General features: G+C 37.7%; 148 protein-coding genes, 3 long non-coding RNA genes, 1 other non-coding gene and 4 pseudogenes across 227 annotated transcripts; 83 read left to right on the top strand and 73 right to left on the bottom strand.

The window, feature by feature from the left end:
- Positions 31,572-40,749, bottom strand: LOC18776201. Of its 2 annotated transcripts, XM_020564028.1 has the most exons (8): positions 40,239-40,749; positions 38,926-39,158; positions 37,664-38,357; positions 36,839-37,205; positions 34,039-34,133; positions 33,311-33,505; positions 32,154-32,799; positions 31,572-32,042 (listed from the first exon to the last, which is right to left on the bottom strand). In XM_020564028.1, exons 1-7 carry the CDS (start codon positions 40,452-40,454, stop codon positions 32,164-32,166), a joined length of 2,436 nt encoding a protein of 811 aa, XP_020419617.1. In that variant the 5' UTR covers positions 40,455-40,749; the 3' UTR covers positions 31,572-32,042; positions 32,154-32,163. The 2 variants fall into 2 exon arrangements, with proteins under 2 accessions (XP_020419617.1, XP_007210364.1); XM_007210302.2 differs by having other exon boundaries at positions 31,869-32,799.
- LOC109949371 lies at positions 42,055-44,508 on the top strand. Its single transcript, XM_020564815.1, has one exon. It carries the CDS (start codon positions 42,055-42,057, stop codon positions 44,506-44,508), a length of 2,454 nt encoding a protein of 817 aa, XP_020420404.1.
- LOC109949269 lies at positions 50,700-51,520 on the bottom strand. Its single transcript, XM_020564476.1, has 2 exons — positions 51,207-51,520; positions 50,700-51,124 (listed from the first exon to the last, which is right to left on the bottom strand). Exons 1-2 carry the CDS (start codon positions 51,377-51,379, stop codon positions 50,983-50,985), a joined length of 315 nt encoding a protein of 104 aa, XP_020420065.1. The 5' UTR covers positions 51,380-51,520; the 3' UTR covers positions 50,700-50,982.
- LOC18777475 lies at positions 59,448-70,028 on the top strand. Its single transcript, XM_020563794.1, has 8 exons — positions 59,448-59,576; positions 59,962-60,380; positions 61,112-61,231; positions 61,357-61,410; positions 62,018-62,181; positions 62,269-62,301; positions 62,622-62,798; positions 69,596-70,028. Exons 2-8 carry the CDS (start codon positions 59,982-59,984, stop codon positions 69,804-69,806), a joined length of 1,158 nt encoding a protein of 385 aa, XP_020419383.1. The 5' UTR covers positions 59,448-59,576; positions 59,962-59,981; the 3' UTR covers positions 69,807-70,028.
- Positions 62,805-69,532, bottom strand: LOC18777367. Its single transcript, XM_020563793.1, has one exon. The coding sequence runs from the start codon at positions 68,108-68,110 to the stop codon at positions 66,854-66,856; it is 1,257 nt and encodes a 418-aa protein (XP_020419382.1). The 5' UTR covers positions 68,111-69,532; the 3' UTR covers positions 62,805-66,853.
- Positions 70,136-71,809, bottom strand: LOC18775736 (probable aquaporin TIP3-2). The gene is made up of 3 exons (XM_007210468.2): positions 71,398-71,809; positions 70,838-71,088; positions 70,136-70,737 (listed from the first exon to the last, which is right to left on the bottom strand). The coding sequence occupies exons 1-3, from the start codon at positions 71,528-71,530 to the stop codon at positions 70,351-70,353; spliced, it is 771 nt and encodes a 256-aa protein (XP_007210530.1). The 5' UTR covers positions 71,531-71,809; the 3' UTR covers positions 70,136-70,350.
- Positions 72,115-75,806, bottom strand: LOC18776622 (probable leucine-rich repeat receptor-like protein kinase At1g68400). The gene is made up of 3 exons (XM_020563800.1): positions 74,393-75,806; positions 73,845-74,234; positions 72,115-73,656 (listed from the first exon to the last, which is right to left on the bottom strand). The coding sequence occupies exons 1-3, from the start codon at positions 75,270-75,272 to the stop codon at positions 73,076-73,078; spliced, it is 1,851 nt and encodes a 616-aa protein (XP_020419389.1). The 5' UTR covers positions 75,273-75,806; the 3' UTR covers positions 72,115-73,075.
- On the top strand, positions 73,553-83,040 carry LOC109949150 (golgin candidate 5-like). Of its 5 annotated transcripts, none has more exons than XM_020563795.1 (4): positions 73,557-73,632; positions 81,124-81,226; positions 81,336-81,452; positions 82,054-83,035. In XM_020563795.1, exons 3-4 carry the CDS (start codon positions 81,386-81,388, stop codon positions 82,746-82,748), a joined length of 762 nt encoding a protein of 253 aa, XP_020419384.1. In that variant the 5' UTR covers positions 73,557-73,632; positions 81,124-81,226; positions 81,336-81,385; the 3' UTR covers positions 82,749-83,035. The 5 variants fall into 5 exon arrangements, with proteins under 5 accessions (XP_020419387.1, XP_020419384.1, XP_020419388.1 ...); XM_020563796.1 differs by lacking the exon at positions 73,557-73,632 and adding an exon at positions 79,694-80,561 and having other exon boundaries at positions 82,054-83,040; XM_020563798.1 differs by lacking the exon at positions 81,124-81,226 and having other exon boundaries at positions 73,553-73,632.
- LOC109949260 lies at positions 84,110-86,995 on the bottom strand. Of its 2 annotated transcripts, XR_002271825.1 has the most exons (6): positions 86,702-86,995; positions 86,036-86,139; positions 85,810-85,926; positions 84,969-85,079; positions 84,619-84,838; positions 84,110-84,524 (listed from the first exon to the last, which is right to left on the bottom strand). It is a non-coding gene; the product is annotated as an uncharacterized LOC109949260 (long non-coding RNA). The 2 variants fall into 2 exon arrangements; XR_002271826.1 differs by lacking the exon at positions 86,036-86,139 and having other exon boundaries at positions 86,702-86,994.
- LOC18775742 (sm-like protein LSM8) lies at positions 87,095-91,158 on the top strand. Of its 7 annotated transcripts, none has more exons than XR_002271824.1 (9): positions 87,096-87,440; positions 88,081-88,116; positions 88,245-88,306; positions 88,993-89,077; positions 89,631-89,671; positions 89,773-89,847; positions 90,048-90,100; positions 90,215-90,401; positions 90,813-91,158. XR_002271824.1 is itself a non-coding variant. In XM_020564428.1 (9 exons), exons 5-9 carry the CDS (start codon positions 89,041-89,043, stop codon positions 90,303-90,305), a joined length of 297 nt encoding a protein of 98 aa, XP_020420017.1. In that variant the 5' UTR covers positions 87,096-87,440; positions 87,808-87,866; positions 88,081-88,116; positions 88,245-88,306; positions 88,993-89,040; the 3' UTR covers positions 90,306-90,628. The 7 variants fall into 7 exon arrangements, 6 of the variants coding, with proteins under 6 accessions (XP_020420018.1, XP_020420019.1, XP_020420017.1 ...); XM_020564428.1 differs by lacking the exon at positions 90,813-91,158 and adding an exon at positions 87,808-87,866 and having other exon boundaries at positions 90,215-90,628; XM_020564425.1 differs by lacking the exon at positions 90,813-91,158 and having other exon boundaries at positions 90,215-90,628.
- LOC18775658 (probable pectate lyase 4) lies at positions 97,871-99,302 on the top strand. Of its 2 annotated transcripts, XR_002271823.1 has the most exons (4): positions 97,871-98,062; positions 98,276-98,633; positions 98,787-98,928; positions 99,006-99,302. XR_002271823.1 is itself a non-coding variant. In XM_020564424.1 (3 exons), exons 1-3 carry the CDS (start codon positions 98,533-98,535, stop codon positions 99,120-99,122), a joined length of 360 nt encoding a protein of 119 aa, XP_020420013.1. In that variant the 5' UTR covers positions 97,871-98,532; the 3' UTR covers positions 99,123-99,302. The 2 variants fall into 2 exon arrangements, 1 of the variants encoding a protein (XP_020420013.1); XM_020564424.1 differs by having other exon boundaries at positions 97,871-98,633.
- On the bottom strand, positions 104,886-107,986 carry LOC18776600 (abietadienol/abietadienal oxidase). Its single transcript, XM_007208712.2, has 9 exons — positions 107,705-107,986; positions 107,298-107,622; positions 107,071-107,220; positions 106,621-106,860; positions 106,259-106,345; positions 105,964-106,042; positions 105,541-105,662; positions 105,294-105,421; positions 104,886-105,111 (listed from the first exon to the last, which is right to left on the bottom strand). The coding sequence occupies exons 1-9, from the start codon at positions 107,935-107,937 to the stop codon at positions 105,018-105,020; spliced, it is 1,458 nt and encodes a 485-aa protein (XP_007208774.1). The 5' UTR covers positions 107,938-107,986; the 3' UTR covers positions 104,886-105,017.
- Positions 109,439-110,965, top strand: LOC18776288 (UPF0426 protein At1g28150, chloroplastic). The gene is made up of 3 exons (XM_007209704.2): positions 109,439-109,573; positions 109,693-109,848; positions 110,542-110,965. Exons 1-3 carry the CDS (start codon positions 109,535-109,537, stop codon positions 110,719-110,721), a joined length of 375 nt encoding a protein of 124 aa, XP_007209766.1. The 5' UTR covers positions 109,439-109,534; the 3' UTR covers positions 110,722-110,965.
- Positions 114,022-117,920, top strand: LOC18776115 (protein N-lysine methyltransferase METTL21A). Its single transcript, XM_007209366.2, has 5 exons — positions 114,022-114,434; positions 116,027-116,169; positions 116,550-116,734; positions 117,378-117,491; positions 117,564-117,920. The coding sequence occupies exons 1-5, from the start codon at positions 114,129-114,131 to the stop codon at positions 117,689-117,691; spliced, it is 876 nt and encodes a 291-aa protein (XP_007209428.1). The 5' UTR covers positions 114,022-114,128; the 3' UTR covers positions 117,692-117,920.
- Positions 118,407-123,439, top strand: LOC18777668 (alcohol dehydrogenase-like 6). 2 transcript variants are annotated; one of them, XM_020564904.1, is made up of 10 exons: positions 118,407-118,726; positions 118,856-118,992; positions 119,686-119,723; positions 120,471-120,793; positions 121,391-121,473; positions 121,559-121,634; positions 121,731-121,792; positions 122,064-122,150; positions 122,274-122,435; positions 123,030-123,439. In XM_020564904.1, exons 1-10 carry the CDS (start codon positions 118,675-118,677, stop codon positions 123,144-123,146), a joined length of 1,137 nt encoding a protein of 378 aa, XP_020420493.1. In that variant the 5' UTR covers positions 118,407-118,674; the 3' UTR covers positions 123,147-123,439. The 2 variants fall into 2 exon arrangements, with proteins under 2 accessions (XP_020420493.1, XP_007209245.2); XM_007209183.2 differs by having other exon boundaries at positions 118,410-118,726; positions 122,055-122,150.
- Positions 124,495-125,575, top strand: LOC18776777 (NDR1/HIN1-like protein 13). The gene has a single exon (XM_007210797.2). The coding sequence runs from the start codon at positions 124,612-124,614 to the stop codon at positions 125,467-125,469; it is 858 nt and encodes a 285-aa protein (XP_007210859.1). The 5' UTR covers positions 124,495-124,611; the 3' UTR covers positions 125,470-125,575.
- LOC18775843 lies at positions 125,679-130,196 on the bottom strand. Of its 6 annotated transcripts, none has more exons than XR_002271868.1 (5): positions 129,894-130,196; positions 128,664-129,570; positions 127,927-128,093; positions 126,436-126,700; positions 125,679-126,153 (listed from the first exon to the last, which is right to left on the bottom strand). XR_002271868.1 is itself a non-coding variant. In XM_020564600.1 (4 exons), the coding sequence occupies exons 1-4, from the start codon at positions 130,097-130,099 to the stop codon at positions 126,493-126,495; spliced, it is 1,488 nt and encodes a 495-aa protein (XP_020420189.1). In that variant the 5' UTR covers positions 130,100-130,196; the 3' UTR covers positions 125,696-126,492. The 6 variants fall into 6 exon arrangements, 2 of the variants coding, with proteins under 2 accessions (XP_020420189.1, XP_007209952.1); XR_002271867.1 differs by having other exon boundaries at positions 125,679-126,150; XR_002271869.1 differs by having other exon boundaries at positions 125,679-125,969.
- LOC18776037 (coiled-coil domain-containing protein 12) lies at positions 130,283-134,206 on the top strand. Of its 2 annotated transcripts, none has more exons than XM_020564603.1 (5): positions 130,283-130,384; positions 131,156-131,316; positions 132,065-132,188; positions 132,301-132,415; positions 133,810-134,206. In XM_020564603.1, the coding sequence occupies exons 2-5, from the start codon at positions 131,159-131,161 to the stop codon at positions 133,866-133,868; spliced, it is 456 nt and encodes a 151-aa protein (XP_020420192.1). In that variant the 5' UTR covers positions 130,283-130,384; positions 131,156-131,158; the 3' UTR covers positions 133,869-134,206. The 2 variants fall into 2 exon arrangements, with proteins under 2 accessions (XP_020420192.1, XP_020420191.1); XM_020564602.1 differs by having other exon boundaries at positions 130,300-130,395; positions 131,157-131,316; positions 133,810-134,151.
- On the bottom strand, positions 134,766-142,336 carry LOC18777933. 2 transcript variants are annotated; one of them, XR_002271870.1, is made up of 13 exons: positions 141,505-142,336; positions 140,876-140,925; positions 140,167-140,438; positions 140,006-140,080; positions 139,861-139,919; positions 139,590-139,725; positions 138,491-138,587; positions 138,325-138,391; positions 138,009-138,107; positions 136,993-137,082; positions 136,212-136,366; positions 135,458-135,570; positions 134,766-135,305 (listed from the first exon to the last, which is right to left on the bottom strand). XR_002271870.1 is itself a non-coding variant. In XM_007209101.2 (13 exons), the coding sequence occupies exons 3-13, from the start codon at positions 140,417-140,419 to the stop codon at positions 135,155-135,157; spliced, it is 1,284 nt and encodes a 427-aa protein (XP_007209163.1). In that variant the 5' UTR covers positions 140,420-140,438; positions 140,876-140,925; positions 141,505-142,311; the 3' UTR covers positions 134,766-135,154. The 2 variants fall into 2 exon arrangements, 1 of the variants encoding a protein (XP_007209163.1); XM_007209101.2 differs by having other exon boundaries at positions 135,458-135,559; positions 141,505-142,311.
- On the top strand, positions 145,321-149,725 carry LOC18776548 (CDT1-like protein a, chloroplastic). Its single transcript, XM_020563553.1, has 7 exons — positions 145,321-145,630; positions 145,751-145,870; positions 146,516-146,741; positions 147,329-148,072; positions 148,551-148,752; positions 148,840-148,927; positions 149,434-149,725. Exons 1-7 carry the CDS (start codon positions 145,527-145,529, stop codon positions 149,495-149,497), a joined length of 1,548 nt encoding a protein of 515 aa, XP_020419142.1. The 5' UTR covers positions 145,321-145,526; the 3' UTR covers positions 149,498-149,725.
- LOC18777866 (basic transcription factor 3) lies at positions 153,996-157,219 on the top strand. 3 transcript variants are annotated; one of them, XM_007209648.2, is made up of 6 exons: positions 153,996-154,119; positions 155,115-155,182; positions 155,933-156,081; positions 156,191-156,247; positions 156,643-156,681; positions 156,766-157,211. In XM_007209648.2, the coding sequence occupies exons 2-6, from the start codon at positions 155,115-155,117 to the stop codon at positions 156,954-156,956; spliced, it is 504 nt and encodes a 167-aa protein (XP_007209710.1). In that variant the 5' UTR covers positions 153,996-154,119; the 3' UTR covers positions 156,957-157,211. The 3 variants fall into 3 exon arrangements, with proteins under 3 accessions (XP_007209710.1, XP_020419741.1, XP_020419740.1); XM_020564152.1 differs by lacking the exon at positions 153,996-154,119 and adding an exon at positions 154,282-154,365 and having other exon boundaries at positions 156,766-157,132; XM_020564151.1 differs by lacking the exon at positions 153,996-154,119 and having other exon boundaries at positions 155,109-155,182; positions 156,766-157,219.
- LOC18776663 (putative GEM-like protein 8) lies at positions 157,572-159,125 on the bottom strand. Its single transcript, XM_007210996.2, has 4 exons — positions 158,755-159,125; positions 158,508-158,591; positions 158,144-158,433; positions 157,572-158,038 (listed from the first exon to the last, which is right to left on the bottom strand). The coding sequence occupies exons 1-4, from the start codon at positions 158,918-158,920 to the stop codon at positions 157,856-157,858; spliced, it is 723 nt and encodes a 240-aa protein (XP_007211058.2). The 5' UTR covers positions 158,921-159,125; the 3' UTR covers positions 157,572-157,855.
- On the top strand, positions 160,778-162,694 carry LOC18777155 (DNA-directed RNA polymerases II, IV and V subunit 12). The gene is made up of 3 exons (XM_007209774.2): positions 160,778-160,915; positions 161,000-161,092; positions 162,455-162,694. The coding sequence occupies exons 1-3, from the start codon at positions 160,876-160,878 to the stop codon at positions 162,475-162,477; spliced, it is 156 nt and encodes a 51-aa protein (XP_007209836.1). The 5' UTR covers positions 160,778-160,875; the 3' UTR covers positions 162,478-162,694.
- On the top strand, positions 164,092-167,951 carry LOC18777051 (probable metal-nicotianamine transporter YSL7). The gene is made up of 6 exons (XM_007210272.2): positions 164,092-164,859; positions 165,639-165,799; positions 165,885-165,982; positions 166,087-166,221; positions 166,329-166,518; positions 166,623-167,951. Exons 1-6 carry the CDS (start codon positions 164,364-164,366, stop codon positions 167,736-167,738), a joined length of 2,196 nt encoding a protein of 731 aa, XP_007210334.1. The 5' UTR covers positions 164,092-164,363; the 3' UTR covers positions 167,739-167,951.
- Positions 169,503-171,029, bottom strand: LOC109949210. Its single transcript, XM_020564150.1, has 2 exons — positions 170,354-171,029; positions 169,503-170,104 (listed from the first exon to the last, which is right to left on the bottom strand). The coding sequence occupies exons 1-2, from the start codon at positions 170,513-170,515 to the stop codon at positions 169,859-169,861; spliced, it is 408 nt and encodes a 135-aa protein (XP_020419739.1). The 5' UTR covers positions 170,516-171,029; the 3' UTR covers positions 169,503-169,858.
- LOC109949209 lies at positions 175,522-176,201 on the bottom strand. Its single transcript, XR_002271743.1, has 2 exons — positions 176,088-176,201; positions 175,522-175,588 (listed from the first exon to the last, which is right to left on the bottom strand). It is a non-coding gene; the product is annotated as an uncharacterized LOC109949209 (long non-coding RNA).
- On the top strand, positions 181,849-186,499 carry LOC18776951 (probable metal-nicotianamine transporter YSL7). 2 transcript variants are annotated; one of them, XM_020564149.1, is made up of 6 exons: positions 181,849-182,429; positions 184,187-184,347; positions 184,433-184,530; positions 184,638-184,772; positions 184,890-185,079; positions 185,239-186,499. In XM_020564149.1, the coding sequence occupies exons 1-6, from the start codon at positions 181,934-181,936 to the stop codon at positions 186,298-186,300; spliced, it is 2,142 nt and encodes a 713-aa protein (XP_020419738.1). In that variant the 5' UTR covers positions 181,849-181,933; the 3' UTR covers positions 186,301-186,499. The 2 variants fall into 2 exon arrangements, with proteins under 2 accessions (XP_020419738.1, XP_007211297.1); XM_007211235.2 differs by having other exon boundaries at positions 185,185-186,499.
- Positions 187,264-188,078, top strand: LOC18776001 (agamous-like MADS-box protein AGL62). Its single transcript, XM_020564148.1, has 2 exons — positions 187,264-187,725; positions 187,804-188,078. Exons 1-2 carry the CDS (start codon positions 187,264-187,266, stop codon positions 187,930-187,932), a joined length of 591 nt encoding a protein of 196 aa, XP_020419737.1. The 3' UTR covers positions 187,933-188,078.
- Positions 189,832-195,354, bottom strand: LOC18776198 (DNA-binding protein RHL1). Of its 2 annotated transcripts, XM_007209064.2 has the most exons (12): positions 194,900-195,352; positions 194,704-194,814; positions 193,875-193,961; positions 193,586-193,788; positions 192,760-192,875; positions 192,365-192,591; positions 192,026-192,119; positions 191,890-191,939; positions 191,701-191,749; positions 191,470-191,504; positions 190,789-190,830; positions 189,832-190,347 (listed from the first exon to the last, which is right to left on the bottom strand). In XM_007209064.2, the coding sequence occupies exons 1-12, from the start codon at positions 195,218-195,220 to the stop codon at positions 190,312-190,314; spliced, it is 1,371 nt and encodes a 456-aa protein (XP_007209126.1). In that variant the 5' UTR covers positions 195,221-195,352; the 3' UTR covers positions 189,832-190,311. The 2 variants fall into 2 exon arrangements, with proteins under 2 accessions (XP_007209126.1, XP_020419736.1); XM_020564147.1 differs by lacking the exon at positions 190,789-190,830 and having other exon boundaries at positions 194,900-195,354.
- LOC18777180 (succinate--CoA ligase [ADP-forming] subunit alpha-2, mitochondrial) lies at positions 195,599-199,579 on the bottom strand. Its single transcript, XM_007209270.2, has 7 exons — positions 199,179-199,579; positions 198,399-198,608; positions 197,883-198,053; positions 197,526-197,649; positions 196,699-196,760; positions 196,176-196,257; positions 195,599-196,017 (listed from the first exon to the last, which is right to left on the bottom strand). Exons 1-7 carry the CDS (start codon positions 199,398-199,400, stop codon positions 195,878-195,880), a joined length of 1,011 nt encoding a protein of 336 aa, XP_007209332.1. The 5' UTR covers positions 199,401-199,579; the 3' UTR covers positions 195,599-195,877.
- On the bottom strand, positions 200,250-205,711 carry LOC18776518 (plastid division protein CDP1, chloroplastic). The gene is made up of 12 exons (XM_020564146.1): positions 205,223-205,711; positions 204,613-204,726; positions 204,361-204,498; positions 203,882-203,986; positions 203,663-203,785; positions 202,938-203,306; positions 202,689-202,784; positions 202,410-202,529; positions 202,131-202,196; positions 201,274-202,047; positions 200,845-201,035; positions 200,250-200,724 (listed from the first exon to the last, which is right to left on the bottom strand). Exons 1-12 carry the CDS (start codon positions 205,484-205,486, stop codon positions 200,640-200,642), a joined length of 2,445 nt encoding a protein of 814 aa, XP_020419735.1. The 5' UTR covers positions 205,487-205,711; the 3' UTR covers positions 200,250-200,639.
- On the bottom strand, positions 206,966-209,722 carry LOC18777701 (DNA-directed RNA polymerase II subunit RPB7). Its single transcript, XM_007209615.2, has 6 exons — positions 209,415-209,722; positions 208,577-208,742; positions 208,405-208,455; positions 207,787-207,852; positions 207,626-207,694; positions 206,966-207,234 (listed from the first exon to the last, which is right to left on the bottom strand). The coding sequence occupies exons 1-6, from the start codon at positions 209,528-209,530 to the stop codon at positions 207,172-207,174; spliced, it is 531 nt and encodes a 176-aa protein (XP_007209677.1). The 5' UTR covers positions 209,531-209,722; the 3' UTR covers positions 206,966-207,171.
- LOC18776985 (dolichyl-diphosphooligosaccharide--protein glycosyltransferase subunit STT3B) lies at positions 210,084-214,512 on the top strand. Its single transcript, XM_007210830.2, has 6 exons — positions 210,084-211,312; positions 211,549-212,085; positions 212,434-212,888; positions 213,127-213,249; positions 213,876-213,935; positions 214,065-214,512. The coding sequence occupies exons 1-6, from the start codon at positions 210,374-210,376 to the stop codon at positions 214,192-214,194; spliced, it is 2,244 nt and encodes a 747-aa protein (XP_007210892.1). The 5' UTR covers positions 210,084-210,373; the 3' UTR covers positions 214,195-214,512.
- LOC18776199 lies at positions 216,232-219,059 on the bottom strand. The gene is made up of 3 exons (XM_007209221.2): positions 218,356-219,059; positions 217,940-218,055; positions 216,232-217,488 (listed from the first exon to the last, which is right to left on the bottom strand). Exons 1-3 carry the CDS (start codon positions 218,491-218,493, stop codon positions 216,702-216,704), a joined length of 1,041 nt encoding a protein of 346 aa, XP_007209283.1. The 5' UTR covers positions 218,494-219,059; the 3' UTR covers positions 216,232-216,701.
- Positions 221,841-225,718, bottom strand: LOC18776998 (E3 ubiquitin-protein ligase RING1-like). Of its 3 annotated transcripts, XR_002271685.1 has the most exons (3): positions 224,111-225,713; positions 222,086-222,147; positions 221,841-221,996 (listed from the first exon to the last, which is right to left on the bottom strand). XR_002271685.1 is itself a non-coding variant. In XM_020563900.1 (2 exons), the coding sequence occupies exon 1, from the start codon at positions 225,254-225,256 to the stop codon at positions 224,120-224,122; it is 1,137 nt and encodes a 378-aa protein (XP_020419489.1). In that variant the 5' UTR covers positions 225,257-225,712; the 3' UTR covers positions 221,841-222,147; positions 224,111-224,119. The 3 variants fall into 3 exon arrangements, 2 of the variants coding, with proteins under 2 accessions (XP_020419489.1, XP_020419490.1); XM_020563900.1 differs by having other exon boundaries at positions 221,841-222,147; positions 224,111-225,712; XM_020563901.1 differs by lacking the exons at positions 221,841-221,996; positions 222,086-222,147 and adding an exon at positions 222,557-223,047 and having other exon boundaries at positions 224,111-225,718.
- LOC18777554 (pentatricopeptide repeat-containing protein At2g13600) lies at positions 227,243-229,313 on the bottom strand. Its single transcript, XM_007210113.2, has one exon. It carries the CDS (start codon positions 229,195-229,197, stop codon positions 227,437-227,439), a length of 1,761 nt encoding a protein of 586 aa, XP_007210175.2. The 5' UTR covers positions 229,198-229,313; the 3' UTR covers positions 227,243-227,436.
- Positions 229,915-230,970, top strand: LOC18775855. Its single transcript, XM_007210683.2, has 2 exons — positions 229,915-230,151; positions 230,266-230,970. Exons 1-2 carry the CDS (start codon positions 230,049-230,051, stop codon positions 230,805-230,807), a joined length of 645 nt encoding a protein of 214 aa, XP_007210745.1. The 5' UTR covers positions 229,915-230,048; the 3' UTR covers positions 230,808-230,970.
- Positions 231,047-231,119, top strand: TRNAF-GAA. The gene has a single exon. It is a non-coding gene; the product is annotated as a tRNA-Phe (tRNA).
- Positions 231,295-231,621, top strand: LOC18776379 (sufE-like protein 1, chloroplastic/mitochondrial). Its single transcript, XM_020564814.1, has one exon. It carries the CDS (start codon positions 231,295-231,297, stop codon positions 231,619-231,621), a length of 327 nt encoding a protein of 108 aa, XP_020420403.1.
- On the top strand, positions 231,989-236,727 carry LOC18777861 (probable ADP-ribosylation factor GTPase-activating protein AGD15). 3 transcript variants are annotated; one of them, XR_002271683.1, is made up of 9 exons: positions 231,989-232,260; positions 232,360-232,418; positions 232,938-233,028; positions 233,400-233,454; positions 233,942-234,032; positions 234,134-234,335; positions 235,103-235,283; positions 235,574-235,670; positions 236,290-236,727. XR_002271683.1 is itself a non-coding variant. In XM_020563899.1 (8 exons), coding segments are annotated over exons 1-8 (732 nt in total). In that variant the 5' UTR covers positions 231,989-232,209; the 3' UTR covers positions 235,576-236,145. The 3 variants fall into 3 exon arrangements, 1 of the variants encoding a protein (XP_020419488.1); XM_020563899.1 differs by lacking the exon at positions 236,290-236,727 and having other exon boundaries at positions 235,574-236,145; XR_002271684.1 differs by lacking the exons at positions 231,989-232,260; positions 232,360-232,418 and adding an exon at positions 232,429-232,628.
- On the top strand, positions 242,005-244,436 carry LOC18775791. The gene has a single exon (XM_020564940.1). The coding sequence runs from the start codon at positions 242,947-242,949 to the stop codon at positions 244,114-244,116; it is 1,170 nt and encodes a 389-aa protein (XP_020420529.1). The 5' UTR covers positions 242,005-242,946; the 3' UTR covers positions 244,117-244,436.
- On the bottom strand, positions 245,139-247,221 carry LOC18776119 (blue copper protein). The gene is made up of 3 exons (XM_007208853.2): positions 247,061-247,221; positions 246,505-246,749; positions 245,139-245,920 (listed from the first exon to the last, which is right to left on the bottom strand). The coding sequence occupies exons 2-3, from the start codon at positions 246,704-246,706 to the stop codon at positions 245,439-245,441; spliced, it is 684 nt and encodes a 227-aa protein (XP_007208915.1). The 5' UTR covers positions 246,707-246,749; positions 247,061-247,221; the 3' UTR covers positions 245,139-245,438.
- On the top strand, positions 248,012-252,080 carry LOC18776173 (retinol dehydrogenase 11). The gene is made up of 8 exons (XM_007209188.2): positions 248,012-248,535; positions 248,796-248,916; positions 249,065-249,182; positions 249,284-249,420; positions 249,640-249,741; positions 250,361-250,453; positions 250,658-250,730; positions 251,436-252,080. The coding sequence occupies exons 1-8, from the start codon at positions 248,309-248,311 to the stop codon at positions 251,696-251,698; spliced, it is 1,134 nt and encodes a 377-aa protein (XP_007209250.1). The 5' UTR covers positions 248,012-248,308; the 3' UTR covers positions 251,699-252,080.
- On the top strand, positions 252,416-255,581 carry LOC18777558 (kinase-interacting family protein). 2 transcript variants are annotated; one of them, XM_020563779.1, is made up of 4 exons: positions 252,416-252,576; positions 253,165-253,235; positions 253,453-253,655; positions 254,349-255,581. In XM_020563779.1, the coding sequence occupies exons 3-4, from the start codon at positions 253,484-253,486 to the stop codon at positions 255,401-255,403; spliced, it is 1,227 nt and encodes a 408-aa protein (XP_020419368.1). In that variant the 5' UTR covers positions 252,416-252,576; positions 253,165-253,235; positions 253,453-253,483; the 3' UTR covers positions 255,404-255,581. The 2 variants fall into 2 exon arrangements, with proteins under 2 accessions (XP_020419368.1, XP_007209307.2); XM_007209245.2 differs by lacking the exon at positions 253,165-253,235.
- On the bottom strand, positions 255,832-258,011 carry LOC18777199. The gene is made up of 5 exons (XM_007210687.2): positions 257,395-258,011; positions 257,077-257,214; positions 256,855-256,971; positions 256,447-256,580; positions 255,832-256,186 (listed from the first exon to the last, which is right to left on the bottom strand). The coding sequence occupies exons 1-4, from the start codon at positions 257,974-257,976 to the stop codon at positions 256,533-256,535; spliced, it is 885 nt and encodes a 294-aa protein (XP_007210749.1). The 5' UTR covers positions 257,977-258,011; the 3' UTR covers positions 255,832-256,186; positions 256,447-256,532.
- Positions 258,489-267,074, bottom strand: LOC18776629 (general negative regulator of transcription subunit 3). 4 transcript variants are annotated; one of them, XM_020563819.1, is made up of 17 exons: positions 266,799-267,074; positions 266,588-266,719; positions 266,332-266,469; positions 265,906-265,956; positions 265,369-265,458; positions 265,142-265,288; positions 264,898-265,008; positions 264,153-264,209; positions 262,744-263,484; positions 262,334-262,501; positions 261,664-261,829; positions 261,207-261,352; positions 260,264-260,542; positions 260,024-260,158; positions 259,749-259,930; positions 259,031-259,153; positions 258,489-258,869 (listed from the first exon to the last, which is right to left on the bottom strand). In XM_020563819.1, the coding sequence occupies exons 1-16, from the start codon at positions 266,889-266,891 to the stop codon at positions 259,087-259,089; spliced, it is 2,703 nt and encodes a 900-aa protein (XP_020419408.1). In that variant the 5' UTR covers positions 266,892-267,074; the 3' UTR covers positions 258,489-258,869; positions 259,031-259,086. The 4 variants fall into 4 exon arrangements, with proteins under 4 accessions (XP_020419408.1, XP_007210379.1, XP_020419409.1 ...); XM_007210317.2 differs by having other exon boundaries at positions 261,664-261,817; XM_020563820.1 differs by having other exon boundaries at positions 266,332-266,448.
- LOC109949386 (rhodanese-like domain-containing protein 8, chloroplastic) lies at positions 267,346-271,174 on the top strand. The gene is made up of 7 exons (XM_020564962.1): positions 267,346-267,880; positions 267,978-268,127; positions 268,305-268,467; positions 268,816-268,907; positions 269,457-269,560; positions 269,982-270,254; positions 270,409-271,174. The coding sequence occupies exons 1-7, from the start codon at positions 267,434-267,436 to the stop codon at positions 270,560-270,562; spliced, it is 1,383 nt and encodes a 460-aa protein (XP_020420551.1). The 5' UTR covers positions 267,346-267,433; the 3' UTR covers positions 270,563-271,174.
- LOC18776089 lies at positions 271,315-273,154 on the bottom strand. Its single transcript, XM_007211164.2, has 2 exons — positions 272,474-273,154; positions 271,315-271,607 (listed from the first exon to the last, which is right to left on the bottom strand). Exon 1 carries the CDS (start codon positions 272,908-272,910, stop codon positions 272,530-272,532), a length of 381 nt encoding a protein of 126 aa, XP_007211226.1. The 5' UTR covers positions 272,911-273,154; the 3' UTR covers positions 271,315-271,607; positions 272,474-272,529.
- LOC18777198 (uncharacterized protein At4g15970) lies at positions 273,511-276,590 on the bottom strand. Its single transcript, XM_007209156.2, has 5 exons — positions 275,993-276,590; positions 274,885-275,247; positions 274,286-274,767; positions 273,914-274,016; positions 273,511-273,715 (listed from the first exon to the last, which is right to left on the bottom strand). Exons 1-4 carry the CDS (start codon positions 276,305-276,307, stop codon positions 273,983-273,985), a joined length of 1,194 nt encoding a protein of 397 aa, XP_007209218.1. The 5' UTR covers positions 276,308-276,590; the 3' UTR covers positions 273,511-273,715; positions 273,914-273,982.
- LOC18777229 (sucrose synthase 6) lies at positions 279,759-284,271 on the bottom strand. The gene is made up of 14 exons (XM_007210316.2): positions 284,037-284,271; positions 283,774-283,906; positions 283,516-283,670; positions 283,209-283,407; positions 282,974-283,092; positions 282,557-282,869; positions 282,264-282,437; positions 282,006-282,122; positions 281,735-281,901; positions 281,419-281,643; positions 280,655-281,221; positions 280,445-280,583; positions 280,184-280,314; positions 279,759-280,040 (listed from the first exon to the last, which is right to left on the bottom strand). Exons 1-14 carry the CDS (start codon positions 284,135-284,137, stop codon positions 279,884-279,886), a joined length of 2,697 nt encoding a protein of 898 aa, XP_007210378.1. The 5' UTR covers positions 284,138-284,271; the 3' UTR covers positions 279,759-279,883.
- On the bottom strand, positions 284,890-292,761 carry LOC18777234 (protein argonaute 1). Its single transcript, XM_007210348.2, has 22 exons — positions 292,543-292,761; positions 290,814-291,520; positions 290,519-290,727; positions 290,280-290,429; positions 290,055-290,188; positions 289,789-289,898; positions 289,352-289,458; positions 288,947-289,085; positions 288,756-288,872; positions 288,014-288,121; positions 287,868-287,939; positions 287,501-287,623; positions 287,248-287,413; positions 286,874-287,133; positions 286,632-286,774; positions 286,464-286,526; positions 286,311-286,374; positions 286,086-286,221; positions 285,921-285,994; positions 285,731-285,825; positions 285,574-285,605; positions 284,890-285,449 (listed from the first exon to the last, which is right to left on the bottom strand). Exons 2-22 carry the CDS (start codon positions 291,510-291,512, stop codon positions 285,241-285,243), a joined length of 3,210 nt encoding a protein of 1,069 aa, XP_007210410.1. The 5' UTR covers positions 291,513-291,520; positions 292,543-292,761; the 3' UTR covers positions 284,890-285,240.
- LOC18776972 (protein argonaute 1) lies at positions 294,839-303,359 on the bottom strand. Its single transcript, XM_007210353.2, has 22 exons — positions 303,028-303,359; positions 301,865-302,682; positions 301,553-301,761; positions 301,320-301,469; positions 301,082-301,215; positions 300,798-300,907; positions 300,252-300,358; positions 299,493-299,631; positions 299,305-299,421; positions 299,067-299,174; positions 298,888-298,959; positions 297,698-297,820; positions 297,449-297,614; positions 297,077-297,339; positions 296,829-296,971; positions 296,636-296,698; positions 296,496-296,559; positions 296,209-296,344; positions 296,048-296,121; positions 295,868-295,962; positions 295,746-295,777; positions 294,839-295,598 (listed from the first exon to the last, which is right to left on the bottom strand). The coding sequence occupies exons 2-22, from the start codon at positions 302,654-302,656 to the stop codon at positions 295,387-295,389; spliced, it is 3,309 nt and encodes a 1,102-aa protein (XP_007210415.1). The 5' UTR covers positions 302,657-302,682; positions 303,028-303,359; the 3' UTR covers positions 294,839-295,386.
- Positions 305,422-308,866, bottom strand: LOC18776224 (pentatricopeptide repeat-containing protein At3g16610). Of its 3 annotated transcripts, XM_020563414.1 has the most exons (3): positions 306,185-308,866; positions 305,940-306,081; positions 305,422-305,847 (listed from the first exon to the last, which is right to left on the bottom strand). In XM_020563414.1, the coding sequence occupies exon 1, from the start codon at positions 308,727-308,729 to the stop codon at positions 306,255-306,257; it is 2,475 nt and encodes an 824-aa protein (XP_020419003.1). In that variant the 5' UTR covers positions 308,730-308,866; the 3' UTR covers positions 305,422-305,847; positions 305,940-306,081; positions 306,185-306,254. The 3 variants fall into 3 exon arrangements, with proteins under 3 accessions (XP_020419003.1, XP_020419002.1, XP_020419004.1); XM_020563413.1 differs by having other exon boundaries at positions 305,422-306,081; XM_020563415.1 differs by having other exon boundaries at positions 305,422-306,033.
- LOC109949175 (NAC domain-containing protein 86) lies at positions 309,909-312,548 on the top strand. The gene is made up of 3 exons (XM_020563925.1): positions 309,909-310,186; positions 310,345-310,658; positions 311,842-312,548. The coding sequence occupies exons 1-3, from the start codon at positions 310,030-310,032 to the stop codon at positions 312,154-312,156; spliced, it is 786 nt and encodes a 261-aa protein (XP_020419514.1). The 5' UTR covers positions 309,909-310,029; the 3' UTR covers positions 312,157-312,548.
- On the bottom strand, positions 312,608-315,376 carry LOC18776923. The gene is made up of 5 exons (XM_007209298.2): positions 314,683-315,376; positions 314,462-314,596; positions 314,308-314,390; positions 312,982-313,087; positions 312,608-312,886 (listed from the first exon to the last, which is right to left on the bottom strand). Exons 1-5 carry the CDS (start codon positions 315,268-315,270, stop codon positions 312,794-312,796), a joined length of 1,005 nt encoding a protein of 334 aa, XP_007209360.2. The 5' UTR covers positions 315,271-315,376; the 3' UTR covers positions 312,608-312,793.
- Positions 315,406-318,076, top strand: LOC18776086 (glycine-rich RNA-binding protein 3, mitochondrial). Its single transcript, XM_020563926.1, has 4 exons — positions 315,406-315,789; positions 316,325-316,393; positions 316,521-316,627; positions 317,803-318,076. The coding sequence occupies exons 1-4, from the start codon at positions 315,504-315,506 to the stop codon at positions 317,890-317,892; spliced, it is 552 nt and encodes a 183-aa protein (XP_020419515.1). The 5' UTR covers positions 315,406-315,503; the 3' UTR covers positions 317,893-318,076.
- On the bottom strand, positions 318,120-321,227 carry LOC18777279 (protein REVEILLE 7). The gene is made up of 7 exons (XM_020563923.1): positions 320,817-321,227; positions 320,517-320,593; positions 319,961-320,092; positions 319,735-319,846; positions 319,588-319,649; positions 319,047-319,463; positions 318,120-318,939 (listed from the first exon to the last, which is right to left on the bottom strand). Exons 2-7 carry the CDS (start codon positions 320,526-320,528, stop codon positions 318,310-318,312), a joined length of 1,365 nt encoding a protein of 454 aa, XP_020419512.1. The 5' UTR covers positions 320,529-320,593; positions 320,817-321,227; the 3' UTR covers positions 318,120-318,309.
- Positions 325,779-329,607, bottom strand: LOC18777280 (homeobox-leucine zipper protein HDG11). Its single transcript, XM_007210398.2, has 10 exons — positions 329,489-329,607; positions 329,236-329,353; positions 328,930-329,118; positions 328,311-328,781; positions 328,099-328,200; positions 327,787-327,996; positions 327,493-327,673; positions 327,119-327,387; positions 326,939-327,028; positions 325,779-326,801 (listed from the first exon to the last, which is right to left on the bottom strand). Exons 1-10 carry the CDS (start codon positions 329,605-329,607, stop codon positions 326,421-326,423), a joined length of 2,130 nt encoding a protein of 709 aa, XP_007210460.2. The 3' UTR covers positions 325,779-326,420.
- LOC18777401 (probable cyclic nucleotide-gated ion channel 20, chloroplastic) lies at positions 336,615-345,209 on the bottom strand. The gene is made up of 13 exons (XM_007210289.2): positions 344,932-345,209; positions 343,959-344,484; positions 342,784-342,975; positions 342,154-342,252; positions 341,407-341,544; positions 340,593-340,841; positions 339,793-340,056; positions 338,978-339,123; positions 338,388-338,465; positions 338,127-338,256; positions 337,639-337,885; positions 337,294-337,453; positions 336,615-336,921 (listed from the first exon to the last, which is right to left on the bottom strand). Exons 2-13 carry the CDS (start codon positions 344,466-344,468, stop codon positions 336,789-336,791), a joined length of 2,346 nt encoding a protein of 781 aa, XP_007210351.1. The 5' UTR covers positions 344,469-344,484; positions 344,932-345,209; the 3' UTR covers positions 336,615-336,788.
- Positions 346,846-348,089, top strand: LOC18777019 (germin-like protein subfamily 1 member 20). The gene is made up of 2 exons (XM_007210530.2): positions 346,846-347,074; positions 347,312-348,089. The coding sequence occupies exons 1-2, from the start codon at positions 346,945-346,947 to the stop codon at positions 347,863-347,865; spliced, it is 684 nt and encodes a 227-aa protein (XP_007210592.1). The 5' UTR covers positions 346,846-346,944; the 3' UTR covers positions 347,866-348,089.
- On the bottom strand, positions 348,271-354,350 carry LOC18776032. 2 transcript variants are annotated; one of them, XM_020564831.1, is made up of 8 exons: positions 353,540-354,349; positions 353,005-353,124; positions 352,854-352,897; positions 351,665-352,322; positions 349,416-351,568; positions 349,241-349,345; positions 348,940-349,114; positions 348,271-348,835 (listed from the first exon to the last, which is right to left on the bottom strand). In XM_020564831.1, exons 2-8 carry the CDS (start codon positions 353,110-353,112, stop codon positions 348,626-348,628), a joined length of 3,453 nt encoding a protein of 1,150 aa, XP_020420420.1. In that variant the 5' UTR covers positions 353,113-353,124; positions 353,540-354,349; the 3' UTR covers positions 348,271-348,625. The 2 variants fall into 2 exon arrangements, with proteins under 2 accessions (XP_020420420.1, XP_020420419.1); XM_020564830.1 differs by having other exon boundaries at positions 349,416-352,322; positions 353,540-354,350.
- On the top strand, positions 354,538-358,847 carry LOC18775910 (bifunctional D-cysteine desulfhydrase/1-aminocyclopropane-1-carboxylate deaminase, mitochondrial). The gene is made up of 10 exons (XM_007209096.2): positions 354,538-355,033; positions 355,121-355,186; positions 355,518-355,712; positions 355,785-355,895; positions 356,308-356,399; positions 356,869-356,961; positions 357,522-357,579; positions 357,664-357,777; positions 358,085-358,182; positions 358,369-358,847. Exons 1-10 carry the CDS (start codon positions 354,767-354,769, stop codon positions 358,571-358,573), a joined length of 1,299 nt encoding a protein of 432 aa, XP_007209158.1. The 5' UTR covers positions 354,538-354,766; the 3' UTR covers positions 358,574-358,847.
- Positions 359,300-362,280, top strand: LOC109949119. Its single transcript, XM_020563506.1, has 4 exons — positions 359,300-360,554; positions 360,741-360,810; positions 361,251-361,339; positions 361,430-362,280. The coding sequence occupies exons 1-3, from the start codon at positions 360,067-360,069 to the stop codon at positions 361,308-361,310; spliced, it is 618 nt and encodes a 205-aa protein (XP_020419095.1). The 5' UTR covers positions 359,300-360,066; the 3' UTR covers positions 361,311-361,339; positions 361,430-362,280.
- LOC18775971 (glutamate decarboxylase 4) lies at positions 362,723-366,074 on the top strand. The gene is made up of 5 exons (XM_007209867.2): positions 362,723-363,148; positions 364,239-364,439; positions 364,586-365,054; positions 365,210-365,262; positions 365,372-366,074. Exons 1-5 carry the CDS (start codon positions 362,858-362,860, stop codon positions 365,867-365,869), a joined length of 1,512 nt encoding a protein of 503 aa, XP_007209929.1. The 5' UTR covers positions 362,723-362,857; the 3' UTR covers positions 365,870-366,074.
- On the top strand, positions 366,302-369,141 carry LOC18777869 (pentatricopeptide repeat-containing protein At1g73400, mitochondrial). The gene has a single exon (XM_020564321.1). The coding sequence runs from the start codon at positions 366,673-366,675 to the stop codon at positions 368,464-368,466; it is 1,794 nt and encodes a 597-aa protein (XP_020419910.1). The 5' UTR covers positions 366,302-366,672; the 3' UTR covers positions 368,467-369,141.
- Positions 369,348-373,132, top strand: LOC18777537 (annotated as a pseudogene).
- LOC18777464 (transcription factor MYB52) lies at positions 377,781-380,082 on the top strand. Its single transcript, XM_020563504.1, has 3 exons — positions 377,781-378,655; positions 378,976-379,452; positions 379,564-380,082. Exons 1-3 carry the CDS (start codon positions 378,541-378,543, stop codon positions 379,749-379,751), a joined length of 780 nt encoding a protein of 259 aa, XP_020419093.1. The 5' UTR covers positions 377,781-378,540; the 3' UTR covers positions 379,752-380,082.
- On the top strand, positions 380,965-383,388 carry LOC18778118 (probable LRR receptor-like serine/threonine-protein kinase At1g05700). The gene is made up of 7 exons (XM_007210593.2): positions 380,965-381,623; positions 381,724-382,223; positions 382,349-382,490; positions 382,621-382,689; positions 382,794-382,865; positions 382,946-383,017; positions 383,174-383,388. The coding sequence occupies exons 1-7, from the start codon at positions 380,965-380,967 to the stop codon at positions 383,352-383,354; spliced, it is 1,695 nt and encodes a 564-aa protein (XP_007210655.2). The 3' UTR covers positions 383,355-383,388.
- Positions 383,520-390,537, bottom strand: LOC18777241 (protein NRDE2 homolog). Of its 2 annotated transcripts, XM_020564097.1 has the most exons (10): positions 389,979-390,537; positions 389,025-389,790; positions 387,817-388,432; positions 387,420-387,591; positions 386,897-387,257; positions 386,217-386,327; positions 385,260-385,611; positions 384,332-384,557; positions 384,001-384,222; positions 383,520-383,871 (listed from the first exon to the last, which is right to left on the bottom strand). In XM_020564097.1, the coding sequence occupies exons 1-10, from the start codon at positions 390,485-390,487 to the stop codon at positions 383,718-383,720; spliced, it is 3,489 nt and encodes a 1,162-aa protein (XP_020419686.1). In that variant the 5' UTR covers positions 390,488-390,537; the 3' UTR covers positions 383,520-383,717. The 2 variants fall into 2 exon arrangements, with proteins under 2 accessions (XP_020419686.1, XP_020419687.1); XM_020564098.1 differs by lacking the exons at positions 383,520-383,871; positions 384,001-384,222; positions 384,332-384,557 and adding an exon at positions 384,577-385,071.
- On the bottom strand, positions 391,206-398,358 carry LOC18777086. Its single transcript, XM_007210360.2, has 9 exons — positions 398,180-398,358; positions 397,636-397,680; positions 396,214-397,431; positions 394,524-395,886; positions 393,622-393,901; positions 393,222-393,329; positions 392,857-393,135; positions 391,971-392,114; positions 391,206-391,803 (listed from the first exon to the last, which is right to left on the bottom strand). The coding sequence occupies exons 3-9, from the start codon at positions 397,412-397,414 to the stop codon at positions 391,615-391,617; spliced, it is 3,564 nt and encodes a 1,187-aa protein (XP_007210422.1). The 5' UTR covers positions 397,415-397,431; positions 397,636-397,680; positions 398,180-398,358; the 3' UTR covers positions 391,206-391,614.
- Positions 406,990-410,456, top strand: LOC18776346 (transmembrane 9 superfamily member 3). Its single transcript, XM_007210201.2, has 7 exons — positions 406,990-407,218; positions 407,704-407,744; positions 407,851-408,433; positions 408,520-408,657; positions 408,750-408,906; positions 409,002-409,486; positions 409,975-410,456. The coding sequence occupies exons 1-7, from the start codon at positions 407,061-407,063 to the stop codon at positions 410,192-410,194; spliced, it is 1,782 nt and encodes a 593-aa protein (XP_007210263.1). The 5' UTR covers positions 406,990-407,060; the 3' UTR covers positions 410,195-410,456.
- Positions 411,017-416,418, top strand: LOC18777566. Its single transcript, XM_007209431.2, has 12 exons — positions 411,017-411,528; positions 411,680-411,758; positions 411,854-411,941; positions 412,136-412,285; positions 412,567-412,698; positions 413,455-413,605; positions 413,702-413,740; positions 413,818-413,892; positions 414,557-414,616; positions 414,921-414,985; positions 415,826-415,916; positions 416,151-416,418. Exons 1-12 carry the CDS (start codon positions 411,436-411,438, stop codon positions 416,190-416,192), a joined length of 1,065 nt encoding a protein of 354 aa, XP_007209493.2. The 5' UTR covers positions 411,017-411,435; the 3' UTR covers positions 416,193-416,418.
- On the bottom strand, positions 416,373-417,673 carry LOC18775665 (annotated as a pseudogene).
- Positions 421,133-421,939, top strand: LOC18776745 (CASP-like protein 4D1). Its single transcript, XM_007208727.1, has 3 exons — positions 421,133-421,281; positions 421,406-421,541; positions 421,673-421,939. The coding sequence occupies exons 1-3, from the start codon at positions 421,133-421,135 to the stop codon at positions 421,937-421,939; spliced, it is 552 nt and encodes a 183-aa protein (XP_007208789.1).
- LOC18776595 (protein SHOOT GRAVITROPISM 5) lies at positions 429,903-433,376 on the top strand. The gene is made up of 3 exons (XM_007209856.2): positions 429,903-430,828; positions 430,936-431,335; positions 432,061-433,376. The coding sequence occupies exons 1-3, from the start codon at positions 430,723-430,725 to the stop codon at positions 433,082-433,084; spliced, it is 1,530 nt and encodes a 509-aa protein (XP_007209918.1). The 5' UTR covers positions 429,903-430,722; the 3' UTR covers positions 433,085-433,376.
- On the top strand, positions 437,927-439,057 carry LOC18777739 (zinc-finger homeodomain protein 11). The gene has a single exon (XM_007209544.2). The coding sequence runs from the start codon at positions 438,174-438,176 to the stop codon at positions 438,795-438,797; it is 624 nt and encodes a 207-aa protein (XP_007209606.1). The 5' UTR covers positions 437,927-438,173; the 3' UTR covers positions 438,798-439,057.
- LOC18778083 (calmodulin) lies at positions 441,261-443,483 on the bottom strand. The gene is made up of 4 exons (XM_007209676.2): positions 443,228-443,483; positions 442,270-442,427; positions 441,722-441,802; positions 441,261-441,618 (listed from the first exon to the last, which is right to left on the bottom strand). Exons 1-4 carry the CDS (start codon positions 443,301-443,303, stop codon positions 441,484-441,486), a joined length of 450 nt encoding a protein of 149 aa, XP_007209738.1. The 5' UTR covers positions 443,304-443,483; the 3' UTR covers positions 441,261-441,483.
- On the bottom strand, positions 444,049-450,887 carry LOC18776332 (putative 3,4-dihydroxy-2-butanone kinase). The gene is made up of 20 exons (XM_007211216.2): positions 450,422-450,887; positions 450,081-450,154; positions 449,890-449,953; positions 449,672-449,784; positions 449,515-449,562; positions 449,151-449,222; positions 448,982-449,071; positions 448,563-448,736; positions 448,166-448,249; positions 447,754-447,809; positions 446,961-447,091; positions 446,795-446,887; positions 446,510-446,574; positions 445,963-446,106; positions 445,754-445,794; positions 445,257-445,340; positions 445,075-445,148; positions 444,889-445,001; positions 444,711-444,806; positions 444,049-444,594 (listed from the first exon to the last, which is right to left on the bottom strand). The coding sequence occupies exons 1-20, from the start codon at positions 450,459-450,461 to the stop codon at positions 444,466-444,468; spliced, it is 1,785 nt and encodes a 594-aa protein (XP_007211278.2). The 5' UTR covers positions 450,462-450,887; the 3' UTR covers positions 444,049-444,465.
- On the top strand, positions 450,983-454,260 carry LOC18776082 (N-alpha-acetyltransferase 40). Its single transcript, XM_007209417.2, has 8 exons — positions 450,983-451,448; positions 451,523-451,625; positions 452,006-452,085; positions 452,198-452,527; positions 452,782-452,858; positions 453,401-453,443; positions 453,539-453,607; positions 453,960-454,260. Exons 1-8 carry the CDS (start codon positions 451,386-451,388, stop codon positions 453,987-453,989), a joined length of 795 nt encoding a protein of 264 aa, XP_007209479.1. The 5' UTR covers positions 450,983-451,385; the 3' UTR covers positions 453,990-454,260.
- On the bottom strand, positions 454,104-456,922 carry LOC18776802 (type IV inositol polyphosphate 5-phosphatase 9). 2 transcript variants are annotated; one of them, XM_020564930.1, is made up of 8 exons: positions 456,638-456,922; positions 456,339-456,490; positions 456,069-456,182; positions 455,612-455,882; positions 455,282-455,466; positions 454,901-455,009; positions 454,619-454,770; positions 454,104-454,523 (listed from the first exon to the last, which is right to left on the bottom strand). In XM_020564930.1, exons 1-8 carry the CDS (start codon positions 456,680-456,682, stop codon positions 454,283-454,285), a joined length of 1,269 nt encoding a protein of 422 aa, XP_020420519.1. In that variant the 5' UTR covers positions 456,683-456,922; the 3' UTR covers positions 454,104-454,282. The 2 variants fall into 2 exon arrangements, with proteins under 2 accessions (XP_020420519.1, XP_007209210.1); XM_007209148.2 differs by having other exon boundaries at positions 456,339-456,476; positions 456,638-456,921.
- LOC18777545 (monoacylglycerol lipase) lies at positions 459,416-466,174 on the bottom strand. Of its 2 annotated transcripts, XR_002271674.1 has the most exons (8): positions 465,222-466,174; positions 463,208-463,246; positions 463,048-463,118; positions 461,183-461,247; positions 460,965-461,054; positions 460,725-460,817; positions 459,846-460,578; positions 459,416-459,662 (listed from the first exon to the last, which is right to left on the bottom strand). XR_002271674.1 is itself a non-coding variant. In XM_007209916.2 (7 exons), exons 1-7 carry the CDS (start codon positions 465,899-465,901, stop codon positions 460,177-460,179), a joined length of 1,440 nt encoding a protein of 479 aa, XP_007209978.1. In that variant the 5' UTR covers positions 465,902-466,164; the 3' UTR covers positions 459,754-460,176. The 2 variants fall into 2 exon arrangements, 1 of the variants encoding a protein (XP_007209978.1); XM_007209916.2 differs by lacking the exon at positions 459,416-459,662 and having other exon boundaries at positions 459,754-460,578; positions 465,222-466,164.
- On the top strand, positions 467,575-470,123 carry LOC18775894. Its single transcript, XM_020564813.1, has 6 exons — positions 467,575-467,592; positions 467,650-468,960; positions 469,101-469,363; positions 469,466-469,628; positions 469,707-469,811; positions 469,896-470,123. The coding sequence occupies exons 1-6, from the start codon at positions 467,575-467,577 to the stop codon at positions 470,121-470,123; spliced, it is 2,088 nt and encodes a 695-aa protein (XP_020420402.1).
- Positions 479,226-481,694, bottom strand: LOC18777895 (protein FAR1-RELATED SEQUENCE 5). The gene has a single exon (XM_020564811.1). The coding sequence runs from the start codon at positions 481,692-481,694 to the stop codon at positions 479,226-479,228; it is 2,469 nt and encodes an 822-aa protein (XP_020420400.1).
- Positions 484,314-489,128, bottom strand: LOC18777573 (transcription repressor KAN1). 2 transcript variants are annotated; one of them, XM_020564860.1, is made up of 5 exons: positions 487,162-489,128; positions 486,887-486,963; positions 485,966-486,011; positions 485,534-485,687; positions 484,314-484,669 (listed from the first exon to the last, which is right to left on the bottom strand). In XM_020564860.1, exons 1-5 carry the CDS (start codon positions 488,195-488,197, stop codon positions 484,561-484,563), a joined length of 1,422 nt encoding a protein of 473 aa, XP_020420449.1. In that variant the 5' UTR covers positions 488,198-489,128; the 3' UTR covers positions 484,314-484,560. The 2 variants fall into 2 exon arrangements, with proteins under 2 accessions (XP_020420449.1, XP_020420450.1); XM_020564861.1 differs by having other exon boundaries at positions 484,314-484,803; positions 487,162-488,865.
- On the bottom strand, positions 495,673-497,259 carry LOC18776203 (DNA-directed RNA polymerase II subunit 4). The gene is made up of 6 exons (XM_007210702.2): positions 497,134-497,259; positions 496,655-496,763; positions 496,340-496,417; positions 496,215-496,248; positions 496,038-496,106; positions 495,673-495,953 (listed from the first exon to the last, which is right to left on the bottom strand). Exons 1-6 carry the CDS (start codon positions 497,180-497,182, stop codon positions 495,876-495,878), a joined length of 417 nt encoding a protein of 138 aa, XP_007210764.1. The 5' UTR covers positions 497,183-497,259; the 3' UTR covers positions 495,673-495,875.
- LOC18776205 (purple acid phosphatase 17) lies at positions 498,826-501,200 on the top strand. Its single transcript, XM_007209277.2, has 7 exons — positions 498,826-499,496; positions 499,775-499,931; positions 500,023-500,130; positions 500,241-500,368; positions 500,489-500,617; positions 500,735-500,802; positions 500,884-501,200. Exons 1-7 carry the CDS (start codon positions 499,302-499,304, stop codon positions 501,095-501,097), a joined length of 999 nt encoding a protein of 332 aa, XP_007209339.1. The 5' UTR covers positions 498,826-499,301; the 3' UTR covers positions 501,098-501,200.
- On the top strand, positions 504,576-507,573 carry LOC18776757 (purple acid phosphatase 3). Its single transcript, XM_007209279.2, has 6 exons — positions 504,576-504,987; positions 506,166-506,322; positions 506,438-506,673; positions 506,783-506,911; positions 507,013-507,080; positions 507,170-507,573. The coding sequence occupies exons 1-6, from the start codon at positions 504,793-504,795 to the stop codon at positions 507,378-507,380; spliced, it is 996 nt and encodes a 331-aa protein (XP_007209341.1). The 5' UTR covers positions 504,576-504,792; the 3' UTR covers positions 507,381-507,573.
- Positions 507,549-510,144, bottom strand: LOC18776481 (UV-B-induced protein At3g17800, chloroplastic). Of its 2 annotated transcripts, none has more exons than XM_020563560.1 (3): positions 509,744-510,144; positions 508,956-509,260; positions 507,549-508,584 (listed from the first exon to the last, which is right to left on the bottom strand). In XM_020563560.1, exons 1-3 carry the CDS (start codon positions 509,888-509,890, stop codon positions 507,750-507,752), a joined length of 1,287 nt encoding a protein of 428 aa, XP_020419149.1. In that variant the 5' UTR covers positions 509,891-510,144; the 3' UTR covers positions 507,549-507,749. The 2 variants fall into 2 exon arrangements, with proteins under 2 accessions (XP_020419149.1, XP_020419148.1); XM_020563559.1 differs by having other exon boundaries at positions 508,956-509,263; positions 509,744-510,121.
- On the top strand, positions 514,408-517,117 carry LOC18777195 (RNA polymerase II subunit A C-terminal domain phosphatase SSU72). The gene is made up of 4 exons (XM_007209571.2): positions 514,408-514,726; positions 515,287-515,432; positions 516,605-516,723; positions 516,810-517,117. The coding sequence occupies exons 1-4, from the start codon at positions 514,512-514,514 to the stop codon at positions 516,909-516,911; spliced, it is 582 nt and encodes a 193-aa protein (XP_007209633.1). The 5' UTR covers positions 514,408-514,511; the 3' UTR covers positions 516,912-517,117.
- Positions 517,807-524,078, top strand: LOC18776007 (extra-large guanine nucleotide-binding protein 3). 2 transcript variants are annotated; one of them, XM_020564196.1, is made up of 8 exons: positions 517,807-518,938; positions 519,030-519,167; positions 519,523-519,627; positions 519,742-519,927; positions 520,983-521,160; positions 521,838-522,070; positions 522,773-522,942; positions 523,066-523,648. In XM_020564196.1, the coding sequence occupies exons 1-8, from the start codon at positions 517,895-517,897 to the stop codon at positions 523,646-523,648; spliced, it is 2,637 nt and encodes an 878-aa protein (XP_020419785.1). In that variant the 5' UTR covers positions 517,807-517,894. The 2 variants fall into 2 exon arrangements, with proteins under 2 accessions (XP_020419785.1, XP_007210375.1); XM_007210313.2 differs by having other exon boundaries at positions 517,864-518,938; positions 521,835-522,070; positions 523,066-524,078.
- On the top strand, positions 524,855-526,499 carry LOC18776594 (U-box domain-containing protein 21). The gene has a single exon (XM_007209070.2). It carries the CDS (start codon positions 524,975-524,977, stop codon positions 526,322-526,324), a length of 1,350 nt encoding a protein of 449 aa, XP_007209132.1. The 5' UTR covers positions 524,855-524,974; the 3' UTR covers positions 526,325-526,499.
- LOC18775812 lies at positions 527,875-529,832 on the bottom strand. Its single transcript, XM_007209698.2, has 4 exons — positions 529,444-529,832; positions 529,181-529,263; positions 528,368-528,423; positions 527,875-528,233 (listed from the first exon to the last, which is right to left on the bottom strand). The coding sequence occupies exons 1-4, from the start codon at positions 529,613-529,615 to the stop codon at positions 528,155-528,157; spliced, it is 390 nt and encodes a 129-aa protein (XP_007209760.1). The 5' UTR covers positions 529,616-529,832; the 3' UTR covers positions 527,875-528,154.
- LOC109949370 lies at positions 539,064-540,161 on the top strand. The gene has a single exon (XM_020564810.1). It carries the CDS (start codon positions 539,064-539,066, stop codon positions 540,159-540,161), a length of 1,098 nt encoding a protein of 365 aa, XP_020420399.1.
- On the top strand, positions 546,595-548,777 carry LOC109949368. The gene is made up of 2 exons (XM_020564807.1): positions 546,595-548,271; positions 548,736-548,777. Exons 1-2 carry the CDS (start codon positions 546,595-546,597, stop codon positions 548,775-548,777), a joined length of 1,719 nt encoding a protein of 572 aa, XP_020420396.1.
- LOC18776422 lies at positions 560,098-565,435 on the bottom strand (annotated as a pseudogene). Its single transcript, XR_002271875.1, has 11 exons — positions 564,920-565,435; positions 563,791-564,079; positions 563,361-563,700; positions 562,956-563,251; positions 562,567-562,647; positions 562,305-562,403; positions 561,557-561,781; positions 561,242-561,430; positions 561,022-561,097; positions 560,612-560,906; positions 560,098-560,375 (listed from the first exon to the last, which is right to left on the bottom strand). The product of XR_002271875.1 is annotated as a potassium channel SKOR (transcript).
- On the top strand, positions 567,594-569,054 carry LOC18776040 (mitogen-activated protein kinase kinase 9). The gene has a single exon (XM_007209508.2). It carries the CDS (start codon positions 567,818-567,820, stop codon positions 568,790-568,792), a length of 975 nt encoding a protein of 324 aa, XP_007209570.2. The 5' UTR covers positions 567,594-567,817; the 3' UTR covers positions 568,793-569,054.
- LOC18777397 (dihydropyrimidine dehydrogenase (NADP(+)), chloroplastic) lies at positions 572,149-574,933 on the top strand. The gene is made up of 7 exons (XM_007209104.2): positions 572,149-572,526; positions 572,958-573,221; positions 573,319-573,489; positions 573,706-573,818; positions 573,903-574,089; positions 574,364-574,473; positions 574,586-574,933. The coding sequence occupies exons 1-7, from the start codon at positions 572,251-572,253 to the stop codon at positions 574,740-574,742; spliced, it is 1,278 nt and encodes a 425-aa protein (XP_007209166.1). The 5' UTR covers positions 572,149-572,250; the 3' UTR covers positions 574,743-574,933.
- On the bottom strand, positions 575,038-576,838 carry LOC18776551 (homeobox protein knotted-1-like 1). Of its 2 annotated transcripts, XM_020564680.1 has the most exons (4): positions 576,407-576,722; positions 575,959-576,075; positions 575,464-575,608; positions 575,038-575,358 (listed from the first exon to the last, which is right to left on the bottom strand). In XM_020564680.1, exons 1-4 carry the CDS (start codon positions 576,548-576,550, stop codon positions 575,342-575,344), a joined length of 423 nt encoding a protein of 140 aa, XP_020420269.1. In that variant the 5' UTR covers positions 576,551-576,722; the 3' UTR covers positions 575,038-575,341. The 2 variants fall into 2 exon arrangements, with proteins under 2 accessions (XP_020420269.1, XP_007210588.2); XM_007210526.2 differs by lacking the exon at positions 575,038-575,358 and having other exon boundaries at positions 575,438-575,608; positions 576,407-576,838.
- LOC109949284 lies at positions 579,970-580,671 on the top strand. Its single transcript, XR_002271855.1, has 2 exons — positions 579,970-580,133; positions 580,293-580,671. It is a non-coding gene; the product is annotated as an uncharacterized LOC109949284 (long non-coding RNA).
- Positions 581,721-586,714, bottom strand: LOC18777721 (potassium transporter 2). Of its 2 annotated transcripts, XM_020564959.1 has the most exons (12): positions 586,259-586,714; positions 586,096-586,148; positions 585,159-585,381; positions 584,835-585,077; positions 584,649-584,702; positions 584,462-584,531; positions 584,213-584,349; positions 583,869-584,129; positions 583,708-583,760; positions 583,503-583,620; positions 583,159-583,413; positions 581,721-583,023 (listed from the first exon to the last, which is right to left on the bottom strand). In XM_020564959.1, exons 2-12 carry the CDS (start codon positions 586,129-586,131, stop codon positions 581,945-581,947), a joined length of 2,529 nt encoding a protein of 842 aa, XP_020420548.1. In that variant the 5' UTR covers positions 586,132-586,148; positions 586,259-586,714; the 3' UTR covers positions 581,721-581,944. The 2 variants fall into 2 exon arrangements, with proteins under 2 accessions (XP_020420548.1, XP_020420549.1); XM_020564960.1 differs by lacking the exon at positions 584,213-584,349 and having other exon boundaries at positions 584,481-584,531.
- LOC18776159 (NF-X1-type zinc finger protein NFXL1) lies at positions 588,228-592,474 on the bottom strand. Its single transcript, XM_007210851.2, has 2 exons — positions 592,230-592,474; positions 588,228-591,918 (listed from the first exon to the last, which is right to left on the bottom strand). Exon 2 carries the CDS (start codon positions 591,801-591,803, stop codon positions 588,486-588,488), a length of 3,318 nt encoding a protein of 1,105 aa, XP_007210913.1. The 5' UTR covers positions 591,804-591,918; positions 592,230-592,474; the 3' UTR covers positions 588,228-588,485.
- Positions 594,073-596,831, top strand: LOC18776656 (glutamine synthetase nodule isozyme). Its single transcript, XM_007209231.2, has 12 exons — positions 594,073-594,276; positions 594,581-594,620; positions 594,727-594,830; positions 594,950-594,998; positions 595,133-595,239; positions 595,343-595,430; positions 595,557-595,685; positions 595,781-595,855; positions 595,968-596,021; positions 596,118-596,155; positions 596,238-596,397; positions 596,488-596,831. The coding sequence occupies exons 1-12, from the start codon at positions 594,200-594,202 to the stop codon at positions 596,638-596,640; spliced, it is 1,074 nt and encodes a 357-aa protein (XP_007209293.1). The 5' UTR covers positions 594,073-594,199; the 3' UTR covers positions 596,641-596,831.
- Positions 604,463-606,491, top strand: LOC18776961 (nudix hydrolase 18, mitochondrial). Its single transcript, XM_007209548.2, has 5 exons — positions 604,463-605,067; positions 605,286-605,391; positions 605,514-605,597; positions 605,691-605,819; positions 605,944-606,491. Exons 1-5 carry the CDS (start codon positions 604,895-604,897, stop codon positions 606,070-606,072), a joined length of 621 nt encoding a protein of 206 aa, XP_007209610.1. The 5' UTR covers positions 604,463-604,894; the 3' UTR covers positions 606,073-606,491.
- LOC18775784 (cell division cycle-associated protein 7) lies at positions 606,999-609,265 on the top strand. 2 transcript variants are annotated; one of them, XM_020564257.1, is made up of 8 exons: positions 606,999-607,176; positions 607,294-607,525; positions 607,616-607,787; positions 608,261-608,331; positions 608,425-608,502; positions 608,594-608,681; positions 608,763-608,818; positions 608,954-609,265. In XM_020564257.1, the coding sequence occupies exons 1-8, from the start codon at positions 607,111-607,113 to the stop codon at positions 609,031-609,033; spliced, it is 843 nt and encodes a 280-aa protein (XP_020419846.1). In that variant the 5' UTR covers positions 606,999-607,110; the 3' UTR covers positions 609,034-609,265. The 2 variants fall into 2 exon arrangements, with proteins under 2 accessions (XP_020419846.1, XP_020419847.1); XM_020564258.1 differs by lacking the exon at positions 608,763-608,818 and having other exon boundaries at positions 607,000-607,176.
- Positions 609,654-616,205, top strand: LOC18776615 (chaperone protein DnaJ). Of its 3 annotated transcripts, none has more exons than XM_020563660.1 (14): positions 609,654-610,187; positions 610,339-610,407; positions 610,717-610,812; positions 610,969-611,093; positions 611,529-611,724; positions 612,041-612,216; positions 612,855-612,984; positions 613,370-613,530; positions 613,662-613,744; positions 613,847-613,946; positions 614,143-614,775; positions 615,597-615,776; positions 615,910-615,976; positions 616,067-616,205. In XM_020563660.1, exons 1-11 carry the CDS (start codon positions 609,888-609,890, stop codon positions 614,393-614,395), a joined length of 1,689 nt encoding a protein of 562 aa, XP_020419249.1. In that variant the 5' UTR covers positions 609,654-609,887; the 3' UTR covers positions 614,396-614,775; positions 615,597-615,776; positions 615,910-615,976; positions 616,067-616,205. The 3 variants fall into 3 exon arrangements, with proteins under 3 accessions (XP_020419249.1, XP_020419250.1, XP_020419248.1); XM_020563661.1 differs by having other exon boundaries at positions 615,574-615,776; XM_020563659.1 differs by having other exon boundaries at positions 615,538-615,776.
- On the top strand, positions 620,509-623,963 carry LOC18777987 (probable inactive receptor kinase At1g48480). The gene is made up of 2 exons (XM_007211227.2): positions 620,509-622,445; positions 622,978-623,963. Exons 1-2 carry the CDS (start codon positions 621,095-621,097, stop codon positions 623,610-623,612), a joined length of 1,986 nt encoding a protein of 661 aa, XP_007211289.1. The 5' UTR covers positions 620,509-621,094; the 3' UTR covers positions 623,613-623,963.
- LOC18776148 (probable serine/threonine protein kinase IREH1) lies at positions 625,250-634,650 on the bottom strand. Of its 2 annotated transcripts, XM_007211117.2 has the most exons (17): positions 633,609-634,650; positions 632,971-633,035; positions 632,675-632,857; positions 631,204-632,580; positions 630,544-630,716; positions 630,100-630,337; positions 629,392-629,484; positions 629,169-629,309; positions 628,983-629,075; positions 628,296-628,500; positions 627,810-627,895; positions 627,577-627,662; positions 626,863-626,914; positions 626,712-626,768; positions 626,440-626,613; positions 626,249-626,326; positions 625,250-625,847 (listed from the first exon to the last, which is right to left on the bottom strand). In XM_007211117.2, exons 1-17 carry the CDS (start codon positions 634,345-634,347, stop codon positions 625,764-625,766), a joined length of 3,924 nt encoding a protein of 1,307 aa, XP_007211179.1. In that variant the 5' UTR covers positions 634,348-634,650; the 3' UTR covers positions 625,250-625,763. The 2 variants fall into 2 exon arrangements, with proteins under 2 accessions (XP_007211179.1, XP_020419207.1); XM_020563618.1 differs by lacking the exons at positions 625,250-625,847; positions 626,249-626,326; positions 626,440-626,613; ... (1 more) ...; positions 626,863-626,914; positions 627,577-627,662 and having other exon boundaries at positions 628,269-628,500; positions 633,609-634,578.
- LOC18776110 (protein TIFY 6B) lies at positions 644,156-648,386 on the top strand. Of its 3 annotated transcripts, none has more exons than XM_020563766.1 (7): positions 644,156-644,965; positions 646,320-646,510; positions 646,800-647,020; positions 647,142-647,232; positions 647,316-647,649; positions 647,790-647,850; positions 647,968-648,386. In XM_020563766.1, exons 1-7 carry the CDS (start codon positions 644,881-644,883, stop codon positions 648,089-648,091), a joined length of 1,107 nt encoding a protein of 368 aa, XP_020419355.1. In that variant the 5' UTR covers positions 644,156-644,880; the 3' UTR covers positions 648,092-648,386. The 3 variants fall into 3 exon arrangements, with proteins under 3 accessions (XP_020419355.1, XP_020419356.1, XP_007209282.1); XM_020563767.1 differs by having other exon boundaries at positions 644,159-644,965; positions 646,866-647,020; XM_007209220.2 differs by having other exon boundaries at positions 644,159-644,965; positions 646,863-647,020.
- On the top strand, positions 648,726-652,428 carry LOC18776839 (TPR repeat-containing thioredoxin TDX). Its single transcript, XM_007209178.2, has 10 exons — positions 648,726-649,064; positions 649,212-649,245; positions 649,689-649,841; positions 649,940-650,027; positions 650,121-650,201; positions 650,364-650,428; positions 650,517-650,657; positions 650,729-650,842; positions 651,400-651,430; positions 651,858-652,428. Exons 1-10 carry the CDS (start codon positions 648,955-648,957, stop codon positions 652,190-652,192), a joined length of 1,152 nt encoding a protein of 383 aa, XP_007209240.1. The 5' UTR covers positions 648,726-648,954; the 3' UTR covers positions 652,193-652,428.
- Positions 652,722-655,599, bottom strand: LOC18776527 (ABC transporter G family member 17). The gene is given in 5 exon segments (XM_020564859.1): positions 652,722-654,375; positions 654,575-654,767; positions 654,770-654,839; positions 654,972-655,151; positions 655,246-655,599. Coding segments are annotated over 5 exon segments (2,451 nt in total).
- On the top strand, positions 658,230-660,053 carry LOC18776172 (lipid transfer-like protein VAS). Its single transcript, XM_007209624.2, has 3 exons — positions 658,230-658,983; positions 659,562-659,597; positions 659,800-660,053. The coding sequence occupies exons 1-3, from the start codon at positions 658,446-658,448 to the stop codon at positions 659,907-659,909; spliced, it is 684 nt and encodes a 227-aa protein (XP_007209686.2). The 5' UTR covers positions 658,230-658,445; the 3' UTR covers positions 659,910-660,053.
- Positions 660,904-664,010, top strand: LOC18777239 (surfeit locus protein 1). Its single transcript, XM_020564634.1, has 6 exons — positions 660,904-661,221; positions 661,338-661,435; positions 661,842-662,080; positions 662,842-663,016; positions 663,097-663,383; positions 663,567-664,010. Exons 1-6 carry the CDS (start codon positions 661,032-661,034, stop codon positions 663,634-663,636), a joined length of 1,059 nt encoding a protein of 352 aa, XP_020420223.1. The 5' UTR covers positions 660,904-661,031; the 3' UTR covers positions 663,637-664,010.
- Positions 666,448-672,214, bottom strand: LOC18777775. 3 transcript variants are annotated; one of them, XM_007210358.2, is made up of 11 exons: positions 671,329-672,206; positions 670,928-671,185; positions 670,518-670,760; positions 670,175-670,324; positions 668,505-670,021; positions 668,273-668,346; positions 668,056-668,137; positions 667,850-667,972; positions 667,564-667,670; positions 667,043-667,200; positions 666,448-666,921 (listed from the first exon to the last, which is right to left on the bottom strand). In XM_007210358.2, the coding sequence occupies exons 1-11, from the start codon at positions 671,767-671,769 to the stop codon at positions 666,670-666,672; spliced, it is 3,405 nt and encodes a 1,134-aa protein (XP_007210420.1). In that variant the 5' UTR covers positions 671,770-672,206; the 3' UTR covers positions 666,448-666,669. The 3 variants fall into 3 exon arrangements, 2 of the variants coding, with proteins under 2 accessions (XP_007210420.1, XP_020419621.1); XM_020564032.1 differs by lacking the exon at positions 666,448-666,921 and having other exon boundaries at positions 667,088-667,200; positions 667,564-667,660; positions 671,329-672,213; XR_002271709.1 differs by lacking the exon at positions 666,448-666,921 and having other exon boundaries at positions 667,177-667,200; positions 667,564-667,698; positions 671,329-672,214.
- LOC18777568 lies at positions 673,131-676,167 on the bottom strand. Of its 3 annotated transcripts, none has more exons than XM_020563346.1 (6): positions 676,059-676,167; positions 675,651-675,785; positions 674,410-674,558; positions 673,910-673,999; positions 673,627-673,785; positions 673,131-673,453 (listed from the first exon to the last, which is right to left on the bottom strand). In XM_020563346.1, the coding sequence occupies exons 2-6, from the start codon at positions 675,781-675,783 to the stop codon at positions 673,361-673,363; spliced, it is 624 nt and encodes a 207-aa protein (XP_020418935.1). In that variant the 5' UTR covers positions 675,784-675,785; positions 676,059-676,167; the 3' UTR covers positions 673,131-673,360. The 3 variants fall into 3 exon arrangements, with proteins under 3 accessions (XP_020418935.1, XP_020418936.1, XP_020418937.1); XM_020563347.1 differs by lacking the exon at positions 676,059-676,167 and adding an exon at positions 675,934-676,002; XM_020563348.1 differs by lacking the exons at positions 674,410-674,558; positions 675,651-675,785; positions 676,059-676,167 and adding an exon at positions 674,158-674,385.
- LOC18777040 lies at positions 677,262-678,268 on the top strand. Its single transcript, XM_007210697.2, has one exon. It carries the CDS (start codon positions 677,531-677,533, stop codon positions 678,062-678,064), a length of 534 nt encoding a protein of 177 aa, XP_007210759.1. The 5' UTR covers positions 677,262-677,530; the 3' UTR covers positions 678,065-678,268.
- LOC18776098 (uncharacterized protein At3g17950) lies at positions 678,978-680,150 on the bottom strand. The gene is made up of 2 exons (XM_007210155.2): positions 679,743-680,150; positions 678,978-679,641 (listed from the first exon to the last, which is right to left on the bottom strand). The coding sequence occupies exons 1-2, from the start codon at positions 679,824-679,826 to the stop codon at positions 679,123-679,125; spliced, it is 603 nt and encodes a 200-aa protein (XP_007210217.1). The 5' UTR covers positions 679,827-680,150; the 3' UTR covers positions 678,978-679,122.
- LOC18777246 lies at positions 680,939-684,873 on the bottom strand. 3 transcript variants are annotated; one of them, XR_002271886.1, is made up of 5 exons: positions 684,595-684,871; positions 682,908-683,360; positions 682,606-682,831; positions 681,276-682,053; positions 680,939-681,189 (listed from the first exon to the last, which is right to left on the bottom strand). XR_002271886.1 is itself a non-coding variant. In XM_020564848.1 (4 exons), the coding sequence occupies exons 2-4, from the start codon at positions 683,346-683,348 to the stop codon at positions 681,548-681,550; spliced, it is 1,173 nt and encodes a 390-aa protein (XP_020420437.1). In that variant the 5' UTR covers positions 683,349-683,355; positions 684,595-684,873; the 3' UTR covers positions 680,939-681,547. The 3 variants fall into 3 exon arrangements, 2 of the variants coding, with proteins under 2 accessions (XP_020420437.1, XP_007209227.1); XM_020564848.1 differs by having other exon boundaries at positions 680,939-682,053; positions 682,908-683,355; positions 684,595-684,873; XM_007209165.2 differs by having other exon boundaries at positions 680,939-682,053.
- On the top strand, positions 688,789-701,270 carry LOC18776193. The gene is made up of 42 exons (XM_020563411.1): positions 688,789-688,983; positions 689,179-689,254; positions 689,897-689,956; positions 690,074-690,154; positions 690,365-690,441; positions 690,572-690,626; positions 690,735-690,783; positions 691,061-691,198; positions 691,543-691,618; positions 692,295-692,373; positions 692,474-692,520; positions 692,674-692,868; positions 693,172-693,247; positions 693,359-693,439; positions 693,512-693,592; positions 693,676-693,752; positions 693,832-693,886; positions 693,981-694,029; positions 694,168-694,305; positions 694,717-694,798; positions 694,904-694,982; positions 695,508-695,554; positions 695,855-696,066; positions 696,358-696,445; positions 696,614-696,733; positions 696,834-696,952; positions 697,040-697,112; positions 697,206-697,325; positions 697,413-697,481; positions 697,589-697,759; positions 697,846-697,893; positions 698,035-698,176; positions 698,288-698,385; positions 698,595-698,739; positions 699,112-699,200; positions 699,272-699,382; positions 699,853-699,927; positions 700,038-700,103; positions 700,182-700,370; positions 700,459-700,569; positions 700,697-700,777; positions 700,904-701,270. The coding sequence occupies exons 1-42, from the start codon at positions 688,882-688,884 to the stop codon at positions 701,081-701,083; spliced, it is 4,107 nt and encodes a 1,368-aa protein (XP_020419000.1). The 5' UTR covers positions 688,789-688,881; the 3' UTR covers positions 701,084-701,270.
- Positions 701,357-704,031, top strand: LOC18776339 (aldose 1-epimerase). Its single transcript, XM_007209265.2, has 5 exons — positions 701,357-702,102; positions 702,232-702,281; positions 702,613-702,739; positions 703,027-703,131; positions 703,213-704,031. The coding sequence occupies exons 1-5, from the start codon at positions 701,988-701,990 to the stop codon at positions 703,833-703,835; spliced, it is 1,020 nt and encodes a 339-aa protein (XP_007209327.1). The 5' UTR covers positions 701,357-701,987; the 3' UTR covers positions 703,836-704,031.
- Positions 705,201-708,543, bottom strand: LOC18777128 (Down syndrome critical region protein 3 homolog). Of its 2 annotated transcripts, none has more exons than XM_020564877.1 (11): positions 708,417-708,498; positions 708,207-708,322; positions 707,892-707,956; positions 707,508-707,562; positions 707,163-707,252; positions 706,928-707,012; positions 706,720-706,815; positions 706,394-706,578; positions 706,223-706,311; positions 705,825-705,924; positions 705,201-705,748 (listed from the first exon to the last, which is right to left on the bottom strand). In XM_020564877.1, the coding sequence occupies exons 2-11, from the start codon at positions 708,309-708,311 to the stop codon at positions 705,704-705,706; spliced, it is 915 nt and encodes a 304-aa protein (XP_020420466.1). In that variant the 5' UTR covers positions 708,312-708,322; positions 708,417-708,498; the 3' UTR covers positions 705,201-705,703. The 2 variants fall into 2 exon arrangements, with proteins under 2 accessions (XP_020420466.1, XP_020420464.1); XM_020564875.1 differs by having other exon boundaries at positions 705,283-705,748; positions 708,207-708,299; positions 708,417-708,543.
- On the top strand, positions 708,546-712,751 carry LOC18775991 (ERAD-associated E3 ubiquitin-protein ligase component HRD3A). Its single transcript, XM_007210245.2, has 6 exons — positions 708,546-709,313; positions 709,433-709,924; positions 710,201-710,416; positions 710,660-710,983; positions 711,099-711,341; positions 712,223-712,751. Exons 1-6 carry the CDS (start codon positions 708,774-708,776, stop codon positions 712,442-712,444), a joined length of 2,037 nt encoding a protein of 678 aa, XP_007210307.1. The 5' UTR covers positions 708,546-708,773; the 3' UTR covers positions 712,445-712,751.
- Positions 712,960-717,297, bottom strand: LOC18776047 (protection of telomeres protein 1a). The gene is made up of 10 exons (XM_020564874.1): positions 716,989-717,297; positions 716,476-716,612; positions 715,770-715,959; positions 715,399-715,463; positions 715,083-715,171; positions 714,349-714,627; positions 714,175-714,260; positions 713,965-714,035; positions 713,672-713,824; positions 712,960-713,560 (listed from the first exon to the last, which is right to left on the bottom strand). Exons 1-10 carry the CDS (start codon positions 717,110-717,112, stop codon positions 713,360-713,362), a joined length of 1,395 nt encoding a protein of 464 aa, XP_020420463.1. The 5' UTR covers positions 717,113-717,297; the 3' UTR covers positions 712,960-713,359.
- Positions 718,730-722,963, bottom strand: LOC18776202 (zinc finger protein VAR3, chloroplastic). The gene is made up of 7 exons (XM_007209111.2): positions 722,367-722,963; positions 721,923-722,040; positions 721,356-721,696; positions 720,578-720,694; positions 719,860-719,976; positions 719,327-719,419; positions 718,730-719,222 (listed from the first exon to the last, which is right to left on the bottom strand). The coding sequence occupies exons 1-7, from the start codon at positions 722,729-722,731 to the stop codon at positions 719,108-719,110; spliced, it is 1,266 nt and encodes a 421-aa protein (XP_007209173.1). The 5' UTR covers positions 722,732-722,963; the 3' UTR covers positions 718,730-719,107.
- LOC18778085 (prostaglandin E synthase 2) lies at positions 722,987-726,806 on the top strand. The gene is made up of 6 exons (XM_007209276.2): positions 722,987-723,544; positions 724,106-724,240; positions 724,387-724,474; positions 725,346-725,440; positions 725,613-725,780; positions 726,262-726,806. The coding sequence occupies exons 1-6, from the start codon at positions 723,190-723,192 to the stop codon at positions 726,420-726,422; spliced, it is 1,002 nt and encodes a 333-aa protein (XP_007209338.1). The 5' UTR covers positions 722,987-723,189; the 3' UTR covers positions 726,423-726,806.
- LOC18776603 (translocon at the outer membrane of chloroplasts 64) lies at positions 727,195-733,271 on the top strand. The gene is made up of 13 exons (XM_007211218.2): positions 727,195-727,716; positions 728,203-728,355; positions 728,543-728,667; positions 729,175-729,300; positions 729,490-729,672; positions 729,761-729,905; positions 730,514-730,682; positions 730,773-730,907; positions 731,193-731,393; positions 731,760-731,887; positions 731,966-732,017; positions 732,386-732,455; positions 732,710-733,271. The coding sequence occupies exons 1-13, from the start codon at positions 727,514-727,516 to the stop codon at positions 732,790-732,792; spliced, it is 1,773 nt and encodes a 590-aa protein (XP_007211280.1). The 5' UTR covers positions 727,195-727,513; the 3' UTR covers positions 732,793-733,271.
- LOC18776507 lies at positions 733,807-736,660 on the bottom strand. The gene is made up of 6 exons (XM_007209466.2): positions 736,105-736,660; positions 735,699-735,761; positions 735,461-735,562; positions 735,202-735,267; positions 734,829-734,907; positions 733,807-734,653 (listed from the first exon to the last, which is right to left on the bottom strand). The coding sequence occupies exons 1-6, from the start codon at positions 736,510-736,512 to the stop codon at positions 734,055-734,057; spliced, it is 1,317 nt and encodes a 438-aa protein (XP_007209528.2). The 5' UTR covers positions 736,513-736,660; the 3' UTR covers positions 733,807-734,054.
- Positions 737,589-739,628, top strand: LOC18777103 (protein C2-DOMAIN ABA-RELATED 4). 2 transcript variants are annotated; one of them, XM_007209602.2, is made up of 4 exons: positions 737,589-737,764; positions 737,886-738,082; positions 738,571-738,666; positions 738,956-739,628. In XM_007209602.2, exons 2-4 carry the CDS (start codon positions 737,924-737,926, stop codon positions 739,247-739,249), a joined length of 549 nt encoding a protein of 182 aa, XP_007209664.1. In that variant the 5' UTR covers positions 737,589-737,764; positions 737,886-737,923; the 3' UTR covers positions 739,250-739,628. The 2 variants fall into 2 exon arrangements, with proteins under 2 accessions (XP_007209664.1, XP_007209665.1); XM_007209603.2 differs by having other exon boundaries at positions 737,590-737,764; positions 737,874-738,082.
- On the top strand, positions 745,054-748,519 carry LOC18776768 (probable auxin efflux carrier component 1c). The gene is made up of 6 exons (XM_007210220.2): positions 745,054-746,278; positions 746,369-746,615; positions 746,794-746,879; positions 747,311-747,468; positions 747,932-748,008; positions 748,099-748,519. Exons 1-6 carry the CDS (start codon positions 745,054-745,056, stop codon positions 748,163-748,165), a joined length of 1,860 nt encoding a protein of 619 aa, XP_007210282.1. The 3' UTR covers positions 748,166-748,519.
- LOC18775666 (phosphoethanolamine N-methyltransferase 1) lies at positions 758,398-763,097 on the top strand. The gene is made up of 12 exons (XM_007209880.2): positions 758,398-758,652; positions 758,778-758,893; positions 759,638-759,775; positions 759,866-760,003; positions 760,488-760,631; positions 761,114-761,224; positions 761,309-761,450; positions 761,832-762,112; positions 762,226-762,387; positions 762,492-762,545; positions 762,644-762,718; positions 762,813-763,097. Exons 1-12 carry the CDS (start codon positions 758,637-758,639, stop codon positions 762,909-762,911), a joined length of 1,476 nt encoding a protein of 491 aa, XP_007209942.1. The 5' UTR covers positions 758,398-758,636; the 3' UTR covers positions 762,912-763,097.
- LOC109949147 lies at positions 763,259-766,083 on the bottom strand. 8 transcript variants are annotated; one of them, XM_020563745.1, is made up of 8 exons: positions 765,774-766,082; positions 765,558-765,642; positions 764,917-765,015; positions 764,516-764,638; positions 764,267-764,383; positions 763,984-764,187; positions 763,672-763,796; positions 763,259-763,566 (listed from the first exon to the last, which is right to left on the bottom strand). In XM_020563745.1, exons 2-6 carry the CDS (start codon positions 765,561-765,563, stop codon positions 763,999-764,001), a joined length of 534 nt encoding a protein of 177 aa, XP_020419334.1. In that variant the 5' UTR covers positions 765,564-765,642; positions 765,774-766,082; the 3' UTR covers positions 763,259-763,566; positions 763,672-763,796; positions 763,984-763,998. The 8 variants fall into 8 exon arrangements, with proteins under 8 accessions (XP_020419334.1, XP_020419331.1, XP_020419332.1 ...); XM_020563742.1 differs by lacking the exon at positions 765,558-765,642 and having other exon boundaries at positions 765,774-766,083; XM_020563743.1 differs by lacking the exon at positions 765,558-765,642 and having other exon boundaries at positions 764,034-764,187; positions 765,774-766,083.
- Positions 767,095-769,791, bottom strand: LOC18776009 (annotated as a pseudogene).
- LOC18777417 (tubulin beta chain) lies at positions 770,108-772,800 on the bottom strand. The gene is made up of 3 exons (XM_007209072.2): positions 772,107-772,800; positions 771,245-771,514; positions 770,108-771,010 (listed from the first exon to the last, which is right to left on the bottom strand). The coding sequence occupies exons 1-3, from the start codon at positions 772,498-772,500 to the stop codon at positions 770,328-770,330; spliced, it is 1,347 nt and encodes a 448-aa protein (XP_007209134.1). The 5' UTR covers positions 772,501-772,800; the 3' UTR covers positions 770,108-770,327.
- Positions 775,283-779,350, top strand: LOC18776362 (WUSCHEL-related homeobox 1). The gene is made up of 4 exons (XM_020563540.1): positions 775,283-776,788; positions 776,929-777,264; positions 777,684-777,763; positions 778,740-779,350. The coding sequence occupies exons 1-4, from the start codon at positions 776,578-776,580 to the stop codon at positions 779,322-779,324; spliced, it is 1,212 nt and encodes a 403-aa protein (XP_020419129.1). The 5' UTR covers positions 775,283-776,577; the 3' UTR covers positions 779,325-779,350.
- On the top strand, positions 785,862-787,301 carry LOC18775811 (thaumatin-like protein). The gene is made up of 2 exons (XM_007209447.2): positions 785,862-786,111; positions 786,264-787,301. The coding sequence occupies exons 1-2, from the start codon at positions 786,045-786,047 to the stop codon at positions 786,947-786,949; spliced, it is 753 nt and encodes a 250-aa protein (XP_007209509.1). The 5' UTR covers positions 785,862-786,044; the 3' UTR covers positions 786,950-787,301.
- LOC18776539 (pentatricopeptide repeat-containing protein At3g18020) lies at positions 788,598-791,121 on the top strand. The gene has a single exon (XM_007208873.2). The coding sequence runs from the start codon at positions 788,699-788,701 to the stop codon at positions 790,772-790,774; it is 2,076 nt and encodes a 691-aa protein (XP_007208935.2). The 5' UTR covers positions 788,598-788,698; the 3' UTR covers positions 790,775-791,121.
- Positions 792,194-793,115, top strand: LOC18776420 (probable calcium-binding protein CML27). The gene has a single exon (XM_007209639.2). The coding sequence runs from the start codon at positions 792,262-792,264 to the stop codon at positions 792,772-792,774; it is 513 nt and encodes a 170-aa protein (XP_007209701.1). The 5' UTR covers positions 792,194-792,261; the 3' UTR covers positions 792,775-793,115.
- Positions 794,979-797,102, top strand: LOC18777133 (ras-related protein RABA6a). The gene is made up of 2 exons (XM_007209506.2): positions 794,979-795,499; positions 796,555-797,102. Exons 1-2 carry the CDS (start codon positions 795,276-795,278, stop codon positions 797,003-797,005), a joined length of 675 nt encoding a protein of 224 aa, XP_007209568.1. The 5' UTR covers positions 794,979-795,275; the 3' UTR covers positions 797,006-797,102.
- LOC18776287 (golgin candidate 2) lies at positions 799,363-803,601 on the top strand. Its single transcript, XM_007210250.2, has 9 exons — positions 799,363-799,773; positions 800,026-801,156; positions 801,305-801,415; positions 801,596-801,655; positions 802,004-802,061; positions 802,328-802,473; positions 802,588-802,713; positions 802,917-802,964; positions 803,065-803,601. The coding sequence occupies exons 1-9, from the start codon at positions 799,720-799,722 to the stop codon at positions 803,398-803,400; spliced, it is 2,070 nt and encodes a 689-aa protein (XP_007210312.1). The 5' UTR covers positions 799,363-799,719; the 3' UTR covers positions 803,401-803,601.
- On the bottom strand, positions 803,678-806,080 carry LOC18777557. 2 transcript variants are annotated; one of them, XM_007209365.2, is made up of 10 exons: positions 805,835-806,080; positions 805,651-805,720; positions 805,361-805,428; positions 805,166-805,227; positions 804,895-804,976; positions 804,553-804,786; positions 804,292-804,420; positions 804,146-804,207; positions 803,949-804,065; positions 803,678-803,858 (listed from the first exon to the last, which is right to left on the bottom strand). In XM_007209365.2, coding segments are annotated over exons 1-10 (876 nt in total). In that variant the 5' UTR covers positions 805,886-806,080; the 3' UTR covers positions 803,678-803,857. The 2 variants fall into 2 exon arrangements, with proteins under 2 accessions (XP_007209427.1, XP_020419503.1); XM_020563914.1 differs by having other exon boundaries at positions 803,678-803,864; positions 805,835-806,021.
- LOC18776750 (serine/threonine-protein kinase EDR1) lies at positions 807,480-817,123 on the bottom strand. 4 transcript variants are annotated; one of them, XR_002271630.1, is made up of 15 exons: positions 815,815-817,122; positions 814,130-814,567; positions 813,600-813,703; positions 812,118-813,373; positions 811,956-811,996; positions 811,785-811,853; positions 810,951-811,051; positions 810,687-810,765; positions 810,478-810,576; positions 810,324-810,392; positions 810,186-810,235; positions 809,918-810,094; positions 808,260-809,438; positions 808,099-808,143; positions 807,480-807,991 (listed from the first exon to the last, which is right to left on the bottom strand). XR_002271630.1 is itself a non-coding variant. In XM_007210346.2 (15 exons), the coding sequence occupies exons 3-15, from the start codon at positions 816,313-816,315 to the stop codon at positions 809,315-809,317; spliced, it is 3,108 nt and encodes a 1,035-aa protein (XP_007210408.1). In that variant the 5' UTR covers positions 816,316-816,411; positions 816,736-816,794; positions 816,936-817,122; the 3' UTR covers positions 808,939-809,314. The 4 variants fall into 4 exon arrangements, 3 of the variants coding, with proteins under 3 accessions (XP_007210408.1, XP_020419215.1, XP_020419216.1); XM_007210346.2 differs by lacking the exons at positions 807,480-807,991; positions 808,099-808,143 and having other exon boundaries at positions 808,939-809,438; positions 815,815-816,411; positions 816,736-816,794; positions 816,936-817,122; XM_020563626.1 differs by lacking the exons at positions 807,480-807,991; positions 808,099-808,143 and having other exon boundaries at positions 808,939-809,438; positions 812,136-813,373; positions 815,815-817,123.
- On the bottom strand, positions 807,507-808,752 carry LOC18777228 (peptidyl-prolyl cis-trans isomerase FKBP17-2, chloroplastic). The gene is made up of 3 exons (XM_007210686.2): positions 808,260-808,752; positions 808,099-808,143; positions 807,507-807,991 (listed from the first exon to the last, which is right to left on the bottom strand). Exons 1-3 carry the CDS (start codon positions 808,664-808,666, stop codon positions 807,634-807,636), a joined length of 810 nt encoding a protein of 269 aa, XP_007210748.1. The 5' UTR covers positions 808,667-808,752; the 3' UTR covers positions 807,507-807,633.
- LOC18777661 (altered inheritance of mitochondria protein 3) lies at positions 824,389-827,358 on the bottom strand. Its single transcript, XM_007209861.2, has 4 exons — positions 826,830-827,358; positions 825,656-826,726; positions 824,942-825,022; positions 824,389-824,841 (listed from the first exon to the last, which is right to left on the bottom strand). The coding sequence occupies exons 1-4, from the start codon at positions 827,028-827,030 to the stop codon at positions 824,677-824,679; spliced, it is 1,518 nt and encodes a 505-aa protein (XP_007209923.1). The 5' UTR covers positions 827,031-827,358; the 3' UTR covers positions 824,389-824,676.
- On the top strand, positions 830,472-835,369 carry LOC18777141 (mitogen-activated protein kinase 9). Its single transcript, XM_007210821.2, has 11 exons — positions 830,472-831,091; positions 831,623-832,031; positions 832,106-832,233; positions 832,419-832,478; positions 832,857-833,006; positions 833,240-833,395; positions 833,510-833,647; positions 833,738-833,811; positions 834,066-834,170; positions 834,445-834,685; positions 834,940-835,369. The coding sequence occupies exons 1-11, from the start codon at positions 830,741-830,743 to the stop codon at positions 835,012-835,014; spliced, it is 1,887 nt and encodes a 628-aa protein (XP_007210883.1). The 5' UTR covers positions 830,472-830,740; the 3' UTR covers positions 835,015-835,369.
- LOC18777581 (pentatricopeptide repeat-containing protein At4g02750) lies at positions 835,626-839,076 on the bottom strand. Its single transcript, XM_007210258.2, has 2 exons — positions 837,296-839,076; positions 835,626-836,970 (listed from the first exon to the last, which is right to left on the bottom strand). Exons 1-2 carry the CDS (start codon positions 838,835-838,837, stop codon positions 836,164-836,166), a joined length of 2,349 nt encoding a protein of 782 aa, XP_007210320.2. The 5' UTR covers positions 838,838-839,076; the 3' UTR covers positions 835,626-836,163.
- Positions 842,741-845,506, top strand: LOC18776270 (laccase-1). Its single transcript, XM_007210710.2, has 5 exons — positions 842,741-842,878; positions 842,985-843,136; positions 843,243-843,484; positions 843,618-843,746; positions 843,935-845,506. The coding sequence occupies exons 1-5, from the start codon at positions 842,771-842,773 to the stop codon at positions 845,050-845,052; spliced, it is 1,749 nt and encodes a 582-aa protein (XP_007210772.1). The 5' UTR covers positions 842,741-842,770; the 3' UTR covers positions 845,053-845,506.
- LOC18776528 (uncharacterized GPI-anchored protein At4g28100) lies at positions 849,005-851,149 on the top strand. The gene is made up of 2 exons (XM_020564654.1): positions 849,005-850,070; positions 850,679-851,149. The coding sequence occupies exons 1-2, from the start codon at positions 849,390-849,392 to the stop codon at positions 851,018-851,020; spliced, it is 1,023 nt and encodes a 340-aa protein (XP_020420243.1). The 5' UTR covers positions 849,005-849,389; the 3' UTR covers positions 851,021-851,149.
- LOC18776491 (protein MOTHER of FT and TFL1) lies at positions 852,992-855,600 on the top strand. Of its 2 annotated transcripts, none has more exons than XM_020564907.1 (4): positions 852,992-853,732; positions 853,904-853,968; positions 854,096-854,136; positions 855,035-855,600. In XM_020564907.1, the coding sequence occupies exons 1-4, from the start codon at positions 853,538-853,540 to the stop codon at positions 855,253-855,255; spliced, it is 522 nt and encodes a 173-aa protein (XP_020420496.1). In that variant the 5' UTR covers positions 852,992-853,537; the 3' UTR covers positions 855,256-855,600. The 2 variants fall into 2 exon arrangements, with proteins under 2 accessions (XP_020420496.1, XP_007209687.1); XM_007209625.2 differs by having other exon boundaries at positions 852,996-853,732; positions 853,907-853,968.
- On the bottom strand, positions 862,350-863,886 carry LOC18778057 (myb-related protein 308). Its single transcript, XM_007209583.2, has 3 exons — positions 863,436-863,886; positions 863,171-863,300; positions 862,350-862,890 (listed from the first exon to the last, which is right to left on the bottom strand). The coding sequence occupies exons 1-3, from the start codon at positions 863,563-863,565 to the stop codon at positions 862,578-862,580; spliced, it is 573 nt and encodes a 190-aa protein (XP_007209645.1). The 5' UTR covers positions 863,566-863,886; the 3' UTR covers positions 862,350-862,577.
- LOC18777093 (myb-related protein 308) lies at positions 866,059-868,703 on the bottom strand. 3 transcript variants are annotated; one of them, XM_020563578.1, is made up of 4 exons: positions 868,301-868,693; positions 867,827-867,956; positions 866,844-867,003; positions 866,584-866,692 (listed from the first exon to the last, which is right to left on the bottom strand). In XM_020563578.1, exons 1-4 carry the CDS (start codon positions 868,428-868,430, stop codon positions 866,684-866,686), a joined length of 429 nt encoding a protein of 142 aa, XP_020419167.1. In that variant the 5' UTR covers positions 868,431-868,693; the 3' UTR covers positions 866,584-866,683. The 3 variants fall into 3 exon arrangements, with proteins under 3 accessions (XP_020419166.1, XP_020419167.1, XP_020419168.1); XM_020563577.1 differs by having other exon boundaries at positions 866,059-867,003; positions 868,301-868,694; XM_020563579.1 differs by lacking the exon at positions 866,584-866,692 and having other exon boundaries at positions 866,801-866,986; positions 868,301-868,703.
- On the top strand, positions 870,301-873,849 carry LOC18776281 (actin-interacting protein 1-2). Of its 2 annotated transcripts, XR_002271622.1 has the most exons (7): positions 870,306-870,831; positions 870,955-871,116; positions 871,233-871,419; positions 871,645-872,067; positions 872,214-872,621; positions 873,035-873,441; positions 873,527-873,847. XR_002271622.1 is itself a non-coding variant. In XM_007210210.2 (6 exons), the coding sequence occupies exons 1-6, from the start codon at positions 870,440-870,442 to the stop codon at positions 873,290-873,292; spliced, it is 1,830 nt and encodes a 609-aa protein (XP_007210272.1). In that variant the 5' UTR covers positions 870,301-870,439; the 3' UTR covers positions 873,293-873,849. The 2 variants fall into 2 exon arrangements, 1 of the variants encoding a protein (XP_007210272.1); XM_007210210.2 differs by having other exon boundaries at positions 870,301-870,831; positions 873,035-873,849.
- Positions 873,972-877,191, bottom strand: LOC18776739. Its single transcript, XM_007209358.2, has 7 exons — positions 876,474-877,191; positions 876,139-876,208; positions 875,801-875,856; positions 875,542-875,617; positions 875,387-875,423; positions 874,490-874,604; positions 873,972-874,410 (listed from the first exon to the last, which is right to left on the bottom strand). Exons 1-7 carry the CDS (start codon positions 876,764-876,766, stop codon positions 874,170-874,172), a joined length of 888 nt encoding a protein of 295 aa, XP_007209420.1. The 5' UTR covers positions 876,767-877,191; the 3' UTR covers positions 873,972-874,169.
- LOC18777625 (beta-glucosidase 44) lies at positions 879,081-882,102 on the top strand. Its single transcript, XM_007209850.2, has 11 exons — positions 879,081-879,531; positions 879,638-879,696; positions 879,893-879,968; positions 880,054-880,125; positions 880,215-880,302; positions 880,400-880,652; positions 880,727-880,842; positions 880,985-881,202; positions 881,320-881,351; positions 881,457-881,559; positions 881,640-882,102. Exons 1-11 carry the CDS (start codon positions 879,285-879,287, stop codon positions 881,915-881,917), a joined length of 1,542 nt encoding a protein of 513 aa, XP_007209912.1. The 5' UTR covers positions 879,081-879,284; the 3' UTR covers positions 881,918-882,102.
- LOC18777577 (exonuclease 1) lies at positions 882,564-886,444 on the bottom strand. Of its 2 annotated transcripts, none has more exons than XM_020564303.1 (12): positions 886,111-886,444; positions 885,949-885,985; positions 885,681-885,855; positions 885,503-885,581; positions 884,985-885,029; positions 884,693-884,842; positions 884,447-884,561; positions 884,013-884,113; positions 883,761-883,858; positions 883,569-883,661; positions 883,242-883,471; positions 882,564-883,131 (listed from the first exon to the last, which is right to left on the bottom strand). In XM_020564303.1, the coding sequence occupies exons 1-12, from the start codon at positions 886,186-886,188 to the stop codon at positions 882,596-882,598; spliced, it is 1,737 nt and encodes a 578-aa protein (XP_020419892.1). In that variant the 5' UTR covers positions 886,189-886,444; the 3' UTR covers positions 882,564-882,595. The 2 variants fall into 2 exon arrangements, with proteins under 2 accessions (XP_020419892.1, XP_020419893.1); XM_020564304.1 differs by having other exon boundaries at positions 884,013-884,095.
- LOC18777310 (alpha-dioxygenase 2) lies at positions 886,542-890,656 on the bottom strand. Its single transcript, XM_007210706.2, has 10 exons — positions 890,343-890,656; positions 889,947-890,207; positions 889,647-889,796; positions 889,423-889,556; positions 889,123-889,336; positions 888,807-888,952; positions 888,364-888,591; positions 887,896-888,098; positions 887,541-887,784; positions 886,542-887,443 (listed from the first exon to the last, which is right to left on the bottom strand). The coding sequence occupies exons 1-10, from the start codon at positions 890,436-890,438 to the stop codon at positions 887,218-887,220; spliced, it is 1,902 nt and encodes a 633-aa protein (XP_007210768.1). The 5' UTR covers positions 890,439-890,656; the 3' UTR covers positions 886,542-887,217.
- On the top strand, positions 892,296-898,888 carry LOC18776212. Its single transcript, XM_007210430.2, has 9 exons — positions 892,296-893,134; positions 893,281-893,717; positions 894,073-894,272; positions 894,554-894,724; positions 895,563-895,877; positions 896,412-896,570; positions 896,648-896,797; positions 896,882-897,076; positions 897,292-898,888. Exons 1-9 carry the CDS (start codon positions 892,729-892,731, stop codon positions 898,316-898,318), a joined length of 3,060 nt encoding a protein of 1,019 aa, XP_007210492.1. The 5' UTR covers positions 892,296-892,728; the 3' UTR covers positions 898,319-898,888.
- On the bottom strand, positions 899,625-901,806 carry LOC18776263 (guanine nucleotide-binding protein subunit beta-like protein). Its single transcript, XM_007209286.2, has 2 exons — positions 900,738-901,806; positions 899,625-899,979 (listed from the first exon to the last, which is right to left on the bottom strand). The coding sequence occupies exons 1-2, from the start codon at positions 901,617-901,619 to the stop codon at positions 899,878-899,880; spliced, it is 984 nt and encodes a 327-aa protein (XP_007209348.1). The 5' UTR covers positions 901,620-901,806; the 3' UTR covers positions 899,625-899,877.

Raw genomic sequence — 902,421 nt, 5'->3', positions numbered from 1 at the left:
TATATATGCCTTTTACACTATAACTTACCGGTAAGATATGGTGTTTTTAGAAAAATAAGTTAGTTACTCCATAAATTACGGGTAAGATGTTGCGTTCTCAGATATATGGGCCTTTTACACTAAAACTTACCGGTAAGATATAGTGTTTAGGGAAAAATAAGTTATTTACTCCAGAAATTACGGGTAAGACGTTGCGTTCTCAGATATATAGGCCTTTTACACTATAACTTACCGGTAAGATATGGTGTTTTTAGAAAAATAAGTTAGTTACTCCATAAATTACGAGTAAGATGTGGGGGTGGTAGATATATAGGCCTTTGGGGGGTATAACTTACCGGTAAGATATGGTGTTTTTAGAAAAATAAGTTAGTTACTCCATAAATTACGGGTAAGATGTTGCATTCTCAGATATATAGACCTTTTACACTATAACTTACCGGTAAGATATGTTGTTTTTAGAAAAATAAGTTAGTTACTCCATAAATTACGGGTAAGACGTTGCGTTCTCATATATATAGGCCTTTTACACTATAACTTACCGGTAACATGTAGTGTTTGGAGAAAAATAAGTTATTTACTCCATAAATTACAGGTAAGATGTTGCGTTCTCAGATATATAGGCCTTTTACACTATACCTTACCGGTAACATATCGTGTTTTCAGAAAAATAGGCTCTTTACTCAAGAAAATACTGGTACGATGTTGCGTTTTCTGATATATCGGTCTTTTACACTATAACGTACCGGTAAGATATGGTGTTTTGAGAAAAATAAGTTTTTTACACAACAAATTACGGGTAAGATGTTGCGTTCTCTGATATGTAGGCCTTTTACACTATAACTTACCGGTAAGATATTGTGTTTTCAGAAAAATAGGCTCTTTACTCAATAAAATAGGGTAAGATGTTGCGTTCTCAGATATATGGGCCTTGTACACTATAACTTGCCTGTAATATATGGCGTTTGGAGAAAAATAAGTTATTTACATCATAAATTACGGGTAAGATGTTGCATTCGAGGGATATATAGGCCTTTTACACTATAACTTACCGGTAAGATATGGTGTTTTTAGAAAAATAAGTTAGTTACTCCATAAATTATGGGTAAGATGTTGCGTTCTCAGATATATAGGCCATTTACACTGTAACTTACCGGAAAGATATGGTGTTTTTAGAAAAATAAGTTAGTTACTCCATAAATTACGGGTAAGATGTTGCGTTCTCAGATATATGGGCCTTTTACACTATAACTTACCGGTAAGATATGGTGGTTTTTGAAAAATAAGTTAGTTACTCCATAAATTACGGGAAGATGTTGCGTTCTCAGATATATGGGCCTTTTACACTATAACTTACCGGTAAGATATGGTGTTTTTAGAAAAATAAGTTAGTTACTCCATAAATTACGGGTAAGAAGTTGCGTTCTCAGATATATAAGCCTTTTACACTATAACTTACCGGTAAGATATAGTGTTTTCAGAAAAATAGGCTCTTTACTCAATAAAATAGGGTACGATGTTGCGTTTTCTGATACATCGCCGTTTTACACTATAACGTACCGGTAAGATATGGTGTTTTAAGAAAAATAAGTTATTTGCACCACAAATTACAGGTAAGATGTTGCGTTCTCAGATATATAGGCCTTTTACACTATACCTTACCGGTAAGATATCGTGTTTTCAGAAAAATAGGCTTCTTACTCAATAAAATACTGGTACGATGTTGCGTTTTCTGATATATCAGTCTTTTACATTATAACGTACCGGTAAGATATGGTGTTTTGAGAAAAATAAGTTATTTACACAACAAATTACGGGTAAGATGTTGCGTTCTCTGATATATAGGCCTTTTACACTATAACGTACCGGTAAGATATGGTGTTTTCAGGAAAATAAGCTCTTTACTCAATAAAATAGGGTAAGATGTTGCGTTCTCAGATATATGGGCCTTGTACACTATAACTTGCCTGTAATATATGGCGTTTGGAGAAAAATAAGTTATTTACATCATAAATTACGGGTAAGATGTTGCATTCGAGGGATATGTAGGCCTTTTACACTATAACTTACCGGTAAGATATTGTGTTTTTAGAAAATAAGTTAGTTACTCCATAAATTACGGGTAAGATGTTGCATTCTCAGATATATAGACCTTTTACACTATAACTTACCGGTAAGATATGGTGTTTTTAGAAAAAATAAGTTAGTTACTCCATAAATTACGGGTAAGATGTTGCGTTCTCAGATATATAGGCATTTTACACTATAATTTACCGGTAAGATATTGTGTTTTCAGAAAAATAGGCTCTTTACTCAATAAAATATGGTACGATGTTGCGTTTTCTGAAATATCGATCTCTTACACTATAACGTACCGGTAATATATGGTGTTTTGAGAAAAATAAGTTATGTACTCCACAAATTACGGTAAGATGTTGCGTTCTCAGATATATAAGCCTTTTACACTATAACTTACCGGTAAGATATGGTGTTTTTAGAAAAATAGGCTCTTTACTCAATAAAATATGGGTACGATGTTGCATTTTCTGATATATCGGTCTTTTGCACTATAACGTACCGGTAAGATATGGTGTTTTGAGAAAAATAAGTTATTTACACAACAAATTACGCGTAAGATGTTGCGTTCTCTGATATATAGGCCTTTTACACTATAACTTACCGGTAAGATATGGTGTTCTTAGAAAAATAAGTTATTTACACCACAAATTACGGGTAAGATGTTGCGTTCTCAGATATATGAGCCTTTTACAATATAACTTACCGGTAATATATAGTGTTTGGAGAAAAATAAGTTATTTACTCCATAAATTACGGGTAAGACGTTGCGTTCTCAGATATATAGGCCTGTTAAACTATAACTTACCGGTAAGATATGTTGTTTTTAGAAAAATAAGTTAGTTACTCCATAAATTACGGGTAAGATGTTGCCTTCTCATATATATATATGCCTTTTACACTATAACTTACCGGTAAGATATGTTGTTTTTAGAAAAATAAGTTAGTTACTCCATAAATTACGGGTAAGATGTTGCCTTCTCATATATATATGCCTTTTACACTATAACTTACTGGTAAGATATGGTGTTTTTAGAAAAATAAGTTAGTTACTCCATAAATTACGGGTAAGATGTTGCGTTCTCAGATATATAAGCCTTTTACACTATAACTTACCGGTCAGATATGGTGTTTTCAGAAAAATAGGCTTTTTACTCGATAATATAGGGTACGATGTTGCGTTTTCTGATATATCGGCCATTTATACTATAACGTACCGGTAAGATATGGTGTTTTGAGAAAAATAAGTTATTTACTCCAGAAATTACAGGTAAGATGTTGCGTTCTCAGATATATAGGAGTTTTACACTATACCTTACCGGTAAGATATCGTGTTTTCAGAAAAATAGGCTCTTTACTCAATAAAATACTGGTACGATGTTGCTTGTTCTGATATATCAGTCTTTTACACTATAACGTACCGGTCAGATATGGTGTTTTGAGAAAAATAAGTTATTTACACAACAAATTACGGGTAAGATGTTGCGTTCTCTGATATATACGCCTTTTACACTATAACTTACCGGTATGATATAGTGTTTTGAGAAAAATAAGTTATTTACACAACAAATTACGGGTAAGATGTTGCGTTCTCAGATATATAAGCCTTTTACACTATAACTTACCGGTAAGATATGGTGTTTTCAGAAAAATAGGCTCTTTACTCAATAAAATAGGGTAAGATGTAGCGTTCTCAGATATATGGGCCTTGTACACTATAACTTACCGGTAAGATATGGCGTTTGGAGAAAAATGAGTTATTTACATCATAAATTACGGGTAAGATGTTGCATTCGAGGGATATATAGGCGTTTTACACTATAACGTACCGGTAAGATATGGTGTTTTTAGAAAAATAAGTTAGTTACTCCATAAATTACGGGTAAGATGTTGCGTTCTCAGATATATAGACCTTTTACACTATAACTTACCGGTAAGATATGGTGTTTTTAGAAAAATAAGTTAGTTACTCTATAAATTACGGGTAAGATGTTGCCTTATCAGATATATAGGCCTTTTACACTATAACTTACTGGTAAGATATGGTGTTTTCAGAAAAATAGGCTCTTTACTCAATAAAATACGGTTACGATGTTGCGTTTTCTGATATATCGATCTCTTACACTATAACGTACCGGTAAGATATGGTGTTTTGAGAAAAATAAGGTATTTACTTCACAAGTTACGGTAAGATGTGTTCTCAGATATATAAGCCTTTTACACTATAACTTACCGGTAAGATATGGTGTTTTCAGAAAAATAGGCTCTTTACTCAATAAAATACGGGTACGATGTTCCGTTTTCAGATATATCGGTCTTTTACACTATAACGTACCGGTAAGATATTGTAATAACCCAAAACAAAATATCTAAAAAGAAATAAAATATCTAAAAAGTAGGATTAATATCTTCTAGCAAAAAGACAAGTTTGCCCTCGCATATTTTATTAGGAGAAAAAATTGTTCTTTTGATCGAAAAAGAATTTGAAAATTCCGTTTGCGCCATTGCGTAGATCACGGCGAAACGATTCCGCAGACACGGAGTAGACCCGAATCGGAGTTGTAACGAAGAAAATACGATCAAAATACCGCGAAGGGCAAAATGGTAATTTGATCAAAAAGTCAGATTTTTATCCCTTCCTCCCCTTCTCTCTCCTCATTTTCTCTCTCCTCTCCATCTCTCCTCCTGATTTCGCCCCAGCCCATGACCCCCGCACCTTCCCGACGTCGCACCGGCCACCACACGTGGAGCCGATCTCCGAGATCGGTGCCAAACGAACCATCACTCGACCGTCGTCATTTCTTGACCAGCCGCCGCCCTTGCCGTGGCCGGACCTCGCCGGAAAACGCCATTGTTGCCGAATTTTCAGTTCAAACTTCCAGCTCAGTTTTCTCCTTCAATTCTCCACCAAATCGATCGAGTAAGGTATGGTTTCTCAGCTATTTTTCGTGGTCTAACTGATGGATATATGGGTTTCGATCGATTTTGGCTCTAGAACGTTCGATTTTCAACTTGAAACTCAGTCGAAACGTCGGCTGCCATGATCTACTATTTCTGGTCACTTTTTGGGGTATGTCCAAGAACAAAAGTGACTCCAAATGGGGTGTTTTACCTAGGATAGGAGTTTGGAGTCTTGATTCTGAGATTTTTCGACCACCAAAATCGCTTAGGACACCCAAATCTGCCCGCACGAGGCGGCGCGTGGGCGAGAGTGGTGGAGTAACTCTGGGCAGTTTTGAGATCCTCATGTCGTCACGAGCGCGTAGGATTTCGCGGATCTCGATTCGGAGTCCGTTTGAGCCCCGAACGGATTTTTCATATCGCGCGATCCTTGGGTGCAGTGTTGTCTAATCGTCGGATCGCACTGAATTTTGGCTATGTCGTACTACATGATTCCAGGATCGTGTAGGATTCAACGGATTGCGAATCGGAGTCCCGGATACTCCGAAATCGCGAACCCTGGGGCTAGGGTTTGGATTTTAAGCGATAACGCGATTTCGGCTAATCCAACCGTCCGTTTCGGACCGAATTCGCGGAACATGGTTCCTTCTCTATGAGGAATCTTCAGAGAAGCCCAGATTGGCCATCGGAGATCATGGACCCCACGGGTCCCGGGTCGGCCGATCTGGCAGCTGATCGCTTAACTAAGCGTCGGGTCTTCCAAAACTGATCTAAGAGTCTGAAAGGCTAATGTGGGTATAAGAGAAATTTTATAACGAGTGCGCGTATTTCTAAGAGCCGGGGGCAGGGTGTTTAATTTAAATTCTTTTTATTCAGCAGTTTATTAATTTATTATTCATGGTTAATCAGGCACCAGAAGTCCAGTCGACCTACAGGAGGGACCTTCAAGAGGTCCAGCGAGCTCGGACCAACTGTGAGTGGACTTTTCTTTCTTAAACGGTTTTATGATTATATTTTCTATTTGATTTTGAATAAGTGTTATAGCATGAATTTTATTGTGAAATATCTTTATTTTTATAAAATTTAGCCGAGCAAACAGATTTGAGATTCTTGATACAGAAATAGTAATTTAGCTCAGATTTACCAGAATACAGTGGATTATCAGAATTTATCAGAGATAGTTATTTTAGAACCACCGTGTACCCATTATCTTTGGTGATTACCCACAGTCGGACCGATGTCTACGGACATCCAGTCTGATTTCAGTTACGTCAGTGCACTTGACTTTGCCTCATGAGTTTCGGGGACGCTCGGACCGTGAGTGCCAGGATTTGCGGCTCGACAGACTTGGTGTCCCGAGACCTGCCAGGATTGCGGCTCGGCTGACTCTGTGTCCCCGAGACCTGCCAGGATTGCGGATCAGGCTGACTACGGTCCCCTGCATCCTGCCAGAGCGGCTCGAGTCGACTTGGTGTCATCGAGACCTGCCGGCGGATCAGGCTGACCATAGTCCCCTGATTTCGCCAGTTTGCGGCTCGGGTAGCCTGCGTGACGCCCGAGACCTGCCAAGGGAATTGACGAATTTTCAGGAGTACACTCAGGTGGTAGTTTTAAAGCAATTTGAGCACTTTTATGCAGCTATTGTTTTTCAATCATCTTATATCAGTTTTCTCAATAAACGTGCATGTTTTATCTCTTCATATAATTGTTCAGCTTTACGAATCTATATACATACTGTTACATATTTATATTCAGAGGAATACTTTATATTAAACACAGGTGAACTTTAGCTTTACTTATCAAGTTATTTTTACTATGGGGGTTATTATGATTGTAAACTGTTTTCCAGAACCTTATGTTTGGTCCACTCACATTTTTAACCTGTTTTTCGCCCCCAGGCCGTAGAAGTACGCAGGATCCACCACCGGGCCATTCATAGCTTCCGCGCCACCAAGTAAGGTAGAGTTTTATAGAAAATGCTCTGATATCTAGTTTTAGTGGAAAACTGGAGCTGGTGAATACTTAGTTATTCTCTTCTGGCAGTTGGTGTAGATTTGTTTATTTGTTTGTTGGACAGGTGGAAAGATCTGGGTTTGGTCAAATTACAAGGGAGACTCTGCCGAATTTTCGGCAGAAGTCTAAGGGAAATTTTAAAAGAATTTTGTACGAGAAGGGTAAGAAGGTCTTTTGTGCCCGACATTCGTCAGGTGTCGGACACGCACAGGACTTGGCCCTAATTTCAAAGCGGAAATTGGGTCGGGTCCTGTCAGATATGGTGTTTTGAGAACAATAAGTTATTTACACAACAAATTACGGGTAAGATGTTGCGTTCTCATATATATAGGCCTTTTACACTATAACTTACCAGTAAGATATGGTGTTTTTAGAAAAATAAGTTAGTTACTCAATAAATTACGGGTAAGATGTTGCGTTCTCAGAGATATGGGCCTTGTACACTATAACTTACCGGTAAGATATAGTGTTTGGGGAAAAATAAATTATTGACTCCATAAATTACGGGTAAGATGTTGCGTTCTCAGATATATAGGCCTTTTACACTATAACTTTCCGGTAAGGTATGGTGTTTTTTGAAAAATAAGTTAGTTACTCTATAAATTACAGGTAAGATTTTGCGTTCTCAGTTATATAGGGCCTTTACACTATAACTTTCCGGTAACATAGGGTGTTTTGAGAAAAATAAGTTAGTTACTCCATAAATTACGGGTAAGATGTTGCGTTCTCAGATATATAGGCATTTTACACTATCACTTACCGGTAAGATATGGTGTTTTCAGAAAATTAAGTTATTTACTATGTAAATTAGGGGTAAAATGTTTTGTTCTCAGATATATAGGCGTTTTACACTGTAACTTACACGTAAGATATGTTGTTTTTAGAATAATAAGTTAGTTCTCCATAAATTACGGGTAAGATGTTGCTTTCTCAGATATATGGACCTTTTACACTATAACTTACCGGTAAGATATAGTGCTTGGGGAAAAATAAGTTATCCATAAATTACGGGTAAGATGTTGCGTTCTCATATGTATAGGCCTTTTACACTATAACTTACCGGTAAGATATTGTGTTTTAAGAAAAATAAGTTAGTTGCTCCATAAATTACGGGTAAGATGTTGCCTTCTCAGATATATAGGCCTTTTACACTATAACTTGCCGGTAAGACATGGTGTTTTTAGAAAAATAAGTTAGTTACACCATAAATTACAGGTAAGATGTTGCGTTCTCAGATATATCGGCTTTTTACACTATAACTTACCGGTAAGATATGGTTTTTTTAGAAAAATAAGTTAGTTACTAAATAAATTACGGGTAAGATGCTGCGTTCTCAGATATATAGGCCTTTTACACTATAACTTACCGGAAAGATATGGTGTTTTTAAAAAAATAAGTTAGTTACTCCATAATTTACGGGTAAGATGTTGCGTTCTCAGATATATAGGCCTTTTACACTATAACTTACCGGTAAGATATTGTGTTTTCAGAAAAATAGGCTCTTTACTCAATAAAATACGGGTACGATGTTGCGTTTTCTGATATATCGGTCTCTTAGACTATAACGTACCGGTAAGATATGGTGTTTTGCGAAAAATAAGTTATTTACTCCACAAATTACGGTAAGATGCTGCGTTCTCTGATATATAGGCCTTTTACATTATAACTTACCGATAAGATATGGTGTTTTCAGAAAAATAGGCTCTTTGCTCAATAAAATACGGGTACGATGTTGCGTTTTCTGATATATCGGTCTTTTACACTATAACGTACCGGTAAGATACGGTGTTTTGAGAAAAATAAGTTATTTACACAAAAATTACGGGTAAGATGTTGCGTTCTCTGATATATAGGCCTTTTACACTATAACTTACCGGTAAGATATGGTGTTTTTAGAAAAATAAGTTAGTTACTCCATAAATTACGGGTAAGATGTTGCGTTCTCAGATATATAGGCCTTTTACACTATCACTTACCGGTAAGATATGGTGTTTTCAGAAAATTAAGTTATTTACTACGTAAATTAGGGGTAAAATGTTGTGTTCTCAGATATATAGGCGTTTTACACTGCAACTTACACGTAGGATATGTTGTTTTTAGAAAAATAAGTTAGTTACTCCATAAATTACGGGTAAGATGTTGCGTTCTCAGATATATGGGCCTTTTACACTATAACTTACCGGTAAGATATGGTGTTTTCAGAAAAATAGGCTCTTTACATAATAAAATACGTGTACGATGTTGTGTTTTTTGATATACTGGCCTTTTACACTATAACGTACCGGTAAGATATGGTGTTTTGAGAAAAATAAGTTATTTAGTCCATAAATTACGGGTAAGATGTTGCGTTCTCACATATATAGGCCTTTTACATTATAACTTACTGGTAAGATATGGTGTTTTCTGAAAAATAGGCTCTTTACGTAATAAAATACGTGTACAATGTTGTGTTTTCTGATATATCGGCCTTTTACACAATAACATATCGGTAAGATATTGTGTTTTGAGAAAAATAACTTATTTACTCCGTATATTACGGGTAAGATGTTGCGTTCTCATATATATATATAAGCATTTTACACAATAACTTACCCGTAAGATGTGGCGTTTTCAGAAGAACATGCTATGTACTAAATAAAATACGGATAAAATATTGTGTTCTCCGATATAAAGCCTTTTACACTATAACTTACCGATAAGATACCGTCTTTTCATAAAAAAGGCTCTTTACTCAATAAAATACATGTACGATATTGCGTTTTCTGATATATGGGCCTTGTACACTATAACTTACCGGTAAGAGATGGTGCCTTTAGAAAAATAAGTAATTTACTCCGTAAATTACAGATAAAATGTTGAGTTCTCAGATATATAGGCGTTTTATACTGTAACTTGCCGATAAGATATGGTGTTTGTAGAAAAATAAGTTAGTTACTCCATAAATTACGGGTAAGTTGTTGCGTTCTCAAATACATAGGCCTTTTACACTATAACTTACCGGTAAGATATGGTGTTTCCAGAAAACTACGCTCTTTACTCAATAAAATACGGGTACGGTGTTGCGTTTTTTGATATATTGGCCTTTTACACTATAACGTACCGGTAAGATATGGTGTTTTGAGAAGAATAAGTTATTTACTCCATAAATTACGGGTAAGATGTTGCGTTCTCAGATATATAGGCCTCTTACACTATAACTTACTGTTAAGATACGGGGTTTTCATAAAAATAAGTTATTTACTCCATCAATTATGGGTAAGATGTTGGGTTCTCGGATATATAGGCCTTTTACACTATAACTTACCGGTAAGATATGGTGTTTTTATAAAAACAGACTATTTACTAAATAAAATACGGATAAAATGTTGTGTTCTCATATATGTAGGCATTTTATACTATAACTTACTGTTAAGATACGGGGTTTTCATAAAAATAAGTTATTTACTCCATCAATTACGGGTAAGATGTTGGGTTCTCAGATATATTGGCCTTTTACACTATAACTTACCGGCAAGATATGGTGTTTTTATAAAAACAGACTATTTACTAAATAAAATACGGATAAAATGTTGTGTTCTCATATATATAGGCATTTTATACTATAACTTACAGTTAAGATACGGGGTTTTCATAAAAATAAGTTATTTACACCATTAATTACGGGTAAGATGTTGGGTTCTCAGATATATAGGCCTTTTACATTGTACCTTACCAGTAAGGTATGGGGTTTTTAGAAAATTAAGTTATTTGCTCCCTCAATTCCTAGTAAGATGTTGCGTTCTCAGATATATAGGCCTTTTACACTGTAACTTACCGGTAAGATATAGTATTTTCACAAAAATAAGTTATTTACTCAACGAATTGCGGGTAAGATGTTGGGTTCTCAGATATATAGGCCTTTTACACTATAATTTACCGGTAAGATATGGTGTTTTTTAGAAAAACAGACTATATACTAAATAAAATACGGATAAATTGTTGTGTTCTTAGATATATAGGCCATTTACACAATAAAATACTGGTAAGATTTTGCGTTCTCAGATATATAAGACTTTTACACTATAACTTACCGTTAAGATAAGGTGGTTTTAGAAAAATAAGTTATTTACTCCATCAATTACGGGTAAGATGTTGGGTTCTCAGATATATTTGCCTTTTACACTATAACTTACCGGTAAGATATTGTGTTTTTAGAAAAATAAGTTCTTTACTCCATCAATTCCGGGTAAGATGTTGCGTTCTCAGATATATAGACCTTTTACACTGTAACTTACCGGTAACATATGGTGTTTTTAGAAAAATAAGTTCTTTACTCCATCAATTACTGGTAAGATGTTGCGTTCTCAGATATATAGGCCTTTTACACTATAATTTACCGTTAAGAACCGGTATTTTCACAAAAATAAGTTATTTACTCAACGAATTACGGGTAAGATGTTGGGTTCTCAGATATATAGACCTTTTACACTATAACTTATCGGTAAGATATTGTGTTTTTAGAAAAACAGACTATTTACTAAATAAAATACGGATAAAATGTTGTGTTTTCATATATATATGCATTTTATACTATAACTTACTGTTAAGATACGGGGTTTTCACAAGAATAAGTTATATACTCCACGAATTACAGGTAAGATGTTGGGTTATCAGATATATAGGCCTTTTACCCTATACCTTACCGGTAAGATATTATGTTTTTAGAAAAACAGACTATTTATTATATAAAATACGGATAAAATGTTGTGTTCTCAAATATATATGCATTTTATACTATAACTTACCATTAAGATACGGTGTTCTCACAAAAAAAAAAGTTATTTACTCAACGAATTACGGGTAAGATGTTGGGTTCTCAGATATCTAGGCTTTTTACACTATAACTTACCGATAAGATATTGTGTTTTTAGAATGAAAAAAAAATTATTTACTCCATCGATTATGGGTAAGATGTTGCGTTCTCAGATATATAGGCCTTTTACAGTATAACTTACCCGTAAGCTATGGTGTTTTTAGGAAAACAGACTATTTACTAAATAAATTACAAATAAAATGTTGTATTCTCAGATATATAGGCATTTATACTATAACTTACTGTTAAGATACGGTGTTTTCATAAAAATAAGCTATTTACTCCACAAATTATAGGTAAGATGTTGGGTTCTCAGATATCTTGGCATTTCACACTATGACTTACCGGTAAGATATGGTGTTTTTAGAAAAACAGACTATTTACTAAATAAAATACGGATAAAATGTTGTGTTCTCAGATATATAGGCATTTTATACTATAACTTACAGTTAAGATACGGTGTTTTCACAAAAATAAGTTATTTACTCCACGAATTACTGGTAAGATATTAAGTTCTCAGATATATAGGCCTTTTACACTATAACTTACCGGTAAGATATGATATTTTTAGAAAAACAGACTATTTACTAAATAAAATACTGATAAAATATTGTGTTCTCAGATATATAGGCATTTCATACTATAACTTACCGTTAAGATACGTTGTTTTCACAAAAATAAGTTATTTACTCCACAAATTACTGGAAAGATATTGGGTTCACAGATATCTAGGCATTTTACACTATAACTTACCAGTAAGATATGGTGCTTTTAGAAAAATAATTTATTTACTACATCATTTACGGGTAAGATGTTGCGTTGTCAGATATATAGGCCTTTTACACTATAACTTACCAGTAAGATATGAGGTTTTTGGAAAAACAGACTACTTGCTAAATAAAATACGGATAAAAGGTTGTGTTCTCAGATATATATGCATTTTATACTATAACTTTATGTTAAGATACGGTGTTTTCACAAAAATGTGTTATTTACTCCACGAATTACAGGTAAGATGTGGGGTTCTCAGATATATAGGCCTTTTACACTTTAACTTACCGGTAAGATATGGTGTTTTTAGAAAAATAACTTATTTACTCCATCAATTACAGGTAAGATGTTGCGTTCTCAGATATATGGGTCTTTTCTACTATAACTTACCGTTAAGAAACGGGGTTTACACAAAAATAAGTTATTTACCACACGAATTACGGGTAAGATGTTGGGTCCTCATATATATAGGCCTTTTGCACTATAAGTTACCGGTAAGATATGGGGTTTTTCGAAAAATAAGTTATTTACTCCATCAATTACGGGTAAGATGTTGCGTTCCTAAACATATCAGCCTTTTACACTATAACTTACCGGTAAGATATAGTGTTTTTAGAAAAATAAGTTCTTTACTCCATCAATTACGGGTAAGATGTCGCTTTCTTTGATATATATAGGCCTTTTACACTATAACTTACCGGTAAGATATAGTGTTTTTAGAAAAACAAACTATTTACTAAATAAAATACGGATAAAATGTTGTGTTCTCAGATATATAGGCATTTCATACTATAACTTATCGTTAAGATACGGTGTTTTCACACAAATAAGTTATTTACTCTTCGAATTACGTGTAAGATGTTGGGTTCTCATATATATAGGTCTTTTACACTATAACTTACCGGTAAGATACGATGTTTTTAGAAAAATAAGTTCTTTACTCCATCATTTCCGGGTCAGATGTTGCTTTCTCATATATATGGTACTTTTCCACTATAACTTACCGTTGAGATACGGTGTTTTCACAAAAATAAGTTATTTACTCCACGAATTACGTGTAAGATGTTGGGTTCTGATATATATATCCAACCCTAGCTCACGATACGGACGGGTACTGTTGAATCTGTTCAATTCTTTTGATTTATGTTTCGGCAGATCTTTTGTGTCCATTCGAATCCCCAATCTTTAATTTGAACTCTCATACTTTTTCCAATCAAATTGGCCACTTCTAGGCTTTGCTCTAGCCAACCCTAGCTCACGCTACAGACAAGTGTTGTTGAATCGGTTCAGTTTTTTTAATTCATGTTTTGGCAAATCTTTTGTGTCCATTCGAATCCTCAATCTCTAATTTGAACTCTTATACTTTTTTCAATCAAATTGGCCACTTCTAGCCTTTGCTCTAGCCAACCCTAGCTCACAGCTACAGACAAGTGTTGTTGAATCGGTTCAGTTTTTTTAATTCATGTTTTGGCAGATCTTTTGTGTCCATTCGAATCCTCAATCTCTAATTTGAATTCTCATACTTTTTCCAATCAAATTGGCCACTTCTAGCCTTTGCTTTAGCCAACCCTAGCTGACGCTACAGACAAGTGTTGTTGAATCGGTTCAGTTTGTTTAATTCATGTTTTGGCAGATCTTTTGTGTCCATTCGAATCCTCAATCTCTAATTTGAATTCTCATACTTTTTTCAATCAAATTGGCCACTTCTAGCCTTTGCTCTAGCCAACCCTAGCTCACGCTACAGACAAGTGTTGTTGAATCGGTTCAGTTTGTTTAATTCATGTTTTGGCAGATCTTTTGTGTCCATTCGAATCCTCAATCTCTAATTTGAATTCTCATACTTTTTTCAATCAAATTGGCCACTTCTAGCCTTTGCTCTAGCCAACCCTAGCTCACGCTACAGACAAGTGTTGTTGAATCGATTCAGTTTTTTTCATTCATGTTTGGCAGATCTTTGTGTCCATTCGGAATCGTCAATCTCTAATTTGAATTCTCATACTTTTTCCAATCACATTGGCCACTTCTAGCGTCTGCTATAGTCAACTCTAGCTCACGCTACAGACAAGTGTTGTGAATCGGTTCAGTTTGTTTAATTCATGTTTTGGCAGATCTTTTGTGTCCATTCGAATCCTCAATCTCTAATTTGAATTCTCATACTTTTTTCAATCAAATTGGCCACTTCTAGCTTTTGTTCCAGCCTACCCTAGCTCAAGCTACAGACAAGTATTGTTGAATCGGTTTAGTTTTTTTGACTCATGTTTTGGCAGATCTTTTGTGTCCATTCGAATCCTCAATATCTAATGTGAACTCTCATACTTTTTCCATTCAAATTGGACACTCCAGTTTTTTACGTAGCCAACCCTAGTTCACGGTACAGACGGCCATTGTTGAATCTGTTCAATTTTTTTTCTTCATGTTTTGGCAGATCTTTTGTGTCCATTCGAATCCTCAATCCCTAATTTGAATTCTCATACTTTTTTCAATCAAATTGGCCACTTTTAGCTTTTGTTCCAGCCTACCCTAGCTCACGCTACAGACAAGTATTGTTGAATCGGTTTAGTTTTTTTAATTCATGTTTTGGCAGATCTTTTGTATCCATTCGATACCTCAATCTCTAATTTGAATTCTCATACTTTTTCCAATCAAATTTGCCACTTCTAGCCTTTGCTCTAGCCAACCCTAGCTCACGCTACAGATAATTATTGTTGAATCGGTTCAGTTTTTTTTAATTCATGTTTTGGCATATCTTTTGTGTCCATTCGAATCCTCAATCTCTAATTTGAACTCTCATACTTTTTCCAATCAAAATTGGCCACTTCATAGCCTTTGTTCTAGCCAACCCTAGCTCACGCTATAGACAAGTGTTGTTCAATCGGTTCAGTTTTTTTAATTCATATTTTGGCAGATCTTTTGTGTCCATTCGAATCCTCAATCTCTAATCTGAATTCTCATACTTTTTCCAATCAAATTTGCCACTTCTAGCCTTTGCTTTAGCCAACCCTAGCTCACGCTACAGATAATTATTGTTGAATCGATTCAATTTTTTTAATTCATGTTTTGGCATATCTTTTGTGTCCATTCGAATCCTCAATCTCTAATTTGAACTCTCATACTTTTTTCAATCAAATTGGCTAGAAGTGTCCAATTTGTTTCAGCAAAGTATGAGAATTCAAGTTAGAGACAAGTATTGTTGAATTGGTTTAGTTTTTTTGACTCATGTTTTGGCAGATCTCTTCCGTCCATTCGAATCCTCAATATCCCATGTGAACTCTCATACTTTTTCCAATCAAAGTGCTCACTCCTACCTTTTTAAGCGGCCAACCCTTGCTCACGGTCCAGCCGGGTCTTGTTGCATATGCTGAAATTTGTTAATTCCTGTAGCGACAGATCTTTTGTGTCCATTCAAATCCCCAATCTTTAATTTGAATTCTCATACTTTTTTCAATCAAATTGGCTAGAAGTGTCCAATTTGATTCAAAAAAGTATGAGAATTCAAATTAGAGATTGAGGATTCGAATGGACACAAAAGATCCTTCACAACACCGATTCACCAATACCAGTCTGTACCGTGAGCTAAGGTTGGCCAAAGCAAAGGCTAGGAGTGGCTAATTTGATTGGAAAAAGTATGATAATTCAAATTAGAGATTGAGGATTTGAATGGACACAAAATATCTGTCAAAACATAAATCAAAAAAACTGAAACGATTCACCAATACCCGTCTGTACAGTGAGCTAGGGTTGGCTATAGCAAAGGCCAGACGTGGCCAATTTGATTGAAAAAAGTATGAGAATTCAAATTAAAGATTGAGGATTTGAATGGACACAAAAGATCTGCCAAAACATTAATAAATAAAACTGAACTGATAGAACAATACCTGTCTGTACCGTGAGCTAGGGTTGGCTAGAGCAAAGGCTAGAAGTGGCCAATTTGATTGGAAAAACTTTGAGAATTCAAATTAGAGATTGAGGATTCGAATGGACCCAAAAGATCTGCTGAAACATGAATAAAAAAAATTAAACAAATTCAACAATACCAGTCTGTACCGTGAGCTAGGGTTGGCTGGAACAAAGGCTAGGAGTGTCCAATTTGATTGAAAAAAGTATGAGAATTCAAATTAGAGATTGAGGATTCGAATGGACACAAAAGATCTGCTTAAACATGAATCAAAGAAAATGAACCGATTCAACAATACATGTCCGTACCGTGAGCTAGGGTTGGCAACGTAAATGGCTAGGAGTGTCCAATTTGATTGGAAAAAGTATGAGAATTTAAATTTGAGATTGAGAATTTGAATGGATACAAAAGATTTGCCAAAACATGAATCAATAAAACTGAAACGATTCAACAATACCTGTATGTACCGTGAGCTAGGGTTGGCTAGAAAAGGCTAGCAGTGTCCAATTTGATTGGAAAAAGTATGAGAATTCAACTTAGAGATTGAGGATTCGAATGGACACAAAAAATCTGCCGAAACATGAATCAAAGAAACTGAACCGATTCAACAATACCAGTCTGTACAGTGAGCTAAGGTTAGCTATAGCGAAGGCTAAAAGTGGCCAATTTGATTGGAAAAAGTATGAAAATTAAAATTAGAGATTGAGGATTCGAATGGACTCAAAAGATCTGATAAAACATTAATGAAAAAAACTGAAGCGATTCAAGACCGTGAGCTAGGGTTGGCTGAAGAAAAGGCAAGAAGTGGCCAATTTGATTGGAAAAAGTTTGAGAATTCAACTTAGAGATTGAGGATTCAAATGGACACAAATGATCTGCTAAAACATGAATGAAAAAAAATTGAAGCCATTCATCAATACCTATCTGTACCGTGAGCTAGGGTTGTCTGAAGAAAATGCTAGAATTGGTCAATTTGATTGGAAAAAGTATGAGAATTCAAATTAGAGATTGAGCATTCAAATGGACACAAAACATCTACTAAAACATAAATCAAAAAAACTGAATCGATTCTAAAATATCAGTCTAAACCATGAGATAGGGTTGACTGTTGCATAGGCCAAGAGTGTCCAATTTTATTTGAAAAAGTATGAGAATTCAAATTAGAGATTGAGTGTTCCAATGGAAACAAAAGATTTGCTAAAATATGAATGAAAAAATCTGAACCGATTCAATAATACATGTTTGTACTGTGAGCTTGGGTTGGCTGAAGAAAATGCTAGAAGTGGCCAATTTGATTGGAAAAAGTATGAGAATTCAAATTAGAGATTGAGGATACGAAGGGACACAAAAGATCTGCTAAAACATGAGTGAAAAAATAAGAACCGATTCAACAATACCTGCATGTACCGTGAGCTAGGGTTGGCTAAAAAAAAGGCTAGAAGTAGCCAATTTGATTGAAAAAAGTATGAGAATTCAAATTAGAGATTGAGGATTCGAATGGACACAAAAGATCTGCAAAAACATTAATGGAAAAAACTGAACTGATTCAACAGTTCCTGTTTGTACCATGAGCCAGGGTTGGCTGAGGAAAAGGCCATGAGTAGCCAATTTGTTTGCCAAAATTATGAGAATTCAAATTAGAGATTGAGAATTCGAAGGTACACAAAAGATATTCTAAAACATTAACAAAAAAAAACCAAACCGATTCAACAAATCAAGTCTACACTGTGAGCTAGGGTTGACTATGGCCAAGGCTATTTGTGTCCAACATGATTGGAAAAATTATGAGCATTCAAATTAGAGATTGAATGACTATATATCTGAGAACGCAATATCTTACCCGTAATTTATTGAGGGAAAATCCTTTTTTCCTTAAAACACCATATCTTACCGGTAAGTTATAGTGTAAAATGCTTACATATTTGATAACGCAATATCTTACCCATAATTTATTGAGTAAAATGCCTATTTTTCTGAAAACATCAGGTCTTACCAATAAGTTATAGTGTAAAGTGCCTATATATCTGAGAAAGTAATATCTTACTCGAAATTTATTGAGTGAAAAGTCTATTTTTTCTTAAAACACAATATCTTACCTGGTAAATTATAGTGTAAAGTGCCAATATATCTGAGAAAGCAATATCTTACTCAAAATTTATTGGGTGAAAAGTCTATTTCTCTCAAAACACCATATCTTACCGATAAGTTATAGTATAAAGTGTCAATATATCTGAGAAAGCAATATCTTACTCGAAATTTATTGAGTGAAAAGCATATTTTTCTTAAAACACCGTACCTTACCGGGAAGTTTTAGTGTAAAATGCCTACATATCTGAGAACGCGATATCTTACCCATAATTTATTGGGTGAATAGCCTATTTTTTTTAAAACACCATATCTTACCAATAAGTTAAAGTGTAAAGTGTCTATATATCTCATAATGCAATATCTTACCGTAATTTATTGAGTGAATGGCCTATTTTTCTGAACACACCATATCTTACCAGTAAGTTATAGTGGAAAAGGCGCATATATCTGAGAACGCAATATCTTACCCGTAATTTATTGAGTGAATAGCCTATTTTTCTGAAAACACCATATCTTCCCGGTAAGTTTTAGTTTGTAGTGCCAATATATCAGAGAACGCAATACCTTACCCGAATATATTGAGTGAAAAGCATGTTTTTCTGAAAACACCATATCTTACGAATAAGTTAGAGTGTGAAGTGCATATATCAGAGAACTCAATATCTTACCCGTAATTTATTGAGTGAAAAGCTTATTTTTCTTAAAACACCATACCTTACCGGGAAGTTATAGTGTGTAGTGCCTATATATCTGAGAACATAATATCTTACCCGAATTTATTGAGTGAAAAGCCTGTTTTTTCTGAAAACACGATCCTTACGGGGAAGTTAAAGTGTAACATGCCTACATATCCAAGAACGCAATATCTTACCCATAATTTAATGAGTGAAAAGCCTATTTTCTTAAAACATCATATCTTACTAGTAAGTTAAAGTGTAAAATGCCTATGTATATGACAACCCATTATCTTACCCGTATTTTATTGAGTGAAAAGCCTTTTTTTCTTTTAAACACCATATCTTCCTTGTAAGTTATGGTGTGTAGTGCCTGTATATCTGAGAACATAATATCTTACTCGAATTTATTGAGTGAAAACCCAGTTTTTTCAAAAAACACCATATCTTACAAATAAGTTATAGTGTGAAGTGCCTATATATCATAGAACTCAATATTTTACCTGTAATTTATCGAGTGAAAAGCTTATTTTTCTTAAAACACAATACCTTGCAGGGAAGTTATAGTGTAAAATGCCTACATATCCGAGAACGCAATACCTTACCCGTAATTTAATGAGTGCAAAGCCTATTTTCTTAAAACACCATATCTTCCTAGAAAGTTAGACTGTAAAATGCCTATATATCTGACAACTCAATATATTTCTCGTAATTTATTGAGTGAAAAGCCTATTTTCTTAAAACACCATATCTTACTAGTAAGTTAAAATGTAAAATGCCTATATATCTGACAACGCAACAACTTACCCGTAATTTATTGAGTGAAAAGCCTTTTTTATTTTAAAACACTATATCTTCCTCGTAAGTTATATTGTAAAGTGCCATTATATCTGAGAAAGCAATATCTTACCCGAAATTTATTGATTTACAAGTCTATTTTTCTTAAAACACCATATCTTACTGGTAAGTTATAGTGTAAAGTGTCAACATATCTGAGAAAGCAATATCTTACTCAAAATTTATTGAGTGAAAAGCCTATTTTTCTTAAAACACCATATCTTACCGGTAAGTTATAGTGTAAAATGCGTATATATCTGAGAACGCAATATCTTACCCGTAATTTATTGAGTTAATACCCTGTTTTTCTAAAAACACCACATCTTACCGGTAAGTTATAGTGTAAAATGTGCATATATCTGAGAACGCAATATCTTACCCGTAATTTATTGAGTTAATAGCCTATTTTTCAGAAAATAACATATCATACAGGTAAGTTATAGTATAAAATGCCTATATATCTAGGAACGCAATATCTTACCCCTAATTTATTGAGTAAAAAGTCTATTTTTCTTAAAACACCATATCTTATCGGTAAGTTATAGTGTAAAGTGCATATACATCCAACAACGCAATATCTTACTCATAATTTATTAAGTGAAAAGCCTATTGTTCTGAAAACACCATATCTTTCCGAGAAGTTACTGTGTAAAATGCCTATATATATATATATGAGAACGCAATATCTTACCCGTAATTTATTGAGTGAAAATCCTATTTTTTTTAAAACACCATATCTTAACGGTAAGTTATAGTGCAAAATGTTTATATATCGGAGAACTCAATATCTTACCTGTAATTTATTGAGTGAAAAGCCTATTTGTTTTTTGAAAACATCATATCGTACCAGTAAGTTATAGTGTAAAATGCCTATATATCTGAGAACTAAAGATCTTACCCGTAATTTATTAAGTGAAAATGCTATTTTTCTTAAAACACCATATCTCACAGGTAAGTTATAGTGTAAAGTGCCTATATATCTGAGAACACAGTATCTTACTCGTAATTTATTGAGTGAAGAGCCTATTTTTCTGAAAACACCATATCTTCTCGATAAGTTACAATGTAAAATGCATATATACCTGACAATTCAATATCTTACCCGTAATTTATTGAGTGAAGAGCCTATTTGTTTAAAACATCATATCTTACCGGTAAGTTATAGTGTAAAGTGCCTATATATCTGAGAACCCAATGTCTTACCCGTAATTTATTGAGTAAAAATATTTTTTTCTTAAAACACCATATCTTACTGGTAAGTTATGGTGTAAAATGCTAATATATCTGAGAACGAAATATCTTACCCGCAATTTATTGAGTGAAAAGCCTTTTTTCTTCTGAAAACACCATATTTTACCAATAAGTTATAGTGTGAAGTGTCTATATATCAGAGAATGCAATATCCTACCCGTAATTTATTGAGTGAATAGCCAATTTTTCTGAAAACACCATGTCTTACTGGTAAGTTATTGTGTAAAATGCGCATATATCAAAGAACGCTATATCTTACCCTTAATTTCTTGAGTGAATAGCTTATTTTTCTGAAAACACCATATGTTACCCGTAAGTTATAGTGTAAAATACCTATATATCCGAGAACGCAATATCTTACCCGTAATTTATTGCGTGAAAAGCCTATTTTTCTTAAGACACCATATCATACAAAAAAGTTATAGTGTAAAGTGCCTATATATCTGAGAACGCAATATCTTATCTGTAATTTATTGATTGAATAGCCTATTTTTCTGAAAACACCATATATTCCCGTTAAGTTATAGTGTAAAATGTCTATATATTAGAGAAGGCAATATCTTACTCGTAATTTATTGAGTGAAAAGCCTATTTTTATGAAAACATCATGTCTTCCCGGTAAGTTATAGTGTGTAGTGCTTATATATCTCATAACGCAATCTCTTACTCGTAATTTATTGAGTGAATAGCCTATTTTTCTGAAAACACCATATGTTTCCTGTAAGTTATAGTGTAAAATGCCTATATATCTGAGAACTAAATATCTTACCCATAATTTATTAGGTGAAAAGCCTATTTTTTTTAACACACCATATCTTACTGGTAAATTATAGTGTGCAATGCATATATATCTTAGAACTCAATATCTTACCCTTAATTTATCTAGTGAAAAGCTTATTTCTCTTTAAATATCATATCTTACCAGTAAGTTATAGTGTACAATGCCCATATATCTGAGAACTCAATATCTTACCCGTAATTTATTGGGTGAAAAGCCTTTTTTTTTCTTAAAACAACATGTCATACCGGTAAGTTATAGTGTAAAATGACAATATATCTGATAACGCAATATCATACCGTAATTTATTGAGTGAAAAGCTTTTTCTTTTTCTGAAAACACCACATCTTACCAATAAGTTATAGTGTGAAGTGCCTATATATTAGAGAACGCAATAATATACCCGTAATTTATTGAGTGAATAGCCTATTTTTCTGGAAACACTATATTCTACTGGTAAGTTATAGTGTAAAATGTGCATATATCTGAGAACGCAATATCTTACCCATAATTTATTGAGTGAATAGCTTATTTTTCTGAAAACACCATACCTTACTGGTAGATTATAGTGTAAAAAGTCTATACATCTGAGAACGCAATATCTTACCCTTAATTTAATTATTAAAAAGTCTATTTTTCTTAAAACACCATATCTTACCGGTAAGTTATAGTGTAAACTGCCTATATATCTGAGAAAGCAATATCTTACTCGTAATTTATTGAGTGAAAAGCCTATTTTTTTTAAAACACCATATCTTCCCGATAAGTTATAGTGTGTAGTGCCTATATATATGATAACGTAATATCTTATTAGTAATTTATTAAGTGAATAGTCTATTTTTCTGAAAACATCATATCTTCCCGGTACGTTATAGTGTAAAATGTCTGTATATCTGAGAAATCAAAATCTTACCCGTAATTGATTAGGCGAAAACCTATTTTTTTTAAAACAACATATCTTACCATTAAATTATCGTATAAAATGCCTATATACCTGAGAATTCAATATCTTACCCGTAATTTATCGAGTGAAAAGCTTATTTTTCCTAAAACACAATATCTTACGGGTAAGTTATAGTGTTAAATGCTTATATATCTGAGAACGCAATATCTTACCCAGAATTTATTGAGTGAAAAGCCTATTTTCTTAAAACACCATATCTTACCAGTAAGTTAAAGTGTAAAATGCCTATATATCTAACAACGCAATATCTTTCCCGTAATTTATTGAGTGAAAAGCCTTTTTTTTTTTTAAACACCATATCTTACTGGTATGTTATAGTGTAAAATGCGCATATATCTGATAACACAATATCTTACCCGTAATTTATTGAGTGAATAGCCTATTTTTCTGAAAACACCATATCTTACCGGTAAGTTATAGTGTAAAAGGCGCATGTATCTGAGAACGCAATATCTTACCCGTAATTTATTAAGTGAATAGCCTATTTTTCTTAAAACGTCATATCTTACCGGTAAGTTATAGTGTAAAATTCTTCTATATCTGAGAATTCAATATCTTGCCCGTAATTTATTGAGTGAAAAGCCTATTTCTCTTAAAACACCATATCTTACCGATAAGTTACAGTGTAAAATGCCTATATATCTGAGAACGCAATATCTTATCCGTAATTTATTGAGTGAAAAACTTATTTTTCTTAAAACATCATATCTTACCGGTTAGTTATAGTGTAAAATGCTTATATATCTAAGAACGCAATATCTTACCCGTAATTTATTGAGTGAAATGCCTATTTTTCTTAAAACACCATATCTTACCGGTAAGTTATAGTGTAAAATGCCTATATATCTTAGAACGCAATATCTTACTCGTAATTTATTGAGTGAAAGCCTATTTTTCTTAAAACAGCATATCTTACCGGTAAGTTATAGTGTAAAATGCCTATATATCTTAGAACGCAATATCTTACCCGTAAGTTATTTTGTGAAAAGCCTATTTTCTTAAAATACCATATCTTAGCAGTAAGTTATACTGTAAAATGCATATATATCTGAGAACGCAATATCTTACCCGTAATTTATTGAGTGAAAAGCCTATCTTTCTTAAAACATTATATCTTACCGGTGAGTTATAGTGTAAAGTGCCTACATATCTGAGAATGCAATATCTTACACGTAATTTATTGAGTGAATAGCCTAATCTTCTGAAAACATCATATCTTACAGGTAAGTTAAGTCAAACATTATGGGTAGAATATTTCAGATATATATCATTCTCCAAAAGAAGGTATTTATAATACAAGGTTACGAACCATAGTAGGGTTATACTAGGAAATAAGAAGAAGTCCTAATTACATAATATCTATACAAAAAAGGAATAAATAAAAACCCAATAGAATAAGAGAGAAATATACTAATAGGACTAGGATATCTATATCGCCAACACTCCCCCTCAAGTTGGAGCAAAGACGTCATGCATGCCCAACTTATCAAGCGAGTTGGGAAAGATTCTTGTAGAAACAGCTTTCGTAAGGACATCGACTAACTGATACTCAGAACTGATGAAGGAGAAGGAAACAATCTCCGCATCCAACTTCTCTTTAATGAAATTTTGATCAACTTCCACATGCTTTGTACGATTATGTTGTACAGGGTTATGAGCGATTGCAATCGCAGTCTTATTGTCACAATATATACACCATGGGCCATTCTACGATACTCGGCCTCATCACTAGATCGAGACACCACTTTTTGTTTCTTGCTTCTCCAAGTAACAAGATTACCACCAACAAACGTAAAATACCCAGACGTAGAACGCCTATCAGTAGCTGAACCTGCCCAATCAGCATCCATGTATCCTTCCACATCTGTATAACCATACTTGAAAAACATTAACCCTTTGCCAGGAGTTACTTTGAGATATCTCAAAATACGTGCCACAGCTTCCATATGGTCTTCACTAGGCGAGTGCATAAACTGACTAACTACACTCACTGCATACGCAATGGCAGGACGTGTATGAGCTAAATAAATTAATTTCCCCACAAGCCGTTGATAGCGCTCCTTATCAGTGGGCACTTGATCATAATATAACCCTAACTTGTGGTTCTGTTCACTAGGAGTATCAATTGGTTTACAATCCAACATTCCAGTTTCTGCAAGTAAATCCAAAACATACTTCCTTTGAGACAAAAAGATACCATGCTTAGATCTGGCAACTTCAATCCCAAGAAAGTACTTCAAGTCACCCAATGATTTTATCTCAAACTCAGACGCCCAATATTCCTGGAGATTCTGCATTTCTGCTTGATCATCTCCAGTTACAATCTATCAACATAAATTATTAAAGCTGTCAATTTACCTTTGCTACGCTTCAGAAACAAAGTATGATCAGAATTACCTTGTACATACTCAGACTTCCTCATAGAGGCAGCAAACCTTCCAAACCAAGCTCTTGGAGACTGCTTTAATCCATATAAGGATTTCTGTAGTTTGCACACCATACCCTTCTTAGAGGTCACAGGGATACCCGACGGAGGATCCATGTATATTTCTTCCTTGATGTCACCATGAAGGAATGCATTTTTGACATCAAATTGTAACATGGGCCAATCATGATTAGCAACCAAGGACAAGAGTACGCGCAAAGGTCTCCGTATAATTCACTCCATAGATCTGAGTATAACATTTTACTACCAATCTTGCCTTGTAACGGTCAATAGAATCATCAGCCTTGTGCTTCAAAGTAAACACTCATCTGCACCCAACTACTTTTTTTCCTTTCGGTAAAGGAACTAGCTCCCAAGTGGCATTCTTGTTCAAGGTTTCCATCTCAATATGCATTGCATCCACCCATTTTGGATCAGATAGAGCATCCTGCAATTTAGTTGGTACGCATACACTAGATAATTGACACAAATATGATGCATATGACCTAGATAAACGATGAGTTGACACATAATGGTTAATGGGATATCTAGATTTGGCGTGTATATCAGGAGAGTATTGTACCTTAGGTTTACCATGAGTAGTGCATGGGGGTAATGAATAAGTAGACACATCATTAGAAAGTACCTCATCAATATCACGAGTTGATTGGGGCAGAGGGGGGTCTTATATCGATCTCATCTTCACAAGAGTCACTAGTATCATTGTCATGTTCTTCTCGCAAGGAGCAAATTGTCCAAAAATTCAACCGGCTACAAGTCGTTACCTTCTGAGCGACCGATAGGTTCCAGGCAGATTACTTGGTGATCGGTCGCTTCTTCTGGGAGACCGGCCATTTCCTAGCAGTCATCAGTCATCGAGGCGTGGGACCGGTCGTCACCGTCGGACCGACCGGTCTGTTCCAGGTAGATTGCTTGGTGATCGATCACTTCTTCTGGGAGACCGATCGCTTCCAGGCAGATTACTTGGCGACCGGTTGTTTCCTCTACGCGACCGGTCGTTGGCACTTCGTCAGAGATTCCTTCACATGCCTCTTTACGTCCAAGTTTTTCGATTCTGAAACTCTTTAATTCACTCCCCCTCTCCCCCTGAATTGGACAAGGGGAAAAGACATAATACGGTACTTCTTCATGAAAGGTGACATCCAAAGTAACATGTACCTTCTGTGAAGGAGGGTGATAGCACTTGTAACCCTTCTAAGTGGTATAATAGCCAATGAAGACGCAGCGGAGAGCACACGGATCAAGTTTACTCGGTTGATGAGAGTAGACATAAACATAAGCAACACACCCAAACACCTTTAGAGGTAGCTTAGAGACCGAAACCAGAGTAGTATGGGTACAAAACACATCAAGCGGAGTCTTGAAATTCAGAACCCGACTAGTAGTACGGTTAATCAAATAGGCACGGCCAAAACACCATGTCCCCAAAATGATGGAGAACAGACATATCCAACATAAGGGAGCGGGCAACTTTAAGTAACTAACGATTCTTACGTGTTCGTGCACACCATTCTGTTGAGGAGTGAATGAAGTGGTAGTTTGGTGAATGATACCTTAATCATGGAAGAACTGGGTCAAAGTATGATTCACATATTCACCTCCATTATCAGTCCGAAATACTTTAACACTTGCATGAAAATGAGTAGACACCAGAGCACAAAAAATAGGAAGAATCTAGGCAACATCATGTTTATGCTTCATAAAGTATACCCATGTTAAGCGAGTGCAGTCATCAATGAACGTGGCAAACCAACGGAAACCATGAGAAGTTACACGGGCAAGGCCCCATACATCAAAATGTACTAACTCAAAAGGCAATGCAGCTTTATTATAACTCAAGGGAAAAACAGTACGGTGGCTATTGGCCATTACACAAGTCTCACATTTGAAGCTAGACTCATCACACGAACTAAATAATGAAGGAAACAAATGTTTAAGATAACCAAATGATGGATGTCCTAAGCGACGATGCCACAGCCAAAGTTGTTGCTTGTCTTTGACACTGCCACTCTGGACTTTATTAGCTACACAACCACGAACTGCTGCAGTCGATAACTGTAAGTAATACAACCCCCCTATCCGTTTACCATGCCCAATCTTCTCGTGAGTCTTGAGATCCTGGAAAAAAAAATGGGTAGAATAGAAAGTAGCAAAAGCATTAAGTGTATCAAGTAAATGCCCAACAGATAAAAAAATTGCAATGAATATTTGGAATCAAAAGTGCATGGGACAGAGGTAAAGAAGGAGTGAGGTGGATGGTACCTTCACGGGTAACTGGGGAAGGTAAACCATTAGCACTAGTAATATAGGGGTTACTAAGGTTATGAGACAACTCATCAAACATATTATCATTATAAGTCATATGATCAGAAGCACCAGTGTCAATTATCCAAGTATTAGAACCCATACCTGGCATGGTATCGAAAGCACATAGATTTGCAAACGAGGCCGGAGGACGAGCCTCATCTTAAGTCATAGTGCAGGCGGCCTTGGGACCGTACATACGAACTTTTTAATCGGCAAACCAATCAGGATAACCATGCTCCTTAAAACACTTCTTAGAGTAATGATTCCCATTACAACGACGACACTTAGAAGGACTATCAAGAAAGCTAGGGGTAGAGCCAGAATGACGAGACCCAGTGGAAGAAGAAAATTTTCTGGATAAAGAGCGATCAGTCGTGTCATGTTGTGTGACCAATTGTTGACGTGTTGGGTCAACTTTGAGGGCCATTGAACCTCTTCCAAGCATAGCGGACTGACGGATGTCTTCCTCCATAGCCATGGCATAGGCTTCGAGAGGGGGTGGGACAGGACTAAGAGCAAGGATACGGCTGTGGACACCATCATATGGTGGATCAAGTCCTCCAAGAAAATCATAAACTCGATCGGCTTTAACTTCTTTCAGACGACGACCCCCATCATCAACACAACTAAACTCATGTGGACACAGACAATCAATCTCCTACCACATAGCATGGAGTTTTTCATAGAACACTTTGACAGATTCATCATTCTGACATGTAAGTATGGACTGCCGTCGGAGTTGAAACAACCGAGAACTATTCTGAGTCACAGTATAGGTCTTCCGAGCGGCCTCCCATATATCAAAAGCAGTATCACCATGTTCAAACAAGGCACGAACTGGCTTAGTCATGGAATTGAGAAGCCATGACTGCACCAGGCAATTATCTTCTTCCCATTTGACATAGGCAGCAGAATTTGAAGACAGAGCAGGCTTCTTCCCATTGATCCAACTGGCCATACGATGACTAGTAATTGTAATACGCGCACTACGAGACCAAGAGGCATAATTGTTGCCATCCAATTTGTCAGAAGTAATCAGGGTAGAGTAATCACACGAGGGATGTTCCTTCTTTGTTGCAAACGCACTAGCACTCACCATGGCTTTCGAATCATCACTCATGATAGCAGCGGAAAAAAAAAACACAACACGAAGCTGATACGACAAACATAGCACAAACACGGGCACAAGAACCCTAAAATGAATTAGGGCACACAGTAGAATACGAGTGGGCACAACACACACAGGTCACCAGAAACCTTGCTCTGATACCAAGTCAAACAATATGGGTAGAATATTTCAGATATATTTCATTCTTCGAAATGAGGTATTTATAATACAAGGTTACAAACCCTAGTAGGGTTATACTATGAAATAAGAAAAATTCCTAATTACATAATATCTATACAAAAACCCAATAGAATAAGAAAGAAATATCCTAATAGGACTAGGATATATATCTCGCCAACCAGTTATAGTGTAAAATGCCTATATATATGAGAATACAATATCTTACCCATAAATTATTAAGTGAAAATCCTATTTTTCTTAAAACACCATATCTTACCAGTAAGTTATAGTATAAAGTGCCTATATATCTGATAACGCAATATCTTACCCATAATTTATTGAGTCAAAAGCCTATTTTTCTAAAAACACCATATCTTACCAATAAGTTATAGTGTGAAGTGCCTATATATCTGAGAGCGCAATATCTTATCCTTAATTTATTGAATGAATAGCCTATTTTTCTAAAAACATCATATCGTATCGGTAAGTTATAGTGTAAAATGCCTATATATCTGAGAACGCAATATCTTACGCATAATTTATTGAGTGAATAGCCTATTTTTCTGAAAACTCCATATCTTACTGGTAATTTATAGCGTAAAGTGATCATATATCTGATAACGCAATATCTTACCCATAATTTATTGAGTGAAAAGCCTATTTTTCTTAAAACATCATATCTTACCGGTAAATTATAGTGTAAAATGCATATATATATATATGAGAAAGCAATATCTTACCCATAATTTATTGAGTGAAAAACCTATTTTTCTTAAAACACCATATTTTACCGGTAAGTTATGGTTTAAAATGCCTATATATCTGATAACGCAATATCTTACCCGTAATTTATTGAGTGAATAGCCTATTTTTTCTGAAAACACCATATCTTACCGGTAAGTTATAGTGTAAAATGCCTGTATATCTGAGAACGCAATATCTTACCCGTAATTTATTGAGTAAAAAGCCTATTTTTCTTAAAACATCATATGTTATCGAAAAGTTATAGTGTAAAATACCTATATATCTGATAACGCAAAAAATTGAACCATTTCAACTATACCAGTCTATACCGGGAGCTCGGGTTCGGTGACGCAAATGCTAGGATGGCCAATTTGATGGAATAAATGTGAGAATTAAAAGTAGAGATTGAAGATTCAAAGAAACACAAAAGATTTGTTAAAACATAAATGAAAAAAAAAAAAACTAAACCATTTCATCAATCCCAGTCTGTACCTTGAGCTAGGTGGGCTGAGGCAAAGGATAGGAGTTGTCAATTTGATGGGGAAAAAATATGACAATTCATATTAGAGATTAAGGATAATAGGGATACAAAATATTTGCTAAAACGTAAATGAAAAAATTTGAACCGGTTCACTAACACAGATCTTTATCGTAAGCTAGGGTTGGTTGATGCAAAGGCTAGGAGTTTTCAATTTGATGGGAAAAAATGTGTGAATTCACATTAGAGATTGAGGATTCAATAGGACACAAAAAGATCTGCTAAAACATAAATGAAAAAAAATGAACCATTTCAACAATATCAGTATGTACTGTGAGCTAAGGTTGGCTGAGGCAAAGGCTAGGAGTAGTCAATTTGATGGGAAAAAAAATATGAGAATTCATATTAGAGACTAGGGATTCAAAGGGACACCAAATTTCTGCTAAAACATAAATGAGAAAAATTGAACCATTTCTACAATACCAACCTGTACCATGAGCTAGGGTTGGCTGAGGCAAAGGCAAGGAGTTGTCAATTTGATGGGGAAAAATATGAGAATGCAAGTTAGAGATTGGGGATTCAAAGGAACACAAAAGATTTGCTAAAACGTAAATGGAAAAAATTGAACCATTTCAACAATATAGTATATACCAGCTAGGGTTGGCTGAGTCAAAGGCTAGTTGTGGCCAATTTGATGGGAAAAAAATATGAGAATTCATATTAGAGATTGGGAATTCAAAGGGACACAAAATATCTTCTAAAACATCCCCTACCGCAACCCACAAACATGAAGCCACGACCCCACTGTTTCGCCTACTATACCACCCAAAAACCAAACTCAAGTTGCACCAAAACTCCACACACCCCACCCGGGCGACTGTAACACCTGACGTTCTTGTGAGGGTGGTGATGCGATGGTGGGTGATGTGGTGGTGCAGAGGGTGGGTTGGGGAGGTTGGGTCGAGATAGGTTGTGCTGGTGGTGGATGTTAGGATTTGTTAGGTTATTTTTAAAAAATAATAATAATTTTATATTTTAATTTCATTTTTTTTATTAATTTAAATAATACAATAATTTTATTTTTTGTCCACATGGAAGTCCATGTCATCAAAAAATGGGGTTAATTTTTGCCACGTATGCATTTCACAAATTCATTAACGGTTTAGGTAACGGAAGGGATAAATTGTATGTTTTCTGGGAATTTCAGTATATATTTGTTAATGTCCCCAAAGGTACTATGAATATAATTTAGGAGGTCTTTTGTAGTTTGTCCAAAAAAAATTTAAACAATCACTCCATAAACTTCAAAAGTAAAAAAAACCTACCCGGCCCATTCCCAACAGGCATAACCTCCACCTTCCCCAAGCTCCACAAACGCATCACCCCACCACCCCACTAACTTCCACTCCAGACCTCATGGAAAATAACTTGTTAACTTGTTGGGCCCAAACCCTCCCCAACTCGCTCTTCAACACATTTTTTCCCCTTATTAAGAGAATGCCCAAGGCTTGAGTCAAAATCTCGCATGGGGGTGATGGTATGTTAAAAGAACTTGGCTTACAATGTTAGCTAATGCATAAGGTAAATTCTCTCCTATTGCTCTGTAAAACTTACAACAGGAACGGATGACTTCAAGCTAAAACATCCGCAGAACAGCTGTGCAAGTGCAAACAGTCCCAGTTCTGCAAGCAAGAATATGAAAAGATTTCCGTACTCAAGGCATTTTAGACAACTGAAAAAAATATACAAATAATTTATGCAACAACTATCAACAATGCAACTATGTCTCTTACGCCGGCTGTTTCATGGTCCTCTCATCTTCTCAACGATGTTTCTACTCTTCTCCTCAATGTGCCGCCTCTTTTCTTCCAATTTCTCCCCCATCTTCTTCCCCAGATCAAGCATCCTTGCTTTTCTCCCCATTCTCTTTCGCCTTGATTCATCTTCTTCAATGGTATGATTCTCTTTATCCAACAATATAGTAGACCTCGATGGTGATGGTGATTGACTCTCTGGTGTCTCCCCTAGCTTGTGTTTGAAAGTGTCTTGTGGTTCACCATTCCCCAATAAAGGGGTTCTCAATTCTTGAATAGTCGCATCAGTACTCCCAGCGGACGGATCATTGGAACTCGCTGAAAAGACTAATGCATCTGAGGATTCACCAATTGGCTGTCCAATAGACTCGGCCTTCTTGAGTTTTTTATCCTTGGGTTGTGAATGATCACTGGAGGTTCCCTTGTTAGCTTCTGTCTTGTATTTTCCTTCAGTAGGTTGGCAGATGGGTACTTCACATACAGTGGTGGGATCATTCACGCATTCTTGGTTAAGCCATATGAAAGGAGCAACCGTTCGGGGTAACCAATCATCCTTTTCTGCTAGCATCCATGGTATGCATACACTTTCGAAGTTTGGAAGAACTAGAGTTTCTCGGATTGCTGTCTGTACAAGTAAAATGAAGCTTCAGCAGAAGCACCTAGCAATATTTGTTGCTTCCACATATCACTTGAGTTTTTTTAGCGAAAAATCTAAGCAAAAGATTGACACTAGAAAAATATTTGCAAAAAAGATGCTCAAAGTTTAAGATCAATGGAAGGGAAAATACTTCCCTATCCTGCTTCATCAAATCAAAACATTGGAACGACAGAGAGTAGCTACACAGTAACAAAAAAGGATAAAAGATAAAACCATAAATTTATGGTGAAAAGGCGTTCTGTTGAGCTGAGCTTAGTAGCCTTTATACACTTATAGATAGATCTTTCCGAAAGCAACAATAACTTATTTACGAGCTTATATTTGAAAAATAAGAGAGATATTAGAACCATGTTTAAACTAAGGTGACATTAAGTAGTTAGACAACAAAGTAACAATCATGGTGTCTCATGCTTGAGTTGTAGGCATGTTTTGAGATCAAAAAAGTAATAGAAGGAAAATTAGCGAAGATGGAATGTACCTTAAGTCGACTGATCAGAAACAAAGCTATGCGTCCACTAGTAATCTTGTGGTCTCCCACTGACGAGTCCAGGCTGAAATCTATATCAGGCATGGATGTGAAGGCAAACCATAACCGGTCTGAAGGAGGTGGCTTGATATGTAACCGCAGTGTTCCTCGAAGGGATGCTATTCTTATTTCCAAAGAGAGAGGCACCTTTAGTTAGATAGAATCAGTCAGTCAGTGAACTGCAGAAGCTCTTGTGATAAATAACCTTTTTTTTTGGATGAATACATACACATATAAATAGGGGGAGGGGGGAGGGAGAGAGAGAGTCCAGATGACAAACACATTAACTCAAAGAAACTTATAACCAGTATCGATTCGTGATTATAAATCCTTTGGCGATGCCCCTCTCTAGAAAATACAAACTCAATTTTCAAATGACTACGCTCAAACTTTTTTTCCAGATACTTGGATACAACTCAACTATCCAACAGTTGGTTTACTCTTCATGGTCTAATCGTCTCTCTCTACTGTCATGTCTTATAAGACGATGCTACAGAGAAAAAGGGCCAACTCAAATACACACATTATTGCTCAAAACAAAAAACTAACCACCAAATATCTGCCTCAATGAAGGGACAGCTATTATGGAGATAAGCAATAGCCATGTTTCGCATGGAATCAAGCCATAGAAACAAAAAAGTCTACGGTACACATACAGGTCAGATAGCCCATCTACAAACCTGTGAAACTTGTTTGGCAATGGAATTTAGAAGTGACTTCCACCTGGATCCATAATTTGATGAAGACATATTGCTCTTAGAGCTCTTTGATCCATCTGCAACGGAACGTTTCAGGTTGAACTGCCATTATATAACTTGAAGCTTTTACTGTGGTGTGAAATTGAATTGGAAATAATATTTAGCTAATGTCAAATTGGAAATAATTGCATGCTTTAAGTTCCTGTGAATATGCTTGAAGGTTTCTTTCATTCTCTACTACAAGCCTATAGATAGCAGACCTTTTGCAAGAATGATATTCTAAATGAACCTAAAAAGTGCACGATTGGAACTATTGGAACCACATTACTGAGTGGCCCTCATTAGATCACCTGTCCATGCATATAGAAATTTTTTTTGGGTAGTTATGTCCGTATCCGGACGTTGTGCCATTCAAAATGCATCATTTGGAGGGTCAAACAACGCCTCAATTATTGTTATTATTGTAGTTTTAGATGCGGTTTCCCACATGATTGGTTATCTTAAGGTGTGAAATTGCCATTTAGAGTTTAAAGTTTAGGTTTTAACTCTCAAGTTCTGGGCAGTTGAGGGTGGGCACTTCTACAGCAAAATCAAGAGAACTGGCCAAACTGAACCGGTTGAATGGGTCAAAAAATCGATCTTAAAACTCCTGAATCAATGTTATTTCCAACCGAAGCAATATGACTATATTTTATTCTTCTTATTCAAAACTTACTTTTCCACATGGCTCCATTCCATTGGCTGGCATTCACTTCACTAGGTCCTGCCCTATCAGATCCGTACACTAGATTAGATCTTCAAAATCTGGAGTAATAATATTCCTCTATCTTCATCAACCTGCCTCCGCCACACACACACACGCACACACACACACTCTCTCTCTCTCTCTCTCTCTCTCTCTCTCTCTCTCTCTCTCTCTCTCTCTCTCTCTCTCTCTCTCTCTCTCTCTCTCTCTCTCTGACCTCTAGTCAATTGCAGTCTTAGAATCTCCATCTCAGTTCCACCATGCTACCTCTATCACAATCGCAGTTTCGCAATTCACCTCCACCTTGCAGACCGCTGCTCCACCTCTCGCCCAAACCAACCCACCCGGACTGCAATTTCGGTGGACCAATTTGTTCGCGAACACCCATCTTCTGTCGGTGTTCGTCCGGCGACAGTGCTCACCGAACTTGTCAATACAGTGAGCGGTATGGGCCCAACACCGAACTAAAACCTAACCAACGAACAAGCGCATTTTGGCAATTTTTAAAGCTCCACCAGTGCCATTCAAAGGGTGCATCATTTAGATACGGATAAGAGAATGATCATACATGTACATAAGTGTTTTTTTAAGGGAAGAAAACATCAACTCTAATATATCATCTCTACTATTTGTGATAGATGCAAATAAAATTAAGAGTGCTTCTATTATCATCCGTCAAAATGCTTACCCCACCCCCTTTAAAAGATTTAATTACAATTTTTTCCAGCAATAGCATTACCTAAAAGGAAAAGCTTGAATTCTTAAGAGGAACAAAAAACAACCAGGGCTGATAGAGCAATATGATTTGAAAGATTTTAATTTTAAAACTTGGAAATATTGGTGGGAAAGAGCAAAGTGACTATCAAAATAAATACAAAACTAAAGGGAGGTGGGAAAAGATGGCGGGATAAAACAGTAAAAGCACTTCATCATTAATTACAAGCCTTATAGAACACAAGATGTCGAGGTGAGAGGTTTTGGTCTCACTAAAAGTAAGAGATGAGCCTCTTTAATTTTTTATTTGGGAATGCATTTTTCTCAGATGTCGACACTAACACTTAATTTTAGGGATTTAAATGCCATTTCTAAGTCAAGTCTCATAACAACAAATGTCATCCCTTAGGACCTCCCTCCCCAATCTCTATTGTTTGTTTCCTTCTTCACCACCCTTCATTTTCTTCCTGCTCATCACACTTAAAAGTTTATATACAAACCATCTATTTACCAACCCCTAAACCCCAACCTTGTATACTGTCTTTTCTTCTATTTGGTATACAATAAAGGAAAGGTGTACCCTGCGAAGGAACTCCAGTCCCAAGCCCACAAATCATCGAGTTGCACCGTTGAAAATGCTAATATAATAGAAAAGAACTGTTCTTTTCTGTATACTTTCCTTTGTTCAATCTGCTTAACGGTTCAAGCATAAAAAACGTCGGGAAGGTGGATGCCTCACTCTCCACTTTTCCACTTCTACCAAACAAGGGATTACCTATTTTTCCTGCCCTTATACCCTCCACCCTTTTCTGGGCAAGGCTAGGTAAACTACTCCATAGATCATACATTATAATAGTATATAGATTAGGTATCTATCTTATTCGGATTTTCATCATTTAGGGGTATGTAATTTAACTGAATATCCTTCCGTTTGACATTTATTCCATCCCTAGCCTTTAGACTACCATTTAAACCTTGATGTTTGAAGTCTAAATCCCAAAGTCCTGCTCCCTTGCTCATAGGCAACCCAAAGTCCATGGCTGCTTTAATCATCCAATGCTCAATGAACTATGTTTCAAGGTGAGTGATGTACCTATAGCAATCAGCATTAAAGGTAACAAGATTATATTTATACCCCATGGGTTAAAGTTTTGAGCGCCACCATTCATTAACTGTTTACTAGGAAACACCACTACTATACAACCCTCAATGTATTATGAGCCCAGAGGCTGCATATATGCGAGCAACAATTAAGGGTTTCAAAGGTATATATGGAAAATTGCAGAATGCACAAAAAAATTATTGATCTAAATTTTATCTCACCAGGTTTTGGGTCACACTCTTCCTTATGCTCTAGCACATCAGCTGTCCCTTCAGCAAGATTTAACTGCTTCCCGAAATACTCAAATTCTTCAAGAAGTTCGGTTGACACATCCCTAACAGAGCCTGATTCTGGACTTGAATCCTCGCTGCCTTTCTGGAAGTCTAGTTCCCGGACTTCCAATCTCGTCTCAACGTTTAACACCGCACCACCATAATATCCAATGTCAACTTCCAAAGCCCATACATCATTCATGTCTGTCGGCAGAACTTTCATACCATGGATATAAGGTGGGAGATTCCCAGTATTAATGTCTGTACAAATCACTTCACCAATGTAACTTGGGGTCCTCATATTGGACAATGTCCTCTGTCATAGGCAAAATCACATAAACAAATAAAATTTACATCTGCATTGACAAACAAATAATAAAAGAGAAATGCGCAATTGCACAAAAGAATGGCCAGAATTTGCACATATACAATTATAATATCCACATTAACTCCAAGCCTCTTTTTTTTTTTTTTTAAACAAATCTTCAAATCATCGCATCATAATTCAGGATATCCAAATGAGGCCCAGTTACATGAAATGAACACAATAATTGCAGGTCCCTTACAAAATAAATAAGTCAACGTAACCTAAATGTGTGTGTCTGAAATATTGTGTGTGCATATGTGTGTGTATGAATTTACATGTGTTGTGCATATGTGTGTGTATGAATTTACATGTGTTTTGCATGATGTGTATCTGCCTCAATGCAATTATGAGAAGGTGCATACATGTACACTAGCAGAATAATAAAATCTTAATGGTATATGGTAAACCTGAATCTGAGCTTTTATGGTTTTTTTCATCTCCACACTGCTTTTGGCATCAAAGAAGAGCCGTGAAATTAACAAATTCCAACAAAGTGTTGCCTCATCAGTACTAAACTTTTCATCAGAGTCCGCATCAGAGATGACAGATATATGACTTTGGCTACCAGAATGAGTTAAGGTTGATGAAGGCGGAATTGCCAAATTCCCTTCTGTGAAACTCTTAGCCCTCTTCACTGGTGGACTAGCATCTACCAAGCTACTGAAAGAAATAGAATCCTGACATGTACGATTCTTCTCACTTATCTTTCTTTCTTCACGGCCTAAGGATGAAGTCCAGCTCAACTTATTATCTGGACCAACCTTAGAATACTTCTTTGTGATTTTTTTCAAGAACATACGAACCTTTGAGGAAGAACCATCAATTCTATTTTCCCTATCTACGGGTTCAGCAGAAGAGAACCCTCCAGAGTGTTTCATGAGTGAAGGATATCCTGCATTTAACAATGTCAAGTAACAGCGAAATTCTTCATGCAACTTTGCGAACCAATCAAGTTTCTCTTTGTCATTGCTAGATGCCAGACGAAGAGCTTTACACCATGATTCCTTCTCCCATGAAGTTTCAAGATAAATGTAAAAGACTTTACTTCCTTTGTATATTATGGTGGACTTGCTATCCAATTTTATGGGGAACCTTTTGGCCCTAAGAACAGAAAGAAATTTTAAGTTCGTTAACCCCTATTCAAGAATGTAGTGAAATACAGTAAATAGCTAAGAACTCAGACAACTTTTATTTTATTTTTCAAAATAAAAAGAGGAATTATGGCACTTTATATATTTAAAAAATAAATATTGGAACTTTATATCGTCAGAAAACTTTTGGCACTGCACTTTGTAATGGGAAAATTTGGGCAAAATAGTAAAATATTTTCTTAAAATGATAATTAAAGTGAAGACCATCCCCATTTGATTAAATTTAAAAAGAGAAAAAGAAAAATGATAACCCCTTGTTTTATCTTTTTATATGACCATACCCTTCTTCTATTTCAGACTGATTAGAGGTAAGACAAAAATGTATAGCAAGGATATAAAGCACGACTGTCCTTTACTAGAACATCTGGATTAATAAAGAAACCTGTCACATAAATCTAAGATGAAGAATGGTTAGAAGCTGAAAAGCCTTTGACCCTATCCTCTTCCACAAAATACCCAACCCAATTCTAAAACACACCAGGAAAGTTATCAAAAGGATGGAGGCAAAGGCCAGTTACCATTTTCTTGAAGGTAGACTTGTTGCGGAAACAGCTTCAATGGTGCAGCCCTTTAACTGGATAGCTGTCTGGGAGCCATCTGATTCTGTCAGAATGAGTAGTTGGTTCTTGATTTTTGCATATTTTTTTACAGGAGAAACCTCAAAGAATTCCTTCTTTCTCTTTTGCTCTCGCAGTGCTTTTTCTTGCCAATTTTTGGGAACTTTTTCTGGGTCTAGAACCCAAACTGCTCCCTAAGACTCAACAAATAAACTATGCAATGAGAGGGAAAGCTAAAAAGACAACACAATGCATAGCCATGAATTATGTATAAGTAACATAAGCCTAAATGAACAATGAAACAGCTGAAGATTGATTAGCTCCTCAAAAGAGGGAAGTGGGGAGCAAAAGTTGGATAAACATATTCATTTTCCGAAATGGATATATATTTCAATTAATCGACAAGTCCCAAAATTCAATGCCAAATGTGCAAAAGTACAAACAAAAGGTAATTTGGTTTTATGCAGTAATAAGACTAAATTTTGGATCAAAATATATATCTAAGCTGTCTGTCCTTTCAGTCAACCACATGGAAATGTGCAACCTCAGACAATAAATATAAGTGCTGATGATATGTGTCTCCCAGTGCCTCATGCTAAATAAAAAAGAGCACAGCAAAGTTTCAAATCAACACATTCTTGTTTATGACTTTCAATTTTAAAAGTGAAACAGAAATCATCATCCTTTAGTACGAAATCTTTATTATAATCCTTAATGTAGTTGTTTCAGTTTGATCAACTTTTAATTAGAAAGATTCTTGTTTTGAGAAGAAAGCTGGATAAAGTACAAAATGTTTTATTACATGATTTTATCATATAAATATAAAAAATATATATATATTATTTTGTCTCTTTCATATTTCTGTATTTCAGAATTATAAACAATTACTCTCAATTATATACATTTCGACAGTCATAAAGCCTTAAGATTCTTGAAATGCGCCAAACGGAGAAACAGTAGAAAATATACTTTGTTCAAATTGACAATTCGCCTGTCATTTAATCAACTCGATATTCCCTCAAACTTCCATGTTAATTTTTCTTTTATTATTCCATATCATCAATTCAACTTAGATATTCATGATCATAAAGAGTACCAATTCCAATTGCCCTTCCTACTTCCCACAGAGTTAATTGAATTTGGGAATTCATTTCTTAGTAGTTGTTGTTCAGTTTTAAAGGCAAAAAAGAAACTACCAACAGAAAGGCAGGGGATAATTTTACAACTAGAAATTGAAGGAATACATTTGATATGAATACGTAAGTGGTACATACCTCCTTGATGGAAGCGAATTCTAGGGCTTGACGAGGGTGTAGGTCTGGCTTGGATTCTATTTCTTGAGATTTTTGTATGGCTTCTTTCTCTTGGTGTTGTTTGGTTTTGTGTTGTAATCTGTTGACGACAACATACACCACCAGGACCTCCGCGGCCAAAATCGCCACAACCCCGGCCACAAACCCAACACTCAACCACAGCAAGCAACTCCACATTTCTTATCCTATTTCCCTTTAAATTTAGAATTCCAAGTCCAATTTTGAGCCTTTTGATCATATCAGATCCATCAGCCAGACTCGGAGGAACCTCAACAGCTGCTAATGCTGTGTGTATTATAACATAATTTGCTACAATCGGGAACTCAAGAATCAGGTTCTCCCGCGGATGCTTCCTCTTTACATATAGTTTTTCCGTATGCATAACCCACGAACAAACATGAGTGATTTTGAGGGAAAAAAAAAAATGGGCTTATTTGTTGAACAGCCTATGGTTTCCAAATAGTCTCAGTTTGCCGTTTCAAATGACTCAATTTTCCCCATGAACTTCCATTTTGTGACCAAGATGCCCCATTACGTTAGTTTTCAGATAAAAATCTTAAAATAAGTTGACGTGGCATGGATATTTTGATAAATTTAATTAGGGGAATATGCTGATATAATCACTTTTCACAAGTGGTATTCTGAAATAATCAGGTTACAAATTGTGTTCTGATATAATCACTTTTGAACGTGAAATGACCAAACTGCCCTCCATATAAAAGCACATGTAGCAACCCGTTGCCACCCCTTTTCTGAAAGGGAACTTGTCTGAACTCAGCTCAACTCTCTCTCCTCTGTGTTGGAAGGTTGGCAAAAATTGGGGGAACTCCAGGTTGCGAGACATGTTCCCACTGAGCAATCCAGTTCGCAACCCATCCATCGTCATAACCCAGATGTCCTCAAATTTGGGACCCTAGTTTGGGCGCAGCGAAGCTGGAAGGCACGGCCTCCATTGTTGACCTCCAGATCGAGCTGACTGCTGCGATTCCACAGAGAAGGGAAAGTGGCGACTTCCGGTGTCGTTGTGAACGGATGTGAGTTGTGATATTGGTTTGGTAGTGTATGTGTATTATGAAATCGTTCAGCCCTTTTTCACCACAGAGGGCATAAAAGCTTAAATTTTCAGTTTGCACTTGTTGTGATATGTTGAAATTCATAGTTTGTGATATTATCTGCAGTGGGAGCTGTCTGGTGAACTTGAATTTTGTTTAAAATTGACCGAATGCGTGTATAATGTAGTGCAATGTGTTTGATAATGGTGAAAATAACAGCACACAGAAAAATCATATGTTAACTTTGTCTGGCCTAAAAATTTGTAAATACGGCTAGTGTTAGGCTCAATTTAGATGCTAATGTGGGGAATTTATTGGCATTCTGGGTTTGTTTTGGTAAGAAGTATAGTTTGTGTGTTTTGGTTTCGAATTTGGTAATTGAGCTTGTACTACATTATACGCTTTCTATCACAACCTGATCCTTTTGTTGAAGGCGTTTACATTTGTGCAAAAGACTTGGAGGGTTAGAGGGTTCATATTTCTGCCATTGTATGTGTATGCTAGTTTGTTAATAACTTGGAACCCACAGATATGTACAAAATCAGAAAAAAAACAAAAAGGAATAAAAGTTAATTGTTGAAGCAGCTACAATTTGAGTTTGAAGATTTGAGGATTTAGAAGATGATATGTGTAGTGGAATGATTGTTGTGCATGTTTTTATTCATCTATTTTGTATTTTTTAGTGTTATGAATCGGTGTAGTAATTATTTATGTTTTTTGCAGAAATGGATACAGTTGGAATTTTGGTATGCTACAATGGAAGTTGGGTTAAGAAGGATAACATTGAGAGTTATGAAGGTGGGGAGGCTAAAGGCATAATAGTGTCACGGAACGTAACGTTTTCCGAACTTGTTGAACGCATTTATAAGATCATGGATGCAGAGCCCACGAAATATAGTGTCACATTGAAGTATTCAGTTCCTGTATCCGCATCTGTCAGTAAGCAGATAAGGGTTGAAGACAATGATGATGTTCAATATTTTCTCAAGTACAACACAGATGTTATGGCCTCTAAAGTAACCCCTTTAGTAGCAAGCTTGAAAAATATCGAAGGTCATGGTATTGAAGGGTGCAATGGCATTATAAGCGTTGAGAGTAGCAATGCTCCTGCTACCTTTGTTGTGGAACGAAGAAATGTGGCAATTGCGCACAATGAAACTGAAAATGGTGGGAATGGTTTTAATTGGAGTGATTGGGTTGAAGAAGTTCATTTTGAAAGCGGTGAAAACATAGTTGCTGATTTGTATCAACCTAGCAATGAAGAGGAACCGTACTCTGCACCAATTGTGCATCCTCATGAGGACAGCAGTGCGGAACCCTCCACTGTGCAGTGTAGACAGGTGCAATCTGAACCTCCCCGGCAATCAAGTTCGAGTGAAATGCATACAATTCGGGTTGATTCGAAGCATGGTGAGAGTGTGGAATATATTGGTTATGGTGGAAGCCTTTCGTGCATAAATTGGGAAGCAAATTTGAAGGTTGGCCGAGTTTATCCAAATAAGATTGCCCTTTTAAAAACCATCAGTTTAGCAGCAATTAGAGGCCACTTTCGGTTCAGAACAGTCCAATCTGGGAAGCGTCGGTTTTGTGTTCGCTGTTGGCAGGTGCCTTGCCCTTGGAAACTTCGGGCATATAAGGTTGGATTACATGAGTTTAAAGTTGTTAAATACGATCCACTTCATGAATGTGATCTGAGGTTTGTAAGTAGTCACCATCCTCAAGCTACGGCCGAATTGGTGTCTGACTGTGTTAAATGGAGATTTCAGGATTCGCGTAGCATTTATACTGCAGCTGATATAAAGACAGATGTGAAAAAAAAATTTGGTGTCAGCATAAGCTACTCTACAACTTGGAGAAGCCGAGAGTTAGCTTTCAAAACAATGAGAGGGTCTGCAGAAGAGTCGTATTCCCTTCTCCCTTCCTATTGTTATGAGTTGGAGCGTACAAATCCGGGAACTTTGACATACATTCAGACTGATGCAGCCGACCACTTCTTATATTTTTTTATGTCAATTGGTGCATGCATACGAGGATTTAAGTCGTCAATGCGGCCCGTGATTGCTGTTGATGCTACCCATTTGAAGTGCAAGTATAAAGGTGTTTTGTTTGTTGCGACCGCATTTGACGGAAATCGCAACATATATCCTGTTGCCTTTGGGATTGGAGATTTGGAGACCGATGCAGCATGGGAGTGGTTTTTGAGAAAATTACATTGTGCAATTAGTGATTGCTCGAATCTTGTTGTCATATCTGATCGCAATGTTAGCATACAACATGGGTTGCGTAGAGTTTTTCCTGGGGCAAGCCATGGTATTTGCTTTTATCACTTGAAGGGCAATATGAAAGCCTCATTTCACTTGAAGCAACGGGATCCGATATTGGGGTATTTTATAAGGGCAGCGAAGTCTTATCGTCTAGCGGAGTTCAATCGTCACTTCTCGATGATAAACAATGAGCGAGTGCGAACTTATCTACTACGTGCAGGCGTTCAGAAGTGGTCTCGGGCCCACTGTGATGGACGACGCTATAATGTGATGACAACGAATATTGTGGAGTCCATTAATTCAGTTCTTCGTTTTGCAAGGATGCTTCCGGTCCTACACTTGATCGATGAAATCACAAATTTACTTCTCACTTGGTTTAGTCAACGTCGAGATTTAGCAATGAAATGTCATTCTACATTGTGCCCTGATTTGGGTGAACAGAAGTTAAGGAAGAGGTTAGACGCTGCGTCAAGGATGAATGTGGTCAAAATCAATGATGTTGAGTATAATGTTCTAGATGGTGATTTGAACGGTCTGGTGCACTTGGCAAACCGTAGTTGTACGTGCAGGAAGTTTGACTTGGAGCAACTCCCGTGCAAGCATGCTATTGCGGTATGTCGGCACTTGAATTTGAACCCCTACTCCTTTGCCTCTTCTTATTATACACGAGCTACATGGGCAGCGGCATATGCTGAATCTATTTATCCTGTACCACCTAAAGGCACATGGGTTATTCCCGAACATTTGAACAATGTCAAAATCCTTCCTCCTGTTTGTAAGGTTATGCCGGGCCGTCGCAAAATGCAAAGACTACCTTCCAAAGGAGAGGACTCCCGGCAAAAAAAATGCTCAAGGTGTGGTGTGAAGGGCCACTACCGAAATACATGCAAACAATCTGTCCCTCTCAAGAACTGAAGTGTCTAATTGCGCATATTGTACAGTTGTTCAGTTTGTACCTCAGTTGTCATCAACTGTGAAGTTCATGAATAGGTTCGGTGATGCTGCATACATGGAAGTCCGTCAATTAAACGGTCATGTGAAGCATATGGAACAAGGTAACAAGTTCCTTGCAATGAGAGCCTATTATTAGTAGCAATTTGTGAACATACAGTTCCACCTGTTTTATGGAAACCAGCTGTTATTTAACAGTGTTCCACTGGCCAATGTGTCTTACAGATTAGCATTTCTATTCGTTTGTGATGTACCTTTTATTTTCATTTAAATTGTATTCGATTTGCTGTTGTGAAATGTGATTGTAGTCACGTTCGCATCACTTGGTTTCCTTTCCTACACAACGTTATGTCCTGTCTTTATATGCGCCGTATTGGTATTGTATTGTACCTTTGTTGCCATCGTATTGGTATTGTATTGTACCTTTGTTGCCATCGTATTGGTATTGTATTGTACCTTTGTTGCACGGCTATTGGTAGTGTAATGAAAACGGTTTCTGTCCCAAATGAAAGGGCCTAGAAGGCTAACTAAAATGTAATTATTTGGGAAACTATCCATGCAGCTACACATGGTGAACACATCACTACTATCGTTATATGGACTTTTCAAATAGTTAATTATTCACTTCATGTCACACACACAGAGGAACAAACCCTTCCCCATTGGTGTGTGATTAGTGCCTATGGACTCTGGTATTTATAACTTTTCCAATCCAACCTGTTTTGCAAAATAACAAAGTCAGTTATTAGTGTTCTATATTGTTGGTCACAGTGTCCGTGGTTTGTATCCAATTGCCTTAAGGTATCAATACATGTCCCATATTTCCATGGATATTCCGCGCGTCATAACCATCGATCTGTCCGAAACCCTCCATATACACGACCATTGCTAGAGTCACTGTTTATAATTACTCAGATGTAGAGGCTATAATATGAGGTGTATATCCATAAAGCACCAATAAAACCGTACTATAAGCACAATACGATTACAATATGTGTCAATAATTATACAATACAACCACAATATACATCCTTAATGCTTGTAATATGAGGCCAATAAACGTTTAATAAGCACACCTCCACGTTACAGTACTTCATATTTATACAAACTAAGTAATTTCCCACTCAACAGTGAGAATAAGAGGAAGGCGTAAACAAGGCACCACATTCAAACAAAAGCCACCAAATACATACAAAATGATTCCACCCGTACTTACCCTGACCCAGCTACAGAAACCCTTCCACAAAATCACCATGTTTACAGGTCCATGAATAGATCCAATTCTTTGGTCTTCTTCCTCGCTGCATGCACAAGGCTATGATCAGCCATTCCCTGGCCACCCTTATTCAGCACCTGCCAGACACCACCAACATCTATTTCGCTCCAATTGTAGTCTGGTGACACGACGGAAGCATAATCCCGGAACATCTCGAACCCATTGTTAAAACATTCAACCAGTTCATGGTTAAATTCTTCAGAGTCAGTGAATTTTTGGACAGCATCTTTCTTTGTTTCTTCCAATTGTAACGTCAAGGAGGCTAACTTCGCGCTTCTACTTTGGGCTTTCATTGTTTGCTTAACTTCTCTAGCAAATGCTTTGTTCAGCTTGTTCGTCAAGTTGCCCATCACCTGGCCATGAATATCGCATTTGGTTTCCCACCAATCCGTTGCCGTACACAAATATTGGAGGTGATGCTTCACTTCAGCTATTTTCTTTAGCGGATCAATGTTGTCTGCCTCACTTCCGGATGACGTGGGATCGTTATTTGGAGTCCCAGGTGGAGATGGGAAAGGGACATGCCATGGCTGGTCTCCTGGGTAACTAACAACCTCGTTTGGAGGGATTACGTCTGACATCTTCAACTTCAAATGGGGATAATGCACACATGCACCCTGAAAAACAGTTAACGTTACAAAATCAATCTGGACCTTCCTTTTCGTTACCAACAATAGGGTGAGCTTTAGTACAACTTTCGTGTCTGATATATATGGAATTGAATGAGTAGGTTAGACCCTCTTATATAGACGAAGTTGTCTGTTTTATATTGCTTTCAATGACTACATTACAAAATCAGTCTTCAGTCATTACTCCTCTCTGTCACTGACAGCATTGTAAACTTGCCCATTACAGTCGGACCAAATACGAAAATACACACCTGTCAACGTTGGAATAATCGGCCGTACCAATATACACACCTGAACAACAGTGACTACACAAATTACACACAATCTTCATCACAATTCTATACTATATTAATATTGAAGGTGCTGCCATATGAATAACTCCCTTAGTAGCAAGTTCCCCATTAACTCATTTTACCAACTGTACAGACTTGTTCATAAATTACAAAGTATCCCCTACAAATGACGACAATAGGCAAGTCCATCTAAAAACAAAATAATACCACCAAATCAGTCATATACAGTCCCATCTTCCGAAATTTAAAGGCGAATAAAACGTCTGGTGGGATGAATACACCTACAAATATTTTCACATGGTACAAAATAAGAGTTAGGAATTCACCGTTATATACAAAAATGGAACTCATATCAAGGAAAACATGCACCCTGAAACAGGAAATTGGAAACACAAATACTTTCATGGTCCATTTTTGTAATTGGCCAATTCATTGTCAATTTACCGTACTCATATATTTGGGACAATTTGTAGTTTTGGTACAGGAGGGAAATTGGGGAAAGAGGACAAAAGGAATAAATTGCAAATTCAACAAGGGTCCCATACAACAACCACCAACCAATGGTAAACAATAGTTGTATACAGCTGTTATTATGCACAGCCCAAGTCAAATGTGTTGCCCAACAACTCCCGCCAATAACTCCCGCCTAAAATTGGACCCAACAACTCCCGCCAATAACTCCCGCCTCTTCAGCACAGTCATTTACTCCTGGTCATTAATACCTCCCACTATTTAATTGTAACCCAGCTGCATCCACCCAACATTTCCATCACACTTACTCCGTCAAACCCCCCCTGCCTGCGCAGCTATTTCACCTACATCACAATGAATGGCAGTTTGGTCAAACTAATGGCCACACCAACCCACAGTAAATACCCAACACCCATGGACCCCAACCCCACACCAAACCCAACCCTTACTGAAGGAAGGGACACTGAAACACCTGACAAAGCAGCAACAGAAGACACTGAAGACTGGGTCCATGGACTGCAGCAATGTCGAGCCAATACCATGTTCTGGAAAAATCTCCATGCAGACATAGTTAGCAAAATTAAAGAGGGCCAAGCTAGGTGGGGTGTCATAAAAAAGCGCACAATTCGGGCGCGTTATCAAGCTCGGATGCATCTCCTACATATGAAGGCTGTCAGAGCTAGACTTGAAAATGCCCCTGCCAGTGCAGTTATTGCATTCAAAGAATCAGACGAAATGGCTCAGCTGAAGCGACAACAACTGGAATCCGGCTTCGAACTATTTAGGAAGTTTGCACAAATTGTGGATGCAGAAGGAAAGTGGGACATCACTGTGGGAGGGGTCATGAACTTAATGGGTCGCGGTCGCCGCATTTGACGGGTATGCAACTCGAAATTCGGCCACAGCCAGAGGGTTTGCCTTGTAATATTACCATGGCTACTATTGGGGACAAACCCAGTACAGTGGAATTTTTGACGTGCCCTGTTTTTGTAATATATACGTATGAGGTGCCCTTTTTTTTATTTCGTTTGTTTTCTGTTGGGGAAAGGGGGCCTCGTTGGTACATATGTATAATGTAAGCTGCAGGTGCCGTCTTTGTTAAGATTGTATTCTGTAAGTTTGAGGTCACCTCTTTGTAAATTTTGTCTTGTGTAAGTTTCACCTGGATTGTTATTTTATTTTGTATGCTGCCAGGTTGAGGTGGCCTTCGTATTATATGTACGTTTCAGGTGCCTTTCTTTTGTGTTGTATGCAGGAACTTTGATAACTGCAGTTGATGTAGTTTGGCTGCATTCATTTCATATTCGATATAATGTAATTACCTTCCACATAGTTCGGATTTGTAGACTTGTTCAATGACATTGCAAAACCAATACGCAAGACAGTATAAAAAATGTTATAATAGCTGTACCAATTTCAAATAATGCTGAGGTTACATTGGAATGCCAATATAACACCAATATTGGGCATTATAAAACCAATACAAATTAATAGCGATACAATAAAGTTACAATACGAGACCAATATAGTGCCACTGTCCTACCAATACGTCATTCATCAACCAATATACAGACAACTAAGAATGGCATGTACTGTATATGCAAGTGTATACCATGCCGTATCTGTCATAAACTAAGGCTATGAATAACATTGGGCCCAATCTATACTTACTGTTGGCAATGGTAAATATTGGAAATTTTTTTTTTTCCTTTTTAAAAACACCCCATTAACTCCAGGTATCATGTTTGTGCACTCACACCATGTTACTGAAACATTGTGCACATGCAAGTGTAACCCTTTGAATTTGGGATGACCCTCTTCAGCACCCTAAATATCGCACAACGTGAACAATAATTCATACCCTTAAAAACAAGAAGATGAGTAGGAGGAGCCTCCGTCCCGGTGAGGGTGAGTCAGTGACGTCTCGGTTGCCCGGTCAAGACGCGACTTCAAGATCTCGCTGGGAAATGGAAGCTGCGAGTTCAGTGTGTTCACGGCTGTGCTACTGTGGGAACGTTGTCAAAACGCATACATCGTGGACGGTTTCTCATCCTGGAAGGAGGTTTCAAGTATGTGCAAGGGTAAGTTTAATAAACGTGTAAGTTTTAGCTGACATTTGGGAATTGTCTGTATTCCAAATCTGATGCTGGCTGTCTTTGTTTGAAAACATTGCTTCCGTTTCTGCAGAGGAATGGATGTACATTTTGGGAATGGGCTGACCCAGAGATGTGTGACAGATCGAAGCACATCATTCCAGGCTTGCTTAGGAAAATAAACCGCTTGGAAGAAGAACAAAACGCTGGAAAAGGAAAGATGAAAAACCCATGGTTTTGGGTCTCTGTTTTCTTGGTTGGAATGGTCATGTATTTGTTGTTTTCCAAATGTAATAGGACTCCTGGTCATCTACAGTTGGCAGGTTAAAGTTGGTTAGGTTATGGATGTAATGGAACAGGTTTTATTTAATATAAATCAGTGATGGCAGAGATGGTCGTTTTCTATTGGTTTCATCTTGGTTTGAAAAGGCAAACACAAAAGGCATAGCCAATAACCCCAGGCTCAGGTATTTTGGTATCAACTCTTATGCAGCCTCAATCGTCACACCAATTATTCCACGTAAACATGAGAAATAACTAAATATTTGACGGTGAGGGACCTCCCAAAACTACAACTCAATGACGTCAAACAATAGAATATTTGAGCTTGTAATTGGCCCAGCCGAGCGTTAATGATAATGTTTGTGCTAACGAACCCCGACATTTCCGTCCGGATCGGATTTCAAAAATGCATATACAAAACAAAGTATTCAACCTAACTAAACTAAACTAAACAGTCGACAATGCACTGTCGTCTCATGTTTACAGGTCCATGACATAGCCACCCAATATATACTTTCAACTGTCACGAAAATGAACACCCTAATATATTGCCAAATGAGAGTCGAATATTTCGCTATAGTGGCGATAAAATAATGGAAAAAGCTACAATGTGGGTGGCCACAAAAAATTGCATTCGCTGCAACTTGTGCCAAATTATGGATTTACAGGAATTTGTTAAGCACAGAATGTCAACAATTAGTTCTAACAAAGGAAAGTGAATACAGCCCTTCTACCATGGAAGACAAGTAGAGTTGAATTCCGTTACATAAATGAACACCCTGCAACCTACTACAAAATCACCCCACTTTATCGCGTGGTGAGCAACATGTCAAAAAATGTGCCATGTTACGCAAAAACTGATACTAAGTTTCAAGATTCACAATACGACAAAACATCCTGCAACTTCTTTCACATACATGTACATAATCTGAGATGTCAATATGGGTATGAAGCTGGAAGGACCACCTGCAGAAGGACGACATATGTGCCACTTCAGCATTCATATAAAGGGAAAATGAGATGTCATAACACATGTTCAATTTGAAGAAGTAATTGTTTGAACCTTTCATAAAGAACATGAAACAAGTGTTGGATTACACACAGTCGGAGTTCAGAACATATGACATACGTGAATCAGATGCCAGTTGCGAAACATTGACATTACCATCTATAGTGTTCAAATCCCCAATACCCTAAACTTTGATGAACAAAAGTAGCCATTTTTAGTAATCACAGTTGGACAAGTTCCCAACATAATGTAAGACATTTTTAAATGAACACTGACATCACAGGTGAGTACGTACGACGTAACTACAATGAAGTAAATAACAATGCAATTCCAAAGGCAGTAGTTAACAATAAAGCAGCAATGAGGTCAGATTAGGACTTTTACCTCATACATAGGCCTCCCCCCTGAAAGCCTCGATTGCAAGCTTCAATCGGTAGTAGCCAAACTTGGATGGGTCAATGGTATGTAAAGGAATGCCGGCACTAAGGTACTCGATATATTTGACTGTCATAATGCCACATGAAGTACTGTCCACCCGAGCAGTAGACAAGTTAGAAGTGCACCTATTGATAACATCCGAGTATAGTGATTTAAAAGAACACAGCTTACCCATCACTTTGTTGAGGAACATCGGAAATTCTGCAAATTGTGAATGGGTTAAAGTTTGACATGTCAGTCCCCTTTCTCTTCACCGCTTCAACCTCCGATTTCTCATAAAACCTCATTTCATGCAGCACCTTTGCAAGCGTATGGGTAATAGGCTCCATGAATCGGACAAGCATACTGTTGGAGGTAAAATCAGAATACGAGTCATAGACAGTGACAGTATGTCGCACAAAGTCGACTTCTACTGCCACCCAATGGGACTGTCGAACATTATACGGGAGATAGACCTTGCGCACTTTCGTCCATGCTTGCGCATACCCATGTTACCATGACCCATTGACAAAGTGGTGTACATTTTTGAGGTAGTTAGGGGGAGGGTCAACGGTCCTTGCAGCATATTGTTTCCTCGTGACTCGTTTCCCACTTGGCATTGCAAACGGCTGTAAAAATTGCTGCAACCAAGTGTGAAAGACACGTTACATAAACCCAAACCAAAGCACCAAAAGGAGAGACCTACATGACTCCTACCAATGCAAGAACTGCAGTGACACATAGTATGGATACAAAAATACCTGCAGACAAAACTCGGCGGTTGTCCACTCCCTTCCAAATAGTTGCGGATGAGAGAGTTGTCTTTTGCGTATTAGAAACATGGCCATGTCAAGGTGCTGCTATTTCAGAACACAACAACCGCGTCAATATCACAACAAATGACACATAGTCAATGTCATCAAATAAGAGATTGCTCGAAATAAAGCCGGGTTCAAATTGTTACCCTCGAGCTCATCCATGCAGTTTCATCTAACAGTTTGTAAAAAAAATCTGCCCCAACTTCAAATGGTTCGAGCTCCAGCTCCGCACTACAAAAACAACACTTGCAAAGGTAAATTGAAATATAATAGACAAGTGGAACACCTTGTATAATATGACAATGACACACACATGTATAGTATAGCTGCATATAAATTGTTTGCATACATCAAAAAACAAGTATATTGGTTTTGCCAAGATACAAATCCTAACCTGATGTCAGTTTTCCAAGCCCTGCAAAGTTGTATGATAGCCTTCACATCGTCCATGGCCACGGGTTTTGTTGGATTAAAACGGGGCTGAGGTGTCTGTGCATGCAAATCAGTAACCTTCCTCTTTTTCCTGGAGGGATCGGTGAATGGACTCAACAATGGTGTCGCAGCCCGCTTAAGTCTGCACCCTTTACCTTCAACATCTGGTTTCTGAACCATGGCAGTAACCTCGTTGTCCCCTTCATCACCAACCAGACTTATGTTACATTTCATGGGAGGCCTGACCTTGCATCCCACCCCCTCAATTTTTGTCTTCTTCCAATCCTCTAACAAATGTAACATCGTTTTACAAATAACTCTATACCCATTCCCATCTTCCGGAGTAGGAAGGAGGGCATCTTCAACACTAGGAAGCTTCACATCTTCAGAGGTAGGAACCTTGTGAGGTTGTTGGTCCACTTGCCTCTCACGAACTGAAGTTTCAATTTCAGTGTCTATGACTTCCATGGCTGGGAAGGGTTCTACTCCATCAGCAGGGACTTCTGCTTCCCTTGCAGCCCCTTCTTGATCTGAGGCTGGAAAGCCTTCCACTCCATCACCACAGACTGCTGCTTCCATTTCACCCCGTTCTGTATGCATGCCTGGGAAGGCTTCTACTCCATCAGCTGGAACTTGAGTGTCCATTTTAGGTGCTGCTGTAGTCGGACTAGTAGGTTCATTTAAGGGTGACAATTCATTCTGCCCTCCTTCATTCATCTGAGCAGTACAGACTTCCTCATGGCCTTCTCCACCATAATTTTTTTTTAACTCCTCCATCTCCAACTTCAAATAATGTTCGACTTCAGCAATTTTTAGGGTCAAATCCCGAATAGCCTTTTTATTTCTGTCACACTCGTTCTCATGCTTCAAACAGTTCTTCTGTACAATAGCTTCCAAGTCACGAACTCTGTTCCTAAGCCCCCGATTTGAACTACGTAGCTTAGCCAACTGATCCTTAATGCTGCGTAATTGATGCTTCAAACTGCGAACGTCATTAACAGACCCTTTGGCCTGCATACATTCATGAATGCAACAGTTAGAAAGCTTACAAAAAACCAGGAAACTATTTCCACTTCAATCCTATCGTATTCGCTATATTTTCACAACATTGGAAAAAGGTCATGCTCACCTTAGAAGAGGAGGGAAGGGTGGCTGTTTCCTCAACATCCGCGTCTTTTTCTTCACTAGAAGTGCCGATTTTTTATTCGGCCTCATCCCCAAATAATTCAACCATTTCTTCTTCGTTGTCATCATCACCCCAACTCCAGTAAGGTTGTTGCTTCTCAATATCTGTTGGCCGGAGAAGTTGCACATCAACCTCCGATTGAAACACATAAAAAAAAATCAGTGAACTTTGTAATTTTTCCTAATCATAACATCACTAATACAAACAGATCTAACCTCAAAGTTTTCAAAAACCTGACTCATAACCTCCCGAAAACGGGCCACCGTGTTGCTCCTCCAATGTAATATTCGAGGGATGTGCCTATTGTCTTCATGGACCGTGAAATGCAATGCTTCCAATGCTGGGAACACTTCAAAAGCCCAAATCTGTTCACAACAATGAAACATCAATATCTGTAAATGTATTTACATCAAATAGTTAATTGCTGGATATGTGTTCACCTGAATAGCGAAGCCAAACCCCCTTATGATGTACTCTCTTGGTCTATCACTTCGCATTCTTCTCTGCGCTCTCTTTCCACTTTGTTTGGGCATTTTTCTTTTTTGGGGCACTTTGACTCGTTGGTATTCAGCACAAACTGCCCTCAACAGTGAAGCATTTGTCATTGCATATGACACTGCGCCCCATGGATACTTGTCAAACTCCTCTAGGTCTTCAGCCAACTTCAAATAGTGCATGTCAATAAGCACATGCTTTTCAGTACCCAATAGAACAAAATTGGCAAAATAGACCATTCCAAGCTTGAACGCATCCTCATCATCTGTGCACTCGATGAAGGCGGTGTGTAGGTCCGAAAGGGTGGCAGGTTTATTGCTGCTGAAGTATTTTCGCTTTAACGAGCAATTTTCATTTGTCGCCTTCGGAATGAAAGGGAGCTTTCCGAACCTTAGCCCCGTGATGAGGCAAAATTGTTGGGCTGTGAATTGTATCAACTTGTTACCCACAATGAATTTTATCCCGTTCACCTGTGTAACTGTCTTAGGATCAGCCTTCCTCATCAACAGGCCGTGGACAATTTGTGAATTCCACTTCAGGTCCTCTATCAGTAATAGATGACCAAAACAACTTCCCTCGAACCTCTGTAACTGCTGCGTATTGAACTTCGCCTTTATTGTTGTAATGGCGGTCCTTGTGTGTGAAAGGGCAAATGGTTTTCCTTCGTACTTCTCATCCTCAGGAATCATAAGCTTTGCTTTACAAGCCATTCTCAAGTTCCCTGCACAACAACATCATACATATGGATCATTGGTTACCCATATTTCATACGTACATTACTCAAACTAATACTTTCAACCCATTTTGATATATGTATATACATATGACAAAACCATAAATGTTTTTAAGCCTCTTTTCTACTCTCCAACTCTCTCCACACTCTCCTCTTATCTACATTCCCTTCTGCCAAATGTACATCCCATTCCATCAAAAAACCAAATACCACCCAAGTCTGAAAACAATTTCATCAACCACGGATCCACTTCATACAGGGTTTGGGCGAAATGGCTACAAGAATTACTCCAAATGCATCAATGCCTACTAAAATCTACTCATATGCAATACAGTACCACACATGGAACATCAGTATTCACAGTTATGGACTCTGTGTGCAAACTAGACACGTCAAAATGTTACTGCAACTGCAACTGCTAAACCTAGATGGATGAACATGCAATTTCTAAACAGATACTGAAGCCCCATAAAATACCATTTTCAGACATATATCACAAGCTGCAAGCAAGGAATAACAACACAATTTAGCAGGTTTTATACCACAGGGAACAGAAAATTTCCGCGCCAACTAACTTTAGTATTTCAAAATCACATAATTAACCATTAACACTGGAAGGGTGCAAAATATGCTACTACGTGCTGAAACACCAATGATACCAACAAATTTACTCGTGCATTATTACTCAACACCTAATTCAGGGCCTACTGAGGTAATGGTGTGTTATAATGGAATAGCCCTTGCCACCAGAATAATTTCCCACACTAAATATGACTCATAAAATGGAAGTGAAAACAAGCATCACAAACGAACGAATCCTATATGACAAATAGCAATTTGAGGCACTGCATCGTCCATAGAGCAAAATCAATACACCAATACAAGTTTCATCCCAGCATGATCTACTTCACAGTTAAATTACATTATTATTGCAATCTCTCTAATTACTAAACTTCACAAATTCAGTCAGAGGTTAGTGAAATTATCCTTCTCAAATGATAACCATACAAAAACACAAACTAGTCAATAACAAATACAAAACCCACCTTAGAATCACTCCTTCTCTGCACAGAACCGAATTCGAAATCCCAGCAACACCTACAGCAAATCGCGACTTTTGTCCTAACCGACTCTCACAGGATTGAGAAGGAGGAGGACGTTTGTGAACAAAGTCCTAACCGAAACCAAAATTTAGGGTTTTTTTAGGCCCTGAAGGAGCAGAGAAGAAGAGAACGACGTCGATTCAAGACTCAAACTTAGAGGGAACTGAGACATCGTTTAAGGGAGAGAGCATTTAACGATTAAACCCTCTCTCTCACCGTCAAGAGCCCCCTCACCAAACCCTAACATTGACTGCAGAGAGAGAACGACAGAGTGCTGCTTAGGTTTTCGTGACAGAGGGAGAAATAGAGTGGTGGTGGTCGATGGACACAGAAACCGCCGACAGAGGAAGAGAACCGTGACTGAGCGCTGAGAAAGGGAGAGAAGCCAGGTGCGTTAGGTCGCCAATCAAAGGCCAATAACTCCCCAATACATGTGCTTTTATATGGAGGGCAGTTTGGTCATTTCACGTTCAAAAGTGATTATATCAGAACACAATTTGTAACCTGATTATTTCAGAATACCACTTATGAAAAGTGATTATATCAGCATATTTCCCATTTAATTATTCAAAAATTTAAAATTCAAAATAAATATAAAAATATGTTTAAAATTATTTAAAATAGAATTAAGATAAAAATAACTCCTCTTTTTTTCTCCCTCAATCGTCAGCCCTACCACCTTCTTTCTCATCTCAACCAGCCCTACTGCCCAACCAACCAAACAACCTCTTTCCTCCTCCCCATTCCCCTGTCAAAACAAAGGTACCAAAAAAAATTCTAGTATCTCTTCCTCCTTCTCTCTCTCTCTCTGGTAGCTAAAAATCCAACTCGCCCTCCACCCTCTCCTTCTCTCTTCGACATCATCAAACCCTAACCAACAATTCACCATATGTCTCTCTCCTCCCAATTCTTTCTCTTTCTTTGGCAGCCACCGAGGGAGATTTGGACTGTCACATATGCGAAATTTGAAGTCAATTTAGTGATTTTATTTGTGGGTTATGAGCCTTTTGACAATTGGGGGGAGGGGTTGACGAGAGAGAGAGAGAGAGAGAGAGGAGAAGGTGGGGTGGATTTTTTCTGGGTGTGGGTTGGTTGATTGGTGGGGCTGGCTGAGATGAGGGAGAAGATGGTGGGAGTTGACGATTATGGATTAAAAAAAGGACATTTTATCCTTATTTTTTTACCTATTTAAAATAATTTCAAGCTTTTTTAATTTTTAATAGTTAAATTACCAAAATACCCATGCCACTTCAACTGAATGGGGCAACTTTGGTCACATAATGGAAGTTCAAGGAACATAGGGGGCAAACTTAGACTATTTGAAAACCACATAGGGCATTTCAACAAATAAGCCAAAAAACAAAAAATAGTGATTTATTATGAGAAATGTTATTTACATTCCCATAAATAATTAAGATGAGAGAGGAAGAAGATGGAAGAATGGGTGGTTTTAGTAAATTTCCGGCAGCTTGACGAAAACTTCATCAAGCTGTTGAGTGTTTTGCCAAAAGAGAAAAGGAGATGAAATTGAAGAATATGGCTCGAAATTGAAGGGTTCAAGTAGTGAGAGTGGATGCTTGCTCTCTCTAGATGTGTGGTTAGATGATGGGTAAGAGATGCCTCTTTTATAGGCGCTGAAAGCTCATTCTTCCTAAGAAACCCTAGCTGGTTCTTCCCAAATCAGCCAAGTCTCCACCTCCATTTCTCTTATCTTCCTTTGATTCATCTCTATTTTGTGAAATCATTCTCAGTCCAAACACACAGAGACAAGATTTTTGGAGGCTCCAGAGCCTTCTCGCAACTGTCCCTTCGACCATCTCTTATTCTGGAATACCATTTCTCCTTCTTTTCTCCTTCATTTTATTGCAAGAGCAAGTGGGATAAAGGAATGGGTAATGGCGTTGGTCTGGAGGGTGTTTTGCTCAAGTATCCTTTGATTTTTCAGATGGCTTGTGTTGGGTTTGTCTTTGGCCATGTGCTGAAGACTCCCAGCAACCTGTACACGCAAATACCTTTTGGTTCTTTAGATGGTCTATTGTGGTTCTGTCTCTAGCCATGTGCTGAAGACTTTAAAATATTTTCTAAGTCACTTGGGCCATTTCCTAAGGTGATGGCTAGTTTACTAAGGGGATGTGCCAACTTTCTAAAATGATGGACTATTTTTACTAAGGTGATGAACCAATTTTCTAAGGTAATGAGCTACATTTTTCTCTCTTTCATGTTTACCCACATATTTGGGCTCAAGAAATTGGCTTGAGTTTTGAGGCTCCCAAGCAACCCAAAACTTCCACTTATTGGCCCATCAATGGGCCTCATGAATGCTTGTAATCATCCATACTACAACCCGCTCAGCAAGCCCTAAACATTCTCGTGGCTTGGGCCCACTTAAGCTTGTAGCGTGGCTTGGTGCAAAATAAAGATTTTTCACTTGGCGTGGCGTGTTATTTGGCTTGCTTGTACTCGAGCTTTGCCATTTTGTAAGGGCTACGGCGGGGCCAAAATGGCGCTTGACAGGATAATGGGCATGGGTTCATTGAACCAGTACATTTTTGTTACGACCTTTCTGCGTGGCATGTTGCATATTTGCTTGGTATGGCACGTGTGCAAGCGCATATGACTAACTCTTGGGTATCCAAGTCGGATTTCTTCCCGAGTGGTGTTGTACTGGGCTAGAAATATATTTGGACTCAACCTTAGATTTTTTGGGCCTCATCGCAATAAAGAAAAAAACAGCGCATCATCACAATAAGAAAAGAACAAGTCGCTCGGTTGCTAAGGCATTTATTCGAATAGGTGGTGGGCACCTCCAAGGCAGAGCTTATGGGTAAACTCTGGCGACTTCAAAGCTTTTTCCTGCAGAGGAGGTGCAGCTACACCTCCTTACACCTCTATGGGTCCGCCAGTGTTCCTATATCGTGCCTTGGCCCTTACTTGCGTTGATCTGCCTTCGAATTAAAGGCACTAATTAAATGGGCCTTGACATCACATGCATTCCCTTTGTTGCGAATTGACATGGAATGCATTCCTTTACAGTACCTTGTCCTTGTGCATTAGCATTGCATGCTTTCCATTTGTTTAGGATTTAGGGTTTAGAATTTAGGGTCTTACTATCAAAAGTTTAGGGCACTCCTTATGAAAAGACTTGTTTAGGATTGAAATGAGCTTATATCTTACTAGTAAGTTATAGAGTGAAAGTGCTATATATCTGAAAATGCAATATTTTACTTGTTAGTTATAGAGTGAAAAGCCTATATCTTGTCAACAGATGAGTGCCCAGTCCAAAACTCTTATTTTAATACCAAAACTCTCTACAAACAGTGTCAAACCCGATGAAAAAGGGCCTTGACTTGTAGACTAGTGGTCTTAGATTCGAACCTCTATGACACCGTGGTAGTTTGTGTGTGTAAGAAACCTTTCTCCCCATTTCTTTTCTTTACCTCACATTTTTCATATTTTTCATTCTTTTCCATTATATTTCGTTAATTTAATTGAAGAGTTTGTTGGAGCAAAAATTATTCAAGTTGCAAATAAACCTTTTTAAATTGCCACATAGGTCATCAAATTTTAATGTGAAGAGTTTAATTTGGTTTAGATGAAGCTAGTATGCACTTTATTGTTTGGGCCTTGGCCCCATGTAACCCAAAACAGAAGTTTGATAATAGCGGGCAGGATCTGCTAATCCGATTGACCCGAACCCAATACAAGCGGGTAGTCCCGGTCCTCTTTTATGTTCATACATACACGCGGATACTCAGTCAGTCCGTTTGCACTCTCTCAGTCAGAGGTTCAGTTCAGGTACTCACGGCTCTCACTCATTTAATTTTTTAACTTAAATAGAAAAGTAGCTCTGCCTACTAGTACTGCTATTGTAATTGTAATTCCAGGACTGTTTCAAAAGTCAGATGAAGGTCTTTTTCTCTTCTTCTTTTTTGGTGGGATTCGACAGATGAGTTTAGACAGTTTAATTGGTAGTGGGTAGGCTTAAATTTTGATTATGTAGGAAGTGTACCAGGATTAGGTTAAAAATATAAGGGCACAACATGGGAATCTGTTTTAAAGTTTTGATTCCAGAAATTAAAGGGAAACGAAAATTAGAAAGAATGTCGGTCAAACGTTAACGTAGCTAATTTGTTTCAATTTAATTGAATTGGCTATTACAATTTCAATTGTGTCATTGCAGATCAAAAGCTTTCACTCCACATGGTAGTGAGCATTGCGCCTTATTGCTTGAGTTTTTCTCAACAAACCTGTAATTCAAACTACATTTCAAAGCATATAGCATTAAGTAAATATAGAAGAGACATACGGAGGGGTTGCCTTAGAAGGCCTCAGATTTTGCCTTCTACTCTTGGAGATGCTGTTGGGTTACGTGTGTTTGTGCTTTCCGACTTGCACACTGACTATACCGAGAACATGGAATGGGTCAAGTGCTTACCAACTGTCAGATACAAGAATGATGTTCTTATTGTTGCGGGTGATGTTGCTGAGACGTACAAGAACTTTATCGTGACAATGTCTCTCTTGAAGGACAGATTTGAGCATGTCTTGTATGTGCCTGGCAACCATGACCTTTGGTGCCGTCACGAGGGAGAAATTTATGTGAGAAATATTCTTTAATTATCAGGCCTCTGTGGTGCATGCACTACCTCCTCCAACTGCAATAGTTCACAGAATCTCATTGCTAACCTTGTAATGTTATATACATCCATCTGTACATGTTCATAATATTTATCATACTTGCATATAACAGCACTGTAGAGCTCGTTTGTTTGATCTGCAGCCACTCGCTAGAGAGTCAAAACAAGCCAATATTTCCCTAGTTTAGGATTTAGGATTGATTTTAACCCAGTGCAGACTTGAAATCAGCTCCTTTGACTTTTGATGATGACTTTGCGAGGATGCCTTTAAGCAAGCAGAAGAGACCTTTAACCAGATCTGCCCAGATTTCTAGTTGCAAGTTGGGAAATTTCATTAGTGACCCATCCCGTAAAGAGAATGTGAAATCAAATAACACTGAGACTGCATTTTGTCTCTTCTCAGATTAAACTGAGAGTTATGACCCTTTTTGCACTCAGTTTCAGGGAGTGCATAGTCACCCATGAAACCAAAAGAACATCTTCACAAGCCAATGGGGATATGCAGATAAGCTGGTTGGTCTGTTCGTGCCATCTTAACATTCAAGTTTTAATGATATTAATGATGGCATAGCTGTATCTGGTTCAGAATGTGATTCATGTCAATGCTTTTCGTTCAATTTTCTTCATGTGATATAGCAAGGTTGCCTCCTATGTGTGAAAGCATTAGCTCAACAGTGTGGTTGTTTTTTTCAGCTTGATTCCCATCAGAAATTAAAGAAATTGCTTGACACGTGTAGAGGACTTGGAGTTCAGACCAGTCCAATGGTTTTAGATGGCTTAGGAATCATTCCTTTGTTCTCATGGTACCATGAGGTGATTGGTCTATTAACATATATTTTAATTTTATGTTGTTTTTCAGCTCTCAGACCATCGATGGCTTTATCTTAGTAACGCTTAAGATAGCATAAAATAAATTAATAGACTTGCTTATTTTTCAGAGCTTTGATAGGGAGGAGGAAATAACCAGCATCCACGTTTTGCCTTTGGAGATGGTGATTCACTTTCTTTTATCCTAGTAAGATTTGTAAAAAGTTTGATCATAACATGATTCTGCAGTTCTTGTTTTTAATTATACTTGCTATAGATTTCTAATGCATGTGGCCATCAGTTCTACTTGTATCACCAATATATGATACTGTTAAGAATTTTGATGACTAATATAATATACAAGTTTCCATGCTGGAAGCTATTCTTTCTCTATATAAGTGCAATAACGGACTTTCTGCTCTTTTCTCATTCTTGTTACTGTCCTCAATGTTATTTGAGTTCGTGACTGAACAAAATCTTAATTAGCATACCAAGTTGATAATAGTGTCATAAAGTCCTTAATGGAGGACCTCGGCTTTCTTCTTTATTCTCTTTTCTTGTTTATTGATTGTTTGTCCTGTCTGCATTTATGTCTGTAGTGCTGAAGGTTTATATTCTCTCTCTTTTTATCTGTTGGTTTGGTATTGTTGTGTTGCCTGTTTTATTTGTGTTCCTTATATGCGCTTGATTTGTCAGTTTACATTGCTGCAGTTATTATGGCTGCTTTATCATGTAGGGGAGCAGAACAATATATAGATGCTTTTATGTATATTTCGTTATTTCAATTTTTAGGCATGTAAGGACTTCAAGGCATGCAAGTGGTCCAAGGAACTGTCAAATGGAGATATCTCACTTGCCCTGTACTTTGATGCAATGAATGAAAAGAATCAGAGTGTGATCAAGGAGATCCAGAACACATGTAACCAAATAATTACATTTTCTCATTTTGTTCCCAGGTCAGGTTGATCGTGATTTATGCCTTCCAAAATACTAAGTCTGACTAGTTGCTTTCTCACTTTAAATATTTGAAAAATGCTTCTCAGATCATATATGTTGCTGATTGGCTTTCAGTTCAGGTACAAAAACTGAAGAAAAAAGAAAGTCCCCTTTTGTCTGTTTAGGGTTTATTGGTTCTGTAGTTAGTAGCCAAGCCACATTGGTTCTGAATTCTTAGTTGCTTCCATTGTTGGAAACTTTGAACCTGCTTGATATAAAAGGATTTTGGCCAATGTCAAAACCATTTTCAAATTAACCTTTCGTTCTTCTTTTTTTTCCTTGTAACTTTAGTGTGCATTGTTCTTGTGTCCTTTCCCTGAATCTCATGTGTCAATAAGTTTATGGATTCGGTCAGTAGTCTTCTGTTAGCGTGACAATTGCTTGCATACCATGTCGCCAGGCAAGAGCTGTGCCCAGAGAAAAGGATGCTATTCTATCCAAAGCTTCCAAAGATTATCGGTTCTGATTGTCTTGAGTTCCGTATAAGGTCTATCCATGGGGTTGAAGGAAGTCCATCTGCATGTCATGTGTTTGGTCATACTCATTTCTGCTGGGATTCTGTGCTTCATGGTATCAGGTACATTCATAACTCACTTACCTCTGCAATAATGATTTCATACAATTTATTTCTGCTTCTGTGGGAACAAGAGGGAGAAGAGTGCATCTAAAAAAATAGGATTAACTACATAAAAGTACCCAACCTTTAAGGGCTGTTTTAAATTAGTAGCCAACCTTTTAAATTTTTCACGGGCATACCCGATCTTTCATAAAACATACAAATTAGCCACTCTGTTAGTCAGACCGTTAGTGAAGGTGTTAAGTGATGACGTGGCTGCTCCGATGTGGCTTTTTTTGCTGAGGTGGATACCATGTGGATTTTAAAAATAAAAAAAATTTAAGTTAATTAAAAAAACTCAAAAATATTAAAAACCAAAAAAAAATTAAAAAAAGAAAACTCTTACTCTCGCTCTCTCTCCCCTGTTGACTTATTCTCCCCCCATTCCCCATGACCACCACCTGCAAGCTCCAACCCCCTAACCCATCCCACAGCCACCCTTCACCCCAGCCTGCAACCACAACCCTCATGAAGCTCCAACCCCTAAACCCATGGCAGGACCACTAAGAATCTCCATCTCGTCGATCTCCCTCAGACCTCATCCGTTTCTCAGATATCCAACGGCCCCACCCCATCATCAATCACCCTATCTTTTTGTCCACCTCTCTACTTCCCCTGTAACCCTCTAGCGCCTCTTACCTAGCTCACCCAACAAGCCACTGCCACAACAGCCCCCACCCGGCAACCACAAGATTTTTTTCTCAAGCCCCCAAAAAAAATACCCCAACAGACCCATCTCAGCTCTCTACCGCCCCCAGCCTTCTTCTTTATCTCTCCGTCTCTATCTCAAACCCAAATTTGGTGATTTGGGATCTGGGTTTAGAACCAAACCAAATGGGAATTCACAAGTTTGCTGTGGGTTTTGACAATCTCTTCTTTTGTTAAAGAAACCGATATCTTTAGTTTATTGTCCTCCTTTTGAGCGCCTTTGGCTCCAGCTTTAGAAGAGCCCCCGACCACCTGGGTTTTGTGGTGCTGCTCAATTGCAGAGAAGGGTTTTTGTTATTTTCGCTGCTTTTGGTGTTGGTCTTGTTGTTTGGTGGGGGGTGGTGGTTTAGGGTTGATGGAGATATGTGGTTTAACCTTCATGGACCACAAGGTTTATCTATATCTCTTTGAAAAATCTCCAGTTGATATTCAAATTCTAGCCTTGAGGCGATGAAGTCCACTTGGGTTTTCAAAAGCATCTCAAAACCCAGATTTATACTAGAGAGACAAAGACGGGTTTGCTGCAGGGCTGGGCTTGTAGGTTGTGGTGGGCGAAGAACTTGGCGGTGAAGACAATGGCATGGCCTTGACAAAGACGGTGGTGTCGAAGCCACTCGGGTTTGTTGCGGAGTTGGGATTGTGGGTTGCGATGGAGCTAGGTTTTGTGGGTTGTGGGTATGGTGTGGTGGCTGGGATGATGGTGGGCTTGTGAGGTACGGTGGGTGGGTGGCGGATGTCCGGTGGGGAGGTGACGGTGAAGGGTATGGGTCTTGGGCGGGGGAGAAAATTAAGGAGGAACATGGGTTTAGCTTTTTTTTTTTCCTTTTTTTTCATTCATTTAATAAGTTTTTTTAAATTAACTTTTCAGTCTGTGGATGCCACGTCAGCTCAAAATTGGAACTCAATTTTGCCACACATTTAACAAATTTTTTTAATGGTTTTCCTAATGAGGGTGTATTTTGAAAGGTTTTGTGAAGTTTGTGTACTGGTCAAACGGGTCAATAAAGGGTTTAGGGTCAAACGGGTCAATAAACGTTGGGTATGAGTTTGTAATGACTCCCATAGTTTGGGAGGTTTACTGTAGTTAATCCAAAAAAATATGAAGGCTATATATAGAGTAGAAAGTGTAACTTTATCAAATATACATCAACAGTTTTTAGCATGGTAAGAATTGAAAAGGAGATTTATCCCCTTAACCATGGATGATAGGATTAGTCGTTCTTGAAATGGTAATGAATTATCTTAGCTTTTGACACAGCACGTAATGGCAAGAATGATGAAGAATACAAAGAAAACAATAAACCTTCAATCCTTGTTGATTCTCTAGATGAGAATAACCAAGAACTCGGGTTCTATGCCTTGTTGATTCCAGCGGAATACCAAGTTGATAGGAAAATAGAGAGAACTCTCTAAGTTTAATATTCAACGTCACAAATTGTCTTACAATTAGCTTTTATACTTAGGGAAAACAAACCTAACTCCAAACCCTAGCTAAAATAGAAAAACAAACTTATTTCCTAAACCAAACTCCCAATTCTAATTGAAATAGGAAAACAAACTTACTTCCTAAATTAAACTCTCAATTCTAATTGACATAGGAAAACAAAAATATTTGCTTAAAACAGATTCCTAGAACATTAATTACGCATCTTGCGCCTGTCAAATTAAAACAAAAAATTATGAGTGATGTGTGCTGCATCATCATCCCGAGGTTGAGAAGAATTCGTCCCCGAATTCAAATCTTCCTCGTCAGAACTATCACCGTGGTAAGGAAAGTGATGTTTGACATTGAACACATCGGCAGTACATAGATGACTAGGAAGCTTGAGGTGATGATCAGTGAATAAAATAAATTCATTATGAGCCAGATACGAACTCCAGTGCTTGAGAGCTTGAACAACCATATAAAAGTCCACATCATATTTGCTATAGTTTAATTTCGAACCGTTGAGCTTCTCACTATAAAACGCTACATGTCATCCTTCTTGACTTAAAATAGCCCCAATACCCACTTTAGATGCATCATAATGCAACTCAAATGTCTTGCTAAAATCTGGAAGAATTAAAACGGGTGCTGAAATAAGCTTTTGTTTGATCTTGTGAAAAGCAGTTGTAGCCTCTTCAGATAAACCAAACCTCCCAAGCTTCATGCAATCTGTTATGGGTGCCATAATAGTACTAAAATTATGAATAAAGCGCCTATAAAATAATACTAACCCATGGAACCTTCAGTCTTCATGTATGTTTTGCAGTAGTAGCCAATTTTTCGTTGCGTCGACCTTTGAATCATCCATAAAAAATTTATCTTTCGACAGCACAGCCAAGAAATAACACCTTATCTGTCATAAAAGAATATTTTTTTGCTGCTGCATAAAATTTTTCTTTTCGCAGTACTCTCCGGACTTCTTCCAAATGTTTAAGATGCAATTCCGCTGTCGGGCTATATATAAGAATGTCATCAAAATAAACCACCAAAAACTTGCCAATAAACAAACGAAACATCTCATGAATGTACTTGGTGCATTAGAGAGGCCAAAGGGCATGATTAACCACTCATACAAACCTTCGCAAGTTTTGAATGTAGTTTTCCACTCATCTCCTTCTCTAACCCGAATTTGAGGATACCCACTCTTAAGGTCAGCTTGCTAATAATTGTAGCACCACTTAATATATCCAATCATCTAAACGAGGAAGGGGAAAACGATACCGTACCGTAATTTTATTAATAGCACGACTGTGTACACACATCCGCCATGTGCCATCTTTCGTTGGTGTAAGCAAGGCAGGAACGGCACAAGGGCTAATACTCTGCCTAATATGACCATTCTCTAGCAATTCCTCCACTTGACGACGCAATTCTTTGTGCTCTTTAGGACTCATTCAGTAGTGTGTTCTATTAGGTAAACTTGCACCAGGCCTTAAATCAATTTGGTGTTGGATATTCCTTAATGGTGGCAACTCGCTTGGCATTTCATCCCGGGAAAACATCTCGAAACTGCTCAAGTAACACTTGCACAGGCACGGGGATAGTTGTCACATCATCTTTCTCTTCTTTACCAAGCTATAAATAGACAATTCATATCTTCCCCACCTCCATAAATCTTCTCATTGACAACGAAGTAGCGGATCCCTTTTCTTGAGTTCGTTTCGGAAACTGTTCTTTGGTAGGCAAAAGAGTAACTTTAATATTTTTGAGCATGAAGCTATATGTATTTTTCCTACCGTCATGCACAACAGCTCTATCAAACTCCCATGGTCTACCCAGTAAAATATGTCCTGCATCCATCGGCACAACATTGCACCACACTTTATCTTTGTAGTTTTCCAATGGAGAAAGGAACAAGAGCCTTCTTAACCCCATTCACTTCAGTACCCTTTTGCAGCCATGAAAGCTTATATGGGTGGGGATGTGGTTGTGTTTCCAAGCCTAATTTCCTGATTGCTTCTTTAGATATTATGTTTTCGCAACTTCCGGGGTCAATTACCAACTTGCACACCTTGCCACCAATAGTACAAATGGACTGGAAAACATTATTGCGAAGCCATCCATCACTACCTTCAGTTTCACGAGGAGTAAAACAAGTTTTTCTCACCATGAGCAATGGGCCATCATCCTCGGTCATATATTCCTCCACAACATCATTGGGTTCATTATCATAAACCGGACCATGTTCGAAATCATGATACTCTTGTAACTGATTTTCATCATGTTCAATGAATAAACCCTTACCAACTCTATCGCTTTTCTTGCATTCTGCCATACAATGTCCAGTTTCCCCACACTTAAAACAACGAAAAGCAGTACGTTTGGGTCCCACAGTTTGTGCCTTGCCGAGGGGATCACTCACAAATGACTTCGGGTTCTGAACTAGTGGAGTAGAAGCACGAAAAGGGGCTGAATTGCTTCCTCCACCACGGTTATTTGGGCTATTTCCAGACCAAGCCCCTCCACTATTTGCCTTTCGACTCATATGTTTCTCCAATTGCAAGGCTCTTTGTTGTGCCTTCGCTACTGAGAATGGATCGAAGAGGTTCAAGGTATCTTGAAACTGCACCCTCATGCCCCCAATATATCGTGATTCTAACTGCTCATCTGTCTCAGCAAGGTCACTTCTAGCCACCAACTCATAAAATTCGGTGGTATACTCACCCACCGTATGATTTCCTTGTCTCAAATTTTGAAGTTGTTGATACACTAATTTTGAGTAATTGGGTGGTAGAAAGGTTGACCGCATATGCTTTCTCAATTTTTCCCAAGTTTCAATCTTCTCTTTTCCCTCCCGCAGACGGGTTGCCTTGAATTGCTGCCACCATGCCGAAGCACACCCACGAAATCTGGTCGCTATAAGGGAAACTTTTATATTTTCATGAACATCTTTAAACTCTAGTACCTCTTCTACAGAATTAAGCCAATCAAGAAATTCCTCAAGTTGAAGGCTGCCATGAAATTCAGGAATATCAATTCTCAAACCCTTCCCAACACCTCGTACCATAATTGTCATTGTGCCCAATCTTGTCCATGTGGTTGTCTTCGCTAAAAGGGTTTGTTTCATGCTCATAATCATCTTCCTGTTGCTGACGAACCATTAAAGTCTCCATCTATCGGGTAAGGTACTCAATTTGCTGCGCCAAACGTTCAAAATTGTCTTGATCGTTTCCACCACGGCCCCTTCCACCAAGTCCCCTCCTTGGCGGCATGGTAAACAAACCTGAGTTTGATTACCAACTGACACAGCATGTAATAGCAAGAATGATGAAGAATACAAAAGAACACAATAAACCTTCAATCCTTGTTGATTCTCTAGATGAGAATAATCAAGAACAAAAGGGTTCTATGCCTTGTTGATTCCAGTGGAATACCAAGTTGATAGGAAAATAGAGAGAATTCTCTAAGTTTAATATTCAACGTCAAAAACTGTCTTACAATTAGCTATAAAATAGCTTTTATACTTGGGGAAAACAAACCAAACTCCAAACCCTAGCTGAAATAGGAAAACAAACTTACTTCCTAAACCAAACTCCCAATTCTAATTGAAATAGGAAAACAAAAATATTTGCTTAAAACAGTTTCCTAGAACATTAATTACGCATCTTACGCCTGTCAAACTGAAACAGAAAATTATGAGCGATGCGTGCTGCATCAGCTTTCCTGCTTAAGTAAATCTATGGCGATCACGCTCTATTCTTCTTACACCTCTGTCCCTTTCTTATGGAGACATTAGATAATGTAATTTATAGAAGAGACTGGGCGCAATGTTTATGATCCTATGTCTTATTATTATAGACTATTCCTACCTGGGTCCTGAATCTTGACTCATGATAACGAGATTTTCAGACTTTAGAAACAACCTTAGGTCCTAAAGCATTCTGAAAACCTTCATTCAGTTCGTCCTAGAAAATGAGCTCGCTTGGTTATGTTGACCTCCAAGAGTTATCAACACGATATTCTGGTTTAATCTTTGGTGATTTTAAATTGCTGTTTGAACTTCCTAGTTATTCTGCTGCCACCTCCATGGGAGCATGTTGATCCTGTTTTACCAACATGTAATGGCCCATGCATGCAAGTAATCATCTTGCACGCCATCAGAGTTTTATTGAACTCATTTAATTGGTACATTACTTGTAGGAATACTAATTGCTAGGTCGCAGACAGCATAATTGCATCAAAACGTGCAAAAGTGGATATACACATTACATCTAAACAAACCAAATGAGCAACATTAGCTAACGGACTTCAAAATTTATAGCCGAGAAAACCTCTGAACCTATGAAGATTCATGATCTTGTCTTGTGTGTACTAGAAGACTACAGTGAGTATAATCCATTTTTAGTTTAGTGAGAAGTAAAGTTAAGTATGCATTTAGCATCAATCAACTAGTCATTCTTATGTTGGTTGAGTTTAGCATTGCCTAATTTCTTTAGCATCGATCACTTACTGTGATACGCTTGCCCCTACACAATTGGTTGTTTGCATTGCACACTGAATGATGAAGCCTGAAGGTGCCCAATAATATGAGCGGTTACTCTCAAGTCAATGATGAACAATGCAGGTATGTGCAGGCTCCATTGGCTTACCCAAGAGAACGGAAGAGGAGAATGAATGGGGGTGACAAGTGGTTGCCATTTTGTATCTATAGCCACGGAAAGTTTTCTGATAGACTTTCACCGTGTTATTGGTCTGATTATTACTCTACCAACCCACGAACACCTCATAACACTCAACTTGCTCCTTGGGTTGCCAGATTTTATAACCAAACATGACAAAATGTTGATTATCTGTTATCGTGTTACATAAACTTGCTGAATATGTGGTGATCACTGTTCATGTTACATAAACTTGCTGAATATAGTGATCACTGTTCATGCTGTCTGTTCATCTATAAACCTTGTGGTTCTGATTCTGAATGTTGTGGCTCTGTTTATGAAAACACTCATTTGTTCATTTCTTAACATTAACGTTGGTGGATAATAAATTTGTGGCAATAGGTTGTCCTGTGTCTGTGTGTGTGTGTGCGTGTGCGAGAATAAAATTACCCCAGAAGGGAAGAAATGGAGAAGGGGGGAGAAGGGGAGAAGAGTGGAGCAAGAAATTAGCCGAAGAAACTCAATGGCACACTTTTATTAGCTTTACAATCACATATGCATGCGATGGACATGAGGTGTTTATGAAAAGTTGTCAAACCGAAAGAGGAAGATTACAGAAAATGGAACATAAACACTCAAACAGTAGAGTAGGTAGTGGGTGGCTAAAACAAACAACGAGAGTAAAGTAAAGTCGTAGTAGTACTAGGCTAGAGACTAGAGACTAGTAATCCTCAGGAGCCAAGGGCTGGTGAGTGTGGTGGGGGGTCTCTGTTGGTATCACCATGTACTCATATATGAGAGCTGCCAACCCACCTCCTATAAATGGTCCAACCCAGTAGATCCAGTGGTTCCTCCATCTCCACCCTACCAGTGCAGGCCCGAATGCCCTTGCTGGGTTCATGGATGCCCCGTCAAAAGGCCCGCCCACCAGGATATTTGCCCCAACAATCAATCCAATTGCCAGTGGTGCCATAGTTCCCAAGCTACCCCTCTTGGGATCAATGGCAGTAGCATACACGGTGTAAACTAACCCAAATGTCATCACAATCTCTAGTATTAGCCCATGCCACTCGCCAACACCAGAGGCCATGCTGAACGCCACTGTCCTCTGAATAAATCAATTTAATGAATTAATTAACAGCAACCAAGCTAATTCTTTGGCCAAAAAAAAAAAAACGGCAAGCTTGTTTTGATAATTCATTTGTTACCATGCCATTTGTGACAAGCCTTAGCAAAAGGGAAGCCACAATAGCCCCAAGGAGCTGAGCAACCCAGTAGTAAAGGGCGCGAACAACAGAGAGCCTTCCACCAATAAGTGCACCGAAGGTTACAGCAGGGTTGACGTGGCCACCAGATACGTTAATGCTGGTTGAGACGGCCGAAAATAGAGAGAAGGCATGTGCAAGAGCTATGGCTATCAGCTCAGCTGCTGATGTGCCGCTATCCTTGTAAATCTTCCCTGCCAAAATTAATTAGTTGCAAAAAAAAATAATAATAATTAAACTATAAGCGGAGGATCAGGTATTTGCATATGTAGAAATTAACTTTTATTAATTGAGGGCATGCCTGATGTAGATCTGTACAAGAATAGCAAGGAAGCATGCATATTAATTTTATAGAGCTGCTAATTGTCAGACAGAATGATTTAATTTGCTGATCATGAAGGTTATTTATATGCAACAATAAGCTAGGTTGGTTGATTAGGACTATTCTGTGCACTATATCCACACACGCAGATATATATATATATATATATATATATATGTACCAAGAGCGAGAACAGAGCCTTCCCCAGCAAAGACAAAGATGAAAGTGGCAACGAATTCAGCTAAAGTGGCTCTCATGGAGTCAGGGTGGGTGGCCTCGTCGGCCCTCCCAAAGGCATATCTCCGAGGTGGCATGGTGCAGGCAATTATCAGCACTCTCTTTCTTAATTACGACTACGTACTTGAACCTTTCCCCAGGAATAGTAATATATGATCTGCCACTTGCAAGTTGCAGGTTGAAGGTTGCCGGTTGCTTATAATAATTAAGCTAACTTTACTTGGCTAGCTAGCTACTTTAGCAAACAACGAAATCAACATGAAAGGAAGAATCCAGATCTCTAGAGTCGAGAGAGAGAGAGGGAGAGCGAGAGAGAGAGAGAGAGGTGATGAGGGTCTTTGCATGTTTGAAATGTGGAGTCCCTTAGTCTTAAATTAGCCAGGAGCGCTTGTATTCACCTGGGACACTTGGGCAGTCGCTATGCAGGCATAGTGACACGTAGGGATCATGTGTAAGCTGGTAAATCGTACTAAAAATGTCTTGGAATATGGAATGGCATCATCCGAAACGGTCTCTATCTCTTTTGCACTATTTTGAATTCATCCTTTTGCATGCCTTCATTCTATTTAGTGTATATTTGTTAGGTGTGTGTTTTTATTTGAAATATGCCGATGATGTTAGTAGTGAAATTATTATTTATTTTTTTAAGTTTTTGATGTGGGATTTTATATTGTTTAATAATTAGTATAGTCTAAATTACATATTTGCGAGAAGATTGTAGCTCAAGTGATTAAGAATAATTATCTTTGTATTCAAGGTCTCCTGTTAGTTTCCTCCCTCCCGAATATCGATTGTATAATAAATTTTTTTTTTTAAAAGCTTACAGGCTATATATAGCGCTAAGTAACCTATAGTGAGGGATTCGTAATTAGTTAATCTTTTATCGAGTCATTCTTTGATTTGGCAAAGAGAATCAAAGAGAAAAGTATCTCTATTTGTTTAGGGAGTTAATTTGATTTGGCACCAGTTTCTCCTAATTGTGTCCATGTTTTAGGTCTTTGACATTCCCTTAGAAAAGATAAAAAAGATAAAAAGGAAAAGCCCTTTGCCTTTCCTCCTTGGTTGCGTATGGCTCTTATATTTAGGCTCATTCTTCATATCGATAGATTTTTGCTTGCTTTTGAAGAAAATAAAAGGTCTCTTCTTCAGTGAAACCGGATAAGACTAATGACTCAATGATATTCTTTTGACAGGTAGTGGAGCTAGTTGTGTCAAAATTACAATCAGACAAGTGATAAATTTGTAGGAAAACAGATAGGCGTACAAATAAATAGATAGGTTTGATAGTTGATCACGATCAACACTAATCCAACTGAAGACTAGAGACTAAACCAAATGTTACAAATAAAAATACTATTACTCACCTCACCTTTCCCGCCTTACTATAAACTGGATTTAATTAAATTAAACATTCATCTTTTTCTTTTCTTTTTTCTACATTTTCCAAAAGAATCATTGAAGTTGTCTAACTCGGCGGGTCATGCCTAGGCTAGGAATATATATTCATAGCCATGGAGGCCTGGACTGTACGTACTAGTTAATTATCTATCATGGCTCGAAGAGCTCGTAATACAGGAAAGGAATATGAAAAATAATCATTGATCCAATCCCTTGGATCTTCTTCAGTCAATCTCTTCTATTCTTGTCAACACTTGAATCATTTTTGGCCGCTTCTCCGGTGTCAAGTCTGTACAGTCTAGTGCAATCTTGGTGAGCTTCAGCATCTCATCATGGTCTTCCTTTGCTGCCAGTATCTCTACATCCAGAATATCTGTGGACCAGTCATTGTTCACCACCATTCTAACCCAATCAGAAAGATCATCCATCGTTTCATCATTTCCCGGTGAGATTTCACCTGGAATCCTGCCAGTAATGACCTCCAATAGGATTATACCAAAGCAATAGACATCGGATTTCTGTGACAACTTCTTCCCTTGAGCAAACTCGGGTGACTTGCCGATGGCTAGATCTTCATTGTACTTTCGAGAGGGCACAAGTGGTAAGAATCCGAAATCTGTAAGCTTCAAATGGTAGGTTTGGCTGTTTCGCTGGATGACTAGTACATTAGACGATTTCAGGTTGGCATGAGGGACCTTATGTGAAGGCAAGGATTGGTGAAGGAATGTGAGACCCTTTGCTATGTCTTTGATTATTGATAGTCTTGTTACCCAATCCAAAGGTACTCTTCCAACTCCTCTGTTCTCTAGCATCGGATCCATGCATGCACCCAAATTAATTAAGATATATTTGATACCAACGTACTTGAATTTATATATATTATTCTTGTGATTTTCATGCAATATTTTTAACTATTAATTATATTTGTATGTATATATAGAAGATAGCTAGCTTGCTAATTAATGGGAGAGAATATTACTTATTGAAACTGACCATGTAAAAGTTCAAACAAAGTGCCACTAGACTCAAACTTAGAGATGACCAGCTTCTCCTCCTTGGAATAGTAGAAAGAGAGAATCTGTACAAGGTTTTCATGCCTCATATTCCCTAGCAATTGCATCTGTTGGGTAAATTCCTTTTTGCTCAACTCATTCATGTTTTTAAGTCTCTTCACCACCACAACAGGACCCGATTCCAGTGTTACTTTGTATGTAGTGCCTAGTTTCCCCTTGCCCAACACTTGTGCAGATGCCCTTAGTAAATCATCCAGGTCAAAAGCTGCTGGCATTTCCTTGTCAAAAAAATCCAACTCAACCTTCTTTTCAGGATCCCCCAAGCTCTCCAAATGTGGCATTTTCGTTTGTGCCCACCCTGAAGTACCATCTCCTATTTGTATTTGGAGACAAACGAAAGCGGAAGAAGCGAAAGACACAAAATTTTAAATGCAGAGACTACGCCAACTTTAAAGTCACATGAATACTATATAAAAAGATGCAATTAATTATTGGGACATGATAGGATCAATGTTAATGCATACGTACCTGTCTGTTGTTCCTCCTTTGCTGCTTGTTTTCTATGCACCTTCCTGGAATAACATAAGGAAACAAATATGACGAGAAACAGAACCAGCGCTGCAGCAGCCACGATCAAAGCAAAACTCCATTCTTGGAGATTGTTCTTCTTCTTGGGTGGAATAATATTTGGGGAAAGGGGTGAAGGAGATGGCGCAATGACTACTGGAGGCGGAGGTGGACATGATGTTTCCAAAGGACTCCCACAAAGATTTGAGTTATGATCGTAGGAGCTTTTGGGGAACTTCTGTAACACAGCAGTTTGAGGAATCGGACCCTCAAGATGATTATAAGAAACATTAAATGCTCTCAAGGTGGGTTGGTCAAAAGGTGGAATGTGTCCATCTAAATAATTGCTCTGCAACTCTAGCACTCTGAGGTTAGGCAATTCAATATACTCCAAAGGAATTGAACCCCAGAAGCGGTTGTAGGACAAAACCACATATTCCAAGTAGACAAGGTTTGTGAGGTTTGGAACAGGGCCGGAGAGTGTGTTGTTTCTAAGGCTAAGTTTGCTCAAGAAAGTTATGTTATGTAGAAATGCACAAGGTGGAAGGGAACCTGCTAGCTGAATTCCTTGCAGGACAATGTGAACAACATGCCAATTTGAACAAGCAATACCAGCCCATCTGCTGCTGTTATTGATACATGGAGGACCAGTCCAATTCCCGTGCAAATCTGAGTTTGAGCTTAGAGAATCTCTCAGCTTCAATAGTGCTTCTCTTTCTTCTGGGTAGTATTCATCAATTTCGGAAGATACCGATGCAACGAAATTCATGGTTGATAATGGATTCAAAAAAATCAACATCATAACAACTAGTAGTACTAAAACGTATTTAGGCAAATTCATGATGATGGATGGATCATATATGGGATTAATGGCAAGAAGCAGCAGGTAAGACAGACATGGGTATTGGGGAAGGAAAGATTAAATTAAACTTGAATCTCTACTACTCTACTCTAGCCCTAGGCACGTCTCACAATATTTCTTAATTTATTAATTTTATGACAGTTTGACGAAGTGTGCAAGGGGGTTGCAAATATCCGCCTGAAACGTATTACAGATAGATTACAACAAAGAATCCGGCATATTTTTTAAACAAAGTGACAGCTTTTAGACTAGTTTAGTTTTTTAGCCCCCATTTTCTCAAGGATTAATTTGTAGGCACTGCCACTAGCAGGCAAGGCAGTATATTATTCAAGTTCAATTTCAATGAAAGGTATATTATTTGTGTATAGTTGAAATTCTCATTCTTGTTTTATATTAAACTTCGTGAGGAGCAAGGAATTATGTCAAAGGCCGTGGGAAGAAATGCAGTGTCGTTGCCCCAACACCAAGTTGTCAATATTCTAATTACAGCGCGGTTGTAGCCGGTAGGTTATCTTGTCGGTGGGTCCGTGTTTTTTGGACAATGTTGTCATACCATGATTATAGGGAATTCTTCAATAAATATTTATGTTAAAAGATTGATTATATATTTCTAATTTCGGTTGTTGAATTGTCTTCATTAGATATGTTAATAGATTTAATATGCAATCCAACGATTCATATTAGAAATATATAACTAATCTTTAATATAAAACACTTATTACAGAATCTCCCCCTATGATTAGGTAGTGAAATTAAACTTAGCAGCCCTCCGCCAAAAAAACCCCATCTTAGCCTGCCCACCAACAACTCATCCCAGCCAAGCTCATCAAATCAAAGAGGGTTTTCCCATTCCATTCTCCAACAGCCCGCAGTGTTCTTTTCTGTTTCGGAGCAGCCCGAAGCGTGAACCTAGGCATATTATTAAGCTTTAGGTTTTTCGGGTTCTTCTTCATTCTTCAACTATCCCTCTTTTGGCTCGCAGTAGGAAATATCAGTCGCTCCCACAGTCCCAAACTAGCCTGTTCAGAAGTTCCTTATTCAAGAAATTTGAGGCTTGTTTTGCTCCTGAAAGGTATTTCTTCTTTCAGATATGAGTTTCCCGGGTTTTCCACCTAAATGATTCTAGCTTGAACATGTACTATGAGTTTAGACTGTAATAAAATAGATTTGTTTGGAAGTTCTTTTTCCTTCGGTGCTGTGGATTTATGGCATCAATTTTGCCTTTTGGAAAACAAAATGTATACTTTTGTTTTTTGGTTTCATTCGTTCCTGATGATATAATGGTGAGTTTGAGAATTGTGGGTTTCTAGTCACAAGCTTATGCTTTGAGAAGCAAGAACTTGAAATAATGAAAAGTCATTTTTTTGTGTGGTTTTTTTTGACAACAACGGTAGGTTCAATTGCTTTGGTTACTGGTTTTCTCTGGGATAGTGATAGGTACCAGTACAGAGTAGTGCAAAATAGAGGAAAAGAAGCAAACAAAATAAGTAATTGACAAAGTTCTACATATCTTTCTCATTGATGCGGTAGCATTTTATACAAGAGTTTGTTAGGGTCAGCCTGTAGGCAGCCACGTAAGAAAAGGTAAACAACTAATCCATAAGGATAGAATGGCTAAAGTAGCCTTTGAGGAAAGCATAATGGCAACGGGTAGTGACTAGGCTGGTAGTTATCCGTCCATGAGGACCAGGGGTTCCATCAATTCCTACCCCCTTGAGAAGGAGCATGTACTCAGGCGACAAATGAGAGAAAGCGAGCCAGTATGTCATCTGCGACTTCCCAGGTGGCATCGGCCTGGGGTAGACCAACCCATTTGATAAGCCATTGAACAACTGGAGAATTGCTTTGTTTGATGAGACGACGGTCAAGGACTGATTCAGGCAGCCATGGCAATTCGTTGCTGGCAATGGTAGATGGAAGATTAGGGGAGGGAAGAATGTTCTTACCCAATTTGAGCTTTAAGAGGGAGACATGAAAGACAGGGTGAATTTTGGCGAAGGGTGGTAAGCGTAGGCGATACGCAGTTTTGCCAATGCGTGCTTCAACCTAATATGGGCCATAGTATTTGGGGGATAACTTGAAATTTTTTGGGGCAGCAACTGAGGTCTGTCGGTAAGGTTGAATGCACAAATAAACCCAATCACCAATATTGAATTCGGGCTCTATGCGGTGTTGATCAGCATAGAGCTTCATGCGGTTCTGAGCTTGGAGCATGTTGGTGCGAAGGGAAGCGAGGAGTTGGTCACGCTGCTATAAGGTTTGGTCCACTACTTGAACCAAGCTTGTGCCTTGACGGTATTGGGCGACGGTTGGAGGAGAAACACCGTAGAGAGCTTGGTAAGGGCTCATTTTGATGGCAGCTTGGAATGTGGTGTTGTACCACCACTCAACCCACGGGAGCCAATGAACCCAAGTGGAGAGTTTGTTGTCGATGAAACAGCGTAAGTAATGTTCCACCGTGCGATTAAGAACTTCAGTCTGACCATCATTCTGTGGATGATAGGAGGAGCTATGGCATAGTTGCATTCTTTGAGCCGTGAAGAAAGAGTCCCAAAAATTGGAAATGAACACGAGATCATGATCATTGACAATAGTTTTTGGCATGCCATGGAGCCGAAAATCTCCTTGATGAATGTGTCAGAAATTTTTGTAGCTGTAAAGGGATGAGTTAGAGGAACAAAATAGCCATATTTTATGAGTCAGTCAACAACGACTAATAAGGCATTCTTGCCAACAGACTTTGGGAGGCCCTTAACGAAATCAAGGGAAATGTCATGCCATACACTGTGAGGAATAGGAAGAGGTTGTAAGAGACCCGAGGATCTAATAGCTTCATAGTTGTTTCACTGGCAAACATCACAAGAGGCGACAAAGAGTTTAACATCTCGTTTAATTCCAGGCCATAAAAGCGAACAAGTAATACGTTTGTAAGTGCGTAGAAACTCAAAGTGGCTTGCCACAGGAGAAGAGTGAAACTCTGTGAGAATCTTGAGACACCAAGGTGATGTGCGTAGCACAAAGATACGATTCCGATACAACAAGAGTTGATTCTGAAAAGATAAGTCAGTGGGCACCTTGGTGTTGGTACTGATAGCATTTAGAATGGCAATCGTATCAGGATCGGAAGTATAGAGGGCTTGAATGTCCATAATGCTATCAAATGATAGAGCAGAGATCGCAAGAAGGGAAACATATTCGGACTGACGAGACAGAGCGTCAGCAGCTTTATTCAGACTCCCAACTCGATATTCAAAGGTGTAATTGTAGCCAAGCAACTTGGCAAGCCATTTGTGCTGTGCGGGTGTGGTAATACGTTGATCATGAAGGTGGCGCTAAGTTTGGTGGCTGATGATGATTTTGAAGTGGGAGTCAATGAGGTACGGCCGCTATTTCTCCACCGCAAAAAGGATGACCATCATTTCCTTTTCATATGTGGACAAGGATTGATTTCGAAAAGAGAGGGGCTTTCTGAGGTAAGCGATGGGGTGATGGTTTTGGGATAGTACAACACCAATGCCTATAGACCAGGGGTTCCATCAGATAGGGCTTTTGTCCTTTTTTTTTTGTTTTTTGTTTTGGTGGTTTTTTTTTTTTTTTTAACAACAACGGTAGGTTCAATTGCTTTGGTTTTGGTTTTATCTGGGATAGGGCTTTTGTTATTGACATAGAGATTATCTGGGACAGGCTCTGTATGGTATCTCTCCTTTCTGATTTGAATTTCTTACATTTACAATTATGTAAAACCACGACGCCATATAAAAACTTCGTGGTTTTATAGAACATGACGGATGTTATATAATCTTTGTAGTAGGATGCCTAATACACTGAATTGTGTTGGGTTGTCGGTTGCTTTTTAGATGGAGGAAAATAATTCGGGATTTAGCTAAAAGCTGGGAACTAGTAGAAAGTGATATTTTCATTGTACCATAAAACTTAATAAATGACGTGCGGAAAAAATCAGAAATTGATAATCAAGATTCTGACGGCACGCGGAGGGTTAAAGTTCTAGAGGCCCGCACCTTTTCAAAAAATTATATATCTCTCAAATACCCTGATGAGTAGGGGTGGGCATCAATCCGACTGAGCTGATGAAACCGGCCGAACCAAACCATAATTATCGATTTGGTTTGGTTTTGACCAAGAAAAAGTCAAATAGTTTTAAAACCAAACCGGACCGTACATAGTTTGGTTTTGAACTTTTATAAACCGACTTAAACCAAACCAGACCGTTTATGTATATAGTTATTTATTTATATTTTATTTTACATGTGTAATACTCTAATTAATTTATATATATATATATATATGAATATTTGAATTCAGCTATATTAGTTAGTGAAATATGAAGTTTTATGACATTTTGAGCTTTAGGATGGTTTCATACTCTAGAAAATGATTTATGTATGAAGCAAGTTGTGAATTTTTTGATTATAATTGGACTAACAATGTTGAAAAAATGCAAAACTAAAGAGAATTGGGCTTAGGCCCAAACCGGCCGAATCAAACCGAACCAATCCGTCTTAAATTGGTTTGGTTTGGTTCAGTTTCCTTTATAATTTTATCCAAACCGAACCAAACCAAACCGTCATATTATAATTGGTTCGACCGTAATTTTGAGGTGAAATTAATCTAATCCGAATCGTACCCATCCCCACTAATGAGGCAATTTTCTTCTTCCAGATGGAGGGTTAAAATTCTAACAACCTGCACATTTTCGAAAAACCATGTCTCTCTAAAACACTCTGATGAGGGAGGGAGAGAGAAAGTGCATGAAACTTGTTACATTAAAGTTTTACTCCTTACCGACCCCCAAAACAAAAACAAAACAAAAAGTTTTACTCCTTTGTCGCGAACGTTTGCGAAAAACGGGAAATAGCTCAAAATACCACCAATTTTATAATTTTATGTCAAAATACCACCCTTTCTCAAAAATTTTAAAACTACGACCTATAAATACATTTTTATTGTATATTGATTGCACCCATATCACATTTTCAGAAAACCTGAGGGGAACTACGGGTTTAGAATGACTTCGCCTCCGCCTCTTTTCTCGTTCGATCGTCTACGGCCTCCGCTTCCTCTCTCCTTCGTTCTTCTACGCCCCTGCCTCCGCCTCTGCTTTTTCAATTGTCTGCCTTCCTCCTCCTCCTCTGCTTTTTCGATTGTCTACCTTCCTCCTCCTCCTCCTACTTGGCTCTTCTCCTCAGCTATCAGCTATTTCATACCCAGAAGTGTTGGATCCTGAGCAAGCAGTGAAAGGGCTATCTGGTAATCTAATGACTAATACTATTAGTTGGATATGCTGTATGTTTTCTCTTCAAAATTCTAGATTTAGTAGGGTTGGCATACACTATCATGACCTGATATATTTTCAGTCTGTTTTAATTACTGGCTATTAGGGTGTGGTTTGAAACTTTGACTGATGGGGTGGGGGAGCTTGGACGGAGTTTTCTTATTTTTGTGAAATGGGTTTTGGAGGATTAGGGATTTTAGGGGAGTGTGTGAGTTCGCTGTTTTGGTGGAAGATATATGCAGAAGGGTTATGATGATGATGGGGGTGGGTTTTTGTGTTTTGTTAATTCTTTTGTTTGTCGGAAGAAGAATGAGATATTTCCCCAACTCTTATGAGTGAGTTGGGTTCAAAAGCAATTATTGTTGGTTTTATATTTTGATTTATTTGCAACTATCTTTATAGAATTTAATTTTTAATAGTAATATATGTATTCTTCATGAATGGTTTTGCTCTGTTCAGGTGCGTCTGTCTACATGGGTTTGTGCTTGAAGCATAATGCAAGTTTTGTTAATAAATTCTCTGTTTTATGCTGTGCAGGTGTGAATTGGAATAAAAAAAAAAAATTGTTGGGTTTTTGAGACTTGTGATGTTATTCATCAGTATTCATGCCTGGTTTCTTCTTGCAATAATTTTGTTGATTGTGAGCTTTTCCCTCTAGCGCTTGTTGCTGATACTGATTGTGAAGGTGAATTGGTTGTGCTTTATGATGTTTGAACCTCATTTCTGTTTCTTCTCTTTCATGCCAATAGGTTGTAGGAAACTCCGCTCTCAAACATAGGCAATGAACAATTGAGTTGACATGCTGCTGGGAGAATTGTTTGCAATGCAGAGAAGACTTGTCTCTTACTTTTGTGATGATGAACTGGGTGAGATTCTTTAAGAGTGATGTGTCATATTTGAATTTTTGAATATCATATTTTAGTTTTGTTTTTAAGTTTTGAACTTTGTTCTATTTCAGCATCCTATAGACCTGTGTTAACTTATATCTACATGTGATATGGATATAACTTATGCTTTCAAATTAATTTGACTTGTGTTATATCTTGTTTCGTACCTTTGTTTCGAAAATTTCTTTGTAAAGACCAAAAAGAATAGTGTGTTTTTTTTTTTGGGTGGTATTTTTGTTAATGATAATTATAGTATTGATTACTGGGTAGAGAATGAGCTACATTTTATGCTTCATGAAGTAAAATGGTTGAGCAACTCAAATTTGGTTTACACAACCAAGGCAAAAGGAAAATACTAATTTTGGAGCTTATATATAGTGGTTATATAAGTTGCAGTTTCCGTTACTTGTAAATCATGATTTCCTTAGCGTATTTAATTACATTGTGTTTCTCGTTTCGGGTAGAACAGTGTTTTCAATGATAGGATTTATTTGGAAAAAAGGAATTCTGGTAGTTATGCTGTGTTCTCTATTTTTGCATGAAAGTTGAAAGTAAGATGTCCCCTTTATATGTGTGACAGCTTCAGGATTATGGCCTTCGTCTACTGAAGGGAAATTGCTATTTGATCCTGTTATATCTTTTATGGGACAAACAAATGAGGGAAGTAGTGTTGATTCATCACAGAAAGCTGAGTCTTCAGAGCATCTGCCAAAGGTTGACAAATCATCAGGGGAATCTGAATCTCCACAAAAACTCTCTACTGTTGAGGCAAAGGAAGGGGTCAAAACAGAAACTTTACAACACTCTTCAACTGAACAGATGGCTGATAAGGAGGAAACTGAAGTTGTCAAGGAAGAAACAGATGATAAGCATGCTGCGACGGTGGAGGAAACAGAGACAGTGGTAGCAGAGCCTGAAAAATCTGAATCTGAATCATCTTCACTGCCAGTTGAGCCCTTTGAACCCACTGTTAAGAATGATGGCCCATCAGAATCTGTGGGTTCTCAAGATGACAACAAGATTTCAGTAGTGGGACCCTCAGTAAATCCAGAAACAATGCAGGGTAAGTCAAGAGCTGTTGAGGTAGATCAAGTTGAGGAGGGTCATACTGTTCTTCCGCGTGAGGCACATGATGTTGATGTGGATGAACAAAAGACACAAGTAGAGCAGAAGGATGGACATATGACTCAGGCTGGAGAGATTGTTGAAACAGTTGCTATGGTTGAAGCTGAGACTCCAACTGATAGCCAGCCTGGAGGTTTTCCTCTTTGCTAATTGAGAATCATGTGCAGTTATGATTTTAGATCTGTAGATAACCTGTTGTTGCTGATATTGCTACACGGGAGGAGAACAGAACAACTTGGAAAATGTGCAAGAAGGGAGAGCTAACTCATACAACGAAGAACAAATTGATGAAGTTAAGATCAAATTAGTAGAATTTGTGAGCTCTCCATTATTTATAATTATAGGTAGGAAGTATGTATGTAATAGAGCAAAGATTGGTTGACTATGTAATAACAATTGAATTGTCAAGTTTTATGAAAGAAATAATTTTTGCTTCTTGGGATAGTATTGTTAGGGTTCGGTGGCGATTTATTTTCCATGTCTAAATTGTAGTCTGTAATGGATGTGTGTGTATTGTATGTAGATTGACTTAATATTGATGTCCTATTGCATGTGTATTGTACTAATATTGCCTGTGTATTGTATACATATTGTATGCATATTGCCATCGTATTGCATGTATATTGTAATGCTATTGCTATTGTATTGCCATTATATTGCCCTAATATTGCCTCTCTAGTGTATGTATATTGACTACGGCTCATCAATGGGTTTACGGTTTGGGCCATATTGCATTCAAAAATAAGACGAGGAGGAGAAAGAAACAACATGCCTTTCAAAAACAGGCAGTCAGGTGCATCATAATTGCATCGTAAGACATTGTAAGAAATTATTTTAAAAAATAATAACAACTAAAAAATAATTTACAAAAAAAGGAAGGTATGAATAAAGAGACAAAGAGCGAATAAGGGGAGAAAGAGGCAGAACGAAGCTAGAGAGAGACAGAGAGAGAGCTGCGCTACAGAAAGAGAGCAAAGAGAGAGTTGCACTAGAGAGAGAGAGAGAGAGAGAGAGAGAGAGAGAGAGAGAGAGAGCCAAGAGAGAGATAGAGAGCTGCGATAGACAGATACCAAAGAGAGAGAGAGAGATGTGCCAGAGAGAGAGAGCCGAGTGAGCTAAGAGAGAACAAAATTTCTGAACATGTGAAAAATCAGCAATAAGTGGACAATAATTATATTTTTATAGGTGATATTGTAATACTATTGCTATCGTATTGTGGTTATATTGCTTCCATATTGCCTCTATAGTGTACATGTATTGGCCTAATATTGCTATTATATCGTATGTCAATGGCCATTTGGTCTAATAACAGAGTCTCCACTTCGTTGAAAAGTAATCCTGAATTCGAATCTCATGGACACGACAATTGTTATCCATCCTTATATTAGTATGAATTGATGTTGACCTTTGAAATGATAGTTGGAGTTGCACATCGATTCATATTCAAAAGGAAAGTAATTCTCTCCCTCAATGAATCTTCGTTCAAAAGAAGGCAGCTATCAAATATTGGGTACAAAAATGCAAGGTCCACAGTAAATTAATTGGACACAAACCACATATTACAAAACTAGGATGATTTTTGGCATGCTTGAAAAGACAAGGGCCAAATACAACAGAAAAGAAAATCCATTCAAGCTTCACACTAAACATGGCTCAAGCACTCGACCATGGTTTCAATCCAAAACCTACCCAACAAAGGCATACCACGTGTCCATCATAACATAATAGTGGCATTTACAAAGCATGAACTGCAATATGTTTCTTTTTCTCCTAAACAAAATTGTTACTAAAATGGAACAAAAGATCCCTAACATAGAGCAATACAAGCAAAGATAGTCAATTGTCATACACACAAAATTAGTCCTCATCCATCCCTGCATGCTGATCTCTCTCACTAGGGCCACCTGCTGGTTTTGCCATTATAATCTGCAAGATAGTCAAAGCACTGTCAACAACCTTTTTTTAATGAAGGTATTAAACATTAAATAGGCTGCAATCAGATGGATTCATCATTTCTCACAGATTTTTAGCTAGCCAGAAAACCCCCAACATATAGATTTTCTATTTACTATCCCTCCATCCAGACCATTGGTCAGATGCGGTAATGGTATTTTTCATAGTACCATCTGTCAAAGTATATATGACAGTTACTGACATCATGGATGCACACAAATGTTGTTTATCTAACTCTACTGCAACTAGAGTTGTCACAATCTTCCTCTTTCTCTTTCGATCCATGTCTACCTTGCCATTAACAATATTGGCAAGAACAAAATCATAATTTGTGACTTTCTTTTTTATACTCAAACATAAACTGATTATCAGAAATTGCAGAACATAGAATTATGGTGACAGAGAAGCACCACATACCTGTTGGGTTGTTGTTGCTGCTGCTTAGACCCACTTTCAGCAGCTCCCTTTTGGTTCAATAGCAAGTTTCAATTTCAACTCAACTCTTATGTCAAAATTGCTTGCTACAACCTGCAAGATAAGCATAATCAGCAGGATTAATACAAAGCATTGTTGGCCATGGCATTGAAAGTTCTAATACCAATGATGAGAACAGAGAGAAATTAAAAAAAACATTCTTTCTTATACTCAAACAAAAACTGATTATTAGATTATATGCAAATTTAATGTCAATTCTCCAGACCACTTAATGGCATAATTACTCGCTTGAAATAGGAGAGAGAAATACTAGATATGGAATCACCTACTCCGCCAATCAATCTAATTCTTGATCTTCATGAATCGGATCAATTCAAATACCCACGTCTTAATAAATACATAGGATGTACAGAAGACTAGCAATACTGATTTCAATGCCATGGCCTTTTTCTCTATTTCCTTAACAGAGTTAATATGGGTTAATATTACATGCACCCATACATCATCATATTGGATATCATGCTCTGTAACACCAGCTTGCATCATATTCAACACATTCCAATTTGTCCATACATCATTCATGACAAAAACACACTATTCTTTTTGGTCTTTACAAAGAAATTTTTGAAACAAAGGTACGAAACAAGATATAACACAAGTCAAATTAATTTGAAAGCATAAGTTATATCCATATCACATGTAGATATAAGTTAACACAGGTCTATAGGATGCTGAAATAGAACAAAGTTCAAAACTTAAAAACAAAACTAAAATATGATATTCAAAAATTCAAATATGACACATCACTCTTAAAGAATCTCACCCAGTTCATCATCACAAAAGTAAGAGACAAGTCTTCTCTGCATTGCAAACAATTCTCCCAGCAGCATGTCAACTCAATTGTTCATTGCCTATGTTTGAGAGCGGAGTTTCCTACAACCTATTGGCATGAAAGAGAAGAAACAGAAATGAGGTTCAAACATCATAAAGCACAACCAATTCACCTTCACAATCAGTATCAGCAACAAGCGCTAGAGGGAAAAGCTCACAATCAACAAAATTATTGCAAGAAGAAACCAGGCATGAATACTGATGAATAACATCACAAGTCTCAAAAACCCAGCAAATTTTTTTTATTTATTCCAATTCACACCTGCACAGCATAAAACAGAGAATTTATTAACAAAACTTGCATTATGCTTCAAGCACAAACCCATGTAGACAGACGCACCTGAACAGAGCAAAACCATTCATGAAGAATACATATATTACTATTAAAAATTAAATTCTATAAAGACAGTTGCAAATAAATCAAAATATAAAACCAACAATAATTGCTTTTGAACCCAACTCACTCATAAGAGTTGGAAAAATATCTCATTCTTCTTCCGACAAACAAAAGAATTAACAAAACACAAAAACCCACCCCCATCATCATCATAACCCTTCTGCATATATCTTCCACCACAACAGCGAACTCACACACTCCCCTAAAATCCCTAATCCTCCAAAACCCATTTCACAAAAATAAGAAAACTCCGTCCAAGCTCCCCCACCCCATCAGTCAAAGTTTCAAACCACACCCTAATAGCCAGTAATTAAAACAGACTGAAAATATATCAGGTCATGATAGTGTATGCCAACCCTACTAAATCTAGAATTTTGAAGAGAAAACATACAGCATATCCAACTAATAGTATTAGTCATTAGATTACCAGATAGCCCTTTCACTGCTTGCTCAGGATCCAACACTTCTGGGTATGAAATAGCTGATAGCTGAGGAGAAGAGCCAAGTAGGAGGAGGAGGAGGAAGGTAGACAATCGAAAAGCCAGAGGAGGAGGAGGAAGGCAGACAATCGAAAAAGCAGAGGCGGAGGCAGGGGCGTAGAAGAACGAAGGAGAGAGGAAGCGGAGGCCGTAGACGATCGAACGAGAAAAGAGGCGGAGGCGAAGTCATTCTAAACCCGTAGTTCCCCTCAGGTTTTCTAAAAATGTGATATGGGTGCAATCAATTTACAATAAAAATGTATTTATAGGTCATAGTTTTAAAAATTTTGAGAATGGGTGGTATTTTGACATAAAATTATAAAATTGGTGGTATTTTGAGCTATTTCCCGCGAAAAACCCTCTCCCTCAACTCTCTCGCATCTCCCAAACACCATCTCCCTCGCGCTATCCAGGTCACATCTCTCAACTCGTCTGATCTTTCTCTATCTCTCTGTCCTTCCTCTCTATGCTATCCTATGTGGGCTTGTGTCTCTCTCCACTCAAGTCCTCAACCCAATCTCATAATACGAAACGCTCTCCCTCGCTCCTTTGCTTTGTCCGCATTAAATAGTGTATTTTTAGAGCAAAATTCCCAATTCTTTGGGGTTTTTACTGTGAACTTATTACCGCAAACCTTCGCAACTCTAATTCCTGGCTTTCTGAGGCCAAAGTAACCAGATTTTTCAGGTATTGCTTTTTTTCTTTCCTGCACTATCTCTTCATTGTTAGGGTTCTGGTTTCGATTTCGACAGAAGGTGCTCGAATTCGTTTCTGGGATATTTACCATTTTCCTTTAAATTTTGATAGTAGGTTGGTTTTCACTTAAGATTTGATACCTAAGTCTGATTGTCAGCACATTTGTATTGGGTGTTCGCGGATTATGTGTCTTCCATTCATAAGTTCCCGACATAATATTCTCAATAATAATATATACCCCGTTTTCGAAAGTTTATTTTTTAATTTGTAGGGATTTTAGGTTCGTTTATTTGAAATGCGTGCAGTTAATTTAATTCTTCTTGTGCAGTGCAGTCCTTAGTTTAATTGTTTGTTTCAGATGTACAATTTGAGGGTGTTTGAGTCGCATTGTGGTCTCTGAGGGATTAAATCCTTAAAGTAAATGACGCAACCTGTTCTAAATTGCATGTCTGACATATATGTAATATGTTCTGTTTCAAAATTTTGAGATTTTATTTCTTTTACTCTCTTTTTTGTCTTTTAATGTTATTTTCCCCATGGTTGCTGACCAATAATTACTTTCTTATGTTCTCTTTCTGGTTCCTGCTTGCTTTCTCTAACTGTCTTAATAACTAAATTCTTGGAATTCTAGCTTTCTGTTTCCAGCTTTTGGAGGTTTGCTATTTGGGTATGACAGTGCTTCACTTGTAGTGGTTTGTTTTTTCTATTATTTTGATGCTCATTAATTTAATACGATCAAGTTGTTATATTTTGAATCTTACTCAATTTGCTCCTGTGGCATTTGCAAACTTGCAGTCTGTCTCCCAAAGTTCACCAAGCATTTATCAACAATCACAAATTACATTATTTTGATGCAGGTTAGCAGTTCCCTATTTAGAGCTTCTTTTGGTTCCCTCCTTGTCTACTCAACTGCTGATTTCCTTGGTGTGCATTTTGCTTTGCATATGTACTTTATCATGAGAGTTGGAGCTTGATCCAATTTTTGCATATGTACTTTATCACCGTTGTCTATTGCGATTTTTGTAGTAGTGTTAAAAACCACCCCGCCAGACAATCCTGGCTTCGCCCCTGGGTCCCATAACTAGAGCTGACCTTAGATAAACTTCCTAGGGGCATGTTGGGATTGGAGGTGTTAGGCCTAGGCCTCATGTGTTTGGCCTTTACATATGTTATATCATATGGATCTTTGGGAATATAATAGACCTTCATATACCTTTTATGTTTCTAGGGAATATTGCGTAAATTACGTTTGCCTTCCAAAATGCTTTAACTTACAAACTCTGTATGTTCCAGTCGGTCAAGAGTTATATAGCTTAAACTATTGATGATTGTTTGAATTGGTATTATTGGTTATAAATTCAATACTTTAGAATGAATATCTCCTCACACACCCCCAACACCTAAATATTGTAATAGAAGAAGATTATTTTTAGTGTTGTCATGTATTTTGTTTCCTTTAGACGGGTATTATTCATTCTGAATCTCTCTCTCTCTCTCTCTCTCTCTCTCTCTCTCTCTCTCTCTCTCTCTCTCTCTCTCGCAGAAAAGTTTGTTCATTAACAGTACTGCAGAGAAGATTCAGAATTGAAATATGTCCAGTGGCCCTGGTCTTGAGTCACTTGTTGATCGTATGGAAAATCTCGACTATCCATTATTACTTCCATCAAATATCAATGTTGTTGATTACTATGCATGAATATAGTTTTTGTATCCTATACCCAAAGTTTTAGGGAGATTCACTATTATACCCAATATAGGAGCCCAAATTATTAAAAAAAACCCTATATGAAATGAATTTTGGAAACACAACCAAAGTCCATTTACAACATAACAAAAAGGCCTTTAACGTCTTTTGAATCACAAAACTGTCATTGATTTATTAAAACAAACCCAACCCCAAAACCTCATAAAAAAGCCCAAAACACTCAATAGGGCATTAAAGTAATTTAATAATCAAAATTAAATTCAATAGGGCCAGCTGTCATTTTTTGGGTTTTTTTTGGGTTTGTTTATAGAAATTAAATTATGTAGGGTTTTTTATAGTTTTAGTGCTAGGAATGGGTATATGACTAAATATCTCAAATTGTTACCCCATTTAAGGCAGGGCATAAGCCTAGAGGCATTATGCTGTGAGCATTTCAGATCTCTCTCTCTAACTGTTTATAGCATTTCTATGTGCAGAAACAATTTCAGTTATCACAAATGATGGACGGAATATTGTGGTATATTATACACTAATACTCTAATGCACCTTTTACTTCTTATTGATCGAATTAGTTTTACTGACAATTTTTTTTTTTTTTTTTTTTGGTTTCTAATTCAGGGAGTCTTGAAAGGCTTTGACCAAGCTACGAATATCATTCTCGATGAATCTCATGAACGTGTTTTCTCTACAAAGGTTTGCATCTTGACTGTAACATTTGTTATTTTCCTCAGGACATTCAGTATCTTAAGTTTTAATTGGTGCAACTGTGTTTCCTCTCTACTGCCTGACACCCTGCTCATGGGGGTATTGTTGCCAAAGTACTATATACAAAACATATACTCGTTTTATTGTCCCACTGACACTGGTAACTTCTTGTTATTTCTGACTGGCAGGAGGGTGTTCAGCAACTCGTGTTGGGATTGTATATAATCAGAGGTGACAACATGTAAGTGTCAAGACTTTATTCTATTTACATTAGTTTCCCATTGGTTGCGGAAAGTGAATTGGATTGAATTAGACTTTGTACTTCCTATAAATATGTATCCTCCAATTGTTGCAGAAGCATTGTTGGGGAACTAGATGCAGATCTTGATTCTACTGTTGACTGGTCGAATATGAAAGCCTATCCCCTCAAGCCTGTCATCCACTGATTCAGCATGAAAGCCATGGAGCGGTTGTGGACTCGATAGGTTGTGACCTACCAAATAAATGTCATAGCATATGAGTGATTCAATGAAGCAGAATAGGTATACAATTATGGAAATCCGGGTTTGCTATATCCATGCATAATAGGTTTCAAAAGGTGTTTCCCAGTATCATTTTCTTAACCACTGATTCAATGAAGCAGAATTATCATCATGAATCTATCTATTTGCAACTTTTGGATTCCTTCGATCCCCACTATTTATATTTTTTTTAAACGATGTTTCTATTTTCCATTCAATGTTTCTATTTTTAGTGAATGGGTTCTGTCTTCAGAAAGTGAATGAATGATTTTTTTTTTTTTTTTTTTGCTACTAAAGATATAGTCTTGATTATCCCTTCAAAGTTGACCGGTTCTGAAATTGTATGTATTAAAAAAATCTTCATTCATTTTGTTCTTGAAGAAACCACGTTCATTATGAACTCTGAAATTCGAATTCTAAATAACTGGACAGGACTAAACTCGCTTTATGCTTGAAGGAGGTTGAGGTTCCACCGCAAAATCAATTGGCAAATTGGCAATGGGGAGTAGCCCAACACCTTATGCCCTTGTAAGGTTTTCTAGCTTTCTAATGTGGGATATTTTTACCTATACATTCTCACAATGATAAGCCAATGCACTAATTAATGGACTTGTATACTGCACTAATTAAAGGACTTGTTTAGTGGAGGCGGAATTTTCACTACATATTTAACCATATATGATGTATGCAACTACGTAGTTGTTGAAAATCATAGGACTCTATTGCTCCACCACTAAACACAGTTAAACAGTCCATCGCTCCCTTCTTTTGGATGCTAGACAAAGATAGCTAACAAAAAAAGGAGCACAAAATTAGATAGCTAACGAGCTAAACTTGAGAAGGAGAAGCGAAACTGCAAAACCTTCATATTTTCCGTGCATACCATTTCGTGACAGCTAGCTAACCATTAAGACTGATCCTCCACAACTAAACAAACTTAGGAGCAATTACCGAATGTTAAATCTGGCTATAAATATCTCTCCCTCCATTCTCCTCCTTTTATATCTGTAAGTTTGAAACACATATAATGGCTTGTCATCAATGTCCCAATGCCAGTATCTGGTGCTTTGTTTTGGGCCTTTTCATCGCCATTGCCAGCTTCATTCCAAACCCGAGTTTCGCTACGAAAACCAAAGTTGATGGCTTGAAATTGAACGTGATCGATGGTTGCTGGAGATGGAACTCTGATTGGAGAAGGAACCGCCAGGAACTTGCGTTATGCTCGGTGGGATTTTCTGGGAAGATGAGCAACAACATAGGAAGAGATATCGTATACTATCAAGTCACGGACCCAAGTGACTGTAAACACGAATTTCCTGCGACAAACGAGACAAGAACACGTGTACAAAATAATTTTGTATTAATGAAATTTAGGGTTACAATCTCTGTATTGAATCCTCTGATTCGATCTCCAAAGTGTTTAAAGAAAATTTGTGTTTGATACAAGGGTCGTAGAGACTTGATCTTGATCAAACAGGTAGCACGAAGCTTGTTTGGTGTTTGGGATTTTTCTATGGTGAAGGAACCGGCACGTATTGGTTGTGCTTGGTGGCTCTTCCAAAGTAGGGCGAAGAATGCAGAGAGTTTTCTGTTTCTTCTGAGTGCTAGGTTTTTCTCCAGACCCCTTCTTTCGTCTTGAAGCCTCCTATTTATAGGCTTTTGTCGGCTGCTTGACCTAAATAACTTTTCCTATTTAAAACCTTGATTTGTGGGATTCTGATTTGATTTAAATCAATTCCCATAATCTGACAATTTAACCAGATTATCTTTAATTGATTAACCTGATTAATATTTGATTTAAATCAAAGTCAATCACAGAAGATTCTTTCCTTTAATTTTGTCTTCATCTTGAACCGTTTGATGCACTCCGTCGGATGTCGCCATTTGTCATTTTTGACAACTAATCCGCTTTTGATGAGTCACACGCCACGTGAGCGAATTACGGAGCCCACGATTTAATCCACCGAACCCCTAATTATTTTCTTGTCAATGGAATTTATTGCCCCAAAATTTCTTTGTCTACAAATTGCCCCCACTTCATGATGCATTGTAGACATGTGCCTTTTCACATGTAGGGAGGTGCAGCTTGTTTTTTTTTTTATTTTTTTTTTTTTTTTTTTTTTTTTTTTTTTGGTAGATATCATTGAGAATATCTAACCTATTTCCAACGTTGGTTTCCCCTTTTTTTTTTTTTTGGTGATATTATTAAGCTTAATAATATCCAATATTGGTAAGATCTTGGGAAGCAAGATACAAAATCCCATACTTTTCTAAACTAGGAATGGGAAACCCTACTAGGAGCTTTGATGGTCTTTGGTTTCTTTAAATTGCACTATGTTCATGAATATTGAGATCAACCAAATAGAACAGCAGAAAAACTCCTCTTGTTGGCAAGAAGGTCTACGACTTTGAAGTTTGCATCATCCGAATTCTCAACAACCAAAGTGGTGAGAGTTGCTTGTTGGTAGGCTTGAACCCATTCTTTGTTTCATCATGTTCTTGTCAATTTTTTTTATTATTTTTCTTCTTTCTTCTAGCCACAAGAACCTACCCTTGGCATGTTATTCTTTCTTTGTGCCGGCGTCTTCTTCTCCTTCTTCATCTATTTTTTTTTTTTTTTATCTTCTATTTTGGGTGCACTCCCACCATGCAACATCAAACTCAATATTGGCATACTATTGCTGTGCTTGCGTCGTCCTCTTTTTTTTTTTTAGGTGCTTCAAAAGAAAGTGAAGAACGTAGACGTCCTATACCGCTTGGGTTTGATCCATCTCTCCGACTTGGTGATAACCCGCTCAAGCGCTTAGGCTTTACGTAAGTGGAGGATGAGTGAAGAACGTAGACGTCCTATACCGCTTGGGTTTGATCCATCTCTCCGACTTGGTGATAACCCGCTCAAGCGCTTAGGCTTTACGTAAGTGGAGGATGAGTGAAGAACGTAGACGTCCTATACCGCTTGGGTTTGATCCATCTCTCCGACTTGGTGATAACCCGTTCAAGAGCTTAGGCTTTACGTAAATGGAGGACGAGTGAAGAACGTAGACGTCCTATACCGCTTGGGTTTGATCCATCTCTCCGACTTGGTGATAACCCGTTCAAGCGCTTAGGCTTTACGTAAGTGGAGGACGAGTGAAGAACGTAGACGTCCTATACCGCTTGGGTTTGATCCATCTCTCCGACTTGGTGATAACCCGCTCAAGCGCTTAGGCTTTACGTAAATGGAGGACGAGTAAAGAACGTAGATGTCCTATACCGCTTGGGTTTGATCCATCTCTCTGACTTGGTGATAACCCGCTCAAGCGCTTAGGCTTTACGTATTGGAGGACGCCCAACTTGATCGAGCACAGATACTTTCCCAAAGAGACCTTTTTTTTTTTTTTTTTAGTTTGCAGTTTTGGCTCATGCAAGCGAGTGAGCATTTGGTGCCTTGTGCATTTTTGGCTCTTGCAGGCGAATGAACACTTGGTGCATCGTGCAGTTTCAGCTCGTGCAGGCAAATGAGCATTTGGTGCCTTGTGCAGTTTAGGCTCGTGCAGGCGAACGAAGGAGCATTTGGTGCTTTGTGCAGTTTAGGCTCGTGCAGGCGAACGAAGGAGCATTTGGTGCTTTGTGCAGTTTAGGCTCGTGCAGGCGAAGGACCGTTTGGTGCCTTGTGCATTTTTGACTCGTGCAGGCAAATGAGCAATTAGTGCCTTGTGCAGTTTAGGCTCTTGCAGGCAAAGGAGCATTTTTGTGCCTTATGCAGTTTTGGCTCGTGCAGGCGAATGAGCATTTGGTGCCTTGTGCAGTTTTGGCTCGTGCAGGCGAAGGAGCGTTTGGTGCCTTGTGCAGTTTTGGCTCGTGCAGGCAAAGGAGCGTTTGGTGCCTTATGCAATTTTGGCTCGTGCTGGCGAAGGAGCGTTTGGTGCCTTGTGCAGTTTTGGCTCGTGCAGGCGAAGGAGCGTTTGGTACCTTATGCAGTTTTTGGCTCGTGCTGGCGAAGGAGCGTTTGGTGCCTTGTGCAGTTTTGGCTCGTGCAGGCGAAGGAGCGTTTGGTGCCTTGTGCAGTTTTGGCTCGTGCAGGCAAAGGAGCGTTTGGTGCCTTGTGCAGTTTTGGCTCGTGCAGGCGAAGGAGCGTTTAGTGCCTTATGCAGTTTTGGCTCGTGCAGGCGAAGGAGCGTTTGGTGCCTTGTGCAGTTTTGGCTCGTGCAGGCAAAGGAGCGTTTGGTGCCTTGTGCAGTTTTGGCTCGTGCAGGCGAAGGGAGCGTTTAGTGCCTTATGCAGTTTTGGCTCGTGCAGGCGAAGGAGCGTTTGGTGCCTTGTGCAGTTTTGGCTCGTGCAGGCGAAGGAGCGTTTGGTGCCTTGTGCAGTTTTGGCTCGTGCAGGCAAAGGAGCGTTTTGGTGCCTTGTGCAGTTTTGGCTCGTGCAGGCGAAGGAGCGTTTAGTGCCTTATGCAGTTTTGGCTCGTGCAGGCGAAGGAGCGTTTGGTCGAATTCGTGTTAAGCGAAGTGAGAAGTATCCTCCTTATGTTTTTTACCTCGGGAGGTGCTCGACGCATTATTCTTGAAGAATCCCTTGGGGAAGAAGTCATGTAGCATGATGGGGCTAGGCGACCTTTGTTTCAAGAGTTCATCTTTTGGAACCATTTTGTTCATATTTGATAATTCATTTCCTCTATGCCTTTTATGCAATTGAGGAGAACTTCTTTTGCTTACAAATCTTTTTGATCGAGGAGTTCTTGACAAAGGTGCACTCTTATGTAACTTCTTCCGAGTAGCCAATGCCCATCCTTCATTATCGTCATCGAATGAAACGACACTACTTTGACTTTTCACTCCAACACACTCATACGGATTGAGTTGATGGGTTTCAGAGAATGCCCCCAGTGATTGAAGTGAGGGCGAATGTGCCGAACCAGATAAGACAAACGAGATCGTAGCATGGTTAGACTCTACTACCTTGTCAAGATCCATTTCGATTCTTCCTTGTTGTGCCAACTTCATGATGAGATCTTTCAACACGAAGCACTTTTCCACTGGGTGATTGATGACACGATGGTACATGCAGTATTTCGGGTGGTTAATATGATTCATCTCTTCAGGGCGTTTGCACTCAGGTAACTCAATCACCTTCTTCTCAAGTAAGTCTTCCAGCATGCCTTCTACGTCAGAGTCTGGAAAAGGATACTTCTTCTCCTTCATTTCTTTTAGGGTGTGTCGTCGTGGTTCTTGATCTTGAGTCGACTCGGCCTTCCTCGCATCTTTCTTGCCTCGAGTGGAAATCTTCATTGGAGTAGCACTGATCGTCATTGACTCCAAGATGCGTATCCTCAAAGAGTCTGCCCCATTTCTCGACGACTTGTCATTTCGATGATCACTCACCATTTCCTTTTTTCCATCGTGATTAGCAATACTTAGCTCTATGTCATGCGCACGAGTGGTCAATTCTTCAAAGGTACGGGGTTTGATCCCTTGAAGAATGTAGAGCAGACCCCAATGCATACCTTGAATGCACATCTCTACAGCCGATAACTCTGAGACTCGATCTTTGCAGTCGAGGCTTAATGAACGCCAACGATTGATGTAGTCAACAACAGGTTCGTCTTTTCGCTGCTTTGTGCTAGTGAGCTCTAGCATGCTAACTGAGCGACGAGTGCTATAGAAGCGGTTGAGGAATTCTCTCTCCATTTGTTCCCAGCTGTCAATTGACTCAGATTCCAAGTCAATGTACCAGTTGAATGCAGTGCCTCGGAGTGATCGGACAAATTGCTTCACGAGATAATCGTCGTTAGTGCCAGCGCTGTTGCACATCTCGATGAAGTGGGCAACATGTTGTTTAGGGTTACCTTTTCCATCAAACTGCATGAACTTTGGAGGTTGATAGCCCGTCGGCATTCGAAGGTTGTCTAACCTTTTGGTGTAAGGCTTGGAATAGATAAATGTATCTTGAGAAGGCCCACCATATTGAGCCCTGATGGTGTTCGTGATCATGTCCTGAAGTTGTTGGATAGACAAAGAACCCACCGAGGCTGTGTTGCCTTTTCCATGCGACTTATCACCCGACTCTGTTTCATGACCAAATCCTTTCTCGCTGGATTCAGCTTCATGATGTGATTCTTTCTTATGCACGTCTTGACTAGGTTCCTTATCTTGATGTGTCTCCCACTTGTTAATGAGAGAAGCAATCTGCACATCCTTTTCTTCGACCATCTTCGTCAATTTCGTGACTGCTTCGCTCATATGGGCCAACTGTTCTTCAATAGACATTGCTCCCGTCACCATGACCTGCATAGCCATAGAATAAGACTCACCTACGGATGCCGAGGTAAGCTTCTTCTGTTGATCGTCAGGCGGGGATCCATGGTATGAGCCTGTGCTCGAGTCAGCGTCTGAAACAGGCGAGAGTGAGCGTTCTCTCGAATTCTCCGAACCTGAAAAACTCATCCCTTCACTCCGAGAGTTTATCTCATCCGCCTGAGAGGTATTCTTCTTTTGCCCCAATGAGGCCAAATTGATAACCGGTTCGCGCCTTCGGTGAACATCTTTCGCCTTGGCTTGAGTCGGTATGGAAGTAACATGTTGAGTTGCGGGTATCGCCTTGGCCTTGCTCTGGGTGACGACCCCAGCAGAATCTCCGCTTGAGAAGGAGGCGCTCACGCTTTTGCCTCTCGTCGAGGGAACGGATTGAATCTTCTTTGAAGCCATCGTTTTTGGTGTGTTGATTGATTTTGGAACTGGAGAAAGAGATGAGAGGTAGAGATAGTCCCACCGGGCGTGCCAAATTTGTAAACACGAATTTCCTGCGACAAACGAGACAAGAACACGTGTACAAAATAATTTTGTATTAATGAAATTTAGGGTTACAATCTCTGTATTGAATCCTCTGATTCGATCTCCAAAGTGTTTAAAAAAAATTTGTGTTTGATACAAGGGTCGTAGAGACTTGATCTTGATCAAACAGGTAGCACGAAGCTTGTTTGGTGTTTGGAATTTTTCTATGGTGAAGGAACCGGCACGTATTGGTTGTGCTTGGTGGCTCTTCCAAAGTAGGGCGAAGAATGCAGAGAGTTTTCTGTTTCTTCTGAGTGCTAGGTTTTTCTCCCGACCCCTTCTTTCGTCTTGAAGCCTCCTATTTATAGGCTTTTGTCGGCTGCTTGACCTAAATAACTTTTCCTATTTAAAACCTTGATTTGTGGGATTCTGATTTGATTTAAATCAATTCCCATAATCTGACAATTTAACCAGATTATCTTTAATTGATTAACCTGATTAATATTTGATTTAAATCAAAGTCAATCACAGAAGATTCTTTCCTTTAATTTTGTCTTCATCTTGAACCGTTTGATGCACTCCGTCGGATGTCGCCATTTGTCATTTTTGACAACTAATCCGCTTTTGATGAGTCACACGCCACGTGAGCGAATTACGGGGCCCACGATTTAATCCACCGAACCCTAATTATTTTCTTGTCAATGGAATTTATTGCACCAAAATTTCTTTGTCTACAGTGACAATGCGTTAGACCCCAAACCTGGAACTTTGAGATAGGGGGCTACCATCATCAGAGGGAAAAAGTGGATCACCTTCCAGAGGGACATGCGCATTAGGCTTGAGAAACCACTTCTCATTAGTAGCTTCACTGCCATTGACGGAAGAGGTCCTAGCGTTCACATTGCTGGTAATGCATGCTTGGTGGTCTTTAAGGTACGTAATATAATATATATGCGTCCAAGTGTTCATCTTATACATCAGTTTTCTTCTGAGTCAGAGCGCGTTCATAGAAGGGAATGATTTTTCTTTTCCTTTTTGGGAAATTGGTAGATCATTTTAATATTTTTGGTTCGACCAGACTATATCATGTTAATTCCTTAATGAATATTATATATATATATATATATATATATATACACACATCAGGCAAGCAATATAATCATCCATGGCCTTCGAATCCACCACTGCCGTTCCCAAGCACCAAGCTTGGTTATGGGTCCAGATGGAAAGACAATGCCACTGGGGCAGGTTGATGGAGATGCAATCAGGTTGGTTACTGCATCAAAAGTTTGGATAGACCACAATACACTGTGTATGATTGCGAGGATGGTCTTCTCGATGTTACTCGTGGATCTACCGATATCACCGTCTCCAACAATTGGTTCAGAGACCAAGACAAGGTCATGCTTCTGGGCCACGATGATGGCTATTTTCGGGATAAGAACATGAGGGTGACCGTAGTGTACAACCATTTTGGACCTAACTGCAACCAAAGAATGCCAAGGTGCGTATTAATTAATGAGCTGCTTTTCGAGGGGCTTAATTAATTTACTGCTAAATAGGCTACCTTTACTTTTCAACCGCTCTCTAGCTATTACTATAAGCAAAGTACGTAATATATACCTGTACAGAACTTGAGTGTTATGTATGCATGCAGGATTCGTTACGGATATGCACATGTCGTGAACAATCTCTACAGAGAATGGTCTCAGTATGCCATTGGGGGAGGAAGCATGAACCCTAGCGTTAAGAGTGAAGCCAACCTCTTCATTGCACCAAAATCGAGAAACAATAAAGAGGTAATTAACTCAAATGTATATATATTAAGAATATATATAGCTAGCTACTAATAATAAAGTTCGAATGCAATGCACAGATCACTTGGAGGAAGGACAGCATTGGAAACAAAGAATCCTGGAAGTTTTACTCGGTGGGAGATATCTTTGAAAATAGGGCTTCTTTCATCAGAGCAACTCCACCCATTTGCTCTTAGAGCAGCTCCACCAAGGGAGCACAGCCCGAGGCGAGGGCAGGAAAAAAAAAAAAAGTCGCTGCAGCGTACAACCCAGGCCCGGGGGTGGTGTGGGACCCACCAACTCGGGCTAGCCCGAAGGCGAGACCAGCCCCAGGTCCAACTCGCGTGTTGCTGACGTCAGCACTCGCGTCACGCTGACGTCAGCTAGCGCGGTTCAAATTTTTTTACCGTTGGCGCGTGCGAGGGCGAGACCAGCCCCAGGAGGAAGAAAATCCCGACTGACGTCAGCGCGACGCCAGCTCCAACGGTACGCTGCCACGTGTCGCCTCCCCAGCCTTCCGATCTGCTTCTCCAAATTAATCCAACGGCTGAGGCTTTTTTGGGCAATAAAAATATGAAAAAAAATCGTAAATTTTTTTAAAAAATTCTAAAAAATTCTGATATTTTTTTTCTATAAATACCTATCAATACCCTTCACTTTCAACACCAATACTCTTACATTTCATTATACTTCTACTATTATTCACTCTTTTTACTCAACATTTTCTTCTTTTTCATCTAGCATTTTGATTTCATATTTTTATGGCTTCTTCTATCGAAATCGGAGGGGCTTGGAGCACCATGGAAGATGTTTCCTTGTGTGAAGCTTGGCTCCAAATTTGTCATTGTCCCGTGTTCGGCAATGAGATGAAATTTTTTCATATGTGGAAAAAAATTCATGCCGAATTTTGTGAAAAAATTCCAGGGTCTACTCGTACGGAGATGGCATTATCCAGTAGGTGGAAAATCCTGAATAAAGAGTTGGAAAAATGGAGAGCTGCCCTAGCAAAAGCGATGGACAACTATAGAAGCGGGGAAAATCGTACTAACGAGGTAAGTATTTTATAATTTTTGTTTTATTAAGTTTAATCTCGTAATATATATATTTTGTTAATATTGCTTGCATTTTCAATATTTTGTTAATATTTCTTGCAATTTAAATATTTTGTTCATATTTCTTGCATTTTCAATATGTTGTTAATATTTCTTGCATTTCCACTTGTTTCTTAATTTTCTTGCACTTCTAATTTATTTGTAAGGTTAATTGCATTTTCATTATTATTTTTTTTGTTACTTGCATATCCAATATATTTTAAATATTTATTGCATTCTATTTTTTTGTTAAATAGATTATACAAGCACAAATGTGGTTCGATGCAACCGGGGGTGGCAAAAAAAATTTCACCCATCATGAATGTTGGGAGGTGGTCAAATATTGCAAACGCTTCATAATTATTCCAACGGGTCCCGACGTTGTATTAAACGAGACGCCACTCCGTGATTCAATGGCACCAGATTCATCTCTTGATTCTCCTATGAGTCAAGACTCACCCATGGAAAAGGAGCCGAGGCCCATTGGCCGAAAGGCCGCGAAGGCAAAGAAAGTGGGTAATTCAAGCAATCATAATTCAAAGTTTTTGGAGGAAATTGCAAGGCAAAATGGCCTAAGAATTGAAATGGAGCAAAAACGCCAAGATAACGAGTTGACCCTTCAAGCTGAGTATGCACGAGAAAGGGAGTATTTGCGCAAAAAAGATATAGACATGACGGATCGGGAAACCATGGTCATGGATACAAGTCATATGTCCCCTGAAACAAAACAATTTTGGAAGCTAGAACGAAGGGATGTTATGAGAAGAAGACTTTTCCGGGATGATGGGCCTAGCAACACGGATTGGTTAAATGATGGAAACCATTAAATTTGTTAGCCTACCTTTTATGTATTTGTATTTTTCATGTTTTCTTTTAAAGTTGTTGTAATTCATGTATTTTATTTTAGTAGTAGTAATTCGTAATGACTTGTATTAGATTTCGTTATTTAATAAACAAAGTATTCAATAAATTACCTTTTTATTCAACATATTCCATACTTCAAACAAAACAAAATAAAAATAAAAAAAAACTACAAACAAGGCACAATAATAATAACAAACCACAACCAAAGCATAATAAATAAAAATACAACACAACCAAACCATAAACCAAAGCATAATAAATAAAAATACAACACAACCAAACCATATAAAAATAAAACATAACCAAAGCATCTATGCTCCATCATTCTTCTTCATTGCCTTTCACCGCCCATAGATGCTCCATCAAGTGAACTTGACGCATTTCATGAATATACGAAGATTGCATCTCTGTATATCGATCTATCATTCGGGTCATCAAATGACCATCCCTCACCAACGGTTCCGGCTCAAATGCTTCTCCACTTGGCCCCATGGGCCTTTCATAAATCCATGTCAAAGCCGTGTTCATTGGATCCGGTTCATACACCTCTAAAGCATCATAATCATACTCATCCTCCACAATCATATTATGGAGGATGATGCAAGTCATCATAATGCTTCTGAGGATCTCCTCATCAAACATATGGGCCGCACCTCGAATAATCAACCACCGAGCTTGAAGGATACCAAAACACCTTTCGACATCTTTCCTGTATCCCTCTTGATAGGTAGCAAATAATTTTTTCTTTTGGGATCAGGGATTCGGAATAGATTCGACAAAAGTGGTCCACCTCAGGTAGATGCAGTCAGCTAGATAATACCCCGTCTGGTACACTGTATTATTGACTTGATAGGTGATATTGGGGCCCTGGCCTCTCAATACATCGTTGAAGACCGGGGATTGACCCAGCACGTTGAGATCATTTTGGGATCCTGCAACTCCAAAGAAGGCATGCCAAACCCATGTGTCGAAGCCAGCAACGGCTTCAAGGATGATACTTTTTTGGCCTTTTCTATTTCCGTAATCACCTTGCCAGGCAGTTGGGCAATTCTTCCATTGCCAGTGCATGCAGTCGATGCTACCAATCATTCCTGGAAATCCTCGAGCTTCGGCTTTTTGTAGAAGCCGTTGGAGGTCCCTGGGAGTAGGTCTACGCAAGTAGTCCCTAGTATACAGAGTTTCAACTGCTTGACAAAATCTTACCAAAGCCTCCAACGTAGTGGACTTCCCCATCCGGGCAATCTCATCCACCTGATCAGCAGATGCTCCATACGCCAACATTCGTATAACAGTTATAACCTTTTGCTCCGGAAGAAGCCCCAAAACCCCAGCAGCATCACACTTTTGAACAAAGTATGCATCATAATTACAAATATCATGCATGACTTTATTGAACAAATGAGGTTGCATTCTAAATCGCCTTCGAAAATCAACATCAGAGTACAAAGAAGTTGGGATAAAATAATCTTCCAAAAGATTCTTACCCCGAGAATGCCTATATCTTTCCACATTCCGGCGGCGGCCGACTTGTGAACCATGGCGGCGACCTTGGTTCTCTTCTTCTTGCAAAGCCACTGCTATGAGAACTTGCTCATCGACTTGTCTCTGCAACTCATTGACTTCATCTGTTCTACGGTTTCTCTCTCTTGTTTCTCTCTCTTGCCTCTCCAAGCATCTCCTAAATTCTTCCATTCAGAATGAATGAAGTATGAATTCTAAACTCTGAGAAATGAAAATATAGAAAGATGTGGTGTGAGAGGTATGAGCTGAGACTCTGGTTTTATAGAAAATTTTGGCAAGATAGACATGCCACGTGGCTTGATTTATTGAATGAAAATATTATCTGAAATTTGAAATTCATCCGAAATTTGAACCCAAATTTATCTGAAATTTGAACCCAAATTTATCTGAAATTTGAACCCAAATTCATTCGAAATTTGAACCCAAAAATTTATCTGAAATTTGAACTTTGAAATTCATCCGAAATTTAAATCCAAAAATCTTATCCGGAAATTTTATATGATTATGAATAGTCTTGACACGTAGGAACCCGAAAATCTTATCTGAAAATATTACCCAAATTAATTATTTTCATTAAAAAATATGAGAAAAAAACAAAAAAATGAATAGTAATTGCCCTTAGCTAGGGCAACGGGTGGAAACACAAATTACTATTTGCAAGGGCAACCACTATTCACGTGAATAGTGGCTGCCCTAGCTCCACCCTTGCCATGGCTAAGGGCAAATGGGTGGAGTTGCTCTTAGCCATGGCAAGGGTGGAGCTAGGGCAACTACTATTTACGTGAATAGTAGTTGCCCTTGTAAATAGTATTTTGTGTTTCCACCCATTGCCATGGCTAAGGGCAATTATTATTCATTTTTTTTATTTTTTCACCCTATTTTTTAATGAAAATAATTAATTTGGGTAATATTTTCAGCTAAGATTTCCGGATTCCTACGTGTCAAGACTATTCATAATCAGATAAAATTTCCGGATAAGATTTTTGGATTCAAATTTCGGATGAATTTCAAAATTCAAATTTCATACAAATTAGGGTTCAAATTTCGAATGAATTTCAAATTTCAGATAAGATTTTCATCCAATAAAATCAAGCCACGTGGCATGTCTATCTTGCCAAATTTTTCTATAAAACCAGAGGCTCCGTACGAGTAGACCCCGGAATTTTTTCACAAAATTCGGCATGAATTTTTTTCCACATATGAAAAAATTTCATCTCATTGCCGGACACGGGACAATGACAAATTTGGAGCCAAGCCTCACACAAGGAAACATCTTCCATGGTGCTCCAAGCCCCTCCGGTTTCGATAGAAGAAGCCATAAAAATATGAAATCAAAATGCTAGATGAAAAAGAAGAAAATGTTGAGTAAAAAGAGTGAATAATAGTAGAAGTATAATGAAATGTAAGAGTATTGGTGTTGAAAGTGAAGGGTATTGATAGGTATTTATAGAAAAAAAAATATCATAATTTTTTAGAATTTTTTAAAAAAATTTACGATTTTTTTTCATATTTTTATTGCCCAAAAAGCCTCAGCCGTTGGATTAATTTGGAGAAGCAGATCGGAAGGCTGGGGAGGCGACACGTGGCAGCGTACTGTTGGAGCTGGCGTCGCGCTGACGTCAGTGCGCGCTGGTTCAAATTTTTTTATCGTTGGCGCGTGCATTGCACGTGCCAACGGTAAAAAAAATTGAAACGCGCTAGCTGACGTCAGCGTGACGCGAGTGCTGACGTCAGCAAACGCGAGTTGGACCTGGAGCTGGTCTCGCCTTCGGGCTGGCCCGAGTTGGTGGGTCCCACACCAAACCCGAGCCTGGGCTGCAACGGTGGAATAGCTCTCAAAACAGGTGCCGGCAGAGCAAAGCCAAACTATAACGGAGAACAAACTTTCCCAGTTGTTAATGCCAAATCTGTCCGCTCATTGACAAGGTCATCTGGTGCTTTAAAATGCATCAAAAGATCCAGATGCTAATTAAGTCTTACGCCCATCATGCGATGTGGAGATATGATATATATATATATATATATATATATATATATATATATGCACCTCAACAGAAATAATTAGGCTACACTCTGTTACTTTTTACTTTTTCGCAAACATTGCATTCAACAAAATCTAGTCTTGATAAATAAGAATTAGCCCCCTGATTATGTATGGCCAAACTGATCTGCCTAGCTAATAACATGTAATTAAGCAGACAAATTGTCCACATACCATAAATAAAGGGTGGAGAGAGAGGCCCCCAACTTGTAAGGGGATAAATTGTGTTTATAAAAGGTACTAATGGGTTGGCCCTGAGGCCCCCAATTTTCATTTTTACTTTATGTCACAAACAGTAAACTTAAACAGCCAGACTAGAGGAGGAAGTGGGGAAACAATCTAGAAAATCCTTTTGTTGGAAGATAGCAGTTCATGATCTTTTATTAGTGATAGGCTTTAGTTATAAGATTTTTTGTCCCTCATAAATCTCAGGATCGGCTGTGTTTAGTGGAGCAACATTCATTTCTGTATTATTATATATTTTGAACTCTTTGTTGTACCACAAAAGTCAATTTATTTACACACATATTTGAATACGAAATAAAATAAATGGATAACTCCATATCCTGCACTGTTCACGTCGATCGTCTAGTTAAGCAAATCTGGAAGCCGTTCACTAAACGAGCTGAGGGAAAGAAGGACATCCGATCTTCTTTAAGCTGAGTCCATCTGATTGCAATCCATATATAAGGTTTTAAAGTGGGAATTGTACGTACGATGACCAAGAACAATGAAAGATTTCAGGAGAGTGCATGCATGGACAATTATTCTCAAACAGCTTATTCGTGATCGTGATTGTATAATAACTTCTTAAGCTTTAAATATTGAAATGTATGTATAATAAGAATTACCTATATGTTGTCACAAAGTAATGAAGGAAAAGGGTAATCTGAAGGCGAGCCAAATCAGCTCCTGGACAGAATCTGGCTCCTCCTCCAAAGGGTGCAAAAAATGAGCTACTTCTCCAATTTCTTTTCTCCTACTCAGAAAATATGACATACGTACATGTTTGTTTTTTTTAAACATATATATATATATATATATATATATATATAAAGATAAGAACACCATTAACGTTTGTAATTAGAGGTCACTAACCTGATTTTGAAGGTCCATCCATCTCCATGGATTGAAGGTGAGGGCTTCATTGTACACATTTTCATCCAAATGAACTGCTGAAAGGAAGGGAACCACAAAGCATCCTTTTGGAATAATGTAGTCTACCCAAAAACATTATGACAAAGAGTTAATTATACGTAAGTGGCTCGATACAAGTTCATTTAAGGTATTGACTTAAGGTAGGAACAATAGACAGAGTAGTGGACTCTTATATAGGACTTGCCTTGCGACACAACAAATATATATATATATATATATATGCCTAAATACACAATTGTAAGGTTTCTTGAAGAGTCCATAATACGATACGACCATTTCCTGGTTTTATAGATGATATGATGTCTTTATTAATAAGAAATAGAGAGGATGAAGAGATATACAAAAAGAGATCAAACTACCTACCTTGGTACTCAACGTCTTCTTTTGCCTCCCTCATTAACCAAATTGCAATTCCCCCAAGGCGAAGTGTTTCATCAATGACCTGTACATATTGAAGATTACTTAGGTATATCTAGTACACAGACATCATATGCTATCAATGAAAAAAAGGATAATTTTACAATTGTAGCCCTAAGTTAATTTCAGAATATTGTTTCAGCTTGGAGTTTTCTTTTCTTTAAATTAAAGTTGAGGAAAGATTAAATCTCGAATATGAAATCATGGCATGTGACTAGTTTTTCTATTTGGTGATACTTACACATTGTGTAAAAGACATTGCTTTATAATCCTGCCATGTAAGCATTTCTTCTGCAACAAATTTGCCTCGGAGACTGTCTTGTTCATCCTGTCATGATCATAATTTCTACATCAAGGGATCTTAATTTCAAAGAGAAAGGATAAGATATTTTGACAGTATACATGTTTAGATTATGTGATTTGAGCGACCTTACTTTTAGGGGCATTCTACAAGAAGTATATAACAAGTAGAGCTTCAACAAAATATGCATATATGGTCATGACTTGCTTCGTATTGTTTAAGAAAATTAGATTACAATATGCCCTCATTATAGCAGCAAAAACCGTAAGACGATCAGGAATGGTAAAGTTGTGTATAAGTACCACCAATTGTTTCATTGCTCTAGGACAATGAGTAAGGAAATAGACTGCAAACAACATTGTTTTAGCAGTCGTTTCATTCCCAGCAAAGAGAAGATTGATAATAAAGTCTGCTACAGCTTCATCAGGTAAGCTTTCTTCCTCCAATAATCTCCCAAGCACGCCATTACCAACTTCTGTTGCGCCTTGTTCCCTGTAGTTTTGCATTATCCTATTTATCTTGGTTATGATTTTTCCCCTAGCCTGCGAAACCATTAATTACACATTGATTATCACATTTGTAAAATTTAGTTACTTACTAGTTTGCATGCATAAAGAATCAGAAAAAACAGAAAAAAACCAAAATAAGAGCTTCAATTGAGGAATTACTTCATATATAAGCTTATTTGAGGGACACCCTTGTAGGTGATAGCTCATATATAATTCCAGTGGAAAGTTATTATATGTACGCACCTTCATCGCAGTATGATAAGCAAAACCTCGAAAGTTGATTGGAACAGAGAGACAACCATCAACGAAGTCGGAGAACAATTGAGTCATCTCATCAATCTCTGACTCGCTCGACACTCCCAAAAGTTGATTAACCATTAGATTTATAGACACCTGCAGCATGGTATATTATTTAGGTACGCGATGGAGGAGAATCCTGAAAATCAATATCAGGGGTTGGAACTTGTTACCTTTCTACAAACATCCTGGAGAAGTATTACTTGATTGCTTGGAAAATTGCTCAAAGTTTGAGTCATAACCATTTGAACATTTTCCAAGAAATTAAACTTGAGTTTCTCTAGACGCATCATGTTGGAGGCGATTCGATGGAGTTTCCTTTGTTGCTCTCCATGCACCGTTATCACACCATTTTTCCCTACCAAATCTTTGAAAGATTTTGGATAACTAGACTGGAACAGTTTCCCTTCATTTTGCATTACAAACCGGTTAAAGGTTGGGTCTGCTGATACCACAGACCGTTTTCCAAACAGACTGCACGAGAATATCTTGCCAAACCTGTTCAAAATTAAACACAAAGCTTGCATGAATTATATATAGCCAAACGTTCCCAATTGCAGACTGCAGTAGTAGTGCATACCTTTTGACCTGTTGTTCAACAAAGTGAGGGGGATGGGAACTTGCGACCGCATTGTACCAACTGAAGCTGTCCCCAACTATTGGCCAGCCTCTTCTCCCTGGCGGCAATTTGTATGTGCTTCTCCTGATTACCACCCTGTTTCTTCTCCTAATTAATTTCGCAAGAAAACAAATGAACAGTAGTGTCGTCGAGATCAGAAGCAGGCTGCTCGCTGTGAAAAAGTCTCCCACCATTTCCTATCAGAGCTAGAGAAATTAATAGATTCGGAGGAAGGAGGAAGGAGAGATCAGCTCAAACCTTTCTGCCAGCCAGAAATATTTATCGTTGACGGTAATTAACTTGAACATATATATTATTTATGAAGGGAATTCAACCACTAGTCTAGTACAAGTTACAAGTTACAAGTTAACACGACCACACAAACATGATTATATTTATTATTAAAATAAAACAAGAGTAATAATTAATCATTTAGTTGCTGAGCAGGCATCGTTGACGGAATCACGTCGAGTTACAGAGAGAAATTAGATTGCCACCATCCCTTAATGTATTCATAGTCTAGCAGAGGAGGAGAGGAGGCACCCCCACCCCCCAATCATGATTCATCATCAGTTTTCTAATGATTATCAATTATTATTATATCTTGCTAGCTCGACTCTAACTGTTTATTCTTTTCTAATAAACTTTGGAGCCACATGGGTAGAATTCTGGAATGTCCCCTTTTTTGGGGTGCATTATAAGTTTCAATATATATATTAGCTTGTTCAACTGCAAAAGCATGAATCCAGGTGAGGTGCGTCGTACGTCTTCAAGTTTAAGAACGCAATTAAGTTTGACCACTTGCTCTGTTTATGTGTGTATATATTTTATTCGTATGAACAATCAATAATTATATTGCCACCTTTAAGTCTTTAACACATTTCCAAGCGCATAATCATTCGCCCCAATTTGTAAGCTCGAGACTCACTTTCTTTGGCTTGGCAGCTCTACTTAATACAAATTATATCAGCTTTGAGCAACGGAACCTTTTATTTGGCTTAAATATTGCCACTTTAAGTTTTAGGTTTTTTTTTTTTCCAGGACTTTAAGTTTTAGGTTAGGTAGGTCAAACTTGTCAATTCATCCAAGAATCAAGGTCCTAAATTTGTGCCATAATTTATCAAGAGGGTGTGAAAATGGTCCTTAGATCGCAATTATATATGCCAGCAAAAACCAGCCAAGCATACTTCTTTCGAGTAGCACGCACCCCATTCCCAAGCTCTCAGCTTACCACTAAACTGTCAAGGTTCTATTTTAATACTTCTATGTCAAATGCAATAATGAGGAGATCATTCAAACGCCTCGCCCAAATCCCTCACATTGTAACATCTCCCGCTCTCTTTGTTACCCCTAAGAATACCATAGTGAGAGCATTATATATGGCCCTTAAGTGAGACTCTTTGATCAAATTAACAAACATAATCCAATAATTAAAAAATAAAACATCATCTAAAGACCATATATAAAGACTTCACTATAGAAAGACTCTTTGTTAACCTCAAAAAACAGACCCTTATATAGAGGAAGTCCGAAAGAAAGCCCAGGACTTGGCTATCCACTTTGAAAAGTTGGATTAATCTGGGTAGCTTTTGGAGTCCTAGTGTGGATCAAAGCTCACTGGACCGTACTAAAGCCCGCCCAAGGACCACGGGCCGAAGACTACCGTAGAGAAACAAAATTTGTAAAAATATATATTTAATAAATCTACTAGTCGGGGGAATCAGCAGAACCGAAGAAGCATTTCAAGGTTCAACATAAGAGGAGAAGAGAAGGCAGCAGAGGAAGCTCAACATGTCAGTCTTTGTTGTGAATTTTCCTTGCTGTGCACTGGTGAGTGAATCCCACCCGAGGCTTAACTTGTCCTTTTCCTATTCTTCATCTATCTATTGATCTGGTGTTCCAGCCAGTATTTATTTACGATTTATGAAAAATTCAAATTTGGGTAACAGTGGAAATCAAAGAAGCTTGGGTTTATAAAACCATCGACATTACCAAAGCAGATGAGTCCCAGCAGCAGCACAAAAGTGCGTTTGGGGAACAATGATGGGGTTAATGCGTTTTTCTTCAATCCCACTGAGGAACCCATTCTCAGAGAAGCGCTTAAGGTACTACTTGTTACTGCTACTAGCGCTTAAGTCAATTCATATATAAATAAATCCCGATTAATTTACTCAATTCTGAGTTCCCAAATTCCGTGTAAGGTAGGGATTTTATCTTGATATTGGTTTGCTTGTAGTGTATGATTTTGTAAGAGGTTTATTCTGGATGGTTTAGGGTTTTGGGGGGATTAGACTGTTACCAACTTATTCTTGCATCTTGATAACACAGCATCTCATGCGGATGCAAAATATGGATTCAAAATGTCACTCTTGGTCTTGGAGCATAACACAACATGATCATTTGCTTTGGTATATTCATTAGTTACTTCCTCTTGTTTTTTCTTTTAAAATCTTAGTCCAAAAAAGGTCTGCCTGATGTAGACACCACTGAGTTATATCTGTCTTGTCCATGTTTGGATAGTATCATCAGTAGTTCTCTTCCAAATCCAAGTAGCGTGTACTACCTCAATGCTTGCTTTGTTAAAAGTAACTCTCTTTGATCATTTTCTTATGACATGAGCTGTTAAATGAAGATGCATTCCATACTATATATTATTCATTTGTTCTCCCAGCTCTCCCATCTACTGTGTTTTAGATGATATTTGCCACTGCCACTAGATAAAAAGAATTTTCGATGGGAATGCAACATAAATGGTATACTATTATTTCCATCATTTCTCTGTATATCTTGTCATTTAGGAGCCAGTTGCGTTCATGGGAGGGATGTTTGCTGGTCTCTTACGACTTGACTTGAATGAAGATCCACTCAAGGATTGGGTTTCAAGGACTGTGGAAGCCTCTGGGATCACCGAGGAAGAAATTGATGCTAGCGGGTTAGAACCAGAAGAAGAAGTCCCGCTACAGATTGAGATTGAATAACATCTATCTTTGTATGTGTATACTAGGCTCCTCTGGTTGGTTAAGCATGTAATCATGGCCCCATTGATATGATATATGCTGGAAACTTATGTCAAATATTTCTTTGACACAATGGCACACATATGTCTGCGGATTCATAGTAAGTATCATTCTTATGTATTTGTGTTTATAGTTTCACTTTGAACAAAAAGCCTCCATGATAACAGCTTTTGAAAGATATAACATAAAGGACTGTTTCTGTTTACCAAGTGGTTAATGGTTTACTTCAGACAAGTAATTTGCATGAGCATAACTGAATCTCTACTGGAGTCAGGTTTCAGATTTGGATCCTGTAATTCGATTTGTTAGTTAGATGGATTTTTCTTTTTGTGATTTTTGTGATGTCTTCAACGTCGCAGGACTATATATTACATTGCGTTAGGAAAACGTAAGGGACACCATTTGGGTTTTATATTTATTTCTTTTTTCGGTGGGATTTAAACCTTGTGCCTAACAATCTCAAGATTTGAATACCTCATCCTTGCAGGATAATGGAACTATGTAAATTCATAGGATACATATCCTGTGTTGCTTGACTTCTCTTCTCCCCGTCATTTGAATATCATCAAATGGCTCAAAAGTTAAAACCACATGTAGGCTTAAAGTAGGAAATAATTATTCCCTAATTAGCTGGTGATTTCTTCCTCAAATCAAGTTCTTTCGTGTCATATTGTCATATGGGTTTTTCCCATTAACTTATCCTTTTTCATTTTGATGGTTAAGACTAAGATTCCATATCCCAATTAGCCATAAGCCCAAACAAAGCCTACAAACCCAACATAATCACAATCCTAAATTTACCCATGAGCCTAAACGAACTTTACCACCACCACCTGAAGAAGCATCTTCGCGGCCACATAGACTAAAATGGGTGATGGGGAACTTCAATTTAATTATGGCTCAGAAGAAACCATCCCAATGGGCTCAAAACACCTCAGTGAACTTATTCACTAATCTAAAAGGAAAAGACGAAAAGAAAAGAGGGGGAGGAGGGGCAGTGACGTTTTTTTCTCCTCCCCCTCTATGGAGTTTTCCTTTAGGACTCACAAAGAGAAAGAGCGGCTAAGGTTTCTTGGGAGTCATGAATCTTGTTGGTAGGTAATCTAGGTAAAATGAAAATGAAACATGTGGGCTAGTAGTTTTAGTGTGGTTTTTTTCCGCGTTAGTTTTGCTTTTAGCATGTTTATTTGTTGCCCTCTTGGGATTGGTATTTTAAATCTCTTGTTGATGTCTTTGATTGTGCCATTGAAGTTTATCTAATAAAGTTTCTATTTGATCGGAAAAAAAAAATAGCATATCACATTTCTCTCTCCTAAACATATTGGAGAATCTCCCGCATATTGGGTTATAGAATAATTTACCCTCCGTTTGGATAAAGGAATTGAAAATTACATAGAATTCTAAATTTACGGAATTTAGATTTCCATCATTTCAATTTTTGGCAATTGAAGATTTCAGTGTTTGGATTTATGTATGTTGAATTTTGTAACTGATAGAATTTTGTAAATGGTACTATGGAAATTGTGAAATGACACATATTTTGGTGGAAATTAAACTCGAGAATTGATGCCCCAATTTTCACGATTTTTTTCCGCGACATTTAATAAATTATGCGCTTAAGTTACCAAACAATGGAATTGTTAATCTATATATATAAAGCAAAAGGCAGAGAATGGTGAAACATTCAAAATACCAGAAAATGCCCTTGGTTAATGCAAACATTAAGAATTAAAATTATTAATTAAATGAGGATAATATGGTAAATTCACAATTTTTCATATTAAAAAAATTAAAAATAAAAGAAAATTCAGATAATGGATCCTATTTTTATGGAACACAACTATCCATTATCTTTTTTAATTCTAAAATAAATTTAAATTTTTTTAAAAAAAAGCCTCTCGCAGGCGCAGAAGCGCGTGCAGAGAGGCTAGTTTCTTCTATTAAATTCCCTACTTTTAACTAAATTCCTAGTTATTTTCCTTCATTCAAACGGAGGAGTGTTTTTAGGTCCAATAATCCTTAAATTTTGACCTAATTCACATTTTGGTACTTTAATTTGCAAAATAGTTGTGTTGATCCTTAAACTCCACTTTCTTTAGCAATAGAAGTCCTTCCGTCTGTTGTGTCAGGATTTTTTGTCAAAAATGAGTATGGGGAGCAATTGAGGGTCGAATAAGGCTTTTAACATATTTGTGAAGATGAAGATATGCTATAGTTCAAAAAATGAAGAGGTTTCGAGTATTGGGGCTCAGGCTTTGACCAATTCACTGAATTGAGTCCAACTTGACTGCAATTTGAGTCCAACTTCATGCTTCCTTCTCTTCATTGCCAAAAATCCAGAAAATCTCGACATTTGCTAAGCTTAAACAGTGCCCATTTTCACAATTTCCACACCCTCCAATTCCATTGCAGCTTTTGTTTCTCTCTTAGCAGACACAAGAAGACACAACTCATCCTATTTTCTCCTAAACCTCCAACTTTCTCTATATGCCTTATTTCATTTCATACATTTGTAGCTCATTTCTAAACACACAAAAATGTCTAGGTGGGAAAACACAATGAGAGAAGATAGATACAAGCATGAAAAGAAAAACTCATCTTACAAAATTTACATTTCAATTGACAAGGGTGAGCCCAAAAGAGAAGAAAAATGAATGAAGAAGAAGGTTAGCCAAAATAGGAAGGGGTTTTCAATTTGGGGTTGTTTTGGGCATGATTTACAACATATTTGTGACGGAAGATGAATTTCAGAAAGTTGAATCCTAAAACTAACATAAAAAGACCCATTCACCCTTATATTTAATAGAAAACTTAATACAACAGACGTCATGACTTTTATTACTAACGAAAATAGAGTTTAAGGACCACTGGAACCATTTTAAAAATTGAAAGACAAAAATGCGAATCGGACTAAAGTTTAGTGACTGTTTTACCTAAAAATCTAAGAATTTAATAACTAAATATAAGTATAAGCATAGGCAGTCCCGATCTCTTGGACCACAGGAGTCCAAGAGATTGTGGTCACCCACCGTTGGATATTAATCCAATGGTTGAAAAAAGTTTTTTAAAATGAGTGCAAGAGTGAGTGAACCGTTGAATTTACATCCAACGGTGAGTGACCACAAATTTCTTGGACCCCTGTAGTCCAAGAGATCAGGACTGTAAGCATAGGTAGCGTATAATAATCCGGTTTGTTATAAGCCTAACCGTTGGTTGTGCGGGACGGCCAAGATTAGCTTATGAGTAACAAAGTCAATGGTAGAATTCCTCAGAGGAGCTCTCTTGGGGCTGTAAAAGTTGCTTCTCCTAAAATCCCATTATTAATTCCCAATTCCATTTCCACCACGAAGGCCTCTAGTCCCGTAGTCATGGCCACAGAAGAAATAGTATTGGAAGAAGAAAAAGAAGAAGAGAAGGAAAGAATGGTTACGTTGGGATCCTACAAAGGTATGGTTAGGCTGCTGAGGGTGAAAGCAGAACAAGAGGAGGAAGAAGAAGAAGAAGAATTGGATTCATTTGCTGCTACCGCAGCTTCAGAGGAGATAATGCTGCTGTGGGGAATGCAACAGCCAACTCTCTCCAAACCAAACGCATTCGTTTCTCAGTCTTCTCTTCAACTGAAACTCGATGTCTGTGGTCACTCACTCGCCATTTTCCAGTCCCCTTCTTCTTTGGTATCTATATTTTTTTTTTGCTTGTCTTTCTACAATTATTTTAATTTACCATTCAAATATTTCAATGCTTGTTTCAGTGTGACCTAGACTTCTTGAAAGCTAAAAAAATAGCAAAATAGCATTCTAGATACGTAGATAGAAAGAAGTATAAGAAGAAATCTACCTAGTAAAAATCCGGACGCTTTATTACTTACTGTTGTAGCTAGTTTCTGGAAACAAATATTTGTTTTCCCCAGTCATTATGGGGCTGGGAGAAAAAGTATGATTGATGACTTCTGGGCCACAGAGGTAAACTATGGCTGGGAGAAATGTATACTTCCATGCCAAAACACCAATATAGAGTTTTATGAAATTACTTTTCATTACTTGAGAGTCCCTGTACCTTGCCTTTGATTAATAAAGATAAAAAGTCAAACCGAGTTTCCATTTTTAAATACTAGAATATAAAACCTAGTATGGAAATTTCATAGATTTTGAAGTTCTTGGGGTGCACAAGGTAAGCCTATATAAACCGCTGACAATTTCATGACTTGGAGACAGCTTTCATTACGAGCTGTAAAACGCGTAACCTGTGTGCCACATTTTGCGGTAGGTATGCATTCCGTTATGCTCCCAATCCTGTGACCTATACACTTGAATGTTAGTTCAACAGTAATATTGTTCCGAGCTTGAGATGAAATTCAATACCTAGCTGAGAAATGAGAAGCAATTAAAGAAGAAATACATTGATGGGGCTACAGGTGTGATGTTGTGGCAGGTTGGATTCTTTTCCCCTTGACAGTTAAATACTGGTAGTACTTGGTGGCACCATGCTTCTATGTCAACGGGAAGAGCACATTATAGAGCTTCTCGATTAAGTGGAAGCATGTGCAATAAAACTAGATGACATTAGACCCATTGTAGTGTCTAGAGTGCTCATCCGCATGTATCTGATAATAAAGAGTGAAGTTTTGGTAGCGTTACATAATAGTCAGCAGCATGAAGCATTGCTTGACCATGATAGGGAAGGTAGTATGCCCAGTGGCTATGACATCTACAGGATCAAAGGCTGCTGACATAATCTTTTATAATGAGTTATTTAGACTGAATGTGTGAATATTGTAATGCAGAAGTGTTGGACTATCTGTAGTACCATGTTATGATGGGGCACAACCTTTTTCGAAACTTAGCTGCAGGTTATCATAAAACTAAAGAAAGGAATAAAGAGTCTTGGCTTACTGTTACTGTTATCAAGTAAGATGGGCAACTGGAAAGTGTCTTGCAGTTTACATATTAGAATGCAGCAGAAAAACAATGCCAATGAGGGTCATTGTTATAAATAAATAAAAAACCCTAAATAAATGAAGATGTGCTTTAATTTTGTTGTGGTATACAGATGCAATATAAAGACCAATCCTTTTTTGGTGCCCTCCAACATCTGTTTTTTTTTTTTTCCAGAGGATTAGATGGTTGCATCAGAATAGATTTTGATTGAATGAATTTTAAAGCTTCCACCATCATCACATCCCACTCACTTTTAAGTTCTTTAACCTTCTAGAATTCTCAATGTTTATTCAAATTTTTCTTGAATAATTTAACTTATTGAACTGTAGAGCACACCTGGAGTAACTGGTGCTGTCATGTGGGACAGTGGAGTTATATTGGGGAAGTTTCTAGAGCATGCTTCGGACTCAGAGTTGCTACTTCTTCAAGGCAAGAAAGTTGTTGAATTGGGCTCTGGCTGTGGATTAGTCGGGTAATTATAATTACAATCACTTTCTTTACATCTATCTTTTTTTGTTCTCTAATTTCTGTCAGAAAATATTTCATATGCTAGAACGTCTAACTGGACTGTTCTATCAGTACTTTCTATTATTAGACTAGCTTTTGAATGGGTAGAATTTGAAGCCTGTACTGTTAGATCACCTTATCCAACAGAACTCTACTTGTGTGCAGTTTGGGTTGATTGATAGGCCATGCTAACAAGATACACTTGAGTTAACATTTATATGCCTACCCCCATGAAAACATAAATCTGAATTTTGGCTTGAGTTTCTAATTTATATGCCAGGCTGAAATAATGGTTCTCTTACTTGCTGTATGCTATCTTTCTTTTCTTCTTCCTTTTTCTTCCAGCTGCATTGCAGCTCTTCTAGGTGGTCAAGTTGTCCTCACAGATCTTCCTGATAGACTCAGACTACTGAGAAAGAATATTGAAGTCAATCTGAGACATGAAGATATGCGAGGTTCAGCAAAAGTGATGGAATTCATATGGGGAGATGATCCTGACCTGGAACTGACAGAACCTCCACCTGATGTTGGTAATATGTTGGTTCTCTCCTATAGAGCAGCAACATGTACTATTTCCCTTGCAGTGCGGCACATCAAATCTTGGATGGTTAATTGTTAATAAAAAAAGTTACCAAATTGGAGAAGAAAAAAAAACAGAGAGAAAAACCTCTTGCAAAATGGGACACATTTTGACGGCAAAAACTTTTGTAAAAGTCCAACTGAGAGTTATCTGTTCTAGAATCAAATTCGAAATTGTCTTAATCCAAGCATGATTTCGAATGCTAAAGCATAATAGCCTCTCTTAGAATACCCAAAGGGTAGTTGAATCATTGAGGATTCTGTCATCAAGTACTTATAGCATAAAGGCATATTCCTTTCTATGGTAAGTGGTAGGAGCAGCTTTTGTATTTTGTGAGAAAAAATTGGTATCTTCGTTGCATTCTCTTACATGACAGCATCTCTATGGTACGCCAAAAGTCGTCTTAGTTTACTGCATGCTCCACTGCTCATTTCTTGATCATAGTAATGAACCTGGATTTGAATGCTTTGAGACAAGAATCAATCTCATGTCATTTGATGTTCTTTCTTTTTAGGTCAAAGTGCTATTGAATAGTATCAATACTCAAAACCAAATTTTGTTAAAGTTGTATTTTTACCAAAATGTTATTCCAGTGCTAGGTTCTGATGTAATCTATAGCGAGGGAGCAGTTTTGGATTTGCTGTCTACACTGCGGCAACTCTGTGGAGGTGAAACAACAATCTTTTTGGCTGGAGAACTTCGAAATGGTAATAATTGCCTTTTATATTATTTGAATGTCCTTTTTCTGTAGTGTACTCAAATTCTACTTCCTACTGCAGATGCTGTCCTTGAATACTTCTTAGAGTGCGCAATGAAGGATTTTGTAATTGGGCGTTTGGACCAAAGACAATGGCATCCGGACTATTGCAGCAGTCGTGTTGTTTTGTATGTTCTCGTCAAGAAGTGATAGTTGAGGGGGGAAATGATCAATGGGTAATTCATAACCAATACAAGTTCAATCATAAATGGTCATGTAATTCACTTTCATTGACCTGTATTCATAAAAAGAAAGGAAAGCCCTCAAGTTGTGGCCTGTATTCATCTCTTTTAGTTTCAGTTTTGTGTGATGCCATGCCAGAAGAGAAGAGAATGCTTCAATTTTGGAATCAAACTTTTGTTACATTTCTTCTTTTTAACTTGTTCGAGTCAGAGAAATATGATGCAGGAATTGGATAAATTCTACTCACCAGTCAGTCACCAACCTTTGCTTCCCCAACTCTCTAAATCGTTTTGATTGGTGTCTATAGAGTATGGCTAGAATCTGTCTGTCTTGTCGGAGTTGTTAGTCTGTCTTGCACTTGCATTTCGTAATCCCTTCTTCATATTCTCCTTGATGATATGATACGCAGTGCAAAGGTGCCTTGCGAACGGCTACCAACCCAATAATAAAAGGAATTACTTAATGAATAATGTAATTTAGAATAAAATCCAGTCGCCAATATTTTTGTGCACATAGAACTAAAATTTATTTTCATTATTCGATCATCCAAACTCAAACTAAAACATTGTCACATTTTAACAGTACTTTTGTTTCCAATTCCAATGTTGTTGAATGAGATGTCTCAAATTCTAGTACCTGATTTTTTTTATTTTTTTTATTTAAGAAGAAAAACAAGGTGGAGTGGAGTGTCCGGTAAAAGACAGCCTATCCCCCCTATGCAACGGTTAGGTGAAGAAAACCTTTACCCACCAACCCCGCTTTTGTAGAGACCACAGCTACAGATTATTTGTTGACTTGTAAAGAGGGGAGAGTCTAAAGACAATTGCTTTGCTCCCTCACTCCAGCCAACCTCGTCGTCTCCCTCGTCTGGTTCTTCTTTGTTGATTGTTCGCTGTCTGTCTGTCTTGTCTTCGGAATATTAATTCAGGAAGACAAGCTTTGCGCAGCAAATGCAAATGTCATTGCCTTGCGTAAAACAACCCGATGTCATCACCTGCAAAGGTATGTATGTTATTTCTACAATGCATGCTTGCTGCAATCTTCACATTCACAGTATGAATATGGAATTTGCTTCTAATTATAGTTATTAATCATGTATTATTTTGTGTTTTTTTACAAAAATTGTAAAAGCTGCGGTGGCATGGGGAGCTGGAAAGCCTTTGGTGATAGAGGAAGTGAATGTGAATCCACCTCAGGCAATGGAGATAAGGATCAAAGTCGTCTGCACCTCTCTCTGTCGCAGTGACATCACTGCCTGGGAGTCTCAGGTACTCTCCTCTTCTTATTTTGTCCTACTCTTTTCCCCCTTTCTTTTCTTCTTCTTTTCAACACAAATAGAGATAAAAGAATATTACTTTTCCTTCACTTTTTTTTTTCTTGTTTCCTACTTATTGAACATCTAGGAAAATAATCATTATCTGGCTAGGAAAATTCGTTTAACAATTACTTATGGTTTCTATCTGACCAAGAAAAATTAAAACTTTGTTTCTGCCACTGCCAGATATGCTTTCTTCTTTCCAGATGGATTAATTTTCTAGTAAAACAATTGTTCAAGATTAGTCATTAAAGTTACTGAGAAGAAGTAAACCTTGGTTTAAAGTAATGAACTTATCCATGAATTAATATCCTGTTTAAATTTTTCGAAATTCAGACCTATCAGGAGCTAAGTATCAACTGACTATTCATCTTACTGAAAAAAGTTATGTATGTTGATACCAAAAATATGATTATTTATGGATACCCCTTGATGGTTACTGAACATGGATTCTCCTTAAAGAGCATCTTCTACCTTCTCCCTCACATCATCACATGAAGCAGGAGAATACTCGTATTTCATCCACACCGCCGTTCTTTCAATGCAGTTATACTTCCCTGATAAAAACTTAGGAAAAAGGGTGCTGAATTTATTCATGAGAATACTGGTATTTCATCCTACTCCATTTCCCCCTGTTATTTTGCAGGCTATTTTTCCTCGAATATTTGGCCATGAAGCAACAGGGTAAGTTATTTCCCTATTTTTTTTCATCTACTTATATTTATATTATAGTACTAGCTATCTAATGTAAGATTGAGAAACTATGGCATAATGCACAAGTGGTTTCCAATTATCAGGCCGTAAAATTGTTTAGTCAATTTCTTAGTTAATTTTTTATATTCTAGATGTATGCCTTGCTTGTAACATGTGTTGAGCTGAATTGGCCCTTCCATTGGATGCTCAGGTTTGGGTTAGAGGTGATACTTGAGGTATAGAAGTGAGGACAATGCTTGGCTCCTCACTGGTGAGGAAGAACTTTTTCCTTCCTACTGGGGTGTCACACTCACCATTTTCTCCTGTTATCTTTGCAACATTAAATGATTATAGTTAACAACAATTTAATATGGTACTCCCCACCATTTTCAACAATTCATGCTTTTAAATTGGTGATTACCTTCATCCACACTGGTGAAGAGCCAAGCATTGTTCTAGGAGTGATACAATCAGAGTGTGTTGAAGATAACCATGCTATACTGAACTGTTGCTCTTGTGATACACTACAGCACCAAAACTTATTTCCTTAGGTTTGAAGTAAAGGACAGTTTCACTTATATAAGAAATACAAAAAGGCGTAGAGAAAATATCAATAAGCTTTGAATGGCTTGTAGGGTGAGGATGATCAACTACTCCACAGTGCCGTGATATTATATTATTATTGCTAATTTGCTATACTTCTTTAGGTGATATAAGTTCCCAATAGCTATTTTTCAGGATTGTCGAGAGTGTTGGGCAGGGAGTTACTGAGTTTACTGAAGGGGACCATGTGCTAACAGTCTTCATTGGAGAGTGCGGGAAATGCAGGCAATGCACATCAGGTAAAAGCAACATATGTGAAGTACTGGGGCTGGAAAGGAGAGGTGTAATGCACTGTGATCAGAGGACGCGCTTCTCCATAAATGGGGAGCCCATTTATCATTATTGTGCAGTTTCAAGTTTCAGTGAATATACTGTGGTGCACTCGGGATGTGCTGTCAAAATCAGCTCAGTTGTGCCTTTGGAGAAAGTATGCCTTCTCAGTTGTGGAGTAGCTGCAGGTAGAGTTTCAAATCATGATATTGCCATCAAATCACATGATACCATGACCATTTATTCTTTCATTGTATTTACGTAAATACATGCATATGATAAATGCATACATACATATATAGCTCAGATATGCTATACAGGTGTAGCTAGAAATTATTGGTATTGGGTAGAAGTTTCCTTGCAGTGACCAAACTAAATGACCTGAAAATAGAAGTTTAAATACTAGAATGTGAATGAGAATCAAATAGTAATTTCGAGTGGGAGCATAAAAAAGCTAAAGCACAAATAATCACTGATGTTTGTAATATTGCACTTGCCCTGCACATAGGTGTATAATTTGGTTCGCATATGCAAGTTGGTGTTTGTCTGTGTTCATGTTGTAATAAAGGAATGAATTTTCCGTTAATGATAAGTTTCTTCACAATTAAAATGCAAGGAATAATATAAAAAGGCTTCCTTTGTTTTGGAGGTGATGGGGGATAGGGAGGAGCAGAAGAAAAGGAATCGGATAGCCCTCACATGCCCCTGCACGTAGTCACATACATATGTAATTGCAATTCTTGATCAAGGAAAAACGTTGCTGACATATGTTGATATATTTTTAGGCTTGGGTGCAGCTTGGAATGTTGCTGATATATCTAATGGATCAAGTGTGGTGATATTTGGTCTTGGGACCGTAGGCCTTTCTGTAAGTGCAGAGACTTGTTAACAGTTTTCACTTTTCAAATATGACAGCAGCATGACTTAAACAGTAATGATTTCTTGTATGATAGGTTGCACAGGGTGCTAAGCTTAGGGGAGCATCTCAAATAATTGGTGTTGACACTAATCCTGAAAAGGGTGAAAATGGTATTTTTTTTATTTTCTTTTTCTTTTTCTGTCTGGAGTTCTATGGTACAAGTCCCTAATGTATTTGTTGGTAAAGAAGTGCTCTTATTTGTACAGCAAAAGCTTTTGGAATTACAGCATTTATCAACCCTCATGACAGCAAAGATCCTATTCAACAGGTAATGTTGAAATAAACAGAAACAACCATACTCCCCTGCCGCCCTCCCAAGTGAAATTTATTATGAAAGAAATAAAAAGAATTAAATAGCCAGCATAACTGATGCCGGATTTGGTGGTAAATTGAATGAGGTGATTGGAATTTCTATCTCATTGGTGATATAGTGAATCTTATAATGCAACAGTGATATGTCTAAGGAACCATGATGAATGAACTTGAAGTCATTTAGTTTGAAATATACATATAAGCTAACTTTCTTTCAGGTTATTAAGAATCTGACAGGTGGAGGGGCTGATTACTCATTTGAATGTATAGGTGACACTGGAATGGTAACTACTGCTTTGCAGGCATGCTGCGATGTAAATTTCTCATATCTCAGTGTTTTTCTTTTTCCCCTAAGCCTATCTCATATTTATTTTTGTGTATGTGATGAGTTCTTATTTATTGAACTTCACTCATTTGTATCTGGCGTTTCTTTGAAGGGATGGGGGTTGACAGTTACACTTGGTGTGCCAAAAGTGAAGCCGGAGGTAACAGCTCATTATGGAATATTTCTTACTGGAAGAACATTGAAGGGATCTCTATTTGGAGGATGGAAACCTAAATCTCATCTCCCTTCATTAGTAGATATGTACACAAAAAAGGTAATACTAACTAAAACTTCAATGAATCTTCAATAAGTCCAATCTCCCTTCTAATATTAAGTGTCCTTTTCCCTCCCATTGTTGTAAAATTTAGTGTGTCCTCATGTAGCTGGAAAATCTACTGACAATGTTTAGTCCTAGTTACAAGAATGCGATAGGGCATGCCCAAACAATTTATCATGTCTTAGTTTGATAAATGTCTAATGTATAAACTTATCAAATCATCTTGTTTGAAGTAGTAGGGTTATAATCTGAATTTCGCTTAGTATCAAATTCTTAGGTTGAATTTATAAACCATCTAGAACAAATTCCTCCTAATCCTTCTCACTGCTATTTCTTCTGTGTTAAACTATTTCTTTCTTCAGCTTTAAAGGTGTGTATGCTAAGAAAGCATGACAATTTGCAGCCAGTATGATGCTAAATTCTTTTGTTTTATTTCATGTTAACCGTTGATCTCTGTTTTAAACAGATAACATGTTCCCATTGACCGATCATGATTATTCTTCTAGTTGAAGAAAAAAATACTTGTTACATTTTTTTAATCCACAAAATAAAATGCACAGCCTGTTTGAATTCCAAAAAATCTACCTGCAGGAAATCCAAGTCGACGAGTACATAACACATAACCTGCCATTTGAAGATGTCAACAAAGCTTTCAATCTCATGAGAGAAGGGAAGTGTTTGCGTTGTGTCATCCACATGGCAAAGTAATTTCTCTTTTTCTGTCATATTGAAGTTGCCTTGCCTGGATACACGTGAGAGAGTTAATTGTACCATATTGTTCTGATAAAATAAAGTAAGTTTCATCTGAATTCTGAAAGTGGATATTTATGGAGTAGGATTATCTGTGGGCAATCTACTGGAAGCTCAAGCCTATCTCACATAACCCGCCGTATTACTTGTTTGTTACTATGTTAAAACTATTCTTAAAGTACTTATGGGCATCTACACTAGCATTCTATGGGATTTGAGAAGACAGATTTAATTCAATCTTCTTGGTCATACGTGCAACGTGTTTGATGGGTGAACAAAACTCATATGGTTTAAAGTATCAAATTAACATGAGAGAGAGATTCCTTTTCACTTTTTTTTGTTAAGTACAAGCGATAGTCTAAATTAGAGGGGAGGAAGATTTCTCATAGACACCCACACAAATGATGCCATGGGGGTTTGATCCTGTGACCTATGCTGCAAGTCAAGACCATTTTCCACTCGGCTAGACCCTGTTGGTGTTTATGATGTAAAATGACTACCACACCCTTGGAAATGGTGACATGTGCCCAGCACATGATTTCTTTTTATGGAAAAACTAAGAAACGAAGGCAAATAACATTTTTTTTTTCCTTCAAATGTTATGTTTTAATGTCTTTAAGTTAATTCAATTTTTTATTAATTTCAAAAAGGTTTATAGGTTTTTAAAGGACAAAAAAAAAGGTGTATAATGTTTATTTAACGGTAAACTTAACGGATTGGACTATATGGGCTAATAATGCTAAATATGGGATTAAATTGGCTAAATTGAAAACACATGAACTAAATTGGCCAACATGGTAAAACACAAGGACCATTTTGACATTTAAGCCTTTTAATTAAATCCAAATTAAAGTTCAGAAGGGGAACGCTATTTCTTTTGATAAATAATAATAATAATAAAAAGATATATGGGTTCAAATTCAATCTCTCTCTTATTCAATTTTTAAGTGTTTGCTTTTGCTAGCTAACTGCTGGAATTTCGTAGGAGCACGTTAAGTTGCAAGTGTCTCAAAACTAGAGCTTTTATAACAGACAAGGAAATGTGGTAGTTCAAGTATGTGTTAAGTGTATGCTTCTTTCTTGTTATAACTTAGCTGAACTACCATACCATATCACATGTATGATAATGATATACGGTACCTGGTGTTGCATTTGTTGTTGTGAGTAGGTGAGGATGGTAATCAGTTCAAACCTTTCTGGTTTTTCTCCCAAAAAGGTCCTATCCTAATCCTAGGAAGGAAGCAGAACACATACGCAAATGCTATTAGGAAGGAAATGTTAATTCAAACTTTCAAAATCTCTATTTATATCCATGAGTTACTAAGAATGCTTTCTCAGTTACTCTATCTATCTAGACTACTATCAATATCATCCATGATCGCAGTTAGTTGTGAGTGAGAGCTATTTAAAATAACAGAGAGAGATGGGTGATCATCAGAGAGTTCATCCTGCTGGGGATGTGGAAGCGCCACCCACCACCGTGTCTGCGCCTCTGGCAGTGCCACAGCCACAGGGACACCGGCACGGTTCATCAATAACAACAACAACAGAGAAAGAAAAGTTTGATAAAGATCAGAAAGAGGAGATTGATCAGCAGGAGCATCACCCTTTACAAATACAAGCACGTAGTAGCCTTCCGGTTAATATCCATGCGAAGAAGCCACCAACAAATTTAAAGAGAAGCACAAGCACATGTTCATGTACTTGTTGGAGCAGGTGCATGTATTGCACAATAGGCATCCTTGTCTTTGTATTCATCATAATAGGAGCCACTGCTGGCCTTCTCTACCTTATCTTCCATCCAAAACTTCCAAATTACTCGGTTGATAGCTTGAAAATAAGCGATCTAAGGCTCAATTTGGACATGACTCTATATGCTAAATTTGACGTGAAGATAACAGCCAATAACCCAAATAAAAAGATCGGAATTCACTACGAGCAAGGTGGCCGGTTGAGCGTGTGGTATACAAACATGAAGCTTTGCCAAGGGACACTGCCAAAGTTTTACCAAGGTCACCAGAACAAAACACTACTCAACGTGGCCTTGACCGGCCAAACACAGTACGGAAACACTTTGATGAATGCACTGCAACAGCAACAACAAACCGGACGCATCCCCTTGGATCTTAAGGTTGATGCACCCGTAGCAATCCAACTCGGGAGATTGAAGCTCAGGAAGGTAAGGATCTTGGGGGAATGCTTGTTGGTGGTGGATAGCTTAACTGCTAATAACTTGATTAGCATTAAAGCTAATAATTGTAGATTTAGATTGAAGCTTTGATTGAATTAATCCGGCATCAAGTTTGTGTCTGTCTGTCTACAATTTTGGAGATGGGATGGGACCTGTTTTAATCCCCTTCCCTTCTCTTTATTGCATTTCTTTCTTTATTTCTTTTTCCTTTTTGTTTTTGAGATGGAAGGTTTGAATTTGATTGTTTTCCACATTGCTCTCCTTTTAATCTTGTAGTAAGATGAGAATCCTCGAATGCATGAAAATCACAATACCGTGTGGCTAAAGCAACATCTTATAAAAACTGTTTTACAAGCCTACATTATTATAGGGTTTACATGACAGTGGCATGTCCGTCAATAATTTGAGTTTTATAACTAGAAAGATCAGAGAACCCACCGTCTCCTAGATGTACCCAAACGACTGGAACATATGGGCGCCACAAACCACCAGGTGTTCTGATCAGTTCAAGTCTCAGCTGATCCAGCAGGTCCCGTTTGACAAAAATGCCACCCCCCAAATTCAAGCAGATCTTCAAACCCCTCAATGACCTACAGAGGAAATAATGAATTTTCTTTTTTACGTTCTCTGGAATAGCTCATCATAGATCAAACCCCAATATAGCAAGAAGCAGCCACTCAGTCATTCCATAAACCATTGCCCATTCCCATATGAAACTTGGGTTCTTCATTGTATTATTTGCAGGACTTCATTTCTTCAAGAATCTGTTTACTACTAGCAGCCACAATTATGTGTGAAATTAAATTAAGCCACATTGCAGACTGAAGGAAACAATTCATCAAAAGTTGCATACCCTTGCAACCAACCATTACTCTCACAAAACTCTAGATGTACATTTGTTTAGAGGATATTCCTATAATCAGTTTCAACACACATTTGATGTAACAGTTAGAATGGATAATGTGTTTGCTTGTTTCTCTATAAGTGTAAAGGTAGCTATTAATGAATGTAGATACATATTCAATCACTTCAATTGTTAACATGGATTAACTATACCTGATATCACCATCCATGGGAGCATGCTTCACTTCTTAATCTGAGGACAACATAGAACTAATCACCAGTCAAAGCGCGAGGTCTGTGCTCAATGGTAAACAAGGACATCCCAGTTTGTGAAATTGCTCTCACAAATGCCATATTTGCCGTTACAGTTGGAGCACACCAGTAATCACCAGTACCAAAAACAACCTTATTCTTCAAAGCCAGTTTTCTAGTGGTTGGAAGGTTCATCATGCGTTCAGAAGGACTATCAGGAACAACCCTATACCAGTCCTAAAGGTTATTAGTGCAGGATAATACAATTTTTTTTATATATACATATAAATTTAAGGGTAATGATTTCCCCACTCCAATTTTATCCACTAACACTCCTTTTTTAGTTATAAAATGGAGTGTAAGTGGATACAATTGGAGTGGGCAAATCACCACTCATATTTAAACCACGATTAACCATAGATATATAAGGGAGCAAAAATCATCAAACAGATCAAACAGAATGTCAATGAAACTCAAATTTTTTCGGACAGGCTTAACCCTGTTTGGACTTAATGCACATTGCAGACTAGGGTTGGTTGGTTCTCACAAATGTCTACTGTGCTTGTTTCCCTATTTCTACAATTTTTTTCGTTTCCTACATATATAGAAGAAGAAAAAAAGCCCTATAGATATGCTTAATGTCCTACACTGAGGGGAACAGAATCTACATACTTTACCAACCTTGGAAGCAAATATGTAAGTGTAATTCTCCAAATGCAATCTAAGAAGGTCACCTAAATCATGAATCCAAGATTAACTCACCAATTAAGTTGAAGCATTCTGCAACCTAAGGCGAATTATATCAGTGAAATTTTTTGAAGTTCTAAGAAATAAGTATACTAGAGACAACACACATGCACAGAAAGCCCAAAAGAACGACAACTACTAACTGAAGGAGGTTGCAAAGGCAGGGCCGCAGGGGCCAGAGGTAGGACATAAGTAACCCTTGGGAGAAATTAACCCTGACAATAATAAATAAGAAAATTCAGCAAACTTCTGAGGAAACCCAAATTGGCCAAATCTGTCCTCATCAATGGGGGTTTTATGGTTTTCCCTCCTTCCCAGCAATCATTTACTGTGGTCAGCTGCTAGTCCCACTGGTCCTCACTGAGCTATTTTTGGTCCTCTGGTAAACGGTTAAAACTTAAAGGTGGGTAAAAGAGTTTGTTGTGAAGGACATCACTAAACTATTTTGTATTAGAACATCTTTAAATGTGAACCACAAAATAAAATAACCATGTTGCTTTAACTTAAAGAACAACGTCGTACGAAATAGAATAACTACACACAATGCAATTAAAGCAGACCTTGTAGATCATATGCTCAACTTTGACTAGTTTAGTTTTTTTTTTTCTCTCTCTATCATGTCACTGTTTATTTCCCTTTGAAATTAATGCAGATAAAAAAAAAAATTCAAAGAAGTTAAAAAGAAAAAACTGGTCAAAAACTCACGTAAGACAATTCAGTAACTGACTAGCTCTCAACTTCTCATTGGGCCCTCCACACATCAATACTAACTCTTTGAACTCTGAACGAACACTTTCACAGATTATGACTCTCTTCCCAGATATTGTGCGACCAAATTCAACAAGAATTGGATTCTGAATTTCAGACATCACCTGGCAGAAGATCAAGAAACCGTACCCGGGATGTTAATGTAAACTAAATCTATTAAAAGGCCAATATTTTTTTCAAGAAGAAAAAAAAAATGGTTGAAGATAAACAAACCTTGGGAGTCAGCACAGTAGTTTTTACCACAAGAAACATTTTAGGAAAAGATTAATCAACAGAATACAGAAGTTCAATGTATTGGAACCGGTGAATAAAATCTTAAAAGTTGTCATTTTAACATACTGCCAAGTCTTAATACTTGACCATTTTGCTCGTGGGCAAAGAGGAATAAGGGGGAGAGAGAGAGAGAGAGAGAGAGAGAGAGAGAGAGAGAGAGAGAGAGAGCAATATGATCTTCTACTTATTAATTTCTTTATAGGTAGCATAAAATGTAACAAAAGATTTGAGCAGTAAAACTTTACTATAATAACTGCTATTATCACGCTTGCTAAGTATATTTAATAATATATCCTTTTTTCTGAATTGGGGGAGGGAGGATTCGAACTTGGGACCTCTCCAACAATGTGGAAAGAAATATCCAATACTCCAAACAAAAGGTGCAACCAGGAAGAACTAACCTGTCCAATCACAAACTCGTAGTTACCCTTAAACCGCTGCCTCAATTCACTTTCTGGAGTAGCCAAAAGTTTTGGAGTGCCACCATTACTAATACCTGATACAAGAGCAATCAAGGCAGTTGTATCAAAGTTTATAAGTTCACTTTGACCCAGAAGACTCCCAACTTGAGCGGATTCCCCATTTTTTAGATACAATGAGTAGAATTCCATTCTTGAAATAAGATTAGAGAAAGCACGGCAAAATTCTGTGTGCTCTGTTGAGTCGGACGGATCTTTCTCAGTATCAGCAGCCTCTCCCAGGCTTGAATCCTTCACATCAGATTCTGAACTTAAAACAGTGTTCCTTGTATCACTAACCTTTATTTCGAATGCACAAGCCTCTTGATATGTTCTCGCAACAAGTACATTAGTCCATTCACCTGCTTCCTTGGATAAATCAAAATTAAAATCTAAAACAGGAAAATCCAATTGAAACTCAGTGGCCCCAAATTCATCTTTGAGTTTATCGCAAACAATGCTGCTAAGTCCATTTCGGTTTGAAAAGAAGAGAATAACTGAGGAAGGTTTCAGTGCCACGGCTGACCGGGCAGCAGCAGTGACTTGCTGAATACGCAATTTTAAGCCCTTACTCTTATCCCTTTTGTAAGGGGATCCGCAGCTGCTGCCACTCCAACTAATGTATTTTGGGTTCCTATCAGATACAATAATCCAGACAGGGTTCCTATGGAGAGTACATACTATATCAACATGTATTTTAAGACAAGGGTCGGTTTTCTGCCCATGTGGATGTGGGGCTAAAGTTGACAAAGGAATTGGCTTGCAAACGCGGGAAACACCAGTGATGAAAGGCTGCTGGAGAAGGTGAACAACTGCCTCGAGGTGCCCGATATTGACACTGCCAAAATTACTATTTACTATTTAGTTTACAAACAAGACAGACACTGCCATTCATTCAAAACAAGAACTCAACTCAACTCAACTCAACTCGTTTGATTGCTGATGCGCTTTACATTTACAACGACACGACAAGTAGTAAGTAAAGCAGATAACTTGTATTTCATTTGTTTATATATATCTTTTTCTCCTATATTTCCAATTTCATTATAAGATACCCTAAGCAAAAAAGGAGCAGTAAATTATAAATAAATAAATAAAGAAGATATTTTATTATTATTAGGAGGAGTGCATTAGAATTAAATCTTAGAAGTTAGAAGGAAGGAATGGGCAAACCTGAGGTTGAGGGGAGTGGAAGAAGAGGAGGCGGTGGAGGAGCAACAGCGGCAGAGGAAAGTGAGTTCGGAGTGGGCCAATTTGAGAAGAGTGCGTCTGCAAGAAGCAGTGATCTTGGTGGAAGCTGGCAATCCCTCTATTCGGTCGATCACATCTCTGCATCTCTTTTTTGCCAATTCCACTTGTGCTTCTGCTTCCTTTCTCATTCTTCCTTCCTTAACGTGCTCTCGCTTCTGCTAGTCTAGTGCTTTACAAAGACAAAAACAGTAGCTTTTGACAGATATACAGGCCCATTACAGGCCCAATAGCTTCTGATCTTCATTTTACTTACTTGGAGTTGGACTGGCCAGGCCCCTTAGCCTATACTAAAGGCCTTTCTTTCTTTCTTTTTCACCTCCCAACTTTCACTTTCTTTTCTTCAATCCCCTCGGTGACAGAGAGAGCAGTGCAGCAGACGAGTCGACACTCCGGAACCTTCTCTTCTCTTCTCTTCTCTTCTCTGGTAATACTTCTATCTTCTTCTTCTTTTATCTGTTGTTCCGTAACTATAAAAAAGGGCCCATAAATATATCACTCGAGACTCAAGTGCGAAGAAAACTCGCACTTTCAGTCTTGTATCTGGTTCTTCTGCTCCTCTTCGTTTTTTAAATTGAAACCTAACTCAGGAATCAATTATGCATTAGATTGATTATGCTAAGCGCTTGTATGAATATGGGTTGGTTTGCTTGGTAGTCTGGGGATCAGAAGTTCTAACAATTTACTAATTTCTTTTGTTTTGAAGAGGATATTGGTGGGTCTTGATTATATGATAGGAAAAAAAAAACTTTATTTAAATTTATTTTAAACAAGAAACCTTTTCTTTTTGTTCTTTTTTTTGGGAATGGCTTTGCTTTTAATCTTCTTGAACTATTTGTGTCTGACTCGCTACTTGTGCTGAAAGACTAAAATTTTCATGAAATATTTCTACTCGCGTCTATGTATATTTGCTCCAGACAGATTCTTGGTGTTTCAAGAACGTCTTTTGTGGAAAATAATTTTTTTTAATGAGTTAGGGCTGAGTATTTGATGCTATAGCTCCAATTGAGCATGTAATGTCGTATGCCTTATTATGTGAAACCTTGTACAGAGAGTTGCCTTTTGCATTTGATCTCTGCAAGATATTGTTGATGTCATTTCATTATTCATTATTGAGAGGAGATAAGCCACATTTGGAGATGAAACTACTGATCTGTTAAATATTAACTGTTTCTTCTACATTTGAAGCAATGGCCGCTGAAGAGGACTCCATTGAACAAGTAGTTGCAGCACGTCAAGAGAGGCTAAGAGCTCTTAAAGCTGCGCAAGAACTCTTAAACACTCCAGATGAGGATTCCTCTCTGGTTGACTCTAATGCTGACGAAGACAATGAAACTAGCGAAGAAACGTGAGTAGATCCTATTCTTTTTGTATGTTAATATCACTTACTTACCACCCTCCAATTCCCCATTAGTCTTATTTAGGGTTTTGTTCATGATATTAATTTCAGTTCAATGCCCTGGAAGGTGTTATAGTGCATCTTCCTTTCAAATTCATGATTTTGTGCAGTGAGATTTGTGTACAATATTTATCCCATGATGTTGCCAATACCCACTCTGTAATTATAGGCATATGTGTGCTGTGCTTTCGTATGTCATTTGAGATGATACATCAAAGGTTTTTGTTTATATTTAATCCTTTATATACCTCAACAATGTATGCAGGTGCTTTATGGTTTTCTCATTTTTGTGGTTAGCATGACTATGGATTATGGGTTCAGAACATGAGTACAAGATCTTTAAGTATAAGGAAAACAGTAAACCTGAAATAGTGTCCAAAAGGGGAAGTTGAATTAAGTTTGGGAAGGTTAGGTAGAAATTTCACATACACATAAGAGACTTCTGCTTCCAATTTTTCGAAACCTATATCTTCACTTGTAGTGGTAATAGTATTTCACTTCATGTCATGATTGCAATTATTTAGTTTAATGAGATAGTTGATTATGAATTATATTAGAAGGTATGATTAGGATGTGATTGGTCATATTTTAATGATACATAAGGGGTTGTTAGTTCTTCAAGTTCTGTAATTTTATTGGCTAGGGATACTTCAAATGAGGTTTTAATATTTAACTGTCAACTTGTGCAATACACCAGCATGAAATTCCGAAATTATGTTCCTCATGATAAGAAGCTTCAGGAGGGAAAGCTTGTTCCACCAGTCCTACCAAAGTTTGAAGACCCTGTTGCAGCAGTACCTTCTCCCTCAGAGAAGAAAGAGGTACTTCATTACTTTTGAATTTCTTTGCTCAGTCTCTTAATCACTAGCTTCTGTGTCTTTCATGGTGAATTGTCCATTATGTCACATGTTCTAATTCCTGATTAATGTTCAGGACCCGTTTGTGAATATTGCTCCTAAAAAACCAAACTGGGAACTTCGCAGGGATGTGCAGAAGAAGCTTGATAAGCTTGAAAGGCGAACCCAAAAGGCAATGTGTAAACTTATGGGTATGGAATTACGATTTTTCTTAATAACATGTTCCGTCCATAGAAAAATTTAACAGAACGCATTTCATGAAAGATCTCTTCTTAAATTGGTTGGATAGATAACAGATGAGTGGTTTTCGTAAGTTTAAAAACTTATGACCATTTTTTACTTTCAGAAACAAAGCATTCGATTTTTTCATTTTCTTTTCATATTCCTTGATATTGAAATTTTTCTGCATGATTTGGATTGTTATTTCCTACTGGGCAATTATATCAAACTTCAAATGGCGGCCCCTTGGATATCCTGTTGCAGAAAAATTTCGAACTTCAAATGGCAACAGGATAGTTTTGGGGCCATACCCCTTCTCCATAGTTTCAGAACCATAGTTTTGGGGCCTCATTTCAGCCCTCTCCATTAAAAGATCCAGTCTTTTCTGAAACTATGGGGGTAAATAGTTTCAGAACCATAGTTTTGGGGCCTCATTTCAGCCCTCTCCATTAAAAGATCCAGTCTTTTCTTTGATGTGCTTGCCCCACGATGTAAACAGACTAACAATGCAGTAGAGAGTGAGTTTGGGTTTAGAAAATGGGGAAAAGGTTTCTAGGAAGCATATCTTGCATTTGGTTAGGGCCCAATCTTGCCTTTGAAGCACTCTGAGCCTAGTTGGTTAAGAATATATTCTCTGGCTAAACAAAAGCTATATGTTGTATGAAAGAAGATGTTATATTTGTGGTGGCTTTTTCCAGTTCATTCTTCTTGACCTTGTGTTTGAATGAGGGGCTTGAAAGTGCCAAGGGATGGCAAACTGACAGGATTTTAAAGTGATTGGGATATAAAGTCCCAAGATTTCAGTTTTACTTGTTTGGTTAACATATAAAGTGTCCTGGTCCTGAAACCGAGGACCGAGGACCGAGGACACTGGACTCAGGATCCCATGCCAAGGACCTGGACCTCTGGCCATGGATCCTCGTCCACAGAACTGGGTACCCGGACCAGGGTCCCAGAGCTAAGGTCCAGTGCCCTAGGTCCCAGTTTTAAATGGGCCAAATCCGGTTAAGATGGAGTTTTAAAGTAACACTTAACCTCAAATCCAATCGCCAAGACCCTCACCCAAACATGCCATAAGAGGATATATCTTTTAAGTTCCTGTATGCTATAATTTTATTATGGCCTGTTAGTCTAGTTTATGTTTTTCTTTTTTATGGAAGTTATTGGACCAACATCTTCAAAGTTTGTAATGTAAAAGCATGCAATGCAAGTGTTTTTCACTTTACACTTAATTAGCCTACACCCTGTGACAATGAGAACTAAATGCTTAATCCGGTGGCTTTAATAAGCTGTAACTTAGATTAGATGTAGAGTCATATTGAACTCACTTTACTGGTTCTTGTTTTTTCTTTTTCTTTTTTGGCAGAGGAACAAGAGAAGCAAAAGCAATTGGATGAAGATGGCAGAAATGGTGCAGAAGACTAGTATGGCCAGCTGCAAATTGGCATAATGTAACGAATGGCATTAGCGGATAGAATGACCAGCTGCAGTTCCAGCCTGGAGCGATGTGTGGCTATGATTCTCCACCTCAGGATATTTGTGATCTCTGCTTGATGATGCTGTTGTTTTTGCTAGGCCTAGGGATGTTTGTATTGACATTATTTTTTAGTTTTTGTTACTTGGGCTTTTTGTTTACGAAGTTAATTCTACATTTGTCCAAATATTTACAACTTGCCCTTCAAAAGTAAATACCCGTTGTTGAATCCAATTAACTGGGGCGTTGTACTTAAAAAATCAGAATTTGAATCCTTTATTTTCCGTAACATGGAAGCTTGGACCTAGAGAGAGGGAGAGTGTGTGCGCGCACCCACCAAATAAACGAATTCTATTCTAAGAGCATCTCTAGGAGAGTACAAATTTTAGTCCAATTCTAGCTATAAAAAACTATTATAGCAAACTACTTAAAAAGTATTTTTTTTCCAGTAATGTTCTCTATTTTGACTAATTTGAAATATTTTTTATTATTTTCTCTTCTCTTTCTCCCTCCTTCTCTTGTAAATCAAATATATTAAAAAGAAAAGTAGAAACCCAACCTCACCAACCTCTTAAATGTCTCTATCTCTCTCCCCCTTTTTCTCTCTCCTCATTCCTAGATGTAGAGAATCAAAAATTAGTTCTCCAAAATAGAGAGCCAAGTAGAGAATTTGCTAGATGAGAATCTTTCTTCCTTTTAGCCAAAATAGCTAGAGAAAAAAGAAAGTCTACTAGAGATATGCTCTTAAGTCCGCCAGACGCAATACCTTCAACTTTTTTTTGAGTTTCTCTTCGAATATTTTTATGCGTGTGGACAGAGTATACCAATAAATTACGGAAAACAACAAATAAAAAGAACGCTTTTCTATGAAACACAATACTCATGAAACAGATGGACAAACGTAATCGGACAGGACTGGCTTCAACTTTGATGAAGCAAATACCCGTTCTTGGTAATTTGCATATGAGTCATTCTTCTCTTCCCCCGTAGCAGCCAATTAACAATTTACACACAACAGAAAACATAAATACAGAGCTCTATAAGTAAATTACGCATGGGGAGAAGGAACAAAAGAAATTTATAAGGAAAAATGGATTAAAGGAGAAAAAGAAAAAAGAAGAGGGGTAACAAAAGGACAGCTCAAGTGGACCTTGGGCACTACAATTGAATGGTCATCCACACTTCTGGATAGTCCCCTGTTACTTTGTGATGCAGAAAACTATCATATATGGCTTGGCTATCTTCTGTCATTCCTGAGCTGGTTGGAACCAGTCTGTCCCTTATTCATGTGCTCCATGTTCCAGGACGGGTCCACCGGAGGAAGTTGGTATTCATCCGGTTTCAGGGCCAAAGCAAAGTCAGGCAATGTTGGTGCTGTCTCCATGATTCTGCAGTCAAGATATCCAAAACCAGACGTTAATTATTCATATGGTTCCTTCTATCAACAAAGAACGAGATTACAATTAGGTGCCAAGAGTGAAAAGGAAATTGCATTTGGGCATAAATATTTTCAGTTATGCTTCTCTCCAGTAGGACATACTTTTCGTGTGAGTAGAGGTCACGGTTTATCCGCACTTTGCTCGAAGTATCTTTTGGAATTTTTTCAGACAGATATTTCATGGTTCCCCAGAGCGGTGGATTTCTGCATAATGTCTATCAATTAAGCACTTACTCAATATGAAAATGATTAAAAAGAAGAAGGAAACTGATCAACTAATGACACATCAATCTTCAATCCACCAACGCTAGCTACAAGATAATAGATCTTGCACATGGTTCAGTACACACACGCACACAAATATCTAGAGATTGGAATAGAGACTACATAATTTAGGTGAGAGGAAGATTTAAAAAAATGGACTAGAAAACCAAAAGAATGGTGATTGCAAGGAGAAGCGAACATATTTATTTCAGAGGAAATAATTATGAGCTAACAGTTCACCTAGCTGAACCATGCTAGATGACCAATGAGTAAATAAATTCTAAAATGTTATGATCTTGAAAAAGGATGCATGCTCATGCTGGACACAAAATCCTCATCGTGTGAAAGTCAGCATAAAAACAACTGTTTCACAAACCCAATGTCCTGAGCAGAGTTTGGCTGAATAACTGGAGTACACTACTTCGTTGCTGCTACAGTCTACATACTCTCAAAGGTGAAGAACATGGTGCTCTGAAGATAACTGATAACTTAGATACTTATCCTAGAAAAAGAGCAGATACTCTGCCAGATGCCACAAGATGAATAATCCATCTATCAGCACAAATGAACAAGAAAATAGGGCTCTACCTACCTCGACAAAGGAGGAGCAGCATGAAATGCGTCACATGCTTTCTTACTTTCTTTAAAATACTCATCTGCTGCTTGCAAAGCAGCTACAGCCATCCCATGAAATTTTTCGGTGTTACCCTCGTCAAGGATCAAACCATGATAATAATATGCAGCAGCCTGATTAATATTGGAGGAAAAAAGATGAGCTTTGGTCAGCTGTGCAAAACACAAACTTCAAACATAATGAAATCAAATACTGAACGTTAGTGGCAGAAGACCCCTCTCTATCAGCTAGATCAACGTAGAGGAATCAATTGACATACAACTCTTCATGAATAGTAAAGTTGTTAACAGTTCTGATGGAAAATTATAACTTAGTGAAAGAAAGACTGGCACAGTCTATGGTGGTGATCTCCAATATTACTTCTCATTTGGCAGTCACTTGCTCAGAAAAGACAATACCGTACCATAACCAAGAACAAGTATCAAAATCTGCGTACACAGAATTTAATCCAAGGGTAGACAAACCGCATTAACAAGTAATCACCAAAGTGGAAAATACAAGTGACCAACTTAGTATCTTTTTAGGAAGAAAAACATTAATTAGGAAGAAAAAAATTCTAGAGGAATCACTAGAAGTCACTTTTTTTTCCTCCAAAAGGGAAGACAACATGTAAATCATTTTTTTCCCTTACAATAAGAATCTGAGAAATACTATCCTTCTAATGAAACAAAAACTCAGAAGATGAGATAAGGATAGCAGTGAGCGCATAAGCAAAAACACATAAAAAATTGCAGCGTACCTTTGCCTCAACATATTTCCACTTCACAAAGAGCCGATGCTTTTCACCCCAACCATTTAATAATGGAAGGTTCATAATGTTATCTTGAGCCTGTGAAGAAATGACATAAAGAAAGCAATATATGGTTCAGGATCACCAATTTTGATGTGATTTAAACAAACATATCTGGGATGAGAAGTGTAATCATGAGGAACATAGTGAACCATCAGAATTAACAACTTAAATATGACATGTAACTGATATGGAATATAGAGGAACTTATTCACAACTACTGTGAATAGAAAATGGCCAAAATAACCCAATATCAGGAAGGGCAAAAGAAAATCTGAAATTGTAACAAACCAAAAAAAAGGGTTATGACTAAGAGGAACATTTAATAAAGAAAATATTTTAGGCAAAAAGAACAAAGTGGACATGGTTAGATCCTCTTGTTTGGGGTATTCAGAGAATATTAAATTCATATTTTTCTGCCCATCCTAAATGTTGGGTATGTAGCCGTATGTGTATGTATCAGATATGCACATAAAGGCATGACAGCATAAGTCAAAGCAAATATGGCACATTATCAAAAACTACGGAACCAAACACACTCACTAGTAAATATAGCAAAGAAGTATAGATGGGGTAAGCTCTCATCGGGGATCAACCAAAAATGGAGGTGTGTCTTAATTATCAATGTTCTGCAGTGGTACTTTGACATTTTTGGTTCTAGCACTGTGCAATGGAACCCATCATGTAACCACAACAAGTTTTTAGGATCATTATTTTGCTCCTCAAACCTAGAATATCCAAATTCAGACCTTGAACTGATGCAATTTGGGCTGTAGGACTAATCTTTCTTCTTCTAACTCACAAAAATTGCGGATTTTTAATATATGTACAGCCAAAAAAACATGAAGAAAAATGGGAGACTTCAAATGGAAGCATGGAATGGAACATTTATTACAAAAATCCGAGACTTCAAATGACATTACTAATCGAGAAGAGCACACCATCAATGCCGAGAAATCTCTTACCTGCTGCCAATACTTCACCATTTCACATGCAAGCCTTCGCTTCACTGCAAGAGTAGCTTTTGTGCTATCAATTGCCATCCCAAGTTGAATATCAACACCCTACAGTAGACATTGGAACAGATGAAGAAGAAAAAGCAAAGAAAAATAGAAAAAGGGTAAGCGAAAGATCATAGATGATAGATCAGAAGACACAGAATTCCAACATAATTTTATATAGGAGCATAATATGCCTTTTAGATGGTTGGTCCAATTTCAGGCATGAAGTTTGAAACATAAAATGTAACAGTTTATCACATCAGCCCATTCTTTGAAATACCTGTCCTAATGCTTGTAGGCAAAGTGCCCGAAGAACTCCTTCTGCTAGGTCGACTGGCAGGTTTCTCCTGCAATCAAGCAATAGTCAAAAGATTAAGAATAACAGCATTAGGAACATGTTAACAAACAGGAAGTTGAAATCAGTATAATTTTCAATTGATACAAACTTGAGCTCAGTAGGCAACTGTGGGTGAACATGTCGGACAGCACAATCAAGATATCCTGCTGCCTTTATGAAAATATCAATTGAAGCTCGTCTACTCTCTGTGAAAAAACAAAAGAAGCCAAGTGAGGCACAACCAAGTGAAGAAATTAGCATGACAAAAGCCAAAAGGTTGACTTATGACCAACTACTGCATATACAAGTTTTCTTCTTCTTCTTTTGTTCTTGTTTCTTCTTTCTTTGTGAATAAAAAAGATCTTCTCAAAACAAGTAGCCCAAGCAGCATAACAGAACATAAACAGGTGAACAAATAACTTACTACGAAGTATCAAACAGAAGAATCTTGATTTAAGTATACTGATCAGGAAACCCATTTTTCAGTTGTTTTAGCCATCTCCTTTTAACATATTAGAATTCTGTTTAAAGGGTCTAATGACATAATCTAATGAATTTGCAGTTTTCTATCTCTAGTTTTCTAATTGTTCCTATGTGTCATTCAGTTTCCATGTCAACCATACTAGGCTCAATCCAAAACTGATACTTTTGATGGGTGTGAATCACCGTCAGCACATGAAACCATGTAGAGGAAAGATAAGGAAAACTGATCAATCTCATTTTTCCATAACTTTATCCAGAGTTTTATACTTTATGAAGCCCGGGAAGTGGAGTGAAACAAGCAATAAATATACGACTGCATATTCTGCGGATATAACTACACATTACACACGTATTGAACCTATAACTAAAGATGTGTATTTATGCTTATTGTCTACTATATGAATCTACCACAAAGACAGATTACTTGAAAGTATGCAATTTAGTCAGCAGAAAAGTTTACTGCAGTTTGCATCTGATTCTAAACTTCAGCAGACAGTTTAGTGCTGCACTAAGTTAGAAAGTGCTCAGTAAGGAGAAGACTTCATGACCATTAAAGGTCCACAATCATTCTAGAAAGTGCCCACAACACAACTTTCTCATTAACATAGCAAGCTATTGTAATAAAACAAATGAGATGATACATGGAAAAACACAAGATTTAATTGCCTATGGCTCAGTCTCATGCAATAATGCTACTTTCAATAGACCCAAAAAAATAACAATACCTTCTGTTACTTTTGGCTGATAACCATCAGCAGATGTTCTTGGAAGAAGTAACAAATTAGCTTGTAAGAACGATAGCATTGCCATTAAGTGCAAGATGGACAGCACCTCGTACCATGCATTAGACATAGCTGTTTCCTGAAGGATTATTCATTCAAATCAAGTTTGGTTTCCTTGACAAAATGATGGAATCTAAACCCTACTTGAGGAAAGAAAAATATATGACACGCATAACAGAGAAATGTGAACTTAAGAGCTCTGCCACATGCCCACCTCTGCATCATCCTCTTGATTTACCCACACAAATTGTACCTTGTGTTGTAGCTGGCTTCCTTCATATTAGAAATAAGAAACACCTTTAGGATTTAACTAAACTTGTGGATACAGTTTAATGAGATGACATATGATCAAGACTTACCATCTTTCATTAATCCCAAAAGGACAGGCAAGTAGTCCTCAAGAGCCTGCTGAAGATCAGCTAATGTTGAACCACCTGAGGACAATAATTCATTCAGCTGTAGAAATACTTGAGTTCACATATCATTTGGAAAAATCAACAAACTTGTGTCCATGACAAACCATGTTGGGTAGCAGTTTTTCTCCTTGTTCTTGTAATTGTAGGACCTTCTTGGCCAGCCATTACAACTATACGAGTTCTTAAAGCAGATATGCGTTCTACTAAACTCTTGGATAAGTGATCACCGAGTGACTGAGAGAAATCAACAGGTTTAGGGATTCGCAAACCAGGAACATAGACAGAAACTTCCCCAATATTTGCCGGCCTCCTCCTATTTCCTACTGTATCTTTCGGTGTTGACACCAGGCATCCCATATCCTAAGACTTGCTATATCTGCCAACCCAAATAAAATTTAGTCAATCAGCATCCGCACTATTGAAGCTGTAAATGAATTTCCCGCTTGTTGTATGTAAACTCTCTCTTACATGAAACAGTGGTGATTTTCAGAACAGCGTGCAGGTAACTAGGTTCCAATGTATATGAACCAGAAATGATAGCTGTTCAAATATTATAATCCAAAGAATGGAGATAGGCATGGACATAAACAGTAGGCAAGCCATAATTAAATGTCAACCAACAAAGCACAAGTAGTAGGTTGCTCACGAGCGACACCCAAATGGCTCTGAGTATAACTCTCGTTGAGATGTTAATATCTTTAATTGGTGTTGTAAAACACTATATCTCTATATTTCCAAAAGTGGACTAGTTTGCTAACATTGAGATTGAGTAAACAAATAAATAACAATTGGCTAAAATTGATCTAAACCCACCTTCTTTCTTAACAGATGGCTGACTGATTGGTCAAAAGTTCTTGTTGTTTCTGCACCCAAAAAAAAAAATGAAAACCACAATTCGATGTTAGAGCTAAAAGAAGAAAAATGAAGGTTATTTTCTTTAAAGGCAAGAGAATCACATGAATCATGAGCCATGACATTTTAGGAGAGTTGAAAAGAAAAAGTGCACCGAACTTTATAAGGAGGGTGATTTCTCGTGCAACCAATTACGTTGAAATGTGGAAGTAAAGGAATTCAAATTGAACTAGATTGGCATTTGGTATTTGGTAACCTCTCACGAAAAAGTTAACTTGAGATGAAGATTATGAGTAAAGGGTCTCCAAACAAGCTCAAGCAAGCAACAATTGGAGGAAAGCATAAAATTAAAAAAGAAAGAAAACCCAGAATTCCAGCTCCAAGCAATTGCAGATTTATTAATTAAAGTGAGGAGATGAGAAAATGCAAAGCGAACGTAATAACATTTGAGGATGCTCATTATCTGGGTCTTGGGTATGAAACACAAAAGACAGCAAAAGAAAAAAAAAACTGGAGAAATCAATTGAATATAACTAAAAGAAAAAAGAAACATCTTTTCTGACTACCAAAGAGTAGAATTATATACTTACCAACTAACATAAAGCCACTAGTTTGTGTTTTGGCAATTGCAAATTTGCAACTTTCAAGTCAGGTCAGGTCCCTGATCAGAGAGAGAGAGACACTCGATGATCAAATAAAACTCAAACCTAAACATAAAGATGCCTTCCTTCCTAGGCAGAACCCCTACGGACCATAATCATCGCGAAGCTTATTGGTGTGCAGTATGAAGATCACAGACTCTCAATTCAAAACAAAAATTAATAATAATAATAAAAGGAAAAGCCTTTTTCCTTAGTCGTCCAGAGAAGAAAGAGCCAAAGAGGGTATTGGAAATGGAAAAAGAAAAAATAATAGGGATTTTGTTTCTACTCTCTTATTCTTATTAAAGGCTAAAGCTTTTAGCTTTAAGCGGGTTCGACTTCAACACTCAACACAGCATATTGGGTGGGTGGGTTTTAGAAATTGGTGGAGCTTTTTATCGTATATATCGGCATACAGTCGCTTTCTTTTCTTCATATATATGATGATATATATTCCTTTTTCTTTTTCTTTTCTGGTTTTAAATTAATTATAGCGTTTGAATGGCGCCCTGTACTATTACTATACCCAAATCCTAAATTCCTATTCTCCTCCCTCTCTCTCATCATCATACAGACATCATCACCGAACCCATCAGTCGGTCGGTCCCTCTTTTCCTACGTCAACAACAACTGTCTGTTTTTCTTGTCATTTCTGCTGCACTCACTTTTCACTTGTATGTTTACCTTTTTACCAATTTTTTACTAAATCCGCGGCAACATATCATATGATATGAATTACGAATGGACAAACCAACCGGTGTTGATTGAAATTGGAACGCACTCTTCTTTTCTTTTTTGCTCTTTCGTCTTTCCAGAACAAAGAAAATAAAGCCCGTTACTTGACTTTGGATCAACTTCGTCAATGCCGAGTCGTCTACGACTAATATTTCAAACAAGAAATGACAAGTGTCAATCTAATAATGGTGCAGCAAACTCCTAATTATTGGGAATCAAGTTTTATAATCATTGCAAGGCAACAGACTAATTGAGTTTTTTAATTATTGGGGGATGTGTCCTGCATCTCTCTTCTCTTGTGATTATTTCGGCTTTTTGATCGTTGGGGGTCTTAATTTGCGTACTAGTTTTTCGATTTTCTACACCAAAAATGCATGAACAACTGCACTCCATCTCCAGCATCCGTTTTTGTTTTTGGGTCAACAAAAACTTCTTTATATGGAAAAAAAAAACCCAAGAGAAAGAAGAAGCAACAGGTCTGCTCCAGTCAAAACCAATTGGTAATGAATAGGGGATCCAATTCCTTAAAAGCCGTCGACTTTAATATCACGAATGAAGTTGAGACTGCAACCCTAAAACTAATCGACAATGAGAAAGTGACCACCTCTTTTATAAGTTATTGTAAAGTTTTTTAGGACCCGTTTGATAACAATTTTAGTTTTCTTTTTTCATTTTTTATGAGGCAACATCATCAAATTCACATTACAGGGTAAAATGTAGTATATATGTTATCCATCTTGACTCAAAACAATTGAAACATCAACCTTTTCATGCATACATGAGTTAGGTTGGTTGGGCAGGGCAATGAATCTGTCCCCCTTACATCTAAGTTCGAATCTCTCTCTTGTAGATTAGATTAATTTAGAATATCACTTGTATTATAATAATAAAAAATCATATTGATTCTTCACCAATCTAAATTTAAAACAAAATTAGCTTGAAATTTGTATGCTTGTATGAGCTGATATTTCTCTTGGGGCTATGAAAGCACAGTTTGAGGAGTGTGAGGGTAAGAATCAACTTGTCATTGGGTTATGACAAGTGTCCATAAACTAAGAGAGATATGGATGCATTGCAGAATGGAGATAGTTAATTTTAGTTGTACACTTTTGATTGACTAGGACATATATACAATACGTAACATAGGAATAAGACATTTCAAAAAGGACATGAGTTAATAATGGGACCTCTGCGCATCAAAATGTAATCTTTTGTGTCATAACTGTCGTTAGCATAAGAAAGCGTTTGATGATTGATACACTGAGACTGAGTCAGTGAGTAGACTCGTTAGCTGCAAAACATACAAGAGTTTCCTCTTCGATATGCAACTCAACTCATTCCATATGTTAGTCCTAGTCGTCTTAGGTAGACAAATCTGCTATTTCATTTTCATGCGGTGCGGACTTAAATTTTAATCCTACGAGGGAGAATATGCTTTTTTTCTTAATTTTTTTTTAATTTTATATTTCCCTTTGTTTTGCTGTGTTTTTATTTTTATTTTTACAAGGAGCAAAAAGAAAGGTTGAACCAAAGCTAACATGGATTGAGTTGAGCAACTAACACTCCAAATTAAGGTAGAGATGCAGTTCGTTTTCAAATGTAAACGACTCATTTCAAGTAATAACAGCCAGGGGCAGAGCCACCTTTGCCCCCAATGTTTTGTAAGCTTCCACTAATCAATGTAATGTTTTGTAAAATATTAACATAAATTTGTATGTTTTCAGTTAATGGCCTCCAACCCCAAATTCGAATCCTAGCTCCGCGGCTCCGCCTAACTAAAAGTAGGTTTAATTTTCAGTATGCAAATTATTTATTATAGAGAATTTTGTTTGTATGATTACGTATATTATATATAAAATGACAATAAGTATAATTATAGGATAATCATATATATATATATATAGGCTTGTTTCCAGAACTAGAAGTCGACGTGTGAACAGTTTTTATCATGTATAATATATCTAGAAAGAAAAACCCTAAGTTTAAGATAACATCAAGTTAAAATCTATTTCATGCTAACAATTGTTGCAGAACCATAACCAAAAACTTTTTTATATTAAATTTTCAACTGTGTATGTTAAATGTTTTAGTCTTAGCAAAAAAATATGTTAATGTGTTTACATGTGGGCGCTAAACCAGTGACAGTGAGACCAGACATCCAGAGGCCCACAGCAAAGCAGCTCCAGCAAGCCCACCGTCCAAGAGCTCTAAGCCTTCCACGTGCATGAACACGTGGCATCATGGAAGCATGTCGTCACTCATATATTTGTCACAATCTAACTCTAGCCCCTGATTTGCTGAGGGCGGTTATTGGGATGACAAATCACAAATATCTAATTTAAAAAAGGAAAGGAACGTGTGGCGAGCGATGGCTATCCTTTGATATTTGCCGGTTTCGGCTAAGGCTGTGCACTGCAGCCATCGTTACGTTAGGATTCCGCTACATCCATAATAGATAATACATTGGACATTGAATTTGAGACACTTCTTGAGAGGTACACGCAAGGCAACAAAGTAGGAGTTCGTGCCACGTGTAGAAGATGCTCATGCCCGCCGGCCCGCCCGCCTGAGCTGGTTTGGTAGGTTCGTTGGATTGAGATTCCCACCCAATCGATAGACTGTCTGTCTGGCACGTGCGTAATTTTACTCGCTAGCTAGCTGTGATTAGACTGAATGGCCATATAACTGCTCTGCATGCACGACACGTAACACCAAATCATGCGCGGGTTTGGGGCCTACTTCTCTTTGGTCCTGGGCCGGGCTTTCTTCGTTTCGTTTCGTCTGTTTCAAAGAAGAGGGCTCCGTCCGAGGCTTCTGGTTAGCAACTTGGCATAATCTATCGAAGAAATCCCAAAGGGCACCAACCAATAAGCCCCAACCCAACGGTCACAAGGGCGGAGGGTATTTACGTCTTTTAATAAAAATCCCATATTCAAATTTGCTTAACATTCCCAGGCTCGCTAATGTTTCCCTCCACCGAGAAACCCTAATAAGTTTGCAAAGAATTGTTGGGTTCTCAAATCCTCCTTCAACAATTTATTTAATTAAATAGGTGAAGATTGCTTTCTAAGTTAAGGAGTAAAAGTCTTGGATTTCAGATTCCGGTTCTTGGCAATTGGCATTGTCAATTTGTCATTATCAAGGATGAAGAGTGCATACAAAGCTCAGCCTCAGCCTCAGTGGATTTGATTTTCAAGTTTGAAAAGATTCTTCCTGGAGTTGAGAAATCTGCTTCTATGTCTCCTGCTCGAGTGAAAAACCCAAGAATTCTTGAGAATAAGATTGAATGTCAGACACCGGAGAAGATAAACGAGCCTTTAAACACCAAATACCACGAGGGGCAAGCCCAACTTCCAGATCCAATTTTCCATGGCTTCTGTTTCTCTTTCTTTTTTTTCTTCTCTAACAAAGTACGAACGATGGTTTGAGTCTAAAGCTTGTCATCTTTTTTAATTTGCAGATATAGGATTATGGCAGACTTCTTTGACCATATGAATTGTTCCTTGAGGTTGCTTCGTCTGCGTAAAAGGTCACCTACTTTTCAAAATATTTCTACTCAGGTGGAAGTCCTAGCGAAGCGGTAATGTTTGATTTAGTTCAAAATATTTCTCCTTAATGTGCTGTTTCTTTTCCATGGTGGCGGGTAGGATTGTTTCGTTTTCGTATTGTTTTCCTTTTCTTGTTTTTTAAACTTTTTAATCAATTGGAGGAATAATTCACAAGTGATTGGTGCTTCTAATAGACTTAATAGGGTTTTGACTAATATGCGTCAATGAAATATGGTGCGATTCTCAAAAAGTTCAAACCTGTTAATGGATTGAGGGAAAATAGGACAATGGCTGCAGTTTAGCTGTCAATCATCTAGATTCGCACCTGCTCCATCAATATCAACGTAATGAGTGAATGGAGAGAGCCAAATCCATCAAGGACCAGGATCCGTTTTGTATTGTTAAGGACTTTAGTTTCTTGTTTGTAATTCTCAAGATGTTGAGAATAACTTCATAACTAGCAGCCAGATAAATTCTAACTCACCCTTAGCTGCACTTCCACATGTTATTTTCCTAAGCAACTATTACTTCCAGATGCTATTTTTTAAAACAACTAGTACGAGGATCTGGTCTAAAGTTACCGTTGTTTAATTCATATTTTGTTTTCTCTTATGAACTTACGAGTTATGACTATATAGTATATACTTTTTACTGAACTGTTCTTTTTATTTTTCCAGAAAGTTCTTGTACAAGCATCTTGCTCAAATGAAATTTATACTTCCTGAAGCTATAAAGATAGATAGAATTTTGGTGCAGGACAATAAAACTCCATGCATGAAGACAGATATGAATATCACCTTGCTATTTGATATTGTGGAAGGTCACGGTGAAGTATCTGACTTTATAGCTGTGCGCCAAGTTTTTGCTTCTAGGCTCATTAATTTCTTTGCCATGCATCCTGAGGTACTGTGATGTCTCTTTCTCTGATTTTTTTTCTTTTTGTTTTTTTCTTCCTTCTTCGAAGTGAGAGACTGTTGCAAGCTCCTTGGTTGGGCCTAATAAATATTTTTGTAGATTTCTAGGTTGATGGTCTTATTTTGGCGCATGATAAGTTGACTATATAAAACAGGAAATGTGGATCTGAACTGTTCCGTTGCTTGTGGTGCCACATAGGACATGAAACAATACCTAGAAAATGTCACTTTTGGTTCAGTAAGTGGCATATGATAGCCCCATGGTGTATAAATTGTCAAGCAATCAGATTGTGCTGGCTTCAACTTAGTGATTCTGTTAGGTGGGCTTGGGATTAGCTATTGGGTGCCATTTAGGAGATGAAACAGTGCCTGTCAGAAAGTTTGGTTGAGTAATTTGTAGATGATACTCCCATTCTGTATGAAATGTGTGGTGATCAGGTTAAATTGATTGTGTTTCCTTCACTTGGGCTTAGCTTTTTGCACCAGTCATTTGATTAGTTAAGCCAAGGTGATGAATTATTTTGGTGTTAAAAGATAAAAGCAATGAACTCATGCATTTGTATTTCTTCGGTCAAGGCTTGTGATGTTCCAGAGGCCATATTGCCGGAGCCTTTTAGCCAAAGAAGAGAGATACCTGTCCTGGAGAAATTACCTATCAATTCTTCAATGGAATTTAAAGCAACTTCAAATGAAACTAAGCTGTTTTTAGAAAAAGTTCATCCATATCCATATGTGAGCAGACACTTCTCTCGTAATGCTGTTGTTGCTGAAGCAGAAAAGGCCCAACTCTTAGCATCTCCAGTCCCCTTGCCATCTTCTGGCGGTATGAATAACCAAGGTATTAAGAATGAGCAGAAGAAAGAATTTCCAGTTCTGTCTTCCAAACCTGATAGTATAACTGAGCTAGATATCAAAAAGGGGCAGCAGAACAAACCATGTTCCAAGTTCAGTATTATCAACCACTCAGTGCAGCTGAACCACCCTCAACGCTCTAGTGCTTCCAGTGTATCAGAAAGCCCTCTTGTAAAGCTCACCTCATCTGCTGATAGTATCATGACAGAAACACCTACACCCTTGACACCAAGGAGATCAATGCCCAGTTGTGACGCCAAGCATGTGACCATGAACAGCCAATCAGCATCATGTCATAAGCCTGCAAAAAGAATTCTAGACTTCTCACACTTGGAAGGTGATAAAATTTCATTGGACTGCACTGCAGATGAGTCGGACTGCTACAAAGTTGTAAACAAAAACATCCCTAAAACTAAAGAAGGACTTTTTGAGGATGGAAATGTTACTTGTTCTCTGGCAACACTGGAGGTATGCTGGTTTCAAACTTCTCTAGTTATTCTACTGAATGTGGCAATTGCACAGGAATTTAATTCTTTACTGTTTTCTTAGACTTGCATTCTCATAACCTGTTTTTCTTGAGGGTGTTGATTCACGTCGGTAATCTTAAATCTGTCAGCCAGAATCTCTAGTTCGAGGTTCATGATAAGATAAATAGATTGACTGGCATCTATTTTGCACTCCATCTTTAATTTGTACTCGTCTGCATGATATGATACCAGTAAATTCATTGTTGTTTATTTTTCCATGTAGATATTCTGATATTGTTTTTAGGTGTGGAAAGATGCTAGATTTTGCTCTTCTACATGCATTTTTTTTTTCTTTCTAAACCGTGCAGTTGTTCTGCTTCTATTTTGTACTTTTACCTTTTACCTGTTAGTCGTTTGAACTTAAAAAATAACAAAAATCTCCTTATCTGTTTCCCACTGATTGGACTTTGCCATTATAGGTTGAGCAGATCCTTGGTTGCGGTAATGAGGATCTCGAGAAGAGCCAAAAAAGTGCATTGCTGTGCCAGCAGATGTCTGCTTGCCTGGCTGACTTGGTTACTATAATCCACAGTATATTCAAGTCTCTTAACTGGTCTCCGATCACAAAAGAGGAGCTTGTGCACAAGATAATTATGAATAACTTTGATGTTGTTGAAAGAAGTGCGTATCAATGTGCTAACTACTGGTACATGTTTGATTGCATTTCAAAAGTAGGTGTTTCATGACTGTACCTTATTTTCTTTGCAGGAGAAGTTGAAGAACAGATTGATCTTCTTGAAAGGCATGTTCCAGATTGGATACACAGGAAGTCTTCTGGTGGCGATACTATGTACAAGTGAGTTTTTATTTTCATTTCTTTTTTATAAAAAAATCATTCATATCTTTGTGCATGAGAGATCTCTGTTACATGATTATCAGAGTGTTATAAGCTCTAAAAAATAGAGTCGTAGATCTTGAGCTTATAGCTGAGTTGATGGTGACTTTGTTCATTAGTAGCGGTGGATTTGGATTCGAAACTAGTGTCGTAGAAGATCTTGGATCCCGCCATATTGTTTAGTACTTGATTTATCCGATCCACTGCAATATGATAGTGGAAGGGGATAGGAATTGGTGCGATGTTTTCTAGAAAATACTTTAGGGTAAGTGGCAGGAGTCTTCCAAGTTTATTTTCCCAAGTTTAGAAAGTAGTTCCCAAGTTTGTCCCTCGTACAAGTTTATTTTCATTATGGATATTTGTTTTTCATCTTATTCAAAAGCTTGTCACGGCCTCCAAATCAGATTCAGAACATATATATGGTGTCTTATACTTTTCAATCTCATGTTTTCTCCGATGACATGCAGCATCAAGAAAGTGCCAAACTTGAACTTAGTTCTATCCAAGCTTAAGGCGAACATGATAATTTAGATCGAGGGACTGAATTTGTTATTAAGAAGGCTTCTTTTGAAGTTGGTGGCACTTGCAAAAAGGAAACTGCGGAGTCTTGCTCTACCAAGTTCCTAACGCAACTTCACTGCGCAGATGCTTCATTTTAGAAACATGGTGTTATCTATATTTTCAAACCATTGATTAAAAGAATATATATATATATATATATATATATATTCAATTACACCACAGGGAATATATATACTTTCATGCGCTTTTTTGTCTTTTTGCACTCTGTTTCTCTTTTGTTATTTAATTCTTCTTCTTTTTTATACAATTTAATTTTTCTTTTATTAACAAGTGAAGATGTCAAAGTGCTTTTTTTCTTCTAACTTATTGGCTTTGAGGGAGGGGAAAATTGAACAAAGGACCTCTAATTCGTAGATAATTATCAATTGAGGTGAAGATGTCAAAGAGAAAGAGAAATTAGGCATTTTTTTTTAATGTGTGTTAATGACCTGTTTACCCTTAAGTCTCATTTGGTTCGCAAAAAGGATTTGATGGAAATATTTCACATGTCTTTTTCTAAGGGATGGAAAATGGAAGATTATATTCCCGTGTTTGGTAGTGATGTTAAAGCAACCAGGAAATACCACTTTATTTCATTTCCCATGTTTAGTTTGCTTATAAATGTAAAACAAAGTTTGTCTAATTTTTCAATTATATCCATATTAGACAATAAAAAAAAAATTATGCATTTAATGCTATATTGTAATTATAAATTGTTTATAGGGACAAAATGGTCATGAAATATGTGCATTTAATGTTGATATTAGTTTCTTATTGAAAGGGAAAATGGAAACCAACAAGAAGGGTGGAGGGTTTTATTTTTCCCCCTATTTTTCCATATGTCGGACAACCACTTCCCATGTGTGGTCATTTCCCATGAACCAAACGTAATATAGAAGATTAAGCTTCACTTTTTATCTAACTTTTTTTTCTAAATCATGTTTTTATTTCAAGCTCATCCCATATATTTTGTAACATTCAATAAATAAGATTACTTTCATTGAAAACAACATAGCACATTCTTTCACTCAAAAAAAAAAAAAATAGCACATTCATTTATCCGGTAATCTTTTTACTGAGTAAATGTTTTAGATTTTTATTTTTATTTTCTTTCAAAATTTCCACAATTCAATTTCTCTTTGTATTGATATTTTTGTCAATTGTTTATATTATATTTCCTGTCGTATTTCATCAATATCCATTCGATAGTTTTGCTACAATGATATTTTGATTTTAATGCTCCAAAAACGTTAGGAAAAAAAAAAAAAAAAAGAGGGAGATTCACTATTATACCCAATATATGAGCTCAAATTATAAAAAAAAAAAATCCTATAAGAAATGGACTTTTTAAACACACTTAAAGCCTATTTACAACATAACAAAAAAGTTTTTAACTTCTTTTAAATTACAAAACTACCGTTGATTTCTTAAAACCAACCCAACCCTAAAACCTCATTAAAAAGCCTAAAACACTCAATAGAGCATCAAAGTAATTTAATAATCAAAATTAAATTCAATAGAACCAGCTATCACTTTTTGGGTTTGTTTATAGAAATTAAATGGTGTAGGGTTTATTTATAGTTTTAGTGCTATGAATGGATATATGACTAAATATCTATAAAAAAAAAAATGATTGTGAGCTCAAACCGAATCCAACCGTCCTTAGATTTATTCAATTAATATGATGATTTGTGCATAAATCCGAACCATTTATATCTACAATATGGTTTTTGGTTTTGGAAGGGAGTCATATCGTACACCAATCGTATCCATCCCCAATACAATTTTATAGGGTAGTTTATGTGCAAACAAATATATTTATAAAATGGTTATAATTTTTGTTTTTTGGGGTTGCATTTTGTCAATACATATATTTTTGAGAAATTTGCATAAATATCATTTGAACTTTTAGCCACGTGTGCGATTACCATATGAACTTTCAATTTTTATTTTCAACCACTTGAACTTTGCAAAGTGTAACAATTTACCTTCTATTATAACTCTATTAAAATATCCATTAAATACAGTCACAAGTTGAACATGATATTTTTTAAAGGACATTTTCATGAATTTATTATAATTAAAAACATACATTTTTAAAACTAACATAATTAGAAAGAAAAAAAAAACAGAATTCAACCTAATTAATTATACCCCAACCTCCCCCACACCCCTTCTCCTTCACTCCCCGATCACAGCCCCCTCCTCCCCCACCCTAAAACTCCACTCTCTCTCTCTCTCTCTCTCTCTCTCAACTGCACAAAGAAGAGCCCAAACTCTGCAAAATAAATAACATATTCAGCAATATTTAATTGCCAAGTTGGATTTTATCAGCCTAAAGAAAAAAGGAAAACGTCATGATTGCTCGGTTTTAATGTTTAGCACTTTGAGCATAGCTTTCACTTCTTGTAGGACATTGCAAATTGGTAGTGGAGGAGAAAGATGTAGGGGGAGGCGAGAAATAATATGCTTGATTTTTGTTTTTTTTTTATTAGTTTCAAAATTTTAAATTAGTTAATTGTAGTAATTTGACTTAGTGAAAATTTTAACAGAGTTACACGTAGGTGGTAATTTGTTACATTTTATAAAGTTTAGGTGGTTAATAATGAATTAAAAATTCACGTGGTAATCTCACACATGCTTAAAAATTCATGTAGTATTTATGCAAATTTTCCTATATTTTTTATCAAATTAAAAGGGACTTATTTTTATTTAAAATTTTCAAGCCACATGATTAATCAGTCAAATAAAAGAGTAATGTAAGGGAGATCACAAATTATATACCACATTATGTGAAAGAACTAGAAATCATCTAAACAATAAATACATAAATAATCATAAGAATGTCCCATATTTGTTTCACTTAAAATACGTCGAACATAAGATTACGAAATATGCTCAATCGAATACCAAATATATTGGAAAATAGATCTTATATTCTAATGTGATATATCCTTAGAATGACATCCAACTTTTATCTTTATTATTTTATTTTATTTAATCAAGAAAAACTTCATTAGATAAACTTCAACAATATAATTAAATATATGACATCTAAAGCATATATCCAAAGAGGACAACAAACAAACATGCTAAAAACAAAGGAAAATGTTAGGCTTACCACATTTTTTATACCACATTATGTACCACTTTTCTAATAGAGGTGAGCCCAATTGTATTGGTGGGCGCCACCTCTATTAGAGAGGTGGTACACAATGTGGTATAAAAATGTGGTAAGCCTAGCATTACCCAAAAACAAAACTAAAGCGGATAAAAGTTGCACTAATACTACTAGCCCACATTACCATAAGAGGAATGCTAGCAACTTTCTCTCTAATCTTCTCCTTTGGACCTTCTCCCTTTTACACTTAAAACAATGTCATTCTCCTTACACTTAAAAAAATGTCATTAATATATTATACAAGCTAACTTTTGCTTTCCAAGTTTACCCTTATTAAATATATTCAATCTATCCAAAAAAATTTCACAACTTTCTTGCCATCTTATTCTTCTTTTTTTTAACGTCAATTTTTTTAATTTAAGAAAATGTCTGCTTTTAAAAAAGAGAGGAAATATTTACCCTTAGACTTTTTTTTTATTAAAAAAAAAAGGACATTTCCTTTTTTTTTTTTTAAAGCAAACATTTTCTTTTAAAAAAAAAAATTGACGTTAAAAAAAAAAAAATATGGCAAGAAAATTGTGAATTTTTTTTGGATAAATTGAATACATTTAATAAGTGTAAACTTGGAAAGCAAAAGTTAGATTGTATAATATATTAATGACATTGGTTTAAGTGTAAGGAGAATGAAACATGAAGTAAAAAAGGGAGAAGGTCCAAAAGAGAAGGTTGCTAGCATTCCCCAGCAAACCAAAAACTTAAATATATCATACCACCTAAACAAGTGTCGACCACAACTTCTATCTCTGAAAATTGTAACTGAATGACCAACGTAAGTACTTAACAAAAAATCATTGCTTCAACATGCAAAACATTTGAAAATTCCATAAAATAGAACCAAACTTTTTTTGAAAAAAAATAGTAAAAGCGATAGTTTAAACTATAGGGGAGAGAGATTTATCACAAACACACAACTATGATGCTAATTTTTGGTTTGCAAATCAAAGTTATTTTTCACTAGACTAGACCATGTTGACCAATTGGATGAGACTTTGAATATTGTTTAATATTGAGATTGTATGTTTATAACAAAAAAAGTATTTGCCGCATAAAAAAAAAAAGTATTTGTATTTTTCCAAATCCTTTTTTTGCATCTCTTAATTTTTTGAAAATAAAATAAATCAGTATCGAACTCTTTTTTTAAAATCATTTTTCTTTAAATTTGTACTAATCAAACACCAACGCACGCTACTTCGCATCAGAAACGAGGTGATAATCAAACCCATCACAGTTGTGCCACGTGGCAATCAAAGTCGTTTGGTGACCGTCGGATGTTGAGCACAAGCCAGAGGAGGCTTTTATAGCGAGGAGAAAACCTAACCTTAGCGCCGTCTGAGGTTGAGGGCTTGGCTTCTTAATCTTTATCTCTTCTTATCCCACACACAAAAACCCTAGGAAGGCCAAAACCTCAAAGGTGAGCTCTTTCGCACTTTCGTTATTCTCCTTAATCATGTATAGTATCTGTATCGCTTTCTGAGTTAGGGCTCTTCTTCTTTGTTTTGATTTTGTTTATGCTTGTTTTCTGGGTAACACGGATGTACAAAGGTATGAGGGTTATCCGGCAGGCGCTTGATCATCAACTGAAGTTTCAGTTTCTTTGTTATTTTACTTTTTATGTATTTCAAATTCATTCGGCGGCCAAAAAGACTGCTTTTACTTGGTGGGTAATGCAATTATGCTACCAGTATTGTAGTGTTAGACTTTTCTGGTTGGTTTATTAATTGTTTGTGCAGCCAAAGAGTATGTTTGAAATGCTTTACTTGATGGGATTGCAATTTTGCTACACTTGTGCTCGTATTGTTCACATATACTATTACTACTACTTTGGAAGTGTCTTCCATTATTATAGATTTTGTATTTCTCTGTGTTCGAGGGTGTGAAAATTCCAAAATTTTAATTCTAAGTGGGTTTTTACCATGACAGTGTTACCGGTATCATATTATCCAGATTTCGCAATTCTACTTGTATCACAGTCTTGTATATATGTATTGTTCTCTTAAATTTAATTAAGATAAACTCAGTTTCGGAGATAATTGTTGATGTTTATGGGATTTGGATGGTGTTCTGAACTACATGGTTTTGGTTTCATTGCCACTCTGTAAAATTGTACAATTGATGCATTCTTTCATCAGTTTCATGTTGGCACTTCATAGATGCTTGGTTTTCTTAGTATAGTATGAGATTGAAGAAACAAGATAACAGAAAATAGAATATTTGTCCTTTATTTGAGACATTGTAAAATTCGTTTTGAAAACAATTTGAGACATTGTAAAACAAATTTCTCGGTCGTGTTGGGGGTTTTATTGCTTAAAATACAGTCTACTTAACTTTAGATGCAATGTTTTGGATCTTGAATTATTTTCAATTGAAGCTCATCCCTTCATCTTACAGTACCCACTTTTTATGCAGATGAATCGGGAGAAACTTATGAAGATGGCCGGTGCAGTTCGCACTGGTGGAAAGGGTAGCATGAGGAGGTGGGTTAACTTTTAAGCTTGAAACTCCTTTTCTCTACCAAGTTGAGTCACAGAGGCTAAAATATCAAGTTTTGTCCTTAATGATTATGAGTTAAATATGTGTGCAATTATATGTGAGCCAGTTTAGTGCCTAATATGTCACTTAATATGGTTGATGCTCATTTGGTCTGCATGCATTATATTGAGCACCTGATGAAGTAGTTTACTTCATCAAATTATTGATTTGCAATTTGAGTTCCTTATGTGAAGCAGTTAGGGATGACATGTTGAGTGGACTGTTGTCTTTTGTTGTTTTACCATGTTTTTTTTCTCTTCTTGTTCTTGTTATTTTTTGAAGACTTTCATAGTCTGTTCTCACCATGGGGAACAGAAAGTTTTCTCTTTTATTGATTTGTATAACCATTGCAGTTGTACTAATGAACCAACAAAGAAAAGTAACATGCACTCTTTATGTGGCGCACTGTGAATTTAAATACAATAATTTAGTGTATGCTGCATTTGGTGCTCGTTACACCAGATGGCTCCGTAGTTTAAGGAGCTCATAACAGAAAGGTAGTCTCCAATTGGTGTAATTGCTTTTTCAGTAGAGAGCCTACTCTGGAGGAGAGTGTGATGGGTTTTTCTGCTCTTCTGTTTTGAGTCATAAGTCTTACACATTCGTGCAGTTCTTTGTAATTATCACTTGTGTTTTGTATGATCTTCATCTTGTTTGTACATGATTTTGTTTATTTATTATGTTCCCAATTTCAGAAAGAAGAAGGCTGTTCACAAGACAACTACCACTGACGATAAAAGGCTTCAGAGCACCCTTAAGAGAATAGGGGTGAATGCTATTCCTGCAATCGAGGAAGTTAACATATTTAAGGATGATGTTGTCATCCAGTTCATAAACCCCAAAGGTGAAGCTAACCTGCCAGAACTCTGATCCTGTAAATTATTATTTTGATTTTCAAGATTCTAATATTTTGATTTTCTCTAATAGTTGATGATTTTCCTTGTACATTTCAGTTCAAGCTTCCATTGCTGCCAATACTTGGGTTGTTAGCGGTTCTCCTCAGACAAAGAGTATGCCAATATTTATTCTCTATCTTTTAAATTTGAAGTGATGGTTGAACTTGTTAACCGTTCTGGTGTCTTCTGTATTTTCAATTTAATAGTAATATAGAAAAATGGATAGAATATTGGTGTTATGGGCTTCCAATAGTGTATTTACACGATCAATTTACTCTTGAGTTTTGGTTGTCAATATGTGCTTTGGATTGGAAATTTGTTTTGAATGTTGTACTATCTTTTAAGAGAACGCTACCTGAGTTTTGAAACAATAAACATATATAAATGTTTATTTGTGTTTGTGCCTGGATATTATGCTGCATTGAGCCTTTTATTACCTTTTGATTGACCTTGTTTAGATTTTTGTCATATTGGCGTATAACTTGACATATGATTTCTCTCTGTTGTAGAGTTGCAAGATATTCTTCCCAGTATTATCAGCCACTTGGGTAAGTGTGCTTGTGATCCTTTTATTCTGTTCTTGCTTAAAGAGGAGTTGGGGAATTCCTTATGACACCTTTTATTATTTTCAGGGCCAGATAACTTGGACAATTTGAAGAAACTGGCAGAGCAGTTCCAGAAGCAAGCACCTGGTGGTGGTGGTGGTGGTGGAACCACTGCACAAGAGGATGATGACGACGACGTCCCTGAGCTTGTTGCTGGTGAGACCTTTGAAGCCGCTGCAGAGGAGAAGGACAAGGAGGAGGAGAAGCAAGCTTCTTAGAGAGTTTCAAGGGGATTTTGTGTCATTTTATATACTTTCAATTTTCTGAAAGTTTTTTATTTTACTTTTACCTTTTTTATTTTTTTTAAAAAGTCTGACCGTGGTTGTTGTGATTCTCCTTGTGATACTCTGGAGAGTAGTTACTTTTATCTTTTGGTTAAAATCTAGTTTTACTATTTCCTAATTCTTGATCGATTATTGTGTTTAATGATTACTGTCTTGTGACTGTCGAGGTGTTGAAAGAAGCATCCTGTTTGAATGCAGTTAGGTGGTTGCATATGTTGTTTTATTTTAATTAACTATTTATGTTAGACTTAGGATTTAGAGGGGGTTTAGGGTAGCAACTAGGAGAGAAAATATCGCAGAGTGCATGTGATTTAAGTCTGTTGGTTAACCGACGGAACGAATATATCGTCAGCGAGTTGAGTTCGGTAGCTGCTTGCCGCTACACAAAAGCGCCTTTTATTTCACGGTTGCGTTGCGCCAATTAATCGTTTCAGAAGCCGTGTCCATTTGTTGTCGGTGATATTGAATTAATTTATTCAGCAAGATTTTTGTTTAATTATTACCAGGCAGGGTTAAGATAATTCAGCTTGTCCTTATTTTATATCAAAATTTCCTGAAAATCAAACTCATCACATCATCAGAATTCAGAATTCAGAATTCAGAACCAAACCATGAAACAATAGCGTACATCAACTTGACATGATTATTACATGGTAGGTAGGTAGGCAGGCAGACATCAAAAAGCCAAGAAACTAAAAAGGAGGAAAATACAAGAAAGAATACCACAGAAGATAGCTAGAGGTAGCTTGTTTGCAGCGCTCCAAAAAACACATATCATGTAGCTTAATGGTAGGAGTCGAGTCTGTTTGATGGATGGATTTTATAAATTTGTTCTAGTTTTGGTTGGTAATGGAAATGGCCTTTTCAAGATTTCTGAAAGCTTTTTCATAGCGTAAGAATCCCATAAACCAGAACTCGAAATCATCCTCGGTAACTATTTCTATGTACTTCTGTTGTGGTTTGTTCACATTCTCGGTTTGGTTAGCTCTTTTGATCTTCCTTATTGGTATCTGAACCTGCAAAACATCCATTCCGCCCGTTTATATAAGTTGTCGTCTTCATATATAGAAATTATAATAGAAGATTAGATATTAGAAGAAGAGTAAGAAACGAATAAAAACCTTGTACGGCGTTCGAACGACTTGCCCAGTTGCAGTTGCAGCTGCAGCACAAGGGACAGAGATGGATCTTTCACTGCAAAAAGCAAGCTTTTGAGTGGAAATAAAAAGCAGGCCAGGAATAGGACCCGCCGTGGTTGATAAGTAGCACTGGGAGGCCTTCAACAGCTCCTCTCCTTCATTTACACCAAATATCTGTTTAAATATATTCCTCCTTCCACCCTTTTGAATAATTCTTGCCCCCAAACTCAACTTCCCCTTGACAGTTTCAGACAGCTTGGGCCCAAGTTTCACTGCATTAATATTTAGAGTCAAATAAAGTCAAGTCTTCCAATATCTAATGAATCATCTTGGTTGAGTTTCTCACCGTGCTCGCGTATCCTGTATGCGAAACTGCTACTTTTCTTCCCAAATTTGGTGTTGAGGCCTTTCCCTGAATCACCTTCTTCATCTATATATTATATTATATTATATTGTTAGCCAGGCAATATACTTACTTGATTGCAATTTGCAACAAATTGGATATTTATTTATTTATACATGATTATTAAATTATTAGCTACACACACCCATACATACATACATCAAGTAAAGTAGCAAGAGTATGTAATTACTGGTTTTGAAGGAGGAAGAGCAATCTGAAGAAGATGGACTGTGGCATAAGCTGATAGGTTCAGATAGAGAGTGCTGCTGCTGCCTGTCTGTCTCTGGTGTTGTGCCATACGAGTTCATATACGGATTTGCAACATATTCATCTGCAAAATGGTGTTTCATTTCCATGTATGAAGATCCTCTCTGCCTCCTGCCTCCTGGTGCAGCTTGTCTGCGGATGGCAAATGTCAATGAGCCTTGGTCTTGAAAAGTCTCGAGTCTCTCTTCTCTATCTCTAGCCAGCTACTTATTAAAAGGAGAGATACAATAATAACAATACAAATGAATGCCATCCATATAAATTAATATAATACAGGATACAAGTTTCAAAGATTCTCCTTGTGGAGTTGTTGACTGACTGTTGAAGTTGAACATATATATATATATATATGTACATTTTCTTTCTAGAAGCAACATCAACGATCAACATGTCATATATGATGCAGCAGCAAGCAAAGCAATTTCGTGGCAATGGGCTAGCTTGGAATTTAAAGTAGCCTCACTTTTCCATCAACTTCCAAGTCAACAAAAGATGGCTGGCTGACAGACTGAGTTGGACCAACACAGAGTCACTAAATTTGTGCTAATTTGACTGATTGATAAAGATACATGGAAATTGGAGTCCCATATTTGAAAATTAAAAATCAAAAATCAAAAGAAAAGACTTGATGAGCAAAATTTGATAAACAAACTTAGTAGTGAGCTAGCTACTCTAAATTCTAATTCTAATATTGGTTTAATGAACTCACTCAGGTTATAACTTATATGATATATGCTGCATAAATAATGAACACCACATAGCCACATAGCACATATATACAGAAGAAAGAGATACTGTGCTCAACCTGCCTGCAGGCTGCAGCAACAAGTTAGTAATAGTTGTAGTTTATGTTTTGCGCACATGCATCCCACCGCCAGCCCAGGGCTGCTGTGCTTTTGTTTGTCTGCAAATTGCATGCAGTTCCTTTTTCTAAAATTTAAACAAACAAGTTTCCCAAAAACTTACTTCACGACTTGACCGCAACAAAACAAACTCCAACCAAATAATAATAGTCATAAACTCCATTACCATTTGGGTTAAAATTAAATAAAATAAAATAATAATAGTAATAATCATGTTTTCTTTGACCATATAATTATTAATTATTATTAGGTAAGGTGGAGGATGGATGAGGTTGCCTTGCCCACCTATTTAATAGTTAATTGTCTTGGCAATGGTGGGCACTGGCAGACAGCATTTGTTTTTGTTTTATAGAAAAGGACTTAGTAGTAGTCTGGATCTGGAATAAATTGAATAATCTCTCTCTACTCTCAAATAATGGGGATAAGGATGATATGGCATTTCATCCGATTCAAAAGGCGAAAAGTTTCTAAGAAGCAAAGTTTTTTTTCTTTTTTTTTTCTTTGGTCTAATTTACTAGACTACAAACATAACATGTACATATAATTTTCTAAATTCTCACTTGTAAAGGTGTGATCTAGTTCATTGTAATAGAAGCTAATTATGAGACCTACATACCAATAAACTGAAGTTATTGAACTATACCATTTCAAGTAAAACCACCGTTCAATTCAATAGATACTTGAACTATTGCATTGAAATTAAACTATTGAACAATCATTATAGATACTCTAATAGTAATAAATCCACTGCCTGCAATGCGATGTGAGTGTCAATTTGCCAATTTGCCAAATTGCCAAACACAAAACAAAATTGTGACTGGTCTGGTTTGGTAGCAGCACCCTCGTCCCTCTACTCTTTCTTTCCCTTGCATTTTGAAATTTTATCACTAAAAGCCGCTGGGTTGGGTGTACAAGTTACAAACTAGAAAGACAAGCTTCGGCTGTCCCTAAATCCCAAGTTGCTATCTGACTAACAATCCAGTCCAATTTGTTTGGGCTTAAAACTCCAAGTCCAAACCAATTTCCGACCACGATGGAGCCATCCAACAATCAATGCATGTCGTATATATACACACGCGTATATACAATACAGTCAAAAACGAGAACCCCTCGAAACGAAACTAATTCTGCTCGAATATCATAAACCCTAGAAGTAGAAAGCCCTTTTTGAACGTAATCTCATGGATCCGCAGCCAGAGCCAGTCTACTACATCTGTGGAGGTACTGATTTTGCGTTTGTTGTTGGAGAAAGTTGGCTGGCTAGGCTAGCAAATAGACACTAAATTAGTGTTTGTGTTGTTGTAGATTGTGGGATGGAGATTCCCTTGAAGCCAAACGATGTGATTCAATGCCGTGAATGCGGCTACCGTATCTTATACAAGAAGCGCACTCGTCGCAGTAAGTCCCTATCCTCATAGATTTCATTTATATTACCTACCTTACCACCATGTATGATGTATTCTTTCCTTTTATTGCGATCAACTTTTTCTTCTTCTTTTTTTGCTTTTTCAATGAAATTGATTCTGTCCTCCTCACTGAATGCTCGTTTTCTACTGGGTGAAATACATTAACTTGTATATGCTTGAATTGAATTGTTGCATATTCAATTCTTTACTTGCTATTGAAAAGTATATAAATTTGGGGATTGGGTTTTCTCAAGGATCAAATTTCAGTCGTCCATTGTGGATTTCGGTGATTGGAATGTTATTGTGAGTTGAACTTTTAAAAGCCTGGTAAAAAACACAGTGTTCGTCTGGTTGCTGTCCTTTTAGTGTAAGATGTGGATATGCTTTACATTTCATGCGTTCTTCTTGTTTGGTAATTAGTAGCTGTTATCTTTCCAGTCCTAATTAAAAACTTACTACACCATGACAACCGACAATTACTTGTAAGTAAAGTGATAGGGTGTGTACAAGGTAGTTATGTTGATGCCAAATGGTTTTAGTTAGTTTTTGGGCTTCTGGTTTTGAGGATATGGTTTTATCTGTATAAAACAGATTGTGATTAGCCTACACCACGATGCACCAATGCTGTCTCTGTGGGATTGCTAGAGCAATGTCAATTAAAGCATTGCACCCAATTATGCACCTTCAATTCAATTTGGTCCGGAATTCCTACTGATTATGGTCAGTGATTAGTCTAGCAGTATTGGTGCATCTTGGTGTAGGCTAATCACAATCTGTTGTGCCAACAAAACAATACACACATATGTCTCTTGTTCCCTGCTTTATTTTTCTTCTTCCTAGAGAGTTAAACTGATTGATTAAAGGCAATTGTTTTGGCGTGCCATTTTGTTTATGTAAAGCATTAAGTTATATGCTAGCCCTATAGTAATGTGCTATATGTAGACTCATTTCTTTTCTTATCTGTCATATTGGGATCACCGTGTTATACTAACTACCAGCACAAGTTTCACACATTTGATACATGCACAAGTTATATTAATATGCTCCTCTTTGGAAAGAACTTCATCCATCGATCCTGTAGTCCTATTTAAAACACAAACAAAAAAGGGATATACACACGCACACACAAGTTGTATTGCTATCATATACATATATATTTTTCCTATTGCATTGTAGTGTCCTTTCTGTAGCACTGTGGAATGCCTTTTGGCTACCATTTTGATGGTGTTGTGAGTCCAATTTCCGGTCCAAGTGTTGCTCTTGTGTTTCTTTGCTGATTATGTTAATCACTGTATCATATTCTCTATCACATTATTCAATGCTTGATTTATACGAGTCATGGTTGTTTTTTCAGTTGTTCAGTATGAGGCACGCTGAAGAAGAGACTTGGTGTGCTTGTGTCAGTCAATGATCCGTGTATTGAATCTGTTTGATGTCTTTGAACTTAAGTCTCAGTGAGATGTTTGTATAATATCTGTACATTTTCGGCTACTTGTTAATATTGTTTTGTACTAAATCTTGCTCTTTACATGGTTGTATAATTATTGAGATTCACAAAATAATTGGCATTTTGGTCATACATGGGTTTGATAAATATATACAAGGGACAATATGTCTGTCCCCGAACAGGATGTGAATGCTGAGTCTGAGTGGTGGTTCTTCCAGGCTCCAGCTAAAGCAAGCACTCAGCAGCATTAAGCCCATGGAGTTGTGAATAGATTATATATGGAGTCTTGAAAGTGACATGTTTTTAAAAATTTACAGAGAGTCATCTTTCTTTGTAATCTTGACTCGGCAGTGCTAATTCATGTGTTCGCATCCTTTTCTTGGAAAATTAATCAAACAATAGAAAACTGTCTCGATATAACCCAAAATACAATTCCTATAAAAATAAAAAAAATAAAAATCCAAAATACAATATTATTGGTTCAAGAGTTGACGCATATTAATAAAAAAACCGGCGGAATATTCTTTTTTGGCATCCTCCAAGTTCCAGCTAAGAACAAAGAAGATATATCTTTGACAATGACAATCCACCCGCTATTACCAATTCTATAATTGAGAGAGAGAGAGAGAGAGAGAGAGAGAGAGAGAGAGAGAGAGAGAGAGAGATCATTGGCATTTGAAGTGGAATCAAAACGTTATCATTTAGAGGAGGGAGAAAAGAGTACCTCAATTGCTAAAATCACGCAGCGTAATGTATGCAGCAGTGTGACAATCACACTTACGAAAATTCTTTATATTCTCTCTATGTACAACTAACATTTAAGAAGTCGATTTCTCATAGAGTCAAAGCCGCAGGTTCGACTAGTTTGCTAAAGTGAGCCGAGTTTATTGATGGCCGTCTTGGTCTATATATATTCTTGTAATGCTTGGTTGCTTGCTAGTTGCTGTCTGGTCTTCTGATTCATATTGCATTTCAAAGTTGTAGGCGTACAAGTTTCTTTCAACCCTTGGAACATCACATGGATGTTGATGTTGATGTTGGAATTGGATGGACGAACGATGCATCCAAAACCACAAGGCACCAGTACTGAAAATATCAACTTTCCTCATGCTTGCCTTAATTAAATTCAATTTATGGATCAGTTTTAGTTTGGTCCAAGCCAACATGAATTAATCCAAGTCCTTCAATTAGCAACATCTTAATTCACAATCATTTTATTTAAGGAGCTGATGATTTTCCATTCCGCTTTTGTTTGGTTTGGTTTGGCTCCCAATCCATGAAAGTTATTTTCTTATTTTTTGGTGGGATGGGATGGGATATTTAACGTATTGGAAGTTTGAAACTTGTGAAAAGGACAGGATATATTACGCTGTAGATTCCTTAAACTCATCGTATATCTTATTAATTCTAAATTTCCAGCTCTCTCTCCCTTTTATCTTTCTCACTCCTTGGAAAAACCAACGAACCAACCGTCACTCTTTATCATAATTTGTATTATAGTACGAAGTGTAGTGTGTATCTTCTTGTTATTATATATTCAAAGGCAAACTCAGCCATTCAATATAATTCGATATATTTGTTGCAAATAATAAATAAAGTCAAGAATGAATGGGCCCTAGCCTAGAGAGAGAAAACAACAAATGCTTGATTTTGGTGTCAATAAAAAAGTTGGTTTCTTTCAGCATTACTAGTAAAAAAGGCTAAAGCACTACACTACATGTGGCCCGGCCTCAAACTGAAACTCAAATCAACAAGATTGATCAATACATTCACGAGTACCCATAAATACATTAGGCTATCATAAATAATATTAATTATGGGTACTCAGCAACAACATCAACTTGAACAAGATGATCAGTTAGAGTACCAAAGGGATCATCATGCGTCAGCAGCAGGACTTGTACAAGGATTGAGAAAAGATGATTTAGAGCTTGAGGCGCTGGATCCGAAGAAGATGACCAAGCACGAGGAAGAGGAAGAGAAGGAGAATCTGGGGTTGGAGGAGGAGTTGTCAGTGGAAAGGATATTTGAGCAGCAAACAGTGCCGTCATGGAAGGAGCAGCTGACTGTGAGAGCGTTTTTCATAAGCCTTGTGCTGAGCGTGCTCTTCAGTTTGATAGTGATGAAGCTCAACCTCACCACCGGTATTATTCCTTCTCTCAACGTCTCTGCTGGACTCTTGGGCTTTTTCTTTGTCAGGACTTGGACCAAGTTCCTCGACAGGTGTGGCCTCCTCAAACAGCCCTTCACCAGGCAAGAGAACACTGTTATCCAGACCTGCGTCGTTGCTTCCTCCGGCATCGCCTTTAGCGGTATCTATCTATCTATCTATCATCTCTAGACTCTATCTCTTCTGATTTTTGTTTTTGTTTTTTTTAAATCTATCAGTCTATCTACTACCTTCATTATATTCATTCATTCATTATGCTTTGCTAATTAATAAGCTGATTACATTAATTAACATTTAACATATCGATCTTCTGCCATCCGCCATCTGCCATCCTTGAAGATGAAGATGAAGATGGGATCCAGCTAGCTTCATTCATTTTGATTTTGTTGACGTCGTTAATTATTAGTTTCTTTCTGTCATGCTGGCTTAGCTTGGTAAAATGACAAAATCTGCTTTTATTTTAATTTTTTTTTTAGGAAACAAGGAAATTATTAAAACCAACCAACCATGTTTTTTTTTCAATTTTTTATATATTTAAATTGGCTAATGACGTTAGCGTGAGATCAGTTTGCCTAAGTTGGTGAAGCCCAGCGCTTGCGGCCATAGAAACAAGATTGGAGGCCTAGGGTGTCTCTTGTCCGGGTTGGCCCCTCCAGCTGGCAATGCTCCTACTAGGTCGAGAAAAAAAAGAAAAAAAAGAAAAAAAAAAAAAAAAGAAGAGATTGAGTTTAGGCAAGTGGTGTGGTGGTGGTCCCAATATTATATGAAGATAAATAGTGAGTGGAAAGATGATTGAATTGAAATTGATGGTGTATTGTATCATCTATCATGATTCATGTATGTATGATATAATGATATGCCAAGCTTATATATTTATTTACTCAAGTACGTAATGTGTAAAGTAAATGTACAAACTGACAGGAGGGTTTGGGAGCTATCTGTTTGGCATGAGTGCACGCATTGCCCAGCAATCCGCAGACAGCAGTACTAGTGATATCAAAGAACCAGGCTTGCTTTGGTTCATTGGCTTTCTCTTTGTTGTCAGCTTTCTCGGCCTCTTCTCTGTCGTGCCTCTTCGAAAGGTACTTAATAAACTTATAAGAACTTTAATGAATCAACTCTTTCAACACTCACTCACTAGTCAAGATAACATGAGATTGGTTTCAGATCATGATCATAGACTTCAAATTGACATATCCAAGTGGCACTGCAACTGCTCATCTTATCAACAGTTTCCACACTCCTCAAGGAGCCAAGCTAGCCAAGTAACTCCTCCTTCAAAATTAATCATTTCAAAATTATTTTTTATTTATTTTATGGTTCTAATCTAAACTCCTTTTTTTTCTTTGGATTATTATTATTCAATTAGGAAACAAGTAAAGGAGTTGGGAAAGTTCTTCTCCTTCAGTTTCTTGTGGGGTTTCTTTCAGTGGTTCTATACTGCTGGAAGTGATTGTGGGTTTGCAAGCTTCCCTACGCTCGGCCTCAAAGCATATCAGAACCAGTACTACTTATACATTATTCTTATTTGAATCTGTCCGATTATATATATATGTAATGTAATGTGGTACGTAGCTCGATCGATCATGATTCATGAATTTCTATTTGCAGGTTCTTCTTTGATTTCTCGGCCACATATGTTGGAGTAGGGATGATTTGCCCCTACATTGTGAACATATCTGTTCTTCTTGGAGGTATTCTGTCTTGGGGTTTAATGTGGCCTCTCATAGAAAACAGGAGTGGCGATTGGTACAGCAAAGAACTCAGCCCAAAAAGCATGAATGGCCTTCAAGGTTACAAGGTGTGTGATCTGTTTTCTTTTCTACTACTGCTTTTGTTTTGAACAAGTTATACTTGTTATCTTCAAACTTACCTACCCTGTACTGTATTTAATCAATTCATTAGGTCTTCATTGCCATTGCCATGATCCTCGGTGACGGGCTATACAACTTCTTGAAGGTGCTAAGTCGAACCCTCATCGCCTTGCAATCCCAACTCCGAGCCAAAGATGTGAACAACATTCTCCCGATTGAAGATCAGGTCTCTCCAGCTGTGACCTCTGCTCTCTCATATGATGACCAGCGCCGCACCCAACTCTTTCTCAAAGACCAAATTCCAGCATGGTTTGCTGTTGGAGGCTATGTTGCCATTGCTGCAGTCTCAATTGCCACTGTCCCCCACATATTTCCCCAACTCAAGTGGTACTATATATTGGTCATCTACCTCTTTGCGCCCAGCTTGGCTTTCTGTAATGCATATGGCTGTGGCCTCACTGATTGGTCTCTGGCCTCCACTTACGGAAAGGTGGCCATCTTCATGATCGGGGCATGGGCCGGCTCTGCACATGGTGGTGTTCTTGCTGGACTCGCAGCATGCGGAGTTATGATGAACATTGTCTCGACAGCCTCTGATCTAACCCAAGATTTCAAGACCGGCTATCTAACCTTGGCTTCCCCCCGCTCAATGTTTGTGAGCCAAGTCATCGGTACAGCAATGGGTTGTGTAATTTCTCCCTGTGTGTTTTGGCTCTTCTACAAAGCCTTCACTGACCTCGGCACCCCAAAAAGTGCCTATCCTGCTCCCCTTGCTGTTGTGTATCGTAACATGGCTATTCTCGGGGTGGAAGGCTTCAAATCTCTCCCCAAGCACTGCCTCTTACTTTGCACCGTCTTCTTTGGCGCGGCCATTCTCACAAACGTGATCAAGGATTGCATTGGTAAGAAGAGGGCACGCTTCGTTCCACTACCAATGGCAATGGCAATACCTTTCTATTTGGGATCGTATTTTGCCATTGACATGTGCATTGGGAGCTTGATAGTGTTTCTGTGGGAAAGGGTGAACAAGGCCAAGGCAGATGCTTTTGTGCCTGCAGTAGCTTCTGGTTTGATCTGTGGCGATGGGGTTTGGACTTTGCCTGCTTCAATACTTTCTCTTGCCGGGGTTAAGCCACCAATTTGCATGAGGTTTTTGTCAAGGGCAGAAAACGATAGAGTTACTACATTCTTAACTGGTAAAGCCTAAGGCTGATCAGCATGATTGATAGCCTAGGTATATGAATAAGTGCAAAGTCTTGGAATTGGAAGGTTGCATATCTCTGTAAAATATCAAATGCTGCTTCGGAGAAGACAAAGGCACTGCCAAATATCCGTACCAAACTATGTGATTACATAAAATTACATTAAGTGTTTTGCTTGCTTAAATTGATAATTAATCTCTCGTAGTCGACTTAGTTTACATAGCGCCATTCATTTTTAGGACAATATCGCCTTAGTGTATCATTCACCATTTCAATCTTGATTTCATTTCTTCCAAATAAGCAATTAAAATCTCCCCTAAGTGTATCTAATACAAATTAATCATGGTTGATGAACATGTATATATAGTGCGATCGATCCCATCTGAGTGTTGGTGTGACCAGGCTCATCAAGTGTTAAAGTTTGACGAGCGATCAACAACATTATGGATGATCAGAATCAGAAGGTCTTAAAACATTCCATTGCCTAACTATGATGCGGAATATCACGTGGAGGAAGTAAGTATACTGATATGTATGATTTATTTTTCATCTGTGTACGGAAGTACCCCAAATATGTTCCTAGTGAAATGGTGAAAGCAACCACTAAATATATCAAGCATGGTTGTATAATTATTGAGATTCACAAAATAATTGGCATTTTGGTGTGTCTGTCACCGAACAGGATGTGAATGCTGAGTCTGAGTGGTTCTTCTTCCAGGCTCCAGCTAAAGCAAGCACTCGGCAGCATTGAGCCCATGGAGTTGTGAATAGATTATATATGGAGTCTTGAAAGTGACATGTTTTTAAAAATTTACAGAGAGAGTCATCTTTCTTTGTAATCTTGACTCGGCAGTGCTAATTCATGTGTTCACATCCTTTTCTTGGAAAATTCATCAAACAATAGAAAACTGTCTCGATATAACCCAAAATACAATATTATTGGTTCAAGAGTTGACGCATATTAAATAAAGAGAGCTTTAGTTTTAAAACACAATACAATTTATTAATTTGAAAGATAAGAATACAATTTCATCTAGTTAGTATAAGGCCAAAGACCAAAATGTAGTACCTAATTTTACAAAAATATCATTAAAAAATATCAAAATTACACACAATGCCACTCCTTCTAAGGCAAGCATACTATGTCATATGTCCATATCTAGCCAACCGGCCACCACCGTTAGCCTCCCGCCGCCGGACTCCACTGTTGGACTCCTGCTGTCGACCACTGTTAGGGGACCAACTCCATTGCCCTTTATTCACCTTTTAAAAAAAAAGATTTTGTGTCTTTGAAGGGACTCAAACCTTGATCCTCAAAGGAGGAAGGCTCACTCACAAACCACTACACCAAACTTTATTTTGTAATATTTATTCAGTTATACAATATTTATATAAACAATCAACGGTTTAAAAAAAAAAATCATTTCAACACATATTCACACAAAAATCGCAAATAAAAACAGAAATTGCAACAAAAATACAATGTAGATATCAATTATGTTTAAAATTAAAAAAAAAAACAGCTACATAAACAAAAAATAATTTTATTGAAGCAAAATGGAGGAACCAAGATGAAAGTACTAAAATGGAAACTGCGATGCAGAAATAGAAACTGCAATGAATAAACATAAACTGCAATACAAAAATGGAAACTACAATGTATAAATAGAAACTGCAATACAAAAATGGAAACGGCAATGTTGAGTTTGGGAAAAAAAATGCTCAGCTCTAAAGTTAAAAAAAACAAAACAATATTTTTTTTAGGCTTATTATCACAAAACGTCCATGACGTTTGCGAAACTATCAGATTGCATCCTTAAAGTTTTTTTGTATCACTTATGGTCCCTAACGTTAATATGGGTGCTTTTAAATAATCTATCCGTTAAAAAAACTGTTAAATTGAGGAGTATAATATTCAAATCAATCCTTTTGACCTCTTCAATGACTCAGACCCGTCACCAATTTGGAACCATTTCCCTCCATTTCTTGTTGGAATTGCTAAAGGTAAGGGGTGAAAATGAAAGGGATTAACATAAACAAATTGAACTGTAAACAACATACCTTGAACAAATTGAATAAACTAATACATTCAATTATATCATCAACCACATTCAGTTCCATCACATTAACCCCTACATGACTTCCATAAAAAAATCACTTCCGGACACTTTTGCCGAGAAGCTTTGCCGCAACAGCCATCGCTCCAAGCCCAAATCAACGGCTGCGATCTGCCGATGGAGGCCGACGACGAATCTTTTGCGATCTGCCGGCATGTCGTCGTCGTGGCTAGAAGCATACTGCGATCACACTTGCCGACGACTTGTCGTTTCAGTCTGAGCTTTGAAGCTTCTCTGCTACTCTGATTTGTACTCTGCAACACCAAAAAACAACAAAAAAGAAACAAAAATTAACTAAGAATTAATGCATCAGACGTTGGCAGTAAAACCCAATTCCCAGAACTACTAGTGCCACAAAAATCCCTGTGTTATTTTATTACACTCGACGAATAAAGCCCAAAAGCAAAAAACAGAGAAAAAAAGAAGAATTTGAGGACTCTGAAACTTTTCAGGTGCTCTGGCGATTGGGACAAGGTTCTCCAGGTGATAGCAGAGCAAGTCACCTCCATGGTTGAGATCCATCTAGAAAAGCTTTTAGTCAGTAACGTAGGCCTCGCTGCCATCTCCAATTGCTTGGATATGGAGATTCTACACCTGGTCAAGACCCTTGGGTGCACAAATGTAGGTTTGGTCTTGGTCTCCCAACGCTCATTTGCCTCATCCATCTTCTCTCAGACATTTTTGCAGAAGCTTTATCGCCCAATTTCCCACGATTGAAAAACCCTATTTCTCAGAAAAAGCGTAGAAATGGTCTGATGATGTTGACGATGACCACGAGGAAATATATTTGAAGCGTGAGAGGTAAAAGGGAGTTGAGGATTATATCCCTCATAAAATTCGGGATTTAACTATTTTTTTAATGAAAAGACTATTTAAGAGTATTTATATTAACGTTAGGGATAATGAGTGATAAAAAAAAATTTAAAAATGTAATATGATAGTTTCGCAAACGTTAGGAACGTTTTGTGATAATAAGCCTTTTTTTTTTTTTTTTTGAAAAGGTTGAATTCATTCTACTAGAAGGGAGGAAGAAAAGGCATGTCATGCGTGGCCTCGTTAAAACCTTCCCAGAGAAAACCACAAGGGAAAAACTCCGGAGTAGGAAAGAGTACCACATATGCCGATAACGTACACAACAAGAAAATTACATTACATCAATGAACAAAACATCTTGTAGGAATTCTGGGGGATCAGTAACCCATTCTGCTATTCCCTGAGAGTGTAGAGCATATCGAGCCAACCATGTTGCAACCCCATTTGCACTCCTCTTTGTAACCCTCAAATAAACACGCTCTTGGCTGGCCAAAAGTGTTTGACAATCCTCAGTTAGGCAACCAAGATGGGACAGATCAATTTGGCCCCGTTGTATTGAGTGTAAAGCGCCTTGGGAATCCCCTTCTATATGACATTCCAGATTGGACCACTTGGCAGCATAGATTAAGCCTTCTCTTAATGCAACCAGTTTGGCATGCATGAGATTTGATATCCCATTTAGCACAACCAACTTGCATGCAAGAAAGGCACCTGTAGAATTACGAACCACCAAACCAACCCCACCAAAACTGGATTCACCATGAAACACTCCATTCACATTTATTTTAATAGCTCCAGGCGGTGGCCGCACCCATTTAGCAATGGCACGTGAGGTATGGGTCTTTGGAGGGGGTGTACTTCCTGAAACTCTTGCAAACAGTGCATTGCTCCACTAACAATTTCTGTTGCACTCCGTTGACGTCCTGCCCAGGCCATTTGATTGCGCTCATACCATAGCATCCATAGGCACACCATGACTTTCTCTAGCACATGAAGTGGGTGGTCTGCAACAAATCCTTGGAACCACATCTTGAACTCCTCTGTGGCATCAGTATTAAAGTGTGCCCAGGCCGGAAATAAAGACCAAGAAGCAATAGCCATGGGGCATCGGAGAAGCACATGGGCCACAGTTTCTTCAGCCCCACAAAAAACACAGCCTCCCAATTCAGAGATACTACGATGAATCAAATTATCCTTAGTGGGTAAAATATTCAAGAGAGCGCGCCAGATGAATATAAGAACCTTTGGTGGTACTCGGGCTTTCCAAATCTTCTTCCAGACCTGTTCACAAGCTACAATGGGTCCTCCATTCATGTTGGTGTCGTCCCCGTCTTGCCGGAGCAAAACCCGACGAGCAACTTCATGGCCGCTCCGCACTGTGTATTGACCATCTCTCTCAAAGTGCCAAATCAAGATGTCTGGTGGGTGTCTGAAGCTTAAAGGGATGTTTCGAATGCAATTCACTTCCTCGGCCGAGAACCAAGCTTGCAAAAGGTTCTCCTTCCACTGCACAGTGACTGGATTAATAAGAGAGTTCACTTTTGCCTCATCAAACCCCTCTGCTTGTGGTGAGGAAACTTGGAAAGATTCAGAGTTAGGGAGCCATCGGTCTCCCCATATACGCACACTGTGGCCATTCCCGATTCGCCACCGAGATCCCTTTTCAATAAGGACACGTGCTTTACATAAGCTTTGCCAAATATAGGAGGGGGAATGTCCGATTTGTGCCTCTAATATAGAGCAATTCTTGAAGTAACGGGCTTTCAGGATGCGTGCCACTAAAGAGTTTGGGGTTTGAATCAAGCGCCATAATTGTTTGGCCAAGAGCGCCATATTGAAGGCATATAAATTACGGAAACCAAGCCCACCCTCCTGTTTAGGCAAGCATAATTTGTTCCAGCTGAGCCAGTGTATTTTTCGTTGGCCATCTTGCTCACCCCACCAGTAGTGAGCCATCACTTGTTGAATTTCGTCACATAGACATTTAGGGATGAGGAAGCAATTCATCATATAAATAGGCACAGCTTGTGCCACCACTTTTAGGAGAATTTCTTTCCCTGCAAAACTTAACAATTTTGCCTTCCAACCTTGTATTTTCTTCCAAATGCGCTCCTTAAGAGAGTTGAAGCATTGCCTTCTTGATCTTCCCACATGAGTAGGCAACCCCAAGTAAACATCATGCTGGTCAACCCTCCTAACTCCCAGAACTGCAGCTAGGTTATCTTGATCAGTACGGTCCATATTATTACTGAAGGAGACACAACTTTTCTCCAAGTGTATTTTCTGACCTGACACCATTTCATATTTTTGGAAAATAATGCTCATTTGTTCACAGTCCTGTTGGTTTGCCCGCAAGAACAAGAAGCTGTCGTCAGCGAAAAAAAGGTGGCTAACAGACGTAGCCCCCCGACATAGATTCACTCCATGAAGTAAATTACGTCGTTCCGCCTGCAAAATAAGACTTGAGAGAGCCTCAGCGCATAGTAAGAATAAATATGGTGAAAGGGGGTCACCCTGTCTAAGTCCTCTCTGTGGAATGACATAACCAACTGAATTTCCATTCAACATGAAAGAATACGAAACCGTCGTCACGCACTCCATGATTAATTGGATTCATCGTGGGGCAAAACCCATTCCTTTCATTAGGGCCTCCAGAAAACTCCACTCTGCCCGATCATATGCTTTACTCATGTCAATCTTGAGAGCCAGATACCCTTGTCGTCCATGATTTTTCTTATGCATCATGTGTAGCAATTCAAAAGCCACGATTGAATTGTCTGAGATTGCACGGCCTGAAACAAAAGCACTTTGAGTATCACTAATCAGAGTAGGAAGGATTGCTTTTAGGTGGGTGGCGAGCACTTTCGCCCCAATCTTATAAAGGACATTACATAGACTGATGGGACGTAATTGCATCATGTTCTTTGGTTCATGGACTTTAGGGATGAGGGCCACATGCTTGAAGTTTATCTTCTTAAGTAATTTGCCCGTTTTGAAGAAGTGCAAGATTGCCGCCACCACATCCTCACCTACAATCTGTCAATATTTCTGATAGAAAAAAGGAGAGAAGCCATCTGGGCCTGGTGCCTTAGATGGGTGCATTTGAAAAAGTGCAATTTTAATTTCTTCTGGAGTAAACTCCGCCAAAAGAGCCTGGTTCATCTCCTCTGTGACACGCCCCCTTACACCGTCCACTACTTCTGTATAATCGGAAGACCCTGTGGAAGAAAACAAGTGCTGGAAATAATTAACCACAGTTTGTGTTAAACCTTGCTCTGTTGTCTGCCAATGTCCATGCTCATCTTCAAGCGCTGAGATAGTGTTTCTTCTCCGGCGGCTAGAGGCTTTGTAATGGAAGAATTTTGAATTGCGATCTCCCGCTTTCAACCAAGTAGCTCTTGAGCGTTGCCGCCAATACACCTCATTTTTTGCCATTAGAGAATCAAGCTGCTTCGTAAGCGCATTTCGTAGCTCCACTGTATGATGTGTGGCGGTGCATCTAATAACTCACCCAATTTCTCCTGTGTAATTTTAATTTGGTTTGGCAGGTGGCCAAAATTGCACTTGCTCCAGCCCAATAATTGGTGACGAGTGCATTTGAGCTTTTCGGTAGTTGTAAATGGTGCAGAGCATAATAAGCCTTTTTTTTTATATTCAATACATGTTGGTAAAATACTCTGTTCCTGGTAATGCAGTTTCCAAAAGTCCAATTTTGAGTTCCCTTGCTCTTGGGTAGTTCTACTCTTCTCTTGCCCTCCCAATTCCTCATATGGGTAGCCTCTACTCTTCAAATTGGTGAGGTTAAAGGCCAATGAAAGATCAAAATCCAATTGTAATTAAATGAAAACTGCAATGGAGTTTCCAAAAGTCCAATTTTGAGTTCTCTTGCTATTGGGTAGTTCTACTCTTCTCTTGCCCACCCAATTCCTCATTTAGGTAGCCTCTACTCTTCCAATTGGTGAGGTTGAAGGCCAAAGACGAGCAAAGATTGTAATTAAATGAAAACTGCAATGCAGTTTCCAAAAGTCCAATTTTGAGTTCCCTTGCTCTTGGGTAGTTCTACTCTTCTCTTGCCCACTCAATTCCTCATATGGGTATCCTCTACTCTTCAAATTGGTGAGGTTGAAGGCCAAGGAAAGAGCAAAAATCCAATTGTAATTAAATGAAAACTGCAATGTAGTTTGTGCAAAACTACAATGCAAAACCTGTATAAAGTGGATTTGTGTCAAAAGATGACCACTTGTCAAATTGCAAACATGGAATGGTTTAAGGTTTATATGACTTTACGTCCTTCAGTTGGATTTCTTAAGTTGTGCTGCAACGATCAAGTGTCTAATCTGGTGAAGGTAATTATATACTTTACTTGAGAAAGCTTCACAACAAGAATGAAATTTATATATATGATGCCTCCTTATCATTATATGATATGATAACAGAGAGGAAAAACCTCATATTAAGGAACTCATCAGTGTTAATGTCTTAGTAGAAGTAATTTGGAAGAGAAATGTTAACGTCAGTCACAATAGAGATTAGAAAATTCTAATGCTTATTCTAGTAATATGCATGAAAGTCATGACAAAAGAGGTTGACATCAATCAGTTATAAAAACCACATAAAGAATCCTGCAACCATGAAAGGCATAATATTCCAAGCACACTGAGGTTTTAATTCATCTGAATCACACTCACAAATGACTACCAGTAAGAGGAAAGGCGGGGCAAAGCATCAATTGAAAAAGAAAGAACATGCATGGGGCTAAACATCTTACTTCTTCACTGGGTACCACAAACACTTGTGATAACTACAATCAGCCATTTTGACAACTATCTTGCAAGCATAGGTTCCGCAACGATAATCACCTGACATAATGCACAGCATGGGCAGATAAGATGGTAGATGCAATCATCCAAGGAACTATCACTACCCTGAAAATAAAAACATTTCCCACAACAATGTAGTGTAATTCAAGTATAACCATGAAACATAACCAACAGAAGGCATAAGTTAAAAGATTGTGAAAACTTTATCGCAATCAGATCATAAATACCTGGAAGGTACGTAATTAGTATATTCACATGGAACTATCTTCTTTCCTAAGAATGCATGGATTCATAACATTACACTTGCCAATGGTCAATCATATAGCAATCGCACCCTCTTTACAATAATAGAAAATGCAATCCATCTACCCAACCACACCCAAATTTTCTCTATTTTTCTATAGCATGTGGCTTTTGCACCCTTGAATTAAAAAGAGAGAGCAACCTTAATGCAGAAGAGTACAGGATTAAAAATATGAATAGACAATATGAGGCAAATACTAATATTAGACGAAGAAAAGAAAACTACTCATTCACGGTAAAACCAAAAATTATCAGTTAGTAAGGAACCACACACGATGATGGACAAAGAAAGAAAGCTTACTTTGATGTTAAATTTCTTTTTCATCTGTGTACGGAAGTACCCCAAATATGTTCCTAGTGAAATGGTGAAAGCAACCGCTAAATATATCAAGCAGTGCTTCTTCGTAACAATGAAGGTAATGCAGTTGAGAATGACAAGAACAACAAAAATCAAATGAAGAGTTCCTTGCAAAATAATAATATCCCGAAATTCAGAATCTACCTAAGACAGCTTTAATTGTGGGGGGTGAAAAAACAATCTTAGAATCAAAACGAAGTGGAAAGATAGAACATTTTCAATTTCTCACTTCCATAGCTAACGTTTTGTTTTGCACGTCCTTTTCTTGGAAAATTCATCAAACAATAGAAAACTGTCTCGATATAACCCAAAATACAATATTATTCGTTTAAGAGTTGACGCATATTAATATAAAACCAGCGGAATATTCTTTTTTGGCATCTTCCAAGTTCCAGCTAAGAAGATATTATGTATCTTTGACAATGACAATCCACCCCTTATTACCAATTCTATAATTTCTCTCTCTCTCCGAATCAAAAGGTTATCATTTAGAGGAGGGAGAAATTTGCGCCCTTCATAAGAAAAGAAAAGGGTACCTCAATTGCTAAAATCATGTAGCGTACTCTATGCAGCGGTATCACAATCACACTTACAAAAATTCTTTCTATTCTCTCTATGTACAACTAACATTTAAGAAGTCGAATTTTCATTGAGTCAAAGCCGCGGGTTCGACTAGTTTGCTAAAGTGAGCCGATTTTATTGATGGCCGTCTTGGTCTATATATATTCTTGTTATGCTTGGTTGCTTGCTAGCTGCTGTCTGATCTTCTGATTCATATTGCATTTCAAAGTTGTAGGCGTACAAGTTTCTTTCAACCCGGGGAACATCACATGGATGTTGATGTTGATGTTGGAATTGGATGGACGAACGATGCATCCACAACCACAATGGGATCAAAGGGGCTGTTGGCAATAGAATCTGGATAATTTATCCCCTCATTCAAGAGATTAGGAAGGTCTCGTATGCCTTCCCCCATATCGAATGGAACTGGATCCCCCGCAAAAGGAATCGAGCTGCTCACGTCGCAACATTGATAGGTGCAAGAGCGGTGGAACTGGAAAGTTGGGTCAATCGACCACCTCCGTCTTTGATGCGTGTCCTCGTCTCTGATGGGCTCCCATGCCCCCCTATTAATTAGTTCAATTTTGTTCAGGGTTAGAAGTTGTGTTCTAGTTGTTTCTTGATCCAACTCTGTTTGTATTGCTCTGCTTTTATCTCTGTATTGCTCCTTCCCGTTTGGGTTGTTCAATGACATCAGATTTCGAACCCCCAAAAAAAAAAAAAAAAAACTGAAAATATCAACTTTCCTCATGCTTGCCTTAATTAATTCAATTTCAATAATATATTAGATGATGGATGGATCAGTTGTAGTTTGGTCCAAGCCAACATGAATTAATCTAAGTCCTTCAATTAGCAACATCTTAATTCACAATCATTTTATTTAAGGAGCTGATTTTCCATTCTGCTTTTATGGAAGTTATTTTCTTATTTTTTGGTGGGATGGGATGGGATATTTAACATATTGGAAGTTTGAAACTTGTGAAAAGGACAGGATATATAATATTATGCTGTAGATTCCAAGGTGTGGTGTATTCCAAGGGTTTAGAGTATTCATAATGGGAGGGTGTATTTTCGGGGGTGTAAAGCTATTTTTATATCTTCTTTACATCTTCGGAGGTTGTAAATGTGATTTTTGTTCCAGTGGGGAAGATGTAAATCTAAAGAGGTATAATTGATTTCTTTCACCTTTTTTCCTGTAGGTCCCACTTTTGTCCACTTTTTCTTATCTTTTCTCATGTAGGTCCCACCTGCAAGAGATGTAAAAAAAGATGTACATTTGCATCTAAATTTACATCTCATGGTGGTTATGCAAATTTATACTCGTTTACACCTCGCCATTGCGGGTGATTTAGATCATAAATGATGTATATTTAACATACACCTCATTATACACCCTCCCACTGTGGATGCTCTTAGAGATATATGATATTATTCAAAGGGTTTAGGCATATATGATATTATTCCAAGGGTTTAGGGATATATGATATTATTCCAATGTGTGGTGTGAAAAGGGCTTTGGTGCGTGGAGGATATATGATATTACGCTGTAGATTCCAAGATGTGGTGTGAAAAGGGCTTTGGTGCGTGGGGGATATATAATATTATGCTGTAGATTCCAAGGTGCGTGGGCACTGGTGGACCAATGCAAATAATGAAAAGTAAAAGAGCGCAATTCAACTCAATTTCAATGAGAGAGAGAGAGAGAGAGAGAGAGAGAGCTTACGACTTGCAAGTGACAGACAGTGGATAGTGATATCCCCGCGACATATGGACATTGATATCCATGTTTAGTTCGGGGAAAAAATTTGGTGGGAAATACTTTCCTATGTATTTTCTTAAGGAATAGAAAATGAAATATTCATTTTCATGTTTGGTAATGCTGAAAAAATAACTAGGAAATACTAATTTATTTTCTTTACAATGTTTGGTTTTCGTAGGAATGTAAAACAAAGTTTGTTTAATTTTTCAATTATATCAATATATGAAATCAAATAAATAAAAAATAATGCATTTAAATATTCGTTTAATACTGGCTCATTTTCCCAAAGTTTTCCCATGGGAAGGGAAAATGAAACTCAAGGAAGGAAGAGGGTTACATTTTGCCCTACTATTTTTCCCATGTACCAAAAAACTATTTTCCATGCTTGGACTTACCAAACTTGGGAAAATAATTAATTTTCCATTCCCAAACCTTCTTTTCCATGAACCAAATGCGGTCTTTCTCAATAGAGAGAGGCTGTCTGGGCTGAGAGCCATATACCATGGTATGGTATTTATTATGTACAATTTACAGTCTTAGAGTCAGATAGTATACAATTATCAGTAGAGGTTATTAGTATAATATAATAGTAATTATTAGAGATATACAACAAATTTAGTTGATCTCATGATCTCATCCAGTCATCAGCCAGCCTCCTCTCGCTGTCTATTAAATCCATATATCATGCAATCGAAATGCAAGCAATGTGGAAAAGCTACCTTAAAACTCATCGTATATCTTATTAATTCTAAATTTCCAGCTCTCTCTCTCTTTTCTCTTTCTCACTCCTTGGAAAAACCAACGAACCAAACCGTCACTCTTTATCATAATTTGTATTATAGTACGAAGTGTAGTGTGTATCTTCTTGTTATTATATATTCAAAGGCAAACTCAGCCATTCAATATAATTCGATGTATTTCTTGCAAATAATAAATAAAGTCAAGAATGAATGGGCCTAGCCTAGAGAGAGAAAATCAGACCCAAAAAAAAAAAATATTTAGTCATATACTTATTTTTAGCACTAAAATTATAAATAAACTATATACTATTTAATTTATATAAACAAAACTAAAAAAAACCCAAAAAATAATAGCTGACGAGTGCTGATATTTCCACCCATCTATCCTATTTTCCCACTAACCTTATCTTTCCACCCACCATGTAAATTTTAAAAAAACACAATCCTATCTTTCCACCCATCATTATTCCTAAAATATTCTTTAATTATTAATTCTAGCAAATTGTTATGTTTATGAAATTAGTATTAAATTAATTCAACTAAAGCTCCCCCACCCACCCACCCACCCAACCTAGTCAACCACCCTACTCGCTCCTTTTCTCTCTCTTTCTTTTCCCACTCCCACAAGACAGACTAGATAAAAATTACGGCTACAAATCCTCTTCAAAGTCTAGAATCTCTAGAAATATCAAAAAAGGAAAACCTGTCAAAACAAATTGTGCTTAGAATTTTGACTGTGTAGGAAGGTAGGGTCTGCATCAGTACAACAAACAATTCAGATTCTTTTTCCTCTCTTCCTTTTATGGTCTTACCCAGGTTTGTGAGAGAAGATGCATCTTTTCTTCCTCAGCATCTGAATCAGTGCCACCAAGTGGGAGTTGTTTGGATCGGCACATAACATATAGAGAGAGAGATAGAGAGAGACAAAGAGACAGAGAGATAGAGAGATAAATGAGGATTTGTCGATGTCAAGGGGGGAGGGGGTCGCTGCCGGCGGGGTGCGATGGCTAACAAGTTGGTGGGTGAGGGAGTTTTGGTGGCTGTTGGGTTTTTGTTTTTATTTTTAAAATAATTAGTTTTAGTTTTTTTTTATATATCAAAAGTTTAATGTTGTTATAGATAGAAGTACTTAGAAGTCATTTTATAATGGGATAAATTTGTCTTTACAAATTTGAAGATAAGGTGGGTGGGAAAATAGGACACGGGGTGGAAATAACAACACTCTAGCTGATCCTATTGAATTTAATTTTAGAGATATTTAGTCATATACCCATTTTTAGCACTAAAACTATAAATAAACCTTACACTATTTAATTTTTATAAACATACCCAAAAAAACCCCAAAAAGCGACAACTGGCCCTATTTAATTTAATTTTGATTATTAAATTACTTTAATACCCTATTGAGTGTTTTGGGCTTTTTTATAAATTTTTGGATTGGGCTTGTTTTAAGAAATTAATGGCATTTTTATAATTTAAAAGAAGTTAAGAGCCTTTTTATTATGTTGTAAATGGATTTTGGATGTGTTTCTAAAGTCCATTTCATATAGGGTATTTTTATAATTTGAGCTTCTATATTGGGTATAATAGTGAATCTCCTTTAATTTTAATTATTAAATTATTTTGATGCCTCATTGAGCGTTTTGGGTTTTTTCATGAGGTTTTTGGGTTGGGTTTGTTTTAAGAAATCAATGACAGTTTTGTAATTTAAAATAACTTAAAAGCCTTTTTGTTATGTTGTAAATAGGCTTTGAGTGTGTTTCTAATTCTAAAGTCTATTTCATATAGGGCTTTTTATTTATAATTTAAGCTCATATATTGGGTATTATAGTGAATCTCCCAACATGAGCCTAGAGAGAGAAAACAACAAATGCTTGATTTTGGTGTTAATAAAAAAGTTGGTTTCTTTCGTTCTCAGCAGCAGCAGCATTACTATTACTCTTTTGTGCAATGAGAAAAAAAAATCCAAGATTTTTCATCTCTCTCTAACGTCTACATACCCTTTGCTTTCCGAATCATGAAAGTTCAAACACTTTTTTTAATAAACGAAACCAAATAAAAATAGAAAATAGTGCTTTGGTGGTGAGATTTGAGAAATAAAATAAAAAATTGTCCAATTACAAACAACAGAGAAAGCGAAGGAGGTGGGCAGGTGGGGGGGGGGGGAATCTTTGGACGGTGGGGGGCTGTTGGGTAGGGATGAGGGAGATGTTTGGTGGTAATGAGGGGGGAGAAGAAGTGGATTTCTTTCATATGCTTATCTGGGTACTGATCATGGGTCATTGCTGGGTATTAGTGTTTGTTTTGGGGAGAAGTGGCGAGGTAGAAGAAGGGTTGTGGGGCGCTACAAAGGATAGAGAGAGGATTGAGAGAGTGAGATGGAGAGAGAAAATATTTTTTAAATTGAAGAAATTAGAGAAGTCAATTTATTTAAATTAAATATTTCATTTAATAAGGATAAATTTGGAAACAAAAACTAGCTTATTTGATTATTAATAATATTATTTTAAGTGTAAATAAAATGACACATGTCATAACAAGAAGAGAGAAAGTACAAAAGAGAATGTTAGAGAGAAGGTTGCTAGTATTCCCTTTTATATATAAAGGCTAAAGCACTACATTACATGTGGCCCGGCCTCATACTCAAACTGAAACTCAAATCAACAAGATTGATCAATACATTCACGAGTACCCATAAATACATTAGGCTATCATAAATAATATTAATTATGGGTACTCAGCAGCAACATCAACTTGAACAAGATGATCAGTTAGAGTACCAAAGGGATCATCATGCGTCAGAAGCAGGACTTGTACAAGGATTGAGAAAAGATGATTTAGAGCTTGAGGCGCTGGATCCGAAGAAGACGACCACGTACGAGGAAGAGGAAGAGAAGGAGAATCTGGGGGTGGAGGAGGAGTTGTCAGTGGAAAGGATATTTGAGCAGCAAATAGTGCCGTCATGGAAGGAGCAGCTGACAGTGAGAGCGTTTTTCATAAGCTTTGTGCTGAGCGTGCTCTTCAGTGTGATAGTGATGAAGCTCAACCTCACCACCGGTATTATTCCTTCTCTCAACGTCTCTGCTGGACTCTTGGGCTTCTTCTTTGTCAGGACTTGGACCAAGTTCCTCGACAGGTGTGGCCTCCTCAAACAACCCTTCACCAGGCAAGAGAACACTGTTATCCAGACCTGCGTCGTTGCTTCCTCCAGCATCGCCTTTAGCGGTATCTATCTATCTATCTATATATCATCTCTAGACTCTATCTCTTCTGATTTTTTATTATCTGTCAGTCTATCTACTACCTTCATTATATTCATTCATTCATTCATTCATTCATTATGCTTTGCTAATTAATAAGCTGATGACATTAATTAACATTTAACATATCGATCTTCTGCTATCTGCCATCCATGAAGATGAAGATGAAGATGAAGGTGAAGATTAGATCCAGCTAGCTTCCTTCATTTGGATTTTGTTGACGTCGTTAATTATTAGTTTCTTTCTGTCATGCTGGCTTAGCTCGGTAAAATGACAACATCTTCTTTTATTTTTATGAAACAAGGAAATTATTAAAACCAACCAACCATGTTTTTCGCATATACTATTCATCCATGGAGTATGAAAATTAGTTTTGTTGTTGTTAAATTTAAAAAGAATTTTGCTGCGCTTAGGCCGGCATGATTTTACATTATTAGTATTTGATGTAATTAAATAAATAGTGAGAGTCGTTATGTTGCGGATTGTGCATGGTCAGAGTTTGGGATTACATGTTGCTGAATGCTGATAGGCCGCCTGTCCTCATTCCCGAGGGTGTTTTAGAGACTTTTAGAGCAGGAAAAGATTGGCTTTGCATACTTACAGGAATTCCACCCATTTGCCATGACAAAAGGTAAAGGGAGGCAAGGGCAGTTACTGTTCAGTCCCGACCCTACCCAGAGACAGTCTGTGCGACTGCCCTGGGCCCATCATTCAAGAGGGCTCCAAATTTTTATATTATAATAAGTATTATATTATATTATTATAAATTGATTTAATATTTTTCCATAATTTTTAGGAATAGGATATTGGGATGAATCTGAAATTTTGGAACAAAGGATCTATTACGAGAGTTTTAAAAGAAATTCTTTAACTCACTGATATACTATTTATAGTTGGACATTTGTTTTCATTATTTAGGAATATGAAAGACATTGCTCAAAGTCTAAAAATATTTTCGAATAAATATTTTCTCAAAAAACCCAATGCTTAGTTGATAAAACAAGAAGTATACTAGTATTAGTGATTAATGTGTATAGGGCACACTTTAGATTTTCGCCCTGGGCCTTTGAAAACTCAGGACTGACCCTGTTACTGTTCATATGAATAGTGACTACCTTAGCAATTTTTTTTATGCATTCGCACCCATTACCATGGTAACTGAAGGGCCCACTATTCACATGAGATGTGAGAAAAGGAATTTATATGGAGTTTTTGTGTGGGAATTGAAGAATATGGTTAGGTATTTATAGACAAAAAATTCTAAATTTTTTAGTTTTTTTTTTCTTCAAATTTTTTAATATTTAAATTGGCTGCTGACGTTACAATGATGTCAGCGTAAAGTCAGCTTGCCCAAGCAAGTCTTGCCTTTGGACGCTTGTCCTAGCAATCCTTGGCTGTTGGAAACAAGATTGGGGGCCTAGGGGGTCCCTTGCCTGGGGCTAGTCCCTCCAGCTGAAAATGCTCTTTCTAGGTGGAGAAAAAAAATGAAAAATGAAAAAAGAGATTGAGTTTAGGCAAGTGGCGTGGTGGTGGTCCCAATATCATATGAAGATAAATAGTGAGGGGAAAGATGATTGAATTGAAATTGATGGTGTATTGTATCATCTATCATCTATCATCTATCATCTATCATGATTCATGTATGTATGATATAATGATATGCCAAGCTTATATATTTATTTATAAGTACGTAATGTGTCAAGTAAATGTACAAACTGACAGGAGGTTTTGGGAACTATCTGTTTGGCATGAGTGCACGCATTGCCCAACAATCCACAGACAACAGTACGAGCGATATCAAAGATCCAGGCTTGCTTTGGTTCATTGGCTTTCTCTTTGTTGTCAGCTTTCTCGGCCTCTTCTCTGTCGTGCCTCTTCGAAAGGTACTTAATAAACTTATGAGAACTTTAGTGAATCAACTCTTTCAACACTCACTCACTAGTCAAGATAACATGAGATTGGTTTCAGATCATGATCATAGACTTCAAATTGACATATCCAAGTGGCACTGCAACTGCTCATCTTATCAACAGTTTCCACACTCCTCAAGGAGCCAAGCTAGCCAAGTAACTCCTTCTTCAAAATTAATCATTTCAAAATTATTTTTTATTTATTTTATGGTTCTAATCTAAACTCCTTTTTTTTAATATTTGGATTATTATTATTCAATTAGGAAACAAGTAAAGGAGTTGGGAAAGTTCTTCTCCTTCAGTTTCTTGTGGGGTTTCTTTCAGTGGTTCTATACTGCTGGAAGTGATTGTGGATTTGCAAGCTTCCCTACGCTCGGCCTCAAAGCATATCAGAACAAGTACTACTTATACATTATTTTTATTTGAATCTGTCCGATTATATATATATATATATATATGTAATGTAATGTGGTACGTAGCTCGATCGATCATGATTCATGAATTTCTATTTGCAGGTTCTTCTTTGATTTCTCGGCCACATATGTTGGAGTAGGGATGATTTGCCCCTACATTGTGAACATATCTGTTCTTCTTGGAGGTATTCTGTCTTGGGGTTTAATGTGGCCTCTCATAGAAAACAGGAGTGGCGATTGGTACAGCAATGAACTCAGCCCAAAAAGCATGAATGGCCTTCAAGGTTACAAGGTGTGTGATCTGTTTTCTTTTCTACTACTACTTTTGTTTTGAACAAGTTATACTTGTTATCTTCAAACTTACCTACCCCTGTACTGTATTTAATCAATTCATTAGATCTTCATTGCCATTGCCATGATCCTCGGTGACGGGCTATACAACTTCTTGAAGGTGCTAAGTCGAACCCTCATCGCCTTGCAATCCCAACTCCGAGGCAAAGATGTGAACAACATTCTCCCGATTGAAGATCAGGTCTCTCCAGCTGTGACCTCTGCTCTCTCATATGATGACCAGCGCCGCACCCAACTCTTTCTCAAAGACCAAATTCCAGCATGGTTTGCTGTTGGAGGCTATGTTTCCATTGCTGCAGTCTCAATTGCCACTGTCCCCCACATATTTCCCCAACTCAAATGGTACTATATATTGGTCATCTACCTCTTTGCGCCCAGCTTGGCTTTCTGTAATGCATATGGCTGTGGCCTCACTGATTGGTCTCTGGCCTCCACTTACGGAAAGGTGGCCATCTTCATGATCGGGGCATGGGCCGGCTCTGCACATGGTGGTGTTCTTGCTGGACTCGCAGCATGCGGAGTTATGATGAACATTGTCTCAACAGCCTCCGATCTAACCCAAGATTTCAAGACCGGCTATCTAACCTTGGCTTCCCCCCGCTCAATGTTTGTGAGCCAAGTCATCGGTACAGCAATGGGTTGTGTAATTTCTCCCTGTGTGTTTTGGCTCTTCTACAAAGCCTTCAATGACCTCGGCACACCAAGAAGTGCCTATCCTGCTCCCTTTGCTGTTGTGTATCGTAACATGGCTATTCTCGGGGTGGAAGGCTTCAAATCTCTCCCCAAGCACTGCCTCTTACTTTGCACCGTCTTCTTTGGAGCGGCCATTCTCACAAACGTGATCAAGGATTGCATTGGTAAGAAGAGGGCACGCTTCGTTCCACTACCAGTGGCAATGGCAGTACCCTTCTATTTGGGATCGTATTTTGCCATTGACATGTGCATTGGGAGCTTGATAGTGTTTCTGTGGGAAAGGGTGAACAAGGCCAAGGCAGATGCTTTTGTGCCTGCAGTAGCTTCTGGTTTGATCTGTGGGGATGGGGTTTGGACTTTGCCTGCTTCAATACTTGCTCTTGCCGGGGTTAAGCCACCAATTTGCATGAGGTTTTTGTCAAGGGCAGAAAACGATAGAGTTACTACATTCTTAACTGGTAAAGCCTAAGGCTGATCAGCATGATTGATAGCCTAGGTATATGAATAAGTGCAAAGTCTTGGAATTGGAAGGTTGCATATCTCTGTAAAATATCAAATGCTGCTTTGGAGCAGACAAAGGCACTGCCAAATAGGCTTACCAAACTATGTGATTACATAAAATTACATTAAGTGTTTTGCTTGCTTAAATTGATAATTAATCTCTCGTAGATAGCGCCATTCATTTTTAGGACAATATCCCCTGAGTGTATCATTCACGATTCTATTCCATTTCAATCTTGATTTCATTTCTTCCAAATAAGCAATTAAAATCTCCCCTAAGTTATCTAATACAAATTAATCATGGTTGATGAACATGTATATATAGTGCGATCGATCCCATCTGAGTGTTGGTGTGACCAGGCTCATCAAGTGTTAAAGTTTGACGAGCGATCAACTAACATTATGGATAATCAGAATCATAAGGTCTAAAAACATTCCATTGCCTAACTATGATGCCAAATATCGCGTGGAGGAAGTAAGTATACTGTATATGTATGATTTTTGAGAGGAGGAGGTGCGCCCATTCGATAGCAAGACGGACTATAGTGTATAGGAAAAAAGGCTCTTCAAACGCAAGGAAAGACAATAAACAATCGAAAATGGTAAAAACAAAATTGGAAGTGCCACCCCAAAAAAATTTGGTCCTCTTTAGATTTGAAGTGCGTAAAATGGAAGTAACGATTTATGGGAATTACAAATGATCTAATACCATATAATTTCAGGGGTTTCGCTTCTCTATATATTTACATATAATATAAGCATCTCCACACTCCAAACCAAGGCAAAGAAAGGCTAAACTCTTATCATCATCATCACTAGCCAAAGTAACCGAGAAAGAAAAAACCTCCTTTCAGTGAGTTAATTTTATTTATATTTTGTAAAACCTCCTTACAAGGTAATTAAATATTATCATTGGGAGGTTGTTCAAGCCATGGAAGGCAGGAAAACCAAGGGCAGGCAAAAGATTGAAATGAAGAGGATTGAAGACCAAGATGATCGCCTTGTTACTTTCTCGAAAAGGCGATCTGGCGTGTATAAGAAGGCAAGTGAGTTAGCAACCCTATGCGGCGCTGAGGTTGGTGTGGTGGTATTTTCACCCTCCGGAAAGCCATTTTCCTACGCTAACTCTTCCATTGACTCAATAGCGAACCGATTTCTAAATGGCCACCGCCACCATCATCAGCACCATGATTATGATCATGATCAAAATCATGATAATATTGATGATAATATAATGAATCTTGATGCTATTGATCGGAGCCGCCATACTATTGTGGAGGCCTACAGGCAGGTAAGAATCGATGAGATGAATAAGAAACACAATGAGTTGGTGAGCGAGCTAGAAGTTGAGAGGGAGCGAGGGAAAGCGCTTCAACAGAGGATGAAAGCAAAAGCAAAAGAAATATCATCATCAGCAGAAGCAGCTGGAAGCATTCGAAGCAGAAGTAGCAGCAGCAAGAGCCAGTTACAGGGCTGGTGGGAGGCTCCTATTGAGGAGCTCGACTTGAAAGGACTCAAACAATTGCATGCTTCCTTTCAACACCTCTGCAATGATCTCCGCCCTGCTCTCACCTGCCTCAACAACCTCAATCCTCGCTAGCTGCTACATGCACCTGCTAAGTGCTAACTCATGTGCATGCCAACTAGTGAAGGATTTCATACTTTTAATTACATGATGTGTCCTAGCTTTAATAATATTACATCTTTAATTATACATGTCGCCATCAACTTTGAAATGATATGCATCTACAGGATCAGTTGTGTGTTTTCCTCATTGAATCCATTCTCATTATACAAATTTATCCCCTTCAATTAGTTTGTTGGTCGTCAATAGAAAACGATAAAGCCTAAATGACCGACCACAAAGCCAAAGGCTCACAAGACTATCGGTAAGACAATTTAACTCAACTGGGCTTTCCATGCCCACAAGCATCTTCCAACTAAGAAGATCTTATGTATCCACAAGCATCGGCAAGACAATTTTCGCATTTCGTGATTTCATCAATGAATTTTCGCTAATGAATTGTTGCATTTTGGAGTTTCATCAATGAATATTCGGATTTTGGGGTATCACAAATGAAATTGTATTTTAGGGTTTCGCTAATGAATTTTTTGGAAATAATTTTTTACATTTTAGGGTTTCACTAATGAATTGTCGCACTTTAGGGTTTCGTTAATGAATTTTGGCATTTTGAGGTTTCACTAATAAGTTGTCGCATCATGGGGTTTCGTTAATGAAATTTCAAATTTTGGGGCTTTGCAAATGGATTTTGCATTTTGGATATCAAAATGATGTCTTATTTTGGGGTTTCATGAATGAATATTTGCATTTAGGTTTTCATGAATGTCTTTTCACATTTTAGGGGTTCGCTAATGAATTGTCGTATTTTGGTGTTTCGCAAATAAATTTTGGCAGGTCGGGGTTTAAAAAATGAAGGGTTTAGCTAATGAATTGTTGCATTTTGCGGTTTCGTTATTGAACTTTCAATGATGAATAAATTTTTTCATTTAGGGTTTCAAAAATAAATTTTCGCAACTTGGAGTTTCACGAATGAATTGTTGCATTTTTGGGTTTCGCTAATAAATTGTCGCATTTGTATGTTTCGTTAATGAATTTTCGCATTTTGGTGTTTCGCTAGTGAATTATCACATTATGGGGTTTTGTTATTGAGTTTTCACATTTTTGGGTTTTGCTATGAATTTTTGCACTTTAGGATTTTGCTAGTAAGTGCTCACATTTTGGGGTTTTGCTAATGAATTTTCGTATTTTTGGGTTTCGTAAATAAATTTACTCTTTTTTTTTTGTTTCATTAGTGGATTGTCACATTTTAGGGTTTCGTTAATGAATTTTCGCATTTTTTGTTTCGTTGGGGTTATATTAATGAATGTCGCATTTTAGAATTTCATAAATGAGTTTTCACATTTTTGGGTTTCGCAAATGAGTTTTCACATTATTTGTTTACGAATGTATTTTCCTATTTTAGGGTTTTTGATAATGAATAATCAAATTTCGGAGTTTCATAAATGAATTTTCGTATTTTGACGTGTCGCTAATGAATTTTCGCATTTTAGAGTTTCATTAATGAATTGTCTCACTTTGGGGTTTCGTTAATGAATTTTCACATGTTTGGGTTTCACGATTAAGTTTTTGCATTTTTGAGTTTTGCTAATGAATTGTTGCATTTTGGGTTTTCGCTAAAACCCAAAGGCGAAAATTAATTTTTGAAACTCCAAAATGCAAAAATTCGTTAACGAAACCCGAAAATGCGAAAATTCATTTGTGAAAACCCAAAATGCGAAAATTCATCAACGAAACCCCCAAAATGAGACAATTCATTCATGAAACACCAAAATGCGATTATTTATTTGTGAAACCCTGGAATGCGAAAATTTATTTGTGAAACCCCGAAGTGAGAAAAATTAATTAGCAAAACCCCAAATGAGAATTCATTAGTGAAACCAGAAAACAATCAATACCCATTCGCCAAAAACTCAAAAATCAACAAAAACAAAGATAATTAGCTAAGAAATATACTCAGAAACTAATTGAATCGCATCCAGATTCAAGCCTCAAGGGCTTTGTAGTATCCCAACTCAAGAGTTAACACCATGGCTATACCTTGTCCACATTAAAATTTAAGATGTCAAATGCTTTATTTTTTAGTTTCGGATAAAATCAGATATAAAGACGAAAGTGGAACAAGAGGGCGGATATGTCATCTAAAAACATTTATGAAAACAATCTATGCCTGCCAATAATAAGAAAGTGAAGATTACAGTATGTGGCAGGCAGGCAGGCAGGCAATGTGTCAATTTTTGAGGAGCTCTTCTTATAACACCAGACGAGCGAGAGAGCTCTTCAACACTCTCATCATCATCATCATCATCCCTTGGGCCTTGCACAGGGGAGTAATATCACATCACTTTGCTTGACACGGGTGCATCTCTAGTTCTCTATACACCCTGTGTCGTTACCATCTCAAGCAGCCCAATCCTCATCACTAAGATCAGTGTCCTGCACAACGCATAAGCTCAAAAACTCAGCCTTTTCCATACAAATGTTGTGCCATCACCATCAATGGCTACCAAGAGCAACAATTAAGGTTTACTTCCAGTAAAAATAACAATAGTAAAGGAAATGGTATTTTGCTAGAGCACTGCATGCATTATGCATATGATTGTTGCATTTCATGCATGGGAGGATCATACATGCGTTACTCTAGCAAATATCTATCACAGTTTCAACTAGGAAATGACATTTTGAAACAAATCATTATCATCTGGCTTTACATGCCAATTTCCAGTGATCAGCACCCAACGCACCAACCCATCTGATCTGATATATACCATCACCATTGAATTACCAATCACCTCTGTGCCATCTTCAAGGACTTACAAATTATATATATCCATCTCCAAAACAGTAGAAGAGAGATTTAAATAAACTAGAAATTACCCGTGAGCTACTTGAGAATTCTTCAATATCATCCTCTTCAACCTACATGTTTATGTACAATTTGAATTACCATTTAAGAGGTCGTGCTTGAAAGTAAAACTCAAGCTGCAATATAAATCACCTCCAAATTTGCACTAATACAAAAAGATTCATGCTAGTGAACAATTGAAAGATCTCACAATTGGGTGTTGCGAGAATTTCCTGTTGAGGAAAAATCATTTATGAAGTCGCAACAACCTAATTTATGGCCAATAGAATATATTTCATCACTATGAAGCATATTTCTCTGTGAGATAATGCTCTAAAAGACTTCTTTCTTGGTGGTTTGTTAGTTTTCATTCAAGGATAACTAACCACCTGATCATATTCAAACAAGAGTGGGGCCAGAAATCCACTCTAATAAACTAATTCCCTCTTCTTTCCACCTCCATCCTCCAAATCTAAGGGAATCACAAGAATCAAGAATCAACAATCTTATGTTTACATTGAGAAATACATTTTGATTAGAGTAGAGCTTCTTTTGGAGGATCAATTAGAGCAGAGCTTTGATAACAATCACAAAATATAAGTTCTAATGAAATTAAAATTTAAAAAAAAGAAGGGAAGAAAAAAACTGGGAAACTGAAACACTAATGACCATAGTACAAAGAAAAACACAAATGATGCCAGACACAAACATACCTCATCTTGTTTCTTCTTTGCCAAGCTTTTGCCTCCTACACAAACACAGAGGTCAATTATAAGCTAACTTGCCCACATGTAGATGCATACTTAAGAGGAACTGTTATGAAGAACTTTCAGAATAAACAAATAACACAAGAGGGAAAAAATAACTATCCGGAAGAAGTATGATAATAAAAAGGTAATCAATCCCATAACATTTGAATATGGATTTTGTTGAGAGAGAGAGACCTGAATCCTTTTCCTCGATAGTTTTTGCCTTTTCCTTAGGTCGTCCATCCTGCAAGGACAAAAAACTACCTCAGCTGGGGTAACATTCCGATGCAAAGCAGCCATTGCTAAGAAAAGGAAAAATTAGCCATAATTGTTGTTTGAAAGGGCAGGGAGAAGTGGAAAGGACCATTAAGAACTGACAATAACCTGATTAACCTTCTTCTTTGAATCAGTTTGGCGTGACTTCTGGCCAGAAACTGGAAAACATCAACAGTTTTCACTGTTCTGAGTATTCAGATACTAATGTATTCATAATAAGAAAACTAGTTAGGAAAATAGCAACCTTTTGGGGATGCAGGTTTCTTTGGATTTTTTGGTGTTTCATGAACCTTTGAAGAAGGAAGCTGTACTTGACTTTGCATAATGGAGTCCACTTTCTGTATAAAATTCAGAAATTTCGGAGCATGGTAAGCATTAAGCAGGAGTTGAAGGGCAAAATGGCAATGCATGGTTCGCTATTTTATTTTCATATGCCCAAGAAACTCAGAGATCCCACCCTGACCGGGTGTTTCATTTTGGTTTTCAGTTGCAGGCTTCTTAATAGTCCTGAAACATACCATAGCTACATAACAAAAAGCTCCCACAAGTAATAAAACTAACAATAAAAGCCATAAAACTTTACCTTTTTCTCCACTTTCTTAAACAATGTAGATATAGTAGCCTGAATAAGCGAACTATGATTTCTATGAGAGTCCTCCACAGATGTAGTCACTGCAAAGGTAGAATGCGATTGTTTCTTTGATTTAGCTTCTGACACAGAGGACTCCTGATTTTGTTTGGGAATTTGAGCTCCTTTCACAGAATCCTCATTATCAATGTCAACGTCTCCAAAGCTGAGATTTTCAGTCTGTATCTACCAGTTAAGGGAATCAATCAAGGTATAGCTAACTGAGATGGAAGGTTGATGTAATGAATGTATGGTAAACCCAAATTCAATTTACAAAATAGCTGGTGGGTACATACAAAAGTAAAATTTTAATGTCGGAATTCACCAAATTAAGACAAATATAAGGATATTCCCACTAGCATGCTTCCCGGATGATGAATCAAGTCCCCCAATTTTTCCATCTTCTCCTTCACTTAAGTAAGTATCGCTTTCAAAAGAATCATCTCCAGAAGAAGCATTTCCAAAACTGTACCAACAAAAATGTTAGAGATAAATGGAAAGGTAAGCATGATACAACATCTACAATTAATTGGTGACAAAACAAGAGTTCACTGAAGCATGTGTGGACACATCACAGGAAAATGTGTGCCTTCTGGACGATCAACAAGCACTCTCGTTTCTTTTATTATTCTCCAGTAAAAAGAAAATATATCAAAATGGTTAATTATCTATGATAATCAACATATCATGTAGATAATCAACTAATAGTTTACATATTTAATATCCGTAGAGGCTACACGACATTTCCACATAACAACTCATCTGCTGAAAAGCAATGAGTGCATTCAGGCCTTCAATAAGTGACATCAGAATGGACAATGGGGATCAGTGCCCTTTGTAACTATTTGCAATATGTTTCATCTATTTTTTTCCCTTTTTCTTTTGGATGATAAGAACTACTTACTCATAGGTATATCAGATAGGTCTGAAAAGGCAAATATGGTAATGCAGCACAAATGAAAAATAATATTTTGTTTCCAATTTTATCATTTAGAGATGGCCTCAGCACCTATAAGGTACATTGTGTGGGTGTGTGTGTTTGTATGTTCCTGTACAAATATGTGTACGTATATATGTATCTACTTTGCATATTTAGTATGTGTGTACTTAATTCCCCCAGCTTCTGATATCTTATGACAGTATCTAGTGAGTGTAATAAAATGTTTAGGCCAGTACTTGAATCGTTTTCCAGCAGTTCTTGCTGAATGTCGAACAGGTGTTGCTTTCATCAAATCCTTGTTTCCATAATCTGATACATTATCTTCAACCTTAACATTTGGGGAATGTTCTACAGATGTAGTTTCATTTTTACAATCACTTTGCTTGTTTGCAGATGTTGAACCTGCACCACCTTTAAAGTCATATTCTGCGTGTTGTCCCTGAAACCAACAAATTCCTGAGAGTGGATCATCAAAAAATGAAATGTACATATCAACACGACGGACTTATATGAACAGAAACTAACCTCAGTAAGTTCCTTAGGGAAATCAAGTTGGGCTTCTTCGGGGTTCTCAGCTTGTGTCCCAATCCACCAAGCATTGGAAAATATGATCTGGGACATGAAAAGCTAATGCTGAGATATATATGTGTAAAAAATGCTTTGAGAAACTCAGATTCATATAACAAGCACATGGCCATAGACAAACAAAACAAAAGATGTGGATTTTTTGGAAAGGGGCTGCAAAATGACGTTACCACACTCTGTAAGAAGAACATGAAGAAGATTCTTGGTGGAAGTTGTATGAAACAATAGCTCTGAAACATTATGTACACAAAGTATAAAAGCACACAAAGAGAGGAGTTGCAAGCATAGGGTAATTAGTATGAATACAATGAAGACATGCTATTTCAATCAACCCAAAAGATACAAGAATAAAATTTATGTAGTTCTTTTGCGTTATGAGATGCAACTTTCAGAGTACAAGTTTCCACAAAATATCAGCTTTGCAGTTCTTTTGCCTCATTCTGAACCACCTAATACTTAGTTCTATGAGTCTTAACTGAATCCGTTACCAGTTAAAAACAAGTGGCAATTCTAACTTATTCAGACATGCAATTATTGACTTCTAATAACCCTCAAAAGAAAATCATTAGAAAATATAAAAGAATTCAAATGATATGATAAAAGGTCAACTTGTCTTCAAATTTATATCATAATTTACAGTTCTGCACTGATCATCAACCAAGCCTATGAACAAAATGGTATAAGATATGCATCTTTCTACGACCACAAATATATTTGAAATAGAAACTTAACAATCAATGCGGAAAACAGACTGTAGAAAGTAGCTGACCATATTATCGAAGTAGTCCTCGCACATGACACTCTTCCCACCCCTAGGGAACTGCATAGTCAGATACCTGTTCTTGGGGAACACAATAGTCCCAAACAATTTCATCCGACCCTGAAAACCCCAAAATTAAAATTTTTCTCAGAAACCAAACAAGCAAAATAAAATTAGAAAACGATGAAGGATGAAAGTAGTAGACCTGAGGGAAATCGAGGTATAACACGGGGTTCTTGGTGCCCAAATCCTTGAGCTCACCGATCTTACCGCCTCCAATGGGGGCAAGGAGGCCAGGGAAGGAGAAGAGGAACCTGTTCTTTCGCTGAGATTTCTTGAGAATGTCTTTGCCATGGTGCTTAACAACAGTGTTTGAGGGGGTGAGAGGCTCGTGGGTCTTAGCAGGGACCTCTGAGAGTAGGTTGTTGCAGAAGGCGAGGGCTTTGAGCCTCTTGCGCTGCGTCACCTCTGGGTTTGGATCCTCTTCGTCTTTGCGCTTCTTCTTCGATGACGAGGTTCGCGCCATTTTGATTCCACTGGACTTTTCTCTTTTTCTCTGTGTCTGTTCCTCCCGACTATTATTTGATATTGATTTGCAGGGTTTTTGTTGACTTCAGAAAAACCCCAACTTTATTCTTATTATCTTTTTATTTTGTTTGATAATTTAACGTTTAACGGTAGCAATCATTTGATAATATAGATAATATAAATTTTAACGGGAGGGAGGGAAGGAATCATTTGATAAATCAACAGAAAAAGAAGCCATAGTGTGCGGTATGGTTTTTTTAAGTGCAGGCAGCGCATCCATCGCCGCACTCCCCTTTTTTTAGGTCTCTTATCAGATTGTTACAAAATTGCTGTTGGCTCCGTATTCTGCTTTAAACTTATAAGTAAAAAAAGTGCATAATCTGTCAACCATGCCCTTAGCTTCTCTATTGCAAGAGCTTATATTTGTATTCTGGACACCCTTCAAAATCACTTCATGATGTATGAAAAACGATCTCATAAACAAATTAATGGATCCCCAAAAACCACCCAATGTGGCAAATGGCAGGGAAAACTCTGAGCACTCAAATGCTCTACCACAGTTATAATCAGTGAAGAATTGGAGATAATCATGTTGTTTTGGGCATCTTGCCATAAAACATTATAGGCGACTGCAAATGAACTACTATTGTCCAAGCTAATTCACAAGGCCCCTCTGTTTGAAGACGTCAAGCATTGCAACCCCTATTTTTGCTGGAGACTCCACCACTGTCACCCCAGCTTCCCTAAGGGTCTTGATTTTGTCTTGTGCTGTACCCTTCCCCCCTGACACAATAGCTGCACAAGCAGATGCCACCAATGACATGTGTGATTATCATGTTATGAGAATGATATGAAACCACACTCAACCATAGACAATGAGAGAGAGAGAGAGAGAGAGAGAGAGAGAGAGAGAGAGAGAGAGAGAGAGAGAGAGAGAGTAATGAATCATATACCTCCAGCATGACCCATACGACGGCCAGGAGGAGCAGTTAGTCCAGCAATAAAAGCAACAATTGGCTTCTCAGTTCCACTTTCCTGTTTGATTGGTCAGATAATCAGTTGCCACCCATATATAGACAACAGATAAAGATGGTAGCAGTGAAGCTAACTGTGAGAATTTAGGATGCTGAGAGTCGAGTGCGCATGTGTTTTTTTTTTGGGGGGGGGTGGTTGGTGTGTGTTGTTTTGGGACTCTTTCCTTAAATGGAAAGGGAAGAGACCATTTCTTTTACAACTAACTGAAAATAAATCAAGCATTTATCTTAAAATGTTCATCTAAAATTAAATATGTGGATCAATTGATTCTTCAAAAGGTAAGGGTCAACAAAAAGATAATTCTATCTGGTTATCCCCCTAGCAAAACTCAATTCTTAACTCGTTTTACGAGTACTATGTTATAAATAGAAATGCTAAAAGGGTTTATCAAACTTTCTACTCTGCTCAGAGGGAGGGGCTGAAAGATAGTGGGATTGTTACCTTTATCAATGCAGCAGCATCCTCTTCTGCAGTCCCACCTATCTCTCCAATAAGAATGATACCTGAAACACATACATCCTAGAATTACGTTCAAATCACATGTCCCCTACTTCAACACTTTTTTTTCTTCTGTACATCTTACCCAAAACATCCGCACAAATTAGAGGGTAAGAAACCTTACATCAAGTTAAAAGGGGCACATAAAAAAAAATTCATCACACAAGAGTTACTTCATATGTTTTTCTTATATCCAAATAATTCTTTTCCAATCAATGAAGTTTAGCTAACATACAATACTATATCAATAAAATGTGCTCAATGGAATTTTTAAGCAATAAAAAACAGTCAGGCGAGCATCCACAATTAGAAAAGACAAAAGTCCTAAAGGTTGAACTTGAATGGTAAGTATTCAAGAACTCACGCAGAGGCACACCACACAAATCTGAATCACAAAAGATCAAGCCTAGGTTCATTACTTTACAAATGGGCAACCACCAACATTATAGTTGATGGATATAAATATTTCAAGCAAATGGCAGAGAGAGAGAGAGAGAGAGAGAGAGAATTCTATACACTTGCTCTTAAGGCCCAGAGTATCCTGATATTTTATGTGATACACAACATTCTTCGTAAATGAGCACCAGTAATAGCTTACATGAAGCACAGTCACGCATTAAAGCACGAACAGATCTGTTGAGTAAATGGCAAACCATGGACCTATACATGCAACCATAAACAAATAGAGTGCACAGATATATCTCCAGAGCAAATTCATAGAAGCAAGCTCCGTCTGAGGATCATGCCACCAAAAAATACAAACTACTAACCTTCTGTCTGAGGATCTTCTAGGAATCTGTCAATGCAATCAACAAAGTTTGTACCGTTAAAAGGATCACCTCCAATACCAACACAGGTGGACTGTCCAAGGCCAACAGCAGTTGTTTGGAAAACCTGCAAGGTAAAGGGACAAAATTAGTTAGAAGTATAAGAAAACTTCATAATATGTAAATTGAAGGTGGTACCCACAAAATCCAAACATCGAACAAGAAGAGGATGAAGATATGACCATAATAATAGTACCCAATCTTCTGAAAAACCAAATTAGTATCAAAATTTTCTGTTGGAAAGGTAAAAGATTTCTTTCTCCCTTCGTACATCCTAACTGGATCACAATTAGTACTCACCGCTTCATAGGTCAAGGTACCAGATCGAGAAACAATTCCTACACGACCAGGTTTATGAATGTAACCAGGCATAATTCCAATTTTGCATTCACCAGGCTTGATAATTCCAGGGCAGTTTGGTCCAATGAGCCGAGTTTTAGATTGCCTGTTAAGAGCAGCCTTCACACGTACCTGAAATTCATAATTATTAGGTTCAAGGACAGTTTCACGTGAATTACAGAACACTAAACTCAAGCTTAACAACTGGGCTTGCAGTCAACTGAAATTAATAATCAGAGCTATGACCAAGTTCAATAAAGTTCACATTCCAAATCATATGACAGTCCAGGAAGGACAAAACTCAATAACCAAGCATTTGGAAGTCCCAAAAGATATGATAACTGACATATCAGCTAATAGGATTGTGATACAAATTGAATTATATCGACAAAACAAAATGTTATACCCAAGATCCAAATTGTCATGTATGAACATGTAAACTTATCTTTCGTATTTAAAATGATAAAAATATACTACCATATCATGTTGCGGGATCCCCTCAGTGATGCACACAACAAGATCCAGCTCTGCTTCCATTGCCTCCATAATTGCAGCAGCAGCAAATGGTGGGGGAACATAAATGACTGAGGCATTAGCCTTTGTTTCAGCTTTTGCTTCTGCAACTGAGTTGAAAACAGGGAGTCCCAAATGCTCGGTCCCACCCTTCTTTGGTGTTACACCACCCACCTGTTTCAGCACAATAGTATAAAGAAATGAAAGAAAGAAGGGAAAATTACATAACAGTTTGGAACAAAGAAGGTGATTATAATTTATAACGTTATGTAGCATTTCAGAGGAAAACTTAGTATGGGAAATTCAAACCTTCAAACTTAGTCAATTAATTGTGAAAAGTCGTGACCATTCTAATCTAGGAGTCCATTTAATTTTAATGCATTAGCATAAGAAACCCATATTCTCAGTTTCACATGTCAACAATAACTCATTTTCCAATAATTTTCACCAATTCAAACTCCCCTTTTGATAGTAAAGAGACATAGATGTTTAAGCAAATGAGAAAATGAATCTAAGCACAAATAATGCAGTACCAGTATCAGTGAAAATCCCAAAACTGTAATACAGCAAAATAATCTCAGGCGGCACTAGAATAAAAGCATAATTTTCTTAATTCCGTAATTGATTTCGGAGCTTGGGTTAGGAAAAACAAAAATAGAAGAAAGAAGAAGAACCCCAAAAACTCAATAAAGCAAATAAAATAGACGAGAAGAAGAGAGAAAGAGGCATGTTTGTTAGTGATACCATTTTGGTGCCATATTCGATGGCTTGTTCAGTGTGGAAAGTGCCATTCTTGCCGGTGATGCCTTGGCATATGACGCGAGTGTTTTTGTCGACAAACACCGCCGGAGGCGGTGACGGAGCCGGGGAGTAATGTCGACGCTGAAGAATAGAAGTTGACGGAGACGGAGATGGTTTGCGTGATGCGATCGAACCGATCAGCTTGGCTACGGCTTGGCGACCCATCACCTCTTTTGATGCTGTGCTTCAATTCAAGGATTCGATCAACAAACTGCTTCTCTCTCTAGTCTAGTCTTTTGAAGGAGCTTCAGATTCTGCTCTGCTTTAATATGGGCTTCTTCTTGAGAGAGTTTTCTAGTTGGGCTGCGTTCTTTGATAAAATGATGCCCTAAATTATTTCTTATTGTTCTGACAAAAAAATAATAATATATTTCCTATTGGTCCCTTTTTTTCCGGTTTAATTAAGGTTGAAATTAGCAAAGGGATTATTCGCAAGCATTTGTCTTGTTTATATATATATATATATATATATATAATTACTCAAATGGTTCTTAAATTTATACATGATTTATATTTTGATCACTCAAATAAATTATTCGTTCAAATAGTCCATCTACTTCTATATTACTCGTTTCAATGGTCCAACCGTCTAATTTTATGTTAGATTTAACCTAATTTTTGAAAAAATAATGACCAATTTGCCCTCATATGTAATAGAAATATTGACATAATGTAACAGTAGGACCAATGAAACGAATAATATAGAGTTGATGGACCATTTGAATGAATAATTTAATTGAGAGACCAAAAGATAAATTGAGTATAAATTTAAAAACCATTTGAGTAATTTACCCTATATTAATATATATATACTGACTGATTACTAAATCTGACAAAACAGGAAAAGAATTAAAAGATCATAAAGTCACACATGATTAAGTAGTGAAGTGCAATTAGTAACGTCAAAAATGTTACATCACAAGCTCAAATTTACATCATTTCATCGAAAAATTAATAATAAAAAAACAATGGCTTCAGTTCAGGCCCAAATAAACTAATAAGCACTCAGACCCAAAAATAATAATAAACTAAAATAAGCACACTCAGATGACATAGTAAATTTTGAAACTTAGATAATCTGTACAGTAGTCCGAAGTTCATGTCAAACAACTCAATTTCAATTAGCCTTAAATGCCTCAAGTAATAGGAGACAACGACACAGACGAAAGGAAACCAATAACTATTTTCCGCTCATTCTATTTCAGCTACAAGTAAAAGTTATCAACATCAACTAAACTAAACAACCCAATTGCAATTTTGGAATTCTGCCTCCTAAATTTAGATCCACATTTCTAATTAGTTGGGACCTCCACAAGAAGAATTAAAGATGCGAGGAACCAAGTTAGCCAAGCATTATTCGGTGTGGCAGCTGCTGGTTCATGCATTCCAGTAACTAGGCCAATGTTATGATGGTGTTTGCACTTTCCCTTCACAGAACCTCCATGAACCATCTGCTTGCCTTCTTAGAACATACCAAATTTTATACGTGCTGCAATCAATCCAAGAAAAAATTAGTCAAATATCAAATTTAACATTAAAAACATGCAAACCAAAATCTAATACTCAAATACAGATTCTCCATTAAATACACATCATAAATTCAACTCACCTGTAATAACTTGGGTTCTTTTGTTCAGATTCATTAACAAGTTCAGCTGCTTCCTCCAGGACAGCCTCGATTTCTGCTATCTCTCCTCCAACTTCATCTGATAAAATTTCAGCTCGCAGGACAGACAATTGTAGCAAAACAAATCTCCAATAACAAGACCTCGCTTTTGCAGCATCAGCCAAAGCCTGCCACTGTGAACCATGCACGCGAAAGTAACCAAACAAATACGTAGAGTAAAGCAGTAAACTTAAACGAAGCATCAACGAAAAGAAAACATGTGAAAGTAAATTACAGAGCTTATTATTACAATAAAATGTTTGTGACATATCCAACTTATTCCATGTCATAAGTATTCATAGACTGAACTTTGTTAAGATAATACTATTTAAATAACAATATCAAATATTCAAAAACCTCCACAAATTATACCTGAACAAGCATTGACTGATCAAGGATTTCACAAAGGCTATCAATTTCATGGCTAGGCCCCAGAGCTTCAGCTTTAATTGCTTGCCATTGCTTCACAAGGTCTTCAGCTTCTTCAATAGACATAAGCCTCCGGAACACAGATGTCGAAGAAGACAGATATGAAATTTGTGGATTTTCAGCATCTGAGCAGGTCCTGACCTGCTTCATAAAAGTCACCAAAAACTTCTTAAGTCTGCCAGCTAGTCCATTTCCCTTGATATAAGCAGGTACTAGACTAGAATCCACAGATGAATCTGTTGTCCAAGAAATGGAACTTGTGTGCATATTTGGCTTACTAGGGCCCCATTTATAACCATTTCTCATCTTGTTTCCCTTCATGCCTGTTAACCTTAAGGAAGCAAAAACAATGCACCCCAGTACTGCCACGAAAGTGATCCTTCCCACCAAAACTCCTTTAGCAACCCAACCATTCCAAACTTTGTCATGGTGCATGCCAAGATTCCTTTTCAATTGAACAGATGATGCACTAGCACTGTTTCCACTGCCAGTCTTGCCCAATATCAAGGGACTCTGAAGATCAGTTGGAGCCAGCTGCTTAACAGCTGTTCCAAGATGTTGAGAAGAGTTCATATGGGAAAGAGACTCATCAAAATCTCTCCGCTCTGACACAAGAGTAGTGGAAATTGGTCTGTGACTTAAAATAGGCAAATTCTGTGGAGCTACTTTGCTTTTCTTGCTCAAAGGAGTCCTCCTTTCACCACCAAAAAAGTTGGCCTGCAAGGACATACATACATACATTAATCCTCTGCTAAAGTCAAAGCTATTATCCTTTAACAGTCCCTTCTCGTGAATCTCACCAACGATGGAGGGCAATCTCGTGAGTCTGGAAACACAGCAAGGACAGCCTCCTTCAGCCACATTTCCTGATCAAGTTCAGCAGGCAGTCCGACATGAGAAAGTATTGACCTTTAAAACAAACATAAAGTTTGTAGTGAAATAAGTAGCGTGTGAAGTGGCACAATATAGAACACATTGAGTTTTCAGGACCTTCCCATTACCCGATGTTTCAAAGTAAAGATAAGCATGGTCCTAATGACAGCTAAGATGAGAATTCCAGCACACAATAAGAGATTTACCAAAGTTTGATTTGCTCCACAAGTATGCTTAACTTCCTTCCCTGAGATTGGATTTCGTGCAGCAGAATTTGAATTTAATTCAAGCTTCTGAAGCTTTTCAACAACCATAGCCTCATTACCCTGGAAACCGAGATATCACCAAGTATTCCATTGGAAAAAAAAAGAGAAGGATTGAATAAGAAAAAAGGAAAAACAAATTCATAGTTTCTGCAAGATATCCAAAACTATTCTAATGAAACAGCACAAGAAATAAAATTAGGAGGAAACTGAAAATTTTACCTGACCAAGAAGGAACAAGCAAAAATTTTCCTCAAGTTTCAGATCAGTACCCTCTGATGCAGTCAGACACTCGCATATAGTCTTTGCTTTGTCAATCTGCACAACCATATTATAAGGGCTGAAATTAACAAAATGGAACATGCAGCAACGCCCTCTGCCCCAAGTAAGAGAGAGAGAGAGAGAGTTACTATTTCAGCAGGCTTCATATTCAAAAATAATAATTTGGACCTAGGAGCAGAATGAATTTACCAATTCCTTTTGTTTGCTTGAAAACCCCAGGGCAATATGAGCTATCAACACCATGTACAAACAATTAAAATCAATAATAACCCTTTGATTCTGTGATTCAAGTGATTTCTTATTCTTCCTTGTAATAGCTAAGTCATCCCATGGAAGAAGATCAACTATCTCCGAAGCCATTAGTCTATTAAATGCTTGGCTCAAGAAGCATGGCCAGTCTTGGACTCGACACGACGTTTCCACACCAAGCCCCTGTCTGACCAATTCACGCAAGGCTGCAATTGCTCCTCTTCTTCTTTCAGCATTCTCAGGTGAGTGAGGCATGCCTAGCAATTCCAATGTGCAAGCAGGTGCAAGCTCCTCCAAAGATTCTTCTATCTATAAAACATGACCAACATATGTTTACTTTAGGGCAAGTACAGGCATGGAATAAAGTTAAATGCTGTCTAACAGAAATTTGTCACATTTTAGAATTTTCAACCACCAGGTCAATCTGACTAAGAACAACTTAACTTCTCAACATTTGGTCCACCATACTTTGATTTGTTATGTAGATATATGTTCTCAACTTTGCAAAACAAACACTAAGATACAGTCAGATGATTTGAATTCTAATAGTTCCATTTCATAGTGACAGACCAGATGCCAATTAGTGGATTGAACCAGTAAATGCCATAAAAAAAATATCAGCTAAAAAAAATTGACACAAAAGCACATAGAAGATGAGAGATTACCTGAGATAACAATGCTATTTTCCCAAGAGACTTTTTACTCCTTAGAAGACTCTGTGCACGAGCAAGAGCTTCAAATCCTTGGGACACCTTGTTCTTCTCAAAACCAATCTTTGCAGTTGCACACTTCAAGAAAGCACCTAGGATAAGAAAAGGAGGCATAACAATGCTGAAACAAAACGGACGGTACAATATCCTGACCTCTTTGCTGATATGCCTTACCTCTGCTAGTGCCATAGAAAGAAGAAGATCATGAACATACGGCTTAGCATCTGGATGCTGAACAGCTACGCGACCAATATCTTGCACAAGCTTAACTTCTCCAACCTAGAATGAAGAAATCCAATATCATTATACCCACCTTCCAAAACAAAATCCTTTCTTCTTCTTTTTTTAAATTAAACAAGAAAAAACTATTCTATAATATTACGAAGAAGACAATGTTACACACTTAATAAATGCAATTAGGCAACGTGTATCTACAAGAGGAATCCACAATGAAAAGTAGGGGTGAAAAAATGAGTTTTGCGACAAACTGTAGCAATCAAATTCTGAAAAGAATTAAATCCCTCTTAAATTAGTGTTTAACAATATTTATTTTTCTTAAAGAAGAAAAAAAGAGCCTGAAAGGCTGAAGGCTAAACACTAAGACACAAAAATCTATGTTAGACTAAGCAGATTGTACAAAGACAAATCTGTACCTCTTGAAGGAGGCAAAGAGCACCTGGCAACCAAGCCCAAGGGATTCGTAGGGAAGATTTAGGTGGGATCTTTTCCTTAATATTACCAGCATATTCTGGTTCAAAAAGAAGCTTATCTCTCACATCCATTAAAAGACCCTGCAAAGCAGTCCACAAGAGAAATAATTTAAAGATGAAATTAAACAACCTAGCAGAAAGCTCTTTCCACCTAGTATATCTACTACATATAATAAAGAACTTTAAAGTCTCAACCTGGCGAGATGCAACAGCATCCATGGTGTAACCTTCTTCAATTTCAGCACTCTTCAAATCCATCACTGATTTAACAACCTCATCTTTTTCAGCTTGATCTGGAACGCCAATAAGCTGTAAATTCATTACGTTAGCATTAAGTTACTAAATGCAGAGTCAGACTAATAATAAAGTTCAGAAAATACGGATATGTTAGCGCAAGATTCACATAAACATCACACAAATTGTACACACTAAACACACTCTGATAACTTGATTATGCCACTTCAAGTGTAAGGATGGCAGAGTATGTTCAACAACTGAAGCTCTTGAGGACAACGTTAAATATGGCACTATTGCAGATGATGCTACTAGCCAGCAGACTAAAGAGCGACTCAAGTGACTTGCAGGATCCGGAGCCAGAACAAAATGCAAAAGGAGGCGGAGGGAAAGCAATTTTATCCCCTTTCGATTTTCTCAGCTCCAAACCAGAATGAATACACATTTAACACATAATCAGGATTTAACAAATACAAAGCCCACCGACATTACACATTACAAGTAGCAAGAGAGAGTGAGAGAGATTAAAAATAATAAGGATTTTAAAAAAAGAGAAAAATGAAGTAGTGACCTGGTAACAAGTAATGGGAATTTCAACGGTGGTGCGAGGTGGAGCGGTCTCCACAATGTGGGTGTCAACTGCATTCACAGTCCAGCGACCGGTGAGATTATTATTATCCTTCTTCCTGTTAACCCTAGAAACACCGATTTCATTGTCACATATTTCTCTGGAGAAACCCCAAACGCAGACTTTGTGATCTTCCTTGAGATTACTTATTCGGCAATTACAACAGGAAGACGGAATGCTTGGAAAGGCGTGAGACAAAACAGCCATGACTCTTTTTTCCCTTTGTAACTATCTTACTGATGAAGTAGAAGCTTTGGAAATGAAATGGTAAGGGTTTTTGCGTTGAACAAGAAACAATTTGCTTTTCTTAAAGGTGAAAGCAGAGATACAATCATTGTTTTTGGACTGAGACATCAAAATGAATCTTTGGATTTCTTATGCAACCATTTTCCTTTTCCTTTGCTTCTCCAAATTTTGGTGCCAAGCAGAAAGGCTAATTCCTCCATAACAAAACAGAAAGGGTAGAGATGGCATTTTTCATATTTGTGCAGTTCCTTTTTTTTTTTTGGAGACTTTGGAAAAGTCCAAAGGAAAGAGAAAATTTTTAAAACAAGCAAAAATGGACAAAATTGCCCTTATTTATTTTTTGATTTCCTAAGAAATCCTTTACATTTGCATGTCTTTGGTTTGAAAGTTGAGAGGTTATTCTGTCTTTTTTCAAAAAGCTTTGGCTTTTTCCAAAAGTGAAAGTTTTTTTATGGGTAAAACCTAAATTTACTTTTTTTTTTTTCCCAATTATCTGCTTGTATATTATTATTTTTTTATATTTCGCTCAGGTAGGTATCTGCTTGTATTTTATATTTCGCTCAGGTAGGTATCCGCTTGTATTTGTTGCTGTGAATTTATTTTTCTTACAATCTGGTTGTTTTTTATTTATTTATTTTTTGTCAGAGTTTTTAATTATTTGGCTTGTTTTATGTCTTTTGCCCCCACTTCACTTGAAGGTCAAACAACTCCTTGGTTGCCATTTCAGAACTTAGAGCAACTCCACCTATTTGTACTTTGTCATGGCAAGGAGGAGCTATGACAGCTACTATTCACATGAATAATGATTGTCCTTGCAAATAGTATTGTGTGTTTTCACCCGTTGCCATGACAAAGGGCAATTACTATTCATTTTTTTGTTTTTTTCATAAATTTGTTTATCTAAACAATTAATTTGAATAATATTTTCGGATAAGATTTTTGGGTTCGTACGTGTCAATATTTATTATAAAATTCATATCTCAATCGGATAAAATTTTGGTATTTATAGAACGAAAAAAAAAATCAATAATTTTTTGGTATTTAAAAAAAAAAATCGATTTTTTTTCATTTTTTTTATTACACAAAAATTGATTGCCGTTGGATTGGAGAAAAAAATCTGATCGGAGAGCCCAGAGCGCAACACGTGGACTTTAGCGGCACTGTAGCGCGTAGCACTATAGCGGCATTGTAGCACGTGAGTACTGTAGCGGCACTGTAGTGCTGACGTCAGCACCAAAACAAGGGCTGGAGCTCGAACCAGCCCAAGTTGCTGGGTCCTATCTTGCGCCCGGACTTGAGCTCCTCGCTGAAAACAGATTTTCTCATTTTTTTCCCCCCAGCCGGAGGCTTGGTCATGCCGCTGGAGTTGCTCTTGTATCTTCTGTCATAGTTCATCCTTTACAACACAAATCAGACCAACAAAAAAAAGAAACGCACAAATGAGATAAGAATGTTGTGAGGAGAAATAAGATTAAAATATAAGGACAGTATTATTATATTACACTCGTGTAAATGCAGGATAGGATTACAAGCATGTCTAAAAGCTTCCCCAGTTATAAACAAAAATTCCACGCTACTGAGCTATTCAATAGAACCACAAGGCAAACACGCAAAAGCCCATCATGCATGCAGAACTCCCAACTTCACTAAGCAGTCGCAGGATCGTTTATCACACCCAAGAAATCATCCTTTATTGTACCAATGCAGAACTGCAAAGCAGGGGGAGAACTAGTATCAGAAGCAAACAAAATGAATCTAAATTGCACTATGCTAGCCCAGCTGTACAAAAGAGCCTTTTGTCAGGCGGTTCTAAGAGACCAAGTGTGTCAAAAACTGACTATGGCAGCTAACCAGGATCAAACAAGTAAGAGATTCATGGAAATGCAGGATATGATCATCCCAGCACTCCACCATTCAGTTTGATTTAGTGTTGAAAATTCAAAACATGGCACACTGATTAATCAAGGAACAATTAAAAGGACCATTCCTCGGATGACTTTACTCCCTTTTCCGAATCACATGGACAGCACAAGGAAAATGAAAACAACAAAAACAAATTAAACAATCACTAAGTGAAGAGAAAACAGAGTGAGCGCTTACAATTTCTGTAGCATCTACTCGGGTTCCAATTATCTTTAACCGAACTTCGCTATCTTTCTGAATCTTAACCTACAAAATAACAAAAGATCAATTGAACCGTATAAACTAAGCTAGAAAAGAAACAACTACTCTTTAGAGAATCAGGTGAAACTGAAGCATACTGATCCATCTGATGTTGTATAATATGGCATATCCCCAGATTGGAACTCCATATCATCCGGTATCAACTACAACACAAGATGAGGACGTTAACATATACTCTATGACTCAGAAGGTACAAGAGAGGAGCACTTCAAACTCCAAAAACCAGTAACCTATAGTATAAGTTAAAGAAGTTGAAAAAGTATAACTCTCATTGAACTTCAACTTATACAGAAATTTTCTCATATATATGGCTAGTAGACTACTGCTTATATACAATTAGGATACAACATTGACTACGTTAGCAAAAGACAAAATATTGACTATGTTAGCAAAAGACAAAATATTGACTATGTTATAAAGAAAGATGCAACATTTACTAACCTAAAGGCCAAAAGTATATGATTCTTTAGAGGTGGCACTTTATTAAAAAAGTTGAGTAGAAATGGTTATTTTGAAGGAAGGGGGGAAAATAGAAGGCAAAGAGAAACACACACAATAGCACCAATGCAACCCGCCTTAGTCCTTGCAAAAGCTTGTAACTTCATACAAGACAAAATTTAAAGAAAACAAAATTTTCTACCAAGATATGGATAAAAGCTTATCACTGCTCAGAATAAAGAAGGGCGGATACTTACATGGTTTGAAACAAATATTTGAACAGGACCAGCCTCAGCAAAAAATCCCATCTATAAGAATTAAGATGCCATTACATATTTTCTGCAGTTAGTATAAAGAATACAAGTGCTTGAAAAAACAAATTAAGAATATTAATGCCATCACCTTGATAGGTAAAAGAGGAAAGCATACCTTGTTCACCATAGTAACAACAGCTTCTAAGATCTCTCCTTTGAATGGTCTGAAAACAACACACTGGTACTTCACAGGGAATGTGACAAACCCTGTCCCATCGCGAATCAGTCCCTTCCCAATGTTTTCTATGCCCGTAATTGCAACCACAAACCCATGTTGACCACTGCACAAAAGATGAAAATATACCAACTCCTTGATCCATCCCACCGCGTAGCCAAAACAGTGAAGAACATTTACCAAATACTTGGTTTTTCAAAGATATAGCAATTGAAAGTTAAACTTGAGCAGGAGAACTTAGTGAAATTCAATTATAAAGTGACTAAAAATGGAGTTGAACTCATATTAATTATACAGAAGGAGCTATGTTAATACAAAAACATGCCGTATTGGAGCTTATATTGGCCAAGGTCTGGGCTTTCACAAAGACAAAACTGAACAAGTACCAGTGCTGAGTGTCCCCCCTCAACAAACTCAACGTGATCTGGGATTTATCTATAAATTAATATCGGGTCAAACTTCAATGTATTTAACATTACTGCGTCTACAAAGGGACTGACAACAAGATTCAGTTTTTGGTTTGTTTTTGTTTACCCAAGTTTAGAACATAATCGAACAGATAAGGGTTTCGGTTCCTAAATAAGCATGTAGCAAATAAAGTGAAAAGAAGAAAGAGAATCGAAAGGTTTAAGTTTTCCTCGGATTTAAATTTCGCAGGGCTACAAGGCAACCAAAAAAAAAAGCAAAAGAAAATCGCACGCGTTATATTGTATTTAATAAGAAGAAGAAGAAGAAGAAGAAGAGGAGGAGGAGGAGGAGGAGGAGGAGGAGGGGGAACCTGCAAGTGCCTTCAACATCTTTCATGAGCTTGGCCACGAGATTTTCACGGAGATTGCGGCCAAAGTGACGAGGATGAAGCTGCATGTTTCTTTCCAACACTATATGGAAGAACATCTTCTTTGACAGCTTCAGGGAGGCAGTGGCAATCACCGACTGTTGCTCAGCTAAGAGAGATAGAATGAGAGAGAGAGAGAGACCGGTTGCAGGACAGATCGAGAGGGAGGGTGGGCTTTTTTGGACCAAAACCCGCGGGCGCAGGTTTTTTCTATTTTCCTAGTTTCACATTGGGCACAACCGTAATTTTTTACAATGCTGAGATAATGAACGTGTATGGTTTCCAAAGTATTTGATTATGAATTTTATACTTGAAAATAGTTTCAAGCCTCTTGATTTTAGTAAACACAGCAAAAATCAGGAACAATCCCTTCTTCTAGCTTATTTTATTTTATTTTATTTTATTTTATTTTTTAGGACATTTCCTATAAAAATAAGCGATAGTATATTAAACTCACACACATAACACGAATACTAAGACTCGAACCTAGAACTTTGCCTGAAGTAGTAAATACTTCATACACTAATGGCAAGGCATGAAATTGAAAAGCAGCATATGGGGTGAGAGGCCGGCCCAACAAAAGGAAAAGAGAAACAAAGAAAGACCAGTTTGAGGCAAGAGATGGCCCATAAAAAAGTCCAAATGTCTAGTCTCCCTCTCTCTCCCTAAACAATGAGAGCCCTCCAAGTCATTCATTCTATGAATCTATGAATCTATCTATACAGTTTGCAGATCAGTGTCTACATTTCCCTGTCTAGTGTCTGCTCACTGGAGTGGTGTCTCAGTCTCAGTCTTATCATACTCTCATAGACCCAATCCAAATGCCAAATCCCAAACTCTGAAAGCAAACCCCCCAAATCCATAACTCATTTTCCTCTTCTTCCTCAATTCTCAAAGGAGACATGGTCGGAAAACCTGAGCCGGTCAACGGCACAGCCACTGCGAAGACCGGCCCATCTCCGTCCCCGGCCACCTCCATGTCAGGGCTGAAACCCGATCTCCTCAACAACCTCTCATTCAAAACCCTAAAACTCAAAACCAAGCAGCAGGAGCTCCTGATCCGAGTCTCCATCCTCTGCTTAGTCTACATCCTCGCCTTCATTACGCGCCTCTTCAGCGTCCTTCGCTACGAGTCCATGATCCACGAGTTCGATCCCTATTTCAATTATCGCACTACCCTCTACTTGACCGAGAAGGGCTTCTACGATTTCTGGAACTGGTTCGACTCCGAGAGCTGGTACCCCCTCGGCCGGATCATTGGCGGCACCCTCTACCCCGGCCTCATGGTCACCGCCGCCCTCATCTACTGGACTCTCCGATTCCTCAGCTTCGCCGTTCACATTCGCGAGGTCTGCGTTTTAACGGCGCCGTTTTTCGCCTCCAACACCACCCTCGTCGCCTATTTCTTCGGCAAAGAGATTTGGGACACCGGCGCCGGCCTTGTTGCCGCCGCTTTGATCGCCATTTGCCCCGGTTACATCTCCAGATCGGTTGCCGGCTCCTATGACAATGAGGGTGTCGCCATTTTCGCCCTGCTCTTGACCTTTTACTTGTTTGTGAAGGCCGTCAACACCGGCTCGCTCGCTTGGGCCTTGGCCTCGGCGTTCGGCTATTTCTACATGGTCTCTGCTTGGGGAGGTTATGTCTTTATTATCAACTTGATTCCGCTTTACGTTTTGGTGCTTTTGATCACCGGCCGCTATTCCATGAGGTTGTATGTCGCCTACAATTGCACTTATATTATCGGAATGTTGCTCGCTATGCAAATTCGCTTTGTCGGCTTTCAGCACGTGCAGTCTGGCGAGCATATGGCTGCCATGGGCGTCTTCTTCTTGATGCAGGTTTGCTTTTCCATGCACATTCAATTTACTCTTATCAATTATATAAAGTGTTTTGCATGTTTCCGCTTCCGTTCAGTGTATATGGTATGACATATAGTCCAATAAATCTCTATTATAAGATAGCCTTGTAACCACGTTGGTCATTTTACAGATTGTTAAAGTATAAATTAACTTACCCGATTCATTTACTTCTTTATTCATTTTTCTTTGGTGGTGCGTGGGGATGGTGTTGGCAGGTATTTTACTTCTTAGATTGGGTCAGGCACCTACTGAGTGACACAAAGATGTTTCAAGCCTTTCTAAGGATCACTGTCACCTGTGCAGTAGGCATTGGTGCCGTTGCTTTGGGAGTCGGCACTGCATCTGGGTATATCTCTCCATGGACCGGACGGTTTTATTCCTTGCTAGACCCAACATATGCCAAGGATCACATTCCCATTATTGCATCTGTCTCTGAGCATCAGCCAACGGCTTGGTCATCTTTTATGTTTGATTTCCATATCTTACTCTTCCTTTTCCCTGCTGGTCTCTACTTCTGCTTCAAGCGGTTGTCAGATGCCACTATATTTATAGTTATGTATGGTCTTACAAGCATGTATTTCGCTGGTGTCATGGTTCGGTTAATTCTTGTTGCCACACCTGCAGTTTGTCTTATTAGTGCCATTGCTGTCTCTGCTACTATAAAGAATTTGACACAGTTGGTAAGGGCAAAGAACAAAGTTCCCCAGACGGGTTCCACCAAAGGAGGCAGCAGCACAAAAGGCTCTTCGAAGGTGAGATCTTTCCTCCTTTATATACATACATGCACGCATACAAACAAACAAACATACATATACATTATACAATTTTGATTTCTTGCTTATTGCTGAGTAGAGAATCCATACTCACCAACTTTTTGAACCAAATCCAATGGCTGATATTCAAATCTCGAAAAGAAAATTATTTTCTGAATAAATATTTGCTGTCAAATTTTGATCCATAGTTAGTTAGTACTGGAATTCTGGTCCGTTTTGATTTTTCTTTGTTTTGGGTTTATATCAAACACTAGTTTTTGTTTTTGTTTTTGTTTTAAAATTATAGTACATAACAAGTATCATTGCTCACATTTGTCTTACAAACAGGGCTCTGTTGATCAATCTCAGCCTTTTCAAAGAAATGGTGCTACCGTCTTACTTTTTGGTGCATTTTACTTGCTTAGTAAGTATGCAACCCACTGTACCTGGGTCACTTCAGAGGCATACTCATCTCCCTCAATTGTTTTGGCTGCAAGAGGTGCCCATGGGAACAGGGTCATTTTTGATGACTATCGTGAGGCATACTTTTGGCTTCGTCAGAATACTCCTCCAGATGCTAAAGTGATGTCATGGTGGGATTATGGGTACCAAATCACTGCAATGGGAAACAGAACTGTCATAGTTGACAATAACACCTGGAACAATACACACATTGCTACGGTTGGGCGTGCAATGTCATCTTATGAAGATGAGGCATATGAGATAATGAGATCGCTTGATGTGGATTATGTCTTAGTTGTATTTGGTGGTGTTACTGGTTATTCTTCTGATGATATCAACAAGTAAGTTCATATGAATTTCATGAAAATTTTGAAATATCTCTTGTTATTTGATAATACTTGTAGAAGCATTTGATGATTGTGTTGGTGGCGCAGTGCAGTTATGCTTGTGTGTTTCTCTTTACTCTATCAATATTTCTGATTCATTTTCAGAACCCTTTTGTTCAACTTAATTGAAAGTAATATTTTGGGTGTTGTCATTCTGCTTTCATCATATAGTAATACAATTTGTCCATTGTAGATTTCTGTGGATGGTGAGAATTGGGGGTGGAGTGTTTCCTGTGATTAAGGAGCCCGACTACCTCGTTAATGGTGAATATCGGGTTGACAAAGGTGCAGCACCCAAGATGTTGAACTGCCTCATGTAAGTTTCATAACACAGCTAAGATGTGTAAACCTATGTCATGTGTAGGTGCATTTAAGAATTCTTAACACAGCTAATAATTTCATATTTTTCCCTTCGACACCGTACTTCATTTATCAACATAGTAAAACAAAAGGCACAGGTGTCCAAAGGAGTTCCGTAATCCAGAACAATTTGTGCATATTTGTGGGGGAGAAAGAAAAGAAAATTATTGTAAAATGAGCATTTTATGCTGGAGCATATGATTATTATGGTTGTTCTTTTATGAATGAATTCTTTCAAACTTTTAGTAATAACGTAACATACTCTTCTTTAAACTAAATTAACATATTACATTTGCTTGAAATTTGTCGAAGAGATGATTGTGTTGACAATGTTTTGGGTGCAAACACTAATGCCTACTGATTGATGTAAGCGAGCTATAACGGAAAGTAAACGGAGTTTCATTCTGCTGGACCACTGGTTCTAATGTGGGATTTACTGGGTGCTTTCTCACTTAAAATTAATCTTAGATCCTTCAGTGAATTATTTATTTGGGAAATTATTATACTATTGATGTTCCATTCTTTGTATGATGTCAAGTTCTGTACAAAAATGATTTGTCTTTCAATTTTGTTGGCGATTAGGTACAAGCTGTCTTACTATCGATTTGGAGAGCTGACGACAGAGTATGGCAAACCACCCGGGTAAGTTTCATCTGTCTTGAATAGGTTATTTGTTTCCAGTGCATTAGGTGTATCAAGTCTGGAATTTTCATGTCAAATTGCTGATTTTTTATTTTTATTTTTTGGTTTTTTGTTGCGGGCTTTTGACAGGTATGATCGTGCACGGGGGGTTGAAATTGGAAATAAGGATATCAAACTTGAACATCTGGAAGAGGCATTCACGACATCTAATTGGATTGTTCGTATTTACAAAGTCAAACCACCTAATAATAGGTGGTAGATCTATCTCTCTTGCTGCTGCTACAGAAAAGACAGTAATTGAACATGATATATGAAAGCCTGAGAGCTTGGAGTCTTGAAATATAGTTTTTAGTGATAGTAAGTAAGGCGTATGGATTTCCTTTAGAGTTGGTTTGTGGCACTCAAGGCTCTTTACTGATATGATCGGGAACCCCTAAATGGATTTGCGGTCTTTTTTGCCTCGGTTAATTACAACGGTTTTGTTCATTGTATCGTTGAGACATAGATAAGATTCACAATGTAACATTTGAGCAATTTTAATTTTAACTTTGAATCTCATGATAAATTTAGTGCCTTACCATCATTACTGCAACAGAAGGAATACATTTTGGGAAGGGAAAAAAAAAAAGTAAAATGCAAAGAACACCAGAATGCTTGTACTTCCCTAAACTCTACACTCCGCTAGTCCATGTGGGTACTCTCTTGTTTCTCTCTTTTCTTTTATTTTCAGTGCATGCATTTACATTTAGTAGTTCTCCGATGAATTTTCTTTAAAAGGTTGTATTTCTTTCAAATAAACTGTTCATGAACTTGTAATCCTTTTTACTTTGGGAAATATTGTGCTGGGTGAAATGCGTTGGTAATTTCTGTGATCACGGTTGTAAAGCCTCACCAACAAGAAGTTATGAAAGTTACAAAATTGGTAAATCCACCAGTGCCATAGCCCTTGGAGCTCCCCACAACATGTAGAAAATGTACTTGTCGGCATTGTGTTGAGGGTTTTAAGATTTATTTTAATTTTTTTATATTTAAAAAAAAAATTTAACAAAGGGGCAGAGCCCCAGGAATAAGAATTTATTTCCGTAAAAAAGAAAAGTACCAATAGGTATAGATCCATAAATTTAAAAGCAATTATCATTAGTAGTAGTCCCTAAAAACATTTATTATAAAAAATAAAATAAAGGGTCAAAGGTGCGCCGGTCCACGGACGGATGTTTAAGACCTGGTAGCGAGGTAAACGGGACAAACGCCAAGCGATTGAGCGATTGAGCGATTGGGCGATTTGCGATTTGCGATTTGCGATTTGCGATTGCGAAGAAATCATCGAAGCATGAGCGGCGGCGGCAGAGCACAACCGATAACGAGAGGGAGCGTGACGACCACCATCACCCTTGAGAATCCCGACGCATCGGCATCGGCATCGGCATCGGCATCTTCATCATCGCAATCGGAAGCTTTGGTTTTGCGGCTGAATCGGAAGAAGAAGAAGCAAGTGACATGGAAGGAGGGGACGGTGGACAACGAGTTCATGCAAAAGAAGAGCTCCAAAAAGTGTTGCATCTTCCACAAGCAGAAGCCCTTCGACGAAGACGACAGCGATGATGAGGATCACCACCATCAGCATCACCCCTCACCTTCGGGCCATCAAAACAACGTCTGTTCTGATGAATCGTAGAATCATACTTTCTTTCTAGTTGTTCAATCCAGTGAAGAGTGATTGGTTTCACAAATCTGGATATGTGATTTCATAATTCTTTAGGAATTGGGAGGAGGAATTAGGATCTGTGATAAACAAACCCATGGGTGGTTGCTTGCTTGTTTTATTCTGATCTACATTCTGCAAAACAAAGCAGAGGTCGGTTGTGATATGTTAATGTTGATGAGTTGATTTGATAATGATTTGATGCTGCTGAATGCTGATTGCTGAATGTCAATTAAAACTTGAAAGTTGATTTCTTATAATGAACAATTGGCTGGTTCTGGTTATTTCACCGAAAGAAACGACCTAAAACCTTACATGCCTGTGCCACAAAGCAAGCTCGGATTGGGCTTCACATGAAATGAAACCTTACTTGAAGGAACCTGTAAATTACAATACAAGGCAATAGCCAACCATTGATGGATTAATTCAGTATCTACAGCCCACACAACATCAATCGCAAGGAACACATCTGTATTGTAATCAACAACCAACCCGTTACCATTGCTAATCCATACGCCTTTCATGGAAAAAAGCACTAGTGATTTTCACAAGTTAAAAGGTTAAGGGAAAAGGCATTAGTGTAAGTCAAGAGTGTTGTGCCAAAAAAAATTCAATCTCCATTGCCAATAAGCAAGCGATGATACAATTGTACTGTAATGCACAGCTTGACATTACTACCTTTATTAAGATAACATGACCGATCTTAACTTAAATTCCCAGTCCAAGTGGGATTGCTATTTTTTGATACAAAGTAACACATCACAAGAATAACGAAATAATAAATAATTTGGTCACATACCATCTCCATTACAGCTTTTCTCAAGCTGCTGCAGCTACTGCTTCAGACTTGAAATGCTATTTAGCATATTGCTGCATATCATTATCATCCAATAGTTGAAAAGAAATCTTTATTTACCGTATTCTCCTTCTATACTTCTCCCCCTCTGATTTTACTGCAGCTATATCATGTATAACTTTGGCGAATTTTGTAGCTGAGATATTTCAGCCCACTGGATCTAATGCAAGGAAACAAATCATCTATATCAAAGTGCAAATGAATTTCTCTAATCAAGGGCAGCTTTCCAGCGGCCAGTTATTGGCTTCGGTAAGCCATCAAAGATTGGTCTAGCCATCGTTGCAGTTGAGAGAGCTTGCAAGTCTTGTTTCAAGCTCCACCTTGACGTTGGCCAAACTGATGCTGTGTTATTACTCTCCTGGTCTTTTAAGCTTGATGTGCTTGATGATTTACGAACAACAGCCATTTCGTCAGTTATGATAGAATCGCCTAATCCCACTGGAATGGAGTTCAACCATCCTGACTCCGAATCAGATTGCAGTACTGCTCGGCTTGCTGATTTCTGCCTCATGGCTAAACCATTTCCTGTTGAAGAAGAGAAACCACTGCTCCCACCACTGTTTTCCCCTTTTAACAGCCTTTCTGGTGTACCAGTACCATTATCAACTTCAGCTTTCTGACGCCTTCGGACCGATTTCTCATCAGATTTCTCACCCTCCCCATTTCCAGGTTCTGCAAGGTGCGTGTAATCAGCCATTGCACCATTCTCAGCTAAAAGATCAATTGAAGAATGCCTAGACTTGTTAGGGTGACTTTCAGACAATGGTGACAGCACCTCATCATTAAAGCATTCTGAACTTCGACTTCTGTAGACTGCCATCTCCATGCCTTCAGCTGTATCCCCCAAATTTGGGGATCTTAGACCATAGTATTTTTGTAAAGTGCTCATTGCTGTAGTGACTTTCTCTTTGGGAGCTTTTGAACCGACAGAGCGGAATGGTTCTAGCAGAATAGCTCGACCAAGACATGGGGTGGATTTTTCAGTGTTGTTTTCGCTGCAGCAAGACATAGAAACTATAAGCTAACTGATGTTTATAAATACAGACTAAGATCGATTGATGCACTTGAACATCCAGCTACCAGAAACAGTGGGAATTTAGAATTGCAGATTACAAATTCTTAAGGCAGAAGCCGTAACCTCAGTTTTTTTTTTTCAGCAATAACAGATGTACATTAGATATGGATTACATATATAGAGGCAGGACCGGTGCAGAACTATAGCATGTTTAGGGTGATGCTTCGGTGGATGTATTATAGTTGCAATGGAAAAGGTAGCATGTGAAAATGTAAGTAATAGTAACATTTGATATTATCTTTTTGTTGTTCGTATTTCATGCTTATAGATTGTTTGGAATTGGAGTTAAGAAGAAAGCGGGTAGAACAGAAGAGGAGGCGGGATAAAATGAAAGACTATGGAAAGGAAAGAATTGAGAAGATGTTGATTACCGTAGAGAAAGAGGGGAAGATGGCGGATGTCTTCCTGGCAAAGGTATTTTCAAAGTCTTCAAAGCAAACATTTGAAGATCTGTAGCAAACCCATTCATCCTTTTAATGTCAGCCACCTGTTTGTTTCATTACAAATTTACAAAGCATCATCGGCATTTACTCTTTAGCAATAGCACGACACCATTACAGAAAAGTGAGAAACTTAGAACAAGACCAAGAAGAAGAGGGCATGAAGCTACAGCTGATGATAGCAATAATAGGAAGCAATAGACTAGAACTGAGCGGGAAATAATCAGAGCCAGGGAACGAACTAATTAAAGACAGGATTTGAAAACTGAGACAAATTAATTTAACGACGGGATTTGAGTAGAGCATATATAAATATAGCAGGGGGATTTCAGAGAAAAATTAGAAACCTCGACGCCGTATTTGATGGCAACGCCGGCAAGTGTGTCCATCTTGGAGACTTGGTGCTCTATGAAATTCTTGCCTCCTCCTCCTCCTCCTCCTCCATTATTGCCATTCTCCACCGACCTTGTATTCGAAGGAGACATTCTTCCCCGATCTCTTCCCTTTGTTGTATGTATATGTATATATTATAGCTTAATTAGCCGCTGCTGCTGCCCTCAAATCCAATCTTTGGTTTCTTTCTTGAGAAGAGTTTTAGAAAAGAAAGAGACACAAAAGCAGATCCATACATACAAAACTAAAATATTAAACTACAAAAAATGGAGTCTACATAAAAGTCAAATGCTTCTCCTGTCCGGGAGAAGCAGCATCAGCATTTCTATTAAAATTTGATTTTTTTTTTTTTTTTCTCAAACGCAGAAAGCAAACTAGCCAAGTCTCCCCAAAAGAAGAGAAGAGACGAGAGCTGTGAATTTGTGAATTTGGGAATTTGGGAATATAAAAAGATAGAAATGGTAAAGTATTATATTAATTTTGTATGTATTTCCCCTGACGCGGAATGATACAGTTGAGTTGAGGACTTGAAGGATGAGGAGAGAGGAGAGAGGAGAGAGGAGAGAGGAGGAGGAAGACAGCGGGCAAGAGAGAGATACCGACTACCGACACATCTCAGCTCAGCTCAGCAGCAGCACTCATTCATTTTTATGATATTTTATTCCATATATTAAAAAGAAGACTCTCCCTCAATACAGTCACGCAAACGAACGACTCTGCCTCTTTGCGGCCCCCACCTCCACCTCCACCTCATCTCGTATGTAAAATTGTAATGTATATTCCGTTTCCGTCCTTGTTTTCTTTATTTTTCTTTTATTTGTAGATTTATTTTATTTATTGCACTTATTTCATGATATGATATATCACGCAAGTTTTCAATTTTTGGGAACAAAATGACTTTAAATCATTTATGCATACATGTAGTGGAAGTAGATGGAATAATGCTATTTGAAATTTAATATTTATGGTATTACCATTTACTAAATCAAAATTTACTAGCACATAATATGGATGTCTATAATTAAGGGCTCGTTTGGTATCCTATTTAGATTTAATTTTATAAACTTAAAAACAGATATTTAGTCCAAAGTCATAAAAACCCATTTAGTAGATCCATTTTTAAAAATCCAAACAAACAAATAAAAAAACCTCAAAAACACCCTTATTATTAAAAACCAAAAAAAATGAGGTTTTACAAATTTTTTTATCTCTATTTGCACTCTCCTCTCTCTCTCTCTCTCTCTCTCTCTCTCTCTCTCTCTGTCATTTTTTTTCCTGGTAAACTCAAGTAGCACACATCCTTCAATCCTCTCTCTCCTCTTCTCTTTTTTTTGTTAATTTCAATTAGGGAATCTAAGGTTTCTAATTTTAATTCAATTTTTTTTTAGATCTTAAAAATAGTTTAAAGTTTGATACCAAACAAGTTTTAAAATTTTAAAATCAATATTTAAAAACTCATATTTTAAAAATTAAAACATTTTTTTGAATTATTTTTTTGAATATGATACTAAATAAACCCTAAATAATTATTATCGTCAGTGAAATTTGAAGCGATTTCTTCTAAGAAAGTCGACTATGAGCGTTATTAGAGTGAACACTGATTGGCTACTATATAATTTTAAATTATGTGTAAAATCGTCTGACTGATATGTACTGTGTACATATCATATCATACTAGTAAAATTGTCTCTAGCCGCCAGGTGTCCCAGCTCTTCGTTTTTCTAGTTTTCCGTCCTGCTTCCTGCAGCGCAATAATAAACTACCGAACTTTTCCTTCTTGCCTTTTTTTTATTTTGGCGAGGAATAATATATCCCACCACCAAAGTTTTATCTTTTACATAAGAGCAACTCCACCCATTTGCCCTTAGCCATGGCAAGGGGGGAGCTAGGGCAGCCACTATTCACGTGAATAGTAGTTGCCCTTGCAAATAGTATTTTGAGTTTCCACCCATTGCCATGGCTAAGGGCAATTACTATTCATTTTTTTATTTTTTCACAACTTTTTTTTACTTAAATAATTAATTTGGATAATATTTTCGGATAAGATTTTTGGGTTCCTACGTGTCAATACTATTCATATCGGATAAGATTTTATTTTATTAGTTGTATTGGTTGGTATTCATTTAAAAAAAAATTAGGATTTGGTGTTAAAAGTGAAGAGTATTGGTTGGTATTTATAGACACGGGCGGACCCATAATTTTTTTAGCGGAGGTGCAATATTGGCTAAGTATGAAAAATGGTTTTTCGGAATAATTATTTTCTCAAGATAATTTTTGGCGGCTTTTATTCCTTACACATCAAATAAGAAAACTTGATTTTATGGGATTTTAATATGAAGTATATATTGACTTAATGAGCCATCATTTTTAGCCTAAATCGTATTTTGCACTAAAACCGATTTTTCATATTTTGATTTGGTGGGAATTTGATTTTCTAGTATTTTTATTTGAATCCAAATGGGGGGTACTTCCTTATTTACATTGTAAACTTAAGTAAATGGAGTAATATAAAAATAAATTAAAGTAAAAGGACAAAGACATTTACTTAAATGTTGAAAATGGAAATAAGGTATAGAGGAAAATGTTGAGTAAAGAGTGAATAATAGTAGAAGTATAATGAAATGTATGAGGATTGGTGTTGAAAGTGAAGGGTATTGATAGGTATTTATAGAAAAAAAATATCAGAATTTTTTAGAATTTTTAAAAAACATTTACGATTTTTTTTCATATTTTTATTGCCCAAAAAAGCCTCAGCCGTTGGATTAATTTGGAGAAGCAGATCGGAAGGCTGGGGAGGCGACACGTGGCAGCGTACCTTGGACCTGGCGCGCTGACGTCAGCGTGACGCGAGGCTGACGTCAGCAACACGCGAGTTGGACCTCGGGCTGGTCTCGCCTTCGGGCTGGCCCGAGTTGGTGGGTCCCACACCACCCCCGGGCCTGGGCTGTACGCTGGAGCGACTTTTTTTTTTTTTCCTGCCCTCGCCTCGGGCTGGGCTCCCTCGCTGGAGCTGCTCTAAACGAAACGTATGGCAACAAATTGCAATCCTCTCCTCCTCTAATTCGAGTGGCCGAGGAGAAAAAAACAAGAATGCGGTGACCGTCAGTCAAATCCTCTTTGGCTCTGTTTCCCTTTTCTTGTTTTTTGTCGAATGGCTCATTGTTTCCTTTGGTAATGCTTTTTTAAGGAAGGAGAGGGAGAGGGTGCAAGGAACAAGGAAACCTAGATAAAAGATGGAAAAGAAAAGGCCCCAGCGAGCAGAGCAGTATTTATTTATTTATGCGTATTATTATGTTTATGCATAATGCATCATCACCACCACAAGAAGGATGTTTGCAGCAAGCAATGCCTCTTTTTAAAAGGGTCGGCATGTGCATGTCATGTCCGCAAAATGGAGAATGAAAAGAAAGAAAATAGATACAGCACTTGACGACACCTCTCAACTCAAATAAGCCCCCTTGTAGTAGAAGAAGAAACAAGACCATGTATTACAGACGACATCCAAAAATTACCATGGTACCCAAATGGAAATTTTTTACAGGACACAACACAACGCTGATAATGCACATCAAATTCGCACAAAATGATGATGAACCTATAAAAGAATTCGCAACAACAACATTAACAATAGCATTTTACCTATGATTATCAGGGCAAAATATTTAAAAAGCAACTGTCACTAACTGTTAATGTATAAGATCTTTCTTTGTTCAACAATGGTTGCAGATCCATGCTGCTCATTGCACCTACCAAAAAGACAGAATATTACCTTTTAATTGAAATCTTCATAAAACTATAACATGAGAGAGAGAGAGAGAGAGAGAGAGAGGTAAAAAGCCAGGCAAAACTGCACTCAACACATATCAAGCCAGAAGGAAAAAAAACACACACAAAATGTCTTACAACTTAGAGTAACTAAATCACCTACTGCATGTAAAACACTTATACATGATAAATTAAACGAATTATATGCATAAATTGCTGCAAATATAGTAAAATATTCAGTCGAAATGATCCAACCAGGGCTCCATATTGATTCCTCAAGTTTTAATAAAGTAGAACAAAAGAACTTTGTTATGTATGGCTTGCGCTAAAAAACCTTAAGTCATTCAGACATACTCATAGTACACAAGACCGCACACACAAACAAGACGGTTAAAAAGCGAAAGAGAACCAAAATATGCTTTCTATGCTGGACTCACATAATGCAGTCATTAATGATCCTTGATTCGGATGAAACAAAAAACAAACATTCCGTGGTCCAACTCTTTAAAATGGAACACCTTACAAAATCTCATCAGCACACAAGTTCAGCTGATTTTGACAGCAACAAGTATGCTCCTATCAAGAATCTGATGCATCAAATGATTCCAATAGTCAATGTATCTAATTATCATAAGTCATAACTATACGTCCAACCTCATCCCTCTCGACTTTTTGAGATTTAGCTTCAAACTGGACTTCCAATAAAAGCAAAAACTAGGAACAACCTCTACCACATAACCCTGACACCCAACTTGATTTTGTCATAGAAATCAGGAACGATAAGCCACATATTCTCAATTCTGAAGGGACTATGATAACTGCTGATCCCCTAGTCAAACATTATCAGGATGTGATTTACGACTGCCCTGGGCAGGGGACACCTGAGCAACACAACAAAAGAACATCCCAGTCACTAGATACGGGGCACGATCAATCCTACAAAGATTAAGGATTATTCGAAGAGTTTAGACCACATAAACCTCCTGTAGCAGAGGATGATCAATAATGCCTTGGGACATAATAAAACCTAGTCTGTCATGGAACTAGTAATCTATGCACCTTGTAGATCTCTCTCCTAAAAATAAGTATCTTACTGTCTAGGATATCATACAATATCCTACAAATGTCATGAAAGTCACCTCCTACAACTGTCTCATAAGATACGGATGATTCATACCCACATTGCAAGATGGCAGATATGATACATATCGAGAATATCAATAATTCCGTGTAACAGTCGGTGCAGTGGCATTTCTGTGTGTTACCACTGATAGACTATGGTATGATTTCTAGAATTCTTCTGTATGCATTATTTAATTGACGTTTACTAGTTCAAAGAGGGCTAATATATTATTGTGGGTGTTTGTTGGGAGTTTAACATGAAAGGAGCTCTACTGTACTTCTTTGTCTTTTTACTACACAGTACATACAACTTTTATCTCATGGTAATTCAGAAACAATTTTTAGGTACATGTATTTTATGTCATATCATTGGTTGGTTGCATGTTGTTGCAATAACTTCCTGCTTTTGGAACAAATATGCCCCCACTCCGTATAATAGCTTTTCCTTTCACCAAACCTTTAAAGACCATCATATGTCATTCTTCCCCCATTAATCAGCTACATTTAACTTTTTTTGAAGGAACATCTACAGATAACTCAAGCAAAACAATGTCACTAAGGTAAAATAGAGTTGCAAATTTGCCACATGAAAGGCCTAACTCTTAAGTAGTCAACATAAAAATTCAAGTACAGATACAAGTATATTTGTCAATATTAGTCAAGCATTTCACATGAAGCGCAATTTAAGAAAAATTCCCAGTATGTATCAGTTAAACTACTGATGCAAGCATGAAAAGAGTAAATGATGATCCTCTTTGAATGACATACAACAGAAACACAATGGAAGACAAAAATGAATGTGTATGGTAACAAGTGCAATACCAATTGTGTTTAATCGAGATCTTCATGCCTAGGCTCCTCCGATCCAGAGTTATGACCTCCCCTATTCCCCGAGTTCGACTCATCATTGTTTCCACTCCCACTATTACTAGTCTCAGCAGAACCACCAAATACCCTGAAAAGGCGTGGCAAGGAGATGGTAAATCTCCGCTCCACCGTTCGGGGAGTTGGACTCTGATTGTCTAGAGATGGCGCACCAATCCCAATCCCAATCCCACTCCCACTTCCACCACCACCAACTCCGGCAAAAATATTGACCCCGCCAGCCGCCGCAGATTGATTAGCTCGATTGGCATTGGCGGAGGCCCCGCTAAGCCTCTGCTCGTAATCAGTATCATCGGTGGGCAACTCGTAGCGACAAACAGGACATGAGTTGTGCAATTCCAGCCAAGGCAGAATGCAATCCGAATGGTATATGTGCTTACAGGGCATCTGCTTGGCCTCCTCGCCGAGCTCGAACAAGTCCTTACACACAGCGCACTGGGACGAATCGGAATCCAACAACTCCTTTGAGATTTTCACAACCGGCAAGCCCTCCACCGCGGATTTCGAAGCGGGCGGCGTGCCGTACCGGTTTGGGTCGTTCTCCGCGAGCTGCTGGATTAATTGCTCGAGGCCCGGGCCGAAGAAGTAGTCGCCGAGATTAAGATTGGGGGGGACGCGAAAACCTGCAGGGTCCCCCCCGGCGCCGGGGTTGTTATCGATCACGAACTGGACATTGGCACCATTTGCTCTTAGGGTTTGCAAATAGTTTTGAAGGAACACAAAGGGGTTGAAGGCGTCGGGGTCCTGAAACGGCGAGGAGCGTGCGGGTGCGCCGCCGAAGAGGGCAGAGAGATCGTCGGAGAAATTTCCAGGGCCGGGGGCGGAGAAGAGGAGGGGAAAGCCGCTGGAGGCGAAGGGAGGAGCGTCGGAGGAGGGGACGGAGAAGAAGGGATTGGGGGGGAAAGGGTTAGGGTTAGAGGCTTCCATCTCTTCGACGAAACCACCGCTGCAAATAGGGCAAACGAGATCGGAGGTAGGTGGAGGGTTGAGGGAAACCGTACGATCGCACTGGTGGCAAAAGTAAAGCTGAGGAGGAGCGATCGGGCCACCAACACTGCCGGAGTTGCCGCCCGAGGACGACATGTCGCTTTGATTGAGAAAGAAAGAGAGTTTCGACAGAGAGGATAAGCGAGCGGTTTATACGGAGGACGAAACGAGGAAGACCTGAAACTGAAGGAGGGAGGGAGGGATTTTAGAGAGAGAGAGAGAGAGATTGTGGAAAGTTGAAATAAATAATAAATGGATGAATGGTGAGTGTTTAGGCGTTGTTCGCGAGTGCACGCCGATATACGAGTATACGACGGATGAGGGTGACTAGGAGCGGACTCACAGTCCTAATATGACACAAATTTATTCACGTCCTATATGGTTTTTAAGTTACAAATTCTTTTTTCCCACTTTTCCCTATCTATCCACAAACAACGGCAATTTTCCTTTTTCTTTTTTCTTCTTTCTTTTTGAATATTGCATGTAATTTATTTCTTTTTAGTTTTAGAGTACTTTTACCCATTTGTCATGTTAAAGGGCAACGGCAAGTAAAGACGGTTACTGTCCACATGAATAGTATATACCTTTGCAATGTTTTTGTTGCTTTTCCACTCATTGCCATGGTAACTCAAGGATAATTACTATTTACATGGGATTAATTTTATTTATATGTATGAAATTAATAATTAAAAAATTGCTAGGTACGTATTAAAAAATATTATGTATTTTTTGATAACTTTTTTAAATTATTTTTTCACTAAGGTCACAATCCTCATGCAACAACTCGAATTGTTTTTGTCTTGGGGCCTGTCCAGTCTTAGTGGAGCCCCCATTTTCCGGGACTAGATTTCATTGTTGGAATGGATTTTGGGAACCTAAGGGGCCTTTTGCCCAGGCTAGCACTACCACCGGAAGTGCTCTTACATGCCCACTCTTATGTTCTGATGCTTGATTAATGAATTATCATTTGTTCTAAAAAAAGAGGGCATGATCATGTTTGGGCTAGTTTCATCTATAATTATGATAAAACTAATTAATTATTAAGGGTTTAGGGGATTTAAGCCTAAGCTCAACCCTTTTTTTTTTTTTTTCTATAGTGATTTAGCTTAATGACAATATAAAGCTATAATTACTTTTATTGTTTCATTTTTTAGAACTTGTATTTACACACTTTTCAAATTTAATAGTCATGCAAAATGAAACACAACAATTCTACACTTGAAAATTGAAACAAACACATCAAAATTTTCTTACGTATAATCTTATGGAGCCAAAATCATCAACCTGACAATCTGGATAATTTTTGGAACACATATAAAGCGAACATTGCATCCATCATTATAATTTCTAAATCTCTCATTACTTTAAAGGTTGATATATCAATGTCTATAATGAAACATAATAGTATAGCTAAAATAAATTTAAAATTTTTTAAAAAGCCTCTCGTAAGTGTGGAAAGGCTAGTGGTAATAACCAATAAGAAAATGTCTAGTGCAAAAAATTAATAAAATTAGCATAAGTGGTTTGATTTGGCATAGATGAATTTCATATAGGCTAAATCAAATAAAACCAAACTCATCACGATCAATTCAGTTCAGTGTAAAATTATACTTATTTGGTGTTGAAACCGAACCAAACTTGTCATATTGGAGTCGATTTGAACAGTTTGGTTGGTTTGATGCCCACTCATAATTATGAAACTCTACCAAAGTTTTCACAAAAATCCTGAAATAGATTTCAGTTAACATCTCTCAAGAACAAAAAAATATGTTGGAACTGCAATCTTCCTTTAATTGGATACTCAAAATTATAATGAGGAAATCCTTAATGGCCGTGGATGAATTCCATATAGTGTTGAACGTATGGAGGGTCTACTTTTTATAGTTTTTACTATTTCTTTGCCTTACTGGGCTTGAAAACTGATGAATATGGGGACCGATTAAGTTGCAAGGAAAGGCTCAAAGAGGCTCTGATCCGTGAAGACGAGTGCTTGAGTTTGAATAAGGAATGAAATCAAATTTTGCCAGAATCGCGATCACAGATCATATGACTACGTGGCTTACCGCCAAGAAAGAAATCAAATACAAAGAAAGAAGAGTCTTTAAAGACAATATAGTTCATTACTCGATCTCACAGTAGTCACTCCATTTCATTTCAAGCAAATCTTTTGAGGGCTAGAGTTGGTTCATTACTCGATCTCACAGTAGATTGAGAAAAAAGTTGGTCCCCCGTCACTCCATTGCATTTCAAGCAAATCTTTTGAGGGCTAGAGTTGGTCAGTGGCCTTTTTCAATTTCAATCCAACTGGATCCAGGCAATTTCTTTACATCCCTAGACTCCATTAGTTTCCTCAGCATCCCAGCACTGTCCCAGTTGCTCAAACCAGCAAACATGTTTGACAGTAATACATACGTTGATGGGTCTGTTCTGTTTATATCTAATGCATGCTCTGCTGCACGCTTTCCAGTTTCTGTATCGCCATGAACCTGACAAGCACCAAGCAAAGTTTGCCAAACCAGAACACCTGGTTTAAAGGGCATGTTCAAGATTAATCGCTCAGCTTCCTTTATAAGTCCAGCTCGGCCTAGAAGATTCACCATGCATGCATAATGGTCTTCTCCGGGGGCGATTCCATGGTTATGAGTCATGGAGGCAAAATACTTCCATCCTTCATGAATAAACCCTCCTTGGCTACATGCATAAAGCAGGCATATGAAGGTGATGTAATTTGGCTCAACACCTTCCTCCAGCCTCATCTTATCAAAAATGTCAAGAGCTTCTCTAGCTTGCCCATTTTGTGCGCACCCCATGATCATTGTGGTCCATGACACCACAGAACGATCCTTCATTGACTGAAAAACACACCATGCACCCTCCATGCATCCACATTTTGCATACATGTCTAGCAGAGCGTTATCCACACACACATCAACATCAGTACTAGTTTCGAGTTTAATTCTCAAGCCATGGAATTTCTTCCCGTCATCCAAGGAAGCCAAATTGGCACAGGCATTCAGGGCAGTTGCAAGCGTGAACTTGTTTGGCTTTATACCCACTTTCTTCATTTGAGCAATAACCTCAAGCGTTTTGCTTGGTTCCCCACATTGTAGGCACCCGGCAGCCATTTGGGTCCATGAACACACATCTTTTGAAGGCATCTCATCAAAGGCTTTGAAGCCATCCACTAACTTGTGATTTTTAATGTACATATCAGCCAAAGAGTTCCCCACACACATCTCAGCCCCATGACCACACCTGACAAGCTGTGCATGAACCTGGACACCCATTTTAATATCAGTGAGAGCAGCCAACCCAGTGAGAACACTCGAAAATGTGTAGCCGTCGGGTTTCACTCCCTCGCGATTCATACGACACCAGAAGTTTGGTATTTCCAAATAAGAACACTGCAAGTAGCCAGCCATGATAGCATTCCAAGACACAATATCTTTATTGGGGCAATTCTCAAACACTTCCAAAGCCTCTGTTAATTCCCCCTGTCTTACTAAAACAGTCAAGAATGCATTCATCAGGAAAGCATTCCACTGGAATCCTAGGCGAACTATGAATGCGTAAACTTGGTAAGCTTGAGTCAGATTGCCATACAAGGAACATGCGTGGAGCGCGCTAACCAAGGTAAACTCATTGGGCTTGGTCGTGCCATCCTGGTGCATACGACCAAACAAAGATAGGGCTTCTTTAGGACAGCCATGTTGGACAAAGCCAGTAATAACCGCAGACCACGACACAACATTCTTGTGAGGCATTTCATCAAACAGTTGGAGACCATTGCTAAGATCGCCGCATTTAGCATACATGTTGAGTAAATGATTTTGAAGAAAAGGCGAAAAGGGCAGAGAGCCCTTGACGAGTTTTGCATGAATTGCTTTGCCATGGGGTAAGTTAGAGGTTTGGCCACATGTACGCAACAATTGGGAGTAAGTCTCTTCCTCTGTGGGCAAGATGTGAGTGGATTTTGATGCCGCAAGCGTAAATGTGTCTCCAAAAAGAGCACGACTACCTGGGCGCGGGCGGAGCATCTACCTACTTAATTTAAATTTTTTGTCTAACGTGATGATTTACAGACATGGTCTATCATTTCTACTGCTTCTAGCCCTAGTCCAACCTTTGACACCGGATTTTAGCAACAAAAGAAAACTTGTTACTTTGTTACATAAAAATATTATAAGATTAATATTTATTGTCTAAATTTATAGGGGGCGTTTGAACTCGGTTGCAATGAAGCGGTCACATTGGCTTGATCAATAATCGTACAACTCATAATCCACTTCACATCCAACACAAGGGTATTTTTACATTTTTTTAAAGTAGAGTACAAGTTATAGTCTAAATTAGAGAGGATGATGATTTCTCACACACACACAACTATGATGCCATAGCAGTGGGAATTCCCTTTTCCATTAGGATAGACGAGTATTTTTACTTTTAATTGTTCTTTATAGCTACATAACATTTCCGACACGCAACTACATGTGCATGTTGCCAAAAGATGAAGGTAAAAATGTATTGCATATGAAAGAAGACAGTAAGTAGCAGTACCCTTGCAAGCGAGGAGATGAACATGGACTCTGAAGAAAGAGTTCCCTTCCCTGAATAATATTCTTGAAATGAAGAAGCAATCCAGAAACCTTAGGAAATAAAAAAAGAATGATTCTCTTTCTCCCTTAAAAGGACAACCATAAGAAACCTCTAATATCAGCTAGCTATATGGTTAGCTTGGTGCCTTTGTATTCATTCATTCCCTAAAAAAAGATAGGGAGTATAAATAGAGACATAGAGACATGCCTTAGAATAGATCTTCCTTAGTATCAAGAATTAATATTTCTCTATCTAGACATCAATTCTTGTGTTTTAAAGTCCAGATATTACCATGGAAAACAACGCCGGAGCTGAACCCCAACGTATTTATGAAGACTTTGAACCCTACTGCAAATGGAATAAGCCCGACACGGTTGAGATCCATCTTCCAGCTGGTATGTATTTGTAATTTGTACTAGCTAGTAAATTAGATTTTGTATTGGGTTTATATATAATGAATTAATGTAGTGATAATGGATGATGATGTGTGTGTGTGTCTGTCATATCAGGTTTCAGAAAGGAACACCTCAAGGTCCAAACCAATAATGTGGGGATTCTTACAATCCATGGAGAACGTCCCCTGAATCTCATGAACACATGGAGCCGCTTCCACAAAGAAATCAAACTTGCAGACAAGAATTGCGATCCAAATGAAGTTCGTGCCAAGCTTGCGGGAGGAGTTCTTACAGTTACGATGCCTCAGAAAGTTTCCAACGTCCACATTTCCAATCCTCCTCCCAAGAACACTACTCCTAGTACTCAAAAGGAAAAACAAGTGGTACCAGCCGATCATCTTCAACAAGACAAAACCACAATTAAAGACCAAATAAGTGATTACAATAATAATAATAACAATGGATGTAAAGGCCAAAGGACTTCTTCTTGTGGTACCAGTACTGCTTTACTTTCAAGATCCAAATTAGTGGGAAAAGATGTTGCGCTCAAGCTTGGGGTGGCGGTGGCGGTGGCGGTGGTGGTGGTCGCTTTTGGTTTCGGGGCATATGTTGTCAAATATTACAAACACGGACACCCATATTCCTATTCCTATTAGTAATTTGTTTCCAAAACTAGATTCAAACTCATGATCATCATGTAACACTTACACTTATGTATATTATATATGTCATTTAATTACGGTACCTAGCTCCGTCCAGCTTTTAATTAACTAATAAACATGCCCCTTTGAATTTGAAATTACGGGTGTATGATTCGTATATATGAATATATTGACTTGTACATGCTGTAATGTTAGAGATAAATAATTATATCATTCAATAAGTGTCAACAATTGCGGGGATAGCTCAGTTGGGAGAGCGTCAGACTGAAGATCTGAAGGTCGCGTGTTCGATCCACGCTCACCGCATACTTTTGTTTTTTCCCTTCCATTTTTTATTCTTTGTTTTTATTTTCTTCCATATTTTATATATCTCTAAAAGAATTATTAAGTGAATGCACAGTGTGTGAGTATTGTGTTTGTGCTGCAGCTGGAGTGAGGGAGTATAGGGAAGAAAGGAAGAAAGGAAAAAAGAAAAAGAAAAATGGGTTCAAGAGGAGGAGCGAAGGTTTTGCAGCTGTCTCGAGCGAGCAGAATGAGGACGAAATTGCAGACGGCGTTGGAAGCGAGCGTTTTGGAGATAGAAGACGTGTCGCATCAGCACGCAGGCCACGCCGCCATGAGGGCCAACGCTAACAACAAGGATGGCGAAACGCACTTCAACCTCAAGGTCGTGTCCCCAAAATTCGAGGGGCAGAGCCTGGTGAAACGACACCGCATGGTGTACGACGCCTTAGCCGACGAGCTCCAGTCTGGTCTCCATGCGCTGTCTATTGTGGCCAAGACTCCCCAAGAGATTGGCCCCAAATAAGCCATTCCAATTTCCACCTGCTATTTCCTTCCTTGTCACTTTTTATGAGGGTTTCTCGTTCTATCTTTTATGAATCGATTTATCAGATGATGTATGCATTTTTACTGAGTCCAACTTTGAAATTGAAATACCAATCTCTTTCAGAAATATGCGTTATAATTTTACAACTATAAATTTGTCATCTGGATTCTGTTGTTGAATGTGTAGCAGGGCATAATGCTTGCTTTTTGAGGTGAGAGATGGTCAGTCAAAATTCAAAACTCAAATAGATTTATAGAATAGAATGAGTATATATATAGTATAGTTGGAAGGAAAATGGAAAATTGAAGTAACACTGACTGTGGCGTGTTTTAAGGAATGCCAACCGTTTCCCCTTGGAATTTGTTGAGCCTCTACCTTCATTCAAGACTCAATCTGTCTGTATGTCTGTCTGTCTGTCTGTCTGTCTGCTTGCCTCTCTCTCTCTCTCTCTCTCTCTCTCTCTCCGCGTTGCTTCTGTTGTCTATGTGTTATTGTGTTGTTGTTGTTTCAGGTTCCATATCAACCAAACCAACACAGTAACGAAGGGAGGCACGCCCGCAATCAACAATGAATGACAAAGCCTCCGTTTCCAAGGAGCTCAACGCCAAACACTCCAAGGTCTCCTTTCTTTTTCTGTTTCAACTTTTTTTATTATTTGACATTCATCTATTACAATTGCAATTATTCTGTCTGCTGTGTTGTTACATGTGCGTCCAGATTTTAGAAGGTCTTCTTAAGCTGCCGCAAAACAGGGAATGTGCTGATTGTCGGAGCAAGTACACATTTCGCAATTCATTTCCTTCTTTAATGTGTTTTTTTCTTCTGTCTTAAAGTACTTTAATTTGCTACATTTCATAGTCTTTGGTTAAAATCCGATTATTTGATGGCCATTTCTTGATGATGCTTCAGACTCATATCTTCGAATTTCTCTCTCTTTCTTGTTGTGTACACAACCATGTTCATGTTCCTGTTCATTTAGTTTGTAGGTAGTCATCATCTCTTTGACTGAGGTCTCATTTAGGAAAACAAGTATGCGTGCACAAGTAGAATAATTTTGTATAACACACAATCTTGAAATTCAGAATCCTTTGAGTTAGAGTTACTCATCTTGGACCCTCAATTATTTATCCCAAAATCTGTTTCCTTAGGTTTGGGAAGGTTCTTTTAAGTGTTAAAGCTTTTTAAACTAACTGCTAAAACTCTTCAATTTCAGTTTTAGATTTGTTTTCCCAAGCCTGGTGGCAATCTGATATGGATATTAATGAAATTTTTGTGCTGCAATATTTTTCTTTCAGAGCCCCACGATGGGCAAGTGTGAACCTGGGAATATTTATTTGCATGCAATGTTCAGGAATTCATCGTAGTCTTGGAGTGCATATTTCAAAGGTTTATTTGCCTACCTATCATTTTTCTATTTCCTCTATTTCATATCCTTTTTTAGTCAGTAAAATTTTCTTGTTTTTATTCTTTCCTTCTCTGGCTTTTAAAATTCAATTGGATTGGTACTAATGAGAAGTTATCTGGGAATGGCTTCACTCTTCATTATTATAGTCATGTGAATGTAAAATTATGTTTGGTTACTGGCATAGCCTGAATGTACTATAAGCTATTTATATGTTCTGGCTACTGACCTGTTGGTTTACCAAAATTCAGTAATTTTCTTTATTTGATCATTAATCTGTTTGAATAGATTATGTCTCATATAATTGCAGCTCTATGTTCTAATGATAGCGTAGCCTGGTTTGTTTTTGAAATAGGTACGGTCTACTACTTTGGATACATGGCTGCCAGAACAGGTTGCTTTTATGGAATGTAAGAACACCATTCAGCTTCTCTCGTCTTCTCTCTCTCTCTCTCTCTCTCTCTCTCTCTCTCTCTCTCTCTATATATATATATATATATATATTATCATCTATAATAGATGATCTATCTATCTATCTACCCCACATACATGCATGGTCATGTTATACAAGCATAAACACTCTCAATTTAGTAAGACAGGACTACACAAATTTGGTAAACCATACAAGCAGGCAGCTTCTGTCATCATTGTTTATATGGTTCAGAAACATGGGCATTCCTACGGTAACTGGTGCATATGCATTGCTCTCATCTTAGTGAATATATATTTTTCCTCTATTTCCTTTTTTTCCCCCTAAATAATTGGACTGAAGTAGCTGTTGGAGAACATCACTTCCGTATTCGCTTTTGCTCAGGATGGTTTTTATCTCTTGTCTAACTGACTAATATGTTCTGATTCATTATCATACTAATCAACTTTCTGTGTATCTTTGCGTAGCTGTGGGTAATGAAAAGGCAAACAGTTATTGGGAAAAAGAATTGCCGGCACATTTTGAAAGAAGCGAGATCAAAAAGTTTATTCGTGCCAAGTAAGTTGTTTGATGAAGCTAATTATGAGCTTTCATGTGCAACTTGAAGAATTTGTTGTTTATTATTTCCTTTTGTTCTTAACTTTCTTAGCAACTTTTAGGTATGAAGGAAAAATGTGGGTTGCAAAGAATGCAAAACAACCGGCTCCTAAACTAGTTGAAATGAGCATCAGTTCCAACAAGTTGGTAGAAGGTGGAGCTACAAGCGAAGTTCCGAAGAAAACAAGGAGACATTCTCTTGAAGAAGCAGTACTTTCTAAGCACCTGGGACAAAGTGCTCCTTCAATGGCAAGATCCCGTGGGGTAAATTTTGTATCTTATTAAGTTTTTTATTTTTTATTGCTTAAAACCATTAATTTGTTTGTAGTTATTAGGTACATAAAAATGTTTATTGCTCCTTCTTCGTACTTTGCATTTGTACATAAAAATGTTTATTGCTCCTTCTTCGTACTTTGCATTTGTAACAAACCTGTTATGTAGATGTCATTGATTACGGTGCTTCTACCACTTGGTGTGTTTGTAGAATATTCCACTATAATTAGACTTCTTTATGCTTATTTCTGATCCTTAATTGAGTTGGGTCATGCTCATTCGTGGATCAATGAGGGAGCTTTAGAACTTGGCGGTTTAAAGCTGAGAGTAAGAAAGTCCAGATTCTTTCTGGGCGGGTTGCTTTCTTTGGAGTTTATGAGATTGAGAAATTAGGTCTGATGGTGAAGCACAAAGAAGTTTTACAATATTGATTTTCCTCTACCCTTTTTTAATATACCTAACATACCATACTTAGGCCTCTCTTAAAATTGTCTTCCACAAAATTTCTTTATCCGTAGCAATTAACATATAATATGACTGATTTTGAGTGTCAAAAAGATAAAACAAAAGAGAAAGGTCACTACTTTCCCGGGCCTATCTGCTTCTGCGATTTGATGTATGCCTTCTAATCTTTCTTGTTTCTCTACGTGCTTTTTCAAATGTGTTTGTAATGCTCCTTTTGCTATAAGTCATTTTTTGTGGTACATTTGACCGAGTTTAAGGAGTTCACTGGTTAATATTTGTTTTGTTCGTTGCAGATTTCTTTAGATTTGAATCATAAGTTTACTACTTCACCTCCGCCAAATGGGCCACCATCTATGATGGAATGTGATACAGCCTCAAACAAGAGCAACGGTACAACAGATCTGTTCAGCTTGCTTTATGTCCCTGATGCAAAACAGGACTATCCCACTCCTCCACGCTGGCAAACTTTTGATTGTAAGAGAACTGGTGCTACTTTTTTTAAAAAGAAATATTATTATTTATTTAATATTTTTAGTTGGGTTTCTCAAGAAACTACTGAAATTGAACTCTGGGTCAGTAGAAAAAGACGCGGAAGCAATCTTTCCTTTTTCTTGTTCCTCTTCTTCTTCCTTTTTCAACCCAAAAAAAAAAAAAAAAAAGCCGGATAAACATAAGCTTATCATGGCATTGGACACAGCTCTGACCTTGTGATCATTCAAGATTTGCTACATTCTGAACTCTCAAATCCAAATCAATTTTTGCAGGAGAAGATATTTTTGAGTGAAGCCCATGGAATTACTGGAGTGGGCAGTGTGTATTCCTATCGAACAGTTTTGACAGGATATATACCTCTTCACCAAGGTTTGCTATTTTAAGTACTATAAGTCAACCTTTTCTAATCAGTGGAGGCCCGTTTGGGCCTATGGACTAACACCACAGAGGAGATAACCCTGTTGAGAAGGAGGGATTTAATTTTAAATCTTTCCCCGATACCAAAAGACTTACCAACCAAACTACCTGGCACTTTTGCACCACATGTCAAATTTGCATCTAATGTTCGTAGCATCTGAGAGCAATGGTTTTGTTTTGCATTATATACTGGAATTAATTCCATGTAAATTGTTTCATAAGATCCCCGTAAACATTGTTTATTGCAATACCTTGATGGGAGAAAGAGAAGTATGTCCTGCATCTTCCTCTAGACCTTAATGTCGCAAATGTTGTGTGTCAAAACTTTCTATTTGAGATAATTGTAGATGCCTATAGTATACCTTCCAGTTTGGCAATCCTTCAATGGAACAAGAGCAGGGTCTGTGAACCTGTCTCTTCTTCTTCCCTCGTGCTTGTGTAGGACAGCCTTTGCTTTTATTTATATTGTGCAGTTCGATACCCCTCTTAATTTAGTTGTTCTCATGTCACCTTCAAAAGTACTATCCTGTATGAATGATTAATATTTCCTTCTTTCTACACGGCAACACAGGATTGGATCTCAATCAAGATATACAGTGTTACACCACACAGCCTTCTCCTTTGTGGTGCTGAGATATGGTAATTTTGAAAGCCTGGCATCATCTCTGAAAAAAAAAACATAGTTTGCATATTACAGAGGGAATCTGTAGTATCAGATCAGTACAGTACCTGAGAAAGAATGTAATATTAATATTAGAATTCAGGAGGAAGAAAAAAAGTGAGCATTTGATTTTACAAGATTTCGTAGGTCTTACTAAGAAGACAGGAGAGCGGGTGGCTAAGATATGATGTTGTTCCTACATTTTTCTCCCTGTCATGTTTCTTTTTGGTTTTTAAGAAGTTGAGATGTTATGTTTTTCCTTTCTTGCTGATCAATAGAGAGCAAACAGTATGAATGATTTTTTTAAAATTTTTGGGCAGTAAACGAATGTAGCACCAATTTGGGCATTGTTTTGGTTGTTTATCATGACAGAATTCTCCTAACACTTGCAGCAACTTCATCATCTCGAGAAGGAAGAAGTACGAAGTAGCTTTCATTAGTTTATGGATCATATAATATGGTAGCCCTCATTATTAGATTGTGTATGAATTATCATAGGGTCAAATTTGCCGACACATGTTCCTGATCCTGAATGAGGAGGCGTCTGTCTTGCAGATCCAATGAGGTTGGGGGAAAAAATCTGAATGAATCACCTTTCATTTCATTGCAGATCCAAGTATGTGTGTGTGTGTTGTCTTGGCCAAGCATCTAATTAATTATTAATTCTTAATTAGAACGCACACACGCACACGCATACTTGAATTAGATGCTTGGCCAACCAATCAACCATCTAAACAATATTTAAAACAAGTAGTGTTTGTTGTCTTGGCCTCATCGCTTATGGATTGGGTTCATTTTTATACTAGAGAATGTCAGAAAAACAATAATTGTATGCTATTTATTTATAATTATAAACAACTCAACTCAACTGTTGTTAAATTAAAACAAATGTCTAATTCGAACGGGTTTGGCAGGCTTGACCCATTTGCCTCCAAAGATGGAGGCAAAGCAATAACTTTCCCCACATTATTATTATTCCAAGCAATAACAGTGAAATGACATCTCAACTGTTCTCTCCCCTCCTCCCTCCTTCCTTCCTGATCACATCTTCATTCTTCTGATACATATGACTTGCACAAAGAAAAGAACCGAACTAATAGGACTGATGCATGCATGCTCTCTGTGCTCAATGCATGGCATACTCTATCTACAATGAAATTATCAGCTATTTTAATATATATATATATATATATAGTTCTTTTTTATTGAAGAATTGTATATGCGCTAAGTCGACGATTCTGTAGTCATATATATAATGAAGGACAAGGACATAGCAAATGAATAAAGATTGTATTTTAAAGAAAGGGGAAGTAGGGCAAGGTTACATTTTCTTATTCTTCTTGTGCCATAGAATAGATTAATTATCTTTTTGAATGACAGAAATGAATCGTGGTCAAGCCAAGCCAACAAAATCATGTGCACATGGGTAATGGGTTGAGTGAGTCATTATAATACTGTCTCATGTTTCATTGTGATGGAGATGATTGACGATGCTTGATGATGATGCTTGACGATGCTTTAGCTCATCATCCATACATACATACATGATACATATAATCCATTCAAACTTGAAACTAATTAACAACTAACAACCGAGATAATCTTTCCTTTTCTTTTCTTTTCTTTTCTCTCTCCAATATTCCAAGACACACTAATTCATTCATTCATTCATTCATTCAGGGCCTGGCCAGTGGCCCTTCCCTCGTACACGGTACATAATACATATAGTTGGTCTTTGGAACCAACTGTGTGGAAGTGAGTGAGCACCAAGAAAGAAACTATTAATTTGACTTAGCAGAGGGGCAAAGTAAAATTAGTATGACCTACAACACGACATTTGTTATTTCATAAGTACACATGTATATGTACAAGAAAGTACAAGGGACCAACCCATCCAAAGAAAAGAGTTTTGTTTTGTCCTTGCTTTTTTTTTAATCTTGTGGAGGAGGACCAGGACCTCCTCTCCTGGTATTTGGTATTTGGTATTTGGTACTTGGTACTTGGTACTTGATACTTGGTACTTGATAGGGTTCTCCCAATCATAGAACCATAGATTCTTGTCCTTGGCACGGCACCAACCAAGTCATCACTCCGTTGTTGGACTGAAGCAACTACTACTGTATCATAATTTAAACTTATTGGTGGTTTTGGTATAGCATATATAGCAGGAATTAATATATCTTTACCATCACATATATAAATATAATATTGTATTGGGTTAAATACTCGTTAATTAATCAACTCTATACATGATTTAGTGATTAATTTGCATTAATTCTCCTCAAATATAAAAGATATATAGGTTTCTTTTCTTTGATGGAACTATTTAAAAGGTGCAATGCAACAACACTTGGTGAGAGAGAGAGAGAGAGAGAGAGAGAGAGAGAGAGAGAGAGAGAGCGCGCTGTGCTTTGAAATGCTCGTGTTATATTATATGGTGCTGCGGAAATAATTATATTGGATAAAGAAAGAGGACAAGGTGATGGCACTAGAAGAAGAAAACTGATGATATTTAGGGTGATGGAGAAAAGGAATCATGAAAAGAGGGCCACCCACACACCCACACAACCACATATAATAATTATATAAGAATAATATTTGGTAAAAATACGCAAAAGCGCAATATTAGTGCTTAGCTTAGCTTGGGAGCAAAGCAGGTGCCGCCCAGCAAATTGGGGGCCTAGCCTTCCAGCCCAAGCAAGCAATTTATAGACGCATGCTCAGTACAAGACCACTCCAATTTTAGACTTCAGGGGAGGGGACCCATTCAGCCAGCCATTATTCACAATTCAAATGATTCAATAAAGACTGAAAGATCATGAAACTTCCAAATCCATGGTAGATTGTTAATATATTAAAATTAGAGATGAGCACATGTCGATTTGATCCGTACTATACCACTTTAATCAGCCATAGAATTGTCATTCATGTCTCAATTCAAATTAAATACGGTATTACGAAAAATCACTAGTGTAATCGAGCTAAACCAAACCAAACCGAATCTTGTAGGTTAGATATGTTTTGACAATTCAGTAGTTTTTATGCCCATCAGCCTAATCATAATGAGCTTTCCTTGTGTATAATAGTACTAGTGACAGTGAGAGAGAGAAGTTAAAAGGAGAGCCAGGGCCATTGGCCACTTGGCAATTGGGTAATGGAAAGGGTTAAAGGGATAGGGCGCCGCTTGGTGGAGACTCACCACTAGCGCTTCTCTCTGGCTAATGTGGTTTGGTTTCTAGTGGATGGATGCCTCAACACAACTCAACATATAGGAAATTACTAATTAGGAATAGGAAGGAGGCTTTTATATATATAGGCATAGAGCCCCCTAGCTACTACCAATGTGTCTCCATCTTGCTAAAAGATCCAAGAATAGTGCATTCCATTGCTATTAGCACTGGTTGGCTTATCCCTTGGCTTACGATTTGTAGGTTGCAATGCAGCACACAGACAGACTGTGCAGTGCAGTGTGTGCAGGTGTATATATATATATATTAAAGAGCAAGTTCTGGGTTCAATTCTAATTATTATTACAAGTTTCTGATTAGGCATTAATTGAACTTCAACCTGATCAACTCAAGAACTCAAGAACTCAAGATGATCAGCTCACCTGCATAACATATGGAACATTCCATTCCATAATAATATGGAATTGTTTAATCTTGCTGCCGATCCAAAGAAAATTGAAGTGGCAGTCAAAGTCAAAGTGGAACCTTCTCAAACCATTTTAAAATGGTAGAGAGAGGACAATGGTATGCTGCTCTCCTGGTAAGTGGTAACTTATAAAATCAGTCTTTGGACAAATTTCACCTATCTATTATTCTCTACTGCAAATATAATTGTTACACCTGCCTGCCTGTATTTTTTATATAATATATATATATATATGGAAAAAATAATCTCAATAAAGATAGAGATAAGGTTTTTCAATTCTTTCCTTTTGACTCTTTTTGCATATGATAAAGTTTTTTTCATTATACTTTTGCCTAGAGGGTCCATTATACTCTCTAATTTTTGAATTAAAAGGAGGATTAGAGGAATTCAAACTTGAGACTTGTTAGTTAGTCTGATTCATAAATATAAAGAATTAATATTACAACATCTTGAATTCTATTGGGAAAGTGAATTAATACTCTTTTTTAACTAGGGCTACAGTTAAAAAAGATGTATGCATATTTGCGCAGTATCAAATGAAAAAGGAAAAACTCCAAGAGCATGATAGCAGATAGATTACTGTTGGCCATGATCACTGATGATGGCTGATGGAGCCAGCCAGCAAGCACCTAGCTAGTACTAGTGAGTGATCCATCCGTCCTTGTGTGAAGAAGATATTTCATTTACATATATGTTTTTTCAACGACAGCAAAATATACCACTTACTGAATTTTCATCTCTCTCTTAAAGTTGATGTTGTGAATTCAATGTCTCTGTAAATTGTAGTGTAGCTAGCTCTCTCATAGCAGCAAGTGACGTTGTTTTGTTTTAACACACTTTTTAATATATATATATATATATATATATATATATATATGGGTCATGGGTCATGGGTGGGTACTTCAATCAAATCAATGCATGCTCTTCTGAACTGAATTGACGGTTCCCAAACTTACACCAAGGCCTTTGTTGTCTGTCTGTCTGTCCCACATAATCTTGAATTTTCTTCATCCGTCCCCTCCTCCTCCATGTCATTCCTCATCTCTTACTCTTGGCAATATAATGAGATATATAATACTTACTGATTGAGGGAGAGGAGAGGTTAAATAAATTTGTTGGGGCTTGGCATGCACAGCACAGCACAGCACAGAGTGGCTTTTGGTAAGTAGCTAGTGAGCTATCACTATTAGTTTGACGAGAAATATTTATATAAATATTTAAAAATAATAAAGATATATAAAAAGAAAAGGAAAAAGGGTTGTTGTTAGTTGTAACTTGAAGGAAGGAAGGAAGGAAGGAAGGAATGAATGAATTCCGAAAGCTCAAGAGCAGGCAGCCTAACGGTGGGTGGGGTGGGTACTGAGTGCATGGCTGTGAGTGTTCCCTGGGCACAGACAAGAGACCCCAATGGCCCCTGCCTAAGGGTCCATACCCACACAATCTGACCCTAAACCTAAATACTAATTAATGATATTTCCTTCATTCATTATTTCAATTTGTAATAATTGAGTCAGCTAAACAATTAAGTTCGTGCTTTTGAGATTTGAGTTGAGCGGGCTTAACGCAAATTAATTAAAGTAGATATCTGTTTAAGTAAAAGAAAGAAAGAAAGGCATAGCATAGGTTTGACATTTATATATACGACATGGCTCTGCGGTAATGAGTTGGCGCCACTCAACATGATGGTATACGACATGGCCGCGGATGAAAGCGGCGCGTTTAAAGGGATTAGATTTTGGTTTAAATATCCTTAACTTTTTTTCTAAGATGAACTTGTTGGGCCATGACCATAATAAAAGTAAGTAAACATACAAACAGACAAGTAATAATGAAATCTTAAACGTCAAATAATTCAGCAGAGGATTTGAACATTGGACGGCAGAGATTTGATCAAGGAAGAATAGTTGTTAGGAGTTTAAGCCCTGCCTCACACACACACACATACATAAAGGCAAATGCCATTTCGTGCATTTAAGCCATGCCTTGCCTTGCCTTGTGGTTCTTCTACTCTGTCTGAGACTCTCCTCCTCCTCCTCCTCCTCCTCCCTGGCTAGCTACTACCTAGTAGTGGTCTTTCCTTTCATTTCACATTTCATATTTCATATTTCATATTTCATATATAGGCAGCAGCAGCAGCAGCAGCAGCTGGTGTCTGGTATATGTTAGTAGCGTACCATAACCATTGGGAAGTAGAGTAGAGATGCAAAGTCCCCCTGCAAACTGCATCCAATCTTTGCTTTACTTTCTGTCCATTCTTAGCTGTTTATGAAGGTCAACCTTAATTTCATATGCTTCCTTTCACTCTCTCTTTCTCTACCAGGCTACCAGGCTACCAGGCTAACAGCTGCTCACTCTCACTTCAATTTCAGTTCAAAACTTTTGCATATAAATATATAGGAGGAAAGGAGTGATCCAACTTTTTATGTGATCCTGTAATTCCTAGCTAAGCTACGTTCTCCTTCCTTAACCTCAGCTGAAACATTTTTCATCAAGTGGCAGGCAGACATTTCTTCTTCTCTTGAGTCTTGAGTCTTGAGTCTTGAGTCTTGAGTCTTGAACCTTGAGGTATACAAACCAGCAATTATATTTTTTTAATGCTGATTTAGGAACCCTCCCTTTTGTTGTCTCTCTCATCCACCTCTTCTTTGTATAGTATAGCGTATCCAAATTCCAAGTCCCTGTTTTAAAATGGCGGTTTTAGATGCTATTTCGGGTCTCTTTTGTTGAGCAGGAGCAGAGCATGTGGTTTTTGACACATTCATGCTTGTTTCTTTCTTTCTTTCTTTCTTTCTTTCTTCTTCATAGCATTAATCTTCCACAAGTTTATTAGACTTGATTGAATTTGAATTTCTCAAATTATCTCAAGACCGGTTTGTTTTGAATTTGGGAGAGAAAGCAATCGGATCAGGAAACATGACGGGGGATGTGTTGAAAAGAGCAAGATTGGAAACAGCAATCTGGGCTGCAAAGCTGTTACTGCTTTGTGTAGGGACAGTCTCCACTTTGGTATTCTTCAAAGCGGCAATCATTCCTTACCTTCTGAATCTCACTGTTTCCATCGTTCCCCAGCTATGGACCTCTTTCAAAAGCTGCTTCTTATCTCCACTTTACATCTACATCATCCTCAACTTCATCATCATCACCATTGCTGCCTCCTCCACATTCCAAAACCAAAAGCAACACCAGCAGCCCTCCTCCTCCTCTTCTTCTTCTTCTTCTTCTGTAGGCTTCAGCTCCTTCATTAGTGACAATGCAGCCAAAACCGCCGACAATATTGACAGTGGTAGCAATTATATCAATAGTCCAGACAACAACAACAGCAGCATCCAATCCGAGTCTCTGTCCCAGCAGCAACAGCAGCAGCCCAAAATCCAAAGTCATTCCAAAGACACAATCCAAAGTCTTTCCAAGGAGGATGTAACTGCTCTATTATTTTCTCCGTCCTCTCATGGCCACCCGAATAATGAAATGATGAGCTGGCATGACGTACACATAGTACAAGCTGATGATGGCAAACAAGAAGCAGCAGCAGAAGATGATGATGATGATGATCAGGGATTTGACCCTTCACCGGAAATGCCCTCCGGCGACTTGTTGACGAAATCTGTGGAGATGCCGAGGCTGGAGGTGGAGGTGGAGGTGGGAGAGGATATTAACACACTGGACACCACATGGAAGGCCATCATGGAGGGGCAAGGCAAGGCAATTGGTAAGCACCTAAAAAAGAGTGACACTTGGGACACCCCTCCTCGCTTAACCCAATTGGCCCTGACAAGGACTAAATTCAAAGGGGGTGCTGACCATCAATTACAATTACATCACTCTAACTTAGATGGTGATGATGGTGATAATGATGATGATGTTCATGGAGAGGATGATGCAGTGACATGGGCTCGTCGGGAGCTGAAGAAATCAGACACTTTTAGCGACAGGGTGTCGTTGAGAAGGGAAAAGTCCATGACTCAGGAAGAGTTGAACCAGCGAGCAGAGGCGTTCATCAAGAAGTTCAACAATGACATGAGGCTTCAGAGGCTAGAATCTGATCAACGCCGTTTCAGGGAGATTGTGAACGGTGGCCTCTAGCTTAGCTTCTCTTAATGATATATATATATATATATATATGCTTATTAATTTTGGTGTGTTTGTACTTTGTTCATCTTCTTGTAAATGCAAATTTTGTGTGTTGTTGTATGCTGTAACCTATAGACTATAGACTATAGTATAGTTTGCTTGCAAGTAGTAAACTAAATAGATGTAGAAGTAGAACAAACAAGGACTATGAGAGATTCTCAGAATCAACTTTGAAGGTACATCACATTCACACTCCTATCACTGGTTTCATGCAGTTATTTTCGTATAAGTTTTATCAGTAGAGCTCAGAGTCAGAGCTCTCAGCTGTGAAATTCTCTTCTTCTTTTCATGTAAGTTTTATCAGTCAGAGCTCCCATGTGTGCAGAGTTTGCATTTGCTTTAGTCAGTCAGAGTGAGTACCTTTTGAATTTATAAAGGGACATAGAAGAAACAGAGGTCCCCTTAATTTCCTTGACCAAGGTAAGGTAGGAGTAGGAATCAGGATTGGAAGAAGAAGAATCACACAATGGAACTTTCTCCCATGCTTGTGCTTGAGCCTAATAAAGACTTTTTGGGCTCTTGATGGGTATGGAATACGGACATTGAAATTGACCCAACTATTAATATTGGGTCCATCGACTCACTCCCCTCCACAAAAAAAGGGAAGGGAGTGAGCATCATGGATTTTGCTGGTGAAGTAACTAATGGGTGCCAACTCAAATTCAGAGCTGGTCGGTTGAAAGCGCCACCAGCCACTAGCTGCTTCTATATGATATGACGCCTTCAATAAATTGTCTTCTTTTTGTTTTTTGTCATCAATATGCGTTTTGGTAGTGGCATTCGTTATGCTCGGCAGAGAAAATGAAGGTTTAAAAGTTCACCTGACTGGGCCTCATATATTTGTAGCTCATAAACCCGAAGGAATGGAAAGGATAACAATTAAGTGAAGATAAGTAGAAATTATTTGTACCCAAAAAAGAGAAAAAGTAGAAATATTAAGGCTATGTAACATAAGTGAATATGAGTGTGGTGTGTGTGTAAAAGATTGTAAATTGAAATGAAAATGGTGAATTTGAGAAAATAATATTGTGTGAGTTGAATTCATATAACTAGGCAATTGGTGATTGTTCATACTAGAAGTAGACAAGAGGGATCAAATATATCAAATGGGTTGGCTGTGCCAAACATATCATCAACCTTGTAATAATATTTGCTGCATGCTGAGGGGAGGCAGGCAGGCAGGCAGGCAGGCAGGCAGGCAGGCAGGCAGGTAGGTGATGGATGATATTTGGTATTTGAAGATTAGAGTATAGCTATTTGCTTGCTATCTTATCCTATGATGCAGAGTGCTCTGCAACTGCATGCAAAGTGACGAAGACAACTACTAAAAAAGCAGCAGCAGCAGCAGTACCAGCAGTAGTACTAGTAGAAGAAGTCTTGGCTGCTACCGCATCATTATTATTGGAGTAATTAGAATCTGCAGGCGGCGGAGAAGGCAGCATCATCCCATGGCTGCTGTTGTTGTTGTTGTTGTCGTTTGGATGATCATGATGATGATCAGAAGTAGTAGGAGGAGGAGCAGCGGGCGAGGTTGCATTATTAGTCATAAGCTGTGCAGGGAAAACTTGGACATGGAGCTTGAGGCCCATAGCACAATGTCCCAGCCGCCCACATATGAAGTACCTGTTTCCTACTTCCCTCAGCTGGATCACTGTCTCCCCTTCGTCGTGCGTCTCCATTGGGTCCACTGTGTGACACCTATCGTAGTCTGTATTCTTCACTTCCAGCACATCGTGCACCGGTGTGTACCTGAACACTGCCCACTCACCCATCCACCACCATCAATCATATGCATACAAGGATTCATTTCAAAATGATTAAGCAATTAATAAGTTTCAACCTTTTTCTCTAATTCTAATATGCAGTGTCTGTGTCACCCAAATTAAACACAAAGTTGGTTCCCTTCTTCTAACAAATTCAACCAACAGCAGATCCTATGCCCATATCCACCTACTCCCCTTCTCTCTATCGAATGCCTATATCCTATATAGCCTATACCCTATGCCCTGTTTTGTTTCTCTTCACCGCCTCAATTCCTCACTCACAGGAGCCTACCATCACACAGTTTCCTATATATCATTTTACTACACAGTACAATTTAGGGAGCGTTTGTTTGGTTATCAAGAAAATCAAAGAAAATAAAGTGAAAAACTCATATAATCTTCAAATTACCAAATTACTAAAATCAAGAAAATCATAATCTTTCTTTCCCTCGTCATTTTCTGACGAACCAAACATATACAGTGAATTAAAGATGAAGCTAATAAAGAAAGACAGAGATGGATGGATGAAGGTAGAAAAACAGAGCAAAAGGATAATTAAATTAAATTAGATACGTACCAAGACAGTCGCCGACATGGAAAGTGGCGTGAGTAGCCCATGCTTGGAGGTTGGAGGAGAGATCCCAACCCGAAGCTCCGCCAACAGAGTGGTTGGTGTTGATCGCAGCAGCAAAAGCAGAGACGCAACGGAACCACATGGATGTGAATATCACCACAACGATCGCCTTCACTGCCAATCCTGCTCTCACTCCTCCCTTCATCTTTTCAATCTGGATCGATATTATATAGTATTCTTTCACAATCCTGGTCACCGAAATCATCAGCAACCAAACCAAACATGCATGCAGATGCAGTGCTATTAATATTATATATTTATACATAATATCACATTAATTAAAGAAAACAAGAACAATTTGCTGTGACTTTCTCGATCAAGAAAATAACCAACCAAATTACACACTGATTTGAAGATAAGCGCATTACACTTTAGTTACATATATATAATAAATTAGATGAAGAAAATCTTAACAAGAAAGAAACTGAAATTGAAACGTCAATGGAAGTCAAAGAAAGGCAGCAGACTTAATTTCCTTTCTCAAATAATGCGTACGTACTTTTGCGGTTCTTGATTCGTTGAAGTGATGAAAGAAAATCGTCCAACTTTTCTCACAGCGCCTGTCACTGGAACGAAGATGACGACGAGCGAGAGTGTGTAGTGAATGAGTCGAAGAAAGCTCTAGAATATTAATAAATGCTGGAGAAGCGAAGCGACGAATTGCTCAATCGATTGGACAGCGTAGCTAGCATTTTATTGGCTCCTTCCTTCCTTGCAAACTTTTAGTTATAGAGAGAGAGAGAGAGGTGGCACACTGTCGTTGTTTCTCTTCTGGTGAGAATTCTGTTATAGGAAATGCCACGTGTCCCTCCTATTTCTATTATATTATTCACGGTGCCATTGGTGCCATTGTTGCGCGCGTGCATAACAAGCCCACATCATTTACCAATCATCGCCTTCAAAGTTCACAACATATAAACCCACTATAAATTGTACTTGTTGTTAAATAATTAACATTTAAACTCCGTTCAAATCATGATATAATATTTTTCTGTTTAAATGGTTAATCATTGTATTTTGATCCTACAGTTGGTCCTAATACAGTATTTTATGCTATTTTGATAGACAATCAACATGTATATATAATAATTATTGTTTTAACCCGAATTCATAATTAATACTAATTTCATGTATTTTTGTACATTGAGTTGATATAATACATCACATGTGTTAAACCGGGGGATTTGAATCTAACACGATTTTAGAAAGTTATTCACTAATTAGGTTTGAATTGCAATGTCTATGTTCTACTTGGTCGAAGTTGAGGTCTCAAATTTGAAATATCCAAGAAATTCTTTATCCAAAATCTAACACTCTTAATAAATTGGCACTAATTAAGTTTGAGTATACTATTTGAAGTTAGAGTCTCAAATTCAAACTTGAATGCAAGTTACATTTGTAACTCAACTGATTTGTAGTATTTAACACCAAAAAATTTATATTCCATTGTCTCCTCCAATTATATTCCGAGTTGCACCCAAGCAATGACCAAATTACAAGATACTTATTATTTTGGTTGAAAATTACAAGCAACTCCAGATTCCAGATTAATGAAGATTATTTTAGATTTTTAAGTCACCCCAAATTACACACACCAATATATGGTCGCCGGCCAAATTGTCCAACCTCACTCACTAGTCACTTGACAGTAAAGTCACAGGCCCAAGCTACTGTTTTGTCCTGAGTTCCCCAAATTAAACCCAATACCGCATCAGAGATTCAGAGAGAGAAGAGGGAGGAGGCTGGGATGGCAACGACGTCGTCTCATCCGAAAGAGGAAGTGAAGAAGAAGAAGAAGAAGGAGGGATTGGGATGGATAGAGTGGGCAAGGGGTTGGTTGTATCTGGTGTACGAGATGCTGTTCCAGAGAATCACGGCCAGCCACTTGCAAAACCCCATGCCTTTGCCTCCTGTCAACGATCTCACTTGCATTGTCACTGGATCCACCAGCGGTATCGGCCGCGAAATTGCCAGGTCAGCGTCTCCTTTCTTCAAATCTACAAAGATTGATGAGTTCATTTCATATTTTTTTGTAGTTTCCTTGTTTGTTTTAGTAATAACTTAACTCACTATGCAAAGAAAGGGATGGGTGTCCTTCTGTTTGGTTGCTGAGAAAATGATACAAAAGAAATTTGGTCCAAATTTCAGTTTTGAATTTTGAATTAGACCGAGTGCCTGAACATGAAAACTGAAAAGGATGTGTGGTCTGGTGGTGGTTATTATGTACTGAACAGGCAGTTGGCGGAAGCTGGGGCGCATGTTGTGATGGCAGTGAGGAACACGAAGGCAGCTAATGAGTTGATCCAGAAGTGGCAGAATGAATGGACTGGAATGGGCCTTCCTCCCAATATTGAGGTCTGCCTCAACTCCGTGTTGCAACACCACCAAATCAATAATTTTTTTTTTTTGATGAACTGCGGGGTGGTAAAACCCCAGAAAAACAAACCCACTAAATCAAATTTATAACATTTATTAACGTAGAATAAGATTGTGACTTTTTTAGGTAATGGAACTTGATTTGCTCTCCTTGGATTCTGTTGTGAGATTTGCTGAAGCGTGGAATGCACGCTTAGGACCTCTCCATGTTCTTATCAACAATGCTGGGATATTTTCAATTGGAGGTTGGTCTTTGTATTGACATAGTTTACTTAATTTCAAAGCTACACCACTTCAGAATTTGATTTCTCATTTACTGATATACCTTTGGCTTTGGTATGTTCAGAGCCACAAAAACTTTCAAAAGATGGGTACGAAGAACACTTGCAAGTCAATCATCTTGCTCCAGCACTGCTCTCAGTTTTGCTATTGCCATCCCTTATCAGAGGCTCTCCAAGTCGAATTATTAATTTGAATTCCGTTGTAAGTTCCATCACCATCATCATTCCGTTGTAGGTATATATGATACATGTGCATTCACACACCCATATATAAGCGCACATGGAAAGAAAAGCTAGTCGGTGTACATGCTAACTAGAATTAGATCTATTCATAGGCTCTTTTAAATTTAGTTTCACATTTTGATCCTCTTATTTTATTGTCATGTTATTTAAATCTGAGAAACTTCTGTCCTTTATGTAGATGCATTATGTTGGCTTTGTTGACACAGAAGACATGAACGTCGTTTCTGGGAAAAGAAAATATACAAGCTTAGTGGGTTACTCAAGCAGCAAGCTGGCACAGGTGCTCTAGGAAATCTTTATTGATTGATGGTTTCCATATTTTAGCTGGCAAAAGCTCTTACAAGCTTGTGTTCCTATCTAGGCTTGTCAAACTGAATTCAGGTCCTTTGGATCTGCAAATTGTTTAGCTAGTCAATATACATTTATATATATATATATATATATATATATACACACATAGATGGGAGATTCTCCAACAACTATTTTATGTTAAAGGATTGGTTACATACTTCTAATATTGGTTGTTGGATTGCATTCATTAAATGTGTTGGTACTCTCTTAGATGCAATCCAACGGCTGAGATTAGAAGTATGTAATCAATCCTTAACTTAAATACTTATGGGAGAATGTCCCGTACATAGATATAATATTTATATATTTGAAAAACAGATGTGTCTACCATCAGTTAGATATTTTTAATTAATTGGTGCTGTACATTGGCTTTTTTTTGGCTGTTTCAGCTCTGATATCTTTTCTCTACTAGTTTGTGAAAGCGGAATATCTACCACCCAAGGCTGCACACTTGCACATAATGAAACATGAATTAACTATTGTGGTTATCTATATAATTTCTGAAGCTGTGACAGGGAAACTATAACGTAGTTGTATTTGAATTGCAGATTATGTTTAGTAGTGTTCTACATAAGCGGCTCCCTGCCGAATCTGGCATTACTGTAGCATGTGTTTCACCTGGAATTGTGCAGACTAATGTTGTAAGTATCGTGACGCATTCCTTCACCCTCCTCTTCATTTTTATCAAGAAAAAGGATGTACCTTCTATTTTTTTATATAATAGTTCTAATTGACAGTGTATCATGTTATAGGTTTTATTTACCTTCTAGATTTTATATTAAATTCTTCTTTATATATGAACTGTAGTGCATTGGTGCATCACATTGGGTTTCAATTAATTGCAGGCAAGGGATCTTCCCAAAATTGTTCAAGCTGCTTATCATCTAATACCCTATTTTATCTTTAGTGCTCAAGAAGGTGTGTCTTCTTGCTATTACATTTGATTTACCATTCCACCTTCTTATATATAAGTTGATGAAACCAACCAGAAGTGAGGTTGATAACTGTAATCGTTGATGAATTAATGTCATTACGTCAGTACAATTAGAGTTTGGCCATAATTTTAGTCATATAAGCCTGTAGCTTGTTAATCTTAAGAAGAATTAACCTATCAGGAGGTGCTGCTAGCTAGCTCCAAGGTAGTCAAGATTCTATCCAACTTTTATAACCACGTAAGGCATAGGAGACTTTTATTGATAACATATGGAACATGTAACTTGAATAGAGGCCAAAAATTTGAAATATTTAATGTAGTACCTCTCTACTTTTCGACTCTTCTACTTGAAGGATCTCCAAAAGTGATCTACTTAGCAGATCTGATCTCACTTACTGTAGTAGCCTAATTTAACTGCTAGCACATTAGAAATCTTTAAGGTAGTACCTCTCTGTACACATTAGAAAACTGAGCCACTGATCACCATATAGGTCATTGCAAAATGTGACAAGAGATCATGTCATGAGCTTATTAGTCTTTTTTTTTTTTAATAAAAAAGAACAAAAGCTGCTTTTCTTTGATGTTTTCCAATAGTGGCAATAATGAGCCCAAATCAAAAGAGAGAAGTACAAAAGAGGGGAGGTGAGGAAATGTGAAAACCGAGCCTTGTAATGGTTTATTCAATGCAGGTTCCAGGAGTGCTCTCTTTGCAGCCACTGATCCTCAGGTTCCTGAGTACTGTGAATTGTTGAAAGCGGATGACTGGCCGGTTTGTGCATTCATTTCTCAAGATTGCCGTCCAACGAATCCTTCTGAAGAAGCTCATAATGTTGAAACTTCTCACGAAGTGTGGGAGAAGACATTTGAGATGATTGGCCTTCCTTCGGATGCAGTGGAGAGGCTTATAGAAGGGGAAGAAGTTGCGTGCAGATATGGTGGTCATAAGGGGTAGGCTTATTTGATGATACGAAAAGTGAGTCCGAGAAGCGAGCTTATCTCTAGGTTGTTTTGGTTGTTGAATGGCAGAGCAATTGCGATTGAATTTTGAAAAGGAGGGAAGACTGACTGGAGTACCACTAACATCTGATAGGCATTTGAAGAGATGGTTCTGCTTTGTACACCATTTTTATTGTTAGATATGTTTTCATGGGTGTGGAGTGTGGACACATAAAGAAACTATTATGAAGATTTGGTGTTCCTATTTGCTTCACGCGCGCCCTTGTCAGTTGTGACTGGTGGAACTATTTCTGTAAACTAATGTTTCAATTTAGAGAATTCTATAAAGACAATAATACTACGAGTCTTAAGTTAAAAGAATGAGTAACTAATTAATGTCTGGTAGAGCTGTGAATGAATGACTTGACTCGAGGATGCTGTGGAGCAAGCAGTGTCTATGACTAACTAATTACAAATATTTTCCAGTTTATTCAAATCTTGTTAGTATCAGAATCTAATACCAGCTTTTGCTGCTCGATTTGCATATAGAAAATTTGAGAAACCCAAATGCAAAGCAGGAAAGCCAAAGAGAATTTGAATTGAAATGAGGGAGGAGGAGAGGGGGTGAGAGAAAACACGTGTCGGTCTCCGAGTGGAGAAAGTGAAGAAAGGAAGGAAATAATTGTACTAGTACATTTATAAGAGTACATATAATAGACTCACACCACAAGTGTTGTCGTCTAAACACAACACCCAACAGCCATTCGCTCCTCCTCTTGTCTTCCTCCTCCTCCTCCTCCGTCTCATTATTTATTTATAACATCATCAAACGTTACTCTTTCTGTTTATTGAGTAAGAGGCTGCTGCTGCTGGGTTTTCTAAATTGGTACAAAGGTAACTCTTCTCGTCTTGTCTTGTCTTGTCTGTTGTGCTTGCTGCTTGGATCATTCTCCTTCTACCATCAAAATATAAGCATATGTAGTATTATCATTCATGTATACGATCTCTTCCTTTTCCTCTTCCTCTTCCTCCTCAGGAACTTGTTATTAATTAAAGCCATTTTCATGTTATTTTGCTTGGCTAGTTAGCTGCTTCATATTATTATTAATCATGTATTAGGCTATTATACCATGCACTCTCGTGTCGTACAATTTCAAACTCATCATCATAGCTTTAACCTTTAATTTAGTTTCTTTCAGTCAAAACTAACAAACAATTAAGAACTAAGTAGGAACAAAAATCATGGAGCTTAAGAGAAAAGAAAAGAAAAGAAAAAATAATAATGTGCATGGGGAATTGAGTGGAGTCTTCATGAGCAGAAAGTAACTGCTGTTGCAAGTTGCAACGCGGTGATGTTCATTAATATCTATGAATAGTTTTGATTTGATGTTTCTCTTTTATTATTATCATTAGCTTTCTTGCTTTTCTCGAGATCTGCGCTTTTTGAAATGTCTTCTCTTCTCTTCTCTTCTTCTTCTGTAGTACTAGACAGGCGACATAGCTGTTGTATTCTCACAAGACAAGTCAGAAGAATTGGATAGAAGAAGACAATTGTAGGGCCTCGTATTTAATGCGTTTGACAAACCACTCTTCTATTTCTATTCTCCACTCCTCTCTCTATCCCTAATAATACTTGCCTGATCAATGGTAGTAATAATATTAACAAGTATACTGTGTATAATAATAATAAATGTATTCCTTCTGTTCATTTGAGTTGTGTGCTTTTCATTTCAAGTTTATTGACCGACTCTCTCTGTCTCTGCTGGTAAGGTGACGTGTTTGGTCATAAGTACGGAGAGATATGAGGACACCGGAGAAACCAATAATAATGTCGGCTTCCATTCACTCAGCTCCAACTCCAACTCCAAGACGGAGGAGCTTAAGCAGTAGCAGCAGCAGCAATAAAAGTTGCACCACCACCTCCACCGACCCCTCCACCATGAAACCCAAATGGCTTTTGTCCATCCTTGCTGGTACCACCTCTCTCTCTCTCTCTCTCTCTCTCTCTCTCTTCCTGTTCCTGCATCTGAATCTGACGATGTGATATGACGCTGTGCTGTGCTGTGGAATTTGAATTTGAAACTCTGATTTGACGAAAGCTAAGCTACGATAGGCTTTTGCCTTGTCGCACTATATAATTGATTTTGTTGATATTCGAGGCAGCGACCTTTCTTTCCTAACGTCGCTTTCAATGCGCATTCCTCCATGCCCTTTTTTCAATTTATTATTACAATATGCAATCTCATTTGCTTTGCTGCCAATGATCTGTTTCTTTTCAAATTCGATTTAAACTTGAAGCCTTGAATAATTACAAGAGGGAATCTTCAGGGAATGGAAAGATGGAGAGTGACATGTCCTTCCTTTTTTCGTTTGGTTTGGTGTTTTCTGCTACAAATAAATAGGCACACTACTACTAGGATAGGAACATCACTCCCTCTGACCCTACATTAAATACGCGTCGGCCCTTCTGCTTTCTTCTATCATTGTGAAATTCAAACAACTTCAAAACTTCAAACTTCAATTGGTCATGAATTATAATAGTGCTTACCTCAATAATAGATGTGCACGTTGGAATTGGAATGCAATTTGAAAATATGGTACATGAATAATGGATGTCATTTAAATTTAATTGTGATATTCAAACAAGAATACAATATTAATGTCAGATGTGGAAGAGAAGATGAAGATGTTGGGATGTAGCAGAGCCACAGCTCAACAAGAGATTGGGGACACCTTCGCTGAACGAGCTGAAGCTTACTACAAAAGACGTCCTCAGCTCCTCTCCCTGCTTCGAGACTTGTACAATTCCTACCTCACCTTATCTGACCGTTACATTCAAACTGTCGCCAAGACTCAGCATCACCGTCCACCCTCTTCCCAAATCTCAGTAATAGATAATGACTACTATGACTATGACGACCAAGAAGAAGAAGAAGATGATGCTTACACAAGCCACATTGATTCGGACGTAGAGAGTTCCCTCTCCTATCAGCAATTGCCTCCAACATTACTACTCGCTGCTTCTGTTGCTACTCAACATGATGAGACCATGTTGTTTGATTTAGATTCCATCGTTACGGAGATTGTGGTGAAGAATGTCGAATATGATATCTTACTTGATGAGGCCAACATGACGGAGAGGCGATACAAGGATGCATCCAGGAAGATAGAGCTGCAGAAGAGCTTGCTAGAGGTGTTGGAGTCTGAGAGGCTCATCTTGCTCAATGAGAATGCCAAGTTGGGGTATAAAGTGGGTGCCTTGGTGGAAGAGAACAAAGCCCTTGCGTCCGAGTCTCTCTTCATCAGGAGGAAGGCTGGCGAGCTAGCTCGCTGTTTGCTCAAGACGAGGGAAGACCAGAGGGTGTGCATGCTTAGCCGTAAAATCGAGGACCTTCAGGGACAGATTTATGGCTTGGAGAAGAGGAACAAGGACTACTATGAGCAACTTGTGAAGAGAGACCAACGATCCTTTCAACTTGTACAAGAAGAAGAAGAGAGTTGCAACATCAACAAGAGCAAGATAAATGGTAATCAGGTGAATTTGGAGGTTTGCTTTCAGATACGGAAGATTAATCGGAGGCTGATAAAGAGAGGTAATAGTAATGGTAGTGGGAAGGAGATTGGCGTCGGAAAGGAGAAGAAGGGTTCTTCTTCCAGTTTGTGGGAAAGGGTCAAGAACATGGATTTGTTTCTATGTGGAGGTAATCAAAACTCTACGTAACTTAATGGTTGTAACCTATGGACTTCACTCTATGGTCATTCTAGTAGTACTAGCAGCTCAAAACTCAGATACTACAATCTTATGGCGACACTTGGTACCCTAATATATATATATATATATATATGTCTATATGTTAATTAAGTTCATCATCCAAATCCAAAAGACTCTTATGAGATGATCTCTTGCAATGTCTACATTAAGTTTGTAGGGGTAGCAAATTGAACACCAAAGGCCCCAAATCATGAATGTATTAAATATTTAATCCCTGACAAAACTTCTAAGCCTTGAAATGAATTTGCGGAGTTTGAGTTGTGTTTTGGCAACTGTACAGTAAGCAGTAGGACTCCACGGAACCCCTTCTTTAAACATATTCGATTCCACCACACACTCGAGTCTAAAAACGTGTCGTGTAGATTAGAAGATCAGTAGAAATAAACAATGGATACTGATCCTTAGTATAACAAAAGTCCAAGGTAGATTACACGACAACCAAATCAGGTAACATCAGCATAATGTGAGCTCCCCCCACCAATCCTATGACATAGTGCTAGGCTCATGAACCGAAAAAAACCTTACAAATTTTACAACTTTGAATATATACATACTATCATAGCAGTTGCAATTGATTCAAAGGGAAAAAGATAAAAATGCTCCTCCTATAGCAGACCCATTCATCAGTACAATCATCTTCCTCCTTCTCCTTACCACCTTCCTTTAATATAGTGGTACAACCCACACCATCAAGGCCAAAAATGGCTGGACACTTCTCTCAAATTCCAGGAACTGAGATTGGGAAATAGAATTCATGTCTGTGATGTCTTGGTAAGTACAGTGCAGTGAAAGGAACAGAGTTTTTTATTTTTTGCTTCTTGTGATTTATTATTGTTATGAAAAATTATCATTAGTTTAACATTCTTAAAATGATTTATTATTAGTATTGCTATTAGTATATATGTTTACAGTGAAAAGTCTGAAACCTGCAAACAGTTATAGCAAGAAAAAATGATGATGTATGGGTAAAATTTTGAAAGACAGAGACCAACCTGGATAGAAGATGAATAAACACTCTGCCTTTTATCATCAAAGCTCTGTAATTGATTTATAAACAGCTCCAAGCACATTGCAGATCTTAAGGCATATTTCCAGTGGTGAGTTTCTCAAGGTTTGCAATCCGAGCCTGCATAAATGGTGAGAAAATATGATAGCAATAAAATGTGAAACAATGCAATGCTGATGACATCACGGATTATTTGACTGTGCAGCTGAGCTATGCAGAGATCGTAAAATAAGGAAAGAAGAAACTATTACATGCAACTTCCAAAACACTCCACAAAGAACTATTTTAGAGGAGCAACCAACTTTCCCAAGATTAAAAACCAAAAGGTCAAAATAGAGATATATAGAATCTGAGGTCGGTCATCGAAATTGACTAATAGCTAATACAATTATACCTTGAAAGATTTGGAACGTCGAAGAGAAGGATCTATCTCTAAAGACGCCATATATGAGTTATGAGCAGATTGAAATTGGTTCAGAGCCAAGAATGCATCACCTTGGCAAATGTAAGCCTGCAAGATGCACATTATGATGAACTTTTATAGGACTTTGAAAGTGAGTAATAAACTTAGTGGAATGAGAAATTAATGAATGAATGAATTAAATATTGAGGGCACCTCAGGATAGAGAGGATTTAAAGCCAAAGCTTGTGCAGCATCTTCAAGAGCCCCGGAATAATTGCCCAATGCCAGTCTTGCAAGGGACCTGTCTTTATACATAATATGGATACCACCAATTGGTTTTAATTCTATAGCCTGCAAGGAAGCAAGGAAGCAAGGAAGCAAGAAAGCAAGCCATCCACCAATTAATTCAAGGCTCACTAAATCAAATTTCGAGCACGCAAGCAAGGAAGGAAGGAACAACCAACATGCATAATTAATTAATTAATTAATCATGAAATGAAATGATCAATTAATATTAGTGTTAATAGTAACCTGAGAGAGGAAGAATTCAGCCTGGGAGAAATTGTTGTTGTGTAGAAGCTCATTCCGAGCCTTGTTTCTCAACGCAAGCGCTTCCAAACTCTTGTTTGCAATTGTTTCAATGTTCTTATTAGCATTAGCACCGTCCGAATTCGAAACACCTCCTCCTCGTCGGCGGCTGAGTAGTACTAGTGCCACGAGGACCTCCACGGCTCGAGCTGTGGTCCCGCAGTGAGCGACCAAAGTGGCGGCAGGCAGCGCGACGAGGTTGGGGCCGGCGCCGCAGCGGCCCAAGCAGCCGGAGGACTTGACTGCGACGTTGGAGGGCGCGAGAGCGGTGAGAGTGTCAAGGGTTTGAAAGGAACCTTGTCTACGGCAAGTCCGGTTGGTGCACACCCTGATCTCCTTAATCTGGATGTCCTCCTCTGCCTCCGCTGATGAAGAAGAGTGAGAACCGTTGATGGTGGAATTGGTGATGGCGACAATACGGCGTCGTCTAAAATATGATGTGGCGGCGGCGGTGGAGGAGGAGAGGCCGCAGAGGGACTTGTTATTGGATCCGGAACCAGGTAGAGGTAACACCACCACCTCCATTTCTCGCTTCGCTTGGTTTGCTCCCTTGCTTGAACCTTGCCACGTCCCTCATTCGCAGCTTATTATAACTACCACTTTTACCAACTTACGACTTTTATTAACTTACCATTTTTTATTATTTTACCAACTTACGACTTTGACTTACTGTGTGCACTCTGCTATGCTGAACCAGTTCAAACAATCATTCCATGACTTTATTAGCGATTGTGATCGTCAATTAAGGTCGTTAATTTGGTTGTAATATTAATAAGAAGAACAATTACTCTTTTAACTCGTGTTTACGTTCTCGAGTCGTTATGCATGAAAGAAAAATCAATATTGTAATTTTAATTTTGTATCGACGGAGTTATGAACAGTTTAACACACATACGATACGATATGAACAGTTTCAAGCATTCAAACTCTGGTTTGATTGATGTCAGTCAATAATTCGAGTGAAGTAAATCGGGTTCAACAAATAGTTGCTCTTGCCAGTGGAAAATCAAAGTAAAAGATAGGCTCCGGAAAACAAGTCCAAGTAACTCAGTCAGCAGCATTTGCTTTACCACCTTAAATTAAAAAGAGCTACTACCAAAGTTTAATAACCTAGAAGAAATTAGTGGCCCATAGCATAGCACCCTACTAGACTACTAATACTAGCAAGCAATTGAGCTTTGAGCTTTCAACTTTGCCTTTTGCTTTCGTCAATATACATAATGTGCTAAATAAAACAAAAGTGGAGAAATAACAATACATTTGTATTTCCTTATAGACGGAAAAGACAAAAATAGTCTCCCTTTTACAGTTAAAAATAAATCAAACACTAGATAGTAGATACCATCAACAACATTAAGCCTAGTAAACCTGTAACCATCAACAAGCTCCCACCACCAATATTCTGACCGTATTATTACCTGCAAACAACAAAGACCCCAAACCATTTAATAAAGCCTCACGTGTTCCCAGTTCAACTCTCTATGTTACCATAAGGTACCAACCAGGAGCCTAAAATATATACTATGAACGAGACGAGAGGCACATGACATGACAAAAAAGGAAAGGAAAAATTACAAACCAGGAAGTTGACCATGACATGCTCAATGTGGTAGCATAGCATCCTCTGAACATTTTCTAAACGATAAGTTCATCTTCAAGATAGTTATATTCAAAAGTAAACTCGGTTTTGATCCTTTGACACCTGTACCATATCAAAACATCACATATAACAATCGTTAAATCATTATGTAATTGGAAAAGAGATATTATATCATCAAAGCAAACAAAAATGTCAAGCATAAGCGTGCCTCCCAAATTAAGTGATTGTTTCACTATTCACATGTGTGTTGTTTGGGAGGATGTGTGTACATATGTGTTGTGCATGCAGATGCCCGCATACATGCTGGGAGGATGAGCACCACTCCCTCATGCAAACCAAGCCCCAAAGCCACAAAAATGTCAATAGATTAAAGATAATGACTGTCAATCATCAAAGCATCAAAGAGCCAAACAGGGAGAAAATTGAAGCAAATTTTACATCAAAGAGACTCTCCCCTACACCAGATGCAGAGAAAATAACAGCAACCACATGCCTCATAAATGATCTCTCCAATAATAAAATCTTGCTCCTCTTACTCAAATATCTTGAGGCAAAGGGAGGTAGAGTATCTCCACAAGTTGAAATATACATAAGAGCATCCAAATGAAAACTTGCACCTTAGACTCCACATAAGAACAAGAAGTACGAAGAAACACAGAAACTTGAACTTGAAACTTAAGGATCAATAAAATCATACCATCCATGTTGTAGATCATCATTTGCGATATGGAAGTCAAAGTACACATATGTCCCCTGTTCATATTCATCAGTGGCAACTTTTGGCTCCTCGTGTCGTTGAAACCAAGTGTTATATTTCCTGTGGTATCTCCAAGATTGCTTCTTCAACTCTTTGGCTGCCAAATATTGCTGATAAGTGTTCTGCATACAGTAATACACTTGAGAACAAGTTCATACTTCATAGTGAATGTAGCAAAGGACAGCATCGAATTTAAACGAACTTATAAGAAGTACCTGCTGATAGTAAAATGCAAAGAACAGGGTATCAGTGCCGTACGGTTCAAGACCCAAACGTTCCCAGAAGGCAGGATTGTTAACAATAGGCGCTTGTGCTTGGGGGTAGCTAGGAGGAGTTATTGCAGGGTGCCTCTGTAGATGGCAAAAGGAAGGAAGGAAGATAAGCATTGAAGAAAAAAATTAAGATTTATGGGCAATAAAAAGGAGATAAAATAGTAAAGATAATTGGGTCCATACTGGAGTGTAGCTCCTTGCACGTTCCGAGTCTTTGGGTTGTGGAAGTTTGTAATAAGCAGCCTCAAGCATCTGCAAATTATACAACTGATCGTGCGTTCCCCCAGAATTAGGAGTTGATCCAGAAAGGTTATCACCAATTGCACCAAGGTCAGAAACACTTCTTCGGCCAATAACACCAAGACTACCAGAAGGTTGATTGGGCTGTAAAGGTTGCCCAGGAGAGAGATCGATATCTCGTGGTACTTGAGCAGGCTCTGTCGAAGAGCCAGAAACTCCAGCCTACAAACACAAAGATTTTACAAGTAAGTCACATTCACCATCCATTCTTCTCCAAATAAATCAGCATGTCCATGATGCACACTGCAATCATCTTACAGAAAAAAAAAATGATTTACACAAATCAGGAGCAAAACAATGGCCCGATAAAAGAAAAAAGACACCACCAGAGACTCTGATATAATATATATTCCCAAATGTATTAAATAAATAATATGGGCCTAAGATTAGACATATCAAGTAAACAATTATATTTAAACACATTATGAGGATTATATTTGAATACAAGTATTGATATTGATTGACCACAATGAAAAGCATGGAATAGTACGTAGATAAATGCAGAGAGTTATGGAGAACATAACATCTGTAACTCAACTAAATTAGCCCAAAGACTTGTATAAATATATCGAATTATCATCGTTATTATTGGTAATTTATTATATTTAAGGCACTTCGTTCTATAGATTCTACTTAGGCAGGCAGTACTTATAGAGTAGCCACCATGTTCATCTTACCCTGTCTATCCATTGTTTAACAGAATCATATAATGAATTTTGATAACAATTAACTACCTGACCTATGCAAGAATAATGCATAACTAGTAAAAAATTATATAGTCAGCAAGGACTCATAATATAGTAATCAAGAAAACTATTCCGCATACCAGAGAATCAATTGCATATGAGGCTTTCAAATCATCCTCATTAATTAGATTCTTTACAAGCCCAGAAACCGGAGTAGAGTCCGCAGTTGAATCATCAGGTGTACTTTGTTGTTGCTGCTGGTCCTCAACTTTTGGATGACCAACATCTGCATCGCATAAAACAGGAGATTATTAAGTTTCGATCATATTGCACCCACGTACACAGGGCTGCTCAATACAGTCCACTACTTGTTAAATCAGACCCCAAGTGTTTGAGTAGTGGGAGTTTGGACAATAAACTCTCACTCTTTGTTGGTTATGGAATTCTTATTATTTCAGAAGACGTACTTTGCACTTTCTGCATTCAATTCAGAGCTTCAATTCTTGGTGGAAGAAATCAAAGTGTCCTCATGATGAAATAGCGCCAGTAAATAAAATGAAAATACAATAGCGTGAACTGAATAAAGATGGAGATTACCAGCTTCTTTTGGTCCACTCGACATCAATGCCTGTTGGTTAGACTGTTGATGGATAGAATTTAGCTGCTGCTGTAAGGTGGTAGGTGCAACAGTACCAAGACCTGGGGCTTGTACCCCTACTCCGAGGCCAGCTTGAGAAGATACAGATGAGTTCTGAGAATTAAACTGCACATATGATCAAATCTCATGTAAAATAATTATTTTGCAACTATTGTTTTTGTTTTTTGCTTTTGATACCCAGAAATCCACCAATCCGCTTAGCGGACATAGCTTTTAAACTGGGGCCGGCCCTACAATCTTTGGGAGGCAGGAAACACTAACAAATAGCTAGACAGGCACCTTTTGGGGTTTCGAACCTCAGTCCACATGGGAGCAAACCATGGGCCTGAAACTAACCCCAGGTTGGTCTTTTGCACCAAATAAACGTATCTTATTCAGTAATAGAAAATAGATGTTGCTAACTGGATCAACAAACAAAGTGCGACCAAAGGGATGTTTCTGGAAGAAAAAAAAACACAAGCCTGTTTCCATGAAAATATTATATAAATTAGGATCAATAAACTACAGCAATTGCTCTTTTTCAAATATTGAATTTGTCCACAAGAAGTTCGCGGAATCAGAAGAAAACAGAAGCTAAAAGTTAAATGTACCAAAAAAATAAAAAAATACCTGTTGTAAGAGTGGATTTTGCTGCTGTCCAGAAAATTGCTTATGATTTCCACCAGCAAGAGGAGGCATGCCGAGAATGGTACTGTGACCTTGCTGCACTTGTTGGAGCCGCTGCAAAAATTTCTCCCTCTGATCAGGTGCTATTTCAGTTCTTCCACGAAACAACCCCTGATAATTGGAAAGTTCAATTAAAATAGCACCACATTGATCTGGTCAACAAAATTTCTATCCTATGATTCAGTCAAATAAAGAAGATATATAATGGCAAAGCAGCAATACACAAACATATATTGAATTCTACAAATGGTAGACATGCAAGGAGCTAATTAATCTAGCATTAGACATTGCATCCATATGAGCATAAAAGGGGCAGAGAGAGGGGAAAAGCTTATTAGTGGAAAGTAACATACCGCTTCGTTCTGGTTTTGGAAGGAACTTCCAGGCCTCCATTGCATGCTGGAGACCATAGAAGGAGAAAATGCTCTGCCAGGAATAGCAGCAGCCTCACCAGCATTACCAGAATCAACTGGAATACTTCCATCACTAGCCTTGGCAGCTTGAGGCAAGATCAATCTGTTACTTATAGGGGAAACAAGAGGCTGCACTACGCTACTACTCCCAATTCTCTCATCAGCTCCCAATATATTTCTCTTTGTCACATCAGAAACCGAAGGAGCTGCACTAAGGGTACTATTACTAGGAGCTACATTGCTAGAACTAAGAGGGATACTAGATGGACTCTGTGCAGAGAGGCCACCTCTACCAACGCCCCTCACAAGCCCACCATCAGAAAGAGATGGCGATGGTCTACGGCCCGGGAAGCTTGCTAATTCTTCTTCCTTCACAGAAGCGGACAGACTTACAGGAGATGAAGAATTAGAAGCTCCTGCATTCTCTGTGACACCACGAACAGCAATTGAACCTGGAACGGCTGAAACACTTGGCGGACCAGGCAAATTGTGAGATGAAACACTCACAGAGAGAGGACTTGCAAGACCCCCAACTGGTGTTGATGCAGGAGAAGAAGCAAGTGCACTACTTTTAGGAGGTGGAGTCCTAGGAATATTATCAACATTACTGTCCTGGGAAACTGTATCTTCAACTGGCTCTTGTACAGAAGTACTCTGCTGAGTAGTGGAAGTAGCTGCGGCCTGGAAAAAAAATAAAAAATTAACCCTTAGTACAGTAACATCAATTGAGATAAAGCATCTTACAGAAAGAAAGCAGAGGTCATCTACATATCTGCAAGTTCTAAAAGATTCTACTGAGGAAACCAGAAGGCAAAGGACTAGGGTTTAGGGTTCAATTTAAACTTCCTACAAACCAAAGATAACTTAAATTGATTACCAAATTTGATATAAAATCTACTAAAAACGAATGAAAATAAATAAATTAACAATTAGATAAATCTTTCATGTTTAGTGTTATATCAGCAAGCAAAATGACACTTTATATTAGAAGTGAACCTAATTCCATTAACGATCACCTTAAGTACATGCTAGTCAATCAACTGCACAGTAACTTTTATAGGCAAACACAAGTCCATCTTTGATCAACAACAGATGACCGTGCTCCACCAACTATTTACCCCATCCTCTGAGATAAGGATGACACCATGTGATAAAGGTAGCAAAATGTCTACCACAAACACATCTCAACAGCATTCTGCACCATTACACAATTTAAGAATGCAATTTTTTTTTTTTAAATACAAAATTAAATATGTGAATTTCAGCTTCTTCAATAGAACCCATACAGCTTCAACTCCTCAACACCCTACTCATTACAATAACATTGACTCAAGATTCTGAGGACGTACAGGCATTGGAGATGCGGATACTGCCAAAGAAGTCTTCAAGCCAAGCACCGGTGCACCCTGCCCCCCAAAAAAAAGAAAAATTAAACTGGGTTTTTACGTGCTCATTAATCCTTCGATCTTAGTATATTAAGAAATCAATGACACCTGATGCCAGGAAAAAAATCATGCAATCCAGATCACAAAAGCAACAAAATTCATAAGCAAACAATTGATTTGTAAAGTTAAAGAAACAACTGGGAATAGGCTTAAATTAGTCAACCACAAGTCGCAACTAAGAACTCAGTTAACAGAGGATGAGTCAACTTGGCATCTGAACTTAACTACTAATGAGAACCTCTATTAGCGTGGAATATAGAAGCCATCTAGTTTCCAGTTTTCTTACACGTCAGGAAAACTTGTATAAAATGAATGACAACACTGAAGTGTAGAAACTATGGTTATCTGAGTGGAGCACAAGATCCAAAATTAACTTTCCACAAACCACCAAACAGAAATCTCTGCTGGCATTGCAGAGTTTTGCTATCAAATTCGAGTAATTTAACTTTGCTCTGTACTTAATAAAACAACATGAGCAAACTCTTATACATGATGCCCATAAAAAAAGGCAGTTGGTCAACAATTTCCTGTTTCCACATATCCATTTCAACTGACAAAAGACCTTTCTGAAAAAACTTATAATAAAAAAAACTACAAACTCCAACTGAACATAAGAACCTTAAATAAAAACTGCATAAAGAAAAATTACCTTGACAAGACCAGGAGGGACAATAGTAACCAGATCTTCAAGGGACTCCACTTTGTCCAATGGTAAGGTGTTGTAAAGCTCATCAACTTCACTAAATTCATCAAAATCCTCCTAAAAATATCATTTAAAAAAAAGTCTGATAAAGGTAATGCGAAGTACATACATAAGCATGGTCGAGAATGCCATATATGGGTTTTTTAAGAGATGCTGAAGAAACAAAGGTAAAATGTAAAGCACCACAAACCTGATTGCGTTCAACATAGTCTTCCAAGAAGTCTTTGACATCATTGACCTGCTCAGGACTCAGTTCATCATTATCCAATAGCCTCAGGATCAGTTCTAACTTCATTATGTGAGCCTTATGCCGAGTAATAGATGTCTCTAGATGGGTCTGCCAGAACAAAGAAACAATGTCAAAGTATGCTGAAAACCCCAACATTTTCTATTGGTGTGTTTTTTTTTTTCTCCTACCAGTCTGGGTGGTCTGCCCTTCCCTTTCCTGAAAGATAGGCCTTCAATCTCAGCTTCAAAGCTGTCAATCTGAGATTCCAACTCCCCAACCTTCTCAACACAATTGAACACAAAAGTATTAACTGAATGATAATTTACAATTTCAACTTTTAAATTTGACTGCATAAAATGTGATTGCAAGACCATTATTTACAAGTTATAATGAAACAACATACAATTGGGAGTTAAACAATAATTGAACCAAAATAGAACAACATTACAATAAGCTCAATTAGTGGCACCAGGCACCAATTTCAACCATAGGCCTATTAAAGAACTCTACTTTTAAAACACGACAACACATGGAAGAAACACAACCATTCAACAGTATTACGACATAATTAAACATATAACAGACACAAGCCAAACATGAAGCATGGATGATTAAACTATAAATGCAGCAGACACGTCTTAAAACATATTGCTTTCTCTACTCATGCGCTTTCTAAGGTACATAAATCGGTAAAAATAGACCTTAAGCAAAAACGTTTCACATACCACATTGTTTATCCAATCCCTTGTCTCAGACTTGGCCTTCTCCCTCGGATCCTATCATTAAGAAGAATGACGATTAGATAACAACTACTAAATAAATTCTCATAAGGATAAAAGGGCTACACTGTATAAGCTATAACAAGTACAATAATGATGATGATTATTATTATTATTACTATTCCTATCATCGTTATATCTATTATGATGATTATTAGTATTACACTAAAATTACAAGAAATCAGAGTATGCACCGCTCATTATAAACAAGAAGCATGAAGAATAACTAAAATTAATTCTAGAAAACAAGATCAACAAATGCAATGAGGAAATAAGCATTGCCACAATGACATGATCAACCAAAAAAAAAAAAAAAGGAATCGATTAAAAATGAGGTGGGAAGAGAAGGAAATGCAAGGGAGTGGCAATTACGGTTTTAGGTTGTTGGCCCAAGCCTTCTTTAGAAAATGCTTTTGTTTTGGTCTCCTTTTCACAAATCTTAAACCTTTCCATTTCACGCTCGATAAGCTTGCGAGCATCCACCAGAGCCTGCTCATAAGAGGCACTGACCTACGTCAACATGTATCAAAATGAATTAATTGTCATGCCCAAAATGATCAAGTACAAGGTAGAAAAGAATTCATAATTGCATATTGAACATAGTTCACACAACTAGAAAGAGAAAGACCTTCTTATCCTTGATTTCACTGGATTGAATCCAAGTCTTGATTTGGTCCCTGTACCTCTGGAGCTTCTTAATCTCCTTCTTTAGGTCCGCCTCAAACTTTTCCTTCTGGTTCGCATTGTCCGTATCATAAACCTAATCACATTGCACAGAACCCATTAGTCATTTATCAGCTCTGGTTTGCGTTGTCTAAGCAAAAAAACGAGGCACAAACCTTGTTCCATATGCTATCGAAGACATCCACGCCTTCTTGGACCTTCTTGAGAACGCGGTCGATCTCGCCCTGAAGTTTCCGACTCGCCCCCATCCTTTAATTCCCCAATAGAATCGAATCGAATCAAATCGAACAAATTTAATTGCAATACCGTAGGGTTAGGGTTTTGATTGCTTGCGTGCTCGCTGCGCTCAAACAAGAACAGCAGAATCAATCTATCTATTTTCTTTCTTTTCTTTTTCTTCGGTCACAAAGCATATCGAGTCATTTTTACTTTTTGTTGTTGTTGAATTGAGTCATTTTTACTTGCAGCGTAAAGTTAAACCGTATTTTCCAACCAAAAGAACCGTATTTAAAAAATAAAAATAATAAAAACTGTACTTATTTATTTATGCCATTTTTGTTTGGGCCTGAGCCTGACTTGTCCAGGTACGGCTCTTTGCCTCATCTGAATCGGGCCTCTAATTTTGGGCTGGGCAACGAAGGAAAACCGGGAAAAAAACGACACCGTATAAGTAGTGGAATGCTTACTCTCGTCACAGTCGGTAATTTCAGACTGACGGTTTGCTGAAACTGAAGGTAGCTCCTCTAACAGATAAGAGGCTATTAGAGAGAGAGAGAGAGAGAGAGAGAAGATGAGAGGGTGTTTTCCTGCGCCGGCGGTTATCTCCGGTGCAGGGAGCTCTACAATGACTCAAATTGTTTTAGGGGGCAGAAGAAAGAAAGATCCTTTTGAATTGCCAGTCTGCTCCTCAACCTCAACTTGCTTTGCCTTGTTAATCCATAAGGAGCATAACCAGCAAAGCCAAATTCAAAGACAAAGACAAAGACGAAGAGAATGCGTTTGGCTTTCAGAAAGAAGAAAATGGAAAGGTGGACGTAGTGTGGGAGTTGCTTTACAAGTACAACAGCAACAATGCACCTACGAAAGCAGAGAGGACAAGGAGTGGGTGGTCGTCAATTTTTACCATTTTGTGTTCATCAAAGACGCAGAGGCAGAGGTGGCCAAGCATCTCTCTTTCTTAGAGGGTCGTGACATACGTGGGCGGATTTATGTGAATCAACAAGGGATAAATGCACAGGTATGTATTTTGGTCTTGGTATAAATAAACTATAATGATATTGCTTTGGTTTCCTTTTGTAGTCAATCGTATCGTTTGTATGAATTCTTATGTGCAGTACAGTGGACCGTTAAGAGATGCGCTTGCATATGTTGAATGGTTAAGAGGGGATGAGAGATTTTCCGACATTCTCGTACAGATTTCTGCAGCACTGAATGGACATGCCTTTCCAAAACTCAAGTTGCGCTATAAGCCTTCACTGGTTCAGGCAAGCTCCAATCGCTTTCTCTTCTTCTTCTTCTTTTTCTTCTACACCTTGTGCTTTTAAATCCTTTCCGTTCGCTTTTAAACTTTTTCTTTTTTTCCTTCTTGACTTTTGAATTAATTACAATTTATGTGAGTGAGCTAATGTCTACATCTATTTTCTTTTCACCCCCACGTCCAGTTAGAAGGAGGTATTTCGCATCTTCCTTTGCTGGACCCTTCAATGCGAGCAACACCTCTTACGCCATCCGAATGGCGGAAAAGATTGGAAGCAGTCAATACAACTACTGAAGCATCAAATAAGGATCTTAAAACGAACCAAATTTTATTGGATGTGAGAAACGGTATTTACTTCCCAGCCTTTTCATTTAAATGATTTTTCCTCATATTCTTTAATCTGGAAATTCTTTTCAATTTTGTATTCATGATGGATGGAACAATGCTGTGAATCGTATACATTTCTGCTTAACTGTACATTTGAATGGTTCTTGATAGCTAACTTTGTTTAACATTGGTAGTTTATATAGCACTTCTTATGTTGTTTGACATGTTGCCCTTGATCATGTTTCTGATGTATGTTTAACTGTGCGTGCAATTCCTGTTATTTCCGTAGCCTCTATATAATTCACAGCAATCATATTCATAATTTCAGCCATAGGAAGTTTGAAGATTTTGTCGCTGTTTGTTATCAGGTTATGAGTGGGATATTGGTCATTTTAATGGGGCTCGACGACCCGATGTGGACTGCTTTAGGAGCACTTCTTTTGGGTTATTCCAACCAGAGGTTTGGCCTTATACACTATATTACCAATTGGTGTATTTGGAACTGTAACTTTTGCTATGTGACTTTTAGTTCAATAACATGCTACATGCGGAGACATTCTGTTTGTAGCCAAATTGTGATGGTTGGAGTAGTGTTGTTTTAGCCAAAAAACTGTGTAGAAGCATAACTAATAGAGAAAGATCAAGGACTTATTGCTGGCTGAATTGACAGCCAAAAGGTGTAAATGGTTTGACATAAAGTTCCGATGCGCCTCCATCTTAGTCTTAGTATGTCTTTCTCCCATCATTTGATGAAGGTCTTTTCCTTGTTATGGGGATTCTAAGATCAGGCAGAATTACAGGTATAAAATTTGTAGCCATCTTGTCATTTTCTTACTTCCTCTGCTGTACATAAATACGTCAACATGAATGTTGCAGCTTCCACTTTTTTATATTTATTTATCAGTCCACAGGAATACGAACATTTAGGCATTATTTTGTTATGAAAGACACAAGAAACTTCAATTTCTGTTGATGGATGTGAACATACTACTTTCTGTCTCTGTTTCAGGTCATTGCTGCAGATCCGTTAGAAAATGTTGATAAAGAAAAAACGGATATATTGATGTATTGCACTGGAGGTATCCGTTGTGATGTATATTCTACAATTTTAAGGTAACACAACATTTTTTCTACCACCTGTTTTCCTTTACGTGGACCAACCAGGTTAAATTGTACTTGTTTCCGATGCACAATTGAAAAAGTTGTGTGTGTGTGTGTGTTTTCATTTCTTACTGCCAGTGAATATCGCCTGCACTACAACAGCTAGTGAATATCATTCAATCTTTGTATTAGTGTGATCAATTTGAAGGCCTGCGTATTGGTTTAGTCATGGTTGCTACCTTTCCCATCTGGTACTTTTCCGATACAAGCACTCACCACAGATTTGCTTTGTTAAAGAGTCACCCATTCAACTGCACTGCATGATTAATGAAAAAATTTGTGAGGGAAAGATAATGTTGCAATGTTGGAAGTAGCTCTTTTTAATTTTTCTTATTTTGGCCATTTATAGGTCTAATTTAATTTCATGTGGCAGACAACAGGGCTTTCAAAACTTATACACCTTAAAGGGAGGTGTTTCTCATTATCTGGAGAACGAAGGTCCGGTCCAATGGGTTGGGAATTTGTTTGTATTTGACTCTCGTCTCTCTCTCCCACCGCCTGCCTACAAGCCTGAAGCCATAACTAAACCAAACAGGCATGAAGTTTCCAAGAACAATACATTTGCTCAATGCTATATATGCAGTTTACAAGTCTGTGAGTTAAGACATAGAAACTGTGCAAATCTTGACTGCAACCTGCTCTATCTGTAAGTTCCTTTTGCCAGCTATTCTTTCTCCCAAAATTTGGAAAGCCAATTTCTGTCCAGAGAAGCCGTTTGGGCTTGGGTGTTGGAGTCTGTCTGTCTACTACTACTAGTTGAAGACTGAATGCTTACTTACATAAGCACGTTTCTGTTTCAGATGCTGTATGAACTGTGTGAAGGATTTAAGAGGATGCTGCTGTTTGGAGTGCACAGGTGCTCCTCGACTTAGACCTGTTCTTCCTGGGTTCCAGAGATATAAGAAGTGGCACACATATCGAGATACAATCTCGCAAAGCAAGTTGACAACTTGATCACTCTCAAATCCCTTGAGGCGGAAACTACATATTCATCATCATCACTTATCCAAACCAATGCATCTTGTTTGTGCTTCCGTTGACTTGCTGCAAATTGCAATGCAAGGTGGAGCTGTTCCTTGAATTTCCCTCTATTTTCTTTTCTAGGCTAGCAAATTGCAATATTCAGCTTGCAGCCTTCTCTCTCAATCTCCGCAATCTACATCAGCCTATTATAGGAAAAGACAAGCAGATGCCAAACGAAACGAGACCAGGACCTGAATTATCTAGGCAGAAGAAAAATTCAAAGCTCCTGGTGCTTGCTTGTGTTGTATACCATTTGTGTTCTTTTTTATGGAATTATGTTCTCTAAATCTTGAAGGGAACTGGCATATTCAAATACTGTAATGCCAACAGTAAAGTGTGACATTATCTCATAACTGACACACACAAAATTCTGTCCAGGTACCCACGATGTGCCAGCTCGATGCTAATGTCCAACTGTTTTCATGCCAGGACTTGCATCATTTGCGATATTTTTCTTTGGCTCCTTTGTCAAGTGTATTTTTAAAAGTTGAATATAGTAATATTAAGAGGAGTAGGTGCATACAATGCCTACTCTCTAGTCTCTACAGCGATTTTCATTTTATAAACAAAAAGAAAAAACGAAAACAAATCTCTATGGAGAACGATCGATTCTGAATTCATATGCTTTCGATCATCAACCAACTAAACTAATGGCTGCAGACTTCGCATTCATGCTTTGACTAGATCAAGAGCCAAAATTTAACAGCTTGTTAGACTAAGTGGCAGTGCGAGTACAAAATTATAAATGAATCCATTCATGCCTAACTAATATGACAAGGTATGGTAAAAACAAACAACAAGATTCAGAGCAACCACACGATGCAGCGACGCCCACTAATAGAACATATTCAAGGGTACAGTAAGCATGGAGCAATCTCTGAATTAAAAGTACAGAACTGAGTACGTTTGGTCAATTATGCAATGGCAGTCTCTAAATAAGAATTCCTGCAAACTCAGCAACTCCACCATGCCGTTCCTGCCATCAATTAAATCAAAACCATGTTAGGAGACAAATGAGCAGCTTACTGTACTCATGCATGAGCACATACTTGTTGAAGGCAACAAAGAGGAGGGTATGAGACAATTTAGTAACTTGCAACAAAAACAATAAGGAACAAGAGGCAACATGATATTGATGTAGGAACATGTCAGGTAACATTAAGATCTTTTCAACAACCCTACCAAAACAAGTTTTAACTTTTAACTAGGTTCAGCTGATACTAACTAGATGCTGCTAATTTCTACGAACTTGTACAAATTAGAAAAAAGTTGTGGTGGGAATGGGTGTAAAGCAGGATGAGGTGCATGATTGATAGTGATAATAGCCCTCATAAGAAATTAAGGGTCAGTTGTTGAGACCTCTAAGCTGAAGATAGGCGGCAGAGCACATGAGCAAATATCATAAGCTATGCATATCATGATTATTCTATCGGTACAAAAAAGATAAGAAACATGTAACAATTCAGGAACATTAAAGAGAAAAATGGTTATTTGAAGAAGTGACCAACTTACATAGGTGAGAAGGAGGGCTATAGAATCTTCATAAGGAAATATGGATCATTTGTTATGGTAATAAACAAAAAGCGGTAGTATACAAAGGGGACAGAGTTCCAAACAAAAGAAGCATTGATCATTCAATTCAAATTCAAAGAAACCAGTAGCAGCTTAGAATAAATGACAACAAAAAGAAACAAATTTCAAACAAGTATAACACACAATGAATCATAATTTCAATAAAACATTAAGAAATACTGAAAGCACATCCCTACCCTAATAATAAATAATTATAAATATAAAGAGGAAATACTATTGAACGAGAAAAAGAAGAAGAAGGGGGCGGACCTGGGAATTGGGGAAGCAGAAGAAGAACAGGAAACCGATATGTGTGAAATTGATATCTATTTACAGTAGCGGTCGGCTTTCTTCTTGACACGGTCGTCAAGAGCGTCCTCGATGGACTTGTGTGCGACAGATTTGGGATCGTAACCGAACTTCTTGGCCTCGACGGGGAAGAGTTGATCGTACTTCATGCGCTTCGCCGCGTCAATGGTGTAAGTCTCAGGTCCTCCGGCTGCTGCTTCTGCGCCTGCGTCCTCAGGCACTACCTCAAGGTCGGTGGGCCCAGTAGGGTTAGGGCCATCGTCGTTAGGATTAAGCTGCTGCTGCTTCTTCTTCTTCTTCTTGTTCTTCTTCTTGTCGATGGCTTTGCTGCGAGTGGCCACACTTCCATCTTTGAAGGTCAGCCTGCCTGCTTTCACTCTCTCGAACGGATCTGACATCCCTTCCTTTGTAATCTTTGATTTGCCCTCTTCTTCTTCTGAGTTATTTATGAGTCACTATCCTCCCTCGCTCACTCCCTGTTTCCAATTTTCCTTTTCCTCTCTCTCTCAAGTTTCTTGGCTGGTTTGATGCCCAAAATCCCTAAATCCCAAATCCCTTCAAGTCAAGGGTTCTACCACGTGCATGTCACATGCTGATTATTTAAGGCCCAAATAAATACAACCCAACCACCGCATGGACTAATTCTTTAGTTTAATTTAGGGAAAAAAGCCCGGATGGATGGATGGACCTGGACCTAATTTCTTTTGAATTAATTTTAGATACATATGTACATTAATATGATATTTTTTCTCTTGAGTCATGTCCGCATTGTTATTGTGTACTACTTTTTTAATAGAGGTAGAGTTCACCAATACAATAGAACTAATCTTTATTATAAAAAAGTGGTACACAATTTGATATATAAATGTGATATGCCTAGTATTTTTCTATATCTATAGCTAAAAAAAGCGCGAGTCATTTCGTACATAGGATTATATTTCCTTTAGTTCATGTGCGTGTGGTGTGGATATCTGTCTTCATGCATGCTCATATTGTGATTTAAAATACTAATATTGTCTTCCTTAAATATATAAAAACTAATATTGTTTAAAACAACTGGAATAAATCCTTATATATTCGTTTGTTTTCATTGTTTTCCGCGAAACAAAATAAAACAAACATACAAACAAAAAAGTTGTAAAATGACGTAATTGATTGATGAGCAAGGTGGCAATATGGCATATGACAATCCTTTTCTTCTACCTGAAATATGACAATATGAATTACAAAACGTAAGTTGATCCATTTGGTTACCAAAGAATATCAAATTATTGTTTTAGTTGGAACGTTATAAATAATGCAACATTGTAAAAGTGTTTTCGGAGACATCACATGATTCTTTCTTGTATACAAATTAGATGTATTCGAGGCAATTCAGTTATATATATACACAAGACTTACCTGTAAATTATATGTTACAAAGCCCTACACGACACGTCGTAAGAATTTTGTCAATATTCCCTTCTCTTGTCACGAGTGCTTTCCAAGGCGTTGGAAGGAAGTACTTGGAAATCAAATAAAAAGCCAAACAGTAAAAGGGATCAAACCGTCTAGTTCTAGATTCCAGAACAAAATGCCAAAAAGTAAATAAAAAGAAAGGAAAGACAAACCGCATGGTTCTAGAATAAAATGCTTAAAAAATGAATTATTTTGCTTTCAATTTCATCACATGGCGTGGGGCCCATGAGATTGTGGGGCCCACCCACTACATGAGGACTGACTCAAATGTAAAAGTCTCAAAAATATATGAAAACAAAAATTAATTAGGAATACCTGCAATTTCGTGGAACGGTCCATGAAGTCCGTGCCGTGGTGGCGGCGTTGGGAGGCAATGCCATGAACTTTCTCCAAACTTGAAGCAAAATTCTAAGATCATTGACTTTGTTATCGAGACCAACACAGCAATTCGCATGCATCGTACAAACTTTGTTAAAATCCTTACTGGGCTGACAGAAGCCACCGAAGTATTGGGTGTCCAAGAACCTCATTTTCAATCCAGAATCGGAAATCAAGCGATCGGATTTGATCTTGTTTAGTACGTCCTGGTCATGCATCTTTGGATAGGCCTTTCTGGAGAAGTACCAAAACTTATAGAACCAAATTGTGCGCTTACTGGACTTGACATAGGTGAATCCTCCGTTGGGCAAATTCCTTATGCTATAAGAATCACCCAGGAAGAAATCACATGCGATTTGAAAATCCGCATCCGGATAGAATCGTGGGAAGGGATTCCGGAGCCACATTATATCAGTGTCCTGTGCATTGGATGATTGCAAAAGTAGGGACAAAATTCAACTTGAATCAGAAAAACACAAAATGGGGACATAGCTACCATTCCTCAAAGGATATTAGAACAAAAAAAAGGTTCTCACCGTAAAGACAAAGTTGTAGCCTCTCTCGAGAATTTTGGACATAAATTGGATCCGTCTCCACATCATTTGCAAGTAGTCGGAAGACATAAAAGATGCCTCGCTGGTGAAGTTGGCACCTTGAGTGTAGAGCTCGTAACAGTGAGGGTGTAAGGCTAAGCAACGAGCATATGCTTTCTGGTCCAAGCAGATCACTACCAGATGGTTGAGCAGCCATTTGGTGTTGCTTCCGATGTGAAAGCTCTCCAGAAACAGATCAAATATGGAATTGGGTTCAGCCCAAGCATCGTTTAATGTAGTTACCAGAATGGTTCTGTCCTTCATGGATGCATTTTTCAGAACCGCATCCAATAGATGGTCGTTGCCCTGCAATTGCAATTTGCATCATCGAGTCAAGATCAAACCCGCAGTGGAAAAGGATTGGATTTAATCATTTAACCAACCAACCACCTTGTAGTGTTGGTAGTGGAAGGAATTGCATAAGATAAGATGGGCCCAGGCTGGGCAGGCCCCACGCCCAAGGGGAGTAAAGGCCACCGCAGTGGACAGCCGGGCATACATGTGGAAAAGCATTATGTCTTTTTGAGTGAAATTCATTGGTTGAAGTTGAATTGAAAGAGCTAGCATCCACACACACACAAAAAAAGACAGAGGATACAAACAACGATATAATCATGTAAACTAAGAAGAGAAAACAGAAAAGTAAAGAATCCAAATGAAGCAAGCATTGATTGAATGAGAAAGGTGGGATGGCATGGAATCCATGGATGGATCCAATGAAGATATTAGAATTTACAAAGGCTGGCTTAGTTTGGAATGAAATTACAGCAGCTTTGACCGGAAAAAGAATCCACCAGTGTGCGACTAGTATTTGATTGTCAATTTGTCATGCTCATCTGTGTATAATAATAATATTATGAATCTTCATCACACAACACAACAAGTAAAAGTACAAGTAAAAGTAAAAGTAGAGCAGAGCAGAGCATGCCGGTGTTGGGATTGGGATTATGACTCCCCCAAAAGAAAAATAAAAAAGAATTGGAATCAAGACATGATCCAGAGGAGTTTGAATATTGGAATTTGATTGATGGCAGAAAAGAAGTTGACTTGCCTGAGAATATGTGGTTCCGGTGTAGTCATATAAGGATATGGAGAGAAATCTTGAAGGAAAGACAGAATTGTAGAAAATAAAGCAAGCCACAGTCATCCCCACAAACAGCAGTGTCATCCGTACAATATTCATCTTCTTCATCGTCACCAATCCACTCCCACTCCCAATCCCGCCGCTGGATATTATTGGTTTCATATTCTGATCAATACTGCTAGTTGTATTATTGATAATAGTATTGGCCTTGCCGTTGCCGTCAACTTCAGGGTCATGGAAGACTCCTCCTCCTCCTTCGCCGCCTACCGGTGACTTATTCATTCTTACTTACTTGTGGTCGATGTCTCGTCTAGGATTATGATTTATGAACTGGAATCTGGATTCTGGATTGGCTAGCCTTCCTCCCTCCTTTTTTTTGCTAATTATGCATCCTTTATGTGTTTAAGTCAACTACTCGTTGCCTGGCTAGAATCGCTCGCCTTCTCTGCCGGGCTGCCTGCCTTGCGCTATAATATTACTTCATTTTTTTAAACCTAAAAACCTCTCTCATAAAATAAAATAAAAAACAATCTACATATAAAATACCCCCGACCCTCCTTTTTTAAAAAAATATATAAATGGAAAAACGAAGCGAGCAACCGTAGAGGGAGGGTACTAGGTAAGGTAACTACTAACTCGGGTAGTGCATTTACCAATATTTCTTAAAATTTATACCATTATAATAATCCGAACCTTTAAAACGTGACACATCATCAAGTATTTTTTTCCTTTTCTAAACAGACGTTAAGTTTTATTTGTGAGTTTATGCATGATGAAAAAAAAGAAAAAATCTATTTTTTACTTGGTTGGGTTTGAAGATTAATACAACCACAGTTTTCCACCCATATATGGAGAGGTCATCAATCAAGCAGGAAGAAAGAAGAAGATGACCTTAACACGAAAAAGAAAAAACGAAACGCTCTAAGTGGACCAGACGCCAATGTGGAAGCAAAAAAAATTCCAAACTAACAGAAATAGTTAACATCTGTTTAGAGAAAAAAAAAAATTTGATGATGTGTCATATTTTAAAAGGTTAAATTATTATAATAGTCTAAATTTAATGAAATGCGAGTAAATGCGTAATCTATAAATATAGATAATCGAAATCCCATATATAATTATAATATTTTAACTTGAATTGAAATATAAACATAACCACTTAATCATTGCACATAGCGGACAGACAAAAACAAGGCAGCAGGGGGCCTCCCGCCCCTTCTAACAAGTCTCTAGGAATTAATACATGTCATGTCCTCTTCTGTTCTGTCCACTAACTAAATGTAAAATCTTTCACACACACCAATCAAAAAGCTTTATTCAACATTTAAAAAAAGAAAAAGAATTTGGAGTTGTAAAAGTTTCTAGAGGAAGAATTTTCCTGAATTGATTTGAGAGTTATGGCGAAGTCAACAGTCATGGCTGCCTGAAAGTCTAATAGATAAACCAAAGACCCCGCCTTCGCGTTTGGCATTTTTGTAAGACTTTGGAAAATTCTGAAAAAGAGAGAAATTTTTTAAAAGAAGCCGTAAATTTACTTTTTAGTAGTAATAGCATTAGTATGGGCCCTTTTATTTAACCCTTACCTAGGCTACCTCTATTATATTATATTAATACGATTGAGAAGAGGAGAGAAGATGTTGACAATTTACAAAGATATTTCGACGGAGGGAGAGGACTTTTCAAACTGTTTTCTTTTGTGTCAATGAAATTCAGCTACAAGAACTAACGACTCACTCACTCACTCACCGACTAACTCGACCTCTATCTATGAATCCATGATGATGAGGAGGATGAGGATGAGGAAGGAGGCAGGAAGGCAAAAGTCTAGGTTTAGGGAATTTGCGTATTTGATTTTGATTTTGATCTGAATATGAATCAATCATTGTATTGTATTTGCCAAATATACTCCAGTCGAGTGTATTATTATAATTCAAAGATTCCCAAATATATTCCATCCACAAGCTTATTGTCTTATCTCGTGGAGTCGTGGGTGGCTCTCATTCATTTCCTACATTATTACGATACCAAAGGGACCATTAACTAATTAATCACATACATCAATTAAACTTTTATAAGAGTCAAAGAGTCGCCAGACGAAAATTAATAATAATACCGTCTCATAAATTCAAGCTTTATTCCCAAATCAAATTTCCTTCTTTTTTTTTCCTCTAACAAATCATCCCATATCTACAAAGATAATTTGTCCAAATTTATTAACAAATATCTTTGTAAATATTTGTAATATCTTTACTTGTACAAATTAGTGAAGGTCAAATCCCACTAATATTGAATCACCCATTCAAAGCCTTAATAGTAGGATTGATAAAAGGCTATACATGTATGTATGTATTGTACTATTTGATGTTTGGAACACAACAAAACATTCAACCATTTACTTTCTTGAGATGGTATTAGAGCTAGCCGATTAACTGGGCCCGATTAAACCCAAATTAAACAAAAAACCCCAAATTATATGGAGATCAGTTACAAGATACAATGTTTTTCTTGGAAATTCACTCATCTCATGGAAATCCAAGAAACAAACCAATGTTTCATGATCATCAGCAAAAGCTGAATATCGAGCTATGGCCAACACATGTTTGGAGCTGACTTGGTTATGCTTTATACTACAGGATTTAAAAGTCCCACAGACAACTCCTGCAGCATTGTTTTGTGATAATCAGGCAGCTTTGTATATTGCAGCTAATCTTGTTTTCCATAAGCATACAAAGTACATCGAAATTGATTGTCATATAATTCGAGAAAAACTACAAGCTGGAATAATTAGTCCTTCTTATGTACCTACACGCTTCCAATTGGCAAATGTTTTTACAAAGGCCTTGGGGAAGGATCAGTTTGTGACATTGGGCAATAAGTTGGGACTTCATGATATTCACTCTCCAACTTGAAGGGGAGTATTAAGAAATATCTTTGTAAATATTTGTAAATCTTTACTTGCCTAAATTAGTGTAGGTCAAATCCCACTAATATTGGATCACGGCTTCAAAGCCTAAATAGTAAGAGTGATAGAAGGCTATACCTGTATATATGTACTGTATTATTTGACGTTTGGAATACAACAAAACACTCAACCATTTACTTTCTTGAGAAAATTATGGCTAGCCAAATTCCTAGTTGATTGATTGATAAACTGTGGGATACCTTTCATATTAAAATGTTATGTTTCTTTATGTTAAGTACTTTGTACAAATGGAATGGCTTGTATTTAAAGAGCAAGTGGGCAAATGCATGTGCAGTATTGGCAATGGCATGGTCGTCGTTTACTTCATTTTTACGTCCAAAAAATAATTCAAAACCAAAGTGGTCCACCGAGGGTTTGCACTAAATATGTGCAAATTTATCAAATTCAATTCATTAATATATTTATAACTACATAACTTTCTAACTTGTTAAAAAATTAAAACACAAACAAACAAACAAACAAACGAGGATTCAGTTTAGTTTCTAGTTTAGGATTCAGTTTAGTTTTTTTTATTTTATTTCATAAGATGTTGGATTTATATGAATCTTATATTACGGCTTTAGGTCTTTTTGGTGCTCTGCTGGCTGGATCCAGTAGAGTTTGCCTTAAAACTCTTAAAATTAAATGATTCATGGCTGCCACTGCCAGACTGCCAGATACGGTGAGCTGTGATTATGTCTTTCTTTCCCTTCCCTCTGTATTCTTGTCCAGTTGATTGATTGATTGATTGATTGATTGATTGATACAGTGTGACAATTAATGATATGTTTATTGAATTTATTGGAAATTGGAGAATTTACATGACCATTCATTCCTTGTTTTGTTTGTGAGTTGATGATGATCTTACACCAATACACACAACAAAACAAGCTCCATTAGTTGTAGTTGTACATATTCCTGATCTTGTAGTAAACAAGGATGAGAAAACCAATGATCACGCAACAGCAATTCAAGATGCAGCGAGCCGTGGGGCTTCGAGGTTCGCCCAGCTGCTGCTGTTTCTGCTTCTCCTCCAAACCTTCATCCCTCTCCCTGCCATTAAAATATCTATTCTCACTTCAAAACTAACCAAAATTCTCAATGTCATATTATTAAACAGGAAATCAAAGTAGCATAACACAATATTATGCATGCATGCAGTGTAATTAAGCTACTAATCTAAATAATTATGAAACCTTGGTGTTGGAGTGATCAGCTGAGGGATTGGTGAGGTTGGTGGTGCAACTGGGGTTGGTTGGCCAGCCGCAGTTATTGCCTTGGCCGTCGGTTGTTCGAAACCATCACTTGGGACACCTACATTCCTTGCCTGCAGTACGAAGCACACACAACTTTTTACTGCCTCATAGTAAGTATATGTATAATGTATTATGTATGTATGCATAAATATAGAATACTGCAAAGTCCAAATCCAAGCAGAGTTAGAGTAGTGGACTTACCAAATTCCTAAAGAGGAGACTGTAAAACATATGAATGTATGTTTGATTGGCAAGCTTTTGCTCCTTTCTCAACTGCCTCCAGAATCCATAAGTGGATCCCATGTTCAACACTTTGTTTGCATATATCTTCCATGTATAGCTGCAACCAAAAACAAAAATATATGACATTCATTCATAAAACTTTATGCATTATTCTAAGTAACTAATTACCATTCGTATATACGCTGCAAACCGGCTGCTGACATCTTGTTCCAATATTCCCCATCCGTCTTGCATTTCTCAAAAAAGTCGGCAATTTTGTTGCTGGATTCATCACCATTGTTTGGATCGATGTGGAAGCCTGATACTCCATCAACAATAATTTCTGCAGGGCCTCCTTGGTTGGTTGCAAATGTGGGCAAGCCACAGTTCATGGCCTCAATCACTGTTAAACCAAAAGCTTCGTACAGTGCTGGCTGCACAAATGCTCCCCTTGTATCTGCAATGCAGCGGTACAGCTCTCCGTTGCGATATCGATCAGTCTGAGCTGCTATCCATCTGAACTGACCAGTCAGTCTGTATTCTTGTACCAAGGCATGTACCTTCTTAATTTCTGCAATTTCTTCTCTGTCTTTGGATTTGGATGGGTCAAAGAATCCTCCTACTATAACAAGATTGACCAAACTCCTCAGCCTCTTGTTCTTCCCGAACCATTCAACTAGTCCTGAGAGGTTCTTCACTGTATCCAGTCTTGCCATTGAGAAGATGATGGGTTTCTTCTTGTCTGCCAAATATCCTCTGTTCCAAGCATTTTTTTTTAATTTATAATTTTGTAAGAGTTTGTTGTTAGCCAATTGAAAAGAGTAATGTGGTGGTGTAGTACAACAACTGTGTGTGTGTGTTGACAGACTCTTCAGTAAATTTTCTCACTTGTAGACAGTGAGAGAGAGAGAGAGAGAGAGAGAGAGAGAGAGAGAGGGAGAGAGTTTAATTACATGTGCTCATCGTTTTCCGCCTTATTGTAGAGCAGTTCTTCAATGGCAGGATGAAATTTGGTAAAGCGTCTCTGTTTCTCGGAGCAGGGAAAGTAGACAGATTGGTCAGCCCCAGGGGCCGCAATGTTGAACTTTGGATCAAATACATCAATGCCTGAAACTACTCGATAAAGTCCTGGCATTGTAAATGCTGTATGGCTTTCATACTGTCCAGGCCGGTCCTTGCTGCATACATGAAGAAATAAACACACTGATTATGATTATGAATGGTATCATGGAAGTAGAGCATTTGGCAAGAAAGACTAGTGCTACTAACCCTCCGGCTATTTCTTGAAAGGTGCTCGTTATGACAAAATCAGCTGAATTCATAGAGATTATGTCAGCTGTGAACTGACAAGAGAAGTGGTACTTTGGATCAAACTCCTTCCATTTGGCATCTGAATCTTCGTACTTGGTCTTTTCTAGAGCATGAGCGATTGTTCCCTGCAGGACAGATGTTCAGAACATGTTAATTTCTGATTCAAAGTAAAATTAATCTGTTTTTGAAACAATTATTGAAGGCGGGAGAGGTGGTTGAACTCAGATACCTGAGTAATTCCAAGTTTGCCAGCCGTCAAAGAGGCCACCAAGTTTCCATCACTGTAGTTCCCAATTATGAGGTCTGGTTTGCATTCCATGCGTTCTAAGATCTTTGCAGTTGCATCCTAATTAACAATGAGAACAAAAGGAAAAAAAATAAAAAATTTAAATAAAGTTGTACAAGTTGGTCCAAAAATAAATGATACATGTATGTATGTTTAATGTATGTATTTATAGGACAGAAGATTGTGAAGAAGAAATGATACCTGTGCAAATGTCTCAAGATAAGGGTAGATATCAAAACGAGAAAGCCATTGGCGGAGAATGCCTCTGTGTGTCCTGAATGGGACCCTAAGGATGTGGGAGTGCTTAGTGTTGATGATAGCTTCCAACTCCTGGTTGCATTTTGTTCCTCGAGCATCTGGTATGAGTCGTGTCACCTGTGTACAGCGTACGTAAGTATATGATCATGTAGGTATAAGTAAAAATGAATTAGAATTGCAAGTTGCAAGACAACAAGGATCATCAGTTGTTTGTTTATAACAGTAGTCTAGCTCACCACAAGAATCTGTGGCTTGACAGCAAGGCCTTGCTGCTTTATTCTGAGGAGCAACTCTTCCTCTAAGGCTCTGACTTGATCAAGAATATAAACCACCTGGCCGCCAGTGTCGGGCAATCCAAGAACGTCAGACTGACCGAAGTAGCCGTGAGGAGAGAAGATGACGATGTTGAATGTGTTAGGAAGTCTGCTAAAGAAACACTCCAACTTGGCTGAGTCTGGTGCTTGGAGCACTTCTGAGAGCATCTTCATTGTCTCTCCAACTCTTTCTGCTGTATCCCCCCATCCTTTCTCAAAACCCAACTCCTTTAACCTGATCATCATCAAAACTATTAATATATATATATATATATATACGTACAAGTGAGTCCTAAATCCTAAAATTTATTAAATAATTAAGGTAAGAGCGAGAGAGACCTGTGCTCAAAATTCGGAAATGGTGTGTCTTTTGGGAGTGTAGACACAACTACTTCTGCTTGGATCAAGGCTGTTTGAAGTTTTGCAACCGTATTCAGAGTTTCGTTGATCATAAGATTCTGGCATGTATACATAGATAATTATAATATGAGAAGAAAATACAGGCCACAAATTGAAGATGGAGTAATTAATATTAAAAATAATTAACATGAAACAATGTAATGAGATCAAGTACCTCTCCATGATAATGAAGTTGTGACAAGTAGTCAAGCAAGGGTTTGGCATAATCGGATGAGTTGGCAGTAGCCAGCCTTGAGGAGATTAACTTTAAGATAAAGTTGAGACCATTCCCGATTGAAGAAGGAAGCTTCATGCGAGGAGTGGCGAAGTCAATGCCTCCAAAATCTATTTCCAGAGCATTTTCATCATTGGCCCTGTGGAGTGCAGTGCAAAGCAATGCATGCAAGTAAGCTTAACTCAATATAGCTGCAGCTTGCAAAATATATTGCACATACAAATACAAATACAAATACTATACGTACCAGTTATCGTCGAATATCATTTCTTTGAACTTCAAGTATTCGGAAGCAGTGATGCCATCCACTGCTAGATCATCAGCATTCACCTTAACAAATTCCCAGAAACCAGGATTCGGTCTTACCGCAAAAGCAACATACGGTGGAACAACAGCCGCCTCCTGCGCCAGTTCATGTTTATTGTAATTAATTCAAATTCAAAATTGCATGCCCGGATTGCTATATATAGCCTATATATGCATCATTGTATGATAATATGTATACCTGAGTGGAGCTGATGATGTAACCAAGTAATCCCTCCAAGACCTTGCTTCTTTCATGCTTGTCTTCTATTGATTTTTCCAACTCCTCCATTACATGCTGCATCTTCATTAACCTTTTCCCCATTGCAACAAACCTTTTTGTTCCCATATACATAAATTGAACAAGAAGATCAGCATCAAATTTCGCTAACACACACACACATATGTAATATTATTTATGTATAATACATATTATACATTCTCGATCAAATTAAAATAAAGAACCTGGCAAAACATTTCTTCATGTGGTAGCGGCTCTGTCTCAGTGCATCTGGCATGGTTTCTGCAATCGTATCAGATCGCTTCAAGGCCGGGGTAGAAGCCATTTATGAAATCAACAAGGCTTAAGGCAAGGCAGTAACAGTATTACGAAAAAAGAAAAGAGAGACGAATATTCAGTAAACTAAAACAAAGATAGATATACAACCAATATTCAAGTTGGTTTGATGTTATGAAGTTATAGGGAACTTAATGTATATATATTATATGCATGGCTGGCTGGCTGGCTGGCTGGAAGTTGCCACGGGAGGGGAAAGAAAGAACACCCAGACTTTATTCTTTAATGTCATTTGTAGGAAAGAAAGGAATTTTTAAGATTGGTTAGAAGCTAGCAAATCGGATTTTGGCCTTTTTGTGTGTCTCTGCCTGTATCTAATCTTTAAAGTGGAGGGAAAGAATCTCAAGTAATTCGTTGTTGGGCTTTTCCGTAACGTGTGTATTTTGATTCTTTACTTGTTTGTTGTTTCAATCTCCAAGGTTACATACACGTTGTCTCAAATTGTCTAATCTATGCGCACTCCTTCATTCTACTTGTACGAGCGAACGAGCGAGCAACACCACATCAACCTAATATCATTTGATTGAGCCATTCCTTTTTTAAGAAGAAAATAAAAGTATCTATTATCCTACTTCTTTCCTCTATGTTCACCGATGTTCTTATATTTCACGTACAAGTGCAGGATGGTGTTTTTAGAGTCAATTGTTTTTCCCTTTAGAATTTTTCTTTTGAATGTCATCTTTGCAATGCTAATCTCTAATTTTAAATGCTCGAATCATGACACCAAGAACAAGAATCCACTTCAATCAAATGTTTAATCATCTGAAAAAACAAGAGCAGAGCAATGCATTCATTTCCAAAGGTTACTTCCTACATCAGATTCAATTTCAAGTCTACCAATTGTTTTTCCTCCCTTTCAATATAACTGAAAGCCACTAGTTGTCCAATTCCATCTCATGAAACATATAACTAAACTAAGCATCCCAAAAACCAGTTGCAATGGGAAATTTCAGATTCTTGACCACGACACCTAAAGAGAGCACCAAGCCTATAACACCCTCCTCCGCAAATTCCAAAACGACATTACAATGCGTGCATCTACTACATTCTTATGGGGCATTACCAACTTAACTTCTACCAAGGAAGGCCCCTCTAACAGTAGAACATAACCCTTTTGACATTTTCCTTGAGGGCTGGCAAAGGCCTCACAGCAGCATTTGCACCTGGTGCCCGTGTGCTACGTGCACCCATGCCCCCACGTCCAGGAGCACCACTTGTCATCGATCCACTGTCTGATGTCTCTGGTTCCATGTAGAACCGAGCTCGAAACGCAGCAAGATGGGCATAGTACGCGGGAGGAACTGCCAATTAAAGACTAATCAGCACAGTATTCACATAAACATGAACAACAAAATAAATAAAAGCAGTGGATGCATATTGGCTCAAACATGTATACAATTGTGTGAATCAGCAGTGAGAGCTTACCAATGGAAACCGAACGAGTGCATCTTGCATATCTGCAGGAGTTCAGAAGGTCAACTATTCAGTACTAGATTTAAGGCATAAAAAATACAAAACTACTTGCCAATAATTAAAATGGTTGTTTAGGGCATATGGCATGGGGAAAAATCAGCACGCTTACGTATAGCAAAGATTATTTGTGAGTGACTGCAGTGCATCAGCTGTAAACTTGTTTTCATCCCACAACACATGGTAATGAGCTGGACGGCTTGTACCCTGTCATAACACATTGGCAACACATTTACAAACATTCTCCTTAAAAAACACACACACACACACACTCAAGAGAAAACACAAGGAAGGCACGTTGCCTGAATTCCTGCATGACTGCACAGGTAGAAGTCAAACTCCGTTGGATGACAGATTTTGGAGTCCACAACCGTACCTGAAGAAACAATAGGGTGAGAGTTCCATAACACAAGCATGAAAACTGAGCTACATGGTTAGAACATTTCATATTTAAAACGATTAATTACCAGGTAAGATATTCCCACTCCTGTCAACTGTATTGCGGTCATGATGGTTGTTGGCAAACAATCTTGTATGATGACGTTTCTGAACCACAACAAAAGTCACAGGAGGCTGATAGTTTGGCTCCAATGAAGCACAAGCCTGAAGAAAAAAAAAATTGACAAGAGGAAAGACAGATTAATACACGACAATAGATAATCGAAGATTAATCTCAACAATATTAGCTTTACCTTACGAATTGCATCAAGTTCATATAGTAGAACTTGGTAGAACTGCCCCTCACTGACACCATCCCTGAAAAAACAAAGGTGTATGCATACCATCATTAGACATAGGAGAAGTACATAAGATGCAAACAATGGCAAAAGGAGTTTTCAAAATGCCTGTAAAATATGATGCGCTGTGGCTTCTGCCCTGTTGCTCTACGAAATGAAATAAGCAGTTCCCTGCATTAATAATAAAAAAAAATTTAATTCAGTTCTTCAATTCCTAAGAATCCATAGTAAAAAAATAACAAAAGTTTACACAGGGAGAGAAAGAGAGAGATTGACTTTATCATTCCACCAGATACTGTCCCCCTCGCAGGATCCTGCCAGGTTTTAAAAAGATCTTGGATGAGCTCCTGGCGATGGGCTTGAGCACAAACCAAACCAGCATACTTAGTAATCTCAGGCCAGTCTTGAGAAGCCACAACCTGTGTTATAAAGAAATACATTTGAACAATTAAGGCCCAACTCTAAATGAATTCAAAACAAATATATCTACAAGCTCGTAGATATGTTTGATAACATACAGCTGCAATAGATGGGCTTGAATCCTCCCCTGGATGAGGATGGGTAACATCAGCACCAAAAATTATCGTAGGCCGGTCGCTGACTAAGGGAATACGTCTTGACAGTGCATCAACAAGCACTGTGTTCCTTCCCCCAACCTTTACATTTATCTTCAATGCAACATTTGCCAAATATTGTTTACTCATTCTAAATACATGTTTCGTCAAACAGCACTGGGATACCAGGCCAAGATCCGTCTCACAGATTCGTTTCAAGTCACCTGGATCAGATATCATAACATACATGAGTCAAAAACTTTAGGCCAATAAAAGTCTACAGATTATTCTGAGGAAAAATAATGAGGGAATGGAGTCAATTGATTTCAAACACATACCATAAAGAGAACCATTATTATCTGGCAAAATAACAACAAGCAAGTCAAGCTCCTTGCCCTGGACCCGAAGCTTAGTCATCGCATCATGGTACCGAGTTTTCAAGACCTTCTCCACCTGATCAGGTCGAGCACTGATTGGTGGAAGAACTGGTTCTGGATTAAAAGCCTAAATACAAGCAACATTTCAGCAATCAGGAATTTACAAATATAGAAACTGTAAAGTATAATTAAAGCCAGCAGAAACGCATCGTACCATGCCAGAAATGTAACACATTTGGGCAAGTTCAGAACAGAATCCACGGGCCACACTGTCTTGGACATTCCTTGAGAAATTAATGCAAATCCAATTGTTTACTTTTCCCCCATTAACCATTTTCTGCAACAATAAGAAATGGTCTGTAATAATTCAACAAGACATGGGAATTAAAGGAATTAAAAAACTCGATGCATAGATAAGTAAACAGGCCTCTTTGTTCTTTGGTCGAAAAATAGGGCACAACCACAAGGCATTGACCACAAAATTAAGCCAATGTAATCAATGGTCTAGAGGGGTGCCATCAGCACTGTACAGGTGAAACGTATACTGCATACAATAATATAACATTGATGCAGAATATTACCTTATTCATCATGTTCCATTGTCCAACTTGGGGCAAGCAATCCTTTTCCCTTCCAGTATCATGATATTTAAGCTGCAAGACAAAGGTCAATACAGATGTACCATCCACAATACATTTTTGGACAAAAAAACAATAACAGATCTTACCCAGGGTGGAGGAAGAATGCGAGCTTCAACCTGAGCCAGATTCTCACTAATTTTGATTCCAAATTCCTTTGCATAAGGATCTTCATGGTAAGCATTATGACGGACAGTCTGTGATATTTGCATAGACATAAACGTGAGAACTTAAAATATCACCATCAACAGAATTTCAAGATAGAGCATAACATGCCAATAAAATATCAAGTAACACCAGCACTTAAATTCTGACACAAGATACAAAGTTAAGGATCACAAGGTGAGAGCATCAGAATCAACATTTTGTAGGTGAATTCCGGGAAATTATCGAATACCAAAGCAATAAGTATAGGGCTCATAAATCACAACTTCTTGAAAGAGTAAGCCTAAAGTATTACTAGTGACATATGCAACACCAGAATAAGCCAAGCTCAAAAGAAACTCGATAGCAATAAAATTAAGGGAGACTTTGGAAAAAGCCAAAGGAGAGAAAATTTTTAAAAGAAGCCAAAATGGACAAAATTGCCCTTATTTATTTTTGGATTTCCTAAGGAATCCTTTATATTTGCATGTCTTTGATTTGAAAGTTGAGAGGTTTTTCTGTCTTTTTTGAAAAAGCTTTGGCTTTTTCCAAAAGTGAAAGTTTTTTTGTGGCTAAAACCTAAATTTACTTAAAATTAATTCTTGTATGTCGAGATATAGAGGGAAAGAAGGAGACAGGGAAAGGGGGGAGGAGGAAAGAAAATAGAAGAAGCAAAAGATAACGCACCCGCATGATATCTTGTTCTCTGTCGTGAGGGCGCTGACAGGTCACCTTAAGCAAAGCAGTAATCTGCCTCTCATTCAATCTCTTAGAGTACCTCTGCCCTTCGACAATTTTACAAACCTGAAAGCAATGACTATCTATTAGCATGCATATCCCCAGAGTATTACAGGCTAGTAATTATAGCAACGACTCACCTCCATGGGTAAATAGTTCGGTCGCTGCTGATTTCCAACTTGAAGGCAAGGCCATTGTGTATGTTGAATGACAAAACCATAGGTTTCATAGAAGTACTCGACAACAGATTTCATAGTTCCTCTTTCATCAACAGGAAAACTGACAAGACAAAAACACTATGTCAGGGAAACAAGTTTCATGCAGCTCAATGTGATCTTAAAAACAATGACATTGAGAACAATACAAGCATATGATAGCCTAAGATACACTATCGTCATTAAGAAATATAATACGCATTTTCTGCGCAAAGGATGCATTCATCTATGTGGTATAGCCTAAGATACATGCATCTCAATGTGACCTCAAAAACAACATGACATTAAGAAATATACAAGCATATGATAGCCTAAGATACTAATACTCACGTCAATTCTCTAGTTGCCTGCGACGTTAAACCAGATATACGGTATTTTCTGCGCATATTTCCTCGGTGTGTTACTTCAACCTTGACTCCACGAAGAGCCTTTTTTATCTGTTTACACAAGTAAAATGTAATGTTGATGACATATAATATATAAAATTAATGGGAAATTAAATTGTACATTCATCATGATACATGCACCTTCAACAGAATAAGATTTTAAAAACAATATAGTTTTAAGAACATAAACCTCTTACAAAACTACATGAGAAACCCCAGCCAAAAAGTTTGACACACATGAAAGTTAATTTAACAAACAAAAAGACAACGAAAAATGGAACCAATTAAACATACCAACACAATCATTATCATACTTTGGAGCAAACACTCAGAAGAGAAACAATCAAATTACCAAGACGAAGACAATGAGCAAAACCTAACCTTTACGCGATCAGAATCGGAAAGTGGCCTATGTGTAACATCCCGATTCAGTAGCTGAGTTACAAATTCAATAACTGGTAATGGCTCAATAAAGGCAGTAGATGACATATCTGGAGAACAGATAATTTGTGAGCAAAATAGTATACACGTCAGAGCAAGGAGTGTGGAATAACTATGCAGAGAAACACATCACTATTACAACAATCAAATTCATGAAAGTAGTGCATAAATAATAATACATGTAAAGATAGCATAAGACTAGGTACCAATATTCAGTGACAGCCCCATCTGAGTTGGACGAATACTCTGATAGAAACCGCGCCAACTTTCCAAACCCTCTCCAAGTGACTGTCTTCTGCCCAAATCAGGGGCATAAAATGAACGGCCCACAGGACAGTACCTAAAACCGAACAGGACAAATTAGCTCTCAAACAAATCAAACAAGAATGTGTCATCATGTCATGAACACAAATAGAAGAAACATCGCTTACCTAGAAGTAGGTAATTCACGTAGAACAATGTCCAGAACCTGAAGCGCCTCCTGAGGTGCATCAGCTTGCCTCCCTTGCAAAAAGAGACCTAAATGGTGCAGGTCAGCGCGTGCAGCAAACTTGATGACCACTCTGAACTCCCTCTCTCTCCTGCATCAAGAAGAAAACCAAGATAAAATAAATGGTAAAGAAGAGTGCACGCATAATAAATATGCAACTAAAATTATGAGCAGCAGTACCTCTGTCCACCTGGTCCATCGTCTTCATCAATGAGAATGATTTTGAACTCCTTTGAAAGAAAAGGAAGTGGTCCAGCAGTATACAGGCTCTTTCGTCCATCATAAGCTGGAAGACGCTTTCCAAGATGGGATTCCCTATACAGTTTCACTAGCTGCTCCATCACAGCACGGTTTACACCCCTCGATGTGACCTCTGGAGTAATAGTAACCTAATATGTGTAAGAAAAAGAATATATTATCAACTGTCAAACAAGTACAATATAAGAAGACAGACACATAGGACGAAATAGCTCACATCATATTGGTGGAGATCTTTGTCTGGCAGTTCAGCAAAGAAATGGTTTGCCTTGACTGTACACCTTATGCCGGTGCTACCCTTACCAGGGCGAAGAGGGAACCTGACTGACTTACTTGAGGGCGCTGGCGCCGCAGGTTGAATAGCCTGTGAAGGTGCAGTCTCTTGCTCGATGGAAAGGTCCTCAAACTGCACCACCACTTCTGAAGGCTCGGGTGGCTGGGACGATGACGACGAACTCGCCTCATACGCAGGCTGAGGGGTGACCCCAGCTTGATAAGGAACTGGGGTTGCTTGGTGCAGCTCGGGGAATTGTGGTCTGGCTGGGCCACCCGGAGAAGGTGGTCCTCCACGACCACCACTGCCACGACCACCTCCATATCCTCCACGACCTCCTTGCTGAGTGGGCCCTCCCCTTCCCCTGCCTTGATATTCTTGGGGCCCACCATACTGCTGCTGTTGTGGCACTCCACGGCCTCCACGACCCCCACCATAGCTGCCTCCACGTCCTCCCTCATAGCCTCCACGTCCTCCCTGGGGACCCAATCCCCTTCCACCTTGGTAGCTTCCTCCACCCTGTTGTTGTGGTGGAGTCCTTTCAGCAGCCCGCTGAGAACCACGACCACTACCCCCAGAGGGTTCATGCGACTCAGAGCTTTCACCTCCACTAGGAAGTTCAGTTCTCCTCTTCCTCACCATAATGATTTCTACACAAAGAGAAAGCAAGAATGCATCAAAAGCAACACTAGCAAAGAATAAGCTACAAACCCAAAACAATATAATGACAGAGCAAAAGAATAAATACTCTAAAAGAAATTAATGCATAAAGTAGAGCCGCAAAGCAGGTTAGGGTTTTCCATAAAATCATTTACAGACGTATATACAAGGGCTTTCAAAAGGCTGGAAGTTACATATCTAAACCAAAATATAATTATTAGCCAGAAATAATAGCAAACAAACAAAAACTATATCCATATATGCTCTTTTATTTGAGTTTTTCTTCAAAAAATTGAAATAAAAATCTTCAATCGGACTGAAAAGTAAGGAATATATTTTTCCTGACGGGCCGTTTTTGAAAGGGTCTTGGAATTCCGAAATGACTAGAGTGTGTATATCCACTTGGTTCTCTTCTACACCACTACAAACAAATGGGTGGGTGTTTGCTATTTACTTCACAACAAGTGGAGTGATCATTTCGAAAATCCATAATGTAGTAGGAATTTCATGTAAAATTATGTTTCTGAAATGAATACAACAAAATATGAAAATAAAAACAGAACAGAAAATGGCTACTTTGATACAAACCCACGAACTCTAACACCAAAACTCAAAGTTCAATAGCAAACCCAGAAAGAAAGAAAAAAGAATAGAAAGAAGAAATCGAAATACTCACTATAAACCCTAAAAAATCAACTTATTATGAGGCCAAACAGACACCTATGCTTCCCAGCATTGCCAAAATGCACGAGATCTAACGATCTAACAAAACAAACCCAAATAAAAAGAGAGCGACGACAAGGCCTTACGGAAAAACAAAATACAAAACAAAAACGAACAATGAAAACAGATCTTTGCGCCAGAGACTGGAGCCAACACCAATTTATGGCGAAAGAAGTGCAGATCCATACCACAAATTTGCAAAGAAAGTGAAAAGTGAGAACGAAAATGAAAACATCAACGAAAAAAAGGGCAGTAAGAAACCCTAAAAGGACTCGGTTGGGGTGTTTACCGTAAAAGCGGAATACCGATGAACGTCGTACAAGACCACAGCAGTGGTTGCTTTTGGTACTTCAGAGGGCGAGAGAGAAGGATGAAAATGGAAAAAGAAAAGGGGCTCCCTGCCCACTCGATACTAACTCTCTCTCTCTCTGTCTCTCTCTCACTCACTTGAATATTCTATATAGTTATGCCGTGCCTGTGTGTTAAAAAACCCAAACCCAACCCAAAGCAGCAACGCGTTTCGCAATGTGCTTTTATATAACCCCACCGAGGGGTAGGTCTTTCGAAATGACCACTGCGTCCTTTCTATTAACCAAATACTCCTCTTCTATCTTTTTCTTTTTTTATACTCTCTTCTATCTATTTAATTATTCAATTGCGATGCTTTTATATTTAAAAATTTGTGTTATAGTCAATCCTGGATTCTTTTATTTTTCTTTTTCAATAGAGTATTTTCTTAAAGGATTTAATTCCAAACTAAACAAACCCATCGTATATATGACCCGATTCATTTTATTAACGGGTTGACATAAAACAGTCCATTAAGTTAACGGGTGAAAAAGTCTAAACATAAACACTACTTGCAAAATTAATGTGTCATCTAAAATGAGTCATTTCATCCATTAAGACAACAAAACAAATATTAGTTTGACACGACCCATCAAACAAATGTTAACACCCATTTCACCCGTAATAAAAAAAAATGAAATTCACTAAACTACTAAATAATTTTTTTAATATAATTTATAATTAAAAGTAAAAAATATTAGGTATTATACATAACGTGTTCACATGAAACAATCTGTTATTTTAGTGGGTAACTAACGGGTCCATCCTTTTATCAATATTATCTAATAAGTTGCATATGAATCCACAATTTTTCATACATAAACCGTGTTAATGAGTTGGGTACAATTTTGTTAAGTGTATATGAGACGTTCTCCAATAAATAGATTTAAAAAAGGCATGAAACTCTGCATTTAGTAGAAGTTTAATGGTACATTTATCTCTACGTAACTTTTAGTAATGAGATGAAATCATGAATGGTAAAAAAAAAAAAAAACACAGTAAAACGTATTTCAATTGACCGCCCTAATTCACATATGATTCTTTTTTAGTAAATGCGATTGGGTGCGAGTTTGGGGGGCGAGATACTTGTGGATTTTGAACCTCTACTCATGTGAGCGGAGTTGAAAGAAGTAAACCAATTGAGCTAAGTCTATATAACTAGTACAAAAATGAAATCATATCCATAACTTGCCAACCCAAAACGAATCTTGCGCTGGATTGGTAACTGATCCATAAGGGAAAATTAGAGGGAGAGTTGGGAGGTGAGGGGGTTACTACTGGCATGTGTAGCATTGATAGTGACATGGAAAGATGAAAATGTCCATATAGTTTAGATTATTGACCAACTTTGTGACAAGGATCATCACAACACAAGTTAGAATATTATTTGGCCTTGGTAACCACACAGTCAAAAGTAAAAAAGGATCAAAGTGATTTGTTATGGAAGTTAAGAAGACCTAAATGACGTATATTAATATTATGCACGGAAAAAGAAAAATGTTAAGACTGAAACTTCAATCTCTAGCTTGCTTGCTTCGACGACCCCCCAACCGCATGCATGCTGCAAATATAAACATGGTACGTGGGTGGCGGCGCATGCATAAGTTAAGTTCATTGGTTGGGTGGATTTTATTTAGGGCTTAATTATTTATTGGATGATATAATTATTATTCATGGATCCTCCTACGCTACAGATGGTTGGTCGTCGGAGGATATAAATTAAATTTTAAAACGGTGAAGAGAAAGAAGAGGTGCTGCTGAACCTGATCGCTATAATGATTAGAAGATAAAATGTCTACATAGATAGTGACGTGGCATAAGCAAGCAACGGGGGAAGAGATATATATATATATATATATAAATGAGATTATTAATTAATTTATGAGAAGGAGATGGTCAACGGGGAGTCGTTCAGTCCACTCAACAACTCCAATTCCAAATCACAAGATTGGCCACGACCCGCGACCCGTCTCGATAGTACACCACAGAGACAGACACAGACAGACAGGGCACTGCACTGCACAACCCAACGCCCGCCCAATGTCCAAAGAACAGAGCCACACCACGCCACAGACGGCTTTGTTTTCATTTCTACTCGATTTGCGACACAAACCGCCACTTCGCCCACTTCGAACCCCCTCCCTCTTCTTTTCCCTGACATTTGTACGATACTAACGGACTGATGCTTTCTCAAAATGACCAATATACCCATTTGCCCATTGGGCCCCTCGCTCCAATTGAGCCTCAATCGAACACAACTATTAATTATATATATTGCTAAACAAACAGTGTCCAAACCAAACAAAACTACTCGTCAGTATTTGTACACTTAAACCCAATAATAATAATAATCTAATTTAATCAGTGCAGGCAGGCAGGCAGGCACAGTCCAGATACCATCTCAGACAGCTTCAAGCTTTTCCAGTTCCATCAGAGGAGTCACCAGCACCCGGTTCAACAAAAAACATTATCAGTTCACAATTCACAAGGCCCAGCCCAGGATAAGTCACTCAAAACAAATATACATTGTCATAGACAAGCAAAGGAAAGGTCCCCCTGTCCCTGTGGAGGGACAGATTATTCAGCATCTCAACTCATGTATCACATACTTGAACACATCACCAGCCAGGATGATGCGCAGCAACTAGCAAGCAAACACATACATCATCATTACTTACTACAACTATATTATCTTAACTTAATTACAACCATCAAGTGAAGTGAGTGCCCATTATTATTATGATTACTGCACCAGGGTTTAGGGCCCAGGCCAGACAATCTATCCCTAACAGTAGAACATAACCCTTTTCACATTCTCCTTCAGAGCAGGTAAAGGCCTCACAGCAGCATTCGCATTCGGTGCTCGCGTGCCCCGTCCAGCCGTGTACCCACGTCCAGCATTCGCACCACTTGTCACTGACCCCCCTTCTGACGTCTGTGGTTCCAGATAGAACCGCGCTCGGAATGCAGCAAGATGTGCATAGTATGCAGGGGGCACTGCCAAATTACATAACTCATCAATTTTACCATTGACTAATAATTGTCACAAAATAACAAGCATCAAACACAAATGCATAAGACTGAGGATGTGTGTTTTGTCACTTGTGTGTTTATTTGAGAGAGAGAGAAAGAGAGAGAGCTCACCCACGGAAACAGAACGTGTGCACCTTGCATATCTGCATGAGTTGAACACAATCATTAACCCCCCAAAAAAGAACATAACCAATACATTGAACACGAAATTAAGAGATATATCAAAAACTTACGTATAGCAAAGGTTATTTGTAAGGGTCTGCAATCCATCAGCTGAAAACTTGTTTTCATCCCATAGCACATGGTAATGAGCTGGACGGCTAGTGCCCTGTTTGACATGATGACTACCAATTTTAATAACACTCCCAAAACTTTTTAGAGTATATATAAACATAGAATTAACCAATCACTACCTGGATTCCAGCATGGCTGCACAAGTAGAAGTCAAATTCAGTTGGATGACAGATTTTGGAGTCGACAACGGTACCTGTAAATTAATATCATACTGTTTTATATCACATACGTATGTTCTGAAAATCATGGAAAAAAATTTCAAATCAAGCAGAATGAATACCAGGTAATATATTCCCACTTCTGTCAACAGCTTTGGGGTCAGAATGGTTGTTGGCAAACAACCTGGTATGATGTCGCTTCTGAACCACAACAAAAGTCACGGGAGGCTGATAGTCAGGCTCCAAAGAGGCACACGCCTGAGTTTACAGAGAACAGAAATATATACATTAAGATGAGGAAGTGATTGACTGACATTTATCAATTTCCAGACAGCTGCAAAACTTAAAAGAAATTTACAATATATAAATGAAAACTTGAGAAATTGATAACTTAGCAAAGTAGATTTACTTTACGAATGGCGTCAAGTTCATACAGCAAAACTTGATAAAACTGGCCTTCACTGACACCATCCCTGTAAAGCAATAAATAGACCATTAGATAAGAAAAAGAACGGATGAAATGCAGTGGCAGCATAATATAAGACGTGCCTGTAAAATATGATGCGTTGAGGTTTCTGCCCAGTTGATCTACGGAAAGATATGAGCAGTTCCCTGTATTCAAAAGAATAAATATAACTCAATCCTACTACCCAAAACACGTTTATTAAAAAAAATTAAATTAAATAATCATAATGAAGACAGCTACATACTACAAGAACCTAAACGAATGAGAGAGTCATACTTGATCATGCCACCAGACATTGTCCCTCTTGCTGGATCCTGCCATGTTTTGAACAAATCTTGGATGAGTTCCTGTCGATGGGCTTGAGCAGAAACCAAACCAGCATACTTTGTAACTTCAGGCCAATCTTGAGAAGCCACAACCTGATTTTTAAATTAAAATCTTGAAACAGTCAAAAGCTACTCAAGGTGGAACAGAGAATAAATTCATATGCAAGCTAAAGCACATATGTATGGTCAGTAACTCACAGCCGCAATTGATGGACTTGAATCCTCTCCAGGGTGAGGATGGGTGACATCAGCACCGAAAATGATGGTAGGCCGGTCGCTGACTAAAGGAATTCGCCTTGACAGAGCATCAACTAGCACTGTATTCCTTCCCCCAACCTTCACATTAATCTTCAATGTTACATTTGCCAAATACTGTTGCTTATTTGTCTTAAATACGTGCTTCGTTAAACAGCACTGGGAAACAAGGCCAAGATCTGTTTCACAAATTCGTTTCAAATCACCTGGATAACAAATCATGACATATTTAAGTCCAAGTTTTTTAATGCTAAAATTAAATAATGACAACTTTTGAATAGGCATAATGTGGTGAATTTAGTTCAAGTTGCAAACCGTAAAGAGAGCCATTATTATCAGGCAAAATAGCAATAAGCAGCTCAAGCTCCTGGCCCTGTGGCTGGAGTTTGTTCATCGCTTCGTGGTAGCGAGTTTTTAGGGCCCTCTCTACCTGATCTGGACGAGCACTAATAGGTGGAAGAACTGGTTCTGGATTAAATGCCTAGAGGGAAATCAAACACTAACATGAGGCATCTCAGATTTAGAAGAGAAGGGAAAAATATAAGAGCATCACAGGCCTCATACCATGCCAGAAATGTTACACATTTGAGCAAGTTCATGACAGAACCGACGGGCAGCAGCATCTTGCACGTTCCATGAGAAATTTATGCACATCCAATTGTTGACTGTGCCCCCATTAACCATTTTCTGTAACAATATATAGTAAATAAAAAAAGTCCAAAGAGAATAACATAATCTCTCTATTTTGACTCTTACGGAAGTTTACTAATGACTTCAACAAAAGGCAAAATCATCTTCCTCCCTCCTGGGGAATGAAAAAAAACACACGCACACACTAACACACAAGAAATGTATTAGGTTATAGAAAAGCAAAATCATGCACGAGCAGTATCAATTAAACCTACTCAACATGAAAGTGACCAATTAGTGGCTAAAATAGCTACATTGCTCAACAGGCAAATGTCACCCATCAGAAAAGCTATATTTAGTGCATGGCTGAATCAACAGCCCCCGACAAATTACAACCATGGGTTGTAACACTTGTTATTTGAAAACCCACTGGAACTCAACACAAAAAATATATGCGTTTTAATTGCCAGCATATGATAGGGCAGGATAGCATGTGCAAGGCCAACCAAATCAGCAACTGATGTAGTTAGCAACTTAGTCCAGAAGAACCAAAATTTCAGACCACATGCCACTCCAGATGTGCAATCCACTTCATATTGCAGAGGTGATAACTCTTAAACAGAATCTTGACTAATGATAGTTGAAACCCAGCAGCCGACCAGTACCCAAGACCATTATTGTTCCACAAGCAATTTCAAAACAAGCCATAACTTTGCTAAATTTCTAATGATCACCTGACTCATAATATCTGTGGCTTGTCTTGCACTTTCCCTTTATCTCCACCCAACCGCCAAAAGAAGAAAAAGAACTGGGAAAAAATTGAAATACTTGCTTTCCTTCACAATGCAAACACAATGTTTCTTGAACCCACCACCACCTACTTATTTTAGTTTTACCAATTAATTTCTAAGCCAGTGCTACAGGATTAACAGGAACCCCTAACATCTCCATCACAGGGAAACAAACATGCTAATGTAGCACAAAGTTGATAACAGATTTCATAGGACGCGGCCAAATTAATTGGGTACGCATGCAAACAGATACATATAGATATCCAGCTTCATCTGTTCTTAAATTAAAGAGGTATTCTAAATAAGGAAACCATAAATCTATGCAAAAGATACCTTATTCATCATGTTCCACTGTCCAACGCGAGGCAGGCAATCTTTTTCTCTACCTGTATCATGATATTTAAGCTGTGACACAAGATTCAAAACTTAATTAACATCCAAATAGTGAAGGAACAAAGGATGGCACCAGTTAGAAAAAACTATTAGACAGCAGAAAATTAAATATCTCTTACCCTTGGTGCAGGAAGGATGCGAGCTTCAACTAAAGTGAGATTCTCACTTATTTTAATTCCAAACTCTTGAGCATAAGGATCTGCGTGGTAAGCATTTTGACGAACTGTCTGAGGAGTGAAAATTTCAACCAACACATACCAAGTGAGTATATTTTACATATCAGTCCTATGGAGTGTCAAACATCAGGTGACAACCTTTAATTTCACTAAAATAAAGAAAATTTCCACAATATCAAACCTGCATGATATCAAGTTCCCTTTCGTGAGGACGCTGACAGGTCACCTTCAGCAAAGCAGTAATCTGCCTCTCATTCAACCTCCTTGAGTACCTTTGACCCTCAACAATTTTACAGACCTGAACACAATAACGGCCTATTAGCATGCTTTCCCAGTTTATAATGACCAAAAATAGTTACAGTTATTTACCTCCATGGGCAAATAATTTGATCTTTGTTGATTTCCCACTTGTAGACAAGGCAGTTGGGTGTGCTTAATAATGAAACCATAGGTTTCATGAAAGTACTCAACAACTGATTTCATAGTACCTCTTTCATCAAGTGGAAAACTAAACAATCAAGGAACAACATCAGAATAAATTTTAAAAAAAGTTTTGGATGCATCTGATATGAATTGGTTTAATTTTAAGAATCAGCTACAGATTTCATAGTACATCCCTCAGGTGAAAAACTAAGGGCCTGTTTGATAAAGATTCTAATTTTCAGTTTTCTTTTTCTTATTTGAGAGACAAATGAGAGAGATGAAAAGATCATAAAGGTGAAGAGAGGCATGAGAAATGTAAAACTAAAAACTACTTAAATTGATTTTAGTTTTTAACTTATACACCATTATAATTTATATGTATTTTTTCTCCTATCACACGCATCTCTATCATCTCTCTTCTCGCTCACTTTCAAGTGTATTATTTTTGTTCTTTCACTTTCCTCTTATTTTTTCTTCTCTATCCTTCCACTTTTGACAGGCAAGGCCAAGCCTATAAAAAGCACATCCATAATTTAGGATCAACATTGATGAAATTAGGCATTTAGGGTGGGGGCACTAGAATCGGCCCCAAAGTATGGGGGTTTATGATATTTTCTTAAAATATATAATCTTATGCAAACATTAATCCTCATGTTTCTACATGGACACACGTAACCAATGAAGACATAAGATGTCAATACTCACGTCAGTTCTCTTGTTGCCTGCGATGTCAAACCAGATATGCGGTATTTTCTGCGCATATTTCCACGGTGAGTGACCTCAACCTTGATTCCTCGTAGAGCCTTCTTTATCTGTTCATGCACAAATAGAAGGCTGTGATTCTGATATCTGCTATAAATTAAGGCAAAATTCAAATTCTCCATAGACTCTGTAGACATCCCATCCAAAAAGTTGCACAAAACAAACAAGATCACTTTGTCACAATGAATATATTAGCCTTTATTTATTTATTTTTTTTTTAGAAGGATAACATGAAAGTTGATTTTGACACAACATAAGTAGAAAGGGAAAATAAGAGGGAGCTTCTCCTGCGGGATCCTACGCCTGCGGGAAAATAAATGGACGTTCACCATTCAAAAGGTGTGGCATAAAACATGATCCAACACAAGCACAATGCCACCGTGGAAGCTCTAGGAGAAATAAAAAAATATAAACCAAAATTATCGACACAAATCATCACAAGCACTGCAGACAGAAGTATCAAGACCAAGACAGTGAGAAAAATCTAACCTTCACCCGATCAGCATCAGACAATGGTCTAGATGAAATATCTCGATTGAGCAGCTCATTGACAAATTCAATGACCGGCAGTGGCTCAATGAAAGCCGTAGAGGACATATCTGGACCATTGATAATTTTGTCAATGTAACATAAAACATGGCAGTGGAAGAAAATGTACACGGTATGCATCACTTGTAGGACAGTCAAATTGATAATAGGTGGTGAACTGGAGAAGGAAAAAACTCATGATGATTGCGTAAAATTTCAATTAAAAAACTTCAAATATCAGGTACCAATATTCAGAGACAGCCCCATCTGCGTTGGACGAATACTTTGATAGAATCCACGCCAACTTTCCAAACCCTCACCGAGTGACTGCCTTCTCCCCAGATCAGGGGAATAAAATGAACGCCCCACAGGATAGTAACTACAATCAATCAAGACAACACAGAGTTAGCTCTAGAACAATGTCAAAGTAATGTGCAATTATTGGCATGTATTGGGCACAACTAGAAGATAGATATTGTATACCTAGCAGTAGGCAATTCACGCAGAACAATGTCAAGAACCTGAAGGGCTTCCTGAGGAGCCTCAGCTTGCCTCCCCTGCAGAAAGAGTTCTAGATGGTGCAGGTCAGCACGTGCAGCAAATTTGATCACCACTTTAAATTCTCTCTCCCTCCTGCATCAAGAAGATGAGTAAGGAGACTGTATACAAAACCCATGTACAAATACAAACTGATCAGTGAGCACTGAGTATCCCACCTTTGCCCGCCTGATCCATCATCGTCATCCATAAGTGCGATCTTAAATTCTTTTGATGAGAAAGGAAGTGGCCCAGCAGTATACAGACTCTTGCGCCCGTCATAGGCAGGGAGCCGATTTCCAAGATGGGATTCCCTGTATAAATCCACCAGCCGCTTCATCACAGCCCGATTCAACCTCCGTGAGGCAATGTCAGGTGTAATTGTAACCTGTCAATAAGTAATATATGCATTTGAAAGCAACAATGATCAACATAGGTTTTAGAATAATATCAGAGGGATAGAGACATAGATGGAGTGTAAAAGAACTCACATCATACTGGTGCAAATCTTTGTCTGGCAATTCAGCGAAGAAGTGGTTTGCCTTGACTATACATTTTATGCCAGTGGTGCCTCTGCCAGGGCGAAGAGGGAACCTCACAGACTTACTTGAGGCTGGAATGGGTTGAATTGCATGGATAGGAGCAGGAGCAGGAGCAGGAGCACCTTCTTGCTGGGTAGAAATCTGTTGAAAAGGCTGTACCAATTCTGAAGACTGAGGCTCATAGGGCGTATAGGGTGCATAGGCTGTGGGGCCTGTGGGCTGAGGGGTGACCCCGGCAACATATGGAGCAGGGGTCGCTTGGTGCAGGTCGGGAACTGATGGTCTGGCTGGGCCACCAACATAAGAAGGTCCTCCTCCCCCACGGCCACGACCGCCGCCGCCATGACCGCCACGACCTCCTCCTGCCTGAGTTGGGCCTCCTCCTCCCTGACCACCCCTGCCCCTACCTCGATATTCATGCGCCTGAGCCGAGGTCCCAACATAACTATATTGCTGCTGTTGTGGCATCCCACGGCCACGGCCGCCACCACCACCACCATAGCCTCTCTGGCCTCCTTGTGGTCCTTGTGGTCCTTGTGGCCCTTGTGGTCCTTGTGGGGCCCAGGCTCTTCCACCTTGGTAACTTCCTCCTCTTGGTCCTTCATTGTGTTGTTGGGGTGAAGGTGAAGGTGAAGGTGAAGGGGAAGTCCTTTGGAAGGCTTGATCACTGCCCCCACTACCTTCCTGAGGCTCGGAGCTTTCACCTCCACTAGGATTTTGAGTTCGCTTCTTCCTCCCCATGATGGTTTCCAATTATTGATGGCTGACTGCAGAGCGTGTGCACAGTACACAGATCAAACCATAGTTGATTTGGAACTTACCCACTCTAAGAAGAAGCTCAAAAACTATTTGAGACTAAATAAGCAAGAAAATCAACATTCAAAGACACTTGAGACTGAAATTCATGGCCAAATCGAGCAGACCCATACATATCGTCGAATAAGCAAAGCAAATACTTTATATAAGCCTTTAAAATAAGAATAAAATAAAATAAAATAATTAAGAAAAGCAAAAACAGAAACCCCTATGCAGGGGGAGAGAGAGAGAGAGAGAGAGAGAGAGAGAGAGAGAGAGAGAGAGAGAGAGAGAGAGGGAGAGGTTGTATAACTGACCTTAGAAAATTGAAATGAAACGGCAGTTCGTCAGAGGAGCAATTGCTTTGCTTCTTCTGGTTCTGGGTTCTCTCTCTTCTTTCTCTTCTCTTGTATTCTCTCTTTCTCTGTGAGAGAGTGAGGAGTGAGAAATGAAATTTTCCAATGAATATGATGTGGTACGATACAAAATATATTATTGTAGTACAATATGATTTTTTTTTTTTATTTATTTTTTTTGAGGGAAGAGGTAGACGTAGAATTAGTATTACTTTAATAAAATAAATATATATATATATATATTATGTAACGGTATCTTTAATTTTAAAACTTAGTGAAACCCGCAATTAACAATGACCGCTGGTAGGTCTTTGAAAATGACATCTCCTCCTCCGCCAGTGAAAGGCGGCAAGAAACCACCTCTGGAGTCTCGTCCTCTCCTTTGGTGCTCACTTGTGCACACCACCACCACCGCCAAGCAAATAATAAACAAATAAAATAATTGGAAACCAACAAAGCGTTTATGTCTTGGTTTGGGTGGCATTAATTGGGGGTGAGTGAATAAACTAATTTTAAATTATATTCTTAGACAAATATAAATTAAAACAAATACAGTATTTATTTGTTAACATGATGAAGTTGACTCCACTTGATTTCTTATATAATAATGTGATTCAAATATGATAACAGCTCATTTGGTGCGTGTCAATTCACCTCACCTCAACTTCAAACTTGTTCATAAATAGAATTATATATATTAACATCTATGATAATTCTTTTCTTATAATGTTAAGAGATATAATTGTCAGCTCCATTATTGTAGTGGTCATTTTGTGGCTAGTTTATATTAGCCCTTTGTAGCTAGTGCCTTTTTTGACTGAATTATGAATGCAATTATAGAATTTCTCAACAAAAAAAAAAGATACATAATTGTCATACGTCGTCATACATAGAATATTCTATCAGTCCCATAGATCATACACCATAATACAAAAAGATGTAGTACCACCATCCACCAATAAATGGAATGCACTGTTATTTCCACCTATATTTTCATATAATTCCACCATCATTGGGGCGTGGTGGATGCTACTCTTTTTTCTTCTTCTTTTTTTTGGGTTATAAATAATGCATTCTTGTGGTTGTGGGTTAGGGTTGCAGGAGCTTGGATATGCAACACAACAAGTATAACTCGGGTATATAGAGAATGAAAAAAGCGTATCTTCAGGTTTAAGGTCATTATTGAAATGGGTATTGAGGTTTCAATTTCATCAATATGAAACTCAATATTTTTTTAAATCTGACCAAATTACGCCCTATGTCAACTTCACCGTTTGATTTTCTATTCAATTGATGACGTGGCAAGTAGAATACTCACCTTTTACTCTAAGAAAACAATTACACCAGCAATCGATATTCCAATTAAAGCTAGCTAATGTCATATTTTTGTTTTTATTTTTGTAAAAACCATGTCATGTCATGAGTTGTTTCTAAAATAATAATAATGTTTAGGTTAGATGGTTAACTTTTTCTATAAATGCAAATATATTGTATATATATATATATATATGTGTGTGTGTGTGTCGTATGTATCATGAATGTACGTCGCCTGTAGTACATGTATTTAATGTGGTTAGATGAACTTTTATATATATCTATATAAAAGATAAAGGTAAAGAGGTAGGTGACCACTATATTTGCATTTGGCATGGTTTTGATTAGTAATAGGCAGGCAGGCAGCCCTCCAATTTGATTAGTAATCACCGACATGTGACTTTGTCATTTGGATTGAATTTACACCAAATCGATTAGCAATTATCGACATGTCGCCTTGTCAATATCTTGTAAGTTTGTAAATTGCTGAGTCCCTTGTGAGCTAATACTTACTTTCATGCTCATTATTTTCCAATGCAATTCAAATAAAATAAAGAAAAAAAAAACAATAAATAAATGGAGGGATTCTTTTGTATCGATGAGAGGAGAGGTGCATGCCTGGTTCGTGACTCGTGAGGTCATTTGAATAAACTAGTGGGTTTGGTGGGGTAGTGGGGCATAATTCCTTTATTATAATGCTAATCCTTTCCTACCAATTACTGAGAGTCATAGCGCACTGCAAATAATGTAAGACAATGCTATTGATAAAAATACAAATTTATTATGAGAATTATGAGAGAAGGTGAGTAATCTATATTTCGAAAGACAAGGTTGTCTTCACGAAACAAGTCACTAAATCCCAATAAATGAGCGTAAGAGAAAGAAAAACAAGAAAAAGTGTTTAAGACTAAAACAAGTGATTAATGCCACTCTTACCCCATGAAGTTGCACGTTTAGTTTATTAGTTTTGTGAATGATATTGTAAGATGATGATACCAAACAAAGTAGTAGCAGCACAGACATGAAGCAAGCAACCAATCATATCAAGGTAAAAAACTTAATATTATATTAGCATGATGGATTTTTCTACTAATGTCCCAGCAAATAGAAGCCTCTCTCATTTGAAGTGCAGATCAGCAATGCGCACCAAATGGAGAAGAAGATAGGAGACTTTTATAATCTTCCTACACCTACAGACAGAGAGCCCAACATCACTCACCTAATTGGAAGCTCATTGGAGTTTCATTCTTTTTACAAATTCATGGTCATTAAACAAATTATTATGCCAACTCAACTCATATGTTTTCCTGTCAAGTCTCTATACACTATACACATGATATTATATGCTTATACTCTGTCCTTTCTTCTTTTCTTCTTCTCTGATTTGGGTAAACAACTGATAAAGATAGAATATCTGACCTACACCAAAATCCTCTATCAATCCAGTGGACTCAGAGGGCGTTTGCACTGTTTGCAAAGGAGTTCATCAGAAGAATAAATAAAATAAAAAGCAAAAGAAAAGAAAATTCATCCATTCCATAGTATAAATCCAGACTCACATTCCAAAAGCTCTGAGCTATCATTCAGTTCCTCTTTTATTGAATCTTCCAAAATGTTTGGCCACCATTTTTAAAAGGGAATGAATCCAAGTGCCTGCCACATCCCAATGCACTGCTCTCAAAGGCAAGTAAATTTCTTATCCTATGTTCAAAATAAAAAGGAAACCAATTATTCAATAATATCTGCAGCAAGTAAAACTTGTCAATGTAATGCAATTGCTCAATCAACCGCAAATGAAACTAACCTGCTAAGGCAATAATCATAAAGCCAAAGGGACAAGGGGGAAGGTTGAATGCACCCATGAATCTTCTTCTTCACCAGAAGTCAGCACAATTGCAAATTCCATCTTTGAAATGATGAAACCGAGTCAAATCTCTTACAATTATTTCTCTCTTTGTAATAAGAGTGATGACCTTTATGGCAGCATGGCAATCACCACAAACCCGCAAATTCTTGGTAACTAAGATGGGTTTGCCTGGCCTCAGACTAAGAATTGCGTAAGCAATGGCTAGCTTCTCACTATGATAAAGGAGGATTCTTTCTTTCTCCTCTTCCTCAACATCTTGAAGAACAAAACTATTTTCTGCACAATATCCCAGCCTTTTCATATCTACTAGTAGTTCCTCTAGTTTTTCATGTATCTGAGCTGATTGAGGATGGGACTGATCTCCACCAACAAATCCATGAATAATCCCGTTTATCTCAACCCAACTGCATCCTGGACTCTTCTTAAGGCCTTGGCCCTTCTGCTTGATTCTGACATAGGCTGCATCATCCCATCTCCCAACAGCGCTGTATATGTTAGATAAAAGGACCAAATTTCCAGTACCTTCGAGTCCTTTCCCCTGAATTTTCTTGGATACTTCTTCCCCAAGTTCAATATTATTGTGGACCCTACATGCAGCAAGCAACGCACTCCACACACGAACATCAGCCTCAAATGGCATTTTTTGGATGAAAACGTGCGCCTCCGCCAAAAATCCAGCCCGGCCGAGAAGATCCACCATGCATATGTAATGTTCCATCCTCGGGGTTATGTTGAAATCCTCACTCATAGCATTAAACCAGTGTTTGCCTTCGGTGACAAGCCCCGAATGGCTGCAAGCAGATAAGAGACCAATGAAAGTCACGTCGTCTGGCTTAATGCCAGCTGCCAGCATATGATGGAACTGTGAAATAGCTGCCATCCCAAGGCCATGAATCCCATAACCAACTATCATTGCGTTCCATGAGATAATATCCCGCGTAACCATTCTGTCAAAAACTTGTCTACCTCTATTAATCTTCCCACACTTTGAGTACATGTCTATTAAGACATTACAAATTGAGGTGTCAGTACCAAAGCCATGAACAATTGAATAAGCGTGACCACAGGCCCCATGTTGAAGAGCAGCCAAATGTGAACAAGCTGGCAAAACACCCACCATGGTTGCCAAATCTGGATCAAACCCGGACAATTGCATATGATGAAATATAAGTAAAGCTTCCTTTGCATAACCGTTCTGCACGCAGCCTGAGATGATAGCACTATAAGAAACTGTATCTTTTGAATTCATTTTATCAAAGAATCTGACTGCGTCGTCTATGATCCCACACTTTGCATACATAGACAGGATTGTGTTTCCCACCATTGTATTTAAATCAAACCCAGATTTAATTGCATAACAATGTACCCGTCTCCCTCTACTCAGATCAGTTAGCTTTGTGCAAGCTCGGAGTATACTCCCAAGAGTTACCGGTGTTGGATTTATTTCCTTTCTTAGCACCATTTCATCAAATAACGCCATCGCCTCTCTCATAGAGTCACAGATCACGTACGCACCTATCATTGCGCTCCAACAAACCTCGTTCTTGACATCAATTGCATCAAATATTCTCCTCGCATAAGCTATGCACTGACATTTAGAATACATATCCAAAAGCCCAGTTCCAAGCACCACTTCCCCACTAAGGCTCCTTCTCAGGGAGAAACCGTGCATTGCCTTCCCTTGGCTCAATGCATTAGCTTGTGCTACTGTTGGAAGAACTGCAACAATGGTGGAAGCGTTTGGACTTGTTCCCGCTTTTTGCATTTGAACAAGCATTTGTATAGTGTCATCATAAAGACCGTGAAGCGAAAACCCGGCAATCATAGCATTCCATGCCACGACATCTTTATACAGCATACCACGGAAGACGGTCTGTGCCTCTGCCAAGCCCCCGCACTTGGCATAGAGGTCAATCAAAGCAGTGCAAACATAGACATCAGAGGCAAGCCCAAGTGCTTTGGCATGCTGATGTATCTCTCTACCAGCTTCCAGTGCTTGTAAACCCGAGCAGGCCTTGAGAACAAACGGGTAAGTGTACTTAGTGGGCTTAACACCCGATTGGAGCAAGTCATAGTACAAGTGGATGGCTCGTTCAAAGGGTCCATTCCATGCGTATGCTCTTATGAGAAGGTTCCAAAGAATAACACTTGGTTGGGGAATTTCATCGAACACGCGGGATGCGAGGTCAACTTGATTGCAGGTTATATACAAATGGGCTACTTTTTCAAGTAAAAAGGAGGTGTCCTTGAGGCGGGTAGTGTTTTTCAAGAGATGTTGATGGATTTTCTTGGCTTGAGGGAGAGATTTAGATCGAATGCAGGCTTGAACAAGGTTTGCATAATAAGAGTCGAGAGAAGTGAGGGTATTTGTGGAAAAGCAGTGTGTTGTTGTTACTAGTATCACTAAGGCAAGTGGTTGGGTTGTAAATTGGTCAACAAATTGGCGTCGAGTGAGTCGTCTTGCGGTGGCCAACCATAACATTTCCTTGTTCGTTAATTTGGCTTTGTCTTTGTCTTTGGGACCAAATTAACGACTCCCTCACAAACAATGGCGGGTTGGTTGGGGGTGCGTTTTATGAAGGTTGACCAAATCGATCAAGTTATCATCTGAACTGAACCAGATTTGATTCTTTATTAACTCCCGGAAGAAAATTAAAGGCAAGCCAGTAATTTTTAAAGAATTCTTCCCCTTATCTTATTTATTTAAAACGTAGGGCACTTTTCTAATAACTTATGAATTGTCTGGCACTTTTCTAATAGAACAACCCAGTAATTAAATTGTCTCGTGACATTGACTAAAGCATAATTAAGACTTGGTAATAGCTGGTAGATGAAAGTACAAGAAACAAGCAAAAAGAAGACTACAAATTAAATTATTATACTAATCCACACACAAACACACACATATATATATATATATATCGTTGTCATCATCATCGTGGTCTTTGTCATCGTGGTGATGTCACCATATATATGTATATATATGTATGTATATACTTCCCCAACTTACCAGTAGAGTAGTAGATATACGGCATGCGTGTTAACCCCAAATTAATTTTGCAACAACGAGAAACACATTTGCCACTGTGGTGAGTTGTATATGCAGCTTTTGTTGTTGTTGTTGGTCGGAATGTATATGCTCTAAATTAATAAAGATAAAAGTTTAAAGAGTCCTTTAAAATTTCCCAGCAAATGAATCGAGGTTGCTGCTTGTATTGTATCTACGCATAACACTTGCATTATATGAGTGCTGTCCTGTCCTGTCCCTGTAAGAATGAATAAGAAACTCAAAAGTTATATGCATATGTTAATTCATATATATATAGGAAAATGTTTCTGATGATTAACTTAATTAAGTCAGTATATGTGTGGTTTAGAGACCCAATCTAGCAAGATAAGTATCTTTATTTGAAAACATGAATTGAATACACATATATACATATATATATTATATAACAAATGAAAAACAAATAAAAAGATTAAAAAATATGCAGGAAGAGAAGCGTCAATAAGAAGAAGGTTTTGTCTGAGAATCTGGAAAAGGAAAAGTGTGAGGTCCTGAAGAGGAGCGAGGAAAATAAGGGACTTTGAGTCTTTTCCTTTATATATAAACTGACCATGATGCATGAATGGTGCTATAAATCATCGATCAGAGGTAGCAAGAGCTAGCAACAAGGAGAATCAAGGACGACGACCAAGGAAGGAACACAATTAATCAAACTGAAAAGCAAGCGTGCGTTGCGTGAGTGCGTACACAGGAAGCTCTGATCATCATATAATTAATGGCGCCAGTGGGATTACCTCCTGGTTTCAGGTTCCATCCAACAGACGAAGAGCTTGTCAATTATTATCTCAAGAGGAAAATTAATGGCCAAGAGATTGAGCTTGATATCATTCCTGAAGTTGATCTCTACAAATGCGAGCCTTGGGAATTAGCAGGTGATGATCGATCATCCATCTTAAATTTAATTACTACCTTCTTAATCTTAATTAATTACCCTCGACATGATCATTCCAGTTCGATCTATATATATATACAAATATACTTGTGCTATATATATGGTAATGACATTGATATACGTATATGTTGTACGCAGAAAAATCATTTTTGCCAAGCAGAGACCCGGAATGGTACTTCTTTGGTCCCCGGGATCGAAAATACCCAAATGGATTTAGAACAAACAGAGCGACGAGAGCAGGATACTGGAAGTCGACTGGGAAAGATAGGAGAGTGACATGCCAGAATCGAGCCATAGGAATGAAGAAGACACTAGTTTACTACAGAGGGCGAGCCCCTCAGGGAATTCGCACCGATTGGGTCATGCACGAATATCGCCTTGATGACAAGGACTCATGCTCCGACGACACCTCTTCCTCTTCCTCTTCCTCATCCCCTTGTGCCGCCATTCAGGTAGGTAACATCATGCATATCTATATACATTTTAATCCACGCATATTATTAATTAATTACTTAATATTATAGTATATGGTTGCATGCATGCATGGAATGGAACTGATCATGTTACTCATCATCTTACCAAAAAAATAAAAAAAAAAGAGAGTGCAGTGCGGTACATGAAATAATTTTCCTCACTTCAATTAATTTAATCACTACAAAATGTATATATCATTTTGCTAATTAGTAAATATTATATATCACTTGTTTATATATTCTGAATGACTCTTTGACACAAGTGACGATCGATCTATTTGACTCGAAAAGCATCAAGCATGCTTGAGTCAGTAAGAAAAGCATTTCTTTTATCTTGCTTTTATTATAATTTCCACCTCTTTTACAGCGTGGGATGCAAAAGCAGGCTAGCTTCATTAACAATCTAATAATCAACACTAGCTACTACTATAGTATATACTAGCAGCAATCGACCAGAAGGCTTTGGAATGAAAAATCTAGGAACGTAAAACTTGCATGAGTTGCATGGAAATGGAATTGGAAGCTTATTCATAGATCTCATATACTTGAGTGTTTTGTCTACTATTCCAATATCCCTACCCTTTGAAATAGATCGACCCTTCAAATCCCTGACGCACAGACATATTCGTTGCTTGCACTGGATCACTTCGAGATCTCTTGTTAGTGACAAAAAGCTGATGAGCTTCGCTTTGTCTTTTTGTAATGAGACAAAAGTACAATCCTCCGCATGATTCAGAAGATATCCCTTTAACTCAAGCTTAGGAATTGTATTTAGGCTTAATCATTCTATGATATCTGGACTTGACGATTCTAAACCTAATTAAGTTATTTGGGTTATTCCAAACCACAAAAAAGCAGCCACCCTCTGCAGTCCGCATCACTTTCATTCTGTAAGAAGGTGTCGGGGACTTTTTACTTTATTCCAAAGTCCCCAAAACAAGATCAAGTATATATTATCCGCATCCCCTTTACGCTTTTACCATAAGAATTTAAAATTAAAATTATTAACTTCATCACGATCCTCATTCGTGTATTTTTTTTGTTGCACAATTTTGATTTAACTAGTTTTGAATTTTACATCCTCCTCACTTAAGTTGCATGATGAATTTAAGGGTAACTAATAGTGAGCATGACCACGAACGTAACCCCAACGCCCATGCAGGATTCTTTTGCATTATGTCGCGTGTTCAAGAAAAATGGTATCTGCTCGGAGATGGAAGAGCAGCAAGGGCAATATAGTGCATCCTTAATTCAGGAAAGATCATCACAAGGTACCACTGGTAGTACTACAAATTTTAATGATTGTGAAACCATGTCGCCGGATATTCCGATGACAGCATCGTCATGCCTGGAGGAAGATGACAAAGACGATTCATGGATGCAGTTCATCACAGATGATCCATGGATGCACCAGTGTTCTACTAACCCTGCTATGCCTGCTGAAGAGCACCTCTCTCATGTCCCCTTCACAAACTAATTAACTAAATATTTCCCCGAGTTTTTGGATTTGATGGCTGGATTGGTGGTAAATAACTTGAAAAAATGCATGCACACGGATGCAATTTTCTTACAATAAAATAAAACATACATACACGATTTCATAAAAGAAAACCAGACCAAGTTTGTAAGGGTTTTTCATTATATATCCTTCATCAATTTGTAGATTGATTAATTATCTTTGGCTGTCTTTAGCCATTCTAGGATGGTTTGGTTGGTGGCTTCTCTAGAGTCAGATTATCAGATGACTCTAGTCTAGAGATTTTGATGTCGACTCAACCTCTTTCCGGAGGTGCTTTGGGTGGGGTGTTACTTGTGGAATAAAATTGTATGCAACATTTTTAGCAATTGGATTTCGATGTTGGCCTCTTGAACTAATGGCATATTAATGTTTACAGTTTCTAGTTTGTAATGTTGTGTGTGCCACTCAATGTTTAATTTCTTCGAGGTCTTTACAATTTCCTCTGCTGGTTTCATCCCGCGTCTCTTTTGATGTAATAAAATTTGAAGAACAATAGTACTGCAAGATATTCTTGTTCCAAAATTATGCAGAGAGAAACATTTCGACCACCATGTTGTCCTGTACATTTTGGACAGCCAGCAGTAATTGCTTCATGTTACAAAGCAACGAAGCCAATCTTCCACTGCTCGAATTCTGCAGAGCCTAACATGAAGGAACTAGCGCTTTGATGCCCACCGCCTCCAAACTCCTGACAAGAAAATGCAAATTCGATTTTAGCCATGTCATGTACTATATATGCCATGTCATGTAACAGGCAGGAATCATCTGTGATGAGGGAACAACCTGTGAGATGGGCGTTGTGTCTTCGGTGTCCACACTCCTAAGGCTTATTTTAAGCATTTGGTCATTTTCAAGCTCTGGGACTCTGTATACAACAGCCCCGATACCCCTAAAGAGAATTTGAAAGGGAAAAAAAGGACATATGAAATCGGAAGGATGAAGAAACAGACATCTTAGTGACACATCAAACAAGTTACTGAATGCGCATTCAAAATCCATAAGGGTAAAATCACAGGAGGTGATGAAAAAGGGGAGTATCTTCCACTTGGGAAACCAATGTCTAAGTATATCAACATGCTATTGTAGAGAACAACTTCAATAAACAGAGATAAAAGCCAATTTCCCATCTTACTAACAAAATATAATGGAAAAAGTTCTGAAAAATGCAGATGGCAGGATGTGCCCATCCGTTCCACATCGATCTCAAACAGAAAGGCATGATGAATCATGAATTTTACTCGAACAGTGTGAAAAAGGATTCTAACATAGGTTATATGAACGAATATACAATCCACCAGACTTTTTACCCAGTAAAAAATCTTCATAAAAGATTTTATTTGTGAAGCCATTTCCAAACGGAGGAACTGGCTCCTCAAATAAATTCCTTGATTGACAATATCAAACTTGCGAATGCAGCTCTTGAAAAGATTACTGTGGTTGATAGTTGAGGAACTGCTTTCCCAAATGGAGGAGCTCATAAGACGTATTCTGTGACCCCTTAAGAGAGAAGGGATAGAAAGGGACTAAGAATCTAAGAAAGATCAGTTTCTGGAGGATTGGATTCCAGAATTGAGTAGTTTCCCCTTTACGAGGACCACAACTGAACATCTATTATTAGTTGCCCTTTCAACTAAGGGTATTTCTCCATTGAATAAATATTGAGAAGAAAAAAAAAAGAAATTTGACCGCAATTGTATGAAAAACCATAATAATCGGGGAAACTAACCAGTTTCTCCTATATGAGATGTCACTCCAATGCTATAATCATCTATGGCTAAGGAGGAAAAAATGCTAAATTCATCATGCAATTGTTTAAGTCCACTTATAGTTTTCTGCATTCAACACTGTTTGTGGATGAAACATTTAAAGACAAAAATCGGAATGTGATAAGTAAAATACACTGGCAATCAGCAGCACAGCTAAAGAAAGCAGAACCAAGCCAAGAAACTTGGAAAGAATTTTCACAAACAAGGAACAGAATCCCACAGATACCATCCATTTCATAAAGTGACCAAGTTAAATTTCAACAACACAGAATGAACAGAACACAAATCCGAGAAATGCATATACTTCAAGATAACATGAGTGAATAAGTAGAATGCCACAAACCTTAAGTTTAGACTACGGCTTTTAGTAGCTAATTGATGTCCGAGTTCACTCCTCAACTCTGAGATAGAATCTGCGTTGACAGCCTACAAAAAGATTATGCATTTACAATCAATTTTCCATCTTTTACATGCATAGAATCAGAAGAAGTACATACCAGGCAATGTCCAAAGGCTCCACCCCAAAGTGCAATTTCATAAGACTGATTGAGAGCTTCATCTATTAATTTCTGCTTTTTGGATAAGCTCGCCATTCCTTGACTAATTAAGGACTCCAAATCCAAAGAAAGCAGCTGCTCAGGGGAACCAAAAAAAAAAAGATCATAAATTTTTAAAAACGAATTCAACTATATTATTAAGAGAGAAACAAGCAAATTACTTGTTGGAACAAAGACGGGTTGAGGCCGACGTCGTATTGAAAGTTTAAATCTTTGAGCCCACTACTGAAAGCTTTACTATTGGGGAGGCTCCACCTCCAGAGATCCCCATCCTCCACATATTCGAACAGCCTCCTCACTCTGTCAAACTGAGCAACCACCGCCTCGTTCTTGTTGCCACTGTCACCGTCAATTTTGCTTTTGAAGTAATCAAAAGCAATGGTGGCCCCGCTCCTGTTCATGTCTAGGACGCCGGTGACGTTTTCACCAATGCGCGTCGTTTCGAGGGCAGTCTTGTGGTGATCCAGAACGACGACGCTGGGGACCCTGGAAGAGATCTCCTGGACAAAACCAGGGGGACCCACAAAGTCAAGGAGGTAGAGGCGGTCGATCTGGTGGAGAGGGAGGTGTTGGGGGGTGATGGGGCTGTAGACGGTGTTGGGGAAGAAGAGGAGTTCTTCCATAGACATGGCTGAGAAGTAGAGGTGGGCGGCCAAAGCAGCAAACGCACCGTCTGGACAAGGATAGTGATACAGCACCGCCGCTTTCATGGTTCTCGCGCTCCTGCACGCAGCTGCTGCACAGCTCATGTCCGCCTCTCTGCTGCCTCTAATTTTTACAGGTTTTTTCTTTTTTTTCCTTTTTATTTTATTTTTGTTTGTAAAAGATTAAATAAATTAGGCAAGAGTAAAATGAGGGGGAAAATAGTAATTTAGCCGGTAAACTACAACGTGGTAGAAGAAGATAAGTCTCTCGCTCGCCAAGTACAAGTCTGTAATTCCCCTTCATAGTTCCTACTGACTGATAGTTGATTCTTCCCAAAATGACAACGAGCGTCGTCCTCAGGAGCGCTCCAAATCTATGGGCTTCGGCCGATACCAGTAGCAGGCACAAGCAACAGAAAACATCTGAGTCTCAGGTGGGCTGCTGTATCAGTATTACGGGCAATTCCAGTTGCTCATTAACTTCTTGTGGTTGGCGGAAGCAGTTACTCCCTTGCCTTTCCTCCTCTCCCAGGCACAAACGCCGCACCTTCTTACCTTTGGCGTCTCTTTCGTCTTCTTCTCCTTCCTATTCTCCCAACACCTCTACCAAGCTTTACGTCAGTGGTCAGTCAGTTCTCTCTTTCCTAATCTAATTTCCTTTAACATATTTTGCAGTATAATGATGCACAAATGCTATTGGGTTTTTATTGTTGACGATACATACAATAGCGACATTCTCTAATCTTTATTCTGTTTACCTGAATTACAATTCTACTCCTGCTGCTCTGTAAAAGAAAAGAAGAAGAAGAAGAAGAAAAAACTTGATTTGGACTAGGATTAGCCTCTGAAAACTCTGTCCAATTTACATTGTAAAGCACCATACTTTAGGAGGTCTGTAGGCTTGATGGACAATTTATGCACTTGGGTCCTCTTGGCTAACCAACACTCGTGGAGTCGTGTCTAAGAAATGAAAACAAGGATCCCCACAGTTCAAACTCTACGTTAATAGAATGCATATTTCGTATCAATGACGGGGCATTGTTCAATTTCTCATATGGTTCTCAATATTTTCTCAAAATTGAAGTTTATTGCTCTGTCTACGACTCTTCAGAGTTCAGAGGGGAACAAAACATCACAATTAATATGCTTTGTCATGCAGGGCTTTCATTTCGTACCACTGAGGAGAGTTTGCGAAATGCTTTCCAGAATTTTGGACAACTTGTAGAAGGTGAGAGCAAAGTTGTTAACATGTTCCTTTTCTTAGTTGAGCTGCCTATAGCATCTGTCAGTGTTTTTATGGGTCAGCTATTGGTTATTTCTTTTCACTCTCTTAAGAATCTGCTTTTCATTTATAGTCAATCTGGTGATGGATAGAATAGCAAATAGGCCAAGAGGCTTTGCATTTCTCCGCTATGCAACTGAAGAGGAATCTCAAAAGGCTATCGAGGGAATGCACGGAAAGGTATGTGCTGGCCAAGAGGCTTCTCTTTCCTTTCTTTCTTTTGAAAACAAGATGAAAAACTAGGAAACAAATGACACTGCACCACTTACTGATGATATATCAGATTCATACAATATACCATTACCATCAGTGCTCGAGGGAGAGATGTGAGCGAGTCCTGGCCAGTGTATGAAACAACTATTTGTGTATATAAGACTATTGATGCATGTGAAGCCAAAGATCCTTCTAGTTGAGGATTTTCAGTAGAACTAACAATTCCTAATGCACACCTGGTCGAGAACTTTGCCTTCCTTGATTGATAGTCTCATACTGCTTGCTTTATGCGTGTGTCTTTGTATCCGTTAGTGTCTTAGATGACCCAACTTTGTCCTGGTATTGCTCGGGTTTATTAGTCTGATTCAGTCTGTTGATCTATTTCTTCTATTATTTCTACAAACATGCACAAAAGCAGCACTCTTCAACTGTTTTCAAGGCTGAGGTACTCTCTCGGACTATCGGGCTCCAAACAAATGAAGCAACAATATCAGTCTTTGGTAGCATAGCTTATAACCAGCTCATGCACAATGACATATCATCATTTATAGAACATTACCAAGACATTAATTACTGTTAATGTTGTTGAGGTTAGAACTAGTGTCTCTTATATCCATGTTTTCATGCTTTGCAACCAAGAGTCTCTGACCAAAAATACAAAACCAACGTCGATACATTCCATCACTCCAATTCCACTAGGAAGTAATCGCAATCAAAGAACTCATGTGTTTCAAACTGTTTGGTGTTAATTTTGCATTCAGGTTCTCTTGATTGTGTGCTTTGGTCATTGATTGAGCGGACGTGATTTATTTACAGAGTGAGTCCATCAGCAGAGTCTAGTATAAATAAAGTGCCTTCTGTTCTGTGGACTATTGGTAGTCTCTTTGAATTTTGCGTTGTTAAGTTGGGTTCCGATAAGTCCTCCACGAGTTTCATAGAGTGTAAGCACTTGGCAAAAACCAAACTGGCTTCTGAATTTTAATCTGGAATGGAAGGCATGACAGCACAGCCTCATAAATAGACAAACAAAGCCCTTGGGTTCTTGGCATGTCAAGCCTACTGAATTTGAATATGAATTGAGACACTGCAGCTCTGGCAGAAGAAACTATTTTGAATTTTTCTTCTTTGTTTTGTTTTTTCAGTTTCTGGATGGCAGAGTAATATTTGTTGAAGTTGCAAAGCCTAGATCAGAGCTCCGTCAAACTCCCAAACAAAACCCAAGACAGTATTGAAAAGTCGGCTCTAACGTCCACTTTGTTAGAATTCTCAGTTCTCCTTCTTGTATACTGCTGTCTACTAATATGTGCTTTCAATTCAAGTTACTAAATTCATGGGGTTGTAAGAATGTGGTATTGCGCATCGCATTACAAGTTTAAAAAGAAGAAAAAAGAAATCTAATGTATTGTTCGTATCAAATATTTCCACTCGTCTAATCCCAGTTCCAGTTAGGACACGAATATGTATCGAATTGAAGCCTAATCATTTCATTGAAAGAATAGGGTAAAAAGAATAAATCCATAAAGGACGTTACAGTTATTTCAAATTGCAAAAAATGCAAACATCAGACGCCAACAATTTAAACTGAAGCATGGATTTTTAATTATGCGGGTATTGCGATAAGCTAGAAAACAAAGCATCTGCCGTGGGAACTATGAGCAGACACGAGCCCGCTGTCTGTCCCTCATCTCTCCTGATGAGTTCATATTTCTATCTGCTAAGCATCTTTTGTATGGTGCAAACCCCTTTCTTGAACTGCAAGGGAGAGATCGAGTCTCTTCGCGTAACGCATCAGCAGCCTCTAAATGCTTCTCTGCTAAAATTTCCACTGCACTAACTGAACCATCGTGTGATAAAGACGTTTCCATCTCTTTCATTGTTTCATCCGCACATGAATTGGCGTGTATTTGAACTGAGTTTTGGTTACATGATCTGACTTGAAAAAATGGTATTAAACCATTATGCATAAACCACCATGGCGGAGGAGCATCAGGGTTAACTTTCTGAGAATTAGGGCTCTGTTTTTGGTGTTCCCCAATTCCACCGAGTGACAAACGCGTGTCTAACTCATCCAATCTTAATGTTTGAGCAAGCTTATCATTTTCCCTCTGACAATTCTCTTGTTTAGCCTTTGAATCCTTGGTAACACTACCAGGTGGAGATTGTCTCTCCGAGTCTGATACCAAAACTGTCCTTCCAAACAGCTTAATACTTGAGGAAGCTCTTGGACTGCCAGCATCTCCTTCTGTACTCACAATGTGATTGGAACCTGATCCATGTTTCTGGACATCCACATCAACACAAGGGCAACCAGAGTCAGAACTCAGAACCCAAAACCGAATAGAGGAATCAATATTTAAATTAACAATAACAGTTACAGTTCACTTACCATGCACGCAAATTTTTCCGGAGTCGAGTCAGCAGATAATTGAACTGATGGCACGGACTCTTTCACTTCTTCAGTGGATGAGTTGGATGTCATGTAATCATTCTCTTTTTCAACATGGGATAAGATGGTTGAGCGCATGTCAGTGGTACATGAAGTTGGGGTTGCAGATCTGCTAGGCTGGTCCAAAGCTGCAGACCCCAGTACATCTGAACCAAGTGCAGATAATACTGAAGTAGGCGATTCTTGGCCTTTCCCAGAAACTGAAAAATGCGGGGACGGTGACCTTTCTGGTGATCCGATGAGAGAATCGACTGATTTACGTGGATAAGGATGCACAGGCTTCCGCTTAGGCCGTGGAGGTGGTATCTCAATTGGTGTGATGGAGCCTTCGCTAGGTCCGCTCGACTCCTTAGATACCTGAAAGCAAGACCGTTTTAATGGCATGGGACCTTAAACGTTTAACTCAAGAAATTTTTGGATCGTGTGCATACTATAATAGGAAATATGAACTCAAGTCAAGAGCATTCACTAAAGTTAATACCTTAGAGAAGAACTTTTGAGCATGACTTCGAATCTGAACTGCAGTTTTGGTGCCTACATGTTCTGAATGAAGATAAAGAATAACTTCATCATCGGATTGTGTAAAAGAAAATTTCTCTTAGACAGAGTTATGCAGCCCTGAACATACCTTCTATTTGACGCCAACCTCGGCCATACAATTTCAAGGCTTCAAGGAACTTGTGATGCTCTTCCTCTGTCCATTTTTCTCTTTGTTTTGTAATTGTGTAAGGTTTCCTGATCTGAAGAAAGGGGGAGAAAAAAAAAGAATTAATTTAGCCAAAACTTGAGCAGGGTACATAGATTTTTGGCCAAAAGAAATGCTCCGAAAATGAAAGCTAAGAGAAGAAGGGAACCTTAGGCGTATGGTCATTGCCAAAGGAAGATAACTCCTTGAGTTCAATCACTGGTTTAGATTGTGCATCGCCTTTTAGACTGCAATCAGCAGCTGCAACAGAGGCGTTTGACCCTGTGGCTTCACTGTAATCCTATGGCCAAACACAAAGTCGGGTTGATACTTTTTCATCCAACATAGTCAAAACAAGTGAACAAGCGTCGAACATTAGTACACAATTCAGTTGGGAGGAACACACACAAAAAATTCTGCACCAGTTTTACATGAGATTACCGAATCACACATATAATCCCAACCTCAAATCAAGATTATGCACCACCCATACGAGGTTCACCCAAAGTGGTATATATCTATTGAACTATGCATGATCTGGTATTGAGTTAAGGGTCAAATTTCTCACATCTTGGACTGGAACAAGTTGTACTAAGAAATATTTAAATCTAAAATTGCTTAACAGAGAGAGTGCTCATTGGGAAACTAAAATCAAACCCCAATCAAAATCATTCATTAAAAAGGCAGAAAATTGAAACACAGCAAGCCAAATTGCATTTGCATACCTCAACAGCCATGGCTGCTCAAAAGAAACAGAACACGTCCAGCACGTTACTTACTGCAAAAGGTTAACGCACTACACCTGGAAATTGATTGCCCACAAATAAAAGAAACACAAACAAGCTTTCATTAATTGGATATTCGGCTGCATTTAAATAAAAATAAGGATAATAAATAAGAACCAAGCAGACTTTTCCTATAAATAAATAATAAAAACACAAAAGAAGAAAAGTGTTTATTTTTTGGGAAATTAGAAAAAAAGAAAAGTTCTTTGCTTATGTAGACCAGATCAATCAGAAGCTTACCTCAATGGTATCTGAAAGACTGAAAACAAACTTGTCTTGAGAGTTTTCTTTTTCTAACTGAGAAAACAGAAGGCTCCTCGGCTTTTCCCGAGAAACAAAAAACAGATTCCGCCGTCGGATTCTCGGGAAATAAAAGAAAACGAAAAGGCGAAACCGAAAGAGAAAGATAAGATTAAAAAGAAAGAAGAAGCAAAATCCAAATCCAGAGAAGCAGGAGATGAAGATGAATACAGAGAGAGAGAGAGAGAGAGAGAGAGAGAGAGAGAGAGATATAGAGAGAGAAATGAGAGAGATTAGGAGGATAGTAGAGAAGAAGCGCACAAAGAAATTCAGAGTTATATGGAGGAAGAAAGTAAAAGCAGGGGATGCCACGTCAGAGTGAGTATTTTTAATTTTTGAAAATTTTGTTGACAAATTTGGCAATGAAAAATCGAGAAGGGCCTGGGAATCTTGTGGCTGAGAACGCAGGGACACTCGGCACTTTCTGGTACTCTGTCTCCCACCTTTTCGGCTTTTCTCCCAAATTAAGAAAATTCGAAAATTCCTAATTTTTATTCATTCTCTGATATGATATTCTTGTGGAAGATATTAAGTCCAATCCAGATCAGATAATACAAACACTGACTGAGGAGAGGAGGCTTTCCTTTTTCACTAATTAGATATTTCTGTTTTCATTTTAAATTTAGATTTTCCAATCTCATGGACTATAATATATATATTTAGATAAAAAGCAATAGAATTTTATTATATCAATATCAATAAAGAGTACGAAATTCACATATTGTAAAGGGAGACTAAAAATAGCTAACAAAACTCAACTAAATTCCTTGAATTATGAGGAAAAATAAACACAGAAAACTCAAAAGCGATAGAATTTTTTTTGTTTTTTGAGTACATGTATTAGTTTAAATTACAGGAAAGAGGGATTTCACACACACACACACAACTATAACGTTGTAGAGATTCGAACTTAAGAACTTTAACTTGCAAATCAAGGCCTTCTTCACTATAGTATTATTTAATTTGCTTAATTTATAATTTAATATGCGTTGAGAAAATGAAAAAATAGGTGGAAATGAAAAAAAGAAAAGGAAGAAAATATCTGAGCCACAAGAACACAGGGAGAGACAAAGAGGGGTGGCCAAGGGCCAAGTCCCTCTCTAAATCTCATCTTATATCTCAAGTGGAAAGTGCAAAGTGGAAAAAGTAGAAAAAGTGGAAAAAGTGCAAGTGGTGTCCCCTCAGCTTTCAATCTTGATCAATAATATCTTTTATATTATTGAAAAAAGATTATATCTGGAAAAAATGTGGATGTGGATTTTACTGAAAATAGAGACGTAGGGAGGTGAGAGTGTGACGAACTAAGGTGGTTCCCACCTCTCTATTATCTTGCGCTTTTTGACACCTCAGCTGCGCTTTATTTCGTGGCTTCCGTTTTTAAACGCCACGCTCTCGGGCCCCACCGCCTCCACCCCCACTCAATTTCAATCTTCAAAACAACAGGAGTTATTATTCATCACAAAAATTAATTATACTGTTTTTTTTAATTATAAGATAATAATTATATTGTTATAGATTCAGATAAGAGTATTTAATTCTTTTTTTTTTTTAAATATAGATTAAGTGATAGTCTAAATTACAATGAAAGAGGGTTTCTCACATACACATAATTGTGATGTCATGGAAGTTTGAACTTGAGATCTCTAATTTGCAAGTTAATGTTCTTTTTTACTGAGCTAGACTCGTTGGCATTTAATTCTTTTTTTTATTATTAAAAGGAGTTTTTAGTTCGAACTTCTTTCTATATTCATATGTTCATAGAAAAAATAAAATAAAATAAAATATCAGTAACAATTATTGCAGAGTAGAAGATACTTTAATAATTCAATTAATTCCGGGATCTTCTAACATAGTATTAGCATTGGGATTAAAATAAATTCCAAAGAGAAAACCACATTAAAGTAAGATGAACGGTCCAGATGAACCTTGACTTTAGTAATGATAAGATTAGAATTTAGAATAGACGCCTAAACGAGTAGGTGCAGGGTGAAAGCAAAAGTGGAGCCCACCTGGTAGTATTATTAGGCCAAAACTCAAAAGTTTTTTTTTTTTTTTTTTATAAAAAACCTTGAAATATTTGCAGCCACAAGTTTCTAGTAATCTAACTTGGTCGGGGGAAAGATTTGAGTCTTAAATTTCTATGCTTTGGTTAGTTGGGTTGGGTTGGGTTGGGTTGGGTTGAAGCTGAACACCAAAAGGTCATTGACACGTGCCCCGCAGACCCATTCAGTGATCCACACACACAGCCAAAAACAAAAGGAAATAACGATCACCCAATGGAGAGGTGGATCTTTCATAGAAAAATAAACAAATAATAAAAATCCAGTGGTGGATATTTGTCTCTCTAAAACGCCCTTTTGGACCGTGATTATTTGTGGAAGGTGTTATTTGAAGACAATGGATGAAATGCTGGCAATGCTACTTATGAAGAAAAGAAAAAATATGTATTTACATTTAAATTTAAAAAAATCATGAATAATAAATGCATTGTTAGGATATGAAAATGACAAATTCAAAGAGGTTTGTGATTTTTATATTCCCTCTTATTTTAGTTTCGTGTCAAAGATAACACGTTCTCAAAAGTGTTTACAACATGAAAATGAAATCTCATATTTCATTCGGAAGGCCCCATTTCTTATAAATAAAATACAAATGCTACCTTGGAATTGAATTTTTGAGGCTGGCTCTGGTGTGGAGTGGGATCACCACCAGCTTCTTTAATAGGCTAACTAATATCTCTCTTTGTTTGATTTTTTTATGGCTAGGATAGGAGGAGGAGGAGGAGGAGGAGGATAAAGATTCATTCAGATCGTATCATTATATATGATCATCATACATATGCATGCTTGTTTGGCAATGCCTACCCTGTGCAGGCCCCACTGGCAATCAATCAAAGTAGGCATGGAAAGGAAGTGGAACACAAAACAAAGGTGTAAAGGCTGCTCACATGGATTTTGATAATAATACCAACAAGTTTGAAGTTTGTGAGGCTGCTCTTGTTTGTTTGTCTGATATTTCCACAGATCCCAAGCCTCTTAATTTTAGGCCTGATGGATGAAGCCATGAAAGTTGATCCAGGGGCCAGGACAGGACAGGACAGGACAGGACCAATTGCAATTGCATCATTGCATGCTTCAGTTTTAGTTTTAGTTTTAGGTTTGGATTTCTTTCTTTCTTCTTTGCTGACATTCACATGGTATGTAGGTGCCTGCCTGCCTAACCCTCCCTTCCTACTTTCTGGGTAAATAATTCGGCCCATGTGATTAGGCTCAGTTTGTTTGTGCCAATGCCAAACTTGAAACGCAAACGCAAATTGATGATACTAATATCTTCTTTGATCTTTTAGGATTAATAAGAGAAGAGAAGACACACATTATTCCTAATGTCATTATCTTTATATATTCAGATTGTTTTTTGTCTACAAACAAACAATCAAACAATCAAACAATCAAACAATCAAACAATCAAACAATCAGAATATGAATGTTCCAACAAGTTGTTTTTTTTCTCTTGTAAAAATCAAACATATGCAATGGAACTTGGGCCATTCTTCTCTCATGTTCAGCGTTGGGCTAAAATGCCCATAAGCCGCTTTATTATTATCTATGGGTTGGGTTTAGTTTGCTTTAAAAGGATCAAAGACTGAAATAAAGACCCATCAGAAATTAAACACGACAGCCCCAGCCCAGCCCTCCAATCAACAACATTCTTCTTCCGACTTCTCTTATCAGACCAGTCTTGCAAACCAAGATTATTAACATTAAGATTAAGTTGATTGATGGGGTCTTTTCTTATAACAAAAATCTTCCTTGTTCTACAACACAAGTTTACTGCATAAGATAAAACATCATTAATGAATCCTAGAGAGTTCAGTACAGGGTACAGGATAAAGGAAAGGAGATGATGGGATTAAAAAACACAAGACATATATATGAAAATGAAGTCTGCTGCAGACCACATCCACGTTCGGTTTCTTTTCTTAAATTGTCACAAGTTACCAATGGTAAAAACTTTAATAATGTTGATGGAATGGAATGGAAGGGAAGGGAAGGGAAGGGAGGGAAGGATCATCAGAAATGATAGAGATGCATTGATGGTGTTTTAAGACATGCCTTTATGGCTATACTAGTTTTCTAACAGACTTGACAACTTGTTACTATAAAGCTTGCTTGTGCTAACTTTGATGAAATGAATGAAACCCATCTTTATGAGAGTGTACTATCACTCACTTCACTGGTGCCAATGTGCCATTACATTTACATTTACACATACACCACCACCACCACCATAGCTCCTTAACATCTTTATCACTCCTCTTAATCAAACCTTAATTCAAACAAATCAAATCAAACATGTATACATAATTGTTTCCTAACAACACAATTCTAATCCTTTTGACTTTGCAAACTCTGGTTTTTAGTTTGTTCCGGATATCAAGGGCAGCACTAATCTTGCTTCCCAATTAATCAAGGCATCCAAAACCCAACCGGTAGATTGATGGTAGTAATAAATGGGATTCAACCTCAAAGAAATTAAAATTTGAAAAACAAACTAAAAGGAAAGGAGAAGGAGAGAGACTTTGATTAGTGACTTGGGGTCATATCAATCAATCAAGGAAATGCTTTTTTTCCCAGGAATATGTCAAAGCGCGCGTGCGAACACATATATATTAAGAGTTTTATATATTATATATTTATGCTTTCAGTACGTCTCAGGGATGGAGGAGGCCCACAGAGTTGAAGTCAAGCCTACTACGGTCAACGTCTTGGCCCTACACTCTCATGACTGTCACTCCTGGTCATCATCCCTCACACAGACACATAAACAAACAACACAAATTAATTAAAGGCCCTTTAGATCTGTCATTACGGATTTCTTTTGTTTTGTTTTGTTTTGTTTTTGTGGGAGAGAGAGAGATAAAGTTTGCTACAACAATATAAATAGAATATGAGAGACAGACAGACAGACAATTGAAATATGGTTTTTCATATATAATAAATCTAAAAGTCCTTGCTTAGGAAGTCAATGCCCGAACCATACGATTTTTCTTGCTGGATTGGAGGAGGAGAGAGTGGAATGGCAGTACGGACTGGAGAGAAACTCAGCAGGAAAGACACGTATGGTGCGTTCTTGACTTCCTCTTTTAAATACTGCTTTTCCAAAGCTAACATTGCTAAAATAACAAAAACAAGGAAAATAAAACCTGCCCCACCAAAAAAGAAGAAAAAAACAAAAAAGAAAAAAGTTTGTAGTTGGTGAAAATTGTACTGAAGTAATGAACCTTGGAAGCAAAAACAGCTCTACTAGCAGCAGAAGGAGCAGAAGAAGCAGCAGGAGCAGTAAATGAAGAGCTTCAGCTCTTGATGAGAGGGCATTCAAAGTCCCAACTAACCCAGATACTTGTCCCACATTGAATACCACCAGCACCAGCACCAGCAGGCTGCCCAAGCACTACTGTCTGAATGAACACTTTTCTGATCACCCTATTTAAGGATGGTAGAGGGTAGAGAGGAGAGAGGAGAGAAAACAGTTGTGCCATGATCATCAGGAACTATTACAATTCAAGGCTGCCTTAATTTGCTGGACAGTGGTGCCAATAAGAGTATTCACAGTATTCACCGACTCCAAGTTCAGCTTAGCGGATGGCAAGCTGCTCACTAGGATTTGAAATGCCACTGTAACTAGTGATCCACCACTTCCATGTACGTTACAAGAACTTGTTGAGGCACCATCTCCCTGCTCCGGCCTTCCGTCCGGTGAAATGGTGAATCCTGATGGCAGCAGAGGGATGTAAGAAGGATCCTCACCGCTCATTGCAATGTTGATGGATGGTAGATCAACAGGGCTGTACACAACAAGTGACCCTGATGAGTCTATGCAGCTCTCCTGCAGCATCAGCATGTTGTTCTGGCTAGTGTTGAAAGCCTATACAAGAAATGATTTCATAGTACAAGCAAGTTATTATTACACATTAACTAGTCCTTCAAAAAAATAAACAAAACAAAAAAAGGAGTTGCATTGTAACAATGGAAATAGCAAATAAATAACTTATTATTTCTTACTCTTAGAACAGATATGCAGTTGCCTGGATGTGAACCATTTGCTATATGGGCAACCTCTTGCACTGCATTGTTATTGGAAAGGACATCCCACTGGAGGAAAACAAATTAATCCGATTGATATAACAGTTACCAATTGAAATAGGCAGTATGTATGAGTTTGTCTAACAAGCATAAAAGTACCTGAGGTCGAGTTCTTTCATCCTTGAAAAAATTGAACACATTTTGTGGAGATACTGGTAGCCAAATGGTCGTGGCTGCACTAAGAACCACACCGTTGGGCTGACCAGGATCCGTGCTCTTATGGATGGTGACTCGCACTCCAACCTCGTTCATCCCAGAAAGGGTGGTCCATCGATGGCCGTTGGATGTGCTAATGCTTGCACAGAAGTTGTTGACCATCCTTTGGGCAAGTTTCATCATGCTTCTCTTGCCTTCAGGCGATGGAATCACTGATTATTCAAAAAATAAAAATAAGAATGTTGAGATCAAGCAGCTAGGATAGAAAGTTAATAATCATAGAATTACTATATATGGTGTTGAAACATTTAAGCTACCTCCTTCAAGATCTCTAGTAGAAGTTCCTGAAACCATTAGGCATGCAAATCTTTCACACATTCTCTGAAGAGCAGCAAGCCATCGTTCAGCTCCAAATGCTAATCCACTGTGAATAAGATCTCTATAAAGCCGATGAGTTGGGGCTTTGTCTTCTATTTCCACATGTTCCACCCATGAAACCTATTTTTTAGCATTTGATATGCATATGAGCAAGTTAAGTGAAGTGAAGTGAAGTTATAACATTACTTAAATATTGTGTTTCAAATACTTTTTGCTTGTTAAACAAAACAAACCTTGGAATATCCGTTAGGCATGTCTTGAATCAAGCACCCGGAAGGAAGCCTATGAGATCGACATTGATTTGTAAACTGGTTATCTCGTGGAAAATCGTAAGAAACATCGACAATTGCCCACAGGCCTTGCTCAATTTGCTGGCAATAACGAAGGAAGTAGAACTCCCGAGTTTGTACCAACGGTGAAAGCACCTGCAACTCTTTATACATCTACAAAAAAATCCTTCGAGTGAGAACTTATCCGAACATAATTCTACCATAAAACTAGACAATGCAAAAGACAATCAAAAGATTTTCTTACTAGCCACTTACCAACTGCAAAGACCCACTCTGACTACCCAGCATTCCAGATGATATTACTTCGATTGTCTTTGCCATTGAGACAATTGTTGGAAATAGCTCCCCAAACTTGTTCTGCAAACATAAAATTGTTAAACACTTGGATATAGGTAATTAAGATAAACACGGCCTGACACTTGCAAATATACAGTTGGGTAGAGGAGGATGAGGAGGAGAGAAATTACCGGGTCCATAAACATTTCGACTAATGCTAAACCATTCATGATAACCACACCAGAGTCTCTTGATGCTTCAATTCTAAGATCGGGATTTTTCAAATGACTATTAGCCCTCGGAAAAATCCTCTCATAGCTTTCAAGATTAAGAACATCCCTCCCATCAGTAGCGGACTTAATCCACAAAGGCTCATTGGTCTGCAAAAGCCTAAGCAACTCTTCCATGGCATTTGCTGCAATGTCAGTCATGAGGGACTTGTCCATGTCCGATAAACCGGTAGGGTGGTAAGGCAAACTGGGCATGGCAGATGAAGTAGTCCCTGGAAGAAGATCAAGATCAAGGGAAGGGCCACCCACCCCATGGCCCCCAAAACTTGCCATTGATAACTCCAAAGACGAAACATGAATAGGCTGAACAGGAGGGAGCTGGGAAATTGGCCTCCCAATGCATTTGGCAGCAATGCTAGATACTCTATCTAGCTGCAAAGCGGGCAAAACGGGGAAAGCAGGACAAGAGAGACAGCAACCAAATTAATGAAAGATAATTAAATAGACTGGTTTAAGAGAAAATTGCATCAAGCTTGAAACTTTATGACAAAATTGAAATGGGAAATTAAAGAAAGAACACCTCTTCTTTCAATTGGGCATTCTCCATTCGCAATTTATGTTCATCAAAATAGGAATCTTCATTGAGGGGAGGGACACCGCAAGCTGGGCAAATGACATTTTTGAGGGCCTCTCTGATTGCAATGTTCTCACATCGGATCTTGTCGTTCTCTGCTCGAAGCACACAGTTATCAGCTCTTTCATGTTGGGCCTGCGTGTTTTCATTAGTATAAGAATTAATCAGCACAAACAAATTAAGAAGAAAAAAAAGAAAGGACTGGTTTTTTAGTACCAGTGTGTGTTAGAACAGAAGAGAGTGAGTGAGCACCTTCATCTGGGTCCTCCGGTTTTGAAACCAAAATTTGATCTGGCGAGGAGCCAACCCCAACTCTCTGCTCAACTGCAACCTTTGCTTTTCATCTGGGTGAGGGCACTCCTTGAACATTCTTCATATCAAACACATGCAATCAGATTAACATCGTTCCGATCACTCGCACAAGCAACCCCATAAACCAGACAGTGTCACAGACAAAAAGTCTTAAGCAAGCAGTGAAACGAACAAGTACAAGTACTAGACTTACCCTTCAAGCTTCTGAATCTGGTTAGCAGTGTGACGATGGTAGCGCTTCTTCCTTCTTTGAGAGTCAGAGGCATCGTGGTCTCCACCAGAGCCAGCGCCTCCTCCACTGCCGAACTCCATTTTCTCCTTAATCTTTTGTGTCCTTAAGGCTACTGGAGAAGTAGCAGGTACCAAGGAAGCTAAGCGCTAGACTAAATGGTTTGGTTTAATGATGATGAGCGGAGCATCTAGCAAGTTAGTAGTCCCATGGCAAAGCAATATTTGATTGATATAAACCAAGAGTAAAAGAGAGAGAGAGAGAGAGAGAGAGAGAGAGAGAGAGAGAGAGAGACAGCAAGCAAACAAGAGTGTATATTTATATGGTGTGTTGACTTTGTGTTGTTTGGGGTATAATATAATGGGGTTATGGAAAACTGGGTTTGTGGGGGTTTAAGGAAATGAGAAGGAAATGGGGTGTTTTGAGAGGGAAGAGCATTAGTTATGGAAGCCCAGGACAGGCATCATCAACTCAGCACCAAACCAAGATTTCATATATATCATTTGATTTGATTTCATATTTCATTTGGTAGCTTAAACGGCTGCCAAGATGTCAAAGATATCGGCTTGATTTTGGAGAGTGAGTTATGGCACTTGGATGAAATCTTGGAGGCGTAATTAACTGTTACCATAACAAATAACAAAGAGAGAGAGAGAGAGAGAGAGAACCCAGAAAGAAAGAAAGAAAGAAATAGAGAGAGAGAGAGAGAGAGAGAGAGAGAGAGAGAGAGGATGACTATGCCACTTTCTTCACTGTTTGTGTGATTTGTGATTTATAATTTGTATGTCTACTGCCTCTACTAAAATGTAACTGATGATGAGTTTTAAAAGCAATGCTTCTATCTAACAACACCACCAACCCAAAACCAAAGCCAAGGAAGAAAATAAGAGAGAGAAAGAGAGCCAAGTTCGTCAGAAGAAATTAAATTCTCACTCACTCACCCCATTCGAGGGCGGGGAGAGAGAGAGAGGGAGGGAGGGAGGGCTTAATAATAATATTATTAGTTTTTTTGGATTAATCTTTTTATTAGTCTTTGAATTTTGACTTGATTTGTATTTGAGTCCTTTAATTTTCAAAATCTTTCCCTTTGTCCTTTAACTTCACTTTCGTTAGGACAAATGGTCATGCCGTCAATTTTGTTAAATGCATGGGCAAAATGATATTTTTATATTAAAACCAAAAAAATGAAAACAAAATTATATCTTTAAAATAACAATAAAAGAAAATTAAATAAAAAATCAACAAATATAAAAAAGAAAAATCAAGTTTTGGAGGAGTAGAAATCGGGATAGAGGGGGAGAGAGATAGTTTAATTTAATTTTTTAATCATATTTTAATCAATTTAATACAAAAATACTATTTTGCCATTGCATTTAACAGAAAAATTAACAAAATTGACGGCAGTACCATTTATCCTAACGAAAACTGAAGTTGAAGAACCACATGAACGATTTTGAAAATTGAAAGACTTAAATGCAAATCAAATTTAAATTTAAGGATTAACAATACAATTAACCCTAGTTTTTTTTCTCTCTCTCTCCTGCTATACAGTATACTAAATATACTAATATAGAATGGTACAGTCACAGCCAGGTGTGCACCCACCCATTCAGCTTTTATTACCAGCTCCCCTCCCCTCCCCTCCCCCCTACAAACGGCTTAGGGTCATTTCCCGGCTACGTGCCTGTATTTACAAATTTAACCTTTTTCCTTCTTCTTAGGATTCTTGTGGCCGAACTGCGCTGCCTGGGCTGACTTTGTAGTTTCTGGCTGTCAATAACTTTAACCTTTTCCATACAAATTATTACTCTCTCTTTCATTCTATTATTGGTGATAACGTATAAGAGTTCTGATATATAATAATAGAAAGAAAAAAACGTATAAACTGACTAGCTACCACCTATGTCTAAAAGTCAAACATGATACCTCTCCACTTTCGGGCTGCAATCGTGTGTGATGCCACTTTTAACGTTCTTAAGTCAAACTAACCCCTCCCTCCCTCCCTCCTTTTTCAAAAAATACTTCTATTCAAAGTGGCATATGAGAATTTCTCTATGTTGCATTTCTCCCCTCATTGCAATTACAAAAACGATGTCAGATTAATTCATTTATATTACAGCGCATTATTCTTCAGCTAAACTTAAGGATATTTTTCATGATTTTACATTAAAGACGAATAAAAAATCATGCAAAAATCTGTAATAACAATTATTGGAGTTTCAAAGGGTAAGGTTACCTAGTTAGACTAACAACCAAGGCAATTAGTGTAGAGATATTCGCCTAATTCCGACAACATAGCCTTAATTTTTGTACTAGTTACTTATCCTTTCTTTAATAAAATACTATCGCTACTGCTAACTTGTTCATTGTTACACATACATACAATTAAGTAGTAGGTTGGTACTAGGAAATATAATGGATCCCGTGAATGAATTCCAACTAGCAGCTGTTTGTTTTTGCTAGTTGAGAGCTTGTGCAATTAGATCATTTTGACTTGTTTCCTTCCAAGTTCATCTCGCCTGCTCAAAGTTTAGTCAAGTCAAAGCTTTGTTTTTGTAACGTTATTTAAAATCAACAAATATTGGAAAAGTTTAAAAGGGAAGGACTTATTTTTGACTTTGATGTACCATTCTGATCTCCAGGTCTAATTATAAGCCTCTGATTTTGCTATTTTCTTTTGATAAACTCCTAGATTTGTCTTCATTCTATTCTAATTTTGATGGCACCAACTAAGGCCTTACTGACTTCATTATTATTAAATAAAAGCCTGTAGCATCTGACTTGATTGTTCCTATTTCATTGTTTGTTTCTTTGTTAAACTCCACCATCCCGCAGCTACAATATTACTCAAAGTATCAGCTACATAAATGCAAACTTTTGATTGATTCAATTTGCAAATTAGCTTCTTAATAAGTTTTCAACTTTTACCTAGAAAATGTCAAAATGAAACAATATTACAACTCAATAATATTCTGGTGCAAAATAGGCGGCAAGACGATGCGTATATACGTCCATTAGCTACAAGTGGTTAATAACATTTTCTCTTGTCTAACCGAGGTTTCTTGAAAGAAAAAGGTACTGATCTGTACCTATGCCTATATGTAGCACGCTAAATAATAAATATAGTTCCATGGAATTTTAGGTGTCCTTACTAGGAATAAGCATATCATGATATCATGGATTAAGTACTGAGCTATAAGGTAAAGCTAGATAGCTAGAGCTAGTAGCAACCAATTGACATCAAGTAACACTAATCTTATAAAACTAAAAGCCTAGTTGGTTGTTTTAATTATAAGGTCACGACTCACAACAATGGAATATGCTTCACTGATTAAAGAAGGGGATTTAGTCGATCAATTACACCTATGGAGATTTAATTCAGTTGGTCAATTTAATTAGCTTAATTGATCACATCTATCATATAAAAAATATAATTAAATAACGAACAGAATGCATGCTCAACCCAAACAAATTAAGCTTATATTTATTCTAACTCTTTAGCTTATTGAATGATATTCCATTAGGCACATGACAATTCTCTAGGTATTAAACCCTTTATATCTTAAAGGTATATTAAAAGGTGTTTATGGATATTCATTTTGAGCTTTTCTAACACGCATTATTATTTTTTGGTTGTAAGAATACTTTTCCCGTTTAAATATTTTTATCGCATTTTCGTCAGGATAGGTCTATCTTAACGAAAATTTAGTTGGCTAATTCGCGCCGGAAAATTACTTTCTCGACAACTGGTACTTCGCCGGGACAGATTGAAGCTTACATGGCAAAACATTCGTCACATAGAAAACCCACTCTGGCGATTGTTTTTGCCGCCAGAGGTTAATCTCTTTGACGACAGAACCTTTGTTGGGTAAGTTTGCTTGAGACAAAACATAATTTGCTGGAAAAGATTTATTTATTTATTTTAAAAAAAATCCTCTTACACCGCTAACAAGTAGAAGAGGAGATAAATAAAATAATGAAACTGATAAAAGTCCATAAACATAATTTGTCATTTTCGCATTTACAATGCAACCCCTTGACTAAAGTCCAATCCAAACATATTCATCAAAATTATAAAGCAGAACAAATTAAAGTTCAATCCTTGCTATTTCTCCCAAAATTTAACCATATAACCCCGGTATTTCCCAGTGTGGAAATATGTATAATTTTTTTTTAAAATTTTAAAGTGGATTGATTCTGATCAACTAATGATTAGTAAAAGGCATTGACGGGATATTCATTCCTGTTTCTGAGAGAACCTTGACAATAGGAGGAAAGTTTTATTGAAATCTTGAAAAATTACACCGGAGAAAAATAACCTGACTCCGACTCATAACATTATTTAATATAATGTCCTGAATAAATTCAAGAGGCACCTCAAACCAAACAAAATAGGTCATCTCATTTTCTAAACCAAACTTAGCAAGCATGTGGGCAACACCGTTGGCTTATGTAAGACTAATTTTCTTGAAAATACAAAGATATTGTAAAATTTAATAAATATTTGAATTAGAGTATATTGAAATCTTGTGTAATAACTTGGATCAGGATTAATTTGCCTATGATATTGATCAGGTTCAGTGCCAAATATTGCCGTTACATACATTTTATTTACTGATTCTTAACATAAATAGTCATGTGTTCCAGATTTTCACAGGCTTCAATGAGAGGATTGTAAATAATTATAGAGATCAAAGCAGCGAATTTGAAAATCAATCAAAACTCACTCTCTCCCTTTCTCTTTCTGTGCCAGAGAGTTGGGGATAGACGGTGTGATCGAGAGATTGAAGAATAAGCGGCCAACTTCTTCTCAAAATGAAGAAAGTTAAAAAAGAACAAGGAGCAAAGGAATTAAAGAATAAGAGATTGAATGGGTGATTGCGGTACGAGTACATATACTGAGATAATTGGTAGGTAATAATGTAGCAAAGCATGCATTGAATTTGAAGTGCAGCCCAGCAGTTAGCTAGCTTTGAGCCTTTGAACCAAAAAATAATAATTACTGTGTCCACTCCTCCACCCATATATTATATCGATCATTTGTGCCTGTGCCCTCGAATCATTAATCTGTGTATTGCAATTATCTCTCCAACTTTATTACATACTGACTCTGTCTCTGCGTGTACAATACATATATTAAGCAGCTAGCAGATTGATGATGATGATGACTGTCTTGTCTTCCTTCTCGCGAACAATACCAATTAATACAGTAGCTAAGTTCTGCCTGTGTCTTCCCACTCTCAACCAAATAGTTCCCAAATCTTCTGGAGCAAATGCTACTACAACTAAAGTATTTATTTAATTCCAATCCAAAGCTATTTATATTTATAACGGTCATACACCATTCTAAATTATTACTTTTGGAAAACAAAAGCTCCTCAATACTAATAATACCATTGCTGTACGTTGATCACTATATATTCATCTGTATATAGAAACCACAGAAGTCAATGAAACCCTAGCTAGCTACTTATGTTTGAGACACACACACACACACCCGAAAAACTGTCGATGGACTAACTAATCAAGATTGAGTTAGGCCTAATAGTAATAAGCTCAACTTTGTTATTAATTAAGTCCAGTGTTTTAAACAAAGATATATATATCCAAATAACTAATCGTTTAGTTTCTTAAAGGAAAGTGTGATTGTTAATTTGTGGTGATTATGATCACGTCGTTTTAACAAACAGGCCACTTGGAATGACATGGACCAACCAAAGCGAGTATGGTTAATGAAGATTTTATTACAAGTAATAAAGGATCTGTTGCAGCAAGTCATTGCTATTAAATTGTGGAAGGTTAGTGTGGTAGGGAAGGTTAGTGTAGCTGCATCAGTTTTTTCAAGAGCTATTTAAGGAGATTATTCAATATGCATATTAGATCGAGTTGGACGAAGAAGAATGGCTGAGTGGCTGAGTGGCTCTGGCATGTCTTGTGTAGAAGAAGACTAGAACCACCCAACCGAGAGACAAATTCAAAGTGCAATGGAGGTTTCCACAACACTAATCACTGACTTAGACTAATCTCATCATCTCATCATCACCCATTTTCCTTGCTTGTAAAGGCAACCATGCATTAATGCACAATAAGTCGTACGTCCTTGTGCAATATCATGACAATGGATGGACCATCTAGCTAATTCATTATTAAATGTTAACACCATACTTACGCAACTAAGAAAACATATATATATATATAAATAAATAAATTCGAAATTGTATAAACAAAGTCGACCAACTGTAACTTCGCAAATAAAAGTATCAATATGATGAGACTATTTATTACAAAATCTGAAACTTGGTGAACTTTAAACCCGTTCGTGTCCATGTAAACCTAACTAGAATGCATGCATGCCGATGCCATTGCCAAGGCTGAGAATTAGGCAGGCAGGTCGTAGAGACCGTGTGTTTTTAATTATATGGTCCAGACAAGACAATATGAATATGACTTGTTGCTTTATTGAATTTAAAGCCGTAAGTTGCGACCTTTACCACTGCTGTCGACGACGTAATTGTTTCTACATTTATTTTGGCAGATGGCCATAGCCCATAGCTAAGCTAAGTAGTCTCTCTTCTCTTCTCTTCTCTTCTCTACAGTCGATACACTATACACTATACACATGCAGTAAATATATTCATATATCACTAGTAGTCACTGGCACTGTTCACTTAATTTATTAGATCCAATGCAATGACACTTGATTTATCAGACCTGACCTGACCAGACCAGGTGAACCTACAAACTTCGCTTCATTTCCCTCCCTCCCTCCCTGCCTTTAATTCATTCATTCTGGAAAGGGCCCAAAATGGAAGAAATAGACCGTGGCTACGTGCGTGGCAGCAAAACCAAAATATCATCGTCCTCCTCCTGAGCTGCAACATGCTTCGCTTCGGGCCCCAACCAACCAAATGGCAAATATATTCACATACGACAACATACCTCAAAACCAATCCAAGAAAGAACAGTGTAAGATAGATAGTGCCCTACTAGATTTAGATTACAAAAGTATCATCAGGGACAATATTGACTTTGCCTGCATCTGCATGATTGGTATTTGCTATTTGCTATTTGGTATTTGGTGGGGTTTCAATTCAAGAAACTGAATATCCTTCAATTAAATGGGATTTGATTCAATGAGCTGAAAGCTGTATTGATTGATCCTACACCACACCACACCACACATATACATACATTATACATACATGGACTTCCTTCATCTTTACAGAAACAAAATTAAGGTGACTGACTTAACTGACTTATATAATTATAATGCATGGTTATGAATATGATTGGATTGGGATTGAGAGGTGTCTGCTCGACTTAGGCGTTTTCTCCTGTATCTCCATGCTACTTGAATGCGTCTTGCTGCAAGCCCTCTCCAGTAAGGTGATTCATATCTAACATAAACAATAAAACCAACAATTATGTTATCTCCTCCAATATTAATGCATAAACGAAATTCATAGTTTCCTACCTTCCACCAATTTTAATAATAAATCTGCACTCCAAATATAACCCAATCTTTTCACAACTAGCCTAGCAATAGCAAATCCTCATACTCCAAAATAAGGCAAAACTAGCCTAGAGATAATACATTATTATGTGGCACATGCAAAAAGTTGAAACTGACAAACTCTTGGTTATCTAACCAAGCGAGGATTTTACTTGTCCAAACAGGAAAAACAGAAAGCTATACCTGCTGCAATAAACTGTAAATATAAGAAAGTCACGTAGCAGTGCTATTAAATACCATCTTCAATCACGCATACCTTATGGCTCCTTGAACACGTGGTTTTCGCAAAAATCTGGAGAAAAGACTGGTGACTTCTTCAATGTCTGCAGCTCGGAGTGAAAATGCTTCGACGTTTGTTAAGCATCTCACCATCCTGTTGCTAAGCAATCGCTGTCCAGGAATCCTGATCTTACCGTCTGCAACAGAAACCACATTGATAAATTGATGTTGTCTTTTGACATCATGCACTGAGACCTAGTAAGATCTTTTCCAGAAGGGAACTGGGACTTATTATTTTTTTTAAACACGTAGCCTGACTGAGTCAACAGGCACTGTCACTGGACCTTGATTATAAACAGGCCATTAGAAATCACACTAATACCTCTGTTCGCTGAAGAATGCTCAAGGCACCATGTGAGAAGTTCCTCACCACAAACATCCCCTTCAGATAAGGAAACTGTAATCCCATCTTCTCCAATGCTCTCCATTTTTCCACGCACGATAAAAACCATTTTCTCAATTAGACCACCATGGTACAAAACTTTGCTTCCTTTGATGTATATCTTTTGTCTTAGTCTTCCACAAATGGAATCCAAGATGGGTTCATCCATCAGGGAAAAAATTCGTACCTAGAGAGTAATTGGACATTATGAGTTAATGCCAAGTTGATAACTGTGAACCTTATATCGAATAATCATTGTAGTAGAAAGAAAAAACCATCATTCAGGCCAAAAATGCTTCACTTCAGAGTGCAACTTGAAAAAGAAAACAGCAAAACCGACATTTTGAATCATTATAAGTTTCTGGATCTATTAACATAGTTCCCAAAAATCTAGATATATTATTGTTCTGAGATACTAAGATGCTCACTTTCTTAATAAACTTGAAGAGATGGCGTCTTATATCTGTCTGAAGGTCTTCAGGCAAGTTTTCCAAAAGGATTTCTTCATTTACCCCTCTGGTTGCGGCCCAATTGTACCTTTCAGCTTGTCGTACTCGCCTACAGAACTCCATTCATGAGGCTTTAATAATCAATATTAACATCACAGGATATTCGATTTAAGAGTGGATAATTTATTTTATAGGGCGTTAATTTATTTCTCACACAATGGATAATAACACCATATATACCTTCTAAGTTCCCCTGGCAAGCGTCTATGTCTCATCCACTGCTCAACGTCACGACGTCTCAGAGACATTTCTAACCTTCTGTAAAGAGAAACAGAGATTTCCTTTTCTTAAAGCAAAGCAGAATTTAACTAGGAAAGAAGAAACTGTCTGTCTTTTACATGGCACACATCATATTTCAGAAAGAAAGCTAACTGGCAATTTCTATTACTCTATTTCTTTGAGACTTATTCACAAGAATGAAATACATCATGGTTGCAGTTGACAAGTGAACACTCACGGTATTCAATAGTTCAATTAGTACACAAAACTTTCAACTTAGAATTTCAGAAAAAAAAAACAGGAGAGAGTATTACTCTAACATATCATCCCATTGGAAAATTCTGAACCCAGGAAGAATTTATAAGAAAAGAATGAAAAACCAATAATGTACAGTTTTTATGTATATAGACTATACCATGTTGAAAGGTGATTAAATTATAATCATAATTCCACTAACCTATGTTCTATACGTACAATATAATATGTTCCAACCAAGTGACTTTGAAAGTAGGAATATCTGAGAAGAATAAATCCTGGGATAAAAGTTGTACCTCCGACCAAGAGCCTGCAGAAAGTTCTGCATATTTCCAATGAGAAGAGCAAAAAGCAAGAGACCTAGGCCAATAATAGCCATTGTAAAAAGGACTTCCCAAACAAAATAACTTGGAGTTTGATTTCCAGCCAGAGTACTGATTTGCTTCATAATGTCACAAGGTTTTTTTTGTCAGTAAAAGATTATGATCATATTATAATATGCACTACAGAATTGACTAGACAATTACATTCACTTAAAATAATTTTCGTAATGAGACAATACCAAAACAACTCTTAGGCCAGGAAATAATGGAATGTAAGTTTTTTTCTTGAAAATATCATTTAGTTAAACAATAACTTCTCAAAGGGAAAGAAGAACTAGAAGACACTGATGCCGTCAATTTGAGATTTCATTCCAGAATAAAAAGATTCAAAACTAACTGAATTTGGCTTTCAACTAGGTGGGACAATACAGAGAAGGGCAATACAGAGAAGGGTTTTATTTGGGTTCGTTTTTCAATTTTGACTCTTAACAAGTTCGGAAATTTCAAGCTTCATCAATATTCAGTTTGATAATTGCTTGCACATGTTAACCTTTTGGTCACAGCAATCTGCTATTCATTACATGATTTAAAGCCTTGCTTCAGGTACATTGGCAGTCTAACACCAACTTCTGATGGACGGTCAACTTAAACGAGTATTGAACATCCTACTCGTTAAGCTTTTAGGGGGGCAATGATAGTCAATCGCTAACTTAAATGAGTATACAATAAGAAATAATATCGTTATTTGAGATGATACTGGCCAAAGAAGGTATAAGTAAAAGCAATACCTGGAATCCCCAAAACAGTGCGTATACATATCTCGTGATTATGCTATTTTCTGTTGTAAGATTGACAGCTTGGCTGTAGATTCCGTAATCAAAACCATCTTTATCTAAACAAGCATTAGCATTCGTATAGTTTTTCCAGCTATCACGTACTGGATCTTCCACTTTAGAACCTTCAATCTCATTTCCATGCCCACAATCTATGAAGCTCATGCACCCACGAATTCCAGAGTCATGACAGACATCTCGAAAACATTGATTAACCCTCTGGGACAAGAAAGAGGGGAAGTAAGTGAATGGTTGAAAAGCATCCTTTCACTCCCATATCCAATAAATTTTCATTTGTTTCCGAATCAAACCAAGACAGAACCAAAATACCATGAAAAGACACATCCTAAATCCTTTCATATACTTGAACCACCACCACAAACATAGCGAATTCCAAGATCGGACTGATAATTCTCTATTAAATATGGTTATGATTTCATTTTAGAAATGAACTATCATGTTAAAATTGAATCATAATTACAACTTTAAGCAAATAGAGAATGATGGAATTTTTTCCATTTTCTTGGGCATAATAATGCATGGGGAAACAATATAGCAGATATTTCACTATGCCTGCATTCCTTGTTCAACAAAAGGTGAGAAGAGATTGTATGTTAGTTTAAGAAAAAAATCATGTGTGGACATACAAGATGTAAGTGTAAAGTTTTAGGGAACTTTTAGACACAAAGAGCATAAAAATGTCTATCATTAGAAACTTCGAGGAGTATGTTTAAGAATAAAATTGCCCCACCCACCTGTAACCCGAAGAGGTACCAGCACGACCCAACAACATGGCCAGACAACACAAATGTGAGAAGATTTATTATGAAGTTTGCCCATGCGGACTCAAATATGAAGCCACTTGGAGACTGACCAGCAAGCAGGGGTAGACACCTACACAACCTGGGAATGCACTGAAGAAGAACTGCAGCACGTAACAAATTTTTTGCATAGTTTGCTCCAGATAATCCCAAGTTTTTTCGTAGAACTAACAAAATTATGATCTGCAAACAATTTAAAGATAAACTAATCAGAAGGGAAAAAAGAAGTGCTAACATCAGATAGAACAAGTTACAATGTCATGAGAGCATAAATAGAGAAATTGACAGATACAAGTAATTTAGGGTAGAGGGAGAGCGTCAATTGTGCCTTCGTGTATGTTCTGCTAATTTTTTTATTTGTTATATTGCTAAAGCGGATGAAGTCATCTGATTATACAGCATAACCACTGAAAAGCAGTATTCTTCCATGGCAAAAAGCAATAGCTTTCAAGCACTCGTTAGCATATCAGAATTGCAAAATGCATCTCTTAACTACATTTTTCTATCTTCTTTTGCAAAATATCTTATTTGGCTTTTGGAAATTCCGTGCTAAACACTAATTTTTATAAGGTGTCTAAAATTAGAGACACACTTGTTGATATTCTACCTATCATGTAAAATTATAACATGAACAAGTTGCTTGAAGTAGTTAATAGTACAAAATGGATGAAGATTATCAATAAAGCGAAGGAAAACCACAAATGTACTGATCTTATAGAGAGAGAGAGAGAGAGAGAGAGATGTTTACCTGAGGAAGCGGTAATACAACAAAGAAGTCAATTAGAAAATATCCTTGAAGGTAATTCCGAGCAATTTTCTTTGGATGGTCAACCAACTCGCCAGCACCAACCACCCTAGACTCAGGAGCCACATAAGCCAATCTAAACTGCAGAGAGAGAGAGAGAGAGAGAGAGAGAGAGAGAGAGAACAAATAATTAATTTATCTGTCAAGACTCTAAACTGATCAAGTTATCTCATCACATAACATTTAGTTTCTTGTATTTATATTCCTTGTCAAATAGCATGCCATCAAATTAAATAAAACATGGTACTTTTATGACATTCAATATAGGACGAATTTCAATTATAGAAATAATGAAAAGTACATTAAGAAATCTGAAGAACGTAACAAATCAATAATCTAGTTTTTGAAACAGAATTTATTCTCACGGCATTTGTGTACTTCTTTCGTTAAGGACATTGGTGGGAGATCTTGGTTATGGCTCCAAACAGCCAGTGAGACTACCCTATGACTAGTGCCCAGATTATCCCTGATCTACTGAGCACAGAGTTATTACTGGACAACTGATGCATCAAAAGCTGTTCACCATCTTAGAATAAAAAAATAAAAAAGGAGCTTTAAGACATCATCAAAGGATGGTAAGGAAATGCATCGTATATGAAAATTATTCACAGAACTCAGAACTAAAGAAGAAAACCAAGGATAGTGAACCAAAATGAGTTTCAAATGGATGAGAGGAAAGGAAATCTTTACCTGAAGGAGTATGTGCATCAAGTATATAAAATCAGTCATGCTTCTAAAAACCACAAGTGTTGTCGTCATGGGCCAATCAAGAACTATGCATTTATTATCCTGCATCCAAAGACAGGGAAATCAAGTTGAAAAGAAATGAACCAAAGAAACTTGTTTCTCAGTTACTGTCTTCTCCTCAGAAAGGCATCATTACAAATAGATAAAGAAAATTTGTAAAATTTAGAGACCAAAAACACTTGTTTCTCAGTTACTGTTTTTTCCTCTCCATGGGTAGGAAGATGCTGGGCCTGTGGTGGGGTGTTAGCTTCACATACATTGTTGACCTAACAGCTTAAGTTGTTAAAGTATAGCGGTTGTCTAACAATTACATGTTAAGCTTATGTTCCTTTCAGGGAAATCCTTTCTTTCATCTTGTACAGGATAAAGATAAAAGGAAAGATACTTTCAAAAACTGATAGAAACCCTTCAGAATAAAAACATATCGCCAATTCCTTAACATCAAAGAAGTCATATGGTACATGCATACTGAACTTAGTAGGATATGGAAAACAATCCCAAAATGCCGCCAAGAAAACAGTGAATAAATTGAATTTAGAATTCATGAAATGACAGGGCAGAAACAAACAATACCTTTCGAACAGACAGCACGAAGAAAAACAATGGATCTACAAAAATTGCTACTAAGCATGAAATGACAAAAAACTTGTTCCACTGTTGCACCACTTTAGCATGAGGGTTCATAACTCCAGGAATATATAGACGCAGAAAAGAGAAAAATCTCCTCGCCCAGCCTTTGGCATCCCCATAGAGAGCATTATGGAACTGCAAACAGTTGACAATAAAAGAAACGTGCATAAGATTCTTGGAGTGCTTGTATACCATCATTCCAGAAAATAAAATAGATAAGAAAATGGACATGTAAATTTTGTTGTTATATCTCAAGCAATATGGCTCGTTTGGGAGTGATTCTGGATAGGCCAGAATCACTTCTGGTAAGAAGCACCTCCCACATGCTTCTCTAGAAAATCACTTTTAGTGATTTTAACTTTAAGTGATTATGGGGAGAAGAAACGGGATATATAATGCAGCTTGAGGGAAAATATTGCTTTTGCATACAGGGATGAGTTGAGTTTGTATTAGGAGCCAAGTGTTTCCAATCCTGGAGCCGATAGGGACCCTTAGCGTTGTCCCACAATGCCTGGATACCTTTGGTGGACACTTTCCTTGTTAGCGTTCAGGGATGATTTTTCCCCATGGGTTTAACAACGTATGCCACCACCGTTACCATAACGCTGCAATCATACACAAATACTCCTCTAGGATCACTGTCATTTGTCTATAAACAATATCATCCCAGCTCTGTAGGAATCTGAACGAACCATTCTCCAAGAGAGGGAAACCACTAGGGGTACAGACATTGTATCCATTCTCTTGGCCACTATTGATTCACCATGTTCACTTGCCCTTCGTCAATTTATCAAGTAGTCCAATCTACTAATACGCTTTTACCATGAAGCAAAGGGGAAGAAATGCAAAATTCTAATTTGTTGCTAACATTACTTCCTCAAAATTTTACAGTAACATACCAAAGAATAAGTAAAGGTGATGGGATTTAGTGGCATCTAACAAATGAGAAGCCTGAGACAGGCAAGCTCCTAATCATTTGACGGGATTAGATGCAAAACTATAAATATTTTTGGTAGAGCAGTTATTTTAAGTGGTCATCATGCAGAGCATATCATAAAAGGCAGCAACAATGTAAAAATATAAAATAAAAAGCCCTCTGAGTAAAGAAAGAAAAACACCTTGGGATCAAATATACCCGAAGCCTTTGAGTGTTGTGGTTGAGCAGCCTTGAGATTGTATGTTGGGCAAGTTGTGCAGTAAGGATCATTGCACATCCCCAATTGCCCAGATCTCAGTAAGTGTTCATTTTTTCCAGCATAGTTGTCATCTGTCCCTTCATTCTGGTTTGTCACATTAGTAGAAGGAAACTTTTCTCCTGCAGGTTTGACTGCTTCTTCTTGCCCTGGTACAGCTTGAGTTAGCCGGAAAATGTTATCAGGCCTGCGGTTATATAATGGACCACTCATAGGGAGGAATGGAGTTTTTGTTCGACTCCTCAAGGGACCAGTATGGCTTACAAGGCTAGCCTCCCTTTCAAATGACGAGTCCATAGAGTCCATAGGAATGGAAACTGATGCACTTCTGGTTCGTGACATAAATGTCTCAAATTGTAAGTGCACATTTTCATCTGATAATTGTGGGTGAGTGTCCGATAGCATGGGTACCTCATCTCTTTCATAACCAGCCATTTCTCACAGATTGGACCTAAAAAAGGCGAAGATAATATGAATTGCAATACACGAGCATTGATGCTAGTTTAATTTTAGTTCAAAAGGTTGAAACTTCATTAAATCAGCTCCAAGAAAAGAAAAAAAACAACGCTTGCAGCAGGGAACAAAGCTTAAATGTGTGGCGAAGAACATAACACTATATCACTTGCAAATTAAATTACTATTTTTCCTTTTTGCTGCTAGTTTCAAGGCATAAATTTGCAGTACTGCAAACTTTGAGTTTGAGCTAGGCACAGTCTCAGGCACGCATATATAAAAGAAAAATTTAAGCGAAAACATACACATGTTTAAAAGGATCATTCATGCTGACTATAACTAGAAACAAAAGAAAAAATAAAAAAATAAAAAAAAGCAGCATGCATTATTGGAGCTGAATGTAATGGGAAGAAAAGAAAAGAGAGAGAGGTAGCCGTTAAATTACCTGAACCCCAAGGAGAAGCAAAGTTTAATAAGTGGTTGAACCTGAAACTGGAGGATCTTACGTACGAATTAACAAACTTAAAAAGACACATTCTTTCTTTCTCATCACGGGGGAGCGAGAGAAGAGAGAGGTCGGCGAAGACTAAAAGCGTTGACTGAGCACAAGGATTAAGAAGGTAGAGAGAGAGAGAGAGAGAGAGAGAGAGGAAACTAGTTGTGGATGGAATGGAAGAATAAGTTACTAGACTGGTAAAATAAAGGAAGCTTCGATGAAAATAAAAAAATTGGAAAGGCAACGTAGGCTTTGCTTGGGGAGGTGGTACCAGATAAGAAGACAAACAAACCTTTCAAATCAAACGTATGCAAGTAATTACTCTATTAATAGTATGCTATCCCTCCTTCCTCCTTGTTTACTTTTCTTTGTTTTGCTCTGTGGTCTGTGTCTCTTGTAGGTTTTTGACCTAGGTAGGAGCTGACTGACCTCAAACTCCATGGCTAGCTAATGGCTTTGATTCTTTGAAGAATACGCTGAGCGAATCGGAAGGCACTAAAACAGAGCAAGCTTGCCAATTGCCAATTGCCAAACTATGAAATCAAATTCCAACTCAAACACTTAATTATTTTTTAACTTAAGTTAAGCCTATGGTAAATTAATGGTATGAATTGTTTCAAAGATTAACACTTGATTCGCAAATTATGACTCAGTACATTGAAACTTGAAACTGAAAATGGAAATCATTACTACTAATCAATGCTTAAATGGAATCCAAATTTAAGCATATCGTTGGTGGGTGGGTGTCCAGCAGAGACACTTGGTGGGCTGCATTGGACACTTATTAAACCCATCTTGATTTGGGCCAAAGTTTGTTCCTTTAACCCAATTTATCAAACATCACTAGCCTTTCTTCTGTCCTTGATCCATATTATTATTAATTACCACCCCACCACCAGACTACCTCTGACTTAATTACAAGATTAAATGTTAATTAGGAAAAAATGAAGAAGAAGAAAGAAAAAGAAAAGTCTTGGCCCCTACTTTCTAATATTCTATGGTGCAGGTGGAACAGGAGATTTTTGCGGGCTGTTTATACTTTCTACTTACCGACGCAGATTGTCAACATTAATGTTAATAAGAGAATGATGAGATATATAATCTCTTCTCTTGGAATACTTCAATGAGATATTTTAATAATCGCTATCTCATTAGCCTCCTTTAACAACTCTCTTTCTTTTTGGTACACCTCCTTCTTCCTCTTCAACTTTCTGATTATATATATAATTATTTTCTCATTTGGATGTTCGCCCGTTAATATTGAAAGTATAGAAAATACATTGCATCCAGAAGGTGATATCGTTTGGACATTTGCATAGGAGAATTTATGTGTATATATATATATTCTACACTTTTATTTCTTTTCAAGCAAGATATTGAAACTAACAAAGTGGGACTGAGTCAAATTAGGCTCCTGAAAATTCAATCACAGGTAGCTTCTAATTTCAACTGCTAAATAATTCAAATAGCACAAAATTTGCTTGGTCACCGTCAATGGTTGATCGGCCTTAATTGATAATTAGTTTTTCTTTTCCAGCCACGTACCTTTAATTAATTGAGATCGATTTAGTTACTGAAAAGTACACCTACGAATAAAAAGTTTCAATACAATTGATTTCCTTGATCTTATATGCATGCAAAAGTGCAAACAAATTACTACATTAATAATTAATTTTCTATGAAAAATCTAAAGAGAGAGAGACTCATCCATATTACATATATACACGTATGCATGGTAATGAACCAAGTCTTTACCTGCTTCAAAATATAATATAAAGTCTATACCTGCTTCGATCCACAGGGAAAATCCAAGACCAGTTCATGAGTTTCTGTAATCTATAAATAGCAAGTGTCCCATGCAGGATTTTCAAAGCAACTCTTCTTCTACACAAAACATATATTCTAAGATTGAAAGAGAGATATAGAGGAGAGGGGCAACCTAGTTAAGTACGAGTACGAACGATGATGAAAGGTGTTCATTTCCAACTATCTATTGTTGCCACATTGGCATTGGCCACCTTCCTTGTATCTGCCTCAGACCCCAGTCCTCTGCAGGACTTCTGCGTAGCAATTAATAACACCGAATCTGCTGGTATGTACATGCATATGCATATGCATGCACTACATTATTTTCATATTGTAATTCGTATAAATTAATTAGTAGTAACATATATTGTTTTTCTGTTAATTATATGTTTTTGCATGGCTCATCATCCACATATGTACAATCCCTCAATAGTATATATGCATATATAGGGTTTTAGTGAAATTTAAAGATTGGTTAACTTTTGTTTGTTGGTGTTTTGTTTAATTTTGTTTATACAAACAGTGTTTGTGAATGGGAAATTCTGCAAGGACCCGAAGTTTGTGACAGCAAATGATTTTTTCTTCTCCGGGCTCAGAATTCCTGGAAACACATCAAATCCAGTTGGTTCATTCGTGACACCGGCGAATGTGGAGCAAATAGCTGGACTTAACACTCTTGGCATATCCTTGGCTCGCATTGACTTTGCACCAAACGGCCTCAACCCTCCTCACACCCACCCACGCGGCACAGAATTTCTCATAGTCTTGGAAGGCACACTCTATGTTGGCTTCGTCACATCCAATGGCGACAACAATCGGCTGTTCACCAAGGTGTTGAACAAGGGAGATGTGTTTGTGTTCCCAGTTGGTCTCATTCACTTCCAGCTCAACGTGGGACACGTCAACGCTTTAGCCGTTGCAGGTCTGAGCAGCCAGAACCCAGGAGTTATCACCATAGCCAATGCAGTGTTCGGGTCAAACCCTCCTATCAACCCTGATGTTCTAGCCAAGGCATTCCAGATCGACGACAAGGAGGTTGAGTATCTTCAGAAACAGTTCTGGTACAACAACAATTAATGATCAGATTATTCATAACAGAAGGCCAAGGAAGGGCACTAATATGCGTGGATTTAAGGTGGCCAATATGAATTTTCTCTAAGCTCCACACAAATTATAATCTAAATCTAGCGAACGTTATTAATTAAATAAGATAGTTTGCTTATGCAATCTTGTAATCCTAGCCCTTCAGTGGCCTTTTTTGAGTATTAATTGATATTGATATAGTACTGTTATGTGCGTTCTATCTCGATGCCTCTTACTTGACTTGAATCAAAAGATGCAGTTGTAGCTAGCTAGCAAGCTGGTTAACTTCCTCATGGGTCCTTCATTAGTTAAAAGGTTCAACAATCCTTCCATCAAATCTGCTGATGGTCCTATTAAAACTCTATATCACTTGGATTAAAAGAAACAAGTACTCCGCAGTAAAATGAAAGCTATTCTTAAAATTTAATTGAATCAACTTTGGCTTGATTTTAGCCTTCCAACAGCTCGGTCTACATATATTATATATTCCAATTTTCAAAACAAATACAAGGAAACGCATTATATATACATTTGTGTAACCAAACAAAACAAAAAGAAACTGAGAAGCTCTATACATATGGAACCACTTCCATGCATAGGTAAAGATGCAAAGAAAAAGGGGGTGGAAGCGGGGAAGTTGGTCACTCCTCTCTCTCATCCGAGGTTGGATGCTATCTGAGTGTAGCAAAGCTTAATGTGGAATTAAAAACTACTCGATGAGTTGTTAAAATGATTTAATTAAGATTCTGAGCAGTCACCAGCGTCGCCTGGAGAGGAAGAATTCATAGTCCGGATGCCTGTTTACAGATGTCATACTTCCTTTGTTCACAACAGCTCTTGCCATAAGAGATGCTGTCTCCTCAAGTGTCCTCAAACGCTCTTCTAGTACTCCACAAGGGTTTAAGCCCGGTGTTACTGTTGTCTGCCTTAGTGTAGAGGGCCTTAACTGGAACCAGCATTCATCCTGTTCAAGTGACACAGTATATATTGATTAATAAGCTACACAGATCTTACACCATGCATTAACTGCATGCCAAAGCTATGCTATGCACTGTTAGTCATGACTACCTGAGCATTGTAACTTCGAAGACCTACAACTGGAGATACTATACAAGAGTCCACATTACGAGACTCGAATTTGGCATGTCTATGGACCAAATGACCAAGTGAATGGTAAGTTAGAAATGCCGCACGGAAGTTGCCATCAGGTATCCTGTAAATAGGATACCATGCCACTGAGTACCTGAAAACCAGATGACACTTGAAAGTTACCTACTATTTAGAATCCACTCAGTGTCAATTGTATTAATGTCTGCAAAACACATTAATTCACTTTTTTAAAGAGTCTGAAGCCAGTTTGATTACTAACCAGGATCTGGGATGCAGATCATTTAGATTTATAGAGTCCAGTTTAGTTGGATCTCCATATACTTTGGAATGTGACAGTCCATCACCTCTAACAAGCTCCTTTATCCTGAAAGGGAGGGAAACAGGATAAGATCATCTGAAAATACATAAAGTAAAAAGCATAAAAGGATACTTACTTGTCATATAAAGGTCGTCTCTCCTGAGGTTGTTCTGATTCAAAATATTCAAATAGTAGCTCTAAATCACTGGACCCTGTTGTGTCAGCTAATTGAGCAGATACATCTTTGGCAGAAGCTGAAGATTGTTCTGAAATACACAATTGATTTACAAGTGGTGGGGTTACTGCATGTTCCTTGTGATCAGGGTGAGGAAAAAGTACCGAAAATATTGGAAGACTACCAATGCTAGAGGATTTTTTGGGTGTCTTACTGATCCTGCATGTGCTTAACTCCTGAGAACTATGAAGCCTATTGTTAATATCTACAGAATCAGTACTTCTACCATTCCTGAAAAGCTGAATTCCTGACAAATAGGGGACAAAATAAGCACGAAATGCAAAATGATCAGCACCCAACCTCTTTGAATTTCCAAATTCCTCTGCCCTTATTTCCAGCCCATAACTACCATATTTCTCATACCACTGCCATAGGCATCCTAAAGTGGTGTGAGGTGTCTCATGTCTGCACAACGACACACCACCAACCTGATCCACCTGGTTCCTTGAGCAGCAAGTATGACAACTTATAGAATTGGGCGATTGATGGATAACAGGGGAGGAATAATAAAGAAGTCGTTCAAATTCAGCAATTGGACGGCCAGTGGCCATTTGAACAGCTTCGGATGCCAATTGTGCCCTACAAGCGTTATTCACTGCTTCTAGTATTCTGTTTGACTCTGCTTCAAATACATTGAGATCTTTGGATACTGCAGAATCATTGATGCAGTTCGCTACATCATGCTTGTTATTGGCCAGATCTTCAATTGTGCTTGATTTTGAAAGCCTTCCATCAATTGCATCAGAAGAACAGGTTACGTCTTCAGAATTCTGACCTGTGCACCCTACTGCAACTTTAGAAACTAGATTTTGAGTATTGGACACCACATTCCCTTTAGCAGGGTCTTTAAGAGCCCATCTCTTAGAAGCAGCCTCATCAGAATGTTCAAGAGATGAACTGCCAGATCTAGTAGAGCTTGTCAACCCAGGATTCTTCGACCCAATCGGCATCCACTTGTGTTTAAGAGATCCAGAACTACTAGAGTTTTGCCTGCTGCTTTCTGCAAGAGAAACTTCTTTCTGTACTTCTTGACTTGTTGCGTTACAAAGTAAATGAGGAAGGTAGACTGGAGACTGCACCTGAAGCAAATTTGATTCACTCAAGGAATCCCATTTTCTTTGCACTGAGCTATTCTTGTTTCCTACACAGACACTTTCAAAATGATCCATTTCATTTTGACAAAGTTTCATGTTGTGAACTGATTCAGACGTCATGCATTCTACTTTGCTGCTCTGATATCCACCCCTTGGACAGCTAGGCGGAGAACAAGATCTCGAAACAAGACTTAAGGATTTCTTATCCTTCAACTGAGAAGAGATATCCAATATATCATTCTGATCCATCCTGGCCTTCGCACAACCATCTAAGCCAGCAATGCTGGCATGCGAACCCTTTCTGGAATAAAAATTGTATTCTTGTTTCAAAGGTGGCCCGGTTTTTCTTTTTAATTTCTTAGAGACCTTATCTTTTTGCTGCTTTTTATCCTCACTCTTCGAAAAGGCATTTACATCAGCAACGTTAGAGGTTCTTTTAAGCAAGGGAGCCTCTCTCAAAGGGAGATCAAGTCGTGAGTAAACAGAACTTGCTTTTTTCAACTCACCAGTGCAGTCACTGGAATCATTCCTCTGGACCTTTTGCCAGACAGAATGATTGTTTTCCTTTCCTATACGAATATGCAGATTTCCATTACTTCCAAATTTAGAGACATTTGCAGTTCGCGGTGCTACTTTGTTTTGTTTACTTCTCTTGTTAGGCACAACCAATTGCATGTCATTACTGCGACAACCCTGAATACCATGCCTTGCTTCCTCAGTGTGATCATAATTGTCTACAACATCATTTAAAAATCTTTGACAAGAAAAACGTCCCTTCCCGGAACTCAAACCTGGAGGTTTAGAAATATCTATCTTGAAAATTTCCTTCTCAGCGTGTTTTTCATCATGACCAGCATTAATACTATCACCACTGTTTGAACCAATTGACATTGAATCCAAAACAAAGGAGTCATGCATATCAGAGTAACCTCTGGTATACATATCACTGTAACAGCTCACCTGTGTATGAATACCGTCCACCTCATCAAAGATGGGAAATCCAGAGTCTTTAAGTAGAAGCTGATTTTCAAAATTGCCAATAGAAGGAATACCAACCTCATCACTGGAAGAGGTGCACGTGTTTGGTGTTTCAGAATTCTTGGGGCCGCTATCTGGCAATGAAATTTCTGTTGCAGTTGAAGACGACACTTGTCCGTCCCCATCATTGTTACCACAGGGTTCAGAAGCTGAACTTCCATTGGCATATTCCTCAGACAACACTTCCGGTTCATTAGACACCTTCGTGCTCTGTTTTCCCTTCTTTCTACTCTTCTTTCTGGAACTTCTTTTTGCAATGCTGTTTATTTTTTTATTACTCATAGTTGAGGAATTAATAGAGTTAGAACCATTTGGGATGGTACTTGAGGAATCACTGCAGCCATTATGGAAAGATTTCCTGGAAAGTTCATTCCATTTAGTAGCTTTATTTGCCAAAGTCTTATTTCGAGATTGGTGGTGCACAGCTGAACCAGTGAACCTTCTACCTGTAAATGACTTGACAGAATAAGTAAAATCAAGAGGAGGCCATTTCTGCACCTTTTGTCGATTAACCTTGAATGGATTAATTGGTGGTGGGTAAACCAGATGCAGAGCATCCATATTGACCAGAGTACCAGATACCAAGTGATTTATATTGTCAGGACATAGCGGCGGCAGTGCCACAGTTCTCCAATGTCCGTCAGGTTCGCGGAAAAGCACTGAAAGGATAGGACACCTGAGAAGTTAAAATAAGTGATGAATAGACAGTCATTTCCTTGACGCTCCCATCAATCAACTCAGCTTGTCAATGAACAATAATAGATCAGATGATTCTACCTGCCATACCAAAACACTGGCCCATACTCTACTTTAATGGTAACTAGTACAGTAGCACTCTCATCATGCATGCAAAATCTCATTATGCAGATTAAACAAAATCCTATCTGGAAGGAAGTGCTAATGCAAAATCTCAGTAATTACAGCAAAAGATAGGGACCATGTATACATGGGCATATATGCATATGCCCATGTATTATTTATTAGATGTACACATGCATTACTCATAGCCAACAAGCCTATATAGTGTAATCGAGATATGATGATTGAGAAATATGCAAAACCATCGAAGAAACAGTGGCATAAACATACGTACTTAACAATTAATCAGAAGACAGAAAACACGTGAACTAAATCTATTGGATTAGTTTCACCATAGAGCTGTGAGAAGCAATCAATTAGGCAATGACAATTGAAACAACATTATTACCTACGATCAGAGTTCCTCCCTGTGACATAAGGCACTTCACAATCCTGAAAATGGTAGTAATCCAGAGAAAACTAGTCAGATAATCAAATTCAATTCATAGCAGAAAAGTGAAGTATATCAAATTATTTTGCAAAATAGACATATATATTACATCTAAAGATGTTCTGAAACTCTTTTGCTCTTTCTTTGATAAGGAATATCTTCGAGTGTCTGAATTTTTCTGGATATCACTGTTAGTTCTTTGAAGGGCACAATGCATCTTTTACAGTGCCTGTCCATATCATTGGCACACAATATAAAACAGTTAATGATGGTCTGATACAAAAAGGTTTTAATGTATTCAAGATTTAAACACTTCACACTATCAACAGAAATACAGGATAAATTTTGCCGATCATCCTGGTTCTCTTTTGGTTGGGTTTGGTTCTGGTTACGAGTTCCATTTGTCTACAATAATACTCTTAACACAAAACTAACACAACACTACCATAGGAAAAACAATGCATTAGTAAGTGTATCAATCCAGTCGAATCAAATATAAGGAAGGTTGATAATCACGTAAAGGGCAAACCTTATTTGAACATTGACAAATAATTTCAAATCAGGAAATCCGGAAATGAAAGTATAATTCATACTCTTCCAAATATTCATACTCTATAAGAACATTAACGAAGAAGGCAAAGTACCTCAAGCTGTTGAAGATGAAGGTCCAAACAAGAACAGACGTTGATTCCCTTTGATCATCAAACAAGTAGAAGGCATTGGTTCATAACATACAAGCTGACAACCAAACATAGGTCACATTCACCACTGCTACAAGTGCCCGTTTAAACAAAAGGATCGCAATTTAAAGCACAAATACAAAGATACATAAAAGAAAGAAACCAGAGAAAATAGAAACTACAATGGCTTGCTCACAATCCTCAGACTAAAATTCTATCTACCAGTCAAAAGAAACCCACTTATCAAATTTAGACAGAAACCTAAATTACCAACTAACAAAACCCAGCTAAATTTATCCAACAAAATTCCGGGAACCAAAAGAAAGAAGGGAAATAGCCTGCATGGTTATTTTTTGCTCCTTGAGCACCCTGAAAATTTCCCTACAAAGATAATTCAAAAAATGGAATTGACTAACTTGAATCGTTGATTAGGAATCTAGTACTAAATTTGACAAGAACCCAAAAATCAAAATCACCGAAAAATTATCTAATTTTTTTAAAAGATCGCAGAAAAAGCTCCCCAAATTTAGCTGTGAGGTTTAGAAAAACAAGAGTGTATAGCAACAGCTAAAATAACTTATTTTCCCAAATGATAAAACATAAAAAATACTAGGGGCACCATAGCCTAACACGTTGAAAGTACACACTTTTCCAAATGATATGCTTAAAAAACCGGACTTTTAGTGCCCATAGCCTGGCAAACAAAATTGGAGATGGAGGCCAGCCACCAGCCTCCATATTTGGAGTCTATAATTATGACTACTTAAACAGCAAACTTTATCTTTTTTTTCTGATATATTTAAAACATACATTTGTGTATTTTATCAAAAAACATATATAAAACTTCTTCCTTTTTGGGTCATAAATATATATAAAGACCTGATGCTTTAACACTGGTGATTGAAATTTGAGTTGATGAAGAGTCTTGAAAATTCACATACCATGGTGAGCTCTTTATCTTTGTATCAATGGGCCTCTTTGAAAAGACCTGATGCTATGTTTCAGTGGTTAACAGACCACGTGGCGGCAAGAAAATTTACCTTCTGTTTTACTCATGTGATCGACAAAAAAACAAAAACAGAATCTTTTACTCATGTTTTTGGTCGAACGCAGGAGGAAAAGAAAAAAAACTCAAAAGACGACAAAAATTCCGTCAGAAAAAGAGAGCAGATAGCACGAATGAAATGAAAGATGTTGTGCAATCGCAGCTTCCCCATTCCTCCGATTAACAAAGTCACCGCCGTCATCACCCAACACAACGTACACCATCACAAACGCCTCGACATTCTCAGACTGTTTCAGTCTCATCAGACTCGCACAATGGAAGTGGAGGCCAACACCAACAGTTCCCATATGAGGGCGGTGGGGTTGGACTTCCTGACAAAGAAGGCCTACACTCCTCCTTCCTGGGCATCCCATATCAACCCCATCCCTTCTCATATCTTCTCTCTCGGACACGTACGATCAAATTCTAACCTTCCTCTTCTTCAATTTTTCTACATGATTATGGTTTCTGTTTGTATTGATCAGCTAATCACTTGTCAGCTTCCAACTCCAATTCACAAATGGAATCTTCCTAATTTGCCCACCAATACTGAAGTCTGGTTGAAGGTATTTCTCCTCTCATTTTTCTCTTATGTTTTCTCTTTCTCCTCACTTATATTTGCTTTCATATAGAAAAATCCCAAAAATCCCATTTGGGTTTTGTCAAATGTTTGGTATTGTGGACTGTCTGTTCCTTGTTGAGTCCCCTTATAGACTGATCAATTCTGAAACTTCCACTTAATCAAAAGTTGAGACCTTTAAATGTAAAGTAGTAAAATTTCGTATGCAGTTTCTCTTTTTTAAACCTTCAATAAGCTTTAAGTCGTTGAATTGTTGCTTTGGTTTTGTGTTTTCACTTTCCTGGTTTACACTGACAGAAATATTTGCAAATATCTAGCGTGATGATCTTTCGGGAATGCAACTGAGTGGCAACAAAGTAAGAAAATTGGAATTCTTGATGGCGGATGCCGTAGCAAAGGGTGCTGACTGTATCATAACGATAGGGGGCATCCAAAGTAACCACTGTCGTGCAACTGCAGTGGCTGCCAAGTATCTCAATCTTGACTGTTATCTCATTCTACGTACCTCTAAGGTGAATTTCCATCTCTCAGTTTTAGCACTTTTTTCCCCATCTCTTTGCTTAATGCCTCATGATGCACTGCAGGTTCTCGTGGACCAAGATCCTGGACTGACAGGCAATCTCCTTGTTGAACGTCTAGTTGGAGCTCATGTTGAACTAATTTCAAAAGAAGAGTATGCAAAATTCGGCAGTGGGGTGTGTTAGTTTTGCTTTTCCTTTGAATTAACCATGTATTTTTTAATGTTTATCAAGTAATATATAATTAAACACACATTTTCTTATAGCTTATTGAATGTTCCTCCTTTAGTCTTTTTAGCAATGTTACTGTCTCTGGTTGAAGTCTGAAGTTGAAACACCGATCTCTGGCTAAGTAATTCTTGTAAGATGCATTTTTTATAAACTGCATATCAAGTGATATTTTTGGTTTAAATGGACAGTGTCTCAACAGATAGGGGAAAAAAACCATACAGCCAACTATCTTACTGTTCTACCAACATGCATTTTTTTTTTTTGGGTCGAGAACATGCATTTCTGATACTAATGAATTTATAGATTACCTTTGCTAAATCTCTAGTGATTTGGGTTCTTATATTCAATTTGGTCTCAGGATCTTACTAATCTTTTAAAGGAAAGACTGCTAAAAGAAGGAAGAAGGCCATATGTTATTCCTGTTGGTGGATCAAACTCCCTAGGAACCTGGTGAGATTGGGTTTGCCTTCTATTGAAATGTGCATAAACTGTCCGTTTAATAATAATTTGTTTCTGTACACTTTAACTGCTGTATTTTTCCCACTATCTCCTTTCTATCTGCCATATATTTTTTAAGTATTCATTTTGGGTTCCTAGAATTTGATGCAATTTCTTTGCTTCACAGTGGAAATGAGAAGCATTTCCAGTTTTCCAACCCAAAGTTTTCTAGTTTTCTTGACTTTTTAAAGCTCTAATCTGTATTGGAAATGTGGTATCTGGTACCTGTTCTTCAGTTTAATCCATCATAACTCGTGTCATATGGTATAAACCTAATGGTTGGGGTCTTCAAAATGAGAAGGGAGAAGGGAGGGGTGAGGGTTTTGAGGTTTCAGTTTCCTGTTCAAAGTTGATTATGACGGCTTCCATTTCTTTTTTGTTGATATTATCACATTTGCGTAAAAAAAAATTTAATATTCAGGGGGTATATTGAAGCAATTCGAGAGATTGAGGAGCAGCTTCAGAGTGGGACCGACAAAGTAAAGTTTGATGATATTGTTGTTGCTTGTGGCAGGTGCTTTTCTATGCCATCTTATTTTGAGTTGATATAACAAGTCCTGCATGCCTGCCATCTGTTACAGATTTTTTCATATCCTTTATGTATGGATCTGGAGATATGGAATTGTCAATTTCTAGTCAGTTTTGATACGAGACAGTAGGATCCTTGAATCGAAACCATTTGTTTTTTTGTCCACTCAGCCTTGTTTTCGTATTTGACAGCTCTCACTTTCCTTTTGTTGTGAGAAGTTTTGGACTTCACTATTATTTTATTTTTTGAATTTCTTTGTCTGAATATTGATTAAGAATTCAGAGCTAAAGTTACACACACACTCTCTCTCTCTCTCTCTCTCTCTCTCTCTCTCTCTCTCTCTCTCTCTCTCTCTCTCTCTCGTATTAGCAAATTTTTTTTTCCTTCACGAAACCAAACTTTTCTATAATCTACAAATGAAAAATGAAATATATCTTACATGTTTACAACGAGTATAATACTGTAACTTAATAGAATAAGTTTATGGTGATCGTGATTATTATTATTACTTCCATCTGTAATGTTTTCATGTAATCGATTTCCAGTGGGGGTACAATTGCTGGTTTGGGATTGGGCTCTTGGCTGAGTTCGTTGAAGGCAAAAGTATGTCATTGGATTCCTTTCTGTAGATAATTAATTCGCAGCTCTTGACATGTCATGTAATTATTTGTTCCTTTTGCTCTGCAGGTCCGTGCCTTTTCTGTCTGTGATGACCCTGATTACTTCTACGACTATGTTCAAGGCCTACTTGATGGACTTGAGGCAGGCGTTGATTCACGTGATATTGTTAACGTTCAAAATGTGAGGGTCAAAGCAGATTAGATATTGTTAGCATTGAACACATGATTTATGTTGCTTCGTACTACATGTTCTTTTAAGGTTGATCTTACAGTAGTTTGCCTACACTATACAAGTTGTACATGTGCATGCTCTACAGAAAAATGAAATCCTAGATTGGAAAATCATGGGTTGTAAATTGTAACTATTCATATGTTACCATTATGAGATGATGTGCATATAGTTTCACACAATGTATATGCTGACCAATTGTAAGTAATTATATATTGTAAACACCAAAAAAGGAAGTAAATGTATTGTGGTTTGACAGGCCAGAGGTCTGGGCTATGCAATAAACACGTCTGAGGAGCTTAAGTTTGTCGCGGAGATTGCTGCGAGCACTGGGGTTGTCCTGGATCCAGTTTACAGGTTCTGTTTTATTTCCACAACTCTTTGTTTATGTTTCCATCTTTGTGCCATCACTTCCCTTTAGGAGGATAAATGGTTAAAGTATTCATAGTTAATCCTGAAGTATGATCTGCAACTCTCTCTCTGTGGCTTTACTCTTCTGCTGAATAATGGGATCACTGATTTATGATGTCATTCCTTTTTTAGTGGCAAAGCTGCTTATGGAATGTTGAAAGACATGGCTGAGAATACAAAGAAGTGGGAAGGAAGAAAGATCCTCTTCATACACACAGGTGGGTTACTTGGGTTGTTTGACAAGGTAGAGCAGATGGCTCCATCGTTGGGAAATTGGCGTCGGATGGATGTCCAAGAATCTGTTCCCCCGAGCGATGGTATCGGGAAAATGTTCTAGTGTTGAAATAAAGCAAAGAAAAGAGTCCAGTGCTCTATTAATAGAGATGAGATCAAAATCCTCAATCAGGGTATACTGTACTGAATGATGCATAAGAAACGATCTCATATCAAATAAGATAATTACAGGAGGTTTGTATTTCGTTGTGCTTTAATGGTGTATGGTTTGTGAAGATGGATGTGTAATTGTTGTTTCTGTTCTGAGTCATGTCTCGTGTAAGAAAAATAAGTAGCCACGCGGCTATGCTCTTTAAATATATAAGAATATTTTAAAAGTCCGCGGCCAAAATGGTTTTTACTTATAGCTTTTTTTAATTACTTTAATTAGTAATTATGTTTTAGTTATTCTTTCTTTAGTAAATACTTGGTATTTAAATATTTTACTAATTTCATAAAATACTTAATAAATAGTAATTAATTATTTTAAATTATTTTGTGGACTTTGTTTTTTCTTTTTTTAAACCTAGTCAACAAAGATAACTTTTACTTCTCTTGCCTATTGTAATTTGATTTATATTAAGACAAATTAAAATTCTATCACAATCTTTCATAAATAGGTATGATCGTAAAATTGTGATAGTGAATTATCTATTATTTTTTAATAAATTTTTTCAATTATATTTATTAAAATGAATTGAAATCTACTTTACAATGCTGTTAACTCTTTAAATGTTAATACACATTAATTATTTTTTATTTAATGAATAATTAGTATTTAAGTATTTTAATTAATTTCATAAATTACTTAATAAAGTCTGGATTTTTTCTTTAGCATTCTGACAATTTCTTTCTTCTGATACGAATTTTTGATAATTTGGAAATTCCGAATCGTAATAAAATTTGAGGGAGTTTTTGGAGCCAAATTGAAGCCGCCCTTGGCAAATTTGAAATTTAAGTTTACCGGGCCGGGCCTTCTTTTAAAAATGAGTATTTAATGTGTAAGTCGCCGCCCGCCTGATTTGAAAGTCGAAGCGATTTCCTTTTCATTTTAGTCTTTACTGAAGAAGAAAGAAACCAAGAGACAGAGGTAGTGACTCTCGACTGATACATCTGGTAAGTGGTAAATTAATTCCTCCTCCTTTTTTTTATCAATACAATGTCCTGAAACTTGAATTGAACAGATTTTCTTCCGTTCTGAAACTTGAATTCATCTGGTTTATTGACTTTATCCGTACGGTCGAGCATGGTCATATATAAAGTTCATGAAACCTTACTGGGGACCCGTAAGAACCCTTTTCAAATTTAATCTAATTTTGTTATCTATGGATGCGAATTCATTTGTTAGATGGAAATTGGATAAAGGAATTTCCTATATATTGCAGTAGCTGGTTAGCTTCTCATGTACTAATGTCAATGTTGTGCTTGTGGTGGTGTTTTTCATTTTTATTTTCTTTTGCAGAAAAGGTGGAATTGTTTGGCGAGAAGGGTTGCAGAAGCATTGTGGTTTGGGTGTGGCTGAGACCTGGGAGTTGCTGAGAGTGATTACAACTTGCCATGCCAATGGTGCTTCAGAGCACTATCCCATTCCCGGATTCAGTTAAAATGGGTAAAAACCACCTTTGCATTTCTGTACTTCAAAGTTATGGGATCAAAATTGTTTCCCTTCACAAACCTTGTTCAGCTCAAGTTTTGGGAACTGATAGTCTTGGTGGAGATATCCAGTCGTGTAAGCTGTGTGGTCATTCAGAAAATATAGCAAATATGCTACTTTGCGATCGTTGCGAAGAGGCTTTTCATGTATCTTGCTGCAAACCCAGGGTGGTTTTGCCAATTGATGAGTGGTTTTGTCCTTCTTGTTTGAAAATGTCACAGAATAATTCTTTCATTAAATCACCTAGCATCGGTTCGGGGATTGGCTCGTGTAAATTTGAATTGGGTCCAATTGCAGTCATGCTAAAGTACCCAGAGCCATATACGTCTAAGGTTCGGCTCGGTGAAGCATTTCAAGCTCAAGTTCCTGAATGGTGTGATCAAATTAATGCGTATGTCTTTATTCAATTTGGTTTTTTTATATACAAACTTCTGATTTTGAAGAAGGCACTAAGTAAGTTTATCCAGACATTGTGACACTCTTAATTTTAAATGATAGATCCACCATCTGAAGTCCTAACTCATGACTGGGATAGTTCATCTGTTGTTGTAGCTTGTAACTAGTTCTAATGTTACAGGGCTCCATTGTCTGATGTCCAAACTGAAGACCCGGATTGTTCTTCTCATTCCGCTTGTGCTGATCCTCCGGTAATATAATCTTGCATGCTTGCATACTAAACCGTTACTTTGTTACTCCAGTAATTGCACTTGATAAGTACATCTTTCATGTCAGTGGAATAAGATGCCAGGATAATATGGGTCAAACCAGAACATTCAAAATCGTTGTATAGTTTCATTTTTTTCTAAATGGGAGTTGAAGCAAACGAAGATGGTTTATTAGCAATCAGGAAATCATAAAGCAATAGCTTGGTTGCCTTGTTTGGTTTGAACAAGACAGATATATACTCTAGATGATCTTGCATCTTCAAGTAGTGACTTGGCATTTTACCTGGTTTTAATCACATCAAATCAAATGCATACGTTTTACTTTGTTTCTGTGGATACAAAGCTCAGGCAATTGTGGCTCGTACTGTTGCTTATTTATTTTGTACTTGGCTTGCCTTGTTTCCATTGATGTGCATGTGCAGATGAGATCATCCGGCACTGGCATTGCCTGTAGAAAGAGAAAACAAGAGTTCTCATCATGAATGGTGGCAAACCCCTAAAATAATTTCAAGTGAGTCATGTATGCATAAATATTTCATTCCTGCGAATTCTTTCATTCAGATTGTTTCTCATGTGTGCAAATTTTCCCTTGTTTGTCCAGTTCTGACACGCTCTCTGATCTTATATCGATCAGTCAGACCGATAACTTAAGCAGAAAGGAATATTGACACCCTTGGTTTTGTTGCAAACTACCAACTGGCAAGTAAGTAATTTTGGGATCACAAGTGAAAACCTTTTGCATCTGAGTTTTGTGGCTGGCTAGCTAGTTGGTACGGTAGGGCCCTTTTAACCATTACGAAGGGGGACAGTGGCTTCATCGTCTTGATTCTCTTTTCAATTATTTCATTGGGGGTTGTGGGCTGGGTCATAATTTTGTGTGTGATATTTGTAAGTTTGATGATGTGAGTGAGTGCGTGAGTGGTTGGACTTGACACCACTAGAACTGCCTGCTCATACAAAGCACAACTGTGGGTCCTTGTAAGGTCCACAGCCACAAACAATTCATCTTGAAAACATAGACGTAGAGAATTGCGTGTGCAGCGTGCTCAGGAGGAGGAGGAGGCAACCGGATCTTCGCGTCCACCAGTCAGTCAACTTCAATAATTCCTTTTGTTTCTTGCTTGCTTGCTTGCGTTGCTTGCTTGCGTTGCTTGCTTGATTTATAAATTATAGTTGCCTTCAAGCGAGCCAACACCATTTTGGTACAAGACGATTGGCTGGCTAACAACAGGCCATCCGATCCCATCCAATCCCATCTTTCTCTGGGGGAGGGGGATGGGGTCCATAATCCATTCATTGCTTCCTTTCTGTTGTATTAAACGATAAACTTTTCCGTTTTTAAACATTTTGCAAAACTCAAAGATGAATCAGATTTCAAGTATTCAACTTTGTAATTCACCAGCAGGCAGCTTCCATTCCAGTCATGTTATCTACTGATCGTTAGACTGGTTATTCTACATCTATCGAGGGTTGCATATAACATCAAACCTAATAAACACAAATTATATAACAAGGTTTAGTCTTGCTGCAAAATTGAACTGAAACGTGAGAGGAAACTCTCATCAATGGTCCCCCTAAGCAAAGGCCTGAAGCCACATGGGCTTCACTCTCGTCATCGTGGGGAGAGAGTGTGACTGACTGGTGGTGGTGCCTAAGTAAAAAAGAAATAGCCAATGAATGAAGTGCACGTGTTCCAAAAGACGTTCTGCCGACACAAAGGCGGACAAAAACAAAACAAGTGAAAATTATTATGTATGGGTAAATTGGGCGACTTGGCTACCCAATTTCAGTACGTGTCCTTGCTCTGCTCTACGACTAGGTGTGAGTTGCTTGGCACTTAAATTTTCCAAAACTACCCTGCCTCATTTATAATATTATTCTTTTCCTTGCCTAGGCTATGTATAAAGTTTGGGATAAGACCAACCAGAAAGTAAAGCAAAGCAAATAAAGCAAAGAGAGCAAATATTCATATAAGGAGCATCAAATTCTCTCAGTTGCTCAGTCGAGGCTTTGAGAAAGAGAAAGGAAGATGGTGATCTCAACGACGAGCAGCGAGCGTGGAGGGCAGGTGAACTCTACGTTTGCATCGAGATATGTGCGTAACGCCCTCCCTAAGTTCGAGATGCCGGAGACGTCGATACCCAAGGACGCAGCGTATCAGATAATAAAGGATGAGCTAATGCTGGATGGGAACCCCAGGCTCAACTTGGCATCATTTGTCACGACGTGGATGGAGCCAGAGTGCGATCAGCTCATCATGGCCTCCCTCAACAAAAACTACGTCGACATGGATGAGTACCCTGTTACCACTGAACTCCAGGTCTGCTCTGCTTTCATCATCTCTCTTCTCTTCCTCCATCCATATCATTTTTATTATTTCATTATTTTATTATTTTAATTAATTAAAATCTACTTTACAATACTGTTAAGTTACTCTACTAGCTACACACACTCCATCAAGATCTAGGAAGTCAACAGCGTTGCGTTGTGTATCGTATATTCATTCATTCAAGAGTCCGTGCCATTTACTCATGTGGGTCCAGAATTTATTTATATATATATATATATATTGTCAGGAACTTGGCTAGCTGGGCATCCATACGGTGCGCAAATGTCTAATTTTTAAAGGATTAACACTATAGAATAATATTAAGTGTGAAATCGATTGCCTTATCCGAGGATTCAATGCATGGAACGGACTCGACTGGCTTCGTCGCCTCAAATTATGACATCAGACCTAAAACCTCAACTGCAAGAATAAATACAGTTAACCATGAAATTACAACTCTTGCCCTCAAGTGCAAGGATAAATGCGGTTAAGCACAAAGTTACAAGCCAGCATTTCCTCTTTTTGGTTTCCAACGCCACATGCTATTTATTGCGTTCTAGATATGGATCATAGCAGAGGAGAGGAGCGGAGCATTTTGTTGAGAGTATTTGTCAAATGTCAAGGGACCTAACTTGAGTTTATAAGGGTTTGGACTATTCTCCCATTGTCAATTGCTTTTGAGTGGAACCTCAACTTCCTTTACACTGGGTGCAGCGTGGGCCAAAAATTACGGTCACACAACTACACTACATACACATACGATAAACACAAATATACAAGGACTTGAATACATGTATATAATGTGTATGATACAAATAAGGTTTTACTCTACAAGGTTATTCAGTTCCCAAGTTTGGGAGAATTGTAGGTTATGTTTGCGTAATTTGACTTTAATTATTTTGTTTACACATAGCTAATTTTTGGTTACTAGTTGCAAGTTGGGAAAAGATTTGATGCTTGAAAGAAACTATAGTCCCAGCTCTGTTTGAAATTTCTTGTTAATCTTGTGATGAAGTTTAATTTTTCTAATTTCCTGTTGATTATTACTGTTTGTTACCTTTTTTTTTTTCCCTTCATGTAGAATCGTTGTGTGAATATAATAGCAAACCTTTTTAATGCTCCCCTTGGAGACGGCGAAACTGCTGTTGGAGTGGGAACTGTTGGTTCTTCAGAGGCAATGATGTTGGCAGGCCTAGCTTTTAAACGAAAGTGGCAGCAAAAGAGAAAAGCAGAGGGCAAGCCTTACGATAAGCCCAACATGGTCACCGGATCCAATGTGCAGGTCAGAATTCTTTCTATATATATATATAAATGTTGATTGATGACACGCACAATTCATAAGTGTACGTCATGACCAATGTCTAGACTTATTCTATATTGATGCATGCATGATACATATTTCTTGATCATGCATAATATGCTGTGTAGGTATGCTGGGAAAAGTTTGCGAGGTATTTTGAGGTTGATCTCAAGGAGGTGAAGCTGTCAGAGGGATACTATGTAATGGACCCTGTGAAAGCAGTTGAGATGGTGGATGAGAACACTATCTGTGTTGCAGCTATTTTAGGATCAACTCTGACGGGAGAATTTGAAGATGTGAAGCTCCTCAATGATCTCCTTACTCAAAAGAACAAAGAGAAGGGCTGGGATACTCCCATTCATGTGGATGCTGCGAGCGGAGGCTTTATAGCTCCATTTCTTTATCCTGATCTTGTGTGGGATTTCCGTTTGCCCTTAGTCAAGAGTATCAATGTAAGTGGCCACAAGTATGGCCTTGTATATGCTGGTGTTGGCTGGGTTGTATGGAGGAGCAAAGAGGACTTGCCGGACGAGCTTGTCTTTCACATCAATTACCTTGGATCTGACCAGCCCACTTTCACCCTTAACTTTTCTAAAGGTTTTGAATTTTATTTTACATTACTTATGGAGCCATGATCTATCAATATATATGTTCTATGTATACATGGTGAAAAAAGCTTGGTTTAATTATTCCTAATTGGCTTCAAATCATAATTCTTCCATCATATATATATGTCGTAACTTGTATGGCAGGTTCTAGCCAAATAATTGCTCAGTATTATCAGTTTATTCGACTGGGTTTTGAGGTAACTTTTGCTACCATTTCATTTCATGTATAGAAACCTAGTTATCGGTTTGATTTGAGGCGGTTAATGATGTTTCATTGTCTTCTTTTTCCGTGTTTTTTGCCTAAAGGGTTACAAAAATGTCATGGAAAACTGCATGGAGAACACAAGATTTCTGAGAGAAGGATTAGAGAAAACAGGGCGGTTTGAAATTGTCTCCAAAGACATAGGAGTGCCCCTTGTGGCATTTTCTCTAAAAGACAGCAGCAAGCACACCGTGTTCGAGATATCGGATAGTTTGAGAAAGTTTGGGTGGATAGTTCCAGCCTATACGATGCCAGCCAATGCAGAACATATTGCTGTTCTGCGAGTGGTTGTTAGGGAGGATTTTAGCCGGGGTTTGGCTGAGAGGCTTATCTCGGACATTATCAAAGTTGTGAAGGAAACAGACACACTCCCAAGCCGAATCTCTACGAAAACCGCCCATGTCACAGCTACTGTTGATGAAATGGCCCGTAGCAGTGAGGGGGCGGTGAAGCCTGCTAAGAAGAGTGTAGAAGAGATCGAACAAGAGATTACAAGGCGTTGGAAGGGGCTTGTGGATGGCAAGAAAAGAGGCGTATGCTAATTGAGCTTGGCTTCCAGTTGTTATGACTTAAGCAAGCATGGTTTTAATTCATGATATTAATTAATTACGTCTGCTTAATGTCTGTAATAAGGACTGAATAGCCATATATTTCTTATGCATATGTAGTATCATTGAGATGTTTCTCTCAGCTTATGATCAACGGATTTTAATTACTTTTTAAGTAAAGATAAATATTTTCAGTGCATGTTTCTCTGCTCAACATAATAAGTTCCAAATTAAGTGATTATAACCAAGTCTTTCAGCACCCATGCACTTGTTCAGCCCAAATTTTAAGGTTTTTATCTCAAGTGCTCTACCTCTAATCCTTCTTAAACATACTCTAACTAAACTGTCGATCGTTGATCTGGATGTTGTTCCAACTTCCATGGAAGAAAGCCGGGCCTGCTCCGACCTGTTGATGAAATGCCTTCACTTGGTCCTTGTGGGCTTAAAAATACATTTGTTAATGTTGGGCTCCCAGCCCAAAATGCCCAGGCCCCACTTCGAGCGTTCACTCTCTCTCTCTCTCTCTCTCTCCTTCATTTTGGTTTCCCCTTTTCTCGACTGAGAGTGACTCTCTGTTTCTCTGCAAATCTTTCCCTCTCCTCTCCCTCTCTCTCAAAAATTGGTATTGGGTCTTTGTGTTTATCATTTTCCAACTTACTCAGTACCCGGAGCCTCATCCAGCGTGTAAGGGGAACAAGTCGCAGAGTTGTCATCGTGCCTGGTAATCCTTGTCCTCTCCCTTTCATTTTCTCAAATAGTTCTTTTAGATTAGAAAACCATTTCTACCATTGAACATTATGCTGAACCAGTATCTCAAAACTTCAATTGCTTCGATGCGAGGCCTATATTTCATCAATTTATTCTCTTTCAAGAATCATTCCTTATCCCTCTGCTGCTCTAATGCTAATATCCTTGGATATGTGAGATCCCCGATTGAATCCATATCTCATGTTCGAACTTATTTGCTCTCTGCATCTTCGTCTTATCACCTGGTGCCATTTCTGGGGACCCCTTGTTTGAATTTGGTCAAATTATCGCAGCCCCTGAATGCGCTCGCTGCGTTTAGGGTCTCTGTGCGTCATTTTTGTTCGGAGATTGTTACAGTGGATCAAAGTTTTGACTGTGATGGGAGGAGTGGTATTGAGGACGAGTCATTAGAAAGTGATGTGGATAAGTTTTGCGAGGCCATTATGGATAACTCTAACGCATATTGTAATATGGAGAAGGCTCTTGATCAAGTTGGTCTACCATTGACCACTCCGTTGGTTGTTGGGGTGCTTCAGAGGCTTCGTTTTGAGGAGAAACTAGCATTTAGGTTCTTTATGTGGGCTGGCCGCCGAGAAAATTATGTTCATGAATCTCTGGCGTACAATGATATGATTGACATATTATCTTGCACGAGGTATAAGGTGAAGCAGTTTCGAATTGTTTGTGACTTACTGGATTATATGAAGAGGCACAACAAGAGTAAGGTTCCTGTTGAGGTTCTCTTAACAATTTTGAAGCAATACACGGAAAAGCATCTCACCTATCTACAGAAATTCGCCAAGAAGAAGAGGATACGGGTGAAGACGCAGCCGGAAATCAATGCGTTGAACCTGCTATTGGATGCCCTGTGTAAGTGCAGTCTGGTTCAAGATGCTCAAGACATGTTACAGAGGGTGAAGAAAAAGGTTAAGCCTGATGCTAATACGTACAACATTTTGTTTTTTGGTTGGTGTAGAGTTAGGAACCCGACTAGAGGAATGAAGCTACTGGAAGAGATGATCCAAGTGGGTCATGCACCTGATAATTTCACATACACTACTGCCATTGATGCCTTTTGCAAAGCAGGGATGGTGTCCGAGGCAGCTGAACTTTTTGAATTCATGCGAACCCAAGGTTCTACGATTTCTTCTCCCACTGCAAAAACTTATGCAATTATGATTGTGGCTCTTGTGCAGAATGATAGAATGGAGGAGTGCTTCAAACTTCTCGGACATATGATAAACAGTGGTTGCCTTCCTGATGTTTCTACATACAAGGAATTACTTGAAGGAATGTGTTTGGCTGGAAAGGTTGAGGAGGCTTACAAATTTTTGCAAGAGATGGGAAACAAAGGTTACCCTCCTGACATTGTTACTTTTAACTGTTTTCTCAAGGTTCTTTGTGACAACAAAAATAGTGAGGAAGCACTTAAGCTTTATGGAAAAATGATAGACATAGGTTGTATGCCTAGTGTGCAGACTTATAATATGCTGATTTCAATGTATTTTGAGATGGGTGATCCTGATGGGGCATTTGAGACTTGGCATGAGATGGATAAGAGGGGCTGTGCACAGGATACTGATACTTACTGCATGATGATTGAAGGGCTTTTTGGTTGCAATAAAGTGGAAGATGTGTGCTGCCTATTGGAAGACGTTGTAAACAAGGGAATGAAGTTGCCATATAGCAAGTTTGACTCGTTTCTGATGCAGCTTTCAGTGATTGGTGATCTCCAATCCATCCACAGGCTTTCAGGTCATATGAGACAGTTCTACAATCCTTCTATGGCAAGACGTGTTGCGTTGAACCAGAAGCGGAGGAGCATGAGTTTGAGAGGGAGCTAATAAAGTTCGTTCATACTGTTATGATGATTTCTTTCAAAGTGCCCCTATGGAATCAAGAAAGGAAAAGGAAGAAGAAGCTTGATCACATTAGCAAATTGAGAAGGGATCGTCAAGATAAAATTTTGATGCTATACCAGGTGGTCAATTATGCCTCAGACTGGAGTGAATGCAGATGGAAACCAACATGAAGAATTTGCTTCCGACTTTATGACTGCAAATCCTAAATGTTATGTTGACTGCAGAGCTGTCGGATTTGAGACTGTTCTTGCGAAGGAGTGTGGAAGCAGGGTTTGGAGAGCTGCTAGTTGAACTTGAGAGTGATGCGGAGGTGTTGAATTGAATCCATGGACCATACGGCAGATGGATCATCGGGGTGATTACATACATATGGCAGAGTAGAATTGGTGCACATCATGTTCTAGTTAAGTAGAGGAGCTAGATTGTGATAATTTTGAGCGATGGGGGAACTTTTTTTTTGTTCTTTCCTTTCTTTGTTTGAACTGTGGAACTGGTTGAGAAATGTTTGTGGAGGATTTGAATAGTACTCAGTACAGCACCGCAGCAGTGTGTATTTTGCGTTGTACCTCTTTTAGAAATGTTGAGGGAGCTGTTTTGTATTGATTATCTCATTTTAATGTAAAGAAAAAACAAATGAAACTTGAGGCGATATTATAATCATTTTCCCATATTTAAAATCTTCAAACGATTCAAAAGATATAGTAAAAGACAAATCTCACAAGTTAGTTGTCCAGATTTTAACGAAAGATATAGTAAAAGACAAAACAAAAGCAAAAATTTGTATATTTTAAATTCTAATTGTAAAAAATATTAAAAATTAAAAGAAAACTGTACTACTACTACTATTACCATATAGAAAGTAACTCCGCTCCAGAGCCCGGACAAGGCGGCTCATGTGGAAAAAAGAGGGAAGTAGGAACATTTTCCCGCCAAAATTAACAAAATCCCAAAGGCCAAAAGTCTAGGTTTTAGCAAACGGAACACAGAGAGAGAGATGAGCAGCTCCACGAGGAAGAAGGTGCAGAAGAAGTGCAAGATCAGAGGCTACACGCTTGAATTGGACGCCGTCGACGAGATCCTCTCCTTTGAATCCGAATTCAACAACGACTCTGCTTTGGACGATCCCGTCGATATCCTCCTCGCGACCCAGCCCAGTAATTCCCCCCATTTCTTTCGTGTCTTATTATTTGTTCACAAGTCAATCATTTTCATCTTGTTCTTCTTTTTTCCTTAAAGTAAAGCTTGTTTCTTTTTCTTCTTTTTCTTGGGATGGCAGTAAAAGACAAGGAGACGGTGCACCGCATTGCTACCCGTATATTGGGTGCTGATGCGGCCATCAACGAAACCACCGACGGCGATGGTGATGATGTTATAAGAGCCTCTGATTTGCTCATAATTGATGCCTTCAAGGTCCCAAAGTTCCGATATGATCCCATCAAGAAGGTTTTTTACAAGTATGTTTCAATTTTTGCCAACCAATTCTTAATTCTTTATAGTGAGTAGTAAAAATTTATTGAAAATGCTTTTTTTGGGGGGGGAAATTTTTAGGCATACTGGGAGCCTACCCATTCATGGTGACGCATTTTCGAAAGCAGCTCTGTATAAGGGTTTCTCTTGATCTCCCAGATGCTTTCTCGCCATAAGAATTTTTCCAACCCGGCCTTTGATTCTGAATTGTCAGATTTCGGACGCTGTGAGGTTGGTACTCACATTGTCTTTATTCCACGAAATCTAGTTGGGTTTCTTTCCTAAATGCCAAAGTTCAATTAAATAAATTCCTGTATGGTATGGTGGTCAGATATCTCCAATTCAGTCTCTGATTGGGCAAACTGGAAGGAGATGGGTGATGGGTCTGATATCTCAGTTGGAGGATGGCCATTTTTACTTGGAAGACCTTTCTGCTTCTGTCGAAATCAACTTATCCAATGCAATATCCTTTACACACTCTCATCATTTATAACCTCACACTTGACGCTTGACCTTTGGGCTGTTCTGTTTGCATCTAATACAGAGCGACTAACTGGTGTCTTGTCATTTGATGAAATGCATTGATTCCTTGTCTTTATGATAATGGCTCATGGGTGTGGTAGGATATGGCTATGCCTGAACTCATAAAAGCTAGAGTTGAGGTTCAGTCAAATCAAAAGCATGAAATCATCATTTTCCTTGACAATATATACAAGATAACTGCAGGATTTTTTGTAGAGAACACAATAGTTGTTGCAGAAGGCGAGATGCTCTTAGAGGGTGTCTTTCAGGTTAGCTAACGTTCTTTTATTCTCTTTACTATTAAAAAGAAATTGCACATCCTTTTACTAGAATTTTGTTTAGAAATGCCAATATTTTATATCTTATAATTCCCATGGAAGAAAATTTCCTTTTTTTTTTTTTAAGAACTACTTTTTCTTCTCTTAATATGAGGTTGGATCAATATATCATAAATTCATAATATGTTAATCCCTTTAGCTAATCCAGAGCAGATCAGTATATATAAAAAGTAAATCAAGCGAAGTTACTTGCCATGAGATTGTATCAGGCACCAGGTTCCTAACTTTGGATCAATGTGTATGTATGAGATGTAAACATTTAACTTATGAAGTTAATCTTTAAAGAGATGCTAACACTTACTTTTTGTGAAGGTGTTTAATTGCGGATTTCCTTCGCTTGAGGACAGAGATAAGTCACTCCAATTTCTTGCAGGACATGACTCTTTTGGTAGTGGTACACTAACAGAACAGGAGACGGTATCCAAAACTTGCTTTTTGGTGATATTCAAAATTTTCTAATTGTTCAACTTTATAGACTAGCCAATTATTATGAATGTATAGTTTCCTATACACTTCAAACAGCTCAGACTTGCAAAGTTGGAAAGAGAAGCAGTTAATGGGAATGTTGTCATACTGTCTGACATTTGGCTAGACAATGAAGAGGTTATTCTTCTTTCTCTTGTAAAAGATGGTTATAACTTCTTTTGTTTCTCAGAGTACTGTACTTGACATTAATTGATAGTTCTTTTCTTATTTGAGAAGCCTATGGGAAAGCTGGAGAGAGTCCTAGATGCTTTTGAGAATGAGGACTTTGTACCGTGCTTATTTGTACTCATGGGGAATTTTTGTTCTCATCCATGTAATCTTGGTTTCCACTCCTTCTCCAATCTCATGTGAGGAATATTTTGATAAGATTTATTTTGTTGGCTGAAAACAGTCTTTTCTTTCTTACATAAGTAACAGTAATAGTGAACAAACTAGATGTGCATGTCACAGTTTGGCAAGCTAGGGCAAATGATTGCTGCCCATCCACGGCTAAAAGAGGGTAGTTGTTTTCTGTTTATCCCAGGTCCCGATGATGCAGGTATATCACACTTGCTTTAACATGCTTCTCCAAAGAAAGAATATGTTTCTTCAAAAATGGGCCTATAGTCCGGGTATATCACACTTGCTTTAGTACTCTCTGCTTTTTGACAATTTCAGGCCCTTCAACTGTTCTACCGAGGCCTTCTTTACCAAAATATTTAAGAGGAGCTTCAAAATCACATTCCAAATGCCATATTTTCAAGTAATCCTTGTAGGTATGTTTTTCTGATCACTGATGAGTTGACGTATAAATGATGAGATAAGTATTTTATTGCAGATAACTGCACACTCTTTGGTATTTAGATTCACATTTTGTGAATTCTAAGACAAAAGAGCTTACTTCTCACCTGGCACATTGGGATTCATGAGTACGAAGTGTGTCTTCTGTGCTTGTAGTTTCAGTTGGCTTGCTGATCAATGACTTGCCATACTTGAATGCAGAATGAAGTTCTGTAGCCAGGGGCTGGTATTTTTCCGTCAGGATCTGCTGTGCAGAATGCGTTGTTCATGTCTGATGCCCCCTTCTACAGAAGAAACTACTGATGACTTTGAGCATGTGATCTCTCTCTCTCTCTCTCTCTCTCTCTCTCTCTCTCTAATATATATGTGTACATATATTCTTAATATCTTGTTAACTGATGTGCATAATTACTAAGAAAAGTAACAGGTTCTCATTTTGTTGTCACAGCTGGTTGCTACCATAACCCATCAATGTCATCTCTGACCTCTCCCTCTTATTGTACAACCGATTATCTGGAATTATGATCAGTCCCTGTACCTCTATCCAACTCCACATACGGTAATACTGATATCCATTTCTTGTCCATTTCACCCTCCTTCTCCCTTGGAGTTCCTCTATAATAAGGACTGGTGTTTTGCAAAGCGATTCCTATTTACTAAAACTGAAACTTTAGAAGACACTTGGACCGTCATAAATCATTAAGTCATTAATAATTCTTGACAGACCTTTGATTTTCATGTGCAGATAGTTTTAGGTGACAGAAGCGAGCAAAAGGCTTTCAAATACACAGGAATCACTTGTTTTAATCCTGGTTCCTTCTCAAGCGATGGCGCCTTTGTGGTATACCGTCCTGACAATGAGGAAGTTGAATTATCATCCTTATAGTCAGAATCATCAATTGATGGACAAAATTAATTTGTTTTGTTTGTAGTGAATGGATGTTGTCAATTTGTTCGAATTTGATATATAATGATAATGGAATGAGCAGTATTGAGTAATTGCAAGAACCTTCCAATTTAGCATTAGCATTAGCATTAGCATTAGCATTAGCATCATGATGTTTTGACTGGAACATCAAAATCAGAGATAACAAGCAAGGAGGATTGTGATATTCCTTAGTCTATACGCAGACTATATTATATAATAGTTAAATTTACAATCTTTGTGGAAATACAGCGTGGCAAAGAAATCAATATTCCAAACACCTAACCTAACTTGAAAATTTAGATGCTGCTGTAGCCTGTAATGAAACCTTGAGTAGCGCTGAAGATTCCTAGTGGTAATATTTCTCAATTAAAAGATTTCATATTATGACACGAGGAGCTCTCTCTCTCTCTCTCTCTCTCTCTCTCTCTCTCTCTCTCTCTCTCTCTCTCTCTCTCTCTCTCTCTCCCCCCGTTATTAGTTAATTGTTTACTTTTTTACTTTTTGGGTCCATTCATTAGTAAGTAAAATTTGAACATTTTTTACTTTTTGGGTCCATTCATTAGTAAGTAAAATTTGAACATGAAAAAAGGTCAGAATCATCTTCTTGGACTCTTGTGAGCTTATTGCATCAATCAACACTTTAGCCGAAAGAAATGGGGGAGTCTCAGTGCATTTGTTCGTTGTGCTATAATTGATATTTGATTTCCTTTACTTATACAATAAAAGGAGGAGGGTATAGCTAAAGTTTTCTTCAACTCCATATATCAACTGGTTGCAATCACTCAATCACACGAGTCTTTAGAATTTAGATAGATACATCACCGTCGAATATCCCCTTTCTTCTTCTTCTTTTTTTCTTTTTTCTTTTTTTCCTTTGAAGACGGCCGGTTAATCGATACTCCTGGTGCTTGCTATATATGTACACATGCAGTGAGAGAGAGTTGGACAACCCACAAATAAAGTGAAGTTTGTTAATCGTATAGTTTATTAGACAGTTAACCCAAAAAAGTGAAGTTTGTTAGTTTGATCCAAACATTGATGAAATGAATGCGGCCAGGGTTTTGATTAGAAAATGTAAAGGTGTTATATAACATCAAGGTTAGTAGTACAAGTATCCATTTTAAAGGAATGTACATATCCTAGCTAGCTAAACAACGACATGCGTTTACATATATCCCTGTCCTCTACCTAATACTCTCTCTCTCTCTCTCTCTCTCTCTAACTTATAAAAGTGAGTTGCACTCAAGGAAAGGAAGCATATATCTTCCTTTTATTTCCGCAAATATATCTCTATCTCTCTCTCTCTATATATACATATATATCTTGATTTGGGTTGTGATCAGCCTGATATGAACATAAGACCCTACTTAATTGTATTTCTTATTAATTTATTAAAGAGTCAAGAAGTAGAGTTGAAAGAAAGATGATCGCCGCTGACCTTGACATTTGTAGAACAAAGCAATAATGAAAAATAACTGAAAATATTAAAACAGGTACGAAAAGAGAGCTATAATTAGCTAAACCAGAGTTAAGAGATATAGAGTTTGGTAGGTAGGTGTACTCTTCATCGATATCATCAGTTGAGCTCGATCAAGACACAAAAGTAATCCCTTGGAATTAATATTAATGGTTCATAAGTTGGCTTTCGGCAGTTTTACAGTTGGGAAGTTTATGTTACTTCTGGACCCAGAAACCCTTTTGTCTCATATCATTTGGTTAGGTGGGTCTCAAATCCGTACTTCATGTACAGGAGGAATTAAGGGGACTAATTAACGGCCTAATTCAGAATTTGGCTAAACTTAAAGCAGAAACGGGCTTTGACAAGACAGAAGACAAGACAATGCTAGCTATTATATATATATATATATAAAATCTACCAGCTACCAACCATATATCAATATATCATATATTTATATATTTATATATATGGCAAGGTGGACAAGACCCATTTAAGATATGTGTCCGTTAAATGTTCATCACAACATTAATATTCCATCCAAATGGAATTTATGAGTCCTCATAATTACAATGAGAAGACTGAAAATTTTATCATTCTGACCAGCCAGCTAGCTAGTAATTAACGGTTCCATATGGATGATCAAGATACGGAGGGAGACGTTTTCTTCTTGGTGATCAAGATAATAATTAGGAAGGGATTAACATTAATATTCATCAGATAATTTGGTCTTGTACGTATATATATATATATATATATATATATATATATATATATTGAATCAAATGATAAAATTTGTGGTTACGAGCAAGAAACCGATGTGGCTCATGATTTTTATGTTAAAACTCTTGCTAACGTGCAAAGTGGAAAAGAGGTAGAAGTTCCGGTAGCAGCAAATGAAACAACTCTTAGAATCAGGTTTAGTATGATTGCTGACTGCCATAAGAAAAGTAGGTGAAACTGGTGAACAGTCGTGAAGAACTCCACCATTGATGAATTTGATTGAACCAGTTTGGATTGTTCAGTTATAATATATATTATAGGCTTGTATGCAAATGACTTGTATTATAATTTCACAGATTTGGGGTTGGGGAGGAAGGCTCTACCTAGCTAGGATCCTCAGTGTTCCTGATCATGAACCATAAATTAATTAAGCTAATGTAATGTTGTGAGTGAGCAGGCAAGAATTCTTTGCAGCAGATATATATACCACCGGTCAATATATCTTTATGAATATTTCAATGAGAGAGAGAGAGAGAGAGAGAGAGAGAGAGAGAGAGAGATAGGTGGCTGATGAAGAAAACAGTTGACGTATTACTTTGTGACAGTTACCAATGTCATGCGCAGTGTAAGACATAGGGTGGGTGAAGATGGGAGATGTGTTTCCTGCTCTCACGTTTTTTTCAAGCAATTTAGATCTCCTACTTGAGAGAATGGTAGGCCAACGGTCAAAAGAAAGGCTGCTGTCCTTATTAATTAATATCACAAAAATTAGTTTCCTTAATTCTGTGCTCTTCGGATGTTAATTAGGCCATACCAACTTGCATCTAAATAAATAAATAAATTTTTTTTTTTTTTTTTTTGGGGGGTTGTAGGTTGGGGAGTATGCTCATACTTTAATATTAATGGCTAAAATAGGAGAGAGGTGTCTTCCTCCATATAGCTCATGCTCAGTCATACTGTTCATGACCTATTAATTTCATTAAAATTTGGGCTTCTTAGATCAAGGTCCAAAACGATTAGCTGTTATTGGATTTAGTTCTTGAGTTTTTGACATTTAGATGTAGGTCCTTTGACATATATGGATAAAATACAATTTAATCAATAAAAAGTAAATATCCACATATTATACCAATCGATCAGACAAGCACCCACATTAAATTATGTACCTGACATACAGGTAAATAGTGTTATTATTAGCAATGAAAAATACTTGGTGATAAATCATGTTACCTATAAGTTAGGAACGTAAATTAGAAGACTACCTATAAGTCAGATACAAAAATAGAAAAAATAAAATTATATGTTACCTATAAAATAAAAAAAAGGTACATAAAATACTATTACACATTGTCGAAAATATAAAAAAAACATATATATATATACACACACACACACACAATAGGCAATAGGCAATGTGACATAAATGATTATTACCCGATTCAAGTCATTAGGGACAACATTGGAACAAAAAATGATTTTTAAAATAAAATAATAAAAATATTACATAAATTTTTTTTTAAAAGAAATGTAATTCTATGTGGCACAAAAGTTAAGGACTTGTATCAAAGTCATCAAATCCAAAGATTAAACCCAACTCTTCAATAAGAATTTGAATCTATATCAACTTTTCTATTAAAATTTTCTGTTTTCTAATAGTAACAATCAATCATAACATGCAAGGATTCAAACAGGTCGAGTATGACACAGATCTAGGGTTAACTTTATAACATTCAAAGATTAAAATCTGAATCATATTTTATTTATCCGGAACAAAGTGAATCATCTTTAAACTAGAAAGAAAATAAACTGGAGAACATGTATATATGCATAATGCATGTTTGCTTGGGAGATGAACAAAGAGAAAGAGGTGAGGCAAAAATTAATTAAGGACTATAGCTTGTAGTTTTGGCATATAATTATTTATATATACTTCACAGCTTCCTACGTACGCACACAGCTACAGATACAGGCTACAGCTACAGGGCCAGAGATGAAGTTTGAGTTAGTTTGACTAAAAAATAAATAGTTATTATTATCCAATAATATGAAGGATGTCTGTCCGAGTCTCCACGTGCAATTGTAGTTGTGAGGTTGTACACTAAATTTGTTAGTTAGGTCTGAAAGGTGATCAAAACCTAATTAAACTACCATCCCATTCGTACACCACCACAAATACCAAACCCACCACTTTTTCTTCTCTAGTTATTAATTGTTAAGAAAATTTGTGTTATTAGTATTATTGCATCAAATGTCCTCAATTCATCAATTACATTAACTGCATTTATATAGTAAATGATAATTTACATTTTTTTGAAGAACATCGGTGATACGAGGGAAACTTTATTAATCATCCAAATGGGAAGAGCCATGAACATCACGTTTAGATATATATGTTGAACTCTATATATAAAGTTATTTAATCTTTCTCTTAATTAAGATAAGGTTCAATTATTTGAATTAGGGTTAGTTGTATGGGTACGTAATCAGTTATATGTAATGATGAAGCATATTTATGTTAACGTTTTCATTGCTTAATTAATTACTTTGAGTTTATATATATACGTAGAGGAATTAATTAATAAAAAGAAAAAGAGTAAGATGGCTAGGTGGGTTATAAGTAGACGTTGTAGGTTAGAAACTTGGAAAGACGTTGAAAGAGGAACCATATTTCACCCCACCAAGCAACCCATCTCTCTCTCTCTCTCTCTCTCTCTCTCTCTCTCTCTCTCTCTCTCATGTAATATATACATAATATAGAATAAAATATAAATTGATGGGATGATGATGATATAATTGTGGTTTTTTGTTAGCCAAGACGTTGCATCAATCGCAGGTGTAAGGTCTGTCCAAACCCTCCCACTCTCTAACGGAAAATACTTTCCATATCTCTCTCTTTCTCTCTCTCCCTCTCCTCTCCCTTATATAATTAATCGATCAAGCTCATGGGGATATCTGTATATCTATCCATCTCTCCTGCAGTAGCTTAATTCTAATTGTCTTGATTGCTTTACTGCCTTGCCCCCACGCTCGTCTTCATCGTTGCAGTTGGCGCTTTATACAATATATAATAGACTAGCTACTACGAAGCTAGCTAGCTCCTATATATTAATCGCCATCGATTCATTGATGATCAGGAAGAAGAAGAGCACTGTACTTGTTATTAAGGAAACAGAGGGGCCGGCCATCGACGATCCAACAGTAGTGCGTAGTGAATTAGATAGGTAGCTAGCTAGGCAGAGAGGCTTAATTTTAACTCCTATTTATTTGATTGTGATCTTCTTGTGTTATTTTAATCAATACACACAATTGATCGAGGATCGAATATACACACACACATACATACATACATACATAAGATGTGCACTAGAGGCCACTGGAGGCCAGCTGAAGACGAGAAGCTTAGGGAGTTGGTGGAACGTTATGGACCTCATAACTGGAACGCAATTGCAGAAAAGCTCCAAGGAAGATCAGGTACTTCTATTTTCTTTTTTCTTTTTTCTTTTTCTGATTGATGTGTTTGCATTTTTATAATTGTTGGCAACTGCTAGCCATCTAGTTTGGGTTTGGTATATATAATGAACAAGCTAATTAATTAATTAATCTACATATAGTACTTAAGAACCCCCAAATCATTAATTCTGCAGTTAGCTAGGGCAAAAACTATGTATGTAATTGATTAATTAACAACTTATTCAACTAATTAAGAGAGAGAGAGAGAGAGAGAGAGAGAGAGAGAGAGTGGTTAATTGTAATGGATTAATTATAATGAATTGAATGATATTTGCGCGCAGGAAAGAGCTGTAGGTTGAGATGGTTCAATCAATTGGACCCAAGAATCAACAGGAACCCTTTCACAGAAGAGGAAGAAGAGCGTCTCCTAGCCTCTCACCGTATCCATGGCAATAGATGGGCTATTATTGCAAGGCTTTTCCCGGGACGCACTGATAACGCAGTGAAGAACCATTGGCATGTCATCATGGCACGCAGATGCAGAGAAAGATCTAGGCTTCACGCCAAATTAATAAGGACTTCTTCTACTACTAGTACTGCTGTGCCTCAATCGTCATTAACGGCGTCCAATATTAACATCGATATTCCAAAATCCTTTTCAAAACAAGATCACCTGCAAATCAACTGTGATATCACGAGGAACCTTGATGCATATAATTATTTTGGGAAATTCTATCCACCTTTCACTCATAATCCTCCTCCTCCTCCATTTCCAAGAGAGTTCTATTATCCAAATACCTGTGTCACAATGCACCAAGGTGAATATTACCACTCCAATTGTGCCATGCATATCCGTATTATAAGCCATACATATATTAATGATATTCTCGTGCATGGTTCCTAATTATATACATCTTTATATGCTGCAGATCATAAAGATCAGCCAATTGAGTTTTATGATTTTCTCCAAGTAAATACTGAGTCGAATGGAAGTGAAGTGATAGATAATGCAAGAAAGGATGAGGAGGAGGTTGATCAGGAAGCTGTGGGACAACAGATAAGCAAGGCAGCTGGTGCTCCTTTTATAGAGTTCTTGTCTGTTAATGGAAGTTCTTAATTATATTTATATTACTGGTAGTAATATTTGGTGTCTTGATATGAAGATGATCAATGACATCTTAGCGAACGTGTAAAACTATCATTAATCACATATAAAAACCCTAACTAGAACTAGTTCTTACCAATTAGATGCATGCATGTCAAGTACGGCATCGATATGCACAGAAAATCATGTTTAAAGAGGGATGATCTTTAGCATATAGAAAGGAAGAAGCTGTAACGCAAATATTGTTAATGTAATATATGAAGGACTGTGCGTACGCACGTGTACGTTAGAGCTTGTGTATATGCATCTCCTGACATTTTGTATACCCTAGTTTTGACTGTGTGATATGTGTGTGTGTGTGGAGTTATATAGTGGCTGTGCGTGACAAATGAAGGATATATCATATGTCTCTTTTCTTTTTCTCTTCTGGTTCTTCTAGTATACATACTCTGTGGACGCCTGCCTGCGGAAATCATCTCTTCAATTCGTTTCCTAGATGCTAGATCTCATATCTCAATGCTTGGGTTGGTGAGGACTATCTAATCATATAAAATATATGTAAAAGTACAAATATCTGACCAAAGAACAAAAAAAATTCTGACTGTCATGACCGTGTTTGCCTTGGGGCCTAGGCTGTGCAACATGAATGATATTCATGGAAATGCAGCAAGCACGTAGCATATATTAATAGCGGCTGGGTTTGACAAACATTGTACGGCTTGTACCTACCCAATATTCAATTATATTTTCAATTTTTAAGAACATATATGTTGCCTGCCTGCCTGTTGTTGATCATGATTATTGGATTAATTAGCATAAGAAAAATGATTATCGGGCTGCCGGACACTACCGGATAAGAAAAGATGACAGCAAGTTAAAATAAAAAAATTCAGACGTGACAGCAAGTTTAATTGACTTAGTACATTCATAAGTTCTTCCGGCCTAGGTTTTGCTTTATTTTATCTTAGTTTTATTCCATTCATTTTAATTATTAATTTGGTGTGTTCCGCGCTTTGAGGACAGACACTCTCCCAAATTCCGAATGCTAATATTTTAATAAATGGTCAACTCAAGACATAAGACATAAACATTAAGGAAGTCAAAGTTGATAATCCCATCCCTCCCCCCAGCCCCCGGCTATACGATCAATTCAATTGCAAAGGCAAGGCCTCTCTCTATATATTGATCATCTTAAGTAACAATAAATATATAGTTGGCAACTTTAATGGCTAACCTTGTTCTAGTACTTGTGAATCTGATAGCTCTGCCAGCATTACTAGTGTTTGTCGTCATAATAAATCCCTCCTCCCATGCCGATGCAGTGTTCGTAAGCATCGACTGTGGCTTTACAGGTTCCTCTACTTACAAAGATGAAAACTCAATAGTATGGACAGGGGACGAAGCTTACATTCATAATAAGCACGAGTCTCAAGTGTTCAATGAGTACTACAGCAGCAACACGCCAGTTGATTGGACCAGCACTGTAAGAGTGTTCCCAACTTTGAATAAAAACTGTTACACCATACCAATTGGCAAAGCTGGGGAGAGACTTCTTGTTCGAGCAAGTTTCCGTTACTGGGATTTTCACAATAACCCTAATTATTCTGCTACTTCTCCCGGCCCGACCTTTGAGCTCCAGTTCGACGGCAACTATTGGACCACGGTTGTCACCAAACCCTATGATATCGTTTCCTACGAGGCCATCTATGTTGCCAAGGCAAATACAACGAGCATATGCGTTGCTCAAACTAAAGATAATCAGCTGCCCTTCATATCCGCACTTGAATTGCGGAGCTTGGATTTCAAAATGTACAGCCATGTTGATTCCAATTACGCTCTGCTATTGGCAAATAGGCATACTGACGGTACAAACCAAACTGTTAGGTACGCTGCTATATATATATATGTTTCCTCTTATTAATTACATGTATTGCTGTATACTATGCATTAATGGATATCATATGAATATGCCTTAATGAATTAGGTATCCAGATGATGCATATGATCGAATTTGGGTTCCGGAAAGTGGTTTTATATTTACTAAGAATGTGAAAGGGGAAGCAAGGAGCATTAATACTAGTAGTGCACAAGATAATCCTCCAGAAGCTGTGTTGCAAAATGCAGTGGAAACCATAGGCACTCGTTGGTTCTTAGTTCTGGACACCAGCGGACTTCCACAATCACAAGATCAAAAAGTGCGCATCTACATGACCACCTACTTCTCTGAAGTCATTCGGCCGCTCAATTCATCCACCGACAAAAGATCCTTACAAGTATTGGTAGACGGCAACCCGTATTCGGGCACCATCGTCCCTCCTTTCGGAAGCGTATCCACTGTCTACATTACCAACATCACAGCTTATTCCAACACTAGTTTCACTATTGAGTCAACTTTACAATCCACGCTTCCTCCTCTCATCAATGCCTATGAACTCTATACTATCACTGGCCCTCTAACCCAAGCAACAACCAGCACTAAAGATGGTTTGCTACAATTCCATTCCTGTATTTGTATTAAAATCTAATATATATATATAGTCAATTAATACGTAGATATATATACATTTCGTACATTAACTTTCTCTGATATAAATTTATATATAATGTAGTGGAAGGGCTAGCAGCACTGCAGAGAGAGTTTGAGATACTGCAGAAATGGAGTGGCGATCCCTGTCTTCCATCATCCTTTGCATGGGAATGGGTTGAATGCACTAATACTACTATTCATGCCACTCCTCGTGTAACCTCACTGTAAGTGTGTACTGCTCGCTCTCTCTCTCTCTCTCTCTCTCTCTCTCTCCCCTTTAATTCCCAAGTATATTATTAATAGTTAAATGCCAGAGTTCAATTGAAGTGATCTTGTAAAAAATGAAAAAACCAGGAAACTCAGTGGCTTCGGCCTGTTTGGCCCGCTTCCAGACTTTAGTTCCATGGATGGGCTGCAAAAGATGTGAGTCGCGTATTTAATGTTAATAATACAAATGTGTAATAAGTTAGCCTTGCATATATGTCATTAATTAATTTCTAAGCTTCCAATTTTCTTTTGATTTGCAGTGATTTTCACAATAACAGCTTGGATGGACCTATTCCTGATTTCCTTGGCTCCTTGCCTAATCTAAATCTACTGTGAGTTTCATCCATCAACAGAACAACTATTTAGCTAACTGAGCACTGCATACACGGGAACTAATTTATATTCTTCCCAGTGATTTGTCAGAGAATAGACTGAATGGATCCATACCCACCTCTCTTACACAAAATAAACACCTGAAATTAGTGTAAGTAAAATCTTCCTCGTCTCATCTTATGTGTTTTGGTTCTAGATTTGGTCTAATGCATGCTCCACAAATCTGTTATGTTCATTATCTTGAAACCATTTTAATGTTTGAATATAACCTAGAGGGTTCTGTTTTTCTTTCAAATTGTTTTGTCAGTTTAACCGGAAATTGTCTCTCTGGAATGTCTTGTCCACCCAACGACGCATCACCACCACCACCAGCAGGTCCACCACCACCAGATCCATCAGGAGGCAAGGAATGCAGTGACAAGCCACAGATGATACTAGGCATCATAATTCACGTTTCTCTTATTTCTTTTATGTTCAGTAACTTCTGAAAGATTGCCCTGTTTGATCATCGACCACTATGTTCACCATGAAACCAAATAATTGCTGTATATGCACTGTATGAATGTTTTCCGCAGCTTCATTCATTGTTCACCGTTGCATAGTATTTCAAAATATTGTGAGAATAAATGTTTTTAATTAGGTTCAATTTCTTGTGTCTGTCAATAAGATAATGAATTTCATAACATCTAAGCAACAAAATCTCAGTTATACATCTGTTTAACTTGTACCTATCTTCAAGGGCCTCCTTACAACCATCGTACAATCTCTTCCAACCCGTTTTGATCAAGTATTACAGTAGTATGACAGTGCACCACTAACCTGGTACCATTAGGGGATTCGTACAGCAATTGTTAAAGTACAAGCTCATCTTGCAAAAGAATTTCATATATGTCTGTCCTCAGATTCAGCTCCTTATCCCGCATAACTTCTTGGAGATCTGACAGCTCTTTTGCAGATAATGTAGAATTTAACTTGAGAAACCCATCAAGCCATAGCTTTTTTGACCTATGATAGATATTAAACAAAGTTAACAAGCAGCAGCCAATAAACAGATCATGAAATTGTTCAAGTCGCAATAGGACCATATTCATAGCCTTGTTTGGGCAGAAATTGTATAAGGGAACAAGATCTTACCATGGGCAGGCATGAATAGCTCGAAAGAAATTCCGCCTAGCTGCTGAAGGATTGCATGCTACCTTCATCTCATATGCAATGTAGCAGCGCCAAAGAACAACTGAGTTATGAAATCTATCACTTGCCAATGCCCTTTCAAACAATCCACGGATCCTATGCTGTGATCCCCCTTTACTCATCTCAAATGACAACGCAAAAAGCCAGACGACCACAGACGGTTTCCTATGGATATTTGAGGTAAAAAAGAAAATATATCACACATGATGCATATGTTACCACAATTTAAATAATCATATTACAATAAAGAGGGCCAGAAGGAAAAACATCTTACTTCTGACAGCAGTCATCAAACACCCATCGCAGTTTATTAGGTGTTGTATAAAGATGGCCAACCTCAATTAAATCATTTAAAAGTTCTGGGCTGAACGGAAATATTTGAAGCCCCTGCAATATGGACTCCCAGCAATTTGATAGACTTGATTCACCACGATGTCTCCAAAGCATCTTCATGTAAAAGTTGAACATAAATTCAAGTTGATAACTACGGCTCTTTCTCTCTGCAGTTCATATGCAGTCAAGATAAGCACAAAGTTTTAAGTATATTCTAATTATGTTACAGTCAAATAACGAGCATCAGAAGGAAAGTGCAATAACTTAATATAATATTATAGAAGCTGTGATTTTGATTTCCATTCTCGTTAAGCATTTGCTGAATTAAGACTCAAGCCTCAGCAGTCAATTGATTCCTCAAAGTTCCAAGCCCTGTTAATTGGTTCCTTACAATTTGAATCTTGTAATGGCAAATAGAGGTTGAATAAATTAGAATTTTCTCCTTTTTGTTCTCCGGGGTATTGATGCTAGCCTCATCTGCAAATAGGTGAACTATCCTTTCATTAATTAGACTTGTCTTCTGATAAGTATATATTTCCTTTATTCGTGCATATCTGGTATCTCCGATGTCCAGATTGCTTTGTAGAACATTCTCCCTCTTTCTTCCACTACTTAAATACCTCAAAATTTTCATCACAAGTATCAACACAATTAAGTGATGTTCAATATCATCACTAACACCTGCGCAGAATTAGATTTCATACTTTTACCAAACCTTTGACTTTCATAGGACATAAAGGGTCGAGGAACCACAATATGACTGACAGAAATGACGTAAAATACTTGAACCATCACATGTCAGTAATTAAAGAGGACATAACGAGTCCGACCAAAAAAAAGAGGGCATAATGAGATGCTCAAGAAAATACCTGGGAGCACCATTGAAAAAGCCTGATCTAGAACTTCAATACCAGCAGCCCATCCAGAGGTTAACTCTTCAAATAAAGCTGCAGAACATATGAGAGCAACAGATTGATCATCTATAACACCTCGCACCCATGCCATTTGTACTGTCCTTATTCTTTCTTTGAAACCTTGGCGTGCTCTCAGCAATTGCAAATTTGATGGTTGACTTTTATATGGACTATATGTTACACCACTTCCTAAGCAAAATAAAATATGCATCGCCCGAAAGGATGATTCACACCCACTGCCATTATTGTTACCAAGTTCCGTCTCAGCATACCAGAAATATAGAAGGGAAGCATTAGACCGTAATTCCTGCTCAATAAATTAAAGTAGATACATAGAGTAAATACCAACAAACAAAGTCCACAGAAAACCTTCAGATAAAAAATTGAAAAATTATTAAAAGGAATCCAAAACCAGGAAAGAAAGAGGTAACTCCTCAAAATATATGATGCCAAATTGGAGGTAATCTAAGTTCTAGTCATCTACAATACACATTAACAGCCTCATGAGAATTCATATCTAACTGAGAAAAAATTAAGAGGTTTATCAAACTGATATTAGACTTCAGATATAAGAGATGGATCGCTAAAAAAAAAAAAAAGTTTACAGAAGGTTAACAGCCAAAGTCAGCATAAACACTCAACATAGAAGTGAAATATTTCAGACCAAAAAGAAGACGTGAAATATAAAATTGTAGTAGTAAGGTTCAATATGATCGCTTGTTAACATGTAATTTGAAAAATAACATTACGCCAACGGGCTCACGATCTCTCAACTATATGCTGCTATCAGCATTGACATGACTAACATGTACTTTGAAAAATAACATTATGAGTTTTCAGCATAAACAAACATCAGTTGCTAAATTGATATGCCACTACAAAAGTTATTTTAAATAAACATATAGATCTTACCAAAGGAAGCCCTTCAATAGATGACAATGCCATGTCAAATACTCTTCTTGCATGATCAATATTTCCATGAAAAGCTTCTCTTCTTGCATAAACTCCACATAGCAATACATCCTATTTGTAAAAAGTGCCAAAATAGACAAGATCAGGAATTCTATCATACAAATCCGTTACTCAATAAAGAAAAGGTTGCCTCTTTAGAGCATGTGAGAAGGTGCAATCATTTAATTTCGCAAAATGACCAACTTACTCACAACTGCTGCCTTTTAAGAAGATACAGAAGTTAATAACTGTAGGCTATCCCAACTCAAATCCAACGTTGAGGGATAAAAAAAAAAAAAATTCACCACAGATTATTTATAAATATATATATAAATAATAATTAACAACTTAAAATTTTCCTTGCTACCACCATGCATCTGTGCATTATTCATAAATAATGTATACAAATGTTTATAGGAACTTTCTCAAATTATTTCATGTCCCCCATTGAAAACACTCAAAACCTTTTTATAAACAATATGGGTTACTCAAAACCTGGAAAAAATTACTAAATGAGGGCCAAACAATTCATAGCTTTAGAATTTAAGATATTAAAAGAACCTTATCTAAAAACAAGGACCTATATATGAAAGATATGATGTGTGTGTATCCGCCATTAGAGACTCAAACATAACTACTACCTGACGGTCACTCTTTAAGAGAAATTTTGCAAGATCTCGACATGGGGTAACAGAACAGCTGGAAGGATTCGAATTCATAACAGATAGCTCTTCGGCAACTAAAGCAGCATCTTCTAGGACAAAATTACGTGGAAAAACAGATAAACAGAGCAAGGTAGCATTACGAAGAAATTTCATCAGGTCTGTTCTTCTGTAGATGTCATTGGAGGTACCCAAGAGAGATTCCAAGCTGAAATTACTTGAACTGCCTTGTGTTTTGCTTAAAAAATTATGAACCCTTCTCAAAGTTTGTAATATATAATCTGGCAATGCCTCAAAGCTAAGGACTTTCTCAGCCCAAGTTGAACTGTTTGTAGATATCCTGTTTGGGGGAGGGGTAAAAGCATATCATCAATTAGTGTCTACTTTCATTGTGGAAGTCAGGTTCCCTTATTTTGTCAAAAAAGGACAAAAGAAAATATGAACCTAGATCCAATGCAACAGTGGATAAGATTATACAGATAAAGTGATAATAGGACCTCACCACGGAGAGGTTTTCCCACCAAAGAAATCAATGAATTGCAATACTAGAGATAGACGGGCCTCAGATGAGCTCAAGGAAAATAAGTACTCGTTGACATCTTCAAACATTATTACTCTCGAAAGGTGCTCATCTGCTTCTCCATCGGGTGTACCAACATTATGAGAGATAGCAGCTGTTTCATATTCAAACCCAATGTAAGTACTTTGTGAGCATCGCTATCAGGAATGATGAATGCATATTAACTTCAAGCACATTTACATCTTAAATGGGAAAAGAGTTTCACTGCAAGACAATGAATGGGAAAAGAACAAAGGGAAACAAAAAATAGGCAAAGACCAAGAGAAAGATGCATGCACCCATGAAAGAACATTCATATTCACACAGAGAAGGAGTGAACCTCTTGCATGAACAGGCATCCATTGAACACAATCTCTTGATAACTCTTCTTCCGACCATTTGATCCAGGTTGAAGTGTCTTTAATCTCACCACTAGTACCAACATCAACATCAATTCCTAGCATCTTTAGCAAAGCTTCAGTATCTTCTTCTTTCTTGACATCTTCTTCCTCAAATTCTTCTTGACACTCCTCAACTACAACATTACTCTCGGATTCCTTTTCTGTCTTTAAACTATTTTCCTTATTTTTGGTTAGTGGTTCCGACCAACCTGTCCAGCCACCTTCATTATCATGTGCAGTCTCCTCTCGGATAACCCTCTGCCTATTTTCTTCCTCTTTCTCCAACCATGTGGACCAACCAAGGGCACCTTCTTCTCCAACTCTTGCACCATCACTATTCCAAAAGTGCTCAAACAGTATCTGTTTACTCTGCTCAGTGAGGAGTAATGAAGGACAAAACAAACTGAATTCAATTTCAGCCTGAAATAGAGCAGTGGCCAACTCTTGATAGCCAGCCTGCCATTCAAACCTACAGAAACTGATAAATATATCAACCAGACCAAGTTCTAGTTGAACAGTAGCAAGATCTGGAGGACGGTCTTCTGTTTGGCAAACCTGCATCAAATGGGAACCACATGTAAACCAAAATAAGTTAACCTCAGACGCTTGGGAAATTATTAAATCTTATATCTCATGCTGCAATAGAAGACAAAAATAAGTAGACAAAATAGCTAGAAGAAACAATAAATGCAGTTAAAGTCTCAAGATGCCTAATTCAAAACCTCCAACTCCTAGAGCAGCCACAACCATAGATGCCATAGAAAATTGGGAAATGAAATGAGGCACAAAGCGGAAAAAAAAGTCTTAAAGTGTTGAACACATAACATTTTAGTAGTGGTGCTGCTTGTCCAGAATTGGTGTCTAATGTATAAATAAACCCCACAATGCGATGTAATTATTACCAACCCATTTTGCAGTTCATTGTTAGGGATGTACGTCCAGTGTTACCAGGAAAACATCATGGACCAGCAAAAGGCTGAAATAGCTATTTTCATTCCAAATTTAATGCTGATATTTATCTTCTTCTTTTTGGTTTACACCTAGTTTTATCTTAATTTCCCACATTCCCTTGATCTCTTGATAAAGTAATAGAGAATAGATAAATACAATCTCCAATAGAACATAAACATTAAGTAAATTTGAGAACCTGCCTAAAGTGCTTTCTGCATGCAGCAGATAAAGCCTGGATTGCATGTGCGTACATTTTTCTCATGTCTGAAACCTTGAACCTTGAGAACTCCCCTTGAAATACACGCAAAAACTCTCTCCACAACTTGTAACTTCCTGAATGTTGAATGAGTATCCTTTCCCATCTACTAATTAACACATCAGAACTGTCTCTGCTTTGGTAAGCCTTTAGAAGAGAAAGCAACAGGTCTTCATTATCTGGGTTAAGCTCAGCCGCCTTCTCCAGTATGCTAATCTTTTTTTCCAGTGTCTGCAACCGAGCGCCTTTCTGGGGTTGCATATCAGCAACCCTGTCTTGAAATTCCGCAAAAGCTAACCAAACCTTTTCATCATGGGGCTGCTCCCTCGTCAATTTGTTAAACTCCCGTGTTTTGCGTAGTACTTCATCTTCCCAAGATTCTTCAACCACTGAAGTTCTTGAGAGTGAATCATCGCCATCAACACCTTCATTGGATGATTGACTATCCGTTAAAGGAATAAAATCACCGGAAACTGTAACCGGAAGGTCTCTGGGGACAAGTATGCGAGCACGCTTTAAGTTCTTATGGCGTTCCAAAGCCATGTACTTTGCAGACCAATAGCGACCAGCAGATTTTAGTTTACCATCCAATGCATCAACATCGGCATCTCTATCCAGTGTTGAACCTGTCTGGTTCCACCGATACAAACCTTGAAAATCACTCCCAGATACCTCCGCAAAAGGCTTGTAGCGAGCAACGTCCATTCTGCATTACAAATTAGGTACAGTCAATTCAAAAGCTTCATCTTCATAGCGATAGCATCAAAACGAATCAATTTGGATATAAAAATTTGATAGCAATTAGGAATTCATTTATCAGCTTTGTCAGTGACCAAAGAAAGACTGAAGGAAAGTGAGACAAAAAGATATTATCTAACTAAAATAGCAAAATACCTGTAGAGACATCCAAACACCAAATTGTCGCGGTCGCCATGAGAATCAAGGAAATAATCTTTGGAAGGTTTAGTCTCGGAGTCGGCCCAAGCCCGAACGCTGGACTTTCTCGAACCGTAATCGGCGAATGCTCCACGGCCTCTCTCAACGGACCTCTCTCTCCTCCTCTTGTTCTTCCTCTTCTTATGCTTTTTCTTCTTTGTCGTCCTGTCTCTCTCATCGCTTCTATCGGATCCAGAAGAAGATTCCAGCATCTCGTATGGCTTTGCTTGGGACGGCACCTCCTCCTCTTCATGTTCTTGCGGTGGTGGTGGTGACGGAAGCGGGTCAGGTTTGAAGTGTGAGATAACGGCGTCGTTTATGACGGAGAGTTGGGTGGTGAAGCTGGTATTGGAAAGCCAGTGAGGGACGCTTGTGATTTGTTGAGAGACGGGTAGTACAGGGAAGAGTGACGTTTTTGCTGCTGCTGCAGCTTCTGATTCTGATGGTTGTTCGTCCTTCTCCTCCATTGTTTTTCCGACCGAACGAAATATGCAAATTGGCAGTTCAATTGAATTGGAGCTGGAGCCTGTAAGTGGAGGGCTTTTAAAAATTAAAAGCAGCCAGCCGCCCAATTTGGGCCATGGCGTTATCTAGTGTATTCCGACAAGTACAATTTGGGCCAACTCAATTTCTTCCGCCCAAAATCCAATTAATTTACGATAAGAAATTTAATTGGGTTTGGGTTCGTTTAGAATTCCTCACGTAAAAAGCACTTTTGTTTATAAGCGTTTTTAGAAGTACTCTTGATTATTAAGCAGTTCTATCGGTCGTTCCCTTCTCTCAAACAAGCCATTCATGTCATTCTCTTTCTTCTCTCTTGATTAACACGTAAGTAAGGTTTAACTGCAAAACATTCTGCATAGTTTGTGAGGACATGATGACATTGCCATTAAACAATTGCTGCACTGCAACTCGTTTGAGCTATCTAAAAATGTTTTAAGAAGGTAAACGGAAGACGAAAGGACCAGTGAACGCCATGCAAGCAGTTGCAAAAACTCGTGCATGCCCCTTAAGTCCTCATTCTTTACGCCCTAAAGACAAAATGAAAGAATTGAAACCTTCATTATCTCAACATCACCAGGAAATTTGGATATCCTACCATGTCTTTCCTTGGAATTGAAAAGAAAACCAAAAACCAAACGGTACAATGCAGCAGTCTCGTCACGCTCACGGGCTAAACCAAAATTGGACAAGCAACTATTTCACAAGATATTACTAAATTACCTAAAAGAATATCACACAATCATGTACAACAAGATTTCAAGATTCCCCTTCCATCAGAACAAACAAAGCGAAGAAAGAAGAACCTAAGAATACAGTGCGTGCAAAATTACATTCTTGATTACAGCTAATTGGAATACAACTTGGTAAAGGGGAAGGAACGAAAGGGCCATAATCAAACCGTCCCAAACACACCTTTCAACGCATTCATTGTGCAGCAGTGTTAAGGGCCATAATCTCCTTCAAATGGATAACTCATTCCGATTACGAATCAAATGAAGCCTCTTCACAATTAGACGCCCAAAACTCCAAAATGCAAGTGCAACTGCACTATGTTCTCTTTACCAAGAAACTTCTCAGATGGTTCAAGTCTTCAAGATGATATGGGTTCATAAGGATATGATAGCCACGGGTGCTTCAGAGCTTCAGATGCAGAAGGCCGCTTCTTCGGGTTTATCTCAAGCAGATGAGCAACAAAGTCAATGAAGCCTTGGTCTCCCATTGGCAGCCGGTGCCTCAAGGATGTCTTTTTCGGTATCAGATATTCCAGTCTGTTAGTTTCCTGAAGAACAGAGGAGAATAGCACCGCTTATCAGAAAAATAAATAAATCCAGCATTAACAGTGTTTATACAAAATACTACACACAAAAATCAGAGAATGGTGACGTGTTAAGTTTCCAAAGATTTAAGAGAAAAATTAAGTAATTAACTCAAAACCATATAGGTTACCTGATTCCGTTCATAAAGCATGTGATTTTTTGTGAAGTATTTATATGTATCACGTCCTTTGGCTAGCATACTTTGATCAATGGGGCAAATGATTCCCATCACCCGTGCAAGTAAAGTTGCAGGTGAATCATTCTGGAAGAGCACCTAGAAAAAGCAAGTTCACTTCTACATTTAGCACCAGTATCATAAATTTTTGGTTTTCAGAAAAGTTGAGTAGTTGATCCAATGGAAATTTTAAAAAATTTAAAAATTGCATATATAAACATCAGGTAGTAATATATTCCAAACAGCATACTAGAAGACTACCACAACAGAGCTAATGTCATCTAACCAGGTAAATTCCAGATTTTCTATTCAGGCACTCAGTTGTAGATGACATTGAATTTGGTGCTAAATCATTGACTAGACAAGTCTGTAAAACAATATATTAAAAGCACACTTTTTTGTTTTTGTTTTGTAATATATCAAAACACAATCTCACGAATCCATGTTACAATTTTCATGTCTACCTCCACTAAAATGAATTTGTGGATGAATGGAAACTTAACAAGGGCATTAATACAGAATGATAACAATTAGTCAATCAATGATAGTCGCTACTTTACGTACAGGCACACGGACGCAAACATGTAAACCAGTTTGTACAGAAGCTGGGATTTACTTCAACTAGCAGTCAGGTTAGAGCTTAATATTAACAGATCACAAATAACAGATAATTGTGTTGTTTGCTAATAAGCAAACAAAGTCAAAAATATTCTTTTTAGTTTTATCTTGTTTGTAACTACTCACCAAAAGAGAATAAGAAGAGTAGAAGACAAGAAAACAGAATTAAAATGACAATAAAAACAGAAATCTGATCACAAGTATATCTAGATGCATAGCTTACATTGCCAGTACAAAGTTCGGCCAAGATGCAGCCAAGTGACCATATATCTATCTTCTTATCATATGGAAGTCCCAAGATAACCTCAGGAGCACGATATGATCTAGACTGAACATAGGAGCAGAGATGATCTGTCTCAAAGCAACTACTCCCAAGATCAATGACTTTCACCTCACACCTACTGTAGCTTTTCACCAGTATATTCTCAGGCTTCAAGTCACAATGTATCAGGCCAAGGCCATGCAAAAACTTAAGCGCCTCTAGACACTGAATCGTAATCGACTGCCAAAAAAAAAAATCAGCAAAGTTTAAACGCCAGCAAGGCATAAAGCTAATGGTCGTCAAGTAGAAAATGGAACCCAACAAACCTGCAGTCTTGGCATTGTGAAGTAGACCTCCCCTCCTGACTCCCGATTAAACTTATGAAATTCATACAAGTTTGCTTTGAGAAGTTCACATACTATCAACAGATGTTCCTACAAAATAAAGTTGAATGCAAATCAAGTTATCATTCATTTCAGATTAATATGCAATGCATCATTTCATAAACAAGATCAATAAGCCATATACAAAACTTTCAAGTGTTGCCCTCTCCATGCTAGCAGAAAGGCACTGCCCCAAAGCATAGGGGTCACAGGTACACAAGACAATGAAAGACAAGTTATTCAAATCTAGCAAAGGTGCACGTATTAAACAAAAATCTATGCCAAAATATTATAAAAGCTCAAAACCAAACAAGATAAGTATCAAAATTGTACATTCCCTTACTCGATAATAGAAGTAATCGTACAAACGTAGAATGTGGTACTTGTCACCAGGATCATGCTTATTGACGTATTTGAGAAGCTTTATCTCATCAAGACTCTGATCAAAGAAATCTTTGTTGTTCTTTATAATTTTCACACAAACATCCATGCCTGTATGCAGATCATGAGCTTGTATTGCTTTGCTGAAAGCAGCTGATCCAAGATATTCGGTGACATGATAGCGCCCGGCTATCACAGAATTCAACACAACATGAAAATTTTTGTCCTCTTCAAAGCCAGTTCTGTGCAATAAAAACATGAGTTCAAATAGTCTACCAGAAGCAAGTTAAGTAACCCACGACAGTATAAATGGCAAAGAAGAGCTTCAAAGCAGCAGCACATATAAGAAAAAGCTGAGAGATTATAGTCCATCTAAAAGAGGTCTCACTAATCGATTAATAATCCACATGACACAACAAAAGAAAAAAGGATTGTTTTATTTTTTATAAATATTCACGTTTCTTATCCCCAATAAAAAAGGGGGTAGTTGCAGTCAAGTAACTGGTTGTACAATTAGCAGATCAAGAAGCTCAAGCAGATGGGATGATTTCTTTTTATTAGGTTAAAATGATAAAAAGATAAACAAAGAGGAGAGGAAAGAACACGGGTTTAAGATTTAGGGAAACCGTGGCATAGATAGATAGCTGCAAAATCTTCATTATTACGGATAGATGCATTACTATACAATTATTTTCTTCAAGAAAACAACCTAAAATAACAGTACAGCAGCTTCAATAGTTTTCAGAACTTTTTAAATTTACCATTGGTGTAAACAGAACCATCCTATGCCCAAGCACAATTCTCCCATAAAGAACCATGATCGATTAATTTATATTTGAGATTAGTGCATAGGTGAAGACATACCTGTTTTTTCTATGCACAATCTTGAGGTTGAAGGTCTCAAACTCTTCCTCTTGAGCCTTTATTTGCCTTACTTGCTCTTGCACAGCAGCTGCCTCTTCATCCTCAAGTGATGCTCCTGTATCTTCTTCCCTAACAGCAGCAATTTTATCTTCTTCTTCTTGCTTGGCATGCTCTCTCTCGGCATAAGCATAATTAGAGAGTGTTGAGGGAGTAGAGTTTGTGGATCTAACAGCATTAGCATTATTTTCGTCCCTAGAACTCATTCTAGGTGAGGAATCATTACTTTTCTGCCTCCATGAAGTGAGCATGTTGTCAGAACCCACCATACAGTCATCAGTTTCATCAGCGACAACAGCATTGCAGTTGTTTGACCATAAAGATTTACTAGAGCTTGCCTGCACCAACTGTCCATCTCTAAGTGGTGGAGGGAATGAAAATACCCCTTCTGTATGATTTTTCTTCTGTCTTACTACACCCGTATCAGTCTCAACTATATATTTATTTGCCTCATGTTTACTAGTTTTCTTTTTGTCCTTGTTAGATCTATCAATGTTTTTCTTATCTGATTCATGATGATGCTTCCGGGGCCCACCAATTCCTACATCATGGTCTCGAAAGTATTCTAGATCCCCTTCACTACTGCCTCCAACCAAACTTTCCCGTACTTCACTGCCAATATCAGCAGCATCACTATTGATTCCCACACCTATTGATCTTACTGAACCAAGCTGATCATCATCCACACAAACATCATCTAGACGTGGCCTTCCACACTCATTCAGAACTTTCCCATCCCCTAACATGATGAGTTCATTAGTCTGAGTGACGAAGCCCTGCCAGACAGGTTCTGCACGCATCAAATTAAGTTCCTCTTCATCCATCAACTGTCCATCATATTGAGCTATTAAATCATTCTCATCACTCCTCCCATACAATTCAGTCACTGTTAGTCCTATAGGATCATCTGAAGTTACAATTGGTTCAACATTTTTCGCTTGAAAGTACCGCTCACCAGAAAAGTAAGAATCCTCCTCAGCAAAAGATTGGTCATCATCCTCATCTTTGGTGGGACCTCTTTCCTGTGGATCCGGAACACTCCCATGCCCTGTTCCCTTTTCATTGTCACTTGGGTAATCGATTTCATGGGCCAGAAACCAGGCCTCATCTTCAATAGGCTGTCTCATGTATCCCACATCATCATCATCATCATATTCATCAGAGTCCCAATACTCGTTTGGATAGTCAACAGATTCACTCAATCCATCACCAACAGTAGCAAAACCAGAAACTAGATCAGATGTATCCTCTGCAATCCCCTGACTTACAGACAGCCAACTGCCTCCTCCTACATTCCTTTTTCCACCTGAACAATAATTTTAAAACAAGAAATCAGAGACTTGACGTACCAAAATAACCAATATCAAGTGGCAACAGAGTTTGACCCTGAAGAACTTCAGAAATTCAAAAACTTGAGGCCTATTGAAGAGAATCTCTACTGAAATTGAGCAGACAAAATCAAGCATGATTGCAACAGAAACATGAAATAGCTGAGAAGCCTATTAGGATAAAAGTGTCTGCAATGAGTAGAAGTCCTGAAAGCCCAGACAATAAACTGACTACTGCAATTGCTACTTAAAATTAAAAATATTAGGTGAGCATAAAATGCTCTATCAAATTTATCAAAACTAACCTGAAGAATTGATTTCTTGTCCAATAGGGACATCCAAATATGACCCAATAAGAAGAGCATTGTCAGCAGCGCTGAGTTTTGAGCCAGGTACATCTCGCTCAAACTTTTCCTCCCAATTAATATTCAATGGTTTGTCCTCTGACTTGAGTTTGACAGGCGGTAGCCTAGGGAACTCTTCCTTTTGATTCTCAGAAAGAATAGGAAAAACTAAGCTACTGATGGTATTTTGCTCGGAACTGCCTTGTGACTTGCTTAAGTATAAAGCTCTTCCCACCTCATCAACCTGATCCTTTATTGTTGCCCTAATATCAGCCAACTCAGCTTTTCTCTTTCCTTCTTTTTTGTCAGAAGCGGAAGCACTATCATAACTTGTTGGCACGTCCCCCTTGGAGAATGGAAATACCGTCTTGACAGAACAATCTTTCCACATCTCTGAAGGTGAATTTGAAGGTTCTTCAATTCTTGACCATGGATTATCTGCTACGTTTTCTTTGAAGAATGAGGTACTTGTCTTAAGTTGTTGGTCAAGTTCCTTAGGTTCACTTGTTTGGGTTCTGTCGTACTTCAATTCCACATTAGCTTTGCTAGTACTTCCAGCCCAAGAAGTTTTCTTTTCACCAGAGAAGAGAATCTCTTCTCCATATTTCACAATGGCTTTACCCGAATCAGGAACCTCAGCTGTATGATTCCTTGATTGGTGGGATATCTGAGGCTGTGGGTAGTTATTGATACTACCATCTCCATCATTTTGACAAGGTTCTGCAGGTCCATTGCTAGGATTGACCTTCCATGAATATAAATCAAGCACTGTGTCCTCTAAACCTTTAGAGAATGCGAAGCTCTTGTGATTTGTCCCAGCCACATCAATAGTTTTATTCCGCTCCCCAATAGAAGCAGTATTTTTCCATTTGATTTCAGACCCATTTCTACCAGTTCCATACTCTATCTCTTTCACTATAAGTTCCTTAGAAACTTCACCACCATTCCTAGACCCCAACCCTTGATTTTCCACCACCAATTTGTCCCCATTTTCAGCTTCCAACGAATTACCCAAGTCCTTCTCTTCAAGAGTAAGCTTCTGAAGGAAACCATTCAAATCAGGACGATTACTGAGCTCACTGCGAAGAGCTGCCTCAGCTCTTGAAAACCTATTCTTCCGCAGAAAGTCCAGAATCACGTCAACGGAGTTTGAGTCCCCCATTTTCAGCCTCCTAAAACCTACAAACATGCATCAAAAAATCACCCACCAAACCTGAGAACATCCATTAACAAAAAGCTCATCCAACAACAACAAAGAGTCAAAAACCCATCTTCCAGTTTGCCCCATTTTTGCTAAGAAAATGAAAAACCAGGTTTTCAAGTATGTATATACAAAGAAAATGAAGTAGGTATTATTTCGTCCAAATATAATGACGAAGTTACCTCGTATTAGGCTCAAAGACTGGCGGCATTTTGTCTTCTAGTGTCCTGAAGAATGGGAAAATCCAACATTCAAAACATCAAATATTTAATTTCCTTTTTCCCACATTTTATGAGCAACTAAGCAAAGCAAAACCATTGTTTTTCTCTCAAAGAAATGTAAAACCAAGTTGTGAAATCCACCACAAGAGCGTGCCGGCCCGACTCTCCGTCTCAAAACGACGCATTTTCAACGTGGATCCGTGACTTACAAGCAGGTTGCGGCTCCCAAATCCATAGATTGAAAATTTAGAAACCCTCAAAATCCCAACGGATTTATTAGTTTGGGGAGTGGGATTTGATTTTCACGAAAGTTTCATAGCCGTTGGAGCCCAACACAACTCTATTTCTAGGCCAGAGAAACTCAAGATCTGATTTTTAATTTTTCGTGTTATTTTGGGCAAAATGATTTTCTGGGTATCGAAGAAGGGGACAAAATAGCTTAAAACTGAAAAATACAAAGAAGGGTTAGATATAATAAAGCGACGGAGGAACAGAAGAGAGGCACCTGGTGGTAATGGGAGTGGGCCGGTTGCTGCTGGCGCTGCTTATTTTCTTCTTTTCCTTTTGTTTCTTCTCTGTGGAGGCTTTTGGGGGCGTGGTCTCCTGAATTGAGGTGGTGGTGGTCCAAAGCTTCGTTTTAGTTTTAGTTCTTTTTGATGCTCTTGGAATAACTTGAATATATTCACTATTCAGTCTATTCTCATTTTCACGACCAAAATATAATAATAATAATAATAATAATTCAATTTTCTTACTTTTTTACCCCTCTCGGCCTTTCTCCTGCTTTTGCGTCTACCATTTGATCCGGTGGAATTTAGGTAGTATTATTTGTAGCCTAATTTCCCAATATACACCATAAATACAAATAATAATAAACTTGTAATGGCACAAAGTGAATTTGAAAACAAACATCGAAAAATATTGTGTTGATATTAAAATAGTGAAATCCGAGGATCAATTGGCGGATATTTTGACAAAGGCGATTTCCAGTAAAGCATTCCACAATTCACTGGATCAGTTGGGCATTGACGACATCTATGCACCAACGTGAGGGGGAGTGTTGGCGTGACTTGTGAATATTGACTTACTTTCCTTACACACCAAGAATTCCTATTATAATTGTAATTGATTTACTTTAATTCCTGATTTCCTACTCTAAATAGATTTAGGAATTTATTATTTACTTGCCCATTCAGGTTTCATTGTATTATAAATATGACCTCCTACAAGGAAAAGAATACACAGAAAATTCCCACAAACAAATATTCTCTCATAGTTTTAATATTTTAGCATATTGTTTAATAATTTTGAGTCCTAATCTAACTTACACCTTTCGTTTTTTACAACCTAGTAAATAATTAATGTTCTTTTTTTGGTCCAATAGCTTAACAAGTAACTATATTTCTTTTTTTAGCTAACATCCTAACAAGTGAGTAGGGATCATTTATTACAATTTATTTGAATAGGAAAAATTGCTTTCTTAACCCAAATTGGTAATTGTCTTTTAATTGAATATAGTTATTTGAAAGCCAAATTGTAACTATATTTAACCAAATAGTCTTTTAAATATATGCCACAGCTATTATATGAAACTCTAATCGTTCTCTCCATTTGTGAATCCTAAAGGAAAACTCTACGGAGAAGGGAGGAGAAAAAAGTATCACTGCCCATTCTCCCCCTCCTCTCTTCTCGTCTTTTCTTTTTAAGTTAGTGAATAAGTTCACTGGGGCATTTTGAATAAAAAGCCTATTTTGGTGATTTCTTTTGATAGATTGATGATCTTTTGAGCCAAAACTGGTTTTTACATTGATGATCTTATGATCAGGGTCTTGTCGATTCTGACACCTTGCCACTCAATGTATCATAAGAAATGCTTCAACAACACAGCATTTTGAAGGCAATTAAGAAGAAGCTCATTCGGAAAGCCCTTGATATGATCTGTAAACTTGCTGAGGAAAATCCTGATGAGTGACAAAGACAAGAACAGTATGGTGCGCATATTATTGCTTCTTGTTAATATTTGCAAGCAGTTTCCTTCTGCTATTCTGGAAGTATTTGTCAAATAAAGTAGGATAAAAATATTTAGTTATGCTCAGATTCACTTATATTATTATTCTTCTTCAATATAGAGGTATTTATACAAGTACAAAGATGTGTTAACTGACAAAACCCAATCCAAATTCCACTTTGGAATCCGAGCCGAACCCTGTACGTGTCCAACACCTGGCGAATGTCGGGCACAAATGACCTATTTACCCTTCTATACAAAACATGATAAAATAACAAGGTTGACGTCTACCGAAAAACCGGCAGAGTTTCCCTTGTAATTGGCTCAATACCAAATCATTTACACATGCCAAAATAAGTATATATATACAACCAACTGCCAGCATACATATATATACATTCCAACAGTTCCAGTCTCAGTCTAGGGCAAAACATCAGAGCAACTACTAAGAATTTACAAATGAGTTAATCCTTTTACAAAACAAAAATCCTACATCAAAGAAAAGGTGCGGAAGATGGAAAACGGCCCGGTGGTGAATTCATGTGCACGTCTACTGCCTGGGGGCGCAAAACAACAAAAGGGTGAGTGGACCCAAAACAAAGTTTAGAAAATAGCATATGAACATACTAACCCCACTGTAAAAACAGTTATACAAACTAACTGATTCTCTTTATTTCTGAAATCCATGCACGTATATACTTATACATGTATACAAACCAATCATATTCATGGTCAACATTACTTTTGAAAACAGTTTAAAACTATCACCTAGGTGTACCCTTTATTTCCGTCAATTCCTTGTATCACCATGGGTGACACATACTCGCAGGTCTCAGTGACACGAGGTCAGTCCGAGCCGCAACTCGCAGGATTCAGGGGATCGTAGTCCACCTTTATCCGCATTACTCGCTCCACACGAGTTTGAGTACCAAGGAACTCGTGGGGCAACTGTCAAGCATGCTGACTAAACCGAAGGCAACCAATATAATCCGAATGCAACATTTAATCTCTGGGTACAAGGTGATTTAGGAAAATATAAAATTTCTGAAGAAAATCTACTGGATAACTGAATTCCTGTAACCTTTAAAATTCTGCTGCCATTTATCTGATAATTAACGAGAATATCTTTTTCTATATTCTTTAAAGGAGATTTCACTCGGCAGCATGCAACATAAAATATTTAACAGAATAAAACAGCTTATAACTAAAATTGAACTGCTTAAATTCATTTATAAAAACAAAGAGTCCACTCACTGGTAGTTCGAGCTCGCTGGACCTCTTGAAGGTCCCTCCTGCGGGTCAACTGGTGCCCGGGTGCCTTACTCGATAAATTTATAGAAGAATTGAAGGAGAATGAGCGGGTTGAAGTTTTTGTCTAAACCGATTGGTTTTCTGCAGTTTTCGGCCAGCGCCGGCAGTTCCACGGGCTGAAAGTGATCGGAGAGGGAAGAGGAGGCGGTGGGGGTTCGAACAAGACCGGTCTCGTGGCCGGTGGTGCTCTGTGGCGGCAACGACGTCACAACAACGAATCGGAGGAGGAGAAAGTCGCTCGACGGGAGAGAGAGAGAGAGAGAGAGAGAGAGAGAGAGAGAGAGAGAGAGAGAGAGAGAGAGAGAGCGAGAGAGGAAAACTGAGGGAGAAGAGAGAGAGAGTGAGGGTTTAAAATCTGATTTTTCAAATGACCATTTTGCCTCTCATGATATTTTAACCGTAATTTCTTCGTTAAAACTCCGATTCGAGCCCACTTCGTGTCTATAAACTCATTTCGTCGTGCTCTACGCAACGGTGTATGTGGAATTGTCAAATTCCTTTTCGGTCAAAAAGTCAACTTTTCATTAATAAATTATTCCAAGGGCAAAATTGTCTTTCCCCATAATAAATTACTAATTAAATATGAATTTTTAGGTTTGGGTCATTACATTAACCCTAAATAAAATAAAAAATATATCTAAATTACAATAGGAAATAAATCTCTATTACAATAGGACTAAATAATAATTGATAAGTAATCAAAATTTTAATTAAATAAAGAACCAAAATCCTAAGTAAGTAAGGACTCGCCAACACTCCCATCAAGTTGGGCAAAGATATTTCGCACGCCCAACTTGACAAGCGAGCCACAGAACACCGTACTTGAGAAGCACCAATTGTAGAGAAGGTTTTTTTGTCAACCACGAGTGAAACAAGTGACAAACTAAAGCAAAGTTCGCAGCGGAAACACAAGAGCAAACTCTAAAAAATAGGGCACATAGAAGAACACATAAAAGTATAACACAGAAATTATGTGAACACGGCAGTAGGTAAGGCAGAACATAGAAATCCTGTGAGCACGACAATAAGTAAGGCAGAACACAGAAGCCCTGTGAGCACAGAAATAGATAAGGCAGAATACAGAAACCCTGTGAACACGGCAGTAAATAAGGCAAAACAAAGAACCCCGGTGAGCACGGCAGCATAAAAGGCAGAACACAGAAATTCTGTGAGCACGGCAATAGGTAAGGCAGAACACATAAACCATGTGAGTACAACAGCAGATATTGTAGAAACCAAACCCTAAAAAATAGGGTAAGGCAAGGTAAAGCCAAACCTCGAAAAAATAAAGTAAGGTAAGGCAAAAAAAGTCAAGAGCAAAGGCAAGGTCAACGGGCGTGACCACAATGGAAACACACCAGCAAGGACATGAGCACGATAGAAGCAACAACAATAATGTCCACAACAAGAGACAACAAAAATGACAGCAGCAAGAGCAACACAAGGCACTGGCACCAACAAGAGCAATATAAGGCACTAGCACCAGCAAGACAAGGCAAGGCAAACAACTATGGTAGCAGCAACAATAGAGACAACTTCTCTTCACTCTCCCTCTCCCTCTGAAGAGAATGGGTCGATAGAGCCATATGATCAGTGGTACTTGAGAAACATGCATGGACAATCAGCCATGATAGATAAGTAAGTGAATTGCAATGGAATAGATGAGCAATAGTGTCACTCCCCCTCAAATCCGACGATGTATGAGAGTCGAGATTTGGAGAAAGTAACACCTAAATAAACAGAGAGACAAAGGCCAGCTAGGAGAAGGCTCGGCGAGCGGTGACGAGGCTTGGAGATTTGAGATGGCTCGGTGAGCGGTGACGAGGCTTGCGGAGGAAAGAGATCAGGCCATCAATGGCCAAGGGGCATGTTGCCCATATGGTATACATTTAAAAGAGAGGCTCGGCGGTGAGCGCAAGAGACTGAAACTAACATGGGCTCAATCTGATTTTAACTGAAAGTAAGCTCATAAAGAGATGAAAAGTAAGAGAAAAAGGCAACAGCTGGCATAGGTAGAGAAAAATAAAGGTAATCACTTAACATAAACACGACAAGGATAGAGATAAGGGTAAAATTGCAGAAAGGTGCTGTTATGGCTAAGACAGAATAAATATATGTTGATTATTAAGGAAAGGAGAAACGGAGATTTACAGTAAGGTGAAAACCCATGATGGGTTAGGAATAAGGAACGCCAACGATTCTCAATTTGTCAGAGGATATCACAGGTTAGCAACCTGGCTCTGATACCATGTCAAATAAAGTAGGGTAAAAATATTTAGTTATGCTCAGATTCACTCATATTATTATTCTTCTCCAACATAGAGGTATTTATACAAGTACAAAGATGTGTTAACCCTAAATAAAATAGGAAATATATCTAAATTATAATAGGAAATAAATCTCTATTACAATAGGACTAAATAATAATTGGTAAGTAACCAAAATTCTAATTAAATAAGGAACCAAAATCCTAAGTAAGTAAAGACTCGACAACAATATTCAATCGAAGCGTACGAGTTGTTATATAGTACGTTGATGTCATGTTTACTGCATGCATTAATACCATCCCTTGAAAACCAACAACTTAAGCTTCATGTTTTGCTGTTTTTGTAAAAGTTAGTAAAGCTAACTTGGAGGGAGAGTTACTAAGTTTGCATTAATTGTTCACTTTTGCCTTGTGTTGAATTTTGATGTGAAAACAGAGGTTGAAAAATCCAGTGATGATGATTGGAAGAGAGGCCGATATACTAGATTCTGGAATGAATCCGACTAGTCCATTAAACTTGGTGTCATTGAAGATGCGGCTAACATGAATCGTTTGGCAAAACTCCTAAAGATTTGAAAGGTAAACATATTTTATTGTACTATCTATGTTTAGACGTCCTTATACTGCCTTTATGGGGTTGAATGACGAACTTTGAACTCTCTAGCAGCACCAAGTCAGATGGAAAATTGACTTCACGAGATCAGTAGGATGAAATCTGGGCAGAAGGACATATATTACATTACTGGAGCCAGCAAGGAACAATTGGAAAAATGTCCCTTCATTGAGTGGCTTAAGAAGGAAAGTTATGAGGTACATATAAAAGATATTCAATGCTTGCACTTGTTTAAATAGGGTTGTTTGTTACTTTCCTACTTGTTCTATTTGAGTCATGAGTAAGGCCTTTTTTTGTCTCTCTATTTACCTTTTTATATCTATTGATGCATGTTATTTTCTTCACAAATCCAGTTGATGTACATCTGATGAAATACTTGGTGGACTATAAAGACAAAGAACTCAAGGAATCATACAAGGAACTCACTAAATGGTGGAAGACTGCTCAGCCATTTATGATGTGGCTGTGACATCAAATTTTGGTTGGAGTGCAAACATGGAGAAGATCATGCAGTCTCAGACTTTATCAGATGCTAGCAAGCAAGCATGCATGCGTGGCAATAGGATACTTGTGATTAACCCAAGGTATCCAATCATCAAGGAGCTCCAGGAGAGAGTAGTAAAGAACGCTGAGGTATGTTCTAGACTTCTTCCCCTACACTTACAGAAATGTGACATATATGAAGGTTTTCGCAGAATTAAGGTCTTTGTGCATTCATGATCTTGTTCACTTTTTAAATGGTCTCCAACATTTATAAATGACTGGTGGGTCCTGCTTGCAAAATATTTTTAAGAAATCTTGACCTTTGTAAGTTGGATTTCTGTGTCGTTGGTTAAAATTGTTCATTTCTGATTGTTTCTCATTTGGGGATCTGATCTTTGTCCTAGTTATGAAATCAAAATGGTTCTTCATTTAGTTGGTTTAGATGAATAAATAGGCACATTGCTATCACATGTCTGCTAAGCAATTGAAAGAAGCCAAGGCCTATGCCTACTCTTATGGTTGAGTCTAAAAGCATGTCTTAGAATCCATTTGTTGAAGTGTTGGTGAATCTGGTTTATCTCATTCAATTATTCGCTTGCTCTTTAGGATGAGAGTGTAAAGCTGACATCACGACTTATTTACAATTTTGCACTCATGAAGGGTGTTTCCAATTTTCCAGACCCCAAGGTAAGGTTTGTGCCTTCCGCTTCTACAGTTCAGTGAAGTCTATCTTAAACATCAACCCTGATCTCGTAGTTGAGGAGGAAGAATATGTTGAAGAGGTTGAGACAGAAACTGCAAACACTTTCTTTTTTACTGAAATTACGTAGATAGATGGATTCAAAGATAAAGCAAGCAATTTTACTGAAATTACAATCAAGTTGAAGAATGGACTGCTTCAATCACAAAAAGCTCTTTCTTTGATACTTGATTCGTACACTAACTTCAATTGCAATCGTTCAAAAACTAGCTTGGGAGACTAGTAAAGGGAAAATAAATTGACAAAAACCGTATTGTACACTCCATGCTAAATATATCTAATATAATCTAATTTGTTCTGTATCGTCGATCGTGGATGGCTGTGTTTGAAATAGTGAACGTATACTTTACAAGCAACTTGTGGACTTCCTCATCAGCCTCTGTGGCTTGCAAGTATGGTGATTATGCTAAGCAAAAGAAATAGAGTTTTATGCTTTGGAGGTTTGATCCCCTCGAAGAGATCACTTTCCCTAATTTTCTTTTATGTCCAAATTCACTAGTTGATAGGAACTTGATCCTATCAGTCGACAAACAAGTACCCAACCCGCCGCTCGGCTCCACCGTCATGGGCAAGTTGTATAGCCGTCCACTAAGCTTACGTCGTAGCTCCTGATATGCCTGTAACATTACATAATATATATATATATATATATATTATATAAAAAAATTCAAGTTTTCTCTACAATTTCCGTGGTTTTTATTTAATTTTTATCGATGTCGATAATATCCCGATATTTTCATTAAAATTTCCATGTTTTTGGACTACCGATATTTCCAATACCATTGATATTTTAGACCTTGGTTGTGATGTAGTGGTACTCTTTTTTCTTGACTCTTTTTTCTGTGGTTTAGTGTTTTTTAAGACAAGGTTTTAATGAGGCCACACTTATTGTATCATCGAGTTCCAATTGATGTTGAATTGTATTCTGACATTGCGGAGCTCCGATTTGTTTCTTTGTTTCTTTGTTTCATCGTGATTGATTCAGGTCGTGAGTCTTTTTTAAGATCACGCTCTTGTTCTTGACTCTCACGTTGGGTTTGCGAATGTTTTCATCCTATCATTTGTACACTCTTATGATGTTTCTAAAATAAAGCATCTTTCCCAACCAAAAAAAAATTAAAAGACATGTCACATGATAAAGTTTACAATTTTTTTAGACCAAAAATGACAAGTGTACGTTGAATGAGATTCATAAAACACAACATATGTTCATATGTGTTTGTGAGTTTGTAGCACGTTATTGTTGCTTAGTAATTGCAATTTACTACATTGATACCAACTTACCACCAACTATCAAGTAAGCCAACGTTAGTGAATTTTGACTACATTGATTTTCATCTACCTTGAAACAAAAAAAGAAATTCACAATGGAACATCATTATATGAATCACAACATTCAATTCCAAGGATGGAAAATCTGAGAATAATCAAACAGCAAGGACATGGACCCACTAGGAGTAGACCAGGACCCACAGTGCTACGTGTCGTCGACCCAAGTGGGAAATTCAGATCCGAATAGGAAGGAGGCCGGGAATCGTCCCAAGGCGTTGACTATCAAACCACCAGATCTCTCACCCCTCTAACACGTAGACATAAAGAAAGAAAGAAAGAAAGGAAAAATAAGAAAATAATAAAAAAAGAGAAGCGTTAGACGCACCCTACAGCATAAGGTAGGCACCAAAGCGTCGGTGAGGCATCAAACATCTTAGGATGCGGTGAGGCACTCCGTCTCCGTCACCCGCTGCTCCCCGTTTTGGCTTAATATTATAATTTTCACATTAACCCCTAATAATTAATAAAAATTATGAGCGTTTTAAGCTTAACTTCTATATTTTATTAAGCCCCAAGTAAATATATAAACCAAACCAAGGGAGGCCCAAACCCAAAATCAGATAAATATTGAACGTGTTTGTCTGTCTCTGCAGAGATTAGAGAGAGAGTGACAATGGGGAAGACCATGGCGGTGGGAGTGCCAGTCATCATCGCCTTGCTAATTCTCTGCGGTGTGGATCTGGTCAGGTCAGACGCGTCGGATCATCGGTACAAGGAAGGAGATTTAGTCCCTTTGTATGCCAACAAGGTGGGCCCCTTCCACAACCCCAGGTAAAACCCAGACTCACGCTGCTCGCTCCTCGATCTGAAAGTTTCACGTTTTCTTAGCTCAATTCAGCTTCTGGGTTTGTTCATTTCGCTGTTATTTGTTCTGGATCTGAGTTTATTTGTAGACCCATTTGTCTGGTTACTCAGAAATTTGCATGAGTTACAAGTTTTTCGGCTAAGACGACAAGATTTGTTTCAGCTGGGATAAGTTAGACACTGTGATTGGAAAATTGAACTTACATCAATTGTGTTGAATTCTGAGCTGGATCTATTTTTAAAGATTTGATTTGGGATAGACCATTAGGCGGCTTTGCTAGCATTTTGAGATTGAACAGTGTTTTCATTGAAATAGCATGTGCACTGTTCTTGGAAGCTTAACTCTGTTTCTGCTGAACTAGTTAATATTTTAGATGCAAGTTTGACTATGGTGGAAATTTGGTATTCACAATTACAATTTGGTTAATTTTGTATTTTTTGGGTGATTACAGCGAAACGTACCGATATTTTGATCTCCCATTCTGCTCACCAGGTTTGCATCAATCGGATTCGTTTTTTTCTTTCTTACTAATGACATAATATGTCCTCATCTTCTGCGAGGACTTTCATTTACCTTAATATTTGGATCTTAATTGCAGATAAGGTGAAAGAGAAGAAGGAAGCTCTGGGTGAAGTATTAAATGGGGATCGTTTAGTCAGTGCCCCTTACAAACTAGAGTTCCAAAAGCATAAAGATTCAGAAGTAGCTTGCAAAAGAACAATAAAAAAGGAAGAAGTGGCCCGGTTCAGATCTGCTGTCAACAAGGACTATTACTTTCAGATGTATTATGATGACTTGCCCATTTGGGGTTTCATAGGGAAGGTTGACAAGGAAGGCAAAGACCCGAGCGAATACAAGACCTACCTGTATAAGCATATTCATTTTGATATCTCTTACAACAAGGACCGTGTGATTGAAATCAATGTTCGAACAGATCCAAATGCATTGGTTGACCTTACAGAGGATAAAGAAATTGATGTCGAATTCATGTATACTGTAAAATGGAAGGAAACAACCACTCCTTTTGATAAGAGGATGGATAAGTATTCTCAGTCCTCATCGCTGCCGCATCATTTGGAGATCCATTGGTTCTCGATTATAAATTCATGTGTGACAGTTCTCCTGTTGACCGGGTTTCTTGCCACAATTCTCATGCGAGTGCTTAAGAATGATTTTGTCAAGTAAGCATTTTTAAGAGTCATTTATCACTGTTTTCTGTCTGCCAGTTCACTCATTTTTTAATTTACTGTTTGTTTATCTATAAAAGATATGCCCATGATGAAGAAGCAGCTGAAGACCAGGAAGAGACTGGATGGAAATACATTCATGGAGATGTATTTAGATTTCCCAAATACAAGTCTCTGTTTGCAGCAGCTCTGGGTTCAGGCACCCAACTATTTACCCTGTAAGTGCTCATTCATCCAGCTATAGGTTTAGCACTAACTCTCATTTTTCGAAGTTTCTCATTATTTCTTGTTTTTTTTCCATGCCATGCAGTACGATATTCATTTTTATACTTGCTCTTGTTGGCGTGTTTTATCCATACAACCGAGGGGCTCTATTTACTGCTCTGGTTGTCATTTATGCACTCACATCAGGAATTGCAGGGTATACTGCTACTTCATTTTATTGCCAGCTAGAGGGAACAAACTGGGTATGTGATGATAAATTCCCCTGCTAGGGTTTTTTGGAATCATTGACTAAAGTTGATATTATATGAATTGAAGATTGAACTTCCTGGTATGGCAGGTTAGGAATCTATTGTTGACGGGATGCCTCTTCTGTGGACCTCTGTTCCTTACATTCTGCTTTTTGAATACTGTTGCAATTGCTTATACGGCCACTGCTGCGCTTCCCTTTGGCACAATTGTGGTTATAGTTCTAATTTGGACGCTTGTAACATCACCTTTGCTAGTGTTAGGAGGGATTGCCGGGAAGAACAGCAAAGCTGAGTTCCAAGCTCCTGTTCGCACGACTAAATATCCCAGAGAAATTCCACCTTTACCTTGGTACCGGGCAACAATCCCTCAAATGGCAATGGCTGGTTTTCTGCCTTTCAGTGCTATATACATTGAACTGTACTACATTTTTGCCAGTGTGTGGGGTCACAGGATTTACACCATTTACAGCATCTTGTTTATTGTGTTTATCATTCTTCTGATAGTCACTGCTTTCATTACTGTGGCGTTGACATATTTCCAACTTGCTGCTGAGGACCATGAGTGGTGGTGGAGGTAAGCAGGTTCCGTGCATATTAATTTTTTGTTAGGGGTTTTATGCAAGTTATTATGTTTTTTATTCCCATGCTTGCCGTTACCATCTCTTGATTAACTGCTTTTGTTGATATGATCTGCAATTATATTGACATCAAGTATTCGTGACTGATGGAGAAATGGTATTGAAAATTCCGAGTAGTGGGATATATGGATTTTGTAGGTTTAGGATTAAGAAAGCTAGACTAAAGTAACGGGTGCACTGAATTAAAGAAAGAAGAGCTGCCATGTTCTAGGCAATTGATATTTAGGATTTGTGGACTTTTTATTAATTAATTTTGCGGATTGCCTTGGTTGCTCGTTAGTGCGGTATTAGTATTACGTGTTATATAATACTTGATTATACTTCAGCATGAAAATTTGGACATCACTTTGTAAACCATTTTTATCTTCAGAAGATGTAAGTATAATATTCCTTGATTGATGTATAAATGTTGGTTTGATTACAGATCTTTCCTCTGCGGTGGATCTACTGGCATATTTATCTATGCCTATTGTTTGTATTACTACTACGCACGCTCAGATATGTCAGGATTTATGCAAACGTCATTCTTCTTTGGTTACATGGCATGCATCTGCTATGGTTTCTTCCTCATGCTTGGAACTGTAGGCTTCCGTGCAGCTTTGCTTTTTGTTCGTCACATATACCGATCCATCAAGTGTGAGTAGCTAGTTGTTCTCCAAGAATCAATCATCATGGGAGATGTACTTTCTGGTGTTTTTAATCTCATAGGCACCTACCTCCTTGTAGAGAAGTTTCCTCAAAATTAATTTTGTAGTGCCTCCTCGTGTCCTAAAGCAGTGTCATGAGATATCTTGCTTTCCAGAGCAATGTGTTAGATCACAATATGGTCGACTATTCATAGAGACAGTTTGTATCATTACCTTTCAAGCTTTGCAATACATTCTTTAAATATCTTCCTCGTTCCTTCGTATCGTTATAGAGTTACCCAATATGCTCTCATTCTCTCTCTCTCTCTCTCTCTCTCTCTCTCTCTCTCTCTCTCTCTATTTTGTAAATACATTGCATATTATTATTGGCGGCTGCTTAATACTTGTGGAAGCAGCTGCCACATGCAAATTAAGATCATAAAAAAGGGCCAACTAAGAACGTTGAGCCAAAGAGCAAGGAAATTTAAAAATAAAAAAAGATTTATCAACTTCGTGGTAAGAACAAGCAATCAAAAAACTGAAGAAATGTTTCCTGAAAAATAAAATAAAAAATAAAAAAAACTGAAGAAATGTGGGGGTGCCTCCCAAGTTTCCCAGTGGTATTAGGCCCATTCCTTTCACCAACAAGAATGAAATTAAACCTTCCTGGTTTTCATCTTGAGTTTTCTTTCTTTAGCCAATGATTTTTTAGCCTTCAAAATATTCAAATTACATTTCTCTCCAGGAATCTTAAAACATGACTCAAAAACACAGATTATCTTACCCCCTTCCCCTTGTAGACAGTAGAAGGCCGGTCGTGTTTTTTGATGCATTACTAAGAATCTCATTCACTAATTATCTGAATTAAGGTATCTTTGGGAGTGTCTTTATAAGAAGTTTTGTCAGAAGCGTTTTTAGTTTCCATTACCCGTTGCTATGTAATGTGAAGTTACATGTTTGGCCTATACAAAATTTACTTAAAACATCTAGTAAAATTTCTATATAAAAAAAAGCTAGTAAAAAAAAAGAGAAAAAAAAACAAGAAAAAATACGTTTAACTGAGAAGAAAAGATAAAAGGAAAGGGCCTCGAAAATGAGTCAATGGTGATTAGAACTTAGAAAGGTAGGACAGTCGGGCATCCCACAACATCTGGAATTCAAGACTCGAAATTAATGAGCCGCGAATTTCTTTATCTCTGGTTGTAGTCTATCACAGTATCCACGGCGATTTGCAGCAACTGGACGGAGACTGGTGAGATATGTCCACTACCTCATCTGCTCTGGCGCTCCGCCTCCCCTTTGCTTCCCCAATCACCACCACCACCACCACCACCACCAAACTCACTTACCCAGTAAGCTCTCTTCTTCTTTTCCTCCTCACCATTTCACAAGCTTTACTCCCTCGTATTTTGTTTCGTTGCCTCTATTTTCTTTTTCTGACCACCAAATAGACAGAAACAACAATCTATAATCATAACCCGTGTTACTAATCGTAATTAACAGATACGTAGCTCACGTTGGTCTACAACTAGTGCGAGGCTTGTGGGTTGTGCTCATGCTGCCATTTCAGGAAAAGGGCAAGGTACATTTTGCTCTCTTTATGGCCTGCCTTTTAGCCTTTTAGATTGTTTCACGTTTTGGATTTTTTATTCGATATGGGTTTTGTTCACTTTTCAGGCACCTTTGATCCAGAATTGCGTTCCGTGCTTGAACTTGCGACGGACTCTGAGTTATATGAGCTTGAAAGAATCCTTTTTGGCCCTAGGTACTTCGAACTGTATAATTCTTTCTGTTTCGTTAATATGAAACTTCGGACAAGACTAGAAAATCGTGTTTGCTTCTCACACTTTTTATTTTCAGTAAAAAAGTAGTGTCAACTGTTAATCAAACTCAAGATTAACAACTTGAAGTTTCCTTGTGATGCTGACGTGTTTATCTTTGGTTGCTGTCAATGTCCAGCTACTTCAGCCCCTTGCTGAAATCTATAATGAGCAGAACCAATGTCGACTATGCAATGATTGAAGAGGATCTTGAAGAGCGAGAGGAATTTCTATCCACATTAGAATCGCGATTCTTATTCCTCGCAGCTGACGCCAGGTCAACGTTAAGGTTTTTCCTCAACTTATGTAGGCTTGGGTCAATGAGTTCTTCCGCAATCTTATCTGCAAAATTCACCTCCTAATTTAACTTGTTTGGAGTCAATATTACTCGAAGCTTATGGGGTGACTTGCGATTGAATTGAACGTATGAGGGATTCCTAGCTATGTTGTGTTTCAACTCTGTGTAATACTTTTTTTTTTTTTACTAAACTAACTGCTAGTGTCATCTAATTGTCAGCTATGTTTCGCTCATGTTGACTATGCTATTGGTTTGTGTTGGATACTTGGTAGGGGTTGGAGGCCATCATATAGGAATGTCTTGCTTGCAGTGAGAAAGGAGTTAAACATTCCTTGCTCAAGCAAATTGTCAACTGAAGACCTTGAAGCAGAGATTTTCCTTCATCTATTGCGAGATTATTCAAGGCATGTGTTCTGTATATATTTATCTAGTATTTAGACCTTGGTTTTTATTAGTTTTTGAAGTAGAAGTAACTTTTCTTATATATATATATATATATAACCATCCATAAGGAAGGAGAGTTCAAAGAGAACTCTCCCTTAGGTATGAGAAGTGAACTATGGGATGTGCTTGCCAAATGTTGTGTGATGATTGTGTATTTTCCATATTGATAAAGATTTCAAAAGATCTCTGTAAATGGTTGTTGTTTGGGAAGGAAGGGTAGACAGCGAAAGAATCTTTTCCGTAATTAGAGTTGGATATAATTATTTGATCCAGGTAAGTGGTATAAATCGAAGAGTTCCTCCATCTTAAACCATATTACAATAAAAAAGGGAAACCAAGACTGAATACTTGCATCTAAATCAAAGAGTTCCCTTGAGATTGTCTGCTAATCAGAAGTATAGACCAATCTTTTCACCAAAAAAGAATATTAGTGTTCAAGCTGGTACAAGGGCAGGGGGAGAGTTGAAGGGGAAAGCAAGTCAGTACTTTGAGCAAAACATTGATTCCCAGTGATGCTTTAAGATGTGGCGTTTTGGTAGAAAAGAGTTCATGTCTTGGACGAGTTGGTACATACATTGATGAGTTGATATTTAGTAAATGCTATTTGATTTCAACAACTTACTGTTTGAGTGGATCATTGTATCTTAGGAAAAGTTTACTTTCTTTTATTTTAAATGTGCTGTAATGACTTATAATGAGTCACTTCCTTCATGTAGCGAAGAATCAGGAAGTTTCCAGGGCTTGTTGGAATTCTCTGAGCCCTCTGATGCTCAACATAGTCTTCAACTTGGACTCAGTCAATGGAAGGTGCAGGCCCTTACTGCTTTAAAAGTCAGCGCAACAGAGCTCCGATCAATGTTTTTGAAGGTAATGTAGCTTTACCGTAATGACTTTATGCACTATCAAATCTCTCCAACTTAAGTTCATATTTTTAAATTCTGTTGGTTCTGATTTTCTCTGAAGGGTGGTGGTATCTTTACTTTGGCAAAGATTTATCAGTTGGTAAGAATTTAGTCAGCCTGATTAATTTTATTTTGCTCTTCTTTTTATACCTTTTAACTATTTTTCCGTTGTGGTAGTTAGCTAGAAAGTTATCTGGGAAGGTGTTCCTAGAAGCTGCCAACTATCAGCTAAAAAGGGATTTTGTCAGAAAGGTACATATTTGATTTCATTACTATCTCGTTGTAAAAGGAAATTAGTTGTCTAATATTAATATGCGGAGTTCAATTCTTTTCAAATTTATTACAGCTTTAATGCTTTGAACTCCTGCTATTTATTGATATTAATCTTTACATGGGCAAAGTGACATGTCTTCCTGCTATTACATTCAAATTTTTCTTTCTATTTTCGAACTTAGATATACAGCTTGTGAACTTGGGTGACACCACCTAGGCATTTTTCAATATTTTCTCTTTATGAAAGTTACTACTCAGTATCTGGCTATTGTTCAAAGATATATGAGAGAGAGAGAGAGAGAGAGAGAGAGAGAAGGGATAAAAACTGGGAAACTCCTCAATTTTGTTGACTCCACTTAGGACATACGCAAGCTTTGCATACATACTTTGTGCATAGATTTTATTTTTGTGTCCTGCCATTCCCAGTGTGCATGCTCTAGATTTTGAAGATTTGCCTCTTCATTTACATTCATGGATATACATTACTCTGGTCCTTCCTGTGTCTGATATTTTTTGAAGTTTTTAATTCCCCTTGTCTTCATGTCATGTCATCTCCCATGTCCATGTCTATATGGAGCATTAATGACTTTTTTTCTCTAATTAACCTTTATCCCTGACATTCCCATACTTTCTGGATTTTCAGGGTGGACAATTAGCTGCTATTAATCTAGAGTCCAGAGCGGCCTTTCTTGCAGCAAAACAAGTAATTATATCCTGATGATGATTCAATTTGCTGCCACTGGCATCTAATGATTTCTTTATGCAATAGTGGCATTCTTTTATATATATATATATAGAAACTATTGTATGAGCTAGTGGCATTTTTATTTGGTCCGGTCTAAGTATTGTTTCAACAAAAACCTGAATCAGTTGTAATTTGTAGCAAATGCTGATATCAAGGAAACCTCTTTCATTCTTGTGGTTTAAATAGTGTTCTATGTTCCTCTCCCACCCCCCTTCCCCCCTCCTCACATTTCAGGATTCCTAATATTTGTCATTTTGGACAGGGTTTTGCAGGGGCTACATCAAGATATCTTGGCTTAAGAAGCATGATGGCTTTGCTCGGCCCAGTGTATTGATTCTTCCTACACCTAATTTCTAAAATGTTATTATTTAAAATTTCCATAACTTGCTTTTCTTGTTCGTTTGCAAGGTTCTTTTACGCGCACACACGCGCACACGCCCACAGTATTATTTTGATTGTTCCTTTATCACACACACACACACACACACACACACAGAGTAATAATTTGATTTTTCCTTTATCAAACACACAGAGAGTATTATTTTGATTGTTCCTTTATCAAACTGTCTATGTATTGTGTTTTCTAATTTCTAAGAAAGTAGAATAAGGAGGAACGCTTGGGTAGTTAAGGTTGGTGCCAGCATAAAACTTAGTCACTTCTTGGTAACCAAGAGTCATTTTGGGTGAAAAAGGACTAGTGTAGCTGACCCAATTAATTGAGATTAATTCCTAGTTGAGTTGTTTCGTTTCCTCCCTCCCCTCTTTGTTTCAGTGTTGGTTAAACTGCACCTATTGAAATGAGTTTCAGATTTCTCCACCTTGCTGACAGAGAATGAGATTAATCACTGGCTTTCTTTAATTGGTTTGGATTGGATCTATTTTTCACACAGAACAGCTTTGAGGCTGTAAGCCTGTAACTGAACACGTACCTTCTAAAGTTTCAATGGATTCATCATTTTGTGGTTGTAAAGACCCCACGTGAACATAGATTTTGATAACACAAGTGGCCCGTTTTTCAAATTTTGATGATTAAGCCAAACGTGCTCAAGCACCAACTATAACAGCTTGTGGCTACTTTTGATGATCTTCAAGATTTTTGGTCTTTAGTATTTTACTGAATTTTTCCAGCAATTGTTATTAATTCATTTATTTTGGCATTTTATGCAGGCTTTGGGGAACATTTCTGGCAGATGTGGTCATTCAAATGCTAGGAACTGATTATGCAAGAATCTTGCGAGCAATTTATGCTTTTGCACAGGTACAAATCTTTTCTAGTTTTGGCATGGCTGAAATGTCTTTTATGTAGTGGACCCAAACTTGACAGTCACATTAAAACTAATACAAATGAAATGTTGCGGATGTTAGACAACCAGCTTCCTCTTTGAGAAGAAAATTTAGATGTGCACTTTACACCCAAACACAAACAGTAAACAAACCAGGTTACCGTCCAATCTATATGAAGTTAATTGAGTTTTTATTGGTTTTACTTCAGATCCGTATCACTCGCACATACAGGTTACCGCCTGATTACTGAAAAGCCTTGGAATTTTGGGAGGTAAATGTGGATGGTCATCATTTTAAGAAGAGATTTGTGGTCGAGATTAATTACTCTGTATGTATGTAGATATAGTTTTGCAATTAAACTACCAGTCTGCTTGTGTTGATAATTTTTGCATGTGTAAGAAGTAACAGTAAAAGCTGAAAAGATTATGTACTCTGTGGTGCTAAATTGATTGAGATGTGTGGATCTGCTGCTTCCATTTGCGTCTGCATATCTTTGGCAAGCAAGATAATTTGAATTTTTATTTTAAGAGCAGAAGAATAAGATGCATATAGACTAGTTGATGATGCATGGAACCTGGAAGAGAAAATCATGAAGTTTTGGGTAGCTAGGGTAGGATAGGGCCTAGGGGTCGCCATCCCAAAGTTGGTGGAGGGACTTGTAAGGTCCAACCTCGTAAACAAAGAAGCCTCCTGCATACAACCTGCGCTGGGGAATTTGGTTGATCTTGTTCATTTCATCTTCACCTAATTCCCAATAGAATATTTCAAGGTTCTGCTTCATCTTCTCCTTGTTGAAGCTCCTTGCTGGATGATGGATCTCAGTATGATCTGTATATACAATATATAATTACTAAATTAATATATAGCAGGAAATTTATCAACTAAATTAATATATAAAAATGATAGGGAATACCTGTGGCAGAGTCTTCCCTTTGGCAGCAGCGGGGTCCTCAATAATGGTATAATAATCTATCCCGGTATTGGTAGCCGAGGAGGAAGCTCCATAAACTCCCAAGGGAGAAAACGCACTCACATACTTCAGACCCAGCTTCCTTCTCATGATATACATACCAAGATTGTTTGCATTTATTTTTGCATAATTTTGAATACAAGCAATAGTCTAAACTATTCTAAATTAATTTAATCTACGGAAAAGAGACTCAAAAGTTGAATACACAAAACACAAACAAATACACAGATGTTGATAGGCTCTAAATATGTAGTAAGTAATAGTAGTAGAGAGAGAGTGGTACTTAGTACTTACTTGAGTGTGGTGTTGAGGGCAGCGAGAATAAGATTGGGAGGCATCTGTGCACCATAGCTTGGAAGTAATGAAGATTTCATCACGACTCTTGATGAGATCAAGCGCCTGGACGACAACTCGACCAATGGCTTGTTCGGATTGATAGAAAGCGGCAGTATCAAAATGGTGGTAGCCTACCTCAATGGCGTCCATGAGAATGGGGAGCAGGACATCCGTTGGTGTTGGAGGCAACTTACCAGTCCCTAAACCCAGCAAGCACGGGCATCTTATGCCCTGAATTTAGTACCACTTCTGGGACTTTCTTAATTTTCTCCTCCATTACTGGCTGATTCTCCTGATCTTGAAGAGATTCAGTTTTGTTTTTATCACCCAGTAGTACTAGTTAACTAGCTAATTAAGCTATACCTAGCTTAGCTAGCTACTAATTAAGTAATTAAGGAGTCTCCCTCCAGTTGCAGCTATGACTTTGAGGTTCTCGCTTGGGAAATTGTGGATTAATAATAATATAGTACACATGATCAAACATCAGCAAAAATACTTCCATGAAAGTACTAGCAAAAATCAAACATCAGTCAGCATGGTCCCTTGATTAATTAATAATGGATGATGCACATGATTACCAACCAAGTCCAACAACTATTCTTCATCGAGTTTAGCCGCGTGGCTATACTCTATAAGCCATAAACAGAATATTTTAAAAGAGAGTATAGCCGGCTATACTCCATAAATTCTCTATTTTGAAAAAGAGTATTGCCGCACGGCTATATTCCGTAAAAAGAATATTTTAAAATTATGGCCGCGCGACTATACTCCATAAAAAGAATATTTTAGAGTGACTACACACCATAAATATAATATTTTACAAGTATAGCCGCTCGGCTATTCCGTTTTTAAGGACGTTCTCACAACAATTTGAGACCCTTCCTTGATATGTAGCTGAAGAGATGAATGTCCATATCAATCTCAAAGTAGTTAGGATCCTGCATGTGAGAGAGCTTGAGAAAGTCAAACAACATGGTTTTTTGAAATAAGGTAATCAAGAAGCACCTGATGGTCATAGCTCAACTGCAAAATAGGAAGAAAAAAGAAAGTGCACAATGTCAGTGATTCTTTTTTATTCTGCAATACCATATGCTTCAAATTAACAACTAGGAGGCATGCCGAAGTGGAAATGCAGATATGTAAATGTCCAAGAGGGAGCATCTTGCCTCTGATAGGAAAAGATGGAACAAGAGTACAGGATTGAAAAGATCTGAGACACGGAAAAGTAAATTGCCATTCCAATCCTCCAATGCAATCTTTTCCTTTTCATCCCTATATAAACCCAAAAATCTTGTTAAAAGGAATCCATGACGATAACTTTTAAAACAATGGAAAACTAGGAAATTAATTCCTTACTGTTCTGCACAACAAGGTACACAAAGCAGATGCAAGAGCACTTTGAATAATACATCATCCTACAGTTCAAAAACAAGCCAAGAAATGAGGACATGAGTCTAAAAAACTGCAAGAAAAATACGACAAATGAAGAATACAGAACTGCAATTTTAGTACGTGAAAATGTTGAATAAGATGATGCATTCAGATAGACAAAACAAAATAAGGATACAATTTTTCTTTTTTTGGGTCTGGGTGAATAGATTGCCTATTTTGCTTATATCACGCTGCATATAAACATAGACAAAAAAACTCCTAGTTTCAAAGATAAAGAAGACATACCTCTTTGATATACAGTTGGATGAAGGATTTGGCTAAGTCAACACATTCTACAAAATACATTTCAAGGTCCACTGTCATAGTAGCTGGAAGATGCCCTTGAAGCCAGTTATAAAGCTCCAAGAGACCTTTCTTTCTTAGACAGTAACATTAGGCTTCTAGTACTAGAAAGAAATCAATAAAGCAGAAAGGCATTGGTGAGCAATGCCAATGCGCCTCCCTCCACTAACCGACATCTCCCTGCATGCGTGTTGACGACTAATTTATCCTTTCCTTTTCTTTACCCCAACCAAGACCGCCAGGAATTATAAATCTCTCATTCCCTCTTCATTTGCCTCCCAATTCTCACTCTCTCAACAACAGAAACACAGTTTTCTATCAATTCCTTTTTCACTCCACATGAAACAAACCCCTCATTTCTTATGCCTTTCCTTATTTTATGTTGCCTTTCCTTATTTTATGTTACCTTTCCTCCTTCTCACACACTATATACATGTCACCTTTGCTCCTTCGCACCAGCAAGCTTCGTCTGTCTTCATTTGGAAAAAAAAAAGGACACGACCGGCCCAGGCCGCCTAGATCCGCCCAGGCAGCCTAGGCGCCGCCTAGATCCTCCCGGGCAGCCTAGGCCCCCCTAACTCCCTGGTGTCGGTGTCCTCCCGCCTAGTGCCTAGGCCGATATCTCGAACACTGCTCAAAACTTGGAACGGGCTTGCTCTGTGCCCTAGACGTTCGTAGTGATGAGTTCGAGTCCGATTCCGATTCGCCAGAATATTAAAAAAAAAAAAAGCGAGTAGAGCCGCCGGGCAATACTGGTTTTTTAAAAACGAATATAGCCGCACGGCTATACACGTTCCTTTTTTTATTTTTTTTAAAATAGTATAGCCGTCATGCTATACTCGGTTTTATTTGAAAAAGAAAAGTACAACCGAACGGCTAGACCCGGTTTGATCCTAATTTTTGTTAAAAATGGTCTAGCCGTTCGGCTATATTCCTTTTTTAAGTTTTTAAAAACAGTATAGCCGACCGGCTTTACTGGTTTGGCACGTGGCGCTACGTGCTGGGCGGGTCTTTATATATATATATATATATATATATAGTATAGCCTCTCGGCTATACCCGGTTTTTAAATTTGTTTTAAGAAGTAGTATAGCCGTATAGCCGTCCGGCTATACGCGGTTTTGATTAATGTTTCTTAAACAATAGCATAGCCGGGCGGCGAGACTAGATTTTTTAATGTTTATTTTTGAGAAATAGTATAGCCGCACGGCTGTACTGGGTTTTTTGTTTTATTTTATTTTATTAGGGTTTTATTTTATTTTAATAAATAGTAAATAGTATAGCCACGCTTTTTATATATAGTGTGATCCTTTTTTTCTTTTAAAATCGAGTATAGCCACTTCGAACATACAAAAATTTCTCGAAATAAGGCTCTATTTCGTACATATAATTATTGTTTATTTGACTTTTATTGTGCGTAGGCCATGAGTTGCTTAAGCATTATAGTAGTCTCTCTCTACAGAGTTCCAACAATAACAAGAACACAAATTATCCTATTCCTATTGCCCAAACCTCAAACAAAATTCAACTGGATCTAAAGCTCCTCTCTACTCCGTCTCACCAAACATAATATCAAAGTTCTGTTTTGTATACTATAAACATAACAGCTAGCTCCCAAAAACAAATAGGCGCATTAAACTGGGTACCTCTCTATATAAATCCCATCTCCTAGCTGTTATTTGCAACATCTTTTTTATTATTTTGTATATTGAGACAAAGTTCTGGGGATACATTTAGAGATGTTGTATAAACGTTGTAGTTTGTATCATCAAAAGACAACATTATTGTCTTGATATGCAGTTAAGTTAAAAACAAGGAAGAGCTAGCCTAACTATATCAGCCCGGCCGTTCGTCGCATTTCTTGCATATTTTTTTATGCAACCAAATTATATGCCCTTTGTTTGAACATCCGGCCATTGGTTGGTCAAAGGCCGTCACTTTGCACCATAACAAATACAAACCAGACAAACTACGACATTCACGAGAAAGAGACACAGAGAGAGACAGAGACGCTGTTTGTTTCTTTATAAATTGAAAGACTAGGTCTAGCCGCGTTTAAGCAAGTATCACAATTAATTACACGCTACGTGCGTACAACTTACAAGTGTGATGCAATAGACACTAGTTAATATTGATAATTAGTATCATCAATGGCTTCTAAAGCTATTCCTTCCTCAATTCTTGTGTTGAGGATCGTCACTCTTTTAGCCTTAGTTGCTTCAGTTGTCGTGCTGGTTACCGACCACTTCACACTTCAAGATGGCACCCAACAGCATTTTCAGGATATTCATGCATACAGGCACGTATCATTTGTTCATCCATCTTTTGTTTTTTATTCTTCTTAATTAATTTTTCCGGACGACGGATTTTGTTAAATAATATATAATTAATGTATGTGTTTGCATGATTAAAAATGGGTGCAGGTTCGTGCTTGCTACAGCAGCAATTGGAGCAGCTTACACGTTAATACAGTTACCTTTTGATATATACTATGCCTGCGCCCAAAAGAGGTTGATACGCCACGGATGCATGCCTGAGTTTGATTTCTATGCAGACAAGGTTCGGAAAATCACTCTAATAATTAGAAAGCTAGCTAATCACAAGTGTTATTGAGTAATCATTATAAGATTAATTTTTGCTTGATGACATGATGACATGATGACATGGAAATGTGTGTTGTGTGCATCCAGTTGGTTAGCTTGGTTCTAGCTTCGGGCGTGGGTGCTGGTTTTGGTGTGGGTTTTGAGTTCAAAAGAGTCCTCAATGATTTATTTCTACTGCTTTTAGCACTAGGCGAGGATCCTGTAAGTTTGGATGAAGAACAATCCAAGGATAATGCTTTCTTTAACAGGGCAAATATTGCTACCGGAGTTTTGTTGGTGGGAGCCATTTGCATGGCTGTGATTTCAGTGCTTTCCTCCATCAATCGAACTTCAAATAGAGGTTTCTTCGGTTAATTAAGATTAATCTTTCTTTAATCAAATATATATACTTCCTACCTACCTACAGGAAGCCGGAAGTTGAATAAAAAGATCATGTAACAGCTCATCCATTCATTTTTGGGGTTCATTATCTATGTTATTTGTTTAATTTCCACTTCACTTATGTAACAAAGGGGGAAAACCAACATCTATTTAGTCTTCTTTCTTTGTAATTCACTCTGCTACTATAGCCCTATGTTGTTATTTTCGGAATTCAAATTCAAGCATGTGGTGTTTCTTCCAAGCAAAAGCAATAGTCTAAACTAAAGGGGAGGAAGATTTCTCACGCACATACACACAACTAATTTATAGCATTTGGGAGAAATAAATAATAAATAAAAAAAGATCAAGTCCGTGGGCCATTTGCAAGCAAGCCAGTGGTTTGGGCTTATGTAGCCCACAGTATTTCTGTGGCAAACCCTGAAGCCGTGATTGTGAAATGAGAAAACGAAATTGAAGGTGTGATTGTGACATAGGATGGGAGATAGATATAGGAAAGGACCATGAACTCAATTTTACTGATTACGTGAAATGAAGGCTACACCTACAATGTAAATTGTAATGTATGCATATATAATCATAATGGATCTTGTCGTTGGTTCCTTTTTAATAAAGAAGTGGGCTTTTATCTTTTGGATTTGACGCTTTGACTTTTGGACTTGCACAGGCAGACTTCTCTTTTTGGATTTTAAAGATCAAGTCTTCCCCACTCACATGCCTTGTTTCTTCAGTTATCGATATATTATTATCAACTTTTTTTATTTTTTATTTTTTATTTTTTGGTGGCCAATCGATATATATTATTATCAACTTTGTTTGTAAGAGAAATTATAAGGGGGTATGTATGTAATGTATGGATTAAAAAGATGCCAAATGAACGGGTCCCTCCCTACACCCTACTTGCAAAAAAAAGAAGAAAAAAAATTGATGATTAGGGTTTGTTGGGCCAACTTTTGATGATTATTTTATATATCTCTGATAACTTCAAATGGAAATGAGAGAGAAACATATATCATATATGGGTTAACAAAATCCATGGCCTTTAGATCTTTCCCTGCAAAGCATATATCACACTCATGTATGGAAGCTTTTTGGTTGTAAATACCATACCACCTTTGTTAATTGTTATCTTTATTCTCTCTCTCTCTCTTTCCTTTTTTTCTGGCGTGTGTATGTGAGAGGTTAGGTTACCACTTACATTACAACTTCTATTGGGTTCGGGGGGGGGGGGGGGGGGGGGGGGGGTGAGATCACTTTATGTTTGCTTTTCTTTACTTTCCTACACAACCCACGGGAGCATCCAAATTCTATTATTTTTCCTGCCAGATGATGACACATACAACAAGTGACAGGGTGCGGGAACACGTGTCACATGGTTTTGCCTCGATTTTGTGATACTTTGGTTCACTTCCGGGTAAGTAGATCCTCCTACTTTTTGGATATTTGTCTTTCGTGTGAGAGGATCCAATAGCACTAGCACTAGCACTAGCACTAGCACGGTTTGAAAGCCCTGAAGCCTGGTTGAAGGGGATGGAGAGGGGAGAGGAGAGAGGGGAGAGAGGAGAGGAGAGAGGAGAGGCACATGGAGACTAAAAGGTCATCTTCCTATAAAAGGGTACACATCATCACAACCAAAAAGATATAACAAAGAGAAAAGGGGGATGAAAAGAAGAGAAAAAAGAAACTAGAAGAAAGAAAAAGAGAGAAACAACAACCCACGCTCCCATGTCCTACTAGCTGCTAGATTATTATTCATTATTGTACGTCCGTTTACTTCTTCAACCCACGTTAATTAATTTTTATTTTTCCTCGTTGGCAAGAATAAAAGAAAGAAGGAATCATGTTCTAAGGAAAGGGGGTTGAAGTTGAGTTGGGAAGGAAGCTTCAACCTAGCTTACCAAAACTAACTTATATGTTGGGAAAAAGAAAAAAGACTCGATCGCTTTTTTGTGAGCAAGTGACAAACCTTTGGAAAGAATTCACTGGAAATCTATTGATATCTGTCTCTTTCTTGTTTGGTTCATGTCCATTATGGGTCCTGAAACTAGTCTTTAGCTTTTTTAATATTGCAAACTGCAAAGCCCCCTTTACCCCAACCCACCATTCTTTTGTGTCTACTAGCGACGGAGAGCATTATGATCAACATCCATCTTGTGACAATTTAATTAATTATCTAGACAAAAACCAAAAACCAAAAACCAAAAAACAAAAACAAAATTATTATTTAAATTCTTTAAAAGAAATTGTAAAGACTTTTGATATCTTTGAGAAGGGGATTTACCTTGAAAATATAGACAACAAGTAAATGGCAATGAACCAACATCCCACACCTCCCTTGTTGATCTCTTGATACAATGATGATTCAACAACATGTGTTTGTCTCGAGCAAATTAAAGCTGTATGTATTGACCAACGAAATTGACATGTATATATCTTGCTTTGTTTGTAGCCTTGAATTAATTCTTGAAATCTCTTTATATGTTTGTCCATATACATATGTATTAATAAATTATTACGAGTAACAAGGGAACAAAAGAAAGAGGAAGGCAGGAGAGGATACCATCAATATGACAACATGATCGAGAGATATGCCTTCAATCGGGACATGCATGCTTCCAATGCCTTTTTTACTACACACATATATCAAAATTAATTATTGCTACGTGGCCCTTTAAATAATTAAGACACTAGCTAGTACAATTATTTATTTAAGTATGCCCATTCTTTTCATTTCTTTCGTTATATTTATATTTTTTATTATTATTAATTTGCTCACTGTATAAATTATTAGACCATGTTTCTTATGATCATTTTTTACAGTCGCTAATTCCAACATAACAAGGGACGGGATCGTTGTCCTCATTTTCCATACGTTTCTCTTTGCGTTGTCTTTATTTTCCATACGTTTCTCTTTGTGTTTCTCGTATAATTTTTCGACACGTGTTCAAACACTTATCTTCAACATAACACTGTTAATATCTTCAACATAACACTGTTAACTTGAATAAATTAGAAAAATATGCAGCTACTGTATTGAGGCGGGTGTGTACAATATTATGATATCTTGAAGAATATAAAGAAGGACGAAAATGACAAGGGAAACTTCTGAAAGGAATAAGAAGAAGCCAAGGAAGTAGGGTTTGAGTATGAGTGTTGCTAATAAGAGATGACAAGGGAAAGGAAAGTAACAGGAAATTATTTAAAATTGGCCCTTGAAGTTAAAGGGGGAGGGGACCCTTCCTTCCTTCAAAGTGCAAAGTGCAAGGTGGCTTAGCTTTAGCTAGCTCCACTCCAAGGCAAACTTACTTGATCAGCAGTTGCGAGTCTTGGAGGGCTCTGCGTCACCGAGTCACTGCCTGCTTCATTATCAGCCGACCAACAGAATCCTCGGCCCAACTCCAAATGTCCATGTCTATCCTCTCTCTCTCTCTCTCTCTCTCTCTCTCTCTCTCTCTCTCTTCACTGTATATATATATGTATATGATGCTGACAGCTAGACTCCAATCAGTCTCTTGATTCTCTGTCTCTCTCTCTCTGTCTCTCTCTTGTGGTGTGAAAATACAGGATATATACATCTAAGCTAGCTAGCTACATATTGAAATTGAGGGATCTATGGCCCCCTGCGCCCCTCATCAATTGATCATATGTATATATATATTTGAGTTTGACGGCTGCTGGTACACGTGTAAGGCATCTAAGGGTTTTGTCCTTATGTTTAGAGATGGGACAATCCCAGTCCACCAGTAACATCATGCTTATGCGCTCCTCCTGCTCGTAGTGCACGAATATTGATTCTCATCCCTTCTGCTTGCTTGCTAGTCTGTCATCATCAGTCACGTATATAATATATGACATGTATATACATGCAGTAAATAACAAAACTCTGCAATATTACAGTCCCATCTGTATGGCAATTGACAGTGAATTCTTACAAATTATGTAAGATTACGTCGAGAATTTATACATACACTTATAATTAAACAAGCTCCCCTGAGACCTGAGACCAGAGGCAGGGGAGGAGAGCCTCCCCTTTATTTACGTTGTAACATATTACATTACATATATGCATATGCTTCTTCCGAACCCAAAAAAAGAAAAGAAAAGAAAAAGAAACCGTATGCATTAGATATATATGTATTCTGAGTAACGTGATGCAATGATGAATATACATATACGAAGGATCAACCATATCTTTTTGCTTTCAGCTTTCTACAATCAATAAGTTTCTTCAAAGAAGGTGCGAAAAAGCTGCAGGGGGTTGCTCGCTCTGCTGGTTTATTTCTACATCTTATAATATATACAGAGCTTTTTAATTGGTGTCGGTATTTCACGGTGCACTTGCACGTGCAGATGAAATCCATGTTTGATCTGCTTGTTTAGTTTAAGTATCAAAGGATGAACATGATCTGTTCTGAAACCTTAAAGTAAAATAATGTATCTCTCTCTCTCTCTCTCTCTCTCTCTCTCTCTCTCTCTCTCTCTCTCTGTAACACGCAGACGCACACTCCACTCACACATTTTTATGTTGGGTATATGCAGCAGGTGCAAGTGTGTGTTACTTTTACTTTTCACACTTCATTAGCTATTCGGAAAATTGCATCTGGGACAATTAAGCAATATAGTAGTTTTGATGCATGCTTATCTATTCACCCCTTTCCAGAACTACAAATATATATGTATATATGCAAAGAATATTTCTCATAGTGTTTTAGTCGCACAGAGAGAGAGAGAGAGAGAGAGAGAGAGAGAGAGAGAGAGAGAATGCCTTAAATTAAAGATGCCCTGCCTGTACACAAAACATCTGATGCGGGGAGAGAGGGGGAGAGAGAGAGAGAGAGAGAGAGAGAGAGAGAGAGTGAGAGAGGGAGTAGCTAGCTGGAAAGGGAATTGCAAATACCAGCATTTCAGTAATGCTTGTGGAATCAGCATATCTACATAACCTTGTGCCATGTACCTGAATGTTGCTTAACCAAACTTAATTAGCTTAATTACCTGTTTTCGACTTAAAAAATAAAAAATACATGTTTAACTCATAACTAAGAGGAAATAATAATAAAATTATAAACAGAGAGAACACAGAAGAAAACAAGTAGTCAGATATAATAGATTTTATATATCAATTTAAAATATTTTTATCATATATACCAAAATTCTGCGAAACAAGTGAATGAAATGAAAGATCCATGTTATAATATTGGTCGGGTATATTGTCAGCTTGGTCAGCAGCAGAGGAGGGGAGCTTATAATACAAACAAATACAAAAGGGACAAGGGCATCGGGAAACAGTGTAATAGGGGACCCCATTGCCTCTGCCCACCCATCATGAAATTATTAGACGACAGAGATACCATTATTCACCCAAACATTCATTCATTCATTCATTCATACCCTCACCACCACATCCTTATATATCTGATGATGATCTGATCTATCTTACATTTGATTTGAATTATACATACAATATTCATATATATAGACGACTCATAATGATGCAGCGCGACAAAGAATGACTAAAGTTTTAGCCTAGAACATGTCATTCTAGAATCCACCAGGAAGATATGAGGAAACCTCAAGATTTATTGATAAATTGGAATAACAAAATATAACCCTAGTCACGAATAAATCTGTTCAAATACCGATAGGAACCCTATGAATAAACAAGGAATTAAAATAGAAAAAATAACAAAGTTTCCCAAAAATGTAAAAACATAAAAATTGGACTTTGGGCTGCTAAATGATCTTAGATGCTTGAAAAAGTCCATATATCTTGGCAAAGCTATGAGTTTTATTCGTGACGCTGTTCTCTTCGAATTGACAGGTCTGGGCTCAATTTTGAGCTCAGAATCCAAATATGCAGTTTGCCCGATTTACCCTTGCTCACACGTCTTTCCAACTCCTCTTTAATTGCTTCCACCACATATTCTACATCATATAAATATTTAAATCCTCAAACTTTGCCCCGTTTTAAACATGCATGCATGCCCATATTTAACTTAAGGTTGCCTAAGCCTTCATTAAACATTTTTATTTAAATGATCTTCGACCCAAATCAATCACTAGCTTTCATAAGTGACCAACCTATTGCATATACGAATGTGTTGGATGAAATGTCTAAAAAAGAGACTTCGGCAGGTATGGTTTTTCCAGTCCTATAAAAAAAAAAAAAAACAAGAGAAAATTATAAATCCATCACTGCATATAAGTTTAATACATGCATGGTTTATTACTTTATTTGATAGAGGGTTTATTCGTTTTCATGTTTCATTTCTTTTTTGTCTTATATAATTGTATAAATTAATTACTGGTAGGCTTGTGAAGCATTTTTTTCATGGAACTGGGCCAACCTGAAAGAATATGAGTCTGCAGCCACTTGGTTTCGACCCCACCTCAACCCATTCTCAATTCATCCCTCTGAGAGAGAGAGAGAGAGAGAGAGAGAGAGAGAGAGAGAGAGAGAGAGAGATAATAATGAACCAGAAAAACAAAGCTGCTCCTGTCCTATATATACATATATATAAAATGGAAAATTAACTTTGTTAATTGTTTATAGTGTAGAAGGAATGGGGGGATGATGGGATTTAGATTCTTAACACATGCAGCCTCACAAGAGAATGTCCTTGGCAATCATCTTGCCCATTGTGTTCTCGATCCCGAATCTAATCATACTTTCCTTATGCATTAAATTATTCGTCACTGTATATACTAATCAATTTATAACAAATCTAACTATATAATTATTGTATGAAGCCTATCAAACAAGACTCGTCTGTCTCGTCTTTTCTGCTTTATCGAACACACACATACATATATATATAATTTATAAACATGGTTACATGGGTCATGTGTCTGGTTATTTTCTACTTTTCTATAATTAGGACTTGTTAGCTTCCGATATAATTAATCCATATATAGAAGGTAAGGGAGGTGAGGTTGATCAGGAGTTGAGGTGATGAATATTATGGTTGAGTTGAGTATTGAGATGGGTCCCAAATTTTTTTTTTTTGGGCCCGGCAGGCAACCACCAAACAGGAGAGCCTTATTTCTGCTGTCTAAGTTTCACTTTCTTAATTAGATCTTTTGTCAATAAATTATATATATAATCAACTCCTCCCCCTCTTTCTATCCGTACAAATTTATTCATTAATATTCCTTAATCCATCTTCTTCTTTTTTTGTATCTAACGTCCATAATGATGTGGTATGATATGCTCATGTGTCTTTCCAATTGCAAGACGAACAAGGTTTCTCATAGTATAATATAATATTGCATAAGTACATACGTACAGTGGTTTCAATACGCCATTTATCCGTATAATATTACATAATTAATTTTGGTCGCATTTGTAAACCTAAGATATGATGAGGAACAAGCTTACTACTACTCATTTGTGATTGATTTTTATAAAAATAAATTGATTGTATTAAAGGACAAACCAAAAAAAAAAAATTGTATTAAAGGACAAGTTGCAATCTTTCAAGGCATTGAGAGGGCAATAGATCATTGTGTGTCTTTACATCAACACTGTCCATAAATCAATCGTTTTCATAATTAATTGTGTAAACATCATCTGAAAATGAAAATACTTTTAACTATAATTACCGCTTTTGGGAATCATATGATCAAAACCAGTCAAATCTAAATGATTACTGTTTTTATCAGTTACGATCTATTTTTTCAAACTCTTTAACCTTCCACTCATCAACCGTAGATATAAATTATAATTCGGTGAGGCGTTAACTCATTGTTTTTTATCAGTTAGTATATACTTGTAGCATGTTTCTCGGTGAAAAAAAAAAACCCAGATTGATCCAGAAAAGAAAAGCCAATGCTGCCAATTTGAACTCACTATTTGGTGATGCACTCAGTTCACCAAAAAGTAATAGCATCTTGCACAGAGAATTATGATTTCATTGACTAGTATGCCCCTGAGCGTGACATCACATCCTGAGCAGCACCTTTATAAAAGCTGCTTCCAAAATTAATAAATCAGACTATCTGCACATTTCTGCACATTGAGGAGAAAGGGGTACTCCGGTCAATAAATCAGAGTATGTGTATGTATTTATAATATATGGATGGAGATAGAAAAATGAAAAATGAAAAATGAAAAATGAAAAATGGAGTGGAGGAGAGGAGAGGCAAGGCTTACGTGTATATTTGGAGCTTGGTCTGTATTAATGCATGCAAATTGCAAATTGCAAATTGCAAATAGCAAATGAAATTTTTACTGTGAATGAATTATGAGTGTGTTTTGTTTCTTTGTGGGGATGTTTTTCCTTATGGAGCCCATTGCTGCTTGTGGGATCGAGTTTCGAGCTTTGTGATTGGATCTCTAATTTCTTCCTCTCTCTCCCTCTCTCTCTTTTTCTCTCTCCTTCCTTTAGAAGGTGTTTATTAAGGACAGACGCTACACAAGAATAGCTGATGAAGATGAGCGTTGGAAGAAAGAAAGAAGAGAAAGCTGGTTGTTTCCAAAAGCTGAGAGAGTTGAAAAGATAAATAAAAGAAAGCTGATAGATAGCATGAGGTAACCGAAAGAAAGAAAGATTAGCTTTTTTTCCCCCTCCTCCCTCCCCATGTCCCTTGTAGCCTTTGTAGCTCCATCTTCTCTCTCCCCCACCTCTTCCCCAATATCACCCTATTACTTTCAATTATATTAAACTTCAATTAGAGAGAGAGAGATCGCTTTGCATCTTATATTATAGAGAAGCGAGTGATTTACTACAGAGGAGATCAGAGTTGATAATTCACCAAGCGCTATGTTACCCAATAACTCTTCTTCCTCAGTTCCTTCTTCTGAGCCCTTTTCTTGCTTAGAAAATGGCAATACCAATAAAAGGAAAAGAAGACCTGCAGGAACTCCAGGTACTTATATATTCATGTTTGAGTTCTTTTGTTCTCCCTGGTGTAATTTTATGCTTAATTTGGCGGTGTGATATATAACTGTATTAATATATTATATAATAAAATAGATCCAGATGCGGAGGTGGTGTCTCTTTCACCGAAAACCTTACTGGAATCGGATCGTTACGTTTGTGAGATCTGCAACCAAGGATTTCAGAGAGACCAGAACCTGCAGATGCACAGGAGACGGCACAAGGTGCCTTGGAAGCTGTTGAAGCGAGAGACTCCGGTCGTAAAGAAGAGGGTGTTCGTGTGCCCAGAGCCAAGCTGCCTGCACCATGACCCCTGCCACGCCCTCGGTGATCTTGTTGGCATCAAGAAGCACTTCAGAAGAAAGCACAGCAATCACAAGCAATGGGTTTGCGACAAGTGCTCCAAAGGTTACGCAGTTCAATCCGATTACAAAGCCCATCTCAAAACTTGCGGCACCAGAGGCCATTCTTGCGACTGCGGCCGTGTTTTCTCAAGGTTTTTATTCATTTCTTCGATCGTCTTTCAATTAATATATAATTGTACACATATCAAGGTTTTTTATTTTTTATTTATACATATATATATATATATATATATGAGATGAGATATATCATGATTAATTTCATATGGCAAATTCAAAAACGCATCATCATATCTATTCAAATTGAATTGATCACCTTGCCTTCCAAAGCTCTTTTTGTTAATTGGGTTTGACTTTGAAAAAGTAAAGAAACACAAAAAAGGTTTTTGGTCCTCTTTGACTGAAGGAACTTGACGGAACCTTGATCAAGTTGTTAACTACTGCTTTCGTTTCAACACATTTCCCGAAGATGAACATCATCTATTCTATGCTATGTGGAGAGATGTTTTGCTTCTTCTTTTTTGTTTTTTTCTTGTTTTTTTTTTGCATCCCAAGACGTAAAACGGCTACTACTGCTGACCCCCAAGTATTATTATATGTAAATGCCATTGTCAAATATTTCCGTGGGTGCATGATAATATCGAGTAGCTTTTAAGGTGTGATTAATTAACATGTTTTCATTCTTAAATTTTAATGAACATATAAATATCCTCATATCTCTTCCTTAGCTCTCTATCATCCCCATATAACTGTATATATATGTTAAAAGCTGCTAATTAAATATTAACTACAATATCTTTATTAGAATTACAAATTTAATTAATGAATACTTCGTTTAAATTTATTTTTACTTTCATAGGGTTGAGAGTTTCATAGAACACCAAGATGCCTGCAATATGGATCGTGTGCGGTCAGAATCACAAGCACTGCAGCCGGCCGCATGCTTGTCAAGAACAGCTTCAAGTCCCAGCCCATCCTGCAGTGACAACAATTTCAGCAGGGCTCCTCCCAATTGGCCTCCTCCATCTAATTTGGTGCTACCACATCCGAACCCAACCGAGTACACCAAATTAATCTTAACTAGTAGTACTAGTCCTCCTGCTCATCCTGATCATCTTCAACCTACATTAGTATCCAACAAGGCACTCTACAATTTGGATCTTCAGCTGGCAACAACATCCAATAATATTCCCATCAACGAAGTCTCATCGGTTTCCTCTAAGAGAGAAGAAAACCATTCCACCCAGCTGCAGCTCTCAATTGGGTCATGTGATTTTGGTGGCGGTGAACTTCATCAGAATAAAAACGTTGAACACTCGAACTTTATGATCACAAATAGAAATTACTCTCCGAGGGACAAGGAGATGAGGGAAAGGGAAAGCAGCAGCACCACTACCAATCATCATGAGCATGATGACGATCAGAAACCAAAACCTTCAGCTGGGATATCCATATCGGCAGCATCGTCAAGGCTGAAAGAAGAAGCACGAGAGCAGTTAAGGCTTGCCATGGCAGAAAAGGCTTATGCTGAAGAGGCCAGGCGGCAAGCGGAGCATCAGATTGAACTGGCCGAGAAGGAGTTTGCAAATGCCAAGAGAATAAGGCAACAAGCACAAGCTGAATTAGACAAAGCTCAGGCTTTGAAGGAGCAAGCCATCAAGAAAGTGAACTCCACCATTCTCCAAATCACTTGCCATGCTTGCAAGCAACAATTCATTCAAGCTGATCATCCAACAACAAGATCAAGGGCAACCCCAACCCCTACGCACGAGGCAATCAATCATTCTCTGGTACTCAGTTACATGTCATCGGCTATAACATCAGAAGGTGATCCATTAGACAATAATAATATTCGACCTCATCATGCAAAACCTGATAATTAACCCCTAGTAGGTTTCCTGCCAGTGCTAGCTATTTCCCATCCTCAGATCTTTATGTAAACCTTTTTCTTCTTTTCTTTTGATCGATCATATTATCTAGCATATAACAAGCTGGTTATTGGGGTAATAGAATCAGGCCCATCATGAGTAGACGAGTGTTGTATGGATCGTGCAATTCGTGTGATGTTATTTGTTCATTTATTAATGTGGTAAATGTAGATCACTATCGATCATATATATATATATATATATATTTATATAATGCATGGTTTTGTTACTGAATATACTGATCATTCATTTACCTTGATTAGGTTAATAAGTGTTAATGGATCAGGTTAACTTTCTCAACAATATCATCACTCCATGGTTTGTAACTATATATATGTACGTATATTGATCATTAATTGAAAGAGATGGTGGCCTGTGGTTTTGTCTTGGATCCCTGAGTAACTTTAGAAGTAGCTTAGCGTTTTCTGTTTGGACTATTTGAAGAAGATCATAATGGAGGTGACTCTCCAGTTGTTGCCGGGGCCAGCATTAAAGAATATATAATACGTACTGACCCAAATTTAAAACCTAAAATCTTTTCTTTTCATATATATATATATATATATATATATATATGCAAAGGAGAGAGAGAGAGAGAGAGAGATGAGTTCAGATCAGATAGTCCTTAAATTTGTTTCTGATGACTGGTATTCTGGTGTATGGTGAGATATAAATGCGAATGAAAAAGGGAGCACCATGGTTTTCAGTTCCAACTGTTGTAAGGCCGGGGGGTTAATGACAGATTCAGAAGTCGCTCTCAACGTCTCCAAACACACAGACACAAACAAACTCCATTCATAATTATAAACACTGCCACACTCGCACCCTTCATCGATCAGTACTATTCTCACTCTCTCTCTGGCTCGCATCGCATGCATAAGAATCAGAGCCATATAATAGCAGTGCGTACAGAGGATGCTCTCAGCATCTTTCCAAATATGCAGAGACCATTCAAACCTTTTGGAGTTGAAATAAACTTTACTTTGGCTAGGAAAATAAACAAACTGCAGCTTCTGCATTCCTTTGCCTTGTGTGTTGTGATCTGTTTTATTATAGGGTTGGGGGGGTGGTTATATGGCCGAAACCGAAACACAAAGGGCAACCTAACCATGTATCATATGCACTGCAAAGCCCAAACTCATCATCACTCATTCTCAAACCAAAACTCTACTAAAACTAAAGGGGTTTTATGTCTAATGGTCAAAGATTCGCATTTTGGTCCCTCAATTTCCAAAATCGTTCATGTGGTCCTTCAATTTTAGTTTCGTTAAGATAAATTATCATGCCGTAAGTTTTGTTAACATTTCCTGTTAAATTTGAGCATATGCATGGTGCATGATGTACTATTGAGGATCAAAATCGGAAATTACTTCACTCATGGGAAAAAACTTCCCTCCATCATCACCCACACACCCCATATTCCTCTTTTCCTCTTCAATCACTCATCATCACCCACACACTATCTCTATGCTTTTGGAAATGGTGGAGTTCGAGAAAGATTTGGGTTGGCTTGGATTCTATGGAGGAACAGTGTACAGTTTGGGGGAGAAATTTTCTCCGGCATCACTCTCTCTCATATCCAGATATGAGGAATCTGTTTCGTTTTTTTTCTTCAAAATTTATTATGTATTGGGGAATTTTGGAAAATTTAGAAATAGTGTGTCTGAGAGAGACTGTGTTGGGTTCGAGTTCTGTTGAAGAGTGCGGTTTGGGGGACAAAACTTTCCTGCGTCACTTTCTCTCCATATTGAGCCATTCCATTATTACTTTTTCATCTTTAATTTAAATATATTAGGGAAAAAAGTGGGAGAAATCAATAGATGATGAAGGAGTGACTGAAGAGAGAGAATAACGGAGTTGCATAATTTTTACGAACTGAGAAACATGAATGAAGGAGAGGGATGGATGCGGAGAGAGAAGGTTAAAAAATGGGTGCACAAATTAAAAATAATACAAAAATATCATTTTACCCTTGCATTTAATAGAAAAGATAAAAAATATTGACGTCATGACCATTTTGTCCTAATGAAAGTGAAGTTAAAAGGACCAAAAAAAGGATTTTGAAAATTAAGAGACCAAAATACGAATCGAGTCTAAATTTAAGAACCATTAAAACTAAAAACCCAAAACTAAAAGGCGCAGTTGCTCTTTGCTCCCATTTTGTGTTGCTCACGCAGTGCCATTATTCCCACTTTTTTTTGTTTTCTTTTCTGATTCACATCATTCATTAATGTTGAAGCATTATCAATTATTTTTCTTCTTTAAATATTAAAAATCCTTTTCTTAATACCATTATTTGGATAGTAGAAAGTAAGCAGCAGTTGTTATTTTTTTGGGGCTTGTTTTCTTTACTAAAAGCCCCTAAATAGTTGGTGATTTATGAAAGCCCAATTTCAAAATAAGCCGCGAATAGCTACAATAGTGCCCACTGCACTGCCTTATGGGGAAATGAAGCCCATCGCTGAACCTCAAGCAAGCATCCAGCATCCAAGTTGAAAAGTCTTGATGTCCCAAGTTCAAGGGGTAATTAATGGTGAATGAAACTTGTAAGTATGCATCCGTGATTCTTGCTCAAGTTATCTGTATCTACTCTCCATATCGTGCGTGTATGCCTTGCTTGCATCATAATTAATTAAGCAGATATTAGCTAGGAATGGGTGAAGATAAAACCAGTTTAATCTTTGTCGACAGATTACATGCATATCTCATATATAGATCAAGTGCAATGTAACATTCACCAATTGCAGATTATTCTCTTTAATTAATATTATTACAATTTACAAGCTTTGCTGCTTCCTGCATAAGTTGGTTGCTTTAAGTAATACTTCAACGTCACGTCATGCCCAGAAAAGAAGAAGGAAGAGATGTAGCTAGCATTTTAAAATAATGTTTTCACCAAACCAAAACAGTTTAGATGTATATATTAATCTAGTTAAAATGTCTAAAGCACATGTTTAAATACCTTAGAGCTCCACTGATCAATGATCACACAACTACTTCAATGATTATTCATTTTTAATCTCAGGTCAATTAATTAATTAAATGTTTGTCGGGTTCATGAACTTGTAACGTTTATTTTATTACCACATTATGTGCGAGCTGAGGAGGACCGACGAGGATGAAAGTCAGAAATGTTCTCTTTCTGATTCTGATGGCAGTCATTCTCATTTCGTCGGATATAATAAATACCATAGTATGTATATAGGTTTTTTAAGTAAATATGGAGTCAAACGATGGCCATTAAGCATCATGCATGGCAGGAATTGCAGCCTTAAGCTAGCCCCAGGCAGTGGTGTAGCCATATATGCCAGCTTGTACAGTGCTGCAACAGTGACTTCACACTGAGTGAGTGGTGTGGATAAAAGGAAACAAGGCGGTGCTACCAGCAAAAGCCAAAAAGCCAAAAAGCCAAAAAAGCCAAGAGCCATAAGCGAAAGACAATTATTATAATGGTTATTTCCCTACACCACACAATACAAATGAAGACTCTGTCTAATACTGATCAACAAGAGTGAACCGTGAACAGGAAACCGTTGCCACCCAACTTCACATCACACATCATGAATAATCTTTATGTTACATTATATAAGCTCAACTCACTCACACCATTCCACTTTCCTATTTGCTATTATCCTGCTCACACCATTATCATTTTTATATATATCTTACCCCTCAAAGTCAATGCTCTATATGATCACAAGGGTCATTAAATCCCCTACCATATCTTAAAGCATGGGCCGAAAAATTTAAAAGATTTTGCGCATCTTTATTTATTGTCTATTAGTTTTGAATTGGATGCTTAAATTTTAACGCGTGTATAGCTATCGAGATGGAGTTATTAGCCTAGCACATATATTATGTACTAGTGCCTGACAGATTATTCCTTGTGTGACAGCAAGAATTGATGGGTTTAGGCATGGTTTGCTTGGCTGCATATGGACTAGAGAATTAACGGATGGGCATGGCCTAGCTTCTGCGTGATCATTTGCTTGTGGGTGTACTGGAGGACAGGATGCCCTGCAGTGAGTGAATAGAATATTTATTTGTGCATGTAATTTTGATGTGGTTAATATAACATAATAATTAGATAGAAGTTTATACAGATACTGATTGCAATGTTGTCGTACGTGCGAAGTGACATAGATTGCCTTTACCAATTAATGCTAAACTACAAAATACTAGTCTTTTGTTATAAGCCTACTTTACTTTCCCAACGTGAATTATTGGATTAAACCCATACCACTCCAGCTTCGCGACAGGGCCCGCTACGGCCTAAAGTCTCCTCTCCCCTCTGAAACTGAAGCATTCACTCCATCGCTATTGTAATTATTTTGTAATATTGCTTGCTACTAGGACACTTTTGCCCATTCATCTTCCTCCAAACTACAAGATACAACCATGAGTGAATATCCATCCCTCGCCCATACCCCCTCCTCCCTACGATTTTGGAGAAAAACTCTCGTACAACAGGTGTAATATTTTTTGTTAATCAATAACGTAATGACACAACGAATAATTTTTTCACGTCTTATTATGTTATTCACCAAGAATAATAAAACTTCTGTTATAAGTAAGTTTTATTGGACGACCTTGACTTCCCTTTTATTTTATTAAGCTTCTAGCGTTCATGAACCCAATATCCTTTTTATCACCCTTGCTTTTCCTAGATTTACGAATATGCCATGGCACGTCTCATTTTCTCATCCTTAATACGGCTACTCTTTCAGTAATATATGTATACACGTGGTTGAGTTGTGTCCAAATGCCACCGCAAAGTCCCCCATACATAAAGATCATGGGTCACCTCACCTGGTTCATTTTTTTCATTTTTTCATTTAGATAGATATCCATATATAGGAAGGTACAAAAGTATAGTTGTTCACAATTACGGCTAGCTAACATGGGCACTAGTGTAAATAATCGAACCAAACAGTACCACTTTGAAAACCTCTCTGCGCATTTTTATACACTGCAATTGTAATCTCAAAGACAGAGAGAGAAATTAGAGAGAGAAAAAGAGAGAGAAAAAGAAGAAAAGAGGGAGATGGAAGAAGATCATCATGATCAGAACACAAATGAAGTATACAGAGAGTGCTTGAGGAACCATGCAGCGAGCCTTGGCAGCTACGCCACAGACGGCTGCGGAGAGTTCACACTCGACGACGCATCCCCAGGTGGCCTACAATGCGCCGCCTGCGGATGCCACCGAAACTTCCACCGCAGAGTCACCTATGCAGCCACGTCATCACAAGCTGCAGGAGGCAGCGGCAGATCATCAGGTCATCATCATCATCATCATAATCGTGTGATCATGAGCAGCAGCAGCCGAGGCCGAGATCCGAGCGACAACACTATAGCAACACAAGATCAACTCATGGATTACAATGCTGGCGGTGGTGGGTCCCCGGACAGTGGAGACAGGATGAGCGGGAAGAAGCGGTTCAGGACAAAGTTCACGGCGGAACAGAAGGAGAAGATGCTGGCGTTTGCAGAGAAGCTGGGGTGGAAGCTGCAGAGGAAGGATCTAGAAGATGAGATTGAGAGGTTCTGCAGGAGTATAGGGGTAAGCAGACAGGTATTCAAGGTGTGGATGCATAACCACAAGAACCTTTCCTCATCTTCTACTTCTGCATCTACTGGCAATGCCTCTTCTCTCACTACCCAGTAGTACTACAAGCTTTCTCTCTGTCTCTCTGTCTCTGTCTCTGTTTCTCTTGGCTATGCCTAGGCCTTTTCTATGGGTCTACTACTACTCATTATATCAGATAGACTAATTAATTAACTGTTTTCTATGGTCTTCATTTTTTGCTTTTCCTCATAAACTAATTAAGCTATATATAATTAATCATTGCCTTCCTTTTTTTCTTTGTAGTTCTGTATATATGCTGCATGTTAATTGGTTCTTCTATATCAACTTGAAATTAATCATCTCACAGGTCTATAGTAATTACTGATGAGATAGTTTCCATTTTGTTAATCATTTCCTAATTATCCGGTGGAAATACTGATGATGAGTTATTTTTATTTTTAATTTTAATGAAAACTGACAAGACCTCCTTCCTGAGAGAGAGAGAGAGATATATATATATATATATATTCTGGTTCTGCGTGGCCCGCCTCTCCCCCTTTAGCTAGCTTCAAGGCTTTAGAAAAAGTTACATGAATATCTTGTCCTATCAAATTAAACATCTCTTCAACTCTTTCATGATTCATACCCCTTTTCAAAAATCAGTTATCAGAATCATAAAGAAAATACAAATAACCACGCGACATCTCAAATCAGAATATCGGTTCAATTTTTTTGTTAATTAACTTTGATGCATGACATGAGAGAGAATCCATTTTAGTGTAATCATTTCCATTTTTTTGTTTTGTATGTACGCGGAGAGTGGAGACACAAGAAAATGTTTGCCGACAAACATACCTTACCTCTCTCACCTCTCCCTCGCTATAGTTGTTACCAATCGTGAAGACATGCATTATCCAACCTCATGTCTAGTCCAAATCAAATTCATCCTTGCTGGCATGGCTTGTCTGTCCACCCTTGCAATATTATCTGTCCGCTAGTGACGAATTGCATTTTTCATAGTCCATAAAAAGGAGTCATTATGCTTAATTAATTCCTTCAATCTATTGCTATTGCTTGAGGAGAAGCATTGGATCATACGCAATTTTCTATGATTTACTTTCTTCATCTACCTATATCCTATCCATATAGTCACAAAAAAAGCAGCTTTGAGATGATCAAGACATCAGTTTTCCATTGCTTTTATAAATGTAGCACTTGTGTTCTTCACCATCCCATAAAACCTTTTATATATATATCTCACAACTAGCGCATAATTAACTTGTTTGTCACCAATAGCCTCCCCAGGAGCAGGATCCGTTCTTCAAATGATGAAAGCGACTTAAGTCTCTCAATATGATTTCGTGCTCAACAATCTTGGATGTATATATGTAGGTAATCGCACCGTGGCAATCTCCACAGACACGTAAGTTGTTGGTGATCCGGATATAGGTGCACCTGGTGGAGTAGTTAGGATTGCATAGGCCAGAGCCAACTTCTCACTATGCTCGAAAAGAAGGTCTCCTTTCTCTTCATAATCGACATCGTGAAGTGCGAAATGTCTTTGATCCGTTTAAACAAGTCAGCAAGGGTCTCATAAATTTCTTGAGACTCTGGATGAGTCCTATCACCCACAAAGAAGGCTGCATTTCCTTTCTTTCCTTGCACCCAACTGCAACCGAGCCTCTTCTTGATGCCCGTATATATGTTTCATTAGCGATCTGATTCTAGCCACATTTTCCAACGCGCGCCTGGCATTGGCATATAGGCTTGAAAGCAATGTATATGAACTATAATTCTCTGACTTCGTCTCTGATAACCGTGCATTCCGTAACCTGTCATTAGTGAAGTCCAAGAAACAGCATTCCTTTGTTGCATGTAGTCGAACACAACTCTAGTAGCAGCATCGATGTCTCCAGATTTGGAATGCATATCAACAAGGCAATTGGCCACATGACATCTCTTTCTCCAGATTTGGAATGCATATCAACAAGGCAATTGGCCACATGACATCTCTTTCTCCCTCGAAACAGAGGCACGGATGGTTCGCCCTCGATGACATCCCTTTCTCCCTCGGTTCAATTCTAGAATGGGCCTCTGGCTCAGGAGACAAGTTTCGTTACACTCAAAAGAAAGGAGTCATTCTATAGAGAGGGTCTTATACATAACCCTTAAGTGAGGTCCTATTTCTTAATCGTTGAATCAGATTAACCAATTTGATCCAACAATTAAGAGATAGGGCCTCACTTAAGAGCCATAGAAAAGTGAGTAAAATATGAGGTGGTGTTTGCTGCGTTTGCATATTATTTTTAGGCCTATACTAACACTAGGAAGAAGACGGCCCAAGCTTTATATGTTTTAGGCCTTATGCTCTGTTATGCGTGGGCATTTTACACGCCATTTGTCTGAAGCTTTGCAGATTTTGGCCGAGTAACCTTTTCTGATTCGGCCTTTCTATTGGGCCTTCTTTGATCTCTTATTCATATAATTGTTTCAGCCCAGAACAGCAAACTTTTGACGCAATGTGTCAGCACAGCAGCAAACTTCTGCTTATTATACTAGGAATTCAGAGAGGGAATAAGAAAGAAATATTAAGAAATTCCCGAAAGAAAAGAGAAATCCACATAGATAAGCACAACATTTTATAATTCAGCAGCAAAGCTAAATTCTACCCAACAACATAAAAGAGAATTCTACCTTGTCAACAATGGTCCAAATTACTAATTCTATAATAAACCGCGCATGTTTAATCAATACCCCTACCCTGTTTAGAATCCAAAAGCTACATTCACTTGTTAAGCATCATTCTCACAAACTCCTCATAGTTCACCTGCCCATCGCCATCTTCATCTGCTTCACGAATCATTTCATCCACTTCTTCATCAGTCAGTTTCTCCCCAAGATTTGCCATTACATGTCGAAGCTGCATGGTTTCAAATATGCAAAAAGGATGGTTTTCGGTATAAGTTTCCACTACGCCCAATCTTAAATAGATCATCCAAAAAATAGCTAATTAAAATCTTTACCTCAGCAGCAGAAATAAAGCCATTCTGGTCCTTATCAAAGACCTTGAAAGCTTCTCTGAGTTCCTCCTCAGAATCAGTATCCTGTGGAAGTTTTAGTTCAACAAACTTTGCGTGTAAATACATATCTAAACTATTCCAATCACATATCCAGACCACGGGCAGAAAAGTACAACAAAATTTGCAGAGGCCCCAATAAACAAAGGAAGGAAAGGTTCAACGGAAACATATCGATACTGTGTCTTCAATTCTATAATTATCAATACCTATTATTACAAACTGCACAGTCAAGACTCGAGAGATACTACCCCGATGATTGCCCAAAGATTGAAAAATCTTAGTGTTGCTACCATAATGCATTAGTTATAATTATAAGTGACACTAACAAACATTGTAGTTAGTTTTCTGTAAAGATCAAACCAAAACAGAGCAATTACATTTAAATGAAAGATTTGAGTTGAACCAAGCACGAAGCACAATAGATTACCAGCCTGAGAATTCTGGGGGGTAAAAAGCAATATGACACTATAATGGATACATAATGTAGATACCTTCATCTTCCTTGCCATCAAATTCAGAAACTCAGAGAAATCAATTGTGCCATTCTGGTCAGCATCAACTTCGTTGATCATGTCCTGCAATTCAGCCTCAGTGGGATTTTGTCCCAGAGATCTCATCACAGTCCCCAACTCTTTGGTAGTGATGCAACCTATGTGCAAACAAACATGAATTATAAGTAAGTCTCTTTGTGCAAAACTTATGTGGTCTTCTGCCTGAAAAATCAGAAGTAGCAGCAGAGTGAACAAGACAGAACCCATAATAAGTTGATCACACAGAGACATCAACATTTCCAGAACTCATCTCAAGGAAATGTGGCCCAATGGATGAAAAGGCTATGTTGTACGCTGACAACTTAAACCTATGCATTACCAACCCCAGTTTTATGCTATGAATGTAGAACTGGTAGCCTAGTAGTAGAAGAGGTTAGAAATCATTCGTGGGTTTTACAAGACAAGAGGGCAAAGTCCATAAAGAATATTCTACAATGAAAAACAGAAAACCACAAAAGAATTTTAGGTCCAGAGATTGTGTAATTCAAAAACTTCTAATCTAACTACTTTTTATTTTATTTTCGTATCCTTTGGAATTTAGTTGTATAGAGCATTTCTTATGCATATGGATATCGCATATGCAATGAAATCCAATACCAAGTCAAGTGGATATTGATTTAAAATTTTCTCTCCTATTCTCCCGATTAAAAAAAATAATATATATCCTATTCTTCAGTTCAGTAAATATTCTTCAAATGTTTTAGGGACCTAATGAACCTAAAAAATCAACGTTAAAGGAAACAAAGAAGCAAGAAGAACTAAATAATGGTCACAAAGAGCAATCCTTTACTTGATTTTGCTAGAGGAAGAAGACAGTATCAAAATCATAATTCATAACCAACAGAAGTAAATAAACCCAAGAAATCTAGACATGAAATATAAGAATGGGTAGAAATACCATCGCCATCTTTGTCAAAGAGGCAAAAAGCTTCCTTGAACTCGGCGATCTGCTCCTCGGTTAGCTGCTCAGCCATTTGGTCTCTGTTCTGATTTTGGCGAAATGTGGAGTTTGGATTTAGTTGACCGATGAAATCAATCAAACTTTTGGCCCTTTGTCTATACTAATAACAATAAGTACAACCATTTAGATTCAAGTCTCTTTAGAATAAATCAATTATAACTGGATCCTTGTTACTACTACTAGGTTTTTTATTATTATTTATTTATTTAAAAAATTTGGGGTCAATACTAATTGTTAGAATCTAATCTAACGGTTGAGATTCAACCATTGTGTTCTCTGCAGCCAGCCAGCCTGCCGTGTGAGTCGCTTCGCTTGTATTACGTACCTGCACGGATATCCAGGGGCCCACTAATTCGGTGTCCATGTCGGGCCTGCTTCTCCTTTTCTCTTACAGTGAAAGTTCACCGAAACGTAAAATACTATCATGAGGTCATTTCAAGCGACGCGTCTTTCGTTCTTTGACACGCTATCGATTGCCTTAATTAATTTAAATTTAACTAACGCTAATTCCTTTGTTTTGTCATCCATTTTTCTCTTTTCTTTTCTTTTTACAAATGCTAATTAAATAAAATAGATACACGTGCCTTATTCTCTATCATTTATAAACGTTATATTTCCTTACTGGTACTTGAGGCAGCTACACACATCAAGTCTGACCGAGCATAAGGGTTGAGATGAAAAATTAATGCAAAAAGAAAATATATAATATGACTGACAATAACAATTTTATCTCTAAAATAAATAAAGTTGGATACAACTTCAAACCAAGCCAAATAGCGGGTTGCTTTATAAATTTGCGTAAGCATAGTTAAAGAGAAATCATTATAAATAAAAAAAAGTTGAGCGTTTGAAACAGATGGTTGCTTACAACTGAACTTACAACCACATGCGCGCTTAGATCGATATTGATGCACATTATTCTGATTCTGAATGCTATCAAATATCAATATTTGAAATTTACATATTTCTAAACAGATATCAAGACAGACATGGTATCATTATCATACGGATGGAACTCGCTCTCTCAGCATTACGCACAAAAAGCATACGCGGAAAGCCCAAATTGTTAGTGGTGCAAAAATTTGAACAAAAATTAGTTGGCTGCCTGTATGTATGCATGTATGTATCTGCAGTTAAAAATGGCAGAAATGCAACAACAGCTCTAACGCATTGCTCTATGAAGATGTCTGGTATTTGTACTTGACAGCTAAGGCTGCTGCTCTGTACCACGATGCGGCCGCCATTGCACCTGGGTCTGGGACTGAGGCAAGTTTCTCCCCAGATATATAACTTGATCGGCCAGCCTACATAGAACAGGACGTCAGATTCCCATTTACAAGGAGGATGGCTTCACTCGAGCAAACTGTAATTGGGATTCTAAAGAAAAATTTACAAAAAAGAGAATCAGCTTATATTCCACCTGTGCCTGCATGTGCTTCGTTGACTCAGCTCCAGCCAGTGCTGCTTCAGATGAGAGAAGAAAAGCAGTCGCAGGATCATCACCAGCCTTTAACCTCTGTTTTTCAAAACAGATATAAGTACCAAATTATGAGGCCACGGCAAAAAAGAAGAAGAAGAAAATGATAATTATCGACGACCTCCTGAAGAACTGCTGATGCTGGAATAAGGGCATCTAACAATGTCCGGTAACCAGCACTAGCCCCACCATATTTACTGACAGCAGCAATGGAAGCTTCAAGCGCTTCAGCCCCTGAATCAAGAGAATGTTAAGTCAAGGTGAAAAGAGTCTAAAAATTATCCCATTAGGAGGGGAATTGTCTCACAATTTTTTGATGTGACAACTCCTTGGGTGCTTGCTTTCAACTGTGCATAGGCTGCCTTGCAAAATATGGTATATCTGTATCAAGAATATAGATGTAAAGAAGCATGTCTGGGTAAATGCAGCTAAAAAACATTACTGAAAAAATTTCTGTCAAAATTTATTGAAACAGGGGAAGCTGAATACAGGATCCCGCTTGTGCCGCCCATAACTCTTCTGACAGATGATGCAATTTCATTCACTGTTTCGGTTGCATCATTCAGGGGATAACTGCAATACGGCAATACAGACACGACCATGAATAAAAGATTAGTTTGGAATGATAATCACCGGGTATGAACAATTAATTCTCTATATTGCTAATAAAACTGTTCAGAAACCTGAAAGCAACAAACCAGCATTTGTAATACTATATTTTCATTATTTTTTTTTTTGGCTAGGAAAATAAGGGAAATGACACAGGATTGAACCCAGGCATGCTACTTTCCACACTGCCCTATCATGTTTTCTCTAATAACAGGCACGCTATTCCAACAATGCATTATGAAGACAACATCAAAAGTCAGTCATGTGCATATTCTTCTTCTAGTAAAACATGACAAGATTTGTCCACCACTCCCCCTCTGGAACCAAAAATTAAAATAAAAAAAGAAAAAGAAAAGGAAACTGAAAATCAAACCTACTTTTGCATGTCTTCCAAAACTGCTGCCGCACCTCTATACATCTGCAACAAAAAGCAATTTTTTTTTTGGTCAGAGAGAGCATAAGATTTAGCATGTGACAATTCTTTGATTTGGAAGACAAAAAAGATCAAGGACAGGCACAAGATTTAGCATGCAACATATCATGAATCAAGAAGTAAATGAAAGAAAGGATCAAGGTGGGGACTTACGGTTGACCCACAGTCACCATCACCTACTTTGCTATCCCATTCATTCAAATTGTCCCTAAGTTTTTTCACAGCATGTGCAGCTGCTTCAATAGCCACCTCAAGAATCTGGCCTTGTGCATTCAGTTGTGCTGGCCGACCTAATGACTAATTGAAAGCAAAGAGTTAGTAGAGGCAAAAAACACATCCAATGATTAACTATTGGGCATCCATGATTCTCCAAAGAGGACATTCTGGATAGTTTTGAAGCTCAACTCAAACTAGAAATAGTTTAGTGCAAAACACAAACAAGTGCACCCAATTATGCCCTTTTTTTGTTGTTGAAAAAGACACCCAATTATGCTATGAAACTACTATCCTACCATAACCTGTTCAACAATTTTGGACACCAACACTAATGTCAACGACCAATACATACTTGTAAAAACAGAAAACAAAGTTATTCACCCACCAGACAACTTACAGAAAAGTCGAAGTGTAGACTGACAAGGACATGTTCTAAGAACACGGTTGTACATACCTATTTGTTCAAACAAAGGTACGAACATACCTCATCACTCTTTGTTGAGCGAGATGGAGGCAATGGAACAGGAATCTTTGCAGGTGGGTGATTGCCTGCAAGCAAGGACAACCACTGAGTTCAACATACCTAATTTTGACTTATTTTTAATGTTTAATAAGTATATATGGTAATAATGAAGTGTAGTATGTATTTTTATACAACAGAAAAATAACTTATTCATGACACCAATGCCACTAGACATTCATGAAAGCAAATACTATTTACAAAGTAAAACATGAATATAAGAAACATTCAAACACCATAATCAGATACCATCAACACCAACAGGCCAATGTGGAGCCTTTGTTGCAGCATCCAGACGTTGCAAAATAGCTTGATCAGCCTTCATGATAGAAATCGAAAAACCTGAAGAAACAGTGTCAAGAATGTGTATATTATTAATATAACTAACACTCTCAGCATGTGTCAGAGAACAAACCTGCCATATCAAGAGAAGTCATAAATGACCCAGTATATACTCTATCAACAGCCAATCCATGTTCCAGCTGCAACTTAGGTACTGCTTTACCGGATGCAATCATCAGTTCCATTACAGGAGTTGCACCTAACCTGCCATAAAAGAAAAGAAAAACGAAAGTAACATAATAAGAGTTCTGCCTGGACTGACATTGGAATTTAATTGGAAAATAACACACAGAGTAAGAAAGTTGATAAGGAAGAAAGAAAGTTAAGAAATTTCAACATTTGCCTTTCCTCATAAATTTACAATGCTAGCTTTAATTGACTTGGTAAAAAAAAATATACAACTCTTAAGCAAATATATAGCATGAAAGACAGTTTGTACACAACATTTTTCCTCTTTCAACTTTCAATATGAATAATGGTAAGGGATCATGTCACTGAATCTAGAGTTAAAAAGACAAAACGGTCATCTTTACTTGTATCTATAAGGGAATAGTTTCCCATAAAACACAAATCGTAACTGAGAGAGAGAGAGAGAGAGGAACATATTGATCTGAATTCGGGATAGTTCCTCTCAAGATGCCAAATTGTTTTTTTTTTTTTTTTTTTTTTTTTTTCCATTTCCATTGACATGCAAACCTCTGGAAGAAGAAAATGGAAAGTTAAATCCACTCAACTGAGTAAGCATATTTTCTCTCAGATCATCAGATTCTTGTTCTATCAATTATGATGCACCTTGCATCAGTAATGTTTTAAGTCCCATATAATTAAATTCTCATATAATCCATAAAGTAAAAAACCCAACGTACCCGTTGACCATAAGCACAACTCTACTACCTCGAGTAATTGGAACGTAGTTAGTTTCCTGCAAAAAATATAAATTGGATCTTTTAGAAATTTAGAGCTCGATTCAGCGGGTTGTAGGAAAAAAAATGTAGATACAAAATAGTTCATCCTATGCATTGTGAAAGCGCTTTGTTCACCGCACTCTAGAATTGGAATGAAGTGTTGAATCAATTCTATACATTCCCCTTTTTCTTATGTATATCCTACTCAACTACCTAAGAATCGATTGACTATCTTCACAAGACAATATTCTTACCACACATTTAACTGGACTCTAACTTACTTGAGGCATGAACTATATATTAAATGTCCATTCTTATTACGTAAAGAAAACATATTTGACATAAGCATTGATTAAAAAGTATGGGGGTATACTGGCGACAAAATCTGCTTAAGAACATGAGAAACTATCACATCCACGGGTTGAAGGTCAGCTACAGCAGCACCAGGTTCTCCATGCTGTAAAAGTAATCCAGTTTTAGTCAGCTTGACAAAGTATTTAAGAAGTAAATAAAAGTGCCAGTCCGTATGAACAGTATGCTGGTAAATCATAGCCAGATACAAATCCCATAGGGTTAAAAACAATCAATTCAGGATATGGCTTGACGAATTTGAGCAAATATAATGAATTCCAATGTATGGTATGCAAACCAGAAACAGACTAATGTTTATGGTATGCAAACCAGAAACAGACTGATGTTTTAACATGATTAGAAAACAAGCGCATAACTTTTGGATTTATGGACCAGGTTACTTGATGAGAATAACTTACGATTCCAAGACCAAGTTCCATCTTTCCTGGACCCACACGGTCCGGTGTAACCCGACCAGGCAATGTGCAAACAGATAATGCAACACCCATTGTTCCAACCATTTCAGATGCACGACTTGCTTCTGCGGCAACATCGGCAAGCGAAAGGCCAGCAGCAGCAGCAGCTCCAGCAATCTGTTCACAAAGGGGTCACAAATTTGAAGATTAACAATTGATACTACGAACCAGTGTTTTAATTAGGATGTGAAGACATGGGTGAAAAGGTTTCCAACCCTTCAGGAACATAACACCCTATTTCTAACATCCTTCACAATGAGCTTTCACGCATACATGAAATGACAGATAACACAAAGAAATGGTTGAATACAATAGTTTAAAGAAACCACATTACAAATGGAAACAGTTGAGAGAGAGAGAACCTTATGAATAAGAATGGTCCCGGCCAAACCCCTTCGACCAGCTATGCCTCGAGGCGGGGGTAATGCACAATCATCTCCAACAATTACAGTCTGCAACATTAAAGGGCAGTCCCTTTGTTTATACCCTCTGGTGCTTGCTAAAGGAAAGAATTCACAAAATAAAGCATACCTCTACTTTATAACCTTCTGATTTTGCTTGCTCTGCAGCTAAACCAAAATTTAAACAGTCCCCAGTATAATTCTGTCAACAACCAAAAAGCAACAACATATATCAAGAAAACCAAAAGCCGCATTTCCAAATTTGGCCCTGCTTGTCACCATAAATATTTATGAATCCGAGAAGAAATTCCAGAATTTTATACAGATGAAGATGCAATTTTCCACCAATTTCTATTACTATTTAATGTTTTCAATTTCTATCAATAATGGGTTTTCAGAATGCTCCAACCACATGCCATTGCTGTCATTTAACATCCCAACCACACATAGAATACCCTCACAAAGCAAATTTTAACACAAAGTAGAAATTATACCTTGACAATCAGAAGGCAACCCATAGGACCAGTTACAGCTCGGATGCCCTAAAGTTCAATCATATTAGATCAAAGTCACCTAAGGTAACAATCGTACATAAATCGACAAGGTGTAGTTTCCTTCCAATTAAAAGAAATAAATTGCAGGAGACCATACTGCTAGAACTGAATCAACTGGTGGTGAGGCAAAAACATCCCCACATATAGCTGCTGTCAGCATCCCTTCCCCCACAAATCCAGCGTGTGCAGGCTCATGCCCACTTCCACCACCTGTATGATCAAATTATTAAGAAAATCCTCTGTGTCATACACGCTTTAAAATTTCATTTTCATTCTTACATTGAAAATATTTTAATTGCAGAGACTCAAACAAACCTGATATAACAGCAACTTTGTCATATGTACCACCGGAGACATCAGCTCGCAACACAACCTTCACCTGTAATCCCCATTTAGGAAATGACACAATTATATTAGTTATTTGCATACTTAAGGCTATGGCATTGAGGGATAAACACAAGGCGGAGGTAAAATAAAGAAAGGAACAAAGCAACAGGAAAAAATACCTGAGGGAAACCATCTAAGTACTGCAGCCCAGGATAAGTTTCAACAAGACCCTCGATGAACTCAGTCACCACATCTGCAACCATGGATACAAAAAATTCAGAAGTCTCTTAGTGAAAATTAAGCAAACGTTATGCTTCATTTCTCTTGTTACTACAAGTGACCCCCACCTAAAGTGCACAGAAGTATCGTGACCCCTAAATTTCATTATCTTCACATTTCCTCTCATTTTACTCGGCAACATACTCGAAAAATCAAACACGAAGTTGAGGGATAATCACAAGGAAGGGCAAAAAAATAATCGGAGTAGAAAATGCAAGAGTGAGGAAGGCGAATTGCGTACCATTGGGGTCGTTGATGAGCTTCTTGGCGTGAAAAGCCATGGCGATGATAAGCAATTAAACCCTAGCCAACAGTGGTTTGCATGAGAGAGAGAGAGAGAGAGAGAGAGAGAGAGAGAGGGGTAAAGAGAGTAGATGGTATTGGTGGAGTCGGGCTCTGCGTCTGTATGTCTGTATATATATGTGTGTGAAAAGTCTCTCTCACCTGCGGTAGAGGGAGCTTTTGCTTGAGAAAAGAGTGGGTGTGCGAGTTGATGGTTGCTTGTCTGAGCGAGAAATTTCCTTGCTCTGTTTTTATCATTTTATCCTTCCTTTTTCTCACAAATTCCCTTTCTACCACTCAGCTTTTGTTTGTTTGTTTTTTTTTTTTTTTGTTTTGTTTTGCCCCTTCCCTAATTATCTGATCAAGGACGGTAATTGGCAGATCACGGTTGCAAAAAAATAAAAAAACTTAGCTTTGCCTACATTTAAAAAAACAATTTATTTATTAATTAAATATAGCCTACATGATTGCAAATTCACGCCATGGAGATGGACTATATGAAGCTGCTCTGCAAAAAGAAGTGAACTTTTGAAGAAACATAAAAGCTTTTACATTATCATACACAGGGAACTGAAAAATCCTTCTCCACGCATCCTATACAAATGAACTTTTCCTAGGGTTTCCATTCCCTTCCCAGCAGCAGCACATTTGGTTTGGAAAATGTCCCCAACTCTCTGGCTGCTTGTGAAAGTATTCAACTTTAATTATCACCAAAATAACAAAGTATATTATTTTTAAATTATAAAAATATAACTCATAAAGATGGTCCTTCCGATTATTATAGAAGAAAAGGAATGCGATTATACCGGTGGGAGAGAGAGAGAGAGAGAGAAAGAGAGAGAGAGAGAGAGAGAGAGAGAGAGTGTGTGTGTGTGTGTGTGTGTGTGTGTGTGTGTGTGTGAATAGTGATCCTTTGAGCAACAATGGAGTCCAAGGGGCTTTCACGCAATAACAGAGAAAACAAGGCTAAGCCGAAGCGCAAAGAGGTAAATCACATGTCTTTCCTGTAATCTGTAACAATTCCAACTCTTATTGGTGCAATTTAATTTTGGATTTTTAGATAATTGAGAAGAGGAAGGCTATGGATGCACTGATAAAAGTAGCTTCTGCCGAAAAGGACTATCTTTCTGCTTTCCCTGCCTTTCGCCATTACCAAATAAGCGGTACCTCGCTTTTATATTATCTATGCTACCTTTTCACAATTCGTTTGAAGATTTTGTTTATTTGCAGTACTATTTCAATTTCTCTTGGAAACCCATTCTGGACAGTGAGCTCATTCGAGCAGGAAAACAGGCAAATTGTGGGAATTTAAAACGGAACCCTGCTGCCATTTTTTTTTTTTCTCTTCCATTTTTTGGTAGCAGCCCCATTACGGGTTCGTCCATTTTTGTATGCAAGTGATGAGCTTGTGCTACTTTATAAGTTTAGATGGCTAGAAATTATTCTTGGGGATATTGCAGTTGTCTTGCTTGGTTTTGCAAGTTAGAATCCCTCAAAGTTTTTTGTGGAAGATGAAATTTCATGTGATCTCATTGGATGTTAGGCCTATCTGCATTCTTGGAATCAGGAAGGGGGGACAAGCTCTACTCTCATGTTAAGCAATTCATTCAAAATCTCCTCAAGGTATTTGAAGCTGTCTGACGTTTTTGCTTAACACCACCAAATTATGCTGATGTTCTCATTTGCTTTCTTTGCTCTTTTGGGAAAACTCATTCAAGTTTTGAGAAATCATCAGGCCAATATGGAGGGGCTGTATGGATCTGAGTGGCCTGCGGAAGAGAAGGTGAAGCGCAGGGAGATGGTTGCACCAGAAGCACGTTATGTATTTGTGCGTAACGCTTCAAATGCAAGTTCGGTTGAATTCTTAACAACGTCTGAACGTGAAAAGACCTCAGCTAGTTGTGTAGAAGAGAGGGGCCCCATAGTTGGGTTTGTACATTTTCGCTTTGTCATAGAGGAAGAATTGCCTGTTCTTTATGTTTATGAATTGCAACTCGAGCCTCGCGTACAAGGGAAAGGTCTGGGGAAGTTCCTAATGCAACTAATTGAGCTAATTGCTTGCAAGGTGCTGACTCTGCTGTTCCCTCTCCCATTTTACGCTTATATTTTATAGATTTCTCAATGAAATGAAATGCTAGATGAAAGAGAAATGTCTGAGGACTTCCTCAGGTTTTGCATTTTTAAAACTGGAATCTTATCTTTTTCCGACCTCAGTTTGATTGTCTGAATATTTTTGTTAACCAACTTATCAACATTCTATGTTAATTGTTCTTCCTGGCATCGAGGCAATTAATCCAGCATTTTCCATTTTTTTTGTAGAACCACATGGGCGCTGTCGTTCTAACTGTTCAAAAAGCAAACTCCGCAGCTTTGAATTTCTATTTATGCAAGATGAGGTAAAAAAAAAAATGCTTGTATATACCGCACCTAATTATTAATGAAAATTATACAGTTTTTCATCCATGATGTGTCAGATTTTCAGTTTTCTAGAGTGATACAGCTTGCTGGTTCAATGGAAAATATTTACTTGGTTACTATGGAAAACAATGATTATCCCCAATCTGCTCTCTCACACATCACTGGAATTTAACATTAACCCACTCAAGAAGGGATCAAAGGACGAAATTCGTTCTTCGCCTTTATAGTTACCTGGTTTTGCATTTTGAAAGTCCAGTACTGCTTATGTATTCTTCTGCCATGCAGTCTTAAATCATATCAGTTGTTTAATATTAAGAGCTTGGTGAAGTCTGTTACCAATCATTTGTGGAGCAACCTAGGAGGAATGTTCTTTAAGTTGCATATCATGGTGCTTTATTCAACAGATTTATACTAAAGTATCACCAGTGCTTAATTGTTTTATTAGATTTCTTGATTTTTTTTCTTTTATACGTTATATTGCCCGTGCATCCAATGATCGGATTTCTTTTTCTTTCACCAGATATGTTACATCGACTATATCACCATCAAGAGTTGATCCATTGGTGAGGGATTGTTAACAAAGCACCTACAATGTGTAAATTACACAGAAGACCTACACCTTTTCTTCAATGTTTTAACAGGTTTATTATTTATGCAGATAGGAGTTGAGAAGAGTTATGAAATTCTTTGCAAAACATTTAGTAATGAGGCTAAAGCTATCTTGGAGGTATAATCCTGCTTTTGTTAGAAATGCAGTAATATATAACTGAAATCAAAGATAAAAATATTACTGTTTTAAATATCTTTAGTAAGCTGGTTTATTGCTGGACAAATTACTTGACTGTCATTTAAGGAAGTTGGCATGTGAAAGTGGGCTATCAAAAACACAAGAGTTCAATCATTCATAGAAATTTGCAATTGATAACAAAGTGGCTTAATTGCCTACTTATGTGTCACAAGCATTTTCAAAGATGTTTAGCGTCCTGTTTTAAGAGTATCTAAAGGTTTTGTACTTTGTTGCGCATATGCATACATTCATTTGTCTTATTTTCCTTTTCTTTTATGCTTCTGAATATCAGGAACCACTTGAGCTGGTTCATTCGGTTTAACAAGATAGTAAACTGGGCGCTCTTCAGTAGATATGTGCTGTCACAAAAAGGCAGAGCTATTGAGGTACTGGATGATGTAGTTACAGGAGAATGCATTACTTACAATGATTTAGCTGCAGCACTACGTTCAGTATTATTACTCTTGAACTCACAGAATCACTAGCATACATTTTTTTTTCGCTCAGCTGTACAAAATCAGCAGCAAATAGTACTATGTAAAAAGAAACTACTTCCTTTGGTAGATATTATTTTGGATCTTCTTGTGATCAAAGCATAGTAATTGCAGTTTATGCTCAATAATGGAAGTTTGATCTCCATTTACATGAATATTTGTCATTGAAACATTCTTCAAAATGGTTTGGCAAGCAAATAATTCTGTCTGACAGAAAGCTTTGAAATCCTGTAGGATCTCTTAAGACCTTAATTTCTGCCATAAAAATCGCCCGGACAGGTCTATGGTCCGACAACTTCAATTCGCCTCTGTCATACTGGTTTTGCTTTAGTCCCTTCCCGAACCATATGATTCGATCACACCTACAAAACCATCAGTCAGTGCATCCTGTGCTGCTTGTTTCTGGGATAAGATTTGTAGCAGTCCTTATCAATTTCAAGCAGTTCAGGATGCTTACCATGCTGGAGCACGCCTTTTATTGTGTTTTCTCTTCTCATCGCAGCCAAAGTAAAGTTCCGAATTCTTGTAATATTTGTAGCTAGGGGCGAAGTTTATTACTCCTTCATGCCAACCTTCGAATACATGTCCTTCCATGAGTTCCACCTTTAGCTTTAAAAGATAGTGATAGAGATGAAACATTTTTTTTTTTAAAGGTAATTTTTTTCTTTTTACACGTTGATAATAGCAGCTAGTTTCACAGTGACAGAATCTCTTTACACGTTCGGATATTGTAAAGTACCTGATCATATTCCAACAAAAGGTTCCACTTTTGCTTCTCCACAAGATACTGCGTTGTGGCGTCAGGCAAGTAGATTCTATAGTTCAAGTCTCCAAGCCAGATCACCCTACTGCATAGGCATATATTATTTAGTGACTTAATTAGATATGATATTACTCCAAATATATATATGTATAGATTCCACAATCAAAAAGCGTTCTCAAACAAGAAGTTCACGAACAAGGGTATCAACATCTCTTAAAACTTAGAAAAAAATTGGAACTTTTTGTTTTTCTCATTTATTTTATCGACTCTTTTCTTTCGAACAGACCAAGGTTTGAAAAAATAAATTGAGGATGAGCTGAAAACATCAATCGAGAAGGAAAAATTGTATATACATACTCGTGATCAAGAATTTTAGTGGTGAAATTAGGGAAGGGCCCGGGAGGAAAGGTTGTGCGAGATAAAATCTCAGCTGCGTTTGCGTTTCTGCGTCGTTGATCACCTTCTTTTCCTCCGGAAGCAAGATGACTACACACAAAGCAAAAGCTTGTTTCATGCAGCCAAAATCTAACTGACACCGAACCCTGCATGTATGTACGTGTGTATCAAAAAGTCATCATCAAGTAAAGCCTATAGCATAAACTAACTTAAATTATGAAAATAAAAATAAATGAAGTGAGCTAATTCATTCTAAATTCCATATTCCAATATTCAATGGATATTATATACCTTGTTCCCTAGGCAACCCATGAGACCACAGCCAACACATGAGACACTGAGCTGTCTAATGTATTGGCAGAGATCACTCCTAACCCAAACAGATAACAATATTCCGACCATTTGCTTACTAATTATGCATCGGAAGTCTTGTGTAATATTATTCTTAGGGTCAGGGTCATTAAGAGCTGCCCTAATCAATGAATTCCATTTCTCGCAAATCTTGCGGTTTTCAGATCTTACAACAATATTTGCTGCATTCAGTGGCACAATCTCTTGAAACCTGAGATTGAGTAATTCGTTCAGAATGATCAGATTCATACAGCTATATCTATCTATCTATCTATCTATCTATCTATATGAATCAAACTTGAACACTTGCATGTTGTTGCAGACATGCACGATTAAAACTAACAATATTTAACTAGAGATATATCATATATATATATAGAGGGAATGATTGAATTACCCAAGAACGTAGATATTAGCAGGAGGGTTAATATGATTCGGTCTGAGCCACTCTTGTATGTCCAAAACCTCGGGAGGTGAAACACCTCCAACATTCCAGGAACCGGCGAAGATCCTGCATCCATCCATCCATCCATTGATAAACAATTATATAACATCATCCTCATATTACACTACGTACAAACATATCATTCAATTCAAAATATATATAATAAGTGAGAAACTAGCTAGGTAGCTTAAGTGAGCTTGTCTTCAATGGATTGGGGCATACTGATGATATATATTTTGAGGAGCAGTGGAATTTTTCTTGGAGATATTGATATTATCACTTGGTCGACTTTCCATCATGGTCTCCATCTCCATGGAATCTGGATTAATATCCGCGATGAAATTGTTGCTCCCCATTAATCTACACCAAATGACCTTGAATCGTAATGAACACACATGTATTCATATTACTATATCTTAATATAATCAGTTGATTAGATAGATAGCCATTATTAACTTGAGAGAGAGAGAGAGAGAGAGAGAGAGAGAGAGAGAGAGAGAGAAAGAGAGAGTTTTTCTTACTTGCTTGGCTTGCATGGGAATGGTTCTGTATGAATTAAATAGCATAGCAAAGCTTAGCTAGGATGAAGAATTGCATTACACGACTGATTCTGAGTAGTGGAAAGGGAATGTAACCCCCGCAAACCCTCCCGTGAAAAGAAAAACAAAAGTGTAAAAAGATCCCATTTGGCAATTTTGGCAGGACGGAAACATAATAATAAGGGCTGAGTGACGAAGGTGATGATGCAAGTCAGACACAATAGTTTAATGGGGATTAATTCATTTATGGGAGGTACAGGATTAACTAATTAATTGAGTTTACTCTCTCAATGAGCCAAAATAACAAGGGAAAAAAATACCCAAAAATTCCTTAAACATGTGTTTTACTCTCTGTCTCATATTTATGTTCACATGGCATGGGTGCTCAATTTTTAATTCATTTTTTCTGGGTGTTTCTGTTTGTTTGTTGATGGTTGGCCCTAATACTTGAGCAATTTATTATTAATACATATATATATATATATATAATTCAATAAGTATTTAAGTTAAGAATTAGTTACATATTTCTAATCTCGGTCATTGAATTGCATCTAAGAAACTACTAACGCATTTAATAAATAAAATCCAAAGACAATTAGAAGTATTTCTAATCTCGGTCATTGGATTGCATCTAAGAAACTACTATCGCATTTAATGAATACAATCCAACGATTAAAATTAGAAGTATGTAACCAATTCTTAACATAAAATACTTATTGGAAAATCTCCCTATATTGTATATATGCATTGTCTAATTGTTGGTTATTTACTTTGAATATAAATGGAATTGCAGTAATATATATATATGTGTGTGTGTGTGTTGTGGGTGAATTTATATTTAAAATTAGGTATCCCATCAAAACGTACCATCAGAATCATGCATAATTAACGACTGAAAAAAGGTGATCTTATAATGCTTAACCCACTCAAAAAAGTTGTTGCATCGTGTAATTAATAGGATTTATGCATAACTTGGCTGAGAATTTAAATTCAGACTCTGTTTCAAAGAGTCAGGACCATCTTGGTGGCCTGTGCTAGCTATGTCTATGTGGTTGATGACGAAATTAGACTGTCTGATTGCTGCAAATTTACATGATTAATTCTAGGTCAAGCTAGCTCCAACTACATAATAAAAACACAATGCTAATTATAATAATTTCATGGCCTTGAGTATTTTAATCTATGACTTTGAATATATGAAAAGGAATGATTGGATGGGCGGAAAAAGAGCCAACATAAGTTACACAATCTGACTAGTTTATTACCAAAATAAATCATCTGGAAAAAGAAGAGATATCTGTGAAGGTTTCTTCTTCTTAATACACTGACTGAACGAATCCCATTGAAAAAGCTACTAATGTAATGAATAAATAGTGATGGGAGCTGTCACTTAAAACAAAAAGAACCAAGGAAACTGGTTTGTCGTAAGAGTCCAAATAATTAATGCTAATTACTAGTCATTGATCAAGCTAATCAGTTTCAGTATAGTATTAATTAATTAATTAATTAACAAGTCCATATATATACCCTTTGTAATCTGAGAATGGTCCTCCTACTGGCTACTACCCAATTCCTTGCCTTTTCGAGTTGAATTGGAGTTGTATAATTTAGTACACAACCCACCCGCCACTATTTGTTCTTATATATATCGCATCTGTCAGAAAAGGATTGGTTGGTTTTTATCACGGTGACAATCTGATTAATTATATACAATCAAATGCTGGAAAGATGGATTAGTGATAGATCATAGAGGAAACAACCCATGAATTGATCAATTATTCATGAACAAAAATTAATTAAATACGTGTATACTACTATTTATTTGTAATGGCTTTCAACCTCAATGTCAGTTAGCTTCTTGTCTGTTTCCCTAATTGAGCAAGGCAACTAGTCTTGATTTCTTGACAGGTTCATCTAAAAAAGGAAGAACAAAACGTATTGAATTAATATGCAATGATTTAACTAAAACAGACCCTTGTCTAATAGGAGAGGGAGTTTCTCACACATACACAATCAAAATGCCATGGAGTTCGAACCTGAAATCTTTATCTGCAGGTCAAGACCCCCTTTCACTGGGCTAGACCTATTGACAAATATTATTTTAAAACCGGCACTAATGAACGTGTACTTTGAATTATTGACCACAGGCATAACTAACGTCAAGCCATTTAACAACTCTTTTGGCACTTGTGATTTATGCTACGAATATTTTCATGGTCCCCCACTTGGTATTGCTCTTACTGCATGCTTTGCAACATGAGATGAGATATATGTTAACTTAATTATTGATTTGATGTGGTGCTCGCTTTCAATATTTAGCATCATACATAACACAACCAATGCTTCAGTTGAGCTTCAGACTAATATTAGTTCCTCCATTTCTTTCACCTCACCAACTAATTCAAAAGTCTAACAGGCTGTGTGAAGGTTCATCCATCTCAATCAATCTGCCTGTTATGCATGATTTACACAATCATTGGTGTTTCCTCCATTTGACACTTTGGCTCATTCTAGGTGTAGAGTAAATGATGACTAGTCACCTAGCCTTATGTTTTTTATTTTCTTCTTATTCTTGGTAAACGTCGATGAGAACAACCAATCTTTTAAGATTCTGAAAAATCAGTGCGCATTTAGTGGTTGGATACCAAGATAAGAACCAATCTTTTCTTTTGTTTTTAGGGCGGCAGTGTAAGTTGATAACTTCATATGGCCCAGTTTGATAAAGTTGAAAACCTCCCTTAAACAATTGGAAGCGGAGAAGAAAATAAAATAAAAAATTATTGGGTTTGTGAGGGGCATAAATCATTCACCCCCTTAACAAATACATGTTAATTATAACCCACAGCTAAAATGTTTGGTGACCTCCCTTGAAAGTTTAAATATACGAATTTGCTTCACCCGTTAAAACTAGGTAGAGAAAACAACACAAAATTCTAACTGTGGGTTGAGGAAACCCAATCATGCTTTATCATCAGCGACGCGAAGCAGCTATGGTGGGATCATGTACCTGCTTTAGCACGAGTTCATGTCTTTCAAAATTTATTCCACGCCAAAGGGAATGGGGAAACTAAACTTGTATCGTGCACAATCTCAAGATATTGACAAAAAAGTAACTACTTTTCACTTTCAATTATAGGAAAGCTTTCAATTTCAAACAAGATATAAAGGAGCTCAAGCATTTAACAATTACCTGATCACGGCCATTGGTCTGCCAGCCAACAATTATGATAGGAAAATGCTCCAGACCAGCAAGCAACCCCATCTTTCCAAGGAAAATGAAGAGATAAACTGTTAAGGAGGCACTCCTTTACAACTGCAGATAATGTCTTAAATATTGAAGAAGAACACATTGTTAGGTTTCAAGTTTCAACACAATAAGCTGAATTTATTCCGCCACATAAAATTTTCTATCTTCTGCTTCAATGCAAAGCATCTAGCATCCATAAAATGGTCACTCGTACCCAATTTCCTTCTGTCCCACAACTTATATCAATCTTGATCTCCCACTGCACTACCTAGCTTCATATTCTCTGATTCAACCAGTCGATAATGTCCTTGGCAATAGCTTCTCGTTCTGGCTCAAAGAGGAGGTCATGTAATAACCCGTCAAACAATTTTATGCTTTTGTCAGTTGAGGAGGCTTCATTGTACAGTTTCTGGGAGGCTTCAGGGTCAGTAACAGTATCAGCGGTGCCATGGAGAACCAAGAAGGGGACTCTCAATTTGCTTAGATTCTGCTGCAAGTAGGATGTGATTCGGAGAATCTCATAACCAGTCCTCACACGGATTGATCCAGTGTACACTAGAGGGTCTGAATACTTGGCAACTAGAGCTGCTGGGTCACGAGAAACGGGCATGCCCTTTTTATTTGCTGCACTTATCTGGTATCTTGGAAGCAAAAATGAGGCAATTGGAGCAATTACCTGGCATGATAGATGGAGGTGAGCCTGGTGAGGGGATGACCTGACTTACTGAATCTTTGTAATTTGATATGCATTTGCAAACTTGTAATTGTTTTTATGCTCAAAAGTACATAAATATTAGATAAAATAGAAGAGGTTTTTCTGACCACAAATATTGGGTGCGAAGGCTGAACCCCAACTGCAGGTGATGTCAGCACCACACCTTCTATGCTGGACTCAACTTTTGGGTCAAGCATTGCCTAAAATCAGTTTTCCAATATAGTGTAAGTTCGGATTAAATTCCGGTCAATGGATTTAATGTGAATAAACAGAAGTCGATAAAATAGTGACTACCAGAAAGTCATTCATGCAATTGCAAGAAAGAAATCACTTCCTGCAGTCCATACCTTAAGTATAATAGCTGCACCTGTGGAATGTCCAAAACAGAAACATGGTAGGCCAGGATTTTCAGCTAAAACCTTTTCAAGAAATGATTTCTGCATAAAATTAAAGTGCGAGAACACACGTAAATATTTAATCAAAACAAAGTTCCTTCTCATCATTAAGAACTGGATTTAAAAACTACTTTCTCATCAGGATATTGTTAATGAGCCTTGAAACATACCATATCCGTAACAGCATAATCAAGAGAAGGAACATATGCATGAAGCCCCTCACTCCCACCATGACCTATATGGAAAAGTCACTGAGAACAGTTATACAAGAAAGAAAACAATGAACTAATACTTTGGAAGATATAGCGCAATATATCAGGGAAAGTAGTAAGTTCACAGGTTTATGATTTACCCTTCAAACTCTTAATTTATTATCTATATGACCATCAATTTGCACCACAAATTTGCAATGAAATCAACAAGAAGACAAAAAGGCAGAAGAAGGCTCCGTTCAAATTAACAATAATACACAAAGACAATAGTTTTATTTTTTCAAACGCTAAAGAAAAAGAAAAAAAGAAAAGAAAAGAAGAAGCAGACATGACTAAAACCAAAGACAAAATATAACCCATTACACACCTGAAACAAGAAAGTTTCCAAGTGCATTTTAAGTGAACAGAAAAATACGTCATACATGATTGCACGCTTTCGACTGGATGGCTGTATGGGATGTACCTAAGTACAAATTCAGCTTAAATCTTTCTATAATGTTTGAAATTTCTCACTCTGATAGAGACAACAGATGTGTAACTGATGTTTCTAAGACTTTCGCTTATTTTCCAAAGCGTACATCTCTCTTTCTTCGAATTTGAAACATACAAGGTTAGACACAAACACACAAATAATAAGCTTACTTATAAACAGGAGCTTCACAAGTTACCTTTTCGCACCAATGGGCATCCAATTTACTCAATCCCTGCAACATCCAAATATATATGCATTGTTGAAGAGAGTGATCTCTAGGCTATGAAAACAGTAATTAAGAAAAGGATGAGATTTTAGATTTTTTGAGATAAAATTTACCCCTCATCTAAAAAGTTAAGGTTCTTCTTGTACCACAGAAAAGATAGAAGTAAACTGGGGGGGACAGATATCGGGTACATAGATACTTTGATTGGATAAGGAAGGTAGAGTCATGGCACACTAGATGAAATATTGAGACTATGGAGTTAAATAATTGGTCAAATTAGATCAATTGAGAAGCTCCATTTTAAGATACTTTGATGTGGTCGGGTTCATTATTGACCTTCCCAGTAAATTAACAGTGGAAAATGGAACTGCTGAGGCATTGCTCTAATTGTGGATCTATTTCTTTTTCTATCTCTTGTATAGCACTCACAATGCTTGCCTAGTAGATTGATCTTGATGACACAGAACATGACAAGAATGTGATAAAAACAATACAAAACGGTGCTCATTCCAGCTTATACACAACTACAAAGAAGGAAAAAAAAAATTGTTGACAGGAGTAATGAGCGCTTTAACTAGTTATCCAGTTGACCAAACGTGGATATAAATTACATGTTTTGAATGATGTTTAACAGATTGTAAATACGGTAGGATTGCTGTAGTTTCAAAGTTTAACTTTATTTGCTGTAGTATTTTAGTAATAAGCCATCCATGGTAAGGTTCAAGAATTGTACTGCACCAACTCCCTCTTGATCAGAAAGACTTGTAAAATGTTGTCCTTAGAGAAATCAGCCTTTAATATTTCTATGACCAAACTTTTCACAGCCTTAAAGATGAAACTAATAATGCTTAATTTAAATGAAAGGAAAACCAACAGTTCATACAAATTAACAATCATGTTATCTCTATGCACATTCGCTTGTAACTTGCAAAACCCCAATAAAATTCTGGAACAGAAAGTATGATAAGGTTGTGAGCATACAAGTTAAAAATGACATACACAGGAAACTGGCATTAATTGTCTTAGACTTGAGGTATCATCTTCGAGAAAGAACATACAGATCAATTAGACTTGTCAAGACGGTTAAATGCAATGATCAGAAAGTCAGAATGGTCTTGAACTTACCAATCCAATCCATTCCATAAACCTTGAAGCCATTAGAATTCAGCTGCTTTGCAAAGTCACTGTATCTGCCACTGTTCAAATTATATAAATCTCTTAATATATTTATTTTTAAAATCAACTAAAAGTAGAATTAAGTGGGAATTATGTACAAATGACAAACCTATGTTCGTTCAAGCCATGCATAAGAATGACAACGCCCCTGCAAGTGTAAATATTAGCTTAGCAACTTAGTTCTGTAAAAAGATGAAAAGAGAAGTGAATATGCACTTAACGGTAGGATCCATAAGACCTAAGAACAAAAGATGCAATCACGAACATATTTTGATATAAATTTGGACTGCTTTACTTTGTAAACATGCCCACATGACTATCACCTAAATATTTAATACACCTGACTTAACTGAAGGTCATCCCTCAGGCAAAAGAAAACAAAAAACTAAAGGCAGCTGTCCCAGTCAATCAAGCTTCTCAAACTTCTGAACAGATAAGATTCTCTTTCAGATCTTTTTTTAATAACTAATCCCATGGAAGGCTGCATAGAATGGAAGATGAATACAGATACGGAAAAGTGTTCTCCAATCATCCATGCTGGATTGTCATTTAATCTTTAAGCAAGGGCAGCCAAACTTTAGCAGAGCAAGGGCAGTGAACAATGAACCATATCAATATTTGATTTGGAACCTAAAAGGTATGGATATGAATGATAATTGTCCATCCAGAATCTTTTTCTGCAATTTACTATATCCACTAGGGGTTCAAAGTAAAGTTAGGAATTATGATTTCTTTATAATAACTGATGCTGTTGTTATTTTACACAAGTTTATGAAGTCAACAGTAACTTCTGATAAAACCCAGGTGTTCCTTAGGGGATCTGTCATCAAGAACAGCTCACTTGCCCAGGTGTTTCCTGACATTATCATTCTACTTGAACATATCTAATAGAAGAATAGTCAACAAGCAAGAGTTCCTAAGTGGTCATGAACCTTAGATGAAATGATTCATCAGAAAGTTGTGCAAAGTCCAACCAATTCATTATGAATTTAACTGACTTTTACTAGTCCTACCACTGAAGCAAACGCACCACCCTGTCCAGGAAATATTAAAGTACTAGCTCCTTTTCTCGACCTCCCCACATCCTATATTTTTATAAAATTGGTTGCATTATAACTAACTTATCTTGATAGTTTTCTTGAAAATAGACAATGCCCCAAAATGGTCCCTGCAATATAATCCAGCTCATTATGCCATAGATTCCACCCATCATTTGTCAGGTCATACAGTAGGCTCTAAATTTGGTAGTTGATTTGACATATTACATACCAAATAAAGGAAGGCAAGAACACTGGGCAGAGCCAGAGTGGAAATGACCAAGAAGTGTATTTTCTGAAAATCCAGATGCATTGCGTAAACATTGCATTTATCGTGCAGGCATAAGGACAAGAGATTAGAGACGGGACCTTAAGAAAGAGAAGGGTCCTCATGAAAAGGGATATTTTGTTTTTAAAGAGCCACAAATGGATTGCTGGCTTTACTAGGATATTGCAATCCTCGAGGCATGGTCCTGGTATAGGGAATTACAAAAACAATCGCTGCAGGTTAGAGGTTACTTTATTCCTTGTGGATATGGTATGCATAATACTTAGTTGGGGTCCAATGGAATGTCCAGGCCGATAATATATTGGATATGTTAGAATATGCCTTGTATATACTAAAAGGAAAGTGTGAAGTTGGAATTACAGCCATTAAGAACAGCTCCATGACAACGAGCACACATTATAGCGAGTACAAACTGACAAAGCATTCAAGTTAATTGCAAGTTTGAAAGATTCAAATTTAAAAGTACAATGGCGATGCAATCAAGAAATGAAGCTAAAAAGATGTTAAGTTTGATCTATCTGTTCATTCATTAACTACATTAATAAGATTGGCAGCTCCTAATTAAACAATTGCCAAAAAGATTCCTCCGTAGGAAACGATATGCAGTAAATTTTAAGAGTGAAAGGGGAAGAAAAAATGAAATTAAACTTTCAATTCCAGAAAGTACATTTCTGCATTGGCCAGCTCCAGGGCATGTTCATTCTTAAGATTACTCTTGTTTATTTTTTTGGGAGCATAAATTTGAGCTCCAGGAACTAAAAAGTTTCGTTAAAGAAGAAGAAAAGAATCAAAATTACCTGACGTTAACCGAAACGGGAGTCCAACTCTGCGTGAAAAGGGTTTCACCTCTGGGAGTTCCAAAAATGGAAAATTGCCTGACCGAATTCTCATCATCATCTTGGACAACTCTAAGCTTGGCTAAAGCTCTCCTTGCCGCCACCTCCTGGTCCACCGGCGACGACGAGCTGCTCTTCCAGGGCACAATCGCCGTCGGCACCCGCACTACCGGCCCCCTCTGCTGCCTCTCGTCCTTGGGCGACTTCTCCGCCAAGGCAATGATCGACGGAGAAGAAGACGAGGAGGACGACGCCGTTCGCTTGCGGCCGCGGAAGGGAAGCAGGAGGAGCAGGAAGAAGGCATTAATCAGCATCATCAGACTCCGCAACGCCCGCAGCGAGAACAAGGCGTTTATGCGGCCGCTTGCCCCAGAAGTTAAGATCAAAGACGACGACGCATCGTTGCCTCGCTCCGCCGCCATTTGGTGTTTCGGTTTGAGGCTTGATCTTCTGGTGTGAAGCAGCAGTAATGCTGATGATGCTGACGACGAAGACGATGACTTGAATTGGGTTTGGGATTGGGATTGGACCTCCGCTTCTTCTATGAATAGCTGCTTTGGTTTTCTATGGCTGTTTCTCTTCTTCACATGAAACACCAGAATTCTAGTTTCTATAATCGCTGTTGTTCCCAAACAGATCATAAAAAAATTGTGTGTGTTAACTCAATTCTCGGTTGCTCTTTTGCCAAATTTAGAGCTATAAATAAATAAAGCTCTTCTCCAATCTTCAATCTTGGAAAGTTGTGTTAGAATTAATTCAGATGGACAGCAAATCGCAAAAGGAAAAGGACCAGCAAATAGCAAAGACTCCGGGTCAAATTAGGATTTAATATTTTGATTCTGAATTTAGGGGAAATTAAATTTCGTGATTCGGTCCATCTTCCTTTCTCTTTTCCTTCCTTGGATGGCTTTTATTTGAGAGTTTGTCTGTGGTGCGCCGGGTGTACCTGTACAGCCCATCACGTGCCCTTTTTTAAAAAACAATGAAAACCGGTTCTTTTGGTTAACCAGTTAAACTAAGGAAAATAAAAACTCCCGCTCGTTCAAAACCTAGGCTGCACACAGATCGATTTCGTCTATCTCCTCCTCCATAGCTTTGCACAGCCACAGCTCTATTTCGGTGAATTCATAGCTGCACAGCTTCCTACAGCCTGAAGAAGCTCCCCCCACTTCGTCTTCTCCATCTGAGGAGCAGATTTCAGCCAAAACCCAGAAACCCACTTCGTCTTCTCCAGCTGCTTCCTCCATCTCAGTAAGTTCGTGTGTTGATTTTCGTTATGTGTAATTGATGGTTCTATTTAATTTATTCTTCTAGTGATTTTGAATTGTTGTTTCAGTTTTTTCATTGAACAATTCCAGAAATTAATGATTCAAATTTTGTATTTCTTTTCCCACTCTGCATTTCTGCTGGGTTGTTATAGTGCCTCTTGATCTGATTGTATATATAAATACCCATGAGGCCTCTGATTGTGTATGATTTAATTGTGGTGGGTTTGTGATTCTGAAAGTGGCGTGAGGTGAAGTGGGTATCTGACATTGATGGCTGTAATGTTCATGCAATTGCATATCTCTGTATGCAATTACTAATAGCCTGTATGCAAATCCAAGTCATTGAATGCAATGACAGTATATAGTTTTTGTTTCAAATTATGCAACTCAGGTGATTTCGTGGTAGGTAGGTAGGTTTGACTGTGGTTTAGAATAATTTGTTATGGGGATTAAAGTGTTCCGAAAGTGTAATGTGAGGATTGGTTAAGATTTGTATTGGGATTTGAAATGAGTAAGAATCCCGACCCAATAGAGAAATGCATGGGTGGGTTGTGTGCATTATCTGTGCAATGTAATAATCGAGGGCTGATGCACTTGCAAGTAGTATCGAGCAATTGCATATCAGTATATGCAATTACTAAGCTACTGTATGCAAATCCAGGTCCCCGTATGTTTTTAATTAAGCAATGTGATGTTGTGGTGCTTACGGGGTTTAGGGGGCATTAGGCTTTGGATTAGTATTCAAATTCTCAACGCTACAGACAATTGCATGATAGTAAGTTGTGCATGATTTGCGCAAGTTATGGAAGCTAAAAAAAGGGGATCAGCAAAAGGAAAACGCAAGGGCGACAGTAATGTGCAACAATCAAGAGTTGGGCGAGATGCATTTTTTAATTTCATGTAAGTTACGCGTACATCTTAAAATTGGAAATGTGGTTGCTTAATATTGTGATGGTTAATTGATTAAAAATAAATGATTTACAGGAAAAAACAACGACATGAAATGGGGAAAGAGGCAAATGCAAAGTTGGACAGAAAGGTGAGAGATGGCAATGGATTGGGCAGTTTAGTAATTATTTTATTAAATAGGGTCTTTTAATGAGGAAATTTTTTTGTTTCAGGTACAAGAAGAGATTGCTAATAAATGGAGGAATTTGAACCCTCAAGAGAAGGCAACATATGGCTCTGCCTTGGATTTATCGGGTGGGCAAGTAGAAGGATCAAGTGGGCAAGTAAACGTGTCAGTGAATGAGAAGGGTTTTACCAGTAGATGCAGCCCGGATCGATTCCATCAGACGGTGGAAAAATTGTCGAATCAGAAGCGCTTAGCAATTAATGAAATTGGGTTTGGTAAAGTGGCATCTTTGTGTTGCACTCGTTTACGCCGCGAACTATGCCAATTTCTAATTGAAAGGTTCAATCCTGATACGTCTTCTATACAACTGCACGGCAATGTGATTGGAATAAGTGCCGTTGAGTTTGGGCGTGTTATGGGTCTTAAGAACACCGGCGAGGTTGTTGAACTTGAGTGGCTGGTAGAAGATGAAAAGGTGAAAGAGTTAGTGAATAGTTTCGGTGGAAATGGCAAGAGAGTATTAGTAAGGGATTTAGCTGAACAATTGGAAAAGTGCGAAAATGCCGATGAGGACTTTAAAGTTCGATTTGTGATGTTCGCACTTGGCACTGTACTTTGCCCGACCTCCTCACCATCAGTGACGGGGAACTATTTAACTTTCTTGACGATCCCAGGGAAGATAGAGACTAAGAACTGGGCCGACCATGGATTCAACTTCTTATGTGAAGGTATTAGGTCGTTCAAAGCAAAGAAAGTTTCGTATGTAAATGGGTCACTACTATTTCTCCAACTACTGTATTTCGATTCAATTCTCCATGGTGGAGTATATGTTGATAAGTCTTTGGATCCCATTGTGTCATGGGACAATAAGTCGGTGTGGAAAATGATTAAATGGGTCAGAAAGCAAGGTGGGTTTGATAGTCCAACCGTTCGGGTAGTTTCAAAGCACAGTCCAACGAATGAAGTGTCGAGAGTAAACCTTGAAAGAATTGTTCAAGAAGTTGCAGTCAGTTTGGCGCCAATAATACAGGCCGAGGTGAAGCGATCAGTTGAAGGACTTGCTATAACTTTGGGGCCGATAATACAGGCGGAGGTCCAGCGGTCAATGTTGGAACTCACTGACAAGGTAATGAGTCAAGTGAGCTCCTTCAATAAAGACGCAAGACAACATCTTCATCCGGGACATGAAGATGTAAATCAAACTAAGGACAGTCCACTGAAAGAACGAGATCAAGGTGGTGAGAGTGTTGTGAAGAAGAAGGGTGAAGAAGCTAGCAAATTAAAGGAGAAAGGTGTAGTTGATGTAAACAATACTTGGATGCTATTACCGGATGGACAGAGTTTCAGTGAACCCGAGGTATTATGACCGATTAGGAGTTTGAAGATCGAGTTTGTTGTTATCTTTTAGATTTTTTAAGCATGCATTTATTTACATAGTTGTAAAATACTTAACTTTTGTTTTTCGTAAATGTAATATTCGAATTCCCTTTTCCGCAGTTGAAAATTGGCGTGGAAAAGAGGAAGTTCACAAAACCGGCCCGTGGTGATGAAACTCGAATTAAAACACGTCGAACGGCCGAAAGGCGTCCAGGAGTTCTTTGTAGAGAGCCATGGGTTGACCCGTCAACCGCAAAAGGAAAGGTTGTGCATTCAACGACGTCTAAGATGAAAATTGGGCCTTTCAAATTAAAACCCGGGGACTTAGAAGACTCCGATTTAGAGTTATTTAGTTATATTTTTAGGTCTAACAACCTTTCAAGGTAACTACTTACAAATGTTGAATTATGCCATTGACCAAATTCCTGATATGTTCTTGCGCACGTGAATTTAATTATAAGAATTGCTTTCTTCTTCTGTTGTAGTGGCGAAATTATAATTCAAATTGAAAACAAACATCATGTCACGAGAGGTGAGTTCATGTGCTTAAGGCCCGAAGAGTGGATTAATGATGGAGTACTCAACGCACACGTGTATTATCTAGAAGAAAAGGGGTCAAGGAATTGGTACTTCCCCACATATATGGCGGTAAGCATTCATATTGGAACCCTGTTATAGTTTGTCATTTGGTAAATGAATTTACGCTTACAGTATATGTGAATGTAGGAGCAAGTTCATAATACAAGTGATGGTCAACTTTTCGAATTGGCTGTCAAACTGAGAAGGGAAAACACAAATCGGTTCACCGTAAGGCTTAAGAAGTGCGAGAAGGTAAGAATTTAAGTTGTTATTTAGAACATCTTTAGTGTGCTTTTGTATACGCATGTTTTTCTAAGTAAGTCATTGTGCTGCTAGATGTTCATTCCCGTTTTTGATCGAATCGGGAGTCATTGGTATTTGATTGTGGTGCTTCCTAGCGATAAAAAAGTTGAAATATGGGATAGCCTCCCCGGTCCTAAGTACAACGCAGGTCGTTATCAACAAGCAGAACGAATTGTAAGTTTAATTGACCTAATGGTCCGTTTGTATTTTTATTGTCCTAACAACCCGACTAAGAATTCATTTGCATTGATTGTGTTGTAGATGAAAGTGTTGGACCACATTTACAATGAGGAGATTGTCAACTATTTTGAAAAGGGATGGCAGTTTGCAAAATTCAACATTGTGCTAACTGACAAGGCCCGTAGACAAGTAAATGGATGCGATTGTGGTGTGTTCGTTATGAATTGGCTACAAGACATTGAATGCAGATCACACGGTTCAAATAAAGTGAGTCGGCATATATATCGTTTCATGCTTTTGTCAAATGTCTGATATTTTTGTTAATCATATCTTTGACGGGCTGTTTTTTATTTGCAGTTTCAACATGCAAGTGAGCGCGTTCGCATTGCACTATCGTTGCTGAAGAACCCAAGAAACCGGCGTCTAAAGGAAGTAAGGGAGTCCGCTCGAAGAGTTGTCGACGAACAACTTGACAAGTTGGTCGAACAGAAGGATCCCTTCATCCCTCATCATCCCATCGCAAGGAAGCCAATAACACGCTCCCAGGCAAAGTAGATTCATTTTGACAGTAGGTGATAAGGGTTTACAGTGTACAAATTAGGTGTAATGGCATGTATATATCCCTATTTGCGCACAGTCAGGGTGCTTTTGTAGTATAGCAAGTGCAATTGCATGACACGATGTAATTCCATTATTCGCTTAGAAATGGTATTTTGGTTTTCTTGACGACATAGAAACATTTCATGACTAGATCGAACCGCCTAGTTTCACTTGTTTGCTACGGTATGTGTCTTGTTTGAAGATTCATCCACGGTATGTGTCTTGTTTTTTTGTTGCCCCAATGGGAACATGATAGCAGGGTATTGAAGCCCCGACTTCATTTACCAAACAGGAGTTCCTACTAGATTGATAATAAAGGTCTCGTAACCATATGTTGGGGTTATTTTTTTGTACAATTTATACCCTAAAACTATTCAACCATACCGATTCTAACATTTAACATGCGATATTATGGCTGAAATTATAACATCAGAAATGACATCAGAAATGATGACAACCAACACCAGCTACATCATACAATACCGGTGTTTCACGGAGCTCGCTTCTCCAAAATAGCAATTGCTTCGTATACCTGGATCTTGTCCCACTTAGTTGAACCACCATCAACAAGCTTAGCGTATTTCCTAAACATCTCAAAGCCTACCTCAATCCCGCCATTGTAAATCTCGTACTTGGTCGTTGAATCTCCTTCATCAAAGATGTTGTTACTAGCCTCGGTGGGAGGCTTCGTGACATCATGGGCTCGTTTGACTTGTTGGCGGACATAATTCGATGAATTAACACCATCATCACCCACCCTCTTGTTCTTAGGTGTGGTGGAGCCTCTTGAGCTACCAACCATTGAATGGGACATTGTATGGGTTTTCTGTTTTTGTCTCTCAGATTGTGTTTCAATAATGGATTAAGTACAAAATAGGTGGAAGTCTTTGAGTTGAAATGTAGAGGAAGTAAGTCCTTAAATAATCATTCATTTTACCCTGGTTCTTTGTACTTGGTCGTTTTGTAGTTTGGACTGGGGTTTCTTTTTCGGCGGAACGTCGAATTTTCCTAAACGAAGACACTCCATTAAGTTCTGTTGAACACATACCTCGTTTGTTTGAAAAAGTAAGTTCGTTGGGGTCATCTTTCCGGGGAACGGTCAACTTTACTCAACGAACGCAACATTTGCGTTAACTTGAACAAATACCACGTTTATTAGAAAAAGTGAGTTCGTTGGACCCATTTTTCCGTCGAACAGGTAACTTTCGTCATTGAACGAACTCCTTGCGTTAGTATGAAAACAAATAACGTTTGTTTAAATTTTTTTTTCTGTTGGGGTTCTTTTTCGGGGGAACGTGGGATTTTTCTGAACCAACGCACCCCCTTCTGTTTGGTTCAAGACTCACCTAGTTTGTTTGAAAAAGTACGCTAGTGGGGCCCATTTGTGTGGGAATGGGTAACTTTACTAAACAAACACAACCCTTATGTTCACTTAACAAACACCCCGTTTGTGTGAAAGAGTAGGGTTGTTGGGTATATTTTTTCAGCGAACAGAAAACTTTCCTCAACTAACGTACATTTTACGTAGTACTGAAAAAGTTTCCCATTTGTTTGAAAAAGAGCGGTAGTTGGGGCATTTTTTGGTCAAACGGGTTACTTTTCTCCACGAACGCAGGTACTGCATTCGTATGAAGAAATACTCTGTTGGTTTGAAAAAGTAAGTTTGTTGGCCTTCATTTTCGCCGGAACGTCGAATTTTTCTGAACTAAATCAAACTCTTGCGTTAGAATGAACAAACACCCCGTTTGTTTGAAAAAGTTAGTTCGTTGGTATATTTTTTCGGCCAACAGATAACTTTCCTGAACAAACGCCACTACGACCGTTTGTCTTAAAAAGTTTCTCATTTTTTTGAAAAAGTAAGGTCGTTGGGGAGATTTTTTCGCGAACAGAGAGCTTTTCTCTAGGAACACAGGTAATGCGTTCATATGAATAAATACCCTGTTGGTTCTGAAAAGTACTTTTGGTGGGAACCGTTTTCGGTGGAACGTCAACTTTTTATGAACCAAACCAATTACTTGCGCTCAGATGAACAAACAACCCGTTTGTTTGAAAAAGTAAGTTCGTTGGTATATTGTTTCGGCGAACAGATACCTTTCCTCAACAAACGCATTGGTTGCGTTCTTGTAAACTAGTAGCTCATTTGTTTGAAAAAGTAAAGTGGTTGGGGAGCTTGTTTGGGTGAACGTTTAACTTTTCTTTAGGAACGAAAGGACGACGTTCGTTTGAATAAATAGCCCGTTGGTTGGACAGAGTAGGTTTGTTGGCCCCCTTTTTCGGCGGGACGTTGAATTTTTCCAAACGAAAGCGAACCTTCCGTTTTGTTGAACAATAACCCCGTTTTTTCCTTGCTTTTGGTGAAGATAGATACGTTAGAGTGTGTATGATAATATGCTCGAAATTTGGTTGGACATGAGAGGCTGTTTTATAGAAACATGTAGGGGTACAATTGTCCATTCGGAATACACTCCGCCATACATTTTTTTTAACACCATTTCAAAATTAACATAAACCATACTTTGCCCCCAAAAGCCCAAACCCAATTCAATGTTAACCATAAAGCTCAACCAAAATTCAAAACTGTTAATCCAAAAATAAAATAGTAACCCTTGAATTTTAACCCTACAAGCCAACCCCAATTAATACGATCCATAACAGCCTTTGCACCCAACTCAATTTTAACTGTGAGCTCAACCCATTTCAATTTTAACTTTGAAGCATAAACCACAAACCCTAAACACTTGAATTTTAATCATGTACCCCAAAACCAATTCGTACGCTCCATAAAGCCCAAACCCTTCAATTATAACCGTAACTACAAGTGCATAAACCCTAAATCCTAACCCCTTCAATTGTAACCAGAAAGCCCAAACTCAATTATTACTATCCCTACAGCGCAACCCAAGTAATTTTTAAATGTAAGAGCAACTCCACCCATTTGCCCTTAGCTATGGCAAGGGGGGAGCTAGGGCAGCCACTATTCAGGTGAATAGTGGTTGCCCTTGCAAATAGTTTTTTGTGTTTCCACCCATTGCCATGGCAAAGGGCAAGTACTATTCATTTTGTTGTTTTTTCACAACTTTTTTTTTACTTAAACAATTAATTTGGATAAGATTTTCGGATAAGATTTTTGGGTTACTATGTGTTAATACTATTCATATCGGATCAGATTTTATTTTATTAGTTGTATTGGTTGGTATTTATAGAAAAAAAAAATATGAGGATTTGGTGTTAAAAGTGAAGAGTATTGGTTGGTATTTATAGACACGGGCGGACCCATAATTTTTTTAGCGGAGGTGCAATATTGGCTAAGTATGAAAAATGGTTTTTCGGAATAATCATTTTCTCAAGATAATTTTTGGCGGCTTTTATTCCTTACACATCATATAAGAAAACTTGATTTTATGGGATTTTCATATGAAGTATATATTGACTTAATGAGGCATCATTTTTAGCCTATATCGTATTTTGCACTAAAACCGATTTTTCATATTTTGATTTGGTGGGATTTGATTTTCTAATATTTTTATTTGAATCCAAATTGGGGGTACTTCCTTATTTACATTGTAAACTTCAGTAAATGGAGTAATATCAAAATATATGAAAGTAAAAGGACAAAGACATTTACTTAAATTTTGTTTCTAGTTTTATGGCAAAACAGATTACTAAAGAGGTAGAGAGTTCTAAGTTGATGATGAAAGCCCAAACCCAATTATATTTTCACAGTAAAGCCCAATCCATTGTGGGGCTGAAAACCCGAAACCCACTTGTGACAAATTGACAATTTTCTCCTTACAAATGTATAAGTGACCCGACTCTTCGAAGGGGCTTAAAATGGCCCAAGGGAACAGGACCCGGGCCTTGCATTCTTCAAGTTAGAACCTCAGTGGATCAAACCCAAGGAAAATTCTGAAACATCATACGGATGCAGCGCAAGACCATTTTCGGGTTTCACCTACAATCTCTCTGGGAGGCAAAGGAAATGGCGTCTCTCATGGCGATTCGACGCGCACCAAGCCCAGCACTGTTATAATTCTGTAAGGTACGGCCTCTGCATCTTTCTCAATTTGCCTTCTCTCACGGCAGCAACACCATCGCCATCAACATCACCAACTTAGAAACCCTAACCATAGCCAAAACCCTAAGCACCTCTACGGTCCAAAACGAGTACCAGAGGCCCCCTCCGCAGCAGCAGCCCCCGCCGTCCGATCCTAGGCCTTTCGATGAACAGGCAAACACTAACCAGTGGGAACCACAAGGCCAGGGATATCCTAACAAAGCTCCGAACTTTCCCAATCTCGGGTATCCAAACCAGAATTCGGCTTTACCTTCAAATCCCATTGTGGGTCTGGTTATATGGGACCGAATCCAAGCCATTGAACTCTTTCCTAGAGTGGGTTCGGTCTGCTTTGAGTGTTTTCACGTACACAAACGATTTAAACTGAAATTGGCAGCGTTTACATTTCCGGGTTGTTATGTTTTCGTAAAACATCTTATGGGTACGTTTTGATTCCATGTGCGTTGGCCTTCATTTTTTCAGAGAAGCGTAGGGTCTGCGAAAGTTGAGGATTTCCTATTACGTGAATTCGTAGCTGTTGATATTGGTGTGAAGACTAAGGTGGCGCTGAGAAGCTGTTGATTGAAGGTTGGGGCTTTAGTCGATTCCGGTTAGTCTCTTATTTCAAATGTGATCCCTTGCATATTGATATTTGATGATGATTTCTCATATGTTATAAATTATGAAGGGAGACTGACATCAAAAGTTAAATGTGGAGACTACATATGGAAATAATTTGTGGATTTTCATGCAGTGTCTTTTATGTTGTTGATAGTGTTTCATATGGTATTGATGCTTGTGGGTTTTGAGGGAGCAATGTGTGTTGGTATTATTTGTTGTGCATCCTTCTAGTGCAATGTAGTCCCTGGTTGGTATTTTCTTGGATGGCATGTGATATTGACCTTCGGGTTCTATTTTTCGTCAGAATAGGTACTGTATTGGTTGATGTTGAGGGATATATAATCTGTTTCATTGTTCTGTATCAAATCAATAATGAAGGATTCCAAGCAACAATGAGGACGACGAAAAAGTCCATTCACGTTGGACCATCTCAGCAAGGTTCCCGGCCCCAAAAGACCACCCTTGCGAAGGGTACGAAAGGTACCTCTTCCGTGGCTTCCTCAACATCCAAAAAACGGAAGGCAGCATCCCGAATATCGGGTCCTATGGGTAGTGGCGTCTTCGGTGTACGTGTGTTCGTACCCAGGGGCCGCAATCCTTGTTCACCCGTGCTTCACGTGGATTTGGAGGAACATATCTCCTTCAAGGTATTGTTTTTCATTTTACAATTGGCATTTCTGAGTTTGGAAAAGTGTCTAATTAAGTCCGGTGACAAGCATATTCTGAATACTTAGTAATTTGTGTTTGATGTAGCTCACTTTAACAAAAATTAGAGGGTGTGGAAACAACGAGAAGTGTGCTCTGTGGTATAACACAGCAATGCACGAGATGGTGAAAGCAAAGGTCCAAGAGGCCGGCTTTTTGCCCTTTTTGTCGATATTGGGCCATGGAAAGAAGGGGGATAGGCCCTTACTTGTGGCCTTAGCTGAGAGGTGGTGGGACACTACCCACACATTCCACTTCGATGAAGTTGGAGAGATGACAATGACCCCGACGGACTTCTCGGCAATCACAGGATTGCGTGTTGGTGGGAAGCGTTTACAGTACGACTTCGAGATGTACAAAAATAAGAACAAGGTGGTCAAATTGTTTGGGAAACCCATTGCTGACCTACTCGCAGGCGAGAGGAGAGTGCCGTATGACAGCCTTTGCACCCCGTACTGGAACAAGCATCCGAAGGATGATAAAGAAGCTGATCAAATTGCACGGGCTTTTATATTGTGCTTGATTGGCTCATCTTTCCTAAATGATAAGAGCCACTACGTGAGTATGCACTACGCCCCCAGTTTGGAAAAAGTGTCCGACATTGGTAATTATGACTGGGGCGGGGCGGCTTTGGCGTGCTTGTACAGATCGATGGATTCTTGTTCGAGGGGCAGGTCAGCAAGCATGGGCGGGTATTGGAGGGCATGGGAGGTTAGTATAATCGAACTTAATGTCCCCAAACTGCAACAGGGTTCTGTGCTTAAATTACTTATTTGTATACTTGTTTTGTGTAGGTATGGGCTTGTGAGTATCTAAAGCCATTTGCTTTATCAAGCCCAAGTGGGAGTGTGAACACGTGGCCCCGAACTTTGAGGTGGGTTGGTGCAAAATCAAAACGCGACTTGCAGCATCACTTGGAACCTTTTAGAGTGATGATGCGACATCTAACCACTGATCAGGTATAAAGTCTTCACTCTTGAACCGTTTGCTTTATTACCATAAACATGTAGTTATGACACAAATATAACAAATTTGTATTGCAGGTAAATTGGAACCCTTGGGGGACCAATGACTCCGAGCTGCCGGAAGAAGTAAAAAAAACCGTGCCGGCAACTCGGAAACGAATCCTCCTTGAGGGACCAGCTGGTTCAGCATGGTTTTTGGGCGAGCGCGTAACAATGCAAAGTTTAGGCACCCCATCACCTCAAGTACCCAAAATTCCACCGAGGACAATGCTTGCCGATTATAAGCTCAGTAATGAGTCAGAAGTGGAGGAAGCAGTAAATGGGTATCCAGCTTCCGAATGGGTTGCTCCTCGTTCATCCGACTATGCTGACTACAGAGATGAGTACATACGTTACCGCCACTACGACGACTTGCGTGATGCGGTACGTTCTACACTAAACACGTGTTCTTTACTGACACATGCAGCATGAAATTCATATAATTTTGCCTAACTCTAAAATGATACCTGAATTGCACAGGAACCACAACATAGTACTCCCGCAGGGGCCAATGTACTTCCCCACATCTCTCCTCAGCCATGGTTAGTGCGAATACCGTGTTGGGCCAACCAAAATGGAAGTAAAGTTGTGCGGATACCCCGTGGCCAAGATTGCCCTGATATACCATTACCTGATGGTGTAACGCATGTAAGTAGCTTCCATTGAAGATGTCATTTATTATGAAAAGATGGCTTGCTGTGGTGATTGTTGTAATTGCATGTGTCTGCCTGTAGGTCACTGCTGAAGCTGCAACAGAGCTTTTGGAGCTGAATGCTGGGTTGAATGCCGTACTATTTTCAACTGCATTGGAAGCAAGCACAGAGATCAGGCGCCTACGGGAAGAGATTGTGAGTCACTTCAGCTGAATTTCGTACTGATTTCTTAAAATTAACAACCATCACGGATGTTATATTCAAATAACAGCCCATGGTATTGAACATGAACGGTATTATATTGTAATAGGAGAGATTGAAGCACACATCGGGAACAGGCATTGCAAGTTCGGGTCTTGCTGAAGACGTGGTGGATGATGATGCAGAACATGTAAGCTTGTTACCTCCATTCTAAACTTTGATTTATAAGATGTTACATTTTGCTAGTTTAAATATTATGTTATATTCTGCACTGTAAGCCATCATCACTCGTGTGCACAACTAAATTTAACAACATTGATATTTTATATATGTCAATGTTACCATGTGTATGTAGGAGTTTCGCAAAAAAATGCAACACGACACACGTAGAAAAGGAAAGACCAAAGTTGTGCTACCACAGGAGCATGAAGAAGATGAGGAAGAGGAAGAACAAGAGGAAGGAGAGGAAGAAGAGGAAGAAGATCAGGAACAAGATGAGGAGGAAGAGGAAGAAGATCAGGAACAAGATGAGGAAGATGAAGAGGACGATGAAGACGAAGGTTGGTTGGACGAGAAAGAGGATGAGTCTGAGGATGAGGAAGAGGATGGCCATGAGGAGGGGGCCACATCTAAGGGTAAGCCGGATGCAAAACAACACTCCACAGAAGAAAATCGCAAGGGTGAGAAAAGTCTTTGTTCACGTAACCCAAAGAGAAAGACAACGAAGTAAATTAAGGATATGACTAAATTGTTCGAATGAATGGGAAATTTTGTAATATAATATGTATACTTTATTGCCCCTCACTGTTTCTCATACTGTATGAATAATGCGCAACCAATATTAGGGTTAATGACCAATTGGACGTTAACAAAATTCGGGATCTACCCTCAAGTCATTTGTGCTACATGACAATGTGTAGTACAACGTAATTGAGATAATTGGTTCTTTGTAATATAATATGTTAGGCTTATTGCCCATTACCGTTTCTGATGCTCCGTATTTCGGTTCATTTCGACCTTCGATTTAGAGTTAAACAAACAGGTGTAATTAGGCCTGTACAAAATAGTCTCATTCATTTTTCCGAACAATTAGGGGTTTGCGCACAGAAACCCTTAAATTGCAGCATCATCATGCAATTGCATGTGTTACATGCAAATACGTACCCCCTGTGTGCAAACTGAACAAATATGAACAGCGCCTTATTGGCCATTACCGTTTCTCATGCTCCGTATTTCGGTTGACTTCGACCGTCGATTTAGAGTTAAACAAACAGGTGTAATTAGGCCTGTACAAAATAGTCTCATTCATTTTTCAGAACAATTAGGGGTTTGCGCACAGACAGCCTTAAATTGCAGCATCACTGTTGGGGGTAGAACCGGTTGGGTCTGCAGTAGAAAAACTATCAGAACCAGGCAAATCAACCACATAGTTCCCATGGCATTGAGAAACCATTTGACTAGGATAACTGTAGCTAATGTCCGGGAACGGCCGGATATCAGAAGTATACTGATATCCTTCACTACCTGATGGGATATTCACACCTGCATGTCTACTTGGATGCAAATTTCTTTGAGAGCAATTACGCTTTGTATGTCCATATCCGCGACACAAATGACATTGTCGACGCTTGCGCATTCCACCCTGCCTTGCTTGAGTGCCTTTTGTCCTAACGATATTTGGATCTTTCACAATATTTGGAGGACATTGCTCACCACTACCCAATTTCAGACTTGTCTGTTCTTCCTTTTGCCGTAAGCCTTCACAAATTCCCTCCCATCTACTAAACTCATTCGTCAACATGGCATAACCATCTGCACTCTTCGATGCAAAAAAACAAACTTTGTTTGACATAGCACTTAAATGTCCATACCTCGCCATTTGTACAACTTCGTTGGTAGTGTCTTCGCCTTTGCCGATAAATTCCCTACATGTATCAGTTTGGCCATTCTTTGTCCATCTCTTCATTATGAGTGCGGGAGGAATTTCCGTAAGGTGCTCGCACTTCATTACATAAAAAAGGTGGCAACACGGGATTCCTTCACTTTCATATTTCCGGCATCCACACTCTATCCGCATATTTTCCCCACCGTGGTAAATACAAGTCCAATTATTATGCGGTTCATCATATTTTGACAATACGTATACACGACCTCCAAAATTATGCATCACATTATCATGGGTGAGTGCTGAACAAGCTTCGATCTCATGACGTACCAATACAAAACACCTATGCGTGTAAATCAGAGAAGCTTGTTGCTCGAGTTTTGTCAATCCGGTTTTAAGGACTGGTGTTGAGTACTTTGCATTGAAACCTTCCTTCGCCGTGGTATTCCTAAGACGTAATATAGCCCTATCAATTGCTGGAATACATTCAAACAACTTCACGCCTTTCCTCAAGTAATCTTTAACATACTTGTTCATGGACTCCACGCGTTGAGTGGTGCACATACCACCGAAAAACTGTCCTCTCAGACATGATTCAGCCCATGCGTCTCTTTTTGCATACATCATTTCCAACCATTCTTTTTGTTTCGGAGTACTCACTCTTTCCCTCAGAACCTCCCATTTCTTCTCAAACTCGTCCAATGCAAATGGTTCCCAAAGACATGCCTGAAAATTTCTAAGCAATTCATCATCCTTCAAGTTACTTTGCGCATTCCTTGACACATGCCATGAGCACAACCGATGGTTAGACATGGGAAACACATCATCAATAGCTTTACGCATCGCCTCATCGCCATCCGTCAATATTGATATTGGCTTCTTATCTTTCATGGATGCCATGAATGTTTCCAATAACCACTTGTAAGTTTCAAATGTCTCGTCCTGCAATAATGCGCAACCAAACATTACAGTCGAACGGTAGTTGTTCGAACCGACAAACAACACTAGGGGCTTGTCATAAACATTTGTTTTGTACGTGCTGTCAAATATGAGGACATCGCCATAGGCAATGTAATCCAACAGTGAAGTGGAGTCCCTCCAAAACAAATTACGAAGCCTATTTTCCTCGTCAACACTGAACTTACAAAAGAATTCTGGATCCATTGCTCCTTTCGCTTTCAAGTAAGAGAGTGCAGCTTCTGTGTCACCGTCGAGCAAAATTTCCCTGCGTGATGCATCCAACTTATTGTACAGATCCTTTATTTGAAAACCAACATTTAAATACCCACCACATTGGTCGACCATATACTCATATGTTTGACATGTTCTAAACAATGCTCTTCGCATTCCCACTGCTTGTGCTAAATCAGAACTTCGAACGACCCGATTACATCGGAGATATGGCGATTCAAGTGGAGTAACTAGTTGGTGATTGTGATGTGGTTCAAAATTCGTAACAACGTAAACATCACTTTTCTTCTCATAACCCACCCAAAAATGGGCAGAACAATTCTCTCTTGTAATTGGCTTCGGTGGTCGAATCCTATCTGATCGCTCATTAAACTTCTCATTTCTCAAACCTTCTTTAGAACAACACCACCGTCTCCTGCATACTTTCCCTTCCGAATTTCTAACCAATTTGTCTTTTCTCACACTAAATCCAATGCCCTTTGCATAACTCATATAATATTCTTCCGCTAATTCTATCGTTTTAAACTCTTTCCCCATAACATCTTCTTTCCTCGGTGCAATAATGTCAACAACATTATCATCACTACTTTCACTAACCATATGTTCGACCGACATATGCCCACTCTCTGTTGCCGGTGCCCTGTGACTTGACCTTTCACAACCACCCAAATACCCTGAATCACTACAACCACCCTTTGATGTCTCTCCACCCCTGTCCATCTTACCAGACCTCTCCATGCCTGAGAAACATAATTTCAAACTTAAATTACATTATACTCTATGTGGTAACATACTTTCTCTTTAAAAAAAACTCAAATGAATAATGTCATGCTATTGCACATCCTAAGGTCAATAATTGCACCACGTATAACTGTTTCGCAACCAAAACATGCAATTGCATCAACTCAGTACCCAAAATACATTCAAGTCCTAAACCAGAAAATAGGGTTCTTTCAAATCTTACTTGATGTTTCCATACTTTCAAAGCCTCCTCCTTTCACTTCCTTTTGCCACCACCTCAAATTTCGTCCTTAACAGCCAAGGATCTTCAAAATCTTTACAACCACGTTATTATTACAAATCCATTCCCCTGCAAAATTTTAATTATATATCAGACAATGCCAACTGCCCATACTAAATTACTTAAATCCCTCCACTTTGGTGACCATTTCATCATGGAGGTTGGACCCACCATCAATTTGGTATCTGCATATCAGTTTTGGGCAACTACAGAGAAGAGTTGAGGACCTCAATTCTATTACCATTACCTTCTTGCAGATGCGTTTTGCCCAAGCCCAGACTGGAGTTGCTAAGGATTGGATTTGGGCAAGCACAGACAACAGCTCCTGGAGGCGCTACGGATTGGATGGGCTTCATGTACAGTTTCCTCTGCTGCTGTGACTTCTGTAAGCCCCCCTTCACTTCAGATTAAAGGCCAAGTGAGCCCGAGTCTCTACTGCTCCGAAAACTCAGTATCCATAGACGAACTCAGACATGAAATCGGGTCTCACAGAGTCCTCTAGTTCCCTATGTTGTGTTCGATTTGGGAAACCAGAATGGAGCGGACTGGGCGCATCTTCTTCTCCTCCAAACCTGCCTTTCTCTTTCCTCACATGCCACTCACATGCTGAATCACAAAGGCTGAGCAGGTCATTAAGTCATTCAATCTCAGCCATCCTTTTTTAACATGAAACCTCAACCGTTGGATAGCCGGCTGTACCGGTACAGCTGATGCACCACAGAATTTTCCTTTATTTGACTGGAGCAGAGAAGCATAGGATAAGACCGTCAGCAATTGGCGTTCCTACCCAATCTTCTACCGGGGTTTTCTCATTGCGACACGTGTCACTCCAGAATAATGTATAGTTGTATACAATGTGTATGTGACACCTGTCTCGATAGGAGACGGACACGTGTTGGATATGCGGCAACGTGGGGGTTTTGTCTGGTTTGAAATGGTCATACAATCACGTGGAGACGGACTGGTGCGCAATTGCTTACGTTTTCCGGTGCTACGTGGCGACCTTTGAGGAGAAAGGGTCTGGGCTGAGTCAGTCAGCTGTTGACACCTGTAAACTGTCTACTATTTGGTCAGGTAGAGTTGGGTCGGCCTCTTGAGATCGGGCCGCCCACTGCCGGCTTCCTGCAAGACTTGAAGACTACCGAACCTAATTCATTCTAGTTGAATGCCCAAACCCAACGCTGCCCCCAGGCCCAAGGTTGTATCCCTCTTCCTCTTCCAACATCACTTGTATAGGTCCATTTGAATATATATGTCTTAATTCTTGTTCTGTCAAGTTAATTAGGTTAAAGACATGGCTGCTAGTGGCTCCTTGGGTCTAATATGTTTTGGAATTTCCTCCCTCTTGAAGTGTATGATTGAAATATAAGTTTTGGGGTTTAAAGTATATACGGTAATATTCACCTAGCTAGTTGTAAGAACTAATCATATTTTAATCCACCAAATAATTAAAATCGTCTCAGTCACGTACGGTATCGGGCGAAGTAGAATCAATCAAGAGCTAATTAAAAGTAGATTATATAAGTAATTAACCAATTACAGCTGAAATATAAATAAGATTTGGTTAAGGAGCACAAGTTGTATAATAATGCATGCATGAACAAATTAATGGTCCTTGATAAGTAGATATGCATGTGGGTTTGCTTGTTAAAGTAAGCTCATATATGTTATGTAAATATTCCCCACCTAATCAAGAATCAACAGGCAGTGCTTTTTAGCTTTTTTTGGGAGGCAAATCAGGCTCCAAATCTAACAAAACAAATGAACGTACTACATAAAGACACAAAGAAAGCTAGATTACAAAGTCAAGCTTTCACACGCTAGTCACTTAAAGACGATCCCACATTAAAAATAGATTATGGAAAGAAAAAAAAGGTTGTTTGGGAAAATGTAATTGAGGGAAAGAGGGAGAGAGGAAAAGAGAGAATATAAACCAGCAGATAATGCTCCACTAAAACTACTGATTCCATCTTTCTTTCTTCTTTTTCTCTCTACTTTTAACTTTTGATTCATCCATGACTTGTACGCAATGGCAAAACATCACACATCACCATCAACAGCAACTTTGTCCCAAATTAAAGAGAATACACACAGACATGCATGGAACTAATTAATATTTTTGCGGCCATGTGTTCTTTTTTCTTTATATAGGACTCACTAGCGATGAGGCATTTCGGCCTAACTTGATAATTTACTCATGTTCCTTGCTGTGCCAAACCGGTGAACTCCAAGCTTGGATTTTTCAGGTCTATAAAACTTTTTGATTGTGCAAAATCGCTTCCCTGCAAAAGTTGAGCCTAAACCCTTGCGTCTTGACATGGACGTGACACGTACAATTGATAGAGAGGATCATAATAGTGCATAAAGTTGTACACTTGATCATGATGATCTACTCAATTTACCAATACATGTGTATGTATAGACATACAAAAGGATCATACATATTGCATAAAGTTGCACACTTGATCAGGTATCACTAGCCTTGACTATGTCTTTCTTAAAATCCATAAGACAATTCCATGAAAATTTAAGGAAAAACTTATATGAAAGGTTTCACGCAAGCAACAAGTATCGGATCTAATTTCAGCTCACTACCTTAAATTGGATTCTGGAAATAATTGAATGGTGAGAGACCATTTCTGGTCTAAGCCCATTTCGATCCATTGAACCGGCTTGCAGCCATGCTCCTCTACTGCAATGTTCATTTTTCATAAACTATAAGTAGTAATTTTCCTTCCAAAAGTGATCTGCGTGTAGGTTCTAAATTCCTAATCAACTTCTACGTACGAATTCAGACTTGATGCACATCACAAATGAAGATCATACCTGCATCAATATTGGAACAAACAAAGGATAGAGCAATTAGGGGATTTCATTCAACGGAAGTTATGATATAGTTAAGATCTTTTTGGTAAAATGCATTAACAGTTTTTTTTTCCTCTGTTGGTTTATTTCAAGAGTGGTTGCATGCATGGTAACTAGCTAACAGGGATAATGGATGACTGAATTAGATTAAGTAATGACTGTCTGTCTTAGTATAAAAATATATCAAGGTCAGAGAAGAAGAAGCAATTAATTGGATTAAGTTATATGGTCACCAAGTGCCTAATTTCCTTACTAATTAGAGAGAAGCAAGCAATCTCTTCAAATAAAAAATAAAAGAAAAGTGGAAATGTGTACGTATAGTGCTTTTGCATTCAACTTTCCATGCTGAATTAGTTTCCAGATTTTTACTTTATTTTTTCTTTAACATGTGCAAGTTAAGTGATGCAAGAACGAGGCCACCACATCGATAATCAGGAGGAAGAGAAAGAAAAAAGGAAACAAACGGAAAGCAAAAGCTGTAAAAGGAAGCACTTTTTAGTATCAGAGAAAGGGAGGACGTGGATTCTGATTTCTCAAGGAAAAGCTACCCATGCATATATATACATATATGATAGGAGAAGAAAGACAACGGAAACTCGAAAAAGTACGACCAACCAATAATAACACAAATCGATGAACCCAGTTAGAGAGAGGGAGAGAGAGAGAGAGTTAAATAAATAAATAATTATACCTGGAAGAATTGCCCCACAGATTGTTAGAAGAAGGGTGGTGGTGGTGTTCCATATCGTGCTCTAAATTTGAGGCTCCTCTTTGGTTAAGTAAGGCACTTGAATTATGATGATGTGTTGTTGTTGTGGACAAAAGATCTTCATCACCAGATCCATCTATATACATATATAATTAAATTAAGCCACCAAAATTATTCATGATTTTTTTGCTTTTCTTTTTCTTTCTGGTCACCCAAAAACTAAAATAAAAGTAAATGAAAAGAAGATATTGAAAACACATTGTCTTTTGTGTGTGCTCAATTTGAATTCTTTATTCTCGTACAAACAGTATGTTCCGACGCACAAAACGGAAGGAATTTAATTTGAAAATTCAAAGTAATAATTAATCTGATATTAACAAGAGCAGCTGGGGATTAAGCAATAGGAATTATTACCTGAGGAACCTAGAGGTTTGTCAGTGTTCTTTACAGTTCTGTACATCTGCAAAAGCAAAAGAGAAAGAGATATATATATATATATATATATATCATTATATATATAAAAACAAGGATATATCATATGAGAAAAATAACTAATTAAAATAATTATAGAAAGAAAGAAAGGGTCAGTCAAAAGCAAGAAATTAAAAAAATTAAAAAAAATAAAGAAATCAGATGCAGATGCTGCTGGTTGGCTTTGTGGATTTTTGTTCAGTAGTTTAATAACCACGAGGTTGATGTTTGGTAAGGTCAGTAAATGCTTTGTATTATTGAGAAATGATGGCTACTTTCTCTCTCTTTCTCTGTTTGTCTCTCTTTCTCTCTCTCAGTCTAAAAGCAGAAGTTGTCCTGTATCTCTATGTATCGGTAGTAATATCACACACACAACACAAGAACACAAGAACACAAGAAAGAAAAAAGGAACAGAAACAGACTCCACTGTTCATCTCATTCATCCATTTCCTTTCATTCATTCATTCATTCATCTCATCAGTAAGCATAATATTATTATTTATTATTAATTCATCACTAGTACTAGTAGTCTAGTGTACTCTCCTCTCTATCCCTTCCCTTCCCTTCCCTTCCTTGGCTACTGTGCCCCTTTCCTACCCAAAGTCTCAAGCCTCAAGTCTGCTGCCTTCTTCACCACACCCACCCCCTCACACAGTATAGTACGTTGTCAAACACAAATTGACATACAGAGAGAAAGAGAGAGACAAAAATTAAGAGAGAAATTAGGTATTTGAATCTGAAATCTGATCAATGTGGTCGATACATATTCAAAGATATTGATTTTTAAAGTGCTGTTTTATTTTAAAATATATACAAAAAAATTCAATCAGCTCCAGCCTCAGCTGTAGCTAGCTAGCGTTGTACCTGCAAATGGCTCTTAACATGAGCAAGTGTGAGATCCTTGACATCCATGAGCTCCAACACTGACTTTGGAGTAGCCCCTACACCGAAATGACCAATTAATTAATTACAAGACTACTTACAAAATGTTGAAGAATTCCCACAGAAGTTTTCAACACCTATATATATATATATATATATATATATTATTGCATATAATTTAATTCCAACTAAATGAAATAATGATATAATGAGAATGAAATGAATTAGATAGAGGAGAGGGGAGGGGAGGGGCTGACTTTCATGGCCGCCAAGGAGCTCGACAGCGTGAACAAAACGGGCATGGAGGGAAGTAGTCCAGCGCATTCTTGGCGCCCTCATGTTCCTCTTGTTGATATTCTGAGATAGCTTAGTCGGCGTAAATCTCGATCTCATGATGAATCCATTAGAGGGCAAATCCGAATTATAATTATAACTGTAATTTGCACCTCCACTAACACCACCAACACTGCATTGCTGCTGCTGCTGCTGCTGCAAATGATTCAAGTTATACGACGGAAAGTAGTGTTGTCGTTGACTTAGACTGTCCATGGTCATCCCGTTAAACGTCCGGGACATGGCGGATTCAAAGCCCATTCCCATTCCCATTCCCATACCACTACATGAATTTGCAGCCGGTGCAGCAGGCCTCAAGGAATTAGACAGATACAAGCGCAACTTGTTAGAATCAAAATCATCCCTCTGATCTCGGTCCACTCTTGAGTAGTGAGATTGGTCCTCCAAGTTTGGAGGAAAGGAGCAATTAGTAGGAGGACAGTTGTAAACTGGAATTCCTTTGATGGGTTTGAGCCTCTCCGCTACATCCAGCATCGAAAACCCATGACTTATACTGGTCTTTGCTTCTTCTTCTTCTTCATGGTGATGAAGATGATGACGACGACCCTCTCCGCCGCCTCCCCGGGTGTTGAAATAGTTTTTTCTCCAGCGGCTCTCAGCCTCCGAAGCTGTGGGATTTGCAAGAGAGAGCTCAGTGTCATGATCAGCTGCTGCGACTAGACTGCAGCTGCCTCTTCTAACACAACTGTCACTGTGCGATTTGTTAATCAGGCCATCGCCGTCCATGTCTCTGCACCATATGTCGAAGCAGCTGCCGGATTCGTGATGATTAGGTGCTTCGTTTGTGCTTTGGTCAGTGCAAATGGAGGAGGGAGCACTGTTTGCGTTTTTGTTTGTGTTTGCGTTTGGAGGGCTTATGTGCAGTGAAAGATCAGGAATCGGATTCAAAGATAAGCGGCAGCTGCCTGCAGCCTCTGAAATCCCTTTTTCATGAGGCATTTTTGTAAAAAAACTAAAACAAAAAAAGAGAAGAAGGTCTTTATTTATTCCCAGCAGCTGCCTCTACAGCTACAAAGTGCTCCAGCTATCTCTCTCAATAACCCACTTCTTCTCCTACTGACAAATTTCAGAACCTAAACAACACACTCACCGACATACAGTATGTGATTGTATTCTTTGATTTCATCCATCAGTTTGCTTCAAAAATAAAAACACAGACACAGACACACATATATGTATAACAACAAGAAAGAAAGAGAATATTATGAGAGACTACTCATGATGGTGATTTTGCTCCCTAACATGGATGACAAAGAAAACAAGGGTTTAGTATGCTTCAAATGAAAACTGAGAACAAAAAAGAAAGGGAGAGAAAGAAAGTGAGAGAGTGTGCTGTAAAGAAACAAAGAAACAAAGAAACAAAGGCTAAATGGAAAAAAAAAAAAGGGAAGACTTTTCTCTTCCTCAAGAAACAGACATCCTCACCAGGAGAGAAGGAGAGAAGGAGAGAAGGAGAGAGAGAGAGAGGTGTGTGGTATTTTGCTAAATAAAAACAAATAATTAATAATAGAAAAAGAAAATGGTGGAGAGGGAGAGGAGAGGAGAGGATATTGGGAATAATAAGGAGAGATGATGTGGGTCTGAGTTTCTAATGCCTCGAGAGTATATATAGGAAAATGACACTCCAACAAAGCCTGTCTCTCTCTCTCTCTCTCTCTCTCTTCTAGTCAATCCACTCACTCAATACACGCAAAACAGCAGCAACAGCAACAAAGGGCTTTTTGTGCAAATTTTCTTTCTTTTTACATATATTTTGTGTTATTTTTTCCATCTCCTTCCCCGGAGACGACGGGTTTAAAAAAAAAATAAAGAGGAGAGAGATATAGCGACAAATCTATAATTCCTTTTCCCCCACCCTCTTCGCTATATATATACCCTCCTTCTAACTCTCTCTCTCTCTCCTGCTGCTACACAATTGAAATTGACAATACAATTACATTGACCCACTGCATGCATGTCGCATGAGTTAAATTACCAGTATATGTTGTTTTATTCCATTGTCAATGCCATCTAGGTGAGTTAATTTCCTTTTACCATTCTCTGCTGCCATGGTAAAAGTACACAATCATTCTTAACACTAACATACATTATTAATACATATTTGATGTAAAATATAATATATGCACAGAAAAAGGCCATATATAAAACCTTAATTGTAAAGGTACGAAAGTGGATAGGCATGTTAGTTAGCATGTATGAAAAAGATGCTTATATTAATTAGAATACCAAAACCATGTACTTAGTTGGTTTCTGCTTCTGTTTCTGTTTCTGACTACATTATATATGTAGAAAGCTCTAAATGATTAGATCATTAATTAATTATTAACTTTAATGTTTAATGAGGATTCAAATTAAGAATTACTCAAGGCACCACACGAGCTCTTGTCAATTGTTTATGGATTGTATCCAAGCAAAAGAAAGCTACAAGCAAACAGCATAAAACAAGCAAAAGGAGAGATACAAACAGACAGTAACAATACACAAAATTCTGTGGTATATGCATGGTATATATCCTATCATCATGTACGCCCAACCTGCTTTCTCAATAATTCCTTTTCATTTAATCGCTTCGCAAAAACGTGTTTGTGATGGTTGGCACGTGTCGGTGCATCGTAGAAGAGTTAAAATAGCAATAATGCAGCAGGGTGATCCATATTCGTACTGTAGCATGGCAAAAAAATAAAATAAAAAATAAAAAATAAATTGAATGAAGTACTCGCACTCGGGGTGGGTGTAATAGTCAAGAAATATTGATTAATTAGGTGGACCCATTGACCTAAAGAAAATTATATGAGGACCCTCTAAAGTGTTGTTTGTTTGCTTTCATATGGTTGTCATCGTAAACCCTATTTCCACATACCTTTGTTATACTTTCTTTCTTATATTCCTTTTCATCCTCCCAAATATTCCCTTCTAATCCTCCAACAACTTTGTCTACCATTTTGCCTGTATTATTAATATTAGAGATGTTATCCCCACATCACCTCCTCCTCCTTATTATTCTTCTTCTTCTTCTTCTTCTTCTTCTTCACACTCTACGGTCTCATTCACTAGCTAGTAGTGCCTAGTACAATATTATTATACTAACAATCTCACAAACCTAGGCCAAATCAACTAATTAAGCTTCCGTTTCTCCTTAACATATATAATTAATAATTAAACAAATCATTGCTCTGGCCCGGATATCGTTTACCTGAGAGGATTATTTCATTTTTCTAATCCTCTCCTCTTTAATGCATTCACCATATGTCGATATTTAAACCTGTCCTCGACTGCTACACAACGAGAGTTACAAGGCCCTATATATGCCCATGTCTTAATTTTAACTAATTAATTAAGTGAGATGAGGCAAGTCTACTACATTGAAAAGGTGAAAATTTTAAGGCATTCAATGCTTCAAATTAGTTTAATCGGTGTGGTATTAACGATTTAGCCGAAATGGCGTTATGAGTCTTTTCATTTCATCAATTTAAAAATACCTCAAAATACTTATCCTTTCCGAGTGCGCGTATGTGATTTTTCTTCATCTTCTTGAGTAATAATGTGGACATCTTTATTTGATTTGAGGCGCCTTTAATTTTATTCAGGACACCCTACTACGTAATTCTTTGAGTCATAATTAGGTACTTCGTTTTATCAACAAAATTTCTTTAATTCCATCGTAAATTATAAAATAATAATAATCATCATCATCATGAAGTAGTAATATTTCGCCATGACTTGATCCGCAATTATTAATAGCTGATATATATTTGGCCCATGTTAATCTTCACATGGGAAACTGCTTTATTCCTGTCACAAGTAATAGTAACAGTTAATGCATGCCTTCCACTCACTCAGAAAACCAACAAAAATTCCATATGCAAAAAGAATTACTCTCTCTCTCTCTCTCTCTCTCTCTCTCTCTCTCTCTCTCAACAACTGCTATTGCTCTTACTTAGCTAGGTGGTATCTTGGGGGTGTGGACCGTATGACAGCATAAATTAGAAAGGTAGATCGTTTCGTTATTGTAATGGTCTTTTGTGGTTAGTGATTTTTTTAATCAAATATAAATACAATTTTAGAATTTCTCCGAATAAAAGTACTAGATATAGAACATTGTTACAAACAAACAAGTTTATTTTTTGACCACGCATTTATAATTTTGGTTGTTGCATCCTATCATGTGTACAGTATATATCTCTCTATAAAAACAAAAAAAGTATGTCTTAACTAACCATGTCGGCAAGCAGTGGATCTAAGACTAGATTAACTGTTGGCTGGAATAATTAACAGTGAAAATTTCATAGCAATGATAAGGCAGTAATTAATCAGAAAACCTATTCTCGGACTTTCTTTCTAGCTGCTTTACAATTGTCAAAATGTTCCAGTAAAAACATAAGTTTCAGCTAGTACTGTTGATGGATGATGACTTTGCTTTTCACATAATAATTAAGTAAGCAAGGAGATATACCCATAATTAACGAAACGAACGACATCCAAATTTTGCAAATGGAATGATAAGCTTGTTTTCCCAAAACCGAGGGATAATGTTTAAAACTGAATTAAAGATAATTTGTTCTTTAGTGCACTAATCCAGTGATCTTAAATTCTCCCTTCATAGAATTGAGATTTTGATAGTATAGGGAAAGAAAGCAAATACGATCAAATCGTCGTTAAGAAAAAGAGAAGCCTAAATACGTACAAACACAATGGACCTCCGAGTCCTTCCGACCATGGAAATGGTATATAAAAGAAAAGAAAAAGAAAGCAGAGTTGTAAAGAGTGTCACTGTCTACTTGTTAATTAATACGAAAAAAAGGGCATCTCTAAAAGGGTGGCTGAGGATGATGGGTTTATATATATTGGGGTGATTCTAACTAGCAATACAAAATTATAAAGTACTTCTTCTTGCTTACAAATTTTGTTGGGGTATGAAAAGAGGAAGGGGTAAATAATAGCTATTTCTACTTTTCTCCTTCTTTTCCGGCATCTTTTCATTTATTAATTGCTTCTAAGGAAATAAATTGAGCAATGTAGGTCAAGTCAAGATAGCATGCATGTCTCCTTCTTCCGTCTTCAATACCCTTCTTCTGTCTGTCACACATTTTCAAAGAGAAAAAAAAAAAACAACTGTATAGATAAGTCTTTTGTCAAAGGGAAAAGCTTGGCTCCTTAAAATTGAGTTGGAGCTCCTCCTTACAGTCAATGTGATTTTGACACGTTTCAAATTTTTTAAAATATTTTTTTCTTTGTTGAAACTTAAGGAGCCAAGCCATAATGTCTATCAAATATATGCAATTAAGCCATGGGACTATGGTAATAGGATTAATTGCTATATATATGCATCGAATAATTTGTTTTTTGGGTGATAACATGGAATATTTTGCATCTGACCAATAAAAGGAAAGGAGAATTAAAGATGTTGTATGCATTGCATATATATGGAGTTGGGTACATGCGGGGGTAAAGATGTTTGTTGCTGTTGGTCTTGTGGAAATTAAATGACAATGCAAACAAAAACTGGACTGAAAACGAAGGAAGCTAGAAGAATAGACAGCAATGCCGCAACACTCAAATATGAATGAAATGTTGTATATGCATCATGCATGCCCTCCACTCCAGGATTTAATCATGCACTGATCATACATCAATCCATCTTCTTTACGGTGTAACTGCCTTAAAATTAATGATGACCATGGCAGCACCAGAAAAACATGGTGTTGTTGATAACTGCTTACGCAGATGAATGTATGTATATATATTAATATTGCCCCCTCTCTCTCTCTCTCTCTCTCTCTCTCTCTGCTTCTTCTTACAATCTTACCTTTCTTATTAGAAGCACCCTCGGCCACCCTTTTAGACAACTACCGGTCCACCATCTGGTTAATTAGTTCTATCTAGGGGCCCCTTTTCGAGCAAAACAACAGGGCACTGTGCAGGGTTATGAGTTTCAATTTTCAAGGTGAATTTCCTGTAAATTTGTAGTCATGTTGGATTTTGATCATCATGTCTTCTACTCTCTCTTCTCTCTCTCTCTCTCTCTCTCATCCATTAATTTTAATGTAGATAGGGTTTGATTGGATGGCATAAATTCTGTGCTGTTTGTGTTTGTTTTAATCTTGGTTTTTGAAGATGTCTCAATACACATACATACGTACATACATAGAATATATATCTGTGTCGTCCCAATCGTTCAAGCAATCCATCCATCGGATCCAATATACAAATATAATAGAATTGAGGCTTCGCTGCGTTAGCTAGCTAGTGTAGGTATACAGTACCATACAGTATGCATTCATTGATGACTTGGTAAAAGTTGCAAGTAGATGCAAATACATTTAATTTTATTGCTTGTAGCTACTTTTGCTTGTTTCATTATGCAATAATACGTACGTACGATTCCAGTAAAGTTATTGTTGTGATTGCAACACTCCACTGAAATTCCCAATACAGTAAAGGATGCACGTGCACATAGGCAAGGTAGATATTCAAACATTAATAATAATAATTATGATACTGCCTCCTCGCTTCTGTTCTGCATTTGAATGTACAAGAAATTAAAGATGAAGAATGAGTGAGGACTGAACATCCACAATTAAAACAATAATGAAGACTGTTTAAGTTTTGTGTTACCATTTGAAATCAGAGATTGTAAACAAAACAATAATGGTCTACTTCTTCTACTATACAGACTTTGACTCAACTGGGTAAATGCACCAACTGTCCAATAATTATAATAATATTTTTTATTTTGGGTTTGGTCTGACTTAGTTTTCTTACTGGGAATTGGAGTGGGAAAGTGAAATTGCAAAAGCCAAAACTCAAAAGAAAATAAGTGAGGGAGGGAGGGAGGGAGGTGCAGGCGACGTCAATTCCTAGGCAACAGTGGTCGTAGTATTAAGTGAGTTGAGTGGGCACAGGAAACAAAAGAAAAGAAATGATTTTGCAATCGATTGCTTTATGATTGAAGGAGGGTCAGGAGAGAGAGAGAGAGAAAAGGCCTCTACTTTATTCAGCAATTCCAACGTCTTTTTGACAACAAAAAGGGAAGGCCTACTAGCTAGGCTTTGCTAGTAGCAGCAGCAGCCTACTATGGATGATGTCTAATCTTTCTTTCTTTATGGTGAAAAAAATGGGGTTTTGCTTTGGGGCCTTTGAAACTTTTGTTTGGAATTTGACTTCTTTTGACTTTTTTTTGTTTCTTTTTTCCTATTGTTCATAAAGCCCGAGGCAACATTGAAATCAACCACCGCCCCCCCATCTCCCATCCATAGGTTGGTCATAATTGAGAATAGAATTGAATTGAATAGAATTGAATTGAACAAGAGCGAGTATATCAGAGAGAGAGAGAGTGTGTGTGTGTCAAGCATAAAACTGGATGTCACTGAGCTTTCACATCGCATAGAATACCGAGAAGGAAAGATGTAGACGTTCCCCTGCATGTTATATATATGTATATAATATCCCACAATTAACAAGCCAGGGCTGACTGCCAGTACTCAGAGAGAGCCTGTGATCCTGCGAAAGCCAGAGCTAACAGAGCTAACAGAGCCAACAGAGCCAACAGATGCAACTGGAAACTGGAAACCAAACCTACTACACTTGTTTTTTTCCTGCTTTCTTCTTTCTCATCCTCCTTCATCAGTTTGTGCAGCTGACACCATGAAATTAACTCCTTGTATTCTTGTACCCTCAACAAATTTAATATTATTTCCAACAAACAAAAAACATAATTAAATTACTTCTGTAATTTTCTTGGACAATTAAATGAAAATTTTCTTATAACAAGACGTATATATATATATATATTATATGTATATCATTATTAATTAATAGTGTCAGTCTGTGAGGTCAGGTTTGAATTGGGGGAGTAACATTCGTGAAGGTGGATGGAATGGAACCACCAGGGGCCTCCCTTCCTTCCTTGCTTCCACCACACCATCCACATATATAATAATTTATCAGACTGACCAATTTCAATTTCACACCTCCAATATGGAATTGAATTGAATGAATAGCTTTTTCGTTAATTATTTTATGAGGCCCTGTACTCTGCTGCGCATAACTAGTTGTTAAAGTTATAAATAGGGATGACATTGATAGGGTAGAGTTGGGTTACGTTACATTACATGCTACCTCAGCCTCAACTTCATTATTGCTACTTCAAATCAATTACACCATCTTTTATTATCAAAAGAGAATAAACGTATATGTATACGTATGGTTGGACGAAGACGATGCATGTTCTTCATTTCTGGAGTTAAATCGGCAACACACAGAAAGAGTTTCTTATCTTTCTTCTATAGTAGACATAAATTGAGCCAAATTTTAAATCGGTGTAGTGATGACAATTGGTGAATGAGAAAGTAGCTCCAGAAAAAGACTAAAGACACTATAAAGTTGTTTTCAAAATTAATGGCGATTTTGAAAACTGAAAATGAAATATGTTTCTTGAATTAAACTCGACTGTGCTTCGATAGTCTTGTTGTCTGGCCTAACGTGGCCCATATGCTTAAACTCCATACACAACCAAGCCTGCCTCAAGACAAGACCGTACGTTGGGCCATAAATCAAAACATGCTATAAACTAGCAGCTGACCACAGAAACATGGAAGGCTGGAAGGAAGCACATATTTCACTCAAACTTTTTAATCATCAAGAGGTCATTTAACAGTCTCTCAATGGCTTCTTCATCATGCCCACGTCCTTTGGTCTGCAATTTGATGAGGAGGGAGGTTCATCAATTATAGGTTTTGCAGACAAAAACATCAATGATGAAACGGAAATAAAAAAATACCTTGAGGGAAGGCACAAGTGACATGGCTTCTTCCACATTTTCAGGACAGAGATTCCCAATGACAGCCAGCTGCAGGGCAGAACACATTAACAAATTAATTTGTTGTTTTGAATGAATGTTTTGGTTTGGTACCTCGAATATATATTGGGTATAATAGTGAATCTCCCTAATTATTACCTCGAATTCAGCCAATTGGTATCTACTCAGGACTCTGAATGCTATTTATTAAGAATAACAACGAAGACTACCACATGTAATAGTGTATATAAATCAACAACAAGAAAGCAAGCAATGTAGGATACTCTCGAACTTGCTTTACAGAGCCCTGATTCGTGAAGCGACTGAAGCGCTTAACATACTGCAGTGATTTCTCCAACACTCTACACAGCCAGGAAAGGAAAATAACATCATCATCCATTTTGATCAAATATTATCATCATCATCATCATCATCATCATTTGGTTCTTGGTTCTTGGTTCTTATTTGGTTCTAGTACACAGCCACAACATATATGTATATATAATGTATGTATGGTAATGGTTACAATAATAAATATACGATACGAGATTACGAGATTACGAGATTACGAGATTACGAGAGTGTAATGTAAATCTTACTGAGGAAGTTGGGTCGTTGAATCGCCAGACATATGCTTCATCTGATCACATCTATGCTCAAGCAGAATGGCAACCTCACTATTCATTAAACATTTCGCCTTCAAGAAATCTTCACAACCACAAACTCAATGTCATTAACTTAATATATTCAAACTTTAACCTCACTACGTTTACAATTCAATCAAGGTCCCATACAAACTCATGTTTATATCATTCATATATACGCCAACAGTCATTCTTTCTTTCTTTCTGGTACAATGTCACATCTTCTATACTTCTTTTTCTTTATACATACAAAATTGATGGTTTTCTACCCTCTTTCATTGATACACAAACAAAACTTTAGGTATCATGATATTGAAAATTGACAAAACAGCCGAACAGCAGGTAAAACTCTGCCTAGGATCACATCGATAACAATGTCCAAAATTGTGCATTAGGGATTTGAAAACATCTTTGGGAAAATAATATTTAGATACCGTCTCCAATCTTGAGCTCTGAAGCGTCTTCCTCGTCTGATCTTAGCATGTTTGAGAGAGAGAGAGCTAAGGAAAGGATGTTTCTTTCTTGACGATGAATATAATTCTGATTTCTTCAAGAACGAATGTAATCAACCACAATCCCTAATCACCTATTCGTTTAATATAAGCTGTGAACTCTGGAACCGACCTCAAGTTTGGGCCAACATTCTAGCTGTGGTCCAGTCCAACTTCTGAACCCAACTCAAACATCTTTTGATTATGGGCTTTCATATAGGTTTTGGGCTATCATTTTAGATGCGATCCAACCCTTTTTTTACTCTATTTTTTTTTTCAAATCAATCCAACCTGATCCAATTTGTGCAGGTACTCATTCTCCCTCTCTTAAGAGAAAAACTTTTCTATTAGTAATAAAATCTTAGCTTTATTTAATTACTTTCATTAGTAATTATATTTTAATTATTATTTCTTTAGTGAATAATCAGTATTAAATATTTTAATTAACTTAATAAATTATATTACTTAATAAATAGTATATAAATTTTTTTTAAAATTTCTTTGATAAAATATTTAAATACTAATTATTCACTAAGTAAATAATAATTAAAACATAACTACTAATTAAACTAATTAAAAAAGAGAAATCAAGATTCTACTATTTTTATAAAGTATAGCCGAGCGGCTATACTGTTAAAATATTCTATTTATGGGGTATAGCTGACCGGCTATACTATTAAATATACTGTTTACGGGGTATAGCCGAGCGGCTATACTTTTAGAATATTCTGTACATGGAGTATACCCGACGGCGATACTATTAAATATGATAATTTATGGAGTATAGCCGTGCGGCTATACTTTTAAAATATACCGTTAAACATACTATTTTATGGGGTATAGCCGCCCGGTTATACTGTTAAATATTTAGCGTAAATATTTTTATGGAGTATGGCTGTCCGGCTATACTTTTATGGAGTATAGCCACGCGGCGATACCTTTACAATATTCTATGTAGTATAGCCGTGCGACTAGACTATTAAATATACTATTTATGGAGTATACCCCCTTGGCATACCTTTAAAATATTGTATAAACTATTAAAAACTTTTCTATTCTAGTTTCATTGTCCTCATCTTTCTATCACCTATCAACAAGAATTTTATAGTAAGTAAGGCTCTTAGATGAAACATTATCTCTTAATCGTTGGATCAAATTAATTAGGAGTTAGATTAAATGAATTAGTTTAATCAAATAGTTAAGAGAGAAGACATTATCTTATTTAAGGGCTTTAGATAAGTCCCTCACTATAGCATGACTCCACCTATTAAAGCATAAGAGAGAGAGATAAAAATAGGAATACAATGAAACGGAGAAAGGAAAGTATTTCTTCTCGCTTACCCTCTGCCTTTATTAGCCTTTATTAGGTTAAGGAGCCGTAGTAGTCATACTCAATAGTAGTTTCTTAAAAAAAAAAAAAAAGAAGGTAGTTTCAAAGAAACCAATTTGGCTCGCTTTTAGGTGATGATGACGTCTGCCGTGTCATATTCTGAGTGGGGGAAAACAGAATTCCCGATCTTGGACTCGGATCCTCCGAATATTCTAAACGGCTCTAGCAGTTATGCCAGAGGCATATTCGCATCTCATCACTGCATCTTTCTGAAATTCTGATGCATGCACCTGCATGATTATAACAAATTCTGTTGTGTGGTTATAAATAATTGGGTTTTTTAATTGCAAACCTCTTGTGTACTGCACTGTCTTCAAAGTTGAAACTGTCTGTTCTAACTATAGATTTATAATCCATGAAACAACATTATGGTCATGAGTCATGTTCATGTTCTCTCTGTCAAATCAAACGCAATCAAATTTAAACCAATACTTATATATAATAAAAAAAAACCAAAGAAAAAGAAAGAAAGAATCACTCAGCAGCACTAAATTACAAATTTTACACCAACATCAGTTGCTGGATGAGAAAATATGCTGTCATCATCTTCATCATGAATCATAATTATAATTAAATGGCCTTGTTTCTTACTTAATTACCAACCTTGCTATTATATAAGAGGCCGCAGGACTCTTTAACTCTTTACTCTTGCCTCAGTTTCATTCATCCATACATACAGTTATTAATTTCCTTATAAACTCCGGCAGAGCCATATCAAATTATGGCTATACCTTACAAAAATTCCAGGACCTTGTGCTTTTTCTTGATCCTGAGTTTTGGCCTGTGTCTGGTAATTACATCTGCAGAGCTTGAGAGATTCGAACATCCCACCAAAGAAGATGGATCACTTAGTTTCTTGGTACTTGGTGACTGGGGGAGAAGAGGAGCTTTTAACCAATCTCAAGTTGCCTTTCAGGTTCCACAACTTCTAATGCTTCTTGTCATTCATATATTCTACTCATGATTTCTGGCAAGGTGCATCATGTGAAGCCACAGCCACTCAAGAACATACTTTCATAAAAAAAAAAGTTTTACATAGTAAGAAAAAACATATAACAGTATACCTTGTTTCCCTTTGTTGTTTTTCTTCTCTCTGAGTCCCCTGCCTGCATTTTCTTGATTGCTTCAAGTGCAAGAATTAGTCAATCTAATCTGTGTTTGCTAAACAAATTTGTGGTACGACTACTTTTGTAGATGGGAAAGGTTGGAGAGAAGCTTGACATAGATTTTGTGGTTTCGACGGGCGATAACTTTTATGATAATGGATTGGCAAGCGAACATGACACAGCATTTGAGGAGTCATTTACCAAAATCTACACAGCAAAAAGCCTGCAAAAGCAGTGGTACAGCGGTAAGTTCCAAATTTCCAATACTCGAAAGAAAGCTTTTAGTTATAAAAATTTCAATAAATTTGTTTTTGACTTTGATAACTTTGAATGCAGTGTTGGGCAACCATGACTACAGGGGTGATGCAGAGGCTCAACTGAGCCCTCTTCTTAGGAAAATTGATAGCAGATGGATTTGTTTGAGGTCTTTCATTGTCAATGCAGGTGAGCATATATTATACATACTCTTAGTATCAGTTTTTCTACACAAGAAATTGATATCTGTAAGACTCAATCATAACATAAGCAATTTCGTCCTATCTCTTTTTCCCCAGAATTAGCAGAGATTTTCTTTGTGGACACCACTCCTCTTGTCAATAAGTACTTCACAAACACAGAGGACCATACTTATGATTGGCGAGGCATTACCTCTCGCAAGGATTATATTGCAACCTTATTGAAGGTATATAATATATATATAATTAATTTTCTGCTACCATTTTGAATTTTGAGTATCTTTCTTACCTAAAATGTGCTTAATCATTGATGATGCTTATTAATATAAATAATGATGTTGTAATAGGATGTCGAGTTTGCACTGAAGAAGTCGTCTGCAAAGTGGAAGATAGTAGTTGGTCACCATGCAATTAGAAGTGTTGGGCATCATGGTGATACAGAGGAACTTATAAAGCAGCTTCTCCCAATCCTTCAGGTATATCTGTCAAAGCTTCCAATTCTAAAGCAAAGGGTTAATTTTATGCTGCTTTCTTGTTGAGATGAATGGATGTAAAATAGATGCTAACTCTGCTAAATCCTTCATAAATCTTAGGCCAATGATGTCGATTTTTACATGAACGGGCACGATCATTGCCTAGAACACATTAGTGACACAGAAAGGTAAGTTCAATTCAGGTGTTTCTTAAGAATGGAAGAGTCTGTATGTGCAACTAAAGCTGATTGAAACTGGATTTGTTGCAGCCCAATACAATTTCTAACAAGTGGAGCAGGGTCCAAAGCATGGAGGGGAGACATTAAGGGGTTGAACAAAGAAGGGCTCAACTTCTTTTATGATGGTCAAGGCTTTATGTCTGTGCAGTTGAATCCCACGGATGCAGAGATCGCTTTTTATGATGTTTTTGGCAAGGTTTTACATAGATCGCATTCTTCCAAGCAGCTTCACCCATCTACATAAATTAAGTTTTGTACCTCCAGCCTAGAAGCCTAGAGGGAAGATATTATAGCTTCAGATTCAGATTCAATGCAGCCGCATATAGTTCATATTATAGATTGTTGCCAGGACGAAGATTCTGTTAAGATTTCAGAGGGACGGATCCTTGGCCCACCAATAGCAACATCGATATTGTCCCCAACTTAACCACCTGTTTAGCAGGTGTGGGGTTTTATACAAAAGGCCTCGATGTTATTAGGAGTGGAACTATTTATTATATGGGACTTTCTATTTTGTTAAGTTTTCGATGTGGGACTCGTGTATTCTTCAACACTCCTCCTCACGTGGGACCACTTTTTACTGGGCCACACGTGCAACCAATTCCACATCGTTCACTTTTTATTTTTTATTTGTTTTATTTTTATAATTTGGGGTTTGTTTGATTTTGATTCAATTTGGGGTTTTTTTTGTTTGATTTGAGTTTGTTTGATTTGGTTTAATCGGGTCCAGTCAACCAACTTGACTCTGATACCATGTTAAGATTTCAAAGGGACGGACCCTTTGTAAGATCCCACATCAACCAACGAAGAGTGAGTGATGTGCCTTATATGTGCACACCCGCATCCATCTAGCACGAGGCCTTTTGGGAGCTCACTGGCTTCGGAGTCGTAGGAACTCTGAAGTTAAGCGAGTTGGGGGCCAGAGCAATCCCAGGATGGGTGACTCACTGGGAAGTTGCTCGTGAGCTCCCAGAAACAAAACCGTGCGGGCAGAGAGGGGGGCCCAAAGCGGACAATATCGTGCTACGGCGGAGTTGATCCCGGGATGTGACAATTTGGTATCAGAGCCACTCTGTCGTGTGGTGCGAGTGTGCCGACGAGGACGTCGGGCTCTTAAGGGAGGTGGATTGTAAGATCCCACATCAACCAACGGAGAGTGGGTGATGTGCCTTATATGTGCACACCCGCATCCATTTAGCACGAGGCTTTTTGGGAGCTCACTGGCTTCGGAGTCGTAGGAACTCCGAAGTTAAGCGAGTTGGGGGCCAGAGCAATCCCAGGATGGGTGACTCACTGGGAAGTTGCTCATGAGCTCCCAGAAACAAAACCGTGCGGGCAGAGAGTGGGGCTCAAAGCGGACAATATCGTGCTACAGTGGAGCCGATCCCGGGGTGTGACAATTATTATAAGATCCCACATCAACCAACGGAGAGGGAGTGATGTGCCTTATATGTGCACACCCGCATCCATCTAGCACGAAGCTTTTTGGGAGCTCATTGGCTTCGGAGTCGTAGGAACTCCGAAGTTAAGCGAGTTGGGGGCTAGAGCAATCCCAGGATGGGTGACCCACTGGGAAGTTGCTCGTGAGCTCCCAGAAACAAAACCATGCGGGCAGAGGGGGGGCCCAAAGGGGATAATATCGTGCTACGGCGGAGCCGATCCCGGGGTGTGACAATCAGAGCCACTCTGCCGTGTGGTGCGAGTGTGCCGACGAGGACGTCGGGCTCTTAAGGGGGGTGGATTGTAAGATCCCACATCAACCAACGGAGAGGGGGTGATGTGTCTTATATATGCACACCCGCATCCATCTAGCACGAGGCCTTTTGGGAGCTCACTGGCTTCGGAGTCGTGGGAACTCCGAAGTTAAGCGAGTTGGGGGCTAGAGCAATCCCAGGATGGGTGACCCACTGGGAAGTTGCTCGTGAGCTCCTAGAAACAAAACTGTACGGGCAGTGAGGGGGGCCCAAAGCGGACAATATCTGTTCTATAGGATCGTACCTCTGTATCCTTGATTTCTAAGGAGACAGGAATCCCAACTTGGTTGATGAATCAAGACCGTACGATCAGAGCGTGATTAACAGCTTCTAGTTCCTTAGGAACCAAATAGCCGTAGAGGATCATTCTCAGCTGGGTGACTGGCTGGGGTGGTTGTATCGGTTGTTTGACAGGTTCGCCTCTTCTTTTATTGTAAGATCCCACATCAACCAACGGAGAGTGGGTGATGTGCCTTATATGTGCACACCCGCATCCATCTAGCACAAGGCCTTTTGGGAGCTCACGGGCTTCAGAGTCGTAGGAACTCCGAAGTTAAGCGAGTTGGGGGCCAGAGCAATCCCAGGATGGGTGACTCACTGGGAAGTTGCTCGTAAGCTCCTAGAAACAAAACCGTGCGGGCAGAGAGGGGGGCCCAAAGCGGACAATATCGTGCTACGACGGAGTTGATCCCGGGATGTGATAATTTGGTATCAGAGCCATTCTGTCGTGTGGTGCGAGTGTGCCGACGAGGACGTCGGGCCCTTAAGGGGGGTGGATTGTAAGATCTCATATCAACCAACGGAGAGTGGGTGATGTGCCTTATATGTGCACACCGCATCCATCTAGCACGAGGCCTTTTGGGAGCTCATTGGCTTCGGAGTCGTAGGAACTCCGAAGTTCAGCGAGTTGGGGGCCAGAGCAATCCCAGGATGGGTGACTCACTGAGAAGTTGTTCGTGAGCTCTCAGAAACAAAACCGTGCGGGCAGAGAGGGGGGCCCAAAGCGGACAATATCGTGCTACGGCGGAGCCGATCCCGGGGTGTGACACCCTTGGCCCACCACTAGCAACATTGATATTGTTGCCAATTTACCCACCTGTTTAGCAGGTGTGGAGTTTTATACAAAAGGCCTCGATGTTATTAGGAGTGGAACCATTTATTATACGGGGACTTTTTATTTTGTTAAGTTTCTGATGTGGGACTTGTGTATTCTTCAATAGATTCAATTACCAAATGTTCTTATTTTTTAATTAATGTCCCTCATTTGGCTGCATCCTTAATTACCAAATTGGTTGATTTTTTCGACCGCTACAGTTATATATGCCAAGATTATCTTGCTCCATACAAGTACAACATTTTAAACAAAACAAGGAAACCCAGATTCAAGCTGCTTCTCAAATATGTTATCTGGAAACAAACAAACATAATTAAGGATGTGTTTAGCAGAACTTCCTGCCAACTGATCCATTCTTGCGTGGCAAACAACTAGAAAGACAAAATTAAGCCAAGAAATATATGGTACATTTTCTAAGACTGAGACACGCCAATAAATCAAGAGGGTAACATGATACGAATGTGGTCATTTAATTTGAAACTTTGGCTCCATCAGCCAAGTTTGTGTCTTCAGGCTCAGGACACAGAGAGAGGATTCTCCGCTGGGTCCACTTATTGTCACCTAATTGCCAAAGGACATAAACCTGGAAGACAAAAACAAGATTTAGGAAATTGCTAGGAAACTGATAAGAAAGAAACCCTAGCCAGGATGGGACCCAGCGTTACCGCAAATTTACTGCACTACCTTGCAGATATGCGGCCCGCTGCTGCTATATCTTAAAGTAGATCGGTGGGTCGACGTAGCATTCACTTTCCTTTGCATTGCATGTTATTTTTACATTTGTGTATGGGACATCTTAAAATTAGAGTGTAAATATTGCACTATATATGGTCTTTAGATCATTAATTATCACCTACTGTGTGTTTGTACAGCCACTGAGAAGAATTAGCCTATATATATACACTCAAATTTAGAAGTTTCATCATAGTTTCAACCATCTCTGCTTTCTCTCTCTCTCTCTACTCTCTGCTCTCTCTCTCTCTCTCTCTACTCTCTGCTCTCTCTCTCTCTCTTGCATCATAGTTCCAAATCAGAACATTGGTTGATTTCGATCATTAACAATATCCGGCCATGTCCATGGGTTTCCTGTGGCTGTGGGTGGTTATTTGCATGTACAATATTATTTGGTTGAGCTTTGTTTCTGTGTCGACAGCCGAGCTTCAGCGATTTGAGCACCCTGTCAAAGCCGATGGGTCACTTAGCTTCTTGGCGATTGGTGATTGGGGCAGAAGGGGTGCTTACAATCAATCTCAAGTAGCTTATCAGGTTTTATAATCTCTCTTCACTTCATCCATTTTTATCCATCTTTACTACAAAACAAACTAGACTCCACAGACTTTTCTTCTCTTTAATCTGTTTATCAATATGTTTATCATAGACAGACTCTTGATCTCTTCTATCTACGAAGTTTCTTAGTTTCCTTATAATTAAGCCTCGTTTGGTTCTTAATTAACAACAGAGAGAAGATTGTATTTGCTACTTACATAATAAAATTAATTATAATTTATAGGGGAACTGTATGCTTAACTTGGTAACTTAATTTCCTTCCCCGCCTTAAATTTGCACGGTTTAATCATGTTTTCTTTAATCTCCAGTTGATTCCTATTTTCCACACAACCTCCTCAAGGAATAGTAGTATATATTTCCTGTTCCTTTTATGTGTTATGTGTTTCTTTTACATACTGAAATAGTCTTGATGAGAAGCTCGCTCTCTCGCTCTCTCTCTCTCTCTCTCTCTCTGTGTGCAAGCTAATTAAGAAGCTGCAGAGAAAAGGTACCACCTAACGAACAGCTTTGTTCCTGTGCTAGCTGCATGATATGCATGAAAAGTTTCGTCATTTAGCAGGACGGATTAGCTTTTTCTTTTTGAACGGGATCATTCTTTTTTACTTGGCATATTCCGCAAAAGTAAAGGACAAATGTGAATTGTGTTGCATGTCCAGAAGCCATTATGTTCCAACAACTCATCACTTGCTGCTCCATGCGTCACCCTCCTTTTACCGCTCTCTCTACTTGTTTCGGTAATTAGGTGTCAACACCAGGAGAAGGACATATATTTTGAGATGGGATTTCAGGTTCAGATTTTCCCAACGAATAAATACAAGCCATATGATATGTTGCAGCACAGGGATAACATTCAGCTCTTTCTTTCCAGAAAAAACGATAAGAAAGAAACAAAGAAAGAAAAACTATTTTCATGTGAGAGTTTTTTTTTTGTTGGTTTGATAGGTACCATCCTAAAGTAAACTAAATACAATTAGAATGTTAATTGCATCTATAAACTTGGAATTTATTGGAAATCCTCCGTGGAGTATCAGTATGTGGCCTGGGATTTTCTTCTTTCTTGGTTTCGTGGTGCTCTGTTTCCTCTGTTTCCAAGGGGGGCAAGGGATTTCTGGAGGACAGTAGACAATAATGTTGCGGTGTTTTGTAATGAATTGTAGATGGGAGAGATTGGAGCCAAATTAAACATAGACTTCGTGATCTCTACTGGGGATAATTTTTACAGCAGGGGATTGACCAGCGTAAATGACCCTGCATTTGTGGAGTCGTTTACTGAAATCTACACTGCTAAGAGCCTCCAAAAGCAATGGTATATTGGTGAGTTCAATTGCACACAAAACTGACTGACTCTTCTCATGGAAATTGGCATAGGCATGGCGCTGACTTTGTTTTCCATCTTATCTCCTTCACTTTGATTCTGGGGAACTCTCAGTTCTTGGCAACCATGACTACAGGGGAAATGCTTTGGCCCAATTGAGCCCAGTCCTTAGGAAGATCGACAGCCGCTGGCTTTGCCTCAGGTCCTTTCTTGTTAACACAAAAATTGCAGACTTCTTCTTCATCGACACCAATCCTTTTGTGGACAAGTACTTTCTGAGGCAAAAGCACTACCAGCATGACTGGAGAGGTGTGCTTCCTAGGAAACAGTACACCTCCAACCTCTTGAAGGTTCTTCTCATCATCTTTCTCATTACAACATTGGATCCTTTCTACCATCATATTCAAACAGTGCTTTTCATTGTCCAAATCTAATACATTGCTTTTGTTTTGGGAACAGGATCTAGATTTTGCATTGAGAAATTCTTCTGCAAACTGGAAAGTTGTCGTCGGACATCATACAATCCGAAGCATAGGGCATCATGGAGACACCAAAGAAGTAGTAGACCAGATTCTTCCCATTCTAGAGGTAACTTCATCTTCATATATTTCATATATTTTTTTGTTTAGTTTTTGTACAAGCGATAATCTAATCTATTCGTATTTTTATTATGATTCATTATGATTCAGGCAAACAACGTTGATGCGTACATAAATGGACACGACCACTGCTTGGAACACATAAGCAGCACCAACAGGTAAACATAGCTTTAACCGTTACTAGTTCTATTTATCAATAAATTGAATTGTTTCTTAAAAATCTCACTAGTTGAAGTTGTTTACGCAGCCAAATCCAATTCTTGACCAGTGGTGGTGGGTCGAAAGCATGGAAGGGTGACATTAAAATGAAAAGGGATGGGTCCAAGTTTTACTATGACGGGCAGGGTTTCTTATCTGCACAATTTACAGAGACTGATGCTGAATTTGCATTCTACGATGTATCTGGCACACTTCTGCATCGTCTGAATCTATCCAAGCTTCTTTACGATTCCATGTAGAGATGTCAAGACAGACTCTCCCCTAAGCGTTCTCTATGAAATAAAATTACCCACGTTTTATCTTCTTGTAACTTCTTGTATCAATGAAAAATCCTCGACACGCGAACAGAAAAATTACACAGTTTCAAAACCCTGCAAAATGGTCCGGCTCCACACTTGAGATCAAAGTAATAAAATCCTACCTATTTCTCCACACAGCACGGACAAAGGCAAATCTTGAACAGTTTATATATACACAGCAATTAGCACCAAATACAAATATTTGGTATTTTCACTAGGCCTACAGTCAATATCCCATTATGGTATGTAATGTTGTGCCTCCACACGCACCACCAAGTTTGCAAGGGCAGGATCTTCACTCAACATAACTCAGTTTGTAACAAAATGATACCTGGAATCCACATAACTCTCAACATCCCAAAGAAAAGAACCAAAAGTCACGGCTTCCAGAACAAGTCTCCTCAAACCACCAAAGCTAATTTTGACGTGATCATCCTTGGAAGAATCAACAGTCCCCTGAGGTGTTATGACAATATCAGGTCTTCCAAACAATGCCTCGGTGTGCTTTTCAATGATGCTAACAGCCTCTCTCGATCTAATTGTTGCATACCTATGAAGGGTCTCTCCATCAAAAGACATCACATAGGTCCGCAAGCGGGATGGCTTAATTCCATTACCAAAACCCCCAGGACTGATGCCTCCACCCCAGGAAGTGACTTCAGGATGGGAAGCCCCTGCTTGCAAAGACTCCTCTTCACCACCAGGCCTCATGTCCTCCCCCACAGATTTCTGAACATTACTGTCTTCGGCACCCAGTGCATTTGGAAGGATCTTTACTGTCTTCTCCAGCTGAAACCTCTGGTCAACCCGCTTGAGGAAGTACCCATACATTACAGATGCTGCATAAACCTGCCCAACTCTGAGTTTGCTTATCTGTGCTAAAGAGGCTGAGTCACCCAACCGACTTCCTAGGATGAGAGCTAGGTGGTTCTGGATCATCTCATAGGCTTCAGGTGAATGAAGTTGCTCAAGCTTGTCCTCTTCACTTGGCCATGTATCAACTCGACCAGAAAGGTCTGAAGCAGATGGGGTAAGGGCAGGTATCAAAGAAACATTAGCATCCATGAATTTTTGCACCACCAAAGTGTACAAAATCTCTTCAAGAGCCTTTCTCCTTTCAGTAGCCTTAACCTCGGCAATTCTCCTGATATTGCAGAATAAGTTAATAAAGGATCAATATATCTCTTCAAAACTACATTTATCTATTTAGTCCCATATAGCAAATGATGGAGGAGGCGAGGCAAGGTTAAATCAAAATAATAAAAAAAGACTGCAAGTTCTGTTTCTTTATTTTTCTTAAATAAAAAAAATCTTTTCATCATGTCATTTTCTAGATTGTTAAGAACAACAGAAACTTTCTTGCTAAAATTACACAAAAAGGTCAAACTTTTCCTTTCCTTTATTCTGATATTCGTATGAAAACAAAACATTTAACTTATGGTTCAATTTTGTAGCTTAGCTTGACTTAATTGAAAACACAATTGGCTATTCCTCAATCGCAAGATTGCAACAAACCTGTACAAAACGAGGTCAGTGCCAGAAGCAGAAGGCTCTTCCTGCTTTTGCTCAGTGTCGCGATCTGTTTGAAGCTGTTCAAGCTGCTGCTCAACTGCACTAGGCACAAGATGCGGGTGGCTTATCATTATCTGAGAGAGGAACTGTCCAATTGGTGACTCCAGCTGAAGTGGGGCAATTGGAGAAGTAGAACCTGTTGAGTCCGGAGATGGAGATGCAGCTGCTGCCCTAACGACCAAGCATCTCCTACTTCCAAAGCCCATTCTCCAATGACCCACCTTTGGTTGAGAGATTGAAAACTGGTGCTGCTAAACATGAAATAAGATTAAATATTACTCAACTACAACTCCAAGCTCACCAATCCAATAAACAAAATGAGGGTCCATCTGTCACAGCTAGAAATATTCTGAAAGGGTTGAAAGAAAAATCAATCCAAAACCCTCAAGTGTTCCGGAAAGGGGTCATCTCCTACCTCCAAAACCCGTTCTTTGTGTATCAATCTAAAAAAGATATGTGCTCTTTTCTCTTTTATTTGTGGAAAGACATTAAAGCTTATGCTACAAACAACACAATCTAACCATACCAACTAAAAGTCCTACACTCCTAATCAAGATTTAATCTTTCACTATTTAACAGAAACCCTAGAATTCTCATCAATTACCAGATCAACTTATTTCTCGCGACACACTCGGGATCATGCATATTGTATAGACCCAAGACCCCAAACCTACCAAGCATATTAGAAACCGCATTAGGAAACCAAATCCCCAACAACAACAAAAAAGTACCTTGATTGAGAAGTGAAATCCAGGACTCAAACGCAGAAAACCGGCGGGACCATTGGCCGCCAAATTACCCGATCTGCCAATTGAATTGGAAGGCCTAAAGGCCGCGATTGATGATTGGACAACGCTCGCCGTGGCTGCTGCTTCCATCTTCAGCTCTGCTAACCCAACCCTATAATTTATGATTAAAACTGACAGGAAGATGAAAATCTGATTCTTTTTCGCTTAACAATGAAAACCTAGTTAGCAAAATGGGAATTCAACAGGACTTGTGGAATTCATACCAGTGAGCAAAATTTATAGACAGAGAGAGAGCGTGTGCGTGTCTATCTGTGTGTTACGTGTAGGGAGACGTCGGCGTTTACAATTCAAAGGTTTCTGTGGGCGTAGTGCAAAATTGCCAATTTTTACATTTTGTGATCCTCCTTTATCCTCCATCTGGAAATAGAGACAAAATAATGGGAAAATAAATAAAAAATTATGTGCATTATTATTTCTTTTGTGTGGGTATAATAGGGGCCAAAGCCCAAACAACATTTTCAACGAGACATATATATATATATATATTTGTAGAGAATATCCTAAGTTTTTTTTATTTTATTTATAATTTGTAAAGCAGGAGAAGATCCTAAGTTTATGACTATTTGGTGGGATTTAGTTTTTATTCTGGTAGAGAAGCTCCAAATAAGTTTATATTTTAAGTGCAAAAATATAAAAACATGGCTGTCTTAGGACTTTCCAGTTTCATGGCTTCACCAAACCTTGTAGAATAACACTATGGGCTCATTTGGGAGTAATTCATAATAGATTTGAATTACTTTTGGGAAGAAATACTTTCCATTTCCTTCTCCATAAGTGATTTTAAGTAATTCTGGAGAGAAGCACATTTCACGTGCTTTTCCATATAATAACTTAAAGTGATTATTTATAAAAGTGATTATTTGCCTCTCCAGAATCACTCTCAAACGAGCCCAGTCTAAAAGCATCTTCATTGAAAGAGATAAAAGAGTAAGTAAACTTCGTTTGCCTTGCCACATACCATTTTCATGTTTCAAAAAAAAAGTCAAATGAGTAGGTAAAATATACTTACTCTCCCTACTAAGACAATATTGACTACTCCAAAATAAATAGGTGTCTTAGATCCCACATATTTTATTATTATAAAAATACAATTTTGTTGTTGTTTTGTAATAAGTGAACATGCCACATCAATCCACATAGTACACTTTTGTTGTTGCTCTGAGATGATTTCATTGGAAGTACCCCAAGGCCAATCTTCGCGATATATCCAGAAACCCAAATAAGGATAGAGCATTGGGGGCCCACTTAGGAGTTCCAAGTGATTATGTTGGATTGCGTCCTCTTGTGAAAAATTGAGAATCACATTTTCTTTGTAACTCAAAAACAAAAAATCATCTCCGCCTTTTTTTTGTTGGGGCCTCGGCCTCCATTGAATTGCATCGACTGGACTTGTTTACAGCCATTGATTTCTAATTTGGCCCAATTTGCTTTTCTGAAATTTCTTATTTTGGTTATATGTTACGAACTTACGAGTGATAGCTTAACGGGCCACGCGTCCCACTTATAGTGGAGCCTTATTTTTTCGTGTATATATATTTTAGATAGGGAAAAATGCATTTTGATGATAGTGACTTTTTTGAAAATATAAGGGAGGTTTAGTGGGTGTATTCAAATGAGATTTTAAAAGATTACTTTAAAATAAAAAAATTAAGTGGATTTAATCATAATGTAATGACTTATAGGATTTTACCTTGAGGCACTTTAAGTCCGTTCCTCCTTGATAAAGCATCACTTAGTAGCTTTGAATCATGAGCTGAACCGTCCCACCCACTAAGAACGTAAATGAATTCCAAATCAAAGTTACAAGCTGCTAATATATTTTGTTATATCTTTCCATGACGATTACCATAGCTGCTTGCTTCTCGTCCCTTATGTACCATCAATAGCTCTGATGCAATCCTAAAATTATTCATATGTAAATATAACCATATTATGAAAATTACATATTATAATAATGACAATTATAATTACAATATTAATATAATTAGATAATCATCACATGCATTGAAATGAGGGTAAAACCTTGTGCTTTCCCGTATTTTAGCGGGCACAGCCGGTTCTGGTTTAGCCATCAAATCATATGCTATTGAATTCAAGGCCTTTAAAATATTGTAAAATTTTTCACTTGCAGCGAATTGTGATCGGCTAAATGTATTACGAGTTACACAATATCTAGTATTTTGGCCAATGATTTGTAGGAACACTGCAAGCATTTCTTCAACACAAATAAATCTTGTATCCTCCAAAAGTATTTTTTTCTCTAAGAATAGTGCATAACTTATGGAATACATATGGATACATTCTATATACTTGCCGGAAGATTGCAAGATCATCATTCAATGCTTGATGTATATAGTCATATCCAATGCTAGTAATTCATCGTCGAGTTAGTGGACGTTCAATTTGTTCACCATGCATCATAATCAGAAACTAATTTAGTATATGTGTTATTGCATAAATTGCCATCACTAAAATATTAATGACTTCATCAAATTCTTCATTTATTTCGTCTTCCTCTATTTCTTCGTCATCAATTTCTACGTTTTCTATGTCATTACCTTCATACATACTTGGTTACGTATATGAAAAAAAAAATATATATTTATATATGAGGCTACAAAACAATAAAAAATATGACATTATACATAATATTCAGTTATCATCTAGCTTAGCAAGTAGTGTGATGGAACCCATTCCAAACAAATTTTATATTAGAAAAGGATGACGATACTTGGTTAATCAAACACAACCAATCAATACTAAGAGCCGCGCTACTATACTTTTAAAATATTCTATGTATGGAGTATAGTCGAGAGGTTATACTATTAAATATAATATTTATATGGGGTATAGTTGCGCGGCTATACTATTAAATATACTATTTATGGCGTATAGCCGCATGGCTATACTATTAAAATCTTCTATGTATGGCTTATAGCCGCGTGGCTATACTATTAAATATACTATTTCATGGAGTATAGCCGCGCTGCTATACTCTTTAAATATATTTCCAACAATAAAAATCTTGATTTCACTGTAACAAAGCTTTGTTCCTTAGTGTGCACTTGTGGTTGAGGGAAAATCAAGATTCTTTATAATGAATCAATTAGACATGGTACGTATTTACATTATAGGTTTGTTCCCTAGTGTGCGCTTGTGGTTGAGGGAAAATTTATGCATTTTTTGTGTGTTGCATGTGCATGAGCAATGATATAAAGAGGTTGCTTATCTTTTTAGGTGTTCTTTGTCATATTTCCTTAAATAAATTTGAATATTTGAACTGCATAGCCTAGAGGCTATACTATTTAAATATATTATATTTTAATTATTATTTAATATAAAAATAAAAAACAAAAACAATGTTCGGAAAATAATTAATTACTATTTATTAAACAAAATATTTAAATATTAACTAAAGAAATAATAATTAAAACATAATTACTAATTAAAATAATTTAAAAAAGCTAAGATGTTACTTAATTACACATATTAAACTAAAGAAGTTGACAAAAAAACTAAAATAAAGAAACTAAATTTATAATTTATATTTTTATTAAAAAAAAAAACCTCCCCAGACAAAACCTTGTCTGCATAGATCTATGTCGGCAAATATTTGCCGGATTAGACCTCCCTCGACGAAACTAACCTCTTTTGATGAATGTTCGTCGGGAGAGGTCTAATTGGCAAATTTGCGCCATGATAGACCTATACCGATGAAAGTTCGTCGGGAGAGATATTTTTGAAAATAAATATCAATTTAGTAATCAAATAAAATATTAGCTTTATTTAATTACTTTCATTAGTAATTATATTTTAATTATTATTTCTTTAGTAAATAATTAATAATTAATATTTTAATTAACTTCATAAATTATATATTACTTAATAAATAGTATTTAAATTTTCTCTTTGATAAAATATTTAAATACTAATGATTCACTAAGTAAATAATAATTAAAACTCAACTACTAATTAAACTAATTAAAAAAGCGAAATCAAGATTCTGCTATTTTATGTAGTATAGCCGCTATATGTTTAAATATACTATGTATGGCGTCTAGCCGCGCGGCTACATTGTCAAAATATTCAATTTATGGAGTATAGCCGCGCGGCGATACGTTTAAAATATTCGTTGTACGGAATATGCAGCACGCCTTTACTTTTAAATTATTCTATATATAAGGTATAGCCGTGCGGCTATACTATTATACTATTTTATGGTTTATAGCCGTTCGGCCTGCTGGTGAAATATTCTTTTTTTAGCGTATAGCCGGCCGGCTATACTATTACATATACTATTTATGGGGTATAGCCGCGCGGCTAGACTATTAAATATACTATTTATGGAATATAGCCGTTCGGCTGTACTATTACAATATTCTATGTATGAGTATAGCCGCGCGGCGATACTATTGAATTTATAATTTATGAAGTATAGCCGCTCGGCGATACGATTAGAATATTCTATGTATGGAGTATAGCCGCGCGGCTATACTATTAAATATACTAGTTAATGGAGTATACTGTATAGCAGCACTGCTATACGTTTGACAATACTATTTACTTGAAGAGAAAAGAAATTGACAATACTGAAGAAGTGAAAAAAAACCCACGCAGCCCCAGCCCCCGACGTCGTCGTATTGTGAATCGGATAGAGAGAGAGTTCACAGTGGTGTGTTCAGTGTCTGCCATGAAGTTCCGGTACGCCATGGTGTGTTCGTCGAACCAGAACCGAAGCATGGAGGCTCACTCGCTCCTCAAGAGGCAAGGCTTCGACGTCTCGTCTTACGGCACTGGTGCCCACGTTAAGCTCCCTGGTCCTTCCCTCAGAGAACCCAACGTTTACGACTTTGGAACTCCTTATAAGCAGATGTTCGACGATCTTAGGCGAAAAGACCCCGAACTGTATCCTCCTCTAAACTTTTTCTTCTTTTAATTTCATTCAATTAGGTTTTTCGATGCTTTGGGTTTTAGAGCCTGTGGGTCATGTCAATGGTCATAATCTAAGCGGTTCTGATTCCCCCTTTTTCTTTTAGTTCTTCTTGTAATTTTGGATCTTTTAGTTTCTTATCTTGCTTTCAGTTCTGCCTGTAAGGGGTTATGGGTCATTGATATTTGAGTAATAAATAAATTCCTTAAATTACCAAGAAAACATTAAAAATAAAAAGATCATCTTTGCACCTTGAATTCATAATGTTTGGGTTTCTTATATTCGAGCTGGACTAGTATGTAACTAAGATTGTAGGCTTAAAGCTTCAAGATTTGGCAATTGAATGGGCAGTCTGATAATTTCTGGGCAATGAAATTATCCTGTTGAATCTTATGTATAATTCGATTGGTTGCTCTCAATAACAATAGTTCAGTTTTTTAGGACGTATGAATTGAAATGTATGTGCGTACTCTGGATTGTGAGCTGTGCTTTTTTCATTTAAAAGCAGAGTGAAACCTTGACAGCAAGAGTGCAGGTACAAGCGTAATGGCATTTTGCCTATGCTTAAAAGAAACTCAACGGTCAAACTGGCACCTCAGCGGTGGCAAGATAATGCTGCTGACGGTTCCTTCGATGTGGTATTTACATTTGAAGAAAAGGTTTTTGACATGGTTCTTGAAGGTTGGTAATACTCCCTTCTGCTATTTATGGCTTGCATATTATGGATTTCAACAGTACAGCACTCTGAAAATGAAATAATTGAATGCTGTTCTTTCCTTTGCTGTTTTTTGTTTCTTGGCAATCTCTATCTATTGAGCTGTTGGAATATGAATTCGAGGTAGTGTTTCTTGGTTCTCTTGAGAATATCAGTATTAGAATTTTTATTCTAGCAATGATGATGACCTGATACAATTGGCAAGTTAACTTGAGCTCTTAAGTTATAGACATATGATTCCTGTCAGCTTAACCAATGGAGATGGTAATGGAAACAGCACAACAAGGGAAATTTTAAACTTGATTTTTTGCTGCGGGGGAATATTAAGAAAATAAGAAACTTGGAGTGTCAAGGTTCCCATGCAAATTAGAACTTTATACATACAACAGAGTTGCTGGTTTTAGAGTCTAAGAGATGCTGAAATCTCAAGGAAAAGGTAAAGTTTATATCTTGTGAGGGTTTTTGGATACAGATCTTTTTGGATCATTGAGGGTTTCCGTTTCTTTAGTTGAGCTTGTGGAAGAATTTATTCTAAACGGGAAGATTTTGAAATTTTTAGAGTAGTGTTAAAGCCAGAGCTGGAGACTACTAGAGTAGAAAATTGGAATGTGTTAGCTTGAGACTGCTTGCTTTAAACTTGGAGATATTTTTCCTGGAGAAGGCCGTTGCCCATCGGAGTGAGGGCCTCTTCTTATGGTTTTAAAATATGGCAATTTGTTAATGAGACAGGGTTTTCATCAGATTTCTCTATGGGTTTGATTTCATAGTCTGCCACTTGAAGTATCTCACAAAATCGAATCTTTCCCTTTTAAGTGCTCTACTTTTGGTACATAATCTAATGGTTAATTTGTTAAAATTGATCAAAATTTTAGTGTTTAGAGTTATCTTTAGGTGAATTAAGGAATTTTTACTTTTATACTTCTGCCTGTAGTGTTGTTATCTATTTAGAACATGAACCATATGCGCTTATGTTTCAGTTTTGAACCTTTGGTTCACACTGGAAAAGAAGCTTCAAAGATTGTGGCACCATTTGCTTTTGTTTGTTTCGTTTTAATTTTATGAATGACTATGTGGTTAATCTGTAAGTTGGAGAAGCCATCCTTGTTTGCTTGTCTGACCCCTGTGCAACAATGTATAGATCTTAACAACCGGGACCATGTTCTTAAGAAGTGTGCACTGATAATCAACCTGGAGGTAAAAGATAACCACGAGGAGGCAGCTGTGGGAGCTCGTCTTGCTTTAGATCTTTGTCAAGAGGTCTGTATTTATGGTTGCACTGATTGTCAATAATTTGTAATGCAAAATACTGATGGGTGGTATGTTTTGGCTGTTGTTTTGCCTAGATTGAAGCAGCTGAATCATGGGAGGATTCAATAGATGATATCGTGAATGGTTTTGAGAAACAGCAGCGGCGGAAGTTACTGTATAGCATCTCATTTTATTGAAATTGTACTTTTAGGAAAATTTCCAGCAACCAATTCCATTGTTGCTGATAATTTATGTGATTAGCCACTAATTGTTTTCCAATTTCAATACGAGACTACATGCGCTTGAAAATTATCAGTGGCAGCATAAGTGTTTATGTTTCAGCCCCACTGAGGGATAACAAGGCTGTGTTTTTGGATTGATTAACAAAACTATTCTGATGCCATTGTATGTTGTCAACAGTTGGGTTAGGTTTTGCGAATAAAATTTCATTAACTGGGTGAAAACAACGCAAAATAAGAGAAAAATTGTAGCAGTTAAAATGTTGCTGACAATCATTCTCCCAAAAAAATTTATCTTTTGAATTAAAGGAATTGTATTAATAAAAATTGTAGCAAAATTTCAATTTCAATGAGACTGATGGTACAGTAGTTATGTGTGTGTCTTTCTCTTTACAAAATCAGATTACGAAATTAAAACACAAAAAGCACGTTACGAAATTAAATCACGTCTTGAACAAGATGAATACACAAGGCATTAAAAAAAATGCGAGAGAGAGAGAGCAGCAGCAATTTTTTTTTTTTTTTTATATGTTGTGCTTGTGTGTGAAGACGACACAGTCGTCTTGTAACAAGTTACAAGTAAGTAGTGTGTCAACTGTCAAAGGAAAGATCAAACTTTCTCCTCCTCCTCCATTTCCTTTCTTCTTCCTCTTCGAATAATATTTATAGGAAACGAAATCAATTTCAAATCTTAAAAATTGTCAGCATCATCGTTGACATCAACTCTTTAACGGAAACGAAATCCCTCCACACTCTCTTTTCTCTCTGCCAACTTCCCCCAACTGCTCTCTGCTCCTCTTCGTGTCAACTCTCGCCCCCACGCAGCTCTTCCTTACACACACACCCACCCACCCACCTTTCATTCATTTGATTTTCTTTCTCTCTCTCTCTCTCTCGCTTTCCCGAGCTTTTTCTCGGGAACCAAACAGCCCTCCCTCGCTATGGCTTCGGAAGCAGAGGACGAGAAAAGCTGGAAGGACCTCCTGAGAAAGATGCTGCCTGCTGGCGCACCATTGCCCGACGAAGAGCACCTCGACTACTCAATCGCAGTCGAATACCAAGGCCCTCCCTTGCCCTACGACGATCTCCCCAGGGTTGATCCAGTTCAAATCGACTCCCTTCAAACTTCTTCTGTAACTTCCCTTTCGGTTTCAGACCTCTCTTCCATTCCGGTAGCTGTGCCGGTCGCTCAGAAGCTCTCGCGCTTCAATCGGGTCAGGAACGGTGCTGGTGTAAAAGAGCCGGGCAGCAGTAGCACGACCTCTTCTTCGGCTCCGAAGTCGCAACTCGATTTGCAAAACGGCAGGGAAGGATCGGAATTCGAAGGAGCAGACCAAGGTTTTAGCTCTGAATTACCAGTTCAAGACTCGAATCCCCAGCAGAAACCGATCGGAACCACCGGAGGAAAGAGAGCGGCCGTCGTGACTTTCAATACGCCAAGAGATTCGGAGAACGAAGACGACCACGAAAACGATAACGAGGCTGATAGGTCTTCGTCGCCGCAATCCAGCGCCACCGAACCATTGGGATCGCCGATTGCATTGGCTTCTTCGCCTGGGAGGCGGACGAATAAGAGAGGGATTTGCAGCAGGTGCGGAAAAGGGAACAGATTGAAGGAGAGAGAGTGGTGTTTGGTGTGCGACGCCAAGTTCTGTAGCAATTGCTTGCTTAAAGCCATGGGGTCGATGCCAGAGGGGCGTAAATGTGTGAGCTGCATTGGGCAGCCAATAGACGAGTCCAAGAGGTCGAGTTTGGGCAAGTGTTCAAGGATCTTGTCAAGGGTTTGCAGCCCTTTGGAGATTCGGCAGATAATGAAGGCCGAGAAGGAGTGCCCTGCCAATCAGCTTCGACCCGAGCAGTTAGTTGTGAATGGGAGGCTGTTGAGGGAAGAAGAACTGGCTGAGATTTTGGGCTGTGAATTGCCTCCGCAGAAGTTGAAGCCTGGGAGGTATTGGTACGATAAAGATTCTGGCCTTTGGGGCAAGGTGAGTTTTTATATATATATATTGGATGAGCATTTTACAGCATCGTGTTGCATGTTTTTATATGTCTACAGTTAATTTTATTTGATTTCAGGAGGGAGAGAAGCCCGACAGGATCATTAGTTCAAAACTGAATGTTGGAGGTAAGCTCCGGTTCGATGCAAGCAATGGGAACACCAAAGTGTTCATGAATGGCCGAGAGATCACCAAGACTGAGCGTAGGGTGTTGAAGGTATGCTCGCAATGAATCCCCAAAAGTCCCTAATGAATGAGTCCGGTCTGCAGTAGGGTTCATATTCAATACGAATAAACCAGCGCCAATTTGGAAATCTAAACCCTAAACCATACTGTGAAAAAGTGAACCTGTCAATCAAAAGGTTAAAGAAGTGTTTGTATTGAACATGAATGCCTTACTAATTACTATAGAATCTCCCATCATAAGTAAGTTTATTAGGTAATAGTGTGATTAGTGGCAGTTTTCTAACTGAAGGTAACAATAACATGGACCTGCATGAAATTTTATGTTTGCTACGTGATTTATTTAATTGCGATAAGATGAACCTTATTACTTGCCTTTTATATTTCAGCTGGCCAAAGTGCAGTGCCCTCCAGATACTCATTTCTGGGTGTATGATGATGGATCTTATGAGGAGGAAGGTCAAAATAACATTAAAGGGAATATATGGGGAAAGGTTCTTTCGTTACCATGAATTTTGGATATTTGTTGATTGGTCTGAGTTTGAAACTTTGGCAGATGATTCTGAGTCGAAATTTTATACAGTTGCAATTTGGTTTTTGGTAGGCAGGCATCCACTCGTTTCATTTGTTCATTATTCTCATTGCCTGTACCACCTGGTAATCAACACGGGACAAATGAAGATCCTACAACACCTTCAAGTAGGTCAGTCCCTGAATATTTGGAACAGGGAAGAGTTCAGAAACTTCTGTTATTTGGCTTGGAGGGATCTGGAACTAGCACCATCTTCAAGCAGGTATGCGTCTTTTTGATTTTCTTCCAGCCCCTCCTCTTTTAGGGTGCCAGCATGGCTTTGTCCTTTTTTTATTTCACGTGTTTTCTAATTTCTGCTCCAGTCAACCAAGACTTTTGTATAGATTTACCCTATCATGTGTTTTGTTCCTAGAGCAAATGCTTGTTGGTTTAGTGTTCAACAATCGAATATTCAGAATTTAAGTTGTTTCACTTAATACAAAAGGGAAGTTAATAGTTCCATTTACCTTGTCTTCGTGATTCGTGACATATTCGTAAATTGACAATTAAAAAGGTGTTGCCTTTCTTGTGATAGTGGACCTACCTTATCTTCCTTTATGTCATTATGTGGTTTGCAGTCATTTCTTGAAACCGGTGGCTGTTTTTACTGAAAAGCCTCAACTTGGAACTTAGAATGTATGGTAAAACCTCAAAAGTAGCTAAGAGTATGCTGCATATTTTTGTGGATCTAGATTAATACTAGAAGCAGAGGAAATTCAATCATCTCGATCACTGATTCATTGTAGATAAGTTATTTCAGTCCTCCACTGTTGAAAGTGATAAAATAGAAGCTTTTACTAATGATGAAAACTCAATATGTGTTTTCCAGAGCCACAAGCTTGATTTTACTGCATGAGAGTTAAGGAATTAATGTGAAAAACAAAGGGAGAACCAGATGCAGAATTCCGGAATGGGAGGATAGGGAAAAGAAAAAGAAGAAAGAGAGTATAGAAGAGATGGCGTTAACCTTAGGAAGGTTAATTTATGCATTTAGCATAGTATGAGCGATTAGATTTTGTGTGAAGAGTTCAGATTCAAAATAAGGATATTACAAAGCAAGAGGATTCAAGTCTATTTAATCTACTAACTTTCCTTTTGCGGATAATCAAATTGCATGATACGTTGGAGTCGGTTAGCGAAAACCCCCAGGGCTTAATTAATTAATTTATTTTTGAATCAGAAGCTTTATTTCTTTGTATGAGCATACTATGTCATGCTTTTTGAATAGAATTACAGTTTAAAAATGCTTATGTTATTCTTCTTTTTTCTGTGGAACAGGCAAAGTTCTTATATGGAAACAAGTTCACTCCTGAAGAGCTGCAGAACATCAAGCTCATGATTCAGAGCAATATGTACAAGTATCTAAGTATACTACTTGAGGGCCGAGAACGTTTTGAAGAGGAAGCATTGACAGAGAATAGGGCTACTTCGTCGGCTGCTGAAGAATCTCCTTCAGGTCTCTATTTATGTAATAAGTTAATGAAAATGACTTTTTTTTTGGGGGTCAGATAATGAAATGACTTTCATTTTCTCCTTTTTCTGATGAAAATTGTTCCTTCGACTAACTGGACGCTTAGGCAGGTAGCTGTTTGTTATCTCCATCTTTGAAACAGCATATATCTAAGAGTCTTTTAGTTGGTTGTATCGAAGTGGACTTGGTAGGTAGGTAGCTGTTTTTCTGTCTGTTCCAACACTTTTGTCAATCTCGACACAAGCAACTGGGGTCAGTGTTGATGAAATTTCATGTTATATCTAACCTAACAGTTCCGATCTCTTGGACCACAGGAGTCCAAGATGTTGTGGCCACCCACCGTTGGATATTAATCCAATGGTTCAAAAAAGTTTCTTAAAAGGAGTGCAAGAGTGAGTGAACCGTTGAATTTACATCCAACGGTAAATGACCACAAATCTTGTAGACCCCTGTAGTCCAAGAGATCGGGACTGTCTAACCTAATTGTAAACATCAAATAAATAACGTCCCATTGTCATTAATATGAATTTCCTACTGATTGAAGAGGAATTCAACATGTTATTAGAGATATAGAACATTTTGCTTATTTGGTTTTCTGCTTGTAGGCATGAATGAACCTTAAGCAGTGGTTGACTGTGAAATGACTTTGTGTGAAACAGTAGTTGATGAAAGTGAGCAATGCATCTATGCAATCAACCAAAGGTTCAAGCACTTTTCTGACTGGTTACTGGATATCATGGCAACGGGAGACTTGGATGCATTCTTCCCTGCTGCTACACGTGAGTATGCTCCTATTGTAGATGAAGTATGGAAAGATTCTGCTATCCAGGAAACATACAAGAGGAGGGAGGAATTACATTGCCTTCCTGAAGTTGCCAAATATTTCTTAGATCGGGTTAGTCATTCCTCGTTTTGGCCTTGCATCTTTTGGTTCCAACTTTATTCAGATTAATCTTTTATTTTGCTCCATTTTAGATCTTTTAACTCATTCTTGTGATCATTTTAGATTACATTTCCTTACTAAATTCTTGATTGCTTTGACTTCCCACTTTCTTATTATCTCTCATTTCTTGTGTTAGTACTCATCAACTTACCTCCACTGCATTATTTTTATTTAGTTCTTTACAAGTCTAACCCAAGTCTGGGTAAGGTTATGGTTTGATCATCCATCCATCAGTAGGATTGCTGATCAAAATTGCCAGGAATACTTCGTGCAACACTGACAGACAGCTTTAGTTTTATGGTCTTTCTTGTTTTGTTCTGAAAGGAATCCTCTATTCAGAATGCAGGGTATTAAATAAATATTAATTTAGTAAGACTAGACTGGATTATCAAATTTCATATTTCTGTTTGAAAGATCAGATTTGTTGAATTGGTATTATTCCTCTAATGGTATTTTCAAATTTAGTTAATGGTCTTCCACATTTACTTAAATTAATATTAGGTAAGTTGGCATAAATGTGGTTCCATTGGTTGGTAAATAAATGGAGAAATTTCAAAGCAGCTTGGATTGCATTTTTTTTTTTCCGTTAGTACAACTAAATTTCCAAACTTCAGTTGTTATCCTCACGGATGTTTGGTGTTTCATTTTCAACAGGCTATAGAAATATCAAGTAACGAGTATGAGCCTTCCGAGAATGACATTTTATATGCTGAGGGAGTTACTCAAAGCAATGGGCTTGCCTTTATGGAATTTTCTTTTGATGATAGAAGCGCTATGTCTGAGCTATACAATGAAAACTATGAATGCCCCCCTCCCTTGACCAAGTAAAATCTTCATCCTTTCACCTTCAATCGAATGCTTTCTATCTTGTGCTCTTGCTTCTTCTTTTTTGTTGCTTCCGATGAAAACCATAAATCTGTTGCTCACTAGGTTGAGTCTTGTCTCAGGTATCAACTCATTCGCATTAATTCCAAAGGATTGAATGATGGTTGCAAATGGCTGGAAATGTTTGAAGATGTGAGGGCGGTGATATTTTGTGTTGCATTGAGTGACTATGATCAAATGTGGGCCCAGGGTAATGGTCTTCTTTGTAATAAAATGCTGGCAAGCAGAGATTTGTTTGAGAGTTTGGTGAGGCATCCGTGTTTCAGGAACACTCCGTTTGTGCTCTTGCTGAACAAGTATGATGCCTTCGAAGCCAAGATAAACCAGGTTCCTTTGTCTGTCTGTGAGTGGTTGAAGGACTTCAGCCCCGTTAAGCCCCACGGTAATATTCAGTCTCTGGCACAGCAAGCATATTATTATGTGGCGGTGAAATTCAAAGAGCTGTATTCATCCATAACTGGTGAGAAGTTGTTTGTGGCGCAGACCCGAGCTCGAGCGGGTACCTCAGTTGATGAGGCATTCAAGTACATAAGGGAGATCCTTAAGTGGGATGATGAAAAGAATGATAATTTCTTTGCTATGAATGGGGATGACTCATTTTACAGCACGGAGATGAGTTCTTCTCCTTATGTCAGGCAAGAATAAACCCAATATTCTACCTTGCTCTGGCAAGTCAGCACTGTGAAGTGAAAGATTGAAGGCCTTGTGCTTCCATTTGATTAACTGATGGAAGGATGGGTAGTGAAGTCAGTTAGGCTGCAATTCTTTCTTTTCTTTCTTTCTTTTCCTTTCTTTTATTCTTAGGATGGATTTGTTTTCGACTTAGGCTGGATTTGTTTTCGAGCTTGGTTGACAATCTTTTCTGATTAGGTACATGATTAAAAATTGATTTGTAAAATAAGCTCATTTCGACAGGAGTTTTTGTCTGTACAGCATTCAAACATGAATAAAAAGCAACTCCTGTAAGGTTATTAGGTTAGAATGTTTGATTTATTCAAATTATCCTCCTGGGTTTTAATGGGGCGTGTACTTAAACTTGCTTGCCAAATGAATGTCATTGGAGTTTGTATTGCAATTTGCATGTGGTGGATGGTATTTTGGGCAATGACTCCTTCAAAGTCAAACCTTTTGCAGCTGAGAGAGTCTGATAAGGAGGAGCCTAGGACTCGTTCTTACAAAGTTGAGGTGACTGACTTTTTTGTTTTTCCTTTTCTCCTACTACATACTACGAAGAAAAAAAATAAATTAAAAAAAACACCAATGAAGACTTACAAGAAAAAATTGATGTTCTCTTCTTTTTACTTCGATTTGTTTGGGCCTGCGTGTTCTGGTGGTTTTTGCTTTGCTTGTAATTTTCCGTTTTCAAATAAATAAATTTTTAAAAAAAGACTTACAAGAAAAAATGAAAAAAATGTAACAGCTGAGATATCGGTCTTGTTCGTCATATCTGATTCAGAATTTCAGATTAAGAAAAAAAAAACGGAAGAAGAAGAAGAAAAGAATCTCGGTCAACGCGTCAAAACCTCATCCTCATACATAACCCCATACTTAAAGTAGCTCATCATAATTTAAAAACATAATTCGTTTATTTGGTACATTTGAGGCCCATGAAGGAAGAGCTTACTTTTACCACTTCCCCGCTTTTGACGGTTAATTTTAAAACTTTCAAAGCTTCAACGGTCAACATTCAAATTGTACTATTCCTAAAACCCTCTGCTTGAATTTGTTTACTTATTCAATTCTTTCCCATTTCTCTCCATATGCAAAATGGTCTCATCTTTGAACACCGCGTGTATGAAAACCTGAAAAGTTGTGGCCGGAACAACATATAGTATTATTAGTATATAAACCCCATCACCTCCCCTCCTATTTTTTCACAAACAAAAAACACCACCAACAAAAACAGAAGAATCAACTTCTCTCACTGCTTTTCTGATCAAAACTTAATCTGTGCTAGCTAATCAGCAAGCAATGGTTTTAGGCTGGACAAGAAGGAGAACAGGCCACGGCACCAAGAAAAAGCAGCCCCGGGACCTAGACATGGAAGCCCTCATCCCAAACCACTTCCTGTGCCCAATATCGCTGGACCTGATGAAGGATCCGGTTACATTGTCATCCGGAATAACCTACGATAGACAGAGTATTGACACGTGGCTCGAAGCCGGGAATTTCACTTGCCCGGTAACAAATCAGGTGCTGAGAAACTTTGATCAGATTCCCAACCATAGTCTCAGAAGAATGATTCAAGAGTGGTGCACTCAAAACAAGCACTACGGCATCGAACGTGTCCCAACACCCAGAATTCCTGTCTTGCCAATGGAGGTCTCTGAGATTCTTTTCAGCATCGGAGCCTCTGCTAGACGTTTGGATCAACATGGCTGCTTAGAATGTGTGCACAAAATCAAGAAGTGGGGAGCTGAGAGCGAACGCAACAAGCGGTGCATCTCGGAGAATGGGACGGCCTCTGTTCTAGCTGGTGCCTTTGATTCTTTTGCAAGTGATTGCATAAAGAGAAATGCCACCGTTTGTGAAGAGATATTGTCTGCGCTGAGTTGGATGCTTCCAGCTTTCGATGAGGAAGCCCACAAATACTTGGGGTCTCAGGCTTCGTTGCACGGCATGGTTTGGTTTCTCAAGATGAGTGATGATCTTTCAGTAAAGCAAAATGCTATTTTAGCATTGAAAGAGCTTCTTGCTTGCCATGACCGGAATAAACATGTTGATGCGTTGGCGGAGATTGGTGGAGTGAATGAGGTACTTTTCGACTTCATCAGAGAGAAAATTTCTCCGACGATTACCAAGGCTTCACTGATGGTGGTCTTCTACTTGGTTTCATCATCATCATCTTCTTCTTCTTCTAAATCTAGTGAGAAGATCAAATCAGCATTTCTGGAGATGGGTTTAGTTTCCATATTGTTGGAAATTCTTGTCGACTCTGAAAGAGGCATATGTGAGAGGGCTTTGGGTGTTTTGGATAGTCTTTGCGATTTCCAAGATGGGAGGGAAAAGGCCTATGCTAATGCTCTCACTATACCTGTCTTGGTCAAGAAGATTTTGAGGGTATCAGAAATGGCGACTGAGTATTCAATTTCTGCTATTTGGAAGCTGTGCAAGTGTGCAAGCAGTCAAGAAGAAAGAGTTCTTGTTGAGGCCCTTCAAGTTGGTACATTTCAGAAGCTCCTGTTAGTTTTACAGGTTCGTTGCGGTGATGACAACACAAAGGAGAAGACAACTGAGCTTTTGAAACTCCTGAATCCTTACAGAGCTGGGTTGGAATGCATTGAGTCTGTAGATTTCAAGAACATTAGAAGGTCATTTTGATCTTCGTCCAGAGAAAACATTTATGAATTCTTTTCTTTCTGATAATTCTTAAATTTTCATTTCATCAGTTAATTTGTTCTCCAAAGTTGAAGTTGTAACTTGTAATACAATACAATACTGCAAGATGAATAGAGGGAAGTGAAAACAGAGGTTCCATTCCATTCCATTCTTTTCACATGATGTCACATGTTTCAGTCTGTCTGTTTGAATAAAGAGATTTCAATGTGTATATAGATAAAGCTTAAATGGTATTTTGATATGAACGCTTGTTCGCGTGAGATGTCAAACAAGTTGGCTTGGCCCTTGACATTTTTATAGCTTATATCAATCTAAGTCATCAAGCAGTGATGGATGGGATTGATGTGTGTTCCATTCCAAACATGCTTTAGAAAATAAAATTCCACATGCATCATGCAATAATAATCAACATTCAACATACATCCTTTTGGTTAGGACTCAGGAGGGATTGTCAACTTGTTGGTACCGACTCAAGCTCATTTTATGCACCTCTTCAAAAACTAACCAAAACGTCCCAAACTTATTCGTCTAATAAGGACATGGCTACTTCATGGATGCTAGTATGCTACCTACCAAAACCCAAAAACAAACGACAAGCTGTCAAAAGTATTGCACATTTAGAATGTGTTTTCGTTTTCAATCTTTTCAACTAGTTAGCCCCTCCTCCATGTGGGAAGTGGGAAAACAGTAGGAGAGCAGTCTTATTCTGCTTATATAATACAAGCCCAAAACTTGGGTTAGTTCCATTGTTTGGAGGCATGATCTCACTTGGCAAAATCCGATTATTAAGACTATTTTATTTATTTATTTAATCCCTTAAGTCTTCCCAAAAATGTTAAAGAAAACCCTATAATTCGAGAAAGAAAGAAAATGTGTGCTTAGTTCTTGACTCGATTCATTATTTAATTTATTCTTAAGCCCATACAAATACCCTCTTGAGAAATTTGCCTTATCCTTGACTTGATGATGCTTTTGTTCGAGAATCAGATGTGTGCGTTGATTATCATGCCTGAATTAATGCATTATTATTCTTTAGAAATTTGAAGGGCAATTGTCGTGAACTGAAAGCGTGTGAATGATGGGTCAATGTGGATCAAATCTTACTGCAAATACTAAACCCCCCTCCATCGGGGTGTTCAGATGGAGACGGGCTGGGTGATCAATGCAGGCGTATGTGAAACCAAGTTTACGCTGCAATTCATACCAAATCATTCCCAATACTGGAGAATTTGAAAAGCTGAGCCATACGTACGTAAACAGATGACTAAATTCCCAATTTGGATATAGACTCGGTCACTCAAGACTATCGCAATGGAAGACCTCATTTCAACTATTGAATTCTTTGGTATGTACGACTATGAATCTAAGATCAAGTATAAACAAAACTTGAAGCAAAACATACGCCAATGAAATGAAGACCATGTAAAGGCTCGCACATTCTAGGCTGGGTTAAGTATCTCAACTCACGCTTGGAATTCATGGCACGCAACCATCCTTGATTCTCAACAAATCAAGGGAGATTGGAATTCATATATTCAATCAAGGATAAATAGACCGGCCATGGCCAAATCTCTAAGCAGTAATAATAATTGTCTTACTTTTCATATATAGTTGACAACAAAAAGTATATTTGAGCTTGCTACGAGAAAAAGGTGAAAGAAACACATACTAGATGATGACTAACAAATTAACCACACAAAGTGAAGACACTACAATATTACTAGAAGTCACATCGGTTTCCCATTTATGATGAAAAAAAAATTTATGAACTCGGTTGTTTCTACTCCCAAACAAAAGCCTATCTGGGAAAAGCTACTCCTCCTTGCACCTCTTCTCAACTTCTTCCAAATTCTGAATGTCCTTGTAATATTTGCATATGCGAACAAGACACCTGCGCCCAACATTTGTAGATTACTATCAAATGACCAGAAATATAGTAAAGACCTTCAAGTTTTTTATTTGCTTAAACTTGTAAAGAAATAAAACAAAAAGATGAGGTCATTTGATGATCTCTAGCCAACATACCAGTAAAGCAGACATGCTGAAGCGCAAAGAATTACATTCCTTTGAGCCTTGTAGATCTGCATGACATATTTTCCGCAACAAAGGTGTCAAGAATAATAGAATTTAAAGGTATATATATGTAGATAGAACTTGAATCTTCCATTTCTCTTGATTGGCAGAGGGCTCATTGTGCAATCATTAGACATCCCACAGCTACATATGCTGCAACTTGCAACATATAAGAACTGAACCACATATCATGTTTTTCATGAAATGTACAGCGCAAAAGTAGAGAGTATATTCCAAATACACTCAATTGATATCCTACCAGAATATTTCCACAAGCACAAATCCTTGTTTCACCCTCATCCGCAAATACCCAAAAACAAAGAAAATCTTAAAGATAATAAAGAGCAGAAAATTTTCAATACATAAAGACAGAAATAATTATGAGAAACTTCAAGATTCAAGATACCATCCTAAAGAAAAGTCGAAGAAACGAGACAATCCAATGCCGAATATGCAAGAATTTTAGACGACAAAATTAAGAAACAGGTATGCGTGTCATTGGGCATTATGATTTTGAGAAAAATAAATATGAATTTGTAATGCTGTTATTCTATAATAAATTTGTTAAACAGTATAGTGAATGGAAATTGGAGACATCAGTTGTTGCTCAAAATGTAATTTTCCTTTTGTTATATGATTTCATTTTTGATAAATTCATTTTAGCATGCTGAAGAGTTGCAGGCATCATCAACTTGATTAAAGATTAGAATCACATAAGAAATTAAAACGAGAGAGAGAGAGAGAGAGTAGTAGTTAGAAACTGACGGATTTCTCATAGCGGTCACGCTCAGCAGCGGTGCAGATCTCAGAGGTGCAGGACAGGCGGTGCTCATTCTTCCAATATATATCTACACAGAATTTAAAAGAAAAGAGAAAGTAAGAAAGAGGCAAGTCAAAGATCAATTGGTAATCCATTACCCAAACAGGTAAAAAAGATCAAATGGAAAATCCGATGCTAGATTGTTGCTATGGTATGGTATGCCCTAGGAATAAAATAAAATAAAATCAAATAAGAAGAAGAAACAAACCAAGGAGCTGAAAGCCGGCGAATGGAACGATAAAGAGGGCAGGTTGGAGGATGAGAGAGACCAACGACACGAATTGATTCTTCAAGAGCTTGGGCGCGGGAAGGGTTAAGAGGAAGGCCAAGGCTGCCTCTGCTGCCACCACGTACGTCAGTATCATCCACTGCAACGCCATTTCGCGATCTCTCACTGTTTCTCTCTCTCTCTTTGTCAAATTCGATTGCTTCGCTTTGATATTTGTTTGTGAGGCTGAAGCTTACTTAATTACTTGCTACTTCTTCTGAATCTGAATGATGCTGCTCTGGCTGCCGCTTTGCCTTAGTTAGGCTTAATCACCAAGCAAGCAAAGCATAAGTTGCTAAAGCAAAGAAGACTGAGAGGATCGGCCATGGTTTCGGAACCGGTTCACTCGCCCAAAATCAACAGTTTGGGCTACTTCAATATTATGATCCACCTATGCCACTTAAAAGGCCCAAAAGCACATTCCAATTCTGTATTTACATTTAGTCCTTTACTTCATTTTGGGCCCAAAATAATATTATTGGCCGGACAAAAAAAAACTTAAAAAAATGCCAACTTAATTATTAGCTGCCGGCCTGAACAATTATTATTATTATTATTATGGTAAAGATTAGCTGGAACAATCCCTTGAACCTTTGTTTCTCAATCCTAATTCATAAATTCCTATGGGCCTCCACAAGTACAAAGTAGAAATTTATTAATGAAGTTTACATAATAAGGACATGCTAATTCTTCTGTCTTAGAGCAAGTCCAGGGCAAGGGGCTAGCCCAGGTAGGAGGGTGCTCTAGGTTTGAAAGGCAGTTCCAGCGTGCAAGACCCAGCTCGGGTAAGGAGTGGGACCTATGGGGAGATCTGGCCCGTTGTATTGCTTTCATGCAGCTAACGTCAGCGCAATAATTTAAAAAAATTAGCACTGCCAGAAACCAACAGCTACAAGCACATAGCTTCTCCTGAAGGCTCCGATCCAAAAATGTCTTCCAATTCAACGGTTGCCCATTTTATGGCTAAAAAAAGCTGTAAAAAAAATATCAAAAAATTCTAGAATTTTTTTCCATAAATACCTACCAATATTATTCACTTTCCACACTAAATCTTCATATAAATTCATCTCCTTCCAATATTTTTCACTTTCCACACCAAATTTTCTACTACAAAATTTTATTTGTGTAAAAATACAAATGGCCTCTTCCATCGAAACCGGATGGTCGTGGACAAACGTTCAAAGCGGTCAAAATCTTGGTGACGATGTAAAAAAAATAAATTTATCGTTTTATTCAATTTAATATCATTTTTAAAAATATATTTTCTTGTATTTTAATACATTATTCAAGACAAAACAAAAAAGAGGAAAACCATTACACATGGCTCCTTAAGTGAACAATGTCAGTAGTCGGTTCTAGTGGTGCTTTCCGTGTCGAAAATAATGGCACAATTACTTCCTTCGAAGGAAAATACTCCCCCACGTCGTGATCCGGTGGAATCTCCTCCTCCAATGATTGAGTCATCCTTGTACTCGATTGTGTCGAACTATGAAGACCAGGAGTATTTCAATTGTATGATGAGTGAACAAGTATTTCAATTGTATGATGAGTGAAATGTGAATTTTATAATAAATATGGATACGTGGCAATCGAAAATCTTATTCGAAAATTTTATATGAAATTTGAGATGTGAATGTTATAATAAATATGGACAAGTGGCAACCAAAAATCTTATCCTAAACTCTTGCTCTTGCCTTGCCCTTGCCGATAGAGTGGAAGTGCTCAATGACGTGTCGATCAATCACATGGTTTTTTTTTAGTATTAAGGATACATTCCAATCAATCAATCACATTAGGTAATTCAAAGACTTATCTGATGCCATCAGATCAGTGATGATGCTCTAGGAAATCCAACTTAATCTTATTGAAAACCAAAACAAATAAATTTTAATATTAATTTTGAAATGAATTTAAAAGCTTCACACAAGAAATTGAGATATATGAATTTATATTCTTTTCTTCTTTTACTTTTTTTTTCTTTAATTTATTTGTTTGTAGGGTGTTAGTACGAAAATCGTATTGGCATTTCCTAGACTTTAGCATAAGTTGAAAATTAGTTTGTGAGGAAATGTTACTGGACGCTTTGGCACAACTCTCTCAACCCTATACTTCCGAGGCATGACCTGACCATATGAGAAACTTGACAACAGGTAAATCATAACATAATTATGCATTCATTATAGGACTCCTAGTTGGAATTATTTTCACTCAAGTATTTTTATGTTAATCCTATTTTCAATAGGATTATATTTTATCTCTTGATATTATTTCCTACTTGATCGGTCTAATTAATTTGTTAGGTAGATATTGTTTTAAAGGATTGGCTGTAGTAGAAAGTCATGAGGTTTCCTCACATCGTGCATTAGCTGGCATCATCACATAGCATGTAAATTGAATCAAAAGAAACATTCATGCTTCAACAGTATGAGTGGTCTCCTGTTTGACATGTTTAACTAGTGTCCATATTGCATCAGGTTTTGTTGTGTGGTAGTTGAATAAGGTTGAAAGTCTTTCGTGAATTGGATTGGTGGTCACGTAGGTTTCTCTTGAGTGAGAGAACCTGTTTTGAATAAAACCAAGGTGTCTTCTTTTCATAGTGTAGCTTTTCAACGCATTGATTTTGAGAGCATATTGAATCTGTTTTTTGGAAAAGCTACTGTACTTATTTTTCTCGGTAAGTCATCAAGGGCTCCTGGTTGCTTGGTGATTTATCGAACTCATTCATCATTTATATTGCATACATATGCATGTCAGTGACTCATACGGTCAAGGGCATCAAGACGTTTGTGGCGTTTATCCTCCGGTGAGCTTGAAGCAATCGTGACCAATATTGCGCTCAACATAAGGAGTGTCGAAGATCATCCCATGACAAAAGTTGAGTTATGAATAAGTCGGTAAACATTATCTAGATTGAGTCTAGGATAAGTGTGTGTGAGAACTTCTTGTAATCTCAATTCTATAGTGGATTCGTTCTGGACTAAGGAGTCCCGTGGATTTTCCCCAGATGTGGGGTTTTACCACGTAAAATAAATATCTGTGTGTTCTTTTATTTTAAGCTCTGCACATTTCAGGATTGATAACTCATATCAATCCTACTTCAAAAGTTGATTATTATTCATTGCAAAAATCGAATTAGCCTATTTAACCTTCTCTAGGTATTTATATAGACATCCTACAGGTATTTTCATAGGGTCCAAATTAAAAACAATCGTCCACAAGTGTCTCAAACTTACCCAAAACCGATAGATTTTGCTTAAGAGAAAGGGGTTTAGGGTTTAAAGTTTAGGGTATGTGTGAAAGGAATAATTGAAACTACATATCACTCTCCTAAACTTATCATATGTCTGTAATTAAAGTATGTAAACATCTCAACGACCTTGTTGTTCAATCCTAATTAATGACATCATTATAATTTGATAAATGGCTATGGCCCTTAAGTACAAGTAATAGAAGTTACATAATGAAGTTCACATTAAGCACCGAAACAATAAAGAAGAAAATACTAGGCCTAACTTTGTTTTATTTGAAGACGTGAAGCACGCTTTAGAAATGGCATTACAATCATATTGTTCAATCCTAATTAATGACATAATTATAATTGATAAATGGTTTCAGTAGCTTGTAACTTTGATTTAGAATTCATTTACGTTTTTAGCGGGTGGGAGGGTTCAGCTCATAATTCAAATCTATTAAGTGATGCTTTATTAAGGAGGAACGGACTTAAAGTGCCCCAAGGTAAAATTCTATAAGTCATTACATTCTGATTAAATTCACTAATTTTTTTTATAGAGATATTTAGTCATATACCCATTATTAGCACTAAAACTATAAATAAACCCTGTAGTTTTCTTAGTGTGCCCTTGCATCCGCGTCTCTCCAACTCCTCTTTAATTCATTCATCTAACTGTTCTCCAACTCCTCTTCAATTTATTAACGAAGTTCACATTAAGGACATGCTAATTCTTTCTGCGTTATGGAGATGTGTATCTACTATCTAGAATGAATTAATGCAAATGCCTATATGTCTAAATTAATTAATGACGTTTCAATCAATCACGTAGTTTTGTTTTGTACTAAGGAGAAGTCTAGAATGCAATCATAAAAATTGATCACCCACATTGGGTAAATTCAAAGACTGACAAAAAGATTTCACATATATAATATCTTTTCAGTGATGCTCAAGGAAATCGAACTCATTGAAAACCAAAACAAAGAAAATTTGGCCAGCAACTTTCAAGGAAATGTGTGTTCATAGGACTTGAATTGGCATTTTAATAAAGTTGGCTACGTACACACAGTCTAGTTTTGCAGACCCTCCAATTATATGGTTTTTCAAGAGAGATTTTTTCAGCCGATGTGGATTTCAATTGCTTAATTTGCTTCCTTCTATGACCTAGCTTGGTTTGGTTATGAATTTATGAAATGAAACCCAGCACATGTGTTGCCTAAGATTAAGAATGAGCTGGGCCTTCAGCCGTCGCTGTTCAGTCCTAGTCGATGACATTATTATAATTGATAAATGGTTATGTCCATAAGTGCATGTAGTAGAAATTACATAATCAAGTTCACATTACAACAGAGAATAGATTACTAGGCTTAACTTTGTTTTATTTGAAGACGTGAAGCACGCTTTAGTTTGTTTTATATCAAGAACATTATTACTTGACCTTTCAAAACTGCCACCTGGCTTGACTTTTTTTTTTTTGTGGCTTCAATTTTTATGTGACATTATTATAATTGATAAATGGTTATGTCCCATAAGTGCATGTAGTAGAAATTACATAATCAAGTTCACATCATAGTCTGAAATATCGATAATATCGAGGAAATATCGAGGATATTTCGGTTTTTTTGAATCACGGATATTTCGAAACATATCCATGTACATATCGTATAAATATTGACAATATCGACGATAATATCGCAAAATATCGATGTCGATAATTACTAGCCTTAACTTTGTTTTATTTGAAGACGTGGAGCACGCTTTAGTTTGTTTTATATCAAGAACAATATTACTTGACCTTTCAAAACTGCCACCTGGCTCGACTTTTTTTTTTTGTGGCTTCAATTTTCTTATCGCGGGCCAGTACAGCAAGAAAAAGAAGCCAGAGCTGCATGCAGGGTTTGGGTTTGCTTGATTATAAATAGCACAGCAGGTTGGAGTTAGGAAAAGCAATAAGCAACGAGAGAGAGAGAGAGAAGTGAGTTTACATAAAAAAAAATTGAAGCGCGAGCGAGAGATCATCAGAAATGGCAGAATTACCAAAGTTCATTGCTCTTAAATCATTCACGAGCGGTAAATACTTGGTCTACAAAGACCAAGCCACCGAAAAGATGCAAGATATTCTCCAATGCTCCGGAGAGGATGTTCAGAGCAAATACGCAAGGTTCAAAGTGGAGAAGGACGTAAACCTCCCCAGTCTGGTGCATATAAAATCCACCTACAACGACAAATACTGGATAACGGCAAGCCAAGACAGTTCGTGGATTGTGGCCGGGGCTGACGAGAAACAGCCAAATAAAACGCTGTGGTCATGTACACTCTTCAAGCCTGAGGTTGTGAAACCACCAGGACCGTACACCGAAGGCATATACAAGTTCCACCATGAGAAAATGGGAAACCTTTTAAAGCCAAAATCTGGAAACGAGTTCGAAAATGCCCTCATTGCAGAACCTGGAGGCCCCACCCATGAACATTTCTTCATTGTCGAAAAACTTCCAGGATGATCATCCTGTTAAGTTAATACGATGTTTGTGGGTAGCGTCACTGGAAACCCTCACGAGACTTCACTCGTCCTATCAGGGTCACCTATAGGTTTAAAAGGCTTGTTGCATACGCTAAATGCAATCGCGTTCCCTGCGAAAGTGGCATTGTCTTAAGTTTTCCTTTTGTTGTGATTTGGGTTCAATAATATTGCATGCAGCTGCTGCTCATGCATTCATGCATTAATTTATGTAACCTAGGCTAAGACTATCTGCGGGAATAAAAGTTGTGCTTCTTTGGTTTTACTATTCTGATCCGGATTACTTGATGCATTCATGCATTACTTCCATGATTCAAGAGCTTTAATTAATTAATTACTCGATCCTTGATTATTACAAGCCTAGTAAGAATAATTGACGCTGAGAATTGCCAAGTCAGATCAACAATAATAATAGTTCAATTCATATTTTCCAAGGTACGCATATTAGAAAATCGAAAAGAGAATTAAAGATTCTAACAAAATTCACACATATAACATCTCAGAACTTTTGTTCCAAGTCTTATAAACATTTATCATTTAATCAAAGGATAAATGTATTGCCGATCGACAATTTATCATTTTGATCAGAGAAATGCTTAGCTAGCTAATTTCTTGATGATATTGATTAGATAACTCTGACAACTACAAAGTTCTAGCAACTTCAAACAGTTTGATTAGTTTCTTATTTCCACCTATGCGGGCTTCATTAAGTGGAGTTCTTCCCCATCTGCAATCAGGAAGTAGACTAATTAAAAAGGTTGCATGTTGGAATTATTTGTTAATAGACAGTCCTTAGCTTTTAGTCTAAACAGAGTTATCAAAATACTGTCCATCTTCTCGTGTATTGCCCATATTCAAAAGTCAAAAAAACTGTGACTTTACCGGTTTCTATGGGCTTTAAGGAGCTTTAAATTTTTGTAAAGAATATATATATAGTGATAAGTCTATATTTTATATATATATATTTTATGCCTCCTTTGTTTATTTATTTATTAATTTTTTAGATTAAATTGGTTGTTTTTAATTGGTTTTGTGAGATTTGTGAAGGAATTGTGAAATAGGAGAAAATGTGCTAAAAAAGGCAAGGAGATGAAGATCAATTAAAAAGAAGCCAAGTCATTCCTTTTGTTGCAAGGAATGTTGTCAAATTTCCTAGTTCAAGATGGTGCAAGTCTTATCAAGTCAAACAAGAAGAAATAAAGAAGACCTTATTTTAGAAGGAATCCTATTTTTATAACAATTGTAATTATTCCTTAGGTAGGATTTCTAGGAGTTTTATAAATAGGGAGTTTAGGTCATTGTTGAAAGGATCCATTACCCATCATCCATCCTCCATCATCTACCCATCATCTATTGTTGAGAGAGTTTTAGAGAGACAAAGAAGACAACCTGGAGCTAGAGTTGCTGTCGTGCAGAGATCAAATCTTCAATTGGTTACTTCTTTCCTATGATACTATTTATCATGGTTTTTATTAAAGTTGTCATGAACTAATTTCTTCTTGCTAGGGCTACGATGTAGCCTAGCCATGAATACTCAATTACTTTAGTCGATGTTAATTCCAAGTATTTTTTCCATCTTGAGTATTTATTACCATGCTTAATGCTTTGAATGTTTGGCCAACATTTAATTGTTTTGATGCTAAATTGACGATAGGAATATCCAATTTGGGGTTGCTTCTTGTAATAGATGCCATGAGTTACATGATTAGACAGGGATGTTTGTCATGACTTATGTGGTTGTTTTGTAGGTTTTCCAAGGAATTTAATGGGTTCTTATTATCTTAATTCCATTACTATGGATAGAGTGGGTTGGTAATGAGAATACTTTTGATATAACCAGGGATGGAGTATCGAATAAAGTAGGGAAAATCAACTGTCAACATAGAGAATAATTAGGATTAACATGCTAAGGGAATTGGGTAGAATTGGCTATGGTGAAATCGGAAGCTCTAGTGCTCTCATAACTTGAATCTCACTACTTTATTTTTCTACGCTTGTTTTTATTCATTGTTTTAGTTAATTAATCAATCAAATCTCATCATCAATTGTTCAAATAAAGTCTTGGGTTAATCACAATCGGTACTTGGTAAATTAAATCACTCTTCGTGGGAACGACACTTCAGTCATCACTATATTACTTGTGCGAATTGTGCGCTTGCAATAAATATCACAACAAGTTTTTGGCACCCCCGTCGGGGAGTGTTTTAAATTTTATTAATATCGATATAGATTGATTTGGATTTTAATTTGAATTTTTTTAATTTGAATTTTGTTTTTTGTTTTTTTAGGTACTTCACCTAGTGCATGAGTTTTGGGAGACGTTCGCAGAGTCTTGTGCTTGTACCATTAGATCTAGAGATCGAGCGAACGCTTCACAAGCTTAACAAACTCAAAAGGGGCAAGGACGCAATATTGGAAAAGCCATCACCTATGGCTGAGGAAGCAAAACCAGTAAGGGACTATGATGTCTCATCTGTGGTGGCATCACCATCGAGCATTCGTCGTCCAACCATTGATGCCAATAATTTTGAAATCAAACCAGCCATAATTTCAATGATTCAGCAATCCTCCATCTTTTGTGGTTTACCTCAAGAAGACCCTAATAGCCATATCTCTAATTTCTTGGAGATATGTGACATATTTAAGTGCAATGGAGCTACCAATGATGTTGTTCGCTTAAGGCTTTTTCCTTTCTCATTAAAGGAAAAGGCAAAGTCGTGGTTGAATTCTCAACCACCTAATTCGATTACTACATAGGACGACTTGGCCAATAAATTTTTAGCTAAATTCTTTCCTCTTGCAAAGACTGCGAAACTCAGGAATGACATCATGTCATTTGCTCAGAATGACATGGAACCTTTTTATGAAGCATGGGACAGATACAAGGATATGCTAAGGAAGTGCCCACATCATGCCCTACCTACTTGGATGCAAGTTCAAGCGTTCTACAATGGTTTGAACAATACAAGCAAAACAACAATTGATGCTGCAGCCGGAGGAGCTTTGATGGGAAGAACAGAAACTAAAGCGTATAACTTGCTGGAAGAGATGGCGTCAGATAACTATCAATGGCCTAGTGAGAGATCAACACCAAAGAAAGCTGGAATTCATGAGATTGACGCCATATCTGCGTTAACTGCACAAATTTCTACTATGTCTAAACAACTTGGTATTTTAAATGTTAATGCTATTCAGTCTACTAATTTAAGTTGTGAATTTTGTGCAGGACCTCATCATGGCAACGAGTGTGGAGCTAGTCCATTCACATCAACATCTGAACAAGTGAATCAAGTCTCTGATTTTAATCGACAACGGAATAATCCTTACTCCAACACTTATAACCCAGGATGGAAGAACCATCCGAATTTTTCATGGAGTAATAACCAAAATGTACAGGGACCTCCACCTGGTTTCACACCTCAAGAAAAGAAGCATGGATTGGAGGATATAATAACTCAACTTGCTGGAAATGTCAACACTCTCTCTGTCAATACAAATCAATTTATGAGCAAAACCGAGACGACCCTTCAGAACCAAGCTGCCTCTATTCGAAACTTGGAGGTTTAGATGGGCCAGCTAGCTAATGTATTGACAGGAAGAGTAAATGGAGCTTTGCCAAGCCAAACAGAGATTAATCCAAAAAACTAAGAACATGCGGAGGCGATAACTCTTCGGAATGGGAGGCCAATAAAAACAGCAGTAGACTTGGATGAAGAAAATAATATCCATCAACAAACTGCAGAGACATCAGAAATTACTAACGTGCCGTCGTCGTCGTCTATCACTACTGGAACTACTGCACAACTTGATGAAATGTCTCCAGAAATTGAACTTGCTACTGTAGAGAAATTATCTCAACCTGCTGCCCTTGTAAAGCCATATGTACCGCCAATCCCGTTCCCTCAACGTCTTCGAAAAAACAAAGTGGATGCCCAATTTTTGAAATTTCTTGATATCTTCAAGAAATTACAAATAAATATTCCTTTTGCCGATGCTTTGGAGCAAATGCCGAGTTATGCCAAATTCATGAAGGATATTATATCAAAGAAGAGGAAATTGGGCGAACATGAGATAGTGAAATTATCCGAAGAATGCAGTGCTATTTTGCAGAGGAAGCTACCACCTAAGCTAAAGGATCCAGGGAGTTTTACTATACCTTGCACTATTGGAACCACTTACTTTGAAAAAGCTTTATGTGATTTAGGATCCAGTATTAATCTAATGCCTTCTTCTATTGCTAAACATATTGGGTTGGGGGTAATTCACCCAACCACTGTTTCTTTGCAGATGGGGGACAGGTCCATAACATATCCCAAAGGCATAATTGAGGATGTGTTAGTCAAAGTTGATAAGCTCATTTTTCCAGCAGATTTTTTGATTTTAGACATGGAAGAAGATGCCGAAACCCCTATTATCTTAGGCCGCCCCTTTCTAAAAACCGGGAAGACATTAATTGATGTGGACAAAGGTTTATTAATTTTGCGAGTGGCTGATGAGCAGGTGACCTTCAATGTCTTTGAAGCAACAAAGTACCCAGTGGAATCAGACTCTTGCTTCCGAGTGGATATAGTGGAAAAAGTTGTCTCTGAAAAATTTAAAGAAGAACATCCATATGATCCATTGAAGGCTTGCCTTGTGCATTCCGTTACTACTGAGCATGAGGATCCTAAAATTTCTGAGATGGTGTACTTTTTGGAAGCAATGAAACCGCGCCCCCCTGGAAGGTGGCGCGAATTTGAGGAGCTTAGCGTCACAACCTCCAAGCCACAACCCAGTGTCATTACTGCACCAACCCTCACATTGAAGCCCCTACCTTCCCACTTAAGATATGCATACTTGGGTAATTTTGAAACTCTTCCTGTGATTATTGCTGCAAATTTGAGTAAACTAGAAGAAGATAAATTACTATGAGTTTTGAGGGAGCATAAAACGACAATAGGGTGGACTATTGCAGATATTAAGGGACTTAGCCGTTCCATGTGTATGCACCGTATTCTGATGGAAGATGATTTTAAACCTTCAGTTGAGCATCAGCGTCGATTAAATCCGAATATGAAAGAAGTTGTGCGAGCTGAAATATTAAAGTTATTAGATGCTGGAATAATTTACCCGATTTCAGATAGTAGTTGGGTGAGTCCAGTTCAAGTCCTACCGAAAAAAGGGGGTATTACAGTGGTGAAAAATGATAAGAATGAGTTGATCCCGACAAGAACAACTACAGGATGGCATGTCTGCATAGACTACAGGAAATTGAACACTGCGACAAGGAAAGATCACTTTCCCTTGTCTTTCATTGATCAGATGTTGGAAAGACTTGCTGAGCATTCATATTATTGTTTTTTAGATGGATATTCTGGGTATAATCAAATTCCAATTGCACCTGAAGATCAAGAAAAGACGACGTTCACATGCCCATTCGGCACTTTTGCATACAGGCGCATGCCTTTCAGGTTGTGTAACGCCCCTGCCACCTTTCAACGTTGCATGATGAGCATCTTTTCGGACATGGTGGAGCGCTTCATTGAGGTTTTTATGGATGACTTTTCTGTTTTTGGCTCATCATTTGATTCTTGTTTACATAATTTGGCATTAGTTTTGAAAAGATGTGAAGAAACCAATTTGGTTTTGAATTGGGAGAAATGCCATTTTATGGTGCAAGAAGGGATAGTCCTAGGGCATAAAATTTCAGCTAAAGGCATAGAGGTTGATAAGGCAAAAATTGATACCGTAGAGAAATTGCCACCGCCCACTACAATAAAGGGGATTCAAAGCTTTCTGGGTCATGCTGGATTTTATCGGCGGTTTATCCAAGATTTTTCCAAAATCACGAAGCCCTTATGCAATCTCCTTCTTAAAGATGTAGAATTTAATTTTAATGTCTTGAAAGAGAAGCTTACTTCTGCACCTGTCATTGTCGCACCGGATTAGGACTTGCCTTTTGAGATTATGTGTGATGCTAGTGACTATGCGGTAGGGGCAGTTTTGGGTCAAAGAAGAAATAAATTACTTCATGTAATTTATTATGCCAGTCGTACTTTGAATGACGCCCAGCGGAATTATACCACCACGGAGAAAGAATTGTTAGTAGTAATCTTCTCCTTGGATAAAAGTATTTACTTTCGAAGAAAGATGCAAAACCACGATTAATTCGCTGGGTACTACTGCTCCAAGAATTTGATCTTGAAATTCGAGACAAAAAGGGGTCCGAAAACGTGGTAGCTGACCATCTTTCGCGGCTGGTCAGTGAGGTAAAGATGAGTGATGATGCTGCACCCATTATGGAGATGTTCCCTGATGAACACTTGTATGCCATTCGATCATCCGAAGCTCCTTGGTACGCTGACTTTGTGAATTATTTAGCTAGTACTATCATTCCAGCTGATTTATCGTTTCATCAGAAGAAGAAGTTTTTCTCCTTGGTTAAACATTATTATTGGGACGACCCATATTTGTGGAAACATTGCCCTGACCAAGTTATACGGAGATGTGTGCCTGAGGAGGAGATGGAAGACATATTGCGACATTGCCACACATTGGCATGTGGGGGGCATTTTGGTGCCTCCAAAACAGCAGCCAAGGTATTACAATCTGGATTTTTTTGGCCAACTTTGTTCAAGGATGCCTATGCATTTGTAGCTGCCTGTGATCGATGCCAACGCACTGAAAATATTTCTAGCAGAAATCAGATGCCATTGAATAATATTCTAGAGGTTGAATTGTTCGATGTCTGGGGAATAGATTTCATGGGACCTTTCCCTGAATCTTGGAAGAACAAGTACATATTGGTGGCTGTTGATTATGTGTCGAAATGGGTTGAAGCCGTCGCTCTCCCTACCAATGACGCCAAGGTGGTTGTCAAATTTGTCCAAAAAAATATTTTCACCAGATTCGGGACTCCGCGTGGCATCATCAGTGACAGAGGTACACACTTTTGCAATCGTCAATTTAATTATCTTTTAGCTAAATATGGTATTACCCACAAGGTTACTACTCCCTATCATCCACAAACTAGTGGACAAGTTGAAGTTTCCAATAGAGAATTAAAACGAATTTTGGAAAAGACGGTGAGTGCTTCAAGAAAGGATTGGTCACTGAAATTGGATGATGCCTTATGTGCCTATCGAACGGAGTTCAAAACACCAATTGGCATGTCTCCTTATCGTCTAGTTTTTGGGAAAGCTTGTCACTTACCGGTTGAGCTCGAACATAAGGCACATTGGGCACTCCAAACACTCAATTTTGACATGATTGCAGCAGGAGAAAAACGGGCAATTCAATTGAATGATATGGATGAGTTTTGTAATGAAGCTTATGAGACTTCCAAGATATACAAGGAGCGTACAAAGAAATGGCATGATAAGCATATTCTAAGGAAGGATTTCTTCGCTGGTTAGAAAGTTCTCCTATTTAATTCCCGCCTCCGACTCTTTCCCGGGAAGTTGAAATCACGTTGGTCTGGACCATTTACAATAGTGCAAGTATTTCCTTCTGGAGTTATTGAGGTTAGGCATGACGAACAAGGTACTATTTTCAAAGTAAATGGCCAATGAGTGAAGCCATACTTGGAAGTCAATTTTGATCAACAGCGAACTTTCATTCCTCTACATGATCCAAAGTGATGACCTCGCAAGTCGGGCTGGGGACTATAAATCAAGCGCTTGTTGGGAGGCAACCCAACTAGGTACCTTCGTTCCTTTTTATTTTATTTTGTTTTGTTTTCCCTTTATTTTCCATCCTTCTATGCCTTTACTAATTTTTACATGCATTTACTTTAAACATTGAGGACAATGCTTAATTTAGATTTGGGGGTGTGGAGTTTAGTTGTTTTTTGTTTGAGTTTTGAGTCATAAAGAAAAAAAAAAGAAAAAAAGATTTTGTGTTCCAAAGAAAGGATTTTGTGTTTCAAAGAACATTTCTCGATTTTTTCTAGCCCCGTGATGATTGCAAACATGTTCCAGATGTTGTTTTGGCCATTAGATGACTTTAAAACCCAGAAAATAGCAAAATAGGTTATTATGTTCTTATTTTGGTCAAAATTAAAAATTTTACATATTTTCCTTTTTGATGTTTTTCAGGCAAATTTGAAGCCACCAACATGTTTAGAATGGTTATTATGATGATTTGAAACTGTTTTGGGGGTCTCAAGTGCTTTACATGACGTTTTAGGGAGATTTGAAGCTAAAAAAGTGGCCTAAAACCCAAAAAAGACTAGCTGCTACCTACCCAGAATATGAAGATTTTTCGTCACAAAAGGGTTTTTAGCGACGGTGTTTCATCAGATTTTTCGTCGCTAAAGGTCAATTTTCCAGAATTTTCTAATTTCATTCCAAATCAATTATGATCCATTCCATTTGTGATCAGAGGTTTCTAGGAGCTATTCCAGGTGTGTCCTCTTCCTTTTGATGAAATTTCTTTATCCCTAAGCAATTATGGCCCATAAATTCACTCACATTTGTTTGAAAAAAATCACAAAATGCCTTTAACTTTTTAAAAAAAAAAAAAAAATTTGTTAAAGCTTTTACTTTCTCTTACTAATAGTGATGTATATGTGATGTTTGATCATATTTCTTTAACTAAAGTGTTGCCATGAAAGTTTATGCATCATAAGTATAGCACTTCACATGGCCATGCTTCAAGTATTTTAATAGACAAGCTAGCTATACTTGGATGATTGTGGAGAAATAGTGGAGACTACCATTGTGAGATACTTGAGCCAAATTGCCATTCATTGAGAGAGTATTTGGGATTAGTCTTATTCACTATTTTCTTTCTTTCTTATTTAAATTGATCTCAATTAGGCTTTTGAGTTGAATACTAAGAACTACTCTCTATTTTGGAATCATCTCATGCTTTTACTTTTGAGTTGGATGGACCTTGAGAAATGATGTTAGGCTATGCATGTTCTAGCCACTAAATAAAAACTCATGTCCTACCCATTGTGTGTGCCATCAACCCTTTGAAGCCAAACACTTAGCCTTTTCTTTCATCACCCACAATATTTTCTTACCCTTTTCACCCTATTTTTAGCCATACCCTATAACTTGGGATATGCCATGGCATGAAGACAAGGATGAAGGTTAATCTCTAAATTAACAAAAGAGGTGGCGTGTACCGAGGAAATATGTGCTTAAAAATAAATAAATAAATAAAAAGAAAGGAAAAAAAAAAAGAGAAATCTATTAAAGAAAAAAAAATGTGAAGCATATCAAAAATCCTGGACGCCTCTGTGAAGTAAATTTGAAGAGCCGAGCCTTATAACGTGATAAATGCCTTGGCATGTCTCAAGTTCTAGTATTTCCTTCCTTTTCTTTCATAACCCATAACCTAGCCCTTCATTACAACCATAGTAAAGACCTAACGGATTTTTGGGGACTTCTTACTCGGAAGTAGAGGTATGTACTTCATCTATGGTTTTTAGTATTTGATTTCCTTTCCATGAGATCTATTGTTAGAAATTTCCTTTTATTGATTCTTGGATGCATATGTGTCTTATATTTTGAATTCTTCACCTAACTTTATTCACATATGCGGGGTAAGAGTGCAACCCTAGGTTCTGTGAGAAAATTGAGAGTTATCCAGTAAGGCCTAGAGTCGAGACGAATTTGTACACACGCCTAATGTGGTTATCTTTATGTTTCAATGTTGGATTTTTGGCTTTACACTTTACACTTTACACTATGGTGCATTTTATTTGTAGTGGCATAACTTTAGTTTTTGAATTGTGATTAGCATTCATTGGTTATTATTAGTTTGTTGGAAGTATTGCTTTAACGAATTTGTTTTGCAAGAAGTGTCTGTGGGTGTCATGACTGGTAAACCCTCAAGAGACACAACTCCTCCTACTAGGGGCACCTAGAGGTTTAAAGGCTTGTGGCACATGCTAAGTGCCATCGAGATTACCTGCAAAAGTGGTTTAATTTAGTTTGTTTGTTTTAATTTATTTTTGATTTTCAGTTTTGCTCGAGGACTAGCAAAAGACAGGTTTGGGGGTATTTGATAAGTCTATATTTTATATATATTTTATGCCTCCTTTGCTTATTTATTTATTAATTTCTTGGATTAAATTGGTTGTTTTTAATTAGTTTTGTGAGATTTGTGAAGGAATTGTGAAATAGGAGAAAGTGTGCTAAAAAAGGCAAGGAGATGAAAATCAATAAAAAAAGAAGCCAAGTCATTCCTTTTGTTGCAAGGAATGTTGTCAAATTTCCTAGTTCAAGATGGTGCAAGTCTTATCAAGTTAAACAAGGAGAAATAAAGAAGACCTTATTTTAGAAGGAATCCTATTTTTATAACAATTGTAATTATTCTTTAGGTAGGATTTCTAGGAGTTTTATAAATAGGGAGTTTAGGTCATTGTTGAAAGGATCCATTACCCATCATCCATCCTCCATCATCTACCCATCATCTATTGTTGAGAGAGTTTTAGAGAGACAAAGAAGACAACCTGGAGCTAGAGTTGCTGTCGTGCAGAGATCAAATCTTCAATTGGTTACTTCTTTCCTATGATACTATTTATCATGGTTTTTATTAAAGTTGTCATGAACTAATTTCTTCTTGCTAGGGCTACGATGTAGCCTAGCCATGAATGCTCAATTACTTTAGTCGATGTTAATTCCAAGTATTTTTTCCATGTTGAGTATTTATTACCATGCTTAATGCTTTGAATGTTTGGCCAACATTTAATTGTTTTGATGCTAAATTGAAAATAGGAATATCCAATTTGGGGTTGCTTCTTGTAATAGATGTCATGAGTTACATGATTAGACAGAGATGTTTGTCATGACTTATGTGGTTGTTTTGTAGGTTTTCCAAGGAATTTAATGGGTTCTTATTATCTTAATTCCATTACTAGGGATAGAGTGGGTTGGTAATAAGAATACTTTTGGTATAACCAGGGATGGAGTATCGAATAAAGTAGGGAAAATCAACTGTCAACATAGAGAATAATTAGGATTAACATGCTAAAGGAATTGGGTAGAATTGGCTATGGTGAAATCGGAAGCTCTAGTGCTCTCATAACTTGAATCTCACTACTTTATTTTTCTACGCTTGTTTTTATTCATTGTTTTAGTTAATTAATCAATCAAATCTCATCATCAATTGTTCAAATAAAGTCTTGGGTTAATCACAATCGGTACTTGTTAAATTAAATCACTCTTCGTGGGAACGACACTTCACTCATCACTATATTACTTGTGCGAATTGTGCGCTTGCAATAAATATCACAACAAGTTTTTGGCGCCGCCGTCGGAGAGTGTTTTAAATTTTATTAATATCGATATAGATTGATTTGAATTTTAATTTGAATTTTGTTTTTTGTTTTTTTAGGTACTTCACCTAGTGCATGAGTTTTGGGAGACGTTCGCAGAGTCTTGTGCTTGTACCATTAGATCTAGAGATCGAGCGAACACTTCACAAGCTTAACAAACTCAAAAGGGGCAAGGACGCAATATTGGAAAAGCCATCACCTATGGCTGTGGAAGCAAAACCAGTAAGGGACTATGATGTCCCATCTGTGGTGGCATCACCATCGAGCATTCGTCGTCCAACCATTGATGCCAATAATTTTAAAATCAGACCAGCCATAATTTCAATGATTCAACAATCCTCCATCTTTTGTGGTTTACCTCAAGAAGACCCTAATAGGCATATCTCTAATTTCTTGGAGATATGTGACACATTTAAGCGCAATGGAGCTACCAATGATGCTGTTCGCTTAAGGCTTTTTCCTTTCTCATTAAAGGAAAAGGCAAAGTCATGGTTGAATTCTCAACCACCTAATTCGATTACTACATGGGACGACTTGGCCAAGAAATTTTTAGCTAAATTCTTTCCTCCTGCAAAGACTGCGAAACTCAGAAATGACATCATGTCATTTGCTCAGAATGACATGGAACCTTTTTATGAAGCATGGGACAGATACAAGGATATGCTAAGGAAGTGCCCACATCATGCCCTACCTACTTGGATGCAAGTTCAAGCGTTCTACAATGGTTTGAACAATACAAGCAAAACAACAATTGATGCTGCAGCCGGAGGAGCTTTGATGGGAAAAACAGAAACTAAAGCGTATAACTTGCTGGAAGAGATGGCGTCAAATAACTATCAATGGCCTAGTGAGAGATCAACACCAAAGAAAGCTGGAATTCATGAGATTGACGCCATATCTGCGTTAACTGCGCAAATTTCTACTATGTCTAAACAACTTGGTACTATAAATGTTAATGCTATTCAGTATACTAATTTAAGTTGTGAATTTTGTGCAGGACCTCATCATGGCAATGAGTGTGGAGCTAGTCCATTCACATCACCATCTGAACAAGTGAACCAAGTCTCTAATTTTAATCGACAACGGAATAATCCTTACTCCAACACTTATAACCCAGGATGGAAGAACCATCCGAATTTTCCATGGAGTAATAACCAAAATGTACAGGGACCTCCACCTGATTTCACACCTCAAGAAAAGAAGCATGGATTGGAGGATATAATTACTCAACTTGCTGGAAATGTCAACACTCTCTCTGTCAATACAAATCAATTTATGAGCAAAACCGAGACGACCCTTCAGAACCAAGCTGCCTCTATTCGAAACTTGGAGGTTCAGATGGGCCAGCTAGCTAATGTATTGACAGGAAGAGTAAATGGAGCTTTGCCAAGCCAAACAGAGAATAATCCGAAAAACCAAGAACATGCGAGGGCGATAACTCTTTGGAATGGGAGGCCAATAAAAACAGCAGTAGACTTGGATGAAGAAAAGAATATCCATCAACAAACTGCAGAGACATCAGAAATTACTAACGTGCCGTCGTCGTCGTCTATTACTGCTGGAACTACTGCACAACTTGATGAAATTTCTCCAGAAATTGAACCTGCTACTGTAGAGAAATTATCTCAACCTGCTGCCCTTGTAAAGCCATATGTACCGCCAATTCCGTTCCCTCAACGTCTTCGAAAAAACAAAGTGGATGCCCAATTTTCGAAATTTCTTGATATCTTCAATTGTATGATGAGTGAACAAGTATTTCAATTGTATGATGAGTGAAATGTGAATTTTATAATAAATATGGATACGTGGCAATCGAAAATCTTATTCGAAAATTTTATATGAAATTTGAGATGTGAATGTTATAATAAATATGGACAAGTGGCAACTAAAAATCTTATCCTAAACTCTTGCTCTTGCCTTGCCCTTGCCGATAGAGTGGAAGTGCTCAATGACGTGTCGATCACATGGTTTTTTTTTAGTATTAAGGATACATTCCAATCAATCAATCACATTAGGTAATTCAAAGACTTATCTGATGCCATCAGATCAGTGATGATGCTTTAGGAAATCCAACTTAATCTTATTGAAAACCAAAACAAATAAATTTTAATTTTAGTTTTGAAATGAATTTAAAAGCTTCACACAAGAAATTGAGATATATGAATTTATATTCTTTTCTTCTTTTACTTTTTTTTCTTTAATTTATTTGTTTGTAGGGTGTTAGTACGAAAATCGTATTGGCATTTCCTAGACTTTAGCATAAGTTGAAAATTAGTTTGTGAGGAATTGTTACTGGACGCTTTGGCACAACTCTCTCAACCCTATACTTCCGAGGCATGACCTGACCATATGAGAAACTTGACAACAGGTAAATCATAACATAATCATGCATTCATTATAGGACTCCTAATTGAAATTATTTTCACTCAAGTATTTTTATGTTAATCCTATTTTCAATAAGATTATATTTTATCTCTTGATATTATTTCCTACTTGATCGGTCTAATTAATTTGTTAGGTAGATATTGTTTTAAAGGATTGGCTGTAGTAGAAAGTCATGAGGTTTCCTCACATCGTGCATTAGCTGGCATCATCACATAGCATGTAAATTGAATCAAAAGAAACATTCATGCTTGAACAGTATGAGTGGTCTCCTGTTTGACATGTTTAACTAGTGTCCATATTGCATCAGGTTTTGTTGTGTGGTAGTTGAATAAGGTTGAAAGTCTTTCGTGAATTGGATTGGTGGTCAAGTAGGTTTCTCTTGACTGAGAGAACCTGTTTTGAATAAAACCAAGGTGTCTTCTTTTCATAGTGTAGCATTTCAACGCATTGATTTTGAGAGCATATTGAATCTGTTTTTTGGAAAAGCTACTGTACTTATTTTTCTCGGTAAGTCATCAAGGGCTCCTGGTTGCTTGGTGATTTATCAAACTCATTCATCATTCATATTGCATACATATGCATGTCAGTGGCTCATACGGTCAAGGGCATCAAGACGTTTGTGGCGTTTATCCTCCGGTGAGCTTGAAGCAATCGTGACCAATATTGCGTTCAACATAAGGAGTGTCGAAGATCATCCCATGACAAAAGTTGAGTTATGAATAAGTCGGTAAACATTATGAATAAGTCGGTAAACATTGAGTCTAGGATAAGTGTGTGTGAGAACTTCTTGTAATCTCAATTCTATAGTGGATTCGTTCTGGACTAAGGAGTCCCGTGGATTTTCCCCAGATGTGGGGTTTTACCACGTAAAATAAATATCTGTGTGTTCTTTTATTTTAAGCTCTGCACATTTCAGGATTGATAACTCATATCAATCCTACTTCAAAAGTTGATTATTATTCATTGCAAAAATCGAATTAGCCTATTTAACCTTCTCTAGGTATTTATATAGACATCCTACAGGTATTTTCATAGGGTCCAAATTAAAAACAATCGTCCACAAGTGTCTCAAACTTACCCAAAACCGATAGATTTTGCTTAAGAGAAAGGGGTTTAGGGTTTAAAGTTTAGGGTATGTGTGAAAGGAATAATTGAAACTACATATCACTCTCCTAAACTTATCATATGTCTGTAATTAAAGTATGTAAACATCTCAACGACCTTGTTGTTCAATCCTAATTAATGACATCATTATAATTTGATAAATGGCTATGGCCCTTAAGTACAAGTAATAGAAGTTACATAATGAAGTTCACATTAAGCACCGAAACAATAAAGAAGAAAATACTAGGCCTAACTTTGTTTTATTTGAAGACGTGAAGCACGCTTTAGAAATGGCATTACAATCATATTGTTCAATCCTAATTAATGACATAATTATAATTGATAAATGGTTTCAGTAGCTTGTAACTTTGATTTAGAATTCATTTACGTTTTTAGCGGGTGGGAGGGTTCAGCTCATAATTCAAATCTATTAAGTGATGCTTTATTAAGGAGGAACGGACTTAAAGTGCCCCAAGGTAAAATTCTATAAGTCATTACATTCTGATTAAATTCACTAATTTTTTTTATAGAGATATTTAGTCATATACCCATTATTAGCACTAAAACTATAAATAAACCCTGTAGTTTTCTTAGTGTGCCCTTGCATCCGCGTCTCTCCAACTCCTCTTTAATTCATTCATCTAACTGTTCTCCAACTCCTCTTCAATTTATTAACGAAGTTCACATTAAGGACATGCTAATTCTTTCTGCGTTATGGAGATGTGTATCTACTATCTAGAATGAATTAATGCAAATGCCTATATGTCTAAATTAATTAATGACGTTTCAATCAATCACGTAGTTTTGTTTTGTACTAAGGAGAAGTCTAGAATGCAATCATAAAAATTGATCACCCACATTGGGTAAATTCAAAGACTGACAAAAAGATTTCACATATATAATATCTTTTCAGTGATGCTCAAGGAAATCGAACTCATTGAAAACCAAAACAAAGAAAATTTGGCCAGCAACTTTCAAGGAAATGTGTGTTCATAGGACTTGAATTGGCATTTTAATAAAGTTGGCTACGTACACACAGTCTAGTTTTGCAGACCCTCCAATTATATGGTTTTTCAAGAGAGATTTTTTCAGCCGATGTGGATTTCAATTGCTTAATTTGCTTCCTTCTATGACCTAGCTTGGTTTGGTTATGAATTTATGAAATGAAACCCAGCACATGTGTTGCCTAAGATTAAGAATGAGCTGGGCCTTCAGCCGTCGCTGTTCAGTCCTAGTCGATGACATTATTATAATTGATAAATGGTTATGTCCATAAGTGCATGTAGTAGAAATTACATAATCAAGTTCACATTACAACAGAGAATAGATTACTAGGCTTAACTTTGTTTTATTTGAAGACGTGAAGCACGCTTTAGTTTGTTTTATATCAAGAACATTATTACTTGACCTTTCAAAACTGCCACCTGGCTTGACTTTTTTTTTTTTGTGGCTTCAATTTTTATGTGACATTATTATAATTGATAAATGGTTATGTCCCATAAGTGCATGTAGTAGAAATTACATAATCAAGTTCACATCATAGTCTGAAATATCGATAATATCGAGGAAATATCGAGGATATTTCGGTTTTTTTGAATCACGGATATTTCGAAACATATCCATGTACATATCGTATAAATATTGACAATATCGACGATAATATCGCAAAATATCGATGTCGATAATTACTAGCCTTAACTTTGTTTTATTTGAAGACGTGGAGCACGCTTTAGTTTGTTTTATATCAAGAACAATATTACTTGACCTTTCAAAACTGCCACCTGGCTCGACTTTTTTTTTTTGTGGCTTCAATTTTCTTATCGCGGGCCAGTACAGCAAGAAAAAGAAGCCAGAGCTGCATGCAGGGTTTGGGTTTGCTTGATTATAAATAGCACAGCAGGTTGGAGTTAGGAAAAGCAATAAGCAACGAGAGAGAGAGAGAGAAGTGAGTTTACATAAAAAAAAATTGAAGCGCGAGCGAGAGATCATCAGAAATGGCAGAATTACCAAAGTTCATTGCTCTTAAATCATTCACGAGCGGTAAATACTTGGTCTACAAAGACCAAGCCACCGAAAAGATGCAAGATATTCTCCAATGCTCCGGAGAGGATGTTCAGAGCAAATACGCAAGGTTCAAAGTGGAGAAGGACGTAAACCTCCCCAGTCTGGTGCATATAAAATCCACCTACAACGACAAATACTGGATAACGGCAAGCCAAGACAGTTCGTGGATTGTGGCCGGGGCTGACGAGAAACAGCCAAATAAAACGCTGTGGTCATGTACACTCTTCAAGCCTGAGGTTGTGAAACCACCAGGACCGTACACCGAAGGCATATACAAGTTCCACCATGAGAAAATGGGAAACCTTTTAAAGCCAAAATCTGGAAACGAGTTCGAAAATGCCCTCATTGCAGAACCTGGAGGCCCCACCCATGAACATTTCTTCATTGTCGAAAAACTTCCAGGATGATCATCCTGTTAAGTTAATACGATGTTTGTGGGTAGCGTCACTGGAAACCCTCACGAGACTTCACTCGTCCTATCAGGGTCACCTATAGGTTTAAAAGGCTTGTTGCATACGCTAAATGCAATCGCGTTCCCTGCGAAAGTGGCATTGTCTTAAGTTTTCCTTTTGTTGTGATTTGGGTTCAATAATATTGCATGCAGCTGCTGCTCATGCATTCATGCATTAATTTATGTAACCTAGGCTAAGACTATCTGCGGGAATAAAAGTTGTGCTTCTTTGGTTTTACTATTCTGATCCGGATTACTTGATGCATTCATGCATTACTTCCATGATTCAAGAGCTTTAATTAATTAATTACTCGATCCTTGATTATTACAAGCCTAGTAAGAATAATTGACGCTGAGAATTGCCAAGTCAGATCAACAATAATAATAGTTCAATTCATATTTTCCAAGGTACGCATATTAGAAAATCGAAAAGAGAATTAAAGATTCTAACAAAATTCACACATATAACATCTCAGAACTTTTGTTCCAAGTCTTATAAACATTTATCATTTAATCAAAGGATAAATGTATTGCCGATCGACAATTTATCATTTTGATCAGAGAAATGCTTAGCTAGCTAATTTCTTGATGATATTGATTAGATAACTCTGACAACTACAAAGTTCTAGCAACTTCAAACAGTTTGATTAGTTTCTTATTTCCACCTATGCGGGCTTCATTAAGTGGAGTTCTTCCCCATCTGCAATCAGGAAGTAGACTAATTAAAAAGGTTGCATGTTGGAATTATTTGTTAATAGACAGTCCTTAGCTTTTAGTCTAAACAGAGTTATCAAAATACTGTCCATCTTCTCGTGTATTGCCCATATTCAAAAGTCAAAAAAACTGTGACTTTACCGGTTTCTATGGGCTTTAAGGAGCTTTAAATTTTTGTAAAGAATATATATATAGTGATAAGTCTATATTTTATATATATATATTTTATGCCTCCTTTGTTTATTTATTTATTAATTTTTTAGATTAAATTGGTTGTTTTTAATTGGTTTTGTGAGATTTGTGAAGGAATTGTGAAATAGGAGAAAATGTGCTAAAAAAGGCAAGGAGATGAAGATCAATTAAAAAGAAGCCAAGTCATTCCTTTTGTTGCAAGGAATGTTGTCAAATTTCCTAGTTCAAGATGGTGCAAGTCTTATCAAGTCAAACAAGAAGAAATAAAGAAGACCTTATTTTAGAAGGAATCCTATTTTTATAACAATTGTAATTATTCCTTAGGTAGGATTTCTAGGAGTTTTATAAATAGGGAGTTTAGGTCATTGTTGAAAGGATCCATTACCCATCATCCATCCTCCATCATCTACCCATCATCTATTGTTGAGAGAGTTTTAGAGAGACAAAGAAGACAACCTGGAGCTAGAGTTGCTGTCGTGCAGAGATCAAATCTTCAATTGGTTACTTCTTTCCTATGATACTATTTATCATGGTTTTTATTAAAGTTGTCATGAACTAATTTCTTCTTGCTAGGGCTACGATGTAGCCTAGCCATGAATACTCAATTACTTTAGTCGATGTTAATTCCAAGTATTTTTTCCATCTTGAGTATTTATTACCATGCTTAATGCTTTGAATGTTTGGCCAACATTTAATTGTTTTGATGCTAAATTGAATTGAAACAACATTTAGGGGTCGTTTGGTACACAGGCTTGGCTTGGATTGGTTTGGATTAAATTTAGTACCACGTTTGTTTCATTTAATTCTAGTCTTAGATGAGATTGCTAATACCGGGCCCACCAAAAACACCTCCTTAGGAGGGGACTACTAATCCCATGTAGAAAGGGAGGATTAGCTAGTCCTATGTTTACCAATGTATGAGATGCATATATTATATTGTAATACTAATAACATATATTACTATTATTATTATTATTATATACACATATACTATAATGTACATATATACATGTATATACACATATACAAGTATATATATACACATATATACATATATAATATATATAAATACATATAGATATATACACATATATTATTATTATAATATACTCATATACACATACATAGTAATATTATAATAATAGCATACATGTATACATGTATATATGTAATATATATTATATTATATATTAATGTACATATATACACGTATATACATGTATATATAAACACATATATATACATATATAATATATAAATACATATAGATATATACATGTATATTATTATTATAATATACCCATATACACATGCATATTAATATTATAATAATAGCATACATGTATATATGTAATATATATTATTATAATACATATATATAAGTATATATACATATATGTGTATATATTATACCCATGTATGTATTATAATATACATATACACACGTATATAGACATATACATTATATATTTATACTATATATATATATTATAATATACATATATACACGTATATACATGTATATTATTATTATAACATACCCATATATATTATCTATTATAATATACATATGTATATGTATATGTATTATACCCATGTATATATTATAATATATAGATACACCTATATACACATATATTATATACATGTATATACGTATATATATACATATATTATATATACATATGTATTTTGTAATATATATATAATATATATGTATATATACATACATATATAATATACATATATACACATATATACATGTATATTATTATTATTATTATTATTATAACATACCCATATATATATTATATATTATAATATACATACATATATATATAAATATATGTATATATGTATTATACCCATGTATATTATAATATACATATATACACCTATATACACTTATATATATGTATGTACGTTTATATTATTTAAAATATATAATATTATTATAATATACTTATATACATGTATATACATATATATTATATATATTATAAAATACATATATACATATATATAGATATTTTTGAAAAAATAAAAAAATCATAGTCCTAGTCCAAGCATACACCAAACGCAGGATAAGTGTTATCCAACTTAGACCAAGCTAAGCCAAGCCAAGTCAGTCCCTAAGCATAGTCCATGCCAAGACAGTCCTGTGTACCAAACGAGCCCTTAATAAATTAACATTTATTATGTTTGAGAACACGTAACACAGTACTGCAAAGCAGAATAACGGTATAACACATAATGGGACTAAACAAGTAAAATTGTAACTCATACCAGCTCACCATGGCATACTATGTATAGTTGATCAATTGCTTGCCCCTGCTCTATAAATCACTTATGCTGGAAGGAAAAGCTCCTCATGAATTAATTCTGGTTGCCTGATAAACCAGAAACATAGGTTAGATTCTGAAGCAGCACAAGTAAATAGATTTTCAAGCTAAAATCCTAAAAAATAATAATCTGAAATTCACCAGGAAATCAGAGAGAAATTCTCTTTGTATTATTTGATAAAACTTGAGATCAATTCAAGCATGACGGCTGAGTAAATACAACCTTCTCACCCATTGGACTGCCATGGGGAGTTATTGAAAACTTAACAAAAAAGAAACAGAAAATCTGTAAATTGAATGTAATTTTAAATGCACTTTTGGAAGGACAAACGACCTCAGAAGCCCAAACTCCACCATATATCCCAAAGCTGTCAGTTGGACTCATGGCGTCATTCCATTTTCAAGAAGATATTATGCAATCCAATCGGAGATCGGACGCTAAATCTGTAAATTCATGTTGCCCCCTTTTTCCCTTTTCGCTCCAATTCTTTTTCAATCCATTCAACCATTTATTCTACATCAAATTCCTCTACTATATATAAAAGAAGCGAAGTCTAGAATTGTTAATATTTATATTATGAATAATCAAAGGTGAAGAAATTATCCAACGATGTCATCATTTTGTTAAGGGCTTCTTAGATCTAGCTCTAAAACGATTAGCCACTATTAGATTTAGCCCATGAGTTTTTGGTTTTAAATGTAAGTCATTTGACATTTATCACTTTTTTTGTTGTGTCGATTTTACCCTTTGAGTTAAATAAGGAAAACACATTGAAAATCTAAATTTAATGCATTATTTCCTTGTAATTGAATTTCAGAATTTAAATTTTGAATTCTTTCCTTGATAATATTTACCTAATTTATGGATGAAATACAATTTAATCAATGAAAAGTAAAGACCCACGTATTATACCAATCAATCAGACAAGCACTCACATGAAATTATGTACATGACATACAAGTAAAAATAGTGTTATTATTAGCAACGAAAAAAACTTAGTGAAAAATCGTGTTAACTATAAGTTTGACACATAAATTAAAAGACTACCTATAAGTTAGGAACATAAATTAGAAGACCATCTATAAGTCATATAACAAAATAGACAAATAAAATTGTATGTTTCCTATAAAAAAAAAAGTATATAAAATACTATTACACATTGTCAAAAATATGCACACAAAAAAACAAACACACACACACACACGCACATATATACCTATGCAATAGGCAATAGGACAATATACCTACACCATTGAATAATATATCTACAAGAGTATACAATATACCTCTACCATAGGATGAACAAAGACAATAATTGTTATTTTGTTGTATTTCCAAAATAAATTGTCCTCAAATTATGGGATTTATTAACCTATATACATCCCTATATTAAAATCAAAATAAAATCTCGTAATTATGGTCCTATAAATTAATTTCTACACAATGAATGCAATCCTATTTGGTAGAGAAGTCAAAGGACTTGTATCAATGGCAACAAATGCGAAGATTAAACCCAACTTATGTTCTAAATTTTGAATTTATCCCAAATTTTCTATTTTGTTAATCAGATCAGATAAAATTACTGAAGACAATGGCTTACAATATGCTTTATGAAGCCTAAAGAGCACCCCTTAAACAAAGCAACTTCTATGATGTACGGCTCATATAATTTCTGGGAAATTTGCAAAGAACAAACAATAAGATTTTAATACAGTTTCACAATAGTTTTCAGCCGAAATTTAAACAACTAGCTTGCTGCGAATAGAGGCTGAAATGTCTTGAAGACGCGTCCGGGGACATGCAATATAGCACGTGTCTATATGTATAATTATGATTAACTTTTTACTTTGTATGATGGAACCATGGTTATGCATATGAACACGTGTCAAGTGTGAAGAAGTATAGTACTAGTGAAGATGCACATTGGGTTAAAGTGGAGAGGAAAATACTCACTAGAAACTTATATATAGAATCTGAAAATGCTAGAAGAAAATTAAAGGAAGGAATAAAAAGAAGAAAGAAAAATAATCACTTGAGTATATTTTCTCTGTTTCCACTATATGCCAAATGAGTACAGTATTTCCTATTATATTGATATATTCCGTAGATTTCTTTAGAGCTAAAGTTGGTTACAAAGAATATGGACAAGTGTAGGACTGATATTGAGTCAGCCGTTTTCCTTAGAAATATTGAGGTCTTCATATTATGAGGTCAGCTCTGCGCGCCCTGATAAATAGTATTAATAACTGGATTTCGGCTGACTCAAACGACACCGCCAACAAAAACTCAGACAAACACCAACGACGTCAATGTCGTTGTAGCTCTTCGCAACCTGGGCAACAACAATTTCTGCAAGAGGATTAAATTCAACTTATGTTCTAAATTTTATCCCAAATTTTCTATTTTGTTAATCAGATCAGATAAAATTACCGAAGACAATGGCTTACAATCTGCCTATGAAGCCTAAAGAGCACCCCTTCAACAAAGGAACTTCTTTGATGTATGGTTTATATAATTTCTGTGAAATCCGCACAGAAGAAACAATAAGATTTTAGTACAGTTTCACAATAGTTTTCAGCTGGAATTTAAACAACTAGCTTGCTACGAATAGAGGCTGGAATGTCTTGAAGATGCATTTTATGTCCCCGCGTTCGTATCCATGCAACATAGCACGTGTCCATATACATAATTATAGTTAATTTTTTACTTTGTATAATGGAAATATGAGAAGAAAGAAAAATAATCATTTAAGTATATTTTCTCTGTTTCCACTCTATGTCAAATGAGTACAGTATTTCCTAGTATATTGATATATTCCGTAGATTTCTTTAGAGCTAAAGTTGGTTACAAAGAATATGGACAAGTGTAGGATTGATATTGAGTCAGCCGTTTTCCTTAGAAATATTGAGGTCTTGATATTATGAGGTCAGCTCTATGTCCCCCGGCAAGCGAACACCCCCAACCCCCGCAAGCGAATAGGAGGATGACGAGTGATTAGCTTGGAGCTGAGAATGAGAAACTGGTTTGTGCAGAGACCCTTGGTGAAGATGTCCGCAAGTTGCTGTTGAGAGGGAAAATGTTGGATAAATTGCTTTGGAAGGAAACAAGTCACGAATGAAGTGATAATCGATTTCAATATGCTTCGTGAGTGCGTGAAAGATGGGATTGGCAGCAAGAGCAATGCGGACCAAAACCATTGGTAGATTGTGGCCGAGGCTGACGAGAGCCACAGGAAGATCAATCCCATTGGTCATGTACGCTCTTCGAGCCTGAGCTTTTTCAACTCCAAGCAGACAACAACAGCAGCGGCAGCATCGCCCTAATCTGATTGCGCCTTGTGCAACTCTGTCACTATTTAGATCTATTCTCCGCAAACAACTTCCAGGCATGCCTCTTTGCAAGGAAAGCAACTCCAGACAGCCAAAACTTTGATGTCTACACGGTCATCGACTGGGAAGCTTTGGTGATTTTGCCCAAGCATATAGCCTTCAAAGGCGACAATGGCAACTATCTCAATCCATGGATGGACACCCATATTTGCAGTTCTCAGCCACTGATCCTACTGATCCGAAGGTGGAAAACGAGGTCTTCATTGCCGGAGATCACAGTGTTCGCATAAAGTCCACTCACACTCAAAACTTCCGGAGGCGTAACACTAGCCCTGATAATAGTATTAACAACTGGATTTCGGCTGACTCAAACGACACCGCCAACAAAAACTCAGACAAACATCAACGACGTCAATGTCGTTGTAGCTCTTCGCAACCTGGGCAACAACAATTTCTGCAAGAGGTTGACTGATGCCAAGAAAAGTTGTCTGAATGCAGCCCTCCCTACAGTTACCCTAGAGGCCCAAGGAAGGTGGTATTTACACTGGTGTCAGTTTCTATAACTTAAGCACAAGAAAGAAGAAAAGCCTGCATGATAAACCCTCACGAAACTTCACTCGTCCCATCAGGGTCACCTATGGGTTAAAAAGGCATAATGCATACGCTAAATGCAATCGCTTTCCCTGCGAAAGTGGCATTTTCTTAAGTTTTCTTCTTGTGATTTGGGTTTCAATAATATGCATCCAGCTGCTGCTCATGCATCCATGCATTTATGTAACCTATAGCCAGCTACTAAGACCATCTGTGGGAATAAAAGTTGTGCTTCTTTCGTTTTACTATTCCGATCCAGATAACTTGATGCATTCATGCATTACTTCCATATTTAAGAGCTTTAATTAATTAATCACTCGGGTCCTTGATTTTTATAAGACAAGTGAGGATTGCCAAGCCAGATAAAAAATAATAGTTTAATCCATCAATTCCACGCTACGCAGATTAGAAAATCGAAAGGGTAATTAAAGATTCTAACAAAAATTCTCAACACATATATCAACATCTTAGAACTTTTGTTCCACTTCCTATAACACTTCATCATTTAATCAAGTATAAATGCGTTACTGATAATACACATTGATCAGAGAAATGCTTAGTTAGTTTCTTGATGATATTGATTAGAGAACTCTTACAACTGCGAAGCTCTAGCAACTTCAAGCAGTTTGATTAGTTTCTTATTTCCACCTATACGGGCTTCATCAAGTGGAGTTCTTCCCCATCTGCAATCAGGACGTAGACTAATTAGAAAGTATAAATGTGCATGTTGGAATTACTTTTTTTTAAGGAGCTAAATTCGCCTATTAAATGGTTTTAAACATGTTGGTTGCAGAAAGAAGGCAGTAATCATGTTAATTTTAGGTATACACAATTGGGCTGATATTTAAACAGTAGTCTCAAGAAGACCATAAGGTCAGTCATCCATGCCTCACAAACCAGATGAACATTCAGATTGTACCTGTCTTTTGATAGAACACTTGATCCCGCTTCTAAAAGGAACTCTGCCATAGGATATAAGCCTTCTGAAGCAGCTACATGAAGTGCTGTTCGCTGATCATAATTTTTTGCATTTGGGTTAATGTCATTGGCTAAGAGCCTTTTCAGAAGGTTCAAACTCCTCCTTGCTACCGTAATACAGAGAAATTCACCAGCGTCATCAATAGTAAGCGACGCCCCTGCCTTAACAAGTAAAGAAGCTACTTGATCGTGCCCATTTTTAATGGCTTCAAGCAACGGAGTGTTCCCAAATTTATCTAATATTACAGTAACAATCAGGGTTAATCAACAATAGTAGTAGTAACTAGTAAGATTTCTTCAGAAAATACATGATCCAGTTGAATTTTTTAGCAGAGCTCGTTAGAAGATCACCTGAAATCTCAGCATTTGCTCCTTGATCAATAAGGAAACCAATAATATCTTCATACCCTTTCGATGCTGCAACAAGCTGCGGGAAATAAATAAAGATGAAGTAAACCACACACATACATATGAGCAGGGGTGTCATCAAAGAGAAGTTATTTATGTTATTCTGGCACCATTGTTCTAATTTATAAATATCAATTAGTAGCTTGGGCATCTAGATTCATACCAAAGGCGACCTTCCATCATAATCCGTCTTGTTTGGATCTGCTCCTGCTCCAATCAAACGCTTTACTCGATAGTAATCTCCATCATAGGCAGCACAATTTACTTTCATAATTAACTCCATTTCATGCTTTCCAATATATAGTATGATATCTGATTCCAAAAGCTTGTTCCGGGTATTCAAATCTTTTCCCTGTAAGTTGAGAAGTGAGCTTATGGAATTAATTTTTTTCATTTGCAAAGTGCATGGGCACAACTCAGCATCTCTTGTGGGTGGAAGCAAGAAAAAGAAGAATACAAAAATTTCCAAGTCTATTACCTCAATGAGGTTGTTTAGGATAATGCGCCCATCTAAAAAATGCATCTCCAAGATTTCTCTAAAGGATTGTTTATCAAGTCGCAAGACCCTGCACAGTTGACGAACCCGAACAGCATACGGCTGGGGAGTGTTACAAAGAAAGGAAACCTCACCAAATGAGCTATAGGTTTGCAGACGCTCAAGGAGCTCTTCAGTTTCATTATCTTCATCCCTTCCCAACTTCTCCTGTAGACAATATCAGATCTATTAGACATAATAATTCAAAAATACATATTGTGGTAAGCATAGACTACGTAGAGTAACTATTATTTTACCCTTTACTAAAGGGTCAATGAATGAATATATAAATGTAAACATAAAAGAATGAATATAGGAAAACAGAGAAGGGTGGGTCATGTGTGCATGCAGCTGCGTAGCCTTGCATGTATGCTACAAAGCTCCTAGTTTTATGTTTGTGTGGGCTTGCTTTATTATATATAACCAAAAGGTAGCAGCCAGCCCAACCAGAAGGGTTTGAGTTCAGCCTGCAAATGAATGCATGATAACATATTATTATTCATATGAGTTCAGGTTATGTGTTATACTAAGAGCAGCACAAAGATCAATGTTTGAGAAACTGATACAATTAATTTTGGACAGAGTGACTTTATTATGTTTGAGAACAAATAACACAGTACTGCAAATGCATTAAAAACAGAATAAAGGTATAGACATAATGGGACTAAACAATTAAATTTGTAATTCATACCAGCTCACCATGGCATACTATGTATAGTTGATCAACTGCTTGCCCCTGCTCTATAATAACTTCTGGTGGAAGGAAAAACTCTTCGTGAATTCTGGTTGCCTGATAAAACCAGAAACATAGGTTAGATTCCTGTACTGTAAAAGAATTGAAGTTTAGAATTGTTAACATTTATGTTATGAATAATCAAAGGTGATGAAAATATCCAACGATGACAGTATGTTGCTCGTCAGATAGGATAAAGTTACCGAAGACAATGACTTACAATCTGCTTTATGAAGCCTAAAGAGCACCCCTTAAACAGAGGAACTTCTTTGATGTACGGCTCATATAATTTCTGCGAAATCTGCAAAGAAGAAACAATAGATTTTAGTACAGTTTCACAATCAGCAGTATGCCAATCAAAATTAAGATCCTAACTGTATAGTGTATACTACTTGGCCACCAGTAAACTCATATGTTGGTTATCTTTATATTAATACTTTAAAGACAAGACGATAGAAGGTGAACATCTAAGATGACATTCTTGTTTTCATAGTTCACCAAATGAAGCAAAACCATTCAACAAGCTTGTTCTCTTAAACCAAGAATAAGAAAGAGATTATTTGATTAAATTCGGAATCCATAGTTTTCAGCCTCAATTTAAACAACTACCTTGCTGCGAATAGAGGCTGGAATGTCCTGAAGAACAGTGGCTTCGGTGTAGCTACGGTCATACTGTAACCTCAAATGGTTTTTAATTTCCTTACTTATGCCCCTGTCAAGCCTGTTTTTGTTCATGTATTTGATTAGTTCAGTCATCTTGTCCCTAAACTTTTCTGTTTTCGATCCTTTCACAATCAATGCAGCGATGTTACCCAGCAGATAAGCACCAAGAATCATGTCAAAAGACACATAAAACATGATGAATATCATCTCCCTCACATTCACTGCATGTATCTCTCCATATCCTGGAAAACAAAAAAGGAAAAAGCATACTCATTTATGACCCATCTTGAAAATAAATCAGGGATACATAATAAGAAACGAATTAAGAAGCTTAATTAATTGATTAATTACCAACAGTGGCCATGGTAACAACGGCAAAATAGAGTGAGGTGATGTAACGCTTCCAGAGGTCAATCTCTCGGAAATGGGAATAGCTATAGTCACCCATCTTCAAGCTTCCAATCCAAGTGTATCCCTCCTGGGAGGGAGGCATGGTTGTGGCCAGATAATAAAAGAAGCAGGCAGCTGTATGTGTGCTGTAAAGTTCCACAACAAAAAGCTTGGCAATTCTTGTGAAAAGGTAGTTGATCCTTATATCTTTCTCAAGCTTCTCAAAAAACTCTGTCACTCGGCATGCTCGGCTCAGACGTATCCACAACAGGTACCTCACACCCTCTTCTTTTCCAGAAGCCTGCAATGCAATGCAATTAAGATCAGATATCATTTATTAAATTAAATTAATATTTGAAATTGAAGTTAATTAATTGTAGCCCTAGCTTACCTTGTAGATGGCGTCCCAAGGCAGACAACCCAGTAAATCGAGGAGGAAGCGAGACTTTAGGTAGCGGAGGGCGATGAGGTTGCGATTGTAGACAAGTCGGTGGGAGTGGAAGTCGCGGTAGGCGACGAAGAAGCGGACGACGATGTCGATGAGAAAGGCGAGCTGGCCTGCGATGTCGAGCAGGAAGAGATTCTCCGGCAGACCTCTGAAGAAGCCGAACTCCAAGGGGGTGAAGAAGGACGAGTAGACTGCCCATATTAGAATGAAATGCGTCCACGCCACGTACCACCTGCATTTCCAATTCCACCATTAACAACTTCTTCACTTGACCTACACAGTTTTTGCCTCATTTAAACCACACATCACAACCGTACACAGAGGCCTGAAGGTAGCCTGGAGCGGACGAGCTTGTATTCGCGCCAAAATATGAAGTGGGCCCTATCCTTACTTCTTTATCCTAAAATATAACTCCCAAGCCCAATTTTGGACTATACGTACTACAACTTTGGACCTGAACTGAACCGGCCCAACTTAAAGTTCCTTTTTGCCTTTTGTGTTTTCTTTTTTCTCTCTCTCCCTTATGTGCATCAAAAAGTATTTCTTGTAAGTTCTATAGAAAGTCATGAATTCCGTGATTTCACCTTTTCTCTCTTTCACCCAAATGTATGAAGATAGAGAGAGAACAAAATATTATAGTGAAAGGTTTCTATTTTGGCCTACAAATTTCAAGAGAGTAGTATTGTCGTTACATTGTTTACAACAAAATGTTAATGTTTACAAAGATTATACTAAGTATATCATTCATGAATAAAATGGAGATTTTTGTGTTCTAATAAGGTGAATTACATGCAAAAAATTTGTAGTTCAAATGACTAAAAACGTTGACTATGCACCCAAAATCTTATGTTCAATTTGCTCAAATTTACACCACCACTCCTCTCGTATGTAGAATATATAATAATACTTAATTTCGTAATGATAAAATAAGTAGGTTTCTCAGGATTAATTGTAGACCACATTTTAGAATTATGGCTGCATCCGAGGCAAAGGACAACACCATGGACCATGGTGTTTCATGCGCAGAAATTTAAACCAGCTAATAGACAGAAATTGAAAGTACCATACATACCAGTTATCAGGATGAATGACGAGACGATCGAAAAAGGAAGATGCAGCAGATGATCTAGAACCAGTAGTTGTAAGACTGGAGTCGGTATTGCTGAAAGTGAAACGCCTTTTCCACCACCACCACCAGGGTGTTGTTGAAAGCTCCACCTCATCCTCAACCTCAAACGGCGACTCTCCATCTTCATCATACTCATCATCATGATTATCCTGATGATGATGATCACCTCCTCCTCCTGAGGATGTTGATCTTCTTCTCTCAGCTCCATGCATTTTTCACCCCTCCCTCTCCCTCTCTCTCTCTCTCTCTCTCTCTCAATTTTTCAAATGAAACCAATAATATAATGTCCTGTCCAACACCTATACTTTATTAGCTAGCCATATCTATATGTGTCAAGAAAGAGAAGAAAGTGAAAGGAGGGAGGGCCAACATGTAATTAATGCCAGTGCTGTATATACTATCGGAATTAATGCAAAAACAGTAACTTAATTTGTGGTGACAAAAAGAATCCAGGCAATGGTACTTTTTAGATAAGAAAAGCTTCCCTTGGTTGAATTCGGTTCACTCAGGCAATGTTTAAGGTATCCAAATGTTTTAGAACATCCAATTAATCTTCCCCGTCCAATTATCTGCTGCATCTATGCGTGGTGATTTTTTGTTTGTACATGTGTAAGTAAGATGCTTGCAAATTAAAGTTGAAGACATATCGATCTGATCATAATGAAAAAGAATGCATATACAACTTGCAATGGAGGGGAGTGGACATGGAATTTATACTGACCTTTTATTCAGACGGAGGATGGGACACCACCTAACGCAATCTAGATTTTGAAGAAAAACTGCAGAAGAGGAGATCTTTTACCTTTTACCTTTTTCCTTGTTTTGCTTTTAATAATATTCTGAGAAAACTCCAGAGAGATTACTGTTGTGTTGGGGATAATACATATACACTAATCATGAGCTCACCCTAATTAAACCTCTCAGTAACAAGATGCTAACTAGAAACGTGAAGTTACAACCTAGAATAACTAGAAACTAATCTTGCCTATCTATAAATAGTCTTGTCTTGTGTTTCTTCAAACTTTTATAACTGTGAATGGATAACTAACTTAATCATCATCAGGTTATAGTTACTATTACTAACTTACTAGTTACAGAGCTTCCCAATTCATTCACCAAACTCAAACAAATCACACGTTTCTGTTCCAAATCCTAATAATAACCAACCTACCTGCAAATAAGTTTGGGCCTATCTTATCTTTTCAGTTTGGTTGGCCTCCTCAGGCCTCCCGTCTACTCTACATTTTGGGTGTTAAGCGTTTGGGCTTTAGTAATCAAAACATACTTGACCCTTTGGGCTTTACATAGTTATTCTGAACCAATAAAAGAAGACAATGACGATGTGGACTTAATTGACATAAGCAGTCCAAGTGCCGGGGCGCCACTGAATACAATTTGGGACCGCCAAACATTGATAGGGAAGTAGAGGGCGAAGCAAGCAACAACTCACAGAGTTATTTACCAAATAAATAAATCAAACTTTTTCATGGACTGCTGCTGATGTTACGTGCAACTTGCTCCTTATAGAGAGAGAGGGGGGTGGGGGGTGGGGGGCTTCTGAGCTCGCTACTGTCAGGCATGATATTATTATTGTTGATGATGACGTTGCTTTCATGCACTGAATATTGTCATCAATATTTTAGATGATAATAGCAAATTTGGAATCTTTTTTTTTATATATAAATACAATAGAATAGAATAGCCATTCTTGTCTCGCCATCAATCCACCAATGTGATTATGTGATGGATAATAATCTATTACGTTTATAACGTTTTAAATTGAAATTCACGTTTGGATATATACTTACTCATGTTATTTTAATTGTTTTAATTGCTCATATCAAATATGTTATGTGCGTGTACTTATAATCTTACAATTTTATAAGTAATACCAACAAAATTGAAACATCAAATCAAACAAACAAACGAAAAAATAACTGATTTTTTATATTAAAAATTAAGAGACGCAACAAGGACATTGATTAAGACATAGGGGCACAGCACAGCGCCACCTCAGGTACATTGATTAAACCAAGTTCAATGTACAGCCAACTTCCTAATCTTACAACAAACTAATTTTTATTTAACCTAAACAAACTCAATGTATCCATGATCCACATCAGCTCTCAAATTTCCTAACCCTAAACAAAATTAATTTAATTGAGCTCCATTTTTAATTTTATTATTAACCACGTGACTCAATCGTTATAAAAGAGAGTGATCTGTTAATAATTTATTCACGCATATTGGAATCTTGATATCATAGAGGGTGATTTGGCGCTGTACATGACGAATAGTCTTCAAAACGTACCTAACTTCATAGTTCTTCTGACCCATAGCTATGGTTGGTGGATTGTATTTGTTTGTTTTAAAGTTCGCCTGTAGCCATTGACACGAATCTAATTTTCTATTTGGGAAGATAAATATACCAAATTAAGAATTAGCTTGTCTTTTTTTTTAAATATATATTTTTTTTAATGAGTGGTTCGTTGCTTGGTTTGTTTTAAAATGAGGTGGCAGGCTAGCCACTTGCTCTTTAAATCACGTGTGGATAAACTCACATAAGCAAGTAGCACTAAAAAATTGGACACCACACCTATCCACCCCTAAAAGATCTATAATTGTATATACAACAGTGGAGCCCACATCCTCTTATAAAACAAAATAAAAATATTAAAAAATTGGACCCCATATCCTTCCTCTCTATCCATGAAGCCTCCTACGCCGGCTGCTTTGGTCCGCACGTGCTTTTTTTCTCACTCCTTACTTATATAAGGAAAAAGGAATACAAAAATAAGTACTCGACTCCACACCAACACCACCCACAAACCCCCAAAACAAATGGCTCTCATACGAGAACGCCGACAGCTTAATCTCCGCCTACCCTTGCCCGAACCCTCCGAGTGCCGCCCACGTTTCGCCCTTCCTCTTCCTCCCACAGCCGCCGCCACCACCGCCCTCACAAACAACTCTTCCTCCGCCGCTATCTCCGCCGCCGATCTCGACACACTCCAAGTCCTCGGCCACGGTAACGGCGGCACCGTCTACAAGGTACGCCACAAGCGCACTTCCACCACTTACGCTCTCAAACTCGTCTACGGCGACTCCGACCCCACCGTCCGCCGTCAGATCTTCCGCGAGATGGAGATCCTCCGCCGCACGGACTCTCCCTACGTCGTCCGCTGCCACGCAATCTTTGAGAAGCCGTCGGGAGATATCGGGATCGTCATGGAGTACATGGACTCCGGCACCCTCGAGACCTTGCTTAAAGCCCACGGCACCTTCTCCGAGCCAAAGCTTGCCCACGTCGCCCGCCAAGTTCTCAACGGCCTCAACTACCTCCACACCCACAAGATCATCCACCGCGACATTAAACCCACCAATCTTTTGGTCAACAGCAACATGGAAGTGAAGATCGCCGACTTTGGCGTGAGCAAGATCATGTGCCGGACCTTGGACGCCTGCAATTCCTACGTGGGTACTTGCGCTTACATGAGCCCGGAAAGATTCGACCCGGACACTTACGGTGGCAATTACAACGGCTACGCCAGTGATATATGGAGCCTGGGGCTGACCCTGATGGAGCTTTACATGGGTCACTTTCCGTTCTTGCCTCCGGGTCAGAGACCCGACTGGGCCACCCTTATGTGCGCCATATGTTTCGGAGAGCCGCCGAGCTTGCCCGATGGGGTGTCGGAGGAGTTCAGGAGTTTCATGGAGTGTTGCTTGCAGAAGGAGTCCGGAAAACGGTGGACGGCCGCTCAGCTTTTGACCCACCCGTTCGTCTGTAAAGATCCGAGTGTATCCGTTTCTTGATGGTGGGTTGTTCAATTGTCCAGTGTCGAATATCCGTGCGAGTGGATCCGCCTGTAATTAGGAGTCGGGTCGCCGGGTTTGGCATTAATATTTTTGGACGCTAGTTACCGTTGTAGGTTTCTGAGTTGTATGTATATACTGGGCCAGATTCGAATTCGGATTCTTTCTTTATCAAGTTAATTAATTCCTCACAATCTTTATCTGTTGATTAAACTTCATTTAAGAGAATCGAAATCAAATTTACTCTGATTCCTTTGATTAATTATGGCTCTTAAACATCGCCAAATTAATTAACTGACTTTCCAAGTGACTAGAAAAGAAAAGTCAGACTTGTTGCATATACTCAGAAGTTGAAATTGACGAGGAAAAGACCACGAGGATTATTACAAGTATGATTTGACTATGAAAGGAAGAAAGAGGTTGTACGTAATTGATCAACCATACTAGCTTAGCTAGTGTACAAGACTAGACTAGTCAATTTGGATCTATATAGGAAGTTAGTAGGAATTAGCAGTGAGAGAGTTTAATTAAAAACCTAAACACTTAAAATTTGGTCAATTTTGCATATATAGATTAGTTCAGTTGGTCAAGAGCTATGAACTCGTCTTCCTGTCCCAACTTCGAATCTCCGTCTTCATAATTGATCAAAATTGTGGACTCATCTCTTTATCCCAACTTCAAATTCCATTTCTCATAAATTATATATATATATTAATTTTTAAAAAAATATGCCATCTTTTCGTTACCCCCAATTCTTCTTCTTTTGTATATTTTTCCTTAATTAATTAAGAGCTTGGCTAAAGCGTGCAAGAAATAAATAGATCTTGATGCTAACAATTCACCCCTAAATCCAACAACAAGGATTGAGATTAAACAATGATAATGTCCAACCAACGTGCTTAATTATTGTTTGTTGTTATCCAATCTGGATGAATATCTTATGAGGTTGGTTTCTAGGTAGCCCTCCACTGGCAAGTGGCAAAGTTCCAAGTTGCTAATAAATAAATGGAATATGGCCCGTTCATGCGTCTCTAAGCAGATACATGTGACATCACAGATAAAGATTATAAACCTTTTTTCTTTTGGGAAACGATCCTAGCCGTTCAATGATTTTTGTTGTTTTTTTCCAGCTGGAAGATGATCTGGTGGTCCATATAAATATATTATTATATGATTGCTGCCCACGCCAACCTAATCCGGTAGATAACAAATTTGGCGCAAGTGTATGCTATATCATCATGGCACGAAAGTTGGGTGTGCTGCTTCGCCACAGCTTCGATCCTATAAATAAAAATAGAAAAATATGATCAAAGTTGAGAAATACATGTCAAAATCAAAGCTTGTCCTGTTGCCCGTGCATGAACCCGCAACGCCCTTTGTCTCACGATACACCCCAACTTTAGTCTTGAGGGGCCATCAATCATGTTTCATGTCACCATCTAAATATCTTAACTAATGTTATTCATTTCAACTTTCTTTCTAAAAAAGTAAAATTCATTGCATATGTGGTGATGTCAGTTGTTCAAAATAATAAATTTATTCACTGATATCTAAGTTTGAATTTCCTTCATTTTTTATATATTAAAATAATATATAAGAAAAATAAAATCTTTTCATAAAGAAAAAAGCGACTACTTGTTAGACAAATGAAAAAATAAAAGAATAAGCCGAGTCTAATAACGTGAGTTTGTAATTAAGTTAGGCATTAAAGTGATTGGTTGTTTGATTGAAACCTTCTTAAATGAGGCATAGTATGAAATGTTCACATTTATCCTTAGTAGATGAAGTCGCACAAAATACGCCCCTTATCTTCGGGTTAGTAAGTCCCCTAACCATAAAGGTTTAGTAGCAAACCTCAAAAAAAGAAAGGGTTTATCGCAGCTATGGTCCCTCAACTATACCCGTAACTGCATTTGGGTCGCTGAACTCAATTATTAGTTACAGAGGTCACTCAACTATGTGTTTGGTTGCACCAATAGTCCTTCCGTCAAGTCCGTTAGTTTTTTCTGTTTAAAATGATGACGTGGCAAGATCTATCCAATTATTGATGGGCAAATGTGACTTTTCAGCTAGGATTATTTGTAGCAATGATCCCTCAACTCTACTCAGAGTTATATTTTAGTCACTTAACTCCAAAAAATAGTTATAAAGGTCACTCAATTAGGTGTTGTGTTATACCATTAGTCCCTTTTATTAGAAAGACTTGACGGTAAGGACTAACGGTGCAACGAAACACACAGTTAAGTGACCTCTGCAACTAATAATTAAGTTCAGCGACCCAAATGTAATTACGGGTATAGTTCAGAGACCATAGCTGCGAAAAACTCAAAAAGAAAAGAATAGATCCTCGATAATTAAAACTAGCCTCTCTGTACGCGCTTCTACGCCTGCGAGAGGCTTTTTTTTTTTAAATTTAAATTTATTTTAGAATTAAAAAAGATAATGGATAGTTGTGTTCCATAAAAATAGGATCTATTATCTGAATTTTCTTTTAATTTTAATTTTTTTAATATGAAAAATTGTGAATTTACCATATTATCCTCATTTAATTAATAATTTTAATTCTTAATGTTTGTATTAACCAAAGGCATTTTCTGATATTTTGAATGTTTCACTATTCTCTGCCTTTTGCTTTATATATATAGAAGAAAAAGAAGGAGACTATCCAACTCATTTTAATGGGCATAGTGAACTTGACTCAATGAATTACATGGACTGGACCTTTTTATATTTGGGAGCAATTAAGTTAGCCCAGCTGCATTACGAAGCCTTAGAAACTCTTTTGTTTTTGGGCCTTGAAATTCTTATAATTCAATTCACACTTGTTGGGCGTTGGCTCTCCTCCTCCTCAGTGCCCAGAAGGATAAAATTCGTCAGATTTTGCAAGCCACGTGAGTTTCTTACTCGTTCAGTCGCATTGACGCGTCACTGCTCATGCAATATGTCCAGTACCGACTGCAATTTAATTTTGGCCTTCACGTAATTGAAAAGAAAAAAGGATTTAGAGGTAGCGGGATAAAATGATAAAAATTCCTTATTTTAGTTAATAAAGATTTGGATTTAATTTAATTTTTTTAATATGTAATTGATTTGGTAATTTTGGTTGTAGAATCCTTTTATTTGGCACAGCCGCACAGGGTGAGGGAGCATTGGGCGACTGAGTTAACAAACGAAAATGGTAAAAAATGAAGTTAATCTATCTTCTGCCAATCCCATCTGTCACCATCAACATGCAGTCCCTCTAATCTAATCTGCGGGGATTAAAATATTCAAACTTTGCACCATCAAATTCAACCAAATGCTAGAAGACGCAATCGATTCCTATAACTCCACGTTCTCATACAGCCCACTGAATATTTTTAACTCGGATTCATCATCATCATCTTCTTCTTCTTCTCGGTCTTGTTATTCACACCTCGAGACTACTTGCACAAGAGTTAGCTGAAAATTCTTGATCCATGGCGTCTCTCAGTTTTACTCAGATCAGAGGCAAGAACCCAGTTGCTGAATTTTCCAGGACACGTCCTGAGTTGGGTTTGACTCGGCCTAGCAGAGTTGGGTTTAGGGTGTTTGCCTCTGAGTCTGAGGCCAAGGCAGAGCCTGATCTTAGTGTTACTGTCAATGGTTTGCACATGCCCAATCCCTTTGTTATTGGCTCCGGTCCACCCGGTACCAACTATACGGTCATGAAGAGGGCGTTTGATGAAGGGTGGGGTGCTGTGATTGCCAAAACTGTAAGTCTTGCTCTTCTTTTATTTCTGTGTTTGGATCGTCAGTTTGAATTACAAAATTGTGCGCTAGTGCTGCTGATTGATGGTAGCTTATTCATCTGTTTGTTTGGTTACTGAGAAATTTGGAAGAAAGAATGTGAAAATCCAGAATTTGTTTAGCAAAGGTACTGCTTTTGATATCTTTGATTTTGTGTAGCTAGTGCCATTCTACCTGAATGACTTAAAATGAATTGACAATAATGTTGAACATCTTCAGATTCATTGATTTTGGGGAAAGCCCATTTTCTGAACTTTGTTGCAGACCTTAATTCTTCAAAACGAATTTTGAGGTCATTTCCGTAGCTGAACCATTTCCATTGCTGGATATTGAGTCATTTTCTGTCTTTTATGTGGGTTGCACTTTTTGCATTCAATCTTAACTTACGTTTTGATAGGTGTCACTGGACGCAGCAAAGGTAAAAAATGTCACTCCTCGATATGCTAGGCTACGAGCAGATGCAAATGGCTCACCCAAAGGGCAAATTATTGGGTGGGAGAACATAGAACTGATAAGTGATCGACCTCTTGAAATCATGTTGAAAGAATTCAAGCAATTAAAACAAGAGTATCCAGACAGGATTCTGATTGCTTCAATTATGGAGGAATATAACAAAGCTGGCTGGGAGGAACTTATTGACCGTGTCGAGCAAACTGGAGTTGTAAGATATAGCAATTAACTAAGTTTCTATTACAATTTTCATACTTTGAGCTTGGAGCTTGCAGCATTGTCATCTAACATCTGATCTTTTTTCTTAGGATGCCTTTGAAATCAATTTCTCCTGTCCTCATGGTATGCCAGAGCGCAAGATGGGTGCTGCAGTTGGCCAAGACTGCGCACTTTTGGAAGAAGTCTGTGGATGGATTAATGCCAAAGCTACAATTCCTGTTTGGGCTAAGATGACTCCTAACGTCACTGACATCACACAGGTCAGCTAGCTTAACTTCTCCCACTTTTGCATTACTTAAAGATGTGTTCTTGTTCAGAAAAATTCAAAATGAACAGGTCTAAATTAACAACAGTTTCATTTCTTTACTATTACATATTTCTTCTCTTTTTCCTTTAGATGTATGTTACAAGATGTTTATCATTTACAGTAAATTCTATTATAATCTTCCTCGTATCATTTATCCTTTTGTTTGTAGCCCGCTAGAGTGGCTCTGAGCTCAGGATGTGAGGGGGTTGCCGCTATTAACACAATCATGAGTGTAATGGGGATCAATCTAACTACCTTACGGCCTGAACCTTGTGTGGAGGGGTATGCATGCTGAAACTAGAAATATTATATTATTTAGTTTGACTTGTCATTTATCTCAGGAAAACATGCCTAATTTTCTGTCAGATACTCAACTCCTGGAGGCTATTCTTCTAAGGCAGTTCATCCTATTGCACTTGCAAAAGTAATGAATATTGCAAAAATGATGAAATCAGAGTTTGGTGATAAGGATTACTCACTTTCTGGTATTGGGGGTGTTGAGTCCGGTGGTGATGCTGCTGAATTTATTCTGCTTGGAGCAAATACTGTTCAGGTATGTTGAGAAACTAACTTTTGTAGTTTTTGTGTGTTACTCTCAACAATTATGTGTAGTGATGGACTCTACAACCTTCAACACACACGATTTGACTTCGTGGCCAATAGTGTTTATCTCCATAATTGACTTAGTAATGTACAGATTTTGAGGTTATTCTGCACATGTTATGTTAGGCAGCATGCCATGATAAGCGGCAGGACCGGCCTAAACAGTTTGAGGCTCAATACTACTTGACTGTAGAAGAAATAAAATTCTGTGATTGCTGTTGCAGGTCTGCACTGGGGTCATGATGCATGGATATGGTATTGTGAAAAAACTCTGTTCTGAGCTTCAGGATTTTATGAAACTACACAATTTCTCATCTATAGAAGATTTCAGGGGGTAAGAAATTTCTTTTTAGAATGAATGTTACATCTAAACAGAATTATAATCAGGTTAAAAATCGAGTATACTGATATTTTCGGTCGGTCTTTTCTTTTCAATGAATATGCAGGGTTTCCCTTGAATATTTTACAACACATACTGATTTAGTACGAAGGCAACAAGAAGCAATACAACAGAGGAAAGCTGTCCGGAAAGGTTTGCAATCGGACAAGGAGTGGACAGGAGACGGCTTCGTCAAAGAGACTGAAAGCATGGTTTCCAACTAAATTACACAACCATACAAGCATTGCCGGCATATGATTGAAATATATGGGATGTTCATCTCTTTTCTGGTGTAGAGTTGAGCCCAAATTTCTTTTAATTTGGAGACATGAACTGCGTGTATGAACATCTCAGTTGATGTAATAACTTGTTAAGATACATACTTTCCAATCCATCCAATCAAGCTAATTAACTTTTTTTTTTTGGGGGGGGTTTCAGTTTCTGACGAAGCATGAAAAATCTATATTATCCTCCAGAGTCCAGTCGTATTTATAAATAAATCGATTGTGCTATTGTTAGCAAAAATAATGAGTTGGAAATAGATTGGTTGGTGAATACAAAACCAGCTTCGTTCAATTTGTTTGATTCCCTGGAAATATCAGACTAATAAATGAAACAGCTTGAGATGGACGCATAATTAAAATAAGGACCAAATTTTACATGCCATGTTGCGCAGGAGTGTGTCACAAATCGCAAACGTGATTGGATTGGAGGCAAATATCATACCATATATATAAAAATTATATTCTGGAAAAATTCATCAGGTTCCATGAAGGCACTGCATCCTCCTGGCCTTTCGCTCGTCTGCAGACTGCAGGCACAATCAATTGTAGCTTTCACCTACGACATTAAAAGATTAACAGAAATTAACTAGCTATAGTATTATATTTGTATATGCATGTGGTGGGTGTGGGTGTGTTTAATTTAGATGGTCAACAGACTGACCGGAAAGTGAGGTGGCCGGTTCAGGTTGATGAGATCCTGTTAGCTCCTTGAGTTGCAGGTGCATGTTACTTATGAAGGCCATCGACGTTTGCTGCGGTTCCTCCATTGCTTCTTTCAGCTTCCCAAGTGCCAAGCAATATGCTTCCTGCATCAATAATATATTATACATACCCCAGTCCAAGTCCAAGTCCCAGTCCAGTCCAGTCCCAGACAAGTAATAATAATTAATAATTTTTGTTAAAAACACAGAGCAATATATTTAATTATAGATATATGCTTCCTGCTCATATTTCTTGGTCTTTATATCTACACAGTTAATTGCATGCGTTACCGAAAAGACTTAGTGTGCATTAATTTGGGGTATTAATTAACTTCCTTGAGTACGTACTACCACTAGCTAGCTACTACTCTTGATGTGTACGATGATGGAGCTAGCACACAAGAGAGAAGGATAAGGTTAATATATGTGAAGAGGGATCAATTTTAACTAATTACCATGAAGTGATCGAGGTCAGATTGTCGATTTTCACTGGCCTTGTACTTGTTGTCAAGCTGCTTCATATCTCTGCTAACATCTCCCTCTAGGTCTAGGTCACCACTAATTCCACCGACCTGATGAAGATTTGAAAGAAGAAGAAGAAGAAGAAGACCACGACGGATCTAATTAATAAGTAATTAATAAGAATATATGCTGCTTAATTATATATGCAGGCAGCAGGAGGATGGATGCCCTATTTTGTATCAGATAGAAGGCACATATACAGATTGTGCAAGCAAACTAGGTATACCCCAATAAGGCATATATTTAAGCCTTAACCAAACTTGTATTGTAGCTATAAAAACCTTCACTGCAAATCAATTTACACACACTCACTCACACAAACACACAAACATAGGGAGAGAGAGAGAGAGAGAGAGAGAGAGAGAGAGAGAGAGAAGAGACCTTCAAACAATCCAAGTGAGCTTCAACCAACAGCCCATATAAGGGATGGGTAGAGATTCTGTTTTTGAGGATCTCATGATCTTCAACATTCTCTTGTTTTTCTTTCTCCTTGTAAGTAGTAGAACTACTCAAAGCTCCTTCCATATTATAATTACAAATCTTCCAACGTACCCTGGAGAGAGGAGATCGACTCTAGCTATATATACCTATAAGTATAAGCAAATACAAATTCTCTGGACTGCACTAACAACAATTATGCATCATACAAGTCAGTCTTACCATTTTTGTTCACATTAACTATATATATACTAGTCTACTAGTACTGTGACTCTCTCTCTCTCTCTCTCTATTATATATTACAACTAAGTGATCAGTGCAAAGAGAGTACGGAGACGCTCCCATTTTTGGAATTCACCACTGGAATGACTCATGCATGCATATAATTTATATTTCATATATTAATTTGATCAGTCTCTCATCATGATCAGTCGGTCAGAAACACTAATGCGTAATTGGGGTGTGGGTTTTTGGCCTTTGAAATCTCTCTCCCTCTCTCTTTCTCTCTTTCTCTCTTTCTCTCTTTCTCTCTCTCTCTTTTTCTGTCTTTATACATGAAAGAAAGTAACATATCAAAGGGGTTTCTCGAACAGCGGGGACTTTGCTAGTACATTTCTTCCTATTCATCCGTCTGCATTGTGTGTCTTTATATAAGTTTCCTTTTTTACTAGTCAATCCCTCACTTTTTCAAGCAGTACTTCCAAATTCCCCACTGTTGATGTATCAGGGCTTCTTTCTTTTATCAATGTTTGCTCACATTTATTTGAGGAAGAGAATGTTTCCACTACTGTGGATGCACTCATACGAAAATGACCCTTCATTGCTGTGCCTGTGATATATATGGTATCATAGATTATGTACGTACGTACCCAGACATTAATTGATCCACCAAAAGCTTTTTAATAAATTATTATTCAACCATTTTCCTTTATATATAATATATATCATACAAACAAACTAAAGTTGTTCATAATCTTTATTTTAACACAAGATCCGACTGGTTTTAGGATTCACATCATTTGGTTATTGCACACGCCAATTTAGAGTTCTCCAGTGGCTTTGTTGCAGGTCTCAAATTAGGGTTTTGATTTTGGGAAGAATTGGGGCAAATTGACGGGCTAAATACAACTGATGGGTGAGTATATGCGAAATGACCATATACCCCAACTTGAAATGTCACATTGCTTCCACATAAGCTGATTTAACAAATTTTCTCTGAAAACTAACTGAATGAAGCAACCTTGGATATGATTGGCTGCCCACCTCAACCGGGAGGCCCTAGCCCGGGCAAGAGGCCCCCAATCTGGTTTCCAAAGCCCAAATCTAGCTAGGGCAAGAGCTGGGCTCCACTAGCCCGGGCGAGTCCAAAGGCAAGACTTGGTGGAAAACCAAAAAAAAAAAAATTGCTGGGGCAAGCACTATTCATGTAAATGATAACAGCTATTGCTTCCCCTTATCATTTACCATGGCAAATAAATAGAAATGCCCTAAGAGATAATTAATTTTCATGCCCCGACCCTCCTTTTTTATCTCTCTCCTCAAGTTATAACACATTTTAACTTAATCTGGTACCCTATAATCTATGGTATGCTAGAATACTTTACTAGCTACTTGTATATTATGCATGCCCTTTTATATTACGTTATGCTAGACTTGCGAAACGTGATAATTCCAAAAAATAGTTACTTAGACTAGTAATAGTAATATGTAATGTAAAAACCCAAAGGTCATTGTTCAGCGTGCATGAGGTGGTAGTATTAGGCTAGTAATAGTATATGAGATACTGGATGGCCCTAATGACGGCCTATGATTCTATGAATAATAGACTGCCTTACACCTAGTCCTTTTGGGCATGCGCAGCAGGATACATGCAAATTGCAATGCTATCTTAAATCTTTTGTTGGGTTGGGTTGGGTGATCCTCTCCTCTCCTCTCCTTGTCCTGTTAAAAAACTTAAAGCTAGCCCAATGTCGTGCAAACCAAGCCCATCTTCAGATTTATCTCTGGCTCTGGCACAACAATTGAGCCCATATATTTGTTGAGATAACACGCCCTAGTCGTTAATTAGTATGGTAATTGGTCATGACTGATGATTGATGATTGAATTGAAGAGTTGCAAATTCATGAGTCGTGAGCTTTCCACGTATATATATATATATATCAGAAAGAATCTGTCGCTACACGGTGGGCCATAGGATGCTAATCTTGTCTACAACAGACGGTGGCAATAACCAACACAGACATGTGGGTTTCTGCAGTCAAACAGCATCCATGTTGGAAGGTTTGATATGTATCATGCACCCCCAATATATATACACACATACATACATGCATATATAGCTAGCAGATATCTGGCTGATATGATATGATATAATATAACAAGCTGAAAAATGAAGATTATGACTAAATGATTAGACATGGGAGATCAGAGCTAGCCTAGGTAGCAGATATCTGGCCATGTGATAATTTTTATGGGTTTATTTATATATGTGTATAATTGGGACTTTACGAGCCAAATTCGTGCATATATATAAAAACTTCACGTGATGCTCCCGATGGACCATGTGCTTTGGAGGTGAACGATGATTGGGTTTGTTTTGAGGTTGACATGGTCTGCATTGCAATTTGCATGTACAGGAAGGAACAGAGATGATGATATATGATCTGGCTTTCCAAATTAATTGTGTGCCAAGTGCCAATCTTTCAGAGACTAAGAATATTATATTATATTTACCCTAAATTCTCTTCTAATTAACCTTTTCCATTAATACTACTGTTGGATCCGAAGCGTATATATCCAGGACCGGGAAGGAATTAAGGTAAGGTCTTGGTTTAGCTAATTAATAACTTGGCTATGTGTAATATGTTAACATCTCCATCTCCATCTCCATGTAATCTTCATTGACAGTACTGTAAGGAATACAACAACGTACGTACGGTACGACGATGATCAATTGCAACTATATATATATGTGTGTGTGGGCGCTCTTGCATGCTGGCTCATCGCCCTCCTCTAATATTAATTATATGCGTATATATGTACGTAACACAGAAACATTAAGGTAGGAAGGATCAACTTCAGGACTTTCCAATGGTAAATAAATTATATAGGGCTCTTCTTCTTCTTTCTCAGTGCATGTGTGCATGGTGGTGGAAGTAGTACTGCATATATTAAAGGCATGCATGCATCCATATATATATATATATATATATATATATATATTTTTGAGAGAAGAATGCATCCATATTATATTCAAGAAAAATAGCTATATAGTAACAGTACGTACTGTTTCTCGCTAGTGTCTCCGTACCAAGATGTGACTGAAGACTGGAGTTGATATATATCTATATATGAATTTGTTATATACGCTCAAAACTTCTGGTTTTGCTTATGCCTACGCTAACTTACTCCAACATCCACTTGCCCCACCTGTCCAAGGCAAGAATCATATATATACAGGCAGCGCAGGCCATCAACACACACACACACACATATAAATATATAGAGATAAGAGGAAGAGGCAAAAAGGTGTGGACTGTTTTCCTCTATCGGCACAGTTGCAATTAATGGCTTTTGGGATGAATAACAAGCTGCGCATTAATACTGCTCTGGTTGCATTTATGCTGCTGCTGCTGCTGCTATTCATCGTCGTATACATAGCTGATGATGGTAAACATTATATATGGTTAACTCTCAAATTAATACTATACTTGTTGATCATGTTCATGATATATCTAATTGTCAAAAACTTCTTTAAATTAAGTCCTTCAATTATTTATAACATGACATTCTTTTTCTTCTTCTTGTCACTCACGCCTATATATATAGGTACAGGAACAGGAGGAGTTAATGACAAAGTTGCAAGTCTTGTTGAAGATGAAGCCGCCAAGACCAAAACTACCAAAACCAAAACAAGGCAAGAGAGGGGAGAAGACTTGGACTTGCTGGTCATGGATTACACCCCAGCTAGAAAGAAGTCCCCCATTCATAACTAAATATATATTTAATTATATAATATTTATTATAGTGAGAATTAAAAATGTAAAAGTTTTATTTCTTAAATATTTATAGAAAACTATGTATTATAGCAGGGTTCAATAAGACCCGGGAAGGAATAATGGTGTATGCAGTCGTATTTATTTGCCACGACTATATACGTTCCATTGCATGGCAGAATTAAACTTTTCAATATATATATATATATATCTATCTCTCATTTTCCTTAATTATTATCTGCTGCTAATTTGTGAGCCAGCCAATTAATTATACACTGACTGACGTGACAGGCAATGATCAAGGATAGTTCTTTTCTGTGTTTTGATTGAAGGAGTTAGTTACTCACCCAATTGCTTGAACTTAAAGATCCCTTTCCTCTCCTTCCCGCCCATTTCTCTCTGGATTCGTTGTTTTTTGTTTCTTTGTTTTGTGCTGTGAAAGCAGTCGTCGTCAAACGTTGTCGTTGCCATGATATAATTGTCGTCTTTTGGCCTATGTATGCAAGGATTTGGCTCCAATTGTCAACCTTCAATATAGGTTTGGAACTATGACGTGGGGATGATGTCAGGTTGGGTCGATTTCAAGTTTAACCAGTGCGGCACTATGGCTCTCTTCGGGTTGCTCGAGAGAATGTGGAGCAGTGATCTTGTTTTAGTTTAATAACTCCCGTGAAATCTTTAGGAGTTTGATGATGTGGTTTGTTTTGTTTTTTGTTTAGGATTTTTTATTTCCTTTTGGCTTTTGGCTTTTGGCTTTTTGATACAGATTTGTCGTTTCTGCCGTTGTGTGGCAAATCTTTATTATATATTTGAGTACATGTGCTTATGATTGCTGATTCAGGAATTTTAGTCATTTTTCTCTCCAGATCAATTCAACTTGTTGAAATATTTTGTCAGTGGAGGGAGAAGTTGGCAATGTGCTTCTTCCAATCCAAAACTAAGAGACCATAGATTTTGGTTGTTCACTGCCATCCTTATTTTTTCATTATTGTAAATTTAAGGAATTTGAAATAAAATACTTCATCTTATTGTTACATTTGAAGGATTAATAGCTATGCAATTAGACTTTGCCATTAATTTCTTTCCACAAGAATGTCTAATTTTCAGTTCTGTTAGGAAGTACTTTTGGATTAATAATAAAAAAAACCTAACTGAAAATTGGAATCAAAGCCTATATATATAGTTTGAAAGAGCAGGAACTTTGGTATTGAACAATTAGGCTTAATAAGTAGTAAGGCAGGCATGGATATATATATATATATATATATATGCATAATGCACCAATATGGACAGATTTTAGGTTTCATTGTATCTTTCTTGTCAACTTTTTATATGGATTCCGAGCTACTACAAGAAATTAAAAAACTTAAACAATACATGTGTTTTCTTATATATCTCCTCTCATCTCCGATGAATTCTTTCCTGATTTTGTACAAATCATTGCTCCTCTGCCCCAACGTCTGGCATGGCCTTACAATTAATGCTTTATATGCAACAGACCATACCAACCTCGACAAGAGCGGCATGAGGAATGTTGAGAGCAACTGGAGGCTCTCTGCAATTTTTATCACAAAACGCATAAGTCATGATCAGCAAGCGCTTCAACACGTCTGAGCCATCACGCACTGCTAAATGCACCTGCCCCAGGAAGTACGCTGTGCCACTCTCCCTTGCATCTATTAGTTCTTGCAGCTCATCCCTAACAGATGCTCGCATTTTCGGACTCTTCGCGGGCAACATGAACCGCACCTTTTTTCTCATCACTGAACCCAAACCACTCTCCACTGCATCGGCCACCATTGGAGCTAGCTGAGTTTCAATATTGCTCACCAAGCTCACAGACTCCTCATCTGAGTTTGTTTCATTCAATGGAATCAAAGCGCTTCCATCAGCTGGTGGCTTTCCAACAACCACCATTCTTCCTTCTGATGAATTCAGGGATTCAAACTCATTTTCTTCCATGGTAATGAACTCTCCGATTGAACTAATAATCTGTTCTTCAAAATTATCAGTGTCCCTAATAGGATCACAGTATCCATATCTCACGACACACCGATAAATCTTCAAATCTTTTGGGCCAACCCTGCCAATAAGATACCTCCGACTTGCAGGGACGTAAGGCATCGGTAGGGACTTGAACGACACGAAGATCAAAACTTGGTGAAATGCAGGAAGGTTGGTAATGAAGTGTGAGAAGAAAGCTGGAATTCCTGTCACTATATCAGTATAAATGAAACCAATGCCAGGAACCCTGGTAACCCCTAGGCCTGGGCTAATATCAGTAAGCCATTCTGCAGATACCTTGTTTTGTAAGTCAAATTCGAGCTTCTTCTTGGTTCCATAATGCCATGAAAGCATGACTGTCAAGGACAATGCCAAAAGGACAACCAAATACCAAGCTCCCTTATGGAAATTCAACATACAAGCTGATACATACATTACCTCAATGGATCCAAAGAATATCAGACAACAGACAGATTCAAACAAATTCTTCTCCCAGTACAGGGCAATTACGAGTGACATGAGACAAGTCGTTACGAGCATTCCAGAAATTACGGCCAAACCTGTGGGAGATTGAGCTATTAATATCTATCAGATAACAGCTATATGTAAATAATGAAGTTCCTAGAGAGTATGTCAGGGGTTGCTATACTGGAACCCTTGTACAAAAGAATACAGAGATTGTTTCGAATGCATACCTGTGGCAGAACCAATTCTCATAATATCATGGAAACCAATTGTAACAGCGAGGCTTAGAACCATCAATAGCCAGTTGATATCAGGAATGTAAACCTGCCCATGTATCTTATCTGATGTATGAATAACTTTTACTCTGGGGAAACAACCAAGTGCTAGGCACTGATTTATGATGGAAAAACTGGCTGTTATGGTTGCTTGGCTTCCCACAACTGAAGCAAGAAGGGATAATGCTATGAACCAGTGGCGAATTCGGTCTGGACTTTCCATAAACAATACATTCTTTATGTTAGATATCTAAAGTTGGCAGATGAAGCAACTAGTAAAGAAAAATAAGTGTGCTTACGGGGGATGGATTCACTGAGATGATTGAAATCTGCAGCATGCAAGTTTTTGGAGATATATGCAGCCTGGCCGGCATAGCATAAAACAAGGACTGGATAAATCAAGCATACAAATGTAATCTGCAGCAGGACACCATCCACAAGTTCATTTTAATTTCAGAACACACCTTGATATAAGATTCAAAGAATTTGAGATATATCAAAAACCTTGATCGATTTCTTTCTGAAATGACCTAGATCTGCAAACATTGCCTCTGATCCTGCAAAAGGTACTGTGTTTCAGGATCTAATGAAAACATCTGGTTCCGAATAAAATTACAGCATTAATTAAAGATAGTAAAATGAAGCTCATGGGATCTTAATAAAACCTGCTACACACAAAACGATGCTGCCTAGAGACCTCCAACTTTTGATTTCAATGTTCTTAACAAATCTGTACATGTACATCGGGGAGACAGCATGGATAATTTGTTTGTTCCAGTGGAAAATGTTATATATACCGCCTCCACCGATAAATATCAGCCAAATGACAATAATTGGAGCAAAAATAAACCCAATTTTATGAGTCCCATAGTGTTGTAGTGTGAAGAGGCACACCAATATAGCAGATGCCGTTGGAACTGGTACATCTATAACAAATACAATTCCAAGTGAATAAACAGATTAGCTAAGATATCCAAGTCATGACCAATATAGTAGATGCAATGGGAACCAGATAAACTTTGGCCATCATGATTGACAGGCTCAGAATGTGTTGTGTTTATTTTCCAGGTGCAGTGTGTATTTCTCCTTTTAGTTTCTCCGGTTTCTTTGCTTTCCATTTTACTGGACATGTGTGCAAGAGTGCCTCTACAAAAATTATGTTGAGTTATCATGAAAAAAGTGTTCAAGCTTCCTCAGGTCACTGAACAGGAAACAACATAAGCAAAGAGGGTGGAACAGATGCAGTGGAAGTACCTACTTGATGACAAAGTACTCACATTTCTCAAAAGCATTTGATATGGCCTCCTGTTTTCTTGGTGAAGATGAAACTGGTAAGAACCACAAGATACAACTTAAGTGTCAGAGTAATGATTGATTATATAGCTATTAAAGGATGATTGAAAGAAATATATACTTTTCTAATTGAAGTTACGGCTAGGTCTTACATAAGTGTGCCATATCTGACATTGATCTTTGAACACCCGATGAAACTGAATACACTGAGGAAGACAAAGACAAAGAAAACGAATCATTCAAACATCTAATCATATCTGACATAAGTTTAATGCAGAAATCGAATTTTCTTAGAAATTTCTAATATTATTTAGAAAAATTGACGAGGAATGCCAAACCAGATAGAGCTGGGGTAAGCACCCCAACACCGATCGTCATGCAGGAACCGAACAGAGCAAGGAACAACATTAAATAGTGGCTACTTTTATGTTTCTCAATGGCTCTTCTAGCCCTTGATTCCACCTTTATCTTGAAAGGACTTCCCGTCTCATAATGCATAACCTCATTAGCACTTGTGTCATTTGGAAGCAGACCCACTTTAGCATGCCTACACAGGAGTGAATACAAAGCAAAAGTACCACCTACAAGATGATAAAAGTGAAAAATTATTGCACAATCCTAGCACATAAATTCCTGTCATTAGGAGGATAGTAGATAATTACCTTCTCCATTGTCATCAGCTCTTAATACTATAAAGGCATACTTGAGTAAAGAAATGATGTTAATAGTCCAGAAAATACAGGAGAATAGTTCATAAACAGTCTCCTCTGATTTGATATCTTCTGCATTCATTGTCCCAAAGACATATAAGGGAGCAGTACTCAGTTGACCATAAATTACTCCAAGGCTCTGAAATGACAAAAGAAGCGTATGCTTCCATGTCTCCTGTATATTATATGAAGTCAAAAATTAGATGATAATAAGGTGAAGCTCATGATAAATGCTGCGCTTGTATCTCTATTGCTTTATGACTCATTGTGGGGCAACACTAAGGCACTGAATGGTAACCTTGTACTTCTTTAGCTGGAGTTAGCATCAAGAAGCAACTCAAATTGCAATTTAAATTGGTCCGGTAAGTAATTAGGAGCATTTCAACACCGGCACATACACATGATGGATATAATGATGTACGCACATGCATTTTTTCTTTTTTCATATTGAGCATGTGATCTGGTGATCTGCAATCCCAGAATTGGAAACAGAAAAGTTGGTAAAACCCCAATTGATCAAATAAAACAAGCTTATTTACGACACCAACCTAGGTGAAATGCCAGATATCGAGCTCCAATTTGAAGACTAAATGCAAAAGGAAATATACTGTAAGCAGTACATATCATGGAAAGTTTGGATCTTGGCTTTTTTTCCTTTTTTGCTCTTCATGGTAAAAGATCAAAAATTACTAGCTACAGAAATATCAGGGCAATACAAATCAACTAACTATAACAACCCAAAGAGAGAGATCATGGGTCAATGCTTCTGCAAGTTCATACATCCATTTAGTACCAAAGCAGGCAACTTTCTTAAAAGAAAAACAAATAAGTAAATAGATTATAAACAAAGTTTTGTACTTGAAAAGAAAAACGGAAGCAAGAAAGTAACCTTGAACTGGTTAGCAGAACCGAGCTGAGGATCCATGTATGATGTATGTATGTCTGAAAGGAGTAGACAGATTGGAAAGAAAAGATTAAACTGAATTCTAAAAAATGTGTGTTGATTTATATATAAATGAAAGACAGAGAGCTGGGAATGCCAAGCGACTTACACAATGCCTCGTACACGGAGTTCACAATGTAAAGGATTACAACTTACAGAGAAGAGAGAGAGAGAGAGAGTAGTTGATAGTTTTGTTTGAGGTGATACAATTACTCCTACTTCTAACCTTACCAATAAATAAAGAAGACGGTCTGTTTTTCTGTTTTTAATTTTTTTAAATTTGTGGTTTGTGGAGGGGATATTTTTATATCGGTAGTAGAGAGGGAATGCCGGACTGAAGGCGACGCCTATGATTTTGAAATAAAGAGTATGAGGAGTTTATTAAATTTATTATTATTTTAAGAAATGCATTTGTATTTAATTGATAAATGATAGAAGGCAAATCACATCCACATGGCTTTCCGTTTGGAGTTGGTGTTTTGGGTAGGAACCGCCCACATGTTGTGTGAGCGATTATTGATTTTGCATGTTTGCAACTTACGGACTGGTATTTTGTCCAACTTGACTTTAGTTTGTTGATCAGTTTCTCTAACTCATCATAACGAGAAATACTTGCTATCTTTTAACGCAATTAATCAAACTAGTTAAAATCAACCAATCAATAATGAATGAAAGAAAACGAAAGAAAGGGATCATCTTTCGTTCTTCCGGAACCCAAAAACAGGTCACCAAGAAAAAAAAAAGGCAGACTGCAGAATATCAGAGTTCGCATAAATCATAATTTATAGGAAAAGTGAAGACTTGGATTAGATGTGTGTCATCCATAAACCATGTCTAAGAAATGCAATTGCGAGCAACCCAATAACTGAATTCTGCCATTGATATACGGTGGAAGCAAATAATTAATTCCATGCAGCCATCTTTCTTTCTTTCTTTCTTTTTTTTTTTTTTTTTTTTAAGGACCTTTTTTATTGAAAGGGGCGATAGCATATTAAACTCACACACACAATACGGATGCTAGGACTCGAACCCAGGACCTTAACTGAATGAGTAAATACTCCAAACCACTATACTAATGGATCCTTTTTCATGCAGCCATCTTCAAACCCACTTCCTCACCTCACAGTTCAATTTTAAACCCTTATTGCAAGTTTCCAACAAGATCCAAATTCCTTTGACAAGTTAAAAGAAGACAAAAACTAGGTATATTAAGTAGAAACCAGCCAACGGGATCTAGTCCAGTGAAAAAGGACCTTGACATGCAGATCAGAGGTCTTAAAGTTCGAATCCCCAGCATCATAATTGTGTATGTGTGAGAAATCTCACTCCCTAAGGCCCCGTTTGGTTTACGGAATGGATTTGAGGGAAAATCACTTCCCATGTCATTTCCCAAGGAATGGGAATGAAAGATTCATTTCCCACATTTGATAATATCGGGAAAGTAACCAGGAGATTTCACTTTGTTTCCTTTCCCATGTTTGTTTTGAGTAGGAATGGAAAACAAAGTTTATATAATTTTCCAATTATACCCATGTTAAATCAAATAAAAAAAGAATGTATTTAATGATATGTTGTAATTATAAATTGTTCATAGGGACAAATAGTCATGAAAATTGTGTATTGAATGTTGGCTCATTTTCCTAAACTTTCTCATGATGAGGGAAAACAAAACTCAAATTAAGGAAATGACTTCACTTTACCCCTTACTTTCCCATGTGCCAGATAATCATTTCTCATGCCTGGACTTACCAAACATGAGAAAGCAATTGAATTCTCATTCCCAAGCCTCATTTCCCATGAATGAAATGGGACCTAATTAATAGTTTAGACTATAACTTGTACTTTTAGTACTTTAAAAAAAACAGGGAAACCAGAAATTTTGACTGTAGCTTTTAAAAAACCATAGCTATATAGCTATTTTAAACAGCCATAGCTATATATCTATATACTTCTACCCTAACCAAAATTGACCATTTACAGAATCATGTTCTCCCACACAGCAGCACTAGCAACAACCCAGCTGCCTCCACAAGTATGACAATGGAAGATATCAAAGCAGATAATAGAAGGCAATAAAATTTTGACGGCAGCCCAACTAAAATCCAAAAAGGATTCTATTTGAACCAAAAAGTCATTCAAATAAGATGGATAAAAGAATACTTTCATGACAACGATAAAATTGTGGAGCCAACTGAACATCTCTTTGGGTTTCGGCTAAAAAACGATTCATCCAAATACAAAAAATAAAAAAGCCAGGGTATTTGATTTACTACCAACCCCCCTTCCGCCGGTACTAAAAGTTATCAAAATATTGATCAATTGCTTCATTCTATCTTTTATTCATAAGCCTTCTCCCAGTCATCAACCACTTCAGATGTATCTGCAATATTTCCTCCATGCTGCTGCCCTCCTGAAGTCGAACCACTTGCATTTGATTCCAAAGCCGGATTTAAACCACCCAAAGACTGTTTTCCAGAGTCCTCAATGCTAGGAGATACAGAAGATGAACCCAAAGCTACATCACTGTCTAGTACACTCCATCGATTTAGTGAGGCAGTGATTGGAGCTTCTTTTTTCCACACAGATGCCTGCACATCCGCGGAACCACCAGCCCACTCTTCATCACCCCATGAATCTTCCCTCCAACCAGGCTCCCTAATGACAGCCTTCTTCCATGGATTACCCCTCAGCGCTGTAGACACTCCTTCCTTAGCTGTCCCCAATCCAACCCAAGCATTAGAACCCGATGATGCCACAGATGCACTGCCATTTGAGAGAACGTTAATAGCCCCGTGATATAGTGTACCATTATCCAACCTCCTCATTGCGGTTGCTGCTCGAGCAGGATCATTGAATACAGCTAATGCATTCTTATCATTCAACCAGACTAACTCGCATTCCCCACCAAACCTCAAGACCAGTGCACTAATATCTGCATCTCTCGGCAGATCAGGGAAAGAAACTACAAGCCTGGGATCCATGTCTACTAAATGATCAAAAGCAGGAGGCTGGGGTGCATTCACTGTCGTCGTACCCTTAACCCCAATCACCCGAGCTGGGGTTTTGGATTTAGGCGTAACATGAACCACAATAAATCGCTTGGGCTCCCAACCAGCGGATTGAACTGCAAGCTTCCATCTTTCAGCAATCATCCTAACAACATCTCTCTTCTCCTTCAGCATTGGACAGAAAACATGAACTCTGAGGCCACTTGTAGGACCTCTGCTCTTGCCAAGCACCAAGTACTTGCATCTCTCCTCCACAGATAATACCCACTTGGCATCACGTCTAAAAAGGTCTGAAAGCAACTCAGAAACAGCAGAATTCTCACCAAAATGGAGTGCATCCAAGTTTGGAGAAGCTATATCAAAAGCATCTGCAAGAACCCGTTTCCGCTCCAACTTAGCACATTCATCATCACACATAAATTTCCTCTGTCCAAGTGGGATCTTCTTGGTCGTTGATTCAATTGGTTGAAGTGGTGCTGGCAACCTTTGGATAATAGAAGCTTCATACACAGTATCAGCCTTGAAACTAGCATTGCTGCCACCAGAGTCACAAGGAACATTTGCTGTTATCCGGCCACAAGAACAAGTGATTGTGACGGGGAAATCACATCTGTTATCAGGACAAGGAGCATACGGGTGACATAGTGCAGTACATGTATGCCTGCAATCTCTCCTAGGAGCACCACATGTCTGTCCACAAGAAGTTTTTGTACCTGGTTCCACTGAAGAGGAAGTATCACAAGGCGGTGGGTGACAAGTCCTGCCACAAGCATGCATACCACACTGCCTTGTCTTCCCACAGAGCTTGTTACATTTGATGTCCCTCGACCCACAAGGAATGTTCCTGAGGACGACATGCCCACCGATGCACTCCTTTGCCACAGGCACTGAACAAGGTGGACATTCTCCAAAGTGGCAGCTGTGAGAAGATGAATGCCCACAAGGCTGAGGGACTGAACATGGGAGCTGACATGATGGGGGAGGTGTACCACATGGCAATGGAGGAGGGATTGAAGTCCTCCCACATGCACAGGTTAAGTCAGCGAAGATTGTATCAAGGCAGGGAGGGCAGTGGCCACTGTGGCAAAGTGATTCACAAGAATGCTGCCCACACCTTAACTTCTTCCCACAAGGCATAGAGCAAAAGTGAGGATCCCAATCCCCTGAGAGAACATTATTCGAATTAGAAAGAGGACAGCACCTCTCACTGCAACGGTGCCTTCCACAATTCTTCTTCCGCCCACAAGGCTTATCACAAGTAAACTTGTCAATCTCCATTGTGGTCTTAAAGCATTCCACAGTCCGAGAAGTTGATCCACAACGGCATTTCTGGCTCACTTTAACCAAACAAGGTGGGCAATCCCCAGTATGGCATACCTCTTGACACTGGTGCATCTCACAAGGGAGGGACTTGCCACATGTTTGTGAACAAGTTGGAACTGGATCCAAACAACTCTGTCGTTCCCCTTGCAAGCTTGTTTTCCCACAGTGGCATGTCTTAATCTTCGTTGGCATTAAATTGCACTCTCCACAGGGGCCTGGATGGCAAACTTCACCGCAGGCATGATTACCACAGGTAAGCTTTTTTCCACAAGTGGAACTGCAAGAAAAAACACCGTCTTCTGCTTTCACCTCCCCCTTCACAGTCATGTCTCCACAAAGAACAACCTCCACCTTTTTCTTGCAAAAGCAAGAAGCATCAACCAGAACTTGGCAAGGATCACAAGGACCCACATGGCAAGTTCTCTCACAATGGTGACGCAAACAATCAAGAAGCTTATTACAATGCTGGCCACAAGTTAGAACAGACGTCCGGTCTGAGCATCTTGTGGTAATTACTTTCTTTCCACAAGGGCATAAACGTGGCGGGGCAAATGCTTTACAAGGAGGGCATGGACCCGGGTGACACTGCAAGACACAAACATGAGGGCAAAGATCATCCTCACTCACACCCCTGCCTGGGACATCCCTCTCAAGTTGCTTCCCGCAAGGCTCACCACATGAATGTGGTGTCAAATACAAATCTGAAGGCGGGTCTGTCCTCTTACCACAAAAACAAACATAACGAATCTCCTTCGAGGATGTAAGCTGTACGTACTGACATCCAGGACACCGCCAATTAAATCCCTGATTCTTCCCTGCAGACATGTCGATAGAAGTGGGAGCTCGAGCCCATTTCTTGATGCAATTCAGATGGAAAATTGAGTAACAGCTTGAGCAAGACCAAACAGGTGCAGACCTCCTCACCATATCATAACATATCATGCATTCAACAGTGCCCTTTGTCAATTTATCCTGAATTTCTTGCACAAGCTGAGGTAAATTAGAGTCCTTCAATCTAACCTCCTCCTGATTCTCGCTCCTTCCCCTCTCCCTTCCATGGTTCATTGGCCGACCCATATGACCTCTAGAAGCATTATTTCCTCTGTGCTGCTGCCGACTCTCTGATGGAGCAGAGCTATAATTGGGCTGTCCTACATTCCCATTCGGGATGTTTGAATTGAAGCTTGGAGGTGGGTTCACGGCAGCAGTGGTAGGGTTGGATCCTCTTGGGACCCACTCTCGACGAGCAGACTGAGCGGGCTGAGGAGGCTGAGCAGGAAACCTGGACCTATCCCTTCGCTCATTTGGGACCTGAGAACTCATATTCTGCGAAACCACCGAACCCTCGAGCCTCCTATTCTCCGACAGGGTGCCGAAATAGGCTGATCGAACCCAAACAAAGACCAAAGGGATTCACAAACACAAAAGTTTGCAGTAACTGCATCAAAAAAACAATTGAATCAGATTAGAAATCAATTAGTTTTTTAAAAAAAATCAACAAACACAAAACCCTAAACATCCAGGAGTTTAGTAAACTAAAGCCCTACGGCCATACCCATAGAGATGCACCAAAGTGAATTCTTAAATTTTGTCCGAAAACGAATTTAATTCGTATTACTTTCTAATCCTAATCAAGCTTGAAACTTTCCAACATATCCGAACAAAGAAACAAAACCCTAAAAGCAGGAACAACTAAAAATCGAATTGAAATGAAAACAATATGAGGAAACAAAAGCAAAGGCAAATCACCTGATCGGATAGTCCCAACTGATAAGAAACAGAGAGAAGATTTTCCGGCACTTCTCTGAGTATCTCTCTAGCCTTCCTCAGGTGTTAAAAATGCTCTCTCTCTTTCTTTTTTTTTCTTTCCTTTTTTCTGTTGTTGTATGGTGGGTCCCCGTTTTGTGTTTTTATGAGATGGATATTTTTGCAGTTGGGTTTGTCTCAGAAGGGAAACCGACCCAGACCCAGACCCAGACCCAGAGAAAAAAGAGAGAGGAGGGTATATATAGAGAAGGGGAGAGAGTTGTGGCTTGGGGGTTACGAAAAAGCGAAAGGGGAAGGCGGTGAGGGTAGTTCGTCACCGAAATCGCAATCGCGTGTTCTCTGACCTTTCGTTTACTGCCATTTGTTTAAAGTCCTCTCCAAGTATTTGCGTGGTCGCCACACCACTCTGCCGCCAGTCACACCATCCAATCCATCGCACAGGCCCATGCCTTTTCTTCATTGGGCCGGACCTGCTCATGGGCTTTCTTGAACAATTATTTGAAAGTAGACCTTGCAATATTATACATGACCTGCGAATATCCGTTATCCAGCCACTTCCATACCCGTTATTCAACAGGTCGTGTTAGTGTTTGGTATTTTTCACCCGTTAACTAAAGGGTAAAAAAGTCGAATGACATGAAAATAACAAATGCGATCCGTTTGCTAGTAGGACTTGAAAGAATCAAATCAAAGTGCCTTCCATCCAAACGAAGGAATAAAAAGAAAAGAATCAAATTGGCTTGCAAACTGACAAAGTGTATTTCACTAAATAAATGCAGTAGCCTCGCCGGCACTAGGAGAATTGGGCAAGAACAGATGAGAACCTACTCTTATTAGGAAAAGACTTAGGGAAGTATGTCATCAAATCAAATTCCACAACAACTTATGATGTATTGGTTTCAGTTTGGAACTTTTAAACGTAGATAGATGCCTTAGCCTAGACTCTTATTAGTTAGTTAGTTTTCTGTCTACCCTTCACTCTTCTCCAGGAATAGGATAGATAGATATCTGATAGATGCCTGCAATGCAACCCGTCCCGTGAAGGGTGGTGTTGGTTTGGTTTCTTCTAGTAAATGTAAAACAAAGGAAAACAACAACTTCATTTGCAACTTTCTTTAGCTCGTGTCTGAATCTCAATCTCAAATATGATGACCTAGTTTACCTAGCTTGGATAAACTTTACTTGCTCACCCTGAAATCCAGAATTTCGAGTAGACATGTGGTGTGATGCAAATTGCACTTCCATATTTATTATTTCTTCCTTCTTCTTCTTTTTAATTAATAATATTTAGGACATAATTTAATTATTTATTTATTAGATGAAACGAAACGGGTCTGCTAAATTTTCATTAGCATGCAATGCATTGTGTTTATAGGTGTCCAGGTAAATAAACAGTATTCATTCAGCTCTCAGCACCTGCCGTTCATAATTAATTATTAGTTTAGTGATGCTAATTTTCCATTTTTAAATAGAATTTCTTTTTCGGTTGATATCTATGATATTTATTTCACACTAAAGAAACTATTTTTTGTTTTTGTTTTTTTAATTTTTGTGTGTGGTGATATTTTGGTATAATAAAACAAAGATCTTTGTAAAAAGATTTTCATATATGTTAGGCTTGGAAAATAAAGAAAAAAAATTATTTAAATATAAGCTGTTGCTTATTTTTTTTCCGTGTCACGGACGTAGTAATGAATTCTCAACATCAAGAGTGCACTATGAAATAATACAACTCAAACCCAACCCAACTCAACTCAACTCAACTCAACTCGTATTTCTGAAGAGTGTGACTCTCTCACTCCTATTTATGCTACATTCTTCACAAAAATACGTTATCATTATATTTTATCAACCCCTAAGCAAAGCAAAGAGCCAAAAGCCAAAATCTCAAACTCTCTCTCTTCCTCATCCTATCTTGCATTCTTTCTTTCCTTTGGCTTTTGTTTGTGAAAATGTCTCTGCTCCTCACTGATCTTCTCAACCTCAACCTCTCCGATTACACTGAAAAGATTATTGCAGAGTACATATGGTTAGCACTAAGCTTACTTTTATTCCAATCACTCTCTCTGTTTCTCACTTTTCCTTCTCTCCCTCTCTACTCTTCTTGTCTATGTTTTTCTGTTTCTAGATTTCTTTTTCTTTTTCTTGTCTATGGTGATAAGTTACTAAAAACTCTGTTTTAGCATGTCTTTCTTTCTCAACTAGCAATTTTTTCAATCCTGGTTGTGTTACTTGTGTCATGTGTATGTGTATGGTTATATTTTCCAATGGGGTGATAATTAAATGAGTATACTGATTTTGGTATGGTTAATCTTTTTATAATCATAAAACAGGATCGGTGGGTCTGGTATAGACATCAGAAGCAAAGCCAGGGTAACTTCTCTCTACTTATTCATTTCCTGATAAATCGATACACACACAAACAGATGATATGTATTAATTTGTTAAAGTTGCACTAATTTGATTTTGTACGAGGCAGACTCTTCCTGCACCACTTAGCGATCCCTCAAAGCTTCCCAAGTGGAACTATGACGGTTCTAGCACTGGCCAAGCTCCTGGGAAAGACAGTGAAGTCATCCTATAGTATGCTATTTCTCTGTTTCTCCCTGTTTTTCTCTGTTTTTCTCTGTTTTCATCCCTCCCTCACTCTGTTTTTCAAGTCTTACTAATGAAAACTGCTTTCGTTGGTGCTTTAAATATAGTCCACAAGCCATTTTCAGGGACCCATTTAGGAGGGGCAACAATATTCTTGTAAGTCCCCGCTGCTTTGAATAATTAACAAGTTTCAGGGACCCATTTAGGAAGGGAAGCAATATTGTGTCGCAGTAGAGTTGCATTTAGTTATTTCTTAAAGTTAAAGAATTTTGATTATTAATTACTTGAAGGTCATATGTGATACATACACCCCGAATGGAGAGCCAATTCCAACCAATAAGAGGGCTAATGCTGCAAAGATTTTTAGCCATCCTGATGTTGTAGCTGAAGAACCCTGGTGATAAGTTCTACCATCCATCTTCAATCTTGATTCTGTTTGCAGTTGGTTCATTTCTATATTTGCTCTCTTTGAGTGGTTTAATTGAACGTAAAACATACAGGTTTGGATTAGAGCAGGAGTATACTTTGTTGCAGAAAGATGTAAAATGGCCAATTGGGTGGCCTCTCGGTGGATATCCTGGACCACAGGTGACAAATTATCATATGAATCTTGTAATATTTACTTTACAATCAAGTATGAATCTCCTTGTTTATGTGAAGATGTAACTGGTTTTTTTGTTTTCGTTTTCTTTTGTGAAAATAAAATAAAAGCAGGGGCCATACTATTGTGGGGCTGGAGCTGATAAGGCCTTTGGGCGTGACGTTGTAGATTCTCACTACAAAGCATGTCTTTATGCTGGCATCGACATCAGTGGCATCAATGGTGAAGTTATGCCTGGCCAGGTTAATATACATATACACATGCATATCGTTTTTGTGTAAAATCTTCTCTTAAATTTAGCTTATTGCTTTGCTTCTGTTGTATATACTGCATATAGTGGGAATTCCAAGTTGGACCTACTGTTGGCATCTCTGCTGGAGATCAGTTATGGGCTGCTCGTTACATTTTGGAGGTACTATAATTTATAAACCTACCCAAATGAACTGTTTTTTCCCTCTCTGGTATAATTCTACAATGAATGTGCTAAATCATATGTGATACGTTATTATGTACTGTCAATACAGAGGATTACAGAGATAGCTGGAGTGGTGCTTTCCTTTGATCCCAAACCTATTGAGGTCAGAAGAGATATCCAAATTTTCTATTATTTCGTTGGCTTAAAATCTGTATTGTTTTAGCTTCATTTGAGTTTGAGGGTATGTGTGTGTGACCAGGGCGACTGGAATGGGGCTGGTGCTCACACAAACTACAGGTAGCACTTGAAATATTATGCTTGCTTTTGTTTTCATTCATCGTCATTTTGGAAAGTGTTTTGATGGGATGTGATGCTTCAGCACCAAGTCCATGAGAAGCGATGGAGGATATGAAGTTATCAAAAAGGCAATTGAAAAGCTTGGGTTGAGGCACAAGGAACACATTGCTGCTTATGGGGATGGCAACGAGCGCCGTCTCACTGGGCGACATGAAACAGCAGACATCCAGAGGTTCATATGGGTAAATTAACATACTTGAGCTTATTATACACCTTGTTTGCATTTGCATTGATTTGTTTTGCTTAACGGGTTGAGAACTGAGACTTGACAGGGAGTGGCAAACCGTGGAGCGTCCATAAGAGTTGGGAGGGACACGGAGAAAGATGGGAAAGGCTATTTCGAGGATCGGAGGCCTGCTTCTAACATGGATCCTTATGTTGTCACTTCCATGATTGCTGAAACTACAGTTCTCTGGAAACCATAGGCTTACATTTTCGGGGTGGTGAGGGAGTGGAAATGAATAAATTGTATCTGGTTTTTGTGTTCCTCTTCCACCTGCAACCAAAACCACAAGTTGTGTGTTTAACCTTGTGATTGGAGAAGGCTTGTCTGAATTGTGCCAATACTGGATCACAACAATAATATTTGACATTAAAGTGATTGGAATTAGATCAATGTTCTTCCCTTTGTGATGGTTTTACTGTTTTTTTCTTTGAGAATAATTGGTGATAATGTCTGGTGATAGTACAAAAACTACAAAAGACAACTTTATTTACAAAAGGGTCACCCTTAACCTAAATTTACAGAGACTGGAAGAGCCAAAAATGATATTCTTCATGAAATTGCAGTTCAAACTTTGTTGTTTTTCAAACACAAAAATGGAAAACTGTTGTTTTCAAAAAATTACATGCATAGATAGAGATGATGATGATGATGGCATTTTGTACACGTGAATAGCCGAAATTGCAGGGGACACGGAAGCTTTACTTTAGCTTATGAAAGTCTTTGCAGGCTTGTAGCCATTTTTGGGGAGGGGAGAAGGGAAGGAAGTGCATTGATGTGTGTGCAGCGCTGCTACCACTGCATATTATTTATTTGGTGCCAAAAGCAATTGTGTTTGTTCCCAAAAATAATAATAAACACAATGAGATTGCACAGACTGGTATGCGGTCCTACCATCTGCAACTGCTGTCTTAATAATATCTTGAGGAAAAGCTTGCGTTTGCGGCAAATTTGCAGTCTTTTTAAGTTGTTAACAATATCCATCCACGCCTCGGGCTAATATACACAAAAAACGTGTCATGAAATCTCCACACCCTCAGGCTATTTTGTTGAATTGTTAGGTGTAACTAAAATATAGAATCACTAGTAATTTGTGTTCAAAAATAGAAAAAGAACAGGTCAATGATGGTGATCAGCATAAGATATTAGTGTAGGTTTGTTTTGTACATAACATTTTAAAGTATATATTTTAATATTAGTTGGGAGAGACCCATCAGCAACTTTGACCTTTCATTTAAAACCTAGCGCATACAAACAATCAAGATTGCCCGAAGTATAGTCTTTCCAGAATACTCAATCAAACTTGAACTTTCTTGCTACCAAACACAGATATGGCGCCAACCTTTTGGTTGATCATGAAAAGAAAACACCAATCGTACCTCTTCATAGAAGAAAAAAAATGTACAACAAGAACCAAGAACGTCCAAAGATCAGTACTTTCTGAGATACTAACCCAACAGCACACATGATTTCTATTATATCTTTAGATCACCAAAGAGCGAACAACTTTGTATTGTTTGCTAAAGTGTATATGCCTCAACATGTACATATTTTCTAAATAAGAGAAAAAAGTGAAACACAACAAGATTGGTGGGCTTCCTACTTGATCAATCTTGACTGATTTATATTCTATGAAAACAATCAAATCTGCAACCTACGATCCTCAAGACCAGACAGCCAAATTCAAAAAGGAGCAAGACTGCCATATCATTAAACTAAAATATGTATTATTTACAAGGGGAACATGGCCAAAAAGTACTGGATAAAGAAAAAAGAAAACAAGGGAGCAAGAGCCACAAAAAAAAAAACAGAACAAAACCCTCTGTTTTTCAATTCTAGAGAGATGCATAGACCATCCACCAAAACCCCCATCTTCGCTAAGCTCCAAGAAACGAGGACTCCTCCTAAGAGTCACCAACAGAGATGGGTCAGCAAGAAATTCCCAAAGGGGATCGAGAGATCTGCCTGGTCATGGTGATCTCTCCAAGGACAGGTCTCATCTCTGGCTTTCCCGGCAGCCAATCAATTATTTTCTCGGATTCTTGCTTGATCTTTCTCACTTGACTGTGAACAGGAAAACCCATTTCCTCAAAGCCTTCCCTCTGTCTGTTGTTGTTGTTGCTGTTCCTGTTCTCCATCTCCTTGTTGTGGATTCACAGAGGCTCTGCTTCCAACTATACTTATCCTATTTTTTCCTAGCTAGTATATGTTTATGTAATATCTGTATGTAAATCTTAAAGGACAGTTGAGAAGCATGTGGGTATATATAGAGCAGAAGGTCGGGTCGATTAAGAAGAAGATCAAGTATGAAACGTGGGACGGCAAGGAAGAGAAGTTTGGTGGAAAAATATCAAATCTTCGGATTAGTTTGAGTCGACTCTTTTGGACCTCGTTGACACGTAAAGTTGTAATCCTCTGTATTCCATCACATCATCCACACGTTGTACAACCACTTCTAGTCCAAGATCAAATGTAACTCTCAAGTCATTCACATGTGTGCTTCCCTGCGCTAGATTGATCGGACGGTCACAAAATGGATATTCACAACTACATTATGAACTTCCTTCTAGATGATTTCCCTCTCTTCTCTCTAGATATTTATCTTGAATCTAATCTTAATTTCAATTATTTTCTAATCTTGGTATTAAATCCTCATAAATTGACGGGACAATTAGTATTTACAAAATTAGATGGATCTCCAAATGGGAAGGCATATCCACTTATGATCTACCAATCAATGACGACTTAGGTTTCGCGTATCACAGAATTTCCTTTTAAAATTGATTTGAAAGGTTTCGCGTGTGAACATCAAATTTGAATGGATATCTTGATGTCAAAATTTTGTATTATAAATTCTCTGTTGCCATGCCAAGAGGTTTACCAAATGAATACCAAACCATCTTTTTTTTTTTTCTTAGGGCCAAAGATTCTATTATTTGACTGGTCCTTAGATTGTCAAATTACTCTAAATTGCCCCTGTTTTTTTTAAAACAATTATTTAAATATATTTATTCCACAGTTTTACTAAAAAGTTTGGTCCCCTTGGAGTTTGGCTCGAAATCGTCGGTTCAGTCAAGTCAACGTTCAAAACCCATGCTACAACAGTTCGACTATTCACACCAGCCATCTCCGTTTATTTCAGGGTAAAAGTCAAATATTCGTGTTCGGACATGGCTACTTTCGTCATTCCACTTAATCTTACGTTGACGTGGAACATCAACGTGGGCTTTGACGTGGTGGGTTGGGGCGGTTAAGTTTGTTGATAGGGCAGCCGGCAGTCGTCAGCGTGAAGTTGCAAATTGTGCCACGTGGGTCGACCTCACCGGCTCTTTACTTCCACGCCATGGGCCATCAATTTGTTTTGATACACATGCATACGTAGGCCCATCGTTCTTTCATCTTTTCGTATCGGCTTGTAAAACGCAAACGACACAAGATGTTGACACGTGCACATGCTGGAAGTATGCATGATTATTGTTAATTTTTTGTTTTTTGTTTTTGGCGTGAGATTTAAGTCTCGTGGTAATTTACTCCAACACATACTAATTGTCTAATTTATTCATTTTGATTGAAATTTAAGCATTAGATTTGTATAACTTTTACAAACATTCTTAGACACATTGCATTCTTTTTCAGCATTAGTGATTTGCTATCTTTTATTTTTTTACTTTTTTCGAGTAAGACCTAAGCATGAAGATGATGAATTCCTCGTGTCCAATATTCACTTGTCCCATCACACTAGTTATTTTCAACTAATTATAAATGATTACCATGTTGTTCATATTACGTAGAATGATTTTAAATTGGGTGTTTTGGGCATGTCACCATTAAAATAACAATATTTCCTTCTCATCATTTGTTTCTTTTTCTTTCATGTATGGGTAATTTACTTATGTGGAAAGCAACTTTTGATTATTTTGATTTTCTTTATTTTAATGCTGTAAACGAAATAAACATGATTACTATTAGCCTACAACATTCAACTTGGATTTAGTTAATCAACAAATGGTGTTGATTTTCGATAAAGGTAGTGATACGTAAACACATGTTTTTTTTTTTCCTTTAAAAATTACAATCATTTTTTAATGGGGACAAATGTAGCCTATAGCTGAGGTGTAATCTTTAAGTAAAAAGATCGTAATGGGAGAGGATGATGAAGAAATTTGCAATTGATGGTGAAAAATGATGGTAAGCAAATAGGTGTTTTTTCTTGAAAATAGGTAGAGATCAATTTAGCTTCTCAATCAAAGACTTGACGTGAAGGAATATTTTTCAAAGCTGTTAAGAGTGTTAGGTCAGCCTCAAAACAAACATCACTGAGGGCTCACCTAATTTCCTCCAATGTCGTTTTGAATCCTTAAATAGGACTTGTATATATTTGCCCATTCGCCAGCTTCCATGTTATCATTCAATCTATTCAAAACCACCCATGGAAAAAAAAAAAAAGTATTTTAATTTCTAGATGGATCATGAAGTATAAGTTCTCAATTCACAGGTGGGCAGGTGTCAAACATGCCGTGTTGGGCTGGCTCGGCTCATTTAGAGTCAGTTCATTTAATAAAATAAGCTGTGTCGGGTCCGTTTATTTATGAAAATCATCAATCTCGCTCCAAGTTCACGGGCCAAGCTCATATAGACTCAGATTGTGCTCGTGTGGGCCACTAAACAGGCCAAGATGGGCCTATGTCAAATTTAACTTATGTATTGCATTTTATTTTTTTGTAATTTTTTTTACAACTTCATTTAAATATTGTTAATAATTATGTATATACTAACAAGATTTATTATTTGTTGAAAAAAGTAGGCAATAACTTTATTTAAAGTATATTTAAATAAACTACAAGGTGTGGTGCAGTTGGCAAACTGCCACCTCCAGCTGGCGAGTTACATGATGGCTTAATGGCAGGGGTTCGAAACCCGTTGGAAGCACTTTGCGGTTAGGGGCAAGCCTAACCCCGAGAGGGGATTAATCCCACCATTCGGATGTGGAGACACCTCATGATATTTACTGGAAAAAAAAAGTACATTTAAATGGAAAATGACTACATTATTGTTTAGATTTTAAAAATTAAAACTTAAAAAATAAAATTATTATTTTATATATAAAGAAAACATAAATTTTAATATTTTATATATAAAGAAAACATAAAATTTAATACATATTATTAGAGAAAATAAATATACTTGAATTTTAAGATATAAATATAATAATATTATGTATTACAAATATAATTTAATAAATGGGCCGGCTCGGCCCATTGGGCCTAATTATCTTATCCCGGTACGGCTAAAAAATACGGACCTTGTCAAGCCGGCCTTACTTAAGTAGGCCGTGCTCGTACTGTACTGGGCCGGTCCGATCCGTTTGACAACTCTAGGTTGGGATGATCCCACTCTAATTAGGGCTGGACTTCTTGCTGAACATTCTAGTCCATTGGGCTCATACACATAATGGGAAAAACAGCCCATAAATAATTTGGTTCTCCTTACCTGCCAAAAAAAAAAAAAAAAAATGATTTGGTTGTCTTTTGTACTGTGGGCTAGTGGGCTCGATTCATTGCGATCACTTTCAAAAAGTAAAGCAAAAGGCTAAAAAGGAAGAAAAGACATTAGGATTTTGATGAAGTGGAACCAAATCATGTCGGATTATAATCACATATTAAACAAACAAGACATGAGAGATAACGGTACAAGGATGCAAAGCCAAAGCTACTGATTTTGAAAGATACACAGACCAAGACAGGAGGGGAGTTTGGACATATCCTAATATCCTATCCTGAGTAACTACATTTTGCAAAGTTGTATCCCACCATTTCCCCAACTTGCTTCCTGATTATATTTGAGGTCTTGTAGGCTTCTGTCGACATTTGAAACCTCATGACACTTTAATAATGTACGTGAAATTTTTTTATTATTTTATTTTATAATTTAAATTATCACTTATATATATTTTATATTTTTAAAAAAGTCACTGTAGCTTCCCCCTCGTCAACTGAACTAAAGTAATACATTGCTAAATTCTGTAGCATCTGGAATCTCAGATTAGGACTGTTAATATGTTGGTATTAGTTTTTGACATTATGAATTAATGCTGCTAATGATTTGAATCACAACGTCCTTATCGCTTCCTTCAACAACTAAAGTTTGTCGTCATATTACATACCTTTCTTTCTAAGATGCAAATGCAATCAAATGATATGTTTCACACTTGGTGGCAAAAAGTGGGGGTTTTTCTGGGCTTCCTTCATCCCCACCGGTCCCAAGCATGTGCTTGCATTCCAACGATTTGTTTCACTTGGCCAAGGGCAAAGTTAATTGGGAATCTAATCAGTAGCCGAGAGTTCTGGTCCCTTAGCTGGATTAGACTAGACCCCCATAAATTGACTCCACAGAAAATTAATGAGCACCACAGAAATGGCATCACTAACAAGTGGACCCTTGCACCCTGCATATGTGTGCCTTTTGTGTTGTATATGGAATGGCGACAGTTTACTTGTATGGGTTGGCTCATCACTAAACGGTTGATGAGTGAGTAGTTGCAACTTGCATTGCATGGGTTGTGCTTGTGGTTGTTATTATTGGGTGTGTGTGTACGCAGATATATATATATATACACATTGTTGGTCAGCTGGGTAGCAGCTTAAGCGCAGTTGTGTTCAAAGTTCAACCTACGGAACACACAGCAACGAAATTTGTATTACATATCCCACCTTTTCAACGTGCTTGAAAACGCACGTTAAGTATTGAGTAATTTACTAATTTGTGCAGGAGACTAAAGAAGAGTCAAGGCCTGGCCAGAGATCCATTATTTCTGCAGCAAATAAACTACCCCAAAAAATAAAAAAAGATTATTAGCTTGAAACTAAAAATAACAGCTTGATGAAACAGCTTGAAGGAGGAAGAGAAGATCAATATTTACACGCATATAATATATATATAGGTTTTGGTTTGCGTTTGAATGCAGCAGCAATAGAAGCACAGTAGTGTCAGTGAGAGTGTGGAAAATGTCGTCGCAAGGCCAGAGCAGAAACGACTTTCCTAATTAGGCATGTCATACTAGTCGTATCAGTCGTAAATAGAGAAGTATTTACCTTTGAATTGAAACCGTGTTAGGCTAATTAGCTACAGTCTGGCTGGTTACTGGTTTCAACTCTCATCAATCAGAGTCAGAGCCCACATTTTTTTTTAATGTTTGAAGAAACCGAGTGCTGGCACTCTACTCCACTATTTCTTATCCAAAACGCGTCAGCTACACTTTCGTCATCGTCGAGATAAGCCAACCAAACCAAACCCCAAGCCTCTCTCTCCTCCACACGTCCTCCGTTTTTTGTTCTTATCTCCCAATCATGCAACATTATTTTATTATTTATTTCTCAATATTCAAGGAGTTGAAAATTCTTCCTACTCTCGCTTTAGCGCGTTGACTTAACACTCTACTCTCCGTAACACATCCTAAAATTTTACACTAGTAAACACATATATGTACTCTATTACAATTTTTCTTATTTCTATTTTTCACATCTTATAATAAATATAAGCAAACGTGGATTAATCCATTTGGCAAATGGGCTAGGACAGTGAGCCCATCGTGGTAAACTCAAGTTCGAATTTTCATCATCATAAATTGAAGAGTAGTTTAAATTATCGTTAGTAAAGTTATTTAATCTCTTGTGACTTGTCATATAAATAGTATGCTAGAAGTTAGAACCATATTATTTCCTTTTTGAGATCATTTAGTTATGCAACATGAATTGTAATATAATTAATAAAGAAAGTTACACAAACTGTTTTTTGAAATGAACAAAAAAGAGAAAATAGGAAAGGTAAAAATTTAAAAAAACGAGAGAGGTTCTAGTAACGTTTGGTTATTTGTCGTGTGTTTTTGGTTTTTACTATATCTATTAACCTTTTTATTCAGTTAATTAAAGCAACAAAAAACGGAAAACAGAAAAATCAAAGACGATAAAAAAAATGGGGCAGGTAGGATAAATAGCAGACGCGATATGATTATATGACTTGACATAAGAGAGTAAAAAGACAAAGGGTAAAAGAAAGGTCTTTGTCAAGCGTCACTTCTTGGCTTCCACATGCGCGTCCGTCGCCATTCTAAATCAAACAGCTGTGGCTTTCCTTCCCTCCTCTTCTATATAATCCCAGATATTTATCAATTGAAGGAAGAACCTTGAAGAAGCAGTTTCATACTCACTCACTCAAATTCGCATTTCGATACAAAAAAAGGCTTTCGCTCCTCCCAAGCTGAAACTATAAAGGGCCTCTCCTTTGCTCGCTCGCATATTCCTATCTATTTTTAGAATTTCCATTTCCTTCTTTGCCCAATTTGGTTCCTGAGATATTCCCCTAAATTGGTGGGTCTCTTTCTTTGAATCTTTGAAGAAGAAATATTCAATTTCTTTCCTTTCTTCTACACGTAGCGAAAGTTTGCCTAGCAAGTGACCATGGGTCTCTTTCTCTCAAGAAATATTGCAGATTTTGTTTTCTCTTCTCCTCTTTTCTCTAAGAAAAATGGTGGGAATTTCATTCCCATGCAAATTGAGGACGTGGTTTCCTTGGTGTCCCGGACGGGAAGGCATATGCAGCGCTATGATGAAGGTTATCGCCAAGTTGTAGGGTATGTTTCCCTCCTTCAATTTCATAGCTTTGTTTTGTAGGCTCTAAGATTCTTGAATATTAGAGCCTTGAATTAAGAAATTCTCAAGTGGGTCTTTGTTAAATGAATGAACTTTGTGATCAAATTTCGATATGGTTTATCTTTCTTCTTCTTTTTCATTAAAGTATTTGTTGGGATTTTATATATTGTAATCTAATTGTTTGGGGTTAATTCTGCAGATGCATACCATACAGATTTAGGAAAACCGAACAATCTTCATCTCTTGAGGAATTAGAAGTTCTTGTGATTAGTTCACAGAAGGGTCAAGGAATGTTGTTCCCAAAGGTACTGCCTTTGATCCCAGGATTTGTTTCTTATGGCTGTGCTCCTGCTATTTTAAATTAGACGCATTTTCTGTTTATTCATTATCCTAAACGTTTGCGCAACTGCAATGTGATTGATTATAGGGAGGTTGGGAAATTGATGAGTCTATCGAAGAAGCGGCTAAAAGAGAAACGCTAGAGGAAGCCGGTGTGGTTGGCCATCTTGGAGTGAGTATCTGCAAAACCAATCCTAAATCAGTCCAGCTTAATTTTCATCGAATTGCATCCATTTACTCATCCATTGTTTGTATGTACTTGCAGAGTCGATTGGGTATGTGGCGTTATAAGAGCAAAAGCCATGGCTTAATTCATGAGGGGTACATGTTCCCTTTGCTCGTCCAGCAGCAACTGGACTTTTGGCCCGAGCAAAGTGCCAGAAAACGACAATGGGTATGTGGAATTGCAATATATGCTTTACTGTCTCCGGACATCTTTACTTTCTGGTTCAATTGTGTGTAGATTTCTCACATTCATAGTATCAGTAGTTCTAAAATTTATGGTATATATTTTGTAGATGTCTGTTGCCGAAGCTAGAGAAGCATGTCAAAATTGGTGGATGAGGGAAGCTTTGGAGAAGTTAGTTTGTCGACAAATGCACCCCCAACAGAAAGAAGAAGCAGAAGAAGAAACAAAATGCACGTAGAATTCCATAGCTTTGGAGTCTGTTTTCTTCTTTTCAAATTTTGGAGGACCAAACGGATGTAGGCAGGGAGAATTTGTAGTTTTATTTGTCCAAAGAAAGCTCAGATTAGGAATGAGGAAGTCGAATAGAACCTTCATCTTGAGGTGTTTGTGGCCTTCACAGAATCACAGTTGGGGGTGTTCCTCATGTTTTGTTCCTGCCATCGTTCCTTCTCGAGTTAACTCGTCACCAAAACGAGAGCTGATTGCAAGACTGTACAATGTAGTTGAAGATCTTAGAGACAAAACAACTTGTACATGTACAAATTCCATTCTTTCAATTCAATTTCAATTGATTCATTCTTTTCTATGTGAACTTGTCCCCTCTGTATTTGAATATAAATTATAATAGTAAAATGATTAAGAATATTTCCTCATGCAGCCGAGGTCTTAGATTTGATTCCCGATCATCCAATATCGTTTGTATAAAAAAACTAGATATAAATGCAAATAAAGTTTGTGACATAGATCCAAGCGTTCATTCACCGATGGTTCAGAACTTTAATTGCCCTTAAAGTTTAGCACTGCCCGTTCATTCCCCTTAATTGAAGTCAGCAAATGGTTTATGGTAATCTATAAATACCAACCAATACTCTTTACTTTTATTCATAAAATTTATCCGATTATGAGATATGAATAGTATTGACACGTAGGAACCCAAAATTAATTGTTTAGGTAAAAAAAGTTGTGAAAAAAACAAAAAAAAATGAATAGTATTTGCAATGGCAAAGAGTAACTACTGGAAACACACGTTGGTTTTTGTAAGGACAGCCACTATTCACATGAATAGTAGCTGCTCTAGCCCCCTTTTACCATGGCAAGGGGCAAACTAAGTGCTCTAAGGTGGCGTTCATCAAATGGTCGATCATTATTTATGCTTCTCCTCCATTTAAAATTCAAAATGATTAAAACAAGAGGGAAAAACGTATCTTAATTCCCTCGTCTCGTGTAAGCATACAAAAAGCTCGTCCCCTTGAAATTGAATCGAAGCAAAACAAGAATGGGGAAGGGCCAAGCTAAGAGTGACTATGAAAATGTCAGAAATGCTCGAATATTGGAAAATCAGGTAGGTGACAGGTCCTCTTCTCTTCTCTTTCGCTGACACTGTTGTTTATTCTTTTCTTGCTTGATAAACGAAAAATGTTGGCTTGACTATTGGCTAATGGGAATGGTGAATTTACAGGCTCGGTTGACTTCGTTGGGACTGCACAAAACCATCACCGAGCTCCGATCCATAGCTTCACCTGCAAAACCACCCAAAACCCATGTCAGAGATTACCGCAAGAAAGTCTACGAGCTCACCTCTTTGCGCCGCTCTAATCGCTTGAAGGAAATAACTGCCACTGCCACTGCTACTGCCGCTGTCTCAAAGAACCCTTCATTTCGACGTTCTGAGAGGTTAAGAGGCAAATCCGGTAATCAATTCAATCCTTTTTCTCTGTTTGGTAGCTGAGAAATCCTTACAAGTTCTTTTATTTGGAAGTTCTAAATTGTTTTTCGTGAAGGGAGTTTAACTGGCGGAGAAAGTGAAGAGAGGAGGCCTGCAAATGCGCCTTTGGTGGATGTAAGGAAATCGGAACTCCAGCTTTCTTCCGAGTCTGCGGCCCAGCGTTGCAATAGCAAGGGCCGTGGCAGTGTCTATCACCCGGTTTTCGGGATTCATTGCCATTTATGCAGGTTTTATGCCTTAACCTTTTGGTTACAATTTTTTGTCTTCTTTGAGTTGTATAGCAAGATAGAATGAAGTTTGATACTAAGATATTAGATAGCTAGTTGGACATGGCCATCTTGTTGCTTTTGGTTTGATTGTTAGATTTTGGACAGTAAACTTCAGTTATAACTCATCTGGATTTTGATTGGTTCTATTGATTGATTATTGGTGTGGACAGTCTGTTTGCCTAGCCTGCTTTTAATGAACTAAAATGTACGGATTTTGTCCTCTCTTTTTCTCCTGGTTTGTGGAGGGGCTGTGAGTAACTAACTAGTTTGCTTCACAATGTTGCCATATTTGAATCAATTGCATAACACTAACAGGCGGTAAAGATCAAATAAGTATCAAAACCTGTGAATTAATAATGTTCTTTTAACTTTTACTAAAACTATTCAATTATATTGTTACTAGTCTAAGATTCTGATGCATGTAAGTGCAGGCAAAAGAAGTTGTGCGGTGAAGAAGATTGCAAGCGATGCGGTAATCTTGATATGGACCAGCCATGCATTGGTTAGTTCTCTAAAATGTGTTCATCACTTTGACATTCTGAGTCTGACACACCTTCAACGGTTGTGACATTTCTTAAACCTTATATGTGCTTAGGAAAAACGGATTGTTCAGTTTGTCATTCTAGCAGAGGTGTTCTTTGTCGAGGTTGTCTCAAGGTTAGGTACGGTGAAGGTAAGTCGTTTTACAAAGACAGACATAAGAAAAGCAATTACATGCACCATATGAGGAAAGTTCTTAGGTATTGAATGCATTTCCTTGTCAGAATTGGAGGAAGTGAGAGAAAACAGGAAATGGATGTGCCCGCATTGCATAGAAGAGAAAGGAATAAACCCTTACTGGATATGTAACAGGTATATATTTACTGATTCAACTTTATGAGCTTATGTTATGGAGACTGAATGAAGACTTAATGTTCTTTATATATATTTTAGTTCGATTTGCCTAAACAAGCGAAATATGGCTCCAACTGGGGCAGCAGTATACAGATGTATGTCTCTAGTTCTCCATTAATTGTTGATTCAGATTTGTTATATCCGTTTGTTCTAAATCTCATATTCAATGCTTAGTTTTCTGCATAATAATAATTTTGTGTTTAATTCCTTCAATTGGGTTCAAATTCTAGGTCAGGAGATGGGATACAAATCAGTGGCACATCTGCTGATGGATGAGCTTAAACTAGCAGACAAGATGCCCTCTCTATAACCTCGAGTCGATGAAGCAAGAGCACTTTAGTTGTTTTTGATCTGAGTGTTTTGAGCCTAGTTGTTTTTGACCTGCTGTGGCATTGACTGTATTATTAGTTCCTAACTCTTGAAAAGATCCTACTATGATTCAGTACTTCATTTCATATGCTGGAAATCAACTGAATGATTTTATGTAAATAAGTTGTTTGGATAATCCCATGTCCCAATTATTCATGCACTCAATCAGTTGTCACTCGTGGGTAGTGTTCATACAACATATTGATCACCAAACAAAGCAGCACAGCACCCACTCTTGCTCAGCTAAAAATGTGTGAGGATGTTTTTATTTATTTATACAAGCGATATTGGAGGAAGGAAGGATACACGAAAATGCATTTTTGGTATATATTTGCGCATGCTTTTTTAGACAGATTAACTCAGTTTTGATGGTTAAGATAGCATCTGAGCTATTATTGCTGCATAATTTGAATTACTATAGTTCAATGCAATCTTAGCCATCAAAATTGGGTTGATCTGCTAATAGCCAAAAATGTGTCACCTCTGTTGAAAATTCATATCACAATTGAAACCAAAAAAGTCCATTATGCCCTTACTACTTTTGTACTCTACTATGGTAAAAAGGACATTATTTATTTTGTAATATTCTCATATTAGCCTCAAGATCTTTTGTCGTATCCGAAAATATATTTGCCGCTCAGGACAGTATTTTAGTTTTGTTCGTTCTGACTACCTTCTGCTTCTTCTTCAGCATAATATCCAATCCCCCTAAAACCTCTGCAAACCCCCGCAACCTCTAATCTCCGTTAACCATCCGTACCACCAGTCCAATTCCGAGAATCTAAAAATCCAAGCATGCCCATCATCCAAAGCACCTGCATCTCAAATGTCCTGCCAATCCCCAACTCTGCGGTTCCACTTCCACCCTATTCTTTGAGCTGCTCCACCCTCAGCTCCAGAGCTTCTGCATTCTTTACCAGAAATAGCAACCCAATCTTCAAGCCCAATTACGCTCCTTTCCTCCCTACGAAGTCCCCAAGGGGTGCTCATTTGGTCATCCAGGCCGCTGGAACTGATCATTATAAGACTCTCAACGTCCCTAGAAGTGCCACGTTGCAGGAGATCAAGTCCTCTTATCGAAAGCTCGCTCGCAAGGTTAGCTTGTTCTTATTCGTTTCTGTTTGTTTTCAGTTTCTTTTGCAATTCATGTTATTTGCAAAGAAATTGAAGAAAAAGGAAAGATTTTTAACTATCCATTTTACATGGCATTGAAATTTGATATCCCAATTGTTGGAAATTGGAACAGTATCATCCAGACTTAAACAAGGGTGCTGGGGCGGAGGACAAGTTTAAAGAGATTAGTTCTGCATATGAGGTATTACTGTTTCTAGTTTTGCTTCTCCCAAAATGCTGCATTGTCATTTTGTCTCCTCATTTTCCCATTTATGTATTTTTTTCTTCAATTTTGAGTAAAAGATGGATATTTTAAATTCACTTATCTTCAAATGCAAACGTTTAACCCACACGTCATGTTTTAATTGAATACATTTCACTCAGTCTGGTGATGTATTGTTTGATGTTGAATAAAGTTGCTTTGGCTGTTGTTCTATGAACCTACTGAATATATTGCATGATGTATCAGTGCTTCCTTTTTCATTCATATGCTAATGAAGCAGTTGTGTAGGTCCTATCAGATGATGAGAAAAGGTCTTTATATGATCGCTTTGGTGAAGCAGGTTTACAGGGAGAATATGATTCTTCGGCCATGGGTTCAACAGGGGTAAGATCTTCCCGGTCTTTACTGCAACACAGACATGCGCATACACATACACACATATCCTTTGGGTATTTTACTTAGTAATTTAATGGTTTTGCTTTTCTAGTGAAAGAACTGGTCATTTTAACTGCATGCTGATGAATCATCAAAAATCATTAGGTGGATCCTTTTGACGTTTTTGATACATTCTTTGGAGGGTCAGATGGGATTTTTGGAGGAAGGGGTGAATCAGGAGGCTTTAACTTCAATTTGAGGAACAGGGGAAACCAGGGTCTAGACATTAGGTAACTGTCTTGCTGCAATGTTACTATTGAATGATCTGTCCCATTCTATTTTGTATAGAATATTTGAGTTTACTTATATTACATATTGCAAATAATGTAGTTGAGAAATGAAATGCATAACCTGAAAAGTTCAACCACCTAGAGGCTAATCTCTCTCTCTCTCTCTCTCTCTCTCTCTCTCTCTCTCTCTCTCTCTCTCTCTCTCTCGATGTCAAGACTAGTATTTATGTGATATATTATATAAGAACTAATAACAGGTTGAAGACGAAAAATATTGTTGATATCAACTTATAACACTCAAACTTCAAATATTGACTTAGGGAAAATAGTGGCTCTAATAATAGTCTTTGAATTTAGCACTGAATCCACATGTTTGTTGTTGAAAGCACAAAATTTATGTTTTCCAGGCCTCTCCTTTTAACTTCCATATTGCAGGTATGATCTGTATCTGAGCTTTGAAGAATCCATTTTCGGAGTACAGAGGGAAATTGAAGTTTCTTCTGTTGAGACATGTGATAATTGTGGTGGAACAGGTGCTAAATCTGATAATTGCATAAAATCATGTACTGGTTGTGGAGGAAGAGGAGGGGTGATGAAAACTCAGAGAACACCATTTGGCATGATATCACAGGTAAAAATACCTGTTTAGAACATTAAAAATCGTTGGAATTACATTACATATTTTGAATAAATTTTCTTAGCCTCATATTGCAGACACCATGTGTAGCTTGTAAGGAAACCTCTCAGTCGTTCTGTGTATATGAGTGTATTTATAAGTTATTGGAATTTCAATGCAGTATGTTGATATGTGCCAATACTATATAGGATAGTTACCAAGCAATTGGTCAAACATATCTTAATTAATCTGCATTCTTCCTACCATTCTCTCAGGATCTCTATATATGTCTTAGAGATATGCTTTATAGATGATATTTTATGATTCATAGGTATCAACCTGCTCAAAGTGTGGCGGTGATGGTAGAATAATCACTGATCCTTGCCAAAGATGCAGTGGCAAGGGACAAGTACAGTCCAAAAGAACTATGAGTGTGACCATCCCAGCCGGTGTTAATGATGGAGCCACAATGCAAATTCAAGGGGAGGGAAATTTTGATAAGAAAAGGTGTATACACAGTTCAAATTTATGTGTACGTCAAATATTGCTCATATATTCTTTGCATTTAGATCATAGAAAAGGCAGCACATCAGCTTTGTCTGTTTCTTACGGATGGACGCTGCTTAAAAGCTGAGCTAGATTAATGTTTGGGTGGGAGGATTGGAGAATTAGAAAGGGATTATAAAAGATGAAATGTGAATTAAAAGAAACAAATCTGGTGTCGTAGTAGTAATCATGATTTGGTTGTCAAGAAGTGGTTTCTAGTTGTTGCTTTCTGTCCTAAGTGGTTGTTAATTCAATACGTTTGAAACATACAACCTTGTCGATAGAAACGAATTCCAAATAAAATACGAATCTACTCGTGGAGTTTACATTGGCTTTTGCAATTCCTCGTAATACTATTTGAGCTTTGGAATCTATTGTGATGTAGTAGTGGAGTTCATATTGGCTTTTGCAATTTTTTGGAAATTCTAGTCCTGATTTGTTTGGAATTTGATTGCCTATGACAACCATGGCATGCACTTTTATGTTATACATTTACAATTTCTGGGATCTGTTTTTACTTGTTCAATATTGTTACTTTATGTGACTGGATATTAAGGCATGCCCTGCACTAATTTTCTTTATTATCTGCATTATGGCAGGGGTACAGTTGGTGATGTCTTCATAGTGCTTCATATAGACAGAAAGGCTGGAATTCATAGAGATGGACTCAATCTGTACTCAAAGATAAAGATTGATTATACCGAGGCCATTTTAGGGACTGTTATAAAGGTAATCCTAGCATTGTCAATTAGTGTTAGTGAGGGTGTACAGGAATGGTGAAAATTGACCCTTCTTCTTTGCATTATCAAATTGAGCTCCTGTCTGTAGAAGCCTGCGATAGTAGTACCTCCTGAACGTCACTGAGGTTTAATTTACTGAGTAACAGATCATGGGACAAGAAGATTGAATTGACATGCTTAACTTTACCAATGATACCCATGGGACCCATAACAGTATACAATTTTCGACATATATTGCTTGTGTACTGTCTTCCCTGATATGGTGTTTGATATGCTTGGGGATTTGTAATATTTAGGGTGAAGCCAAGTGGTATCTCTGTGACTTGAAAAGTTTGTACAAGCTGTATGACATGGAAACTGTTAATTATCTTCAGGTTGAAACTGTTGAAGGCTTGAAAGAGCTTCAGATTCCTTCTGGAATTCAGCCTGGTGAAACAGTAAAGTTGCGGCGCATGGGGGTTCCAGACATGAACAAACCTTCTACTCGAGGAGATCATCACTTTGTTGTCAATGTTCTGATCCCAAAGATAATCAGGTTGATGTCCTTAAACCATGTTATGATTCCTTCTTCTAGTTTAAACTTTTCAGTTAAATTTGGCATCCAGCTTGATATCCCAATACCTTGTGTTCTGTTTTTCATTGAATTTGTTGTAATTTTAATGACAGTGATAAGGAACGCACACTTGTTGAAGAACTGGCTTCACTTAAGGCATCTAGAGAAGGTCATTCAGTTGCTTCCAAAGGCACGGGTATAGTTTTCGAGTCTATTACGAACCACTATCTAATTAGAAAAACAAAAAAATAGTAGGTTTAAACAATGACTCAGAAAAATTCATGTTGTCCTGTTTCAGGTACACAAGATGCGAACTTTGCCATGCATAGAACCAGTGCTTCAAGCCAGGGGACTAGTCGTGTTGCATCCTTGTGGAACTCAATAAAGGGCGTACTGGGGTATGCCTCAGTGACAGTTCTTTTTTATAAGATCCAGTTTTTGGTCTTAGATATGCTTATACATTCAATTAAAAGAAGAGACGTTCCCTAGTTCAGTTTGTTATATACATCATACATGTGCATTCCGTGCTTCTGGTTCTGTCATTTCTTGCCTGATTTAACATCTAGCATCTCTAACCATTTGTGCATTTTGCAGGAAGCGGCAGTCTTCGTCGGGAGAGGGATTTGCATCAGTTGGTGTGGGCAGCCCATGCCCACCATTATTATGGGGATCAACGAAGCCAAATTCGTGCTATTATATGGCATCGCTGTTTACAGTTTTAGTTGTAACTTATATTTGTAGCATGATGGGAAAGACCCGTAACCTTACCTTATTACAACAACAAAGTGATGCTTCTCCTCCTCATACAACCAAAAGGAACAGCGTAGATAGAAAGTCTAAAGTCTAACAAAGATGTAATGGCTACCTACATTATTATATATTGGATCTCAGGATTTGCCCTGCCATCTGTATCCTTTCCTCCGTAGTCCCAATGTCATAGTCTCGATTGTTTCTTTCTGATTCTGATAAATACAAGAAAACTGCATTTTGTGTTTTAGGTTATAAAAAGGATTCAACTTGAACTTGCACCCCAAGCTCTCTGTCTTTTTCTCTCTTAATCGTTTGGTTAAAATTGATTGAGAATTTACAAATACGTAAATAAGAAGCAACACCAAAGTTGCAAAATAATGAGAATTTTAAGCTAGTTAAAATGGGCGGGCAAGGGGATTCTCACTCTCTTTCTGCTTTACAGCTCATCCATCTCCATACGAGGCAGCCGTTGCCATGGTACCTCTCTCTCTCTCTCTCTCTCTCTCTCTCTCTCTCTCTCTCTCTCTCCCTCTGATGTAGGCGATTTACCAATAACATTAGTCTTGTATTAACCATTGATAAGTCTGCTTCTGCGTCATTTTTTATTATAAACCTTTTTATTTACTGGTTACTGAGAAAATGGAGTGAATGGAAAGCACTGCAACTGTTTATATCAAGCATGGAAAGGACTGCTTATGTGATGATTGTTGAAAATGTTGATGCGATAATTGAAACAACCTAAAATTAGTATAACTTCGTCTTAGTTTCTGGTAATCTAGGACGAGTCTTTAGCTAGTCGAACCCAAGACCCGCTGAGCTTTTGATGTAACGCAAAACCAACAAACGAGAAGAACTAGTCCTAGTTTGGTTCAGTAGACAACGGTAACAATTCTTGGAAATTTGATATTTGCAACGATACTTGGAGCCTTGAACGGCTTTTCTTAGTTGGCGTAGGTGTAGCCCCCATTTAGTCACGCCATAGTTTATGGATGTTGCTTAGGATATAAACTTCCCTGCCCGGTGCCTCTGATAGGAAGAGGGGCAGTGGCACCAGGTCTTAGGCTTCGAAGTTATGTTTAGCTGGACATGTAGTTTCCGACAATAAACTGGGCTAACCTAGTTTTATTATCGAGGATGATTTGTTTAGTACGTTTAAAAATATATATATATATATATATATATAATTATTAGATTATTGTATCTAAGGTACTCTTGCTCTGCGCATAATCTCTGTTACAGTTCGCTTTTCTGTTTGATTTCTTTGATAATGGATAGTTACACGTGTTGTAATGCTTGAGGTGAACGTTCCCAAAACAAACAAGACACACTGCAAGAGCAAGGAGTGTAAAAAGCACACCTTGCACAAGGTCACCCAATACAAGAAAGGAAAGGATAGCCTTGCTGCTCAGGGAAAGAGGCGTTACGATCGTAAGCAATCAGGTTATGGAGGTCAAACCAAGCCAGTGTTCCACAAGAAGGTAAGCATCGAGTTCCTGCTCCCTTTGCATTCTGGATATGAAAAGAATAATTGAAAGCCGAAGACCAAGTATTTCCTATTTCCACAGATTGATTTTGGGAATTTTCATTTTGAACGTTTATATTTCTAAACAGGCAAAAACTACAAAGAAGATTGTCCTGATGCTCCAATGCCAGGGTTGCAAGCATGTGTCTCAGCAAGGTTAGCGCATATGGTGTTTGTAGTTTGCTCCTTCTCCTTTTTTATCGAAGATTTTTGCTAATGCTCGAATGTCGTCACTGATTTCTGCAGAGGTGCAAGTACTTTGAGATTGGTGGAGACAAGAACGGAAAGAGAACCTCTGTTTTCTAAGTCAACTGATTGGGTTGTATTTTGTGTTGCGTTCCATCTTGTTGGAGCTTTAAAGCTAATATGATAGTCTTTGTTCTTAGTTGTTCTGTTCAACATCAAATTGTTCTCGATAATCTTTTTCTTCTTTCAATTCAGATTAGAGTTCTAATTCACTAGTGTTGTCAATTCAATTTAAAACCTTCTTTCATTTCCTTATCCTTGTTGTCTGTCCACCCCATCTTTGTTGTATCTTGTTATTGCCCAAAATTTCTTACGGAGATCAAATTAAAGCCAGTTATGCGGGGTGTTTAATTGGAGGTTGCAGCACCTAATTGACTATTTACAGAATGGTAGCCTGGGGCTCTCTCTCTCTCTCTCTCTCTCTCTCTCTCTCTCCAATTTCATGTAACGTGAAGGCACGCAGCGCAAGCAGTCTGCTGAACTGATCTACTTGTTCAAATATGTAGGATGCCAGTTGTGTGCCAACCAAACTAGAGAGAGGGCCGGCTGCCTCTTGGATTTTAATTGTTTAAGGCCCGAGTCCTACAAGGCTACAGGGAATTTGCTTTTGCTTTGGTGTTAAGCTAACCCACTTGGTAAAAGCAAAAGCAGAGGAATCTGATCTGTGCTTTGCAAAGGCAGAGCACTTTCTGTAATAGATTAGCTAGCTAAAGAGAGAGCCAGAGTGCAGATATAAATTATTTCTGTGCTCTGAGAAAAAGAGATTATATACTAAGTGCTGGTAGGTTAGAATACAATAGTAAGATGGTATTAGTACAAAAGATGCATGTAGCTTGGACTGAGAGTTGGCCTCATGATTTCTGAATTCAACATCAATCCTTTTCTTTTCTTTTCTTGTGAATTATAATCTAGAGCTGTCAAATTTCCAATCTCCCCCGCACCATAACTCTTTCTTCAGAAAATGTATAATATAAGTTGTGACTAATTGGGCAAAACAAAGTAATCTAGAGACGTTTATGTTGAGTGTTGAAACTTGAAATGCAAGTAAGCTCCGTTGTTTTCTTACAAAGTAATTAACCCTCCTACACGTAACACACTAGTACAAGAGTAGGTAGCTAACAAGGGTCAGTTTCATTTTGATGTTTAAATTGGGAATTGGTGGCCGGCGCTGGGTAGCTATTAGTCGTCTATGGTAATGTCTACGGTTGATCAAGCAAGCAACCAAGCAAGCAACTCTAGTACTAAATGTATAGCATACCAAAAGAATGCCGTATTCTGTCGGACCAACAACCTCAACTAACCTCACATTAGTAGTGGTATACTTACTGTACATGTGTGTGTGAGGTGAGTACGTGCAACGGTGCAGGAAATGGAAATATCAAATATGGACATCTGCCTGCCTGTCGATGGCCTCAGAATCAGAAAGCAGATAACAGATAGCAGTTAGGAAATTAAGTTGATGAATGAAATGGTGTAGTGTAGGGCTTCACATGTCCATGTTCATGCCCATGGGTGACCTAATTATGACTAAAACCCATCTTCCACGCACAACTTTCTCCTCTATTTCACTCTCTGCATGTGTTGGTGTTTTTGTGCTTGTGTATTTGACAGAGAGAGAGAGAGAGACAGAGAGACAGTGATGAGAAGAGCCGACACAAGAAAAGTAATCAAGCAAGCAACGTGAATGTTGGCTTTCCAAGTAAGAGTAAAGGGCCCTTTTAGTAAATAAACAGCTATATACATATATAATTTCTATGAACTATGAGATCTGGTTGGCAACTTGGCTATTGGCAGTGGCACTCCTTTTATTTATATCTCATAATTTTCTATTGATGCACACCACACCTAGTCATACATACAGTATTTTAATAGGCTAATTGGTTGGTAATAAATCACATACAATATTTCGTGATAATTAATTCACACCTCAACATTTCTTTTCTTGTGTGTCTACAATCCATACATAAATTTATATGATAGGATGTTAAAATCCTATTATCGCGAGAGAGACTCATACACTTTTTGCTATTTCTAGTCAATAGCTTAATAACATGCAGAATCACTTTTTCACGTGTCATTACATTATTAGTCGAAAATAACAAAATAGTATTATTTCCGTTACAAGAAAACTTTTATGAACCACCGCACCGCACCACACCTTCCATTTCATTAAAACTATTTGTTTTGTTTTGTTACATGGTCCTACAGTCCTACTCCTAACGATCCATTTTCGTAACCACTAATTGTTCTTAATTATTTAAATTCACTCATACCATGCTAAGATTGCCAACAATAAAATACTCTTAACAATAATTGCCTTCATATTCTTCAATTGATCACTATGATTCGTATCATAAAGCCAGCATCCAATCCAACTAAGAAGAAGATCTCATACTATTATCATCCTTTAATTTATAAGAACAAGTTTGCTTCCTTCCTTCCTTCCTTTCAAATAAAATTGAATTAGAGCAGGTAAAAGTCAAATAAGCGCAAACATTAAGAAGCCGAAAAATCCTTTTATGTTTGAGGTCATTAATTTACATTTCCAAGAGCAAACAATTCTAACTGGTTGTCCTTGTCACATGAAAACTTCACAATTCCAGTAAAATTATTCTCAACATTTTTAACCTCAAGTGGTATTAACTATTAAGCTTGGTGAAAAAGTTGATAGAATCATATCAGTTGAATAAAAGCAAAAAAAGAGAAAAGAAAACACTTTAAAAAAATAATAATAATAATAATGGATTCTTGTTTGGATTTGAATTAATGTTATTGGAAAATAACAATATCCAATTCCCAATTGAGAGTTGAATTGATCATCAAGACAACTGGACAAGGTACCATTTGGAATCTGGGAAGGAACCATATAAAAAATTCAAAGGGAATACTAGCAAATTAAATTATTTAGTTGGTAGATATACGGTCTTAATCACAATTTAAATTTCAAAAGCAAAATAATAAAATGGGTATTTTCAGAATATATATGTATATATCTTTGTAAACGTGGACCTGTGTGTGTAAGACATGAAAAGAACCCCACCCTCGGTTTGGTTGACAACAGTGCTGTGAGCAGTGAGCCTGTGACTCCCAACGGTATGATTCGTCGGTTGGTGCGCCAATCATGTCAATCCATACGACGGGTTACCATGCATGCTCCTTTTTTTCTTCTCTTTTTTCTCAATCAACGGTCCAAATATATTGAGAAAAACCAATTCAAACGTGTTAGGACTGGATTAATCTGCTTTGCATAACCAGCAAATTTTAATTAGGAAATATTATATGCCTATCTTTGATCTTTCTGATATAGTATTGGAAAGAAACAGAATTTTAGCCAAACTAATAACATGTACCACAGAGTTTCTGATCTTTCTAAATTAGTAGATTTTGTATTTAAAAAAAGATAATCTAGTATTTTAATCTTGCTTGCAATGTGAGACAAAGCAAAGGGCAAGTATCCCAAGAAATAGAAAATGAAAGCTCAAATCACAGAGTTTTTAGCAGTGCAATTTACTGAATTATGAATAAAAAGCAGAGCAGAGCAGAAATGGTCAACCAACCTCTTTAGAAATAGACACATTGTTTTGTTTTTGTCATCAAGTTTGGGACGCTCAAAAAGTTAAGACAAAGATAGCTATTGGTAATTGCACAAACCAAAATGACAAGAAAAGAAAAGAAAAGAAAAGAAAAGAAATAGACGTGTTGCTTGAGTTGAGTTGAAAATTGAGACGAAAGCTTATGTCATTTCGCTGTCCCTCTTCCAAATCATAGCATCTCATTCTCAGCAGCCCAAACAGAAACAGGTTATCCAAATCCAAACCAAAGTACGTTTGTGTTTTGAATACAAATATAAAATGCATTTTGTCATATCGAATCAGGAAAAGGAAAAGAAAAAAAAAAGTGAAAAGAAAGAAGATTATGGATGTTCCCTCTTTCAAAAGGAGAATTAATAAGAGTATTAATTGAGTTTATAGGAGCTGGTTGGCTGTAATATTTGATGAATGAATGAGTTATGAGTGTACAACTAACAAGTGGGTGACATGCCACCTCCCTTAACAGCTTGTGCCAACTTGTGTTTCTTTCTGGATTATGTTTGCTATGCCCTATGAATAATTAGGTCGTTGTAACTTGTAATTAAATACAATGCCCATATGCCTCTTAAAACTGCACTCCATATTATATCAATTTTCTTAACCCCAAAAGCCCAAAAAAAATGCCACTTGGTGGCCTACCCATTGAATCATTACATTTTTTGTTAGTTACAACAAATTTAAGGGGAGGCGAGAGGTGATTATCTCATTCTAAGATTAGGTTATACCTAGGTCTTTTTGAGAACCCGTAAATGAGGTCTTACACCATTTGATGTTTCATTCCCAATTTCTCAATTAATTCATTGTCGAATAAAAAAGTTTAGAAAAAAATGTTAAAAGACAATTGAAGAGGCATACAGCTAATATAAGGGGAAATGTTGGTAATTGAGCTCAATAACATCCACCATACAATAGGAAAAAGAAGCCAATTTCTTAAATAAATAACAAAAAATCAGAAAACAAACAAACCCATCTAACCGTCACTCATCTAAATTTATTGGCTGAAAAAGAAAAACATTTTAAAATCTTCCAGTAAAAAAAAAAAGCAAAATGAAGAAAAGCAAAAGACAAATAAAAGTAGAGGAAAAAGATAAATGGCAGTTGACTACTGCCAACCAGGTCACCAGTTCTCCCTCACTGCGTACAGCTAGGGTTTCTTACTCCATTTGCTTTACTATTTCCCCCAATTTAGTATTTACCTCACAGCCTGGACTCTCTCTCTCTGTCTCTCTCTCCAAAGAACACCAGAAGGCCAACAACAAAAAGGCCAAAAAGAAAAGAGGAAATGCAGGTCCCAAAACACACTCTCCCTCTCTGCTCCACTCTCTCTCTCTTCCTCAGAAACCCAAACCAAACAATGTATGAACTTTGAAAGAACAAAACAAAAAAATCCAGATATCCACAACCCCATTTCACCAAAACCATTTGGGTTTTCCCCAAAATGCATTCCCAGAGCCATAGGCTTTCCCTTTTCCTTTTCTCTTTGCTGGTTTTGCTTCCCATTGCAAAACCAGATCTGGGTTCTGACCGAGCTGCTCTTCTAGCTCTGCGCTCAGCCGTGGGTGGCCGAACCCTGCTCTGGAATGTGAACCAGCCTACCCCATGTTCATGGGCTGGTGTTAAATGCGAGAACAATCGTGTCACTGTGCTTCGACTTCCTGGTGTGGCTCTCTCTGGCACCATACCCAGTGGCATTTTCGGCAATCTGACCAGTCTGCGCACACTCAGTCTTCGTCTCAATGCTTTAACTGGTCATCTCCCCTCAGATCTCTCTGCTTGCGTTACTCTTCGTAACCTTTACTTGCAGGGCAACTTGTTCTCCGGCGAAATCCCGCAGTTCCTCTACAGTCTGCCCGACTTGGTTCGGCTTAACTTGGCGTCCAACAATTTCTCAGGGGAGATCTCTCTGGGTTTCAACAATCTCACCCGCATAAGGACTTTGTACCTCCAAAACAACAAGCTTTCTGGAGTTATTCCCGAGCTGAACCTTCCCAAACTCGAACAGTTCAATGTATCAAATAATTTGCTAAACGGGTCTGTTCCAAAAAAATTACAGTCTTACTCTTCCAGCTCGTTTCTGGGTAATTTGCTATGTGGGCGTCCCCTTGATAGTGCTTGTCCTGGAGACAGCGGAGCTGCTCCAAATGGGGATATAAATATCAATGATGACCACAAGAAGAAGAGCAAGCTGTCTGGTGGTGCTATTGCTGGTATTGTCATTGGATCTGTACTGGGTTTTCTTCTAATTGTTATGATTTTAATCCTTTTGTGCCGAAAGAAAAGTAGCAAAAAGACGAGCTCGGTCGACATTGCTACGGTGAAGCATCCAGAAGTCGAGATTCCAGGCGATAAATTGCCAGCGGATGCTGAAAATGGGGGATACGGTAATGGGTATTCAGTTGCGGCGGCGGCGGCGGCGGCGATGGTGGGCAATGGGAAAAGTGAAGCCAATAGTGCCGGCGGTGCTGCCGGTGCCAAAAAGTTGGTGTTTTTTGGTAATGCGGCGAGGGTGTTCGATCTGGAGGACTTGTTGAGAGCTTCAGCGGAAGTTTTGGGGAAAGGGACTTTTGGGACGGCTTACAAGGCAGTTCTGGAAGTTGGGACTGTGGTGGCTGTGAAGAGGCTTAAGGATGTGACAATTTCTGAGAGTGAGTTTAAAGAAAAGATTGAAGCTGTGGGAGTGAAGGATCATGAGAATTTGGTCCCTCTAAGGGCTTATTACTTTAGCAGAGATGAGAAGCTTCTTGTCTATGATTACATGCCTATGGGAAGCTTATCTGCGCTTCTGCATGGTCAGTGTTTCTCGTTTGATTGCTTCCTTTTTTGGTTCATATATTGCTCTGCCTTTTCAGTTCTGTGGTTGTTACTTTACTTCTTTGCTTGCATTTTGATGATGATGGTTATGATTTCTTTGGATACATCAATTCCTCTGGATAATTATTTTAATCTTTTAGCCTTTTCTTTTTCGTTTCCGAAAAACGCGAGGAAGGCTGCATTAGACATGTTATTGAGTGGTCTTGAGGATTTGTTTGCATCTCCAACAGTTCTGATGTCTGCATAGTCTTTCTATTTGCAATATATGTCTTGAGTTGCTGTGGTTTCAGCTGCATTTCATATGTTTCAGGTTTAATTTTAAATCCGCAATTCCCATTTGAGCTTTCTTCCAAGGGTGACATCAATAAGTGGAAAAAGCTTCAAACTTTTCAGCAATATTGTTACATTGCAATCTTTCAAACTCATAATATTCAATGAAGAATTTTAAGATTAAGGAAACAAAGGAGTTTTATCTTTACTACCATCTTGTCTTCTATCTCTGCACTACAGGAAACAAAGGAGCAGGAAGGACTCCATTGAATTGGGAAATCCGGTCTGGCATTGCCCTGGGAGCTGCCCGTGGAATTGAATACCTACACTCTCAAGGCCAAACTGTCTCCCACGGAAACATAAAGTCGTCCAACATCCTGCTCACAAAATCCTATGAAGCTCGGGTTTCTGATTTTGGCCTAGCGCACCTTGTTGGGCCCTCCTCCACTCCCAACCGTGTTGCTGGCTACCGGGCACCAGAAGTGACAGATCCTCGGAAGGTGTCCCAAAAGGCCGATGTTTATAGCTTTGGGGTATTGCTCCTGGAGCTACTCACTGGGAAGCCCCCAACCCATGCCCTGCTGAATGAGGAAGGAGTTGACCTCCCAAGGTGGGTGCAGTCCATAGTTAAAGAGGAGTGGACTTCGGAGGTTTTCGATCTTGAGCTCCTCAGGTACCAGAATGTTGAGGAGGAGATGGTTCAGCTCTTGCAACTTGCAATAGATTGTTCAGCCCAGTATCCTGATAAACGCCCTTCAATATCCGAAGTGACCAGGCGCATTGAGGAGCTACGTCGTTCTAGCTTGCGAGAGGATCATGAGCAGCAGCAGCATCCTGATGTTGTCCATGATTTAGAGGATGTGTCTTCTCGATGAGCTGGTCTGGGGACCATCTTCTTCTTCCCTCGTGGATTTGTAGGACAATCCTTGCTTTCGCGTGTTAAATCTGGTGTTGTTGTATGTTATTAAATCTTTGTCTCATCTCACTTTCCTTAGGAGCCAACTGTTATTTTTTCTCTTTTCTTTTCACCCTTTTTTGTTCGCCCCATTGCACTTAGTTTTTTCCCTTTTTTCTTTCATTAATACACTTTGGGGTGGATATCTGTTCCATTTGTTGTTGGTGGATGATGGTTGCTGTAATTATTACTTCACCTTTTCCCTTTGCCTTTATCACAACTGTTGAGCTATTGAGCTTTCGATTGAAATTAAGATGTTTTAGTTGCTTCATCTTCATGTGTTGGTTGGTTGTGATGTCTATTCAGCCCAACGAATGTCCCCACGCAACCCCTTTTCTTGGTTTGGCTTTTTAAAACGACAGATTTTAGACATGAACACCTATAATTGAAGCAAAGCTCGGTTGTTAAGTTATTCTGGAAAAGGTTATTGTCAATTGTATTCTCATTTGGTAGTTGCTACTTGGTTAAATGACACAAGGAAGGAGGGGCTGTCTGGCAGTGGATGATACAGTAATGTTGAATTCAAAAAGTGAGTAGATGTTTTGTGAGATTGTGAATTTGTGAGGATGATGATGATGAGCAAAGCTTGCTTTATTTATGGTGGACCAAACTCTATTCCATTGAAGTGGAGGGAGGGCCAGGATGTAAAAAGTGAGTAGACAGTCTCTGATGTACTGGTCCTTCCTTTTCTTTGGTGGTGTGATGGTATTTATGGCATCCAAAGTCTTAAGGAGCTCTCTCTCTCTCTCTCTCTCTCTCTCTCTCTCTCTCTCTCGGGTGTATAAGGGTTTTAGAAAACAAAAGAAAAATGAGTGAGGTACTAACTAAGAAAGTGAGAGAAAACAAAATTGGAGCTTCAATTTTCCAATATCGGATATTTTTGTCCTCTCGGGTGGTGCTGTGCTGTCCTATTCTGACGTTTTTATTCAAAATTGAAACGGTTCTTTCTTTTCTGGGCCAGAAAAAATACCCGAGCTTTGGTTATACTCGTGCACAATACAAAATTTGGCAGTCCCACTCTCCGGTACAAGTGGCCTAAACAGTCATTCATGATGAACCTGTTTTCTTTGTCTTCTTTAAAATAAAAATAAAAATCAATCACTGAATTTCATTAAGGCGGCACATGCCCAACAACCCAGTCATCATCAAAACCTTGACCAAACGCAAATTTCAAATAAAATTGTTGTGGTTCAAGTCTACCAGAACTTCTCCCTTCGATCAATTGGTAATAATACTTTGGCCTATTTTCAATGAAAATATCCCATCTAGAAATCATTTGGGAGCAGTTTAGCGAGTCCATTTTGAGATGAGTCATTTTGCAAGGAGCTTGTAACTCAAATAGTTAAAAATACTTTGCTCGATGCTTGCTCAAGCTCCAAAACCCAAAAGCTTAACGAAGGCTCAGTGTACCCACAGCACAAAGGATCGAAATTTGGATCCTGTCTCTGCGTGTGTTTGAAAAGAAACATTTTCAAAAAAGATGATTTTCCATCTTATATAATTTGCACTTGAAAAACACTGTACATATGATTTTCCAACATCTTATATAACTTGCAATTGAAAAACACTGTACATGGGGTCAAAATTTTGAGTAAAAGAAGTTAAAGTTACATGGTGCGATTGGAAAAGAAAAGGATGGGATGGAGATGTTTTCACATTGCCATGGAGAAACCAACAGTTCAGCTCATGACAAAGATCATCAACTGACACGGGCTATATTAATTAGGTTACGTCAAAGTCATCAAGATACAAAAGACTACTACTCTGAAGGTGAAATTGACGCCGCCACGGTGCGAACACACGTTACCTATATGAAGAAAGAGCACATCCAAAACTAGTTTCAGCATTTTGAGTTTTCTGATTTCTTCCATCTCTGCAAGTGCAAATTCATCACTCAAATTGCTTAACTGCACATACTATAAAAGCAAAAAATTGATAACCACAAATTTTGAAGCTCATATATGTACAGGGTATACAAAACAACAAAGAGGTGATTAGGCCCCAAAAATACGCCCAAATCAATTGAGTGCCAAAACCCCAACCCCAGCTTTTGACAAGTAGGAGCAAGTTGCTATCCACTGGGATTCCCTGATGGATCATCCTTAAAACCCTTTGAAAGCAGATCATAGTTGATTGATGCAAGCTGGGAGAGATTCTGAACCACAATCAAAAGAACAAATAGTAAGAAAGGTTTCAAAAGAAACAAAAATAGATCCATGCAAAGTAGTAGGAAAAACAAATCAGCAAAACATGAAAGAGAGAGAGTAAACCTTTAAATAAAAAAATTCAAATAAAAAAGCAAAGATAACTTCAATTACACGGAAATGCCTTCTTTTTTTTAATGACCAAGGGCGGGCTATCATTCAACATGGAATAAACAGTGTGCTCAAATTGCATCTCAACACACCCTATGCATGAAGACTTTAGAACAGTAAAGGTTCACATTCTATAAAGGTCAACAATAAAAGATTAGAGATAAAATCAAACCCAATGACAATATAAGCACCTTGAGTGGTCATTTTAGAGATAGTAAAAGAAAATAACTGTAAGAAATACCTTAAATGAGAAATTACTGAAAGAGTAATTGATAGAAGAGCCAGACTCGAACTCTGTGAGGCCCCCGCATTCGTCACCCTGTCAATGAACAATTGCCCAAGATCACGTCAGTGCATCAAATTATATGTAACTGTGGTATAAAATCTATTCTCATTGTTTGTTAAACGCGTTAGTTTATGGGAATCATGTACCACTTCCTCATGACGGTTGCTCAAGCAACTGCTGCAGCCACTTAGGCTATCAGAATCACTGGAATCGTCAAGTTCGCTAGTTGGATAAACATGTTCATCTGAAGGATTCCATGAGTAACGACTGGTGAAGTAACTAGTATCCAGTGCACTCTCTGAGGTGGGAACAAACGCAGCCTGCAAGGAGTGAAGTCATAACGAGGTGGTGTCAATCTAACCGAAGATGAAAAATCTGCATCATCATGTTTATGATTTATGACTATGATGTATCACACCTTCTGCCTGGCAAGTGTGTCCCAGTTGATATCTTTAAAGAATGGATGCTGCTTCACCTGTATCATAAATTGGAGTGCCATTAGTTTATCTAAGAGGTTTTGAAGATCAGGCACTAAAAAAAATGAAACTCAAATAAAAACTCAGAAATACCTCTGATGCTCCTCTAGCTCCAAGTCTCTGATTAGGATCTTCTGTCAATAACCTAGAAACTAGTTGTATTAGCATCAACTAGACAAACATTTTAGCTAGATACTTTCACCAGACATTCATATGGCATTTCATAAGGAAATTTATTCCATTTTAAAAGTTCAAATAAGAAAAAAAGAAAAACTATATGTACATACATAAAGATATATATAAAACTGGCGAACATGTGCTGATGCATTTCCACGTTTGAGAATTTATTTGGTGAACTTGTGCAGGAAAATAATGCAGCCTTACTGAGTGAATATTCATAAAAGGATGGACCTTAAACTGGAAATCAGACTAAATCTAAGATCAGTTTTCAAGGCTACACGTCATAAAAAAAAATTCACAAATTTGATGCAAAATGGTATTAAAAGTTCAGACTTTCTGTGGACTGAAACTCTAGTTGACAGGCTCATAACTTGAAGTAGAACTATAGAGAAGTTCAAGAATGTTATCATCAGTATTTTAAAACTAGACCATAATATTGCAACCAATTGGCTAATTGATGGGTCTTAATTCCAGTCTGCTACATCCCTCTGATAGTTTTTGGTCAACACACAGATTGACCAATGGTCAACTTCCATGGAATTCAATGGAAACACATATTTCCATCCCTCCTTGGCTTAGCAAAAACAAAACATATCTTTTAAAGCAACAACATAATGATTCACTTACTGATCAATAAGATCCCGTGCTTCAGGGCTCATCTCTCCAGGCCGAGGCCAAGGTATATTACAGTTGAGAATATTGTCAAATATAGTCTTCAAGAAAACAAATAAAAAAAGGTTAAAACAGCCGCCACAGAGTTAGAACTCAATCAAACCACGAAATCACAAAAACTTTCTGCCTTACAAAAAGCAAACACAAAGCCCATGCATTATAATATATTTTAGAAGCAAGGTATTAACCTGAGGATGCTCTGCATTGAAGGGTGGAATACCAACGATCAATTCAAATAAAATGACACCAACTGACCACCAATCTGCAGTTGCACCTGTGGACCATAGAACAGTAGCAGCTTGTTAATCTTATCACGGAATTAACTGACCCCCAATAAGGGAAACAGAAAGGTGTTTGGAAAAAACACAAGAGCATAATGGATGTGCCCTTAAATACTGAATTAGGGATAAACCAAATAAGAGAACAGCTAGATGTTTGGGAGAAGGGATAAAACAAGATCATTATGGTTGGCTCCCCTTAAATCCTTGATTCAGCTTCCATGACAGACTAACCAGTACTAATAAATAATTATTTAAATATTCTATCACATAGCTTAACATTTTTTTCTAATTAATATTTCTTTGTTGATGTTGAAGGTTAACCTAAAGTTGAAGAGTTCAAAGACAAAATAAAGAAAATAATAGCACCTTAAACTTAGAAAAGGCTATACGAACCATGTCCTGTTCCTAAAAGTATCTCTGGTGCCAAATAGTCAGGTGTACCGACAGCAGAACGTTTCTTTCGGCTTTCTCGCTGTTGCTCAGACAGAGATAATTCGTGTTCATCTTCTCCGAGTAGGGATGTGCTACTAACTGCTGGACCAGATAAATCATCAGTGCTGTTGATGAGACCAACCTTTGAAAGCCCAAAGTCTGTCAACTGCTCAGATGGAATACAAAAAGTTAAATCTTTGGGGAGAGGGGTGGTGAAAGGCGATAACAATCCACTTCCATAACTCCTAATTAACTGCTGCACAATTTGAATATTTTCCAACCCACAAACTACTGAAATTATGTACTTTTGAAGTAAAGAAAGAAAATTGTTGAGTACAATCTCACATGCGCATATGGAAATGCTAGTTCTCTAAATCTAATGTGAAATATTTGAAAATGGTACAATAAGTTTCATTTTTCTTGAACCCAAAATATGCATATAACTAAAGCCGAACCATGTTTTACCAATCACCAGCTCTATTAGAGATGGATGTTCAAATTTCACTATCCTACTTCAACTGGAAAACCCAACTATATCAGAACTACTACTGTATTGGCACTGAAATTTCCACCCCAGGCATCGGTCAAAAATGGCAACAAAACAAGGAAAAATAGTAATAAAGATATATAAATAAAATAAATAGATACCTTAACATGGCCGTCATGAGCAATTAACAAATTGTCAGGCTTCAAATCACGATGAACCACACGAAGTGAATGTAAATATTCTAAAGCAAGCACCTGCAAAATCAAACATAGATAAACAGGACGTCAGATTAAAACTTGCACAGCAATGTCAGCAAATATATTTCTGAAGAAGATGCAAGCCCATACCACTTCAGCTATATATACACGAGCAACCTCCTCATCTAAGCAGCCTAAATTTCTCAACAATGAGTATAGATCTCCTCCATTCAAATACTCCATCACAAGATACAAGTTTTCACGACAAGTAAAAGAATAGAAGAAGCGAACCTGATACAGTTCAAGTTCTCGTTAGAATGAAACAAATGTTTCTCAACGCAAGGTAAAACACTTTGCTAGAACACCTGCTCACCACGAAAGGATTGCGGACAGAAATCAAGATGTCACGTTCTGCTAATATGCTTTCAACAGCATTCTTACGGATCATATCAGCCTTTTTAAGAACCTGTTACAAACGGTACACTAAGAGTGAACAAATCCTCTTCATGAAAGACATGACAAAAGCAACCCCAAACAAAAAAAGAATTATCTGTTTTTGGGGTGCAGGTGGGGAGGGAAAGATTAAATTTTATTAAGACAGAAAAGAAAGACAAATAAGGTGTCTGTCCAAAGTAGCATCCTTTTCATCAAGTATGGTACTTATTACAAAAATGTGGATACAGCTTCTGACCAAAATTAAAACTGTATACTGCTTTAAACTGACCTATGCTATTCCACAGAATCTTCCACGAGTTCAAAGGAAAAAAAATATATAGATAGAAAGAGGAGAGGGAAGCTATCCAAATAAAAAGAATGCAGAAGACTGGGTGTAAATTAGTAAGCCTTTATCTAATTTTCTGGAGAAGTTAAGTGAGATAAAATTCCACCTTCTGAAGATTGTAAATAAAGAAAAATATAGGCAGGAAAAAGTTGAGCATAAAATGAATAAATCACAGAAAATAACTAAAAGCAAAAACTTGGTCATGGAAAATGATATTGAAGACATAACAGGAACCTTGATCAAACTAACAGAGAAATAGAGTAACAAGATAAGCCAAAAATCACGTGTAATTATACGTACCTTAATCGCGAAAAGATCCCCTGTTGTTCTCTTTTTAGCTAAGAAAACTCGTCCAAATGCCCCACGACTTATCGGTTTGATAATCTCAAAGTCATCTATAGACGTCCGGTCCTTGGAAAAATGTATAGGGCTTGTACGAACCACGTCATCTTCTAGAGGAGCTTCTTCATCAATTATGGTACTCGTTATATCAACCTTTTCATCTTCCACTAACTCACAAAGCTGCAAATACTTTTCCCTAGAGTATCAACATTACCACATTGTAAAATTAATTAGAAAAAGGAACTGCAAAAGTTGCACTTAGTTTTCAAGATTTCCCAATTAAGTGTTTAAAAAGACTTTCCATGAGAAATATAGATACCATAGTTCAAGGTATATTAATGAACACTTTAGTTGAAGGCTTGAAGCTTGTAAAAACCAAGAAACATAGCAGCAAGTACCCACCGGATCAGCTTCTCAATGCGTGCCCCAAATGTTTCCACAGTAAGTGCATCAAACTTTCTGCGGTCTATAACAACTCTCAAGTCTTCAAGACAAGTCAGTAGATACGGCATGGAGCGATCATCATCCAAAGGTGTATTTGCTACACAACGGGCAATATCAGAAAGTTCATTCATCTGCATCAACCAAATGGAGTTATCTTTAATAGCATTAACAAAAATAAGACTTTGATACAAAATTGGGTATCAGTAAGCACAGCACCAAGGCCAGAAAGACACATGCTAAAATAACATCCAAGTCTCAAGCTACTTTGAAGCATATATCACTTCTTCAGTTTTCTATGGATGGTACATTGCACACCTGACATATGTAGAGACACACATGTTTGTATACATCCCCACTTCATCATGTGCAGACACACATAATCTGGAGAAGCTGGTGCGCAATAATTGAGGTAACTAATTTTCATCTTCCTAAAATCTTAGGACTTGGAGAAGACAGTAAGATGTTTCCGTTGCATGTTGAATTTGACAATGATGATAGCTCATGTTTTAAATTGATATTCAAATGTCATTTCACTAAATCCCAAGTATCATGAGCATGTTCTGGGCCAACCCCCAGAGCAAAGAAATATTCATAAAATAAAATAGAGAAATGAGATACCTGAGGAAGATCATCTTGCTCAGAGAAAGAAGCCTTGCCTGCAAGGAGCAAGTCAATCTGACTGGCCCTTGGTGTCAATAACGGAGACCTAGGAGTCATGCTTCCTGCAGATGATGTTGTCATTCCTTGATCAGACTTTGGACCAAAACGAGTTCTACATGACATGGAAGGTAGACCTTTCAGATCATCCATAAAAGCTGAATTATCAGCTTCAGGAAAACAATCAAGCATGTCTTCAGAGCCTCTGTGGGACCAGTCACTCAGTTTTGGAGATAGAACGTCAGATTCTTCAGTCACACTCGAATTAGATACTTTGGCAACGTCTGGACTTCCTACGCCATGCTGGCTATCCTTTTGAGCAAAGGACTCCATCATTTTTTCAAGGGTTTCGGAAATTCTGACAAGACGCTCGTTGACACTTATACCCTTCTGATCGCATCGATCAGCAATCGCACAAATTCTTGAATGGTCTTCCACATTTGCAGTTGGAACCTCCTCCTCACAGATACGACAAATCATAGAACTCTCGTCAGATACATTCTGTAGATTTCCCCAACCCCAAGAAGGTTTGTGTTGGTGCTTGGAAGAATGTTCATGAGAATCCTTGGCAGAAGGCTCAGGTGGCTTCACAGTAGTCAAATCAATGTCAGAAGTCCCTCTCCTGTTGTCTGAAGCTTTCAAAAGTTCAATCTTACCATCACTCTGGTCCTTCAATTCGGCATTTTCTTTCATGCTTTTTCCAACTGGAGACGGAAATTTTTTCCAAGATGTCATCCGGTCCCTACTAGCAGGAGAGTCCAAATTCTTAGAGGGTTGATCGGCAGGAGGTGAAAATAAATTTCCCGGTTGTATAACATGGTCTCTCTTCCATTCCATGCCGCTTTGCTCCTGACTGTAAGATTTCCTAGCTGAAGCTGCTTTAGAGACCTTATTAACAGTTGAACTCTTTGGATCCTTTGCCAGACCTGGAGGAATTCTTTTATCTGCAGAGCGCAGAATTCTTGATTGACGAAGCTGGAAAACTTGTTCATCCTCAGCCAATCCGCTTTCCTTGTGGAACTGCAGCAACCTAGTACACCTTGTGAGTATGAAAAGCATTCGAGTGTGAAGTTGCTTCAGCATACCCGGAGGAAGTTCTTGGCGTCTATCATCCAATTCCTGAACTATGCCTTCACACTGAAGCCAAAACTCTCCAGATGATGTCATTGCACAACTTCGAGCCAAAACCAGCAAATCCTCAAGGGTTTCCTGCCACTCTGGATGATTATCTGCATTTTTCTCAAGAATTCCAACTAAATCTGCTGCAAATATAGCCAGATCAGAGTTCACTTCTTCCTTTGCTTTGTCAAACTTTGCCCGAATGACAACCAAGATTTCCTGCATATTAGAAACATTATTACAAACAGGCCAAACTTCCTAGTTCAGATTCATCTCCGCATAAAAATATAATACAAGAGGAAGACATAAATACCTCTAGGTTGTTCAAGCCTCGAGGCTTCCAAAATGGGAAAGGTCGTACACCTTTTGAATTCAGTTCATGGGAAAAACTTTTTATATCGGCAGGAAACCTCTTTCTTGGTGCACTCGTTAAACGGAGGATTGCTTGAAAGCGAGGAGATTCGGACTCCTTGGGATTTTCACAATCATATGCAGTCTATTGAAGTAAAATATCAATCACAAACACATTACGACAGGATATAATAGAATATGGAACAGCTAGAAACAAGAAAATACACGGAGAATAAATAAAATTAATTATACTAGTACCTCTGGTGTACATACATCCGAACTTCTTAAGCCTCCAGAGTGACCCCAGGATGATATGTTTCTCCCTGTTAAGGATGATTGAGGTATCAAAAGCCATTACAAGGGAAAAACATAACAGGCATCTCACTCATTATTGAAAAATGAAGGTGTACAAAAATTTCAGTGATTTTCATAAAAGACCAAATGCATTCTGGTATCAATTCATGAAGAATGAGATAAGGTCACTACACATAACCACACATATGGTCCATGTTTTCTTAAGCTTAAACTAAATGTTGGGAAGAACAATGGATCAATACGTTAAGCTCTTCCTCTTGTGGAAGGGGACGCCTACTTGAACAGGAGCCATGCTTCACCCATTACACCATGGCACGTTAAACTAGCCGTCATGTTTGTCTACTGTACTATACTTGATTGCTTGACAAAAAATTTCAAGACCATGTGACTCCTAAGCTCAAAATACTACCATTTTCTAGCTAAAATAAATTTACAAACATTTACTAGTTTTATTTGGAGTTCAACACGTCTCATCTCTAAGCTTAAAACACGACCAATAGCCTTAACCACACCTCAGGACATAAACTAAATTAGCACAACTTATAAAACAGCAAGCATTGCATAATTGCTCAAAATCATACCAGCTTCCGCTGAGGATTCGCCGCCGTTCTGTAGCCGCGACGGTGCCAGCATGTTGGGGCTCTGGTCTCTCGAAGGCACGCTACCAGTTGACATAGCATCCGAATTACTGCCATTATCAACCCAACTCCCATTTGCCAAATTCTCATTGAACCCAATCCTACTCTGGCTCCCAGCCTCCTTCTTCTTCCCCCCACTTCCCGACCCTAAACTCCCATCACCGACAGCGCCCGGTCTGGACAAATTACTCGAACCCAGAGACGATCCTTTGTCGCCCCTAAACCCAAAAAAGCTCTCCTGCGGCAACGGCCCCGATCTCGTCTTTATTCTATTCAACCCGAGAGACGAAGCCAGAATGGGAGACACCGAAGCTGCTGGCTCCGCCGCCGCCGCCGCCGATGCCGATGCCGATGTAGACGACTTCTTCGGAGTCGAAGTCGCGGCAGTTGAGCCAGACTTTGACGGCGTTTTAAGCTGAGCTTGACTCTCTTTGCCCTTGGTCTCCTTCTTCTTTGACCCGTCTTTGACTAGCGTTTGGCGACTCGCGCTACCAGTACCGAAGGCTCCGCCGGAACTGGTAGTCGGGCCTTGCGGGTCGTCTTTGGATGCGGATTTGGATTTCTTCTTATCGGATCTGATCGGGGAGTTGGAGCCCAAAGATCGCGGGCTGTTGTTAGAGCCATCGGGACTGTTGGAGGAGTCAGATTTCTTGGAGGAGAAGAACCTCCCCTTGAACACCATTGTGACCGTTTCTATAGGTGTGTGAGAAACACAGAGAGAGATTTCTAGGGCTTGTGAAATTGATGCAGCCCTAGCATGGAAGCATAGGGCTGCTTTTAGAGAGAGAGAGAAGGAAGGTAAAGTTGTTGGAAGTTCGGAAATGGATATCGATAATTTGAATGTAAGAGAAGAAAGGGGTTGAAGCTGCAACGAAGAGAATGTGACTCGAGTCGAAAGCGTCACAAGCCGTGGATATAGCGCCTTAAATGCGTCCCCGTGTTATAATACCGAATCCTAATTTCAAACTTAATTAAAACGTTAACAATGTTATAAAATAACCTGGAATATATGCGGATATTGAGCTGCACGTAGAATAGATAAGACACAGCTTTTAACGAGGTTCGGCTATGCCTACGTCCTCGGAGAGCAGCAGCAGTAACCTTTCACTATAAAAATAATATGGTTACAACTTTAGTGTTTACAACATATGTGGCTCACTGAATTTTCTCTCAAGGAGAATTTCTCTCTGCTTTCTCTTCTCTCTTTTCTTTCTTTCTCTTTCTTTCTCTTTTTCTTCTTTCTTCTTCTTTCCGTTTCTCTTCTTATTTATAGGCTGAAATAATCACTATTCATCACTGTTCACCCGTGACAGACAAACTCTATCAAAGCCGCCAAATGAACAGTAATGAATAGTTGTGTGGGCTCCATATCAAGACTTTTTACAACACTCCCCCTTGGAGACCACATGTCCCTAGATTGGTTGCCTCATTAAAACCTTGCTTGGAAAAACCCAGTGGGAAAATCTAAGCGAAGGAAAAAGAGTACAACGTGCATATGTCCTATGTTAGAGGACTCTTTGAATGCTCCCCCTGATTTTGCATGCTCCAACTTGATTGCTTGCAGAGTTGTCGTAATCCGATGCCATGTACTAACTTTTGGAATGTATATTTCTGCAATGATTTAGTGAAGAGATCTGTCAGGTTATCACTTGAGCGGATTTGTCTGACTTTGATTTCTTGACTCTTCTGGAGCTCATGTGTATAGAAAAACTTTGGTGATATGTGTTTGGTCCTGTCACCCTTGATATATCTTCCTGTGATCTGAGCAATACAAGCTGCATTGTCCTCATTCAGAATTGTTGGAGTGTCTGTTGTTGAGGGTAGAGCACATGTGCTTCGGATGTGATGGATTACCGATCTTAACCAAACGCATTCACGACTGGCTTCATGGAGGGCAAGTATTTCTGAGTGATTGGAAGATGTGGCCACTAATGTTTGTTTTGTTGAGCGTCATGAGATCGCAGTTCCTCCACATGTAAATACATACCCAGTCTGTAATCGTCCTTGATGTGGATCAGAGAGATATCCTGCATCAGCATAACCAATAATACTCTAGGCGTTGGTCGATTTACTGGAATAGAATAACCCCATGTCTGTTGTCCCACGAAGGTATCGTAGAACATGTTTGATGCCGGTCCAGTGTCGCCTTGTTGGAGCAGAACTGTACCTTGCTAACAGATTTACTGAGAATGATATGTCTGGTCTGGTACATTGTGCTAGGTACAATAAAGCTCCTATTACACTAAGATATGGTACTTCTGGACCAAGGACCATTTCATCATTCCCTTTTGGACGATATGGGTCTTTCTTAGTGTCAAGCGATCGAACGACCATTGGAGTGCTAAGTGGATGGGCTTTATCCATGCCAAACCGTTTCAATACTTTCTCAGTATAAGTTGATTGATGCACCAAAATTCCATTAGCACTGTGCTCAATCTGCAAGCCAAGACAATATTTTGTCTTTCCAAGATCCTTCATCTCAAACTCACGTTTGAGATAATCAACAGTCTTTTGAAGCTCTGCAGAAGTTCCAATTAGATTCATGTCGTCGACATATACTGCCACTATCGCAAATCCAGACTTTGATTTCTTAATAAACACACATGGGCAAACAGGATCATTTGTGTATCCTTCCTTCAGTAAATACTTACTGAGACGATTGTACCACATTCGTCCAGATTGTTTTAGCCCATATAATGATCTTCTCAATTTAACCGAGAACATGCCCCGTGGTTTGTTTCTGGCAGCTTCAGGCAACCTGAATCCTTCTGGAACTTTCATGTATATATCTGTATCCAATTCTCCATACAAATATGCGGTAATGACATCCATGAGTCTCATTTCAAGTTTTTCTGAAACCGCCAAACTTATTAGGTAACGGAATGTAATTGTGTCCATTACTGGAGAGTACGTTTCCATATAATCAATTCCAGGCCTTTGTGAAAAACCTTGCGCAACGAGTCGCGCTTTATACCTTGAGATCTCATTTTTCTCATTGCGCTTTCTTGTAAATACCCACTTGTAACCTACAGGGTTCACATTGGGTGGAGTTGGACTAATATGTCCAAAAACACTTCTCTTTTCCAAAGAATTTAATTCTGCCTGGATTGCATCCTTCCACTTGGGCCAATCTTGCCTCTGTGTACATTCATTAATAGAGCGCGGTTCAATATCATCATCTTTTATGATTTCAGCAGCCACTGAGAATGCAAATATATCATCGATGATCATCTCATTTCTACTCCACAATTCATTAGTGGACGTATAATTTATGGAGATTTCTTGACTTTCAGGTACGGTTGCCACTCCAGGGGCACTTGTTTCACCAATGACGTTTTCCTTGTCAAGAAGTACTTGTCCCTCTTTGGGGGCATTTGAATTATGAATTGTGGGCTCTCTATTTATTTCATTTGGATTCATTTTGTCCATCAACTTCCTCTTTCGAGGAACTGAATCCTTTGAACCTAGTGGTCTGCCACGTTTTAGGTGTGCAGCAGATGAACCATTTGCTGGCACATTGCTTTGTCCATTATGGACATCAATCCGTGCGGGTGCATTTGCAGCTGGGATATGAGATTTTGTCACCTTTGTTGCATCATTAAATGCATCTGGCATCTGATTTGCAATACTTTGGAGGTGAACGATCCTTCTCACTTCGTTTTCGCGTTGAGCAGTATGAGGATCGAGATGAGACAATGTGGATACATTCCAGGATAATTCATGTCGTTTTTCAGGAATGAGTTTGCCTTGTTCTTTAGACACAGATTTTTCTCCACCTAAAGGTGGGAAGATTGTCTCATTAAAATCACAATCCGCAAATCGTGCGGTAAAAATATCACCCGTCAGGGGTTCCAAGTATCTGATGATAGATGGTGAATCAACACCAACATAAATTCCCAATCTGCGTTGAGGGCCCATCTTAGTACGTTGCGATGGTGCAATAGGCACATATACCGCACACCCAAAAATTCTTAAATGTGAAATGTTTGGTTGATTTCCCAATACGAGTTGTATTGGAGAACCTTGATTATTGGCGACTGGCCTCAATCGCACAAGCGATGCTGCATGTAAAATGGCATATCCCCAAGCAGAAACTGGCAACTTTGTTTTCATTAGCAAAGTGCGTGCTATCAATTGAAGGCGTTTAATTAAAGCTTCTGCCAAGCCATTTTGAGTATGCACATGGGGAACAGGATGTTCAATATCAATGCCTAATGACATGCAGTAGTCATCAAAAGTCTGAGATGTAAATTCACCAGCATTATCGAGTCTGATTGACTTAATGGGATAATCTGGGAATTGGGCTCGTAATTTAATTATCTGAGCCAAAAGCCTAGCAAATGCCATATTCCGAGTAGATAAAAGACAAACATGTGACCATCGGGTAGATGCGTCCACCAAGACCATAAAGTACCGAAATGGTCCACATGGGGGATGAATGGGTCCACAAATGTCCCCTTGAATTCTCTGCAAAAATGATGGAGACTCAACATCAACCTTTGGTTGTGATGGTCTGATCACCAACTTCCCTTGTGAACAAGCTTGGCAAAAGATGTCGCTGGATAACATAATGTGTTTAGTCAACAAGGGATGTCCTTTAGAGTTGGTGATGATCATGAGCATCATGGTGGATCCAGGATGACCCAATCTGTCATGCCAAAGCTTAAAAGCATTTGAGTCAGTAGACTCTTGGTCCATGACACTATGTGCCTCAATTGTCCGTATGGTTGTGTAATACAACCCTGATGAGAGCTCACAAAGCTTTTCCAGTATACGCTTTTGGGTATCACTGGAGGTAATACAAAGATATTCCATGTTTTCCTCTTTCTTTGTTTCAACATGGTAGCCATTCAAACGTATATCTTTGAAACTCAACAGATTCCTTCTGGAGTTAGATGAATACAAAGCATCTGGAATGGACAATATTGTTCCATTCGGTAACATAATTTGGGCTATTCCTGAACCTTCGATCAGATCTGCAGGACCTGATATGGTTGTTACCTTTGCTTTTGTAAGCATTAATTTTGAGAAATACTTCCGATCTTGAAAGATCGTATGAGTAGTTGCGCTGTCTGCGAGACAAATATCTCTGCCATAGCCTTTGTTTTGAGGGCATCCATAATTTACATCCATGCCACCAAATAAGTAAAATGAGCTGGAATATATAAAGAAGACAACATTACCACTTTTATTTAAACAACACTTCAGCTAATACAAATAGTACATTAAGGAATTTAATCTAATTCGGACTTAATAAAGAAGACAACATTACCACTTTTATTGGATTGAAATTTAAACAACACTTCAGCTAATACAAATAGTACATTAAGGAATTTAATCTAATTCGGACTCATAACCTTCATTCCCTTTTTCAGTAACAAAATCAGAAACATCTAGATGCGTCTTGTTTAGCTTACGTGATATTTCTGATGAGCCATTTGTGGCTGGCGGAGCATGATCAATGTAATTTATCTCCACTTTCCTGTTCTTAAGTGAAGCTTGATAGAGATCCGCCAAATGCCTGGGCGTACGACATGCGCGCATCCAATGTCCCCTTGCACCACATTTGTGACAAGGGCTTTCGACATTTCTAGGCACATGGCTCATCTGTGCCTTTCCCTTATTACGGGATGCATTTTTGCCATTCATGGATGGACCGCTCCTTGGACCTAAGCCCTCTGAACGAGCACCATGATTTTTTCTACTTCCTTGCCAGTGACCACGCTTGCCCCCTCGCCACGTCTGTGGATACTGCCACGAGATGAAGTGGCATTCACTTCCTGAGATGCAGCATTTATTTCAGGAAGTGGTGCTGAGCCCGATGGGCGAGATTGGTGATTCTTTAATAAGAGTTCATTATTCTGCTCAGCTAACAAGAGGCAAGATACAAGTTCCGAGTACTTCTTGAAACTGCTATGTCTGTATTGCTGTTGAAGGAGGACATTTGAAGCATGAAAAGTGCTCAGAGTTTTTTCGAGCATATCCTCCTCAGATATATTTTCCCCACATAGCCTCATTAATGAGGTAATTCTGTGCATAGCAGAGTTATACTCGGACACTGACTTGAAATCTTGAAATCTCAAGTGGGTCCATTCGTATCTAGCTCTTGGGAGAGTCATCGTCTTCTGGTGATCGTATCTTTCACCTATAGCTTTCCACAGAACCAACTGTTCATCAACCACCACATATTCGCTCTTCAGCGCTTCATGGATGTGGCGGCGAAGAAAAATCATGGCCTTCGCATCTCTTCAGGCGAAGCATCATTCTCATATACAATTGTTTGTCCGAGGCCATTGGCTCGTAGATGAATTTTGGCATCCAGGACCCATGATAAATAGTTGTCCCCGGAAAGGTCCAAGGCAGCAAACTCTAGTTTTGCCAAATTTGCCATCCAAAACTTTAGGCTCGAGATCTGGAATATTAAGCCACTTATTAATAGGAATTTCAGGTCCTCATTATTCAGGTATATTAATTGAATATTAAGCCACTTATTAATAGGAATTTCAGGTCCTTATTATTCAGGTATATTAATTGAATATTAAGCCACTTATTAATATGAATTTCAGGTCCTCATTATTCAGGTATATTAATTGAAGATAAAAGTAAAGTGTTATGAATTTGCTGGTATGGACGATAAACTCGCACCATACTTTAAATAAAATTAAATGTGGGGTTAAAACCACCACCGAATAAAATAAGAAAAAATTAGTATTAGTAACGGTCTCCCACTGATAATATGTTTAGTATTACCAAGGGTCCATTTTTGTTAATGGTTAGTAATAGAGAAGCAGATAGATATAGTATATTATATAGTGTTGAGTTGAAAAATTTTCATAAATAAAAGGAGAGACTATCGTGCTGATAACGTGTTATAAAATAACCTGGAATATATGCGGATATTGAGCTGCACGTAGAATAGATAAGACACAGCTTTTAACGAGGTTCGGCTATGCCTACGTCCTCGGAGAGCAGCAGCAGTAACCTTTCACTATAAAAATAATATGGTTACAACTTTAGTGTTTACAACATATGTGGCTCACTGAATTTTCTCTCTAGGAGAATTTCTCTCTGCTTTCTCTTCTCTCTTTTCTTTCTTTCTCTTTCTTTCTCTTTTTCTTCTTTCTTCTTCTTTCCGTTTCTCTTCTTATTTATAGGCTGAAATAATCACTATTCATCACTATTCATCACTGTTCACCCGTGACAGACAAACTCTATCAAAGCCGCCAAATGAACAGTAATGAACAGTAATGAATAGTTGTGTGGGCTCCATATCAAGACTTTTTACAACAAACAACATACTCTAATTTTTTGGGGTTTTTCTTTTTCCAGTTTGAAATTTATTTTTTCAAATAAAGTATGTTACTCCTACAATTAATGGTCTATGTATATTCCCAGTGTATTTAGAGCATCTGCAATGGTTAAGATTAATGTAATTTTATTACATAAAATTGAATTAAAATAGTAAAATTTCACTTGCAATTGTGTGATTTAGTTCATTATAATAGATACAATTGAAATAGAGGGTGCTATATAATGAACTCGCTAACCTGAGACCCACATGCCAATAAAAAATGAAAAAAAATCTAGCAATTAATGCACTATGTTGTTAAGAGCATCTGGAATGGTTGTTTAATAGTTTAATGCAATAGAAAAAATAAATCAATCAAAAAATATATATTTTTCAAATATATTCAAAATTGGTCTCTTTTTAAAGATCTATTTGAGAATATTGCAATGGTACAATTTTAGTGTTATTAAATTTATCCTTCTTATTTTATTTGAGTATGTAAAAAGATGTGTAAGTTTATATAATTATTGATCTGAAACTATTGAATGGTATCATTCCAAGTAAAATTGCAATTCAATTCAATAGATGCCAAAGAAGATAAACTTATTAAACTAATGCATTGAAATATTGAACAACCATTACATATGCTCTTATGATCACCATATAGCATCAGTTAATGGCTAGATATGTAGATATGCACACGTAGACAACTTATTTTATAATTTCTAAAATCTATCATGTTAAGACAACTTATTCTAGCGTTTCTCTCTCTCACACACACACACACACACACATCAAGATGCAATGGGAATTTCGAATCTGTCACCAAGTCAATGTCTTTTTTCACTGGAATATATCCCGTTGACACGATTTTCTTAAGTAACAGGTTTGTTCGGATGGTCTATTTATTTTCATGAAATAATTCTAACTCCTAAGTAGGTTTTGCAGCATAGTTTCAAAGTTTCAAACTAAATATTGACGGCCAGAAGAAACAAGAAAGGAAAACTACAGATAACGGACTAGAGAATGGCTCTGTATTTTAGAATGAAAAAGAAGTCAAATTCATGTTTGATAGGATGTACGAGTTACGGTCAAACTTTTATGGCTATAAGCTAATATTAGATTCAAATACATAGCACGTGTCATTAGAAAAAGAAGACTGGATCGAGTATTGAAGAAAGCAAAATGAAGATGTCGTCCTAAGTGCCCAATAAGTTTAGGGTTTGGGTTTGAGGCTTGATAATGGTTTTGGAACAAGTAATGATGAGTTTGGAAGCTAAGGATGTTCCAAACTCTAAATGTCAAGTGTCGAACCAAACAACCTATCTTCCAAACTTGTTCCAAAATTATTCGCAATCCTCGAACCCTGACCCTGAACCTACTATAAGAATTGAAAACCCAATGGGAGGAAATCTAACGTTTCATTTTCTTAGGTTAGTCTTGGATCCAATCCTAAGATTGCGTTTCAATTGCCTATCAGGTGTGGATAAAAGTCAACGCTTGTGATTTTTTTTATTTTGTATTTTTGTTGAAATAGATACTTTATTAAAACTAGCCTCTTTGCACGCGCTTCTGCACCTGCGAGAGGCTTTTTTTTTTTTTTTTAAATTTAAATTTATTTTAGAATTAAAAAGATAATGGATAGTTGTGTTCCATAAAAATAGGATCCATTATCTGAATTTTCTTTTAATTTTAATTTTTTTAATATGAAAAATTGTGAATTTACCATATTATCCTCATTTGATTAATAATTTTAATTCTTAATGTTTGCATTAACCAAGGGCATTTTCTGGTATTTTGAATGTTTCACCATTCTCTGCCTTTTGCTTTATATATATAGATAATAAGCACCATAAAAGTGTATATAACTTAGCACTAAAAACAGCCAATACTATCCAAAACCCAAATATGAGAGATATGAACAAATGCTAAACCCGAGTCACCACATGGTTAACATACTAAATTAAACAAAGGCCCATTTAAGAACGAGTTGGGCTAAATTTGCCCATTTGCAATCTCCATCATTCCTAGCCCTCCTTTTAGTGTACCTACGTTTTTCTTAATAGGAATTGTGGTCAGATGTATCCATTAAGTTGGGTCGGCCTATTTTTGTCCAGGCGTGGTACAGGTCGGGTGAATTGGGCTGCGTGGGCCATGAGACATGGTCCAAGACTTCAAGAATATAATATCAAGATTATCATTTCATTTTTCTTAATTATTCCTCTTGTTTAAAATATATATATATATATATATATACAGTCTTGATCTCTTGGACCACAGGAGTCCAAGAGATTGTGGTTACTCACCGTTGGATATTAATCTAATAGTTTAAAAAAGTTTCTTAAAAAGAGTTCAACTCTCTCTCAATTTAAAATAAATGAATCAATTATTAATCCGTTGGACAAAAGGTTAAAGCGAAAGACTCACTCACCATGGATTTTCAAAGCTAATTATTATTTTTAGGCACAAGTTGACATGCAGAATGCGTACCTTCTTCAAGCCTTTTTTCAGATCATTAATTATATTAATTGTCAAAAAAAAAAAGGACACAAGATTCCATGTTACCATTGGTGGAGAGTCCAATTAAATATGTTTTGGATTTTTACAATGAAAGGACAAATGTGTTCCACAAGTAGCTATTTTATAGAATATAGCGTTTGGCTTTTTTCTCATGCCATCCACATGCCCACCTTTATATTAATGTAATGTGATTCACAAAGTGTGTCAATTTAGGACCACATGAAAAGGATCGAATTATGAGAGAAAGAGACACGTATGTATTTATCCAAAACTATAAAGTAATCTCCAAATATAAATATATGCATTCTTTCATGTTTGATATTGAATAAACAAAATTCTATTTGTTTCTTTATGGCTAGGGTTTCTTTCTCGATTAGTGATTTTTTTGTTATTGTCAAAGTTATGAACTCACACACACAGTTATTATGGGGTTTAAACTCAGAACCACTTGGAAGTACATTAAAGGCCTGAGCCAATTCAACGAACACCCTAATAATATTCGTTAGTCATGTTAATATCATTATCATTTCCGCCCTTTAAAAGATAACCGTAGTATCTACGGATATGAGGTAAAAGAAAAAGAAAATTCTAAAATTTCATTATAGTAGTGCTGAAAATAAAAAATCATTGTAATGCCCAAACAAAAGTTCACACGTGGCCGTATGTGATTGCTCCTTCAAATTTAAATGTTCCACTTGAGTTAGAAAAGACGTAGTTTCCCTCTTTATCCTCTTAAGAAGAGAAACTCTCACATAATGGAGATACCATTTTGTGCTATCCTAACTAAATACGTAATGATATATATAATAATTTTTTTTACGTGTCATTGTATTATTAATTCGAGATAGCAAAACGTAAATTCTGTTTCTCCTTAAACTCACCCACATAAGCAGCCCACCCAACGTCATTAAAAAAGACAGAAAAATATTAAATTTTATAAAAAATAAAAGAAATTAAAACTTCATGGCACGTGTCGCGCACAGCGTCACTCGTCAATCCTAAACCAGCTGCGAGGCATCGAAGGCCCAAGTTTGGCGCCGCACGTGGTCTACAAGTGGCAACTCTCGGTCTCCGACCGGACTAGCCGGTCACCACCCCGCACAAAAAGACGATCTTTACAATCCGACGGACCAGGAAAGACAGAGAGAGGTCAGAGCTACTGGAGGTTGTAATTTAAGAGCTCTCAGCCAGCCATGTCACATGTGCTTCTCTTCTTTACTAGCTCTATGCTCTCATCTCCCTAAAGAAAAAGCGGCAGCTTTCTAGTATTGGAAGTTAAGGTTTTCGTTCTTGTTGGTTTCTGAGATTCAACGAAAAGAGCTCTTCTTTTTGCGGTGGTTGGGCTTCAAGGGTTTGGACGTTCATTTCTTGTTGTTGGCGTGTAATTTAGCTAAAAGATTGGAATTAATGGAGAGGGATTTTTTGGGTTTGAGTTCAAAGAATGGCAACCTGACTGTGAAAGAGGAGGCCAATGAAGAAGCCAAGAATTCAGGTTTGCTTTTATTGGTTTTGAGGATGAAATTCACTGTTTTGGAATTGGAATTTTGAGTTTGTATTTTGTTTTCTTATCCCCCCACTTTCCTGATCCTGATAAAAATAAAAAACATCATCTTGCTAAGTAAGGATAAACACTGATTTAAAGGAATAACAGTGTTTTTTTTATCAGTTTATGGTAGGTTTATACATAAAGGGTAACTTGGGGCAGCTGATTGCTGTGTAACTGTGTTGACTTGTGGAGTTATACTGTATTCATAGGAACATAACATGGGTTTAGTTGTCTTTAATTTTACACTCTTTTTTGGTAACATACTACAATACAATGTGCCTTTAGTTTTTAGTTTTTTTAATAAAAAAATTTATGTTCAAATATTTTCTCCACATTTTAGATTGTTGGGTTAGGCAAGATAATGTATTTTTTTACCTCACATGCCTATGACTCTATGACTCTAAGACTCTATGACTATATGAGATGTCATGTATTAAAGGAGCAATGTGTCACGTTGGCTCACATATTAAACAATTGCTGCACTAAACAAGGCTCGGCAGGTGGTACAACATTTATAATTAAAAAAACTTATGCAAATTTTTTTTTTGGATAGAAAAAAAAAAAACACTTATGCAATGAGAAACATTTATTTATATTATAGTAGCCGAATTTAATAAAGCAATCTAATTGAACAATTCTTTTTTTATATTTTATTTTATAACATGGACTTGTGGAGTTCTGAATTTTATATTGTTCTCAAATCTGCTTTGGTGCATAGTTAGTTACTGCCTGGCCAGATGCTACCAACATTTATAATAAAATACCTGATATAAAAAAAAGTAGACTTATCATAATACCTTACAGTGTATGGCTTCTTTCTTATCACAACACAAGCGTGCAGCACAAATGTTCTGAAGCTAGGATTTTAAATGTTCAAGGATTTTTCTACTTCTTTAAGGTCATTGGTTGTCATTTCTCTCTTCTTCATCTATTTAGAAAATAACGTAAGTTGACAATGTGCATATTAGACATGGCTGTATTCATATTATCGTTTATAGTGATTTCTTTATTAAAGATTCTTTGTGTTAATGCCTAAATGTATATTTATATACATTCATCTTAGTTTGACAGCTGTAATGAACATACGTACATGTTGAGAATATATATATTTACTATAACTACATTCCAAGAAAAATATGTTTCTTGTTGGCATCTATTTGCAGAGCCATTTAACCTAATACTTACCATATTACTGTTTTTATTTCTGAGGTACTTTGAGCAATCATCAACACAATGAAGAATTTGTTTGTTCAAAGTTCAAACGACTTGGTCTGATGATCCACTCTTATTGATTTTGCAGCGCTACCAAGAAGTTCAGGGATGCAGTGGTCATTTTCAAACAAGGTTTCTGCACTTCCACAATTCCTGTCTTTCAAGGCTCCCCAAGAAGGTGGGTCAAGAAAAACTGTTCATGATACATCTGCATTTATGACTATATCAACTGCTGATGCTTTTCACTTCAGCCAGAAGCCATTCTCTGGTGTTATCCAGGTATTTCTTCTCCTACTTTCTGAATCTCTTTTCCTTTTAAGTCTTACTAACAAAGCTTTATTCTTAAAGAAGGTGAAATTATCTGAAATTATCCGTAACTTGGTCTCAGTATTTTGGACTTGAGAAAAGTATTCTTACTTATCTGTTTTACTGAAGAAACGCAAGTGAAATTTGAATCCTTTTTTTGATTTAAAATTGCTTTGACGTAGGCTCCTTCTTAGTGCATATGTTTTGGTTCTGTATGACCTTCATTTGCCTACATCTTTTGCACAATTTTTTAATTTTGTAGAAAAATTTCACTCTTGATAAGCAAGCTGGAAACCATTATGCAATGACAGTCTCTCCTGTGCAGCAGTTTGATGCACATTCAGTGCATCACTCTCAAGACCAAAGGATTCCGATTGGTTTTAGTTCTACCACAAAACTGCAACCACTTGGAGGAGTTCCAGTTGTGGCCCCTGTATCTCTTCTTCCTTCTAAAAGTTCCCTAGTTGGTACCGCTGATCTCAGGTACTTTAAAACAGACCATTTTCATGTATAACTGCTTTTTAGCAAATGAAATTGCGCAACATGTATTGAATCACAAGTATGGTTGAAGAATCCTAGAGGCTAAGTTGAGTTTCTTATGTAGGAATGGATCCAAATCTTCTGGGGCGCCTGCTCAATTAACCATCTTTTATGCTGGTTCTGTGAATGTTTATGATGATATATCTCCTGAGAAGGTATCTTACATTTATTCTTCTGTTCACTACATTAAATTTTAGGTTGAACTTTTTGTTTATGATTTCTTTGTTTCTCTACTTAGGCCCAGGCTATTATGTTGCTGGCTGGAAATGGACCTTCTCCAACTCACTGTAAGGCACCTACCATAGCTCAAGTGCCGGCACCCATCCCTAGACCTTCCCCAGGCGATGGTGTTTTCAGGAACCAGGCCCATATTACATCTACAATCTCTGGGCTTCCAAGCCATCTTTCCGTGACTTCACATGCTAGTTCTCACTCTGGAGGAGCATTTAGCAGCACCAATGAATTAGCTATAGTGAAACCTGTAGGAACTTCAGCATCTCCTATTGACCACTCAGAGGCTTCTAAAGTAGTCAGTTCAGTGGGATCTGCCATGACAAACCTGATTCCAGCAGGTATACCTTTGTGTATTTTCTTTTATGTATGCTACTGCTACTGTTATATGGGGGATATATATGCACCTTTTGTTCTTTTTTCTCATTGAATTTGTAAAATAACAGCTTGAATAAAAATCTATTTCTGTGTTTGCTCGCAGTACCAGTGCCTCAAGCACGCAAAGCATCCTTGGCTAGATTCTTTGAGAAGCGCAAGGAGAGGTAACTTTGAAGGGTTATTTCTCCCTCCAGTCTATATGCTTAAATTGACATATACAGATGCTGAGAAATTTATAACATCATTAATGCTTTGCTTATTGATTTTTTGTGTGCATATAGGATGATGACCACATTGCCATACAATGTCAGCAAAAAATCTCCAGAGTGTAGCACACCTGGATCTGATGGTCTGAGTTTCTCTTTCAACTCTTCTGGTTCTTGCCCTCCTCAAGCTATAAATTAGCCCCTTACGACGGGTGGCTGTAGCCGAAGGGAAGAAATAACAAAGTTTCCAACTGCGCTTCAGCGATGTTGGCACTGATCACTATTTGACAATTACTTCTTGTACTTGTTGTAAGATAAATTTTTGACCTGGAGATTTAGATAAATATGATAGATAGATATATATAAATATGGTTCAAGTGTTGTAAAAATGATTGTTTTTACATCGGAAGCACAATTCTGATGATCGTGTTTTTGTATTGATATGTTGTACCAATTGACATTAATGAAAGGGAACTCAATATCATTTTGCTTAAGTTGTGCATCTGCAATGCAGACCGTGGAATTCCATTTGCTCTTATGATTGGAGACATGGGTTTGATCGTTTCAAGCAGAGTTTCATATTGCAACATATAAGTTCAATAATTTTAACATCTAATAATCCCTAAAATTTATACAGGCGCTGTCTTCTAAAGTGCTGCACGTCAGCCATCAAATATTTGGACTGATACATGAACAACATTAGTTTTAGGTACAAATTAACAAAGACAATGAGTTTATAACTTAATTGGTTACGAGTATTTATCCTATATCCGACTTCGATTTCCAATAATGCTTAAATAAAAGGAAAAAAAAAAAAAGAGATGAATGAGGCGGGGATGATAATTAGCGCCAAAAAGACAAAGCCCAGAAGTCAAGGAATCAAACTTTACGCAGGGCCGCCATCAGGGCTGCTCCTGTGATGACATGAGACGCGACCCAATTGGCAAAGCCCAGAAACGCTATAAAAATTGGAGGGTTTGATTAACGGCATAATCCATACCCCTTCTGCTTTTCTAAGAAAGTGATTCCAATTTCTAGAGAGAGAGAGAGAGAGAGAGAGAGATGGATGCTGCAAAGGTAGCAGAACTGAGGGAGTTCGTTAGTAAGTGCAAGTCAAACCCTTCACTGATCCATACCCCTTCTCTTGCCTTCTTCAAGTCCTATCTCCAAAGGTACATGTTTTGTTTATCTTCATCCGTCACAGGATACTTTGTTATACGCATATGCATATATGCTCTGTTTGTCAAATTGTATATGATTGAAATGTTTTCCTTTGTTTGAGGCATGTGGGTTTGTTTGTTTGTTTGTTTTTTTTTCAGCCTTGGCGCTCGAATTCCGCCGATCCCAAAAATGGTGAGCCTTCATTTCCTCACACTAAGCTTATATTTTTCTACAAATTTCAGTTTTTTCTATGTGTGCACATATAATTTATGCTTTACATGCATATTAGGAGTTAATGGACTCACATAATTTAAGCTTTTCTGCGGATGCTGTGCTTCTAAGATTGCCAACTTCAAATTCGTATAGGAACTTTGGTTTATTTGTATTTCAACTTTCAGTAGGTTTTAAAAGTGACAGGAATTTCGGATTTTCCCCCCTATGTTGGTGTTGGTTTTAGAAAATTTGACATCCTATTTTATGTATCAGCACAGGCAAGAAAATAGACACGGTCACTCATAGTGCTACTTTGAAGAAATTCCTTAAAATTTTGAGCACAGGTTTTTATTCTTTTTATTTTTATGTTGGTGTGGTTGTATATTTTGCTTGATATGGTGTAGTGTTGGTTTCTATAACAGGATAAAGTTGATGTGGACATGTCAGACACTAAAGATCATTTTGATGCCAAAAGACCTGATCCATCCCGGGATAATGATGAGGATATTGTTGAGTCCGATATCGAGTTGGATGCTACTGATGTTGTGGAGCCTGATAATGATCCTCCACAGAAGGTAAGGGATAGAGAAGGATGGAGTCATGCGATAGAGGCGTAGTATTTCACCTTGATTTTTTCCCCTTAATTTGTAACCTCGCTCTTTTTCAAGTGCAGATGGGAAACCCATCGGTCGAAGTTACAGAAGAAATGCAGGATGCTGCACAAATAGAAAAATCAAAAGCTTTAGATGCCATCTCTGAAGGCATGCCACCTTTTTGTTGTGATTACCATTTTTAGTTGAGATTTCTTGGGTTATCTTTGTGATATCTCTTAATTGGTAGTAAATTCTTTTCAGGGAAGCTGGATGAAGCCATAGATCATATAACAGAAGCCATCATGTTGAATCCAACTTCAGCAATATTAAAAGCAACCAGAGGTAAATTGATCATTATTTTTTTCTTTTGAAAAAGAGAAGTTTTATTTGATCATTATTGGTTTATCTTTATTTCGTTGTGCTTACATATATATAGATATATCATTTTCATTGCCCTTCTTTGCTCATATGTATCATTCTCTTGGTTACCTTGTATCCTTGCAGCTAGTGTCTTTGTCAAATTGAATAAACCAAATGCAGCAATTCGTGATGCTAATGCAGCTTTAGAGGTTGGTTGATGACCCTCACTGTTCAAGAAGTTTGAGTTTTGGGCAGTATTGAACATTGTATAATGAGCTATATTTATACTTTTTCTAGATCAACCCCGACTCTGCAAAAGGATATAAAATAAGAGGAATGGCGAAGGCCATGTTAGGTCACTGGGAAGAAGCGGCAAGTGATCTTCATGTAGCATCAAAGTTAGATTATGATGAGGAGATTGGTTTGGTGCTTAAAAAGGTGAATTTCCTTATTCTAGAAGGATAAGTTTCCAGGGAAACTGTTCCATAATAATTTAGTTATAATTGCAGGTTGGACCTAATGTCCGCAGAATTGAGGAGCATCGCAGAAAATATGAACGCTTACATAAAGAAAGGGAGATAAAAAGTGCTGAACGTGAAAGAAAGCGGCAAGCCGAAGCTCGAGTGAGTATGGACTAGAGTTGATATGTTTTTATGCTCTATTAAGAAATATCACATCTCTTTGATAGTCAAATAAATATGTCAGTCTACATACAATAGGGTAGCAGAATGAGCAACCTGTTGAAAATAAGATTTTGGTACATTTGCTGTTTATCTGGTGCTTTTCATCTTTCTATGTGGGAGCACATGTTTTAGCTGGGTGCTAGTTCAATTAGAATTTAAAGCATGGTTTGTTCAGTCCTAACATGGACCTGGGTGTAGTTCATGGGTGTGGTTATCAGCTAGCATGACTATATTATGAAACCACAGCACAGGTCTAGATCCAAAAGATGTGGGCTGTATCAGTTTATTCATTCATTTACATTTGCTCTTTGGGGTGCTGTGTGTGTGGGGGGGGGGGGTGGTGGTGTCATTTTCCCCTAATTCCACATGCCACTAAATAGTGACCTCATACAAGAGATAGATATGGCCGACCCCATATGATTTAGGACAAGGTCTACGATGATGACATAAGGGTAGAGAACCTTCATACTAACTACATTTCTTTCAATTTCATGCAGGAACGGGATGCGTTGTCTGCTCTTAAGGATGGTATGGCATTTGATTTCTTTTTATTCATATTTCATTAATTTTATATTAATGCATGCATCCTTATGGGTCATCATCCCTCATTTCAGAATTACCTGCCGTTAATATCAATGTCAACTTCATAAAACCATCCCTCTTGTGCAAGATATCATTTATTTAATTTTGATCCTATCTTAACTCATCTGGTTTATCCAATTTTCCTTACTTGTTTGAACATTAAGGAGCGTATTATATGGTACATATATTCCACTTTGCTATGATTATTTACAGAATCATTTTCATATTCGAATATGGTGAACTGCAAACGACTACATTCCATTTCATGAAGAGGACTTGGATAATAAATCTTGTCACACCACGTCAGTGGTGTTCTAAGTCTCAATGTGGCATTCTTTGAATGCTTTTTTTTTTTTTTTTGGGTTTTTGACAGGTGAAGTCATTGGTATACACTCAGCCAAAGAACTGGAGACAAAGTTGAATGCTGCTTCAAGGACATTGCGGCTTGCAATCCTCTACTTCACCGCAACATGGTGTGGTCCTTGCCGTTTCATATCTCCTTTGTATACAACCTTAGCTGGACAGTACCCAAAGGCCGTTTTCTTGAAAGTTGACATAGATGAGGCAAGAGATGTTGCTGCAAACTGGAACATAAGCAGTGTTCCGGCATTTTTCTTTGTAAGAAATGGTAAGGAGGTTGACAAGATGGTGGGGGCAGACAAAACTGCACTAGAAGGGAAGATTGCACAACATGCAGGCTCAATTTGAGCTAATCCTTCTGCGATGCTCTTGGCTTTTGTAGTGGTACTTTTTTAAAGTCATAAGTTGGAAGAGATGTCCATCTGAGAAGATTGTTCTATTCCTATGAAGTGACCGACAGTCACAAAAGTCATAAAATGCATATGTTAACTGGAAATAAAATTCTACTTTCTTGCCCAGTTGAATTCTGTTTTTTAATCTTTTTTCATCCTAATGGTGTCCATGGGTTAAATGCCAATCTGAAATGATCGTGCTTTTCCTGTTAAATAAAACTATACCTTCTGAGCACCATCAGCTTTTTGGCACTGGCAAGTCGTTTTCCTTTGCTTCTCTGTGTGAATATGATCCAACATGACAAAAAATCGGAATGTAAGCTTTTATTATGATTATTTATGATATAAGTCTTCTAAACAAAAAATGTTGAAACATAGCTTGCTTTCATGATCTGGCGTGCTTGCCTGATCCATGAATTAAGTACCGGCTATCATCCCCGAGAATTAATCTCAAAGCAGAGAGGGCAAGGTGATGCAAACGGATTTCATTTCCTCTCATTCTTGGAATAGAATCTGAGGACCACATAGAATAAGAACCGGTAAAGAACACCCCAAGCTAGCAAGATTGCAATATCATACCAAATGTTGTCTATAGTGATATCCATGGATGATATAACATCTTGTCCAATAATCACGCAATTCTTTTCCACTTTTTGGGAGGTACTGTGCAGGGAGCTGATCTTCAATTCTCCTAGAGGTCCAGGGGTAAGATCCGATGGCACGCCGTGGTAGCAGCGTATTCCTTTGAATTCATTTGTTAGCATTGCCTCAAAAGGGTACTTAATTGCAGATATGTAATGCACCCACCTCCAGTAAACCGGTATCTGCTGACGCTTTAAGAAAAAGCCACAAGTCAGAAAGAAAAGAGCTGTGGTAGCTATCACAACAGCATACCCTGTGATGTAACTTGGTACCAGAGCGCTCACAAGCATCACATAAGCATTGGTGGTGATGAGTGAGGCATAAAGGATGATCCAGAATTTGAAAAGGTTGCTGTTGAGGTGAAGCATGTATTTGGTAATGGCAGCAAATGTGAAGCCTTGTATGGCAAAGAATGGGAGATAAACAATGAGGGAAGAGATGACGTACGAAGAGGCACGATAAGCATTGTGAGAAGATTCCCTGATGAAAATGAACCTTTCTTGGATGAAAGTTGGGACAGCATCATTGGATGAAAAGAAAACCAGGCAAACTGCAAAGATGTAAAAGTTGAGAAGCCTGTTTATGTCTTTGAACGAATCATGGCTCAGGTTCTTGAAGAGGGAAGACAGAATGAGTGCCATAACTGCCAACACAATCTCACGAGAGAGGAAGAGTTCAGGAGTGCGAATCACATTGAGCGCTGTGCGCCATGAGAGGACTGCAACCTCACGCAGCCATGGGTTTGCAAACTTAGGCCCATGGTCTGGCTCATCAAGCTCTTCTTCTTCTATTTCAAACTCTTCATAATAAGGTGCATATGAGTCTTCAGTGGAAGAGCTGAAGACCACAGGGGTTTTAGTACTACCGTGTCGTGGTGGTGGCGGGTTGAACTGAGGTGTGGGATATTGGCTTGAAACTTGGCTTCTAATACCTGAGAGGGGTGTCTTTCCAGGGGTCCTTCCTGGAGTTCTAGCAGGAGTCCATGATGGCGGGCGACGAGGGGTTCCTTTGACACCATGGTAAATCCAGACAGAGAAGTCCTTGTAGAAGTGTGAAGCTAGACGAGGGTTATAGACACCACTGCTCTGCAGGTGCATTGGTGTTTGATGAACTGATTTCCTTTCCAGGGAGTTGTCAAAATTCTCATCCTCATCCTCGTTATCAAACTGACCGGATTCACCTGCTCCAGATGGTCTCCTATTTCCCAAGGAAAAGGCTTGACTACGAAGTTTAATTGCGTGCTTGGATGCAGGGGTCTTTCTATGAGGAGTTGGTGTCTTTGGTGTTTTTGCAACCGGGGTTCTGGCCACCAGATCAGGTTTGATGCCGTCGCGTTGGTACATGACCAATGGGTCTAGTCCCACAGTTGATTCATCATATTCTTTAATCACATCCAGGAGATACTCAAGGCCATTCTCACCATCCGGAACTGGCCTTCCAAATCCAGAAAGATGGGAAGACAAACCATGTGGGCTTCCCAAATATATCAGTCTCCCTCTGCAACCACATGACATTAGATAAATTAATTAATAAGGATCATGTACGTTTGCAGCCCTTAAGATTTATACATATATATTCATCTTTGATTAATTTTAGTTGTGGAATATAATGCAGATTAATTTCAGCAACATTCTAGTCAGTGTAGACGAAGAGGGTGTTGCACCATGCACATATATTTGTTATTATTAGTTTGTACCTTGCTAGGATTGTCATGCGGTCTAAGAGCATTTGAATACGATATGAAGGTTGGTGGATGGTCATGAGCACGATGCTACCACCTCGAGCTATCTCCTTGACCTTTTCCACGACACTGTAAGCGCTTGTGGAGTCAAGACCAGAAGTCGGTTCATCAAGAAACAGCAGTGAAGGTTTGTGGATGATGTCAATGCAATTGACAACCTTCGTCTTTCTCTCCCGACACTCTCTCTCCCCTCATCACCGATGTAAGTATGTGTTGCACTCTGCATATATACATCATCAAAATCATTATATATATATATATATGTGCACGGTTTCTATTGTATAAATTCATTTATGTTTGATCTAATTTGTGCAATGAATGCATAAGCATTGAGAAACGGGATTTGAATTACCTGCAAGCCCAGCTGTTCAAGGAGCTCATAGACTCTACTTCTCTTTTCATCCCTGGAAATGGAGGGAGGAAGCCTAATCTCAGCTGCAAACATGAAGGTCTCAAACACAGTCAACATAGGGAAGAGCTGGTCATCTTGCATCACATAAGAGGACACCATCTTCATGTAGCTTGTAGTAACCTGAAAATTATTAATCAACTTTATATATGTAATCTTGTTTCCATTTGTTTCTGAAAATAGTGAAAAAGGATCATATTGGATATAGATTACTAACCGTTCTTCCATCAATTCTAACAGAGCCTTCCAAACTGCCTTGAGCAATCCGTCCCGCCAAGGCATCGAGAAATGTAGATTTCCCAGCACCACTAGGTCCCATGATGGCCATGATCTCACCTCTCACTGCCTGGCCAGAGATGTCATTAAGAAGATAAGCTTCTTTCTTGATCCAAACCCCATCTTTTTTCAGCTTCTTTGTTACACTGTATGAAAGGTTATTGAATTCAAGGCCATGGCCCGGAATCATCTTCGAGGGTCTAAGTGGCACAGAAATTTTTGTAGCAACTGATTTGTCCATGTCCAGTAGACTCTCAAGGCTCCTTTTAGTGTTTGTCTTGCCAAACTTTGCCATTGTGATGATGCTCAGGTGGAGCAACTTTTGCCCTCCTTTTTGGCTTAGGCCTCAAGAAATTTTTAAGACCTGAGGATTGAACTAAAAAATGGTATAAAAGAAGGAGAGGCCGTGTGAAATGTGGACAAAAGGTGACGGTAAAACTCAACGTAATTTTAGTCTTGGAAGGTTGTGATTGTTTGTGGACAAGAGGAAGGAGAACGAGCAATCAGACGGCAAGACTTATGAGAACCTTTTACTGAGCCCGTCTCTCTCTCTCTCCTTTGGGTTCGTCAGTAACCAGCTTTGTTATTTCCGGATGGTATTCTGTTTTCGTTTCTTTGTGCACAAGAGACAACTTCCTCTTATTCGACCAAAAAAGAGACAACTTCCTCTTCTGCTGGTGGTTGAGCCCCTTATTTTGTAGTGTGAAAAAACCTCATGACAGAATGTTTCCTAAACCTGTCATTGTTATTCTAAAGTGAACTTGAACACTTCTGAAGATCCTGCCAAACTCACTAATCCAACTTCAACCTTTTTATTGTATATGATTTTATTTTATGAAATATTCTTAGGGACCATTCTTCTAGATATTCTAGCCTGCAGGCTGGGCTTTGTGCGGCAGCAGGGTTATGTTATTCCTCCTGAGCCCTGCCTGCACCATGGCTAGAAACAGATGGTAATTAGTGTCGATATATTCTTCTTTTTCTCCACCTAGTGCTACTGTGGCTGATTGCTGATCCTGTGATTATTGTTTTACGGGCTAAAGAGGGGAGCAAGTTACTGTCTACATGGAATTTATATACCTATGTTAACTAAAAACCAATATTCTTGTTTGGTGCAATTGGTGTGTGTACTATGAATGCTGTCTCTTAGCTTTTACTTGGTGGATTTTCTTAGAACAACAAAAAAAACTATATAAAATAAAAAAAAAACATCAAGAAAAATTTTAACTTAATTTAATGAACAACAAATATGCATGTTGACAGCAAATGACTTCTGTTGGCAATGGCTCCAAAGTTAGGGGATGTCCGTAAAAGGTTAAAAAAAATTGGTATCTTTAACTGGAAACATGCAAGGTGAATAGCTGTCTGTATATAGGGAAGACCTTAAATCAACCAGGTGTGTGTTTTTTTAATTATATTCTTGAACTTGCCGGCACTCTAGAGAATGAAAGATGCTCCATTTTCTTGGAGAGTGCTGTGTTAATCTTCCAAAGTTTTCCCTTGTATTCTTCAGTTTCGGCTCCCAAGAGTAGGACAAGTTTGAAGCTCATGATATAATGGAGAAGTATGAAGCTCGTGCATGATATACGTATCTGTAGCAGTACTTCCAATTTCTGTAAAATCCCAATTTCAGGGATGAATTACATGCTCTCTCGGCATTGGCATGGTTCAACTTCACCCTTGTGTCGATCAGTGACTCGACTCCATGGTGTAATTGAGCCGTGCCAATATCGATTGGGTGCCGAACTCTATTCTTTTTTTTTTTTAAATCAAGTGTGGGAGTGATGATTCAAACTTGAGACTTCCTTCCAATATTCCGAATTATGACACCACTATAATGAATGGGGGAGAGAGAGAGAGAGAGAGAGAGAGAGAGAGAGAGTGCCAAACTTGACTTCTTCTAAGCAATATAAAGAGACATCCATCTGCAAAGCACACTGAGGTACTATATATATATATATATATTCTTTTGCATATAGAACATGAACTATATTTATGCCACTCAATTTGACAATGTTTCAAAAACAAAAGTAAATCCAATATCCCCAATTGCATATATTTTCAATTTCCTCCAATACTCATCTCTGACTTTAATTTCACATATGTAATTAGTATGCTAAAATCTGATAATGGTTTCATGTGGAATTAAAGTCAGAGATAATAGTATTCCATTTACATGTAACATGAAACCAAAGGGATGCATGCATGTTATACTCTACATCACAGGTTTTGAGAAGAAGATAAAACGATTTGTTTGACCTTCCTGCATGACGCTTTTTTATGTGACAGCCTATGGAAGGAAATTCAGGGTTATCAGCCAAGTGAGACCTATTCTGGCGAATATTTTGTCGGGAAAGACCTATCGGGCTATTGTTTTGTAGGGTAGACCTATCCCGGTGATTGTTTTGTCAAAATAGACCTATTTCGGAAAATTATTTTGTCAGGATAGACTTATTTCAGAGATTTATTTGTTGAGATAGACTTATTTCGGAGAATTAGTTGTCGGGATATACCTAACGCAGCTTATTTTAACGGGTAAACCTAACCCAGCGAATTTTTGTTGGGCGCACACACATGCACAAATATGTTTTCACAAACTTGTTATTTGTTTTCACCAAAACAAAAATTTGTTTTTTAGGGCAAAAATAATCAATTGTTTATTAAACTGAATTAAAAGACCATGATCTGGCTTTTCTTAAACTTTTGAACAGGTCACGTATTGCATTATAGATGTGCTCTTACAGAGGAGGAGCAATTCTGTACGTACATACTTTACTTCTTTCAGTATTTTATATCAACAACCGCATGCATTTCATGATATCCAAGACTAGTTAAAGGTTAAATGAAATTTAATTTTGATTTTCTTATTAAATAAATATATAAAAAAGAACTTTTTAGGGTAACTATCATAGAAAATCTTTAAGATAACTCCACGGACATCACCAAAAAAATATAACTTCCATGGAAAAAGGAAATTAAATTGGAAAAAAAAAATTCTTTGGGAAACGCATCTTCTCTGGATCAGAGAAAATCTCTAACTGCCGATGGAAACGGTTGCTCAATGGAGTGATAGAAGGAATTGAAAACAACTCTAGAAATAGAAGTTATTAGCGGCTGTCTAATTGCATTGACTCATTATAAATGTATAAGATAGCGCCACACAAACCAAACCATTCCATTGAACCAACCAAACCCAAACTCTCTCTCCTTGTTCCTCTGTCTACTCTCTGTTTGATTTCTCTCTCACACAAAGCAACCAATCACCAACAACAACAGCCCTCCTCTAAGAAAACCAGAACCAAAACCATGGCTTCAATTTCAAAGCGCTTCTTCTCCTTCCTGTTTGTGATCATTTTCTCTTTACTGGGCTTTGTGGGTTTTTCGCAAGGCCGAAAGCTCAGTGGATTATCAGATCAAGAGGGTACTGGTGGTGGCAGTGGTGCTTCAATGCAATGCGTGCAGAAACTGATTCCTTGTCAACCATTTTTGAAGGCACCCGAGAAGGCCCCTGCAGCATGCTGCTCCCCACTCAAGCAGATGGTTTCCGACGATACCAAGTGCCTCTGCAGCGTCTTCAACAACCCTGGCATGTTGAGCAACCTTAACATAACCCAGGATGATGCCTTGAAGCTTCCCAAGGCTTGTGGTGCCAATGCTGACATTTCAATATGCGAAAAGGGTAATAGAGCTTTCTTCCTCTCTTTTTTCGCTTTTCAGAATGAAACGAAATCATTTAGATTCTGTGTGTGATCATATGTTTCCATGGAAAGGAAGGCAGTCATTTTTATATGAAGCTCTGATATTACAATCAGATTTTCTATTGAAAAGTTGTCTTCTTTATTAGGTAGTTAATGACCAAATTCATGGAAATGGGCTTTTCCATACATTAATATATACATATGTTATACATGTATGGATGTATAGGCACATATATGTAAAATCAGGGTTCTGCTTGGTCAAAAAATTGGACATCAATTATATTTGCAACTTTCCATGGGAGCAATACCATTTAAAATTTTCATCCCTTATCCTGATTTCCTGGTATTTGTATCTGTGTTATTGGCACAAAAGCAACCAAAGCAAAAAGTACATGCTTATAAATTTCCAGTACATATGTTCTGTAAAAAACAGAGGACTCCAAGAGTTTGGTCTTCTAAATCTGTTTTACTCATATTTGTACTATTTAGTGGCACATTTGCAATCAGTTTGTTAACAGACAATTCAAGATTCATATATGATTGGTATTTTCCATCACAGATGCATCATCAAGCACTTCACCGGCTTCCAACAATAGTAAGTTCCTAGTACCTTTTATTAGCTAATTTTCAATAATTAAGTGATGGTTAAACATTTAATGCACTCAACTAGTTGGGTTTCAGATCAGTTATGCATGACAAACATCAAACATGCCTCCTTCTCCAGGCTTGACAGTCAGATTAGCGTCTGTGCTGAACTCAATACGTGACATTGAAAATGGATTGTTTTCTTCTGTCAGGTTCTTCCTCAAGCAGTTCCAAGAGTGCAGCTTATGCACCCTCTCACTTTGGCGGATCGGGTTTTGCTGCCTTCTTCATGGCTTTAATCATTACATTTACAGCATTTTAGGAATGCCATTTTGGTCATTCAGTCGAGAGCTATATCATCTGTTGTACTCAAAATCTGGGAATTGCTTTAAATCACCAACAACAGAGCTTGTGCCTTGTTATCTGTTTGATGATTCTTGTAATCTAATGCCAACGTTATTCCTTCTGACTGACTACACAAAAAGTTTCTTAGGTTAGTTGCTTCAAAGTTTGAATGGTTGGGTGGCTCAAGTCTGCATTTCTTAGAAACAAAAACTTCCAATACTGGCCAAGTAATTTCCAATTAACTTTCAAAGTGAAAAAAACTAGTCTCTTTTCTCTGCACTGCACATATTCTGGCATCTTGGTATTGACTTAAAATCAAGAACAATATTACTGCAGAAAACAATAAAAGCAGTTTAAACTAAAATGTGAAATTTGATAATTACCAAACTAATTAAAATGAAAACAACGTTCCTGCTTTAAAATTGGAACTAGAATTCCCAGAAATTCATGTCAAAATAGTAGAAAAATCTACGAGCGTCTGAATGCAAAAGCCGCAAATGGTGAAGCGACAGCTGCAAGCATAGATGCTCACAAGTTTCGGCAACGAAAAGGGCTGACTGCGTTATCAGTCCTCAAATATAGAGGACTAGACGCGTCATTGACGCCCAAGTTGCCTTTTTTCTTCTAATTGAACTCAAATTGAATATCAAAAACGAAAATGAAAACCAAAACCAGTGAATGGATCCAAAATATGATTATAGAAACGAGAGAGAATTATGCAATCGCCAACAGACTGCTCCATCACAGCTACCGTTAGGAGGAGGGAGATGAGATTAGAAGAAAATGAAGGCTTATAAAGAGGAATTTTTTGGGGTGTAGTACTAGTAATGGTATGGCTTGCTTCGAACCCTAGTTTGGACGCTGGAGTTGGGCCATTAAAACAATCTTTTTGGGCATTTACTTTTTTTGGGCTTCAATTGGGTTTGAAGTTTCGACCCCTTTAAACCACAAAGGTGTCTATTTTGCAACCTCACGCACATATTTCATTCTCGAAAGTCATAAAGTTTGAAACTTTTAAGCAGGTGTAGGCAGGCATATATAACCTTAAGGCCTCCTCGATCACAAGCAACAAACACAACCAAATGCCAGATTCATCAATATGGCAGCAAAAACCTCCATTGCTAAAACCATAACTAAGCTTTATTGTAGTGGGTCCCCTTCTTCTTTCTCCAAACATTTGGTCCCACTACCACCACCGTCACTCTCATTATCTCCTTCCTTCTTCAGCTCCTCGCCTGCTGTTTCCTCAGTACCCGAGTCTCAATCAACGCTCTCTTCCCAAGCTACAGGTGGGTCTCTGTGTTCTTTGTATGTTTTCTGCTTCTGGGTCCGTCTTAATTTGATCAAAATGTTGATGCTTTATTTATTATTAAGGCTTTCCGGTTCTTTTCCTTGTTTTGTTTAGAGAGGGAAAGGTCGAGATGGTCCAAATGGCTGCTGTTTCTTCCTGGAGCTGTCTCTTTTGGCCTTGGCACTTGGCAGATCTTCAGAAGGCAAGAGAAGGTGGTGTTTTTATCTTCCTATCAAATTTAGCAATCTTGGAGATTGATCTTAGTAATACAATTCAACAATTTTAGTTGTCCTCGTGTACGAGCTTATTTATGATAGTTAAGCCTTTTGAGCTTACACCTTAAGAAATGGCTTGAAGCAATTACGTTCAGTATTAACATGTTGTTAGGCAAAGATGCCAGACATTGAAACTTAAGCCGACCATCATCAATAGAGGAAAGAAATTTGGTAATGAACTGGAATTAGTCCTACAAAAGTGGAATCTAGGATCTGGTTATGGAATTAGGTTTTATACTGCATCTAGTGGCCACTCTCAAGAATGAATTCCACGTGCACTTAATATTCAACCTTACAATTGCATCAAAGGAGGACCCCTATTAACAAGTCTCTGTTGTTACAGATAAAAATGTTAGATTACAGACAGAAGAGGTTGGAAATGGAACCTGTAAACTTCAACAATGTCTCACTGTCAAGTGAAGAATTGGATCATTTGGAGTTTAGGAGGGTGATATGCAAAGGATATTTTGATGAGGAAAGGTCAATCTATGTGGGCCCTCGTTCAAGAAGCATTTCCGGAGTCACTGAAAATGGCTACTATGTCATCACACCTCTTGTGCCGGTCTCTGACAAACCTGAGCGGTAAATGCTATTGGGGTTTCATAGATTTCACAAACCATGTTGATATAATGAACCAGCTACATATCACGTCACTTGCTTTTCTCTCTCTTTAAGTGCTTAAAGGGCCTTGACTATTAAACAGGGTATTTTATTACATTGAGACATTTATGAGTTGTTCTTGCGTATTGTTACAGTCTCTTATGTTGATCCCATATTTCAAATTAAAATAACTGTTTCAATCATTTCAAGTGGCTGCACGTTGGGCTGCAATCCAGTATTAATCGATTAGTTTGCTTTCGTTAAACATTGGATTGATACCCCTTGAGAAGCTCTAATCCGTTGGTTTTCTCTTGTGTGTGTGTTGTCTTAATTAAACGTGTCATTGATTATTTTCCAGATTTCTTGTGGACTGTAATCATTACCAACTGAGCAGCTCAAATGGGAAGTAGTAATATTGTATTTGCACTGAAGAGTAAAAGAAAATATGATAACTCAGTTGCAAGGATTTAATGTGAAGGTGCATCTTTTATGAACTGATGCTTCAATGTCAAACTGAGGCTCTAATTGGGTTGGGTATATCCTTGGTTGGAAACAAACAGTTCTTGTACTGGAATGTATGGGGTTCTAAGTTCTAACATTATACAGAGAATTTAAAGATTTCATTACGCCTCACATAATATCATGTTTTGATAGTAATTTTATTTGTGATTGTGACTTTCAAGCAAATTGCAATGCTTATCTGTTAGCTGATCTGATGATCATGTTAAATAAAAAAATTCCAGTGTGCAGCCACCAATTTTAGTCAACAGAGGATGGGTACCTCGAAGTTGGAAAGAAAAGTCTTCAGAAGTTCATGAAGATGGTGAACAACCTTCTAATGTAGCACCCTCCTCTGTTCAAGAGAATGAAAGAAGGTCTTGGTGGAGGTTCTGGATGAAGAAGTCTAAAGTCGTTGAGGTTGTTTGTTTTCATTATATCAATAGTTGTTTGATGGGGAGAACATTGAAGATCTAATCTTAATTTCGTGTAACTTACAGGATCAGCAGACCCCTGCTTTTGCTCCTGTTGAAATTGTTGGAGTAGTTCGAGGGAGTGAGAAGCCTAGCATATTTGTTCCACCAAATGATCCAAAATCCTCCCAGTGGTTCTATGTTGATGTTCCTGCAATTGCTCGTACTTGTGGCCTCCCTGAGGATACTGTTTACATCGAAGACATAAATGAAAATGTCAATCCGAGTAACCCTTACCCGGTTCCAAAGGATGTTGGTGCCTTGATTCGGAGTTCAGTCATGCCTCAGGACCATCTAAATTATACGTTGACATGGTATACTTTTGTATCTTTGTGTTAATATTTGCATTTATCAACTGATCATCTTTTCATTTATGATGTATTCTGCTATGTGATACCTTAAATTCCTGGATGCCAAAGGGTTTTGTTTCCATTTTGTTTGAGAATTATTAGGACTTAGATGCAATCTATCTCTAATACTTGCTTTATCTTGGGCAGGTATTCCCTGTCTGCAGCAGTTACATTCATGGCTTTCAAGAGACTGAGACCCAAAAAGAGCCGGAGATAGCAGCAGAGACTTCATCATAAGAGATTTCAGTTCTACTGAATTATCTTTGTTGTATGAAAGAATATGGTCTCCGAAAATATTGAGTTGTCAAATTAATTTTGCGTGTACTGTTATCGAACTCATCAGCAACAACCCATATTTTTTGATTGGCAACTGGAATAATTTCCAGGTTGGATTGCCAGATTAGGCTTTGCTGATTTGAAGTTGAATGTTGGCAGCCAACAAGGAAAATAATATTTTCAACATCTGAGGACCCCTAACGCCTGTAAGAGACTTTCTATGTCGTTCGTGATGTAGAACAGCGAAAATGTCTCCTTGACACAATTTTTGTAATTTTTCTTTTTGGTAATATGATACATTTTTGTTTCGGGGTCTTCTTTGTTAACTGCGTTTATTCATACAATCCCATGTTTATATGCGATTCCTTTTTTCTTCTGTGTTCCTTTTACATTTTCATTCCATCTCGGTCAGGAATACAGGCCATAAGCCGTAACTGAGCATTTGAGCTGGTGCATGCCATGTGATATCTCAGGCATCTCCACAGTAAAGCTCAAACTCGATGGGAAATGGATTATTATCAAATCAAATAACATGCTCAAGTTACCATAAACAATTTACAAGAAGCACAGTGTAGAGATGGAAGGGGGAAAAAGGTGAAAAAATGGGAAGTAAGACGAACATGACCAAAATGTCAATTTCCTTTCCTCTGATCTTGTACACTATACAGAACTGTACACGATGAAAACAAATCAAAGAATTTAGGGAAATTGGTGGCTTTGTGTTCGGAATGAATAAACATCGGTAAAATGATATCTTTTTTTAAACCATATAAATCTGACTATTATAAATACCTTCTTATCTAATCTCTATTATCTATTTCGCACTTTTGTCCAACTCTCCCAAAATCGACAGCGCTCTCTCTTGCTCTCTTTCTGTCTCTCTGTCTCTCTGTCTCTATCTCTCTGTCGATCTCGAAAGTTGAAATATTAATAAGCAATGCGTGTTGACTTAACCCAGAACGGCTAGAACTTGCATGACTTCAATTGCTTAAGGTTACGCCCAAATTCATTCTTTGGGCATTTTACAGGGATAAGCCTGCAGGATAGACATGGATGAGTACAGAAACCTGATGAGCATCAAGAAGACAATAATGCCACATGATTAACATAAATTTTCAACCGTTATGCATTAAAATCGCTAGAAAGCTCAAATCAGAGCAATACCGTAGCAATACCAGGGCAATAGAGGGCTATACATTGGCAATACAAAAATTCCATACTCACCTTATAATTTTATTCCAACACATACTTGAAAAAATAGGCGATACTAGGACACTACGTAAGCAATATGATGGCAATACAAGAGTACTACGATGACAATATAATAGTAATACGATGGCAATATATGTTCAATAAATAGGCAATGAGGATCGATTACAAAATGTTCCCTAACCCTTCTGTTTGTACATATTCAACATACATAACACCAAGTGAAACAAAGTACCACAAAATAAACCCAACATATGTAATTTGGTGATACCATCGTCGCATAATCACAAAACATTTCGAATCCGCTGTCGAAAGCTTCAACCATTTCATGGTTAAACCCTGGCGATTGTTTGAATTGCTTCACAGCTTCTTTCTTGAAGTACTCCTGGCCTATGAAAGGAGAAAAAAAATATATAATTTAGGGTCTTTAAAATTTCAGTTGCATAAGAAGATAACAAGCTAACAAATGGAACCGGTAGCAAAAAAACAGAAGCAGATAATGAAAATATAATATAGGACTCAAAAATCAAAACAAGGTGAAGATAATGAATCTTGTCTAAAATTACGTTGCAAAAGAAATGCATGTTAAAATTTATATTTATTCAAATTAAAAAGTCACAGATGCTCTAGTTTTGATGGCGTTTCCAGCTGCTAGATTACTGGCGTTGGTGACTCCCTTTCCAAATTTTCATCATTTAGCTCTGTAATCTCACCAGCCAAACAAATTGATCAAACAAAAAATTATTTATTGCTAGATGAATTTGTTTAAACAAGTAAACAGCAACCGAATCACTTAACTCAAGTTTTGGTAACTTTAGCTTTTTACAGCAAAGGTTGCAAACTTGCAATGCTGATAATTGGTTCGAAAAGAAAATTACTTGAACTCAAACAAAAATATGGCAATAGTCAACTACATGAAAAGAGCGTACTTCCTAAACCAGCCATGGCTGCATCTGCCTCCTTTGTGGGTTTTTTTTTGTTTTAATTGTAAATTTTATAATTATTTTTCTTTTGATTTTATGTATTTAACTTTTAATTTATTCAAAAATACAAATATACTCTTGGTATAAACGGAGAATTGGATGAAATCATCTAAAATCTAACGGCAAGTGTGAAATTGGCCATTTCAATTAATTCGGGTGTTAAATTGACTGCCATTTTAATTCAAGGGGTTCAGTTCGATTGGGATTGGGATCCTAGTTCGGGGAGTCTGGCAATTTACTCTTTTAAATTCAGCTTCTTTTTTAGTATTGTCACTAATTAGTCACTTCTTGTTAAACACCCAATATTTCGTATGACAATAAGCAAATAATTAGAATCTGGATAGGGGGAATTACTCATTAATTCACAATATAATCAAGACCGACAAGAATTGTAACATAACCGTTTCAAGTTAACAGTAAATCAGCCCAACAAACCAACAAATTAATTAATTTTTTTTTAAAGAACAAATATTTTCAAAGAGGGGAAAAAGAAGCATACCAGAAGATGAAGAGGAAAGATTTGGGAATTTAAGGGGAGAAAATTTAAGTGTGAAGAGTAATAGAGGGGGGATAAGAAGGTATTTATAGCCGCCATATTTATAAGGTTAAAAAAAAGTTGTCATTTTACAATATTTAGTCAAGCCGATGCCAAAGCCACCAATTTCCCAAGATTTTACCAGCTGGCAGGGAAACAAACTAAATGGGAGAAATAAAAATAATCAAAAGAATGAAATGAATATAAAACTAACAAAACCTTAGGTGGCTTAAAGAAAAGGCTCCATTCATGATATACATCTTACAAGCAAAGGAGAAACACTCATCCCTGCATGGATTGCCTTCAGCAATGCCACAAACTTGAAAGGACTCTCGTCGGAAAACCACTGGAGCTTCCACGTCATTGAGCCTGGAGCTATCTTCTTCTCATTTACACTTGTCTCTAAACTGTCAATTTTGGCTGAGCCTGAGGGGCAGAACTCCGACATCGCACACTCAACAGCTAAGGTTACACGCCGACTTTCCCTGACATCAACAACCTGGAAATACAGTCCAGACTATGAGCACAAATGGGGTATGATAATCTAGAACTCGCCTATTCAGTGAATGACAACAACATGCATATTAAGGGAAAGAGCTACAGTTAATTAGAGGCATTACCAACTCAGATATGTCCGCAATAGAGCAACACAAATCAAGTGAAAAATATGGTGGCAAAGATGCAGCCACAGATAAAGATCTAAACTGCATAAGGTCTTCAAAGCACACAAATACATGCTCTCCAGCCACAAATAATGATCTTGAAAACCATGATTCACCTGTCAGATTTGAGATAACAACGCTATCAAGCAAGAAATCATTATTGTTTTTGAAGGTCGGGCATTCTTTGAAAATTAGGCTGCAAAAGTGAAGTTCAAGGAATGTAAAGTAAAACTTCATCATTACAAGTGTTCTTGACATGCTTCCAAACGGCTTTCATCAGTAAATTTCACCAAAACTAACTATAATGTAACAAAATCTTATATTATGGAAATACCTTTATTTTAAAATTTCTTCGACATGTCTACCAAAATGCTTATTATGTATTCCCTTTCTATGTATTTCAAGTCATGACATGATTACAATCGTCGACTATTAAAATGTAAAAACTGACGACCAGACTGAATTATTTGGACTCATACCTTCATTATAACTACACCAAAACTGCACCATAGAATACTGGAATATGCTCACTTTTGAACCTCCACATATGTGTTTCTCAAACAACTCAACCTGAACCTGCTCCAAACTGCCATTTAAATTTCCAAAACCCCAGTCTATCATAACAAAGAAATCAAAAGATGCACATCAAAATGGAATAACTTAAAGTATAAAACCAAATATACATTAGACACATGCGTACATAAATACATAGTCGTAAAACCAACAAAACTTTCAAAATTATATCTGAAAGGAAAAAATAACTACCTTCTTAAACAAAATTCATCATTTGGAGCAAAAGAATCAATAACTTTTAAAATAGAAAGTAATTGTCTTGATTTATCAATGCTTCTGGTTTTAAACAGGTACGCGCTCCCCTCCACATACACCCTACGCAAACAGGGAAACAAAATTGTTAGAAAAGTGTTCCCTGTTAGGTTCCATATGTTGTTTAAGTACCACAATTTACTAACCTGACAACATGGAGCCCTATACCAACTACAACCTCCCTGATGTCTTCAACCTTGTGGCACCCCTGTAAATTTAAAATAGTGCCTGCAAAACAAGATCACCCTGGAAATCAATAGCCATATAGCTAACCAAACAGAAAATTAAATTGTCCCAGTAACCATTGACAAAAGAGAAAATTAAATGACATATAAGTCACTCGCAAAGACCTCGAAACCTAACCTGACTCATCGCCTGCAACACCAATGTGTAGCACATACAGCTTGTTTTCACTGCTAAGTAGAACAGCAACTTCTCTGCGTATAAAATGAAAGAATATAAGCATATAAAAGCAGAAAAAGTCTGAAAATCTGACGCAACATGAGCCCCATTGTTAAAATGTATGGGAAAACCTTCATATGGACAATATCATGTATACTATTGAACTATAAAAAGAAAATTTCGAAAAGCTCACCTTTCTCTCTGAAGAGAATCCAGCTCAAGTATACAACAGCACCACATACACTGCTTACTAATCTCATGATTTCCCAAATCTGCAACATTTGTATTGAAATAACTCTCAATAAAATCATCAATTCCTGAAGACAGGCATTCAGCCCCCGAAGATCCATTAGCATAATCAATTAGTGGGATATTACTTCTATTTTCCAGCATCTGTTTCTCATCAATGATTTCGTGGAAATCACCCCCGTAAAAATGTTGCTTCTCTTGCTTAATTTCCACTTGTGCTACGTGATTATCTAGATTTCCATTTAATTTGGGTGATGGTTCTGCCTGCCTTATCATGTTTTCATCATCTAGTAGTGTAACAACTCTTCTTTTAGTTTTCTGTCTGCCTTTTCTCCTCCCCAACAAATCACCCTCTTCATTAATGCAATGAGCATTTTCAACATCATGAGCAGCAGCATGAACATCATTGATTGATGATTGCAAAGAGTGGTCCAGATTTGAAAATTCCTGCATACTGGATGTTTGGTCTACACATTTTCCAACTGAATGTTTGTCATTTTCTCTTACATGAGGAACCTCATGTTTTCTGCCATAATACTTGAAACAATCTGAATATGGGTGTTCTTCAGAATTCTTATTCAGCCAGTTCTCATTCAGTAAGTGATGATCTTCAGGAGCTGACTGCTTAGATTCACTATTATCATCTTCACTGCAGCTGGTATTACTATCAGATGATGCCACTGAATAGGACTCTGCGGATAACTGTAAAATTTCCTCCTCTAAGTTATGGCGACGGTGAAGAATGTCCTCTTGATAATGAGGTGGTGATCCTGGGAAAGCAGACAATGAATAAGACTCTGAAATATCATCAATGACAGACAATGCAGACATGCTCAAATTTTCGACCATCCTATAACTTCTTTGAGTGGTGAATGAGTGAGCATCGGAACTTTTAGTTTGTGCACTGACAGTACTAGTCCCTTCATGAGAATAAACTTTTACATCCTCCTTAAGATATCTACTATCGATACCAACTGGGCTGACCCCACCAGCATTCCCCATTGAACCAGTTTGGTCAAAGTGACGGGCATGCGAACCAGTAGTTACATCCAAGAAGGACCTATCTGATTCTAAAACATTTGTACTACTCTCATCTCCTGATGCTTGAACATAGTCTGAAACATATCTTGATTTTTCACCGAGCTGGGTCCAGCTAGCCTTGGATTTCATATAATTTTCCCTCTCGACATGCAACGTATCCCCACTATATCTACTGCTGTCTGCAATATTCCCAGAAGCATGATCCAACCATTCCTTGAACTCCCGCAACCAAAGAACAGATCGCTCTTTCTTCATTCGCTCAACTCTAGTCATTAAATCAACAATTTCAGCTTCATCATCAGACATCACAATTTCCTCTCTGCTTTGAATCTCATTGTCACAAGACACAGACTCCTGGTCAGAACATAGATGTGTGCTCTCTTCTTCATTCACAATAGAAGCAAGACGTGATACCTTTTTCTGCGAAAAAGAAGAAGTAACAATGCAAGATTTTACAATTGTTACTCGATAATTGAGTAGATGAACATAGCACAGATATTTTACAACAAAAAAGTACTGGGTAGGCAGATGTTCAATCATAAAAGACTCACAACAACTCTAGTAGTGACCTACCCTTCTTCTGTTGATACTTGATTCTCCTTCAGGATCACACTTCGCAGGAGAATAGAACCCAAAGCTGGCAGGTCGCTTTTGCCGGCTGGCAATAATAAGTTGCCTCTTCCAAAATTCTCTGGTACTGATTTCCTTATCATCTAACTTCAACTAATCAGCCATACAACCCGGAAAAAAAAATAAAAAAATAAAAAAATTGGAAAACATAATTAGCAAATGACAAGAAATATGTAATGAATGCTTCGAACTTTTATAACAGACAACTTGTGCATCTATGTATTTCAGGTCCAAAAGAATGAAGAAATATAATCCAAAAAGAAAAATAAGATAAATCATAACTTACTTTTTCTGGATTAGTGAGGTAGCTGAATACGTGTGACCGATACCAACGGGCACAACATAATGGATTCCCTTCCAACCACAAGCTTTGTAGAGCTGGGAGTCCAGCCAGGTATTCTAACTCTGAAAAATTGGAAATGATATTGTAGGAAACATCAAGCCCTTCAAGTGACTTCAAATTCTCAATCCCACGCAATGTAGTTAAAGCATTGTTCCTCAAAACAAGTTTAAGTATATGACAGGTGACCTGCATGGTCCAACAACATCGGAGTATGGGTCGAAATCTAATTCCTAAATAAAAAATATAAAGCACAGGCAAAATATTTGAGACTCAAACTATAGAAAAAGCAGTTCCCAGTAAATTGAAAAAATAAATTTCTCAAAGCATTGAAATCTAGTGCTAAAACTCGGTACCTCACTAATTGACGAAATTGTTCTGAGGTGATTGAAACCAAGGTCCAGGTGCTTCAATTTGACACATTTGCGAAGATTATCAACCTTTGCAAACTTGTTTCGGCTTAGGTCAAGAGTTTCAACAGCAGGAAGAAGTTGCAAAGACTCATCCATGAGAACCAAGCCATTACAAGCACATGAGACAAATGACAAGCGGTTCCACTGCGGTGAGTCCTTTATCTCTGCAATTCTACTCGCAAACACATGCCTCAGAGCATCCTAAAATATTTTATCACAATTTCAGTCATATCAAATCAATTAGCATGTGATAGATACATAATTTAAGAACTTTAAATGCTCATTAAGTAGCTGAGAAAAACAGATGTCACGAGGAAACCAGAGCAAAATCTATAAAAACTCACAGTAGAATTATGACAAATGATCTTCTCCAAGGTGTGCCTCAACTCGAGCAAGCCTTTTGCGGCGGAGGTGGACAAATCGCATCCTCGAAGCTCCAAAACCCTAAGCCTGCCAAACGGCCAAAACGAAAGCGGCGTAGGGTCTCTGGCCGGAGGCGGCAATACCGAAACGACCTTGAGGGAGGTCAAGAGCCTGAGAATCCTCCGAAGCTGCTCGAGCGCTCGGTGGTCGCCGAGGTCAGAGACGTAGGCTCGGAGATAGTCGACGGGAGCGCCGGCCAGGAGGCTCTCGAGCTCAAGAAGCGCCTCGAGCCGCGAGTTCACGTAGTGGAAGCCCGCCGGGTTCAGCTTGAGCACTAGGCTTCCGTCGATCAAAGAACCGGCTTGTTGCTCCACGAAGTGTACCAGCTTCTCCAGGTACCGATCTCCGGTGACAACCGCCATTGAAATTTGGCGCTTTCTTCAGGTCAAATTCGGAATTTCACTACGCGGAATAGCATGCCTGTAAAACGGCTTGCCTGTGTTGTGTTATCAGCGTGTGTAATACGAATCTAGAGAGAGAAAGAATAAGTTTTTAGAGAGAAACAGAGAAACAGAGGCATGGTGACGGTGGGCGTGGGCGGAAGAGGAGACGGTTTTAGTTTTGGAGAGAAGAACATTACATTAAATGGGTCTAATGATTGAGTTACGCAACACTGATCTCGATTTGGTTGCATTTGGGATTTCAGAAGTTTGAGGAAAATAAAAATAAAACAAAAATGAAGGCGTAATCATTTGGAGACACCTGGCCTAAATGCACCTCAACAGTTCTGCTGTTCTGGGATGGGATGGGACCCTCCACGCGTTTGCTGTTCTGTTAACTTGTTTCTTGTTATAAAACTTCAGGCCCGCCACCACTGGCGGTTTCCCGGTTTATTCCACTAGACCGGTTTTTTTTCCCTGAAAAAACCCTTTCCTATTAATCTTCTTCCTTTCCTTTTAAAAAGAAGGATGTAAGTACTGAGAGAAATTTAGCATTGTTTTAACGATGTCGTTTTGGTTTTTATGTTGTAGTGTAGCAGTCATTTGATTAAGCAAGAAGCTTTCAGATCGGTATCCATCTATCCATCCAGCTAGCTAGCTAATAGCTATGTAAACCATAGTTAAGACTTTAAGTAACAATTTAATTATGGTAGCATGTGGGATGTCACGTTGCAACCATGCATTGTTTTAAGGGGAAAACAAGAGAGAAAAAAGTTTTGTATTGTTTGCTTGCTTAATTATTTGGTAAAACTAATAAAAGAATCCATTACTCCAAGGTTTAATATGAGACCTGTCAAACCCAAAAACCAAAGGAGGCCCCGCAAACCACACGGCGGGAATAAATGTTCACTATGGTACATTCTGAATTTCACAGGTTGAGAGGCATATGTTGCCCGATGAGTGCTCTAGAACAAGGGGATATGCACCCGGGAGAGTAAGAGTTGTGCTAGCATCAGTCGGGAGTGGATGAGCAACTGAATGCCAGCCATTCATGAGACAATCTGTGTGGCTGGCTTTCATAAGAGCAATGTCATAAATCAGTGATCTGAACATTTGTTTAGCTTATGCCATTATTGTAGACTAACCCGATTGTGTGAGTGTGTGGATGAAAGGGAAATCCGAAGCTTCAGACAATTGGTCCTAAAGAGAGTTGTGGTTAGAAGCATTGTCAAATGTCAACTATTGCGTGCCACTTAATCGATGATAGCTGTGTTTTCCACTTGTAGACAGGCACACATTGTTTATATGAATCCATCGCCAAGTGAGGAATATGACACACTAAATGTCCCTTTCAAAAATTACTCGAAACCATTTCTATAATTCCTTCCTTTCATATGTAAAGTAGATATAATGAAGAGGATTTGAGGTTGTCTATCACTTTTGCCTACTGTTGTCTTTTATCAGACTTAGAGTACAAATGAGGAAACCTTATAATATATTTGTGAGCTCACTACTCAATATATACAAATGAGGAAGCTTCAAGGCTATATAATGATTGAAGGTAAGTAAATCTTTACTTGACCTGCTCACCTAGGCGTCGCTTCTCTTCCTCAACTTGTTCAAGCAATGCTTCTAGTTCTGCTTCTGTTAGGCCTTCTAATCTCTTCTGCATATCCACAATTTGACCCCTTTGGGTGTTAGAGAGTGAGAGAGATAGAGAGATTCTTAATTGTATAATGCTACAAAATTCAAGAATATTACAGAGAAAGAAAAAAATAACTGAATTTGATAGAATTTTGCTAGATATAAGAGAAATTATATAATAATAAAAAAAGATACCTCCATGACTTTGTTCTCATAGTCACGTATTTGCTGTGCATATGTCATTTCCTTATTTGAAACTCGAAAAATATAAGTGGAAATCCATCCAATTGTCAGGCCCAACACCAGTACCAGCTGAACGACATTCCCTGCTTGTAAAGGATCAACTCCAGCAAACTGCATAAAACATCATAGCAAGAAGAATTATATGACTAGAGTATGATCTAGCTTGAAAACAAAAACAGAGCTATCAATGATAGAAAGTTTATGAAATAGTTAAATAAGAGAATAAAGTAAGTACCTCTAATCCACTTTTCAAGCCGATACCGATTCCAGTTACTCCTAGTCCAATCAATAAAACATCCTTCCTTGAGTATCCAAAAGGTTTTTTCTGTTAAAAAAAGAAAGACACAAAGAGATGTAATTAGAACGTCTTTCCTTCCCTGGGAGATATGACTGAGTGTTATTACAAGGGAGGGGACATCTCTCTCCCAAAACCCCCATCCGACTGACTGAAAGGACCAGCTATATGAAATATCCTGGACATACCAACTTCTTGTCCATGTAGGGTTAAAATCTGAGATATGCAAGAAGCAAGAACCATACTTCAGACAATCAATCTTACGTTTAGTAAGTACACAACATTTTTAATCCAGATACATCTCAGGACATCAGCTGGTGCTGACAAAAGAAGCCAGTGGGATAAACTCATATTCATGTTACAGAAAAAAAAAGAGAAAAAAAAAGAAGAAGAAAAAAAAGCACAAAACAAATCATTCATTAGTAGTTGCTCATACATGCCTTTGCCTGATCAGAGGAGTCATCTTCAGTGCCATTAGAGTCCGAACTGCTACTTCTGGGGATGGTCGTAATTCTGTTGATGCTATTAGATCCTTTTTCGCAAAAAAGGGATGTCTCCTTTCTATATAAGCTGTGAGTTATACCTCTTCCTGATGAATTCAGTATAAAATGCAGCAATATCAGCTAAATGGCCGGTTTTATAAGCAAAAGATTTAATTTGTACGCAATTCTTTTCAATTAACATTGGGAAGTTTGTTGTAGAACACTCCTTGATATCATATTATATGAATACATATAGATCAGAAATGGAACACAGAAAATCTCAAATAATGTCACATCTGAAGGTTAAAGTAATACTAATATGGGAATTATCAAAATGCCTGATACTGTGACCTATAGGCTATAGGAGGCTGGCATTTGCCAATCATAGACTACGTGAACAAAGATTGTTTTGCAGATGCCAGTGATGAGTTTAATTGATAGAGCATTTTGGATAGTTACTGAAGAAGGCCTTCAAGATATGATAATGACAATTTACAGTAAGATATGGAACACAAAATTTCCATGGTTAAAGAGAGGGACAGTAAACAGAAGAAAAATAGGAGGAGCAGCAGTCTAAAGATAACATGTAAACAGACAATCACACCCTTAAAAGGTACTAATAATGAGCAAAAGATATTCAAATAATTCAGTCCTATAACCAAGCTCAAGTTAGATTACATACGACTCTTGTCCGTTGAATGAATGCCAGACCCATATATCATGCATGACCATCTCAACAGGACAGGCATACAATCTACAATAACCATGGATGACCATTTCAATTGATTCTCGAGTTTTTTTTTTTTTTTTTTCAACACAAGCTGGATGGTAAGAATGCATATCATTCTCTCTACAATTCCAAAATATTTCTTCTTAGAATGCGCAACCTTTTTACAGTTACTTATAACTTAAACTCTCAGCCGTCTCCAAACACTTCATAGTATTTTGAACAATGTACAGCATGCCATAAACAACTAGTATCAATCAAATGAAAAGCAACACTGCCCACATTCTATTAGACTAACCAATACAAGCCAAGGGAAATTTTGGACAATAATAATCAGTGAAGTTTACAAAAATGTCAAATGCAACAGCTCTATATTAGTACAAATTAGACCCGAAATTAAAAGAGAAAATCTTTTGGAGTAAACCCAGATAGCTGAAGCTAAAATAACTAAGACAGGCAAGCACCAACTGACCTCTCACCAAACCATCAAAAGCTCTGGCCCTCAATTGAATAGATGGAAGAGCCGAAATACCCACGAAGGAAATCGGTCCTCTTTCACATACTAAACTACAACTTGTAGGGTTTCCATGTGGAAGAGATGCCATCCCTGCAATGTTGTTCGCATGAGCACACAACAAAATAAAACAAACCCAAATAAATCCAAGAAAAGGGGAAAAAGATGATTAATTTGAGCATTAAACGCATGAGGCTAAATTAAATTAAATTGCTTTATCTCTTATATGAGGCGCCTTTACTTTTTTCTCTCTTTTTCTGGTCTTTGCTTACTCAGAATGGTTTTGGGCTAGCAGCAAAAGAAAGCACAAATCTAATAAAAGAACTTATCTTTTAAATGAAGAATGAATAAGGAGAGAGTACCTACCTAGTAGAGAGAGGGAAGCAGCAGCAGGTAACTCACTGATTACCGTTAATGGATTGCAGATGACTGGTATACAGCCCTTCCCTCCATCCTTTAGTCTGATTCAGCAATTTTGTCTTGCAGGGTCCCACCTTTTAAAAGATCAGGGAATTGTACCATGTCAATCAAAGATATTTATTTCTCTATTTTCCTCCTCTTTTTTGGTTTTTTTTTTCTTTCACTTTTGATGTTTCTCTGTTCTCCATTTGATGCTGGGTAACTTTCACCTTCCTCTGGCAAGATACTTGAGACAGCTTGAATTTTCCTTCCATAATTTTATGACCTTAACATATCAAATGTTTGGTAAGGTAGATTACTCCTTAAATCAATAATTATGTAACCAAATTTAAATCAGGATGCTTCATCATCATTTGGTTGTAAAATAACCCACCAAAAGATTTAGTTCAATTTCTTTTTGGAGCCATACTCATATCAAGGATCAAGCTGCTATTAGTTTGACCAATTTACAAAACTGGCTAACATTTCCCAACTAATTAATCATACAGTTCAGATTAGATACTAGTTCCAAATCATTAGTAACATGTCTTATGGAATATTATGCACCAATAGCAGCCTTAGCTAGCATTGGAAAGTGATTGCATAACTAGCAAAGATTTGACATTGGGACACCTCTGCATAGATATTCGTCCCACATCTTGCAAAAATAGGTACACAGATATATGCAATTGTTTATCCACTCTCTCTCTCTCTCTCTCTACCTACAGATATACATATATATTTGTATGTAGTTAGTAGGTGACTGTGTTGAAGGAATAATATCAGAGAAATTGTTGGTTACCATGTCCAATCATTCGTTTGGTGGTGTCCTTAAGTGACCTCTTGTACGTTGCCCAACCGCTGCTCCATGCTTCACCCCATGTGCCCTCCTCACTGACAAATTGATGAAAATCCTATACAAATCCTGCACAATTAAAATACATGATTGCTAGAGGGAGATGTTAGGGTGACTGCTCTGTGCGTTGGTTTTCCATGATTCCACCCCATTAATTAAAGTGGGGATTGTCATTTACAGGATTGCCTAGTTGGAAAAACTCAGGTCCCAGTTTACATAACAACATAAAAATGGTTTAAAAGCAAACATAAAATGGTTTTAAAGTTGACAGAGGAGGTGTGGAATTTACATGCTTTCAATGTCACACAGTGACATGTATCCTCTCTTCTGTAGATAGCCGACAAATCCACCCTTCTTTTCTTCCTCTCTGTCAATCAACTACTCTCATGCATGCACAAATTTCATTTCATTTATTATATATACTCAAAGAGACGCTGCCAAATTGCCAACAGCCCCCCATCTACACCATCCATTTCTCTCTCTCTCTCTCATCCTCAACTACTCCCCACACCCAAAGAGAAGAAGAAGAAGAATAAGAAGAAGAATAAGTTCTTCTGTCTTTCAAATTTGTTGTTTTTTTCTCATGGGGAACGCAGCAGCTTCTTGTGCTCCTTCATTGGTCATCTCAAGCAGTGGAGTTGTAAAGGTTTTGTTTTTGGATGGAAGATTGGAAGTGTACACAAGGGCAGTGAAAGCAGCAGAGCTGATGTTAGAGAATCCAGGGCAGTTTGTGTGTGAATCTAGCAGCCTCAAAGTGGGCAACAGGGTTCATGGCCTTACAGCTGATGAAGAGCTCGAAAGGCGCCAGTTCTATTTTCTTCTTCCCATGGATCTGCTTTACTCTGTGCTCACACATGAAGAGCTCAGCTCTCTGACTTACAAGGCTTCAGAGGCACTCAAGCACAGAAGTTTCAACAGTTTCAGTAAGATTTTTCCCGTCCTCGGAGAGTTTTGCATGTTTCCTTCAGAAGCCAAGAGATTGGATAAAAATATTGGTGATGTTATTAGTCCTTCAAGCCATTCAGAGCCAATGTTAGTATTAGTGGAGAGGTACTCAAAGCAAAGATCATGGAAGCCTGCATTGGAGACCATTGCTGAAACTCCATCTACACATTAATTAATTCTACTATTTTCATTTTTAATGAAATTTTGGTGTTATTTAATTTGTCTTTGATTAAATTTAGAAGTCATTAATTAAGTATTCATGACCTGGCCTTAAATTGGATCAACAAATCAACTCAACTGAGTCAACATGTACAAAGATTATTAGCTGTTTCTTCTATGAAAAAAGATGCTAATAGTTGACTTCTTTTTCTTCCTCCATCCATTTCTTCTTTAAGATGGAAAGTGATGGAACCCCTTACCCTCCCTCCTCCAGTCTATACGCCCAAAGCTAATCAAGCAGCAAACCAACCAACCAACCAACAAAAAAAGAAAGGTTTAGTTTCGTTCAAGATTCGATGATGGTGACATTGATATGAATAATGTTCACTTGCAAGATATTATTTGCTGAAAATAGCTTAGAGATTTTATGTATAGAAATAGAATGAAATAAATACTGATGGAAGCTGATTTTCTTACTCTTTCATTGTACACTTACACTCTGCTAGACAAGCCGAATTCCAAAAAGAAATTAATCTTACCCTTTAAATATATATGAAGACACCTCATGATTTTTACATATTTGTTTTTTTTATGACCCTTCCTTCACTCAATGAACAATCAAATCAATCCCTCCTTTTCATGACTTGGGCTTTACCTTAGCCCACCTTCAATTGATAGAGGAGGAGATGTTGAGTCCCACAGGCCAACCTAATCAAAAAAATTATTTGCTTTTTATAGCCTAAGGTGTGTTTGATTACGTGACTTTCTCCAAAGTAAACCAACCACAACTTTTTTTTTATCCGAAGATTTGTTTTAAAATATTGTTTTCGGAAAGCGACTTGGCTTCTTTAATGTGACATGGATGGATGGATGGATGGATGGATAATATTAGGATAACAGGGGGGGAAAAAAAAAGCAAACGCCAATGGCCAAAATTCTACTTTCTATTTTTTTTTTCTTTCCACCATTTCCGCATAACAAATAAATGTTTGTCATTAAACAGTGAAAAAAGAAGAAAAAAAGGACAAAAAATATCAAACGAAAAAGAGAAAGAAAATAAGGGCGAAGAATTCATGCTACACCGCCACTACAGATGGCAGTGATCGAAACCGGGAATCTAGAGAGAACTCCAGCCGTGGATGAAGTGGCAATCCGGTCATCAACATTGGACGGTGGAAGCACCCTCCCATCGGCAAACAGTAGCCGTCCATTTCTGGGCTGCCCCACCATGACCCCTTCAAGCTCCGCAGCCGTGTTATAAAACGCATTGTCTCCAAATCTCCTCTCCACCTCAAGAAACTCGCCGAGCGAAGCTGGCTTCGTGCAGTCGTCTCGGCAGAGGCGCCACCACCTACGCCGCCGTTCCGCCACCACACCCACGGCTGACGAAGCAGCGGCGTTTTTCTTCTTGGGCTTCTTGGTCTTCCTGGAGCCGCTTCCGCTAGTACTGGCCATGTTGTTGTTGTTGTTGCTGTTGGCTTGGGGGTCTCGGCGCTGTTGGCTCGGGGCTCTGAACGTGATGGCTGGAAAGCTCACTCCCATTAGGGTTCCTAAGGTCGTGCTTCGATCGTGAAAGAATGAGCCTGTAGACTGTCACAAAAAATTCAACAATATATAAAAAAGAAGACAAAATTAGTGAGGGATAAAATCAGAGAAAATCAGAATGAAATGAAAAATGGGGAAATGGGTACCTCGGTGTCGAGATCGGAAGAAGAAATGGAGGAGTTGGTGGGGGATGAGGGTGGAGGTAGCAGATCATTTCTTGGATCTAGCATTTTTCCTCTCTCTGTTTCTCTCTGTGTGTGTTGGTTTGGATTTTTGGAGAGGTCTGTTTTTGATCTTCTTCTGGTTGTATTTTCTGTGCGTTTGAAATTTGAAGGTTTATGTGCAATTTAAAGCGTGGAGTGATGAGAGTATGAGACCCATGAGAGATGGTGATAGATGGGATTTAATTTAACTGAAGTTGGATTGTGTTTCAAATCATTAATGTTGGGCTTTGGTGCTTTGTCCTTTTCATAATTTCATCTTCAATTGTAGTCTAATACATTTCTTTTTCCTTCCTGGAACGTAGGCTTTATAGAATTGGTTAATATCAAATAAGTCCCTCAGGTTTCTATATTATCACTAGTCACCCTGTTTGGTCCTTCAAATTTCAAAGTCACTCTTCTTTACATTTATCCATTTCAGGCTTGGTGCTCATTTCATCCTATGATATTTTGATTATTGTAATTCTTTGCTTTTAAAGACTCATGAACGAGTTGACAATGAGTATATAGTTCAAGCGATTAAAAGTATTAATCACTGCGATCAATTGAGGTCTTGTGTTCGACTTTCTCCTCTGGGACGTAATTTATCTAGGAGAAAGACTTTGAAAGCCCCATTGCAGGCAGGTTTTGTCCCAAATTGGAAAAGCTGCCGACATGGGTGACCACAAGAGTCATGGTTCTCCTCATGAATATGGGACCATATGGTGTTTTATTACTACTTTAGTCTCAAAGGAAAAAATCAATTAAAGAGCTTTTGTGAATTGTGATTGCGTGGTGGTGAAATGGTTTCGTTTCAAGCCAAAGAAAAATTGTGTGATGATGATAATGGTATTTAATAATTGAACTGTGACTCTTCCTGTCCTCCATATTGAGTTGAGGCCAAACAATTCATGTGAAAAAGTTCCATGCACAAGTGGCACTCATTGGCATCACATGAAAAGTCCTAACAGATTATCATTCTCTAATGCTGTTGCCTTGCTACAAACGATCATGGGATGGGAGAATCAAGATAGTGTTGTAATCAACCTTTAATTAAAGACTAATTATGCCACTCATCAATATTAATGAAAGGTCCTTGTGAATAAGTGTGTGTGCGCGCGTGTTAGATTCTCTTATATTTCATCATGTTAAACAGAGTATAAGCCTTAATGGTGTAATATGGATGCATACAAATAACCAGAATAAGAAAAGGAGGAGGAGAAGAACACAATATGCCTCGACCAGTGATGAACTCGCTGGCTCTGGCCCCTCACAGGCGTGCATGATCTGATCAATGATGGTCATAATTTGTTCCCTGACAATAGCCACCTGCACTGCAGCATTATGCTTTCTTTCCATGGATCCTTCTAGTCATGGAATATATGTACGGAACCTGGAAATGCCACATTAATCAATTCAATTAACTACTGTAGATCGACCAATTTAATAATTGTTTCTCTGTCACAATGTATTCCCTACCACACATGCAAGGCAAGCTATCTTCAAAGTTGCCGCCATCATTCTTTTGTTGTTCAGCTGTTAGGAGTAAGGTGGAAAATACAGCAACAGCAACCCCTCCAAATGGTTGCTTTTTGTGAGGAAAAAAAGAAGATATGTTATCTACCAGTATATTTCTTTTTCTATAAACAAAACCTCCAATGTACACCAACAAAACCAAAATCTTTGGTCAGGTTGTTGAACCAGGAAAAAATGCCAACCCTAGCTTCAAACTATGACCACAGTCAATTGATCTACATGGGAGATAAATCATGGATATAGTCATCCCACATTTCAGTCGCAATTGAGTCCCGCAACTGCGAAGTAAACTCCAGTTCTTCTGTCCCAAAAGCAATGTCCATAGCAGAGGCCTCAAAATGCATCATTGGTTCCACCTCTAGCGGGGGCAATGATTCCTCCATTTGCAGTATGGTGTCCTTCTCATACATTTTAAAAATCCAGTCATCTGGTTTCTCCCTACGCATGTAATTGTGTAGGGCACATGCTGCCACAACCAACTTGACTTGTGTTTGTAAGGGGTATGGAGGAGCTGCCATCAGGATAGGGAAGCGTGCCTTTAAAGCCCCAAAAATGCGATCAGATGCATTTCGTAACATCGAGTGTCGTTGATTAAATAGCTCTTTCGCATCTTGAGGGTGAAAACCACTAGGAAACTCCTTCGAGTGATAAGGTACACCAGGATATGGAGCAATGAAGCCAGGCATATTTGCATACTTGTTGTCCACCAGGTAGTATCTCCCTGCATAGTTACAAATTTTGTACCCAACACTGCTAGTAAGATTCCACAGTAGTTAGTTAATTTGAAAGAATAAGATTGTTTCCATTTTTTGAAACAAGTTGACCCACATGTGTTGCATACGTGGGATCCAGCATTTACTTCTAGAACTCGTGTAACAAGTAAATTATAATCTGGAAAGCGATATAGTCTGCAACTATATCCACCCCCATTATCATGTGAGCTAGCCAAGAGAGAGCTGCTCTCTGTGTTTCAGAAAGTATATTGTGAATTGCTTCTCGTGCTCTTTGGAAAAATCATATTTGAAAGGAATATTGGGCAAAGATGTCCACCAAAATGTTATAAATGTGTTAAGAGAGTTCATATTGTGGCTTGATTGCAATTTCATAGTGTGAAACAACTTTTTCCAAAAGAAAATCACACATTCAAGATATTTAGTGAATGACATGAATTGCCATTTTTTGTTAGGCAAGCACAGTATGTCCAAATTGACATCACACTCGCACCAGTATGCTGCTTATGTTAACGGAATGGTACGCACAAAAGAATCAATACCTTCTGGGGTCTGCAATTTGTTTCGTCTTGTGAGTGCAGAATTTAAAACTTGCAAATCTGATGCAGAGCCTTCCCAACCCGCCAAGACATAATGGAACTTGAGATCAAATGAGCAAGCAGCCAGAACATTTTGTGAAAGTAAGCCATTCTTGTTGCGGAAAGGTCCTTGCTCATCTACGCCTACCATCACTGGGATGTGTATACCATCAACCGCTCCCACACAATCCTATAGGATAAGAATTTAGAAATTGAGAATCACATAGAAAGGAGATACAAATCAGACTTGGTCACCATGAGATTACCTTAAAATATGGATAGAATCTAGGATCTTCTGAAATTTCGGGAGGAACATCAGATCCTGGAGGCTGGAAGAAATCTAATGAAATTGCCCTTATTGCGTTCAACACATTGTTGAAATGACGACTGATGGTTTCTCCTGAATAACGGAATAACTCTTGAACAGCTCGAGTCCGTAGATTATGACCAATTATGAACATGAACATGGCTAATTGCTCTTCAATCTTGATTCGATTTGTGTGGCGCAATAAGCCCTTTCCTTGCAAAATATCACACAACTTGTAGAAGACATGCTTATCCATGCGAAAATTTTCTAGACAACGTTCATTTTGACCGCTAAGGACTTCATCGATAAACTTCGCACCAGTAGATGCTAAAGCATGAGTGAGTTCCTTTGGTATATAATTCCCGGAGACTGCATCCTTCTCATCATCAGTGCTCTCCATTACAAAACTAACCTTCACAGAGCAATATATGCATTGAATATCAGCAAGCATATAGTGGATTCAAATTTACATAAATGACAGAGCCAAAGGAACCAATTCTATATTTGGAAGAGAATACAACAATGGGAAATTATTGGTTGATAACAACCCTTACCCAAAAACATTATATGAAAAGAAATACATGATTTCTAAATGAAAAATTCATATATGAACAAGAAAGAGTGTCTGCCAAACCCCGTAATTCAAAGGAAACCTGTTTCCTCATAAGCATTCTGCAGTATTGATACTTTTGGTGAATCACCTTAAAATTGGAAAATCTATCAATCCAGCAGGAAAACTAAGTAAACCTTCATTTTAACAAATGGGGAATCACTTGCATCAATATTTTTAAACACTTGCCCTACTTTTAAGGTCATTTTCTTTGTTACATTCGTAATGATCGTAAAGCTCCACCTTAGGTAATTAGATCCCTCACGTCTAAGTAAAAATTGACAATCAGAAGGTAAAACCACACTACCATTTAGCTTGTTCAGCAATAATAGCATTCATACATATATGCCCACACACATGGGGGCATCCACCAGATACATACTTAAATGCATATGCAAGTGCCTACATAATAGCACACACATGCATCCACGCACAGAGAATAAGCTGCTAAGAGATGATACTACACGAAAAGTATATTTCATTCAAGTTACTACTTGAGCATCCACAGCCCGAGAAGATCAGCCTCCAAGAAAGAGGGGAGGCTAAAGTATAAGTAATAGCCAAACCAAGACCACACCAACTAGACAAATTTCACAAAAATGACATAATAAAAAGTTCTAAACTAATAACCACAATAACAAAAAATACATGCAGCAAACTGCAAAAGTTGCCCGAAAATTTTATCAAACTTGCAGATACAGAAACCCCAAATAAGGGGGTGAGTCATATTTCTGTTAGCCAAGTCCATAACTTTGTTTTTGTTTTCTTAATTTATTTTGTTAAGTCTAATTGAGTATTCTTCTTCCATTTTATTATATACCCATACATGCAGACAAACCTCCACAGCTAAAGCATCAAATTCAAATGGACATGAGTAGGAATAGAAGAATTCTTTAACTCTCGAATTACAAATGGAATGAAATTAACCGAAAGCAAATTCAAACTCAAAGTTTGCAGTTCAAGTTCAATGACCGAAATCATAACCGTCATTAAATAAAATGCAAATGAAATGAGCATATCAAAATTGAGCCCATACCTGAAGAGAATAAAGCTCCACTAGCTTAGGAGGCAAACGACGCCGATGGTTTGGGCAAAACGAGAGAAATGTGTAGGAAAACAGAATTGCTGGGTTTTTGGATTTGGGGGAGTGGCCTGAGCCACTGAGAAACGTAACGTTCGTTCTCTGTGTGAGCGTTTTTGTACTTTGCAGTCTTTTCTCTTCCCTTTTTTTTCCTTTTCCACTAAATTTGTACTTGGCAGGTCATAAGTATGCAAGCTCTCCAGACGGACTGTGGAGGAGGAGGAGAAGTTTTCTCTTACTCACACGGTGACGGCGGGCTAAAACCCAATTTTCTTACAAGTATTCAGAAAACCCAATGATGCTTCCAAAAGGCCCAAGTTTTTGGCCCAAAAAAGGCCCATATCGGCCTTGTCATGTGTTTTCACATTTTTCTTCTTCTTTGGTTTAATTGTTTTCTGTTTTTAAGAATGACAATTAAAAATGTTTACAAAAGCAATTTCGAACAAGTTGGGAGGAATATTATTATGCTCCAAATCTGAAGAGCATCCCAATTGTCAAATATTATCATTGTCGTAGTAAATTTAACGTGATCAATGAGGTTTAACGTGATAAACACGGCCCTAAATATTGTTTTAAGATAAAAATACATAACACCTATATTATACACAAAGCTTACTAACTAGAAAACAAAAATACAATAATATTAATACTTGAAAAGAAATTGTAAGATTCTTTCAAATCATTAGGCAAATGACCCACTAGTGTAGTAATTTGAAATAAGTGATTTCCTAAGAAAGGTCCTAGGTTCAAGTCTTAAAATCCATATAGTGTGCGTGAGTTTAATATATTATCACCCATCTCCTCGCGATTATACTCGTTTTTCCTTCTTTTTTTTTTTAAAAAAAAGTATAGCTGAGAGGTTATACCCGGTTATATATATATAGTATAGCTGCACGGCTATACCTTGCTATACTCAATTTTATTAATGTTTCTAAAAATTAGTATCGCCGCGCGGTTATATTGATTTTGACACGTAGACACCTCATCGTTGGGCGGGTCCTCTTTTTTTTTTTAAATAGTATAGCCGATCGGCTATACTTGATTTTTGAAATTTAAAAAAAAATAGTATAGCCAAGCAGCTTTATTGGGTTTTTTATTTTTATTTTTTTTAATAAAGAGCTCAATTTTCCCTTTTTTTATAATAAAAATGGTATAGCCGAGCGGCTATACTCGCTTTTTCCCTAATTTGTTTTTAAAAAGAGTATAGCCGCCCGGCTTTACGTATTTTGACACTTGGCGCCTAGGCGCTCTCCGGGTCCTTCGTTTAATATATATAAATAGTATAGCCGCCCGGACAGACCTGGTTTTTATATATTTTTAAAAATAGTATAGCCGTGCGGCTATACTCGGTTTTAATAATCTTGCTTCATAAATAGTATAGCCACTCGGCTATACTCGGTTTTAATAATGTTTCTCCATAAATAGTATAGCCGACCGGCTATACATATTTTGATACATGGCACCTAGGCACTAGGCGGTTCTTTTTTTAATATATATATAAATAGTACAGCCGTGCGGCTATATTCGGTTTTAATAATGTTTCTTCATAAATAGTATAGCCGACCGGCTATACATATTTTGATACATGGCACCTAGGCACTAGGCGGTTCTTTTTTTAATATATATAAATAGTACAGCCGTGCGGCTATACCCAGTGTTTTCATTTAAAAAAAAAAAATAGTGGCCGAACATTTAAGTTGTAATTTTCCAAAATTTTGCCGAATAGAACACATGCATATTTTATTCGTATGTTTTTGCCAAATAAAACACGTACATATTTTATTCGTATGTTTTCCCATTATGTATTTTACAAACTACGAATGAATGTAGAGGCCTACAGCTTTACTCAATATTTTTCACCTATACTCCATACTTGAATTTTATTTTTTATTTTTAAATAGTATAGCCGCGCACAGTGACATACCCATTTTGATGGTGAAAGTGTGGTTATAAATATTATATATAATATTATAATATTTATTTATGTAGTAATATTATATATTTTTATAACTATATTATTATATTATGATGATCACACAAAATACACGTGGGATAGGAGACAAACTGGCCTGATATTTTGGGCCTTGATAGTGAGACAACTGGGGGCTATTCACGCAAAATATTGGGCTGAACATGCAGAATATTGCTAAAATGTTCTATTTATTGTAGCCTACATGATTGAAGAAAACATTTAAGCGTGGGCTGCCCGCACTGGTCTCTACATAGGTCCGTAATGCCTCTCGATAGGAAATGTCCTAAAAAAATTAAAAAAAATTAAAGAAAGTCGACTGATGCCTCTTTAGAGAAACGAAATTTCCTAAATTTGTCCTCACGCAACTATGAAGCTTTCCGGCGCTTTCTTCATGTTGTTTGTTTATGCATTCCTTTTGTTTTTCTTATATTCCAAACAATACTCTTGTATGAAAATGTTTACTCATAAAAGATTATTGCAGTCTTTTCTATTTCTGCAGTTGTTGGGAAGCTTCATAGTTTGTTTTTATTTCAAGTTAATCAAAGTTTTCCACATTTTCTTCGAAATTCTATGTAGTCACTGGTGGCGTAGCCACATACTAGCTTTGAGTGGTCATTATTAAAGAATACACAAATCACAAAAATAAAAAGTCTTATATAATAAATGGTTTCATTCATAATAATATCGAAATCTTTTGTATAAAACTCACATATGCTAAACATATGGTTAAGTTGGGGACAATATTGATGTTGTTAGTTGTGGGCCAATGACAACACTTTTTGCTATCTCAATCAATAACACAATGACACATAGGATAACTTTTTCATGTATCATATAAGTTTTTTGCTGGTAATCATACCATCTCCAACCTATGAGGCTAAATCCAAAATATCCCAAAACCTCTCTCAACTCAAGAAAATGAAGAGCCTAAAATTTGAAAAAACCCAAACTTGGACTCAAATAGCAGTCCAAGTATTGCCCGGACCTAAAAAAAAATTAATGGAGCCCACCTGCTGTGTCAGCAACCCATGTGCAAGCTTTCATCGCTGGGGCTCGCCAATAGCCCATGTGTTGGTTATTGAATATGTTGCCTTGCCAAGTGTTGGCTTGTAGTGATGTTATTTGTTTATTTGTTTATTTTTTTTAATTCTAATATTAACGATATATATTAAATCTAAGATATTTTAATGGTTAAAAAAAAGATTCAACAGCTGAAATTTAAATTCAATTATTAAAATAATATTTTAACTTAATCTAAATCAGATCTAACCCCAAAACTCACCCCAAACTCTATAAATACCCACTCATTTCTCAAATAATCTACCAAAAATATTATATTGTGAAATTTCAATTTTTTTAGGTCAAATTGTTTAAAAAATTAAATTATGAAGTTATTTAAAAAGATTAAATGAAGAAAAGTTATCTATAAAAATAAAATTAGACTTAAATCATTCTTAAATAATTTAATAAAGTTACGGACTTAAAATTTGAGTCTGGAGAGTTGGGAGAAAAAACTATTTAAGTTTGGATAAAATCCAAATAGTTACTTTTTAGTGAGAAAAAATTTAAATTTAGCCCCAAATGGGATGGAGATCGCCTCACAGTCGCAACAAGTAATTACCCTCAAAGAAGTGATGAATGATGAATTGATATATATGGATCAAGCAGCCATTAACTTCCATTATATATATCAGGCATTGCATCGCCAACGTGGTGTATAATGATTGAACCTAAAACTTTCCCTTTTGTATTTAAAAATAAAAAATAAAAAATCTCTTTTAGCACGGATTGGGTTTCTGAATCGACGTCTCGTAATCGCTATGAGTGCTAAATGACAAGTGTCATAATTCCACGTGGATATCGCTTTCGTTGGCGGGTTTACGCGCCACGCTCCTCCAAGGTCGAAACGGTAATTCTGCCCTTTCTACTGCCAAAATATTCAAACATATCAATCAAGCGGCTATTTTAAAATTCAGTATAAACTAAATATAAAATAAAACTGAATATTATTTAAAAAGAAGAAAAAATGAAAAGAAATATTTGCCCCCGCACGATATTTGGCGCGCGCCGGGAATCTTTGCCACGGTGGAAACGTGGATGCCTTAGGATAGGGACAGGCAGTAGTAGGTCTCTTTGCTGTAGTATATATTTCGTTTCGTTTCGTTTCATTTCGTTTGTAAGTGACCAAACCAACCAAGCTCTTAAATTGACCAGTTGAGTGAGTGTCCGTCGCAAAAAAGCAGAGCAAAAGGGATCTGGCACTGGCAGCAATGGGGTTCCATGGCGTTGTTGGGTTCGTGGGCTTGGATGACTTGAGCTTGGACTTGGCTTCTTCTCTTATCCGCAGCGGCTACAAAGTCCAAGCTTTCGAGGTTTCTTTCCTTGTTTCCTTTTCTTTGCTCAATTTGTGATTTGAATTATGTTTTTCGGTTTTGTTGGATTTGGATTGATTGGAAATGGGAAAAGTGATCTGAGATTCTTACTCAAGAGACTCTTGCTTCCTTTCCTGAGATTTATTAAGTGTTGCATATTTCAGTACGTTACTTATGCAATTGTTTCACCTGCAGACGTATGAGCCTTTGATAAATGAGTTTCTAAAACTAGGGGGGATTAGATGTGGCAGCCCAAAGGAGGCAGGGAAAGGTAGAGCAACATCTGACTCCTGCTTGATCATAGTATTATTCTGTATTCCTTAGCCAAATGTGTTTGTTTGGGTGGCTGGTCTGGTCATCGCATTAACTGCATACATACATATATACATACGTACATTCTCTCTCAAAAACTCATCGACACTCCTCATTGTTCACCTACTCATTCATTGAGTTGATATACATATGAATGTAATTAGGGGATTTTAATTAGTTGAAATACAGTAAATTGGTTGAAATATATATATATATATATATCTGTGTGTGTGTGTGTGTGTATGTATTTGAGTAGACCAACAACTTTAAACATCATCAAACTGTCATTTATTTTTCTTTTGTTGGTCTGAGTCAAATTCTCATATCTATTTTGGATTGTAAAGTGGCATTTGGCGATTGAGAGATAAAGTCAGATCAAAATTTAAAGCTCTGTGTAAATTTAATTTACTCTTGGAGTCATTTTAATTAATGCTAAACCATATGGCCTTTGTTGCCTCTACTATTCATTGAAATTGTGCCGTTTCTGGTTCAATATGATCATTTCTTAGGATGGACTCTCTAATCTTACTTTAAAAAGGGCTAACATACTGATATTCCCCCCTATCTCTTCTTTCTTATTTTTTTCTTCAATGGCTTGCAGATGTTGCAGCTTTGATTGTGTTAATATCTCAAGAAGATCAAGTTAGTGATGTAACTTTTGGTAATGAGGGTGCATGGAAAAGTCCTTCCGAAGCTTTTTGACATTATATCCCATATCCCATATTTCTTTATAGTTACTTTGAACATATACTGATTACGTATCTGTGTGGGAATGTAGGATTGCAGAAGGATACTGTTGTCATGTTTCGTTCAACAATATTACCATCATATACTCAGAATCTGGAGACATATTTCACAGGCAATTTAAACCCTAATATTGTTGGCACTATGTGATGATGAGTTGTCTATAAATGTGTTTCTGTCTTGTAATATTTGTTCCCTGATTTATTGCCAAGAATACATCTTTTTAGTAATGGATATATCTTGGAATACTTATAATCTTCTTCTGGATCAGTATCATTTTTTTTTGAGATTTGAGTTAACACTAACGTTTTTATTTTTCAAGCAGATGATAGTGAGACAGCTTATCTTGTAGATGTGTATGCCACAAAAGGAGTATCTGATGGTTTAAATGGAAAAATCATGGTAAGATTATTTGCTCATCATTAACCCATTCTTGCTTGTAGTGGTGGGTGCAAAGGTTCTCCCCTCCCTCTGCCCTCCCAATCATCTAAACTATTTTGGGTTGAGTGCTGATGTTTTTATAACTCCATAGATTGCTTCCTCAGGAAGTTCAGATGCCATTTTAAAGGCCCGACCAGTTCTCTCTGGTAATATTGATTCAAATAAACTAAAATACTGATATTGGAAGATACTTTAATAATCCTTTCTTTCTAATGCCTTTATCATCTCTCCCTCAAATTTTCTCTTGCTTACAGCAATGTGTGAAAAGCTTTATGTTTTTGAGGGCGATGTTGGAGCTGGAAGGTGTGAATTCTTCTTCATCTTGTGACCTTTTTACATAATTAGGACTACTAATAAACTGCATTTTGTTGAGGCGTATACATGCAAGTTTATATATGTATGTTTTCTCCATATAAAAGTGGAGGTACATGTTGCTTTTTGAAGGAAATAATTACTCAACTAATATGTGACATTTCTTGGTTGTGCAAATGTATATATTTATTTGTTCCCCCTCCCCCAATATCGTTTGTATAAAAACAATTATTTATATCATGATATTCTAATTTTCATCTTACTGCAGAAAAATTAGGATGGTTAAGGAACTGCTTGAGGGTATTCATCTTGTTGCTTCTTTGGAGGCTATTTCTCTTGGCACTAAAGCTGGTATTCATCCATGGATAATCTATGATATCATATCTAATGCTGCGGGAAACTCATGGTGCGTGCTTGTGCAGAAAACTTATTTCTATATTTCCTCAAAGATTAAAAGAAGAAAACGTTGTATCGGACTTAAGTCTTAAAACTTACTACAACAGTAGGAAATACAATACATCAAAAACATAAACAGTCTAGGATCTATGTGCTGGAACAATTTTAAAACATAAAGTCTTAAAACTTACTAGAACAGTAGGAAATACGGTACATAAAAAACATAAACAGTCTAGGATATTTGTGCTGCTGGAGCTATTTTTGGACATCCACTAGTGAGATACTCATATTATGTTTAGTGTATTTTTTATCACTTCATGTTGTGCCACCATTTTAAGTCTTTACTGATTGCAGGATTTTTAAGAACCATATTCCTCAGTTGTTAAGGGGTGCTGCCAAAGATGATTTCAATACTCTTGTTCAAAAGTTGGTAAGATATACTGCAACCATTTGTGTTTCAAGCTTCGTATCACTCAGTTCCATTTTAAGTACACTTTTCTGCTTTATATTTGGATTGAATTCAATCAGTGGTGTTGGTTGTTTTCTTTCTAAAGCAACATCTCATATTCTTTCATAACAATCACAACTTTCTTTCTTGTATCAAATTTTATAATGACAGTCTATCAGCTTGCAACCATCTGTCAAATGATTTGCCTCATGATGATGCATAAGTCTGATAGCATGCATAAAAAAATATGGACAAGTCTGTGCTTTCATGCATAATGAAATTTAACTCTTTGGTATTGTTTGAGCATGAATACCAAAGCAATGGTCTACTTGTGCTTAGCAGCGGTCAATGACATTTAAATCAAGCTTACTCGGTAATTATTCTATGTAGAAGCTGTTTATTGAAGGAATTATCATCATGTACACAGAATGGAAACACAAATAGAAATAGGAATAGGAAGCTTGAAATAGAAATAAAAACAATTCTGACTGAGCAGCAATCTCAAAACTTTTATTGGTGCTAGAGAAGTTTATATATTTAATTTTGTATCAGGCTAATTTTGGAATTTGAATTATTAAAGTTTCATTTTAGTCTTTGTCTTGGTGCCTTTCATTTTGTATTTCATTACTTAACACTGATGGAACTTTTTGTATTCAAGAGGATTATATTGGATCTGGCCAAATCACTTACTTTTCCTCTCCCACTTTTAGCAGTTGCTCATCAACAACTTCTGCTTGGTACGGAATCTTTAAACACAATCGGGTCACTTGTTATTGCTCTATGTTTGGAAATGATCAGCTTTGTGCTTAATACTTTCTCATATATTGCCTTTTTCAGGGTCTTCACATTATAACACAGATGATGAAGATGCTGCGTTGATTAAGGTTGTTTTATAACTGAGCTAAAAAAATCTGATTAAGAGGTTTTTGTGGCTTGATTTCCTCGCATGTTACATCAAAATTGTTTTGAAATATGTGTTCATATTTAACATAAGCTTATTCTTTCTTATGTGTGTATACTGTACAACTTTTGTACAGGTTTGGGAAAAGAAACTTGGAGTGAGAATTTCAGATGCAGCAAATGCTGAGACTTACATCCCTGAGCAATTGGCCAGCCACATTGTTGCCAAATCATATACCATCAACCGAGTTGGCTTCATAGGTCTTGGAGCAATGGGATTTGGAATGGCAACTCACCTTTTAAATTCAAACTTTTCTGTTCTTGGTTATGATGTAAGTCCTCAGTTCAAACTTCAAATTCTTATTTCATTCTGAAAATTCCTTGATTGGAACAGGAAACTGGTATTTAGTTGAGGCTCTCTTGTATCATTCATTTGCCATCTTTCATGCATAGGTTGTTTTAAATAGTATATCATATGTTCACCTCATGTGTGTGTTTATGCTTGGGTTGGTACAGGAACTTGCATGTGTTCATGTCCATTTATTATGTTTGACCGTCTTGATTAAGTTGCAGATTGATACTAGTTTAAGATTCCACTAGAACTGATCTAATTTTCCGCCTTCTTTTGAATGCAGGTATATAAACCAACACTAACTCGATTTGCCAGTGCTGGTGGCTTGATTGGAAGCTCTCCAGCAGAAGTATGCAAAGGTAATTGGAGGCATATTAAAAGTTCTAGAAGTAGAAATAACCTATTTGTTATCTACACAATCTGTTTCTGGTGCAATAACCTATTTGATTCTGATGCATTTTCTCTCCTAGATGTTGATGTGCTGGTAATAATGGTCACAAATGAAGCTCAAGCTGAGAGCGCTTTATATGGGGATTTTGGTGCCATTTCAGGTAAACAAATTCTTCTCAGCACATCTACTCCATGTTTTATTAGCACTAACCCCATATTCCTGTGTTTTATAGCACTTCCATCTGGTGCTTCTATTATCCTTTCATCCACTGTTTCTCCTGGATTTGTTAGCCGACTATATCAGCGCTTGCAAAGTATGTCTTTCCGTTCCATGTCACACCATGTTTATGCTTTACTTTGTGATGAAATTATAGTCTTCATTCTGCAAATGTTATAGATGAAGGAAAGAATTTGAAGTTGGTGGATGCTCCTGTTTCTGGTGGGGTTGTGAGAGCCTCCATGGGGACACTTACGGTGTGCAAAAATAACCATTCGTTTTATCCCAATATCTTGTTATTGCTTACTGATCTTTGGACTTATGTGTCTTTCTCAGATTATGGCGTCTGGTTCAGATGAAGCTCTTAAGAGTACTGGTTCAGTCCTCTCAGGTACTAAGCATGTAGTATAGGGTTCATCAGGATTCAGGTTGTGGGTTGTCATAAATAATTCTGTGACTGCTACTTGGCTATTTGCTTTGAACAGCATTAAGTGAGAAGCTTTATGTTATCAAAGGAGGCTGTGGGGCTGGAAGGTACTTCTGAGTCAACGTGTGTTGTATCTTGTGTCTCATTGTCTATTCATATGATTGGAGGTCTATGAAGTTATTGTTCTAGTTTTTCTGGGGAAGTGAAATTCCATTACTTTATTCCTCTTATATTTTGTTCTCTAGTGGTGTAAAGATGGTAAATCAATTGCTTGCTGGAGTTCATATAGCATCGGGAGCTGAGGCTATGGCATTTGGAGCTCGATTGGGTCTTAATACAAGGATTTTGTTTGATTTCATCACAAATAGTGAGGGATCATCCTGGTAACTGTCTTCCTTGTTCCAGTACTTCATTTCTGAAACCTTAGATTTGTTTCATTTAACATGCACATGTTTGCATTTGATTTTTCTCTTTGATGCTTCTAGCCTCCTAGTTTGAGAGTAAACTTCTTGTTGATGTCAAATGTTCCTGTTAGGATGTGAGCCAGTAATTGCTTTCCCCACACACATGAACTTCTTTCTACCACGAGAGGACCCAACACATGTAATTGAACATAATTGGAAGACTGCAAGTTGAAACCAAAAAGATTCAAACTTAAAATTTCCTATTTTGATACCATGATAATTTTGTTTGTTTATTACTATTCTAAAAAAACCATAAGTTTGTAGAATATGGGCAAATTATTGTTTTATATTGGAAACACCTAAGGCCGTCAATCGTGTTTTATATGGCAGGATGTTTGAAAATCGTGTTCCACACATGCTGGACAATGATTATACTCCGCATTCTGCACTTGATATCTTTGTGAAGGATCTGGTCAGACAGACATCTACCCCGTGTAGTGTTTTGAATAAAAACAACTTATAATTGTAACAAGAAGTTATTATCAGGTTACTATAATCATATTCTTATCATCTACAGGGAATTGTTTCTCATGAATGTTCAGTCCGAAAAGTTCCTCTTCATATTTCGACCATTGCCCATCAACTCTTCCTGTCAGGTTCTGTTTAATCTCCTCTCTTTAAAACTGTGGAGACATATTGCATGAGTTAATGGGGATAACCATGCGGAAAAGCAAATTTCTTGTTTACCTGATAACATGTCACAAATGTCAACTTTTCAAAAATTTTAAAATCTAAAACTTAAATGAGATAGGATAGTAAAGATCATTGTCTACACATAACATGTGGTGGAAAGTGATAAATATAACACTGAAACCTGTAACAGAAACCAGAAATACATGTGTGTTGCAATTCGGTTATATCTGAGGAGAATTATTTTGCATTCAATATGACAAACGTACCCCAAAGTTACCTACCTAGCTACTTGCTAGTGTTTCCTACCGCCCAAAGATTGTACTGTTTGGCAGGGCCCCCCAGTTTTGAATCTGATCCGCAAAGGGGATTGGGGGATCTGGGAATCAAAATAAGAAAAAAAAAAAAAGGGACAAACATTAGCCCTTGGGTTCCTTCTTGAGTTGTTAGCTTGCATATGGAAACTAAAACTTGATGCAACTACCGAGCAGGTTCTGCTGCAGGCTGGGGTCGGCAAGATGATGCTGGTGTGGTTAAGGTATGGGCAACTCTTATTGCCTTTTTCTTTCAGTTGAAGGAAGTTAGTATGTTTAGTACATGAAAAAGTATCTAAACATAATTCCAGACATAAACCTTCCGCTATTAGCTTTTTTTAACTGGAACCCTTTTGGCATATAGCTCATTTGGATTTTACTACATAGTTTGAAATGAAAAATAATGGGATACAAGGCAAGAAAACTCTTAATGGCTGGGCTATAGCTTGCAGAAAGATACCACCATACTAAAAGGACTGGAGATGGCAGTCAGTGGTTTACCTAAATATTTTGTATGTCTGTAGGTTTATGAGACACTCACGGGTGTTAAAGTAGAAGGAAAACTTCCGGTTCTTAAGAAAGACTTTATCTTGAAATCCCTCCCAGGTGAGTGGCCAGTAGATCCCATTGGTGAAATACAGAGACTAAATCTGGAAAGTTCAAAGACTTTGGTTGTTCTTGATGATGATCCAACTGGAACTCAAACTGTTCATGATATTGAGGTCTTAACTGAATGGTGAGTGTCTTTAATTGTCTTATGTGTAACACTGTTATAGGTTTCCTTTTGGAAACAACAAATGGGCTAAGCTACAGATTTTATTATAGATCACATATACTATATGGGGCATATAGCAGGTTATTATGATGTGTATTTCGTGCAAAATTTCTACTTAGTTTGCGCAAATACTGACAAATATTTGCCTCCACTATTATTCTTATGCTAAGTAATAGAAACCATATATACAATTTTTTCAAAAAATGACCAGATATGCCAGAGTTGTTATAAATTGGTCACTGTTCTTTGTAGGACTGTTGAATCACTAAAGGAGCAGTTCAGAAAAAAACCTAAGTGCTTTTTCATTTTGACCAACTCCAGGTCCTTGAGTTCTGATAAGGTAAAGGCATTTGTGTAAGCACATCAAGGATCCATCTATAAATCATGTTAACTCAATAAAAACATCCTTCTCACTCCAAGGAATGCTTTTTTTTTTTTTTTTTTTGGTTGTTGGTGTTCTTTAATTGTTTGACAGTCATATTAAGTATGTAGATTGATGTTTTTACAGGCCACGGCATTAATTAAAGACATCTGTAGAAACCTACATGCTGCAACCAAATCAATTGAGAATGCTGATTATACAGTAGTTTTGAGAGGTGATTCGACTTTGCGTGGCCATTTCCCAGAGGCAAGGACTGTGACTTTAACTATATTTGATTATTTACGTTATAGAGTCATTCAACACTACTCTTCTCACATTATTTGATGAGACTACCTTATCTGTTTAGGAAGCTGATGCCGCTGTTTCAGTATTGGGTGAGATGGATGCATGGATCATCTGCCCCTTTTTTCTTCAAGGAGGGCGTTATACTATTGGAGATATACACTATGTTGCAGATTCTGACCAGTAATGTTCATCCCTTTTTTGTGTCACAAATACTTAATAATGATTTGGTGGTGAATTAACATTGCTCATGGTTCATGGGGTCTTTAGGCTTATCCCTGCAGCGGATACAGGATTCGCTAAAGATGCTGCTTTTGGCTACAAATCTTCGAATCTTCGAGAGGTCTAATATTTATATCTCTGCTTCAAATACGTAGTTTTAATACATATTGCAGTGGATATTAGCTTGAATTGTAACTTTGAACTTCTTTGATAGTGGGTTGAGGAGAAAACTGCCGGCCGCATACCAGCCAGCAGTGTTACATCTGTTTCTATCCAACTTCTAAGAAAAGGTGGACCAGATGCTGTTTGTGAGCGTCTTTGCAGTTTGCAAAAGGTATGGAGAAACCTGCTAAGTAAAACATGCAAGCAAAATACATGAAATGCTTATATATCTCCACCTTGGACTATGATTTTGGAATAGGGATCGACATGCATAGTTAATGCAGCTAGTGACAGAGACATGGCTGTTTTTGCTGCTGGAATGATCAAGGCAAATTTCCTGCTGTTCTTAGACCTTATTATTTTTTACACTTCCTCCAGTATATTTTGATCAAACTGTGGGGCGCTTCTTTTATGAGTTTTTGTTTGATGTGGCAGGCGGAACTAAGGGGCAAGCGTTTCTTATGCCGAACTGCTGCTAGCTTTGTTTCTGCCAGGATTGGAATTATCCCCAAAGCTCCAATTTTTCCCAAGGATCTTGGAATAAACAAGGAAAGGAATGGTGGTCTCATAGTTGTTGGGTCATATGTTCCAAAAACAACAAAACAGGTTGAACCAGTTATCCGGATATCTGTTGTGTGACTACCTCTCCACAATGTTATTGTTATCTTATGGCTCACACTCTTAATTCATAGGTTGAAGAGCTTAAATTACAATGCAACCAGATTTTAAGAAGCATTGAGGTGACCAAACATAATTTCTCTTTTGTGCATTTAATTGTTCATTGTTAAGTTACTGTTGATTCCAAACACAAAATTGTAATAGGTCAGTTTCTATGTAACTTTACTTTGGTAACACTAGGGATCTGAATATGCCATAATTAGGTTTCGGTTGCTAAAGTTGCCATGAGTTCTACAGAAGAGAGGGAGGAGGAAATCAGTAGAGCAGCTGAGATGGCAGATATTTTTCTTACAGCTCGGAAGGACACTCTAATAATGACCAGTAGGGAGCTCATTACCGGCAAAAGTTAGTCACCTTTTCTTTTTGTTTAAAGAATTATATGAGTGTATCATATTTGCATGAACCACGTAAAGAGCTTTCTCTGCTATTGTCTATTTTGAATTGACCATTGGGCAGCTCCCTCTGAGAGTTTGGAAATCAACTTCAAAGTTAGCTCTGCACTGGTGGAAATAGTTAGACGCATATCTACGAAACCACGTTACATACTTGCCAAGGTACTTCTACGTTTTCAAATGAAAAAGGTTCAATTCCCTATTTTCCTTTATTTAAAATATTATTATTATATTTATTATATATATCTGGAAGTTATCATTGAGGGATTAAATCTCATCTTTCTGTCACAAAGTTTAATTGTATCAGTAGCCTCTCTGTTGTACCTGGTATTGTTTCATGAGTTTTAATGCTGAATTTGTACTTCATTTAGGGTGGAATCACATCATCTGACCTTGCTACAAAAGCTCTTGAAGCAAAATGTGCCAAAATAGTGGGACAAGCCCTGGCTGGTGTTCCCTTGTGGCAGCTAGGTCCTGAGAGTAGGCATCTGGGAGTTCCATATATTGTTTTTCCTGGTGAGTTTTGGTGTTCTCAAATATTCTTGTGCTAGATTTACTAAAAGGGTATATTTGAATAAAAATTAATAGTTGTCCACATCCTAAAGCTTAAGTCTTGGGTAACAATGGTAAATCAACAACAACAAAAATTCATGGCATAGCGGGAGATTTTGAATTCAGATTTCGCAAAGCTCGCAATTTATGTTGAATTCCACGTGTTGGGATCTCTAACAGTGGAGAGACACTAACTCATGAGGGTGAGAGGGAGTGTTAGAATACAAAAATAGTTGGCTCACAGCCACATTTTAACACTTAAGCTTTTGGGAACAATGATAAACCAACAAAACTTATATATTGGACTTGGAACTTCTTAAAATTCTCCATTCTCAGGTAATGTTGGTGACAATAGCGCATTGGCGGAGCTAGTGAAATCCTGGGCTCGTCCAGTCAGACTTTCATCAACCAAAGAGCTTCTTCTGGTAAGGATCATTAATTTCAAGTTTCATAACTATTTTTTCCTTGCATACTAACAAATGTAATATCTGTAAAGAATGCGGAAAAGGGTGGATATGCTGTAGGAGCATTCAATGTTTATAATTTGGAAGGAGTAGAGGCTGTTGTTGCTGCAGCAGAGGAAGAACAAAGCCCAGCTATATTACAGGTTAGAAATACTATAACGTGAGATGAATCTAGTTATTTTTGTTAATTGCCCAATGTTCCTACAAGACAGATTGTGTGACTATTTCGAGTAACTTTTAGGAAGCCAATGACAGGAGATTAACTTAATCTTTTCTAAACATGGAACGTAATTAGAATTTCTCAATCCAGTTGCTACAAGAGATGATTGCTCAATTGAACGTCTCTTCATGGAAACAGAGCAACATCCAATTCCTCTATCCTTATTCCACTGCTCTTATATTTCCTATATGTGGATGCATCATAGCGTAAATTATTTTCTCTTATTGATTTCATGAACTAGGATAGGAACAAACGGTTCTCTTATGCTCATTGATTATTTATTTATTTATAATAATATAACGATTCAGTTTAATGCCTCAAAGATGTATCTATGATATATCTTAATTTCAATCGAATTTCAGATAATTTTATAAATTGTCATTTATTATCTAGATCCATCCTGGTGCCTTGAAGCAAGGAGGGATCCCGTTGGTCGCATGTTGTATATCTGCTGCTGAACAAGCCAGTGTAAGTGGCCCATTCTTAACACGCGTTTCTATAATGTCTTTCCCCGTCATTACCGAACCTACTTTCAGTCCCTAAGAGCTGGTACTGAGATTATGTACATATTATGGCAGGTTCCCATAACTGTACACTTTGACCATGGAACTTCAAAGCAAGATCTGGTGGAAGCTCTTGAGTTGGTAAGTTGACTTTTTACCCTCTGTGTTCATGTTGTGTATATCATCATAGAGAGTTATTAATTGTATTTTCCTATCCAGGGATTTGATTCAGTCATGGTGGATGGTTCACATCTTTCCTTCACCGAAAATGTTTCGTACACTAAGTTTGTAGCATTCTTCGCTCACTCAAAAGGTGTGCTAGTAGAAGCTGAACTAGGGAGATTGTCAGGGACAGAAGATGATTTGACTGTTGAAGACTATGAAGCAAGGCTGACTGATGTTAAGCAGGTTATTTTTTTCCTTCCAAGATTACGAAATCAGCTTTCCTTTACTCTTAAACTTTTCTAAAATCATGGGAAGGCCTTGTGAATTTCAGGCTCAAGAGTTCATTGATGAAACCGGGATAGACGCTTTGGCAGTGTGTATTGGAAATGTCCATGGAAAATACCCTGCAAGTGGGCCAAATCTGAGGCTTGATTTGCTTAAGGTCAAGTATAAATGTTGATTGATGAATGTAATATGCATGTTACATGGGTACCAAATATGCAAAGCCTTCCCCGTACACACATCCTCATTATCTATGTTAGTACTGAGTTCAATTTCCTTTATGATAGGATTTGTATGCCTTGAGTTCGAAGAAAGGAGTGCTCCTAGTGCTTCATGGAGCTTCTGGTTTGCCTAAGGAACTTATCAAGGTAAAATGTTTATATGTAATGACTTGAAAAACAATTAGGGTTCATAGGTTTTTGTTTACAAGTTGAAGATCGTCTTGTATTTTGATGCTTTAATGGCTGCATAAGCTGTTTTGAGTCCATGAACAGGAATGCATAGAGCATGGTGTGAGAAAGTTCAATGTAAATACAGAGGTGCGAAAAGCTTACATGGATTCCCTTAGCAACTCTAAGAAAGATCTAGTCCACGTTATGGCGTCTGCAAAAGAAGCTATGAAAGCAGTGATTGCAGAGAAGATGCATCTATTTGGTTCTGCAGGAAAGGCGTGAGATGGTTTTAAAGTGACCACCAACCGAGTGATGGAGTGATGTATCGCATATGATATGAATCATCCATCTAATCACATGTTCCCAACTGTTGAATTTGTTGTATAAACAAAAATTCAACCTCGTGAATAATTAAATTGAGGAACTAACAAAATAATTGTCTTTTCAATTTCCATACCGTTTTCTGTCCTCTCTTTTATCTCTTTATCATAGCAGAAGTAAATAGGTCGAGAAATATCTCCATTATTGTTAGTTACACACCAAATCTCAAGTTTAAGCTGTCACAGGAGTATAGATAAATCCCATTCCTCCATTCCTCCACTCCCAAATTCTTTTTTTTTTTATTCATTAAAAAAGCAGAAGTATGGGACTTACAACTGAGGAGAGAGAATCCTCCAGGTTTCTGGGTCACTCTTATTTCTGTGTACTTGGCTCCAGGGAGAATATGGACGCAGGGACTGTACGGACGACGATTGAGACGCCATTGCAGGAGTTGGAGTTCTCCTGAGGTCAGGTTTCGGAAGTTGGGTTTCCCTCGGATACTGTCTCAAACAAAACGCACAGCAGTAGAGAAATTTGATAAAACCAAATGATGTGCTCAATTGGCAAATATTTTTCACATACGACAGAGGGTCTTGGGGAAAATTTGCGAATACGAAGAAGATACAAAGTCGTTTCTACCATACTAGGCGACAAAATAAGTAAGGGCATCTATGACATTTCAATTTGATAGGAGATTGACAGATAGAGAACAGGACGAACTAGGAACCAAGTTGGCAACATATCTGGGAGAGATGACGTCACCCCACCACCACAACTTAAAAGGAGAACGGTAAGCATCAGAATCCAAAAACGTCTCTATCTCTCTCCTTCTCTCGCTCTGTTACGCTCTTGAGTCTTGGCAACAATGGCAGATCAGAACCAGAAAGCAGAAATCTTTGAGCTGAACAATGGGACCATGCGTGTCTTCATCACTAACTATGGCTGCACCATCACCTCCTTATCTGTTCCTGGAAAAGATGGTATCTAAGGAGATTTCTTTTTTCTATCGATCTGTCTGCTGTTTTAGATAGGCAGTTTCATTGTATAGTATTTGTGGTCATCTGAGAAAATGTTGCTGATGTTTGGATTGGTTGGTGTGAATTTTGAAGGAAAATTGGCTGATGTTGTTCTTGGATTCGACTCAGTTGACCCGTATATGGTAAATTCTATTCCCTTTTTTATGCCAACTCGTTTGATTTTTCTTCCTGTTGTTTGTGATATCGTGCAAAAATTGATTCTTTGTGTGTTGATCAGCTGTTTTCATAGCAAAGCAAGAGAACTATTTGTTAAAGTTGTCAATTTGGTGAACCAAAAAGGAAGGAATTTGGAGATTTAATGTGAATGCTATCCAATGTCTTTTTTCTCTGTTGAGGGATCAGTTGTTGGGATTGAACTGTTAGAATTTTACATTTGGAATGGGAATGATGAGCTTTTGTACTTGTGTTTTAATATGTATTTTCCTCTTGAAATGCCATCGCTTGTGTGATCAGCAAGGGCTTGCTCCTTATTTTGGCTGCATTGTGGGTCGGGTCGCAAATAGAATCAAAGATGGAAAATTTACACTCAACGGAACTGACTACTCTTTGCCTGTCAACAGACCTCCAAACAGTCTCCATGGTATGGATTTGTCCAGTTTTTCATTTTCAAGGCCTTTGTTGCTACCAAATTTTTCTGTTTATTTTCGATTTGCTGCTAAATTTATGTTGTTTGAATCATATCATAGACAATACAACTACTTTCCTTCATTCACTTTCTTGAGGAATGCAGGGGATATGGTGTTTAGAAGACGAGTCTGATTGGCATTTGATTGTGATTAATGATCGATTCTATTGTTGCCCTTGCTGATATTTGCACAACTGACTTCACGTGGTATACATCCTGCTGATTTTTTGTCCTTTCATTAGGTGGTCACAAGGGGTATGATAAGCAGATATGGGAGGTAGCAGAACATAAAAAAGGCGATAATGGATCCATCACTTTTAAGTATCATAGTCGTGATGGGGAGGAAGGTTCTCTCTCTCTCTCTCTCTCTCTCTCTCTCTCTCTCTCTCTCTCTCTCTCTCTCGTTTTTATTTTTTGCCTTGCAATAGGTTACCCAGGTAATCTTTCTTTGACTGCAACTTATACGCTTACTTCAACCACATCAATGAGACTTGACATGGAAGCAGTACCTGAGAACAAGCCCACCCCAGTCAGTTTAGCTCAGCACACCTACTGGAACTTAGCTGGCCATAACTCGGGGAGCATACTCGACCATGCAATTCAAATCTGGGCAAACCATGTTACCCCTGTGGATGAAAACACAGTCCCAACAGGTGAAATCGAGCCAGTTAAAGGCACACCCTTTGATTTCACTGCTCAGAAGAGGATCGGTGAGTCCATCCATGAGGTCGGTATAGGGTATGACCACAACTATGTGCTGGACTGTGGGGAAGAGAAAGAAGGCCTGAAACATGCTGCAAGAGTGAGGGACCCATCCAGCTCAAGGGTCCTTAACCTATGGAGCAATGCCCCCGGGATGCAGTTTTACACTGCAAATTATGTCAATGGGGTTGTTGGCAAAGGAGGCGCTGTCTATGGAAAGCATGCCGGGCTCTGTTTGGAGACACAGGGGTTCCCAAATGCAATAAACACACCAAACTTCCCGTCCATTGTGGTTCAACCTGGTGAGAAGTACAGACACAGCATGTTGTTTGAGTTTTCAGTTGAATAAGTGTAAGTAATTCTGTTGAACTCTATTGAGGAGCAGATATCTGAGTATGGTTTACATTTGGTTTGCTCACTGCCTACAAGTGTTTAGAGCCTGAATGAAATCGTAATAAATGATGAGATGCTTTGCTTATGTTAGAATTATTCTTTGTGAAGGACCTTTTATTTTATTTTATTAACTCCTTCCTTGTTTGAGCTTATTTGAAATTTCAGTTCCTCGAACATTTTGATCAGTTTGATACACTTATTTCCAAACGTATCAGCAACTACAATCCATTTCAGAAGGCAGTTTATTCCCCCTAAATAATTCTAACAATAATATAAACTAGTAGAAGTAATTTGCAATAAAATATTTGAGGCAGACTGATGCTTCAGCTTTCAACAGCATCCCAAAGTGAACTGCTAAAATTATAGCAACCAAAGCAGAAGATTTCAAAAGTAAATCTCCATTTTTATACCGCAAAAGTAAATTCTTATACAAGCAATTTTATACTCTGAAATTCAACTTTCTTTGAGCCACAAAATGTTGGTGGATCTCTATTTTTTGTTGTTATATTTATGGGTTTAAGCCCTATTATTTCTTATAAATAAAATCTATTTTTTATTCTTGCCCAATGGGCTAATAGCTGAAAATCATTAGAATGTGAGGTATCGGAAAGAATTTATATTCTCATTCTCCAATATCCGCACGGCCTTACACGTTAAAAAATAAAAAATAAAAAATAAAAACCGTATAGCCGCACGGCTGTACTCTTTTTCTATATTAGAAAATTTTAAACATATACCGCGTGGCTACACACTCCACATATATTTGACTATTTTGAAAGTATGGCCGCGCGGCGATACTCGTTAGAAATAAATAATAAAAAACCGTATAGCCAACCGGCTGTACTACTTTTATTCTAATATTGTAATAGTATAGCCGGGCGGCTATACTATTTAACAATAACGTATAGCCTGATGGCTATACTCTTGACATAATATTCGAATATTTTAAAGGTATATCTGCGTGACTATACGCTTTCCATATATTCGGCTGTTTTAAAAGTATAGCCGCCCGGCTATACCCTTTAAAATTTTTAAAAAAGAAAACAACAGTATAGCCTAAGTATAGCCGTTCGGATATACGCTTCAATTGTACATTTTAGAAAGTAAATTCTTATACATGCTATTTTATACTTTGAAATTTAACATTCTTTAATCCACAAAATGTTGGTGGATCCCTATTTATTGTTGTTGTATTTATGGGTTTAACTCGTATTATTTCTTACAAATAAAATACATTTTTTATTCTTGCCCAATGGGCTAAAAGCTAAAAATCATTATAATGGGAGGTATCGGAAATAATTTATATTCTCATTCCCCAATATAGCTTCTATAAATAAAATAATTAAAGAAATAAGTCTAGCACAATGGGCTAAAGGGGTATTTTAGCCCTAAGCCCCAAAATAATATGTCAAAATTGTATATTCGAATACTATAGTTTTATATTAAAAAAATGAGAAATTAATATAACCGCGTTCCTATATTCGAATATATTTAAAGAGTATGGCCGGTCGGCTATACCCTTTAAAAATTGAAAAAATTACAATATAGCCTCGTGTGCATAGCCCTAGGTTTCAAATTAACAAAAAGGCTTATCTATGATAAATATTTCCATGTCAGAACGTATTTTGTTTGAAGTTTTCTCGAGGGTTTCAAATGTGTTCATGTTCTTGTACTTTTCTCGAGGCCTAGAGACACCTAGGAAGTCCTCTAATAAGATAGGCCCAATATGGGAAGGAGGAGCAAAATGACCAGCAAAGCATATGTTGCAGCTCCGTTCTTCTCCCTGTAATGGGTTTGACTGCTTATATCCTACTGGCCTTCCTCTCACCTTGTTCGAACAAGTTCAAGCGGTAAACTTTCCATTGCAAGCTGAAATTCAGAATGCAACGAGAATCAGATAGGAAAATATCTATCAGTTTCAGTAAAAAGCTGAAATGATGCTTACCCATAGTCTGGGAGTTGTAGGATCAGATTTTGAATGCACTTTCGCTACATCTGATTGAAAGGTTATGACTATGGCAACTTTAAATTCTATGGAAAATGGACTGCACAAAAAGTTAACAAAGGAGTGAGTTGACGTGAACAAACTACAGTTTTGATGCTTAAATGGCGCAACCACACAAACAGAGCAGATTTAGCATATCATATAGTTGCACAATGCGGTGGTTCGTATGCAGTACAAATAGTGCTTGGGCTCTCATCAACAACTAAAAAACTAAAATTAATGAACATCCCAACGGCCAATGATTGTGACATCATGTGACGTGACATTCAACAGTATAAAACGGATGTTCAAATGTCTAGCTTGAGGTGCAATGCAAATCATCTAGTTGGGGAACTTACCCAGCTAAGACAGTAGGACAAGTCAAAAGACGGGGAAGTATAACATAAATGGGTAGAGTCATATTACGGCAGACATCTCCATCTGCTATCTGATATATCAAGAGAAAGCCCAAAAAAATGTTAGTGACCAGTTGAGTTGAATACGTTAATGAGATGAGAAAGGGTGCATGCCTGTGTAGTCTGAATCAGAGACTGTTCAGTTACTATTTTCTCCCCAAGAAGGATTGACTCTACACGAAGCAAGTGCATGTCAATCGAACAAATCGGAACTGCAGACGCTTCTACTGTTAGTTCACCAACAATGGGATCTGATAAACAACATTGAGTGGACATTTTCCCAATAACCCGGAATCCACCTATTTCAGCAATACCAATCATAAGTTGATCATGTCATGACACATTCAACATCTTCCAAAAAGAAATTAGAAGTTAAATGGAACATATAGTTTCTATATGGTACATTTTTTTTCTTAGGCATGCGAAGGAAAGAAGCAAACCTGACTTTAGTTCAGGAAGTAGCGGATGCCTTTGAGTATCCTGAGTAAGGTAAAAGATAACCATCTCCGGAGAAACTGGTCGCTCAAGAAGATCAGCTAAAAGACAAAATATCATCAAAGCATTAACTTTAATTGAAGTATTTATGTGAAATTACAAAGAAAAGGTTCCTGTAAATATATTACACACGAAATTACATTCAAAACCTACCTTTATCACTTTCAACTATGAACTCCATTGTTGTAGATAATGATTTATGCAGGTATCCTCTCGATATATCTACAGTTAATAAATACTATGGAACATTTTATTAATCATCAGGTTTCAGATAAATATGAAAATAAAATGCATTACAAAGGTGGGAATTTGGAATTGATAGCAATGATTCTCAAGTCAGAGTGTGAACCACTGAACATTTTCACTTCTTAAAGATAAAAATATGCACCTGAATGTTAATATTTGCTCCATGGAAGGTCTCATAGAACCTTTCCAGCTTCTTTTCTCCCGGCTGCTTGATATTCATGGAAAATGGAATCTGCCACAAACATGAACTATAATTTGCAAATTCACCTCCAACTAAACAAAGGAAAAGATGCAAGTTTTACTAAGATAAAAGCAGCTTTGAATGCACAACGGGATTTATATTGTGACTTGAAATATGAAAGAGGCCATGGCAGTCAAATTTACTACTGGTACCATACATTGTTGGAATATCATAGTGATTCAAGGTTTAAACATCTTTTCTTCCAAGTTTAAAACAACTGTTAAAATTGAATTACTTCGAAGATACCTCTGATGTGCCTGAAGCAATCTTTCCAGAAGGTCTAACCTCAACAATTTTATTCCTGTTTCCAAGTAAGTAAAACAAATCAGTTGTGGAAAACCCCATCCTAGGCAAAGAGGACATAAGAAAGAATCAAAATTTGAGTTCATTTGCCCCAATCCCTTCGTAATTAGAAACAAGATATTGGATTATTTTTACCACAATTGCAATAGTGTACCTCAAGGTTAATAAATGGGACTGCAATTACACAAACCTACCAAAATCAAATGCAGCATAAAAGTTACGAAGTTCAATTTCTGCCAATTACAATATTTTACAAGGCAAGAAAATTGAAAATTGAAATCCAAGAACCAGCGAACAGTGTCCAAGAGCTATGAAAATCGCACTCACACAATGGAAATAGGCTTGGCAACACCAACCAAAGTCTCGATAACTCCCGCCGATCCTCCACGAACCTGTAGAAAACAATAATAGTAATCATGAACCAGAAACAGAAAAGGACCTTGCCACCTATTCGGCTACTTAAAAAATGCAATTTATCAAACCAGTTTTGTTTAGTTCTGTAATTGATCTCAGTTTTCGCTTCATTCTGAAACATTCAGTAATAAAAGATACGATTTTTAAGAAGAAAAACAATATATATAAAAATTGAAGAGTTTGTCTTTCATTGATTTTATCGGGAACTAAACAGGGGAAAATTCGAACCTGCAAGTTGACAGATCCGTTAACAGCGAGGCGAATTCCATAGTGGGAGATTGAAGAAGAAGACCTCACTATGATTTTACCCTCAACAACTTCCTGAAATTCCATCTCATCATCATCTTCATCATATATTTGTTGTATAATTAGTTAACACACAAAGAGAGAGAGAGAGAGAGAGAGAGAGAGAGAGAGAGAGAGAGAGAGAGCAGTTACAGAAGGGCGATAGACGCGATTAATTCGTGAAAGTTTGAGCTCTATCGACATTGTTAACGACGCAGAGCAGAGCAGGTTGCAGGAGCTCAGCAAGTCAACAGCTATGGTGGTGACTATACTCTTCTATAATCTATACACATATACCCGAACGCAATTGTACATCTGCTTACGTGGCAAAAATTGATTGGCAAAATGACTACATTCTACGTGGCAAGTAGCAACCGAAACAAATTTTACAACTAACGCCCATCCCAATATTAACCCTCGCTCTCAACTTAACGTTGTTTCCCAAATTCCCAATCATCTTCCTCCTCTGCCTTCTTCTTCATCTTCTCCGTTCTGTTATTTGGCAAAGCAATGAATTTTGCAACTCGAAAACTCATCTTCGCTCTCCTGATTGTCTTTCTCTACCCCCTCTCTCTCTTCGCTCGGCCATATTTCCTCGTCCTCTCTAAAGACGACCTCTTAAACACCCCCAACTCGCCCGACGACTCGACTCAAAATGACTCGCCCGAGTGGGATGAGTTTGGCGACTCCGGCTCCCCACAGTCCGAGGAGGAGCTCGACCCGGGCTCCTGGCGCCCCATCTTCGAGCCCGACCCCTTTAGGCCCGACCTGGCCAACAACCCGGACGAACGCTACTACTCCACCGTAACCAAATTAATCAAGTCCGTCAGCTCCGGCGACACGACGCTCATGGACGACGCCGTTTCGGAGATCGAGGAATCAGCTTCCCGCGGTCTCCCTCACGCGCGGTCCGTGCTGGGGTTTCTGTACGCTACGGGCCAGATGAGGAAGCAGAACAAAGCCAAGGCCTTCACGTACCACTACTTCGCTTCCGAGGGTGGTAACATGCAGTCGAAGATGGCTCTCGCTTATACTTACTCTAGGCAAGATGTATGGATACCCTGGCTGGCTCTTCAAATTTTAGCGATCTGTGTTTGGTTGCAGCTATAAAAAGGAGGAAATTCAAGGATTGATTTTGTTGTTTCCTTTGTCTTTTGTTTGGTTTGCAGATGTTTGATAAAGCAGTGAAGCTGTACTCGGAATTAGCCGAGGCAGCAGTGAATAGCTTCCTAATTTCGAAGGACTCGCCGGTGATCGAGCCAGTGAGGATCCACAATGGAGCTGAGGAGAACAAGGAGGCATTGAGGAAGAGCAGAGGCGAAGAAGATGAGGACTTTCAGATTTTGGAGTACCAAGCTCAGAAGGGAAACTCTGCGGCAATGTATAAGATTGGTCTCTTTTACTATTTTGGGCTGAGAGGGTTGAGGCGCGACCATGCCAAGGCGTTGTCGTGGTTTTTGAAGGCGTTGGAGAAGGGAGAGCCTCGGGCGATGGAGCTGCTTGGGGAGATTTATGCTAGAGGAGCTGGGGTTGAGAGGAATTACACCAAGGCTCTGGAGTGGCTTACACTCGCAGCCAAACAGGAGCTTTATTCAGCCTATAACGGGATGGGCTATTTGTATGTTAAAGGATATGGGGTGGAGAAGAAGAACCTCACCAAAGTAAGAATACACCTTGGCTCTATCTCTATCTCTACCTGTATTTATAAGCAATATGCGTTCTTATAATTTGAAAACTATGTTATGTTACTGATTGTTGTTACCTGTATCATTTTTGATAAACGATCACTGGGAATAAAATTCCACATTGCTAGTCGTAATAGTTTCTCAGAGCATAGTTTTCTTCTGAAAGTTCCATCCAAATTCCAATACATTGATAGGTTGTTTCATTCATTCATATGTTACATCTAATCCTTTTCATCATCCTTTTAATCACAGGCAAAAGAGTATTTTGAGAAGGCTGCTGATAATGAAGACGCAGGGGGGCACTATAACCTAGGAGTAATGTATCTCAAAGGGATTGGGGTAACGAGAGATGTGAAACTTGCATGTCAATACTTTATAGTGGCTGCTAATGCTGGTCAACCCAAGGCATTCTACCAGCTGGGAAAGATGTTTCATACTGGAGTTGGGCTTAAGAAAAATCTTCCCAGGGTAAACTCACAGTTATTTTCTCTTAAATTAGTTTGGTTTGTTTTTAGCTTTCCATGTCCTTTCTTTTTCCCCTAAAGAACAAAATATGCAATAGAAGAGATTTGAGGAGATTTATTTTATTTTCTTCTACTATTTGTGGAAATGAAAAAGTGGTTTGTCATTTAATAAGTAAATGATCTTAAGATGCACCAACACACATGCACTGATAATTCCAATTCATAATTAAGATTTAATTCGTTTCAGGCCACTGTATTGTACAAACTAGTTGCAGAAAGGGGACCGTGGAACTCCTTGTCCAGATGGGCACTAGAATCGTACTTAAAAGGGGACATGGGCAAGGCATTCTTCTTGTATTCAAGGATGGCTGAGTTAGGCTATGAGGTAGCGCAAAGTAACGCTGCATGGATTCTTGACAAATATGGAGAACGTAGCATGTGCATAGGAGAATCCGGTTTCTGCACGGATGCAGAAAGGCATCAGCGTGCTCATTCATTGTGGTGGCAAGCATCTGAGCAGGGTAATGAACATGCTGCTTTGCTGATTGGGGATGCATATTACTATGGTCAGGTAGGTGTCTCAGGATGAAATATGTTTGTCACTACTCTATCTTCAGGATCTATCATTAGAGTTACGCAGCTTGATCTCTCCTTGACTGTTTTTCTTTTCCTTCTTCGTTTCTTAGGGTACTGAGAGAGATTATGACCGTGCGGCAGAGGCTTACAAGCATGCCAGGTCCCAGTCTAATGCACAAGCCATGTTCAACCTTGGTTACATGCATGAGCATGGACAAGGGCTGCCTTTGGATCTTCATCTCGCGAAGCGTTACTATGATCAAGCTCTAGAGATTGATCAGGCAGCAAAATTGCCTGTCACATTAGCCCTTACAAGCTTATGGATACGAAAAAATTATGCCGATGGTTTCCTGGTTAGTTCTTGTTGATTATCCTTACTGTCTTTTAAAATAATAGTTATAGTAATCACTAATCAGTGGTATCTTGCAATTTTTCAATCAAGAATAGTGTTGAAGTGTCTCAAAGTGCAGCATTTTCCTTACGGCTGCTGGACCTAGCTTCTTTCTAATGCTATTAATAGTGTTATCTGGCAGTTCAAATAGTTCTTAAAATGTGGAAGACTTTTCTAATTCTTACTCCTGCAGACAGTTCTTCCAACACCCACTGGGAGTTAAGTGGGCATATGCCTTGATTGATCAAGGTTATTATAGTTGGATCAGCATTATATTGCTTCTGGTTATTATCATCTCCAAACTAAAACCCAGACTCCTTCTTTTTTTCTTTTTTCTTTTTTTTTTTTCTTTTTTTTTTTTTCATTTTTAGTTATCAAAGGAAAAAGATCCTTGGTCCCTGTGTGGAAAATATATGGTACTAAATTTACATACATGGAAAGTAGAATGACTTTTTGAAACATTTTCTTTTGGGGAATACTGTATTTTACCAGTAAAGTTGGTTATTTCTTCAAAAAGATTATTTGTTGATAAAGTATTAGGAAGTTTAAGAATCAACCATGCTGAATTGTTTGGCTACCGTGTGCCCAAGTTTGCCCAAGTTTTCATGCAAAGTGCTTCAGTTGACAAAATGGTGATTAGTGAGTTAGTGAAATTAAGGTTGCTCATATTCCTTTACAGTTTGAATTGTAAATCCCTATTAATATGCAATATCCTTGTAAAGAGTTCTCCCCTTGAAATTCATGCTTGATTTGTAGGTCCATGATAGATGAGCATTGATGTAAATCCATTCTCTGAATCTTCATTCGTTCGTTTTCTTTTTCTCCATTTGGGTCTATATGCAGGTCCATGTGATCGATTCATTGCCTGAAGTTTATCCCAAGGTGGAAGAATGGGTAGATAATGTGCTTCTAGAGGAAGGAAATGCGACAATATTGACTCTTTTTGTTTGTCTCCTCACTGTCCTATATCTTCGTGAGCGACAACGCAGGCATGCTGTTGCTGCCCCTGGTGGGATGGCTGTGCCACACCACCCGAATGAGCATGTTGCACCAGCACCCGTATAGTTTTGTTGGCAATGGTGGTCTTCAGGAACTACAAGGCTCTTTTTGCCGTTCCATCTGTTAAGAACAAATATTTTCCTCTAGAATGCATATGTACAGGTATCTGATGCTCCTCAAATTATTTGGGAAAAAGGCTTTTGTTGTTTGGGACAAATTGTACCATAGACACAGAGATTTGCGCAAGTAGAAAATAACAGTGCTTTTGCCTCACATTTAAAAAACCTTGTATCGCTTCTAAATTTCAGTTAGAGGTATGACTCTTTCTCCGCGTTGCTCTGCAGCAGGCTAGAATTCAGTAGATTTATTTTGCGTTAGTTTTCATTACTTAATTTCCGTTGTTGGAGGTAGAACGCTCTTTTCAGTGTGTATCTCTTTTAACTTTAATAAAATCCTTTACCCAAAAACAGAAGATACATTTAAATCAAAGAGAACATGGCTTGAATTATGAAAATATATGGTGGTTTGTAGAGGCTGAAACTGTGGTATGACCTCTTCATAAGTTTTGTGGACCATCAATATTGAAGCTAAATTTTGAGTGTAGTATATTGAAAAATAGTCGGCCCAAAAATAAATACATACTGAAGGGGGGCCATACTGAATACTGAAGAGCACATTAAAAATTCCAGCTCAAAACCATCCATAACACTCGGCCAGGCAATCTCGCGGCCCAAGCAAAAGATCAGAGTCAGGCTGGGCCATCAGAGATGGGCCAATTTCACAGGGCTGGACATACTTGCTCACGAAAAAGAAGGGATATTTCTTTTTTTTACAAAAAGCTCATTAGAGTTGTATCATATACAAAAAGCACCTAGACAGAAAATATACAGTTCCCAGAAACGAGTATGGTAGCAGGGAAACATTTAACTCGCCAGACAATTTGCAGTATGGATTTCCAACCATGTGAGCAGCGTATTTAATTCAGGCCACCAGCTTGGTGCCAAAAATCCGGTAGTGCCTACTTCCCGATTTGTCACTTTGAGATTTTAGACAAATTTGTACCCAGGGGGGATTTCTGCGAGTGTCATTTTGCTCCCCATCATTATCTGCAATCACTCCTAACAATGCATTAAGTTTGCTCTCCAACGCCTTAACAGAGGACTGGCCATCAAAAAACTTCACCTATCATAAAATGAAAATGACAATTAGGAGGGGCAAAAAATCATGGAAAAAAGAGGGACTATACATATAGTCTGTCCAAATATAAGTTAAATGATGATTACAAGTTCTTACCCCATCTTCTGCATACAAGAAAGCATGAATTCTAGCGGTTGAGTCCTCCAGAGTCAGCCTAATTCTGTCAATCCCAGCAGGAAAGCAGAAGTCCTTAGCCTGCCATGGGAAAGCTGCTATGACTCGAACTACACACTTGAAACTGGCTGTAACCTACAACGTTTGGAATACATACATTGAATACACAGCAGTTATGATGTTTCAATAAAAAAAATGCCACGGTCATTAATATGAGGAACATTTCGAAAACAATAATAATAAGGGTTACAGGCAACATGAAATAGGTAAGATACCTCTGAACTTGTGAGGACATCCATTAACGTAAGAAATATCACATGGTCATCATCATCATCACCATCAACCTCTGAGGGAGGAAATAAACATTCATAAAAAGGTCATCGCCATAAGAGAAATTCAAAACATAGAGTATATGTTTTCCAAGAGTTGAAACAGAGAAATAACAAATCCAAAAATTCATCACTAAGAAACTAACAGTGTGGTACCTGTCACTTGAGAAGGCCAAGGTAAGCTCCAAAATGGCATCCGCCTTAAACTTTGCGGACTTCGTGACAATCTTTCATCATATAACCTAATCCACATAAATTGCCTCAGAGTTTTAGTAAGTTGCAACATAGTGATGCTATGCATGATAATAAAATCTCAGCTAAAAGTAACACCTTTGCCGCTCAATTTTGAGACGGTCCTCATTTGGTGTATATCGAAGCTTTGTGAACGGTGTCAACACACAACGCCATAACCCTGCATGCACTTCACATAGCAAATTCAAAAACTTTACCCACTCCCCAGTTTTTAGCAAGCGAAGGTTGTCATTTTCAATGTCTTGAGATACCACTCTTAAGACAGTTCCGACAGAAGGAAAGCTACATAAGGTATCTCTTGGCAAAGGCAGTGATTCCAGATGTAGGGGAAGTGGGTGATGCATTTCATCTTCAAGCCTGTGGTTCAGAGTTACCAACATTTGATATTTTACTTAACAAAATAAAAACTCCAGTAACCATATAGTAAAACTAAACTAGCGTTCACCACGAACCTATATATCCAATTAACCAAACACATGCATGCAGGCACAGTCCATTAAAATGATGCTCTAATGTCATACACCATTACACAAGTTGCAATTGAGTAAGTTCACGTCAATAGAGAATTGCATTAAAAGAACACCAGCAAAAAGGGATTACAGAATGAATTCTGCAAGGAAAGTATGCTGAAAAGATCAATCACTTTTATAACTTCAACAATAATTCAATGAAAGGCAGATAACCTCCTTTAAAATAAATAAATACAAGAAAGAAGTCCAACAAGACAGGGCCATAAACAAAGTACCCCATAATTTTATTATTAATCAAGATGCTCTATAAGAAAAAACAAACATTGACGACTATCGACTCACTTTTGAAGAATATTGGATGGTGGAGCATCAGTTCCATCCCAAACAAAGGCCATCCATTCATTTCCAGCACCCTCATGGATATGAATTATCTTAAAGTAGTAAACAAGGAAAAAAATTATATTGTACTCAGTATACTGAATAATTAAACAATAAAAAGAATAAGTAACTTAACCGGGTCAGATCTTTAAACACATTTGAGTAAATTAAGAATAATTCAAATATCCCTCTGTATTCCCCATTTTCTCTTTTAAAAAGAAAAATAATCAGCTGCACTAATTTAACTAGTGCACATATTTAACAAAAACGGTTGACTTACTTTACAAACCAAATTAAAGCTTTCACCTCCATTAATTTCTCTGAGCAACGAGAAATAATTTGCACCTACAAAGCACATACATTTCTATTAAAATTAGATAACCAAATAAACATATAAGGCGTGTTGTGAGATAACTCTCTATTGACCAAGAAATAAAAAAGTTCCTGTCTTTCTTCATATTTACAATTAGATCAGAAAGTTGCTCCATACAAAACTACAGCACTTTCCAGAGAGAGATTCCAAATTAGATTATTCCCCCCACCATCACTAACCACAACATTGTATTATTTTTTGAGAACAAGTTAAATTCATATATTTTCATAACTGAATTATGTTATGTCTTTATTTGAAACAAAATACTTTGAGAATACCTTCATCAAACTGAAAATTCTGCAACCATCTTCTCAAGTATATCACAAAATTCTTGTCTAGGTCTTTCTCGCGAAATGTTTCGTAAGTTTGATAAGGAACTAAATTTCTACCATCCCTTCCTTCATATATTGCAAAGCTAGAGTACTTCTTGTAAAAAACAGCATTTATCTTATCATCATGAATTTTCATCTGCACAATGCCAAATCAAATCCGATTATGCTTCATCATGTAATGTTTGTCAAGGTCACAGAACTTTGCACGCTTTTAACAAAAACAAAATGGAGTACAAAGGATAATACATAACATCACTTTTGTTTCATAAGAGATAATACAACACCATTGTGATAATGGAGAAAACATGATTTAATTGGGAAAAAGGAGGTGGAAAGGAAAGCAGCTGCAATTGGTCTATTCAACCAAAAAATATTTGGAACGTATTTGTACAAATATGTCGCACTAGTTTGAGGAACATTCTGAATCATTCTTCATTAACTATCTCATCATGCCAGCATCAGCAAAATGTGAAAAAATAGGAACTTAAAGACAAACGAAACTTTAGTTTATCATATTTTCTTCTTTCGATTGATACATAAAAAAGGAAAATCTATACAGATTAAACTATTGGCTTGAGCAATCAGCAATTATCTGTAATTTTAAGACACCCAAAAATGCAAGGAAATTTAATGGATGATCAGTTTGGTATACCGAAACGCGTTGGAATTGAATTATGTCTCCAACCGACAAAATACGGGGAAGTTGATTCCTAGTTTGTGTAAAAACGTTAACTGGTAACCCAGGATCCTGATGCGTCTCGTCAATTATACGGACCGAACAAAACCAATCTGCAAAAGATTCACACAAACGCGTACAAACAGACAGAGAGAATTACAATTTCTATCTAAAAACAGAAGAAAAGAAATTAACACAAAGAAACAGAAATGTTAAAACTGACGAAGAGAAGTGAAAGAAAGTAAGAAGTGGCTCAGCAACAACACCTTTACGTCAAGAGTCTCATCAATCTACTACCGACCAACCGGAAGCAGCCGTAAGTTCGGCCTTTGTTTCATCATCGCCACCACAAACATACGTATACAGAAATAAATAATTGCAAAAAATAAAAATAAAAAGCAAAAGTTTTGTGGACTAAGTTTGAAGGAAGTAAGGAGGAAATGGCACATTTTATATACATACACATTTAATTAAAAGAAGAAGATTTACCAGTGCCCTTGGTTTTCCTAGGGAAACCACACTCGAGGACGACGCCGATTAAGTTCACTTTCTCACCCACAGAATCTATGGCGTCCCTTATCTTCAAGAAGTTATACAAGTCACCACGCGGCATCTTGTGAGTATTTGTTAAGCTCTACAGAGAGCTCAGCTTCTTCTAGGGTTTCTTTCTTTGCAGAATGGAGGGAAAGAAGGTATAATATAAACTTGGGAGATTTTGGAAGAGGACAAAGAGAGAAAATTTTAAAAGAAGTTAAAATGGACAAAAATACTTTTATTTATTTTTAGATTTTTTAAAGAATTATTTATATTTATATATTTTTAATTTGAAAATTAAGAAGTTTTTTTTTGTCTTTTTATTAAAAGTGAATTTTTTTTTGTGACTAAAACTTAAATTTACTTATAAAGTTTGAAAGAAAACCACACGAATCCATTTTTCTTCAATTTTCTTTTTATTTTTTTGGAAACCATACACGTGAGAAGCGAAATGATGCATAACTCTGACACGAACACATCAAATCCGTCCAAACCGACGGATCCAATCCAATCCGTCCAATTGAGCTACTCACGAAATGTAGAAAGTAAAAAACACCCTTATTAGAGCATCTCCACCCACAAGGGCTAAGTTTAAGGCAAGGGCAAGTAAGGGCTGCCACTATTCACGTGAATAGTGTCAACCTTTGCATTTGTGGTTCCACCCATGAGGGCAAAGTCTAAGGCAATTACTATTCATTGTACTTTATTTCCTATTTTTTTATACTTTAAACCATTAATTTTGATAAGCTTTTTAGATTATATTTTCGGTTGTCATGTGTCACTATTTATTATAAAATTTTCACTTAAAATTTAAGATAACATTTTTCGGATAAAATTTTCAAATAAAATTTTCGGATAAAATTTTCGGTTGCCACGTGTCCATATTTGTTATAAAATTCACATCCCACTCATCATACAATTGAAATATCTACTCACTCATCATACAATTATTTTTAATTATTAGGTATTTATAGGGAAAATATCCAGAATTTTTTGGTATTTTTTAAAAAAAAATTTGAATTTTTTTCGAATTTTTTTGCAATTTTTTAAGCCAAAAAAAAGCAAGGCCGTCAGATTTCTGGAAAAAATTGCATCGGAGGGTCCGGGACGCGCCACGTGGCATATTCCTGTTGGAGCCTGTCGGAAGTGACGTCACGCTGACGTCACCAAACTCGGGCTTCAGCCCAGGCAAGACTTGCCCTTGGGCTTGATCGGGCTCGTGGGACCCACCACGAAACAGAGCTGCGGGCCTTGCGCTGGAGCCATCTCGGGCTCGCCCAGGGGGCCTTTCCCCCGGTTTCCTATGCGCGCTGGACGTGCTCTTAGTGCTTTTGCAACCCTAGTAGGGTAAAAAAGACATTATATATTTCCCACTAGTTGCGAATTGACCCCAAGGTCAGTTGTCTGTTAGCGAAATATTTAGTAACTGACCCCAAGCTCAGTTGCCTTTGTGTGAATTTCGAAATTGAAAATACTTCCCTCCTTACCAGGTAAATAAGAGCTTCTACATTCCTATCAATGGCAATGTAATATGCATGCAGAAATTTTTCTTTCTGTGTTTTTGATATGTCTCAAATTGTAATTCGCACAAATAAGTATGCAAGTAGTATCGAAATATCTATTAAACTTGCCTTCATTTTGTGTCTGCTAGAATCCTACTCTCTTTTCCTGGGGAATATACATCTTTGCCAATGGAGAAAAAACACACAACTATAATTTATTTGAGCAAAAGACCAATAAACAATTAGAATTCTAAATGAGAGCTCAAAACTTTCCATAGAAACCATAAATTAACTGGTTACACACTGTTCCTGCTAATGTAAGCAGAGTTTAGAACACCTTTCCTTACACATGCAAAATATTATGAAGGCCCAAATGTAGCTTGTAGAAGCCTCCAGTATCTCTGTGAATGCACGAAACCGCAAACATCTCATGATTTCACCCAAGATGTGCTCTCCTATGTAATCACCAGCCTGATAGAATTACACGTGCCCAAGGGTCATTATGTCCTGCACTGCACCAACCTCAGAAAATTTCCATAGAAAACAATGTCTTTGTGCTTCTTAAGAATATACTAGCGTGGGTGCCTCCACATCTGCTCCTCGTACTCACTAGTAGTTGCTTCCTTGGGGCATTTACAGTTACATTTCAGGCAGACTGTGTTTCTACCATAATTCAAGAAATTACATCTGCAATATACATTACCATTTTGTAAATAATTCAGTTAACCTTAATATTAAATCTAAACCACACACACACACACAAAAACAAACAAAGAGGAAGATGGAGTTACGAGGGACAGTCCCAATCTGTAGGATTTTTCTTGGGCCGTGTCTCTTGACAACGCAAACACTTCCTATTGCTTGCAAAATTCATGAAAGCGCACCTGAAGAACACAAGCCAAGTGATCAGAAAATAACTAAAATTACAAGTGCAAACTGATTTATAGTTTTATGTTGGATCTGTTTATAAGATTTCGATATGGGGCCCGGATATAGTGTTTAGTAGGAAGAGCATTTGGTGTTGACTACCAGGAAATACACTCCCATTTATTCGCTGACTTTTTATTCTGTTAGTTATTTTATTTAGTCCCTTTATTGGTTGCATTCCCCTTGGATGCAATTCAATAAACTTTCTTACTTACTTATAAGTAAAGTTACTGATAACAATGACATTAAATTTCATATATTAACAATATACAGAAAAAATGTTATTCCCAAGAGCAGCAATTATCATTCAAATTTCACAATATCGAATTAGCACACTCAGTTTACTAATTTAGATTTGCTGAATTATGTCAGTTGTCAGGGCTAAAATAAGACTTACTTTGGGCAGTTCCAGTCTCCTTTCTTCATTTCAACAGCATCTGTACTGACTCTCTTTGGCCCTTCAGCTTTGCACTTTAGGCAGCGTATATTTCTAGAGAAGTTCATGAAATTGCATCTGCAACAAAGCGCAGACCAGTAAAGATATTTGGAACTTGGAACACAAGAATCTGGTGGTAGCCTAGACTAGAACAAGATGTGTGTAACTCAAATGATCATACAAACATCATTTTCCAAATCTATCCATGTATCACCAATATATCAGACAATTGCTTTGTGCTATATTATTGCTCCCTCTCCATGCACTCAAAACCTTAACCCCAAAACATATATGATAACATCGAAATTAATAAGTCACATTGAAAGACTTGAAAAACCTTGGGCTTGTATCTATAGTGTAGGAAGATCACATAGAGAAAATCAGGTTTGAACTGATTAAAAAAAGATGGTGAAAAATTTGATGGCAACCTTATACGTATATGTACCATGAAGAAATTCAATAACTTTAGACATTTTAAAGGTCCAAACTTTTTCTTGCTAATTCTAACATTCAAAGCATTGGAAAAAACTAAACAACTTCTTCGATAATTGGAACAACTTAGAAACACTAACAAGTATCATTACATTATTATTTTTACTAAAAGGGATTGCAAATTATTTCAGAAATATTCTCTCAAATACCGATTCATGGTAGCACTCATGCAAAAGAAGTGGCTTACTCAGTGCAGATCCAGTCTCCCTTTTTCATTTCAAGATCACCCGCATCAGCTTTTTTTGGGCCATCTTCTTTACATTGTAGGCATCTTATATTTTTAGCAAAGTTCATAAAATTGCATCTGCAACAAGATAGAAAGAACAACAGTTCATAAACTAGTGCAACTGAGCAATTTCAATTGCAGGGAATGTGTTACGAGTACAATGAGAGGGAACGACATGCAATGTTGGATTCAGACATCTCAAATATAAGGGACTGATAAGCAATCACAGCAAAGTAGTTATACAGTAAAACGTCCAGAAGCATCATACCTCAATTTTGTAGGACTAGACAGCGGGTAGACACACACAAACAAGCAAACTTAAAAAATAAATATGAGGTAAAACCAATAGATGCATTTTCTGGATTAGACAAAATTAAAAGTTTCCACGTGAATAACTGAAAATGTATTGTTTGAATCTATAAAAATTCTTCCAAAGAATCAGTAAATCATCAAACTAGTATAGTAGCAATTGCCATAAGTGAAAAGAACAGTAAATGATTGACTCGAAAATTCAACAAATACTTTCAGTGACTAAGGGATATGACTAGATGTCAATTCAGGTAGTGTTACAACAGTAAAACCACACACACACATTCACACATAATTATGTGTCACATATAGCATAAAAACAAAAACGCCATAAGTTGAGGAGATCATCTCCTCCAATCAAGTCATAAAGTAATGCATATATTAAATTAAAACGGCATAAAGATGACCACGGTAACTTGGTGTGGCTTACTTGGGACACATCCAATCTCCTCTCTTCATTTCAACAGTTTGAGATAGTCCATCATCAATGATACTTGCAGATAACTTTTTCTCAGCTTTGGCAGCAGGCTTTGGAAGTGATGGGTCAACAGCTGTTTCACTGAGTTGAAGCAACTCAGAAAGCAGTTTCCTTGCAGATGTTTCTAGAAGGTCTCTACCAAGAGGTTTCTCCCCCCCAGAAATAACAAGTGGATCCAGAGCATGAAACAATAGTATTCGGACTATATCCACTGTCCGTGCCGCAGCTTCAGATTCCTTAAGAACCACATACGCTCTATCACAGGAACCCCGCAGATTGCAAGCACCACAAACCTGTATATGCCAGCACCATCCAGATGACAATCTCAAAATTCCCAAGATTTATATAATAAAATTCCCCATCAAGCATTGAAAAGAAAAATGAAAACTAGATGATGAAGTAGAATAGGACATATATACATATTCTATCGTCATGTTGTAAAAGAGTTTTTATGTGTTTGTGTGCACTTTCATCAACAAATGTGAGCCATCAATCCGATAAACGAGGGAGATTACATACATCCCCTTCATCTAGTCTCAGATAGAATCTCAATCTTTTTGCTGAATTCACAGCTTTCCGGAAAAGATTGGGGCATCCACCCTCCACAACTGCTTGCATATCTTCCGTAGACAGTGATCTGCACCAAAAAATCAAAATGAAAAAGATTAGATGCTATTATGCAAGAAATGCAGTCAAATGCTTATGTAAATAGTTTGGAATTTTCAATAAGAAATTTATAGAATTCAATCAAAATATGAATTATGTTTATCAGATATTGTTCCTATTGCTGTAAAGGAGATTTGTGCAGTCCATTACAGGTAAGGAAAAGAAAGCTTGAATGATAGTACAAAAGTAAATGAAACATCAACAAAGCTCAAGAGTAGCAATAACTCAATTAATCCTCAGCCAACACTTTGTATTTCAACATTTTCTCGGCAACCAGAGCAAATAAAAGAACCTCACTTGAAAACATCGTAGCGGTCACGAGCAAAGCTGAGGCACGCATCCTTTATTTGAGTCATGTCCGTGTAAACATCGTCACTCTCGCTCGGCTGGGTTCCGGTGAAGTAACCTTTGGTCTTCAAGCGGTCGATAAAAGCCACCCACTCGGGCCAGGGATGGAGCAGCGGTGCTTCTGTGCTGTTAGCGGTGACGCTATCAATAGTTTCAATTGCAGCGGAGGAAGAGCTGTACCTGGGGAAGCGCAGAGATTGTGAGGCAGCGAAGGGTTTGAGAGAACAAAGTGAAGGGGTCGCAGATATAGTTCTTATGGGAGCATGGAACAGTGCTGCGGTTCCAAAGCGTATGAGCTTTGAAGCAGCTGACATTTCCCTTCTTTTCTTCTTTGTTCGGATTGTGTTTTGTGGGTGAAATGGTGTGCCGGTGGAGCTCAGAATTTGTGGGTAACTGGTATGAGAGGAAGAAGGAGAGGGTTTTGTAAAGTGAGAACTTTGGGATGCTGGGTTTTAGAGAGAAGAGATTATTGGGAATTTTTTTTTTTTTTTTCTTTTGGCCCCGAATGAAGAAAATACATAAATATGAGATAAACAAGAAGAAAATTAATATATAGGTATATACAAAAAACCAATAAAATAATATTTACCCCCCAAAATTAACAATAAATTTAGGATGGTAGATCCAAACACCCGCGGGTGATGCGAACGTAGCCAAAACCCCACACAGTTGGATCACAAAACATAAACCCTTCTCCCTTTCTCCCCTTCTCCAGAAGAGTCTACCAAAGCAAATCACTCAGCTTATTGCTTCTGCTTCTAGTCGCTCCACCATGAGAAGGGCTTCAACTCTCGCCTCATTCAACGTCCTCTCCCGATCTCTCGCCACCGTTCACGGCGGCGCCGTTGCCACGTCAGCCTCCCCCAGCCACAGTCTTCTCCAGGTGGCTCTCTACGGTACCTCCAGCACCACCGGTCCTCATGTTCGTCGTCGGTGGTTCGATTCATTTTCCGGCGGTCCAGCTGGCAAGCTGGCTATTGGCGTAGCTGGAACTCTGGCTTCGGTCGCTGTTGCCTCGTCACTCACTCAGGAGGTCTATGCCAAAGAGCCGCCTCCGGCTGAGCTTGTTCCAAAGGACGTCGTGCTATACCAGTATGAAGCCTGCCCTTTCTGCAACAAAGTTAAAGGTGAAAAATGTTCTCTTTCTCTCATGGTTCTTTACTTCTCCTTGCTTCTTGAATTGCTTTTGAGGTTCGGTGTTTTTGCTGCCTTTGAATATTTCGCGAATTTTTCACCTAATATCAGAAATTGGACTAGATTTCATGTCGAAATATTGGATTTTAGTGTGGATGAAACATTCATTTGAATAATATCCAGTTGGTTCAGCATTTCTCTGCAGTCTCGCAGCCTGTCATGGTTAAATGACAGGAATAGAACAAACTTTTACTTGTAGTTCGCATTCTATTTGGAATTTTCTGGTAAGATTTGAACATAATTTTGAACAAATAGTGCACTGGGTTTGCTGGTAGCATGATAGGAAATAGCCATATGAACAGTCAATAAATTTGCAACCTTGTCAATCATTTGGTGTTTTGGTGTTCTTTCGGTTATTCTCGAGCACATTCAATTTTTTTTTTCCTATTATGTCCCTTTTCTTTTGTTATGATTCTATTAAACAACGGTAATTTTATGTTCTTTTCCATTTATCATGCTGTTTACAAATTGGGGACACTTTATTGTTGTCTCAGCATTCTTGGACTACCACGATATACCCTACAAAATTGTGGAGGTCAACCCACTTAGTAAGAAAGAGATCAAATGGTCTGATTATAAGAAGGTTCCTATATTGATGGTGGATGGGGAACAGCTGGTTGACTCATCAGGTATCTGTCCTTGTGGTTGTTCTTAGATTGCTGAGTTTTCTGGTTGGATTTCTAATTACAATATTATGGTGTATGCATTGTTGAATATATATATAGGTACTAGAATTACATATCTCAATTGAAATTGAGCATGTATCTGTTTGCAGCTATAATTGATAAGTTGAATGACAAAATTGTTCCTGAGAGAGTAGCCGCCCCTTCCTCAAATGATGATGAAGAGAAAAAGTGGCGCCAGTATGTTATCTTTTCCTCCATAGCTTATTATGCTTATATTCATATTTGGATAAAAGCAGAAAAACAGTATACTTATACTTTGAGTAGTTTTAGGGAAGGCCGCAGGTTTAAGCTCCACTGGACCATGATCTTAATGATACTATTATCTAAGAAACAAAGAAGAAAGAGAATGCTGCAAGAAATTCTCACCGAGTTTACAAGAATAAAAGAAACTATGCTTTGAAAGACTCGCCTCCAGTCCTTTGGATTAGTAATTTTACAGCCCAACTTCCTCCTGGAACTTTAGAAAATTCTGCTTGTTCTGATAGTTTATAAAATGGGAAATGAGCTCAGATACTTTGTCTGAAAATGGTTATTATCATTATACCTTGATTCAGATATAACACTTGGAGAATCCTCTGTAGAGTTACATGAGTTTTGGTTGAGAGAATTACGATTTCATTTTCTGTGAAGTTAGTGAAGGAAATGCAAAACACTCACTCTTTTTTTTTTTTGGTTCCAAAACACTCACATATTATTGATGTAATGATTAACGAGTAGTTGCATATTACTCTTATCTATGGACCTTCAGCTTTGAAGCAGAAAGAAATATAACTTCAATTAGTGGATATTGGCAAGACGTACAACACTATGTCAATTGCATATTGTTATTGTGTTTTCTGAATTGATGATCAAAACATTTTAAAATAATTAGTGCTATTCTGTGGCTCTGCGTTGTCTTCTTGCCGTCTATTGTTGTGGCATACCTTGAGCTTTTACTTAATGGTATCTTTGTATCACTAACTTTTACAGTCATGATCATGTATTACTTGGTTACAGGTTTATTACTATAATTTTTTATTCCTTCATTGTTCTTGTTATTGTGGTATAGGTGGGTTGATAATCACTTGGTGCATATGTTATCACCAAACATATACCGAAATACATCTGAGGCCCTTGAATCCTTTGACTATATAACAAGCAATGGTATGTAGATCCCATCTTATGAAGCCATATTTTTTGGGCCTACTAAGACAAACTTCCTTTCTTTCTTCAGTTTGTGTTAGTAATATTTACTCTCTTCAGTTTTATGTAGAACTGCTTGACCATTAGATTTTGGTATTTTTTGTTTTCTTATGTAGTTTTGCTGTAACTGCAGGTAATTTTAGCTACACAGAAAAATTTACAGTGAAGTATGCTGGTGCTGCGGCTATGTACTTTGTGTCAAAGAAACTGAAGAAGAAATATAATATTACGGATGAACGTGCATCCCTGTATGAAGCAGCAGAAACATGGGTTAATGCTCTTAATGGGCGGGACTTTCTTGGTATGTGCTCTAACTTGTGTCATATGCACATGATATCACATAGATATGGCATGCATTTTGCTTTTTAGTTAATTGGTGATCAAGGGATACATGCATTAAGGGACACAAGCAGAAAAATGTATTGATGAATATGCTTAGAAAATAAAATAAAATAAAATACTCTTGACTGGGAGATGATACTTGAATCAGGAGAAAGTTACTTGTCTGGGAAAAAATTGCAAGTTCTAGTCTTCTAAAATTCGAAATAACTATTGTATGATGAGAACACTATCATTAGTATGAATTGTCTCAAGCAAATTTGTAGCTTAAGGTGTGAGGTCTGTTTGATGGCTGACTAGAGTTTTAGCATGAGCCCTCAACTTTTTGCCTTGAGGTGAGCCTTAATAAGTAAGCTATGACAACTAGGACTTATGTTATGTCATCCTTGTTTTTATCTGTGTCTCTGGAATGATGTTTCACATGCATATGTTGCTTGTGTCAGGGGGCTCCAAACCTAATATGGCCGACCTTGCTGTTTTTGGGGTGCTAAGACCAATTCGTTATTTGAGGTCTGGTAAAGATATGGTGGAGCACACACGCATAGGTGAATGGTACTCAAGAATGGAGCGTGCCGTTGGAGAGTCTGCAAGGATTAAAGCCTAAATTGGATATCCTATGGAGTTTGTAGCTGGATTATATACTTCAATTTTGAGTTTGCCCTTTCTATAAGCAAACTACATCAAATACAAAGAAGAAAGATTTTTCAGGAGACACTCGCAGTCATAAATGAATTGAAAACAGGCAACATTTTGCTATTATTTGGTTATCTGGAAAACTGAAATTGTTTATTGTTACATTAGATACGGTTGTTTAGAAGTACAAGGAATAAGGTAATCAGGGTGTGGAATTTTTAACCGGGGGGGTGTGTCCCTTGTGGTGACTTTTGTCCAATCAATACTAATGTCTACTCATTTTAGATTGAATTTTTTTGTAGAACAAGCTTAGGCTCTGTTTTGCGGTGTTAATGGTATTGAATTTGGTGTTGGAGCTGTTTGCACCAAAAACAAGTCCCTTGTGGGCGCTATGGCGACATCTCCCATAAAATTTTGCGGCCTTTCCCGATCACAAACAATTCTTTATGCTCTACCCATCTCTGAAGTATAAATGGCAGCTCCAATGAAGTTATATGTGATTTCTTTTTCTTTGTTTCTCCGATTTATAATTTGTAAGCTACTTTTATTAATGATCAATTTAATTCACATTGGATGTCCAAATAAAAGGAAACATAGGTGATAAGCATTTTGCAAAATTAGTTTTAGTCTATGAAGAAAAGACAGATATTATCGTGGTGTTGAATGATAGCTTTGCTTCTTTGTCTTCATCAGGTGCACAGCAACTGGTCATTCTGGAAGCAGAAAGGACCAAAGGGCCACATTAACATTATATTAAACTTAAGGGCGAAAAATAGAAATTAAAAAACGAAATACAATCTTGAAAAGAGAAACTTGGAGGACCTAAGACCAAAAAAAACAAAAAAAGAGAAACTTGGAGGACCTAAGACCTACCCGATATTTCACTTTATGAATACAAATTACAATACAGTAATAACCTCAAGAACCGTCTCCGCCTAGGTTACGCTGCGCTGGTCGCTGCGTTATCCTCTTCTCCCTCTCCCTCTCTCAAGTTTCAATATAAAAACCTGGACTTTAATAGTTTCGTAACTCCGGAGGGTTTGAGAAATATCGTAGACAAACATGGCGTCTCAATCCGCCAATCTGTGGGTTCTACTGGGTTTGGGTTTGGCAGGAATTCTGTTTATGACAAGGAAGCTTAAGAAGACCATCAGAGAAGACTTTGGTGCCTTTATTGAGAGGCTTCAGCTTCTCCCTCCTCCTCAGCCTGCTCCTCCTAAAGCTCCGCATCCCCTTACCGGCCTCACCTTCGCCGTTTCTGACGTGTACGCTCTCTACCACTTCCTTTGTTATTCTTCTGTTTGTCTCCTGATAAAGTTAAAAGCCAATAAAAGGATATTATAAGATTGAAGAGTAAAAACAAAAATACGGAACTTTTGAAAATATGGTCTTTGCTTTTGCTCAGCTTTATGCTGGTTGAAGTAATGAAATGGAAGTTGAGGTTACTATTATTAAATAGCCAAAAGAATTAGTTGAATTGGCTTGGAACCCAGATGGTGAAAAAGCCTGAAATTTATGTCTTATCCTTTTATTTTCTGTATGTTGTTTTTCAACGTAGGATGCACTAATAAGATGGGCAGACTGGTTTTGGTTATTCAAAACTAACTTATTGAACTTGAGTTATGTTATAGGTTTAGTTTCATTGTACTTTATTATTTTGATTTCCTTATCAAATGCAAGTAATTTGTTTCATTGTGTTATAGAACTATTTGTTTGCCTTAAAGTGGATAAATTTCTATCATGGTTGGCAGATTTGATATTGAGGGACATGTAACTGGTTTTGGTCATCCTGATTGGGAAAGAACACATGATGCAGCTTCTCGGACGGCTCCTGTGGTTTCAGTTCTTGTCGAAGGAGGTGCCACATGCGTTGGGAAAACCGTTGTGGATGAATTGGCATATAGGTATGTATTGCTATGAGCACACACTTTGGATGTTCTGTCAACAGGCTGAAGGTGTTATTCCTCATTGCTGTTGTGAATGGGGAAAAAAATAATTTGATCTGAGGACCTATTTTCCTTTCAGTTTATCCAACTCTAGCTTTAGTTTGGATTACATAATGTCAATTCCTTTCTGCATGTTTGTTTTCAGTATTAGTGGAGAAAATAAGCATTATGGTACCCCCACCAATCCGGCAGCATCTTCAAGAACACCAGGTGGATCCTCCAGTGGAGCTGCTGTGGCTGTAGCTGCCAATCTCGTTGACTTTTCACTGGGTGAGCTTCTTGTTTTTCTTATCTTTTCTGAAATTGTTCTTTATCTTCTTTACATTTCCCATTAAGTTTTGTTATTAGTCATTGACCACACCATGGAAAATCATTGAAAGCACATATGAAGGCTTGAGGGGGTTATTTTATTTGTTTAATTGGCATTAAAGGCAATTGAGTTGGTTCTTTATTGGATTTGGTTTCGTTTTCCTATCTTATCTGAAATTCTCCTATTTTGAGGCATGTTCATAATATTATCATACCTTAAAATGCTCATTTTTCAACAGGGCAGCATATTTTACTTTTTTGTTTTTGAAATTTGTTATTTTCAACATATATGCTTATGTATCTATGTCGAAGCAGATATCTGCTTGAAAAGAAGAATTGCCAATCTCAAACTAATTATGAAGACGTAAATCATCTATAAGTTTCTTTATAGGAAGGCTTGATATAAGTCATATATATTTAAATATATTAGTATCATAACGTTCACTTCATGCTAACATGATGGCACAGGTATTGATACTGTCGGTGGCGTTAGAGTACCTGCTGGGTCTTGTGGCGTTATAGGATTCCGACCTTCACATGGTGCTGTTTCTCACAATGGGATTATACCTGTTTCTACAAGTCTTGATACCGTTGGTATGTAAGGTTACAATTTTGTATTGTGCCATGATGCAGGAGTATTTGATCATGTGCAACTATGTATACCTGATTACTTTTTTGTTAAATAATAAATTTCATTATAGCAAACGTTAGCAGTATGCTATCTGGCATCCCTTAATGTTTTCAACTTTTCATATTGTTTGACTTGTAAGATTATGTGTGCAGGATGGTTTGCTAAGGATTCTAGTGTCCTACGCCGTGTTGGACATGTTCTGCTGCAACTTCCTTATGCAGTTTCACGCAGTCCAAGACAAATTGTAATAGCTGATGATTGCTTTCAACAAGTAAAGATTCCTGTTGACAGAATTGTTCAAGTGGTCACCAAATCCACTCTGAAGCTTTTTGGAAGTATGCTCTTTTCCCTTGACTTCTGTTCTATGCTCCCTGTCCATGGTGGACCACTGTTTTTGAAAAAAATTCTGAATGATTTCTTCAGGACAAGTATTTAAACATGAAAATCTAGGGGACTATTTTAATTCAAAAGTCCCAAGCTTGAAAGAGTTTCATGGCCAGAAGACAAATGGTGAAGTCAAGACTTCATCCATAAAATTGCTTGCCAATGTTGTGCAGCTTCTTCAAAGGTGAGGTTACTTAGTCACCAGTTAACCTTCTGAATACTGTATATGTCATAAATCATTGAAGATTATATGTCATAAAAGAGGATAAAAAAAATATTTAAAAAAACCATATATCTCCCTCCACCCCCCATGCTTGTATAGTTTTCTGGAAACCATGACACTGAAGGTTTCTGTGCTTATATTCTTTTCCTTCTATTCTGTTTATCTGTATTCTGCTCTTATGTTTGATTTGGATGGGGGGAAGTTGAAAGTCTTAAAAGTGAGGGAAAGTGTTCGCAAGATGATAAAATTTTAAAAGTAGTAATTTCCAACCAGAGAAAAGTACTTGGCTAAATATTCAGGAAATGTCCAGAAAATAGGATGGAACATTAGGTATTTTATGTAGTGAATTCATCACAAATCCTTCAGATAAAAAATTATTATCCTCGTCCATCTAGTTATGACAATCTATAACGAACACCTTTTCCCTTCTGGTCTCAATTTCTTGTATTGTGCATTCTTATAGGTCCATATGAGAAAACAGTTCTCCACATTGTTCATTCATTTATCCTTTTGTTTTGATATTTCCTGATAATATGTTGATTGAGATTTCTTGTGGTTCCTTTTAACAGACATGAGTTCAGACATAATCATGGGGAATGGATTAATTTGGTGAAACCTGTATTGGATTCTGCTACTTCAGCACAAATATGTGGACCACTGGACGCATCAGATGAGGAGATTGAGATCTGCAAGTCAATTAAGAATGAATTGCATGCAGCTGTCAACTCTCTATTGAAGGTAATGATTGAGATCTGCAAGTCCATTAAGAATGTGGTTATTGAAGTTTGCTATATTGATTATACTTTTGTGTTTAATTTTATTGTGTAGGATGATGGAATTTTGGTGATCCCAACTTTAGCAGATCCCCCTTCAAAACTTGGTGGGAAGGACATCCTCTCTGAGGACTTCCGGAGCCGTGCTTTTGGTCTATTAAGTATTGCTAGCCTGTCAGGTTGTTGTCAGGTGTAAATCTCTCTCTCTCTCTCTCTCTCTCTCTCTCTCTCTCTCTCTCTCTCTCTCTCTCTCTCTCTCTCTCTCTCTCTCTCTCTCTGTGGCCTTTATAAAAGGTAAAGAGATGTTATGGTTTACTAGACTGTTATTTTCTGTGTCTTGGGTCTTTAAAATTGGGAGGATCTTTACTCGGCTGTTATTTTCCTATCAATCTATGCTTTCGTTACATTGTGATAAGTTCATATTGACTATAGTTTCTCCTAATCAAGTATGCTCCATTGATGTTCTACTCTTCAGGTCACAGTACCGCTGGGATCTCATGACAAGTATCCAGTTTCAGTTTCATTCATAGCCAGGCATGGGGGTGATCGCTTTTTACTAGATGCACTGCACACTATGTATGCATCTTTACAAGAGCAGGCTGATATTGCTTCAAAATCCAAATTATCCAAAAATGCTCTCACCAGGGAGCAATCTGCTGAAATTGCCAAGGAAAAGGTAGAGCATCTCATGATTGTTGTCCATTTGCTTTATACGTTGTTGCTGTTTTTTTCGATTTTCTTTGTAACATGACAGCATCGGGATGTTAAATTTCTATTGGACAATTATTTGGTAAACTAGTTTGTATGTGTCACTTGGATTTTGCATAATATATTTAAGTTAGAGTCCGTTGACTTAGTTTCTCTTATTTTGCATGGAAAAGTTGAAATTACCTCTAGGATCTGGAGTCTTGATCATTAAGTTATTGTCGAACCACTAATTTTTCTACCAAGCCATATTTGCATAATGACTATTCATGTTTGTTTTGGAATTTTGAATTTTCATATCCTAAATACTCTTCTATTATCTTTACCAAATATTTAGGGAAACCAAGCCTACAAAGATAAAGAGTGGCACAAGGCTATTAACTTTTATTCAGAAGCTATCAAACTTAGTGGAAATAATGCGACGTATTACAGTAACAGGGCTGCAGCATATCTTGAAGTTGGAAGGTACTATTTGGTCGGGGATTTATTCTCTCAATTGAGTTTTGGTGGTAGGTTTTTGACTTAGTTCTTTCTCTCAACCAGTTTCCTTCAAGCTGAGGCAGATTGTACTAAAGCTATCAACCTTGACAAAAAGGTAACTTCTTTTCTCCAAAGGATACCTATTGGATTTTGCATTAATATGGGTGTTGGATGTTACAGACCCCATGAAGCTCATTTTGTGCCATTTACTAATCATTATTATATGATGTCACGTGATAAAGAAAATTCTTGTTCTTTACATCAGCTAACTGAATGGAGTAAATATAGTTTGGTCATGTGTGAAGTTCTTAATTTGTATGCAAACAAATTTAATATAATTATAATTCTACTTTGTTATGATTAATTATTCTTTATTATATTTGTCTTGATATTGTTCTATTATGTTCTTCCAGTGCAAATTATTATGTGCATTTTTATATTCAAAGTAAAATAACAGTGTTGCCTACTGTTATGTTTCTTCAGAATGTGAAGGCTTATTTACGAAGAGGCACTGCAAGGGAGATGCTTGGTTACTATAAGGAGGCAATTGAAGGTGCGATTTGTTTGTTTATTTATTGGTTAATATACTGTTCCTTTATTTAAGCCAAATACGGAAGTGTAAAAGCCTTGGGGAAATAATTCGTACTGGGTACAAAATAGATATATTTGAGATTGGAAAGTTCCTGTCAAAATACACTCAAAAGATGTGTAGGTTTTACCGGTTTCAGTTAGTTTTTTCTCTTATTTTTTTAAATCATTCAGTCTAATCTCCTGAAGTTGTTGGTTCAATGGCATTTCACCCTGCAGACTTTAAGTATGCACTTGTACTCGAGCCAACCAACAAAAGGGCATCCCTTTCTGCTGAAAGATTGAGGAAGCTGTTTCAGTAGGTGACCAAGTCTAAGGCATGCCTACTTGAAGCACAAGAACAAGATATTGTTTTGAAAGTACTTGAAGTGTGCTCTGCCGAGAAGACCCATTCAGACAGGCAACAATCTAAACCATTCGGACAAGAAGGGATGTGTGAGACTTGAGTGGAGTTGAGATTCTTCACTCACTCTTAATCAAGTTGTTTTCAGGGGTCTGAACTATTGTTTGATTCGATCAGTTTTTAGGAGCCGTAGATTATTATTGTCACCAAAATATGTAACTATAGTCCAATTTTGTTTCTCTAAGATTACGGTTGTAATTCTAGCTTCGAGGTGAGGTTTAAAGTTCATTAATGGCTGAGCAGAGTAATTACATTTTTTAGCTCTGTCGTCACGATTTTTTGCAGTTCACTTTTTATTTGAAGTTAAACTTCCGCTGCTCGTGTATGCGGCGTTCGCTTTGTTACCAATGAGCTGGTAATCATGCAAAGAATCTGGCACTTGTGGATGAGTTTTTGCCTGCCAGATATGACCACTGCATCTAGTTTCAACTGTAAATTATTAGTTTTAGGGTGACGCGAAAATTGTAATAGCTTTCAGGCTTCGACCAGGAACTTGACATTTCAATGATTAGCCGTTGATCAGAACTAAATCAATCTGCGAACTATTGTTGACCAAGCTTCAAAAGAGCTCAATGCCTAAAAGTTCCCATTGCAAGATTATAATATTCCCTTCTTTTACCAGTCTCAGAGCGGATTATCTGACACGAAAAAAAAAAAAAACCGAAAGGCATTATCACTGTGGATGCAGAAGAAACCGTTTGAGCAAACTACACACTAAGTGCATGTTTGGCATTGCTTATTTGGGGTAATAAGTGATTTTTAAAAAATTTTGAGAAGCCCAACCCGTTTGGTAAACTATGATAAAATAACTTATTGTTAAAAATTGATGTGAGAGAAAACTATAAGGGAAAGCAGCTAATGAGGTGCTTTCATTTTCTAATTATGCAGGAATCAGTTTCGAAGAGGCGCTGAGTTTAAAAATTATGCGGCAATCATTTTTTTATTATGCGTAAAATCAATACCAACAACACTTTTAACAAAAATTTTACCAAACGCCAAACTGCTTTCTCTCACAGTTGATTTTTTTCACAACAAATTTGACAGCGATTATTTTCACAGCACAGCAATGCCAAACTTGCCCTAACACTCAGACCAAAAAAAAAAACTATACACTAACACTAGCGAGGTTCATTTCACGCTGTATTTTAACATGTACTTGCCTCAGTCAAATTCAAAAAGATCCAGCTCTTCTTCTGTATACTCTGGGAGTGAAGTTCTCGAAATTAGTGGCTGCCTCTGCCTTTTAGCTCCAGTTATTCTCTCAACTTCTTGATCATCGTCAGGGTTAGGGATCTCAACTGAGTTTGCTGAAGCACTAATGGGTTGCGTCCTGCTCAATGGATTGTAACCTTTGGCCACCGTGCCATGTTTGGGCTTCTCAGTTACCACAGTTACATGATTAATGGCTTGGGTGTGGCTGGATGCATTGTCTCCATCAGCCACTCTGCCAGCGTTGGGCTTCTCAGCTACCACAGTTACTTGATCGTTATCAGTAGTGTCCTCCATGTTTGTGATTCCATCAGGCATTGCCTTTTTCACCAATGAAGATAGAACCTCTACGTCCGTGTTTCGGCTTCCGCACTGCTCGTGGCCAGAGCAGCTCAGCCCTGCTGCCGCATGATCTGTTTCCATGTGTTTCTCAGTATTATGCTGACTCTCTCTCGCCTTAGAGTTTTGTCTCAGAAAATTCATGATTCTTTCAGTGCTTTCCTGTGACGGAGGGAACTTTTCTTGTGGCATCCATAAGTTTTCACTACTTCCTGTTATGAACAAATAAACAGGATAAACAATTTAATTTTTAACTCAGAGAATTAAAAGAAAAAATTATGTTAAGAATCTCATCTCTATCAGCACAGCAACATAGGGGCAGCAAAGCAAATTTTCCCTGCAATAGAAGAAGATTGAATATAAAGATGTCGCTAACTTATGACTTACCACTGCTGGGAGCAGGATTCTGGACTGATGAGGTGAGAAGATCTTTAGTCACGAGAGGTCCACTATCCTTGGAGATGACCTGTAAATGTAGCAATTCATCGGAATACAGAGCATAAAATAATAGGAGCTTTTTTTCTATTCAGCAAATTAAGCTTCGCATGAATTGTGGCGCCAAGACTATAGAAAAGAAATGTGGGGTGCGTGTGTGTCGTGACCTGCTCCAAAAAAGAAGACCTTATGTTTTTCTCCGCATTGGTGTGTTTTGTGCAGAAAGAAATAAGGGGCACAAGTGTATCAACAACACTAGTGCTGCTGGAATCTGATATTGTGATTATTGAGGAATTGAACTTCAAAGACGAGAAAGAGCACACACCTTAACCATGTTGTTCTTGGTTATATTAAGATAACATGCAGATCGTGAGGGGGTGAACACAGCAACCTGATTAAAAGCGCATGTGTTAATCATTCCCATACTGTTGATAGCAACATTACACTTCAGCTTAAAGCAGCATTTCTCTGGACAACTACACCCCAAAAGTCCCATTTTGCTTTTCTAAATTTTGCAGTTTCTTTATATTCATAAATCATCATAATTCTAAAATTCACCGACTTAAACAGAATATCATAACAACCTTCTGCAGTACCAAAACTGCACCAACAGATATGCTCTTCCCAAAGTCTCCCTCAGAAAGGACTGTGTGGTGGATGCTAGCACCAATTGTACCTGTAGGATCCTGAAACCAACGTTTAAGCCACATAGCTTTGTCTCAGAGCATACGGTGAAAAAATTGACGCGAGCAGAACTTAGAGACTACACAAAGAAGGGAAGAAGATGGCACTTTATCAGTATCCATGTCCATATAAGCTTACCTTCAGAGTGAGCATGAGATCACCAAGACCATTTGGGGTGCAAGATTTGATTATAGCAACAACCTAATTAACCAGCAACCACAGAAAATAACATGAATTTTTAAGCATTATAAATCCTAAATATGGCAAAAAAATTAATGATAAAACATAAGGAAAAAAGAAGTGAAGATTAATCAGGTTCCGACAAAATAGAAGTGGCAGTTTCACACTACAGCAACCAAAAGCAGATAAAAACAGTGTTTTTTTTTTTTTTTTTAAAGCACGCCTGGTCTTTGCTTTCCAGTGTTTTCTCAGCAACCAAAACAGAAATTGGGAATGATTTCCACTTCTAAGATTTCTCCAAGAGAGCAAAGTCATTGAATCGACAATTGATTAAAAAAATAAATAATAAGAACAATGGAAATACCTGAGCTAATCTGTGAGATTCAATCCCCTTCCTGATAGAACCCAAGGTCGTCGGAAAGTGAGCACCTTGTTTGGTAAGAAAATCGAGAGTGCAAAGCCAGGGATTGGTGGTGAAATCGGCATCGTGATCATGGCCAACCTCGACGACTCTCCTTACGAACTCTTGGGTCGGAATGGGCTCCTCCTTATCGCGGTCGTGGGGGTGGTGGCGGTGGGTTTGGGTCCTGCGCTGCATCGCGGCCTGTAGGGCTCCGGCGGGGCCCGGAATGAGGTTGGAAGTGGGCTTGGGGGGCTGAGGATGATTTGATTTGAGGGAATGAGAAGCAGAGCGCTTGCAAGGACGAAGACTAAGAGAGATGAGCTCTGATTCGTCGACGTCTAGTTGTTCCCAGGGTTCATGCTCATCCATATTCTCACTTCTCCTCTGCTTCTTGTGAGTGAGCGCGGGAATCCGAGAGTGAACAGAGTAGGTTATTATTATTAATATTATTAGGGATTGGGCTCAGAACCTCAGGCCCAATTCATTATTGTTCTTTTAAAAAAAATTGATCTAGGGTCCAACGAATATTTGATGCAACAATGGCTTATAATGGGATATTCTTAATAGTTATCTGATCAATGATAATGTTATTATTCGACGGTTGGATTGAATCATTAACATTCTCTTTCAATATAGAAGCTCCCCAAAAAAATTAGGACCCCATGTATATCACATTCACGAATTACGTTACGTACATCGAAAGATTTTTATTAGCATATCTCTCTCAGTTGAAATAAAGCAAAGAAATGAAATGATGGGTTGGAAAATGAGAACTTTTATGGGTTTGGGGTGTATTCATTTTTGTAGAGACAATTCACATCTTCTTTCAACGATGGGTTGGAAAATGAGAACTTTTATGGGTTTGGGGTGTATTCATTTTTGTAGAGACAATTCAAATCACAACACGTGATCCACCTTACTTGAAACAGAAAAAGTAGTTACCGTAATTTAATTATTGAAAACGTTGGATTGGATGGGATGGAAGAACAAAATAAAGAACTTAACAGATTACAGTTTTTAACTACTTGTAAGTTTTGTAACTATATTATATTTTCACAACTACTTGTAACCATAATTAGTTCTAAACTAGAATGTAATTACTCAACTGGTTCACATATATGTTGACAGAAAATAATTACAAAGTTGCTGTTAAGTAATTAGTTAAGAAAAGTGGGTGGACCCCACCGTCGAGGGAGACTAGACCATTAAGCCGCCACCACGAAGGCGACCGACCGACCGTGACATATTATGTTTAAGGCAAGTCACGGAACGTGATTCGCGTCACGGCCCTCACGTATTTGGTAGTCGATGTCCACAAGTTATCCATAATTAAATCCCGTCCATTGATCCTCGAACTGACAACCGGATCTTCCGGTCATCTCGTCCTCCCCTAACCAAAACGGTAAAAAACTTAAGACCTCCCCTCACCCTCTTCCCTCTTCCAGTCTCAATTATCTCATTTCCTTAATCCAATTAATTTGCCCTCTTCGATTTCTCTGTTTAATTCTCTCTCCCATCATCCCCTCGGGACACCAGCAAACAAAACAGATCAAATCAAAAATTAATTCACTGGCAAGGAAAACGACAAAAACAACAGAAGAAATTTCCCAGTACCAAATTGGTGGGACCCAGATTTCTGTTGCTCTTATTTCTCTGTAATTTTCTATGTTCATTATAATATTATTATTTCTGCTGTTCATTATAATTTGTAATTGACTTGGTTTGGTTAGGTGACAAAATAGAGTGCTTTAAAAGAGGGAGGGAGATCAGAGAAGAGAAGATGACGGACTCACCAAAGACACCAGCGAAAGGAGGTAGCAAGTCACTCATGGAGAACTTGCTCGGTCTTCTCCGAATCCGCGTCAAACGCGGTGTTAATCTCGCCGTTCGCGACGTCCGTAGCAGCGACCCCTACGTCGTCATCAAGATGGGTAAACAGGTATACTATGTCTCCTCCTCCTCCTCCTCCATCTTTTTCCTTCAATTTTGTGACTTGTCTGTTTATTTGGCTTTGTTTCTCAATCTGGGTTCCTTTTCCCCTTCTTTTTCCAACCAAAAGATTCTTCCTTTCCATATAGAATTGAACAATTCTGTTTGTCTGTCTGTCGTTTACCCTTTTCCAGTCCCAATTGTGTTTGGCATGTCCGGAACTGGAAGGCCTCAGTTTTGTTTGAGGTGTTTAATCTGATCTTGCAAGCTTTGGAGCTCCAAGCTTTGTACATAATATGATCCTAATAAACTTTTTACAATTTACTCTTAAATCTTAGAGTCTTAGACTGATTTGACTTGTGCTCTGTTGCAGCTTGACCATTTTATTTTATTTTTCGTTTCTTGCTTTATTGCTTCCATTTCATTTCTGCATATGATCCAATTGACAAGTATGTTCCTTTCTTCTAAATATGTATAAAAATTGAATCTTTGATGCAGAAACTTAAAACTCGTGTAATTAAAAAGGATGTTAACCCAGAGTGGAATGAAGATCTTACACTTTCTGTTACAGACCCCAGCATTCCAATCAAGCTGGTAAGTGCTTCTGCTATTGCCCCCACTTATTTAGTAGGAACAAGTGCACCTTTACATTCCTTTCCAATTGTATATACATGAATGGAACCATCATCTTCAGTCAATCCCATCTAGAGAGCGATATGATCTCTTGCAGTATCTCCCTAGCTACTCCTCTTTGATTCTCCTATTTGAATCATCTTGTTCTTTTGCACTATTGCATCAATATTTCTACTTTGACAAGGATTTTTTTTATTATTAGTGTGCTATTGCATCAAGGTTGACAGTTTTTGTTTATGTGTGCCTGTAGACTGTGTATGACCATGACACATTCAGCAAGGATGACAAAATGGGAGATGGAGAATTTGGCATCGTACCTTATATAGAGGCATTGAAGATGAACTTAGAAGGGGTCGCAAGTGGCACGACCGTCATGAGAATACAACCAAGCAGGGCCAACTGCCTAGCTGAGGAGAGCTGCATTCTCTGGAAGGATGGGAAGGTGGTCCAAGACATGTGCCTCAGACTGAGAAATGTGGAATGTGGTGAAGTGGAAATTCAGTTGCAATGGATTGACCTTCCTGGTTCCAAGGGCTTATCATGAGTGTGCCTCCTTAATTTGTCTGCTTCAATTGTGTCCGACGTAATATAAATGGGCTGGTTGTGGTTGCAAAGGTTGTGCAACCTGAAATAGACAGACTGTCTTCATAGCTGGGTTGGTTTGTTGATAGGATATGTATAACAAATTGAGATTGTATGTACTTTATTTGACTCCTGGTATGCTTGTAGCTCATAACTAAATAGGGTGAAGAATTTTTGGGCTTTTGTTGTCAAAAACACTAAGTGAAGTGAGATGTGTGTGCCCTTTCATCTTTTGCTGGGTATATCTCAGGTTGCAAGCTCATGTCTTAGAAATCTGCATAGCATATTTTTATGTACCTATGAATTTGCAGGAAAACGATATATAGTGCATTATAGTATCATGTTGGGAGGCTGGTTCCTGCTGTCATCTGTTTCTTGAACAATTTCACGAAGAGAGTGAATTTCAGGGTACATATGGATCGAGTGGCATTTTCGGTGAAACTTTGATCGATGGGTAGCGTTTGAATTGCCTCTTCTTCTTAAAAAGTTCACATAATATACTAACGTGGATACTCTAGAAAGAAGTTATGAGCTAGCAGCATGCATGGCTGGGAACCAAAGACCAACAAGGTCAGCAGCTGATTGCTGGTATATTATATATATGTGATCAGAGTCCAGCGGTTCATCAATTCATTGCTTTTTAATAAATCCCCTGCTTCAGAAAATTTAAAGGCTAAAAGATGTTTCTGAGTTGTGACCAAAGAAAACGAAAAGAAACGATTGGCATGAAAAAGACGAAAAGAAACGATTGGAAGGGAAGACCAGGCCCTAAGTCCAACCCAATACTTTTTGGGCATGCTTCTTCTAATAGCCCGCCCGCCTTTTTATATTTCAGGCACGGCCTGGCCGTAGTTGAAGAACACAACACAACAGGCTCGTTTTACACCCCTAAACCCTATATAGCTCTCCATGAACACAGCTGGAAGAAAGACTTTCATAAAATAGTGATAGTATTATTTCGTTATTTCGGCCAACAACACTATGACATGTGTGATAAATTTACCTGAAATAGCATTATCATTAGCAAAATAGTAACCCCATTACAACTAAGTTTTCTCCTACACTGATAGGTATATAATTTACGTTGGCTTACTTGCAGGGATGGGTTAAATTTACCTTTCGGCCTTACATGCATTGTGACATCGCTCTCACACTCACTGCGGAAAGGAAAAGGGTACGACATTGGGAATTGGTCTAAAAATAATTATTACTGACATAAATAAATGCATATGTATATCGGTTTTGACTCAATTGGTAACCTACTGGTGGACTATATTAGGAAACTGTTAATTATGCCATACCTATAGCAAGATTCAGTATTTGATGCGTTAGGTTGGGTTTAAATAGAGTTAAAGGGTCTAGGCGCACGGTTATATTTTTTAAATTTTATATTTAGATAATGCTATTAATGGTCAATAGCGCCTAAGTGCTCGAATATTATCTTTAAATATTAAATTTAAATGGTATAGTTGGGTGGCTATACTATATATTAAAAAAAAATTAAAAACATAAAGGACCCACCTAGTGATTAGGAGCCCAAATCTTCTCTTTTCCCAGCATAATTCCAAGGCCTCTTTCCATCTACAAATCTATCTTCAATATGAGAGTTCATTTTTTTTCTTTTTTTTTTCATTTGAACATCCATAGTTGGGGTGATCTTGGTAATTGCTTCACTTTTCAAACAATACTTTACATGAAGAATACTACCACCTCTTACTATTATACCCGTAAATCTTTGTTTGAAATTGTTGTTCTGGTTGGCAAAGAGATTGCAAAATCACCATCTTCTATTTTTGTTACAACAAGTAAGAAATAATCTTAGCCTCAAACATTCTTTCATAATTAGTGAAATACAAATAAGATACATACGTGTTTTATTGGACAAAATTTTGGGAAATTATAAGTGAAAAGTTTGGCCACTATATAATATTTTAATATCAATTTTAATTTTTTAATATATATTATTTTTATTCAATAATGTTTAAAATTTATGTGTATAATACATGAATTTTGTGTATATTATTGAAAATTTTGTACAAAAATACATGTATTAAACATGATAAATACATAAACGTTTTTACTCTCCTCGTAAGAAGCAAGAGAGCGACCCCCAATCAAGTTCTTATTTAAGCTCTATTAATTCATGAATCACAAATTCTAAGGCCTTTTTACCTAGCTAGCTTTCCCTATTTATTTACATAATTAGTGCCAAAGGATAGAGATACCTAGCTAGCTTTCCCTAATTCTAAGGCTTTTTTACTATATATATATATATATATATATATATATTGAAAGCTTTTATTGAGAGATCCTTCAAATAAGTTTATTTGAAGGACAATTTGTAGGGTCCACTCCGCATTGTATTTCACTAATTCAAACCATGATATTCATTCAAAGATCATCTCTACAAAAAAATCATTTGAATCCAATATCATTTGACCATTCAATTAAATTATTAAATTTTAAGTACTATCATGAAGCACCGTGTTTATTGATTTTGTTGGTCTCAATTAGATCCCTTAATGATTTTCAATTTGTCTACTTTTTTGTAAGGATGATCTATGAATGAAGACTTGAAAAATAGACAATTTGAATTGTTAAAAAAAAATTCATAAAGTAACCTAAAGGGTGTCCTTCAAATAAAATAATTTGAAAAATCCTCAATAAAAAGTAACTATATATATATTTGTATCTATCACTGAAAACCTAATGCCCCATAGCTTTTTGCAAAGGACGGACGACATATACCCGTTTTATGAGAGACTTTTTTTCTTAAAGGAGAGGGTGTGGCTTTGAGAAACACGTCTGCATTTTGAGGCTTTTAAGCATTATTAGAATCAAATTATTTTTATGTAATGATGATCATGATCAGATCGATACATACATTTATCTAATTCTAAATGAATCAACCTCCCTTTTCTCCTTAAGCCAGAGTCAAGTTTCGCTGTCCACAAGTTCAGTTCCAATTTCCAACAAATTGAAGCTTACTTAGAAGAAGTGAAGTGCATGACGCATCCGCCATCTTTTTTTCCGTGGTAAAATGGAACTCTGTCTGTGTCCACCATTAATATTTTTTTTTTCCGCTTAGTTATATATATTGATCAATGAGGTTGCCTTTCACTCACATCACAAAAATGTAAATGGTTTTCTGAATTACCATTCAACTATTGCACGTAATCACATAGTTTATGCACTTAAATAAGGCTTTAAGCTTGCGCTTGTCTGCCATCTTTGCCAACTTCTGACTCGGCATCAGCATATCTTTACTTTGACCGCTCGCTCCTTCCTTGTGCTAATTACTATGTTTTCTGCATTACCATTTTGTGTTCAGTTTTATGGACACAACACAAATATCATATAATTATTAAGCATGTAAAAAGGTGGTTTGGAAAATGAAAACTATAATTAACTAACACACTTATTCATTTCTTGACCTCATAATTTCATTCACCGTTTGGATATGCCAAATTCTTAATCAGTCTCCTTCATTTATTCCTTGATTTCCTCCTGCAAAAAGAAAAGAAGAAGAAGAAAAAAAGTGACTGGTGGAAAGGAGAGAAACATGCATGATCTTTGGCAAATTTTCTGTCCCTCTAGGCTGGCTGGGTACGTACCACGTAGAGTGATTCATTCCAATATCTCATATTTCTAGGTTTGATGACTTGGATTTGGAACCAGGATGATTTGCACAAGAAGCCAAAAACATCACTCAATCTCTCTTCTTAATTGTCCAAATTACCCATCTTTCTATAGCTTCTCTATTTTCTATTATATTAGGCCTAATTTTATCCATCCTCATTCAAATCCAAAACAAATGTAGTTTTTTAAATAAATAAAAAATTTAATTAATTGAATAGAGCACGCAATTTGGGGAGTGAAGAAATGAATTAGTTTAAGAAATCCAAGTGATAAAAATGGCTTAGAAAACAGAAAAGGGGCATTGCAGTGCGTGCAGTATAAGCGTGGTGTTTGGAGTTTTGGATTTCAAAGAGAGTTGTGAGAGTAACACGTCAATATTTGTCCCCCGTTTGCTTTCATTCTTTGTGAACCCCAAGCCCCCATGGCCATGACTCATGGTCCTCATCATTAACTTCAAAGCATGCTCTCTCTCTCTCTCTTCTCTGCTCAGTTTTTCATCACTTCTAGGAGAGGTAACCCTTTCATTAATTAATTTTAATTTCAATTTCAATTTCATCTCCCGAGTTCATTTCAAGCCAATCATATGTTAGAATGTCAGTATTCAGCATAAATTAATCTGTTTCCTTTCAAGGTATTCTCAGAATGAACATTAATTTGTTCTCTGTATCAGCAAAACTTTAGACATACTACCTGTCTCGCATGAAAATATTCAATTAATACTTCTTTTTGAGAAAAGAATAGGGAAAGGGAAGGCAGCGTTTGGTAACTTAAACTACTTTCCTACTTTTTTTAGGAAAAAAAAACTAAAACTAAAACACAATACCCAAATAATTTATCTCCAGCTAGCTAGTTTCGATTTAGTAGTATTTTTCTTCCCGATATTAAATCGAATCCCCATACCTCATCTCATCGATGAAAAAAGATTTGATCTAGTTATGAGGATAAGGAAATGCAACAAAGACCTATAAATCCATATGATGTGAATCCAAATCCAGCGGAGACTATATGATGTTGCTTGCCCTCCATCCATGAACACAAATATGTAAGTCCAAAATGAAAATGAAAATGAAACTGGGGTGGGCTGGGTTGGGTTGGCGTGGCTAGGATTGTTTTGTTTGGCTACTTGGTGTTGGTGTGGCTAAATTCGGATTGGCATCTAATCCCACCTAACACAATGACATGCAGCGCTTGGATTAAAAGTATGGACAATTTAGGATCCACGTGATCAATCAAAACGCTATTATCCTCACTTCACTTCTCTTCTCTTCTCTTCTCCCCATGAACAAGATTCAAGAAGATGATATAAATATATATACTTTCTTTCTTTCACCATTTTGGAAGGAATTAATTAAACAACCTTTACTCACACTTTTAATTACTTGAATGGTGTGTTCTTGACATAAATAAAGAAGAAACAAAGGAAAAGGAAGTTAACCCTGGCAATGAAAAATGAAGAAGAAGAAAAGAAAAGGAAAGATGCAGAGGGTCTTTTGAAAGCTTGAAAAGGTCCCAAACAAACAATGAAACAAGTTGTTAGAGACACCGCCACCTCTAGCCAAAATGCTTTTTCTCTGCTTTATGCAACCAGTAGACCCATCCATGATCCATTCCATACAAACAAGATAGAGCCACGCACCAACTGACAAATGCCACTCCCTTCTCTCCTCCTGTCCTAACCCAAAAACTCAAAAACACAAAATTATACATCAAAATACAACTTAAAACAAAAAGGAAAAAAACAAACCGAAATAATAAATATACAATAGCAAAAAGAATATAAAGCAAATACTTTTCTGAGCTGAGCTGAGTGTGTGTGTGCTTTGGGGACTGCAAGTGCAACCTTGCTCGCTCTCTCGCAACTCTCAAAGCTCAAAAAATATTGCTGTATTCTTCTGCTTATTACCCACTACCCCAAAAACCAAAACACATGCTCTCCTCCTATTCCCTTTCCCCTTGTCCTTTTCATCATCAGTTCCACCACCACCACCACCACCACCTCCATCTTCCTTCTTCTTCTTCTTCTTCTTCTTCTTCTTCTTCTTCTTTACAGAGACAGAGCAAGCAATAAGCTTAATTAATTTTCCTGATTTGGGCTACAACTGAACTGATCATCAAGATTCATTCAAGATGATCTCATTATCTGACTTCTACCATGTCATGACTGCAGTGGTTCCACTCTACGTGGCCATGATCTTAGCCTATGGCTCAGTGAAATGGTGGAAGATCTTCACCCCTGACCAGTGCTCTGGCATCAACAGGTTTGTGGCTCTGTTTGCAGTCCCACTCCTCTCCTTCCACTTCATCTCCTCCAACGACCCTTACAACATGAACACTCGCTTCATAGCAGCTGACACTCTCCAGAAGCTCATCGTTCTTGCTGTGCTTGCTGTCTGGACCAAAGTCAGCAAAAGGGGCTGCTTGGAATGGACCATCACTCTGTTTTCCCTCTCCACTCTGCCCAACACTCTGGTCATGGGCATCCCCCTGCTCAAAGGAATGTATGGCGATTTTTCAGGAAGCCTCATGGTCCAAATTGTTGTGCTTCAGTGCATTATTTGGTACACTTTGATGCTCTTCATGTTTGAATACAGAGGTGCCAAATTGCTCATCTCCGAACAGTTCCCAGACACTGCTGGCTCCATTGTCTCCATCCATGTTGATTCTGACATCATGTCATTGGATGGGAGGCAGCCACTTGAAACTGAAGCTGAAATCAAAGAAGACGGCAAGCTTCATGTTACTGTGAGGAAATCAAATGCTTCGAGGTCTGATATCTTTTCAAGAAGGTCTCAGGGATTGTCGTCCACAACTCCAAGGCCTTCAAACCTCACCAATGCAGAGATTTACTCTCTGCAGTCTTCAAGAAACCCAACTCCACGAGGGTCTAGTTTCAATCACACAGACTTTTACTCTATGATGGCGGCTGGGAGGAACTCCAACTTTGGTTCTTCAGATGTTTATGGGCTCTCTGCATCCAGAGGGCCAACTCCAAGGCCGTCAAATTATGAGGAAGATGGTACTGGTGTGGTCAGCGCTACAGGTAATAAGCCAAGGTTTTACCACGGCGGCCAGCAAGGTAACAATACGACAGCGCATTACCCGGCACCGAACCCAGGAATGTTTTCACCTACAGCCTCCAAAAACGTTGCTGCTGCTAATAATAATAGTAATGCCATTAATGCAAAGAGGCCTAATGGGCAAGCTCAGCAGAAGCCAGAGGATGGTGGTAAGGATCTTCATATGTTTGTCTGGAGTTCCAGTGCCTCTCCTGTTTCAGATGTGTTTGGAAGCAATGAATATGGTACTGCTCATGACCAAAAAGAGGTGAAATTGGCTGTGTCTCCTGGAAAAGGTACATCCTATTGAATTTGTTCAGTGTTCTTTTTTATATAATTAACTTGTTTTTGAGGTTTTACATGTGAGATGGGGCTTTGATTTTTAGTGGAAGGTCGTAGAGAGAATCAAGAAGAGTACTTGGAGAGAGATGATTTCAGCTTTGGCAACAGGGATCAGATGAACATGAACCATGAGCAAGCTGAAAAAGCAGCAGGGGATGGGAAGGGCAAAGTGATGCCTCCAACCAGTGTGATGACTAGGCTGATTCTGATCATGGTTTGGAGAAAACTCATCAGAAACCCCAACACTTACTCAAGCTTGATTGGCCTCACCTGGTCTCTAGTTTCATTCAGGTACTTGTTACTAGCTAGCTGTCCCTTTCTCTGCTTCACAGCCTCAGAGAGTGAAGTGAATCCAACAAAATCTTTGCACATTTTCAAAAGCACATCAATTCTCCTCCACAGATAGCATTAGCATTGGTGCAATACAATATTCTTGATTATCTCTTCTTTTTGATGATTTTTGTTGTAGGTGGCATATTCAAATGCCAGCCATTATAGCAAAGTCCATTGCCATACTATCTGATGCAGGACTTGGCATGGCCATGTTCAGTCTTGGTCAGTATACTATACCATACACACTCCCTTTACAATCTCTTTCACAAAAGAAAAACCCTCCGTTGTTTGCCTTTCATTATTAATTGTTGGATAAAAAAAAAAGCAAGCAAACAAACTGGCAAAAAAAGCAAAGAAAGCAAACAGTAGGGTTATGATAATGTTGGGTTTTCTTTATATTAAGAATCTTTTCTTTCTTTCACTATTTATGTTTTTACTTTTTTGGCCAAGTTTTTGCTTGGGGCTTTGGGTTTGGGTTTTGATGTAATAATAATGGGTTGGTGGGTGGTGGTGGTGATGATGATGAAAGGTCTTTCAAAATCAAAGGAGGATGACTGACTGACTGACTGAGTGACAGTGGTGTGATGGTGTAGTGATGATGGTGTCTGATGAGCATGCTGTTAGCTAATTTTCCCTTTTGATGTGATTTGCAGGTCTGTTTATGGCTTTGCAACCGAGGATCATAGCATGTGGAAATTCCATTGCAGCTTTTACTATGGCTGTGAGATTCCTTACAGGTCCAGCTGTCATGGCAGCTGCTTCCATTGCTGTTGGCTTAAGAGGCACTCTCTTGCACGTTGCCATTGTTCAGGTCTCTCTCTCCCTCTCTCCATTTTTTCTCTTCTGCCTCCTTCTGACACAACCAAAGCAATCCCACATAGCTACATATGCTTCAAAAGTTTCACTTTTATAATAATATTCTGCTACCTCAAGATAAGCTTTTTTATTCTTTTTCTCTGAAGATATTCATTTAATTTAATTCTTCTTTTGTAATATTGTACAAAACCATCATGGCATCTCACTGCTTTTCATAAACATGGGATATTATAAGAAGAAATTCCAATGCCAAATAAAGACTGAATCAATCCAACCCAGTATTTTCTATTTTCTATTATAATTAAGTAAACAAGGACTTGTTTGGTTTGGCCCTAAGTAATTATGCACACACAGTGACACAGCACAAGAAAGAACAAAGATATGTATGTATGTGTGGCCTTGTTGTTAACAGCCTTGTTGTGTTTGTTTGTACTGTGTACTGCCAAACCAAATAACAGGCAGCTCTACCCCAAGGAATTGTTCCCTTTGTCTTTGCTAAGGAATACAATGTACACCCTGATATTCTCAGCACAGGGTAAGTATATTTTATTTTCGAGCCTATTTTTGTTATTTTGTTTACCAATTAATCAGACATTAACAGAGTAATGATTGAAATGAATGGCAGAGTTATATTTGGAATGTTGATTGCGTTGCCCATAACGCTTGTCTACTACATCTTGTTGGGGCTATGAAGAAAGCGAGCGGAGCCGGAGACCAACAATGGCTTTTTGCATTCATGCAAGCTGCTGCAGCAAGCTCATAATTAATTACAACGCAAAGATGAGAAATAGAAGAAGATGAATGAATGAATGAATGAGTTTGAAATTGTCTTTCCTAGTAAAATTGTAAAATCAGTTTGTAGTGCATTTAATTATAAAACAAGGTTTCCGTAGTTTTATTAAGGAATTATAATTTTTCCTTCAATTCTATTTTGAAGAATTTCATTTAAATTAAGCTACAGAAAAAAAAAAAACAAAGGGAAAAAGTGGCTGATGTGAATGTGATGATAACTTTCTTCCTGTTCTATTCTCATTTTTTTTCTTTTACTATAGATTTCCTTTGTCCACCACAAATATGAAAAAGCTTGGAATCCTATTTTCTTTCTTTCTTTTTTATTTTTGTTCTTGGACTTGGCATGGGGATTATTTTTCTGATTAATTATAGATATATATATATATATGTAGTGGTAGATAGAAAGAAGGACCCTCCATTATAATTTATAAGATGGGGGTGGGGGTTTGATTTTGATGGGGACCTGTTTGGAATATTGGGAGACAATAGTCACAATCTAAGGTTTCCTCTCCTTTTCTCTCACTCCTTTCTTATTCTTTTAGTTACACAGATTACCTTTTCTTCACACCTTTCCTTCTCACTATTAATCTCATCATGTCTCTTTGGGGCTTTCTAAATCGTCTTTTTCTTTTAATAAAAACCTCTTGCTTCTTCAAACACGCCCATGCATACATGCTAACGATACAAGTGATCATCATGCATATAATAAACTTAGTGCCTGTCAAACTTTAACTTTTATTATTATTATTTATTTACCTGTTTTGCCCTTATTAATGTGTTTTGAACCTAATTCCACTCTCTCTTAACTTATTAACTTTTTTTTATTTTACATGAACGCTTGAGCGTTAACCAGTTAATAATACACACTTATAATGTCAATGGGATCTAGTCCAGTGTAAGGAAAATAGTATTGACTTGCAGGCAATAGATTTGAATCTTCATAGCATCATAGTTGTGTGTGTGAGAGAAAACTCATTCCTCTATAACTTAGACTATTGTTTATACTGAAAAATAAAATTATCTTATAATAATTTGATATGTATATAAGAAAAGGGAAATGCTCAAAAAAGAGCTCATGGCTTTTAGAAATTAATGACAAAAGGACAAAGTGCTTATAATCAAAGTCGTGCAGTAGTAGTTAGGATGCACTTGCAATTATAAAAATAAAAAATAAAAAACTTTTAGGATCACGCTGATAAGACTTTAATTTGAATCCGGAGTATCTCATGATTATATATATAGAATAGAATGACATTATATACAAGATTAGTGTTTAGTATTGTGTGTAATTATTGCTGCTGTATACATCACATGTTGCTTTCTAGCTAGCTTAGGTTAATTTCTTGTATGAAACTCAAAAGCTAAACATCAAGGCATGCAATGCAACCTAATTGGTCCCTGAGTACGTAATCTGCCCCTTCCCCTATTTTCATGTAAATTTCATGTACTGCAACCTAATTTATTAACTCCATATATATATATATATATATATATATATATATGCATGGGGTTGATGATTGGGTTACCTACAGTATGGGCATATTATGGCTATTCAGCATGGCACCGCACCAGAAAAAAAAAACACACTAATAATCTTTATGCTATTGTCTGTCAGTACATAATTGTACCCATTGGCTCTGCTGCTCCCAACCCCAAGCAGACTTTGCCATCATCCATGGCCTGCCCTGCACCAAATACCGGCGTGCAGCCTAATATTCTACAATTGGGTCAAGATGCTCCTCCATTGCTGTTTAGAATTTCCTAAAGTTGTAACTTTTTTCGGAAGTGATCCCTCTGTGTGTGTGTGTGTGTGTGTGAGAGAGAGAGAGAGAGAGAGAGAGAGAGAGAGAGAGAGAGAGAGAGAGAGTTTTTGTGGGTATTTTGGTTTCTTCTTAATTAATTAGTTAAATCCCATTTTTTCAGTTGGACACCAAAAATAAATAAATATATCCATTTTGATATAAGAAAATTATATTTAATTTAATTACAAGCCATGGAAGTAAAAAATATGCCAAACCAATCAATCATCCATGTTCTAGAAACTGAATCTTTCTTGTCACTAAATTCCATATTGGAGCAATATAATCTAGGCTTTGGCAAACAGCTTTGAAAGGCTCTACTTGAACAACTGCTTTTGCAAGCTAGCCCGCATGAATCTCCGCTCCTTTTGGTGCTTTTTGGTTGTGCCAAATTTGAAAGGTTGTAATATTATCCAATACAAAACTTTCTCAAAAAAAATTATAATAAGTTATATATACAAACTGTATGCATGATCGTAGGCCTTCCATATAATACAACATGCATGCATACAAATGTATAGTGGTTGGTACGTATATGGTAGATGATCCCATGCGAGTAAATGGGATGTCATAATCATATCATCATCAAATGGATGTCGATAAGATTTTTTTCGGTTTTTTTTTAGTGGACGAAAATACATTTTTTTTCTTTTTTTTATAAGGAGAAAAATCAGCTCCACTAGATACACTTTAGTTTCAATATGCTGCATGCTTGAGTATATGTACAGTTTTCACAATATTAATATATATAATATAAAATATAAAAAATTAAGAGACTTCAAAAATCAAGAACCTTGTGCGATAGCGCCACTTATACTATACTAAAAGCCGCCCTTAGATGTCGATCTACACAACATACTTTTCCGTAACTTGAGACTTTTTTGTTATTGTTGCCCCAATCTAGTCATGCCACTACACAATGGTGGGTGGGCTCAAATAGATAGATAGCAAGAAATTCAAAATACTTGAAATTAAAGTTGAATAACTTGATATATTATTCATCTACTAAGCAATACTTTCTTTGAAAATTTGTGCAGAGTGGAGAAAGAAGTATAATCTCTATTGAAAAATTAGAATTTATTCTCCAAGCTTAGCTATAATTGTCTATTGATTTGAAATGCATTATATGTGGTATACCCGTTCAAATACGTACATGTGTGTCATTTATACAGTTCAAATGAATTCACTCGTATTGGAGATATGATATTTAGTACCTATTTATCTTCGGCTTGGGCTTCAACTAGTATAGCTATCTAGGTTAAAGATTGAATATACCAGCGGCCAACACAGATAACAAAAAATTGTATTTGACTAACAAAAAAGATTTTGGAAGGATATAAATGACAGTTGAATATTCTTTAATTTCTACATCCATCCACAAATACGGCTGACACTAAGAAAGAAATTGAAGGAAGAGGTAGGTCTAGAGGTAGAGAGACAGAGGGAGAGGGTCTAGCAAGAGAATATAATCTAATGCTATGCTGCAGCACGCACTTGTATGGGAATGGGAGAAGCAAATTGCTCCTTCTATCCTTCTCCTTCGCTTTTGATTTTAGTCGTTTAGTGCTTGGGTTGGGAGACATATGCCTAATTAATTATACTTAAGTAGGTTGGCATATTATTATTTGGCAAATAATTAAGAGAAGGAGAGAGAGAGAGAGAGAGAGAGAGAGAGAGAGAGAGAGAGAGAGAGAGAGAGAGAGAGAGAGATAGGCAGAGTGGACAATCGGTAAAACAAAGCACTAAATTTTGCATAAGAAAAGGCCAGCAACGTCAGTCTCGTCTTTATCAAAATCAAAATTAAATTAAAAAAGGATTAGAATTAGCTAGCTATCCCTCCTCCAAGAGAGAGAGAGAGAGAGAATATATAATAATAATATAGCATAGTGTAAATGGTTTGTTCGTGGCTAACGTTTTGATTGTCCCCCACTAACTTGTGTTGGGTCGGCCGTTCCCAAGACAATGCTTTGTGAGTTTGTCATGTCAGTTTTTTAGCTCTACGCCTTTTTTCATTCCCTGGCCCTGCCCTGCTGCCTTTGCCTTTTGCCCTGCGTCTGCCTGTGTACATGGAGGGGTGTGTGTGTAATCTCTCTCTCTCTCTCTCTCTCTCTGTGCTTACATGTACGCATATGAATTGTATCGATCATATTATGTACAAAGCAAAGCCTAAGAGATATATACACGTTTGTTTGTGGTTGTTTTTATTGGTGCGTTTGAAGGGGATTCGCATCCCATCCAAATCCCATATCCCTTCTTCTCATTATCATTGGTCTCTCGAACACTGAATTTGAAAGGGATTGATATATACATACACTATAGTATTAGTATAATAGTGAATGCAGTCTTTTCATTTCATTATATAATTAACTTGGACTCTTGTCTCTCTCTCGTCTCTCTTTTAGACTTTGATCTTGCACTCGCTTAATTAAAATATAATTAATTCGGTATATGTTCATTTCTTATTATAGAATTTGATTGCAATTCATAGACGTATTGTTAGTAATCCAAGTCCTCTAACTTTAATGCCACATAGAATTACATTCCTTTTTCTAATTTTATGATGTAATCATATATTTTTTTTCTTTTTAAATTTGTTTTCATATATGATTTGAATTTATAAAATATTTTCTTGTCTATCTATTTTAATTTTGAAAATCCCATAAATATGCGATGATACCAAAAAAAAAAAAAATTAAATAATAAAAATCCTATAATCTTTCTTCTTAATCTTCTTCTTCTTCTTTGCTTCTTCCTTCTTTTTCTTCTTACAATCCTATGGAGGAGGTATAATTATCTATGCACTAGGAATATACATGAATATTAATTAGGTATGGATAGGTCAATTACCTATGGAGGAGGTATACATATGAATGTTATTTACCTATGGAGGCAATATATGATATGAAATTACCTATGAGGGAGGTATACACAAACCTGCAAAGCAGGTAAATCAAACCACCCAGAGACATATATACCTCATCATAAGGTATTCGTTGGTTGAAAGTGTTTGACAAATTGAGATTAATTGTAAAAATGTGATATTAATTTATTGATTGTACTAATTAATAAATTTTAGAGGATTGACTGTACAATGACAATATATGTAAATGTTTTAAAAATAGTGGTCAAGGCTTTGCATACTCGGCTGGCTTATTGAGTCGCTGGATCTAATTCTACGTCAGAAGAGAGGTGGACTGCATTTATAATGCAAACTCAAAATTGAACCTATATCAAAAGACCTCATTAAAATATGATTATTATGCTCACGGTCTACTGCACGTGAAAATTTACACTAAAATATCCCCTCTTTCCTTTTCTTTTTGGGGGGGCGTAAAATTAAAATATCCCTTCTCTTCATATAGATATATATTTATATGGTCTTGGATTCCTTTTGATTTGGACCAACAAACACTTACTCATTTCTTTATATTAACATGGCATTTCAAAGTAAAAAGTTTCCAATGCAGTGACCAAAGCCAACGAGAAAATAAAAAACTTATGATCGATATTCACAGCCACAGGCTTTGCAAATTACATGCATACGTATTATCTATATTATATACATGACCCGATCCAGCACTGGAATTAATCATATATATAATATAAAGGGTTTTTGTTAATTATTTCACGACTACTATAACACAAGGACACAATTAATTAAGCCACATCTTCTACATATTTGGAAGTTAGTCGGATTGACCTTGACCCAAAAGAAAAGCAAAAGCCCAACTATGACTATCCCACAAGAAAAAGACTGTCCAGTACCCAGCTACAGTATTCATCACCGGCCTCTTTTGCGATCCAATGATCCAACCCAGTTCACATGATTTTGGCCGCTCTTTGGTTCATACTTGCGTTTGGGCTTGGGTTGGTTTCAAAGTCAGTCCTGTTTGGATTTATCCGAGTTCGGCTTCAGATTCAGGATAGGCTCCCATACATATCTCGAAATTTGTGACTACGGATTTTTCAGAATTGTCGCCTCTCAAGCACCACGTCACAACGTACATTCCATTTATTCATTTCAGTTACAAACAAATTACGTGCCTGGCCCATGGCAAATAATGATATCGGGTATGAAATTATTCAGTTCATTATTTTGTTTTTATTACAGCAGATGTTTTTATAAAAAGGTAATGCTATGATTATCATATTTGTATATTATATTGTATATTTTTTTTTTAATAAAAGTGGAGCACACCAATATAATAGGGCCCACTTTTATTAAAAAGGTGGTACATGATATGATATAAAAATTTGATAAATTTAGCATTTTTCTTTATTAAAATAGAAGCACCATAAAATAAGATAAAGAATAGTAAAATCATCCGAAACCCAATGTGAGAGGCATGGACTATAACGTAATTTTCAAAAAAAGATTCGTTGCCTGCAAGTGATGACAAAAAAAAAAAATCATGTATATATACTTGATATAAAAAAAAGAAGAGAAAATGCCATTATTTTATAAAATTCTTTATATACATAATCGTACAAATACAGAACAAGTTGAGTCTGTTATTGGTGGATATTTTTGTGGCATGGGGCAGTGTGTTGGATTTTTACATACAGATATACTATATTATAATAATGAACCCCATTGACACTGTACTGCTGTACATGAGAGAATCCGAAGTACTAATACTTATACTAAGGACTAGGGGTGGGCACGGTTCGGTTTGGACCGGTTTTTGCCTCAAATTAGAACCGATCCAATACTATTCATCCGGTTTGGTTCGGTTCGGTTTTAATAAAAAAAATTTCAAAAACTGTCCGGTTCGGTTTGAACCGGTTTCGGTCCGGTTCCGGTTCGGTTCGGTTTTGAACCGGATTATAAAAATTATTTTTTTAAATTACTTTTTAATACAATTCTCAACTGAAATATTATTTTTTTACTTGAAAATTAACAAATTATTCAATTTCATATAAAAAATAAATATTAAAGTGAGAAAATAGAGATATTTTGACATTGAACTTGGATAAATATTATGTTTTTTTTAGTGAAATTAAAAATATAGCATTAAATATAAATATATATATTGAAATTATATATTTTTTTAGTTTCACCGGTTCGGTTCGGCCCGGTTCGGTTTTTGAAGACATGGAACCGGATCCGGAACCGGTCCAAACCGGTCCGGTTCGGTTTTTGACCGGTTTTTGACTTTTTGGTCAACTCGGTTTTTTTCCGGTTTGGTTCGGTGCGGTTTGGTTTGGATTTCCGGTTCGCCGGTTTGAGTGCCCACCCCTACTAAGGACTCGTTTGGGAGTACTTTTAGAGCAGCAAAAAACGCTTCTAAATGAGTAAAAGTGTTTATGTCTTTTAAAAATAGTGTTTGGCAAAAATTGCAAAAGCGCTTTGGGTGAGATCCAAAAGCACTTGGAGTGATTTGAAAGGTGCTTCTTCTTAAAATCATTGTAGGACAAAAATAAGGGAAGCACTTGGCTTCCTTTAATGAAACTTTTAAAATACCGAAAATATCCATATTTAATTTTTAAAACGCCAAGATAACCTTTCTTTCTTTTCCTTTTTTTCTCTCTTTTTCTCTCCTATTAAAACCAAAACACTACCCGCGAAAAGGCCAACAGACTCCAAAACCTATAAGACGCCAAAATACCCATTGAAACCTTTAGCTTCTATTAATCCATCACTATCTTTACATTTCACAAATTTTTTGAGCCATGTTGTTATTTTGGAATCCTGTTAATTTTTATTTCCTATGTTTATTATAATATTTTGGAAAAACATTTTTAAATACTACTGCAAAACGACAAACTGCTTCTTATTGAAGCACTTATGTCATAAATACTACTGACATAAGCACTACTAACATAAGCGCTTCGAAAAAAAGCACTCCCAAACGAGCTCTAATACTCTGGTGGTCCTCCTTTGGATAGAAGTGGGTTAGGTGTTTAATTAATTAATTAATTAATTTACTTGTTAAATCTGGGTGGGGTCGTTAATCGCACTTAGCTTTGATTTTGATTGAGCGCTATTTCTTTTTCTTCATTTGGAACAAAATTTAGGCCAAAATGGAAAGAAATAACATCTCCAATTGCAATTGGAGCAATTGGAATTGGTCATGAAATGATTAGCAAAATATATCAGATCGAATGCACCTAACAACACGTGGAATGAGATCATCACCCTACACAACACGACAAATTTCCCTTCTTTTCCGTGCCCTAAAGTCAGTTATGACCTTCCTTTCTCACTGAAAGCAGCCCAGTTTACGCAGTCCTGTCAATTATTCACGAAACACGTGCTAAGTGGCCATAAAATAGAGGACACGTACGAAACACGTGTTAAAATACTAGCTTGTTGGAAAAGAAAAATTAACTTGTGTGATGGATGAATGATATTATTTTAAGCGTAAAGAAAATGACACATGTCATATCATTAAAAAAATGGAAAAAATTCAGACAAATTTACTAAGCATTTCTCGTGTGTATATATATATATATATATATATATATATATAAAAGATGAATAAGAAATAATCAAATTGGATGATAGTATATTCGATTGTGAGCCGTAGATTAAAATACAAAATACCTTGGATCTATCATTTCTTAATTAATAAGACGTATGCAAATTTTGGACTCTTCCTTCACTGTTTATTGTTTGTTTGTTTTATTTTTTAATGATAATCTTTTCTATTGGGAGGGACAATAACATAGTAAATTCACATACATATCATGAATATTGGGCCTTAAACCCATGACTTTTTTTAGAGAAGTAATTGTTTCAAACTATTACACTAGTGAGTTCATTCACTTGTTTTTTTAAATTAAAAATAAACTCTCAATAAGGATTATTTTAGAAATTATGAGAGTAATTATGAAAAATAATAACTTTTTTATTTCATGATTGATGATATGATATACTCTTCCGATTTGAGGTTGTGGATTTACCTTAACATTGGTGATAAGAGTAGCTAATCTCCCCATTAAATTTTCATTCAAAATAATAATAATAATAATAATGCGGAAATCAAATCTAATTGTTGGTACGAGTGGGCTCCAAAATGATTCCAATCACAAGTAGAAAATACACCGCATTATTTGTTTCAATATAAAATTCCAAATTTGATGAAGTGATATAGAGTATAGACTGATACATGATAACAAAACCTGTGTTTAATAAGGCAACTTTACGAACCCACACCCACATGCAGTGGCGGACTCAGAAATTTTTTAGCGGAGGTGCAAAATTGATTAAGTATGAAAAATGGTTTTTCGGAATAATCATTTTCTTAAGAAAATTTTTGGCGGCTTTTATTCCTTACACATTAAATAAGAAAACTTGATTTTATGAGATTTTAGTATGAAGTATATATTGACTTAATGAGCCATCATTTTTAGCCTAAATCGTATTTTGCACTAAAACCGATTTTTCATATTTTGATTTGGTAGGAATTTGATTTTCTAGTATTTTTATTTGAATCCAAATGGGGGGTACTTCCTTATTTACATTGTAAACTTAAGTAAATGGAGTAATATAAAAATAAATTAAAGTAAAAGGACAAAGACATTTACTTAAATGTTGAAAATGGAAATAAGGTAATCTGTACACCAGTTGAACAAAGGGGCAGTTTGACGCACCTACAATGGTTTTTTCGGCGAAGGAAGGTGCAGCTGCACCTCCTTGCGCCTTAATGGATCCGCCTCTGCCCACATGCTATCATATGGAACAAAAAAATAATTGCCGCTAATGAGGATCGGTTTAGTTAGTAAGTTATATGTATTGTGTGTAGTTTCATCTGTATTTAAGTTATGTTGTCAGCAATGCTCGTTGGTGTGCAATTCGTAATTTCTTATATAAATTCATATATATGATAGCTGGTAGCTAATAATTGGTAAGTCCTTCCGACTCGAAGTTGTGAATTTACCCTAACACTGGTGATGATGAAAGTAGCGAAATCAAATCTACTTGTTGATACGAGTGGGCCCGAAAGGATTCCAATCACTAGTAGAAAATGCACTCGCATTATTTGAAGCTGCAGACACAAACAAACCCCAAAAAGAAAATGACTCATTTTTAAAAATAAAATAAATAATACGCATAAAAAAAGCACGTGGCGGGAAGGTATTGGAGAGTTCATGTAAAAAATGTGTAAAAAAAAAATTGATGAGGAAAAACAAAGGTTCACACTCAGAGTCACATATTGAGTTTGGCCGTCGCCCGGTCGAAACTTCCCGCGTGTTAGAGCATGATTAACTTTTTTGTGTCTAGGTCGACCAAAAAATGAACGGTAAATGCATACCCCACCCATCAGACTCACAATTCAAAATGACGAAAGTGCCCCGAGTCTATTTGTTATTATAAATACGAGTGAAACTCTCATCGTAGTCATTCATAGCATAGCAATCGGGCAAGACGGTGCGGTGCAGGCTACATTGCTATATCCTATATGCAGCAGAGAGGCAGAGCTCACGACCGAAGATCAAGGAGCTTTTCCAGATCACGCATTGCTGTTGAGGGTTCTTAGCCCCATTTATTCTTCACATTTCACTCTCTCTTTCTCTCTCATTCGAATTTTCAGCAGCTCAGTCTCTCTCACTCCCATTTCGGTCTACAATGGCTGCTCCTAATGGTATGAATATTACGGGGGCATTTTCGTTGTTTTTACTTCATCCTGAGGCTAATTCTGTATGTGATTCAGATCTCTGAGTTTTCCTTTGTTGTTGTTGTTGTTTTGGCTGTGATTGGTTTGTGTAGGACAAGAGCGTGAGGTTCAGAAGAACTACTGGGTGGAGCACTCCGCAGATTTGACCGTTGAGGCCATGATGCTCGACTCCAAAGCCTCTGATCTTGACAAAGAAGAGCGACCTGAGGTATATCTCTATCTGTATCTTATATATAATATAGCATACATGTTTTGTATGGAAAAATGACAATGCTGCTGAATTGGTGAGGTACTGGCTGCAGAGGACTCTGTGTTTCTAACCGTTACTAAAATCTGTTTGCACTATGGAACAAAACCTGTGCGAAATGAGAGTTAATTTTTGAACTGAAGACTGATTTGAGAACCTTCTGATATGAATTTAACAGTGCTCTGATTATTTGAGAAATGAAACATTAACAACATTCCCCATGAATCAGTCCCATGGTTACAATGCCGAAGCTAACAGAGCCTTTTCAGCTCTTCACTGGATAACTAAATGAGAAGGAAACTATGGTCCTTGACTTATGATCTTTGACTCGAATATGACCTGTATAATTCATTTGATTATCACACATTTCTTTGTAAACAACAACTCCCAAGTTTATTCCCCTCCTCTATATGCGGTTGCCAGTAAAAGGGCAAAAAGAACAACTTTCTGAGAGTGGAAAGCTATTGGCATTCAGAATAATTTTTCGGTTGATGTTTCTTTTTGCTTGTTGTTTATTTAGCAATGATGTTTTGATGAGTTATATCTTAGCTTTTTGCCTTTCTATGATGTGAGGCTGAGAAAACCACTTCCTTTTCTAATCATTTTGCTTTCTTTTTCAAATTTATAAATTTGGTGTATTTTATATGATGTTTTCATTTGGTCAATATCCCATGTCAAGGACTTGATTTAACTGGATCATATCAGGTGCTTTCTATGCTCCCTCCATATGAGGGTAAATCTGTTTTGGAACTGGGAGCTGGGATTGGTCGTTTCACTGGAGAGTTAGCTCAAAAGGCTGGTCAGCTTGTCGCATTGGACTTCATTGACAGTGTGATAAAGAAGGTAACGCCAAGATCAATGTTTTGATTTGCATCTCAAAGTGAAAGCGAGGCTGCTATTTGTTTATTAATAGTGCTGATATGCTACTTTCAGAATGAAAGCACTAATGGACACCATAAGAACGTCAAGTTCATGTGTGCTGATGTTACATCTCCTGATCTGAAGATTTCTGAAGAATCAGTGGATATGATATTCTCAAATTGGCTTCTTATGTATTTATCAGATAAGGAGGTAATTTGTCTTCGTCACTAGGTCTTCCCTTTCATTAATTGAACAGTTAGTGCTTTACTTCCTGTTGTGGTCTTCCTTCTTTTGCTTCCAAGAGTATACTGTGGTGATGTGCAGTGACGAACTCAAAGAGTTATGAAAATGTGCTACCATTTCCATTCACTCTTAATACAGTTGATGGTTTTAGTGTCCATGTTCTATTTATATGTGAATTTGACCTCTTATTAGCTATGTATTTATGTACTAATTCCCATCTTTAGGGCTTCCAGTTTTATGTGTGGTACTTGAATGTTAGTGCAGCATACAAATCTCTGACTCATTTCATCATATTTGCACGGGTACTATTTGATGTGATTTACAGATTATGCTAGAGGTCATATCTTTGTTTCTTTTAGTGTTTCTGCAGGTTTTGGGATCATTAGATAATTTCTCTGCTTATCTGTCATTTTTTTTCCTGATTCTAATTGAAATCTTTTCCATGTTGCAGGTGGAAAATTTGGTAGAAAGGATGATGGGATGGTTGAAGGTCGGTGGATATATCTTTTTCAGAGAGTCTTGTTTCCACCAATCTGGAGACTCTAAAAGAAAATCCAACCCAACCCATTACCGGGAACCCAGATTTTATACCAAGGTTTGCCTTCTTTACTACTTCGTTCAAGATGTGCTATGGAGGTGCTCAATTTTGTTCACTAAATTCATGAAGAGATTATCATTGGTCTCAATTCATTGTAGTTGCTGGGAGGTTATTCCATTTGTGCAGTAACATGCGCCCACTTTAAGATGGGTGTTCTAATTTAGGCTCTTTCTTATAAAGTGTATGTGATAAGAATTTGATGAGTTGACAGAGTCGAATTTACTTGCTAGGAGCTTCATTTGCCCGCATTGTAATGGGAGCTTGGAAAATGTTCTGATTTATAGGAGTTTACATTCGAAAAGTAGAAATACTTCCGAATGATTCCTCATAACTGAAGTTTCCCATTGTTGTGGCTAAATTTTTTTGGTTATCTTTATGCTGGGCTATGTCAGTTTCAAGAAATTTTTATGATCGATTTAACTCATGACATTGTAGCTCTGGTCAACAGACATTTACTTCTGATTTACATTGTACTGCAGGTTTTTAAACAATGCCACATGCATGATGATTCTGGGAATTTCTTTGAACTCTCTCTTGTTGGTTGCAAATGTATTGGAGCTTATGTTCGGAACAAAAAGAATCAAAATCAGGTACAAAACTAGCAGAAGTTGATTTATTAGTTTTCTTTCCTTGCAGTTGAACTGGCTGACTGACAAGATGCTCGGTTAATACAGATTTGCTGGTTATGGCAGAAAGTCGCTTCACAGGATGATAGAGGTTTCCAGCAGTTCTTAGATAATGTTCAGTACAAAAGTAATGGCATATTACGATATGAACGTGTCTTTGGACAAGGTTTTGTGAGCACAGGAGGGATCGGTAATAGATAGTTAGCTGATTATTTATTTTCCTGTTCCCTTTTTTATGACCAAGTTTTGTGCTGTAACTGTTCATCTGGTTGGTAGCTATAAGCACTTGTTTGGGGAACAGTACTTAGCTGGTGTGCCATAGTAGCATACAGCATCGGAATTTTGTTTAGTAGTTTGGAGTAGGAACTGAAATAATGAACAAGCAGATACTAGAAAGAAAAATATGGTTTTATCATAAGTGTTCAGTTTATATGATTTTATGTTTCTTAAGTTTGGTTGGTTTTATGGTAATGTCCTGTAAATATGCATGAACTTTTATTTGTGGATTATAAGCATAACATAAGGTGATGATGTCCCCCCGTTTCTGAGTGAACCCTTCTCTTTTGAGCAGAAACAACTAAAGAATTTGTGGCAAAGTTGGATCTTAAGCCTAGCCAGAAAGTTCTAGATGTAGGCTGTGGCATCGGGGGAGGTGACTTTTATATGGCCTCGAATTATGATGTTGAGGTTGTTGGCATTGACCTCTCCGTAAATATGATTTCTTTTGCTCTTGAACGTGCCATTGGACTCAAATGCGCTGTCGAGTTTGAAGTTGCTGATTGCACGCAAAAGACTTATGCTGACGACACCTTTGATGTGATATACAGCCGTGACACCATTTTACACATTCAAGTAAGTTTTCTTGGGATGCTTCTGTGAGTAATTACAAACTCAACACTATACTAATATGTCAAGTTTCAAGGAACTGTCATTTATGACTTGGATGATATTTGAAAAATTTACAGGACAAACCTGCATTATTCCGATCCTTCTACAGGTGGTTGAAGCCAGGAGGTAAAGTTCTCATCAGTGATTACTGTAGGAGTGCTGGAACTCCATCGGCAGAGTTTGCTGAGTATATTAAGCAAAGAGGATATGATCTCCATAATGTACAAGCATATGGTCAGGTATGTCTTGTTGTTTACAGTTTTGCTGGCCCGCCTTATAAGATCGTTATTATTCATTTTTCCTTGACATAAAGTAACCTTTGGTGTGTTCATACCAACCTCAGATGCTCAAGGACGCTGGTTTTGACGAGGTCATTGCTGAGGATCGTACTGATCAGGTTTGCATAAGGCTACGCTAATCTTGTAATTTTTCCTTAAAATGTTTACTGTTTTGAGCTTTCCTGATCTGAAACCGAATTGTTTTCTGGCGCCTTAGTTCAAAGAAGTTTTGCAGCGGGAACTGGATGCTGTCGAGAAAGACAAGGATGCGTTCATCCAGGACTTTTCGGAAGTGCGTTTCTTCCTCATTTCTGTCCTTTTTCGTCGATATATCTTTTAGTCAATGCATTCATTCATCTGATTCTTTGTGATTGAAATATAAACAGGAGGATTATGATGATATAGTTGGTGGATGGAAGGCAAAGCTGATCAGGGCTGACTCCGGAGAGCAGAAGTGGGGCCTCTTCATTGCCAAGAAGAAATGAAGCACTGTTTAGATATGTGTTTTGGGACGAACATTGTTTGTGATTTAGTAATAATGGTCTGTTGTTGTTGGCCTGTCCTATTTCAATCCATGTCGCTGTTTTTAATTAGAACTATTGTGTGACTTGTCTTTCAACTTTTGCCCATTTTTAATGGAATTGGAGTGTTTGTATTTGTTTAATGAGTCATAAGTGTCTCTTCTTTAAAACTCCAACGTGGGATACAATACTTCACTACATTGGTCTCATGTGTCATCCTTTTTTCCTTCTTTTGATCACGGGAGGTCTCAAAACCTTTCGAAGAGAAAAGATAATTGATGGTTCATGGTTGCGATTGACATATGTCATTTCAGAAATGTTTCCATTGGAGATGGTAATCAAGACGTAAAATTATTGATAATTTTTCTCTGTACATTATAAGTTGGCTAATTTCAAGCGTGTAGCTATATATATATGTATATATACATATGGAGGGATCATTTTTAAAAACCTGTGACATCCTTTTTGGATCTGGCAACAATCGGGGAAGTAGAGAGACCATTTTGTAATTTATGCTCAGTGGGAAGTCATCGGAGATCACCTTTATCATTACCATCTTCAGCCACTGTAAATTCTTGGGGAGGTGAGGACCCAAATATCTGCACCCCTAAGCTTCCACCTATAATCATAAAATAAAATAGTGGTCAAATGATAACACAAATTCCAGAGACCAATTTGACTTGAGATCTAAGAAATAAGACAATAGCAAGGAGAAATTAGTTACCAAGCTCAATAGCAGCCCCTATCCGTCCAAGTGTACCCCGCCTTTCACCAAGTAGAAACCACACTGGCTCCATCCCCGTAAATTATGGCTGTTTCTGTCGCTGAAACATTATGCATAGGTGCAATCTGCAGCGACCAACAAATTTTTTAAGGTTGAACATGCCCTAGTAAGTTCTGAATACTTGATTTATAGGGCACATATTTTGTGGGATGAACTAATCAGCAGGACAGGGCATGCAAATCAGTGCAGGGGATATTAGAAGTATCTAAATAGTGCTTAAATTCAGTTTGTGCAAAAATAGTAGTGTGTGACCTGAGGAACTATACTTCAATCCATAAGCATAACCCAGTTGAAAAATGCACCAGTATAAAGTGCAGGTATCCATGGAAATGCAACAATACAGTCCCATAGCTCTGTCCATGTCCATATCCATGACGATTTGTTGGAATAGCGGGCACCATCTAACCACCCTCCAATGAAAACCCAGATTGTGGATAAGAGAGCAACAACACAAACCTGAATAAACCACGGAATTGTTCAAAACTTAGAAAGCTATGTGAAGAAGAAAATGAGGCAGGCATGATGACTTGCATACCTCATATCCAAGAATTGCTACGAGGCTTTCTTTCTTTGTGCTTCTTGAAATATGCTCTGTTCGAAGCATGTGAATTCCAAAAAATATTGCACTCAAGAAGTTCAAAAGATCACCAACCTGAAAAGGAAAGTAGAATTATGATTAGTTGCCAAAGAGCTATTTTGTCATATATGTTGTCCCATTTTTCACTACATGAAATCAGATTTTTCTACAACATTCACAACGCAAAAGCATCAAGAACGTTTTTACATTTGGAGGTGATCCACTGCATTCCAGCATAGCAACCCCAAGAGCAGACATGAGAACTCCAAACCAAGTACGAGTGGGTAAGATTGCTCCCAGCATGCCATCAAGCAAAGGTACCACAATAACCTGTTCAAGTTAGCAAGAGAATCATAAAATTATTGATCTAAATTTTTTTTTCACATGGATACACACTTGCAATCCTTGTGCGCACTAAAAGAGCAGCTTAGGTGAGCCGCTGCACCACAAATACTGCAACGGTGACTAAAACTGTCTGAAGCTGTCATAGGCCCAAGAGTTTGAGAAGGGCTCATGGACTTTAAGCATACACAGCAATTCAAGTTCTTTCCACGAAATACCGATTCTAAAACCCAAGTATGAGGAGCTATAGGAACTTTGTGACGTGCCTTTGGATTTTTCTTTGACCTGGCTATTGCTTTCATCCAATTTAGATTGATATTTCTCCTCCATTGGAATGCGGAGTAGGCTATAGTAAAAAATTCCAACTAGAGCAGCGATAAGGCAAGAGACAATAAAAAGGCGATCAGTTGGATTCTTGTTGTTCCAATTGGCGGAAAAAATTTCAATGTCACCATCATCATCCACCCTCAATGACTACTTCTTTGATCTACATTCACATAAGCATCAAACTGCCCAATCTCAGTTTAATTAGGCTTAAACTCATATATCCTCCAATATGGTTTCATCATTCAATAACATTATCAAAAGCCTTAAACGCATTTGACAATGCAACTCATCATCCTACTTAATTCATCATGTGCAAGTGCAACAGAGAGTCGAACAATGCTTTTGATAGGTGCTACTTACTGTAACAGCTTCAACCAACAAAAATACTGAAACTTTTCATAAAACAATATATTCCAAATACAAAGCACTTGCTACCATGATTAGTTTCATATCAAAATTCAGAGTAAAAGCCAGAAACAAAATACATGTAAACATGAAGGAAGTACAAAGTCCACCACAGTTCTATCAGAAGTTAGTGATATTTTAATTTAAATGGCATTCATGTGGAAAAACAAAATACCTCCATCTTTGGAGACCAAAGCAACACACAAAACCCGCTTCATACTTCACTTTCTATTCCAATTTATCGGAAACCAAACGGAATACTCTAAAAGCAAAGCATAGCATATCTATGAGTGTGTCTCGATTTTGAAATAATAATCAATAAATACATTGAACCGTGAAGATTTCAGAAAATGAAAAGTGAAAGTTTCTGAAAAAAAACAAGGGAACTTACAGTGAAGTTCCGTGGAGATGGAGATGGATAGCGCCGATCAGAGAAAACCCTAGCCTTAGCTTGACCCATGCAGAGAGGGAAAGTTCAGAGTGTAGGAATCGAAGCAAAACTCAAATCCAGGGAAAGCAGGGCTTTTCCACTTCTTTTTAATTTTTAATTCTTGGTTGATTTTTTTATTTCTTTGAGCGCTAATTCTATTTAAATATATTTAAATGGTATAGCCGGACGGCTCTACTTTTTAAATACTGGAATAAAGTATAGCCACACGGCTGTACTATTTTAATATTCGAATATATTTAAACGGTATAGCCGAGCGGCTATACTATTTAAATATTAAAATATATTCAAACCGTCTGGCCGCTCGGCTATCCTATTTAAATATTAAAATATATTCAAACCGTCTAGCCGCGCGGCGATACTCTTTAAATATTCAAATATATTTAGAAGGTATAGCCGCCCGGCTATACTATTTAAATATTCGAATATATTTAAACGGTATAACCGCTCGGGTATACTTGTTAAATATTAAAATACATTTAAGCAGTATAGCCGCTCCCAGAGAATTTTTTGCCCGCAGCAGTCTTGTATGGCCACCACCGACGACAAAAAGCTGAGCACAAGGCCTCCGAGGGCAGCTTCTATGGGGTTTGTGACAAGACATGGGCATGGAGGAAAGTGAGGCAAGGATTTCTTAAGAACAAGGCAAGGAATGACTGATTTCAAGTCCTCTCCCCTCCCCAACTTGCCTGCCCTGCAGTTTGATCAACTATGTATAGCATAATTAAGCATAGTATTCTATTCTAGTCTGCCATGAAAACCTAGCGGAGCATGTAATTTCATACCCAACTGCAACTGCAAGCCTTGTAAAGCCCAAGCTGTCCCAAACAGAACAGCAGCTCAGAGACAGCAGTGATAGCACGTATTACCAATTATAAATTGAAATTACCAACCTGTCCTATAGTAATCACTGATGAGACTTGAAGCACTTGTAGAAGGATCGGAATAAATGTTTACTGTTTTGTTCCTGATCTGAAACCAAATTGTTTCAAAGAAGTTTTGCAGCGGGAACTGGATGCTGTTGAGAAGGACAAGGATGCGTTCATCCAGTATTTTGTCTTTCAACTTTTGCCCATTTTTAATGGAATTGGAGTGTTTGTATTTATTTAATGGTTGTCACAAGTGTCTCTCTTCTTTAAAACTCCAATGGGCTATACAAAACTTCCTTACATTGGTCTCATGTGTTATCCTTTTCTTCCTTCTTTTGATCACGGGAAGTCTCAAAACCTTTTGAAGAGAAAAGATAATTATTGGTTCGTGGAGATGGTAATCAAGATGTAAAATCATTGATAATTTTTTCTCTATACATTATTTGTTGGCTAATTTCAAACTTGTAGATATATATATATATATATATATATATATATATATATATGAAGTTGAAACTTGAAACAAAAGAGGAGGGATCATTTTTAAAATTCTGAAACATCCTTTTTGGATCTGACAACAATCGGGGAAGTAGAGAGACCATTTTGTAATTTATGCTCAGTGGGAAGTCGTCGGAGATCGCCTTTCTCATTACCATCTTCAGCCACCCTAAATTCTTGGGGAGGTGAGGACCCAAATATCTGCACCACTAAGCTTCCACCTATAATCATAAAATAAAATAGTGGTCAAATGATACCACCAATTCCAGAGACCAATTTGACTTGAGATCTAAGAAACAAGAAGAGATCACAACAGCAAGAAGGAGAAATTAGTTACCAAGCGCAAGAGCAGCCCCTATCCATCCAAGTGTACCCCACCTTTCACCAAGTAGAAACCATGCGAAACCGGCACCCCACACCGGCTCCATCCCGTAAATTATGGCTGTTTCTGTCGCTGAAACATCACGCATAGCTGCAATCTGCAGCGATGAACAAATTTTTTTAAGGTTGAACATGCCCTATTAAGTTCTGAATACTTGATGATTTATAAGGCACAATATTGTGGGATGAACTAATCAGCAGGACAGGGCATGCATATCAGTGAGCAGTGGATATTAGAAGTATCCAAATAGTGCTTAAATTGAGTGTGACCTGAGGAACTATACCTCAATCCATAAGCATAACCCAGTTGAAAATGCACCAGTATAAAGTGCAGGTATCCATGGAAATGCAACAATCCAGTCCCATAACTCTGTCCATGTCCATATCCATGATGATTGGTTGGAATAGCGGGCACCATCTAACCACCCTCCAATGAAAACCCAGATTGTGGATAAGAGAGCAACAACACAAACCTGAATAAACCACGGAATTGTTCAAGTGCAAAACTTAGAAAGCTATGTGAAGAAGAAAATGAGGCAGGCATGATGACCTGCATACCTCATATCCAAGAATTGCTAAGAAGTTTTCTTTCTTTGTGCTTCTTGAAATATGCTCTGTTCGAAGCATGTGAATACCAAAAAATAGTGCACTCAAGAAGTTCAAAAGATCACCAACCTGAAAAGGAAAGTAGAATTACGATTAGTTGCCAAAGGGCTATATTGTCATATATGTTGTCCCATTTTTCACTACATGAAATCAGCTTTTTCTACAACATTCTCAACGCAAAAGCATCAAGAACATTCTTACGTTTGGAGGTGATCCACTGCATTCCAGCATAGAAACCCCAAGAGCAGACATGAGAACTCCAAACCAAGTACGAGTGGGTATGATTGCTCCCAGCATGCCATCAAGCAAAGGTACCACAATAACCTGTTCAAGTTAGCATGAATTTATTGATCTAACAAAATTTTCACATTTTTTTTCCATGCAGCATTCAAAGAGAATCATGAAAGTTATTGAGTAAAATCATATGAGATGTGTATATATGTATTGAAGAAAGAAGAGTACTTGTTACCCAAAAAAAAGAAAGAAGAGTACTTAGTGGTCTACAAAGTTTGAGCTTACTGTGAACAGAGAAATAAACGATGCACGACCGGCATCAGATGTAAGCAATCCAAGTGCCTCAAGAAGTTACCCTAGACTGATCCAGAACCCCAACTCCATCCCTGCATTGCGGGTCTGGACATCATCTCGTGATTGGAACACAAATGGCAGAAATGGGATGGCTGACATGACAAATCGCACTGCTGAGAAGGCCGCCGGGTCCATAATAGCTTCAACTTCTTTGATAACTGGAATGTCACTTGCTGCAGTTTGAATCAGCATATACCTCAGAAATTTGTGGCTTTAGAATTTCAACATGTTAAATTACAACAACATTTGACAACGTTATCAAACAGGCATTTGATAGATTTTTGTTACATGATATCACTAAGTTGTACTGCATTTGTTGAATCAAACCAATTAGCTACATTAAAAGGAACCCATCACTATATAATGCTTTTTAGCAGGTGAAGTTGCTTTTCATATATTGGAAGTTTGTAACAAGACAAATTGCTCATGGAAAAGATACATACCATAGACAATTGTGATGAAATTGAGCAAGATAATACTCCTCATCTTCTTGGATGCAAAGAAAACCTTTTGCCACAAAGGTCGTCGCTTTCTTGGACCGGATTTCTTAGTCTCGTCCTTGTTGCTTTTCTTGATCTTCTTTTGATCAGATGGTTTGCGATCATCATTATGTACAACTGAGAAAGTCCCATCCTTGGTTCTTTGTATTTCAAGAGATTTTTTGTTTGTTATGTTACCTTTCTGAGATGTTGAAGACCAAGAACAGCCAGAAGAAGAAGAAGAAGTTGTTGATGAAGTTGAGATGGGGTCTAATGAACAAGTGATGAAACGCTGGCGTTTGCTGGATATGGTGGAGGAGAAGAGGAGCAAGGAGGTGTTGCTGTAGAAGCATGAAATTTTGGAAGCAGAGTCAGTTGTTGTCCTGCATATTGTTGATGATGGGCAGGCCATGTATGAGCTAAAGGACTCAAATAAATCTCTTAAATTCAAGCCATGGAAATGGAAGAGGAGAAGGAGCAAGGTCTCTCTCTGTTTTCGTAGATTGAATTAAGGCCATGGAAGCAGAAAGTGGCATTTCAAACGAGTGGAGCTTCAGAGTGGAAAGTTGGATCCGGACAAGGAACGATATTTCTATCCAGGAGAGAATTTCAAACGTGTGGCACGTGGGATTTTGATTTGTGGTGGACGGTGGTCCAAAGTCTTCACTTCATAGATCATGTGAAACTGAAATATCGATATTTCTATCCATTATTATTGTTGTTTTGCTATAATTCTCTGTGTCTGTGATCATTTCCAATTGCAGATGTTTCTCAAGAATACAACCTTTTTTTCTTTAGTTGACCCTCAAGTCAAGAAGAGAAGAAATAACAAAGTTACAGTTTACAAATCCAGAGAAACTCAAGCAAAGAGTCAAAATAAAAAAGCAGTTAAATTTTATTGAAAGCAAGCAGGGCTTCGTATATATATAAGGGAAAATCAAATTCACCAGAGTCGCAGTGCATTGCACATTTAAACCAACTATTGCACTCATAGATAATAATAGTATGCAAAATGAACACCTTTATCACCTAATTATTGCTTGTATCATACGAAACGGCAAATTAGTCCAACACCTTCAGTTTTCAGGAGCAGTCCCAATCGCTTCGTCATCTTCATATTCGACATCTTCTTCAACCGTGGCATCTTGGTATTGTTGGTATTCTGCAACAAGATCATTCATGTTACTCTCCGCCTCCGTAAACTCCATCTCATCCATTCCTTCTCCAGTATACCAGTGCAAGAAGGCCTTCCTCCTGAACATAGCCGTGAACTGTTCACTTACTCTCCTGAACATCTCTTGTATGGAAGTGGAATTCCCAATGAAAGTCGAAGACATGATAAGACCTTTTGGTGGGATGTCACAAACACTGGACTTGACATTATTCGGAATCCACTCAACGAAGTAGGAGGAGTTCTTGTTCTGCACATTCATCATCTGTTCATCGACTTCCTTGGTGCTCATTTTACCTCTGAACATGGCGGATGCTGTAAGGTAACGGCCATGGCGTGGATCAGCAGCACACATCATGTTCTTGGCATCCCACATTTGTTGTGTCAGTTCAGGGACGCTTAGAGCAGAGTACTGCTGTGATCCTCGAGATGTCAGAGGTGCAAATCCCACCATGAAGAAGTGTAGTCGAGGGAATGGGATCAAGTTCACCGCTAGCTTTCGGAGGTCTGAGTTCAGCTGACCAGGGAATCGCAGACAGCAAGTGACACCGCTCATAGTTCCCGAAATCAGATGATTCAAATCCCCAACTGGAACACACAACAAGAAATACATTTAAGTATTTAGGAACTAGCGACCCCAAATTAGGCCATTTCTCTTTCAATTTCATAAGAAAACATTTGATCAAACTTGGCCGCAATCTTTATAATATAAAAAAGAAAAAGAAAAAGAAAGAAAACATTAGAATGATGGTAATTAGGATGCAATTACTTTAAAAGCAATACATTGCAGAATTTGAAATGTGAAAGGTGCAATCAACTTACAGCTTGGGGTGGTGAGCTTGAGTGTCCTGAAGCAGATATCATAGAGAGCTTCATTGTCAAGGACCATACACTCATCCGCATTCTCAACCAGTTGGTGAACAGAAAGGGTGGCATTATAAGGCTCCACAACAGTGTCTGAAACCTTTGGAGATGGAAACACAGAGAAGGTGAGCATCATTCTGTCCGGGAATTCTTCTCTGATCTTTGATATGAGCAGAGTTCCCATTCCAGACCCAGTTCCACCTCCCAGTGAGTGACATACTTGAAATCCTGCATCAACAAGTTTAAAAGGCTAAAATCTCACTTACATCTCAGTGACTTAATTGAAACACTGCAATGAGTTTAGCATCTCAGAAACCAACCAAATCCAATCTAGCTATAATGCTATTTCTATTTCTTCCCTGAAAAAGCAAGATTGTCTTTGAATTTGTAATATGTCATGCCTGGACAAAAATTTAAAATCCATCCCTGAAAAATGAGATGTTTCTCTTTCATCTGAATAAGAAAATTAAATACAGAGTCCTTTTTACCATAACTGGTTTATGGTCAATCTTAACAACGCCACCTAGCTCGTCAACTTGCTGAGGAAGATTACATAAATCTTATTGGTGATGTGATTGTGAAGCACTATTCTTATTACCATACAATTAATCAGAAACCAAACTGGTTTCATTTACAGAAACTTCCCTGTATATGAAGCATGAAAATAAATCAGAAACCAAACTGGTTTCATTTATAAAATGTGAGAATCAAATTCATTCCTTTCCCCCACTGGAATTCTGACCAAGTAAATAAATCAGATTAAATCATACAATTTTTATGATTTGAAATAAATTTTTAAAAACTTGAATTCAAACTATACCTTGCAAGCAGTCACAGTTCTCTGCTTCTTTCCTAACAACATCAAGCACCGAATCAATGAGCTCAGCGCCTTCGGTGTAATGGCCTTTGGCCCAATTGTTGCCGGCCCCTGACTGCCCGAAGACAAAGTTATCGGGCCGGAAAATCTGGCCATAGGGTCCGGCCCGGATGCTGTCCATGGTGCCAGGCTCAAGGTCCATGAGCACCGCCCGGGGCACGTAACGGCCGCCGCTGGCTTCGTTGTAATAAACATTGACCCTCTCTAACTGAATATCGGTGTTCCCGGTGTACTGGCCGGTGGGGTCTATGCCGTGCTCGTCACACACAACTTCCCAGAACTTGGATCCTATTTGGTTCCCACATTGCCCTCCCTGGATGTGCAGAATCTCTCTCATTTTGGCTAAAGGAACAGGGCAAAATGGGGAAGATGCGGATTTATAATATAACTACCTGCGACTCTTTCAAAGGAAAGGGAAACGTTATTTTTGGAGGGAAGGGGTAGTGGTAGTTATTTATACCGAGGGAAGGGGGATGATCCAACGGTTGTGATTGGGTAGGTGATGGAGAGTGGGGGGTTGGTTTGTTAACTTTGGAACGTGAATGGTTGCCATTTGGGGTTGTTTCATTCAGTATCGCCGGCTTAACAGGGCCATGATCATTTTTAATATCATTTTCTTAATTTCACAAGGCAAATATATTTTATCTTATAAATAAGATATGCTTTTCGCTCATTCATCACCTACCTACTAGGCTCAACCCAAAATGGCGTTTCCTCTGTTCTTTTCATTTTCATATGTTTGACTTTCACTTTGACTTTGATTTTCACACCAACACCATCTTTTGAAGTTTTGAGTTTATGTAATGGGCTTCATTTGTTGGTAGCCGAATTGGCCTTCCTACTACTTATTGGGCCAAGAATTCTATAACCAGCGCTTTATAAAATTGATTAGTCGTGGAATTAAATTAATTAGTCTGATCTAACAGTTAAGAGATAAAACTTCTGTTAGACCTCGGCTTGTTTCTGTTTAGTTTCTTCTTGGTTTAGGGCTTTTGCCCTCCTCTGTACCAAAAAAAAAAAAAAAAGAGATAAAACTTTATCTAAGAGCCATATATAAGGCGATTGCTATAGAATGACTCCTTATTGAGCCATCTTTGCAAGAAAAGTCCATTAGACAGTTGTTGGGCTTCCCTTCATCTCTTTTTTCTCGAGAATTGCTTGACAATGACAATTCTATCATTGTTGGTCTTATTCATGGTTGCTTGATTAGTGTGGAACATATATAAAGCATTATTATTATTTTTTACTGTAAGCGTTAGTCTAAATTATAAGAGAAGATGTTTCTAATACACATACAAAACTAAGATGTCATGGAAGTTCAAACTTGAGCCTATTTAGAGAGGGATACCTAACCAGGCTCTAGCTTACGAATTTGAGCTCGTAAAAGCAATTAATTAAATCCTCGGAGGCCCAGAACCTGGCTTTCTGTAACACTAATTATATTATATTTGCCCTACCAAAATGTCAACACGTTCGACAAGAATACTTATTAAACATTCGTAGCTGCTGCTGCTGCTGCTGCCGCTGGGCGATTTACATACTGTTAACCCGATAATAGTGCAAACTAAACTAACAGCAGCAGATGCCTTGACCAATCATTCCTTTTTATGTTTATTTTCTAGTGTGAAAGGGGCAAAAGCCCCAACGGAGACTTTCTTTTTCTCTTTTCCTGTGAGTAGAGATGACAACACATTCCTTAGACCCTTTACAGTTATTGGAGTTATCTTCCTAAATCCTAGACCAGCATCGTATTGTTGAATTTCAGAAAGAAAGAAAAAAAGAGAGAGTGAGAGAGGTTTGATTTGACTCGCGTCGTCCTATATATTTACATTTTGATATAAAATACTGGTATTTTGCATGTGAATGCATACATTTCATTTTCATTCAGTGTTTTTATATGTGTGTATATATATATATATATCCATATGCATACAGTACATATAGTAGCTAGAGATTGCAGAGAAGTAGGGCCTGTAACCAACAAAAAGATAAAAATGAATAATGAAACAATTATATGAATATGATATATGGGTTTGAAATCCGAGAGAGAGAGAGAGAGAGAGAGAGAGAGGGTGCAGTGCAGTAGTAAGTGCACTCGAGAATTGAGTCATTCCATCATAATGAGAGAGGAAGGGCTTATGTGTATGTATATGTGTATGTATATATCTTGAAGATAAATATATATAGAGCAACTGGGGTGAAACTCAAAGCTGCGTATTTCTTTTTTCCCCCAACAGCAGCAGCAGCAACTTAATTGCCCAGCATGCAGGACATGGACTCAGATATGGACCCGGAAACTATTCAATTCAATTGAATTCATTAATAAATAGTAGGTGGCAGGAGGCAGGAAGAAGGAAGGAAGATTCCAAATAAGCTAGCTTAGCTCTGTACACAGTAAATTTGGCAGCACGTAAAGTAAAGGTATCGGTGCATTCTCATTTTAACATATGCATATCCGACAGCCCAAAAAGACAAATCACATGCACATAGAATTGATATGTGTACGCAGGAGCATCACATATAGAACAAAATAAATTTTATATATAGAATATGATTGGACAGTGGAGAGTATAATGGGATTGGATATCAGATCTGTTGGGCAAGTGAAAGCTAGCTAGATATCTAGGTTTAAAAAAGAAAAGGGAATGCCATGCAAGATAAAAGAGGATCCGTACCTAGCTACATTATTAAATCTGGCAGCTGAGACAGATATAGGCACGAGCAATATGTTTATTGTCTTGACAGATATAGGCGCGAGCAATATGTTTATTGTCTTTGTGGTAACTTGTACGTGATAAGTAAACGGGATCATTTTGTGTATAGGATTGGATTGGATATAATTAATTCTTATAATTAAAGCATATTTAAAGAAGAAATGAAAACAATTTAACCAAGTTGAAGGTACGAATTACTCGTAAAGTATGATACTAATTAACACCTTATAACTTATTCCTCATAATAATCCTCCAGCGTGGGAAATTATTCACTTATACCTTCATTTTCTTCTTTAACATGCCTTAAATTTAAATTTGTAACTTATTCAATCCAATCTTAGGCACCAAATGGCCTTACGTGTTTAAGCGTGTGTGTGGCAATGTAGCAATGTGGGAAGGGAAGCATGGATGGATGGAGCTTGAGCTTATAGTATAGTATAGTAGTATATATGTCGACAAGAAAAAAGGGTGAGATTAATTAAGGAGGGAAGCAGGGCAGAGCAGAGAGGGAGAGGGAGGGAGGCAGGCAGGCAGTTCGGATTGAGAATAAGTGTGAAAGGCACGAGACGTGAAGAGAACAATAAATGAGCAAGAGAGAGAGAGAGAGACAGGGGAAAAGGGTGGGAAGGGAAAAGAGGAGGGTGATGAGGCTTATGATAACCCTCATGATCGTCACGTCGTTTTTCATTTGCTTCTCCCGATGTCCTCCCAGAATTCCACGCTTCCTCTCTCTCTCTCTCTCTCTCTCTCTCTCTCTCTCATCTTCCTTTCCTTCCACACAGCTCTGCTCCCTCTCTCTCTCTCTGTGCTTTTGTTTTCTTTTTTCCTTTGTCCGTTCCTTCTCTCTCTCACACAGTTTTTCTTTCTAAATTAAATAATATATTGTATAGGGCGCCTAGTCAACCTCACGTCTTGGCTCACTTTGTTGTTCCGTATTAAACCAACACTATAATTTCAGACCAGAAAAAAACACACACAACACACTATTCTCTCTCTCTCTCTCTCTCTCTCTCTCTCTCTCTCTCTCTCTCTCTCCCTCTCTCTCTCTTTGAATTCCATATAGTAAATGTGATAGCTAGCTAGTGATCAATCCCCATCTCTGAATGTCTGAAACTCAAATATTACATCACTGATTCAGCTCAACTAACCCATTTTCAACAATACCTTCTCTATTTCTCTCTCCCTTTCTCTTTAATCGCATCAATATATGCCAAATATAAACAATGCCTACAATGCCTATATGAGGCAGCTAGGCAACACCCTATTTTAAATCCCCATCATCCATCCATCTCCCAATTCTCCATCACTCCCAACAGCAACAGTAGTAGTAGTAGTACACCCACTCCAATTCCCACAATACCTTGCTGCATGCTAGTTTTCCCATTTTTGTAACTCCACCACCATTCTTCATACCACATCACACCATTACCTCAAATGGGAAGTGATTTCAAACTACCTAGGCTACCATCCCTTTTTTATAATTAGTTACTAACACCTCCCCTTGTTCTTGTTATCTTGTTATCTTGTTATCTTGTTCTTGTTCCCTTAACATATACACTTACTTATATGTATGTATTCACCTTTTAAGGCCATTATATACCTTGGGATTCTGAGAAAGGTGGGTGACACAGAAAGAGAGAAGTAAGTAGAGCCTTGCTCTTGGCTACTTGTTTATATTTTCACTGTGTTCAACAATCAAAATGTGGATGATGGGTTATAACGAGAGTGGCCATGCTGATTTCAACATGCCTGATTCTTTCAACGGTCGGAAGCTTCGGCCTCTCATTCCACGGCCACTCGTGCCATCTGCTAACAACGCCACTTCTTCAGTCATTGCTGCAACTCCTCCTTGTTTAAACCGAATTCATGGCGTCTCTCATGATTTCTTCACTCAGTATCACCATCTCGCCGGTATACATATATATATATATATATATATGCACTAGTTAGCTAGCTACCTAATCTTCCCTTTGATCTATTTTTGCCTTTCGAATTTTTTTTTTTGTCGTACGTGTTTGTTTGAGTAGTGTTAATTAATATATTTGTTGCAGCTATGGCTGAACAAAACAAGAGATCAGAGTTCATCAACACACCGCAAGTGGTGGTGAGCTCAAGATGGAACCCAACTCCGGAGCAGTTGAGGGCTCTGGAAGAATTGTACAGACGAGGGACTCGAACCCCGTCGGCTGAGCAAATTCAGCACATCACAGCGCAGCTTCGAAAATATGGAAAGATAGAGGGGAAGAATGTGTTCTATTGGTTCCAAAATCATAAGGCCAGAGAAAGACAGAAACGTCGCCGTCAGATGGAATCATCCGTGCCCTCTGCCCAACCAGATCACGAAATATCATTGTCATCCACAGATAATCAAAAGAAAGAATCATTAGGTACTGATCATGAAACCCAGCGTTCTCACATTATACAATGATATTAGTAATTCACTAGCTAGAATTTTTTGTTTTATTTATGTATGTATGTTTTAGAAGGAAAGTAGTTAGTTAGAGATGTTTGTTTGTTTGCTTCAACTTTGATATGTGTGGCCATTTCCATTAATCCTTTTTTTTTTCTTTTTTTTTTTCTGTTGCTTAATAATTAGCAAGCTAGGATATGTTTTTATTGATACACACACACATATATTTATATATATACATACACATTATGTATTGGTACGTAGGTTTGAATAATATAAAATCCGTTATATAATATTCGAATTGTTTGTTGTTTGGGAATTGAGTTGAGAGATATGGATCGATGCATGTTGTAAAGTCGCATTCTTTTTGTTTTTCTTTATGTCCACACACTACAGGGGCAAGTAGGACAGGGTTTGAAGTTGAACAGACCAAGAACTGGGCACCCTCTACAAACTGCAGTGCTACTCTTGCAGAGGTCTATTATTATTTAAATTCCTCTCTCTCTCTCTCTCTCTCTCTCTCTCTCTCTCTCTCTCTCTCTCTCTCTCTCTCTGTGTCTTCATTTGCATTTATTTGTCTATCTTTCTTCGTATATTGAAATTTGGTATTGGTACCCTTCGTCCTCCTTTTATCAACCACTTGGAATTCCTCAAATCAAAATTCTCTAACAAAAGTAGTCTTATGATTAGTAAATAAATAGCAATTAGGCAGCTCAGATAATTTGCATATGATTATGTCATCATCATATTGACTGTTGACTTTAAATTAAAGATTGATGAGGGAAAAGCAATACTCTGCACATAAGTTGTAAAAAGAAAGATAGATATAGAATAGATATAGAGAGGAGATGCTTGTATTGTATTGTATTGTATATTGTAATCTGTAGTTTGTATGGAAGGAAAGGAAGCAAAGGGCTATGGGTAAGCAAAGGTAGCTACTAACAAAAGCTTTGTTTGTTGGGAAATGAAAAGGGTCTAAAAGCTGCCATTCCTTCCTTTCTGTCGGGGCTGCTGTTATGAAACTTAGCTGGGGTTTTGGGTCTTGTGCTTATACATTCAAGTCATTTGCCCACAGACCATACTTGTGATTGGAGCACCCATGCACTGCTCTGGTCTGATATATGTTCTATAGAAATGAGCACCCTGGCTTGGGATTGGTACCAAAAAGACAATGCTAACCCTATACATTTTGGCTTGGATTTCACATGATGGATGAACCATATCATCATATGTGCCCTTGGCCTTGGATTAATTTGAATATCAGTTGATAGAATCATGGGTTTATTGTGTCCTTGTTGAATACTTTAAAGAAAAGAAAAAAAGAATTGGCTTCGATATATATATCAGATCATGAGTTTCCATGCATGCTATGCTTAGGCCTTTAATGTATATAATAATAAATAAATAAAATGAATGTACATGTATATTGAAATGGCTTTGATGATGGGTCAGGAATCTGTTTCAATACAAAGGGCAGCAAAAGCAGCAGTGGCAGCAGCAGAGTGCAGGACGGATGGATGGATCCAATTCGATGAAGAAGAATTGCAGCAAAGAAGGAACTTTGTAGAAAGGAATGCCACGTGGCAGATGATGCAGTTGTCTTGTCCTCCTCCTCCTTCTCCTCTTCCTCCTCAGTACCCTCATCCTCCCACCCACCTCATAATAAACACCCCTGCTTGTTCTACTGCTAACTCAAATAGTACTAATAATTTAACAAGCAGCAGGGCAAGCAGGGCAGCAACAGTTAGAACAATGGACCAAAGGCTCATTAAGGGTCATGATCTCAGCATCCTTCTAACACCCTACTCATCAATATCAGAAGAATCTGGTTTTATTAACTTTAACTACCCAAACCACAACACCAGCGTTGAACAGGATCATGGCTGTGGGGAATCTCAAACCCTTCAACTCTTTCCACTTCGAAGTGGCCATGCCAATGCCAATGCCAACCTCGAAAAGGATCATGCAGAGCTATCGGCTAACTTCAGTAGAGCTCAGCCTTACCCTTTTTTTGAGTTTCTTCCCTTAAAGAACTAATTAGTTTTCTAACCATGCACTTAATTATCTGCTATATATATATATATATATATATATATATATATGATATGTAAGATGATGGCATGGGAGATTTTATTATTATTTTATTGGAAAAGGGGAAGAGTTTTTATTTATTTATTTATTGTTGTTGTTGTTGTTGTTGTTGTTGATGTTACATATTTCATTTTCATGGTAGTTGTGTTGTGTAATGGTAATGGCAATGGCAATGGAAAATGGTATCGAAGGAAGAAGGTTGCCTTAAAATGCATCTGGACCATGTTGGTCGAATCAATGCAAAACTAACATTAAAGCATATTGCAGAGGTTTAATATCCATCCACACAAACGGACCTTGTTTAAGTAACTGTGGATATATGTGTCATGTGATTTTGCATGCATGCATGCATGTGTAGATATATTCATGACTCATCATGAGACAGAAACATAAAGAGTTCAGAGTTGGGTTGGGGTCCTCGAATGATGGGATTCGAAATATAAGTGGATGCATATGAAATTATGCATGGGAGGGAGAGACCAGAGGGTTTGATGTTGATATCAGAGAGAGAGAGAGAGAGAGAGAGAGAGAGAGATGGGAATTGTATTTGTATTGATTAGTTAATTAGATGTGAAACCTGGAATGATGTTGAAGTGACCAAGAATATAGGTTCGAGAGTTGTTTTGTTGTTTTGTTACAAATTTAGCAAATGATATGGTAATGATGTGATGCACACATTCCATACATTTAATAGTTGCCTACTACTTCTACTTTGAAAACGAATCCAGGACCATCCTCTGACCCAAGAAGAAACAAAACTCTTAAACAATTGAAATTGTACTACACTACTGCACTGCATTTCAAACAAAAAATTTCCGAACTCACTCTGATGAGGAAGAAACAGAAACAGAAAAAAAAAAAAAAAAAAAAAAAGTAAAACAACACGTCACAGATGAAATGAAACCCTAGTCTTGATAATAACAGAATCTAAAATAATGTGCCCCAAGCCAAGGTTTTGAAGCAAAATGGGATCCGGCCCCCACTAAGATCAAAGCAACTGCAATTAATAAGAATCCTCTTTCTTTAATAATATTGTCTCCTAATTGAATCCAAAATTACGGTGTAATAGTAACTGGTAAAGTTGTAAAACCAAAGTCGCTGTTTAGATCCACAGACTTTCCTTGCTCTTGTACCTCTTCATGTCTTAATTTCTGAAAGCAAAGTTGTTTGATCAAACGTGGATTTGTGATATCCATCCACTCCATAAGTACTTTTTTGTATTCATTTTAAGTTCTTTGATCAATCATCATCATGGATCATATGGATGGACTGATGGACGGATGGATGGATGGATGGGAGGTTCAAAGTTTAATTTAACGATTTCAATTGTTTCCATTGAGCTAGATATGGATTCATTTTTAGATTATCTTTAAAACGAGAGATTTCTTCATGTAGAATTATGGTCAAGGGACATACTGTGTGTGCGGTCATCAATGGCGGACCTAAAAACTTTTATAGAGATGGGCTAAATTATCTTCGGAAGATTTATTACAGCGGTTGTTCGAACAATGGTGCTTCTTAGCACCATCAACGCATAGACAAACAGATATATAAAACTGTAAAAACTGGACCACAATCTCCCCAATCCAAAGACCTGTCAACTTAATTAATTACGGCTTTCAAAAATTTATCAGCATCAACAGCAGCTGCTTCAGATTACTTTATATTCACGTGTGAGAGAAAAATAAACAACAAAGGAAAAAACAGTATTTGGCTAAAAAGTTTTCTTTCTCTGGATTTAATTACAGCTAGAGCTAGCTAGCGTACCTTAAGATTTCACAACCATCATTGAAGCTTACCTAACATGTGCATGCTAGATCATATTTGACTGATGTTGAAACTTTATCAGGTGTATAAAGGTGAGGTGATGAGAAAGGAAAAAATAAATATTTATTGAAGGATTTTCAGCATCTGAATTCTGATAAAAATATTTTATATATACAATAAGAGAGACAAGTAGAAAGGGTGAGGATTGTATTGTCTGTGCCTGCAGGGATATGTAAATAATATACGGTACGTTTTGTTGGTATCTCATGACAAGCAAGCATAGTGATAGAGAGTTGCAGAGAGAGAGACAGAGAAGAAAGAGGGATGAGGGGACAAACCGACTTATTATAGCTTTAGAAATTACAACAGGCGCAGCGCAGTTGTACTGGATATATATCATCAATATGCTGCTTGACAAGCATGCAGATTTGCAGTTGGGCCTCATTCATTATTATCATTCAAAATTAATAACAATAACAATAATAATAATAATAATAATATTTGGAAGATGAGATAGATAATATATATCACCTTCATTTGACCATGGGTTCCTCCTCGGCAATAAGCGCGTCGTCCTTTCTGTTTTTCTTTCTTCCTTTAGAGCACCCTTTTCACTGTTTGACACCCTGTGTAACTGTGTTGGTACTTTCTACAGTCTCTGTGGTTTACAGACCCATGAGATTTTCCACACATACAATGATACAACTCAACATATATACATGTGTCTGTCTTTCATGCATGCAAATTGCAAAATGTAACCTCTGCTTCCTTTTTAATCTCATACCTTGAAATTAGGAGTTTTGACAGTTGAGTGAGTCAAATGCAACATAAGCTCAAGTCACAGAGAATTTATAGTCACATCAATAATATTGATAGTCAATACAGACCAAGGCATAGGGCATGCAGATATTAAAAAAGCAAAATGAGAAGAATAACTGAGCATATGGTATACTTAAGTTGTCTGTCATGAATTGATAAACAAAAACAACAAGGAGCATATGCATACGCTTTGCTTATTACATATATGCCTAATGGATCTGAGGTCAAATTTACCATGCGTGTATAGAATGCAACGAATGAAACCGTGTCTATAAAACTATGACTCTGTCAGAACAGTACAAATTTTACAGACACCAAACTGTGTTTTAACTCTCCTTTCGGACCTTCCCTTGAAGATTCTCCACCACCATTCCATGGCCATCAAATGGGAAACCAAATTCAAATGCATTATGCATTGCAAGCTAGCTATATATACGTACTGAAAGCTTTGCTTGCCTATTTCATCTACTAAATGGTCCCCTTCCCTTGTATATTCTGACAATATATAATATATGTTTGCGTGTGCGTGCGCGCGTGTGTGTCGCTCCATTCAAATTCAGTCGCCAGATTTGGACCAAATATATGTGTGTGACCCCTCTCCCATCAAAGAAAAAGCATCTTGTTATTTACCATGTAACCTAGCTTGAAGAAAAAAAATAAAAAAAGAAATTAAGATATATAGTGTGGGTAGTAAGAAGATGCATGAGCAAGGGAGCAGAGAATTGACTGAGGCTGGTATAAGAAAACAGCACAGGCTGCTGCTGCGGATTTTGACAATACCTAGAGAGTGCTTTTTGTTTTTGGTCTGAAAGCAAAAACCACAATTTACCTCAAATAATGGTTAAATTTTTTCTTTTTTTGTGATCTCTCTTCCACTCTTTCTTTTGTTAACTTATTATGAGGTCATCATCTCTCTCTCTCACTCTCGCCCTGTCTGTCTCCCTCCCTCTACAGACTAGTCGTCTCTCCCCTCTCTGACACAATATTTGAATATCTTCATAAACGTTTCGACCCGCTTTTCCTTTTCTTTATTAATATTTCATTTTCCAAGGCTAGTATAAGCAGCAAGTTGAAAATCAAGGAGCAGCACCATCTCCAAAAATAAAATAAATATATCTCATTTTGCAAATGTGAACCTATCACCTATGTAGAAAAACATCAATTAATTTACATCTCTTGGTTAATTTTGTTGCCAACTTGTTGCTGGTGAGGCTAGCATTTGGGCTTCAACATTAATACGTCGTTGACTGATTTCTGTGATTGACCCTAAGTCCGCTTCTCGACTTTTGTTCATCCGGTCCAGGCCCAAGCCCAAGCCCATATAAAAACCAAATAAGCTTTGAAGTTGAGATTGTTCATGGTGAAATGAGCCCACCAAAAATCCACTTATATATAAGTCCACAAATTTGGGCCTTTTTTGGCCCAGGCCACATGATTGAATCTTTTACTTGTACTGAAACTGGACTAACCCCCCAACAAAAAGAAAAGAAAAAGAACCCGACGAAAAAACGAGAATAGTTAAATTCGCAACCCAGTAGAAATTTGTCTTAATTTGCAGATCAGTGGTTTTATATTCGAATATCATGATACTTTAGTTCGAATCCCAATGTCACTTTAGTTATGTGTGTGTGAGAAATTCTCATTCTCCTTGTTATTTAGACTATCGCTTGTATTAAAAAAATCAATAAAAGTAATTACATGATGATGGGCCTTAGTAAGATGTTTCTGTCTGATAGCAAAGATCTACGGCTCTTAAAAAATGAATCAATCGAGTACAAAAGAATAGATATAGTATAATATGTGGGCAGTCCATGAAACGACAGGTATTCTGAATAGAATCTCTTGGGCCTATTCCAATTGAGGACTGAGGTGAATATTAAAATCATCGTTGTGCAGGTACTGGGGAACTGCACTAGCCCAATAGATTTACATTCAAGCCGTTGATTTTTTAAATGCGTTTTGAGGTAAGATCTGATGGAGGATCAGAGTCAGACCATTTGTATATTTGCAGGTAGACTTTTGAGTGAAAGTTGGATGGAAGAGATACACTACTACATGAATTTACTGATCAACATCAACTCAGGCGCCATTAACAAGAACATACGCTCAATACATTATTTGGTTTTTAAAAGCAGAAAATATCTCTTAGTTTTATTCACAGTTTTTAAAGGCTAACATGTGAATATGTGAAGCAGTATTTGTACTCGTAGGGCTCGTTTGGTACACAGGACTGTCTTGGCATGGACTATGTTTAGGGACTGGTTTGGCTTGGCTTGGCTTGTTCTAAGTTGGATAACACTTATCCTGCGTTTGGTGTATGCTTGGACTAGGACTAGAATTTTTTTTTATTTTTTCAAAAATATCTATATATATATGTATATATGTATTTTATAATATATATGTATATATACATACATATAAGTATATTATAATAATATTATATATTTTAAATAATATAAACGTACATACATATATATATAAGTGTATATAGGTGTATATATGTATATTATAATATACATGGGTATAATACATATACATATATTTATATATATGTATGTATAATATAATATATAATATATATGGGTATGTTATAATAATAATAGTAATATACATGTATATATGTATATTATATATGTATTTATATATACATATACATTATATATATTATAAAATACATATGTATATATATTATATATTATAATATACATATATATATATACGTATATACATGTATATAATATATGTGTATATAGGTGTATCTATATATTATAATATATACATGGGTATAATACATATACATATATATGTATATTATAATAGATAATATATATGGGTATGTTATAATAATAATATACATGTATATATGTATATTATAATATATATATATACATATAGTATAAATATATAATGTATATGTGTATATACGTGTGTATATGTAAATTATAATACATACATGGGTATAATATATATACACATATATGTATATATACTTATATATATTACATATATACATGTATGCTATTATTATAATATTAATATGTATGTGTATATGAGTATATTATAATAATAATATACGTGTATATATCTATATATATTTATATATTATATATGTATATATGTGTTTATATATATATATGTATATACGTGTATATATGTATATTAATATATAATATAATATATATTACATATATACATGTATACATGTATGTATTATTATAATATTAATATGTATGTGTATATGAGTATATTATAATAATAATATATGTGTATATATCTATATATATATTATATATGTATATATGTGTTTATATATATATACATGTATATGTGTATATACATGTATATATGTACATTATAGTATATGTGTATGTAATAATAATAATAATAATAATAATAATAATAATATATGTTATTAGTATTACAATATAATATATGCATCTTATATATTGGTGAACGGACTAGCTAATCCTCCCTTTCTACATGGGTTTAGTAGTCCCTTCCTAATGAGGTATTTTTGGTGGGCCCGGTATTAGCAATCTCATCTAAGACTAGAATTAAATGAAACAAACATGGTACTAAATTTAGTCCAATCCAGTTCAAGCCAAGCCTGTGTACCAAACGACCCCATATAACTTTAAGGCTTCTTTTTTATTTATGGGATGCAGTTGCAGACAAACTTTCCCCCACTTACCCTCTGACAACATTCTTGAAATGTGAGCACTTTGTCAGCCCTCACTCACTCACTCACTCACTCCTTGAGGTATTTTCACCACTCAAAGGTCAAGGAGGAGAAAGGGTCTTGTGATTTCATTGCATACATATACCCCACATTATTTCATTCCAACTACCTCTTTAATTTCTTCCACATTTCAAAAAAATTACCCACTCTACTCACTCACAAGCACAACAACACAAGTAAAGTCCTTAGAAATAACTCAACCCTACCATTCTCGCCTTTACTTTACTTACCCCCTTCTCACCTTTTTCCTCTATAAAACCCCACCTCTGTGCATAGGGCTTTGGAGAAGAAGAGCAACCCAGTTTTCTTCTTATCTCTCCCTCTTTTCTCTAACTACAGCCATGGCTGCTTTACTGAGGTGTAACCTCACTCTCATGCTCTCCACCCTCCTCTTTCTCCACGTCCTAGGTACACACTTATATACTCTCTCTCTAAGCAAAATGTGGCTTTTTCTTTATAATTATGTCTTTTAAACTAATAGCAAATGCAATGTGACTGGAACTGGATATTACCTTGGATCTCCTTCTCTTGGCTAATTAATTAACTTAATCTATTTGCAGTTGAAGTCTCGTCAGCCACCACAATAACAATGCACAACAAGTGCAGCCACCCAGTGTGGCCAGGCATTCAGCCCAGCGCAGGCCAGCCCATCCTAGCCAGAGGAGGCTTCACCCTCCCCCCCAACAAGGCCTACACTCTCCGCCTCCCGCCTCTCTGGTCCGGTCGCCTCTGGGGTCGCCATGGCTGTGCCTTCGACTCCTCAGGCCGCGGCCGCTGCGCCACCGGTGACTGCGGCGGCAACCTCTTCTGTAGCGGCCTCGGCGGGACCCCACCAGCCACGCTTGCCGAGATCACCCTTGGCAACGAGCAAGACTTCTACGACGTGAGCCTCGTCGACGGGTACAACCTGGCCATCTCCATTCAGCCGTTCAAAGGCTCCGGCAAGTGCAGCTACGCCGGGTGCATCAGCGACCTGAACATGATGTGCCCTGTGGGACTTCAAGTGCGGTCTCATGACAACCGGAGAGTGGTGGCTTGCAAAAGCGCTTGCTCTGCCTTCAACTCGCCCAGGTATTGCTGCACTGGCAGCTTTGGGAGCCCTCAGTCTTGCAAGCCCACGGCTTATTCCAAGATCTTCAAAGCTGCATGTCCAAAAGCTTATTCTTATGCTTATGATGATCCCACCAGCATTGCCACTTGCACTCGCGGCAACTACGTGGTCACCTTCTGCCCTCACCACCGTTGATCTTGATCTCATCTTTCTAATCTGAATTAGCTACTTAATTAATACTGAGTTAATGATCTGTTAACTTCAGATTTGAGTGGGTTTTATTAGCGTGTATAATGTATTGTATTTGTGGTGGTGTTGTAGCCCTGTTGCTTGCCAGCAATGCTAGCTACTTTGCTGTGATTAGACGAGAAAATGATGGGTATTTTGGTAAAGCCAGTTTTCTCTGTTATCTATGAGCTGAAAAGCGTACCCATGAGCTGAAAAGCGTGCCAGTTTTGGTATCCAATTGTCTGCGGACTGGTGCTGCTATCGTTTCTCTTTTTATGGTCCTTCCTTGCCCTTGGCTTTATATATATCTTCTGTTTTAAATAAATATCGCACCACCACCGGCTACACTAGAATAATTCTCCCCCCGGTGGTGACTACCGAACCACTCTCACCTTCCTTCCTACAATGATGCAATGAAAGAGTGAACAACTTTTACTTAGACTAATTAACCAAAAAACTAACCTAATTTTAGAGTTGCAGCAGTTTTGTGTGACTCGGTTGCGTATTAAGATTTGGTAAGGTTTTCCGTTTTCACGTATAACATATATAATTTGTGAGGAGTGAGGAGTGAGGAGTGAGGAGTGAGGAGTGAGGACAGGAGATTAATAAGAATGTGATATTCACGTGAGAAGAGAACCTCTGCACTGCACATAAGTTCATAACAATGGACAATGGACGATGGAGGGAAACAGCTGGGTGTTTGGCCCTCGTGGCAGGGCAGCAGAATTATTGGACCCTTCGATATTTGCGGAAATCTTTGACTCTCTTTCGGCCTCATGTTCCCCCATTCATTCATTCATGCATAATTATATCAATTATAATTATATTATATGGGTACTTACTTTGGTAAAAACATGTAGAGTTGGGAGGCATGTGGAGCTCTGTTCAATTTTCTTTATGCATTATTTACAGAGTGAGTGTTGCAACAACAAAATTATTGATCTTATATGGAATACAACATTATGTGTATGTTGTGAAAAGTTCCAAGAACAATAATTATAAAATTCTGACATGAGCCGTCCTATGACATTTCACTTTGGATTCAGTCACCCGTACAATTATTAACCAAATGAAATATCAATTCTTCCCATGCTACACTGCCCCAAACAAACAAGGGCAAACCCAAGCCTGTGTAACTTTCCTATTCCCGTCTCATTGCCTTAATTCTTTTTATCTTTTTCCTCTTATGATACTATAGGTCTGTTTGGAAGTATTTCTGGAAGCGCTTTCTGACAACCAAAAACCCTTATAACAGTATTTGACAGAAAAATCTAAAAGAACTTATGGGTCATAGAAGTTTTTTCTAGAGATGCACTCCCAAGTGCTTTTCCAGGAAGCACTCTCAAGTATTTTTTCAAAAAGCATTTTGATTTTTTTATGAAAATTTCAACATCTTTATAATAAAGCGCTTTTGTTATATAAGTACTTCTTAGAGAAGCAATCCTAAACGAGCCCATAATAGGTTTCCGTGATGAGCATATTTCTCCAAACCCAGGCCTATGCCCAAATCTAGTGTTTGTAGCCCAAACCCTTTAAGGGATTTTGTGCTTCAAGCTCTGAGCCCATAGTTTCTCTGGGCCCAAATATCAGAGACTCTTCGGTGTTTTCACGTGCTGTAGTTTGTCCCCCGCATTCTTTCTTGCCTGGTAGAGAAGACAACTAGAGAGAGAGTTTTATAACTCAACAACAGCATATGCTACATATTACAAGCATGAAATGTTCCTCACAAATATCTCATCAACCAAGACACAAATCACCCCAAAAACCATAACCATCCCTCTTGTTTTCCTCTTTACACACCCCATCCAACCCTCTCATCATCATCAACAACCACAACACCACCAACAAGACGGCGACCAAGACCAAACAAGCATAGACAACAGGTCTTACTGGACCAAAAAGATTCACTCCCTCTGCACCGCACACCGCAACGTCGACCAAGCCCTTCACCTACTCGACCGCCTCCGCCTTCTCGGCTACCGTCCTGACTCCCTCAACCTCAGCAGCATTCTTCACGCTCTTTGCGACTCCAATCGGTTCGCGGAAGCCCACCACCGCTTTGCCCACTCCATTGCTTCGGATTGTGTCCCCGACGAGCGCACTTGCAATGTCATCGTCGCTCGGTTGCTCGATTCTCGAACCCCACATACCACATTGCGTCTTCTTCACCGTTTGAGTCATGTTAAGCCTGAATTTGTACCCTCGTTGATTAATTACAACCGTTTGATGGATCAACTTTGCTTGCTCTTGCGGCCCTGGGAGGCTCACAGAGTGTTCTTTGACATGCTCAGTAAAGGGCATTGTCCCAACGCTGTTTCTTACACTACCTTGATTAATGGCTACTGTCTTATTGGCGAGTTAGGTGATGCCCAGAAGGTGTTCGACGAAATGGGTGAAAAGGGCGTAGCGCCCAATTCCCTCACGTATAGCGTGATGATTCGCGGTGTTCTTCGGAAGAGGGACGTTGGGCGTGCCAAGGAATGGATGGGCAAACTTTGGGAGATAATGAAAGGTGAGGATGATACGACTGTAAAATCTGCGGCTTTTGCAAGTCTCATCGATTCTATGTGTAGAGAAGGGTATTTTCAAGAAGTGTTTGGCATTGCGGAAGACATGCCACAAGGGAAGAGTGTGAATGAGGACTTTGCTTATGGACAAATGATAGACTCGCTTTGTAAAGCCGGAAGGCATCACGGAGCGTCAAGGATTGTTTACATCATGAGAAATGCAGGGTTTGCTCCAAAGCTAACGTCCTATAATTCTATTTTACATGGACTAAGCAAAGAGGGAGGTTGTATGAGGGCTTATCAGCTGCTGGAGGAAGGAATTAAATTTGGTTATTTTCCGTCTGAGTACACGTACAAGGTTCTAGTGGAAGGTCTTTGCCAAGAATCAGACCCCCACAAGGCAAGGGAGGTTCTTCATTATATGTTGAGTAAGGAAGGAGTGGACAGAACTAGGATGTATAACATGTATTTGAGAGCGCTATGTCTTATGAACAACACAACTGAGCTTTTGAATGGACTTGTTTCTATGCTCCAGACCCAATGTCAGCCTGATGTGATCACCCTAAACATAGTTGTCAATGGGTTGTGCAAGATGGGGAGAATTGAGGACGCTTCAAAGGTACTAAATGATATGATGACTGGAAAGTTTTGTGCCCCAGATGTCGTGACCTTCACAACTATGATAAGTGGTTTATTGAATGTTGGAAGAACCGAAGAAGCACTTGGTCTACTGCACCATGTAATGCCTGAGAAAGGTTTTAGCCCGAATGTCGTCACATATAATGCTGTTCTTCGTGGTTTGTTCAAGCATAAACAAGCAAGAGAGGCAATGGAACTTTTCAATCTTATGGTAAGTGATGGTGTGGCTGCTGACAGTACCACCTACACTATAATAATTGATGGGTTGTGTGACTCTGATCAAATAGAAGAGGCTAAGAGGTTTTGGGATGAAGTTATTTGGCCCTCAAAGATCCATGATAATTTTGTATATGCAGCCATTATCAAAGGGATTTGCCATTCAGGAAAGTTTGATGAGGCATGCCATTTCCTTTACGAACTAGTAGATGCTGGGGTCTCTCCAAATATTTACAGTTATAACATTGTGATTGATGCCGCTTGTAAATTAGGTTTGAAGAAAGAAGCGTATGAAGTTGTAAAAGAGATGAGAAGAAATGGACTGGCTCCAGATTCTGTGACATGGAGGATTCTTGACAAGTTACATGGCAATGCGAGGAAACAGTTTTGTGCTGAGGATTCAACTTTGCAATTCATAAATGGGCCATAGGTGAGTAAGAAAATGCGTGAAAGTGGGGAAAATCTGAAACAAGAGAGCAGTAACAAAGAAGAAATAATGGGATCTTGTTGGCATAATGTGATTTGAAAAGGTTAAAGAAACTGCAGATGAACTAGCTGACCGCCAAAACACTGTTGAAATAGAGAACGGATTGTCAAAGGACTCACTGGTGTACTAGTTTGGAACAATTATTCTCCTAGGTAAGATTTTGAATTCGAGTTCTAGCATTCGTGTAGTGTACCGAAAGTATAAGCGAGTTAGGTCAATTAGTCAAAACAGTGAATATGCCCTATTTAAGTTTGAGTTCCGCTCTTCATAAATTAGATTAATTTAGACTATCATTTGTATCATCAAAAAGAGAAAACTGAAAGAAGAAACATCATAAATAATAAATTAAAAAAATTAAAAAAAAGCGTCCTATTTTGCGTACCACCAGCATCAACTACTCAAAAAAGAAAAAGAAAGACTCCGTGCCTCCTGGTCAATATACAAAAATAGAAAAGGAAAGTCTTGATACCTTAACTTCTTTTTCTTTTTTTATCAATAGAGCCCACCATCAAAGGCAGGTACGTGTTGCTTTTTTTTCATTGGGTACGTACATTTTGGAAGGCCCAAAACCAAAAGAATACGCGGTTGCTTGTTATTTTTGCAGTACTGAAACCGTGTCCAAACCGAGTGTACTTCGCTACCACTTGGCGTCCACGCGCGAAATAATTCGTTTACTTTAGTTTGCTGAGAGAGAGAGAGAGAGAGCTTTACGACCACCTACCCATGTGACATGACTAATTTAAAGAAGACGTGTAATTTATTCACTTATTTTACGAGTCATGACTCATCATGAAATTAACTCTTTTTTTTTAAAGGAAAAAAGAAAAATCCATATAAAGAATCTTAATATCATCAGCAAAGGGAGAAATACATCTCTATCCCCATTTAAGAGGGAGAGAGAAAAGGAGTCGATAAAACAAACAGAAATAAGGAAGTTTCTGGAGCCCATTGATTTGAACTTAATCTCATTGAGTCCATATGTGTAGAAAAATTTACCTAATTTTTAACAATATTGCCGAATTTTTATACTAATTACACTTCTTATTAATAAAATCCTATCGCTATTCTCTCAAAAATCCCATTGATTCCACCCATTCCTCAAATTAGAATGTCATCGTAGAAAAGCTCCTCCTCCCCTCAGAGATGCCGCGTTATCACTTTGAAATTTGATCCCAAATAAGATTCCTTTTGCTTAATTTACCTTCGCAATTCTTTACCACAATAATAATATTTCTATTTGCTGTCTTTTTCTCTCTAATTTTCCCCGCTTTTCTTGGCGGTATTTTTTTTTTGGAGGCTCCAAAAAATCCCTTCCCTCCTAACTTCCCCATGCTCCCATTAATATATTATATATACCCGACACTTCCCCCATTCTCTCTTCAATTCTGAAAACTCTATACACCAAATTACCAGAACCAAAACAAGTAGCCATGGCAACCAACGGAACCCCAAGCCCAGCCCAAGCCCCAAAATCCGTCGACGCCAAGCCAGTTGTCACCGACGAGGTTCAGAGAGTCTTCAAAAGCTTCGACGCCAATGGTGACGGCAAGATCTCCGTCTCCGAGCTCGGCAACGTGCTCAAGGCCCTCGGCTCCAGCGTCTCTGCCGATGAGCTTCAGCGTGTCATGGGCGATCTCGACACCGACCGCGACGGCTTCATTTGCCTCGACGAGTTCAACGCCTTCTGGGTCTCCGGCTCCAAGGACGGCAACGCAGCCGAGCTTCGCGACGCCTTCGATCTCTACGACCAGGACCGCAACGGCCTCATCTCGGCCAACGAGCTCCATATGGTGCTCAATCAACTCCAAATGACTTGCAGCCTCGAAGATTGCAATCGGATGATCAAGTCCGTTGATGCTGACGGCGATGGGAATGTGAATTTCGAGGAGTTCAAGAAGATGATGGGCAACAACGCCAGTACCGTTAGCAACACCAACGCCTAGTGCACATGGTAGTCTCTTGTCTATGATCTTAGATCCGAATCTCCATCTCTCTTCTTCCCCCCCGTCTGTGAAAGTTAAAAGTTAGGGTTGACTTTTGAAATTTAGGAAAATAATTTTGGGAAAGGGTTTTTATATACCAATATTAGATCAAGTGGATGTGCAAAAAGGATCTAACACATCCTTTCCTTTTATATATAGTTTCTGTGATTATATTGTGGGCTGTTCAAAATCACACTACTTGAAAGGAGGCAAAATTTATCTTCTTTGCTTTCTGTTTGTTTCGCGAGAAAATCCTCTCCCTTAATGAAATATTATGACGCTACCTGTTTTGTTTTATTTTATTTCGATTTGTATGTTCAAATTTGACGATAATGTTAAGGAAGCATTGGTAAGAAGAATTAGTTTTGGGCGGTGGAGAAGGAGCACAAGTTTGTGCTTGTGGGTGGCCCTCCCTGGTGGGCGGTGAAGCTGCTTGTGTAGTGGGAGGGGGGAGATGCGCCAATGGCTCAATGGGAACGTGCGTTGACGAGTCAACGATAATATTACATGGATCTGATAATACTGCAAGAATTCTATATTGAAGGTCGTACGTCTATATTTTAACCGTTGGATTAAATTGATTCGAGTTTGATCTAACTGTTAAGAAAGTTTAAGGCCCTCACTCACTATACAACTTCTCGAAAATAGTGATGGTGATTTTTGGCCGTGGACGCAAAGACGTGGTCTCCAAACATGGTTGGGCTGCCGATTTGGCTAAATTTAGGAGTTAGGATTTGACCCAAAAAGAAAAGAAAAGGTTTAGAAATCAAAGACTTGCTTCTATTTTCTAGTGCTATTTACACTTCAAAGCACTATATGATTCCTATGCAAAAGAGGAACGCCAATGTTTATAAAACATGTTTAAGAAAGTTTTACCAAAATATAATCGAAGGGGCAGATGCGGGTTAAACTAATTGATCAGAATGTGAGTATGCTTCCTTGCACGATTCAAGTTCGACTTTCCTTCTATAAATTATATTAATTTAAAGTAAATTATGGCTTGTAAATAAAAATATAATTAAAAGGTTTGTCATAATGTTGAGTAGTTGAAAGGGTAGGGCTGGCTTGCAAGTGGAGGTTGCAGTTGCTTGCAGTGCAATAAGGCAAACTTACTCTTTTAAGGAAAATAACATGTGGTCCTCGTTCCTGAAAAATTAAAAAAAACAAACGGCTGAGGCAAATTTGGCTGATTTTCATAGGGTAGGGCTACCATTTGTGGTCCTCTGTCCTGAAAAATATTGGAGGCAGCCGCAGAGGTTATGGTTACTTGGCTTTTCTTTAAACATCAACAATTCAGTTCATTTCTTCGGACAAGATAATATGGCTAAATTTGTTTTTTAACCTAAAAGATTGATCTGAATCTGAATCCGATTGACGAATTCGGTCATTAATTTGGAGGTGTCTGCCACATGCTTATCAAAAGTTTTGGACACCAGCCAGCCATAACTTGGTAGGTTTAAATAGTAAATTATAACTTTGGGTGGTTGTGGTGGATTGGAAAATTTCCCAATTAATTATGTGAAGACGAGAGGTGAAAATTAATTTTTTTAGATCAGATTGAACTGAAGAGGAGGGAAAAGATTCCGTGATGGTGAAATTTTTGGCAAAATTCAATTGAAGCCCAAACAATTTATTCGCTTCATTTTTAAGCCCAACTCAACTCATTTCTGTAAACGGAAATGTAAGCGGAGGCCGGGCTAATGTGGGCTGTCGCCTGAGTCCTGACCCTGTGGTGTCACGTGATTATGTTATGAGGTCCAATGCCAAGGTATCCTGTAATCATGCGAAATTCATATTAGTTTTTCAAAGAGGAAAGATTTGGAATTATTAACAAGCATCAGATCACAAGATAGATACTAACTGCTTTCGGCAGCCATTGACATTCATGATCAAAAGCAACAGCAGCAGCTGATCCGTGATTAGCTTACAGCGTGTTATAATAATAGAGTAGAGAAATGTCGATAAGAAAATGTCATTTAAACTCGAAAAAATAGTAAAATACTGAAACTATAAGTGAAAAATGTTTTACCCCAATTACCCACTGGGGTAATTTTGGTCGAAGAAAACTTAGATTAAGTTTGCTGGTAATGTGAGACCAAAAAAAAGAAGAAAAAACTTAGGGGTGTAGATTAAGTTTGGTCCTAGTAGTAATATGTTAATTAGACGCACTAAACTCGACAAGATGAGGGGAGCAGCCATCATGTCTTTTTCATTGTTGTCACATGTAAAGGACTCAGTACCCTCCAAAAGCAAATGCCTTTCATTTCATTACTCTCCCTCCCTCCCCCATGCTATCGATTTGGACTTGTTCATAGCTTATAACTTCAACTTGTATATATTATACATTTGAACACGGCTCTTCCCCAATTCTGATTTGCTTTGCCCCTTCCCTTCCCTTTCAAAATCACTGGCTTAAGTTTTCTTGTATATTTATTATAGACGGCTATTGGTTTTAAGTTTTAATGTTGATGGCTGATTCAATTGATGAAGAGTGTGATTATCTGTTTAAGGCAGTTTTGATTGGGGACTCTGGTGTTGGGAAATCCAATTTGCTTTCCAGATTTTCCAAAGACGAATTCCGCTTAGACTCCAAGCCCACCATCGGAGTCGAATTCGCTTACCGGAACATCAAAGTGGGCGATAAACTCATCAAGGCTCAAATTTGGGACACTGCAGGCCAAGAAAGGTACTCATCATCTTCTTCTCCTCCTCCTCCTCCTCCTTAAAGTTTGATCATCTTTTTTCATTTGATCATATGATTCATGTGCCAAAGAACATCATATAACTTCAGTTGTGTTGTGTTGTGTTATGTTGTGTTGCTTGGATCAACAAGTTGAACTACTACTTGTCATGTTACTCAATTTTCAAAACATTCATATATTGTTTTTAAGTTTTTGTTTTCTCTTCTTTATGGATGTTTTTATGTTTCCCAGCTTTTGAAGCAACCGAATGAAATTATGGATACAGGAAACATTACTCCTCAACCGTGCCTCTCTTTTTTATCATTTGGTCCCATTAGAGTCAAAAGTTGTAATTATATCCTAATTAAATAAAATACTCCACCCTGGTGGGGCCCGACCTTTTACCTAAAACACTGATTTCAATTTTTTCCTTCCTTTTTCTTTCTTTGAGTCTACTACATTACAAAGCTCAAAAAAGCTTAAAGTTTGTTATCTGATTCCTTCATTTGTTTCTTAGGGACGTCTCTGTTTTTATCGTTATTGCTACTGATGACTGTAAAGCAGTTCTCGAACCACCGCTATTAATATTATCATTAGGTGCTACTTAGCTTAAAACAATGGCTGATTGTTGTACTAATACTAGGCATAATAATCAATTAATTTCAACCCTACTTTCCTGCTTTGTCAACCTTGGATTCTTGAGGTAGATAATTGTTCCTTTCATTGCACCACAACAATTTATGCCGCAATTAAAGAAAAAGTATCGCCTTTTAACATGATAAAATAAGTGAGGCCAAGAGACAAAGGATAAAGCAAGATATTATGAGTATTGTTCAATACAAGCTATATTAGAGGAGGAGAGATTCGAACACAAACATCGAGTGCATGCATAATTATATAACTGCTCTAATCACTTGAGCAGAACTATAAACCACCAAATTTGCAACATCATCATGAGTACTGTAGTGTCAAATAAGAAAAAATCAAAGTGCATGGTATAATTATATAGATGCTCTTATTGTATTGAATATTAATGTTACATAGCTTTTGACGCACGCAGATTTAGAGCAATCACTAGTTCATATTATCGTGGGGCGCTTGGTGCCATCCTAGTGTATGACATAACCCGGAAACTATCATTCGAAAATGTGAGTAAATGGTTGTGGGAGCTTCGTGAATATGGTAATTCCGACATGGTTATTGTTCTTGCTGGTAACAAATCGGATTTGAGTCACTCTAGAGAGGTTAGCGAGGAAGAAGGCAAAAATTTTGCAGAGACGGAGGGCCTGTGTTTCATGGAAACCTCTGCTTTAGAGAATGTGAATGTTGAGCGAGTGTTTTTGGATATGATTTCTAAGATTCATCAAATCACAAGCCAGAAAATTTTGGAAGCTAAACTGGATGAAACCATTCCAAGTCCAAGTCTTCATGCTGCAAAGCAAACCATCCACATTGATGACCATGAAGTTACGGCTACTAAACAACCTAGTTATTATTGTTGCTCCAATTAGATTGCTCCTCCATTTATACTCCAAGGGAGCTTCTTGTATACAAGAGTTTTGAGGTTGATTATTATTATTATTATTCTCGTGTGAATTTCATTTCTTATTTTTAAAATGCGCCTCTATGTATATATATAAAATAGAAACATAAAACATTATATATGGGATGGTTTCTTTAAACAAACATGGCTTGGCTTCTTAAAAAACTGAGGAGGATTCACAACAAATGAGATAATAACACTTGTAAAATTTGAAAAGAAAATAAAGTTAAACAAATTCAAAAGAAAATAAAGTTCAAGGAACTTGATAAGTGTCAAAACTCCATTTGTTGTGAGGAGGAGCTCTTCCTCAATTTTAAAGTGTTAAGTTTTTTCCTAAACTAAGCAGTAACCAATTTAATATGGAGCACGACTTGACTCTTTAAAATTGAGGAGGAGCTCCTCCTTAAAACTCTCTTTAAAACCAATGCGGTTTTGGCACTTGTCAAATTCTAATAACATTGACAAAGTTTCAACGAAAAAGAAAATAGAATATTAAAATAATTTAACACGTGACAAAACAACATTGATTGTAAGGAAGAGTTGCTCCTCAATCTTAAGGAGTTCCTTTAATATGGGATATTACTTGCCTCCTTCCCGGTAAAGAAGTACTCATCTTTCATGTAAATCATAGTTTAACACATATGTAAAAATAATTCATAAAAAAACACAAAAAGAAACACTTATACACAATCGTACTGATATTTACATAAATATACAACTTCTACCTAATAAGGAAAGAAATATTTTCCTTCAATATCATAAAAGAAGAGCTGAAAACTGAGGTTGCTTTTTGGGCTTTTTATATTTATATTGGCTTTATATAATGGCTTTGACTTTGTCTATGTTTCGTTGTGCTCGTTTGAGCCCAGGAGGATGTTAAAAGGAACCTCCTCTAGGTTCTACTTGTTGGGTTGGGTGAGCTCGTGAAGAGGGCTTATACCCGTGTCAAGTTAAAAAGACATGACACAGGTAAGTGGTAAGGGGCACTAGGAATTACAGACGCATAGAAGACCTTCGAAGAAAGACAAACCATGACATACTTGGGCATCAACCCTCGTCTAACTCCCATACCCAAGTTCATGTAACATATGTGATTGCATGAACTTAGGCAATGAGCTCTATTTGCGTAGTTAGTTAATGAGCTACTTATTATGTATATGAGAAGCATAAAATTCACATTAGATCTTATGACCGATGATTTTTACTTCTAAGGTTCTAATAAAGTCTTTTGTGTTTTATGATAGACACGATAAATTGACATTTGCTGATTATTGAACTTGTTTGATGCGTGTTAGTGCCTTTACATCACCCAAGGATTGCATAGAACGACCTTATTGCTAAGATCGCTTTCATTTTTATCTTATATAATTGAAATGCTTTGATGTCTGTAACAAAAGATACAATAGATAATGAAGAAGGATGCTCTTGCCCATCCTTCCACAAATATGAGTCAGTTTGTTATGCTATGGGTTGTTTCGAAATCATTTGCTTTGTGGTGTTTGATGCCACAACCAATCCTCAAGTTGGAGTTTCTGTTTAAGACTTTCTTAGGGGTGCTTTTCTAGTTTTAAGACTTTCTCAATAGGCTGCTGCTTTCATAAGATACTTATAAAATATATTAATGTTTAAACGGTATAGCCGCGCGGCTTTAGTTTTTAAATTTATACAAATATTTTAAATAAAGTATAGCCGTGCGGCTGTACTCTTTAAATATATTCAAATATTTTAAGTAATATCTTAGTTTTTTTATAATTAATTTAATTAGGAATTATGTTTCAATTATTATTTCTTTAATGAATAATTAGTATTTCAATATTTTACTGATTTCATAAATTACTTAATAAATAGTAATTAATTAAATATATGAATATTTTAAAAGTATAGCCACGCGGCTATACGTTTATAATATATTAAATTTTTATATGCTGTCTTTTTTTTGGTGTTCTATAATTTGTATCTACTTCTTTTATAGATTATTTTATAAATGAAAAAGAAAAATTAAAAGCAGAAAAGAGAACTAAGATGAAAATTTTCTCTCTATCTACATTCAGAGATGCAAACCTCTTTTTTTTTTTTTTTGAGATATTTATTCAAAAACCTATTTTAGCATGACATATTATACAAAAATTCATACAAAATTTATTTAGATAGAAAAATTCAAAATTAATCACTTATCATTTTCTAATTTGTTCTTAATGTATTTATAAGAATATATTATGTCATGCTAAAATGAATTTATTAGTGAAATCCTCCTTTTTCTTTGTTTACAGAAAAGTGAAATTTGTGTTAATGTGTTAGAACCCACCAGGGTAGACAATAAGCTGCAACCAAACAACCCAGGAAGCACTAGACGTTCTTTGGTCGTTGTCGTTGTAGAACACGCGCGTTAAGTCTCCCTCCCTCTAATAATCACAGCCATTAACCCTTACGGGACCCACAAGCAACCGGTTGTTCATCACCGAAATCAAACGGCGAGCCCATTCACTCATACTGTGTACCCGCCTGTCACTCGAGCGTTTTCACCTCCACCTTCGTCCTCCTTTCAACTCGCGTCGTTCCCATCCCATTCCCCCCCTCCTTCTTCTTGCTTCATCGTCTGCAACATCAAACGCTGCGTTTCAAATATAAAAAATGCATCTCGAGTAGCTCTCTCCAGAAAAAAAGAGCTAAATTAGCACGACCATGGCCAACTGGATCTCCTCCAAACTCAGGGCCGCTGAAACTATCCTTCAACAGGTACAATTCTCTTCCTTCTCCTCCCAATCTTATTTTTACTTTTAAATAAATTGGCTATTTCTCTTTTGAAGAAATGGAAATTTAGTCGAAATCAGGCCAAAATTTACATCTTATTCATCCAAACAAAATACCTTCTCTTGCAAACTAGTCGATCTGCAATTAAAGGTTTTTAAAAAATATATTTATTTTGAATATTCGATCTGTTTGGAATAGTAATGTGATATGCGTGTGATTGTGAAATGGACGGTTTAGATCGACCAGCAAGCCGCAGAGTCGTTGCGGAAAAACGAGAAGCCTCTCGCCGACGACTTGAACGTGGACACTCCGACGAAAACGGGAGGCAGTGTGCCTTTGAAGGACCAGTTGAAAAAGAAAACCATAGAAAACAGTGATTATCGTGGAAAATTAACCAGCGATCCCAGTTTCAACATTCTTAATAACACCAGTAACAATAATGATGATGATAAGAAGAAGAATAATAATAATATTATTATTAATAGGGATAAAGAGATTGTTGGAACTCAGAAACCTAAGCCTACTCTTACTGATGGTGACTGGACTCAGCTCCTTAGTGCACCTAATCAGGCAACTACTTCCACCACCAGTCGTGGCATTGGTTTCCCAGGGGTTCGTGGTTTGAGGAAGGATGGTAGGAGGCAGGGCAGTGCCAGCTCCACTTCCAGCTTGTCTGTTTTGGAGGTTAAGAAGAATCAAAAGACTGGGAGCAATAATGTTCTGAAGTCGGGGAGGAGAACAAGTGTTGGGGAAGGAAGTAAATCGAATGGTAAAGTAAGTGATGGGGAGGAGTCTGGCGTTTCTTTTTCGGATTCAGCACGAAGGTCTCCAACTGTTGAATTGAAGAGTGATGTTAAGATTTTGGAAGGACGAGGGTTGGATTATAGGGATATGGGATTCATCACTTCAGCAGAAACAAAAGACAAGGGAAATGAAGAAAATGGTGGACATTTTGATTCTAAGGAGCTTTCATTGGAGGGTTCTTTACAGTCGGTAAAGAAAAACGATGGCGGTTCTAACAAGAAGATAGGAGGGGAGAATGTGGGTGATCGGTTGAGAAGTACTGATAGAGGTAATCATGAGTCCAGTGAAGCGTCTAGAAGTTCTACCTCTGAGGACTTAAAAAGAAGTTTTACTTCGGTAAGTGATGGGAGCTCTGAGTCAGACTCAGGTTCAAGTTCTGATTCTGAAAGTGAGCGAGAGAAAGAGGAAAGAAGAAAGAAGAGGGAGAAGATTCTGGCTGAGAAAGCAGCAGCTAAAGCTGTGGAGGCCATCAAAGAGAGGGAAAATCTTGTTGCCAGATTAGAGGGAGAGAAGCAGAGCTTGGAGAAAATACTTGAAGAGGAAGTGAAACAACAAGCCCAAGAGGTAAGAATAAGATTACTGAGATTTTGTTGTTTTTATCATTCTTGCCAGATTGGCTGCAGTAATCCTGTCTTTCCATTTTGTTTTATCTAAGGCCATTACCTCTTGCATAAAATGTTATTACTTAAGTTTACCTACTTTCCTGCTTCAGGCTTCCAAGCTGCAAATGACTATGATGGAAACCATGGAAGCTGCTGATTTAGAGAAGCAGAAACATAATAACACTAGAATGGAAGTCTTTGCACGTTTGGCTAAACTGGAGGTGCTACAACCTTTTTCCATCTGATTTCTTATGCATTTTAGATTCTTTTCTATTTCATTTTGAGTTCATTGTTTTTCTCCACTAAATCTAGAAGTAGAAGCTCCCTGCTTCTCGAACTTTTTAGTCAGTGCTCACATATAGGTTCACTTTGTTTTCACTAAAGGTCAAAGTTTGTTGCAGGCTGCAAATGCTGACCTTGCAAAATCCCTAGCCACCGTGCAATGGAATCTTGAAGTAGAGGTATGACTATATCCTGATTCAGATGATTGGTGTGATACAATGAACCTCGGATAACCTTTTCAATTGAAGTTTTGAGCAAAAGATAATTGTCCAGTTGGTTTAATTGTTATGATGGTTCAAATTAGTGGATGAAATAATATTGTAAAAACGTTCTGCTTCTGCTTGTCCTTAAACCATTCCTTCTTGTTTTTCCAGTTCAATTTTGTGGTTTTTGAAACCCTGCTCTTTGGCCTTTTAAGTGCCTTGGATGCACTTCCTTACCTGCTGAGAGCTCACAAGTACTTTTGTGCTTTTTGACTCTTGTTAACATGTTTTTCTTGTTCTTCCTTCATTCTTTTGGGAGTCTAGGTTAATGGAGTAGCAGAACTTCGACAGCAAGTTGAGTTAAAAGAAGTGAACCACGAAGGTATGTTTCCTATTCTGAAAAAGTATATTCAGTTTATGTGATATTACTTACAACTAATCTGAACATAAAAGATTTAATGGCACCAATTGTTTTCTTGAGAGTTGGTTCAGGCAATAGTAGATAGCGAATTATTGACTTCTTTATTGGCCTCATATATGGCATATGGTGTAAAGCAGTGAATAATTTGCATAAATTCTGAACATTTCAATGTTGTGTTACTGGGATCTTGGTCTATCATTTTTTGAAACTCTTTTTTCTTCCTGTAGAACTCAGGAGGAAGATCTCCGATGCTCATCAAGCAAAAATATCTTTAAAGAAAGTAGCAGCTCCAAAAGGAGTTGAACTTGAACGAGAGATTTTGGAGGCAGAATATGCTTTTGTAACTGATAAAGTTGGGAGATTGCAAGATAAGGTCAGAGTATTTCATTATATTGTTGGAAAGTTGTGATTTTTTATTTTTCATATCTTGCCTTAATCTTGTGATCCCTCATAACCATTAAAAAAGAAATCGCTTGTTACATTTCAGGCACAGAAGCTGGAAGCAAACATTGAAATGACAAGGAAAGAGATAGAGGAGCCAACAGAAGTAGAAATTGAGCTCAAGAGAAGGCTTGCTCAGATGACTGACCATTTGATTCATAAACAAGCCCAGGTTTGTGATTCCAAAATCTTTCTTAATTCCCTTGGTTCCTTCAAGTTTTTGTCTGTTCACATAAAAATATAAGACTATTATAAAATATATGGGTTTGGCTTTATCACTGACTTGTATATATCTGGAAAGAACCAGAATATATTCAAAAAAAGTCTCTGGTTTATTTTTTGAGAAACTGTCATTTATGATTCTACTTCAACCAGGTTGAGGCTCTTTCCTCGGAGAAAGCAACTCTTCTGTTCAGAATTGAGGTACGTTGATTCTACTGATAACTCTTTCGTGATGAAATTTTAAAGCGCAAGATGGATCTATGCGCAGGAGAGAGGCTAATTTAATCTATGCATCCTGCAGGCAGTGTCAAGGTTGCTAGATGAAAGCAAGTCAATGACTGAAATTTCTGGTTCCTCATCAAGGGACATAGAATCAGGCAGACCTTTGTTTGAAGACAGGATCCGTTCAGGCAGGAAGCACCTGGGTTCAGCGCTTCAGCAATTGGATTCTATTTTCTTCGCCGGAGCAGTGTTTTTGAGGAGGAATTGGACTGCAAAATTATGGGCCTTGATTTACTTTGTATGCCTTCACTTCTGGGTCATTTATATTCTTGTGTCCCATTCGCCAGCTTCAAATGAGATCAAATCTGGGGCTGCCATATCCTTGGAAAACATTAATGACACTGCAGGTGTATAGTATAATATAATTTGTTTTTAAATAATATATATATATTTTTTTGGTTCATTTCCTCAGCTTTTAAGAGGTATCAGTTACCTGGGGTGGATTTGTGCAGTTTCCCCCCCATACCTAATAATACATACAGGCAATGAACTGAAATTGAAAGGGAAGGCATGTATTATTTACACGATTAAAAATTTATATATGTTCACAGCTTGGTATTATGTTACTCTCTTTCTGCTTGCTCATAAGGACGGCGATAGAAAAATTAAGCATTAAATACAAATATTGGAAGTGGTACAAAGCAATTGCTAGCATAAAAATCTTGCGGTAGCAGCTTGAAACGTTAATAAATAATAAATAATAAAAAGTCGTATTCCATTCAACTGTAGTTATGATAATTCCAAGTATTACAAAAGAATCAAGTTCTAGGCTAGCCAATCTTCAATCCATCGCTTCCTTCTACCCGGCTTGTTCTACACCTTGCACAGATGGCAAATGTCTTACAAATTTAGAACAATTTGCTAGGTGAGAAAATAATACTTTCTAACAGATTGTAAACTCACCAGTTTGGCTCTTCTCGAGGAAGATTACGACCGTAGAGAGGAAATTCGAAGAGAAAAGTTGCTTTGAACCACAAGGGCAAGTTCTTGTATATAACCGGGGGTAGCGGAATGAGAGGGCTGAAACAGAATGTGTTGGTCTCAGTTACTGCAATTCATACTCAAAACAGACATATACCAAAATGAAACCTGAGGTTAACCTAGTTGTTCTTTTGTACAGCCTATATTCGCCCACATTTCCAAACTTCTTATCTGCAGACTCCTGTTATTGTTCAAGCAGACATCATTAGCAACTCTTCAAGTGCTATGTATTTTGCAATAACATCAGAAGAAAGAGGAAGCAAACCTCAAGCAACGGTATGCCGCTGATGAAAAGAAGCAACAATGTGAGAAAGATTGGTCCAAGAATCACCAGCCACTCTGCACCTTTTAATACAGGTGTGGAAGCCACAAACACTCCCCACCAAAGGAATATCTGAGCACAACATTTATCAAAGTTCCATTCAAAATTTGACAGCATGAATGCCAAAAAAAAAACATTTTGGAAACGGGTTCAGTGCAGCATCAATTCTAAGTTTGTGGCATTGAATGCCATTTCAACACTAACCTCGCCAAAATAGTTCGGATGTCGAGTGTATTTCCACAGTCCGGCATTGCACCACTTTCCTCTATTTTGTGGAGAACTTTTGAACGTCAGTTTTTGCTGATCAGCTGTAGCTTCAACTGCAAAACCCACAAACCATATGATCCATCCAATTATGTCCTGAGCTTGGAGCGATGGTGTTCTGTTGCTTGCATTAACAACTGTTACAGGCAAACTCACAGTCCATACCCAGACAGCCTGCAGAAAAATAAGGTTGCTTCAAGAATCAAATAACTTTGTCCTTCAGAGAACAAGCAGGACACAATTAGGTCTAACAAAATCCGGAAGCAGGGAAAGGTAGAAAACCTGAAATATCCAGAAAATTGCCAATTTTCCTATATTATTACGCATTTCATCAAAACGTCGGTCCTCTCCCCATTGCAAAATCCTGATCAGGAAATTGCACGAGTATGAAAATCATGATTGGATTTTGATAAACACAAAAGCAACACAAAAGAATCACAAAATAGAATCAACACACAAGCAAGCCTGCCATTCTTTAAAGGAGAAGGTGAGAGGAAGAAACAGAAATTAACAAGATGTATGATACAATGCAAATGCTTCATTGATTATGTACCTCATCAATAGAAACAGTCCCAGGCGAAGACCCCATATTACCACAAGCAAACTCAACACTACCTGAAAAAGAAGAGCTGCAAACTCAATACTGTGACACACACCTTAGGCATAATAAATTTGACATGAAAAAAGGGAACTATGATGAAGAAAACAAACGTATTTTTCTCCTAGGACGATGCAGAAGAGATAATACCTGTCTAAAATGCCATGAGCCTTTGACAACCAAAGTCAGTATAGCAAGTATAACAAAATTTGTACTTCCTGTAAAAAGAAGAAAAACATAATCAGCAAGTAAATAAATTATACAAATGATGTCATAAATATATCAATCATGTCTGAGCAAGCATTTCTTGGCAACCAAACAACCCAATGATTTTCCAATTAGTATTGATATTTCTCTGTTTTTGTTGACTTGCGTTTTGATTGAGCCACCATGAAATTAACAACCAAATTCTCAGGAAATAAATTCAGAGAGAAGTATACCGGCGAAGTCAGTGATTTTGTCGAACTTGAGAAGAGCAGTGATTATGAAGAACAACAACTGATACCCCACCTTGAAGAAAAAAACCAAAAAAACACTAAATTTAAAAACTTTCGAGAGAGGAAATGAAATCCAGAAGGAAAAAGAAAAAACCATAAAGAGATAGAGAGATAAGAGCATAGTTACAGTGACAATGGCCGTGAGAGCTAAGAAATGGGAGTCTAAGACTGTTCCCATGAAATTGTACTGGGCTTGGCTTCTTGGCTTGCGGCCTGAGAAAAGGGAAAAAGCTCTATGCTTGTGGCTGAGATATCAATCCATAAAAGTGTTTGGGCTCTTTCTCTTTGAATAGGAAAACTGTGTGGCTGCAATTTTAACACCATTACTTTCCTCTCTTTGGTGTTCAGTCTTGAATTTTGACCCTTCCAATTTCCAATTTCCAATTTCACTGCGTGGTCCCTCTCTCTCGCGGAAAATTGTTCGCCGTGACATTTTTAACACCATGCATGTGGGTCCCTCCCTCACGAAACGTGATGCATCCAATTCCAATTGTACCTGGTCCAGTTTAACTCTGAGAAAACAAGGTTGTGTTTGGTTAGGAACACGACAGAAGAAAAAAGGGGATATTTTGGAAAAAACCAAAAGATAGAGAAATATTTTGAAAAGAAGCCAAACTGGACAAAAATACTCTTATTTATTTTTGAATTTCTTAGAGAATCTTTTACATTTGCATGTCTTTAGTTTGAAAGTTGAAGGATTTTTCTGTTTATTTTGAAAAAAATTTGGCTTTTTTCGAAAATGAAAGTTTTTTGTGACTAAAACCTAAATTTACTAAGAAGGACCACTCCAAACACAGATTAAAAATTTACAAGATCGCTAAATTTGAGTGACTGCAAAAAAAAAAATTAGTGCCCTTGCTTTTCTTCGTAGCCTACCAGGGTATAAAGGACATTCTATATCCTTCATATTGCGAAATGGCCATGATCCGTCTTTTGGAGAAATTTTTGTATGTTTCGGATATACCACATGATGTGTCACATCCCGGGATCAACTCCACCGTAGGACGATATTGCCCGCTTTAGGCCCCCCTCTCTGCCCTCATGGTTTTGTTTCTAGGAGCTCACGAGCAACTTCCCAGTGGATCACCCATCATGGGATTGCTCTAGCCCCCAACTCGCTTAACTTCGGAGTTCCCATGACTCCGAAACTAATGAGCTTCCAAAAGGCCTCGTACTAGATGGATGCGAGTGTGCACATATAAGGCACATCACTCCCTCTCCGTTGGTTTGATGTGGGATCTTGCAATCCACCCTCCTTAAGGGCCCGACGTTCTTGTCGGCACACTGGCACCACACGGCAAAGTGGCTCTGATACCAAATTGTCACACCCCGGGATCAGCTCCGCCGTAGTACGATATTGTCCGCTTTGGGCCCCCCTCTCTGCCCTCACTGTTTTGTTTCTGAGAACTCACGAGCAACTTCCTAGTGGGTCACCCATCCTGGGATTGCTTTAGCCTCCAACTCGCTTAACTTCGGAGTTCCCATGACTCCGAAGCCAGTGAGCTCTCAAAAGGCCTCGTGCTAGATGGATGCAGGTGTGCACATATAAGGCACATCACCCCTTTTTCGTTGGTTTGATATGGGATCTTACATGATGTAACCAAAACATGCAAAAATTACTCATGTTTCCGTATATCAAAATAATTGCCTATTCATCCTTTTTTGGTTGAGGACAATATTTGATTTAATTAGACTTTTAGACGTTGTTAGAGCAATAGTAAGCTATTCTACATTAATCTAATCTAAAAAAAAGGGACAAATGCACTGCCTTCACAAACTGGACTAACTCACTTTTGCTCTTCTTTCTCAATGAAAATACAAATGCATTCATGTGTTCCATAAAATACAAAATCTATTACAAATTTCTTCATCGATCTCGATAATCAAAATAATATACAATTAACAAAGACAAGAATATGAATATGATCATGCGGGTGCAATAGAGACTCTATCGACCTCAATAATGTAGTCTAGAGTTGCAAACGAAGGAATTTGCAGACCAGGACCTAAGTCTGCACCATTCTCACCGAAGCCCAAGCTTGGAGGAACAAGCACTCTTCTTTTGCCCCCTGCCTTCATGGATCTGAGCACATATTCTATCCCTTCACACACTCCCTTGCTGTAGGGCTGCCTGGACCCAACTACCAGAGCCAAAGGCTTCTTCTCTCTCTCAAATGTATCCACAAACACTTGTCCACTGCCTTCCACTTTCCCCTTGAGCTCGATCACCACCAAGTCTCCTGCCCTTGGAGAAGCCCCCCCACCAACTCTTAACTCGTAGTATCTGTGTGTGTGTCACTCCAAATAAAACAACACCATTAATTATCTCTCTCTCTCTCTCTCTCTCTGTGTATATATATAGTTCATGTTTCTTGGGGAAAATTAATGTACCTTATGCCATTAGGTAGCACCACCTCTTCTTCTTTCTCAACATTTCTGCAAAACAAAAGAAAGACAAAGTTGTCACAGGATATCAAATTTTGTAATTGGATATAATAAGACATGAATGTATACAGGAAGAAGAAGGAAGAAGAAGTGAGATGATTAGAAACCTTGTGTTTGATTCTTGTTGGGAGACTTCAAGGCGGGTCTTAATTTGTTCAGAGACCACGCCCACTGTGAGAAAGGCAGCCCAGGCAAGGCCAGCTCCAATCCCAAACCGCCTGGTTAACGTGGAAGCTATCCAATCTGTAGAGTCAGCCTTGGTCTTGGTGCTCTTGGTGGTGCTGCTAGAAGAGGCAGCTTTCTGTTGCTCTGCTTTTACTGAGACTGGCGTTTTCGGCTGCTCCGATGAAGCTGTGCTGAGCTGCTGAATTGGTGTTGGAGAATGTGGTTGTGAAGGCAGATTTTGTGGAGGAACAGGAGGAGGCGTTTGTGATGATGAAGAAGAAGAAGAAAAGTGGCTTGGTCTTGTTAGGGAGTGGGAGAGAAATGGGGAAGAACCAGAGAAGGTGGCCATTTGTTTAGGATAGCCAAGCGATGATAAAATCTAGATAAATTTGTCAAGTTAAACATAAGTAGCCGCTGGTCCCTACCTTATCCTTGTATATGATGCAAAATATAAATGGTGGGTTGCCCTTTTTTCTGTTTCTATTAATAAGTTGGGACCAGTTCGAAATGAAAAACAAGCAAGCCACAGTGTTGCTACCTCTGTGGCATTTATGTACAGCGACGGAGATTATCCAGGATTGAGGAGCTCTTTGAAATGTAGAGAATGACCTGGAAAATTGATTCACCAAAAAGGCATTTGCCATTAACACTACTGCTTTTTATCTTAAGTTCAGGCAACAAAACGCTCTTCCGATGGATGGACACCGGAAATCAAAACATTGATTACAACAATTTCCAATGAATTCTTTACAAACAAATGCACAACCTTGCGAATGGGCACTGTTGAGAAAACAGAAATAAAGAGGAAAACATAAAAGAAGAAAAGAAAATGGCAAATCTCAAAATGGAGTATATGTTAGGTCATGATCTTCAATCCTTTCTCAAAAGTTGTTCCAATCAATGTACAACTTGCCTCCATCCATATTTTGGCTGTCAAATGAGCCAAATATTCAGTGGGGGTAAATTTACTCTTTTAGCCAGCTGGGGATTCTCCAACTCAAGATGGCTGAACCTTCTCACGCCCACTGCTAGGTCTGTGCACTTGAGAACTACTTACAGGCTTCTGCAACGGTTTCAGAGTAGCCATGATCTCAGCAAACGAGGGTCTCAATTTTGGATCTCTGCAATGTTAATTACGTCAAATGTCAGGTTTGCATATCTGCCTAAATACACACCTGAATCGATTTACAAATGATAAGGCTGCAATTATCATAATAAACCGAAGAAAAAAATGCCAAATGAATTCGCATCGTCAGAATGTAATTCAATACGACTCAGCACATTATATATCATTTTCATCATATCTATTGCCTTAGATATGAAAGGAAGGAACAGACAATATCTTATATCTTTTATGCATAGAAGGATACCCAAGAAAACATACATGCAATGAGGACTGGTGTACAAGAAAACGAAAATTTAGAGAAGGAAAACTACTTTTGCAATATAAGTTGTTAAGACCTACAGAACAAGTCTAAGGCATGCCAACTGAAACCATTTTATGTTCAAGGTTTCAATATCTATTGTCCTGAACAACTAAGCAGGCATACTAAGTTTATTAGGAACTATGTATGGATGGACCAACCAAAAATATACTCACGTCTGCCAGCATTTTCTAATGAGATCTGCAATTGCAGGATCTATATCATCTGGAATATCAAGACGGCGATGTTGAAATCCAACTGCACCAACAACTTGCATTGGATTCATTCCCCCCCATGGCTGTTGCATTGTAGAGAGCTCCCATAAGATGACCCCATAGCTATAGACATCGCATCTGCACATCAAACCAAAAATTTATATTTATCATAACAACCCTGTGCATGATATAAACATAAAATTAGGTGGGTGGGACGATATAGGAATACTTTTCATCGGAAGGTTCATTTCTTAGCACTTCTGGAGCCATCCATTCAGCCTGAAGGAGATATGCAAAACAAATAAGGAAATCAAATTCATGGCTTCAGCCACATGTGAGAAAGAGCAAGTTGTTGACTGCGGCTTACCGTCCCTGCAGTGGACCTCGAGGAAAGAAATGTGCTGTTCTTCATTCTTGATAATCCGAAATCGCAGACCTAATAACAGGCAGAAAATTTCACATCATGCCAAATTGGCTCTAATAGTACGTTAAATAATCTGACAAAAGAGATAAGGAACCACCTTCACAACCCAGTTCTTATCAACAAGAAGATTTGGAGACTTCAAATCACGGTGTACTATTACTGGAGTGCAGTTATGCAAGTAATTCATTCCCCGAGCCTGAAGTTTTATCATTGAAAACACAAAAAATATGCTAGATGAAGTTATCAATTACAGCACATGATTGTTGACTTGTACTGGAATTCAAGGTAAGAATGAGAGAATATTACAGCATCAAGAGCCATCCTCAAGCGTCTTCGCTCATCTAATTGATTGTTAGGCCGGTGTATTAACCTATATAAACTACCTCTGCAAAACATGACTTATACATCACTTTTCCATTTGACATGATTAATCAAACTCAACACAGTGCAGTTTCTTATTATACGTAAAAGTATAGATAAATATCAAAACAAATATCTATAAAAAAAAGTTGAATTCCATAAAAGAATGTTGGACTTTATTATAAAGGGAAATAGAAAGTGCCAACATACCTTGGAAGAAATTCTGTAACAATGGAAAGATTTGGAGCACGAGTTATTGCACCCATGAAGAGAACAACATTGGGATGCCTGAGTCTTTTCATTATCCGGACCTTCAAATTAAAAATAAAATAAAAGATTGAGCTCAATATATAAATCTCTCATACGCAAAAAGTATAGCGTAAATAATCAAAAGTTAAATCAAAAGGGGAACTGCATTAGGCATGTATTTTGGAAGAGGGGGCAGGGGGAGGGGGCGGGGGAGGAGGGAGTGGGAAAGAGAATAACTGAACTATCTACTCTTCAACTTTCCCTATCAAAATTTCTGACAGATATGGCCAATTTCAAGGTGCCAACAATATTAGATTTCTCATCCCGGAGATCATAATTATTAAATCATCAAAAGAGAAAAAGAAAGATTCTGGAAAGCACATTAAACAATGTGATAGATTTCTGTAAAGCCTATCACGTACTAATAATAATCTCCACTTCTTTTTGCCTCCTGAATGAAGGACAAAACATAAAAGAGAAAACAACTTCAATGAATTTAACCAAACCAATCTCAAAGACCTAAAGTGATAACTGTGATATTTTATAAATATACAAGCTTCTGTAACAATGGATCTTAAATCTGGCGCATGATGGTTAATCAAGCTTGGTATTTTTCCAAAAGGAAAACAAATCACTAGATGAATGCATGCCAAGGATGACATGAATTCTTGGCCACGGCTGCACCCAGTAAGAATTATGAAGGTTTTGCTTTTTAAGGAGATAATATGCATAGATGACATAAAATCAGAGAACACCAAAAAATTTCAGGAAATGGGTGAAGTCCACGGCTTGTACCTCACTTCTGAATTCATCAAGTGATTCGCCCAAAAAGTCTTGGTCTAGAAACCTCTTTACAGCAACCTCCTGTAAAACCAATTACTGAAAATAAGCTCAAAGTGCATGCAGACAGGGCATGCTGTCTTCATAAACAAGGTTATCTTTCAGAAATAGCATCTGAAAACTTACAGTCCCATGCCAGTCTCCATGATAGACCTCCCCATATGATCCTGCAGTTTAAACAGTGCATTTACACTTGAAATTAGAAGTGGAGTATCGGAACCATTAAGAGTTAGTCTTGTTCATATATGAGAAGTACATGATTTTATAGCAAAATGCAGAGGTCAGTACCAAGTCCAATACGCTCACCCAAGGTGATATCCTCCCATGGAATCTCGCAATCTGCGACATCATCAATTGTAATGTCAGATTTTGTACTGTCATTACCTGCTGATCGATCTGATGTTCTCTCGCCTTCCAAATTAACTCCAAAAGCATCATGACGGTCACCACTGCCCCGTGGTTCATAACCAGAACCTTCTGCATCTCCATCACTTCTTATGCCCTGGTCATACTGCTTACTGACAGCTGCAGTTGTTGCAACCACAGCTGCAGCAGTAGCAGTTGCAGCAGCTGCCACAGGAAGTTCCAGATTTGAGTCAGTGCTTGACTTTGCTGCAGCAACTACCATTGAAGATGCCACAACAGCTGCTGCTGCGGCTGCAGCTGCAGCAACAGGGACATTTTTTGTATACTTAGATGGAGATACTTCAGACTGGCCAGTTACTTCCCTGGTATCAAGTGGAAGGTTGACCCCTAAACCTTCCACGGGCTTAAGATGCTCTAGTTGACATGAAGGACTAGCTTTAAAATGCACCCTGTGCTGAGGCAGAGGAGGCAAAAAGTGAGCTGGACTTTTATCATCTTGACCTTTAATTTTTTGTGTTTCAAACCTCTCTTTATTTTCACCCATATCTTCTGGCCGGGGCTTGGTCTCAACTGTTGACACATCTAACTGCTCTGGATATATTTCCCTAAACAAGTTTGGGGGAGCAACAACACCACTTTCAAGTAACACGTCATGAAGTTTTTGAGCTAGATGCGGATTCTCTTTGGCAGCAACAATCATGTATTGAGAAACATCCTTAACCTTCATTCTTCGAGCAGCAGGAAAGCTAACACCTTCAGTCCATGAAGGGGATCTTGCATGTGCAAAAGGATAATTTGGCCTTCCTGGAAGTTCCTGCACCAGTGCCTTCTCAGAATTAGAGGGATATCTAAATTCATCTGAAGGTATCTTGGATTCTTCCCCACGTTCAGTTGGTCTGGGTGGATTTGCACGAGAATTTGGTTCTTCTCTCTCTTCAGAATCCCTTGCTGAAGAAGCAAAATTTCTTAACCTGGATTTCTTGTCTAATGTTCCAAAGTCAGAATGTTCTTCAAACGAACTCCCAACTCCACTACTGGAAGAAGCAACATGAGAGGAATCAATGTCTCTAGACAAAGGACTGGCAGAAAAGTAAGATTCGTCATATTCTATATGTGATCCAGCTGCATCAGATGGAATAAGTGTGCCGGGGTCTGCCATCAGATCAACAATATACTCCCTGAAATTCACATTGTACATACCTTCATAAACAAGTTAAGATTCTGCAACTTCAAATGAGAAAATCTCAAAGATACACATATTAATGGCCTGAGAACATTTTCAGCAACAATTGTCAACTAAAAAAAATCCAAAATTGCATAAGTAATCCTATTATGCGGTTTAGAAAACAATAATATAACACACAGAGTCTACATCAAAAGTAATAAACTTGTAACATAAGTTACCTTCCATCATCAATCTTTACAAAGTTCATCGCCACATCATTGGAGCCCGTGTATTGTTGTCCTTTCACCAACCGGCATGGGATGCTCACACTATCAGCCAAAGCCTTGTTGGTTAAATAGAAAATCGGATTAGTGACGAACAGACCAGTAATGGAAGACCATGAAACTGAAAACAGGGAGGCAAACAGATAGAGTATATCCAGGAACAGAGCATATATGCCACTCTAGATAATCGTGTTCAAAAAGCAAAAGAAAAAAGGTAACGCTGTTAAAATTCTTATAAACTTATAAGATTTAGCTTTTGAAATATAATTTAATATCAAAATTCAGAAATATTGTTCTATTTTTATATTACTTCAAGCTTTTTATTAATGTATGGGCTGTGAAGGTTGGTAAAAATAATAATGTGATTAGAAAAATACAAAAATTAGGGCCTTGATTAGGACCTATTTTAATATATATACATATTATCATGCCTCATTAGGGAAAAAAAATTGGTTTTCAATATGAATAAAACAGAGAGCAAGTACCTTGAACAACAATGCACGATGACGGGCCAATCCAATTGTCAGAGAACCAAGTGGCAAAACCATGCTACCAATGGTAGCTTTCAAATTGTAACTAAGACTTTGCCATGCTCTCAACATGTTGTCAGGATCCGCAACTGGTCCACCCATGTAGTCAGCAACTAAAAGAGCAAGTTTGCGCACCAGATTTTTGTTTACAAAAACCAGAGGATCTGAACTTGACTTTACAGCCATTTCTAGGGCAATCTGTTCAAGTTTCAACAAGTTCGCATCAGCAGCTCTGTTGACTAAAACTGCTTCCCAGGTGACACTATCTGAAACAGGTGTTCCTTGCAGATCAACAAGAGAAGGCATTCTCTCTGAGGTTGACTCTGTCAATATCCCATACAGATCATAGAAACCATCCAAGATCTTGTCATCATAGCTAAGAGCATTGTAATTCTGTGAAGAATGGATAAATCTACGATATGAGACAGGTTAGAAAGGAATAAAATATTACAAAACTGAAGAAACAAAATTAAATTTAAGAACACTGCCATACATCATTGCTCCCATATGTTTAAGATGTTATGTCTTAGAATATCAGGGAAATATTCACGCACAGAAAATTCTTCTGATTTGCCCCATCTATTCTGTCACATGTGCCCTAGTAAAAATAATGCATGATACACGTTTCAGAACTACCTTGACTAATGTTTCTGATATATCTACAAGTGCGGGGGAAAAAAAAAAAAAAAAAAGCTACATTCAGAAAGCATGCATTCTAGCTAGTTGCATTCCAGTCGCAATGGAGGCACAATTCTTTTCTTAACAATATGTGATCAATCATTAGACAGAAAGAGTTCAACGACATTTCAATATTTTACGGAGTATTATTTTAAGTATCCAACTTCTTTTCTCAAATATAGAAGTTGGGACTGAAAGTCCAATGTGAAATTGCAAGACAGACATCACCTCTGTAACACAGTTCTTGTCTCACCACATGCAGTTAGAGAGACCATATATACGAAATAGAGCTCAATCTTAAACAGACAATTTTTTTTATAGAACACATACATGAGCTTTTAGATTGACAGGTTCAGTTTTAAGTATAACCAAGTCAATGGGCAGACAGGACACGAATACTCTAGTTTTGGATGTTCCTCGAAAAGCTAGGAATCTATCCATTCCTTCTCAAAATTTAGCAGTGATAGATGTAGATAAACACAGCAATGTTGATGATGAGACTATCAACAAAATTGTTTAAACTATTGATAACAGTCGTCTGGTTTCTCTTTATTGCAGGTAATGAAGAGAGCAATTCAAGGACAAGAAGCAATGATGGTGACACCGAAACCTTTCCATAAAAAAATTCTTTACTCTTTTGGCAGTGAAGGTAACCAAAGCCTAGTAATTAGAATCCCTATCATCTAAAACGCACGTTCATCGTGTAAAAATTTTAAGAGAACGAAAAACTGAAAAAGAAAGTTTAAATCTATGGAACCGTATAGTTTCAGGCAGCCACATCATTAACATGCCACAAGAAGAAAGTTGACTAGACCAGATAAATTTCAAATATGGATTAAAATGAACAGACGTTGATCAATTATTCACTTTAGATTGATTGTACGTGGAGATTGCAAACAATAGACGTAACAACAATAAGTCAACCAAACTTCAGTCAGATTAGCGGATGAAGAAAAACTTACCCAATAACGGTAGGCAATAACTTCAGCTGGGGTATTATCAGGAGCGCAAGAGCCCAAGCTAATCTGCTTAACAGCCTCAATCTGAACTGCTTCTGGATCCTCCCGAGCACTCAACTCCAAAGCCAGTTGAATCTGATACTCTTCCGCTATGTCAGCATCCCTTGAGGTACTAGACCCCGAATCGCGCCTAGCTGTATCTGAAACAACGTCTAAACCACTCCTACTAGCTGCATCAGGTGGCTCCATTCTCTCTGCCGCCCTAGCGACATTTGAAGATGATGGGGGACTGGGGCTATGTCTATTAGAAACTGAATTCAACCAACCCGATAGCCCCGAAAAGGTTTTGTGCTCAGAGTTATGATGGGACCTTGAGTGCAAAAGCCTTTCAGTTTCAGGGGGCGACGACTTATCAGTAGACTTATTGCCCCTTGATGAAGCAGACCCTTGTGCATCTTCTGATTGATTGGACATGATATGGAGTTTCTTAAGAAGGTTCTTCATATTATTTCATAAGTTACAATATCGAATGCGAAAGCAATAAAAATCTGGCCACAAGCATCTCCATTGTCTTGGACCAAGCATGAAATCTGAAGCACCCTATCACCACCACAAAGGAAACAAGTTCAAAGTAATCCAAAAAACCCTTTTTGCTCAACACTTAAACAGCCCCTTTACAGAGTAAAAACCCCACAAGTGACCCGCAACCAACCCATCACATCCAAAAGCCATAAACCACCATCCCAAGCAATACCCAGTAAAGCTTTACCAATATCAACAATCCCAGATGCTTAGATTGAACCAGGCCACCCTGCTTCCCACATAGCCAAAAACCCCACTACTGTATTTCAAGCCACAAACAAATACCAAAACTAGCAAACACAACACAACTGTATCAAATATCGAAACTTTGATCCATGTTACCTTCAAGCAGCATAATTTCCAGAAAATAGAATCCCCAACTGAGAGAAATGGATCTTACTCTGTATTCATAAACAAAAAAAATAAGGAAAAGCATGGAAAAGAGAGAAGGGTATTGGTAGAGTTTGAAATAAAAAAATAAAAAAAAGGGGGCAGGTAACAGAGGCAGAGACAGCAAAGACCAGCAAGTGGGAGAGTAGGACCTCGAAAAGAATGACCCACTTGAGTTGAGAGGAAAGAAAAATAAGTTTTTCAAGGATTTCCAGTCCCATAAAAAAGGTTAAATTGGTGGGAAACACAAACACAAGTTCACAGCCAGCTGCTTATTTACTGGTTCACTCTCTCTCTCTCTCTCTCTCTCTCTCTCTCTTGCATATATATATATATATATATATTGGGTTTTCGTATTAAAAAACTTGGTCTCTCATTCAGTCTTTCTGTTTGGAAGTCCTCAAAATGCAAAATCCAAAGGGTGGTGGCAAGAGTTGGAAAGATGTGATAAAGTTAAGGGACTGTAGAGAAAATGGAATATAGAATGAACAGAACAAATTGGACAAGTATTGCTATTTCAGACAAGTATTTGCTATTCCAAGCAAAATAAAGGTCTTGTCCGTTATGATTAACGTCGCTTTTCTAGCTAAACGACAAAACCCACTTCAACTGGAAAGTGAGAAAATAAAATAAAAATTCACTCTCCCAAGTCCCAACTCCTAACTGCAGATTAGGTATAAAATCCATTGCTTGTAGCCGGCTTTTGTTGATGGCTGCCGCATTTACAATTTCCCATAACGTTCAATAAGGGGTCGTTTAATCTTTTGTGTTTCTCTTTGGTGGTTTTTTCTTTCCTTTTTTTATATTTTCTCAACTGTATCTGTTTAATGTTTGACAATATTATTACTTTTGTTTTTATTTTTTTCTCTTTTCTCTTTTGTTCACAATAATTCTTCAACACCCTCATCTTTGTTGGAGAGAGGCATTGAATTGTATTTGCGGGCCATAGGAAAATAAAAGTTGGTGTATTTAGGGAGAGAGGAATTATTTATTGGTGGTTTTTTCTTTCCTTTTTTTATATTTTCTCAACTGTATCTGTTTAATGTTTGACAATATTATTACTTTTGTTTTTATTTTATTCTCTTTTCTTTTTTGTTCACAATAATTCTTCAACACCCTCATCTTTGTTGGAGAGGGGCATTGTATTGTATTTGCGGGCCATAGGAAAATAAAAGTTGGTGTATTTAGGGAGAGAGGAATTATTTATTTGTGTTTTCACTAGAGGTGAGCATCTTAAACCGAAATACTGAAATCGTACCCTAACCGTACCGTACCATAACGATTTTATACCGTTTTATTTTTATGGGGAGATATTTCGCACTGTACCAATAGAGTATGGTATGGTAGCGGTATCAAGATTTTGGTACCAGTCAATACCATATCGTACCGAATAGTACTGAAATATAATGTTTTTGTCATTTATGTTTGGATTGTGTTTGTATTTTTGTAAGCCACAAGGCAGAATTTTAACTATTTTGGTTTGTAAGCCATAAGGCATGAGTTTTAACCATTTGAATTTGATGAATCTGTTGATGGATAAATATTGATTTGGTTCATTTGGATATTGAATATGTTGATTAGGATTTGGATATTGAATATGTTGAATCTTGGAATTTGTAACTTAGGCATAACTTTATTTTGGTGAATGAATATGTTGAATATTGAATTGGTTCATTTTTTAGTTGTGTCATTTTGGTACCGAAATGGTACTGGTACCGTACCGATATCGATTTGGCATGGTACGGTACGGTACGATATGAATTTTGGCAAACCATAATTCCATACCGTACTATACTGATTTAAATTTTCAGTATCGATAGCGATACGAGCTCAACACCGTACCATACTGTACTGTGCCCACCCCTTGTTGCCACAATGACCACAACTCCAGAGGAATGAGGCTACTAGGCTAATGCATAGTATACTTTAGTGCTTCTTTGTGCTTATAGGCGATTCAATTGATGATTGAAGCAAAACTGAACTGAAATAGGACAAACATAATCAGTTTAGTTCAAAACCAAATGGATGGGTTTTTAAAGAAAAAAATAATATAACCGTCACGAATGGGATGGTAGCTGAAATGTTCCCCCTTTTAACGAGGAGTGAAAAAATCAACTTCCTTTAGACTCATGGAAAAAAGTTCGAAACCTCATAATACTTTGGATACTGATTTTCCCACTCCCTTTTTATCCATTTACACTCCATTTTTTAAAAATTGTATGTTTTCACTCATCTTTTATTTACTTACACTCCCATTTATCTTGTAAAAAGTAATTTTTTTTTTTTAAACAAAAGGGAGTGTAGATGGATAAAATGGGAGTGGGAAAATCACCACCCATAACTTAACCATATGTTTAGCAGATGTGGGGTTTTATACAAAATGTCTCGATGATATTAGTAATGAAGCCATTCATTATATATTTTATTTTATTTAGTCAAGTTTCCGATGTGGGACTTATATTTTTCAACAACCCCTTCCCCTCTCCCCCCCCCCCCCCCTTCCCTTTTGTAGTTTAGACAATCGCTTGTCTTTAAAGAAAAAGGAGAAATTACATGAAATGTCATTACTTAGTATTAAGAGTCGTATTTAGATTCCAAATTTTATAATGAGTTACCCTATTCTTATTTTATAAAAACAAAAAGTTTATATTAACAAAAAATGTATTCTCTCCTAAACCCTAATCCCCTATCTCCCAAAAACCCTCATAGAACTGTTTTCATTTTCAGAGACAAAAGGTTTTCTCCATTTACCTTCATTTTGTCATGATTTTCCTCAAACCATCACAGGCGGCTACGTCTTTGTGTTGGATCTCCATATGCGTTTCGGCCTCGAATCTCCACCACCATCCTTTTTGCAGTTTCTTTATTTTCAAAATAAGTCACACATATTCTTTGGGTTCTCTGTGTAGTTTTCACCTCTCCTTTTGTGAGAGCTTTTCACCTCTATTTTGTAAGAGCTTTTCATCTATTTCCTTTGTGAGAGTTTTATTTATATTGTTATGGCTTGGTTTTTTCAAGCTTTATCTCTTTTTGATTATTCTGAGTTTGCAATCTTAGTTGGGATGTTTATGCCATAGTTTCTTCGATCCTGCGTGATCGTTAGTAGATGCACACCAAATTGTCTTAAGTTTAATGTTAGACCGCTCCGTTATTGTAATAGCCTTTGTGACTAGTATTTTTTTGACTGAATTATGAATGCAATCCTAGAATTTTTATAAAATTAATAGTAAAAAATTCCAAAATTTATACTCCCTCTTATAATTTCGTGCATATTCCTCAAATTTAGTTTAACAAATCCACTATTATATTGAATATTATTTGATCAACAGCTGGAGGTGGCCTTGACTTGTGAAGCGTACATGGGGTGCCACTCATGATCGACATATATAGCGTAACTTTTACGAGAGGCGCCGTACAAAGATGGAAGGATTCAATTTTGGTCAAAGTAGAATGAGTGAAAACGGATCGCAGTCTGCGACTGAGTCCAGCGTTAATTAATCCAGGAAATCAAGTTTTTATTGTTGACCAATGATACTATTGGACATGCATAACATCTCTGTTTCTGGATATATACATCAAATCAAATCTAACTTCTCTCTCTCTCTCTCTCTCTCTCTATATATATATATATATATATGCGTTAAGTCATTGTCATTTTGATCGAAAAACAGAGAGAGAGAGAGAGAGAGAGAGAGAGTAGCTTTTCCAAGGTTTCTTGTGGCTTATAAAAAATGATTAGCTGGAGGGAGCCTATTATTTTCTCAAGCTCTGATCGATGCATATACCTTTACTTTACAGCAGCGCCAATTTGCGTTTTATATGTCACTCTCTTTTTTATCCACATTAGCTTTGCCTTTAGGAAGGAGGAGAGGAGAGGAGATGACGACGAAGAGAAAAGTTGTTGCTCAGGTCAGGCTCAGGGTCAGGGATCATGTAGTCTGTAGATATAGATAAACCTTTTTGCTTTTGTCTTATTCCAAATGCCCTATTTACCAGGGATCATCATCATGCGCAGCTGCTTCTCCACCTCTCAAAATTCATGAAAACACACATCAACTTTATATTTTCTTTTTTTTACTTCATTTTATATCATTTAAATTAAAATCCCATTTTGTATCAGATTCAGATCAGAACTACTTATTAAACCCTAATTTTTCATGATTTTATTGTGTTCAAACGTCAAATCAAGCAAAGTTATTAGCTTGAGGGGTCGATATGGACCACATGGTCCCATGCATGCACGCACAGTTCCAGCAATCCCCTTCCTCATAAATCAACCAACAGCAACAGTAACAGAGCCTCCTTTCTGGAATTTTTTCTTTTTTCGAAATAATTTGAACCCAATTTATTTTCCCTTTATTCTTACTTAGAATGTTGGTTTGACCCGTTGTAGTTGTAGACTATGGCTAAAAACCAAAAACACCGAAGGAAATGAGGAAACTTAGGCACTAAGATATAAACCCTATAAACACGTTTGTGTGTTTTTTGTTTTGCGTTTGGCATATTATAATGTAGAGATTATTTTCTCTCAACTGCTTTATATTTACACGTCATAATAATAATAAAATTGTCACGTTTAGTTAAACTATAAATATTGAGAAAAAAAATTACGTAATCAAAACCGCCTACACGGCTGCATCACGTGCACAATATAATATGATTAATCTCGGGTTCGATCTGGGACGATTAGATTGTCAATTATATAGTTTTATACGCCCAGAAATAGAAAAATATATTCCTTATTTTTTTATTTATGAATTATGAATTATGTATAAAAGTTGGAAGAACGTCAAGGTCCCAAATCGCGGGCATGGAGATTCAAGACTGGATCATGGGCGGCTTTTCTTGTCCTGAGCTTTTAATGTGAAAAGTAAAATTATTATTGCTTTATAAAAAAGTTTGGTAGTTGCTTTCTTTCTTTAAAAAACACGAGACAAAATAAAACCATTTGGGATTTTTTTGGGGTCAACAAAAATCATTTTGGACCTTGGGGACGTCTTCCAGGCCGTATCCTCCAATAATAAAGAGGCTGAAAGGCGCGTGGAAAAATTTGGTGATGGTTAGCATGAAATTGAAGAGTCGTCGTCATCCTTCTTCTCTAGATTTGTAATAAATAAATAAAAAAGTCGCCGTTCCTTACTTATTTATGGGGTTATCCAATTGTAAAAGTGGGAGTTCCCAATTCCATGACTCTGATTGGACCGTGGAAGCGCGTTGCCTAGAAATGTTCATATCGGTGGAGGTGAGGTGGAAGTTGGAACCAGTGGGTTTCTACCAGTCCATTACGGAGGACAAATCTTTTTTGTATTATGAAAATTTTAATTTCATAATGTTGGATTCGACGGATTAAATGAATTTATTAACCAACAGGAGGGAACATACCACCACAAGGTCAACAGACCAACCGAACACAAATACTACACAAAGGGTACAGTCCAACTAAACAGACAAACACCCCAAGCTAACAACACAAACCAACCCCAACAGCAATTAGCTAAGGGGGGAAATTCCATTCCTCAACAAGGAAGCCCGATTTGCCTTTCCAAGAATATGAGGCCCAAGGAATTAACATATGTCTTGGTAGTCTCTGGGATTTGTATCTAAAAGACTGCTAACATATGTGTTGGTTGTCTTATATATCGGTGTCATACATTTACCTTATGGGCAATATTAGGCATACCGCATTTGTATATTACATTATGTACCGAAACCCACAAATAAAATGGAGCACATTCCTATTAGAGAGGTAGCATACAAATATAGCATGACTGGAATTTTTATTACACTATTTATATCCGTCTTGGTTTTTTTTGTTATAGGGAGGCAAATCAATGCGTCGTTTCAGCATGCGCTGAGAATTATATGTTGTATTTGGCGAGGCTTCTGCGTTTTCTGGTTTGGCGGATTTGTCCATCCTTTGCCATTTGCTTATGAGTTTATCTCTCTCTCTCTCTCTCTCTCTCTCTCTAGCTCGATTTCACATAAACATATCCTAATCTGAGTTTAATTAATGGGGAAACTAATTTACACACGCTTTATCACCATCTTCTTCTCACTCACTCACATGTATACAAACTGAATTATATACGAAAAAGCAAGAGTTGGTTGGTGGTGTCACGAATCACTATTGGTAATAATTTGCTTATGTTAGTTTACTAATATTATACAATACAAACAAACCAAGTATCTCAAAGTGCATGAAGCAAACTCCATTTCAAGCTCTAGTCTAGTGAAAGTAAAGATGAAGCCAATCCCATGCCAATTGCCATGCTTATGGCTATTTTTAAGGTTTGCAACACGACGCCTGCAACAGCCCAGAACAAATGGACCATCATGATTCATGATGATGGCATCTGTGTTTTTCCAAACTGCCAGATGATCCATCCTAACCCTAGTTAGCTGAATTAGCAGATGCCTGCTTATAAAGGACAGGCTCACGCTATGCCAAACAAATTTTCATCACTTCAGGCCAACCTTGGTATGGCATGCTTCAATTCAATGAGATTGGCTTCAAAGTCAGTGATATATTATTATACATTCAGGCCAAACAAGTCAAAATTCAGAGGAATCATATTGAAAAACCAAAAACCATTGGCTTGCTTGCTCGCCTTAAACCAAAGTAAAACCAATCCAGTTTGCATCATCACTCTCCACCGTTATAATTAGAACTAGAACAATCATTTGAAAACCAATGTAAACTTCTTCATACCTACTACCAAAACCAAATGAAAATTTCCTAGTTTCAAGAGCTGACCAATAGTCAGTCTCCAAGGGGACCACACTCCATCTTCTTTGGTTTCTCTTATTTGACATCCTCTTGGTGCAATCCTTTCATTTAATTACAGAGTTAACAAATTGTAGCACACAGGCAGCTATCAAAATTTAATATATTTTTCTTTACTCCATTTATTTTGATCTCTGTCTCTCTCATATCTAAGTCAACTTGTACATCACTGCATGCAAAATTAGTGTGTGCTGCAAATTCTGCTTATAAATAATTTCATTATCATTACTCCCAAGGGATAATTGTCGAAATGTCACCTGAACTTATACCTCAGTTTCCATTTGTCACCTTAAAGAAAAATTTAAGAGAAATGTCACCTTAATTTTTCAAAACACATGATTTGTCATTTGACTTTAATACCATCCAATTTTCCATCCATTTTCAAGGGTATTTTAGTCTTTCCATTTTCAGGGAATAAAAATAGAAAAAAGAGAGACCTCTCTCTCCCTTTCTCCCTTAGCCCAACCCCACTAGCCCCCAAAACACATCACACAGGACCCCCCCTCCCCCCCTCTTCTCTCTTTCTCTCTCTCTCTCTCTCTCACCATGTATAAAAAATTTTTATAATGATTTTTCCATTTTTAAAATACCCTTGAAAATGGAAAAGACTAAAATACCCTTAAAAATGGATTGAAAATTGGATGGTGTTAAAGTCAAATGACAAATCATGGATTTTGAAAAATTAAGGTAACATTTCTCTTAAATTTTTCTTTAAGGTGACAAATTGAAAATAAGGTATAAGTTCAGGTGACGTGTCTACAAAAATTCCTTACTCCTAAATATAATTCAAATTAAAACTCCAAGGTGTAATTATACCTGTGTAACCATGAAGACAGTCCACTCAGACTGCTAAATCTTGTATTTATGTAAATGAGTAAATCAAAGATATGATCAAATATTCTCAAATTAAATTGAAATCACAAAGTTGAAGGACAAACGAGTCATGGGTCATACTAAAATTGCACAAACAACAAACTTAACTTAATGGACAAGGTCATCATCTCTACCAATTGAGACAGTTAGTTACACTAACCTCCTATTCGCTTTACAGACCCTTTACCTCTTATGTGCTCCTCATCCTCTCTAACAGGTACATGAGCAAGGATTTCTCAACTTTGGAGCACTGGCGGCTGCGGAGCTTCAAAAGTAAATGGGGCACTAATGTCCATGGCTGCAAGCCCTTCTAATTCTTGGATTGCGGCAATGGCACTAACTTCGCTTTCATTATTTAAATAAGGTTTTATTGCACCAACAGCTTGCCCCACTTTAAATTGCTGCAAATAACATAGAAACAGAATAAAGATTCTAGCAAAGTCAAAAGCGGGAAATGCAGTCATATTCAATGAAAAATTATTTGAAAATTATTCAACTTACAAAGTATTCAAGTTTCCTCTTAAACTCTCCATTGGCAACCGCTTGTGAGTCAGGTGCTTCAGTTGTTGTCACTAATGCATTCTTTTTACCGAAATAGAAGAGAAAATGGTAACAAATTCCAAGTAAGTAAAGCAGCGGGAGGATAATAATATTACTACACATAAGACATGAATGAAGAGAAGTCTCGTAATTTTGTCTTTCCTAAAAACAATACAAGTAATTAGGTATTTTTGGACTGAAAAAGAATGCAGACTTGATTAAGGGAAATTTCACTAAAACAATTAAGTTCAAAATCAGATTAAACTTTTACATAAGCATTGATAATTCTTATGGATAGTCTTCCTTGCCAATTTTCAATTCTTTCTATTTTACCCTTTAACTCTCCCCGCATTTTGTTAATATGTTTATTTTCATCCCATTCTTATGTTCATTTCAGAAACTAAATACTGCTTTAATATCTTTCGAATTAAATAATTCTGCAATTCACTTTCTTACTAAATTACAAAGTAGCACCTAACCTCTAGAAAACAAATCATTCTATGATTATACTTTCGCTTTTGCCATACATCAGTAGGTTTACTTAGTTGTAATGCAAGCTTAATATCTAGTTAGTTAGTTTCTCAAAACAATATTTTCCTCCACTAGAGAATACAAGTGCCAGACGATACAACTACACAAGGTTTGTTTACTAGGAGATTCAGAGAACAGAATTACCTTCTTGGGCCTGCCCACTGGCCTTCCAGTACTTCTCTTCGGCCGTTCCATTCCAGGCAGCCCAGGCGGTCGGCCCCGCTTCCCGGGCACTAAGCCACCAACACGAACAGCAGCAACCGCATCCTTCTTCTTGGGCCGGCCTCTGGGCCTTGGTAGCGATTGTTGTGGCCCGACCACATTGGGCACGTTGTTCTGCTCAAATGCTCCCATTATAGGGACATTGGTAGCGTACGGGAAGAAGACGCTCTTGGGCTCAGCTTTGGAGGGGCGTCCCCGGCCCCTCTTCACGAGGCCGTTGGGGCCCAAAACAGCGGATACAGACTTTGGCTTCGGAGGACGCCCTGGCCTCTTCTTCGGCAACCTCGGCCCTGGCGGGCGACCCCGGCCCCTCTTGGCGGATACAGGGCCACCACCAGCTTGTCCGATCCCAACACCCACAACCTTACGTGGACGACCTGGGCGCCTTTTCACCGACGCTGCTGGCTCGTCAACCAATCCAAGAGCAACAAGCATGGGCTGCGAATTTTGCTGTATGGTGGGCTCGGGGAAGGCCTGAAAATGGGGGTGTTGCTGTATAGTGGGCTGCTGGGGAACGGGAACAGGTTCTTGTAAGCTGGGCTGCTGGGGAATGGGAATGGATTGTTGTAAATTGGGCTGCTGGAGAATGTGAATGGGTTGTTGTAAATTGGGCTGCTGGAGAATGGGTATGGATTGTTGGAAAGTAGGCTGCTGAGGAATGGGTTCTTGTAAACTGGGCTGGTCAAGGATGGGCTTGGTTTTGGGAGGGCGGCCACGGCCTCTTGAGGGCCCAGCAGACGGAAGAGCTGTGGTGGCAGCGGCAGCAGCAGCTGACGCATTAGGAGGCGGAAGGGAAGCATCAGATCTAGGAAGCTTGTAAGACTTCTTGACCATAACGAGGAGACCATTGCTCTTCAAGCGCTTGAGATGGTGGGTCAACAAGGCTGAGTGAGTGGTTGGGAGGCCCGAGTAGGCTCGCTCTATGTACTTAGCTATAGCCCTCTTGCTAGACCCGTCCTTCTCCTTGAGCGCTGCTATGGCTGCATATATCATCTGCACCCAAAAAAATAAAAATAAAAAGGAAATCAAAACAAAAAGAAGATAAAGGTTAGAGCTTTGCTGAAATGGTAGATGAGTTGTGTATTTAGTTAATTACCTCAGCATAAGGAGGGTGATTGGAAGTAGGGTTTGGAGGAGGAGTGGGGTTAGCAGCTACATGGGTGGTGGCGATGTTATTTTGATCTTCAGTGGCGAGGGGAGTGATGGCTGGGGCGGCGGAGACGATGGCGGTTGCAGTGGTGGCGATGGGCGGTGGATAAGGATGTGGAGTTGGATATGGAGGTGGGGGTGGGTCCATAGATTTAGAGAGAGAGAGAGATGAAATTTTTAAAGGGGTAGGTTTGGGGTTGGACTTGGGTCGCTTGGGTCTTGAGTCTTGAGAAGGGTAAGGGATAAGTGAATTTTGTTTTGGACAGGGGAGGAGAGGGGAGGAGAGGAGATGATGATGATGGTTGATGGGATCGGGAGCGTGTGAGAGGGTGGGTAGTTTAATCGGACCGTCGAGAATGATTCATGTATTCGTGCTTCGTTATGTGACGCGGACCTTCTCTGTCTTTTTCCTTTTTCATATTATTTCTTCTTTATTCATAAATATCTAGATAAGTCATTGCTTTTGCAGCTGAGTCCTTATCATTTAAGCACATTTCCATAAAGGGCTCTTATGATCTTATCCTTAACCCCCCCGTGTTTTGTGAATTGAATCCTTTCCTTCCTTTTTCCTTGTACTACTTGTAAGTTGTATCTTTCAAGCATAAAGCTTTACTTTTTTGTGTTTCCTATGTGTGCTCATAGCCTCATTGGGAAGGAAATGTAACTAGCCAGTGAAAGGTATTTTAATTATATAAGTTGACAAACAAAACTTGTATATAATTTCAGAACATTTCATAAAGTCATTGTTCAAAATAGGTTTGGATCTCATTTAGATCATAATTGAAGAAGTTGAGTTGATAGATTGAGCAAACTGAAAATGAAGTATGTTTTGTTGAATAAGGAGCAACCTCTATTTGGCGTTTGTCATTGTATTATATTTGGACAATTTGAACTAAATTGTGGTGTTGGCGTTGGCGTTGTGCATTTTTTTAATTTAAGAAGTCTAATTCTAACGAAACTAAAGCCTCATGCTAATTCACCATTAAAATATAGTAACACTTCTCCGTATAATACATGCTAGCAACCTACATTTACTACTAACAACAAATTAACAATTACGCCAATCCTATCTAGGCTTATTGACTTATTGTTAAGCAATAAAACGCTTGATTTATTGCCCACTGGATTGGCTTATCTCATGGGTGAACTTAACAACTTCCTTTCTTAAAAAACACAGAAGCTTTTAAAGGGAGTTTATTACTACTTCTTCAAGGTGCGTAAGGGGTAATTAATGGGTAAATTGATACTAGACACATTTTTTATTTCAATTGCACGATACTGGCTGGTGCTTTGATTACACATATGATATTAAGAAATGCTAATTAGGTCATCTCCAAGTCAAGCGAAACCCATTAATGAAAACAGTAAAGAATGAATTTCTTGCAATCATTAGCTTTTAATCCAAAACTTTAGCACTTAATGAAAGTTTCGGCAAATGCTACAGCCTCCCAACAAGTGGTTCATTCATTTACAAATTGTGCTATTTAAAATATTAAGACTTTAAAAATTCTGCTAAACCAAATATGCAGCAGAGTCAGTCAGCAGACATTTTGAGAATACTTTTTCTGCGGGGTGCGGTGGGAATTCAGAACTTATGAAGTCCTTTCAAGTGGGCCCCTAATTATCTTCCGAATGCATGATTCTATTCTATATCTATAGAGAGCTAGCTCAAGGGAAGGAGAGAGGAGAGGAGGACAAATGGCGTTGATATGGGACAGGAAAAGGGAGGGATGCAACAGCAACACCCCTCAACTCAACAAGACTGTTGAACTAGCTTCATCCAAACAAACGCACCCACTGTGCAGGGACGAAAACGAAATGAACAAGATCCACGCCGGCCTTCGAAATACATACATGCACTTGCACACCCCAGATCACCCACCTTACTCACAGGTAAGATAAAGATACCCACATTTATTAATGTTCAAAAACTTCTATATTAATGTATAAATAATAGTCCCTCTTTTTTTGTTTCATTTCATCTCTCTCTCTCTATATATATATTTATATATATATATATATTTATTTATTTATTTATACACACACTCTGTAATAAATCGCAGATGATATTTAAAGCCATTAACTCACTGAATTATGAGGAAGGTGGTGCAAACAAAGCTGCTATATCCGCTAATATTAAGTCAGAGTTCCATGATCTGGCTTGGGCTCATGAGAGCCTTCTCTCTCACCATCTTGGCAAGCTCCTTGAGAGAGGCGAGTTGGTTACTTCTCCTATCACTGGTGATTATCAGCTTCCTAAACCAATGTTATTGGCACATGAAGATTTGGATCCATCAAAGCATGCTCGGAGTCTGGGGCGGCGAGGAAGGCCACCAAAACCGAAACGAGGAAACAAGGAAAACATGACTAAGAGAGAATCATTGTCTATGTGTGAGCAAAGGAAAAAGCAAGGAATTAACAAGGTAAGTGTGGAGGAGGATGGAAACCCCAAGAAGAGGAGGGGAAGGCCTCCCAAGAAATTAATAAGTGACAATCATCCATTGGGCAGTTTTTGAGAATTGGAAGGACCTAATGCAATGGAAAAGGAGGCATGTGACACTTGACATGTACCCCAATAGATAAAGCATGATTACTTAACTTACCATTTCTCCAAAATAAATACTTAGAAGACCTATAACGATTATTATTCTTCTTTTTGAAAAATTATTACCCTTAACCTTTACCTATAATGTTGACACATCTTGTCATCTTGGCAATTTGGCAACTACTCTTTACCGATAATGTTGACAAGGCATCGCCCCCAACGTGGATATACACGTTGTTGGAGCCCAACAAAACCCTAAAAGTAAGTGGAAAATGGAAAGAAAGGCAGAGTTAGAATAGAAGGATTCTTCCTTTTCCCCCTCTGCTTATTGACAATTCCAAATCAGGGAAATTTAGTGGGCAACAGTCAAACATCTCTTCTCAATACACAGCGTATAAACTGCTGGCAATCCAGTTGTCCCACTTGATCAATAATAATACCTTTGAATTTGTTGAATGGATCATGTAATTGCATTGTAAGAGTCTTTAAGCCATTATAGAAACGTTTGACCACTGGTTTCAATCAATCACACCCTTTACATTTATCTTTAAATTATACACTCAATAATAAGTTATTTTTTAGTACAAGCAAGCGATAGTTTAAACTAAACTACAAGAGAGGGGAATTTCTTACACACACACAACTATGATGTCGTGAGAATTCGAACCTAAAACTTCTAATATGCAAGTCAATGTCATTTTTCACTGGATTAGACCCCGTTGACACACTCAATAATAAGTTATAAGTGTGAAGCATGAAGATTGATTAATGATTTACCAAAAATAAAAATAAAAATAAAGCTTAATATGTTGAGTACGACCCAAGATTTGTTGTAATGAATCAAAAATTGACATAAATTTGTATTGGTTTGGAGTAATTGCTCCTCCATGCAAGGATATGGGTTCGAGTCCTAACATCAGTATAGTGTATATAACTTTAACATATTATCGCCTCTCTCAATCGAAAATGTCCCAAAAAAAGACATATAAACCATGTCGTGAGGAAGTAAGACGTATTATTGCATTTATATGATATCCACAACGAAAGCCCATCTCCCAAAATGCCAACTTATTAAATTACCCTTCCTTACAAAGTCCACAAATCTGCCCATCTGATCAAACTCACCCTGTCTCTCTCTCTCTCTCTCTCTCTCTCTCAGGCACAGGATCGACCATTGAACCCGAAAGAAAACCCGAGAAAAAGAGAGTGGCAGATGGCAAACCCAGAGAGAAAATAGCGAGTGAGAGAGAGAGAGCGGGCAATGCTGCAATTGTGTGGCTGTGAATCATCAAAGGCTAAAAGGGGCAGAGTATATGGGGAGTGGAGCTACTCTGGTGGAGGGTGTTCGTCGCTGGTTTCAACGTCGCTCTTCTTCCACTTCCACTTCTACAACTATTAATACTAATCCAAATAATAATTCAAAGCAACCCAGTAATAGTAATTATAGCAGAAACAACTTTGTCAATGATCATAATGATGCCCACGTCTCTGTCTCCGATTTAAGCGCCCAATCGTCCACTTCTCACCAACGGGAACAAAAGCAAGGCCAAGAGTACCAGCTTCAGTTTGAGGTTGAGGACGACTTTGATATATCTGGATTGAAGCTCATCTCAGTTCCCAAGCGGGCCAACTTCAGAGCTCCCCCCATGGATTCACAAAAGAAGGTCTTATTTCAGGATCTGGGTTTCTTCTGTTTTATAGTTCCGAGTTCTCTTTTTCGATTTCATTATATGGGCATTGATCTGATTTGTTTTTCCTTGCTGCTCTGTTTGATTCCTGCTTTGCTTTTCTTGGTCGAATGTGGTTTGTTTTCCTAGGCGTCGGTTGGTTAGGGAAAATGCACCAATCAAAACTGAATTCCAACCGTTAATAGCGTGGGAGAAGTTTTTAGACCTTCAAAGTTTATAAATTCATGATGCAGGAGCTGAGAATACTTGGTTTTTTTTTCCCAATTAAACCTATTTTTACCTTGCTCCTGTAAGGTTCATTGATGAAGATATTTTTTTTGTTAACCAAAAATGCACTGGTGTTCTTTAAACCATCTTCTGGATCTAATTATTGAAGGACATTCAATCATATTATTTGCTTTTATTGTTCAATAATGAATCAAACAAATAAAAAGTTACTCCCCTATGTTTGTTGGTAAATATTCTCCTACATCTGTTTACAACTAATGGTTGCTGATCTTTATGCAGGGCAATCTAGAAACAGAGTTTTTCACAGAATATGGAGAGGCAAGTCGCTACCAAGTTCAGGAAGTCATTGGGAAAGGAAGTTATGGTGTTGTGGGTTCTGCAATTGACACCCACACTGGAGAAAAGGTTGCAATCAAGAAAATTAATGATGTTTTTGAGCATGTGTCCGATGCTACAAGGATCCTGAGAGAAATAAAGCTCCTTCGCTTGCTTCGTCATCCCGACATTGTTGAAATAAAGCACATAATGCTTCCTCCTTCACGACGAGAGTTCAGAGATATCTATGTTGTTTTTGAGTTGATGGAATCTGACCTTCACCAAGTTATTAAGGCAAATGATGATCTTACTCCTGAGCATTACCAGTTTTTCTTGTACCAGCTGCTTCGTGGCCTAAAGTATATTCATACAGGTTGGCCTTTATCGGTATTCTTTTGGCCTTTGCAGTTGTAATGGTAATTAATTTTTCCTCTGCACTTCTTGCAGCAAATGTATTTCATCGAGATTTAAAGCCAAAAAACATTCTTGCTAATGCCGACTGCAAATTAAAGATATGTGACTTTGGGCTTGCTCGCGTATCTTTCAATGATGCCCCATCAGCTATTTTTTGGACAGTAAGTTGTTCTGTCATGCAAATCATGGCATGTCACCGCACAACTCCTAAAATCTTTACTTTGTATGGTTGTTAATCAAAAGTTGCTAATTTGCTGTATTTTTTGAACCAAAGTTATTTTAAGTTGCAAATACTGGGGCTACAAACAACACTACTTGTGCACTAAGATCTTTTACTTTTCTGAAGGACTATGTTGCAACTCGATGGTATCGTGCTCCTGAGCTATGCGGTTCATTTTTCTCAAAAGTAAGCTACAGTTACATTTTAAAGATCTTATATTGTATTATGCATTTTTTGTTTTGTTTTGCATTTTACTGAGATAGCTAATGGTATTTGCATAATAATAGATTATTTTATTTTGACCTATGGTCTTGAAAAGCCACATATTCTGGCACTGCTAATTCAGCCTATTGTTTTGGTTTATGCTAAAAGAGTTACATTGAGCAGTTTAGCAGCCATGTGCTCAGATAAAGAATTATGTGGATTCTAAACCCTTTAGAGAAATTGTTGTTAATTCTTCATTATGGGCTTTCACTGTCTCTATCTGAATGTTATAAGTTGTTATGGTTGTTTATTGCTACTCTATTGGAGATTTTCTAATTTCTATGACCAATATTTTGGCAGTACACTCCTGCAATCGATATTTGGAGCATAGGATGCATATTTGCTGAAATACTCACTGGAAAACCGTTGTTTCCTGGGAAAAATGTGGTGCACCAATTGGATCTCATGACTGATTTGCTTGGCACACCTTCTACAGAATCCATTGCAAGGGTTAGTTATTTTATTCTAATAACTGCAGTTCTGTCATAAAAATGCTCTTAGCAGGCTGCCACAAAACTTCTCAATTTTCTTCGCTCTTACAATTCTTGTAGTAAACCATTTTCTATATTGTTACATGTAACCGCCAAATGCTTAGTTTTATCTTTTATGTTAAGCTTGCTTACAGGCACCATTCTAGTACTCTTTATCCCTTCAAATAATATATTTTCTCATGAACGTGGTAGATTCGGAATGAAAAAGCAAGAAGGTACTTGAGTAGCATGCGGAAAAAGCAACCGGTTCCTTTCACACATAAGTTCCCTAATGCAGATCCCTTGGCTCTTCGCCTAGTAGAACAACTGCTTGCATTTGACCCGAAAGATCGTCCGACAGCTGAAGAGGTAAGGCTAAGTAGTTTTAATACATACCACCAACATAGTTGGATACCATACTGCATCCTTCAAAATTGCTTGGGACCACTGTACTTCCTAAATCCCTAATACTTATGCTTGCAGGCATTAGCTGATCCGTACTTTCATGGTTTGGCAAATGTTGACCGTGAGCCATCCACTCAACCCATTTCAAAACTTGAATTTGAGTTTGAGCGAAGGAAATTGACAAAAGATGATGTTAGAGAGTTAATCTATAGGGAGGTATGAGTTTGGTTTTCAGAACTTCTTACTTTCTAGCATTGTGGTTTTTTCCTCTTCACTAATGCTATAACAAATCTTGGGTTCAAACAGATTTTAGAGTATCATCCGCAGATGCTGCAGGAGTATCTCCGAGGTGGAGATCAAACTAGCTTTATGTATCCTAGGTGAGGAGGCTATTGGTTTTCTAAAATAATTAATGATTCTGCTGACTATTCAGTCAGTTGAACCTCAATGCATGTGGAGGGGTTTATTGGAAAGGCGACGGCCACTCCCTGTTATGTGTTCCAGCCATTGGACCGAAACCAAAAACAAAAACAAAAACCATCTTGTGTTCATTTAGCATACAGATAAGTCTTGAGTTTGAAATTTTTGGTGCTTGGAGTTATTAACCTAGTTTCATCTCTTTATGTCATTTTAGTGGGGTTGATCGATTCAAGCGGCAGTTTGCACATCTTGAGGAGCACTATGGTAAAGGTGAAAGGGGTACTCCACCACTCCAAAGGCAGCATGCCTCATTGCCCAGGTTTGTTTTGGATAAGCATCTAGGAATGTAGTTTAATTCAGCTATGTCTGAAGGAGCAGATCAAATTGCTTCTAACTTGTACCTTATACACAACAGTCCATCCATCCATCCACCCACACACCCCTCCCATCCTCTTTAGCATACCAGATCTTTTTATCTCATTTTCTTTATTTATGTAACAAGCTGGTCTAGATTGTGGGCTGCTAGCAAAGCCTGAGTTGACCGTGTGATGTTTATTAGTTCATCTTGATCACCGTGTCATCTTATTCCTCAGAGAGCGGGTTTGTGCACCCAAGGATGAGAATTCTGGCCAAAACAATGATGTGGAAAGGACTGCTGCTTCTGTTGCCTCAACTCTTGAGAGTCCTCCAGGGTCGCAGCAGCCTGATGTCTCTGTAAATGCAGATGGACAAAATGGACCTAGCAAGACAAACTACAACGCTCGTAGCCTGTTGAAGAGTGCCAGCATTAGTGCTTCGAAGTGTATAGGTGTAAGACCGAAAAAAGATTCGGAGGTAATTAGCATCATTTGTACCTCATTTCCTCTTGTTTGATCATGACAAGCAATCTTGCACATAATTTGGTGATAGATCTCCATCACAGTTAGAAAAGGGACACTAATTCTCTCAAAAACAAAATGTGACAAATGAAGTGGCATGCTATTTGATCCTTATGCCTCTTGGTCACTGCAGGATTAGTTGTTGGATATCCCCTTTTTCCTTTGGAAATAATCTGATTTCTTTTTCTTTTACTTTATGTGTTTCCACAGGAGGAAGCTATTGCTGAGGTCAACGACGAGGCAGTCGATGGTTTGTCCCAAAAGGTTGAAGCTCTCCGTGCCTGATTCTCTGATCTGTAGTAGAAAAGAAAAAAAAAAAACCAAACAAACAAACAGGTGTAACTTTGTGTTCTGCCTCCTTTCCCCCTATTTAGAAGAAAGGGTGCTCAGTAACAGTCCATATTCGAAGATATATAAGTTATTTCAGTTAGAAGCTAACATAATAGGCTCGTTCATTCATTTTTCCTTCATTGTGTCACCACCACAACGCAGAGGAAATTTCTCTGCTGTAAGTTGTAACTATTTCTGTTTGAAGAAGACGACATGTATTTTGTTCAATTGTTTAGTGATTGTGTGATACAATAGAAACAAGTTTTAGTTTGAAGAAAAATATGCATAATATATTTTTTAAATTATTTCCACAATGACAATACCTATTTTGATATCTGAATATCAATTTTACTCGAGCACATGTACGTGTGAGCGTGGCAGGCCCTGAAAATGGGTAATGTCGTTTCTACCCTACTAGAGTATCATAGCTAGCAAGGACATTATTGACTTTTACGGTTTAGGGTGGAGGAAGAAATGGCCAAACAGCTTTTGGGTTGGGGCCTTGAGGCTTTCTCGAATTCCACTTCCAGTCCTCCGACCGAGGACAATAAAACGACGGCGTCCTTTGCACCCAAAAAGAGAGAGTGAATAAAAAGGAACGACGTCGTGCGAACCGAACTTTACAAGATATCAGGAAAACGAAAAAACAAAACACAAAAAGGAAAAAAATTACAGAAAAACCTCTGGACAAACTGGCTGAAGCAGAGTAAGCTCACTAGCCTCTGAAACTCAGATTTGTACAAAGGAACACAATTGGTTTAAGACTGGTCATCCCAGAGTTTGCATTTTTACACAGAGGATGCCATTGTTTCATTAGCTACCAAAAATATCTAGGCATCCTTCATACTTATTCTTTTTGTTTTTCCCTCTACCTTTGCTTCACTTGTGGTTTTCAAAGGCAAAAATAGCCAGCTCCTTCCTACTAATCACTTCATCTGTTCATCACCAGAACGTATCTTACCCCGAACTTTCTCGTAGCACTCTGGTTCCTGATCACTTAACTTCATCTTGACTTTCTCTTAACTTCACCTGTTAATCACTTCACTGTGGTGAAGACCAGAAAGTTTCTTTTGCACACACTGATATGCATGAATTCATCTACACTCACCAATAATCCCCGCATGAACAATTACCGCCGCTGAAGTGGTGAAAACGGTGAGAATCCCTTAGGATTATTGTCCTTCCCACAATCTTGGATATGTATTTAATGGCATTGTGGCAGTCTCCACAAACTCGCAAGTTTTTTATTACACGGATTGGCCTCCCAGCTGGGATTGAAAGAATTCCAAATGCCACAGCTAATTTCTCACTGTGATACTTCAGCATATGCTCTTTCTCTTCCTCTTCCACGTCATGTAAAACTAACTTTGTGGAGGAAATGTATCCCTCCCGCTTCATTTTCAAATCCAACTCTTCTAAGAAGGCATATATCTTGTCCTTATCTGGGTGTATAGAGTCCCCAACTGAAAATGTATGAATCTTGTTTTGCACTTCAACCCAGCTATATCCAGGAACTTTCCTGACACCTTTATCCTTCATCTTCAATCTCATCTTACCAACTTCACCCCATCTGCCAGAAGCTGCATATAAATTTGACAAAAGAACATACATTCCTGCATTTTCAGGCTCCATCTCGAAAATTATCTGAGCAGCCTTTTCACCTAATTCGGTATTGCCGTGAATCCGGCTTGCACCAAGTAGAGCTCCCCATGTTGCAGCATCTGGTTCAAAAGGCATATCTCTCATTAAATTCTGTGCTTCCTCCAGGCGCCCAGCTCTACCCAAGAGATCAATCATGCAGGTATAGTGTTTTGAATTTGCTGTTATGCCGTAATCCTGATTCATTGAATAGAAATATTCCGTGCCCCTGTCTACAAGGCCAGTATGACTACAAGCAGATAATACACCAACCTGAAATGACATGAAAACCAAATTAACCATTAGACATAGAGAAGAAATGCACATGAAAAGAGATTATTTACTTTGAACAGAAAATATAATTCTTGCCAGTAGCAAAACAATAAAGCCAAGAGTTTTTTTTCCTTCCAGTTTTAATATGTGTTGATCAATTGCAGCAATGCTAAAAGGCTTTGAGAACCAGGGTTGTGTTAGGTTAAGCTTTTGAGAGTAATTTAAGAATAAATAAATGCATTAATTTGCTATAAGAAAAGATAAATGTGGTGAAAGTTTTGCTCCTAAATATGACCAAAAAAACTTTAATTGAAAGAATAATCACCATTGTTACATCATCTGGTTTGATACCCGCTGCCTTCATTGACTCAAAAACCATCAGAGCCTTTGAGCCAAATCCATGCCTTGCATAGCCATAGATCATCGTGTTCCATGAGACAACATCCTTTTCAGCTATTCCTTGGAACACATCATATGCTTCCTCAATGCTTCCACACTTACAGTACATTACAAGGAGTGCATTCCCCACATAGCACCCAGTTTCGTATCCTGCTTTTGTCACTCGCCCATGCAACTGCTTCCCCAATTCCAACGCAGCGATTTCAGCACATGTGCTCAAAGTACAGGTAAACGAAGACCTAGTCAACCTTTCCCCATCTCTTTTCATCTCTACAAATAGACACAAGGCCTCTTCACTATAACCATTTTGAGCATAACCAGCAATAATAGCTGCCCAAGAGATGGAATCACGTCGAGGCATGCTATCAAAGATTTTCCTGGCATTATCAATATCACCGCTCTGAGCATAGCCAGTTAAAATGGTATTCCAAGAACTGGCATTCCGAAAAGGCATTGCCCCAAATAATTTCATTGCCATGTCCATTCTCTTGCATTGTACATATCCTGCAATCATTGCATTCCATGAAACCGAATTCTTTTCTGGCATTTCATCAAACATTCTCCTCCCTTCATCCAACATTCCATTCTGCACATAACCTGAAAGCATTGATGTCCATGCAAACACATCACGAATTGGGGACTCCCCAAACAATCTCCTTGCTTCTGACATTTCCCCATTCTGCGCATAGCCTGTGATCATGGTATTCCACGAAACTTCATCCCTCACAGGCATCCGGTCAAAAAGCTGCCTAGCATGAACTAATCTCTTTTGTTTTACAAGTCCACCCATCAAACAATTCCAAGAAACTGCTTCCCAATTGGCTTTCGACTCAAACAGCCTACGAGCATCTTCTATCCTTCCATTCTGTACATACGCCGCAAGCAACCCATTCCATGATATCTCATTCTTATTCGGCATCCTTTCGAAAACCTTTCTCGCCTCATCAACATAGCCATTTTGGGCATAACCTGATAACATAGCGTTCCACGAAACAACATCCTTTTCAGGCATACGTTCAAATAAGGCATGAGCGGCACCAAGGTCCCTATTCCTCACATACCCACTAAGCATCACATTCCAAGAAACTAGGTCTCTCTCTGGCATTTTCTCAAACATATCCTTTGCAAGATCAAACTTGCCATTTGCCAGGTAGCCAGATATCATGGCATTATAAGATACTGGGCTCCGCCGAGGCATGACATTAAAGACGCGTAAGGCCGCTTCGCATCGGCCATTGCGCATTTGGGTGGTAATGTCCTTGTTCAATTTGACAATTTCAGAGTCAGAGGCGTTTGATAACTTATTCATGGATCTGCGTTTCTGGGTTAGTGTTTTCTTTGATGGGATTGGGTTTGGGCAAGTCGGATTTCCAGTTTGGTGCTTGATGTTGCTGGGTTGCCGGGTTTCGAGTGAGCGTGAGCTGAAGCTGCTGCTGTGTAACTGTCTGAAACGGTAACTCCCGCGCATTGTTTTCCCTCAAATTTTGCTTCTCCTCAGCAGCATGCAACACGCCAAAGCATAATTTGATTGGATTTGCCCACAAATTATGGGTCCTTGGTGATTTGGGCCTCCTCTTGAATTGTGTTGTTAGTTGGTTTGCCTTCCCTTCTAAGATTCTTCTTGGTCCACTAATAACAACTTGTAAGTTGTAAGCCCACGTGCTACAATAAAACCATGAATCACCAACCTTCATGAAAATGGCATTCAATTTAAAACATAAATAATAATAAATATAATTAAATAAGGCTAAGATATTACTTAATTACAAATCTAAACTAAAAAAACTAAAAAATAAAGTCCACAAAATAATTTAAAATAATTAATTACAATTTATTAAGTAATTTATGAAATTAGTAAAATATTTGAATACTAATTATTCACTAAAGAAATAATAATTAAAGTAATTAAAAAAGGCTAAGATATTACTTAATTACAAAAAAGAAAACCATGTTGTGCAGTATAGCCGCCCGGCTATACTGTTAAAACGTTCGTATATATTTACAGCGTATAGCCGTTCGGCTATACTCTTTAAATATTAATATATTTTAGAAGTATAGCCGTGCGGCTGTACTATTTTACTATTAATATATTTTAAAAGTATAGCCGCACGGCGATACCTTTAAAATATTCGTGTATATATTAACGAGTACAGCCGCTCGTCTATACTCTTTTAACATTAATATATTTAAGACGTATAGCCGTGCGGCTGTACTATTTAAAGTATTAATATATTTTAGAAGAATGGCCGCTCGGCTATACCATTTCAATTTGAATATATTTTAACTGTATAAAATATTCTTATATACATATTTTTAATGGTACAGCCGCGCGGCTATACTATTTAAAATATTCAAATACAGTAGAAGTGTATCGCCGCCCGGCTATACTATTTAAATATTAATATATATATATATATATATATATATATATATATTCATGATCCTACAAAAGATTCTATAGAAGGTATAACCTTGATGGATGCATTTGCTACAATGCTACAAATTCCACCAAATATGTTAATCCGCTTCACTCCTGCAACAAAAGGTGCCATTTCCTCATCTTTGCGTGCAATCTATGGGTAGAGAAACACAAATAAAATGTAAGGTTCATTTTCAAGAAAATGTGGCACTCAGAAAAAGTGGTTCTTAAGGAATTAATTCCTTTAAAAAGCATTAGGTTATAGTCATTTCTGTGTTTAGTATCTCCCTCCAAATCAAGAGAGAAAAGTTACACAAAAGCAGTAGTGTATAGTATTTCCAATATGCTAAAGCTGGAGATGAGCTAACCTAAGTTTACGTAAGTGAAATAATGAAATCATCTGGTTCTTCCGCACACTGGTCTTCCATGTATTCCCTATCTGTCATTTCTTGTTTAAACCACAATTTTCAGTCCTATGATGTTATTCTTATCGCAAGACAATTCTAACAGGTATCGCCCTCAAACTAGACTCTACTTGTGAACATCTCACATACCTGCATATGGAAAATTGTCTCCAATTGCATCTCAACACGTAAAACCTTGAGGCAGTCAATTGCCAATTTTCTATACTCATCTGCAAATGATGCTAGATCCCTAGATGCAGCACTAGTTGTTCGGTTTTACGATTCTTGCCACTCTCTTCTACTTGATTTGGAGCTTTGAAGGTTGTATGCCCAACCCTATGTAATGCATAAAATTGTGCTCCATTTAAGCTATCATAAATAAATTGCTACTGAAAAGATTTAAAAGCCAACTTTTCAATGAAATATGAAACAAATGTAGGATGCCAAACTGAATAAAAATATCAAAATGATCTTGTGTTTGAGGTTGAGACTTGTGCAAATTGAAAACGAATGGGATCAATAAGCAAATAAGGGGTAGTATTTAATGAATAATTAGTATTTAAGCTATAACACTCGTCCTTGACCGAAGAAAAAAACCTAACACTCGTCACTTCATAAGTTGATAGTCATTGTAATGGACTTATAACTCAAGTAGTTAAGAATATTTATTCTTATCCTAATATCACTTACGTAAAATAAATAAATTTAAATAATAATAAAACTTGTTGGTCGATTGGCATGTTGCCAAGAACAAAATTCTTTGGGAGTGGGACCTAGTAGATTGAAACTTCGAGTGGTGTGGGTAGTTTTATCATGGCAAGCGTTTTGGTTTTTGGCGCTGCCATCAGTGATATAAAGAATTGATCTGAAAAGTAGTTTGCTTATCCTGACTACAAAATTTTGATGCATAAATATTCGTAGCGTTGAGTATTACACGTACGATGGCATTGATAATTCAATTCCCTCAAAGTCAAAGTCTGTCAACCACTTTATAGATTTTAATAACTCGAGATGTGTATCCTTTTGAGAGAGCCAAATCATGTCTTTGTAGTAGAAAGTTAATTGGAAGCTGACTTCATACCGAGACTATAATCAACTTACAGAAAGAAATTGCATCGAAACGCAGTTTGCCAATGTTGACCAAGAAAACTTATGCATCCCAGCCCAGTGCAGCATGCAGCAGAGAATTAGAAATAAACATGACGCCTAATAAGTAATTAATTAATGATCATCTCTCTCCAAGAAATGCAAACTGATTTGGATTTACAGAAAATGCGAAACGGTTTAGGTTGTAGAAGCATCTTATAGCAGAGCATGTTAGCTAGCTAGGATTCTTAGGGTGTGTACAAATTTTGGCAGTTTTTGGCCTTAAAACTATATATATGTTCCTAAAAGTCTGAAAGATATATGGGATTGAAAAAGACAGAAAAATAGTACAAGCTATTTATCTCAATTTGTATCCTCTCTTATATAAAATGCCACTATATAATCCACCTTGTTTAATACTTAGGCTTTTAGTAGAGGATTAATTTAGAAATTCAAATTTATTTTTCTCATCTAAACGCACTCGTAGTCGCACTGTAATTGAAAAACTATTACCTACTACAAAATACCATGACAAAGCTCATAAGTAGCTCAATGAGGGAGAATTATTATTTTGTTCAAAACTGGTAGCTTAATTAATTAATAAACCAATTTAGAAAACTCAACCAACCCCACCACCACACATACAGATTCCTTTAGCACTTTGCCCTGATGCCCTATCCCAATCAAATGGTTATCAAATATCAATTTGCATATGTAATGGGTTGGTTTTGGTCCTCCTTATCTTCATTCTTGCCATTTTTATTGGAGAAAAAGAAGTTTATGTAAGCTAGCTCACCTTTAGTTGGTGAAAAGGGGCTGGCTGACCGAGCAAGTAATTAATTTATATATTTTCCTAAAGATTTCTTGCTCTTGCCATCTCTCGATCTTCGCCACATGTTTGCAGTGGTCTAAACTACAACGATTTTGTGCTGTTCCTGATATGCAAAGATACTACTGAGTTAGTCCAAGTTTGTCTTGAATAAAAAGCTCACACGGCCACCAACCCACCCATACTTTGAGACCCCAGCAATTTACATATATATATATATCAGAATCAAATATTGGTGAAGGAAATGACAACAGGGTTGATTAAAAGATGACAAATCCCACAAATAATATTTGTGGGATTAATGAGAGAGAGAGAGAGAGAGAGATTCCATATTAGTCGGCTCCTCTTCTTGATAGATAAAGGTTCTCGACACATATTTATGAACTATAGCAGCCAAGCTTTCAAACAAATTTCTACCTTTTGAAAACTCATTTTGACATGTTCATTGTCTGCTGCCTCTCCTCACCTACCCATCTAGCGTCACAAAATGTGTCTCTACATAAATTTATTAGTATATGTCAATGTTAATCAATAAAAAATAAAGTACCCTAATAGAAGTTAGGCATGTATATAAAAGGGGGGGCTTGCATGAAAGTTTGGTAAACTCAATTGGGGCATGCAATATACAGAGTGACTGCCAAGGCTGCTCTTGAGGTTCTAGTTATGGAGGGTTTAATCCAGCATTATGGGTTATTTGTGGTAATGCTAATGATACTTGCTGGGGCTTTACCATCTGGTTTTTCGCAAACAACCCGACACTTTCAATTTAATGTAAGCTAGAGTAGAGAGTGTCAAATTTTGTCTCTCTTGCATTCTGTGATCACCAAAAGAAATCAAAGTATGAAATTGAAAGCTTGAATTGTGGTCTGGTTTTCAGGTTGAGTGGAAGAATGTAACCCGTTTGTGCAGCACAAAGCCACTTCTAACAGTGAACGGAGAGTATCCTGGGCCAACCATTGCTGTCCATGAAGGTGATCATGTTGAAATTAAGGTGACTAATCACATTGCAGACAACACCACCATCCACTGGTGAGTTTGATTACAATAAATACTAATTGTGAATCTGTGATTGTATTGGTATTGGACACTAATTTTGTTAATTAAGAAACAACTGATTTGTTGCTAATTATGACAGGCATGGTATAAGGCAACTAAGAACAGGATGGGCAGACGGTCCAGCTTATATCACACAATGTCCCATAAGAGGTGGCAAGTCCTACACCTACAAGTTCACTGTACAATACCAAAGAGGCACTCTTTGGTGGCATGCACATTATGCTTGGCAACGAGCTTCTGTTTATGGCGCCTTTATCATCCATCCGCGGATGCCGTTTCCATTTTCAGCTCCAATTCAAGATGAATTCCCCATTATATTTGGTAATAACATCCAAACGCTTCATTGTTTGAACCATACATCTTTGTTTTCTGATTTTCTATTGGTAATTCTGGTCGTGACAGCTCTGTTCTCACTCTCACCTCTGTATCTTGAATTGTTCACATTTGATCGCAGGTGAATGGTGGATTGGAGATGTAGATGAAGTGGAAAATGAAATGGTGAAGTATGGAGGTGGGCCTAATATTTCAGATGCTTATACCATAAACGGTTTGCCAGGACCATTCTATCCTTGCTCCAACAAAGGTATCCAAGAATTAATCTTCCGCCACTTTTGTTTTTCTTTTCTCTTTTCTACATGATTGCATTTTACAATTATGCAGCACATTCCATAGTTCTAACTAAAGTTCCAGCTATAAGAGACAAAAATCATCAATATAGTCTGTAATTCATCAAAACTGATTGTACTAATTAGTACATGATTGATTTTGCAGATACCTTCATCAAAACTGTGGAACATGGCAAAACTTACCTGCTTAGAATCATCAATGCCGCACTCAATGATGAGCTTTTCTTCGCTGTGGCTAACCACACATTAACGGTTGTGGAGATTGATGCAGTGTACACCAAACCATTCACAGCCACAGCCATTATGGTAGCTCCTGGTCAAACTACCAATGTTCTGCTCACTGCAAATCAAGTTCCTGACTCCTCCGGCACGTTTCTAATGGCAGCCTGGCCTTATCTCACTTCCGTTTTTCCTTTTGATAATTCTACCACAGCTGGCTTCTTGCGTTACAAAAACACAGTGACTGAAAACATTAAGCATCCGCAGAAGATGCCTAGTACTTTTGAACCAAACAAATACAACCTTCCTAAAATGGAAGACACCATGTTTGTGACTAAATTTTCTGACAAGCTCAGAAGCCTGGCATCTCCTCAGTATCCATGCACTGTGCCTAAAACTATCGACAAGCGAGTTGTGACAGTTGTAAGCCTTAACCTTCAAGACTGTCCGGCTAACAAAACCTGCAAGGGGTATGAAGACAAGAGATTCTTTGCTTCAATGAACAACCAGTCCTTTGTCCGTCCCTCCTTGTCAATATTGGAATCTCATTACAACAAACTCCGAAACAATGAGTACTCCACCGATTTCCCAGAAAAGCCTTTAAAGCCATTTGATTATACAGGGGTGGATCCAGCATCAGAGAACATGAACACTCAATTCAGTACAAAAATTTTGGAAGTCCCTTATGGCACAAATTTAGAAATTGTGCTGCAGGGTACAAGTTTTCTTAATGTGGAGAACCATCCAATTCATGTTCATGGCCACAACTTCTTCATAGTGGGAAGGGGGTTTGGGAACTTCAATGTTGCCAAGGATCCAACAAAATACAATCTAATTGACCCTCCAGAAAGAAACACAGTGGCAGTTCCAACTGGAGGATGGGCTGCAATTCGATTCAAGGCCGACAACCCGGGAGTATGGTTCATTCATTGTCATCTTGAAGAGCATACCTCCTGGGGTCTTGCCTCAGGCTTAATTGTCCAAAATGGTCCAAGAGCATCTCAGCGTGTGCTTCCTCCCCCTAAAGATCTTCCCTCATGTTGAGGTGTTTGCAGAGACAACTCAAAGTGTTGTTGTTTAACAAAACTTTGTCACACCAGTCTGCAGGCTGGAGCCATACTTTTCCTAGTGTTTGCAAAGCTTTAGGTGAGCATACGCTTTGTACTTTTTTTCTTTTTTTGGTGAATATATAGGTTTTGTACTATTTTTTTCTATATAATATACAGGTTTTGTACTCTTGAGTATTATGAACCAGAAACATGCACTGAAATGAATTGCAAAAATCTGGATATTGCTCTAGTAGTTGTTCTGTTGAGACATGAGAATGGCTCTCAAGCTCTTAAGAACTACATGCTTTTGGGGGGTTACAGTCTAGCTAGAGTTTATTAATGGAGCCTTTCTATCTCTGCCTCTATTTGTGTGGTGTGGGTGGGTGAAGGTAAGGTAATCAATGGGGAAATGCATGGAACATTTTCAACAAAGTAATCAATCACCATAAAAGAATGATGTCCCGCTCATGATTATGCAATTGAAAAACTGGATGTATGTATACATACATATACATATATGCTTTTTAGGATCTCAAAGCAAAGCAGCCAAGGAAAAAGGACAGTCCCCCAGTCCCCTCCCCTGGATGGTCTTGAATCTTTGATTAACAAAAGGGAGTGATGTGCTTGCCAATACAAACAGAACAGGAATCAGGATCGACTTTTTTTGGTCTTTTTGTTTCAATAAGAAAGAATACCAAATGGTTGCATAACTTAGAATAATTATAAGATGATAAAGTGATCTTTAACATATTTATTGAAGGAAGTCCTTTCTGGTATAAAATATATCTTTAATTCCTCTCTTTTCAAAGCCTTTTCTTTTCCCTTCAATAATTACAATAACAATAGTAATAGTAATTTCATTCATAAACGACAAGTAAGATATCATACAAAAAGAAAGAAGCAGCAGCTTTCAAAATATAAAAGAGAGAGAGAGAGTGAGGCTTTTACATACGCGTGCAACTCATATTGCACTGCGGTACATGTCCAAGTAGTGGCGGATTCAGGATTTTTAGGCCATAGGTTCATTGTGTAAACGTTTGAAAATTATTTTTTAGACGAAATTACATTGAAACATTAAAGCAATAGCACTCTCATTCCTAATCAACTAATCAAAACACAACCCTAATCAATTAATCAAAACACAAAACCCTAATCAAATATTTTAAATAAAAAAAACCACCTAAACAGATTTTAGTCACAATGCCTTTAGTCATCAGTGACTGAGTGAGAGATGAAGATTTCTTCCTAAACATCCTTGTTCTTTGGTGGTCTTCCCCTATTACTCTGAAAATTATTTGTGAATAAAAGAGTCAAATACTCAGTTTGCCAGTAAAACCGTAAACATATCTTAGAGAGAGAAAGAAAGAGTGGACCTTGGATGTTGGTGGGCAAGAGGAGCTCTGTTTCTGGTCTTGAAGAACAGCCATTTGGTTCTCTGACTTTGTGGTTATGGAGGAGAGGGAATATGAAAGTAAATTGCTAGGTTTTGGGGATGGTGACTTTGCTGGAGTAGGGTAACGGAGGTGACAGCGTGAGGGTTTTCTTTAAAGTCAGAATAAATAAATAAATTTAAATTTAAATTTATTAAATAAATAAAAAAAAAAAAACCGCCCAGAGCCGCCTAGGCGGAATTTTTTTTTTTTTTTTTCCTCCCTGATGATTCAGTCGCCTATAATTTGTGGTGATACACTGGAATTGGCGTAGTGTTTATAGTTGGTGCTCTTCCTTTTGAAATATGAAGCGGACAAGTATGGGACAAGAGGAGCTCGGTTTCTGGTCTTGAAGAACAGCCATTTGGCTCTGTCACTTTGTGGTCATGGAAGAGAGGGAATATGAAAGTAAATTGCTAGGTTTTGGGGATGGTGACTTTGCTGGAGTAGGGTAAAGGAGGTGACAGCGTGAGGGTTTTCTTTAAAGTCAGAAAGAAATAAAAACCGCCCAGAGCCGCCTAGGCCGCCTAGGCGGAAAATTTTTTTTTTTTTTTTTTTCCTGATGATTCAGTCGCCTAATTTGTGGTGATACACTGGAATTGGCGTAATTGTTTATAGTTGGTGCTCTTCCTTTTGAAATATGAAGCGGACAAGTATGGGACAAGAGGAGCTCGGTTTCTGGTCTTGAAGAACAGCCATTTGGCTCTGTCACTTTGTGGTCATGGAAGAGAGGGAATATGAAAGTAAATTGCTAGGTTTTGGGGATGGTGACTTTGCTGGAGTAGGGTAAAGGAGGTGACAGCGTGAGGGTTTTCTTTAAAGTCAGAAAGAAATAAAAACCGCCCAGAGCCGCCTAGGCCGCCTAGGCGGAATTTTTTTTTTTTTTTTTTTTTCCATGATGATTCAGTCGCCTATAATTTGTGGTGATACACTGGAATTGGCGTAATTGTTTATAGTTGGTGCTCTTCCTTTTGAAATATGAAGCGGACAAGTATTGGACAAGAGGAGCTCGGTTTCTGGTCTTGAAGAACAGCCATTTGGCTCTGTCACTTTGTGGTCATGGAGGAGAGGGAATATGAAAGTAAATTGCTAGGTTTTGGGGATGGTGAGGCTGCTGGAGTAGGGTAAAGGAGGTGACAGCGTGAGGGTTTTCTTTAAAGTCAGACCAAAAAAAAAAAAAAAAACCCCAGAGCCGCCTAGGCCGCCTGGGCGGAATTATTATTATTATTTTTTTCCCTGATGATTCAGTCGCCTATAATTTGTGGTGATACACTGGAATTGACGTAATTGTTTATAGTTGGTGCTCTTCCTTTTGAAATATGAAGCGGACAAGTATGGGACAATTGTTAGAGTTGGCCTCCGTCTTCCCCAACATAGATTCTACGGGGACTACGTTTCCTGCTAGAGGAAATACCCCATTCTCAGTGTACAATACCGCCAACAGTTTTTACCAGAGAAATTATTCCAGTAGTTCCACGGTCATTCCGGCAAGATGTGCAGTGAGACATCATGCCCAACTTGCTTGGAAAAGGCTCTCCGATGGATTTTCTTTTAATGGTGGTGGATTTTCAGGTATAACTAATATTGCTCAAGCTTTCAGCTTGGCTGTAACCGGCTCTAATCTCATACTTGCTGGTATTTTTGCCATCAGCTAGCATGGGCGCAGAGGTCTTTTTCAGAAACGGACTACCACCCATTCCAAGAGCTTTACTGTTTTTACGGCATACCCTTTTCCTTTGAGTCTCTGAACTGATCCTGTATTTTAGTAAGTTTGAGGTTTAGTATCAGCTATCAAGACTTGGACATAGGCAGAAGAAGATAAACAGTTAGCTAATTACACAACAATTTGGCAAATGAATTGCAAAGTGGATACGTACAAGTTAGAACCAACCAACCTGGAAATGAACCAAATAATGAAAGCACAGCAAAGAAAAGATAACTTGAAAAGTTCCAAGTGTGAGAAGTCTTTTGTTCACTTTCTGCAGGGCAACAATGACTCTCGTGCTTTATGTCTAAAGTCGATTCCACTGCGTTAAAATAATACCTAGGCTTCGAACTTCTCGCTTTGCTAAGGCTTGGAGAACAGTCAAAGATGATGGAATCGTTACTTTCGTCTTTCCAAGGTTCTCAATGTCGTCTAGGTAATAACAAATTATTAGTGGGTGGTAACCCAGTTGATGAATTACATTAGTGAAAGGGGCAAACGAATGAAAGAAAAAAGTTGCACACAAATACACAAAATCGATGAATTTTCTATTAGCCTATGAGTTATTTAAGCATGTTTGATTTGTTGCTAGACTTGGGAACCCAAATGCTTTCTTGACTTTAGGGTTTGCGTTATTTATACATGAGACACATAGACGTCTTAGCCTCGTAAAGCAATTTTATTTTAATATATACAAACATCTGATAGTGTAAATGAAGGTGGATTCACTTGTATACAAGGGAACAAATTCGCTATTATAGATAACTGACCTAACTCATACTTGCAAATTGCAAACTCGTAATGCAAACTTAATTTCCCTATGAATGATTTTTTCATGATACTATTTTGCTAATCGTCACCAACTTTATCCACATTGTATAGATACTGGCACAAATAGCACAGTGCTAAAGTTAGATCTACAATTATAAACAGCATTCGACCAAAAAAAATTTTAAAAAACTAGCAAACAGCCAAACCAGTCCCAACCCCACCCTTCCTTTTTTTCTCACTTTCGTCTGCTCCTACACACACCCACCACTAACAGATATTACTTTTCTTTCATTTATATCACCCTCCTCCTCAAGTGCCTCTAACCCCCCCTACCCCCACACACACCATTATTGTTTGTACAGAAAAAAGAAAACCCAAAAACCGAAAGTACAAACCCACAAGGCTGAAGGCCTGTCCTCTCTTCCAATGTCCCCAGCAAACCCACCGCTCTTCACCATCTTCTGCTTCCTCTGCACTCTCTTCCCTGCCTTCCCGGGTGCACCCATACCCGACCCGGCCCCGTCCCCAGTCCAGTCGTCATTCCTCCCAACCCGAACTCCATATCCCCCTGCTGCTACAATCCCTGCATTCCCAGAACAATCTGACATAGCCGGGTGCCCGCTCCACCTCCCAAATGAGCTCTTTCACGGCATAAAGTCCGCATGCTCCGCCACAAAAGGCGACTCCTTAGGGAAGCTGCAGCACAGCAGGTGCTGCCCTGTGCTTGCGGCGTGGCTTTATGATGCCTACTCTGCCACCGCCCTCGGCGGAGGCGGCAGAGTGGGCCCAGCAGCGGCGGGTAACAGCAACACCACTTATGACCCGCCATTGCTGCCAGATGACTCAGAAACTTGCGTTCAGGACCTGGGCGAGGCGCTGAAAACCAGAGGAATAGAACTGATCAAGCCAAATGAGACGTGTGATGTGGTGTATTGTTATTGTGGGATAAGATTGCACCCTTTGAGTTGTCCTGAGGCATTTTCAGTGAACCAAAGGGGGAAACTTGTTGGGGATGCGAGCGTGAAGCGGTTGGAGAGAAATTGCTTGAGCAGCAGTGGATTTCCGGGTCTTGGTGGCTGCTCCAAATGCTTGAAAAGCCTCCACCTTGTAAGTAAATCCTTTCTTCTTTCTGATTGCAAAGTTTCTATCTTTGTTTGAAATTTTTTATAATTATAGTTGTAAGTAAATCCATCGCTTTTTATTTATTTATTTTGATTTCCACAAATTGAAGAAGAAGAAGAAGAATCTGATAAGGGTTTCTTCTAGGTCTTCTTCCAAAGTTCCATGCTTGCTAATTAGGAAAGTGCTTATGCTTATTTTACTTTCTTTGGTAAAACTTGTACTATAACCCTAGACGCGCCATGAGAGCAAGTGTATTACAAATAGTGAGAGTCGGTACTATTACTATTAAATTAGCACAACAAGAATGAGCGGTGAAGTGAGTGAGTATTTTTATTAATTTCTGGTATGTTGTTGGTTGGGATGGAGATTAGTTAGGTTCTTTTATTCATTTGGAATATTGATGACTCTTCAAGGCTCTAGTTTAACGTGCATCAACAAATATGCTTTGCTAGCATGAATTTGATTTGATATTGCACCTACTAGTTAGTGCATTAAACTTGACGCACCAAACCCTTGTTTGCCCAATCAATGAGATGACCATCTCTTTCATTTGCTTCTTCTAAAATTCTAATTGGGAAATTGATGTTGCGCAGCTTAACAAGAAGAAGACTTTCAATTCAAGCAAATTAGAGGACAGGACCACCAAAATGCACAACAAAGATTGTCAACTGATGGGTCTCACATGGCTACTTGCTAAGAATCGAACGGCTTACATCCACACAGTTACATCTGTGTTCCGGGCCATCATGGTAAGCGCCGATGGCTCCGATCCTCAATCGTGCACTCTCAACAGTGATGGAATGCCTCTAGCCGTCGATTCTTCTGAAATATCTGATAATTCCTCATCCAGTATCCTTGCAGCTTCCATCTCTCTCTGCGTCATGTCACTTTCTTTCTTATTTGTGCAGCTTACCCTACGCTCCAACCAAAGTTAGTTCAGGGCTAAGCAGGTTGTTGTTCAAAAATTTGTGAACCGTGGTCCATGAGATTTGTGTATTCTTTTGTACTCTGTAACTGTTCTACGTTTTATGACATGACCAATTGCTTGCCCTATGCATTGGATACTTGATGTGCTCTGCTAAAATTGAAAGTTTTTTTTCTGTGATTCTCCAAAAATAGGGAGGATTTTTGCCCAAAAACATCTCATGTGGGCTCTGCTAACATGTCTCAAAGGGCTGCTGTTTTGTTTTGAAGAGACAAATTATGGGTGCTGCATGTAACTTGTTTGGCGGCATTATTTTGTGACAGTTGTGTTCCTCACGGGAAATTTATGAAATGTCAACATCTCCAACAAGGGGCCTTTTATATATCTTCTATGATTTGGTATATGCAGCAGCAGAAAGGTAAGGATTTGAGCCAGCCAGCAGTGTGGAGCTGCATACACAAAACGCCAAAATTCCATTCTCTCCCCTATCACTCTAATTCCCAAAATGAGTTTGGTAAAAAATCAGTAGCATATGTAACCCAACCAAAAGAAAAAAGAAAGAGCACAGACCCTACCCGCAATTCAGTTTGACGATCAAGTGCATATTACTTGGAACAACCTAGCAAAGTTCTAACACTGCTTCTAAATAAACTTTAAAAATATATGTATATACAAGCAGTATTGAGGGAGGTAACACAATAGTACAATAATAACAACTTTTAACCACTTGGGCTCGTTTGGTACGTCGGACTACACTGACTAATTTCCGTCGGATAGTATTAATCTGTTCCAGAGAGTACTGACTATTTATCCATAATATTATAAGGCGTTTGGTGCTGTTCCGGATAAATAATCTGACTAAGTTATATTGTGTTTGGTGATGTTTCGGATAACATCAAATCAGACTATTTATAAATAAAAAAATAAAAAAAATCTTTGATAATTTTAATGGAAATTGAGATTCAAATGACACAAATTTTTTTTTTTGATAAGATTCATATGACAAGATTTGTTTTTCAATTGTTTTTGCCAAGATTTTTTTTCATATAACCTATTATCATAATTGTAGTATCTCATAAAAATTCCAACATACTCGCATACGTTAATAAAAACAGTACCAAATAATGTATAATTCAAAGTGATCATATTCATTCTTTTTCCCGAGCCGTATAATTAAGCGTGTATTATCTAAATCGGGGTGTGTGGATTGTATTAGTTAGTCAGGTAAGGAGAGTATTAAAAGCTCAACCCGTATAAAATAGTCGGGTAATTAAATAATACAAGTTGACACCAAACACAGACTATTTACTCCTATCCAGAGTCTAATACGGTGTACCAAACGAGCCCTTAAGCTATAAGTCCCGACAAGTCCTTGATAAATAAACTTGGCCAAACTATTTCACTTGGTTTTGTTATTTTCGTACGAGCCATTTACATGGTGGGTTGGGCTTGGCTGGAGGTCAGGTCCTATGCTTTGAATTCTCACACACGCCTAGCACAACCAAGGACCATTTTAGCCTTAGACATGGCCCAATAAGTGTTATGTCAAGCCTTATATCTTGCGTGCTCGACCTTGTCTAGTTCCAATGACAATCAAAACCTTGAATTGCTATTCATTTCCAAACCTTAAAAATGAAATTCGATCGTGCATCGCAAAACCTCCCTTCTGTTAGCGGTCCTACAGAATCTAGAACTTAGGGATTTACTACATAAAAAGTTTGTAGTCCAAGGCAAATTTTCACCCTGGCCGATTTGGCCTGCCTGCCTAAATTAGACCGAAGCCCTTGTCTATGCCGATATGCTACTGTCTGACATGCTCCTATTTGTATGTCAGAATCTGTTGGGCCCTGTTGTCAGAAGAACTGGGGGCCCATTATCTACTTTTCCAGTATTCTGCTCACACCATTGTCTTTCAAACTGCCCCATTATCTTCTAAAATATTTTTGTTGAAAATCTTTCAGGTCATTGCTGACGGGAAATTTTCATTACCTATTTCAGCAAACCTCCAGAATGTACAAAAGACAATAACACACCCAGTTTGAGTGACAAAGAAGGCTGTGCTGTGGTGCAGCACGGCTCACATTTACAATATGTACCCTTCTAAAAAACCCACTGATTTTTCCCGTGGACTCCATAAGAGCTGTTTGTCCTGACCTGAGTTCATGCTTATCTTGAGGTTGCATGAAGAGAGGGGGGAGGGGGCGCGAAACTCCCTACTGTTTGGCTAATACATGTGTACGGTGGCGGGTTGTAACGGACGGTGATGATTCGGCCATCTGGATGGTCTGAAACAAGGAAATGTTGGTTTCACATCTAGAGTGGCTGTACACGTGTTGCTCTCTGCTTCACGACGCTTTTTGATGGCCTATGCATGTACCATAGATTACACATACTCCACGAGGGCCCACGTCACTTTTACCCTCCTATATAAACCTTACCCCTCCTCTGCCCTCTGCGCACCATAGCAAGTCTTGCTTTGCGCTTTTTAGCTTCTTCTTCCTCTTTACTCTCTCTTCCTTCCTTCCTCATGGCTGCCTCCGTTGATCCTCTCGTTGTTGGGCGAGTGATCGGAGATGTGGTGGACATGTTTGTCCCAACTGTGAACATGTCCGTCTACTTTGGGTCCAAGCATGTCACCAATGGCTGCGATATCAAACCTTCCATGGCCATCAACCCCCCCAAGATCACAGTCTCTGGTCAGCCCGGCGAGCTCTACACTCTGGTCTCATCTCTTTAACTCCTTGTGTTTCTGTTCGTATGTGATTAATTGTATACATGTATGTGGCTGCGAGAGCCGTTAGATCAACTTGATCCCTTTGCATGCATGACATGAGAGAGAGTTTTTAAATGTTCAATTTCTCTATGTCTTAAACAGCTTTGTTGTTTGTTCAAGCAGGTGATGACTGACCCCGATGCTCCGAGCCCGAGTGAGCCGAGCATGAGGGAGTGGGTCCATTGGTCAGCTTTCTTCTTCTCTTTGCATGGATTATGTTTTGCTTAAGTTTCATTGATCTCACTACTTTTCCTTCCATCTCCTTAATGGCGTTGTCAAAAACTTCATGCACATTGTTGTTTGTGGTTTCAGGATCGTGGCTGACATCCCTGGAGGAACAAGCCCTGTTAGAGGTAAAATCTTTACTTTGTTGTTGCGGCTTTGCATGCACGCTGTAACAAGGCTTCTTCATATATAATCCCCATAACAAATTTACATAAATCTAAACAAAATTTAATATTACATAAAACAAGTTTTTAGTCATGATTAAACCCGTTTGTGCTGAAAAGTCGTGCAGCGGTATTATTCCATTATTCACAGTCGACACAGGCGTCAAAGAAAGAATCTCTGGCGAAAGGCTCATTTCCAGTCAGAATCAGAAACATGCATGTCTTTGGCTTCGAACGTTTTCAGATTGTTTCATAAAATCCATCAAAATCTTCAGGGTTACATCACATCATTGGATGTCCCCTCCATGTTCTAGAAAAACATGCATCTACTTGACTCCTATACCTCTTAAGCATCTGTCACTAATAGCCGCAAAATTGCTCAAATTTGGTGATATAATTTTGCGTAACCACGTGTCCTGCAGCAGCACGGCCCCTTTCCAATTTCTCTACCTTATTTGTATTTACTTCAAAATTAGTATTTTTATCTTAATTAAAATATTTTTCTTTCATTCAAAAATAAATATCGAATAAATTAGTTTAAATTTTCTTCCTAAATGTAAATGGTGTTGTCGTCCTTGCATAGCAAAGACGACACGTGGTTAATCCCAGGAACACCTACCCACTTACTGACACGTATGTGCCACTTGTCAAGGTTACCTTGTCGAAGTGGTAGTAACCGCTTACCACGTCGGTTACACGTGGCACGATGTCTGTGTTTCTGGGCAGTGCAAGTAGAAGCACACGAATAAGGACTTCAACGCCAACTTGTTTAAGTTTGAGCTATATTGGGTCAATAATGAATATATAGCAACAACAATAAATAATATTAATTGGAGCTATAACTATTAATTAATTGTTGCAGGGAAAGAGATACTGGCTTACGTGGGTCCGAGGCCACCAGTGGGAATTCACCGCTACATTCTGGTGCTGTTTCAGCAGAAGGGTCCGATGGGGCTGGTGGAGCAGCCATCCTCTCGTGCGCACTTCAACACTCGGTTTTTCGCTGCGCAGCTCGATCTTGGATTGCCTGTTTCCACCGTCTACTTCAACTCCCAGAAGGAACCAGCAAACAGGAGGCGCTGATCAGCTAGCTCAGCGTTAATTTCCATAGAATCAATCATATCATACAACTGGAGATATCAAGTGGTGATGATGTGTGAAGTGATCATGAATCAAGGAATAAGAAGTTCATGAGATATCTTTAGTGCAAGAATTTAATGAATAAATAAGGATGAGAGTCTACCCTGTTAACGTGTCTTTAATTAAGTTTTTATTATAGATTATGAATGTTAATTATGTGTAGCCAGCAAGGGGGGGTGTTTCTCACTCTTACTTACAAGTCTCTCTCTCTTTCCCCCCCTCTCCCCCCATTTTAATTTGCCTTTAATTTCAATAGAAATAAATAAAGCCCTTCTCTTTTTGGTTTCAGTATGTCGAATATGGTTGATGTGGATGCTTGCTTCTAACTGGCGACCAACATGAACAAAATCAACATATATAATTAACAGATAGACATGTACCATAAACCAAAAAGATAAAAGGAAAAAGGAAGTACAAATTGGCAACAGTGGAAGTACTTAGCTCTGAAACTCCCATCTATATATCAGACTGCAGTACAGACGGACAAGTCCTTCAGCATACCAGTAAGTGAAAGAAAGGTAAAGCCTGGCGATGTTTACAAGGAAAATTGAATTTATAATCTTTAGGAGTACTTCAGCTAGGTGTGTAATTGTCTTCTCAAGTGATAGAAGGCTTACTAAAGGTCAAGAGACAGGTCATAAGACATAATGACTTGATACGAATTTGATGGTAAAGATTAGCGCAACGTCTACTTGAGACAGATGGAAGATTTAGGCCGTTTGGGATTGCTTTTTTTGGCCAAAAATTTGTTTCATTTTAGATCAGTTCCAGCAACAAGGGCTGGGGGGTTGTTTAGGCCCAAAATGTTTCCAGCAGCAAGGGCTAGCCCTGGCAGGAGATGGGGCCCACGAATTCAGGCTAGCCCTCAGGTAAGATTTATCTTAGTTCCAGTTCGAGTTTGCTAACGTGAGCAACAAAAAAAATCTACAAAAAATACAAAAAATTTCAAATTTTTTTAAAAATAAATACTTAGTTGTAGTTTTCACTTTCCACACTAAAACTCTATACAAATTTCTCTCCTCATATCTCATGTGAATAGTTATTGCCATGGCAATTGGTGGAAACACCACAACCTTTTGCAAGGGCAACAACTATTCACGTGAATAGTTGCTGTCCTAGTCCCCCCCTTGCCAAACTGCTGGAAGTACTCTTAAAGTTAAGCAGTTTAAGGTGTTTGGTAAAAATAAAATATTCTGATTATTTTAAAAGCAGTGGCCTTTTGACAACAGCTTTTAAAAATAGACTTTAATTTGCTTTTCAAAGCTGCTTTCAAAATAAGCAGAGATGAACCTTCAATAAAAAAATTTAATTCCCAAAATACCATAATTCATTTAAAAAAATGACACCACCTTCACTTTCACATCCAACTCCACCACTTGCACCAACACATTCACTACCTCCACAACCACTGCCACCGCCACCACCACCACCACCACATCCTCCTCCTCCTCCACTAACACCACCACAACCACTACCTCTTCCACCACTTCCACTGCCACCTCCACCGCCTCCACGCTGCCACTGCCACCACCACCTCCTCCACAACCGCCATCCCCACCACCACCACTACCACAACCACCAACTCCACCTTCATCACCAACACCACCTCCACTCCATCACCACCACTATCACCACATGATTAGTACATAACACTTTCAGCATCATGTTTATTTTAGTCATTATTCACAAGTATAACAATTTTATATTAAAATTTACCAAACGATTTTGACACTGCTTTTTATACTAACAGTACTTAAAATTTGTATTTACCAAACATGGAGCTACTTTACTTTACAATTAATTATTTTCAAAGCATAATAGAAGCGACTTAAAAGTGACAACAATCCCAAACTAGTGCATGATAGACGTTTGTAAAAAATAAGCTATGTTGCTAGATGTCTATTTGAGACGCAACGTCTTTTCGAGTCAGATAGAAGATTTAGTGCATGACGGACGCTTGTCAAAAACTAAGTGATGTTGCTAAATGTTCTTATTTTTGAGGGTATTTTTTATGTGTTACGAGGCTAATTTATTGTTGTATCTCGGATTTTGTATGAGTCCAATGCATGTGGTTAACATGTTCTCAAGTGTAAGAGATTACTATATAGCTCAAGAGACGTTTCATGTAGTTGATAATGGTTTGACTTAAATTTGACAATAAAGATAGGCGTAACATATGTTTAAGTCATAACGAATTGTCCACGCACAACATATTAAGAAAGGAAAGGAAGGAAAGTAATATTCATATGTTCTTAATTATTCTATTTGAATTTTGTGTTTAGATGAAAAATTAGACCTAATTGATGTGGTTGAGTTCTCATCAGCAGAGAATTTGAAAAAGATTAAGACGTATGCCATAACACGTAATGAATTCATTCAAATTTGATGGTAATGAGAGACATATCATGATAGACGCGCCTAAAAAAAAAAGAGTAGAGTTTGTAAAGTGTCTCTATTTTCAATATAATTTCAAGTTTAGGTGAAGTTGGTTGGTTAATTTATGTTACTTGTGTTCTATTTTGAAACACTTCTCCCAACAGATTGACTGGATTTGAATTTCATATTAAAGATTGGCATAAGGTCTACTTCATCTTTATGTTTACAAATTACAAGGAATCTATGTTAACTATACACTAGTATTCATTAAGAAAAACAAAAATAATCAATCGGTTTTTCTTGTGTCCTTCTTCCTCGCCCAATTACTCTCAACTCAATCAATCGGTTTGATGTCTGCTGCCTGGGATGGGTGGGGGCACCACTTATCAGGCTTGGGCCATTCTGGGCCTGTTCGTTATCTATCGTATTGATCAATGATTTGCATCAAATACTTCACGTTGGCCCAATCGTTCCAAGCCCTGGGTTTAAGGTTAACGAAGAGAAAGAGACTGGAAATTTTTGTGTGTTCTTCGTTTCAAAAGTATACAAGTAGTGCAACCATATATATCATATATCACTAGCTAGCTGTTTCATGAGAGAGAGAGAGAGAGAGAGAGAGATGACATACCAGATGGGGTTAACGTTGGAGAAAACGAAGGAATGAGGAGGTTGATGTCCATACAAAGCCCCCGTCAAGCAAACAGTTCTTACTAATACCTCAACTTTGTTGCCTGTTTGACCTTGATCTCAGCTTATTATTAGTTCATTACCACAAAATAATTACTTTCCGATTTATGACCTAAACTTGAGATCTCTACTTACTCAATCAATGTTATAAAATGCAGAGGATTAAACTTGATTTCGATTTATCGAAACGGCTGCTATATGTTAGTTTTCGTGAGTGTGTGTGGACAGGGAAAGGGTGCAGTGCAGATTCAGAATGAATAATTATGCATATAAATAATAAAAATGAAGTTGAAGTTCAAGGTCGAACAGACAACGAGATAAAGATATAACCTGAAAGAAAACTGTTCACTTGACGAGGTTTAGCATGGAAATCAGTCACCGATTGATATCGACATATGATGATATGATATGATATATATAGCTAGAAAGCTATCAAACTAATTATGGAAACCAATTGAAGCAGAAGATTATGGAGTGGTATGGAGGAGGAAGACTCTTGTACGGTGGGATTCAATTGCTTTATATACAGCAATTGCTACTCAGAGAGATCACACCATGCGCGCATGTATAGATATGTAGCTAGCAAGTGAAGTTCCCTTACCTATCTATCAGGCATTGACCTTCAGATGCATGTGTATATGTTTGTGTCTATGCGTGAGAGTGAGAGTGAGAGAGATGAAGCAAGCAAATTAAGCCAAAAGCTAGGGATTGAGGGTAGATGGGATTCCATTCCATGCAGCATGTATATTGAACGCATGGTTAGTTAGTTACGGACACATTAATTCCTAACACATAACACAATGAGAGAGAGAGAGAGAGAGAGAGAGAGAGAGAGTATATTAATTTGTAATGGTTAGTTAGATGGAAAAAGTTTTATATCATCTCCTACTCCTACCTACCCTCCTTCACCACCATCATCACCAATATTAACTAATGTTAATTAATTCAAGTTTCAACCCTCCCACCCCCACATCTTTTTATTCAAATGTTGCTCTTCAATCATTATAAAAGATATATCTATATACAGTGTACTTAATTCATGGACATGGTCTCAAGTCAAGACAGAAAATGATGGATGGTTCACGATCACGAGTCATGACAAAAAAATCATCATGAAATAATAAGCAGGAAGAGTTTCCAAGCAGCAGGAAGAGGATAAAGATCTTCTGCAAGCTTCAATATCTCTGTTCGGTTCAGCTCCAATGAATTAATCATGTTGCTTATTATTACATTATTAATTGCCTAGCTAGCAATAGAGTACAATTAATGGTGATGCAGAGTGAGCTTCTGGTGTGAAAACATCGGAATTCTTTCTAAGATCAAGATTAGAGTACAATTAATATTCTCCATTTGATGAAATTTAAGTAATCAAGTTAATTAGCTCCTCCTATCAGTAATAAAACCAGGGCAGCTAACTTTCCGTTCACACCTTGCGGTTCCCTTGTTTCCCAATTTGGATGAACCTTGGCGTATACATTATTACTACGGTAGAAACCGAGCAGTGAGGAGATTATGAGACTAGACTGCAAGTAACAAGCAAGGGCAAGGCAAGGGGGATGAATCACTACTGTTGAAAACAGAGCAAAAAGGCCTATGACTTCTGGTCCCATATCCGCTTTAACAAAATATACATAACACATTATGCCGCACAGTGGTGGAATCTCATATGACCTAGTACAGATGGGCTTTTACTAGGCTCACTGTCGATCAAATATGGTCCATTTTCGTAATCAAGGCCTACGGCTTAAAGCTTAGCCTATGAGATATACTCAAATGCGATTGGCTGGCCCATATAAATATAATTGGGTTTCTTCTAATTCTCCTTTAGAAATAATAATAAAGTAACCAAATGTATTAAGAAATTAGAAGGCTGACGAAGACTCAGAGACAACCAGAAGGAACAAGTTAACAGCAAGAGAAAACAAAACAAAACATGGGGGAGAAGAATAATATTGTATCATATGAAACCGAATCAAATGAAGTAATAAGAAATTAGATTGAGAGTTCGTATACTGTACATTCTTAGGAAGAAAAATAGGTAAAATAGGTCAGACAGAGATAAGCAGAATGAAAATATTACTAAGTTTAAATGTTGACCTAATTGTGTGGTTATTAATGTAAAGGCTTCTAGATAGCTAGTAATTCATGTTGAATGGTAGATAGAACTACTACGAACTCATGCATATATATATTACACACACCTCTCTATCTCTGCTTACGTACACATATAAACGGCAAACTGAGTCTGAATCACATGCATGCAAGTTGCAAGTTGCAAGTCGCAACAACTACCAATGCGTGATTTATATTATTAATTAGGAACTGATTTCTCACCGTAATTATAATTCCCTTCCCTTGAATGCTTGGTGCCACGTTTCTGAGTGTTAAGTAATTATAATAATGTGTTGCAGGAGCTTGCAGGTAATATTGGAAACTGAAATCAGCTAGTCATTGTCGAAATGAGTGCAGTTGATGTGTCCCTTAATCCCTTAAAGCATCTTTCATTAATTTAGTTAGCAAATTAATTGTTGGCTTTTCCCATCACGACCACAGAAGCCCTAGCTAGCCAGTCGTCCATGCTTTTGCGTACAATCTCTTTGTCTTGTTCTCTATTGTCAACGAACATCACCGACCCTTTTGACAGAAATCACAGCAATTTACTCCAAATTAGCCTCTGTGACTCTGATATCTTATTCAAAATTGGGTATTTTCTTTCTATGCAGGAAGGAGACTTCTTCTTCTGTCATCTTTCATTTTCCTTTTTATAACTTCCGGTGCATGAATAATTACTTTAGTAATTTTTCTCATTTAAGGTCAGAACAACATGTATAGCAGTGGAATTGAGGTCAGAAAAACAAAGCATCCATGTATAGGCAAATTTGACTTGGAATGGTGGTTTATAATTGGGTTGGTCTATGCATGTGGGTGTGGGCGAAACAAGACTTGTTGCACCAATACATTCAATTCAACTCAAGACTCAACCATATATAGGCAAAATTAAATTCAACATATCCACCTTATCCTCCTTATCCATACATATTTTGTTCTTTAACCATCAGTCCAGAAAACCTCAACCGCTTCTTATCTACATACACATTTTGTATTTTTCTTACTATACATGACTAGGTACGATTATTGGGAGAGTAAGAATTTCAATCTGATATATATATATAAATAGAATGAGTTTTTCTATTTAAACCCTACACTTCTTTTTGTTCACCCCATGTTCTAAGATCACCCCAACTTCTAATTCAAAATTTCACAATTTCTAAGAAAACCCCACTATCTTTTCAAACCACCCTCAAATACACACTCAGTAGAAAAAATAAAATAAAATAAAATAAAACTCATCAACCTCACACTCCACACCCCCGTTGTCTTGCCCCTCATCACTCTAAGTTCACCTCAACCTCACATTACTTAAAGAGATAAAAACATTGTTGTCAAATGTGTAGCCTTATTATTTTATTATTATTTAAACAAAATTTGGGAATGAACTAGGAGGTTTTGATAGAGAAATGTTGGCAGTTAAATTGATATGTAAGTTACCATAATCAAACATGAAGAGTGGTGGGGTGTGTATAGATGTACTAGGATTAAGTATTAAGTTGGATTACCTTTTTTTGTCTTTTTACACAATAGTAAAACTTAAGAGCTTAATAATTTAAATATTATGGTGAACAAAGAGAAATGTGGAGTTTAAATAGAAAAACTCTATAGAATTTGTATTTTTCTTCAGATATATAGAATCTTAACTTAGATTTCCATCACTCTCTCTCTCTCTCTCTCTCTCTCTCTCTCTCTCTCTCTCTCTCTCTCCTTAACAGTTTCGCATCATAAACTAACTTCAAAGGGGAGGAACATTCTGGTCCATATATCGCAGTTTCTTCCTTATCTACTTGCTACCTGAAGTGTATAAAAAAACATCTACCTTACCTTCAATGCACTCTTTTATCAAAATGCACATTATACGATTAGAAGATTAAAATTCGAAGATTTTACTGCACAAGCTCAACCTATTTGCATAAACTAATTAGTGAAAAATAAAGAAGAAAAACATACTAGCATGACGAAGCTATCTATTTGAACTATTAATTTCACCTTGTCTCTAGCCCTCAGCTATGACAATATTCTTTCCCAGCAATGCGTGGCAGAAAATAATAGAATCATAACCAAGCCTTGTACAAAATGTTTGACTAATATCAATATCCCAATGAAATTGGAAGGCCTATAGTGAGATCAAGATTGAGGTCGGGCAAAGCACTGCAGCTTGTGTTGCTTTCGGGTTCACTTGTAGAATCTAACAATGGATCATCAGAGTGAGAATTTACACTTGGCTGATCATTTGTATTAATCCTGGAGCCAAATGATTTAGTGTGGCCAAAATTGTGCCCTATCCGATGGTTATTTGGGTCTACTCCCATCTGTATTAGTTTTCTCTTTAGATGAGTGTTCCAGTAATTCTTCACTTCATTGTCAGTCCGTCCGGGCAATCTTCCAGCAATTAATGACCACCTATAATTAGTACTTATTAATTAGTCATAAATTAAGCAACTTAATTAATTAGGTATTATTTATGCAAACACAAACAGGGGCGCATGCATTACGAATTCGGTTCCTTACATGCCATGCCATGGTGCAATTAATAATATTTCATTCAGATTCCACCAAATGCATAAGTTCCAAATTAAACAGAAAATAATAATTATGTTTGCTCCTTTTATATATGTTTGCTCCCGGAATTTTCAGAAAAGCTACTATATATGGTATACAAAAGATGCCCTGCGCGCAGTACCTGTTTCCAAGAAGTGCATGGAGCTTGATAATGAGGTCCTCTTCATCCTCACCAAAGTTGCCACGTTTCAAGTCTGGCCTTAGATAATTTACCCATCTCAGTCTGCAACTCTTTCCACACCGATGCAAGCCTGCACCATTAATTAATTTTAAAACAAGTTTTTATTAAGAGCTTATAATAATTAATGTAATGTAAATATTTTTCAAGCAATAATAAGTGCAAAATTAGAGTGAGTTTTTATTTGTAATTATATATATATATATACCTGCAGCCAGTGGTATGGAGCGCCAGCTACCTTCGCCGTGTTTTTGAATATACTGACTGAGCTTCTCATCTTCTTGCTTGGACCATGCTCCTTTGTTCGTCTTTTTCTTCTCACAGCAAGGTTTCCTCATTCTTCTTTCTGATATTCAACTTCTTCTTCTAACAGCAAGAGAGAGAGAGTGAGAGAGAGAGAGAGAGAGAGAGAGAGAGAGAGAGAGAGTGAGAGAGAGAGAGAGAGAGAGAGAGAGAGAGAGGGCAGCTCAAGGTGCCCAAGTGAGGGGTAGAGCAATATAACAGAAATTTTCCAACTGCGCTTGACTTACAGTTGTGAAATTACTGCATGTCATCTGTCGAGGGTTTGGTTTGGTTTGGTTTAGTTTGTCCGGTACTATGCCAACCTTAATTTCTATTGTTTTATTTTATTTTTGGCCTTTTCCTTTCTATTATACAATGGTTAAGTAGGATTCTGTGGACAGCCAGCTACTTCAAAATGTAAAAACCTTTATGCTTTCCCCATGCAATACCCCCAGTTTTGAGTAGCCATTAATGGTACATGGGAGACCGAATCAAGAAAATGTGTTGGACACACACTTCCAAATGTCCAAAAGGGCCTTCATGTCAATTTTAAAAAAATTTGAGGGCTTAAATGTAGTTGCATTGACCTAAACAAAATTAAAATAAAATAAAATGTAGTTGCATTATCAATTAGTTCAATTGAAAAATAAAATCAAATGCTGAGTAGTCTTGCTCGTCACTTTAATCCACGGTATGTAATTACCACCCTTCTCAACACTTGAAAGGTGTCAATGAGTATAACATGATTCCACAAATGCAAAGCAAAGAGTTAACTATGATTACGCTCATTGACATGTGTCAAGTGTTGAAAAGAGTGATGATGGTACACATTGAGTTGAAGTGGTGAGTAAAAATATTTCAAACCATAAATGACTCTTTTTTTTCTCTGACAAAAACCTAAAAAGTGTTAAACTCACAAATGCTAGTAATAGATTGTTGCCAATAGGATATTTCTAATTTTCTTTAAAATTGAGTAATAATAGTCAAAAACACAAAATAACTTTGAGATTATTATTTAGTGTAGCATTTGGGTTAGTTCAGGGTTAAGGATAATGGACTCAAACTGTATTATACGTATATTCTTTGCGTATATAGATAGTTATTCAGTTTTTGATTTGATATGCATATTCCATGAATATAAATTTTGGGTGGATTCAATTCAACTATAGAATCTTGACAAGTCTCACGCTCACTGAGTCACTGGTAGGCGTACGTGCGAGTTGAATGGTAGATTCACAGGTGAGGTTTTGAGGAAATTGATGACAGGACACATGTCTTCCTTTCCTTGTGAGAATGCCAAGAGTGCTATTTCATTGAGACCATATTTATATTTATAGCAACAAGGAAGGAATTGGACCACCATTTCGAAAAGGTCAACGTAAATATCCTAAGGAAGGAGAAGGACCCCATACATTATACATATGCTCAAGATTTTAATCACTGAGATTCAAAAGAGTTGTCGATTTCGAATGCCAATGACAATTGAATTCCTCATTGTCGTTATTAAATACTAAAGAGAGAAAATGATAAAATGTCTAGCAATTAGCAAACTCTATATAATAATCATATTCATTGATTCTCACGGTCATGATTACTTATATACTATTATCGCATGCCCAGGTCTTTAATTACAGTAAGAGCATCACCACTAGTAATAGCAAATTAATTATGAAAAACTGATAATTCCTTTTCCAAAGAGAAAAATATATCTTTATTTTTGTATGCATGGTGTCTCAGCCCACAGCTGCAAAATATATAAGCTAGTTAGAGTTGGTAGAGATGAATAGAGTTGACCGTTTGACTGTTAGATTTTAAGGGGTCGATTTTCTCCTTTTGTTTTGAGATGTTCGGTAAGTCCTCACTCACATTCATGTATGGTTCCTTTTCCTTTTCTTTTCATGGTTAATCCTTTTTTCGCGGAAACAATTCGTTACTTTGAAGATAATGGCACAAAGGAGTCAAACATCTTTATAATTGGTAGAGAGGTCCGATATCTTTTAAATTATTAAATATGTACAAAAAATTTCGATGTAAGATACTCTCAACAATAATAAGTGCCCTGAAATAAAACTCTTCTATATATTGAAAGATCTTCATAATTTATGTTTGAATTGGAGGGGTGTACATTTGAAAAAAATCTTCCACTATATGTAGCTAATGTTTGATATTAATAGAAAAGTAAAAACGCAGCATGAAGAAAAGGTTGAATCAAGACTATTTTACAGTCTTGGGCATTAGGTTAGGTTGGTTAACAATTCGATCTTTACGTTCACATAACCCTCTTCATTAGTCATTGCTTTTGGAGGATTTGGTAATGAATCGGATCTTCAACTTCTCACTCAAAAAGAAGCTGGATTTTTCATCTTTCACATGCATGTTTGTAGCTTTTAGCTTGTTCTTCTTTTCTTTTTCTTCAATGAAGATTCTCGACAACAAAAAAACCGCGTTTTACTTCAAGCAAGGAAGAATGCAGTCACGTATGCACCACATGCTTCTGATGAAGGGTTACTAGCTAAATCGCTATGTTAGCCATGTATCGGTCATTTGATACTGGAACATTTACAGAGATAAATATATGCAAATTGAAGATACAAAAGATATATTATATGAAAAACCAGAACGTTGTATACGTACGATTAACTTTTTTCATCTCACTGGATAACTAATGGCAGAGATACGGCTAGCTAGTTCCCCTCTGCCTCCTCTTGCAAGAGTTTGAAATATATTTGGTCAATACGAATCAGATATGTACGGTAAGTTTGTCCTCTACATATATATATATATATATATATGTATACGTAACAACAACTATATATATAGTATTTGGCAAAAGTAGTCGGTAACTCTTGCCTTCTCCACACACTGACGGACTGACTGACTGACTGACTAGTACTACTACTATAGCTTCAAACCGAAAGTAAGCCATTGTCGAATTGCGCACACAACTTTATCCTAGTCAACACTAGTCACTATAGTATATATCCACGCGTCCAATCCAAGCAAAGCACCAATGTTGTCTAAAAGAAGAGGAGCCCTGGAGGTCATCGTGGTGGGTGGGAGGGACGGATACGTTTTACTTTCAGATATCAGATTGCTGCCTCTCTCCCACAGCCAACTGGAGACTTAGAGTGAGGTCAAGATTTAAGTCAGGCAAACAGCAGCTTTTGTTGCTCATTATAACACCTGTTTGAAGTTGATTACCACCGTTAATACTCATGGAATCCGAGACGTCCACCTCATCATTATGATTAGGCGCACGCTTCTGATCCGTCGTCCTCGCAGGTGGCCTAAATAATATTGGATTTCTAGCATCAGGCTGCAATAGTAGTGGTACCTTATTGTCGTGGTGAGGGGGTTTTTTCTGATCAAGAGCCGTACTAGTAGTAGTAGTAGTGGTACCCATCTTTACTAGCTTTTTCCTTATATGGGAGTTCCAGTAATTCTTCACCTCGTTGTCTGTCCTTCCTGGCAGTCTTCCTGCTATCAATGACCACCTAAATTCATCCAATATCATAATCATATATATCCATGTTAGTAAAGTTCCTTTTATTAGATTCAGTTTCCATAATCACTTAAAGCCAATCGTTTTTTCATGGTATTACCTAAATTAACTTACTATTTATAACAATAAATAGTTATATGTAAAGAATGCTACTTTTTTTTCTTTTTCATTAAGTTTGTGCCTCACACATAAAATCTATGTATTTAATGCAAAGTATCGATATTTTGCTTGTAATAAAGAGAATAAAGTGTTTTTGAACACATTAAATACGGGTGTTGCTATTTAGACGATATTTACTGAAAATAATATTGATGACCACATCTCTAATATAGGTGGGTTCCACATACACTAATGGAGTGGAATACACGTAGCTAATATTCCTCAACCATCAAAGTAACATTTTCCCATATACGATTAGTGTAATTACATATACATGTGTAGATTTTCTCTTATGCAGAAGTCCAAATGTTATTACCGTGCGGACACCATGTATTTTCTACTACCTTTCATGCTTTCCTCCATGTTTACAATGACGTATGCACAATAATAACGTCCTGAAAGGGGAAGAATTGTATATATATATATATATATATGATAGTAGGCATATATTTATACACATGTATTTGTAATGTTGTGTTACTGTAGCTGGCTAGGTATATTGAAAAGCAAATTAAGTATGATTGTTTCGAAATTCGATTAAATTACACCATAAAACTCTCTATATAGCTAGGTTGCTTAGGCAATCGTGTTATTGGGGAGTTAATTTTGGGGAAGGGGTTATGGATTGAGATTATAGTAGTTTCATGTATACATACCGGTTCCCGAGGAGTGCATGAAGCCTGATGATGAGGTCCTCTTCATCTTCTCCAAAGCTTCCGCGTTTAAGATCTGGTCTCAGATAGTTTATCCATCTCAGTCGACAACTTTTACCGCAGCGTCGCAAGCCTGACCATAATCAACAATATTTTTCAATATATATATATATATATGTATATGTATATGTATGTACATATTACAACTGTAGAAAGAAGGAAAAAGAAAAAGGAATCTACTACCAACATTTATCACCTCTTTTTCCTCGATTGAATTCATTCATCCGACAATAATGATCAATTGTCAATTTCATACATATATCAGTAATTGTTGATATCTTATACTTTTGCATATGTAATTATGCATACAGTTTCAAAGATAATATAACCTAAACTCTGATCGAGTAGTAGTAATCGAAGAAATTGATGATTAAGAAGATATATATATATATATATGTAGTAGTAGTAGTAAATTACCAGCAGCCTTAGGAAGGGAATTCCAACAACCTTCCCCATGTTTCTGGATGTAATCAATGAGTTTCTGATCTTCTTGCTTAGACCATGCTCCTTTAGTTATCTCTGTCTTCTCACAGCAAGGCTTCCTCATTGGGTACAAGCCCTAGCTGAGCTTGTTATAGAACAATAGTAATCGGATGATGCAATTGCATGCAGCAATAGAGTTAATTAGGATCGATATATGAAAATTAGTTATGGATGATATTCAGAGAGAGAGAGAGAGAGAGAGAGAGAGAGAGATTGTCTAAGCAAGGCCCCATGAATCCAGGATATCGGTAGAGCAACAGGAATATATAATGATATTTTATAAAGGAATTTGTGTGTGGGTGAAGAAGGTCAGGGGGAAGGGGGATTATATTATAATCTGTAGTGTTGAAGATGGTCAAGTTGTCTCCAAGTTGACATGGACTGGTTGTTTTTGAATTTTAGCCATGTTTTGATGTGTCTCCTGTGAATGGCAAGAATGTGCATGGTTTGGTGAGGTGAGAAATTGAGAATGTGCACCACTTACCTTTGACCTTTGTTTCCACCAGCTAACCCAATTGAGTGGGTAGGCCCCAACATTTTAAGTTCTCCAACGTCAGCATTAAAATCACACCTGTTTGGTTTCTTTAATTTGACAAGTCTTTTCACTACTGCTGGTGCTTTCTGGTTTGTCGTTGTACTAGTAACTAGACGAGAGACAGGCAATGACCAAATTTCAAGGATTTGTACGTAATTTATTTCCTTTGTCAGGAAAATCGACCCATATATACGCAGAGCTCAGTCTACTAGTCGGGACAATACTTTACGACTTCACTACCAAATAATTTATTTCAGTTTACAATTACAATTAGCCACGCACGAGTTTCAGTTAATTAACACACAAAGCAATGCAAGTCATGTTTACGAATCACTTCATGTCGGCCTTATAATTAGCTCTTAATTAAATAGAAAAGTTGTTAGTTTTAGGTTTTTTTCTTTAAATAGACTATATATTATTAATAGATATCGAGACTCAAAAATTGGAATATCTAGTCGCACTAGATGAAAAAAACCGTGTTGATTAAAAAGTCATCCAATTGGTACCGATTCAAACCGGTTTTAATTTCACACTTTATAAAATTAGTCTAGACTGATTGCCTATTTTTTATTTTTTATAAAAATTATTTAAGTCCAATGCTAAATTTCTAATCCCATAATTAATATTTTCCCAAACCCAGCTTTAAAGCACATTTCTTTTCTAGGCTCAATCATCTATCTTTGTATGAAATTGGATCATTTGTGAAGTTTTAAGCCCAAAAAATAAAATTTTAGTTTGAATTTATAAAAAATTAAAAATAATTAAAAAAATATATATGGTATAAAATCAAAAAAAAGAGAAACTGCAACCGAACTGATTTAAACCGAACCAACCGATATCGTAGATTTTTTTCACCAAAATCGAACCGAATTGCACCAATTAAATAGTACTAGTGTGAGGTAAAAATGGGACCGGACCGAACTGCGCCCACCCTTACTTTATATGGATATTTATATAATATGTCATGCTAAAATAAGCTTATTTATAAAAACCTGTTGTAGTATTTACTAGAAGAAATTCAATTTGGTAACTCAAAAATAAATCTCAATCCTTCTAATTACAGTTTTATTATTTTTGTGCGAAAAACAAAACAAAGAAAAATATAATATTTTTAAAAAAAAAGAAAGTTGGGGGCTTGCGTGGGTATGGTTTCACACTCGTCTCATACCAAACAAGACTTGGACTCGACAATCAGGCCCTGTTACCGGGTTGGGCCAGGTCTGGACAGTTTTATTGGGTCTGGCTTGATCATGCAAGCACGCACGTATAAAGGATTAAAAAAATAAAAGTAAAAGGGACGAGACAGAGACAATCTTTCTTCTTGGATCTTACGTCTCACACACTGACACGTGTCCTTGTCTACTTTACCTTTTGAACATTTCCAAAACTCGCATAGAGCACTGGCCTTGATCAGGAGTTGCTGACCACGATCACTTCTCTCATCAGTCTCTTGACACACAACACAACACAAACCCCACCACCTATAAAAGCCGCGAGCTTTCAAATCCCCCCTTCTCGCTTTTCCCAAAATCCCCAAAATGACCCAACTCACCGAGGCCTACGCCTGCGTACCGTCAACGGAGCGAGGCCGTGGGATTCTGATCTCCGGCGATCCCAAATCCGACAGGCTCCTCTATACCAATGGCAGATCCGTAATTATCATGAATCTTCAGAATCCTCTCGACGTCGCCGTTTACGCCGAGCACGCATACCCCGCCACCGTCGCCAGGTTCTCGCCCAACGGCGAGTGGATCGCGTCGGCCGATGTCTCCGGCACTGTGAGGATTTGGGGGACCCACAACGACTTCGTTCTGAAGAACGAGTTCAAGGTCCTCTCGGGTCGGATCGACGACCTCCAGTGGTCCCCTGACGGAATGAGGATCGTTGCTTCTGGTGAAGGAAAAGGAAAATCCTTAGTTCGCGCATTCATGTAAGCGTCATCCTTCTCATTTTTCGTATTTTAAACTATAAATCGGGTTTCTCTTTTTGGTGGATTTTCTGGCCTTTTGTGTTTGTTTAGTGAGAAGTTGCTGGAATTTGAATGATTGAATAGGTGGGATTCGGGCTCGACTGTGGGGGATTTTGATGGGCACTCGAAGCGAGTTTTAAGCTGTGCGTTTAAGCCAACAAGACCCTTTCGCATTGTCACTTGTGGAGAGGATTTCTTGGTCAATTTCTACGAAGGACCGCCCTTTAAATTCAAGCTGTCTCACAGGTTTCTTCATTATTTATCATAGCAACTACTTGAGGCCTCGATGTTTGTGTTACCGTACTGACTCGAAGTTTTTCCTTTTTTTGTTGTTGTTGTTGTTGTTGTTGTTTGTATGTTAGGGATCATTCAAACTTTGTGAATTGTGTGAGATTCTCTCCAGATGGAAGTAAGTTTATCACTGTAAGCTCAGATAAAAGTGGTATTATTTATGATGCAAAGACCGCGGAGAAGATTGGAGGGTTTTCCTCTGAAGATGGCCACAAAGGCAGTATTTATGCTCTTAGCTGGAGTCCTGATGGTAAACAGGTAAAGTTGAGATTGCTATTTTCTACCCAAATATTTTGTTAATTTAATTGCTTATTGGACATTATTTAGATACAGGGGATTTCATGTACTCAGGCCTAACCAAGTGTTATCTGCTGAACTGAACTCTATTATAAGGATCGCTGCTTTTTATATTTTATTTTCTCTGCATTGTAACATCTTTCATCCCTGCTTGAATGTGCTGATCAGTTCCAATTAAAATATTAGGTTCTGACTGTGTCTGCTGACAAATCAGCAAAAGTATGGGAGATATCCGAGGATAATAATGGGAAGGTGAAAAGAACATTGCCTCCTCCTGGATCAGGTGGAGTGGATGACATGCTAGTTGGGTGTCTATGGCAGAATGATCATCTTGTTACTGTTTCACTTGGAGGCACCATTAGTATATTCTCAGCAAGTGACCTTGATAAAGCCCCGCTGTTGATATCTGGACACATGAAAAATATTACGTCGTTAGCTGTTCTAAATAGTGTCCCAAAAGTTATATTGTCTAGCAGCTATGATGGTCTAATTGTTAAATGGATTCAAGGCGTTGGATATGGTGGAAAATTACGAAGGAAGGAAAATTCTCAAATAAAATGTTTAGCAGCTGTTGAAGAAGAAATCGTTTCATGTGGATTTGACAATAAGGTGACTAGAATTTTATATTCTTTTAGTCTCATGCAATTTGATGGTTTCTACTTTACATTTTTATTCCGTAGGAATTTTTTTTAGTAAATTTAGATTTCACTTTATCTCAGTTTCTTTCCTCATGCATATTTCTCATAACTACCCAGGTTTGGAGAGTTCCTGTCCACAGTGATCAATGTGGAGATGCAGAGCCTATTGATATTGGCAGTCAGCCAAAGGACATAAGCCTTGCCCTTCAATCTCCTGAACTTGCTTTGGTTTCAACTGACACGGGAGTTGTCATGCTCCGTGGCACAAAAGTAGTGTCAACTATTAACCTTGGGTTTACTGTGACTGCATGTACTATTGCACCAGATGGAAGTGAAGCCATCGTTGGTGGGCAGGACGGTAAACTGCATATGTATTCTATAACAGGTGATACACTTAAAGAAGAGGCTGTCTTAGAGAAACATCGGGGGTCTATTTCTGTCATACGCTACTCTCCTGATGTTTCAATGTTTGCATCTGGAGATTTGAACCGAGAAGCTGTCATCTGGGATCGTGTCTCCCGAGAGGTAGTGTGCTCATTGTCCTCAGCTACTGTTTATCATCTCATCATTCTAACACCATTGTTCTGGTATTATTGTCATTTGCGGTTTGAAAAGGATAGAAAAAAATTGTCTTTTTCTCCTAGTCATGTGTTTATGTGTGTCCATGCATGTGTGTGTAGAATCTGTAGATGTGTGCATCAGTCCATTATCAGCTGCTGTTCTTTGTTTAACCAAATTTAGTCAAACGCATGAATAGACAATCATGTGAGGCAGTAAGTTGTTGGTTCTTTATATAAGTGTGCCTCATTTTAATTCGATGATTACAAAATCTCTCATGTAAATGGAGAGCTTCAGTAACATGTTTCTAGAGACCTGGTTGTGATTGTTGCCTTCTTATTAATGTTGAACACCTTGCATTTTGACACATTCTATCCCAGGTCAAGCTTAAGAACATGTTGTACCATACTGCCCGGATAAACTGCCTTGCTTGGTCTCCTGATAGCAGCATGGTTGCAACTGGGTCTCTTGACACGTGTGTCATTATATATGAAGTTGACAAGCCTGCATCAAGCCGTATAACCATTAAGAATGCTCACTTGGGTGGGGTGTACGGCTTAGCTTTCACGGATGAGCACACTGTGGTAAGCTCTGGCGAGGATGCATTTGTTCGTGCTTGGAGGTTGACTCCGCAATGAAGAGATATGGAGGCCTTCGCGGGCATATGAAGGCGACAATAAGAAAGTTGGAGTTCTTGCTCGGTTTTATGGGTTTATATTTTTGTGAGCTTGCCATCTGATAGAAAGATGAGAGGGCTATTTTCCATGAATTGAAAAGTATCAAGAAGGTAAACCAACCGTTTCTGTTGTCTGGTGTGTCACAAACGGCAACTCATAAGCTATTGTCTTATTCCATGACTCATGACCTTGCAGCTTGGAGTAGGTGGTGATTACGTGTGATGTTTTTCTTATATGTCTAGTTTGGCCATTTGAATTTTGCAAAGGTTGAACCAGATATCTTTGCTTTGTAAACTTCCAGAGTTTTGAGCCATAGAAATCATGGCGTGGTAGCCGCAGGCACAACAATCTTGATCGTGGACATGACTATCAATGCAGAACCAGAAGATCAAACTGAATTTCAGCTGTTTTTTTTTTTTTAATGAAACCTTTCTTTACTAGCTTTCTATGTGAGGAAAGTCTCAAGTATTTCTTTGTTTTGTAATTACTTTTATATATGGTATTTATATTTTATTATTTCTTCTGTTTGCCAATTTGTTACACATGGTGAAATTTGTTTTTGTTGTCATTGTTTGCTTTTGTGAACAATGGGTTTGGACAGTTGGTGTTAAGGTATATTGTAAGCAGAAGAACAAAGGAGTGTTGTACGATATTCTTCGTCTCCAATATGAAAACAAGTTGTACATAATTAACAATGCTGGCTCCTGTAAACCAACATGGAAATATGACGGCCAAAAAATTTGAGATAGTAATAGCATACAGCCCTCTGTGCTAATGAATTGTGAAGCACAAACCATGGGAAAAGCAAGGAAACAAACAATTAAACGAAGCTACACTTTCAGAGTTCATCGTGCATCAATCTTTCTAGAGGTTCCTCCACTTTATGAACTGCATTGTCATAGACCTGGGCATGATTTACGACATCTTCAACAGCTCCAGGTCTGAGTTCTGCTCGCCCACCCATACCAGCCTTAATGGCAGCTGTGACCTGCCTCTGCAACGCCAGTAGACCAACACGCTTTGAACCCACATAAAGAACCGCACAAGAAAACAGGAAAATTCCTAATACAAGTATCACCCTGTCCAGATACAACTCAACATGAGACTCTGCATATATACATAATAGTTATACTACAATGGAAATCTTCTCTTCTAAACCTGTCAATGACATCTTGTCGTTGCATAGTGGAGAGTAGGTTTCTGGTTCGCATCAACAATGAACGGTGTCCCTTATATTCACTTTCAGCCTTCCGTAGTACTCCAGTAGAGTCCTCTGCATAATCCAACATATATAGAGTTAGTCTGGCTCAGAAAAATAACCTTTTCAAATCAAATGTAAGACGAACATTCATGTTTCAAATATCGCATACAATCATACTCTGCAAGTAATGTGTCAGAAAGATAGTCCTAAAACGGAGCTAGATCAATGTCATATACCAGATGTGTCTTCATTGACAACTTCTAAGACATATTGTGAATAGCTAAACCAGAATAAAGTAACATGAGAACGCTCAGAGAACTTTGGAACATGGGTAGTACGCTAGATCAGATGAGGTACAGTGCCTTGAGTACATTGATGTTCTCTCTCAAGAGCAGTGGGCAAGGCTATGAACTATTAGCAAGAGACATAAGGTGCTGAGAGCTAATCATAAGCAGCTCAACATATTACATCATTCTCATAGAACAAAATGTCTGCCAGATTCCAATGTTGAAACAATTTCATAGAGCAGAGGAAGTTAGAGCTGAGCTGTTATCCATGATTCTAATTGATCTAAAACCTTAGATTTCCATGGTCAATCTGTATAACTATTAACTAGAGGGCCCCAAAACAAGAAACGAATTCTGATGATTGGAGTAGGTCGAATTCTCCATAAATATTTATATTTAATTTTTTTTCTCCTTTTATTTCTATGACGTACCGCTTTAAAACACAATCCAGTATGAAAGTCAAACTCAGTGTTACAAGATAAGCTGTTCAAGAAAAGTCATAAAAATTGCAGTGACACAGTCTCAGCAAGGGAAAGATTGATTTGATGTGTAACAAAGGGAACTCACCAAAAGTCATGAGTGTGCCTGCAGTTCTTTCCACCTCCTACACAAATAAACAAGAACACCAAATGTTGCATCCCACCAAAAAAGAAATTCATGCTACCATCGCATAAAGATGTATTAATTAGAATAAATGGAAAATACAATGTAGAGCGACTAACCTGAACCATCAGCTGACGAGTACGGCGAAGGCTCTCTGTGATGCTTTCTGCGGCAGATGTCATTCCAGCCTTTGTTCTAGAACCAAATGATAAATTAAATTCTCTAAATAAAAAATTCATGTAAAAGTATGAGAATACCGTATTCATGCTCATAAAGATTTTTCCCCAAGTTAAAGATGATGCATATGTAAACCAATAAAAGCATACATAAACATGAATACTATTTTACCGAAAGCTGTTTAGAATAATTGATACATACTGTAAGTTCCGTCGACGAACTGTGGACTCTTCTCCACCTCCCAAAAGAAGTTCTCTCTGCAACAAACACAGCCAAATCAATCACAATTTGCTCAAAATATTTTTTTTTCTTTCTCAATAACACATAAAATAAATAAATTTCTAGACGGAACTTCTTAAGCTTATTATCATTAAGAAGGAAATTACAGCAACTATCTTATTTAGCTTATTATCATATAAATAGTTGAGCATGAAGATAATATGAATTAGTGAACAACCCTGATTCCACAATGCTAATGAGAAGCAGCAACGTGGAAGACAATAAACTACCCCAAATTAGTGCAAAAAGGAATTAATTACCTCTTTCTGAGCAGCTTTCCTCATGTTATCCTTTGCTTGCAAATTGGCATTCCTCATACTCAACCGCAAACTGATCAGGAAGACCACAAAACCCAGCGTTACCAAAAAATTTAAATATTAAATTCAAGTGAGCTTTAATTGGTTGCAACATATTGCAATATAACTAAATTAAGAACATTCAAAATTAGAATATATTGCTCTTTAATTCGTGATGAAGTTTCACGATTTCAACAATTTCCTGATTTCTGCCGAAACAGAAGTGATAATTCTTCTACGTTTTCAAAAAATTTCTCGGCAACCAAATAGACACGGCTGGGAGCATAAAATTGAAATACCTTTGGGATCGGTTTTTCCAGGACTCAAGCAAGTTCTTGGCTGACTGGACCTGATCGTCGGTGGGCAACTGAGGGGCAAACAGATCGAGCTTGAACTGCAATGAATTAAGCAATGCAAAGCCGTCTTGGGCGAGCCCGTTCATTCTAGGCAGCGAGTCTCTCTGCGTCTCCGCAATTGTAACTCTAGGTGATTTACCATACTCCTCTATTGCCTTTATTTGCTCTACCACCTTACTGTACGTTTCGTCCCACTCCTTCTTCACCTTCTCCACTTCCTCCTCTACCTTGTCCATCTACACTTTACAATCTGTTTCACCGGAATCCTTATGGAAAATCGGGGAGGGCGATCACCGTTTGGTTTCTGAGAAAATGTGGGAGAAAAAGGAAATATGAGATTTTTTTTTTTATTCTAGTGTTGAAACGCACAGTTCCAGTAATGTCCTCACGCTGAGCGCGCCGTATTATTAGGGCCCGCCTCTTTGTTTTTTTTTTTTGGGGGTCTGATTTGGGCCGAACGCTGAGATCAACGGAAGTCAGATGACCCATGAATTATGATTCATGTACAGTGTACTCATGAGCCCAATACATTACGAATCTAACTATTGGGCCTTTCTACTCACACACAAATTACGGTAGAGATGTCTTCTACACTAATTTTGAACAGCGTAATGTGACTTTTTAGTCATTGCAATTTTTCAGTTTTATTATTTTTGGTCTTATTGATGTAGTTTTAAATTCAATCAATTCAATGACATGTTACAAATTCAGTCAAATTCTTTTGAATTCCGTTAGGTTTTGAGCTTGACGTTTGACATAATTTGTAACATATATAATTAAGAGTAATTTGACAGAATTTATGACCTTTTAGTCGAATTTAAAATTACATTGATAAAATTAAATATTTTGAAATTATGAGAAGCAAAGTAATAAAAAGGGCGAACTACCGGAATAAAAAATGACTTTTTGGAACCCCACAAGAAGCAAATAATTGAGCAAAGACTATTTATTATCTTATTGTTATTTCGTCGGATTTCTTGGGTCGCAAAGACTTGGGAATTTGATAGTGAATTATTGAAGTATCAAGTAGCAGGCTCGATAAGTTGTCTGTTACAATCCAAAATTCAAGTTCACGTGACAAAGACATAATTCACGTAATTTTCAACAACAATTGGGTCTGCCTGCGTGCTTTCAAAATGGACCACCGTAACATCACCGATTTAAGAACCTGTGTGGCCCAAATCCTGGACTTTGTCATTGACTTGGCAACACCAACACCAAGTCCATAGATTAATCTACATGATGCCTTGTTAGATAAATTCAACGGAAACCATAAAAATCCAGAAAATTAAAATAATGTGAAATCCAAAGGAGAGAATGAAATATTGCATACAAGAGACAGAGACAGAGGGACCATAACTTTATGTAGCTTTCAAGAATAAAATAAGAAAGAAGAGAGAAGGGATAGATGGTCCATTCCATTGGTCTAATCCCAATGAGATCTTGTCATACAATGGATGGAGCATGGATCAACCCTACCTAATTAGTGGTTACTTGTGAAAACCAATGAAATTATTATTTTTCCCAAATCGAAGGCAAATTAATAATTATTATTTGGTCAACAAAGAAACTCTCCTTTTTTTTTAAAAAAATAATTCTTATTTGTTGTGAATAAATAAGATATGAAATGACAAAAAAAAATATAATAAAGGAAGCATTTTTCACGTCAATTAGGTTCTCAAAGTTTATGTAATAATGAAATTGAGATCTCTAAAGGGGTGCTGCCTGCCACATGATGAAATGATGAATATCTACTTTTGACTAAATCATTTGTTCAGTAGAAAATCTTGACGAAAATGATTATTTTGAAGCTACTCTACTCTAATATCCTACCATGAGATTTCATGAGTTCAGAACGTTATAGAATGACAACAACACATAGCTCCAGAATAAATTGTGCGGTTGCTGCCGACGCATGCGAAAAAGACATTCCAACTTGCCTAATTTACCCTGCCTTTTTTATTAGTAAATGAAAGACAATTAATCAATCACTGTTAATATATTCAGAGTGGGCAAACTCAGAGCCATCCAATCTCTTCCTATCAGTGCCAAATAGGTCGTAGGAGAAAGACAGGTCTCAGAGCCGGTTACAATGGTGGACAATCTAAAGACAGAAGGCGGAGACGGAACGCACTCTCGCCGAAAGACTCCATAAGCTGACGACTGTGAAGTGCTCGGATTATGTTCTAATTAAACCAGATATATTACGCATGAATTTGTCTGTCATGCGCAAAGATAAAAACTTATCTGTATACTGTACAGATAAAATTCACACGTGGAACTTACTTGTACGGATAACTTTTACGTGAATTATTTTCCATCTGTGAAATTACCACATATGGAACCTAACATGTATATTTTACATCTGTGAAATTACCACATATGGAACCTGACATGTATATTTTACAGTAATAATCAACTAAACTTTGCAGATGCCCTTTTCTTGTTGGATGGTCCCATCCCATCCCATGTAGGGCGGGTGTAGAGGCACCCCCAGCCCCAGCCTCAGGCAAGGACCAGGTGTGCCTGACTTGTGATGTGATACCACTCCATTTCCATTTCCAATTTTTGTACGTTTCTTTTAGGAAACTCGTAAAAAATTATATTATTATTCTGCTCACTGCCCACTCTTCTTTATCTATAAAAACACCACTCTCCTCTCCACTTTTCATATCCACACTGCACTGTGCTCTCTCTCTCTCTCTCTCTCTCTCTCTGAGTTTCCTTTTTACCTTGTGCTGCTTTGTGTTTAAGATGAGAGCCCCATTGTTGTTGCTTAGTCTTCTTCTTGTTATCCAGTGCATCGCGCATGCAACTGAGCACAATGAAGCTCCAGTCCTTGATCCAGAGAGTCTCAATTTGGACACCGGTGGGCTGAGCAGAGCCAGCTTCCCCAAGGGCTTTGTCTTCGGAACGGCGACTTCCGCTTATCAAGTCGAAGGCATGGCCCACAAGGAGGGTCGTGGCCCCAGCATTTGGGATGAGTTTATTAAAATTCCCGGTACTCAATTTTAATTAATTCCACTTCTTTTATTTTTACCAGTTAATTATAATTCAATTTATTTATATTTGTATCTGATATTTTATTTTATTTTTTCTGGATGTAGGAATTGTTGCCAATAATGGTACAGGAGAAGTCGCTGTGGACCAGTATCACCGGTACAAAGTAAGTTTTTTTTTTTTTTTTTTTTTCAATTCTCAGAAAAAAAAAAAATTAAAAAAGTTTTTGGTTTTTTCAAAGAAGATAAAGGACCGTGAGCCAACAAGTGCCACACATGCACAGACATAGACAGACAATCTACAAACACTTTATTATTTCTGGTTAAAAATATGAAAATGAAAAACTTTTATTGTTGTTACAGCAAGATGTTGATCTCATGGCAAACCTAAATTTCGATGCCTATCGGTTCTCAATATCATGGTCCAGAATTTTCCCAGGTAAATCATCCACTCTCTTTTTAATTATGTCACTTTTATTTTCAATTTGTTGATTTAATTCTTAATCTATGTATGTATAATGTAGATGGTACTGGGAAAGTCAATTGGAAAGGAGTTGCATACTACAACCGGTTAATTAACTACTTGATCAAAAGAGGTAATTAAATTATGTAAATCAAAACTTATGCAACTAATTAATTCATAGCATTGTGTGATTTGATTCTTTTATGTGTTTTGTTTTTGCAGGCATTACTCCCTATGCAAACTTATACCATTATGATCTTCCCCTTGCACTCGAGAAGAAGTACTTGGGATTGTTAAATGACGAAGTAGTGTAAGTGCTATGACACTATAACTCAGAAAATCTATATCATATTTTCTGCTGCCCTCAGAGAATTAAATGGTCTGAGATGTGCTTCTAAACTTGGCAGGAAAGATTTTGCTGACTATGCAGAGTTTTGTTTCAAGACATTTGGAGACAGAGTGAAGAACTGGATGACCTTTAATGAGCCTAGAGTGGTGGCTGCTCTTGGCTATGATAATGGTTTCTTTGCTCCGGCACGGTGTTCCAAAGCATATGGAAACTGCACAGCTGGAAATTCATCCACCGAGCCTTATATCGCTGCTCATCATTTGATTTTATCACATGGAGCTGCAGTTCAGAGATACCGTGAGAAGTATCAGGTCAGAGAAACATTGACCTCAACTTGATTCTTGAAATTAGTTTTGTTCTTAAATTTGCTGCTTTATGTTTTCAGAAAGTACAAAAAGGAAGGATTGGTATTCTCTTGGATTTTGTTTGGTATGAGCCTCTTACCAGATCAAAGGCTGACAACTATGCGGCTCAGAGGGCCAGAGACTTTCATGTTGGATGGTAAGAAACCTTAATTAACATGGCAAGCACATGCTTACACGTTCGTTTTATGTTAACGAATTCGATCCATTCTTATCCTATTAACGAATTTTATCTGATAAAATTCACAACTGACATTGTGAGATTGGCTTTTAACTAACAGGTTCATCCATCCCATTGTGTATGGAGAGTATCCAAGAACAATCCAAGAAATAGTTGGTGATAGGCTACCTAAGTTCACCAAAGAGGAGGTTAAAATGGTGAAGGGCTCAATGGATTTTGTTGGCATCAACCAATATACTGCTTACTACATGTACGACCCACATCAATCAAAACCAAAGGTCTTGGGGTACCAGCAGGACTGGAATGCAGGATTTGCTTGTAAGATAAAGATACATACATACAGTCTTTACCTATAGATATGTTGTGATACAAATAATATATAAAAATGCTCATCTTATTTTCTTAACCATTCTGTATCTCTCATGCAATTTTCAGACAAGAAGAATGGAGTGCCTATTGGTCCTAGGGTAATTTACCATCCAATCCAAACACACGTTACTTCCGTTCACTTAAAAAGCATTATTATGAACTCACTGGTTTAATTTGACATGAGATGAGCTGAACATCTGCAGGCATATTCTAGTTGGCTCTACCAAGTACCGTGGGGTTTGTACAAAGCTTTAACGTACATAAAAGAACATTATGGAAACCCACCAGTGATTTTATCTGAAAATGGTAGAGGATCTTCTCATTTCTTCTTTTTTTTCGTTTTGTTTTGTTAGAAGATGATCAATTGATTTATTGTGATTTTGCAGGCATGGATAATCCTGGCAATTGGACACGTGCAGAGGTATTGCACGACACCACAAGGATCAAGTTCTACAAGAGCTATATGATTCAGCTGAAGAAGGCAGTTGATGAAGGAGCCAATGTGCTGGGCTACTTCGCGTGGTCATTGCTCGACAACTTTGAATGGAGGTTGGGATACACTTCAAGATTTGGCATAGTCTATGTTGATTTCAAAACCCTCGAGAGATACCCAAAAATGTCCGCCTACTGGTTCAAGAAGCTACTCACCAAAACCAAGCACTAGCTTTTAGTCTAGTATTGTTGGTGGGGAATAATAACAAATGGAAACTCCTCGCCTTATGCTTCTTGTCTGGTATTGTTGATGAACAAAATGTTATCTTTTTCTGTCAATTTAATTAACTAAGAACCACTTGTTTTGCCAAATATAGATAATAAGGCCTCGTTTGGGAGAGTAGGATTGGATTAAAAGATAGTCCTACTTTTAGTGATGGTGCGATTCCTTTAATTTTTAAATCAAAGAAACAAGGCCTTAGATTTTTAAATTAAAGACACAGTCACACTAGGTTGAACTAGAGAGTTGAAAGGGGCCGCGCGAACGCAGGCCCCCACTAACACAAATTATGACGTTGGCTCTCCCACTTGGGGAGACCATAGGAGAGCACCCCTCCAGTGTGCAATGGAGGTCACCAACCTAGGCTATGGGCCTTCTTGATCGCCCATTGACCCCGTCCAGGTAAGTGAGAAATCAGGTTGCTTTCCTTGGCTTTTATAGCTTCTACTTCCTGCTTCCCTTGCGTGCTTCTTCGATGTGGGATTTAAAAAACACATCCAAAGACACCGCACTCATGATTTACTCGTAGATTAGCCTTTCAAATATAACAACAGCTCAACAAAAGTGGCCAAAAGTGTCCAAAATTAAAACAAGAGAATAGAAACAATAATTTATAGAGAAATAAAGTAATCATACACGAGAAAAGAAATTCAAGATACTGCTATTTTTATTCCCTGAACTCTTGAAGCTGCTTCTCTTCAACTTCTCATTTTTCACTATCCTTTTTCCCTTGGGAAGCTTAGAGTTTACACTTTCCTGGGACTCTGGAGTTACACACAATATGTCTGTAGACTCTATCTCTGTCACCACTGAAACCTCTTCCCCAATGCTTTCTACATGCTCTAAGATAATATCATTTTTCCTTTTTCTGGAAGGAACATTGTTAACAACTTTAGTTTTGATGTTACTGGGAGAGACATTCAAGGTGTCCGAAATTTCCACCTCAGCTTCACTTGAAACTTGTTTAGTTTTGCTCCCCATTTGATCTGAGTGAACATCATCTTTCCGTTTCTTGAATGGATTGTTGTGGCGAACCTTCAACGGGATGGTGTTGGGTGCTATTGTGCTCTCCAGTGTTACATTATTTGTCGATGGCACAATTAGCTTTGCAAGTGCTGCAGATTCATTCAAATACTTATTTTCATTTGAAACAGGATTCTGCCTTTCTGTAGAACAAAAGTTTGGAATTTGAGTCAAAAACAGTAGATTCCATTGTGTTAAACAACATATAAGAAAGCGCAGGTGTGTTAAGTGGGGAAGAATTAAAGAAACTTGCCTGTAGGCCCTGTACTATCTTTCCTTCGGCTTTTATGGGAGGGAAAGCTTACAAAACAGCTATCTTCTGCAGCTACCACAGCAGTCTCAGGTCTCTGAATTTGACCAATATTTTGGCTCTTAATAGGTTCTTGATGATGTCTAGAGGCTGGGAAATGATCAAATGCCTTCATATTTATGGGGTCCAAGTTTCCTTCAGCAATTGCAGTAGCTACTGATGGAGGCATTTCTCTAGTGCAATTTGTAATTGGTCAAGGAAAATAAATGCAGATATGGGGCAAGAACTATTTAACATCGAAATAAAAAGAGATTAGGAACAAAAAGATACGGTCCGAGGAAATCAAGTTCTCCATCTAGAGACTGCACAAGGTTTTCTGGAATGGCTTTCATATGTTTGACCTTTTTCTTTTCGGCATCAAATCTACATGGAAGTATAAAAAGCCAGCAGGAGTCACTACTGTAAACAAATAGAAAAGGCCAGTATATTTGTTACTCAGTATGCTACTTTCATATTACTCACATTTGAGCATGCTGAAAAACTGCAACTGCTTCTTTGAAACATTTGGGGTAATCTTCAGGCATTTGATTGCCCTTCTGCGATTTCAAAACTGATAGAGCCTGCAAGCGTGCCACCAAGAAATGAAGCATAAGGCATCATAAACAGTTCTAAAATAATAGGAAAATAAATTATAAACATAAGATATTGAGAAAACATGTATGTATACAATTAATAATTATGTTGACATTTTAAGAAGCTGTACTGCGCACTTACACGATCTAAGTTACGATACTTAGAAACCAAGGCATAAGCTTTTGCAATCCCAATACCATGAACAGATGGAAGGAAATCACAGCCTGCCAAGACACACATACCTGTAAAAATGCAAGATTATAAGCTGGTTCATGCCGTGGAAATGCTTATTAGAGCCATTGAGATATGTTCTATCCTCATGACAATAGAAACATGTTTTCAAGACTGTAGCAAGCCTAAAAGAAAATTTTGGTTGGAAAAAAGGGATGGCCCTGTATCAAGGGAACAATACTCAATATCAGTGTGAGGTGCAGAAGTTGCTTATACAAAAGTAATTTATGTTGTGCACATTTTGTTACTGTTTCAGATGATGGTTTATGGATGACGCAGCTACATAGATGTTTTCATTTAAAACATACGCATATAAAAGAGCTCCAGTGTCAGATTGAACTAACCCGTGAATAATTCCTGATCAAAATTTTGGAAGGAAGGTGTACGGCCCACTGGATTAAAAACATTCTCCAGCACCATCTCTTCACCGTTACCATATTGGTCCATCTTAAAGACAACCTGTTTGCAACCAATGCAAATCAAAACAAACAAAACAGCAGCAAATTCAATGATACATGATCAAAATGAAGTCATCAGGAGAGGATTTGACCTCTATCTGCATCATATCAAAATTTCATGGAGATTCTTACAGCTTGGCAACCATATGCCACTAGATCACTATCCTCTGTAATAACTGCAGCAATTCCACCCTTCTCTGCTTCGAGATTGGACAGGAATGCTAGCTGTGCATCAGCCTCATATGGAGCCACTACAAATTCAATATTCTCTGATCTCAGAATCTGAAAGGCCAATAGTGCACAAAATTACTCAGGACTCAGGGTTGGGTTTGAATTCAAGAATAAAAAAAGAAATGAAAAGGCCCTGGTATCATAATTGAATTAGAACTTTGCAGGAAAACAGAATATGCATCAAGCAAAGTACCTGTATTAGTTGATGTGCCATAGATGGAGTTACACTCACTGCCCTCTACAAGTGAAGAAACAAACACAGTAGATAATTCAGATATATACAACATTTAAGAACAAGAAAAACTGATGTCAAAGATGAATTAGTACTCAACATAATGCGGAGAAATTATGATCTCGTAATAGAACCCCAATTTAACTTTGAACACTTTCTATGCCTACCATGTTTTCTGAACTTCCCATAGAATCTTGAGTTAATAGTTTGGGGGAACGATAAATCACGTTAGCTAGTCACGATAATTGTAAGTTTCAAAACTAAGCAATGAGTAAAAGAAGACAAAGTAATACATAAGTCCTAGTGATGTCTTGGGCTCAAAGTTTATGCAGCTCAATATATCCAAGATTCTAAATAGCACAAACCCAATTCATTTCTGAAAATGAACTGGCCAGAAGAAGAGCACAAACAACAGTAAATGATTTACGATATAGGATCTAGATATGCAACTCACTTGGTGAACAAAATTAAATAAATACCTGGAAGAGCTCAGTGGCAGCTCTAATATCCCCTTCCTTAAATTTTGCCATTGCCAAATCATGATTAGTCTTTCTTCTCCTGAATCAGTAACAAGTTTGTGCATTAATAACATGAACACGTTTAAAAAGAAAAATAATAACAAGATGGAGAAAAAAAACGGGTATTGTGGAAACGTGCCTGTGGCGCTCTTCTGCAGTGGCAGCCTTACATGGTACATTGCCACCATCAAAGACGACTACTGGGGTTATCTTATGGTGACGAAGCAGATTTATTCGGTGCATAAAATAATCTATGTATTTCAATTTCCTTTCGCTATTTGAATTCATACAAAGCTCCAAACTACATGAATATGCTGCAGAAAAAAATAATAACATTAATAAATAGATAAACCAATGAAATCTCATCATCCAACTGACCCAAAAGGAAATCGAAGCAGCATGTTTACCTCCTTTGTGAAGCCATGAATAGGCGTCGATACCCACCTGCAAATAAATTTACAGAACACTCACATTTCAGTTTGAGAAATAAAATGGAATGATTATAAGAGAGACCCAATTCAGAATCAAACTGAGAAAATCGAAAACTAAAACATGGGATTGCTACTTACGCGCTTGCCGGCATATTTCTTGATATGAATGGGTGAAATATAAGGTTTCATGAATCTGAGAAGATCTTTGATACCCATTTGGTTGTTGCTCCTTCACCTCTGGGTTTAGGGTTTTTCCTTTTTCTAGTTTTAGGTTTTCTGGGTCCTCTGATTATTATTATTTTTTAAAATTATAAATTTTTGCTTTGTAAGAAATAAAGAAACGAAGAGATTAATGTTGAGAGTAAACGGCGGGAAGAGGAGCAAATGGCGAAGTGAGGAGGCAACGACACAAAATTGCAAATTTGATACTGAGAGCTAAACCCAACAGGTCTGTTGGTAAATGCTTCACACAAACTAATGAGAGATGGCCACGTTGGCTTGAGGATCAAGAAAAGTTTCTTCAAGTTGAAGTGGCGGAATAGGATTGGTTCGGTGATTTTGGACGGCTTTCGGCTATTCTTCTTTTACCGCTAAATTTGGTTGAAAACTCCCGCGCTTTCTTTTGAAAAAATGTTTCGTGTGTGAGTTTTGCTGAAGCCCAACAATGGAACGACGTAAAAGCCTAATACTCTCCAGGACCCCAAGCGGCCTGTGTGGGGTACTGGGTCGCGTATGGGCTACACAACAACACACCAAAAGTTTTGACCAATAACCCAAGCCCAAATTTACTTTGTTCTTTAAGATTTTGATCCCTTTTTTTTTTTTTTCATTTATTTTAATAAAAACAATAATTTAAACTATACTAAATTAATATAATCTAAGAGGAGAGAGATTCAAACTTGGGTACAAGGGGACATACTCACTGCCTAACCAACTTTTATAATTGATTCAAATTTCGAAAGTAATTCAAATTTATAAGAGTTTTAACGGTTAGGAATATGTGATGTGATGTGATTAGATAGATTTATCAAAACACACAAGTTGAATAAGATAGACAACAAACTATTTGAGACTGGTATTATTTATTGAGGATATAAACGCCACATGCTTCCTATCCTTCCTATATATACAGATCGGTTTGAGCTCCCATATATTACACAAAACTATCTTGCTTCTTATATACAGCGAAATTGCACTATATATCACAAGATTTCCAAACTCCAGCAACCTTCATGACAAACATAATTATGGAGCTGGTCTCAAATATAAGGGTATATAGCTTTCTGGGTTTGGCTCCCAATCCCACACTGAAAAGGCACTTGAACACTTCATCCATCTTCTTGTCATTTCAGGGAAATGCCTATCAATCACATCCTTCAAAGTCTCTGTCTTGTTAACCCATTCAAGGCCTTTCTCTGTGTATGTTTTGGAGTTGAAATTGGTTGTGAAGAAACGATCAGCTTCTAGCCTCCTAAAAGTACATCACCAAATATTCAGACACAAAAACAAAAGAAATGCAGGCATTTTGTTTAATTTGTAAGGTGGGGTTTTGAGCATGTATTATATACCTTGATGCAATAAGTAGAAAGATGAAGAAAGCTGTCTCACTAATGGCAAAGCCCTTTATCTTCTTCTCTGCATGTAGACCCACTTGCAAATCAAGCTTCTCAACATCATCTCCATACACCTCCTTCAGAGCCTCAACAACTTCTTTGTCATCCGTCAAATCTTCCCACTTGTTAATAGGAATCATCAGCAGGTTCCTTCTGAACTCGTTGTACCGGGCAACTCCTCTCTCTCTGTCTCTATAAACTAATAACCATTCATGATTCAAGAGTTATGAGACAAATATTCAAACCTCTTAATAAACCGTGTTCTAAAATTAAGGCAAAAGGAGAATTGAAAGCAAGAAATATAGTTTACTTTCTAATGCAGCCATATCAACTGGATCGGCTCTATCTTCTCCATTAACATCATGTGCAATGAGGTTCCTCATCCATGATGGATAATTCCATAATGTGATAGCTCCACATGCCTGGTGACCCATCGATACGAGCATCTGCTCCATTCCAATTGTCGACAGTCTTCGTTCTCCCTCCTTACCCGCCATATCTCTCATAAGCACCCTGTAACATATCAGCAGCCAGTCATGCATATGCTTTCATTGTGGCCTTGCGACATTTAATGAGTACTCTACAAAGCAGCACCAAGGAACAAAGTATTAACAGGACATATCAATTCAAAATGCTTATTTTAATCTTTGCTTTGCATGAAATGCTAAAGCTAGGTCTTTAAACAGAAACACAAAAGAAAAAAGACTGAGAAAACTTCACCCTCATGCTGCCTTATGGAAATACAGAGTGAATTAAGATGGGAAAGAGAGATATATACTCTTCAAGTATTGGAGGACATTTGTCTTCAGAAGCTGTAGACTCAATGTCCCTAAGGATGAGTTTATCTGGTAGCAGGGCATGCATTCTGTACACACTTACAAACTCTTCAGTCAGCGAATAGGGAACTCCATGATCTCTGGGCTTCTTTAGGCCAACCAATCCATTAAGTATTGGTCCTAAAATATGTCCATGTAAATCTTTAAATCTCTTCCCCAAAAATCCATACCTGCAACAGAAACAATCAATCAAAATTTGATTTTCAATGAATGCTGGGCTGGAAAGAAATAAACAGAAAAATTTGACTGCCCTGCACATCATCCATGTTGTAACTAAAGCTCTTTCAACAAGAGAAGGCAAGGCAGCCTACTTTAACATTGTTGATTCCAAATATGATTCATTAAATTGGTTAGACCATGTATCTTAATCAATTTCATTAATTACCAGTTGATCCTCATCCCTGCCAGAAGAGTATCAGTCTTTAAGAGCTCTACAGTCCAATCAATTGTGTGGATTTTAGCAATGACAGCTGAAGTGACCAGTCTTGCATGCCTGTACAGCTTCTCATCATCCAAATCTGGGTAATGTACCTAAACAATTTTACAACACATATGATTTACATTGATCAAATCCTGCTTGCAAATGTGTTTTGCAAAGCCAACAGACAAACAAAATTTTGGGATAGACTCCTTTAGTTATATATATTGACATAAAAATAAGGAAAAATTAAAAGAGAATAATTAAATTAAGATTAACTTACTTTTAGCATATCACATGCAGCATTATGTTCTTTGGCAAATAATGCTTGCAGGAGGGAGAAGCCAGCCCAGCAATTTCGAACATCGCCGGAGATAGGAATACCATTCTCATCATGCTCTAGAAGGCCATCTCCTGAAATCTTCAACTTTCCATCTTTGAATGTCCTTACTCTTTGCATGCCCTCCATGTTATTCCCATAAATTACACTCCCATCCCTGTTCACCACAGAAATCAAATGCAGAAATTGAACGTTGGACTTAATTAGAGTTACAAAACAAAAAACAAACTGACCAATACTTACCACCAGGGAGTCCTTGCATTCAAGCAATCAGAGTCTGAAGAAGTTGAAGCCGTGGGAACTTTCTTGGTCTTATAAAACTTGAATGATTTCAGAGGGCACCCTGTTGCGATTTCTTCAGGAGCTTTAATTTCCACCTGTACTTCCACAACCAACCATAAAATTAGAATATTCTCTAGCAAGAAATTAATCAATCAATCAAAAAATTGTTCACATGTATAATATACCTGCTCAGTGTCCTCCAAATGATCAACCCAATCATGAATCATGAATTGTATCCATGAACAGGCTATCATGTTGAACTGCTTCCCATTGTCTACGAATTTCTTCCTGGCCAAAAGCTTGGAGGCTACAATTGCAGGGTGAGGCTCCAGCAACTGTGCAAAACTAGGACAATTATTTTACCACTTAAAATAGAAAAAAGGGACAGAAGGCCAAACTAACAGAAGAAGCATGCATTAATTCAAAATATGAAGAGAAGAGAAGAGAAGAGAAGAGAGTAGATGTAGGGAAGAGTTAGTCTTTACCCCGTAGGGTGAGGTTGAGGGAGGCATGTTGCGACCGAAACAGGTTCCTTGGCTCCCGACCAGATGATCATGAGGGTGATTGCATGTCCCGTCAGCCGTTCGATAGGACAGTCTTTCGGTATCGTATTTCTGACCGTTGATTCTCCCTACATGCAAAAGATTGTAACGCTGGTGCAAGTGCCTTCTGATACCCAAGTAAGCAAGTCCCATGAAAACTGGTAGTCTGTGCCATATTCCCAGCTTGTCCACAAAATGAATAACCTGATTCAAATATATTCATCATGAGTTCATTCATATATAAGAGAGAGAGAGAGAGAGAGAGAGAGAGAGAGAGAGAGAGAGAGAGAGAGAGAGAGAGAGAGAGAGAGAGAGAGAGAGAGAGAGAGAATAGATTACATAGAAGAACAAGGTGTCAAGGAGAGTCATTTTGGCTACAATAGGCTGGAGTTGGGGATGAACGAAGGTAGAACAAGAAGAGAGAAAGAAGGCCATATTTGCTGTTTCTATAGATGGAAATGGAATTAATAATATGGTTCTTGATAATTCTTTCTTCTTCTTTTCTTTCTCTTAAAAAAAAAGATGCAGAGATGGAGTACTATTATTACTATATATGGTGAAAGGGATGTATCAATGAATTTAAAAAGAGAGGGTTCTTGATTGCTGCATACGCCAACAAACCAGTTACAGCTTACAGCTTATGATCCATCCCCTGTCTTGTCAATGTTCAGAAACTGCTCTTTTCTATCTTGTCAATATCTGTATCCTTATATGGAAATGAAAATGAGAAAAGTTGAGAAGTTGAAGCTCTCTCTCTCTCATCACCTACTAGTCTACGCCGTATCAGAAAGAAATGAAAATAAAATGATTTAAGTTTATGGAATTTCTTACTCAACTTATTTTTGAGATTAGATCATGTGTTACGACTCGTTTATCTTGTATCATGTTATTCATGCCTTATTCTCCCACTCACACACATACATATATATAGTTGTGCCGTATTTATTCATCTCATCCGTTTACATAATAATAAATTGGGGCATTCTGAGATCGCATCTCATCATGATGTCTGTAAACTATGTAATTCAATAAATTCCACATGATCTTCTTGGCAATAATAAAATTCAATTCTACATAAAATCGAAATCAAATGTACAAAATAAATAAATAAATATGCCCCTCGTAACGCATGTAACGTTTCATAAATGCTCAAACCTAACTGTATGTTTGGTGCATTGCACACGGCTTTGGTCATCTCTCTGTGTCACTGGGGAATAAATATAAAGAAAGTCAGTTTCAGTTGAACTTGAGCATCAGCTTACAATCTTATTACGCGTGTATATTGTTGATGGTGCCAAATCTCATGACTGTTTGACATCACTACACTACGTGCCCTAATAATAAGTAATAGGAGTGGCAAAATATATTATATTTTTTTCTTTTACCAAGGGAAAATGTGTTCATCTTCCCCCGACTAGCTATCTTGTTTGTTCTTTCTGAAATTTGGGCTCCACAGGCACACAATGTGATATAAAAATATGATAAGCTTAGCATTACCTTTAGAATAATTTAAACTTTATTTTCAATTGTCACAATTAAATTTAATTTGGATTTCTTAGATCTAGGTCAAAAAGGATTAGTTGTTATTGAGTTTAATCCTCGTGTTTTTTGTTTTAGATGTAGGTCCTTTGACATTTATTACTTTTTTGTTATGTCGATTTTACCCTTTGAGGTAAATAAGGAAAACACATTGAAAATCTAAAATTAATGCATTATTTCCTTGTAATTGAATTCCATAATTTAAATTTTGAATTATTTCCTTGATAATATTTCTAATATATCGATAAAATACAATTTAACGAATAAAAAGTAAAGACTCACATATTATACCAATCGATCAGACAAGCACCCACATTAAATTATATACCTAACATACAGGTAAATAGTGTTAGGAACATAAATTAGAAGACCTATTTGAGTAGATTCTAACTCACTGTTTACAGAATCATGAAGTTCTAATTTTGACAAACCCTTATCTAAGGGAATGGATGTTAAAAATATGAATAAACATATATATACCTATGCAATATGCAATATGACATAAATGACTATTACCCGATTCAAGTCATAAAGGGTAACATTCGAACAAAAAATGATTTTAAAAATAAAATAATAAAAAGATTACATCATAAAATATTAAAAAGGGAATGAAATTCTATGTAGCGCAAAAATAAAAAACTTATATCAAAATCACGAAATTCAAAGATTAAATCCAATTCCTTAATAGAAATTTGAATCTATATTAATTTTTATAAGATAATTTTCCATTGCATAAAAGCGAAACAGTTGGTTGGTATATATCTGCTTCCGCGCGGTTTGATGTTATATTCATGTCCCAATCCCATTAATCTTTAATTGGGTTCTTTGATTGTATTACCCTCATATAATAAATGGTTCTATTTCTAAATTATTTTTATTAACATAAAAAAAGAAATTTTATTTTTTTGGATAATAGATTTTTTTTTTTTTTTTTTATCACTGGTTTGGTTTGGGCAGAGGAAGAATCCAAGATGAGGTTCGATTGCATCCTACAAACACAAGGCCCCAAATTTTTTTTTAAAAAAAAACAGAAACTCAAAAGCCCATATTTAAACCCAAGCATTTGTTGGGCCACAAACTCCAACTTGGAAAGCGGTCGCGTCTTTATATAACCCACAATTTAACTCGCAAAATAATCATTCGTTAGTCGTTATTACGCGGAACGCCCCCGCCTCTCAGACTCGCAATGTCTCCTCTCACCGGAAGCGAAGAGGACCAGTTTTCCGGCAGCGATAGAGAAGAAGAAGAAGAAGATGACGACGAAGATTTCGACGAGGACATGGAAGCCATAAGGCGTGCCTGTATGCTCACCGGCAAGAACCCCGACGACCTCAACCCCAACAACAACAACCACGGCGGCGACGACCCCCGCCACGCCTCCGGTTCAGAGTCCGAATCCGACTCCGACGAAGGCGACGATGACATTGAGTTGCTCCGGAAAATAAGGAGTCGATTCTCGAATATTTCCAATTTTTGCGAGCCTCTGTCTCTGAAGCCTTTGAGTTCATTGCCGCCTGCTGTCTCCGACGACGAAGAGGACGATTACCAAACGCTTCTTTCCGTTCAGAAACGTTTCGCAGCCTACCAAAACGGTACTTGAAATTCAATGTATACGCATTTGTTTTGTTGTCTTTGTGTGCGTCAATTTTGCTGTTGTCATATATTTGCAAGTTTTCATCTGCTCGTCGTCCACAATTTTATTGCACCTCAGAAAACTTGATTGTTTTTGGATTTTTAGATACTTGCAAACCAGTGAAGGAAACTTGCAATGAAATTGCTCATGAAAGTTCTCAGGGTACTGAAGATGCATGTATGGCCATCCATCCACTGAGTGACAATGCTGAGGGACAGCCTTCCGCTTCGATTGAGTTGCAACAATCTGATTCTTGCAGGCCATCTACGTTGCCAGCCAAATACTCAACCTTCCCAAAGTCTGCTCAGGTGTTTATGGATGCCATTAAGAAGAATAGGTCCAGTCAGAAGTTTCTTCGGAGTAAGTTGGTCCAAATTGAAGCAAAAATTGAGGAGAACAGAAAACTGAAGGAACGTGTCAAAATCCTTAAAGACTTTCAAGTTTCTTGCAAAAAACGAACAGGGGAGGCATTGTCCCAAAAGAAGGATCCTCGTGTCCAGTTAATTTTGGTGAACAGGCCAAGGAAGTTTAGGGATTTAAAGGTTAGTTGCTTATTTGTTTACTAGCTTTCCCAAGCAGTTATTAAGTTGTTTTTCTTTTTCTTTTTTGGTATATATGAACTAGTTATCTACTTTAGATTGAGGGGTAGCTGGTAGGTAAGTATTCTAAAGCTGCACATAATTCCTTCGGGATGAACAGAGGGAAAGGAAATACCTGCATTGGCTAGATTACTAGCTTTTCTCTATAGGATTTACTTCTTTGAGCTGACTTTTATAGGATTGCATGGGCATTTGCAAATGCAATAGTGTTCTGATTGGTTTCTGCAAAACTTTTGCCTTGTACTATTGATATTTTTGGGCTTCCTTCTAATGCCGAGGTCACCTATTATTTCTGCAGGCTCATGACAAAAAGATCTCAGCTATGTTTTATGGCCCAGAAGAGAATTCACATGTTGCTAACTACAGAATGACATTGACGAAATTTCTGCATTCATTAGATCGAAAAAAATGGTCAAAGGCCGAAAAGAAAGCCCTTGAAAAGGGAATAAGACAACAATTTCAAGAAATGGTGCTTCAGTTTTCTGTACATGAATCGAGGTTTGTTCTGTCTTATTTCATCATTTTTTATGGCATGTTTCATTAATTTTTTAAGTGCTCTATCAAACTTATTTGATTGATTATGGTTTATAGGAGAGTGGAAATGTAGAATACTTTTGTTTGACTTGCTCCTTCTTGGCTAAATAAGAAAGGAGATTTCTTTTTTTCTTTTGGGAAAAGAAAACATGACTATCTTGACTGCATTGTTGTATTTTTTATTTAATGAAACTTCACATTGTTTCTTAAACATGCCTTCCCTAACTACATATAATCCTTGACAGTTGTTCTGAGAGACCGTATGGAGACTCTAATCATATCGATGACATTTTGGCTTCAATCAAAGATCTTGAAATTACCCCAGAAAAAATTAGAGAATTCCTGCCTAAGGTTAACTGGGAGCAGTTGGCTTCCATGTATATCGTTGGTCGTTCTGGTGCAGAATGTGAAGCAAGGTATGAGCTTTTGTAATGGTACATTTTTGTTATGCCATTAATCTTTCTAATTAATCTATTCACTTCATTTTTCTAAGTCACGCAAGAAAATGTAAAATTAGTTTATTTGTGTCATCATGTTGACATACATAAATACATAAATAGATAATATGTTTCTGAATCTCTTGTATGTTTCAAAGTTCCAATCAATATTGACACCTTATTGGCCAACACTTCTTTTTCCGTTTTTTTATTTTTAAGAATAGTTATGATTTCAATTTTTTTTTTCAACCTTGGGAAGAGACCTTATGTCTAGGGGCTGGGCTGAGTATATGATTTGTCACACTTATAAACGTTGTGTTTACAATTTTACAAAAATTAGTCGGTAATCTATACTGAATCAAAATAATAATGTTCGTTTGATGAACGACTAAGATTGAGTGAGCAACTGAGTTCAAGGGGTTTGTCACTCCTGTGCGGTTCATCTTCATTTTGTTTCACGTCTCAACCTGTGCGGTTCTTGACTAGCGTTTTTGTCTGTATTGATTTTCCTGAAGCATTCGTATACTTCAATGAAGCGAGTTTTGGCAGACGTCTATGGGGTCACCATCACAGACACGTTTATCATTGTTGGATTTGATAAAAAATGCAAGGTCAGCATAGGTCATAAAAGGTGGGACCCATACATGACATGTGCTTTACTCAAAACAGTGGTGTTGATCGCGTCTGTAATGATTGCCATCACAGATGTCTGTGACACTATCAGTAACTTGTATTTATCTGACCACAATAACGATTATCACATGGTCATCTTTTCTTTAGTTTCTTTTAGCTTGATTTATCTGATTAATCCTTGCAGGTGGTTGAACTGGGAGGATCCTTTAATCAATCACAAATCATGGACTGCGAAGGAGGACAAGAATCTTCTGCATCTTGTCCAGGAGAAGGGGATTGATAATTGGTTTAATGTTGCAGTATTGTTGGGGACAAACAGGACTCCGTTTCAGTGCTTGGCACGCTATCAAAGGAGCCTAAATGCTTCCATACTGAAACGGGAGTGGACCAAAGATGAGGATGCAAGACTTCGCTCAGCTGTAGAAGCTTTGGGTGAAGGTGATTGGCAATCTGTTGCTTCTGCTTTGGAAGGACGGACTGGTTCCCAATGCTCTAATAGGTTAGTTTTCTATGAATGTTTCTTATTCAAATTTTGAAGCTGTATATTGCTGACTTGGGAAGTTCATTACATATTATTCTTTTGATATTGAAGAAAGAGCATGGTAATTCCCGTTGAGGAGATATGCAAGTTGAGTTACTTTCTGAATAGACATTGAATATTCTGTAATATAGATGGCTAAATGTTTCGGTGTTAGATTGAAGTTTTATTGTTGCACCACCAAGGATTATATACTTCACTTGATAGTTCATGCTCTATTCTTTTTTCTGACACAAGTTTTCTGAGATGGAAAAGTTTATGTTTGGTAGATTTAAAAAATTTACTTTGTAGAACATTATTTTCTATATTATATTTTGCTTATGGCTTCAACTCAACACAAACACTGGAAAAGTCTTCTTGTCTTTCCTCCTGGAAAATCTTATAAAATTAATCCATTCTTTGCATTCTTAGTTTCCCTCGATTAGAATCTGGTTTTATTCTGGCAGCATTTTCTGAGCCTCATTAATGGTAATGATAATTTTTCGTACTGTACAGATGGAAGAAATCTCTTCATCCAACCAGGAAAAGAGAAGGTAGGTGGACTCCAGAGGAAGACAAACGTCTGAAAGTGGCTCAAATGCTCTTTGGCCCCAAAAATTGGAATAAAACAGCTCAATTTGTGCCTGGTCGAACTCAGGCACAGTGTAGAGATAGGTACATCACCACATTCTGAAGTCAAGCGTAGAAGCTACCAATTTAAGAAAATTGTTAATTTTCAATTTATGTTGCAGATATGTCAACTCTTTAGAACCTTCTTTGAAGTGGGGTGAATGGACTGAAGAAGAGGACTCAAGATTGAGAGAAGCCATTGCAGAATATGGATATTGCTGGTCCAAAGTTGCTGCATGTGTGCCTAGACGTACTGATAATATGTGCTGGAGGTACGGGGTCCTGATTATGTCAAATTGTTTTATTCATTTATTTTGTTGCCTGCACTTATTTTTTCTGACTTTCATTTTGAGCAGGAGATGGAAGGTGTTATTTCCAGATGACGTGTGCTTGCTCAAAGAAGAGAAAAGAATAAGAAAGGTGGCTCTTATGTGCAACTTTGTTGATCGGGAGACAGAACGTCCAGCCCTTGGCCCTAATGATTTTCATCCGCCAATTGTTACTTCAACCAAAACTTTAACTTATTCTAGGAAGCAGAAAGGAAAATTAAGGTATAATGTTCAAATACCCAGAAAATTATGTTTACCCAGTAAATTTTTACAATTTCCCCCTACCTATTTTATGGTGAAGCAAACACAACATATTTCCACGAATTTCCTTAGAATTTTATATTTCTTGTATTAACAAGTGGAGAATGCATACAATATTGCCCCATTTTACTCCTGCTTTATTCATGCTTACCATATATACCTTTTGTGCAATGCAGCAAAGTTTCGAAGAAGATTAGATCCAGGAGGCAAAAAAATGGTCAAAGTTGTTCCAAGGTATCTGAGATAGATAGTTTTGATAAGGTTGAGACATGTGATGGACATGATGCCTCAAATACGAAGAATAAAGTTCGTAAACAGCGACGCATAAGGCACAAAGGTACTCATTGTGAGCAGGATACACACAAAGAACCTAGGGAAATGTCTTGTTCAGATCAGATTGTAGGAACATCAGATGGAGATGATACTACACTTGCTTGCTTTCTACGCAATAAATCAAAGAAGAGAAAGCTTGGCCCTGTCCCCTCAATCAATGGAAAAAAGAAGAGAAAGCTTGTAGCTTCTGATTCTGCTGTTCAGGAGTGCCCCGCAAACAGTATAGAGGAGGGATCTGAAGTGCATCCTGAAATGAATAAAGTTTGCGATGGAAATCAAATAGTCTCTTTCCGGAAAGATGATGAGTTTATAGTCCATTGTGATGATAGAATTTCAGAAAGAATGCCAACTTGCAGCGTGCAGTCTAGTCATTTGAATGGTAACACCATGGCTAGTGACAAGGAGCCTGATGGACTAAAGTTAGTCAGTGGGTGGAAGGCTGGCTTACAAGAACCTGTGAGGAAAGTGGTGGCCATTGATCCAGAAAGTGATGGTGATACTGATGATGTTGTTCTTGCTTCCTGGAGGAAAAAGAAATTGAAGAAGAGGCACCCTCAAACTGCCAAAAGCGGTCCTCACGCTTGCCCTCCCTCAGGTGTAACGACAAGATCAGAGCCGCTTCCGAAAAGAGTAGATCAGTCTAATGATCGAAGCCAAGTGCCCTTTGTGGCTGTTGGTAATGAGCCTGGTGCAGTAGATATAGGAAAACAACATGGGGTTGATCATTGTGAAACTGTGAGGGAAATAGTGAACATTGGCGCAGAAGGTGATCATGAGGCTGGTGATACAACACTCGCTTGCTTTCTGCGAAATAAATCAAAGAACAGGCAGCGTCAGTCGCGCAGAGGTGATAACCAGAAGCCAAGGTGATATTTGTGAAATAAATCAAAGAACAGGCAGCGTCAGTCTCGCAGAGGTGATAACCAGAAGCCAAGGTGATATTTGAAGTTTTCATCTATGCACATGAAAAAAGGGCCTTGATAGTAGCCATATAAAAGCTAGTACATCTGTAGAATACGGAAGTCAAAAAACCGGTTACGCAATGTTTAGGACCATTTGATTGCAGGCAGGCAAATCATTGAGAAGGATTTCTAATAATCTTTGCTGGTGACAATGAGCCAGCTAAGTCAGTTTTGTTGAAGTTATCACCAGCTCGTGAGGACATAGAAAAAAAGGTGAAGTGTACTGTAGCATATACAGAGGATTTGGAACTGGGATTCTTGTGTTAGTGATGCTACTACGGCGCTTGTGTTAACCTCGATTGCTCTTTCGTCACATTAGCCAAAAAAAAAATTGGAGCTTTTGTAGGATTCTATTTATCTAAGAAGTCTTGTAAAATGTACGTATAATTTTCTTTGGTTGCCTTGAGCAACCAATTTTGATGAGTTACAGCTGTATAGCGACTATTCATTGAAAATATAAATTTTCTTACAATTTGAAGAATGGTGCCATATTTGATGTTAGTAAATGGTGTTAGTTTTGCTAGTTTTGCGTAGCAGTCTAACGGTGTGAATTTCGTTTGTTTGTTTCTTGAATGCGAAGGGAAAAAAGGACAAGAATTCAAACTCAATTTTCAGCTTTTTAACCCTTTTTTTTTCCACTTACATTACCTTTTTAAAAAGGTAATGTAAGTGAACAAAAAAAGAGTGAATATATAATTTCTAACAAAGGAGTGTAAGTGAACAAAAAAAAAGTGGGTAAATCAGATCTCTTTCTTATTTAAGAGTTTTACCTCAGTGCTGAAACGTTTACTTTACATAAGCAGTATGGGGTTATTCTGGTTCAATTTCATTTTAAGTCTCTCACAATACGATCAGCAGCATATCATATCAGATCAGGTTAGTGTGTATCGTAGTGATGTTAAAATTGTGAATTCGCATCACCTCAATCTCCAAATGGAATACAATACTACGTTGGCAGGCAGGGCATCGAAATATGTTACAGTGAATTAACTCTAAAAATAACTGACAATACATGCGCTAAAATGGAACAATTATTATGCACTCGATCAGTTTAGCAAATAAGCTCAAAATTAAGCTTCACTAAAGATAAACTCGATCAAGCCACTTGCAGGCAGCACTCAAATGCCACCGATAGCTAAAAACTTGACCCCGTTGGGTAAATGTTTCATGACATCTCGCCATGGCAGTAATCACATAAACAATGTTAACTAATATGGAATTTGATTATCAAATTCAATGCTTAACTGAGGATGAAAAGCCAATATAATATCTTAATTCGAAAACCACAGCTCAAAATAACGAGGCCTCAAAGCCATATAGTCAACATAATGATAAAATCCAACATGTCCAACATTTCCAACAAAAACCTAAATAAACTTTAAAGCAACTACAAGAACAAAAAAAAAAAAGTAACTGACTGTTCTCGATAACATAGGTCCTCGAGGAGAATATTACTCCCAAGCTTTTCTAGTAACGGCCAATGCCCCAAACTCTGATTACCCCATCGGAGTAGCCGCTAAACAAGGTGCTCCCATCGGCACTCCAGTTCAAACTTGTACAGTAAATAACCTGCAATTCGGAACAAAAGTTAAATCGACAGAATCATAAGTTATATAATTGTCTACAAGTAGAAAAAAACAAAATCACATGATAAACCCAAAAAGAAGAGCCCTAATATTAACTATATTCACATTGCAGATGACATGGCCACTCTAGGATCCGCCTAGATTAGAGACATGGCTCTTCCAGCAAGAGCCTAGAAGAACCTCACTCCAAAACAGCAGATCCCTTTCATATAGGGAAAGAACCAACCAAATTAACCTTCACTTGTTGATCCATTTTCAATAGAAAAAAACAAACAGTCAATTTAGCCTTCCCTAGTAGCTGGCTTGTCAATTTCAAAATTTGCAATACATTTTTCATAAGTACGTAAGTATGTACACAATAAAAATTACACAAACTCATCGCCTACATGACCAACTTGCATCAGAACCCCATTTCTATAACCCCTCATCCCTCCCACTTCTCACAAATCTAAACCCTTTTAAATTCCAAACCATTTGTTTCTGTTTCACAAGAAACAAATCATCAAACAATGCACTGCAAAACAAGGTATGATCAAACAATCAACATATTTTCTAAAACAATGCACTGCAAAACATGACGAAAGGCAGAATACCAAATGGAAAAAATTATCTATAAGCAACATAATCATAACAAATTAAAAAAGCCTAATCGCATATGGAACACAAGGCAGAATTTGATCAATTAACAAAATTGAAAAATCAGAAATACAACCAGTAGATAATAAAAAAGAACACGTATACCTTCTTCTTGTAAGCAGTAGCAGCATGGGTATCCTCTGTCTTCTCAGCCTCAGTTTTGAGATCAACCTTCAAATCCTCAACGATTTGCTTGCTCTCCAAATCCCAGATCTTAATGCTTTGTTCAGTTGCCGCGCACAACCAGTACCTGTTGGGACTGAAGCAGAGAGCGTGAATAATAGCACCAGCACCAAGTGAGTAAAGCATCTTGCCTTCTGCCAAATCCCACAGCAAAATCACTCCATCTTTCCCTCCGCTGGCGCACAATGAACCATCAGGAGAAACCGCCACTGTGTTCACATACCCATTGTGCCCTTCAAGGGTGCACCTCAGCTTACAGTTGGTCAAGTTCCACACTTTGACAGTCTTGTCCCACGAGGCTGATACGATGGTGGGCTGCAGTGTATTAGGGCTGAAGCGGACGCAGCTGACCCAATCACCATGCCCGTCTTGGTCCTGGATAGTGAACTTGCACTCACCAAGAGTGTTCCACAGTTTGATCGTACGGTCGCGGGAGGCCGAGACGATCTGACGGTTGTCAATCGAGAAGGCCACGGAGAGAACGTCCTTGGTATGGCCCACAAAGCGGCGAGCAGAGACGCCAAGAGCCAAGTCCCAGAGGCGAAGCTCGCCGTCCCAGGATCCAGAGAGCGCGAACTGGCCGTCGGATGAGAGGACGACGTCCTGGACGAAGTGAGAGTGGCCTGTTAGCCTGCGGCGGGGAACACCGTAAGTCTTCTCATCCTTGGTAAGGTGCCAGAGGATGATAGACTTGTCGCGCGATGCCGAGACGATCATCTCAGAGTTGTCGATCGGAATGGCGATGGCTGTGACCATGTCGGTGTGAGCCCTCATGGTTCCGCGGAGAACGAGAGTATCTGCCATGGCTTTGGCTTTGCTCGGCGGCTGAGTGGGTATCTAGGGTTTCGAGGGGCGAAGGCGCGGAGTGAGAGTGAAAGCGTGAGAGGAAAAATCAGTATAAAAGAAGTATATATAGCTGAATGAAATAGGGTTTTTGGGGAGAGTTAGAGAGAGAGAGAGAGAGAGAGAGAGAGCCAAACCCAACCTAGGCCCTGGGGTGGGGTGTGTGTGTGTTTGGGTACCATAAGTTTGGTAACCTCGCTCAGAATAAGCAAGGCCCGGGAATAAATTTTGGGTCTAATTTGGAAGCCCAATTAGAATCTGAAGTCGGGCCTTGGATTCAGACAACACCACAGCATAGAAACCAATGGTTAGATGATGACTATACCCTACCTAAATATCAAATATCATTTTTTTAAAGATGATATCAAATATCCTTATCTTAAATAAGTTTAGTACGTATTTAAGGATTAGAGACAATGATATTGGCACTCTAAAAACGTTATTGTACTCATCCAAGTTGAATTTCTCTCTTAAATTTTTATACATGATGCATAACTTTTTCAAAGTACTAATAACAGTTTCCTTTGATTAGATTAATATTTAATTTTACTCTTAATTTTATTCTTCATAGTATGTATTTTTGCTCTTACTTTCATCATGTTGTGGGTATGTGTCTTTAGAGATAAATCGTCAAATATCCAGTCGAACATCTTAATATAAATAAAGTTATATACAAATTGAATGGTAAAGTGCTTTGATTTTTCACAAGTTAATCCACTCCAATCAATCATATTGGGTTTTGAATTTCGACTTTCAATTTAAT

Source organism: Prunus persica, chromosome G5 (assembly GCF_000346465.2).
Source record: "Prunus persica cultivar Lovell chromosome G5, Prunus_persica_NCBIv2, whole genome shotgun sequence".
In the NCBI taxonomy this organism is placed as follows: Eukaryota; Viridiplantae; Streptophyta; class Magnoliopsida; order Rosales; family Rosaceae; genus Prunus; species Prunus persica.
Note: the sequence above shows the minus strand (reverse complement) of the source record. Positions and strands in the feature narration are given on the sequence as shown.

Bases quoted from the DNA above. Each gene is read 5' to 3' on its own strand.
- LOC18777103 (XM_007209602.2), top strand. From the start codon at position 737,924: ATGACGGACTCACCAAAGACACCAGCGAAAGGAGGTAGCAAGTCACTC. The intron at 738,083-738,570 runs GTATACTATGTC...TCTTTGATGCAG, and splicing joins TCATCAAGATGGGTAAACAG to AAACTTAAAACTCGTGTAAT. The intron at 738,667-738,955 runs GTAAGTGCTTCT...GTGTGCCTGTAG, and splicing joins CCAGCATTCCAATCAAGCTG to ACTGTGTATGACCATGACAC.
- LOC18777557 (XM_020563914.1), bottom strand. From the start codon at position 805,885: ATGGGAACAGTCTTAGACTCCCATTTCTTAGCTCTCACGGCCATTGTC. The intron at 804,421-804,552 runs GTTAGTGTTGAA...TGTTGTGCTCAG, and splicing joins ATCCGAACTATTTTGGCGAG to ATATTCCTTTGGTGGGGAGT. The intron at 804,208-804,291 runs GTTTGCTTCCTC...GAACAATAACAG, and splicing joins GCGGCATACCGTTGCTTGAG to GAGTCTGCAGATAAGAAGTT.
- LOC18777661 (XM_007209861.2), bottom strand. From the start codon at position 827,030: ATGGACCCACCCCCACCTCCATATCCAACTCCACATCCTTATCCACCG. The intron at 825,023-825,655 runs GTAATTCTGTTC...TTCGGTAAAAAG, and splicing joins CAGTGGGCAGGCCCAAGAAG to AATGCATTAGTGACAACAAC. The intron at 824,842-824,941 runs GTAAGTTGAATA...TGTTATTTGCAG, and splicing joins AGAGGAAACTTGAATACTTT to CAATTTAAAGTGGGGCAAGC.
- LOC18776839 (XM_007209178.2), top strand. From the start codon at position 648,955: ATGGATGCTGCAAAGGTAGCAGAACTGAGGGAGTTCGTTAGTAAGTGC. The intron at 650,429-650,516 runs GTTGGTTGATGA...TACTTTTTCTAG, and splicing joins ATGCTAATGCAGCTTTAGAG to ATCAACCCCGACTCTGCAAA. The intron at 651,431-651,857 runs GTATGGCATTTG...GGTTTTTGACAG, and splicing joins GTTGTCTGCTCTTAAGGATG to GTGAAGTCATTGGTATACAC.
- LOC18777554 (XM_007210113.2), bottom strand. From the start codon at position 229,197: ATGCTCCGCCCGCGCCCAGGTAGTCGTGCTCTTTTTGGAGACACATTT.
- LOC18775791 (XM_020564940.1), top strand. From the start codon at position 242,947: ATGACGGGGGATGTGTTGAAAAGAGCAAGATTGGAAACAGCAATCTGG.
- LOC18777198 (XM_007209156.2), bottom strand. From the start codon at position 276,307: ATGAATAAGTCACCGGTAGGCGGCGAAGGAGGAGGAGGAGTCTTCCAT. The intron at 274,768-274,884 runs GTGAGAACCTTT...TCCAATGCACAG, and splicing joins GCTACAACTTTGTCTTTACG to GACACTGATATAATGTGGCT. The intron at 274,017-274,285 runs GTATTCCTAATT...TTGATTTCCAAG, and splicing joins ACCGTTCCACGAAATTGCAG to TACTTCCTTCCAACGCCTTG.
- LOC18776032 (XM_020564830.1), bottom strand. From the start codon at position 353,112: ATGCATTGTGCCCTTCAAAGAACTAACAGTGATATCCAGAAAAATTCA. The intron at 352,898-353,004 runs GTAATATATATG...TACCATTTTCAG, and splicing joins GTTTCAGAACATCTTTAGAT to GATTGTGAAGTGCCTTATGT. The intron at 352,323-352,853 runs GTAATAATGTTG...TTAACTTCTCAG, and splicing joins GGGAGGAACTCTGATCGTAG to GTGTCCTATCCTTTCAGTGC.
- LOC109949371 (XM_020564815.1), top strand. From the start codon at position 42,055: ATGGATACAGTTGGAATTTTGGTATGCTACAATGGAAGTTGGGTTAAG.
- LOC18777866 (XM_020564151.1), top strand. From the start codon at position 155,109: ATGCAGATGAATCGGGAGAAACTTATGAAGATGGCCGGTGCAGTTCGC. The intron at 155,183-155,932 runs GTGGGTTAACTT...TCCCAATTTCAG, and splicing joins GGAAAGGGTAGCATGAGGAG to AAAGAAGAAGGCTGTTCACA. The intron at 156,682-156,765 runs GTAAGTGTGCTT...TATTATTTTCAG, and splicing joins CAGTATTATCAGCCACTTGG to GGCCAGATAACTTGGACAAT.
- LOC18777180 (XM_007209270.2), bottom strand. From the start codon at position 199,400: ATGGGTCGCCAAGCCGTAGCCAAGCTGATCGGTTCGATCGCATCACGC. The intron at 196,761-197,525 runs GTTAGTAGTTTG...TATGTGTTTCAG, and splicing joins AGAAGATCCTCAGACAGAAG to GTATCATTCTTATTGGAGAG. The intron at 196,018-196,175 runs GTATATGATTCA...CTGCTTGTGCAG, and splicing joins TCGTATGGGTCATGCTGGAG to CTATTGTGTCAGGGGGGAAG.
- LOC18776548 (XM_020563553.1), top strand. From the start codon at position 145,527: ATGTCTCCTGCTCGAGTGAAAAACCCAAGAATTCTTGAGAATAAGATT. The intron at 148,073-148,550 runs GTATGCTGGTTT...TTGCCATTATAG, and splicing joins GTTCTCTGGCAACACTGGAG to GTTGAGCAGATCCTTGGTTG. The intron at 148,928-149,433 runs GTGAGTTTTTAT...GATGACATGCAG, and splicing joins GGTGGCGATACTATGTACAA to CATCAAGAAAGTGCCAAACT.
- LOC109949386 (XM_020564962.1), top strand. From the start codon at position 267,434: ATGAGAGGGTGTTTTCCTGCGCCGGCGGTTATCTCCGGTGCAGGGAGC. The intron at 268,468-268,815 runs GTATTTACTTCC...GTTTGTTATCAG, and splicing joins TTTATTGGATGTGAGAAACG to GTTATGAGTGGGATATTGGT. The intron at 269,561-269,981 runs GTAACACAACAT...TTCATGTGGCAG, and splicing joins GTATATTCTACAATTTTAAG to ACAACAGGGCTTTCAAAACT.
- LOC18776119 (XM_007208853.2), bottom strand. From the start codon at position 246,706: ATGAAGGGAGGAGTGAGAGCAGGATTGGCAGTGAAGGCGATCGTTGTG. The intron at 245,921-246,504 runs GTACGTATCTAA...GTGAGTGGGCAG, and splicing joins CCATGTCGGCGACTGTCTTG to TGTTCAGGTACACACCGGTG.
- LOC18775910 (XM_007209096.2), top strand. From the start codon at position 354,767: ATGTTGTGCAATCGCAGCTTCCCCATTCCTCCGATTAACAAAGTCACC. The intron at 355,713-355,784 runs GTGAATTTCCAT...GATGCACTGCAG, and splicing joins TCATTCTACGTACCTCTAAG to GTTCTCGTGGACCAAGATCC. The intron at 356,962-357,521 runs GTGCTTTTCTAT...ATCGATTTCCAG, and splicing joins ATTGTTGTTGCTTGTGGCAG to TGGGGGTACAATTGCTGGTT.
- LOC18777128 (XM_020564875.1), bottom strand. From the start codon at position 708,467: ATGTCGATAGAGCTCAAACTTTCACGAATTAATCGCGTCTATCGCCCT. The intron at 708,300-708,416 runs GTAACTGCTCTC...ATGGAATTTCAG, and splicing joins ATCGCGTCTATCGCCCTTCT to GAAGTTGTTGAGGGTAAAAT. The intron at 707,013-707,162 runs GTGCATATTTTT...AATGTTCCATAG, and splicing joins GAGCAAATATTAACATTCAG to TATTTATTAACTGTAGATAT.
- LOC18777668 (XM_007209183.2), top strand. From the start codon at position 118,675: ATGCAAATGTCATTGCCTTGCGTAAAACAACCCGATGTCATCACCTGC. The intron at 119,724-120,470 runs GTAAGTTATTTC...GCTATTTTTCAG, and splicing joins TTTGGCCATGAAGCAACAGG to GATTGTCGAGAGTGTTGGGC. The intron at 121,474-121,558 runs GTAAGTGCAGAG...CTTGTATGATAG, and splicing joins TTGGGACCGTAGGCCTTTCT to GTTGCACAGGGTGCTAAGCT.
- LOC18777040 (XM_007210697.2), top strand. From the start codon at position 677,531: ATGGGGAACGCAGCAGCTTCTTGTGCTCCTTCATTGGTCATCTCAAGC.
- LOC18777367 (XM_020563793.1), bottom strand. From the start codon at position 68,110: ATGATTATGAGCATGAAACAAACCCTTTTAGCGAAGACAACCACATGG.
- LOC18775894 (XM_020564813.1), top strand. The intron at 469,364-469,465 runs GTAACTACTTAC...CTTCTGTTGTAG, and splicing joins AGGTCTAACAACCTTTCAAG to TGGCGAAATTATAATTCAAA. The intron at 469,812-469,895 runs GTAAGAATTTAA...TTGTGCTGCTAG, and splicing joins GGCTTAAGAAGTGCGAGAAG to ATGTTCATTCCCGTTTTTGA.
- LOC18777279 (XM_020563923.1), bottom strand. The intron at 319,650-319,734 runs GTATGTTCAGGG...ATCTTCATTCAG, and splicing joins AGGTTGGCGTCAAATAGAAG to AACATGTAGGCACCAAAACT. The intron at 319,464-319,587 runs GTATTAACTTTA...TCTTGCTTTCAG, and splicing joins CTCAAAAGTTCTTCTCTAAG to GTATCTAAGGAGTCGAGCGG.
- LOC18776288 (XM_007209704.2), top strand. From the start codon at position 109,535: ATGTCAGTCTTTGTTGTGAATTTTCCTTGCTGTGCACTG. The intron at 109,574-109,692 runs GTGAGTGAATCC...TTTGGGTAACAG, and splicing joins ATTTTCCTTGCTGTGCACTG to TGGAAATCAAAGAAGCTTGG. The intron at 109,849-110,541 runs GTACTACTTGTT...CTTGTCATTTAG, and splicing joins TTCTCAGAGAAGCGCTTAAG to GAGCCAGTTGCGTTCATGGG.
- LOC18777051 (XM_007210272.2), top strand. From the start codon at position 164,364: ATGGGTACTCAGCAACAACATCAACTTGAACAAGATGATCAGTTAGAG. The intron at 165,983-166,086 runs GTAACTCCTCCT...TTATTCAATTAG, and splicing joins CAAGGAGCCAAGCTAGCCAA to GAAACAAGTAAAGGAGTTGG. The intron at 166,519-166,622 runs GTGTGTGATCTG...TCAATTCATTAG, and splicing joins ATGGCCTTCAAGGTTACAAG to GTCTTCATTGCCATTGCCAT.
- LOC18777155 (XM_007209774.2), top strand. From the start codon at position 160,876: ATGGATCCGCAGCCAGAGCCAGTCTACTACATCTGTGGAG. The intron at 160,916-160,999 runs GTACTGATTTTG...GTGTTGTTGTAG, and splicing joins AGTCTACTACATCTGTGGAG to ATTGTGGGATGGAGATTCCC. The intron at 161,093-162,454 runs GTAAGTCCCTAT...TTGTTTTTTCAG, and splicing joins CAAGAAGCGCACTCGTCGCA to TTGTTCAGTATGAGGCACGC.
- LOC18776202 (XM_007209111.2), bottom strand. From the start codon at position 722,731: ATGTCAGCTGCTTCAAAGCTCATACGCTTTGGAACCGCAGCACTGTTC. The intron at 722,041-722,366 runs GTGAGGTTCTTT...TTTTTGGTGCAG, and splicing joins GACCGCTACGATGTTTTCAA to ATCACTGTCTACGGAAGATA. The intron at 719,223-719,326 runs GTAACTCCATCT...TGTATATTGCAG, and splicing joins ACAGATTGGGACTGTCCCTC to ATGTAATTTCTTGAATTATG.
- LOC18777566 (XM_007209431.2), top strand. From the start codon at position 411,436: ATGTCCACTACCTCATCTGCTCTGGCGCTCCGCCTCCCCTTTGCTTCC. The intron at 412,699-413,454 runs GCATGTGTTCTG...TCCTTCATGTAG, and splicing joins CTATTGCGAGATTATTCAAG to CGAAGAATCAGGAAGTTTCC. The intron at 413,893-414,556 runs GTACATATTTGA...CTGGATTTTCAG, and splicing joins AAAGGGATTTTGTCAGAAAG to GGTGGACAATTAGCTGCTAT.
- LOC18775855 (XM_007210683.2), top strand. From the start codon at position 230,049: ATGGAAAACAACGCCGGAGCTGAACCCCAACGTATTTATGAAGACTTT. The intron at 230,152-230,265 runs GTATGTATTTGT...CTGTCATATCAG, and splicing joins TGAGATCCATCTTCCAGCTG to GTTTCAGAAAGGAACACCTC.
- LOC18775843 (XM_020564600.1), bottom strand. From the start codon at position 130,099: ATGAGAAAGGAAGCAGAAGCACAAGTGGAATTGGCAAAAAAGAGATGC. The intron at 129,571-129,893 runs GTTTGCCCATTC...AATAGTAAATAG, and splicing joins TCCACTCCCCTCAACCTCAG to TAATTTTGGCAGTGTCAATA. The intron at 128,094-128,663 runs GTTAGTTCTTCC...ATCTTCTGCCAG, and splicing joins ACGAGTTTGTGATTGGACAG to GTGATGTCTGAAATTCAGAA.
- LOC18777141 (XM_007210821.2), top strand. From the start codon at position 830,741: ATGGGGAGTGGAGCTACTCTGGTGGAGGGTGTTCGTCGCTGGTTTCAA. The intron at 832,234-832,418 runs GTAAGTTGTTCT...ACTTTTCTGAAG, and splicing joins CATCAGCTATTTTTTGGACA to GACTATGTTGCAACTCGATG. The intron at 833,812-834,065 runs GTGAGGAGGCTA...ATGTCATTTTAG, and splicing joins ACTAGCTTTATGTATCCTAG to TGGGGTTGATCGATTCAAGC.
- LOC18776287 (XM_007210250.2), top strand. From the start codon at position 799,720: ATGGCCAACTGGATCTCCTCCAAACTCAGGGCCGCTGAAACTATCCTT. The intron at 801,157-801,304 runs GTAAGAATAAGA...TTCCTGCTTCAG, and splicing joins TGAAACAACAAGCCCAAGAG to GCTTCCAAGCTGCAAATGAC. The intron at 802,062-802,327 runs GTATGTTTCCTA...TTCTTCCTGTAG, and splicing joins AAAAGAAGTGAACCACGAAG to AACTCAGGAGGAAGATCTCC.
- LOC109949368 (XM_020564807.1), top strand. From the start codon at position 546,595: ATGAGTTTTGGGAGACGTTCGCAGAGTCTTGTGCTTGTACCATTAGAT. The intron at 548,272-548,735 runs GTATTTCAATTG...ATTTGTTTGTAG, and splicing joins ATTGTATGATGAGTGAACAA to GGTGTTAGTACGAAAATCGT.
- LOC18777133 (XM_007209506.2), top strand. From the start codon at position 795,276: ATGTTGATGGCTGATTCAATTGATGAAGAGTGTGATTATCTGTTTAAG. The intron at 795,500-796,554 runs GTACTCATCATC...TGACGCACGCAG, and splicing joins GACACTGCAGGCCAAGAAAG to ATTTAGAGCAATCACTAGTT.
- LOC18776595 (XM_007209856.2), top strand. From the start codon at position 430,723: ATGTTACCCAATAACTCTTCTTCCTCAGTTCCTTCTTCTGAGCCCTTT. The intron at 430,829-430,935 runs GTACTTATATAT...ATAATAAAATAG, and splicing joins AAGACCTGCAGGAACTCCAG to ATCCAGATGCGGAGGTGGTG. The intron at 431,336-432,060 runs GTTTTTATTCAT...TTACTTTCATAG, and splicing joins TGCGGCCGTGTTTTCTCAAG to GGTTGAGAGTTTCATAGAAC.
- LOC18776481 (XM_020563559.1), bottom strand. From the start codon at position 509,890: ATGGAAGCAGCAGCCACGGCGAGCGTTGTCCAATCATCAATCGCGGCC. The intron at 509,264-509,743 runs GTACTTTTTTGT...TTTCATGTTTAG, and splicing joins GATTTCACTTCTCAATCAAG to CAGCACCAGTTTTCAATCTC. The intron at 508,585-508,955 runs GTTTGTTGCAAT...CTGCAATATCAG, and splicing joins ACTGACCTCGTTTTGTACAG to GAGAATTGCCGAGGTTAAGG.
- LOC18777577 (XM_020564303.1), bottom strand. From the start codon at position 886,188: ATGGGTATCAAAGATCTTCTCAGATTCATGAAACCTTATATTTCACCC. The intron at 884,114-884,446 runs GTTAGTTCAATC...GCATTTTTACAG, and splicing joins TGATCAGGAATTATTCACGG to GTATGTGTGTCTTGGCAGGC. The intron at 883,859-884,012 runs GTAAGTGCGCAG...GCACGCTTGCAG, and splicing joins AGTATCGTAACTTAGATCGT to GCTCTATCAGTTTTGAAATC.
- LOC18776203 (XM_007210702.2), bottom strand. From the start codon at position 497,182: ATGCTAAGATCAGACGAGGAAGACGCTTCAGAGCTCAAGATTGGAGAC. The intron at 496,418-496,654 runs GTAAGATTTACA...CTGGCTGTGTAG, and splicing joins TCAACGACCCAACTTCCTCA to AGTGTTGGAGAAATCACTGC. The intron at 496,249-496,339 runs GTATCCTACATT...AATAGCATTCAG, and splicing joins TCTGTAAAGCAAGTTCGAGA to AGTCCTGAGTAGATACCAAT.
- LOC18776656 (XM_007209231.2), top strand. From the start codon at position 594,200: ATGTCTCTGCTCCTCACTGATCTTCTCAACCTCAACCTCTCCGATTAC. The intron at 595,686-595,780 runs GTTAATATACAT...TACTGCATATAG, and splicing joins GTGAAGTTATGCCTGGCCAG to TGGGAATTCCAAGTTGGACC. The intron at 596,022-596,117 runs GTCAGAAGAGAT...GTGTGTGACCAG, and splicing joins TTGATCCCAAACCTATTGAG to GGCGACTGGAATGGGGCTGG.
- LOC18777625 (XM_007209850.2), top strand. From the start codon at position 879,285: ATGAGAGCCCCATTGTTGTTGCTTAGTCTTCTTCTTGTTATCCAGTGC. The intron at 879,532-879,637 runs GTACTCAATTTT...TTCTGGATGTAG, and splicing joins TGAGTTTATTAAAATTCCCG to GAATTGTTGCCAATAATGGT. The intron at 881,352-881,456 runs GTAATTTACCAT...GAACATCTGCAG, and splicing joins GAGTGCCTATTGGTCCTAGG to GCATATTCTAGTTGGCTCTA.
- LOC18776777 (XM_007210797.2), top strand. From the start codon at position 124,612: ATGGGTGATCATCAGAGAGTTCATCCTGCTGGGGATGTGGAAGCGCCA.
- LOC18776663 (XM_007210996.2), bottom strand. From the start codon at position 158,920: ATGGAAATGAAACACCATTTTGCAGATGAATATGTTGCAAATCCGTAT. The intron at 158,592-158,754 runs GTAATTACATAC...TATAATATATAG, and splicing joins CTCTTCCTCCTTCAAAACCA to ATGAAGAAGGTGATTCAGGG. The intron at 158,039-158,143 runs GTTTTTATTCGT...GATGTTTTGCAG, and splicing joins TCGTTCGAACGCCGTACAAG to GTTCAGATACCAATAAGGAA.
- LOC18777228 (XM_007210686.2), bottom strand. From the start codon at position 808,666: ATGGCCACCTTCTCTGGTTCTTCCCCATTTCTCTCCCACTCCCTAACA. The intron at 808,144-808,259 runs GTTTCTAATCAT...TTTGTTTTGCAG, and splicing joins CAACAAGAATCAAACACAAG to AAATGTTGAGAAAGAAGAAG. The intron at 807,992-808,098 runs GTACATTAATTT...ACACACACACAG, and splicing joins GTGCTACCTAATGGCATAAG to ATACTACGAGTTAAGAGTTG.
- LOC18777558 (XM_007209245.2), top strand. From the start codon at position 253,484: ATGAGGACACCGGAGAAACCAATAATAATGTCGGCTTCCATTCACTCA. The intron at 253,656-254,348 runs GTACCACCTCTC...TATTAATGTCAG, and splicing joins GCTTTTGTCCATCCTTGCTG to ATGTGGAAGAGAAGATGAAG.
- LOC18776972 (XM_007210353.2), bottom strand. From the start codon at position 302,656: ATGGGGAGGAAGAAGCGAACTCAAAATCCTAGTGGAGGTGAAAGCTCC. The intron at 301,470-301,552 runs GTGGGATACTCA...TTCTTGATGCAG, and splicing joins GATGGATCAGGCGGGCAAAG to GAGGGAGAGAGAATTTAAAG. The intron at 295,778-295,867 runs GTAAGTTTTTGA...CAACTCATGCAG, and splicing joins ACAAATAACCTTTGCTATAC to ATATGCAAGGTGCACACGTT.
- LOC109949175 (XM_020563925.1), top strand. From the start codon at position 310,030: ATGGCGCCAGTGGGATTACCTCCTGGTTTCAGGTTCCATCCAACAGAC. The intron at 310,187-310,344 runs GTGATGATCGAT...TGTTGTACGCAG, and splicing joins CGAGCCTTGGGAATTAGCAG to AAAAATCATTTTTGCCAAGC. The intron at 310,659-311,841 runs GTAGGTAACATC...ACGCCCATGCAG, and splicing joins CCCCTTGTGCCGCCATTCAG to GATTCTTTTGCATTATGTCG.
- LOC18777581 (XM_007210258.2), bottom strand. From the start codon at position 838,837: ATGCGCGGGAGTTACCGTTTCAGACAGTTACACAGCAGCAGCTTCAGC. The intron at 836,971-837,295 runs GTGATTATTCTT...ATGTCATTTCAG, and splicing joins AACCAGATGATGTAACAATG to GTTGGTGTATTATCTGCTTG.
- LOC18776362 (XM_020563540.1), top strand. From the start codon at position 776,578: ATGTGGATGATGGGTTATAACGAGAGTGGCCATGCTGATTTCAACATG. The intron at 777,265-777,683 runs GTACTGATCATG...CACACACTACAG, and splicing joins TCAAAAGAAAGAATCATTAG to GGGCAAGTAGGACAGGGTTT. The intron at 777,764-778,739 runs GTCTATTATTAT...ATGATGGGTCAG, and splicing joins GCAGTGCTACTCTTGCAGAG to GAATCTGTTTCAATACAAAG.
- LOC18776193 (XM_020563411.1), top strand. From the start codon at position 688,882: ATGGGGTTCCATGGCGTTGTTGGGTTCGTGGGCTTGGATGACTTGAGC. The intron at 690,155-690,364 runs GCAATTTAAACC...TTTTTCAAGCAG, and splicing joins TCTGGAGACATATTTCACAG to ATGATAGTGAGACAGCTTAT. The intron at 696,953-697,039 runs GTAATGTTCATC...TGGGGTCTTTAG, and splicing joins TATGTTGCAGATTCTGACCA to GCTTATCCCTGCAGCGGATA.
- LOC18776199 (XM_007209221.2), bottom strand. From the start codon at position 218,493: ATGTCTCCTTCGAATACAAGGTCGGTGGAGAATGGCAATAATGGAGGA. The intron at 218,056-218,355 runs GTTTCTAATTTT...TGAAACAAACAG, and splicing joins CCATCAAATACGGCGTCGAG to GTGGCTGACATTAAAAGGAT. The intron at 217,489-217,939 runs GTAATCAACATC...GTCTTGCTGCAG, and splicing joins TCTTCCCCTCTTTCTCTACG to CGAAAACAACACTGAAAAAT.
- LOC18777241 (XM_020564097.1), bottom strand. From the start codon at position 390,487: ATGGAGGAGAAGGACGAACAACCATCAGAATCAGAAGCTGCAGCAGCA. The intron at 387,258-387,419 runs GTGAGGTCCTAT...TCCCCCAAACAG, and splicing joins GGTGGGAAAACCTCTCCGTG to GATATCTACAAACAGTTCAA. The intron at 384,223-384,331 runs GTAAGATGTTTT...AAATATCCATAG, and splicing joins TTTGATGACTGCTGTCAGAA to GAAACCGTCTGTGGTCGTCT.
- LOC18777721 (XM_020564959.1), bottom strand. From the start codon at position 586,131: ATGGATCCTCAGCTCGGTTCTGCTAACCAGTTCAAG. The intron at 585,078-585,158 runs GTAATTATCTAC...ATCATCTTGTAG, and splicing joins AGCTGATGACAATGGAGAAG to GTGGTACTTTTGCTTTGTAT. The intron at 584,350-584,461 runs GTAGGTACTTCC...TAATTTTTGTAG, and splicing joins TGTGAGTACTTTGTCATCAA to AGGCACTCTTGCACACATGT.
- LOC18776173 (XM_007209188.2), top strand. From the start codon at position 248,309: ATGGCAACGACGTCGTCTCATCCGAAAGAGGAAGTGAAGAAGAAGAAG. The intron at 249,183-249,283 runs GTTGGTCTTTGT...TGGTATGTTCAG, and splicing joins TGGGATATTTTCAATTGGAG to AGCCACAAAAACTTTCAAAA. The intron at 249,421-249,639 runs GTAAGTTCCATC...TCCTTTATGTAG, and splicing joins TTATTAATTTGAATTCCGTT to ATGCATTATGTTGGCTTTGT.
- LOC18778083 (XM_007209676.2), bottom strand. From the start codon at position 443,303: ATGGCTGAGCAGCTAACCGAGGAGCAGATCGCCGAGTTCAAGGAAGCT. The intron at 442,428-443,227 runs GTATTTCTACCC...GTTTGCACATAG, and splicing joins CTTTGACAAAGATGGCGATG to GTTGCATCACTACCAAAGAG. The intron at 441,619-441,721 runs GTAAAGATTTTA...GAAACCATGCAG, and splicing joins GCTTTATTTCTGCTGCTGAG to CTTCGACATGTAATGGCAAA.
- LOC18775658 (XM_020564424.1), top strand. From the start codon at position 98,533: ATGCTTCTGGGCCACGATGATGGCTATTTTCGGGATAAGAACATGAGG. The intron at 98,634-98,786 runs GTGCGTATTAAT...GTATGCATGCAG, and splicing joins TGCAACCAAAGAATGCCAAG to GATTCGTTACGGATATGCAC. The intron at 98,929-99,005 runs GTAATTAACTCA...TGCAATGCACAG, and splicing joins AATCGAGAAACAATAAAGAG to ATCACTTGGAGGAAGGACAG.
- LOC18776201 (XM_020564028.1), bottom strand. From the start codon at position 40,454: ATGTGGAGTTGCTTGCTGTGGTTGAGTGTTGGGTTTGTGGCCGGGGTT. The intron at 33,506-34,038 runs GTTTGTAGATGG...ATCTAACTAAAG, and splicing joins TTGCCAAACAAGTTTCACAG to GTGCCTCTCTCTTTGGAAAT. The intron at 32,800-33,310 runs GTACATTCCATC...TTACTTGTACAG, and splicing joins TTCTGATCAGTCGACTTAAG to ACAGCAATCCGAGAAACTCT.
- LOC18775666 (XM_007209880.2), top strand. The intron at 760,004-760,487 runs GTAATTTGTCTT...TCCATGTTGCAG, and splicing joins TGTATTTATCAGATAAGGAG to GTGGAAAATTTGGTAGAAAG. The intron at 760,632-761,113 runs GTTTGCCTTCTT...ATTGTACTGCAG, and splicing joins AACCCAGATTTTATACCAAG to GTTTTTAAACAATGCCACAT.
- LOC18777239 (XM_020564634.1), top strand. From the start codon at position 661,032: ATGGCAGCAAAAACCTCCATTGCTAAAACCATAACTAAGCTTTATTGT. The intron at 661,222-661,337 runs GTGGGTCTCTGT...TGTTTTGTTTAG, and splicing joins GCTCTCTTCCCAAGCTACAG to AGAGGGAAAGGTCGAGATGG. The intron at 663,017-663,096 runs GTTGTTTGTTTT...TGTAACTTACAG, and splicing joins AGAAGTCTAAAGTCGTTGAG to GATCAGCAGACCCCTGCTTT.
- LOC18776198 (XM_007209064.2), bottom strand. From the start codon at position 195,220: ATGGCGCGAACCTCGTCATCGAAGAAGAAGCGCAAAGACGAAGAGGAT. The intron at 193,962-194,703 runs GTCAGCTACTTT...TTCATGTCCCAG, and splicing joins AGGACTACTTCGATAATATG to ATCATATTTTCCAATGCTTG. The intron at 190,348-190,788 runs GTAATTTCTAGT...TGCGTTGTGCAG, and splicing joins AATTCTCAAGTAGCTCACGG to GACACTGATCTTAGTGATGA.
- LOC18776115 (XM_007209366.2), top strand. From the start codon at position 114,129: ATGGCCACAGAAGAAATAGTATTGGAAGAAGAAAAAGAAGAAGAGAAG. The intron at 116,735-117,377 runs GTAATATGTTGG...ATGTTATTCCAG, and splicing joins AGAACCTCCACCTGATGTTG to TGCTAGGTTCTGATGTAATC. The intron at 117,492-117,563 runs GTAATAATTGCC...TTCCTACTGCAG, and splicing joins GGCTGGAGAACTTCGAAATG to ATGCTGTCCTTGAATACTTC.
- LOC18776629 (XM_020563819.1), bottom strand. From the start codon at position 266,891: ATGGGGGCGAGTCGGAAACTTCAGGGCGAGATCGACCGCGTTCTCAAG. The intron at 265,957-266,331 runs GTAATTGCCACT...TCTTAATGATAG, and splicing joins TGGGCCAACAACCTAAAACC to GATCCGAGGGAGAAGGCCAA. The intron at 265,459-265,905 runs GTATGTGAAACG...TGTGTTGAGAAG, and splicing joins GGGATTGGATAAACAATGTG to GTTGGGGAGTTGGAATCTCA.
- LOC18777775 (XM_007210358.2), bottom strand. From the start codon at position 671,769: ATGGCGGTTGTCACCGGAGATCGGTACCTGGAGAAGCTGGTACACTTC. The intron at 670,022-670,174 runs GTAGGTCACTAC...TCTTTTTCGCAG, and splicing joins CAAGTATCAACAGAAGAAGG to AAAAAGGTATCACGTCTTGC. The intron at 667,671-667,849 runs GTAGTTATTTTT...TTTAAATGGCAG, and splicing joins GATGAATTTTGTTTAAGAAG to TTTGGAGCAGGTTCAGGTTG.
- LOC18776539 (XM_007208873.2), top strand. From the start codon at position 788,699: ATGTTCCTCACAAATATCTCATCAACCAAGACACAAATCACCCCAAAA.
- LOC18775991 (XM_007210245.2), top strand. From the start codon at position 708,774: ATGAATTTTGCAACTCGAAAACTCATCTTCGCTCTCCTGATTGTCTTT. The intron at 710,417-710,659 runs GTAAACTCACAG...AATTCGTTTCAG, and splicing joins TTAAGAAAAATCTTCCCAGG to GCCACTGTATTGTACAAACT. The intron at 710,984-711,098 runs GTAGGTGTCTCA...TTCGTTTCTTAG, and splicing joins ATGCATATTACTATGGTCAG to GGTACTGAGAGAGATTATGA.
- LOC18777464 (XM_020563504.1), top strand. From the start codon at position 378,541: ATGTGCACTAGAGGCCACTGGAGGCCAGCTGAAGACGAGAAGCTTAGG. The intron at 378,656-378,975 runs GTACTTCTATTT...ATTTGCGCGCAG, and splicing joins AAAGCTCCAAGGAAGATCAG to GAAAGAGCTGTAGGTTGAGA. The intron at 379,453-379,563 runs GTGAATATTACC...TATATGCTGCAG, and splicing joins CTGTGTCACAATGCACCAAG to ATCATAAAGATCAGCCAATT.
- LOC18776757 (XM_007209279.2), top strand. From the start codon at position 504,793: ATGTCCATGGGTTTCCTGTGGCTGTGGGTGGTTATTTGCATGTACAAT. The intron at 504,988-506,165 runs GTTTTATAATCT...AATGAATTGTAG, and splicing joins AATCTCAAGTAGCTTATCAG to ATGGGAGAGATTGGAGCCAA. The intron at 506,323-506,437 runs GTGAGTTCAATT...GGGAACTCTCAG, and splicing joins CCAAAAGCAATGGTATATTG to TTCTTGGCAACCATGACTAC.
- LOC18776037 (XM_020564603.1), top strand. From the start codon at position 131,159: ATGGCCGCTGAAGAGGACTCCATTGAACAAGTAGTTGCAGCACGTCAA. The intron at 131,317-132,064 runs GTGAGTAGATCC...GCAATACACCAG, and splicing joins AATGAAACTAGCGAAGAAAC to CATGAAATTCCGAAATTATG. The intron at 132,189-132,300 runs GTACTTCATTAC...ATTAATGTTCAG, and splicing joins CTCCCTCAGAGAAGAAAGAG to GACCCGTTTGTGAATATTGC.
- LOC18775971 (XM_007209867.2), top strand. From the start codon at position 362,858: ATGGTGATCTCAACGACGAGCAGCGAGCGTGGAGGGCAGGTGAACTCT. The intron at 364,440-364,585 runs GTCAGAATTCTT...TATGCTGTGTAG, and splicing joins TCACCGGATCCAATGTGCAG to GTATGCTGGGAAAAGTTTGC. The intron at 365,263-365,371 runs GTAACTTTTGCT...TTTTGCCTAAAG, and splicing joins TTATTCGACTGGGTTTTGAG to GGTTACAAAAATGTCATGGA.
- LOC18777199 (XM_007210687.2), bottom strand. From the start codon at position 257,976: ATGGAGGTGGTGGTGTTACCTCTACCTGGTTCCGGATCCAATAACAAG. The intron at 257,215-257,394 runs GTTACTATTAAC...GCTTCCTTGCAG, and splicing joins CTGAATTCTTCCTCTCTCAG to GCTATAGAATTAAAACCAAT. The intron at 256,972-257,076 runs GTGCCCTCAATA...TGCATCTTGCAG, and splicing joins TAAATCCTCTCTATCCTGAG to GCTTACATTTGCCAAGGTGA.
- LOC18777246 (XM_020564848.1), bottom strand. From the start codon at position 683,348: ATGGAGAGCACTGATGATGAGAAGGATGCAGTCTCCGGGAATTATATA. The intron at 682,832-682,907 runs GTAATCTCATGG...CTTATCCTATAG, and splicing joins GATTCTATCCATATTTTAAG to GATTGTGTGGGAGCGGTTGA. The intron at 682,054-682,605 runs GTATTGATTCTT...GTAACTATGCAG, and splicing joins CAAATTGCAGACCCCAGAAG to GGAGATACTACCTGGTGGAC.
- LOC18776507 (XM_007209466.2), bottom strand. From the start codon at position 736,512: ATGGATGAGCATGAACCCTGGGAACAACTAGACGTCGACGAATCAGAG. The intron at 735,268-735,460 runs GTTGTTATGATA...GCTTTTAATCAG, and splicing joins CAGTTTTGGTACTGCAGAAG to GTTGCTGTGTTCACCCCCTC. The intron at 734,654-734,828 runs GTAAGTCATAAG...TGTTCATAACAG, and splicing joins GAATCCTGCTCCCAGCAGTG to GAAGTAGTGAAAACTTATGG.
- LOC18775811 (XM_007209447.2), top strand. From the start codon at position 786,045: ATGGCTGCTTTACTGAGGTGTAACCTCACTCTCATGCTCTCCACCCTC. The intron at 786,112-786,263 runs GTACACACTTAT...ATCTATTTGCAG, and splicing joins CCTCTTTCTCCACGTCCTAG to TTGAAGTCTCGTCAGCCACC.
- LOC18776281 (XM_007210210.2), top strand. From the start codon at position 870,440: ATGACCCAACTCACCGAGGCCTACGCCTGCGTACCGTCAACGGAGCGA. The intron at 871,420-871,644 runs GTAAAGTTGAGA...TTAAAATATTAG, and splicing joins GGAGTCCTGATGGTAAACAG to GTTCTGACTGTGTCTGCTGA. The intron at 872,068-872,213 runs GTGACTAGAATT...ATAACTACCCAG, and splicing joins CATGTGGATTTGACAATAAG to GTTTGGAGAGTTCCTGTCCA.
- LOC18777086 (XM_007210360.2), bottom strand. From the start codon at position 397,414: ATGGGGGACTCAAACTCCGTTGACGTGATTCTGGACTTTCTGCGGAAG. The intron at 395,887-396,213 runs GTTAGTTTTGAT...ATTATTGTTCAG, and splicing joins ACAAGAAATCAATTCTTCAG to GTGGAAAAAGGAATGTAGGA. The intron at 392,115-392,856 runs GTAAGCTATGCA...TGCTTTTTCTAG, and splicing joins CCGAACTTTGTACTGGCAAT to GTGCTCTTCCAGAATGATTC.
- LOC18776098 (XM_007210155.2), bottom strand. From the start codon at position 679,826: ATGCTAGATCCAAGAAATGATCTGCTACCTCCACCCTCATCCCCCACC. The intron at 679,642-679,742 runs GTACCCATTTCC...TTTTTGTGACAG, and splicing joins CTTCCGATCTCGACACCGAG to TCTACAGGCTCATTCTTTCA.
- LOC18776603 (XM_007211218.2), top strand. From the start codon at position 727,514: ATGGCGTCTCAATCCGCCAATCTGTGGGTTCTACTGGGTTTGGGTTTG. The intron at 730,683-730,772 runs GTAATGATTGAG...TTTATTGTGTAG, and splicing joins CTGTCAACTCTCTATTGAAG to GATGATGGAATTTTGGTGAT. The intron at 731,888-731,965 runs GTACTATTTGGT...TCTCTCAACCAG, and splicing joins GCATATCTTGAAGTTGGAAG to TTTCCTTCAAGCTGAGGCAG.
- LOC18776750 (XM_007210346.2), bottom strand. From the start codon at position 816,315: ATGAAGAACCTTCTTAAGAAACTCCATATCATGTCCAATCAATCAGAA. The intron at 811,052-811,784 runs GTACAAGCCGTG...TTTAATTTGAAG, and splicing joins TTGATGAATTCAGAAGTGAG to GTCCGGATAATGAAAAGACT. The intron at 810,766-810,950 runs GTATGTTGGCAC...CATGTTTTGCAG, and splicing joins GTTACAGAATTTCTTCCAAG to AGGTAGTTTATATAGGTTAA.
- LOC18776518 (XM_020564146.1), bottom strand. From the start codon at position 205,486: ATGGCTGTTTTGTCTCACGCCTTTCCAAGCATTCCGTCTTCCTGTTGT. The intron at 203,307-203,662 runs GTAATCTCTCAT...CATGTTTTATAG, and splicing joins AAATAGCATTGTTATCTCAG to ATAGAAGAATCTTTGGAGGA. The intron at 202,197-202,409 runs GTAAATCTCTTA...GAACTTGATCAG, and splicing joins GTGGAGCAAATCAAACTTTG to GAAATGTGGCTGAAGGAGGC.
- LOC18777229 (XM_007210316.2), bottom strand. From the start codon at position 284,137: ATGGCTTCTACCCCGGCCTTGAAGCGATCTGATACGATTGCAGAAACC. The intron at 282,870-282,973 runs GTCTCTCTCGCT...GATGATGATCAG, and splicing joins TTTCCGAATTTTGAGCACAG to GTTAAAGGAGTTGGGTTTTG. The intron at 281,902-282,005 runs GTATCTGAGTTC...TCTGTCCTGCAG, and splicing joins GCAAACTTGGAATTACTCAG to GGAACAATCGCTCATGCTCT.
- LOC18776110 (XM_020563766.1), top strand. From the start codon at position 644,881: ATGGAGAGGGATTTTTTGGGTTTGAGTTCAAAGAATGGCAACCTGACT. The intron at 646,511-646,799 runs GTATTTCTTCTC...TTAATTTTGTAG, and splicing joins CATTCTCTGGTGTTATCCAG to AAAAATTTCACTCTTGATAA. The intron at 647,021-647,141 runs GTACTTTAAAAC...TTTCTTATGTAG, and splicing joins GTTGGTACCGCTGATCTCAG to GAATGGATCCAAATCTTCTG.
- LOC18777417 (XM_007209072.2), bottom strand. From the start codon at position 772,500: ATGAGAGAGATTCTGCACATCCAGGGAGGGCAATGTGGGAACCAAATA. The intron at 771,515-772,106 runs GTATAGTTTGAA...TTGTTGATGCAG, and splicing joins GAACTGTGACTGCTTGCAAG to GATTTCAAGTATGTCACTCA. The intron at 771,011-771,244 runs GTAAGTTGATTG...TGTGTGTTCCAG, and splicing joins CAAGCTCACCACCCCAAGCT to TTGGGGATTTGAATCATCTG.
- LOC109949269 (XM_020564476.1), bottom strand. From the start codon at position 51,379: ATGCTTGTCCGATTCATGGAGCCTATTACCCATACGCTTGCAAAGGTG. The intron at 51,125-51,206 runs GTAAGCTGTGTT...TCGGGTGGACAG, and splicing joins GTTCCTCAACAAAGTGATGG to TACTTCATGTGGCATTATGA.
- LOC18777195 (XM_007209571.2), top strand. From the start codon at position 514,512: ATGAAGTTCCGGTACGCCATGGTGTGTTCGTCGAACCAGAACCGAAGC. The intron at 515,433-516,604 runs GTTGGTAATACT...AACAATGTATAG, and splicing joins TTTTGACATGGTTCTTGAAG to ATCTTAACAACCGGGACCAT. The intron at 516,724-516,809 runs GTCTGTATTTAT...TGTTTTGCCTAG, and splicing joins CTTTAGATCTTTGTCAAGAG to ATTGAAGCAGCTGAATCATG.
- LOC18777280 (XM_007210398.2), bottom strand. From the start codon at position 329,607: ATGGAGTTCGGCAGTGGAGGAGGCGCTGGCTCTGGTGGAGACCACGAT. The intron at 327,997-328,098 runs GTAAGTGGCTAG...ATTTTTTTGTAG, and splicing joins AGAGTGGGTCTTTGCAGTTG to ATGTATAAAGAGTTGCAGGT. The intron at 327,674-327,786 runs GTTTGTTTTGTT...GCTAAAAAATAG, and splicing joins TGCCTAACGGATATTCCAAG to GTTTCATGGGTGGAACATGT.
- LOC18776528 (XM_020564654.1), top strand. From the start codon at position 849,390: ATGTCCCCAGCAAACCCACCGCTCTTCACCATCTTCTGCTTCCTCTGC. The intron at 850,071-850,678 runs GTAAGTAAATCC...GATGTTGCGCAG, and splicing joins GCTTGAAAAGCCTCCACCTT to CTTAACAAGAAGAAGACTTT.
- LOC18776148 (XM_007211117.2), bottom strand. From the start codon at position 634,347: ATGGTGTTCAAGGGGAGGTTCTTCTCCTCCAAGAAATCTGACTCCTCC. The intron at 628,501-628,982 runs GTATCTATTTAT...CCATCTGAGCAG, and splicing joins CTCATGACGGCCATGTTAAG to TTGACAGACTTTGGGCTTTC. The intron at 627,896-628,295 runs GTTCGTATAGCC...TATGGTCCACAG, and splicing joins ACTTTTAGGAACAGGACATG to GTGCAACTGCAGATTGGTGG.
- LOC18777475 (XM_020563794.1), top strand. From the start codon at position 59,982: ATGGTAGTGAGCATTGCGCCTTATTGCTTGAGTTTTTCTCAACAAACC. The intron at 62,182-62,268 runs GTCAGGTTGATC...AATGCTTCTCAG, and splicing joins TTTTCTCATTTTGTTCCCAG to ATCATATATGTTGCTGATTG. The intron at 62,799-69,595 runs GTACATTCATAA...TGAACAATGCAG, and splicing joins TCTGTGCTTCATGGTATCAG to GTATGTGCAGGCTCCATTGG.
- LOC18776086 (XM_020563926.1), top strand. From the start codon at position 315,504: ATGACAACGAGCGTCGTCCTCAGGAGCGCTCCAAATCTATGGGCTTCG. The intron at 315,790-316,324 runs GTCAGTCAGTTC...TTTGTCATGCAG, and splicing joins TACCAAGCTTTACGTCAGTG to GGCTTTCATTTCGTACCACT. The intron at 316,394-316,520 runs GTGAGAGCAAAG...TTTCATTTATAG, and splicing joins TTTTGGACAACTTGTAGAAG to TCAATCTGGTGATGGATAGA.
- LOC18776745 (XM_007208727.1), top strand. From the start codon at position 421,133: ATGGCTTCTAAAGCTATTCCTTCCTCAATTCTTGTGTTGAGGATCGTC. The intron at 421,282-421,405 runs GCACGTATCATT...AAATGGGTGCAG, and splicing joins CAGGATATTCATGCATACAG to GTTCGTGCTTGCTACAGCAG. The intron at 421,542-421,672 runs GTTCGGAAAATC...GTGTGCATCCAG, and splicing joins TTGATTTCTATGCAGACAAG to TTGGTTAGCTTGGTTCTAGC.
- LOC18776600 (XM_007208712.2), bottom strand. From the start codon at position 107,937: ATGGTGGGAGACTTTTTCACAGCGAGCAGCCTGCTTCTGATCTCGACG. The intron at 106,043-106,258 runs GTAAGTATCACC...CAATATGTACAG, and splicing joins CAATGTCTTTTACACAATGT to GTCATTGATGAAACACTTCG. The intron at 105,663-105,963 runs GTAGGTAGTTTG...GTTTTTGGGTAG, and splicing joins AGAAGACGTTGAGTACCAAG to ACTACATTATTCCAAAAGGA.
- LOC18775812 (XM_007209698.2), bottom strand. From the start codon at position 529,615: ATGGCGTTGCAGTGGATGATACTGACGTACGTGGTGGCAGCAGAGGCA. The intron at 529,264-529,443 runs GTTTGTTTCTTC...AATTCTGTGTAG, and splicing joins CGCCGGCTTTCAGCTCCTTG to ATATATATTGGAAGAATGAG. The intron at 528,424-529,180 runs GTCAGTTTCTAA...TATGTCATGCAG, and splicing joins GTGACCGCTATGAGAAATCC to ATCTACAAGGCTCAAAGGAA.
- LOC18777401 (XM_007210289.2), bottom strand. From the start codon at position 344,468: ATGGCTGGTTATGAAAGAGATGAGGTACCCATGCTATCGGACACTCAC. The intron at 339,124-339,792 runs GTATTGCTTTTA...GACATTATGAAG, and splicing joins CACTGTTTTGGGGATTCCAG to CAAATCAGTACTCTGGCTGG. The intron at 337,886-338,126 runs GTGAGCATCTTA...ATTACTCTCTAG, and splicing joins TCTTCAAGTTTATTAAGAAA to GTACGAATTTTTTCCCTGAT.
- LOC18777861 (XM_020563899.1), top strand. From the start codon at position 232,210: ATGAATGACAAAGCCTCCGTTTCCAAGGAGCTCAACGCCAAACACTCC. The intron at 233,029-233,399 runs GTTTATTTGCCT...TTTTTGAAATAG, and splicing joins TTGGAGTGCATATTTCAAAG to GTACGGTCTACTACTTTGGA. The intron at 234,336-235,102 runs GTAAATTTTGTA...TGTTCGTTGCAG, and splicing joins CAATGGCAAGATCCCGTGGG to ATTTCTTTAGATTTGAATCA.
- LOC18777895 (XM_020564811.1), bottom strand. From the start codon at position 481,694: ATGGAGAGGTCTGGTAAGATGGACAGGGGTGGAGAGACATCAAAGGGT.
- LOC18776082 (XM_007209417.2), top strand. From the start codon at position 451,386: ATGGAGTCCAAGGGGCTTTCACGCAATAACAGAGAAAACAAGGCTAAG. The intron at 451,626-452,005 runs GTACCTCGCTTT...ATTGGATGTTAG, and splicing joins TCGCCATTACCAAATAAGCG to GCCTATCTGCATTCTTGGAA. The intron at 453,608-453,959 runs GTATAATCCTGC...TCTGAATATCAG, and splicing joins AGGCTAAAGCTATCTTGGAG to GAACCACTTGAGCTGGTTCA.
- LOC18776007 (XM_007210313.2), top strand. From the start codon at position 517,895: ATGGCTTCGGAAGCAGAGGACGAGAAAAGCTGGAAGGACCTCCTGAGA. The intron at 519,168-519,522 runs GTATGCTCGCAA...TTTATATTTCAG, and splicing joins CTGAGCGTAGGGTGTTGAAG to CTGGCCAAAGTGCAGTGCCC. The intron at 521,161-521,834 runs GTCTCTATTTAT...TGTGTGAAACAG, and splicing joins TGCTGAAGAATCTCCTTCAG to TAGTTGATGAAAGTGAGCAA.
- LOC18776951 (XM_007211235.2), top strand. From the start codon at position 181,934: ATGGGTACTCAGCAGCAACATCAACTTGAACAAGATGATCAGTTAGAG. The intron at 182,430-184,186 runs GTATCTATCTAT...ACAAACTGACAG, and splicing joins CTCCAGCATCGCCTTTAGCG to GAGGTTTTGGGAACTATCTG. The intron at 185,080-185,184 runs GTGTGTGATCTG...TCAATTCATTAG, and splicing joins ATGGCCTTCAAGGTTACAAG to ATCTTCATTGCCATTGCCAT.
- LOC18776089 (XM_007211164.2), bottom strand. From the start codon at position 272,910: ATGTCAGATCCGTTCGAGAGAGTGAAAGCAGGCAGGCTGACCTTCAAA.
- LOC18776768 (XM_007210220.2), top strand. From the start codon at position 745,054: ATGATCTCATTATCTGACTTCTACCATGTCATGACTGCAGTGGTTCCA. The intron at 746,616-746,793 runs GTACTTGTTACT...TTTTTGTTGTAG, and splicing joins TGGTCTCTAGTTTCATTCAG to GTGGCATATTCAAATGCCAG. The intron at 748,009-748,098 runs GTAAGTATATTT...AATGAATGGCAG, and splicing joins CCTGATATTCTCAGCACAGG to AGTTATATTTGGAATGTTGA.
- LOC18776985 (XM_007210830.2), top strand. From the start codon at position 210,374: ATGGTCGGAAAACCTGAGCCGGTCAACGGCACAGCCACTGCGAAGACC. The intron at 213,250-213,875 runs GTAAGTTTCATA...GTTGGCGATTAG, and splicing joins AAGATGTTGAACTGCCTCAT to GTACAAGCTGTCTTACTATC. The intron at 213,936-214,064 runs GTAAGTTTCATC...GGCTTTTGACAG, and splicing joins GAGTATGGCAAACCACCCGG to GTATGATCGTGCACGGGGGG.
- LOC18776159 (XM_007210851.2), bottom strand. From the start codon at position 591,803: ATGAGTTCTCAGGTCCCAAATGAGCGAAGGGATAGGTCCAGGTTTCCT.
- LOC18776224 (XM_020563413.1), bottom strand. From the start codon at position 308,729: ATGTTATGGTTGGCCACCGCAAGACGACTCACTCGACGCCAATTTGTT.
- LOC18777987 (XM_007211227.2), top strand. From the start codon at position 621,095: ATGCATTCCCAGAGCCATAGGCTTTCCCTTTTCCTTTTCTCTTTGCTG. The intron at 622,446-622,977 runs GTCAGTGTTTCT...TCTGCACTACAG, and splicing joins CTTATCTGCGCTTCTGCATG to GAAACAAAGGAGCAGGAAGG.
- LOC18776212 (XM_007210430.2), top strand. From the start codon at position 892,729: ATGTCTCCTCTCACCGGAAGCGAAGAGGACCAGTTTTCCGGCAGCGAT. The intron at 894,725-895,562 runs GTATGAGCTTTT...TAATCCTTGCAG, and splicing joins GGTGCAGAATGTGAAGCAAG to GTGGTTGAACTGGGAGGATC. The intron at 896,798-896,881 runs GTACGGGGTCCT...CATTTTGAGCAG, and splicing joins ACTGATAATATGTGCTGGAG to GAGATGGAAGGTGTTATTTC.
- LOC18777397 (XM_007209104.2), top strand. From the start codon at position 572,251: ATGGCGTCTCTCAGTTTTACTCAGATCAGAGGCAAGAACCCAGTTGCT. The intron at 572,527-572,957 runs GTAAGTCTTGCT...ACGTTTTGATAG, and splicing joins GTGCTGTGATTGCCAAAACT to GTGTCACTGGACGCAGCAAA. The intron at 574,090-574,363 runs GTATGTTGAGAA...TTGCTGTTGCAG, and splicing joins TTGGAGCAAATACTGTTCAG to GTCTGCACTGGGGTCATGAT.
- LOC109949119 (XM_020563506.1), top strand. From the start codon at position 360,067: ATGCCAATGGTGCTTCAGAGCACTATCCCATTCCCGGATTCAGTTAAA. The intron at 360,555-360,740 runs GTATGTCTTTAT...CTAATGTTACAG, and splicing joins TGGTGTGATCAAATTAATGC to GGCTCCATTGTCTGATGTCC. The intron at 360,811-361,250 runs GTAATATAATCT...GTGCATGTGCAG, and splicing joins CCGCTTGTGCTGATCCTCCG to ATGAGATCATCCGGCACTGG.
- LOC18777933 (XM_007209101.2), bottom strand. From the start codon at position 140,419: ATGGGATGCCTGGTGTCAACACCGAAAGATACAGTAGGAAATAGGAGG. The intron at 138,588-139,589 runs GTATTGTTATTT...GTTTTTTCACAG, and splicing joins TCAGCCAAAAGTAACAGAAG to AGAGTAGACGAGCTTCAATT. The intron at 138,392-138,490 runs GTTTGTATCAAT...GCTTGATTGCAG, and splicing joins CAGTTGCCTACTGAGCTCAA to GAGAAACCTGCCAGTCGACC.
- LOC18778118 (XM_007210593.2), top strand. From the start codon at position 380,965: ATGGCTAACCTTGTTCTAGTACTTGTGAATCTGATAGCTCTGCCAGCA. The intron at 382,866-382,945 runs GTGAGTTTCATC...TATTCTTCCCAG, and splicing joins TTGCCTAATCTAAATCTACT to TGATTTGTCAGAGAATAGAC. The intron at 383,018-383,173 runs GTAAGTAAAATC...TTGTTTTGTCAG, and splicing joins AATAAACACCTGAAATTAGT to TTTAACCGGAAATTGTCTCT.
- LOC18777869 (XM_020564321.1), top strand. From the start codon at position 366,673: ATGCTGAACCAGTATCTCAAAACTTCAATTGCTTCGATGCGAGGCCTA.
- LOC18777739 (XM_007209544.2), top strand. From the start codon at position 438,174: ATGGAAGAAGATCATCATGATCAGAACACAAATGAAGTATACAGAGAG.
- LOC18776491 (XM_020564907.1), top strand. From the start codon at position 853,538: ATGGCTGCCTCCGTTGATCCTCTCGTTGTTGGGCGAGTGATCGGAGAT. The intron at 853,969-854,095 runs GTCAGCTTTCTT...TTGTGGTTTCAG, and splicing joins ATGAGGGAGTGGGTCCATTG to GATCGTGGCTGACATCCCTG. The intron at 854,137-855,034 runs GTAAAATCTTTA...TAATTGTTGCAG, and splicing joins AGGAACAAGCCCTGTTAGAG to GGAAAGAGATACTGGCTTAC.
- LOC18776040 (XM_007209508.2), top strand. From the start codon at position 567,818: ATGGCTCTCATACGAGAACGCCGACAGCTTAATCTCCGCCTACCCTTG.
- LOC18776263 (XM_007209286.2), bottom strand. From the start codon at position 901,619: ATGGCAGATACTCTCGTTCTCCGCGGAACCATGAGGGCTCACACCGAC. The intron at 899,980-900,737 runs GTATACGTGTTC...TCCGAATTGCAG, and splicing joins CTACTGCTTACAAGAAGAAG to GTTATTTACTGTACAAGTTT.
- LOC18776172 (XM_007209624.2), top strand. From the start codon at position 658,446: ATGTATAAGATAGCGCCACACAAACCAAACCATTCCATTGAACCAACC. The intron at 658,984-659,561 runs GTAATAGAGCTT...TTTCCATCACAG, and splicing joins CATTTCAATATGCGAAAAGG to ATGCATCATCAAGCACTTCA. The intron at 659,598-659,799 runs GTAAGTTCCTAG...TTCTTCTGTCAG, and splicing joins TTCACCGGCTTCCAACAATA to GTTCTTCCTCAAGCAGTTCC.
- LOC18778057 (XM_007209583.2), bottom strand. From the start codon at position 863,565: ATGAGGAAACCTTGCTGTGAGAAGAAAAAGACGAACAAAGGAGCATGG. The intron at 863,301-863,435 runs GTATATATATAT...TTAATGGTGCAG, and splicing joins CTCCATACCACTGGCTGCAG to GCTTGCATCGGTGTGGAAAG. The intron at 862,891-863,170 runs GTACTGCGCGCA...TACTAATTATAG, and splicing joins CATGCACTTCTTGGAAACAG to GTGGTCATTAATTGCTGGAA.
- LOC18776047 (XM_020564874.1), bottom strand. From the start codon at position 717,112: ATGCCGCGTGGTGACTTGTATAACTTCTTGAAGATAAGGGACGCCATA. The intron at 714,036-714,174 runs GTACCACACTGT...TTCCTCCCTCAG, and splicing joins TTGGCCTTCTCAAGTGACAG to AGGTTGATGGTGATGATGAT. The intron at 713,561-713,671 runs GTAAGAACTTGT...ATTTTATGATAG, and splicing joins TCTTGTATGCAGAAGATGGG to GTGAAGTTTTTTGATGGCCA.
- LOC18775742 (XM_020564430.1), top strand. From the start codon at position 89,041: ATGTCCAGTGGCCCTGGTCTTGAGTCACTTGTTGATC. The intron at 89,078-89,630 runs GTATGGAAAATC...TTCTATGTGCAG, and splicing joins TCTTGAGTCACTTGTTGATC to AAACAATTTCAGTTATCACA. The intron at 90,101-90,214 runs GTAAGTGTCAAG...CAATTGTTGCAG, and splicing joins ATAATCAGAGGTGACAACAT to AAGCATTGTTGGGGAACTAG.
- LOC18777545 (XM_007209916.2), bottom strand. From the start codon at position 465,901: ATGATCTGTTTGGGAACAACAGCGATTATAGAAACTAGAATTCTGGTG. The intron at 461,248-463,047 runs GTAAGTTCAAGA...TTTTCCATATAG, and splicing joins TTATGGAATGGATTGGATTG to GTCATGGTGGGAGTGAGGGG. The intron at 460,579-460,724 runs GTCAGAAAAACC...CTATCATGCCAG, and splicing joins CTTCGCACCCAATATTTGTG to GTAATTGCTCCAATTGCCTC.
- LOC18777310 (XM_007210706.2), bottom strand. From the start codon at position 890,438: ATGGCCTTCTTTCTCTCTTCTTGTTCTACCTTCGTTCATCCCCAACTC. The intron at 890,208-890,342 runs GTAATCTATTCT...TATTTGAATCAG, and splicing joins TTGACACCTTGTTCTTCTAT to GTTATTCATTTTGTGGACAA. The intron at 889,797-889,946 runs GTAAAGACTAAC...AGTTTTGCACAG, and splicing joins CCTCAACCTCACCCTACGGG to TTGCTGGAGCCTCACCCTGC.
- LOC18776961 (XM_007209548.2), top strand. From the start codon at position 604,895: ATGGGTCTCTTTCTCTCAAGAAATATTGCAGATTTTGTTTTCTCTTCT. The intron at 605,068-605,285 runs GTATGTTTCCCT...TTAATTCTGCAG, and splicing joins GGTTATCGCCAAGTTGTAGG to ATGCATACCATACAGATTTA. The intron at 605,598-605,690 runs GTGAGTATCTGC...ATGTACTTGCAG, and splicing joins GTGTGGTTGGCCATCTTGGA to AGTCGATTGGGTATGTGGCG.
- LOC18775736 (XM_007210468.2), bottom strand. From the start codon at position 71,530: ATGCCACCTCGGAGATATGCCTTTGGGAGGGCCGACGAGGCCACCCAC. The intron at 71,089-71,397 runs GTACATATATAT...TAATTTTGGCAG, and splicing joins AGGCTCTGTTCTCGCTCTTG to GGAAGATTTACAAGGATAGC. The intron at 70,738-70,837 runs GTAACAAATGAA...TGATTTATTCAG, and splicing joins GGCTTGTCACAAATGGCATG to AGGACAGTGGCGTTCAGCAT.
- LOC18776379 (XM_020564814.1), top strand. From the start codon at position 231,295: ATGGGTTCAAGAGGAGGAGCGAAGGTTTTGCAGCTGTCTCGAGCGAGC.
- LOC18776420 (XM_007209639.2), top strand. From the start codon at position 792,262: ATGGCAACCAACGGAACCCCAAGCCCAGCCCAAGCCCCAAAATCCGTC.
- LOC18776998 (XM_020563901.1), bottom strand. From the start codon at position 225,256: ATGTCGTCCTCGGGCGGCAACTCCGGCAGTGTTGGTGGCCCGATCGCT.
- LOC18776332 (XM_007211216.2), bottom strand. From the start codon at position 450,461: ATGGCTTTTCACGCCAAGAAGCTCATCAACGACCCCAATG. The intron at 446,888-446,960 runs GTTTGTTCTCTG...CTGTTTCTTCAG, and splicing joins GACTTCTCTTGATATGGCAG to GTTTTTCGATTTCTATCATG. The intron at 444,807-444,888 runs GTCGTCGATAAT...TTTGAAAAACAG, and splicing joins CATCAGCAGTTCTTCAGGAG to AGGTTAAAGGCTGGTGATGA.
- LOC18776205 (XM_007209277.2), top strand. From the start codon at position 499,302: ATGGCTATACCTTACAAAAATTCCAGGACCTTGTGCTTTTTCTTGATC. The intron at 499,497-499,774 runs GTTCCACAACTT...CTACTTTTGTAG, and splicing joins AATCTCAAGTTGCCTTTCAG to ATGGGAAAGGTTGGAGAGAA. The intron at 500,369-500,488 runs GTATATAATATA...ATGTTGTAATAG, and splicing joins ATATTGCAACCTTATTGAAG to GATGTCGAGTTTGCACTGAA.
- LOC18777568 (XM_020563346.1), bottom strand. From the start codon at position 675,783: ATGGCATCTCTTCCACATGGAAACCCTACAAGTTGTAGTTTAGTATGT. The intron at 674,559-675,650 runs GTCAGTTGGTGC...TGAATTCATCAG, and splicing joins TTTTGATGGTTTGGTGAGAG to GAAGAGGTATAACTCACAGC. The intron at 674,000-674,409 runs GCATGTATGAGC...TTTTTTTAACAG, and splicing joins ACTCCTCTGATCAGGCAAAG to AAAAAACCTTTTGGATACTC.
- LOC109949370 (XM_020564810.1), top strand. From the start codon at position 539,064: ATGTCTCCAGAAATTGAACTTGCTACTGTAGAGAAATTATCTCAACCT.
- LOC18776346 (XM_007210201.2), top strand. From the start codon at position 407,061: ATGGGGAAGACCATGGCGGTGGGAGTGCCAGTCATCATCGCCTTGCTA. The intron at 407,745-407,850 runs GTTTGCATCAAT...TCTTAATTGCAG, and splicing joins TCTCCCATTCTGCTCACCAG to ATAAGGTGAAAGAGAAGAAG. The intron at 408,434-408,519 runs GTAAGCATTTTT...TATCTATAAAAG, and splicing joins CTTAAGAATGATTTTGTCAA to ATATGCCCATGATGAAGAAG.
- LOC18778085 (XM_007209276.2), top strand. From the start codon at position 723,190: ATGAGAAGGGCTTCAACTCTCGCCTCATTCAACGTCCTCTCCCGATCT. The intron at 724,241-724,386 runs GTATCTGTCCTT...ATCTGTTTGCAG, and splicing joins ACAGCTGGTTGACTCATCAG to CTATAATTGATAAGTTGAAT. The intron at 724,475-725,345 runs GTATGTTATCTT...ATTGTGGTATAG, and splicing joins GAAGAGAAAAAGTGGCGCCA to GTGGGTTGATAATCACTTGG.
- LOC18777234 (XM_007210348.2), bottom strand. From the start codon at position 291,512: ATGGTGAGGAAGAGGAGAACTGAACTTCCTAGTGGAGGTGAAAGCTCT. The intron at 288,873-288,946 runs GTGAGTCGTTGC...CATTGCTTTCAG, and splicing joins CGAACTATTTACCCATGGAG to GTTTGTAAAATTGTCGAAGG. The intron at 286,527-286,631 runs GTCAATCTCTCT...TTATTAATGCAG, and splicing joins GTATCTGGTGGAATGATAAA to GGAACTGCTTATTTCATTTC.
- LOC18776615 (XM_020563660.1), top strand. From the start codon at position 609,888: ATGCCCATCATCCAAAGCACCTGCATCTCAAATGTCCTGCCAATCCCC. The intron at 610,408-610,716 runs GTATTACTGTTT...GCAGTTGTGTAG, and splicing joins AGATTAGTTCTGCATATGAG to GTCCTATCAGATGATGAGAA. The intron at 613,531-613,661 runs GTTGATGTCCTT...TTTTAATGACAG, and splicing joins CTGATCCCAAAGATAATCAG to TGATAAGGAACGCACACTTG.
- LOC18776622 (XM_020563800.1), bottom strand. From the start codon at position 75,272: ATGAATTTGCCTAAATACGTTTTAGTACTACTAGTTGTTATGATGTTG. The intron at 74,235-74,392 runs GTACGTATGCAT...TACAAATAGGAG, and splicing joins AAAGGAGGAACAACAGACAG to ATGGTACTTCAGGGTGGGCA. The intron at 73,657-73,844 runs GTCAGTTTCAAT...ATCCGATGCTAG, and splicing joins TTTGTTTGAACTTTTACATG to AGAACAGAGGAGTTGGAAGA.
- LOC109949210 (XM_020564150.1), bottom strand. From the start codon at position 170,515: ATGGATGAGGCAAATGAGCGTTGGGAGACCAAGACCAAACCTACATTT. The intron at 170,105-170,353 runs GTGACTTGCTCT...TTGGTGTTGCAG, and splicing joins GATGGATCTCAACCATGGAG to AGTACAAATCAGAGTAGCAG.
- LOC18776739 (XM_007209358.2), bottom strand. From the start codon at position 876,766: ATGGACAAGGTAGAGGAGGAAGTGGAGAAGGTGAAGAAGGAGTGGGAC. The intron at 876,209-876,473 runs GTATTTCAATTT...CTTCCTGATCAG, and splicing joins TGGAAAAACCGATCCCAAAG to TTTGCGGTTGAGTATGAGGA. The intron at 875,424-875,541 runs GTTAGTCGCTCT...TTATTTGTGTAG, and splicing joins CTCGTCAGCTGATGGTTCAG to GAGGTGGAAAGAACTGCAGG.
- LOC18776802 (XM_020564930.1), bottom strand. From the start codon at position 456,682: ATGCTATTTAATTCATACAGAACCATTCCCATGCAAGCCAAGCAA. The intron at 455,010-455,281 runs GTATGTATATAC...ATGCCTATGCAG, and splicing joins ACTAAAATTCTTGATCACGA to TAGGGTGATCTGGCTTGGAG. The intron at 454,524-454,618 runs GTAAGCATCCTG...ATGGTTTTGTAG, and splicing joins AAAAGGCGTGCTCCAGCATG to GTGTGATCGAATCATATGGT.
- LOC109949150 (XM_020563799.1), top strand. From the start codon at position 81,386: ATGCTGCTGGGAGAATTGTTTGCAATGCAGAGAAGACTTGTCTCTTAC. The intron at 81,453-82,053 runs GTGAGATTCTTT...TATGTGTGACAG, and splicing joins CTTTTGTGATGATGAACTGG to CTTCAGGATTATGGCCTTCG.
- LOC18777701 (XM_007209615.2), bottom strand. From the start codon at position 209,530: ATGTTCTTCCATATAGTGTTGGAAAGAAACATGCAGCTTCATCCTCGT. The intron at 208,743-209,414 runs GTTCCCCCTCCT...TCTTTTGTGCAG, and splicing joins GATGTTGAAGGCACTTGCAG to TGGTCAACATGGGTTTGTGG. The intron at 207,695-207,786 runs GTATGCTTCAGT...GTTATTTTGTAG, and splicing joins ATACAACATCAGATGGATCA to GTTAAGATTCAGAAAGATAG.
- LOC18776001 (XM_020564148.1), top strand. From the start codon at position 187,264: ATGGAAGGCAGGAAAACCAAGGGCAGGCAAAAGATTGAAATGAAGAGG. The intron at 187,726-187,803 runs GCAAAAGAAATA...AGCCAGTTACAG, and splicing joins AACAGAGGATGAAAGCAAAA to GGCTGGTGGGAGGCTCCTAT.
- LOC18776923 (XM_007209298.2), bottom strand. From the start codon at position 315,270: ATGAGCTGTGCAGCAGCTGCGTGCAGGAGCGCGAGAACCATGAAAGCG. The intron at 314,391-314,461 runs GTATGTACTTCT...ATCTTTTTGTAG, and splicing joins GAGCCTTTGGACATTGCCTG to GCTGTCAACGCAGATTCTAT. The intron at 313,088-314,307 runs GTTTGTGGCATT...AATTCTCTTTAG, and splicing joins AGCCGTAGTCTAAACTTAAG to GGGTATCGGGGCTGTTGTAT.
- LOC18777093 (XM_020563577.1), bottom strand. From the start codon at position 868,430: ATGAGGAAGCCTTGCTGTGAGAAGACAGAGATAACTAAAGGAGCATGG. The intron at 867,957-868,300 runs GTAATTTACTAC...GATTATGGTCAG, and splicing joins TTCCCTTCCTAAGGCTGCTG to GCTTGCGACGCTGCGGTAAA. The intron at 867,004-867,826 runs GTATGTATACAT...GGATGAATTTAG, and splicing joins CATGCACTCCTCGGGAACCG to GTGGTCATTGATAGCAGGAA.
- LOC18777019 (XM_007210530.2), top strand. From the start codon at position 346,945: ATGATGAAAGGTGTTCATTTCCAACTATCTATTGTTGCCACATTGGCA. The intron at 347,075-347,311 runs GTATGTACATGC...TTATACAAACAG, and splicing joins TAATAACACCGAATCTGCTG to TGTTTGTGAATGGGAAATTC.
- LOC18776339 (XM_007209265.2), top strand. From the start codon at position 701,988: ATGGCAGATCAGAACCAGAAAGCAGAAATCTTTGAGCTGAACAATGGG. The intron at 702,103-702,231 runs GTATCTAAGGAG...TGAATTTTGAAG, and splicing joins ATCTGTTCCTGGAAAAGATG to GAAAATTGGCTGATGTTGTT. The intron at 702,282-702,612 runs GTAAATTCTATT...TTGTGTGATCAG, and splicing joins ACTCAGTTGACCCGTATATG to CAAGGGCTTGCTCCTTATTT.
- LOC18776594 (XM_007209070.2), top strand. From the start codon at position 524,975: ATGGTTTTAGGCTGGACAAGAAGGAGAACAGGCCACGGCACCAAGAAA.
- LOC18777573 (XM_020564860.1), bottom strand. From the start codon at position 488,197: ATGCCTCATGAAAAAGGGATTTCAGAGGCTGCAGGCAGCTGCCGCTTA. The intron at 486,012-486,886 runs GTACAACGCTAG...TTGCTTTTGCAG, and splicing joins ATGTTAAGAGCCATTTGCAG to ATGTACAGAACTGTAAAGAA. The intron at 485,688-485,965 runs GTAATAATTCCT...ATATGTATATAG, and splicing joins CAAACCTCTAGGTTCCTCAG to ATGGATCTGGTGATGAAGAT.
- LOC18775784 (XM_020564257.1), top strand. From the start codon at position 607,111: ATGGGGAAGGGCCAAGCTAAGAGTGACTATGAAAATGTCAGAAATGCT. The intron at 607,788-608,260 runs GTTTTATGCCTT...ATGTAAGTGCAG, and splicing joins ATTCATTGCCATTTATGCAG to GCAAAAGAAGTTGTGCGGTG. The intron at 608,503-608,593 runs GTAAGTCGTTTT...TTTCCTTGTCAG, and splicing joins CAAGGTTAGGTACGGTGAAG to AATTGGAGGAAGTGAGAGAA.
- LOC109949147 (XM_020563742.1), bottom strand. From the start codon at position 765,842: ATGGGTCAAGCTAAGGCTAGGGTTTTCTCTGATCGGCGCTATCCATCT. The intron at 765,016-765,773 runs GTAAGTTCCCTT...TCGCTGCTCTAG, and splicing joins CATCTCCACGGAACTTCACT to TTGGAATTTTTTACTATAGC. The intron at 764,188-764,266 runs GTATGCAAGTCA...TGGTTTATTCAG, and splicing joins TAGCAATTCTTGGATATGAG to GTTTGTGTTGTTGCTCTCTT.
- LOC18776270 (XM_007210710.2), top strand. From the start codon at position 842,771: ATGGAGGGTTTAATCCAGCATTATGGGTTATTTGTGGTAATGCTAATG. The intron at 842,879-842,984 runs GTAAGCTAGAGT...TCTGGTTTTCAG, and splicing joins CCCGACACTTTCAATTTAAT to GTTGAGTGGAAGAATGTAAC. The intron at 843,747-843,934 runs GTATCCAAGAAT...TTGATTTTGCAG, and splicing joins CTATCCTTGCTCCAACAAAG to ATACCTTCATCAAAACTGTG.
- LOC18776551 (XM_007210526.2), bottom strand. From the start codon at position 576,550: ATGGAAGGAGCTTTGAGTAGTTCTACTACTTACAAGGAGAAAGAAAAA. The intron at 576,076-576,406 runs GTCTCTTCTCTC...AATCTTCATCAG, and splicing joins CTCACTTGGATTGTTTGAAG to GTCGGTGGAATTAGTGGTGA. The intron at 575,609-575,958 runs GTAATTAGTTAA...TTATTGATGCAG, and splicing joins CTGACCTCGATCACTTCATG to GAAGCATATTGCTTGGCACT.